The sequence below is a fragment of the Pantherophis guttatus genome, chromosome 4, assembly GCF_059756535.1.
Source record: "Pantherophis guttatus breed Tessera chromosome 4, ASM5975653v1, whole genome shotgun sequence".
In the NCBI taxonomy this organism is placed as follows: Eukaryota; Metazoa; Chordata; class Lepidosauria; order Squamata; family Colubridae; genus Pantherophis; species Pantherophis guttatus.
In genome coordinates this window covers 73276202-74429634 of record NC_142066.1, presented here as the reverse complement: position 1 = coordinate 74429634, position 1153433 = coordinate 73276202, and the positions used below count along the sequence as shown (strand labels likewise).

Genomic DNA, 1153433 nt, shown 5'->3' with positions numbered 1-1153433 from the left:
TCATCCATCTCTGCTGTTCAAAAAAAAAAAAAATCAGCTGCTCATTTGATGAAGTCAGCTACAGGTCACAAAAGCATATGCCTTTTAATAAAATTTGTTAATCAGAAAAGGTGTTACCAATCTCCAGTCTCCATCTGATTGGGCTACCAGAGATTAATGTAATTCTCCTTCCACAATTATCTTTCTAGTGTATGATGTCCTCCACATATCACGTTTTGATTCAGTCTAAATGGCATGCCTGTGATTGGGAAGCAATGTTTAAGAAAGCAACACAGCCATTTATTTACACTCCCCCTTTGGTCAATTGGAGATATTTACAAAGACCTTCAGAAGTGAGACATTGTTTAGCAGAGAGAATGACACCTCTTCCTTAAAGAGCTCCCCTCACTTTAAAAAAAGGAACAAAATAAGCACAATTAAATGGTCAGTCTTATACAGGCACTCAAGGCAATCCTTTTGGTTCAATATCAATAGTATGGGACATTCAAGATAGTCCTTGTTAACCTCTTTGACATACGTAAATCTGGTGCAGCTATGTTTTCCCACATCCACTTATTCCTGTGAACTAAAATATGCCTTAGAGCTGACTATATTAGAGAGTGAAACAAATCATAGTTGATTAACACTTTGGTTTCAATGCTGGAAAAGAAAATAACCAGTTGCTTACAGCTATTTTGATTTTATTTTTCAGCTCTCTCCAGAAAAGAAAAAAGGAAATCAGGGTATCCATATTGCTATGGATTTGCAGATTTAAAATGACAAATCCAGTGATTTCAATCTTAAAGGCCATTGTGCAAATTTAAAAAGAACAAATGAGGAAATTCCAAAAGAAAAGGAGAGAGGTACAATATATCAAACAAGTGAATAGATAGTCACCTGGTGTGTTTCCGCTTAATTATAGTTCTGCCTTTACTGACAACTATTTAAGGTAAAGATCTTGTTTTAAAACAAATCCAAAGAGAAACAATGCACATTTAATTTGTTTTACATTGATGTTCATCCATCATGTTCAAAGAGGATCTTGACATCTAACAGGTTGTGGGCTGTCCACGATGTGTCCGCAGGTGGCAGGTAAGACCTATACAGGCATGAAATGTTCTGCCAGCTGTTGGGCCAACATGTGTTGGGATCATTATTGCAGCATTTGCAACTCTGGCTTTGCGGAGTGCTCGCTTCTCTTGTGCTATAGTTGTTCTTTTGTCCTCAGATGTCTGGCAGCCTTGGTGGATCAGTATGCACCATGTCAATCAATCTTGTGCCAGGGTTTCCCAGGAGGTGGTGTCAATATCCAGGGACTTGAAGGAGGCTTTCAACATGTCTTTGTATCACTTCCTTTGTCCCCCATGTGATTGCTTTCCTTGAGACAGCTCACCCTAGAGGAGCTGTTTAGGGATGTGATGGTCTGGCATCCTTGCAACATGGCCTGCCCAGAGTGTCTGGGCTTTCATCAGCAGGGTTGATGAGAGGACTTCTGTGTCTGGCACCTTGTCCTGCCACCTTGTCCTGCCAGTGGATCCTCAGAATTCTATGGAGGCAGGTCATGTGAAAGTGGTTCAATTGTCTAGTGTGCCTCCTGTATACAGTCAAAGTCTCACTGGCATACATCAGGGTAGTTAGCACTACTGCTTGGTAGACTTTGAGCTTTGTAGCAAGGCTTATACCATGGCAGTCTCACACATTGGTCATTCGTCTGCCAAATGCCTTGGCGATTCTGCAGTTGACCTCTATGTCAATTGTCACTGCACGGGAGAAGGTGCTGCCAAAGTATGTAAATTGATCCACTGCTTGCAGCTTTTGTCCCTTAACTGTGATGGTGGGCTCTTGATGTTGGGTTTTAGAAACTGGCTGATGCATCTTTTTGGTCTTCTTTATGTTGATGAGGAGGCCGAAGTTGTTGTATGCTGCTGCGACTTTGTCCATACTGGCTTCCATTTCCTGCTCTAATCCAGCATTCAGGGCACAGTCATCAGCAAAGAGAAGGTCTCATAGCACAGACTCTTTATCTGGGTGACAGCCTGGAGTCTTTGTAAGTTGAACAGTTTCCCATTGGTCCTGATCTCAGGCTAATTCTCAAGGAACTGTTCTGGAAGGTGTCTGACAGCATGGCTGAAAACGTTATGCTGAACAAGGTCAGTGCCAACACTGATCAACCTTACTTGATGCCGTTTGTGACAGGAAAGGCATCTGAAGCTTCTCTGTCACCCAGAACATGAGCCGTCATACCATCATGGAACTGACATACCATCAAGATGAATCTATCAGGGCACCCAAACTTCATCATGATGCACCACAGACCTTCACGATTCACAGTGTCAAAAGCGAGTGAGATCCATGAAGGTGGTGTACAATTCATGATTCTGCTCTTGACACTTCTCTTGGAGATGATATTTAATTTGATATTTATTTAATTAAACACATTTAATTTGTTTTACATTACAATGAAGCATAAACCAAACACTGTTCTTAAGGAATTCCATAACAAATAAAATATGTTCTTCCCCTCCATACAAATGTCTATTTTACAATGATTTGTATGCAAGGAATCCAGAACTAAAGCCAATGTATTACTGTTCTACTGAGGTCCTTTAAATACATTCCAAACATTTTCCAACTTTATAACAATTTCCTAACTTGGTCACATGCTGTCTGTGTGTGTACTTTGGAATCCCAATTTTGCATTAGAAAATTATCACTTCCAGATTATGCTAGAGGGATTTAATGAATCCAGAAGTCTATTTCTTCCTTACGCTGATAGGGAAACAACTTGAAATGTGAATATGCTCCCGTTTCTTTTAATTTAGAATTTAATATTGGATATATATTTCTTCCCAATGACCATGAAACCTTACTGCACCTAAATAATCTGAATTGTTTTCCTTCTGGTGTTTCAGACGGCTCTTACTTAAAGAGCTCTCTCCATTATTCATTTCAACAGTCCTTGTGCTGGCCTTTTCTCCTATTACTGAGAATTCCATTGGAGAATTTCGCTGAAAGATATCAGCTAGTAGCATTCATACAGTATAAGATGATCTAGTCCTCATCACTGTATATGAACTTTGGCAAACTCTCTGTACAGTTCTTATAACCCAAAACAATTTTCCTGTTTTGATTTTGTATCTTTCCTTGTTAAAATTCATGTTTTCCAATTGCAGTAAATAATTACACCAATTTATAATAGAATCTGTTCCCTCAAAAGCTAATGTCAGGTATTATTTATTAATCACAATACATACATACATGTGTCCCTCCAATTCACAGCCTACTACTCTCTATACTTGTGTTCCAGTTCTCTTACTTAGAATTTGTACTGTAAGAAAATTAATGCTCAAATATATATTTTCTGTGCACAAATTCCTATGAAACAAAATGTCATTGGTAGTAGCCAGACTATCCAAATCCATTTTTCATTCCTTCACCTGGCTTCAAAAGCAGCTTTCCCCTGATTTCTCTGTTAGTCTGGTGTACTTGAAAGTTTGCATTATGTGAATTTTCTAGGCAGCATTTAATTGAAATAAGGCAGTTTTTAAAAGAACCTTAAAAATAATTTAAACAAGGTTTTTCAAAGACTTTTTAATCACACCTTTATTATTTTATAAAAAGTGCAGCCAACATATCTAATATTCCTTCTTCTTCCTATTTTCCCCACAACAACCCTCTTAGATGAGTTAGGCTAAGACAAGAGTGACTGTCCCAAAATCATCCACCTAGTTTTCATGGCTAAGGCAGAATTAGAACTCAATATAAATCTCAATAAAAGAAAGCAACAATGTATAAATCACAGTGCAAATCCAAATGACAAGTTTTTTAAAATAACATTTTAAAATCCTATCGCCAGAATCTTATTTATTCCTAAAGTATAATTGCAATCTTCCCTTTTAAAATGTTATTTTTGTATGTTTATGGATTTTTATTTTTTTTAGTAAAATGTTTAGAAATTTTAATTTAGTAATAGTAATTGTTATTATTTTTTGAAATAATATTGAAATTACAATAGTAATTTTATAACTATTGACATATAATGAAAAAGATAAAACTAGATAAAAATAAAAAACTACCGGTAATACAAACTAAAAAAAAAGAAAAAAAAAAAGAAAAAAAGTTCAGAAAAAATAGACATACAGAAAAATATAATAAAAAAAGAAAAGAGATATATATAGAAATGATTTCTGTATCAAAAGTATAAATAATTTTAGTAACATAACTTTCTCTTAAACTACAACAAATTATCTATTTTTCCCATATTCCATCTTTTATCTATAAACAAATCTCCAAAGCCTCATAATTCAGCAAAAGTTTATTAAGGGTTACTAAACTTTGATCAGATAAACCAGATTTAAATTTCTTCCTTTTATTTTTAACATAAAAATATGTTAAAATCCCCTACCCCACCTGCGCGGCAGGGGGTAGGGGATCTGGGGGTGATGGGGGGGTCGAACTTGTCCAGATTGTGTTTTTACCATCGGTACTGTGAGTGGGAGGGGTAGATATGGCGGGAGCAAGGGGCCATATCATGTGGAGGGAGCACACGCCCGCTGTCTTCGAGCGGTGGCGCACTCCGGCCCCCAAGGCTCCACTCGTTCTCCAGGTTGCACAGACCCTCAGGGCCTGGGCCTGCGACTGATGTTGTGCAACGCCAGGTCTATAGTAAATAAAGCCCCCCTTATTTGTGTTCTTATTCAGGAGGGGGGAGCGGACCTGGCGGGTATTACGGAGACCTGGTTGGGCCCGGAGGGAGGGGTCCCTCTGGTAGAAATGTGCCCACCAGGCTTCCACACATTCCATCAGCCAAGGTCACAGGGGAGGGGTGGGGGAGTAGCGGTTGTTATTAAGAAGGCCTTAGGCTGAGGGAGGCCACTGTCCCTCAGACGGCCGGCTGTGAGTCTCTCCTTGTGAAGTGGGGTCATGGGGTTCAGATGGGTTTGCTGATCATGTACCTGGCTCCCTGCCACGTGGCAGCAGCTCTGCCCGAGCTTCTCAACGTTATCGCCGCGGTGGCGGTTGATACCCCCAGACTTATAGTCATGGGGGATTTCAACCTGCCGTCCGTGGGTGCGGCATCTGAGGTGGCTCGGGAGTTCATGGCTTCCATGATGGCTATGGACCTAACCCAGTTAATTCATGGCCCTACACACGCGGGGGGAAACATGCTGGACTTGGTTTTTGTCTCTGGACAGTGGCTGAGTGATCTCGAGATAGGGGATATAGTCATCGAGCCCTTGTCATGGTCGGATCACTCTCTCCTTCGCCTTGACCTTCGAACCGCTGCACCCCACCGCAGGGAGGCGGAACTGACAAGATGGTACTGCCCCAGGAACCTGATGGAATCTGACAGGTTCCAGATGGAGCTTGGGCCAATCCCCGAGGTTCTGGCTCATGCCTCGACTGGAGACCTAGTGGCCACCTTGGATAGGGCGGCCACTGGAGCTCTGGATCGGGTCGTGCCTTTGCGGCCTCTGACCCGGTGCCGATCTCCTTGGTTCACCGAGGAACTAAGGGAGATGAAGTGCCAGAAAAGACACCTAGAGAGTAGTTGGAGGGCCAGTCATACTGAATCTGACCGGACACTGGTAAGATCTCATATTAAGAATTACCTAGTTGCGATAAAAGCAGCAAAATGTACTCATTTTGCTGCTCTTATTGCATCATCAGATAATCACCCGGCCGCCCTGTTTAGGGTGACCCGCTCCCTGCTCCACCAGGAAGCTCTTGGAGGGAAGAGCCGAGGATTTTGTTCAGTATCTGTATGACAAAATCACTCAGATTCGGGAAGATCTGGACTCCGACTGGGTAGATCCAGTGGGGATGACGGAGGCAGGTCCTGAGAATGTTATCTGGGATGAGTTTGATCCTGTGACCCCTGAGGACGTGGACAGGATTCTGGGTAGACTGAATGCAACCACATGTTTGTTGGACCTGTGCTCCTCCTGGTTAGTGCTGGCTTCTGGGAGGTAACGCGAGGCTGGCTCCAGGGGATTATAAATGCTTCATTGGGTGAGGGTGTCTTTCCCGCTGCCTTGAAAGAGGCGGTAGTGCGACCTCTCCTCAAGAAGCCTTCCCTGGACCTGACAGTATTGGCTAACTATCGTCCAGTCTCCAACCTTTGCTTTGTGGTGAAGGTTGTCGAGAGTGTAGTTGTACGACAGCTCCCCCAGTACCTGGATGAAATGACATATCTAGATCCGTTCCAGTCGGGCTTCAGGCCTGGGTACAGCATGGAAACGGCATTGGTCGCGTTGGTGGATGATCTCTGGAGGGCTTGGGACAGGGGGTGCTCCTCTGTCCTGGTCCTGTTAGACCTCTCAGCGGCTTTTGATACCATCGACCATGGTATCATGCTGCACCGGTTGGAAGAGTTGGGGGTGGGAAGCACTGTACTACGGTGGTTCGCCTCCTTTCTCTCCGACTGGTCACAGTCCGTGTTGACGGGGGGGGCAGAGGTCGACCCTGAGGCCCCTTATATGTGGGGTGCCACAAGGATCGGTCCTCTCGCCCCTTTTGTTCAACATTTATGTAAAGCCGCTGGGCGAGATCATCCGTGGTTTCAGGGTGGAGTACCATCAGTACGCTGACGACACCCAGCTGTACATCTCCACCCCAGACCACCCCAACAATGCCCTTGAAGTGATGTCCCGGTGCCTGGAGGCCGTACAGATGTGGATGGGGAGAAACAGGCTCAGGCTCAACCCATCCAAGACCGAGTGGCTGTGGTTTCCAACGTCCCGATATAGTCAGCTGGTGCCATCGCTGACTATTGGGGGTGAATCATTGGCCCCCATAGAAAGGGCTCGCAACTTGGGTGTCCTCCTGGATTCACGGCTGTCTTTAGAAGAGCACTTGATGGCCGTGACCGGGAGGATTTTTCATCAGGTTCGCCTGATTCACCAGTTGTGTCCCTTTCTAGATAGGGACTCCTTACGCACGGTCACTCATGCCCTCGTCACCTCCTGTCTGGACTATTGTAACACTCTCTACATGGGGCTCCCCTTGAGAAGCACTAGGAGGCTCCAACTGGCGCAGAGTGCGGCCGTGCGGGTGGTGACGGGAGCGACGTGGCACTCCCATATAACACCTCTCCTGCGCCAGCTGCACTGGCTCCCAGTGGTCTTCCTAGTGCGCTTCAAGATTTTGGTTATCACCTTCAGAGCGCTCCATGGCTTAGGACCTGGTTATTTACGGGACTGCCTGCTACCACCAATAGCCTCCCACCGACCAGTACGCTCCCATAGAGAGGGGCTCGTCTGGGTGCCGTCGGCCAAACAATGTCGACTGGCAGCCCCCAGGGGGAGAGCCTTCTCTGTGGGGGCACCTACTATCTGGAATGAACTCCCCCCGGAGATACGGAGGATCCCGGATCTGCGTACCTTCCGTCGCGCGCTCAAGACTTTCCTATTTCATCAAGCCGGCCTGACCTAAGTCTTTCCCCTTTTAAATGGAAATTTTAAATCTGGTTTTAAATTATTGGGATTTTAAATTTGTTCAGCCAAATTATTTAATTCATTTTAATCTATTTTAAATTTTGTATTTATATGTTTTATTCTATGGCTGCTCACCGTCCTGAGTCCTTCAGGAGTAGGGCGGTATACAAATTCAATAAAATAAATAAATAAACAATCTTGGTCTTAGTCAATTCTAATAATGTCCTAGAACTTGATTTAATTCTCATTTTTATTTGTCCTTTTCCACTAAATTTTCAAAGCTTTAACAATTCTGTTTTGTAAATCCAACATAGGAAATTGATTGACAAACAGCTAACAAGCAATTTCCAAAAGCAATTAGAAAAGGAAGTATGCAAACTCAGATCTTTAAAAAAAACATGATTTTATGCTAGCAATTAGGCAGTCTGAGGTGAAGATGGTATCATTTTATCAGATGGAGTGTGATTAGAAACTAAGTCTGGTGACTGCTGCAGACAATTGGAACTTTTTTTAAGAAGCAAAGAAAAGCCATAATTAAAGACAGTCCTTTTTCCTGCCCCTCCTTTTCTTCTGGACAAACAGGTTTTACTATGTTTTTCTAGTGCTTCTAAGAAATCCTAGCCACGTCTTACCATAATAATATCTGTGTGCCAGGTACCTCTGACCGCTCCTTTCACTTTGGATAAAAGATGAGAGGAAATACCTAGAATAGCTCAACAGAGGAAATTCTCTGAAAATGCATTATGTTTTAGCCCCGTTCCCCCACTTGGGAAGGAGTTTAATTTTTTTTTATGAAACAATTTTCTGAGCCTGTTTAATAAGATAAAAAAATTCAGCAAAATTGTAGCATTGTTTTGGCTTTGAGTAAACAGTGTCCTGGGAGGATGAGAAAGTTACCATCTTATTTTGCTTTCCATTTCATTTTTTTTCCGTCATCAAAATTGGTCAGTAAGAAAGGCTATTTGGAGAAGCAGCCTCACTCATTCGGTTCCAATGTGGTAGTAATACTAGCAAGGTGATCGTCTGAAAGTACGCTCCACCTAAAGTAGAGATTGATCTGATCATTGCCATTTGTTTCTCTAGAATTAAATCAACTGCTGTATTTCACTGAAAGGAGAGCCATGTTGATGGAACGGTTAAGTTAGGATTTGGATCCATATTACTGACACAAACCATTTATCCTCATGGTGTCACTGCTACTGCTAACATTCCCCAAGGCAGCAAAGAAGCTCCACTGTTTTGTGGTTATAAATACAATTAGAAACATTCACAAAAAATAATGAAAAACTATTGATCATTTTGCCATCACCCATGCCATTTTAAATTTGATTTTTTTTCATTCTATAAACCAAAAGGAATACATTGAATCTATCCCTTGATAATAGGCTACACATTAATATAAGAAAGCTTGCTACCCTGTATTTGCCAGTTGCTCTGATAAAAACATGCTCACTTAAAAAAAATAATCAAAAAATTATTACTATGGTTGGCAGTGGAAAATGATATGATCAAAATGCATATCAAAAATATTATTAAATATGCATTTTTAAGTCAAAAGAAGGACTGGAGGGGAGACATGATAGCAGTGTTCCAATATTTGAGTGGCTGCCATAAAGAAGAGGGGGTCAAATTATTTTCAGTGGTGGGATTCAAATAATTTAACAACAGGTTCTGTGGGCATGGCTAGGTGGGCGTGGCTAGGTGATTATGTGACTGGGTAGGCGTGGCTAGGTGGTCATGGGTTTGGTCATGTGACTGGGTGGTCATGTAACTGGGTGGGCTGTGCCAGGTGATCATGTGACTGGGTGGCATGGCCTGGTGGCCATGTGACTGGGTGGGCTTGGCTGGGTTGTCATGAGACTGGGTGAGCGTGGCTGGGTGGCCATGTGACTGGGTGGGCATGGCCAACTCAATGTCACACACGTCAAGGGGTGCCTCACCTGGCCCCTCCCCTCCCAGCCATTCCTTTTTACACCAAGCCTCAACGTATCTATAGTTCTGTAAAAATGTTGTTCACCTTTTTTCGACTTTATTATCTGCATCTACATACTATGGATATACTTTCATGGACCACTGAAAGGAGGAAATGGCTCACATGCTTTGCCCAACAGTGTGATAGGCAACAGGCTTTTTTAAAGGGCTGCCACAAAGAAACGTGGGGAGGGGGGGAATGTATTTTCCAAAGAAGCAGAAGGCTGTTCTGCCCCAGCTCCGGATTTCCAAAAATATTGACATACACCAACGGTCCTTATCAAATTTATTAAGTAGCAAGAATAAACAAGACCGTCAAAGGTTGGCAACCAGCCCAGAAAACAAGATATGATAAACCAAAATACTCTGATAATAAATACGAGTTGTTTCTAGCAAGAAACTTACTAACGGCATGTGATTTAAATAGGCTAAGGGAGTGGCCAATTATCCTCAAGCCTTATTCTCGAGGAGACCTCCTCCTCCTGAGTAGCCACTCCTGCCTTTTGGCAGCCCTGTGTGCTCGAGCATTGAGGAGAGGCTCCTCCACTTCGCTCTCTCCACTTGAAGGAGCCTCTGGAGGTTCTGAAGGCTGAGCCTCTGGCTGAGCCTCTGCCTCTGGCACCACATCATCTTCAGCCTCCTCGCTGTCCGACGTGAACGCGGCTGCGCAGGCTGCTGGCATGACACCACGCCAGCCTCCTCGTCGTCGGGATCAGCCACGATCCGCACAGGCTGCTGGTGGGCCACAACAAAGAAGCAATGGATGGAAACTGAACAAAGAGAGAAGCAACCTAAAACTAAGGAGAAACTTCCTGACAGTGGAACTGCTTGTCTCCAAAAGTTCTGGGTGCTCGATCACTGGACGCTTTTAAGAAAAGACTGGACAGCCATTTCTCTGTAATGATATAGAGTCCGCCCCCCACCAGGTCCCTTCTAAGTGTTATTCTGTTATTCTGACACCTTTCCCAGGCCCTCCACTCAGATTTTGGCATCCTCAGTTTTCCTTCCTGAACAGGGGGTTGAACAAAGTCCCTTTGTTATTCTGTTATTCCTGTGCTAAATAGCTAAAACCCTCATTGGGACCCTATCTCTTTTGCTCCCTCTGGACTAATGAGCTAACGAACTGCCTCTAGACATTCTTTTAATAAGATTTTTAGAAACCTGCAGTTGAAAGTTTTTCACGTCTCCTTACACTGAAGACCCAATTTCATTTGGAATTTAATCCCAAACTGATTGCCCTTTTGGCATTTTTCTTGATACTTCTCCAAAATACACCCCCAAGAAGCCACATCTCTCTCTTTCTCTCTCTCTCTCTCTCTCTCTCACACACACACACACACTCCTTGTCTTGGAGACTTTAGAATCATAGGCTAGAAAAAGGTACCTTGGAGGTCTTATAGTTCATATAAGTATATGAATTTTTATATACTTGTGGGTTTGCAGACATCCCAGCTTTGGCTGCAAGAACTGCAGGCAGCTTTCAGCCACACACTTCTTCATCCCGCTGCTCCATGTGAGATGGGAGGCCCAAGAGAAAGCACCTGGTCTGGGCACACAACCGTTCACAATGGAGCCCTTCCTGGGAAGCAAAGCATGGCTTAGCCAAACTGATCCAACCTGAAGGTGAGCTCCAAAGCAGCAGCAGCAGTGACAGAAGGAAGAAAGGCGAGCTCCAGAGGGGTGGCAGCAGTGTGGAAGGCAGAAGGCAAGCTCCAGAGTGGCGGCAGCAGTGGCACTCCAGGAGGGTGGGCAGATGTCCCAGGGCTGCACATGCACACTGCAGTGGTACAGTAGTCTTCGCCCTAGCGCAGCATTTCCCCCAAGGGCCACCCACCTGCTGGCCAGGCCGGCCCAGAAGTGGAATGTCCCCTGTCATGGGCTGGATGCGGGACCCAAGGCAGAGGGGAAGGCAAGCAGGCGCAGTTGCCCAGAGGCTCCAAGGAAGCTGAGCACACCAGGCTCAAAAGGCGAGAGAGCCTTGCCATGGCCCCCCAAGGCAGTTCTTCGGCCAAGCGAAGCGGGACTCCCTCCCCCATCAGCATCAGCCTTACCTTCTAGATCTTCCATGCACCTCTGCCAGGCTGAATATTATACTCTTCAGTTCGCAATGGGGCCAGCGCACAGCTGCCCATGAAGATAAGACAGGTGGCCCTCGGGGGAGATGCCACCCTGGGGCCAAGACTTTTGCTTCACTGCGGTATGCGCATGCAGCCCCAGGACATCTGCCCACCCTCCCGGAGCACCGCTGCCACTGGGCACTGACCCCATTAGGATCTGAAGGGCAGGGCACTTGGGCCAGCAGAGGTGCGTGGAAAGTCTGCAGCTTCTTGACATCTGGGACAGATCAGATTGTCCAAGGCTTTGCTCCCCAGGAAGGGCTCTGAAATGGAGGGCTTTTCTTGAGGCCTCTTGGGCCTCACGAAGTGATAGGAAGCTGAGGAAGAGGAACAGATTGAGGTGGAGATAAGCAGTAGGAGGCAGAGGGTGAGAGAAATGGGAGGCTTTGTAGACAAGCACCCTTCCCAGCCCCATTTCCCTGAGGTGTGACTGGCCATACTTACCTCTCCTTCGAGGCTTCTGCTGTTGAAGTGGGTGGGAACAGGCCAAGGCAGCTGGGCGACTGTAGTCTAGGTGAGCAAGGAGGAGTGGAGATCGGCAAAGGAAGGCAGAGGCAGAGAGCTGGGCCATGGCCACCACATGGTAGGCTGTGGCAGAAGGCAGACAAGCTGGCTGGACCACATGGGAGGCAGCCAGGCCTGGATTTGGGGCTTGCTTGCAGGCTCACCAGGCAGACCAGGGCTGCTCATCTGGGCTACGGGGAGAGCGCTGTGTGGGATGCAGCGAAGGTAGGCAAGCTGGCTGGCCTGCAGAGACCATGTGGTTGAGGCAAGCAAGGGAGCCAGACAGAGATCAGCAGCAGCTATGCCAGGCAAGTGGGTAAGATGAGGAGTGACTGGGCAGGGTGGGCGGGGCAGGGCAGGGCCAGCACAGAATTTTAACAACCGGTTTGCTTGAACTGGACCGAACCGGCTGAATCCCACCACTGATTTTTTTTCTCAAAGCACCAGAAAGCAAGACAGGACACAATTGATGTAAACTAACCAAGGAGATACAATCTAGAATTAAGGAGAAATTTCTTGACAATGAGAACAATCAACCAGTGGAATGGCTTGCCTTCAGAATTTGTGGGTGCTCTATCACTGGAAGCTGACTGGACAGCCATTTGATATAGGGTCTCCTGTTCAAGCAGGGGACTGGACTAGAAGACCTCCAAGGTCCCTTCCAACTATTATTTGATTTGATTTGATTCACAGGGAAAAACTAATACTTTCCATCCAAGAGTAGTGAGTGAACGCTTTGAAATTACTTTAAGACTCAAATAGGAGAACATTTGGTAAAGCAGAGCTGATGGAATATAATGGGGCTGTTTTCTAGAAATGGAAGATGATCACATACTTCAAGGATTGTTGTTGTGATAAACAAAAGAGAATGCAGTTTAAATTCAGCACTGAGAGTTTCTGCTTGATAGTTTGTACTTTTCATTCTGGGAAGATATGTAAAGTTAGTTAAAGGAAACCAATGAATTGCTACTGGTCACATTTGCATGAAAGGGTGGGATTGTTAAAATGGAAAGGTGTTTAATTCTGGCTTGAGAATCATACGAGAGAAAAGTAAGATGTAATGGCTTAGATCAAACAAGCAAACAATTCTAGTACCTTTATGTCAAAAAGCATCTTTGTCAAACTCACCATGTCACTTGCTATCATGTGATGTTTCGTGATGTTTTTCCCATTTGCGGAGCTGGGGTGGGAGTGGCCTGCATGTGATGCATCCAGCCTGTGGGCCGGCAGCTTGATACACCTGGCTTAAAGCATCTATTAAAGAGTTTCATGGAGGTGTGATTCTGAGTTTCAGATTACTAGCCAGGAAAAGGAAATCAGTTGACCTTTCATTCAACCTTTTCACTTCTGCAATGAGCTACAGGTAATCCTTGATTTATGACCACAATTGGGACCATCATTAAGAGATGCTGTTGTTATGCTCCGTTTTACAATCACATGTCTATTAATTGAATCCAGCGTTCTCCATTAATTTTGTTTGATGGAGGCTGTTTGGAAAAATTGCAAATAGAGATCACATTACCCCAGGATGCTACAACCTTCATAAATATATGCCTGTTGCCAAGCGCCCAAATTCTGACCATAGGAACACTGCAACAAATGTAAGTGCAAGGATTCATAGCAACTTATCATAACTTCAAATGGTAATGATATGAATGGTAGTAAATTGAGATTACTTGAATTCAGAATCTAAAATGCAATCATTTTCTTCTATAATCTAATTTTCTTTCATCATTTGTTTCACATTTTTTTTTCATTGTGTCTTTGAACTTCAGAATTCTTTCCTACTTAGATTTGTCCACTGCTCATTTGTTCATGTCAGATATTTTTTCTTACTATCCACCTCTGCACTAATAAACAATGTAGTCTCTGACAATTGGAGCTAATTGTTATGTCCTTATATGGGCATCCCCGCCGGATGGGCTAGTCCACCGGCGGGAGATTTGAAGATCTGTCATTGGCCGGCTTGCCTGCTGACTCCCTTTATAAGGTGAGCCCGGCAGCACAGCCGGCAGTTCTGTTTCCATCTTAATAAAGTGCTGAACGGACCACTCGCTGCTCGCGTATTCTTTTCCCTGTGCCAATCTAACACTGGCGACGAAGGATCTCAAGAACCACAGCGAAGAACCTCATGGCACGATCGCCACCCAGCCCGACACAACAGAGCAAGTCACTGAGCTGGAGTCACTTAGAGCTGATAGCACTAGAACCATGGCAGTGCCACAAATCTCGCTGGCACCATTCAACCCCAATCAGGAGAAGTGGAAAGCCTATATGATTAGGTTCCGCCAATTCCTGATCGGCAACAGCTATGAAGACCTGAAGGACACCTGCAAACGAGCCTTGTTCCTGGCACATTGCGGATCGGCAGTCCTGGAGATGGCCATCAACCTCGTGGCACCCCAGGACATCGAGGCCATGGCGTGGAGCGACCTCCAAGATGTTCTCCAGGAACACTAAGCCCCAACTGGCACACCGATGGCGAACAGATTCACCTTCAGCCAACGGAGCCAGCAGGAGGGCGAATCCATAAAGGACTTCGTGGCAGCACTATGGAAGTTGGCTGCCAACTGCGAGTTCGACCACGTGGACAATGCCATCCAAGATCACATTGTCTTTGGGATGCGGGACATTTCCCTGCAGAGAAAGTTGCTGAGCAGGAGAAAGGTCTTGCTAAAAGACATAGTTGAAGAGGCCACAGTCGCAGAAACATCAGAGGTGGCAGCAGCAGCGATGCGGAGAGCCAAGGCAGTTCACAGAATTAAGAAAGCTCCCCAGACCTCATCCGAGGAAGCCACCATGGGATCCGAATTGGACGAGGAAATGGCTGTCCATAAGGTCTCCAGACCACCCAGATGCGAGACCACTCAAAATGGAGGCCGAGGGAAGAGTGTGCCAGCTGCAACAGCGACCACGTGAGAGCCAGATGCCAGTGGAGAGATGCAATCTGCCACCATTGCCAGCGGAAAGGCCACATCGCGGAGGCCTGTAGAGCTCCAGAACCAGTCTGGGAGAAAGCCAAGCCGGAAATCCGCGATCACCAGAGGACATCCAGACGGTCCTACCAACCAAGGTGCGAGGGAGACAGGTACCCGCGAAGCAGAGCAGTCCACCAAACCACCATTGCCCACACCGATGACCAAAATGCCACAAAGTTCATCGTGATGGTGCACGCGGAAGGGACTCCATGTGCCATGGAAGTAGATTCGGGCTCAATCTATTCCATTATGGACTGGCAGCAGCTCAAAAAATTGAAACCACGAATTTCAAAGAGCCAACTGCAGCCGCTACACGCAAGGCTCGTCGATTTCGGTGGAAACCCCATCGGGGTCCTGGGGAGAGCTTCACTTAGCATTAGCTACCACGGCTTCAAGGGCGACCTACCCATCACCATCGTCAAGGACAGCCGCCCGACCCTGCTGGGAATGGAGTGGTTCGAGTCTCTAGGGCTCTCAATCAGAGGAATTCATCAAATTCGGCAGGATGAACTCGACAAGCTCCTCGGAGAGTTCAAGGACGTCTTCGATGGCAGCTTAGGTAAATTTTTGGGGAAACCCACTGACAAGTGAGTTAAAAATGAGGACGATTCAAAATATTATGATGTATGGGGTATTTGGTACCACTGGCTGAACAATAAGATGAAAACATGATCCTAGAATCTTGACCTGGCACATGAATCTTAGGTATATTGTATAAAATAATGTATTGTTAAGGATGAAGTTTTTTTAAAATTTTTGTTTCACTATATTGTATAAACACTGCACCTCCGAAAGGAGAGATAGATTATATATTTTCTTTTTTGTTTTGGAAAACTCAATAAAGTATTTATAAAAAAAAAAAAAAAAAAAAAATTGGGGAAACACATTTCTTTCAGTTTAGACACCTCAATCACTCCAATTCGGCTCAAGCCTTGCAGAGTTCCATTTGCACTTCGGCCTAAGGTAGACACTCAGTTGGACAAACTGATTGCCCAAGGCATTTTGGAACTGATCGATCATGTTCATGGGAGACCCCCATTGTGACCCCACTGAAGCATGATGGGTCTGTGCGCATCTGCACTGACTATAAATGCACCATTAACTGGGCATTACAGCAGAGCACATACCCAGTTCCAGTGGTGCAACATCTGTTGCATTCACTCGGGAGTGGGACCATATTCACGAAACTGGACCTGGCCCAGGTTTACCAGCAACTGCCAGTCGAACAAAAAACTGCGGAGGCTCAGACTATTGTCACCCACCGGGGCGCATTTAAATGCAACCGCCTCTAATTTGGAGTCAGCGCAGCCCGTGGCATTTTTCAATCAATGATGGAGCGCCTTCTACAAGGCATTCCAGAGGTGGTGCCGTACTTTGGTGATGTACTAATCTCCGGCACCTCCAGAGCTCAACTCTTGGAATGGCTTAGGCTCATCCTGAAGCGGTTCCAAGAGAAGGGCCTGCATGTGAGGAGAGACAAATGTATCATTGGGGTCCAGGAGGTTGAGTTCCTGGGCTATTTAATAGATAGCACTGGCATACACCCCACCAAAGCTAAAGTCAAGGCAATTCACAAAGCTCCGGCCCCCAAAAACAAGCCAGAGCTTCAGGCTTTCTAGGATTGCTAAATTTCTATAGTGTTTTCCTCAAACAGAAAGCCATGACTGCTGAGCCACTCCATCGCCTTCTGGGAAAAGCAGCCCCTTGGAAGTGGGGCAGAGCTGAGGAAACCGCGTTCAAGAATGTCAAAGGGCTCCTATCCTCTGACAGTTGCTGATACAATATCACGAGACACTTCCACTGGTATTGACCTGCGATGCGTCTCCATATGGGGTCGGGGCTGTCCTCAGCCACCGATTGCCCAACAACACGGAAGCCCCCATCACCTTCTTCTCTAAGACTCTGGCGGCAGCTGAGCATAACTACAGCCAGCTGGATAAGGAAGCCTTGGCCATAGTGGCTGGCATCAAGCGCTTCCACAAATACCTCTACAGGAGGGCATTTGAAATCATCACGGACCATAAGCCACTCCTCGGACTATTCGCAGGCGACAAACAGACACCGACATACATGTTGCCCAGGATGATGCGCTAGGCCATCTTCCTCGCCGGGTATTCATACACCCTCATGCACAGACCAGGCAAAGCCATCAGCAACGCGGATGCCCTCAGTAGGTACCCAACGCAGGAGCCGGTGGAAGACCCCGCACCCACCCTCAGCCTTTTCCACTTCGACAGAGACCTGCTGTGCCCAGTATCATCCATGGACGTAGCAGCCCACACGAAGAAGGAAAAGACCCTCAGGCAAGTCATGTCCTGGGTCCTGAGAGCTTGGCCAACAGAAAAGGTGGGCGAGGAGTTCAGCCCATTCTTACGAAAGCAACAAGAACTTTCAACCATGAAGGGCTGCCTCCTCTGGGGCGACAGGGTAGTGATACTGAGACCGCTGCAGAAGAGGACCTTGGAGACCCTTCACATGGGGCACCCGGGCATTGTAAAAATGAAGGCACTGGCCAGAAGCTATGTCTGGTGGCCCTCCCTGGACAAGGACATCGAACAATGGGTTTTCCAGATGCGCCCCGTGCCAGGAGGTCAGATCAGTGCCAGCACAAGCCCAGCCCACAGAATGGGAGATGCCTAGTGCCTCCTGGTCCCGCATCCACATCGACTTTGCGGGGCCTATGGTGGGCAAATACCTCCTCATCATGGTGGATGCCTTCTCCAAGTGGCTGGAGGTCATCCAAATGCCCACCATCATCACCAAGGCAACCATTCAGGCCCTGTGGAGACTCTTTGCCACCCACAGCATTCTGGACGTCCTGGTGTCGGACAACGGGCTACAGCTCACCACCAAGCTGATGAAATCGTTCCTGGCCGAGTTGGGCATCTGCCATGCCCTTATTGCCCCATACAGACCAGCTGGAAATGGACAGGTTGAGAGGATGGTGAGGCTCACCAAGGAAGCTCTCACCAAGATGGGCACTGGGGATTGGCAGGAGAGGATCGATAAATTCCTCTTCACAGAGCACATCACCCCGCACGCCACCATGCACAGAAGTCCAGCTGAGCTACTAATGGGGAGGAAGCTGAGGACACCATTGGACCGGCTATACCCCCAGTACAACCCCCAAGAACCAGCGAACACAACCCGGCCACCACGCACCTTCACCGAGGGAGACCCGGTCTATGCTCTCAACTTCCGCGAGCCTATGAAGTGGCTGAAGAGCATAATCAGCCGAACAACGGGCCCAAGGTTGTACCAAGCGGAGCTGGGAGATGGGCAGATCGTAAAATGCCATGTCGACCAGCTCTGGAAAAGGTGGAGGGAAAGCGGTGGAAATGGTGAAAACCAACTTGACGAGGTAGGCCTACACCATCCAGACGAGGTAGGCCTGTGCCACCCCGATGAGGTAGGCTTACCACAACCAGACGAGGTAGGCCTGCGCTACCCCGACGAGGTAGGCTTACCACAACCAGATGAGGTAGGCCTGTGCCACCCCGACGAGGTGGGCCTACAACAACCCATCCAGGAAGACTTACCACACCCCGACGAGGTAGGCCTACAACACCCAGACGAGGGAGGCCTACAACACCCCGGCGAGGTCCACACTGGTGGGGCAAGCCAACTACCACCACCGGAGAGCGGGGACCCCCAACAACAACCACAACAGCCACAGTGACAAACGAGACCAAGGACCCAGATGACGGCAGACACCCCTAGCACCGAAACCCAGCCACAGGCGGAGAGGAAAAGAGCCACTGGCTTACTGAGTTCCGGGCGTCCAGTCCTGATCAGTGGCGAGTTGCAGCAGCCAAGGCATCATTCCCCGGGGACGCCGGAGAGTCCCAAGAACCCAGCTGGAGGTGCTGAGCCGGAGCCCACACACTGGACGGCCAAGTTCCAGACGGTTCCAAGGTGGGAACCGGGAGAGACAAGAGCCTCGTCTGCACAGGTCAACAACGAGGCAAGAAGTGATCTGCACAGGTCAGATAGGATGGGGAGGCACCCCACCTACCTGCGCGACTACGTCACATATGTGGCAAATGGAGAGACGGAGTAAGAACTAGAAGGGGAGGGATGTTATGTCCTTATATGGGCATCCCCGCCGGATGGGCTAGTCCACCGGCGGAAGATTTGAAGATCTGTCAATGGCCGGCTTGCCTGCCGACTCCCTTTATAAGGTGAGCCCGGCAGCACAGCCGGCAGTTCTGTTTCCATCTTAATAAAGTGCTGAACGGACCACTCACTGCTCGCGTATTCTTTTCCCTGCGCCAATCTAACACTAATGCTATCCCATCCTCACAATTCCATCTTTCCATCACTGATTTTTTTCAAGTTCTCCAAGTATTTTGAACCAATAAGCACTCTAGAAGTTTTGAGAAAATGGAATGTGTACTTTCAAAAAAATCTTCAAATTGTCTATCCACAAAATAACTGATCTGTTGTGAATGATAATTACATGACACCCTGTTTAAAAAAGAAAAATGGTTAAGTCTAGAAGACAAATATAATGAACTAAAATCCATCCATCCTTCCTTCTTTCCCTTCCTTCCTTCCTTCCTTCCTTCCTTCCTTCCTTCCTTCCTTCCTTTCTTCCCTCCCTCCCTCCTTTCCTCCTCCCTCCCTCCCTCCCTTTCTTCTTTCCACACATCCAGAATATAGATCCATTCCTTCTTTTTTTCCTCTCTCAGGATCAACTTTTCCTAAGCCTATATTACATGCATATTCCTACTCTAAAAAAGGCCCTTCCTTAGCAGGTTTCCGACATTTGTCCTATCAAGTCTCACCACTTCCAAAATCATTTCTCACTGCTGCCTCTTGCACTCTCCTAGTTGCAGTTTCTCAGTAGTCTCCAGACAGGCCCACATACAATGAATGAACTGTGAGACAATAATGTGATGAATGGCTGAATGCACACAGGCATTTTTCCTTTCACAAATACTAGTGAAAGCTATCCTACTAAGCTTTTCAGAAGGCTGATTTTCACCAGTGTTTGGGTAAAACATAGTGAATGTTAGATCTGTTCCTCCAACACATGGAAGAATTTCCTCTCTCTGCACAGAAGGAAGGGAAATCCCTCAGCACACTGAAGAAACAGATCTCAAATCCTCCATCCTTCTGCTTGCAACCTTCTCTGCAGGCTTCCCTACTGATTTTCTGAGGAAGCTGGAAGAAGATTGCAAATGAGATTCACATGTTTATAGGGCACTTAGCAACTGGTCATAAATACAGGGGAGTGGCCTGATCATATATGGTGGCCGGAGGTGCTTTACAGGACATAAAACACCAATTCTAAGGCCATCAAAAATGTAAATGGTTGTAAAATGAATGATCATAATAATATGTAATAATAAAATATTCAATTAAGTAGTATTGATCACTTTTCAGTATTTTTGGTATGAAATTTAGGTATGAATGAAGTTGTCATATTTTAAATACTCCATAATCTTCCATGAATTTAGAATTCCATACAAATAGAACTAAAGTGAAATTTCCCAGTGAGAAATTAACCAGTGGAACTGCTTGCCTTCAGAAGTTGTGGGTGCTCCATCACTGGAGGCTTTTAAGAAGACTGGACAGCCATTGTCTGAAATGGTACAGGGCCTCCTGCTTTAGCAGGGGATTACAGTAGAAGACCTCCAAGATCCCTCCCAACTCTATTATTCTATATTCTGCAATTTTATTCCATGTATTCTAATTATATTCCATTAATTGATTGCTATGCTAATTGAAATCCCATTCTATTAATTGCTTTATTAACAAACATTAGGGATATAAGATATAAAATGTAAAATAATATTATGGAAAAGAAAAAAGTCTTTTTTCTGGATCACCTGCATATCAGGTGATACACGAATTGAGGAGAAACAACTAGAAAAAACAATGAAATACCACGATCTGCAAATTGAAATTGAGCAATCATGGAGGAAGAAATAAATGATTCTATCAATAGTAATAGGAGCCCTTGGAGCAATAACCAAAGGGTTGCCTAAATACATGGAAATTTTGAATTTATCAGATTTGAATATTCTGACTTTGAAAAAACTACCTTACTTGGAACTGCCTATATATTCAGATGTTACCTTAACAGTTCTTAGGTTCTTCTGATTAGGACTTGAACCATTAAGTTTTTACCAGTCCCAGACTGAATCAAACTGAAGATTAAATCAACAACAACAATAACAATCTAGTTCTCCCCTCCCCCCCCAGAACTTTACCCTGTGGTGGTGGGGCTTGTGTGCTCAGTTGAAGAGCCAGATTAAATCTGCTCCAAACCTATTTAACTATGGTGAAAACATGTCAAGTGAATTCTATGCCAGATCGAGTATTGACCAGATCAAAAAGACTCACATTGAATACTATGGCTCCTGGGTGTTTAGCAAAAAATATACCACAGGGCTCAGTTCTCTCTCTAGGCAACCAGGGCATGGAATTGACAGGCAACTAGAAGATGAATGTAAAAAGAGAAATATCTGAACAAAAGAAGAAAATTATTCAACTATAGAAGCTTGTTATTGATCTGAGCCAACAAAATATGGATTTCAAAGGCACATGTTCAAGATCTTGAAAGAGAATCACCTGAATATGGAAATCAATGAACCAAGACTTATGGACCAGAGGCATGTTATTTTGAAGCACAAGCTCTTCACTAATGCAAAATTACAAGAGATTGCAAACAGAACAGTGCAAGATCAAGGCTCAAGTGTAACTGATAATGGAGATATTTTAGAAGTGGAGCAACAAGTATTGTAGTGAAGAAAAGGAAGGAAATCAGAGAAGCAGATGATGAACAAGAAGCAAGAGCTGGATAAGATCTTGAAGAACCAACAACTAGAGATGAATTAACTGAGAAGATTAAGACTCAGATAGAAAACATGCAAAGAATTTGATTGCCAAAACTGAATTAAGTTAGTAAGAGAAGTTTGGCTAAATTATTGATGAATGTGAATGAAGCTGTCCAGACTATTCCAACAGAAACATTAGCTCAAACTAACCAGCTAATGTATGCAGCAGTTTATGTTACTACTGAAGAATTGGGCTTAAAAATTGGAAAGAATAAAGCAATGAAGAAAGGAAAGCCAAATCGTAAAATCTGCCTGGAATTAAAAGGTAAAGAAAATTTGACTGGATTTAAGTAATTTGAAGAATGTGAGGCAAGGAAACTTAAAGAATAAACAAATCAGAATTAGCCTGACAAGATATGACCTGGAAAACAAGAAAATTGCAGTTGTGGTTGAAGAGCTGAAACAAAGAATTCTCCGAAGGAAAGAAACGGCAGTCAGATTGTGAAGACTTCCTCTATGCAGTCTGGACCGAGTCTGCTCAAATTTGCATAGCTCCGCCCTCCTGGCCCAGTGTTTTGACTCGGTCTATGCTAGATAGATGTGTCTTCCAGCCTAGCCTGTCTGACTTGCTAAATTCTACCATTTCAGAGTTTTTCTCTACAGTTTTTTTTGACATTGAGACTGCTGATTATCACCGCTAGCCGGGGAGCCGGCTCCGAATCTGTCGGCTGTCAGATTCCACGTCTGGCGATTTCTTTCATCGTTATCGGCTTTCAAATTGCTGCTGAAGGCCTCCGCTGCGTTTCAAAGGCTTTCGTCTAGCAGCTCATATTTCGGCTAGAGCCTTGCCGCGACTAATATCGCAATAATAGCCTTGAGCTAGCGATTTCTCTAAGCCTCCTGCATAGCGGAGCACTTAAACACCCAGGAGCCTGCGATTCACCTGGTCTCGTCGCCTGACGCCTGAGGCGATCCGGAGTGCGGATCACCTCAGTGAGTTTATTCGCGATCAAATTGGCGCGCCTTTTCCCGCGGTGGCCATTTTAAGAGCCCTAAATATTTTTGCGATGGCTGAGAGATCCGGATGCAAGAGCAGTCATCCCAGCTCTGCATCAGGCTGCAGTCACAATCTGAGCGACCCTTTGGAGGGTCCATCCGTGCAGCCCCCCCATCAAAGAGGGCCAAGAATAAGAAAGCCTCCGCGGCTCCTACTATTGCCTCCTCATCCAGGGAGGAGCAGCGTTGCCATAAGGCGATTGAAAAGGCATTTTCCAGGGCTTCTGCTCAAGCCCAGCCTCCTCCCCCACTGTCTCCCTCATGACCCCCTTCTATATCAGGGTCCATTAACCAGGAGGATGGCCGCGTCTCCAGGGATTTGTCTCCGGATCGTCCCCCTTCGGCGGGCCCTGCTTCTCCCTCTGGAAAGGAACCTTTATTTCAGACTGTCTTGGAGGCCCCCACCCCACAGAGCTCCTCGCCTGCTCCAGCTGTTACTGATCCGCCCAGTCAGGCAGCTCCTCTCCAACTGCCACAGGCCTTTGAAATCCTTTTGACTAGGGCAATCCAAGAAGGTTTTGCTCAATGCCTGCAGCCTCCGGCCAAGCCTTCTCAACACAGAAAGCTGAAAGATATTGCTTCTGATCATGAGCCTGAGGACTATGATTATTTTGGGGGAGCAGGCTTCCACTTCGGAGCCAGATGAGGCTCCAGAATCAGCCCTTTCTGATGATGATTATTGGCCTATTTAGGCCACAAATGTTCCGTTCTCTGCTTTTCAAAGCAATCGCTACCACCCGCTTGGGGGAAGTCCCAACTCCTGCCACATCTCCTCCCGCCCAGGATCCGGTGATGGCCTTATTTGCAGAACCAACTATAGCTCTGGAAACCATTCTGGCACCTAAGCTTTTCCTGGACGTTCTCCATCATCAATGGTCCCTTCCTGGAGCTGGTCCCAGCCCCAACAACCTGGACAAACATCTTTACAACTCGGCTGCAATGCTTTCTGATCTACTCCAGCCCCCGACCGTCAACCCTCCAATAGTCGCCTTGGCCAACCCAAGTCACCCTATTGGACCATCGGAGGACTCACTCCGCACGGAGGATAAGCGGGCTGAAAAGACCCTCATCAAGGGACACCTGGCTGCGGCATGGTCCATCAGAGCGTCTTCTTCTGCTTCTTCTTTCAATTGCGCGGCCCTACTCTGGCTCAAGCAACTCCAGGACCGCTTGCCTTGCTCTGACACCAGGGCTCATCAGGACCTTAATAAAATCTCCGCAGCTCTGCAGTACTCTGCTGACGCAACGCTCAACGCCACCAGGTTCGCGGCGAAGGCCCTTGGTTTGTCAGTTGCCTCGTGCCCTCTTCTTTGGCTCAGGGATGGCAGGCAGATATGCGTAGTAAGTGGCAGTTGGCCTCGGCCCCTTATTCCACCGGCAGCCTCTTCGGTCCTCCCCTGGAGCCTCTCCTGATTGAAACAAGGGACAAATGCAAGATCCTTCCTTCGCAGCACAGATGCTCGGATTCCCACTTCTCCCCTTATCCTCGGACCCAGTCCTTTCGGGGCCCTGTGTCTGGCTTGTTCCAATCTCGCTACCAGTGCCTGGCCTTGCCTAGATCTCAACATCTTGACAATCAGGTCAGATCAGAGGGCGGGTTCCCCCCGGCATTCCTTTCGGGGAGGAAGGGGGCGCTTTGCTAGGAAGGGCATAGGTCTCTTGAGGATCTCCCTATTGGGGGCCGCTTGTCTTTTTTCTATGATCAGTGGCTGTCTTCTGTTTCTGACACCTGGGTTTTATCCACTATCAAATCGGGTCTTCTTCTGGAATTTCTCAGCCTCCCTCCCCCAGTTTTTCTGTCCTGTACTCCCTCTCATGACCCCGAGAAACAAGCTCTAGTTTCCTCCGCTATCGGCCACCTTCTCTGTATTCGAGCAATTCAACGGGTTCCCCCTGCTCAACAGAGTCGGGGGTTCTACTCCCGCCTTTTTATCGTTAAGAAATCCTCGGGGGGTTGGAGGGCCATTTTAGACCTAAAAGCTCTGAACCAGTATATAACTTATCGCCGGTTCAAGATGCATAACCTTTTCTCCATTTTGGAGTGTCTTCAGTCTGGGGACCTTCTCTCTTCTATTGATTTGACAGAGGCCTACCTCCATATCCCCATCCACCCCTCCCACTGGCAATTCCTTCGTTTTCACTATAAGGGTTCCCATTTTCAGTACAGGGCTTTGCCCTTTGGTCTCTCTTTGGCCCCTTGGGTTTTCACTAAGGTCATGGCCGCTCTGATAGGCATATTCATTCTATCCCTATCAGACTACAATTCTATTTAGATGACATCCTCATTTTTTTCTCCTCCCTCCCTTCTGCCCGTAGGGATCTCTCCATCGTCCTTTCTCTTCTTCAAAGCCATGGGTTTTCGATTAACTGGGCCAAAAGTCACCTTTTACCGTCAACACGCATAGTTCATTTGGGGGCGGCCATTGACATGGTTTCCTCTCAGGTTTTCCTTTCCCCTGACCCTCAGGTCAGTCTTAGGTCCTTAGCCAACCAGTGTATGTCGGAGGGTACTGCCTCCCTTTTGAAGCTGTCTTGCCTACTAGGCAAAATGGTTTCCACTTTCGGCATTGTTCCTAGTCTCGCTTACACAGCAGGGAGCTGCAGTGGCTCCTCCTGCCCCACCAGCAATCCGGACGGAGCAACTCGCTGTCCCACCTCTGGCTGCCCCAGCACGTCATTTCTTCTCTCCGGTGGTGGATCTCGGATGCTATCTCAAAGGGCAGCAGTTACCGAGAGCCGTATTGTCTCGACCTCACAACGGACACCAGTTTGACAGGCTGGGGTGCCCACCTGCAACATCACATGATCAGGGTCAGTGGTCCCTTCGCGATCATCAGCGCAATATCAATTACCTGGAGCTGCGGGCGGTCCGCTTGGCACTCATCCACTTCTGTGCTCAGGTGGAGGGGAAGGACATTCTTGTCCTGACAGACAACATGTCCACAAAAGCGCACATCAACAAAATGGGGGGCACCCACTCCACATCCCTGCTAGCGGAGTCCATTCTACTTGGCCGCTGGGCCGAGGCCCATCTCAACTCCATCAAGGAGGATCACATTTCCGGGACTGCGAACGTTCAGGCTGACGCCCTCAGCCGCACTGTGGTCAACCACGGGGAATGGAGCCTCCCTCCGGCTCTCTTTTAAGACATAGTGAACTGGTTCGGGAGCCCCTTAGTCGACCTCTTGGCCTCATCAGCGAATCACAAGTTGCCCAGGTACTTTTTGCGCTACCCAGGCCCTCGGGCCGAAGCTACAAACGCCCTATGCAGCCCTTGGCCGCCAAGCCTGATGTATGCATTTCTTCCTCTGCCGTTCATCCCCCGGGTTCTCCGGAAGCTACTAGACGAGGAGGCGGAACTCGTTCTCATTGCTCCTCACTGGCCTCGTCAGCCATGGTATGCGGACCTGATCTCGCTGTCAGTAGCTGCCCATTAGCGCATTTCAGACAACAGAATAGCTCTGACTCAGGGATCCCTTCGCCATCCGGATCTCGCATGGCTCCATCTAACCGTCTGGAGGCTGAGCGGCTCCTCTTGACGACGGCCAGCATTCCCTCCCGGGTTATTTCCACCATTCAAGCTGCCTGCCGTCCTTCCACTACCCGAATTTATGAGGACACATGACACTCCTTTTCCTCCTGGTACCAATGTTCCTCCATGAACCCGCTGTCTGCTTCAGTTGTTCAAGTCCTCTCCTTCATTCAGGATGGATTCGAGGCCAAATACACTCCGTCGCCAGGTGGCAGCCATCGCTTAGGTTCTCTCCTGTGGTTCTCCAGACTCTCTCTCTCGTCACCCGTACATACGCAATTTTCTACGCAGTGCGGTTAACCTCCGCCCGCCTACCATTCATCGATATCCTATCTGGAATCTCTTACGGCACTGACTTCGTCTCTGTTTGAGCCTCTCCATCAAGTTTCTCTTTGCTTTTTGTCATTCAAAGTCTCATTCCTCATCGCCATCACCTCTGCTCGATGGATATCGGAGTTAGCGGCTCTTTCGATCCACAGTGACCTCTGCATATTCCATAGGGACAGGATGGTCCTTTGACTTGATCCAGCTTTCCTTCCAAAAATCAATTCTGTATTCCACCGGGCGCAGGAGCTTGTTCTCCCTGATTTTTGCCCATGCCCAGCTCATAGATTGGAATGCTCCTGGCACTCCCTTGATGTCCGCTTGGCCCTGAGGATTTATATTGCTAGAACTGCCTCCCTCCGCAAGACAGAGGCTCTCTTTTTTTCATTTCAGCCGGGATCTATTGGGGCCCATGTTAAGAGTATTACTCTGGGCCGCTGGATCAGGGCCACCATAGCTACAGCCTATCTACAACAGCGTCTTCCCGTGCCACACCATGTCACAGCCCATTCAACCAGAAGTGCAGCAATGTCGGCTGCGTGGGCGACCCAAGCGCCTCTGGAGGAGGTCTGTCGGGCTGCTACGTGGACTTCTATTTCTCCGTTCATCCGACACTACTATGTGGACTGTTTTGCATCTGCAGATGCGGCCTTCGGCCGTCGGGTTCTGCAGGAGGTGCTTCGCTCCTAGGGTTTTCGGGCCAGAGTTTCCCTCCCTAGTGGACATGCGGCTTTGGTATGTCCCCAATCTGACTGCTGTTTCTTTCTTTCGGAGAATGGACGTTGGTCTTACCTGATACATCCTTTCTCGATCAGAAAGAAATGGCAGTCAGCCCCACCCTTGGTTTCTGGCCCTCAGGGTTGACTGGAGTGAGTGGACACTAATTCTTTGTCGTTACAGGAAGACACGTCAGTCTGCGCCAACGTCCTCGCCGAAACACTGGGCCAGGAGGGCGGAGCTATGCAAATTTGAGCAGACTCGGTCCAGGCTGCATAGAGGAAGTCTTCCCAATCTGACTGCCATTTCTTTCTGATCGAGAAAGGATGTATCAGATAAGACCAATGTCCATTTTAGCTATTGCAGAGAAAATAAAGCAATATGATAACCAAATCATTTGTTTCAGAAAAAATCACAATTTTGAATGAACCAGCACCCTTTCCATAAGACCCTTGAAAGCGGATATGGTGCTACCACAAGTGAAAATCCTAACAAAGAAATATCCAAAATATAAATTTTGGAAGAATTTGTGGGAAAACAACAGGAAACACAATGAAAATGCAAAGTGGATCAAGCACGTTGAAAGCACTATAAAAGTGTCTATAATGGAAGATGTTTCTATAACGAAAGAAATGGTTCCAAAAAAGCAAAGAAGATCAAAAACTGGAGTGGCTTAGATTCTGGTTTAGATTCTGGTTGAGTGGCCCCTGCATGGATTCTGGTTGAAATCACTAACATGTTTGCATGTGAGATTAGCAAACTAGATGAATCAGGTTCTGGAAACACAGAAAGTGAAAAATGGTTAACAACTAGAAGATCTTTTTTTATTCAAAAGGATGTAGGAAAGGGAAATAAACCTGAAAATTACAGGCCAATCACTTGCCTGCTGACAACATACAAATTACTTACAGGCATTATTGCAAATCTAATTTATTGATATCTAGAAAACATGAATTTGCTGCCTATAAAGCAGAAAGGGTACTAGAAAAATTCAAGAGGAACCAAAGAGGAACTGATGATTAACAAACTGGTTTTGAAGAATCCAAAGAAAAGATGATCAAATTTGTTCATGGCCTGGATTGATTATAAGAAAGCATTTGATTCTGTTCCACACAGCTGGATTGAGAAATACTTAGACATTTTTAAAATTAGCAGCAACATCCAGAAATTCCTGGAGACTTCTATGAAGCAATGGCAAACTAAGTCTGTGGAGAAGAACTTGACGAAGTTGACAACAAATTTCCAAGGTGACTCATTGGAAAAATCTTCCATAGTGTCTGGATTAAATGGTCACCTTTATTATTTATACTTCCGATGGCACCAATAATAAGCATTCTGAACAAGGCAAACTGTGGCTATGAATTGGCTAAAAAAAGGTTTAAAATTTCCCATTTGCTCTACATGGATGATTTAAAATTGCTTAGAAAAACAAAAGCTGAATTGGACTCATTTGCTGAAAAGTATTGAAGAGTTTAGGGTTAGGGATATATATATACTGCTCAAAAAAATAAAGGGAACATAAGCAGAAGACATCCAAGATCTGAATGAATGAAATAGCCTTATTAAATACTTTGTTCTTTACATACAGTAGTTTATACACTGCTCAAACAACTAAAGGGAACACAAAACTACTGTATGTACCTTTCCAGCTGACAAGCTCAATGCGTTTAACCGATGAGCCATTGGGCCCCTGCAGAGGAGAAGTTTGGAAGCTTCTGATTTATTACTGAATTAAGTGAAAGAAAATATTTCTACCAAATATATCAAATGAGTTTGGAAAATTTTGAAATTAAAACCAATGTGCTGTCCTGCTCACACACACACCATGGGTGTAAGGAGTCTTTATTAAGGCTTCTGAGCTTGAATTGGTATTCCCCAGCAATTCCCTATGCCAGGACCAGCTCACCTCCAATGAGTTCCACAAACTACTCAAATGAAGCCAACACTAGTCCTCAGGCAAAGATGAGTCCAGTCCACCAGACAAAAGCAAGTTCCCAACAAAGGCAAGTTCCAAGGTAGAGGGAAGTCCACAAAACAAGGCAAGTCCACAGGCAAGGCAAAGGCAAAGGCAAAGGCAAAGGCAAAGGCAAAGGCAAATCCATAGGGCAAAGGCAAGGTCACAATACAAGGAAGGGAAATGCCATAGTTAAAGAGACACAATCTGAAGTTTAAAGGCAAAAACACACAGCAAAGAAATGAACATGTTGTTCCCAGCATCACTTCCCTTCCCTTGAGGTAAATAACTACTTCCTGGTATAGCTAATCAAGAGGGATGAGGCTACCTCATTGCGAGTAGCTGGCTGACTTTCTTTGTGCCTGCCTCTGTCCAGGCCTATGTGCTGTCAGATCTGGAGGAGGAGGTAGTTCTTCTTCATCTCCACTGACCAGTTGCAGCTATGTGCCTTCTCCACTTGAGGCCTCTGAGCTTCTCAGCTGCAGCTGAGTCTCTCCTGTCTAACTCAACCAGATGCTCATTGGGGTCATATCAAGTGTCGGGGGTGTGCATGCACTGTCTCCGAGCGATTGCGCACTCCGGCCCCCAATGCGTGACTCGTGTCCTGGGTTGTGTAGAGTCTCAGGCCCAGGGTCCACGGCTGATGTTGTGTAATGCCAGGTCGGTGGTTAATAAAGCCCCCCTCATTTGTGATCTTATTTTGGAGGGGGGTGCAGACCTGGCAGGTATTATGGAGACCTGGTTCGGCCAGGAGGGGGGGTCCCCCTCGTCGAGATGTGCCCACCAGTTTTCCGTGCATTTCATCAGCCAAGGGCCCAGGGGAGGGGTGGGGGAGTGGCGGTGATTATTAGGGAAAGTCTTTGTCTGAGGGAGACCACTGTTCCTCAGATAGCCGGATATGAGTCCCTTTGTGTGAAGTGGGGCCGTGGGGTGCAGATGGGTTTGCTGACTACGTACTGGCTCCCTGCCACATGGCAGCGACCCTGCCCGAGCTACTCAACATCGTTGCCGTTGGGGTGGCGGTTGATACCCCCAGACTTATTGTCATGGGGGATTTCAACCTTCCATCCGCGGGTGAGGCGTCAGAGGCAGATCGGGAGTTCATGGCTTCCATGACGGCCATGGACCTGACCCAGTTAGTTCAAGGCCCCACTCGCATAGGGGGACACACTCTGGACTTGATTTTTGTCTCTGATCAGTGGTTGAATGATCTTGGTAGAGGGGACCTAGATATTAAACCCTTGTCATGGACAGATCATTCGCTCCTCCAATTGGATTTTCCTAACGCCTTCTCCCGCCGCAGGGAGACAGAACCGACCAGATGGTTCTGTCCCAGGCGCCTAATGGACCCCGAAAGGTTCCTGACGGAGCTTGGGCCATTTCCTGAGATTCTAACACACGACTCAACTGAAGAGCTGGTGGCCGCCTGGGAAAGGGCGGCCGCTGGAGCTTTGGACCGCATCGTGCCTTTGCAGCCTCTGACCCGATGCCGATCTCAATTGGCTCCTTGGTTCTCTGAAAAGCTGAGAGAGATGAAGCATCAGAAAAGACGCCCAGAGAGCATTTGGAGGACGAGTCAATCCGATTCCGACCGGACACAGGTGAGGTCTTATATCAAGACCTACCTAGTGGCGATAAAAGCGGCAAAATCTAACCATTTTCCTGCTCTTATCACATCTGCAGAGAACCGCCCAGCCGCCTTGTTTAGGGTGACCCACTCCCTTCTTCGGGGGGGAGTGCGGGAAGATCCCTTGCAGGGTCGTGCTGAGGATTTTGTGCAATTCCTGCATGATAAAGTCGCTCGGATTCGGGATGGCTTGGACTCCGACTGGATGAGTCCATGGGAGGAGACGAGGGCAGGTCTTGAGAATGTTATCTGGGAGGAGTTTGATCCTGTGACTCCCGAGGATGTGAACAGGGTTCTGGGTAAGATTAGTGCCGCCACATGTTTATTGGACCCATGTCCCTCCTGGTTGGTGCTGGCCTCCCGGGAGGTTACATGAGGCTGGCTCCAGGGGATTATAAGTGCTTCTCTGAGTGAGGGTGCCTTTCCTGCCACCTTGAAAGAGGCGGTAGTGAGGCCCCTCCTCAAGAAGCCTTCCCTGGACTCGGCTGAATTAGCCAACTATTGTCCAGTCTCCAACCTTCGTTTTGTGGTGAAGGTTGTTGAGAGCATGGTGGCACGACAGCTTCCCCGGCACCTGGATGAAGCTATCTATCTAGACCCGTACCAGTCGGGCTTCAGGCAGGGGTACAGCACAGAAACGGCATTGGTCGCGTTGGTGGATGATCTTTGGAGGGCTCGGGACAGGGGTTGCTCCTCTGTCCTAGTCCTATTAGACCTCTCAGCGGCTTTTGATACCATCGACCATGATATCATGCTGCAGCGGTTGAGGGGGTTAGGAATAGGGGGCACCGTTCTGTGGTGGTTCTCCTCCTTCCTCTCCGACCGCTCGCAGTTTGTGTTGGCAAGGGGACAGAGGTCGACCTCGAGGCATCTCGCATGGGGAGTGCCGCAAGGGTCGGTCCTCTCGCGCCTCCTGTTCAACATTTATGTGAAGCCGCTGGGTGAGATCATCTGTGGTTTTGGGGTGAAGTGTCATCTGTACGCTGATGATACTCAGCTGTACATCTCCACCCCAGACCACCCCAATGATGCCCTTGATGTGATGTCTCGCTGCCTGGAGGCCGTGCGGGTCTGGATGGGGAGGAACAGGCTCAGACTCAACCCATCCAAGACCGAGTGGCTGTGGCTTCCGGCGCCCCGATATAGTCAGCAGGTGCCATCGCTGACTATTGGGGGTGAATCTTTGCCCCCCACAGAGAGGGCTCGCAATCTGGGTGTCCTCCTGGACACACGGCTGTCTTTAGAAGAGCATATGACGGCCATGGCCAGGGGGGCCTTTTATCAGGTTTGCCTGATTCGCCAGTTGCAGGCCTTTCTGGACCGGGACACCCTGCGCACAGTCACTCACACCCTTGTTACCTCCCAGTTGGACTATTGTAATGCTCTCTACATGGGGCTCCCCTTGAAGAGCACTCAGAAGCTCCAACTGGTCCAGAATGCGGCCGCGCGGGTGGTTATGGGTGCAACTTGTTGCGCCCACGTGACACTCCTCCTGCGCGAGCTGCACTGGCTCCCAGTGGTCTTCCGGGTGCGATTCAAGGTGTTGGTTACCACCTTTAAAGCGCTCCATGGCATAGGACCCGGGTACCTTCGAGACCGACTTCTGCCACCAATAGCTTCCCACCGACCAGTCCACTCCCACAGAGAGGGTCTCCTCAGGATGCCATCGGCCAAGTTATGTCGGCTGGTGACACCCATGGGGAGGGCCTTCTCTGTGGGAGCCCCAGCCCTGTGGAATGAACTGCCCCCAGAAATACGTAAGATCTCCGACCTCCGGGTGTTTCGCTGCGCACTGAAGACCCTGTTGTTCCGCCAGGCCGGGTTATCAACATAATAATTTTAAATTGGGGTATTTTAAATTTCTGGGATTTTAATTGGAGCCTAATCTATTTAATGATTTTAAATTTTAATCGTTGTTTTGTTTTGTGTTTTTAAATAGGCTGTACACCGCCCTGAGTCCTTCGGGAGAAGGGCGGTATAGAAATAAAATTATTATTATTATTATTATTATTATTATTATTATTATTATTATTATTAATAATAATAATAATAATAATAATAATAATAATAATAATAATATTTGGTTGTTCCCCTGTGCTCAACCCCTCCAGTCTTGGCTCATAGCCCTCAGCTGCAAGTTCATACTCCTCTGAACAAATACCTGGAGAGGCATCTGGGAACACATTTAGGAGAGTCATCACACTACCCCTCACCCCCCAGCATGGTTCATCCTCCTGGAGTTCTGCAGACCAGGTTTTTTGTAGGTATCAGTCAGTGATGGAACTGACAAATCAACCAAGGGGTGTGCACATCATCAGCCTCCTCCCATGACATGTCATCAGGACCATAGCCCTTCCAGTCTACAAGATACTGTGAATGAGGGTCAGGATGTGTTCCACTTTGTATTCTATCTGTCCCTGGACTAATATTGGTAAGGCAGCAGTTTGTTACAGACTGGTGAGGACTGGCAGGCACTACAGGACTGAGGAAAGACTGATGAAAGACCAGATGCACCCAAAAGTGGGCAGGAAAATTTAACTGGTAGGCCATAGGATTTGTGATGACCCTGGGCAAGGCACAGAGGCAACACAGTCAGCTGATTTGCCCCTTTATTGCTCCAACTTTCCCCCAAATGCTCTCCTGTTATGAAAAGTCCCAGACTCACACACATACATACATATACACACACTTCCAGCAGCCTCTGACTACAAGTAGTCCCGCAAAATGCTGTGAGCATAACAGCTGCAAAGTAAGAAATCCAGCAGGGCAAGGGAATAAATCAATGAGTCTAGGAAGCAAAGGAACATGGCAATGGTTTCAGGAAGCAAAGGAACAAGGCAATTCTTGCAAGGAAGCAAGAAATAAAGTAAGAAGTCCAGGAAACTCCAAATGTCAGTAATAACACATAAAACTCCATGAAATTCAGTGTTTGTTCCCAACAAATACCCCTCCCTACAATGTCTCCTTAAGTCTCAATCCCCAGGTGTGCCTTGTGAAGAGGGGTGGGGCATTCTCCTTCCAAGTTGTCTGGTTGGCTTGTGCTGTTTCTGCCTCCTCTCCACTCTGTGCTCAGGAATCAAGAGGGGGCAGTTCTTGCTCATTGCCTGAGCTACTTTGCTCCTCATTTCCACTGCCTGCCCCCTGGTCGTCCTGGCCCTGTTCCTCCCTGCTAGCAAGCTGTCCCACTCCTGTGGAGCCCTGGTCTGCCTCCTCTCCGCATTTCTCTGAAGCCAAGGAAGCCGCCCCCTTGGTCTCCCACAGCTCCAGCTCTGGCTTGTTTTCCTCTGCAGATTCAGGCTCCAATGAAGACACGACAGGATTGATGACCGCCTCTACCAGGAAAGGTGCCAAAAATCAGGTCAGCAATAGACCTGGTGGGACCCTGATGTCAGACTTGAAATGATGCCAAGTCTGATGCCATCTTTTACTTTTGGGCCTTCAAGCCTGCCACATTTTCTTCTGTGGGAAAATGAGAGGGAGGATTGCATATAGTATGGGTGATATGTAGTCAAAATAACATTCCTTTCTCAGAGAGTCAAGGACACATTGCCCTGGCACCTGGAGTCGGATGACTGGAAGGTGTCTCCAGTTGGACCATGTGATGGACATGTGGGTGCTGGGCAGGGACTTGAACTTTCACTTGGGTGGGGAAAACCTGGAAACTTTCCTATTCAGGTTTTTCCAGATTGACAATATGACATCTTCAATAAAAAGGAACTTTGAGGAAACTCAAGCTTTGGAGTATTCTTTCGTTGGGGGTGTTACTTGGAACCCTGACATTAACCTGAATCTCCTTTTTAACCAAAGCAGCTTCCCTGAACTTCAGGGTGCTGTCCGGAGTCCTGAGCCCCAAGCGTCAACCTGAACCACCCAGCATGGGGGATTGCCAGGACTGCAAGGTCTCTGTCTTATCCAGGTTCATGGTAATCCCTTCGGGAGAGATTTGATGTTCTAAAAAATCTATGGTGCTCTTTGTGAACTGGCACTTTTCTTGTTGACGAAGAGTGCTGATCCCTCAAATGCTGCAGTACTATTTGTACATGACTTCGATGTTCTGCTAGGGATGAAGAGTAAAAAGAATGTCATCTAAATAGACATGTACTTATCTAAAAGATCATGGAAAACATCATGCATAAAATGCATGACTACAGCAGGATATGAATCAATCCAAATGGCATAACTGTAACTCTATTCCTGGGTCCTAGCCTTTGACTACCAGTTCATTCTCCTCTGAATAGATTCTGGAGAGGTGTCTGGGGATGTGTCCAGGGGATGTGCTTGCTATCACAGCAAATGATAGAAACATCATTAAAGAAATAAATACCTGGGCCATTGTTGTTACGCAGCAGGAATAGTTGGCTAGACCTAGATAGAAGTAGTAATTTAGATTGGAAAATAAGAAAACTGATGACAATGTACCATGCTTTGCACAGAAAAGGTTATATTGATTAGATGTATTTGTCCAGAGCTGAAGTTGGTAGAGGACTCCTACAGGTAAAATAAATTATGGAGGAAGAAAAGCATGGCTTGAATGGCTATTACTGTGCCAATAATGAAAAAAATGATGGGAACATCGAGTTGAAAAAGTAGTAAAAAATTAGCAGGTTAAAATAATGGGGGATTTTCATAAACAAACAATAAATATCTTGGTGCATGACACATCAGATTTAACAGTGATTGCAAAGAAGAAACTATGGGTAGTTGATCTGGCATTACCAGGGGACAGTAGAATAGAAGACAAACAATTGGAGAAGATCACAAAGTACAGGTAGTCCTCGATTTACTACCATTTGTTTACTGACTTTCAAAGTTATAATGGCACTGACTTATCACATTTACAACCATTGCAGCATCTCCATGGTAATGTGATCAAAATTTGCATGCTTAGCAATTGTCATATATTTATAATGTTTGCAGTGTCCCAGGATCATGTGATCATTTTTTGTGACCTTCTGTCAAACAAAATCAATGAGGAAGCCAGATTCATTGATTCATGATATAGAAAGAATTTCAAAGAACTAACAAATAAAGCTATGCATGAAGCAATCAGGACATCTGCTATGAGAACAATATGGGACAAAGGTGCAAAGTTGGTATCAAATACAGCAATGTCAAATCCTATAAAGTTTTAAGACAGAATAAAATAAAACAGAATAAAATATACTTTAAATCTCAAGCATTGCATCTGCAGGTAATCCCTGGGTTACAAGTGTTCATTTAGCATCTATTCAAAGTTACGAGGTAAATGCCACCAATGTTTACGACCAAGTCCCAAAGTTACAAATGTTGAAACACCATGGCAATTGTTCGCCCTTACAAATGACTGCAGAGGTCTGCAACATTCACCCTATTTCCCACTCCCCACAATTCCCTCCCCATCCCATCCTGCCATGCCAGATTCACCTTGCAAAGATCTGGTCTTCTGCCATGGTTTCTTTGCCTATGAGAGAGAGGAGAGTCAATGGAAGCTTCTGAGTGCCATAATATTGCACGAGTTCAGGCACCTATCCTCTTTTACAGAGACTGGGTGCCTGAACTCGCACGAGATCACCGACCCCAGAAACATTCATTCTGGGCATGAAAAGTGTTTGTGGTGCCTTTCTCCTGCTCCTTCTTTCTGCCACCACTGGTACACTTTTCACCTGGAAAAAGCCATCTGCTCCATTTTTAAGGGCCACTTTTGCAAGGAAATGAAGCTTCCAATCTGCGTCAGTTCTCTATTTGGGTGAAACGTGCTTGGGTGCTTAAAGCAGATAACTCCATTTCTAAGTGTCCCATAGGCACCCAAACACTTTTCACCTGAACAGAGAACTGACTTGGACTGGAAGTTTCCTTGCAAAAGAGGGGCTTAAAAACAGAGTGGATGGCTTTTCACTTTTCCTGGTGAAAAGTGTACCAGTGGCAGAAAGAAGTTGGGGGGAAGGAGCAGAAGACAGGCACCATTTTTCATGTCCAGAATGAAAGTTTCTGGGGTCGGTGATCTCGTGAGAGTTCAGACACTCAGTCTTTGCAAAAGAGGATAGGTGCTCACATGAAATTATGGCACCCAGGAGCTTCCATTGACTTTCGTCTCCCTCAAAGGCACAGAGGAGATAGATCTTATAAGGTAAATAAGTCCTGTGTGGCAGGAAGGGAGGGGGAAGCATGAGGTATCTTACTGGGTTGGGGAAGCCTTGGGGGCCTGTTCCATCACTAGGCCTCCCATGGTCTTCCCCACCCTGATATACCTCATGTGCACTTAACAAACCACACATTTGATTAGTGAATGCATGAACGGAAAGCAGGGAGTGATCTTGCTCAAGGTACGAGATTCATTTCTACGAATCCTCGAGGTATAAATGGAATGGACAGGTTCCATTACATTCATAACTCAATGACTACCTATAAAAGGAGTCATTTCTCCCCATGCTTCAATTCCAGCACTATTTTTAAAATGTCATGATCCAGTTGCTGGTGTAATGTGAGTTTGCCAGCATTTGTTGGCACAGATAAGAGGTTGCTAAGCACACTTCCTATAATCCACCCATCTTTAGATTTGAATAAAACAGCTGCATTGTGTTCAGACAGAATTTAGGATTTTCAAGTATTTATTTGTTTATTTGTTTGTTTGTTTATTTATTTATTTGAATTTGTCAAACAAAAACAAGAACAAGAATAAGAGAATAAAAATACAACGGCAGGGATGATAAGACGTTAGTGCACTTATGCACGCCCCCTCTACTGACCACGCATATCTCAAATCAATTTGAATATCCAATTCAAATAAATTATTTAATCTGCTTTCCTTTAACCCTAATGTAGGATACATGGCCCTACAGGAACTGCTATCCTTAACAATGACTACAGGAACTGCTACCCTTAACAAATAGATCTGCCTGGGTCAGACAGGAGAAGTGATTAAGAAAACACTGAGCACCAATACATTTAATCTGAAGCAAATCATACAATGCAGTTATGGCTCTGACTTGAAATAATTTAACTTTGTGACAATAATTTATGTATACTCCTTATTTCAAAATTTCCTACAGGAGAACACTAGATTCTTGGTCAGCATCCAGTTTTTTTAAAGAAAAGACTACTACTAAAGAAGTTATATAACCACTCCTGTTACCACAACTGTGACTTTTTCTACACTCTTTTATCCCCACTCCACCTGGGTATTTACATTTAGCAAAGAGGGCATTCGTTACTGACATTCCCAGCTTTGTCTGTAAATGCATAACTGTAAGGATCTCTTAGTATAAGGAATACACATGTATTTAAACTAGTTTTTTAATTGGAATCTACAGTTGGATTTTGTATCTCAGATTAAAACCAAATATCTTTGATATATTTTCTATGCTGGACATTTTCATTTCTATTGCCTAAACACATTATCAGTGTCACTGAAGCAGCCAATCTGGAAGATAATTTATAGAAATATAGGCTGCTTTAAAGAAAGTATACATTGGATTTGTCCCTTCAATGCTGCACTATATAAAATATCTGTTTTATTGAGTCTGGAAAGTGAGAGTGCCATTTAGGAAATTTGGCAATGGATAACAATTTTTCTGGGATTAGCATAGCTTTATGTTGCATTTAAATCTTTTTTAATATATTTATTTGGTTCGTTAAATTTTTATGTCACCCATGTTTCCTCCAAGGTGCCTCTGGGAGGCATAAATAGCATTTCAGTGATCAAAATACTTAATTTTAGAATTCCTACAACAGTTTTGTTTCAAACTTAATTCTTACTTTCTCTTTAGAATCTCAAATGCTTATCCACCCATCAAACATTTTCTTCTTTTTTTTTGAAAAAGTTTTATTATTTTTTAAAAAAAACATAAACATAAAATACATCTTTTAAGAATGAAGCATTGATCCGGTCAGAAATAGGTAAAATCGCTTTCTCCTCTTTATCAAGCTCTTTCCCAAATCTCCACCATTTCGAAATAAAAACCAAAACAATTTTTTCCCCACAATTATAATATCTTAATCTAAACATTTACATATTATTTGGCTGTTTCCCAACATATTCAACTTTATTATACCTTCATACCCAATATACACATCTCCATCTATTGTTTTGGCTGTTTCCCAGCATATTCATCTATTGTTTGGCTGTTTCCAGCATATTCATTAAACATATTCTTAGTTTTTCTGTTTATCTCTGTGTAATCCCCTATTTTATTTTATCTTCAATCTATATGTTAGTTCTGTATATTTAATCTTATTATCATTCTCAGCTTTGTTTACAACTTAACATTGAGGCTTAATTCTTACATTAAACATATCCACTTATAAATCAATAAAATTTCTTGGATTCTTCTTATATTCATTTACATTCTTATTCACCTATAAAAAACTCCTTTCTATCAATACTATCCATCTTTACTTCATTTTTATATTTTAATCACTTTATTTTATTTTCCATCCTTATATATCTCTAAACACCTCCTTTTATAATTAACATTCATCTAAACAATACAGTTTCATTTTTTATTCTGACTATTTTTATATTCTTCTTTCCAGCCATGTATATTTTAATTCATTTCCTTGTCTATTAACTTATAATCCATTTCAAATTCAATGTTCCCAAAATTAATTCTTCATATATCATTTTAGTTCTTTTTGTTACTTCTATTCCCTGCAAAGTACATCAACTTTCCTTCTTTTGTTCCTGCACCATTTGACTTCTTTTGTTCCTGCGCCAATTAGTATCAATTATAAAAGTTCCATTGTATTTCCTCTTTCTTTCCACCAAAAAAAGCCATCTGTAGACAAAGAAGAAACCTCCACCATCAACCTCTCACGGCTATTATCAGTAATTTCATAATGCTCCAAAACAAATGACAAGTTACAGTGTTTCTTTTTAAAGTGGAAGGTGTTGCTCTGCAATCCACACTTTCCCTTAGTCATGCCAGTTTCCATTTTGTTGCGATTATATAACAGTCCAATTTAACTCTCTTTTTCTTTTGAGTTTTAAAGGTATTAAGTCCCTTTTTCTTTTCTTTTTTTCCAAGTCCAATTTGAATTTAAAAAGTTCTTTCCAGGCTTTTTAACATGCCTCAATGTTTAGTTGTTCCAATTAATTCAATATCAAAGTAATTTTCCTTGCGGGACTTTTCCTTCTAAAGTCACTTTTCAAAATCTTCTATGCCCCGCAAATCCACAGCCGCTGTTTTAAGGCTAGGGGTCTTACAAATAGCAATCATTGCTCAAGCATTGTTTCCAGCCTAGGTTGGTGTCACTCACCCAGCTTCAAAGAGCTTCAGTCTCTTTCACTTTCCTCCTGCACATCTCTTAATTCAGTTTGTCCCAGCTTCATGGCAGCCGCCATGGCTGCCACCCCCTGCCGCCGACTCACAGAGAGTTCCCTCCGATCTCCGAGGAATTTGCCTGTTCCTTTTGGTCATCCTAGGCACCTCTCTTCCTACCCCGTCCCTGCAGGACAGTTCTGGTCCATCGGCAGTGGTTTGGCAGTCGGGTTTTTCGCGGGACTCCGCAGAGCCGCTATTTTCCCGGCTGTCTCGCCGCAATGTCAAACCGGAAGTCCACCCATCAAACATTTTAATATGGCCAACAAATGATGTACCTAATTGATAGCCACATACACACTGAATAGAAAGTGTATCGCATCTATGCTGGAAATCAGCCAATAAAATGCTGGAAATCAGCCAAGCAAATAGGAGGAGAGTTGGAGGAGATTATGCTGGAAATCAGCCAAACATAATATGCTGGAAATCAGCCAATAATGGTGGTAGGCTCGGAGGAGACTATACTGGAAATTAGCCAAAAATAGTTGGTGCTTTGGAGGAGACTATGCTGGGAATCAGCCAAACATATTATGCTGGAAAACAGCCAAACAATAGAGGGAGGTATGGAAGAAAATATGCTGGAAATTAAGTTTAAATAAAACATGTTTTTGTGATAAACCTGTGTAACATGGAAAGTGTAATAAATGATAAGAGGGATAAAATCAAAGATAAATTGATAAAGTTTAAGATATTAAGATATTAAGATTCGGGAAAAGAGTCAAGAGATTAAGAATTAGACAGAACTTTGCTTTATAAAGTGTAATAAAAATGGAGTTGTATTGAATTTGAAATTAAGATTTGTGGTGATAAAATTGTAAGGTAAATAATTAGAATAAGAGGTTAGAATATTGTTAAAAATTATTTTAACACTGATGGTAAAAGATACAAGGTGAAGAAGAACAAGATATAATCAGGATTGATATATAAATATAAAAATGAGCAAAAGTTAATTTGAAATTAAAATTGTATTGATATAATGGATTTGTTTAGACGAAGATGCTAGAATTTATGTTAAAATTTGTTCTTTTATGTTTTAAATTTTTATTCGTAAAAGATGTAATGGGAAATAGTGAATGGAGCTTGTTAAAGGAATGTAAGCGTGGTAACCATCTATGATCGGATCGTGACTCTATTCTTGAAAGTTATATTTTATGTTTATGTTTGAAAAAAATAAAAAAATATTTACAAAAAAAAAAAAAAGAAAGTGTGTTGCATCTCTGCAGTATTGAAGCCAAATATTGTTCATTAAGGTATGCCTCATTTTATGTCTTTAATATAATGCTACATAAATATGTAAACTAAGGTACAGAAGCAGGATACAAAAATAATATATATATTTTCTAGAGTGATTTTTTTCAAGATCTGAAAATATCTTTCTATGTTAATAATGCCTTGATTAAAAACTAACTTAATATTCTTGATGTTATAATCTGAATGTTTGAGAATTGCATAGTAAACACTCCTAATATAAATAAATTATTGCAAAATTGACATATCTTCATTGGCTATTTACCTTACATCCTTGCCAATCATAGATGTATCTGAGAATTACAAAAGTTATCTGCATTATGCAATTGCTAAAAAAAATGATCTTATTAGTTGAAGATGGATATCTGCATACTGTCAGGAGAGGTAAACAGCAATGGGATTTGAAGAAATCATACATTTCATGCTATTTGTTGTTGTGTTACTGAGACTATTGATGGGCTCCCTTTAACCAGACTTCTCTCCCAGACCTGCCAGATGTCACCTCAGATTTCTTTCTTGACCTTCCCTGGCTCTCCAAAAAGATCCATTCATTTTGGTTAACTTTCCTGAGCAACTTTGTTGGGGGGGTGGGGTTTGAGGTTTGTCCCAGCGAACTGTGAACTTGTTCACATGCAAACACACTGGGGCTGAAATGAAACTGACAGAGGAGTCTTGTAAAAATATACTTTACTAGAAACATTAAAAAAGGACAAACGTCTTTAAAACACATCAATAACTAACACTTATCTTCATTAGCTGAAGCCAGGCCCTCTCTCCAAGTTTCTCTCCTGCAATATTGAAACCAGTCCTCTTAATCCTTTCCAAAGGGAAAGGCAAAAGCTAATACAATACTAAGTATCAGGATCGGTATATCATCGAGGCAGTGGGAAGCGGCAGCAGCATAGGCTTCTCAGCAGTGATGAGTGAGAATGTCCTGTAAAGGGCTTCTGTGAATCAAGTCACCTGTAGAGTTGATCCAATCAGCATTGTGGTTTGAAGCTTCTGGCAGGAAACTTCTAGCAGGGAAATTCTCCAGCTCTTCCTCTAGGTTGTGGCTTCAGCAGCAGCAGCAGCAGCAACTACAGCTCAGAGACAACAGCAGATGCTAGCTTGCAGGCATATGCTGGCTTGCATGCTCAGCTCAGCAGAGGCAAACTCTCTTCTTCTTTCTCTCTGGCTCTCTGGCTCTGAGCTTCATCTCTAGCTCAGGCATCAGGCAGTGACTTTGTTCCAGCTCTGTCTCTTTACTCAGCTCTCTGAGTCCAGGCTTCTTTGGACTTCTTGGCTCTCGGCTGTCTTGGCTTGGCTTGCTGAATAGCTTTGGCAGGCAACAAGCTCCTACTTATATAGTGAGTCAGTGAGCAATTAACTAGGGCGGGGGAGGCTTGTAATTAATTGCAAGACGGAGATTGGCCTGTTTGAATCTTTGCAGTTTGTAACTAATCTTATAGTCACAGCAATCCTGGCAATACTCTTGACAAACTTTATAACTGTCCTATTATAATACATGCTATAAAATCAAACTTGCCAGCTAGAAGTTAGTAAAATGAATATGGAAACATTCCTGGATGAGTAACTCTATGTTGTTCAGGTTTGATTTCATGAAAATTAGCATTAGTTAGGTACATCAGCTCAGACACATTAACTATATTCATATAAACTGATTGAGTTAAGGTGTATTCAGTATGTCAAGGGAACTCCGTAGGGTATCCAAAGTAGTAGTAATAAAAATACATTTCATCTACAACAGTCTCAGGCTTGTTTGGATTAAACTAACCTTCCTTGGTTAGTTACATTATTTGAACACAAAAGAGTGTTGCTGGCACCAGAGATGAAAGTATAGAAATTGCCTTCCACAGCTGTGCACGTTATAGCATCGACTTCATTTGGAAATACATTTTCCCTTTTTTCTTCTTCTAATAATAATAGTTTAAAAACCCTTGAAAAATAATATCTTCTTAGCAGCCTTTGCAGTGGCTAGACTTTATAAGATGGACTTTCCCTCTTTGGTTAGGCCATTCTAATTACCCAATGATGGTTCAATAGTGTGAATATTCTTTCAGAGGCAAATACTGTTGGGTAAACATCAATAAAGTACATACAATTTTTAAAAAGAAAGAAAACCTTGTCATAAGAATTTCCAAACTCATTTAGCATACTAATGAAGATCAGTTATATGAGCAATTTCAAAGTGGGCAATTAATACAACCAAATTAAAGGACTGGGACTTTTAACAAAGCAACAAAATTGGAAGTTAAAATTAAAAATGTCCATCTAAACATTTCCTTTATTAATGTCAAAATTATTATGCATTTTGGCCGCATATTCTTCCATTTTTTAAATTTCCAAAGTAAACCTACCTTTACAGTATATATATAGTATAGGAGATATGTACCCAGTGATTCTAGATTTCCTTTTTTTCTCATGCTTGTAATGTTCACTTCTACAAGGAATGATTATATGATACCAGTTCAGTGGAAGTTAACCTGTTTCTAAAATAACAACCAATGAAATAAAATAAACTTAGAAAACCCTATAGTGCATCCAATGTCACAAATTTTGTATTAGTGAATGTTAAGTGAGGAGAGAGGATGAAGTGGTTGTTGGTTCATCTCTATACTGTATAACTCAGAATGGCCCAATTATAGTCAAATGACTCACCATATGCTGTCTTCATTGTAAACAGATAAGGAAACAGAATAATTCTGCTTAGTTAAAATAACTTGGGAGCTGAGATCCTTAAACAAGTTCCTGTTAACCTTCCTAACTCAGAAGGAACTGAACTGACAACCCCCTAAAATGTTAAAAAGGGCCTTGCTTGTATATGCTTTTTGTTTTGGGGACTCTCTTACTCTCCATCATGTTAAATAAAAAAATGACACAAGTCAGAGCAGGGCACTCAAAATTCTGTCTGTATCATGCACATTACAGGATTCTTTCATAAACAAAAAAAAGTACTATTTTCTAATACCTTTGTTCTATAATTATTTCCTTATATTGTATTAGTCTTTTGCTGAATAATCTAAAAATGATTTAAGGGAAAAAAAGAAAAAATAACAGCCAATTAGCAAGTTGTGGAGTCATAATTAGAAAGGAAATGAAGGAAGCGGACAGTGAAGTGCCTTAATATGAAATGAGAGGTTGATAAATCAAAGGAAACTTCGATTTTGATGGGAGATATTTCAACCTATTGCTGTAAATACTTTGCTTTCTTCATTACACAGTTCAGTCCCTTTTATCTGAAAAGCAATGGTTTAAATAGTGGTGAATAAATCATGATAAGAAATCTACTAAAAAACTGAAATTGTTCTGTAATTTTTTAAAATTATGAAAGAACAGATTTTTAAAACTATTAGATGTAGACTTGAGCAGTTAGTGTAAAGTGATTAAAATGATTTTTGTAATGATAGGATTTCTTGACATGAAATCTAATATATTTGAATAGAAGTCCCCATGGAATGGATGAGTATATCAAAAATTATGAAACTGTGTTGTAAATGCTTTTGGAAAATGGCTGGCAGGTGAGGTGGAAATCTTGCAGTGATGATGATCTAAACATTTACAAAGCTTAATTTTCCAGTATGCTGCCCACTGCTGCTTTCTTCTATTCTGCTGATTTCCCCATCCCACTCTGGACATATGTGTACATTTAGAAACAATCTGGTTCCATAGTATAGAGTTACACAACCTAAGCGTAGACATAGGAACTAAACTTGAGGATTAACAATAAGAGACGCTTTTCTTGGTTGGCTTGATTGACTGCCTAGTTTCAGTGATATAATAACTGATTTTGACTCTGTTCAAAGATATCTGATTCTAGGAGAGTGCCTGGACAAATCCCTGCAATTTTCTTGATAAGATTTTCCAAAAATGGTCCTCCTCCATTGCTTTCTTTCTACCAGTGAGATGGTTGATACGGGTTGCTGCCAGCAACCTAGGTATCAACCAAGTATCTTCTTAAAATGTGTGATGTTCCGAGTAGCACAGTTTTTGCAGTTCCACTGGTGTTATTGCAGGAAGCTGCAATTTCTTTTCTTTTTTTTTATTGAAAAGTTTTTTAAAAATTTACACATATTTTCCCTTTCCTCCTCCTCCCTCCTGACCCAATCCTCCCCCCCCCCGGACTTCCCAGAGCAAATACAGGATATAGCATTTAACGAACATATAAAAAAAACATAAGCTAACTATCTATAGATTTATCTCCCTTTTGCACTTTAACTCCCCTTGTTCATATCTGAATATAACTATTTAAACCAATTATTGCTTGAAAATAATCAATCCAACTTCATTCTTGTCCGTTCTTCAATAATAAGCAAGTCTTCTTTCTTCCAGCATTGCACAATCAGAACCCAATTACAATTAACCATCACATCTCCAACCCTTACATATATTAACACATTAACAAAATATTTTAACCAATCTTAAATAAATTATATTGTAAAAACCTTATTTTTACTTTTTACCCCATAAACTCATATTGATTCTTCCTGGAAACATTCCTTACTTAATAGCTTTGCATAAACTTATTCATCTTGTTCTCTACAAATCCACTGCTTATAATCAAATAACATCTTCACTATTTGGTATCTATAAAAAATATTGTAAAAGACCTTCCCTCAACCCTTGCACCACTTATAGTTTCCTTATAACCCACAAGTTTATATTTATTTTTCAACAAAACATTCTTTATAAGCTTATATAAATTTTTCAGCAAAGCATTCCTTGAAATATAACTTTAGTGTTAATATACTTCAGGACAAAAGTGAAAGTTTGGTCAGTAGCCCATAACAATTCAAACGTAACATTACTTAATATTACTTTTCAAGACAAATCATGTCCCTAAATATAAGTAAATCATTCATTTACACTATAACATAACTTTTCAAAACAAATCATATCCCTAAATACGGGTCTAGTCATTCATTTTCACTACTACTATCCTCCCCAGGCAAAAAGATTGTAATTTTTCCATCTCGATTTTTTCCTGACTTTTTTGTGAACCTTCTTCTTCAGTCTTATTCCTCCATCTTCTTTTTCTCTTCGCAAAGTAATTCCTTTCATTAAACACACCTCTTTAACTGCGATTGAGAGTCCATTTTTGTAAAAAAGTTGTAAAATTCCACTTCGAATCCTCCTTCTTATATTAAAGATCCCAACACCTCCTGACAATTTTCCAGTTGACTGTATCAAAGCCTCTGGAGAAATCTCTCTCAATATTTCCTGGTTACACTCCTTCAAACCTCTCAGCCTTTCCTTCTTAATTTGAAAAACATCCAATCCATTTTCCAAAGGCACATTAAACTGGATTATTTTTTCTACCTCTTCATTCAGCAACTCACTATTATTTGGCAACTGAAATACCGATACAGTATCTTCGCTTGTAACTTTATTTCGAATTTGAATAAAATCCTTGTTGAAAAACCCTTCCATTCTTTCCAACACGGAGGTAAATGATTCTAAAATTTCTTTTAGAAGATCCTCAATCAATATTTGTGTATTTACTGATGTTTGTAATAGTGAGCCTTCATCACTTTCAAAAAAGCCAGCCATTTTTTTTTAATCCAACCACCTTGAGCAATGCTGGGTGTTAACAGCTTTATCGAGAGTTAACTTTCACTTTCACACCCTATTAAGCACAAGCACCATTTTCTTCACTCCTTTAAGCAGCTTCAAAAAGTAGCAATTTAAGCATGGAATTAAGGGTTTGTTACTTGCGATTGTCTGTTCTCCTGTCTTCACTCCGTCTACATAGATAATCAACTTAGATCTCAATAAAGATTGCAGAAGTGGTTGCGATGTTTTTTTCTGCTTAAAGCAGAAGCACCTTGGATCTCGGAGTTTCACCGGACTTCCTGGGGAGCTCTTACCCTCCTAGCCCCCAAAGCTATTTCAGGGGCTTTTGGGGAGCTCTACCCCCATCTGATTACTCTCCTTTCCCTCTTCTCCCAGGGGAAAGGTTTTCCAGCCACCAGACAGCTGATTTGCGCTGTCAGGGCGGCTTTACAAGATCACAGGGCTGGCGCTCTGAGAGAGAGCATCCAGCAACGTCAGCTGTGCCACCGGAAGTCCCCAGGAAGCTGCAATTTCTTGATGTATTTTTTAAAATTCTTGGACATGGTACCAAGTGCCCCGATGACAATGGGTATCACTGTTACATGCTTCATCCATAATTGAGTAGTTTCAATATTTCATGATTTTTGGCAACCTGGCCATTGTTGTTGTTTGTTTGTTTGTTTGGGGGGAGTTTCAAGATAATCCTATTCCACTGCTGGAATGGCCTGAGAATAGCCCAGACCTTCACCCAATTAAAAATCTATGGAACCGACTAAAGAAACTTGTTAGTCAGAAGTGACCCAGCAATAAAACCCAGTTAATAGAAGCCATCCTTCAATCTTGGTTTCACATTAGAACAGCTGCAGAGCTAAAAGACTTGGTTCACTCAATGGGAAGACGTTGTAAGGCTGCCATTCATGCGAAAGGTTACCCAACTAAGTATTAACTGACATGGGGATCATTTTTGTATATCTCATTTTTTCTACCTGTTTCACTTTTCTTCTTTATACTGTAACTGCTATTCTAATAGCAAATCCTTCATAAAAGTTATTGTATTACCTTCTTGGTTCAATTATCTTTTCATTGATATATAATGTTATGGTACTACTCCCAAAAAAGTGTTGTTGTTAGCTAGTTTTAGAAAATACACTTTTCCCGAAAGTTTTCCACAATTTTGGCCACTACTGTATTTGTGTGATGATATTTCATCCTTTGGTGTGGAATAGTGACAAATGCTTTATATTTGAGTTGTCTCCAGAAACATGTGGCAGACATAGAATTGCTTCAGAATTTACAATGGAAAACTACAGGGGCCTTTATTAATTTAAAGTGTTTGTTCTCCCTTTAGTTGCCATTTTAGTAGGAGCTCACATCTGGATCTGGAATGTTGTCATTATAAAAGGAAATTAAAAGGAAATGGATGGTTATAACAGCTGTCATTTTTTTAAAAAACCGCAGCTGGCACCTATTTTGCAAATTAATCTATCAAAACAGAAACCATCTGTATATAAATAATCAGAAACAAGCTGCTTTTGTCTTCTATATTCTCTCTGTTTTACTATTAGTTTTATTCGGGAAAGGGAAAGGGAAAGGGAAAGGGAAGAAATTTAGTTGAGTTGTAAAAGAACATTTGCACCTGTAATTTAGTATTAAAACTGCCACTACAGCTAACCTACCACAAATATAATATTTATTAGTATCATTATTTGTAATCCACACTCTATGTAACACTATATAGAGTTACTTAAGCAGATACAGTGGTAGCAAGAAACAGCTGCAAGCTATTTTGATAGAACTTATACGATAAGAGGGTCCATAAAATAATTGAGCCATAATCTTTTGAATCCACCTCATGGTCTTCAGATGTGTTCACACTGAAATTAAAAGATTTCCCAGGGGGCCCAGGAACTCCGGAAGTTGCTTTCTCAACACATCTGAAGGTAGCCGTTTGGCACAGACTGCTCTAAATGCCTTCAAGTTGAAAAGTATAAAATAATGGTTTCAAATGAGGACATATCATTCATTACCAAGGAACAATTTGGGGTGAGGACATGCAATATGTGACCCTTCCTTTATGTGATTGTTTTGAAGTCCATATGAGGTGACTCTCAAACAGCTATTGGTAGGTGACAAACCCCACAACTGCAGTATCTTCTCTTGTTTCTATTGGGCCTATTCTTCCTAATCTTTTTGTTGTGTGTATCCAAGGATTAAGCTCCCTGTATTACTTACTATGATGCTATGAACATATTTTGAGATCTTTGTTTATTGTTTATTTTTGGATGTGTAGAGAAGATGTATTGATATTATTTGGATTACATTTTCTTTTCCCAAAGGATTATACTGTGGAAGAACATATTCCCTACACAACCAAAAATAAACAATGAGAAGACCAAACACCTCCCTAGGAAAGATCAACTCCTCTTACAAGCACCTTATCTTTATTTATTTATTTATTTATTATTCGAATTTCTATACCGCCCTTCTCCTTTCGGACTCAGGGCAGTGAACAGCCAAAATAAAAACATTTATACATAAATACGATTAAAAATAGATTTAAAATAATTAAATTTGGCCCATAGTTTAAAATTTATCAATTTAAAATCCATATCAAAATTTAAAACCAACCATAAAATCATAAAATCAAGAGAGACCGGCTAACTGAAAGAGATGAGTTTTTAGGGCCCGACGAAAGGTCCGGAGGTCGGAGATCACTCGTATCTCTGGGGGTAGATTGTTCCAAAGGGTAGGTGCCACCACAGAGAAGGCTCTCCTCCTGGGGGTCGCCAGCCGGCATTGTCTAGCCGACGGCACCCTGAGGAGGCCCTCTCTGTGGGAGCGAACTGGCCGGTGGGAGGCTATTGGTGGCAGAAGGCGGTCCTGTAAGTACCCTGGCCCTAAGCCATGGAGCGCTTTAAAGGTGATCACCAACACCTTGAAGCGCACCCGGAAGTCCACCGGAAGCCAATGCAGCTCGCGCAGGAGAGGAGTCACATGGGAGCGCCCAGTCGCTCCCATAATCCCCCGCGCGGCCGCATTCTGCACCAGTTGGAGCCTCCGGGTGTACCCCAAGGGGAGCCCCATGTAGAGAGCGTTACAATAGTCCAGACGAGAAGTGACGAGTGCTTGAGTGACTGTGCGTAGGGAGTCCCGATCCAGAAAGGGGCGCAACTGGCGTATCAGGCGTATCTCTCTTATATATTCATATAGATGGTAACATTAATTTAACCTTTACTAAATTTGATGGAATTTTGACTCAGAAGGCACAGAATGTAAAGTATATAATTTCTCAAATAGTTATTAAATAGTAAATAGTAAAGCACTATGGAAAATGGCTTATACACCTGGCTTCTATTTAATTTTCTTTGAAGAAAATTCTGCAGATATGATGGAGTCTCCTTCCAAGGAAGAAGTTATGTGTTTATAGTGATATTTTCAGTGACTTCTCTCTGTTCATAGAACTATACATGTAGTGGACAAAGAAGCAAGGCCTCAGGTAAACAATAAAGAACAAGAAATGTCAGTCAGACAGACAAATATATTTAATACAGATCTCAATTAAAGTAGAATGCAAAGATAAATTGGGAATCTATAGCTCAGATAAAAGATACAAAATGGTAACAAAGGGATCCTAAGAAAAATGTAGTTTGTGACACTTGTGACCTCAATGAACCAATCAGAAAGCTTCACCTGTTTTTAGTGATCCTCTTATTTCTGAGCAGTCAGATTGAGATTACTCCAGAATAAACAGCTCAAGTATTTCAAACCAGATGTTTTACTACTTAATCCTTTCAGCTACATTCATTGGTGCACATTTCAATGGCAGAGTCAATCGTTTTCTATGGAATACACTCTATTGTCCTATGGCTATATTACATCAACAGGAAACCAAACACTATGTAAGCTCTCTTTCTATAAAGCATAAGCCAAAGTAGCTATACTTCTAAAATATACAGCAAAGGTTTTGCTCTACCCTCAGCTTTCATAGCTTTTCCTGGCTTTTTGACTATTAAAGTTAACTTTCACTGCATATCCTCAGTCTATGTCTGAATCTCTGCCTTAAACAGATTTTGCAAAATAAATCTCAGCAGTGTGGCTTTAACATGATCCCTTCCTAGAAAGGATGAATGTGAATTGGACTGGAAATTCAATATATGCGGATCATATTCGACTATTAGTAAACACCACTGGTACATCTTCAGTTAAAAGATTGGATAAATTGGGTTTGTTAACTCATGAAACAGTCATCCTAAGAACCCAGTTTTAAAAGAGTGCCAAAGGTCAGGCCAAAGTCTTCAGGAAACATTATTTTGGATATACTAGACTTTATGACTAAAGTGGATATGAAATAGAATTCAAACTATCAACCACAACCCATCACAAAAATGCAAGGGTAAGGACTGGAAACTAAAAAATTACAGATATATCATACATTACTAGTTTTTAATTCAACAAAAGTGTAGTATGTAATGGAGAATCATTTTAACAAGACCTAACAAATATGAGGTTCAAAAATCTGAACACCTTCTAGGTGGCAACAAGGACCCATCTTTTTGCAGCCATATCATGCTCTATTCGACGTTTGCATCTCAAACTAGGTAGCTGTAATTTCAACCAGATGATCATTGATGGTCATTGATGGTTATCAACCAGGAAAGTCCTATATGGCATTGGTTCAGATTACTTGAGGAGTTACTTCATCCCTATGGAACAGACCCATCCCAGCAGTCAATGAATTCTGGCTGGTGGGTCCAGGAGAAGAACCTTTTCTGTTGTAACTCCTGCCCTTTGGAACATCTCCCACCCCCCTCCAGACTGAGGTCAGCTCCAACCTGAATAGAAGAGAAGGAAATGGAGAAGATCACAAAATATAAAGACTTGAAAATAGAAAGAGTGACTATGGCAAAATAAAGAAAAGGTAGTACCAACAGTCATAGGCATCTAGGATGCAATCACAAAATAACTAGAGCGCCATTTGAACACCATTTGCATTGACAAATTCAAAATCAGTCAATTGCAAAAGGCAGCTTTACTCAGAACAGCTTACATCCTGCAATGATACCTTTAACATTATAAAACATCAACATCTGCTTATCCCAGATCCCTGGGAAATATTCGGTGGGCAAACAAAAATATCAAATCCAGTCTGAGCATCTGGCTGAAGAACCATAATAATAAAACACTAGTCTGACTTCGTTCAATTATCTGTGCCTGCATTGTGTTAAAGTCTTTACTTTCTTCCAAACTTCCTAAAATTTCCCATCTCACAATCATTTTGTCTCTATTAGTAAGAACTAAGTGCAGTATAGATGACTCTTTAGTTCATTTCTCCACCTTTTGGAAAATAAAGTTATTGATTAGCACTGATGGTGTTACCTAGTTTGGGTAATGAAATGTCTGCAGGAAAATAACCAAACTTAGAGAGCACTAAGGATCCCTCATTTCAACCACGAGCTACAAATATTTTCCTTTATTATTTAGTCCCCATTTACTATAGTGGTGTTTTCCATGTACACTTCAGTTGGCTGCTTTGTGAAAAGTTTATCTATTTTCTCAACTTGGTTGAGTGACCTGTAATACATATTTATAGAAATGTTGTTCCCTACACCCAATATTCACCCAAATACTTTCCAAATGGCTTCCATCCTTGATATTGTGTATTTCTGTAGAGATATAGTAGTTCTTTACATTCATTGCAACTCTTTCCCCTATTTTATGAGGTCTATTTCTTTTGAACAATTTATATCCTTCTAAAAGTATGTTCCAATCATGGGTTTCACCTCATTAAGTTTCAGTAATAGCTACAATATCATACCTGCTTTCATGTATTAGGACCTCAAATTCTCCTTGTTTATTCCCCATACTTTGAGTATTAGTGTATTTGAATCATTTATGGCTGATCCTATGTTTGCTTCCTACAGTATATCTCCTGTAACATATCCAAGTGCCCTTTCCTTCTCCCCATCCATTCCACATTGTCTGATTTATTGTCTTGGGATTCATGCTTTGGTTTCGGTCCTAAACCCTTCTTCAGTCTTAGTTTTAAAAGCAAAAAATTAAAATCTCGGGTGTTTTCCCACATCATTGTAAATAAATTGGCTAAAATATTTAAAATCCTGGTTAAAATCCCAGCTTAAAATCTTCTAAAAATCCTTACAGAGCACTCTGCAAGGTCCTTTAAAACCTCAGCTAAAATCCTACCAGTGACTTTAAAAGTTTTTCTTATAGCAACGTTTCGACAGGCTCACAACCCTGTCATCTTCAGGCCCATAGCTTCTAAATGAAACAGACACACACACACACACACACACACATACAGGCATATATATAAAAGGTAAAAGTACATACATATAGATAAAAGTATAAACATAATTTGAATACATGAAAAGAGTAAGTAAAAAGGGATGGTAGGCCCGCTGGTACACTTATTCATGTCCCTTACAGACCTCTTAGGAATGGGGTGAGGTCAACAGTTAAAAGTTTAAGGTTAAAGTTTTGGGGGTTTGGGGAAGAATCTACAGAGTCAGGTAATGTATTCCAGGCATTGATCATTCTGTTACTGAAGTCATATTTTCTGCAATTGAGTTTGGAGCAGTTTATTATTTATTTATTTATTTATTTATTTATTTATTTATTTAATTATTCATATTTTTATGTTGCCCATTCTCCGAGGACTCTGGGCGGCTTACACCAAAGACAGTATACTAAATAGCATATTGCCCCCAACAATCTGGGTCCTCATTTTACCCACCTCAGAAGGATGGAAGGCTGAGTCAACCTTGAGCCGGTGAGATTTGATCCACTGATCTGCTGAACTAGCAGTCAGCTGAAGTAGCTGCAGTACTGCACCCTAACCACTGCGCCACTCGGTTTACCTTAAGTTTGTATCTATTATTTGCTCATGTATTGTTATGGTTGAAGCTGAAGTAGTCATTGACAAGTAGGACATTGTGGCAGATAATTTTATGTACTATACGTGGGTCAGACTGAAGTCGGCATAGTTCTAAGTTGTCTAAGCCCAAAATTTGGAGTCTGGTGGCATAAGGTATTTTATTGCAGGTAGAGGATGGAAGACTCTTCTCGTAAAATATCTCTGGACTCTCTCGATTGTATTTATGTCCAATATACAGTGCGGGTTCCAGACAGATGAGCTGTATTCAAGAATTAGTCTAGCGAATATTTTGTATGCTCTAGTTAGTAGTACAATATTACCAGAGAAGAAGCTATGCAAGATTAGATTAACAACTCTTAATGTCTTTTTGGCAATATTGTTACAGTGGGCTCTGGCACTTATATCTTTAGAAATGAGTACTCCAAGGTCCTTGACAGAGTGAGGGTCATCTACAATGTCATGTCCATCTAATTTGTGTTTTGATTATTATTTTTTTGCCAATGTGCAAGACAGAGTATTTGTTGGTTGAGATTTGAAGTTGCCACTTGTTAGACCAATCTTATACATAGTCAAGGTCTTTTTGAAGGGTAGCTGCATTGTCGATGGTGTTGAATAGTTTAACATTGGGAGGCGGGACCAGCTGTCAGGGAGAGCAGGTGTGTGAAGCGGCTTCTCTGGCAATGGAGGCTGTTTCTACAGTTGCTACAAACTGCTCGGCTGACCTTTTGGGGTCCTAAGTTTCCTGGAGGGAAACTGGAAACAGAAGCAGCCTGCTGAACAGCTTTGACAGCAGTCAGGGCTGAATCCAGTGGGGAAAGCTTTGGAGAAGTCGGGCAGAGAGGGAGACGGCCCAACATGGTGGCTGTGAAGATTTTTTTAAAAAAATAAATTTTTATTAGAGTATAAATATTAAAAAAAACATAACATAACATACACACAACAAACATTTATACAACATATAAACAAAAAGAAAAGGATTATGTTTCCTTCTTAAGCATTATTTCAAAGTGACATTCTGCTTATAATACGTTTCTTCGCCTCTCCTTAATCTAATAACATTTTTTATACCGGTAATATTTCCCCCTATATTTTTTGTTTGTTTCTAGTTTTTAACCAATTATACCAATTGTTCCATACTTTGTAATAGTCTGATTCTTTCTTTGGTCAACCTATCCATTTCAGCACATTCTAGAATTTTTTCTATTAATTCTGTTTCGTTTGGCGTTCTTTCTTGCTTCCAATTTTTTGCATAGATTATTCTTCCAGCTGTTAGTATGTGAACTGTAAGGTATTTGATATCTTTAGGGTATGATTTATTAAAGATTCCTAGTAAAAATGTTTCTGGTTCTTTATCTATCTGTGTTTCTGTTATTTGTTCCAACCATTTTTTAATATTAGACCAAAATTTCTTTGCTGCCGGGCATGTTCACCATAAATGATAGAAGGTTCCTTGTGTCTTATTACACTTCCAGTAGATCGGGCTATTTTTGGCTGTATTTTTGCCAGTCTAGTTGGAGACATGTGCCACCTATAAAACATTTTAAGTTGATTTTCCTTGTACGCCACTGCTCTTGTTAATTTTATATTTATTTGCCAAAATTTTTCCCATTTTTCCAAAGGTATTGTACGTTTAATGTTTTGAGCCCATTTTATCATCGTTTCCTTGACTGTCTCTTCTTCCATTTTATAGCATAAAAGAAATTCATAGATTCTGCTAATTAATTTGTTTTCTGAGTCTAATATAATTTTGTCTATTTCTTGTTTTTGTTTATTAATTTCATATGTTTTTATTTGTTCTCTATATTTAGATTGTATTTGGGTATAAGTCCACCAATCTATTTCTCTATCTAATTCTGTATCCAATTGTTGTTTTGTTTTTAGTTTACCTTGGTGGTCGATTAAATCTTTATATCTAATTATTTTTGTCTTATCGGTTAAATTTGGATGTCTAATTGATTCTACCGGCAATAACCAACTTGGTATTTTCATGTAATATTGTTTTTTGATTTCAAGCCAAATTTGTAGTAATGAATTTCTTATTGTGTGTCTTTTAAAGTATGAGTGTGTTGTGTATTTTTCATCCCACATGAAAGAGTGCCAGCCAATTTGGAGTTCGTGTCCCTCAATTGTTAAAATTCTAGAATTCTTTAATTCTATCCAGTCTTTAACCCACAATAGTACTGCTGCTTGCTAGTATACCTCCCAATCTGGGAGTGCAGCTCCTCCTCTATCTTTTGTATCCTGAAGCAGCTTAAATTTTATTCGTGGCCTTTTCTCTTGCCATATAAATTTAGATGTCATTTTATTCAATTTTTCAAAGAACGATTTATCTATTTTTATTGGGGTAACCTGAAACAGATATAAAAATTTAGTAGTATAGTCATTTTAATGGCCGAAATTCTTCCTAGGAATGAGATGTGTAAATTTTTCCATTTTTCTAAGTCTTTCCTTGTTTGTTCTATTAGTTTATTGTAATTATTTTATTTTATTGCTGACGTTCTCGTGGACAACCAGATTCCTAGATATTTTATTTTTTTCGTTGTTTGAATTTGTATACTATCTGACACTTCTTTTTCTTGATTTTTCGTTAGATTTTTTACAATTAGTTTTGATTTGCTTTTATTGATTTTTAGTCCGGCCACTTCTCTGAATTCTTCTATTTTTTCAAACAATTTGGGTATCGATTCCATAGGATTTTCTATTATAAACACTAAATCATCAGCAAAGGCCTGGGCTTTGTATTCTTCTTTATTGATCTTTAAACCTTCAATTCCTTGATCTTCTCTGATTTTTTTCAGCAGGATTTCCAATGATAGAATATACAGTAAGGGAGAAAGTGGGCAACCTTGTCTAACTCCTTTTGTTATATTAAATTTATCTGTTATGTTATCATTCATAATTATCTTTGCTGATTGGTTAGTATAAATTTCTTCTATAATTTTTCCAAATTTTTCCCCAATTTGCATATTTTGTAATTGTCTAATCATAAATTTCCAATTTTGGTTATCAAAAGCTTTTGGGGCGTCAAGGAAAACCAACGCAGCCTGTTTCTCTGGGTGCGATTCATAGTATTCTAAAGTATTAAGTACTGTTGTCATATTGTTTTTTATTTGGCGTCCCGGCAGAAATCCATTTTGGTCTGGGTGTATATATGTATTTAATACTAATTTAATTCTTTCGGCCAGAATTGCTGCAAATATTTTGTAGTTGGTGTTCAGTAATGAGATAGGTCTGTAATTTTGAATTTGCTGGGGATCTGTATCTTCTTTTGGGATAATAGTAATTATCGCTTCTGTCCATGTTTTTGGAATTTTGGCTTTTTCCATGGCTTCGTTGTATAACCGCAACATGTTTTCTCCCAGTGCTTCTTGCATTGTTTTATATACTTCTACCGGTAGCCCATCGGGTCCCGGTGTTTTGTTATTTTTTTGCTTTTTCAGTACTTCGTCTAATTCTAATTTAGTTATTGGCCTACTGAGAAGTTCTCTTTGGTCTTCTGTAATTTTTGGCATTTCAGATTTTTCTATGTATTGTTTTATCTTTTATTCCTCTATTTCTTCTTGTTTATATAAGTTGGCATAAAATTTCTTAATAATTTCTTTTTTGGCCTCTCTGTTACGTTGGATTTCCCCTTTGTCATCTCTCAATTGGTGTATCATTCTTTTATTCCTTTCTTTCTTCAATTTATAGGCTAACCATCTGCCTGTTTTATTTGCGTATTCAAAATAGTTTTGTTTCACCATTTTTATTTTTTGGGCTAATTCCTTTTGGTTTATCAAATTCAGTTTATGCTTAATTATGTTCCATTCTTCTTTTATTATTTTATCCTGGGGTTCTTTCTGCAATTTTTGTTCTATTTGTTTTTAGGTCTTTCTCTAATTTATCTAATTGTTGTTTCTTCTCTTTATTTTTCTTTCTCGTATATGCTATTACTAGGTCCCTTATATATGCTTTTAGGGTATCCCATGTATTTTGTAAGCAGGTTTCCTCTATTTTATTTATCTGAAAGAATATTTTTATTTCTTTTTCTAACATCAAATTAAACTCTTTTTCTTTACATATTCTTTGATTCATCGTCCATCTCTTCTTTCCCCTTTCCAGTTTATAAATAGTGGATTATGATCTGCCCATTGGTTTATGCCTATCTCAATTTTTTCCACTGCTGTTTTGATATTTGGGGTCATCCAGGCCATGTCCAGTCTTGACCATGAATTATGCGGATGAGAGTAAAAGGTATATTGGGCCTCACCTTCATGTGTTTCCCTCCATACATCTGTCAAATTCAATTCTTCATCCATGTTAAAAAATTCTTTTGGAAGTATTTCCTTTTCCTTTTCTTTTTTTTTCTTTTTCTTTTTTTGTCGGTTTTATAGTCCTTATTTGCATTTACTATTGCATTATAATCCCCTATTAAATAAATATCTTCATATTCTAATTCTGTTAAATTTTTATGTAGGTCTTTAAAAAATTCCTGTAATTTTTGATTAGGTGCATAAATCACTACAATTAACATTTTCCTCTTTCCTATTCCTAATTCTACCATCACCACTCTGCCTTCCTCATCAGTATACACTAATTTAGATTGTATTTTTTCTTTTATGTAAATCATTACTCCTTTTTTCTTTTTTGGGGCCAGGGATGTATATAATCTTCCTAATTTGGGGTTTTCTAGAATTTTCTGATGTTCCTTTTGAATGTGTACTTCTTGCAGACATGTCACATCTGCTTCTAATTTTTGTAATTTTGTGAATATTTGATTCCTTTTCTTTGGGGCATTCAATCCATTAATATTTACCAAAAAGAGTTTAATTGGTTCGTCCGTTGCCTATTGTATCTGTCTTTTTGTGTATCTTGTTTCCATCCATGTCTTTGCCTTTGCACCTTCTTTCTCCTCTCTTTCTTTTTCTTCCCTCTGTCTTATTTCTTTTTCTTGGTTTGTTTCTATTTGCTCTTCTCCTTGATTTCTGCTATCTGTTTCCTCCTTACTTTCCTGCTCTTCCTCCAGCCTGAAGTGTGTGCTATGAAATTCTCTTGTTTTCTCTAGGGTGTCTATTTTGTATTTTTTATCTTCCCACGTAATTAAGATCCCCTCTATTGGCAACCATCTGTACATTATCTTATACTTGATCAGTAATGATGTTAGAAACTGATATTTTTGCCATAGAATTCTTATTCTTTGGGGTATCTGTTTTAGGATTATAATTTCTTTATCATTATAGGTCACTGTTTCTTCTCTAGATTTCTTGTAGACTTTTTTTTTATTATTTGATTTATATGCCGCCCTTCTCCGGAGACTCAGGGCGGCTTACAATGTGCTCAGCAATAGCCTTCATCCTTTTGTATATTTATACAAAGTCATCTTATTGCCCCCACAACTGGGTCCTCAATTTACCTACCTTAGAAAGAATGGAAGGCTGAGTCAACCTTGAGCCTTGGCGAGATTCGAACCTGCACTAATTGCAGGCAGCTGGTCTTAATAACCAGCTTAATAACAGGGTGCCTTAGACCACTGTACTACCAAGGCTCTTCATCCCGAATAGGTCTTTTTGAAAATTTAACGTGGACTTCTCTCACCAGTCTATGCCTCCTTATATAATTTGTTTGTACACGATAGTTTACATTTGGTTTCCTCCAATTGTCCTTTTATTTCCTTTTGATCTTTTTGAGTCATTCCCGCGATAATCTCCACCATTTTTCCTTCTAAATCCTCATTTTTTTTCTTCTGGTACATTTTGAAAGTGCAGAAAATATGAGGCCTTTTCCATTTCGAGCATAGCTAAAGAATCTGACATTTCTTTATTTAGTTGTAAAGTTTTTTGTTCCATTGCTTCTACTTTTAATTCTACATGGTCTATTTTGGTTTCCGCTTTCCTAATCCTCCGTTCATTTTCTGCTATTGAGTGTTGAATACCCCCAATTTTTTCATTCATGGTCTTAATATCCTCCTTAACTTCTCCTATTTCATTTCTAATCTCTACATGGAATGTTCTCATTTCTTCCTGATTTTCGGCTATTTTTTCTTGTGTTCTGAGCAGTGATTCCTGAATCTTTTGAAACATGTCCTGTATTACATTTGGTGCCATTTCCAATTTTTCTTTTTCCTTCCCTATCATGCTATCTATTATTTTTTGTTGTAGAGGGGAGGGAGTCATTACTATCGTATTTGTTGTAGGTTTTTTCCCTGTTTTTGTTATGGTAGATGTTGTAGACATTTTCAATATTCGTGTAAAGCTTTTCAACCTTAACATCAATTTTTAGGTTATTCCTTGATATCTCTTTTTTCCTCCACATGCCACTTATACCCCACACACCTTATTTATATTATATTATATTCCCAATTACCCCACTTAAACAATTAATTCCCACTCACAATACAAATCAATTTACTTATACTTATTTCATCAATCACAATTTTTAGTTTTCTTAATTTTCTAGTTACCAATCTATTCAATCACTTTATTTATCAGTCAATCTGTCTCAAAAAAAAAATGTAATCAACTCATTTACTATTTCATATTAAAATTCCAGTCATTCACTCTAACAATAATTTCTTATCTTTCTTTTACCACCACTTATAATTTCAGAGTGCAATTTATATTTATAAATATATTATTACCTGTATATAATGCTTTTAAATGTTAAACGTATTAACTATTTAAATATTAGTTCTGTCCTTTTTTTTCCTCCAAGATAATTCCAAATTAACAGTTCACTTCCCTCTTAAATTAGTTTTTATTCCTTTGTTCCTTTACTTTTCTTCTTCTTTTACCTCTCTTCTTCTGTTCTTTTACAGTTATTAAATCGCGGTCTATGTCCGTCTCAGTCACTTTTGCTCGCCCTGATATTTCACTCTCTGCATTCAGTTTCCAAATCTTTTTAGATTTAAATTATTTTTATCCAGATTATTATAAATCCAAAGTCCAAACAAGTGTTCTATACTCACAAAGTCCGCCGCCTATTCCTTCCATTCAAAATCCGGTATTTCAGTCTCTGCATTCAATTTTCAAATCTTTTTAAGTTTAGATCAATTATAAATCCAGAGTTCAAACAAATTGTCTATGCTCACAAATTCCACCAGCTGTTCCTTCCACTCGCATGTAGAAATCCGCTCTCATTCCATTTCCTTCGTCTTCTTCAAGCACTCTTTCTCCTTCTCTTATGTTTGCTTAATCATTCTATGGGTTCCTCCTCTTCCGCGCTATGTTTTTTCTCCATTTTCTTTTCCTCTTGTACCGCCGCTCTTGTAACTTCAATTATCCTCCTCTACTTCGATCGCGCGTCTCCTGCTTACCGCCTTTGTTGTAGGTGATCTTTCTGACAGTCACTCGAAATTGCTTCCACTCCTTGCTTCAATCTAGACGGGCGCCATCACTCCTGTCCGCTGAAAAAGCCGACTTCTTCTCCACCAATTTAAGGGGTTGCTCGCTCGTCCTCCCTGATGACAGCGCAACACCAGGGGGCTTCGCGAATTCCCCTTTCGGTTCCCGATCCCTCCGAGTTCAGGAATGCCCTTAAAGAGCAACTAATGAAGAAATTTGGGTTTCAGAAACGGAGCCTCCATTTCCTCACCCTTTCGTGATGACGTCACCGCCAGAAGTCATCGGTGGCTGTGAAGATTGGTGGTGATTTAGCGATATGGCAGTGCGGCTGAGACAGGGAGAAGCAATCCCAACAACTCCGTGTGAGCGCTCGGGGGCAAATATCTCTCCGGATTCCAGAGCAGTAGTAAAGAGAAAAGGAGCCTGAGGAGGAAGGAGGGGAAGATTTCTCTCTGGGTGGAATAGCGGCGAAGAGAGACACACAGGCAAAGAAGGGGCGCTCCGCAGAATTGTGGACCAATTTGGTTGGAAAAGGAATAGAGGAGTAGAGGAGGTTCTCTTTTGTGCAAAAAACTTTGAACTTAAAGAATCTGGACAAAGGAAGGTATACAACGGAAGGGGGAGAGCGCTGATGAAACTGGGAAGGTGGACATTTTGAATGCTGAGTAATCTGTCAGAGTTGAAGGAGACATTGGCTGGTCAAAAGGAAAGTGATACAATGAGAAGGGAAACTTGTAAATAAGAACCTGCCTGACTGTAAGATCTAACTTCAATATAATAAGACTGTGTGATTCTAAAAGACTAAAAGAATATACTTAATATTTGAATAGAATCATCTAAGAAGATTTATATACTTATATACCTATATATCTATATATATTTACACATAAAGAATTTATATGATTATGTAATTAAACTTGATCATTAATGGATTTGGACTGAGGGGTGTTGTAAGATATTGATATTTATAATGTTTATGAATTATTTAGGACATAGAAACTGAAGTACGATAAGATAGCCATCGCTCTTTGATAAGATTGTTCGATACTGATTTATATCTATCGTAGCTTATACCTCAGGTTAAAGTGCAAGAGATTTGAGTGGTAGTTATTGTTAATAAGCAAACTGTGAAACAACGAAGTACGAAAGAGAGAACTTGCGCTTAGGAGTGGCAGAGGAAAATTCAAGATTTGTAAATGTGGGAGGATTGGTTCAAGACATTGTTAAAAATGACAAGTATTCCTAATTTATCCAAAGTTGGTGCAGGAAAAAAACAAATATCACATGCCTCATCATTTGAATCAAGTCCCTTAGGCCAGAGAACAATAGAGGAAGTGATGCAGAGAGAAAGAGTCAATTTATTTAAAGAATTGCAATCAATGTTACAATCGATGCAGGACGTGATGTTAAGGAACCATGAAGATCTGAAAAAAAGAAATTGGGGAAGTTAGAAGCGATACTGGAGAATTAAAGGAGAAAAGGAAATTAATGGATGGGTGGTTTGAGACCTTCCAGCAACAAATTATGAAGAACGAACAAAAATTATTAGTAATGAAAGAGAGGATGAACAAGGAGGAGAAAAAAGTTGACAAAATGAACCAGAGATTAATATAGGCCAATAAAGATCTGGAAAACACCATTATTCAGTTGGAGACAGAACAAGCAGCATTTTACCTGCGCTTTCAAAATGTCAAAGAAGAAAAAAGTGAGGATTTGCCAGAAATGATGGCAGACCTATTAGCGAAAGCCCTAGGAATTGGGAAGGTTGAAATGCTGAATGAAACGGACGAAATTTACAGAATTCATACTAATTACGCAAGACGCCACAACCTCCCTAAAGAAGTCCATATTAGATTTGTTAAAAAATCAGTGAGGGATGAAATACTTCATAGAACCAGGGATGACCCACTAGAACATAGAGGGAGACAGTTAATAGTATTAAAACAAGTACCATGCAGGGTGCTAGAATTAAGGAGGTCGTACTAATTTTTGACATCCAAACTAATTAGGCACAATATTAACTTTAGATGGCTGACGCCGGAGGGAATCATGGTATTGTGACAGGAAAAAAGATACAGAATAGACACTATAGACAAAGCAGAGGAATTTTAAAGCCAGAACTTTAGCAGTGAAGGAAAACTAGAAGAAAGGGAAGTAAGAGTAGAAGGTGATATTAGAATACAAAATACGGAACTGAGAGAGCCACTAAATAGGGAGAAGGAAAATGGAAGAGGAGAGAGAATAGATGACAGCAACTATGATGAAAGCAGACCCAAAGAGATCAGATCTACAAGAGCTACAAGACCTAAATATAAGTAGTTACTTGCAAGAAGAAATATCGGCTATATCTTTAAATGTGAATGGATTAAATTCCCCCTCTAAAAGGAAAAAATTTTTTTTAGCAGACTCTATAAGATGAAATTGGATATAATAATTCTGCAAGAGGTACATATAAAGAAACAGCATCAACATTTATTAGTTCAGCCTGTTCTGTCCCCTCCCACGAGTGGCCTTGCAGAGACTCAAATAGCCCGGCAGTAACAAACGCAGGCTAGAGAGACTGAAGCTGGCCCTTTAATAAATAGTTCTCTTCCAAAGCGTATATCAGTCCAATAGTTAGCGGGCAATGTTCCAAAGGTCTTGGCAGATGGCCAGCAGGCTAATGCAGGAATGCAGACTCTTGTCAAAAACTCCAAACTAACAGTTGTAACTCCAATGCATCCAAAATGCCAACAAATTGTTCACCACACCTTTCCAGCCCAGTCACACCCCTTTTATACTTTGTAGGGTGTGGCCCTACATCTCCTGACCACACCTCTTGGGACGTGGCAATAGCTGTCTACGAGATCTCCTACGTCTCTCTCTTGCAACCAATAGGGGCTCATTACTGGCCTCTGTTTCCTCCTCAATTTGGCTGGGGTCCATAGGCACATCAGCAACTGTCAGTTCTTGCTGACTCACCAGTGAAGACGGCCCCTCTGGCACATAGCTCGTGGCAGCTTCCTCCTCCTCCATATCATCCTCCAAATCAGCATGTGAAAATAAATCAGCCTCCGGGGCCATGGTCACAACATGGGAGCGGATCTGGCAGGAATTACGGAGACCTGGTTGGGCCAAGAGGGGGGGGTTCCCCTCGTTGAAATGTGCCCTCCTGGTTTCCGTGCATTTCATCAACCGAGGTCACAGGGTAGGGGCGGGGTGGTGGTGGTTGTTATAAAAGAAGGTCTTGGTCCGAGGGAGGCCACTGTTCCTCAGATTGCCGGTTGTGAGTCCCTCCTGGTGAAGTGGGGTCATGGGGTACAGGTGGGCTTGCTGATCACGTACCTGGCTCCCTGCCACGTGGCAGCGGCCCTGCCCGAACTGCTCAACGTTATAGCTGGGGTGGCGGTTGATACCCTGAGGCTTATGGTCATGGGGGATTTTAACCTGCCATCCATCTCTGAAACGTCTGAGGTGGCGCGGGAGTTCATGGCTTCCATGATGGCTATGGACCTGACCCAGTTAGTGCATGGCCCTACTCACACGGGGGGAAACACTCTGGACTTGGTTTTTGTCTCTGGTCAGTGGTTGAATGATCTCGATATTGGGGATATAGTGACTGAACCCTTGTCATGGTTGGATCATTCCCTCCTTCGCCTTGACCTTCGAACCGCTACACCCCACCACAGGGAGGCGGAACCGATGAGGTGGTTCCGCCCCAGGCGCCTGATGGACCCAGATCGGTTCCAGACGGAGCTTGGGCTGTTTCCTGAGGCTCTGGCTCATGGCTCGACCGAAGACCTGGTGGCTGCCTGGGATAGGGCAGCCGCTGGAGCTTTGGATCAGGTCGTGCCTTTGTGGCCTCTGACCCAGCGCTGATCTCACTTGGCTCCTTAGTTCACTGAGGAGCTGAGGGAGATGAAGCACCAGAAAAGACGCCTGGAGAGCGGTTGGAGGGCCAGCCGGTCTGAATCTGACTGAACACTGGTAAGGTCTCATATTAAGACTTACCTTGTGGCGATAAAAGCGGCAAAATGTAACTATTTTTCCGCTCTTATTGCATCATCAGATAACCACCCGGCCGCCCTGTTTAGGGTGACCCACTCCCTGCTCCTTCAGGAAGCGCGGGAGTAGAGCCGAGGACTTTGTACAGTATCTGTATGATAAAATCACTCAGATTCAGGACTCTGGACTCTGATGGGGTAGATTCAGGGGGGAGGATGGAGGCGGGTCTTTAGAATATTATCTGGGAAGAGTTTGATTCTGTGACTCCCGAAGATGTGGACAGGATACTGAGTAGACTGAATGCTGCCACATGTTTATTGGACCCATGTCCCTCCTGGTTGGTGCTGGCCTCTCAGGAGGTTACACAAGGCTGGCTCCAGGGATTATAAATGCTTCTCGGAGTGAGGGTGTCTTTCCCGCCGCCTTGAAAGAGGCAGTGGTGAGACCTCTCCTCAAGAAGCCTTCCCTGGACCCGGCAATATTGGCAAATTACTGTCCAGTCTCCAACCTTCCCTTCTTGGCAAAGGTTGTTGAGAGTGTGGTAGCACGACAGCTCCCTCAGTACCTGAATGAATCGGGTTATCTGGATCCGTTCCAGTCGGCCTGGGTACAGCACGGAAACGGCATTGGTTGCATTGGTTGATGATCTCTGGAGGGCTCGGGACAGGGGTTGCTCCTCTGTCCTGGTCCTATTAGACCTCTCAGCGGCTTTTGATACCATCGACCATGGTATCATGCTGCACCGGCTGGAAGAGCTAGGGGTGGGAGGCACCGTGTTGCGGTGATTCTCCTCCTTCCTCTCCGACTGGTCGCAGTCAGTGTTGGCAGGGGGGCAGAGGTTGACCCCGAGATCCCTTGTATGTGGGGTGCCACAAGGGTCGGTCCTCTCGCCCCTTCTGTTCAACATTTATGTGAAGCCGCTGGGTGAGATCATCCGTGGTTTCGGGGTCAAGTACCACCAGTACGCTGATGACACCCAGCTGTACATCTCCACCCCAGACCACCCCAATGATGCCCTTGAAGTGATGTCCCAGTGCCTGGAGGCTGTACGGATCTGGATGGGGAGGAACAGACTCAGGCTCAACCCATCCAAGTCCGAGTAGCTGTGGTTTCTGACATTCTGATATAGTCAGTTGGTGCCATCACTGACTATTGGGGGCGAGTCATTGGCCCCCATGGAGAGGGCTCGCAACTTGGGAGTCCTCCTGGACTCACAGCTGTCTTTAGAAGCGCACTTGATGGCTGTGGCCGTGAGGGCGTTTTATCAGGTTCTCCTGATTCGCCAGTTGCGTCCCTTTCTGGATCGGGACTTGTTAAATAGGGTCACTCATGCCCTCGACACTTCCCGCCTGGACTACTGCAATGCTCTCTACATGGGGCTCCCCTTGAGGAGCACCCGGAGGCTCCAGCTGGTCCAGAATGCGGCTGCGCGGGTGGTTATGGGAGCGACGTGGCACTCCCATGTGACCCCCCTCCTGTGCAAACTGTACTGGCTCCCGGTGGTCTTCCGGGTGCGCTTCAAGGTTTTGGTTACCATGTTTAGAGCACTCCATGGCTTAGGACCGGGGTATTTATGAGACCACCTTCTGCCACCAGTAGCCTCTCACTGACCAATACGCTCCCATAGAGAGGGGTCCTCAGGGTGCCGTTGGCCAAACAATGTCGACTGGTGGCCCCCAAGGGGAGAGCCTTCTCTGTGGGGGCACCCATCATCTGGAACAAGCTCCCCCCGGAGATATGGAGGATCCCGGACCTGCGCGCTTTTCGCCGTGCCATCAAAACATTTCTTTTCCAGCAGGCCGGCCTGACCTAACCTCTCTTTTAAACTTTTTAAAATTTTAAAATTCTTCAATTTTAAATTTGTCTTAAGAATTTGGGGTGTTTTAAATTTCATTTTCTGGGCCAATTATTTAATTGTATTTTAATGCTTTTTTAACATTTGTATTATATGTATTTTATCTGGCTGTTCACCGCCCTGAGTAGGGAGTAGGGCGGTATACAAATTCAATAAATAATAATAATAATAATAATAATAATAATAATAATAATAATAACAACAACAACAACAACAACAACAACAACAACAGCCCAAGTAAGGAAAGATATTTGCAGCACATCAGAAGAAAGGGGGAGTAGTAATGTATTTTAAAGAAGGAATTCTGACAAAACAAATTTATGAGGACGATGAAGGTAGGATATTGATAGTAGAAGCAATTTTGAACTATAAGAAAGTAGCTTTAGTGGGAATCTATGCCCCAAATGAAAAACAGAATCAATTTTACAAGAAGTTATACATGGTTATCGGAAAGATGGAATACGATAACATTTGCATTTTAGGGGATTTTAATGCAATAGTGAATAAACATCTGGACTATAAAAGTGATAAGAAAAGGAACTAGGAAAACACTATCCAATAACTTTTTCAAAATGACAGAGGAAATGAATATTTTGGATAGTTGGAGGGAAAGAAGCAATTTACATTCTATTCGGGTCAACATGCCTCGTGGTCAAGGATTGACATGGCTTTGATGTCAAAGGAATTAAACTTGGAAATAGAAGAAATCAAAATTGGAAAAAATCTTTGAACAGATCATAATCCAGTGACAATTAGATGGAGAGGGGGGAAAAAACAAGAAGATGAACATTAAAGAGAGCAATTTTAAAACATAAAGATTTTAAATCAAAGATGTTCTGTTCTTCCAAGATAATAAAAAGGAGGACATGAATATTCAAAATCTATGGGATATGGCAAAAGCCTACATGAGAGGGATTGCGATCACCTACATGGCGAAAGAAAATAAAAAGAAAAGACAGTGTTAAAAAGATTTGGAAGAACTTGGTAGACTAGAAAGAGATCTACAAAAAGAACCCAAAAGAAGGGATTTGAAGCAACAAATAGACATAATTAAACATAATTTGAATATGATTGAGAAGGAGGATTTGTCCAACGACTAAAATACTTAAAACAAAATTATTTGGAAATTGCAAACAAACCGGGATGCTGGCTAGCATATAAATTGAAGAAACAAAAAGATAAAAAGTGCATTAGTAGATTATGCAATAAAGAGGGGCAGATAATATATCATAACAAAGGGAAAAGGGACATAATTCATTTCTACAAGGAATTATATGCAGAAGAGGGCGGAACTCTCAAAGAAAAAAACATTCGATGTCTCCAAAAAGCCAACTTACCTAAAGTGTCAGAAGAAATAAGACTCATGCTGAACAAAGACATAACACCTCTAGAATTAATAATGGCAATTAAAAGACAGAAAAATAACAAAACGACAGGCCCGGATGGATTGCCTTCGAAGATATACAAAAATCTTCAAGATCCACTAAATTCCATTTTATTAGAAGTATTCAATGCAGTTCTCAGTGATGCAAAAATACCGGCCTCATGGGAGGAAGCAATCATCACCTTAATTCCAAAGGATAATTTGGATTTGACACTTGTTAAGAATTACAGACCCATATCTTTGTTAAATTCAGACTATAAGATATTCATGGCCCCGGATCCGGGGGGACTCTGTTTTTTTTTACAGAGCTAGGTGTTGCGTCCAATTTCTGCTGTCAAACAGAAGATTAAATGATTTCAAAAAAGCAGGCGGAACAGAAGCAGGAGGACAAGCTTTTTGCAAGTATAATACTTAACTCCGGGGATACAATGTTTCTAATTGAACTTGCTGAGCTGGAAGTAAAAATGGCGTTTCTTTGTTGTGATTTTAAAAGTGAAAGTTAGAAAGGAAAGTCTTCGCTAAGTGCTCAGAGACTGGCTTTAAGTTGCTGGAATAGATTTTGAAGAGCTGTTTGGGAAAAGACTATTTCGTTTGGTGATTTATAAAGAAATTGCTGAAAGCTGCTTAAAAGGATGGCTCTGACTTTATGATTTTATGGTTGTGGGAAGAAAGGAAATCTTTTTAAAATAAAATGGCTTCTAAGAAAGAAGATCCTGAAAGTGCTGGAAGCTATTCAGAGGTGTCAGAAATGGAACAGTTGTCTGATTTACAGAGCTATAAGGATTTTGATGCAGAATTTACAGAATTTATAAAAGAAGCCATGAATAATCACACTGCAGCTATAAGTAATCAAATAGCAATTCTTAAAGGGATAACAACAGAAATGACCGAGGAGACAAAAACAAGAATGGAGCATGATGACAATTCAGGAGATATTCTGATTGTAGCAGAGAAGGTGGAAGAATCTTTTCAAGAATTTTCGAGTTTATTCTCTGTTCTTTTTGAAAAAATTGATAGAATCTTTCAAAATTATGACTTGGTTTGGAAAAAAGCAGTAAATGACCAGACTTTCGAAGTTTCAGAAGATGAAGGAGATTTGCCAGTGGCATTTATACATTTAATTGAAAAGAAACAACTGAACTTTTTTTCACAAACTCTTGACAAACTTTGGTCCTATAGACGAAGGAATGAACTGATTTATATAAGCAAGAAGAGGCGATTTGGGGGCTCTAAATCAGAGGAAATTTTCTTAAAAAGGGGACAATCTTTGCAGCTACATCAACCTCAGATCAAAATGAAAAGCCTCCTCAAAATAGAAGTAGGAGGGTTGCAGAAAGACTGGAAAAAATATAAAAAGAAAGCAAGAATGGAAGACTAACCTTTTCTTTTGGCTTTGCAGTTGTTCTACTCATGGTTAAAAATGATTACGTTTTAGGTGTTATAACTACTGAGGGGGAAAAAGCATAAAGTTAAATATTGATTTTAAATATGATGCATTAATGGTTGAATGTAAGATTAACCCTTTTTGGTTTTCTAGTTGATGTATCAATGGTTAATTATGTTGATGATTATCTTTCAAAATTCTAAAAGCTGGAGGGAGGAATAATGAAGGGGGAAAATTTAGGAACTTAAAAAATGTAGAAATTTAACTACTGAATATCTAAGGTTTATTTTTGGTTATGAGATTTTAAAATATCTGAACTTTGAGAAAAGTAGGAGGGGAAAAATGTTTTTGCAAATGAATTGAATATTTTACTGATATATTAAGAGAATTTTTAAGGTTTGAATGTTTAATATTTGTTAATGGCTTTAAAATTCTTAGAGTTGTTCTATTCATGGTAAAAAATGATTATGTTTTAGGTGTTATAATTACTGAGGGGTAACTTAAAAAATGAAGAAATTTAACTACTAATATCTAAGGTTTATTTTTTGTTATGAGATTTTAAAATATCTGAACTTTGAGAAAAGTAGGAGGGGGAAAAATGTTTTTGTAAATCAATTGAATACTTTACTGATATATTAAGAGAATTTTTAAGGTTTGAATGTTTAATATTTGTTAATGGTTTTAAAACTCTTAGAGTTATTGGATTATACGCTATTGTGAGTTTATAAAAAGGGAGGTTGATGAAATTGTAAAAGGGGAGTTAAGGGGTCTTGGGAGTTATTAAATCTTGCAGTTAGTTAGTTTATTTTAGCGAATGTTTGGTGAAACCTATGCCCTGTTTTCTGTTCTGGGAAGTCGGGGGTGGGGGGGTGGTGAGGAGGGGTTGAAGATTGAGATTACCAAGGATTGATTTTTTTTTCTTTTTCTTGATGATAGTTTGAATGACTGTTTATATTGTATACTTGTCTGATTAGAAAATAAAAACTTTTTTATTAAAAAAAAAAAAAAGATATTCATGGCCATTATGGCCGAAAGGTTAAAAAGATTCTTAGAGGACTTTATCCATAGTGACCAGAATGGTTTCTTGCTGAAGAGGCAGATAAAAAATAACATCAGAATCATACTAAACGTATTGGAATACTATGAGACCCATAATGAAAAGAAATTGGTCTTAATGTTTGTTGATGCGCAAAAGGCCTTCGACAACATCAAATGGGACTTTATGTCAAATCAATTAAAACTAATGGAATTTGGGGAGAATTTCATAAATATGTTCAATACAATTTACTCCACCCAAAAAGCCAAAGTAGTTGTTAATGGTGAAACGACACAGAGTTTCAAAATTCAGAAAGGAACTAGGCAGGGATGCCCATTATCATCGTTATTGTTCGTTCTATCCCTAGAAGTACTTACTAGAATTATCTGAAAAGACAAACAAATAAAAGGTCTGGAAACAAAAACAGAAATTTTCAAGGTGCAAGCATTCACTGATGACCTTGTGTTCATTCTAGAAGACCCTTTACAATCAGGTGAGAGGTTAATGGAAGTATTGGGCGAATGTGGGGAAGTTGCAGGTTTGAGGGTGAACAAAGAAAAAACCAAAATTTTAGTTAAGAATATGAGTAAAATGCAAGAAAAAGAATTGGCTGAGAAAATTAAAATACAGACAGTAAAGAAAGTGAGATACCTAGGTATCTGTTTGACGTCAAAGAGCCTTGGTACTACAGTGGTTTAAAGCACCCTGTTATTAACACAGCTGCCTGCAATTTACTGCTGGTTCGAATCTCTCCAAGGCTCAAGGTTGATTCAGCCTTCCATCCTTTCTAAGGTAGGTTAAATGAGGACCCAGTTTGTGGGGGCAATAAGCTGACTTTGTATAAATATACAAAAGGATGAAGGCTATTGCTTAATGCACTGTAAGCCGCCCTGAGTCTCCGGAGAAGGGCGGCATATAAATCAAATTTAAAAAAAAAGAAAAAGAAAAAGATGTGCTACACTAAAGGAGGATAATTACAATAAATTAGTGGATCAAATAAAGGTAGATTTGAATAGGTGGAAAAACCTGCAACTTTCCTTTGTGGGAAGAATCATGACAGTCAAAATGACTATATTGCCAAAGATATTCTTTTTATTTCAAACCATACCAATAAGATTGAAAAAGGATTTTTTTAGAAATTTAAATAAAATAATAACTAAATATATTTGGCAAGGGAAAAAACCCAGAATTAAATTGAAATTATTGCAAGACTCGAAAGAAAGAGGTAGATTTGGATTCCCTGACTGGGAAAAATACTACCAGGCGGCAGCACTCACATGGATCATGGAGTGGATTAATTTAAAAAACAGGAGGCTGCTGGCATTGGAAGGACATTATATAATAACTGGGTAGCAAGAAATCCTCTGGGACAGGAAACATAAAACACACCAATACTTCCAGAAACACCTCATCAGGAGAACTCTATTGGACGTTTGGATTAAAACTAAGCAACAAAATTTTATAGAAATTCCCAATTGGCTGTCGACTCTGGAGATGTTTGTACATCCAAATTTCATGAAATTAGGAAGAGTGATTACATATAAGACATATTGAATGAAAAGGGAGAACTGAGGTCTAGACAGGACTTACAAGAAGAAGGGATAGAACTAGAATGGTGGGTATATCTTCAGATTCAATCCCTATACGTGAGAGATAAAAATGAATGGAGCATGAGAACCAAACCGATAGAATTGGATGAAATTTTACAAGGGGCAGATGTGAAGATGATTAGGAAGTTATGTGAAATGTTTCCAAGGATCTTACCCAATGACTCCAACATGAAATGCAATTGAATCAGAGTTCTTTATTAATCAGATGTTTCTGTTACAGGTATACGTCTGGAAGTGCATCTGGATCTCTGGACCACACCTTATATACCTGGGAGGCGGGGGCGAGGTAAGGAGGGATCAGGGGAGGGTCTAGGTGGATGGAGGGGGGTTAACCCTTACTCTGCCATGGGGGGCAAATGTTAGGCATTTACATGTAACAAATCCCCCTCTAAATGCCTAACAGTTGGACCTGTGTGTGTATTTTGTTTGTGTACCCCTAGTCTTGAAGTTAGGTAGACGTGCTGTTTATTCTGCAAAGGTTTGGCCAGGATGTCAGCGATTTGCTCAGCAGTCTCGCAGTGTATGGCCTTGATAAAACCAATGTTCGTTAACTGTCTGATGTGCTTGTACTTAATGTCTATATGCCTTGATCTCTGACCCACTGCGTCCGCCATGGATATATCTATGGCTGCCTTGTTGTCCTCATGTATTATTATCGGGTAGGCTGGTTCAGTCCAGATGTTGGAGAGCAGGTCGTCGAACCACTTCAGGTTGTTGGCTGCCTTGGAGAGGCAGATGTATTCTGCTTCTGCTGTAGATGTGGCCACCAGGTTTTGTTTCCCAGTGTACCAGTGCACTGGGCAGCCTTTGATGAGGAATACATAGCCAGATGTGCTTTTCCTGCTCTTTGTGTCGCCTGCCCAGTCAGCGTCGGCATAGCAGGTTAATATGGGCTCTTTGGAGTTCGCTGGCTCTAGGCTTAGGTAGGCATCCATGCTGTACTTTAGGTATCTGAGCACGCGTTTTACACCTTCCCAGTGGTACGTTTTTGGATTTCTGATGTGCCTAGAAAAGAGGTTGACCGCTAGGAGGATGTCTGGCCTAGTCCAGTTGGCTATATATAGAAGGGACCCAACGACAGACCTATAGAGGGTATTGTCCTTAAATGTCTCACCTTCTTCGTTCATGTGTTTTAAAAAGTCAATTTGCATGGGTGTTTCGCACGGCTTGGCATCCTTCATGTTGCACTTGTGTAATAGTTCCAATATTTTCTCCTTTTGGGAGATCCTGAACCCTTTCTGTGTTCTGTCGATCTGGACACCCAAGTACTTGTTTACCTTCCCCAGAGTTTTTAGTGTGAAATGCTTCCCCAACTTATCAGCGAAATCATCACATTTCTGTTTATGCTGATCACAGTATAAAATATCGTCCACATAAACAAGCACGTATTCAATGGATGTGCCCTCCCTTTTGGTGAAGAAGCATAGGTCAGCGGAGGTGGCTGTGAATCCCATGTCCCTGAGAATTTTTGCTAGGCACTCATACCACCTCTTACCGGATTGCTTCAGCCCATACAGACTCTTGTTTAACAACCAAGTATCCCCCTTCTGTGTGTTTCTTCCGGGGGGGTGCCCTGACAAAGATCTCTTTATCTAGTTTCGCATGAAGATTGGCTGTCTGCACGTTGAATTGGTAAACTTCTAGTCCTAGAATTGTTGCTATCACCAGGGAGCTCTTTACACTCTCGGCCCTGACCATGGGTGAATATGTATCAGTGTAGTCCTCCGGGTATTTTTGCGCAAACCCCTGTGCTACTAGCCTAGCCTTGTACAGTGTCTTATTATCCTCGAGCTCCTTGATTTTAAAAACCCACTTTGTCCCAATGGGTACCTTATTGTCTGGTACCTTGGATGGGGTGTACACATTTAGCTCTTTCAGGCTGTTCATCTCTTTCTCCATGGTCTCCTCCCACCTAATCCTTTCTTCTCGTGGCAACCTAAGAATGTCTTGGAAGGAGTTGGGTGTCGTGGTGTTTGTGTGTATTGCTAGTACGTAATCTTCAAACCTTTTTTGGCATTTTGTTCCTGTTGTGTCTGACGGGCCTGTTGGGTAGTGTTTCTGTGTCGTGCATGTATTTGGCTTCCTTTTCTGTGAGTGCATCTACCTTTATGACGGGGTGGTCCTCTTTCTATCCATTGGTGGCTACCCCTTGGTGTTTGGATTTGTGTTTCTCGTGTGCCTCGGTTTCAGTTGTGTCTAGTCTACTCGTGACCCTTACATTGTCTGTGACTTCCTGCCTGGACAACACTTCGTTGAGATGTATTTTTGACCAGTTTGTGTTTTCATGAAACACTGCTGTCCTTGATACAATAAATTTATTGTCCTTGTCAATAAACCTGTACCCTTTTGTCCCGGACTCGTATCCCATAAATCTTAGTCTCCTTGATACCTTGTCCCCCTTTCGTCTTAACTGCTTCGGTATATGTACGTCGGTATATGTGTAGGTGAACTATTTGGGGTTTCCTATTGTACATAACCTCATAGGGAGTTTTGTTTACCACGCTTGACCATAGCCTGTTCAGGGTGTAGTTTGAGTATGTGAGTGCCTCTGCCCAGAAGTGTTGCCCTAGCCCTGCGTCTTCTAATACACATCTTACCATTGTTTGTAATACGCCGTTCCTGCATTCCATCACTCCGTTCTGGAATGCGGAAAAAGGCGAAGAAGTAAAATGTAGTATTCCATGTTTCTTTATCCAATTGGAGAAGTCCCTTGATAGGAACTCTGACCCTCTATCTGTCATAATTTGTTTTCTTTTGATGTTGTGTTGTGTTTCTACCTTTTTGTAAAATTCTTTGAACTTTTGAAACACCTCATTTTTGTGATTGAGTGTATATACGAACCCGTAGCGACTGAAGTCATCAACTATGGTTAGAAAAAACCTCTTTTTGTACTTAATAGAAGGTTTCATGGGGCCTACCAAATCCATGTGGACTAACTGAAAAGTCAAATTGGTGGTGCGAGAGGCCTTTTTTGGTCTAGGTTTTGTTTTTAGTTTAGAGCATTTGCACACGGAACACTCTAGATAATTGTTACAGTTCTTTACTTGCAAACCGTTTGAACAATCAATCATTTTTTGTACAATTGGGAAACTGGCGTGGCCCAACTTCCTATGAAGTAGATGGGCGCATTTATCATGGATGGGTTTGCCAATAGATGGCCTCCCCTTGTGTGCTGTTTCAGAAATGTGTTTGTCCTCAGTGGTGTGCTTGGCCTTATCCTCTTTTGTCTCTCCAGGGGTACCTGTTTTGCCTTCCCTATCTTCTAGTTGTGCATTTGCATCTGGATAATCTTGAGGTTGTAAGTATGTGAGCCCCCCTTCGATGATGATTTTGCCTATGTCCTTATCGCCTTTTGTCATGTATGCTTTTCCTCCCTTAAAAGTCATCTCAATGCCTAAGTCTTTGCTGAGCTTGAGGGTAGCCAGTATATTGTGAGGTTTTTTCATTTCATTTCATTTTATTAGATTTCTATACTGCCCTACTCCCAAAGGACTCAGGGCGGTGAACAGCCAACAATAAAATCCATACATACAAAATTTAAAAGCAGAATTAAAATCAAATTAAATAGTTTTGGCCCAGACAAATTAAAACCCCAATCAATTTAAAACCAATTTTAAAATTTGAATATATAAAATACTAAAAAATATTAAAAATTAAAAATTCTTTTATAAAAGAGAGAAAAAATTAGGCCAGGCCCACTTGGTGAAATAAAAAGGTATTTAGAGTGCGGAGGAAGGTGCGCAGATCCGGGATCCTCCGTATCTCCGGGGGGAGCTCGTTCCAGATAGTAGGTGCCCCCATAGAGAAGGCTCTCCCCCTGGGGGCCGCCAGTCAGCATTGTTTGGCCGACGGCACCCGGAGGAGCCCCTCTCTATGGGAGCGTACCGGCCGGTGGGAGGCTATTGGTGGTAGTAGGTGGTTCCGCAAGTACCCAGGTCCTGAGCCATGGAGCGCTTTAAAGGTGGTAACCAAAACCTTGAAGCGCACCCGGAAGATCACCGGGAGCCAGTGCAGCTCACGCATGGGAACGCCAAGTCGCTCCCATTACCACCCGCGTGGCCGCACTCTGCGCCAGTTGGAGCCTCCGGGTGCTCCTCAAGGGGAGCCCCATGTAGAGAGCATTACAATAGTCCAGGCAAGAGGTGATGAGGGCATGAGTGACCGTGTGTAAGGAGTCCCGATCCAGAAAGGGACGCAACTGGTGAATCAGGCGAACCTGATGAAAAATCCTCCTGGTCACGGCCGTCAAGTGCTCTTCTAAAGACAGCCATGAATCCAGGAGGATGCCCAAGTTGCACATCCTCTCTGTGGGGGCCAATGATTCATCCCCAATAGTCAGTGATGGCACCAACTGACTATATCGGGACGTTGGAAACCACAGCTACTCGGTCTTGGATGGGTTGAGCCTGAGCCTATTCCTCCCCATCCAGATCCGCACGGCCTCCAGGCACCGGGACTTCAAGGGCATTGTTGGGATGGTTTGGGGTGGAGATGTACAGCTGGGTTTCATCAGTGTACTGATGGTACTTCACCCCAAAACCATGGATGATCTCACCCAGCGGCTTCACATAAATGTTGAACAGGAGGGGCGAGAGGACCGACCCTTGCGGCACCCCGCATATGAGGGGCCTCGAGGTCGACCTCTGCCCCCCTGTCAACATGGACTGTGACCGGTCAGAGAGAAAGGAGGAAAACCATTGCAACACAGTGCCTCCCACCCCTAACTCTTTCAACCAGTGCAGCATGATACCATGGTCAATGGTATCAAAAGCCACTGAGAGATCTAACAGGACCAGGACAGAGGAGCATCCCCTGTCCTGAGCCCTCCAGAGATCATCTACCAATGCGACCAATGCCGTTTCCATGCTGTACCCGGGCCTGAAGCCCGACTGGAATGGATCCAGATACGTCGTTTCATCCAGGTGCTGGGGGAACTGTTGCGCAACCACACTCTCAACAACCTTCGCCACAAAGCGAAGGTTGGAGACCGGACGATAATTTACCTACATTGCCGGGTCCAGGGAAGGCTTCTTGAGGAGAGGCCTCACCACCACCTCTTTCAAGGTGGCAGGAAAGTCACCCTCACCCAATGAAGCATTTATAATCCCCTGGAGCCAGCCTCGTGTCACTTCCCGGGAAGCCAGCACTAACCAGGAAGGACATGGGTCCAATAAACAAGTGGTCGCGTTCAGTCTACCCAGAATCCTGTCCATGTCCTCGGGGGTCACAGGATCAAACTCATCCCAGATAACATTCTCAAGACCTGCCCCAGTCCCTCCCCCTGAGACTACCCAGTCGGAGTCCATATCTTCCCGAATCTGAGTGATTTTGTCATACTGAATAAAATCCTCGGCTCTACTCTCCAAGGGGTCCTTCCGCGCTTCCTGGTGGAGCAGAGAGTGGGTCACCCTAAAGAGGGCGGCTGGGCAGTTATCTGATGACACAATAAGAGCAGCAAAATAACTACATTTCGCTGCTTTTATCACCACTAGGTAATTCCTAATATGGGATCTTACTAGTGTCCGGTCAGATTCAGAAAGACTGGCCCTCCAACTACTCTCTAGGTGTCTTTTCCGGCACTTCAACTCCCTCAGCTCCTCGGTGAACCAAGGAGTCAATTGAGATCGGCGCCGGGTCAGAGGCTGCAAAGGCTGTATCTCAGTTATGAGCAGTACCCCCTCTATTTTCCCTATCCCATCTATGTGTGTGTTCCCTTCTCCCATTACCAGTACCTTGTCCTGATTGGCTACCTTAATGTGATATTTCTTTGGTGTGAATGATGTTAGTATGTTCCTGTTGTTGGTGGTGTGGTTGGTGGCTCTTGAATCGATGAGCCATGTGTTCCCTTTCCTTGGCTGCGTGCGTGTGGGTTGATGGTCTCCAAGGCCATACAGTGACCCCAGTTGGCTGTCCCTGGAGTTGTCTCTATGTCCCCTCCTGTCTCTGGGATTGGGGGAGTCCCTGCGCCTGAACCTGCTCTCTGGTGAGTGCCTATCTGGGTACCCTGACTTCCGGCCTTGCCTTTCCCTGCGGTGATTGTAGTCTCTGTCCCTTTGGTTTCTTGAGCAGTCTCTCTTATAATGGTTTCTGGAGCCGCAGGTAAAGCATTCTGGGGTGTTGTGATCCCTGGTTTGAAACTCTACCCTTTTTATTGGTCTACTCTCCCTGCGGCTTGTGGAACAGTCCCTTCTTAGGCTATCCTCCGCTATCAGCCTGTTGGTGTTTCTCGAGAGAGATGCTCTATGTTGAGACTATCTAGTTGCATTATAAAGTTTTCCCAACTAGAGTCCAGGGAATTTATGATTATGCTCTTCATACTATCTTCTGAGATAGTTTCCCCCCTTTGTATGAGTTCTGCCCTGGTAGCATTTAGTTTTAGGATGTGCTCACCCATGGGAATTCCAGCCTTGTGCCTGGCTGAGTAGAACTCTCTAGATATCTTGATGGTTGTGGCTGCACTCTTGCTATAGAATAAATTAAATATTTTTTGTAATATCTCAGCCACAGTCAAGTAGTGGCCAAGGCTAGGGTAGATGCTGGGTGATAGGCTTGCCATTAACAAGTAATAAGCCCTGTGGTGCAGGCAATCTATATCAAAGATCCGGGGTTTTCTAGGTGGATCATTAAGTAAAAATAACATATTTTCCCTTAGAAAGATAATTTGTAGCTGATGATTCCACTCTAAGAAATTAGTCCCATCTAGTTTTAGCTTGTGGAAGTCAGCTGGCAAAGTCATTGAGCTGTATGGTAAATTACTCACAGTTTGGAACTGTCCATGGTTTTGTAGGTGAGGGAACTCACAATATGCCGGGGGAATGCTAGTTGCTAGTCTGTATGGATTTTTTTTTTATTGAAACAGTTTTACAAATACAAATTTTCCCATTTCCCCCCCCTTTCCCTCCCTAACCCTCCCTAACCCTCTCCTCCTCCCATGACTTCCCCAAGGTGAAATCCAAATCCAAATCATTTTATATCATATCATACTTTACCGCCCTTCTATTCTCCCCCCTGTGTACTATACATTTCTACATAACATTAAACTATTCTACCCCCTATATACTATACATTTCTACACAACATTGAACTAAAAGCTATCTGGTACTTCCTAGTTTGGTATTTATTCTGCACATAATCTATCCATTTCTTCCACTCCCATACATGAGTCTCTTGAGTCTGGTCTTTTAAGTATGCTGATATCTTTGCCATTTCTGCAAAACTGGCCACCTTCAAAGTCCATTCTTCAATAGTAGGCAAAACATCCCTTTTCCAATATTGACCAATCAGTAACCTAGCTGCTGTCAATTGATACAATATCAATTTTGTTTCACCCATTGAAAAATCCTTAACTATGCCCAATAAAAACAATTGAGGAGAAAATTGGAGTTTTTTCTTGAGAACATTTTGCATAACCCACCAAATTTTTATCCAGAAAGCCTTCACTTTCTTGCAAGTCCACCATATATGATAATATGTAGCATCCAAACAGTCACATCTCGAACATTTTGGTTGAACATTAGGATACATGCATGACAATTTCTTATCTTGAACTTCCTGTTGGCGCCGCCGTCATCGCTAGACGGTCTCTTTAAGATCGCCAGCCCCGCCGCCCATAAAGAGTCGCCCCTACAGCTGAGGGGCGGCTTGAAAAACTCCATGTTCTTGAGGAAACGGGAGGAGAGCCGGCGAGAGCAGGTAGAGCCCCCTGCAAAGTCCCCAGATTGTCTTTTTCACTTCTGGGGAGGAAGCAGGGTGAGGCTCCCTATCCAGCTCGCTGAGGCTCCGGACTCCGGGGACAACTCTGCATCCAGCAGAGCCAGATGACGCGACCAACATAACCAGCGAAATCCAAGAGAATTATCAAAAATAAACAGGGTGGAATCTGGACCTGAAACTCAAAACTGCAAGTATTTGTATTAGCCCTGTGATTGAACTTAAGAACAGAGAAAAAGTGAAAGTTTGCTAAAATGGCATCCGGCTTCAGCAGTAGGAAAAAAGCTGAAAGTGAAAGTGGATTTGCCTGAGTGTTTTAATATGTTACAAAGTATTTAAAGCAACAGCGCTGGCTAGAAGAAAAGGGAAAAGTTCTTTTTAAAGTGATTTTGATCTGTTCCTTCTCCCTTAGAGACTTGATTAAAGCTGGGGAAATATCTGAGAGGATTCTGTGGTGAAAAGGGAGGGAGGACTTCCTTCTTAGAAAGAATCAGACTACCTGGCAGAATGGCTTCAAAGCAGACAAAGCCAGCCATCAAAGCTGCAGGGGAGGGATACTTCCGGTTTCCCTGTCTTCGGCGACGGCGGCGCCTTTTGAAGCTCCGCCAGCCCCGCCGCCCGTAGAGCCGCTCCGAGACGAGGAAGCGGCTCGAAAACTTCTAAATCCGTAGGATTGAAGAAGGAGAGATTGCAGGGCACAGGTTGAGCCCCTGTAACCCCCCAGGGAAGTTTCTGGGGAGAGAACAGGCGTGGCTCCCTCCCAACCTGCTGAAACTTCAGGCGACGTGGGACGATTCTGCCTTTGCAGAACAAGCCGGCTGCAGGAAACTTAAAGCGAAAGAACCAGCTTTAATCAACAGTGAAACTATCTGAATCCTGAATCTTGGAAACGCAAGTATCAGCGCTTTGTTGACTTTTCAATCTGAGAAAACGCGAATGAGTGAAAGTGCTTAGAAAAAACATGGTGTTTAGCCTCAGAGTTAACGAGCCAGCGAGTGTGGATTGGTGAAGTTATTTTGCTTTGTTACAAAGTTTCCAAGTTGCTACAAAGTTGCCTTGCTTGTTTTAAGAGAAACAATTGGAAAATTTCTCCCTTTCAAAATTTGACTTTGCTTTACTTCAACCTTTATTTGATCAAATCTGGGGGACTTTGTTTAGAAGTCTTTGTGCAGGAGGGAAAGGAAAAGGAACCTCCCTCTTTAGAAAAACTAGATCACGTGGCAGGATGGCTTCAAAGAAGCAGGAAGGGAAGGCAACGGGGGGGGAGATCCCCCACACATAAACATGAAACGCAACTTCCCCTTGCTCAGCAGTTACAGACTCAGAAAAAAGAATTTGATGTGGGAGATTTAAAAGAATTTATTTCTAAAACTTTGGATGATAAATTTCAAAAATCTCAACAGGAGATAGATGATAAACTTCAAAAATCACATCAGGGGATAGATGATAAACTTCAAAAATCACACCAGGAATTTATGCAGGAAATTAATGAAGTTAAAGATATGGTGAAACAGAATCAAAACAAGGTGACCAAAAAAATATCAGAAGTGGCATCTGGCCTGGCAGAATTTATTGGGAAAGTTGATTTTAAAGTTGAAGAACTTAAATCAGAAGTTAATGTTAAGATGAAAGACAATGATTATAAAATTGCTGATGTTGACAATAAAATGCAGTGAGTTGAAGACGAGATTGTCATGATACAATTCAGGGCAATGGAGTTTGCTATACGGCTTCGAGGAATTCGAGAGGAGGAAAGACAGGATTTGAGACAAGTTTGTTCTGAGGCCCTGGCTAAGATTTTACAAGTTAATCCAGATGTGGTTTTTCACAAAATAGACAAAATTTACAGAGTGAACTCTTGGGTGGCCAGACAAAGACAATTACCTAGAGACGTAGTCATATATTTTACAGATAGAGAAATAAGAAATGATATCCTGCAAAAATCCTTTTACACTTCCGTACAAGTGGGGGGCTCACGAATTGGAATTTATAAAGAATTGCCTCCTAAAATGCTGAAAGCTAGAAAAGAATTTGGCTTTCTTGTTAAGGAATTGCAAAATTTACAGATACCTTTCCGGTGGGATGCACCAGTTGGCATAATTTTCAGATACAAGGGAGAAAGATACCGTTTGAATACCGTGGAGAAGGCACAGCACTTCTATACTACTATTCTTAAGGAAAGAACACCATCTCCACGTACATCTACAGTTTTGGAGATTAAAGAGAGTGAAGAGAAGCAACCTCAACGAGAACTGCAAGAACAGTCTAAGCAGGAATTAGAAGAAGTGCAAGGTGCAGAAGGAGGTTTTCTGGATGAGCCTTTGCTGGAATCTTCTCCAATCTTGGACCCGGTTCGGATGATTGAAGTTAAGGATCAACGTATAACTCGAGCTCAAGCTAAGTTACTTAAACAAAAGCAACAACAACAACAGGAAAGACAAGACAAGGAGGCAGATAAGAGTACCGCACATGAGACTGGAGCTATGGGAGGAGCGAGATCGAAGCTTTCGGATGATCTTCAATTATTTTGCTCTTTGCTCCAGAAAGAGGCTGATGATGTTTAAGTGTTTATCCTGGAATGTTAATGGGTTGAATTCAGCACAGAAAAGGAAGAAATTATTTACATATTTGAAACAATTTAATAATGATATAATTTGTTTACAAGAAACGCATATTACAACTCAAGATCAAAAATATTTGATAAACTCCAAACTAGGAACACATTTTATATCTTCAACTTCGCAAAAAAAAGAATGGTGTGGTAATTTATGTAAATAAAAAGTTAACAGCTAAAGTTATAGAAACAGATGAAGATGGTAGGTTTGTAGCAATTGAATTGTCTACCGCAAATGGCCAAATTCTTCTGATTGGGATTTATGCTCCCAATCAACAACAGGACTATTTCTATAAGATGTTACATACTAAAATACTGCAATGGGACTACAGATCTATTTTAATTATGGGAGACTGGAATGGAGTAATCGATTCTAAATTAGATAAAAAGAGTTTGGCAAAGTCTAGAATCAGATTACCACAGACCTTTTTTGACATGAAAGAAGATATGGAACTAAAAGATGTTTGGAGAATACATGATCCAAAAGAATTGGACTATACTTTTTTTTCTGACAGACACAGATCCTTCTCTAGGATTGACTTTATTTTGTTGACAGATGATTTACTTGTTAAGACAAAAAGAACAAAGATTTTTCCAAGAACTTTGACTGACCATAGCCCAGTATGGATAGAAATTGAGATGGACAAGATTGAGAGACGTTCTTGGAGATTAAATGAGAATTTGTTTAGATATGAAAAAAATATAACAGAACTTAAAAAGCATTTGAAAGAATTTTTTGAAATAAATTTGAATAAAGGTACCCCAATTGAAATGTGTGGGATGCAAGTAAAGCTTATATGAGAGGGGTACTTATCTACATGAACTCTAAACATAGACTGTTCCGACAAAAGAAAAGATCTGAACTGGAAATAGAAATAAAGAATAAAGAACAGTTACTTATTAAAAATCCAACAGATGAAAGAATACGTAATGCTATAAAACTTTTGAAAGACCAATTTCAAATGCTTATGGCGGAACAAGTTGCAACAAACAATATGCGAAGCATAACACATTTTGTAACGCTAATAAACCGGGCAGATGGTTGGCTTACACATTGAGGAAAAAACAAAGTATACGGACTATTGATAGTATTGATATTGGAGGGAAAGAAATTTTTCAACAAAAATTAATTAAAGAAGCTTTTGTGGACTATTATACTAAATTATACGCTAAAGAGGAGGTGCAGAATGGACTTATAGAAAAATATTTAAAGGATAAAAGAGTTACAAAAATTACTGATCAACAAAAGGAAAGAATGAATTATCCTATAACAGAGGAGGAGATAATAGTAGCAATTAAACAGTTAAAAACAGCCAAAGCTCCTGGCACGGATGGCTTGACTGCAGTGTATTACAAAACTTTGCAAGCTGAAATGGTGGAACAACTTAGAGATTTATTTTGCAATATTCAGCAAGGGGGTAAAATACCCCCATCATGGACAACAGCTTACATATCTTTGATACCAAAAGAACAAATCGGTCCTAAAAAACCAGAGAACTATAGACCAATATCTCTTTTGAATACAGATTATAAAATCTTTGCGAAAGTACTAGCCAACAGGTTGATGCCAGTAATTCAAAAGGTGATTCATGATGATCAAGCGGGATTTATCGAGGGCAGATATATGAAGGACAATGTAAGGCAAGTAATAGATTTATTGGAATATCTTGAGAAGAATAAACAGATCCCTGCAGTGCTGGTCTTTTTGGATGCAGAGAAGGCCTTTGATAGAGTGGATTGGAATTTTCTATTAAAGACTTTGAAAAAGATGGACTTTGGGGATCAATTTATACAGGCGATTTCGGCAATTTATCAAGAGCAAAAGGCACAGATCATTATTAATGGAAGTCTGACAACAGAGTTTAAAATTGAAAAAGGAACAAGACAGGGATGTCCGTTGTCCCCACTTTTATTTATTTTAACACTAGAAGTCTTGCTAAATACAATATGGGACTCTAATATCTTGAAAGGTATAAAGATTAGGCAAGAGGATTACAGAATAAAGGCATTTGCAGATGATCTGGTTGTTACCCTATCACAACCAATGGAATCAATAATCTTGATGAAGGACATCATACAAGACTATGGTAAAGTTTCAGGTTTTAGATTGAATCCAAAAAAGACTAAAATGATAGCTAAAAACATGACACAAGATCGTAAACATGAGCTTGAAAGGAGGGCAGGTTTTGAGACTGTACCTAAGGTAAAATATCTAGGAGTTCAGGTTGCAGAATCAAATATGAAATTGTTTCAAAATAACTATGAGGTGTTGTGGCGAGAGGTGCAGAAAGATATGGAGACTTGGAAAAAACTGCAGCTGTCTCTACTTGGAAGAATAGCAGCAGTTAAGATGAATATTTTGCCAAGATTTCTTTGTTTGTTTCAAATGATTCCGGTGCTTAAAAGTGATAAACAATTGAAAGTTTGGCAATCTGGAGTGAATAAGTTTGTCTGGAACGAGAAGAAGCCGAGAGTGAAATTGAAAATTATGCAAGATGTTCCAGAAAGAGGAGGTCTTAAACTTCCAAACCTACAGCTATATTATGATGCAGCAGCTTTAACTTTAACAAGTGATTGGTTTGGAAGGAAAAAGACTGGAATATTGAATGCAGAAAGTTTTGATCTTGAATTTGGATGGCATGCTTACTTATTTTATGACGACAAAGTAGATAAAGTATTTAAAAGTCATATACTTAGAGATTCTTTGATGAGAGTTTGGAAGAAGCACCGACTCAAATGGGATTATAAAATACTGCTATGGCTGGATCTTGGTCATACTTTGTGGAATACAAATATAATGTCACTCGGGGGGGTTTATATAAAGAGGTTCTTTTTACAGATGCGGGCAGATGGCAGCTGAAGACATTGCAGACACTGTTGGACGAAGGGATTAATTTAACTTGGCTACAATATAATCAATTACAATTGAGATGGAAAGAGGACCAAAAAACTGGTATTATGTTGCATGAGGAAGAATTGGTTAGACATATAAGAGAGAAAGGTCCAATGCATATCAAAAGGCTTTATAATGTTTTGCTAGAAAGAGATTCAGAAACCGAATTAGTCAAAGACTGTATGATTAAGTGGGCACAGAATTTTGAAGAACCAGTGATGCTGGAAACATGGGAAAAAAATTGGGTTCAGAATGTTAAATTTACACAGTCGCAGAATCTGAGGGAAAATTTCTACAAAATGTTTTATAGATGGCATTTAGATCCCAAAAAGTTGTCATGTATGTACCCTAATGTTCAGCCAAAATGTTGGAGATGTGAATGTTTGGATGCTACGTATTATCATGTTTGGTGGACCTGTAGGAAAGTTAAGGCTTTTTGGATAAAAATTTGGTGGGTCATGCAGAATGTTTTGAAGAAAAAAAATCAATTTTCTCCACAACTGTTTTTATTGGGTATAGTTAAGGGTTTTACATTGGGTGAAACAAAATTGATATTGTATATGATAACAGCAGTAAGATTGTTGATAGGTAAATATTGGAAGAATGAAGCTTTGCCCACTATTGAGGAATGGACTTTGAAGATGGCTAGTTTTGCAGAGATGGCGAAGATTTCAGCATATTTGAAAGACTGTTCACAAGAGACTTATGAGTGGGAATGGAAAAGGTGGATAGAATACGTTCAGAACAAATATCAAACTAGAAAGTATCAAATAGCTTTTATTTGAAAATAATGTATTGGAAATTTTTTAGTGTAATGAGGTAAAGAGAAAAATTATACAGGGGAGGGAGGGGTTCAAGTTTATATATAAGTGTTATATTAGGGTTCTTTATGAGTATGAGTATATTATAGGGAAGTCTGGGGGGAGGGGAGGGTTAGGGAGGGTTAGGGAGGTTGGGAAGTTTGGGGGGGTGGGGGGGGAAAGGGGTGAAAATGTAATTGTAAAACTTTTGCAATAAAAAAAAAAAGCTGCAGGGGGGGGGTTTCTCCCACTCGCAAGTCACAAGAGTAGCTATTAAGTTTGCAGACTCAGAGCCGAGCACAGGAGACTGGTTTTAAAGATTTGAAGGAATTTATTGCTGCGGCTCTGATGAATCAAAATGAAGTTTTGGACCAGAAATTTGAAAAATCTCAACAGGAAATTAAGGAGGTGGTTCAAGAAAAGTATGACAAGATGAAGCGTGACATACTGACAGTTGTGATTGGCTTGTCAGAAGTAGTTGTTCAGATTGATAAAAAAGTGGAAGAACTTAGTTCAGAAGTAGAATCTAAAATGAAGGAAGCTGATTATAAAATTTCTAATGTTGACAATAAAATGCAAAGGATTGAAAATGAAGTGACAATGATGCAATTTAGACGCATGAAGTTTGCTGTAAGACTGAGAGGAATAAAAGAAAATAACAGAGAAGATTTGAGAAGGGTTTGTACTGATGCCCTGGCTGTGAGGTTAGCCCTGAGGAGATTTTGTGCAAGATGGACAAGGTCTATAGAGTGAATTCTTGGGTGGCAAGGGAGAGGCAACTGCCTAGAGATGTGGTGATCTACTTTACAGATAGAAGAATAAGAAATGATATTTTGCAAAAGTCTTTTGTTTCTACTATTCAAGTGAATGGAAGGGAGATTGGGATTTACAAAGAGTTGCCGCCTAAGATGCTAAGAGATAGAAAGGATTTTGGATTTTTGGTGATTGAATTAAAGAAACAACAAATTCCATTCAGATGGGATGCTCCAGTTGGCATAATATTGAGATATCAAAAAGAGAGATTAAATACTGTTGAAAAAGCGAAAGATTTTTACTTCAATGTTTTTAAAACTGGCGCAACATCTCCACATACATCCTCAGTGTTAGGTATAGAGGAGGGTGAGAAAGAGAAGCAATTTGAACAAGAGCTTGAAGAGCAGCGGAAACAGATGGAGGTGGAGGCAATGGAAACTCAAGGAGCAACAGGGGGTTTTTTGGATGAACCTTTGCTGGATCTTCCTTTAGAGGCTTTAGGTGGACCACCCAAAAATACAACAGAAGTGGCAGTGGATCTCGAGTTGATGTCGTATAAAGCTAAAGATCAGCGTATAACTCAAGCATCTTATAAACAAATTCTAGAGAAACAACAACAGCAGAGATCTAAGCTATCGCAAGATAAGAAGGGAGTCAATGGTAAAGCACAAAAATCCGAAGCTATGGGAGGAGCTAAGCCGAAGACTACCAGTCTGGAACAGAAACTTCAGCAAATGCTCTTAACGCTTCAGGAGACTACAAATGACAATTAAGTTTTTATCTTGGAACGTGAATGGATTGAATTCACCACAGAAAAGAAGGAAGATATTTCACTGAGACAATTTAATAATGATGTTATTTGCCTACAAGAAACTCATATTAGAATACAAGATCAAAAATATTTGATAAATCCTAGATTAGGAGCACAGTTTATAGCCTCAAATTCGGAGAAAAAGAATGGTGTAGGGATTTATATAAATAAAAGATTGCCAGCAAAAATTTTAGAAGCAGATGATTGTGGAAGATATATAGCAATTGAACTTTCTACAGATAATGGTCCAATTTTGGTGATTGGAATTTATGCTCCTAATCAGCAACAAGAAAATTTTTATAAAATCTTGTACTCTAAAATATTACAGTGGGACTACAGATCTATTTTTCTTATGGGAGATTGGAATGGAGTAATAGAGCCCCAAAAAGATAAGAAGAGTGTTAAATTGCCACAGATTTTTTTTTGATATGAAAGAAGATTTGGAATTGAAAGATATATGGAGAGCGCATAACCCAAAAGAATTGAACTTTACCCTTTTCTCAGACAGACATAGATCCTTCTCTAGGATTGATTTTATTCTACTTATGGCTGACTTACTCCTAAAAACAAAGAAAACAAAAATATTTCCGAGGACTTTATCTGACCACAGCCCAGTATGGATAGAAATAGAAATGGGAATGAATGAGAGAAGATCATGGAGAGTAAATGAAAACTTGTTTAGATATGAAAAGAACGTAAATGAACTTAAAAAACAAATGAAGGAATTTTTTGAAATGAACTTGAATAAGGGTACCCCTATTGAAATTGTTTGGGATGCGAGTAAGGCGTATATGCGGGGGGTACTGATCCATATGAATTCTAAACATAAATCAAATCGACAAAGAAAAAGATTAGAATTGGAAGGAGAGATAAAGAAAAAAGAACAGTTGCTCATAAAAAACCCAACAGATGAAAAACTACAAGGAATTATAAAACTTTTGAAAGACCAATTTCAAATGCTCACAGCGGAACAAGCAGCAACTAATTTCCATTTGCGAAACATAATACATTTTGCAACGCTAATAAACTGGGCAGCTGGTTAGCTTACATACTGAGGAAACAACAGAGTACTCGGACTATTGGCAGTATTGAGTATGGAGGGAAGGAAGTTTTTCAACAAAGACTAATTAAAGAAGCCTTTTTAGATTATTATACCAAACTATATGCCAAAGATGATATACAGAATGAACTTATAAATAAATATCTAGAAGAAAGGAGAGTTATGAAAATTTCTAGTGATCAAAAGGAAAGAACGAGCTTACCAATAACAGTTGAGGAGATTATTGTTGCTATCAAACAATTGAAAACAGCTAAAGCTCCAGGAACGGATGGTTTAACTGTGGTGTATTATAAAACTTTACAAGCAGAAATGATTGAACATCTTAAAGACTTATTTTGTAGCATACAACAAGGGGGTAAAATACCCCCTTCATGAAAAGCAGCTTTTGTTTCTTTGATACCGAAAGAGGAAGTAGGTTCTATAAAACCGGAAAATTTTAGACCAATATCTCTCCTGATTACGGATTATAAAATTTTTGCAAAAGTATTAGCCAACAGATTAATGCCAGTTATTCAAGAGGTGATTCATCATGATCAAGCAGGATTTATAGAAGGCAGATACATGAAGGATAATGTGAAGCAAATTATAGATTTATTGGAATATCTTGAGAAGAATAAACAGATCTCTGCAGTGTTGGTGTTTCTGGATGCGGAAAAGGCCTTTGATCAAGTGAACTGGAACTTTCTATTAAAGACTTTAAGAAAGATGGATTTTGGGAATCAGTTCGTGCAGGCAGTTTCAGCAATTTATCAAGAGCAAACAGCACAAATTATCATTAATGGAAGCTTAACTACAAACTTCAGTATAGAAAAAGGCACAAGACAAGGTTGTCCATTATCCCCGTTGTTGTTTATTCTAACTCTAGAAGTCTTGTTGAACACAATACGGGACTTGAGCACTTTGAATGGAATAGTTATAAGGCAAGAGGATTACAGAACAAAGGCATTTGCAGATGATCTGCTTGTTACCCTAACACGGCCGATGGAATCAATAATTCAGATGAAAGACATTATAGAAGAGTATGGTATGGTATCAGGATTTAGATTGAATCAGAAAAAAACCAAGATGATAGTTAAAAATATGACAGTTGATCAAAAGAAGGAACTTGAAAGGAAGGCAGGCTTTGAAATAGTACCAAAGGTGAGATATCTAGGAGTTCAAGTTGCAGATTCAAATATAAAACTGTTCCAAAACAATTATGAGGTGTTGTGGCGAAAGGTACAAAAGGATATGGAAACCTGGAAAAAACTGCAGCTGTCTCTACTTGGAAGAATAGCAGCAGTTAAAATGAATGTTCTACCTAGATTTTTATTTTTGTTTCAAATGATTCCGGTGTTTAAAAGTGATAAACAGCTGATGGAATGGCAAAAAGGAGTGAATAAGTTTGTTTGGAATGAGAAAAAGCCAAGAGTTAAATTGAAAATTATGCAAGATGTTCATGAAAGGGGTGGTCTTAAACTTCTAAACCTACAACTGTACTATGAAGCAGCAGCGTTGACACAAGCAAGTGATTGGTTTGGAAGGACAAAGACTGGAATATTGAATATAGAGAGTTATGATCTTGAATTGGGTTGGCATGCATATTTATTCTATGAAAATAAAGTGGATAAAGTATTCAACAGCCATATGCTTAGAAACTCCTTGATGAGAATATGGAAGAAGCACCGGTTCAAATGGGATTATAAAATACCATTGTGGTTGGATCTTGGTCATATTATACGGAATATAAATATAAAGTCACTCAGGGGGTTTTTATACAAAGAAGTACTTTTTAATGATGGGGGCAGATGGCAACTAAAGACATTAAATACACTGTTGGAAGAAGGGATTAATTTAATTTCGTTACAGTATAATCAACTTCAATTGAGATGGAGAGAAGATCAAAAAACTGGTTTAATGTTGCATGAAGAAGAATTGGTTAAACAGATAAAAGAGAAAGGCCCAATGCATATCAAGAGGGCTTATAATGTTTTGTTAGAAAGAGACTCAGAAAACGAATTGGTTAAAGATTGTATGATAAAATGGGCACAAAATTTTGCAGAACCAGTTATGATGGAAACGTGGGAAAAAATATGGGTTCAGAATGTTAAATTTACGCAGCCACAGAATTTGAGGGAAAATTTTTATAAAATGTTTTATAGGTGGCATTGAGTCTGTATGGATTTATCTCTATGTTCTTTGCACTTATTTCTATGTTCCTCTCTCTTCCTACAGGTGGTGACTGGGCATGCGCGAAGCTCATTTCACGCTGGAGGTCGTCGGGTGAGGACCTCTCTGCTGCTGCTCTCAGGCCGAGGCCTAGGCCTGCCAGTGGGAGGCTGGACTCACCCCTGGCGGGCCTGTAGCCCTCCCTGGACGATGGATGCCATGGCTGGGACCCTGGATCTCCGACAAAGAATGGGAAGAGGTGAGGAGGCGAAGCGGTTGCAGGTCGAGGACTTCTGGAGCTCGGCGGCGCAGCAGCAGCGGCGGACGTAAGTCAAGGATCTCCTGGTGGTGTGGCTGCGGCAGCGGTGGCGGTGGATCCTGGGCGATGCTGGATGGTCTCTGGGTGAGTAGAGAAGCCTGGCAGGGGTCGCACAGCTGGTAAGTAACTGCTTTGTCTTCTTATTTCCGGGCCCAGTGAAGTTGGTGCAGCGGGTGGCGAGTGCGAATCCTACGGTTGATCGATCCTGCAGGTGATCGGGTTCCGGTGGTCGTTTTCTGGGCGTGTTGTCTCGCGGAGTGTCGGCTGGGTCACTGCATGGGTTCCAGTGGTCATCCTGTTGTCCCCCTGGCTTTGGTGTGCCTTGAGGTGTTTCTTTGCAGACGCGGGAGGCTTGAATGCGGAGCCGAGTGCTGCCGCAAGAATCTCGATCGCTTTTTCCACTTTGGGCCCAGTAGGTGGGCCCTTGCAGGCCTGCGTTGTTGTTTCTGTGCGGTTTTCTGGTTCTTCCCCACTCATGTTGGTGTCCCCGCAGGTTCGCGCCATTTCTTTTAAATCTCGGCTCCCCATTGGTTGTCGGCCATTCCAAGATGGCCACCGGGAGCATGGCGCGGAAATGAAATCGTCCATGTCCGGAGCTTCAGCTTGGGAAAGCCTTTCCCTTGCCGGACTGGCGACTTCCTTTTCTGGTTCCTGGGTGCTCATCGCTGCTCCATGGCTTTCCAGAAGGCCTTGGAGTTTCGCGATGAGCTCCTCTTTGCTGGTTGGCACTTCCAGCATCTTCAGGATGGTCGATTGGAAGTCGTCTCTGCCCGGTGGTTCTGTTCCTTTGCTGCTGCAGGTTTCCTCTCTCAGTTCCTCGTCCCAGAGCAGTAAGTTCGGGTCATCTTACTGCTCACCCTCATTCGGGTCGGTTCTCGCTGTGGTGCCTTCGATAGCCTGCAGCTCCTCCATCTGCTTTGTATAGGCTCTGGTGAACATCCTGTTCTCTGTCTCGGACTGGATTCCTGATTCTGCCATTTCTGTGAGTTGTGGGTAAACCATCCTCTGCTACCAATCTGTGAAATGTTTCCAAGGATCTTACCCAATGACTCCAACACGAAATGCAATTGAATCAGAGTTCTTTATTAATCAGATGTTTCTGTTACAGGTATACATCTGGAAGTGCATCTGGATCTCTGGACCACACCTTATATACCTGGGAGGCGGGGCCGAGGTAAGGAGGGATCGGGGGAGGGTCTAGGTGGATGGAGGGGGGTTAACCCTTACTCTGCCATGGGGGGCAAACATTAGGCATTTACATGTAACAAATTATATAAATATTTACTGGATTATGACATGATAGAAGAGCAAGTGAAAGAGACCAGGCTCACCTGGAGTAAGAATTTTAGGTATGGCATAGTTCTAGATAGCTGGCAAAAACTATGGGAGAGGAATAGAAAGCTTACCCTAGCCACTGCATATAAAGAAAATCAATACAAGATGTTTTACAGGTGGCATTACAAGACTGGCCAAGATGTGCAAAAGTTGCTCACTGAAATGTTGGAAATGTAAAGCAGCATTAGGCACTTATTATCATATATGGTGGGGGTGCCCAAAAGCCAAGGACTTTTAGTGCCAAATAAAACAGTGGCTAGAAGAGATGTTAAACAAGATGATAGATATGACGCCAGAACTCTTCCTTCTGGGCATAGAAAGGGATAATTACAAAAAAAGAAGAAATATATCTTATGGTACACATACTAACAGCAGCGAGGTTGATATTCACACAAAATTGGAAATGCAGAGAGAACCCACATGAGGTAGAAATAATTAACAAAATATTGACCTGTGCAGAAATGGACAGGTTAACAATGGAGCTCAAAGATAAAGATGAATTGGAATTCTATGTAACCTGGAATACATTTTATAAATGGCTAGAGAAAAGGAGGAATGTAGGGATAGAGAATTAGAAACAGAGTGAAGGAAAGGGGAGCAAAATAAATAAAATAAAACTAAGAAATATTAGATAGGAATAAATTGGATTTGAATAGGTACAAAGGGAATATGTATGTAACTGAAGTGTGATTGAATGTACAAAAAGTCTATATGAAATATGCATGATATTATATTGTAATATATACGAAAGAAAAAGTGCTAGAAAAGTATATATATACTCTGGTTTCTCTTCAGATCGTATAAATCTTTCGCCTTTTACTTCCTGTAGATAATATTAACCAGGTGTCACCAACCATTTGGACCTCAGGGACCACTAACTTCATAATTTTAAATCCCGTGGACCACTAATATGATCTGCCTAATGATCAGCTGGGTGGGCGTGGCTTGGTGGTCATGTGATTGGGTGGGTGTGGCCAACTCAATATCATTCACATCAAGGGGTGCCTTGACAACCTCTATTCACCCCTCCCCTCCCAGCCACTCCTCGCCTGCCTGCCTGGGCTCCTTTGGGCCCCAACATGAAGCAGTTGTTGGAACTAAGCAGCCACCACAAGAAAGAGTTGGCAAAACAGCTCAGTTCAAATTGGATCTGACCGAGAAGGAAGCTCAGCAGAAACACCTCACTGAGGATACGAGCATAGGCTTTCCAAGCAGAGAGAAGACCTGCAGGAGTGCAAGGCCAGGTACTGGCGCCTGGAGGCTCAGTGGGCTGAGATGGTCAGCCAGTTCCAGGCCATGATGCAGTGCCCCTGGAACAAGGTCCTTCGGCTCTTCGCCACCAGTGGCACTTCCCTCCAGCCTTCTCCCAAAGCCCCACACTAGAAGGCCGAAGCAGACCCCGAATTGGAATTTCTGGCCCCCTCTGACCTGCACAAAAAGACCCCAAAGCGGGAGACTCTCTGCAGCCACACAAACATTCATTGCACGTATCTGTCCCAGGGGCTGTAGTTTGAGGACCCCTCATTTAGTGCAATATAAAAAATGTAAATAATTTTTCTGCGGACCACCAAAATTTTTTCACAGATCACCAGTGGTCCATGGACCACCAGTTGATGACTGCTGATATAAACCATGGTCCAGAATTCCAAAGTTCTCTCGACAGGATCATCTCTTGAAGCAGTGGTTTACCTCTAAAATCTTCTGTTCCTTCACTGGGTGTTGACTTTCTATCAGAAGTGCTGATGAAAACACTGGCTGGTCCTAATTCTTTTGCCTTCTTGTTAGCTGGTCTGCCTCTTTTCTGCTGTATTGTTCATCCCAACATGAAAGAGAAAGGGATAACAATCAGTGGGCTTGATTATTTTGGTAAGCTTCTCCATCACATTGTTGATCTTTTCACCTAGGAAACAACATACCTCGCTTGATAGGTTGTCCAGTCTATGAATTGTTGATTCTTTTCCTCTGAGAAATGAATCACCAATCACTACCACATGACTTTCTCTTTTTGAACAACACAGCAGACACTCCTTGTAACAGTCTGAATTATTTTTCTTCCTGTCACTGGAACACTTGAAGCCACTATTCCAGAGCTCTGTGTGTTTTTTTCCAAGGGAATGATATGAAACTGGTTGTTCAACTCCATTGACAGAGACATTCTTCTTGGGTTTTTTTGTTTTGTTTCTTGTTTTAGTCCTCTGAGTGGCATGCTGCTATCAGTCTTCCTCTAAGATTTTGTTTTTCTTTGTGGTTGTTTCTTTCCTGCTGTGTTTAATTTGAATACAGACTTCTGCCTTTCTGAGACATTCTTCATTTTCATGGATGGGACATGAAAATATCCACTTTCTTCTCTAGCAATCTGAGTTATAATTTGAGTCCTCCATGGGCAAGAATAGGATAGGATGTACATTGCAGATCAATACAGTGTTAGCCTCTTTTCTCATGGCTTTGTTATTCTTCAGGATGTGTGCAAATGCAAATAGAAATTCTCTTATGGACTTCCTTCTGTAGACTTTTTGTTGTAAGATTTTTTTAGCTTCTTTTGGTCTGCCAGAATCGTCGGATATTAAGCAGATGCTCCCAATGATTCCTGTACAGATGCTGCCAGTGATTCTTATGCAGCAGATGCTTCCAGTGACTCCGACTCCTCCTCTTTCATTCCATTCTTTTCAGCATTAGGGATTTATCCAAAAACTAAGTATATACTCAGTGTGTCTGTAGTATGAATATTTGAGCCTTAAGATTCATTTGATAATTAATTTCTTTGTTTCTCTAGTTTCCCATGATATTCTTGGGAGTCTTCTCCAATACTAAAATCCAAACTAGCCAATTTTCCTTTTATTCTGTTTTTTTCAAAATCCAACTTTCATTTCCTCAGTGTCCCAGAGAAAACTGTAGTTTGTATAACTCTGATATTTGTATGGATAGACGCATCCCAGCATCTAATATCTTTCCCATAGCATTCATGGCTACTCTCCTAAATGCTACTGTGTTTCCCCGAAAATAAGACAGGGTCTTATTTTCTTTTGACCACCTCAAATAAGGGCTTGGCCTTATTATCAGGGGGTCTTATTATTTTGGGGGTGCAGGAAGCAGCGAGCGTGGGACTGGATGTCCCATCACTGCCATTGCCTCCCCTCCCTGTTCTTCATGCTGTCAAAGCAGCCCAACACATCCCACCCCACCCCAATGGCAACAGCTGCTTCCCTTCCCCGCCATCTCTTTATCAAGAGGGATGGCAGGTGGGGGTGGGGGAGAAGCGAGATATGTGGAGCGACATGTGGCTCCCCTTGCTGTCTCTTCTTGCCCACTCACTGGGCATGGCAGGATTCCTGCCCCTTGCTTAACCACCTGACCCCTTTAGGGATGCAATTTGAGGATGGCAGGTGGGGTGGGCAAGAAACGCCCCACCTGCCACCCCCAAATTGTATCCCTAAAGGGGTCAGGTGGCTAAGCAAGGGGCAGGAGCCCTGCCATGCCTGGTAAGTGGGGGAGAAGAGACGGTAAGGGGAGCAACATCTCGCTCCACTCGTCTTGCCTCTCCGCTGCCCCACCTGCCACCCCTTATCCAGAAGTCTTATTTTCTGGGAAACACGGCAGTTTGCAGCGTATTTCCTGGCTGCTGGTTCCTTTACTTTGGATAGGTGATCCTAAAGTGAAAAAGCTACTCATCACTTGAATATTTTCATTGTCAATTCTAGCACTGGTTGCTGCAGTTACTGTCATAATTTGTCGTTCATTCCTTTAAGGAATGTCTTGTAAACACCCACCATGGTTAGGTAGTACAGCAAATGTGATATTGGGTATTCAAATTAATAAAATTATAGACAGGTATAAAATATTAACTTCTGCATGTTCAAGTCTGTCAAGATCTTCTGTATCTTAAGCCTATCTTCCGGAATGTTGGCTATTCCTGCTAGCTTGGTGTCATCTGCAAATTTGATGGGTCCTCATCCATCCCCTTTTACCAATCATTGATGAAGATGTTGAAGAGTACCGGGCCTAAAACAAAGCCCTGGAGTACCCCACTGCATACTTCCCTCCTTGTAGATGCAATTCCATTGAGGACTACACGTTGAGTACTGTTGGTTAGCCAGTTACGAATCCATGTGGTGGTGATGCTGTCTAACCTACATTTTTCTATGTTAGCTAGTAGTAGTTTATGGTCTACTTTATCAAATGCCTTACTGAAGTTCAAGTAAATTATATTGACAGCATTTCTCTGGTCCACTAATTTTGTCACTATGTCAAAGAATGCAATAAGATTACTGAATGTAAAAATTCAGGTATATCATTTTTAATAGCTTTTTAATTGCATGATTTTCCTTTTTAAAAAAAAACCAATTATTTGGTTGGAGAGGGAAAAATTAGTCATTGATTCTGTTTACCTTGTAACTGGCAAATATAAGAGAAGCTCCTCCCCATCTTAAGATGGTGAGCTGCACAGCTCAAGGTTTAAACATTTCAAACCTTGCCTATCCTGGAATACTTACTCTGACTCTCACTTGCTGAGATGCTTTAAGTTTGCTGTCAAATGGCAATTCATTTTCCAATCTAAAGACTGCGGTGGAAGGCAAAGCTAATGCAGGCTGGTAGTAGCTGGATCAGAGAGATATAGCTCTTATGTCTAAACAGGGCTTTGAACTAAGAAGTTTGGTTTAGAGCAACTTTGCCAGAACACAACAGAAGGGCTAAATGAAGCAGTTAATGCACTTGTCTGAGCCCTGTGCCCTCAGTTTCAAAGGAACAAACTTCTTCCTTTATTGTGAAGCATGTCACATACCAGCATAGAAAAAGCCAAAGAATATTAGTGCTAAAAAATTCCTTATCAACCAAGTTAGCTCAAAAAATAGAAGGGAGAGAAATTCTGCAGGTGCTAAATGTGGGGAAAAACACCCACATTTGATTCTGCAGGGGCTACCATTTCTACGTTTTATATTGTTGTGACCAAAGCATTTTATTCTATTAGTAATCAGGAGAAGAAAAATATGAAGGTGCCTTTCTTAAATCCTTCCCCCTTTTTGGGGGGGGGGGGGGAATGAAAGAGAAATAAATATTTTCTACTAAGACTCTTTTATAGTGAACAAGAAAACATCAGCTTGAAATCACAATGGCATTACCAGCAATAATAGCAATAGCAATAGGCAAAGGTTTTCAGGCAATGGATCTCCTTCCTGCACACAGTAGTGAAAGTTGGAAATCAAGTATTGTAGCCTTCTGTCAAGGAATCACTGTAAGCTATATTACTCACACTGCATCTTCTAATGCTCCACAAACCATGGGAGTGGGTAAAGTTTTTTTGTTACTATTTTTATTCAAAAAAGTGAAGCATTTCAAGAAGAATCAGAAGAACTAGCATGACAAAATTCTCTCTTATGGTCCAATATTGTACAGTAGATATAGTGTTATACTTTGTTTTCCTATTAACCCATTTACAGACTGGTATGCTCCACCATCGTCCTGCAAGTTTCACTCTTTCACATAGTGCCACAAAACAGAAAGAGGGAAGGCTTGCACTGTGTTATTTTATCATTACTTTGTCACTTTAATACCCCAAACTGCCCAACCCCCTGCAGATATGCCTCCTGCTATGGTATAATTAAAAAAAGCCAGGTTCTGCAGTAAATTTATATTTTTATATTAGCTCCAACTGCTAATATAGTGACTTGATAACTAGCTATTTATATATGCCATCTACTTAAAAATATCACAATTTAGGGTAGGTGATGTTTTTAGACCTAGCTAATTTGTTTATTTGAAAGCTTTTCTAACATCCTACATGGAAATGCAAAATTCATATTGCAGCATGTGATTGAAAATATCAGGTCAAAAAGAAATCGGTTGATGCTGCATTTCCATCACATGTTTATTGTTAACATTTTGTTATGCCAACTGTAAGATTAATTGTACCAAGATGTCAAAATAGGACAAATTTGCATTTGGGTGAGATTAACCTCAACTATTTAAATGCCGTAAGTCAAATGCTGACTTTTTCTTTTCCAGAAAAGAAACATTCTCCAGAACAAAAAGCTTTACAATGAAGCTTTTTCAAAAATGTTTAATTTCATGGCCTTCTGGTACAAGATAGGAGCATCCTGTGTAGCCACTAAATTTTTATATTGCCTACAGTTAAATAAAAATCTGTGGTTTTTAATATATCCTCCTCTTCTTTATATTATATTATGTATTATTCCCTTTCTAAGAAATTAGAAATTTCAGAGGTAGAAAAAAAAGGGGGAATCTCTTTTTTCCCCCAATTAGCCAAGCAAAACTAGGAAAGCACTGAGTCAACATAACCTCCCATTTCTTCACTGACAGAAACTACAGCCTTAAGAACCTTTTCAGACAATGAGTTCATCCATTACACTAGCTTTTAAAAATGCCTTTAAAAACTGGAAAATCTGCACACGTATGTTATGTTGTTGTTGTTAGTTACGAAGGCGTGTCCAACTCATCGTAACCCCATGGACAATGTTCCTCCAGGCCTTCCTGTCCTCTACCATCCTCTGGAGTCCATTTAAACTCACACCTACTGCTTCAGTGACTCCATCTAGCCACCTCATTCTCTGTCATCCCATTCTTCTTTTGCCCTCTATCTTTCCCAGCATTAGGCTCTTCTCCAGTGAATTCTTCCTTCTCATTAGGTGGCCAAATATTTGAGTTTCATCTTCAGGATCTGGCCTTCTAAAGAGCAGTCAGGGTTGATCTTCACTAGGACTGACTGGTTTGATCACCTTGCAGTCCAAGGGATTCACAGGAGTCTTCTCCAGCACCATAGTTCAAAGGCCTCAATTCTTTGACGCTCAGCCTTTCTTATGGTCCAACTTTCACAGCCATACATTGCAACTGGGAAAACCATAGCCTTGACTATACGCACTTTTGTTGGCAGAGTGATGTCTCTGCTTTTTAGAATGCTGTCTAGATTTGCCATAGCTTTCCTCCCCAGGAGCAAGCATCTTTTAATATCTTGGCTGCAGTCCCCATCTGTGATGATCTTGGAGCCCAGGAAAATAAAATCTGTCACTACCTCCATTTCTTCCCCATCTATTTGCCAGGAATTGAGAGGGCCAGATGCCATGATCTTAGTTTTCTTAATATTGAATTTCAAGTGAACTTTTGCACTCTCCTTCTTCACCAGCATCAAGAGGCTCTTTAGTTCCTCTTCACTTTCTGCCATTAGAGTGGTATCATCTGCATATCTGAGGTTGTTGATATTTCTCCCTGCAATCTTAATTCCAACTTTTGATTCTCTAGTCCCACCTCACTCATGATGTGGTCTGCATATAAGTTAAATAGGCAGGGTGACAGTATACAGTCTTTCTGGACTCCTTTCTCAATTTTGAACCACTCAGTGGTTCCGTGTCCAGTTCTCACTGTTGCTTCTTGACCTGCATATAGGTTTCTCAAGAGACAAATAAGATGGTCTGGTACTCCCATCTCTTTAAGAACTTGTCACAATTTGTTGTTATCCACACAATCAAAGGCTTTAAGCATAGTCAATGAAGCAGAACTCCCTAGCTTTCTCCACGATCCAGCGTATGTTGGCAATTTGATATCTAGTTACTCTGCCTCTTCAAAATCCTGCCTGTACTTCTGGTAGTTCTTGATCCACATACTGCTAGAGCCTAGCTTGTAGGATTTTAAGCATAATTTTACTAGCATGTGAAATGAGTGCGATAGTTTGAACATTCTTTGGCATTGCCTTTCTTTGGCAATGGAATGTAAACTGACCTTTTCCAACCCTGTGGCCACTGTGGAGTTTTCCAAATTTGCTGACAAATTGAGTGTAGCACTTTTACTGCATCATCTTTTAAGATTTTGAATAGCTCAGCTGGAATATTGTCACTAGCTTTGTTGTTGCTCAGATTTCCTAAGGCCCATTTGACTTCACATTCTAGGATGTCTGGCTCGAGGTCAGTGACCACTCCATTGTGGTTATCAGGGACTTTAAGCTCATTCTTGTATAGTTCTTCTGTGTAATTTTGCCACCTCTTCTTAATTTCTTCTGCCTCTGTTAGGTCCCTGCAATTTTGGTCCTTTATCATGCCCATCTTTGCATGAAATGTTCCCTTCATATCTCCAATTTTCTTGAAGAGATCTCTGGTCTTCCCTATTCTATTGTTTTCTTCTATTTCTTTGCACTGTTCATTTAAGAAGGTATTCTAACCTCTTCTAGCTATTCTCTGGAATTCTGCATCCAATTATATCTTTCTCTTTCTCCCTTGTTTTTCGCTTCCCTTCTTTCCTCAGCTATTTGCAAAGCTTCCTCAGACAGCCATTATGCTTTCTTGCATTTTTTTTTCTTTGGGATGGTTTTAGTTGCTACCTCTTGTACAATGTTGCAAACCTCCATCTGTTATGTCCTTATAAGGACATCCGCCCTGATGGCTGCTAGCCATCAGGCGGGAGATTTGAATCCCTGTCAAGGGGCGGTGCGTCTGCCGGGAGCGAATATAAGGAGAGCCCCGGCAGCGCGCCAGCAGTCTTGTCTTATACTTTTGTAACAAATAAAGTTACTGAATGTATCGAGCTGGTCACGTCTTCATTTCCTGCGCCTGATCCAACATTGGCGACGAAGGACTAGAGAAGAGAACCTGAGCAAGACTTATGGCACGATCGCCCACTGAGCTGAAGTCACTAAACCACCGCGACTTCCAGAATGGCAACCCCGCAAGCTCCGATTGCCGCACTGAACCCATTCGATCCATCCCGAGAGAAGTGGAGGTCGTACATGGTCCGATTCCGGCAGTTCCTGCGAGGCAATGGCTACCAGAACCTCGACGATGAGCGGAAAAGAGCCCTTTTCCTGGCTCACTGCGGATCGGACATCCTGGAGATGGCGATTGACCTCGTGGCACCCAGGGACATTGAGGAGATGTCCTGGAACGACTTGCAAGAAGCCCTGCAGGAGCACTATGCACCCACAGGCACCCCAATCGCAAACAGGTTCACCTTCCAGCAGAGAAACCAGCGGGAAGGTGAATCCATCAAGGAATTCGTGGCAGCGCTTCGCCAAATCGCTGCCAACTGCGAGTTCGACAACGTGGACAATGCCATCTGTGATCGCGTTGTTTTCAGGATGCGAGATGTGGGGCTGCAGAAGAAGTTCCTCAGCCGAAAGAGGATACCACTCAAAGACGTCCTCGACGAAGCAACAGCGGCTGAAACATCTGAGAAAGCAGCCACCGCGATGGTTAAAGCAAGAGGGATCCACAAGATCCACAAGTCGGGCCTGAGCTCCTCAGATGACTCAACCACACAAACGGAGTCTGAGGAGGAAATGGCCATCTACAAGGTTTCCCGCCCCCCCAGGCGGGAAAACCCACAGCATGGCGACTGGGGAGAACGATGCGGCAGTTGCAAAGGCGACCACCCCAGGGCGACCTACAGATGGAGGGACGCGACCTGCCGCCGATGCCTGAAGAGGGGGCACATCGCCGAAGCCTGCAGAGCAGCAGATCCAGCCCTGGAACCACCCAGACCACGATTCCGCGAGAATCGCAAAGATAACCAGAGGACATCCAAACGGTCCTCGACCCAGTCCCGGCGCGGGGAGGAGGAATATCCCTGCAACAGAACGGTGCACCAGACCACCATCGCTCACACAAGCGACGAGGGAACCACCAAGTTCCACGTGACGCTGCTGGCAGAGGGGTCACCGTGCAAGATGGAGGTAGACTCCGGATCTGCCTACTCCATCATGGACTGGCAGCACCTACAGCAGCTGAAACCATCCTGCAAGAAGACCCAGCTGAAAACCCCGAAGTCGAGGCTTGTGGACTTCAACGGAAACCCCATTGGGATCCTGGGCAGAACCACCATCCACATCAAATACAAGGACTTTAACGGAGAGCTGCCCATCACCATCATGGAGAACAGCCGACCGAACCTGTTAGGAGTGGAGTGGTTTAAGCCGCTGGGGCTTTCCATTGAGGGCATCCACGAAATCCATAGGGATGAACTCGACACCATCCTCGAAGAGTTCAAAGAAGTCTTCGATGGTAAGCTGGGGAAATTTGTGGGGAGGCCAATTTCCTTTAATCTGGACAAGGGAATCACCCCAATCAGGCTTAAGCCCCGCCGAGTTCCGTTTGCCCTGCGGCCGAAAGTAGACGAACAGCTGGATAAGCTGATCGCCCAGGGCGTTCTGGAACTGATCAATCATGCCTCATGGGAGACCCCCATTGTGACCCCACTGAAGCATGATGGGTCTGTGCGCATCTGCGCCGACTACCGTTGTACCATCAACAAGGCGTTGGCACAGAGCGCATACCCAGTCCCAGTCGTGCAACATCTGTTGCATTCCCTGGGAACGGGCTCAATTTTCGCGAAACTGGACCTGGCCCAGGCTTACCAGCAACTGCCAGTGGATGAAAAAACGGCGGAGGCACAAACAATTGTCACGCACAGGGCATTCAAATGTAACCGCCTCCAATTTGGAGTCAGCGCTGCCCCAGGCATTTTCCAATCCATGATGGAACGCCTTCTCCAAGGCATTCCAGGGGTGGTGCCTTACTTCAACGATGTGCTTGTCTCAGGTGACTCAAGAGCTCAACTCCTTGAACAGCTCAGGCTTGTCTTGCAGCGGTTCAAGGCCAAGGGCTTGAGGGTCAGGCGGGACAAGTGCACCATAGGAGTACAGGAAGTCGAGTTCCTGGGCTATCTCATTGATAGCACTGGCATCCACCCCACCAAATCAAAAGTGGAAGCAATCCATGAAGCTCCAAGCCCAAAAAACAAAACGGAGCTTCAGGTTTTCCTTGGGTTGCTCAACTTCTACGCCATTTTCTTAAAACAGAAAGCCACAGTTGCTGAGCCACTCCACCGCCTGCTGGGGAAAGCGGCTTCCTGGAAGTGGGGCCAGGAAGAGGAAGCAGCATTCCGGGCCATCAAAGGACTATTGACATCCAAGAGCGTCCTCATCCAATACAGCGAGACGCTCCCCATCAAGCTGACCTGTGATGCGTCGCCTTACGGGGTGGGGGCAGTTCTCAGCCACGAACTGCCCAACGGCTTGGAAGCCCCGATCGCTTACTTCTCGAAGACCGTGTCCGGCGCAGAACGGAACTACAGCCAGCTGGACAAAGAAGCCCTGGCCATCGTGGCAGGAGTAAAGCGCTTCCACGAATACCTCTACGGAAGACGCTTCACCATAGTCACCGACCACAAGCCACTCCTGGGACTCCTCGCAGGCGACCAACCCACCCCGACCTTCATGTCCCCGCGGATGACGAGATGGGCCATCTTCCTAGCCGGCTACTCCTATAGGCTCGTGCACCAGCCAGGCACAGCCATAGGAAATGCCGATGCACTCAGCAGATGCCCATCGAAGAATCCAGTCAAAGACCCAGCCCCCATGCTCCACCTATTCCACATAGACGACGACGCCAGCTGTCCAGTCTCATCCGCAGATGTGGCCGTCCACACCCAAAAGGACCCCACACTCCGCCAAGTGAAGTCCTGGATCCTCAGAGGGTGGCCATCGGAAAAGACGGAAGAGAGGTTCAGCCCGTTCGCCAGGAAGCAGAAGGAGCTGTCCACCATAAAGGGCTGTCTCCTATGGGGAGACAGGGTGCTGATTCCAAGCACTCTGCAACGGCGGACGTTAGAGACTTTGCACAAAGGGCATCCGGGCATCGTCCGCATGAAGGCCCTGGCACGGAGTTACGTCTGGTGGCCCTCCCTGGACAGAGACATTGAACAATGGGTCTCCAGATGTGACCCGTGCCAAGAAGTTCGCCCAGCGCCGCCGCAATCCGAAGTCGCGAAGTGGGAGACCCCCAGCAACCCCTGGTCGAGGATCCACATCGACTTCGCGGGTCCGATGCAAGGGCGACACCTCCTCATCGTGGTAGATGCCTTCTCCAAGTGGCTCGAGGTGGTACCCATGGCATCTACCACAACAGAAGCGACGATCCGAGCCCTGCGCCGCCTTTTCACCACACATGGACTACCGGACGTGCTGGTCTCCGACAACGGCCCCCAGCTCACATCCAAACCTACAGTTATATTATGATGCAGCAGCTTTAACTTTAACAAGTGATTGGTTTGGGGGTAAAAAGGCTGGAATATTGAATGCAGAAAGTTTTGATCTTGAATTTGGATGGCATGCTTACCTATTTTATGATGACAAAGTTGATAAAGTATTTAAAAGTCATATACTTAGAGACTCTTTGATGAGAGTTTGGAAGAAGCACCGACTCAAATGGGATTATAAAATACCGCTATGGCTGGATCTTGGTCATACCTTGTGGAATACAAATATAATGTCACTCGGGGGGTTTTTATACAAAGAGGTTCTTTTTACAGATGCGGGCAGATGGCAGCTGAAGACATTGCAGACACTGTTGGATGAAGGGATTAATTTAACCTGGTTACAATATAATCAATTACAATTGAGATGGAAAGAGGACCAAAAAACTGGTATTATGTTGCATGAGGAAGAATTGGTTAGACATATAAGAGAGAAAGGTCCAATGCATATTAAAAGGCTTTATAATGTTTTGCTAGAAAGGGATTCAGAAACGGAATTAGTTAAAGATTGCATGATTAAGTGGGCACAAAATTTTGAAGAACCAGTGATGTTGGAAACATGGGAAAAAATTTGGGTTCAGAATGTTAAATTTACACAGTCGCAGAATCTGAGGGAAAATTTTTATAAAATGTTTTATAGATGGCATTTAGATCCTAAAAAGTTGTCATGTATGTACCCTAATGTTCAGCCAAAATGTTGGAGATGTGAATGTTTGGATGCTACGTATTATCATGTTTGGTGGACCTGTAGGAAAGTTAAGGCTTTTTGGATAAAAATATGGTGGGTCATGCAGAATGTTTTGAAGAAAAAAATTCAATTTTCTCCACAATTGTTTTTATTGGGCATAGTTAAGGGTTTTACATGGGATGAAACAAAATTAATATTGTATATGATAACAGCAGCAAGATTGTTGATAGGTAAATATTGGAAGAATGAAGCTTTGCCTACTATCGAGGAATGGACTTCGAAGATGGCCAGTTTTGCAGAGATGGCGAAGATTTCAGCATATTTAAAAGATTGTTCACAAGAGACTTATGAATGGGAATGGAAAAGGTGGATAGAATATGTTCAGAACAAATACCAAATTAGAAAGTATCAAATAGCTTTTATTTGAAAACAATGTATTAGAAATATTTTAATATAAAGAGACAAAGAGGGAAAATTATGTAGGGGGAGGGATGGGTTCAGGTATATATATCAGTGTTATTAGTTATGAGTACATAATAGGGAAGTCTGGGGGGGGAGGGTTAGGGAGGGTTAGGGAGGACGGGAAGTTTGGGGAGGGAGGTGGGGGGGTGAAAAAAGGGGTGAAAATGTAATTGTAAAACTTTTGCAATAAAAAAAAAAGAAATTCAGCGCGAAAACTGAATCTCCCTTGCTGAAGGCGCGAAGCGGGCGGCTGGCGGTTGCGGTCACTTCCGGGCTGTATTGGGGGTGCAGCCGGTCCAAGGGTGACCTCAACCTTCTGCCCATCAGCAGTTCGGCCGGGCTCTTGTGGGTGGTGGCATGCGGCGTGATGTGCTGGGTGAGGAGGAAGTTGTCTATCCATTCCTGCCAGTCTCCCGGGCCCATCTTGGTGAGTGCCTCTTTGGTGAGCCTCACCATGCGTTCAACTTGTCCGTTTCCGGCCGGCCGGAAATTGAAATTCAGCGCGAAAACGGCTCTCCTAAGTGGCTGAAGGGGAAGATTGCCAGCACAACCGGCCCCAAATCCTACACCGTCGAGTTGGAAGATGGACAGGTCTGCAGACGTCACATCGACCAACTCCGGAAAAGGTGGGGGGGAACACACGAAAACCAGCCTGACGGGGGAGGCCTACAACACCCAGACGAGGTAGACCTCCAACACCCCGGCGAGGTAGACCTACCACACCCAGTCGAGCTAGGCCTACAACACCCCGGCGAGGTAGGCCTACAACACCCCAACGAGGTAGGCCTGCCACACCCCTGCGAGGCAGAGCAACGCCATCCCGACAAGGTCGGCCCAGCACACTACCAGGTACTGTCACATCGGCAGTCCAGCGCGGTAGACCGGGGCCAGCCGCACGGGGGATGCCAACACCAACCCAGCCAGGTGGGCACCTGGCACAACAGGGCCTGGGACCACCAACCCAGCCCACAAGTAGACCGGGACCTGCCCGGAGAAGGAGCAGCGCACCCCACCAGTGACGGCAGCCTACGCCAGCCCGGCCAGGGAGACCGCAGTTCCAGGCGAGTAGACCGGGACCCAGCCAAGACGGGCACCCCTCTACCCATGGGCGAGGGTGGCACACGACTCCCTGGCGAGGGGGACCCCCGCCCATCTCAGGAGACAGCCAGGAAACAACAACCCGACCCGGATGACCCCAGGCACCAACCGGCAGTAGACCAGGGACTAGGGGGAAGGGAAAGCCGACAACAACCCGGCCAGGGAGACCTGCACCACCCCGGCAGGGGAGACCTCCGCCGCCCCGCAGAGGTAGGCCCGCAACAACACCCCGACCAGGTCGACCACCGCCAACCAGACCGGGTAGACCAATGCCAGCCCAACCGAGTAGGCCGACGCCACCCCTGTGAGGTCGAACAGCACAACGCAAGCCAGCACAACCCGCAGCCGGCGGACCGAACCCGAGGGCACCGAGTGGAACCACCACCCAGACGGCAGCAAGCCGGACCACAACCGAACCGCAGCGCCCGGGAGACCAGGGAGGAGCAAGCGACAGACTTACCGAGACTCAGACGCTCTTCCCGGGTCGGAACCGAGCAACCGAGACGAGGCGATAGATCCACAGGCCAGGAGGAAGACCACCAAAACCAGCCATCCAAGGTCTGCGGTCTGGCCGGAGGCGCTGAGGGTGACCCCGCTCACTCGACAGCCGAACCAAGCCCGGTTCCGGGGAGGGAACCAAGAGACGAAAGAACCCCGTCCGTCCAGGCCGGAGACGAAGAACAAGTGAGACTGCGCAGGTCAACTAGGGTGCCGAGGCGTCCTACGTACCTGCGCGACTACGTGACTTTTATTAACGAAGTTTGCCAGTTCCCGGACTAAGGGGGGAGGAGTGTTATGTCCTTATAAGGACATCCGCCCTGATGGCTGCTAGCCATCAGGCGGGAGATTTGAATCCCTGTCAAGGGGCGGTGCATCTGCCGGGAGCGAATATAAGGAGAGCCCCGGCAGCGTGCCAGCAGTCTTGTCTTATACTTTTGTAACAAATAAAGTTACTGAATGATCGAGCTGGTCACGTCTTCATTTCCTGCTCCTGATCCAACACCATCCATAGTTCTTCAGGCACTCTATCAGATCTAATTCCCTAAATCTATTTGTCACCTCTACTGTATATTCATCAGGGATATGATTTAGTTCATACCTGGGTGGCCTAGTGCTTTCCCGTACTTACTTCAATTTAAGCCTAAATTTTGCAATGAGAAGTTCATGATCTGAGCCACAGTCAGCTCTTAGACTTGTTTTTACTGACTATATAGAGCTTCTCCATCTTTGGCTGCAGAGCACATAGTCAATCTGATTTCTGTGTTGACCGTCTGGGGATGTCCATGTGTAGAGTAGTCTTTTGGGTTGTTGGAAAAGAGTGTTTGCTATGACAATCGTATTCTCTTGACAAAATTCTATCAGCCTGTGACCTGCTTCATTTTGTACTCCAAGGCCAAACTTGTCTGTTATTCTAGTTATCTTTTGGCTTCCTGCTTTAGCATTCCAATCCCCCATGATAATAAGGACAGTATTGCTTTTCCTACTCTTTCATTCATTATGAAAACTACTCCATTTCTTCTGAGTGATTCTTGCCCGCAGTAGTATACCTGATGGTCATCTGAATTAAATTCACCCATTCCTGTCCATTTGAATTTGCTGATTCATAAGATGTCGATGTTCAGTCTTGTCATCTCTTGTTTGACTATGTCCAGTTTGCCTTGATTCATGAATCTTACATTCCAGGTTCCTATGAAGAAATTTTTTTTACAGCATCGGACTTTCCTTTCACCGCCAGATGCATCCACAGCTGAGCGTCCTTTCAGCTTTGGCCCAGTCACTTCACTCTTTCTGGCACTACTAGTAGTAGCCCTCTGCTCTTCCCAGTAGCATATTGGACACCTTCCGACCTGAGGGGCTTATCTTCTGGCATGTGGGTTTCCATTTCCTTCTCCCGTGGATCACATTAGGTCTACGTGGCTCTAATTCCTAATCTTATTTTTCTAGTCCTATAGGTTTAATATCCTATAATTTGGAATATACTAGCTTTCATGCTACTACATTTCATTAATAATTTGACACTAACACGGATTGGGGTTATGTTCTGACATCCATTGTTTAGCTCATTAGAAGAATTCCTAAGAAGATTTATCAACTGGTAAATTAATTCCCAATTTTGATGCAAATCATTTTGGTTGGATTTCTCATCTGGAGAAAGCGAATTCATACGTGGATAATATAAACATGTTTTCCAATATTATAAAGTGGGTATGTTACATTTGTCCATTAGAATAAGATGGGTTTTGTACAGGGGTAAAATCTAAAATTTGTTACTACCGGTTCTATGGCTTGGTGGTGGGGATAATGTGACTGGGTGGGCGTAGCCAACTTTTTTTTTTTTTTTTACTTTTAAAAGCATTTTTTCTACAACCTTAAGAGGTTGCAGAAAAGAATGCTTTTAGAAGCCTCTGATGATCAGGCAACTCAGCTGGGATCGCCAGAGACCTTTAAAGGCATTTTTTCTACAACCTCTTCGGCCAAAAAGGTTGCAAAAAAAAAAATTTAGAAGCCTTTGACGATCAAGCAACTCAACTGGGATCGTTGGAGGCTTTTAAAGGCATTTTTTTTCTACAACCCTTCAGCCAAAGAGGTTGTAGAAAAAAATGTTTTTAAAAGCCTCTGACATCCCAGCTGGGCGGCGTGATGATCAGAGGCTTTTTTAAAAAAACTTTTAAAAGCAATTTTTTGGCTGAAGAACTTGTAGAAAAAATGCTTTTAAAAGGAAAAAAAACAGCCTCTGATGATCACGCAGCTCAGCTGTGCATTGGGGAGGAGACAGGGATTTTTGCTACCGGTTCTCCGAACTACCTGCCACCATCGCTACCAAATCGAGCGATCCGGTCCAAACTGGGAGCATTCCACTGCTGGTTTTGTAGTTGTCAAAGTTTTACGTACTTCAATATGCTCCAAATATTCAGAATATAATTTGACATTGTATTCCTGACAGTGAGAATCATTTATTAATGGAACAGCTTGCCTCGAGTTATGGGTTTCCACTGCTGGAGGTTTTCAAGAAAAGTTTGGACAACCATTTGTCCAAGATGGTATAAAAGCTTCTGACTTGGGCAGGGGGTTGAACTAGGCAATCTTCAAGGTCCCTTCCAGCCCTAAAAGTCTAGGAAATATTCACATCTTTGACATAATTTCATTTCTCAGCAGCTTACTTACTAACTTATTAAGGTATTAAAACCAGTAATACTATCAACCTACAAAAGGCCCCAAACATATCAACCAGAATCCCAAAATATTGCATTTTCAGTGATGTCTGAAATGCAACATTTATTATACATCCTCTGTGATACACTGTATACATTGCAATTTTGTATTGGGAAAGGTAGATTTAATAATTCATATTTTCCAATTTAGTAGTGAGCAATAGGAACATGAGAATTCTTAAAATAAGAAATTCTTATTAATATCTAACTTGAATATTTTTTTCTGAAGTTTCAACTTTGGTTTTGGTCTACAGAGAACACATCCACTAACTCTCTATATTGCAGCCCTTTAGATGTGTAGGTATCCAACTTCCTATTAATCTCAAATTTCATATGATTAAAAGAATTATAGAGAGGAGGTCAGATTAATGATACTGCACCATCCACATCCACAGGTTTTCCCCCCCATTTTTTTCTGCAAATTAACTTTTAAGGTCATTAATTTTAGCAGCAAATGTGAGAGGTCTCCAAAAACGTTTGATGAGGGCATTTAGCATTCTAAATATGAAAATGTGCTCACTTACTGGAAATTCTTTTAGTCACAGAGTTTTTTAAGTAAACTGGAATGTGTTATGAATGCTCTACACTGCCAAATTATCATTTTTGCTGTTTAGCTTCATAATATAAAGAAATTTTAAAATGAGTACCATAGAAAATTGTCTGCCCTATTATAATGCACATTTATATATTTGTGGGTTTTTTTTTCTCCTTAAATTTATACTGTGTAAATGAATAAGCATTAGATTTAGTAATGGCATATTAAAAATTATTATTTATAGAATTAAGGTGGCTTTTGATGTTCATGTCTATTAGTAAGTCTCCCTTGTAACTTATAGAAAATGTTTTCTTATAAGAATTGATGTTTTTTTATAAGAATTGATGTTTTCTTATAAGAATTTCTTATAAGAGTTGATTTTAGAAACAATTGACAAAGATGTTCTAGCAATGTTTTCTTCTATTATCTTCAGCTTTTTACTTAAAGAAAAATATCTCTACCTACAATGCTGAACATTATTAAGCATGAAGGACATATTTTTCAAGAAAGAATTTTGTTGTGCTTGGATACAGTTTCTCCTCATCTTTGGAATATAAAATTATTTATTTTATTTTACTATGTTTTATTGTGTTCTTTTTCATTTTCAGAAATTATGCCTTAATATTGATTTTTTTAATGTATGTCTATACGTTTCTCTTATTTCTTCTAAAGAAACACGGGGGGGGTGCGTGCACACACCTCTATATATTTCTTATATTCACTTATGAATACTTCGAAATTTATTTTCTACAAATTCGCTCAGAAGTCAAATAAGTGCACATAGCATTGCAGCCAAAATGTGCTAAATTCAAATACAAAAGCTTCTATCTATGAAGTAGTTTATCTCTATGGTTTTTGCCTATTCACCTCATATTCTTTTCTTCTGAAAAAATCCTGGCTCATTCTCTGTCTGGAGAAATTCTCTCATTCAGATGTAATGAAAAAATATAGTTAATTATATACTTTAAAATGACATGTTGAAGAATGAAGTGGAAATCTGTCTCTACTCTCTAGCTTCATGTAATTCGTGTACATTTTAGCATATTAAACTGTGATGTATATTTGAGTCAAGGTTTTGTTTCAAATTGTCAATTATTTAGTTATTTAATATATTTCTATACCATATAGTAATCATACAGTTAATCTATAAACAACATAATAAATTTATTAAAACACAATTGCAGGAAATTTTCAAAGTTGACATAAAAGAATATGGATGAAATATCCATCCAAGAGAGGAGTGTGTTTGTAGAGTACACTACAAAAAAGTCAAGGTAGCCGAATGCTGCATTCAAAGCTCTCCTTGTTTTTTTAGATGTGTGTGACCAACCAGACTGTCTTTTTGTTACTATACCCTGCGAGCATCCTGACCTACAATGTTTGCACAAACATGTCACAACAATTTCTCTACAGATGAGGCATCTCCTCCTATGTGTGTATGAGAGGGAGAGGGAGAGGGAGAGAAAGAGCTAATTGCCTCAATCTAATATAAACTGGAGAATCAGATGTTTTTATTAACCTAAAATGATAAATTATAGAACACTGCAGTTCGATTGATAAATACTGTTTACTATTTTTCAAATTTGGTTAATGTCAAATAAAAAAAAAATCAGGTTCAGTTGGTAGATTTTATATTAGTCATCCTGGACATAAATTGTTTCAACTCCTAACCTCAAAACGAAACTATAGAGCACTGCACACCAGAACAACTAGACAGAAGAACAGTTTTTTCCTGAATGCCATCACTCTGCTAAACAAATAATTCCCTCAACACTGTCAAACTATTCACTAAGTCTGCATTACTATTACTATTAATCTTCTCATCCTTCCTATCACCCATCTCCTTCCACTTATGACTGTATGACTGTAACTTGTTACTGTATCCTTACAATTGTATTGATTGTTTCCCAGTATGATTTGATTGCTTATTTGTACCCTATGACTATCATTAAGTGTTGTACCTCATGATTCTTTTTTTTTAAAAAAAAAAAATTTGGAACGCTTCACGAATTTGCGTGTCATCCTTGCGCAGGGGCCATGCTAATCTTCTCTGTATCGTTCCAATTTTAGTATATGTGCTGCCGAAGCGAGTACCTCATGATTCTTAATGAATGTATCTTTTCTTTTTATGTACACTGAGAGCATATGTACCAAAGACAAATTTCTTGTGTGTCCAATCACACTTGGCCAAGACAGAATTCTAATCTAATCTTGTAGACTTCCCCACCTTCATCTCATGTCTCCTTTGGCTCACCGGAACATTGAAAATGTATAGCAATGCTTTGATGTCTTTCAATAAAAATTGCCAGAAAGAGTCAGATATTGGGAGTGGGGATAGTTTTTTTCCCTTTCTTGTAAGACTTGCTTGAATGTCTTGGGGGGGGGTTTGTTTTGTTTTTAACAAGCACTGCTGGAGCAAAACATGAAGCTGCCTGCAAAGTGCTTCGGGAGTAGAAGAACTAGAAGAGGAGATGAGAATCATTGAGAAGGCAGCTGGCATTCTCATTTGCTGTCATTAACTCAGATCACATGGCTGTACGGAGAGACTCATTTTCTCATTCTTACTGGGAAGTGGAGAATGCCAGAAAAGAGAGGCTATTCATCCCCTGTCTTTCAGAGAGGACCTTAAAGACCTTTTTATAATGCTGATGTCTTGGGGGAGTTTGTCTGAGGGTCCGATTTCAGCTGTGATAGGCTTACTAGTGACAGAAAGTAAAGTTATGATAGGCTCTACCATCCTTCCACACAGTGAATGAATGTGCACACATTTGGAGAAGGGGGGGGGGAGTCAAAATTGGAAGAACTTTACAAATAACAAAATTCTTGTCAATGGGACCAAGCTTTATCAGTTTTCAATTTCATATTTATTTTGATAATTATTCAGTGCAATGTATAACCATCATAAGATATTCTAAAACATTAAAAGCAATATAAATCGCCTTTAATATATAAAGTGAGGCCTTGCTTAATCTCATAAAATGGCTAAATTAGCTTTTAGGGAATGGGAGAAATAGATAGTAAATGTTGGTTGGTAATATGTGAATTGGTGATTGATTGTATGGCAGAAATGTAAAAATGTAAAACCTTTTAAGTTATTGAATCAAGCACAAGTAATGAATGCCCCCCCCAAATCCTGGTAGAAAAGGGGAAGGTTGAAGTAAGGGAGGAATGGGATAAGTGTGGTACAACTTGTTAAAACTTGTACAACCACAGAAACACTTAAACTTGTTAGTTTTCTGCCTAAGTCTGCCAGATAATCAGACTTCTGGCAAACAGAATTGATTAAAAGCCTGCACTATAAAATCAGACAAAATCAATATGTGTTGCATACTCTAGTTAGCTCTTTTTCTTTAGTTTCATTGCAATTTGCTTTCTAATATGTTGCCTGCTGCACATATCTCCCATTAAACTAATTATGTGGTTCAGTCACAAAACTAGACTTTGTATGTTATTTCCATCAGCTTTGAGGCTTATGTATTGGAGACTTCACGAATATTCTATATTATCACACAGTTCCTCCAGTTTGTGCAATAAAACTGTATGTTTGTACATTTATATACATATTTAAATATGCTTACAACTAAAAGAGAGTACACTTTTTATATGGCATTTTAAAAACACAGTTCATCTTTTTGATTAAAACTGTCACCCCTCTTATCGTAGGTCAATCATGTAGACAGGCCTGCACAATTCTGTAAATGTGTCTGTGACTTTAAACTATTTTATGTCATAGGAAATCCCAAGCGTGACTGAAGAGAGAGTGTATGGATCACTAGTACAAATAATAATAAGTAAAGCATGCATACTTTTTGCTTACATTTATTTCTTCATTTTTTAAAGAAAAGCACTTTATGGAGTCCAGTCTCATGTGTCATTTCCATATAGGGTTGGTTTCAAAACTATCTCTGATTTTAAAATGTCTAAATAGGACTTATGCTCCTAAAATTGATTAATTGATTATTCACAGGTAAAATATACCTGGGAAAATATGTAACAAGTACCTCACATTGGACAGATTGCAGGTAGTAATAAAAACTACTGCTGCTACCGTGTTTCCCCGAAAATAAGACCCTGTCCTATATTTTTTGAACCCTGAAATAAGCGTTTGGCCTTATTGTCATGCACTCAAAAGCCCAATTGGGCTTATTATTATTGTTTGACTTCTATACCGCTTCATAGTGCTTTACAGCCCTCTCTAAGCGGTTTACAAAGTTTACAAAGTTAGCATATAGCATTTTGCATATTAGCATATTGCATTAACATTAGCATATTGCCCCCAACAATCTGGGTCCTCATTTTACCCACCTCGGAAGGATGGAAGGCTGAGTCAACCTTGAGCCGGTAAGATTTAATCTGCTGACCTGCTGAACTAGCAGTTAGCTGAAGTAGCTGCAGTACTGCACTCTAACCACTGCACCACCTCGGCTCTATTATCGGGGGATGTCTTATTTTGGGGGAAAACAGGGTATATTTTGCTTCTCATCACATTTTTTCAAGAGCACAGGTAGGATTGCTGTCCTTCAGCAGCAGATGAAGCACAGCAAGAGCTAACCTGCTAGAAACTGCAGGATTGAAGTTGAAGCTTGGGGCATAATTATTTGGCTTCCCATCTCCCACCCACCTCCTTGAGATTTTGGCAGGAAAATAATTAGTGAAAATTTTGATGTCTTCTGGCATTCCTGGAATTAATATCTGATGTCAGGAGAAGGAACTAGATAGGAAGCTGCCTACCTCTCAATTGGCTCCTGAAGGATTTTTAAATATGCCAGTTCTTGTTCTGCAGTTTGCTTTTTTCTAATTTCCAATTTTTTCATTATGTATGGAAATTTGGCAGGTGAAAGCGGATCAATGTAGAATAAGTTGAACTTGGTAAGCTTCTCTATATTGAGTTGTTCTTAAAGAGCAAGAAAGCCATCTGGAAAAAAGATACCTGCTATATTCCACCCATTTCATTGGAAGATTGTGGCTGAAACAACTCTATATCAACTCTTCGTTTTCCCCAAATTCTTGATTTCTGGATGGCTTATATTTAAGCATGAACTCTTTAGGTGTCTATCCACAATAGCACTCAACTGATGGATACTTCCTCCTGGTCTCTTTTCTCCAAACCAGAATAGTCTTCATAAATACATGAATGCAGAGAACATTTTGTCTCTGCACGTTTCAGTGCTGAACAAATTTATAGTTTAACTTATTGTTGCACCTCCATCTTTCTAAATCAGGCCATCTCTCTGTAGACATCTATATCACTTTCCCTTAAAAACTAAGAACAATGCAGAATAATATGCCAGATGAGGAATAGATGATGTGACATTATATGGAGCATTGAATTCTCCTCTAGCTACAATATCTCTAATCTACTGTCTTTTAGTAAAATAGTGAGAAAAAATATAGTACTCAGCATATATTTTTTTAAACAATGCAAGAGAGAAAGAGAAATAAAACTAGTGATTCACAAGATTCAATGTTCACTCAAAAGGCTCTTAACATAAAATTTTATGTGATCTCAATCAGTTCATTTCCCTTTAAAAAACCATTATACTATATTAATTGTGATTTCTGGCATTGAGCCAACACAATTGTCTTGTTTTCAAATTACAGAGTTTAGCACATATAAACAAACATTGAGTAAAAAGAACATGAGAAAAAATAGAAATTGTTAGCTACAGTCCAGTAATTTATTAATTACTAAGAGCCGAGGTAGTGCAGTGGTTAGGGTGCAGTACTGCAGCTACTTCAGCTGACTGCTAGTTCAGCAGATCAGCAGATCAAATCTCACCAGCTCAAGGTTAACTCAGCCTTCCATCCTTCCGAGGTGGGTAAAATGAGAACCCAGATTGTTGGGGGCAATATGCTATTTAGTATACTGTCTTTGATGTAAGACGCCCAGAGTCCTCGGAGATTTATATACATTTATAGCCTACTACATATTCACACATGAAATAAAATAGGAGCATTAAAATAATGTTGAATACACAGTCCTAAATACATATATTAAAGCACACAGAGAAAACAGAACATAAAAACAAAACAAAATTGCTTCCCTGAATTAAATTCTGGGAGCTCTTTCAAAAACTAAGAACTAAGTAGACCAATTAGAAAGTATAAGAGCTGTAAGAATATCTGGAGCACATAGTCAAGGGAAGATTAACATAGATAAACAGTAGTGTGAAAGATAAAAAAGGACATGCAAAAGTACTTAAACAAAGGCATAATTAGGTACCTCTACATGCTCTCCTGTTCCTGGAAAGTCTTCTAATATTAAAAAAAAAAAAAACCCCAAAACTGGTAGAAATGAAACTAGCAGAACAATATCATAGCAATTCTCATTTGTCATGTAGGATAATGCTCAATTATTTCAAAAGTGAATTAGTATTACATTTCTTCAAATACAGGTTTACCAGGTAGCCAAAACATTTATTGTATTCCTCCCCCCCCAAAAAAAATCTGGAGTTGAACTAGTATTTAATCACCTGAACAATTTGCTTGATAAATTGTTTAGGAACTCTTCTTCAGATTGGCTAGAGTCAAATAATAATGAATAAACACTGAAATATAGTCTATGTGCAAATATTTTTTTATTCCTGCATGATCAAGTGAAGTGCCAATCTAAAAATACACAAACACTCTTTGTAGAACCACCAAGATCTACTGTATCTTAACCTTATTGGAAAAATCCAAGAGAGGTTGTCAGAAACTATCCATCTATGTTTGGGATTGTGTGTGTCCATTAAGGGTGAGTATGTATTTTAGATTTTCTTTAGGTCTGAAAGCCTATACATTTTACAACATTAGAATAGCAACAATGGATATTTAGAAAAGATACTCATATATCAAACACAAATTAATAGATTTGGGAATTGTTAATACTCAGCTTTTTTCCTCCTAAAATGTCTATATGACACATTCATATATTTATGAAGTTCAAGGTCTTAGAGCTGTGCTAGAATGAAGTGGTTTAGTCCAAGGGTGAAATCTAAAAAATTTTGCTACTGGTTCTGTGGGCATGGCTTAATTGGGGGGCGTGGCTTGGTGGGCAGGTGATCTGGTGGGCGTGGCTTGGTGGTCAAGTGGCCAAGTCGACGTCACTTCTTTGCCCTTTTTTGACCTACAAGAAGAAGATATACCAATTATTTCATGCTATCAATTCTTAAATAATAAACGAAGTACACAAAACAATAAGAGGTATACAAATACTTACATAAGAGCAATAAAAGTGTTGTCTTCAATGTCGCTTCTTGCACCAATGATAATAATGACCTACAAGGAGATATAACATGATATACAAATTTAATCATTTATTACGTAAATAAGAATAACAGAAGTACACAAAACAACAAAAAAACAATAAAAGAGGTACATAAATACTTACATAAAACTGTTAATCGTCTTTAGCTTTGAGGTGTTTCCACATAGCTATTTCAGTGGCACTCTCCTCACTTCCATTTTTCTTGCACTTGATGTGCAGATCATTGGCTGAGCGATGATGTTCTCTGAACCATGTTTTCACTGCAGGAATAAGGTCCCATTTTGGAAGAGGTAGTCTGGTAACTCTGATGGTCATGAGGTTGGTTAGATTGGAAACAGCTAGGCGACTTCTGCTCTCTGAACATATCAGGTTCATTTTTGAAAAACACCTTTCCACTTCTGCAGAACTCACTGCAATTGTTCTGACAATTTCTTTTGCTTTTTTGATACTGTCAGGAATTGCATACCTCTTATAATCTTTTAAGATATTCTCCACAAAATCTCTATAGTGGTTGCTGTCAATGTTGTAGTTGAAAATGTCACTAAATGTGCGCAGTTGTTCTTCAGCTGCTGCCCATGGAATGACTATTTCCTCAAATCCCAGTACTCTGGCACCAAAAACTGTAGAAACTGTAGTTTATTTGTGATGTCTTGCAGTTGGTTCCCAGTTTTTAAATGCTCACAGTCCATTAGTCATTTCTGAAAATTTTTGATGATACTTTGTAAAAGACTTTCTTGATGAAGACCAACAAATTGATGGTTTTCTATGAATTTTATATTCCTGAAAGTTTCTGAGGTAATTAATCCTTCAACTTTTCTTTTGTATGGGCCCTTTCCCTTTGTTAGCAGTTCAAATGCCTTTATTGATATTCTCACAAGTTTTTCAGCTTTTATTATGTCCGTATTGCATGCTTGCAGTGCAGTTGAAAAAAGTGAAATTTCCTCCAAAATGTCTATCATCAATGCCAAATTGTTTAAGAAATGTTTATTTTCCAGGAGGGCAGCCATACCTGAGTATTTTGCATTCCCATGAAAATATTGATGTAGCACAGGATAAGCATACCATACAGCTATGATTGCCCGTAAACTACAGGCAGCCACCTTGGCCCAAAAACTCGACCAATCTTTATGATGTTAATTTCAAGTTCTTCAGATATTTCGTCAAGTTCAATTCATTTTTTATTGGACTGCTGGAAAATAGAGCATATCCTATCAATAAAATTTTTAAAATGATTTACTTGCTTTATTTCCTTTATGGCATCATCTAAAACAAGTTGGAGGTGATGGTTCAAGCAGTGCCATATGATGATGTTTGGAAACTCTTTTGCTATTCTGGTGCTCACTCCAGATTTTTTTCCCAAGCGTAATGCTGGCACCATCAGAGGAGAATGGTATTAAATTTTTTTGTAGGTAGTCCCGGGTAAATCCAACCTTATGTAAACTTTCAAAAACTGCAGAACATATTGTATCTGCCTCTTGTTTCTTCAATTCAACAAGCTCAACAAAAATTGTTGGTAGGTCCTCTGAGTCCTCAACTTTTAAGAAAACTATCAGAACTAGTTTGCAGGATATTGTTGAGGCTTCATCAATGATCAGACATATTTTCAGATTCCGTGCAATGATGCTGGAAAACATTTGGGTTTTAATTTCATTTGCAATGCACTCAACTATTTTCACAACTGTTGGCCTTGAATGCAATCCTACTCCCAGATCTACTCCATTTTCAGTTTGTAATTCTAACAATTCCTCTATGCTTGAAATTGGTCAGCATGCTTTTGCCAGGCTGTAAACAGTTTTGAACATTTTAGAAGTGATGCCAAATTACCTTTCAGAAATCTTGTCCATTGCTTTTGTTATGGCTTCCTGCTCAGCTTGTTTTAAATTGTCTCTACAAATGGTGTGTGATTTTGATACAAAATGTTCTCTCATTTTCTACCAGAGAGACGCCTGGTGCACTTCCTTGTTTTTCCCAGCCGGCTCAATCTTGAAAAGCTTCCACTCTTTGGACACATGAATACCGCTCTCCATTGTGAAGCCATATTTCGCACAGTATGTACAACCCAGTTTCTTGTTTGAAACTTCTAACCCATCATATTTCTCTTGGAAGTAGCTGTACTGTTGCATGGTCCAGCAGTCTGGAAGAATGCTTCCGACTTCAGCTGCGGCAGGTGACTCTATACTTGATTTGCTGCTTTCTCCAGTTTCAGGTGGTGGTGCTTGTGGCGCAGGGGATGGTTTTTGTTCCACTTCTGGTGGTGGTTGTTCAAGTTTTGGTTTCTTGGCCAAGAAACTCATCAAAGTCTGTTGCCTTTTCATCCTTCCTGTTAAAGGTGGCAGCTACTGCAAAAAGAAAAAAGGAGCTTTGTTAGCTGATGACACACAATGTAAAATCACACAAAAAGCCTCAAAAAGCCCAAAAATCAACTTTCACACTTCACACACACAACACAACACAACACAACACAACACAACACAACTGGATCACCCACAATGTAAAAGCAGCTGTGCTTGACTCAAAATGGCCCCTGCAACAAGCAGGAACCTCACACAGCCACAAAAAGCCCAAAAACCAACTTTCACACTTTTCCCACACAAAATGTCACATACAGCTTTGTGAGATTATGTGTGTTTGTGTAGTTAAAGTGAAACACTACAGAAACAAACCAAATCTCAGAAAGCTGCACAAATATTTTATTTTATTATTTTATTTTTATTTTTAGATAAACTAAATTTAAAACTTTCTAAACTTGAAATGGCTATGTCTAAAAAAAAAAAAACTCCTAAAAAAACCCCAATTAAGTATTTTTTTTAAAGCTCCCAAAGAGAAAACCCCACTTACTTACCCAATTGAAGGGACAAGGCAGGCAGATGGGCAGATTGAGTTGCTCACCGATGAGCTTGATTGCAGGCAGGCAGATCGAGTTGCTTGCTGATGCAATGGATTGCAGGGATTGCAGCAAGTGAAGCAAGGCAGGCATTGTGACCAGTGGCTCGGGATTCAGTCTGAAGAGTGAAGGTAAGCAAACTGGAGGCTGGGGTGGGAAGGTGGGTGGTTAGCTAGGCAGATTAGCCAGGCCAGGCAGGCAATCATGGGGACATGGGGACCAGGGGGATAGCACAAGGCTGCAAACGATCCCCGGCAGCTGCATGAACTACGTGAGCCCGAGGATTGGGGGAGTGGCACGCTACACCGCAACCAGCAATGCTTACCTTTTTGAGCAAGCAGCAGTTGGTGAGGCGTCCGAGTGAGGCGAGGCAAGGTGAGGCGAGGCAAGGTCCGAGAGACCAGGTGAACTTCTGGACGAAGTAGCCGGGCCGCGTAGAAAGGGGAACTTATATAGGCTAGGGATGGGTTAGGTGGACCGGAAGCACCGAGTGGCGGGAAAAGTGACTGGCGGAAGCAGAAACACCAAGTGGCGGGAAAAGTGAGTGAGCAAGCCAGAAAGAAGTGACAAATGGCCAAGCGGGCAAGCAGGCGATGAGGCGATTGGGTGGGCATGAGCAGGGGGGCAGGGATTTTTGCTACTGGTTCTCTGAACTACCCGCTGCCATCGCTACCGGATCACTCGATCCGGTCCGAACTGGGAGCATTTCACCCCTGGTTTAGTCCAACTGTCTCTATGAAACCGGGGTGCAGAATGAGAAAAAGATTCTAGGGATAGTAATCCATTTTTTAATATTTTTAACAAATATCTTGAGGTTTTACATCTAGGTATTTATATTAAAATACAAAGAATATAGAAAAGGGCAAATATTGAGATAGAAATCCCAAAGGTGCTTTTTTAGGTGGCAACTGGACTTTCTTGTTTTTTCTTTGAAGACATTTCGCTTCTCATTCAAGAAGCTTCTTCAACTCTGACAGGATAGTGGGGAATGCAATGATTTATATTCCTTGCAGACAGTTGGTCATTTGCATCCTTTTAGAGCAGTGGTGGGTTGCTACTGGTTCACCCCGGATCAGGCAAACTAGTAGCGGTGGTGGCGGAAGGCTCGGCCAGCCTGCCTGGACCCTTCTGGAGTATTCAAGTATTTGTGCTTTGTATCTAACTTCAGTCATCATTGCTAGTTTCTTATTGGAGCCCTAAACTGTATTCTACATACTTTCATGTATGTAGACTTTGCAGAATCAAGTCACTATTGTGCTACTGTAATGAAAGACATTTCTACATAGGCCTTTGCACCTGTTCAGAATTAGCTCAAGCCTGATCTGATTTCATGTCATCAACTGTGTTCAGAAGTGTTGAGCTGATGTATTTCTGACCCAACAGTGAAATGAATGAATTTCTTTATTATGGTCAATGATCAACAATTCTGATTTGAAAGCTCAATATAGATGGGCTTTTTGTTTGCCTTGTATGGCTTATTGGTGCATACAATTTTTCTATTGTCTGGTACAATTATCTTCCCCCCCCCATCCATCCTCTATTTCCCAGTATCATTTTGGTGAAAAACAAATGGCACTTTGGAAGCTTATGGGACACTCCTCATAGCAACTACTCACTCTCTTTGAGCCTCGCTACAATACAGCACCTGAACATAAAGCAGATAAGGGACAAAAGCAAGTATTTCTCCTTTAGATGATTTTTGCTGCTCCAAGACCAGAGAGCAGCACAGATTGAGCACTGAGTTATTTGAATTCTACTATTGCTCAGTTAAATTCTTAACAGTTCAAGATGGTGGAAATGAAGCTGAACCAATAGTGGGTTCCACTTACCTTTGCTACCGATTCGGAACCGGGAGTACATGTGGCACTTCTGCGCATGTGCAGAACCTTTAGCGCATGCGTAGAGCATCTGTGATGACATCCGGGTGGGTGGGCAGAGCCTTCCATCATCACCACTACCGGTTCACATGAACCGGGACAAACTGGTAGAAACTCACCACTGTCAATGGAATCTTGGAAAATGATGGAATGAAGATGTCCTTCATTAAAAAAAGAAAAGAACCAAGGATAGATAAGTAAATAGGGGGATCTACTGCAAGGATGAGATGTTAAAAGGGGAAAATAATGTACCAACCATCTATTTTAAAACAAACTTAGAAACTCAATATGACTATTGCTGATAATTATATATTAGATTTAATATTGTAGCCTGATCCAAAGACTCTTGGTTATTTAGATTACGATGTATAATTAACACCTTTAAAAATGGGACAACTAAACACTAAAGTCTGTTATTTTAAAAAACCAAAGATAAAAAAAAATAACTGAGGCTTCACAAATGCACGAAGGCCATACCTGAGATCATAGCTCTAAAAGATTTTCCAAAACACCATTGGGAGCACCATTCCTAATAAAGGAAAATCATTCAATTCAACTTAAATTTTATATTAGGCCTTCAACAGATTCTGTGCTTTGTAGTATCCATCAAGGGACTTATTTCTTGTAAATGATTATAAAATGTTAAAACTCTTAATACAAACATTACTTGGATGGATGATACCAAGGTACCTTAAATAACATAACTTACAAAATATGTCCAAAGTCAAGGATCTTTCACTTCCAAGGGAATGAAATTTGAGAAAGTTGTGCCTGCTTCAGTGTTACTGTTTGCTGCTGCGTTGTTGTTGCTCTGCAGTAATATGATCTTCATTTTCAAGATTCCATTAAGTTTCCCAGCCAGTCTTGCAATCCCTTGCTTCCTCTTCCACCTAATAACAAAGGATTGACTCATCATGTGGCTTTTAAAGAAGCAACAACTTTTAGGTGCACATAAAGACACCTGAATATTTTTATTGCTTTATGTGCCCCTTGTCTAGTACATAAACATGCACATGTATCTATATCCTCTGTTTGTTCAGGAACCTAAGGCATATACTTAGACAGCATCACCACCAGATGGATTCTTATCTGGCTGACCAACAGCACTCAACATGTAGTTCTTAATGGAACGGTATCTACATGGAGGGAAGTATGCAGTGGGGTATCCCAAGGCTCTGTCTTAGGCTCAGCATTTTATAATATTTTGATCAATGGTTTAGATGAGGGATAGAAGGGGAATTTATCAAATTTATAGATGACACCAAGCTGGCAGGAGTAGCCAACACTCCGGAAAATAGGCTTAAGATACAGAAGGATCTTGACAGACTTAAATATTAGGTTCTATCTAACAAAATGAAATTCAATGGTGAGAAAAATAAGGTTCTACACTTAGACAAGAAAATCCAAATGCATAGATATAGAATAGGTGGTACCTGGCTCAAGAGTAGTAACTGTGAGAGGGATCTTGGAGTTCTAGTGGATAATCACTTAAATATGAGCCAGCGGTATATTGCAGCTGCCAAAAAAGCCAACACAGTCCTAGGCTGCAGAGCAGGAGTGAAATGCTACTGGTTCGCTCCGGTTCGGATGAACCAGTAGTGATAAAAACTACCGTTTCAGGAGAACCAGTAGTAAAAAAAAAAAGCTACTGGTTCAGGCAAACCAGTAGTTTAAAAAAGCTACCGATTCCTCCGAACCGGTATTTCCGACGATCAGCTGTGCAGCGGGGTTTAGCTTTGCTAGAAATCCTGATTCCCCCCCCTCGCTGTTCTACTTACCTTCCCAAGCCCCCTTTTAGTGTGTACTGTGCATGTGCTCGCATAGACTGCGCATTTGGTGCACATTGCACATGCTCATGCAGCAAATGTTTGCCATGCAGTGTGCATGCGCAGCCAGTGAACCAGTAGCAAACTGGTTTCGATTTCACCACTGCTGCAGAGGGATAGAATCATTAAAGTCACAGTACCACAGTACCACTTGGAATATTACTGTACTTGGAATATTACATCCAATTTTGGTCACTATGCTATAAAACAAGATGTTGAGTCTCTGAAAAGAGGGCAGAGAAGAAGAACAAAGATGATTAGGAGTTTGGAGGCTACAACATATGAAGAATGGTTGCAGGAATTTGGTAATGTCTAGTTTAATGAAAAAAAAGACTAAGGATGACTTGATAAGTGGCTACTAACTAAGGAAGAATTTTACCTTCCAGACCCCTAACCATCTTTTTGTTCTTCTCTGCATTCTTTCTAGAGTCTCAACATATTTTTTATATCATTGTGACCCAAACTGGATGCAATATTCTAAATATGGTCTTACCAGGCCATTATAAAGTGGTATAACATTTCACATGATCTTGATTCTGCTCTTTAATAATGGAGCTTAGGACTGTGTTGGTTTTTTTGGCAGCTACAGCACACTGCTGGCTCATACTTAAGTCATTGTCCATTAGGATTCCAAGATCCCTCTTGCAGTTACTACTATTGAGCCAGGTACCATTTATTCTATATCTGTGTATTTGGTTTTTCTAACCTAACTTTTCTCACCATTGAATTTCATTTTGCTAGATAGAACTTGGTCTTCAAGTCTGTCAAGATCTTTCTGTTTTGGGGTATTGGACGAGTCCATCCACTCGTCCAAATAATTGATGAAGATGTTGAAGAGTATTAGGCCTAAAACAGAGCCTTGGGGTACCCCACTGCATACTTCCCTCCATGTAGATGCAGTTTCCTTAAGGACTACATGTTGAATGCAGTTGGTCAGCCAGTTATAAATTGATCTGGTAGTGATGCTGTCTAACCAACATTTTTTTAGTCTTATCACATAGTAGGTTGTGGTCTACTTTATCAAATGCTTTACTGAAGTCCAGTTAAATTATATTCACAGTATTTCTCTGATCCACAAATTTTGTCACAATGCCAAAGAATGAAATAAGATTTATCTGACATAATCTGTTTTTGAAAAACCTATGTTGGCTTCTAATTACAACTTTGTTTGCCTCTAGGTGTTTGCTCCTTGATTATTTGTTTTTAGAATATTACCACATATTGATATCACACTGATAGATCTGTAGTTTCCTGAATCCATTTTTTTAAAGATGGGAACTACATCAACCCCTTTCCAGTAATCTGGTAGTTCCTGGTGCTCCAGGATCTTTGAAAGATATGGTTCAGTGGTTCTGAATAACCTAACCAGATTATCATAGTTTGCCATTATAAGATAATTTTCATTAGGTATTCAATCAATTAAGACTTTTTCTGTAAGTCAGTTGTATATATGCAAGTGATACTTATTTGTTTCATGTGGATATAAGAGAAATACATCTCCCGTTCCAAATTAATCAATCCATTGTTTGGATCTTAGGTCTATGCCAAGGATTATAGTGACATCAGAAAGCCATCATAAATCAAATTATCCAATGGAAACCAATGAAGAAGCCAGACATGTTTTCCTTCCTAACAATTACTACTTTTAGTCAGAGGTCAAAATTGGTCAGCAACACCAAGTACACTATAGACTACAAGAACAAAAAGGAAATAGAGCAAAGAGGATAAAATACTTTATTCTATTACTTCCCTTCCTACTTTCCCACTTGGTTTCCTGAAGTCTGCTCCGTAGATTGCATAGCTCTTTAGTAGGAACTAAAGAGTTTGCTTTTTCTCATCCTTCTTATTCAGTGCATTATTTGTCATTTCTTTGGGGAAAGATATAAAGACGTTATAAAGAGCTAAAGCTAAACCTACTATACTTTAGGGATGCTGCCAGCCTGTAAGACTAGCAAGCTGTCGCTTTCTTGATGGATTCCCCAGAAAGTAATTGTGGGGAAAAGAGCAGAATCAAAATATTTAGGCTCTGCTTTTTCTTAAGGCTAAGCTCATGTACAAAGTGTAATAAAAAATGAAGGGCAAGAGAATCTGAGGACAAACATGAAAAATAACAAAAATGGAAGAATTAATATATCTCTTCAGAGATGCATGGGAGGTTAGTTAATTATCTGCTTGGTATTTTGAAGCCTCTGCAGGCATAGGCATACAACACTTAACACCAGTGAACAATCAGACCCATTAGAGTGCTTGTTGTGCTAGAATAATTGCCTTCCTCAGGTATATTGTCAGCCAGCGATCATAAGGCCAAGTGCATTTTGTTACCTGATAAGTATGATAATGATTCAATGAGGCATGCCCTGTAGAGTCTTGCTGCAATTATATAATCTATTGTTAGAAGCCTGGGGAAAGGGGGGGAAAGTGATACATTTAATAGGCTATGCAAGTCACTCCTGCTGCTAGGATAGTTTACTAGCCAATCAGATTGCTCAAGTACTATATGAATAGTACTCTCATGCAGTTTACCATTATGTTGGAAGAGCACAGAAAACATCTATGCTGGCTACCTGTTGGAAATGCTGAAGTATGAAATGTCAAAACACTTACAAGACCATAAAATATTTGATAGAAAACAAAAGAGAATAATGTGCAAGCCTATAAGCAAAGCAGTGATTTGAACCACAAATCACGTCAGAGTGCCACAGTCCTAACACAGTTAAAAGATTGGAGTAATCCTCTATCATCTTCATGCTGAAACAGAACCTAAATCAAATTATGAAAAAATGAGACTGATATTAGCAACTGCAATGGATCCTGGGAGTTGTAGAAGTAAAAAAAATATTCTAAATCTAAATAATCAGTCAAAACTAAAAGATAACATAAGTCCAATGACAAGTGAGCATATTCTATAGCTAATGATGTTGAACAAGAATTGGAGAACGAACTGTTCATAGTAGGTATTCAAGAGTCAAGATGGTGGCAGCCACTGCACAATTAAAGCTGGCATATTGACTTTATTTTATCCCTTCCCCCATCCCATAAACATGCCATGGAAGAAAATGTCCTGCCCCGCTTTGGTGAAATTGCTTTGTACGTTTTTAATTAATTTTGCGTAAATTTGAAGTTTGTTTTACATGGTAAACATATTGTTTTACTCTTTTGAAATATTTGTCTCTCTTCTTTACAAATTCCTAATTTAATATCTGTGTATACTGAAATTAATTCATTACTTTTTTGATATTTAATGCTTGCATTATTTTGGGATGATAATAGTGAGGCACATGTTCACTTTAGTTGCATTTTAGTAATACATGTATTTTAGTAATATATTTTAGTAATCTCTCTTTTTTTAAAAAAGCAAGACAGCAGTTAATGCTAATTGAAAGTGATAACCTCATATTCACCATTATACACACACACACATCATGAGCACAAACACATGCCATGAGCAAATGTTGGTACTAGAAAGTTGTGTGTGTGTGTGTGTGTGTGTGTGTGTGTCTGTCTGTCTATCTATCCTCTATCTATCCTCTGTCTGTCTGTCTGTCTGTCTATCTATCTTCATGGCATGACACCATGAAGGCAAAAATGCTTTCTGGTGTTTCACCATCTCTAACTGGACAACTGTTAGGAATAACAACATATCTAATAGAGCCTGGAGCCAGAAACAACAGAGCTTTCCCTAAATCCGCTTGCCTCTCAATCTCCTCTACCCTTTGTTTTGCTTGGTCGTAGTCCAACTTGAGTAATGAGGCTGGAGAAAAGCCTAGTTTGAACTCAGTGGCCTTGACCCATGAAGAGAAGAATTTGTCTTGGAGGATTAATGGAGCAAGGCCTTGTGGGAAGAAATTAAGCTTTAGCCAAAGATTTAAAGAAGCTACACAGATTCTTGCTTCAACTTTTATCAATCCTGTCTCCAGGTGCAGAAGTGCATTTGAGACATAACATGGCATCTGGAGAATTGCTCTAATAAATTTGGATTGAACTCTTTCCCATGGTGTGAAATACAAATCTCAGGGTCCAAGCAAGGTCCCATAAAGAAGCTGTGCTAGCGACTGGCAAGAAATAGCTTAACTGCGGCAGGAACATAGTTCCTCCTTTGTGGGAAAAAAATTGAGAATGGTGTTTACTGATCTTTAGCCAGAGGCAACTGCATATTTACCATGTGCTTTTCTTAAGCCAGGGCCTGGATGTCTACCCCTAGATACTTAAAGGTGGCTACTTGCTCTATATTATGACCATTAAGATACCATGAGCAGAGTATTGTAGCTCTGATTGAAATGAAGGATTCTTGGTGTTCTCTGAGTTTGGTTGCTGTTGTTTTTTGCAGATGTTTCATTACCAAACTAGGTAACATCATCAGTGCTAGTGAGGTGTGCTGATTGCTCTCAGTTTATAGATAGATGAGAATGAAATCATGGCCTAATTTGATGTCACAGCCTTGTTCACATCCATAGATCTGGAATTAGTCAAAGAATTTGTGACCACATTGCTCCACAGCATGCTTGAGTCATCTACAACATAGAGTGTAATTATTGCAACAACTACTAAGTAGGGCAAAAAGGCAGAAGGATGGCAGAACATATCCATGAACACTGATTAGCAGTCAGAACACATGATGAAAACTTTTTAATTTCACAAATATGGACAGACCTAACCATAGTTTTAATTGGGAAACTATGACCATCCTAGAGGAAACCAAGTCCAAAAACTCCAGGAAATTTCTAGAAGCCTGGCAGTCCAACAATTTTGCCATCGATAGATACATGAACATAAACAATATCTATAGACTATGCAAAAGACACAACAAGGCAAAAAGGGAACAAAAAGACCTAAGCACCTCTCCACCAGCAATTAGCACCCAGATGAGCATAGATTAACTCCAGGATTAACATCAGACCAATAATCAAGTAGACAATGCCCCAGCCAAGAAACTGCCAAACAAGCCTAACCAAAGAACTTCTAAGACCACCCCCACCAATACTGACAGGACAAATCACTAGAATATAAACTGTGAGCAAATCCCACTCCTTACTAATACTGATGATATTATCTAGTTTGGGTAATGAAACACCTGCAAGAAAACCACAAAGCTCAGAGAGCAGCAAGGCTTCCCCTGTATATGAATATATATAATTAGTGATCTGTTCATGGTATGCATTGTGATTATTTTCCTGTTTTGCTAATACAAACCTTCCAATATCCTTCATTCATTGCCAAAAGAAAGATTTCATAGCAGATGTCTCATTAGGGCTGTCAAGGGGCCAAAGAATAATAGTAAAGGAATGTAAGGTATTCAGTACTCCTGCCAATACCCTTAAGAACAGAACGTGTCTTGTGGACTAAGAAGGCTCTCTCACCTTAAATAGGAAACATAACTTCCTACAAATGATCATGCATGATTTTGAGATGAAACCTGAACCTCCTCAAAATATTTCTGGATAATCATTGCCTTTGACTTTCATTGAAATGAAAGTTCATATAAAATATCATCAATATATATATAATCTGCTATGTTCTGAAAAGTTAGAGGGAATTGAATACTTTAGTAACACTTGTAAAGTTTACAATCTGTATCTGAAGTTGCTGTATAGGCAGTTGAAAAAGCACCTTTGCATATGATATATGCATACAATGGTCAGATGAAGAGTGAGATAGTGAGTTATAACTTATAGAAATGTATATTAGATCAGTTGTCATCCAGGGCAACAAGGACTGGGGGTAGGTGCTAACATTCTTGGATATCTAATAATAAGTGAACTACAGGACTCAGGTAAGCAACCAAGCTGCAGTGCTACTGGAATAAAAATGATCTGTTAATGCAAATAAAATCCAACAAGAAGAGGATACATGAAAAGAATGTACCAGTTCTAGAAAAAACGATATCCAAAATCAACATAAGCAATTTTTATCTGACAATTCCAATACCTAGCTGGAATACTGGACTGGACGCAGGCAGAACTAAAAGATCTGGATGAGGAGAACAGGAAAAGAACAATGAATCATGCCTTTTATCCACCAGCAATACTGACAGACTCTACTCACGAAGGAGCTTAGGTGGTGTGGAATGTTGCAAGTTCACCAGATAGTTGAAAAAGAAATTTGGACATGTAAGTCTTGTAGTGCAGAGGATTAATTCAGTCAGCTTTGCTCCAAATTGTTTTGTAGTCAGTTCATGTCTCTGCTGACACACACACAAATGTATGCTTGTCCAATTTCTCAAGACTTCCCATTATATGGGTGAGACAAAATATATCTGAAGTAAATCAAGCTGTTTTATATCTCTCCCTTTTAATTTAGGAAATTATAAACTAAATGATTTGTTGGAGTAGGCTGAAGATTCCATTGATTACCAGTTCTGTCTTTCTTTAAAACTGCACTCCCTGAGCAAAGTTATGTTATAATTCTTCTGGAATGCATCAGTGAAAGAGGAGGTTGGTGGCAATTAATCCACAGCCAGATAAACTTTTTGTTTGCTTTTTATCTCTTGCTAACAAGAGCACATTTCTATAAAGAAAGAAGTTAGAGCACATTAGGTTGTGATCAAACCTATAAGCAGCGCATCATACAGGTACACTCTAGTATTTTATACAGCACAGCTGAAAGGATAAAAACTGGATGGTTGTGGCAATATATTAATCAGGCTACTTATTCTTGGCTCCTAGGTTGGGAAATGTTACTTATTTAAGTAAGAATTCAGTTTGGTCTCCGCAGCCACAATGGAGTGTTGGAATCATCATTAATTAACAGAAAACCTTATTATTGTCAGCCTTATTATATATACCAGGCAGGAATTCTACATTATTATAAGGCTGCACTAACAAAATCTTGCAAGTCTGAAAGAACAAATCTCCTGTTGTCTCCTTTACAGCTCAGGAAATTAGGAAGGGTCCCTTCTGATCCTCTTTCTAACCCATTATGCATCATGGATTATGCCACTAATAGCATCTGTTCATCCATTTCTCAGTTTATCACATGATTACAATTACAGAAACCATAGTGACTACTGATTCAAATAAACTGATTCTAAGAAATGCTCACTTTTGTGAATAGTGCAAATAGTCATGGAGTAGAATATTACAATCATCGCTACTATTCATTCTATTAAGATTGTGTGGTAACAATGGAACCCTAATACTGATCAGATGTTTGGGAATACTATTTTCCTTTAAAGAGAATGTCCTACAAAAAATATTTTTCAATTATAAAATAATATTGTGATTTTAATCATAGCAATAATTTTTCCTAAAAGCTTTAGCCTCTCAAAACAACCAATGTCTTTTCTTCATCTACTTTTTAAAAAAATCTTAAATTTTAATTTTTATTACTTTTTGATCTTTGTCTTCCTTTTCAATCAGTGCATCTTCATTCATTTCCAGTTCTGGAAACAATGAATTGCTTGCCTCAATAAAGAGTTTCTAGAGTCCATCCTATTTCTTGTCAATTAACTGCCTAGTGAAAGTCATGATAGGACATCTTCCATATATTCCCAGCCCAATTTCACACTGAGCAAAAAATACATCATAAAATTCCCAGAAACCTTCTGCAACCTCCACCATCATGGTCAAACTATACTAAGAGAGCCCTTGTCACTACTCAGTAGCTGGTGAAATCCCATTAAATGCTTGTCAGACTATTCAAAAAACCTGAGAGTCAACCCCCTTAAATTATATTTGTCAAAAGATGCCTGAGATATATTCCTGCTTCCTATTTTATTTAAAACTTGGAAACACTATTGTAAGGATTTCTCATCACTTAATGGTCGTTGTATACTAAGGATTTCTCATCATTTAATAGTCGTTGGACACTAAATGTATTTTAGTATATCTACCTGTCATGTTTCTAATAAAAATAGTGTAGTTTCATTTTTGTAACAATAACAAACACTAAATTTTCATTCACAGTTGATTTCATTCAAATTCTTATTGCTTGAGTGAAGAAAAATATTATTATTATATGTGTTATTCTTATATTATTACATTTGGGTATAATGTCTGCCTTGAGTTGATGAAATATTTTATTTAAAGTGGGATAATAATCTAACAATAACATTTTTTCCTTTATAAATGTAAACATCCCTCATTATTATAATCATTCCTTCCCACAATAATTTCTAATGTGTCCTAACATTAAAATAAATTCTGAATTCTGGAATTGTGTCCCAGGGTATACAGCTTAAAGTAAGAAAGATTCCATAGTGAAGATCAAATATAGAAAAAAGATAAGTATCTAGCTGTTTCAAAGGGACAGTGGTTTTGGAATATTGGACACTGATGTTCTTGATGTATAGAAATTTTTTATTTGACCCTCAGTACTATTCAATTACTAGTTACTATTCAGAAAAAGCATTCAAAGTATGAAAGTTGTATTAAGAACATGCAACAGTCTTTATACACTTCCACAAAACCAATAAAAAAGACACTTTTAAACATTTGCATTTATAATTCCTTTCTGTAATGTTTTTCATATAATATTAGTTATTTCAAGAGTGGATTCAACAGTTCAGTCAAAATAGTTGCATAATACTTTAAAGCATTCATAATGTGCTACTTAATCCTTTCTCTCTATATATCTTCCCCTTGAAATTGTCTCTTGTCCCTGCAGCAGTAAAATAAAGTGGAGGGAGAGAACCGATCGTTGCTAATGTGGGATGAGGCCAATATCAAAAGAAGGATTAAACTTTGCCTCCATATACACAAATCCATATTAGGGCCCCACCTACTTAATCAACCTGAAAGAGTTTCACTGTTCACCTTTTAAAACTTAAGATGGTGATGTTTAATTCCAAACTCTTAAACCATGTGTCAGAAGTCTTTTCCAGTCTCTGACACTATGGCATTCTCTCATATGGATAGCCAAGTTGTCATTTCAAAGTTGTTTAACTATCAGAAAATGTTGATGTTTTGGATGTGGTGGGAGGGGGGAGTCTTCAATGAATGAATCTTTTATGAGTAGGAGAGGAAGCGCCATCTTTAAATTATGATGATAAAGTGAGTCTATTCCATGATGTACCTCACATTCAATTTCTTTTTTTTTCTTTTGCAAAGTTTGATTGAGATTTATTATAATGTAAAATACAATTAAAATAAAGATTAAGGGAAAAAAAGAGGGAGTATAGGGTTAAAAAAAGAGAAAGAGGAGAAAAAAGTGTTGATTTCTGACTCTTTAGTAAAATACTAAAATATTATGGCCTCAATTTTTACATTACCTACATAATTATTAAATCTTCAAACTGAATTCTGAATTTAATTTTTTTCTACTTAAAAATAAAAACTGGAAGCAATATAAAACAAGACCAAATAAAAATTGTTTGTTTAAAACAATTTACCTGGCCATTTTACCCAAATTTATTTATTTCTTTTTTTCTCTTGATGGAGTATACATTTCTATTTACACTTTTTAATCTCTCTCCAAACCATCATTAGTTGTATTAACTAAAACCTTTAGTCTTAAAGGTAAAACTTGTTTATATTCATTTTAAGATTCTAAACATTTCTTTAAAAATTTCATCTTTTAGTGTAAATCAATTAATCCTAATGCACCATTTATCATGTTACTTTTAACATACATTCTTTCAAATTCATTTTCAATTACATTTTGCAAAGTTTACAAATTATTCAAGCATTGTATATTTTTAAAAAAGAAAAGAAAAAACCACCCATTTTCAAACCCACTTTCTAAGCACAAAAATGCATTGGAACTTTTCTTTAATTACATATGTCAAACCAATAGTAAATCCCTTCTAATTCCAATTAACTTATTAAATTTAAATCACTCCCTCCAACTTCTCCTAAAATGAAATATTTCTTTCTTTTTTGAGATGTCTATTAAATAAATATAAACTTTTTTTCTTCAAGAGATTCTACAATATGATTTTTAAAGCAAATATGTCAACATTATCAATTTCCATTTCAATTTTGAGATCCCAAATCTCAAATCTCTGAGGATCGTAGATTTACTTGCAACTCTTCTTCTTTCAATTGACCAGGGGACTTGTAATTAAACCATCTTCCAAATAGGCACTGTTGGTTTCAGATTTATATTTACTTATTTATATTCCAACATTAGATTTAAGTCCTTTTCATTGTCAAATATTTGTGTGATTGTCACAGTGATTTGATAACTTTGTGCACTTGGTTTTCTCTCTGGATTACTATTCCCCCCCCCCCAAGTTACTTGAGTAATTTGTTCATCTTGCTTCTCTTTTGTGAAATCTTTGGAATATAGTTGATTTATAAAGTGAATTGTTTTGTTTAACTACTCCTCTAAACTAATTTTTGCAATTTCTGTCTGGCTTAATTGCTTTCTATGCCTCGTATGTTGCTTCATTTTCTGTTCTTTAGCTCCCTCTTATGGTCAAATATTTTTTAAAGTTTTTTTGTATTCATTACTAATAAATCTGACCTTAATTACTTATTAAATGTAATAACTAAAATGTGCCAATCAGGTGATGCATTTAGGGTATTCAGAGTTTTAGTAATTGTACCTAGATATTTCTGGCAAGCCAGCTGTACTAATGTTCACCATTTGCTTATTTATTTTGCATGTAAAACATAAAGAAGGACTTACAGTTTCTAATTGGAAATTGAAAATGAAATGATGTTTAAGAACATCTGCTAAAATATCAATGATACTTATTTATTGAAGTGTACTTAAAAGATTCCTCTCCCTGGCTCTAGGCATGAAGAAAAACTTAAAAATCGAACTAAATTCAACATGGATTGGCACAATGCCAAGGACCTTTTTCTGCATGTCTTAACTCAAATTCTTCCAGCTTAGTTACTGTCACTTATTTGCATTGCTTTTTTTTTTACACTAAATATGCCTGAGGAAATCAATATATTGAGATAGAAAATGTATAGTCAGGCAAGCTGCAGACACTTCAATTATAGAAGTTACTAACAATACCTGAAAGTCAACTATATGTATTACTCCTGGGCATAATTTGCTTGCCAACAAGCAAAATCTTGGACCTTATTTTTGCAATTGTTACATATCTTTTAAAAAATTACTGATGGAAACTCCTCTTCCTCCTTCTGTCAAGATCAAACTTTAAACTGCCAAAATGAAGCCACTTTCTTGACTTTGTCGTTGGCCAAAAATAAGTCACTATCGGTACATATTTCTGGTAGTAGCTGACATACTGGCAGATGGGTTGGGCTATTTTTTATTTTATTTTACTTCAAATTTATATACCACCCTTCTCCCTAGGGACTCAGGGCGGTGTACAAATAAAAACACATAATAAATACATTAAGAACAGATTAAAAGGAAATATCTCAATTTGGCCCAAAATTTAAAAAGACAAACAAATTTAAAATCATTTAAAAAATTTGTTAGGCCAGCCCGGCTTGTTGGAAAAGGTAAGTTTTAAGGGCACGGCAGAAGGCACGGAGGTCTTGGATTCTCCTTATCTCTGGGGGCAGCTGATTCCAGAGGGTGGGAGCCCCCACAGAGAAGGCCCTCCCCCTGGGGGTCACCAGCCTGCATTGCTTGGCTGATGGCACCCCAAGGAGGCCCTCTCTGTGGGAGCGCACGGGTTGATGGGAGGTCGTCGGTGGCAGAAGGCGGTCTCGAAGATAACTAGGTCCTATGCCATGGAGCGCTTTAAAGGTGGTAACCAACACCTTGAAGTGCACCCGGAAGACCACTGGGAGCCAGTGCAGCTCGCACAGGAGCGGTGTTATGCGGGAGCGCCATGCAGCTCCCATAATTACCCCCGTGGCCGCATTCTGGACCAGTTGGAGACTCCGGGTGCTCCTCAAGGGGAGCCCCACGTAGAGAGTGTTGCAGTAGTCCAGGCTGCAGGTGACGAGGGCATGAGTGACTGTGCGCACGGAATCCCGATCAAGAAAGGGGCGCAACTGGCGGATCAGGCGAACCTGACAAAAGGTCCCCCTGGCAACAGCCGTCAGATGTTCCTCCAAGGACAGCTGTGTATCCAGGAGGACACCCAGATTGCGCGCCCTCTCCACGGGGGCCAAAGACTCGCCCCCGATAGTCAGCGATGGAGTCAGCTGACTATATCGGGATGCCGGGAACCACAGCCACTCAGTCTTGGAAGGGTTGAGCTTGAGCTTGTTCCTCCCCATCCAGATTTTGTTCTTGTTACCCTTGAGAGTGCTTGTTCTTGCCTTAAAGCTGTTCCTAGGTCTGAGTCGGTGAGCTTGAGGCATATGTATATTCAGAGGATGAGGATCATTATTTTGATTAGTTCTCTTGGCATCTGTAGCTACTTCTCTCCTGATCTTAGTAGGACAATGCCAGCAAAAAGATATATTTTCTCAATTGGTGTAGGTTTAAGAAAACCTGTCACTAAATGTACTGCTTCACCGATGGTGATATCAACTTGCTTCATGTGTGCAGATGTACCCCACACTGGAGCAGCTTACTGTCCTGCAGAGATGCTCAAGGCCAAAGCTGATGTGCAAATGTTGAGTTCACCATGTGTAGTTCATCAATTTCCTGATGAACTTGCATACTCCAGTTTCAGAGGTGGAAAGCACACACTTGGGTCTTCTTTGGATTGGGCTTTAAATGGTTGATAATGAAGTGCTACCATAGGTTTTCCAGATACCTTATCAAAAGGTATCTGGATCAAAAGGATCAAAAGTTGATCCTTGTGGGCCACTGCTGTATCATCACATAGATGAATAGACATCTGTTGTCAGGGGCTGGTTGATCGTTCATATATATGTATTTTATACAACGTTGGAATTTGCATCCTCTATCTACTGTTCTTACCATTTAGCATCACATAAAATCTCCAGATCTAGAGGAAGCTGCCAACGATACTGGTAAGCTTATTATCCCTGGGGATATTATTTAACTTGCATACAATATGGTTAACAGTGTTATATGCTGCAGTTAGTTTGACTCACTTGAAAAATAAATCATGTTGGGAGTAATCGGCAGAAAAAGGAGAAAGGGCTGCTGTAGTACTTGATTACTAGGCACTATAAAAGAGACCACGAGAATGACCTTTAAACTTTTACCTTTATCTTTAGACAAACAGGCAGACATATATTGGGTTTTGTGTACCCAATCAGATACCATTATCTGAAAAATAGTATTGACATGATACCATATTAAAATCTTCAACAAAGAAACATGTTTGCTTGTCTTTTGGGAAGAAATGAGGAAAGTCTGCTTTATTATTTTATTTTTAATTTATTTATTATTTATAATATTTATTTTATGTGTGTGTGTATAACACCACATATATATATATATATATATATATATATATATATATATATATATATATATATATATATATATGTTTTTCCTCTAGCCAGGGTTTCCCTACGTAACCAAGGTTTTTCTGCAGCCCCAGCTCAGTAGAATCACATCCACTCGATTCTGGGCTTTTTTCCTTTCTAGCAGCCAGCAAGCTCTTCCTGCTAGGCGGGAGACCTATATAGATCTATTTCCAGATCGTTTGCTTTCATCAGTAGGCCACACCCACATCTTATGTATCCTCCCTGTAAAGGTATAGTATCTATTTTCTTACTTCTTCATAGGGTTTATGTGTGTTTTTCCTCTAGCCAGGTTTTCTCTACGTAACCAAGGTTTTTCTGCAGCCCCAGCCCCACCTTGGTTACGTAGGGAAAACCTGGCTAGAGGAAAAACACACATAAGACTTAAGAGATACTTGAATAACTTTATCCATTCAGATCAAAATGGATTTCTTCCAAAAAGACAAATTAGAGACAATATAAGAATAATTTTGATTACTCTAGAATATTATGAAGCGTACCCTGAAAAACAAATGGCTTTGGTATTTTTAGACGCACAAAAAGCATTTGATAATGTGAACTGGCGATTTATGATGTTACAAATGGAAGAGATGGGCTTTGGAAGGAAATTTATTCAGGCAATTGAAGCTATATATACGAAACAGACAGCAAAGGTAATGATTAATGGAGAATTGACTGATGCTATTGAAATTGAAAAAGGTACTCGACAAGGATGTCCCTTATCCCCATTGTTATTTATATTGACGTTGGAAGTGTTGAATAGAAAGGTTAGGGGAAAAAAAGAGATAAAAGGAATGAAAATTAGAAAGGAAGAATATAAATTACAAGCCTTTGCTGATGACCTGGTTTTTATTGTTGAAGAACCATTAATATCAATAAATAAATTGATAGAAAAAATAGGTGAATTTGGGGAGGTTGCTGGTTTGAAAATTAATAAAGAGAAGATGAAGATAATGACTAAAAATATGTTTAAAAAAGAAGAATTGAGGGAGATCTCCAAGATGCAGGTCACAAATAAGGTAAAATACTTGGGGATTCAATTAACAGCAAGATGTAGTTCTCTTAAAGAAAATAATTATAATAAGCTTAAGCAACAAGGATCTGGTGAAATGGGGAAACTTGCAGTTATCTTTGATTGGTAGAATTGCAACTACTAAGATGAATATTTTACCTAGAATCTTGTATCTTTTTCAGACAATTCCTGTAAAGCTGGGTAAGGAATTTTTTGCAGATTTAAATAAAATGGTATTGAAATATGTTTGGCAGGGAAAGAAGGCAAGGATAAAACTCAAACTGTTACAAGATGCTAAGATGAGGGGTGGTTTTGGATTACCGGATTTTGAATTATACTATCAAGCGGTTTGCTTAATGTGAATTAAAGAATGGGTGACATTGAAAAATACTAGATTATTAAATTTGGAGGGACATGATTTGCTGATGGGATGGCATGCTTTCTTATGGTATAAAGGAACTAAAATTCAGGGGTATTTTAGAAGGCACCAGATACGTGAAGCTTTGTTTTTGACACGGGAGAAGATCAAAAAATACCATTATCTGAAGATTCCAGTCTGGGTATCTACAATTGAAGCTTTTTCTTATCCAGTGGTATTTGAAGGGGAACAAATTGTTAGATATAATGAATTATTGGATGAAAAGGGTGAACTTAAATTGAAACAAAACTTAGAGGATCAGGGAATTAAGATAGATTGGTTTTCATACATGCAAATACTTTCCAGATATCGAGAAGACTTTAAGCAAGAAGGTATTTATAGTGTTTCAATTGGTTTAGACAAGATATTAATGGGTTCAGATGACCATATAATTAAAAAGCTGTATGGATATTTACTTGAAGCAAAACTGGAAGAAGAACAAGTTAAAGAATGGGGAAAAAATTTTGGTTATAGTATTGATTTAGAGAAATGGCAAAAATTGTGGTCACATAATTATAAAATGACAATGTCAACAGCATATAAAGAGAATTTGTATAATATGTTTTACAGGTGGCATCTACCCCCAACGAGAATAGCCAGGATGTTCAAGAATAAATTGGAAAAATGTTGGAAGTGTCATCAAACTCCAGGATTGTATTACCATATGTGGTGGACATGCGTGGAAGCAAGGAGATTTTGGACTAAAATACATACGTGGTTAGAAAAAATGACAAAGAGACATATTGACTTTAAACCAGAAATATTTTTATTAGGAATCTTACCAGAGACATTTAATAAAGAATTACAATACTTAATTGTGAACATTTTAACAGCGGCCAGAATTGTATTTGCCAAAAACTGGAAAGGAGAGAAGATAATTACCGATGAAGAAATTATTATGAAAATGTTGGACTGTGCTGAAATGAGTAGATTGACATTTGAAGTAAGAGAACAGGAAGATAAACAATACTATTTGATATGGGAGATATTTTATCAATGGTTTGATAAAAATGTATGGAGATGAGATAGCATATATGAAATGTTTAAATATTTATCTTTAGTTTAAGTAAAGAATAATAAGAATAATTGCTATATGAGGAGATTTGGAGAATTGTAAGCACGAAATGATTTTAACCGATTCAGATGCTGTCTATAATTGTTTGTAAGGATGATATTTTTATGTTATTGTTGTTGTGGTTTTTTTTGTTTTTTTTATTTTTAATCTAAAATAAAACTTTTTCAAAAAAAAAAAAAAAGAATGTTCACTGCAAACAATCCAAAAGAAGAGTACTAATATTTATGGAGATTGGCAGTCAAAGACTGAACCTTTTTTTTGTTTAGGTTCCTACTTGGTTCCTTTCACTATTTTATCTAGTTGAGATTTTTCTTATTCTCCCATTCCTTTAGAAGGCGACTTTCCCCCTTTGTCAATCTTAATTTACTGACAATTATTTTAGAATCCACCACCATCATTTATGCCTATATTTCTCTTAGATTTGCTTTTCCTAATGCAAAGATGTGTCCTGGTAAGAAAAAAAAAATAGATCCAGGAAACCACAGACCAGTCAATCACCACCTGGGAAGATTCTGGAAAAGAGAATAAAAAAACAGATCTGTGAACACCAAGCAAAGTTATAACCAGAAGTCAATATGGATTCGTCAAAAACAGATTATGCCAGCCAATCTCATTCCATTGTTCGACAAAGTGAGTAAATTAATGGACCACCAAAATGCTGTGGACATAGCATACTTGGATTTCAGTAAAACATTCAACAAAGTAGACCACAACGTATTTCTTGGTAAACTAAAAAAATATGGGTTAGACAGCATCAGCATCAGATGGATTTATAACCAGCTGACAAGCTGCACTCAACATGTCCTTAATGGTACCACATGTACATGGAAGAAGTAAGAAGCGGGTTACCACAAGGTTCTGTCTTATGGCCAGTACTCATCAATATATTCATAAACAAATTAGATGAGGGAATAGAAGCAAAACTCATCAAATCTGCAGATGATACTAATCTGGCAAGAATAGCGAACACTCCAAATATTGAGATGGATCTTGAGAGACTTGAATTCTGGGCACTATCCAACAAAATGAGAGTTAATGTATAGAAAAGTAAAGGTTTTACACTTAGACAAAAAAACCCCAAATGTATAAGTACAGATAAAGTGAAACCTGCCTGAAAAGCAGTAATTGTGAGAGGGACCTTCAAGTCCTAGTGGACAATCACTTAAATATGAACCAACAGTGTGCGACAGCAATGAAAAAAGTTAATGCAACCCTTGGTTGCATAAACAGAAGGATAAAGTCAAGATCTCGTGAGGTATTAGTACCACAAGAATTAGTACTAAAATCTTAATAAGACCACATCTGGAATACTGCATCCAGTTTTGGTCACCACATATAAAAAAGATATTGAGACTTTGGAAAGAATGCTGAGAAGAACAATTAAGATGATTAAGGGCCTGGAGACTAAAACATATGAAGAACGATTGCAGGAATTGGGTTTGTCTAGTCTAGTGAAAAGGAGGATTAGGGGTGACATGATAGTGGTGGTCCAATGTTTAAGGGGCTCCCACAGAGAAGAGGAAACCAACCTTCTCTTTCCAAAGCACCAGAAGGCAAGACAAAAAACAATGTATGAAAACTAATCAAGGAGAGAAGCAACTTAGAACTAAGGAGAAACTTACTAAGGTGAGAACTATTAACCAGTGGAACAGCTTTCCTTCAGACATTGTGGGTGCTCCATTACTGGAGGCTGGAGAAGAAACTGGACAGCCACTTGTCTAGAATAGTATAAGATCTCCTGCTTCAGATCTTATACTAGAAGACCTTGAGGTCTCTTCCAACTCTTATTCTGTAATCCTCAGTGTTCAGTATGGCCTTGGAGTGCCTTTATCTTTAATATTATGCAGATGGAACAGGGTTTATAATGCATGCCTACCATCAGCACATTCATGAGAAGATCTGGAGAGGCATTTTATGATAAAGTTTTGTGAGCATCCTTCTTTGAGAAATCATGACTTCTCAAAGGGAAAAAGAGAGCATGGAGGGAAAAGGTACATTATCTACTTATAATTGTGTGTCTCTTTCCCCAATTACCAAAACTCTAGTCAGAGATATTTCTACTGGCTTTATATATAATATAAATATATTTATATTATAATATAATATATTATATATAATATGAAGTGCATCCCAGACAGTTTCCCCAGCTACAAAGCCAATCTTGCATTAAATACAGATTTCCTGACCATATTCATTTAATATGGTCTATACATCCCCACAAACCTAAACTGTATTGTTCATTTTTTGTCAGATCTTCTAAGTGTTAATATCCTTTTAGAAGGAATGCCAAGATTTAGCTAAGCTCCACTCAGCTGGACTGTGAATTCTGATCTGTTTTAATAGCCATGACAGATTATATGCTGTCTCTTTCCTCCCCCCACCCCCGCCCCACCTTAACTTGTGAAATCCAATAAATCAAGTGACTTTGTATTTACCTTTGGTGATTGAGTATTTTGTTTTTATGTCTGCCCCCCATGTTATCTAAATTCACCCCTTTCTTTTTTTGTGTTTTCTTGAGTAAAGCAGTAGTTTAGTAATCCCCCAGTTTCCTTGTGCTAGAATTTATTAGTGTCCCATTTCACTCTTTCACTGAAGCCTGACACCAAGTGCTAAAATAAACTATTTTTTTAAGATTTCCTGCTGCATCCATTTCCTTGTTTAAGTTCTTAGATTGCTTTCCACCATGTTGTGATCTGCCTCTTTAATCACCCCCTTTTCTTCTTTTTATTTGTATGCACCACATGGCTGTTCAAACAAGCCCTTTTTTACTCCTCTTCAAATCACTAAATGAACAAATGTTTAATTACATCCTTCTAGGTCAAAATTAAAAGGTTCAAAAATGGGAGTGCTTTTTCCTTCTTTTAAATTTGTGAACAATGCTTACTTTGTGAAACTTACTCCCAAATGTGCAGCTTCCTTTTCATCCCACTTCTTTTTATGTCATATTTATATGAGCAGAGTTCAGTTAATATTTTAGCAAATTATAGTACAGAAGCATGCTCAAATAATGATGGTAGGATTCAACCTACTATTAGAAAAACACAGCTTATTTGCAAGAATGTTTGGAATCTTTAGTAGCTCTCTTAACAAATTACTTGCATGATAATGATAGGGATCAGAAAGATGTTTACTTTGTATATTTGGGTTATCCAATGAGAGTGCAGCTGGATACAAATGAAACAAAGGAACAAATGTTGCAATAACCCAAACTGTGAGAAAACCCATCAAGATATCCAATTTTCGTTATAATATTGGGATTTTCCACAATTATTTAGTTAGGATCTCATGCTATTAGTCTGTTTGAGACAGCTGAAATATATTTTCAGTTGGGGTGCATCCAAAAAATAAGCAAGAAAATAAAACCATTTATTTATTTTATTTATCAAATTTATATTTAAATTTATATTTAAACATTGTCTGCTTTCTATTAATGGAAACTACTGCCTCCATGTTTCAGACTTCAACTGATACAGTATTCTGTACACAGGTCATTAAAGGGGGAAGGCAGATTGACAGCTCACAGATCCCCTTCATAGAAACCACTTAGGCACACTTTTTATTTATTGTTTATGACTAGATAAATATCAGCAGTATTTGAAAAAGTACATGAGATTGATCTAGATTATTTGGCATGTTATAGATCTTTAGAAAGCAAGAGGTTGCCCCATTCATGCAGGAGCAGTGCTAGCAATTTCTTTATTTTTCCTTTTAGGTTTAGGACTTTTTGTTCTTTTAGTGTTGTCATTCTCACTTTACCCCCAACCCCTGACTGGCAGCTTTCAGGTTCCTATTTCTAGTGCTTCACATTATGTATTATTTGAACTCTTATCCTAGCCCTCCCTAGGATAATTCAGGGTTATAGATACAGAGAAAATATCTACTTGCTAAATTGTTAGTTAGGAAGAGGCTTTTAAACTCAACAGGAGAATGATGGCATGGTGCTAGAGTAGCTACATGTTTAGACCAACTACTCAGATACTATTTTGCAAGTGAGCAGATCAACCCCACGAGTAGTGGAAGGGAAATTAATGATTCATTTTATTTTCTTTTAAGATTGAAGAGAAGGTTATTTTTGTTACTTTGGGTATTGCAGAAGCTTGCAATAATTCACAAACTGAATGATTTTTTCTTTGTTCTCTTTCTGAGCAGCTGGAAGGAAACACTGATTAATCCAAAGTGTTCCTTATCTATTTTCCATATTTTGAAATTGGCAGAAATAAAGAATATTAAGTTCAGCTTTAAGTGTTTGTTCAGATTGAAGAACTGAATCTGTGATATGGAAGTGTCTGTTTCGCACCACACTTTTCCCAATAAGAAAATAACTTTTCATTTTAAAACCAAAGAAAGAAAAGAGATATACCATTGGTTTCAAAACAATGGGGTATTAAGAAAACAAAACTAACTGATCCATAGAAGGTAGCTTATCCTGACTTTCAGAGATACTATTATGACCCAGGTGGTCAAGGCAGTGCAGGCCTCTAGAGAGTTCCAGCCAACAGCCCTCCAACAACCAGTAAGGCTCTACCCCCACGCTACCCAGAAGGCAGGTTCCCTCAGTCTCCCAAACACAGTCCCAATAATACAAAGAAAGCCCACAGAATAGAAGCATGCTCACTAGCCAAGGCCCATGGTTCCAAATCCAATCCACAAGGCAGAATCCAGGCATAAGACAAGGGCAGTCCTCAGGGTAAGAGGATAACAAATTCCAGGCAAGATGCAGTTCCCAAGGCACAGTGAAGAAAAGACTAAATGCAATCCACAAGAGAAAGGCTAGGTACAAACAAAAGATGATGACTAATCTTCCAAACAAGGCAAGGCAAACAACAACAGGTACAGGTTGAAGCTGGGAGAGTGTAAGCCAAATAAACAATTGTTCCTGGCAAAGATTAACTCTCCATGGCTTCTCCTTAAGTTACTCCACTCCAGGTGTTCCTTGTGAGGAGGAGTGGGGCAACCTTGGGCTTGCCTACACTCCACTCTCCTTGCCCTTGGATCAAGTGGAGTAGACAGCTGTTCCTCATCAGGGAAGATTGGCTGCCTATCAGCACCACTGCCAGTCAGCAGCCGATCCTCTCCTATGTCTGTGCAGGCAGCAGCTCTCCGTCTGGTCTACCATCTTCCCTAATGCCTGAAGGGCCCGAGACAGCATCATCCTCAGCCCCTGGCATGCCTTCCCTGTCAGACAGTCCCAGTTCCAATTCCTTCTCTGAACTGGGCTTTGATGGGGCCATGACAGATACTTCATTTCTTCCCTAACCCCTATACAGCCCATCCTTTTAAAGACATTCTTCCAGATCTCTCTGCAATATATAAAGAACGTCCAAAAGGCCCAAACAGGAAATAAAATTATAGTTTCTTTCAAATCAAGTTTGACTCTTGATGAGTCTCAATATATTGTATGTGTGTTGGCAAATTTCAAATGGTAACATTTAATAAATAAATGTTTCCCAATCTAGCCTTGGGATTTCCCTATAGCCTTGGGATTTCTTAGTGCTCTTGCATTCTGTATAGTACATTCATGTCACTCCCAATCTACCCTGTTTAAATTTCATCAAAATCAGACAAACATGTAAGTTCTAATTTTAAATGTTATTGAAACACAAATAGCTTTTTATTAAGACTATATTGAGACAACCTTCAATATATTGGGAATGTATTACATTGAATATCCTAAATATTTGAAGGAAAAGGAATTGAATAATTATTTGTTATTGTATTATATGGATAAAAACCTGACTGCCTATTTTTAAAAAATGAAAAGATGATAAAAATCAAAAGCTATAATGAAACATAATTCAAAATAAGCTAGCTGGAAAATTGATTGATTCCATTTGCATTAGCATTTTTAAAAGTGGTGTCAGACCTGCCCCAAAACAATCATTTAGGAAAGCAGACTCTCAACTCCAATTGATTGAAGTGAAAAGAACTTTTACCAAAGATGTTGGTTGCAGGAAGGCAAGGCAGAATCTGATGTTCCCGTTCATTGATACAAAGAGCCAAACACATCTTCCCCATCCCACCCCCAATATCCAGTCAGTTGCCACCCAATCTGGGATTACCGCAATGTTGTGGAAAACTCTGGGTTGCTTAGATTGCTGGAATTTCACATCCAGGGCAAACAGTCTTGAAGATACTCAGTGTATCTAGTACAAACAGTTCTAGTTCTTCATTCTAGTCTTCTTCCCAGATATACAGGTGTGGATTGCCCTAATGCCTTTCTCTATCCATCCCCTTTCATGATAGGATATTAGCAAGGCACCAGGGAGTTTAAGTACCACCCTCACCAGATTGACATGTTCTGCCATAGTCTCAATGTAGATTATAATGTCATCTAAATATACCAGCAACCCTTTGTATAAATGTTTATGCAGAACCTCATTTATCAGCTGCATGAAGATCACAGGGGCTCCTTGCAGTCCAAACAGGAGGACTCTGAACTGGAAACTTCCTAAGGAGCAGTTGAAAGTGGTTTTCCACTCATTTCCCTCTTTGATCCTAACTTGGTAATATGCCTTTAGCAGATCTAACTTTGGGGAGATTTTTTCCTTTGCCAGATAGACCATGAGGGGCAGGGTATAAACATTTTCCACACAGACAGTGTTTAACCCTCTATAGTCCATACACAGATGAAGGGACCCATCTTTCCTTTCTCAGAACAGAACTGGGATGCTACCCAGGGACAGAAGAGTTGGATGAACCCTCATTCTAGTTTTTTGTCTATTTATTTATTTATTTATTTATTTATTTATTTATTTATTTTATTGAATTTCTATACCGCCCTACTCCCAAAGGACTCAGGGCGGTGAACAGCCCAAAAATAAAACACATAAATACAAAAATTTAAAATAGAATAAAAACAAATTAAATAATTTGGCTGAAACAAATTTAAAATACCCCATAAGTTAAAAACAAATTAAAATTTACATTTAAAAAGGGGAGAAGATTTAGGCCAGGCCAGCTTGATGAAATAAAAAAGTCTTAAGCATGCAATGGAAAGTGCGCAGATCCGGGATCCTCCGTATCTCCAGGGGGAGCTCGTTCCAGATCATACGTGCCCCCACAGAGAAGGCTCTCCCCCTGGGGGCCGCCAGTTGACATTGTTTGGCCGACGGCACCCGGAGGAGCCCCTCTCTATGGGAGCGTACTGGCCGGTGGGAGGCTATTGGTGGTAGCAGGCGGTCCCATAGATAACCAGGTCCTAAGCCATGGAGCGCTTTAAAGGTGATAACCAAAACCTTGAAGCGCACTCAGGAGCCAGTGCAGCTCGTGCAGGAGAGGTGTTACATGGGAACTCCACGTCGCTCCCATAACCATCCATGCGGCCGCACTCTGCGCCAGTTGGAGCCTCCGAGTGCACCTCAAGGGGAGCCCCATGTAGAGATGTTACAATAGCCTAGACGAGAGGTGACGAGGGCATGATTGACTGTGCGTAGGGAGTCCCGATCTAGAAAGGGACGCAACTGGCAGATCAGGCGAACCTGATGAAAAATCCTCCCGGTCACGGCCGTCAAGTGCTCTTCTAAAGACAGCCGTGAATCCAGGAGGACGCCCAAGTTGCGAGCCCTTTCCATGGGGGCCAATGATTCACCCCCAATAGTCAGCGATGGCACCAGCTGACTATATCGGGACGTCGGAAACCACAGCGACTCGGTCTTGGATGGGTTGAGTCTGACCTTGTTTCTCCCCATCCAGATCCGTACGGCCTCCAGCACTGGGACATCACTTCAAGGGCATCATTGGGGTGGTCCGGGGTGGAGATGTACAGCTGGATGTCGTCAGCATACTGATGGTACTTCACCCCAAAACCACGAATGATCTCACCCAGCAGCTTTACATAAATGTTGAACAAAAGGGGCGAGAGGACTGATCCCTGTGGCACCCCACATATAAGGGGCCTCGGGGTCGACCTCTGCCCCCCTGTCAACACAGACTGCGACCGGTCAGAGAGAAAGGAGGAGAACCACCATAGTACGGTGCCTCTCACCCCCAACTCTTCCAACCGGTGCAACATGATACCATGGTCGATGGTATCAAAAGCTGCTGAGAGGTCTAATAGGACCAGAACAGAGGAGCAACCCCTGTCCCGAGCCCTCCAGAGATCATCAACCGATGCGACCAATGCTGTTTCCGTACTGTACCCAGGCCTGAAACCCGACTGGAATGGATCCAGATACGACGTTTCATCCAGGTACTGGGGAAGCTGTCGCGCAACCACACTCTCAACAACCTTCGTCACAAAGCAGAGGTTGGAGACTGGATGATAACTAGCCAATACTGCCGGGTCCAGGGAGGGCTTCTTGAGGAGAGGCCTCACCCCCACCTCCTTCAAGGTGGCAGGGAAGACACCCTTGCCCAATGAAGCATTTATAATCCCCTGGAGCCAGCCTCGCATCACCTCCCGGGAAGCCAGCACTAACCAGGAGGGACACGGGTCCAACAAACATGTGGTCACGTTCAATCTACCCAGAGTCCTGTCCATGTCATCTGGGGTCACAGGATCAAACTCATCCCAGATAAGACAAGACCTGCCTCCGTCACCCTCGCTGGATCTACCCAGTCAGAGTCCAGACCTTCCCGAATCTGAGTGATTTTGTCATACAGATACTGAACAAAATCCTCAGTTCTTCCCTCCAAGGGGTCCTCCCACGCTTTCTGGTGGAACAGGGAGCGGGTCACCCTAAACAGGGTGGCGGGGCAATTATCTGATGATGCAATAAGAGCAGCGAAATGGGTACATTTTGCTGCTTTTATCACCACTAGGTAATTCTTAATATGAGATCTTACCAGTGTCTGGTCAGATTCAGCACGACTGGCCCTCCAGCACTCTCTAGGTGTCTTTTCTGGCCGTTCATTTCCCTCAGCTCCTCGGTGAACCAAGGAGCCAGGTGAGATCGGTGCTGGGTCAGAGGCCGCAAAGGCATGACTCGATCCAGAGCTCCAGCGGCCACCCTGTCCCAGGCGGCCACTAGGTCTCCAGTCGAGGCATGAGCCAGAACCTTGGGGATTGGCTCAAGTTCCATCTGGAACCTATCAGGTTCCATCAGGCACCTGGGGCAGTACCAGTTCTTATCAGTTCCACCTCCTTGTGGCGGGGTGCTGCGGTTCGAAGGTCAAGGCGAAGGAGAGAGTGATCTGACCATGACAAGGGCTCGGTGACTATATCCCCTATCTCGAGATCACTCAACCACTGTCCAGAGACAAAAACCAAGTCCAGTGTGTTTCCCCTGTGTGCGTAGGGCCATGAATTAGCTGGGTCAGGTCCATGGCCATCATGGAAGCCATGAACTCCCGAGCCACCTCAGATGCCTCACCCACGGACAGCAGGTTAAAATCCCCCATGACCATAAGTCTGGGGGTATCAACCGCCACCGCGGCAGGGCTGCTGCCACGTGGCAGGGAGCCAGGTACATGATCAGCAAACCCATCTGAATCCCATGGCCCCACTTCACAGGGAGGAACTCACAGCCAGCCGTCTGAAGAACTGTGGTCTTCCTCGGCCTAAGGCCTTCTCTAATAATAACCACTACTCCCCGCCCCTCCCCTGTGACCTTGGCTGATGGAATGCGTGGAAGCCTGGTGGGCACATTTCTACCAGAGGGACCCATCCCTCCAGGCTCAACCAGGTCTCCGTAATACCCGCCAGGTCCATTCCCCCTTCCTGAACAAGATCACAAATGAGGGGGGCTTTATTTACTACAGACCTGGCATTGCACAACATCAGTTGAAGGCCCAGGCCCTGAGGGTCTGCGCATTCTGGAGAACAAGTGGAGCCTTGGGGGCCGGAGCGCCCTACTGCTCGGAGACAGCGGGTGATCTGTCCCCGTCCACACACACACACAAACACAGCCAGCCAAGGGTTAAGGAAACACTTTGGAACACACCCAGTTTCTTTATCTCCAACTTGGCAGCGATAGACACACTGTCTGACAAGTGCCTTTATTTTCACAGAAAAACAGAAAGATAAATACTCAGCTTCCAAATGTCCAACAACAACAAATATTTCTCTCAGCAGTTCCGAACGAGGCTTTAGTGACTATCCAAGGTTAGTTTTGTTCATCACAAGGATCACTGACCACCACCCTCTATTATATAGTCTCTGGGGTGTGGTCCAGTGACTCAGTTCTAATCCCTAGCATGCCTCCTGAGCTGCTGCAATCGTTTATCACGCCTTCGGAGGCGTGCGTCCAGGAATGATGTTTCTCCGTCACTCTGATCCGAGTCACCTGTCTCCCTGCTAATCTCCTTTCCCTCGGCCGGCACCTGAGACAATGCCAGAGGGGAGGGGCCTGGAGAGGGAGGCCTGGCTGACTCCTCTTCCTCATGCTCGGAGCTTTCTTCCTCCGATGGGACAGGCTCAGAGGGCGGGGCCACAACAAGCGGGTACATGCTCCCTTAACATGATATGGCCCCCTGTTCCCGCCATATCTACCCCTCCCAATCACAGTACCGACGGTGAAAACACAGTCTGGACAAGCTTGACACCCCATTACCCCCGGATCCCCCACTCCCCGCCACGCGTCATGGCCAGGCCCGACCCTCCCCTTGGTGGGTTATCCCCCAAACCCACAACCCTAGTTCCCATCCAACCCCCCTCCCCCCTCCCCAGACCCCTTAAAAGATTAAACAAAGATGATTTTAAAAAACCCCACAGCCCCCTCTTTGCGTCATGCCACCTCTTGGGGTTCCAAAGCCCGTCATCGAGGTAGGCCCTCAATAGAGTGGAGGGCCAAGCCTGCGAGAGGGGGGAGTCTCACAGACCAAGAAGCTCCGCTGCTGAGTACATCTTGACCATAACGGGTAAACACGACCATATCCTGAGGGTCCATAGAAAAGGACCAAGGGAGAAGACAAAGAAATGGGGGGTCTCGAAGACATGTTCACAGGACCAAGTCCACTGTCCCCTCACAACAGAGGACAAAGTCCAGATCCAAGACGACCACAATCCAAGGGGGAAAGTAGATCCCACCACCCTCTCACGGTGGTTAGGTCAGCTGGTCAGCCCCCTCTTGTGGTGAGATGGCAGCGATGAAACCGATGCAAACAGACAGCGTCCGGGGATCTGGTCCAAAAACCGCCCTCTCACAGCGGTTGGTCCGATGGTCAAGTCCCCTCCACTGACAAAGTGCATATATGTAAAATCATCCCGGTTCAGCCCCCAGGGGCCCCGAAATCCAGGCCACCCTCTCACGGTGGTCGAACTGGTGTCCAGCCCCCTCAGCCGACGGGATGCAGCAATGTACCAACCTCCAATTCAGATGGAAATAGCCCTCTCCACAGTCAGGGGGGGTTCAGATAGCAATAAACATAGCGACACGTGAGTCCCACAGACTAATAGCTGGTCCAGGTGGGCCCAGTCCTAAAAGGGGAATGCTGGAGGAGAGAGAAATGGGGCAGAAATGGGGCAGTTGTCTCAAGCCCCCAGCTTGAGGCACAGCCACAAATTGAGGCCTCCCAAGGCCTGGGAAAAGATATCACACCAGGTCCTAGCCCCAACCGTGGTTGCAGGTCTCCCACTCTTGTTGTTTTGTTGCCCCCCCAGCTCCAACTCCAAGGGGGGGTCGCCAGCACCCTCTGACTGCCAGACAGCCACAACCGCCATCACCGCCGCCACCGCGCCATCATCGCCAGCACCATGAAAAAGCCTGGCGGCATCCCAGAGATCTTCGGGGGTGCCCGACACGTCTTGCACTCTTCGGGCAACCCCCCTGGGCTTGGAATCTCACTGTGCGGTGCTCCAACACTCAGATGGCCTCCGGCTGTGGAAAACGCTGCCGCCGCCCAGCTGAGCAGCCCGCCACTCCCGACATCGCGCCTTCCTCTCTGCTCAGTCACGGAGGGAGAAAAAACCCTCTCTGTACTGGCAGGGAGCTCCCCTAACCAGTCCTGGAGTCATGGATCTTCGAAATGACCCCCAAAGGACCCAAAAGGTAGGTCGGCACACCGTCCTCAGATCGCAATCCCAGCAGGTGCCGCCATCTTGGACATGTGCAAAAGATACGAGTTTATTAATGATGGTCTAAGGATTGCCCAACTCCCTGGAGGTCATTGAGTATAGCTTGGGTTTGGGTAATCTGGCCCCTGGCAGAATTTTTATCAGTGGGCAGGATTGTGTTCAATCACTAAATATATCCTGCAGGTCTTCATACTCTTTGGGGATTTGAAGGCTTGTCTCCTTCTGTTCCTGGGATGCAGCTGAGATTCTGGGGCCCCTGGTCCCCCTCTCAGTTTTTCCTGGGTTGATCCATCATATTTTTACGTCCAGTTCACATAGGGGCTGCATTTCAGCAGTCCCAGCACCAGTGGTCTCTCCATGCCAGCATCCACTATAAAACTCAGAGCAGCCACTATAAAACTCAGAGTCTAAGTATGTGCCCCCATTCACAACTCCACTGGTTTGGTGATGAACATTGCTGGGATCCCCCCGCTACAAGGCCATCCAGCTGACAGAAGGCCACTGGCACCTTAAATGGATTGAGTCTGATCTCTAGCTTCTTAACTAGGGCAGGGTTGACCAGGCATCTGTGCAATCTGAGTCCAGGAGGGCTTGCAAGCTTGCTTTGAGTCCCAAGGATTGGACCACTAGTTCTATGGGGATGGTCACTGAGATAATGGGGCCACTTAACATCATCAGAGTTGGTATTGGTTTCTCCAGGGCCCTTTGCCTTGTTGTCATAGTTCCATCACCACCCCTGGGTCCTGCAGCATTTCCCAGGTCCACAACGGTGGCTTGGTGGGTTTCTTTGTGAGCCCAGTATTCAGTTTTTTCACTAGGCAGCTGGCTCTGTACTCAGCTGTGCTGTGCCCCTCCCTTGCACACTTGAAGCAAGCAGCTGAGCATTGCTATGGGTCTTGGGTGCTCATCAGTGATTTTGGAGTGTCCTGCTTCTCAGGGAGGGGCTTTCACCATCTGTGTCCCAATCAGTGTTTGTTCCAGGCCAGGTTGATCTCCACTTCCTCTGCCATCCATGGAAACACAGGTGTTATAACAGGTGTTATATCATCACTCAGCCCATCCTTGAAGCAATTGATGAGGATGTTGTTGTGGCTCCATCATCTGAGCCTGTGTCATCGGCAGGAGAGGACTCCGAGAGTGAAGGAGAGGAGTTGGCAAGGCCTCCCTCTCCAGGACCCTCCTCTCTGGCAATGCCTTTGGTGTCCGCTGAAGGGCAAGAGATAGGGCCGGGGCCAAGCACGTCCACGCAGCCACAGATGGACAGTGATGAGGGTAATGAGTCTTGGCTGGATCCACGCCAGCATCGCAGAGATAAGCGCGCGCAACAGAAGAAAAGGCGTGCCCGAGATTAGGCTGAGTCACTGGACCACACCCCACAGGATATAAAAGGGAGCGTGGTAGCCAGTCAAACCTTGTGACAAACAAAGCTGAAAGCTTCCACGCTATTCTGCATTGCCGGACTTTTGGCTATAGACTTTGCTGGACTTGATTGACTCTGTAATTATTGAGCTGTTTCTTTTGATGTATCAGAAGTGGGGAGAAGTTATCTCTCCTCTTCGTAAATAATAAACTCTTGGCAGGCAGCCACTAGGTTGTTGCCAAGTTCCATTATCATAAGGGAAAAAAATTTGTCGGCTGGTTTGGTCTTTAACTCTTGAACATCTGTCGGTGTGTGTGTGTGTGGTTGGGGACAGAACAGATGTCTTGTGGCCAGCTGGTTAGTCTGCATGCCAGTTCACAAAACCCTGAAGTGTATTCGGCCACCCCCCTCCTTCCTTGCAGGATGGTTTTGATGTGCCTTGCAATCGGCCAAGGGATCTTCGAACCACTTGCAGAGGATGGCCATGAAAAGATTGAGATTTCTCAGTTCCAGTGCATTGTCATTGTGGAGAGTCACCATCCACTGGGTAGCTGGCCCTTCCAGGACTGATAACAGATCTCACCTTGGCTCCTTCAGTGGGTATTTCCAGGCCATGCTCTATCATATAGATCCAGACCTGGCCCAGGTCTAATCCTAATTACTTGGGGTCTCCATTAAACTTCATACCAGGAAAATGTCTTCCAGGCTCTCCTTCCCTCCCCCCCCCGGGGCTGGTCCCTCACTGGGATGCTGGTGGCTGCCACCATTGGGCTGGTTGAGGTGCTGGCTGCAGCAGGGATTGATGTTCCATAGGCAGCTGTGGTGGGAGGTGGATGTGCATCAGGTTGCTCCATTCAAGCCAGGGTTTTGCACACTTTGAGGCTCGTGAAGACTTCCTTGATTAAATTTATGGCCTGTTTTATCATCCTCGTCACTTTCTCCACATTCCTTATTGTTTCTTCCTCCAGCCCTTCCAACTCGGCTTGCTTTCCACATGAGTGGTTGTCCCTACCCATGCAGGTGAATGTCACCACCTGGGTTTCTCTTCCCACTCTTCTTTTCTTCCAACCCCTTGGAAACATTGGGATCTCAGCGGGTCATCTTCCTCCTGTCACTCAGACACATTCAGCCCTCCTGAAGGGGGCCTCATAGATGCCTGTCCCCAGGTTTCAATTTTTTCCTGGTTGCTCCCTTGAGTCAACACTGTATGCATGTGTCCCATGATAAAGGTAATATCCTCTCTGGGTTGACCAAAATTGCAGATTCTGCCTAATGTCAGACCTGCCCCAAAATAATTGTTTAAGAAATTCTTGACTCCAATTGATTGAACTAAAAAGAACTTTTACTAAAGTTAGAAGACAGGAGGCTAAAACATATAAAGAACATTTGCTGGAATTGGATGTGTCTAGTTTAATGAAAAGAAGGACTAGGAGTGGCTTAATAGCAGTGTTCCAATATCTCAGGGGCTGCCACAAAGAAGAGGGAGTCAAACTATTCTCCAAAGCACCTGAAGGCTTGGATGGAAACTAATCAAGGAGAAAAGCAACCTAGACTTGGCAAATGGGCCATTTCCGGACTCCGGAAGGCCTCCGGGGGGGTTGGGGAAGACCATTTCCACCATCCCCAGGCTCCTAGAAAGCCTCTGGAGCCTGAGGAGAGCAAAAAACAGGCCTTCCCCCCCCCCATGCCCTCCAGAGGCAGGAAACAGTCTGTTTCCCTACTTCCGGTGGGCCCCAAAGGCCTGAAAATCAGCTGGCCGGCACACACAAGCGCGCCAGAGCTGAGCTCATGTGCCCACTGATATGACTACATGTGCCATAGGTTCACCATCATTGGTATAGGGTTTCCTGCCTAAGCAGGGGGTTGGATTAGAAGACCTCCAAGGTCCCTTCCAACTCCATTATTCTGTTCTGTTCTGTTCTGTTCTGTTCTGTTCTGTTCTGTTTGATTCAAGATGTTGGTTGCAGGAAGGTGGAATCTGAAGTTTCCACTCACCAATACAAAGAACAAACCCATCACTCCCCATCACTCCCTCAATGTCCAGTCTGTTGCCATGTAATTTGGGATCGCCACACTGTTGTGAGAAACTCTGGGTTGTTTAGTCTGCTGGGAAGATACCCAGTGTAACCTGTACAAACAGCTCTGATCTTCTTCACATGTCAGCTCCCCCTCCCCATTTCCCATTTCCCATTATTAGATTCACATGTGTGTATTTCCCCAAATACCTCACCTTCCCTTCCCCTTTGATGGCCGAATGCCAGCAAGGCGCCAGGCTGCTGATGGAGATCCAAGTAGTGTCCAATTCTGGAATTAACTAAACTGAGCAACAAACAAGAATAACTATGGATACAAATTGCAAAATCATATTTGAGCAATAATTGTATTTCTAACCAAAATATTTAAGAAGTGTGGATATGCTTTCAAATTTGCAGCACTCTTCCTCAAGCAAAGTTGCAAAAAAGTCAGAGTAGGAAGATAAAAACAAAGGCTTCAAGTAGTTAACTAGACTTTATGACTGTGAGGTTTGTAATTTATTTATACACAAAATACTAAATGGCTGAAGAACCATTATGTATTGTCCAAGGTTCTAATTATTAGTGCATTTTTCATATTTCACCCACATTTTGAAATCAGCACTTTGAATTGCACTTGGAAATGAATTAACAAAGTGCAAGAGGGATAAAATTATAGCAATGATGGGATAAAGTTATAGCATTGAACATCTGCCAACAAACAGGATGTTGCATTCTGGAGCAGTTGTAGAATGCATTAGAGGAGCCTAGTAGAAATGAGGGCAAGAGTCACGGCAATAAGCTCATTTACTCCAAGTAGGGCTGTAATATGAACTGAAGAAGGCCAAAAGTTGGCTTCCTGTTCTTACTTTTTTTTTTTTTATTGCAAAAGTTTTACAATTACATTTTCACCCCTTTTTTTCACCCCCCCACCTCCCTCCCCAAACTTCCCGTCCTCCCTAGCCCTCCCTAACCCTCCCCCCCAGACTTCCCTATTATATACTCATAACTAATAATACTGATATATATACCTGAACCCATCCCTCCCCCTATATAATTTTCCCTCTTTATCTCTTTACATTAAAATATTTCTAATACATTGTTTTCAAATAAAAGCTATTTGGTACTTTCTAGTTTGGTATTTGTTCTGAACATATTCTATCCACCTTTTCCATTCCCATTCATAAGTCTCTTGTGAACAATCTTTTAAATATGCTGAAATCTTCGCCATCTCTGCAAAACTGGCCATCTTCAAAGTCCATTCCTCGATAGTAGGCAAAGCTTCATTCTTCCAATATTTACCTATCAACAATCTTGCTGCTGTTATCATATACAATATTAATTTTATTTCACCCCGTGTAAAACCCTTAACTATACCCAATAAAAACAATTGTGGAGAAAATTGAATTTTTTTCTTCAAAACATTCTGCATGACCCACCATATTTTTATCCAAAAAGCCTTAACTTTCCTACAGGTCCACCAAACATGATAATACGTAGCATCCAAACATTCACATCTCCAACATTTTGGCTGAACATTAGGGTACATACATGACAACTTTTTAGGATCTAGATGCCATCTATAAAACATTTTATAAAAATTTTCCCTCAAATTCTGCGACTGTGTAAATTTAACATTCTGAACCCAAATTTTTTCCCATGTTTCCAACATCACTGGTTCTTCAAAATTTTGTGCCCACTTAATCATACAATCTTTAACTAATTCCGTTTCTGAATCCCTTTCTAGCAAAACATTGTAAAGCCTTTTAATATGCATTGGACCTTTCTCTCTTATATGTCTAACCAATTCTTCCTCATGCAACATAATACCAGTTTTTTGGTCCTCTTTCCATCTCAATTGTAATTGATTATATTGTAACCAGGTTAAATTAATCCCTTCGTCCAACAGTGTCTGCAATGTCTTCAACTGCCATCTGCCCGCATCTGTAAAAAGAACCTCTTTGTATAAAACCCCCCCGAGTGACATTATATTTGTATTCCACAAGGTATGACCAAGATCCAGCCATAGCGGTATTTTATAATCCCATTTGAGTCGGTGCTTCTTCCAAACTCTCATCAAAGAGTCTCTAAGTATATGACTTTTAAATACTTTATCAACTTTGTCATCATAAAATAGGTAAGCATGCCATCCAAATTCAAGATCAAAACTTTCTGCATTCAATATTCCAGCCTTTTTACTTCCAAACCAATCACTTGTTAAAGTTAAAGCTGCTGCATCATAATATAACTGTAGGTTTGGAAGTTTAAGGCCTCCTCTTTCTGGAACATCTTGCATAATTTTCAATTTCACTCTCGGCTTTTTCTCGTTCCAGACAAACTTATTAAGTCCAGTTTGCCAAACTTTCAGTTGTTTATCACTTTTAAGCACCGGAATCATTTGAAACAAAAACAGAAATCTTGGCAAAATGTTCATCTTAACTGCTGCTATTCTTCCAAGTAAAGACAGTTGCAGCTTTTTCCAAGTCTCCATGTCTTTCTGAACCTCTCGCCACAACACCTCATAGTTATTTTGAAACAATTTCATGTTTGATTCTGCAACCTGAACTCCAAGATATTTTACCTTAGGTACAATTTCAAAACCTGCCCTCCTTTCAAACTCATGTTTACGATCTTGTGTCATATTTTTGACTATCATTTTAGTCTTTTTTGAGTTCACTCTAAAACCTGAAACTCTACCATAGTCTTGTATAATGTCGTTCATCAAGATTATTGATTCCATTGGTTGTGATAGGGTAACCACCAGATCATCTGCAAATGCCTTTATTCTATAATCCTCTTGCCTTATCATTATGCCTTTCAAAATTTTTGAGTCCCGTATTATATTTAGCAAGACTTCCAATGTTAAAATAAATAAAAGTGGGGACAACGGACATCCCTGTCTTGTTCCTTTTTCAATTTTAAACTCTGTCGTCAAACTTCCATTAATAATAATCTGTGCTTTTTGCTCTTGATAAATTGCTGAGATCGCCTGTATAAATTGGTCCCCAAAGCCCATCTTTTTTAAAGTCTTTAGTAGAAAATTCCAATCCACTCTATCAAAGGCCTTCTCCGCATCCAAAAAAACCAGCACTGCAGAAATCTGTTTATTCTTATCAAGATATTCCAATAAGTCTATTACTTGCCTTACATTGTCCTTCATATATCTGCCCTCAATAAATCCCGCTTGGTCCGCATGAATCACCTTTTGGATTACTGGCATCAACCTGTTGGCTAATACCTTCGCATAAATTTTATAGTCTGTGTTCAAAAGAGATATTGGTCTGTAGTTCTCTGGTTTTTTAGGACCAACTTGTTCTTTTGGTATCAAAGATATATAAGCAGTTGTCCAGGATGGGGGTATTTTACCCCCTTGTTGAATATTGCAAAATAAATCTCTAAGTTGTCCCACCATTTCAGCTTGTAAAGTTTTGTAATACACTGCAGTCAAACCATCCGTGCCAGGAGCTTTGGCTGTTTTTAGCTGTTTAATTGCTGCTGTTATCTCCTCCTCTGTTATAGGATAATTCATTCTTTCCTTTTGTTGATCAGTAATTTTTGTAACTCTCTTATCCTTTAAATATTTTTCTATAAGTCCATTCTGCACCTCTTCTTTGGCATATAGTTTAGTATAATAATCCACAAAAGCTTCTTTAATTAGTTTTTGTTGAAAGATTTCTTTCCCTCCAATATCAATACTATCAATAGTCCGTATACTTTGTTTTTTCCTCAATGTGTAAGCCAACCATCTGCCCGGTTTGTTAGCGTTGCAAAATGTATTATGCTTCGCATATTGTAAACTTGTTGCAACTTGTTCCGCCATAAGCATTTGAAATTGGTCTTTCAAAAGTTTTATAGCACTTCGTATTCTTTCATCTGTTGGATTTTTAATAAGTAACTGTTCTTTATTCTTTATTTCCATTTCCAACTCAGATCTTTTCTTTTGTCGGAGCAGTCTATGTTTAGAATTCATGTAGATGAGTACCCCTCTCATATAAGCTTTACTTGCATCCCAAACAATTTCAATTGGGGTACCTTTATTCAAATTTATTTCAAAAAATTCTTTCAAGTGCTTTTTAAGTTCTATTGTATTTTTTTCATATCTAAACAAGTTCTCATTTAATCTCCAAGAACGTCTCTCAACCTTATCCATCTCAATTTCTATCCATACAGGGCTATGGTCAGTCAGAGTTCTTGGAAAAATCTTTGTTCTTTTTGTCTTAACAAGTAGATCATTTGACAACAGGATAAAATCAATCCTAGAAAAAGATCTATGTCTATCCGAAAAAAAAGTGTAGTCCAATTCATTTGGATTATGTATTCTCCAAACATCTTTTAATTCCATATCTTCTTTCATATCAAAAAAAGTCTGTGGTAATCTAATTCTAGACTTTGCCAAGCTCTTTTTATCTAGTTTAGAATCAATTACTCCATTCCAGTCTCCCATAATTAAAATAGATCTATAGTCCCATTGCAATATTTTAGTATGTAACATCTTGTAAAAATAATCCTGTTGTTGGTTGGGAGCATAAATTCCAATCAAAAGAATTTGACCATTTGCTGTGAGCAATTCAATTGCTACAAACCTACCATCTTGATCTGCTTCTATAACTTTCGCTGTTAATTTTTTATTTACATAAATAACCACACCATTCTTTTTCTGCGAAGTTGAAGATGTATAATGTGCTCCTAGTTTTGAATTTATCAAATATTTTTGATCTTGAGTTGTGATATGCGTTTCTTGTAAACATATTATATCATTATTAAATTGTTTCAAATATGTAAATAATTTCTTCCTTTTCTGTGCTGAATTCAACCCATTGACATTCCAAGATAGACACTTAAAGGTCATCAGCCTCTTTCTGGAGCACAGAGCAAAATATTTGAAGTTCATCCGAGAGCTTCGATCTCGCTCCTCCCATAGCTCCACTCTCTTGTACGATACTCTTAACTGCCTTCTTGTCTTGTCTTTCCTGTTGTTGTTGTTGCTTTTGTTTAAGTAGCTTGGATTGGGCTCTAGTTATACGTTGATCTTTAACTTCTGTCAACTGAATCAAATCCAAAATTGGAGAAGAATCCAACAAGGGCTCACTCAGAAAACCTCCTTCTGCACCTTGCACTACTTCTAATTCCTGCTTGGACTGTTCTTGCAATTGCCTCTCTTCACTCTCTTTAATCTCCAAAACTGTGGATGTACGTGGAGATGGTGTTCTTTCCTTAAGAATAGTAGTGTAAAAGTGTTGTGCCTTCTCCACGGTATTCAACCGATACCCTTCTCCCTTGTATCTGAAAATTAACCCAGCTGGTGCGTCCCACCGGAAGGGTATCTGTAAATTTCTCAGTTCCTTAACAAGAAAACCAAATTCTTTTCTGGCTTTCAGCATTTTAGGAGGTAATTCTTTAAAGATTTGATGTCGTGAACCCCCCACTTGTACAGAAGTATAAAAAGATTTTTGCAGGATATCATTTCTAATTCCTCTTTCTGTAAAGTATATGACCACATCTCTAGGCAGTTGTCTTTGTCTGGCCACCCAAGAGTTCACTCTATAGATTTTATCTATTTTGTGAAATACCACATCAGGATTAATTTGTAGAATCTTGGCCAAGGCTTCAGAACAAACTTGTCTCAAATCCTGTCTCTCCTCCTCTCGAATTCCCCGAAGCCGTATGGCGAATTCCATCGCCCGGAATTGTATCATAACAATCTCATCATCAATTCTCTGCATTTTATTATCAACTTCATCAATTTTATAATCATTGTCTTTCATCTTGACATTAACTTCTGATTTGAATTCTTCAACTTTATAATCAACTTTCCCAATAAATTCTGCCAGGCCAGACGCCACTTCTGATATTTTTTTGGTCACCTTATTTTGATTCTGTTTCACCATGTCTTTGATTTCATTAATTTCCTGCATAAGTTCCTGATGTGATTTTTGAAATTTATCATCTATCTCCTGTTGACATTTTTGAAATTTGTCATCCAGAGTTTTAGAAATAAATTCTTTTAAATCTCCCACATCAAATTCTTTTTTCTGAGTTTGTAGCTGTTGAGCAGGGGGAAGTTACGTTTGCTGTTTGTGTGTGGGGGATCCCCCCCCTAATGCCTTCCCTTCCTGCTTCTTTGAAGCCATCCTGGCTCGTGATCTAGTTTTTCTAAAGAGGGAAGTTCCTTTTCCTTTCCCTCCTGCACAAAGACTTCTAAAAAAGTCCCCCAGATTTGATCAAACAAGGGTTAAAATAAAGCAGAGTCCAATATTGAAAAGGGAAAAAATTTCCCAGTTATTTCTCTTATAACAAGCAAGGCAGCTTAGTAGCAACTTGGAAACTTTGTAGCAAAACAAAATAACTTCACCAATCCACACTCGCTGGCTCGTTAACTCTGAAGCTAGGCGCCATGTTTTTTCAAAGCACTTTCACTCATTTGCATTGTCTCAGATTGAAAAGTCAACAAAGTGCTAATACTTGCGTTTCCAAATTTCAGGATTCAGGTAGTTTCGCTGTTTATTAAAGCTGGTTCTTTCGCTTTAAGTTTCCTGCAGCCGGCTTGTTCTGCAGGAGCAGAATCGTCCCACGCCGCCCGGAGTCTCAGCAGGTTGGAAGGGAGCCGCGCCTGTTTCCTCCCCAGAAACGATTCCCTGGGGGGTTACAGGGGCTCGACCTGTGCCCTGCTATCTCTCCTCCAACAATCCTCAGGATTTTGAAGTTTTCGAGCCGCTTCTCGATCGCGAAGCGGCTCTACAGGCAGCGGGGCTGGCGGAGCTTCAAAGAGCGCCGCCGTCGCCGAAGACAAGGAAACCGGAAGCCGGCTTCCTGTTCTTACTGATTACTCTTTGCCCCACCCCAGGCATTTGCTTGCACTCTCAAGCAGAAGATTTTTTTTTTTTTAATGTAAGACATCAAATAGGACAGAAATCAGGGAAGTGGGGGAGAGACACAGACACAATGCTTATGACACATTTGTTTTCAATACACAATCCAAGGAACTGGGACTAGATATAACCATTAATGAAATTTAAAGATAAAGTGTGGATTTTAAGAAAGGATTTCTCAAAACAATTCACAATGTAGAAAAGTAGGTTTCAGTTGAATGACAGGGAAAATATCCTAAAATAAATAATAATTTTAGAGTAGAATTATAATTAAGCTATTATCTATTCACAGAATATGCAAAGTTGCAACCTCTACTACTTCTAATTGAAGCATCCCCATTTTTTAAAACTTCTATGAAAAAATGGAAGAAAGTTATGGCCTCTTTATGGGACACACTAACTCATAGTTAGTCAACCCCTTAAAAGACTTTCCACTGTTTTTCACTAAATTTCTAGAAATATTTAGAGATACTGAAATAGTTTGGCCTTAATCCATTTTAGCACCTTGACTTTTACTCATATTAATGTCTTCAGGACTTGTCAAATATTTTTCAGATTAACATTAATTTGTTTTATAAAGTATCATAATATAGGATTGCATTGTTTTAATATGCTTGGGACTTTCTTCCTGGGCATAACCCAAAGTTGTTAAAGCAAGAGCCAATTTATCTAGAATTTTTTATTTGGGTTTGAGACTTTTTTGTTTCCTTTCTCTGAAAGCTTCATCAGCTTCTTTCTCCACTTGCCCAAAGCTATCACAGCCCATTCTAGTTCCCTGGTACCACTTCAGGGGTGTGCAAAGCTTTTTGGAGTTGCTTCCCATGGCTCTGGAATTGGATCCTAGGTGAGCCACAGATTGCCTCATTGTTATTGTAATGTTGCAGAGCATAATTTTCCAAGCCCTTAGAAATATTCTAAAGAAAATCTCTGACTTATCTACACAGGTGTCTCCGGCAGCAACCTGGCTAAATGTAGCAATAGTTAATGGAGAAAGAAAAATCCATACTAAAAGGGGTGACAGAAAGGACAGGCCATCTGACTTTTATTGCCAAAATTTTATTGTAAAAGGATAATTCACTTTAAGAAGAATGGAATTTAAGCATATTTGAAATCCTACTTTTCATGGTTAAATGAAGGGGTTTCTTTTGTTTTTACTGATAATAATTGTGATCTCCATTATATTTCAAATATTCCTACTGTATTTTGCAAAGGAAGAGATTATTGGGATGCATTTGTTAGATTAAAATATGATTTCTCTACTAACGTGAGAAATTTATGTTGAGTAACATGGCTGGTAATGTTATGTACAATATAACACAGATGCACTGCATACTGATATCAGGATAGTCATTCACTTCCCTTTGCTTCATCTTATAGGCTTCATAATAAGGATCCTATGTAATTTCTATTGATCAGAAAAATTACCGGTAGTTTCTTTCTTTAAAGTTATATGAAAATAAAATCTCCTTTGAGATCTGGTCTTATGCTTGCTGATTTCATAGACACCTCTATTTGGGAGGGATGGGGGTAAGTATGGAGGTATTTTCAGAGGTGTCTTTTTACTTCCCAGTCTAGGCTGAGAAGCAAAGCAGGCTGGAAACTGCCAGAGAATATCAGAGCTGTAGACAAGTTTACAGTATGAGTGCTACAGAATGGCAATGCAATAAGGTATTTAGGAAAAATAATTAAATTAAAATATCTTGCCAAATCATTTAAATGTCGTTTCCATTCATGTTATTTTAAGGGGAAATGTCTATTAATTCAATAATTCTATGTATATACATAGAATACTATTCCACTTCTGCAATTTTCAACTTTTAAAAATAATTTTGCTACAACTAAGGGCATAGGTTGTTTTAAAACAATTTCATTAAAATCATAATGTAGACTGTTTATTGGTGACCAGTTCAAAGTATCTGTGGTGGATATTAATTCTAGTTATTGATGGTATAGTAGAGCATCTTTGATATCAGGCATTCTTTCCATAATTTCTACTTAATTAACACATAATTGATAACCAACAAAACATTACTAATGATGGGCTTACTAACTTTAATACAAAGCATTGCAAAAAAATATAGAAAAAGGTATAATGAAAATAAAATCTTACTTTTACAATGAGATCCACTGAATCCCATCTTGCTTAACATTATTTGAACACATAAAAATAAGTTGTTGAAATTACCATCCAGTTCAATCACCCAAGATCTGCATCATAACTAGTTGAAAAAAGTCTTCTGTCACCCCTGGAGACCATCTTTTTCTTTGGATCTTTGGGACTGCCACACTTAGTGCTGTGGGAAACTGGGAGGGGTATTGCATGGAGTTCTGGAGATATCTAGCCATAATAACATTCTTTTCTCTGGGAGTCAAGGACATTCAGCCTGCACCTGGAGTGGCATGACTGGGAGGCATCTCCAGTTGGGACGGTGCATTGATCAGACCATGTGATGGATATGTGGGTGGAGGGGAAGGGACTCGGACTTTCTTTTGGGTGGGGAAATCCTGGAAGCTTTCAGATTTGAGTTTTCCCAGATGTGCCAATATGAGGTCTCTAATAAAATGGAACTTTAAGGAACTTCTAGCCTCAGAGTCTTCTTTCATTGGGGGTGTTATTTGGAACCCTGACATTAACTCAAATCTCCTTTAAAACCTCAACCAGCTCCCTGAACTCCAGGGTGCTGTCTGAGATCCGGAGCACCGAGCACTGGCCCGACACCGGGGAAGATTCAGGGAAGATGGAGGAGAGAACAGCGACCACAGAGGGAACCACCGGGACTGGTTCAATGGTCCACGTCGAGACCCCATACCCCCTACTGAATTGTGGGGAAGGCAGCAGAGACCACCGAAGTGGAACGCTGACAGGATGCCTGGCCCAAAGAGCCGGTGCTCTGGCAAGCCAGTCAACCAGATCCCTCTCTATGGGGCAAGGCTGTGGTAGCCATGCCATCCCAAGAGTTGCTGATTGGGACAACACTGCAGGAACCGCAGATGGGAGTGAGCAAAATGGAGCAGACCCAGGCCCTTGATTGGGGAGCACCGAGACCAGCTGATCTCAGCGATTCCCAGAGTGAGGCTTTCTGCTGCCAATGCGAAGCCAGTCACTGGCGAGTCTACCAGAGCGGTTTGACGAGCACAGCATGGGCAGCATTGCACAACCTCCTATTACCGGCCCATCCAGCTGGGCTCTGGCTCAGCCCATATTCACCTTCCCAGGCCAGGGGACCACAATGGCATTGAGTGGAGCTTCGGCCTCATTTCACTTGACACAAAGCAGATCACATCCTAGCTTCCCCCATTGGGCCCGGTCCACCGCAGCTCCTGCTGGAGTCAGAATGGTGCTGCTGCAAGGCCCGCTAGGGTGCTACGAGAACAACCATTGGGACCACCAAGAGCCGACTCTCCCATCGCCCACCAGTTCTCAGGTGGCCTCTGGTTGACCAGATCCCCCCTGGCTGGGCCTTTTGCCCCAGCCAGGGGTGGGTTCAATACTAATGGATAACAGCTCCAGCCCCGCCACCTGCCCCGGCACTGCAACTGGCCTCACTAGCCACTCTCCTCCACCGTTTAGAGCAACATTCGACAAGACCCCAGGAAAGCTGGCTTATTTCCTCAATCAGATTTGGTCTCACATTGATCGTTATGGGAAATAATATCAGACTGACAGGGATATGATTTTGGCAATTGCAGATGGCATGAATGAAGGAGCAATGGATAGCAGAAATGAAGGAGGAATGGTGGAATGGATAGCTAAACTACACGATGAAGGAGCCCTAGAGGATGCTGACGAGTTCGGCCAACTGCTTCAAGCCTGGTTTGAGGACACAGCCCACCAGCAAGAAGCTGAAGCCCAAATCAAAGCATTGAAGCAAGTGGGCCGGCCCCTGAAAGACTTAGTGTGGGAATTCCGTCTGGCTGGAAAACTAAGAGACTGGCCTGAATGCCTCCTCATCCATCACTTCAAAGAGGCGCTGGACCCAGACCTTAGGCAAGCCTGCGGCATCAGAGGAATTCCAGAACATATACAAGCCTAGTATAACATAGCCATGGCCATGGATCTAGAGATCCACCCCCAGGGAGCAGCAGTGAAGAGGACCCAATGGTAAGTGAAGCCATCTGTCCCTTCACTATCAAAACCCAGATTGTAGTGGCAGAAAAGGGGATCAGAAAATCATAGATACTGGCTGCACCAGATGCCTGATCAGTCTCCCCATAGTCCAGCAGCTAGCACCACACATCCATGAGATGGACATGTGGGTGCAGGGGAAAGGACTTGGACTTTCTTTTGGGTGGGGAAAACCTGGAAGCTTTCAGATTCGGGTTTCTCAGATGTACCAATATGACATCTCTAATAAAATGGAACTTTGAGGAACTTCTAGCCTTGGAGTCTTCTTTCATTAGGAGTGTTACTTGGAACCCTGACAATATTCTTTTGTTCAGTGACACCCCTCAAAGCTGCCATTTTCTGATTATATCCACAACAATTTCTTACACTTTAAAAGTTTATCTCCAAAAGTTTGGAGATGCTTAATTTATAGTATCTAAGTATTTTTTTCATTTTAATTTGTTTATTACAGCTGGGCAGAAATCCAAAGAGGCTGAAGGTGCCTGAAGAGCAGTTCTTTTCTTCCAATAAGGTAATACTAGACATTTTAAGCTAAATAAAAGCTGATAACAATCATAAACAATTACAGTTTTTTTAAAAAAAAATCACTGTAAGATGTATTTATATTGGCCAACAGAAATCACTTGGCACACTGTTATACTGTTAGAAGTTGGAAAATTTTACATTTCACACTATACATTTTGAACTTTTGTTCTGAATAAAACAATTCCAAAATTTGCAGAAATACTACGTAGAGAGACTAATTAATGAAATTACTAACTATTGAAAGAAATCTGATTGTTAAAACTATTTCATTGATTTACATTGTAATCCCATGGTTGTTAGGCTGGTATAACAAAACTAAAATGCAGCCCAAAAGCATACAGAAGAACATTGATAAGGAAATTTAATTTTGGATTTATCTCTTTCCTTCTCTGTGTTATTGCTTCTCCAACATTGGAATTTCAGGAATTGAAAAGGTTGGATATGAATTATGAAAGTTTCTAGATCTTTGAGATCCAAATTTTCCTAGGCTTCAACCACAAATCCATGGGAGACCCAATATATCTGTCTTCAAGTTGTTCTTAAAGAATTTAATCCAACTTTTAAATTTATTCTCTTTCTGAAAGTTTTATTTTCTCTATTTTCTGTTCTATAGATAGCTCTCAGATTTGCTCATTGCTATTCTTGGGGTTGAAAAACAAATAATTCCACCTCCTCTTCTTTGAGTCCCACTTTCTCCCAGGCTTATTTAAAGGGGCAAGTTCCACAACAGGAGTTGGAAAAATCTCACCCAGATCGATAACACTGTTCCTCAGATTCTATGCTTGCTTTATCAGGCGGCTGTCACAGGCACGCAATGGCCGTCCTTTTCTTCCTGCAAGATTGAGAACTTCCTCCAAATCAAACAAGGAGTTTGTCATCTCCTTGTGATCCATGGAGTGTCCTCTCTGTCTTCATCAACCCTCCAGGATGAGAACCTCCTAGCAGATCGAATTCAGTGCAATTCCATGGAGCTCGGTGGAGATGCGTCGTGTCGCTGTGATGTCAGCCATTAAAAGCTAGGAAAGTCAGACTGGGGATTTAAATTATAAGATAGGTTAAGTTGAAAAGTTTTGGAAAATGAAACATGATGAACACAATGCAAGCAGAATTGAAATTAATTCTCCCAACACTTCAAGAAGCCACAACAGAAAATTTTGAAGACGTGAAGGAAAGAATGAAAAAAATGGATGATAAAATGGAGAATATTCAACAAATAATAACTAAAAATGAACAACGGATGCAGAAAATAGAAATCAGAACAAACAGAGAAGAAAGTGGAAGAGATGGATAATAGACTTACACAGATAGACAAAAATCTTCAGAGAACAGTAATCATGTTGGATAGGGATAAAGCTGAATACTTCTTGAGGTTCCAGAACATAGAAGAAGAAAAAGGGGAAAACCTTGCAGAGATAATGGCAGAATTGTTGGTGGACAAGCAGGAGATGCTTGCTGGGATGGATGAAATATTTAGAGTACATACAAGATATGAATCAAGAAATAAGCTTCCTAGAGAGGTACATGTGAGATTTACTAAGAAGGCATTAAGAACAGAGATACTTCAAAGAGCAAGAGATGATCCATTGAAATACAAAGGAAGAGAAATAGTGGTTCTGAAACAGATCCCTAGAAGATTAAGAGACATGAGAAAACAATACCAATTTCTGACAAGACAATTAATTAAACATGAAGTAAATTTCAGATGGCTGATACCTGAGGGAATACTGGTGACATGGATGGATCAAAGACACAGATTGGATACTATAGAGAAAGCAGAGCAATTTTATGACAAGCAATTTGGATCATATGAAGAAAAAAGAAAGAGAGGAGAAATGGATGACAAGAAACAGGAAGAAGCATCAGGAGGAGGAAAGGCACAAAAAAAAGATGAAATAGAATTAAAAGAAAGAGCTGAACAAGTAGGTGAAAAGATAAAAGAACAGAGAAATAAGAGCGACTAGAACAACAAGACCTATCTACAAGTAAAACTATGGGAGATGAAATAAAACTGCTGTCAATTAATATAAATGGACTGAATTCTCCTATGAAAAGGAAAAGGACTTTTAATAAATTAGAAAAGCTAAAATTAGATCTTAATTGTCTCCAAGAGGTCCACATCAAAAAACAATATAATAAATTATTGGAATACCCTAAAATTGAGAAGATATATTCCTCATTAGCACAGCAAAAGAAAAGAGGTGTGGCCTTATGTATTAAAGAAACAATAAAAGCAAGACAAATTTTTGCAGATGAAGAGGGGAGAATATTGATGGTGGAAATAACAATGAACTACAAACAAATACTTTTGGTAGCAATATATGCACCAAATTACAAACAAGAACATTTCTGTGAAAAATTGCATAAGAAAATTACTGAATTGGAATATGAAAATATTTGTATGGTAGGAGATTTCAATGTGATTGTAGATGCAGAATTGGACTATAAAAGCAAAGTAAGTAAAACAAAATAGGAAAACGCTTCCAAAACACTTTCCTTAAAATGGCGGAAGAAATAGGTATTCAAGATGTATGGAGAGAAATAAATCCTACAAGAAATCAATACTCATTTTATTCAAACAGACATATGTCCTGGTCAAGAATAGATATGATATGGATGTCACTGGAGTTAAATCAAATGTGCAAGAAATAGAAATAAAAGTAAGCTGGGCAGTTCACAACCCAGTTTGAGTTAAGTGGAAAGGACAAAAGAGAAAATGGAGATGGACATTGAATCAATCAATATTAAAAATTCATACAAAGTATGGAAAAAGAAATGGACTTTTTAAAAAAAGAGAATAGGAAAGAAGAAACCTCATTTCAAAATGTATGGGACACTGCTAAGGCATATATTTGGGGAATAGCTATAACATATACAGGAAAAAAACAAGAAAAAGAAACAAAATCAAAACACATTAGTAGAAGAACACAAGGGACCTTGGAGGTCATCTAGTCCAACCCTCTGCTCATGCAGGAGACCTATACTAGGGATTCAAACCATCGAACTGCCGACCTTTCTAATTGACAAGCTCAGCATCTTAGCCACTGAGCCACCTAGTCAAATAAAAAGACTTTAAAAAATCAAATGGATCTAATAAAACATAAAATGAATCTTTTAGATAAAGAAGAATTGGCATACACAAAAATCAAAAGTGATAAACAGAATTTCTTTGAAAATGCGAATAAACCAGGAAGATGTAAACCAGGACATAAATTGAAAACAGAGAAAGAGAAGAAACTGATACATAGATTGGTAGATGAGAAAGGAACTTTACATTACCAAAATGAGGATAAAAATAATAATAATTCAAGACTATTATGAAAAGCTCTATAAGCAGGAGAAAGTTTTAGAGGAGAAAATTAAGCAATATTTGGAAAAAGCAAAACTATCTAAAGTACCAGAAACAGTGAAAGCTATGTTAAATGAATGAATCAGAAGCAATTAAGAGACAAAAGAGCAATAAAACACCAGGACCAGATGGGCTACCGACAGAATTTTATAAATATTTACAAGTCACTCTAGGCCCATCAATGTTGGAAGTTTATAATGAAGTATTGATTGATACGAAGGTACCAAACTCATGGATGGAAGCAAACATTATCCTTATTCAGAAAGAAGACTCAGATCTAATGTAAGTAAAAAAACTATAGGCCCATATCCTTACTGAATGCTGATTACAAAATATATGCTTCAATAATAGCAGAGAGACTAAAAAGGGTTTTAAATGAATTTATACCAAAATGGCTTTTTGTCTAAAAGACAGATTAAAAACAATATGAGAATGAGAATGAAGCACATCCCAGAAAACAAATGGCATTGATTTTGTTAGATGCACAAAAAGCATTTGACAACATAAACTGGCAATTTATGCTGTTACAATTAAAATCTATGGACTTTGGTGAGATATTTATTAATATAATAAAGGCAATATACCATAAACAAATGGCAATGGAAGTAAATGATGGTAAATGGAGATATGACAAAGAATTTTAATATTTTGTAAAACTCTTTAATAAAAAAAAAAGAATTTTAATATTAAAAAGGCACAAGGCAAGGATGTCCAATATCTCCTTTACTATTTATATTGACATTGGTAGTGTTAAACAGAAATATTAGACAAGATATAGAAATTAAAGGTATGGAAATTAAAAAGGAACAATATAAATTATAGGTATTCACAGATGATTTGGTTTTTATCTTGGAAGACCCACAAGAAAATGGACTTAAATTAATTAGGAAAATAGTAGAATATGGTGAAGTCGTAGGACTGAAAATAAATAAAAAAAAAACAAAATAATAGTAAAAAATGTTACAGACACACCAAAAAAAGAACTAACAAGGAAAATAGGTATACAGATAGTCAAATTAAATATTTAAGAATTCAACTAACGGCAAGATGTATAACAATTAAGGAAGACAATTATTATAAATTGGTGCAACAAATTAAAACAGATTTGGAGAGACTTCCGGTTGGCAATTTGTGGCGAGACGGTGGAAGGAGAGCTATCTCCGCTCTTCAACCTCAGATTCCTTTGTGTTTTGGGGACCCTTAGGGGCACAAGAGCCTGGAGGGCATTGCAAACTAGAGAGGGAGTCCAGAGAGCAGCAAATCATGGAGTGAGCACTTGCCGCTCGAATGGACGCCCCTGTTAACCCAGCGTGAATGCGTCTGTCATTTTGAAATGGCAGACTCGAGGCTGCGATAAGCTGACAAATAGCCGGGGAGAGAAGAAGATCGGAGCAGACTGTGTTAGAAGTGGAGTTTTGCCGGAACACCATAAAGACGTAAGAATTTGGAGTAGTGAGATCAGTCTTGTCAGAACAGAGGACTCATGGAAGGAGATTGAGCGGCGATTGGGCAGATGGAGAATGAATCAGCAGAATAATTTCAATTGCAAGATGACATAGAAAAGAAACAACGCTTTCGGTACAGCAGAGGCATGGAGAGAAAAAGTTGGTGAAATCTGTGAGTGAATAGCAAACAGGAGAGAGTACTGGCCTTGCGGAGAGATAGAAGGAGATAAGACTGGGACCAAAAAGAAAAGAAGCAGAAAGAGCCACCATTGTAGAATATAAATAGAGAAAGAGAATTGAATATTAGAACTGTGAAAGAACTGTGAAAGAAAGAAAGGACTATTATAAGACAATTGGACTTTTACTTGAACTAATATTCGAACAGAAACCAAGAGGACAGAGTGGTGACAGAAGAACATTAAAAATAATTTTAAAAGTCATTAGAAATCTAAGAACTATAGCTGGAACAGCACAAGGACCCGAAGACTTATGAAAAGGTCATTGTATAAATGTTGAAAAGAACTTTAATATAACTGTGGAATAACCTCTGAATAGTGTCTTGTAATATACTTATTAAGATAAATTACTCTTTTTTTTATATTCTCCTATTCCCCTCCCCCTCTCCTATACTACTTGTTGAGTGATTAATTAATTTGTGAATACTTGAGAAGTAAGCTAATTGTTAATTATTAATTAAGTATAATCTACTAAATATAAACTCTATAATCTATTAGAATTTTTTTTAAAATTTGATTTATATGCTGCCCTTCTCCAGAGACTTAGGGTGGTTTACAATGCATTAATATTAATTAATTGATTAATTAATATTAATTAATTAATTAATATTAATTGAATAGCAATTTAAATAGATTCTGATATTGATTGAATCTATTCTTTATATGTTTAAATATAGACTTTATTGCATAGAAATTTAAGATTACCTTTAAGACTGCCCTGACTAACTTAATTAATGAATATATGTCATTTTAGAATATATAAAATACTGTATAAGAATAGAAAAGAAAATATAAGGCATAAGTTAATAGATACCAGTCTCTATTGATTAAAATACTGGAAGATCATTAGTTGGACATTATAGACCAACATAAGTAAAGATAAGAAAAACAAGAATAAGACAAACAGGTAATAACAGTGGATGATAGTTTGGAAAAATATAGATAGGATTGTGAGAGATCAGAGAAAGATACTGAAAGAAATGACAAGTCTTTCCACAACAACGTTAAAGACAGGAAAGAAAACTACATCAAACCCAAGAATTACCATGGCATCCCCCTCAACTCAATGGTTAACAGAAGGACAGATGAAGATGGAAAAATCTATTGTAATTCCAACGATGCAGGCCATGCAAACCACCTTAACATTAATACAGGAGACGATGGTGAAGATGCAGGAGAAACTGTCCAGTAATCATAATGAACTGAAAACAGATATCCAGACAGCATATTGGACGGCAAAATGAATGACATCCAAGATTCAATCCACAAAAATGAACAAAAAATAAAGAATGTAGAAACCAAAGTGGAACAAAATGAAAGGAAACTGGAACAGGTAGACCAAAAACTGATAGCCCAGAACAGAGAACTTGAAGATTCCATCATACAATTGGAAATGGACCGGGCGGCATTCTACCTGAGATTTCAGAACATAACCGAAGGGAAAGAGGAAGATCTGGGACAGGTAATGGCAGAAATGATTGCAGAGGCCCTACAGAGGGACAAACAAGAAATAATAACAGAATTGGACAAGGTATACTGAGTCCAGACAAATTATGCCAGAAGACATAAGTTAGCAAGAGAGGTCCACATTAGATTTACCAGGAAAAAAGTCAGTGATATCCTATACAATATAACCAGAGAAGAATCGATGATGTACAAGGGGAAAGAGGTCTTAACATTGAAACAAGTCCCCAGGAGAGTAAGGGAGTTACAAAGTAACTACCACTTCCTTGCTATGCAACTAAATAAAATATTTAGATGGACACTGCCAGAAGGAATGCTAATCATGTGGCAAGGGAAAAAAATAAAGATAGACAGTCTAGTGACAGCACAAGACTTCCTAGACCAACTGTTAGGAATGGAAAAAGAACAAAGTAGCAAGGAAGAAGCACAGATGATAACCCAGGAAGAAGATACCTCTTACCAACGAGACCCTAAAGAAGGACCTTTGGTGAAGAAAGACACAGAAGAAAGAGAGAACAGAGACACAAAAGGGAAAAAACCAAGAACACAAAGGGTCACAAGGGCGAATAAATACTAACTCTTGTTGGGAAACCCCCCAAAAATGGAAGATTGGAAATTATTATCGATTAATGTAAATGGATTGAACGAGATTAAAAAGAGGAGACAGATGTTCACAAAACTAGCCAAACAAAACATTGATATAATATGCCTTCAGGAGGTTCATATATAGAAACAAGATGAAAGATACCTGGAATATAGTAAATTAGGGAAAGTATACACAGCACTAGCGGGGGGGGAAGGGGGGGTTGCAATATACATTAAGGGAGAGACTGTCACTGAACAAAAATACATAGATCCCAAAGGAAGAACATTAATGATGGAAATAAAGAGAGGAAATCTATCAATATTATTAGTAGTCATTTATGCACCCAACAAAAATCAGGGATAATATTATAAAAAATTACATGAACGGATAATTAAAATGGAATACAGAAATATTTGCATAGTGGGGGACTTTAATGGGATAATAGAAACAGAAAAAGACTATAAATGTGGCAAAGACAATAGAAAAAAATAGGGACAGATTACCTAAAACTTTTTTCAATATGCTAGAAGAACTAAATTTAACAGATATCTGGAGGACCTTATACCCAAATGAGAGAAAGTACACTTTCTATTCTAACCCACAAATATCATAGTCCAGAATAGATATGTTATGGGCAAACAAAGAATTGGGATTGGAATTGGAATTGGAAACAGTAGAAATTAATCCTAACATATGGGCAGATCATAATCCCCTGGAAGTAAAATGGAGGGTCCCCAAAAGAAAGAAGACCAGGAGATAGAGACTAAATCTACAAGTTTTAAGAGAGAAGGAATATATAGAAAAAATAACGGGAGAACTGAGATTATTTTTTAAAGAAAACAAAAAGCAGCATACCTCCCTAACTAATCTATGGGATACGATGAAAGCTTACTTAAGGGGGATAACAATAACATACAATGCACATAAAAACAAAGAAAAATGGAAGGCACATAACATTCTCCAGGAAGAAATCGGAAACATGGAAAAGAAACTCCAACTAAGCCTAGGAGACAAAATGGTTAAAGAGAAATTGACAGTACTGAAGCATAAAATGAATATATTAGACCAGGAGGAAATGGCAAATAAAATTAGACAATCTAAACAATATAATTTTGAGAATGCAAACAAGACAGGTAGATGGTTGGCCTATAAATTAAAGAAAGAATATGAAATGCAGATCATTCAACAATTGGAAGACAGAAAGGGAAACCTACAGAACAAAGAAGAGGATAAAATGAAAATAGCCCAAGAATATTACACAGAGCTCTATAATAAGGAGGATGTATTAATAGAAAAGATTGAAGAATATTTAAAGGAGGAAAAGATCCCACCAGTAGGAGAGGAGGAGAGAGAAATGTTAAACAAAGAAATTACAATTGAAGAATTAAGAGTGGCGATTTCGAAACTCAGAAATAACAAAACAATCGGCATTGCCCGATTGGGAAATATATTACAAAGCATCAGCATTAATTTGGATCAAGGAGTGGATGGAACTCAAAAACCATAGACTATTGAATTTGGAAGGATTTGATCTTCAGCGAGGATGGCATGCCTTCTTATGGGAGGGTACAGACAAAAGGCATGAATATTTTCAGAAACATACTATCAGACACGCATTATACCAAACATGGCAGAGTATTAAAAAGGCACATTATTACAAAATCCTGGAGTGGTTGTCAACGATGGAAGCCCAGATCTATCCAAATGCCATGGACTATAACAAAACGAAAACTTATAAAGATCTGTTAAACAATCAGGAGGAACTAAGAATGAGGCAAGAACTAAAAGAGATGGGTACAGACATTGACTGGTGGCCGTATATACAAATAAAATCAAGATACAATAAAGATTTGGCTCAATTTGAATTTCAAAAAGGTCAAACAGAATTAGATAAAATTTTGCAAGGGACACAGGACAAACTGATCAAAAAAAATTACAATTACTTATGAGGATATAAATTAGAAGAAGAGGTAGTGAAAGAAAATATGGTAACCTGGACAAAAAATTTCGGTTATAGTATTCAATTAAACAAATGGGAAAAACTATGGAAAATAAATTATAAATTGACAATGTCTGTACCCTATAAAGAAAATCTCTATAAAATGTTTTATAGGTGGCATTTGCCACCAGCCAGATAGGCAAGAATGTTCCCCGGCACGCCATCAACATGTTGGAAATGCAACCACCACAAAGGCACCTATTACCATGTGTGGTGGACCTGCCCAATGGCGAAACAATATTGGCAAAGGATCAAAATACAAATAGAGGAAATAATACACCAAAAGATAGAACTAAGACCAGAAAGCTTCTTATTAGGCATAGTGAATGGATACTATGAAAAAGAAACAACCTATTTAATTATACATATGATAACAGCAGCACGAATACTATATGTGCAACACTGGAAGAGTAGTGATATACCAACACCAGATAAAGTAATCAATAAAATTATGGAATGTGCGGAATTAGATAGACTCACAAAGGAATTACAAAATAGGGAAGAACATGACTTTTACTTAGTATGGGAAAAGTGGTATAGTTGGTTGAAAGATAGGAAAGAGATGAAGCAATAGGAAGTAAATAAAATGACCAAATATAATATGATGGAAACAAAGAACAGACATAGGTTAACAAAGATCAATATTAGATAGACAAAAGGGAATGACCAAATAAGGAAGAGTCAAAATACAAAGAGAAATGTATATTATAGTTGCGACAAACTGGACATGTATTGAAATGGATGTTTATATGTTTTTATGTTTTGTACGTTTCATTGTTCTGTTTAGTTTGTACTTATAAATAAAAATTGGAGGAAAAAAAAAAGAAAAAAAAGAAATAACAAAACACCAGGCCCAGATGGTCTCCCAGGAGAAATCTACAAAAAATTAGATGAAATCGTAACACCAAAACTATTGGAGATATGTAATTGTCCCTATTGGAAGCAAAAATACCAGAATTGTGGAGGGAAGCATGCATCACATTACTTCCGAAAGAAGGTACAGACCAAAAACTGTATTGGAATGTGGTCGCCTTGGCTCTGGACTATGTCCTCTGTTGTGAGGGGACAGTGGACTTGGTCCTGCGAATATGTCTCTGAGATCCCCCATTCCTTTGTCTTCTCCTTGGTCCTTTTTATATAGACCCTCAGGATATGGTCGTGTTACCCACTATGGTCAATGTACTCAGCAGTGGAGCTTCTTGGTCTGCGAGACTCCCCCCTCTCGCAGGCTTGGCCCTCCATTCTATCGAGGGCCTACCTCGATGACGGGCTTTGGAACCCCGAGAGGTGGCATGCCGCAAAGAGGGGGCTGCGGGGTTTTTTAAAATTGTCCTTGTCTAAACTTTTAAGGGGTCCAGGGAGGGGGGAGGGGTGGGATTGGAATTAGGGCTGTGGGTTTGGGGGATAACCCACTAAGGGGAGGGTCGGGCTTGGCCAGGACGTTCGGCGGGGGGGTGGGGGATCCGGAGGGGGTGAGCTGGTCCAGACTGTGTTTTTACCATCGGTACTGTGTGTGGGAGAGGTAGATATGGCGGGAGCAGGGGGCCATATCATGTTAAGGGAGCACGCACCCGCTGTCTTCAAGCGGTAGGGTGCTCCGGTCCCCAAGGCTCCACTCATTTTCCAGGTAGTACAGACCTTCAGGGCCCGGGCCTTCGTCTGATGCTGTGCAACGCCAGGTCCGTAGTAAATAAAGCCCCCCTCATTTGTGATCTTGTTTATGAGGGGGGAGCAGACCTGGTGGGTATTACGGAGACCTGGCTGGGCCCGGAGGGAGGGGTCCCTCTGGTAGAAATGTGCCCACCAGGTTTCCACGCATTCCATCAGTCAAGGTCACAGGGGAGGGGGGGGAGTAGCAGTTATTATTAGAGAAGGCCTTAGGCCGAGGGAGACCACTGTTCCTCAGACGGCCGGTTGTGAGTCCCTCCTTGTGAAGTGGGGCCACGGGGTTCAGATGGGTTTGCTGATCACGTACCTGGCTCCCTGCCACGTGGTGGCAGCCCTGCCCGAGCTACTCAACGTTATTGCTGCGGTGGCAGTTGATACCCCCAGACTTATGGTCATGGGGGATTTCAACCTACCATCCGTGGGTGAGGCGTCTGAGGTGGCTCGGGAGTTCATGGCTTCCATGACGGCCATGGACCTGACCCAACTAATTCATGGCCCTACGCACACTGGGGGAAACACACTGGACTTGGTTTTTGTCTCTGGACAGTGGTTGAGTGATCTCGAGATAGGGGATATAGTCATCGAGCCCTTGTCATGGTCAGATCACTCGCTCCTTCGCCTTGACCTTCGAACTGTGGCACCCTGCTGCAGGGAGGCGGAACCGATAAGATGGTACCGCCCTAGGCACCTGATGGAACCCGATAGGTTCCAGATGAAGCTTGGGCCAATCCCGGAGGTTCTGGCTCATGCCTCGTCCGGAGACGTAGTGGCCGCCTGGGATAGGGCGGCTGCTGGAGCCCTGGACCGAGTCGTGCCTTTGCGGCCTCTGACCCAGCGCCAATCTCGCCTGGCTCCTTGGTTTACCGAGGAGCTTAGGGAGATGAAGTGCCGGAAAAGACACCTAGAGAGCTGTTGGAGGGCTAGTCTTTCTGAATCCAACCGAACACTGGTAAGATCTCATATTAGGAGTTACCTAGTGGCGATAAAAGCAGCAAAATGCACCCATTTTGCTGCTCTTATTGCATCATCAGATAATCGCCTGGCCGCCCTGTTTAGGGTGACCCGCTCCCTGCTCCACCAGGAAGCGTGGGAGGACCCCTTGGAGGGAAGAGCCGAGGACTTTGTTCAGTATCTGCATGACAAAATCACTCAGATTCGGGCAGGTCTGGACTCTGACTGGATAGATCCAGTGAGGGTGACAGAGGCAGGTCTTGAGACTGTTATCTGGGATGAGTTTGATCCTGTGACCCCAGATGACGTGGACAGGATTCTGGGTAGATTGAACGCGACCACATGTTTGTTGGACCCGTGCCCCTCCTGGTTAGTGCTGGCTTCCCGGGAGGTGACGCGAGGCTGGCTCCAGGGGATTATAAATGCTTCGTTGGGTGAGGGTGTCTTCCCCCCTGTCCTGAAAGAGGCGGAGGTAAGGCCCCTCCTCAAGAAGCCTTCCCTGGACCTGGCAGTATTGGCTAATTATCGTCCAGTCTCCAACCTTTGCTTCGTTGCGAAGGTTGTTGAGAGTGTGGTTGCACAACAGCTTCCCCAGTACCTGGATGAAGCGTCGTATCTGGATCCGTTCCAGTCGGGCTTCAGGCCTGGGTACAGCATGGAAACGGCATTGGTCGCATTGGTTGATGATCTCTGGAGGGCTCGGGACAGGGGTTGTTCCTCTGTCCTGGTCCTGTTAGATCTCTCAGCGGCTTTTGATACCATCGACCATGGTATCATGGGGCACCAGCTGGAAGGGTTGGGGATGGGAGGCACCGTTTTACGGTGGTTCTCCTCCTTTCTCTCTGGCTGGTCGCAGTCTGTGTTGACAGGGGGGCAGAGATTGACCCCAAGGCCCCTTATATGTGGGGTGCCACAGGGATCGGTTCTCTCGCCCCTTTTGTTTAACATTTCTGTAAAGCCACTGGGCGAGATCATCTGTGGTTTCGGGGTGAAATACCATCAGTACGCTGATGACACCCAGCTGTACATCTCCACCCCGGACCACCCCAACGATGCCCTTGAAGTGATGTCCCAGTGCCTGGAGGCCGTACGGATCTGGATGGGGAGAAACGGGCTCAGGCTCAACCCATCCAAGACCGAGTGGCTGTGGTTTCCGATGTCCCGATATAGTCAGCTGGCGCCATCGCTGGCTATTGGTGGCGAATCATTGGCCCCCACGGAAAGGGCTCGTAACTTGGGTGTCCTCCTGGATTCACGGCTGTCTTTAGAAGAGCACTTGACGGCCATGACCGGGAGGATTTTTCATCAGGTTCGCCTGATTCGCCAGTTGCGTCCCTTTCTAGATCGGGACTCACTACGCACTGTCACTCATGCCCTCGTCACCTCTCGTCTGGACTATTGTAACGCTCTCTACATGGGGCTCCCCTTGAGGTGCACCCGGAGGCTCCAACTGGTGCAGAGTGCAGCCGCGCGGGTGGTTATGGGAGCGACGTGGAGTTCCCATGTAACACCTCTCCTGCGCGAGCTGCACTGGCTCCCGGTGGTCTTCCGGGTGCGCTTCAAGGTTCTGGTTACCACCTTTAAAGCACTCCATGGCTTAGGACCTGGTTACTTACGGGACCGCCTACTACCATCAATAACCTCCCACCGACCAGTACGCTCCCACAGAGAGGGGCTCCTCCAGGTGCCGTCGGCCAAACAATGTCGGCTGTCAGCCCCTAGGGGAAGAGCCTTCTCTGTGGGGGCACCGACGATCTGGAACGAGCTCCCCCCAGAGATACGGAGGATTCCGGATCTGCGCACCTTCCGCCGCGAGCTGAAGACTCTTTTATTTCATCAAGCTGGCCTCGCCTAAATCTTCTCCCTTTTAAGTGCAAATTTTAAATTTTAATGTGTTTTAAAATATGGGTATTTTAAATTATGGGTATTAATTCAGCCAAATTTATTTAATTCATTTTATTCGATTTTAAATTTTGTATATGTATGTGTTTTATTCCATGGCTGTTCACCACCCTGAGTCCTTCGGGAGTAGGGCGGTATAGAAATCAGGGCTGTGGAGTCAGGAGATAAATGTTTTGACTCCGACTCCGACTCCTCAGTTTTTTGTACTTCCGACTCCAACTCCGACTCCGACTCCAGGTATCCAAAATTTCCTCCGACTCCGACTCCTCGACTCTGACTCCGACTCCACAGCACTGTCAGGGCTATGGAGTCGGGAGATAAATGTTCCGACTCCGACTCCGACTCCTCAGTTTTTTGTACTTCTGACTCCGACTCCGACTCCAGGTACCCAAAATTTCCTCCGACTCCGACTCCTCGACTCCAACTCCGACTCCGACTCCACAGCACTGATAGAAATTCAATAAAATAAAATAAATAAATAAATAAAAACAAATTAAAAATTATAGACCGATTTCCCTCTTAAACACAGACTATAAAATTTTCATGAACATAATTGCGGAAAGAGTGAAAAGGATACTAAATTCCATTATACACCCGGATCAGAATGGCTTCCTGCCAAATAGACAAATAAGGAATAATATAAGAATAGTTGTGGATACCTTTGAATATTATGAAGCCCATCCGGAAAAACAAATGGCCCTTGTATTCCTAGACACGCAAAAAGCTTTCGACAATCTTAATTGGCAATTTATGATTGAGCAAATTAAAATAATGAAATTCGGAATTAATTTTGAGAAAATGATAGAAACAATTTACAAAATACAAAGGGCAAAAATAATAATAAATGGGGATATGATGAATACATTTCAAATCAAGAAAGGTGTAAGACAAGGGTGCCCACTGTCACCATTGTTATTCATTTTGATGTTAGAAACCTTATTAAAAAACAGTGAAATAAAAGGCTTAACGATTAGGAGAGAGGAATACAAGGCACAGGCTTTTGTGGATGATGTAGTACTCATTATAGAGGAACCCTTAGAAACAGGCCCGAGATTATTGGGGGAAATAGGAAGGTATGGGGAGGTAGCTGGATTTAAATTGAATAAAGGGAAAACCAAAATGCTGGTGAAAAATTTAACAGAAACTCAGAAGAATGAATTAGAAAAGGAATTAGACTTACAAATAGTAAAAAAAATTAAATATTTAGGGATATGGATATCAGCGAGATGCTTTAAAAGAAGACAACTATATACCTCTGGTTCAAAAAATAAAACAGGACATGGAAAAATGGGGGAAACTACAATTATCACTTTTGGGCAGGATAGCATCGATAAAGATGAATATCCTGCCCAAAATATTATATCTATTCCAAACGATACCCATTTTCTTGGATAAATTTTTTTTTACAGAAATTAATACAATTATTAGGAAATTTATTTTAAGCAAGAATTGAATTGCGACCATTACAAGATAATAGAAGCAGGGGAGGCTTTGGACTCCCAGCGTGGGAAATATATTACAAAGCAGCCACCCTAGTATGGATAAGGGAATGCGTTAACTTAAGAAATAAAAGAATCTTAATTCTGTAAGGACACAACTTACAAAAAGGGTGGCACACCTTCCTGTGGGATAAAAAGAAAAAGATTAAAACCAGTGGTGGGATTCAAGTAATTTAACAACTGGTTCTCTGCTCTATTGATTTCTTCCAACAACCAGTTCACCAAACTGCTCAGAAAGTTAACAACCGGTTCTCCCGAAGTGGTGAAAACTGGCTGAATCCCACGACTGACTAAAACTTATTTCCATACACATAAGATAAGAGAAGTACTAATACAAGTATGGGAGGAAATTAGAAGAAAACAATATATGAAAATCCCGAACTGGCTATCGACAATGGAAGTCATGATATACTCAAATATATTAGAGATCAAAATTATTAGCTATAAAGAGCTTTTAGACAACCAAGGAAACCTCAAAATTAACCAATCCCTAGGCAAGCAGGGAATACATATAAATTTGGATGAATGGGAAATGATCTGGAATAGAAACTATAAATTAAGAAAAGCAGCAACATACAAAGAAAACCAATATAAAATGTTATACAGATGGCACCTAGCACCTGCGAGATTAGCAAAAATTTATCCCAAATGTAAAAACTGTAAGTCCCAAATGTTGGAAGTGTGGATATCACCAAGGTACCTTCTTTCATATGTGGTGGTCCTGTCCTGAAGCGAAGAGGTATTGGAGAAAAATACAAAATTGGCTACAAGAATCAACTAATGAAAAAATTGAATTGATACCTGAAACATTTTTCCTGGGAATACTAAAGACTAAATATGGGGAAAAAAGAAAATATTTAATTATACATATACTCACTGCAGCTAGAATAGCATATGCCCAATATTGGAAAGGAAAGGACACACCACTAGAGGAACTCATTATTCAGAAAGTTTTAGAATGTGCTGAAATGAACAAATTAACGTTAGAACTAAATGAAAAAAAGGATACAGAATACTATACGGCGTGGGATGATTGGTACAGGTCGATTGATAATTGAATAAAAAATAGATGAAAGTTAATACAAATTTTAAGATACATATATGAATTTGGAATTATGAAACATAAAGGAAGAATAGATCTAATCTGCGTAGAAAAGTAACACTGTCTGACTGATTGTATTGTATTGTATTATAATAAATTTCAATAAAAAAATAAAAATAAAACAGATTTGGAGAAGTGGAAAAATCTACAATTGTCATTGATGGGGAGAATAGCTAATATAAAAATGAATATTTTGCCAAGATTACTATATTTATTTCAAACAATACAAATAAAACTGGAAAAAATACTTTGAAGAATTAAATAAAACAATATTAAAATATATTTGGCAAGGGAAAAAAGCAAGGATAAATCTGAAAAGATTCTAAAAATAGAGGTGGTTTTGGGCTACTGGCAGTGGTGGGATTCAAATAATTTAACAACCAGTTCTCTGCCCTAATGCCCATGAGTGGGTATGGGGGTGGTGGGCATGGCCAGGGGGTGTGACAGGCAGCACTTGGCCTCCTGCACCCCCCTGGGAGCAAAAATGGGCCATGGGGGCGAGGCGGCGCATCCCCCCCCCCATGCCCCATTTTGGGCTTAGTAGGCCTCCCTGCAACCCCCTGGGAGCAAAAATGGGCCACAGGGGGGCATGCTGCACCTCTCACGTGCCCCATTTTGGGCCTAAAAGGCTTCTCTGAAGCCTCCTGGGAGCAAAACCAGGCCTAGGAAGCCTCCATGAAGCTTCCTGGGAAGTGAAATCGGGCCTAGAAAGCCTCCTGGGAGTGAAAATGGGCTGTGGGGGGGGGCATGCCACCCCCACCCCATTTTGGGCCTAGGAAGCCTCCCTGCACTTACCTGGGAGCCAAAATGGGATGTGTGGGGACTCCTGGAAGGGACAGGGCAGGAAGGGGTGGGACAGACAGCAATTTAACTACCAGTTCGCCCGAACCAGCCCAAACTGGCTGAATCCCACCACTGGCTACTGGATTGGGAATTGTATTACTAGGCCTTGATATTTACTTGGGTGAAGGAATGGATTTGCTTGAGGAACAAAAGACCTTGGAGGGACATGATCTCAAACTAGGTTGGCATGCTTTTTTATGGTATCAAAAAAACAAAATACATAACTACTTCCAAAAACACTATATTAGGCATACATTATTATTAGTATGGGAGAAAATTAAAGAACAATATTATTTGAAAATATCAGCCTGGCTCTCCACAATGGAAGCACTGATTTACCCAAATGTTATTGATATAGAGAATGTTATCAGATATAAAGGTATTTTAAATGAAAAGGGGGAACTTAAAACTAAGCAGGGAATCAGTGATCAAGGGATTGAGATAACATGGTGGTCATATGTACAGATACAATCTAGATATGAGAAGGATATATAGTTTATATAGGGAATTAACAGAATTAGATCAGATATTAACAGAGATAAATGAAAAATTAATAAAGAAAACATATAGCTACTTGTTAAGTATTAAGATGGAAGATGAACAAATAAAAGAGACAATGATAGTATGGGCTAAAAACTTTGGCTATCCAATTGTGTTAGATAAATGGCAGAAACTATGGGATAGAAATTATAAATTAACAATCTCTACTGCCTACAAAGAAAATCTTTACAAAATGTTTTATAGATGGCACTTTCTACCCTCAAGGTTAGCAAAAATGTTTAAAGACAAATCTGTAAAATGTTGGAAATGCCAGCAGACACCTGGTTCGTACTATCATATGTGGTGGCCATGCCAAAGTGAAAAAATATTGGACAAAAATACGTACTTGGCCAGAAAAAATGACAAAACAGCATATTGATTTGAAACCAGAGACATTTTTGTTGGGCATTTTACAGGACAAATATAATAAAGAGAATGTATATTTGATTTTACATGTACTGACTGCACTAGAATAGTATTTGCACAACAATGGAAAAGTGAAGAGATCCCAACAGATGAAAAGGTGATTTAAAAAATACTAAACTGTGCAGAAATGTATAGGCTAACACTTTGATTATTATTTCCTAAAATGATTTGTATCTAGACAACACACTGTTCAATTGAAATTGGAATTTTTGTATGTTATAAAATAAAATAAAAACTTATTATAAAAAGAAAAAGATGACTTGAGAAAGCTGGGCTTGTCAAACTCAATGGAAACAGAAAAATTAACACAAAAGATTAAAGGAGCAAAACAAAATCACTTTGAAAATGTCAATAAACCAGGAAGATGGTTAGCATACAAATTGAAAAAGGGGAAAGAGAAGAAGTTAATATATAGTTTGTTGGATGAAAAGGGAACCCTTCACTATCAAAATGAATTATCCTGAACATGGTGGAGTATTATGAAGTACATTCCGAAAAACAAATGGCATTGATATTTTTAGATGCACAGAAAGCATTTTATAACATAACCTGGCAATTCATGTTACTACAATTAAAATATATGGATCTGGGGTAGAAATTTGTTAACATGATAAAGGCAATATACTCTAAACAAACAACAAAAGTGATGGTCAATGGGGACATGACAGAAAACTTTGACATAAGAAAAGGCACAAGACAAGGATGCCCTCTGTCCCCTTTACTATTTATATTAATATTGGAAGTATTAAATAGAAGTGTTAGAAAAGATCCAGAAATAAAAGGAATGGAAATAAAAACAGAAAAATACAAATTCCCTGTCTGCTTCTCCCCCCCCCTTACTAGACCTAGGCCTAGTTTGGCCATTCAGCGAAAAAAAAACTTGCAGCTGTTCGATCAATTTATAGCCTTTTTTAAATATCTTTTCCTCCTTGACTATCCTAATTATCCTGATTATTTGATTTCATCTCTTCCACCTGGATGCTCCACTTTTGCTTTTTTCGACCTTATCTTCGGATTTTTTGCTGGTATCAGAAAGGGAGGAAGCATAGACATCGAGAGTCTTGAACGATTTATTTGTAATACTTATACAAGTGGATGGGACGGACCATCTTCTCCTTTGTTTCTGTAACTCTGGACTGGTCGCTGTGAGAGGGCGGTCATTGTGACTCTCATCCCCCTTTTTTATGACTAACTTATTTTAATCACAAGACTTTCCCATCACTGTAAGAGGGAGATGGTATTCCGATGTTCTATTATATTAGCTTCCTTGTACAATTATCTACTTTACCCTTTTTGTCTTAACCATCTGTTTTAAACCATCTTTAACACCTTAAGAAGAAAATGGCCTTTCATCGCCTCCAATTCTATCTCACCTCCGATGTATTCAATAACAGAACTCCTAGCACTGCGAGATTCCCCCCTCTCGCAAGTTTGGCCCTCCCAGTTATCTAGGGCCGCCCTCAAGGACGGGTTTTGGAACCCCGAGAGGTGGTATGCTAAGAACCGGAAGCTTTGGGGTTTTTTAGATAGTTTTTCAAATTCTATTTTAAGGGGATCTGGGAGGAGGGTGGTTTCCAATGTAAATAATGAGGCTGGAGGGCCTCCCGGGAGGGGGGTGGGTTGTATGGGTTCAGGGATTAACCCGCGAGGGACGGGGTCTAGTCCATCTGAAGAGCACGGCGGAGGAGATGCAGAATCCGGGGCCAAGGAGAGGGTTAGAGCTTGTGCTGTTGATAGACATTACATCAGTACTGTAGGTGGGAGGGGCAGATATGGCGGGAGTAGGGGGCCACATCAAGTTGCGGGAGTGCGCGCTCGCTGTCTTCAAGCGGTGGCACACTCCGGCCCCCAATGCTCTTCTCGTTCCCCCAGGTGGCACAGACCCTCAGGCCCTGGGCCTTCGGCTGATGCTATGCAATGCCAGGTCCGTGGTAAATAAAGCCCCCCTCATTTGTGATCTTGTTCAGGAGGGGGGAGCGGACCTGGTGGGTATTACGGAGACCTGGTTGGGCCAGGAGGGAGGAGTCCCTCTCATAGAGATGTGCCCACCCGGTTTCTGGGCATTTCATCAGCCAAGGTCACAGGGAAGGGGCGGGGGGGTGGCAGTTATCATTAAAGAGGGTCTTAGTCCGAGGGAGGCCACTGTTCCTCAGACGGCCGGATGTGAGTCCCTCCTTGTGAAGTGGGGTCATGGGGTGCAGGTGGGCCTGCTGGTTACGTACCTGGCTCCCTGCCACGTGGCAGCGGCCTTGCCTGAACTACTCAACGTTATAGCCGCGGTGGCGATTGATACCCCTAGACTTATTGTCATGGGGGACTTCAACCTGCCATCCGTCGGTGAGGCATCTGAGGTGGCTCAGGAGTTCATGGCTTCCATGATGGCCATGGACCTGACCCAATTAGTTCATGGCCCTACTCACATGGGGGGAAACACGCTGGACCTGGTTTTTGTCTCTGGTCAATGGCTGAGTGGTCTCGAGATAGGGGATATAGCGATCGAGCCCTTGTCATGGTCAGATCACTCCCTCCTTCGCTTTGACCTTCGAACCGCCACACCCTGCCGCAGGGAGGCGGAACCGATGAGGTGGTTCCGCCCCAGGCGCCTGATGGACCCGGATAGGTTCCAGACGGAGCTTGGGCCATTTCCTGAGGCTCTGGCACACGGCTCGACTGAAGACCTAGTGGCTGTCTGGAATAGGGCAGCCGCTGGAGCTTTGGACCGGGTCGTGCCTTTGCGGCCTCTGACCCGGCATCGATCTCACCTGGCTCCCTGGTTCACCGAGGAGCTGAGGGAGATGAAACGCCGGAAAAGACGCCTGGAGAGCAGTTGGCGGGCCAGCCGTTCTGAATCTGACCAAACACTGGTAAGGTTTCATATTAAGACCTACCTGGTGGCAATAAAAGCGGCAAAGTGTAACTATTTTTCCGCTCTTATTGCGTCATCAGATAATCGCCCGGCCACCCTGTTTAGGGTGACCCACTCCCTGCTCCACCAGGAAGCGCAGGAGGACCCCTTGGAGGGTAGAGCCGAGGACTTTGTACAATATCTGTATGACAAAATCGCTCAGATTCGGGAAAATTTGGACTCTGACTGGGTAGATTCGGGAGGGAGGATGGAGGCAAGTCTTGAGAATATTACCTGGGAAGAGTTTGATTCTGTGACTCTGGAAAACATGGACAAGATACTGGGCAGACTAAGCGCGGCCACATGTTTATTGGACCCGAGTCCCTCCTGGCTGGTGCTGGCCTCTCGGGAGGTTACACGAGGTTGGCTCCAGGGAATTATAAATGCTTCCTTGAGAGAGGGTGTCTTCCCTGCCACCTTGAAGGAGGCGGTGGTGAGGCCTCTCCTCAAGAAGCCTTCCCTGGACCCAGCAGTGTTGGCTAATTACCGTCCAGTCTCCAACCTTCGCTTTGTTGCGAAGGTTGTTGAGAGTGTGGTAGCGCGACAGCTTCCTCAGTACTTGGATGAATCAGCTTATCTAGATCCGTTCCAGTCGGGCTTCAGGCCTGGATACAGCACAGAAACGGCATTGGTTGCATTGGTAGATGATCTCTGGAGGGCCTGGGACAGGGGTTGCTCCTCTATCCTGGTCCTATTAGACCTCTCAGCAGCTTTTGATACCATCGACCATGGTATCATGCTGCACCGGTTGGAAGAGTTAGGGGTGGGGGGCACACCGTGTTACGGTGGTTCTCCTCCTTTCTCTCTGATCGGTCACAGTCTGTGTTGACAGGGGGGCAGAGGTTGACCCCGAGGCCCCTTGTATGTGGGGTGCCACAGGGGTCGGTTCTCTCACCCCTTCTGTTCAACATTTATGTGAAGCCGCTGGGTGAGATCATCCGTGGTTTTGGGGTGAAGTATTATCAGTATGCTGATGATACTCAGCTATACATCTCCACCCCGGACCACCCCAATGATGCCCTTAAAGTGATGTCCCTGTGCCTGGAGGCTGTACGGATCTGGATGGGGAGGAACAGACTCAGGTTCAACCCATCCAAGACCGGGTGGCTGTGGTTTCCGACGTCCCGATATAGTCAATTGGTGCCATCACTGACTATTGAAGATGAGTCATTGCCCCCCACGGAGTGGGTTCGCAAGTTAGGCGTCCTCTTGGACTCATGGCTGTCTTTAGAAGTACACTTGACGGCTGTGGCCGGGAGGTCTTTTTATCAGGTTCGCCTGATTCGCCAGTTGTGTCCCTTTCTGGATCGGGACTCGTTAAAAATGGTCACTCATGCCCTTGTCACTTCACGCCTGGACTACTGTAATGCTCTCTACATGGGGCTCCCCTTGAGGAGCACCCGGAGGCTCCAGCTGGTCCAGAATGCAGCCGCGCGGGTAGTTATGGGAGCAGCATGGCGCTCCCATGTCGCTCCCCTCCTGCGCGAGCTGCACTGGCTCCCTGTGGTCTTCCGGGTGCGCTTCAAGGTCTTAGTTACCACCTTTAGAGCGCTCCATGGCTTAGGACCGGGGTACTTACGAGACCGCCTTCTGCCACCAATAGCCTCCCACCGCCCAGTATGCTCCCATAGAGAGGGGCTTCTCAGGGTGCCATCAGCCAAACAATGTCGACTGGCGGCCCCCAGCGGGAGAGCCTTTTCTGTGAGGGCACCCATCATCTGGAACGAGCTTCCCCCAGAGATACAGAAGATTCCGGATCTGCGCACTTTCCGCCGTGCCCTCAAAACATTCCTGTTTCAGCAGGCCGGCCTGGCCTAACTTTCCCTTTATATTGCTTTTTGATTTTATTTTAAACTGGGATGTCTTGAATTATCTAGGACCAGAATGTTTAGTATATTTTAATTGGTTTTTTATTATTAACGTTTGTATTACATGTATTTTTATCGTTCGCTGTTCACCGCCCTGAGTCCCTTAGGAATAGGGCGGTATATAAATTAAATAAATAAATAAATAAATAAATAAATAAATAAATAAATAAATAAATAAATTACAGGCATTTGCAGATGACCTGGTATTCATTTTAGAAGAACCACAGGAAACTGGACCCAAGCTAATAAAAATGATAGCAGAATATGGTGACAGAAGTGACAGAACTGAAAATAAATAAAGAAAAAACTAAAATATTAATCAAAAATGTTACAGAGAAACAAAAAAAAGAGCTGCTGGAGAAGCTAGATATTCAGATAGTGAAGAAAGTTAAATATTTAGGAATTCAGTTAATAGCAAGATGTGCAACTATTAAAGAAGATAACTACCGTGTTTTCCCAAAAATAAGACCTTGTCTTATATTTTTTTGAATCCCGAAATAAGTGTTTGGCCTTATTTTTGGGGAGGTCTTATTATTTTGGGGTGCATGGAGCAAGACAGGGCTCCTCTTGCCATCTTACCTGATTTCCAGCTCTGTCTCCCTAACCAGAGGAAATGGCAGGGACCAGCTGCGCATGCGTTTAAATATTTTCGGGGAGGGCTTATTTTCAGGCGGTCTTATTTGGTGGGGTCTTATTTTAGCGCATGCGCTCAAAAGCCTGATTGGGCTTATTATCAGGGGATGTCTTATTTTAGGGGAAACAGGGTATATGAAATTATTACAATGAATTAAATTAAACTTGGAGAAATAGAAAAATCTGCAGCTATCAATGATAGGAAGAATAGTTACAATAAAAATGAATATCTGCCAAGACTATTATTCTTATTTCAAACAATTCCGATAAAACTAGGAAAAAATTCTTTGAAGAACTAAACAAAATGATATTAAGACATATTTGGCAAAGGAAAAAAGCAAGAATAAAATTGAAACTGCTACAAGATAAACATAAAGGGGACTTTGATTTGCCAAATTGGGAGCTACATTACCAGGCCACTGCACTTGCCTGGGTGAAAGAATGGGTAAATTTGAGACATAAAAGATTATTAAATTTGGAGGGGCATGATCTCCAATTGGGGTGGCATGCTTTCTATGGTATGGCAAAAATAAAATACATGGATACTTTTAAAGACATTTTGTTAGAAATGCATTATTGTTAGTATGGGGAAAAGTTAAAGAAAGGCATTATATGAAAATACCAGTCTGGCTCTCCACAATGGATGCACTGATACATCCTAATGTGATTGATGTGGAAAAAATTGTAAGATATAAGGAAAATTGTAAGTTATTTTGAATGACAAAGGGGAACTCAAATCTAAACAAGAACTGGCCAATCAAGGGATTGATTTAGCATGGTGGCCATATACAATCAAGATATGAGAAAGACACAAGAATGTACAGTATAACTTTCATAAAGAACCAACAGAACTAGATCAAATACTACTAGGGTAAGATGAAAAATTAATTTTAAAAATATATAATTATTTACTAAGTATTAAACTGGAAGAAGAAGAAGTGAAAGAAACAATAAGATGGGCTAAAAACTTTGGCTACCCAATAGAATTAGATAAATGGCAGAAACTGTGAGACAGAAATTGTAAGCTAACAATGTCAGTGCCCTACAAGGAGAACTTATATAAAATGTTTTATAGGTGGCATCTACCATCAGCAAGATTAGCAAAGATGTATGAAAATTTATCAGCTAAATGTTGGAAGTTCAATCAGATACCAGGTTCATAGGTGGACATGCTCAAAGGCGAAAAAATATTGGACTAAAATACATACTTGGCTAGGAAAAATTATAAAACAATATACTCTGTTCTGTTCTGTTCTCTGTTCTGACAATATACTCAACAAGAATATCTCTGGCTTCAAATCTATATTTGAAGCCAGAGATATTCTTGTTGAGTATATTGTCAGAACAGTATGACAAAGGGAAATACATTTAATTTTACATGTATTAATGGCAGCAAGAATTGTGTTTGCACAACAATGGAAAAACAAACAGATCCCTATAGATGAAAGTATTACCAAAAAAATATTAGACTCTGCTGAGATGGACAGATTAACATTAAAAGGAAAGGAAAGGAAAGGAAAGGAAAGGAAAGGAAAGGAAAGGAAAGGAAAGGAAAGGAAAGGAAAGGAAAGGAAAGGAAAGGAAAGGAAAAAACAGAATACTTTTTGACTTGGGACTTGTTTTACCAGTGGTTAATTAATAGAATCAGAGATTAGAATCTAAAAAGATAATAAGAACTTTTGTATTGAAAACTTTGTAAGATAGATAAACTAATTGTATTACTGTTTGTGATTCTTTCTGATATGTTTATTATGTTAGTTATTATGATTAATGTTGATCAATATGGTATTTCTACTTAAAATTAATTGTGCCCAGATAACATACTGTTCAGATAGATATGGAATTTTTATTTGATATAAAAAAATTATGAATAAAACATATTTTTTAAAAAATTAAAAAATGTGTTAAAAAAGAGAAAGCTGGGTGTGTTACTAAATAATTCATAAAAACTTTTTTTAAAGAATTTAATCCAATGATAAACAGAAGAAAGAGCAGCAACATGTTTTTTTCTTAGATTCCAGCTGCTAATATTGTTCGGGAAAGTGCAGGAGTTTCTAGATTGCCAGACTTCACTGCAATGTATGGAAAAATAGGTGTCACAGCATATGTCCTATGCTTTATTTAGAAGTACTCAGCTTGGGTCCTACCAGTACTGTATTTCATTGCACTTCTTTAAGGCGATAAGCTTTCTGTATCCTTTTCCAAATTTACTTATCATTTATATATTCAAAATGCTAAAAGGAAGGTATCTTTCTCGTCTCTAGAAACTCACATTTTAAAAAATTGTTAGCACTTCTCCAACATTAGAAAGCAAGGGCTTGTTTTTCAGGACCCAGGACAACTGTTTTTTCTTTCTTTCTCTTGCTCTTTATTTTAACCATAAAATCACATACACTTGAACAAAAACCTCACCAAAAACATTGCTCATTGTGATGTTACAGCAAGGTCATAGGAATAATGTTCAAAGTGGTCCCCAGCCACCTGTACTATTAGCTCAACTTAACTGTGATCAGAACATATTTTTTACTTAGTGATATGTTGCTTAAAGGTCAAATTCCTTAGTTCCCAGGAGCAAAGAAATCCGTTATATACTATGAATGTAGCTAGAAAAGGGCCCAGAAGGGAAAAGGAGGAGACAATGTATTTGTATGGAAAACAAAGGAAGTTCTATATTTCAGTATTAAAATAAAGGATAAAATTACATTCCTGACAGCACTTACTTGAGAGACAAGTAATTTCAAGAGTAACAATTATTTAATAATTTTATTACTGAAAATTTAAATATTGCTGAATATATGCCAAAGATTACTAAAAATGTAAACATCTGCGTGGATCAGCTCATAATCACAACAATAATAACAACAATATTCAGTGATACAGTTACAATCTGTAGAGTTCAAAGTTGCACAGCTTCTTTTGGGATCTTCTGATGGAATAAGAGATGACACCACTCAGGCTGGAAAGACTAAAAACTTGCTACTCCTGCAATGAGAAAAATCACAAACAAAACCCATTCATACCACAATGACCATATCAGTTTTTGGGAATGTTTATTTTCAGCGGCTCTTCTCCAGGAATCATTTGCCACTCTTTAAGTTCTTCCACTGGTCCTTTTACACATGTGTAGTGATCCATCCTTTGCTTAAGTTTGGACTGCTGTTTCAGTGGTCAGCAGGACTTGGTAGGACCTTTCCCAGGCTTAGCTAATTTTTACCTCACATCAAGTTTTATCAGGACCCAATCACCAGGCTAGAACTTGTGAACAGCAAAATCGAGATGTAGGGTTTGAGCTAATAGTCCTTTGTTACTGAAGTAAGATAAAGAAGAGGAGAGGCCAAGTATACAGTTCTTTACAGACATATCTTTAGTTTCATATTGTGGAATTTCCCCCATTCTGTTCAAATGTAATAATCCAAACATCATTTCAGAAGGTAAAATACCAGTAACCCTTTTTGGCAGGTTCGAAGTCTGAGCAAGGCCAAGAGTAAATATTTGATTCATGGCATAGACAATTTTGCATTCCACAGAACATGACATTCTCACTGAATTCCCATTGCCTCTATGATTGATTAAAGCACTTTTGCAATAAAATAAGTCCCTTGGTTGTTGTCTAGAGCTTCTACTACTCCATATCTATTTTTTTTAAAAAAAAAATTTATTGAGTTTTAAACAGAGATATAAAGACAATACAAAAAATACAAAGACATTACAAAGACAAACGAGTTCCCACCACCAACCTACCCACACCATACTTTACATATATGTTTTGATCATCATTAGAATATATATTGCTTTATAAGTTAATATATAAGTAATACATTGTCAATTCAGATGTTTTAGATTAGAAATAATCTTGCATCTCCTCTTTATTTATTTATTTCCGGTTTTATTTTTTCTACCCTATTTTCTTTCATCTATATTTGTACTGATTTTCTTTTCCAGCCATTGATACCACTGGTGCCACACAAGATAGAATTCACTTTCTTCTTTATCTTGGAGTTCTAGTGTCAGTCTATCCATTTCGGCACATTCTGTTATCTTTGAGATTAGTTTGTCTTTGGTTGGGAGTTGATCTGATTTCCAATTTTGCGCAAACAGTAACCGTGCTGCTGTCAGAATGTGTATGATGAGGTATTTTGTCTCTTTGTTGTGTTGTGTTGTTATCATTCCAAATAAAAAAAATTCTGGAGTGTTTTCTACTTATTGGTTTATTATTTCTTCAATAATTTCCTTTGTGTCCTTCCAGTATTGTTGGGCCTTTGTACATTTCCACCAGGCATGATAGTATGTCCCCTTTTTTGTTTTGCACTTCCAACAGCGTGGGGAGGTGTTTGGATAAATTTTGGCTATACTACTCCATATCTAGGTATAATCTATTCCAATATAATTTTGGTGATTACTGCTGCAGTGGCTCTCATGGCTGGATAAGTCTCAACCCATCCAGTCAAGTGACCCACTATAAATATTTAAATCTCCCCACTTGAGGTAGTTTAATAAAATCAATTTGAATGCATTGAGATGGCCTCACTCTACAGTAGCCCTCCCTTTCCTTTATGTGTAGAACTTGTTTACTATTTTGCATACTATACATTTTTCACATATTTTTAACAATCCACAGCATCCATAAGCTTCTACAAACAAGTCACATCATACTTTAGTCCCCCAATGACTACCCTGGTGTAGTACATCCAAAATCAACATTTGCCTTCCATCAGGTACTACCCATTTACTTCCTCCATTTCACACTTTTACTAACTCCTTCTTCTCTAACATTAAACATTCAGTTCCCTCTGTCGCTGTCATCCTGGCTTCCAAATCAGCTAAGTTATTGCTTCAAGCGTCAAAGGAATTCAAAGCTTGATTTAAGGCATATAATTCATAAGTCTATGCAGACAAGTGGTGAAATCAAATTTTTTTTACTACCGATTCTGTGGGTGTGGCTTAGTAGGTGCTGTATGGTTTGGTGGGCATGGCAGGGGAAGGATACTGCAAAATCTCCATTGCCACCCCGCTCCAGGGGAAGGATACTGCAAAATCCCCATTCCCTCCCCACTCCTGGGGGAAGGATATTGCAAAATATCCATTCCCATCCCACTCTGGGGCCAGCCAGAGGTGGTATTTGCCGGTTCTCCGAACTACTCAAAATTTCTGCTACTGGTTTTCCAGAACCTGTCAGAACCTGCTGGATTTCATCCCTGGTGCAGACCGACTTAACTTTCTAGTTTCTACCAAAACTCCTTCTCTTACCTTCTACCACTTTCTCTTCCCATCTAAAAACAAATTGACCCCTTCTCAGCAACAATATCCAATCATCCTAGCTGGATTCAAGCGAACATCAGTGGTTAATACTAAATCATTTTGTTCCATAAGCATACTCTCATTTTTCAAAATCCTTGAATCTGTCAGCCATCCACTAGCTTTTTGGTTCAAGATTACCTTCACTTAAGGAGAGGCACTAGGGCTCCTTCAAAAGTCAATTTTCTGCTTTCCCTCACTAACAATGCCATAGTCGCCACTGCTTGAACACCATCTGGCAATCCTTAACAGACAGGATCTAACATTTTAGACAAAAATGCCACTGACTCTCTCTTTCCTCCCCACTTCTGGGTTAAAACCCTCAAACCATTCCCTTATCCATGTAACACTAGGCTCTTTGCATAGCAGTCTTTATTCAAAATAGCATAATTATCTATTCACAGCCTACAATATCTTGTCAATCCTATAAATTTCCTCAACTCCTTTTTTGTTTTAGGCAAGGGTTGAGTTACTATTCCCTCAATTCTTTCAGATGTTATTTTTCTACTTCTTTCACTAATTAAATATCCTAAGTAATTTATCTCTCTTTTTACATATTGTCATAGGGTGGAGTACCGTGACTCCTAAGTATTCAAAACCAGTGTATCAGATTCAGATTCCATTCAAATGGAAGCAAACTCTCATTAAGCAGATTAAAAACATTTACAAATTTAAGCAAAAGATTTCAGAATCATTTCTTTCATTTGGGTTTAATTAAGCATTTTAAATCTCAAAAACTTCCAGAGGGGAAAAAAATCAATTTTTTTTTATTTGAAAAGAAAAATATATCTGCATAGCTTTCTATATGCAAGCCAAAAATAGTGCAAACTGCAAAACTGCAAAGTCAGGTATCAGATGTCACCCTTTACCCCGCCTTTCTCAGGCTGGCTCCTCAGAGAGAAAAAATGGTTTAAAAACCCAGAAAACCGTAGGGGCGCCCCTTTTCTGCTTCTCTTGTTCTTCCAAGGCAAAAAGTCCTTGTGTAAAAGAATGACCCAGATTGGTGGACGGAGAGAGAATACAGGGAGGAAAAATGTTTAAAAGAATACACAGAATTCTCACCTCCTTCCTCCATTCAGCATCCTTTCAACAAAGTAATTTTCTCTGTAACTCTCTCTAGTTTCAATAAATCACAGACATTTTCCACAAATATCTCTCCCACATTCTCCATGCAATCTATCTCATTTCTTTTTCTTGCAAACACTTGCTATTGCCTTTTCACTTACTTCACAACAACAACAGCCTTGCAACTTATTTGTTCAGTCTGGAGATGGTGGTCTACACACAAGCATTCACACCATGTTTTTACTATCAACATACGCACACATTTGTACTGCAATCAGACTACTTGCATAAACCAATTTCACATACAAAAATTTCATTTCATGCTTTCTCCATGCAAACCAATAGTTAAAATTATTTCAGGGAGCTTTTTCACAAGCCAATGAGCTCCATTTTCTAAATAACTTTTTGTGTACTATTATTAGAGGGTCTTATCCTTCCTGCAGATTTGGAAATGATTACACATGTTATGTCCTTATAAGGACACCTGCTGGGGTTTGGCTAATCCTCCGGTGGGAGATTTAAAGAACTGTCATTGGGCGACTGAGTCTGCCAGAGTGTATTTAAAGAGCCCTGGCAGCACAGCCGCTCGTTTTATTCTTGTGCTGGAATAAAGTGCTGAATGGACCAGAGCTGGTCGCGTCTTCCTTTCCCTGCGCCGATCTAACACTGGCAACAAAGGAATCAAGAACCAAGCGACGAACCTCGTGGCACGAAGCCAACCTCAAGAGCTAAGTCACTACAGCTGAAGTCACTTGTAGGCACCTTCCAGCGGCATGGCAGCACCTGAAGCCACATTGCTGACCCTTGCCCCCTTCCGCCCAGGGAAGGAGAAATGGAAGTCCTACATGATCAGATTCAGGCAATTCCTGAGAGGCAATAACATCAGGGATGCTGATGACGACCGCAAGAAGGGCATTTTCCTGGCAAACTGCGGCATTGAGGTCCTCGAGATGGCCATCAACCTGATGGCACCAAGGGACATCGAAGAGCTGCCATGGACAGACCTGCAACAGATCCTGCAGGACCACTATGCCCCAACGGGAACACCGGTCACCAATCAGTTCACCTTCCACCAGAGGGATCAAAAGGAAGGTGAAACCATCAAGGAATTCGTGGCCACCCTGCGCCAATTGCAGCCAGCTGTGAATTCGATCACGTGGACAATGCCATAGCTGACTGTGTGGTGTTTGGCATGAGGGACAGAGCCCTACAGAAAAAGTTCCTGAGCAAGAAGAAACGCATGCTCAAGGATGTGGTGGAGGAAGCTACGGCCTCCGAGACCTCCGAGAGAGCAGCAGCCGCAGTGCTCCGGGCAAAAGGACTCCATAAAATTCACAGGGCTGCTCATTCATCGACCGAGGATTCCACAGCTGGATCGGAATCCGATGAAGAATCAGCCGTGCACAAGGTCTCCAGACCCCCGAAGCAAGAAACTGCTCGGAAAAGCAACCGGGGGGAGCACTGTGCTAGCTGCAGAGGGGACCACACCAGAGCCAGCTGCAAGTGGGGGGATGCAACCTGTAGATGTTGCAACAGAAGGGGCACATCGCCGAAGCTTGCAGAGCCGAGGAGCCAGCCCCGGAGCCATCCAGCCACCGGCCACGTGAAAATCGAGAAGACAACGGGAGGTCATCCAAATGGTCCTCCTACCAGTCCAGATGCGGTGAGAGCGACGGGAACCAGAGGAGAGCGGTGCACCAGACGACCATAGACTTCTCCGACAACGACGACACCGCCACCAAGTGCCACGTGACCGTACACTTGGAAGGAACCCCATGTTCAATGGAGGTAGATTCAGGCTCAATCTACTCCATTATGGACTGGCAACACCTCAAGCGCATCAAGCCAAATATCCGCAAGAAGGACCTGAAACCCCTACATTCCAGGCTAGTCGACTTTGGGGGAAACCCCATCGGAGTTCTGGGAGGAACCTCACTGCACACCTCTTTCCGCGAATTCCAAGGTGACCTCCCCATCACCATTGTCGAGCACAGCCGCCTGACCCTGCTGGGCATGGAGTGGTTCAAGCCACTAGGGCTCGGAATACAAGGGGTTAACCAGATTCGGCAGGATGAACTCGACACCCTCCTCGAAGAGTTCAAGGAAGTCTTCAATGGTAAACTGGGGAAATTTGTGGGAAAGCCCATTTCCTTCAATCTTTATAAGGCAATTACACCCATTAGACTTAAGCCCCGCAGAGTTCCGTTTGCCTTGAGGCCCAAAGTAGATGCTCAGCTAGATAAGCTGATTGCCCAAGGCATTTTGGAACCAATCGATCATGTGGCATGGGAGACGCCCATTGTGACCCCCATGAAGCATGATGGATCTGTGCGCATCTGTGCCGACTACAAGCATTCCATCAATAAGGCCCTGTCACAGAGCGCATACCCAGTTCCAGTGGTGCAACATCTGCTGCATTCACTTGGGAGTGGGACAATATTCGCCAAACTGGACCTGGCCCAGGCTTACCAGCAACTGCCAGTAGATGAAAAAACTGCGGAGGCTCAAACCATTGTCACCCACAGAGGCGCATTTAAATGTAACCGTCTCCAATTTGGAGTCAGCGCAGCCCCAGGAATTTTCCAATCAATGATGGAATGCCTTCTCCAAGGCATTCCAGGGGTGGTGCCATACTTCGATGATGTATTAATCTCCGGGCACTCTAAAACCCAACTACTTGAGCGGCTAAAACAAGTTTTACAGCGCTTTAAGGAGAAGGGTTTAAGAGTCAGGAGAGACAAGTGCATTATTGGGGTCCAGGAGGTTGAATTCCTGGGCTATCTCATAGATGGCACTGGCATCCACCCCACCAAAGCGAAAGTTAGGACAATCCACGAAGCTCCAGCCCCCAAAAACAAAGTGGAGCTTCAAGCCTTTTTGGGACTACTGAATTTTTACAGTGTCTTCTTAAAACAAAAGGCAACAGCTGCTGAACCGCTCCATCACCTGCTGGGGAAAGCGGTACCGTGGAGATGGGGGACAGAAGAGGAAGCAGCCTTCAAGAACATCAAAAAACTACTCTCCTCGGACAGCGTGCTCATCCAGTATCATGAGATGCTGCCACTACTGCTGACCTGCGATGCATCACCATACGGGATTGGAGCAGTCCTCAGCCACCAACTTCCCAACGGCTCTGAGGCACTCATCGCATATTTTTCCAAGACGATGTCCAGCACCGAGAGGAACTATAGCCAACTGGACAAGGAAGCCTTGGCCATCGTGGCTGGCATCAAGCGCTTCCACAAATACCTGTATGGCAGAAGTTTCATGGTCATCATGGACCACAAGCCACTGTTGGGACTGTTAGCAGGCGATAAACCCACACCCGGTTACATGTCACCCAGGATGACACGCTGGGCCATCTTTCTTGCCGGGTACTCATACAAACTAATCCACAAACCCGGCAAGACCATCGGAAACGCTGACGCCCTGAGCTGATGCCCATCACAGGAGCCTGTGGAGGACCCCGCCCCCACACTCGGACTATTCCACATTGACAATGACCCCATTTGCCCAGTCACCTCTGCAGACATGGCAGCGCAGACCCAGAAGGACAAAATTCTCAGACAGGTACTCTCCTGGGTCCTGCGGGGGTGGCCAACGGAGAGGGTGGCAGAGGAGTTTGCCCCATTCATCAGAAAGCAGTAGGAACTAATCACAATGAAGGGCTGCATCCTCTGGGGTGACAGGGTCGTGATTCCTCGGGCACTCCAGCAGAACACATTGGAGACACTGCACAAGGGGCACCCTGGCATTGTGCGCATGAAGGGGCTGGCACAAAGCTACGTGTGGTGGTCCTCTCTAGACAAAGACATTGAGACCTGGGTAGCCAGGTGTGACCCATGCCAGGAATCCCAGCCAGCCCCCCCTCACGCCCACTCATCTGAATGGGAGATGCCCAGCAGCCCGTGGTCAAGAATCCACATTGATTTCGCGGGGCCGATGAGTGGGAGGTACCTCCTCATTGTGGTGGATGCCTTCTCGAAATGGCTGGAAGTCGTGCCCATGGCATCTACAACAACAGAGGCCACCACGAGGGCACTCCGGAGATTTTTCGTGATGTACGGGCTACCGGATGTACTCGTTTCCGACAATGGGCCACAACTCACTTCCAAGCCCATGGAAACATTCCTGGCTGGACTGGGCATCCGCCATGCCCTGATTGCCCCCTACAGACTGGCTGGAAACGGGCAGGCTGAGAGGATGGTGAGGCTCATGAAGAAAGCCTTCACCAAGATGGGCACCGGCGACTGGCAAGAGAGAATTGACCAGTTCCTCCTAACCCAGCACATCACGCCGCACACAATGACGTGGAAAAGCCCAGGCGAGCTGCTGATGGGGAGAAGACTGAGGTCACAACTGGATCGACTGCACCCCCAGTACAACCCAGAGGTGCCATCAGATGCCAGCCACCCACCCCGCACCTTCGCCACAGGAGACCCGGTCTTCGTGCTTAATTTTCACAGGTTTCCGAAGTGGCTTAAAGGCAAGATCGAGAGCTCAACTGGCCCAAAGTCCTACAGAGTGGAGTTGGAAGATGGACAGGTCTCTAGACGTCACATCGACCAACTCCGGAAAAGGTGGAGGGGAACGGGAAGAAACCAGCCTGACGAGGTAGGCCTACAACACCCTGACGAGGTAGGCCTGCAACACCCCGACAAGGTAGGCCTGCAACACTCCGACGAGGTAGGCCTGCAGCACCCCGACGAGATAGGCCTACCACACCCCGACGAGGTAGAACCACCACACTCCGATGAGGCCGACCAATGCCACTACCGCAAGCTGAACCGGTGAAAATCCAGAGCAGTAGACCAGTACCCGGCCTGAGGGACGTCAACACCACCCCAGCGAGGAGGGCACCCGCCATCCCAGCGAGAGCGACCTCCACTATAGCATCGAGGTAGACCAGGGGCTACCCAGAGGGGGAGAGCCACACACCCCCAGCGAGGGCGGCCCACAACACCCCAACCAGAGAGACCTCCATTCCCCTGCCAGACAAGTAGACCAGGGACAACCAGGAGAGGAAGGCATACAACACTCCAGCAGAGCCAGCCTGCGACCGACCGGTGAGGGAGACCTCCGCCACCAACCCGACCAGGTCAACCAGCGCCAACCCCGCAAGGTCGTCCTACACGCACCCGACAGTGGAGGTGAATGCCGCCCCGGCGAGGTCGACCACGACCGGCATCAACGCCATCGGGAGCCACAGAAGTCTAAAATAACACCTGTGGACTTACCGGGCTTCGGACGGCATCCACCGGACAGCAGCGATGACCAACCATGAGGTTCCAGAAACTCCGGGCGAGGGAAGGACCGGTGACACCAGCAGGAAGATCCAGTCGTTGCGGCCGGAGGTGCTGGGACGGGTCCCGTACACTCGATGGCCAGAACCCGGGCTGCCCCAGCCGGGGAGCCGGAGAGGACAGGAGCTTCGCCCACCCAGGTCAGCGGCGAAGCTCAGAGTGAACTGCGCAGGTCTTCCAGGACTGTCAGGCATCCCGCCTACCTGCGTGAGTTTGTCACGCATATTGACATTGACTCTGATGGACAGTTTACAGACTAAGGGGGGAGGAGTGTTATGTCCTTATAAGGACACCCGCTGGGGATTGGCTAATCCTCCGGCAGGAGATTTAAAGAACTGTCATTGGGCGGCTGAGTCTGCTGGAGCGTATTTAAAGAGCCCCGGCAGCACAGCCGCTCGTCTTATTCTTGTGCTGGAATAAAGTGCTGAATGGACCAGAGCTGGTCACGTCTTCCTTTTCCTGCGCCGATCTAACAACCCACATACACATACACATATGTACCATTAAACAACATTTACAGACTTGTGGAGGTTTTGTTCCTTCGAATTTTCATTTATTTTTCATTTTAAAAGACATTTTTAAAGCAACTTTTACTGCCACAACATGTTTTGAATTTTATTTATACCTTTTTTCCCACAACATGTTTTCAATGTATTTCAGTGGGCTAACACGCAGCCCAATGGAGAACACAACCCTATTCTTTTTACTAGGTTATTTGTTCCATACAGGCTACTAATATTGTTGCCCATATTTCCTAAGGGGATTTCTTGGACCTTTCCGTTTGCTTGAAGCCTGACCAGACCCTACCTTTTCTAAGGGATTTCTCGGACCTTCCCGTCAGCTCGTAGTTGGTCAGAACCCTCCCCTGAATCTAAAAAATCTTATTCCAACAGTCATACTCCTTTCAAAGTGTAGGCACACCTCTAGTAGGTATTTCCCATGTCTTAGTCACTCACACACAAGGCAACACTCCCCTCCCCTTCCCCCCCCCAAAAATTCTACTCACTTAGAAGAGCTCAGTTCCACAACTCACAGTGCAAGCCTGTTTGATTAAGGCATTCAGGTTTGGCTGGAATCAGAATCTGCGAGCAAATGACCTGGTCGAAGTCACCAGGTCAAATTTGCCAGAAGTGCTCTTGACTTCGCTACTGGTCCCAGCTGGTTTCTTCTGTCTGCCATAGTGAAGGCCACTGAACTTCAAAGGAGTTCAGTTTGTGAGGGGCTGAATGTGGTCACCTCAAAGGAAATCAGTGCCTTCGAGCCCCACATTAGGCACCAGAAAAACGTAAGGTCCCAAAATGTAATTGTCACAAGAATGTCAAAGTGAGAGACCCAAGTTACAGTGCTTTTTAATTCCATCTAAAACTAATTACTAAAAATGCTATAATGGCACAGTAATTAGTATGCTTGCCTTGCAAGCAAAATGTTACTAGTTTGTAGGCTGACAGAAACATTGGAGAAAAAAAGTGATTTCTTTCCCTCTGGGAGTAAAATCCTTCTACCTCAACTGATTGGAAAATAATAAACTGATAAACTACTATACTTTTTTTTTTTTAAATCTCAGAGAAAACTAGCTAGTTCGGGGAAATGAATACATTTTTAAAGATTCAGCTAGTTTTTGAACTGGTAATTTTCTATAAGCAAGCCAGGTGTCACTGCAATATGTTTTAAATGGACCTGCCTTTGAATATCATTCAGAAGCTTCATCTAACTCAAAATGCACTGGTGTGAGTAGTAATCAGTGGTGGGTTTCTACTGGTTCGCCCCAGTTTGGGCGAACTGACAGTGGTGGTGGTGGGAGGCTTCGCCCAATCCCCCAGATGTCATCTTGGACACTCTATGCATACGCAGAAAGTTCTGCGGATGCACAGAAGTGCCACGCACGAGCGAAGCAAGTGCGCGCGCATGCACACTCCCAATTCTGAACTGGTAGCGAAGGTAAGTGGAACCCACTGCTGGTTGTAATGTGTCCTTCTTTTTATGCCAATGTATCACCATTGCTAACCAAGCTACATTGACTACCAGTTGACTTCTTAGTGTAATTCAAGGTTTTGGTTGTTATCTTTAAAGTCCTTGATGGCATAGGGACTAGTTATCTGAGAGATCATTTATCTCCCATTGTTTCTGTCCATTCAGTACATTCAGGTAAAATAAGTATTTTCTGTTAAATATTGCCATCTTGCAAGACCTAAGAAATGTGCTTTATTTGCTGTGACCCCTAGTCTCTGGGCAGCACTCCCCCCTTCCCCAAGATATAGAGTAGCACACACTCTTCTGGAGTTCCAAAAAGCCCTTGACATCTGGATTTGTTTCTAGGCTTGTGGTTAATATGTTGGGAAAGGCCACTGTATCATGTTTTATCATGGCCTATTTTAGCTGGGCTTTCTTGTTTTGCCTATGCTTTTAATTGTTTTAATTTTGTATTAGATTTTATAAGTTATCCAGGGTCTTTTGGACTGGGTAGCCATAGCAAATTCAGTGAAATAAATGAATAAGTCACAACCATTACATTATTAAGTATGCCAAGTAAAAATTGCTCTAGAAAATATTTGAATCCAGCAAGCCAGTAAGAAAGGATTTCTTTAACTATGTACATAAATATTCGATTTATTTGTATATATAAATCTGTAATAGAGGAATACAAATGATAGGAACTGCTTTCTTAGAAAAGAAGGACGGGTGCATATAGCAGTAAAGGAAATATTCAATCACAGGGCCTGATAGTTTATAGTCTGAATTGAATTCTTTGCAAGCTGTTGTCAAAGTGCCCCTGCAGATAATAGATAGATGATAGATAGATAGATAGATAGATAGATAGATAGATAGATAGATAGATAGAATTCTTTATTGGCCAAGTGTGATTGGACACATAAGGAATTCGTCTTTGTACATATGTTCTCAGTGTACATAAAAAGAAAAAATACCTTCATCAAGAATCATAAGGTACAACATTTAATGATAGTCATAGGGTACAAATAAGCAATTGAATCATACTAGGAAACAATATAAATCGTAAGGATACAGCAACAAGTTACAGTCATACAGTCATAAGTGGGAGGAAATGGGTGATAGGAATGATGAGAAGATTAATAGTAATGCAGACTTAGTGAATAGTTTGACAGCGTTGAGAGGATTATTTGTTTAGCAGAGTGAACGCGTTCGGGAAAAAACTGTTCTTGTGTCTAGATGTTCTGGTGTGCAGTGCTCTATAGCATTATTTTGAGGGTAGGAGTTGATACAATTTATGTCCAGAATGTGAGGCGTCTGTAAATATTTTCACAGCTCTCTTTTTGACTAGACATGCTCTAAACCAGTGGGTCTCAACCTTCCTAATGCCGCAACCCTTTAATACAGTTCCTCATGTTGTGGTGACCCCCAACCATAAAATTATTCCTAAAACCATTGAAAATATGTGTTTTCCAGTGGTCTTAGGCGACCCCTGTGAAAGGGTTGTTCGACCCCCAAAGGGGTCCAGACCCACAGGCTGAGAACCACTGCTCTAAACCAACTCCAAAACCAAAAGAAAGTTCTAACAGAGGGAAATTGCAAGTATGTACTATAAAATAAGTTGTACTATGCAGACCATGCTCAGAAATATATTGAAGTAACAAGATTATGTTTGCTTTTAAAACTTCGTAACCAACAGTGTAGATGATCTTGAGAACTAATGCACATGTGATTGGGCACGTTGTGGTGATAGGATAGCCTTGGGAAAATGTTACCATGTTCCATCCTAGTCCAGAGATTCCCCCTAATCCAATTTTGCTTTTTTGTCTTATGGAAATAAATCTCTTTTGGAAATAATTTTTTTTAAAAAAAATCTGATACCCCATTGTCCTTCCATGCCTATTGTCCTGGATATCTACAGATGGCAATTAAAATGTGGGATTCAATAAAAGCAAAGCAAAACTTTGTTTTCCTTATGTTAAAACATAATTTCCCCTTAAAACAAGTACTTAAGGGCAGAACAAGTTATCTAATTTCTGATCTTTTGCCAGGATGACACGTATTTCATTATATTGTGGTATTAGCACTCTCTGGTGGACAAAGTGCATCACAGCAGATTGTCAGTACTGTACTGATGCTTTCTTGACTAGAGCAAATTCAAGCAAATTAATGCAACAATTTTTAAAAAACAATTAAAAGCTTCGGCTTGATGCCTTGCTGACATCCCGCCATCAGAAACTAATGTGAAGGGGACACAGGGAACAAATGGGCAATAAACAGCTATTTCCCATATGATGGGAAATAGGGAGGGGGGATGACAGCTTAATAAAGACCAGGGAAGCACTGAACCAGTTCGTGCCAGTACTCAAGGCCATTCACCCTGAGAATGGAATGTGGATTGCCCCAAACATTTTAGTGATTGATTCTCAAAACACCTTTGTGGCTCTTCATTGACTGAAGGAAACTGATCATGGGAGGAGGGTTGGGATGAAAGGAAAAAATTGTAACTTTTGATGTGGAAAACTTAGTTCTAACCTGACTTTACTGCAACCAGCAACCTTTAGTAAAGAATCTATCACTTCACTCAAATGGAGTCAAGGGTCTTTCTTTCCTAAGGGACCTGACTGAGGCAGGTCTGATAGCTATTAAAATGGAGCTGATAAATGGTAAATAAGAGAGAGTAACTAATGTATTTTAGTACTGCTGTTTCTTCTTACACTAACTACGTCAATTACTTAGTAGTTTGTATTACTTTTCAGTCAGCAAACCCAAATAATTCGTTATTTGAAAGATAATGTGGGAAAATAGTGTAATATTTATGCAGTTATGTCTATTGTTTGTTTGTTTATTTATTTATTTATTTATTTATATTTATTTTAATATCCCATCCTTATTGTTTTTATAAATAATTCAAGGGGACAAAACATACTTAATACTCCTGTGAGGTGGGTTGGGCTGAGAGAGTGACTTGTCCAATGTCAATCAGCTGGCTTTCATGCCTGAGGCAGGACTGGAACTCATTTCTCCAGTTTCTAGGACAGCATCTTAACCACTGAACCAAACTGTATATAAACATCCTTGCATTATCTGATGCTTATATGTTAGCAGCTAGCTCATCCAGCATCCCTCACATAAATCTGTCATACATGTAGTATATCAGCAGAAAAACAACCATCATGGTGTCCTTGTGATGATATATTAATAACAATATATGATATATACTATATTTCCCCAAAAATATGACCTATCCCGAAAATAAGTTTTAGACTGATTTTTTGGGGTGGGCCTAATATACACCCTACCACAAAAATAAGCCCTAGTGAAGGGGATGGGCATGGCCAGCACGGGAGGCAGCCCTTCCCTTTCCCGGTCACCTTATGGCTGCTTGGCCCCTTAATCGTGACCCATGGATCAGCTGAGCCAGCAAGAGCCGGGAATTCTTTCTCTCTGGGTGCCCGGAGAGGTTTCTGGCACACTCTTGCCAGCTCTAGCAAACCGTGGTTACTGCCTGCTCTAGAGCCACAAGGTGAGCTTGGAAGAGAGGACCTTCAGCTGCCATGGTGCCAGGTAACCTCACAGCTGAAGGTCCTCTCTTCCAAGTTCACCTTGCGGCTCTAGAACAGGCAGTAACCACGGTTTGTGCCCTGCCAGACCTGGAGCTCGGATGTTGCTCAGGCTGTTGCTACAATGAGGCAGAAAGTCATGCGGCCCATCAGAATCAGTTACCCCCCCCCCGCCTCCAGGGGCGGGTTCCAAATCCCGTCACTACCTGTTTGCTCATGCGTGAGTGCGCACTCCTGTTCATGCGCAAAAGCTTCTGCGCATGCACATAAGCATCTGGGCAAGTGGGCAGAGCCCACTACCACCGCTGCTATCAGTTCACCCGATCTGATGTGAACTGGTAGCAACCCACCACTGCCTGCCTCTACCTGGCGGCGGCTGCTTGAGAAAAGGACAATTCTGGAAGATTGTGGGAAGCGCATGCTTACAGTTCAAGCAAAGCACAGCCTGTCCCTTTCAAGCAATCAAATGTCTGTGTGCATGTGAGAGAGAATGAGAGAGTATCAGAGAAAGAGAAATGACAGAGGGGAGTAACAAGAATTGCAGGCAACACTGTTTGAAAGGATTGGTTGTTAAGAATGCTGCATAAATGTGAGGATCAGTCAAAAGTGCGAGGACTTGTCAGAAATGACTTTTTTCAGCCTTCTGGGTAGTCCTTTTATGCATATGGACTACTCAGAGGGCTGAAAAAGTTATTTTTGACTGGTCCTTGCACTTTTGACCAGTCCTTGAACTTACGACTGTCCTCACATTTTACGTTTTTGCCCTATCTTGTCACCATGGTGAAGAGAAGCAGTTGTGAAACGAGTGACATGGTTGTTAAGAATGCTACAATGAGCATAAATGATGACCAGTCATAAGTGCGAAGACCGGTCAAAAGTGCGAGGACCTGTCAGAAATGACTTTTTTCAGCCCTCTGGGTAGTCTTTTTGTGCATATGGACTACTCAGAGGGCTGAAAAAGTTATTTTTGACTGGTCCTCGCACTTTTGATCAGTCCTCAAACTTACGGCTGTCCTCACATTTCACGTTTTTTGCCCTATCTTATCACCATAATGAAGAGAAGCAATTGTGAAATGAGTGACATGGTTGTTAAGAATGCTGCACGGGCATAAATGTGAGGATGGTCATAAGTGTGAGAACCAGTCAAAAGTGCGAGGACCTGTCAGAAATGACTTTTTTCAGCCCTCTGAGTAGTCCCTATACACATAGCCATGGCCACCCGGTCACATGACCAGCTAGTCATGCCCACCCAGTCACATGACCTCCAAGCCATGCCCACAAAATAAGCCACACCCACAGAACCGGTAGTAAAAGAATTTAGAACCACCCCTGATATTGTTTGTATATAGCATATATAATATAGCATATATATTGTATATATATATGTATGTATGTATGTATGTATGTATGTATGTATATATGTATATATAACAATGGAGGAGGGTCATGTTTAATATGAAAATACATATGTTAAAAAAATTAACCTCTGAAATGCTGGAGGCTTTGAAGGTCTTTTTGTTTTTACTCAGTAGATGCACCTTATTATGTTTAATATCTTCTTCAAATACATTATAAACTTGAAAGTAGAGGAGGAGATCAGGCTTGATGGTTCCTCTCAAATTCTGTGAGTATTAAATTGATTGGAATTCCCAAGTAAGGCTAGATTTTAAAACAAGAATCTTCCACATTTTTAACTTCAGCTGGTGTGCAGTTGCTTAGTTTCTGTTCAAAATGTCTACTGGAAATGAATTACCCAGAAGGTGTCTGGCAAATGTTATCCATTGAGTATGAAGTGATATAGTCAACATAATGTTGTGATGATATAATTTGTTTTTGGCTGCTATATTAATGAAAAGGCTATAAGACAGCCATTCAGTAATATCTGGGTTTCCACATGGTTAACAGTTACATAATTGATTTGGTGCTGCTGCTACAATTGAAGGTGTGAAATTTAACTAATTTTGTTTTACATAAACTGTGTGACTGCAAGCATATGAGCTCCATCTGGAAATGCTGATGAGTTCAAACAATGGTAACTTCCATGGCTTATTTTTGTAGCTTAAAGAAAAGAGGAAAGGAGTATAACTATTTCTGAACTTCAAGATAATGTTTTCACTCTATGTTTGGAATAGGCTTCACTTCCTTCAGGCCTTTTTCATTTTTTGAGCAACTTGTTTTTTACAATGTGCTAAACTATTATTTGTTTAACAAATGCATGTTTACAGAGTAGTGATACTACTCAACTTATAACCATTCATTTAGTGATTGTTCAAAGTTACAACAGCACTCAAAAAAGTGATTTATGACTTCTTTTTCATACTTAAAATCATTGCAGCATCCCCATGGTCAGGCAATCAGACTCAGATGCTTGACAACTGGCTCATATTTATGATGTTTACAGTGCTCAGAGTTATGTAATCATCTTTTGCAACCTTCTGACAAGCAGGGTCAATGGGGAAGCTAGATTCTCTTAACAACTATGTTACTATGTTAACAACTGTGTTAACAACTGCAATGATTCCTTTAGCAACTGTGGCAGGAAAGATCATAAAATGAGGCAGAATTCAATTAACAATTGTCTTGCTGAGCGATAGAAATTTTGAGCTCGGTTGTGGTTGTATTTCAAGAACTATCTGTACAATTCACAGACAAAATATGGTTTAACACTGTGTAAAACAATGGTTCTGAGACAACATCTGCCACATCCCAGGGTTCTGAAGGAGTTGTCAGATGTTACCTCAGAACCATTGTTTCATATCTTTAAAAAATCTTGGAGCACCAGGGAAATATCTGAGGACTGGAAAGGGGCTCATGTGGTTCCCATCTTCAAATAAGGGAAGAAAAAAAAAACAGACCCAGGAAATTACAGACCAATCAGCCTAACATCAATACCTGGGAAGATACTGGAAAAAAATAATCAGAAAACAGATCTGTGAACATATGGAAACAAATAAAGTTATAACTAGAAACCAGCACAGGTTTATTAAAAACAGATCATACCAAATCATTCTTATTTCATTCTTTGACAAAGTGACTAAATTAGTAGACTAGTAAAAGGCTGTGGATATAGTCTATTTAGACTTCAGCATGGCATTTTGACAAAGCAGACCACAACCTATTTCTGGCTAAGCTAGAAAAATGTGGGATAGACAGCATTACCACCAGATGAATTTGTAACTGGCTGACAAACCATACTCAATGAGTAGTCTATTTACATCTACATGGAGAGAAGTAAGTAGTGGGATAGCACAAGGTTCTGTCTTCCAATACTCTTCAATATCTTCATAAATGATTTAGATGAGGGAATAGAATGGTAACTCATCAAATTTCCAGATGACACTAAGCTGGCAGGAATAGCCAACAACTGAGAAGACAAGCTCTGTATCCAAAAAAATCTTGACAGACTTGAACAATGGGCCCTATCTAACAAAATGAAATTTAATGGGGAGAAAAGCAAGATTTTACACCTGGACAGAAAAAACAAAGGTACAAGTACAGATTAGTTGAAACCTGGCTCAAAAACTAACTGTGAGAGGGACTTTGGAGACTTAGTGGATGATCATTTAAACCTGAGTCAGCAGTGTGTGTCAGCAGCCAAAAATACTAAAATAATCCTTGGTTGTATAAACAGAGGCATAGAATCAAAATCACATGAAGTATTAGTACCACTTTATGAACCCTTAGTAAAACCACAGCTGGAATACTGCATCCAGTTTTGGTGATCACATTACAAAAAAGATGTTGAGGCTTTGGAAAAATACTCTCAATTGTCCAGTTCCCCTGGCCTGGCAATACAGATGCAACCATGCATATTCAGGCCTGAGGCCTGGCACAAAATGAGTCTATAACAATAGAGGTTTGGTGTAAAGTCAGCATTGGGAGCTACTGCCTCCCAGCACTTTTCGTAGGCAGGACCATACCGCTCTGGCCAGTGGTGGGTTGCTCCCGATTCTATCCAGTTCTTTAGAACCAGTAGTAAAAGGAGCAGGAGGCTCCGCCCACCTGCCCGGACATCATAAATGATGATTTGCACATGTGCAGAAGCGCTCTCTCTCTCTCTTTTTTTTTTTAATTATTATTTTTAACATTTTATATTTTAAATTACTAACATTACAAACAACATATACAATATTTCACCCTGTGCTATACATAAGAAAGGAAGATTTGGTTCTTCGGATATATCCTCATGATCGCCAAAATCCACGTTCTCGGGGTACAGGTACCGAAGCATCCAATTTTCCCAGCGCATAGTCCACAAATGGTTTCCAAATTTTCCAGAAAATGTCTTCTTTATAGTCACCATTTCTAATTTTAATATCACATGTCATTTTATCATTTAAAGCTAATTTCCACATTTCACAATACCATTCTTCTATTCTAAAATTCACATCTAATTTCCAATATCTGGCTATTATAATTCTACCCATTATAATCATAATTCTAATCAATTCTTTCTCATATTTTGTTGGTTCTATTTCCTTAATTATCAACAGTAATATAGTTTCTGATCTCAATATTATTGCTTTCCCCATCATTTCAAATATCATTTCTTCCAATTGTTGCCAAAACTTTTTAACTTTATCACATTTGTACCACATATGTTCATAAGTCCCTAATTCCATATCACATCTCCAACATTGTTTAGTAATTTTTTTATCCATCAATGACAATCTTAATGGAGTCAAATACCATTTCCAAACAACCTTATAATTATGCTCTTTAATCCTTACAGATAAAGTCTTCATAATTCTACTCTTCCAATTCACGTTCCAATCTAAATCTGATATTTTAATATTAAGTTCTTTTTCCCAATTCATCTTCATCACCCTTTGTGGTTTTCCATCAAAATTTATAATCTTATATATCTTACTAACGAGTCCCTTTAGCCCAATTTCATCTTTCATAATTTGGAATACTAAATATTCAAATTCAGTTTTACTTCTACTTATCGAACAATTGTCCCTTACCTTCTTAGTCCATTTTTCTATCTGTATTTTTTCAAACCAGCCTAAACCCAATTTTTCAATGATTTCTTTTTTCCTCCTTTCATTTTCTGAAGTTTTTAACCAATCTATTATAGTTTGTATATTTTCATCTTCCATTACCCTATCACGACTTATATTAGTTTTAATCGGCCAATTTTCAATTGTCTTCCCTAAGAAAATTATATCTGGAATTAAAATTTTAACAAATTTGTTCCAAATTTTACTCAGTCCCTTTAACCAATAGCTATTAATTACACATTTTGATTTTGCTTTATCTAAAAACCATGTTGAGCCAAATCTCTTGATGTCCTTTAATTCTAAATCTCTCCAATGACTATCTTCACCTTTAAATATTTTTACCACAGTCCGAATAGCATAAGCCCAATAATAATTGAGTAATTTGGGGATTCCTAATCCACCTTCCTTTTGATTTTGATACCACATTTTCTTCACTAATCTAGGTCTTTTCCCACCATTACAAAATTTATCCAATTTCTTCTGATATCCTTCAATATCTTTCTCTGTCAAGTTTAACGGTAACATCTCAAATAAAAAATTAAACTTTGGCAACAACATCATCTTACACATTGCAATTCTACCAAACCAAGACAACTTTATCATTTTATATTTATCTATCTTTTTCTCAATTTCATTCATCACCACATCATAATTTAATTTTTTCATTTCTTTAACTTTGAGTGAAAGTGTTATGCCCAAATATTTCAATGTTTTTTTAATCCTTATCCCAAGTTGTTCTTGCATATTCTCCCACTCCTTACCATTATTATTCATTAATAATTCCGATTTTGACCAATTTATTTTCAAACCTGTCATTTCCTCAAATTCTTCCAAATGCTTATGTATCCTTTTCAAATCTTTCTCTATATCTTTCAAAATAATCAAAGTATCATCCGCATACAGATTTATCTTATATCCCTTATACCCTTCCAATTCTTCATCTTTTTCTATCATTTTAGTCAAAATTTCCATAACTAATAAAAATAATGTTGGAGACAGGGGACATCCTTGTCTTGTACCCGCTTCCAATCTTATCTCTTCTGTCAGCCTTCCATTCACCTTCACTCTTGCACTACTTTTTTGATACAGTTTTGAAATAACATATATAAACTTATTACCAAAACCTAGTACCTCAACAATTGTTTTAATAGTTTCCCATTGTACAGAGTCAAAAGCTTTGAAAATATCTAATGATATTATACCTATTTTATCAGCATTATATTCAGCAACATCTATAATATTTAATACTCTTCTGACAATATCACTCATGTATCTACCCTTCACAAAACCTACTTGGTTATAACTTATATATCTATCTATAAATCTACTTAATCTATTATTTATAATGGCAGTAAATATCTTTGCATCTTGATTAATTAAAGAGATGGGCCGATAGGACTCAATCCTTTCTAAGTCTTTATCTGGTAGGCAGTCGCAATTGCATATTTGGAGTAAATAGCTGTCTTTGTTCTCATTATTACTGCGATCTGTGTTTGTTTTTGCTGTGAGATAAAGGACGGAACATCAAAGACTGGTGGAAGGGGGGTTTTTTTCTCTCTCTTGGAAGAATATGTGAACTTTAAGTTGATCTTTTGTTTGTGAAAGTGCCTGAGTTGAAGCGGCAAAACGCATTTCTGGGCAGTGCCTTCCAACGGATGTTGGCTTTTTTTTTTTTTTAGGGAAATTACGTAAGCTGAATTGAGAACTATAAACTTTTATTGCTGGCCCTTTTGAGTGCAATAATAAGCTGTCTCAGCTTCAATATTGGATTGCTGTCCCTTAATCTTCATTACAGACCCTCTTGGCAAAAGTGGATAATAAAACTTATTAAAAAATGGCGACCCAACAATCTTTAGAAATGCAACAAGTTGCTGTGGCCTTAACCAAAATTAGTGAAAAGATATCAGGACTGTCAGATAGTATGGATAATATGACATTGGAATTTAAAAGAATGAAGCAAGAAATGAATGAAAATTTTGCAAAGCAAACAGCAGAAATGACAATAATTAAAGATGAAATTGAGCAGATTCATACACATGATGCAAAGATAGATCGGCAAATTGGAGAAATCTTTTTTAAAAATGAACAACAAGATAAAAAAATTTGTCTTTTGGAAGAAGAAGCGAGGAAATATAATCTGGTTATTCGTGGAATTCAAGAAGAAAAAGTGGACAATTTGAAACAACGAGTTTTAAAATGGCTCAATGACTTGGATACACAAATCACATTTACAGCAACAAATCTGGCAAGTGTTTTTAGAATTGGGTTTAAAAGACAAAACGGCTTAAATAGAAATGTACTTGTCAGATTTGCAAATCTTAGTGACAAATTGGAAGTGATGGTGAAAGTGAGAGAGATGGGTGAAGCTTTGAAATTTGAGGAGAAAATTATTCAAGTCTTTCCGGATATATCAAGAGAAGAAAGGGTGTGGAGATTTTTTTTGAAACCAATCACAAAGGTTCTGAGAGACAATGGAATTAAATATAACTGGAGACCGCCACAGCAACTAAAAATTTTTTATAAAGGAAAAATGCAAATAATTACTTTGGAAACAGATGCAGTGTTATACTTACACGAACTTGGATTGATTGTAAAGTATGAGGACATAACAGAGATAAAAGATCAAATGCTCAAGATGGGTGGAACATATGCAAAAACATCAACACCAGAAGAAAAAGGGGCTGCTGGAGGACAAGATCCTAAAGGACTAAAGCGGAAGGAAATCTCACCTGCGATGGTTGAACAAAAGAAAAGTCGTGATGATATAATGGGAGATGGAGCGGATAAGAAATTCAAGGATCTTGAAAAAGAATTGCAGGAAGCTGAGTGCGGGGAGAATTACCACCCTTTTCTCTGAGAGATTAATTTAAGTAGACTACCGAAAGAAGTGACCCGACCATTGGCACGTCCCCTCTCCCCCACTCTCTTTATAGAGGCGGAAACCAATTGAGGATGTGGGGGACGAAGATTGTTTGTTATTCAATGTTTGATGTTTTTTTTGTCCTTTTTTGTTTTTTTTATTGTTTTTTTTCTTCTATGTTGAATGTTGTTTGGAATGTGGGAGATTGGTGCTGGGATCTGGGCACAGAAAGGAAGAGGAGGGGAAAGGATTAAAAAAGTTACAGTTTAAATGGGTTTAATAAAAATAATGACATGGAATGTGAAGGGTACAGGGAATCAGATCAAGAGAAGACGATTGGAACTTAAAATTAAAAGAGATTTACCAGATATATTATTTTTGCAAGAAACCCATCAGAAATCTGAAGACTCAAATAAAATGTATATAAAGGGTATGCAAATTTATGAAAAATCTTTTGGAACTTCAAAAGCTAGAGGAGTTGCTATATTGATATCAGATAGGGTATATTTTGAAAAAGAACAAGTAATTGTGGATGAAGAAGGAAGATATTTAATAATTGTGGGAAATATTAACGAGGAAAAAGTGACACTGGTTAATTTATATTTGCCAAATGAGAAGCAAAAAGAATTTCTTGAAAAAATAAATCGAAAGTGTAGGGAAAGTAATTGTGGCTGGGGATTTTAATTTAATTAGAGATAAAATAGATAGTACTAACCCCACTCGTTGTGGAGGAGCAAATAAAATGGGGACCTTAAATAAATGGATGTTTCAAAACGGCGTGGTGGATGTCTGGAGAGAAGTGAAAGGAACTGAAAGAGTGTACACTTTTTACTCTAAGATACATAATACATATTCAAGAATTGACTATATCTTAGTTTCTAAAGATTTGTTGAATAATGTGGATAAGATAGATGTGGGAATTTTTAAGGATTCTGATCATGCAGAAGTTACGATGGAAATAGATTTTAATTTTGAGAAAAAAGGAAGTTGTTGGAGATATGATGAAAAACTGTATAAAAATGAGGAGGATAAAAAATGGATATTTAAAAAATGGGAAGAATGTTGGAGATTGAATGATAATGGAGAGGTTAAATTTGAAATTGTTTGGGATGCGATGAAAGCAGTGTTTAGAGGGGAAAGTATCAAGTTATCAAGCAGAAAATATAAAAATTATAAAAATAAAATTGAAAAAGATAAAAGCCAGATTAAAGAATTGGAAAATCAATTTTTGCTTACTAAAGAAAATTTTTTTTTGGAGGAATTAAATTTGCTAAAAAATAAATTGATAGAAGAAGATATAGAATTGGTAAAAAAGAATATGAGATATTTAAATAGGAATTTTTTTGAATTTAGCAATAAAAACTCTAAGTTATTGGCAAGGATGGCGAAAAATAAAAGAGAGAAGAGAGAAATTGGAGCCTTGATAGATGATAAGGGTATAAGACGCTATAAAAAATTAGAAAAATGTGAAGTGGTCAGGAACTTTTTTCAAAATTTATATTCGAAAAAATTAATTGATCGGGGAAAACTGAGAAGCTATTTAGAAAAACATGTTGTGAAAATTGACCAAACATATAAAGATTTAATGGAAGAAGATATAACACAAGACGAGATTAATGGAGTAATACAAAAAATAAAATTAGGGAAAGCTCCAGGTGAAGATGGATTACCTGCTGAGTTTTATAAAGAATTTAAGGAAATAATAATACCAAAATTGCAAAAACTATTTAACGGAATTTTACATAGTGGAGAAGTTCCGTTGTCATGGAACAGAATGGTGATATCTATAATCCCAGAAGCGCTCTCTCTCCCATTGAAAACCAGTAGTAAAGATAAGTAGAACCCACCCCTGCCTTCGCCCCATCCGCACAGTCACCATCCAGCGTCGGCATCTGGTTCCTTTGCAGCAAGCAACTCAGCCACTCCAGTCATCTGATTTCCCAGTCCGTCATGGCCACATAGCCTGCAGCCACTCTGTTGCGCTGTTGTATGTAGCGCTGACCAGCTGGGTTCTGGGAGGCTGCCGTTCAGCTGTGCGCCACCATTGCCACCTGCACCAGAAGCATGCCACATGCCGAGACCATCCCAGCTGTAAGGATCACTGTCCAAGCAGCTATCAGCTGTTCCTGCCACCCCGCTCTCTCAATCCCCCCTCCCTCCCAAGTATGGCGAACTGGACAGGGTTTGACAGGCAGCTTCCCCTACCAGGGCTGCACCTGGAAAACAATAAGCACAGATACCTTAGTTGTGACCTCTAGTCAGGGGTGCCTAGGTTCCATCACACACACCCTGGTTTGTGGAGATAGGTTTTGTGGAACCTTCAAAATAATCGGGTGGCCCTCATGTCCTTCTCTACCACCCAGGTGGCCTCTGTGGAGAGGTACCCTTTCCACCGCACCAGATATTGTATTCTACCCCTATGGACTTGGGAATCCATCACTTGATCGATTTCATATTGATCGCTGCCAACGGGTCCCAGTGGAGGCAGAAGGGGCATGATGTGGGAATCCTCTACTGGCTTTAGCAATATCCCAAAAGGCGAGGCAGTTTCAACTTCACGTTGACTGGGTTTATCACCTTCACTATGGCCCAAAGAGGCCCAGAAACCTAGGACCCAGCTTCTTACAGGGTATTTTCAACTGGAGGTATTTGGTGGACAGATACACTTTCCCCCTCACCTGGAATGGCTTGTGTGTGGCCTGTTTTTTGTCTGCTTGGGCTTTGTATGATTCGGCTGCTTTTGTTAGTGCTATTTTGATGGCACTCCATACTCCTTGTATGTGTCCATCCACTCATTGGGCTGGCATGGGGAAGGAGGTTCTTGAGGATACTCAGGAATAGATACAAAGTCCAACCCATTGACCACCCAGAATGGGGTGAAGCCAGTGCTGCTATGCACCATGTTGTTATATGCCACGTCTGCAAATAGCAGGAGCTCTTCTCAGTTGGTTTGCTGGTGGGTGACATAACATCTGAGGTATCGCTCTACCATGGCATTATTTCTCTCAGCCGCCCCAATGGTTGGAAGGGTGGAAGGCTGAACTAAGACTCTGTGATGAACCAATCTTCTAGATCAGTGATGGCGAACCTTTTTCTCGTGGCGTGCCGGAAGTGTGTATGTGCGCGCGAAACAGCTCCTGTGCGTGCCAGCACCCATAATGCAATGCAAACCCTCCCACATGCGCATGCGCACATGACCCTCCCCACGCATGCGCCCCACACTGTGCATGCGCGCCCTGCACAAGCACTTCGGGCACCCCTCCGCCCTGTTTTGGGCCTGGAAAGTCATTATTTTGAGGACAGTCCGGGGCTTCCCTGTCTCCCTGCCCAATAAGACTTCTGGCATAGCCCCAGGCCTCCGGAGGGAAGCCCTGGCCTGCTGCTCCTGCCACCACCACCCCCTTGTCCCCAGCAAGAGCGGTTCTCGTACTGCCCCAGAAGGACTGGAGGAGAGCGCATCTCCTCACTCATGGAGATCCACCGGTGGGGAAATGGTCGCGGAAAGCAGTAAGAAATGTGCAAGCCAGGAAGCGGTCATGCTCCCTGGCAGGAGAGGGTTGCACGTTCACTCCAGCAAAGGTTTGTGCAACCCTCTCTGGCCAGGGAACATGACCGCTTCCTGGTCAGTGCACCTCTTACCACGCCCACTTCCCAACCGGTAGATCTCCATGAGTGAGAAGCTGCGCTCTCCTCCTGTCCTCCTGGGGCAGCTCGCCTCCCCGCTGGCAGCTTCTCCTTCTCCTTGCTGCTCCAGGAGAAGCCTGAGACTCAGCTTTCCTTGGCAAAGCGCTTCATCATTGCAGGGTAGGGGACACGGGCGGCACCAGGGGATCCGTGCAGCTACCATCCTACCCCTCCTCAGCCTCGGTCACGCCACGAGGCTCCAACTCAAGGAGGAGGAGACGGAGGAAGGGGGAGGGGGAAGTCCAAATGGCAGCTACTTGAAGCAAGCTGCACCGCGATTATGCAGGGCGGTTGGAGAAGCGGCAGAAATAGCAGCCAAGGCTGGGCTTTCAGTGGGTAAGCAAAGTTCCCCTCTGCCGTGGGGAACTTTGGAGAGGGCGGGGACAGGCTGTGTGAGCAGCCTGTCTCTTAGCTGGTGAGAATGGCTACAGCCTGCCCCCGGCCTCTCTCTCCAAAGTTCCTCATGACAGAGGCAGCGTTGCTTACCCTCTGAAAGCGCAGCCTTGGCTGCTATTTCTGCCTCTTCTCCAACCACTCAGAGCCCTGCGTAATAGCGCTGCAGCTTGTTTGAGGTAGCTCCCCATTTAGACTTCCCCCACCCCCCTTCCTCCGTCTTCTCCTCCTTGAGTTGGAGCCTCACGGCATGGCCGAGGCGGGGTGGGATAGTAGCTGCACGGATCCTCTGGTGCCGCCCATGTCCCCTGCCCTGCAATAATGAAGCGCTTTGCCAAGGAAAGCAGAGCCTCTCGGTTGGGCGGGAGGCGAGATCTGCCATCGCAGGCATGGGAGACTGACAGCCTTGCAAACCCATTCTCTCTTGGCTGCTTGGAGAAAACAGCAGAAAGCAGAGGATGAGGAAGTTGGGAAGCCATGAAACGGGATTGAGGGAAGGGAGGGAACAGATAATTCAAGCAGTATATTGATCTTTCCATACAACGGAAGGAGCAGCAGAATGGGGCTTCAATCCCTTCCCCCGGAGGTCTGGGCCATGCCAGAAGCCCGCTCGGGTGGGGGGAGAGGGAAGCCCTGGACCTTCTATCCCTGCCACCACCCCCCTTAACCCCCAGCAATAACAGTGCTGCCACTTCTTCAACAGAACCCCTGGACTAGCTGGCGGGGCAGGGGTGGGTGGGGGAAAGCTATAGCGACAGGCCATTCCTGCTGGGTAACAGACAGGCTGCTCCTGGAGCAGCCAGGAGATGGAGAAGCCACCAGCAGGGAGGCGATGCCAGATCTTGCCTCCCGCCAGCCCAAGAGACTCTGCTTTCCTTGGCAAAGCACTTCATTATTGCAGGGCAGGGGACACGGGTGGCACCAGAGGATCCGTGCAGCTACTATCCCACCCCTCCTCAGCCTCGGCCACGCTGTGAGGCTCCAACTCAAGGAGGAGAAGACGGAGGAAGGGGGGGCAGGGGAAGTCTAAACGGGGGGCTATCTCAAACAAGCTGCAGCACTATTACGCAGGGTTCTGAGTGGTTGGAGAAGAGGCAGAAATAGCAGCCAAGGCTGCGCTTTCAGCGGGTAAGCAACGCTGCCTCTGCCGTGAGGAACTTTGGAGAGAGAGGCCGGGGGCAGGCTGTAGCCGTTCTCACCAGCTAAGAGACAGGCTGCTCGCACAGCCTGTCCCCGCCCTCTCCAAGGTTCCCCACGGCAGAGGGGAACTTTGCTTACCCACTGAAAGCCCAGCCTTGGCTGCTATTTCTGCCGCTTCTCCAACCGCCCTGCATAATCACGCTGCAGCTTGCTTCAGGTAGCTGCCATTTGGACTTCCCCCACCCCCCTTCCTCCATCTTCTCCTCCTTGAGTTGGAGCCTCGCAGCGTGACCGCTTCCTGGCTCGCGCATTTCGTACTGCTTTCCACGACCATTTCCCCACCGATGGATCTCCATGAGTGAGGAGCTGCGGTCTCCTCCAGGCCTCCTGGGGCAGCTTGCCTCCCCACTCGTGGCTTCTCCTTCTCCTGCCTGCTCCAGGAGCAGCCTGTTACCCAGCGAGAACGGCCTGCCACCACAGCCTGCCCCGCCCTCTCTGCCCCGGGAGTTGCTCCTGATGCTGGCACAGAAGCGGTAGCACGACAACCGCTCTTGTTGGGGGCAAGGGGTGGCGGTGGCAGGAGCAGCAGGCAGGGGCTTCTCTCCCTCCCTCCCTCTGGAGGCCTGGGGCTATGCTAGAAGTCTGCTTGGGCAGGGAGACAGGGAAGACCCGGACCGCCCATCCTTGCCACCACCGCCCCCTCGCCCTTGGAGGCAGCAGTTCTCGCACAGCCGCTTCCCTGGCAGTGGCAGGAGCAGCTGGCAGGGGAGAGGGGATGGCAGCAGGCTGTGGCAGCAGACAGTTCGAGCTGGCTAAGAGGCAACATTCTTCCTCCTGCCAGCCTTGAGCTCAGCTCCAGGCAGCATCCAGCCAGCCATACCTGGCCTCCCCCTGCAGCAGACCACGTGGATTCCAGGCAGCGCAACTTCGGGGCCTTTCATGGTGGCGGTGATGAGTCAGGCAGGCAGCCGGGTGCACGGGAGTGACTGGCGGCAGCGCTCCTGGCTGGCAAAGGGCGGAGTCCCGGGGCTGCATGCGGGCAATGACGGCATGGCCAGTGCGCACGCGCACTAAGACATTAAGGCCAGCTGATCATTGCACACGCTGGCTGGTGCGCATGTGTGCCCTGGATACCCGGAAGAAGAATGGGCGATGCCACGCGTGCCGGGCGACATGGCTCTGCGTGCCACTTCCGGCACATGTGCCATAGGTTCGCCATCACGGTTCTAGATGAACTCCTGCCAGAACTTCGCTGTAAATTGCACCCCTCAATCCGATAATATCCATTGGGGCACCTGTGGAGACAATAGACATGAGTGATGAATAATTTGGCCAGTTTCCATGCAGATGGCAATCTGGCGCATGGCACAAAATGGGCCTGTTTGGAGAAGAGATCGATAACAGTCCATGTAACAGTATGGCCATTGCTCTCCAGCAGCTCCATGATGAAATTCATTGCTATGTCCTCCCAAGGTTGGTTATGTCTGCCACTGCCTGTAACAGACCAGAAGGCTTCCCCAAGCGATGCTTTGATGTTGCACAGACTGGACAGCTTTTCACATAGGTCTCCACATCCGTTTTCAGTCAGGGCCACCAGAACTGACATTTTTAAAAAAGCCAAATTAAAAAATGGTTAAGAATTGAAGCACTAAAAAACAGAAGAGATGATGGGTAAAAAAATTGCCCTTTAAATATTAAAGAAGCCTATTATAAACTAGAGAAGCAGAAATAAAATTAGATAGGGAAAATATTAAAACATAAATTGTTTATAGAATGAATAAAAATAATACATTAGAAGTTTACAGATGTTAGGTATGTCAGAATATTCATGAACTGGCAAAGACATGGTAACAAGGTTAGCCAATGAATAAGCATAGCAACTAAGTCAGCCAATGGGAGCTGAAACAGTTTGGAGTCTGGACATGGTTTAGCTCTGAGTGCTTGCTGAGAACTGAAACAACTCTGGTCTTGTCTGCTCTCTGAATCAAAAACTGAAAACTGTTCTGTCCTCTGCCTATGTGTTTGCTTGTATTCTCTACCACCTTGGAAGAATCTGCTGTTGGTATTGTAAATTTACTTCATGCATTATTGTGTATATAAAGAAATTAATGGATCCTGCTGAATCAGTTATCGGTGTGTGCTTTCTGGATTTGATTTTGCAAGAAACTCTGACAAGGTATTTTTTTAATGTATATTTAAACAATGTAATGGGATTATATAAATCTAATTAATGTGATAGAGATCATAATGTTAATGTGAATTGGATCAACATGAATGATATCTAGTTAGATTTGTTCGTACCGTTATTGTGAATTGGATTAATATGAAAAAATGGATAAGAATTGAAGTATAAATAATATAATGAGGATTATATAAATTTGATAAATGTGATAGAGATTCCCCTACCAGGGCTGCACCTGGAAAACAATAAGCACAGATACCTTAGTTGTGACCTCTAGTCAGGGGTGCCTAGGTTCCATCACACACACCCTGGTTTGTGGAGATAGGTTTTGTGGAACCTTCAAAATAATCGGGTGGCCCTCATGTCCTTCTCTACCACCCAGGTGGCCTCTGTGGAGAGGTACCCTTTCCACCGCACCAGATATTGTATTCTACCCCTATGGACTTGGGAATCCATCACTTGATCGATTTCATATTGATCGCTGCCAACGGGTCCCAGTGGAGGCAGAAGGGGCATGATGTGGGAATCCTCTACTGGCTTTAGCAATATCCCAAAAGGCGAGGCAGTTTCAACTTCACGTTGACTGGGTTTATCACCTTCACTATGGCCCAAAGAGGCCCAGAAACCTAGGACCCAGCTTCTTACAGGGTATTTTCAACTGGAGGTATTTGGTGGACAGATACACTTTCCCCCTCACCTGGAATGGCTTGTGTGTGGCCTGTTTTTTGTCTGCTTGGGCTTTGTATGATTCGGCTGCTTTTGTTAGTGCTATTTTGATGGCACTCCATACTCCTTGTATGTGTCCATCCACTCATTGGGCTGGCATGGGGAAGGAGGTTCTTGAGGATACTCAGGAATAGATACAAAGTCCAACCCATTGACCACCCAGAATGGGGTGAAGCCAGTGCTGCTATGCACCATGTTGTTATATGCCACGTCTGCAAATAGCAGGAGCTCTTCTCAGTTGGTTTGCTGGTGGGTGACATAACATCTGAGGTATCGCTCTACCATGGCATTATTTCTCTCAGCCGCCCCAATGGTTGGAAGGGTGGAAGGCTGAACTAAGACTCTGTGATGAACCAATCTTCTAGATCAGTGATGGCGAACCTTTTTCTCGTGGCGTGCCGGAAGTGTGTATGTGCGCGCGAAACAGCTCCTGTGCGTGCCAGCACCCATAATGCAATGCAAACCCTCCCACATGCGCATGCGCACATGACCCTCCCCACGCATGCGCCCCACACTGTGCATGCGCGCCCTGCACAAGCACTTCGGGCACCCCTCCGCCCTGTTTTGGGCCTGGAAAGTCATTATTTTGAGGACAGTCCGGGGCTTCCCTGTCTCCCTGCCCAATAAGACTTCTGGCATAGCCCCAGGCCTCCGGAGGGAAGCCCTGGCCTGCTGCTCCTGCCACCACCACCCCCTTGTCCCCAGCAAGAGCGGTTCTCGTACTGCCCCAGGAGGACTGGAGGAGAGCGCATCTCCTCACTCATGGAGATCCACCGGTGGGGAAATGGTCGCGGAAAGCAGTAAGAAATGTGCAAGCCAGGAAGCGGTCATGCTCCCTGGCAGGAGAGGGTTGCACGTTCACTCCAGCAAAGGTTTGTGCAACCCTCTCTGGCCAGGGAACATGACCGCTTCCTGGTCAGTGCACCTCTTACCACGCCCACTTCCCAACCGGTAGATCTCCATGAGTGAGAAGCTGCGCTCTCCTCCTGTCCTCCTGGGGCAGCTCGCCTCCCCGCTGGCAGCTTCTCCTTCTCCTTGCTGCTCCAGGAGAAGCCTGAGACTCAGCTTTCCTTGGCAAAGCGCTTCATCATTGCAGGGTAGGGGACACGGGCGGCACCAGGGGATCCGTGCAGCTACCATCCTACCCTCCTCAGCCTCGGTCACGCCACGAGGCTCCAACTCAAGGAGGAGGAGACGGAGGAAGGGGGAGGGGGAAGTCCAAATGGCAGCTACTTGAAGCAAGCTGCACCGCGATTATGCAGGGCGGTTGGAGAAGCGGCAGAAATAGCAGCCAAGGCTGGGCTTTCAGTGGGTAAGCAAAGTTCCCCTCTGCCGTGGGGAACTTTGGAGAGGGCGGGGACAGGCTGTGTGAGCAGCCTGTCTCTTAGCTGGTGAGAATGGCTACAGCCTGCCCCCGGCCTCTCTCTCCAAAGTTCCTCATGACAGAGGCAGCGTTGCTTACCCTCTGAAAGCGCAGCCTTGGCTGCTATTTCTGCCTCTTCTCCAACCACTCAGAGCCCTGCGTAATAGCGCTGCAGCTTGTTTGAGGTAGCTCCCCATTTAGACTTCCCCCACCCCCCTTCCTCCGTCTTCTCCTCCTTGAGTTGGAGCCTCACGGCATGGCCGAGGCGGGGTGGGATAGTAGCTGCACGGATCCTCTGGTGCCGCCCATGTCCCCTGCCCTGCAATAATGAAGCGCTTTGCCAAGGAAAGCAGAGCCTCTCGGTTGGGCGGGAGGCGAGATCTGCCATCGCAGGCATGGGAGACTGACAGCCTTGCAAACCCATTCTCTCTTGGCTGCTTGGAGAAAACAGCAGAAAGCAGAGGATGAGGAAGTTGGGAAGCCATGAAACGGGATTGAGGGAAGGGAGGGAACAGATAATTCAAGCAGTATATTGATCTTTCCATACAACGGAAGGAGCAGCAGAATGGGGCTTCAATCCCTTCCCCCGGAGGTCTGGGCCATGCCAGAAGCCCGCTCGGGTGGGGGGAGAGGGAAGCCCTGGACCTTCTATCCCTGCCACCACCCCCCTTAACCCCCAGCAATAACAGTGCTGCCACTTCTTCAACAGAACCCCTGGACTAGCTGGCGGGGCAGGGGTGGGTGGGGGAAAGCTATAGCGACAGGCCATTCCTGCTGGGTAACAGACAGGCTGCTCCTGGAGCAGCCAGGAGATGGAGAAGCCACCAGCAGGGAGGCGATGCCAGATCTTGCCTCCCGCCAGCCCAAGAGACTCTGCTTTCCTTGGCAAAGCACTTCATTATTGCAGGGCAGGGGACACGGGTGGCACCAGAGGATCCGTGCAGCTACTATCCCACCCCTCCTCAGCCTCGGCCACGCTGTGAGGCTCCAACTCAAGGAGGAGAAGACGGAGGAAGGGGGGGCAGGGGAAGTCTAAACGGGGGGCTATCTCAAACAAGCTGCAGCACTATTACGCAGGGTTCTGAGTGGTTGGAGAAGAGGCAGAAATAGCAGCCAAGGCTGCGCTTTCAGCGGGTAAGCAACGCTGCCTCTGCCGTGAGGAACTTTGGAGAGAGAGGCCGGGGGCAGGCTGTAGCCGTTCTCACCAGCTAAGAGACAGGCTGCTCGCACAGCCTGTCCCCGCCCTCTCCAAGGTTCCCCACGGCAGAGGGGAACTTTGCTTACCCACTGAAAGCCCAGCCTTGGCTGCTATTTCTGCCGCTTCTCCAACCGCCCTGCATAATCACGCTGCAGCTTGCTTCAGGTAGCTGCCATTTGGACTTCCCCCACCCCCCTTCCTCCATCTTCTCCTCCTTGAGTTGGAGCCTCGCAGCGTGACCGCTTCCTGGCTCGCGCATTTCGTACTGCTTTCCACGACCATTTCCCCACCGATGGATCTCCATGAGTGAGGAGCTGCGGTCTCCTCCAGGCCTCCTGGGGCAGCTTGCCTCCCCACTCGTGGCTTCTCCTTCTCCTGCCTGCTCCAGGAGCAGCCTGTTACCCAGCGAGAACGGCCTGCCACCACAGCCTGCCCCGCCCTCTCTGCCCCGGGAGTTGCTCCTGATGCTGGCACAGAAGCGGTAGCACGACAACCGCTCTTGTTGGGGGCAAGGGGTGGCGGTGGCAGGAGCAGCAGGCAGGGGCTTCTCTCCCTCCCTCCCTCTGGAGGCCTGGGGCTATGCTAGAAGTCTGCTTGGGCAGGGAGACAGGGAAGACCCGGACCGCCCATCCTTGCCACCACCGCCCCCTCGCCCTTGGAGGCAGCAGTTCTCGCACAGCCGCTTCCCTGGCAGTGGCAGGAGCAGCTGGCAGGGGAGAGGGGATGGCAGCAGGCTGTGGCAGCAGACAGTTCGAGCTGGCTAAGAGGCAACATTCTTCCTCCTGCCAGCCTTGAGCTCAGCTCCAGGCAGCATCCAGCCAGCCATACCTGGCCTCCCCCTGCAGCAGACCACGTGGATTCCAGGCAGCGCAACTTCGGGGCCTTTCATGGTGGCGGTGATGAGTCAGGCAGGCAGCCGGGTGCACGGGAGTGACTGGCGGCAGCGCTCCTGGCTGGCAAAGGGCGGAGTCCCGGGGCTGCATGCGGGCAATGACGGCATGGCCAGTGCGCACGCGCACTAAGACATTAAGGCCAGCTGATCATTGCACACGCTGGCTGGTGCGCATGTGTGCCCTGGATACCCGGAAGAAGAATGGGCGATGCCACGCGTGCCGGGCGACATGGCTCTGCGTGCCACTTCCGGCACATGTGCCATAGGTTCGCCATCACGGTTCTAGATGAACTCCTGCCAGAACTTCGCTGTAAATTGCACCCCTCAATCCGATAATATCCATTGGGGCACCTGTGGAGACAATAGACATGAGTGATGAATAATTTGGCCAGTTTCCATGCAGATGGCAATCTGGCGCATGGCACAAAATGGGCCTGTTTGGAGAAGAGATCGATAACAGTCCATGTAACAGTATGGCCATTGCTCTCCAGCAGCTCCATGATGAAATTCATTGCTATGTCCTCCCAAGGTTGGTTATGTCTGCCACTGCCTGTAACAGACCAGAAGGCTTCCCCAAGCGATGCTTTGATGTTGCACAGACTGGACAGCTTTTCACATAGGTCTCCACATCCGTTTTCAGTCAGGGCCACCAGAACTGACATTTTTAAAAAAGCCAAATTAAAAAATGGTTAAGAATTGAAGCACTAAAAAACAGAAGAGATGATGGGTAAAAAAATTGCCCTTTAAATATTAAAGAAGCCTATTATAAACTAGAGAAGCAGAAATAAAATTAGATAGGGAAAATATTAAAACATAAATTGTTTATAGAATGAATAAAAATAATACATTAGAAGTTTACAGATGTTAGGTATGTCAGAATATTCATGAACTGGCAAAGACATGGTAACAAGGTTAGCCAATGAATAAGCATAGCAACTAAGTCAGCCAATGGGAGCTGAAACAGTTTGGAGTCTGGACATGGTTTAGCTCTGAGTGCTTGCTGAGAACTGAAACAACTCTGGTCTTGTCTGCTCTCTGAATCAAAAACTGAAAACTGTTCTGTCCTCTGCCTATGTGTTTGCTTGTATTCTCTACCACCTTGGAAGAATCTGCTGTTGGTATTGTAAATTTACTTCATGCATTATTGTGTATATAAAGAAATTAATGGATCCTGCTGAATCAGTTATCGGTGTGTGCTTTCTGGATTTGATTTTGCAAGAAACTCTGACAAGGTATTTTTTTAATGTATATTTAAACAATGTAATGGGATTATATAAATCTAATTAATGTGATAGAGATCATAATGTTAATGTGAATTGGATCAACATGAATGATATCTAGTTAGATTTGTTCGTACCGTTATTGTGAATTGGATTAATATGAAAAAATGGATAAGAATTGAAGTATAAATAATATAATGAGGATTATATAAATTTGATAAATGTGATAGAGATTCCCCTACCAGGGCTGCACCTGGAAAACAATAAGCACAGATACCTTAGTTGTGACCTCTAGTCAGGGGTGCCTAGGTTCCATCACACACACCCTGGTTTGTGGAGATAGGTTTTGTGGAACCTTCAAAATAATCGGGTGGCCCTCATGTCCTTCTCTACCACCCAGGTGGCCTCTGTGGAGAGGTACCCTTTCCACCGCACCAGATATTGTATTCTACCCCTATGGACTTGGGAATCCATCACTTGATCGATTTCATATTGATCGCTGCCAACGGGTCCCAGTGGAGGCAGAAGGGGCATGATGTGGGAATCCTCTACTGGCTTTAGCAATATCCCAAAAGGCGAGGCAGTTTCAACTTCACGTTGACTGGGTTTATCACCTTCACTATGGCCCAAAGAGGCCCAGAAACCTAGGACCCAGCTTCTTACAGGGTATTTTCAACTGGAGGTATTTGGTGGACAGATACACTTTCCCCCTCACCTGGAATGGCTTGTGTGTGGCCTGTTTTTTGTCTGCTTGGGCTTTGTATGATTCGGCTGCTTTTGTTAGTGCTATTTTGATGGCACTCCATACTCCTTGTATGTGTCCATCCACTCATTGGGCTGGCATGGGGAAGGAGGTTCTTGAGGATACTCAGGAATAGATACAAAGTCCAACCCATTGACCACCCAGAATGGGGTGAAGCCAGTGCTGCTATGCACCATGTTGTTATATGCCACGTCTGCAAATAGCAGGAGCTCTTCTCAGTTGGTTTGCTGGTGGGTGACATAACATCTGAGGTATCGCTCTACCATGGCATTATTTCTCTCAGCCGCCCCAATGGTTGGAAGGGTGGAAGGCTGAACTAAGACTCTGTGATGAACCAATCTTCTAGATCAGTGATGGCGAACCTTTTTCTCGTGGCGTGCCGGAAGTGTGTATGTGCGCGCGAAACAGCTCCTGTGCGTGCCAGCACCCATAATGCAATGCAAACCCTCCCACATGCGCATGCGCACATGACCCTCCCCACGCATGCGCCCCACACTGTGCATGCGCGCCCTGCACAAGCACTTCGGGCACCCCTCCGCCCTGTTTTGGGCCTGGAAAGTCATTATTTTGAGGACAGTCCGGGGCTTCCCTGTCTCCCTGCCCAATAAGACTTCTGGCATAGCCCCAGGCCTCCGGAGGGAAGCCCTGGCCTGCTGCTCCTGCCACCACCACCCCCTTGTCCCCAGCAAGAGCGGTTCTCGTACTGCCCCAGGAGGACTGGAGGAGAGCGCATCTCCTCACTCATGGAGATCCACCGGTGGGGAAATGGTCGCGGAAAGCAGTAAGAAATGTGCAAGCCAGGAAGCGGTCATGCTCCCTGGCAGGAGAGGGTTGCACGTTCACTCCAGCAAAGGTTTGTGCAACCCTCTCTGGCCAGGGAACATGACCGCTTCCTGGTCAGTGCACCTCTTACCACGCCCACTTCCCAACCGGTAGATCTCCATGAGTGAGAAGCTGCGCTCTCCTCCTGTCCTCCTGGGGCAGCTCGCCTCCCCGCTGGCAGCTTCTCCTTCTCCTTGCTGCTCCAGGAGAAGCCTGAGACTCAGCTTTCCTTGGCAAAGCGCTTCATCATTGCAGGGTAGGGGACACGGGCGGCACCAGGGGATCCGTGCAGCTACCATCCTACCCTCCTCAGCCTCGGTCACGCCACGAGGCTCCAACTCAAGGAGGAGGAGACGGAGGAAGGGGGAGGGGGAAGTCCAAATGGCAGCTACTTGAAGCAAGCTGCACCGCGATTATGCAGGGCGGTTGGAGAAGCGGCAGAAATAGCAGCCAAGGCTGGGCTTTCAGTGGGTAAGCAAAGTTCCCCTCTGCCGTGGGGAACTTTGGAGAGGGCGGGGACAGGCTGTGTGAGCAGCCTGTCTCTTAGCTGGTGAGAATGGCTACAGCCTGCCCCCGGCCTCTCTCTCCAAAGTTCCTCATGACAGAGGCAGCGTTGCTTACCCTCTGAAAGCGCAGCCTTGGCTGCTATTTCTGCCTCTTCTCCAACCACTCAGAGCCCTGCGTAATAGCGCTGCAGCTTGTTTGAGGTAGCTCCCCATTTAGACTTCCCCCACCCCCCTTCCTCCGTCTTCTCCTCCTTGAGTTGGAGCCTCACGGCATGGCCGAGGCGGGGTGGGATAGTAGCTGCACGGATCCTCTGGTGCCGCCCATGTCCCCTGCCCTGCAATAATGAAGCGCTTTGCCAAGGAAAGCAGAGCCTCTCGGTTGGGCGGGAGGCGAGATCTGCCATCGCAGGCATGGGAGACTGACAGCCTTGCAAACCCATTCTCTCTTGGCTGCTTGGAGAAAACAGCAGAAAGCAGAGGATGAGGAAGTTGGGAAGCCATGAAACGGGATTGAGGGAAGGGAGGGAACAGATAATTCAAGCAGTATATTGATCTTTCCATACAACGGAAGGAGCAGCAGAATGGGGCTTCAATCCCTTCCCCCGGAGGTCTGGGCCATGCCAGAAGCCCGCTCGGGTGGGGGGAGAGGGAAGCCCTGGACCTTCTATCCCTGCCACCACCCCCCTTAACCCCCAGCAATAACAGTGCTGCCACTTCTTCAACAGAACCCCTGGACTAGCTGGCGGGGCAGGGGTGGGTGGGGGAAAGCTATAGCGACAGGCCATTCCTGCTGGGTAACAGACAGGCTGCTCCTGGAGCAGCCAGGAGATGGAGAAGCCACCAGCAGGGAGGCGATGCCAGATCTTGCCTCCCGCCAGCCCAAGAGACTCTGCTTTCCTTGGCAAAGCACTTCATTATTGCAGGGCAGGGGACACGGGTGGCACCAGAGGATCCGTGCAGCTACTATCCCACCCCTCCTCAGCCTCGGCCACGCTGTGAGGCTCCAACTCAAGGAGGAGAAGACGGAGGAAGGGGGGGCAGGGGAAGTCTAAACGGGGGGCTATCTCAAACAAGCTGCAGCACTATTACGCAGGGTTCTGAGTGGTTGGAGAAGAGGCAGAAATAGCAGCCAAGGCTGCGCTTTCAGCGGGTAAGCAACGCTGCCTCTGCCGTGAGGAACTTTGGAGAGAGAGGCCGGGGGCAGGCTGTAGCCGTTCTCACCAGCTAAGAGACAGGCTGCTCGCACAGCCTGTCCCCGCCCTCTCCAAGGTTCCCCACGGCAGAGGGGAACTTTGCTTACCCACTGAAAGCCCAGCCTTGGCTGCTATTTCTGCCGCTTCTCCAACCGCCCTGCATAATCACGCTGCAGCTTGCTTCAGGTAGCTGCCATTTGGACTTCCCCCACCCCCCTTCCTCCATCTTCTCCTCCTTGAGTTGGAGCCTCGCAGCGTGACCGCTTCCTGGCTCGCGCATTTCGTACTGCTTTCCACGACCATTTCCCCACCGATGGATCTCCATGAGTGAGGAGCTGCGGTCTCCTCCAGGCCTCCTGGGGCAGCTTGCCTCCCCACTCGTGGCTTCTCCTTCTCCTGCCTGCTCCAGGAGCAGCCTGTTACCCAGCGAGAACGGCCTGCCACCACAGCCTGCCCCGCCCTCTCTGCCCCGGGAGTTGCTCCTGATGCTGGCACAGAAGCGGTAGCACGACAACCGCTCTTGTTGGGGGCAAGGGGTGGCGGTGGCAGGAGCAGCAGGCAGGGGCTTCTCTCCCTCCCTCCCTCTGGAGGCCTGGGGCTATGCTAGAAGTCTGCTTGGGCAGGGAGACAGGGAAGACCCGGACCGCCCATCCTTGCCACCACCGCCCCCTCGCCCTTGGAGGCAGCAGTTCTCGCACAGCCGCTTCCCTGGCAGTGGCAGGAGCAGCTGGCAGGGGAGAGGGGATGGCAGCAGGCTGTGGCAGCAGACAGTTCGAGCTGGCTAAGAGGCAACATTCTTCCTCCTGCCAGCCTTGAGCTCAGCTCCAGGCAGCATCCAGCCAGCCATACCTGGCCTCCCCCTGCAGCAGACCACGTGGATTCCAGGCAGCGCAACTTCGGGGCCTTTCATGGTGGCGGTGATGAGTCAGGCAGGCAGCCGGGTGCACGGGAGTGACTGGCGGCAGCGCTCCTGGCTGGCAAAGGGCGGAGTCCCGGGGCTGCATGCGGGCAATGACGGCATGGCCAGTGCGCACGCGCACTAAGACATTAAGGCCAGCTGATCATTGCACACGCTGGCTGGTGCGCATGTGTGCCCTGGATACCCGGAAGAAGAATGGGCGATGCCACGCGTGCCGGGCGACATGGCTCTGCGTGCCACTTCCGGCACATGTGCCATAGGTTCGCCATCACGGTTCTAGATGAACTCCTGCCAGAACTTCGCTGTAAATTGCACCCCTCAATCCGATAATATCCATTGGGGCACCTGTGGAGACAATAGACATGAGTGATGAATAATTTGGCCAGTTTCCATGCAGATGGCAATCTGGCGCATGGCACAAAATGGGCCTGTTTGGAGAAGAGATCGATAACAGTCCATGTAACAGTATGGCCATTGCTCTCCAGCAGCTCCATGATGAAATTCATTGCTATGTCCTCCCAAGGTTGGTTATGTCTGCCACTGCCTGTAACAGACCAGAAGGCTTCCCCAAGCGATGCTTTGATGTTGCACAGACTGGACAGCTTTTCACATAGGTCTCCACATCCGTTTTCAGTCAGGGCCACCAGAACTGACATTTTTAAAAAAGCCAAATTAAAAAATGGTTAAGAATTGAAGCACTAAAAAACAGAAGAGATGATGGGTAAAAAAATTGCCCTTTAAATATTAAAGAAGCCTATTATAAACTAGAGAAGCAGAAATAAAATTAGATAGGGAAAATATTAAAACATAAATTGTTTATAGAATGAATAAAAATAATACATTAGAAGTTTACAGATGTTAGGTATGTCAGAATATTCATGAACTGGCAAAGACATGGTAACAAGGTTAGCCAATGAATAAGCATAGCAACTAAGTCAGCCAATGGGAGCTGAAACAGTTTGGAGTCTGGACATGGTTTAGCTCTGAGTGCTTGCTGAGAACTGAAACAACTCTGGTCTTGTCTGCTCTCTGAATCAAAAACTGAAAACTGTTCTGTCCTCTGCCTATGTGTTTGCTTGTATTCTCTACCACCTTGGAAGAATCTGCTGTTGGTATTGTAAATTTACTTCATGCATTATTGTGTATATAAAGAAATTAATGGATCCTGCTGAATCAGTTATCGGTGTGTGCTTTCTGGATTTGATTTTGCAAGAAACTCTGACAAGGTATTTTTTTAATGTATATTTAAACAATGTAATGGGATTATATAAATCTAATTAATGTGATAGAGATCATAATGTTAATGTGAATTGGATCAACATGAATGATATCTAGTTAGATTTGTTCGTACCGTTATTGTGAATTGGATTAATATGAAAAAATGGATAAGAATTGAAGTATAAATAATATAATGAGGATTATATAAATTTGATAAATGTGATAGAGATTATTAACAATGTTAGCGTGAATTGGATCAATATAAATGAAACTTAGTTAAATTTGTTCATATATAATAGAGAAATGTTTAGATAGAACAAGAAAGATATAGATGAACGTAGAGATAAAAATGAGGAGTTAGGCATTTTTTGAATATGTATGTTTGAACAATATAATGAAGATTACTTAAATTTGAGAAATGTGATAGAGATTATTAATATTGTTATTGTGAATTGGATTAATATGAATGATACCCAGAACCAACTCTGTTTGCACACAATATAAATGTATAATATCTATCTATATCTATCTATATCTATCATCTGTCTATCTATCTATCTATCTATCTATCTATCTATCTATCTATCTATCATCTATCTATCTGTATACAGTATATCAAACAAAAAGAACTGACATTTGGTGAGATGTAATGTCTTGAGAAACCCAAAATGGCCAACCTGCTTGACATCATGGCATATATGAAGCACCTTCACCCTCAAGGCCAGTGGGACATATAGTTTACTGTCCTTCCATGCCAATCCCTCTCATTGGGCTAGCAGGAGTTGGTCCTCCAGAAACCATGGATCGCTCTGTAACTCGTACTGCATATCATGGGCTAGGTGGTCTGCAGCGCTTTGCACCCAGGCCTCCTGTTGCAAATAAGGAGGCATTATGGCCTGAACCACTTCCTCCCGGTGGCTATTATACTGGGGCATCTGTGACAGGGCATCCACCAGGAAGTTCTTGCCCACTGGGATATATTTGATAGTGAACCGGAACAGTTGGAAGTACTGTGGCCACTGGACCTGCTTCGGGGACAAGTGACGTGGGGTTTATAGGGCCTCCAAGTTCTTGTGGTCCATCTATACCTCAAATGGTTCCCTGGCACCCTCCAGAAAATGCCGCCACATTAACAATGCCCACTGGCATGTTTAAGAAATAGGATTTTACATATGGGAGGTTAAGAATTTTTTTTCTTAGGGGGTGTTAGTTTAATGATTGGTTATGCAATTTAGTTTATTGTTAAAGGTCAATAGAAATACCTTGTGTTCTGCTCTGGGAAGTCGGGGAGGGGGAGGGGGGGTTGAGAGGGGGGGTTGTGGGGAAATTGTGTTTGTTTTAAAACTTTTTCAATAAAAAAAAAACAATGCCCACTGGACCACAAAGGCCTCCTTCTCCCAGATCACCCATACCCGCTCGGTCTCAGTCAGTTTTCTCGATGTGTACGCACAAGGTAGTAACTGGCCCTGTGCATTTGTCTGCAGAAAGATGGCACCAACAGCCACATCATTGGCTGGATGACAAAGGGCCATTCAGGGTCTGGATGTTTCAGGACAGACTCCTTTGCAAACAGGGCCTTTAGACCCTTGAAGGCCTGTTGGCAGTCCAATGTCCATGGAAGTGTCTGGCCAGGTCGGGGTTTAGCAGCCACATGCTTGGCCTTTAACAAATTGGTTAATGGCAATGCGACCTTGGCAAACGAGTGGATAAACTGCCTGTAAAAATTTGCAAACCCCAGAAACTCTGCAATTGTCTCTGGATTTTCGGTGCCTGCCATTCCATGACAGCCTGGACCTTGCCTGGATCCATCTCCACTCCAGTGTTGGAGATGCGATAGCCCAGATAGTCTAGCTGGGACCGGTGAAACTCGCATTTGGAGAGCTTCATATAAAGGTTAGCTGCCAACAGTTTCTTCAGCACCTGCAGTACCAACTGGGTATGCTCTACCATGGTGGTGGTGTAGATCAAGATATCGGGGACTTCCGGTTTGGTCTTAGCCGCCGCCAGATGGTCTTTTTTTAGACCGCCAGCCCTGCTGTCCGTAAAGAGCCGCTTCGAGAAAGGAGAAGCGGCTCAAAAAACTCCAAATCTGAAAGGAATTGTGTGCAGAGCCAGCGGCATTCGGTTGAGCCCCTGTGAAGCCCCCAGACTGTTTTTTTTGCTTCTGGGGGAGGAAACAGGCGCGGCTCGCTCTCCAGCCCGCTGAAGCTCTGGACCTTCGGGACGCTTCTACTTCGTAGAACAAGAAGGCGTGACCATCCAAACAAGCGAAAGTAAAGCAAATTTCCAAATTGAACAGGGCGAAATCGGGACTTAAACCTCAAAACTGCAAGTATCTTTGCTGTGCTGTGCTAGCCCTGTGATTAAGTTTAAGTGGGAGAGTGAAAGTTTCCAGAAAATGGCGCCCGGCTTCAGCGCAGAGGAATGCTGAAAGTGAAAGTGGATTTGCCTAGTTACTTTAATACGCTACAAAGTCTCACTGCTTGTAACAACTGAAGAGAAAGGACTAAATTATAATAAGCAAGCTTGATTTTGACCTAATTCTATTTTTAATCTGACCAAACCTGGGGGAATTCTTTAGAGGACTTTGTGGAGGAAGAAGGGAAAGAAGAACCTCCCTTTTTGAAAAAGTTAGGCTATGTGGCAGAATGGCTTCCAAACAGACAAAGCAAGAGGCGGGGGGGGCTCTCCCACCCATAAGCCACAACAACAGCCTTCTAGCCAGCAGAGCCAGAGAAAAGAGATTGATCTTGAAAGTTTGAAAGAGTTTATTGCCCAGGCTTTGATGAAACAAGATGAAAATTTGGATGAGAAGTTTAAAAAGTCACAACAGGAAATTAAGCAGGAGATTAAAGAAATTAAAGAGGTAGTGCAAGAAAAATATGAAAAGGTGACTAAAAAATTAATGACAGTTGTGACTGGATTGTCAGAAGCAATTATTAAAACTGATAAAAAAAAGTGGAGGAACTTAGATCAGAAATGGATGTTAAAAAGAAGGAGACTGATTGTAAATTTTTTGATGCTGACAATAAAATGCAGAGACTTGAAAATGAGATTACAATGATGCAGTTCAGGTCTATGGAATTTGCCATAAGACTGAGAGGCATAAAAGAGAATGATAGGCAAGACCTGAGAAAGGTTTGTGCTGATGCATTAGCTGTGATGTTAAAGATTAGTCCTGAAGAGATTTTTTGTAAAATGGACAAAGTGTACAGAGTGAATTCTTGGGTGGCCAGACAAAGACAATTGCCCAGAGATGTGGTGATATACTTTACTGACAGACAAATGCGAAATGATATTCTGCAAAAGTCCTTTGTCACTGCTGTGCAAGTGGATGGAAAGGAGATTGGAGTCTATAAAGAGCTACCACCTAAGATGTTAAAAGATAGAAAGGACTTTGGATTTTTAGTGAATGAACTAAAAAAACAACAAATTCCATTTAGATGGGATGTTCCAACTGGTATAATCTTGAGATATAAAGGGGAAAGATACCGATTAAATACTGTTGAGAAGGCAGAAGAATTCTATTCAAACTTTTTTAAAGCAAGTTCACCATCTCCACGTACATCTTCTGTGTTGGAGACAAAGGAGTGTGGTAAGGAGAAGCAATCTCAGCAAGAGATTGAAGAGCAATCTAAGCAGCTGGAATTGGAGGCAATGGAAATGCAGGGAGCTACAGGAGGATTTCTGGATGCGCCCCTGCTAGACTTTCCTTCGGAAATTGTAAATGTACCACCCAAGACTACAAGAGAAGTGGCTTTGGATCTAGCTCGGATGTGTGAAGCTAAAGATCAGCGCATAACTTGAGCAGTTTCTAAGCAAATCAAAGAAAAACAACAACAGGAAAGGCCCAAACCACAGCAATATAAGAAAGGAGCTAAGGGCAATATACAGGAATCTGGAGCCATGGGAGGAGCAAAGCTAAAGACCACCGACTCGGAAAATCTTCAGCACGAGCTCTTGTCGCTTCAAGAAAGTGTACATGACGATTAAATTTTTATCTTGGAATGTGAATGGATTAAACTCACTACAGAAAAGGAAGAAAATAGTTAATTACTTGAGACAATTTAATAATGATATAATTTGCTTACAAGAAACTCATATTAGAATACAAGATCAAAAATACTTGATAAACTCAAGATTAGGAACACATTTCATATCTTCGAATTTGGAAAAAAAGAATGGTGTAGTGATTTATATAAATAAAAAACTGTCAGCTAAAATTATAGAAGCAGATGACTGTGGTAGGTTTATAGCAATTGAACTCTACACAGCAAATGGTCCAATTCTGGTGGTTGGAATTTATGCTCCTAATCAACAACAAGAAAATTTTTACAAAATTTTGCACTCTAAAATATTGCAATGGGACTATAGATCTATTCTAATTATGGGAGATTGGAATGGAGTAATTGATTCTAAAATAGACAAAAAGAGTTTGGCAAAGTCAAGGATTAGATTGCCACAGACTTTTTTTGATATGAAAGAAGATTTGGAATTAAAAGATATTTGGAGAATACATAACCCAAAAGATTTGGACTTTACCTTCTTTTCAGACAGACATAGATCCTTCTCTAGGATTGACTTTATTTTATTATCATCTGATCTACTTGTAAAAACGAAAAGAACAAAGATTTTTCCAAGGACTTTAACTGACCATAGCCCGGTATGGATAGAAATTGAGATGGGAAAGAGCGAGAGAAGATCATGGAGAGTAAATGAAAACTTGTTTAGATATGAAAAGAATATAACAGAACTTAAAAAGCAGATGAAAGAATTTTTTGAAATGAATTTGAATAAGGGTACCCCTATTGAAATTGTGTGGGATGCGAGTAAGGCATATATGTGAGGGGTACTTATTCATATGAACTCTAAACATAAATTAAATCGACAAAAGAAAAGAGTTGAAATGGAAGCAGAGATAAAGAACAAAGAATAGTTACTTATAAAAAATCCAACAGATGAAAGAACACGAGGAGCTATAAAACTTTTGAAAGACCAATTCCAAATGCTTATGGCAGAACAAATAGCAACAAATTTACAATTTGCGAAACATAATACATTTTGCAATGCTAATAAACCGGGCAGATGGTTGGCTTATACACTAAGGAAGAAGCAGAGTGCACGGGTCATCGATAGTGTTGATAGTGGAGGGAAGGAAGTCTCTCAACAAAAATTAATTAAAGAAATTTTTTTAGATTATTATACTAAATTATATGCCAAAGATGATATACAGAATGGACTTATAGAGAAATATTTAGAAAAAAGAAGAGTTACAAAAATTTCTAGTCAACAAAAGGAGAGAATGGATCATCCTATAACAGTTGAGGAGATTATTGCCGCAATTAAACAATTGAAAATAGCTAAAGCACCAGGGACTGATGGTTTAACTGCGGTGTATTATAAAACTTTACAAGCAGAAATGATTGAACATCTTAAAGATCTATTTTGTAGTATACAACAAGGGGGTAAAATACCCCCTTCATGGAAAACAGCTTATATCTCACTGATACCGAAAGAGCAAGTAGGTCCTAAAAAATCTGAGAACTTTAGACCAATATCTCTTCTGAACAATGATTACAAATTTTTTGCAAAAGTATTAGCCAACAGGTTGATGCCAGTTATTCAAGAGGTGATTCATTGTGATCAAGCGGGATTTATAGAAGGCAGATACATGAAGGATAATGTAAGGCAAATTATAGATTTATTGGAATATCTTGAGAAGAATAAACAGATCCCTGCAGTGCTGGTTTTCCTGGATGCGGAGAAGGCCTTTGATAGAGTGGATTGGAACTTTCTACTAAAGACATTAAGAAAGATGGACTTTGGGGACCAATTTCTACAGGCGATTTCAGCAATTTATCAAGAACAAATGGCACAAATTATTATTAATGGAAGTTTGACAACAAATTTTAGTATTAAAAAAGGAACAAGACAAGGTTGTCCGCTATCCCCATTGCTATTTATTTTAACATTAGAAGTCTTGTTGAACACAATACGGGACTCGAGTACCTTGAAGGGAATAGTGATAAGGCAAGAGGATTACAGAATAAGGGCATTTGCAGATGATCTGGTTGTTACCCTAACACAGTCGATGGAATCAATAATCCAGATGAAAGACATTATAGAACAATATGGTATGGTATCAGGATTTAGATTGAATCAGAGAAAAACTAAGATGATAGTTAAAAATATGACACAAGATCGAAAACAGGAACTCGAAAGCAAGGCAGGTTTTGAGATAGTATCAAAGGTTAAATATCTAGGATTCAGGTTGCAGAATCAAATATGAAATTGTTTCAAAATAATTATGAGGTGTTGTGGCGAGAGGTACAGAAAGACATGGAGATTTGGAAAAAACTGCAGCTGTCTCTACTTGGAAGAATAGCAGCAGTTAAAATGAATGTTCTACCTAGATTTTTATTTTTGTTTCAAATGATTCCGGTGTTTAAAAGTGACAAACAGCTGATGGAATGGCAAAAAGGAGTGAATAAGTTTGTTTGGAATGAGAAAAAACCGAGAGTTAAGCTGAAAATTATGCAAGATGTTCCAGAAAGGGGAGGCCTTAAACTTCCAAACCTACAATTATACTATGAAGCAGCAGCTTTGATGCAAGCAAGTGATTGGTTTGGAAGAAAAAAGACTGGAATATTGAATATAGAAAGTTATGATCTTGAACTTGGTTGGCATGCATACTTATTTTATGAGAACAAAGTGGATAAAGTATTTAAAAGCCACATACTCAGAAATTCTTTGATGAGAGTCTGGAGGAAGCACCGATTCAAATGGGATTATAAAATACCGTTATGGTTGGATCTTGGTCATATCATGTGGAATACAAATATAATGTCACTCGGGGGGGTTATATAAAAAAGTTCTTTTTACAGATGCGGGCAGATGGCAACTGAAGACATTAGAAACGCTGTTGAAGAAGGGATTAATTTAACTTGCTTGCAGTATAATCAACTTCAATTGAGATGGAAAGAGGACCAAAAAACTGGTATAATGATGCATGAAGAAGAATTGGTTAGACATATAAAAGAGAAAGGTCCAATGCATATCAAAAGGGTTTATAATGTTTTGTTAGAAAGGGACTCAGAAACTGAACTAGTTAAAGATTGTATGATAAAGTGGGCACAAAATTTTGCAGAACCAGTGATGTTGGAAACATGGGAAAAATATGGGTTCAGAATGTTAAATTTATACAGTCGCAGAACTTGAGGGAAAACTTTTATAAAATGTTTTATAGGTGGCATTTAGATCCTAAGAAATTATCGTGTATGTATCCTAATGTTCAACCAAAATGCTGGAGATGTGATTGCTTAGATGCCACATATTACCATATGTGGTGGACTTGTAAGAAAGTGAAGGCTTTTTGGATAAAAATTTGGTGGGTCATGCAAAATGTTTTGAAGAAAAAAATTCAGTTCTCTCCACAATTGGTTTTTTTTTTTTATTGAAAAAGTTTTCAAATACAAATTTCCCCCCCTTTTTTCCCCCTCTCCCTCCCCCTCCCTAACCCCCCCTCCCCACCCATCCCCCCCCCCTGTGACTTCTTCATAACAAAAAAAAAACCTAATTCATAACAGATTACTTACTCCCTCCTCTAGATATTGACCTTTACTTACTAAAAATATTATTAATATTATAACATCCCCCTTTATCCATACATTTCAGAAAAGAGAAAAGAAAGGAAAAAAAAAAGACATTATACTATGACATTATAGAATAACTTCTCCACTTTAAAACTATACAATAAGTCCTACTTTAACATTTAATCTTCTATATATATTACTATAACATTTCAAAGCGGCCTTCCCCATAAAATCTAGTTTAACATTTATTCCACTCTATCCATTTCCTCCACTCCCCTAAATATATCACTTAAAAATCCCTTTTCTTAGACTAATCAATCTACTAACTAGCTTATTCACCCACTATCATGCAAAATTACCATACACAACATTTCTTAATATCTTTGATTCACTGCCCACACTACTTAAAAATATGTGTCTATATTTTCCATTATATCTAAATAAAAAAAAAGAAAAGACAATGACTTTAAATTTATAATCCATATAGTATCTTCTTTGAGGTCTTTCCACTGGATTGGTAGAACCAACATCCATAATCGGGTAACATAGCTTGCTTGTGCAACAGTTTATTCAGGATCTTCAATCATATCTGCCCCCATCAGTAGTAAATATCTTCTTATATGTATAAAAGTAAAAACAACCACCCGAGTGACATTATAATTATATTCCATATAGTAATAATTGTGGGTTTCATCAGGATTATTAATTCCCATCATCGTAGTGGGTAACAACCCGATCTTCTGCATGCCCCAGCATAATTCTCTTGCCTTGTGATTCAAGATAATATAATATGTTTATCAACACAAAAAGAAATTCCAAAATGGATAATTCAAATCCATCAGTTTAAGGCTCGTTTCACGTCCCCAAATTACGGCCATGCAGAGATCTGCCACAATCCTCAGGATGATATTAACCAATATGTCGCCTCTTCTGTGTTTACACATAATCATTCATATTTTAAAGTCACTGGCTTCACTGTTGCCTGATTTAGAAATTTCTATTTTTATGCCACCTATTTCTTTTTTTCTTTTCTTTTTGTGGGTTTGGTTTCCATCCTGGTTTCCTTTCTACAAATTGTGTATCATCTGGTCGGTTTTTATTCTGCTTTGTAGATTGGTCTTGTTGGTTTTGTTTTTGTACCTCATGTTTCTTTTTTATCCCTTGTATATCCCCTAATTGGTTTCCATGCTTATCCTTGCCTTGATAAGTCATCACATTAAGGTTAGATGCCACTTCTCTCAAATTTGTAAATAGTCCAGCTGGGGTATCCAATAAATCCAAAGGCAATTCATCTGGTACAGTCTCTGTAATTCGATATTTTACCTTTATTTCCGGCTCCTTCTGCTTATCCTGTATTATACCTGAAGATGTTAAGTTCATTTTCAACCTATTTTGATAAAATTCTTCCGCTCTTTCAACAGTATTTAGCTGATATCTTTCTCCTTGGTATCTAAATATAATACCAACTGGGGCGTCCCACCTGAATGGGATATTTCTCTTTTTTAACTCATTCACCAGAAAACCAAATTTCTTCCTTTCCATCAATATCTTAGGTGGGAGTTCCTTGTAAATCCAAATCTTTCTTCCATACAATTGCAAATTAGAATTGAAGGAATTTTGCACGATATTATTCCTAATTTCTTTATCTGTAAAATAAATCACCACATCTCTAGGCAATTGCCTTTGCTTGGCAATCCAGGAGTTTATTCTGTAAACTCTGTCAATCCTACAAAACACTTCGTCAGGTTGAACCTTTAGAATCCCAGCTAGAAATTCAGAAGATATTTTCCTTAAATCATCTCTATTATTTTCCTGCAAACCTCTTAATCTTATCGCATATTCTGTGAAATTATATTGTACCATTAAAATCTCTTTTTCAATCTTCTGTTGCAGATTTTCTGCATTACCATACTTTTGATCAGCATCCATTTTAGGTTTTTCTTCTAAGCTATTATCCTGAGTGTTTGTCAAATCATTTTCAATTTTTTGAATTCTATTGTCCAATTTATCTTGAATTTCTTCCATTTTAGACTCTAGTACATTAGTATTTGTGTCCAACTGTATCATAAATTCTGTAAAACCATTAGCCACTTTTGAGAGTTTTTTCTCCAAAAAATCAAACTTAGATTTCACCAATTCTTTAATTTCCTGCTTAAATTTTTCAAGTTGCTGATTCACAATCTCCTCCCTTCTTTCAATCTCCTATATAAAAAATTCTATTATATTAAAATCAGGTTTCTGAGACTGAAGAGTTAAGACTTGTTCCTTTAAGTTGTTGGTGGGGGAATCCCCCCCCTTCTTGTTTATCTGACTTTATGAGTCTCAGTGCCATGTTTCCGCCCAGGCAGGCTTTGTTAAAAAAAAGCAAGAAAAAAAAAAAAAGGACTTCTTTCCAATCAACAACAATATCAGGTCTCCAAGGGGAAAAAAAAGAGAAAAAGACACAGGAGCGAAGTTTTATCTACAAATGTAGCCAGTGGTATTTATTCTGCTACATTGTAGTAATAGAAAATGGAAGGACTTTCCCTTTCAGCCTCTCCTCCAGCCGACGCCATTTTAAAAGGCTTTTTTTCCTCTTTCTTCTCCTCCTCTCTCTTAAGTAATTTTTTAAAAAATCAGTAAAATACTTGCGGTTCAGTATTACAGGTCCAGCTCACATTTTCTTTGAGTAGTCTGTTAAATTTGCAGGCTTGCTTTTGATGCCTGGCTCTGCATCAGCAGAGGTCTCCCAAAGCCCGGAGCAGCGGCTGGGGATACGGGGCATCTCATCCGCTCCATCCCAAAAGTAAAGGAAAAACTTTTGGGACTCCACAGAGAGTTCTACCCACCCCTGCCGGCTCTATCTCCGTTTCCTCATGGAAACGGAGTTTTTTCGAGCCGCCATTCCGTTGTGAAGGCGGCTCTGACAGGCGATGGAAACTGACGATCCCAAAGGAACGTCTGGCAGCGACAAACAGCAAACCGGAAGCCTCTCCACAATTGTTTTTATTGGGTATAGTTAAGGGTTTTACATTGAGTGAAGTAAAGCTGATATTGTATATGATTACAGCAGTGAGACTATTGATAGGTCAATATTGGAAAAATGATGTTATGCCCACTATTGAAGAATGGACTTTGAAGATGGCTAGCTTTGCAGAGATGGCGAAGATTTCAGCATATTTAAAAGATCGGACACAAGAGACTTATGAATGGGAGTGGAAAAAGTGGATAGATTATGTGCAGAATAAATATCAAACTAGGAAATATCAGATAGCTTTTAATTGAAGGTATTATATAGTGATGTAGTGATGTTATGTAGTGATAGAATAACTGAATTGTGAAAATGTGAAAAATATATAGGGAGTGGAGGGGTTCAAGTTTTATAAAATATGTCTTTGATTTGGATTATATTCTGTGGAAGGCTGGGGGGAGGGTTGGGGGGGTTAGGGAGGGTTAGGGGGGGTTAGGGGGGAAATTGGGGAGAAAATGTATTTGTAAAACTTTCTCAATAAAAGATATCACCAGATACACCAACACCCCACGGTATACACATTATTAATGCAACACATTATTAATCAGTTTCATGAATACCACAGGGGCTCCCTATAGGCTGAATGACATTACCTTAAATTGGTAACTCCCAGGGGTCAGTTGAAAGCCATCTTCCATTCATCTCCCTGCTTCACTCTGACCCAGTAGTAGGCCTCCCACAGGTCCAGTTTCGCAAAGATCCTACCCTTTGCCAAATGGGCCAACATGTCCTTCATCAGCGGACACCTGCTGATACTGCGGAAATCAATGCAGAAATGCAAGGTCCTGTCCTTCTCCTTGAAGAGCACAGGAGCCGCAATACGCAACCATGCTGGCTGTATGAATCCCCTGGCCAGGTTCTTGTTGATGTACCTCCACAACTCATCCATCTCCTTAGGCATCATCAAGTACATCCTTGGTTTTGGGAGTTTCACGCCAGGGACAATTTCAATAGCACACTTGGTAGGGCAGTGGGTTGGGGGGGATAGTAGATTGCACTTCCACTCGCTAAAGACCTCCTCCAGGTCTGCATAGACTAAGGGAAATGAGGGGTGGGGGCCCATCCAAAGCTCAATGGGAACTGCCTCCCTCCTGCCATTGCTTGCTCTGATCTCCCCTCCCTTTTGAGCCAGTTCTTGGTGGGGAGGCCTGGGCCCCACTCCTATGCGTAATTTCCTATACCTTCTTCCCACCAGATCCTAGAGCCCCACTTATCCAACCAGGCCAGACCCAAAATGATGGATTCAGTCATCATTGGTACCACAATGAATCGAATCACCTCCCAGTACTCCCTCATCTCCACCCTCACAGGCTCTATGACATGGGTGTCCGGGGCTCCTCCCAGCAGGGAACTGTCAACCTGCTCAAACTTCATGGGCTTGAGCAACGCCCTCACCTGTAACCCAAGCTCAACATGGACCAGCTGATCAGGCATCGTGTTCATCTTGTATCTATCAGGGCCCCATACTCCCTGCACCTGCCTGACTGGGGACCTGTCACAGTTACGGGAATGATGAAGGGTCTTATGGTGCATTGTCCCCACTATCATAGGCCACCAACAAGTATTTTGCCATTACCATTGCCTCCTCCCCCTTGACACCTCCTCAAACTGGAGATCCTGCCTGACACGCCAACTTGGACCTCTCCTGGACTTGTCGGCTTGAACTTGCTGCCTTACCAGGGATTCCAGCCTTTCCCTGTGGAGCAGGAGCCAGGCACTTGGCCATGAGGTGGCCCGTTTGGTTGTATTGGTCCAGGTGGCTGATGGCTTGGCTAAGAAACAACACCAAATGGTCTGGGTTCCCATCGAAAGTCACCTGTAAGGCCGGAGGACCCCAGGGCACCAGTTACAGCCAATACCCCATTGGCCATGCAGGATCCTGCGTGAGCCCACCAGTCTGGTGTGGGTCTTGTACCCCGGGACCTGGATCCTGCTGAGCGGGCTGATAACCCACTGGACCCAGTTTCCAGCCTTTGGACCCGGTGTCCCCCACAGTCACAGTTCCTTCCACCGTGGGTCCCAAACTCTGGCCCAAAGCCCTCACCTGCATCAATAAACCATCTTTCCAATCAGCTTCCATGTTTCTAGTGTCTTTCTCCCTGCTTGGAACTGAACTAGATGGATATTTCTTCCAACATGGTATAGGGTCTCCTGCTTGAGCAGGGGACTAGACTAGAAGACCTCCAAAGTCCCTTCCAGCTCTATTTGGTAATTTAATTGTTCCTTTTCTGAAGTTTTTTTTAACTTTATGCACTTTTTAAAAACATAATCTTATTGTGTCTCTGTTGGCATTCATGAGAAAATCAGTAAACAAGAATCTTCCACTTTCCCAAAGAAATTCATCAGTTTTGCAAGTATTTAGCTAAATTATGCCCAAGAGATCTTATTCTTTTTTATTTACATAATACATAAATGTTCTAATAGTTTTTTATTTATATCATAAACTCTGCTGAAGCAATACATATTTTAAGCTTTACCTATTAAAATATTCAATGTTCAATTTTTTAGTGTTCAGTGAACCTCACAGCAAAATAACCCTTAACCCTTCCAGTCCCTTCCAATGATAAGTCAATAGGCCCACCAAATGTGAGTGAATGATCTCTGTGGATTTTTCTTTTGCATAGTATGTGACAGAGAGTGATGTGTTGCCATTTTTGTTGTTGTTTTAAAAGAGTGAGATTTAAGTGCATTTGAGAACTTTCCATCTGTTCCTCCTTGTGCCACAGGCAATACTTTGCTACATGGGAAAGTGCCTCCAGGCGATTTAGAAACTGTGAGTTTCCAAGCTTTATAGAAATTCCCTAGTTCTTCCTTTTTACATCTTCAACAGCTGCTTATAGGAGTTGCAGCAGCGCAGCATGTCCATCATGTCTCGGTAGAATTATCAAGGCTTTCAATTAAGATCTCTTCTGGCTTTATATTGTTAAAAAGAATTATTGAAAAACAAAGGAACTCAAAAACTGGACATGTTTGGAGTGACATATCCCCAAGTTTCAAGTTTATTAGATTTCTATAATGGCGGTGTACAGCCATATTAAAACACATAGATTTATAAAATTTAAAACCAATTAAAATTGAATATAAAAATTTGGCCTGTGAATTAAAACACACATACTCCCATTTTAAAATTCGTACTAGGCCAGTCCAGCTTGCTGGAACAGAAGGGTCTTAAGGGCGTGGCAAAAAATACGCAGGTTGGGGCTAAGACGAAGTTCTAGGGGCAGCTCATTCCAGAGGGCTGGTGCCCCCCAAAAGAAGGCTCTCCCCCGGGTGTCGCCAGTTGGCATTGTTTGGCCAATGGCACCCTGAGGAGCCCCTCTTTGTGGGAGCATATTGGCCGGTGGGAGGTTGTTGATGGCAGAAGGCAGTCTCATATATACCCTGGTCCTAAGCCATGGAGCGCTTTAAAGGTGGTAACCAACACCTTGAATCACACCCGGAAGACAACCGGGCGCCAGTGCAGCTCGCGCAGGAGGGGTGTTACATGGGTGCGCCGAGTCGCACCCATAACCACCCGCATGGCCGCATTCTGGACCAGTTGGAGCCTCTGAGTGCTCTTCAAGGGGAGCCCCAGGTAAAGAACTTTGCAGTAGTCGAGATGGGACGTGACGAGGGCATGAGTGACCGTCCACAGGCATCCCGGTCCAGAAAGGGACGCAACTGGTGCATCAGGCGAACCCGATAGAAAGCTCCCCTGGCCACGGCATCATGTTATCCAAAGACAGCGGTGCATCCAGGAGAACACTCAAGTTGTGAGCCCTCTCTGAGGGGGCCAAGGTCTCGCCCCCAATAGTCAGCGATGGAACCAGCTGACTATACCGGGACACCGGAAGCCACAGCCACTCAGTCTTGGAGGGGTTGAGTTTGAGCTTGTTTCTCCCCATCCAGATCCGCACGGCCTTCAGGCACTGGGACATCATGTCAAGGCATCATTGGGGTGGTCCGGAGTGGAGATGTACAACTGACTATCGTCAGTGTACTGGTGGAACCTCACCCCGAAACCATGGATGATCTCGCCCAGCGGCTTCAGATAAATGTTGAACAGAAGGGGCGAGAGGACTGACCCTTGCAGCACCCCACATACAGGGAGCCTCGAGGTCGACCTCTGCCCCCCTGCCAACACAAACTGCACACGGTCGGAGAGGAAGGAGGAGAACCACCGCAACACGGTGCCCCCAACTCCCAACCCCTCCAATCGTCACAGCATGATACCATGGTTGATGGTATCAAAAGCCGCTCAGAGATCTATTAGGACCAGGACAGAGGAGCAACCCCTGTCCTGAGCCCTCTACAGATCATCAACCAATGTGACCAATGCGTTTCCGTGCTGTGCCCTGGCCTGAAGCCTGCCTGGAACGGATCTAGATAATTGGCTTCATCCAGGTACTGGGGAAGTTGTTGTGTCACCACACTCTCAACAACCTTCGCCACAAAGTGAAGATTGGAGACTGGGCGATAATTTGCTAATACAGCTGGGTCCAGGGAGGGCTTCTTGAACAGGGGCCTCACCACCGCCACTTTCAAAGAGGGAGGGAAATAACTCTCGTTCAAAGAACTGTTAATAATCCCCTGGAGCCAGCCTCGTGTAACCTCCCAGGAGGCCAGCACCAACCAGGAGGGACACGGATCCAATAAACATGTGGCAGTGCTAAGTCTCCCCAGAATCCTCCCCAGAATCCAAGTGATGATGTACAGAGAAGTAATAGATAGAAATGAGATTGTGGTAGTAATCTAGTTAATACAAAATCTGAATTTTCCCTTCTATACAAGTACTAGACACTGAAGGAGAACAAGGTAAGAGTGAGAAGGAATAGGGAGGGGGATCATGGTACAGTAATGCCATTGCATTATTATTATTATTATTATTATTATTATTATTATTATTATTATTTAATCTTTGGTGAGATTCACAGCCTTTGAGGCTGGTTAATAGCTCACCAGCTTGAGTCCTAACCAAGGACCTAGAAACTGTTATTATTATTATTTTATTATTTATTAGATTTCTATACCGCCCTACTCCCGAAGGACTCAGGGCGGTGCACAGCCAAACAATAAAAACACATACAATACAAAATTTAAAAAATAGAATAAAATCAAATTAAATAATTTTGGCCCCGACAAATTTAAAACCCCAAACTTTTAAAACCAATTTAAAATTGAATATATAAATACTAAAAAATATTTAAAATTTTAAAAATCTTTTATAAAAGAGGGGGAAAATTAGGCCAGGCCGGCCTGGTGAAATAGTAAGGTCTTTAAGGCGCGGCGGAAGGTGCGCAGATCCGGGATCCTCCGTATCTCTGGGGGGAGCTCGTTCCAGATAGTAGGTGCCCCCACAGAGAAGGCTCTCCCCCTGGGGGCCGCCAGTCGGCATTGTTTGGCTGACGGCACCCGGAGGAGCCCCTCTCTATGGGAGCGTACCGGCCGGTGGGAGGCTATTGGTGGTAGTAGGCGGTCCCGCAAGTACCCGGGTCCTAAGCCATGGAGCGCTTTAAAGGTGGTAACCAAAACCTTGAAGCGCACCCGGAAGACCACCGGGAGCCAGTGCAGCTCGCGCAGGAGAGGTGTTACATGGGAACGCCATGTCGCTCCCATTACCACCCGCGCGGCCGCACTCTGCACCAGTTGGAGCCTCCGGGTGCTCCTCAAGGGGAGCCCCATGTAGAGAGCGTTGCAATAGTCCAGGCGGGAGGTGACAAGGGCATGAGTGACCGTGCGTAAAGAGTCCCGATCCAGAAAGGGACGCAACTGGCGAATCAGGCGAACCTGATGAAAAATCCTCCCGGTCACGGCCGTCAAGTGCTCTTCTAAAGACAGCCGTGAGTCCAGGAGGACGCCCAAGTTGCGAGCCCTCTCCGTGGGGGCCAATGATTCGCCCCCAATAGTCAGTGATGGCGTCAACTGACTATATCGGGACGTCGGAAACCACAGCCACTCAGTCTTGGATGGGTTGAGCCTGAGCCTGTTCCTCCCCATCCAGATCCGTACGGCCTCCAGGCACCGGGACATCACTTCAAGGGCATCGTTGGGGTGATCCGGGGTGGAGATGTACAGCTGGGTGTCGTCAGCGTACTGATGGTACTCCACCCCGAAACCACGGATGATCTCGCCCAGCGGCTTCACATAAATGTTGAACAGGAGAGGCGAGAGGACCGACCCTTGCGGCACCCCACATATGAGGGGCCTCGGGGTCGACCTCTGTCCCCCTGTCAACACAGACTGCGACCGGTCAGAGAGAAAGGAGGAGAACCACCGCAACACAGTGCCTCCCACCCCCAACTCTTCCAACCGGTGCAGCATGATACCATGGTCGATGGTATCAAAAGCCGCTGAGAGATCTAACAGGACCAGGACAGAGGAGCACCCCCTGTCCCGAGCCCTCCAGAGATCATCAACCAACGCGACCAATGCCGTTTCCGTGCTGTACCCGGGCCTGAAGCCCGACTGGAACGGATCCAGATACGTCGTTTCATCCAGGTGCTGGGGGAGCTGTTGCTGTTGTTAAGGTATTATCAGAGGATGTATGCTGTTCTGAGCAAAGTGGTTTTTGTAGAGTCAAAATGTTCAAGTCCGGAAAATTTAGAATTTCTAAATAGCGTAGGTATTGCAATGTCAATGAACCATACTTTTTTCTTTTCAACTATTGTTATGTCAGGTGTATTGTGGACCAAGTGCCTGTCAGTCTGAATCCTGAAGTCCCACAAGATCTTAAGTTTCTCATTCTCTAAAACTTTCTCAACCTGTGTTCCCAGTGGTTTTTGCTGTACTCAAATCCAAACTTCTGGCATAATTTCCAGTGAATGATCTTAGTAACGTGATCATGGCGTTGTAGGTTGTCAGTTTGTGAAATTTTGCTGCATCCACTGATCAGGTGGTCAACTGTCTCATCTTTCTCATTACAGAGGCAGCATTTGCTGTTGGTGGTAACATGTTGAATTTTTGCCTTCATGCAGGGCTTGTTCTTGAGCTGCCAAAATAAAGCTTTCTGTTTCTTTTTTCAGTACTCCTGATCTTAGCCAGTTCCAAATTAGTTTCTGGTCCACTTTGCCTTCAATACTTTTCAAGTATTGGCCATACAGAGGTTTGCTTTTCCAATTTTCAGCTTGCTGCTCAATTACTTCTTTCTTATATTCTGCTTTTGTTTTAGTTGTCTTTAAAAGGCCTCCTTTAGTTACTTCCTTAATCATTGGTTCTTCACTTTTCTGGATGTAATCATTCAAGCTGTGTTTTTCTTCTTCCACAGTCTGCTTTACTTGTAGGAGTCCTCAACTACCCTCTGCTCTTGGTAAATATAATTGGTCAACATCACTTTTAGGGTGCAAGGCATGATTCATTGTCATAAGCTTCCTTGTTTTTCTGTCCAAATTGTCTAACTCCATCTGGGTCCAGTCAATTTTTTCTTCAGAGTATTGAATCACAGGTATAGCCCAGGTATTTATGGCTTTCATGATGTTTCCTCCACTCAGTTTGGACATTAATATCTTACGAATTCGCCGAATGTACTTGGCTAAAGTTAATTCCTTGATTTTATTATGCATTAAGTCAGAGGCCTCTAAAATCCCCAAGTACTTGTAGCCTTCTGATTTTACTGCCTTTATCATTTCTTCATTCTCTAGTTTTATTCCATCCTCTTCTATGATCTTGCCTGCTTTGGTTGCTATTGTTGCACATTTGTCAATTCCAAACTGTATACCAATGTCTTGGCTGAATTATTTTGTGTTTTCAATTAATAAATTCAGTTCAGCTTTTGTTTTACCGAACAGTTTCAAATCATCCATGTACATCAAGTGCAAGATTTTCAGTCCTTTCTTTGCAAGTTCGTATCCACAGTTCATCTTCTTCAAAATGATTGTCAGTGGTAGCATTGAGAGTATAAAAAGTAGGGGTGAAAGGGAATCGCCCTGGAAAATGCCTCGTTTAATTTCAACTTCACCCAGTTCTTCTTCATTAGCCATAAGTTTTGTTTTCCAGAGGTTCATTGAAGATTCCATGAATTTTTGTATGTTGCTGCTAAGATTTCCAGGCATTTCTTGATCCAGCTATGGGGAATTAAATCAAACGCTTTCTTATAGTCTATCCAAGCCATGAACAGGTTGGTTCGTCTTTTCTTTGAGTTCTTTAGGATTAGCTTGTCAATCAGCAATTGATCCTTTGTTCCTCTTGAGTTTTTGCAGCATCCTTTCTGTTCTACAGGAAGCAAGTTATTTCTTTCCGGGTATCCATAGATTTGGTTTGCAATGATACCAGTAAGAAGCTTGTATGTTGTTGGCAAACAGGTGATTGGCCTATAGTTTCCAGGGTCCTTTCCTTTTTCTTTATCTTTTTGGATCAAAAATGTCCTTCCAGTTGTCATCCATTCATCATTTTCAGGTGTTTTTAGGATCTGGTTCATCTGGGTTGCCAATCTTTTGTGCAGACTTGTAAGTGCCTTTAACCAGAAGCCATGCAGCTCATCCGGTCCAGGTGCACTCCAGTTTTTCACTTTTCTTGACTGTCTTTGCACCATTGCTTTTATTATTTTCACGTCTTCCATTTTATGCACTTTATTAATAGAGTCCTCAACCTGTTTGATCCATTTTGCATTTCTGTTGTGCTTCTTGTTGTTTTCCCACAAATTCTTCCAGAATTTCAGAGCTTTCTCTTTATCAGGCTTTTCATTTGTTGTTACTCCATCTCCATTTTCTAAACTCTTATAAAACTGGTGCTGATTTGCTCTGAACTGTGAGTTTTCCTTGAACTGAGATACTCGGTTTTCATACCATTTAATCTTTTAACGATGGCAACAACCTTCTGCTTCAGCTCTTCAATTACTACTGCAATCTCCTTATTCCTTAGATGGTATCTTGTTTCCAGGCTGCTTTTGACCTGTTTGTTCTTTAGCTGACCTTGCCTTAGGTTCTTCAAGTTGCTCAAATCTCCACATACTTTTTTGATCTTCAATTCTAACCGAATTTTCCACTTAGGCTTTCCCTTCTTGCCTCTTTGGTTCTTTTGTATTTTCAACCCCAGTTCTTTGGTGGTTATGACGGCTGCTGCATACATCAGTTGGTTTGTTTCGGCTAATGTAGTGGTTCAAATAGTTTGCACAGCCTCATTGACCTTTTTTAGTACATTTCTCAATTCTTTCCGGTTCACTTGGTTCAGCTTTGGCAAACGTGTTCTTTCAGCATCTTCCATTTGGTGCTTTATTTTTCCAGCTAATTGAGCACTATCTGTTGGTGTTTGTTCTTTAGTGCTTCCTTGTTCTTTATCTTCATCCATTTCAGTATCCTCTTCTTCTTTCTTCCTCAATTTGCTTTTGAGTCTGGAAATCATTCTTGATGTTACTCTTCTTTGTTGATGTACTCAGACCATTAATTGCTTTCTCTTCTATTGCTATTAATTCTTCTGTAGTGAAAAATTTGTGGTTTAGGATTACACGTCGTTCATCCATTAACCTTTGTTCATTGGTGTCACAGTCCGTATGGTTCATCTTCCAAATCTGATACATTCTTTTTTGAAATCCATGTTTTGCTGGCTCAGACTGATTGTAAGCTTCCATAATAGAGGTGTTTTCTTCCCTGGTCCAGATTTTTCACTTTTTGGGTTTTTCTTCCAGTAGCTTGTCAGCTCCATGCCCTGGTTGCCTAGCAGAGGGAGCTGAGCCCTGTAACTCATTTTGCGTAGAATGCCCAGGAGCCATAGCATCCAACGGAACCCTTGTTAATCTGGGCGACAGTTCAGCCGGCATAAATTTCATTTTTTCCGTATTCACCATGTTTGAATGGGTTGTGGAGCAGATTTTATCTGGCCCTTCACCTAAGGTCTGTCTGATATGGTTGCACCTGTTCAGCATATTCCTTAGGATCACTAGAGCACTCAAGCCCCTCCACTACGACAAGGTAGAGCTCCTCAGAGGGGTTGTTGTTGTTGTTGTTGTTGTTGTTGTTATTTTAAAACTAATGTTTTTCTGGAAAGCAGAAAAATGAGTTACAAGGTGGTTAGGTTTGGCAAAGCGGATGTATTAATTCTGTTCGGATTATAGCTTGTTTATAAGTTTTGCACATTTTACTTCATTTTCCTAAGGATGGCCTTCTTAGGGATCATCCATGTGTGGGAAATCCATGTTAAATTCTACTGTCAAGACTTCACATATGTAAACTCAATTTAATACAAGGTTATAGTTTACCTCTTCTGCCTTCCCTCAGCAGTCACATAAGGCCTTGACTGCTTCTGTGTCGTCAGAAGAGCATCCAAGTCATGTCTCTTTTGCCAAATATTTAATGATTAATTGGTTTTTTAGCACACGACTGCTATAAATTAAAGACATTAAATTGGTTTATAAAAGATTTTTCCCTGCATATCTTCATTTGCTTCTTGCTGATCCTCAACAATCCCTTCCACATTCCAACTATTAGCCAAAGAATATCTTTAATAAAGTCTTGGGAACCTATTTCATGCCAATATTCAAATTCATATTCAATGCCTTCTGGGGAGGTTTATTTTCATTGCATACAATTTCAGACACTATACAGTAGGTGGCTTATGGATGCAAATATGAAACAGACTAAATGATCCTTTTCAGACAGTTCATGAGAACATTTAATCACCAGAATAATATTGTTACCAAAGTGAGTTTGTGAGACTGGCTTCTTATGTACCTTGATCAACATCAGGAATTTTGCAGGAAATTGGGAAAAACTTCAGTAAAATCAATGAATTTGCTCTTGTCTAAAAATGGGATAAAATTAAACAGATGTTTAGATGTGGCTAAACTGCAAAAGTGCCTTGTCAACTTTTTGAAATTTGTTTAGAGGTTGAGAGACTTCTATTATAGTTAATTAGTGTCCCTGAGGTCTTCATGCAGCCAACTTCAAATAAAGATAGTGTCTGGTTTTAAAATTGAATTAGTTTCCCCATAGTTTGCAGAGCCAAAGTATAATGCAAGAGCATGATTGTAGCCTCTTTGCTCAATGCCATCCCCCCAATTCTTTGGATAGCATATACAGTAGGAGCATTCTGATTTTTATCATTTTAGCCACATGAAGTGAGTGAAAAATGCTTGCATGCTTCTCAAAGAAATTGAGCTTACTCCTTCTTCAACTTCTGCATTCATTTCATTACAGTGTTCCACAGTGATACTAACAAGTGAAGTCATTTTACTACAATCAGCATTTTTTTACATTTAAAGACATTTTAATAACTTTCAGATGAAAAATGAATTTATGCTACATTAAAACACTAAGAACAAACTATGGAAGCACACATTAAATGTAGCAAGACATTTGCACATTTGGGGAATGATCTCAAAGCAATCACTTCCCAATATAACCAAAACAAACAGAGACTCAGTGAAGGTGTTAAACAGAAACTCAACGATCAACGAAGTATAACAACTGGTAAACTGGAATTTTATGGGGAGAAGGATGCAAGACAAAATTGGAAAGCAGTATATATTTAACATAGAACATTAAACATTAACTGATAACAGATTAATAGAATTCAAAGGGACCTTGTAGGTCATTTAGTCCAATCACCTGCCCAAGTAGGACACCCTACACCATTTCTGACAAATGGCAGTCCAGTCTCTTCTTGAAAACCTCCAGTGATGAAGCTCCCACAACTTCCGAAGATGAGCTGTTCCATTGGTTGATTGTTCTCACTGTCAGAAAAAAAATCTCCTTATTTCTAGGTTGAATCTCTCCTTGATCAGTTTCCATTCATTATTCCTTGTCTGGCCTTCAGGTGCTTTGGAAAAGAGGTTGACCCTCCCTCCTCTCTGTGATTAAATATTGGAACGCTGCTATCCTGTCTCTCCTGGTCCTTCCCTTCACTAGCCTAGCCATGCTGAGTACTTGCAACCATTCAGCGTATATTTTAGTCTCCAGTACCCTAATCATTCTGGTTGCTCTTCTCTGCACTCTTTCTAGAGTCTTAACATTTTTTTTACATTGTGGCAACCAAAACTGAATGCAGTATTCCAGGTGTTATTTATTGGTTTTATAGAGTGGTATTAGTACTCACTTGATCTTGATTGAATCCCTCAGTAAATGCAATTTAGGATTGCACTGAATTAGTGTGCTTAAATTATATCTGAGAGTTGCTTAGAGTCCAGTGCCATACAAATGGAATAAATAAATATATGGAATCCCAAAGTACACCTTTGGAACACCCATGACCTGGATGACTGAGAATCTCCATAGATAAATATATGGAATAAATACAAATGGAATATATAAACATTTAGTTACAGTTTGAATTTTATTCACTCCATTTTTAATTAATTGCCTCAATTTGTTACAATATGCCAGTTGAACGGACAAGAAATAATCTCCTGGATAGGCACAACAGATACCAGTTTAAGGTATATTATTAAAATTGTTTTCTGTTGTTACTTAACTGTTATTTTGCCTGAAATAACATTCTTTCTTTTTAAAAAGTTTTTTTCAAAAAATACCAAAAAAACTTTACTAACATTTTAGTAGTTTTACCATTTAGTAGAACAAGCAGCTATAAATCACTCTCTTAATTCATATTTATTTATTTCCAAAAATTTTATTTTATTTATTTTATTTCCAAAAATTTATATGCCGCCCTTCTCCCTAAGGACTCAGGGTGGCGAACACAGGTTAAAACATACAATAATAAAAGGTAACATAATTAAAACTCAGTCTTTAAGTCATATTTCCTATTATCAAAATATGAACTTTTTTTAAAAAAATGTAAAAACATATTTAATAGAATATTTGCACAGTATTAGCTAGCAGTGAACAATGAAAGTATTCTTATAAACATCTATCAGCAAAAAAAAATATTACTGACAGCTATATAATAAATGGTATAATAAAACTATAAGGTAGGTAAAATAAACACAAAAAACATTGGCAAGAGAATGAAATATCCCAAATAATTTCTCAGTTCATTAAAGAACATCCATTGGTCCCTTGCCAGCATAGCAGCACAAAAACATTCACTTCTGATCAATGCTATTTTTGCAAACACTATGGTTTTATTTTCAAACAAGGTTTGTGAAAAACCTAGATACTGATGTACCCCATAGATCCTCCACAAGTGTCTGGGGTTTGGGCTCTATGCTAAAATATTTAAATAGGTCAATGTATAACTTTTGGTCTTCTGTGTGTGCCCAAACTTAAACTGTTTTGCACAATGGTTTGTAGTGTTCAAACTATTCATAGTTTTATAAATCAATATGGATTTTATAGCAAGGAGGATTAATGCTACATATTAAGTTCGTTAACATCAGAAATGGAAGATATTGTGCTATTATAGCTAGAAAAAAAGCAGTAAAGAGGCTGCTTTCATTGATCTCAGGGTTTCATAAAAATGGGGAATTTTGTTTTCTGAGCATGTTATTAATAACATCTGTAGAAGCCAGCTGTTGTTTTCCAATCCATCCTTTGTACAATTAGTTCAGGATTGTTCCTGAGGAAAGCAAGTCCATGTCTTGAGGACCCTTCTGGAGTCACTCTTGATCCCAGATTGGTAGCCAAGAAGGTTTTTATTTGGCAGTTGAACTATCTGTGTGAAGGATCTTTCAATAATAAAGCCTAGATACATAATCACTAGTCTTGTTTTGCATAGAAGTGCCTTTAAAAATCATTTGCAAATTGCAGTTGGTACATGCACAGTGCCCTGCATGTAAATTGGTGTTAGATACCATGAATTGTGTTGTGTTGTATCTCCTTCATATACTGGGACAGCACTGAAATAGCATTGGTCACACTTGATGATGATCTTTGGAAGGTTTGTCAAACAGTTTTAATAAATGAAATATCCATGTTCGTTATGTTTTCTAGACATTCATCAACATTGAAAGTTAGTTCAGAAGAAAACTACACTGTTTAATGTCCATGCTGCAATCATAGGGCTGTGAGCATGAAGATACTGCATCTTGTACTTCAAAAAATAATGCTATGATAATTAAATATTAAAGACCCCACATCCATCCCACCCCTAAAAGGACCTGACAGTCAAGAATGCAATGATGAAGCAGTTAAAGCAAACCTCTTCAACATATTCTTCAGCTCAGTGTTTGTAAACAGTAATGGCTCATGCCCAACATTCCCTAGTCGTACCACAAATAACTACAACGATCTAACACAAATAAATTTCACAGAAGATAACTTTGGGCACTATGCAGACTAAAACCATCTCTTTCTATCGGACCTGATGGACTATGTGCATACTTCTTAAAAAAGCTGTCCACTGCTATAGCAGAACCCCTAAGCATAATCTTCGAAACATCTTTCAGGACCAGCTCCCTACCCCACCTATGGTCACTAGCTACGGTCATCCCTATCTTCAAAAAGGGAGACCCCAGCCTAGTCAAAAATTACAGACCAATCTCTTTATGCTGCGTCACCTGCAAAGTCATGGAATCAATCATAAACCAACCCATTACCCTCCACCTAGAAACAAACAACCTACTCTCTAATAAACAATTTGGTTTCAGAAAAAAATTATACTGTAATCTACAACTTCTACACTGCAAAAACATATGGACTACAAATCTTGATCAGGGCAAAGCAATCGATGCAATTTACATAGACTTCTGTAAAGCCTTTGATTCAGTGGTATATGACAAACTACTTCTAAAACTAAAATCCTACGGCATTTCCAGACCACTCCATAATTGGATAACTGCGTTTCTGTCAAACAGACAACAAATGGTCAAAATAGGGAGCGCCCTATCAAATTCTGCACCTATTAATAGCAGTGTCCCCCAAGGCAGCATTCTAGGACCAACACTCTTCATACTATACATAAATGACCTTTGTTATCATATTATAAGCAACTGCATTCTCTTCGCCGATGATGTTAAACTATTTAACACTACCAACAATGCTGCTATCCTTCAAAGAAACCTTGACTTTTACCGTCCCTGTCCTAATGTTCCCTTTAATTATATTCATTTTATGTGTTCGATTCATGCTTATACTTATATATATTATCTAATATGTACTCGACAAAATAAAATAAATAAATAAATAAAATAAAAAACCACCTTTGGATAGGAAGGAATAGGGTTGCTGCACTTCAGGGAGAAGAGTATGATATAGGTCAGGAAAAAGGCATGCTTCCCAGTTCCCATAAGGTGACAATGGAGTTCTGGACTTGCTTTATGTTTTGCAGTGGAAGGACACTGTATTGGATCCAATCAATGGGAAATTGATCTAGCCCTAAACCTTCATGAATATAATTCTCCACAAATGTATTTAATATCTACCTGAAATCATTGGTGATGCTGGCACATCACCAATTGTATATCTTCTTTCTAGACCGAACAAGAAGTGCCATCAAGATTCTTTCCCAGCCATATGATCTGAGGGAACTGGATAGGAAAGAATGGGATATAGTCCAGACTAAACAAGGCTAAGTGTCTGTAGATTTCAGAGAGCCCAGGTTTTGGAGAGTCTCCATTGTTTTTGGAATGGGGTTGCACTCCGAAATACAGAATAGGTATGCATTTGGGGGGGTTCTCTTGGACTCTGAGCTCTTGCTGGAAGGATTGGTGGCAACCTTGGCCAGGAGTGTTTCTCACATTCATCTACAACCAGTTCTGAATTAAGAGGCCCTGCTCCCATTTACTCTTGGTCTCCTCCTAATTAAACTATAGCAGAACACTGTATGTGAGGGTGATTTTAAAATCATCTAGAAGTAGGAATTGATTCAGAACATAGCGGTGTGCATAGTATAGATATATCATCGTTTGGATTTGAAACATCAACATTCATGAATTGCACTGGTTTCCTATAGGCTTCTGGGTCACCTTTCTATCACTTATAAAAGCCCTTTATTGCTAAGTGACAAATCACTGTATATGCAGCACCATCAGTTCTCAATTATTCCTGCTCATTCTATGAGATCCAGTAGAGTTGGCAAGCTTAAGGTCCCTTCTATAAAACAATGTCTACTAGTAGGATTCGGATAATATATCTTCTGTAAATGGAATACTATTTCCCTTAAATATGGATGACCATGACCTTGTTAACCTTCCATAGAACCTGAGAACCTAGTTTATCTGGGCAACAACCTGGGATGAGCCCATCCAGAAATGAAAGGAATGGGATATATGATTTTATGTCTCTGAGCAAATGTAAGCTATCCAGAGTTATTTCTGTGCATTGGGTAGTCACATAAACAAATAAATGAATAAATATCTTGTACTTTAAAAGTAAAACTAAAATTAAATGTAATTCATAACAGATAATACAAATTATACATTTACATCTTGTACACTGAAGAAAAAATGATAATAGTAAAAAAGAAACTTTTTTCAGTACATGTTTGATCTGCAGTTATATATGTTTCTCTTTGAACTTCTAATTCTAATTTGCTGGTTTTTACATACAAACACACAGTTGTCCTGTATTTCTTGGAGTATAAGACGCTCCGGAGTATAAGACGCACCTTATTCTGGAGGGAGGAAAATAAGAAAAAAAATTCTGCTTGAAAGGCCCTCCATTTGAGTAGCTGTGTTTGCAGCCTCCAAAAGCTCCATTTGCAAAGGAGCTTCTCTTTGCAAAGGCAGCCTATAAAATGGACCTTTTGGAGGTTTTTTGAGAGGCTCTGTTTGGGAGGCTGCATTTGCAGCCTCTAAAAACTCCAAAAGGGGAGGGGGCTGGCAAGTGGGCAGGGCTACATTTGGTGTATAAGATGCACCCAAATTTTCGCCATCTTTTAGGAGGGGGAAAAGTGTGTTCTATACTCCAAAAAATAAGGTAAATCTATCTGTCTGTCTGTTTATCTATCTATCATCTATTTATATATCTATCTATCATCATCTATCTATCATCTGTTTATAAACTATCTATCATCTATTTCTCATCTATTTATCTTTTTTCCTTTAGCTATCAGAAAATTGAACTCTTGCTACCCCAGAAATTTAAACCTAGGGAGTTCAGTGCTTAGTACAAGACTACTCTTGGGGAACAAAAGATACCTTTCCAATTAAAGCTAATAGAAGGATAACTTCAGACATACAAAGGGAAAAAAGACACTTATAAATCATGGTGAGTTCAGAAGGAAAGAATTAAGATGGATGCACAAAGCATCACGGGAAGTGCTATTCAAGCTACCATATCAAAAAGGCTGATTAAGAGCAGTTCCAGGTCTACCTGATCACCAGGGAGTCTCATTGATAATGTTATTTTCTTCTCTAGGGAGAATCTTGCTGAACAGAACAAATGTTCCACTTCTCAAAAAACAAAAAATTGGAGAGGATAGAAACTGATAAAAGGAACAGAAAGGTCTATTTTCTTTGAAAGTCCTTAAATTTTGTATCCCAAGAATTTGTATTGAATTCCATATCCAGAGTAAAAGTGACAATTTGGATGGCAGTAGGGTAACCTTACTTCATTTTTTCCATATATCCAAAGACTTGTTTTAGTTATTAAGACTTATCCAAAATATATTCCCACAGTTGCAAAATTCCATGAATACCTTTGTATCTGTTTTGGCTTCCAATTCTTCACATCTTGGCAGTCAATTTGGGATAAAAAAAAACCTTTCATAGACAGAAGAATCCCTTTACAGTCACATTCTTGCTTATCTCAGGACAATATAAAATAGATTAAATATATATTGCAGGTAAGGTTAGGCTTTTTATTTTTTTTTATTTCCCTATCAACTTTTTTATGCAAACAGCATGCAAATATTTTGCTACTGAAATTAGTGTTAAAATAAATAATTACTTTTTGAAAGCATCAGGACAAAAGTGCTATAGTATTAATAGCCTATCTCTGTGGGAAAGTTAGAGTCATGTCATTTTTACCATTCAAATCCACTAGCGAGAAATCAAAACTTAAATCATTCTAAAACTTCCAGCATGTCAGGTTTTCTGGCCCAGAGTATTGTCCATAATGTGATATGGCAAACACTCTAGGGCAGAAGAGCTTCGCCTCACCTTGCCCTCAGCAGTGAAACAATCTTCTATAACTTCAGTAGCTTTCCAAAATGCTAGACTTGCTATCATTATAGAACCTTTATAAAAATTGCTATGCATATTTATTTATTTATTTATTTATTTATTTATTTATTTATTTGTCAAGAATGTATTTGGTAATAAGTATAAGCATGAGTTGAATACATAAAATGAATACAAATAAAGGGAACATTAGGACAGGGATGGTAGGCACACTGGTGCTCTTATGCACGCCCCTTACAGACCTCTTAGGAATGGGATGAGGTCAACAGTAGAAGTCTTAGGTTAAAATTTTGGGGGTTTGGGATGAAACCACAGAGTCAGGTAGGGCATTCCAGGCATTGACCACTCTTGCTGAAGTCATATTTTCTGCAATCGAGTTTGGAGGGGTTCACTTAAGTTTGTATCTATTGTGTGCTCATGTATTGTTGTGGTTGAAGCTGAAGTAGTCATTGACAGATAGGACATTGTAGCATATGATTTTATGAGCTATGCTTAGGTCATCCCGAAGGCGGCGTAATTCTAAATTTTCTAAACCCAGAATTTCAAGTCTGGTGGCATAGAATATTTTGTTACGAGCAGAGGAGTGGAGGACTCTTCTTGTGAAATATTTCTGGACACGCTTAATTGTATTAATGTCCGATATGCAGTGCCGGTTTCAGACAGATGAGCTGTATTTGAGAATTGGTCTAGCAAATGTTTTATATGCTCTGGTTAGTAGTGTCATATTACTGGAGAAGAAGCTACACAAGATTAGGTTTACAACTCTTAATGCCTTTTTGGCGATGTTGTTACAGTTGGCTTTGGCACTTAGATCATTTGATATGAGTACTCCAAGGTCCTTGACAGAGTGAGGGTCATCTACAAGGTCATGTCTACTTAGCTTGTATTTAGTGTTCTGATTCTTTTTGCCAATGTATAAAACAGAGCACTTGTTGGTTGAGATTTGGAGTTGCCAATTTTTTGACCATTCCTACACAAAGTCAAGGTCTTTTTGAAGGGTAGCAGCATTGTTGGTAATGTTAAATAGTTTAACATCATCGGCAAAGAGAATGCAGTTACTTATAATATGATAAAAAAGGTCATTTATGTATAGTATGAAGAGTGTTGGTCCTAGAACGCTGCCTTGGGGGACACTGCTATTAACAGGTGCAGGATTTGATAGGGCTATTTTGACCATTTGTTGTCTGTTTGACAAAAATGTAGTTATCCAATTATGGAGGCATCCGGAGATGCTGTAGGAGTTTAGTTTTAGAATTAGTTTGTCATGTACCACTGAATCAAAGGCTTTACAGAAGTCTATGTAAATTGCATCGATTGCTTTGCCCTGGTCAAGATTTGTAGTCCATATGTTTTTGCAGTGTAGAAGTTGTAGATTACAGTATAATTTTTTTCTGAAACCAAATTGTTTATTAGAGAGTAGGTTGTTTTTTTCTAGGTGGAGAGTAATGGGTTGGTTGATGATTGATTCCATGACTTTGCAGGTGACGCAGCATAAAGAGATTGGTCTGTAATTTTCGACTAGGCGGGGTCTCCCTTTTTGAAGATAGGGATGACCGTAGCTAGTGACCATAGGTGGGGTAGGGAGCTGGTCCTGAAAGATGTTTCGAAGATTATGCTTAGGGGTTCTGCTATAGTAGTGGACAGCTTTTTTAAGAAGCATGCACATAGTCCATCAGGTCCGATAGATAGAGATGGTTTCAGTCTGCGTAGTGCCTTTTCAACATTATCTTCTGTGAAATTTATTTGTGTTAGATTGTTGTAGTCATTATTGGTATGACTAGGGAATGTTGAGCATGAGCCATCACTATTTACAAAGACTGAGCTGAAGAATATGTTAAAGAGGTTTGCTTTAACTGCTTCATCATTGCATTCTTTACCGTTAGATCCTTTTAGGGGTGGGATGGATCTCTTTAAGTTTGTTGTTTACAAAATTATGGAAGGCATGATTGGATTTTGTGCAAAGAAGGTTTCCTTCTTGTTTGATGTGGTAATTGGTGCATTCAGTCTTTATTTGGTGGCATATATATTTGTAGCAGCTTTTAAAGTTAGCTACATAGCCAGTTTTGTTTTTATGCCAAAGGGATTTGTTTTTTGGATTGGAGCTTTCTTATTATTATGGGTAATTTGTTTTTCCTGGTTTTGGTGGTGATTAGTGGTACATATAATTTAATAACTCTATTGACTTCGAGCAAGAAAATATTATAATGGTCTTCGGCAATGTTACAGTTAGAGAATAGAATTTGCCAATCAAGAGATGAAAGATCAGTGTCTATGAGATCATAGTTGGCTTTTTTGAAGTTGTAGTTGGGTATCTCATTATTATGGTGATTTTTGTAAAGGTGTATATTGAGACAAAAGTCTATCATGCTGTGGTCACTGTTGGAAAAGGGTTCTTTTATTTGTAGTCCATAAATTGAATTTAAGCTGTTGCACAAGATGAGGTTGAGGCAGTTGTTGAGTCTAGTGTTATTAGGTACTAGTTGATCTAGACCTAGATTAGTAACAGCATTGTATAGGGTTGTATGGATGGGTTCAGTTGTACATTCATTTATTGTCCAATTAATAAGAGGTAGGTTGAGGTCACCCAGAAAGATGAGAGGGTATGGGCAAGAGGCTGCCCATGTTAGTAGTGTAGTTAACTTGTTCACATGTGTGATGTCATAGTCGGAGGCTCTGTAACATAGTAAGAAGCAAAGTGTGATGTTTAAGGACAGTTCGCAGATGATAGTTTCCAGAAGAGCAAGTTCATGTGTAACTTGAATATTTTTTAGGTTTAGTAACTTTTTGTAGAAGATAGCTACTCCACCACCTCTACAGGTTTCGCAATCAGACCAGTAAACATGATATTCTCTTACTGTGATGATAGAGTCAGGGAGGGATGACTTTAGTCATGTTTCACAGACAAATATAATGTCAAATGTACCAGTATTTAATAAGAGAAGTTCGAGCATTTTGTTTACAATGCTTTTTGTAGGTTTTACTTTTTATGCAATCAGCGCAGTAGTCAATGTATAGGTTAGATTCGCCTTTGTCTTGGCATCTTTTGAGTTCTGTGCGAAGTTCATGGGAGCGGATCCATTGTAATAAGGATAGGTTAGGCCATGATCAAAATTTGCTATGGTTGGGGTTGGATCTGGCAATTTATAGTATAAATGAATTTATGTTTGCTGGTCTCATTTTTGCAAATGACTCTACAGAATCTTGGGCCACTGATCTTGTATTCTGGTCCATCTCTGGAGACTTCAATGATTTCATCAGGGGAGATGGTGTATTATAGCTTCTAATGATGTTATGAACCTTTGCGATATATGGTTCACTGGTGTCATCTAATCCAAATAAAATAGCATTTTGACATTTTTGTTCTCTCTCAAAGGTATCTTTGATGAGTATGGAGATGTTATTTGGTTGGTTGGCAGATATTTGTGGTTTTGGTTGTGGTTTAGGTAATGTTTGTTGAATTGGGATAAGATTTTGATCTGTTGAGTTTTCATTTTTTTATGCTGTAATTTTCTTTCAAGCTATATTAAATGTGGTTCTAAACATGCTAGTATACGTGTTTCTAAACTTGTTTTTATGGAGTCTATGATTGTCTTTATAGTTGTTTCCATGGTATGAACCCTATCAGACATGGCAATTAAGTTGTTGAATTTTGGTAAACAAGATGGACATAGATGGATAAATGTAGGTTAATGTGCTTGTAGGAAATTGGCTACCTGTTTGTTTATTTTCAGGCGGGTGTGGTGGGCATAATTGGTAGATACTCAGCATTTCTTGAATTCATCATATTCGTTGATAGATTCATTACATTTATACCATGTACAGGAGTCATTTGGGTCATCGTTAATAGTGATATCTTTCGTTTGTGGGTGTTTGGTGGTGGATTTGTCAGAGTTTCTGCCTGGCAGGGTTCTACTTACCTCCACTACTGGTTCACAATGAGAGTGTGCGTGCATGTGCAGAAGGTTCTGCGTATGCGCAGATCATTCATGATTACGTCCGGGCAGATGGGCAGAGCCTCCCACCACTGTTACTACCAGTTCGCAAGAACTGGACTGAACCGGGAGCAACCCACCACTGTTTCTATCCTTCTAAAAAGCACTGAAGATTTGGTTTCCCCCCAAGCACTTGGAAGGGATTGGGTGAATGTCATGTGGCACCTTAACTTGGTCAAGCTTTTTGTTTCTAATGTTAAAACCATTATACCACAAGCAGATAAATATCATACTCAGTGCTATGTGAGAGAGAGCATGGAAATTGGCATGCATACACTTCTCCCCATATGGGTATTCTATGTTGCTAGTTTGGTTATCCTGGTTAGGCCCATATATAAGAGACTGTAGGCTTTCTTGTAATAGTAATATTTATTTCTTTTCTTCCTCAGGAACACAATTAGACAGGCACTAATCTGGGAGGAGCAAGAACTTATATACAGAGAAGGCGGGGCTAATGGTAAGTACTAACCAATGGTAAGTGACACAATGACATCACACAATGACATATAAACAAGCACACATATTTACAGATATCAGGTTAGGTATTTTCATCTGTAACAAATCCCCCTCTAAAATACCTAACTAATGGTGGGTTATTAAGATTATATATGCACATCAAGTTTGGAAGTCAAATACATATGTTGTTTGGTTGGCAATGGCTTAGTGAGGATATCAGCAATTTGTTCACTAGTATTGCAATGGATAGCTTTAATAAATCCTATACTTGACAGTTGTCTTACATGTTTATATTTTATATCGATATGTCGAGATCGTTGACCTATTGCTTCGGAAGCTGATATATCAATTGCTGCCTTATTGTCCTCATTGATAATAATTGGATAAACAGGTTCATCCCACACATTGGTTAACAAGTCATCGAACCAAGTTAGATTGTTGACCGCTTTGGATAAACAAACATATTCGGCTTCCGCTGTGGAAGTGGCAATTAAATTCTGTTTGCCTGTGTACCAGTGCACCGCACAGCCATTTATAAGAAAAACATATCCAGAAGTACTTTTTCTGGTTTTTGAATCAGTAGCCCAATCAGCATCAGCGTAGCAGGTCAAAGTTGGTTTTTCAGAAATGAATGGTTCTAAGAATAAGCACATATCAATGCTAGACTTTAGATATTTTAGAATCCTCTTAATTCCTTCCCAGTGGTATGAGTTAGGATTGCTTACATGTCTTGACAACAAATTTACAGCAAGGGTGATATCAGGCCTGGTCCAATTAGATATGTATAATAAGGACCCAATAATTGATCGATATAACGTGTTATCCTTGAATGGTTCGTACTCATTATACACATTCCTATAAAAATCAGTTGACATAGGAGTATCACAAATTTTTGAATTAATTAAATTACATTTTTGTATGAGTTCCATAATCTTGTCTTTCTGAGATAATTTGAACCCCTTATCTGTTTTGTCAATTTGGACTCCTAGATACTTATTTACCTTTCCTAATATTTTTAAGTTGAAATTTTTGCCTAGTTGTTCAGCGAAATTATCACATTTAATTTTGTCGTGTCCAAAATACAATATATCATCAACATAAATCAAAACATATTCAATAGAATCATTATTTTTTTTTGTGAAAAAACAAAAATCAGATGAAGTAGCTACAAAACCCATATTTTTAAGTATCTTTGATAAGCACTCATACCACCGCTTACCGGACTGTTTTAGTCCATAAAGGCTCTTGTTTAATAGCCAAATTTCTCCCTTTTTTGTATCCTTTCCTGGGGGTGCTTTCACATAAATTTCTTTATCTAGATCAGCGTGCAGATAGGCTGTCTGCACGTCAAATTGATATACTTCCAGATTTAAGATAGAAGCTAACACTAGTGCTGTTTTCACGCTTTCTGATCTAACGGTTGGGGAATAAGTGTCTTCATAGTCATCCGGAAATCTTTGGGCAAAGCCTTGAGCCACCAACCTGGCTTTGTATAGGAATTTACCATCCTCTAGCTCCTTGATTTTATAGATCCACCTAGTGCCAATAGGGGATTTCTCAGTGGGCAGGTCTGTTGGTGTATATACATTTAGTTCTCTCAAACTGTCCATCTCTTTTTTCATTGCTTCCTCCCACTTACTTTTTTCTTCTAGGGGTAGCTTAAGTATGTCATCATATGTGTTAGGAGTCAGGTGTTTAGCTTGGATAGACAGTACGTAATCATCTAATTTTTTAGGAATTATGCCCCTATTGGATCTAATGGGCCTATTCTGGGGATGTTCATCGCTATGCATATACTTAGCTTCTTTTTCGGTTAATTGATCTACTTTCAAAGTGGGGTGTCCTTTTTTCCATTCATCATTAACTATTACTGGGCATTTGATTCTGTTAGTAGATGTGGATTTGGGGTTCGTATCTGATGTGTGATGTTTTGCGTGCGTGTGTGTAATATTTTTTGATTCTGGGTAAATTTCATTGAGATGTAATTTTGACCAGTTCATGTGTTCATGAAACACGGCAGATCTGGATACAATGAAGTGATTATTTTTATCAATGAAGCGATATCCCTTGGTTCCTGATTCGTACCCCATAAATATCAGTCTTTTGGATACTTTCTCTCCTTTGCGTCTTAACTGTGAGGGCACATATACATCAGCAGATACACCAAATACGTGTAAATGCCCAATTTTTGGTTTCCTTCCATACATGAGTTCGTATGGGGTCTTATTGATTGTACTGGACCATAAGCGATTTATAGTGTAATTGGAATAATTAAGGGCTTCAGCCCAGAATGACTGGTTTAAACCAGCATCATCTAACACACATTTAACCATGGTTTGTAGCAAACCATTCTTCCTTTCAGAGACTCCATTTTGGAATGGGGAAAATGGACAAGATTTAAAGTGCAATATTCCTTGTGATTTTAGCCAAATTGAAAATTCGTTGGATAGGAATTCCGACCCCCTGTCAGTCATTATTTGTTTGATTTTGGTATTGTATTGTGTTTCTACCATTTTAAAGAACTCCTTAAATTTTTTGAAAACCTCACTTTTGTGGTTAAGGGTGTATACAAAACCAAATCTACTATAGTCATCGACTATGGTCAGGAAGTATCTTTTTTTGTATTTAATTGAAGGTTTTAATGGGCCTACTACATCCATATGAATTAGTTGAAAGGTTGATTGTGTGGTGCGGGTGGCTTTTTTGGGTTTTGGCTTGTTTTTAATTTTGGAAGAATTGCATACAGAGCATTCTAAGTAATTTTTACAGTTCTTTATTTTTAAATCTTCGGAACACTCTAACATTTTTCGTATGACTGGAAAGCTCGCGTGTCCTAGCTTTCTGTGGAGTAAGTGACTACAATTATCATGAATAGGTTTTCCATTGTTTAAATTTTCAGACATATTAGTATCAGTGTTTGATGCATTCTTATCATTATTTTCATCATGGCTATCTGAATTTGGTTTTTTGTTTCTTAATTGATAGTTTGCATAGACTAGTTCGTTATCTTGTGGCAGTAGGTATGTTAGTCCATCATTTGTAAATAGTTTACCTATGTTTCTGTTGTTCTTAGTCATGAATACCTTTCCACCTCTGAAAGTGGTTTCTATTGCATTGTCTAAGCTTAACTTTAGGGTTGCCAATATGTTATTTGGAATTTCGGGCACAAATAGTACCCCCTCTATTTTTCCTATACCTTTTATATGCGTGTCTCCTATTCCTCTCACTAGGACTCTATTTTGGTTTGCTACTTTAATATAATATTTCTTTTCAGTGAAGTTACTTAATATTTCTCTATTATGAGTTGTATGGCATGTGGCTCCTGAATCTATGAGCCAGGTGTTGAGTGAATCAGATATCAAAGTGTTATTATTTCTTATTCCATATAGTGATCCTTTCTTATTTTCTCTAGGGTTATTTCTGTATGTTTGTCTTTCTCTAGAGTGTGGTGATTCTCTTCTCTTATACCTGTAATCTGGGGAGGTTCTGTCTAAAAAGTGTATTCTTCTATCCTTGTGTTTATATGAGTCACTGTATCCTATATTCTTGGGACAGTCTCTACTCTGATGTCTTTCAGATCCACATGTGAGACATTCATGTGGGTATCTGTCTCTGGCCCTGAAATCAGTCCTTCTTTGATTTCTACCTTCTCTTTGTTGTGTATATCGCTCTCTTCTAAGTCTATCTTCAGTAATAAGCTTATTGGTAAGGTTTTCTAAAGTAATTTGCTCTATACTTAGGTTATCTATTAGTGTAATGTAGTTATCCCAGCTGTGATCTAGTGAGTTAATTATAATGCTTTTCATGGTGTTGTCAGAAATGGTTTCTCCCCTTTGAATAAGGTCTGCTCTTACAGCGTTTAAATTCAAGATATGCTCACTCATGGATGTATCATGTTTTAGTTTGGCAGAATAGAATTCCCTAGAGATTTTTGTGGTAGTGGCTACATTTTTGCTATAGAACAGTCTGAATAATTTTTGATATACTTCAAATACAGTTAAATTATGCTCTATACTGGGGAGTATACTTGGGGAAATAGAAACAATTAACATATAGTATGCTTTGTGGTGGAGGCAGTCTATTTCATAGGTCCAAGGCTTATTTGGTGGGTTATCAATAAAAAATAAAACATTTTCTTTCATATATACAATCTGTAAACACTGATCCCATTCCATTAAGTTGCTTCCATCTAATTTCAATTTTATAAAGTCTGGAGGTATTGTCCCTGAGTGTAGTGAGGTGTTATTCATGTTTAGTAGCTGTCCATGATTTAAGACCTTAGCATACTCACAATAAGGCCTGGGTATGGTAGATGTATGTCTGTATTTACTTATCTCTATGTTGCGCTGACTTGTATTTATGTTTCCTTCTTCTTTCTTTGCAGGCTCGTTCTGGGCATGCTCAGTCCTCATTTTTCTCCAGCAGTCGATGAGGGAGGTTCCTGTGTCTGCAGCTCCTGGGGTGAAGTCCCAGACGGCCTTCTGTTGCTCTGCTTTGTTTCCGGAGGGCCTCTGGTGACTGAAGAATGCCTGGGGTGCTGCTCTGCTCATCGGGGAGTCTTCTCTGAGGTCGTCAGTAAGTGGAGCTTGAGGCGGGCCGCCATTGCCAATGGAGCCGGGTTGTTCAGGGAGCTGCTCTTCAGTAGGTAAGTATGATTGCCAGCTTGTCTTTCTTCGGGTGGCTAGGCCTTTCTTTAGACAGTCTATTTCTTTTTGGCCTTTGGTAGATGGTAGTTTAGAATTTTCTATTTCATTTTCTGGTTGTTTGTTTGGTATTGTTAGTTTAGTCCCGAGTGCTGCAGTTAGCACCTGTATAGCATTGTCTATTTCTACTTCAGTAGGTTGAGCTTTGTTTTGTTTAAATAATTGTTTTTTATTTGTTTTTGGACTCGGGTAATCATCTTCTTGGTAGGTTTTGTTTTTTATTTCGTAGTTTGAGGTTTGGAATTCTTTTAGTAATTGGTCAGGCATTTTAGAGGTATTAGGTGGGTAAGATGGCTGCCATGAAAAAGGCGGGAAGCTGTCGCCATCTTTGATGTCATTTTTGAAGTCAGGGGTTGAATTTCTTACCTTGCAGTTTTCTTGTTTGTTATTTTCGTTATCTGCTGCTGTTCCGTGGTCGTTTATTATGCTGCGGATTTTCACAAGCAGATTTGATTCAGCTGTAGTTGTTTCTATTAATTCTAGTATTTTTCTTTTTACCTCATCTTCTTTGTTTGGTGTTAGCAGTTCATTTTCTTGTAATTGCGTTTGTTTCTTAATATTTTCAAGTGGTGTATATTTGTCAGGAGTTAGTTGAGCTGCCATTCTTTTCGTTATGTATCTGGTGGCAGGTCTTCTTTTGTCGTTATGTGAGTCTTACATCTTTATGTTCGGTTGGGCCTACCAAACCATCCTCTTGCTACCAATTTGTTGCTAGTTTGGTTATCCTGGTTAGGCCCATATATAAGAGACTGTAGGCTTTCTTGTAATAGTAATATTTATTTCTTTTCTTCCTCAGGAACACAATTAGACAGGCACTAATCTGGGAGGAGCAAGAACTTATATACAGAGAAGGCGGGGCTAATGGTAAGTACTAACCAATGGTAAGTGACACAATGACATCACACAATGACATATAAACAAGCACACATATTTACAGATATCAGGTTAGGTATTTTCATCTGTAACATTCTATAAGCTAATTATATGTTTTCAACATTTCAAATATTTCTCAAAATCTAAAACATTTGTCTAGACCTTTATATATCAGAATATGCAGTCCAGATGTACAAATAAATTCCTAGAAACTGGTGCTAATAGTAAGCTGTATGCTCAAAGTCCTTCTGTTTATTTAGATGATGATGATGGTGATGATGGTGATGCTTTCTAGTGTTGTGTATATATCTTTTCAGAACTGAGTCAGAGTACAAAGCACCTGTAAAATGCTGTAAAACAGCAATCTTATTTTATGTGGAAAGAAACACTATGAATTCTTACAACCCTCTCGAAGTTCGGCTTTCCCCACCACCACCACCACTTTCATTCTTCTAAAATGGATAAAATTTGTGCAATATTGAATCCATTTTCTTTCTCATTGGATCAATTCTCTGTCCCTTTCCCCCCACAATATCTACTACACAATTCAGTCAGCCCAGTCCAGGAAATCCTGCAATGTTTTGAACTTTAGACCCAATTTTGCATATCACAGACACTTCCTAGAAGTGGGGCATGTGTACACCAGTGTTGGGTTGCTACCGGTTCACCCCAGATTGGGCAAACCAGTAGCGGCGGCAGTGGGAGGCTCCGCCCACCCGTCTGTACACTTCTGCGCATGCACAGAAGCGTTGCACATGTGCACATATGCAAAAGTGTTGCACACACCTGCGAGCACGCAAGCTCCCATGAGCAAACCAGTAGTGACGGGTTTTGAAACCCACCCCGGCCTACACACAATATAGCTGCTATGTTGGACATGGCCAATAAGCCCCACCACCACCACCAGTTTACCAGAAGGTGAATTGAAGAGGATGTTCAACTCCAGTTCCCAAGTGCCCTTTTTTGCTGTAATGCAGGTGTTTAGCAGTAACAGTTGTATATAATTAGTCCTATTTGTAAGAAAGATATATTTTTACAATGCCTCAAGGAAGTATCCCTTCCTCTTTCACAAGTATAGAGTCAAAGGTTTACAGGATAAAAAATTTACAACAAACATCCAAGAGATGGCTTTGCGAGTGTAAATATTTGAAGAGAAGAACCCAGTAAATTACCTTTGCATGCTGTACTTGTTTTCTGGTTATAAATCAGAAGCAGGTCCTGATGTAATTGAGTGATATTCTTATTTATAATGCTTCTTCTTTGGGCCAATAGCCTATTGAAAAGTAGTATGTGCAACATGGGATTTAATTTATTATTGTGAATGTTTTTGCATGAAAGGGGCCATTTTGACAATAGCAACTATTTTAATCTGAGAAACATGGCACACCTCAGTCTAAGATGCATAATGTTTTCCATATCTAAGGATTCTTTATTCTGAATAGTTTCATACAAGTTGCTTTCTTAATCTCTTCAGTAGATTCTGTATCTAACAGAAAGATGCATAGCTTTTCTGAATAGATGCATTCTGTATTTTCTTTTGAAAGAGTCAACCGGGCACGGAGAAAAGAAAGATTGAGGATTGCTTTAGCCTTTACTTTTCTATGATTCTTCTACTGTATAAAGCATTTGATTTTCATTTGTGTGAAACTGTTTGCAACTGCATAAGAGAGTTTATATGAGGAAGTGGCTGGTTGTCTTTAAACAATAGAAGGCTTTTGCAGTTATTGCTGAGTTTTAAAGAACAATCTCATGCGTCCTGTTAGAGAAGAAACATGGCACTGATTTTATTTAGATTAGAAAAACAAAAACAAAATTGGAAGCAGTATTTTAAGCAAATTATTAGTACAAAAAAAGTAGACTACATTGTATTTTACCATTATCACAACACAGAGTGGAAAGAACTCTGCATAATCCATCAGTTCCTGCTCTTTAGAAACCATCAGATTTATTGTAGTTAAGATTTAAGGATCCACTCTTCAAGTCTGTTTAGCTTTCTTAGTGCTTTATATCGCATCTGGTGGGAAGTAAATTTACCAATCTAATCGCATCTTTCAGTACTGGGCTCAAAGTAAAAGGCGGATTGCCTGCTATAATCATAATTTTGATAGAGTTTCAATAGTGGCAAATCTGAAAGCAGTCCTTAACTTTTGTAGTGAGAACTTTCACTTTCTACGGAGTTTTACAAATAAAACTACTAGAAACTATTGCATAAAATATAATTATATCCTTGAATATAGAATATGGCACCTTATTGTGTATATTATTGCAATGTGCAAATAGGAGTGATTATTTAAATGATTTATTCCAACAATTATTTGAAAGTTCACATTCAAAAGTCAAATTACTCCAAAGTGTAATTACTGAAGAAACATGTTTTACACCTTCCAAGTATTTTGATAAACGAGTTGTCCATTTTTTCTAATGGGCAGCTAACTTATGATAAGGATAAATGCAATGCCAAAAAATGTTCCTTCTTATAATTTAAACCTATGATCATAAAATCTCTGTCAAGGACCTTGGAGTATTCATAGCTAATGATCTAAGTGCCAAAGCCCACTGTAACAACATCATCAAAAAGGCATTAAGAGTTGTAAACCTAATCTTGCGTAGCTTCTTCTCCAGTAATATCACACTACTAACCAGAGCATAAAAAACATTTGCTAGACCAATTCTCAAATACAGCTAATCTGTCTGGAACCTGCACTACATATTGGACATTAATACAATTGAATGTGTCCAGAAATATTCCAGAAGAGTCCTCCACTCATCTGCTCACAACAAAATACCTTATGCCACCAGACTTCAAACTGTGACAGACAGTTACTGACTGCTTCAAAGATCACCTCAACAATGATGTCTACCACACCTATATTTCGTGTGAGGCCCCATGCACCCGACAACACTGGTATATATTGACAGAAGAGGTGGAAATCAATCTCACCCAGGATTGACACCATGGAGGTCATGGATGGTGCAAATTCTCCTTTCCTTTGCATAAAGAAGCCCTAAGGTAGCAAAGAGCAACTCCAGACTTAGACCGAGGTCCATGGAGTGCTTCAAGTGTGGGAAGTAGGGGCAGTGAGTTGCAGAATGCCAATCCACCAAGCCCAACCTCAAACCGCAACAACTCCCAGAAAGAAGGTAGAGAAGCCAGCTCCAAGAACCTGGGAGACAGCACTGAATGGTATGGAGGTCATAGAGTTCACCCCTCCTGGATCTGAGGGGCTGAGAGCTCTGACCAGCTCATGTGAGAATGAAAGCAACTACAATGATGCCCCTCTGGCAAATCGACACATGATCCCCATAACCATTCTATGGAACTAGTGGTTCCCTCCTCAGGGACTCAGGGGAAGATGTTGATTTTATTGGGCTCAGGCTGCACTAGGTGCATGGTTAGTCCTGAGGTCATCAAATAGCTAGGCCTGAAACTCAAATGGCTAAGAGTGCCCATAGCATTTTGCCAGCTGGATGGGACCATAGGGTGGGGGGGAGAGTTCATTTTATAACCGAGCCAGTGAAGATGAGAATGGGGAAGCACAGGGAAGAAGAGGCCTCTCCAACTTGGGCAGTCTTTGCTCAAGAAATGGAACCCTTATGTGAACTGGAGGAGATGGCTTTTAAAGATTCAGCAGAAAGGGGCCAAGAAAGAAGAAAAGATTCCAAAGCTCAGGGGCAGAAAAGCCAAAGAGCAAAGGGAGCTGGGAGCAGCAACACAGGACCACCTGATAAGTGAGCCCAAATCCTGTAAGAGTATTGGGATCTACAAGATGTGTATAGCAAGGGCTCCAACATGCTCCCATCTCATTACCCACCGACTATAATGTTGAAATCCTTCCTGGGGCTAGACTCAACTTTACTCAATGATTCCACATGATCTAGAAGACCTTTGTGCCTTCATAGACAAACATCTAGATAACACCAAGATAAAATTGATTACCTGGGCTACTGCATATCAAATGAAGGAGTTGAAATGGATTCAGAAAAGGTGAAAGCAGTACTAGAGTGGCCCCCTCCTGCACTAGGAAGCAGTTGCAGACCTTCCTAGGCTTTGCCAATTTCTATTAGTAGTACATCCTCTTTGTTTGCAAAGATCACACTGCCAATCACCAACCTCTTAAAAACTAAGGGTGAAGGCAAGCTGAAGCCAAGTCAGCCATTTGTGGACCATGGAGTGCCAAGCAGCATTCTAAAAGCTCAAATGGCTGTTTGTGGCAGAACTCATGCTGAAGTAACCCAATCCAGCTGCTCCATTTGTGATTCAGGTAGATGCAAGCAATTTGGCCATGGGGGCTGTCTTATTGCAAAAGAATGCCCAGGGCTTGCTACAACCATGCACATTCACCTCCAAAAAACTTACAGAGACCAAACAGAGGTGGATGTGTGGGAGAAGAAGACATATGCAGTGCAGTGGGCTCTGCTGATCTGGAGGCACTTCCAAGAAGGGGGCAAAAACTCCATTTGAAGTGTGGATTGACCACAAGAATCTGGAAGCCCTGGAAATCCCACACAAGTTATCCCCTAAGCAAGTTCATTGGACTCAATACTTTAATCAGTTCAATTTTAGCCTGAGCTACATTCCAAGAGGGAAAAACTTTATGGTGGACATTCTGTCCAGATTGTCTCAATATAATAGTATTAAGGCCAAAGTGGTTTCGCCGGTAATCCCCTAGAAGCAGTAATTACAGTAATTACTAGGGGCCAAGGGAAGAGGGATCCTGAGATGCCAAATGAACTGTGTGAGAAGCTTAAAGAGCACTTAAGCTTGACAAGTGGCTTGCTGCCCGCAAGGATGACTGCACCATGCACAATGGACCGGATTGGGTTGGAGCCAAATTGTATGTGCCCTCAAACTTGAGGAGCATCGTTTTAAAATGGGCCCATGACTCTAAGTCGCCAAGACACTTTGGCTTTGTTAAAACCCTACACTTGGTCAAAAGGCAGTTTTGGTAGCCTTCTTTGAAAAAGGACATTGAAAGCTATGTGGCCAGTTTTCCAATCTGTGCAGCAAGGAAGCCTATGGGACTGTTACAAACTGTGGCCAGTCTCCATGTACCATGGAAAGAAATATCTATGGATATTTATTGTGGAACTTTATTGTAAAAAGTGGGGGGAACACTGTTATTTGGATTGTTATTAATCTTTTTTCAAAACAGGTGCATTTTTTCCCTTGCTCCAAAATTCCCTCCACAAAAATATTAGGTAAACTTTTTGTACAACTTGTGTATAGGTTGCACGGGGCACCTGAGCACATTATTTCAGATAGAGGAGTGCAGTTTATATCACAATTTTGGCTGAAATTTTATATATATATATATATATATATATATATATATATATATATATATACACATACATACATACATACATACATATACACACACACACACACACACACACACACACACACACACACATATATATATATATATATGTATGTATGTATGTATGTATGTATGTATGTATGTATGTATGTATGTATATGTATATGTATATGTATATGTATATATATGTAGGTCTTTGGTTATTCAGGTTTTCTCCCACATAAAATTGGAGGTGTCTTGGCAACGTTTCGATGAAGTCTCATTCGTCATCTTCAGGCTGGTGTTCTCGGCTTCGTGCTTCTAGGAGCAATGTGTGTGATCGCAGCTGTTTCTTTCTTTTAACTGCCAGTGGGGGTGTGAACTGATTGGATGGGAGCTTGGCTGTGTTCTGATTGGGTGGAGGTGTGTTCTGATTGGTTGGGGGTTTGGCTGTGCTCTGATTGGATGGGGAGTTGGCTGTGCTCTGATTGGATGGGTGTGTGTTCTGTTTAGGTGGGGACTTGGTTGTGCCGTCATCTCCAGAACAAAACGCTTAGCTGATGAACAACACCTAAAAACCGAACTACACACTCTCACTAACGTACTAACATCCAATGGATTCCAAAGAAATAAGATCACCAACCTAATCCAAAAAGAAACCCCCACTAAAATCCAAGACAGAGAACAAGAAAACGGCAAAGCCCTCCTCCCATACATAAAAGGCACCACAGACAGAATCAGCAAGATCCTCCACAAACACAACATCAAGACAGCATTCTGCAGAAACTGAAAAATATCCACCATCCTAAGAAATCCCAAAGACAAAATTGAGTTAGAAAATCAAGGAGTATATGAAATCCCATGCACTGCCTGCCCCACCACATACATCGGACAAACCAACAGAAGAATAAGTGCACGCATTGAAGAACACAAGAACTCAGTTAGAAAAGAGGAACCAACTTCTTCCCTGGGCCAACACCTCAAAGCCACAGGACATGATATTGACTTTAAAAAGACCAGAACTATCGCCAAAACTGAACACTTTAACAATAGAATAATCAGAGAAGCCATCGAGATAGAAAAACGTCCACACAGCATGAATAAACGAGAGGACACCTCCCACCTGCCAGCCATTTGGAAACCCGCCCTTATTGACAAACAAGTCCCTAACACAAAGAATAACACCAGACCCACACTCATGAGAGCCACACAGGATGTAACCACCACACATCCATGCAGAAAGCAGACTCAAACCCACACTGATGATCAGGCACGACCACGGACCAGAAGCCAGACCACAGCTGCATCATTAGCCACTTTAAACCCCTCCAATCCATACATGAAGCAGACTGACACCCAACATGAAGAGATAGCACGGCCACGAACACAAAACCAAACAACAGCAACACAGCTCACCAGCTCAAATCCCCCTGCTACTCAGACTAACCCGAGCACAACCAAGCCCCTACCCTAAACAGAATACACACCCATCCAGTCAGAGCACAGCCAAACCCCCAACCAATCAGAACACACCTCCACCCAATCAGAACACAGCCAAGCTCCTACCCAATCAGTTCACATCCCCACTGGCAGTTAAAAGGAAGAAACATCTGCGATCACACACATTGCTCCTAGAAGCACGAAGCCGAGAACACCAGCCTGAAGATGACGAATGAGACTTCGTCGAAACGTTGCCAAGACACCTCCAATTTTACGCAGGAGAAAACCTGAATAACCAAAGACCTACATACAAACACCCGCGAAAACCTCAGAAATAAATAAATATATATATATATATATATATATATATATATATATATATATATATATATATATAATTTTATTTTATTTTATTTTAATACAAACGATCCATCTTCCATTAAACAGTATGTCACCTGGGTACGAATGTCTTGTGCAATAACAATTAAAATTTACAGCCATATTCATTATTTGTCTATTCTTAACTTAATACTGATATACATAGCATATCTAATACTGTAACAATCCTCTTCTTAACTTATTTAATTCTATTGATATACTTTCTATATTTCCCTAATCTACTTTTATTTCTTTCATATTTATTCTTTAGCCATTGATAAAATAGTTCCCATATAGTATAGTATTCAGTTTGTTCCTTCTCTTTAATTGCAAGTGTTAACCTATTCATTTCTGCACATTCTAATATTTTCCTAATCACATTCTCTTCCATAGGAATCTCTTCACTTTTCCAATTTTGTGCAAATACAACTCTAGCCGCAGTAATTACATGAATAATCAAATATACATTCTCTTTACTGTAAGTTTCTGGTAAAATCCCCAGCAAAAATATTTCAGGTTTCAAGTCAATATGTCATTGTATCATCTTCTGCAACCACGTATGTATTTTTGTCCAGTATTTTTTGGCTTCTGTGCATTTCCACTACATGTGATAATACAGACCAGGTGTCTGCTGGCATTTCCAACATTTAGCTGATTTGTCTTTAAACATCTTTGCCAATCTTGCTGGCAGAAATACCATCTATAAAACATTTTATACAAGCAGTTGACATTATTAATTTGTAATTTCTGTTCCATAGTTGCTGCCATTTTTCTAATTCTATTGTATAACCAAAAGGAAATCATGAATTATTTTTAATGTTGTTTCAATAGCAAGAGGTCCCTTCATCATCTATTAATTGATAAATCAGTTTCTTTTCTTTCTCCTTTTTCAGTCTTTATGCCAACCATCTTCCTGGCTTGTTTGCATTTTCAAAAAAATTTTTGTTTAGATCTTTTAATTTTTTGTGTTAGTTCTTCTTTTATCTATTAGATTCAATTTATGTTTTTTTAAATCCATTTGATTTTTTATGTTCTTTTTTTGAGGATCTTTTTATAGTTCCATCTCTAACCTCCTATATTCCTCTTCTAATTTCTTTTAATCTTGTCTCTTCTTTTTATTTCTCTTTCCCACATATGTTATGATTAATCCTCTAATGCTGTGATGGCAAACCTATGGCATGCATGCCACAGGTGGCACGCAGAGCCCTCTCTGCGGGCCCACAAGGAGTCACATCAGCTCAGCTCCACCATGCATGCACATGTGCCTCCTACTGGCCAGCTGGTTTTCAGGTGGCAGGGCCCATGCGGGAGACATGCGCACATGCACGGGGCGCGGGACAGTCATGCATGCATGCATGCACGGGGTCACACACATACACGGGGCAGAAAGCATGCATGGGGCTTGTGCACACATGCGTGGGGCTGAGGAGCATGGGAGGTCACGCACACATGTGCAGAAGGGCGACGCACATGCGGGGGTCTTGCATGCATGAATGCGTGGGAGGGCAGGGGGAGCATGGAGGTCATGGGCAGGGGTCATTCACACTTGCATGGGGTTGGGGGAATGTGGGGGAGTTGTACATGCATGCATGGTGGTGGTGGGAGCATGAGGGTCACATGCGCATGCACATGCACAATATTTAGAAATGAAGGACTTACCGAAAATATCAGAAGAAACCAGGAAAATGCTAAACAATAAGATAATGCTAATGGAGATGAAGGAGGCGATCAAGAAACAAAAAAAATAATAAAACACCAGGACGAGACGGGATTCCAGCAGAGATTTACAAAAAATTTCAGGAGTCATTGGAGGGATTAATGCTAGAATTGTATAATGAAGTATTAGAATAAGCTAAATTACAAATTCGTGGAATGAGGCATTTATAACATTAATACCCAAAGAAGATACTGATACCAAACAGATTAAAAACTATAGACCAATTTTATTGTTAAATGCCGACTATAATAGTGGAAAGATTCAAAAAAAATATTGAATGAAATTATTCACTTTGACCAAAATGGGTTTCTCCCAAAAAGACAATTAAGAAACAACCCAAGAATGGTCATGAACATATTAGAATACTATGAAGTTCACCCTGAAAAACAGATAGAATTAATTTTTGTGGATGCACAAAAAGCCTTTGACAATCTAAATTAGCAATTTTTTATTACCCAATTAATTAATATGAATTTCGGAGAAAAATTTGTAGGGATGATTAAGGTGATATATTCTGATCAAACTGCTCAAATAATAGTAAATGGAGACCTATCAGAGAAAATTAATATAAAAAAAGTAGTTAGACACGGATGTCCATTATCTCCCTTAGTTTTTATCTTGTCACTAGAAGTGTTGTTGTCACAGATCAGACAGAACCTGGAAATAAAGGGACTAAGAATTAAAAAAGAAGAATATAAAACACAGGCATTCGCAGATGATATGGTCTATTTCATAGAAGAACTATTAGAAACAGGAACTGTATTAATGCAGGAAATAGAGGATTTTGGTAAGGTAGCAGGGCTAAAAATAAATAAAGAGAAAACAAAGATATTGACTAAAAATCTTACCCATAAGCAAAATGAGAAATTAACTAACTCATATCCTAATTCCACCAGTGTATTTTGAGGTTTTACTTTGCCTAAAGGATCCAACAGAACTTGGTAAATTAATGGTTTGTTTCTGTTATAAAGGGTCAGGTATATCATCGCCTCTAGAGGGGAAAGCCAAATCGGAGTCATCAGGTAATATTTATTTCTTATTCGATCCCAAATAGTCATCAAAACCTTTCGGATGAAGTGATCCATAAAATATTTATGTTTTTTGGGCCTTTCCTGACTCAGATAATAATGCCACCCCTGTTGCAAATTGTGGCCTTCCAAAATAAGGATTCTCCTCTTCCTCAAAGCCATCCAGTCTCTGATCCAATTTAAGACAGCTGCTTGTTGGTAAAACTCCCATTTAGGTAGGCCAAATCCTCCCCTGGAAGGGGATTCTTGAAGCATTTTCAATTTAATCCTTGGTTTTTTGTTCTGCCATACAAATCTATGTATACATTGATCTAAAGATTGAAAAAAAATTGTATCTAATAAAACTGGAGCTGTCTGAAAGAGAAAAACCCATTTAGGCAAGATATACGTCTTGACCACTGCAATTCTACCTAGTAATGATAACTGTAATCCTTTCCATCCTTCCAGCATTTCTTTAGTTTGACCAAGTAGTTTCCGGTAATTATCCTCTTTAATTGTTGAGCATTTGGATGAAAGCCAAATGCCTAAATATTTCAGTTTTTTAACTATCTGAATCCCTAGTTCTTCCTCTAACTGCACTTTTTGATTCTTTGTCATATTCTTGATTAGGATCTTGGTTTTATCTTTATTTAATTTGAATCCCGCTACTTTCCCATAAGCCTCCAACTCCTGGAGCAAGATTGGTGCCGATTCCAAAGGTTCTTCCAAAACAAATATTAAATCGTCCACAAAGGCTTGGAGCTTAAACTCTTCTCCTCTGATCCTTAGCCCTCTAATTCCTTGGTTTCTTCTAACCTCATTCAATAATGACTCAAGGGTTAAAATAAATAAAAGTGGAGATAATGGTCATCCCTGTCTAGTACCTTTACTTATATAAATCTTTTCAGACTCCTCCCCATTAATAAGTATTTTCGCTGTCTGTTTCACGTATATTGTCCGGATCGCCCTGATAAATCTTTCCCCGAATTTCATTTTGCTCAACTGTGCAAAGAGAAAGTTCCAGCTCACTTTATCAAAAGTTTTTTGGGCATCCACGGAGACTAGGGCCATTTGTTTGTCAGAATTACATTCATAATATTCTAATTTGTTCAATATAGTTCTCACATTATCTTTCAGTTGTCTGCGAGATAGGAAGCCATTCTGGTCTCTGTGGATGTACTCATTCAAAAAAAAATGTAGTCAATTTTTTTTTTGAAAAATTGATTTCTAAAACTTACAATTGTCTTTTAAGATTCAAAATAGAGGAGGAAACTGTGAAAGAAACAATGATATCCTGGGCCAAAAATTTTGAATATAATATAGATTTGGAATATTGGGGAAAAATATGGGAGAAAAATTATAAATTAATGATATCAGCATCATATAAAGAGAATATTTATAAAATATTGTATTGTTGGCATCTACCACTGGCAAGTTTGGCTAAAATGTATCCTAATAGATCGGCAAAGTGTTGGTGATGTAACCACCAACAAGGGACATTCTATTACATGTGATGGACCTGCCCGAAAGCCCAGAAATATTAGATGAAAGTTAAAAAATGGTTAGAAGAGATCAGAACAAAAAATTGAGATGAAGCCAGAGTTGTTCTTATTGAGTATTATAAAAGGAAATGTAAGCAAAATATGAAGTGTATTATACTTCATATTACAACAGCAACAAGAATCTTATTTGCCCAGAATTGGAAACAAGAAAACATGCCAACAAATCCAATGATAATTTTAAAAAAAGTCTTCGATTGTGTGGAAATTGATAAATTAACCATGGAGATTAACCATGGAGAGGAATCAGAGTATTATAAGAGTTGGAATATGTGGTATCAATGGCTTGAAATGAGATGTAAAATTAATTCATAAAGATGATATAGAAAGTACATTAAATTAAAAATTATATATATTTATAAATATGATAAAACTTGTTAAAGGATAAAAGGAATATGTAAATACATATAGATATACTACATATATGAAGAATAGATTAAATCAATGTTAATGAAGAACAAAAATTGAATATAGTAAAGATACTATATATTTAAAGATGTACATAATATATAAAATAATAGGCCATAGATTGGAATTATGAAATTTGAATTGTTACAGATAGTTGAAAGTTGTAAAAATGGAAATGTGCTTTTAAAACTAAAAAAGCTTGAATAAAAACTATTTTTAAAAAAATAGATATTAACTCTGCTGATGTCCACATCATATCTATTCTGGACCAAGACATATGTCTATTTGAATAAAATGTATATTGGTTTTTCTCTGAATGAGTTCCTTGCCAAGCATCTTAAATTTATTTATTTATTTATTTATTTATTTATTTATTTATTTATTTATTTTCAATTTATATACCGCCCTTCTCCCTGAGGACTCAGGGCGGTGCACAGCCAGAGTTAAAAACATGAAACACAAATATTAAAAACAATTAAAATCTATATAAATTTGGCCCAAAATTTAAAAAACAACAAACCAATTAAACTTTTAAAAATTTTAAAAAATTTCTTCTTAAGCCAGCCCGGCTTGCTGGAAAAAGTGAGTTTTAAGGGCATGGCGGAAGGCACTGAGATCTTGGATTCTCCTTATCTCTGGGGGCAGCTGATTCCAGAGGGTAGGTGCCCCCACAGAGAAGGCTCTCCCCCTGGGGGTCACCAGCCTACATTGTTTGACTGATGGCACCCTGAGGAGGCCTCTCTGTGGGAGCGCACGGGTCGCTGGGAGGTCGTCGGTAGCAGCAGGCGGTCTCAAAGATAGCTAGGCCCTATGCCATGGAGCGCTTTAAAGGTGATAACCAACATCTTGAAGCGCACCCAGAAGACCACCGGGACCCAGTGCAGCTCGCGCAGGAGCTGTGTTACATGGGAGCGCCATGCTGCTCCCATCACTACCCGCGCTGCTGCGTTCTGGACCAGCTGGAGCCTCCGGGTGCCCCTCAAGGGGCATTGTAGAGAGCATTGCAATAGTCAAGGCGAGAGGTGACGAGGGCGTGAGTGACTGTGCACAGGGAATCCCGATCAAGAAAGGGCCGCAACTGGCGAATCTGGCGAACCTGATAAAAGGTCCCCCTGGTTACAGCCGTCAGATGTTCCTCCAAGGACAGCTGCATATCCAGGAGGACTCCCAGATTGTGAGCCCTTTCTGTGGGGGCCAAGGACTCGCCCCCAATAGTCAGTGATGGAGTCAACTGACTATATTGGGATGCCGGGAGCCACAGCCACTCAGTCTTGGAAGAGTTGAGCTTGAGCCTGTTCCTCCCCATCCAGATCCGCACAGCCTCCAGGCACTGAGACATCACTTTAAGGGCATCGTTGGGGTGGCCTGGGGTGGAGATGTACAGCTGGGTGTCATCAGCGTACTGATGGTATCTCACCCCGAAGCCTCGGATGATCTCGCCCAGCGGCTTCACATAAATGTTGAACAGAAGGGGCGAGAGGACCGATCCCTGCAGCACTCCACAGACGAGAGGCCTCGAGGTCGACCTCTGCCCCCCTGCCAACCTAATTCTTCCACCATTTGGGGGGAAAAAAATTGGAAGTGTTTTCCTAGCTTTTTTGTTTATTTTTCTAGATTTATAGTCCAATTCTGCATCTACAATCGCATTGAAATCTCCTACAATACATATATTTTCATACTCCATTTCTATTATTTTCTTGTGAAATTTACTGTAAAAATCATTTTGGTTATTATTTGGTGTGTATATTGCCACTAAAAGCATCTGTTTATCATTCATAATTACCTCCAACATTAAAATCCTCCCTTCCTCATCCGTGAAAATTTATTTAACCTTTATTGTCTCTGTAATGTTACCCATCTTACTTTGTTGTGGGAGAGAGGTATATAACTTCCCAATTTTTGTATATTCCAATACTTTATTGTGTTGCTTTTTGTGGACTTCCTGTAAACAAATTATGTCCAGTTTTAATTTTTCTAATTTACTAAAAGTCCTTTTCCTTTTTATTGCCAAATTCAGTCCATTTATGTTAATTGACATTAACTTTATTTCTTCTTCCATGGTTTCACTTATAAATGGGTTTTGCTGTTCTAGTCACTCTTATCTCTCTTGCTTCTTTTGGCTTTACTCCTTCTCTTATTGCTATTTTCTCCCGATCTTTGCATCTTCTTTTTGTTGTATATCTATTTCTCCAATGGATTCTTCTTGACATCTATCCTCTCTTTCCTCTCTCATTCTCTCATCCTCTTGTAGTCCCAACTACTGATCATAAAATTGTTCTGCCTTCTCTATTGAATCTAGTCTATATCTTTGCTCCTGCCAAGTCACCAATATTCCCTCTGGTATCAGCCATCTAAAGTTCACTCCTTTTTTAACTAGGTGCTTTGTCACTGGTATTCCCTCCTTAATTCTCTAACTCTTCTCGGAATTTGTTTTAGAACCACTGTTTCTTTCCCTTGCATACAGAATGCATACAGAATTGAGAAGACAACAACGGACAGCAAGTGCGGCCTCTGCAAATAAGTTGAAAAAATAATAGAAATAGTAGGCTACTTGGTTAGCTGCTTCAGGATGATTGCACAGACTACCTCTATCTACAAACAATAACATGACAAAATAGCAACAGTGGTGCATTGGAATAGTTGCAAGAAATATTATTTGCCTGCAAGCAAGAATTGTAGGACCACAACGTAAGACTAAATAATGGAAAATGAAGTAGCTAAACTCCTCTGAGATGTTAGAATTCAAACAATAGGCACTTGCCACAGAATAAACATTGTTAGTAAGAAAGACCAAAAAAAAAAAATCTGCATGGTGGATGTTGATGGCAGTGCCAGGAGACAGAAGAGAAGAGAAAGAACTGAAGATAATAATCACAAAATTTCCCAAATCACAAAATCATCATCTGCAAATAGAAATAGAACTATGGTAGTAAAAGAAAGTAAAGATAGAAATAATAGTAACAGGCACCTTGTTTGTAATCTCCCAATCTTGCACATCACTTGAACATTGACAAGCATTGACAAAATCAGTACCAGTCAATTGCACAAGGCAGCTGTACTTGGAACAGTTTACAGCTTGTGACAATACACAATCAGACAATATCTGCCTAACCCAGTTTCTTGACAAAAATGCCAAACCCAGTCTAAATAGATGACGGACAGTGCAAACAACAACAACAACAATAACAAAAAAGAGACTTCCGGTGGCTCTGCGTTCCCCGAATGGACGCTCTTTCAGGAGCTCCAGCCCCGTGATTCCGTTTGCCGCTAGAACAGCGAAAATCAGCTGTTTTAGCGGCTCGAAACTCTCCCCCAGGGAAAAAGGGGGAGAGAAGAGCAGAAGGGTCTGGATAGAGCTCCCCTAGACCCCCAGGCTTTTTTTTTAAGCCTGGGGTTTGCAGGGTGAGAGCTCCCTGAAAGCCCTTCAGTGCTTCGGATCCGGGACGATTCTGCTTTAAGCAGAACAAGGGGTCACGACCACACCAGCAGCGCAATTTTAAGGATTATGAGAAAATTTGAATCTAGATGCTGGCAGAGCAAATCAGGAGAACAGAAAATGCAAGTATTAAACTTTAACTCCGCTTAAAAGAAAAAGGAAAAAAGATGGCGCTTAAGGGCGTTTAAAATGAAAGTTACAAGTGAAAGTGATCGTTAAAGCTGCAACATTGTAAACGTGGCAAGAAAAAGATTTAAAGTGCTAGTGAAATGAAAAAGACTATGGTATTGATTTTAACTACTCTATACTTCTAAATTGTGTGGAAAATTAGTGGATTTATTGACCTGATAGCTGAACAAATTTAAAAATAATTGGACTTTGAAAAAAAAAGAAAGAAAGAAAATGACTGGCACCTTTGAAAGTGCTGAAGGACTATTATTACACACACCAGCAAATACACAAATAAGAGCTATAATACATGAAATTTTTGAGTCACAAACCACTGCTTTACTGGAAAGTCTTAAATGTTTTTTTGATGAAAGGTCTCAGGAAGAGGAAACTGTTTTGACTCAAAACATGGAGACAAAGGAGAATATAGTATCACTTCAAAGCTTGTTAGGCAGTAGTGAGCTGTTGGAACAAGATGGGGCAGAAATTCAGTTTAATGTGACTTTGGACAAAAAGGATGCTTTCCAGACCAAGAGGGGAAAGCAAAGGAATCTGGAAGAGTTTAATCAGGAGGACTTGAGAGAGATTTATGGGGGTTTCAAATTAAATGAAATAACTTTAAGAAGACAAAAACTTTAAAAGAGACATCAACCTCAGATCCAAATTTTAAAATTCTCAAAAATAAAAGCAGGAGGAGGAGCAATGCTGAAGAAGAAAGAATTATCGAAGAAAAAGGACTGGAAAAAATACAGAAAGAAGGGAAGAACCAAAGACTAATCTTTTTGGGGGAGGATTTTGGCAATAGGTTAAGAATCTTAATTAAATTTGTATTTTTAAAGTTTATTCTAAGATAATAATATAAAGGAAGTGTGTCATTACAATTGGTTCTGGATATAAAAATGATAGCTTCTTAAGAGTTATCGAGGTAAAAATGATAGCTTTTAAAGAGTTATCGAGGTATTTAAATGGATAACTAAAAATTTGAGGGACACCTTTCTGAAGGGTTTGAAATTTATATTTTGAGAAATGACTTGATGTCCTATTGATGTATTAAGAGATTTCTAAAATGTTTAACATAAGATTATAGTATTTTAAGAAGGTATATGAGATAAAATGTTTAAAGTTTTAAAATGTTTAATTTTATGAAGGATTAAAGAGGATAAATCTCTACTTTAGAACTTTATTAGGGAGCAATGTTGATTGAAGGTTTTGAAATTTATATTTTGAGGAATGAACTAAGAAGGTCTTATTGATGTATTAAGAGGTTTTTTAAAATGTTTAATATAAGATTATATTATTTTAAAAGGTATACCTGATAAAATGTTTAAAGTTTTAAAATGTTTAATTTAGAATTTTTAATGCTGAATAGTTAGAAATTGATAATTGGTTTATGAAGGAATAAAGAGGATAAATTTTTAATTTAGAATCTTATTAGGGAGCAATGTTGAAAAAGAAAGGTGTTTGAGGGATGAAAATGAAATTTATCAATGTTTGTTAATGCTTGTAATATTGTTAAAGTTATTGGATTACATACCAAGAAAAAGGCTCTTATATTCAGGAAGAAAGAATTTAATCTAACTGATTTTGAGAATTTACAAAAGGGAGGTTGATGAATTTGCAAAAGAGGAGTTAAAGAGTGTGAGGGAGTTTTAAATTTTGTAGTAGGTTAGTATATTTTAGCTTTTGCTTGTTAAATGTTATACCCTGTTTTTGCTCTGGGAAGTGGGGGGGGGAGGGTTGGGTTGGGATAAAATTGTTGATAAATGTGGGGAAAATGTTACAACAAATGAAATGATAATATCAGGAAAAAAGATGTATTCAGATGATACACTGATTGATTGATTATATATTGTATGTATGCGTGTTTATAAAAAAATAAAACTTTTTAATATAAAAAAACAACAATAACAACAACAATAATAATATGCTTACAGGCAGTGAAATTCAGAGTGAGAATTCATTAAGAGGGGAGGAAATATAATATTCTGCCTTGTTTTAATAAATGGCTCCCTCTGCTGGGTTTTTATTTAAAAAACATGTTGAAAAAATATAAATTGCTAAAGTAGACTGTTTAAATTTGAGCTCACAATGCATGTGTAGGGAAATTCTGACAAGATTTTCCACTGAATAAATCGTAGCATTCCAAAATCATCTTGGGCACATCATAAACTTAGATACATGTTTGGATCTTTTGCAACATTTGATGATGTTTAAAAATGCTTTAATATGAATAGGCCATACAATAAATAATTTGAAAGAACATGCAGTGAATGATTTGAAGAGCAAGAAAGTAAAGAGAAATATCTTAATTCATACTGATTTCAGCAATATATATATATATAATTAACTACGCTTTGATACAGCCCATATTATTATTTCATATTATTATTTCAAAATTAAGTTATGTAATTTTGGGGAAACTTTAGAAATCATAACATATATTAAGAATGTAGGGTCCAAACAAAAGAGAGACAAAGAAAGAGAGGGAGGGAGAGAAAGAGAGAAAAGAAGGGCAGAGAGAGAATGAAATCTTCCTGGAATGATCTTGCAGAATATAGTATCATAATTCTCTGTATTAGAATTAATACTTTTTTAAAAAGTCATTGGATCAAATTTGAATCCTGCTAATTTCTTGGACAGAACTAGGTAGGGTTTTTGGGGGCACTAGTAAATAAGTGGCTAATCTTGTCACCTACCGGATATTTTTGGTTTCCCAGTTTGGAATATAATCTTCTCCATTTATTACCATTAGGTTCATCAAAAGATCTTTCAAAAAAGCAACACATTCTATTGTGTTTGTATGAATATGAATAGAATTGTGATCAGAAACCCTAAAACAATCTGAAAACTTTTAGAATCCAAACATAAATGAATGTTCCTAGCAGACCAATTAGATCATGATTAATTGCTACATCAACCCAAGGACATCCAACTACTGCCTTAAAATGCTATAGATGGTGGTAAAAATGTTTATATGTTTATCTTGGATACAACATATAATATACCACAGTTGCTAGCCTTCACCAGGATCATCTGTTGTTTATTTTCCTAAATCTGGGATCTTCTATCCCTATGCTATTTCTTTTTAAAATAAAGACACAAAGTGTAAAAATATCTTTAAAATGTATACAATCAAAAATATAGATATTTAAGTAAAAGAAAGACAAGATCAGAACAGTAAACCTATTCCCATTTCCTTTCTGTCCTATTTTGTTCTTAATCTGAAAGTTGGGGTGATGTTCACATCCAAAATTCTTGCTTAATTTGGGAGTTGTCACGCTAGTGGGCATTGGGAATGGAACAAGGATGATCTTTCAGTTATTTAGGAATTCAGATGTTACCTAAGGATTCCTTGCTGTTTTCCTGGGCCCATAGAGCTCTTGCTTTCAGAGAGAACATTTCCTATTGATCTAGGAAAAGAAAGGAAGGCATGAAGTAAAAAAAAATTCTCACCAATCAAACTCCAAAGGCATTTAATAATCACCTGTCCATAGTTGAAGATGCAATTGTCTATTTGATAGGCTGTAATGCAAAACTCTATTACAAAGATTTCCCTTAATTGGAAAGTGTCATCATAACTCACTTTCTCACTCTCTATAGAGACCATTTGTGTTACATAGGAAACCCCAATGCTACTCCACTTATATTTTTAACATCAAATATTGTAGTCTACCTGGAAAATATATGAAAAATTATCTCTACCTTTTTTATTTCTGAGAATACCGCAATTTCAAATCATCTAAAGAATTCCAGTTTCTTTAAGACTAAGTTACCTACCGTATTTTCTGGCGTATAAGACGACTTTTTAACACAGGAAAATCATCTCAAAAGTCGGGGGTCGTCTTATACGCCGGGTACCCGAATTTGAGTTGCTGGCGCTGACCGATGATGCCACGGGAGTGCTGACAACATTGAGGGGAAGCTGTGCCGATCTCGTCAAGGCTGCATGCTGCTGAATGCTGGACCCAGCTGGTTGCTACGCGGAGCTTCCCCCGCCGTCCCAGGCATCCAGGGGGATATTACCGACACTCCGACATCCCCAGCTGACCCCCAGTGATGGTGAGCCCCACCTGTCTGGGGAAGTCGGAGCGTCGGTAATATCCCCTTGGATGCCTGGGTGAAGCTCCGCGCAGCAACCAGCTGGTTACAGCATTGAGCGGCATGCAGCCTTGATGAAATTGGCACAGCTTCCTGAATCTGAGTTGCTGGCGCTGACTGATGACGTTACGGGAGCACCGACAACATTGACAGGAAGCTGTGCCGATCTCGTCAAGGCTGCATGCCGCTCAATGCTGGACCCAGCTGGTTGCTGCGCAGAGCTTCACAGCAGAGAGAAGAAGCTGGATTTTGCTTTCCATTGCAGACACCAGATCGGCCCCCTGCAAGCTCTCCTCTCTGGAGGAGCCCGACCAAAGTTTCCAGTGCCACTTCAGGGAGCGCTCCTCAAAAGATGAGATCTTGCAGGGGGCTGATCTGGCGTCCACAATGGAGAGCAAAATCCAGCTGCTCCCCGGACCAGTCACCATTTACCGCTCTGAGTCCCAAGCAGCAGGAAACGAAGGCTGCCTTGCGCCACAAATATACCAAGGCAGAATCCTGATGCTGCACTTTCAGCAGAGAGATAAGGGCTGCCTTGGCCATTGGCTGGCGCAAATATACCAAGGCGAATGCTCATGCCGTACAAGTTCAAGTAGTGCTTCGCTCCCTCACTTCTTCCGGCCCTCAGTCTCTCAGGGAGATGCTTGACTTCCTCTCAGCCCCAAGACACTGGCTGGCCCATGAGATGAGAGAGAGAGAATGAGAGAGAAAGAGAGAGAATTAGAATGAGACAGAGAGAGAAAGAGACAAAGAATGAAAGAGAGAATGAGAGAGAGAGAATCAGAATGAGACAGAGAGAGAGACAAAGAATGAAAGAGAGAGAAAGACAGAATGAAAGAGAATGAGAGAAAGAGACAGAATCAGAGAGAGAGAGTGAGAGAGAGAAAATGAGAGACAGAGAAAGAGACAGAGAATGAAAGAGAGAGAATCAAAGAATCAGAGAGAGAATGAGAGTGAGAGAGACAAAATGAAAGAGAATCAGAATGAGAGAATCAGAATGAGAGAGAGAAAGGGGAGAGAGAGAAAGGGGGACAGAGAAAGAGAGAATGAGAGAGTGGGAGAGAGAGAAGGGGAGAAAGAATGAGAGAAAGAGTGGGAGAGAGAGAGAAAGAGAGAATGAGAGAGTGGGGGAGAGAAAGAAAGAGAGGGAGAGAGAGAGAGAGAAAGCGAAAATGAGAGAGAGAGAAAGAGAGAATGAGAGAGAAAGAGTGGGAGACAGAGAGAGAGAGAGAGAGAGGAGGGAGAGTGCCTGAAGGACCCCATCCTGTACTAGGAGTCCAGGTGCTTCAGCAAGCGGCGCACTGGATTCGTATTAGTGGTCCGTGAAATTTAAAATTATGAAGTTGGTGGTCCCTGAGGTCCAAAAGGTTGGGGACCCCTGGCCTAAGACCATCGGAAAACACATATTTTTGATGGTTTTAGGAATAACTTTATCGTTGGGGGTCACCACAACATGAGGAACTGTATTAAAGGGTCACGGCATTAGGAAGGTTGAGAACCACTGCCTTAGTTGCTTGCCTTGCTTTGCTTGCCTGAATCCATTCCATCAGCAAGCAACTCCCTGCCTGCAATCAAGCAGGCAGGGAATTGTGGACTTCAACTCCCAGAATTCCTCAGCCAGCAAAACAAAGCTGGCTGAGGAATTCTGGGAGTTGAAGTCTACAAGTCTTAAAGTTGCCAAGGTTGAAGACCCCTGTTCTATTGGGTAAGTTTTTTTTTCCCTTTGGGATCTTTAAAAAAAAAATAGTTAATTGGGTTTTTTTTTTAGTTGTTCTTTTTTAGACCTAGCCATTTAAAGTTTAGGAAGTTTTAAATTTAGCTTTCATATAAAAATAAAAATAAAATAAAATAATATTTGTGCAGCTTTCTGAGATTTAGTGTGTTTTTGTAGTGTTTCACTCTAACTACACAAACATACAAAATCTCACAAAGCTGTATGTGGAATTTTGGGTGTGTAAAGTGTGAAAGTTGGGTTTTTGGGCTTTTTGTGCTTGTTTCAGGGGCCATTTTGGGTCTAGCACAGCTGCTTTTACATTGTGGGTGAGCCAGTTGTGTTGTGTTGTGTTGTGTTGTGTTGTGTGTGTGTAAAGTGTGAAAGTTGTTTTTTTGGGCTTTTTGTGGCTGTGTGAGGTTCCTGCTTATTTCAGGGGCCATTTGGGGTCTAGCACAGCTGCTTTTACATTGTGGGTGAGCCAGTTGATGTTTTTTTAATTTTTATTTGGTGTGCATTGGAAGAGGGGTAGTCTTATACAGTGAGTATAGCCCAAACCCTATATTTTGACAGGAAAATTCGGGGGTCGTCTTATACACCCAGTCGTCTTATATGCCGGAAAATACGGTAGTTCACTTTAGTTGTTATTTTGATGTATGCCTTTCTTTTCTCTAACACTACGTGATTAAATTGCAAGTTAGAAATATTCTACTTTTTTGAAATGGGTTGCAGCAGGCATTCAATACCTACTATAAGCCACTATTTCAAGATGTTCCAACTTTATCATGGAATCATAGCATTTAAAAATAGAAAAGTGTGCTAGTGTTACACTGGGAGATGACCTCTAATCTACCTCTATGAGCAAGATGATAACTTCAGGGAAAGGATGAATCCAACTAGAAAGAGAGTCAGAAACCCAGGCAGGCAGATAGTGACCAAGTGGTTGGTATCTGCAATATCGGCTTGGGAGAGCAACTTGAAACAGAAATTATCTAACACCGACTGAAAGTTCTGAACCAGCCTTCCAAGGGAACTTTTTCTTTTCCTTATTACAGAGACACCCTGGCACTGGAGACGAGGAACAAGTATTCATTTGAAGCAGAGCAGATGGAAATAATATCCTGTAGAAATCTGATACAATTGATTGTCACTCCTTATTTAACTAGTGGCAACAATAAAAGGAATTTTTGAAACTTGATTAATAACAAAGCACTAGCTCTTGCAACACAAGGAAGTTTATCTCAGAACTTTATTCTGCTGACCAATATAAGTGCTCATCTGGATCCCTGGATCCGGCAATATTGGCCAACTATTGTCCTGTCTCCAACCTTCGCTTCATGGCGAAGGTTATTGAGAGTGTGGTCGCGTGACAGTTTCCACAATTCCTGGAGGAAACATCGTATCTAGATCCGTTCCAGTCGGGTTTCAGGTCTGGGCACAGCATGGAAACGGCATTGGTCTCATTGGTTGATGATCTCTGGAGGGCTCAGGACAGGGGTTGCTCCTCTGTTCTGGTCCTGTTAGATCTCTCAGCGGCTTTTGATACCATCGACCATGGTATCATGCTGCACCAGCTGGAAGAGTTGGGGGTGGGAGGCACCGTGTTGCGGTGGTTCTCCTCCTTTCTCTCCAACCGGTCGCAGTTTGTGTTGGCAGGGGGGCAGAGGTCGACCTCAAGGCCTCTCATCTATGGAGTGCCGCAGGGATCAGTCCTCTCGCCCCTTCTGTTCAACATTTATGTGAAGCCGCTGGGCGAGATCATCCGAGGCTTCGGGGTAAGATACCACCAGTACGCTGGTGACACCCAGCTGTACATCTCCACCCCAGGCCACCCCAACAATGCCCTTGAAGTGATGTCCCAGTGCCTGGAGGCTGTGCGGATCTGGATGGGGAGGAACAGGCTCAAGCTCAACCCTTCCAAGACTGAGTGGCTGTGGCTCCCGGCATCCCGATATAGTCAGTTGACTCCATCACTGACTATTGGGGGCGAGTCTTTGGCCCCCACAGAAAGGGCTCACAATCTGGGAGTCCTCCTGGATATTTAGCTGTCCTTGGAGGAACATCTGATGGCTGTAACCAGGGGGGCCTTTTGTCAGGTTCGCCTGATTCGCCAGTTGCGGCCCTTTCTTGATCAGGATTCCCTGTGCACAGTCACTCATGCCCTCGTCACCTCTCGCCTTGACTACTGCAACGCTCTCTACATGGGGTTCCCCTTGAAGAGCACCTGGAGGCTCCAACTGGTCCAGAACGCAGCAGCGCAGGTAGTGACGGGAGCAGCATGGCGCTCCCATGTAACACCGCTCCTGCGCGAGCTGCACTGGCTCCCGGTGGTCTTCCGGGTGCTCTTCAAGGTGTTGGTCATCATCTTTAAAGCGCTCCATGGCATAGGGCCTAGCTATCTTCGAGACTGCCTGCTGCTACCGACGACTTCCCATCAACCCATGCGCTCCCACAGAGAGGGCCTCCTCAGGGTGCCATCAGCCAAACAATGTAGGCTAGTGACCCCCAGGGGGACAGCCTTCTCTGTGGGGGCACCTACCCTCTGGAATCAGTTACCCCCAGAGATAAAGAGAATCCAAGACCTAAGTGCCTTCTGCCGTGCCCTTAAAACCCACTTTTTCCAGCAAGCCGGGCTAGCTTAAGAAGAAATTTTTAAAAGTTTTAAATTGGTTTGTGATTTTTAATTTTTGGGCCAAATTTATATATATTTTAATTGTTTTTTTAATATTTGTATTTCATGTTCTTAATTCTGGCTGTACACCGCCTTGAGTCCTCATGGAGAAGGGCGGTATATAAATTGGAAATAAAATAAAATAAAATAAAATAAAATAAAATAAAATAAAATAAAATAAAATAAAATAAAATAAAATAAAATAAAATAAAATAAAATAAAATAAAATAAAATAAAATAAAATAAAATAAAATAAAATAAATAAATCTCATAAATGGGAAATGTTTGAAATAGCCAAGCAAGAACACTAGCAGGAGGGTAATGCTTCAAGCAGATAGCTGGGAAGAAGTTAATAGGACAGATCCTAAGGCGAACAATTTAATTAAATGCTAAGAGAAGTATAAAGTTTAATTAAACCCTTGTCTAGCAAAGAAGAAAAGAAAAGAAGAGAGGAGAGGAGAGGAGAGGAGAGAAGAGAAGAGAAGAGAAGAGAAGAGAAGAGAAGAGAAGAGAAGAGAAGAGAAGAGAAGAACAAAAAAGAAAAAAGAAAAGAAAAGAAAAGAAAAGAAAGAGATGAAGTAACTCCCAAAGTTCCATTCTTAAATTGATTAAAGGAGCAGCACTCTGTTTAGGAACATGTACATACATACTTTATTAATGAGCAAAACAATCACAATTATTCCCTAACCAGTACACATTAAATAATTCCTTCTTTTTTCTTTTTTGCACAAGAGTGTAAATTTCTAGACTTAAATATAATTGATTATGTTTTTTCTATACTAACATGAACTAAAAAATGCTTTTCACCAAAGTATTTTCCATGATAAAGCCACAACAAAATTTTAACACACTTACAGATCAGTAAATAAAAGACAGAAGAAAATCATGTGTTCATAGTTATTAAGAAGTTGATTCAACCATGTTGCTTAGCTTCTTTTAAAGCTTCTGAATTTGGTGACATCTATATTTTGATTGATTACATAGTTTAAGAATACCACCTGCCTGATTTTGTGTATGTGCATGTGTGTTGATTGCTGGCGATTCATTCTAAGAAAGGGAAAGCTCTTTTAAAAACAATGGAAACAGTGATTAGTTACAAAGAAATTTGTCCTACTTGCTTTTTAGGCATTTTTAGACTTTTAAAAACACTTTTGTCCTAAAAATGAAAATAAGGTAATATTCAGAATAGTCCTACATTCAAAATATTGAACATTAAGTACAGAAATGACAAGGCCTAAAAGTGGGGTCTCTACGGGGTGTCAAAAAAGTAATTTCTGCAATCAAAGCTCTGCACATATTTTAGATGGGTTGTGTGTGGAACACAACTTTTAAAAGGAGCAGGGCTTCTGTGTAATTATAATCGCATTCTTAACTTTTTTTCTCATGGATGCCACTGCTCAAAAAAAGTGTTTTTCTATATTAAACATAGATAACAGTTGGCTGGATTAAAAATAAAAATTGAGAAATATAAATCTTTAGTCCAGTTTTTAATAGGTTTGAGGGCAGAGTATACGTATCTATTATTTATTATTTATTAATTCAAGTTATATGCCGCCTTTCTCCGGAGACTCAGGGCGGCTTACAATGCATTTTAAAAAAAAACATTATAAAAACATTTAAAAATTAAAACATTAAAACCCATTCACACCATTCATGGCTGGATCTCAAAAGATCGCAACAGCAAGATCAACAGCCCCAGGCCTGTCGGAAAAGCCAGGTCTTCACCACTTTTTGGAAGGCCAATAGGGTGGGGATGGTCCGGACCTCAGGAGGTAACTGGTTCCAGAGAGCTGGGGCAGCCACAGAGAAGGCCTTCCCCTGCGGGCCCACCAGCCAGCATTGCTTAGCTGATGGGACCCGGAGGAGATCAACTCTGTGGGGTCTTACCGGTCGTTGGGAGTTATGTGGTAGAAGGCGGTCTCGAAGATACCCTGGCCCTGAGCCATGTAGGGCTTTAAAGGTAATAACCAACACCTTGAATTGTGCCCGGAGACCAATAGGGAGCCAGTGCAGCTCGCGGAGAATTGGTGTAATGTGGGTGTATCTAGGTGCACCCACAATAGCTCGCGCGGCTGCATCCTGGCCCAACTGTAGTCTCCGAACACTTTTCAAGGGTAGCCCCATGTAGAACGCGTTGCAATAATCTAACCGTGAGGTGACAAGGGCATGAGTGACTGTGAGGAGAGCCTCCCAATCCAAGTAGGGTCGCAATTGGTGCACCAGGAGAACTTGTGCAAAGGTCCCCCTAGCCACAGCTAGGGTGACCTTTTATTTATTCAATTAATAAATTGAATTAATAAATAAATAATCTATAATTCTATATAGAATAGAATAGAATAGAATAGAATAGAATAGAATAGAATAGAATAGAATAGAATAGAATACAGAATAGAATAGAATAGAATAGAATAGAATAGAATAGAATAGAATAGAATAGAATAGAATAGAATAGAATAGAATAGAATTCTTTATTGGCCAAATACGATTGGACACACAAGGAATTTGTCTTCAGTGCATAAGCTCTCATTGTACATAAAAGCTATGTGATAAATCATGATCATAATCATAATAAAAATACATTCATCATAACTCATAAGATACAACATTTAGTGACAAAATCAACATAAATCGTACTAGGAAACTAAATAAAACAATATAAATCATAAAAATACAAGCAACAGTCATAAGTAGAAAAGGAGATAGGCGATAGGAAAAATGAGAAGAATAATATTAATACAATCTTACTAAATAGTTTGACAGTCTTGTGGGAATTAGTTGTTTAGCAGAGTAATAGCATGGGGGGAAAACTGTCCTTGTGTCTAGTTGTTCTGGTGTGCAGTGCCCTATAGCGTCGTTTTGAGGGTAGAATTGAAACAATTTATGTCCAAGATGTGAGGGGTCTATAGATATTTTCACAGCCCTCTTTTTTACTCATGCAGTATACAGGTCCTCAATGGAAGGCAGGTTGGTAGCAATTGTTTTTTCTGCAGTTCTAATTATCCATTAAAGTCTGTGTTTGTCTTGATTGGTTGTAGAACCAGACCAAACAGTTATAGAGATGCAGATGACAGTATCAATAATTCCTCTGTAGAAGTGTATCAGCAGTTCCTTGGGTAGTCTGAGCTTTCTGAGTTGGCGCAGAAAGAACATACTTTGTTGTGCTTTTTTGATGATGTTAGGTGTCCATTTTAAGTCTTGAGATATTATAGAATCTAGAAACTTGAAGGTCTGTAGTGTTGTTACTGTGTTGTCTAGTATTGTAAAAGATGGTAGTATAGGAGTGTGTCTCCTAAAATTTACCATCAATTCTAGAATTTTGAGTGTGTTTAGTTCAAGATTGTTCCGGTTGCATCACATCCAGTCTAGCAACACATTCCTTTGCTAGTTGTTCAACCTCCTGTCTGTATGCAGATTCATCGTTGTCTCAAATGAGACCAATGACAGCCTCTATTGAAGCCTATCTATAGGAAACCTGATTTTCTATCATTAAAAACTTGAATTTAAAAATAACATCCAAATATTCTCTTTTGTACTCTTAAGAGAATAGAAACAAATCACAAGAATGAAAGGAGAGAATTGTAACTAAAGATTTCATTATAACTTGTTTTTTTCTGTTATTTTTAACAGTATCACTAATCAGCTGAAATCTGATCTTAGTTTATAAACTATTTGAGGAGAGTAACTGAACTCCCTTTTACCTGAGCCATTTTAAACCTGCAGTGGATGCTTTGGGCCGATTACTGTCCACAGCTGATAAGAAAGGAATTATATGCTGTCATCACCTCTCTCACCTTTCCAGAAAAGCTGGCTGGTACTGCTGAATGAGTTAGCCCTGCTTGTCTTCCCTCCCCAGGCATTGCTCTTGTGACAGCATCCAAACAAATTTTTATACAAACATAAATCTGAATTGATTGATTGGCTTGCAGAAGTGTGTGATTTTTTCACCATTTAAATGGAACAAGCTGTGTCTTGTGAGTGCTTTGGAAAACAGACTCCTTTTTTTTTTTAAATGAAGTTTTATTGAATAAAGAATATATTACATTTCAAACTCTATGGTTCGGCAACGTGTAGTCATCTTGTATATTTACAAATATGGAATCTAATCAATTATCTAAGTATTATACAATTTATACGTGAATTTGTAAGATTAAATACAACAATAATATATAGATTTAATTAGTAATTATACATTGTCCTAATAAAAGTTAACTTTTGCATTTATTTTTCAACCACCTATACCACAGATCCCAAATTGTGTAGAATTCTGAGTCTTCCTTTCCGTTTAACACATACGTTAATCTGCACATTTCTGCACAATCCAATACTTTATTGACTACTTGTTCCTCAGTTGGACATCCTTTCTCTTTCCAGCACCTGGCATAGGAGAGTCTAGCAGCTGTGACAATATGAATAATCAGATATTTCTTTTCCTTAACAAATTTTCGTTTTAGCACTCCCAGGAGATAGATTTCAGGCAGAAAGTTAATGTCCTCATTTAATATTTCTTGGATCCATTTTTGTATTTTTTTCCAGAATTTCCTCGCTTCTGGACACGTCCACCACATGTGGTAGAAGGTACCTTGATAGTGGCCGCATTTCCAACACTTGGGGCTTGCATTCGGATAGATCTTTGCAATTCTAGATGGTGCTAAATGCCATCTATACAACATTTTATACTGATTCTCCTTATAGCTTATTGGTCTTGTCAATTTAAGATTGCTGTTCCATATTTCTTCCCAATCATCCAAGTTTATCTTTGAGTTGATATTTTTCCCCCTAGCGATCATTTGGTCTTTAAGTATTTCTCCTTCTCTGTCATATTTGAGCAGGTAGGAGTATAATTTAGCTAATAGTTTATTCTCATTGCCCAGCCATATCTTATCAAAACTATTTGTACCCGCTTCTATTCCTTCTTCCTGTTTATCTTTCCTATATCGGGATTTTATCTGTAAATAGGGCCACCAATCTATATGAATCCCTTGCTCTTTCAATATCTCATTAGATTTAAGGTTACCACTGTTATCTAGAATGTCTTGGTATGTGAACATTTTCTCTCTGCTTGTTGTGTTTGGGTAGATCATTGCCTCCATTGTAGAGATCTATTTTGAGATTTTAAAGTAATGTTTATGCCTAATTTCTTTCCATGTCTTCATTAATGTATCTCTAATTTTGTGTCGGTGGAAACATATCCCTGCCCCCTTTCCTTTATCCCAAAGGTAGGCATGCCAGCCTCTTAGCAGGTCATGCCCTTCCAATTGTAGAATTCTTTTATTTCTTAATGTGGCCCACTCTTGTAGCCATACTAAATTGGCAGCTCTGTGATATATCTCCCAAACTGGAAGCCCAAATCCACCTTTACTTCTTTTTTCCTGCAAAGAACGTAACGCAATTCTCGGCTTTTTCCCTCCCCAAATGAATTTCCTTACTATCATGTTTAGATCCGAAAAAATTTTTTTGTCAATGCTAACTGGTGTGGTTTGAAACAAATATATTAATTTGGGGAGGGAAAACAGACTCCTAGCCAGTGGTGAAATCCAAATTTTTTAATACCAGTTCTATGGGCGTGGCTTGGTGGGCGTGGCAGGGGAAGGATATTGCAAAATCTCCATTCCCATCCCACTCCTGGGGGGAGGATATTGCAAAAATCTCCATTCCCACCCCACTCTGGGGCCAGCCAGAGGTGGTATTTGCCAGTTCTCCAAAATTTCCGCTACTGGTTCTTCAGAATCTGTCAGAACCTACTAGATTTCACCCCTGCTCCTAACCCTAAATTTTACAGTGATATCATGAGCAGCAAGTATAAAACTATATTTCTATAGGTACAATTATACATCGTGTGTTTCTGAACAGAAAGGAGCAATCAATATGCTTTCATGTATTAATATTAAATAAACACAATCAGTGCTTTCCAGAATTAAACATTCCAAGCTGACCCACAAGATAATAGAGGCTCATTATTTTGTAAACCAGAAAAATAGGATACACAGGGGATCCAAAAATGCTGCTATATCAGCAATTAAACAACATTTTTACTAGATGTAGGAGGTGGAAATTATCATACAACATAAAATAAACAACTAAACCCACAGACAATTAAATACAGAACACTACAATATATTTTAAAGCATTTTGAAGGAAAATAATCTTGGGTATTTATTTAAAGTTATTAAGTGAAATATCTATTCATAGAGCTGTCATATTTTGTCTGCAATGAATTAGCAATTATAAGTTTTATTGTGCTTTGCTGCCATTTAGTGATTGTCCAGATTTCTGCAGCCTATCCTATTAGGGAAATTTTCCTGCCAAAAACATCAGTGGAAAAATCCAATCCACCAGTTTTACTGGTATGACAGTTTTGTTGTTAGGTTCACAATGAGCATTCCTGTATTAAAAATGTAATATGTGACTCAGTTATAACTGTGGCTAAACATAACTTTATATTCTTATAGAAATAACTGGAAGATGCTAGTCCAGGAAGAGCTTGGGTTATATTCTTTAAAGCCAGGAAGGTTGCGGAAGATGCAACTCATTGAGGAGAACAACTAAAGACTAAAGCAGTGTTTCTCAATCTTGGTAGCACTGCTGGCTGGGGGATTCTGGAAGTTGAAGTCCACCCATCTTTAAGCTACTAAGGTTGAGAAACACTGGACTAAAGGAAGGAAGGAAGAAAGAAAAGAAAAAGAAAGAAAAAAGAAAAGAAAAGAAAAGAAAAGAAAAGAAAAGAAAAGAAAAGAAAAGAAAAGAAAAGAAAAGAAAAGAAAAGAATGAAGATTGTGAGATAAGAGAAAAGGAAATCTAACTATATGTCAGTTCTCTGCATGTCCCTCCTAGTTGAAAGGGTAAGGACAGCACCAGTTCATTAGCATGCAAAGTAGCATAGAATAGGGTAAATGTAACAGCATGAGCTTGCTTAGGAAAAAATATGAAGACAGAGTGCCCTGAACGTGTTTAGATAGAAATTGGGCTTAGATTTGGGGGCAAAATATAACATAACATTGTCAAACCATAACATAATGACTAGTACTGCCCTTACTGTAGGTCGACAAAGGATAGTGACCCAGTTCATTCTTTTCCTATCATACTAAAAACTGTATTAGAAAAGCAGGTAAGAAACCAGATTGAAATATTAGGAAGAAAATATATTAATTTTACGAACATTTCCATATCCCTGCTCCTTGCTAGGTTGTTTAAAATATATAAATCTAAAATATCTGACAAAACAATTTATTACAATAATGATTTCAATTAATTTAATTTTAATACAATTTTAGTTAATAATGATTGTCCTGTTGCCATGTCACTGTACATTAACAGGGAACAAATCCTAGACTCTCAAGCACTGACGATATTACCTACTTGGATAATGAAGCAAACAAATGAAGCTAAAAGAGCACCAAAGACTCCATGGATGCAAACTGACCAGTTAGGCCTAGCAATGGTTTTAAATGATCCTCAGCTACCATTCTCTTGCAGGGTTGACAATTGCATTAGCCTTAACAAGGCAAATGAGAACAGGAATCAACTCCAAGACTAATTTTACCAAGTATAGCTAAAATAATAGAATCTTGCAAGTCTGATAGTGCTGCATCTCCTCCCCTTCCTATACTCATGTGAATAGGGCCTTAGTTTTTTTGTGCTGCTCCCACAAATTTCCTGCTTATTTTGGACTTTATGTATATTTTCCCTTCATTGTGGTAATGGATCTCATCTCTTTTCCTCAAGAGGAAATACTATTTATATCACACTATACTATTTCTATACTATTTTATACTTTATACCACACTAGACAAGAAAGGGAAGTACAGCTCCAATAATACAGGTATTGTTTCTCCAGAACTGGTGATGCTGATCAAAAAATGAACAGCCTTTTTGTACCAATTGCATTTTGAGACATCTTCAAGGACATTTGCACATAAAGCAAATTATTATAGCTTAACTGATAGATAATAAGGGCAAGAATCTTTAGCACACCTGAATCAGAAAGAGTTGCCACTGACTGACCTTTTCAAGCTGATCAGTGCTTCTTCAGGAAGAAAGGAATGTCTAATATACTTACATGTCTGTGTGTGTGTGCATGCAAACACATGCTGATGCTGACAGGATCTTGGGACGGCTAAACGCAACCACATGTTTATTGGACCTGTGTCCCTCCTGGTTGGTGCTGGCTTCCCGGAAGGTTACACGAGGCTGGCTCCAGGGGATTATTAGCTTCTTTGAGTGAGGGTGTCCTGTTGGCCGCTTTGAAAGAGGCGGTTGTGAGGCCCCTCCTCAAGAAGCCCTCCCTGGATCCTGCTGTTTTGGCTAACTATCGTCCAATCTCCAACCTTCGTTTTATTGCGAAGGTTGTTGAAAGTGTGGTGGCGCGACAGCTTCCCCAGTACCTGGATGAAGCTGTCTATTTGGATCCGCTCCAGTCCGGTTTCAGGCCTGGGTACAGCACGGAAACGGCATTGGTCGCATTGGTGGATGATCTCTGGAGGGCTCGGGGTAGGGGTTATTCCTCTATCCTGGTCCTGTTAAATCTCTCAGCGGCTTTTGATACCATCGACCATGGTATCATGTTGCGCCGGCTGGAGGGACTGGGAGTGGGGGGCACCATTTTGCGGTGGTTCTCCTCCTATCTCTCCGACTGGTCGCAATCTGTGTTGACAGGGGGGCAGCGGTCGACCCCGAGGCGCCTTGTTTGTGAGGTGCCACAAGGGTCGATCCTCTTGCCCCTCCTGTTCAACATTTATGTGAAGCCGCTGGGCGAGATAATCCGTGGTTTTGGGGTGGAGTTCCATCAGTACGCTGATGATACTCAGCTGTACATCTCCACCCCAGACAATCCCAACGATGCCTTGGAAGTGATGTCCCAGTGTTTGGAAGCCGTGCGGGTCTGGATGGGGAGAAACAGGCTCCGACTCAACCCTTCCAAGACCGAGTGGCTGTGGCTGCCGGCGTCCCGGTATAACCAGCTGGTGCCATCGCTGGTTATTGGGGGTGAATCATTGGCCCCCACAGAAAGGGCTCGCAACTTGGGTGTCCTCCTGGATGCACGGCTGTCTTTAGAAGGGCATACAACAGCCGTGGCCAGGGGGGCCTTCTATCAGGTCCGCCTGATACGCCAGTTGCGCCCCTTTCTGGATTGGGACTCCCTATGCACGGTCACTCAGGCATTCGTCACCTCTCGTCTGGACTATTGTAACGCTCTCTACATGGGGCACCCGGAGGCTCCAACTGGTGCAGAATGCGGCCGCGCAGGGGATTATGGGAGCGACGGGGCGCTCCCATGTGACTCCTCTCCTGCGCGAGCTACATTGGCTCCCGGTGGACTTCCAGGTGCACTTCAAGGTGTTGGTGATCACCTTTAAAGCGCTACATGGCTTAGGGCCGGGGTATCTACGGGACCGCCTCCTGCCACCAATTGCCTCCCACCAGCCAGTTCGCTCCCACAGAGAGGGCCTCCTCAGGGTGCCGTCGGCCAGGCAATGTCGGCTGGTGACCCCCAAGGCCTTCTCTGTGGTAGCACCCACCCTCTGGAACAATCTATCCCCAGAGATACGAGTGATCCCAGACCTCCGGACTTTTCGTCGGGCTCTCAAAACCTATTTTTTTCAGTTAGCCGGGCTGTCCTGATTTTATGATTGGTTTTAAATAATTTTGATATGGTTTTAATTGGAATGTTTTAAATTAATGGGCCAAATTTATTTAATTATTTTAAATTTATTTTAACTTTTGTATATAAAATGTTTTATTTTTTGGCTGTTCACCGCCCTGAGTCCGAAAGGAGAAGGGCAGTATAAAAATTTGAATAAAGATAAAGATAAAGAAGGAAGAATAAGAAAGCAAGTGGAGATGAGTTTGGAGAAAAAGCCATTAAGGAAACAGTGAGCACTGAACAAAATTGAAAGAATATATGTTACTAAGCATTTTTTTTTTCAGAAGAAATTTCCTCTCCTTTGATCTCAAAGACAAAATTAGAGAACATTAAGGCCCAGTCCCAATTTCACTGGTCTCCCTTGGGTCTTTAAGAAAGAATGACAAATAAATGTGAATATGGGCATCCTGAATCATTTAAAATGCTAAGAATGGGTGCACATTAGAACAGAGTCTCCATCTCAAACCTGAATTTGGTTTATAGTTTCGATACCATCATTATCCTCTTATGATACAATAGCAAAAGGTACTGCAGACTCTAGTCTACTCTTCACCTCCTACCTAGTGCCCAGAGGCACTTTCAGTTGGATAGTTGTCAGAATAGCAGTACTGAATACATTCAGCAGGAGAGCAAAGGGTAGTTGTCTTGAGAAATTTGCCAGAAGCAAATCCTTGTGAGCATTGCTTGACACTAAATCTTTTCCATGACTCATCCTTTCTCACCATTCAAACACTTGTAATTTTCCTTCAAGCACAGTGTTGTAAATGTTATCTTAGTCTGAGATAATGAAATGGAATTTTACCAACAACACTTAGTTCCTGATCCCATTGAGAGTCCTTTAATTTAAGAGATTGGGGATGGGTTTCTTGTAACCTTTGAGGTCAGATATTAGGTTTTTGAGAAAGTTGAGATCAAGGATTTTCCTAAATAAATAGAGTCAAAATTCTGTTTCCACAGGCTTTTTAGTCTGCTTCTGTATTGCTTTTATTTCATAAGCAACAAGAAGTTATGTTGAGAAAAAAGTCAATCTTCTCAGCAATCCTTTTTTTACTAATAGTACAAGGTAAGCCAATGTATTATAACCCTCAATTTGGGAGATTATTGGAATTATTAACTATGATTTTTACAGATTGTTAATATTGGGTTAAAAAGATTATGCTTTGAATACTTTAAGATTACTCTGACACAAACAGGTAAAAAGTAAATTGTGAACTGCCAGAGTCTCTTGTTTACAGTTTAAGGCTAGTGTGATTCCTTGATATCCTTCATTGAGATTTTTTTTCCTGCTTAAGCAACTTTATAACTTAAACTGTCACTAAAACCTTTTTAGTGACAGTTTTGGTTCAAAAGGTGAATGTAATTCAATGGATGGAGAAAGATTGGGCTAGCTAGCATTTATTGGTGGTCAACATTCTTACAAGAGAAAACTGAATCTTACAAATTTGTGTTTAATTACATTTATTGAAATAGAAAAGACATTTAGGTTACAGAAATCTTGCAAATTGAATACCATCCTACATGACTCAATTTATTTCTTAGGCAAGAATGTCTAATTTTTTTTGCTAACAATCATTCAATGAACAGTAAAAATGGTTACATTTTCCTGATAAAAACAGAGGAATCCACAGGTATTCTTAGCTAGTAATAATTTGAAAATTATGATCTATTTTCTCAGGACTGAAAAGTCTAAAACAGAGGCTCTGTAACCATAAATTAAAAATACACTGGTTGGTCACAGGGTTTCTACTGAAAGAAGCAAAAACCAGACCATTCCACTCCAACATGATCACCTTAATATGTTGCATGTCTGCAACCAAGTGTTTGATATTAGTAACAGAATGATCACTTTGCATAGTGTATTCACAATTTTTAATATTCCAGAAGGATCTGTTGCACCAATGACTGAGAAACCAAGCATTGAACCAGGAGAGGTGCCAACAGTTGATTCAAACACAAAATTAAGCAACACTCAATCAAGTGAGGAACCAAACTTAGAACCAAGTGAGCAACCCAGCATGCAACCAACGGAAGATCTAAGTGGGGATTCAAGTGGAGAATCCAGTGAAGGAGGAGAAATACCTGTTGAACCAAGCACAGAACCAAGCGAAAGATCCACAGTAGAGGCAAGTGATGTAACAGCCAAGGAGTCAAATACCGCACCGTCTGGGGAACCTAGCCTGGAATTCAACCTAGAACCAGGAGATTTTTCCAATATACTTCCAAGTAAAGAATCATATGAGGATAAAATTATACAAACAACCATGGTATCTCTCTTGCAACCAACAACAGGCACTGAGTAAAGAAAAATGCTTCGTAAGTTAATTTAACTATAATCTTTTTTAACTGATCTATAATATTATGTTTACATGAGATTTAGAATCTTTTAAAATAATTTCTTACTTTGCAATTATATAACATTTATTCAATAACTATATTACAGTGGTATCTTGGCATTCAATTGCTTTGAAACTCATTGAATTTGGTATTCAATGCATTTTGATGTGAAAATTTTGACCTGGTACTCATGGTTTGTTTGGTACTCAATACACAAAGTAGTACTTGTCAGTATCAGTTACCTTGTGACTCACTACATTATTCCCTATGGAAAAATTTGTTTGGTACTCATCATTTTTGATACACATTGTGTCTCCCAGAACAATTAACAATGAGTAATATATATATATATATCAATTTTCTTACTTCTTCATAGGGTTTATATGTGTTTTTCTTCTAGCCAGGTTTTCCCTACGTAGCCAAGGTTTTTTTGTAGCTCCAGCTCAGTACTGAGCTGGAGCTACAAAAAAACCTTGGCTACGTAGGGAAAACCTGGCTAGAAGAAGAAAACACACACACACACACACACACACACACACACACACACACACATATATATATAATATTTTTATACATATACATAATGTTATACTCAGTACCCACATAAATTCTGCTCAATGCTTCCAATTCACACAGTAATTTGTACCAAATTACATATTAATGGGTATGAGGAATTCAACATGGGAATGCCACTATATAGTTATTTTAATATATAAACCAGCAAGTCTCTTATTAATTTCCAGCAGCAGGAAAAGTGAATCTTTTGGGGGGCGGTTTCAGGCATTGCTTTCTAACATGATATATATTTTCCTAAAAGTATAAACTGACCTGAATGTCACTCCTATAATTAATCCTTCTTGCTTTCAACATTGTTGATTTGCAAATATATTTCATGGCACATTAAGAGAAACTATAAATTCCTACCTCCTGTGAAGGTCTGTTTATAATAATAATAATAATAATAATAATAATAATAATAATAATAATAATAATAATAATAATAATAATAATAATAATAATAATTTTATTTCTATACCGCCCTTCTCCCAAAGGACTCAGGGCGGTGTACAGCCTATTTAAAAACACAGACAAAACAATGATATAAAATTTAAAATAATTAAATAAGTGGCTCAAATTTAAAACCCCAATAAATTTAAATACCCCAATTTAAAACTATTGTGTTGATAGTCCGGCCTGGCGGAACAACAGGGTCTTCAATGCGCAGTGAAACACCCAGAGGTCGGAGATCTTACGAATTTCCGGGGGCAGTTCGTTCCACAGGGCTGGGGCTCCCACAGAGAAGGCCCTCCCCCTGGGCGTCGCCAGCCGACATAACTTGGCTGATGGCACCCTGAGGAGACCCTCTCTGTGGGAACGAACTGGTCGGTGGGAGGCTATTGGTGGCAGAAGACAGTCTCGGAGGTACCCGGGTCCTATGCCATGGAGCGCTTTAAAGGTGGTAACCAACACCTTGAATCGCACCCGGAAGACCACCGGGAGCCAGTGCAGCTCGCGCAGGAGGGGTGTCACATGGGCATAACGGGTTGCGCCCATAACCACCCGCGCGGCCGCATTCTGGACCAGTTGGAGCCTCCGAGTGCTCTTCAAGGGGAGCCCCATGTAGAGAGCATTACAATAGTCCAACCGGGAAGTAACAAGGGCATGAGTGACCGTGCGCAGGGCGTCCCGATCCAGAAAGGGCTGCAACTGGCGAATCAGGCGAACCTGATAAAAGGCCCCCCTGGCCACGGCCGTCATATGCTCTTCTAAAGACAGCCGCGCATCCAGGAGGACACCCAGATTGCGAGCCCTCTCTGTGGGGGGCAAAGATTCACCCCCAATAGTCAGCGATGGCACCTGCTGACTATATCGGGGCGCCGGAAGCCACAGCCACTCGGTCTTGGAGGGGTTGAGTCTGAGCCTGTTCCTCCCCATCCAGACCCACACGGCCTCCAGGCAGCGGGACATCACATCAAGGGCATCGTTGGGGTGGTCTGTATGTACCAATGTATACAATGTATAGGGAAGATTATTTAGTTAACTAATCTTAAATTATCTGCCTCAACCATCAAGCTCATCAACCCAGTACCACAACTAAGCAATACAAATGCCAATCAATGACATACTTATGAATGAGTTGGTCTTTATATGCTTTATTTAAATGTAGATTATAACAGCATGTAGATTGTATGAAAAACTAGAATCCTAACTACCAGTAGATTTAGGATGAGGGCCATCTGGTTATTACATATTTGACAAATGCTCAAATGCTCTGCTTTCTCCAAAAGTCATGGTTTTGGCCAATACAAGATGGCCTGATCATTAGACATATCTCCTGATGGTCAAAATAAAGATATTTGTTTTTTCTTTCCTCCTCAGCAATCAGACTAACAGCAGTTTAGGGCAGCAAGCAAAAATCTACCAGAATGGAGTAAGACAGGAAAAACACACGTATCTGAAATGCTTAATAAATACCTTCTTTCCTCTCAGCTAGACTTCTGTGGAATGTTTGATTTTTGCATTGATGTTATAACTCCTAGCTAGCTAGATTTTTAAAACCTAATGTTTTAAACATTAATGTTTAATCCAGGTGATTAAAGTTTTAGCATTCCAACCATGTGACATCACTTACCCTGGCAGAATTATTGTATCTTGATTAATTTCAGGAAAAGCAAAAATTCTGGCAGCTTAATTTTTCCCAGATTACATGCCTATTGTGGAAAGGCTGTCATCTTATTTTGGTCATCTTATTATACAGATGATAAAGTCAACTAAATGTACCAGTTAATGCATCATTGCATGCCAAACTGGGAAACCATAAGCTCTAGTTGTGTTTTAGGCACAAAGCCAAAATATTCTTTAAGGAGTATGCAAAGTGGAACAAAGAAATAGTTTAACAATTCTGTTTTTATTTCAAAGCTCTTTAGGATCCTTAATCATTTTTAAGAATGTAAAGGGGTCCTGAGGCCCAAATGTTTGAAAACCACTGGCAAAGATGTATAATAGGGACTAACCAGCATGGAAGAGCAAATACCACTTCTGAAATTCAGAAGTTGAATACTATCTGGTCTTAGCTCTAGTTATTTCATAAGAATTTCCTGACATTTTTTTCTAATTTTGTTAATAGCATTGAATTGTAATTGAGAAGGGGAAATGCTCAAATTTTAAATGGTCATACAACCAATATCCATGGGAAATTTTAAGATGTCATTTTCATTGTAAAACTATTATGTAAACTTCTTTTGTGATTTTTAGTTTTTCTTTCTTTTCTTTTTTTCTTTAGAGTAATACAGCAGCAATCTCAGTACAAAATGCATTGATGGTTTTCTTAAGCAGCTCCTCCATGGATGGAAATAATGGAATGTTCTAGTTTGGAAAACCACAGAGTTAATTCTTGAGCTTCAGTGAAACACAAATCAATTCCTGCTTCTTTTTTCTCTTTGTTATTTATTAAATGGTTGATATCTCAGAAAATTACAGTTCTCTTGCATCAACGAGACTGTCTTAATCTATTATCCCTTCTGCATCACTTTCACATTTACATTTGATAGCTCCTTATAAGTTAACTAAAGTGTACAAAATGCATTGCAGTAAATTTAAAATAAAAATTATTATAAGTAGTAGTAGTAGTTTCCTGTGTAAATGCTACAAATCCACTGCATGTCCAAGATAGTGCTTTGAATTGTCTAATCCAATATTTTTAATAAGATGCAACAGCTAGCATGTATTCTTCAAGCTCCAGCTTTTTAAATGGACAGAGAAATAAGAGTTGATGGAAATACTGCTTGAAAGTTTCTAAAATATAAGATTGAACCTCTTGGAGGTAAGTTCCTACCATGTTAATATCCCATCAGCCAAGAGCTCAGGGCAGGGGCGAGGGGGGTGGTGGTTATTATAAAGGAAGGTCTTGATCCGAGGGAGACCACTGTTCCACAGATAGCTGGATGTGAGTCCCTTTTTGTGAAGTGGGGCCGTGGAGTACAGATGGGCTTGTTGATCACGTACCTGGCTCCGTGCCATGTGGCAACGGCCCTGCCCGAGCTGCTCAACGTCATAGCCGAGGTGGCGGTTGATACCCCCAGACTTTTAGTCATGGGGGATTTCAACCTGCCATCTATCAGTGAAACGTCTGAGGTGACTCGAGAGTTCATGGCTTCCATGACGGCCATGGACCTTACTCAGTTAATTCATGACCCTACTCACACGGGTGGACACACTCTGGACTTAGTTTTTGTCTCTGGTCAGTGGTCGAGTGGCCTTGATACAGGGGATATAGTCATCGAACCCTTGTCATGGTCTGACCACTCGCTCCTTCGACTGGACTTTCTAACCGCTGCACCCCTCTGCAGGGAGGCGGGACCAACCAGGTGGTTCCACCCCAGGCGCCTGATGGATTCTAATAGGTTCCAGATGGAGCTTGGGCCATTTCCTGAGACTCTGGCTCATGACTCGGCTGAAGACCTGGTGGCTGCCTGGGATAGTGGGGCCGCTGGGGCTTTGGACCGCGTCGTGCCTTTGCGGCCTCTGACCCGGCACCGAACTCACCTAGCTCCTTGGTTCTCTGAGGAGCTGAGAGAGATGAAGCACCAGAAAAGACGCCTGGAGAGTAGTTGGAGGACCAGGCGCTCCGAATCTGACCGAACACTGGTGAGGTCTCATATTAAGACCTACCTAGTGGCGATAAAAGTGGAGAAATCTAGCTATTTTGCTGCTCTTATTGCATCATCAGATAATCGCCCAGCCGCCCTATTTAGGGTGACCCGCTCCCTCCTCCATCTGGAAGCGCGGGATGATCCCTTGCAGGGTCGAGCTGAGGATTTTGTGCAGTATCTGTATGACAAGATCACTCAGATTCGGGAAGGCCTGGCCTCTGACTGGGTAAGTCTGGACGGGATGACTGAGGCAGATCTTGAGAGTGTTATCTGGGAGGAGTTTGATCCTGTGGCTCCCGAGGACGTGGACAGGATCCTGGGACGGCTGAACATGACCACATGTTTATTGGACCCGTCTCCCTCCTGGTTGGTACTGGCTTCCCGGGAGGTTACACGAGGCTGGCTCCAGAGGATTGTTAACACTTCTCTGAGTGAGGGGGTCCTGCCAGCCATTTTGAAAGAAGCAGTGGTGAGGCCCCTCCTCAAGAAGCCCACTCTGGATCTGGCTGTTTTGGCTAACTATCGTCCAGTCTCCAACCTTCACTTCGTTGCGAAGGTTGTTGAGAGTGTGGTGGTGTGACAGCTTCCCGGGTATCTGGATGAAGCTGTCTATCTAGACCCGCTCCAGTCCAGCTTCCGGCCTGGGCACAGCACGGAAACGGCATTGGTCACGTTGGTGGATGATCTCTGGAGAGCTCGGAATAGGGGTTGTTCCTCTACCCGGGTTCTGTTAGATCTCTCAGCGGCTTTTGATACATCAACCATGGTATCATGTTGCACCGGTTGAAGGGGCTGGGGATGGGGGGCACCGTTCTGTGGTGGTTCTCCTCCTACCGCTCTGACCGGTCGCAATCTGTGTTGGCAGGGGGGCAGCGGTCGACCCCGAGGCACCTTGCTTGTGGGGTGCCACAAGGGTCGGTCTTCTCGCCCCTTCTGTTCAACATTTATGTAAAGCCGCTGGGCGAGATCATCCGTGGTTTTGGGGTGGAGTTCCATCAGTACGCTGACGACACTCAGCTGTACATCTCCACCCCAGGCCACCCCAACGACGCCCTTGAAGTGATGTCCCGAGGCCGTGCAGGCCTGGATGGGGAGAAACAGGCTCCGATTCAACCCTTCCAAGACCGAGTGGCTGTGGCTTCCGGCGTCCTGATATAACCAGCTGGCACCATCGCTGGCTATTGGGGATGAATCAATGGCCCTCACGAAGAGGGCTCACAACTTTGGCGTCCTCCTGGATGCACGGCTGTCTTTAGAAGAGCATATGACGGCCGTGGCCAGGGGGGCTTTTTATCAGGTTCGCCTGATATGACAGTTGCGCCCCTTTCTGGATCAGGACTCCCTACGCACGGTCACTCAAGCACTCATCACTTCCCGCCTGGACTACTGCAATGCTCTCTACATGGGGCTCCCCTTGGGATGCACCCGGAGGCTGCAGTTAGTCCAGAATGTGGCTGCGCAGGGGATTATGGGAGCGACGGGGCGCTCACATATGACACCTCTCCTGCGCGAGCTGCACTGGCTTCCTGTGGTCTTCCGGGTGCGTTTCAAGGTGTTGGTGACCACCTTTAAAGCGCTCCATTGCTTAGGGCCGGGGTATCTGCGAGACCGCCTTCTGCCACCAATAGCCTCCCACTGACTGGTTCACTCACACAGAGAGGGCCTCCTCAGGGTGCCATCGGCCAGACAGTGCCAGCTGGTGACCCTCAGGGGGAGAGCCTTCTCTGTGGCAGCACCTGCCCTCTGGAATGACCTACCCCCTGAGATACGCACGATATCAGACCTCCGGACTTTTAGTCGGGCCCTGAAAACACACTTATTCCATCTAGCCAGGCTGGCTTGATCCCATCCTCTCAGTTTTAATTGAATTCGGTTTTAATTGGGTTGTTTTAAATTTTGGACCGAAATTATTTAATTGTTTTTTAAACTGTTTTTAAATTTTATATGCTATGTTTTATCTCAGCTGTACACTGCCCTGAGTCCCGCAGGAGAAGGGCAGTATAGAAATAAAATAAAATAAAATAAAATAAAATAAAATAAAATAAAATAAAATAAAATAAAATAAAATAATAAAATAAAATAAAATAAAATAAAATAAAATAAAATAAAATAATAAAATAAAATAAAATAAAATAAAATAAATATTGTGGTCAATTTGTCCTACTCTCATCTAAGTGTGAGTAGGATTGCAATGCCACTTACTTAAAGGGGTATCAATTTTGGTACAATTCTAAATAAGTCAAAATCTTGACATTGCATAAGAACCAGTGTGTGCCAACTACTATGTAAACATGTTGGCAAGAAAGCAAAATTGGTTAAGAAGACTTTCAAGTTATATATAAATTTAAAATTTGGCATACAATTATAAATGCCGAAAAGTCATGTGAAAAAAGTATATTACATTGAAATTGTTTACTTTTTCAACATACAGATATTTGATCTTCATTACAACATTACAACAACAACAACAACAATAATAATGGAATATAACGAATATTGTACTATTTCAAAAAATTTTACCCGGTTCTGTGGGCGAGGCTTGGGGGGGTGCCATGGCTTGGTGGGTGTGGCAGGGGAAGGATACTGTAAAATCTCCATTCCCTCCCCACTCCAGGAGAAGGTTACTGCAAAATCCCTATTTCCTCCAGATCAGCTGGGACTTGGGAGGCAGAAAATAGATGGGGGCGGAGCCAGCCAGAGGTGGTATTTACCGGTTCTCCGAACTACTCAAAATTTCCGCATTTACGTTTTACGTTACAAAACTACGTTTTGTAGTTCATTGTTAAATCATAAATGCAAATTTTGCATCTTGGCAAAGTAAGTTCACCCTTACATTTATCACTACTTCAGATACCTAAAGCTAGAATCAGTTGTACCTTACTGTAACTTCACACATTTTAGCTTGTCTCCAAAATTTCACCAGTTCATTCCAATGTGCATAAGACTACCATTAGAAAGAAGCTGCATAAATTAGATTCATGTGGGAGGTGTGTCAGGAGGAAATCGTTGCTGTCCAAAAGAGTACCAGTGCAAAACTAAACTTGCTCTTCAGCACCTAAGCAAAGACCAGGACTTCCAGAACAACGTGCTCTGGACAGGCAAAGCAAAGATAATTATTTGGCCACAGTACTAGAAAACATGTTTGATGGAAATCAAAGATAACATTTCACCAGAAGGACTGATAACAATTCTAGAGCATTGTGATGATAAAAATGTTATCTAGGTTTGCTTTGCTACATCAGGGTATGCAGCTTAGAATCCCCAACAAGTTTTTCTTTGCCCTATAGAATGCTTGAAGATAATGTGAGACTATCTGTTAGAAGGGTGAAGCTCATTCAAACATGGACCTGGCAACATGATAATGACCCTAAACATTCTAGTAAATCTACCAAATCTACTACTGGTTGGGAAAAAAAAGGGAAGCTCTAGAATAGGGGTATCAAACTCAATTTCATTGAGGGCCGCATCAGTGTTGTGTTTGACCTTGGGGTGAGTGTGGCCATGGTGGGCGTGGCCAGCTCAACATCATTCATATCAGGGGCACCTGTGGTGGCCAAATGCTAAAGCAGGACTTCCCTCAGACCCTCCCTCCCTCTCATTATAATCGCCTTCCTTCCTTCCTTCCTTCCTTCCTTCCTTCCTTCCTTCCTTCCTTCCTTTTCCTTTCTTCTTCATTCTCCTTTCTTCTTCCTTCCCCTCTTTCCTTATTTTTCCTTCCTTGCTCCCTTCCCATCTTCCCATCTTTTTCTTTTTCTTTGTCTTTCCTCTCCCTTTCTCCTTTCTTGTCTCTTCTTGGATGCTCAAATACAAAAGGTGAAACATTTCTCCTTTTGTTTTGCTTGGTTTAGTTTGTTTTGCTAGCCCTCTGCCAGTGAAAATGAAGCCAGGGGCGGGGAGGCTATTTTCAGCCACAACCGCCTCCTGCAGCCCTCTGCCAGTGAAAACAGAGCTCCATTTTAACTGGCAGAGAACTGCAGGAGGCTGTTGTGGCTGAAAACGGGGCCTGGGGAGCTGCACGCACCCCCGAACTCTGTTTTCGCTGGCAGAGGCACTGCGGCCCGGTCCTTTGCTATTTTCAGGGTGGCCCTGTGGGCCGAATCAGGCCTGCGGGCCTTGAGTTTGACACCTCTGCTCTAAAAAGCGCAGATCTAAATCCCACTGTGCTGCTGTGGGATGGTTTGAAATAGGCTCTGCAGCAAGAAACTCTCAAACATCACAAAGTTGAAAAAAAATCTGCATAGATATGTGGGAAGAAGTTCCTCCCAAAAAATTTTCAGAGACTTGCAGATAATTCTAAGCAATGTCCACTTGAGAATTCTTTCCTTCCAGGCAAATAGAAAGTTTTTATTAAATAAATTATTGCAAACTTAATTTTTCATAGGTTTTTTGTTTCATTTCCATCCCTTTTATATACTGTGTAAGTTAAGAAGATAAAATTCAATTATCTACATATTTTTTTAAAAAAAACATCTTTTCATGGGTATACTTATTTTTTCACATGACTAACTCAAAAGTATCAAAACAAGTCATTTTTTGCACATAGTATAATTAATAAAACAGGCCAATTTGAACAGCATACACAAAAGGAAAAGCTATGGTTGTGCAGTGATCTGGATTCAAAGAAAAAAAAATGCAAGTAGGTATGCAAGTTGTACCCGTATACCACTTTTGGATCATGTTTTCTCCTTTACAGATCCAGGCTGTATAGAATTCAGTTATTTCAGTAGAATAACCCATCTAATGGTATGCAAAGCTGCCATGTTTACAGTGCATTTGTTGTTTTCTCCTCTCCTGTGTTTGCAAACAGTAAATATTTTCATGACAACCATGATTTGCAAAATCTTCAAACTAGCATAAACTAAGCAAAATGACACAGCATTTCATCAGCAAAATGCTGTGCAGAAACTAAAATTACATTTGGCATTAAAATATTTAGAGAGTCCCCATATATTTTATTTAAAACAACACAAATGCCCACCATTTTTATATCTTGTGGGTACAATAATATTTGCTAACCCAGTTAGATTCCTTCCATGTTCATTGAAATTTACTCCTATTAGGGCTACACATAAGTTGAAATAACTGCTTCAGATCTCAGGTGAACACCTTTCTGCTGTTCATTAAAATAGCTTGACTTTCTTTGGGCTCCCACGAGATTGGAAGGGGGGGAACCCAATAATTTTGTGCATAATTATTAGGCAAGTGAGTATTTTGATCATATCAGGGGTGGGTTCTACTTACCTTTACTACCGGTTCGTGACCGGACCACACGTGCGTGCGTGCTTCACTCACACACGTTCTATCTCTTCTGAGCATGCACAGAAGCATTCCAATGACGTTGGGGTCAGTAGGCGGAGCCTCCCACCGGTTTTACTACTGATTCTATAGAACCGGTGCGAACCTGGGGAACCCACCACTGGACCATATCATCATTTTTATGCATATTTTCTACCTCCAAGCTGTATAAATTTGAATGCTTAGTGGATATAAGATATCAGGTGATGTGTATTTGTGTAATGAGGGAGGGTGTGGCCTAAAGAGATCAACACCCTATATCAAGGTGTGCATAATTATTCAGTAGCTTCTTTTCCTCAGACAAAATGGGCCAAAAAGTGAACTGACACTGAAAAGTCAAAAATTGTACAAAGTCTTTCAGAGGGATGCAGTACTCTTGAAATTGCTAAGATATTGGGACGTGGTCACATAACCATCAAACATTTTGTTGAAAATAATCATCAGGGTTGCAAGAAACGTGTTGAGGTAAAAAGATATACATTAACTGTCAAAAATTTGGGAAGAATGAAATGTGAATCTACCAGGAACCCATTATCCTTCAGTGCTGTATTCCATATCTGCAACCTACCTGGAGTGCTCAGAAGTACAAGGTAAGGAAGGCTGAAACCCAGCCACCACTGAACAAGATACATAAGTTGAAACGGCAAGACTGGGCCAAGAAATATCTGAAGACAGATTTTTCAAAGGTTTTATAGACTGCTGAGATGGGAGTGACTCTTCACTGACCAGATGGATGGGCCTCGGCTGGATCAGTAATGGGCACAGAGCTCCACTTCAACTCAGATGCCAGCAAGGTGGAAGTAGGGTGCTAGTATGGCCTGGTATTATTAAAGATGAGCTAGTTGGACATTTTCGGATTGAAGATGGATTCAAAATCAGCTCCCAAAACCACTGCCAGTTTTTAGAAGACACTTTCTTCAAGCAATGGTACTTTTTTAAGAAGACCATGATTTTTATTAGGACAATGGCACTGAAACAAGGGACATGACCATTTTTCAGACTTTCAACTGTTGCAGCATTCCCAAAGTCATATGATCAAAATACCAATGCTTGGCATGTATGTATTTATGTATTTATGATAGCTGCAATGTTCTGGGGTCATGTAATAATCTTCTGTGACCTCCAACAAGCAAGGTCAATGGGGAAGATAGATGTATTTAATAGCTGTTGCTATCTTAACAGTGACTCAATTAGCAACTGTGGCAAGAAAGGTCATAAAATAGGGCAAAATTCATTTAATCACTGTCTTGGTTACCAGCAGAAATTTTGGACTCCATTATGGTCATAAGTCAAGAACTATCTATACCAGGAGTGGCAAACTCAAGGACTGCATCCAGCCCACAATAAGATTAGATCTGGCTCATGCAGCCATCCTGGAAAGTGTAAGGGGCCAGCCTGCATCGCTTTGGCCCTGCCTATGTCATCCCGGTGGGCAGGCGTGTGCACAGGAGGGGGGCACACAAGTGAACAGGCCCAGTTCTTGGCCGCTGCATGCAGAGCAACTAAAGTAGTCTGTGGGACTATGGTAAAAAAAATAGTTCAGACCTTCCAATCTTGTGAGGTTTGGGTTTGTTTTTGGTTTTTTTTGTGAGAAGTTGGAAGGTCTGAACTATTGTTTTTACCATAGTCCCACAGCCTACTTTAGTTGCCAGCACACGGCAGTGGAGAATGGAGCTGGAAAGCAGGTTAGTGAAGGGATGTGGCTGCCCTGGGACTGGAGGTGGGGAGTGGGATGAGGGTTTGGCATGGATAATCTGGCTGAAGGGCCCACAGGTAAGGCGGGGCGGGGCAGGGCAGGTTGGGCAGCTCCACACACCCTGCCTTGCTTCATCCTCCACCACCACCCCGCCTCTCTTTGTTCTTCGTTCACCATTTCTTCTCCTTGCTTGCCACCGTAATGGAGCAGGGGGCTGAGCAATGGACTGGTGCAGTGGCCACAAAGCGAGGCAGTGGGGGTGGAGGATGAAGCAAGGCAGGGGGTGCGGGGCTGCCCCCCACGCCCCCCACTGGCTTACTTGCAGGCACTGAAGTGCTGCCACTGCCGCCACAAGATAGAGCAAGAGAGCATTCAATCCAACCTCTTGTTTGTGTGTGTGTATGTGTGTATGAGAGAGAGCAATCCGATCCAACCTCAGAGAGTTATACTAGGGCTGGTGGTGGTGTGCTTCAGTTGGGACATCCAAGCTGCTGGAAGCGGCGGGAGTGAAAGGAGCCACCTGAGCAACCATGATCCCCCCTCCCAACCAGCCAGCCACACATGACCTACTCGCTGCCTGGTTAGTCAGCTGGTGCAAAGCCTTGCCATTCTCCTCATCCTCCCCACTCAAGCAGCAGCAGGCTCTGCGGGACAACAGGATTTCTCATTTCACCCGGTGAGCTCTGGCAGGCTGGGATGTGGGTGTGAGGAACCTGGTCCTGCAGTGCCTCCTCAATCAGTTGAAGGCTTTGTTCCTGCCTTCAAACAGTAAGGCAGGTGCACGCAAGTGAGCAGTGCACCTGGGCCAAGGGCAGCGTTGGTTCCTGCACCCAGACGATTCTGATTCCACGGCCGGCCTTACTGTTCAAGTGCAGGAATGAAGCCTTCAAATGAGCAAGGCGGCACTGTGGAGCCAGGCCCCTCACATCTGCATCCAGCCCACCAGAGCTCGCTGCGCCAGGAAAGGAATGAGACCTCATTGCCATGGAGCCCACTGCAGCTTGAGCGGGGAGGATGACAAGAAGAGCAATGCGGCTTTACGCCAGTCAACTGGCCAGGCAGGGAGTAGGTCAGGCAGTCCTGGCTGGCTGGGGAGGGGGGTCATGGCTGCTCAGGTGGTGCCGCTGCCAGCAGCTTGGGTGCCCTGACTGCATCTGAGCTGAAGAAAGCAGAGGCACGGCAGCGGGCTTGCTTTCAAAGATCTCTCCAAGTGCCCCATTTGCACACAGATGCCCATTTGCATGCAAGCCTGCTCTGTGGACAACGGGTTCTCATTCCTCCCCTCGTGTGGTAAACTCCATCAGGCTGGATGCAGGTTTGAGGGGCGCACTCAAACAGTAAGGCCTGCACCCAAAAGTGAGCATCGCACCTGGGCCACGGACAGCATTGGGTTCTGTGCCCAGCCAATTCCATGGTGACCCTCCTGGCTCCGGCCACAGAATGGGTTGAAGGAGCTCCATCTGTAGCAGATTTTAGCAGGCATGGAGTGTCCCTGCCACAGCGGTGGTGGAAAGTAGTTCAGGGGGGAGGAGACCAGCATTACAAACATTTTTCACTATGAAATGAAAGTTTCTGGGTCCCTGACTCTGCAAGAGAATGGGTGCCTGAATCTGTGTGATATTATGGCACCCAGGATTATTATTATTATTATTATGTCCATTCTTGGCATAAAAAGCATTTCCAAGCCAACTCTTCCTCCCTCAAAGGCAAAGAAACAGCGGCAGACAGGAGACAGGCAATATGAGTTCAGTGTGGCAGGGAGGGAGGGAGAAGCATGAGGTATCTTAGTCGGTTGGGGAGGCCTTGAGGGCCTGTTATATCACTAGAGCCCCCATAGCCATCCCCACCCTGAGATACCTCATGTGCCTTTAACGAATGGCACATTGGTATTCTTGAATTGTGAGCTCTTGGGAAAGTATCCCCTCCTTCTGTGTTGCAAACAGCCATTTCCAGTGGGGAAAACAGGACAAAGCAGAGTGGGGAAAAATATTTTCCTTTGCTATATTTGCAGTCTCAATTAGACTATGGTAGGGTCCCTACAGGAGAGCTCCTTAAGGATTGTGTATTAATAGGAAAACAACTAACTTACCTCTGATCTTAAACGCTAAAGCTGTTGCACATAAAAAACACAGAGTTCTGATCAACTATCAGAGCCATCATTTTAACAATTTTGCTGTACTGTTAGACACCCCATATGAAATGCAACCATGGGATAAACTGAGCCTGGTTTGTATCACTCTTTTAAGTGGCCACAAACTACTAGCAAAAGTGGCATTTGATCACAAGGTGAGGAGGCATCGAGAAATATTTCCTCTTTTGCATTTGAACATCTAAGAAGGGACAGGAAAAAAGGAAAGAGGAAAGACAAACAAAAAGAAGGAAAGAGGGGAAGAGACCAAGGAAGGAGAAAAGAAGGAAAGAGGGGGAAGGAGGGGTGGGTTCCACTTACCTTTGCTACCGGTTCACAATGGAAGTACGCGCACAGGGGGCACTTCTGCGCATACGCAGAGCATCCGTGATGACACCCAAGCAGGTGGGCAGAGCCTCCTGCTGCCGTTACTACCAGTCCACAAGATCCGGATCGAACCGGTAGCAACCCACCTCTGAGGAGAAGGCAGAAGAAAGGAGAGTAAAGAGTGGGGGGAAGAAGAAAAGGGAGGGAGGGAGGGAGGGAGGGAAGGAAGGAAGGAAGGAAGGAAGGAAGGAAGGAAGGAAAGAAAGAGAAAGAAAGAAAGAAAGAAAGAAAGAAAGAAAGAAAGAAAGAAAGAAAGAAAGAAAGAAAGAAAGATTATAATGAGAGGGTCTGAGGGAAATCCTGCCTTAGCACTTGGCCACCAGCAGCCCTGTTGCCTTTTGCCATCCCCATGTCCCCTCCTGCTGACCTCTCCTGGTGGTCTCCCATCCTATTGCTGAGGATGCTTTGGTTACAAAGCTGGGTCTCCTCACAAAGAGAAGGAGTGGGCCTCCAGCTGACCCACACACTTTGCCCACACATACACCTTATGAGCAGCCTGGCCAAGGAGAGTGAGCACAGCAGCAGTGGAAGCTGGCAATGCCCCCCCCCCAACCCTGATACAGCCCTCAAAGAAATTGAGTTTGACAACCCTTTACAATACCAAGATTATTATATTGTGCATGTATATGTCAGCCTAAAGACAACAGTGTGGAATTGCTCTAAGAAAGCATTCTGGCACCACACAGGAAAAGTTGTATAACATTTATACAAAGTTATACATGAGTAGCTGAAGCACAACAAAGTATGTCTGCCCTAAGTTTCTTTCAGTTCAATTCAGTCAAATGAATAAACTGTGGCCACATAACATCAATATTTATATGCATTACACTATTTTATTTCAAAAATTTCTTAGCTAGAAACAATTTAAATAAATTACCGTACTTTTCGGAGTATAAGACACACTTTTCTCCCCCCCTAAGAGGGTGGAAATGTTGGTACGTCTTATTCACTGAATACAGCAATTTTTGCCTTCCTGAAACCCCACCCCACATGTCCCGTTTTTGCCAAAAACAGGCCCATTTTTTGCAAAAACTGGGCCTGCAGAGGTTTGGGAGGCTTGCCGAGTGCTCCTGGGGGCTGGGGAGGGCAAAAATTTGATGCGTGGGGGGTTTGGGAGACCAAAAACAAGCCCATTTTTCATGAAAATGGGCCCATTTTTTGCAAAAATGGGGGTGTTTTTGCCCTCACCAGCCCCCAGGAACACTCTGCAGGCCTCCCAAACACTCTGCAGGCCCTGTTTTTGCAAAAAATGGGCCCGTTTTGGCAAAAAACAGGCCTCCCAAACACCATTTGGTGTCATGTTTTTGCTCTCCCTAGCCCCCAGGAGCACACCCTCTGATCATCCTGTTTTTGTGAAAAATGGGCCCATTTTTCACAAAAAGGGTTTGGGAGGCCTGCAGAGGGTTTGGGAGGCCTGCAGTGTGCTCCTGGGGGCCGGGGAGGGCAAAAACTTTTTTTTTCTTCTTTACCTCTTCAAAATCTTGGTGTGTCTTATATTCCGGTGCGTCTTACAGTCCGAAAAATACAGTATTCAGAACCAGCTTAGTGCTTTAATAAAGGTGTGGCAGAAGCTTCTTTGCTTTCTGTCAATGCCCTTGGTTGATGAATAAACACACTAAACTTTACTCCCTGATTTGCTGCTGCCCGAACAAAGCCACTGTTTGCTGTCATAGTGATGGCTTTTAAAGTATCTCCTGTCCCAAAGATGATCAGAGAACGGCTATTGATTTTAGAGCTAGGTACTAATCTCGAGGCACATTCAGAGAGTTGGTCTGGGACCACATGGATTCTATCCATAAGTAATGAGGCTCTATTTTTTTCTCCAGGACCTCCTATAGTTTCTAAAATAATCTGAAAATCTTTGATTGCAGATTCACAAGCAAACAATTCTTTGCCCTTCATGAATTCGTCCAGTTGTGGGAGAACATTCTCACTTCGCTCTTGTAAGGCCTGTTCGGTTAAGACTTTCTCTTTGAATATAAAGTAACAGCCTCCATAGCTTAGGGCTGAGACATATGTAATCAGAGTAGTAATATCTAAATTAACCCTATTGCATGTATTTACTTTCAACATTGTAGGAAATGCAACACTGGCTATTAAGATATCCCGATCTACTTTAGTCACTTGAAAGCATTCATCCCCGTTGTCAGATTCACTAGAACTTAAACAGTGATCTTCTTTAAGACAGTTCATTGATGGGTTCACAGCAACAATATCCCCCCGCACAGATATACCCATCTCTTTTAGTCTTTCTGCTATTGGGCTGGACAAACCATTGTAGAAAGCAAAAATAATGTGTGGGCTGCAATATTGTACTGGTTGTTGACAACTTGCTTGTAGGAAATTCTCTGCTTGTTCAATAATACTCTTGTCACCATACTGGCCCCTGCCCAACCAAATGTTATGCAGAGCTTCAACTTTCCGACCAACTGCTTTCACCCAAGTATGCCCATTATTTGCAACTACATCTACCATCAAATTCTGTTTTTCACCAAATGAGTCCTTATAAGTAAAAACATGGAGAACACCAGCAATACCCTCCAAGTTCTCTGCTGATTCAATGATAGCTTGCAGATGAGTGAGATTTGTACTCTGCAGATGAGAGTCTTTGATGCATACTCTACCGGCTTCTACTTTCTGCAAGAATTTTAGTTCTGCCTTTAATTTACTGCAAAGTTTTGCTCCCCCTTCTATGCCATCTTTTTGGGATCTGCAAAGAACTTCTGCTCTTTTAATTAGTTCCTTAGCCAGGATAATTCTCTCACGCAGCAATGAATGTGCAGACATCTTGGTAACATTCCTAAGAATAAAAAAATGTAGAGTTATTAAACATAAAGAATCTCTCCAGTCATGCTACTAATGCCTATGTGAATCCATACCTATAACGAAGCATTTTTACTTACTAGTCTAACAGGTAGAAGCAGTCCAGATACTAAGCTTGTCTAGTACTTGGAGAAAAGATCAAGGAATCCCAGGGCTTCTACAATACATATCAAAGATTAGCTTCCATATGATTTACAGTAGTTTTCATCCTTGTTTATAATCTTTGTTTAAAACTTTAAATCTATATTGGTGCCAAAATATAGATGGCATCCTTACAACACTGAACAGTACCTCCAAATCATGCTGTAAGGCTGCAAGTGAACGGCAGTATGAGCATCTGCTCAAGGAAAGCTTTGTTCTATAGATCTCTACATACCAAGACTTCCAAGAGAGTTCAAACTCTAATAGTGTGTTTGTTCGGGAACATTAGTGAATCTTTAACAGTTCTGCTCTATATATTACATTTTCTATGCTGCAATTGTTTTGCACCAGGATGATCACTTTTTATAACACCTAGCATAACTGATAGAAGAAAGGATTTCCTCATGTCTTTCTATATAATAATTTCTTTATTTTGAGTAATACACTGTATTGGCCAAATCCCATGATTGTTAAATACTTTAAATACATACCACAGTGCCACCTCCTGGACTGATAATAGAACCACAGTGTAGACACACTGATTTAAATATTCATCTAGGAAAATGCAGCTAGCATTCCAGGAAGCACAAACAACCATTCCATTCTGTGTTCAGGATAGTTTATATAAACTAAATTATAGTTTATGAATATAAAAGACCTGTCCCCTATATTTTGAGTGATTTCAAGTAAATTGGATAAAATTTAGTTTTTTTGTCATGGCAGCACCAGTCAACAACTCTGTGATAATTACACTCCAAGGAGGGAGGCAGAGAAAGATGCAATCTGTAATCTGATGTACCATATCCCACAGAAGGATCAAGAGAGATCTATGCCTCAGAACCATAGTTTTTTTAAAAAAATATGGTAACAACAAAAAACAGATCTGACTTTGTTCTGTGGTCATTCAATATAGACAGATGGGCATAATCTGTGATCTGACAGGAAGTTTAGATGGATCTTATATATAAACTGTTAGGACCCATATGCTGATTTTGCCCAGATCCTTTGGCAAGGTTAAAGTCTCAAATGCCAGGAAGCCTGATGTAGTGGAAATTGGAGACATAAAACAGCAACATATGTGGGTCCTTAGTGCTCTGAGTTTTGTTGTTCTCTTGCAGACATTTCGTTACCCATACTAGGTAACATTATTAGCACTGATAATGTTACCTAGTTTGGGTAATGAAATATCTGCAAGAAAACAAGCAAGCTCCGAGAGTACCAAGGATCCCTTATGTCAACCCTGAGCTACAATTATATTCCCCTTTATTGGAACTTTTTAATGTTATGCCAGTTAAGTGTTTTCTAAAGAGCCTAGACTGTTTCTTCCTAACACTCAGTGTCGACTCACCCCACCAAAGACCCCCCCAGAATTTTAAAACCTCTTTGGATTACATTTTAAAGATGATTGGGGGAGTTGGGCCAGGCCACCGGTTATGTAATGCAATAGCAGGCGCCTTTCTCAGCTTCGGGGAGTTCAAAGCGCTACTTCAAAACATCAATTCCTGCTTTCCTGATGCTGTAAATTGTTCAAAAATTTGACACGTTATTGCAAGATGCTTGGTTGTTTCTCATTTATGCTCTGACCAAGACTTCCCTGATCGGAATCCTGGCTTTCTAATATCAGCAGAAAAGAAACATCTCACAGATGACTTCTCGCTCCCAATTACAGTAAGACTTCCACCGTTTGGGTTTCAAAGCCCTCATTCGCATCGCGTGACAAATACTCACGAGTATAAGGCGGAATAGGACCTTTATGACAGGAGCCCCTGACTAGTTTCGTCGGCTTCCTATCTCACGAAGAAAAACAACAGCGAGTCATTCCGACGGACGCTTTCCAGCCAGCCTCACTTCCGGTTTAGATAAGAAGCCGCCATGTGCGGGGAGACAGTCTGAAAGAACTTTAAGATGGGAACTTCCCTTTTCTGAGTTTAGAATAATTCAATCGGTCGAGACAATCAGTCTCTCAATAATGCACTTGTAGTAAGTACTATAAATACAGTACATGAGTGAATATGTGATCCCATCGACTGTTTTTCTCGAGAGATATGCTACCCAATCCAATGAAATAGATTTATTGTTTAACAGTGAGTACAGATACTCCCAATAGAGATTGGATTTTATTGGCCATTTTTAGATTTTTATTGGCCATTCTATTTTATTGGCCACTGTTATTTTCATTCTTTTAACCACCCCTTTTCTTGACTCCCATTTTTCATTAACAGCATCCTCCATCTAGTGATACCCAGTCTCTTGAAGTAATCATTAATAGTTGTGAATTGTTCATATTTTTCTCCATCCTGCTTTTTTAGTGAGGATCTCACAGATTCATCTACAACTCTCTGCAGTTTTATAATATTCATATGTACTCCAGTTCAACCAGATGTTTGCGGAAATTAGTGGTATGAGTAGTTTAAATTCTCTTTTAACAATTTTTACCAGATCTAAAGCATGAATTTTATCACAGTATAAAGGTCCAATAAGCAGCTTATTACTTACTTGCATGTTAGATACATAAACTCTCATATATACATAATGGTGTATTATACCCAGTTTGGTTTAGTGGCTAAGGTTAGAAATCAGGAGACAGTGAATTTTAGTCCTGCATAAGGCATGAAAACCAGATGTGAGACTGTTGATCAGTCATTTTCTCCCAGTCCACCTCAAAGGGTTGTTGTTGAAAAAACAGGAGCACGGAATATTAAATATGCTTGTCACCTTATTTACAGTATAAAAATAATAAAATTTTATTAATTATAAAAATATATAAAGTGGGAATGGTAGAAAGAGTTTATCATTTTCTAGAATAAATTGTAACAAATTTCCGTGGGATTACATCCCATCAAAAATTAAAAATATTTATATTTGGGTTATTGGTAGCATACTAAATTCAGAGGAAAAAGTGATATTTCAGAGCATAATACAGCATCTGTTATCATATTCATAGATGTTCACAAGGACTTTCCTCCTGTCAGGTCAACCTTGATATTCATTCTTAACCTTCCATATAAAACACACTAGTTTTTCTAGAAGCTAAACTACATGCAGCCCCACAAGCTTTTCTAAAGGCTCCTTCTGCTTCTTAGTGCTAAAGCAATATATAAAGAAACCAGACTATGATTTACATATACACTGCAGAGAGATTATGTCAGTCTCTAGTTCGGGGTGTAAAACTCAATTTCATTTGAGGGCCACATCAGGGCTATGGTTGACCTCAGGGGGTCGGGTGGGCGTGGCCATCTTGATGCCACTCACTGGGCGTGGCTGGCTGGCTGGGCGTCACCAGCTTGACGCCACTCCCCAAACTGCTGGCATGTTTCTTCTTTGCAGTCGTTAGACCAGGCCAAAGCCACGCTGGCCCAATGTTTCTTCTTCGCGTTGTGTAGACTAGACCAAAGCAACACGGGTAGACCAGGCCGAAGCAATGCAGGATGGTCCCTTACATTTTCCAGGATGGCCCCACAAGCCAGATTCAGCCCATGGGTCTTATCTGATACCCCTGTTCTAGTTAGACATGAAAAATATCAGAAATCCAGACTTTTAGTAGAGCTGTGGTTGAACATAATTTTTAAACCTATTTATCTGTAAATGTGGTTTTAAAAATTTACTTTTAAATCTAAAAGCAGTCTGCCTATTAATTAGGGATGCACGCAAAGTGAATATATTCAAATCCATATAAACAATAGTGTTCCTAAAGTATTAACAATCCATTTTGGGTCAACTAGTGTGAGAAAACTCAAACCTGGATGTTTGGATTATTCTGGGATTCATACAAAATGCAATCCAGACAGGACAAGTTAAGGTACAGCTTTTCAGTTCAACTGCTCTTTTCTAGCTCTCAAAGCAGCAGAGTCCGTCAGTCTCCCCATCTTCCCAATCCTCTCATGCAATACATCCTGGAGCCCACCAACTTTCCCAGTATTTTTCTTTGTCTTCAGATATGGCCATCAAGGTGTTAGCATACTATATCCCCTCAACTTGCCACTTCCACAAATCTGCAGAGCACTCCCTGCCTATCCCAGCTGCCAGCATTCTTTGTTTTTCACTATTCCTCCTTCAAAAATAATTTGTCTGGAATAATACAGAATTATCTTGTTTTTGTAAATGGACCAAATACCTGACGTCTACAAACGTCTACAAGGACCACCCAAACCCAGCTACTTTGTATACAGAATGATTCATATATAGAACTCTCTATATATATTAAAATATATAAAATGTATCTTTGTGGATTACAGTGAAAGCCCAACTGTTATACATATGCTGCAAAAAGCAGCACAGTTAGGAGATTTTATTCATGTCTCTTCTGCAAAGTAATTTAATAGTGCTATATCTAGGCAGATGGGAAGAATTGTTAAGTAGTTCATCATCTAACGTCTTGTAGATTTTTATTTAGGGATGGATTAGACAGGGAAAATGAACATACAGTATATTTAGAGCCTAGTCTGACGTTTTCAAGATTTTTTTAAATTAAATGTGCAATGAAGCACAATATGTGCAACATTAAGATACACATGCAGTTCTGAGAGCATCTGTGTATTATAAATACAAATAAAACAAAGTATTTATTTTTTTAAAAGGGGTGAATCAACTAGTTTGTTTTTTTTTAAAAGGATGTTCCAGATCATGGCCAATATCTACTTTTTTCCATCCCCACTGGGATCCCCATACTCCACTACTGCCATGTTCAAAATGCTCGCCCTTGATTTCCAAATTAAAATAAAAAGGAATACTTAGTCTTCTGATTTGCATGCAGAAGGTTGCAAATATAGTCTCTGGCCACTTCAAGGTAAAAAATCCACTGAAACATGGAAGAAATACCACCAAAGTAAACCTGGGATACCCAATGTACTCACAGATTGTTGTCTAGATGCTTAGCAGGTTTCTTATCCCACTCCCCTTTTAATGTTCACATTAAAAAAAAAATCTTTCCACCTAAAAATTTTAATGGAAAATCTCAGTTTTTTCCCCTCCCATATTAGTATAATGAAGTATTTTGTAAATTTAATCAGAAGTTATATCAATTTTTTATTTTTTTTAGCTTGTGTAAATATTCTTGTATGTTGTTTAATATTTTAATTAGTTTCATATTTCAGTGGCATGTGAATCCATATTTTCATTAAAAAAATCTACAGGTTTAACAAAGTAGAAATTAAAATCAAAAGCCACTAATATAAATGAAGTTAAAAAGTGAAAGCAGTTGCATGTTCTCATCAAGATTAGGCGATTGCAGCCAGATAATCCTTAACCTCAGTTGGAGTGAGTCTTCTAAATCCTGCCTCATTACAGATGCCAACTTCTATGTTATCTTCAGTCATCTGTCCTTCAAAACTTTCCTAATAATGAAAAGATACACAATTTTGTTAAATATTAAAACATCAACTTTGAAAATTTTATCAAATTTAAAATGAGTATTTTTCACCTTTAATGTCAAGATAGCAGTATGAATAGCATCTTCAAGCTCTAGGTCTTCATTGTATCTGCAAAAGAACAGACATTTTCTAAGAAATTTAAAATATCCCCCCATTGTTATAACTACAAAATTAAAATTGTACAAGTGCAAAATTACCCCATAAATTCAGGAATTATTTTTTCTAGATTACTTCATGGTCAAGAAACCATTGTTGTGCCAATAAACAAATCTGAAATTTTCAAACTATACCAGGGACTGCCATGAAAAAATAACTGTAACTGAATTGGAAAGAGCCTCCTAATCCATAAAATGTCACAAAATGACTTTTCACTAGAATATTACAAAATATTCATTTACTAGAAAACAATCTGATAAAGTTTCTACATTTCCTATGACCCCTCACTATACTGTGTCTCTGATTCTGGACCAACTTCTAAAGTGCAGGCCTGCTATCACTTGTTACTTTTGAAAACACCATGTGCAGTCTAAAAACATACTTGTAAAGTAGGAGAGTGCTAGACCCGTACTTTGTTACAGCATGGTAGAAAACTTGTTGCATACTTCTCCTAACTTCCATTTATAGACCCTTCCTTTTTGTGTGTGTATGAATTACTGGATTGAAGAGGCAGAATGGATACATTAAGCCTTACAGTTTTTTCCCTAGGGTTGGGCAAGGATCAAAATTGTACTGAGATATCATTTTGCTGCTGAACATTGCCTACTCTAGTGATGTCTTACTGTCACCAGCAATGACCACACTGGTGTCTAGAAAGCAAACATAAAGCTTTACTCAAGATTATTTTAAAATATTACATAGCTACATTATGCATTGTAAATCACTTCAAGATATTTCAGTAGAGGAAGTATTGTAAATATATTAACAGAATACAAGAAAAATGTGACCTCTGGTTTTCCTTTTAGCATGATAGCTTCCTCTCTTAAATAAAAGTACTTAATAATTTTTGTTGGTTTTTTTAAGAGTGAAAGGGATACTTATTTTTATCTTATAGAATAACCAAGATGATGTTGGTGGACCAAATTCACTATCTAGATGAATTTTGATAAAGTCAGTTTTATATGAGTTATATAGTACAGCACTACTAATATTTAACTATAATGCATCCAAGAATTCAGAAAAGAACAATCTAGAAATGGAAAATTCAAATAATACAAGTCTGTAATAATTTACTAAATTACAGAATTTCTATTCTGTATTACCTTTTCTCTAGAAATGTCTTTCCATTTACATAGTTTTTCCCCATTGCAGTTGCTTTCCATGCAAAGTATGCCCCCTGGAAGATGAAAAGTACAGCAAATTAGAAATATGCATATTATAGCTATCTTCTTAATAATAAAGTATAAAAATAATGTACAATATACATTACTTACTACTTATAGTGAGAATAGAAAAAAAATAATAACCTTATATTACTAGAAATTCCTTGGAAACTTCCTAACTGTATAAATTCATACACAGAAGTTATAAAAGTGGATTGCAAGGAGATGAAAGGCATGATACTCCCAAGCAAATACAGTTAGTTCTCTTCCTACAACAATTCATTTAGGGACTATTCAAAGTTACAATGCACTAAAAAAAGTGACAAGACATTTTTTCATACAAATGATTGTTGTGGCATTCTCATGTTCAAAATGTAGATACTTGGCAATTGATTCATATTTATGATGGTTGCAGTGTTCTGAGGTCATGTGATTACCTTTTGCAGCAAAATCAATGGGGAAGCCAAATTTCACTTAACCACCATGTTACTAACTTAACAACTGCAATAATTCATTTAACAACTATGGCAAGAAGAATTGTAAAATGGGGCAAAACTCACTTAACAATTTAGCAACAGAAATTTTGGGCTCGGCTGTGGTTATAAGTCAAGGACTACCTGTAGTTATTTTTTAAGCTTTTGAGAAATAGTATTCTCTGGAGATCTGCAAACATTCTACTCACAAAGCAGTCATTCTGAATCCAGATTATATATTTGGTTCTGATATAGAGACATGTACACCAAGAAGAAGTATTGGCGTAATGGAGAGAGAGGAACAGAAAAAGCGACAATAGCAGAAAAAGACAAATACAGAAAAGAAGGCACGAAAATCAGAAAAGGTAAATAAAAGAGGTAAGTAGGTCATTGGATATGCCAAACTTGAAGTTAATTTAGATCCTATCAATGACAAAATCCTGCATATTAAGTGTACTTGTTCTTTTTTTTTTTTTTGGTCTGAAGGAAACTTTATTTTTAACTACTTTGGACTAAACCAATCTTGTTGGATAAATTTTCAGAGTATATAAAATGAATGGCAAAAATAGATATGTTATTCTTTTTATATTGCATTTCATAAAGCATTCAGTAATATAGCTGCGGATTTCTGTTCATCTAAAGGTCAGCTATGGTCTCAGGGAAAGCTGTCATAAGTGTACTTGTTCTATCATCTAGAAAGACCCCTTCAGATTTTGTTACAGCAGAATTTCCAAAATACAACAAATTTGCTTTATGTCTGAAATAAAAAACACCTGTTTTATGCATTATAATATACATTACTTACTACTTATAGTGAGAATAGTTGCAAAATGAATGATATAATAATGGGCTAAAGTAATAAACATTCTGACAGTCTAGAAAAGGGATTTTATCACAGGATTATTCTGACTATTGGTGGAAACCTGCCACTGCCTGCTTCCCCACCACCACATGGGAGGGGGTGTTTGGGGTTGAAATCCTTGGGCAGGCAGTTATTTTATGCAGAACATGCAAATTGCAAATGGCATTCTCATAACATGCGTCACTTAGCAAACATCATATGAACAGGTTCTCAAGCACCCAGATTGTACCATGTTTCCCCGAAAATAAGACCTTGTCTTATATTTTTTTGAATCCTGAAATAACCGTTTGGCCTTATTGCCATGCGCTCAAAAGCCCAATTGGGTTTATTATCAGAGGATGTCTTATTTTGGGGAAAACAGGGTAATTATGTAATTGTTGGAGTGTGCAGTGTTTTGCAATGATCAGAAGTGTTTACAGGCTGTAAAACACTCACCCCAGGCCATTATTTTTGAATCATCCTTTATTACCTTTAAAGCCCTGCATAGTATGGGTCCAGGTTACTTAAGGAACCATCTCAACCCACTGGGACTGACTCTTCCCACCTGTGCTGGCAAAGGAGGCATGCTGTGGGCCCCTTCAGTCAAGGAAACCTGGCTGGCAGGGTCCAGAAGGACATTCTCTGCCATGGCACCGGCTCTTTGAAATATCGTATCCTGTGGAAAACATTTGCTCCCACCCTCCTGTCCTTCTACAGGAGCCTGAAGACATGGCTCTTCCAGATGGCTTGGGGCTCCAACAGGGAGGGATCACACTGGAGGTGGTTGATGAATTAAAAGGCAATCCACCCTCCCATCAGAACAGCCTTCTTCCTTCCCTCCCCATTTTCTTTCTATAATTCTATTTTTCACTGTAATTTCCATTTTTATTGTTTTAGAAATATTTCTTTTATTATTTTTATGCTTCTTATACTGCAAGCCACCCAGAGTCTCTTTAAAATGAGGTGGATGACAAATAAATGTAATAAATAATAAAGTATATTAAATTTTAAAAAGTCAAGGACTATCTGTACTAAGATTCTGAAAATACAGGCATAGGAAGTACCATACATAATCACATATAAGCCTATCTGTGGATAAGCTGATCGTCAAAATTTTTGTATGTTTTATTTTTCATAATTAGTTTATCCATTGATTTATTTTTCATTATGACTAAAGGTCATCTTATCTGCAGATGGGTTTATCCAAGAATACATGCTGGATATATGGGCACTTTAAAAACGTATTACTGTATATAACAACAGATAAACCTGTAAGTGGATAACCCAAACCCAATTTTGAGGGAGAATTCTGACACTTAAAATTCTCGATTTATTTTTGGGTATATATGACAGCATCCTTATGTCATTATACATATAAATACAGATTACCAAAAACAGGAGAGCTGAAACAGCACAATCAAATATATTTTATAACAGATTATCATTTAAATCACCCAAGGGGCAACGAAGTTACAAATAATCTTGACAAGATAAAAAGAAGTCTGGCTATTTTATAATCTAGGAACTCAGAACCAAAGATAAAAGTGAGCTTTTTGGGACAAAATTTGGAAGTCATTATAGCAAAAAGTTATTCTGCTGGTGAATGTTGAAATAGACAAATAGTACTGTAAGGTATTGAACATGCTACCTTATTATCCAGATCATATGATTTTAAAGCTCACCACCCAAGCTGTTCAATAGCCGTGAACATTCTATCCTGGAAATTTTAACCATTATACATATATCTTCCTTAAAATTTACTGCAGAAAAACAGTTCTTAAGTTCTTCAAGCAAACAGCTATGCCAAGTTTTTATACAAAGCTATGAAGAAGTTTAATTTTAAATACTTACAGATGGATCAGACTGGAATAAATATGGTCGGCCCTCATTCCATCCACATATCAATAGGGACACTCCAAATGGACGTACACCTCTATCAAGGAAGACATCAGAAATACTGAAGGGCAGCATTTAATAAGCTGTTGAGGCATTTATTTTTATTTATTTTTTTACAGTCATATCAGTTTATAATTTAAAGCAATATGCAATTACATTATGTAGTTAATAATTTTAAACTTGCCACTCCTGATTCTGCTCCTATACTTTTAGCAGTAGCTTTTCAGGCAGAAATTAAGGAAGTGAAACTTTTATTAGCATGAAGACTGATTTAAAACAATGCATATGCAAATGAAGATATTATTAAAGGAGTGACAGAAGAAGTCATCAGTACTTCTTAAATATTGCAGTACTCCTAAAATATTGCTGAAGAGTATTAATATTACTTTTTAAAAATTTCTTACATTAAGAAAACTTATTTATTAAGGCATTAGTCATGCTAGTTCCTTGAGATATAGAATTAATTTTTGTTATTCATTCTTCATTTAAGAGCATAATGAAGCATGGGTTAGGCAGCAAGCAATTGTGGCACTCTTGTTCAGACTATACATTCAAGAATGTCCTATATGAAGGCTCTTCAAAAGGAAGAAGAAAAAGCAGAATAAAAGAATCTATCTTCTTATCTATGCTACAAAGATAAGAAGACATTTCAGCCTATATACCAGTAAATTATAACTACTGTCCAATTCACCAAAATCTCACACAAAAGCAGGACAAACAAAAATAGAATTTTTTTTTTCAGAAAAATAATTTAAGCTTATGTACTATATTAGGAAACTTTGTATTTTAATACAGCAGTATCCAACCTTCCAGTTCTGCGAACCAGTAGTGGCAGGGGGAAGGGGAGAGTTTCATGTGCAAACCATTTCACAAATGGAGCTTCCTGCGCTCGCCCATCATTAGTGGGCCAGATGGGTTAAGGACCTCTTAATACATTTAACAGATATTTATATGCACTAAATTATAAAGATAGTCCTTGACTTACAATCAGTTACAACCTACGTAAAAAAGGATTTATAAGCCAGATTCCGCCCCCCTCCCCCCACTTTGCAATCACATTACTGAACTTCGGGTAATACTGCTGCAATTATGGCCGTTTGCAGTCATCTTTTATGATAGTTTTGCCAAAATCCAGCACACACTGGTTTGTCAGGAAACATATTCTAAGAAAAAGTGAGTTTGCTTAACAATCTTAGTGTTCACACTTATGAGCAAAGCAAGTCATAAAATCAGGCTGATCACACGACCGAGTTTTACCACCATTATAATTTATAACCAGTCATAACTCAAGGACTACCTGTAGATACAGCTGAGCAGTTACAATGTAATGTGCCTGGTCATTCCCTATTGATTGCCACCAACTAAAATGCTCTAAATGGAAAATGTATATCCAATTTGTTTTAAACTTATTATGTGGTCTGAAGATAGCTGCCAATATTAATAATCAGGCAGCCTTTTTGTTTATTTATGAGGGAACTCTTTTATTAATAGTACTGTATGTTTCCCTACATGCTAGAAAATAACAAGTAGAAGTTTGCATATTCCTACATATAGCAAGGTTATGCTTATTAAGTAATCTCTACAAAATTATTCCCTGGTATATCAGAAAAAATGTGTAGTCACCACCTTCGTAACTTGAAGAATAAAGAAATAAGTGCATTTTATTTAAAAGCAAGTAACATACCCAGACTGAGTGTATTCTTGCATCACAGAAGCGATTCTCTGCACTAGCTGGGCTGTTGGAATAGGCTCATGATAGACCAAGTAGTACTGCTGAGCCAATTTACGAGCTCTATGAACAAGTACTCTAACAAAACAAAGTAAAACATACACACACACACAAGCAAAAAAGTTTATTATTAAACTACAGTGGAAATCTTTTTCATGGTTTTGGTATGCACTTAATGTTGGTGGAGAAACCAACGTTAAAAATAATGTGTAAAATAAACAGGCCCGCAATATCACATGGAAATAACTCTGGCAGAAAGTAAAACAGACTCTGTTTAGCTTCCCTTTTGTACTTACCTTCTTCATCAGTATAACCAACTGAATAATAGAACATAGAATGATAGCGTGGAAAATATCTAAGAGATCTTTTAGTCCAACCTCCAGCTCAAGGCAGATCTTATACTATTCCAGTCAAATAGTTTGTTTTTGAAAGCCTCTAGTGAGGGAGCACCAACTTTGGAAGACAAGCAATTTATTCATTAATTGTTCTCACTGTTGAATATTTCTTACTTCTAGACTGGATTTCTCTTTAACAAGTTTCCACCCATTACTTCTTGTCATCCCGTTCCTTTGGAGAATAAGTCAATCCCCTCTTTTCTGTCATAACCCTAGTATTGGAAGACAGTTATCATTTCTCACCTAATCCTTCCCTTTGATAGGCTAGACACATCTAGCTCCAGACCTTTTATCATTGTTGTTCTTCTCTGTACACTTTCTAGGGCTGCAGCATCTTTTGTACCATGGTGACCAAAACTACATGCAGTATTCTAAATGTGGTCTCACCAATGCAGTATAAAGCAGTATTATCTCGTCTAGTGATCATGATATTATCCCTCTGTTGATGCAGCCCAGAACTGCATTGGCTTTTTGGCAGCTGCAACACACTGTTGGTTCATAATTAAGTAATCCACTAGGACAAATAGATCTCTCTCATACTCCCTACTGTTTAGCCAGTATTCTGTATCTTTACATTGTTTTTTTCCTGTCCAAGTGCAGGACCCTTTTGTCACCAATGAACTGCATCTTGTTGGATAATAGGGGCCAGTGCTCACCTCTGTCAAGATCCCTCTGAATCTTGAATCTATCTTCCAAACTGTTAGCAATTCCCCCCAGCTTGGTATCATCTCCAAATTAGATGAATTTCCCTTGTATCCTCTATCTAGAACATTTATAAAGGTGTTGATGAGTACTGGGCCCAAGAAACTTGAGGTACTCCCAACACATGCTTCCCTCCATGTATATGTAGTTCCATTGAGCACTACCCACTGAGTGTGGTTGGTCAGTCAATTGCAAATCCATCTGGTGGTGATACTATTTATCAAGAAATTAGCTGTGGTCTACTTTGTGAAATACTTTACTGAAGTCCAAGTATACTATATCCCCACATGTTGCTGATCCACTAATTTAGTCACTTTATCAAAGGAGGATAAAAAGTTTATTTGGCATGATTTGTTAACAAACCCAAATAATGCTGGCTTCTAATAATCACCTTGTTTATTTATAAGTACTTACAAATCCTCTATCTGAGTGCAATTATTTTTATACTATTCTAAGAAGTGATAGGCCACAAATCTCCAAAAATGATTTTTAAAAAGACATCGACTATCCTGTTTCCCCCCAAAAAGACATTCCCTGATAATAAGCCCAATTGGGCTTTTCAGCGCATGGCAATAAGGCCAAGCGCTTATTTCAGGATTCAAAAAATATAAGACAGGGTCTTATTTCCGGGGAAACACGGTAATTCATGAGCTTTAAGGATTGGGCTACCAGGTCAGTCTTACAATGCTGATACATATATGTACACACATATATATGACATGTACTTTTCAGAAAAAGGTTTAGCTGTTATTAATAAAGGGTATAAATTTTCATATTAAGGATATATCTGGGATTACAGTCTTGGCGGTTAACAGCTTATTCATTGTTACAGAGCACAAAGAAATCAAGAATAGAATCATGCCACGAAGCCAGGTTGCTAACACACACACACACATACACATATATATATATATATATCTTTGGAAGATAAAGCTAAAAATGTAGCTTTTAGCAAGTATGCCTTCTAAACAATATAGTATATAACACTTGTTGAATTGTAGATAATTTTTAACCAAGTTGATTTCACCTATCTCAAAGTCTGCTCAAAGATCAATGGTAATATTTCAAAGAATATTTTTTAATATTTTTTTCTTATTTACCTGTAATCAGGGCCCATGCCACTATATACCAAGCCTATGTGTTTAGTAATAGGTTCCACTTTGTGTACACTCCGTTCATCATACAGTATAGATTTCTGCTTTTTCTCTGTGGCTAATACCACACCATTTGCAGCTACATAAAAAAAGAATGCACTAAATTATTATTAGAAAATCTTCCTGCTGCTTCCCTTGCAACCTTTCAAATATTCAGTACATAGATCAATAAACTGATCAATTTTTATGTATCATACTCAACATTTTATCAGATATTTTCTATAACCATTCAACTGCCATTTCAATAGATTATATCAAAAGAAAAAAAATTGCAGTCATTATAAATTCTATTTCATCCTTTTTCTTTTCTCAGTCAAACTAGTGTATGATCCCTTTAATAAGGCTCAATGTAAAATGACTTATCAGATTTTCATGCGGGTTGTAGTTGCTTCTTCTCTGTATTTACTTCTCTTTCTTTAATTATATCATCTTTTAATTTTTGGTTCATCCAGTGCCTAAACACTACATTTCCCTTGTTTTGAATTATACATCTGTTTATTTATTTTATAAATAAAATATTTAATAAAAAGAAATTTAATTTATCTTATATAAGATTAAGTAACTTTCCAACTGAAATGTGAAATATCAATATTTAAATAAATATTTAAATAAATATTTAAATAAAGAAAGAATATCCTAAATTAAACAAAGTAATAACTGTTTTTTAATTTCCTTAGAAATGTTTATTTAAATAGAAAACAAATGTTCAGCTAAATAATCAGCCTTTCTGATTTGTTTTAAATACTGGAAATACCTTTTATATCTATGCAATACAGATATAATGCCCTTCTAAAATATAGGAGCTACTCTCTCATAAAAGAGTAATGTACTTTATGTTAGAAACTTGAATAGTATGCATGAATCATAAAAATTTTAATTGTACTTGTTTGGGACAAACATTTATTCTAGCAATCAGTTTTCACAGGGCCAAACAAAAGCTCTTTGCTTTTATCATTTATCATTTTTTTCTTACTTCGTATCTCAACTAAGGGCATGGGAATATTTATGCTTAAAAAGTTGGTAAACATTAATTAAACAAACATCTTTAATACCTTTAATTCCAACTGATGGAGCTCCTGCTGCAACAGCTGCCAAAGCATATTCAATTTGAACAAGCTTTCCAGAAGGACTAAAAATATAGATATAATTCATTCATGAGACATTTGTGGAGAAAACATTTTCTAACAAGAAATTTTGTTTTAAACAAAAGCATACTGAGCACATTGCATAGTACCATAAGTACCAGAAGTTAAAACTTACCTTCCTCAAAATACTTGTCTAGAGCTAAAATTTTCTCAAAGAAATTAATGAATTCAGTATAATTTACTCTGGAACAAATTCACACACAGTAATATTCAGGAAAAGTCACAGACTTTTCTAATTCCCAAGTGGAAGCTATAAATAAAATATGTCATTTCATTATATATATTTTTTAGTTTCTGGAGAAAGGATTTTGAATAAACACATATCGGGTATAGTTGCCAAGATCAAATCCTCAGAAAAATAATCTGGATTAAATGTAATCTCCACTGAATCCCTTACAAAATCTAACAATTATTTTTCCATAAAATCTTCACACATGTGAAAAGTTAATACAGCCTTATATATCATATATACCAGTCCCAAAATCAAAAAGTAGTAGAAAAGGTCAATTTAAATTAGGCAAAAACTGAGATCAAAGAATGGAACAAAAAGTAATTATAATTAATGCTAATGGCTGGCCCTGAATGAAACCATACTTAATCTTTACTTTTGAGCTTACTTAGAGAATGCATCCAAAATCTGGGACAGATGATCTCTGTGGAATTGAAATTTGGCAATTTTCATAAAACAATTTATGATATAAAAATTATCGTAAAGCATTTTATGTCATAATACAAAATATAATAAAACATTTCTTGTGATCAGCTGCTGATGTCTGATTGTGATATACAGTTCAACTTGGACAACCTTCAAACCAAATACATCTCTGAGTATTGATATATTACCAAGGATCAATAATCAATCTGCCAAAGTCAAATGCGGCCTTGTATTAGAGAAAAAAGATGATCTTATCCCTAAAGACTGATCAAGTCCGTTCAAAAGCCCCATAACTAAACTCAAATTCCCCCTTTTTCGTTTGTAACGTAGTTCATTATTGTACCTGCCTGCCACTTCTTTCTAAAACAATGCGCAAGGAACAGCAGCAACAGTGACTCCACAAAATCACTTTCGGTTCTATTATTCCGGAAAGAGCAAGCAATCAACCAGATAGATTTTATCACTCCTGATATAACCCATGCAGGGTGCGCTGGCCGTTCGAACGGTTCGCCTCAAAGTTTCCCCTTCAAAAAAAGAATCTACCTGAAAGTGGTGAGAGAAAAACTGTAGCCGCGTTCCGCCATTTTAAATCGCGCCACCGATCCTCACAGCCGGCTCTGGCTAACTGCGGCTGCGTGCGCTGGGAGCTTTACGCGTGCGCAGAGAAAGAAACCTTTCTGGCACGTGATTTCCGCAGTTTTATGACAAATGAAGTTCGCCTGATAATTTCCGAAAGCAGCGCGTGGCCCTGAACTTCTAGGAGTGCCGTTAATTATGGTGAATCTGCGAGAAGGGCCACAGGGGCAGCTTCTGGGGCAGTTTCAAAGTCAAAACTCGCACAACGAGAACGGTAGTTCACCAAAGACATGAGACAGTGACACGACCGATGCGGGTAGTTTGACTGGGTTTCCCAGGATTCCTTGCGGTGGCTACCCACACGGATTTCGTAGAAAACCTGTGGGCGGAGCCGCGAGAGGTGCCGGGAAAGTAAGGAGCATGGCTGCCGTGCTGGTGTTCTCATCCCCTCTCTCCAAACTCCGTCGTTTTCTCCGAACCTGTTGGGGGCAACTTGGCGGCCACGCAGGGCCATGGGGTAAGCTTTCTAATGTGCTGTGGGTCACGATAGCCCTCAAGAGCTCAGTGGAAAATTTCCACGGTCATTTCCAAGCTACTCGTTGGAGGTGCTTGCGTCGCTCAATCGAAGGAGGGAATTAAAGGCTTTTTAGAAAACTAGTTTCTTATGAACTCTACGCGGATTTGCTAGTCGAGCCAGCTTCGGCTTTGGTGCTTGGTCTCCTTTCGTCTGTTTGCTTCCTTGCCTGTTGCTTTTTCTGTTCTTTTCCAAGGCGAAAGCATGGTAGGGACAAAGTGCAGGGAGATTATTTCTTTTGCTTTTTGTTTGTTTTTAATCTGGCTTTATATTTTTTAAAGAGAAACGGATTGTTAGTTAAATGGAGGATGGCATTAAAGCTGAAAGTAGAGCACTCTTACTATAGATTCCAAAATTGTTTACATCCCTTATGTGTTCTTCATAGTCTTCACACGTGGAAACAAAATATTAGAAAAACAATAAAATGTTATGACAATCAGTTTGCTGTAGAAAAGGCTGCACACTGGAAGGCACCTTAGGCAGGAAGCCAGCTGAGTGACTTGGGCAAGTCCTCTCAGTCCTAAGAAGCAGGCAAAGACAAACAGCTTCTGAAATTTTGACAAGAAAACCGCAAGGAATAGTCCAGCAGTCACTAGGAGTCAAAAACTGACTTGAAGGCACATACAAAAAGATGAGGAACAAGAGATGATTTCTCGTTTTAAAAAACAATTGAATGATATGAGATACACACACAGAGAGACACTTTAGATACTGACCCTGTGCATTCCATTGTATACATATTTATTCAGAAGTAAGTTCATTTGTTTTCAGGGCTACCTAATTCCTTTTAAGCATTTAAAATTACTGTCATGGTCAATAAACCTTATGTTAATATAGTGATTTTTAATTGTTCAATACAGGGTGGATTTGATTTAAATCAAACTGATTTAAATCACGATTTAAATCACTAGTCAGTAAGGCTTGATTTAAATCATAATTTTCTACATAAAGACTAATTCTTGCTGGTATAACTTTAATATGCAAGTAGATGAAGATTTTTAGAATAACAACTTTTCATATTAGTTTTTTTATCCCCAGTTTAATAGGTTAATAATTCATATTTGGACAACTCTTCTGTTGTTCTTAGGAAGGAGAAAAATAATCATTACCTTAATAATAACAATTTAAATAGATTTATTCAACTGAAACAATAACATTACAACATATGTTATTTGCTTAAACAAACATCCATGTTTGTTAACTAATTTGACTAAACAAAATATATATATTTTAAGAAACTTAGACTGTCAGCCCAGCCTACACATGAAAAACTTAAATACTGTCCTCTGTAGCTCACTTGTCTTCTTCATCTTCTTCTTTGTTCATAATCTAGAAAAGAAAAACAAGCTTTCCTGCTTTATCGGGTCCCAAACGATTTCTCAATTTAGAATGAATGAGTCCAAAGGAAGAGAATATTCTTTCAACGCCTGCAGAAGAAGCTACTGCTGTTAAAAGTTAAATCATTACTTGAACAGTCTCTAAATCCAAGTGCTTAAGTGACTTCCACCAGTTCACTGGTGTGACTTTCTTTAAAATATCTTCAGCAAACATATATTTCTTGAATGGCTCCCCCTTAGCTTTGAAGTTTATTATAGTTGGCATTACAGATGGATGATTGCTGGATACCCATGCCATAGGTAACTCCTCTTCCTCAGCACTTAAGTTTTGATACTGGATATTGACAATATTTGCCAAAAAATGAGCTGGAGACAGTAATTGTCCCATTCGTTTTTTTAATGCTTGTAATTTAATTCTATCCATGTGTAGTTCTGTTTTTAAGTGTTCACTCAGTTCCTTCCAAATTTCAACAGCATCAGCAATAAAACAGCTATTTTTCTGTATTTTGTTTAAAGCTTCAGAGATGAGTTTCAGGATGCTCAGCGTATGTTCAACATTTCTCTTAAACCCAATGTTGAGGATTTTGGCCGTGACAGTGCCATCTATTTTATCTCGATTTTCTTCACAAACTGTCATCAGAATAGGCCAGTTCTTGATATACTGCTCAAAACAGTCCACCACAGAGTTCCATCTAACATCTTGTGGGAGCGTTAGCTTGGTTCCACCCATCCTTTTCAGAGCTGCTCCAGCAAAATGATTGTTACGGAAGTATTTAGCAATTTCAACAACATTAGTCTTTATTTCTAGAACACTTAAGTCTTTGGCTAAGAGGTGCAGCAAATGAGCACTGCAACCATGTTATTAGCTTTGTATTCCCTTCCTGCTCTTCTAAATTTCTTCTCATCTTGGATACATTTGCAGCATTGTCTGTGACCAAACTGCGTACTAGACATTTGAATTTTTGTTCACATGTTATTATAGCTTTTACTGCCACTTCTTGTAAGTATTCTGCTGTGTGCATTACCTGACGTATCAATTGTTTGTGCAAGGAAGACTTTCCCTTCTTCTGTTGTTATACAAGCACATATAATAGGATTATTGTGGACATTACTCCATCCATCAATACTTAGGTTAACAATTCTACCCTCCAGAGCTGTTGCACATTGCTCCATTTCTCTGTCATACACTTTATCCAGCAGTTTCCCTGCAACATCTGTTCTGCTGGGTGGACTGTATCCTGGTCTCAGTGACTGAACCATATTAATGAAATGTAAGTTCTCAGTCAGACAGAAAGAAGAGTTTGTTGCATAAACAAACTGGGCAATTTTTTCATCAATTAACTCTTTTTCTAATCTGCTAGTTTATCTATGGTGGTTCCAGGAGGGAAGGGTTTTTTCTTTCTTTTAGGTGATAGTGATATGTGGCTGTGGGTGTCTGATGATGATGATGCTAATGAAGCACTATCCTGGATGGATAACTCTGAAACTGTAGAACAGGAGGATGGTGATCTTGAAGGTGGATAGTTTCCAGAATACATGAATTCCCCTAAACAAAAAAGTCAATGCTGTTATTTTATTGTTTATACAATTTCTGCTTATTGTACACAGCACTGCCCCAAAAGGAATATTTGCTTTTCTTCATAACTGTACCAAATGACAGTAACATACAGTAATAATAAGAAATATAATTTTGCTCAAACATGACAGTTCAAGGCAGTCTTTAGAAATATGATTCAATAAAAATGTTTACCAACCTGAAGATCCTGCCTGTTCAAATGTGTTTCTTTGGTCATCTTCATCACAGCACTTCTCATGATGTTGCCTCATTCGGGCCACCAGGCCTTGCATTTCTTTGTTGCAGTGTTTGCAGGTTGCGCGCATGCCTGCCTTACCGATAGGTAAAGGAACTTCATTAAAATATTGCCAAACTGAGTCTCTTTTACGGCCTGCTGCCATTATAGGTTTTTTCCTCCAAGGAAAGAATGTGATAAACCTCAGGGCATACACACAAAAAGATCCAAAGACTTGTCTGTCTGTGGCTGTGCAGTATTGTGCTCAGAAAGTTTCACTTTCATTTTGTACTGCTTGTCTGCTTGCCCCTTCCTCCTCACACTTAGTTTCACTTTCTTCTTGTGCAGATCTATTCCACTCCAAACACTCAGAAAAATATTGTTTCTATTCACTGAACTTCTTGAAACTTAGCACTGAAGGGGTTGATTCTGTATTCATAGGTTTGTAGAACAATAGGATTAAGGTCTTTTTCTCAACTCTGTTCATGTTATAACATTTTTGCTGTGAAGAAGAAGCATGTGATCTCTGCTGAGTCAAATTCAGTTTTGAGAACTGCAAAAGTAAACCAAGCATCTGTGATAATATCTTGTAGGCAGAGAAACTGCCCAATAATCTTACAAAAACCTCTGGAAGAGCATGACATTGTGAATGGATTAATGGAATTTATTTACCAAAAAAATTAAACATATACAGCCTTATTCTACATAATTAAAAAACTAATCTTTATTTCATGATGGAATAACCTTTGGATGGTAATATATTTTCCTCAAAAAGTATTTTATTTAAAAAAATCCGATTTAAATCAAAAAAATCTGATTTTTTTTATTTTATTTAAAAAATCATTGATTTTTATCCACCCTGGTTCAATAAATATGTTGAAGTTGTCTGCAGATGGGCTCCAGCACCAATCCACCTTGGATGTTGAAGAGTGCTGCTAGCTTCAGATGTCGTTGGTTTAAAATCTAAATGCTAGTCAGTTCAGAATGAATCCCATTAAAAAAGGCGTTACCATTCCATATTGAAATTAAACTATTTTAAGTAGACTAAGATATGACACTATTTGAATTGATATCTTTTCTTTAAGCTCCGGCTTTAGCAATACAAGCTCCAGATTCTTTACTCAGTCCTGTTGAAGAGAAAACCGAGTATTTTGAAAACCCCAGGTTTTTAGACAGCATACTTTGGATGCCAGCTCCAAAGTCAAGGCGGACAATTGAAGTTAATCGCACCAGACGAAGGAATTCTGGCCATCTTATAAAAATAAAGGTAATTCGTTAAATTTCCCTGTGCACCATATTGGATTTTGTTTCCCTTGCATTGCTTTTATATGTTTCGTTATTCACTATCAATAGGAGTAAGTTGGCAAGCTAGTTCACAAATATAAATGAACATTTGTTTCATAGTCGGTGTGCTGTGAATATAAATCTATGCAGTCTGTGAGCTGCATGAAATTCCTGCCAACTGCAAAATTGTGCTTTTGTTTTTATTTTGTTTGCCTTAATTTCTAACACCATGAAAAATAAATTGCTCCATCTAACCACCATGGCAACTATTTTCTGCCTTGTTTCAGGGTTTTTTTTTTAAGGTAGAAATGGGAAATTCCTGGCAAATGAATCATTTTACATCCCATCCTTGAATTTCTGCCCTTGGAAAGTTTAAAAGTTGAGATAGAGCAAATTGCCTTTCAGGGGCATCATGCTGCTCTTCACATACAGTCCCAAAAGTGAAAAAACAAGCTAAAATACATTTACTCCTGCTTCCTGACCAGACAGCCTCCTGCAGCCCTGTAGCACATCAAGGGTCTGGGATCCAGATTCAACCCTTCAAATATTGCCTGTCCCTAATGAATATTAAAATATTAACTTGGATATATACTTTGATTTCTACATAGCATTGGGCAATACTATTTTTGCTATGTTGGTTTTATTATTTTGATACGTTGTTGAATCCCATTTTGTACTCCACTTTATTGCTCCGTTAATGAAAAAAGTTCAGAATTTTTATAAATAATTAAATATTCTCTCACCACTGCATTTTAAGACACTTTTTTTTTCTTTTAGGGAAACATAGATATTTGTCCTGAATGCGGCAACCTGAAAGAGAAGCATGTTCTTTGTGGCTATTGTTATGAAAAAGTTAAACAGGAAACGTATGCCATAAAAAATCAAATTAGATTATTGGAAAATGGACCACATAAGGCTCCCACTGTAGAAAGTGTTGTGCTTTATACAGGAGAAAAACCCAGAAATGAAGATGAAGGCAAGCGAATTATCGAAAGAAACAGGAAACGTCCATCTTGGTTCACACTGGACTAAACAGACATCACAATGGAATGATTGATTCCCTTATAAAAATCTTACTTTGGATAATATACATCCAGAAGACTGTACTGTACTTTATACTGTAGTTGCTTAAGTGTACTATTTGCAGAACTCTGTGTGTGTGTGTGCATTGTACTTTTTAAAAAGTTTGGGTTCTGTTTTGTCTTAACATTTGTCCAGAATTTAATTCTACATTTGGAATTTATATGGATAGGGGAATTGGCTGTTAACTAGTGATAACATAACCTTATAATAACCTAAATAACTTATCATTTGCAGAAGTGGAGTGTAGCTGCATACAAAGATATGTTGTATGTTATTTCAACATGAATTTAAACTCTGATTGCAATTAAAGCATATTCAATTTCATGAGTCCTCTATTGCAGTGGTCACCAACTCATGGTCCATGGACCACTGGTGGTCCACAAGAAAATTTTGCTGGTCCGCAGAATAATTATTTGCATTTTTTATATTGCACTAAATCAGGTGTCCTCAAATTATGGCCCCTGGGCCGGTTACGTGCAGTGAACACTTGTGTTGCTGCAGAGAGTCTACCTCTTTGGGGTCTTTTTGTGCGGGTTGAAGGAGGGCTTTGGGCGAAGGCTGGAGAGAAGCACCGCTCGTGGCAAAGAGCCAGAGGGCTTTGTTCCAGCGGGACTGCATCATGGCCTGGAACTGGCTGACCATCTCAGCCCGCTGAGCCTCCAGGTGCCAGTACCTGGCCTTGCACTCCCGCAAGTCTTTCCTCTGCTTGAAAAGCCTATGTGTGTAGTCCTTAGGTGCTTCTGCTAAGCCTCCTCAGTCAGATCCAATTTGAACCGAGCCAGCTGTTTTGCCAACTCTCGTGGTGGCTTCTTAGCTCCAATAACTGCTTCCTGTTGGGGCCCTAAGGAGCACGGGCGGGGAGGCGAGGAGTGGCTGGCAGGGGAGGGGTGAGTAGAGGCCGGTGAGGCGCCCCTCGACGTGAGTGACATCGATTTGGCCATGCCCACCCAGTCACGACCATCTAGCCACGCCCCACCCAGCCGGTCAGTAGACAGATCATATTAGTGGTCCGTGGGATTTAAAATTATGAATTTAGTGATCCCTGAGGTCCAAAAGGTTGGGGACCCCTCTCTATTGTTTCATTTTGTGGGCAATTTTTCGAGCTATGGAGAATGTTGTGATAAAGCTATATGCAGCAAGTTTTCCAACTTAAGAGGACTTCTTTTCTTTTCAAACCTGCAGGAGGCATTCCCCATGCATGGCATTGCATGTTGAAGGAGGCTAAATATTATAAATTTTCTAACTTGTTTTTTAGAAAGTTAAATGGCTAAGGAATATAGCTATATGGATGACCTCACACTCAAATATCTAGCTATTAACCAAAGTCTTTAGTTTGAAAGCACTATTTAAGCACAAATCTATTCAATTGTATAAATAGATTTGTTTGTTTGTTTGTTTGTTTAGTTAGTTAGTTAGTTAGTTAATTAGTTAGTTAGTTAGTTAGTGGATTAAAGTGGCTGCTCATTACTCTGGGCAACTAACAAAGTACCCTACAAAATGGAACCAAAAAGACATGCATACATACGTATTACATATATATAATCTATACCAGGGGTGTCAAACTTGATTTCATCAAGGTTGTGGTTGATGCGGGGACGGGGAACATGGCTAGCTCAACGTCGCTTGGTGTCAGAGGATGCTGGACTGGGGGGATGGTTCCTTTTTCCCTTTTATTTTTCCTTCGCCTCCTTGCCTTGCCACTTTTGCTAGTAGCCACTTTGTGGCCACTTAGAAGAATGAGAACAAACTAGACTCAGTTGATCCCAGCTTGCATTTTGGGGGGGCGTCCACAGACTACAGTACAGCAAAACTCTCAAAATGGTGGCTGTGATAATTGATCAGAGCTCCTGTATTTTTTATGTGCAACAGCTTTAGCATTTAAGAACAGAGGTAAGTTAGTTGCTTTTCTATGAATACATAATCCTTAAAAGGGCTCTCCTGTGGGAACCCTACCATGGTCTAATTTAGACTGGAAATATATCAAAGGAAAATATTTTCCCCCACTGCTTTGTCCTGTTTACCCTGCTGGAAATGACTGTTTGCAACACACAAGCGGGATACTTTCCTAAGAGCTCACAATTCAAGAATACGAATGTACATACATTTGCTAATCTAATGCACCTTTCATTAAGTGCACATGAGGTATCTCAAGGTGGGGAAGGCCATGGGGACCCTAGTGATAGAACAGACCCTCAAGGCTTCCCCAACCCACTAAAATACCTCATGCTTCTCCCTGCCTGCCTCCCACACCGGACTCACATTGCAAAGATCTGTCTCTCTTCAGACCCGGGACCCAAAGACGACAAGCATGTGTTTTTTAACTAAATGGTCCCTTTATTAGGAGCCCCAGCAAAGAGTCTGTTTCTCTCAGCAGGCTAACGAAGTCTCTTAAGTGCCTATGGAAAGCGAGGCTTGCTCCCCTTCCCCCTGAAATGGCTACAACACACCAGGAGTCTCACTCACCATACTCGTAATGAAAGTCCTGGAAGTGTGTCCACTCTTCTTCCAACAGCGGAAACACACACACACTCTGAAGGCATGCCCAACTCTCAGCATCGCAGATTCCAAGAAAGAATTCTAATACAGTTCCAGACAGGATTTAGAAATTTGAACTCTCAGTGGCTGATTGATAGGGAGACGAATAGCTATGTGCCACACCTATTCGTCTCCACCCCATCTTTTATCCCCAGAGCTATGGTGGGGCTTAGCTAACAGCAGTGGCTCTTCCGAGGACTGGCACATAGAGCCCCGCTGTTCTCCTCTGACTTCTGCGCATCCGCACAGAAGTCAGGCACAGGATCCAGTTGTTTCTCCTCTTCCTCATCAGCCACCTCTGGACCTGGGGGCTGTTGATTCTCCATCTGGGGGCTAATGGATGCCCCAGGTTCCACCTCTGTCTCTATTTCTGAAAGCTCCATTTCCTCTTCCCCCTCAGAGCTCTCAGATTGCCTTGATGGCCTTAACTCTCAGCCTCTTCATCTGATTTGGCTGCTAGAGGGCTGGTGGCAAAAGGACACAACACATCCTCTTTTACAGAGAATCAGGGACTCAGAAACTTTCATTCTCAGCACAAAAAGTATTTGCAGTGCCTGTTTCCTGTTCCTCTCCCCTCCCACCCCTTCCCCAGAAATCCTTTCCACCACCGCTGTGGCAAGGATGCTCCCTGCCTGCTAAAATGGGTTGGGCCGGGCTGCCACAGACCTGTCCTTCACTGTTTCCAGAGCAGATCCATGGGCCAGATCTAATGGTTGACTTTGACACCCCTGATCTATACTGATCACTGACCTAGGGGATTCCCCTCTCAGAATTGTGTCCAGATTGTCACAGTTCTAATCCAGAACAGTGGTCACATACCAGATCTAATATTCTTATCGAAGCAATATCGACATAATGGTGATTTGACCTGTCTTTGCCAAATCACACCCTGATAGCTCTGAGACCCTTTTATACCATCCCCTTCCAGGGAGAGGGAAGCCATTAGAGTGGTCATCCCTGGTGTTTCATAGAACCAAATGGGTTCCAGGAGAATCTGGCCGATATCCTGAAGGATTTATTACATAGTCCTGCCAAAAACTTAGTGACAGCCTGGAACAAAAGGACATCTGAGCCTCTGGACAGGATTGTGCCTATGTAACTTCTCGCAACCCTTCACTTCCATCATTCCCAATGATTTCAGAGAAATTGAGGGTTCTGAAATGGATTAAGAGATGTCCAGGGTGCCGTTTGAGAAAAACAAAGGATGACTCTGACTGGACACATCTTAGAACTGCTATTAAGGCCTATTTCATGACTAAAATGATGAAAAAATATGATTTTTCTGCTTTTATTGCATGTGCATGGTGCTACCCACCCACTGTGATGTCTCCTGTGGAGGAGGATGACTCCACATCTTCCTCAGAGGCCTCGAGGGAGAATGTTCCTGACACATCAGGAATTACTGATCCTGAACTGCCAGCAAAACAGGCCTCATCTGAGGAGAACTTGCAGGCCAGTGAGGAAGACAGGAAGGAGCTGCTTGACGGAATGAGCAGGGCAGAGAGGCAGAGGTCTCCTAGATTGCTGGGGAAAAGTCCCTATCCCTCTTGATGGGCTGCACCGGGAGCTATTTAGCATGGCAGGCAGGGGGAGGCATTGCTGGAAGCAATGTGTGAGGGTCGTGACCAGATCTGTTTGTGAGACACTGCAATAGATTTAGTTAAGTTGCCGGAAGACTCTGTTTTTCATGTTCTGGACCCTGTTTGAGCACCTGATTATCCATTTGATAGAATAATTGGCCATTTCCTGGAAGTTTAGTCTGGGTCTTGTTTGTGGCTAGCTTCACTTGGAAATGACCCTCTGAACTCCTGTCCTCTGCTGTTCCTGTGAATTCTACTTGTAAATCCTGAAACTCTGATCATTGAACTGGCTGACAAATCTAATGGGAGGCTCCAAATCTCAGATTGAATTTTGGCTTCTCTTTTGAAACTACTCAGGCTACTCATTTCCAACACTGTTTTGAGTTTGCCTTATGTTCATTTCTTTGTTATCTACTTGGTCTGGAGTCAAATTGCTGTTCTAATCTAACAGCTGTGAATGAGCTAAAACCTGAACCAGAACTGCTGGGGGGGGGGAACAAAATAAAGCTCTCCCTAAATTATCACCTATGTGTGGGTGAGTGGGGCAGCACACTAACTCTGTTCTGGATCATCCAAGTGTAGAAAGTTAGCACCCACCCCTTTCCTGGAAGAGTGAAATATTTTAGGAAATATGAAAAAGGCAGAATATTATATTTCCCTGGATGAGAAATATGAGAAGCATATTTTACAGACAAAGCAGCTCCCACCTTCCTGCCCCCCACCCTTTGTCAATGGGCCATTAAGGCCTGGGCCAGTCTATTCTACATAACAAAGATCTGCCTCCTTCAGGCAGAGCCATAGTAGGAATTGCCAAAGATAGGATTAGCCCTCTACACAATAGCAGCAGAAACTCACATGTGACCTGGGAAGCACATGTGACCATCAGCCAGCAACGCCCCCTGGGAGTCTGACAACCAATCAGGATACTCTTTCGGGGCCCCAAGAAATGCAGAGCCAGAGAGAGCATAAAAACCCGAGGATTTACTGTATCTGCCCCTTTCTGTTCAGGAACTCAGGCCATGTGATCCTGTCCACCATTAAACCATCTTTCCAAGCAGTCTCCATGTTTCCAGTGTCTGTTTTCCCCACTTGGAGCAGAACCTAGAAGGATGTTTCTTCCAACACAAGCCCTGCTGGCCAGGGGACTTGGATGATTATCTTCACGGCTGTGCAGAAGAATTTGTTGAATACCTGTTGGATAAAATTTGCTTGGACTCATTCCCAGTTAGAAGCCTTGTGTGGAGTACATCCTAGTGAGATGCCTAGGGAGATATCTTGCCCAATAATTTGGGAACAGTTTGACCCTCTTGGATCTTAGAATCAGAATAGAGCTGGAATAGAGCTTTTCTAGTCCAGCCCACTGCTGAACTTTCACAACAGAACATTTCTGTATTTTAGCGCAATATTCCTTTGTATGAATTCTTTGGACAGCTTAAATTATCTCCCCATTACACATTTATAGACTTTTTTTGGTGGACTCTGATGAAAAATTACGTCAAAACTCTGACTAAAGCTCTTCCCGCACTCCATGCAGTTATTTCTCTTTCAAGTCATGCCTTCTACTAAGGACCTGTATAGTGCATGAGTCAAAAAGAGGGCTGTGAAAGTACAGACCCCTCACATCCTGGACATAAATTGTTTCAATTTCTACCCTCAAAACGACACTATTGGGCACTGCACACCAGAACTACCAGACACAAGGACAGTTTTTTCCCGAATGCCATCACTCTCCTTAACAACTAATTCCCACAACACTGTCAAATAATTTACTAAGATTGTATTACAATTATTCTTCTCTTTCTTACTGGTATCTATCTCTCCCCACTTATTACTATAACCCTGTTGCTTGTATCTTTCAATTTATATTGTTTTTATCTAGTATGATTTGATAGCTTATCAGTAACCTTGACTAAGTGTTCTATCTTTATATTCTTGATGAATGTATTTTATTCTCCTTATGTACACTAAAAGCATATACACCAAAGACAAATTCCTTGTGTGTCCAATCACATTTGGCCAATGAAGTATTCTGTTCTGTTCTGCTCTGCTCTGCTCTATTCTATTCTATTCTTTTTTTTTTTTTGTAAATATTTTTTATTTATTTTTTCAAATTTAAACATAAAAACATAACTTTCAAGAGCAAAAATCTCGATCCGGTCATAGATGGTTACCACGCTTACATTCCTTTCACAAGCTCAATTCACAATTTCCATTACATCTTTTATAAATAAACAAAAAAAAAAGAAAAAAAAAGAAGATAAAAAAGAAATTCAAAACTTAAGAAAAAACCAATTTTACCTCAAATTTAACATTTTCATCTATATAAATCCATTATATCTATCCAAAATTAGTTTCAAATTCACTTTCACTCATTTTTACATCTACATAACAATTCTAAACATCTTTAGATAAATCTATATTCTTCTTTACCTTATATCTTATACAAGTCATATCAAAATAATTTTTACAATATTCTAACCTCTTGTTAAGTGTTTACCTTACAATTTTATCACCATTTATTCTTAGTTTCAATTCAATACCACTCCATTTTTATTATATTTTATAAAACAATATTTTGTCTAATTTTAATCCTTTGACCCTTATCCTCAAATCAGTTTACCTTAGTTTTTTTTCTCCCAGTTTACATATTACACAGATTTCTCACATATTTTATTTACTCCAATTTCTAATATATTTTCCACTATATCTCCCTCTAATATTTAACTATCTTCCAGCTTGTTCTATTTGATTAATTCTCAGCTTGATCCCCTCCAAAACACCAACTATTTAGTTGATTTCAGAATAGTTCCTCAATCTCCTCCAACTCTCCTCCTATTTGTTTGACTGTTTCCAGCATTTTGTGGGCTGATTACCAGCATAGTCTCCTCCAACTCTCCTCCTATTTGTTTGGCTGTTTCCAGCATTTTATGGGCTGATTTCCAGCATAGTCTCCTTCTTAACTCCCTCCATTGTTTGGCTGATTACCAGCATAGTCTCCTCCAACTCTCCTCCTATTTGTTTGGCTGTTTCCAGCATTTTGAATTAATTTCCAACGTATTTCCACCGAGTCTCAAACTCTTATCTAGTTGGTATCCATCCCACACATTTTAACTGTAATATAATTATCTGTTTTATATCATTTTTCCATCCTGCTCTTTCAATTTAAATCTCCGTCATCATTTCCAACTTGTATTATCTTAATTCAAGACTAATCACTAGCATCTGTGTATCTTATATTTTGTTCAATCAATCCTTATTCATCAGTTTAACATTTGTTTGCAAATTAAAATTAAAACGTATTACATCAAACAGTACATTTTCTTAAAATTTTCCTGTCTCAAAATATATTCTTCTTTATTATTTTTATCCCCTTGATATCATCCACTATTTTAATAGCCACCTCTTATTTTCTATTTTTATTATTTCACAACCCTTCCTGTTTTTATCCAAAAATCATATATACCTAGACTTTTAAACTTTATCATATATACATAGGCTTTTAAACTTTACATTTCAGTTAGTCACATTTAAATTTATCCACTTTAATTCTTCCTTTTCTTCCTTTTCCTCTCTGTCCAAAGTGCTCTATTTCAAGTGTTAGATATCAAGTACAGTTCGAATGAGCCAATCAGGAATTAGTCCTGAGAGCGGGAAATTAGAAGGCACGTCAGTGGTTGCAGCCGGGGACAGCCCCTTCCTATATAAAGGGTTGCCCGGGGTTTGAATTGCCATTGCTGTTTCTGGAGTTAAATAAAAGAGTTACAGTTACATTGTTTCGAGTCTTCCTTCAATCGCCCACGATTTAACATTGGCGACGAAGGTGGGATCTGAAGGAACAGGACTGCACATCAATCTCCAAGCAATCATCAGCCACCCATCCGATCCACCGAAACACCGGTCAGATCATCGGCTATCGTGATGTCTGCAATCACACTGCCCGCTCCATTCAACCCAACCGGGGAAGATTGGGAAGCTTACATGGAGCGATTCTATATGTTCATGGAGGCGAACGATCTGCTGAGCTTATCAGAGCAGAGGAAGAGGGCCCTTTTCCTCACCCATTGCGGCCCGGCAGTGTTTAAAATGGCAAAAGCGCTTGCCGCCCCAGCCGATCTGAAGACCATGACCTGGACAACGTTGCAAGAAATACTCAAGGCACACTACGCACCACAAGCATCATCCCTGGTAAGAAGGCATGAGTTTTATCGGAGGGACCAAAGAGAGGGAGAGACAATCAGTGCGTTCGTGGCGACCTTGCGGGAAATAGCTGCCGCATGCGATTTCCTGAATCTAGAAAAGGCCATGAGGGACCGTCTAGTACTGGGACTGAGGGACCTCACGTTACAGAGTAGGTTGCTGGCCCGGCCTCAAATTACATTCAAGGAGGCCTTGGAAGAAGCATCCGCAACCGAAGCTTCCCAGAAATCGGCGGCGGCTATGAAGAAAATGAAAAGCGGGCCGCCCGTAAAGGAGGAGGCGGCCGTGCACTATGAAAGAGTGGAATCGGGTTCAGAGGAAGAGGACGAGGAGGATGAAGTCCATCACCTCCGAGCCGATCGCAAGGAGAGACAACAGGGGAAGAGAGAGGCCTGGTGCTCGGGATGCGAAGGGAACCACCCGAGAGCCGAATGCAGATTCCGGGACGCTATCTGCCAAAGATGCGAAAAGAAAGGGCACATAGCGAGGGTCTGCAGGGCATCCCAGCCAGCCTCAAGGAGGACCAGACCCCCCCGATCGCCAACAAACAACAGAAAATTCCAGACAAGTGGGAAGAGACAACCGTTCGGGCGAGGACAAAGAAACGATGACCATCGGGCGGATCGAGGCGAGACCCATCAAACCATCGTGATTGGCCATGCCAGCGCGGGAAGGGCAAATAAGATGGCGGCAACAGTCTTGATCGAGGGGAGACCCTGCAGAATGGAGGTGGACTCGGGATCCAGCCTATCGATGGTATCCTGGACAACAATCAAGAAGCTCCTGCCACACATCACAGCCCGCGACCTCAAACGACAGCACCTCACCCTCATCGACTACCAAGGGAACCGAATTCCTGTGGTAGGCATTGGCAAGTTCAACGTAGCCTAAAAGACATTCAAAGCCACACTACCCCTCACGATTGTGGACAGAGACCGGCCCAGCCTGCTGGGCATGGAGTGGTTCGAGCCATTGGGGCTAGCCATCACCGGCGTCGATCACATCGGAAACGACACCTGGGAGGAGGACCTGATGAGGGAGTTCGCAGAGGTCTTTAACAACGAGCTAGGCAAGTACAAAGGGTCCCCAATCTCATTCAATTTAGACCCCCAGGTAGCCCCAATCCGAATCAAACCCCGGAGAGTCCCTTTTGCGCTACGGCCAAAAATAGACGAAAAATTAGATAAACTGGTCGCGCAGGGAGTGTTAGAGCCAATAGACCACGCGAGATGGGAAACCCCCATCGTGACACCGATTAAACCGGACGGGTCAGTACGCTTGTGCGGAGACTATAAAAGTACATTAAATAAGGCGCTCCAACAAAGCGCATACCCTGTACCAGTAGTCCAACACCTCTTGCATTCCTTGGGGAGGGGAAGAATCTTCGCAAAATTGGATTTAGCACAAGCATACCAGCAGCTGCCCGTAGATGAAGCCACCGCGGAAGCACAAACCATCGTTACACACAGGGGCGCATTCAAATGTAAGAGACTGCAATTTGGGGTGAGCGTAGCGCCCGGGCTTTTCCAAAGCCTGATGGAACGACTCCTACAGGGAATCGAGGGAGTCATCCCATATTTCGACGATGTATTAATATCAGCAAGGGACACGACTCAATTGAAGCAGCGGCTGAGGGAGGTGCTGACAAGGTTCCAGAAAGTGGGACTCAAAGTTAAAAGGGACAAGTGCCAACTAGCAGAGACTCAGGTCGAGTTCCTGGGATACTTGATAGATGAGTCGGGAATTAGACCCACCCCCGGGAAGCTGAGAGCGATCAAGGAAGCACCCCCCCCCAAAAAATAAAACCGAACTGCAGGCATTTTTGGGGTTGCTTAACTTTTATAATATCTTCCTACCGCAGAAAGCTACCACTGCTGAACCACTCCACCGGCTACTGGACAGGAAGGCAGAATGGAAATGGGGGGAGCGAGAGAGGAAAGCGTTTGAAGACATAAAGAACCTTTTAACGTCAGACAGAGTTTTAGTGCAATACAGCGGGACATTACCCATAAGACTAACTTGCGATGCATCCCCCTTCGGCATCGGAGCTGTATTGAGCCACAAGATGCCTAACGGAACAGAGGCCCCCATTGCATTTTTCTCCCGGACTTTGTCAAAACCCGAACGGAACTATAGCCAATTGGACAAAGAGGCGTTAGCCGCAGTAGCCGGAATAAAAAGGTTCCCTGAGTATCTCTACGGTCGGAGTTTTGAACTAATAACCGACCACAAGCCATTGTTAGGCATCATAGCAGGGGACAAACCAACACCCCCCGTTTTGTCGCCCAGAATGCTAAGATGGGTGGAGTTTCTGGCGGCCTACAACTACACACTGCTCCACCACCCGGGAAAATCAATCGACCATGCAGACGCCCTCAGCAGGTGCCCACTTCCAGAAACGGGGGAGGATCCAGCGCCAGCGATGACCACCCTGCTAATCGAGACGATGGAGGAAGCCCGAATTTCTGCAGCCGACATCGCGAGGGCCACCTCAAAGGACAAAATACTGGCGCAGATTTTAAATTGGATCTGGAAGGGGTGGCCGGAGGAAAAAGACATAAGCACAGAGTTCCTGCCATACAAACGGAGGCAAAATGAACTGTCAGGACTAAGGGGGTGCGTGTTGTGGGGGGATAGAGTCATTGTTCCAAACACACTAAGACAACAGACACTCAGATTACTCCACAACGGGCACCCGGGGATTGTGAGGATGAAAGCCCTGGCCAGAAGCTACGTGTGGTGGCCCGGGATGGACAAGGAAATCGAGACGTGGGTGTCCTCCTGCGCAAACTGCCAAGAGTCGAGGGCGGCACCAAACTCAGCCCCCGTCCACGACTGGGAAAACCCGGGAACACCATGGGCCAGATTGCACATCGACTTCGCAGGGCCGTGCAAAGGGAATACGTTCCTAGTCATCGTGGACGCATATTCAAAGTGGCTCGAAGTAGTGCTCATGTCGACGACCACAGCAGACGCAGTGATTAAAGTATTGAGACGCCTATTCGCCACACATGGGATTCCCGACCTCATAGTCTCCGACAACGGGCCGCCGTTCACATCAAACACCTTCGAGATGTTCCTCGCTGACCAAGGAATAAGGCACGCCTTATCGGCCCCCAAAAAACCTTCAACGAACGGTTTGGCGGAACGGATGGTGAGATCTACAAAGGAGACGCTTATGAGATTAGGCCCAGGGGACATTCAGGCCAAATTAGATAAACTATTAGCCATCCAGCACATTACACCAAGCGCCACGACCCACCGAAGCCCAGCAGAATTATTAATGGGCCGTAAGCTGAGATCCCCTCTGGACAGACTGCACCCGCAGTACAGCACAGAGAAGCCAACCGACTCCACGAGCAGAATCCGAGAGTTCCAGCCAGGGGACAGAGTCTACGCAAAAAACCTGAGCGGAAACCCACTCTGGGTACCAGCAACAATAACCCAGGTGACGGGGCCCCTGTCCTACCGGGTCCAGACAACAGATGGCCAGCACTGGAAAAGGCACATCGACCAGCTCAGGGGAAGATTAACGAGAGTCGAGAGGGAAACCCAGCACAACAACCAGGGGGAAGGAAAAGACACGCAAGCGGTACCAGAGCGGGCCAATACACAAACGCCAGTTCTGGACACGCCTAACACCAGCCCGGAAGAAGATAACAGCGAGCACGTACCTGAGTCCACGGAGGAGGCGACAGGCGCCGAAAGGAGCCGGCGGGGACAGCCAAGTAAAGTGGGAGAAGGAGGCGAATCCACGCCGGAGACTGAGTTCGAGAGAGTTCCAGAGCCCACACAGAGGGAGCAGCGGACCTCAACCTCTCAACCCGAAGACACCGGAACGACTGAACTGCGCAGGTCCGGTCGAACCTCCAAGCAACCCGCCTACTTACGCGACTACGTAGCATAGAGACCCCGGACGGGCGGACACTGAACTAGGGGGGAGGAGTGTTAGATATCAAGTACAGTTCAAATGAGCCAATCAGGAATTAGTCCTGAGAGCGGGAAATTAGAAGGCACGTCAGTGGTTGCAGCCGGGGACAGCCCCTTCCTATATAAAGGGTTGCCCGGGGTTTGAATTGCCATTGCTGTTTCTGGAGTTAAATAAAAGAGTTACAGTTACATTGTTTCGAGTCTTCCTTCAATCGCCCACGATTTAACATCAAGGTTCATCAATTCAAAGTAAAGAATTTCTGTATGTCCCTTTAAAACTTTTAAAATGTCTGTTCCAAGCGTAGTGCATCAGCTTCCTGTCTTTGTTAACTACGCCACACCTAGTTTTGTCAGTCTCCATTGTTAAAATCCAAAATGTTCTTTCTTTCTTCTTTCTTAAAATCATCTGGGACAGAGTAGGAATTTCCAAAATCCTTATATCCAATATTAATTTCAAGTAATCCAAGGTAAAAAGCCAATTAACATGTTTCTTTTCCACCCAGAAAGGGAAACCTCTTCAATCCACTTCCCTACTTAATCACTGCAGACTCCATGGCTATTTTGTAGCCATTCATCTGTCTATCTTCATTAGCTTCATTTTCTTTTAGAGGCATTAATTCTCAAGAATATCCATTTCTCCTCTCCACTCCAGTTAAAGGCACAGTCAAATTTCAGAAATTTATTAATACCAAATCATCCAGTTTAAGTTTACTGCAACAAAATTCAATTTGGGTCTTTTACCCATTTTTTTTTTCTTTTCAATCTTTAAGCCCCGCAGTCCAGCAGCCGCTTTTAATTTTGGGGTCTTATTTTCCAATAATTCCAAATAGGTACGTTATATTGCCTCGGTTGGTGTCACTCACCCGGCTTCTTGATCTTTGCTCTTTCTTCATCTTCTTCCTCCAGCACAATCCTTGTTCTCAATTGCCGCGGTTTCAGGGCAGCCGCCATGGCTGCCGTTCCGCTGCCGCCGATGTGAAGGAGAAGCCTCCGGCCCCAAGGAACCTGCCCGTTCCTCTCAGCCGCCCAAGGCATTCCTTCTTGTCCCCCTGTCCCTACAAGACAGGGGAGGTCCGCAGACCTATCAGCAGCAGCTTAGCAGAGGGAATTTGGCAGGGCTCAGCAGAGCTCGCCATTTCCCCGTCTGTGTCCCCGTGGCGCCAACCGGAAGTCTCTATTCTATTCTATTCTATTCTATTCTATTCTATTCTATTCTATTCTATTCTATTCTATTCTATTCTAATTCTATTCTTCTATATGAAGTAAGGTTAATTTTAGTTTTGAATCTTTTCCCAAACACCTCGCACTTGTAGGATTCCTTCCTGTGTGACTCATGTTGTGATAACGAAGAGCACAGTTCCAACTAAAACACTTTCTGCATTCCATACATTTAAATGGTTTTGCTATTAAGTTGATCCAGTCATAGGAAATTAGGTCACATCCCTGATTAAAACGCTTTCCACATTCCATACATCTATATGGTTTCTCTTCTGAATGGATCTTAATATGGAAAGTAAGATTACTGCCCCCACCCGCGATGCATGCATACACTGCTTCCCGTATATGCACGCACAAGGGATGGGATTAAAAAAATTTAGCAACCAGTTCTCTGCCCGGTTGCTGGGTGGTGTGGTCATGGTGGGCGTAGCCTACTCGGCCTCCTGCACCACGGCGAGGGGGGGCGTATTGCCCTCCCCGGGCTCCGGAGGCTTTCCTCGAGCCTCCAGGATGGTGAAAATGGTCTCCCCCCGGGCTCCGGATGCTGGAAACAGGCCCATTTCCAGACTTCCGAAAGGCCCTTTTTTTGCCCTCCCAGAGCCTCTGTGAGGATGTTGCACTTACCTGGCATCCAAAACGGGCCGCATAGAAACTCCTGGGAGGGGAGAGGCGAGGCCAGCCAGTCCTTGCAACTACTGGTTTGGTGAACCAGATATAAAATTAACATCTGAACCGGTCCAAACTGGCTGAATCCCACCCCTGCAGCGACCCCACCCCCCATTTTGCATCTAGTAGGCTTCCCTGCAGGCTCCTGGGCCCAAAAATGCCGTGGGGGGGCATGCAACAACCCCCCGCATTCCCCCGCCCCATGCATGCGTGTGCAACCCCCATGCATATACGCGTGACCCCCCCGCATGCACACTATGCATGGGCAAGCGACCTCCCGCGTATGCACACGTGTCTTCCACATGCGCCCCGCCCCCTGCACACCCCAAAAATCAGCTGGCCAGCAGGAGATGCAACCGCGCATGTGTAGTGGAGCTGAGCTGGGTGACGGCTTGCATGCCCGCAGAGGGCTCTGTGTGTCAGCTGTGGCACCCATGCCATAGGTTCGCCATCACGGGTCTAGGGTAAGATTTGCCCACATCTTCCTGTCCTGTCCTTAGGAGTTTGACGACCTGGCTCTGCCAGTTGGCCTGGGGACTAAATGGGGGAATTCTAAGCTGGGAGTGGCTGCTGGACTGAGATCAGACTATATATATGCTTAAATTTTGTGAAGCTGTTCTAGAAATGTGCATGGTTTTGTAGCTACAGCTAGAGCTGGTTTTAACTTATTGAGGAACCTGAGAAACCTATATCTAGAAGAAACTTCAGAATTTTAACAGATATGAGTCCAGAAAATCTTATTAGTCATAAGGCCAAATCTTATGGGTGGCAAACAATCATAAAATATTTGCCCAGCATGTTGCCAGATTCTCCAAATAATCTTAAATCCATGCCTTTCTTTGTGCATTCAAAGTGCTTGGTATTCAAATACCAACTTGGTATTATCTTGTCATAATCTAATTTATTATTCTAAGTATTTCTTTTCTCTCAACCAATTTCAATGTTTGCTTTTTTAAAAAAAGAAATGTGCACTTCTGGGAAGATGACCAACTAAAATACACACCAGGGGAGAGATCTCTGAAGGATTTTTCCCTGGGGTGTAGCTCTCTAGTCTTCCCTCCAAATACAGCTGTATTTTATCCTTTACTGTGCTGAGAAGAATCGGAAGATAATGCCTCCACCCCTCCATTGTATCTCACCCCCACCCCTTTCCCCCGATCCTTTTCCTTCCCTTAATTTCCTATTTTATTTTTCTTGGTATTTTATATAATAAAACAGAGAATTGAAAAAGAAAAAACGAAATGAAAAAGAACGAAAACGAAAAAGAAAAAAATGAAAAAAAGAAATGGATTGGCAACAGGAACTGAAGACCCTTGTGTATGGCTGTTGGCCTTGTCATTTTTAACACTTTCATTTAAACCCAAACAGGTTTTGCTTTTTTCTTTCTTCCTGTACCTATGTCGAAACAAATTCTACATGTTCTTCCTCCCCTCTCCTATTGGATCTACTTTTACACCCTTCTCTTTCACTTCATCCAACTCCAATCTGGTTTTCTCTATAAGGTCTCATATTAAGACCTACCTAGTGGCAATCAGAGCGGCGAAGTCTAGCTACTTTTCCGCTCTGATTGCATCTGCAGATAATCGCCCAGCCGCCCTGTTCAGGGTGACCCGCCCTTCTCCATCCGGGAGCGCGAGAAGACTCCTTGCAGGGCAGGGCTGAGGATTTTGTGCAATATCTGCATGACAAAATCGCTCAGATTTGGGAGGGTTTAGACTCCAACTGGGTAGATCCAGATGGGGTGATGGAGGTGGGTCTTGAGAATGTTAGCTGGGAGGAGTTTGACCTTGTGACTCCCGAGGACGTGGACAGGGTTCTGGGTAGGTTGAACGTGGCCACATGTTTATTGGATCCGTGTCCTTCCTGGTTGGTGCTGGCTTCCCAGGAGGTTACACGAGGCTGGCTCCAGGGGATTGTCAACGCTTCTTTGAGTGAGGGTTTCTTTCCCGCCGGCTTGAAAGAGGCGGTGGTGAGGCCCCTCCTCAAGAAGCCTTCTCTGGATCCAGCTGTTTTATCAAATTATCGTCCAATCTCCAACCTTCACTTTGTGGCAAAGATTGTTGAGAGTGTGGTGGCGTGACAGCTTCTCCAGTACCTGGATGAAGCAGACTATCTGGATCCGTTCCAGTCAGGCTTCAGGCCTGGGTATAGCACGGAAACGGCATTGGTCGCATTGGTTGATGATCTCTGGAGGGCTCGGGACAGGGGTTGTTCCTCTGTCCTGGTCCTATTAGATCTCTCAGCAGCTTTTGATACCATCGACCATGGTATCATGCTGCGCCGGTTGGAGGGGTTAGGGGTGGGGAGCACCATGTTATGGTGGTTCTCCTCCTTCCTTTCTGACCGTACGCAGTCTGTATTGGCAGGGGGGCAGAGGTCGACCCCGAGGCGCAATTTGTGGGGTGCCGCAGGGGTCAGTCCTCTTGCCCCTCCTGTTCAACATTTATGCGAAGCCGCTGAGTGAGATCATCCATGGCTTCAGGGTGGATTTCCATCAGTACACTGATGATACTCAGCTGTACATTTCCACCCCGGGCTACCCCAGTGATGCCCTTGAAGTGATGACCCGGTGCCTGGAGGCCATACGGATCTGGATGGGGAGAAACAAGCTCAGACTCAATCTCTCCAAGACCGAGTGGCTGTGGTTTCCGGCGTCCCGTCATAGTCAGCTGGTTCCATCACTGACTATAGGGGGTGAGATCTTGGCCCCCTCAGAGAGGGTTCACAACTTGGGTGTCCTCCTGGACTCACAGCTATCTTTACAAGACCATCTGATGGCTGTGGCCAGGGGGGCTTTTTATCAGGTTCGCCTGATCCACCAGTTGCGCCCCTTTCTGGACCGGGATGCCTTGCGCACGGTCACTCATGCCCTCATCACCTCCCGTCTGGACTACTGTAATGCTCTCTACATGGGGCTCCCCTTGAAGAGCACCCGGAGGCTCCAGCTGGTCCAGAATGTGGCCGCGTGGGTGATTATGGGGGCAACTCGATGCTCCCATGTAACACTATTCCTGCACGAGCTACACTGTCTCCCGGTAGTCTTCCGGGTGCTATTCAAGGTGTTGGTCGCCACCTTTAAAGCGCTCCATGGCATAGAACCTGAGTACTTAGAGACCACCTTCTGCCTCCGATAGCCTCCCATCGACCAGTATGCTCCCACAGAGAGGGTCTCCTCAGGGTGCCGTCAGTTAGACAGTGTCGACTGGCGACCCCCAGGTCGCCAGTCTGTGGGGGCACCTGCCCTCTGGAACGAGCTGCCCCCAGAGATTCGTCGGATTCCCGACCTTCGTACCTTTCGCCGTGCCCTTAAAACACTATTATTCCATCAAGCAGGGCTGGCCTAAAATATTATTTTAATGGGTTATTTTATTTTAGATTATTGGCCAAACTATTTAATAATTTTAAATTGTTTTTAATTGTTTTTAACTTTTATATTGTTGGTTTTTTATCTTGGCTGTATACCACCCTGAGTCCTTCGGGAGAAGGGCGGTATAAAAATTTAATAAATAAGTAAAATAAATAAGTAAATTATTAAATAAATAAATAAATAATATCTTCTGCCAAAAGATACAGATTTGTGCATGTGGCATGTTCAGAAATCAATACATTTTATAAATGAGGTGCCTACCTTTACAGGAACTAGTTCTATATGATAGTAATTTATTATAGTAATTCAAATTCCCATTTTTAGAGCATGGCTTCCAGCAGGTATCCACATGAACATGTTTATTGAGGGAAATCTCAGTAATGATTCAGCTGAATTTATCAAGCTTACAAGATAAGAAAATTAGCTATTACACAACATTTATTTCTGTGGTTTTAATTTTTCCAACAACACTTTTCCTTTTTGGAAAACCATAATCAAGGTAGTTTTCATTTCAGGTCAGTGGTATGGTTTCAGATAATATGGTAGAAGATCAAAGACAGAGAAAATGGAGAAGGAAGACAGAAGAGGGAGACAGAGTTGACTTAATATTGCTTTTCTTTTCAAAATGATACTAATCTAATTTAAAATCTACAATTTTACTCCAGTTGACATTCTACAGGTGTTTTGATAGGACAGAATACTCTCATACTGATTATGGGAAGAATTTATCAATTTTGTAACTGTATTATGAATATTGCAGAGAATCCTACACTAACTGTAATTCAGTCTCCATAAAGTTACTGATTTACATCCTCCAAAATCCTTTAAACTACAGAAACATACGAATATTTATTTCAAACTGTAAACACACAAGTAAACACACAGAACTCAACACAATATGAACATAATTATAATACTCACATGTTCAAACCAAGACACTCAATCCACATCTCTTGCTTTAATCAACCCCTTTTATTCATTCTTGCGCAACCCTGGCTCCAATTGGAACCCCAAATTATTCTTGACAAGATAGCACGACTCCAATTAATATGAGGGAGGGACGGAGGGAGAGAGATGTGATAGCAAATCATTTCAATAAATTAAGCATAATAACATCTTATAATTTATTTCATGGAATATTCTGTTCCCAGAAGTTTTCTAGTTACTGTGATATTAACATAATCAGTATAAATTGTTTCCTGCTGAATAAGTTTATGGTTTCTATTCCTGCATCTCCAATGACCCGCTCTTTTCCTCTTATCCCATCATTTCTTGAGTCAAACTTATACATTTAATGGATGTAGCTTGCTTTTTAGCAACAATGGTTTCTTTATAGTATGTACAGAATATTAGTTTAGTTTGCAAATTCAGGTATTTATCTGGCCATCCCAGTTGCTATTCTTTGCCCCGAAATACTTCTCGTTTTAAACCAGTAGTTCTCAACCTTCCTAATGCCGCGACCCTTTAATACAGTTCCTCATGTTGTGGTGACCCCCAACCAGGGGTGGGTTCTAAAATTTTTTACTACCGGTTCTGTGGGTGTGGTTTATTTTGTGGGCATGGCTTGGAAGTCATGTGACTGGGTGGCTGTGGCTAGCTGTTCATGTGACCGGGTGGCCATGGCTATGTGTATAGGGACTACTCAGAGGGCTGAAAAAAGTCATTTTCTGACTTCCTGGCACTTTTGATTGGTCCTCACACTTATGACCATCCTCACATTTATGCCCGTGCAGCATTCTTAACAACCATGTCACTCATTTCACAACTACTGCTCTTCACCATGATGACAAGATAGGGTAAAAATGTAAAATGTGAGGACAGTCGTAAGTTTGAGGACTGGTCAAAAGTGTGAGGACCAGTCACAAAAAACTTTTTCAGCCCTCTGAGTAGTCCATATGCATAAAAGGATACAGCAATAGAGAGGGATGAAGGAAGGGAAGGGAAATTAGAGTAGGAGTGAGGGTAAGAGAGGGAGGAAGAGAGGAGGAGAAGGAGAAAGGAAGAGGAAGTAGGGAGGAGAAGTAGAGGGGGGGGAAGAGAAAGTAAGAATGAAAGAAAAGAGAGAGGTGGTAGGTTTAAGGAGAAAGATTGCTGTACAATAAAAAAGATGAAAGGGAAGAAAACCAACCCCAAACAAATATAAAGATATTAAGATAAAGAATGAATTGTTAAACTTTAAAGAATAAAAGAGAACAAATATGAATAAATAGCAATAATTAGAAACACACATACAAACATACAATGTATTTTCTTTGAACAGAATATTTGACCGGTTCACAAATTTAACCAGTGTTTAGTCATTTCAATTAAATTTACAATTTCTATATTTCCTTTTTACCATATTTATTCATCTATTTTTTTTAAAAAACAATATTACCCTTCATCCTCATCTCTAATCTTAATCAAATTCAATTTTTCCCTTCTATTCTATATTATACCCCTTCGCATTGTCATCTATTTTTATATCCATCCTCACATTTGTTAATTATGTAATTATGTAATATAGTTGTTTACTACAAATTCAACATTTTAATATAAATCAATTAGTTATATAACTATCTTTTTTGTATATTAATCAATATGAACATGAATATTCCAATTATTTCCATGCAATCCAATTTCTTACAAATCAATTAATTATATTTACCAATAATAATAAACCAAATAATTTCCCCATATATTCCTCCAAACCACAACTTAACCATTTCTGCTTTCAACACAATATACAATTAATAGTATCTCAATTATTACAATTCCCTAGTTAAATAGAGCTTTTTTTCTTTTGTGTTTTAAAATCTTGAACCTCCTCTTTTGCCCTAAATTTCCCATTGTTTGAGTTTTGCACCTACCTTTTTTGGTGAGGAAAAAGAAAAAGAAATCTCTCTCTGCCTCATTTTGTCATGTTGCAGCAAAGACCCTGCTTTACTTTCAGTTTTGCTTTTTCAGCATAGCTAGGAGAAAAAAAATCTGCTCCAGGAATTTACCTCTTTGCACTAGCTAGCAACTGAGCCCTCTGCAAAGAAGCTGAGAGCAAATCAGCTGAGAGTCAGGAGGCTGATCAAATCAACTTATGGTAATTAACCTATGCTTAAGCTGAAAGGGGCTGTTTTTTTCTATTTTTGCAGGCACCGGTCTACTCATTTGTTTTCTTTTAACACTGATCAGCTGTAGGGCGGCCCTTTGAAGCCCCAGGGCAAGAATTTAAACAGGTTTTTTTTCCCTCTAGCCATCAGCTGGGACTCAGGAGGCAGCAATAGATTGGGAGTGGGCGGGGTAAGCAAACGGCGACTGGCGATCCAACAGAGGCAGACAGTGAGTGAAGGTGTGGGGGGGCGAGAGAGAGCTTTGGCGACCCCTGTGAAATGGCCGTTCGACCCCCAAAGGGGTCACGACCCCCAGGTTGAGAACTGCTGTTTTATGGGGCTTCCGGTTTGACTTCGGTCGCCACCAGACGGTCCTTTGAGACCGCCAGCCCCGTCGCTCGTAAAGAGCCGCCTTTACATCTGAAAGGCGGCTCGAAAAACTCCATTTCCATAAGGAAATGTGAGATAGAGCAGGTGAGGGCAGGTAGAGCCCTTTGCGAAGTCCCCAGAGTTTTTCCTTTACTCTTGGGGACGAAGCAGGATGTGGCTCCCTATTTCCCTCGCTGCTGCTCCGGGCTTCGGGAGACCTCTGCTTCTTGCAGAGCCAGGCGACGAGATCAAGCCTTTCAATGAAAACAACAGATTGCTTAATTAAAGAGGATGAGATCTGGACTTGGGACCCTAAATTGCAAGTATTTTTAATGATTTTATAAGCGTTTCTAAGCGAAGGGGAAAAAAAAGCTTAAAATGGTGACTGCTGAGGCTTGAGAAGCAGCCGAAAGTGAAAGTCCTTCCATAACCAAATACAAAGTAGCGGAGCAAACAGTGCTGGCTAGAATAGAGAAAAGAAAAAAATTCTATTCTAAGTTTCTTTTTTTTTTTTTGGAGATCTGATACTGATCTTGTTGGAGAGAAGTCTTCTTCCTTCAAAAAGAGTTTGTCTGTGTGGCAGGATGGCGTTAAAATTAACAAAGCCAGACAAACAAGCAGTGGGGGGGGTTTCCCCCATTTACAATTGTGTGAGCAAGTTTCTAGTTTACAGACTCAGAAGGATGGTTTTAATTTAAAAGAATTTGTTTTGAAGGAAATGGCAAGACATGACGAGATTGTGAACCAGAATCTTGAAAAATTTAAGCAGGAAATTAAAGAATTCATACAATTAAAGTATGATAACTTAAAAAGAAAGATTGTAACAGTGACTAATGCTTTTTCAGAAATAGTTATAAAGATGGATACAAATATCAAGTTATTAGAGTCTAAAATGGAGGAAGCTGATGATAAGATTTATAATTTGAACAATAAAATACAAAAAATGGAAAATGATCTGATAAATATTCAAGACAATAGTTCTGAAGTAAAGTCTAAAAAGGAAGCTGATCACGAGACTTACAATACAGAAAATATAAAACAAGGGATTGAAAGAGAAGTTACAATGATGCAATACAGGCTCACAGAATTTGCGGTCAGAATGAGAGGGTTACAGGAAAACAATAGAGATGATCTAAGAAAAATATCTGCTGAAGTTCTGGCTAGGATTTTAAAGATTCATCCAGAGGAGGTATCTTGCAAGATCGATAAGGCCTATAGAGTAAATTCTTGGATTGCAAAGCAAAGGCAATTGCCCAGAGATGTGGTGATTTATTTTACAGATAAAGAAATAAGAAATGATATTGTGCAAAAATCTTTTAATTCTACTCTACAATTGTATGGAAGAAAGATCTGGATATATAAAGAGTTGCCGCCCAAGATATTAAAAGATAGAAAGAAATTCGGATTTTTGGTGACTGAGCTAAACAAACAAAACATCTCATTCAGGTGGGATGTCCCAGTTGGCATAATATTGAGATATCAAGGAGAAAGATATCAACTAAATTCTGTTGAAAAAGCGGAAGAATTTTACTATAAGGTTCTTAAAATGGGTTCAACATCTTCATGTATAATACATGAGTGGAATAAAGAAAAGCAAAATCAACAAGAGATAGAAATTCAGGATAAGCAGAAAGAGATGGAAGTAATGGAAAAACAACAAGTTACAGAGGACTTTGTAGATGAGCAGCTTCTGGATTCTCCTTCAGAGGTTACAGCTGGACTATTTATAAATACAAGAGAGGCGGCTTTGGATTCTAATGTGATGATTCATCAAGTTACAGATCAACATAGAAATCAATCAGTTGACATACAACTCAAAGAAAAGAAACCAGAATGGAGACTTAAGCCACAAAAGCAAAACCAACAAGATCAAGCTATAGATCAGCATGAAAACCAAACAGTTGATACACAATTTATAGAAAGGAATTCAGGATGGAGATCTAACCCACAAAAAGTCAAGAAAAGAAGAAGCAGGTCTCATAAAAACAAAATTTTTTAAACTAAACAACAGTGCAATGCCAGTTATCTAAGAAATGATTGAATATATGACAAGATAGCTGAGGCAAAGTATTGAATTATATTATCCTGAGGACAGTGACAGACCTCTGCAGTGCTGTACTTTGGGATGTGAAAAGGGCCTTAAACTGAATGGATTGGAATTATCTATTTTGGATTCTTTGATAAATGTATTACGTTTATGTTGAGCTACAAGGCAAGAGAGTTATGAGATTGGGGCACGCAGAAGATCTGGTTGTTATCCTATTACGGTGTTGGAATTAATAATTTAGATGAAAGACACTACTATAGACACTATATGGAATACAAATATAAAGTCACTCGGGTGGTTGTTTTTTATATATCAAGTCATCTATTGTTGATGGGGGCAGATGGTAATTGAAGATACCGAACATACTGTTGGAATTAGGATGTGATGTTACCCTAATATGGGTGATGGAGTTAACAATCCAGCTGAAAGACACTACAGAAGATATTATATGGATTACAAGCTTAAAGTCATTTGAGGATTTTATTTATATAAGGGAATACTTCTTAGTGATGTGGGCAGAAGAATAAAGAGATCAAGAATTATTATGTATGGTAGTTCTGTAGGAATGTGGGTGGAGATAGGTTAGCTTATTGATTGTTTAGTTGAAGAAAAGGGATATTATGTTTAGATATGAATATATGTAAAAGATTTGAGTTAAGAGATATATCTATGGGGGTGGAGGAAATGGGCAGACTATGAGTTGAATATATGTTAAATTAGGATTTATTATATAGTTTTATAGTGTAAGGTTGCTTTGAAATGTTATATTAATATAAAAAAAAGAGATTTGATTTAAGAGATATATGTATGGGGGAGGAGTAAAAGAGTAGATCATGAGTAGAAATTGTTAATTTTATTGTTAATTGTTAAATTGGGGGATATAATAATATTACTATGTTAAATTAGGAGTTATTATATAATGTTATAGTAGAATGTTATTCCGAAATGTATAGTATAAGGGGGATATAATGACATTATTAGAAAGAAAGGATCAGTATATGGGGGATAGAGCAAGGGGATGGTAAAGTATTAAATAATCTGTTATGAATTTGGGTTGTACCCTGAAGAAGCCACGGGGGGGGGGGGGAGAGTGAGGGGGGGTTAGGGAGGGGGGGGGGAAAGGGGGAAAATTTGTATTTGAAAAACTTTTTCAATTAAAAAAAAAAGAGAGAGAACTGCTGTTTTAAACTCTGGAGAATATTTGAAGTGTGTGGACAGTCCAGAATGTGTGCGTAAACTATTTCTGCTGAACTTCTCATTGTCAGTGTTGTATTCAATTTCCATGTTGAAATAAATTTTCTTTTCATTTTAAAAACTCATGGAACTGTGATATCGGCAACATATGAATTTTGATTGCACAGCTACGTTTGCCAATATACCAGAAAAACTGCCAATATAAAAATTTTGGATAAAACTTTATATAGGAGTACTTTTCATAAATTCTATTCTTATCTGAGCAGCCCATGCGGGGCGCGCTGGCCATTCAAACAGTTCGCCTCAAAATAAGCCCCTACTCGAAAGTGGTGAGAGAAAAACTGTAGCCGCGTTCCGCCATTTTAAATCGCGCCACCGATCCTCACAGCCGGCTCTGGCTAACTGCGGCTGCGTGCGCTGGGAGCTTTACGCGTGCGCAGAGAAAGAAACCTTTCTGGCACGTGATTTCCGCAGTTTTATGACAAATGAAGTTCGCCTGATAATTTCCGAAAGCAGCGCGTGGCCCTGAACTTCTAGGAGTGCCGTTAATTATGGTGAATCTGCGAGAAGGGCCACAGGGGCAGCTTCTGGGGCAGTTTCAAAGTCAAAACTCGCACAACGAGAACGGTAGTTCACCAAAGACATGAGACAGTGACACGACCGATGCGGGTAGTTTGACTGGGTTTCCCAGGATTCCTTGCGGTGGCTACCCACACGGATTTCGTAGAAAACCTGTGGGCGGAGCCGCGAGAGGTGCCGGGAAAGTAAGGAGCATGGCTGCCGTGCTGGTGTTCTCATCCCCTCTCTCCAAACTCCGTCGTTTTCTCCGAACCTGTTGGGGGCAACTTGGCGGCCACGCAGGGCCATGGGGTAAGCTTTCTAATGTGCTGTGGGTCACGATAGCCCTCAAGAGCTCAGTGGAAAATTTCCACGGTCATTTCCAAGCTACTCGTTGGAGGTGCTTGCGTCGCTCAATCGAAGGAGGGAATTAAAGGCTTTTTAGAAAACTAGTTTCTTATGAACTCTACGCGGATTTGCTAGTCGAGCCAGCTTCGGCTTTGGTGCTTGGTCTCCTTTCGTCTGTTTGCTTCCTTGCCTGTTGCTTTTTCTGTTCTTTTCCAAGGCGAAAGCATGGTAGGGACAAAGTGCAGGGAGATTATTTCTTTTGCTTTTTGTTTGTTTTTAATCTGGCTTTATATTTTTTAAAGAGAAACGGATTGTTAGTTAAATGGAGGATGGCATTAAAGCTGAAAGTAGAGCACTCTTACTATAGATTCCAAAATTGTTTACATCCCTTATGTGTTCTTCATAGTCTTCACACGTGGAAACAAAATATTAGAAAAACAATAAAATGTTATGACAATCAGTTTGCTGTAGAAAAGGCTGCACACTGGAAGGCACCTTAGGCAGGAAGCCAGCTGAGTGACTTGGGCAAGTCCTCTCAGTCCTAAGAAGCAGGCAAAGACAAACAGCTTCTGAAATTTTGACAAGAAAACCGCAAGGAATAGTCCAGCAGTCACTAGGAGTCAAAAACTGACTTGAAGGCACATACAAAAAGATGAGGAACAAGAGATGATTTCTCGTTTTAAAAAACAATTGAATGATATGAGATACACACACAGAGAGACACTTTAGATACTGACCCTGTGCATTCCATTGTATACATATTTATTCAGAAGTAAGTTCATTTGTTTTCAGGGCTACCTAATTCCTTTTAAGCATTTAAAATTACTGTCATGGTCAATAAACCTTATGTTAATATAGTGATTTTTAATTGTTCAATACAGGGTGGATTTGATTTAAATCAAACTGATTTAAATCACGATTTAAATCACTAGTCAGTAAGGCTTGATTTAAATCATAATTTTCTACATAAAGACTAATTCTTGCTGGTATAACTTTAATATGCAAGTAGATGAAGATTTTTAGAATAACAACTTTTCATATTAGTTTTTTTATCCCCAGTTTAATAGGTTAATAATTCATATTTGGACAACTCTTCTGTTGTTCTTAGGAAGGAGAAAAATAATCATTACCTTAATAATAACAATTTAAATAGATTTATTCAACTGAAACAATAACATTACAACATATGTTATTTGCTTAAACAAACATCCATGTTTGTTAACTAATTTGACTAAACAAAATATATATATTTTAAGAAACTTAGACTGTCAGCCCAGCCTACACATGAAAAACTTAAATACTGTCCTCTGTAGCTCACTTGTCTTCTTCATCTTCTTCTTTGTTCATAATCTAGAAAAGAAAAACAAGCTTTCCTGCTTTATCGGGTCCCAAACGATTTCTCAATTTAGAATGAATGAGTCCAAAGGAAGAGAATATTCTTTCAACGCCTGCAGAAGAAGCTACTGCTGTTAAAAGTTAAATCATTACTTGAACAGTCTCTAAATCCAAGTGCTTAAGTGACTTCCACCAGTTCACTGGTGTGACTTTCTTTAAAATATCTTCAGCAAACATATATTTCTTGAATGGCTCCCCCTTAGCTTTGAAGTTTATTATAGTTGGCATTACAGATGGATGATTGCTGGATACCCATGCCATAGGTAACTCCTCTTCCTCAGCACTTAAGTTTTGATACTGGATATTGACAATATTTGCCAAAAAATGAGCTGGAGACAGTAATTGTCCCATTCGTTTTTTTAATGCTTGTAATTTAATTCTATCCATGTGTAGTTCTGTTTTTAAGTGTTCACTCAGTTCCTTCCAAATTTCAACAGCATCAGCAATAAAACAGCTATTTTTCTGTATTTTGTTTAAAGCTTCAGAGATGAGTTTCAGGATGCTCAGCGTATGTTCAACATTTCTCTTAAACCCAATGTTGAGGATTTTGGCCGTGACAGTGCCATCTATTTTATCTCGATTTTCTTCACAAACTGTCATCAGAATAGGCCAGTTCTTGATATACTGCTCAAAACAGTCCACCACAGAGTTCCATCTAACATCTTGTGGGAGCGTTAGCTTGGTTCCACCCATCCTTTTCAGAGCTGCTCCAGCAAAATGATTGTTACGGAAGTATTTAGCAATTTCAACAACATTAGTCTTTATTTCTAGAACACTTAAGTCTTTGGCTAAGAGGTGCAGCAAATGAGCACTGCAACCATGTTATTAGCTTTGTATTCCCTTCCTGCTCTTCTAAATTTCTTCTCATCTTGGATACATTTGCAGCATTGTCTGTGACCAAACTGCGTACTAGACATTTGAATTTTTGTTCACATGTTATTATAGCTTTTACTGCCACTTCTTGTAAGTATTCTGCTGTGTGCATTACCTGACGTATCAATTGTTTGTGCAAGGAAGACTTTCCCTTCTTCTGTTGTTATACAAGCACATATAATAGGATTATTGTGGACATTACTCCATCCATCAATACTTAGGTTAACAATTCTACCCTCCAGAGCTGTTGCACATTGCTCCATTTCTCTGTCATACACTTTATCCAGCAGTTTCCCTGCAACATCTGTTCTGCTGGGTGGACTGTATCCTGGTCTCAGTGACTGAACCATATTAATGAAATGTAGGTTCTCAGTCAGACAGAAAGAAGAGTTTGTTGCATAAACAAACTGGGCAATTTTTTCATCAATTAACTCTTTTTCTAATCTGCTAGTTTATCTATGGTGGTTCCAGGAGGGAAGGGTTTTTTCTTTCTTTTAGGTGATAGTGATATGTGGCTGTGGGTGTCTGATGATGATGATGCTAATGAAGCACTATCCTGGATGGATAACTCTGAAACTGTAGAACAGGAGGATGGTGATCTTGAAGGTGGATAGTTTCCAGAATACATGAATTCCCCTAAACAAAAAAGTCAATGCTGTTATTTTATTGTTTATACAATTTCTGCTTATTGTACACAGCACTGCCCCAAAAGGAATATTTGCTTTTCTTCATAACTGTACCAAATGACAGTAACATACAGTAATAATAAGAAATATAATTTTGCTCAAACATGACAGTTCAAGGCAGTCTTTAGAAATATGATTCAATAAAAATGTTTACCAACCTGAAGATCCTGCCTGTTCAAATGTGTTTCTTTGGTCATCTTCATCACAGCACTTCTCATGATGTTGCCTCATTCGGGCCACCAGGCCTTGCATTTCTTTGTTGCAGTGTTTGCAGGTTGCGCGCATGCCTGCCTTACCGATAGGTAAAGGAACTTCATTAAAATATTGCCAAACTGAGTCTCTTTTACGGCCTGCTGCCATTATAGGTTTTTTCCTCCAAGGAAAGAATGTGATAAACCTCAGGGCATACACACAAAAAGATCCAAAGACTTGTCTGTCTGTGGCTGTGCAGTATTGTGCTCAGAAAGTTTCACTTTCATTTTGTACTGCTTGTCTGCTTGCCCCTTCCTCCTCACACTTAGTTTCACTTTCTTCTTGTGCAGATCTATTCCACTCCAAACACTCAGAAAAATATTGTTTCTATTCACTGAACTTCTTGAAACTTAGCACTGAAGGGGTTGATTCTGTATTCATAGGTTTGTAGAACAATAGGATTAAGGTCTTTTTCTCAACTCTGTTCATGTTATAACATTTTTGCTGTGAAGAAGAGGCATGTGATCTCTGCTGAGTCAAATTCAGTTTTGAGAACTGCAAAAGTAAACCAAGCATCTGTGATAATATCTTGTAGGCAGAGAAACTGCCCAATAATCTTACAAAAACCTCTGGAAGAGCATGACATTGTGAATGGATTAATGGAATTTATTTACCAAAAAAATTAAACATATACAGCCTTATTCTACATAATTAAAAAACTAATCTTTATTTCATGATGGAATAACCTTTGGATGGTAATATATTTTCCTCAAAAAGTATTTTATTTAAAAAAATCCGATTTAAATCAAAAAAATCTGATTTTTTTTATTTTATTTAAAAAATCATTGATTTTTATCCACCCTGGTTCAATAAATATGTTGAAGTTGTCTGCAGATGGGCTCCAGCACCAATCCACCTTGGATGTTGAAGAGTGCTGCTAGCTTCAGATGTCGTTGGTTTAAAATCTAAATGCTAGTCAGTTCAGAATGAATCCCATTAAAAAAGGCGTTACCATTCCATATTGAAATTAAACTATTTTAAGTAGACTAAGATATGACACTATTTGAATTGATATCTTTTCTTTAAGCTCCGGCTTTAGCAATACAAGCTCCAGATTCTTTACTCAGTCCTGTTGAAGAGAAAACCGAGTATTTTGAAAACCCCAGGTTTTTAGACAGCATACTTTGGATGCCAGCTCCAAAGTCAAGGCGGACAATTGAAGTTAATCGCACCAGACGAAGGAATTCTGGCCATCTTATAAAAATAAAGGTAATTCGTTAAATTTCCCTGTGCACCATATTGGATTTTGTTTCCCTTGCATTGCTTTTATATGTTTCGTTATTCACTATCAATAGGAGTAAGTTGGCAAGCTAGTTCACAAATATAAATGAACATTTGTTTCATAGTCGGTGTGCTGTGAATATAAATCTATGCAGTCTGTGGGCTGCATGAAATTCCTGCCAACTGCAAAATTATGCTTTTGTTTTTATTTTGTTTGCCTTAATTTCTAACACCATGAAAAATAAATTGCTCCATCTAACCACCATGGCAACTATTTTCTGCCTTGTTTCAGGGTTTTTTTTTTAAGGTAGAAATGGGAAATTCCTGGCAAATGAATCATTTTACATCCCATCCTTGAATTTCTGCCCTTGGAAAGTTTAAAAGTTGAGATAGAGCAAATTGCCTTTCAGGGGCATCATGCTGCTCTTCACATACAATCCCAAAAGTGAAAAAACAAGCTAAAATACATTTACTCCTGCTTCCTGACCAGACAGCCTCCTGCAGCCCTGTAGCACATCAAGGGTCTGGGATCCAGATTCAACCCTTCAAATATTGCCTGTCCCTAATGAATATTAAAATATTAACTTGGATATATACTTTGATTTCTACATAGCATTGGGCAATACTATTTTTGCTGTGTTGGTTTTATTATTTTGATACGTTGTTGAATCCCATTTTGTACTCTACTTTATTGCTCCGTTAATGAAAAAAGTTCAGAATTTTTATAAATAATTAAATATTCTCTCACCACTGCATCTTAAGACACTTTTTTTTTCTTTTAGAGAAACAGATATTTGTCCTGAATGCGGCAACCTGAAAGAGAAGCATGTTCTTTGTGGCTATTGTTATGAAAAAGTTAAACAGGAAACGTATGCCATAAAAAATCAAATTAGATTATTGGAAAATGGACCACATAAGGCTCCCACTGTAGAAAGTGTTGTGCTTTATACAGGAGAAAAACCCAGAAATGAAGATGAAGGCAAGCGAATTATCGAAAGAAACAGGAAACGTCCATCTTGGTTCACACTGGACTAAACAGACATCACGATGGAATGATTGATTCCCTTATAAAAATCTTACTTTGGATAATATACATCCAGAAGACTGCACTGTGCTCTTTAAAAACTATGGAGAATATTGTGATAAAGCTTATATGACAGATGCAGCAAGTTTTCCAAGTTTAGTAAAATGACTTTTTTTTCCTCTCCAAACTGCAGGAGGCATATCCCGTGCATGGAATCGCATGTTGAAGGACGCTAAATATTATAAATTTTCTAACTTGCTTTTTAGAAAGTTAAATGGCTGAGGAATACAGCTATATGGATGACCTCACACTCAACTTAAATTTCTAGCTGTTAACCAAAGTCTTCCTTTAATTGTATAAAAAGATTATTTAATTGGATTAAAGTGGCTGCCCAATACTCTGGGCACCTAACAACAGATCAGAGTACCCTACAAAATGGAACCAAAAAGACATAGGTGCATACCAGATCTAATATTCTTATTGAAGTAATGTCAACATAAGAGCCCCTGACCTGCGCTTTTTCTGCCATGACCTTAAGACATGGTTATTTCACCAGGCCGGATTGGACTGAAGGAATATTTATTTATTTATGTATGTATGTATGTATGTATGTATGTATGTATGTAATTTATTTATATAATTTATTTATGTAATTTATATGCCGCCCTTCTCCCGTAGGACTCAGGGCAGCTTACAAAACAAAATAGAGAATTACATAAACAATTTAAAATCAGTTTAAAATTAAATTAAAATCAGTTAAAAATTATTAAAATTGTTTGAAATCACCCCTATGGATTCAGCCCATTTGGTGAAAAAGCCACGTCTTCAATTCGCGGTGGAAGGAGAGGAGGTCCAGGGCTGTCCTGAGGCCGGTGGGCAACACATTCCAGAGGGTCGGCACTCCCACAGAGAATGCTCTCCCCCTGGGGGCCGCCAGCCGACATTGTCTGGCTGACGGCACCCTGAGGAGGCCCACTGTGAGTGCACCCGGGCCTAAGCCATGTAGGGCTTTATAGATGAGCACCAGTACCTTGAAACGAACCCGGAGAGCCACCGGCAGCCAGTGCAGCTCGCACAGGAGAGGTGTCACACGGGAGTACCAAGAAGCCCCCGTAACAACCCGTGCGGCTGCATTCTGGACTAACTAGTCTCCGGGTGCATCTCAAGGGCAGCCCCATGTAGAGGGCGTTGCAGTAGTCCAACCGAGACATAACAAGGGCATGAGTGACCATGGCAAGGGCAGCCCGATCTAGGAAAGGGCGCAACTGGCGCACAAGGCGTACCTGTGCGAAGGCCCCCCTGATCACAGCCGTCAAATGATCTTCTAGGGATATCCGTGAATCCAGGAGGACCCCCAAATTGCGGGCCCTTTCTGAGGGAGTAAGGATCTCCCCTCCCATCACTAGTGATGGGGCCACTAGATCACGAGATGTCGGTATCCACTCGGTCTTGGATGGGTTGAGTCTGAGTCTGTTTCTTCCCATCCAGGCCCACACCGCTTTAAGGGAGTTTTAATGGTTTTTAACACTTAATATTGATTTTATCTGTTTTTAATTGCTGTGAGCCGCCCTAAGTCCTTTCCGGAGAGAGGGCGGCATATAAGCTTAAATAAATAAATAATGTAGGGAATCCTACATTACCCCCTTGTCATGGTCAAATCACACCCTGATAGCTCTGAAACCCTTTTATACCATCTCCTTCCAGGGAGAGGGGAGCCATTAGAGTGGTCATCCCTGGTGCCTCATAGAGCCAAATGGATTCCAGGAGAATCTCAGAGATATCCTGAAGGATTTATTACATAGTCCTGCCAAAATATTTGTGATAGCCTGGAACAAAAGGACTACGGAATCTCTGGACAGGATCGGGCCTATGTAACCTCTCGCAACCCTTCACTCCCATCATTCCCAGTCATTTTACAATCCAATTCTGAAATGGATTAAGAGATGTCCAGGATGCTGTTTGACAAAAACAAAGGATTACTCTGACTGGACACATCTTAGAACTGCCTATCTCATGATTAAAATGGTAAAAGAATATGATTTTTCTGCTCTTACTGCATGTGCATAGTGTCACCTACTGACATTGTTCTGGCCAGGGGACTCATTCCCAGTTATAAGCCTTGTGTGGGGCACATCCTGGGGAGATGCCTAGGGCATCTTGCCCAGTAATTTGGGAACAGTTTCACCCTGTTGGACCCTTATACCTCCAGGCTGGTGAAAGCCACCAGGGTGGTGACTAATAGGTGGGTTCATGCAGTGATAAATTCCTCGCTGCAAGGAGCCCCTGCTTTGTCCTCTTTTTAAAAAAACCATCCAACTGTCCATCTTCCTTTCTTGAGGAAGGTTTGAAAAGATGGTTGCTTATAAGCTCTAGGGTCTGGATGAAACATTTCCTGGACTTTCACTCAGAATTCAGATCTGGCTATGGGACAGAGACAGTCTTGATCACACTCAGGACAATCTCTAGCCCTAGGCAGGATAGGAGTAGTGCAACCATTCTCACACTTGACTTCTCAGGAGCCTTCAGTACCATCAACCATAGCATCCTTTTGAGCTGGCTATATGAACTGAGGCTGGGCTCCTTTCTCCAAGGTCAGTTCCAGTCAGTGTTGATAGTGAGTGAGAGATCCAACTCCCAAGCACTCAGTTGCAGTGTCTCACAGGGTTTGGTATTCTGTGTTGTTTAACATCTACATGAAGTGATTGGATGAGACAATCTTACCATGGATTAAGATATGAATATGCTAGGGATAGCTCTACATCACTACATCTGGTGACCCAGGTGATGCTGTCTCTGTCCTGTCACAATGCCTGAAGGCCATAGAGCAGGGGTATCACTCACAGCCTGCAGGCCTGTGCATCACGTGTTGGCCACGCCCAGCCCCGTTTTAGCAAAGGGGAAAAAGTCGCAATACATCAAATGACAACATGATGCAAGTTTGACACCCCTGTCATGGACCCTGGGTGAGGAACAATGGGCTATGACTGAACCCTAATGAGGCTGAGTGGCTTTGGCTATATAGAGCCTCAGTCTCTTGAGTTTTTATCATCCTTGGTTCCGGATGGGATTTCACTACACCATTAAACTCACTTTGCAACTTATAAATTCTCCTCGACTAAAGTCTCCTCAAAGAGCAAGTGATGGGTGTGGCTACGGGAGCTATTCCACAGTCCCAGTTTGTGCATCAGCTGCGACCTTTCCTGAATCATAACTTCCTGGACTCAGCTACTCAAGCCCTAATCCTCTCTCATCTAGACTACTGCAATGTATTCTACATAGAGCTATCCTTTCCATTTGGAAGCATCAGTTGGTGCAAAGTTGTCCACTAAGAGCAGACTTTGGGGCTTCTTCAATAGCACTATATTATACTTCAGCTCTGCAAACTTCACTGGCTATCAGTCTGCTTCTGAGTGCAGTTCATGGTGTTGGTTATGACCTTTAAAGCCCTTAATGCCAAAGGTCCAGGTTACCCGATAAACCATCTCCTGGTAGGACAATTCTGTCCTACTCATGCTAGCAGAGAGGGCCTCTGCTCTTCACCAGTCCTTTTTGTTATATTGTTTTATTTTTCATTGTTTCTTTTTTGTTGTATTATTTTATTTCTGTTTTATTTACATACTTTGCTTCCTTTTAATTGTTGTATACTGGGTATCCCCATGGTGAGATAGGCAACAAATAAATTTAACAAACACAGATAATGCACACCAAACTATTCACATTGCATCTAGTTCAATAACAGTACTACTTTCACAATGGCTTAATTTGAATACAAACAAGGAGTGATCTACTTAGAAGGATAGCAAAAATAATAGAGTGGAGAACAATTGAACTCTTCATAGCAGTAGTTTGTTAATGACTGCACACAACTATAGTTTAATTTAGATATAATCAATAGTGCAAATTGTTGTGTGAACCACTACCATAATCATGGGAGGCATGAATAATTGGTACTTTTCATTTCCGAATGAAAAGCAGTATTTCAATTAGTTCCTCTTGGCTCCATCACTGCCTTATGCAGCATGTGATTGAGTTGGATGCCACCATATAATATTTATTTATTTATTATATTTCTATACCGCCTTTCTCCCGTAGGACTCAAGGCGGTGTACAGTCAAGAAAAATATAGACACACAAACATCATAAAATTGCTAATTAAAATTATTACTTAGTTTGGTCAATTAAATAAAACCCAGAATTAGATAACATTTAAAAAATCATTCACATGTTCGTATGTTTAGCCCCGCCTGTTGGAACATCAGGGTCTTGAGGGCACGGCGGAAAGCACGGAGATCAGGGATATTCCGTATCTCCGGGGGCAGTTAATAATAGACCCTCACAGATGATTTGGAACAATTCTGTGTTTGAGCTGTCATTTATCTCCAGCACCTGCTGCAGCTGATGGCCTGATCTATGCATTTTGGAGAGGGTGAAATATCAGTATTTAATATGCCTATCATTTCCTTTGAAATGATTCATTTCCTATTAAAAAAAATATTTTTTATATCAATTCATACATAAGCCTAATTTGAATAAGGAATGATTTTTCTGTAGATCCAATAAAGATGTATATGGAGATTCTCAATCATCCAGGTCATGTCCCAAAAATGCTTTTTTTTTCTAGAGGCAACTGAACTTTCTCAACAGAGGGGGAGGGATATGACATCATCTATCTCCAGTCTACAACACAGTCCTTTCAGCATTTCCAAGAAAGTTCCACAGCCATTTGCACTGCTCAGGTGACTGAGGACACAGATAAACTTCCAAGTTGCCTCAATAACTCTAAAAATATTTTCTTCGAAGATGTTTCGTTTCTCATCCAAGAAGCTTCTTCAGCTCTGACTGGGAATGGAAAGATTTATATTCCTTGCAAACAGCTGGTCATTTGCATTCTTTTATGAAGTGTTTATGAAGTGGCTTTGTATCCCCAATGTACAGATCTGCACAGGGCTTACTGCATTGCATTGCATATACCACATTGCTCAGTTTGTATTTTGACATAATGTATCTAAAACAATTCACTGAATCATCTGTAAATTTTCATGTGCGAGTAATGAAAAATAGTAACATAGTTAAAAAAAGAGTTGAAAACGAACAGGTTAAAATATTGTTGGATTTCCAAATACAAGTCTGATAAAGATTTGGCTCATAATGCACCGTATTTAGAAAGTTTAAAGATCTGATAATTGAAATTGAAAGATTATGGTCCTAATGATTATCGGTATAATGGATGCCACAAGAAAAATCTTGATGGCACTTAGAAACTGTGCATTGAAAACATTTTAATCTGTCAACTACATCCATATTGCTTGGATCCACCTATATACTACACTTATAAATTTACAACATTTTGCTACCCTTAGGAACTTGATGCAAAAAAAGGACTATCCCAACTAAAGAATTGACAGTTATGATTTCACACTGTTGTATATATAATAAAAAAAAAATCACATTTGTTGCTGTAATTACATGGCGCTGAAAGCCACTGTAGCAGTATAAAACATTACAAACTGGAATGTTGGAAACAATCTATATTTGCAGAGACAAACTATCTATCTTTAAAAGTTTTATTGGATTTTTATTTTTAAATATACATCAATATCAATACATGAACAGTGTGGCCTCTGGGTATAATTCGTTTTGATACAAGAAGCAATAATATTAATATTTGTTACATTAATCAAATTTATGTAATCCTAGTATTAATATACATGTTTGTTTTAAAGTAGTCATTCAATATTTCAATGTTCCATTTTAATGCCAATGATATTACCGTATTTTTCGGAGTGTAAGACGCACTTTTCCCCCCTAAAAGAGGCTGAAAATTTGGGTGCGTCTTATACTCTGAATGTTTTTTGAAGCTTTTTTTCAGCCCTAACAAGGCGCTAGCGAGTAAAGCGATCTCCATGCTTTGCCTGCTCCCTCCAATTCTCAGCTGTGCTTTAGAACCTTTTTTCAGCCCTAATGAGGTGCTAGCAAGTGAAGCGATCTTCTGAGCTTCGCCTGCTTTTCTCATTGCTTCTCTCTTCAAAGATCAGCTGTGCTTTAGAAGCTGTTTTTTATCCCCAAGCAGGGAATAAAAAGCACAAGTGTGCACTCAAAACCAGCAAACTAATGTGCTAAAGCTGACCAGACTAAGGACGCTAGCCAGATGAATACTTGGTAGACAGATATTTTTTTCCTATTTTCCTCCCCAAAAAAACTTAGCTGCGTCTTATACTCTGGTATGTCTTATACTCTGAAAAATACAGTATTTACATAGCAATGCCATCTTTCAGCCTCTAGTCTTTCCATCTAGTTATTGCTTATATTCTATTATATAAAAGTTATATAATTATATAGTCTGACAAATTGATTAACAGGGAATATGCTAATATTCCCCATTTCTTATTTCTACTTCTATTCTAGCTTCTAGTCAGGCCACTATTTCTAATCCTAGTGTTAATACACTTTTATATTAAGACATAGTCCATTATTTGATTGTTCAATGTTTCAATACACCATTCTAGTACCAATCATACTATTTAAACATACATAATAATACCATATTTCAACGTACAATCTTTCATCTAACTATTGCTTTATATAAAAGTGTGCATTCTTATTTCTACCTCTATTCTAGTTTTTAATCAGGCCATCATTATATTAGGGGAAAAAAGTCCTTTCTATCCATCATCTCTTGCCTGTTTTAATACTTCAATTCTTATTCGTTTTTTAGCTTGCCTCCCATACTCCTCTCTTAGATCTTTGTCTCTATCAACATCTGCGTCTTCACCATTCAGTCTGAATCTTTCTCCCATCTCTATCCCCCTAAGCTGCCAGGTCTCCAGAGTGTCCACCCAAGTCCCTATTTTCCTTTCAAAAGTATCTTCCATCTTATCCAATTCCATTTTTAAATCTTTTAAAATACTTTGCCCCTGGTTTATTTTATCAGTCATTATCTTTATCATCTTCTTCTCATCTCCTTCCTTTATTTTCTGATTTGTCTGTTCTATCTTTTCCTCCATTGTTTCTGTTGTCTCCTCTCTTTCCTGGACTCTTTGATCTTCATTCATTATCAGTTGTAGGATATTTTCTATTTTCCCACTTATGCCTTGCACTAGATTCTTCATCTCTCTGTGATTCTTTCTCATAGTATCCCTAATGCTGTTCTGCCCCAGCTACGGACCCCAAAGAACGCAGCACACACAAAGTCCGTACAAACCTTAGTTTACTAATTAAGGACTACTAAGGAGCTTTCTTAGTAGTTGTTCAAACACAAGTACAGTTTAAATCAGTCTTTTCTGAACAAGGACTGTTAATTTTTTTTTTAAATTTGATTTATATGCCGCCCTTCTCTGAAGACTCAGGGCGGCTTACAATGTGCTCAGCAATAGCCTTCATCCTTTTGTATATTTATACAAAGTCAGCTTATTGCCCCCACAATCTGGGTCCTCATTTTACCTACCTTAGAAAGGATGGAAGGCTGAGTCAACCTTGAGCCTTGGCGAGATTCGAACCCTGCAGTAATTGCAGGCAGCTGGTCTAATTTAACTTCATTAACAGCCGACAAGAATCAAAGAATAATAACTCAATTTTGAGGCACAGTATTTCAGATAACCGTAATCTTACTGTGGTTGGCAGAATGCCCAGAAGCAATTTGCAGGAAAACTGATGATAGAAACGAGCGAAATCAAACGTTTCTGGAATCAAGATGCGAAGAAACATGAATGAAGTTGTTTCCTGCAAATTGCATCAGTCATTGTCCTTCCTTAAATAGGCTAGGGGAGTGGCCAATTAGTCCCAAGCCTTACTCTCGAGGAGACCTCCTCCTGAGGAGCCACTCCCGCCTTTTAACAGCTCTGCGCGCTCGTGCATCGAGAAGAGTGTCAGGGTGGCAATTAATCCCATTCTGCTTTTAGGTAATTGCACCTTTATTAGGGAATGGATCGTGGCCTTTCCTTGCAAGTATACCTTAGGAAAATAAACCCAAGATATATTCTAATAAACACATTTTATTATAATAAAATATATAAATATAAATATAATCTTCAAGGAGAATAATAGATTATTTCTCTCTGTGTGTGGGAGGAAAAATGCTCAGAAGTTTGTGAAAACTTTGGCCTTGCACCAAGCGTTTCAAATTCAGAAGGTTCTGGGAGGACTGTTTGAGAGCATGCATATTCAGAAGGAGACGTCACTGACCTTAATTTCAGCACGTTGCCTTCAAAAGCAGCTTTTTTGTTATCTTCCTCCTGAAGCTTTGTAAGAGCATTTCATCCATTTCTTCTACTCCCACGGCTCCCTCTAGCCAGGTGGCTGAGGCGAGTGGCCAGAAATTTGAAAACCTCTTTTCTGCCTCTTCTTCATAGGAGAGGTTTAAATCATTAATAGAGAATGTTCTGAGTTTCATTTTTCATTTTTTCCTCTTGTTCGGCATATTTGCAAAAAATAATTAGCGTACCTCAGTAGCTAAAAACTAATTGCCTATGCGCTTATCATCAAAAGTAACAAGCAAGGAAAAACCCATAAATCAACCATCCTCTGCTACCAAGTGTCAGGGTGGCAATCCCATTCTGCTTTTGGGTAATTGCACCTTGATTAGAGAATGGATCGTGGCCTTTCCTTGTAAGTATACCTTAAGAAAATAAACCCGAGATATATTCTAATAAACACATTTTATTATAAAGAAAGTAAAAGCATCTTACTAGTTAATTAATTACATCTTGGCAGCGTTCCTGCCGGACCTCTTGGCAGGCGAACAAAGAAAGTTAGAAGAAAGTGAAAGAATGTGAAAGAAGGAATGTGGACATGCGCAGTGGCATGCAGAGATAAGGAGCTCTGCATCTACCGTAAGTCTTAGAATGGGAGCACAGCTGGCAAATACAAAAAAATGCAGTGGCAATCCCCTTCTTTGCCAGTTGAGCGGACATCAAGTACATCATCAAATAAGGCACATCTTCTTACGCAGATACTCGTGTTGAGCTGCTGGAAGCGGTTTGTTGAGCATATCAGCAATTTGATCATGTGTAGATACATACTGCAATTTAACAAAACCTTTTTTCACTAATTGTTTTATGTTTTGATAACGGATGTCAATGTGTCTGGAACTAGAACCTGTGAAATGTGATTCAGAAATATAAACCACTGATTCATTGTTTTCCATCACGGTAATCGGTCTGATCGGACGTGTCCAGATATCTGTGACCAAAGCATCAAACCATGTTAGAGAATTACATGCATCTAAAACACAAGCATATTCAGCTTTGGTAGATGAACAAGAAACAAAATTCTGTTTACGCACTTGCCAGTAAACAGGACATCCATTTAAGAACATCATATAACCTGAAGTACTTTTACATGATTTCTTATCACTCGCCCAATCAGAATCTGCATAACAACATAATTCTGCATAATCAGTATGTGTTGGTTCTAACAATAACTTCATATGTTTAGTGTGTTTTAGGTATTTCAATAATTTCTTAATACATGTCCAATGAAACTGTTTTGCCTTACCTACGTGTCGAGATAAGAGATTAACACTAAGTGCAATGTCAGGTCTGGTCCAACTACTAATGTACAACAGTGACCCAATAACTGAACGATAAAGTGTTTGATCCTCGAATTCAGGACTTGCTTCATGTGTCAAGTTGTGAAAATCTGTTTGCATGGGGGTCTTTGTTGTGTTAGCATCCTTCATGTTGCAATGATGCAAAATTTGGTCAATTTTATCCTCTTGTGAAAGACTAAACCCCTTCTGTGTTTTTTCAATCTGAACACCTAAATAAGTGCTAATATGACCCAATGATTTCAATGTGAAATACTCTGCAAAGCTTTGGCAAAAATTTCACTCATTTTCTTATTTAGACCAATATAAACAATATCATCAACATAAACAAGAACTATCTCATATGTACTGTTAGATCTTTTTGTGAACATGCACAAACTCATCAGTTTTGGACTTAATAAAGCCCATTGAATTTAGTTTGTCAGTAAGACATAAGTACCACATTAAACCAGACTGTTTCAGACCATAAAGACTTTTTTGTAGAAACCAGGTATCCCCTTCTTGCTTTCGGAACCCTGGAGGACCTTTCATGTAGATCTCTTCATCTAGGTCAGCATGTAGATAAGCCATGTCAACATCGAACTGGAAAGCTTCTAAACCAAGAATAGTTGCTGTTGCTAAAGCAATTTTTACACTCTCAGTTCGGACTGTCGGTGAGTAGGTATTTGTGTAGTCCTCAGGATAACGTTGAGCGAAACCCTGAGCTACAAGTCTGGCCTTGAACAATGACTCACCATTTGGTTTCTTTTTGATTCTGTAGATCCATCAAGTGCCAATGACCCTTTTGTTTGCTGGAGATTTTGCAGGAGTAAATACCTTAAGTTTCTTTAGACTGTCCATTTCAACCTGCATTGCCTCATACCACTTGTCTTGCTCTGAATCAGGAAGATATTTGATTTGTGTGAAATTATCAGGTGGAAGTGTAACATTGCAAATCAAAGGCAAGGGTGCCTTTGTCAGTTGCCAAGAATATCATTGTGGAGGGATTCCCTTTGTGACCCTCTTGGAACGTCTCGGAACAACTGTCCATTCTTCTTCTGCTTCGTCCTCATCCTCACATTTGTCGCTAGCGTTAGCATCCGCGGCTTGCGAAGATGGAACATCAGGTTGAGAAGAACCAGTGGAATCTTGATCATCAATCTGCGCAGCATCAGCAGTATCATCTCTAGGAAAATAAACTCCAGGATCATTGGAATGAATCCTGGACCAGTCAACATCTTACTCAAAATTAGCAGATTGGGAAATCACAATTACATGTTTAGAGTCAATAAATTTGCTCCATTTTGAGTTATCATCAATACCCATAAATCTCAGTCTCTTTTTTGCTGGACCTCCTTTTCTTCTTTGAGCTAAGGAAATGTTCACCATAGCATATGAACCAAAAATATGGATGTTTTTGAGATCGGGCTTGTAGCCATACAACATAAAGAAAGGAGTCTGATTTATTACACTGCTCCAAGTACTGTTGACAATGTAATTTGCATATTTGATAGCTTCACCCCAGTATGGCATACTAAGGTTGGCGTCTTTTAGAAGACAACGCATCATGGTTTGCAGGACCCCTTGTCATCTCTCTACGACTCTGTTATGAGCCGGTGTGTAAGGAGCCGACGTCTGATGAAGAATTCCATTCTTACGCATCCAGTCCTGGAAACGCTCAGACATGAATTCAGCACCACAATCACTGGCGATGCGAACTTGGTGTTGGGTAGAAACAAGAGCTGCAAAGTCTTTAAAGATCTGAAAAGTCTCAGATTTTTCTTTCATAGGATATACATATCCATATCTAGAATAATTATCAACAATTGTTAGAAAATATTTTCTACCACCAAGTGTTGGCGGAAAAGGACCAACTATGTCAGTGTGAACCAAATCAAAAATGCATGTTGACAGGTGTGTAGCACGTTTGGGAACAGCTGCTGCTTTGGATTTGGCTTTCTTGCAGACAGCACAATCCAAAAACACCTTACACCCCTTTAGATCCAAACCTTTTGTGAACTCCGGCATCTTCCTAAGAACACGGAAACTGGCATGCCCCAATCTTCTATGCCATTTATGGATACATCTAGAATGCAAAGGTTTACCAGTTAGTGAATTCTCAACATTAACAGTTTTATGAGGAACCTCGGGCTTGCTCTGAGCAACCTGTTTCCTAATTTTCATTTTGTTGGCTTTAGGAGCCTTTGGAGTAGCAACAGGATCTCTCACTGGAGCATCTCTCTCTGGGCCTGTGCTCTCCTCTTTTGGAGTTTGTGTCAGGTTTCGATGCTATCTCAAAATAAATGAACTTCCAAACTGCCAATCTTTAAGGACATTTTCTCTTTATTCGAGCACAGCAACCTGATCCTGACTCATCGCGGTCAGTACTGACCTTTGCCCCCCAATCCCTCCCTTTCCGATCCCCAATTCTCTGCTTCTCATTGGCTATCTTCCAAGTCACTTTCCTGATTCCTTTCTTCATCAGGTCACAGGAATGTCTCCTCCCTCCCCATCTCCGAGGAGACCGAATCTTCAAAGGGATTTAGCAGGCAAGGCAAAAGTTCATGCTTCTCCTCCCTTTTCTATGTCAGTTCTGAGATGCTGACATCTTGTATACTTGCCTGTGTTTGTGATTTAGGCTTTGGCTTTAAGTAATAAACACCACCAATTGTTTCAGCAACAATATCTCCATTTTTAACTATGTAACTTGCTTTTTCAAAGTGGTGAACCTGGAACTTTAATGCTCTAGACAAGTGACTCTGACTAAGCAAATTACTAGTTGCTGTTAGTATATAATAAGCATCAGGAATGAATGCATCGAGCCCTTCAACATAAACAGTTCCTTTTCCTTTGACCTGACAAAGATGATTTGAAAAAGAATAAAGTTCACGTAGTTCAGGTTCAGGTTCGTGCATCTCTGTAAAAAGTTCCTTTCTTTAAGTAACATGCAACACGGCACCACTGTCCAAAGTCCACAGGAGTCGTCTGTCGTACTCTGGTTGAGGTTGTGGATCGTTGGTTAAAGCCAATGTGGCGAGTGGAGCTTCTGGATCATACCTGGGACCACGAAGACCTTGTCTTCTGCCTCTGCCTCTGCTTCTGCCTCCTCTGGAATCTGTTCCTCTGGGCTGGTACGAGACGGGAGCTGGAACTTGTTGGGGACAATCGGGCATGTCCCACACGATTACAGATGTAGGATCTTGGCATCCTTGGAACGTAGGCTCTTCCTCGGAAGGGATGCCTCGCCGGAGCTCTTGATGCAGGTGGTCCTCTCAAAAGTGGAGTGGCTAACATGAGTGCTTCTTCTTCAATTAAAAGTCTGAATATATGATCCACTGTGCGTTGAGCAATAGGTACTAGATTAATCTTTGTAATGGCATCTTTCCATTCATAATTCAATGAGTTAATAATAATGCTGATCATCTGAATATCATCAATAAGATAGCCTCTTTCTCTCAATTCTCTTCTGATTCCTTTCAGTTTGGTTAAATGTCCTCCAATTTGTTCACCAGGTTTCAATCTCGAACCATGGAACTCAGACATGAGCAAACATGAAGATTCAATTGAAACGGGCCTGTAGCAATTTTCCAATTGGACCCAAATTTGTTGGGCTGTTGCATCAGGCGGAAAGGTGACCTGCAGTTCAGTATCCATGGACATCAATAATGTTGTGCAAGCTTTAGTCTCTAAGTCTCTTATTTCATGAGTCCATGGCTGAGCAGGAGGATTAAAAACCATACAGTGAGTACCTTCTCTGTGAAGTAACAATCCAATCTCACTGACCCAGGCCTTATAATTCTGTCCTGACATCTTTAATTTCGACTCACCAGCTAGTGGAGCAACAGAAAATGCCTGGTGAGGAACATGCATTTGGTATGCTGGCTGTGCTGGTAAAAATACCTGTGGTATTTGCTGTGCTTGTTGTGGACCAACGAATGGTCCTGGTTATGCTGCTGGAGGCATTTGTGCATGCACTTGTGGCTGCTGTATAGGAATTTGCTGTGCTCCAGCTGCCATTTATGCTTGAGCTTGGAGCTGTTGCATTTGAGCTGCAATATTAACATGGCCTGCTGGAGACACAGTCATTTATCTTTGCTGCATTAAGCGTTGTTGTGTTCCATCTAAAAGGACACCAGCATCACCAGGGGGTGCTGAAGATTGGGCCTGTGGAGACACTTGTTGCATATCTGAGTATCTGAGTGAATTAAGGACATCTCTGATAAAGTCTGCTGCAACAATTGTAATTGCTCTCTCAAATTGCGATGCATTTCAGCTTTCTCTAGTAAATTACTTTTGCCAGCAGATGGTGCTGCACCTTTAGTTTCGGGCAGCTCATATAATTTTTCTGCCTTCGTGGCATGTGTAATTTGAGGAGACACCAGATCACGAGGCAAATGTGACGTGAGTACAGCTCTCTGTTCTGATTTGCCTGACACAATATCCTCTAGGGGGTGTGTCTTTAGCTCTGAAGAAGAAGCTAAGATGGCAGTTTCAGGAATTTTAAAAGCACGAGACTCTCTCTTATCTGCCTCAAGCATAGATAAAGCCATTTTTGCCTGGGATAGCTCACGTTCAAAAAATTTTATATGGTCATGATAGCCTTTTATAGTTTGCTCATCCAGGGTGAGCTCAGACCTTCGAGGAGAATAATAGATTATTTCTCTTTGTGTGTGGGAGGAAAAATGCTCAGAAGTTTGTGAAAACTTTGGCCTTGCACCAAGCGTTTCAAATTCAGAAGGTTCTGGGAGGACTGTTTGAGAGCATGCATATTCAGAAGGAGACGTCACTGACCTTAATTGCAGCACGTTGCCTTCAAAAGCAGCTTTTCTGTTATCTTCCTCCTGAAGCCTTTGTAAGAGCATTTCGTCCATTTCTTCTACTCCCACAACTCCCTCTAGCCGGGTGGCTGAGGCGAGTGGCCAGAAATTTGAAAACCTCCTTTCTGCCTCTTCTTCATAGGAGAGGTTTAAATCATTAATAGAGAATGCTCTGAGTTTCATTTTTCCTTTTTTCCTCTTGTTCAGCATATTTGCAAAAAATAATTAGCGTACCTCAGTAGCTAAAAACTAATTGCCTATGCGCTTATCATCAAAAGTAACAAGCAAAGAAAAAGCCATAAATCAACCATCCTCTGCTACCAGGTGTCAGGGTGGCAATTAATCCCATTCTGCTTTTGGGTAATTGCACCTTGATTAGAGAATGGATCATGGCCTTTCCTTGCAAGTATACCTTAAGAAAATAAACCCGAGATATATTCTAATAAACACATTTTATTATAAAGAAAGTAAAAACATTTTACTAGCTAATTAATTACATCTTGGCAGCGTTCCTGCCGGACCTCTTGGCAGGCGACAAAGAAAGTTAGAAGAAAGTGAAAGAATTTGAAAGAAGGAATGTGGACATGCACAGTGGAATGCAGAGGTAAGGAGCTCTGCATCAACCGTAAATCTTAGAATGGGAGCACAGCTGGCAAATACAAAAAAACGTAGTGACAAAGAGGCTCCTCCTCTTCTTCCTCTTCATTTATGGGAGCTTCTGGAGGTTCTGAAGGCCCTGGCTGAATCCCTGCCTCTGACACCACATCTTCTCCAGCCTCCTCATTGTCTGACTCAAGCACCAGCTGCACAGACTGCTGGTGCAGCACCACACCAGCCTCTTCGCTGTCAGAATCAGTTACTAACTGCACAGGCCGCTGATGGGCCACAACAAATGCTTTGAAACATCAACACAATTTCTTTTGAAATCTCACCCATTTCCCCTTGAAGGAGCATCTGTCTTATTTTGGTAAGTCCTGCCTCAATAGTCCCTACTTTTGGTAAGTCCCTACTCAATAGTCCAAAAACAATATATTCAGGTCCAGTGTTGCTCCACAGAAAGTTCAATAATCATAGTTCTTTATATTCCAGGATTATTTAGTCAGTTCCATTTAGATAGTCCAGGAAGCTTTCCAAAAATCAGAAGTCACTTTACTTTACTTAAAGGTCTTCCTTATTCTCACAATAGAGTCTAGTAATCATAAAGTAGATAGTTAGAGAACAGTGAGTATCATCAGTGTCCTCCAGATTGATGTTGTTTATTTCTCTTATCTGAAATTTTGCAGTCTTGTAGAGGTATGGTATATCTTCCATTCACCAGTAGATGGTACCCTCAGCTTAAGTTTCAGTATTGTTTTGAGTCTGACAAATTGATTAATCCAAATTTAATTCAATTTATGGGAGCAAAGTCAGCTATTCAAGTAGATAGTGCCAGCATTTTATAATGCCTTTCCAGAACAACGTCTACCCAGTTAAAAGTCCAATTTTCTATTTTTAAAAGGTCTTTAGCTTTTTTCTCCTTAGTTCCTTTCTGTCGGGTCTAGGATTTTTCTCTCTATGGTTATTCACCACTTTAAGAAATAGTTCTAAGGGTCTCTTTCTGGATTTTCTTTTTTTTTTTCCCTTTTAATGTTAGGGTCTAAATAAAAAAGGAATCTTCTCACCCAGCTCCAGTCACTCTTCATCTACACTGCTCCTGCACATTCCCCTTTGTTGCCTTGGCTGTTCCAGCTTCATGGCAGCCATGATGGCTGCCTCTTCTTGTCGTTGATGAGAGGGAAGAAGTCTTGGATTTTTGCTGGGAGTTGCTGCTCTCCGTGACCTTCAGGGCGCCCCTCTTTATTCCACCACCCCTTTAGCTCCTTTCGGAGCCCTCAACAGGGAGAACTCGGCATCGGAGTGCGGAGACCTGCTCCTCACATCCTATCTTGCCGTGATGTCAGCTGGAAGTCTGCAAAAATGTAATGCATTCAAAACTTTTGTAAAAATCAGATATAGAATATATCATAAAGAAAAAGTACCATAGTCTATTGAATGTCTTTGTTCTCGCTTAGTAACCTTAATTATTACAGCTGTGGATTCCTTATCTGGCAGCAGAATCAATAACCACAAAATCCATTTTAAGGTAAACAACTGTTACATCTTCTTGTAAATGATTCTTCATTGTTTTCAACATTGGCAGTCTCTAATTCTAGTTCAAAACTTTTACAATATCAGCTCTTGAGAATGAAAAAAGGTATTATTTATATTTATATTCAGGCTCTCTTCAACAAAATTCAAAACATTTCGTATGAGGTGTGGGGAGGAATCCAATTTAAGGATCCAGACCTTTTTTGTTGCTGTAACAGATTCTTTAAAGTAATATCCACTCCAATGAGAAATTAATAGAAAGAAGAATAGAAAGAAGAATTGTAGTTCATGTTATTCCAAACCAATATCTTTGAAATATTCCAAACTTGAAATCTCCGGTTAAAGTGACTAAACATATTGGGTATGGGTTATAGGACTTTTTTCCAGGCCATTGCAGGGTACTCAGTTGAGAAAACGTAATAGGTCAACCTGGAGTTAATTCCTGTCTTTCCCATGAATTCAGAAATGTTATTTTGTAAATGCTATAAACTGCTATTTTTTTTCCATTTCATTCACATAAACCCACCTTACAATATAGAAGTAATAGAGATCACAGTGTAATCCTATTATATATTTTACAAATTAGTCAATATTGTTTATTTGTTTATTTGTTTTTTGAATTCATACCTTCCCTTTCCATCTGTTTGATTGTCAAGTTAATTTACAATAATCAATGAAAATGTATTTTGCAATGAAGAGCAATTCCTAGATGTTTACAGTCAGATGAAATTACAGTCAGAAAATCAGCACTACAACATCATAATAAAGTACAATCATCTTAACAATGAAATCAATAAACATTTATGCAAATTCCAGTGTAGTAACTGTAACACTACATTTCAAAGGCCTTAGATGTTCTGTTTTAACAGCCTTCTAAATGATATCCAACTAGATACCAGATGAATCTTTTGGGATAAGATGTACCATGATAAAAAACTATCTCTATGTCCCATCCATCTTTTTTTTTTTTTGAAAAAAGTTTTTTTTTTTAAACACAAACATAAAACACAACTTTTCCAAAACGAAGCATTGATCCGGTCACAAATTAGTACTAATCACTAACAAATCTTAACTTCCAATTAACACAACTTAATATTTTACTCAGTTATTTCCCTAAATTCTATCAATTTAACTATGCCGTTACCCCAAAACCCGTTACTTAAATCGTAGATCCTAACCAAATATGATTCCGTTTTTCTCTTCCTTTTTGCTTAGATGGATATATTTTAACAATATAAATCATTACAGTTATTGTAAACATTTAAAAAATATTTTAACTGTTACTCCCAAAATAATCATCTTCATTACATTACTATTAATCCCAATACAATCATTTATTTTTACTGTTCCCAACATAATCATTTTTATTTTTTGGCTGCTAGTTCCAACATAATCATTTTATTTTACTGTTGAACCAGGGGTGGGTTCTAAAATTTTTTACTACCGGTTCTGTGGGCATGGCTTGGAGGTCATGTGACTGGGTGGGCATGGCTAGCTGGTCATGTGACCGGGTGGCCATGGCTATGTGTATAGGGACTACTCAGAGGGCTGAAAAAAGTCATTTTCTGACTTCCTCGCACTTTTGATTGGTCCTCACACTTATGACCATCCTCACATTTATGCCCGTGCAGCATTCTTAACAACCATGTCACTCATTTCACAACTACTGCTCTTCACCATGATGACAAGATAGGGCAAAAAACATAAAATGTGAGGACAGTCTTAAGTTTGAGGACTGGTCAAAAGTGCGAGGACCAGTCAAAAATAACTTTTTCAGTCCTCTGAATAGTCCATATGCACAAAAGGATACAGCAATAGAGAGGGATGAAGGAAGGAGAAGACAGATGGAAGAAGGAAGGAGAGAGAGGGAAGGAAGAGAAGGGAGGAAGGAAGGGAAGGGAAATTAAGAATAGGAGTGAGGGTAAGAGAGAGAGGAAGAGAGAAGGAGAAAGGAGGAGGAAGTAGGGAGGAGAAGAAGAGGGGGGGAAAGAAAGTAAGAAGGAAAGAAAAGAGAGAGGTGGTAGGTTTGAGGAGAAAGATTGCTGTACAATAAAAAAGATGAAAGGGAAGAAAACCAACCCCAAACATATATAAAGATATTAAGATAAAGAATGAATTGTTAAACTTTAAAGAATAAAAGAGAACAAATATGAATAAATAGCAATAATTAGAAACACACAAACAAACATACAATGTATTTTCTTGGAACAGAGTATTTGGCCGGTTCAAAAATTTAAACAGTGTTTAGTCATTTCAATTAAATTTACAATTTCTATATTTCCTTTTCGCCATATTTATTCCTCATCTTTTTTTTAAAAAAACCAATATTACCCTTCATCCTCATCTCTAATCTTAATCAAATTCAATTTTCCCCTTCTATTCTATATTATACCCCTTCGCATTGTCATCTATTTTTATATCCATCCTTATATTGGTTAATTATGTAATATTACAGTTGTTTAATACAAATTCAATATTTTAATATAAATCAATTAGTTATATAATTATTTTTTTTGTATATTCATCAATATGAACATGAATATTCCGATTATTTCCATGCAATCCAATTTCTTACAAATCAATTAATTATATTTACCAATAATAATAAACCAAATAATTTCCCCCATATATTCCTCCAAACCACAACTTAACCATTTCTGCTTTCAACACAATATACAATTAATAGTATCTCAATTATTACAATTTCCTAGTTAAATAGAGCTTTTTTTCTTTTGTGTTTTAAAATCTTGAACTCTCCTCTTTTGCCCTAAATTTTCCATTGTTTGCACCTACCTTTTTTAGTGAGGAAAAAGAAAAGAAATCTGCCTCTGCCTAATTTTCCAAGATAACAGCCAACACCCTGCTTTACTTTCAGTTTCGTTTTCAACTTGATTTGCATAAGGAGAAAAAAAAATTGCTTCAGCAATTTAGCTCTTTGCAGCCGAGCCCTGTGCAAAACAGCTGAGAGCAAATCAGTTGAGAGTCGGGAGGCAGTTCTAATCAATGGGCTAATTAGCCTATGCTGAAGCTGAAAGGAGTTGTTTTTTTCTTGCTGTTTGCTTGCAAGGAGGTAACTGCTGCGAGGCATAGGCCAAAGGGTGGGGGCCACCCTCCTTGCCACTTAGTGCCCCCCTGTTGCCCCCTTTTGCCTCTAGCGCCCCTCTGCCGGCCCCTTGCCTCTTACTGCCCCCTAAGGCATCCCACCGCCCCCCAGGGGGCGGTACCACCCACTTTGGGAACCACTGGCTTAACTACTTAACTACTTAACAACCGGTTCTACTGAAGTAGAATCCTACCACTGGGTCTACCCATTTATTTTTGCAGGCACTGGTCTACTCATTTGTTTTCTTTTTACACTGATCAGCTGTAGGGCGGCCCTTTGAAGCCCTGCGGCAAGAGTTTAAACAGTTTTTTTCCCTCTAGCCATCAGCTGGGATTCAGGAGGCAGCAATAGATTGGGAGTGGGGCCAAATAAAAGGTAAGAATAACGCGGGAGTGGGGGTGCGGAGCGGCAGATCCGGTTCGATGATGTCATATCGTCACCACTACCGGCTCGGCCGAACTGGGTGGAACCCACCACTGTTGAACTCAGCATTATCATCTTTATTTCTGTTGTTAAATCCAATTTATACATTTTATTTTTACTGTTAATCTCAACATACTCCTCCCTATTTTTGCTGTCCTACCCAGCATAATAATTTTTATTCTGTTAATCCCAGCATAGTCATTTTATTTTTACTATTAAACCTAACATCTTTATCTTTGTTGTTAAACCCAACATAATCATTTCATTTTGCTGTTACTCCCAGCAAAATCCTCTTTATTTTGTTGTCCTACCTAACATAATCATTTTTGTTTTTTGGCTGTTAAACACAGCATAATCATTTTTGTTTTTTGGCTGTTAAATACAGCATAATCATTTTTGTTTTTTGGCTGTTAAACACAGCAAGGGCGGTGACACAAAACATAGTTTGCTTACAGTTCTCTTCAGTCACACACAGTCCCTCTTCAGGAGATCAATCATCAAATAGCAGGAGCAGGAGCTCCCAGGTTTTCTATCTACTTTTATGGCTGCCTGATAATAGCACAGCCAATCTTTCTTCTTATATCATTTAAAGTCACAAACATAGTTTTTCTATATATTACCTACCCAACCATAGGATAAATATCCAACATTCTCCCCTTTGAGTAGCTTAATATATTTACAATCTCAAACCATATTGTTCACATGTATCTTTATGTTTCCTACTTCCTTGTGCCTTCGTGAAATGATCAGCCACATTGTCTTCCGATGCACAATATACAAGTTCTATCATCTTGTTCATTATACACTTTCTTACATTTAGATACCAAAGATCTATATGCTTCGTTCTAATTTTCACAGCTATATTCATCGCCATTTGAATCGCTGCCTGATTATCTGATTATCGTATACTGTTATAGGATCTCTTATATTTATTCCTATATCTAGCATCAGTTGCTTAATACTAATCAGATCAGTACATAATAAAAATAAACAAGAAAATTCTGCCTCCATTGTAGACATACTCAAATGCTTCTGTCTAATTGAACGCCACCATATCAAAGACTTTCCCAGAAATATAGTGATTCCTGAGGTTGATTTCCTTGTATTCACATCTGTTGCGAAACTAGCATCCGCATAAGCAATTACGGGTAAATCTTCTGATGGTTGTAGATATAATGCATGATGCATGGTATATTTCAAATACCTTAGGATACGTTTTGCTCCCTGCCAGTGTCTTTCTGTAGGTTCCTTGTTAAACCTAGTCGATTGGTTAATACTATAAGAAATATCAGGGCTAGACCAATTGCTGATATATGATAAGCTGCCAACCAGTGATTGGTAAATAGCTTTATCAAACAACGAACTGTTTACATCAGTGTTACAATAGTCTTGACCCATAGGTGTCTTTGATGGTTTACATAACTCCATCCTAAATTGTTTTAATAAATTATTGATTTTATCAGTTTGGGATAATTTAAATCCTCCCCTGGTTTTTTCAATTTGTAAACCCAGGTTTTGTTGTATCTCCCCTAGATTTTTTAATTCTGAAATGAGATTTTAATTGATCAACAATCCTGCTGGTCTCTTGTTCATTTTCTGTAATCAAAGCTATGTCATCAGTAAAAAGAAGTAATAATGACACTTTACCATCCCTCTCCATTCTAAATAAACATGGATCTGCTAATCCTGCTTTGAATTCAGTCTTCATGTAGGTGCATGTAGGTATGCAGTCTCTACATCCAAATGATTAACTATATATTTATATTTAACTGCCCATACCAACGCTGCTCTTAGTGTAATGGCTGTTAAACTTGGAGCAAATACCTCATCATAATCTTCAGGAGATTGATTAAATCCTTGAACTACCAGCCTAGCCTTATATATTGGTTCACCCTTTATACCAGTCTTTAATTTATATATCCACTTACTACTGAGTATAGTTCTACCTTGTGGTATTTTTACAGTTTCATACACATTTAAATTCTGCAAAGATTTTAGTTCTTTAGTCATCGCAGATCTCCACACTTCCTGGTCTTCAGGTGGAAACGTGGTTAACTCATTATATGTTGTAGGTATTTTGTTTATTTTATAGACCATTGTTGCCTGATACCTATCAGGTGGTCTTGTTACTCTATTCGACCTTCTTGGAAGATCAGGACTTACAGATGGTCTCTCCGCCTTCACCTGTTCCTGTACTATGTCCTCCTCTACCTCTTTGTTCTGGATTTCTGGCATTTCATTAGTAGCTTCAGTCTGAGTTTCAGTGATAACCTCATTCTCAGTCCCCAATTTATTCCACCCTACATGCTCCATAAACTTTGCATTCGCACTATTAACTACCGTTGTTGTTCCTTTTAGCCAAAATCTGTATGACCTGTGATTTGAATTATAGCCAACAAATATTAATTGTTGTGCCCTACTCTGGCCCTTACGTCTTAACTGTGTTAGAATATGTACCCATGCAGGTGAGCCGAATGTGTGAATGTAACTCAAATCCGGCTTCTTTCCATGCCATACAGTATAGGGAATTTTCTTAGTGATTGTATTTATGACATTGTTCAAGAGTGTATTTGCACACATTATGGCTTCTCCCCATAGACTGGCCGGTAAACCTGCATCAGCTAACATTGTTCTCACCATTGCTTGTAAAGTTTGTCCTCTCCTTTCAACATATGAGTTATGTTGTGGTCTATATGGAGCTGAACATTTATGTTTTATATCAGCATTGTCCAACATTGATTTAAACCTCGTGTTTACAAACTCAATACCGTTATCAGTTACAATGGTAACTATTTTTGCATTGTTTTTCTCTCAACAAACTTGATCCACTGACTTATCTATCTTCATTGGCCAAAGTTAGTTCTTGCTGTGTGAGGACTTCAAATGATGTTACTACGTCGTTGTAGCTCTCATCCAGCAATGATAACAGTATATAAACCTGTTGCTGCTCAGAAAAAACCACCTCCTTCTGATGTAGCTCTCAAAAAACACCTTTCATGTAATTCAGGTGTGTTAACATGGCATTTGGTGGACCAGGATTTGTAGTTGGTGTCATCCAGCCGGGTAACCAGCGATAAATTTGGAGCTTGACCTTGTGCCATCCTCACCAGGATATGAAATATATCAGAACGCCTGGAGGAGTAATGTGTGTCGCAACTCCCTTATTGCTGTAACCGGTACATACAAACTGGGCCCATAACCAGTGTTGAGGGTAAAAATTCCCTCTGCATAGTAGGCAACAGACTGGACAGCAAAGAGATACGTTGCTGGTTAAACACACAGATACTCACAGACTCTGAACGGTGAAAAAAAAACCATTCTTTACTCTTAGTGAAAAAACAAACTTGGTTTCTCAAAACAATGATAACACGTCTTCGAATAATCACTCTCCAACACAAAACATAGTTTGCTTACAGTTCTCTTCAGTCACACACAGTCCCTTTTCAGGAGATCAATCATCAAATAGCAGGAGCAGGAGCTCCCGGGCTTCCTGTCTAGTTTTATGGCTGCCTGATAATAGCACAGCCAATCATTCTTCTTATATCATTTAAAGTCACAAACATAGTTTTTCTATATATTACCTACCCAACCGTAGGATAAGTATCCAACAGCATTTTAATTTTTTTGGCTGTTAAACACAGCATATTCTTTTTTGTTTCTCGGCTGTTAATCACAGCATAATCATAGTTAGCTTTACTATTAATTCCAGCACCTCCTCTTTTTTGTTGTTTCCATCCATCTATACATTGCTTATTTCAGTTAATTGTATTTATCATTATCCTTTTTTATGACAATTTAACATTGAGACATGGTTCTTGCTTAAAACATAACTTTGTATATATTTAAAAATCTCTTTTAACATGCTTAATTTCTCTTATATTCTAATTTCCATCAATATTTCAATTTTATATATCTGTGTAATATTCTTCTCATATTCTTATACATCCATAATTATCTTATAAGAACCTCCTTTTTATTATTACTACCACCTATACATTATTTCATTTTTAATAACATTTTTTAATCTTCTTTTTTCTTTTTCCAGCTGTGTCTATCTCATTTCTTCACTTTTTTGCCTGCTAGCATATATTTCCTTCCATTTTCAAAGTCTTCAAATTTTATCCTCCATATGTCATATTAAATCTTTTTCTTATTTTTGATCCAGATAAAATACATAAAGTTCCCTTCTCTTAAGCCTGCGTTTCTGGTTTGGCATTGCGGCGAGACAGTCGGGGAAATAGTAGGTTCTGATGAGTGCTGCGAAAATCCCGGCTGCTGAACCGTTGCCGATGGGTCTTCGGACCGGAACCGTCCTGCAGGGACGGGGGAAAAGGAGGAACGGATGACCAAGAGGAACAGGCAAGTTCCTTGGAGGTCAGAGGGAACCCTCTGTGAGTCGACGGTGGGGGGAGGCAGCCATGGCGGCTGCTACGAAGCTGGGACAACCGGGCTAAGAGATGTGCAGGAGAAAAGTGGATAGAAAGAGAGCATTTTGAAGCTGGGTGAGTGACACCAACCAAGACTTGCAACAATGCTTAGAGCAATATTATTAACTAAAAGTCCCCTAGCCTTAAAACAGCGAACAACAAAAGGGCTATGGAAAGTTTAAAATGTAACTTTAAAGAGACAAAGACCCAAGAAACAACTAACCCAAGAATAGAACTAATGGAATTAAATATAGAGACATGGTGAAAAGACTGGATATTTAAAACTGGAACTGGATTTTTTTTTTTTTAAAGAAGATTTGATACTTTTAAAATCAAAGGACTGGACTGTTATATAATTGTAACAAAATGGATACTTGCATGACTAATGAAAAATGTGGATTGTAGAGGGACACCTTCTGGTCTAAAAAGGAACATTGTAGCTCGTCTTTGTTATGGAAAATTTTGAACTTTACAGATATCAGTCTTGGGATTTTGTGGAGGAGGTTTTTTTTTTCTTGTCTGCAGGCAGTTTGACTTTGGGGAAAAGAAAAGGAAACTACAATGGAACTCCTATTAATTGGAATAATAACAATTTTAAAAACTGGCGCAGAAACAAAAGAAGGATATAGCGTATGTCCCATCCATCTTTTGTTGATGGGACATAAATCAAACAACCATATAACCAAAATATAGCTTAAGACATAAATTAAATGAATATAAACAATTAAATTTAATTAAAACCTGTAGAAGAAATCTTCTATAATGTCTTAAATCCTGAGAGAATGAGGGGCAGATTTAGCTTCTTAGGAAACACATTCCAATCTGGTATGCAGGAAAGAAATTATAGTGGAGATCTTCAAATGGGCTTCTCCTGCTGATCTGTGATCAAGCCAGTGGTGGGTTGCTACCGGTTCTCCCCGGTTCTTGCGAACCGGTACTGGAAATTTTGAGTAGTTCGGAGAACCGGTAAATACCACCTCTGCCTGGCCCCACCCCCAATCTATTTGCTGCCTCCCGAGTCCCAGCTGACTGGCTAGAAGGAAAAAATCAGGGCTCACTTGATAAGAGAAAAAAAACAACAACACACCTAAGTTTTAAATTGAGAAGCCAAGAAGCCTCCCAACTGATTGGCTAGAACCAATCCACTCCTTGTAAACCACACGGTGGTGGTAGATTGGCAATTGAGACCAAGCTGCCTAAAAGCGGTTTCCGATGCTCTCAGTGGTGGCAGAGCGGCAAAAAACTGTTTAAACTCTTGCCTCGGTGCTTCAAAGGGCCGCCCTACAGCTGATCAGTGGTAAAAGGCAGTGTGTTGGTAAATCAATGCACTCCAAAAACAAATGGGTAGACCAGTACGGTTCTGCAAGCAGTTAAAAGCCTGGTAGACCAGTACTTCTGCTAAATTCTAAAGAATTGTTTGTCACATGATCATCAAACCACGCCCACATAATAAGCCATGCCCATGAACCGGTAGTAAAAATTTTTAGAGCCCACTCCTGGACCAAGCGGAATCATATAAGGATAGGCAGTCCTACAGATACACAAGAAATAACTTTGTGGCAAAAATGACACATTTTTTTAAAAAAATAGAGGGTCCAAATATTAATTTATCCATCCAAAATTAGCAGATTACAATGAGTCTTTCGCATCCATGCATGCCAAGAGCAAAAACCACAATGCCATTGATCAAAGAGAGCTTGAACACACTTGCATTTCAATAAAAAGACTCAGCTGAGAAAGAAATTACTTATAGTTAAAACTGATAAGAATGAAAAGCTACAGAAGGGAAATATAGGTATTATTACATATAAGATAGGAGCATAATAGGCATATTCCTTATTGGCAACATGGTAGTTTGATATACAAGTTTGCATGTCTAGCTGTTTTAAAAAGTTGTCCTGTCCTTACTTGCAGGTACAAACTGTAAAAACCATACAATAATGTGAATCTTGAATATCCTGTTTTTGATTAATCAGTGACTGAAGTTATACAGTAGGTTTCCCTTATAATGGTCCCTGGTATACAATTCTTATAAATTAGACAAATGGATATATAATAAAGAAATAGAAAAGTATCTTTAAAAATATGATGTTATCAAGTCACATAATTCAAATCGACTCTCCATAATACCAAAGTGGGAACTAAACTGTTTCATTTGCCAACCTATCAACACATCTTGAGAAATCCAATCTGTCAAACATATAATGCCAATTTCATGGGGAAAAATCAGTTCTACGAGCATCTAAGTTATCTTTCAAACATTATATATTACAAGTGAGACAGTTTATTAATATTTAGGTTATTCACAGTTTGATTTGTTTGCATGTTAGATAAAATAATGTTAACAGAGTTTCTCTGTTTTCTATAAATTTTGTATTAGTATTATTAATACAAGCATATATGAAAAGGCTTGACTGAAATATCAAATATTATTTGAAACATTTACAGTGTACAGAGGGATATAACCTTAACAGCTTATAGAAAGATCTTACATGTAGCTGATATTCAATGAACTAATATATTCCGATATTAAACTAAGCGATAGATTAATATATTCAGAATACAATTTATAATATTTACATTCAGAATGTTCCAAATTTAATTACTGATGTCTCAGACAGAGTTGGGAAAACCTATGTTTGATACCATGAAAAACTGCTGTCTATCAGTGGAGATCGCTATACTGGATGAATCATTAACTTATCTAACAATAAAATGCAGCTTCCTTTGCTCCAATGAATTACAAAAGGAGTGTAGATCCACAAGCAAAATGTGTAAGGAAGCAGACTCTTGTAGTGCTGGCTAACATTAATTTAAAAATGGCTTTTTCCCTTGAGATTGGCAATAAATTACTTTTCAATACAAACCTGCTTTTCTTTAAATGAGAAAAATCAAAACCAGCTAGTGAATTATGCAAATTTTGTACTTTAACCATATAACTTAGTAAATGTAAAAATTAAGCAAAATTTATACTAAACTATTTAATTAGACACCAAATAAATAATTTAAATAGCAGTCTTTTTTTCCTTCTGTGAAGTTGGAATAATCAGTCAACTTGTCAGATATGTCAGCATTTCATATGACAAAATTGGCACACATCCATTTCATAAACTGTCGCTCAACGTTTCTTATTCTTACTGTGGGGATTTGTGAAGGTCAATTCTGTAGTTCCTTAATTTATTCAGTGAATCCAAATACAATCACTTTAGCATTTGGCATGAGAAACCAGTTATAAGCCAGAACTGCAGACATTTTAGATGTCTATAATATGGACACCAATAGAATGAAACAGATGGCACCATCTGAAGACGCTATCTTTGGAATATTAAAGCTTTGTCAATCTTCAAATACAAGATTCAGTTTCAACCAGTTTCAGTTGTGAATGTTAGATGCACAAAAAAGAATGCATTTGTATCAGTATAAAGGATCTTTTTCTCCTTAATTCCTAATTTCTATATGCAGTGTTTTTGAAGTAGTCAGAAGGCCTGCAGATTTATAAAATGGGATTCCTAGGGTATTTGAGTGGCATAAAAGAACTTTTGAAAGACAGAATAATTAAAAAAGGTGGATGAAATCAAACCTTCCGGGATAGGGGGCTGGGAGGATATTCAGCTAAATGGAATACATAACAGTAACAGAGTTGGATGAGACCTTGGAGGTCATCTAGTCCAACGCAGGAGACCTATACTCCTGCTCATGCAGGAGATCTATACTAGGGATTCGAACTGCCGAACCGCCGATCTTTCTGATCGACAAACTCAGGGTCTTAGCCACTCTCTTTGCATAAAGTTGCAAAGTTACAGAAGCTTCCAGTAATGAGAAAATTTGTATGGATAGAATTTCTAATTCTATGCAAATAGCTTATACATTCTAAAACTCTTCTACATTCTGTGAATGCATGGAAGAAATGAAATGAAATGGCAGGAGTATGGATGAATGTGTGTGCATGAGCATGTGAGAAAGACAAATATATGTGTGTATATATATGTATATATGCACGTTATATATATGTGGGTGTGTGGGTGTATGGGTATGTACTCTGAGGTAACAAATTTTCAGCAGTTTTCTAAATAATAATGAAGATATTGGAGGAAGTCTGGTTCCAAAGCAGGAGAGATCCATCAGAGAATAATACAGATATTAGCAAAGTATTAGTACTTAGGGTTCCATTCCATTTTGGTTTACGGGAGCCAGATATCTGCTTTTGCTCAATGTAAGGAGAGGTCACACTACTTGCCACTTTAGCCTATGGAATTCTGCTTTTTCCTGTTTTGGAATACTGCAATTCAAATTTCCAGTATTTTCTGGTTGCATTCTAATAAGGAGACTGAGACACAATTATATATGTTCGTTATATCATTGCTACAACAACAAATCTAATATGGATTAAGAGTTTTACATATAGTATTGGCTATGGATACTATATGGATATAGTATTTTAAAATATATCTATTACTATATTAAAATATTTTAATTTTTATATTTTACATATATTTTACATTCTCTAAAGAGAATTATGTATAATAGCAATATCAATAGCACTTAGACTTATATACTGCTTCATGATGCTTTGCAGCCTTCTCCAAGCAATTTACAGAGTCAGCATATTGCTCCTGATAATCTAGTTCCTCGTTTTACCAACCTCGGAAGAATGGAAGGCTGAGTCAAACTTGAGCCAGTGAAACTCAAACTGCCAAACTGCTGGCAGTCGGCAGTCAGCAGAATTAGTCTGTAGTACTGCATTCTAACCACTACACCACCACAGCTCTGTTTACACATATAATTATGTATTATATACTTTATATGTATAAATTGTACCTTAAAAAAAAAAGTAAATAAAATTATAGATCATATATGAATAACTATATATGAAATTCAGCATATTTTAAATCCATTATAAAGTAAACTTGAATAAGTTATTATTCAGTTATTATTTCTTATTGTGTAAAAATAAGTTTTATAGTTGTGTCTTCCCAAAACAAGAGAAATGTGCAATTACAAGTGATCATATAAATAAACAGTTAACAAATGAGGACAAAGTTGTCCAACTAATATATAAAATGAAATCTCTTCTTTCAGTTGCACATTGAAAATATGTTGGCAGTCAGTTCAATTGACTGCCAACTGAAAGATTGGATGAACATGTTCAGATGTTCTGACTCACAATGTCCAGGTGGACATATAATATACAGTACTAATTGAAACTTCTGATCTGTCTTCAAAGACAGAGCACATTTAACATATTGTTGGAGTCTATTTTTGAGATATTAAATGCATACTAACCAGAATGGCAATTAAAAACAAAACAAAACAGGTCATATAGATCTGATTGCAGAGAATACAGCTACATGATCTTATAGAGAACATAAAGAAATATATTGGCAAAGTTAGACAATCATTTGACCAAATTCTGAAGTATTATCTGATGGTTAGAAGAAGTTGGACCCTCTAAAACAGTGGTTCTCAACCTTCCGAATGCCGCGACCCTTTAATACAGTTCCTCATGTTGTGGTGACCCCCAACCAGGGGTGGGTTCTAAATTTTTTTACTACCGGTTCTGTGGGCGTGGCTTATTTTGTGGGTGTGGCTTGGAGGTCATGTGACTGGATGGGCATGGCTAGCTGGTCATGTGACCGGGTGGCCATGGCTATGTGTATAGGGACTACTCAGAGGGCTGAAAAAAGTCATTTCTGACAGGTCTTCGCACTTTTGACTGGTCCTCACACTTATGACCATCCTCACATTTATGCCCATGCAGCTTTCTTAACAACCATGTCACTCATTTCACAACTGCTTCTCTTCACCATAGTGACAAGATAGGGCAAAAATGTAAAATGTGAGGACAGTCGTAAGTTCGAGATCTGGTCAAAAGTGCAAGGACCAGTCAAAAATAACTTTTTCAGCCCTCTGAGTAGTCCATATGCACAAAAGGACTACCCAGAGGGCTGAAAAAAGTGATTTCTGACAGGTCCTCACACTTTTGACCGGTCTTCGCACTTATGACTGGTCATCATTTATGCCCATTGTAGCATTCTTAACAACCATGTCACTCATTTCACAACTGCTTCTCTTCACCATGGTGACAAGATAGGGCAAAAATGTAAAATGTGAGGACAGTTGTAAGTTCGAGGATTGGTCAAAAGTGCGAGGACCAGTCAGAAATAACTGTTTCAGCCCTCTGAGTAGTCCATATGCATAAAAGGATACAGCAATAGAGAGGGATGAAGGAAGGGAAGGGAAATTAGAGTAGGAGTGAGGGTAAGAGAGGGAGGAAGAGAGGAGGAGAAGGAGAAAGGAAGAGGAAGTAGGGAGGAGAAGAAGAGGGGCAGGAAGAGAAAGGAAGAAGGAAAGAAAAGAGAGAGGTGGTAGGTTTGAGGAGAAAGATTGCTGTACAATAAAAAAGATGAAAGGAAAGAAAGCCAACCCCAAGCAAATATAAAGATATTAAGATAAAGAATGAATTGTTAAACTTTAAGGAATAAAAGAGAATAAATATGAATAAATAACAATAATTAGAAACACACATACAAACATACAATGTATTTTCTTTTGTAGGAAATAGCACCCACCCCTTTCCTGGAAGAGTGAAATATTTTAGGAAATATGAAAAAGGCAGAATATTATATTTCCCTGGGATAAGCATGTTTTGAAGCAGCTCCCATCTTCCTGTCCCCACCCTTTGTCAATGGGCCATTAAGGCCTGGGCCAGTCTATTCTACATAACAAAGATCTACCTCCTTCAGGCAGAGCCATAGTAGGAATTGCCCAAGATCCAATAAAGATAGGATTAGCCCTCTACCCATCTAGCAACAGAAACTCACCACATGTGACCTGGGAAGCACATGTGACCTCAGCCAGAAGGCTAGCTAAGACCCCCACCCCCTGGGAGTCTGACAACCAATCAGGATACTCTTTCGTGGCCCCAAGAAATGCAGAGCCAGAGAGAGCATAAAAACCAGAGGATTTACTGTATCTGCCCCTTTTCTGTTCAGGAACTCAAGCCATGTGATCCTGTCCACCATTAAACCATCTTTCCAAGCAGTCTCCGTGTTTCCAGTGTCTTTTTCCCCACTTGGAGCAGAACCTAGAAGGAGATTTCTTCCAACACTTTGAACAGAGTATTTGGCCGGTTCACAAATTTAAACAGTGTTCAGTCATTTCAATTAAATTTACAATTTCTATATTTCCTTTTTGCCATATTTATTCCTCATCTATTTTTGTAAAAAACCAATATTACCCTTCATCCTCATCTCTAATCTTAATCAAATTCAATTTTTCCCTTCTATTCTATATTATGCCCCTTCCCATTGTCATCTATTTTTATATCCATCCTCACATTGGTTAATTACTTCACGCCTGGACTACTGTAATGCTCTCTACATGGGGCTCCCCTTGAAGAGCACCCGGAGGCTCCAGCTGGTCCAGAATGCGGCCGCGCGGGTAGTTATGGGAGCAGCATGGTGCTCCCATGTGGCTCCCCTCCTGCGCGAACTGCACTGGCTCCCTGTGGTCTTCCGGGTGCGCTTCAAGGTCTTAGTTACCACCTTTAGAGCACTCCATGGCTTAGGACCGGGGTACTTACGAGACCGCCTTCTGCCACCAATAGCCTCTCACCGCCCAGTACGCTCCCATAGAGAGGGGCTTCTCAGGGTGCCGTCAGCCAAACAATGTCGACTGGCGGCTCCCAGGGGGAGAGCCTTTTCTGTGGGGGCACCCACCATCTGGAACGAGCTCCCCCCAGAGATACAGAAGATTCCGGATCTGCGCACTTTCCGCCGTGCCCTCAAAACATTCCTGTTTCAGCAGGCCGGCCTGGCCTAACTTTCCCTTTATATTGCTTTTTGATTTTATTTTAAACTGGGATGTCTTGAATTATCTAGGACCAGAATGTTTAGTATATTTTAATTGGTTTTTTTTTTATTATTATTAACGTTTGTATTACATGTATTTTTATCGTTCGCTGTTCACCGCCCTGAGTCCCTTAGGAATAGGGCGGTATATAAATTTAATAAATAAATAAATAAATAAATAAATTATGTAATATTACAGTTGTTTAATATAAATTCAACATTTTAATATAAATCAATTAGTTATATAACTACCTTTTTTGTATATTAATCAATATGAACATGAATATTCCAATCCAATTTCTTACAAATCAATTAATTATATTTACCAATAATAATAAACCAAATAATTTCCCCCATATATTCCTCCAAGCCACAACTTAACCATTTCTGCTTTCAACACAATATACAATTAATAGTATCTCAATTATTACAATTCCCTAGTTAAATAGAGCTTTTTTACTTTTGTGTTTTAAAATCTTGAACTCTCCTCTTTTCCCCTAAATTTCCCATTGTTTGCACCTACCTTTTTTGGTGAGGAAAAAGAAAAGAAATCTGCCTGCCTAATTTTCCAACTTGCAGCAACAGCAAAGCCAACAGCCTCTTTACTTCCAATTTCGTTTTTCAGCATAGCTAGGGGGAAAAAAATCTGCTCCAGGACTCTTTGCAAGCAAGCAGCAGAGCCCTGAGCAAAACAGCTGAGAGCAAATCAGCTGAGGGTCGGGAGCCGATCTAATCCAGGGCTAATTAGCCTATGCTGAAGCTCCGTGGGCCAATAAAATTACAAAAAAACACCAAACCATTTGTTAAATTGCTGGCTCGCCCGCCCCTCGCCCACCACTATTTATTGGCAATAAATAGTGGTGCGGAGGGGCGGGGCAAGCCAGCAATTTAACAAACGTTCGGCTGCACCACTGGCTATAGGGTGGCCCTTTGAAGCCCCGCGGCAAGAATTTAAACCGTTTTTTTCCCTCTAGCCATCAGCTGGGACTCAGGAGGCAGCAATAGATTGGGAGTGGGCGGGGTAAGCGAACGGCCGGCGATCCAACAGAGGCAGAGGGTGAGGGTGAGTGAAGGCAGGGGGGGGCGAGAGAGGGCTTTGGCGACCCCTGTGAAATGGCCGTTCGACCCCCAAAGGGGTCGCGATCCCCAGGTTGAGAACCGCTGCTCTAAAAGTACATTTCTTCAAATTATAGAAAATCCTCTCCCATTGTAGTCATGAATAGAAATGGGCTATTTCTGAACTACAGATTTAAACCAATCTATAGGCTGATTCATCCAGCATGTTAAATTCATGAGCAAGTCTTCTTCCATGTCTCTTCTACTATCATCTATCATTGAAGATGAAGACTTCCTGGGAATTTCCCTAGGTTACTCAAAATTAAGAGCTGCATTTGCAAATGTCCTAATTAGAGAACCTGACTCTGATACCAATTCCCTTAATATCATCTTCCATGTGGAAGGATTATTATTAGCTTGCAAATTCAGAAAGAACTGCATTAGTTGATTCTGCTTCTTGGATATTTGTAAGCAGAGCCATGCTGAGGAAAAGCTACTTCAAAGTGTTCCTGTTGTTTCTTTGAAGTTGATTTGTTTTAGGATTTGGATGATGTTATACAGGCTTCCAGCTGTTTTGCTCCATTCATTCATCATCCACATTCACATAGGAAGAACACATCTTTTTCCCTTATAAAAGAGGTTCCTGCTTATCTAATAAATAGGTTATAAGGTATATAACCTAAGGTATAAGAGAATATGTCACATGAATTGTTTTAACAATAGCCTTAATTTAATTTATTGTTGTAGGAAGTTGACACCCACCCCTTTCCTAGGGAATGAAATATTTTGGGAAATGTTAAAAAGGCAGAATATTATGTTTCCCTATATGAGAAATGGAGAAGCATGTTTTAAAGACAAAGCAGCTCCCACCTTCCTGCCCCCACCCTTTGTCAATGGGTCAGAGGCAGAAACTCAATCTTTCAATCCTTGAAATTCATTTGCAACACAATAGGATCCATCTAGGACAGAAACTCACCACACGGTACCTGGGAAGATTACATCAGCCAGCAAGGCTACCTAAGACCCCCACCCCCTGGGAGTCTGACAACCAATCAGGATCTCTTTCTGGGCCCCAGAAAGTTCAAAGCCAGAGAGAGCATAAAACCCGGGAACTCACTGTATCTCGGCCCCTTTTCTGTTCAGGAACTCAAACCATGTGATCCTGTCCACCATTAAACCATCTTTCCAAGCAGTCTCCATGTTTCCAGTGTCTTTTTCCCCACTTGGAGCTGGGGAAAGAATATTTCTTCCAACATTGTAATTAGTTGTATCTTTTTTTAAGTGATTCACCCAACTAATTTATAAACTATGAAAACTGGAACCAAAAGTTCACACGCAAACCAATTTCCAATTCGCATTTATACTCAGTTTTAGCACGACAAAATTGTCTATTTGCAGCTACAGCTTAATCATTGTATATAATGCGCTGACTTGCCTCAGAACATGATTAAAACTTTATGGCTGTTCAGAATATACTTTGTTAGAAAATTCTGTTTTTTTCTATTAAAATGGTAGCAGAGGATGGTTACAGAGCCATACAAATAAAATAAAATGTACAGTATACAGTCACCATGAATCTTGCTGCTTAATGGTTTCAACTGTCACAGGAAATCTCCTCAGAATAAAAGGAACCATAGATTATAATTATAGATGCAAACTAAACACTGCCATCTATTGGCTGAATAATTCTGTAGTTCTTGCAATACAAAATACATTCTAACATGTATTCCAACACCCCCACTCAACAACTATTCCTTATAATAGTCCCATTTCTGATCTTAGTTCTGTTTCCTATTTCTTATGTTTCTTCCTGTCCTTTTTCTTCTCGTTGTCCTGGCTGTCCACAGAGTTGGCACTGCTGCTGGGACTTCAGACTTGACTCTCCAAAGAACTGGCACTGGAACTGTTGGGGCTCTGGCTCTGGCTCTGGCTCTGGCTCTGGCTCTGGCTCTGGCTCTGGCTCTGGCTCTGGCTCTGGCTCTGGCTCTGGCTCTGGCTCTGGCTGGGGAATCAGGGCTGTGGCAGCAATCTCTTTTGGATTCCCCTTCCTGTTTCTGGGTTTTAATGCTATGTGAGCAACACAGGACAGACAATTGGCTGGGATGCCTTTTTTTCTTTCTGATTGAAATCTCTTGTGGTCTAGTTTCTTCTTTTATTCCACTTGGATAGTCTTTCTCAGTTAATTTCTTTATTATATCATGACTTCTGTGTCCACATTCTCTGTGCCGTGTGAGAATGAAGTTTGAATATTTTTCCTCCTTAGTAGTATTAACTATCTGATTGCAGTTCATCTCATATAGTTCATCTATAATTTTAGCTCTTGCAAGTAAGATATCTCCTTTTGTGATAATACAACTGTCCTCTTTGAAGGTCACTATTTTGTCTTATTTTATGAGCTTCTTCACTGACAAAATATTAGTTTCAAGAGCAAGGTACATGTTTCACAAGCATATTTCTGGTGACACTCTGGAAAATAGGACAGTAAAGAAAAACCCTCTCCTATTCCTTCTGATTCTATTATTTGCCCATTTGTTGGGGTGATTTTCTCTGTTTTTCTCTGGTCAAGGTGAGCAAAGAAATTTCTATCATTTCTCATTTGATTCATAGCTCCTGAATCAACACACCATGCTTTCAAAGATGAGATGCAACTTTTGGATTGAAAAACATTTTCATTATCTGAACCAAAATCAGATTTTGGCTTTTTGTAGTTTTTGCATTCTAGTTTTCCAGATTCTGCAAATTGTCTTTAAATTATGTTTTTCTTGCACACAAAGCATTCACATGTTTCTTCCTTCATGTAATTGTTTTTATTCCTATTTTTGTCTTAAAACAGACTCTGCAACAGAAACATCTGTTTCACACTTATATTCTTGCAGTTTTCCCAAGAAAACAAATGAATTAAAACATAAAACAATAACACTTAAATCCACATAACCCCACCCAATCTGAAGGACAGGATATGACCCCTCAACCACAATAGGAGCCGACTCACTACAATTAGAATAGTAAAAGACACACTTTTAAGTCTATTGCACAACAGGTCCACATATCTCAACCTCAAAGCCCAATAACCACATAAAAATCCATCCACTTACCAAATCCTTTTGTTAGCTGTCCCAGAACTGAACCCTGTCTGTCACTTCACTTCTGAATAAACTGAACCTCATTTCAAGCAGTTGGTTTAGATCTCTTTATTTCTGCTAAGGTGACATTTCTGCTGCTCTCTTCCTGGCTGGAAGGACGAGCCCCAGATTCAACTTCCCAAAATTTGGCTCCATCTAACCTAGTTGATGGACTGGGCCCAGGTAAGCTTTCACATAGCCAGCAACAGGCTTCTTTGTTTATGGGTGGGCTCCCCATACCTTGTCCAATTGGATAAGAGTTGTGAGACTTGCGCTCAACAGCTGCTCAAAAGGAGGTGAGTATCATCAAATTTTTATTAGATTTTGTAGCCCAGGATAGAGTATGTGTGTAAAACAAAGGACTTTCTCCCAATTGCAACTGGATCCTGCTCCCTCCATGCCTTTCCTAGTTGTACCCAGACTGTTTGCTAGAACCACAGGACTATGACCAATGACCATGGAAAGCAAGGGGATTTGGCTGGAGTGCAGGACCTTCTGCTAGGGAAGAAAGAAGCGGTGTGAAAGAGAAACCAAAAGAGAGAGTGAAGGAGTTGCACTTAGGCAACCAGCTGGGAAATCACTGAGCAGAGTCCTATCCCATAAGGAGGGGCCCATACTCTGGGAAAGTTTGATGGACAGAGCCCTCCCAGGCCATTTGCTTGAAAACCCTGAGGCACCAGAGTAAAGGTTGGAAGGTACCTTCATCTTGTGGTAGTGTGCAGTAAATCCATGGATTGCAGGAGACCCAGGAAAGGAGTCTTAGAGTCTCACTGTGGATGGTAGGTGACCTGAGGAATATGGCCCATAAAATGGGGAACTCAGAATCAAAGATCCCATTGAGATCTTCTCTAGGGAAACTGATGGAGGCTTGGGGTTGAAGGAATTGCCTGTCCAGCCAGGCATGGAATTAAGACACGCATGCAAACCTTGCAAGGAGTGGACCCTGCTCAGTAGGGTTGATTTGGACAGAAAATGGTATCTTTGATTATGGGATTTTAAAAGCACCAAGACCTAAGTTAAAGCCCTCCCACATACCACATTAGTACTATTGGGCAGAGTTATCGAGATCAGAAACCACGAAGGGGGAAGAAACTGAGGAGCAGCAGTTAGGGACAGATAGCACATCCATGAGGAACAAGACAGGAACCAAAGTCATCGCTCCCCTGCTGCAAAAGCCCATTCCCAGGGAGGCAGGGAACAGGTAGAATACATTCTTATCCACACCCCTTTCTGACTTTGTAATATGGAAAAAGGATATTCCCTCATTTCAGTTGGACGCCCAAGCAGTCATCAGAATTCTTCAGTCTATTATTAATAGTCACAATCCATCATGGGGAGATATGATATAACTGCTTCATATTTTCGTCATGAAGGACAAAATTTGGAAAAAAAAGAGGAAATTGCAAAATAACCATTTATTTATTTATTTATTTATTTATTTATTTATTTATTTATTGTAGTAAGTTTTTATTTTATAGTATATAAAAATTCCAACTTCAATTGAACAGTGTGTTGTTTGGGTACAAATCATTTTAGGAAGTAATAAACAAAGTATTTAGAACAATATTTATTGCATTTATTTCAGTTATACTCAGATGTGGAATTCAGCCGGTTCTGTCTGGTTTGGGTGAACCAGTAGTGGTGACTGCGGGAAGCTCCGCCCACCCACTCAGACATAATGCGTGAGCACTGCACATGTGCAGAAGGCTCACATCTGCGAACCGGTAGGGAAGTGAACCTCACCTCTGATTATAATAATATTAATACCCTGTTTCCCCTAAAATAAGACATCCCCTGATAATAAGCCCAATCGGGCTTTTGAGTGCATGCACTAAAATAAGTCCCCCCTGAAGAAAGCCCTCCCCAAAAATATTTAAACGCATGCACAGTCAGCCCCCGCCATTTCCTCTGGTTTCCTTCACACACCCCAAATAATAAGACCTCCCCTAAAATAAGGCCAAGTGCTTATTTCGGGGTTCAAATAATATAAGACAGAGTCTTATTTTTGGGGAATAATAATAATGATACTGTTTGTTTAACCAATTTAACACATTTTCCTTGTATCACTGATCCTTTCATATTTTTCCGTTTCTAGCTCCTATTTTTGTCAGCTAGCCATTGATAAAATAAGTCCCAAGTCAAAAAATATTCCATTTCTTTCTTTTCCTTAATTGTAGGTATTAGTTTGTCCATTTCTGTGCATTCTAATATTTTTCTAATTACGTCTTCATCTGTTGGGATCTCTTCACTTTTCCACTATTGTACAAATATTTTTTTTTAAAATACTTTATTGAATTTTCCAGAATTAAAAAGATAATATACATTCTCTATCTTGATCCGAGGTACAGTGTTTACACAATTGGTAAATCAAACGTTGGATGGATTCCATCCATAACTATACAATATACTATACAATTCTATACAATTCTATACAGTTAAGTCCAATTCTAGTGCCTAACACGTCATAACCTATTATCTTACTTTTATCTTGTTCTTCAACCAGTTATACCAATTTCCCCATACTTCATAATATTTAGAATTCTCCTCATTTATTAACTCGCTCGTCAATTTTGCCATTTCTGCGTACTCTAGAATTTTATTTATTAATATTTCCTCTGAGGGCGTAGATTTATTTTTTCAGAGTTTCGCAAAAGCTAGTCTAGCCGCAGTTGTGATTTGAATTACAAGTTGGGTTTTGTTATTATTGAGACCATCTTCAGTCATACCTAAGAGAAAGGATTCCGGGGCCAGGACTATCTCCTGTCCCGTTATTTCAGAGAGCCAGAGTCGAATCTTTAACCAGAACTTTTTGGTCTCAGGACAAGTCCACCAAAGATGATAGAAGGTGCCGACCGTTTTTCCACATTTCCAACATATAGCAGAGAGGTTTGGGAATATTTTCGCCAGCCTGTCCGGGGCTAGGTACCACCTATGGAACATTTTGTAGTGATTTTCTCTGAATGTTGCCGATTTCGTTATTTTATAATTCCTGTTCCAAGCTATCTCCCAATCATTGAAATTAAGGCTGTATCCTAAGTTTTTTTCCCAAATGCTTAACTGATTTTTTGCTATGGTCTCTGCTCTATCCTCATCTAATAGAAAATTGTAGATTTTCGATAGCATTTTCTTATCCGTTCCCCAAATAATTTTATCAAAATATCCATATTTTGTTTCAATACCACATTTATCTCTATCTTTTTGAAATCTAGAATTTATCTGGAGATAGTTCCACCAATCCAGGTTGAACCCCTGGTCCCTCAATACTTCCAGAGGTTTGAGCTTCCCTTCTTCATCCAAGATATCCTTATATGTGCCCAATTTATAATTTCCTCTCCTATTTGGGGCCACTAAAGCTTCCATAATCAACAACCAGCTAGGAACCTTGGTATAGATCCTCTGTCTGATTTCCACCCACGTACGAATCAGTGTCTCCCTAATTTTATGTTTATGAAAATAAGTTTTCCTCCTATCCTTTGTATCCCAGAGGTAAGCATGCCATCCTTCAAGGAGATCATGTCCTTCTAGTGTCAGAATTCTCCCATCTTGTAGCTTGATCCACTCCTTTATCCAAATTATTTTTGCCGCCTTTTGATATAATTCCCAGTCAGGGAGCCCGAACCCTCCCAAATTTCTTTTCCCTTGAAGTATCTTAAGAGAGATCCTCGATTTCTTGCCCTCCCACAAAAAATTCCTGATATGTTTATTCAAGTCCAGAAAAAAATTTTTATCTAGTGATATCGGTATATTTTGGAATAGAAATAGAATTTTAGGTAAGATGTTCATTTTGATTGCCGCAATTTTACCAATCAGGGACAATTTAAGCCTCCTCCACCTATCAAGGTCTTGATAAATTTTTTGCAATAAGGGGATATAATTATCATCTTTTAATGAAGAAAGTCTCGCAGTAATCCATATTCCCAGATATTTTGTTTTCTTAACTGCCTGGAGGCCTAATAGATCTTCTAATTCTTTCATTTGTAGGTTTGTCATATTTTTCACAATTATTTTAGTTTTATTCTTATTGAGTTTAAGGCCCGCAACTTCTCCATAATCCTGTACTTCCTGCATTAATTTTAAACCGGTTTCTAATGGGTCTTCTATTATGAGGGCAACGTCATCCGCAAAAGCTTGGATTTTAAATATTTCCTTCCTGATCTTTAAGCCTTTAATATCTTTATTGGCTCTAATCTTTCTAAGTAGGACCTCTAGTGCCAGGATATAAAGTAAGGGAGATAGGGGACATCCCTGCCTGACTCCTCTTTGAATCTGAAATGCCTGGGTTCTGTCTCCATTCACTAATATATTTGCCCTCTGATTTTGATAAATATTCTCTATCATCCTCCTAAAGTTGGTCCCGAATCCCATTAGATCTATTTGGTTTATCATGAAGGTCCAATTTAGATTGTCGAATGCCTTTTGGGCATCGACAAACATTAAGGCCGGCTGTTTTTCAGGGTGTTGTTCGTAGTATTCTATAGTATTTAGGACTGTTCTCAAATTATCTCTAATCTGTCTCCCTGGAAGAAAACCATTCTGATCCTTATGTATCCATCGATTTAGAATTTTCTTGAGCCTCTCCGCCATTATATTCATAAATAATTTGTAATCTGCATTCAGCAATGAGATGGGTCTGTAGTTGGATATCTGCTTCGGGTCGGCACCTTCTTTCAGAATGAGCGTCAAATACGCTTCCCTCCAAGAATCTGGGATTGTTATGCCAGCAATGGCGTCATTTAGAATTTCTAGCAATTCTAATTTCAGGACATCATCAAATTTTTGATATAGTTCCCCAGGGAGACCATCCGGGCCTGGAGTTTTATTCTTCTTTATTTTGGATAGGGCGGTTCTTAGCTCCTCTATGGTGATCTTTTCATTTAACATTTCCTTTTCTTCTTCAGAGATTTGAGGTAAATTGGCTTCCAACAAATACTGTTCTACCTTGTTTAACTCAATTCCTTCATTTTTGTATAGACATTCATAAAATTTTCTTATGCTTTCTAATTTGTCTTCTTCCTTCGTCAACAGGATGCCCTGTGGGTCTTCTAAAACTAATATTTGGTTTTTTTCCTTCTCTTTTTTAAATTTATACGCCAACCATCTCCCCGACTTGTTAGCATTCTCAAAACAATAATGCTTGGATCTTTTTATTTTTTGAGCCATCTCCTCCTGGTCCAATAGATTCAGTCTATGTCTCATCATCAACCACTGTTGTTTCGTCGCCTCATCTCCCGGTCGTTGCTGGAGTTCATCTTCAGTTTGTAATAGTTTTTGGGTGAGTTCTTCTCTGATCTTTCTTTTTTCCTTATTTTTAAAGGCAGTATATGAGATGGCTACTCCTCTCACATAAGCCTTCATGGTGTCCCACACAATTTCTTTGGCTGTCTCTCGGTTCCTGTTTTCTAGGAAGAAGCGTTTGACTTCTTCATTCAATTTAAGTGTGAACTCTTTTTCATTTAGGAGATTGGTCCTTAAACTCCCCTAGCATACATATTTCAAGATGTGCCCAATTTGCCAACTGTTCATGCAGTTTCCGGTAAAATTTCCCTTGTTTTTTGTTCGGGGCATAAACCCCTACTAATAGCACCCTAGAGTTACCTCTCATTATTTCAACTATAAGTATTCTCCTTTTCCATCTTTATATTTACATTCTGCCTCTATTCCTTTCTTAACATAGATAGCGACCCCCCTTTTTCTTTTCTCGGCTAGTGAAGAAAATACTTTACCAAATTTACAATAATTTAAATGGTCGGCTTCAACTTTTTTTATATGGACCTCTTGAATGCAGATAATATCGGGGTTTTGTTTCACCAATTTCGACAATATTATCCTTCTTTTTTTGTAATCATTTAAGCCATTCACATTCACCGATATGATCTTGGTATCGTGCATTCCTGTAGTTGGTTTCTGGTCTCTTGTTCTTATTTACCTTTTAAAGTTACTGCTCTCACTGGTCTAGATTTTTTCCCTTTTTCCTCTGTGTCCTCCTTTTTCTTCTCCTCTTCTATATCTTCCCTAGTAATTTGTTCTTGGGATGTCTCTTCTTCCGTGTTTGCTATCTCGTTTTCCTCCTTACTTGTTTGTTCCTCTTCTCCTCCCCTTAGTTGATCTAGGAAGTCTTGAGCATCACTTAAACAGTCAATTCTAATTTTCCTCCCTTGCCAGGAAATTAGCATTCCTTCTAGCAAAAGCCACCTAAAGATTATACTTCTCCTGTTTAAATGGTTTGTCAAGAATCTATAGTTTTTTCTCCTTTCCCTCACTCTTCTTGGAATTTGTTTCAAAATATTAATTTCTTTTCCCCCATAGGTAATTTTTTCCTCCCGGGCTATGTTGTACAAGATGTCCCTAACTTTTTTTCTAGCGAAGCCCACATGGACCTCTCTGGGGAGTCTGTTTCTTCTTATGTAATTCGTCTGAACTCTGTACACCTCGTCAATCTCACGGATTATTTCCTGTTTAACTTGCTGCAGAGTCTCTGCAATCAACTCAGCCATCTTATCTCCTAGATCCTCATCTTTATCTTCCAAAATATTTTGGAATCGCAAGTAAAATGAGGCCTTGTCCATCTCAAGTTGGATCAGGGCGTCTTCTGTTTCTTTGTTTTGTGCCGACAAAGTTTGGTCCACTGTATCCAGTTTTTTCTCGTTTTTTTCAATTCTTTGTTCTGCTTTTTGGATTCTATTTTCGTTACTAGCAATAGCAGTTTGGATCTCATTCATTTTAAAATCGAGAGCGTGGATGTCTGATTTTAATTCCGAGTGACTATTCAAGAGTTTTTCTTGCATCGCAAGCATTGTTTCTTGAATTGACTGAAGAGTTGCTTGTACCGTTTGCAATGTAGGTGTTACAGGGGGTTTGTCTGATTTCTGAAGACCTTCCACTGATTTCTGGGTGGCTGGAGAAGACATCGCTAAGGTGGGTATAGATGGTGCTTTTTTACCGGTTTTTGCAATTGTTGAAGTCAAACTTGCCATTTCTTTCAAAACCGATTTTTGGTCTCTTATTATCTCCTCTATCTTTCTCCAAATTCTCATCCAGTGGCACTTGCCACGTTTTCTCTGGGGGGCTTTCTTAGGTCCTTATTTCGCTCCTTTATTGATCCTCTCTACACTCTCAATAAATTCCAGTTAAGTTTCTAAATTTCTAAGTTACTATAGTAGGATGATTTAATATTTCCAGCGATTAACAATCACTAATTATATAATTATATAATTCTCCTCTGAATAGATTAGGCAATAATATCAATACTAGTCAGTTAATAGAATCTAAATTCAAATCTTAATAAAGAGTATTGATATAAATAAGTTGTTAAAAGCTACCAGTACAAATAATTATTGTAAATTAATAAATTCTAAGTTCAAATAAAAAGAAAGAAATTGATAGAAAGTATTGATATAGATAAATTGCTAAATGCTACCAGTACAAGTAAATATTCTAAATTATATGAGTTAACAACGATGAATTAATGAGTTAATAAATTCTAAATTCAGATCTTAATAAAAATTGGATATAAATAGATTACTATAAATATAAAATACTATATAATAAATTAATTGGTAAAATACAAATCTAAATTCTTATATATAATCAAACATTATTTATTTATTTTTATTTTTTATATCTATAAGATATCTATGTTCTATATTCTTAACAATCAACAGGTCTAATTAATGATAATTATAGAAATCTAAGTTCTTATATATAATCAAACCTAATTTTTTTTATTATATATCTATAAGATGTCTATGTTCTATATTCTTAACAATCAACAATCAACAGGTCTAATTAATGATAATTATAAAGTGAGAAAGAGGAACAGAGTTCAGTTATTAAGGTCACAGATACTCAAAAGGAGGATAAGGGAAGATATATATGCATATATATATGAATATAGTTATAGTATTTATAGTATTTACGAGGTTATAGAGTATAAGTAAAAAGTCTTCAGTTTTTCACTTTGCTGGGCTCCAACACAGCTCGATGGTAGTAATCCCTGCTAGAGCGTCTTCTTGTTCGCCCTCTGCTGTTCCTCTCTTCCCGATCAATGGGCACACTTCCTGTTTGCTGGAAGCCTCAAACAGCTAGTCACTGTATTTCTCTTGCTTTCTTCCACTCATTCGCAAAACAAAAAGCCAGCCACACCAATGGTCTTTCCTTTCTCCTTTACTCTCTCGCCACACCGCACCCGCCGAAGCTCCTTGCAAACGCAATCCACTCCCTCCGTTTTTCTCGACCGCTCTTCGGCTTGTCGGGTCGCCGGGAATACAAAGTACTCTACCCTCTCCGTCGCTGCCTCTCGCCGCTCCGAGCACTCCTCCTCTCCCGACTCCACCGATCCCCTCTCTACCGCACACTATTGTACAAATATTATCCTCGCTGCTGTTAATACATGTAAAATCAGATGTACATTCCCTTTATTATACTTGACTGGTAAAATGCCCAGCAAAAATGTCTCTGGTTTCAAGTCTATATGTTGTTTTATCATTTTTTTCCAGCCATGTATGTATTTTTGTCCAACACTTTTTCGCTTTTTTGATATGTCCATCATATATAATAGTAGGAACCAGGTGACATTTCCAACATTTTCCAGATTTATTCTTAAACATCTTTGCTAATCTTGAGGGCAGAAAATGCCATCTATAAAACATTTTATAAAGATTTTCTTTGTATGCAGTAGACATTGTTAATTTATAGTTTCTATCCCATAATTTCTGCCATTGATCTAACTTAATCGAGTGGCCAAAATTTTTAGCCCATACTTTTACTTGTTCAACTTCCATCTTTTTTTTCTTTTTTTTAATTTGATTTATATGCCGCCCTTCTCTGGAGACTCAGGGCGGCTTACAATGTGCTAAGCAATAGCCTTCATCCTTTTTGTATATTTATACAAAGTCAGCTTATTGCCCCCACAACTGGGTCCTCAATTTACCTACCTTAGAAAGGATGGAAGTCTGAGTCAACCTTGAGCCTGGCGAGATTCGAACCTGCAGTAATTGCAGGCAGCTGGTCTTAATAACAGGGTGCATTAGACCACTGTACTACCAAGGCTCTTCCAATATTTTCTATATATTTTCTTTATTAATTTTTTGTCTGTCCCTGTTAATATCTGATCGAATTCTGTTAATTCTATATTTAAACCATATATTTTAACATCCTTCTCATATCTAGATTGTATCTGCACATAGACCACCATGTTATCTCAATTCCTTGATCACTCAATTCCTGTTTAGTTTTGAGTTACCCCTTTTCATTTATATCATCTTTATATCTCGTAACATTCTCTATATCAATAACATTTGATAAATCAGTGCCTCCATTGTTGAAAGCCAGACCGGTATTTTCAAATAATCTTGTTCTTTAATTTTCTCCCAAACTAATAATAGCGTATTCCTAACATAGTGTCTTTGGAAATAGCTATGTATTTTGTTTTTCCCATACCATAAAAAGACATGCCAACCTAATTCAAGATCATGTCCCTCCAATGTCAATAGTCTTTTATTCCTCAAGCCAATTCATTATTTCACCCAGGTACGTATCGAAGCCTGATAATACAATTCCCAATCTGGCAGCCCAAAACCGCCTCTATTTTTAGAATCTTGCAACATTTTCAAAGTTATCCTTGCTTTTTTCCCTTGCCAGATATATTTTAATATTTTTTATTTAATTCTTCAAAATATTTTTTCCAGTTTTATTGGTATTGTTTGAAATAAGTATAATAATCTTGGCAAAATATTCATTTTTATAGTGGCTACTCTTCCCATCAATGATATTTGTAGATTTTTCCACTTCTCTAAATCCATTTTAATTTGTTGCGCCAATTTGTAATAATTATCTTCTTTAATTGTTACACACCTTGCTGTTAATTGAATTCCTAAGCATTTAACTTTCTTGACTATCTGTATACCTATTTTCCTCCTTAGTTCTATGTCTATATCTCTATAGTCTCTATGATATTTTTAACTATTATTTTAGTTTTTTCTTTATGTATTTTCAGTTCTGCAACTTCACCATATTCTTCTATTTTCCTAATTAGTTTAAATCCATTTTCTTGTGGGTCTTCCAAGATAAAAACCAAGTCATCTGCAAATGCCTGTAATTTATATTGTTCCTTTTTTATATCATACCTTTAATTTCTTTATCTTGTCTAATATTTCTGTTTAGCTCTTCCAATATCAATATAAATAGTAAAGGAGAGAGTGGATATCCTTGCCTTGTGCCTTTTTTTATATTAAAAATTTCTGTCATATCTCCGTTTACCATCACCTTTGCCATTTATTCATGATATATTGTCTTTATCATGTCAATAAAGCTCTCACCAAAGTCCATAAATTTTAGTTGTAACAACATAAATTGCCAATTTACGTTATCAAATGCTTTCTGCGCATCTAAGAAGATCAACACCTTTTGTTTTCCAGGATGTGCTTCATAATATTCCAATATATTTAAAATCATTCTGATATTGTTTTTAATCTGTCTCTTAGGCAAGAATCCATTTTGGTCTGAATGTATAAATTCATTTAAAAACTTTTTTACTCTCTCTGCCATTATTGAAGCATATATTTTGTAGTCAGATTTCACTAGAGATATGGGCCTGTAGCTTTTTTATCTGCATTAAATCTGAGTCTTCTTTCAGAATCAAAGTAATATTTGCTTCCATCCATGAATTTGGTATCTTCGCATCAATCAATACTTCATTATAAACTTCCAAAATTGATGGACCTAAAATACCTTGTAATCATTTATAAAATTCTGCCGGCAGCCCATCTGGACCTCGTGTTTTATTGCTCTTTTGTCTCTTAATCGCTTCTGACATCATTGATATGCATTCATTTAACATGACTTTTACTTTTTCTGGTACTTTAGGTAGTTCTACTTTTTCCAAATATTCTTTAATTTTCTCTTCTGAAACTTTCTCTCGCTCATACAACTTTTCATAATAATCTTGAATTATTATTTTTTGGTAATATAAAGTTCCTTTCTCATCTACCAGCCTATGTATCAATTTCTTCTCTTTCTCTGTTTTTAATTTGTATGCCAACCATCTTCCTGGTTTATTTGCATTTTTTAAAAGTTCTGTTTAGTGTTTTTGATTTTTTGTGCCAATTCTTCTTTCTCTAGTAAATGTTCCATTTGATTTTTTAAAATCTTCCTGTTTGGTTCTTTCTGTAATTCTAATTCCAATCTCTTGTGTTCTTCCATTAACTTCTTTTGATTTTGTTTCTTTTTCTTTTTCCCCCCCATGTATGTTATAGCTAGCAGTGTGCCATACATTTTGTAATGAAGTTTCTTCTTTTCTATTCTCTTTTTTTAAAAAGTCCATTTCTTTTTCCATACTTTGTATAAATTCCTTGTCTTTAAATATTGATTAATTCAATGTCTATCTCCATTTTCTCCTTTGTCCTTTCCATTTAAATCCAATTGGATTATGATCTGCCCAGGTGCTTGCTTCTATATCTATTTCTTTCACATTTGACTTTAACCCTGGTGACATCCATATCATATTTATTCTTGACTAGGATATATGTCTGTTTGAAGAAAATGAGTATTGATTTCTTGTAGGATTTATTTCTCTCCCTACATCTTGAATACCTATTTCTTCCGCCATTTTAAGGAAAGTGTTTTGGAAGCGTTTTCCTATTTTGTTTTACTTACTTTGCTACTTTTATAGTCCAATTCTGCATCTACAATCATGTTGAAATCTCCTACCATACAAATATTTTCATATTCCAATTCAGTAATTTTCTTATGAAATTTTTCAAATTTTTTTGTTTGTAATTTGGTGCATATATTGCTACCAAAAGTATTTGTTTGTAGTTCATTGTTACCTCCACCATCAATGTCCTCCCCTCTTCAGCTACAAAAAATTGTCTTGCTTTTATTGTTTCTTTAATATATAAAACCACACCTCTTTTCTTTTGTTGTACTAATGAAGTGTATGGTTTCCCAATTTTAGGATATTCCAAAAATTTATTGTGTTGCTTTTTGATGTGGACCTCTTGAAGACAAATAAAATCTAATTTTAACTTTCCTAATTTGTTAAATGTCTTTTTCCTTTTCATAGAAGAATTCAGTCCATTTTTATTAATCAACAGTAGCTTTATTTCATCTTCTATAGTTTTACTTGTAGATAGGTCTTATTGTTCTGGTCATTCTTACTTCTTTCTATTCTTTTATCTTTGCATCTTCTCGTTCTGTTCTCTCCTTTGATTCTGCTTCATCTTCTTGTTGTTGTACATTTCCTCCTCCTGATGCTTCTTATTTCTTGTCCTCTATCTCCTCTCTCTTTCTTTTTTCTTCATATGATCCAAATTTCTCATCATAAAATTGTTCTGCTTTCTCTATGGTATCCAATCTATGTCTTTGATCCCTCCAAGTCACCAGGATTCCCTTGGGTATCAACCATCTGAAGTTTACTTCATGCTTAATTAGTTGTCTTGTCAGAAATTGATACTGTTTTCTCACGTCTCTTACTCTTCTAGGAACTTGTTTCAGAACTATTATTTCTCTTCCTTTATATTTCAATGGGTTATCTCTTGCTCTTTGAAGTATCTCTGTTCTTAGTGCCTTCTTGGTAAATCTCACATGTACCTCTTGAGGTAATTTATTTCTTGACGCATATTTTGTGTATACTCTAAATATTTCATCCATCCCAGCAGACATCTCTTGCTTGTCCCCCTCCATGGCATTCGCCAACAATTCTGCCATTATCTCTGCAACATTTTTCCCTTTTTCTTCCTCAATGTTCTAGAATCTCAGAAAATATTCAGCTTTATCCATCTCCAACATGATTACTGTATTCTCAAGATTTTTATCTGCTTGTGTAAATCTATCATCCATCTCTTCCATTTCTTTCTCTGTTTGTTCTGATTTCTGTTGTATATTCTGCATCCTTTGTTCATTTTTCGTTATTGTCTGTTGAATGTTCTCATTTTATCATCCATCTTTTTCATTCTTTTTTTCATGTCTTCAAAATGTTTTGTTGTGGCTTCTTGAAATATTTGGAGCATTAATTTCAATTCTGCTTGCATCATCTTCAATATATTCATTTTTTCCTGCTGCAATATGCTATCTAAAGATCTTTGACTTGCTGTGCTGGATGCAGCTGGTGCTGCTGAGGGCACAGATATATTTTTTCTCCCCACTTTGCTTGAATTTGAAGTGCTAGTCATTTCGAATTAGCTTATGTTCTTCAAAACCTTTAAAAAGACTAATCAGCAATAACACAACAATATTCTAATATTTTCTCAATCCCCCACCAACTTCTGTTTAACCAGTATTTTCAAAAATCAAATCACCACCAAAGTCTCCAAACAGTTTCAAATTTGCTGTTATTATAGCCCAGACAAGAAGAAAGTCAAATAAAAAATAAAAATGCTTATCTTCAGGTTCTTCAAACCCTAATCCTTTCTTCTTGATTGATTTAATAAATTTAATAAATTTGTAATCCACTTAGGCCCACCAAACCCCAAAGTTCAACCACTCAAATTCGTATATCACCCCAAAGGAAGAAAGAAAGTTCAAGCAAGAAGGGGAAAAAAGTTCTTTGCTGTTTCCCAGTTTTTATTTACTTTATTTGTTTAATTTTCATCTAAGTTCAAAGAGCTACACCGTTTAAATTTTACAGTGTTTCACTCTCTGTCTCTGCTGTCTGATATAAACAATTTGCTAAAGCAGTGTTGTTGTGGCTAAAAAGCTTATCTTCAATAGCCAAGGTCATATTTTCTAAGTACTTTCATTACTTTCACTTCTCCACAGTTTTCTCCAGTAGGTGTTACTGATTTCTCTCCTTTCTCTTTATTATCTTAAATTGTATCATTTGCTTCAAAGCTTTTTAAAAGTCTCAGGGGTCAAAATTTCAATTTCAACTTAATCTATTTTCTTTTTAAATCCCCAGTCTGACTTTCTAGCTTTTTAATTTCTTCTCCCTTTTTTAAAAAAAGTTTCTTTTCTCTACTTTCAGATTTATAAATAGCCCGCAAGTTTGCTCGCCACTATTCTTGGGGGTGAAAAACAAACAATTCCACCTCCTCTTCTTTGAGTTCCACTTTCTCCCAGCCTTTTTTTAGGGGGTAAACTCCAGGACAGGGGTTGGAATAATTTCACCCAGATCAATCACACTGTTCCTCAACTTCTATTCTTGCTGCATCAATTGGCTGTCACAGCTCTGGTTAGGCATATAATGGCTGTCTTTTTCTTCCCGCTGCATTGAGAGCTTCTCTGAATCAAACGGTGTCCTTGTGATCCACACTGTGTCCTCTCTGTCTTCATCACCCATCCAGGGCAATTTGGGTCCCTCAGAACCTCCTGGTGGATCGAATTCGGAGCCCCGTGGAGATGCATATATTGCTGCAACGTCAGCCCCGCCTCCTGCAAAATGACAAATTATTATTACAACAGGGCATGTAACCCCAGTAAGAGTTTCCTGGCATTTAAACTGCCCTGACTGGGACTATAACACAGTTAGTGATTGGGATGAGTACAGCAGAGCCAAGGAAATTTTACTAGAACTACTGCATAAAATAGAACAGAAGCCGCTGAACTGATCTGAGTTTCGGCACACAGTGTAGAGAGAGGGAGAGACACCTGATAATTTTGGGTCCATCTCCTGGGGGTTGGAGTTGCCTATGCTCATCTAGACATGGACAACCCCAATGACCAAAGGATTGTAGCTTCAGCATTTATTGACTACTTGGCCAAAATCATTTTCATTGGATTGTGTCTAACTGGTCCACTATGAAAATATTGAAGTTTGACAGGATAGCAAATTTTGTGTTTGACTAGAGAGAAAGATTGAAGGAGGAGGGAAGAAAAAAAAGGGAAGAGAAAAAAGAAAGAGAAAGGAACAGGAGAAGGAGGATGGAATGGAAGAAGGTTTTAAAATGTTTACAGCCATGCAGAATGACAGGAGGCACCCAAATGCCCCTCTACTAGGCAGATGGCTAAGGTACTTTCAGCATGAGGAAACAGAGGAAGTAGGGGTAAGGTGTCCACATTGTTTTAAGTGTGGGAAAAAGGGGCACATGTGGAATAACTGTAAAGAAAGCTTCTCGGAGCCCAGAATCACCTTCCCCCTCCAACAGCCCCATCCCAGGGGATCCTCTGACCCATATGAGGGTGAAGAAGACCCCAGGTATCCCCACCATATGCCATTGGAAGGTGATTTTAGCACATTATAACTAAACTCAGAACCAGCAGTTTAGTGTTACCTTCACTGGACTTGCCATTCTCCTAAGGAGCAATCCTAAAGGTAAACCCCTTCTGACCCTCACTATAGGAGGAAGAATGTATGCATGCCTAGTGGATACAGGAACAACCTATCCTTAATCACAAAACCTCTAATCATAAGTTCAGTAATGCCAGGAGCCAAGGACAATATTATTGGAGTGGGAGGGAAAATAATACCCGTAGAATTTACTAACAACATGCAAGTTGAAATTTTTTTTAAATTTTTTTAAAAAAATTGATTTATATGCTGCCCTTCTCCAGAGACTCAGGGTGGCTTACAATGCGTTAAGCAATAGTCTTCATACTTTTGTATATTTATACAAAGTCAAATTGGATCTTTCTCCTTAGATTACTCTTTCACTATATGTCCCCGATCTCCCCTATCACTGCAAGGCAGGTATCTCTTATCCAATCTTGGAGCCACTATAAAGTGCTCCCCTAACAGGCTCACTTTAGATACCCCGGCCAAATACATAATTGCATAACTGTTCCAGTCCCCTCAAATCAATTACACCCTGACCTACAGGACCTTCCCCCTTCACTGTGGGGCTGGGACTCTACTGAGGTGGGCTTCCTTAAGGGAGCCGCCCTAGTCAAAATACAAGTGAAAGCAGTACCTTGAGTACCTTGATTCTCCAGTACAGCTTCTCACAGCTCAGGCATTTGAACCAATTAGAAAATTAATCAAGGCATAAATGGTGCAAGAGGTCCTCTAAAAGTACACCTTCCCTTGTAATACTCCAATCTTCCCAGTCTGAAATCCCTTGACTGACTCAAGGAGCAACCCTATTTTTCATTTTGTGCACGATTTGAGGCTTGTGAATGCATATCTAACAATGGTACCAAACCCAGCCACTATCATCATCAGAATACCAGGTTCAGCAAGTTTTCACAGTAATAGATCTCTGTGCAGCATTCTTTAGCATTCCAGTAGATCTGGCTTCCCAATACCTGTTTGCTTTCACATGGGAAGACCAGCAATTCATCTGGACTCACCTTTCCCTGAGATACAGAATCACCACCCTGTTATCCCACATTCTAAAGGCAGACTTGTCATCCATCCTTCTGCCATGAAAATCAACCTTGGCCTGGTTTTTAGCTTCAGAGATGGAGGATGACTGCAGAACTGATACCTGTCACTTACTCCATTGTCTGCCAGAAAGGGGCCACAAGGCATCATCCACAAAGCTCCAGTATTTACAAAAGGACGCAATCTACCTGGGTTACATTGTCTCCTGGGACACACAAATTAGCTCTAGAGCAGATCAGGACTATATTGGGCATGAAACCCCCTAGCCTAGAACCAAGCATCAGATTAGAGCCTTTCTGGGAGTCCTGGGCTTCTTCAGGGCCTGGATTCCCTCATTTAGAGAGCTAGCTAGACCCTTTGTACAGTTAACCCCAACAGATATGACAGATTCCATTGTATGGACTAAATCACTAGCCCAAGTTTTTGAAAAAATAAAACAAACCCTAACCTCAGCCCCAGCCTTGGGCTTGCCAGACTACCAGAAATCCTTCATACTTTTCATATACAAAAATCAGGGGGTTGGCTCAGGAGTACTAACACAAAAATTCAGCTCTACACTACATCCAGTAGCATATTATTCCACCTAACTGAAAAACCCAGAGACAGACAAATGGGCATTAAGGACTTTATTTTGCAACAAGGATGATGGGAAGACTTTGGGGAGGGAATGGAAGTATGTTCTAGCATTGTATCTGATATACTCTGTGAAGAAAAGTCATAAAATGGGTGAAAGCTCACTGAACATCTGTCTCACTTAGCAATGGAGATTCGAGGCTCAATGATGGACATAAGTCAAAGGGTACCCATATCCTTCCCTTACAAGTGTGTCAATCATCAGTAATCTGGCAGACCTTTGCTCTTAAATTCTCAATCTGGTCCACAGTGATTGACATCTACTGTTGGAAGATGGTTTGAGTAAAATGTGGCAAAACTCACTTAACAACACTCTAGGTTAGCAATCAAAATTTGTGATCATGAGTTGAGGACTATCTCTGCCTTCCTCTGTATGGCAGCCTTGTCCTAGTAAGCTCCTTCCTTTTTCTGGGAATTTTCCTTTCTGTTAGAGGCACTAAAATAACTCAGATGATTTAAGGTCTCCTGCTTGAGCAGGGGATTGGACTAGATGACCTCCAAGGTCCCTTCCAGCTTTGTTACTGTTACATGTTACATGACCTCCAAGGTCCCTTCCAACTCTGTAATTCAATGATTCTGTAAGGGTCTCCTCTCAAGCAGGGGATTGAGATAGATGACACCCGAAGTCCTTTCCAACTCTGTTATTCAACCCAACAACACACAAATACCATATCCCTGGCTCTTCCCTTCCAACCAAACCTCACCGCAGCAGCATATGTTGGTTGGCTGGCACATATGTGGCAGCCAAGAAGGAAGTCGCAGCAACAAATGCAACTGCACAACTTGTGTGAGGCTGAGATGTTTGGGGTGGATGTAAAAATTTACTTAAGCTGCCTTAAGGTTTATGGTTTAGGTTTAGGTTTATTTGATTTGTATACCGCCCTACTCCCGAAGGACTCAGGGCGGTGAACAGCCAACAATAAAATACATAAATACAAAAAATTTAAAAACCAGATAAAATCAAATTAAATCATTTTGGCCCAGACAGATTAAAACACCCCAATAATTTAAAAACAGATTAAAATTTACATATTTAAAAAGGGAAGAAATTAGGCCAAGCCCGCCTGATGGAATAAAAAGGTCTTCACAGCACGGCAGAAGGAGCGCAGATCCGGGATCCTCCGTATCTCTGGGGGGGAGCTCATTCCAGATGGTAGGTGCCCCCACAGAGAAGGGTCTCCCCCTAGGGGCCACCAGTCGACACTGTTTGGCTGACGGCACCCAGAGGAGTCCCTCTCTATGAGAGCGTACTGGCCGGTGGGAGGCTATTGGTGGTAGTAGGCGGTCCCGTAAATAACCAGGTCCTAAGCCATGGAGCGCTTTAAAGGTGGTAACCAAAACCTTGAAGCGCACCCGGAAGACCACCGGGAGCCAGTGCAGCTCGCGCAGGAGAGGTGTTACATGGGAGCGCCATGTCGCTCCCATTACCACTCGAGCGGTTGCACTCTGCGCCAGTTGGAGCCTCCAGGTGCTCCTCAAGGGGAGTCCCATGTAGAGAGCATTACAATAGTCCAGGCGGGAGGTGACAAGGGCATGAGTGACCGTGCGTAACGAGTCCCGATCCAGAAAGGGACGCAACTGGCGAATCAGGCGAACCTGATAAAAAATCCTCCCGGTCACGGCCGTCAAGTGCTCTTCTAAAGACAGCCGTGAGTCCAGGAGGACGCCCAAGTTGCGAGCCCTCTCCGTGGGGGCCAATGATTCGCCCCCAATAGTCAGTGATGGCGTCAACTGACTATATCGGGACGTCGGAAACCACAGCCACTCGGTCTTGGATGGGTTGAGCCTGAGCCTGTTCCTCCCCATCCAGATCCGTACGGCCTCCAGGCACCGGGACATCACTTCAAGGGCATCGTTGGGGTGATCCGGGGTGGAGATGTACAGCTGGGTGTCGTCAGCGTACTGATGGTACTCCACCCCTTAAAGTCGCTGGGAACAAGGGTGACTTGAACCTGGGATTTCTGGAGGACCAACTGACCCCTGTTGTTGGGAAAGGGGTCCTTGACTTTATGACTGTAATTTAGCCTGATATTTGCCATTGCTAAGATAGCATTTGGTGCATTTTTTCCCGTTTCCCTGCCACCTGCCTGCCACCAACTGCCCATTCGGTGTCAGGCAGGCAGGATCAGTCACAGGGGACCTTGGCAGCAGCTGGATTTTGACATATAGAGTTTATTCCAAAAGAAAATAAAAGAGATTGGAAAAAAGAAAAATAAATCACCACAAAAAGCTGCAGGAGGGGCAGTGAGAGAAAAGACATACAGGCAGACTGTAACATTGGGGAGGAAAAGAATGAGAGAGATGAGAGAAGCTGAGACGGGAGCTTCTTGCAGGCTTCCACAGGCTGGGGACAGGACGGAGTGCAATCTCCCTCCTTCCCCTTCCTTCCTTCCTTACCCTAACCAGTGCCTGAGGCCAGTGGTGGGATTCAATTTTTTTAACAGCCGGTTCTGTGGGTGTGGCTTATTTGGATGGGCATGGCTTGGATGTCATGTGACCGGGTGGCTATGGCTATATGTATAGGGACTACTCAGAGGGCTGAAAAAAGTCATTTCTGACCGGTCCTTGCACTTTTGACTGGTCCTCACACTTATGACCATCCTCACATTTATGCCCGTTGCAATATTCTTAACAACATGTCACTCATTTCACAACTGCTTCTCTTCACCATGGTGACAAGTTAGGGCAAAAAACATAAAATGTGAGGACAGTCATAAGTGCAAGGACTGGTCAAAAGTTCAAGGACCTGTCAAAAATAACTTTTTCAGTCCTCTGAGTAGTCCATATGCAAATAGGGACTATCCAGAGGGTTGAAAAAAGTGATATCTGACGGTTCTTCGCACTTTTGACCAGTCCTAGCACTTATGACTGGTCATCATTTATGCCCATTATAGCATTCTTAACAACCTTATCACTCATTTCACAACTGCTTCTCTTCACCATGGTGACAAGATAGGGCGAAAAATGTAATATGTAAGAACAGTAGTAAGTGCAAAGACTGGTCAAAAGTGCGAGGACCAGTCAAAAATAACTTTTTCAGCCCTCTGAGTAGTCCATATGCACAAAAGGACTACCCAGAGGGCTGAAAAAAGTGATTTCTGACAGGTCCTCGCACTTTTGCCTGGTCCTCACACTTATGACTGGTCATCTTTTATGCCTGTTGCAGCATTCTTAACAACCGTGTCACTCATTTCACAACTGCAGTGACTGGGTGGGCGTGACCAGGTGGTCATCTGGCATCATTTTTTTGCCCTAATGACAGTTTGCTGCAATGGTCATAAGTGTGAAAAACGGTCATAAGTCACTTTTTCCAGTGCCATTGTAACTGTTGTAAATCAAGGATTACCTGTACAAAAATACAAAAAGCTTCTTTGCTTGCAAAAAGCTGCCCTAAATACCAATCATTAGATTAGAAATACCTGCTTTTTTTTTTTTAAGTGTTTTATTGTAAGAAATTATAATAATACAATTTTATCCATCCGGTTACATAGTATGGAAAAAGAAATAAATACAAATTGTACATATTATACATAAGTAGGTAATCTTTGCAAACCAGTTACATGGTAAAAAACAAAAAAAAATTGTGTTCACATATCATTTTTAGTGTATGTATATATGATAATCTTTAACAATAAATTAGTAAATACATAAATTATGTCTTTTGCTTACCCATGTAACCTTTCCTTGCCTTATTATATTTCCTACCATCCACAGTACATCTTCTCTTACTATTTCATTTTTCTATTTCTTGTACTTGCTCTGGTCTCTTTCCTTTTTATTTCAATTTCCTCTTCTCTAACCACCCATACCACTTATCCCATACGCTGTAATAATCCGAATCTTCTCTGTCATTAATTTCTAATGTTAATTTATTCATCTCGGCACATTCCATTATTTTGCCGATTACTTGTCCCTTAGTTGGTATATTTTTTTCTTTCCATTGTTGAGCGAAAGCGATTCTTGCTGCTGTTAGTATATGCACTGCCAAGTATTTCTTCTTTTTTGCCATTTCCGTCTTAAGGATTCCCAGGAGAAATGTTTTAGGGTCTAATTCAAAGGTTTCACCTATTATTTCTGAAAGCCAATTGCAAATCATCTTCCAATATTTTTTTGCTTGAGAGCAGGTCCACCAGCAGTGGTAAAAGGTACCTTGCTGGTGTCCACACTTCCAATACTTTGGGTTTGAGTTAGGGTAAATCTTGGCAATCCTAGCTGGTGCTAGGTGCCACCTATAAATCATCTTATACTGGTTCTCCTTGTAAGTAGTTGCCTTGGTAAGTTTTATATTGTTGTTCCATATTTGATCCCATTCTTCCAGATTTATGTTTTTCCCAATGTTTTTGGCCCAGGCTAGCATTGGGCCTTTAACCACTTCTTCCATCAGGTCATATTCTACTAAATAATTGTATATTTTAGCTAATAGTTTATTATCTGTACCCATCCAAATTTTATCAAAATCTTTGCTTCCCATTTCTATACCGTATTGTTCTTTATCTTTTTTGTATCTTGATTTTATCTGTGCGTATGTCCACCATTCAACAAAAGTGCCCTGTTCTTTTAATTGTTCTAATGTTTTGAGGTTCCCTGCCTCATCTAGGATTTCTTTATATTTTACAGTTTTACCATGGTCCAGGACATTTGGGTAAATTATCACCTCCATGGTTGAAAGCCAGCTGGGAATTTTAGTGTAGTGTTTTCGTCTTATTTCTTCCCACTTCAATATGTCCCTCAATTTATGTTTGTTGAAATGTGTTTTGGTTTTTTTCCCCATTTCCCATAAATAGGCATGCCAACCCATCTGGAGATCATGCCCTTCTAGCGTTAGAATTCTTTTGTTCGCTAACATCGCCCATTCTTTTAACCAAACAAGAATTGCTGCTTTATGGTATGTTTCCCATATTGGTAATCCAAGCCCTCCTCTATTTTTTTTATCTTGTAAGCTCCTAATTGCTATTCTTGGTTTTTTTCCTCCCCAAATAAACTTCCTAATAGTAGTATTAAGTTCACTAAAAAAATTTTTATCAAATTTAATTGGCGCTGTTTGGAACAGGTACAACAATTTGGGTAAGATGCTCATTTTAATTGTCGCTATCCTCCCAAGGAAGGAAATTTGCAACTTCCCCCACTTCTCTAAATCTTGTTTTATGCTTTTTACCAAGGGGACATAATTGTCCTCTTTGAGGGCCAGGTACTTTGTTGAGATCCATACTCCCAAATATTTAACTTTTTTCACAATTTGGATTCCCATAGATTCCTCCAGGGCTTCTTTCTGGTTTTTCGTCATATTTTTGGTGAGCATTTTGGTTTTAGATTTATTTAATTTGAGTCCTGCTACTTCTCCATATTTATCGAGTGTTTCCAATATTTGTATGCCTGTTTCCACCGGTTCTTCCATAATTAGGACAACGTCGTCCGCAAACGCTTGAACTTTATATGTTTCCTTCCTGATTTTAAGCCCTTTGATTTGATCACTCTCTCTAATCTTCTTCAATAACACTTCTAATGCCAATATATACAAAAGTGGTGACATTGGGCATCCCTGTCTTACTCCTTTGCTGATCTGAAATGTTTTGGTAAGTTCACCATTTACTAAAATATTGGCCCTTTGCTTCTCATAAATCGTATTTATTGTATTTGTAAAATTTTGTCCAAATCCCATTATGTTCAATTGTTGCTTTATAAACTCCCAGTTCAAATTGTCGAAAGCCTTCTGTGCGTCTAAAAAAACTAATGCCACCTCTTTTTCCGGGTGTTCCTCATAATATTCTATCACATCCAGAATCGTCCTTGTGTTATTCCTAATTTGCCTCCCTGGGAGGAATCCATTCTGATCGCTATATATTATCTTATTGAGGATTCTTTTTAGTCTTTCCGCTAATATGTTCATGTATATTTTATAATCAATATTGAGAAGGGAAATGGGCCTATAATTCTGTATCAATTTGGTATCCGATCCTTCTTTTGGTAAAAGTGTAATATAGGCCTCTCTCCAAGATTCTGGTATTTTGTTTTTCATTAAGGCCTCATTAAAAATTTGGAGCATTCTTGGGAGTAGAATGTCTTCTAGTTCTAAATTTTTGTATAATTCCCCTGGGAATCCATCCGGGCCCGGAGATTTGTTCTTTTTCAATTTGGCAATTGCAGTCTTTAACTCTGTTAATGTGATCTCTTTGTTCAACGTCTCTTTTTCCTCCTCTCCAATCTGTGGCATTCCCTGCTCCAATAAATATTGTTTTACTTTCTCTTTGGGTATATCTTCTTCTTTATATAAAGACGCATAGAATTCGCGTGCTATTTCCAATTTTTCTTCTTCTTTAGTTGTGATATGGCCTTCGGTGTCTTCTAGTTGGAGAATAATTCCTTTCTCTCTCTCTTTTTTGATTCTGTAGGATAACCACCTTCCTGGCTTGTTGGCATTCTCGAAGTAATATTGTTTTGTTCTCTTAATATTATATGCTAGTTTTTCTTGATCTATTATATTTAATTTATAACGGATGTTCATCCAGTTTTCTTTTGTTGTTTCATTGTCAGGGTTTTGTTGCGCCTCTTTCTCTGCCTTTGCCAGTTCTTCTAGCAATATTCTTTGAGTTTCTCTCCTCTCTTTATTTCTGTATGCTCCGTATGATATCATTAGGCCTCTTAAATAGGCCTTCATCGTATCCCAAATTATCCCCCAGTCCATTGGTTCTTTTTCATTTTTTTCAAAAAAGATTTCTAACTCCCTCTTGACTTTATCAATATTTTTTTTATCTCGCAAAAATTGTGTATTCATTCTCCATCTTGTGTTTTTTCTCTTATATCTACTTTTCCATCTGATTTCCAGTGGATTGTGGTCTGCCCAGGTATTGGGTAAGATTTCCGCTGACGCAATGTCCATGCCCAAGTTCCTGCTTACCCACATCATGTCTATTCTAGACCATGATTTATTGGGGTTAGAATAAAAGGTGTATTGTCTCTTATTGGGGTGTAGTGTTCGCCAGATATCTACAAGGTTTAATTCATCCACTAAGTCGAAGAAGGTTTTTGGTAAATTTTTCCTTATTTTCTTTTGACCTCTGGGTCTTTTGTGATCTTTGTACGCATCTGCCACTCCGTTGAAATCCCCAATGATGCAGATATTGTTGTTATCCAATCCTCTTATTATTTCTCTTATTTTGTTATAAAACTCTTTCAAATTTTTGTTTGGGGCATAGATCGCTGCTATTAATATTGCCGAATTGCCCCTCTCAATTTCAACAATTAGTAATCTACCTTTGGGGTCTGCATATTTCAGTTCTGTCTTCATCTCTTTTCTAATATATAGTGCCACCCCTCTCTTTTTCTTCATGGCTAAAGAGGTATAAAGATTCCCCAATTTTTGATGTTCCAAATATTTTATGTGTTCTTGTTTAATGTGTACCTCCTGAAGACAGACTATGTCTGCATTTTGTATAACTAATTTGTTAAAGAAGGTTTTTCTTTTTTTATAATCGTTAAGTCCATTTACATTAATCGATAGGATTTTCCAATCGTCCATCCTTGTTGCCTTGTATTGATTTACTTAAATTTGAGGTTGGTATTAGCTCGAACTGCTCTTTGAGGTCTTTGTTTCTTCCCTGCTTCACTACTTTCTTTCTCTTCCTTTTCTTTCTTCTCCATGCTCTCTTTCCCCGTCGGGACCTCTTCTTGGGATCTTCTTTGGGTGAGTTCTTCTTCTGTAGTAGCAGCTTCCAGTTCCTCTTTGCTACTTTGTTCATCTTCTGACCCTCTCAGTTGGTCAAGGAATTCTTGAGCCTCCACCAGACTATTTATTTTAATTCTCCTCCCTTGCCAGGTAATCAGCATACCCTCCGGCAAGGTCCATCTAAAAAGTATATTCCTTTTATTCAGCTGTGTGGCCAGGAATCTGTAGTCTCTTCGTTGTTCTCTCACCCTCCTCGGCACTTGCTTCAGAACAATCACCTCCTTTTCCTTATAATTAATCGGTTCTTCTTTTACCATTTTATAAAAGATATCCTTAACTTTCTTTCGTGCGAACCTTATATGTACCTCTCTGGGTAGTTTGTTCCATCTAGCGTAATTCGTCTGTACTCTGTACACCTCGTCCAATTCTTTTATTATGTCATTTGGATCCTGTTGGAGCACCTCCGCTATTAATTCCGCCATTACTTGTCCTAAATTTTCGTCCTTGTCTTCTGTAACGTTTTGGAAACGCAGATAGAAAGAGGCCTTGTCCATTTCCAACTGCGTAATCGATTCCTCCAGATCCCTATTCTGGGCCATTAATTTTTGATCTACTGTCTCTAAATCTTTCTCTTGTTGTTCCACCTTAGATTCTATTTTTTGTATTCTCTGTTCGTTCTTTAGAATGGCTTGTTGTATGTCACCCATTTTCTGGTCAATGCCTTGTATGTCTGTTTTCATTTCCTGATGATTATTAGACATTTTCTCTTGCATTAAGAGCATTGTCTCTTGAATCATTGCTAATGATGCCTGCATCGCTTGCATTGTTGGGATCACTGATGTTTTCTCAATTTTTGGTAGCCCTTCCATCGATTTTTGGGTTGCAGGGGATGACATTATAATTGTGGGACTTGAGACGCTGGAGGTTACTTTCTTTCCTGTTTTTGCCACAGTGGATGCAAAACTTGTCATCTTCCTAAGCACTTTCGCCTGTTCTTTGACTATCCTTTCTATGTTCCTCCAAACCGTCATCCACTAATTGACTTCCCTTGCTTAGTTTAACAGTACTAAAGAAAAGAATTTTTTTTTTAAGATATTCCCAATTTACAAGACAAGTAGAAATGGTATAATCGACCTTTTCTCCACTATGCTGCCCACTACTTAGCTTTGTTGACTAATCATTATTTGAAAGCTGTGTTTCTAATTTAGCTCAACTCCTAATTATCAATTAATTAGATTCTCAATTCTTAGAAGGAAAATACCAATATATATAATCAATAAATTAATACTCAATGTCCAATCAGTAGGCCCTTAATTAATTGATGTTATAAATTAAATCACTATTTTATAAAGTTAGTCCTTAGTAATATTAAACACAATAGTCAATCAATAGTCAATCAATAGCCACTCTATGCTCACAGTAATGAAGAATAGAAAAACAAGACACAAAGAGTAGCTGATAAATAAATGATAGATATATAAATAAGTAAATAGTTAAATAAATATATATATAAATAGGTATATAGATAGGTATATAAATAGGTAAATAAATAGAAGATAATAGGTTCTAATATGTCTATACAGGTATTTAGATATATTAATTAGCTATGTTGTATTACTGCTTTTAATACTTTGAATATATAAATACTTTGAGTAATTTAAATACTTATATAAATATTTTGAATACTTTAAATGTGTAGAAAGAAAAAAAAGAAGAATAAATCTGTATATATTGTAGTCTTAGACTATTTTTAAAGTAATAACAATATGTATTAATACAGATTTAAATTCAGGTCTTCTTAGTCCCTTCAAGTACCACACTTATTAGAGTCTATGCAAGAAAGTACATTGATTTAATATCACCTTTCTACTTCTCGCTTCTTCAGGATCTCCAGCACCTTGTAAAAAATAAGTTTAATTATTCCGTTGTTCTCTTCCTGGTGCTCCTTCCTTCCTCTCTGGCTCTTCGTTATTCCTCTCGTTGGTATCAAGTATGGTTGCACTTCCGGTCCTAAATTTCCGGTCGTTCTCCTCTCCAGTCAGCAGAATCTCTTCCCCACGTCCTTAGAGCTCGATCTATGCAGCAAATTAAATCCAAAAAGGTAGTGCCGCTGGTCCGCTTGCCGATCTTTCCTCCTTCTTTCTTGCCAGCGTGTCTGCAATCTTTTTAGCTGTCAATCCTCCTCCTTTCTTTCAGTTGCCGCTTTTTTCCTCTTTTGAGCCCTTCCACTCCGACCCGGCCAGCGAAGCTTTATCCGATCTTCCGATCTCAAGCGTGCTCTGGAGAAAGTGGTTGCTGGTGTACTCGCCTCTCTTTCCTGGAATCTTTGCTTCCCCTCGTTGGCTATCGTGGCTTCAGGTCTGCCATTAAGAGGCAGACGCGCCCCGTTAGCTTGACAGTGGAAAAAAAGAGAAACGCTGGTATAATGGTTAAATAATTAAAGTGTCAAACTAATGATTGAAGTGTCAAATTAAGGCAGTTCTGAGCCAATGTCAGCCTGGGTGATTTGAGTCAACCGTTTTCTCTTAGTCAACCTACCTCACAGGGTTGTTTTTGTTAGCAGAAGAAGGTCTTGAGCTTCTGTACGTCCAACGAAATGTAACTCTATAAATAAATAAAATTCCAAACCTTGTTAACGTAAAAAAAAAAATAGATTAGAAATACCTGCAAACTGGAGTTACAAATCAGGGAGGGTGCCAGAGCACCTTGAGGAATTAAAATAGTTAAAATGCAATGATAACTATCAGCAGCCAACTCTTGCTCATAAAGTGAAACCCTTTGGCAGAGAGGTCATTTAAGCTCTCCAGAATGAAGCAAAGGAGCAAACAGAATATCTGTTGCTTGTTAAACCAATTACCAGAACAAATAGACACAGAACTAGTCAGATTTCCAAAGCTGTTTCTTTTCAGGAACAGAGATTAACATTTTTCCTTCCAAACAAAGCTGAATAGGGAAAATTATCCCATTACTAAACACAGGATTAAACATCACCAAGCACAGGATTAAACTTCACCAAAAACCTGTTTTAGACCAAAAATCAGAAAGGGTATGTAAACTCATGTTTGAATGTCAATTTTTCTAGCTAGCCAAGAAGCCTTGCTGAATGTCACTCATCTTGGTTCCTTGTCATTAAAAGCTTCTGCTTCATTATTCAATTATTTCTTCAAAGTGCTGATCATTGCACCCTGGCTGGAAGAACTCCAACAGGGGAGTATTTCCTCCCAACAGCGGTGTAAAAAGGTTAAAATAACCCTTCCCCTTTAAGAAAGTCAAGCAAAAAAAAAAAAACCTTCCAAGAACCTCCGGAACGGGAAGTGACAGTAAATCTAGGCATACTGCCAGAGAGGCAGTTTCTGTAAACAGGGCAATAAAGATTAGGCTAGGAAACAACACTAAATGTTGTAATTCCTTACAGCAGGGGTGGGCAATTGTGGCTCTTTTACAACCTGAGGACTTCAACTCCCAAGCTTGGTGTCTCAGGAATTCTGAGAGTTGAAGTCCACAGGTTGTAAAAGAGCCACAATTGCCCACCCCTGCCTTACAGGATTAACCCTATGAAGTGGAAAAAAACAAAAGGAGGTTTCTTTTAACAACCGGTTCTCCGAACTACTTAACTACTTAACAACCGGTTCTACCGAACTGGTGCGAACCGGTAGAATCCCACCACTGCCTGAAGCCCTAAGCCTCTGCTGCTGGGTTGCTGCACCTCCCCCATGCCAGAAGCGGCTTTCCCCCATGCTTAAAGCCCTGAGCTTCTGCCACGCCCCCCCCCATGCCAGAAGCGGCTTTCCCCCTCATGCCTGACACTGTGAACCTCTGCCATTCAGCTGCTGCACCTCCCCCATAGCTCCACAGCTCCTGCAATCCATATCATCCATTGCCTGCTGGCAGGCAGAAGCACCATGGCTTCTACCTGCCACCCGATTGGCTGATGGCTAACTGTCCTGTGAGGCCAAAGATTCAGGACAAATGGTGTCTCGGCACATGGGCTGGGCCAAAGGGCATGGGGAGGACAATCAGAGGTCCCTTGGCCAAGGCGAATTGCTGGAGGAGGGCCAGTGGAGAAGAAAAGCTGGCTGTGAATGAGCTGAGGCGGGAGACGAAGGAGAATCCACATGGTTGAGACTCCCAACTGCACCAGACCATACCAGTATATAGGCACTCCTTTGAATCTGTCAAGATAAATCTGGGTTGTGTTACCATTGAATTAAGAGGGTTGGGAACAATTGATTTTTGAGAAGTGGATTGCAATGTACACATCTTTATTCTATACAGTACAATGTTTAAATCAGGAATGTTAGAATCAGAGGGTAAGAATTAAAATCATACTCCAGCAAGTGGTGACATTTATTTTCTCAGACTATCCTTTATTTATTACAAGAGCTTCCACAATTCCATTTAAATGATTACTTTTCAAGCATGGCATAAAAATACTGGCTTAGGAGGCTACAAAATCAAATCAAGCAACCCTGAATATAGACAAAATTATACAGGTAGATTCATAGAACTAGATCACATTACTTTTTTCCCCTTCTCTCCTGGCAAGTGCAGTTTTCTTGGCAATATTTTTGGAAATGGTTTGCCATTGCCTGCTTTCTAGGGCTGAGAGAGGAGGACTGGCCCAAAGAAACCTGTTGTCTTTGTGCTTAAGACACAAAGGACTCACTATCTATCAGTTTCTAGCCTGGTACCTTAACCACTACATCAAACTGGATTAGCTTGTATATTATTGTACTGTGATATTTTTTTCTGATAAAAAGTAAAAATATCATGAAAGCAATGAATGCCGTTGTTCATCAAGAGATATCAAATAATTTTCTGCCTTGTTTCGTAGAGCCAATAACCCTTATGAGTTTCAAAAAAGTTAATTTCAGAATTTCATACTTGATACTTGGTTGACTTTTAGATATATGGCTCTAATTAATATAAGGGAAGATTTAATTATGAAATTGGTTTCTAGAATGATTGTGCCAAGAATTGTTTCATTTAATAAATATTTTTTTTATATTTTCTGAGATGAAAAGTAGTTTGAAAAGGTGATGGTGATTATAGAATCTTTGTTGTTGTTGTTAGTTGCGAAGTCATGTCTGACCTATCATGACCCCATGGACAACGTTCCTCCAGGCTTTTCTGTCCTCTACCATCCGCCAGAGTCCATTTAAGATCATGCCTACTGCTTCAGTGATTCCATCCATCCACCTCATTCTCTGTTGTCCCTTTCTTCTTTTGCTGTCAATCTTTCCCAGCATTAGGCTCTTCTCCAGTGATTCCTTCCTTCTCATTAGGTGTCCGAAGTATTTCAGTTTCATCTTCAGGATCTGGCCTTCTAAAGAGAAGTTAGGGTTGATCTCCTCTAGGACTGACAGGTTTGATCACTCACAGGAGTCTTCTCCAGCACCATAGTTCAAAGGCCTCAATTCTTTGGCGCTCAACCTTTCTTATGGTCCAACTTTCACAGCCATACATTGCAACTGGGAAAACCATAGCCTTGACTATACACACTTTGTTTGCAGGGTGATGTCTCTGCTTTTTAGTATGCTGTCTAGGTCTGCCATAGCTTTCCTCACCAGGATCAAGCGTCTTTTAATTTCTTGACCGCAGTCCCCATCTGCGGTGATCTTGGAGCCCAGGAAAATAAAATCTGTCACTACCTCCATTTCTTCCCCATCTATTTGCCAGGAATTGAGAGAGCCGGATATCATGATCTTAGTTTTCTTAATATTGAGTTTCAAGCCAACTTTTGTACTCTCCATCTTTACCCGCATCAAAAGGCTCTTTAGTTCCTCTTCACTTTCTGCCATTAGAGTGGTATCATCTGCATATCTGAGGTTGTTGATATTTCTCCTGGCAATCTTAATTCCAACTTTTGATTCATCTAGCCCAGCCTTTCTCATGATGTGCTCTGCATATAAGTTAAATAGGCAGGGCGACAGTATACAGCCTTGCCGGACTCTGTTCCCAATTTTGAACCAATCAGTGTTTCCGTGTCCAGTTCTCACTGTTGCTTCTTGACCCGTATATAGGTTTCTCAAGAGACAAATAAGATGGTCTGGTACTCCCATCTCTTTAAGTACTTGCCACAATTTTTTGTGATCTACACAGTCAAAGGCTTTAGCATAGTCAATGAAGCAGAAGTAGATGTTTTTCTGGAACTCTCTAGCTTTCTCCATGATCCAGCATATGTTGGCAATCTGAACTTTAGTTCCTCTGCCTCTTTGAAATCTGCCTGTACTTCTGGTAATTTCGATCCACATACTGCTGGAGCCTAGCTTGTAGGAATTTAAGCATAACTTCAGTAGCATGTGAAATGAATGCAATGGTGTGATAGTTTGAACATTCTTTGGCATTCCTTTCTTTGGAATTGGAATGTAAACCGACCTTTTCCAATCCTGTGGCCACTGTTGACTTTTTCAAATTTGCTGGCATATTGAGTGTAGCACTTTTACTGCCTCATCTTTTAAGATTTTGAATAACTCAACTGGAATACTGTTCCCTCCACTAGCTTTGTTGTTCCTCAGACTTCCTAAGGCCCATTTGACTTCACATTCTAGGATGTCTGGTTCAAGGTCAGTGACCACCCCATCGTGGTTATCAGGGACGTTAAGCTCATTCTTGTATAGTTCTGTGTAATTTTGCCACCTCTTCTTAATCTCTTCTGCCTCTGTTAAGTTCCTGCCATGTTAGTCCTTTATCATGCCCATCTTTGCATGAAATGTTCCCTTCATCTGCAAGTTTCTTGAAGAGATCTCTGGTCATCCCTGTTCTATTGTTTTCTTCTATTTCTTTGCACTGTTCATTTAAGCAGGCATTCTTATCTCTTGTAGCTATTCTCTGGAATTCTACATTCAATTGGGTATAGAATTCCCTTGCCTTTTGCATCTCTTCTTTCCTCAGATATTTGCAAAGCTTCTTCAGACAGCCATTTTGCTTTCTTGCATTTCTTTTTCTTTGGGATGGTTTTACCTCTTGTACAGTATTGCGAACCTCTGTCCATAGTTCTTCAGGCACTCTATCTATCAGATCTAATTCCTTAAATCTATTTGTCACCTCTACTGTATATTCATCAAGGATATGATTTAATTCATACCTGCTTTATTTTGAACTCCAAGGCCAAACTTGTCTGTTATTCCGGTTATCTTTTGGCTTCCTACTTTAGCATTCCAATCCCCCATGATGATAAGGACATCATTTTTGGTGTTAATTCTATAAGGTGCTGTAGGGCTTCATAGAACTGATCAATTTCATCCTCTTCAGCACCAGTGATTGGGGCATAGGTTTGAACTACTGTGATATTGAATGGTTTGTCTTGGATTCGAACTGAGATCATTCTATCATTTTGGGGGTTGTAACCCAGTATTGCTTTTCTTACTCTTTTATTGACTATGAAGTCAATAATTCCATTTCTTCTGAGGGATTCTTGCTCGCAGTAGTATACCTGATGATCATCTGAATTAAATTCACCCATTCCTATCCATTTTAGTTTGCCGATTCCTAAGATGTCGATGTTCAGTCTTGTCATCTCTTGTTTGACCACATTCAGCTTGCCTTGATTCATGGATCTTACATTCCAGGTTCCTATGGAGACTAGATCTTTACAGCATCGGATTTTCCTTTCACCACCAGATACATCCACAACTGAGCGTCCTTTTGGCTTTAGCCCAGTTGCTTCACTCTTTCTGACACTACTAGTACTAGCCCTCTGCTCTTCCTCAGTAGCATATTGGACACCTTCCGACCTGAAGGGTTCATCTTGCAGTGTCATATCTTTTTGCCTTTTGGTACTATCATGGCAAAGATACTGGAGCGTGTTGCCATTTCCTTCTCCAGTGGTCACATTTTGTCAGAGCTCTCTGCTATGACCTGTCCATCTTGGCCCGGCACAGCATAGCTCATAGCTTCATTTGGCTATGCAAGCCCCTTCGCCACAACAAGGCAGTGAACCATGAAGAGGTGTAGAAATCTAGTACAGGGTAATTTATTGATTGTTTGACAAGAAGAGAGCTGGCAATCAGAACTTGGTTGGAATTCATTCTGCCAGTTGATTTCCTATTTAGTGAAAAGAGATTTTATTCCCATAATAATAGTGGGAGGTAGGCTAAGTGGAGACAGTAATTAGTCAAAAGCTACATGGTGATTTGAAGCACAAGCAAGCATTCAATTCCTTCCCCTCTTTCTCTCTCTTTCCCTCCCTCCCTCTCCCTCCCTCCCTCCCTGCCTCTCTTTTTCTTTTTCAGACATAACACAAATAACACTAGCAGAGCCCTATTTTTAAAAAAGGAAAATTTGGGGTGTATAAGATATGTGTAACTTTGCTTTTTTCTACCCCACTGCAAGAAAATAAATAATGGTTGCACAATACCTATCAACTATCAGTCATGTCTGCTGCATTATTGTCTTAGATAAAGATTCACCCAAGGGAGAGAAATGAGGAACTCTTCTCTGCCATCAACTTCAGTTCCTGGGATAGTAGGGGAAACATTGTTGGAGTTGGAGTTGTGATTGTGGCACATACCTAAAATGTTCAGGTATTGTGACTACTATTTAGTAAAAGGTAATCATATCTGGAGAATATATTTGGAGATAAAACTCAGAATGATGCGTTGTCTACATTTTTCCTTAAAATAAGCTCTTAACATTTTGCTGCAAAAAGAATTAACATAGTATACATTTGGGTTTTTAGTTTTTTGTTTTAATATGAAAGTATTGCTATTAGCACATGTCCATTCAGTGGAGATGATGAATTCCAAAACTCTCCAAAGAGTTGATCCAGATGATTTTTATATTCTTCCTTTAAATATTTACCATTTTACTTAATAATTCCTATGGTGCGGCATTGAAGCAACTTTAATTGGGTTTAAAAAGGCAAAAGGGGTGATTCTCAGTGCATTTAGAATGTATCCTATAAATAATCATCTGTCCTATGATTAGCAATACATGAAGAAGAGTCAAGAAAAAAAGTATCATAACACAAGTAAAAACATTAAATTGGACACTAGATGAATGATAGGGCATGGTGACTAATGGTGGAGAGAATTATAAAGCAATATAAATGGGATCATCTTGCTATTTATCACCCAGTAAACCATTGAGAAAAAACTTGGGAAAATTGAGTGTCAGTTCATAGATGCTTGTTGATCAAATAGAAACATTGTTCAAATACTTCCACCCTATATTGGCTGGAGGGGACATTGAAGTAGGATTTATTCATATCTGCTGTTTTAAAGTCATAGTACTGTATGGGAAAGGGAATTATTTTCCTGGTTGACCTATACAAAACCATAAGTGTGATATGATAACCTCTTATGAAAAGGGTTTTCCTAATTTTTTATAATTTTTTATGAAAAGGTAATAATCATGATTGTCATAATCCTCCATAATCACTCCAGGAGGGTTATATTATTTTGGATTTCTACCATAATTTCTAATAATCTATAACCATGCAGTAGATCAGGTCTTTTACATAGTAACTGAACATGATCCCCAAAACAGACCGTCTGAGGATCATTTTTATTACTTTCTGGTTTGAGAATTGGCACATCTGATTTTACACATTTTATGTGCTGGTAGCCCCTAAACTAATTTACAACATTGCTATGCAGAATTTCAAACATTAAGGATCAGAAAAGGTGCCTGCTGGATGTGTTGGACAAGTATGGTTACAACAGATTCATTAATTAAATCATTGTATTTGCTTAGAAGTTAACTTCATAAAGAAGCATTCTGGAATGAAATTTACCCAGGAATTGAATGGTTATCACCCTGCTAGTATTTTGAAGGGCTTTAAAGACTTGTCTTTTCACTCAGGATTTTGAGAAGATATTAATGCCCTTTTCTTCCTTTCTGTTCACTTCACTTGGGTTAAATTTTTGCCATTGTTGTTCTTCTGTCTTGTGCGGTTTTTGTGGGGTTCCCCCTTTGTTCTTTTAAAATGTTTGAACAATTGTAAACCACCCAGAGCTGCTGTATACGTAGCTGCTATATACATATATACATAGTGTGCGTATGTTATGTGTGTGTGTATCTATACAGTCACATATGCATGTGCAGCACACACCATAGAGTATTACTATAACCATTTGGGGAAGGATTAAACATCCATCCATCTTCATGCTTTCTCTCCACTAATACAAAGAACAAGAAGACAAGAGTAACAGAGTTGAAAGGGACCTTGGAGGTCTTCTAGCCAACCCCCTGCCTAGGCAGGAACCCCAATACCAGTGATGGCGAACCTTTTTGGCACTGAGTGCCGAAAAGGTCACACAGAAACATTGTGCGTGCACCCTGGTTGGGGCCACACTCTGGAAAAGCCAAACTTCCAGGTTCTAGCGCACATGCACACTCAATGATCAGCTGGATGGCACGCATATGCACACCAGTTTTTGGCACTGCCGCACATGCTAAGAACAGCTGATCATCACATGCACATGCGCATCAGAAACCTGGAAGACAAACAGGCAGCCATTTGTGCTAGGCGACATGGCTTCACGTGCCACTTGGGCATGCGTGCCATAGGTTCGCCATCACGGCCCTATACCATTTCAGACAAATGGTTATCCAACCTTCTCCTAAAAACTTCCAGTGTTGGAGCATTCACAACTTCTGGAGGCAAGTTATTCCACTGATAAATTGTTCTAACTGTCAGGAAATTTCTCCTTAGTTCTAGGTTGCTTCTCTCCTTGATTAGTTTCCACCCATTGCTTCTTGTCCTACCCTCAGGTGCTTTGGAGAATAGCTTGACTCCCTCTTCTTTGTGGCAGCTGCTGAGATATTGGAACACTGCTATCATGTACTATCATGTCACTCCTAGTCCTTCTTTTCATTAAACTAGACATACCCAATTACAGAAAATGTTTTTTATATGTTTTAGCCTCCAGTCCTCTAATCATCTTTGTTGTTCTTCTCACTGTATGATGTCACTTAATTATTGTCCATTTTATAGATGGAAGAGACTATTCTAGACATTTGGATATACCAACTCTGAAGACTATGATCAGTACTATTTGGGCTTTGAAATCCATATGAATCTCTGGTGTGGTTTCAATTTATTTTTCCCACATGGATTGTATACCACTCCTTAACAACCCTCTTCCTCCTCACCCCACCCCCCCGGAATTGCAATAAATGTTGTTTTAGAAAGCAGATTTACTATTTATAGCAACTTTGTAAGAACCTATAAAAGCTTAAGATAGAAAGCCTAATGATATGGTTACCCTCGTAGGCTAATATTTTATGTAAATGGATGTGCTCACTGCCAAGTATGATAATCATTAAATTCAGATCTGTTACCTAGCAGAGATAGACAACTGAAAACAAAGGAATTCAGGAAAAAATATAACAGTATGTAATATAGCACAACTGCATTTTCACACAAGAAGCAGTTTCTAAAATTAGATTATGCAAATTTAGTTAACCCTAGGGCTGGAATTAATGTGAGCAAAATTTAATGTGAGCCTGTGATAATCTAGAAATACAATGATTGGAACAAGGAGATTATTTTATGCTTCTGTACTATATAATGCATTACTTTTGTTTTTCCAGATTGTAAATAAGTTATCATTTTATCCATGCTGTACTCCATGCTGTACTTTTGCTGTACTCCACAGCAAAAGAAATTTACAGGAAGTCATCCCTGTGGGTATGTACAATTTCAGCTTTCCATCTTCATAAATGTTTGATGTGATATGGCATTATGAGAAATGGAGGAAGTAATAGTTATTGAAGGTGGGATGAAATGCTTATTGTTGCTGTAGAAATGTCTTTCACAATATGTATATTCCAAAGACTAAATGACTTAACATTGTGGTAGATAATATATACCACAGAGCATGTCTCACATATTCAATTTCTACATGTATACTGTAATAGTTAAAATGTCCTGCAATATCAAAAAACAATCTCTATGATCCAAATAAAAGGTTTAAATAAACAAATACATTTCCTCTATACAATTTGTTCTTATTTCTGAATGAGAGGCATGTAGGTATGAATTAAGAATGAATTCCAAAACAATATTCTTGGGGAGTTTACATCTTAAATGTTATTTTGCAACTGTTGAGATTGTAAACTATCTATTCTTTGCTCATAATTTTGTTTCCAAATCTTCTGCATATAAATGTCAAGCACAAAAACCTAATTAACTTTCTTGGGTTTGAAACATTCTAGTCAATCTATAACCTCACACAGCCACAAAAAACTCAAAAACCAACTTTCACACTTTTTCCACACAAAATGCCACATACAGGTTTGTGAGATTTTGTGTGTTTGTGTAGTTAGAGTGAAACACTACAGAAATACACCAAATCTCAGAAAGCTGCATAAATGTTTTATTTTATTATTTTATTTTATTTATATTTTTAGATAAAAGCAGCTAAATTTAAAACTTCCTTAACTTTAAATTGCTATGTCTAAAAAAAAAAAATAAAACTAAAAAAAAACCCAATTAACTATTTTTTTTAAGCTCCCTGTTACTTACCAAATTGAAGGCACAAGGCAGGCAGATTGAGTTGCTCACCAATTGGATTGATTGCAGGCAGGCAGATTAAGTTGCTAGCTGATGCAATGGATTGCAGCAGCCGAAGCAAGGCAGGAAAAGTGAGCAAGCCTGAAAGAAGCAGCAAGCTGCCAAGTGGGGACAGGCGATTGGGTGGGCATGGGTGGGGGGGGGCAGGGATTTTTGCTACCGGTTCTCCAAACTACCTGCCGCCATCGCTACCGCATTGCCCGATCCGGTCCAAACCCGGAGCATTTCATCCCTAATGTATCCTGCAATTTATTGATTTATGCCCTCTAGCCTTGTGCCTAAGCGGCCTGGCATTTTCTCATCCTTTGGGGAATGTAGGGAGAGGGAGGCCCATGTGGATTTCATCATTTGAGAATTGGTGGAAGGATGATCCTGAGAAAGTTCCCTTATCACTTTCTCAGTGGCTAGTACAATAACATCTTCGCACCTGTGGATTGGCTGAATCTACATCGGACTGTTGGGAGTTCTAATTCCTTTATTCTAACTGCATGGCCTCAGGGCCTCAGGGCCTGCTTTCTCTTTCGCCTTGCTATCACCTCTATTCAATAAAAGGTTCCTTTTGAAATGCCAAGTTTCAAGAGTCTTTACTTTCTTGAATAATTGGGAGAGGCTGGGCCTTACAGTATGTTTCTATATTTTATTTATTTTTAAAGGATGCTAACTTTTTTTTGTCTACATCTGGCCCTAAGATTCTCTGAGCCACTTAAAAATGTTTAAAATCAGGCCAACAATGGCTAACTTTCATTGATCTCTAAACAATATCTCTAAACATGCAGTGCACAGAACTACAAGAGCAATTAAAAGTGACATCATTGTTGATAGCAGAAATGTGACACTGTGACATCTTTTGGCCTACAGCAAGAGATCTTTTGTCTATTTCAATTTGCTTTTACATGGCAGCAGCGTGTATTATCAACATGATTACCTAGGCTGATCTTGAAAAAAGCTGAGTAGGATCAGATCTAGTTAACACTTGGATACAATTGGAAGTGGCCAGAAAATCCCACAAGGTAATCAAAGAAACCACCTAGATTAGAACATGGCTCTGGTAAACCTCATCGGTACTGTTGGTAAGAAAACATCACAAGGAGTCAAGCATGAATAGAAAAAGGTTTTATTACCACCAATATCTAATTTGGCATATCACACTTTCTGAGCATTCTCCTTGATTTTGAATATGCAAATAAGCCCTCCATTTTATCTAAAACTCTTATTGTTGAAATGATTTGATTATGTCATAAAATATAACTAATGAATGTCCTACACTCTACTTCATGAGAAACAAAGCAATAGAGGTGGGAAATGAGTCACTCACTTGAACATAGGTGTAGATGCCCACTTTCCTTTGGGATGTATGTTATAAAGAAGAAGAAACAATATTTTATTGAGAAATAAAAAGGATAAGAGACAGACTGCAGAAAAGCTATTTAAAAAGGCATTGTCTATATTTGGGATAGGCTGCCACTTCTGCTTCCTTAGCAGTTTTTAAAGACTGATTGATAAAATACATGATATCCTTGAATCCTTATAGTATTGTCCAGACCAGAATTTGCCTGATTCAGAAACCTGTCACCTCATTCTAGTTTTATTGCTATTATAATTAACAGGAAATCAAGAAGAGTGTGTTATCCCAAATAATTAACAGCAATTCGCAACAGGAAGTGTTTAGTTAGTTTAGTTTATTATATTTATATACCGCCCTTCTCCTGAGGGACTCAGGGCAGTGAACAGCCATGCTAAAAACAATGTACAACAAAAATTAAAAGCTTATTAAAATAATTCAATCATTCGGCCAAATTTAAAACATCCAACTAAAATCATTTAAAAACCCCTATCAAAACCCAATTTAAAAAACCTTTATCCTGTCAGACCAGCTTGCTGGAATAGTAGGGTCTTCAGAGCGCGACAGAAGGCACGGAGGTCAGGGATCCTTTGTATGTCCGGGGGCAGTTCATTTCATAGGGCCGGGACCCCCACAGAGATGGCTCTCCACCTGGGAGTCGCCACCCTACACTGTTTGGCTGATGGCACCCTGAGAGGTCCTCTCTCTGGGAGCATATTGGTCGGTGGGAGGCAATCGGTGGCAGAATGCGGTCCTGTAGGTAACCAGAACCTAAGCCATGGAGCGCTTTAAAGGTGGTAACTAACACCTTGAAGCACACCCGGAAGACCACCGGGAGCCAGTGCAGCTTGCGCAAGAAGAGTGTTACATGGGAGCGACGAGTTGCCCCCATTATTACTCACGCGGCTGCATTCTGGACCAGCTGGAGCCTCCAGGTGCTCCTCAAGGGGAGCCCCATGTAGAGAGCATTACAATAGTCCAGCAGAAAGTGTCTTTTTTATTCCCCAGGAGTTCATGTTTCTTTTATTAGGAATAAAAAACCTTGCCTCTGTAAAGAATGGAATAGGGTGGCTATAGAGCAGCCACATTCCCAATTAAATCAAAAATAAGCCTGCTGGCTGTGTGTTTTCCCAAGAGACAAAAGACAGCTGTGAGAGCTCTAGCAGGATCTTCCTTCAAACAGGTCCTTTTGTATGGTGGAAAAAAATTATGCGAGGCCACAAAAATACAGTTCTGAGAAACAGCCAATACTGACAGAAAATCACTTATGAATTTTATTAGTATGTTTAGGGAGGAAGCTGAAAGTAGGAAGATCACTTCTATTCGGCATTATATTAAGAAATTATTTTAGACTTCCTGTTGGCACCGCAGGCTCCGTGGACGGTCATTTTTGACCACCAGCCCTGCATCTCCATAAAAGCCGTTTTGATAGCGCAAATCGCTGTCAAATGGCTGAAAAAACTCTCCTTTGGGAAAAGAAGGAGAGGAGAGCCGGTGGGCGAGAGTAGAGCCCCCCGAAAGCCCTCTAGATCATTTCCAGAGGCTTGGAGGGTGTGAGCTCCTCAGGCAGCCCGCCAAGAAGCTCCGGAGCCAGGACGTCCCTGCAAAAGCAGGGCGAGAAGCCACAATCCAATCCTGCTTTTAAAACGTGAGTTTGACTGATCCCAAGCACAGGCAGAGCGGAAAACAAGAGAACAAGCCTTAAAAATACAGAGCTTAACTCCAAAGTTACTTTGTTTCTATCTGAATCTTGAGCGGGAGGCAGAAGATGGCGTCTTTGTCAGGGCTTTAAAAGTGAAAGCCTGAAACGAAAGTGCTTGAGAACTTTGCGCTGGGAGAGTGGATTGGCTGCCTATTAACTGCTGGGAACGGAGAGTACGGAGGGAAGAGAACAAGGGGAAAAAAACTACTTTGTCTGGCAACTCAGAGACTTTAAATTAACATCATTAAAGACTTAGTCATTTTCAAAGAAAAGAGTGGGGGGAGGAAAAAAAGAAAAAAAATGGCTTCTAAGCAAGTGAAACCAGGAGTTGCTAAAGGAGGGGGAAGCTCCCCAGTTGTGTCAGTGGTGACAAAGAAAGCACAACTTCCAGCTGATTCACAGAGCCAGACCCAGAGTCAAGAAGCAGCACTTAATGATTTTAAGGAAGCTATGAAAGAAGCCATGAATAATCAAGCAATAGCAATGAGAGAAGCAATGAACAATTTAATTTTACTTGTTGAAGGGAAATTTAAGAAAATAGAGGAAGATATAGGTTCGATCAAGGGAGCAGTTGCAAAGGAGCATGATAAAATAAGAGATGATATCATTTTTGCTGTATCAGGACTCTCAAATCTTGTTATCCAGCTTGATGGGAAAGTTGAAGAAATTAATCAAGCCAATTTAAATCTGGAGAGCAAAATGGGTGATGTCATGACTAGAACAGAGAAAGTGGATGATGAATTGGTAATGTTACAATACAGATCTATGGAGTTTGCTCTGAGACTGAGAGGCCTGAAGGAAAATAGCAAAGAAAATTTAAAAGACATTTGTGCTGATGCTATGGCTGAGATAATTAAAGAAAAACTAGAAGATGTGGCAATCCAAATTGATAAAATTTACAGGGTTAATTCCTGATTGGCAAAACAAAGACAGCTGCCACGAGATGTGGTGATTTATTTCACATCTAGGAGGATCAGAAATGAAATTTTACAAGCTTCTTACAATAATAAAGTACAGGTGGCTGGGCAGGAGGTGGTGGTTTTGAAAGAAATTCCTCCAAAGATGTTGAGGAGCAGGAAAGACTTTGGCTTTTTGGTAAATGAGCTGAGAAATCAACAGGTGGCATATAGATGGGATGTTCCAACTGGTCTAATAGTGACTTATAAAGGAGAAAGATATCGATTAAACACAGTTTGGAAGGCAAAATATTTTTATGTAAACGTGCTACAGGCTGGATACCCACCCTCACCGGGGGGGGGGGAGAAGGAAGAAAATGGAGATGATACAACAAGGAAAAGATGGAAAACAGATACAAACCTACGCTGAAGCTGCAGCTGGAGGAATTATTATGGAAGAAGATTTGGATCTTGGGGATTTACCCCCAACTTTGGAACGACCTAAGAATGGAGAGCCGAAAACACAACGACTGACCCGAACAACCTATAAATTGCAACAACAACAACCAAAAGGGCAACAATCTCAAGATTCATCTCAAGTAATACAAAAAACAGAAGCAGTGGGGGGAGCTAGGCCGAAGAGTAAGGTGGAGGAGGAGCTTCAGCTGATGCTTACAAGGCTTCAAAAGGCTAAAGATGGCAACTAAATTCCTATCTTGGAATGTTAATGGCCTAAACTCTCCACAAAAAAGAAAGAAAGTATTTCACTACTTGAAACAATTTAATAACGATGTCTTTGCTTACAAGAAACATATATTAGATTATCAGACCAAAAATATTTGATAAACTCAAGATTAGGTACAAACTTTGTGGCATCAGCGCCAGAGAAGAAAAATGGATTAGTCATATATGTAAGGAAAGGACTATCAGTTAATTTAATTGAGGCAGATGATCAAGGAAGATATATTGCAATTGAGTTATTGACACAGTCTGGAAAAATGCTTCTTATCGGAATATATGCCCCTAACCAGCAACAAGACAAGTTTTATAAATTTTTACATACTAAAATAATACAGTGGGATTATAAATCTTTTATACTAATGGGTGACTGGAATGGAGTAATTGATATGTAGAAAAATAAAACAAGCTTATCAAAGACTTCAGCAGGTGCAAAACTACCTACTTTTTTTTTTTTTTGATATGATGGAACATATAAAATTGAGAGATATCTGGAGAGAACGTAACCTGGAGAAAAAAGATTTTACTTTTTTTTCTGATAGACATCATTCCTTCCCCAGGATTGATTTTATACTAATCACAAATGATTTTATTCCCAGGGTGAAGAAGATGAAGATATTTCCAAGAACTTTAACTGATCATAGTCCAGTCTGCATTAAATTTGAACAGGAGAGGGGAGAAAGGAGGTCTTGGAGGTTGAATGAAAACTTATTCAGATATGAAGAAAATGTAAAGGAGCTTAAAAAACAGATGAGAGAATTTTTTGTTATTAACATGAATAAGGGTACTCCTATGGAAATGGTTTGGGATGCTAGTAAGGCTTATATGAGGGGTATCTTAATATATATGAATAATAAATATAGATCAAAACAACAGAAGAAGCGTAAAGAGATAGAGGAAGAAATAAAAAAGAAAGAACAATTACTTATATCTAATCCAGGAGATAAGAAAGTAAAAGAAACAATAAACATACTATGAGGGCAATTCAATATGTTAATGGCTGATCAGGTGGCAATAGTTTACAATATGCTAAACATAATACATTTTGTAATTCCAATAAACCAGGTAGGTGGTTGGCCTACATGTTGAGGAAAAAACAGAAAGCACGAGTCATTAGTAAGATAGAATATAGAGGTAAGGAAGTTTACCAACAGAATTTGATTAAAAAGGCTTTTTTGGAATTTTATACAAAGCTATATGCTAGTGACTCAATACAAGGTATAGATATAGATAGATATCTAAAGGAAGGGAATATTTTGGAACTAACGTTGCAACAGAGGGAAGGATTGAATCAACCAATAACTTCGGAGGAGATTGTTGCGGCAATTAAGCAGTTAAAAATAGGGAAAGCTCCAGGAATAGATGGACTAACAGCTGTTTATTATAAGAACTTACAGCTTGAAATGGTAGAGCCGCTTAAAACTCTATTTTGTAAAACTCAATCAGGGAGAGGAGTCCCACCCTCTTGGAGAACAGCTTTTGTTTCATTGATTCCGAAGGAAGATCAAAACTGTATCAAACCTGAAAATTTTAGCCCAATTTCACTTTTGAATACAGATTACAAAATTTTTGCTAAGATATTATCGACTAGACTAATGCCAGTTATGCAACGAATTATTCACAATGACCAGTCAGGTTTTATAAAAGGGAGACAGATGAAATATAATGTTAGGCAAATTATAAACTTATTGGAATATTTGAAGAAAAATAATCAGGTCCCTGCAGCGTTTATATTCGTGGATGCAGAGAAAGCATTTGATCGATTGAACTGGCAATTTTTGTTTAAAATAGTAGAAAAAATGCACTTTGGGGAGTATTTCATACACTCAATTAGAGCAATATATCAGGAACAAACAGCACAAATAATAATTAATGGGGGTTTAATAGATGTGTTTAAAACTGAGAAAGGTATGAAGCAGGGTTGTCCATTGTCGCCATTGCTGTTTATTTTAACTTTAGAAGTCTTGCTGAATAAGATACGTGATTCTGACAAAATAAAAGGAATTGTAATTAGACAGCAGGATTATAGATTAAGAGCGTTTGCAGACGACCTGGTTCTTACTTTATCTCAACCTATAGAAGTGGCTCCCTATATGTTGGATATGGTAGCTGAATATGGTAAAGTATCTGGATTCAAAGTAAATTTACACAAGACAAAGATGATAACTAAGAATTTATCTATAACTCAAAGAGAAGAGTTAGGGAGGATAACGGGGTTTGAAGTAGTTAAAAAGGTTAAGTATCTAGGAGTATATATTGCAGTCTCAAATATGAAATTGTATAAAAACAATTATGAAATTCTTTGGCAAAAAGTACAGAAAGAAATGGAAAAATGGAAAAAGTTACAACTATCACTACTAGGAAGGATAGCAGCAATAAAAATGAATGTATTACCTAGGTTTTTATTTTTGTTTCAAATGATACCAGTGCTTAAAAAAGATGGAAATCTGATGGAATGGCAGAAAGGGGTTAATACTTTTATTTGGGCTGGGAAGAAACCAAGAGTGAAATTGAAAATTATACAGGATATACGTGAGAGAGGAGGTCTTAAAATGCCTAATTTAAGATTGTATTATGAAGCTGCAGCTTTATCACAAATTAGTGACTGGTTTAACTTAACTGAAGAAAGAATGTTAAATATAGAAGGTTATGACTTGTTATATGGATGGCATGCTTACTTGTTGTACGAAAAAAAAAGTGGATAAAGTGTTTAAGGGTCATATACTTAGAAATGCATTGTTGAGGGTGTGGAAAAAGTACCAATATAAGCTGAATTACAAGATACCTATATGGGCAAACCCCAGACATGTAATAGAAAATATAAGTACAGAGCAAAGAATAGAGGTGATTACTTATAAAGAGCTTCTTCTTTTGGAAAGGGGTAAGTTGCAATTGAAATCTCTAGATAAATTAAAAGAAGAAGGGATAATTTTTACTTGGTTTCAGTATGGTCAGCTCCAAGCTAGATGGAGGGAGGATCAAAAAATTGGCGTTATGCAAAATGAGGAAAATTTGGTGAAACAGATTAGAGATCAAAGTCAGATGCATATTAAAAGGTTGTATAATGCATTATTGGAAATAGACTCAGAAACTGAATTGGTTAAAGATTGTATGATTAAATGGGCACAAAACTTTCAGGAACCAGTGATGATGGAAACGTGGGAAAAGATTTGGGTCAGAAATGTTAAATTTACGGAAGCACAAAATTTGAGAGAGAATTTTTATAAAATGTTTTATAGATGGCACTTAGATCCTAAGAAATTATCATGTATGTACTCGAATTTGCAAGCTAAATGTTGGAGATGTGAATGTAATGATGCAACCTATTATCATATATGGTGGATTTGCAAGAAAATCAAGGCATTTTGGATAAAAATTTGGTGGGTGATGCAGAACATTTTGAAAAGAAGGTTGAAATTTACTCCTCAATTGTTTCTATTGGGTATAACTACAGACTGTACAGTTTCAGAGACTAAATTGATTTTGAACTTAATATCAGCAGCTAGGCTGCTGGTAGCTCAATATTGGAAGAAAGACTCTTTGCCTACTATTGAAGAGTGGACATTGAAAGTAACAAACCTAGCAGAAATGGTGAAAATCTCGGCGTACTTGAAGGACCACACGCAAGAAAGATACGTATCGGAATGGAGAAGATGGACTGATTATATTCAAAATAAGTATCAGACAAGAAAATATCAAATAGCTTATGAATGACTGTTAGTATTAGAAGTATTTGGTTATCGGTAGTAGAGTTAAGGTTTCAGTGGGGGAGGTAGTACTTTGAGGATAAGTAGATTAATCTAGTTTATGTTTGACTAAATGAAATACCTTGTATTTTGCTCTGGGAAGTCGGGGGGAGGGTGGGATGAAGGGGGGCAAAGGGTGGGGGGAACAGGGGGGGAAATTCTTTCTTTTTTGTAAAACTTTTCAATAATAAAAAAAAGAAATTATTTGAATATAAAATATCTTATTCTTTGCTTATGCCTCTAAAGTAGATTTTGCTAAAACAGCAGAATAGATAAGAAAAAAATGTTACTGGACTGTTTACTTTGTTGCCAAGTTCCTTTTATGAAAGCTAAAAAAGGAAAAAAATATGTCTCTTAGATCAGATTTTCATCAGACATTTTAGGTATAGTTTTTGGAATATTCATCAATTAATTTACTTGTAAATATATTCAGTTCTGAGTTGTTGGTGTCAGGGTTCCAAGTAACACCTCCAATGAAAGAAAACTCCGAAGTTCTATTTTATTAAAATATTCCATTTTATTAGAGATGTCATATTGGCACACCTGGGAAAACCCGAATCTGAAAGTTTCCAGGTTTTTCCTACCCAAAGGAAAGTTCAAGCTCCTGCCCAACACCCACATGTCCATCACATGGTCCAATCCAAGCACTCTCCCAACTGGAGATGCCTCCCAGTTCCAGCAGTCCAGGTGCAGGGCAAGATGTCCTTGACTTTCTGAGAAAGGAATGTTATTATGATTACCCTGTTTCCCCCAAAATAAGACATTCCCTGATAATAAGCCCAATCAGGCTTTTGCATGCATGGCAATAAGGCCAAGTGCTTATTTCAGGGTTCAAAAAAATATAAGACAGGGTCTTATTTTCGGGGAAACACGGTATATATCACCCTAACTCCATACAACCCCCCCTCCCAGTTTCTCACAGTAGTAAATGTGGCTGGCCTAAAGATCCAACAAAAAAGTGGCTTCCAGGCCTGACAGTTGGGTTATTCTCATTTGCAATAAGGATGTTATATCCCAAATATATGCTTATAGAGGATGACCCCAATGTCATATGTGTAAGATAATTTTGGTCTTTATCGTGTCTAGTACTTGAAAAAGTGAAGTGTAAAAGTGGCTGTGAAAATGTACTATCCACAGCACCTAACATTTGTTTTGGGAAACAAGAACAAAGAGTTTCAAAGAAACAGAATAGATTTTTTATCTCATTTTGGTATACTTTATATGCAGATAGATGGGGAGGATTTAGCCTATGCTATTGACAATGTTGAAACTTTATGTGTATATTTGAAGTATATATGAAAATCTGGGTTATTACGGGTAGCAACAGGGCAAATAGCATTCTGAAGTGATGGAACAGGATGTAAAGAGTTTATACATTGTAGAAACTCGTCTCTTCAGCCTTTCTTTCCAGAATCTTTCTAAGCAAAATCACTATTCAACTCAAGTTTTAAAAACATTATAAGCTACTAACTATTTTGTTGATTAATCTTTGATATAGACAAACAAAACACAACATATTTTCACAAAGTCTTTGCTAAAGACTTCAGTTACTAAAGCTACTGAAGCTACTTCAGTTACTGGAAAATGTAAAATACTTCTTCCAAACCTAAATTCATAGGGCATCCATCGTCTAATAAGGATGCACTTCTGCAAAAATGTATGAGAAATAAATAGCATCTTCCATAGCTGCCCATATAGAAAATATGGAATTGAAAGAAATTTTCTTTGTTAAAACATTAATGGAAAACTTTTCATTTATATGCAATGAATTAATATATAGTGATAAATCATGATTTTATCTTTTTTTAAAGTAACCCATAATTGACTGTGTTTACATATTGCGCTGAGCATGTTTGAAAAATCATGGTGCCACTCATACAATATATGTCTAAACAAAACCACACCAAACACATTATGGTATAATGTGTAAAAATTTGAATTCCACTTATATCCTTAATAAGTCAGAAGTAATTGTTCATGCATAAAGTATCAGAAAGCAGGAAATCTAAATACTGATACTAATTTTAAAGTCCCAGATTTTGCTGGGTACAAAATTCTGGTCAGAGCCATTTATTTGCTCATTAAGTCCTGACATCATATTCTGGTATTAGAATGGGTAATCTAAAGATGAAAGAAATATGTGTGTTACTTGCCTCTGTTACTCACACATTTCACAACTCTTACATGTGGACCAAACAGCAGGACCTTGAATATTAATGCTACCAGGCATGTAGCAGTTTTCTTTAAGTACTTTTTTACAGATTAACTCAAGTGTCGCTCTAAGGAGGAAAAGGTTGGTTTTCTCAGAAAAAAGACACAGCTGGCAGGCATCTTAAAAAAAATACATTTATTTACAAAAAAACACTCTTGTCTGCCTTGTAAAAAAATGGAAATAATAGGTAAAGCTTTGTATTACCTACCTGACAATTTAGCCAAACTTCTGCAACATTTTCTCTGTAATTTCTTGTGCATGTTATGAAGTGTTTTTGGAAAAAATCTATCCTTAATTCATCCTAAAGTCAATAGGAGCGGGATGAAACAGAAACCCCCAACACCACTTATAAATCATTTATTCTATATCAAGGCTGTCAAGTTTAAGCACAAAACATGGTCCAGAATATATCATGATTAATGGTACTATAATCTGCTGATCTGCTGAAAGAATGAGGATTACTGGGTCACTCTCAAATCCATCCATTTCCCAGTACTGTTATTTATTCAGGTGACCAAAATGATTTCTATTTCAAAGGCAGGCTTAAAGGCCAAATTGGAATGATGTATATTATCAGTACCTCTTGTCACAATTTTTTCTAAAATTTTGCAGACAAAATATGTGTCAAAGATTCTGCAAAAATGTTTTAAAGGCAAAAGATTTAAACTAGACATTTCCCAGATAACTGTATTGTTGCTGGCCTGTGATTTAATGCTATCTAGGCTGTTCTAAAATATTTTAGAATGTATGCTATGGATTAATTGTTCTACTTTATGATTTTAGCCGTATTTTAAAATAATGTCTAGAAAAGAACAGAAAATAAATGCAATCAATAATATCACAATCAATAATCTGAATTGAATATTATTTCAGTGATTTTTTTTCAGATGTAATAGAAAAAAATTATTAACCACTCCTTAAAAAATCCTGACTTCCCATTCTTACCATGTCTATAGTTAAAATCTCAAATGATTTAATAATATTCTGTCCAATAGGCATTCATAGGATTGGAAGAAACAAATAGAATCACCTCTGAATGTTACATTCAAACTGGAAGAATAGGATCTGAAATTTAGCAGAAATATGTTTTATATCTTGTAATTGTTTAGAAACTTCCAGGAAGAAAAGTGAATATTGGGTAAGGATTTTTAAGAAGAGAGATAAAAAGGAAAGGTTAATAACTTTCTACCTATTCTTTAAACTTTTCAAATTTAAACTTCCTTCAGATACTGCTTTTTGCAAACAAGTGGGCTACTGACATTTCATTTCTTAAAAGACACTGTCTTTTAGGATCAATCATCACGAGTAAAGAAACAAATAGTTAAGAAATATGCCATAGACTATTACTTAGTAGAACAGCCCTGAAAGTCTTGGAAAAGATATTCAAATGCTGTGATGTATCTATATCTCCAAAGGTAAGAATCACATAGGTATTCCCTTTGAGACTTTATTAAAGAGAAAGCTGGACTTTGAAGAAGCCAGAAACAAAAAGCATTTTGAATTTTGGTGATGGAAAAGACTCCTTAGAATATCATGGCAGGCTCCCTCCAAAGCTCTTATGGATCTCTGAATCAATCAACCCAGAATTCTTATTCCAGGCACAAATGACCAGGCTCAAATTATGCTACTTTGGATATATGGAAAGACTTAGCTCTTTGGAGAAGGCTCTAACACTGCGAAAGGAGGAAGAAAAGGGAAGAAGGTGATCAGCAACAAGGGTACTGGATTCACTTATGGTGACACTGAATGCATTATTAGACGAGCTGAAGGATAGATTAAGGACAATCATTGTGGAGAAAATCTACCTATGTGTCACTAAGAGTTGATAACAACTTGATGATACATAATCATTCAATAAAAAATTGGCAATATTTGTCAACAAAGACCATTTTCAGCACATGCCAGGTTTTCTGTTCCTTTTTTAAAAAGTTATAATTAAATTACAAAATACTGTACAAAGCAAAGTGCCAATGTCCAGAATTATCATCTTTTACAAAAATTCCTCTGGTTTCTTCATAGATCTTAATGCAATTATTAAAAATTCTGGGTGACTGCTTGTTTTACTAATTTGCTCAGAATGCATGTCAGGTATCTTCCCAATATTTCAAATATATGCAGAAGCTCCAAGAGATTGTGCACTTATTTATTTAGTATGTATGTATGTATGTATGTATGTATGTATGTATGTATGTATGTATGTAATTTATATGCCGCCCTTCTCCCGAAGGACTCAGGACGGCTTACAAAGAACGGAACAAAAATTACATAAACATTAAAAACCCAATTAAAAATTGATTAAAATTATTTAAAATCACCCCTGCGGATCAGCCCATTTGATGAAAGAGTCACGTCTTCAATTTGCGGTGGAAGGAGAGGAGGTCAGGGGCTATCCTCAGGCCAGTGGGCAGCCCATTCCAGAGGATTGGCGCTCCCACAGAGAACGCTCTCCCCCTAGGGGCTGCCAGCCGACATTGTCTGGCTGACGGCACCCTGAGGAGATCCGCTCTATGGGAGCACACAGGACAATGGGAGGATGGCAGGAGATGATCCTGCAAGTACCCTGGGCCTAAGCCATGTAGGGCTTTATAGGTGGGCACCAGCACCTTGAAACGGACCCAAAGAACCACCGGTAGCCAGTGCAACTTGCGCAGGAGAGGTGTCACACAGGAGTAACGAGAAGCCCCTGTAACAACCCGTGTGACCGCATTCTGGACTAGCTATAGCCTCCGGGTGCATCCCAAGGGCAGCCCCATGTAGAGGGCATTACAGTAGTCCAACCGAGATGTAACAAGGGCATGAGTGACTGTGGCAAGGGCATCCCGGTCTAGGAAAGGGGGCAACTGGCACACCAGGTGTACTTGTGCGAAGGCCCCCCTGGTCACAGCCGTCAAATGATCTTCTAAAGACAGCCATGAATCAAGGAGGACATCCAGATTGCGGACTCTTTCTGAGGGAGTAAGAATCTCCCCTCCTATCACAAGTGACGGGACCATTAGATCACAAGATGCCGATATCCACAGTCACTCAGTCTTGGATGGGTTGAGTCTGAGTCTGTTTCTTCCCATCCAGGCCCGTACCACTTCCAGGCAGTGGGACATCACAGAAAGGGCATCCCCAGGGTGGTCTGGGGTGGAGATATAATGCTGAGTATCATCAGCATATTGATGGTACTTCACCCCGAAACCACGAATGATCTCACCCAGCGGCTTCATATAGATGTTAATGAGAGGGAGGAGAGAACCGACCCCTGAGGCACCCCACATGTGAGGGGCCTTGGGGTGGATCTCTCTCCCCCCGTCCATACAAACTGCAAGCGGCCCGAGAGGTAGGAGAACCACCGTAAAATGGTGCCTCCTACCCCCAACCCACCGAGTCATTGCAGTAGGATACCATGGTTGATGGTATCAAAAGCCGCTGAGAGGTCAAGAAGGACCAGGATGGAGAAGCAACCCCCGTCCCGGGCCCGCCAGAGATCATTCACTAGGGCGACCAATGCCGTTTCCGTGCTGTAGCCGCACCTGAAACTTGATTGGTACAGGTCCAGGCAGTCAGTTTCCTCCAGGAACTGCGGGAACTGCTGTGCCACCACGGACTCAACAACCTTCACTATAAAGCGAAGCTTGGAGACTGGACGGTAGTTGTTAAGGGAATCTGGATCAAGGGTGGGCTTCTTAAGGAGGGGTCGAACCACCGCCTCTTTAAGTGTGACGGGGAAGACCCCTTCCTTTAAAGAAGCATTGACAACCGCTTGAATCCAGCCTCCAGGCACCTCTCTGGCTGAAGAAACAAGCCAGGAGGGACAAGGATCCAGTAAACACGTGGAGGCACCCAGTCGACCCATAATCCTGGGTGAAGTGAACCCATGTCCATTTCATCCATCGAAATAGGCTCAAACCCAACCCAGACGTTACCTTCAAGACAGGCCCTTGTCTCCTCGATAGACTCTGCCCAGTCAGAGTCCAACCCAGTCTGGATCTGAGCGATTTTATCTTGCAGAAACTGTACAAAATCCTCAGCTCTGCCCTGCAAGGGGTCCTCCCTCACTCCATGATTGAGAAGAGAGTGGGTCACTCTAAACAGGGCAGCTGGGCGGTTTTCTGCAGATGCAATGAGAACAGCGAAATACTGACATTTCGCCGCTTCCATCGCCACAAGATAAAACCTAATATGGGTTCTTAATTGTGCTCGGTCAGATTCGGATCGGGAGGATCTCCAACCACCCTCCAGGCATCTTTTCCGACGCTTCATTTCCCTAAGCCCTGTGGTAAACCATGGAGCCACCCGGGATCTACGTCAGGTCAGAGGCCGCAAAGGCGCAATTCGATCCAAGGCCCCCGCCGCAGCCTGTTCCCAGGATGCTGCCAGGGCCTTGGACGAATCGTGGGTTAAGGAGACGGGAAATGGTCCAAGCTCCGTCAGAAACCTTTCCGGGTTCATCAGGCGCCTGGGGCGGAACCATCACACTGGTTCCGCCTCCCAGCGGCAGGGTGTGACAGAGAGAAAGTCCAGCCTGAGGAGGGAATGATCCATGGCAGGGGGTGGATGGACAAGTCCCCCCAATCATTTATCCACTGTCCAGAGAGAAAAATCAGGTTGAGTGTGTGTCTTCCTTTATGAGTTGGGTCCTGCACAACCTGAGTTAGGTCCATGGCCGTCATGGAGGTCATGAACTCCCGGACTAATTCAGATGTCTCCCCGGCCGATGGCAAATTGAAGTCTCCTACAACCAAAAGGTTGGGGAGTTCAACCGCCAACTCGGCCAGGACATCTAGTAGTGCGGGCAGGGCTGAGGCTATGCAGCTGGGAGATAGATACATAACCAACAGGCCCGACTGAACTCGTTCAAAAGGAACGATTCGGACCCACCTATCTGAGGAACAGTGACCTCCCTGGGACTGAGACTTTCTCTAATAACAACCGCCATCCCCCCACCCCTACCCTGGAGTCGCGGCTGGTGAAGCACACGGAAGCTTGGGGGACATAAGTTGGTGAGAAGAACACCTCCCTCCGGCCCTAACCAGGTCTCCGTAATGCAAGCCAGGTCCGCATCCTCGTTAATTAAATCTCGGATGAGGAGGGCCTTGTTTGCCACTGACCTGGCTTCAGCCGGAGTCCAGGGCTCTGCTCTCCTACACCCCTGGGGAAGCAGAGTGAGCACAGGGGACCGGACCGCGCCACTGCTTGGATACAGCGGGGGTGCTCCCCAGATCCCCTTCTCTCACATCCCCCGCCTCTCCCAACTATCACAGGGATTGGAAGACCTTCTCTTCACCAAGCCTCTTCTTTCCTTCCCTCTCCCCCCCTCACCCCACCAACTTCGGATGGACTAGGTTGCTGAACCGTGACAGGCGCCCCCGGCTCATTCCTCACCCCCCATCTCCCAGGTCCCCTTAAAATTTGGTTAAAAACCCTAATTAAAAAGCCCCTCAAGCCCCGCTTTGAAACATGCCACCACTCGGGGTTCCAAAACCCATCCTTGAGGTAGGCCTTCAATAGATAAGAAGGCCATGTCCGCGAGAGGGGGGCATCTCGCAGCGAGAGGAGGTCCGCTGAAGTATAAGCCAGTTGAAAATATGGACGAAATAGGTGAAAGGTGATTATGGGTGTCAGAGAATGGTAAAGCAGGAGAAGGCAAATGCAGTGCAGCTAGGCGTGGGAAAACCGGAAAGACCACCGCTCTCTCACAGCGATGGAAAGTCAAAAAGCAGCTGCGATGATTTTATCCAGGGGAATTAACTGCAGCTGCCCTCTCACGGTGACTAGGAGACAGAGAAGCTGCCAGCAGAGATCATAACACCTTCCTCTGTAATAAAGCAGCAGTAATTATCCAAGACTCTCAGCTCCCTCGCCCATTGCCAGCTGTCACTCTCCGCCATGCCGAGATCGATGGAAGGCGATGGAGAGGAGGCAGAATTGTAACCACACAGCAATAGAGGGAAGGAGATCAGATGGCAATATAATAAGAAGGATATTGTTAAGGTCCCAATAACAACTGAAGCTGACAAAGATAGTCTGGCCAAAATCAGAGTCAGGGCAGCAGTCAGGGGAGGCCACTACAAGGGGTGGGGAGGGATTCCAAGGAGGAGACAAGGATGGAAAAATTGCCAATCCCCCTCTAGCCAACTCCCAGCATCCCCAGATCTTCACTGGCACACTCACCCATGTAGCCATGCCTTTCCTCTCGGGGCAATTTTTGCCTAGGTCTTCCGAGGCCTTGAGTCACATGGGGAGTTGTAAAAAACCCAACAAAGCACAAGCTGGGCTATGAGTCCCCTCAGTCTTCGGTTGGAGCCAACTGCAACCGATGTGGCCTCTAACATTGCCGATTTCGCCGCTGTCACCTCCTCACGTTCCCCAAGGCGCCTGACAATCCTCCCTTGCCGCCACAGCACCGCAGGGTCCCGGACAGCTGAGAGTGGCTTCCTTGCCGACCCAGTCGCACCAGTTGGGTCGCCAGCTCTTCGCAGCCAAGGCGCGATCATGGAGGCTGCCGCCACCCTCCTAACAGCGCCCAGCTGATGCAATCTCTCTATGCAGATTCTCGGACCATCCAAGAGCCTATCCCAATCAGGGACGGCTCATCCAAGCCGCCAAATACTCAGCGATCCGGGCATGGGGCCAGAGGATAGAAAATCGGCCCCCGACCACCCCAAAACAGTCAATCCCCTCACCATCTTGTCAGCAAATACTCCGGGAGATGGCCATCGTGCGCATGCTCAGGGCATAAGCCTCCCAGAAGTAAAATAATTGATGGTGCTTTAGAACTAGAATATACAATATACAATATAATAATAGAAGGCACCCATGGGGCTAGACACCACCAGTGGTGCCCAATGGGCTTCTTGCAGCAATTCTTTAAAATAATAGTGGAAATGGGCAAACACTTTGTAAAGGCACATTTTGAGATCCATCACTAGTTTTAGAAAATAAAAAAGGCTATCTGGCCCAGGCTTTGCACATTCCCACCAGTGGTGGGTTTCTACCGGTTCACCCTGGTTCGAACAAACCTGTAGTGGCAGCGGCAGGAGACTCCACCCACCCGCACGTCATTATGGATGCTCTGCGCATGCGTAGAAGGTTCTGCATATGCGCAGAAGCACCGCGCACGAGCAAAGCAAGCACACACACGCACATAGTTCCAAACCGGTAGTGAACGTAAGTGGAACCCACTACTGATTCCCACAGATCTAATAGTAGTGTAGTGGAATGGAAGGACTAAAAACATTCCCAGGCCAGTCAGAGACAGCTTTATTGCGCAAGGTTCAGAGCCAGATTTGTACCTGAAGCTTTGAACAAAGAAAGAACTCTGATACAATGGTTTTTATACATTTCGAAGACAAAGGATTCAGTGAGATCATACATTTTCCATATATGGTTAATCATGAGATCATACATCCGATTTTCCTTCTATGGTTACATACACTATATAATAAATTCATCTAATTACTTAAAGCATTAATCTTAGTTTACAAAATTATCTTAGCCACACAACTTTTCTTAAGTGCTCAGAGTAGCTAATGGGAGAGTTACTACTATCCTTGGGTCAATTCATTGGATTAAGTAACTCTTTGTAACATATAGGTCTTTGTGTCATTCACAGTCAGGTCACTCAGATGTTTTTCCATATAGCAGTCCTTTCCGTGACATCTAGGTCTCAGAAGATATATTACCACTTAAAGGGGTTTAACTGTTTGTTAATGTAATTTCCAACAAGCACTTTCCTCTCTTATAATAATGTGAATAGATAGGGTCTCTCAGAGTTCATGTATCCAAGCATGTCTTCCCCTTATAATAATGTGAATAGAGAGGGTCCCCCAGAGCCCATATATCTGACTCTGTATGATTCCTATTTTATTCACATTATTTCTTTTATCTACATTATTCTTTATTTGCTATTTACCTCATTCCCCCTTGTGGAAGTTTTTCCATGCATAAACTTCCATTACTTCCTACACAACACTCTATGTCCCTTAATACACAAAGCCAACATATAATATCCCACAACATATGACTAATCTAGGCAAGGGATGGGTATTTCTTGATCTTCACCCTATTAATCTTTGGAGGTATTCCCTCCATTCTTTTCCCAGACCCTATTTCGACATACATGTCTGTTTCATAAACTTTTTTCTTCAAGAAAGTGCTCTGTCAAAACTAATTCCTTCGCAGTCTGTATCTCTTTCACTGCTCTGATAGATAGCTGTTTCAGCACAGGGATTGCACAAGGAATAAAAGCTAGGCCTGCACAAGGAATAAAAGCTAGGCCTGCACAGCCATATCAACAAAAATAACATTTGTTTAATCCAGCCGGATCCAGGCAACCAAGAAAACCACCTGTCAGTTGTTTGTAACCTCTGACTTATCTTGAATGCCCTATCCTGCAAATCCTTGGCAACTTCTCTGACCACACCTGATTTATTCACATAGAAACAACAATCTCCTCATACCTCCTCTCTCTGCGGCCACAAGCTCTAAGGCACATCGATTTTGTAGGACCACTGCTGCCAATGACTCTATCTGGTCTTGGACTTCCTATCCCCATGATTACTAATAGTGGGACTAGGATTGGTACCCGTTTCTGAACATGCCCCATGAGAGGAACAGGGATGGTATGTTCTCCACTGACAACATCTATTTCAGGAAAAAGGAGTACTAGTGTGCATGTTCCGGTCCAATTTGTTGGCAAACATAAATACGCATCCCTTTCACATAAGAAGATTTACGGAAAAGGCATGTGCTCGGTTGTTCCTTGCATTAGTCCAGACCCCCAAAAGCCCCCACCACAAACATTCCCGTCAGCGGCTGTAATGGGACTTTTAGTGAAGGGTCCTTTTGCTTATTTCCGAGGATTGGACCTTCAAAAAGATACTGGGAGGTAGTATCCCAGGGGGAAAAAGACACATAAACCTGTGTTGGACCTAATGGAGAACCAGATAGTGAAGCGAGGGGGCTGGAACAGACTAGTGCACCTTTCCTTGGATACCTTCCAGGACCTCTTCCATCCTCCCCATTTTGTGATGATGGCAGCTGGTGGTGATGAGAAAGTGAGTGGTGTGCAGAAGGAAAAAAGATCTTTGGTTAGTTTTACATCCCTAAGGTTCATTCTAGGACCAAGGTACACTTCTAATGGACATTGTTCTTTTATCAGGGATCCTATAGGCCTACCAGGTTTCTGATGTCTCTACACACAGGGAAGGTGACCCTATGATTTAACAAGGTTTCGACCCAATTCCAGTATCCCTGATATGCAATCTCCTCTTTTCAATTATTGTAGGGGCCCTTCTATTCCCCCCTGTACTGGGATTGTTAAACTCTTAACTTTAGGTCTAGGAGTTGGTTTAGGAATAAGGTACCCACTCCACCTTCTGATGCCACGTTTTTGGCGGGAGTGGACTTGACCCAAAGTGTCCCCATTCAGTGTCTTGATGCTGCTAGGTCCCCTGGGATTCTTGACATCTTCAAATCCTTCCGCAGAGACAAGGGGAATTTCTTGAACATCCACACAACCTGGGGAACTACTGTTCAAGCTAGCATCACTCACTAGACCCTTGGCTAATAGTACCCACAACCCCAAATAAATCATAGTGACTTTATTCCCACACCCACAAGGCCTTAAGAGTGCAAGACCCGAAGTTTACAAGTTCACCATGTTAGGAAGAGGGTTAGGGATATGTGTAACTTGGGGTAGGGCAATATCAATTGTATTAAAACAATACCAACAGAAGGGCTAAAGTAGCTGTTGCCCAGAGTCCCCACACCCCAATCTTCCTCAACCATGAGTGTTTTTAATAAGTGCTTACTGGATACTATCACTGTTAATGGGTTTTACATTACAAACTATAGTCATGGAATGTTGTCTTCCTCCGTTCCAAGCTTCGGCCGTGCGCAGGGAACCAGCTTCCGGGGTGGTTCGACAAGGCTGACGATCACCACCGTGCGTTGAGAGTCCGTTGCCGGTAGGACTCAGCAGGGTGTATTCTTCTTGAACCTCAACACCAAGGGCCGGTCAGTTGTTGTCACCTGGTATGTGACTGGATCACTTTGGTCTGCGGGCTTCAGTCTCATCCAGTGGATCCAGGACCGCCCTCCTAAGATCTTAAAAGCACAATTACAAAACCAATACATCTGGGAGAGCGCGCAAAGGGATCTGAGCAGTTGTAGTCCTCTTCAGTTGGGAAACAGCATAGGCAACCACTCAATCCTTCCACTCCTTTGGGGCTGGCATGGGCCCTTTCACTTCCTTCCAGGAACATCCAATCATCGTGGTGGAATTTATGGACTGGAAACTTCAAAGGTGGTGTTTGGGCTAATAGTCCTTGTTTCCTAAAAACTTTAAAGTATCTGGACGGTTTATACACATATTGTTTCAATACTTTGTCTCTGGTTTCCAGGAAATTAATGCATATGCTTCCTGTAGTGAAAACTACTCCAAACAACAATTCATATGATGATAATCTTTCTAGGTTGGGTATAATAAAACTCTTGACACCACTGTTGCTGTAGCATTACTGCAGAGAAAAGCTTCAACCCACCCTGTGAGGTGGTCCACTATGACCAATAAATATTTTACTCTCCCCACTTTTGGCAATTCTGTAAAATCCACATGAATACATTGAAATGGTCTTAAAGCTGGTGGTCTCCCACCCATCTGTTGTTTCCTGACAGCTTGTTCATTCACCTTTTTACAAATCAAACATTTGTTTATAATTAATGTTACTAAAGGATATATCCCAATACAACCATAGCTTTTTAAAAGTTCATCTACAATAGCTTGAATTCCCCAATGACTCCACCCATATTTTGCCAAATGAATGCACTATCCCAAATGCATAGTCTCCAGCATCCCCCTCCCTTTTTTTTTTTTAAATGTGCAGCCCTTCTCCGGGAGACTCAGAATTATAATGCGTTAAGCAATAGCCTTCATAAAGTCAGCTTATTGCCCCCACAAACTGGGTCCTCAATTCACCTACCTTAGAAAGGATGGAAGGCTGAGTCAACCTTGAGCCTGGTGAGATTCGAATTGACAGTAATTGCAGACAGCTGGTGTTAAATTACAATGCATTTGTCTACTGAGCTATCCAGGCTCCCTGTCCATAGAGCTTAATTTAATGAATACCATTCAAAGGTTTGAGCAGACCAATTTCGAGGCAAACCCCTTGTTTCCAGGATTTTTCCGTACTCCCCCTTCCACCCTAGAGGAACCATTTATACAAATTGCTTCTCCTTTCTCCAGGGGGAAAGTTCCTCCAAATCAGGTCTTATTTTTGTTTGTAAGTCAATCACTTCAGCAACCTTAATGTTCTAATCCAAACTGATCCATTGATCTGGTGTTGGCTAAGAACTGTGCTTGATTCAAATTGTGATCTGTAGTTACAATCAAGTCTGTCTGCTGCATTAAAATTGTTTCATTTGTGTGTATGTGTGTGTGTGTGTGTGTGTGTGTGTGTGTGTGTGTGTGTGTTTTCAAAGAGATTGAATGGCTTTTCCAAGTTTGGTAAACTTAATACAGGAGCCTTGGTCAAAGCTTGTTTCAAATTTTCAAGGCTCCCTCTTTCATGTCCCTCCCATTTCAAACTCCAAGGTCCAGATACAATTAATTTTGCACAGAACTATCTTAATTTTTGCTTGTTTATAGATAGAGGCTGAGACGCTACTCCTGTCGGAAGGAAAAAGAAGCTTTTCCCTTTAAGAATTGTTGAAAGGCAGAGCTTTCCCTTCCTGAATTCAAAACTCCCGGCTGGGAGATTACTTCGAAATGATTGGAGGTCAGCTGCTTGAGAGTAGAATCAGTTTATTGTTTCTGGGGAGGCAGGCAAGAAACAAACACAAGCACAGCGTTCAGAGGCTAGCCTGTCGTAACTGTAAGAGTAACCCCCCCCTTTCCCCCCCCCCACAAAAAAACATCTTTTGATTTGGCGTGTGAATTCTTTGTTTTGTGTGTGTGATTGTTTTATGGTGGTTAAATCCTGTTTTTGTTTGTGATTAGGTTCTTCGGTCCTGGGTCTGGCAAATAAGTAATAGTTTTATAGTTCACTCTCTGTTTTTCCTAACCCTTTGTAGTTGTTCGTTCCCTATAATTATTCAGTTTGCTATTTCTGTGTTTTAGTGAATATCTTTCTTTTATAAACAAATTAGCTCCTTCTTCGAAAGGAACAACAACTTATGCTGCTAACAATCAAACAAACAAATCTGAAATATATTTGGATCAAACTTTAGCTTCAATTCTCTGCCTTTAGTAAAATGCAAGTCAGATTAAAAAATCTTTCAAAATCATTTCTTTTATATAGGTTTAATTAAACGTTTTAAACCTCAAAAATTTCCAGAAAAAAATAAAATCAAAATTGTATTCAGAGCAGAAAAGCTTTCGTATGCAAATTAAAGAGATCAGCAGCAAAAACCACATTAGCCGATCTTTCCCCCTTTTCTCTGCTCTTTCAGCAGAGAGAGAGATGTCCGCTGAAAAAAAATCCAACAGCCCACCCTTTTCCTGCTTCTCACTTCCAAAGGAAAAGGGGGGGGGGTAGAGGAAAAAAAACGTTTTACAGCAGGCAATCAAGCCTCACTTCATTCAGCATTTACCTGCTTCATTCAGCATTCTTCCAACAAAGCAACACATTCTGCATTTCTCTCTAACCTCCATAATTCACAGACATTTCCCACAAATTATATGAAGGGGAATTAAAGTGCATTTTCACCAACTTTTACCCTCAACACACTTCACATTCACGCTGCAATCAAACTGCGTACACCAATCTCACATGCAAAAATCTCATTCATGCAAACCAATCATTACAATTATTCAAGCACAAGTTTACTTAATTTGCTGGCCAGCCAAAAATATCACAATCAATTCAATTCCATTCAATTTTACACACTATCATTATATATATATTTTTAACAGAAATCACACCAAATTGATCAAGTCAAATTATCTGACACTTCCCATTTAGACAGGCTTTACCTCTTTACTGCCTGCTAAAGGGGGGGGGGAGAACAGTAAACAATGTCTTCTTTATTCTTAGTTCTTTCAGAGTGCTTTTTAAGAACAGCAATTTATCAGAAACTTTATAACACTGCAATTAGTTCTTTTCTCTTACCACACATAAGATCACGCATTTTTTTTTAAAAAAAACTTTTATTGCATAAGGTTTTCTTTTCTTCCCTTTCTTTAGTTTTCATCAAACAGACTCTAGCAAACTCTGCCTGATACTTGAGTAATTAAGGGGGTTTTTCTTTTTGTCTTCCACTGATCAATACTATTACCACCCATTCTAACAACACTATCCTGGCTCACGACGCTGGACGTTCCGACAGTTGTCTATGAGAACCGCAGAGGTTTAACCACCCGCACAATCCCGCACAATACTTAATTCCACAATACTTAAATACTTAATTCCAGATACTTCAGGACGCCACCTGGTCTCTGGGGGGGGGGTGATCAGGCCCCCTCTGCCACCCCTTTAATGGGTGGGGTACCTCTAAACAGAGAGACTTTAACTCTCTGATTTATACTTACCTGTTTTCTTTTCCTTTTTCTTTCTTTCTTTCTTTTCTTTACGTTAAGGTCTCTGTGTCTGGCTAACCTTTAAGGATCCTTGACTAGCCTGCTTCGCCAGTGGTTTACGGCACCTCCTCACTGAAAGGTTCCGTGGACTTCAAAGGAGTCCTAATGGCCGGCCAGTGGATTTTCCTTGGGGAGGCGTCGGTTCCGCTGGGGCAGGCTGTCTGGCAGAACAAAAGTTCTTTGTTCTCTAGTCCCATCTGGAGTGCCATAAATGTAGTGGAATGGAAGGACTAAAAACATTCCCAGGCCAGTCAGAGACAGCTTTATTGCGCAAGGTTCAGAGCCAGATTTGTACCTGAAGCTTTGAACAAAGAAAGAACTCTGATACAATGGTTTTTATACATTTCTAAGACAAAGGATTCAGTGAAATCATACATTTTCCATATATGGTTAATCATGAGATCATACATCCGATTTTCCTTCTATGGTTACATACACTATATAATAAGTTCATCTAATTACTTAAAGCATTAATCTTAGTTTACAAAATTATCTTAGCCACACAACTTTTCTTAAGTGCTCAGAGTAGCTAATGGGAGAGTTACTACTATCTTTGGGTCAGTTCATTGGATTAAGTAACTCTTTGTAACATATAGGTCTTTGTGTCATTCACAGTCAGGTCACTCAGATGTTTTTCCATATAGCAGTCCTTTCCGTGACATCTAGGTCTCAGAAGATATATTACCACTTAAAGGGATATCAGGCTTGGAGATCCCCTGCAAGACGGATATATTGCCTGTACAGCTTGTTACTTTCCCACACTTTCTGATTGTTTTAATTGATTTATATAAGTGTATCTTTGCTATTTTAACTTGTGAGCCAACCTGAGTCACCTAAGTGAGATGACCAGCTATATAAATTAATTGAAATAAATACTGCTGCCTCATTCTGCCATAAATTTGGTGGAGTACATTCCTTTTTTGTAGCTTTATATAAATAAACTTAGCTGTCCGCAATATAATCAATAGTACTTAGTTAACTACATCTTCCCAGAAAAGAAAAAGGTAAACCTATTTCTCATTAGAAAACAAATCCAAGAATAAAACCCAGATGTTTCAGATCTTGGTTGCAATATCAGGATGATTATTAGACAACAGCAGAGTCATACAATTTACATTCTTTGTTTCAGATTATTCCAAACCAGATATATTACGCTAACTCTAGATGGTCTAATCTAAATTAAGTCACCTACTTCCAGAGGCTGGGCACTGTTGAATCCTATGAAAAGCGCTCATATTGAATGTATCCGACAAGAGTCCCATCACTGGTCACTTGAATGTCTGCCCAGTATTTGTTTTGATGAAGAAAGATCTGACAGCATATTAGAGACGATGTAACCAGAAAGTGCATAAATGATACAACAATATACCATCATTTTTTTTTAAAAAAAATCAAATTAAGCATTGCAGAAAACTACACTAATCACCCTCCAAGCGTTTCTCCCCAATTGCCGCCCCCCCAAAAAAAACAATGCTGACTTTTCAGCTGGCCTTGGCCGATAGCATCCATGCCCCTGAAAATAATGCGTCGTCTTCGAAGGGCTCAAGAACTATGGGTAGCCGCATCTGCCGTTCTGCCGTCTCCAAAGAACACGCATCAGCCAGTCCCCGACGCGCTGAGGATCACCCGGGGGTGCGAAGAAGGAGGACCTGCCAGGGGAGACCCACTGGCGCAACCAAGCGCGCTTCGTGGTTGGCTATTTCAGCTGGGTCCTCAGAGCTGGGCGGGGCGGAGGTGAGCGAGCCGGGCTGGCAGCGACACGATCGGAGGCGGCGTATTACGCGCCAGCGCCACTTCTGCTGCTGTTGTTGCGGGTCCTTGGAGTCTAGTGGTGCTTGAATGAATGGACTGTCGCACGTATCTTTCCTCCCTCGCATCGTTCCAGTTTCGAAAGAGGCGGCGGCGGTGCTGCTAGAGCAAGGCGGTTGGGGAACCCGTGAAGGCCAGGCGGTCTCAGATTGCGCCAGAGACTTTAGCAAGTAAGACATCCAGCCATGAGCCGCATGTGTGGGATTTAAAGCCTGTTTTTTTTGTCACCGCTCCCCATTGCTCCCATTGAAAGAGCATGCTCTGCGCTCAGCCCGGCTTTCTCCAGGTAAGACACGACGAGAGTTGTCCCGCTTTGTTGGTTGGTCCTTCCCAGTGGTAAAAGTGCTGTTACTTTCAGTCGCCTTGGCTCACCTTGGCAAGCATCCTTCCATTCCTGCTCTTAGGAATGGAACCGCTCCTTCTACCTGGCTCACAGTATAGTAAAATGTTCCTGCTGTCTTTCTCTCCCTCCCTCCCTCCCTCCCCGAAAGCTGGAAAGGGTGTTATTGTGGCTTTGGGTTCCTACTCTGCAGCATTTTCCTCGTCGATTCGTGCCAGGCTCTTGTGTTGTTGCGGGATTGGATTCGGACATGTTCAGGGAGTTACCAAATGCATCCTAATAGAAAGCCGCGTTGGGAGGAGAGAAAGGTCGGGGCAGATTTTCTATATTAACGCCTATTTCAAGAAAGAACCAAAATGAGACATCTCTTTTGTGGCTTATCACACAAAGGATGGTAGTAATAGGCTAGGAACTAGCATGTCATAAAACATCCTGTAAAGCTTTATTAATTGATTTGTTTCTTTATTTAAAGGGAAGGAGAATGTGGATGAGTGTGAAATGACAGCAAATCTGTCATTTTTGTTTTTGTTTTTATTCACCTGCTGGCATCTGATTGAAAATGCCAGAGAGTGGGAGGAAGATAGCAGGAGGATTCTGTTTATGTATGTACAATACAGCATTTATTTTTTGAGTTTCTCCAAACTATGCCACCCCTTATTTTCCTTGTTCTAAAGGGAATATGCATATGCAAGAACACCTTTATGTTGTTGCAAGATTGGAGAAAGGAGCTGGGCCCTTTTGGAATTCAATTGTTCAATTTCAATTCCAACTATTAATAGAATAATAAGAAAACATGAGAAACCCCTTATTAGTCGTACATCACATAAACCTGACAATGTTGATACATTCTGGTTATCAGATGTCCGTAGGTTTGATATGTTTTTTAATAGCCTTTGACTGGATGTCATTGCAGCAAATTCTTACATATGAGTTTTTGCTTATCTCCTCCTCACCCCCATCTTGTTTCATGATGATGAGTGGTATTTCATTGACTTAGTTAAGTATTTCTGGTTTGTTTTCATATGTAATTTAAAATTAAGATCAATGGTGCAATCATGAATAATGCAGATTTTTAATTTTTTGTTTTAAAATTTTTTTCTTTGCTGCCAATAGACATAGAAGTAGAAAGGTAGAGCTCACTGGATTTCACTAGTATATGTTCTTCAAATGAAAATGAACATTGTTTGGCCTGGTTTGTCCTGTTTACGTTCATTATTTTTAGAACTGCAGTGACACCCCTATTATGCTGCACACAGCAGAAGAGGAGAGTTGTTTTACAGCAGCCAGTCAGGCTGGGAAGAACTCATTTTACTAATTTGTTTGCATTTTTAATTTACCATTTGATTCAGTGGGGTGCATCCCTGGATTGCATAGAGCAGTATTTAAGGGATAGAGAAACTGCTGCTTGGACAATGTAACGTAGCAGGTGGTCAGCTGTTCCCTTGTAAAGCCAGGAACATATGAGGATTTTAGGTACTACAATAACTCATTTTAGCTGGGGGATTCATTTGAAAATTTAGATTTTCCACCAAGAAGGGATTATAATTTTCCTACTGTGTGCCTATCTTTTGTGAAGCAATGAAGTATACTATAGTATAGTGTGTTGAATGGAGTGTATGCTTCTAAAATATACAATTGTTTTAAATAGTATGGTGCTATTTTTATTACTAATATGAGCGACATCTTATTCAGTTATGATGCATTTTAAATAAAATCCTGCCAGTACTTTGAAAAGACATTAGAAAGCAGACTCAGCTGATTAAAAGTATATTTTATCGCTTTGCTTTTATTTTTTATATTCTATTTTTATAATTGAGTATTGTGAGTGAGAATGTTTATTTTGTTATAAAGATAATTGTTGCAGACTGATTCAATTAGACATTGAAATTTAGCCAATGAAATCCTATATTTTCTAACTTTATGTAAAAATATTATTTTGTGGTTATTTAGTATAGAGAACCATAGAGATGGCCTTGGAGAAACTATACAACTTCAGTTAGAATGGCAGTATTTTATTCCAGACAGGAAGAAGAAACCATTAGAAGAAACTCAAACTAGTTCCACCTTCATTGTCTAGAGTATCACAGGGAAAATGCACTCAGGCTTTCAAGATTCTGTTACAGTAGCCTTTATCAGTAAAACAAAATTCCAGTCAAATTTATGGAATATGTTTCCTGACCTGGCCTATCCTAAAAGATTGAAATCTAGTTTCTAGCTAGAAATGTTCAAATGTAATACAAAAGGGAATGCATTCTTTTTTGAATGAGTACCGTGTTTCTGCAAAAAGACGACCCATCTTGAAAAGAAACGTTTTTGAGCGCATGCGATCAAATTAAGCCCCACCCACAAAATTAGCCCTAATTAAGACCCCGCCCACCCCTGGGTACAGGGGGTGGGATGAAAAACAGTGGTAAAAAATAAGCTAGGGTGTGGATGGGTGTGGAGCTGCCCTACTTACCAGGCCTCGCACACCCCAACACCTGCTTTGCCTTCTTCTGCGGCTGCTTCTTCTGCGGCCGCTTGACGCCACTCGCATGCATTGCCCTGGCCCGCGTTTTGCCTTCAGATGCTTGCCGGAAGGCATCTGCATCTGATAACAGAGCTCTGGATTGATTTGGACCTCTATTATCAGCTGCAGAGGGCTTTCTGTTATCAGCTGCAGATACCTTCTGGCAGATATCTGAAGGCGAAACGGAGGCCAGGGCAATGCATGCAAATGGTGGCAAGCGGCCACAGAAGAAGTGGGCCAGCAGCGGGCTCCTGCTGGGCGGGGCTGCCAGTGCCACCACCATGAGGTGAGTCAATAATTAGAACCCTCCAAAAAGAAGGCCTAGCTGTTTTTTCTGGGGTCAAAAGAAAATAAGACCTGGCCTTCTTTTTGGAGAAACATGTTAGTTATAATTAATTCCTATTAATGATGTGTAATTCTAAATACTGAAGTCATTTAGATATATGCATTTTCTTTACCTCATGAGTTTGCTATGGATTTCTAAGCAGCTGATAAATAATGTCTTTAATTCCATTTACAAGAGTTATGCCCATCATAGTCATATGCCATGACAATCATAAAATTGCAAACTTTTTGTGGAGGTCATTAAGTGAATGCAGTGATCATAAAGCGACTGCCACAAACATTAAGTGAATGCCATGGTCATTAAACAAACTAATGGTTTGCTATGGATGCTGTTTTGCTGAAATTTGGATATAAATGCTGGTTTTCTGCAAAATCATTATAAAATGTGTTCATGTGACTGTGGGATACTGCAGGCAGACATAAATGTGGCCTTGGTGCTGAGCACCCAAAGTTCAGTCACGTGATTGCAGATGTCACCCGACCATCAGAACTTTGAATCCAGGTCTTAAGTAGCCCTAAGGTAGGTTTGTTCTAACTTGGAAGGGTTGCTAAGTAATTGGTCATAAGTCAGGAACTATCTGTATATGCATGGATGACTTTCAACAACAGTTCAACCACAAAACAGTAAGTCTATCCTATAAGACAAAAATTCCCTGGCTTCCAACAAACTATTCACAGGCTCACATCTCATTTTAGTCAGACCAAAGAGAGGCTGTCCCACAAATAGCCTTACCCTATGCACCTTGAATTATACCCGTAAAAAAACTGAAGCCCGTGCAGCTCACACAACAGAAGTATAATAGTCATTAAGCAAAGGGTCCCCAACAATGCAGACACTTTTCCATTCTGGATCACAATATAACTTCCAAAGGATCTTCAAGGATAGTCTGATGTAGAGCATATTGCAATAGTCCAACTGAGAAGTTCCTGTGAATCAGTCTTCCCTATTCAGGAAAAGATGCCATTGAGATAAAATAGGAATTTGTGGAAAGGCCCTCTGGCTATGGCTTCCAACTGTCTTCTAACAGGATCTTGGAATCCAGGAGGACCTCCATATTGTGGACCAGTTTTACTTGTGCTTTTGCTTTGTCTTAGACACCAGAATACGTCATAAATGATGCTAGGGCTCCTGCATTTCTTCATTCCAAAATACATCCTTTGTTAAAAATGAACTGCAGGTCAGAAGTTTTAAAGTAGCAAATAATGCACCCTGGTTACTGCATTATGTTCAATCTATTGACTGAACCAGTCTTGCTTTTTTTATTGCATGATAACATGCAACCTTCCAAATGTCAAATGCCTCCATCTATTCACCTTCTCAAATACTGGCTTAAGTTGAGGAAACTTGGAATCCATCAACAACTGAAGATCAGTGTTCCCCAATCAGATGAGTTGGATTTATATCTGTCATTTACCATTGCTAGGATTTATTGTATTATGTGAATTGAAATCCAGCACACAAGAAAGGCAAATATTTCAGAAAGACTTCCTATACCATGAATATAATAATGTTTATATGACTGATCTGTGAAAGGAGATGCTTAAAAAAGCTCTAGCAGTCAATCATTGATTATGTATTATCAAATTGTTTTCAACTCCTGGTGATTTGATCTTCTTCATGGCAATCTATTCTAACCTGTTCTGTCAAGTCTCCCAACAGTGCACTCAGTGCCACTATAACCAAGTCCATCGACCTTTGCTACTAGTCATCTTCTTCCCTTTCCTTCTACTTTTCCCAGCATGATGGTCTTTTCCAGAGCATCATATAATATAGATATCACTAAGATGCCCATGCAAATTGTAGGAATGTCTGATGTTTATTGGCTGCTATTCCCTAATTAGAATAAAGAGAACATTTTTTCTCAGTTCTGTTATTAGAAAATGGACTCTAAAACAGGGATTTTGAATTTGTTTTCAGGCTGTGGAATTTGATAGCTAAAAAAATATATCCCCAAATCCAAACAAAGCTCTAGTGCAGTGTTTCCCAAACTTGACCCTTTGAAGATGTATGGACTTCAACTCCCAGAATTCCTCAACCAGGCATACTGATTGGGGAATTCTGGGAATTGAAGTCCATGCATCTTAAAATAGCCAAGTTTGGGAAACACTGCTCTAGTGATTAAAAAATTGGCTACATTCACCTGAATTTTTTCCCCTTAGTCTCTCCTATTATTCCCCCAAGATAATCTGTTTTCTTTCCTCCTGCCAATATCATCTAAATAGTTAGTTGATAGAGAGATTTGTTTATACAAAGACATCAGGAACATTATAATGTGTTTCCCTGAAAATAAGACATGTCTGGATAATGAGCCCAATCGGGCTTTTCAGCGCATGCAATAATATAAATCCCACCATCAACTACTTACACGCATGTACAGCCGGTCCTGCCATTTCCTCTGGTTGCTTGCCGCGCAACCAAAATGAGTTGAGGCAAGGCCGGAGAGGGGGAAGGGGGGACATGCCCTCCCCTCCCTGTTCTTTACACCGACCGAGCAGCTGAACATGTCCCACCCCACCCTAATGGCAACAGCAGCTTGGCTTCTTCCCTTCCCCGCCGTCTCTTTATCAAGAGGGGTGGCAGGTGGAGTGGGGGAGAAGCAAGACATGTGGAGTGAGATGTGGCTCCCCTTGCCGTCTCTTCTCCCCCCCTCGCCAGGCATGACAGGGCTCCTGCCCCTTGCTTAGCCACCTGCCCCCTTTAGGGATGCAATTTGGGGATGGCAGGTGGGGCGGGCGAGAAGTGGGATGCAGGTCTTACCTTTCAAGCTCCGTTGCTTTCCTTGCCGTTGTGTCCATGGAAACATGCTGTAAAAGAAAGCCTTGTCGCAAGTTCAATCAAACTTCTCGAATTCACAAGAAGGTTTTCTTTTACAGAGTGTTTCCCTGGATACAATGGCAAGGAACACAATGGAGCTGGAAAGCTAAGATGTGCGTCCCGCTTCTCACCTATCTTACCTGCCACCCCCAAATTGCATCCCTAAAGGGGGCGGGTGGCTAAGTGAGGGGCAGAAGCCCTGTCATGCCCAGCAAGGAGGGGAAAGAGAGATGGCAAGGGGAGCTATGTCTCGCTCCACACATCTCGCCCCCACCCCACCTTCCACCCCTCTCGATAAAGAGATGACGGGGAAAGGAAGCAGCTGCTGCCATTGGGGTGGGCCGTGTTGGGCCATGAGATGCGTGTCTTACCTTTCAAGCTCCATTGCTTTCCTTGCCATTGTGTCCATTTGATTTAAATCGAGTTGATTTAAATCACAATTTAAATCATGATTTAAATCACTAGTAAAAAGGCTTGATTTAAATCAACTCGATTTAAATCATAATTTTTAAAGAGCAACTGTCATCTCTGCTACTCCTTTGACCCACTGTTGACTCACCGATAGTCCCAGTGTTGCAGAATATACAGCCTCATGCTACATAACTAAGCTCCATTTCATGCTGAATAAACTAAATTATTTATGTATCTTAAATAAAAAACTATCTTACGATAGATTTTTACCCCAAAAGTTTTTTATTAAAATAAATTTGATAAAAATAAAAAAAAATCTGATTTTTTTGATTTTTTTAAAAAAATCATTGATTTTTATCCACCCTGGTTTTGACTCATTTATTCTATTAAAGCAGATCCTCAAATCAAATAAGTCCCTACTTTGAATTATCAAATCATCATCAAGATTAATCTTTAATTTGTAATTCCATATAAGGAAAATCCTATGGATGGGAGTTAGTGTCATGATGACCAGGACCTTGGCTGATCTTAGTTGCCAATGGATCAGCTTAGTAACTTATTAAACTCTGTGCTTATCAGAGCTTTTTTAGAGTAATAATGCTAGCTTTGCTTTATTTTTTCAGATCTCAAGTTCTTGAATGTTGTCAGCTACCAGCCTTAACTGTTTTATGCTAATTTGTGGTTAAAGTTATAAGGGTCACTTCAATCTCCAATATTCTCAAGATGGATACACCCCTGCCCTTACCCTTGAATTCTAAACAATTGGTGAAGTACTAGGTCTCTTTGATTATAATCAAATAGGTAGAAGCTAATATATACAGACAGTGGGAATGTAGCTGCTCTGCCAGCCGGTAATACCAAACAATCAATGTACATTTCTGCATTCTTTTGTTAATGAAATAAATATATATCTTCTCAACTGAGACATGAATTTTGCTCATATACAAAGATAAATTACCCCATTTCTCCTTTGTTGGTGGTAAAAATTTTAACTTAAAAAAAACCACATTATTATTCACATCCAGAGGATGTGGAATGTGAAGAAAACTTTTTGAAATAATTTTACTGGGAGTACCATTAAAGTATCTCAATTTCTTCAAATATGTATTACAGTGAGATAAAGGTCAAGAGACTATTAATTTACATTGGAATATAAAATAACTTCTTTGCTAATAATATACATTTGCATTCCTGTTGAAACAATGTAAAACAACTTCTTGAGGCAATCATTTCATAATGAGTTTTACTTTTAAAACAATGCAAGAATTACAAAACTCAATGCCTCATGTTTCAAAGTAAAACACTCTGATGGCAGGAGCCATTTCCCCTTATACCATGTCATCACATTGTCGTCACATGACGTATCATGACTCCCCGCTTCACTAAAATGGGGTGGGCTTGGCCAGCACATGACGCATGCAGCTCGTGCGCCATGAGTTTGACACCCCTGCCTTATACTGTTTGTGGATCCCTGAATTCTTTTGTTAAATGAAATGAATATATATTCCCTCAACTGAGACATCAATTTTGGTCACATACAAAAACAAATTACCAACTCCTCCTTTGCTGGTGTAGCAAGTAAAGACAATGACGTTGATGAAGAAGTGCAGGAGCTGTTGCTTAGGCAAAAGAGAGAAAATCATTTTTTAAGTCTAGAGTGCCCAAATAACATTTCAGAAGTGATTCAGGCATATGCCTCCCTAATTTATTGAATGATAAGATGGGGGCCGGGGTGCAGTACATTCAGGCTAGCATGATTTGTTTATTGTAGCCAATTTGAAGCAATTTTAACCTTCCGGTGGAGTTGATTTCCTGATTTGCCTTACCTGGTGGATTGATAGCTGGAGATACAAATTTGTTTGCTTGAAAGCAAAGAGGAGGATTTGGATAAGGATTGAAGCAAAAATTCATTGAAGATTGTGAAGTGGTGCTGGAAAAAGCCCAGAACTACCTTTATTTCGCGCATCCTCTGATTATAGTTTGGAATCTTCAGAATCTGGAGAACTCCAAATAATTGAAACAGAGGAACTTTTGCTATACAAACATTTGTATTATAGCAGAAATAGATAGTATGTCTAGTTGGGAATTTCTATTATGTTATTGATTTCTGTTTTTTCAGCAATTCTTAGACTTGCTGCTTATAGCTGTATAAGTTATGAAACTGAATGATTAACTTCAATTTATCTATACAAATAATCTTTGTATAGAAACCACAATTAGAACAAATAACTCAGTTAAGTGAAACAGTTGCTAAATTAAACTATCATCCTGCAAAGTAATTCAGCTAGATTACTGTCAGCAGGTTAAAACTCTTGACATAATTGAATCCTGCCAGGGATAAGAAAATCTGTCTGTTCTTGGAAGTGCTAGACTTGCCAACCAGCTGTGTCCATGCTTACAGTTTTCCAGTGATCAGAACAACAAAACTTCCCACTTCAGGATGGGAATTTGATGGTCATTCTTCCTTGTCATGCCCACCTGATGTCCTAGAAAAGTAAGTGAAAAGTAAGATTTTAAAAAATATTTTGAATTCAGAGGTGATAGATTTAAATATAGAGAGACTTTTTTTTTGTTCCAGTATTTTTTTTCTAAATTGTAGCTGTTTACTGGATAAATTAGAAGCTCTGTCCTTATTCTCAAGGAGGAAGATATCTCAAGCTTTCTTGTGGTAAAATCCTTGGAAATACTCAACTGAAATTCTTACAGTTCATGTCCCCTACCTCTCCCTTCTGCTGCTATTATTTTTACCTTGTTCTGTCAGAAAGTGAAGCACCATCAGACATTTCTTCATTATAATGACTCAAACAGTAGATTCATGAAAGCCTATCAAATAATACAGTTTAAATTCATATAAACTAAAAGTCCATTGGAGAAAATGCATGTCTGCAAAATACAAAAGCACTATCTAGGAAACTTAGTTATAGTTATAGATATTTTAGTGAGTGCATTTTTCTAGTGTTAAGTGTTCTAGACTTTTTTGTAGTTTAGCTACAGTTGATAAGACTTTACAACTTGAAAAGTTCTACGACGAGAAGATTTTTTAAAAAAAATAAATATGCCCTACATCCTGCATTTGATAGCTAATAGTTTGCATTAAAGCAGGTAGCTCTAGGCAAATGAATCTTATCATTATAGACAGAAATTTTAGTTCAGAGTAAAAGTGTAATTTGCTCCGGTTGATCATGAACTGAAGTGGCCCGTTTTGGAGAGATTTAGACCAGTGGTAAAATTCAAAAATTTCTCTACAGGTTCTGTGGGCGTGGCTTGGTTGTCATGTGACTGGGTGGGTGTGGCTTGGTCATATGACTGGGTGGGCATGGCTTGGTGGTCATGTGACCGGGAAAACCAACTATCACACTTTATAACAAAAATAACGCAAAAGCTATACAACTGACACACACAATGCAAAAGCAGCTGGACTTCACACAAAATGAACCTCATATTTTTTTACTACAACAAGCAGGAACCTCACATTTTTTTTCTATCGGTTTGGGCAAACCAGTAGCATTTTCACTACCGGTTCAGGCGAGCCACCCCAAACTGGTAGCATTTCACCCCTGCTAAAGCTAGTTGAGCTTCTCTCAGAGCTTTGAAATAATTTCAATATTTTAAAGAATTGAAAGAATGCAGACAGCTTGCTTTGTTTTTGCATAAATTATCCTAAAAAAATGTAAATACTCAGAATGGTGAAAGGCCAAAAATAGATTAAGCTCTTGGTTCTAACCAATTTTGAAATAACAAACCAGAGTATTATTTGGATGGACAGTGAAAAAATATGTCAAAACTGTGTTACTCTTTTCTATTGCTCTGTTTTGGTTCACTGGCTTAAGCCTTTTAGTTCACTGGCTTTTATGCTAAAATATATAAATTTCTTAAGATCTTATTTTAAGAAGTCAATGTTTCTTTGTCATTCACATTTTTCTGTATTTTTCTGTATTTGTAGGAAAAAGGAAAGGAACTGTTTTTTAAGTGCATGAAATAAAGCAGAGTCCATATACTATTTTTATATTACTATGGGAATTTTAAAAAAAAATCCTATTAATTTTGCAGTTAAAGCTGAATGCTTCTGTTCAGAAAGAGCAAAGCCTTTATTGTAAAATAATCTTACTGGTATTACCAAGCTTGATCAAAGGGATCAAGTTTAGTAACAAAATATTATTCTTGCTCTTTGACCACATTCTGGAAAATTATGTCATACTTGGAAATAGTGGATTTAGGCAATGACTTGTTTGATCTTCTGTTTTCCTTTTTCCCCTTTGAATGTGAATTCTAATATTCAGCTTGTCTGGTAGTGATTATAACAGCATTTCAAATTGCTTTCTGATACACAGAGATTAAGTTAGAATAGAATAGAATAGAATTTTTTATTGGCCAAGTGTGATTGGACACACAAGGAATTTGTCTTGGTGCATATGCTCTCAGTGTACATAAAAGAAAAGATACATTCATCAAGAATCATAAGGTACAACACTTAATGATAGTCATAGGGTACAAATAAGCAATCAGGAAACAATATCAATATAAATTGTAAGGATACAAGCAACAAAATTACAGTCATACAGTCATAAGTGGAAGGAGATGGGTGGTGGGAACGATGAGAAAATTAATAGTAGTGCAGACTTAGTAAATAGTTTGACAGTGTTGAGTGAATTATTTGTTTAGCAGAGTGATGGCATTCAGGAAAAAACTGTTCTTGTGTCTACTTGTTCTGGTGTGCAGTGCTCTATAGCATTTTGAGGGTAGGAGTTGAAACAGTTTATGTCCAGGATGTGAGGGGTCTGTAAATATGTTCACAGCCCTCTTTTTGACTCGTGCAGTATACAGGTCCTCAATGGAAGGCAGGTTGGTAGCAATTGTTTTTCCTGCAGTTCTAATTATCCTCTGAAGTCTGTGTCTGTCTTATTGGATTGCAGAACCAAACCAGACAGTTATAGAGGTGCAAATGACAGACTCAATAGTTCCTTTGTAGAACTGTATCAGCAGCTCCTTGGGCAGTTTGAGCTTTCTGAGCTGGCGCAGAAAGAATATTCTTTGTTGTGCTTTTTTTGATGATGTTTTTGATGTTAGCTGTCCATTTTAGATCTTGCGATATGCATGGTAGAAGTTCTCCTTATTACTGTAATATAGCTGAACAGATACATTTATATCTCATAGAACCATGATGGCGAACCTATGGCATGCCCATAGGTGCCCATAGGTGCCCATATCAGTGGGCACACGAGTGTTGCTCTAGCTCAGCTCCAGCGCGCAGGCCAGCTGATTTTCAGGCCTTCCGGGCCCACAGGAAGTCAGGACACAGGCTGTTTCCGGCCTCTGGAGGGCCTCCTGGGGGTGGGGGTGGCTGTTTTCACCCTCCTAGGCTCGAAGAAAGCCTCTGGAGCCTGGGGAGGGCGAAAAATGGGTTTTCCGGTCCCACCATGCCATCGCCTGCCAAAAGTGGGGGTCGCATGTGGGGGTGTGTGTGTCACGTGCACATGAGCAGGGGGGAGCATTGAATTATGGGTGTGGGCACACGACAGGGGCCCGCGTGCACGTGATCCCCCCATGTTCCCCACGCTTTTGGTACGCGATGGCAAAAAGGTTAGCCATTACTGTCATAGAATATGGTACAATGAATCATCTCAGACTCATTTATGACTTTGCAAGTTCCTATGTTATCTTTCCAAATCAAGATTAAGCTTTTGGCAGGGTTGTATTTTGTGCATTAGAAGGAAAATTATATTTCCTTCTAATCCTATCCCATCTTGACAGAATGAACAGAGATTTTCTAATACCTACACAAAAGAAAGTATTTTGCAACTCTCAAATATATTCTTGTCACCATCTACAAATGACTGTGGCATAGAATGAAAAATGGGAAATTTGAGTGCATGTAAAATTTTGAATAAATGAATTCAGTTGTCTAAAATATGCCCATTTCTATATTTTGCTATTACGCTAAGGAATGAAAAAGAAGTTTTGTTTCTCTAATGCCCATATCCTGTGCCACAAATATGGAAGAATTGGTAGGAAAAAAAAGAAACAAAAATTAAACATGCAATTTTACCTTATATTAAAACCTGGAGGAAAGGTAGTTTTAAACAAGAAACCGATGAAACAGCAGGAGACCTGAACTGGAGAATTACCTTGGCTGAATTTATAATTAGGGTTGACTAGCTGAAAAATTATTCTTTACTCCACCCCATCCCTATTAAGAAATAGTTGGATTATTTCTGAGTACAATTATAAATCCTAATTGGATCTGTTACACTTCCAATTAAACCACTGGAGGCAAAAAAAGAAATCTCATCCTTCAATTGTCCTGTGATTGCCCTCCACAGCATCCTTTGAGTCTCATGCTCTGTTTTTTCTAAGGTAATAGCAGTACATGTTTTCTTTCCTTCCACTCTGTGGTTACTGTGGTAGGTAGCAAACTTCTGTCCATTTTTGATAAGTGGATGAATTCTACAGTGATTACATCAGTGATAGATAAAAATATCTATCTAATTATCTATTACCTATTATCTATTAGATAATCCTCACTTGATGACCATAATCGGGCCTGGAATTTTGATTGTAAGTCAGTAATGACAGGCTGCAAAGGAAAGTGGAGTTCTCTCATTCCTATTTGAAAGAAATAGACTCCTTTCAGCTCTTCTTTTGTTTTGAAGAGAATATTGGAGATTTTAATTTTAATCTGTGGGGCCTTTCTACCTGAAATTGTGGGGAGATCTACTATGATGCTGTTTAGGAGCCACATGAGGACTGGATCACTTTCCTGAGGGCTGCAATTCTAGTCTTCCTGATGGAAAATTCTGTATATAGAAATAAAAAAGAGCAGCACAATATGCCATACATTTAGAAAAACCAAAAAAAAGGGGGGGGGATTCTCCACTGTGAAGCTATAATGGCACCACATTGTTCTGTTCCAGACCACACATGCACATGAAGAATTTAAGAACTTTACTTAAACACAAGTCCTTTGTTAGATGTTTTTGTGCCAGCCATGTCAGTTTCTTAAAAGGCCACCAGATGGGAGCAAAGAGGCACCTTTGATTCCACTGGTGGGTCAGGGGGCTCTGGCCCTTGCAGCCCCATTGGGGAGAGTTAATGGTCCTCCGGCCCCCTCACACCCATTGGTAAGGGAGGGTCAGGGGCCCTCATAAGAACCCCTTCGCAGGGGCTGTCCTCTGGCTTTTTGTTCTAGTTCCCTTCAGGATTAATCCATGGGCTCAATCCAGGCATGGATGTCTCCATGCCAGAGAACTTATTTTCTCTGCTTTATCCTTAAATAAAGCTTCAACTAATTGCATCCCTGCGTGCTGCCTCTTTCTTGGAAGTGCCTCAACAAACCATCGACCTTCTGAGGGCTCTCACAAAATCCTCTTTGCAATAAACTTGCTTGCACACAGTTATCCCACAGTCCCAATAAAGCAAAGTCAAATCCAGCACAAAGTCAACAAACCTAATACAAAATACAAAGTCCAAAGGCATGCAATCCAGATCCAAGGTACAAGTCCAGAATCCCTTCACAAATTCAGAGTGCAAGCACAGGATCAAGAAGCATGATCCTGGAATCCATGAAGCTAGAACACATACACAGCAGGAAATGGAATGATTGTTTCCAGAGTCATGCTTCTCCACCTGTTAGGTTAAGTAGGTGCATGCCGATGTAACTCATTAGGAGGAGTGCGGCTGCCTCCTCATAATATCCTTGCTAACCTCCATTGCTCCTTCCTCCGTTCAGCTCTGTGCATCCTGGATCTGTGGAGGAAGCAATTCCTCTTCATCCTCACTGACCTCCTGCAGCGGCGTTCCTTCTCCATCCTGTGCTGCTAACCTGGTCCCTGAACCTCCAGCTGCAACTGCACCTTTCTCTTTTCTTCTCCAGCCAAGCATTCATCTGGTTGCTCCTCTGGCAACCCTCCCAATGTTCCCAATCTTCATTCTTCCTCTGGCCCTTCCACTCCTGACTTGGGAAGTCAAGCATCTGGATCCTCCGCTCCTGGCCTGGACATCTTCCTGGTGCTCCTCCGCATTCCCCTCCAAAGTCCCAGGAACTGGCTTTTCCTCATCATCCAGTCTGTCATCTGGGAAAGTCAACACACACACACACACAGCCTACTAGTCTTGCCTTCAAGAATAACTGTAATCATATGTGTTATGTTTTAACAATTATGCAACCTGCTCACTCCCCTGCCACTGATCATATTACTAACCTTTCATATCAGTTATTTTCAAGCATCATATCTGTTTTTAGTCTTACACAAGGTCTGCTCTAGCTGGAATTACGTTCTGCTTGCCAGATTTTAACAAAACGACTCTGGAATTGGTGAGTATGGCCTAATTGTATTATAATGGTCTCTAAACTATCAATCTTTTTGCCTAATTATATACTGTTCTTGAAATGGTGGGAATCTTGGATTTGTTATATTATGATAATCTCTCACCTAAATGTATATTTTGGAGAGAGTTTTTTAAAATATTGTATAAATGGCATTCATGAAATTAGCGTTCATACATTTTCCTTTTTCTTAGCTTGATACGGACATAAGCAATAAGTTAAATATACCATTCTCAATTAATAAGGTTTTATTTTTCCTCCAGATCCTAAATTCTTACTAAGCTTCAGTATGTTATAGGCAGCTTTTATCTGTTCTTTAGATTGTCTGAGATACCTAAGCAGTTTTCTTTAGGGCTTAGCTGTACAATTATCAGCTGTGTAATTTTTTTCAAAATGAAATAGGATAGGATTTATAAAGTCTGGCTTGCCAGACTTAATTTAAGTTTATCTGATTAGAGACTTAAAGGCATCAACCACTAAACACGATGATTAAAAAAACTGAAATAAGTGTTCAGATATTGCAATATTGCTTTATAAATATTGGCTGCAACTGTCTAGGTTGGGGAGTTGTTTCATCATGGCATACTTTTTGTCACATATTCTTTTGTAAATGCTCATGTCTGGAATTGTAGACAAAAATTATTCCTTTGAAATCTTGAACTCAGTCTAAATATAGATGCATTGATACATCCTGAAAAGTCATAATGTGGTTTGCTTTGTTTTATCTTATTATGAATTCAAAATAACGATGACAGCAAATGTTGTTATTCTTGTAAAATGCAAGTATATGCTCAGACCATGTTTCTTCATTTTATAATTACTGTCTTTTTCTTATATTTCTCCTTTTTCCCCCCTCCTTCTAAACAAATTTGCTACCTTCTTTTTTTCTTTATCCCTCAAAAACTATAATGGAAGAAAAGATGAAACAGTTGTATCTGCTTTTTGATTAATAACTTGTCTAGAAACATCTTGAAATCATATTAAGTGCATGGTCCTCAGGTGAACTTTATCATTAAAGAGACTAGGATAAAGCTTCTGAGATGATCATTTTACCATTGTAGCAATTCATAAGATCAAGTCTTCCAGTGAGTTAGTTCCTATAGTTTAAATTCAGTCAGCAGTTCAAAAGTTAATTCCCCAGCTGATCTTTATCTGTAGCCTTGTAGTTCCTCAGTAGAATTTTGAACCCCAGCCAACATTCTTTTCATAACTCTATGAGGGAGTTTTTTTTTCCGCAAAAATGTGAAAAACATTTTTAAAATAAATACATATAAGTAAACTGTCTCAAATTTTCCATCCCAGTTTCTAACTCTGAGCCTTAGCCTGCTATGAGCAAAAAGAAGAACAATAAAGAATGGGAGTGATTCCTTAGTTATCTGGCGTGCTGCTTGGAAGAATCCAAGAGCGTGGGTAATATCCCTCAGCTTTCCTGATACTGAGTGTGTATAACTTTAAGATCTGTTGACTCCACCCCCGGGGCCTGGCTGAGGCTCAGTTCCTTTCACTCAGTGCAGCCTGAACAAGTGTTTTTTTGGAATCTCCTTCTTCTCCACGATCTCTTCCACCTTCCTCACACCTTAATTTCAATTATTTTTTTCCTACGCTTTTCTACTTTGCTACTGTGAATTTCTTGCTGCATTCTGTCACTCACCGATTGCGGGGCGGGGACGGCCTGCAGGCTTCAGCCTTCCGACGCCGCTCCTCGAATTCTCCTTGCCGCAGAGCTCTGCCTGTCATCGCTATCTCTGCGTGCTTGAGAAATTCAACTGCTGACGCCTCGCCGCAGAGCTCTACCTCCCATCGGCATCTCTGCGTGTCTGTGTAATTCAGCGGCCGGGAGGTGCGATCATTTTGCCGGCTTGCTGACTCTCCCGCCGCTGCCTTCTGCCTCGTCTGGACGTCGGGCGGCCTCCAAGTCCCTGCCTGGTTGCTCCGACGCACACTCGGTTGTACTTGGAGAGGCGTTTGGAGCGCTTGTGAGGATCGCAGTTTTATCAAGCGGAGAAGATCCAGCGATCTGACAGACGGTGCCTACGAGTTGAGAGGCCTTCAAGACTACAGTTTGGGGAGCGACCTTTTGGTGGCCATTTTGTTTCCCGCACGGCCGCCATTTTGAATCCAGCTGCCATTAACTGTATGTAGCCTCTGAGCCGTTTCCTTTCAAGTGCTCTGCGACAGACTTTTCTGAACGCTCTTCTGGGAAGGAGCCAAAGAAGACGTCTAAATGGTCATCTCGCTCGTCTAAGTCTGCCACCTCCAAGGACCACAAATCATCCTCGGCTGAGGATAAGGCCGCTAAGCGTCGCCATGATGCCCTAGAGCGTCAGTTTGAACAGGCGCAACGCAAGGCTCACGCTCCCACGCCGCAGGTCAGTCTCCCTGCAGCTGAGCTCGCATCTCCATCTCGCCTCAACTCAACTCATTGCCTCCTCTGGTCAATCCCCAGGGGCCTTCGACAGGAGTCGAACCTGCAACCCAGGTGCTCATCCACAGTCAGCAGGCCAACGTATCCGCTCTGCCTTCAACTTCGGCAACCGTTTCTCAGCCTCCTCCACCTCATCATGCGCCGGAGGCTATATTTACTCCTACTGCGACAGGCCTCCGTCCCCAGGAAGGCCCCCAGCCTACCTATTACGATATTCACGCTGTCCAGAATGATGACGGTGGGGTTTCCTCAAAGGGTACCACCTCAGGGTTTTCAACTCCAGGGGACTTCCCAAGTATACCAGCCTGAACCATCTAGACCGCCTGTTCACCGCCCCGAAGTCGATCCCGGTGACTATTCATTACATGAGTCGGTTCACAGTGACGAGTCTCAGTTTGACTATGATGAGGCAGGGGATATGGAGTTCTCGGATGACGAGAATGAGTTACCTGAGAAGCCTGCATTTACGGGCCTATTCCGGCCCTCTCTCTTCAAAGCCTTACTTCACAATGCCATTGCTACCACACAGTTGGCCTCTTCTAGAGAATGAGGGGCCCTCTAACCCTCCTGAAGCCCTTTTTGCTGTTCCGCAGCCCGACCAGGAGTTCATTCCCTGTCCACAGCTTTTTTCTGAAATCATCCAGCGGCCCTGGTCCCAGCCAGGAGCGCTCGCAGCACCCAATGGCATTGACAAGAAGCTGTTCTGCTCAGCGCCCAGTCTTCAGGATTTACTTGCGCTTCCATCAGTGGACGCTCCCATTGCTGCGTTGACGTCCTCCGCAGTCTTATCCAACGACATTGCGGACGGCTTGCGCTTCGGGGACAGAAAGGCCGAACTAGTGTTCCGCAAGGCCCATCAGATAGCAGCCTGGGCCATACACGCCGCCATGTCAGCGTCTTTCTTCAACCGGGCTTCACTGATCTGGCTCCGCCAGCTTCAGGAGCAGCTTCTGCCTGACGATCAGCACTTCGACCAGGACGTTAACAAATTGGTGGCGGCCACAAAATACTCTGCTGATGCGGCTCTCACAGCGGCCAAATTTGCAACGCGCTCACTGGCCTCCGCCGTTACTTCTCGCCGTCTCCTATGGCTCCGACATTGGTAGGCTGATGTAAAATCCAAATGGAAACTTGCCTCTGCCCCATATAAAGGATCGCGACTATTCGGGGAAGCGCTGAATCCTATTCTCATAGAGGATAAGGGCAAAAGGAAAATCATGCCTTCCTCTTATCGCAGAGCAGATTGTCGCTACCTACTGTACAGTCAATGTCCTTCCTTTTGGGCTGATCCTGGTCCCAGTAGCTCCTCCACTTACCGTCCCTCGTCTTTCTCTTATGACCGCATGACCGACCGGCAGGCCTTTCGGGACTGCACCAGACGCCAGCAGTCTTCCAAACGCCTCTTTCGTGGAGGTGGCTCCAGACCCTTCAAGAGAGGGAAATGACTGCTCCAAAACCTTGCCTATAGGCGTCCGCCTTGCCCATTTTTTCCACCAGTGGTCCCTCACGACGACAGACTGGGTCCTCCAAACTATCCGTCTAGGCCTCACCCTGAAATTCTCCTCATGTCCCCCGAATCAATTCATCCGATGCCCAGTCTCCAGAAACCCCGAGAAGAGACGCCTAATGTCCATGGAAATTCAGCATCTTCTAGACATTCGCGCTATAGAGCCGGTACCCACCGAACATTGTGGGACCGGTTTCTACTCAATATTTTTCCTAGTTCCAAAGAACTCCAGGGGCTGGAGAGGGATATTGGATTTAAAGGAGCTAAACAAATTAATCGTCTACCACAAATTCAAAATGCAGTCCCTTCACTCGATTGTGGCCTCCGTCAGACAATCCGACATGATAACTTCCATCGATCTCAAGAAGGCCTACCTCCACATACCGGTCAGGTCCTCCCATCGATGTTACCTCCGATTCTCTTACGCCAATCAGGACTTCCAGTACAGGGCCATGCCGTTCGGCCTTTCGTCTGCTCCCTGGACCTTTACGAAGGTCCTTGCAGTAGTAGCAGCTTCTCTACGACTCATTCCCATCAGAGTACTCTGCTACCTGGACGATATCCTTGTCCTGTCCGAATCCCACCAGAAAGCTCTCAAGGATCTGGAAATAGTACGAGACACCTTGCAACAGCACGGTTTTTCCTTAAATCTGGAAAAGAGCCACCTGCAGCCCACCAATCGTATCCTTCACCTTGGTGCCATCATCGACTCGGCCTCGGGTCATGTCTTCCTGTCCCCGGATCGTCGTCTGAGCATTGCCACGTCGATTTCACAGATTCAATCTTCCCAAGCTGTTTCTATCCTACACCTGCCACAGCTACTCGGGAAACTCATCTTGTGTATCAACATCGTCCCGTGGACTTGTCTGCATTCAGGTCCCCTCCAATGGTACCTTTTGCCGTACCAGAAATCTCTGGGCAGAAACTCCAAGTCGCGGGTCCAGCTACTGGGGTCAATCAAACGATCCCTGTGTTGGTGGATTTCCCCCGCAATATTGAGGGGTGCATGTTTCAGGAGTCCCACAGGATTACTGTGACAACAGACGCGAGTCTGCTGGGGTGGGGTGCTGTCCACCAAGATGGCCCAGGGCCATTGGTCGCAAGCGGACCTGCAACACGATATAAATTGGCTAGAACTGAGAGCTATACACCTAGCCCTACGACATTTTCAGTCTGACATCCAGGGTCAACATGTGCTAGTCTTAACGGATAATACCACAGCCAAGGCACATCTGAATCGGGAAGGCAGCACCCACTCCAAACCACTGTTGGACGAGGCGATCTCCCTCCTCTCCTGGGTGGAGGAGAACATAATTTCCATCTCGGCCCAACACATCTCCAGAACAGACAATACCCAGGCAGACTGGCTGAGTCGTTCCCAGATCGATCATGCAGAGTGGACCCGACCCTCTTCCAGGAGCTGTCAACCAGGTTCGGGCCTCCTATCCTGGACTTGTTTGCGAGCCCCTGCAACACACAGCTTCCCCGGTTTTTCTCCTGGTTTCCCAGCCGGGGCTCTGAAGGGACGGACGCCTTCCAATGCCCATGGCCCCCCGGCCTCCTGTAGGCCTTTCCCCCCCTCCCGCTCATCCCGAGGATGGTGCGCAAAATCCTGTCAGAGGGTGCGGAGATCCTCCTAGTTGCCCCGCACTGGCCATGTCAGCCGTGGTATGCGGATCTGCTGGACCTGTCGATCTCCCGGCCCTGGAGGATACTCCAGGACAGGGTCTCTCTCAGCCAGGGGGCCATCCTGAGGAGGGACAACCTGTCAGGGTGAGTTATTACCACCATGCAAGCTTCCCGCCGAGCTTCTACTATCCGGATTTACGAGGCTACCTGGCAAGCCTTTTGTCGCTGGTGCCGCACGAACAACATCGACCCAGCCTAGGCCTCCGTCCCTGTTCTTCTTGAATGTCTTCAGGACGGGTTGGACAGCGGCCTCGCACCAAATACCCTGAGATGGCAGGTGGCTGCCTTGAACTCGGTTTTGTCGGAGTCAATGGACCGTCCACTGTCTTTGGACCCGAGAGTCCGAACTTTTCTGCGAGGGGCCACCAACCTTCGTCTGCCGGTGGTCCACAGATATCCATCATGGGATTTAGCGCTGGTGCTCCAGGCACTGATGGCTCCACTCTTTGAGCCTCTGTCTTCTATTTCTCTTCGATTCCTGACCCTGAAAGTCGCATTTCTCGTGGCGATCACTTCGGCAAGGAGAGTCTCTGAGCTTGCGGCTCTGTCTGTCCGTCCCGACCTCTGCATCTTTCACACAAACAGAGTTGTGCTCCGGATGGACCCCGCCTTCTTACCCAAAATTAATTCATTCTACCACCAAGCTCAGGAGCTAGTCCTGCCGGATTTTTGTCCGCAACCTCGCCATCGCAGAGAAGCCCAATGGCATAACCTCGATGTCCGGCGTGCTCTCTGGCATTACATTAAGAGGACTTCACCATTTCGAAAGTCAGAAGCACTCTTTGTGTCTTTTTTGCCCGCTTCGATGGGACACAAAGTCACTTCGTCCACCATTGAGCGTTGGCTCAAAGTGTGCATCTCCACAGCTTACTTCCTTCACAACAAGGTTCTGCCAGGATTCATCCTGCCGCATTCAACGAGGAGCGCCTCGACATCGGCTGCGTGGGCCACCCAGGCATCCATCCTGGACATCTGTCGTGCAGCAACTTGGACTTCGCTTACGCCCTTCGTACGCCATTATAAGGTTGACTCCTTCACCTCGGCTGAGGCGTCCTTTGGACGGTGAGTACTACAATCTGTCATCTCAACTCCAGCCACCCGTTAGCATTCAGCCTTCCCTCCCATCTGATACTTGCTTGGGTATATCCCACGCTCTTGGATTCTTCCAAGCAGTGCGCCAGAGAATGGATGTTGCTTACCTGAACATCCTTTCTGGGCACGCTGCTGAAGAATCCAACCCTCCCTTTACGGCTTCTGCTTCTTGTTTCTGGATGGACTTGAGTATTCGTTTGTGGCATTCTTCATGAAAGAGACTGAGCCTCAGCCAGGCCCCGGGGGTGGAGTCAACAGATCTTAAAGTTATACACACTCAGTATCAGGCAAGCTGAGGGATATTACCCACGCTCTTGGATTCTTCAGCAGCGCGCCCAGAAAGGATGTTCAGGTAAGCAACATCCATTATCCACTACATTGATCACTTCACTGCTTTAGTAGCTAATTATGATGTTAAAAATTACAAATGTTAAAGATAATAGTATCATATGCTACAAGATCTAATTAAATATCCAAACTAACAAGTCAAGACTGCACAATGTAAACTGATTTTTTTTTTTTTTTTTTTACAATCAAGACCTGGTACAACCTTTATTGAAGATTGTTTTAAGATTTTCAGCCTTCCCAGCCTGACAATTTCTTTGCTTCTTGGAAAGAGTAAAATGTAAGAGAACAGATAATGTATTGTTTCTCCCTGATTATTTTGGATTTGTTACTAGGATTCTGTTGAAGTTCAGCTCTTAACATTTTGTTTCAACAGTGACATATAATTCTCTGTTCTAAAAATAGTCATAATAAAAAAAACCACCGTAGATAATTATAAAATTTATAGTTATCTTCAATATGCATTAATACAAATGCAATGATTTCTGGGTTACAGAATTTCTGTTAGGTCCTATACTACATTATTTTTTTTTTAGAATAAGATACCATAACATTCATAGTACAGTAACAAGCAGAAGAAGAACTGCAGTGGTTCTTAATAATTATACCAAACCAGATTTAATAATTAGTTTTTCCTAAAAAAAGTTCTGTTAAAACACTCATGAATTTGGATTTTGAATAGGTTAGATTAGGTAAAAGGCAGTTATGAATGCCAGACAAAATAGAAACAGATATAGAATTGAAAAAAGAAGGATTGGAAATCAGAATTAAAAATATTGGTTTTATGTTTACCTGAAAGGATCTGGTAAGGATAGGATCTGTTGTGCTGGATTATGGTTTCTTTCAATGTTAGAAACAAAGCCAAAAAGAATGTTTCAATTTCAATTTCAAATTTCAAATCTTTATTGTCAGTGCACAACATATGTACAATGAGATTGGTTGAGGGGGTGCTTAGTGCACCCCCCAACACAATACAACTCACAATGAAGACAGAAAATCCCTAACCCATAAATCATATTAACAAAACATCCAGTCCTGTTGCACCAGTGTGAACATGTTACATGTTGTGCCAGCCCTGCAAATCCATCGTACTACGTAGTTATGATGTTATTTTGCATTCAGGTGTCTGACAGCCCACAGATAAAAAAATGTGTCATATTTATCTGATAGGAGGATGAAGGTTCCCCTCCTAAATAAATGGGGTATATATACCATACATGGAAAGTATAGATGACAAAGAAATGGATGCATTTAATAAATTACCTTTCATCTGGCTATTAGCCTAGTGAAATTAACTGTTCTGTAATAGCTAACAGATTTCTATTGCTTTCTTCTTCTTCATTTACAGTTTCTTGCTTCCTTTCTTTCTAGGTTTGTTTTCCATTTTTTCACTTTTTTTTTAACTGATCTGTATACAATTTTTTCAAGTTTAATATTTCTGTTGGAAGAGGGAAGAGATGTGTGTATTTGTGTGTGTGTTCTTTCATGGCCTAGAGAGGGCAGCATGGGAGATGGAAAGCACATGTGCATTATATAGTATGTTTCTTTGTATGAAGTTGTTTTGTATGAATGACATAGAATAGGTGGTATATGCAAATTACAAATAAATTAATTTTATAAATTGGATACTTTATTTTACAGGGAATAGTTAGTAATACAAATAAAAACTTTTATTTGACCTTTTCAAATGAGTAGAGTAGAGTAGCGTAGAATAGAGTAGAACAGAACAGAACAGAACAGAATATTCTTTATTGGCTGTGTGATCAATGTACTGATTTATTAGATGGAATAATTTTTTGGAGTAGTTATGACTGCAGTTGATAAGATTAAGTAACAGTGGAATGGCTGGGCATTATATAGAGTTGTTATTGCCATTGTCATTGTCATTCTTATTATTTTGTTCTTTGGGGAGAGATCATATTCAGAGTCAGCTTTCCTTTATGTAAATGTAGCATATAAAATTCCAGCCCAAAACAGAGTTCTTCTTTAACATTATTTTAGATGCTAAAGTAATAGCTTTACTATAATTGGCTAACCCCTTTAGATGTATTTATATGCAAATTGGAACTAGATTCCTTCTGCATTTGCATTTTCCTGCCTCATGTATCTGTAGCATAATAGCTAGTTTTTTTAAAAAAAAAACTTTTACCCGTTCCACTTTATTTCTGTAGAAAGAGTTGCTGTACATCTTACATAGTCTTTTCTGTCCTTAATATATCATTCTATGATCTGGAGATAATGATAGGTTACAAGACCAATTTAGGTAGGTAGCTTGGGCTTCACTTGTGCTGTACACTGAGTTGTAGTGATAGTGATATCAGCAATATAGGCTACCATTAATCCGGTTCTTGGGGAGAAGCATGGATTTTCTGGAAAAAAATAAATTTAAATACTTTTGTGCCAAATGTTGATTCAACATGTTGATTCAACATGATTCAAATGTTTTAATAATTTTATGCAAGTAAAAAGTACAGGTAGTCTTCGAGTTACGAATGTAAAGGAGTCTGAGGATTCATAGGAGTGAATTGCATAACTTGACCGCAATCACTCCCTGCACTAACCGAATGTGCTGGTCGTTAAATACACATATCTCAGGGTGGGGAAGGCCATGGGGGGAGGGGCTAGCGATGGATCAGGCCACCTGCTTAAGACCACCCAAGGCCTCCTCCGATCCACTGAGATACCTCATGCTCCCCACAATTGCTTTTCCATCCATCCTGCCATGCTGTGGAGGCCTATGGAGACTCACTTACCTTTTGAAGATTTAGCTGTCTCCTCTTCAGCCTCTCTGTTTCTTTACCTGCTTCTGGTGAGCAGGAAGAGTAGAGGGAGAACAGGACGAGCGCGCCCTGCTTGGCTCACTGAGGCTGCCTGCCATTTCAGGCAGCCTCAGTGAGTCTCCTCCAAAGGCTTCCAGTTGTGCCACATCAAAGAGCCCCATCAGTGCTCAAACACTTTTTGCTTGGGGACAGGAAACTTCATTTGCACGTCGATGGGACACTTTGAGATAACAAAATCATATTGCCTCAAAGCACGCAATCTGTGCTCAAACAGTTTTCACCCAAAGACAGGAAACTTTTCAGGGCCATGATCTCGTGTGACTTCAGGCACCCATCTGCTTTTGTAGAGAATGGATGCCCGAAGTCCTGTGAGATCAGGTTACCCAGAAGCTTCCAGTCTGAGCACAAAAAGTATTTGCACGCCAACGGGAGCCTAGAAGCAATTCAATTTCACTCGCCCAAAGCCTCCCATCGGCATGCAAACACTTTTCCGTGCCAAGACTGGAAGCCTTTGGAGGAGACTCACGAAGGCTGCCTGCCACTCCAGAAGTAGCAGGCAGCTCATTGAGTCAGAGAAGCCAAGCAAAGAGCACTTGTCCTGTTCTCCCTTTCTCTACCTGTTCAGTGGGAGTAGGCAAAGGAATAGGCAAATGGAGAGGAGACAGCCTACCTGTGGAGACCCAGCAGGGAGATGTAGGGAATAGGCAGGGTAAATGTTGCAGTCCCTCTGCAGTCATTCGTAAGGGTGAATGACTGCAACATTCGTAACCTCAGGACTGTGTCGTAAGTACTTGGGAGGGGGTGTGTTATGTCGCAACTTAGAAAGATCGCTAAGTGAATTGTTGTACCTCGGGGATTACCTACAGTATGTCACAGAAGATGTACTCACTTTTGTTGCCAGCATTTTAGACATTAATGGCTGTGTGTTGTGTTATTTTGAGTGAATAGCACATTTACACTGTTATACAAGCTGTATACTCACTACTTTACATTGTAGCCAAGTGTCATTTCTTCATGTTTTCATATGAAAAGCTAAACTTAAATGTTTACAAAATGTGAGGAGGTGTACTCACTTCTGTGACATACTGTATATAAGTCAGGTCATTTGAATTGAAAGGCCTTTTTAATTGCTTCCAATTCAATGGAATGTATATTTATGGAAAGAGATTTAGTAAATAGGCATGGGACTTTGTTTATGAGGATGATTCTCTAAAAATAGACAGGATAAAATTTGATGTTGGTTGGTGAAAAAAGCTGGCAAAACAAAAATTGAGTTGAAGATAGACCAGATCAAGTCAGAGGCTGCAGCGATAAAATCCAGAAAAATTGCTGCAATGCATCCCTTTGAGAGAAGCAGTTCAGGCAGCAACTCAGGATGTTGCTGGCCAATCCACTCTTTTATAATATCTCCAAATTTCAGCTAAAAAAGCCATGGAAACACACTAACAAGTTAATATTCACTTTCTTCAGAGTGAGTTGGCAATATATTCCTGGAATTATTAGATCTTGGTGACATGATAAATGTTAATTCAGGTTCATATTGTCCTGATGACAGGACAGTAAATAACTATGAAATGAACATAACCCAGACATATAGTGTTTGAGTTATGTTGACCTGAATTGAGAGTTTATAAATATATGGTGTGCTTAATATGTTTGTCAAAGTCAAGTCTTTTTGAGATTGTCATTATTTCCATCGTGCCACAACTTTCTTGGTCTTTGACTTGTTCTGAACTTGCTCACTCTTCCCTCATAAATTTGTTTTGCAGTTTGATTCTCATGAATTCAGTGAAGGCCTGGCTCTTCACCCAGACCCTTGATAAAGACAATAAGAATGAGACCGCTTACTTCATCACATTGTCATTTTTTTAATCGTTAAGTTTTATTGATTTTATTGTAATTTCTTCGTTTGATTTGTGCACCGCTCAGAGTTGTTGAAGGTTGAAGGCATACAAGTTTAATATTATATGGTTGATTACAAGTCAGCCAGATATTTAGACTGGATTTGGCATTATGTACATTATAGAGTCTTTCCCAAGGACCTGGAGATAGGCAAATGTCAGTCTTTAATATTATTAAAGGTATCATTGCAGCATGTAAGCTGTTTCAAGTAAAGCTGCTTTTTGCAATTACTGATGGTGATTTTTGTCGGTGCTGATGGTGTTCAAGACGTGCTCTAGATGTTTTGGGATTGCAATCAAGGCAACTCTTAGTATTGTCTTTGCTTTTTTGCCACAGTCATTCTATTTCTATTTGCAGGTCTTTGTATTTTGTGATTTTCTCCAATTCTTTTCTATCCTTCTGTCTCTAGATACTACCACATCCACTATCCAGACATTTTTGTCTTTCTCATTGACATTTGTTAAGTTTGAGGTATTATTATTATCACCTTTATACAATAAAACATAGATGCAGGTCATCTGGATGTATGACTACAGTTGGGATCATAATTTCCATTTCTAAGAATAGTGGTTATTATGTGCCCAACTTTATGACTTGTTAAGCAAATTGTCGCATTTGTTAAGTGAATCATGTGGTCATTAAATGAATGTGGTTTCTTCCATTAATTTTGCTTGTCAGAAGCCAGTTGGGAAGGTTGCAGATAAATGATCATGTGATTCTAGGAAACTGTAATCTTGGTAAATACGTGCCAATTGCCAAATTAGTGAATTTTGATCATGTGATTGCAGGAATGCTCCAACAATTGTATGTGCGAGGTCTGGTCATGTCATTTTTCAATGCCACTATAACTTCAAATGATTGTAAATTGAGGGTTACTTTTAGGCACTCATGTTTATATTCAGCTCACATTCATTCACCTCCCATTCATTCATGTCCTTATGTCTAGCGTATGTTTTATTGCATATACTGCTTGAGTAACTTTCTTGGTGACATCCTGCTCTCACTTCTGTATAAAACAATATGAGCTGCAGCATGATTTTATTTATTTATTCATTTAATTCAGAAGCCATCTGGCTCCATATGGGCAGCTTAGTTTTAAAAACAATAAAGAAAAAAAAATAGATCAAAGAGCCCAAGAAGAGAAAACATAAGGCCCAACCAAATCTATAGGAGTTGAGCAGTCACCCAATCCTACAGCCATTTGGAACATCATTAAGGTGGGAGCCGTATAAATATCTGGGCACATGCTATTCTAGAGGTTATTTCTCTGTGACAGAAAAGCCCTGCTTCCTAAGATTTAGTAGATAATATTGTTTAATTGAGGGGAGACTGGAATTTGCCTATTGTGGCTGATATTACTTCATAAGCAGAAACAATCAAAGATAGGGAGTCCTCGTTTTATATACATCAGTTTCTGCTTTTTTAAATAAAATGTTCATTTCTCAGTTATTAATAGTCTGCAACAAACTATGTACTACCCATTACCTTTCTGTCAACATTGGTATATCATTTTTAAAATGGCCTTCCTCATATTCTACTCCTACTATGTCTAACAACTAGGCTTTAAATCCATATTCACATGAAATATTCTATAATTGAAGCCTATTTCAATTTCAGTTATACATTTTCTATGAAATCATTTTTTTTTTGCTCACAATTGTAGTGATGGACTGAATAACAAAAATCTGGACTCTGCACTCCCTACATAGCCTGAAACAACACTACTTGCCAGTTATTTTCACTATTGGCTCTCACACTCTTTCAATCAGAATTCTGTCAGACATCTCAGGGATGCTTAACAATCAAAATATAATTTTTGCATCCCAACTTTGTATGGGAAATAACAGTTTTCTTCCAGTCATCAGAAAGAGATGGAATCTTCACTTTACATATTAAACAAATTGCCTAGCCCTTCTTTAAACAAACCGTATACATATTATAACATTTCTCCAGTTATATTATCTATAACTACAACCTTAAGATTTTCTGAATGTTCATATGATAAAATTGGAATGAATGTTAGAAATGTCAATATCCAAAAAATGGAATTACAAAATGTATTGGTTCTTTCCTAAATTTATACGTATGATTCATTTTAGTTTCAGTTTAACATTCCCATACAAATTTTTAAAATATTCCTTGTAGCATTTCTGTAATTATGTAATTGATGTAATTATATAATTACAACAATTACATAATTACATTAAGTAAATAAATATTGCTAGGACTAGACTAAGCTACCATATTTAGTTGTACTGTTTCCACATGTAGTATTACTGCTAACAGTAAATGGTCAGTTAGAGCTGCTGCAAAGTAAGTGCCAGAGAGTCAGCTTGCAACGTCATTTTGATTCAAAGAATGCCTAGTGAATTAGGGGGGAGCAGGAGGTTTTCTTAGCAAATGAAACTGGGGAGTGGTTCAATTCAGAATTTGTTTCAGCTGTTTACAAGTTAGTCCTTGATTTACCAACAGTCACTTAACAACCATTTGAAGTTACAATTGCCTCGGAAAATGTCTTTTACAACTTTTAGTGCACTTCTTTCCTCTTCTTCTCTGTCTTTATTGAGATATCTTACAATTTATCTAATGTTGTGTTCTGAGCATGTTCTAGTAGATAGGCCCCCTGTTGAGATCCATTGTAACGTTGGTTGTTCCTATTGGTTAAGCCGTCTGACAGCTTGATATAAAAGAGCTGTCAGGCTGAGTTCGATGTTCTCCGTGTTCCGTTTCTACTGAATTGTATAATGTGCTCCGTGTGTATTGAATAAATACTTACCGTTACAATCCACTTTGATAATTCCTCGTCCACTCGAGAACACACCACTGGCGACGAAGGTGGGATGTCAAGCTGCAAGTAAAGAGTAAGGTGTGAGTCGAGCCTGAGGTAATCTGATAGCCTGATGTGAGGAGAGGCGCGAGTCCAAGGCAACAGTAATGGTGTCCTCACAGACATTTCTTCCATTCAATCCATCTACAGAAACTTGGGAGGCATTTGTGGCCCATTTTGAATGTTTTTTAATTGCTAACGACTACACGAACTTGTCTGCCGAGCACAAACGCGCATATTTCCTCAGTTTCTGTGGGGCAGAAATGTTTGAAACCGCTGTGACATTGATAGCTCCTCAATCCATACATGCGGGAACGTGGGAGGCCTTTATGAATAAATTGAAACGCCATTACGCCCCTGCGCCTTCCAGGATTGCCCGCAGGCAGCAATTCTACCACAGGGATCAAGCCCCTGGGGAAACAATAAACCAATATGTGGCCGCGCTGAGGAAGCTCGCGCGCCATTGCGAGTTCGTGAACCTTGATGACTACCTATTAGACTGTCTGGTGAGCGGAGTCAGAGATCAGAACCTGAAGAGGTTTTTGATCATGAACCATGAACTTACGTTCCAAATGGCGCTGGACGAAGCCTGCGCAGATGAGTTGGCTAATCTATCAATCGCAGAGCTGCCCCAGGGACGCAGCCCACCCAAGGCAACTAGGGATGCTTATGTAGTGAATGAGACGAGTGGGGGTGGTCTATCCGACTCGGATGGTGAGGTGGATGTCTGCCGGGTACAGGACTCCAAGGCTAAGATGTCCGTGGTTAAGTCACCAAGAGGAGCCGGAATCGAGTGTTATAGTTGCGGAGGGGCCCATCAACGAGCCTCTTGCAGGTTTAGAGACACCGTGTGCCGCCGCTGTGGCCGTCAAGGCCACATCGCAAGAGCCTGCTGTTCCGCCCAGCCGCAGTCCAGAGCGAGGGCCCCACACAACCAGGAAGAACAATGGCGTTACCACCCAGCTACAGAGCGCAGCCGAGAGGGCCCGAGTTTTTCTGCAGTCAATATGGTCATTCCAGATGAGGGGCTGATTAAGAATAAGATCCGCCTCACGGTGTACATTGAGGGTCGGCCGTGCAACATGGAGGTGGACACAGGGTCAGCCACCTCCATCATCTCCTGGACCACCTTAAAACATCTTGTGCCGAAGATGTCGAAACGGAGGCTAGACCCAAGCAGTTTACTCTTGCGAGACTACCAAGGGGGGGCCACCCCTGTATTGGGCTCCGGGTCTTTCCGGGTTTGTTTTAAGGGTTTTGCAGGATATCTATCACTAGTGGTTGTAGATGGACCTTTGCCAAGCCTCCTAGGGCTGAATTGGTTCGATGCCTTAGATCTGACCGTTCAGGGCGTAAATGCCATTTTTTTTAAAATTTGATTTATATGCCGCCCTTCTCCGGAGACTCAGGGCGGCTTACAATGCGTTAAGCAATAGCCTTCATTCTTTTGTATATTTTATACAAAGTCAGCTTATTGCCCCCACAAACTGGGTCCTTATTTCACCTACCTTAGAAAGGATGGAAGGCTGAGTCAACCTTGAGCCTTGGAGAGATTCGAACCAGCAGAAATTGCAGGCAGCTGTGTTAATAACAGGGTGCACTAAACCACTGTACTATCAAGGCTTGGTCTACTGAACTTGACGAATTGTGTAAGGAATTTCCAGAGGTATTCGATGGCCAACTGGGAAAATATACGGGGACCCCGGTCTCTTTTAGTTTGTATCCCCAAGTCCAGCCGCGTAGACTTAAACCATGCCATGTTCCTTTGGCGTTGCGTCCTAAGGTGGACGCAGAATTGGACAAACTCATTGCACAGAGAGTATTAGAACCTGTTGATTACGCCCCCTGGGAGACCCCAACGGTCATCGCCATTAAGGCAGATGGTTCAGTTCGGATCTGTGCAGACTACCGGGCGACTATAAATCAGGCATTGTTGTCACATGCCTATCCCGTTCCGGTAGTGCAGCATTTGTTACACTCTTTGGGAAGCGGCTCAGTTTTTGCCAAGTTGGATTTAGCATAGGCCTACCAACAATTGCCTGTGGATGACAATACAGCCGCTGCACAGACTATTGTCACGCATCGGGGAGCCTTCTGATGCTGCCACTTACAATTCGGTGTGAGCGTAGCCCTGGGAATTTTCCAAAGTTTAATGGAGAGGCTCCTCCATGGAATTCCCCAGGGTGCTACCGTATTTTGACGATGTGCTGGTTTCTGCAACCAGCACATCTCAACTGATGGACCGCCTGCGTTGTGTCCTGTCTAAATTCAAGAGTGTAGGGTCAAAGTAAAGAAGTCTAAGTGTAGCATTGCTGTACCTCAAGTTGAGTTTCTAGGGTTCTTAATTGATAGCAAGGGAATACGTCCTACAGAAGCGAAAACTAAAGCTATCCTGGACGCCCCCGCTCCTACTTGCAAATTGGAGCTTCAAGCCTTCCTCGGTCTCTTAAACTTTTATGCTGTTTTTCTACCCCATAAGGCATCCGTGGCAGAACTCCTCCATCGGCTATTGGACCGGGGCGCACCATGGAACTGGGCCGCCAAAGCCGCCGCTGCATTCCGAGTGGTCAAGCAATTACTTGTGTCAAATTCTGTTCTCACCCAGTATTGTGAAAACCTTCCACTTGTACTCGCTTGCGATGCCTCCCATATGGGGTCAGCGCCATCCTTAGCCACAGGTTCCTGAACGGGTCTGAAGCCCCTGTGGCATTTTTTTCCCGTACCTTGGCTCCCGCTGAACGGAACTACTCCCAACTGGACAAGGAAGCGTTAGCTCTTGTGGCGGGGGTAAAGCATTTTCATTATTACCTTTATGGTCGCCCATTTACCTTGGCTATGGACCATCAGCCTTTACTCGGTTTGTTAGCGGGTAATCGACAAGCCCCCAGATTCTGTCCCCCAGATTTACCCGTTGGTCCGTTTTCCTGGCTGCTTACCAATATACGCTGACCTATGTGCCAGGAAAACATCTGGCCCATGCAGACGCTCTGAGTCGCTACCCCATGTCCACTTTCCTATGTGACCCTGCACGTGCTTCTGCTGTTTTCCTGATTGACGATTCTTCTTTTGCCTTGACTGCTGCTGACATTGCCCGCCACTCCGCTCGTGACCCTGAACTATCTCAAGTCCTGGACTGGTTTAAACGGGGGTGGCCTGCGGGTAGTTTGGGGTCTCTCTGGCAACCGTTTGTATCCAGGAAACTGGAATTGTCTGCCCAAGGGGGGTGCTTACTCTGGGGTCACCGGGTAGTGGTGCCTAGGCTGCTTCGTAAAGCTATCCTTGTCTCGCTACATGCTGGCCACCCCGGAATTGTCCGGATGAAATCTATGGGAAGGAGTTATGTATGGTGGCCTGGGTTAGATAAAAGCATTACTGATTGGGTGGCCTCTTGTCAGCATTGTCAGGAGTCATGACCGCTGCCCCCAAAAGGGAAGGCCCGAGAGTGGGAGGAACCAAGGGTTTTGCGGGCCCCTTCCATGGACAAATGTTCTTGGTGGTCGTAGATGTGTATTCGAAATGGGTGGAACTAGTGCTAATGCACTCCACCACATCTGATGCTGTAATAAGAGTTTTGCACACACTTTTTGCTACACATGGGTTGCCAGACCTTCTAGTGTCGGAAAATGGTCCGCAGTTGACGGCCTCTGTGTTCGAGCTGTTCCTGGCTAGGCTGGGCATTAGACATTGCCTCAGCCCGCCTTACCACCCAGCTGCTAACGGCCTTGCGGAAAGGGCTGTCCACTCAGCAAAGGACGCGCTCGGCTGTATGGGCCTGGGTGCTTGGCCGGAGCAGGTGACTAAGTATATGTCAGTGCAGCACACTACCCCCTGCCCACTCACTAACTGGAGCCCCACAGAGTTACTTATGGGCCGGCGGTTGAGGACTGTTTTAGATCATTTGCATTCTCTGTATGCCCCAAGTAAACCCCTAGACTCCCATAGTACTAACCGACCTTTCGGGGTTGGGGATTCCGTTTATGCCAGGAATTATGGGGGTTCCCCGTTGGGGATTCCTGGACGGGTGATAGAGGTAACCGGGCCGTGCTCTTATAAAATAGATCTGGGTCAAGGTAGAGTCTGGTGCCGGCATCAGGATCAAATCAGGGCTAGGTGGGCGCAGCCTACTGATTAGAGTGAACAGACGGTCAAGGATAGGGGCGTGTTTGAGCCGGGGCATGGGGACAACCATTCTCCCGATCGGAAGAATGTGCCGTGCAGTCCCCCACCGACCAGGGGCAGGGGAACAGCTTGGGAATGCTCACCCGGGGTACAGGATGACTGTCCAGGGCCAGTGCACATTGAGCCTGTTGAAGATTGGGAAGTGGACAGTCCAGGTGGTAAGGATGTTCCTGTCCATTCAGAACACCTGCATAGGGCGAGCCTGAAACACTCTGAACGATTTCGTCATCGACCAGCATACCTGGAGGATTATGAATGCACCTTGCCAGGGGAAAGAGGTGTTGTGTTCTGAGCATGTTCTAGTAGATAGGCCCTCTGTTGGGATCCATTGTAACGTTGGTTGTTCCTATTGGTTAAGCCGTCTTGACAGCTTGGTATAAAAGAGCTGTCAGGCTGAGTTCGATGTTCTCCATGTTCCGTTTCTACTGAATTGTATAATGTGCTCCATGTGTATTGAATAAATACTTACCGTTACAATCCGCTTCGATAATTCCTCGTCCACTCGAGAACACACCACTTGAATCGCATAGTAATTAGAGAAAGATGTTTGAACTATCAACCATCATCATTATTTTTAAAAAATTGAATATATACAGAAGATACTAGGCTTTGGATAAAATTTGAGATTAGCATGTCTTGAAATAGTTCTTTTATTGATGGAATACAGGCAGTCCTAAACTTACAACCATTTGTTTAATGACCATTTGAAGTTACAATGAGACTGAAAAAAGAGACTTATGACTGGTTTTCACACTTATGACTGTTGCAGCATCTCAATGGTCACATGATCAAAATTCAAACACTTGGCAATTACGTATTTAATTCATACATACATATCGTGTTTTCCCGAAAATAAGACCCTGTCTTATATTTTTTGAACCCTGAAATAAGCGCTTGGTCTTATTTTCGGGGAGGTCTTATTCTTTTGGGGCACAAGGAGCAAGACGGGGCTCCTCTTGCTGTCTTACCTGATTTCCAGCACTGTCTCTCTAACCCTAACTAGAGGAAATAGCGGGGACTGGCTGTGCATGCAATTAAATATTTTTGGGGAGAGATTATTTTCAGGGTGTGTGTCTTATTTTAGTGCATGCGCTTAAAAGGCCGATTCGGCTTATTATCAGGGGGTGTCTTATTTTCAGGGAAACAGGGTACATATATACATATATATAATGGTTGCAGTGTTCCGGGGTTATGTGGTCACTTTTTGTGATTTTCTGACAAGCAAAGTCAATGGGAAAGGCAGATTCAAAAATTTAGCAACTGTGTTACCTACTTAATAACTGAAGTGATTCACTTAACAACTGTGGCAAGAAAGGTCATAAAATGGGGCAAAACGAATTTAACAACTGTGTTGCTTAGCACCAGAAATTTCAGGGTTAGGACTACCTGTAATAAGTAAGCTAATGCCCCATACATTTCAGATATTTTCTTGTTTGTGTTTGTACTTTCTTTTTTCATACATATTTAAGATATATAAAATTGTTTTGTATCATGGTTGGTTTATCCCACAACTTAGTTGCCTTTATCAAAATATTATATTTAGTTTACAAAAGTTTTGATCCACATATCAAGTTTTATCAAAAGAAGTAGAAAAAAAGAAAGTAAAAATGATGTACATGTCTTATGTTTAAGTTTACATCCATTTAGCCACCCATTTTATTAAATATTCTCTAAAGTAAGCCTTTCTTCTTAGTAATATGTTAACTAAGAGTTATGTGACCTGAAGTCCAGTGAGATCATCACCAACTGCATATATGCTCCACATTCTGTTTCCTGCTTCCATTTCATACTGTATATGGTTTGGGAGACACCAGAATTTTGAAAAGCTAGGTTTTGGGAATATGAAAATGTCTCAGGCTCAACATGTTTAAGTTTAAATGGGCAAATTAATTTACAGCCATTTCCTCGTGATCTGGTTTTCTTCATCAAAGCAATAAGCAACACAATTTGCCCAGTAAAGCAACTTGTATCACTTCAAACTGCTTAGGGACATGTTATGGGGACAGGGTTTTAGCCTGCCTAAAGTGTTTCTAGATTGGCTTGTATCAGCATGTTCTATAGGAATGGAGGCTGAAACCGCTCAGTTTAAATGTGCAGGGATTTTAGCATTCCTTGATTCTTTAAGACAATGTGTTCCTGTGGGTTCCACATTCTTCTTCAGGTAATTTCTCAAATGCAAAATTGTGTGTAATGTATATAATGTTGCTATGATCTTTGAGGCTGCTACATACAAACAATACTGCTTTTATTAATTGGGTTCACAAGTAGGGGGCCTGTATTTTTTAATATATTGACAGAAACAATTGAGATGTATTCAAATGTATATTTTGTGCTAATACACTGATTGGTAAGTAACTTCTGTTGCAATACAATTGAGAGTTCTTTTTTTGTGTGTGCAGAAAGCATGCATCAAGCAAGCATGTGTAGAAAAAAGAAATTTACTTAAAGAATCAGAAATGATATGAAAATGGTATTTAAGTAAATCCATTGTAGTTGCTTTTTGCATGCTGTAATTCTTAGGTAGGCGTAACTGCAAAAGTATATTGTACTATTGCTTTAATTGTTTTTTGTATAAAAAATGAGTAGTTTTTTTCATTCCATACTTCATTATGTCAGAATAAGTGAAATATTTAGGGTTTTTATCTGACAGAAAACAGCTTATAAAAGATTCTGGTGCAACATTTCAAATGAGTTTGCTTTGTTCCAAGATAAGAATATTTGCCTTTTGTTTTGTGCACAATCTTACCTTACATCTTACAAAGATTTTAAACCTTTGTTTGGTTTCATGTCTTTTTGTTACAGAGTAACAATTGACAGTAAGTGAACATATAACAAAATATAACATATAACATGATCTTCACAGCTAACAATATGCATAGACTTGAGGTATATTTTTCTTGTGGTATGTGCCCACGATGGCCTGAAATGTCCAAATGCTTTGTTTCCTCAAGGAGCCATGGTTTTATCCTGTGGGGAAGATTCAGAACTAAATTGGTCATAGTAATTTCCATGGCAACTCATGTTAGTTTCCATGGCAACGTAAGATTTTCACAACCAAGTGGTTGCAGCTTTACATTACATTGCCAAATATTGGGAAAAACCAAGAATAAAGGGAGAAGGTTTCAACTACATGCATTATTTGAATTGTGGGGGAAGATTAATTAAATAACTTCTCCATTTAATCAATTTAAGTAATCATGTCAGTATTCAATTGCCTCATTAAAACCCTCATTTAGTATGTTGGTGCAAAGTGCATCACTAAGAATATGTGATGCTCTCATAATGCCTTGTCCCATGTGTATCTGTAAATTATCTTAATCGCTGAACAGATATTTAATCAAGACATCACTCCATTAATTTTGAATACATAGCTATGACTTGTTTAGTTATGCATATTCATTATGATAGAAAAAAGATTGTTGTATTGGAATTTCTATTGGTAACCCTAATTTTAGATTTCCTTGCATGTATTTCCTTCTTTCCCTTCCCTTCCCCCTCCAAGCCCCATTAGAGCTAAGTAATTCACATAGTTTCTCAAGAAAAAAATATATAATTTAAAGTTGTGAGGGAATAAAGCTGAAGTTACTGTCTGCAGTTGGGAAATGCAGCTGCAGCCAGGCAGAAATGCTTCCCACCCCCACTTTTCCAAGCCTTAGCTACCGTAAGTTCATGCTTTTTCTCAAAGGCCATAAAAGTTTACAGACCCAGAAATTTGTACGGAGTTGGGATTATTTTGCTAAAATTAACCTCTGGGAACAGCTGATTGGGGGTATTCTGGGAGGCGGATCCACCCGCCAGTCATCTTTTTTCTTATTTTCCTCCCCAAAAACTAAGGTGCGTCTTATACTCTGAAAAATATGGTGAGTTAAATAGACAGGGCGACAGTATATAGCCTTGCTGGACTCCTTTACCAGTTTTGAACTAATCAGTGGTTCCATGTCTAGTTCTCACTGTTGCTTCTTGACCTGCATATAGGTTTCTCAAGAGACAAATAAAATGGTCTGGTACTCCCATCTCTTTAAGTATTTGCCACAATTTTCTGTGATCCACACAATAAAAGACTTTAGCAGAAGTAGATGTTTTTCTTGAACTCCCTAGCTTTCTCCATGATCCAGCATGTTGGCAATTTGATCTCTAGTTCCTCTGCCTCTTCAAAATTCTGCCTGTACTTCTGGTAGTTCTTGATCCACATACTGCTGGAGCCTAGCTTGTAGGATTTTAAACATAACTTTACTAGCCTGTGAAATGAATGTAATGGTGCGATAGCTTGAACATTCTTTGGTCTTGTCTTTCTTTAGAATTGGAATGTAAACTGACCTTTTCCAATCCTGTGACCACTGTTGAGTTTTCCAAATTTGCTGGCAAATTGAGTATAGCACTTTTACTGCATCGTCTTTTAAGATTTTGAATAGCTCAGCTGGAATACTGTCACCTCCACTAGCTTTGTTACTGCTCAGATTTCCTAAGGTCCATTTGACTTCACATTGTAGGATGTCTGGCTTGAGGTCAGTGACCACCCCATCGTGATTATCAGGGACGTTAAGCTCATTCTTGTATAGTAGTTCTGTGTAATTTTGCCACCTCTTCTTAATCTCTTCTGCCTCTGTTAGGTCCCTGCCATTTTGGTCGTTCCCTTCATATCTCCAATTTTTTTGAAGAGATCTCTGGTCCTCCCTATTCTATTGTTTTCTTTTATTTCTTTGCACTGTTCATTTAAGAAGGTATTCTTATCTCTTCTAGCTATTCTCTGGAATTCTGCATCCAATTGGGTGTATCTTTCTCTTTCTCCCTTGCCTTTCGCTTCCCTTCTTTCCTCAGCTATTTGCAAAGCTTTCTTAGACACCCATTTTTGCTTTCTTGCATTTATTTTTCTTTGGGATGGTTTTACCTCTTGTACAATGTTGCAAATCTCCATCTATAATTCTTCAGGCACTCCGTCTATCAGATCTAATTCCTTAAATCTATTTGTCACCTCTACTGTATATTCTTCAGGGATATGATTTAGTTTCTCTATTTACTTCAATTTAAGCCTAAATTTTGCAACGAGAAGCTCATGATCTGAGCCACAGTCAGTTCCTGGTCTTGTTTTTACTGACTGTATAGAGCTCTTCTCCATCTTTGGCTGCAGAGCACATAGTCAATCTAATTTCTTTGTTGACCATATGGTGATGTCTATGTGTAGAATGGTCTCTTGGGTTGTTGGAAAAGACTGTTTGCTATGACCATTGTATTCTCTTGACAAAATTCTACCAGCCTCTGTCCTGCTTCATTTTGTACTCCAAGGCCAAGCTTCCCTGTTATTCCAGTTATTTTTTGGCTTTCTACTTTAGCATTCCAATCCCCCATGATGATAACAACATCACTTTTTGGTTAATTCTATAAGGTGCTGTAGGGCTTTATAGAACCGGTCAATTTCATCCTCTTCAGCAACAGTGGTTGGGGCATAGATTTGGACTACTGTGGTATTGAATAGTTTGCCTTGGATTCGAACTGAGATCATTCTATCATCTTAGGGGTTGTATCCCAGTATTGCTTTTCCTACTCTTTTATTGATTATGAAGGCTACACCATTTCTTCAGAGGGATTCCTGCCTGCAGTAGTATACTGATGGTCATCTGAATTAAATTCACCCATTCCTGTCCATTTTAGTTCGCTGATTCCTAAGATGTCGATGTTCAGTCTAGTCATCTCTTGTTTGACCACGTTCAACTTGCCTTGATTCATGGATCTTACATTCCAGTTTCCTATGGAGACTAGATCTTTACAGCATTGGACTTTTCTTTCACTACCAGATACATTCACAGCTGAGCATCCTTTTGGCTTTAGCCCAGTTGCTTCACTCTTTCTGGCGCTACTAGTACTAGCTCTCTGCTCTTCGCCAGTAGCATATTGGACACCTTCTGACCTGAGGGGTCAGTGTCTTCCAGCGTCATATCTTTTTGCCTTTTGGTACTGTCCATGGGATTTTCATGGCAAAGATACTGTCATTTTCTTCTCCGGTTGCCATTTCCTTCTCCAGGGGATCACGTTTTGTCAGAGCTTTCCGCTATGACCTGTCCGTCTTGGGTGGCCCTGCATGGCATAGCTCATAGCTTCCTTGAGCTATGGAAGCCCCTTCGCCATGACAAGGCAGTAATCCATGAAGGGGATGCTAAACATTAGGTTAGGTTTATAAAATCAAAATTAAATTCAGACTTATTTAAAGTATCAACATTAATTTTGCCATGATCATTTATCCTATGTGTAAAAAAACCTTTATTAATGTAACTGTTAAAAAAGTAAAATGCACATTGAAGGAATAGTGGAACACTTTTCTCTTATCCAACCTTGTCTTTGAGCTTTGTTATGCTTTAATACTATGGAAATATAAGAGATAGACAAAAAATATTGTTGCTATGGATGTAAAGACAACATATAAATTGTTCCAACTGAGTATGAAATTTGTACTCTGGATTCTATTTGGGTCATTCCCAGGAGATATTGAGATATCATTTTCTGGGAGGAAGAGGGCCAACAACCTTCAATTCTATGTTATGCAACCTAGTGTCTAGTTCCTCACTTAGATAGTGATGATTTACTTCTAACAGTCCTTTTAACTTCATCCCAAGAAGGGAATGAGAATTCCTTTTATAAAAGACTGGAAACTCCTTCTCTATGGGTGTTTTGCTGAAAATGGATAAAATAAAATTGGTGATTTTGTGATCTATTGATTAAAAAGATTTGTAGGAAAAAGAAAACTATGGTATGTAACTTTAGAGTGGAAATTGTAATATTTTTGTAAACGTGCATAGAAGATTGGAAATTGCTTCATTATGTAGTTTTCTTTTTCCTTCATTGCCTTTCATCTTTTTAAAAAATACTTTAATACAGGGATCCCCAACCCTAGGTCGTGGCTCACTACTGGGCCATGGCCTATTTGGAATTGGGCTGCACAAGTGGCTGGCCAGGGCCAATGGGCACTTGCATGCATTTGCGCCAACCCACCACTCATGCAGATCGAGTTGTATGTGTATATGCTAGTTCCCCTCTCCCTGTCAGCAGGCTGCCAAGCAGCAAAGATTTTTCATTGCCTTTCACCTTTTCTACTTTTAATACAGGGATCCCCGACCGTCACTACCAGGCCGTGGCCTATTTGGAATTGCTTTAATTATATCACACAGAGATATATAGCTTTAATATATATCACAGAGATGCGGTGGCCCAGTGGCTAAGATGCTGAGCTTGTCGATCAAAAGGTTGGCAGTTAAGTGGTTTGAATCCCTAGTGCCGCTTAATGGGGTGAGTTCCTGTTACTTATCCCAGCTTCTGCCAATCTAGCAGTTCGAAAGCATGTAAAAAAATGCAAGTAGAAAAATAGGGACCACCTTTGGTGGGAAGGTAACAGCGTTCCGTGTGCCTTTGGCATTTAGTCATGCCAGCCACATGACCACGGAGACGTCTTCGGACAGTGCTGGCTCTTCGGCTTTGAAACGGAGATGACCACCGCCCCCTAGAGTCGGGAACAACTAGCACATATATGCGAGGGGAATCTTTACCTTTACCTTAACTTATCACACAAAAACCCCTTTTTCCTAGTTTCTTTTCTTTTCTTTTTGTAAAAAGTTTTTTTCCAAAACATAAACATAAAATACATCTTTTTAGAACGAAGCATTGATCCAATCATAAATTGGTACAATCACTAATTCAAATAATAGAGAGAAAAACAGAGGAAAAAAAACCATCTCACAATAACTCGCTCAAAACAATTACCTTTCTATTATTTCACCTTAGATCTTAATTTCCAAATAACACAACTTAAAGTTTTACACAATTGTTTCCCTAAATTCTATCTATTTTATAATACCATTATCCAAAAAACCCGTTACTTAAATCTTTAAATCCTAACTCAATATCATTTCATTCTCTTTTCTTTTTGTTTAGATGAATGTATCTTAAAAATATAAATCATTACTATTATCATAAACTATATCTTTACTATCACTCACAGCAAATCCTCTTCATTACTATTTACCTCAACATAATCATCCTAATTTTACTAGTAATCCCAACATAATCATCTTTAATTGTTTATCACAGCACATCATCTTCATCTTAATCCTCATCTTTTACTTTTAATCCCAACATAATCATTTTTATTTTTACTGTTGAACCCAGTATAATCATTTTTGTTTTTGCTATCAATCCCAGCATAATCATCTGAATTTTATTGCCAAACCCAGTATAATCATTTTTATTTTTGCTGTCAATCCCAGCATAATCTTCTAAGTTTTACTGTTAAACCCAGTATAATCATTTTTGTTTATCTTTATTTTTACTGTTATACCCAGTATAATCATCTTTACTTTTGCTGTCAATCCCAGCATCATTACCTTAGTTTACTGCTTATCCCAGCATAATCACTTTTTTATTTTACCATCCATCTAAACATTACTTATTCATATTCAATCGCATTATCATTATCATCTTTGTAACAATTTAACATTGAGACTTAATTCTTACACCAAACACATCCTTATATGAGTTAATAAATTTCTGTTAACATATTCTGTTCCTCTTATGATTCTAACTTCCCTCTATTTCAATTTTTAATATATCTATAACAAGTTCTTCTCATGTTCATATCCATTCTTATTCATCTATAAAAACTTCCTTTTTATTATTACTGAACATCTATACATTGCTTTTTCATTTTTAGTCACATTGTTTTTATCTTCTTTTTTCCCAGTGTGTGTATCTTGTTCCTCATTTCCTTGTCTGTTAGCATATAGTTCATTTCAATTTCAATGTTCTCAATTTTAATTCTCCATATATCAATTTAGTTCTTTTTCTTACTTCTATTTCAAGCAAATCACATCAATTTTCTTTTTTTGTTCCTGTGCCATTTGACTTCTTTTGTTCCTGTGCCAATTAGTACCAAATATAGGAGTTTTGTTATATTGTCCTTTCTTTTTTCCAAAGTCAAGCCTGCAGACAAAGAAAAAACACCTCCACCGCCAAAATCCCATGGTTGTTATCTATAATATTCACAATGTTCCCAAACAAAGAGCAAGTTACAATGTTTCTTTTTGAACCAGAAGGTGTCTCTCTACAATCCACAATTTCCATTAGTCATACAAATAGCCATTTTGTTTCAATTATATAACGTTCCTGCTTGATTCTCTCCTTCTTCTATGTTTTTTAAAAAATAATTCTTTTTCTTTCTTTTTTTTATTTAAAAGTCCAATTCAAATTTAAAACTTTGCTCAGTTTTTGAACCAGGTCTCAATGTCTATTTTCCTGATTTGTTCTATTCAAACATCAATTTTCTGTCGGGTCTTTTTCTTTTCTTTCAAAAATTGCATCCTAAAATCTTCTATGCCCTATAGTTCCTCAGCTGCTGTTTTAAGGCTAGGGGTCTTACAAATAAAAAACAATTGCTCCAAACCAGGGGTGGTTCTAATTTTTTTTACTACCGGTTCTGTGGGCGTGGCTTATTTTGTGGGTGTGGCTTGATGGTCATGTGACAATTCTTTAGGATTTGGAAGAGGTACTGGTCTACCAGGCTTTTAACTGCTTGCAGAACTGTACCGGTCTACGCATTTGTTCTTGGAGCATCCTGGTCTACCCATTTCTTTTTGGAGCATCCTGGTATATCCATTTATTCTTGGAGGGTCCTGGTCTACCCATTTGTTCTTGGAGCATCCTGGTCTACCCATTTGTTCTTGGAATGTCCCGGGCTACCCACTTGTTCTTGGAGTGTCCCGGTCTACCCATTTATTTTTCGAGGCACTGGTCTACCACCACACTGCCTTTTAACACTGATCAGCTGTAGGGCAGCCCTTTGAAGCTCCATGGCAAGAGTTTAAACAGTTTTTTTCCTTCTAGCTATCAGCTGGGACTTGGGAGGCAGCGAATAGATTGGGGGCGGGGCCAAATAAAAGGTAAGAATAATGCAGGCGGGGCGGGAGGGCCCAGCTCACGAACAAAGAGAACCGGTTCGGTGACATTATATCGTCACTGCTACCGGCTCGGGCAAAACCCACCACTGCTCCAAACGTTGTTTCAAGCCTGGGTTGGTTGTCACTCACCCAGCTTCAAAGAGCTTTGTTCCCTTCTGCTTCCTCCTGCACATCACTTAGCCTGGTTTGTCCCAGCGTCATGGCAGCCGCTATGGCTGCCGCCCCCCCACCGCCGACTTATAGAGAGTTCCTCCGACCTCTGAGGAACTTGCCTGTTCCTCTTGGTCGTCCGAGGCGCCTCTCTTTCTGCCCCTTCCCTGCAGGATGGTTCTGGTCCGGAGACCCATCAGCAGTGGTTCAGCAGTCGGGGTTTTCACTGGGCTCCTCAGAGCCCGCTATTTCCCCGGCTGTCTCGCCGCAACGCCAAACTCGAAGTCCTTCCTAGTATCTTTTCATGTTTCTCAATTTTATATAAAGAATTAGGGTACCATGTAAATATAATTTTTAAATATATAAAAATTCCCAAGAGATAAAAATCAATCTCAGTTCTCCCAGACTCCATTCACCTGAGAGTTTATTTAACACATATGGTCAAAGAAATCTGCAGGTGCTGCTATCCCACTTCTAAATTTTCATAGAAACTCTTAATTTAAAACAGTCTGTGAGCACCACAAAATACACATAGGGAAACCTAAATATTTTGCAAGGAATTATTCCATGAAGGTTTTTATAAAGTACAGTTCCACTTCTGTACAGAATAACTGTAATAAAGCCATAAAACCCTGGTTTGAAAAAAAGTGTCTTAGCAAGAGTTGTGTTGTTTCTGCCTACTTAATATCAACATTCTTGAAATTTTTTTAGATTGCTGAGAAAGGAATATTACGGCTCTATAAGGAAGGAACAAACCATCCAGCATTATGTCAGCTAGAAGTGATAGTTCATGCTTCCTAATTTCTGATCCTGCCCCCCCCCAGCCCAAACATCTGCCATTTCAATTTCAAATTAAATCTTTCAATTGAAGAATGGTAAAGGAGGAGGGGATTTATTTAATTCCTACAGAATTTCTGAAAATACTTTTCAATTTGTGGGCCTCTGTACTAGAACTCCTAATTCTAATACTAATAATTGTTTTGTTATTGTTATTGGCCCAATCATCCTGAATTGCCTCTTGTGAAATTGTCTGGATTAAAATCATCTTAGATGATAAATTGATCCTCCCTGCTGATCCAATAAAACTGCCAGCTGTTCTTGCTGACTTGGAGGATGAATCCAACTATTGGGACGGTTCCACAGATTTTGATATTATGCCAGTATCAGGTAAATTGGATTTAGTGAAAAACTGCAGTTTCACTAAACTGCACCAAACTATTTCAGCAGTTTTCATTATTTTTTTTTAAAGTGCAAAAAAAAAAGTTGGCTAGGGATGGTTTTGCTTCAGCAGTCATGAGAATTAACCATATTCGATCCAATTTCTGCACATACCTGCTTTTTTGCATTCTTATTTTTATTGTTTTAGTATTTGTAAACCAGGAGACATACATGGGTTATTTTTATTTGTTTATAGTTATATCCACCTATTTTGGGGGTTAGTTCAGTTTTGAAATGAATATAACTTATTGCCAATCATAGTTTTTAATCATAGTGGGTAAATAAAAAGTCAGTCCGCTGTCTTTTTCAAATTGAGAAAGGATTAACTTCAATTTTCATTGTTTCTTCTTATAAGAACATCTCACATATTTTCTTTAATATACAAGCAAAATAGCCTGTTTAAAACCTGTTAAGAAGAGTTTTAAACAACTGTTATCTGTTTATAAACATATAATGCCTAGATTATCTGATTATAGAAATTCCAGAAATTCCAGATTATAGAAATTCCAAAAATTTAACAGTATATTCTTCCTAATATATCTTATCAGTATATGCTTAATTACTTAAAAAAAAAAAAAAACAGCCCTCATGAAATATATGTTCCAGAATAGAATTTGAAGGCTTTGGAGCAGATGTGGGATTATAATTTAGAATCATTTAAACAATTGTTCATAAATTATGACCACATTTAGTAAGGAACATCAATTGCTACTGCAGTATATATTTGCTAATCTTTCTAAAATATGAAAGAAACAAAGAGCTTAAGTATTTTTTTTATCTACTGGAGGATCTAGCAAGAAAACATAATACGTTATGGTTTTAAAGCTAAACAGAAGGTGATTGTAAATTCAATTCAAGATATGAATAATAAGTATTGCAAGTTCAAAAGTTTAAAGATAATGTGGTAAAATTTGGCTATTTGTCATGAGATATAAAAACAGTATTATTTCTGGATGGTTGACATCATAGTTAAGATATATCTTGCATTCTTAGGGCACTGTAAGAAACAAGGTTCAAGATTCCCATTTTGCCAAACTCTGCTTTCTATGTTACACAACTAGGAATCAATGAACTTGGCATTCTATAGCCTGCAGGCCATATCCAGCCCTTTGGCTATCCCTGTCCCTGACGGCTGCCCAATTGTTCAGATCTCCACAACTTTTTTGTGCTCCAATTTTGCATATGGCCCCTTGGAAAAATTAATTCCCCACCCCTTTTTAACCCTTTTTATAAACGTATTCCCTACTCCCTTTGGGAGAACCTAGGTCTTGGAACAAATAAAATATTGGGGATTGGCCTTTTGACAAGGATGTCACATAGTAGAGCAATCCATATTTTCATTTTGGTATTATCAGTATAAAAAACATGGAAACCTCTCCCAGTACTTGATTAACATAAGGTCTTTAACATTCCTTCTCCTGCAGACCGTACTCTCCAAATATCTCAAAAGGAATTTTTTTTATAAGTTCCCTGTCTCTACCTTGTAGTGTTGATCAAGCTCAGATTATTATCCGTTATGTCCTCCACTGCCCATTTATAATGAGTTTAAGGGCAAGTTATTAATGGTAGATGAATTGAAGAGCATTGACCTTGAAAAATTGAACTATCTTGTGTTTCCAACTGTAAACAATCAAGTTGCTACTTTTGCTCTACTGTTATTTAAACTTTAAAGAAATGTTTCTTAGTGATAGCTTTGTCTTTTTCTGTTATAACCTTTATAGAATCTAATTCTTTTATTGTTCTTTCTAATAATTTGCAATTTTATTATTATGTTATATGTTATGACGTGTTTACAACAGCAGTCCTATTTACTTACTATTTTACTATGATTCTCAATTGTGGATTTGCTTAATGGAAGAAAAAATTAGTCAAACGTCCTGAATAAAGTAGTACCAGTATTTTAATATCTCTTTTGGCCCCAAATGTAATTGTAGGATTTTTTCCCACTATTATCTGCCTCAATATGGTGAACAAATTCTTATGAATAAATTCATTATAATTATTATGAATTCTCACAAATTTGTAGGTCTTTTAAATTTGTGCCATTTTCCCTTACTCTGGAAATGAGAGTAAACAATATTGATGCCTCTACAGCAGTATCAAGATTTGCTGATTTTTCCTCCTCAAATTGCAAGGCAATCATTTACTTAAGTTAATAGAAGTACATTGATACACTTGTGGTCACCATCTTCCCTGTACCATTTCATTTTATTTTTGCATATCATTTTATTTTTATGTATTTGTAGTTTCCTCACATATCTGTTATTTTTATATGTTTGTGTCTTTTTTCTGCCTCTCCATAATACAGTAGGTAATTCATAGATCTAAAACTTTATTTTAAGCCTTTATTCTGGGTTGATTCAAGCAATTATGGAAAGATTCCATGAAATATGAACATTATACTTGTGGCAAGCACAAACACTGAGAATATGCAGTTAATGTAAATGAAGCGGGCTCTGATAGATGACCACTGGATAACTTTCTATTCACTCTATTCTAAAAAGCAATGCATCCGGTTGGAAAAAGTACAAACTCAGCCAAAATCCTTTTGGTACCTCTAGGAGGCCTCTAAGTTGTCAGAAGAAAGGAACATTCTAATGACATACAGCTTAAAGGTTGGTTAGGTCAAGGGGATCCACATGAGTTAAAAGTTGTCTATCATCAGAAGATGATTTGAGTCTATGCTTCAGTAATCTACAAAAAGAATTATAACTGTTGGCAAAGAATAAAATGAAACAGTAATTAGGAAATGTCAATTAAAAATGATAAATGTATATGACCATATGAATTGCTGAGTTAACAGAATCCTTTGTATAGAAGGGTATAAAACCATTGTACCTAATTTCTGTCTTTGTTCAACGCTTCATGTACAGAGCTTTGAACCTATTGCGCAATATACAAATTGTCTCTGATTAACCCAAAAGTTGTGTTGGTCTTATTAAATCCACAACATTTATGGCACCCCAGATGGGACTAAAAGGCAGAGAACTTTTGTTCTACCAGACAGCCTGCCTCAGCGCGAATCGACACCTTTCCAAGGAAAATCCACTGGCCGGCCATTAGGACTCCTTTGAAGTCCAGGAGATTCAGTGAGGAGGTGCCGTAAACCCGCTGACGAAAACAGGCCAGTCAAGAATCCTTGAAGGTTAATCAGACACAGAGACTCAACATAAATACATAATAAAAAAGAAAGAAAGAAAAAAAAAAAGAAAGAAAGAAAGGAAGGAAGAAAAAGGAAAAGAAAACAGGTAAGTATAAATCAGAGAGTTAAAGTCTCTCTGTTTAGAGGTGCGTACCCTTTAAAGGGGTGAAAGAGTGGGGCCTGATCACCCCCCTGAGAGACCAGGTGGCATCCTGAAGTCTCTGGAATTAAGTATTTAAGTATTGGAATTAAGGAACTAAGTATTGTGTGTAATCTTATGTGTGGTAAGAGAAGAACTAATTGCAGTGTTATAAATTTTCTGATAAACTGACATTCTTAAACAGCCAGAGAACTCTGAAAGAACTGAGAATAAAGAAGAAATTGTTTACTGTTCTTCCCACCTGGGGTTTAGCAGGCAGTAAAAAGGTAAAGCCTGTCTAAATGGGAAAACAGATAATTTGACTTGATCAATTTGGTGTGATTTCTGTTAAATATATATATGTATATATATATAATGATAGTGTGTAAAATTGAATGGAATTGAATTGATTGTGATAGATTTGTGCTTGAGGCTGTGGGAGATGTTTGAGATGATTGTAATGGTTGGTTTGCATGAAGTGGGATTTTGTGTATGTGAAATTGGTTTAAACAAGAAGTCTGATTACAGTACAAATGTGAAAGCCTGTGTGTTGATAAGGTGATAAATTAGAGAAATACTGAATGTATTGCTTTGTTGTAAGAATGCTGAATGGAGGAGGGAAGCGAGGCTTGGTTGCGTGCTGTAAAACATTTTTTCCTCTCCCCCCCCTTTTCTTTTGGAGGAGAGAAACAGTTCCTTTTAACTTTTTTTTCTCCTTTCTCTCACACCCCCACCCCTCCTCCTCTTTCTGCGAAGCCTCTTTCATTAACATATGAAAGCTATGCAGATACATTCTCCTTTCTGCTCTGAATACATTTTGATTTTATTTTCATTTTTTTTCTTTTCTGGCAATTTTTGGAGGTTTAATACGTTTAATTAAACCTGTACTCAAAATCCTGTTGTTCCGCCAGGCTGGGTTAGCAACATAATTTTAAATTGGATGTTTAAAATTTCTGGGGTTTTAAATTGAGCCGAATCCATTTAATATTTTTAATTATTTTAAATTGGTGTTTGTCTTGTTTTTTTAAACAAAATAGGCTGTACACCGCCCTGAGTCCTTCGGGAGAAGGGTGGTATAGAAATAAAATTATTTTTATTCTTATTTTTATTCTATCTCAAAGAAATGATTTTGAAAGATTTTTTGAATCTGACTTGCATTTTCCGGGAGGCAGAGAATTACATTTTGCAGCTAAAGTTACTGCCCTTTTAGGAATTGTTACAGTGATGAGTTAGAAATTACAATATGTAGTAAGAGAGATTCAGTGGCATTTTTGTCTAAAATGTTAGATTCTGCCTCGAGAGTATGCTTGTTTTTGTCCACTTCACAGTGGTAGGTGAAAAGCTCAGACTCCATAAAAGTTGAGAAAAGCAATGGGGAGGGGGGATACTGAGCCATGAGAAGATTCATTTATAATTTCACCCTCACTGAAGTTTAAGCAATTGGACTGTGTGTTTCCGTGTATATGGAGACAGACAGGAAATTAATGCAAGGATGTATCTGAAAAGTGTTGTTCCTTGTTCTTTATAAACAACATTCAAGAGTAAATGAAATGAAGGCATAAGTATAACAATTGCATTAAAGTCCACTTCATTATATTGTATCCACTTCATTATATTGTATTATATTGTAAATCCACTTCATTATATTGTATTGTTCCCATGGGAATTGGGGCTCAGGAGAACAGCAAGGTGTTTTTTTTGTGTGTTTTCTTTTTTTTTTGAAGAGCTGAATTATCACCTAAAGTGGTGACAAGGCTGTTACCAAGAAAGAGAAGATAAAAATCTTACTCACTCTGTAAGTAAAAAGTAAGATTCCCTCCTTTTCAGTTTTGAATATCTTATCTCCCAAATATTACATTTTATTTTTATTTTTGGAGATACTGTCATTATGCCCATATTCCCTTATAAAACCAGTTAAGAAGAGACAGAAATTGTTTCAGCAATATTAATTTTAATTAAATACAAATATTAAGGAATATAGAATTGAAGTAAATTGCATGATAGTTCTGTATGTGTAACATCTTTTTAAAATCTGTAACTAATAATACTTCAGATAATAAACCCCATTTGTTATCAAACTTTGTTCAACTTCAGGAATTATACTTTTATTTTTTTCAATCTACTTCAAGTTATCGTATTCTTAATAATGCAGTTTTATTGGTTTGTCATTGAACTATGCAGCAATAGCTTAAGAGAAAATATAAATTTATTTGGCATAGCAAAATACATTTTGGGTCAGAACAAAAAGTATAAATATATATCTTCATGTCTAATTTTTTATATTTCTGTGTTATTTTGGGATACATACTAAGTTAACCTCATTGAACTTTTCTCCAGGAATTGATGCACTTACAATTGGCGAGTCATTATGCTGCTCCACCTGTGTAGTGTTAAGGTCAGTGTGTTTTTCTGATTATAAAAACCCATTCATGTCATTCCATTATAAATCATAACCATTCATAATGGAATGTGCCATAGCCCAGAATTGGTACACACTGTTTAAGGACCTGGTACACATGATCAGTTCAGGCTATTTGGATTTGTTGAAACGGGGTTAGGGGATTTAGAATTACAATGAACCTCTTCTCTTTTCTATCTTTTCTATCGGCATTCCCTTGAAGATCCCACTGACTTCACATTTTGCTTAGCCAGAACCATATTTGTAGCTGTAGGAATCTTTCAACTAAAAAAATACTTTTGGAAACGGGGAGGTAATTTGAATGATGAAAACAAATTTATGTCTTCTAAAATGTATTAAAAAGATTCTGTCACACATTTGCTTTATTCCTAAGGCATTTGTTTGTGGGCAGAGTGTTTGCTCAGATTACTTTCATTCTGGAATGATGGTCTGTTTTCACCTTCTGGGCTGTATCCAATGAGAATTTTTCACTAATAAAAATGTTATGAGCCATCTGATTTTAGCCAATTTCTTCTCTTCCACCTCCTCTTCAAGTGCACCTCCTCTTCATACAACATCCTACATTGTTGTAAAGAGTGAATCAATTCTTGTGAACAAGTTTTGAGGGGGCTGCAATGAGTATGGGTATTGGCAATAATTGAGTACTTCACTTGTATGAGCAATATGTTTTCAGAGTAACTGCATATATTGCCTTGGGAGCCTTATTTCTAACTAAAGGTTGTTTCAGTTTATATATTTTGAATTAAAAAACACCGTCTGTTCAGATGTTAACAAGAGCACTGTGATTATCTTTTTATGAATAATAAAATTTACAGTAGTGACACATTATGTTCGAGGGAAGTCTGTGCCCAATATATTTCTTATTTTTAATACTACTACCTGTAAGTTAAAACACCTGAATGTAAGTGGAAGATCATGTGAACTAGAATAAGAATATAGCTTGTGAACAGGAATACATCTTTCAGTACGGCATATACAGATATTTAAACTTAGATCCATTTAAGCCCTTAAAATCTTAAAGATTGCTCACCTTTTCAGTAAGCTTCCTTTAAAAAACAACTAGCCCTACCCTGTTTCCCCCCAAAAAAGACATCCCTTCATAATAAGCCCAATCGGGCTTTTGAGTGCATGGCAATAAGGCCAAGCACTTATTTCAGGATTCAAAAAAAATATAAGGCAGGGTCTTATTTTCGGGGAAACACCTTAGATATATAAATTATTCAATCTCTGGCAGCTTCAATCCTATAACTGCCACTTGTCAATTTCATACATATGAGTTTTGTCTGTATTTAGCATTGATTTGATTCTTAGTCATCCCAGTACATAAATCTGCCATGATAATGTGCATGCTATATATATTTTGACATACCTCAAGCTGGATAGATTCCTATTGCAATGTACACATTTTAGCCGCATCATATTTCTAAATTATTATGTGTGTGTTAAAACTAAGACAATATAGTGCTGTTTTTCTAAATATTTTAATCTCTGAATTAAACAGTGTTATCTGTTGTTGTTTTTTTTTACTTGCTGAGTTTTTCTTTGCTGCTGATTTATCAAAATAGTTTCATTTTCTGGAAGGTAGAATGATTTTCAGGTTCTGCATTCTTGTATTAACAATTGAGCAGCTGATCATGCCTTTTAAAATGATTGACATTTGTGTCTATGGCAAATAGGCTTTTTTCAGTCAGTTAATTAAATGTATTTCAAAAACTTTTATAAGAAATATTTGAGGCTTGTTCATTGAACAAAATATTGATGCAACTTCAGTAATTACTATACAATCATTTTATAATATTTTCATGCATATTTTCCTATGCCACTCTTGATTGTTTGTAAGCAAAGAGCTCTGTCTAATCTTATATGTAGAAATAAATTATTTTCATTTATCATTTGTTCATTTACAGTTCAAGAATTTAGGAAGTGTCCCTTCTGAGACATTTGCTTCTGCGTAGTCAGCTGCCACTTACCTGACCATTGTCTAGTTTGTGGCTCTTCCTTTGGTCTCCCAAGGTTATTCACACATACCATAACATCCATGTTCCCCTTACCTTACATGAGGTAAGTTCTTAAGCAAGCCCTCTCTAAATGGAAAAAATATTGCAGACAAGAAGTGCCTAGTTTTTGAAAAAAAAGTTGCTTAAGCAGAAGTTTCAGCAGTACATTCTCAATCAATATTATAATGAATCTTTCTGTATTTGATTTATAAAAAGTGTTATTGTTATTAATTCAACTTAGATGCCATCCAACTCCATGTTCATCTCACAGCATAAAAACAAAGCAAATCTACAATAAAAAATATAAAACGATAAGCAAAATGGTTAGTGATAACAAAATATAAGCTAACAAAGGGTTCCAACTACTCTAGTCCAGAGAACATTATAATACAATATGGTGATAACTCAATCTAAAATCATTGAAACTTTTGGGTAGAACTGAGCTCTTGTATAAGCTGCTCTGGTGGAAGGAAGTGTTAGGTTCCTAAATCATCTATGTGCAAATATGAATAACCCTGTGGTCAAATTCATATTTTGTCCAAACAGAACATCTAGGAAGTGGATAAAAGATAACTTTCAATAAATATTGTATCTTTCGTGTCCAAAGAAGTAAGCAAGTTGTTTCTTTAACTACCCGGCTGGTTTTCTTTAAGATAAGTCAGCTTTTCTGACACCTATCATCTTCCAACAGTCATTCCATTTACAAAGGCTCGTCATTATACTTTGTCCCCACTTTTTAATTCAAGCATAAGATCAAATTAAGTGATTAATATTATTTGTAACAAAAACATGAAGACTGAAAAATGTTTGAATGAAATACTTTGTAAAGCACATTGAGATGCCTGATGCATCTCTTCTCAAGGCATTAAAGGAGCTGTAACACAATTACTTTGAAAGTTTCCCCCCGTTATCTGCATATATACTTGTCCCCATGACATTTCCCCCAAGTTACACCAGCAAAGTTCAGTAGCTCTTAAGAGTTGCATTGTTTTTAATTCCAGATTCATTAAGCAATGATGCTTTTTTCTGTGTAAAGCAAAAGCCCAGAGGTGGAAGGGAGACAGGAATGATCTTCAGCGATAGCAGAGTTACTGATCTTAGGTGAAATGTAAAGCACCTCTTCCAGATCATTTTTATCCAAGCATGCAACACATCAGATTTCATTTAGAAAAGGTAGTCTGTTTGAGCCCCTACACAATTTCTTTGTTGTGTATCTTTTTGGAACTGAATTTGAAGCATTGTGTAGGGCTAATATACACACTCCAGACATCCGGGGAAAACCTTGCTACCATAGATTTATGCTACTTAATATCTAAAGGAATACTATGTTCCTTTAATATATTTTGTGAAGTATTTCTTTCAAAGACTTTGCACTGTGGGAACAGAAACTAAATTTGAAACATACTATATAAATAAGAAAGGGTGCCAGACACTTTCAATATTTCCCACTTTATTGGTGTGAAAACAGTTTAAATGTCATATTGCCATGCTCTGAATTGCTCTTCCCCAGCAAATTAATCAGAAATGAAAACTTTAATAATATTGCTCTTTAGCTCCGAGACAGAGAAGATACTTCATTATAAACAAAATCTTTGCTCTCTATTAATAACACCCGTGCTGTAAAAGTGAGGACAATAATCTTTCTGTTTAAAAAGCCAATGAAATAGTGTAACTTCTTAACATAATTTAGGAAATCTGAAATACAGGTTTTAGAGCTTTTAAAGGAAGGAAAAGCATTACTAAGAATAGAATAGAATAGAATAGAATAGAATAGAATAGAATAGAATAGAATAGAATAGAATTCTTTATTTCCCAAGTGTGATTGGTTCATAAGCTCTCAGTATACATACAAGCAATAAGCGTTCATAAATCTTTTCCTGCCAACAACAAAAACAAAAATATTGCATTTTATTGAGCATAAATAAAAGCATCTTTTTGATAAATAAAATATAAGTATTGAAAAAAGGACTTTCTAGTTAAATGTTACCCTTCAAGATATCCATATACAGAATAATATTATAATAAAAATGTTTTTGGATTGTTATGCTACACCAGAATTTCTCATGCTTTTTCTTGTTTAAAAACAATAAGTTAATTTGAGTAATTGCTACTGTAGAATATGCTCAGTAAGATGCAGATAATACATTGAAGGAGAAAAGAATTTTCTTTACTTCTGGTTCTATTAAATCTTTTTGACAATTGCATGCTGCCTCATATTCTAATAGCATTGTCTCTTTGCATTGATGCATTCTCCAGCGTGCTGCTTGGAGAATCCAAATTATGGGAAGTTCCTCAGTCTGATTGCTTGACTGGGTGAATGTTTCTTTAAGAAACGTCCTTGGCCACTCCTCCCCTGCTTGGCTAAGCTCCAGTTCATTCACTCAGTCAAGCAAGAGACTGGGTTTTTCCTTGGCTCTAGCAATTAGCTGAAGAACTTCCTATTTGGATTTTTTTCCAATTATTCTTCTTGATTCTGAGCGGTGTGGATTAACTGTCTATGATCTGCTATTTGTCGGACTGTCTGATCTCTGTATTGCGGCGGAGGGTGAGTTAGACCTGGGTCTCTTTCCAGGGGGGCTCCCCTCCGTTTGCTAGACTTGCTTTATTCCTCGGAGCACTACCATCCAGGCAACTCTGAGTGATTTAAAATCGCCGCCGGCGCTGCGTTGGGATCCGGATTGCCGGAACTCCCACCTCCGCCTTCCACACCGCTCCAACTTTAAAGTGGCGGCAGGGGGTCCCTACATCGCTTCCGCAAACCCCTACAGCATTGCTTCGCCCTTTTTCGGCCAAATCAACAGGCTGGGAGGCTAGTTCGGGCGATCATACTCTTGGCCTTCGGTTACTGTCATTGGCCTCCAGTTAACGGCGCTCGGCAGCTAATCCGAGCCGCGCGCCTTTTTGCCTTGATTGACAGCTCCCCTCAGCAATTATTTCAACGGCGCTCGGCGGCTGCATTCGGGCCGCGCGCCATTTTGAATTGCCTGTTGATTCCCGCCATTAAGCAGTCCGGAGACCTCGGCTTCAGCGGCGATCCTGTCAGCCCTTCTCTGATTAATTAGCCTCATCCTCAATGACTGTGGTTGTTTAGGCAGCTAATTCAAAACGCACGCCATTTGCCGTTGAGGTGCTGCCCGTGCCTCATCTAGGGCAAGGTTTCTGCATGAACTGAAGCAGCCCTTCTTTTTCTGATCTACTGCGAGGCGGCATTGGGTGTTTTGACACCACCTGCATTACTGATTCCTTTTTGCCTGTTGTTGTTCCTGTTAGTAAAAAAACAAAAAAACAAAAAAACCCAATTTCAAATTATTTAATCAAATTCATCAAATTTAATTCATCAATTTAATTCATCAACTTATTTAATCAACTTTAAAATTTTCAATCAACTTACCTGGCTGCATCCTCGAGATGGCTGACTCTGACATTTCATCAGAAATAGATCAGGCCTACAGCCCACCTGAGGCCAGAAAGAGGTCAAAAGCTCCGGCCAAAACTGCCAAGCACCATGATGTCAGGGCTAGATCTGCCAGTCCTCGCCCTGCCACCCGTTCTTCTGCAGCTGACAAAGCAGAGGAACGCAAACGTAAGGCCTTAGAAAAACAATACCTTCTCGCCCAGCAAAGGGCCCGGTCTACTCATAGACAGATGTCTCCTGACAGGTCTGCCCCGTTGACTCAGGATCATCCTCTGGTCGTGCAAGGGGCTTCTGATGTCCAACATCTCAGAGAAGCTGCTTTTCCTTCCGTGGTTCCAGGTCCAGGTGCTCAAGTCAACAAGCTTCTGGCCGGTCTGCACCTGAGGCTACATATACACCTGCGGCTGCTGGCCTTCGCCCTTCGGAACCTCTTCAGCCTGCTCTGTCTCGTGACATCCAGGACCTCGTATCCCAAACCATGTCTCGTATCCTGGCTTCGGCTCCTATCCAGGGGTCTCAAGCTCCTGCCTTTGCTGCTCATACCGGGGATCCAATGTATGGTGACCTTCATCGTTCCCGCTTCCACTGTCCTGAATCCCTTCTGACTGAGGATTCTCCATGGGAGGATGAGGAGCTTGAAGAGGGGGAGTTGGCTGATGACGAGGACCTGCAACCGGAAAAGCCTTCCTTCACAGGACTTTTCCGCCCCTCCATGTTTAAGTCCTTGCTCCACAAGGCTAAGATTACAACCAACATGGGAGTATCATCTTCTCAGCCTTCTCAACAGTCTGACCAAAATCCTCATGGTGATCTCTTCCAATTGCAAAAACCGGATGAGGATTTCATACCATGTCCGGAGTTATTCTCGGATGTCGTCCAAAGATCATGGTCCCAACCAGCTTACATTTCTGCTCCTACTGGACTTGACAAGCGGTTGTACTGCTCTGATCCCACCTTGCAAAATCTGATTCAATTGCCATCTGTGGATATACCTGTGGCCCAGTTGACGTCTTCGTCTGTGATCTCCAATGATGTCTTGGATGGTCTCAAGGCTGAGGATAGGAAATCTGAGCTTTCTCTCCGTAAAACGCATCAGGCGGCTGCCTGGGCCATCAGGTCAGAGACTTCAACCTCATTCTTTGCTCGCGCTTCCATTATATGGTTGTGCCAATTACAGGAGCGGCTACCGCCAGACGACAGCAGGCTCCACCACGATATCAATAAAATCGCCGCTACCGAGGACTGTGCAGACGCATCTTTGAATGCTGCTAAGTTCTCTTCACGAGCCCTTGTCTCCAATGTCACCTCTCGGCGCCTCCTTTGGCTCCGCCACTGGAGGGCTGACCTCAAGTCAAAGTGGAAGCTGGCATCTGCTCCATACAAGGTTTCCCTTCTCTTTGGAGAGGCCTTAGACCCCATACTTGTGGAGGATAAGGATAAACGTAAAATTATGCCATCCTCTCATAGGCGTCATGACAGGAGATTTGCTCCTTATTCCCACAGGCAGCCCTTTCAGACTGACTCCGGGCCCAGTGGGTCCTATTTTCCCAGACAATATTCTCATGGAGGAGATCGAGCATCTGACCAGCCTACCTACCGCAATAGGGGCAGAGGTCAAACCAATACCAGACGCCAGTATCATGGGGCTTCCAACCGTCCCTTCAGACGAGGCAAGTGACTATACCACAGACCTTCCCATTGGAGGTCATCTTCTTTACTTCCTACCCCAATGGGTTTCTTCTACAACAGATGCTTGGGTTCTTCAGACTGTGAGGTTCGGCCTCACCTTGGACTTCCTCTCCAGCCCTCCGAGCCGCTTCCTTCGGTGCCCTCTTCCGAGCAATCCGGAGAAGAGGGCGTTAATGGACGCAGAGATACAACATCTGCTAGACATCTGCGCTAACGAACCAGTACCGATAGAGCAACGGGGATCTGGGTTCTACTCGCGCCTTTTTCTCATTCCCGGGGACTGGAGAGGGATTTTAGACCTGAAAGCATTGAACAAGTTCGTCAGATGCCACCATTTCAAAATGCAGTCGCTCAAATCGATCCTGCAAGCCATCCGACGGGGCGACTTTATGACATCCATCGATCTCAAGGAGGCTTACCTGCATGTCCCGATCCGTCCTTCCCATCGACGGTTTCTTCGATTTGCCTATGCCAACAGGCATTTCCAGTATCGGGCCATGCTGTTTGGCCTCTCGTCCGCCCCTCGGACCTTCACGAAGCTGCTGGCGACCTTGGCGGCATCTCTGTGACAGGTTCCCATCCGGCTCATGTGCTGTCTAGACGACATCATCATTCTATCAGCCTCTCGCCATCAGGCTGTCGTCGATCTGAGAGCTGTTTCTCGTGTACTTCAGCAGCATGGGTTCTCCCTGAACCTCATCAAAAGTCAGCTCTCCCCTACCACTCACATCCTCCATCTAGGTGCTCTCATAGACTCTGTCAGTTGTCGGGTGTTCCTATCCCCGACAGGATTCTCAGCATTCGATCATTGCTGACCAAGGTTCTTTCTCTCAGATCCGTTCCTCTGATCACCTTGTCCCAACTGCTCAGCAAACTAATTTCGTGCATCTCGATTGTCCCATGGGCTCGTCTTCACAGTTGTCCTCTGCAATGGTTCCTCCTGCCCTATCAGAGGTCCCGCCGGGCGTGCTCGAACATCACCGTCGTCCTGCCAACTATGGTACGGTTATCTCTCAAATGGTGGACTTCTCAGTCCATAGGGAAGGGCTCCTTCTTTCTGGAACCCAGTCGGCTGCTCCTGACAACGGACGCGAGTCAGGAGGCGCCCATCTGCAGTCATCGGTTGCTCAGGGCCGCTGGTCCAGTCGGGACTTACGGCACGACATCAATTGGCTGGAACTACGAGCAGTCCATCTCGCTCTCTGTCACTTCAGAACATCTGTGAAGGGGCGTCATGTTCTAGTCCTAACGGACAAAACATCAACAAAAGCCCACATCAACAGGGAGGGGGCACTCGCTCCAGACAGCTGATGGAGGAGGCGACGAGAATGCTCCTTTGGGCGGAGAGGACCGTTCTCTCCCTAACAGCCGAACACATATCCGGAGTCGAAAACGTCACGGCAGATTGGCTCAGCCGGACTCAAATAGATCAGGCGGAGTGGCGCCTAGATCCGGCCTTGTTCAGAGATCTATCGCACTGATTCGGCCTTCCAACAGTTGACCTGTTTGTGACACACCTGAACGCCCACCTTCCCCAGTTCTTCTCCCGGTTCCCCTGCCCCGGAGCAGAAGGTTGCGACGCACTCCGCAGCAAGTGGCCTCTCGGCCTGCTCTAAGCCTTTCCCCCTCTGCCTCTCATTCCTCATGTAATTCGCAAGCTGTTGGAGGAGAAGGCGGATCTCATCCTAGTCGCCCCCAATTGGCCTCGTCGCTCCTGGTATGCAGACCTCCAGAGCCTCTAGATGGACGGTCCTTGGCACATTCCCAACGACCGGATATCTCTCAGCCAGGGGGTCATACTGCACCCAGACCCTCAGTGATTGCAGTTGACCGTCTGGCGTTTGAGAGGATCAGTCTGACGAAGGATAATATTCCGGCTTGCGTGATCCACACTATGCAGTCGGCCAGGCGCGCATCAACGAATCGTATTTACGACGCCACATGGCATGCTTTTTGCGCCTGGTGTGCCAAGTCTCATCTGGACTCTACCACGGCATCTCCTTCTGATGTCCTTGTATTCCTACAAGCGGGTTTGGACCGGGGACTTGCCCCTAATACCCTGAGGCGTCAGGTGGCGGCTCTCAGCACGGTTCTGTCTCCTGTGGACGATCGAACTTAACCCAGAATCCTCGTATACAGACATTCTTACGAGGGGCATCAAATCTCCGACCTCCTACTATCCATCGGTACCCAACTTGGGACTTGCCATTGGTTCTATCGGCCCTCATGTCACCACCCTTTGAGCCTCTGGCTTCTATTTCTCTTCGATTTCTGACTATGAAGGTTGCTTTCTTAGTGGCGATCACTTCAGCGAGACGAGTTTCCGAGCTGTCGGCGCTGTTGGTACGACCTGACCTTTGTGTTTTCCATCCCAACAAGGTGGTGCTTCATACAGATCCTTCTTTCCTACCCAAGGTAAACTCGCCATACCACCGTACCCAAGAGTTGATTCTACCTGACTTTTGTCCGGCTCCCAGCCATCATCTTGAACAACAGTGGCACACCTTGGACGTGAAGAGAGCCCTCCGTCGGTACATAAAAAGGACTGCTTCCTTCCGTAAATCCGAAGCCTTGTTCCTGTCCTTCAATCTGTCCACCTTGGGCATGAAAGTTTCACCATCCACGATTGGTCGTTGGATCAAGGCCTGCATCGTCACAGTGTACCACTCCAGGAGGGTTCCTCTGCCTGGAAGGATCCTCCCTTACTCTACCCGTAGCGCTGCCACCTCAGCGGCTTGGGCTACTCAGGCATCCATCCTTGACATTTGTAGGGTCGCAACATGGACTACCTTGACATCTTTTGTTAGGCATTACAAAATTGACTCCTTTGCTTCGGCTGAAGCTTCATTTGGTCATCAAGTGCTACAGTCTGTCCTGGATGCTCCGTCCCGGGATGAAGCAGCCTCCCACCCTATTTCGGACTAGCTTGGGTATATCCCATAATTTGGATTCTCCAAGCAGCACGCTGGAGAACGAACGTTGTCTTACCTGAACGTTCCTTCTCTGCGCGCTGATGGAGAATCCAACCCATCCCTTCGGCTGCTGATAGCCAGGACTGCTTTACCTTTGTGTCTATGATTGTTTGTTTCATAACAGCACCGTCTTCTGTTGACCTCGTGAATGAACTGGAGCTTAGCCAAGCAGGGGAGGAGTGGCCAAGGACGTTTCTTAAAGAAACATTCACCCAGTCAAGCAATCAGACTGAGGAACTTCCCATAATTTGGATTCTCCATCAGCGCGCAGAGAAGGAACGTTCAGGTAAGACAACGTTCGTTTTAGGTGTTTTCTCTAAGATATCTTACATTTTCAAGTAACGGGGCTTTTATTTTTCTTCAACCTTATTTTTGGGGAATAGAGCCTATGTAATGTTTGTCTTCTTTTGGGTATGTTCTTATTACTTTGCTTCTCACTGGTTCAAGGTTGACTCAGCCTTCCATCCTTTCAAGGTCAGTAAAATAAAACTCAGATTGTTGGGGGCAATATACTGACTGTAAACCACTTAGAAAGGGCTGTAAAGCACTGTGAAGCAGTATATAAGTCTGAGTGCAATTACTATTGCTACTTACAGCATAAAAATGGAATATATGGGTTGCAATTCAGTGTTATGGTGAAACATTTCTATAAATCCCCCCGAGTCCTGTGGACTATATTCATGTAGCTATGTATAGAAATGCAGACTAAAAATAAATTGAACAATCAGATGTCAAAAGCAAATTCAATGGACAGACTCAGTTGATTGAAAAATATAATTAAGGGCTAAGAGGAAAAAAATATTTCCTAATAATTTTCATGCACAAAATGATGACCTTCAAGAGTTTAAAAGACTGCACAATGATATACTATTCATGCACGGCTAAGCAATTTGGCAATCACCCGATATTTAACTTCAAAAATATAACACATGTATATACATCCAAATACAAACCATGTTGAAACAACTGTACAACAATTATGCAGCATTTGACAGATACATCAAAGTAAAAAGTGTGCCTACAGATTACATGCATCAGGATCTGCTAAGAAGAGCAGGTCTTCATGTCTTCTAAAGAGTAACAGAGTCAGGATCATAGAGAATTCAGGAGAATGCTGTTCAAAGGAACAAGGAAGTCACAGAAGTTTTCCCATACTTTTGGAATGATTAATATAATGACCTCTTTAAAAATAAGATGTCCTACTCTAGTCTCTATGCTATTATTTATTCACTGTTTTTCTACATCCTTTTCATCACAATTGTTGAAAGATTTGTTTTTCCAATTTTCATTTTTGACTAAAAGCAAGAATATTAGCAAAAAAAGTATTCTACTTTAGCTCAGATAATTATAATTGACCTACAATCATTTGATAAGTGACCATTAAAGTAATGACTTGTTATCGGTCCCTGCACTTAGTGACTATTGTAACATCCATGTGGTCATGTGCTTGTGATTTGGGTGCTTGGCAATCAGTATATATTTATGACGGTCATAGCATCCTGAATTCACATTATTTTCATTTCCAATTTTTCCAGCCAGCTTTCAACAATTAAATGTGATGTGCTTAATGACCATGGCAAAATAGTTGTAAAATCAGGCATGTTCATGTGATAGCTCATTTAACAATCTCATTGCTTAGCAATAAAAATTCTGGTTCTAATTGTGATTGTAAGTTGAGGAATATTTTTAATGCACATTATGTTTTAGGTTTTTTGTGTGGTTTTGGGGAGATTTCAGAATCTGATGCCCTGATTCCTTTTTTCTGTTGAAATTTTAATGGAAGGGAACTGCATCTAGTTGAATGTATTTAAAGTCTATTCTGCATTTGGAAATCACAAAAAATGGGTTTAATCATATACAATATATTTGCTTCTGTACAAATTTCCTGGAGAATAAAGAATAAATTACAACATTAAATCCTTTCTTCTTAGGATTTAATTTTATTAAGAAATGGGATGGTGGTGGGTACCTCTTTCTTAACAATTTCTTCCAACTTTTCTTTCCTTTTGAATAAATAGATTTTATGTTGGTCTCTATTGTGATACTAAATTAAACCTGATTTAATGCAGATTTTCTATTTTGACTTGTATCCAAGAGTACAGTACAGGTAGCTCTTGATGTACAGCCATTCATTTAACAATATTTCAAAGTTATGTCTGTATGATCCTGGGTTTGTATGATCTTTATCTGGTTTCGCTATCAGTAGTATCAAAGATTGCTTCCAAGAACTTGGAATATTTTCCCCTTCCATTATTTTATTAAACATTATCTTCATCTTCGGCATCAATAGTCCTTTAACATTTTTATAATATTCTATGCCTAGTCCATCTAACCCTGGTGCCTTACCTATTTTCAATTTATTAATAACTTCCAGTATCTCTTTTTCTTCTATTTGTGGTTCCATTATTTCTTTATCGTATTCTTGAATTTTACATTTTAAATTCTTTTCTATATATGCCTGACTTCATTCACATTTATTTCATTTCCCTTATATAGCTTTTCAAAGAACTTCTGAAATATCAATAATTTTTCTCTCATCATGTTACATCTTTTCCCCTTATCATTCTTTATTACTCCAATCAGGCTTTTTGCCTTTTTAATTTGTGTGGCTCTAGCCAGCATTCTAGAATTTTTATTACTATTTTCATAAAATTCCCTGTTTAAATATATTAGATTTCTTTGAACCTGTTCTATCTCAATATTTTGCAACTTTTCTTTTAGCTAATAATTCTAACATAATCCTATTCTCTCCACTTTCTATATATTTATTCTCTATTTATTCTATTTACTATTTACTCATGACTCGGCTGAAGAACTGGTAGCCGCCTGGGATAGAGAGGCTGCTGGAGCTTTGGACCGCGTCATGCCTTTGCGGCCTGTGACCCGGTGCAGATCTCAATCAGCTCCTTGGTTTTCCAAGGAGCTGAGAGAGATGAAGCACCGGAAAAGATGCCTAGAGAGTGATTGGAGGGCCAGCCGCACCGAATCCGACCGGACACTGGTGAGGTCTTATATCAAGTCCTACCTAGTGGCAATAAGAGTGGCGAAATCTAATTATTTTTCCACTCTTATTGCATCTGCAGAGAACCGCCCAGCCGCCCTGTTTAGGGTGACCCGCTCCCTACTTCAGATGGGAGCGCAGGATGATCCCTTGCAGGGTAGAGCTGAGGATTTTGTGCAATATCTGCATGATAAAATCGCTCAGATTCGGGACGGCCTGGACTCTGATGGGTTAGCCTCAGATGGGATAATAGGGGCGGATCTTGAGAGTGTTATCTGGGAGGAGTTTGACCCTGTGGCTCCTGAGGACGTGGACAGGATTTTGGGGAGACTCAACACTACCACATGTTTATTGGACCCATGTCCCTCCTGGTTGGTGTTGGCCTCCTGGGAGGTTACACGAGGCTGGTTTCAAGGGATTATTAATGCTTCTTTGAGTGAGGGTGTTTTCCCAGCCGCTTTGAAAGAAGCAGTGGTGAGGCCCCTCCTCAAGAAGCCCTCCCTGGATCTGGCTATATTAGCTAATTACCGTCCGGTCTCCAACCTCTGCTTTGCGGCGAAGGTTGTTGAGAGTGTGGTGGCGCGACAGCTCCCTCAATACCTGGATGAAGCTGTCTATCTAGATCCGTGCCAGTCGGGCTTCAGGATGGGTTACAGCACAGAAACGGCATTGATCGCATTGGTTGATGATCTCTGGTGGGCTCGGGACAGGGGATGTTCCTCAGTCCTGGTCCTCCTAGATCTCTCAGCAGCTTTTGATACCATCGATCATAGTATCATGCTGCGTTGATTGGGGGGACTGAGAGTGGGAGGCACCATGTTGCGGTGGTTCTCCTCCTTTCTCTCCGACCGTACGCAGTCTGTGTTGATGGGGGGCAGAGGTCGACCTCGAGGCACCTTACTTGTGGGGTGCCGCAAGGGTCAGTCCTCTCGCCCCTCCTGTTTAACATTTATGTGAAGCCGCTGGTGAGATCATCTGTGGTTTTGGGGTGAAATGTCAACTGTATGCCAACGACACGCAGTTGTACATTTCTACCCCAGATCACTCCAATGATGCCCTTGACGTGATGTCCCGATGCCTGGAGGCCGTGCGGATCTGGATGGGGAGGAACAGGCTCAGACTCAACCCATCCAAGACTGTGGCTGTGGTTTCCGGTGCCCCAATATAGCCAACTGGTACCATCGCTGGCTATTGGGGATGAGATCTTACCCCACTCAGAGAGGGCTCGCAACTTGGCCGTCCTCCTGGATACGCGGCTGTCTTTAGACAATCATATGACGGCCGTGGCCAGGGGGGCTTTTTTCAGGTTCGCCTGATTTCCCAGTTGCGTCCCTTTCTGGATCGGGATGCCTTACGCACGGTCACTCACGCCCTTGTCACTTCCCATCTGGACTACTGTAACGCTCTCTACATGGGGCTCCTCTTGAGGAACGCTCTTGAGGCTCCAACTGGTCCAGAACGCGGCCGCGCGAGTGATTATGGGGGCGACCTGTCGGTCCCATGTAACACCTCTCTTGTGCAAGCTGCACTGGTTCCCAGTGGTCTTCCGGGTGTGTTTCAAGGTGCTAGTCACCATCTTCAAAGTGCTCCGTGGCTTAGTACCGGCATACTTACAGGACCGCCTTCTGACACTGCATGCCTCCCACCGCCCAATTCGCTCCCACAGAGAGGGCCTCCTCGGGGTGCCGTCGGCCAAACAATGTTGGCTGGCGACCCCCAGGGGGAGAGCCTTCTCTGTGGGGGCTCCTGTCAGGGCATTTATTAATCCCATGTTTGGCTCTGGGACTAATTACCCTGGTTTAGAGGAGATGAATCGAGGCTCCTCCTTGTTGCAATATTCCGAAAAGAAACGCGAAGGAAGGTTTCTAATAAAACTCATTTATTTGTTATAAAGAAAATAAAACACCTCACTAACTAAGAAAAGTTAATTGTTACATTTTGGAAATAATTTGGGCCAGCTGCCTTTCAGCAACCAGCACCCGTGGCAAGAGAACAAAGGAAAGAGTGTGTGAAGCAAGTGAAGGAATGTGGGTGGATGGACATGCGTAGTAGCTTACTGGTAAGGAACTTGGCAAACTACAGTAAGTCTATTAGTCCAAAAATAATGAGGCTCAGCTGGGAAATAAAAAAACGCAGTGACATTCCCCTTCTTTGCCAGTTGAGCTAATATCAGTTCATCATCAAATAAGGCACATCTTCTCATGCAGATACTCGTGTTGAGCTGCTGGAAGTGGTTTGTTGAGCATATCAGCAATTTGATCATGTGTAGATACATATTGCATTTTGACAAAACCTTTTTTTTCACTAAATGTTTTATGTTTTGATAACGGATGTCAATGTGTCTGGACCTAGAACCTGTGAAATGTGATTCAGAAATATAAACCACCGATTCATTGTCTTCCATCACGGTGATCGGTCGGATCGGGTGTGTCCAGATATCTGTGACTAAAGCATCAAACCAAGTTAGAGAATTACATGCATCTGAAACACAAGCATATTCAGCTTCAGTAGATGAACAAGAAACAAAATTCTGTTTACGTACTTGCCAATAAACAGGACATCCATTTAAGAACATCATATAACCTGAAGTACTTTTACGTGATTTCTTATCACTTGCCCAATCAGAATCTGCATAACAACATAATTCTGCATAATCAGTATGTGTTGGTTCTAACAATAACTTCATGTGTTTAGTGTATTTTAGGTATCTCAATAATTTCTTAATACATGTCCAATGAAACTGTTTTGCCTTACCTACGTGTCGAGATAAGAGATTAACACTAAGTGCAATGTCGGGTCTGGTCCAACTACTAATGTACAATAGTGACCCAATGACTGAACGATAAAGTGTTTGATCTTCGAACTCAGGACTTTCTTCTTGTGTCAAGTTGTGAAAATCTGTTTGCATGGGTGTCTTTGTTGTGTTAGCATCTTTCATGTTGCAATGATGCACAATTTGTTCAATTTTATCTTCTCGTGAAAGACTAAACCCCTTCTGTGTTTTTTCAATCTGAACACCTAAATAAGTGCTAATGTGACCTAATGATTTCAATGTGAAGTATCTCTGCAAAGCTTTGGCAAAAATTTCATTCATTTGCTTATTTGGACCAATATAAACAATATCATCAACATAAACAAGAACTATCTCATATGCATTGTTAGATCTTTTTGTGAACACGCACTCATCAGTTTCGGACTTAATAAAGCCCATTGAATTTAGTTTGTCAGTAAGACATAAATACCACATTAAACCAGATTGTTTCAGACCATAGAGACTTTTGTTTAGGAACCAGGTATCCCCTTCTTGTTGTCGGAATCCTGGAGGACTTCTCACGTAGATCTCTTCATCTAGGTCTGCATGTAGATAAGCCGTGTCAACATCAAACTGGAAAACTTCTAAACCAAGGATAGTTGCAGTTGCTAAAGCAATTTTTACACTCTCAGTTCTGACTGTCGGTGAGTAAGTATTTGTGTAGTCCTCAGGATAACCTTGAGCGAAACCCTGAGCTACAAGTCTGGCTTTGTACAGTGACTCACCATTTGGTTTCTTTTTGATTCTGTAGACCCATCGAGTGCCAATGACCTTTTTGTTTGTTGGAGGTTTTGCAGGTGTAAATACTTTAAGTTTCTTTAGACTGTCCATTTCAACCTGCATTGCATCATACCATTTGTCTTGCTCTGAATCAGGGAGCTGCTTGATTTGTGTGAAATTATCAGGTGGAAGTGTGACATTGCAAATCAAAGGCAAGGGTGCTTTTGTCAGTTGCCAAGAATATCGTTGTGGAGGGATTCCTTTTGTGGCCCTCTTGGAATGTCTCGGAACAACTGTCCAATCTTCTTCTGCTTCGTCCTCGTCCTCACTTTCGTCGCTAGCATCAGCATCCGCGGCTTGCGAAGACGGAACATCGGGTTGAGAAGAATCAGTGGAATCTTGATCATCAATCTGCGTAGCATCAGCAGTATCATCTCTGGGAAAATAAACTCCAGGATCATTTGAATGAATCCTGGACCAGTCAATATCTTCTTCAAAATTTGCAGATTGGGAAATCACAATTGCATGTTTAGAGTCAATAAATCTGCTCCATTTTGAGTTATCATCAATACCCATAAATCTCAGTCTTTTTGCTGCTCTACCTCCTTTTCTTCTTTGAGCTAAGGGAATGTTCACCATAGCATATGAACCAAAAATATGAATGTTTTTAAGATCAGGCTTGTAGCCATACAACATGAAGAAAGGAGTCTGATTTGTTACACTGCTCCAAGTACGGTTGACAATGTAATTTGCATACTTGATAGCTTCACCCCAGTATATCTTACCAAGGTTGGCGTCTTCTAGGAGACAACGCATCATGGTTTGCAGTACCCCTTGTCTTCGTTCTGCGACTCCATTATGAGCCGGTGTGTAAGGGGCCGAAGTCTGATGAATAATTCCATTCTTACGCATCCAGTCCTGGAAACGCTGAGACATGAATTCGGCACCACGATCACTCTGGATTCTGGCGATGCGAACTTGGTGTTGGGTAGAAACAAGGGTTGCAAAGTCTTTAAAGATCTGAAAAGTCTCTGATTTTTCTTTCATAGGATATACATATCCATATCTAGAGTAATTATCAACAATTGTTAGAAAATATTTTCTACCACCAAATGATGGCGGGAAAGGACCAACTATGTCAATGTGAACCAAATCAAAAATGCGTGTTGACAGGCGTGTAGCGCGTTTGGGAATGGCTGCTGCTTTGGATTTGGCCTTCTTGCATACAGCACAATCCAAAAACACCTTACACCCCTTTAGATCCAAACCTTTTGCGAACTCCGGCATCTTCCTAAGAACACGGAAACTGGCATGCCCCAATCTTCTATGCCATTTGTGGATACACCTGGAATGCAAAGGTTTACCAGTTAGTGAATTCTCAACATTAACATTTTTATGCGGAACCTCAGGCTTGCTCTGAGCAACCTGTTTACCAACTCTCTTTTTGTTGGCTTTAGGAGCCTTTGGAATAGCAACAGGATCTCTCTCTGGAGCATCTCTCTCTGGGCCTGTGCATTCCCTTTTTGGAGTTTGCATACTTGCCTGTGTTTGTGTTTTAGGCTTTGGCTTTAAGTAATAAACACCACCAATTAATATGGTTTCAGCAACAATATCTCCATCTTTAACTATGTAACTTGCTTTTTCAAGGTGGTGAACTTGGAACTTTAACATTCTAGACAAGTGACACTGACTAAGCAAATTACAGGTTGCTGTTGGTATGTAATAAACATCAGGAATGAATGCATCGAGCTCTTCAACATAAACAGTTCCTTTTCCTTGACCTGACAAGGATGATTTGAAAAAGAATAAAGTTCACGTAGCTCAGGTTCAGGCTCGTGCATCTCTGTAAAAAGTTCCTTTCTGTAGGTAACATGCAATGCTGCACCACTGTCCAAAGTCCACAGGAGTTGTCTGTCATACTCTGGTTGAGGTTGTGGATCATTGGTTAAAGCCAATGTGGCGAGTGGAGTTTGTGGATCACGCCGGGGACCATGACGACCTTGTCTTCCATCTCTGCCTCTGCCTCTGGAATCTGTTCCTCTGGGCTGGTACGTGACGGGAGCTGGAACTCGTTGGGACAATCCCGGGTGGCATGTCCCACACGATTGCAGGTGTTGCATCTTGGCATCCTTGGAGCATAGGTCCTTCCTCGGAAGGGGCGCCTAGCTGGAGCTCTTGATGCGGGTGGTCCTCTCAAGTGTGGTGTGGCCAGCATGAATGCCTCTTCTTCAATTAAAAGTCTACAGACATTGTCCACTGTGCGTTGAGCAATAGGGACTTGGTTAATTTTTGTAACAGCATCTTTCCATTCATAATTCAAAGAGTTAATAATGATGCTGATCATTTGAATATCTTCAATGTTATGGCCCCTTTCTCTCAATTCTGTTCTCAGTCCTTTCAGTTTGGTCAAATGCCCTCCAATTTGTTCACTAGGTTTCAATCTCGAACCGTGGAGTTCAGACATGAGTAAACATGAAGATTCAATTGAGATAGGCCTGTAGCAATTTTCCAATTCAGCCCAAATTTGTCGGGCTGTTGTGTTTGGTGGAAAAGTGACCTGCAGTTCAGTATCCATGGACATCAATAATGTTGTGCGAGCTCTTATCTCTAAATCTCTTATTGCATAAATCCAAGGTGGAGCAGGTGGGTTAAATACCATACAGTGCGTGCCTTCTCTAAGAAGCAATAATGTAATCTCACTGACCCAGGCTTTGTAATTGTGTCCTGACATTTTTAGTTTTGACTCACCAGTTAGTGGAGAGACAGAAAATGCCTGGTAAGGAGCCTGCACTTGGTACGCTGGCTGTGCTGGCAGAAATGCCTGTGGTATTTGCTGTGCCTGTTGTGGACCTAAAAATGGTCTTGGTTGTGCCATTGGTGGCCCCATTGGTGGGCCAGGAGGTGGCCCCATTTGCACTTGTGGCTGTGGCACATATGCAGGCATTTGTAGCTGCTGTGGCTGATGCACTGGAATCTGCTGTATTCCAGTTGCCATTTGTGCTTGACCTGCAATATTGGCATGACCTGCTGGAGATGCAGTCATTTGCCTTTGCTGTGTTCCATCTAAAAGGACACCAACACCGCCAGGGGGTGTTTGAGTTTGAGCCTGTGGAAACACTTGTGGCATTTCAGCTTCCTGTAGTAAATTACTTTTGCCAGCAGATGGTGCTGCACCTTTGGGCAGCTTTGCATACGTGGCATTGTATGCTTTAGAGTAGGAGTGGTTATGTAAGACATGTGTAACTTGATCAGGGAGACTTTCATGTGACGTATGCAGTGCTCTCTGCCTTAATTGGCCTGACACAAAATCCACCAGGGGGAGTGTCTTTGGCTCCGGAGAAGAAGGCAATATGGCGCTTTTTGAAAAATTTAAGTTATCTCCCATATCTTGCTCAAGCATAGATATAGCCATTTTTGCCTGGGATAGCTGCTGTTCATAGAGTTTTATACGGTCACGATAGGCTTTCATAGCCAGCTCATCCAGGGTGAGCTTAGAGCTTCGAGGAGAATAATGAATTGTTTCTCTCTCTGCGTGGGAGGAATTTTGCTCGGCAGTGTGCTTTAGCCTTGCATCGAGCATTACAAATTCAGAAGGTTCTGGGAAGACCTTTTCAGAGCTTGGAAGATCAGAAGAAAATGTTACTGACCTCAGTCGTAAATCATCATCTTCAAAAACAGCTTCTGTCTTATCTGTCTCCATTTCTGTTCCCACGGCTTTTTCTTGTTCCAGGCGTGTGGCTGTAGTAAGGGGCTGGAAATCTGGAAACCTCCTTTCTGCCACCTTCTCAGCAAAATACATTTTGTATTTCTTTTACTTCTGTTTCGGCATCTCAGCAATATAATTAGCGTACCTCAGTAGCTAAAAACTAATTGCCTATGCGCTCTTATCAGAAATAACAAAACAAGGAAAAAAGCCATAAATCATCCGAGAGCTACCAGATATCAGGGCATTTATTAATCCCATGTTTGGCTCTGGGACTAATTACCCTGGTTTAGAGGAGATGAATCGAGGCTCCTCCTTGTTGCAGTATTCTGAAAAGAAACGCGAAGGAAGGTTTCTAATAAAACTCATTTATTTGTTATAAAGAAAATAAAACACCTCACTAACTAAGAAAAGTTAATTGTTACATTTTGGAAATAATTTGGGCCAGCTGCCTTTCAGCAACCGGCACCCGTGGCAAGAGAACAAAGGAAAGAGTGTGTGAAGCAAGTGAAGGAATGTGGGTGGATGGACATGCGTAGTAGCTTACTGATAAGGAACTTGGCAAACTACAGTAAGTCTATTAGTCCAAAAATAATGAAGCTCAGCTGGGAAATAAAAAAACGCAGTGACAGCTCCTGCCCTATGGAATGAGCTGTCCCCGGACATAAGGAGAATCCCCGACCTCCGCATCTTCCGTTGTGCGCTGAAGACTTTATTGTATCAGCAAGCCGGCCTGACCGAATGAATTAACTTAAGTGGGTTTTAAAGGTTTTAAAGGGGTTTTAGCTAGGGGTTTTAAATACGGCCAATGCTTTAAATTATTTTAAATTGTTTTTAATTTTTGTGTTGGTATTTTTATCATGGCTGTACACCGCCCTGAGTCCTTCAGGAGAAGGGCTGTATAGAAATGTAATAAATGAATGAATGAATGAATGAATGAATGAATGAATGAATGAATGAATAAATAAATAGTTCTCTAATTTTCTTCTCCAACCATTTTATATATTTCTTTATATATATATATATATATTATGAGTATTTTATCCCTAAACTTCTCACTACTGCTTTCATTGCATCCCATATTACATCTATATTACTACCTCCCTCTTCAATTATAGGTCATATTTCTATTTTTTCTAAAATCTCTTTATTTTTAAAAATCCTCAAATCCATTCTCAATCTACTTGCCTGTTTATAATCACAATCTAGTTCCATTTCCATAGTTACCATTGCCTGGTCAAATATTTTAATTATTTTTATCTCTGCTTTCATTATTTTAGATAAAATTTCCAGTGTTAGATATATATATAATCTATTCTTGTAAAAAAATTTATGTCTACCAGAAAAATATGTATAATTCTTTTGATTACCATATAATTCTCTCCAAACATCTTTCAATCTATTTCTATTAATAAATTTTCTTAAATCTGTATTATTATACTTTATTTCCGCTTTTGATGAATTGAATTTGTCAATTCCACTGTCCATAACCATATTATAATCACTTGCCATTATCACATAACATTTTTTGGCTTCTTCTGTTTCTTTATATACCTTATTATAAAACTCTCTTTGATTTATATTAGGTACATACAGATTTGCTAAGGTAACCTCTTGTCCATAAATCAAGCCTTGAATTATAAGAAATCTTCCCATATCATCTCTTTTTATGGCTTTTATTATAAATTCATATCTTTTAGCTACAATGATTGCTACCCCTCTTGCTTATGTACCAAATGCCTTTTCATATATAGCAGCACAGTATAACCTAAGTTCATTCACCCTTTCTTTCTTTTGAAGTGTTTCTTGTAAAAATAAAACATCTATTTTCTCTTTGTTAATTGATTTTTCAATTCTTGCTTATTTATATTTTCCCCCCAAACCATGTACATTCCATATAGATACCTTCAACAATTTTCCCATCTATTCCTCATAATACATATTCCCTTTGGTCTCCATATGTGCTCTAAATATTATCCCAAAATGTAAATAACTTCTTACCCACCCATATACATATATAATGTCCCCCTTCCCTTCTTCAGGATATCTTCCTCCTCTCTGCTGCATAAGGCTCCCGGGGGGGGGGGGGTGAGAAGAAGAACCATCCATACACAGATTTTCGGTTGCACACTCTGCCTCCCTTAACCATCTTTACCCTATTTCTATACCCAAACATAGGTTATAACACATATCTCTTAATACAACTATTACAAATAGTTATATACTGTCTCTACAGTGACCTTGTAACCCCTGTTGCTTCATCCAGCCTCCCTTTCTCCTGTAGATCTTCTTTCTTCTTCTCCATCTCTCTTCTCGAAAATTTCAATATCTCATTTACTTTCTGGATCTGCTCCATGACTTCTTCTTTATTGATGATTCCGAGCTCCCTTAATTTGTCCATCAACTCCTAATTTGTTTCAACTCTATAAGATCTTCCACCATATGAAAATCTCAAAAAAATGGGATAACCCCAGCTATAATTAATATTATTTTTCTTCAATAATTGACAAACTTGATGTATCTCTCTCCTCTGTTGTAAAGTCTCACTACTTAAATCTGGAAAAACTAGTATCTGAACACTATCAAAGTCATATTTTGCAATTTATGCATCAATTGTTCTTTTTTTGCGTAAACCAGAGTTGTATCACAATATCTCTTGGCAATTTTCTTCTCAACCTTTTTGGGACAACTCTATGTATTACATCAATATCATATCTTGTAAAGGGGACACCTGGGAGGATAGAGGTAGTCCAGTCCAGTACTTCTTGGATCAATTTTGCTTCATTTTCTGCACTTTTCTCCAGATATCCATGTATCTTAACCAGCGCTGACGGTTCTGTATCTTAATCAAATCCTTTTTCACCTGATGCATCATAGTTATCTGGCTTTTTAACACCCTATCATGTTCTCCCATCTGAGTCCTCACTTTTGTAATATTTCCCTTATTAATCAGGACGCTAAGATTTTTATAGTAATATTGGCAAATAGATTGAATATATTTATACAGAATTATATTAAAAATGATCAATGTGGATTTATAAGAGGCTGACAAATATCAGACGTAGTAAGAAGAGTATTAAATATAGATTATTATATAAAGAATAAAAAATTAAAGGCAGGTGTATTAGCATTAGATATTTTTAAGGCCTTCGATTGTGTGGAATGGCCTACATTGAAGATATTAATAGAGAAGTTAGGTTTTGGAAAAATTTTTAGAAAAGTGATAAATCAACTATATTCGGAGAATAAAGCAAGAATACTTATAAATGATGGTGTTACAGAGACAATAACCTTAAGCCGGGGAATGAGACAGGGTTGCCCTTTATCCCCAGTTTTATTTGCATTATTGATGGAGGTTTTGGCAAATGCAATTAGGGAAGATTCATTGATTGAAGGAATTGGTGTACAGGAGAAAATTAAAATAAATTCATTTGCAGATGATACATTATTAACATTTCAAAGTCCCGTAATTATTATAGAGAGGATATATTTACACCTGAATGAATTTGGGAAATATAGTGGTTTACAAATAAACTGGGAAAAATCAGAAATGATGTTATATAACCATAGTAAAGAAGAAGTGTATTTATTGAAAGGAAAATATAAATTAAAAATAGTAGATAGTATTAAATATTTAGGTATTGACATCCAAAAAAATATTCAAGAGTTAAAATAAATTATGAAAAGTTAAAGATATAAAAGATAAAATAGATAAATATGTGAAAGTAAAATTATCATGGTTTGGAAGAATTGCAATGAAAAAAAGGAAAGTTTTACCAAAAATTAATTTTTTGTTTCGGATGATCCCAATTAAATTTTCGGCTCAAGAATGAAAACAAATACAGAGGTTGCTGGAGGTGTATTGTAATGTAGGTAAGTGAGCAAAAAATAAGTAAAGCATCAAGGTATGAACCATTTAAAAAGGGTGGGCTGGGTCTTCCAAATGTTAGAAATCATTGGGTAGCTAATCAATTAAAGGTCCCAGATATTATAGCATTAACTAGAGATTTAATATGGAGGGATATAGAGTTTGAAGAATTAAGGGAAATAGGTAATCCTATAGAAATATATTGGTTTAAAAAGGATTTTTAAAAATTGCTAAGAGGATTCAAAATCCCTTTTGAATTTGGGATTGTGATAGTGAACAAAAAATATGGGATATGGTGTTTAGGGAAATTAGAGGACCTTTGAATGTAAATTTAGATATGTCACCGAGGACTGCTTTACTGGTGCTGGTGGAAAAAGAGTATAAATGAAACAAAAAAGGAGTTGATTGTAAATTTGATAATGGCAGCTAGATTAGTGCTGGCTAAATATTGGGGACGAAATTGGGATATTCAAAGAAATGAGTGGGAAGACTTCTGGTTTGGCGTTGCGGTGAGACAGTTGGGGAAATAGCGGGCTCTGATGAGCGCCACGAAAACTCCGATTGCCGAACCGCTGCCGATGGGTCTTCGGACTGGAACCGTCCTGCAGAGATGGGGAAGAAAGGTGCCTCGGATGACCAAGAGAAACAGGCAAGTTCCTCGGAGGTCAGAGGGAACTCTCTCGGCGGCGGGGGGCGGCAGCCATGGCAGCAGCCACAAAGTTGGGACAACCGGGCTAAGTATAGAGCTGGAGAGAAGAAAGAAACGGAACGGAGTCTTTTTGAAGCCAGGTGAGTGACAGCCAATTCAGGCTTGAATAACAAGAGAAACATCTTACAACTATAATGTGTAATAACGCTAAGGAGCATTGGGGCAAAGAGGATTTTGAAATGTAATTTGGAAGAGACAAAAACCCAATTGAAAATTGATTTCTGAACAAACTAATTGGAAACTTTAAATAATTAGACATGGTTAAAAGATTGGAAAGAAATGAAGAGATCCTTTCCCCCCACCCCTTTTTTAAACGGCAAGAAAAATAAAAAGAATGGACAATAAGCTTTAAGAAGAAAAAAAAGGAATGTATAAATAAAAGGGGAAAAAAGAAAAAAAAGAAGTGAGAAGAGCTATTTAAATTTGGACTGGACTTTAAATATAATTTGATATTTTTAAATTGAAAAAGAAAAAAGAGAAGTCAAGTAAGATCGTGATGTAATGGAAACAAAATGGATACTTATTAAGCAATTGGAAATTGTGGATTGCAGAGAGACACCATCTGGAGTAAAAAGGAACATTGCAACTTGGTTCTTTGTTTTGGAAAATTGATACCAGATAATAAACGTAAGAACTTGTGTAGGAGGATTTTCTTGTCTACAAGAGGCTTGACTTTTGGAGGAATAAAAAAAGAAATAGAAGGGAATACAATGGAACTTTTATAATTGGAGCAACTATTTGATTTGGAGAATGGAAATAGAAGAAATAACTATAATATTGCACAGAGGACAAAATTTGAGGATATAAAAATCGAAATGGAGTATACATGTGTGGACAAGAAAATGAAGTTGGAGAAATAAGACATAGAAGTGGAAAATAAAGAAGATAAAGATATTGTGATTAAATATGAACAAATAATTGAAGATGTGAATACTAATAATATAAAGGAGGTCTCTAGAGATTATATTCAGATTAACAATAACACAATGATGATTATACTGAGATTAATAATGATATAATGATGATTATATGGCGATTAATACTGAATGATAAAAGAATAAAAGGTTGGAAAATATTAAGAAATTTAAAGAAGTCCAGGACCTGGATTTATAAAATGACTATATTGAGATAAACAAATATGAGAAGAATTATGTTATATATATTTAGAAATGAAATAGGGATTGAAGCTAAAATATATGGAAAATAGATTACATTAAAAGAAATATAGCAATGAATATAATGAACCAATTTTTTATTAAGATGTCAAAAGATACTATTTGAGGAAATTGATGGTTATAATAACTGGGATATTGTTTAAATACCTATAACAATTGTTATAATTTGAATATTTTTAATAATATAACTACAAAAGTAAAAGATGATTATGTTGGGAGTAACAGTGAGAAAAATAAAGATGATTACACTGGGATTAACAGTGAATAAAGATGATTACACAGATTAACAGTGAGAAAAATAAAGATAATTATGCTGGGATTAACAGTGGAATAAAGATGTATTTTGTACATTGGGATTAACAGTGGAAGGATAAAAGAAAAGGTTAAATTAGAAAACTGATAGCTATAATAATTGGGATATTATATGTATAACAATTGTGATAATTTGAACATTTATTACCTAAGTGAAAAAGAAAAGAAAATTGAAATAATATATGATTATGATTTATAAACAAAAATTACTTAATTGGTGTTATATAAATGGTATGGTTTGCTAGATAGAATTTAGGATGATTGGGAAATTGTGTTAAAAAGCATTATTTGAACTAAGAACTATGTTTAAATGTTAAATTGCTATATTTCTAAAATTAAAAAGATAAGATTTAAATTTGATAAAGTAATAATGGAATAAAGATTTAATGAGCATAATGATATATAAATATGTTTGAATTGTATTGTTAATAATGAGGATTTAGGGTAAGAATTGTTGTATTATGAGGTATTAATTGAATTAAGAATTAAGGTGGGTTAATAGAAGGGTAATTGTTTTGATTAAGTAAATATGTGTTAATTTTTTTTAAGATGGTATTAGTTGAATATGTGATATAAGATTTAGAAATAAGTGCTATGGCAAAATAGTATAGATAAAATTTTGTTAAAGATTTTGTTAAAAATTGAACAAAGTGTTTACCAGATCAAAGCTCTGTTCCAAAAGGATGTAATTTGTATTTTTGGAAAAAAATAAAAAAACTTTTTGCAAAAAAAAAAAGAAAAGAAAGAAATGAGTGGGATAATGAAATCTGGAGTATGGCAACAAATGATAAATTAACAACAGAAATGAAATTTTAAAAAGGGATGATTAAAGTAAATAATTATATTGAAATATTGGGGGATTTTATAAAAACAGTAAAGGGATTAAGCCTAGTCAAGAGGGGATAAGGGCACGATTGGAATACATTGTGTATCTTTTAGCTGATATAGAAAGAGAAATATAAGGGGGGAAAAAGGGTCTCCAGGGGAGGTGCACTGTAATTGTATTTCCCGCCCTTTTTTAGATTTACATGTATGATGTTTGTATTATTTGTATTTAAAATAAAAATTATAAAAAAACCAACAATATTTCAAAGTTACCACGACTTGGAAAAAGTTATTTACAACCGTGCACTTATGACCATTGCACCACTTCCACGATCATATGATTACAATTTGGGCACTTGGCAACTGACTCATGTTTACAGCAAGTTGTAACATCTTGTGGTCATGTGATTGCAACAAGAGCCTTGGTAGTACAGTGGTTTAAAGCACCCTGTTATTAACACAGCTGCCTGCAATTACTGCAGGTTCGAATCTTACCAGGCTCAAGGTTGACTCAGCCTTCCATCCTTTCTAAGGTAGGTTAAATGAGGACCCAGTTTGTGGGGGCAATAAGCTGACTTTGTATAAAAATGTACAAAAGTATAAAGGCTATTGCTTAACGCATTGTAAGCCGCCCTGAGTCTCCGGAGAAGGGCGGCATATAAATCAAATAAAAAAAAAAATTGTGACCTTTGGGCAAACCGGATTTGCTTAACAACTGTGGTGATTTAATGACTGCATGATTTACTTAACAACCATTAACAACAAGAATAGCTTGACTCCCTCTTCTTTGTGGCACCCAATATCTCAGGGGCTGCCACAAAGGAGAGGAAGTCAAGCTATTATCCAAGCACCTTTAAAAAAAAATTTAAATCGAAATTTTAATCTGTTTTAAATTATTGGGATTTTTAATTATCTTGGGCTAAATTATTTAATCTGGTTTTAATTATGTTTTTAACTTTTGTATCTATGTATTTTATTTTGTGCCTGTTCACCGCCCTGAGTCTTTCGGGAGTAGGGCGGTATATAAATCTAATAAAACAAACAAACAAACAAACAAACAAACAAACAAACAAACAAACAAACAAACCTGAAGGTAGGACAAGAAGCAATGGGTGGAAACTAATCAAGGAGAGAAGCAACTTAGAACTAAGGAGAAATTTCCTGGCAGCTAGAATAATTAATCAGTGGAACAACTTGCCTCCAGAAGTTGTGAATGCTCCAACACTGGAAGTTTTTAAGAAGATGTTGGATAACCATTTGTCTGAAGTGGTGTAGCGTTTCTGCCTAAGCAGGGGGTTGGACTAGAAGACCTCCAAGGTCCCTTCCAATTCTGTTATTCTATTCTATTCATTGTAAAAATTGTCATAAAATCAAATCCAATTTGACTTATGACCATAATGGAAAGTCTAGTCCCCATTGTGTTCATAAATTGAGGACTATCTGTATTAACCACTGTTTTAACCACTTATTTGTGTCCAAAATATTGAAGAGTACTGGATTTTAAGACTTATAAATTTGCTTGCTTCTAGTTGTTTGCAGATCTGTTGCTTGATTATCTTTCCTAGGATCTTGCCAGATATTGATGTCAATTTGATTGGTCTGTAGTTTTCTGGATCCATTTCCCCCTCTTTTTTGAAGATGGGAACCATATCAGCTCTTTTCCAGTCCTCTGGTAGTTCCCAGGTGCTCCAGGGTATTTGAAAGATATGTTTCAATGGTTCCAAGATCATGTCTGCCAGCTCATTTAGAACTCATCTGGTAATTTGAACACATTTATGGTGGATAGGTGTTCTCTTACCATTTTCTTGCCTATTTTAATTTCTATTCCTGGTCTGTCTTTTATGATTTTCCATGGCGATGCTGCGCAATTCCTCATTGGGATCTCCCTCACATCTTGCTAGGGACTGAGAGTGTGCTGTGCCTTTAAATCTTCTGCTGGCCACTCCTCCCTGGCTCCTCAGCACGGCAGTTTATTTCTCTCAGTCTTAGTGTAGGGACGTGAGTATAGTTTCTCTCACCTCAGTGAGACTTTTTTTGCCTTTTACTAGTATTTTCCTTTCTGTGCTGTAAATAGTGTATAGTCTAATAGTGTATATAGTTGATAATTTACTGTTTAGTTATTAGCGTGGGAGCGTTTTTTCTCCAGAGAGGCTGCTGCGGTGGCAGCAGGCCCCTGGCTGCTGCCGTGGGCGCCGTTTCTAATTAACTTGGACGCCCCGGCTTCTTTCAGCAGCGATCTGAGCCTCCCTCGTTTGGAGCTCTGGACAGCCCTCGCGCTGTTTTTCCTTGCCGCCGGCGCGCGTTTGGGGCCGCTGGTCAGCTGGTCGTCCCGGCGCCGCCATTTTCGCTCCCAAATTAGTTGGCGGTTGCAGAGTACCTGCTCGGGGGCCCTGAGTACAGACTCTGCCTTATCATTTGCCTCGCGACGCTCAGGGGGCGGAAGCCTCTCGCGCCTTACATCTGGAAGATTTTGGCTGACTGTTGGAAGGTGATCGGATCCCTTACAGCTGCTGATCTTTAGAGTTAATTTTGTTTCTGTGAATATCTGCGGTGACTCATTGGCGAGGCTGCGCTTTCAGGGGCGTTTGTTTCCTGGCGCTTATTGAATTTCCTCAACTGAAGGCTGCGTTGGAGTGAGTATGTGTCCTGTCAGGGGAGCTTTCTGCCATTAATTTGGTGCCTTTTCTGTTGCGGCAGCCATTTTGAGGGAGAATTTTAGTGCCTGTTCTGAGGCCGTAATTTTTCCCTTTCTCCTCAGGATTGTCCTTGGAGACTCCTGGTAGTCTTTAACCGTCATGGCCGACCAGGAATTTTCATCTGACCCTGAACAGGCTCCCGTTCCTCCCAGGCCTAAGAAGGCCTCAAAAAAGAGGCCTGCTGCACAAGCTTCAGCCTCTTCAGCCAGTCAGCCCTTATCTATTACAGCCAGGGAGGAACAGAGGAGACACAACGCTCTAGAGAAACAATTTTCCAGGGCCCAAAAACAGGCATAACTCATAGGGGAGGTGGTTCTGGAGCCTCCCCCTCCTCAACCGGATCCATTGGGCTCAGAGACGACCCAGCTGGCATCACAAGATATGCCTTCTGATTTACCTCAGGCACCCATGTTGTCTGATAGGCCGGGACCTTCAGCGTCATTTACACCCATGGCGGCTGGTCTCAGGCCTCAGGAGGCTTTAGGTTGGCCACCACATTTAGACTTTCAAGCCTTATTCACAGATGCACTGGCTAAGGCAATCACCTCAGGCCTTCAACAAGGGGGACAGCCCCAGTTTGGGTATCATACCTGTCAGATGCCAGCTCCTTCCAGGCCGGCTTGTGGGCATCATCCTACTACGCATCCTCCCCCTCCTCCCCCCTCCCCCTCCTCCCCTGCCGGCCCAGGCGATCCAACCTTCCTTGGGGGCTCCAAGTGAGGTATCATACTCAACTGAGGGAGAACAGGTTGAGCCAGAGTTCTCAGATGATGAGGAAGTGACCCCTGAGAGACCGGCCTTTGCCACCTTGTTCAGGCCAGCTGTCTTTAAGACTTTACTCAGAAAGGCTAAAGCAGCTACAAACATGGGTACCATCGTCAACCCTAACCTTCAGGGTTCTTCTGATACACAACCGCATGGCGAGCTTTTCGCTGTTCCTGCTCCTGATCATGACTATATCCCGTGCCCTGATTTATTTAAAGAGGTCATTAAAAGACAGTGGGAATCGCCCGGGGTTCTGTCGGCTCCCAGCGGGCACGATAAAAAGCTGTATTGTGCTGACCCAGCTCTGGAGGCCCTTCTCAACCTTCCATCAGTAGATCCTCCTGTTGTGAGTCTATCCTCTTCGGCTGTCTTATCATCTGACGCTGTGGAGGTGTTGAAAGCTGATGAACGTAAGACGGAGGTTTCCTTCCGTAAAATGCACCAAGCCGCAGCCTGGGCGGTGAAAGCTGCAACATCTGCCTCCTTCTTTAACAGAGCCACCTTAATATGGCTTCGGCAGTTGCAGGAGAGGTTGCCACCGGGGGACACCAGAATTGCCCAGGATTTCAACAAATTGGTGGCCGCTACAGAATATTCAGCGGATGCATCCTTGGATGCGGCCCGGTTTGCAGCCAGGGCCATGGCTTCTTCCATCTCCTCACGTAGACTTCTGTGGCTTAAACCCTGGAAGGCTGACTCCAAATCAAAGTGGAGATTAGCATCTGCCCCTTACCACGGGTCCTCTTTATTTGGGGAAGCATTGGATCCAATTTTAATAGAAGGGAAAGATAAACGTAAGGTCTTGCCTGTTTCTTACAGTAGGCAAGAGCGCAGGTTCACACCTTATAGTCAAAGGCAGCCCTTTCGGGCAGAGTCAGGGCCCAGGGGGTCCTATTATGGTCGACAGTATTCACAAGGATATTCACAAGGATCCGACCGCTTTGCAGGAAGGCAGGGCAATAGTGACAGAGGGAGGTTCCAATCCTCTTCCAGACGACCCTTTAAGGGAGCCGGAGCCGGACCCCGTTCTTCCAGAAGGGGAAAATGACTCCTTCGAACCTTTCCCAATTGGGGGGCGGCTTCTTCACTTTCTACCCCAATGGGAGATCTCCACTTCCGACCCTTGGGTTCATCGTACTGTGGGGGTAGGATTGACTCTGGAATTTTGGACCCTTCCCAAACGTGTTTTTGTTCGTTCCCCAGTGCCCCGACGTCGAGACAAACTGAACAATCTCAACTCAGAAATCCAGCACCTTCTTCGGATTGGAGCAATAGAGGAAGTTCCTCTATCGCAACGGGGGAAGGGAGTTTATTCTCTCCTGTTTTTGGTTCCCAAGGCCTCGGGGGGGGGGTGGAGGGCCATCTTGAATCTCAAGTACCTCAACAAGTTCATCAGGTACAAGAGATTCAAGATGCAGTCCCTCCGAACCATTCTGGGTTGCATTCGGAAGGGAGATGTTATGACTTCCATCGATTTGCAGGAAGCTTACTTGCATGTACCAATCCACCCTCACCATCGCAAGTACCTCCGCTTTGTGTACAACAGCCAACATTATCAGTACCGGGCGATGCCCTTCGGGCTTTCGTCTGCTCCGAGGGTGTTCACCAAACTGTTAGCAGCAGTTGCTGCCACCATTCGGTTAATTCCAATCCGCATATTGTGCTATCTCGACAATATTTTAATTTTGTCCAATTCCCCCCTTCAAGCTCAGCAGGACATGCAGCGGGTCTGTCGGGCCCTGGAACTCCATGGCTTCTCTATAAACCACAAAAAGAGCCACCTCTCCCCGACCAGGTCCATCATTCATCTGGGAACCCGCATCGACTCAGAGGCGCTTCAGGTGTTCCTCACGGAAGAGCGACGGAGGAACATCACAGACTTGGTCCGGCATACCCTGTCTTTGAGGCGGGTGTCTCTGATAACTTTATCTCAGTTGCTCGGCAAGTTTATTTCCTGTTTAGATATAGTTCCGTGGGCACACCGTCACTCGAGGCCACTCCAGTGGTTCCTCCTGCCCTTCCAGCGCCGGGGCCTGGGTTCTTCCAAGATCGCGGTGTTGCTTCCGAGCCCAGTACAGGGGTCTCTCCAGTGGTGGATGTCGGACGCTCTCTCCAGAGGTTGCCACTTCCACGTGGTCTCCAGGTTAGTGATTACCACGGACGCCAGTCTGTCCAGCTGGGGTGGTCATCTGGGCTCTCTGGTGGTCCAGGGACTCTGGTCGATGGCAGACTCTCAGGACAATATCAACGTTCTGGAATTGAGAGCCGTGCATCTGACACTGCTGCATTTTCAACAGTCCCTCCTCCACCGGCATGTCCTTGTCCTCATGGACAGTATGTCAGCAAAAGCCCACATCAATCGGGAGGGGGGTACCCAATCCCCTGCTCTCATGAGGGAGGCGGAAGCATTGTTGGACTGGGCGGAGATTCATGTGTTGTCTCTGAGGGCGGAGCACATTTCCGGGAAGGTGAACATCACTGCGGACTGGCTGAGCAGACAACATCTGGACCAGTCGGAGTGGAGGTTGCATCCCGACCTGTTTCGGGAGCTGACACGTCGGTTCGGCCTTTCCCTGGTGGACCTCTTTGCCAGTCCGGACAACGCACAGCTACCGAGGTTTGTCACACGGTTCCCTTGCCCGGGGGCCGAAACTTGCGACGCCCTGAGGAGTCCCTGGCCTCAGGGCCTCCTTTATGCCTTTCCCCCCATCCCACTGATTCCAAGGGTGATCCGAAAACTGTTGTCAGAGAAAGCGGATCTGTTGCTGGTCGCTCCCCACTGGCCTCGGCGTCCCTGGTTCGCCGACTTGGTGAGCCTCTCCGTAGATCGACCGTGGCGCATTCCCCAGGACCAGGTCTCGCTCAGTCGGGGCGGTTCTACATCCAAGCCCCCAGTGGCTGCAATTAGCCGTATGGCGCTTGAGCGGGTCCGCCTGAGGAAAGATAACATCTCAAATGACACCATCCTTACCATCCAAGCAGCCAGACGCCCGTCCACCGTCCAAATTTATGACGCCTCCTGGAGGGCCTTTTGCCTTTGGTGTGCCTCCCAGCATACGGACCCTACGTCCGCAACTGTACCTGACGTTATAGACATCCTCCAAGCGGGCCTCGCCAAAGGTCTTGCCCCCTCTACCCTCAAAAGACAGGTGGCTGCTTTAGCAACTGTCCTTGTGCCAGGGGATTCCGGCTCGCTGACTCTGGATCCCCGTATTCGTAGCTTTTTAAGGGGTGCTACGAATCTCCGGCCTCCTCCCATTCGTAGATACCCTACTTGGGACTTACCTCTTGTTTTGAACTCTCTTACGATTGATCCTTTCGAGCCGTTAGCCTCTGTTAGCCTTAAGTTTTTGTCTCTGAAGCTGGCCTTTTTACTTGCCATCACGTCAGCTCGGAGAGTCTCTGAACTAGCCGCCCTGTCAATTCGCAGTGACCTTTGTATTTTTAAACCCAATTTGGTTGTCCTTAGACTAGACCCCTCGTTTGTTCCCAAAATCAATTCGGTTTTCCATAGACAACAGGAGGTTATCCTCCCTGACTTTTGTCCTGAACCCCGGCACCCTTTAGAGACCCAATGGCATACCCTCGACGTACGCCGGGCACTACGCCGTTATATTGCCAGGACTGCCGCTTTTCGTAAGTCAGAATCACTCTTCGTGTCCTTCCACCCGGCAACCATGGGCCAACGGGTGTCATCTCAAACCATAGCCAGATGGATCAGGGCCTGTATCTCCGCGGCCTATGTCGCTAGGGGCAAGCAGGTGCCAGGGCGAATTTGGGCACATTCAACACGCAGTGCAGCCACGTCGGCGGCGTGGTCAACTCAAGCGTCTATCCTGGACATTTGCCGAACTGCCACGTGGACATCGCTCTCACCTTTTGTTCGCCATTATAAGATCGATACCTTCGCCTCTGCAGACGCTTCATTTGGCCGGAGGGTATTGCAATCTGTCCACTCCCCTGGGATCCTGGGACCCAGCCAGCCTCCCCCCCAATAAACGGGTACTTGGGCATATCCCAATGAGGAATTGCGCAGCATCACCATGGAAAATGAACGTTGTCTCACCTGAACGTTCTTTTTCAGGGCGATGCTAAGCAATTCATCCCTCCTCTCAGGCTGTCTGGGACGGGAGCGGGTTCTTTCCTGTTTTTCCTCCTCAGATCACGACTACTATGGGGTACCTTCGAGAAATAAACTGCCGTGCTGAGGAGCCAGGGAGGAGTGGCCAGCAGAAGATTTAAAGGCACAGCACACTCTCAGTCCCTAGCAAGATGTGAGGGAGATCCCAATGAGGAATTGCTTAGCATTGCCCCGAAAAGGAACGTTCAGGTGAGACAACGTTCATTCTGTTTTTGATAGGTTAGGTTGTGCTATTTTTTTCTTGCTAGAAGAGCATTGCCAAAAATAAATTAAGTAGCTTTGCTTTCTCCTTGCTGTTCATCACCTCCTTGCCATCTTCTCTCATTAGTGAACTGATTGTTTTCTTGACTTTTTTTCTTGTTTTTTAATGTTGATTGTATGTATTTGTTTATTGAATAGCCCGAAGGCCTTTTCAAACAAAACAGAAAAGAAAAAGGGAAAAAGACAAAACAGTTACAGAAATAACAATCTAAAAATATATGATGTATGACATTAAAATTTTACAATATCAGATTTCAATAGGTAAGTTGCCAAGACTAGATAACCCAAATAAGATAGCTCCTCTCTAACTCAGCTCATCTTTCTTACAATCAATGAAATTCTTTTCGATATAACTGGCTCGTATTGCTGTCATCCTTTTAAGATAGCGAGTGATAGCCCTTACCAGGGGAGGAGAGTCTGCCTTCAACAGAAATGATAATTTATGCCTTATATTCCAGTGGGGAAATTTATTTATAATTGGGGACAGATATTGTTTTCTTACTTCCTCATATAGCCTACATTCAAATATTATATGCGCCGTGTCCTCCACGACATTTACCCCATATATACATGTTCTTTTGTCATACGGGATTTTCCGGTAATGGCTGAATTTAACGTTGGTATCTAAAAGTTCGAATCTAAACTTAACAAATAACTGTCTCTCCACTGATGGCATTTCTAGATGTAAATACTTTTCCAGGGTGAAAGTTGTTTTAACTGCTGTCAGCAGTTTAAGGGAGTGATTAGTTGAAAGAGTTGCCATGTCCATTTGCCCATGTATATCTTTAATCCGTTGTTTAACTTGCTTCAGTGTGTCACACAACGGGAACCCTACGCCATATCGATTCAATATTTCTGACAGCCGGGTTAGCCAGGAATACCTTTGAGGATTTGAAATCTGCTGTTCCTCTAGGCAGATTTTGGGGAGTCTGCTGGCTTCCATCTGAGTCATTTTTAGCCAGTAGGCTACCGCCCTAGTGATTGTATAGGTGTACAGTGAGAAATGTCCCAATTCAGCTCTGACGGCTGCAGCTGAAGTGGAATTGTTTACCCTGAGCATCCTCCTTAACAAATTATTTTGAGTTCTCTCCAATATGGGGGCCTCTGTAAGACCCCAAATTTCGGCACCATAGAGCATGATTGGAACAAGTTTAGCCTGAAAGACTTTACGAAGAGGTAAAATGGAGGTTGGTTGGATACGTTTACTTAATTTGGATACAAGGCTTGCTCCTGCTCTGACCTTTTGAGAAAGGTATTGATGGTGCGGAGTCCAACCTCCTGCACTGGAAAAAACAATTCCAAGATAAGTATATTGGGTAACTTGCTCAATCTTTGTGTCATTATGTAGGCTGGTGGCCCCCAGGGGGAGGGCCTTCTCTGTGGGGGCTCCCACCCTCTGGAATCAGTTGCCCCCGGAGATAAGAAGAATCCAGGACCTCAATGCCTTCCGGCGTTCCCTGAAAACCCATCTTTTTCAACAAGCCGGGTTGGCCTAAGAAGAAATTTTTAAAATTTTTAAATTCTTTTAATTAGTCTGTGATTCTTAACTTTCGGGCCAAAATTTATATATATTTTTAAATGTTTTAATATTTGTATTCTATGTTTTTTATCTTGGCTGTACACCGCCCTGAGTCCTCAGGGAGAAGGGCGGTATATAAATTGGAAATTAAATTAAATTAAATTAAATTAATCTGCCAATTATGCTTTTTATTCTTATTGCCAAAGACTAAAACTTTTGATTTAGCTACATTTATAGTCAAGTGGTTTGTAGTACAATAACGTGTGAGCTTGGCAAGAAGTCTCCTCATTCCTATTTGGGTTCTAGAAAACAGCACTAAGTCATCGGCGTACATTAATACATTAATAAATCTAGAGCCTATTTGGGGGCTATGCGTCATAAGATCTTCCAGCTGCACTGGGATATCATTTATATAAAGGTTAAAAAGAGTAGGGCCCAGCAGGCAGCCCTGCCTTACTCCTCTAGTTGTCGGTATGCTGTTTGTTGAGGCCCCATTTGCTGCATATCTGACTCTAATTGCCGTATTAGTATAGAGAGTCCTGATCAACAAAATAAGTCTGGGGTCCATCCCCATGACTTGTAGTTTCCTCCACAAATGGTTCCTATCTATAGAATCAAAAGCAGCGATAAGGTCAATAAAGGCGGTATACAGCTTTTTCCCCTGGGTCTTGTATTTATTAATTAAGTGGGAAAGGACAAAACAATTGTCAATGGTAGACCTACCTGATCTAAAACCTGCCTGCTCATTTGCCAGAATTTCCTTATCCAAGCACCAGTCCTCTATTTTATTTAGCAGATGTTTCGTATACATTTATGAAATTATATTAAGAAGACTGATGGGTCGGTAGTTAGATGGGGCGGCTCTGTCACCTTTCTTGAAAATTGGAAAAACTATAGCTAACCTCCACCCTTCAGGGATTATCCCTACTTTATCGATATAAGTAAACAGTGCTACCAACACCGGTACCCGAAAGTCAATGTTGGACCTAAAGAGTTCAGGAGGCAGCAAGTCCTCTCCAGGAGCCTTCCCGGCCTTTAAGGATTGAATTATATGTTTAACTTCGGTAGAGGTAACTGGTGTCCATTCCGGACATTTCCTTAATTCCTGCTGGAGAATATCCAGTTGCAAGACATTTGTTGTATTGTTACCATCAAATAAAGCAAGATAGTGCTTCTCCCATTTTACTGCTGATATATCAGTGTCCATAAATGGGGAATGTTGTTTTAATATACCAGCTATCTTATGCCAAAAGATCGTAGGGAATTGGGATTTCGCTGCCATTTCTACCTCTTTCCACATCCTGGTATTATAGCTACTTTTCTTGTTTTTCAGTAGGGATTTGTATGCTCTCCTGAGTTGAACCATATTTGAATAATCACCATCCTGTCTGGACCGGTTAACTTTCCTAACTGCGGCTCTTAGATTTGACCTCAAGCTATGGCAATCGTCATCAAACCACTTTCTAGAGATCCCATCTACTTTTCTATCATTCTGGATCATTAAGTTCTTAAGAGTAGAAGTTAGCTCTATATAAGATGGCATTGGGGTGTTGTCTCCGGGCTTAGATTGGGAGATTTCCCTTGCTAGCTGCCTGGCTTCGTCTGAGTCCAAATAAGTGGTCACAGATTTGACATCAAGTCTATGCCAATATAACCTTTTGTAGTTATAAACCCAGGCGTTTACTAAGGTGTCAATTTCCTCTCTTGAATGAGGCCTAACTTCTGAAGAGAGTGAAACCAGAGCCGTGATGGGAAAGTGGTCACTTTCCTCTCTAAATATAGCTCTTACAACTGAAAAATGGTGTACTAAACTAGAGGAAGTGCAGATATAATAGATAGAGGTTGATGTTTTGTTGGACGAGAAAGTATAGGGATATATATACCCATCACTCAAGCCACTAAGTACTTGCATATCATTCATAAACAGGAGGGAAATTAACCTCTGGGCATATTTATTGGTCCTCTTGTCCATTGAGGACCAAGTGAACTCATTATAAAAGTATCCAGTTGGTACCAGGCCTCGGTTAGCGTAGCTCTTCATTGAGGAGCCTAGTCTTGCATTAGTATCTCCAACTAATATAATTTTTGCTTGGGGAAAGCGTCCCTTTAAGGTAGCTAATACTGAATCTAATTCATCCCACAAATCTCTTCCTAGAAGGTGGAATGAAAAAGGAGCAATATATACATTAATTAAGATTAAGTCCATCCCCCTGAACGAAAATCTAATAGGCAGAATATATTGGAAGTGAGGGTCTAAAGAAATTTCTTCACCCTTCCATCCCGTATCCCTTTTGACCATCGTGGTTAAGCCCCCAATTGCCCTCCCTCTTAAATTGACTTTGCCTGCCGGTTTATGCCATGAGGCAAAGCCCGGTAAACTGTGGATCATTAGTAGTCAGCCAGGTTTCTTGAAGGAGGATGAGATGATGTGTTGAAATCAGTTTTATAAAATCCATCCGGTTTGCAATGCCTTTCCAGCCCGCTATGTTCCAGGACAGGAGGGAAAGGCTAGGGATATAAGATACCCTACTTATTGGCCATTTGTTGTCTAGTCAATCACCCCAAGGCACTACTCCTTGTGTCTCTTCCTCCACCCTTCTGGTGGAGGGGTCCGGAATTACTACCACCGCCTTCTCTGGAGTGCCAAAGGAGTCAAAAGTGGCCTCTGATTGTTGCAGAAGTACCTCCCCCGTTCTTAAGGAAGATGAGACAGGTGAGGGCAGTTGCATAGTTGGGGGAGGGTGAACTTCTGCCGCTACATTCATGGTCTTTGTTTCTTTGAAAAGTCTTTTGCCTTCCCTTCTATCCCGCTGGACGGACTTAACAACTTTAGGCCTTGTCTGAACATGTTTCCCCGTTCTTCCAACTTGGATAGCCTTCTCGTTGAACTGCAGGCTTCTGCTAGCGAAGATCTTAATAAGTCAAATTCAATTAACATCGACCTTTGCTCCTTTGGAGACAAGGAGACAAATTCTCTGATTATAACATCCTCTGGCTTGTCGGTGCTTGCCTTCATATGTGGGACCTCCCTAGTCTGGCCTGCCTCCATAGCTTCTCCGGATTCTAGAGGAAAGACCCTGGAGGTAGCAAAGTGGTTCCTAGGTACCATTTTTGATGTTTGGTTAAGTCCTTGTAAAAGCGGTTTAATAGGCCCACTCGAGAAGACTCTTGTAGGAATGACTTCAAATCTGAGCAGGGATCCTTTTCTTTTCATTACAGCATTCGGAATGGTATTGCTGTCAAAATGCAGCAATATGCAGTTAGTCGAACACAATTGCTATGCTGGGGAAGTTTTTCGTATCTGAGTAGATATATTAATAAAGGATCAGATTTCAATAGCTGTGCAAGTGAGAGGATTATCCTTTCCTTTGAAGTCCATTGTCCTCTATTGCATGGGATTTTCCTTATCCTTAAAGCAATTTGTTTCTTTAACAACCTTCTTCCTTGATGAGGGTTAGCATCAGTACTTGCAATGCTTTGTTGTTTGGGTTGAGGTCTTAAACCCTTCCACTCTCTCCGCGCATCAGGACGGTGTGCAGTCTCACTTTCTTTAGCTGCAGGGTGAGGGTTATTTAAGAATTGAAAGATCCTCTCGATGTCTCTTTTGATCGATGTTAGTAAGTCATATATTGAATCTACTGTGTGCGCAGTTAACATACTCTGAGTACAGGCCATCTCTCTGAGGTCTGAATATGTTGGAACTTCTTTAAAACAGCTAGAAGTAGGAGAGGGGATAAAGCTTGAAAAGTCACCCATTCTAGCAGGCGAGTTTAAATCTGAAATCCGGGAAGAAAGCTCCCTTTCTGTATCTCCCTCTCCCAATGATACAGTCGACAGAGACAAAGTTCGAAGTTCAGATTGGGGTTCTGTATTACACCTCTCCATAAAGTCATCCAATTTAAGCTGTTTAAGAGGCTTGGAGTAATTAAGTTCTGTAATAGATTTTGGGGAGAGAGAGCAAGCTCTCTGCCTCTTACTTTTCTTTACCATTCTGGTAGATAGTTGATCCAGTATCTCCCATCGAAATTAAATATCGCAACAATTTATCCTCCCTCGGCAATCGTAGTCAAGGTAGGCCTTAATGATGGTCTCAGCCAAGGCACCACAGAGATAAAAACCAATCGCCTTTCCAAACAACGGCTTGTCTTTTACTCCCACTTCTTTGCTATCATCTATTTTCAGAATTGTTTAAATTGTTTAAATTATTTCACAGGGGAAATATGTGGGAGAAAGAGACTAAAAAGCGGATAGAGTTTCATTAAAAGCAGGTCTACCGGGAGCGTCTGCAGCCAGCCAGTTCCTTACTGTACTCATTCCAAAAACAAACAGCTCAAAATCCCCTCCGAGGTTAGGGGCCTCCACTGAGGTTTGTCAACAAGTCCGGTAATCCAAATTTCAGGCCTTGCAAGGAGAAGTCACAGGAGTAGCCTAAGCCAGGAATGCAGGTTGTAGTATTGTTAAAATATGTCTAAAACAAACAGTAGCCACACTATATGTGCTTTGTAAAAGTCCAGTATAAATTAAAAATAGATTAAAAATGAATTTAAAATATAAAAATACTTTAAAAACGTTAAAAAAGAAAAACCTAATTTGCTTTTGGGAGAGCTCCTTACAGCCGTTGCTCACCTCCAACCAGCTCCTCCCCCGGATAGCCCTTCAAAAATCAATGTTGATTGGAATCATAGAGTGAAATATTTCTTAGCCTTTATATTCAATACATACTTGGGTAGTAACAATACCAGGTAGACCTCTACAGGTCCCTAAACAAATTTCTTCTCTTAGGTACACCCACACATTTTTGGCAGGCAGAAATATACTTCTAGATTTGGGCTTTTGATTAAAAGTATGTATCTTGCATTTTTATCACATTTATTCCCACTGTAGGACTTCTTGGTCCTGTACAGCATCTATTATCCAAGTTTTGTTTTTGATTGAGGAAATTTTCAAAAAGAGAATGTAGATTTTCTGATATAGTGCAGACACCTCTAAGAACAAATTTATTTCCTACAGTTTACTAAATTAGAAAAAAAAAAGTCAATTTGGACCTATGAAAGTCTATTAAAAAAAAATAAAACAACTTACACTAGTGCCCTGGGTAATGGTTTTTCCACACTGAGTGCCTTGGAATGTGCATGCATGCTGGAGCCCCGGAAACTCAAAGACCAGCTGGCCGGTGCACGTGCTGGTCACCTGGTCTTCTGGTTTCCGGCGTGGACAGGCATGGCGGCAAGCTGGTCTTCGTGTGTGCCAGAGCCCCGGAAACCCAAACACCAGCCAGCTGGTCTTTGGGTTGCTGGAGCACGCATGCGTGCCAGCCAGTTGGTCTTTGCATGTGCTGGAGCGCCGGAAACCCAAAGACCATGTGTGTGCCAGCCAGCTGGTCTTCGGGTTTCCAGGGCTCCGTCACAGTCAAAAATCAGTTGGCACGCCGGAAACCAAAGCAGCAGCTGCAGAGGTGGGTTTCAGCAGGTTCTGACCAGTTCTGGAGAACCAGTAGCGGAAATTTGGAGTAGTTCAGAGAACTGGTAGTAAAAATTCTGACTGGCCACACCCCCATCTATTCGCTGCCTTCCGAGTCCCAGCTGATCTGGAGGAAATGGAGATTTTGCAGTAACCTTCCCCTGCCACGCCCACCAAGCCACACCCACAGAACCGGTAGTAAAAAAATTTGAAACCCACCACTGAGTAGCTGGCGACGGCGCGCATGCCCACAGAGAGGGGTCTGAGTGTCACTCTGGCATGTGTGCCATAGGTTCACCATCACGGTGCTATAGTTTAACATATATTTCTGTCAAACAGTCTCTTCAATGTTGCATGTTCACATATTTACAGTGATCAGCATTGGTATTACCCTAAAACTAATGCAACCTGTTTTCATAAGTGCTTACTTTCCATCTCATTGTCAGGTTGCTTGAATTAACCAAAACTGGGATTATTTTGAATTCAGGCTACTTCCCCAATTTTAAAACTCAATATCTAGTGGTGACTTTAATTTCAGGATGGGAATTAATAGTGGGATACTTTTCCAGCCGGAATGGAACATTTAGGCACCAACTCTTTGACACGCCCTCAGCAACCCACCACAGCCAATTTATAGCCAGCTTTCCTCCTCTGCTGGCCCATCCCTGTCCATTCTCCACAGTCAATGGGCCCCTGGCCCTTCATCCCTGTCCATTAGCCAAGATACCATTTGATCCGGGCATTTTGCTGCATGGGACAAATAGCCCCCAGCCAATTGGGTGGCAGGGTTAGGGTTAGGGAGAGAGAGAGATGGAGAGAGAGCGAGATGTGGCTTCTTGGGGGTGCATTTTGGAGAAGTATCAAGAGAAATGCTAAAAAGGCAATTACTTTGGGATTAATTTCCAAATGAAATTGGGTTGAGCACCCAGAACGTCTGGAGACAAGTAGTTCCACTGGTTAATTGTTCTCACTGTCAGGAAGTTTCTCCTTAGTTTTAGGTTGCTTCTCTCTTCGTTCAGTTTCCATCTGTTTCCATTGTTTTGCCTTCTGCTTCTTTGGAAAATATATTGCCCCCCGTTCTTTGTGGCAGCCCCTCAAAAGCCTGCTTTGTGACCTGCCTATCACACTCTTGGGCAAAGCTTGTGAGCCATTTCCTCTTTTCAGTGGTCCATGAAAGTATATCTATAGTATATAGATGCAGATAATAAAGTTGAAAAAAGGTGAACAACATTTTTACAGAACTGTAGATACGTTGAGGCCAGGCATGACAAGGAGTGGCTGGGAGGGGAGAGGTGGGTGAGGCGCTCCTCAATGTGAGTGATGTTGAGTTGGCTATGCCCACCCAGTCACATGACCACCAAGCCACGCCCACCCAGTCACATGATCACACAGCCATGCCCACCAAGCAACACCCACAGAACCAATAGTAAAAAAATTTGAATCCCACCACTGCTGAGCATGTATCTTTCCATTGTTCTTTGCACCACTCATAGATTATGAGGTTAGTGTCCATGTTTCATCAGCATATATTAGAACAAGTAGCATATACTGATCGAAAACTTTTCACTTCAGGCATAGAAGGAGGCTGTTCTTGAAAATTATGTTTAGCTTGCCAAATGCCCGCCAACTACATTTAACACACGGTTCAATTTCCTTTAATTTATCATATTCCATTGAGATCTGTTGGCCAAGGTATATGTAATAGTCTATTACATCTAGCTCTTCTCCAGATACATATATATATTTCTTTCTTTAGTGAATTTATGGCTCTTTTTCAGGTTTATTTTTAAGCCAAATGGTTCTCCTGCTCCTGTGTGTGTCTTTGTAGTTCTTCTGGGTCTTGTGAGAAGAGAACAACATCATCTGGAACTAGGCGCCATTGATTTTTATTCCATCTTTTGCCCAGTATAGTTTGCAAAATACTTCTTCAAGGCAGACTGAGAAAAGGATAGGTGATATAGTATTGTATTGTCATACACCTCGTTCTGTGTTGATTTTCATTTTAAGATCATTAAGCCAAATTGTCACCATTGTTTTTTTCATATATTGATTGTAGTAGGTTTATGTAAGCAATGTCTACACCTATTGGTTGAGTAATACATTAATTATTGCTTGCTGAGTCAAATGCCTTTTCAATGAAAGCCATGGATAGAGGCATGGTTCCTTTCAATGACTTGCTGAACAACCTGGATGTGACCCATTATGCTGTAACCACTTCTGAACCCTGCCTGTTCCTTTTGCTGTGCATGATTTAATGTTCTCAATATTCTTTTTGCTATTATCTTGGTGAAAACAGTTATTTTGTAGATGACTGAAAGGCTTATTGGATAATAGTTCTTTAAATAATTTTGGGCCTATTTCTTTTGTATAAGAATCACTTCAGCATTTTTCAATGCATGGGATATTTTTTCTTCTCTGGGACATCTCACTTTGCTAGTATTTTGTGTCAACTGTGACCATCAGCTTTCAGCATTTCAACCTGTGGAATACTGAAAACAGAGGTATGTACATGTATAGAAATATATAAACATTTCTCGGAATGTGCATGTAATGTTTTCAACAGTCTTCATCATAGAAAAGGTATTTTAAGATTATTCCTTATTGCCTTCTAAAAATTGTGCTGCATAAGAAATTAAAAAATGTGATCTTTATCACAATTTTTTTTAAAAAAACTCTGATGATAATGATGCTGAAAATATATTTTTAATGGGGAAACTGCATATTATTCTTTTTTTTTATTGAAAAAGTTTTTCAAATACAAATTTCCCCCCCTTTTCCCCCCTCCTCCCTAACCCCCCTCCCCTCCCCCGTGACTTCTTCATAATAAAACCCAAATACATAACAGATTATATAATACTTTACCATCCCCTTACTCCATCCCCATATGCTGATCCTTTCTTTCTAATAAAATTATCATCTGCCCCTTATACTATACATTTCAAAATAACATTCTACTATAACATTATATAATAACTCCTAATTTAGCATAATAGTAAATCAAATCTTTTATGTATATTAATCTAACATTTCAAAACGACCTTCCGCTATAAAACTATATAATAAATCCTAATTTAACATTTATTTAGTTCATAATCTACCCATTTCCTTCACCCCCATCGTTATATCTCTTAACTCAAATCTTTTACATATATTCATATCTAAACATAATATCCCTTTTCTTTAACTAAACAATCAAAAAACTAACCTGTCTCTTTCCTACAAGACTACCATACTTAATAATTCTTAATATCTTTATTCTTCTGCCCAATCCACTAGAAATTATTCCCTTATGTAAATAAAATCCTCTTAAAAAGACTTTAAGCTTGTAATCCATATAATATCTTCTGTAATGTCTTTCAGCTGGATTATAAACTCCATCACCCATGTTAGGGTAACATCACATCCTAATTCCAACAGTATGTTCGGTATCTTCAATTACCATCTGCCTCCATCAATAACAAATACCTTCATAATAAAAAAACAACAACAACCACCCGAGTGACTTTATAATTATATTCCATATAGTGTCTGTAGAGGTGTCTTTTATCCAAATTATTAATTCCAACCACCGTAATAGGGTAACAACCAGATCTTCTGCGTGCCCAATCCCATAACTCTCTTGCCTTGTAACTCAGCATAAACGTAGTATATTTATCAAAGAATCCCCCCCCCCAAAAAAAGATAGTTCCAATCCATTCAGTTTAAGGCCCTTTTCACATCCCAGAAATACAGCACTGCAGAGGTCTGTCACTCTCCTCAGGATAATATAAACCAATACTTTGCCAATTATCTTTTCATATATTCAATCATCTCTTAAATAACTGGCATTACACTGTTGTTTAGTTTAAAAGTTTTTGTTTTTGTGAGACCTACTTCTTCTTTTCTTGATTTTTTGTGGGTTGGATGTCCATCCTGAATTCCTTTCTGTAAATTGTATATCAACTATTTGGTTTTCATGCTGATCTATAATTTGATCTTGTTGGTTTTGGTTTTGTGGCTTACATCTCCATTCTGGTTCTATAAATTGTATATCAACTGATTGATTTCCATGCTGGTTTGTAACTTGATAAGTCGTTACATTAGAATCCGGAGCCGCCTCTCTTGTATTAAATAATCCAGCTGAGACCTCTGAAAGAGAATCCAAAAGCGGCTCATCTGTAGAGACCTCTGTAACTTGTTGTTCCTTCATTACTTCCACCTCCTTCTGCTTTTCTTGAATTTCTATCTCTTGTTGATTTTGCTTTTTGAGGACCTTGTAGTAAAATTCTTCCGCTTTTTCAACAGTATTTAGCTGATATCTTTCTCCTTGATATCTCAATATTATACCAACTGGAACATCCCACCTGAATGAAATATTTTGTTTTTTTAGCTCAGTCACCAATAGTCCAAATTTCTTTCTATCTTTTAACATCTTAGGTGGCAATTCTTTATATATCCAAATCTTTCTTCCATACAATTGTGGAGTAGAATTAAAGAATTTTTGCACAATATCATTTCTTATTTCTTTATCTGTGAAATAGATCACCACATCTCTAGGCAGTTGCCTTTGCTTTGCAATCCAAGAATTTACTCTATAGGCCTTGTCAATCTTACAAGATACCTCCTCAGGGTGAACCTTTAAAATCCCAGCCAGAACTTGAGCAGATATTTTTCTTAGATCATCACTATTATTTTCTGTAATCCTCTCATTCTGACCGCAAATTCTGTGAGCCTGTATGGCATCATTACAACTTCTTTTTCAATCCCTTGCTTTATATCTTCTGCATTGTAAGTCTCGTGACCAGCTTCCTTTTTAGGTTTTACTTCTAAACTTGAATATTTATCAAATCCTTTTCAATTTTTTGTATTTTATTGTCCAAATTATAAATCTTATCATCAACTTCCTCCATTTTAGACTCTAATAATTTGATATTTGTATCCATCTTTATAACAACCTCTGAGAAAGCATTAGTCACTGTTACAATCTTTCCTTGCAGATTATCATACTTTAGTTGTATAATTTCTTTAATTTCTTGCCTTAATTTTTCAAATTTCTGGTTCACAGTCTCATGATATTTTGCCATTTCCTCCTGAAGAAATTCTTTTAAATTAAAACCATTCTGCAAAATCTGCAGGCTCAAAGCTTGTTCAGATAATTGTGGATGGGGGAGCACCCCCCCCCACTGCTTGTTTATCAGGCTTTATTAGCTTCAACGCCATCCTGCCACACAAAAGAGCTCTCTTTTTTCTTTATTAAAGAAAACTTTTTCCCAAACAAGATCAAATACAGATCTCCAAGAAAAGAGAAAATTAAAATGGATATTTTCCTTCTGGTCTAGCCGGCACTATATATTTCGCTACTATGTAGCTTACGGAAGGACTTTCACTTTCGGCTTTCTTCTCAAGCCTCAGCAGTCGCCATTTTAAATTTATTTTTTCCGTTCAGTTAGAAGCACTTGTAAAGTCATTAAAAATACTTGCGGTTTAGGGTCCCAGGTACAAATCTCGCTCTCTTTAACTAAGCCATCTGTTGTTTTATTAGTTGGACCGGTCCCGCCGCCTAGCTCTGCAAAAAGGCAGAGTCCTCCCGAAGCCCGGAGCAGCGGCAAGCGAAAATAGGGAGCCCTACTCTGCTCATCCCCAAGAGTAAAAAAAAGACTCTGGGGACTTCGCAGAGGGCTCTACCTGCCCTCTCCTGCTCTGGCTCACATTTCCGTCAGGAAATGGAGTTTTTCGAGCCGCCTTTCAGGTATAAAGGCGGCTCTTTACAGGCAACGGGGCTGGCGGTCACGGAGGACCCTCTGGTGGCGACGGAAGCCAGACTGGAAGTCAGGAAACTGCATATTATTCTTGTCTTAAACCAGCTTTGCAAAGTTCCCTTTTCAACATCATAATTTCTGATCAGGTCGTTATCATAAATAGCTTGGATTGGATTTGACTATGAGTAGGGATTAGATATATTAGATATATTCCATCCTTTTGAGGTCGGGAAAACAGATACCCAGATTGTTGGGTGCAATATGCTGACTCTGTAAACTGCTTAGTGAGGACTGTAAAATACTGTAAAGTGATATATAAGTCTAAGTGCTATTGCTGTATTAGGCAAGGCCAGCTTTGATGGCATTGGTGACACTGTGAGGTCCACAGACTGGTGTTTCATCTGGGGCCCTGGCTTGGGCACACCATTTGCATTATCAATGATGATGGCATCAGCTGGAGTTGGATGTTGGAGACTGAGCTGGAACTGAGATTAAAACCTGCTCTGGAGAAGCCAGGGAAGGCCTCAGCAGGCTTTGATACTACTAACTCTGGTATCCTTTTGGGCCAGCTGCCAGGCTAGGGTTGGATGACCTGGGAAACAGATTATGACTGAACCCTATTGCATGGAGCTTCAAGATCTAGGTCTTTGACATCTTTAGCTCTGGTCAGGGTTGCACTATCCCACTCGGACTCTTAGAGGTTCTCCGGACTCAAAGAGCAGGTAGCGGTCATGGATACAAGATTCTATACACAGCTTTAGTTTGTGCACCAGATGTGTCCTTTCTTTGATAAGGACTCCTTGTGCTTGATCACTCAAGCCCTAATCATCTCTGTTCTGGATTACTGCAATATATTTTACAGTATTTTCAATGGGATACCCTTGAAATGTGTTTTAGGGGCTACTCTTGAAAGGGATTCAGAAGCTTCAACTAGTTCGACAGTGTGAGCAGTCTTTGGGGCCCCTAGAATAGCCCATGTTATACCACTGCTTCTCAAGTTGTACTGGCTTATTGGTTTGTTTCCAGATGCAGTTCAGGATGTTAGTTATGATCTTTAAAGTCCTCTATAGCCTGAGTCAGGCTATATGATGAACTCTCTTGTTCTGCTAAATCAAGCCTGCCATACTCGTGCCAGTAGAGGAGGTCTGTTGGATCCCTTCAGTCAAAGAACTCTGGCAGGTGGCATCCAGGATAAGAGTCTTCTCTGTATAGAGCCCATCCTCTGGAACATGCTGCCCCCCAGAGTAAGAGTCTGCTTCCACCCTTCTATTCTTCCACAAGGACCTAAAGGCCTGTCTCTTTTGGTTGGCTTTGGGACCCAATAGGGGAGTACCAAATTGAAGGTGGCTGCTGTTCCATTTAGTGACCCCATCTCTCTTATTCACTTCCTGCTCCTCTTCTATCTATCTTTTAATTCATATTATTGTACTTCAATTGTTTATTCTTATTGTTTCATTGTTTTGCTATCATCATGTTTACATATTTTTCCATTTTACTGTTGTAAACCATGCAGAGTAGCTTTTTTTCAAAAGAGAGAAGATTGTTTTTCATATAAGGTAATCCCCGAGTTACGAATGTTCCCTTAGCGAATGTTCAAAGTTACACGATAAACGCCCTCTAGTGTTTACAAACAAGTCCCAAAATTATGAATGTTGCAGCACCATGGCAGTTATTCTCTGCCCTTACGAATGACTGCAGAGGCTCTGAAACATTTGCCCTGCCTGTTCCCCCACCGGGTCTTCAGGAGCACTCTGCCTGTGGAGACTCACCTACTTTGCGAAGATCTCCTTTCTGTCACAGTTTCTTTGCTTGTTTCATTGCTTCAGGCTTTTGGTGCATTTGCAGAGAACAGAGGGCTAACATACCATGAGATCATGCGAGATCAGTAGCGCAAGATCTCGCGCTACTGATCTCATGTGATCTCACACTTTGGGCCTCTATTCTCTGAGAATTGAGGCTTGGATGTTTGCAAACGGAGGGAAGGCTTAGGTCTTTCAAGCCTTCCCTCCATTGCTGTTTCCTTGTCAAAGCCTGCAGGGAGATTGCCTCCCTGTAGGCTTTGGCAGCCCTTTACAAAAAGCCTTTGTGAGCACCAGTGAAGCTTGGGAGGTGCAGGCCCATCCCTCCAAAGCTTTTTTCCTACCGACAAAGGCTTTCTGAAAAGGGCTGCTGAAGTTTAGAGGGACACGATCCTCAAGCAGTTTTGTAGGGAGAAAGGAGGCTCAGAAGGGCACACACAGCCCTCTGTGCCTCATTTTCAACACTGAAGGCTTCATCAAGCGGTTTGGTAGTGACAAAGGAGGCCAAGAGGGCAAAAAGAGGCCTTCCGTGCCTCGTTTTTCATCATCGAAGCCTTCATCAAGGGTTCGGTGGTGAGAAAGAAGGCCCGGAAGGGCATCTGCGGGCCCTCCACGTCTTGTTTTTCATTACTGAAGGCTTTATCAAGCACTTTGCTGATGAAAAAGGAGGGAGCAGGCAAAGAAACAGAGAGGCTGGAGAGGAGACAGGTCTTCATAAGGTAAGTGACCCGGCATGGCAGGATGGGGGACAGCAATTGTGGGGACCCCAGGAGAGGGAGAATGAAGTATCTCAGTGGGCCACAGGAGGACTTCTGAAGCAGGCAGCCTATTACATCACTAGCCCCCCCCTCCCCCGGCCTTCTCCATCCAGAGATACCTCATGTGCACTTAACGAGCTGCACGGTCAATTCGCAAAAGGAGAGAGTGATCATGTTCAAATTACACAATTCATTCCTACAAATCCTCAGATTACAAATGGAATGGGATAGCTCCATTACGTAACTCAAGGACTACTTGTACTTTAAAAGATTTTTCCTCCTACGTATATTTAAGTATCTTCTTTGTACAACCCAAATGCATAACTACCAAGGAATAACCTGATCAGATTGCTGTTGACCCGGTTGTGCTTTTTTTAAAAATATCCTTATTTCTGGAGCAAGTGACAATTTTTTTTTACTTTGCTCTAGGATTACTGAGTGTAAATTTGCATTTATTGTCTTGCTAACCATGCTTTGAAATTGCACAGATGCTATCCTATCCTTTCCTTGACTTTCACTCGTGTTAGATGCTTCTGATGCCAGAAATCCCTACAGAACAGCTTCATCAGTAGATTCTTTCTAAATGAATGTGTGAATTTGAAAGCACTGTATTTCAAATAAGGATAGATGATATTAATATTTGGTTTGTACATGTTTATTCCATTATTCATCAATTAGCAGCTTCTTTTTGCAGTTATTGAATGATGAATGATATGTATTTAGTTTTGGGTTTGCTATTTTAGTAATACACAAACTCTTACTCTCCCACCCTCACTATTGTATCAGTAAACATAATAATCCCATCAAAAGATAGTGGCAGAGTTTGCTGATTCTGTCTTTATTAAGATGTCTACAGTGTCTGTTCCTCATATAGGATTGTGTACATTGCCTTACACACACACGCACACACACACACACACACACACACACACACACACACAATCAAGTAACTTCAAGATGCTTTTGAGTGAAAAAAATTTCATCTGGTATAAAGTGTACACTTGATCTAAGACTAAAATATTATAAATTCCAAAACTAATTGTTTTCCAGATGCCTTGGAAGTACTAGTGCTTTCTAATCTGTAGAGAAATGAAAAATGAGGGAAAGCCAAACAATAGTTGCTTATAGTTGCTTGTTTTCACTGAGCAGTAAAGCATTTTTATCAATAATGATTCCAGGTGGACTGTCATAGCCCTTCTAATTAGCATAAAACGCATCAGATTTAGCCTATTGACAATTTCTCGCAAAATACCAGTGTGTTAAACTGGTAATGTTAGCTTTACATTAATCTTCAGAATCTTAAATAAGGATTCCATCAACCGCAAAAATTAAACAACCTGTACTTATTTATCTATGAAAGAATGAAGTGAATCCCATTTGATTAGTCTTGGATAAAATGGTTACTATGTGAATGACACTTGAAACTGTATTTTCTTGAAGGTTTCACATAGCATGTTTTTGATGTGGTCATTTGACAAGTTGACCTGCCATTATGTAGTTTCCTTCCAGCAAACTGTAATAGTGCCAGAATGATAACATGCATATTCATTATGAAAAAGCTACCATTGGATACTTGCATCTTGATATCTCAGAAAAATAAACAATGGCATTTGCATGATGGTAAGATTACATAATCATCTTTCTTTCCTTCTGCAGATGTCATTGTTTTTTTAACACTATTGCAGACTGAACCAGACTGATGTTGCAAATTAGAAGCAAATCACAATGGAAAAATCTGTGCAACCTAATGTAGGGTTGCAGTACAGAATTCCAAATAAGTGCTATAACTGAGCATCTTACAGTCTTAATCTTGTTACTTACCTTTCCAACTTTGATCAATGAAAATGTGTCATAACTGCATATAATTCTTCTATGCTTTGAAGGTACAATCAGCTACAGCAAAGTAGCCAAACTGGCACTTAGTTTCAAAAGGAATTAAGTTAAGAGGTTCATTTTTTTGCTGTATTAACCAAATTGAGTTGTCAATAATTGCCAACCACTACTACCAAGAATATGATAAAAGCTCAATTGGCAGCAGCAATTTTTGAGAAAGTGACTTTCATTTTTGCTTTTTTAAATTTTTTGACAAAGTAAATGATGCAATTGGGAGAAGCAGTGAAAATGAAGATGACTGCAGTAAGATTCAGGCTAAAATATTGACTTGGCTGCCAAAGGCTGGTGATGAGCCAAAGATAAAAGTCAAACAGAAATGTAATTTGCTAATGAAAGTTCTATATACTTCATTAAGTAATATTATATTTCTAGTAAAATGAATCCCACTTATGCAACACATTAGGTACAAATTCATATTGCATAAGACAATAAATGTATCTATTTTAATAATAGCTACTGACAAATGGATTCCAGTTTTTATGATTAAAAACTGCATCTGTAATATGCATCGACGTCATTAGCAACACTGTGTTCATTCTATTTGATAATTTTCAAGGGGATGTCATTTTCATTTATATGAATTTCAATTATTCCTCTCTTTCATTTTGGCAGAATCTGTACCAGAACAGATTATTAGGCCTGGCTGCTATGGCATCCCCATCCAGGAACTCACAGAACCGGCGTCGCTGTAAAGAATCTCTGAGGTACAGCTATAACCCAGACCAGTTCCACAACATGGACATTGGAAGTGGACTCCATGGGACAGTCACCATTCCCCGCTCGACCAGTGACACAGATTTGGTCACTTCAGACAGCCGGTCTACACTCATGGTCAGCAGTTCCTATTATTCCATAGGACATTCACAGGATCTAGTGATTTATTGGGATATAAAGGAAGAAGTAGATGCAGGTGACTGGATTGGCATGTATCTTATTGGTAAGTCAGCTATATTCATAGGATTTGTTGTAACTTAATTTTGCAAGTAAAACATGTATTGTAAATCAGATTTGTTTCAAGTTGAATATAATCCATAATTTAGAATCAACAAAAGCAACAATAACAATAAAAGAGGTATCAAATGGAAGAAAAAAAGAAATGTTGACAATGTAAAACTTCTGCCAAGCCCTAGCCTAGGAAATGAGTTTAGTCTAGCAAAATCAGGAGATTTGTGATTTAACTGTTGAATCCTGGTCATGAGTGTCTCATAGCAAGTCCTACTTCTTTTGTTATTTTATGTCAGTAGTGTAATTCCAAAATAGGTACTGCAATTAACAACACAAATATCTGTATAGAGAAAGCTTGTAGGAAGCATGCAGTTCAGTGGGATTTGGATTGTCAGCTTTTCCAGTTATGTTTACTGAAGGGAAAATGTGATTTGAAATAAATGGATGCTGACTAATGACCATTCATTCAATGACTCTTCAAATTTACAGTGGCATTAAATGAATGGTGGTCCTTGGAGTTACAGCTGTTTCAGCACCCCTGCGGTCACATGATTGCAGTCTGGTCGCTTGGCAACCCATTTTTACTTATGACCGGTTGCCAAGCATCTTGCGATCATGTGACTGCCATTGGCAACTTTATATGCCGTTCAGAAAGTCAAAGGGGAAGGTGGCAAGGAAGATCTCAGGTTGTTAAGAGTAAGTCTCCCCCTCATCTGCACACCCTTCCGTAGCCCTGTGCAGTCACACAGGACTTGCACTACCCTTGCATAATCTCCACAACCCCCATGGTACCTCTCACACCATCCTTGAACCATGCAGAACTTCTCATAAATTTAGTTAACATCTGCAGTCAGGACTGCAGGGATGAATGTTACTAAGCTATGCAGTTGCACTTTACAATTGCATTGCTTAACAATGGAAATTCCATTCCCAATTGCCATTATAAATCAAGGACTACTTGTATCTTCCATTTGGGAAAGACATTTAAAGTGTTGCACATAGAAACATTAGGAGTATTTTCTGTACTAAAAATAAAAGCAAGGATCTTTTTGGTAAATGCACCCATATTTTTAAACTTACTGCCAACACTAATTATGCTACTTTGTTGTCTTTCTAACTTCAAACAAACATTTTTACTCAGAAAGACTTTGTATTTAAATTGTTCTGATCCTGAGTCAGAATTGGTGTGGGGAGGTGCTTATTTCTTAATGTAAGTGGTAATTATGTTTTAATCTATTGTTTTGTGAAGCTTCTTGAGTATTGCTTTGGTGCACTACACTGTGTGTTTAATTTTAAGCTATGATGATTTAATGTTTTGCAAAAATTTATTTTCGGTTTTCATTTGTACTTCGTTTATAGAAAAACTGACCAAATCATCTCAGAAGCCAGTAGATTATCAACAGCAGTTTTCATTCAATGCTTAATTTATTTCTATCTCTGACTTGACTCTTAAATAGGAGTAACAATGGTAACCATTGATTAACATGATTTAGTAAAATCATTGCATCAGATCCAATGATTCTGCTCTGAATAGCTTGAAGAAATTTTTATCTCCTCCCAAGATTAGAGATGATTAACACAAGAATTATCATCCATTCCTCTTTCAAGATATTCATATTTCTCTTGATGTATCTCAGAATTACAGTTGATATAGAACATCTATAAATCTCTTGTTAAAGTGCCAGTTTTTTGAGATGTAAAAAAAAAAATCAGACCAAGATAAATCACTTTCAGAATTTTTTCCCAGATTTAATATAACATATAAGCTGTACAATTCAATTGAAAAACAAACTGAAATCTTTTTCTTGGAAAAAAGTAAAAATAAAAATGTAGAATAATATGGCTGCATAAGAGTTCACACCTTCTTATATGTGGCTGTATTCAGAATTAATCAATCACATTAAAACTGATGTTAAATAATAATCATTACTATTGATAGACCTGCTATCAATTAAAGTGATTTTAATCAAGCCCATATAAAGTTCAGCTGTGCCAGTAGGATTTTTCTGACATTTACTCAATAGCCTCTTAGAACAAACGCCAAGAGCTGCAAAGAGCTTACAAAGCATCAAAGGGATCTCATTGTTGGAAGATGTTGGCCAGGAGAAGGATACAATTTTTTTTTTCAAAGCATAGGATATACCAGTGGTGTCTAACCAATTTGATACTGAGTGCCGAAAGGGCATGTGCGCACATCCATAATGCAATGTGTGTGTGACACCCCCATATGCATCCTGTCCCCCCACATGTGTGAGCATTGTCACTGCGTTATTTTATTTACCAGCTGAGCTAATTATTTCTGGACTATCAGACTTTCCGTACCTTGCCAAGAATTGTTATCAAAAGCTACTACGCATGTCCATCCACCCACATTCCTTTACTCATATTCTTTCCTTTGTTCTCTTTCCAGAAAGGTCCGGCTGAGATAGCCGGCAAAAGCTATTTCAAAATGTAGCAATTAACTTTTCTTAGTTAGTGAGGTGTTTTATTTTCTTTATAACAAATAAATGAGTTTTATTAGAAACTTTTCTTCGCGTTTCTTTTCAGAATATTGCAACAAGGAGGAGCCACGATCCATCCTCTAATTAACCAGGGTGATTGTCCCAGAGCCAAAAATGGGATTAATCAACGCCCTGACATCTGGTAGCTCGGACGGTTTGATTTATGGCTTTTTTCCTTGTTTTGTTATTTCTGATAAGAGCGCATAGGCAATTAGTTTTTAGCTACTGAGGTACGCTAATTATCTTTGCTAAGATGCCCGCATGTACATGTGACCTCCCCACATCCGCCCCATTTCCCCCCCAGATGTGACCCCCGCACATGTGTGCATCTCCCACGCCCCGCATGAATGCATGGCAGAGACTTGAAAACCAGCTGGCTAGCTGGAGGCGCACGTGCATGCGCGGCAGAGCCAAGCTGGGGTGACGGCTCATGTGCCCACAGAAAGCGCTCTGCGTGCCACCTGTGGCACACATGCCATAGGTTCGCCATCATAGGGATATACCATGGAACACAGTGAAGACAGTCATCAACAAATGGAGAACTGATTATCAAGTACTGAAGGTCCCTCTAAAATTGATGAAAAAACAAAAGGAAAACAGGTTTGAGAGACCTACAGCAACATTAAAGCATCTGTAGGAATTTCTGACAAATACTGATTGTGTACCATATGTGACAAAAAATTTCCCATATTTTTCAGTAGTATATAACATGATGTAGGGCGGCAAGAAAGAAGCCTTTTCTTATAAAGAAAAACATCCAAACCCAACTACATTTTGCAAAAATTAAAATCAAGTCTGACAAAATGTGGAAAAATATGTTATGGTCTGATGAATCCAACATTGAACTTTTTGCCATAATTCCAAAACATATGGTGTAAAACAAAATAACAGAATAACTGAGTTGGAAGAGAACTTGGCAGTCTTCTAGTCCAATCCACTGCTCAAGCAGAAAACCCTATATTATTTGAGACAAATGGTTATCCAATCTGTTCTTAAAAACTTCCAGTGTTGGAGCATTCGCAACTTCTGGAGGCAAATTGTTCCACTGATTACCGTATTTTTCAGAGTATAAGACACACTCCCCCCCCTTTAAAAGTGGGTGAAAATTTTGGTGCATCTTATACATTGAATGTTGCGGCAGGGGGGAGGGGAATTGGTGCGGCGCTGATCAGCTGTTCTAGTATGGGCTGCGGCGGTGGTGGCTAACGGGTCACAGCGGTGGCAAATGGGCGATGATGAAAGGGCCATGCCAAATGGGTAGTGGCGAATGGGCCATGCCAAACAGGTGGCGGCGGTGAATAGGTCACGACAAACGGGCCGTGCTGAACAGGCCGCAGTGGTGGTAAATAGGCCATAACAAATGGGTGGCAGCAAATGGGCTGGACTGAATGGGCCATGGTGGCAATGAATGGATGGCAGTGGCGGCGAACGGGTGGCAGCAAATGGGTGGCAGCGAACAAGCTGTGGCGGTGACAAACAGGCGGTGGCAAATGGGCTGCGGCAAACGGGTCACAGCAAATGGGTCAGATGAATACTGGATGGATGCTGAGAGGCAGAGGCAGATTTTTTTTTCTTGTTTTCCTCCCCAAAAAATGTAGATGTGTCTTATAGTCTGGAGCGTCTTACACTCCGAAAAGTATGGCTTTACAATGAATAGAATAGAATAACAGAGTTGAAAGGGACCTTGGAGGTCTTCTAGTCCAACCCCTTGCTTAGGCAGAAAACCCTACACCACTTCAGACAAATGGTTATCCAACATCTTCTTAAAAACGTCCAGTGTTTGAGCATTCACAACTTCTGGAGGCAAGTTGTTCCACTGATTAATTGTTCTAACTGTCAGGAAATTTCTCATTAGTTCTAAATTGCTTCTCTCCTTGATTAGTTTCCACCCATTGCTTCTTGTTCTACCCTCAGGTGCTTTGAAGAATAGTTTGACTCCTTCTTCTTTGTGGCAACCCCTGAGATATTGGAACACTGCTATCAAACTGTCAGGAAATTTCTCCTTAGTTCTAGATTGTTTTTCTCCTTGATTAGTTTCATCCATTGCTTCTTGTCCTGCCCTCAGGTGCTTTGGGAATAGGTTGCCTTCTTCCTCCCTGTTGCAACCCTTCAGATACTGGGACACTGCTATCATGTCACCGCTATTCCTTCTTTTCATTAAACTGGACATACCTCAAAACAATGCTGTGCATCATCAAAAGTATACCATACCCACAGTGAAGCATAGTGTTAGCGGCAATATGCTTTGGGACTGCTTTTCTTCAACTGGAATTGGGGCTTTAGTTAAAGTGAAGAGAAATATGAACAGTTCCAAATATTAATCACAGCGCCTTTAGGCCCTGCTAAAATATTGGAGATAAAGAAGATTTTCACTTTTCAATGAAACAATGACCCAAAGCATACCTCCAAATCAACAAAACAATAACTTCACCAGAAGAAGATAAAAGTTTTGAAATGGCTCAGGCAGATCCCAGACTTGAATACAACTGAAAATCTGTTGGGTTACATGAAGACGACTGCACAGTCTGACAAATTTGCACAGAAGAGTAGGTTCAAAAGACTGAATGCTCTCCTAAAATAAAAAACTGCTTCAACAAAGTATTGGTTTAAGAGCAAGGGTGAAATGCTTCCGGTTCGGACCGGCTCGGGCGAGTAGGTAGCGATGGCAGCGGGCAGTTTGGAGAACCGGTAGCAAAAATCCCTTCCCCCCCCCCGCCCTCCCCCCAGCCTCCAGCTTGCTTACCTTAGCTGCTGGTCGCAACGCCTGCCTTGCTTCACTTGCTGTAATCCCTGCAATCCATTGCATCAGCAAGAAACTGAATCTCCCTGCCTGCAATCAAGCTCATCGGTGAGCAGCTCTATATGCCTGCCTTCCTGCCTGTAGGTTTTTTTTTCCCTTTGGGAGCTTTAAAAAAAATAGTTAATTGGGGTTTTTTGTAGTAGTACTTTTTTTAGACCTAGCCATTTAAAGTTTAGGAAGTTTTAAATTTAGCTGCTTTTATATAAAAATAAAAATAAAATAAAATAATATTTGTGCAGCTTTCTGAGATTTTGTGTGTTTCTGTAGTGTTTCACTCTAACTAAACAAACACACAAAATCTCACAAAGCTGTATGTGGAATTTTGTGTGTGTAAAGTGTGAAAGTTGGTTTTTTGGACTTTTTGTGGCTGTGTGAGGTTCCTGCTTGTTTCAGGGGCCATTTTGGGTCTAGCACAGCTGCTTTTACATTGTGGGTGAGCCAGTTGTGTTGTGTTGTGTGTGTGTAAAGTGTGAAAGTTGGTTTTTTGGACTTTTTGTGGTTGTGTGAGGTTCCTGCTTGTTTCAGGGGCCATTTTGGGTCTAGCACAGCTGCTTTTACATTGTGGGTGAGCCAGTTGTGTTGTGTTGTGTGTGTGTAAAGTGTGAAAGTTGGTTTTTTGGACTTTTTGGGGCTGTGTGAGGTTCCTGCTTGTTGCAGGGGCCATTTTGGATCTAGCACAGCTGCTTTTACATTGTGGGTGAGCCACTTGTGTTGTGTTGTGTGTGTGTAAAGTGTGAAAGTTGGTTTTTTGAGCTTTTTGTGGCTGTGTGAGGTTCCTTCTTGTTGCAGGGGCCATTTTGGTCTAGTACAGCTGCTTTTACCTTGTGGGTGAGCCAGTTGTGTTGTGTTGTGTTTTGTAAATTAAAAAAGGGCAGCAAAGTGACATCGACTTGGCCACACCCCCTGACCAACAAGCCACACTCACCCAGTCACCTGACCACCAAGTCCCATCCACTAATTAAGCCACGCCCACAGAACCAGTAGCAAAATTTTTTAGATTTCACCCCTGTTTAAGAGTATGCATTTTTATGCACTATGTTTGTTACATTCCACCCAGCAACACGTGGAGGCAGAAGCGCTCCTGATTGGCTGAACTGCTGGCACACAGAAGGCGGGAAAGGGACGCTCTCTGATTGGCCCGATATCTGACAGCTTGCCTATATAAGAGCTGTCAGAGGAAAAGAAGCTGGCTCGCTCCTACATTGTTAGCACAAAGTGAGTCCACTGTTAGCTGTTTACTGTTAGCAATAAAGCCTGTTCAATCGTTACCCTGTCTTGCCTCCTTCCTTGCCTACCCAATTCTATAATAGAACATTGGTGACGAGGGGTGGGATACAGGAGGAGGCAACAGGAATAGGTGAAGTCACAAAAAACAAAAAGAGCGGTCATGAATAGCTGACTGAGGGGATGAGACGTTGCACAACTCACACCGGGGCGCTTCCTCAGCAAGGAGATGGCTACCCTGGCTACTTTCGCGCCTTTTAACCAGGCAACAGAAACTTGGGACTCTTTTTTGGATCAAGTTGATTGTTTTATGGCGGCCAACGATTACAAGGGACTACCAGGAGTACATAAGCAAGCTGTTTTCCTCAGTATTTGTGGTCACAATATGTTTGAAAATGCTAGGGCTCTTTTAGCACCCCTGAGGGTCCAAGATGTTTCATGGGATATTCTGCTGGCTAAGATGAGAGGGCATTATGCCCCATGCCCTCAAGAATAGCTAGATGCCATGCTTTTAGACATGGCTGTCAGGCAGAAGGGGAAACAATCAATCAGTACATGGCAGCTTTACGACCTGCTGCCTTGAATTGTGATTTTTAGAGACTATCTCGAAGAGCTATTATTAGACCAGTTAGTGTGTGGGGTTAGAGATATCCAATTACAACACCGTCTCTTGGCTAGGACAGATGTGACCCTGCGATCAGCCCTGGAGCATCGGAGTTGTCACACTGATCAGCCTCAGAAATCCAGAAAACAGTGAGCCCCTCTACAGGAAGAAAAACCTCAACCGTCCACCAGGAAGTGGTTGAGGAAGGGAATGACTCAGAGGAAAAAGGGGAAGCAGTGAGCCGCCTGAGGGCAACTCAAAAAAGATGCAGAGATGGGTCAGGAAAGAGAACACAATTTCTCTGCAGAGGTTGTGGAGGAAACCACCACAGGTTCGACTGTAAATTTAAGAAGGCAGTCTGTAGACACTGTGGAAAAAAAGGACATTTGGCAAGGGTTTGTTGTGCTCCTCAGCCAGCAAAGGGCTCTCCTCCATGTCCCCCGAGGGAAGAATTTATGTGCAGGCAAGGCAGGCAGGCAGGAAAACTGACAGACAGAAATGGTGAAGAATGCTTCACTGTCTATCAGGAGCCTTGCCTCCCTGAAGCAATTATTGACCATGCCAGCAATGAATTGAGAAATTTTTTTTTACCTCACTCTAACCATTAACGATAAGACTTGTAAAATGGAAATTGACATGAGCTCATCCCTCACTCTCGTTTCCTGGACTACCCTTAAAAGTTTACTGCCTTCTATGTCTAAACGACGCCTTACACATTGTCATGTCCGGCTGCGTGGTTACCAAGGCAATCACATTCTGGTTGGTGGCTCTAGCAAAGTTAGGGTCACCTATAAGAACTTTCGGGGGTCTTTGAAATTAGTCGTAGAAGGAGCCTTACTCAGTCTACTGGGGTTAGACTGGTTCGATTCCTTAGGACTAAGTGTTGTAGGAATTCACACTGTCAACCATGACAGATGGCATGCCCTGACAGCTGAATTTGCTGATGTATTCAGTGAGGACTTAGGACAATATAAAGGAACCCCTGTGTCCTTTAACTTGGACCCACAAGTGGCTCCCATTCGCCTCAAGGCTAGAAGAGTGTCTTTTGCACTTCGGGCCAAAGTAGACTTAGAGACTGACAAATTATTAGCTCAGGGTATATTAGAATCTGTGGACCATGCGAGATGGGAGATGCCTATTGTCGTTCCCATCAAGCCTGATGGGTCTGTGCACCTATGTGAAGACTATAAGTGCACACTGAACCGGGCAATGCAGGCTAACCCCTACTCAGTACCCGTGGTTCACCATTTACTACACTCATTGGCCGCAGGAAAATTTTTGCTAAGTTAGACCTAGCACAAGCTTATCAGTAGCTTCCTGTTGATGAGGCATCTGCTGAGGCTCAGACAATCGTCCCCCACCATGGAGCTTTTAAATGCCATTCGCCTGTAATTTGGGGTCTGTGTGGCCCCTGGCATTTTTCAAAGCCTTATGGAAAGGCTGTTGCAGGGCATCCCTGGCGTGATGCCATATTTTGACGACGTCCTCCTGTCCACCGCTAATGATAATGAACTGGCAGACCACCTGCGAGCCATGCTCAGTCGATTTCGGCAGGCTGGCCTCAAGCTGAAGAGGACAAAGTGCTATATAGGTGTCACGCAGGTTGAATTCCTGGGGTTCCTATTGGATGTGCGTTGAATACACCCTACTCCATCCAAGACCCGGGCTATACGGGATGCACCAATGCCTTCTAACAAGTCGGAATTGCAGGCTTTCCTGGGCTTGCTGAACTTTTATAATATGTTCCTGCTGAACAAAGCCACCATTGCCAAGCCGTTACATTGTTTGCTGAGAGACTGCATACCATGGGGACGTAGGGAGGCTGTTGCTTTTGCCGCTATCAGAGACCTGTTGACCATCCAATGCCGTCCTGGTACAGTATGATGCCTCCCTTCCCCTCACTCTTGCTAGCGACGCATCTCCCTATGGGGTCGGGGCGGTGGTGAGTCACATTCTGCCCAATGGAGTTGAAGCACCCAATGCATTTTTCTCCAGGACCCTGTCACTGGCGGAGAGGCATTACAGCCAAATGGACAAAGAGGCTTTAGCAGTAGTGGCAGGGGTAAAGAAATTTCATGACTATGTTTATGGCCGGTTCATCCAATTAGTGACTGATCATAAGCCTCTATTGGGTATTCTGTCTGGGGACCGCCAGACACCCCAGATATTATCCCCCAGGATGATACATTGGACTGTGTTTCTGGCAGCTTATAACTACAAGCTGTCCTATCATCCAGGCAAGGCGTTGGCACATGTCGACGCTCTAAGCTGCTGCCCCCTCACGGCGGCTGTTCAAGACACTGCCCCTGTGTCTGCCGTCTTTTTGATCGATGACCAACAACTGCCCATCACCTTGCTCAACATTGCGAGGTTCACGGTCAGTGACCATACCTTAACCCAGGTTTTGAACTGGGTGAAGAGGGGCTGGCCTCAGGGATGGCAGGATGACTTATTTCGACCATATGTCACCAGACAACACGAGCTCTCAGTTCAAAGAGGCTGTCTGCTATGGGGGTCGAGGGTTGTGGATCCCCTGGATCTCCAGGAACCTGTATTAAAGGCATTGCATAAAGGACACCCGGACATAGTGAGAATGAAGGGACTAGCCCGCAGTTACATGTGGTGGCCAGGGCTGGACCAAGACATTGTGAAGTGGGTATCTGGTTGCCATAGGTGCCAACAGACACAAGAATTGCCACCAAGGGCCCCGTCAGAGAATGGGAAACACCCAAAACACCCTGGTCGAGGCTCCACATTGATTTTGCCAGCCCCTACCAGAGGAAGATCTTCATGGTCGTCATGGATGCCTTTTCGAAGTGGGTCGAGGTGGTACTAATGCCCTCCACCACATCCAAGGCTGTAGTAAAAGCCCTACAATGCTTGCCAGACACTGTTGTTTCCGATAACGGTGCCACAACTAACTTCGGGACAGTTCCAGACCTTTTTGGCCATGCATGCCATGAGGCATGCCCTGATGGCTCCTTACCACCCATCCAGTAATGGCCTTGTAGAACGGGCCATGCGCTCAACTAAGGATACCTTGAGCAAAATGGGCCCAGAGGACTGGCATGATAAGATCGCCTCTTATCTCCTTGCCCAACATACCACACTGTGCCCATCCACCCTATGTAGCCCTGCTGATGGGATGGTGGCTAAGAATAGACCTAGACTGTATGCACACTAGTTATTCTGAAGAAAAACCAGTAGATTCCTCTGGTGGGGCCAGGGCATTCCAGAAAGGGGATTGGGTATATGCTAAGAACTTCTGCGGAGACCCAAAATGGATGCCTGAGTTGGTGGTGGATGTAACGGGCCCCTACTCATATAGAGTGGAGCTAAGGGATGGCTGCATATGGAAACGACATGTTGACCAGCTGCGGACCCGCCGGTTCCCTGGACTAAGGGCGGAATTGAGTGAGGCCTGCAGCAATGTGCCAAATACAAGAACAGAGCAGTCATTTGACAAGACCAATGATGACAGGTGCCCACAGTCACTGACCTGTCAGAGGACTTACCAACTGCTGCTACGTCCTCGCTGTCTGTTCATCTGCCGGAGCCGGTGTCAGTGTGTCCAGAAGTTCCGGAGGCCCCGGCGATAGATCTGCCCAATCTGACAACTCCTATGAAACTGCGCAGATTGGGGAGGAGCTGCAGACCAGCCCAGCCTATCTAGCTGACTATGCCTGCGCTATCCAGGAGGGGAGGAGTGTTACATTCCCCCCAGCAGCACGTGGAGGCAGAAGTGCTCCTGATTGGCTGAACCAACGTGGAAGGCGGGAAAGGGACGTTCTCTGATTGGCCCGATATCTGACAGCTCGCCTATATAACAAGTGTCAGAGGAAAAGAAGCCGGCTCGCTCCTATGTTGTTAGCACAGAGGGAGTCCACCGTTAGCTATTTACTGTTAGCAATAAAGCCTGTTCAATCGTTACCCTGTCTTGCCTCCTTCCTTGCCTACCCAATGGTATAATAGAACAATGTTATTTTAAGATTTTTTTATATTTTTATTTTCTCCTGAAAGATTTGGGTTTTTTTCCCAGTTGAATTGTACAACTTCTATTAAAGATAGAAAAAATTCTGTAGTGATTTATCTTGTTCTGATTTTATTTTAATCTCAAAAAACTAGCATTTTAACAGGTGTGTATAGACTTTCCATATTCACTGTGAATACGATTCTTGCAGACCTTGGGCCTGCTTCCTTATCATCAAGTCCCTGCAGTCTTGGGATCATTTCCAACCCAATCATTCAGCCATGCAAGGTAGTCCAGGCCAATTGCAGAGTTTGCAGCTTGCAGACTTTTGGTCTGCTTTCACTTATCTGGTGGGGAAGATGGGGGGGGGGTTGAAAATAGGTGCTCAAGTGGCCCTGTGGTCAGTCATAAGGGCGAATCTCCCTGAATTTGCTACATGTGACCAGGGAGTGCTATAGCATCCATAACTTCAAAACCAGGTCATAAGTAGCTGGGTTTTTTGGGGGGGGGTTGTAACTTTGAATGGTTGCTAAGTCAAGGACTATATGTTGTAATCAGTGGTGGGTTGCTCCCGGTTTGCACCGGTTCGTAAGAACCGGTAGTAAAAATTTGTAGTAGTTTGGAGAACCAGTAATAACAGTGGCTGGTCACGTGCCCCGAACCGGTCCCCGGCCCGGTTGCCACTCACTTACCCCATCCACCTCATCAGAGGCTTTTTTTTTTACTTTTAAAAGCATTTTTTCTACAACCTCTTCAGCCGAAAAAATGCTTTTAAAAGTTAAAAAAAAAAAGCCTCTGATGATCTCCAGGCTCAGCTAAAAGCATTTTTTTCTGCAACCTCTTCAACCGAAGAGGCTGTAGGAAAAAAAATGCCTTTAAAAGCCTCTGGCGATCTCAGCTGAGTTGCCCGATCGTCAGAGGCTTCTAAAAGCATTTTTTTCTGCAACCTCTTCGGCCGAAGAGGCTGTAGGAAAAAAAATGCCTTTAAAAGCTTCTAGCAATCCCAGGTGAAGTTGCCCAATCGTCAGAGGCTTCTAAAAGCATTTTTTTTCTGCAACTTCTTCGGCCGAAAAGGTTGCAGGAAAAAAAATGCCTTTAAAAGCCTCCGGTGATCCCAGCTGAATTGCCTGATCATCAGAGGCTTTTAAAAAGCATTTTTTTCTGCAACCTCTTAAGGTTGTAGAAAAAATAATTTAAAAAGTTTTTAAAAAAAGTTGGCCGCGCCCACCCGGTCACATTACCCCTCCACCAAGCCACACCCACAAAATAAGCCATGCCCACAGAACTGGTAGTAAAAAATTTTTAGAACCCACCCTTGGTTGTAATATTGTAGTACAGGGGTGTCAAAAGTGGCAGCCACAAGCCAGATGCGTCATGCGCCCATCCCAGCTCTGTGAAAAACATCGGGAAGCATCACGTGACAACGTGATGCCAGGAGTTTGACACCTTGTAGTAGAATATAATATGAACAAAAACATGTTTTTGAAGAAAAGAATTTTAAATAATAATGGAATCAATAGAAATATGCCCTACAGAATAAAGATATTTTATGTATTTCATAATTTGTGTCTATTATGAAAATAGTAGATTGGAAGAATTTCACAACTAAGTGGCCTTTGAAAAATGTGAAAAACTCTAGTTTCATTTCATCTAGGCAAGTTCATCTAACTTATCTTGAGTCATAAATGCCTAAAACAGGCAATTTGTAATTTATGATTTCATATATAGGTCATATTATGTTCTGCTTATTGATATATTGTAGACTTTCATCTTCATTATCCTCATAGAAAAAGTAAAATATTTTTTTAAAATCTGATAAAATGTCATCATACTTTCACAATTTTTAGACAATTTCTTGTTCTTATTTTTTTTTTTAAAAAAATGTGTCAAACCTATTTTGAACTAATTAGCCAGAGAAACTTTGCTTTAAGTATCATATGCTTCTTTCTCTTCACTTTTGCCTTTAATTTTATTTTTCCTAAAAGGCAAATCTCTCTAAAAATGAATGTAACATGCAAATATTCTAATTAGTGAGGATTTTCTGAATATAGATTGGGGCAAATCTCAAATTCACTGAAATTCACAGTGAAAGAGCAATATTTAATGAAGCTACATTTAATGTACGAGTGCACAGTAATTCTAATACACGGTGAATTTTAGAGAATATTTTGTACATGGTATACTTATTACAGAACCACTAACTATATGCTTTTGGGAGAAAATGGTAACATTGGCTAGAATGTGTTCTGTATGTGGTTCAAACGAACCATATCTTGACCCAGCAGGCTGTCAGCCATCTCCCTTAGTTTGAGGATTTATTCTAAGATACACCAAGTCAAATACAGCTTCAAATACTAGTGAATTGTCAAATAAACAGAACTTTATTTTGATCACTGACCAATAAAAATATAATCAATAAATTGAACAACACAAAACTATCCCCTAAAATGAACTATTAGTAAACATTTAAAGTTTTAGTATTAGTAAACTATTAAACTATTAGTAACATTTAAAGTTTTCACATGCATGTAATAAGAAAATTAAATTTATCTTATTTATATAACAGATAAAAGCCATCAAAGTGCCCTGGAAATTTATGTGAATTACATCCCTCTTACATTTTTTTGTTTATTTTTTAGGGCAGAAAATTAAAATACAAACTTCAAAGGAAAAAAAATTGGAAATTTTACAAGAACCAAACTTAATAAAGACTTAAAAAGAAAGAAATAAGTCGATTAAAAAGGCAAAAAAAAAAAAAGGAAGAAAAAAAAGATACATTAGTTAAGCACTGACAAGTATATTACAACAATAATAGCTTTCTCCCCTTACGAGTCAGGTCTAAGATTTATAAACTTCTACATCTCTTTGAAACCAAAGTGACCTGTTATATATCTAGCTATTAGCATCCCTCTTACACTTTTCTGGGCTATTGAGATGGACTGTAAAGTGTTGATTAATTATTCTGAAGAATTTCTAGCTTTCCCTAGGTAGAACTACTTATTTTTATGACTCATTTTTGAAATGAAAGAAATTCATAAACTCTTTTGCTATTTTAAGAGAATGCCAGTTTAAAATTTTTACCTCAGTTGAAAAAGGGAGGGAGGGAGGCAGAGAAAGAAAGTGAGAGAGAACATTTTGTGAACATTGAGGAATGTTGAGGAACATTCAAGATTTTCAGGGAAGAAGTGATTAATTACAGATGGCTTCAGTGAAAATGGAATGAAGAACCAGGAAGTGGATTGACTCTTTGTGATTCCTCTTCAGATAAAGAGAGGACTTGAGATTGCCCACAAGTGTTCCATAGAGTTGCTCCTCATTAGGAAATTTCAACACAGCAGTTTCTGGTAGGTTTAGGGTTGGGGAGATGAGAGAATAGCAATCTTGCTCAACCACAGCTGGTGCCTTTAAGGACACCATATGACTGGGTTGTCATATTTCCTGTTCTAATCACTTTTAGAAATTACTTGTTAATTGCTTTTCAACTATTAGGAATCTTTGAATCAACATTTGAAGATTTTCTTCAATCCTTAGTGAAAAAGTTTTAAATAACAGTTTAAGGACTTCTTTAAAAATCAGAGGGTTAACAGCAAAAGGTTATTAGAACTTCAATTTTGAAAAGCTACAAGTGAACTCTGTATGGATTTGGCCAGCCTTAGATCTGCCGCACCACTTCAGCCCCACTCCCTAGGCGTGCACATAGGAGGTGGTGAGCGTGCGAGGGCTGGCCTCCTTGGTGAAAGGCAAGTGTTCAGAATGCAGTCCCCAGGGACACTAGGCTCTGTACGCTCACCGCCTCCCGTGCGTACGCTCAGGAGGCAGGGCCAAGGCACCGCTGCAGATCTAAGGCTGGCTGTGGTCCAGCCTGGATGGCCGCCGTCAGGTTGCTGATTGCTATTAAAGTAGATTTAAAATGATAAGCTATAATGATGCGGAAAAAGATGCTATACTGGACATACAAAAGAAACCAACTAATGTATTAATCATGAAAAGGAATATATCAATAAAAAAGTAACAGGGTGACTTGCATGATTTTCTTATATTGGATTTACAAAAGAGGCTTTCCAAAGCTTTGAAGAATTCTGTGAGATGGGACAAACAAACAAAAATATAAATAAATTAAGTTCCTAGGACAGTGATGGCTAATCTTTTCTGGACCGAGTGCTCAAAGTGCCCGCATGCGCGGCCAAACCCCCCAAATGCAATGTGCGCCCGGCCCCACACATGTGCCCTCCCCCCACATGCACACATGGCCCTCCGCACACACCCCACCCCTGTGCATGCATGAGTGGGACCCTGCACTTGCCCCACCCACCCACCCATGCACGTACCCTGCACCCCTGTATGCATGCACCCCTGCATTGCACCCGCACATGCATGGCAGAGATTCGAAGACCAGCTGGCCAGCGGGAGGCGTACATGCATGCGGAGTAGAGCTGAACTGGGGCGACGGCTTGTGTGCCATCAGAGAGGGCGCTGTGTGCCAACCTTTGGCACTTGCGCCATAGGTTCGCCATCACGATCCTAGGACATTGGCAGACAGTTAGTCCCTAGAGACAAGACGGAGTAAATAGTTTTTATTTTTACTTTCTGATTATTGGTGTATATATACATGGATATTTTGGTGATGTTACACTGTGATAGAAAAACTATTATACATTTGCTTTTGTTTTTGTTTTTTGAACTATAATAAAAAAAATGTATTAAAAAAAAAAAGAGGGAGATGAAATCCAAGCAGAAAGACAGTACAAGTAGGTCAGGAGCACAGAGTTCTTCAGGTAGGAAGGGTAAGCCTTGCAAGGTCCAGCCAAGAACATACACGAGTATCTCTCCCTCAGGATGGAAAATCCTGGTCTGATTTAGGCAGGAAGGATTTTTAGCTCTAATCAGAACCTTCCAGGCTCTCCCTCTTCCAGGCAACCCACTCTGCTTATCTGAGACTCCACTTAACAACCCACAAAATCATTTAATGACTGCAAATGAGAATGCCAGGATTGTGGTAATTGAGCAAACCAGTCACGTGGGCTGATTTGCTCAATTATCATTGAGCAAATTTCAGCTCCCACTTGTCATGCTTCGCTCAACAACTGAGATTCTGGGCTCAGTTGTGGTCAAAAGTTGAGGACTGCTTGTATTTCTTTTTCAATACTACATTCTTATTTTTCTTCATTTTTATTTTAGTTTGCATTACTAAAAATTACAATTGCAATTATTTTAATAATATTTAGTATTTAGTAATAATAACAGTAAAATTACTATTAAAAATAGAAATGGTATGCATGCTAAAATCCTTTGTGATAAAGAAAGTGTGCATTCATGAAGAAGTTTTTTCTTTGTTTAGTTCATTTGCCTTAGGATTCATGTTAATTCTACTTTAATCAAAAGACAGTAGTAGAAGGTAAAGGTTCCCCTCGCACGTATGTTTCAGTTGTTCCCGACTTTAAGACACGGTGCTCATCTCCGTTTCAAAGCCGAAGAACCAGCGCTGTCCAAAGACGTCTCTGTGATCATGTGGCTGGCATGACTAAATGCCAAAGGCACATGGAACGCTGTTACCTTCCCACCAAAAGTGTTTCCTATTTTTCTACTTGTATTGTTTACATGCTTTTGAACTGCTAGGTTGGCAGAAGCTGGGACAAGTAACGGGAATTCACCCCGTTAAGCGGCACTAGGGATTCAAACCACTGAACTGCTGATCTTTCGATCGACAAGCTCAGCGTCTTAGCCACTGAGCCACCGTGTCCCCAGTAGTGCATTTCATTTATTCATTTATTTATAAAATTTATTGCCACCAATCTTACCTCAGGGTAACTCTGGATGGCTTACAATCATACAAACAATTTGCCAATGATTCCTTCTTTTGCTGTGAAATAATTTTTTATTTACTTCCCAGATGAGGTTCTATCAGAAAACTTCTTGGACTACAAAAATCGTGGAGTAAATGGCTCTCACCAAGGCCAGATTATCTGGAAAATTGATGTCAGTTCTTGCTTTGCAGAATGTAAGTATCATTGTTCTGCCTCACTACTTTAGTGAACATTGATAGAGCTGTGCTTACAAATCAAATCAAAATTTGGTAATATAATCACTCCATTTTTCAATATAAATTCAACTAATGTTCATTTATTGTATTGATCAGCAGAGATTTTTGAATTTATGAACACAGGAAGTCAGGCTCAATTACCCACATGTTTAAATATAAAATGATTTGGGTTTGTTTGTTTTTTTACCGAAATTTATGATCTTTATGAAATAAACAAGACTATGTGTAATTATTTTCTTCTCAGAGAGACAAATGGATTATTAGTGCTGTCATATTCTTTATTATTTGTTCCTTTATTGCAGTTTGAAGAGGTTGGTACTTTTGGGCTCACATAGCAAGAGCCCAGGGTACTTTTATGTGCTCTTCTATACACATTATTCCTGAAGTAACTGTTAATGATATTCTTGGCTCACAACCAATGTTGTGAGTTATTGAGTAGAGTACCCTTTGAGTTTACACACGAAAGCGACTGAGAATGATTGTGGATAATAACAGTTAACATACAAACAAACTGGGTTTTGATAATACTTTACTTTTAGGGAAAAAGCAAAATCATAGTCCAAAAACATTCCAAGTCATACAAATATAAAGTGTGATAAAGATCAGTCCAGGGATATTTTCCAATATAAAGTCTTCTTACCAGTTGTAGAAAAATACAATAAAACAGATCTTCTTTAGTTTCAGTCAGGAACACAGTTCAATATAAAAACAGTCAATAAATATTAGAAAAGCAATAAATAGCCATGATCAAGCAATGATCATGGAGAGAGATCAAATATAGTTACAGCATATCAGCAGGTAAAATGGTGTAGTGTCCACACAAACCATAATTCAATTCTCCTTAAGTACATTGGCTACAGAGCTCAGCCAATCAGGATGCATGATGATGCAACAAGTTTTTAAAACTACATAATACTTTTAGCTACAAACACACTATGTTGGTTTATATATTTCCTGACCAACCCGTTGGGTAATAACAATTTCCTAACAGTAACTTTTAAGTGCTTGCATATGCTAGCTCTAAAATTCAGGAATATAAGTTTAATGATATTAGAAATATGTACCTATAAGAAACAACAACAAAAAAGCAAAAAATAATAAAGGAAGGACACTGCCGTTTTGGAAAATGACCAAAAATACTAGGTTAAATTTAATGTACTATATTATTGATAATGAAAAATGTGCATATATAGTATAATTGCATTCAAGATCCATTTTATTTATTTATTTATTTATTTATTTATTTATTTATTTATTTATTTATTTATTTATTACATGTATTTATATGCTGCCATTCTCCCAAAGGACTCAGGGCAGTGAACACAAGTTAAGAAACAAGTACAATAAAATCCCATTTTAATCCAAATAATTAATTAATAGTAAATAATAAAACCCGGAATCAGAGTCAGCCTATTTGTTTGAACAGCCAAGTCTTCAAGTCCCGACGGAAGGAACGGAGATCAGGAGCCGTCCGGAGCTCGGTACGTAATTCATTCCAGAGGGTGGGAGCACCCACAGAGAACACCCTACCCCTGGGCACAGCAAGACAACATTGGCTCACCATCGGAACCCTGAGGAGAGCGATCCTATGTGAGCAAACAGGACGGTGAGAGGCAGGCAGGAGAAGGTCCTGCAAATATCCCGGGCCTAAGTCATGTAGGATCTTATAAGTGAGAACTAGGACCTTGAAACGGACCTGGAGAACCACTGGTAACCAGTGCAGCTCACGCAGAAGGGGTGTTATATGGGAGTAACAAGGGGCTCCTGTAACAACCCGTGCAGCTGCATTCTGGATCAGCTGGAGTCTCCGGGTGCATCTCAGCGGCAGACCCATGTAGAGGGAATTGCAGTAATCCAACCGGGACGTAACCAGGGCATGAGTGACTGTGCGAAGGTCATCTTGGTCCAGGAAAGGGCACAACTGGTGCACCAGGCGAATCTGTGCAAAGGCCCTCCCTGGTCACGACCGTTAGATGGTCTTCTAGGGACAGCATCCAGGAGGACACCCAAGTTGCAAGCCCTATCAACGGGTGCAAGTTTTCCCCATCTATCACAAGCGATGGGGCCTCTGAAACCCGAGATGCCAGCATCCACAGCCACTCAGTCTTAGAGGGATTGAGTTTGAGTCTGTTTCTGCCCATCCAGGCCCGTACCGCCTCCAGGCAATGGGACATCACGGAAAGGGCATCTCTGGGGTGAGCTGGGCTGGAGATGTATAATTGGGTATCATCAGCATATTGATGATATCTCACCCCAAAGCCACGAATGATCTCACCCAGTGGCTTCATATAGATGTTAAAGAGTAGGGGGGAGAGAACCGACCCCTGAGGCACCCCACAATTAAGGGGCCTCAGGGTGGATCTCTGCCTTCCCGCCCATACAAACTGAAAGCGACCTGAGAGGTAGGAGGAGAACCACTGTAAGACAGTGCCTGCCACCCCAACCCCACAAGTCGCTGCAGTAGGATACCATGGTCGATGGTATCAAAAGCCGCTGAGAGGTCAAGTAGGACCAGGATGGAGGAACAACCACCATCCCGAGCCCGCCAGAGATCATTCACCAGAGCGACCAATGCCATTTCCGTGCTGTGTCCGTGTCAGAAGCCCGATTGGTACAGGTCAAGGTATTCCGTTTCCTCCAGGAATTGTGGGAGCTGTTGTGCCACTACAGTCTCAACAACCTTCTCGATGAAGTGAAGGTTGGAGACGGGACGATAGTTATTAAGTGAGTCTGGATCCAGGGAAGGCTTCTTGAGGAGACATCGAACCATCGCTTCCTTAAGAGAGGCGGGGAAGTTCCCCTCTCTCAACAAAGCGTTGACAATTGCCTGGATCCAGTCTCTAGTCACCTCCCTGGCAGCCGAAACCAACCAGAAGGGACAAGGATCCAGTAAGCAAGTGGAGGAACTAAGTTTGCCCATAATCCTGTCCACTTCCTTGACAGAAACAAACTCAATCCAGATATTATTCTCAAGACCCACCCTAGTCTTCCGATTGGATTCTGCCCAGTCAGAGTCCAATCCGATCTGGATCTGAGCGATTTTATCATGCAGAAACTGTACAAAATCCTCAGCTCTGCCCTGCAAAGGGTCTTCCCTCACTCCCTGATTGAGGAGGGAGCGGGTCACACGAAACAGGACTGCTGGGCGGTTTTCTGCAGATGCAATGAGTGCGGCAAAGTAATCTCATTTCGCCGCTTCCATCGCCACTAGATAAAACCTGATATGGGTTCTTAACTGTGTTCGGTCAGATTCAGATCGGGAGGACCTCCAACTCTCCTCTAGGCGTCTTTTCTGACGTTTCATTTCCTGGAGCTCCATGGAAAACCAAGGAGCAATCCGGGATCTGCATCGGGTTAGAGGCCGCAAAGGTGCGATTCTGTCCAAGGTGTCGGTAGCCACCCGTTCCCAGGATGCCACCAGAGCCTCAGCTGAATCGCAGGATTGAGAGGTGGGGAATGTCCCAAGCTCCTTCAAGAACCTTTCTGGGTCCATCAGGCGCCTAGGGCGGAACCATTTTATGGGTCCCATCTCCCAGCGGCAAGGGTTGGCAGATTGAAAGTCCAGTCTAAGGAGGGAATGGTCAGTCCATGACAGGGGAGTGATGGAAAGTTCCCCCTTACCATGACCATTTATCCACTGCCCAGAGAGGAAAACCAGGTCGAGTGTGTGTCCTCCTTATGAGTTGGGCCCTGAATAACCTGAGTCAGGTCCATGGCTGCCATGGAGGCCATGAACTCCCGGACTGTCTCAGATGACTTGCCGATCGAAGGCAGATTAAAATCTCCCACAACCAAAAGGCTGGGGAGTTCGAGTGCCACTTCAGTCAAGACATCGAACAGTGCGGGCAGGGCTGTGGCAACATAGCTGGGAGATAGGTATGTGACCAACAAGCCCGACTGAACTCCAGGGTCCCACTTCAATAGAAGAGACTCACACCCGCCTATCTGAGGGACAGTGACCTCCTTAGGACTAAGGCTTTCTCTAACAACCACTGCCATCCCCCACCCCTTCCCTGGTGTCACGGCTGGTGCAAGACATGAAAGTCTGAGGGACATAAATCAGAGAGAGGGATTCCCCCCTCTTGCCCCAACCAGGTCTCCATGATACAGGCCAGGTCCGCACCCTCCTCATCAATAAGATCTCGTATGAGGAGAGCCTTATTCATCACGGACCTGGCATTCACATATATCAGACGGAAACCAGGGTCCCTCGCTCTCATATCCCCAGGAAAGCAGGGTGAGCAGGATGTATGGGAGCAAGTCACCATCCGAATGCATCTGGTGTGATGCTCCCCACCCCTACTTCGATTTCTTCTGCCCCTTCCCACCATCACAGGTATAGAATGTCCCACCCTCCTCCGAGCATCCCCTACGACTCCCAACTGCCCCAACCCTCCGGGACTGTCAGAATGGCATGGCTGCTGATCCTTAAGAGACCCCCCCCCCAGTCTCATTTTTATTATTAAAAACCACCCTCCTCCTGGATCCCCTTAAAATTGGATCTAAAAATCTATTTTAAAAACCCCAGAGCCTCCGTTTTTTAGCGTACCACCTCTCGGGGTTCCAAAACCCGTCATCAAAGGCAGCCCTTGATAGTTGAGAGGGCCAAACCTGTGAGAGGGGGGAGTCTCGCAGTGCAAGGAGCTCCACAGTTGAATACATTAAAGAATAGCAACGAGCTGAGAGTGATGAAGGATCATTTTCTACTAAAGGGTGTTAGAGATGGTTAAAAACAGGTAGATTAAATAAGGGAGGAAAAGATGTTAAAGAGAAGACAATATGCTAAAAACATCAGAACATCGGGACATCATCGCCCTCTCACAATGATGGGAAGTCTTGTGATTATAATAAGTTTATTCAATGGTGGGAAAAAGTCTCAAAGGCCGCCCTTTCAAGGTAACCAAACCAGAGTCATAAGGTCAAACAAGAGATGGTCCATCCCACCATAGTCCAAGACTCTCGGTGTCTGTGCCTCCTCCCGTTCTGACACCAGCGATAGCTGAGGCTTAGTTCAGAAAAAAGCAAGGTGTAGTCATAGGATGGAATAAATGATTGAATAATCGAATAATCCGGGTAACCCAGGGAGGACAAGATGGTCAAATAATGGTCAAATAAGGCCGCAGATCAATCAAAAGTTGTAAATTTATGCTGAGTGGCCATATTAGGCCTAAGCCTAATAAAAGGGGGGAGGGGAACAGTTACGGGGGAGACCAACCGTCATCCCCCACCTGACAATCCTCAATTCCTTCCCCATAAACTTGATCTTCAGGCTATTCAGCCCATTAAGTTGTTAAGCCCCCTCCAATGCTTCAGAAAAAAAGAGGGGAGTGTCCAGAACCCTCAAAAACTGAGGGATCCTAACGATTGTAATGCTGCCCTCTTCTCCAACAACAACGGGGGCATCTTTGCAGCCAAGCCTCCAGGTACTGCTGCCGCCCACGCTGCCTCCAGTGCCACCGCCCTCGCCACTGCAGTCACCTCCGCCGCCGTAGCCATCGCCGCTGCCTCTGCGCTGCCGACCGTGGCGCCCAAGCCTGCCTCCGAACCACAGTTGTTTAGCTGCCCCGGCATTCCTGTCGGCACCATCGTTGTCGGTGCCGCCACCACACCAACCTCGCTGCCTGTGGCGCCGGTTGTGCTAGCCCTGGCAGCCGCCTAGGCCCCGACAGCCGGGCCCCAATTGCGCCGTTCTCCGCACTGTCCTCTAACCTCCTCCCCGACAGTCAGCTGTTCCTCTGGCTCCATCCACGGCTCTATCGAGCTGGCAACACCTTGGCTCGCTGGGAGGGGGTTAAAAGATGGTTAACTGACCCTCGACACCCCTGAAAATGTCGAACATCGCATCGCCTCCCTAAGCTCGGGGTTCACTGCGGCGCCGCCATTTTGGTCTGCTGCCCAACGGTCATATTTTAGACCTGAGAGAAAACCTTTCCAGACTTCTATCTCTTTTGGCTAATAATTATCCTATTCTTTAGCCCACAGAAAACATTTCCAACCCAACTGGACTTGCTCTGTGAAAACTCTTGAAATCTACTGCCACATATACTGACTTGCTGTGTCATGATTTCTACTGGCACTGATAGTATGGATAGGGATTTTCTGTCTTCACTGTGAGTTGTATTGTGTTGGGGTGGGGTGCACTGAGGGAACTCAACCAATCTTATTGTACATATGTTGTGCACTGATAAAGATTTGAATTTGAGATACTATACATTATGTGAGATAGTCTCCATTCATCTCCATATTATTCCAGAATTATTAATAGTGAAGGGAATGCAAGAGCTGTGGTGGCCAGTGATTAGAATGCAGAACTGCAGATTACTTCTGCTGCCTGCCGGCTGCCTGCAATTTGGCAGTTCAAATCTCACCAGGCTCAAGGTTGACTCAGCCTCATCCTTCCAAGGTGAGTAAAATGAGGACCCAGATTGTTGGGGGCAATATGCTGACTCTGTAAACTGCTTAGAGAGGGTTGTAAAGCACTGTGAAGCGGTATATAAGTCTAAGTGCTATTGCTATTGCTATTGCTATTGCAATTGGAACATCAAAAACAATGTGATAAATCATTCTTTTTTTCTTTGCTTTTATCTATTTGAATTCAATTGGAAAGGGGATTATTGGCAATGTGTGCCTGAAATAAATTGCTTCTCAAATATAAAACTTAATTTCTTTCTTCCTTCACTAAAATAAGCAAAGACTCTCTCAAGTTAGTTTACTAAGCAACAATATTGGTTCCATTCTAGGATTTTTTTTTCTCCCAGCATCTTAAGGTAGCCTAGCACTGGTGATCATTTTTTTTCTAGATAAAAAGTTAGGGGGATAATGTCCTTGTCCAACTCCTTTTTTAATATTAATTTTCTCTGATAGGTCCTCATTTACTATTATTTTGGCAATTTGATTCGAATATATTGCCTTAATCATCCCTACAATTTTTTCTCAGAAATTCATACTTATTAATTGGGTAATGAGGAACTGCCAGTTTAGATTGTTAAAGGCTTTTTGTGCATCCACAAAGATTAATGCAATCTGTTTTTCAGGGTGAGCTTCATAATATTCTAATATGTTCATGACAGTGGTGGGATTCAAATAATTTAACAACCAGTTCTCTGCCCTAATGATTTCTTCCAACAACCAGTTCACCAAACTGCTTAGAAAGTTAACAACTGGTTCTCCCGAAGTGGTGCGAACTGGCTGAATCCCATCACTGGTTCATGAACATTCTTGTGTTGTTTCTTAATTGTCTTTTTGGGAAAAACCAATTTTGGTCAGAGTGAATAATTTCATTCAATATTTTTTTAAATCTTTCCGCTATGCAAATATTTTATAGTTGGCATTTAACAATGAAAGTTAATGTTATCAGTATCTTCTTTGGGTATTAATGTTATAAATGCCTCATTTCACTTATTTGGTAATTTAGCTCGTTCTAATACTTCATTATACAGTTCTAGCATTATTCCCTCCAGTGGCTCCTGAAATTTTTTGTATATCTCTGCCAGAATCCTGTCTGGTCTTGGTGTTTTATTATTTTTTTGTTTTTTGATCGCCTCCTTCATCTCCATTAGAGTTAGCTTATCGTTTAGCATTTTCCTAGTTTCTTCTGGTATTTTTAGTAAGTCCCTCATTTCTAAATATTGTTTAATGCTTTCTTCTGAAATATCATCCTCACTATATAATTTATTTAAAAAGTTTTGGATAATATTTTTTTTCCCTTCTGATTGGTACTGGAGATTCCCCTCCTCATCTTGTAATTATTTATTTTTTTAATTTTATTTTATGTGATTTGTATGCTGCCCTATCTCTGTAGACTCAGGGCGGCTCACAACAATAAAAACAAACCCAATAAAACATAAAATACATACAAAATACATAAATGTATAAATATAAATTTAAACCATATATTAGAACCCATTAAAATAATTATTTTAATGCATTCATCTGCATAGATTTGTTTCGGGTTTAACCATTCTTTTTTGTATACTGCTATACTTTTCTTTTTTGATGGCAGTGCCAGATGAAGTTTTCCTAATTTCTCGGATTCTAAAATGCTGCTGTGTTTTTTCTTAATATGGACCTCCTGCAAACAGATAATGTCCATATTTTGTCTTTGAGGCTTTATCAGTGTTTATTTTAGTTTTGCCAGGGAATTTGATGTTAAGTGATAGCAACTTAATTTCTTCTTCCATCTTACTATTTGTTGGAAGAATTTGGTCCTTTCTTTGCTCTCGTCTCCCTTTGTGCTCTTGTCCTGACTCCTTCTCTTTCATAACGCTCCATTTCCCTCCTTTCTCTTATGTCTTGTTCAGATATTTTCTCTTCTGAAATTTGAACTTCTTGACTTTTATTGTCTATTTCCTCTCTACTATCTTGTTCTTCTTCTCCAACTATATAATGGTCATACAACTCTTGTGCCTTGTCCAGGTTGTCTATTCAGAATTTCTTGTCTTGCCACGTAATTAACATACCCTCCGGTATGAGCCATCTGAATAGTACTTTGTATTTAACTAATTGTGATGATAGAAAATGTTCCCTTACTCTTCTTGGTACTTGCTTCAAAGTTAGAATTTCTTTACCCTTATAGATTAATGGTTCCTCTCTTGTCTTACTGTAAACCTTGTCTCTAATTGTTTTTCTTGTAAATCTTATATGGACTTCCCTAGGCAATTTGTGGCGACGTGCATAATTGGTATGGATCCTATATGCTTCATCTATATCGTTTTGAATTTCTTGCACACTTTTCTGCAGTGGATCAGCTAGTAATTCTGCCAACAAATTTGGGAGATCTTCCTCCTTGTTTTCTACTATATTTTGAAATCTTAGGAAAAATGCTGATTTGTCCAGTTCCAAGTGTGTTATTGCCTCCTCCAGATTCCTATTTACTGCCAACAATTTCGCTTCCGTCTCCTTCAATTTCTTCTCCGTTTTTTCTGTTCTAGCTTCCACTGTCTTTATCTTCTGTTCATTTCTAGCTATCGTCTCTTGTATTGTACCAATTTTGTCATCTAATTTGCAGATGTCTTCTTTTCCCTCTCCCATTTCACTCTTTATTTCTTTGTGGTTTCTCATAATTGTTTCCTGCGTCTTCATCATTGTTCCTTGAATCATCATCAGAGTCAATTGCACACTTTGTAGATTCAGTGAAGAATCTGATTTCTCACTGCCCAGCATACTTTCCACTGAGCGTTGACCCGTTGGGGAGGTTATCGTTGAAGGTTTTTTCCCCTTATTTTCGTGACTGTTGTCATCATACTCGTCATTTTTAACGCTTTAAAAAAATGTTTCCATAATACCATATAATATGATTTCACTCCTTTTATCTCCATCACTTATCTAATTTTTCGTTCTTAATCTATTTATTCTAATTTATTCTAGAGAGATAAATAAAGCTAATATAAATATAGAGATATTCTACAGTTGTAAAGATAATTACTTTGAATATTATAAATTGTATGGCTTTTAATGGCCTAAGAGGGATCCAAACTTAAATATAGCAAGAAGACATTTACAATCGTATGATTGAATTATTAGTTTTTAAACATAATAATACGTGGCTAAGTTCATCTATTTCTACACAGTCTATTATGGATATCAAATATATTTAAAATTTCCTTAATCTAATTTTTTATATTGCATACATCAAGCTATAAATATATTAAGTTCTTCTTCTAATCCTATATATACTATTAAATATGTATAAATATAACAATACAATAGAGTAAAAATAGATCCAATAATATAGAAATTATATCAATTGGTATATGGATGAATATAAATATTTGGATATAAATGTAAACATAAATATCAAGTATATATATCCACTATTCACTTATCTTCATTTCTAGATTTACTGTTAATAAATATAGTTCATTTTCAGTTTATATCTTATTTATAAAAAAGTCTCTTCTAAAATTTCTGGTATGTATCATCTCTGCAGAAAAAATTAATATTAATATCCAATTTGGTGAGTGTCTCTTTAAATCCAAGATGTCTCCCTTTTATTTAGTTCAGTCACTGTTATTTCTCCAACCAGCTTTCTTCTTCCAAACCTCGTATTTTATCCCAATCCTGGTCCAAATTTGTCGTTTATCGTTAAACTCTTCACAAGATGCCCTATCAGAACTTTTCGTTCACACCTTCCACGCAATCAGTCTTTATCGTTATCGTTCGTTGCCTTGTCTCTGCTCCCACTGCTAAATTGCTGCTTTTTTACCTCCTCGGACACTCACTCAGCAGCAGATATAATTTACATTTACTCAAAATCACTGAGAGTCTTTCCAGTTTCAGTCTCTTTTTTGTCTCTCCTCACTGATGTTTCAGGCTGCTTTACCTCCTTTTTCTTCCTACTCCAGTCAGACAGTCAGGTCACCACACCTCCGGATCTGTCATAAAAGCTGATTTCTTTCGCATCTGATCTGAGAGCTTCCTCTAGTTATTTGGGGAGACTTTCGTACATCTCATCGCCAACTCCGAGGTATCCCCTCTGTACCATTGCTCCCTCTGAGAACCAATTTCGTCCTAGGGGCCTCAAAAACTCAAAAATTCAGTCAAGCTACACGGAGCCCCATTTGCTTGTTCTGCGCTGGCGTGTCGTCACCTCCAGAAGTCTCTGTTAAATATTTTTCTAATGGGAGGCTGTTTTGTGTTGAGTCAGACACATCAGAGATTTGACATATTTTAGTGCTACAATATCATCTTGTGCATCCTCATCAATAACTCTTTGTATGAAAGTTTCCTTTATTTTTAGATCTGTTTGGACTGGGAATTGAATGGGGAATCCATATTGTGGGTGACATTTGAAAGTTGAACAACCCAAGCATGAGATTGCATTTTGTCAACTGCTTTTCAAAACAGAGCTTGGATAGTCTATCTGGGTCCATAGATAACATCTTCAGCCAGTAATTGAATACTTAATTGTTCTATAGGGGATGTACCCAACTCTAACATTACTGCTAGGGCTGGTGTAGCCTTATCCAGCTCCTGAAGGTACATTTCAAAAAAGTACATTGTTTCTGTTTCAATAAGGACACATTTATACAATATATTTCCTTAGGTCATTGGGACTAGTTTGCTGCTATATACAATTATGGAATTAGAGATCCCAGGTAACTTTTTGTGAGCTACCTTATGGTATTGGTATAGGCCAACTCCATAAGGTAGCTCATAGGCCATTAAGGAACTCCTCTTAAAATGTGGGAGCTAGGAACTGTTCCAATAAAAACAAATCCTAAATATACATAGGACTGAACTTGATTTATATATTCCATATCCAAACTCCAATTAAACCTGGTCTAGTGTTTCTAGAAATAACTATTTTAGTTTTGAACTTATTGAATGTTGAGGTAGCTAAGTTTTATAGTGTGTACTAAATCTGCACAGCAGTTCTTCTAATTCCTATTTGGCTGTATGACATCAATGTTATGTTATCTGCATAAAGCAGAATGTTTACATTTTTATTTTTAAGTTTACCAATGTGTATATCAATAGAATGAAGAGACTTTGGGATGTAATTAATATACAGATTAGACAAAATGGAAGCCCTTGTCTGATTCCTTTCTTGGTACTGATTTTTCCTCTTATGGAATTATATATTCCTGTGTTTACTCTTAGGCATTAGTTAGAGTAGAACATAGAACAACAGTGTTGGAAGAGTCCTTGGAGGTCATCTAGTCCAACATTCTGCTTGAGCAGGAGAATCTATTCTATACCATTTAAGAAAAATAGCTGTCCAGTCTCTTCTTGAACACCCAATGTCTGAAGGCAAAGTATTTTACTGGTTGATTGTTCTCATTATTAGGAAATTTCTTCTTAGTTCTAGTTTGTTTCTCGGTTAGTTTCCATCCATTGCTTCTTGTTCTGCCTTCTGGTGCTTTGGAAAATAGTTTGCCCCCATCATCTTTGTGGCAGCCCATCAAATACTGGAACACAGCTATCATATCTTCCCTATCATATCTTCACTAGACATATTCAATTTCTACTACCGTTCTTCATATGTTCAGCCCCCTAATCATCTTTAATCATCTTTAATGCTCATTCTCTGCACTCTGCACTCTTTGCAGAGTCTCAATATCTTTTCTATATTGTGGTGACCTTAACTGGATGCAGTATTCCAAGGGTGGCCATGCTAAGACTTTGTAAAGTGATACTAATACTTCACATGATCTTGATTCTATTCCTCTGTTAATGCAGTCTGGCTTTTTTGGGTGCTGTCACACGCTGTTGACCCATATTTAAGTGATTTTTCCAAGTTCCCACTACAGTTACTGACATTGAACCAAATTTGACCTAATCAATACCTCTTCAGTTGGTTTTTCTTGCCTAAGAATAGAACCTTACTTTTATCTACATTGAATCTCATTTTATTATATAGGGCCCATTGTCCAAGTCTGTCAAGATTCTTTTGTATCTTGAGTCTATCTGGAGTGTTGGCTATTTCTGCTAGCTTAGTGTCATCTGCAAATTTGATAAGTTCACCTTCCATTTCCCCATCTAAATCGTTTATGAAAATACTGAAGAGTACTGGGCCTAAAACTGAATCTTGGTGTACCCCACTTACTTTCCTGTGTAGCTGCAGTTCCATTGAGAACTACACATTGAAAATGGTTTGTCAGCCAATTACAAATCCATCATGTGGTTATGCTGTTTAGCCCACATTTTTCTAGCTTACCAAGAAGTAGGTTCTGAGATCAGATCTGCCAGTTCCTTTGAACTCTGGGATGTAATCCATCAGGATCTCAAATTTTAATCTGGAACTGATAGATGTTCTCTTACCTCATCTTTGCTTTTTTAAATTTGCACTCCTACCCTATCTTTTACAGATTTGTTTTTGGTAAATTGGTTTGTGTTTTTGCTTGAACACAGATGCAAAGAATGTTCTGATTTCTCTCTCCTGCACATTACTTCCTTGCCATCTTCTCCCAATTAGAGAACAAGTTGTTTCTTTGACCTTTTTCTTGTTTTTTATGTGTTAAAAGAAACTTTTTTATAGTTTTGTTTGTTTTTGTTTGTTTGTTTGTTTGTTTTATTAGATTTATATACCGCCCTACTCCTGAAGGACTCAGGGCGGTGAACAGGCACAAAATAAAATACATAAATACAAAATTTAAAAGCAGAAATAAAACCAGATTAAACAATTTAGCCCGAGACAAATTTAAAACATCCCAATAATTTAAAAACAGATTTAAAATTTTCAATTTAAAAGAAAAGGGGGAAAAGGTTAGGCCAGGCCAGCTTGTTGGAATAGGAAGGTCTTAAGAGCACGGCGGAAAATGTGCAGATCCGGGATCCTCCATATCTCCGGGGGGAGCTCGTTCCAGATAGTGGGTGCCCCCACAGAGAAGGCCCTCCCCCTGTGGGCTGCCAGTCGACACTGTTTGGCCGACGGCACCCGGAGGAGCCCCTCTCTATGAGAGCGTACCGGCCGGTGGAAGGCTATTTGTGGTAGTAGGCGGTCCCGTAAGTAGCCAGTCCTAAGCCATGGAGCGCTCTAAAGGTGGTAACCAAAGCCTTAAAGCGCACCCATAAGGCCACCGGGAGCCAGTGCAGCTCGCGCAGGAGAGGTGTTACATGGGAGCGCCATGTCGCTCCCATAACCACCCTCATGGCCGCACTCTGTGCCAATTGGAGCCTCCGGGTGCTCCTCAAGGGGAGCCCCATGTAGAGAGTGTTGCAATAGTCCAGGCGGGAAATGACGAGGGCATGAGTGACTGTGTGTAAGGAGTCCCGATCCAGAAAGGGACGCAACTGGTGAATCAGGCGAACCTCATGAAAAACCCTCCCGGTCATGGCCGTCAAATGCTCTTCTAAAGACAGTTGTGAATCCAGGAGGACACCCAAGTTGCGGGCCCTCTCCGTGTGGGCCAGTGATTCGCCCCCAATAGTCAGCGATGGCGTCAACTGACTATATTGGGACGTCGGAAACAATAGCCACTCGGTCTTAGATGGGTTGAGCCTGAGCCTGTTTCTCCCCATCCAGATCCGCACGGCCTCCAGACACCGGGGCATCATTTCAAGGGCATCGTTGGAGTGGTCCGGGGTGGAGATTTACAGCTGGGTGTCATCAGCGTACTGGTGGTACTTCACCCCGAAACCACGGATGTTTTTGACATTTGTTGCAAATCTTACTTCGTTCTGAGCCTTAGCTTTTTGATTAGATTGTATAAAACGAAGTAGTTACCAACAACAGTGGAGCAACCTGAGTAAAACCAATTTTCTCTTCGGGAAACAAATGCTTAATTTTGTATAAAAGATACTTGGCATACAATTTTGCTTTGATGTCAGTTAGGCTAATCAATCTATAATTAAAGAATCTTGAAAGATCTTATTACCCTTTTTATAAATGGAACTCCCAATCAGCTGGAATTTGTCAAGAATTATTACTACGAGTAAATAAACCTGCAAGTAAGGCAGTCAATGTGGTATCTAAATAATTTGGGGGTAAAAGATTTTTATGAGTTCTTTTAAGTATAACCAAGTCAGTAGTCTCCAAAACACAAGCATAACACAGCCTCTTAGGCAGCATACACACAAGCATTTACGGGCTCATACTCACTAGTTACCACTTCTTCACTCTTTCTCATTGCTGTTACACCTACTACTACTGCTCTTCCAATTACTATTCCTTGTAGGCCCTACTATTGGAAAACAGTAGCTTTTTTAACTGCTTTAGGCTGCTTTATTTCTACACATGAGCACATCCTTCTTCTCTCTCTGCCATATAGCAACACCCCAAACTGTCTCTCAGCACTGTTTTTATTGCCAATACTGTACTGGATGGGAAGAGAGGTTAAAAAGAGTAACAGCAGCACAGGAGCTGGCCATGCCAGCCCTCTTATAAATATCTTCCCAGGAACTTTGTTGGGCTTCAGTATCTGAATGAGTCCACTAGTCTACCCATTCAGTCATTGGAGGCCATAGTGGAGTGGAACTAGGGGCTTCCTATAGATCATTCTGTGGCTCATCTAGTCCACTACAAATTAGGGAATGAATAATTAGCTGTAATACTTCTCCCACATGGAGCCAGTACAGAGTTATTCAAGTAAAACCTATATTCCCACAATAATTCTACAACGAAATGCCAGAAAAAGGCTGGATTTGGGTTTTTGGCTGCTAACTGTAAATTTAGCCCAAAAGAAGGCAAATGGTTTGATAACGAACTTGGTGGTTTCTAGTAGTACTGTCTGAGGCTAGCATGGCAATGTGATTATTGTTTGCTAGATAATTCCATGCTGAACACATATAGTAGCTAGCCATAATCTTTTTCTCAGGAAGTGATAGTCTTGAGTCAAATCAATAAGGGCCTTTTATCTGGGACCTTTTAGGAAGAGCCTTTTTCAGTTAAGATTTTTCTTAGTCCTATGCTTAGGGTTTCATAGTCTGTAAATACAGAATTGACATGTGTAAGGTGAAGTAACTGTCTTTATTAGAGTTAGAGCTTGATCAGATTTCATATATGTATTCAGTCCAGTGGTGGATTGCTCCCGGTTCACACCAGTTCTCGAGAGCTGTAGCAATGACAATATGACGTCACAGAACGGGTTCTCTGTCTTCGGGAGCTGGGCCCTCCCGCCTGCCCCGGCGTTATGCTGACCTTATATTTTTTCTTTTTTCGCCCAGCTGAGAGGTGCAGCAGAGTGGATTGCCGCACCTCAGCTGGGCAGATTCTCAACGCGCTTGCGCAAAACGGAAGTTTGGCGCGCAGGTGAGCAAAGTGAGCATGCACACGGCGATCACTCACAAAGCGCGTGACCGAAGAGGCAATCGTGCACGAAGCACGCACACAAAGAGAACTGGTAGTAAAGCCAGTTAGAACCCACCCCTCGTTCAGTCATATATATCCACAATGGTCCATTGTACCTTTTGGTCCTGTAGATGAAATCTGCACAGTTCTCTAGCTGAATTGAAACCTATCTATCAATTGTGTTGATTGGATTCAGGGGAAGCTGCTAGTCGGAGGGAGAACGGCTGTAAGGAGCTCTCCCAAAAGCAAATTAGGTTTTCCTTTTTTTAACGTTTTAAAGTATTTTTATATTTTTAACTCATTTTTAATCTATTTTTAATCTATACCGGACTCTAACAAAGCACATATAGTGTGGCTACTGTTTGTTTTAGACATATTTTAACAACACTACAACCTGCATTCCTGGCCTAGGCTACTCCCGTGACTCCTTCTCGCAAGGCCTGAAATTTGGGTTATCGGACTTGTTGACAAACCTCACTGGAGGCCCCTAACTTCGGAGGGGATTTTGAGCTGTTTGTTTTTGGAACGAGTACAGTAAGGAACTGGCTGCAGACGCTCCCGGTAGGACTGCCTTTAATGAAACCCTATCAGCTTTTAGTTTGCTTCCCCCACATATTTCCCTGTGAAATAATTTAAGCAAGTTAAACAATTCTGAAAATAGATGATAACAAAGAAGTAGGAGTAAAAGACAAGCCGTTGTTTGGAAAGGAGATTGGTTTTTATCTCTGTGGTGCCTTGGCTGAGACCATCATTAAGGCCTACCTTAACTACAATGGCTGAGGGAGGATAAATTATTGCGATATTTAATTCCGCTGGGAGAAGCTGGATCAACTGCCTACCAGAATGGGAAAGAAAAGTAAGAGGCAGAGAGCTTGTTCTCTCTCCCCAGAATCTATTACGGAACTTAATTACTCCAAGCCTCTTAAACATCTTAAATTGGATGACTTTATGGAGAGGTGTAATCCAGAACCCCAATCTGAACTTCGAACTTTGTCTCTGTCGACTGTATCACTGGTAGAGGGAGATACAGAAGGGGAGTTTTCTTCCCGGATTTCAGATTCAAACTTGCCTGCTAGAATGGGTGATTTTTCAAGCTCTATCCCCTCACCTACTTCTAGCTGCCTAAAAGAAGTTCCGACATATTCAGACCTCAGAGAGATGGTCTGTACTCAGAGTATGTTAACTGCGCACACAGTAGATTCAATATATGACTTACTGACATCGATCAAAAGAGACATCGAGAGGATCTTCCAATTCTTAAATGGCCCTCACTCTGCAGCTAAGGAGGGTGAGATTGCACACCGTCCTGACGCGCGGAGAGAATGGGAGGGTCTAAGGCCTCAACCCAAACAACAAAGCATTGCAAGTACTGATGCTAACCCTCATCAAGGAAGAAGGTTGTTAAAGAAACAAATTGCTTTAAGGATAAGGAAAATCCCATGCAATAGAGGACGATGGACTTCAAAGGAAAGGATAATCCTCTCACTTGCACAGCTATTGAAATCTGATCCTTTATTAATAGATCTACTCAGATATGAAAAACTTCCCCAGCATAGCAATTGTGTCCGACTAATACTGCATTTTGACAGCAATACCATTCCGAATGCTGTAATGAAAAGAAAAGGATCCCTGCTCAGATTTGAAGTCATTCCTACAAGAGTCTTCTCGAGTGGGCCTATTAAACCGCTTTTACAAGGATTTAACCAAACATCAAAAATGGTACCTAGGAACCACTCTGCTACCTCCAGGGTCTTTCCTCCAGAATCCGGAAAAACTATGGAGGCAGGCCAGATCAGGGAGGTCCCATATATGAAGGCAAGCACCGACAAGCCAGAGGATGTTATAATCAGCGAATTTGTCTCCTTGTCTCCAAAGGAGCAAAGGTCAATGTTAATTGAATTTGACTTATTAAGATCTTCACTAGCAGAAGCCTGCAGTTCAACAAGAAGGCCATCCAAGTCGGAAGAACAGGGAAAGCATGTGCAGACAAGGCCTAAAGTCGTAAAGTCCGTCCAGCGGGATAGAAGGGAAGGCAAAAGTTTTTTCAAAGAAACAAAGACTATGAACGTAGCGGCAGAAGTTCACCCTCCCCCAACAGTGCAACTGCCCTCACCTGTCTCATCTTCTTTAAGAACGGACGAGGCACTTCCGCAACAAACAGAGGCCACTTTTGACTCCTTTGGCACTCCAGAGAAGGCGGTGGTAGTAATTCCGGACCCCTCCACCAGAAGCGGGGAGGAAGAGACACAAGGAGTAGTGCCTCGGGGTGATTGACTAAACAACAAATGGCCAACAACTAGGGTACCTTATATCCCCAGCCTTTCCCTCCTGTCCTGGAATATAGCGGGCTGGAAAGGCATTGCAAACCGGATGGATTTTATAAAATTGATTTCAACACATCATCTTATCCTCTTTCAAGAAACCTGGCTGACTACTAATGATCCACAGATCAGCTTACCGGGTTTTGCCTCATGGCATAAACCAGCAGGCAAAGTCAATTTAAGAGGGAGGGCAATTGGGGGCTTAACCACGTTGGTCAAAAGGGATACGGGATGGAAGGGTGAAGAAATTTCTTTAGATCCTCAATTCCAATATATTCTGCCTATTAGATGTATGTACAGGGGGATGGACTTAATCTTAATCAATGTATATATCGCTCCTTTTTCATTCCACCTTCTAGGAAGGGATTTGTGGGATGAATTAGACTCAGTATTAGCTACCTTAAAGGGACACTTTCCCCAAGCAAAAATTATATTAGCTGGAGATACTAATGCAAGACTAGGTCCCTCAATGAAGAGCTATGCTAACCGAGGCCTGGTACCAACTGGATACTTTTATAATGAGTTCACTTGGTCCTCAATGGACAAGAGGACCAATATATATGCCCAGAAGTTAATTTCCCTCCTGTTTATGAATGATATGCAAGTACTAAGCGGCTTGAGTGATGGGTATATATATCCCTATACTTTCTCATCCAACAAAACCTCAACCTCTATCGATTATATCTGCACTTCCTCTAGTTTAGTACACCATTTTTCAGAAGTAAGAGCTATATTTAGAGAGGAAAGTGACCACTTTCCCATCACAGCTCTGGTTTCACTCTCTTCAGAAGTTAGGCCTCATTCAAGAGAGGAAATTGACACCTTAGCAAACGCCCGGGTTTATAACTATAAAAGGTTATATTGGCACAGACTTGATGTCAAATCTGTTACCACTTATTTGGGCTCAGACAAAGCCAGACACCTAGCAAGGGAAATCTCCCAATCTAAGCCCGGAGACAACACCCCAATGCCAGCTTATACAGAGCTAACTTCTACTCTTAGGAACTTAATGATCCAGAATGATAGAAAAGTAGATGGGATCTCTAGAAAGTGGTTTGATGATGATTGTCATAACTTGAGGTCAAATCTAAGAGCCGCAGTTAAGAAAGTTAACCGATCCAGACAGGATGGTGATTATTCAAATATGGTTCAACTCAGGAGAGCATACAAATCCCTCCTGAAAAACAAGAAAAGTAGCTATAACACCAGGATGTGGAAAGAGGTAGAAATGGCAGCGAAATCCCAATTCCCTACGATCTTTTGGCATAAGATAGCTGGTATATTAAAACAACGTTCCCCATTTATGGACACTGATATATCAGCAGTAAAATGGGAGAAGCACTATCTTGCTTTATTTGATGGTAACAATACAACAAATGTCTTGCAATTGGATATCCTCCAGCAAGAATTAAGGAAATGTCCGGAATGGACACCAGTTACCCCTACCGAAGTTAAGCATATAATTCAATCCTTAAAGGCCGGGAAGGCCCCTGGAGAGGACTTGTTGCCTCCTGAACTCTTTAAGTCCAACATTGACTTTTGAGTACCGGTGTTGGTAGCACTGTTTACTTATATCGATAAAGTAGGGATAATCCCTGAAGGGTGGAGGTTAGCTATAGTTTTTCCAATTTTTAAGAAAGGTGACAGAGCCGCCCCATCCAACTACCGCCCCATCAGTCTTCTTAATATAATTTCAAAAATGTATACGAAACATCTCCTAAATAAAATAGAGGATTGGTGCTTGGATAAGGAAATTCTGGCAAATGAGCATGCAGGTTTTAGATCAGGTAGGTCTACCATAGACAATTGCTTTGTCCTTTCCCACTTAACTAATAAATACAAGACCCAGGGGAAAAAGCTGTATACCGCCTTTATTGACCTTACTGCTGCTTTTGATTCTATAGACAGGAACCACTTGTGGAGGAAACTACAAGTTATGGGGATGGACCCCAGACTTATTTTGTTGATCAGGATTCTCTATACTAATACGGCAATTAGAGTCAGATATGCAGCAAATGGGGCCTCAACAAACAGCATACCGACAACTAGAGGAGTGAGGCAGGGCTGCCTGCTGGGCCCTACTCTTTTTAACCTTTATATAAATGATATCCCAGCGCAGCTGGATGATCTTATGACGCACAGCCCCCAAATAGGCTCTAGATTTATTAACGTATTAATGTATGCCGGTGACTTAGTGTTGTTTTCTAGAACCCAAATAGGAATGAGGAGACTTCTTGACAAGCTCACACGTTACTGTACTGCAAACCACTTGACTATAAATGTAGCTAAATCAAAAGTTTTAGTCTTTGGCAACAAGAATAAAAAGCACAATTGGCAGATAAACGACACAAAAATTGAACAAGTTACCCAATATACTTATCTTGGAATTGTTTTTTCCATTGCAGGAGGTTGGACTCCGCACCATCAATACCTTTCTCAAAAGGTTAGAGCAGGAGCAAGCCTTGTATCTAAATTAAGTAAACGAATCCAACCAACCTCCATTTTACCTCTTCGTAAAGTCTTTCAGGCTAAACTTGTTCCGATCATGCTCTATGGTGCTGAAATTTGGGGTCTTACAGAGGCCCCCATATTAGAGAGAACTCAAAATAATCTGTTAAGGAGGATGCTTGGGGTAAACAATGCACTTCAGCTGCAGCCGTCAGAGCTGAATTGGGACATTTCTCACTATACACTTATACAATCACTAGGGCGGTAGCCTACTGGCTAAAAATGACCCAGATGGATGCCAGCAGACTCCCTAAAATATGTCTAGAGGAACAGCAGATTTCAAATCCTCAAAGGTATTCCTGGCTAACCCAGCTGTCAGAAATATTGAACCGATATGGCGTAGGGTTCTGGTTGTGTGACACACTGAACCAAGTTAAACAACGGATTAAAGATATACATGGGCAAATGGATATGGCAACCCTTTCAACTAATCATTCCCTTAAACTGCTGACAGCAGTTAAAACAACTTTCACCCTGGAAAAGTATTTATATTTAGAAATGCCATCAGTGGAGAGACAGTTATTTATTAAGTTTAGATTCGAACTTCTAGATACCAACGTTAGATTCGGCCGTTATCGGAAAATCCCGTATGACAAAAGAATATGCATATGTGGGGTAAACGTCGTGGAGGACATGGCGCATATAATATTCGAATGTAGTCTCTATCAGGAAGTTAGAAATCAATATCTGTCCCCAATTATAAATAAATTTCCCCACTGGAATATAAGCCAAAAATTAGCATTTCTGTTGAGGGCTGACTCTCCTCCCCTGGTAAGAGCGATCACTCGATACCTTAAAAGGTTGATGGCAATACGAGCCAGTTATATCAAGGAAAATTTTATCGATTGTAAGAAAGATGAGCTCAGTTAGAGAGGAGCTATCCTATTTGGGTTATCTAGTCTTCTAGTCTTGGCAATTTAGCTATTGAAATTTGATATGGTAAAATTTTAATGTCATCTATCATATATTTTTAGATTGCTATTTTTGTAACTGTTTATCTTTTTCCCTTTTTCTCTTCTGTTTTGTTTGAAAAGGCCTTCGGGCTATTCAATAAACTATACTATATATACTATCAATTGTGTTGTGGAGTCTAAGTCTAAGTGCTTGCAGAAATTAACAGCAACCTGGATCCCGGAGCAAAGGGACCCATTACTGATGGAGACACATACTGTATATAGTCTAAAATGCTACTTGATTTCTCTTGATGGTAAGTAAAGAAGCATATAAAACTTAGTATTTGCCCTCTAGAATTTGCAAGTTACACTTATATACCAACTGTATATAACAACTGTATGCCAACAGCATTTATTTTCTGATTTCTAAAGGACTTTAAAGGTAATAGAGAATGAAATTCTTCAGGGATGCTCATATTACTATGATCTTGTATAAAGGCCTCAATCTTGCATTAAAATATCCCAAAACGATTGTAACTGTGTTGGGAATTTTTAAATTTATCTCTATCAGATTTGCTCTAAATTCACCTATATGTCAGAGAAGTAATATGTAGGGTAATATGTGGAGGCATATACACATTTAACATCACAAATTCAATTATATTGAATTTAATACCTAAACCAAAGAGTGATGAGACCTATGGCCATTTCTATGCCCTTTCGTTTTGAGTTCTTCCTTGATCAACATGGCCTCCTATTGCCTGGACTTTCCATGCTGGGGTGATCCAGGACTTAAAGCCAGGGATCAAAATCAGTTAACCTATTAACCAGGTCTCTTTTATTATCATCAGACCAAGATTCGATAGAAATTTAAGTAGTTCGCATCATTTGTTCTTCCTGCTAGATTCATTATAATAAATGAATCATTGTATAATTAATCATACCTGTAGGAGAATAAGAAGAGGAGTTAAAACTGAGAGTGGATTAGTTAGACATCTGCAGATATGTAATCAAGGAAACCTGATACATTAAAGTATACACATTCATTTGTGACTTGGATTTTCCTTGAAGTCTCTACTCTGCAAAACAGTTTGGTTGGTCAATGAATAGCCAGTTAAGGATTAATTACATGAAACTATTGAAAAATTGTACTTTTTGCTGATGTAATAACAAAATTATAGATGGAAAATTATGATCATACAGATCATCAACTTAAGATGTAAATTCTGATGTAGTGGATTTTTTTTCCAAAAATAAATATTTTACTTTGTAGTCAAAGCACAATAAATAGGGAGTTATTCTTACATTCTTACATTCCAAATGTTTGCTATATAGTTCAACATTACATTAATATACTAAAATCATACTATATGCTCAGTACTATGTTAACATATAGTAATGTTAATCCAAAAAGAAAATCATGAAAAAGAATTAGTAGACTATATCCTTCCAACATGTTACACTTTCATTACTAAGTATCCTCTCAGATATCTCATTTTTATTATCTGTAATATTTTTTAATTTTTTTCCTTTTTTGAATATTGAAACAAATTTAAACATGGAAATTTTTAAGGGATTTTAAATGTCTTTTTGTTTTGTTCTGCCATTTAACTTTGAATGTGTTGGAATAAATTTTTAAATGTGTACTTTCGGAAAAGCTACATAACTAAATAAGTATTGAAACGTATAATCACTCAATAATTCTTGAAGAATCAAATCTACATTTGGGGTTACATTGCACAAGAAAGATTTTGCTTCCTGAACACTTTTATGTACTCTTAATAGATTTTTGGCTGCTGATCGCAAAAATAATCTACAATTTAACTTATCGCTTTATAGAAACATTCTATAAATTGCATTTTTGTGGCAACGTACACCATTCAGTATCTGTTGGCCATGCCTCATACAGGAAAGAAACATTTAAAACCTGGAACTATTGTCGAAACACATCCAGTAAATCAAGCACAGGATTGGCTTGTACCACTCGTGCTGGCAGAGGAGGCATGATGCGAGTCCCATCAGCTCGATCATTCTGGCTGGCGGGGTCCAGGAAGATTCTGCCCTCTGGAACATCTTGCCCCCTGATGTGAGGTTGGCACCAACCCTTCTATCCTTTCGTAAGGCCTAAAGACATGGCTCTTCTAGTTGACTTGGAGCCCCAGTTGGGGAACACTACAGTAGTTGATCAAGTAGATCCCACCTCCCCCCACCCACTCCAACCCTGTCCTGCAGTGTCCATGTGTCCTTAGACTTTAATGTTTGATTTGTATTTATGTTTTAATGTATAGGTACAGGCAGTGGTGAAATCTGAACTAGGGTTGCCAGGTCTGCTTCCAAAAAATAGCGGACAAGCGGGTGTGTGTGTGTGTGTTAAGTAGTAAAAATTTTTTTAAAAAATTACAATTAAATTATATATTTTCTTACAAACATTTTAACATGTATTAAAATAATCACTTCAAAACTTTACTTAAAATTCAAAACATCAAATATATTATAATAATATGTAAAATATTAAATTACATTTTACTTTGCTGTCGTGTGTATTTTTTATTTGACTGCGCAGCTTTAATCAATTCTTTGTGTTTCAGGAATAATTTTTTAATTTCAGTACAACGTTGAGAAATATTAAAAAATATACAAAGTTCACTTCGAACTGATGGTACAAGCAGTCGGTTACGTTCGTCAGTCCACAAATTTCCCATGAGCTGAAAATTCGTTCAATGTTTGCATTTGATACCGGAATTGATGCACAATACTGGAACAGTTTCAGTAAACTCAGAACTGGCTCTTTCTTGAAAAAGTACGTCCACTTATCAAGGGATGAATCGCCCTGCAGATGAATATAAACTTCTTCTAAGGCAGAAATTTCATCGAAGAGAGTGTTGGGTGGAAGTTCTTCTCGCCATGGTGATAATAACCAGATGTTCGTCATTTCTTCTAAAATCGGAGGATTATTGCGATCAATTAGATTGAAACAACTTAGCGTCTCATATACTGAATCGGTGAAATTATACCACTTTTCTAGGTACACAATGGCTCTTTGATACACGTTGATGGCTTCTTTCTTGAACTTTTGCACGGCATTCTCCGGCAAATATTTTTTACGTAAGGCAAATAAAACTTTCATTCCAAAAAACTGCTCATCGTATTTTTTTTTCAAAGAATCACGCAGCTTACATATGATAATATGAATATCACATGCAAGAATTTTCTTGCTTTCCAGCTTCAGTAGGGTGTCTTGCATTATTGACATGAAGAAGTGCGTGAAATATAAATACAATTCTGAAATTGTTGGTTCATCATCCTTTGCGAGTTCATTTTCCTGATCCGAAATAAGGTTCCAGATAACCTTATGGCACTCATCAGATCCAAGAGAAATAAAATACGATTTTGGAGGTATCCAATTTAAAAGAAGTCTTTCAACCGCTTTAAACAAACTTAACCAACGTGTTGGAACATGGCACAAAACTTCATGGAATTCTGACTCGCAAAACTCAAAAAATGATTTCAGCTCTTCTCATTTCTTCGCAGAATTTGAAAATTCGGCAAAAACCTTCAGCGCTACATTTTCGATATCAAAAGATAACTGCTTTAATGCATTTTTTGCACTGTTGTGTAAAATGTGATTATTGCAATGAGCAGCTACAATATTGTTATTTTCCAGCAATAATTTTTGGTAAACAGATTTGTTCACTCCATAATTGACCAATGCATTATCTGCTGAGTAAGCTGAAACATTATTTATTTCCAATTCGTTATCACTAAAAACTCGACACAGCTGATTTTTTTATTGATGTAGAATCTTCGAAAGAATCCTCATAAAAGTCTGAAATTTTCACACACAGTCCTTCTTAACAAGTAAAATATTGTGCAACAACGGGATACATTTTGTGATTTCCCTTGTTTGATGCGTCAGTGGAGAGAGAAAATGGAATTCCAGTTTTAAGACCAACTCAATAGAAAAAGGATACAAAATCTCATTGACAATAGCTGATGATTTGGTTCTTCCACAAGACATCTTTTTTACAATTTCTGAATCATCAAAAATTCACTTCATTAACTTAATACCGCAATCTTGAGCCAGGAAAGAAATATGGTGTTTGATCCCATGGTAAATTTCAGCCATTTCATCTACAGTCACGTTCTCACTGAAAGAGGAGTCAATTTGAAAAACAAATTAATTCGCTTGTTGCTGGAAGCTATTTTCTCCTTATCTAAATGATTTTTTGTGCTTGCATGCTGTGTGACAGCTTTTATACCATTATATTCAATTGTGAACGATTTCTGACACAATTTACAGTAGGCCATCATATTTGTTCTGTCGGTTTCATTGTTGGTAATCCATGCAAAAGTAGCTTCCCAGTCTTTGGTGTATTTGCACACTCCTCTCTTTCATTTTAAAGAATTCGAAATCTCACCGCTGTCACTCTCATCACTCGACGCCATTTTAGGTCAGTCGACACAAGCTACAATACATTTTTAAAATGTGAACTGTACATAATTTTATAATATATTTTTATTTTAATCTCATCATTAATTTTTTCAGAGAATCAAGTTCAATGGCTATTCAATCTTTGTCTCATTCTAACTTATAAAAAAAATGACAAAACGCGATTCTCCTATCCTTATTCTCTTAGACTGTACAGCTATAGATTATGTACCATTTCATCACAAAGCTTTTGAATAAAAAAAATGTCCACTATTTTGTGAAAAAAAATAGTGAACATAATGTGAAAAAAGCGGACTGTCCGCTCAAATAATGGACACCTGGCAAGCCTGATCTGAACCAGTTTACTACTGGTTCGCTGGCTGTGCATACGCACTGGGTGCCAAATGTGCACCAAATGCGCACATGTGCAGTGCCCATCATGCACAAAATGCGAGGTGCGCACACATGCACAATGCATGCCAAAAGGAGGCATAGGATAAGTAGAACAGCGCGCGGGGTGTGTGTGTGTGTGTGTGTGTGTGTGATCAGCTGTGGTGTGTGATTTGGGAGCCTTTTTTTTAACTTTTAAAAGCATTATTTTACAACCTATTCGGGGTAAATAGGTTGTAAAAAATGCTTAAAAAGTTTTTTTTTAAAGTTCCAACGATCGCGTGTTGCTCAGCTGATGGTTGAAACTTTTTTTTTTAACATTTTTTACTACTGGTTCCACGAACCAGTCACAATGCATCATGTGACGCAATCAAGTTTGACACCCGTGTCTTACAGCATACAAGACAATGAAAGACAACATGTCACTAAAAATTCATTTTCTGCATTCACTTTTTTTTTGAAAATCTAGGTGTAGTCACTGACCAACATGGTGTAAGACATTACCCCAGCATATTACCACAATGTTTTTCCATTTTCCATTGTGTTCCAGGTAACTGGAACCCATCAATGCTGACTGACTATTGTTGCATCAGATAGTGAGATGCATTGTACATTGACTACAAATGAGCACTTTTGGCCCTGTTGAACTATGCAGCATTATCAGAAACATTTTGCAATTATACATTAGATTAGACTCATTAAAAATTAATTTCATATTTCTCAAGACTCCTGGATGATAAGATTATTCTGAAATTTTATTTCTGTTCAGTTTGAAGGAATATACAAGTGAAATTCAAAAAATTAGAATATCGTGCAAAGGTTCATTTATTTCAGTAATGCAACTTACATTAAAAGGTGAAACTAATATATGAGATAGACTCATTACATGCAAAGCGATATAGTTCAAGCCTTGATTTGTCATAATTTTGATGATTATGGCTTATAGCTCATGAAAACCCCCAATTCACAATCTCAGAAAATTAGAATATTACATGAAATCAATAAAACAAGGATTGTATATAGAACAACATTGGACCTCTGAAAAGTATAAGCATATATATGCTTATACTTTTCAGAGGTCCAATGTTGTTCTATATACAATCCTCAGTACTTGGTTTGGGCCCCTTTTGCACCAATTACTGCCTCAATGTGGCGTGGCATGGATGCTATCAGCCTGTGGCACTGCTGAAGTGTTATAGACGACCAGGATGCTTCAATAGCGGCTTTCAGCTCTTCTGCATTGTTTGGTCTCATGTCTCTCATCTTTCTCTTGGCAATGCCCCATAGATTCTCTATGGGGTTCAGGTGAAGTGAGTTTGGTGGCCAATCAAGCACAGTAATCCCATGGTCACTGAACCAAGTTTTGGTACTTTTGGCAGTGTGGGCAGGTGCCAAGTCCTGCTAGAAAATGAAGTCAGCATCCCCATAAAGCTCGTCTGTGGAAGGAAACATGAAGTGCTCCAAAATCTCCTGGTAGACGGCTGTGTTGACCCTAGACTTAATGAAGCACAGTGGACCAACACAAGCAGATGACATGGCTCCCCAAATCAACACAGACTGTGGAAACTTCACACTGGACTTCAAGAATCCTGTAGTGTGTGCCTCTCCATTCTTCTTCCAGTCCTTGGTTTCCAAATGAGATGCAAAAGTTGCTCTCCTCAGAAAAGAGAACTTTGGACCACTGAGCACCAGACCAGTTCTTTTTTTCTTTAGCCCAGGTAAGACACTTCTGACGTTGTTTGTTGTTCAGGAGTGGCTTGACAAGAGGAATACGACATGTCCAGAATCCGGTGGCTCTTGATGCACTGACTCCAGCCTCAGTCCACTCCTTGTGAAAGTCCCCAACACTTTTGAATGGCCTTTTCCTGACAATCCTCTCCAGGCTGCGGTCATCCCTGCTGCTTGTGCACCTTTTTCTTCCACACTTTTCTCTTCCACATAACTTTCTATTAATGTGCTTTGATATAGCACTTTGGGAACATCCAACTTCTTTTGCAATTACCTTTTGAGGCTTTCCCTCCTTATGGAGGGTGTCAATGATGATTTTCTGCACAACTGTCAGGTCAGCAGTCTTTCCCATGATTGTGATTCCTACTGAACCTGACTGAGAGACCATTTAAAGGTTCAGGAATCCTTTGCAGGTGTTATGGCTTAATTAGCTGATTAGAATGAGACACTTTGAGCCTAGAATAGTGAACCTTTTCACAATATTCTAATTTTCTGAGATTGTGAATTTGGGGTTTTCATGAGCTGTAAGCCATAATCATCAAAATTATGACAAATCAAGGCTTGAACTATCTCGCTTTGCATGTAATGAGTCTATCTCATATATTAGTTTCACCTTTTAAGTTGCATTACTGAAATAAATGAACTTTTGCACGATATTCTAATTTTTTGAGTTTCACCTGTATCATAATCACTATGGGGTTTTCAGGAAACAAAACTTTTGAAAAATACCTGTCGTCCAGTGTTATTTCTGAAGCCAATTTTACATCCAGTTAACCAAAAGATGCCTATAAGTTTCTGAAGTTTAGGATGGTATGTAAGAGACAGATAGAACGCTGTGGTATAGAAATGCTAAGTTTTTTTACTTCTGTAAAAAAAAATACATGTTTTCACTGTGATGTTATGTGCTTTGTGAAGTACTTTTAAAAATAGTTGTTGATCATACCATTTTAAATTTCTGTACATAGTGAGGGTAGTCAGATTAAATTAGTCTGTTTAACAGTAATTGGCATTGGAAAATTCTGAGACTTATAGTCATGAAGAAGGCTGTATTAACATATTCCAATCAAGGAACTTTATACAACTGATGAATGAATAGATACAGCTTCCATGGTTACAATGAGTATTTCATTTGCATATCAGAACATTATTTGATTCATTCCATTTCATTCAGTTTAATCCACCATCTGGTACTTTCCATGTGGTAAGAAGAAATATATTTTAGAATTCTATTTTCTGCTGGCTAATTAATGCAAGCAGGAACTACTATGATAATGTCATTATGCTTTTAATTTGTACATTGCTTAGAACAGGGGTGTCAAACATGGGGGCCGGATATGGCCTGCGCAGGCCACGCCTACCCCAGCTCCACAAGAGCAAAAACAATTCCAATACATCCCGATATGGCCCATGATGCGATATGGTTTGACAGCCCTGGCTTAGAATGTAATTTTAGGGGGAAAAAATCCACCAAATTTCAAAGAATATCAGTAATGCCATAGATACATACCGGTAAATACAATTCAGTCAATGCATGTTTTTGTTCATAGGATTAATTATTTCAGGTACTAAATAACATGACATATCTTCAATTGTACTTGGGTATATTATTTATTCCCAAATTAGTCAGAAGCAAGAATGCAGAATATTAAACCATGACACCCAATGGCCCCAGTAGCTAAATTATTGCAAGTAATGTTTAAATATAATGTATTTCAAATATTTCTAAATATATTAATATTGTAAAGAAAATAATTTTACAAAATAATAAACTGTGTCCATTTCTAACCATAGAACAATTCAACTTTAAATCAATCTGTTTAAAAAGGGAGGGCCAGCCAACCCACAAACATCAGCTCAGCATTAGAAAGTTTAGCATCAGCTTCTAATTTAGATATATGAATTATAATTTACAAATTGCAACATTTTATTCCAATCTTATGCTGAATCATAGTTTGTTTAGCTTGTTTTATTGAATAAACCATATTAAGTCAGGTCTTTCAATATGCTAATCAATAAACTAAATTGACAATCATTATAGCTAAATACATTATGGTTTAGTAAAGAATGAGAACCTAACCAACTGGACTTGCTAGACAAGCCCATTTTTTAAAAAGCAAGTAGGATGTACCTAATCACTGAATTTTTATTTTCATGCACCAATTCATTTTAGTGAAATTGGTCTACCTCCATTTTGAGTCATCAGCATAATAATTAATATAGAAAAATTAAAAATCAGCTTTATCCTAAACTAGACTGTCGAATTCTCTTTCTTAGTATTATGAGTAAGTGATACAAAAGCAGTAAGATATTAAGATACAGAATTGAATTGAGTCAATATATGTAATCAAAATAGAAGTTATTGTATCACTCTCACAAATACAGATAACTTAAGGAATAGCATGTGCTATAATTCACATGTTTAAAGGAGTGTAACACTTTCTGCCGTAATGAAGTAGGTTTGAGCCACGATTGTCTTCTTGTACCAAAAATATATTAAAAGAAGAGAAGTGGCCTTTATTTATATCTCAACTACATTCATTTTTAATCAAATGGAATAAGAGCCAATAGAGGCATCTGTGATGCCAGTAAGTGACTGGAAAACAGCTTAGAGCTTCCTTTGAATTCCCTAGTTACCCAGTTCTGGTATCTCTCTTTTCTCAAATGGACAGTTCCTTGCTTTGTTGCCATGGAGATATTAAACTAAAAATACCATTGGATGTAGTTGGTATAAAAGAAAGTTATGCATGTTGAATAGAAAAGAATGAACATACAATGATTAATGGAGCTGGCCTAATTTTTTTAATATATTTCCAAGGGAAAATTAATATGTGTAATGGTAGATAAAGGAAGCTTAGCTTTTTAATGGGTTGCTGTTGTTATTGTTGTTAATTATTTCTTATTTTAGTTTTACACAGACACCACATAATCCAAGAGCAAAACCAATGCTGGCAAAAATATACATGCTATTGTCCAAAATACTAATTATTGTTTTTACATTACCCTACACAAATGCAATGGGAGAATTAAACTATTTAAAAGAATCTTAAAAGAAGAAGATTAAGCTTGTGATACATAAATTTATTTTCTTCACTATATTGTCCTTTGTCTAGCATTTCAAAATCTTGGAAAAGAACCCAATTATTTATATCCTACTTTGCCTCAGAAGTTTAAGATGGCATGCTTCATATTTCAGATGTTATCTTCACATCAGCCATGCTATTAAATTAAACATTAAATGATGATTGAGTTAAAATCATATGCTAAACTTCTTTGACTGAAAATGGCTTTGAACCTGCATATCTTCATTCTTAGTCCAGTATCATCATCATCTTCTTCTTCTTCTTCTTCTTCTTCTTCTTCTTCTTCTTCTTCCTCTTCCTCTTCCTCTTCCTCTTCCTCTTCCTCTTCCTCTTCCTCTTCCTCTTCCTCTTCCTCTTCTTCTTCTTCTTCTTCTTCTTCTTCTTCTTCTTCTTCTTCTTCTTCTTCTTCCATATCTAGGACAAACTTTAAACTGCCAGAATAAAGCCAACTTTCTGGCTTTGTCGTTGGCCCAAAATAAGTCATTATTGGTACAAACGTTTTTGGTAGAAGCTAACATATCAGCAGATAGGCTGGATTTTTATCACTCCAAATTCACAGAGAATGTTGTTGTCTACTAAGAGCCTCCACTTGAACGTATTGGTTTTAGGCATTCTGACTCTCAACTTATTCAGGATCCTCCAAATAGTATCAGGAAGTTTCCTTCAGCCATATCCTTATTTAATGTTATTCCTTGCTTGACAGTCTCTATTCTGACCCAATTCCCCAAACACGATAAACCCTCTGACATGAACTCAATAGATTCCTTTATTAGGAATGCCAGCAGCCCCGGCAAAAAGTTTCTCTTGCAGGCTAACAAGTCCAGAAGATGAATAGTTGTCTGATACACCTATTCATCTCCACCCCCTGCCTTTTATCCCCAGAGCTAGGGTGGGTGCTTGCTAGCAGGTCTTCCTTCCCCAGTATCGGCCCATGGCTTTCCACAGCTCTGCTCTTCTCTGCCTTCTGCGCAGCCATGCATCAGGCACTAGACCCAGTTGTTTGTCCTCTTCTTCATCAACCACCTCCAGACCTGGGGGCTATTGACTCTCCATCTGAGGGCTGACGGATGGCCCAGGCTCCGCCTCTCTCTCTCTCCCTCTTTCTCCCCCCGTCCCTCCCTCCCTACCTCCCTCTCTCTCTCTCTCTCTCTCTCTGAGACATCCTATCAGTAAGCTTCATTGACAATAATATCAACTTGTTTCACATGTGCAGATGTGCCCTACACTGGAGCATATTCTGCTGCAAAGATGTTTAAGGCTAAAGCTATGTGTGCAAAATAGATAGTTGAGCTTCCCATGTGCAGTTTATCAATTTCCTGATGATATTGTTCCTCGAGCTGACTTTAGGCTTAGTTTCAGGCAGTGCTGTTTAAAAGAGAGCATCCTATCGAATGTCATACACAGATTCTTTGGTGTTGGACAGTGCTATAGTCAGTTCCCTTACCACATATCATCCAACTCTTCCTTTGCATCTCGAATTTTGGAGGTGGAAAGCACATACTTGTTTGGATTGGGCTCTAAGTGGTTGACAGTATAATATCATCCTAATTCTTCAAATGCTACCATAAGTTTCCCACTTACCACATCAAAAGTGTGCAGCCACTTTTTATATCATCTGCATAGATGAATATGTGTTGTTGAGAACTAGTTGATTGTTCATTTATATGTTATACAGCAGGGGTCTCAAACTCAAGGCCCTCAGGCTGCATACAGCCTGAAGGGTGCTTAGATATGGTCCGTGGGGCCGGCCTGAAAATAGCAAAGGACCGGCTCACGGTGCCTCTGCTAGCGGTCCCACCCTGTGGCCCATTTTTGGCCTGGACAGCCTCTTGCAGCACTCTGCTGGCCAAAATGGATGGATGGATTGCTGGATGAAATGGAGCCTCCGAGGCTCTGTTTGGGCCTCCAGAGGCCTCCCCAGTCCTGTTACAGGCTAAAAAGGAGCCTCTGTATGTCAAATCTGGCCCTCCGAGGCTTCATTTGGGCCTCCAGAGGCCTCCCCTGCTTGTTGCAGGCCAAAATAGAGACTCTGTGGGCTGCATCCGGCCCTGTCCATCCCATTTCCCATGGCTTTACTGTAGTTACTTTTCGAAGAGCTCCAGAAGAGGCTGAGCCCCATGGCAGAGAAGCCAAAGTCTTTTATTCAGAAACCTGTGAAACTGTAAAAACATGAGATGTAAGGAAAACAGCTTTCCCCATCTGAATAAAAGACCAGCTTCTCTACCATGAGGCCTGCAGGCTTAGTCTGGGCCTAGTACGGCCAGCAACGAGCAGCAGCTTGCTGCTGATTGGCTAGTTTGAATGAGCAGCTTCAGGAATTGGGGTGTGGCAACCAATCATCAAGGGGCTTGCATTCAGCCTGATGAGACAAAGGAAGCAAACTCCTGGTTGATTGGCTGCTGAAGCTGTAGGCCTTTTCTGCTATCAGAGGTCTGCTGGCCACATGGCCCTAGCCGAAATCTTTTATCCAGAAGCTGGCGAAAATGTTTTCCTTAGATTTCACATTTTTACAGCTTCCCTATCATCTGAATAAAATACTTCGGCTTCTCTGCCAGTGGGTCAACCTCTATTGGAGCTCTGGAGATCTTCAAAAAGTAAGTAAGCTGTGGGAAATGGGGTGGGGAGCAGTAAGTGGAATCTGGGATGCTAGCAAAGCAGGCCCAGTCTGTGGGGACCCTGTGGAGCAGGATGAGGGGGGAAGCAATTGTGGGGACCCCAGATGAGCATGAGGTATCTCAGTGGATTGGGGGAGGCCTTGGATGACCTGCTCCAACACTAGGCCCCACATGCTTTTTCCCACTCTGAGATATCTCATGTGCATTAAATTATCTGTGCATTTGATAACAAATGCATTGGGGAAAGCAGGGAATGATCACATTCATTTAACATGATTCAATCAAATGATCCTCAGGATACAAATGTAATTGGCAGACTCTATTACATTCATAACTCGAGGATTAGCTGTATAATGAGAGTGAGGGAGGGTCTCAGGGAAGTCCTGTCTTAGCACTTGGCCACCACAGGTGCCCCCACACACTAGTCCTGTGTCACGCCCACCATGACCACACCCCTGGACATGGCCCACCCCCAGACCTCCAAGGTCAAACACAACCCTGATGCGACCCTCAATGAAATTGAGTTTGACACCCATTTTATACAGTGTTGGAGACAGTACACTTCCTTGTGGCAGCCCATTCTTCCATCTACTGTTCTTACCATTCGGTGTCACATAAAATCTCCAGTTCTGAAGGAAACTGCCAATTATCCTAGTAAGCTTATTATTTTCAGTTATATTGTTTAACTTGAATAGCAATATCCTATGGTTAACTGTGTCATGTGTTGCAACTCCAGTAATTAGCTTTCTTTTGAAACCATCCTCAATATGTTTCATGAGGTTTAAGATTTGACCATAACATGACTCCCCAGACTGAAACCTGCTTACTCTCTTATGATCTTTGTATCAATGAATTTTGAAATATGGTTGAGAACCATCTGTTTCAGTGCCTTGTAGAGATGGCAGAGAAGTGATACCAGGTGGTAATTTTTCAGATCATCTGGGTCTTTGCCAGGTTTCAGTAAGGCAGCAGCTTTAGCCTGCCTCCACAATTTCAGGATTTTTAATTTGGCTATACAGTTGTCCATCAATTGCAGGAGCCACTCCAGAGTATGGGTACCAAACTGCTTTATCTGTTCTGTTCTTTTGTCATCAACACCTGCTGCTTTATTCATTTTTATAGTCTTTATAGTTTCCTCCAGCTCGAATACCACAAAAGGGGCTTTTAATAGCCTCTCCTCTTGTTCCTTTGTTTGGATGGCTTGTTCCTGCACCTTTTTACCTTGTGTTTTCCCATTCTTTTTTTTTTATTATTGAAAAAGTTTTTCAAATACAAATTTTTCCCCCTTTTTCCCCCCCTCCTCCCTAACCCCCCCTCCCCCTCCCCTCCCCCTGTGGCTTCTTCAAAATAAAACCCAAATTCATAACAGATTATATGGTTGAATGATCTTGGTAGAGGCTAGATATTAAACCCTTGTCATGGACAGATCATTCACTCCTTCAACTAGACTTTCCTACCGCCTGCCCCCGCCGCAGGGAGACGGAACCGACCAGATGGTTCCGTCCCAGGCACCTCATGGATCCCGAAAGATTCCTGACGGAGCTTGGGCCGTTTCCTGAGACTCTAACACACCACTCGACTGAAGAGCTGGTGGCCGCCTGGGAGAGGGCAGCTGCTGGAGCTTTGGACCGCGTCGTGCCTTTGCGGCCTCTGACCCGATGCCGATCTCAATTAGCTCCTTGGTTCTCTGAAGAGCTGAGAGAGATGAAGCGTTGGAAAAGACGCCTAGAGAGCATTTGGAGGACTAGTCAATCCGATTCCGACCGGACACAGGTGAGGTCTTATATCAAGACCTACCTAGTGGCGATAAAAGCGGCAAAATCTAACCATTTTTCTGCTCTTATCGCATCTGCAGAGAACCGCCCAGCCGCCCTGTTTAGGGTGACCCACTCCCTTCTTCGGGGGGGAGTGCGGGAAGATCCCTTGCAGGGTCGTGCTGAGGATTTTGTGCAATTCCTGCACGATAAAGTCGCTCGGATTCGGGATGGCTTGGACTCCGATTGGATGAGTCCACGGGAGGAGACCAGGGCAGGTCTTGAGAATGTTATCTGGGAAGAGTTTGATCCTGTGACTCCTGAGAATGTGGACAGGGTTCTGGGTAAGATTAGTGCCGCCACATGTTTATTGGACCCGTGTCCCTCCTGGTTGGTACTGGCCTCCCGGGAGGTTACACGAGGCTGGCTTCGGGGGATTATAGGTGCTTCTCTGAGTGAGGGTGCATTTCCTGCCGCCTTGAAAGAGGCGGTAGTGAGGCCCCTCCTCAAGAAGCCTTCTCTGGACCCGGCTGAATTAGCCAACTATCATCCAGTCTCCAACCTTCGTTTTGTGGCGAAGGTTGTTGACAGCGTGGTGGCACGACAACTTCCCCGGCACCTGGATGAAGCTATCTATCTAGACCCGTACCAGTCGGGCTTCAGGCAGGGGTACAGCACAGAAACGGCATTGGTCGCGTTGGTGGATGATCTCTGGAGGGCTCGGGACAGGGGTTGCTCCTCTGTCCTAGTCCTATTAGATCTCTCAGCGGCTTTTGATACCATCGACCATGGTATCATGCTGCAGTGGTTGAGGGGGTTAGGAATAGGGGGCACCGTTTTGCGGTGGTTCTCCTCCTCCCTCTCCGACCGCTCGCAGTTCGTGTTGGCAGGGGGACAGAGGTCGACCTCGAGGCGTCTCGCATGGGGAGTGCCGCAAGGGTCGGTCCTCTCACCCCTCCTGTTCAACATTTATGTGAAGCCGCTGGGTGAGATCATCCGTGGTTTTGGGGTGAAGTGCCATCTGTACGCTGATGATACTCAGCTGTACATCTCCACCCCAGACCACCCCAACGATGCCCTTGATGTGATGTCTCGCTGCCTGGAGGCCGTGCGGGTCTGGATGGGGAGGAACAGGCTCAGACTCAACCCCTCCAAGACCGAGTGGCTGTGGCTTCCGGCGCCCCGATATAGTCAGCAGGTGCCATCGCTGACTATTGGGGGTGAATCTTTGCCACCCACGGAGAGGGCTCGCAATCTGGGTGTCCTCCTGGACGCGCGGCTGTCTTTAGAAGAGCATATGACGGCCATGGCCAGGGGGGCCTTTTATCAGGTTTGCCTGATTCGCCAGTTGCAGCCCTTTCTGGATCGGGACGCCCTGCGCACGGTCACTCATGCCCTTGTTACTTCCCGGTTGGACTATTGTAATGCTCTCTACATGGGGCTCCCCTTGAAGAGCACTTGGAGGCTCCAACTGGTCCAGAATGCAGCCGCGCGGGTGGTTATGGGCGCAACCCGTTGTGCCCATGTGACACTCCTCCTGTGCGAGCTGCACTGGCTCCCAGTGGTCTTCCGGGTGCGATTCAAGGTGTTGGTTACCACCTTTAAAGCGCTCCATGGCATAGGACCCGAGTACCTCCGAGACCATCTTCTGCCACCAATAGACTCCCACCGACCAGCCCGTTCCCACAGAGAGGGTCTCCTCAGGGTGCCATCAGCCAAGTTATGTCGGCTGGCGACACCCAGGGGGAGGGCCTTCTCTGTGGGAGCCCCAGCCCTGTGGAACGAACTGCCCCCGGAAATTCGTAAGATCTCCGACCTCCGGGTGTTTCGCTGCGCATTGAAGACCCTGTTGTTCCGCCAGGCCGGACTATCAACACAATAGTTTTAAATTGGGGTATTTAAATTTTTTGGGGTTTTAAATCTGAGCCAATTTATTTAATTATTTTAAATTTTATATTGTTGTTTTGTCTGTGTTTTTAAATAGGCTGTACACAACCCTGAGTCCTTCGGGAGAAGGGCGTTATAGAAATAAAATTATTATTATTATTATTATTATTATTATTATTATTATTATTATTATTATTATTATTATTATATAATACTTTACCATCACCTTGCTCCATCCCCCATACGCTGACCCTTTCTTTCTAATAATATTATTATATCCCCCTTATACTATACATTTCAAAATAACATTCTATTATAACATTATATAATAACTCCTAATTTAGCATAATAATATTATTATATCTCCCAGTTTAGCAATTTCTGCTCATAATCTACCCTTTTTCTCCCCCCCGTACATATATCTCTTAAATCAAATCTTTTATGTATATTAATATAACATTTCAAAGCAACCTTCCACTATAAGACTATATAATAATTCCTAATTTAACATTGATTCAACTCATAGTCTGCCCATTTCCTCCACCCCCATAGATATATCTCTTAACTCAAATCTTTTACATATATTCATATCTAAACATAATATCCCTTTTCTTAAACTAAACAACCAATAAGCTAACCTGTCTCCACCCAGTTTCCTACAGGACTACCATACTTAATAATTCTTAATATCTTTATTCTTCTGCCCACACCACTAAAAAGTATTCCCTTATGTAAATAAAATCCTCTTAAAATGACTTTAAGCTTGTAATCCATATGATATCTTCTGTAATGTCTTTCAGCTGGATTGTTAACTCCATCACCCATGTTAGGGTAACATCACATCCTAATTCCAACAGTATGTTCGGTATCTTCAATTACCATCTGCCCCCATCAATAGCAAATATCTTCTTAAAAAAAAAAAAAAACCAATCACCCGAGTGACTTTATATTTGTATTCCATATAGTGTCTATAGTAGTGTCTTTCATCTAAATTATTAATTCCAACCACCGTAATAGGGTAACAACCAGATCATCTGCATGCCCTAATCCCATAACTCTCTTGCCTTGTAGCTCAGCATAAACGTAGTACATTTATCAAAGAATCCAAAAAAAGATAGTTCTAATCCATTCAGTTTAAGGCCCTTTTCACTTCCCAAAAGTACAGCACTGCAGAGGTCTGTCACTCTCCTCAAGATAATATAAACCAATACTTTGCCTCAGCTATCTTTTCATATATTCAATCATCTCTTAGATAACTGACATTACACTGTTGTTTAGTTTAAAAGTTTTTGTTTTTGTGAGACCTGCTTCTTCTTTTCTTGACTTTTTGTGGGTTAGATCTCCATCCTGATTTCCTTTCTATAAATTGTATATCAACTGTTTTTTTTTCATGCTGATCTATAACTTGATCTTGTTGGTTTTGCTTTTGTGGCTTGAATCTCCATTCTGGTTCTATGGATTGTATATCAACTGATTGATTTCCATGCTGGTCTGTAACTTGATAAGTCATCACATTAGAATCCAGAGCCGCCTCTCTTGTATTTATAAATAGTCCAGCTGAGACCTCTGAAGGAGAATCCAGAAGCGGCTTATCTACAAAAACCTCTGTAACTTGTTGTTTTTCCATTACTTCCACCTCCTTCTGCTTATCCTGAATTTCTATCTCTTGTTGATTTTGCTTTTTGAGAACCTTGTAGTAAAATTCTTCCGCTTTTTCAACAGTATTTAGTTGATACCTTTCTCCTTGATATCTCAATATTATGCCAACTGGAATGTCCCACCTGAATGAGATGTTTTGTTTCTTTAGCTCAGTCACCAAAAATCTAAATTTCTTTCTATCTTTTAACATCTTGGGCGGCAACTCTTTATATATCCAGATCTTTCTTCCATACAATTGTAGAGTAGAATTAAAGGATTTTTGCACAATATCATTTCTTATTTCTTTATCTGTAAAGTTAATCACCACATCTCTAGGCAATTGCCTTTGCTTTGCAATCCAAGAATTTACTCTATAGGCCTTGTCAACCTTACAAGATACCTCCTCAGGATGAACCTTTAAAATCCCGGCCAAAACTTGAGCAGATATTTTTCTTAAATCATCTCTATTATTTTCCTGTAACCCTCTCATTCTAACCGCAAATTCCGTGAGCCTGTATTGCATCATTGTAACTTCTTTTTCAATCCCTTGCTTTATATCTTCTGCATTGTAAGTCTCATGACCGGCTTCCTTTTTAGACTTTACTTCTAAACTATTGTCTTGAATATTTATCAAATCATTTTCAATTCTTTGTATTTTATTGTCCAAATTATAAATCTTATCATCAGCTTCCTCCATTTTAGACTCTAATAACTTAATATTTGTATCCATCTTTATAACTATTTCTGAAAAAGCATTAGTCACTGTTACAATCTTTCGTTGCAAATTATCATACTTTAGGTGTATCAATTCTTTAATTTCCTGCCTAAATTTTTCAAAATTCTGGTTCACAGTCTCGTGATATCTTGCCATTTCCTCCAGGACGAATTCTTTTAAATTAAAGCCATTCTTCTGAGTCTGTAAGCTCGAAACTTGTTCACATAATTGTAAATGGGGGAACACCCCTCCCGCTGCTTGTTTGTCAGACTTTATTAGTTTTAACGCCATCCTGCCACACAGACAAACTCTTTTTAAAGAAAGAAAACTTCTCCCCAAACAAGATCAATATCAAATCTCCAAGAAAAAAGAAACTTAAAATAGATATTTTTCTTCTAGATTCTAGCCAGCACTGTTTATTCCGCTACTTTGTAGCTTGTTACGGAAGGACTTTCGCTTTCGGCTTTCTTCTTCTTCTCAAGCCTCGGCAGTCGCCATTTTAAACTTTTTTTCCTTCACTTAAAAACGCTTGTAAAATCGTTAAAAATACTTGCGATTTAGGGTCCCAAGTCCAAATCTCGTCCTTTTTAATTAAACCATCTGTTGATTTTTGTTAAGAGGCTTGGTCACGTCGCCTGGCTCTGCAAAAGGCAGAGGTCTCCCGAAGCCTGGAGCAGCGGTGAAGGAAATAGGGAGCCTCATCCTGCTTCGTCCCCAAGAGTAAAAGAAAAACTCTGGGGACTTCGCAGAGGGCTCTACCTGCCCTCGCCTGCTCTATCTCACATTTCCTTATGGAAATGGAGTTTTTCGAGCCGCCTTTCAGCTGTAAAGGCGGCTCTTTACGGGCGACGGGGCTGGCGGTCCCAAGGGACCGTCTGACAGCGACGGAAGCCAAACCCACTATGTGTTTTCCCATTCTTCATCAGCTGGCTCTCTACTTGGTCTGCTGTTACATTCATGTAATTATCAATTAATGCTTGCATTAGCTCTTTGCAAGTTTCAACTCTCTTCCCAGAAATGGTCCTGGTTATAAAGTGCCTGATATTTATCCAGCAAAGTTTTAGTATCACCAGTAAGCCCTGGACATACGAGTATGGCATCCTCTTGGAATGATTCTTCTTTGTATTACTTTCACAAGATGAATACATTCCTCATATTTATTTTGGTGTGGAGAGATCTTCCTCCCATCTTTATCCAGCTACTGTTGAAAGTTCACCTATTTAGCCTTCTTAAAGTTAAAATGTCTGTGAAAAGGAACTTCCTAGGGTTTCACTTCAGCATGTACCATACTCACAATGGATGTTGAGTATGTGGAATTGGATCATCAACACCTTTCCTGCATTATGCTGTGATCTTCTTGCTAACAAAGATGTTATCCATGTTGTATCCCCCCTCCATCTGCCATTGTTGAAAGATAACAGCAATTTCAGCTCATGAACAAATGCATTAGTATCTGTCCAAGATACAAGTCATATCCTGTCTTTGTTGGTCTGGTTATATCCCCAATCCTCACTGTGACAATTAAAATTCCCAATTATAAAATTTATTCAGTTATATATAAAATTATCTGGTTTGTTGGAACTGAAGTTTACTTCTGGAGGCTTATAAACAGAGGTAATAGAGAACTGTGAGGTTTAAATAGTGAGAATTCCAATGTTGTTTGTTTCTGTCAATACAGCTGATATTATGCTGAGACCTGGTCTAATGAATATCATGCCTTATTGGTCATGTGGTTTCTCAATCACCAGTTCCATTCCAGCCATTTTAGGACTGTTGCTTGCTGTTGTCCCCGATGTGTTTCCTGAACCAGAAGTACATCACATTTATGTTTATTAAAGAATCCCTCAATATTTATTGAAATCATTGTTAAAAGTTGTCCAGTACATAAATCTCTACAGTAATTTGGTTTTCAGTTGACATAATCTTTAATTTTGGAAGAGCTGAAACAAATTCCAGATTTTCACACAATTTTTGCAGTTTCAGAAAACACTTTCTTTTTTAGTGAGTTTTTTTTAAAAAAAAAATTCAAAAACAATTCTGGGCTTATTTGTCTTCAGAAATAGATTCACATTGCCAAAATAGCTCAGTTGAGTTTATGTCATTCTCACTCACAGGAGTTAGAGGGAAGAGCAACTGCCTGTGTGTGGGGTCTGAGTGAGTACAGAGAAAAAGCAGAGTGAAACTGTTTTCTTTATATTCTCACTCACATGACTTAGAGGGAGGAGCAACTGCCTGTGAGGAGGGGTCTGAGTGATTACAGAGGAGAAAGGTAGCTAGTTATAATCATATAACTATAAATCAAAAATAGCAATAATATATTCAGGGTTAGTGTACTTGAGACTGTGATTTTATTCTATTTCAAAATGACCAGCTTAGTTCAGTGTAATACTTGTTTTGCAGCTGTCTTTCACAGTACTCTTTTCAAATTTGGGTACTGTCTTCTTTGTAAACAAATTAGTAGTCTACGTGGACAGATTACCTATCTAGAATCACTAATCTATGCTATCTAAGCAGAAGTTAGGTGCCCAATTCAGCCATTCCACTCTATTGACTTGCCACGCCATCAGTTCCCACAAAGATCCTGCAGGAGAAGGGCAGTATGACAACCGTGGTATCTGGCAGGATGAGAGCTGTGAACCATAAACACAAAGCTTTTGCTGTGTCCCAGCATAACAGATACAGTGCCCTTGCTGACCTTAATAGGGACACTAAAGTGACAGGTCAAGGTAGTTGTGATACTGATAACTCAATTAAGCAGGGGATCGTGGCCCGAGATGAAGAACTTATTATGGAAAGGGGAAAGTGCGAACCAGGTATTACACATCGGTCACACAAGAAGAGCATAGTATCCAAAAAGAGAAGCCAATATTAAAGCAAATCATTAACAAATCTTATTTTTCAATTAACGCAACTAAATATTTTAAAACAAGCATTTCCTTCAAATCTATCTATATAACTATGCCATTATCCCCAAAAACCTGTTACTTAAATCTTATATCCTAATCAATTACCAATCCATTTCTCTTTCATTTGCTTAGATGGATATATTTTAACAATATAAATCATACAATTATATTAAACATTCCAAAAAATTTTAATTTCAACATACCCATTTTTTTTCTATTAAATTCAAAATTTATACTCTTTATTTCTATTATTAAACCTATCTTATTCATTTTATCTTAACTATCACTCTCAACATACATCCCCTCACTTTAATTATCCCACCTCATTTTATATTTTCCTAAAAAAAAACAACCCAATATTATTATCTTTATCTTTGTTGTTAAACCAATCATTTTTATTTTTTGGTTATTAAACACAGCACAACCATTTAGTTTGGCTGTTGAACACAGCATATCCTTTTTTATTTTTTGGCTGTTACACATCATGCCCTTCGTTTGGCTGTTAAACACAGCATATTAATTTTTGTTTTTTGGCTGTTACACGGCATATTCAGTTTGGTTTGGCTGTTACACAGCATAATCATTTTGTTTGGCTGTTCAACACAGTATATTATAACTTTTTGGCTGTTAAACACAGCATATTCATAGTTGGTTTAACTATCAATCTCTACTTAAACCTTTCTTTGTTGTTTCCATCCATCTATGCATTGCTTTTTCACCTAATCTTATTTTTCTGTATCCTTTTTCATGACATTCATGACATTTTAACATTGAAACATGGTTCTTGCTTAATACATATCTTTAACTGTATTTATAAATTCCTTTTAACATTTTCAATTAATCATATTTACTTGTTCTTTTCCTTAGCATTTTGACATTAAAACATAGTTCTTGCATCTAGCGTATCTTTACATGTATTAATTAATTTCTTTTAACATTCTTAATTTCTATAAAAACCTCCCTTTTATTATTACAATCCATCTTTACTTTATTTTATTTTTAATCACATTATCTTCATTTCCTCACATGCAAACATATATTTCCTTCCATTTTCCAAATTTTTAATTTTTTTCTCCATAAATCACATTAAATCTCTTCTCTTATTTTTATTCCGGATATGATGTATCAAGTCTTTTTTTTTTTTTTTTTTTTGAGGCTGCACTTAATCCTTCTTCTATTCCTGTGCCAACATTTAAATTGTTATTATTTCAACTGTAGGAGTTCCATTGTAAATTTCTTTTCTTTTCACCATAATCAACTACCTGCATACAGGAATGAAAAATCCTCCTCCACAGAATTCGGTAATTTTTATCTATAAAACTCAGAATTTCCCATGACGAAGGAAAGTTACAAAGTTCCTCTGTACGCCAGATGGTGTCACTCTATAATCCACATTTTCCATTAGTCATGCAAGACTCCATTTTATTTATTATAAACCAGATAAACCATCCAATTTATTTCTTCTTATTTCTTCTTCTTTTAATTAAAAAAATATCAAATCTTCTTTTTTAAAATCCAGTTCAAATTTTAAAGTGTTTAGTCTTTTGACCATATCTCCAGATTAATTCTCTTAGTTCTGTTCCAAAATTAGTTGTTTCTCGGGTCTTTGTCTCTTTAAAGTTGTAGTTTTAAAAAGTTTTTTCAAAGCCCCTTTGTTGCATAGCCGCTGTTTTAGGCTAGGGGTCTTCTAATTATTAGTGATGTTCCAAATGTTGTTACAAGCCTGGACTGTTGTCACTCACCCGGCTTCAAAGAGCTCCATTTTTCTCTGCTTTCCTCCACCATTTTTCTTGCCCAATTGTCACAGCTTCGTGGCAGCCGCCATGGCTGCCGCCCCCTGCCACCAACTCACAGAGGGTTCCCTCTGACCTCCGAGGAATTTGCCTGTTCCTCTTGGTCGTCCGAGGCGCCCCTTTCTTCCCCCATCCCTGCAGGACGGGTTCGGTCCGAAGACCCATTGGCAGCGGGTCGGCAGCCGGGGTTTTCGTGGGGCTCATCAGAGCCCGCTATTTCCCTGACTGTCTCGCCACGACGCCAAACCAGAAGTAAGAGGCGTATTCTTAAGATAGTCAAGAATGCCAGTAAGGACTGTGATGTTGATGCTATTATACATCTTGGCACAAATGATCTGTCCCAAAAGGATGTTCTTTCTGTGCAGAATGATTTCCAGAGCTTGGGGTATGAACTTAGTAGTATAGGTTGTAGGCTTATCTTTTCAGAGGTTTTACTGAAATATAAGGAACAAAAAGGGAAAGGCCAGCATGTAGCACAGTTTAATGTGTGGCTAAAGGAATGGTGTAGAAGGAAAGGCTTTGGTTTTATTAGTCATGATGTCTGCAACTGGTCCAATGAGGAACTGTACAAAAGACATGGATTGCATCCATCAAAGAAAGGGACTGAGTTACATAGCAATACATTCACAGATTTTCTGGATAAACATTTAAACTGAATAGTGGGGACAGAGAATTAATTGATACAGAACATTTCTGTCCCCAATTCTGTCCAAAATTAATAGGGCTATCAGTGCATGTAACATAGATGTCTGTGCGAGTAAGATTATCATCCCTGCTGTCAACCAAAACCAAGCATTTAATAGCGAGTGCCATACCATGAGCATTAATCAAACAGGTGGCAAGAAAGCAGGGGCAGTCAGGCACAACACAGGTTATGTAGACAGTAAACATAGGGTCAATCAAAATGGACTCAAATGTCTATACACTAATGCACAGAGTATGAGGAATAAACAGGGTGAATTAGAAATTCAAGTAAATGAGGGCAGATATGATATTGTTGCCCTTACGGAAACTTAGTGGGATGAAACCCACAAATGGAACATACAGCTAGAGGGATATAAATTATTTAAAAGAAATAGACCAAATAAAAGAGGAGGTGGAGTTGCACTATATATAAGAAATAACTACATCTCTACAGAATTAGAGCACAACAATGATGAAAATTATCCTGAATGCATTTGGGTCAATATTGAAGGGGGGGGGGATGACATTGCCATAGGTCTATACTATAGGTCACCCAACCAAACAGAGGAAGTAGATGAATTTTTTGCTAGTCAGCTAACTAAGGTATGTAGGAAGCACATCACAATAATAATGGGGGATTTTAACTACCCTGATATCAACTGAGAGACAAACTCTGCACCAAGTGGAAGATCCAACAGGTTTCTAACAAACCTAGCAGACAACTTTGTTTCCCAAAAAGTAGAGAAGGGAACAAGGGGATCAGCCAAATTGGACTTAATTCTCACTAACAGAGACGAAATGATAGAAGGTATTGAAGCCACAGGAACCTTGGGGACAAGTGATCACGCAATATTGGAATTCAACATTATGCAAACACAAGCAGTAGAACAAAGTCAAACTAGAGTCTTAGACTTTAAGAGAGCTAATTTCAATAAATTTAGAGCTTGAGAAGGATTCCATGGATGAGAATCCTCAAGGGGAAAACAACTCAAGAAGCTTGGGAAACTTTAAAAAGTGAGATTATAAAAGCCCAGTCTAACACAATACTAATGAAGACGAAAAATAATAGATCTCAAAAGAAACCAGCATGGCTGCATAAAGAACTCTCTAACAAATTGAAAGACAAAAAGGACAAATATAAAAAGTGGAAAGAGGGACAAATAACTAAGGCAGAATATCAGCCAATAGCCTGAGCCTGTAAAGATGAAGTGAGGAAAGCTAAGGCTCACAATGAACAAAGGCTTGCAACAAAAGTAAAAAATAACAAAAAAAAAGCTTCTTCCAACATATTAAAAACAAGAAAAAAGTCAAGGAAACAATTGGCCCATTGCTGGGAGAAAGTGGCAAGGAGGTGACAAGTAACAGGGAGAAAGCAGAACTATTTAACTCATTTTTTGCATCTGTCTTTACACAAAAGGAAAAAGCAGTCCAACCTATCAAAAACAGCACCACAAAAAACAGATTAGGAACACAAGTTAAAATAGGGAAGAAAATGGTAAGTGAACACCTGTCTACCCTAGATGAGTTCAAATCACCAGAACCAGATAGATAAGGTTCTGAAGGAACTGGCAGACAAGATCTCAGAACCACTGAACTATATCTTTCAAAGATCCTGGATTACAGGGGAACTGCCAGAGGATTGGAAAAGAGGTGATGTAATTCCCATCTTCAAAAAAGGAAAAAAAATAGATCCAGGAAACTACAGACCTATCAGCCTGACCTCAATACCAGGGAAGATTCTGGAAAAGATAATCAAACAACGAATCACAGAACACCTAGAAGCAAACCAAATAATAACCAAAAGCCAACATGGGTTTGTTAAAAACAAATCATGCCAGATTAATCTTATTGCATGCTTTGACATAGTGACAAATTAGTGGACCAGAGGAAAACCGTAGATATAATTTACTTGGACTTTAGTAAAGCATTCGATAAAGTAGACCATAACCTACTAGATAAAGTAGAAAAATGTGGGTTAGACAGCATCACCACCAGATGGATTCGTAACTGGCTGACCAACTGCACTCAACATGTAGTCCTCAATGGAACTGCATCTACATGGAGGGAAGTATGCAGTGGAGTACCCCAGGGCCTGTTTTAGGCCCAATACTCTTCAATATCTTCATCAATGACTTGGACAAGGGGATAGATTGGGAACTCATTAAATTTGCAGATGACACCAAGCTGGCAAGAATAGCCAACACTCCAGAAGATAGGCTCAAGATACAGAAGGATCTTGACAGACTTGAACATTGGGCACTAACTAACAAAATGAAATTCAACAGTGAAAAAAAGCAAGGTTCTACATTTAGGGAAGATAAACAAAATGCATAGGTACCGTATATGTGGTACATTGCTCAATAGTAGTAACTGTGAGAGGGATCTTGGAGTCCTAGTGGACAATCATTTAGATATGAGCCAGCAGTGTGCAGCAGCTGTCAAAAAAGCCAACACAGTTCTGGTCTGCATAAACAGAGGAATAGAATCAAGATCACGTGAAGTGTTAATACTTATTATTTATTTATTAATTCAATTTGTATGCTGCCCCTCTCCAAAGACTCAGGGAGTCTTATTATAAATACCACTTTATAATGCCTTGGTAAGGCCACACTTGGAATATTGCATTCAGTTTTGGTCGCCACGATGTAAAAAAGATATTGAGACTCTAGAAAGAGTGTAGAGAAGAGCAACAAAGATGATTAGGGAACTGGAGGCTAAAACATATGAAGAACAGTTGCTGGGAACTGGGTATGTCTAGTTTGATGAAGAGAAGGACTAGGAGAGACATGATAGCAGTGTTCCAATATCTCAGGGGTTGCCACAAAGAAGAAGGAGTCAAACTATTCTTCAAAGCACCTGAGGGTAGAACAAGAAGCAATGGGTGGAAACTAATCAAGGAGAGAAGCAATTTAGAACTAATGAGAAATTTCCTGACAGTTAGAACAATTAATAAGTGGAACAACTTGCCTGCAGAAGTTGTGAATGCCCCAACACTGGAAATTTTTAAGAAGATGTTGGATAACCATTTGTCTGAAGTGGTGTAGGGTTTCCTGCCTGGGCAGGGGGTCCTCAGGATGATATTAACCAATACTTCGCCTCCAGTCCACTATCTTTTCACATATTCATTCATTTTTTTTAAAATCACTGGCTTCACTGTTGCTTGATTTAGAAATTTCTGTTTTTGTGAGACCTATTTCTTTTTTTCTTTTCTTTTTGTGGGTTTAATTTCCATCCTGTTTCCCTTTCCACAAGTTGTATATCAACTGATCGGTTTTCATTCTGCTTTATAAGTTGATCTTGTTGATTTTGTTTTTGTATCTCATATTTCTTTTTTGCCAATTGTATGTCAGCTAATTGATTTCCATACTTGTCTTTGACTTGGTGAATCATCACGTTGAGGTCGGATGTCGCTTCTCTCATATTTGTAGATAATCCAGCTGGGGTATCTAAAGAATCCAGAAGCAATTTGTCTACCGCAACCTCTGTAATTCGATGTTTTCCCTTTATTTCCAACTCCTTCTGCTTATCCTGTATTATGCCTAAAGATGTTAAGTTCATTTTAAAAAATTTTTGATAGAATTCTTCCGCTTTTTCAACAGTATCTAGTTGGTATCTTTCTCCTTGATATCTCAATATTATACCAACTGGAGCATCCCACCTAAATAAGATATTTCTGTTTTTTAACTCAGTCACCAGAAAACCAAATTTCTTCCTTTCCATTAACATCTTGGGGGGGAGCTCTTTGTAAATCCATATCTTTCTTCCATACAATTGCAAAGTAGAATTGAAGGAATTTTGCACAATATTATTCCTAATTTCTTTATCTGTAAAATAAATCACCACATCTCTAGGCAATTGCCTTTGCTTTGCAATCCAGGAGTTTATTCTGTAAACTCTGTCAATCCTACAAAACACTTCCTCAGGTTGAACCTTTAAAATCCCAGCCAGAATATCAGAAGATATTTTCCTTAAATCATCTCTGTTATTTTCCTACAAACCTCTCAGTCTGATCGCATATTCTGTAAAATTATATTGCATCATTAGAACCTCTCTATCAATCCGTTGTTGTAAGTTTTCTGCATTACAAGTCTTTTGTTCAACCTCCATTTTGTTCAACCTCCATACAAGTCTTTTGTTCAACCTCCTCCATTTGAGCTATTGTCTTGAATGTTTGTCAAATCATTTTCAATTTTTTGTATTTTATTGTCCAAATTGTCCTCAATTTCTTCCACTTTAGACTCTAATAAGTTAGTATTTTCATTCAACTTAATCATAAATTCTGCAAAGCCATTAGCCATTTTTATAATCTTTCGATCCAGAATATCAAGCTTTAATTGCACTAATTCTTTAATTTCCTGCTTAAATTTTTCAAAGTTCTGATTCACAATGTCATCCCTTCTTACAATCTCCTCCAAAAGAAATTCAATTATATTAAAATCAGTTTTCTGAGACTGGAGCTTTAAAATTTGTTCACGTAATTTATTAAGGGGGGAATCCCCCCCCCATTGCTTATTTGTCCGGCTTTAATGCCATATTTCAACACAGAGAAACTATTTTTAAAAAAAGAGAGAAGAGAGGCAACAGAGAAAAAAAAAACTTCTTTCCAACCAAGATCAATATCAGATCTCCAGGAAGAGAAAAACACAGAAGTAGAGCTTTATTTTCAAGTGTAGCCAAAAGTATTTATTCCGCTACTTTGTATCTCAATAGGAAACGGAAGGACTCTCCCTATCCGCCCCTTCTCAAGCCTCGGCAATCGCCTTTTTAAAGATTCTTTTTTCCCTTTTCCTTTACCTTCTTCAATAATTGTTATAAAATAAGTGAGATACTTGCGATTCAGGGTTACAGGTCCAGCTCATATCCCTTCAAATGTAGCCAGGAGCATTTATTCTGCTACTTTGTGACTTAATAAGAAACGGAAGGACTTTCTCTTTTCAGCTTCCCTGCTCCAGTTTCGGCAATCGCCATTTTAAAAGATCTTTTTTACTTTGTTGAATATCCTTTGCGAAATAAGTATTAATACTTGCAATTTAGGGTCACAGGTCCAGATCCTGATCTCATCATCTTTAGTTAATCTGTTAAATATCTTAAAAAGCTTGTCTTCGTAGCCTTGCTCTGCAAGAAGGCAGAGGTCTCCCAACGCCCAGAGCGAACGGCGAGTGCTATAGGGAGCTTCCTCCGCTCTCCCCCAAGAGTAAAATAAAACTCTGGGGGCTACGGAGAGCTCTACCTACACTCACCTGCTCTATCCCACATTTCCTCCTGGAAATGGGGTTTTTCGAGCCACCTTTGCGCTGTACAGGCGGCTCTTTACAGGCGAAGGAGCTGGCGGTCCCGAGGGACCGTCTGGTGGCTACGAAGAGCAAACCGGAAGCCCGCAAATTTTCTTTTTGATGAAAGATTGTGTGTTTCTCTGCTGGGACTTCTATTATTTTTTCAACCTAAAAGTGAATTTGGTAAAAAAAGGAAAAAAATGTGCTGTTTTAGTTTTAATGTAACATTTATTTACCATAATTTGTTTTAGTATTAAGTTGTCCATGGTGCCTTTTTTCTTTGTATTTCTAACAAACGTTAAAAATCAATGAAATCAACTATGTATGTGATATAGAAAATATCAACTACATAACATATTAAAATTGAGCTGCCTATAGATCAAGATTAGTGGAATTGGAATCAAACTCTACAGAGAACAACCATTATCCCCCATTGAAAATATATTTTTGAATAAATTGCTAGTTCTCTAACAGCTAAAGAATAATAGCTTAAAAGCTAAATAGAAAAGAGCCAATAATTTAATCATAGAATAGTGATTAGTGTCATTGTATTTAAGGAATCTTAAATTATTGGAGGATAATATTTTATTATAATAAGATTGCATGTTGTCTTTATTTAATTTATAGGATTTCTACATGCAACAATAAGTAAGCCAAAATACAGGAAATTTTCTTTCTTTGTTAATTCTGTATTTGTACGTAAATGCAAATTTTTGCTTCCTGATGATTTACTTATCTTTATACAATTTACAATATATTGTTTGCTTTCAAATATAAATATAGACTTTTTTCTTCAAATTGGCAAATAATTATGATTGATTTTTGCTTGCCATAATTTATTTAAAAATACTTAGATAATTCCACCTGGTTCCTTTATTAAAAGAGAGTACCATTTTATTTTAAAATGCATTTTCAATCATACCTTTCCTGATAAATAACAAATATGTTATTTGAGCTTGTTGATCGGAAGGTCGGCAGTTCAGTGGTTCGAATACCTAGTGCCACATAATGGGGTGAGCTCCCGCTACTTGTCGTAGCTTCTGCCAACCTAGCAGTTCGAAAGCACTTAAAAAATGCAAGTAGAAAAATAGGGACCATCTTTGGTGGGAAGGTAACAGTGTTCCATGCGCTTTTGGCATTAGTCATGCCGGCCACATGATTACGGAGACGTCTTCAGACATTGCTGGCTCTTCAGCTTTGAAATGGAGATGAGCACCGCCCCCTAGAGTTGGGAATGACTAGCACATATGTGCGAGGAGAACTTTTATCTTTACCTTTAGGCAAATAGAATAGGTATCAGATGTATCATAATACTAGAGGAGTTTGGTGGTTCAGAAAGGCTATATATTCTTTGCATTGTTTTTTTATATCCCAGATGATTAATCTGTCCTTCTGTTGAAAGCAAATGATAAATCAAAGCTGATCTTTAAGCAGAAGTAAAGCAATGTAGAATGAAGAACAAGTGAAATTCTGACTGAGAAAAAAAATAAAATTACTCTTCATGAAGAGTGCTAAAAAGAATTATTAAATTATTAAAAAGATAATTATAGAACATTATTATATTTAAATACAGGAAATTTTATCTTAAGTTATGATGAAGGGAAATTTGTTTATTTTATAAACCATTGATAGAAATAATTTGTGCTTATAGTAAGATTTGGCATATATTTTAATTAGTCTTTAGCAGAAAAAGAAGATAAAATATATTAAGTAAATTTTTCAAAAAATTATGTGGCACAAAACCAAATTAGCATAATAATAGAACCAAGTTAGCATAATAATATTCATTTGGAATTGTATATTATTGCTGATCAAGGATATATGTTAAATGTATAATATATGTAGTATGAATATAAACACCAAATTAAATTAGTGTCATTATGTACTGTACTTTGTGTGTTAAGATTATAATTTTCCTGGGTAATTTAATTTGATTTGAGAATGGAATTTAATTTAGAGAATGGAAAGGCAACAACATTTTTAGACAAGGGAAAAAAATGGATACTTCTGTGAGGTGTACATATTCTAAGTAGAATCTTAGGTTTATCAGCTCTATTCAGCATGTTAACCTCTATAAAAAGTTTAGATTTTATCAATGATAGTTTTATGTGGTTAATCTTCTATTCCAATATTAAACTGAAGCATTCAATAAAATCCTAGTATTATTTCTTGTTTCATATCCAGATTCAAATGCATAATTTTTTTAATCAAACACATCACAAGTAGTTAAATGCCTTAATGTGACTGCCCTAATTTAGAGCTTGATATTTTATTCATTAGAACATGAAATGTTAATCAATTTAGTAGCACTAATTAAAAAGAATCAATCACCTTATTACTTGACCTTATAAGCCTAATAAATATAATTGGGAAAACCTAATAAATATAACCAGGAAAAGAAAAATACAAGAACCATATCTTGAAGCAGTTACATTTAAGATCTGAGGATAGGAATTAATTGGGCGAGCTTTCATAAATTACAGTTTGGAAGTGAAAAGAGCTGTTGAAACTTGGGCTAAAGCTTCCAGTTTAGACTTACAAAGTAAGAAATTAAGTTTCCATACATTAGCTTTCAAGGATCCTGCCTAGCTGGAGTTGCAATACTGAGTGAAGCCAAGTAGCTTTTACCCAGAAGATGCTGTGAATATTCCTCACAGTATTCAGAATTCCTGAAAAAATTCTCCTGGCTCCTCCTCTCTTAGGAGGAAATAGGCTGCCAGGCAGCTATCTACAGCTCTACAGTGGGTAGAGAAATAAGTGCATTTGATTGCCCTTATTGCCTCAAGATAAATCCCAGTGAAGGCTCTTACCTATGCTAGGTTGATTTCACTCTTTGTCTCACTTCACTTTTTAATTAGTACTACTAAATTGGTTAACATATCATGTCACTTTGTCTCTCAGAGCTGCTCAGTAAACCATGGTACACTATGAAATCTGTGTACACAGAATGTGCACAAGCATAATCCAGTCCAGCAACCTCATTGTCTACTCATTCCAAGCCACAATAAGGATATCAGCCAAATATGTACCAGAGTTTGAGAAAACCTGTCCAAGCTGTCTCTGAAACTACACTGGGTCCATCAGGCACCTGAAACTATACTGGGTCCATCAGGCACTGGATCCATCAGGCATCCAACCAGGCTGATTGAATAAGCTGCATTTCCTGGCACTGGAGCCAAAAAGGAGTGATCTCTTCATAGCAAGGGACTGATGTTAACATTCTCAAATTCCAAATCATGATGCCCCTTCCCTGAGGCAAACACCAGATCCAATGTGCAACTAATCCTATCAGTTGGACTATGAATTAGTTGAACCAAGTCCTTGGCTGCCATGGTGACCATGACTTCCTGTGCCATTCAGACCTTGAGCCCAGAGAAAACAGGTTGAAGGTCTCCAAAACCATAAGCCTGGAGAACTGCACCATGAATCTGAACACAGAATTCAGCAGCACAGACAGGGACACTGCTACACTATGGGAAGAAAGGTAGGTGAGCAGCAATCCCACTGGTCCCTATGGCATAGTCTGATAGTGTGTTTGATATGATGATATCTGTGGCAGGGCTGCTAGCAGCCGCTAAAAACTGCCAAATAACAACAGGAACTCCCCCATCCCTTTCCTGGAGTTGTGGCTAGTGCCATACTCCAAGCCAGGAAAGGCACATTCCTAAAAAGCTGTTGTGGCCCGCCAGCTGATTCTGACAGCAAGGAGGCTGGTGTGATTTGCCAGCAGCCTGTGCAGCTGGCACCCGAGTCAGACAATGAGGAGGCTGGAAAAGATTTGGTGCCAGAGGCGGGGATTCAGCCAGGGCCTTCAGAACCTCCAGAAGCTCCCATAAATGAAGAGGAAAAAGAGGACGAGCCTCTTCTCAATGCACAGGTGCGCAGAGCTGCTAAAAGGCAGGAATAGCTCCTCAGGAGGAGGTCTCGAGAGTAAGGCTTGGGGCTAAGTGGCCACTCCCCTAGCCTATTTAAGGAATGATGACGACTCAGGCAATTTGCAGAAAACAACTTCGTTCATATTCCTTTGCGTATTGACTCCAGAAATGTCTGATCGGCTCTTGCTTCTCTCTTGTCATTTTTCCTGCAAATTGCTTCTGGGCATTCTGCCAACCACAGTAAGCTTACGGTTATCTGAAAAACTGTGCCTCAGAATTGAGTTGTTATTCCTTGGACTCTTGTCAGCTGTTAATGAAGTTAAATTAAAAGCCCTTGTTCAGAAAAGACTGATTTAAACTGTATTTGTGTTTGAACAACTACTACGAAAGCTCATTAGTAGTCCTTAATTAGTAAACTAAGGTTTATTTATTTATTTATTTATTTTATTAAAGTTGTATACCGCCCTTCTCCTGCTGGACTCAGGGCGGTGCACAGCCAAAATAAAAAACATCCCAATACAAAATTTAAAATTTGTTAAAAGAATTACATATTTTGGCCCAAAATTTAAAACATCCCAACTAAAACCCATAGACAATTAAAATCTAACATCTCAAAAAAGGGGGGGGGGGTTTACACCAGCCCTGCTTGGTGGAAAAGAAAAGTTTTTAGGGCACGGTGAAAAACCCAAAGATCTGGTATCATGCGTATCTCCAGGGGCAAGTCGTTCCAGAAGGCAGGTGCTGCCACAGAGAAGGCCCTCCCCCTGGGGGTCGCCAGCCAACACTGCCTGGCTGACGGCACCCTGAGGAGTCCCTCTCTGTGGGAGCGTACTGGCCGGTGGGAGTCTATCGGCGGCAGAAGGCAGTCCCCTGAATACCCAGGCCGTATGCCATGGAGCGCTCTAAAGGTGGTAACCAACACCTTTAAGCGCACCTGGAAGACCACCGGAAGCCAATGCAGCTCACGCAGGAGAAGCGTCACATGGGAGCACCCCTCGCTCCCAAAATCCCCCGCGCGGCCACATTCTGCACCAGTTGGAGCCTCCGAGTGCTCCTCAAGGGGAGCCCCACGTAGAGAGCATTGCAGTAGTCCAGGCGGGAAGTGACGAGTGCCTGAGTGACTGTGGAGTCCCGATCCAAAAAGGATCGGGACTGGCGAATCAGACGAACCTGATGAAAAGCTCCCGTGGCCACGGCCGTCATGTGCTCTTCTAAAGACAGCCATGCATCCAGGAGGACGCCCAAGTTGCGAGCCCTCTCCGTGGGGGCCAATAACTCACCCCCAATAGCCAGCGATGGCTATATCGGGATGGCTATAGCTGGCTATATCGGGACGCCGGAAACCACAGCCACACGGTCTTGGAAGGGTTGAGTCAAAGCCTGTTACTCCCCATTCAGATCCGCACGGCCTCCAGGCACCGGGACATTACTTCAAAGGCATCGTTGGGATGGCCTGGGGTGGAGATGTACAGCTGAGTATCGTCAGCGTACTGATGGAACTCCACCCCAAAGCCACGGATGATCTTACCCAGCGGCTTCACATAAATGTTGAACAGAAGGGGCGAGAGGACCGACCCCTGTGGCACCCCACAAACAAGGCGCCTCGAGGTCAACCTCTGCCCCCCTGCCAACACCGACTGCGTCCGGTCGGAGATATAGGAGGAGAACCACCACAGAACAGTGCCCCCCACTCCCAACCCCTCCAACATGATACCATGGTTGATGGTATCAAAAGCCGCTGAGAGATCTAACAGGACCAGGATAGAGGAACAACCCCTATCCCGAGCCCTCCAGAGATCATCTACCAATGCGACCAGTGCCGTTTCCGTATTGTGCCCAGGCCTGAAGCTGGACTGGAGCGGATCCAGATAGACATCTTCATTCAGGTACCCAGGAAGCTGTCGCGCCACCACACTCTCAACAACCTTCGCCACGAAGGGAAGGTTAGAGACCGGACGGTAGTTAGCCAAAACAGCCGGATCCAGAGCGGGCTTCTTGAGGAGGGGCCTCACCACCGCCTCTTTCAAGGCAGGTGGCAAGACACCTTCACTCAAGGAAGCATTGATAATCCCCTGGAGCCAGCCTCTTGTAACCACCCGGGAGGCCAGCACCAACCAGGAGGGACACGGATCCAATAAACATGTCGCGTTCAGCCGCCCCAGTATCCTGTCCACGTCCTCGGGAGCAACAGGGTCGAACTCCTCCCAAATGACATTGTCAAGACCGGCCTCCATCATCCCGTCTGTACCTACCCAGTCAGAGACCAAGCCTTCCCGAATCTGAGTGATTTTATCGTGCAGATACTGAAAAAAATCCTCAGCGCGACCCTGCAAGGGATCCTCCCGCACTCCCAGATGGAGGAGGGAGTGGGTCACCCTAAACAGGGCGGCCGGACAGTTATCTGCCGATGCGATAAGAGCGGAAAAATAGTTAGATTTTAAAAATAGTTTAGATTTCTAGATCTCTAGGTGTCTTTTCCGGCGCTTCATCTCCCTCAGCTCCTTGGAAAACCAGGGAGCCAGGTAAACTCGGCGACGGGTCAGAGGCCGCAAAGGCACGACTCGGTCCAAAGCGTCAGCAGCCGCCCTATCCCAGGCGGCCACTAGCTCTTCAGCTGAGTCATGAGTCAGAGCTTCAGGAAATGGCCCAAGCTCCATCTGGAACCTATCAGGATCCATCAGGTGCCTGGGGCAGAACCATCTGGTCTGTTCCACCTCCCTGCAGCGGGGTGTGGTTGTTAGAAAGTCAAGCCTAAGGAGGGAATGATCTGACCATGACAAGGGCTCAATCGCTACCGCCCCTATCTCAAGATCATTCATCCACTGCCCAGAGACAAAAATCAAGTCCAGAGTGTGTCCTCCCGTGTGAGTGGGTCCATGAATTAATTGGGTCAAGTCCATGGCTGTCATGGAAGCCATGAACTCCCGAGCCGCCTCAGACGCTTCGCCTTTGAAGTATAAAGGGAAAGAAAAGTGTTAAAACAAATTTCGAGAAGAGTAAGAGAATTAAGAAGGGAATGCCAGTTCTTGACAAAGTGTTTAATTAAAAAAGGAGTGAATTTCAGATGGCTGATACCAGAAGGAATATTGGTAACTTGGCAGGAGCAAAAGTATAGACTAGATTCAATAGAAAAGGTGGAACAATTCTACGACCAGTATTTGGGATTACAAGAGGAAGAGTGCTTGAGAGAGGAAAGAGAGGTCGGACGTCAGGAAGAATGCATGGAAGAAAGAGACATATAACAAAAAGAAGATCAGGGGGAAATAGCAATAAGAGAAGGAACAAGAGAAGGGCAAAAGAACCAAGAGAGATAAGAACGACTAGAACAGCAAAACCTATAAGTAAAGTTATGGAAGATAAAGTCATAAATGGATTGAACTCAGCAATAAAAAGGAAAAGGACTTTTAATAAATTAGAAAAACTAAAATTGGACATAATTTCCTTACAAGAAGTACACATTAAAAAGCAATATCAAAAAGTATTGGAATACCCAAAAATTGGGAAGTTATATGCCTCTGTTCCACAACAAAGCAAGAGGGGTGTAGCACTTTACATTAAATAGACATTAGAAGCTAAACAAATTTTTATGGACAAGGAAGGGAGGATTCTAATGGTGGAGATAACAATGATCTATAAACAAATGCTTTTAGTGGCAATATATGCACCAAATAACAAGAAGATTTCTATGGTAAATTGCATAAGAAAATAATAGAATTGGAGTTTGAAAATATATGCATTGTAGGTGACTTTAATGCAAATATGAATGCAGATTTGGATTATAAAACTAGAAAAATAGACAAATTTTTTTTAGAAAAACACTTCCAAAAGCCTTTTTTAAAGCAAAGCTTTTGGGCCCCTGAACTCTGTATTCGGCTGTGATGACCTCCTGCAATCTGCCAATGAAAATGGAGCTTGGGACAACCTCCTGCAATTCTCTGCCAGTGAAAAGAGAGCTTGGGAGGGCTGCATGCGGCCCTCGCAAGCACTGGTTTTGGCTGCAATGGCCTCCTGCAACTGCCAGAGAAAACTGAGCTCAGAAAGACAAACAACTTTGATACGATTGTTAAAGCATCATTCCAGCCTGTCAGAAGTCATATGTACTCTTGGGGACTTGGGTAATTTGTTTTAGAGGATCTTTCAAACACACTACAGTGTTTTGTTGTTGTTTTGTAAAAGCGAAAAGAAACTGAATCCCACTAATTCTAATTTGCCTATTTGTAGATAAACCCTGTTTCTATTCCAGTTTTGCTAACCTAAACTCTGTAGTTGCTAACTGTTAAATAGTTTGTTCAGGCATGAATTAGGCCGAGGTTGCGTTTAAACAGAACACTTTATTAAACAGCAACAGGCATTGAGAAAACACGAACTAGGCTGAGGAGAACTGACAGCCTATTTATACTCCTTAGCTTGTCAAACGATAACCAATCAGCAACCACAGATACTCCCGCTTTAGGGAGGCCACGCCTCTTGGCCAATCACGGGGTGGCGTCCCCAGTTGCCGGGGCCGCCGAACACAACACTCCTTCACCCCTGGCTTGAACAGACGTAGTCTTTAAGGTACTCTGGGCGCCTGCGCAGACGAGATGAACGTCTCAGCGCCGGCGCAGCTGCAGCAGTGGAGGGGGGCAGATCAGTGTCAGGAGCTGGCGTGGCCAGCGAGCCGTCATAGCCAATGGGAACATCCGGAAGTGCTGGTAAATCTTGGGCAAGACTCGGCCCAAGGGGTAGGAGGAAGTGTGACGGCCACCGGGGCGTATCTGGGTGGTGTTGCATCTTGTAGGACTACGCTTGGGTCTCTTCTGTCCCCAGCGTCTGATGGGGTATCTTGTCGGCCCCTCAGTTGGTCCACGTGTCGGCGCCACGATCGACCATCAGTCAGTTGAATCCTGTAAGAACAGGGGCCGGTTACATCTATCACCCGTCCCGGTAACCAACGAGGTTCGCCCCCATAGTTTCTGGCAAACACCAGGTCTCCTTCCTTAAATGCCCTGAGCCCCACACTAACACCCTGATAGCCCTCTGGAGCATAGGTAGGGTGCAAACGATCCATCACCGTTCGCAGCCGCCGCCCCATCAAAACCTCCGCGGGACTGCGATGGGTGAGCGGGCAAGGAGTCACATGTTGAGCAAACAGATAAGTGTCAATCTTGTCCTGCCAGCTCCCCGAGGTAAACCGGGCCAACGCGTCTTTGGCAGTCCAAATGGCAATTTTGAGGCAATGGAAATTCCTTCCTTCCATCACTCTAGATGACTGCAACTCCAACCCTCCCATTGGTAGCCAAGTATCTTCATGGATCAATGGGAGGAAACCACAACAGATGCATGGGTCCTGAACACGGTAAGATGAGGCTTCACTCTCGACTTTCTCTCCACACCCCCAAGGTTCTTCGTTCGTTGCCCAGTCTCAAAAAACGAATCAAAAAGGGTCCTCATGGAAACTGCAATACAACATCTGTTGGACATTTGGGCCATCCAACCAGTTCCAGAGGACCAGCAGAGACAGGGATTTTACTCCATTCTATTTGTAGTCCTTTGGTGGGTGGAGAGCAATTCTGGACCTAAAAAGACTCAACAAGCATTTGGTATATAGATGCTTCAAAATGCAGTCCCTCCAGTCCATACTGGACAGCATCCAGGAGGGCGACTCCCTGACATCAATATATCTGATGGAAGCATACCTTCACATACCTATTCTCTCGGTTCACCAACTATTCCTACGGTTTTGTTACACAAACCGGCACTACCAATACAGAAGGCCATGGTTTGCTGAATTGGTCAACCTATCGGTGTCTAGGCCCTGGAGGATTCCAACAGAGAGAATCTCCTTCAGTCAGGGAGCTATCCTCCATCCAGAACCACAATGGCTCCAACTGACCATCTGGCATTTGAGCAGAGAGCTCTGCGGCTGGACAACTACTCTAGCCAAGTGATACGACTATTCAGGCCTCTAGAAGGCCATCTACCAACCGGATCTATGATTGCACCTGGAAAACCTTTTGTGCCTGGTGCTTCAGGGCCCCTATTGATCCCCTCTCAGTATTGGTAGCCCAGATCTTGGACTTCTTGCAGGAGGGGTTAAACAAGGGCCTTTCACCCAATACAATACGGAGACAGGTGGCAGCCTTGTCCTCCGTGTTATCTTGCGGGAACCTGGAGTCCCTAGAACAACACTCCATTGTGCACAGCTTCATCAGAGGCGCAACTAATTTAAAGCCTCCAGCAGTACACAGATATCCCACCTGGGAACTGCCTAAGATTCTCTAGGCTCCCTCCTCTGCGCCTTTCGAGCTTTTGTGCTTCGCCAGCCTTCACTACCACACCTGCAAGGTGGCCTTCCTTGTGGCCATCACTTTGGTGAGACGCATCTCTGAATTGGTGGCACTCTCAATAAGAGAGGACCTGTGTGTTTTTCATCCTAACAGAGTGGTTCTGCGATTAGATCCTTCGTTCCTTCCAAGATTAATTCCTTATTTCACAGGGCACAGGAACTAATTTTACCAGACTTCTGCCCGGCCCGATCCGCACCCTAGAGAAAAAATGGCACACCTTGGACGCCAAGAGGCGTCTCTGCATCTATATTAAGAGGACAGCCTCCTTTTATAAATCAGAGTCCTTCTTTGTATCCTTTCAACCCTCCACATTGGGCAATAAGGTCACACCATCCACTATAGGCCGGTGGATACAGGCATGCATCACCAAATCATACGAGCTTCAGGCTCTCCCGTTACCCCGACAAGTGACAGCCCATTCAACTAGAAGCACGGCCACTATGGTGATGTGGGCCACACAGGCCTCCATTGAGATATACAGAACAGTGACATGGTCCTCCCTATCACTGTTTATACGGCATTACAAGCTGGATGCCTTCGCTTTGGCTGAAGCAGCCTTCAGCAGAGGAGTTCTCCAGAAGGTGTACACAGGCTTGGGAACTCCGGACCAAACTGCTGCCCAACCTTAGGACAAGTCAGCTTTGGTATGTCCCATTCCTTGGATTCTCCTCAGCACATTGGAAAAGGGGTATTGGTCTTACATGATATGCTCCTTCTTGGTGTGCTGAGAGAGAATCCAACCCCACCCTAGTGACCATTTTGGTCCAGAGAGTCCAGGAATGGCCAAGTCAGATCAGAAAACATGTCAAATCAATCATTATGCCTTTGTCAAAACTGGGAATGAGACAAGGGAGGCATGGCTACGAAAGATTGACACTCAGTCTAAAGAGCAGAAAGGCAGAGTTAACCCATTCCTTGGATTCTCTCTCAGCACACAGAGAAGGAGCATATCAGGTAAGACCAACACCCCTTTTAAGGGATATTCTGTCTGTTCTGTATTAGAAATTATTGCTATTTCTTCCATATCTTTATCAGCTTGTATCATTTTTGGATTTATCTTCTCTGTTCTTTCCTCAGCTCTTTCTGATTTCTCCCCTATTTTCAGAATTTTTTGCTCATTTTTTATTGTCATTTGTTGAGGGGTTTTCTAGCCTCACACCTGTATCCTGCATCAATTCCATCATCTCCCTTGATTCCTTGTTATATCTTCCTTAATACATTGAAACATCAATAATATTTCTTTATAAACTGAATTTGTTTTTCCTTGTTGTAACATTTTATGATGATAAACTAATCACTGCTCAATATTCCACCAAAATTTCAACATCCCAAGTGCCCAGAAACACCAACAATGCGAGTATTAGTAAAAATTACACAGTCCTGGAACTGTTCCTCAAAAGCCCCTAAATTTATAATCCTTAAAATTTTCCAATTTGCACCCTCTAAGTTTTCCAAATTTTTAAAGTCTTGTTTAATTTTTCTTCTTTTGCCTCATAGAATGTTCTGTCAAATGATCTTAATCCAAATTGTCCCACCAAATTTTCCCAAATGTATTTAATCCACAAAGTCAGATATTCAGTTTCTTGTTAATTGTAATCCACCTTGACTTAGAAATCTTCAAAAGGCTCTCTAATACTTCCAAGCAGCCAAGACACCAGTAGATATGGAACCAAAATAAAAAGCCTTCCAGGTGTTGTTTGCCTTTCACTATTTTCTTTCTTCTCCTCTTTGTTATTCTTGTGTTATCAAATAATTCTTACTTTCCAAGGTTATTCCCACCATATACTAATATAATATCTTCTTTGACTAGTAGATGGCACCCCCGCTCTAGGTTCCAGCATTAAACAAAGCAAAAATAAAACAGCTAACTGTCAAAGAGAAAAATTGGTGGGGAGGATAAAAAATATAAAAAAGCAAAGTTCCTCTTTCTTTGTACAAATTCTTCCAGTAATCAAACAAATTGAATCACTTTTCATGCTGATACCAGTTCCAGTCCAGTCTTTCTATATTAAAAAGCTTCACAGTCTTCCATTAAAAGTTTGTTTCACTTTTAGGTCTATAATCTTTCTCCATGTGCTAAATCGCCGCTTTCTTAATGATTTGGAGTCTTTCTTTTCTTAAGAATTCTTTTATTTGGGTTTAAGTCTCTAGTATAGAAGTTGAAAGTTGTCTCACCCAGTTTCAATCCTCTGCCCACAAACCTCTCCAACACATATTCTTTATGTCCCAGTTGTCACAGCTTTGGTCTTACCAAAATGGCCATCATATCTGTTGCCAATCAAGAGGGTTTTCTTTGGATCAAACAAAGAAATTGGTGTTTCCTCGCGATCTACAAAGCATCCCGTCTTTCTTCACCATCCCTCCAGGGTGGCTTTGGCCGTGTAGGGTCTCCTGGCAACCATGTATCGGCTGGGTTTCGTGGCACTCTGCGGAGCTCTGCTATCCCATAACCGTCCCGCTACAACACCAACCAATCAATCTCTCCCACCCACCTGGCTTTCATGCCATCAAGAAAATTAATAAATGAAAGCCTGAGTGTATAGTTCAGAAAACAGTGCATTTAAAGTGAAACATGATAACATTATAAGACAGACACAACAATTGCTGCTCCTTGACTTTTTTCCTTGGCATAAGTGAATGCACTAAATCATTGGAGTGACAACACATAGATAAATCAGCTTTCCCTATATAAAAATCTTTGCATGCTCTGGTACAAAAATTTAAAGCAAATAACATATACTTCAAAGTGCCAAATGTGGTTGAACAGATTTCATATTATCAAATGTCAAAAACTAACTATGCTTTTGATCCTGAAGTTACACTCTTCTTCTATTCAATCCATTTTCAAATACCTCCAAGAAGATATCATTAAAATTTCTATCATTAGATATGGGTTACAGAAATACTTTTTATGCCAGTGAAATCCGGCTGGATCTATCCAGCTCGTGTGAATCGGTAACGCCGGTGGCGGGAGAGTCCGCCCACGCTCCAGGATGCCATTACGTTCCGTTTTTGACTCTCTGCACATGCGCAGAAGGCTCTGCGTATGTGCAGAAGAGGCACGCTTGAGCGTAGCAAGCGCGCGTATGCATGCATTCACATTCTTGAATCGGTAGCAAAGGTAAGTGCATTTCACCGCTGTTTCATTGATACTTATGTACCTCAGATACACTGATCTGAGTATTGTTTCATTATGATTCACCCTAAATTTTATATACTGTATTTTCTTTTTCACTGCATCAAAAAGTACTTCGGATGATTTTTGTCATCAGTCATCAGTTTGGAGACATTGTGTTGCCCAAGAGACCAAATCCAGACTTCTGTGAATTCTATTACCATTATCTAGGACCAGTTTAGTTTTGATCATTAATTGCCTAAATTGTTGCGTATATGTAATAATAATAAACACTTATGTGCTTTAACTGAATGAATGCTCCTGTTACTTGTGCTGGATATTAGGTTGCCTTTTAATTGAAATATTTAGAATAGTAAATTCATTCTCATAAAATGATTGCCCATATCAGTGTTCACCTCGTTACAAAATGGTGCTCATTTATCAAAAGGAAGGTTGGTGAAGTTGTTCCATATAAGTTCTCTCTAAACCTTTCCAGTATTACCAGTACTTCAGCAAAACGTTCACCTCAATTTATTATTGTGTTGTGGGGAGGAGGGTTGAGTAAATAGACAAAAAAAAATAAAATAGCAAAGTAGTAGTACATGGTTTCTATTCTAAAATCAAAATTAGAATAAAATTATTCTAAAAGTATTTTTATAATTAAGAGTATGCAGCAAGTGGGTGCTTTACTTTAGAGTCTGCGAGCTTCCATTTTGTTTTTATTTAAAATAACCTTTTGAAAATTCAGATGGAACAGGGAACATGACAACTGCCAAATGAAATGTTCATTTATATATATATATATAAATATATATATTGCCATCTACTCACTCAAGGTGGCTTACAGGAAATTTATGATGGTTGCAGTATCCTGGAATCATATGATCACCTTTTGTTACTAACCAATCACTACTAACTGTAGTGATTCATTTAACAACTGTGGCAAGAAAAGTTATAAAACGGGGCAAAATTCATTTAACAAATGTTTCACTTAGCAACAGAAAGTGTTATTAAACTGCCTTGCGAGCAAGCTAATGTGGCAAATTTGAGAAGAAAAATAAGGGAAATGATGCTGAAAAACAAAACCTGGTGTTATAAAACACCATTGAACTTATTGCAGAACTCTGAACAATTTTCTATCAGTTAGTATGAATCACATGTGCCTTTTTCAAAGGCTATCCATCATAAATATGAGTCAGTTGCCATATGTCTGAACTTCTATCACATGACTATGGAGATACTGCAGCGATCATAACTATCAAAATTATGCAATGGTCAGCATAACTTATATTGTACTGAAGAAAAGTAACAAATATGGAGTCAGTCCCATTTTTTCAGAAATAATTTCCTAATTTTTCATATTTACTATATTTTCATCTAATTACCTCTAACTCCCTGATCCCCATTTATATACCATCTCAAATTAGCCTACGTATCAAAAGACAAAAGTCCTTGACTTACAACAGTTTATTTAGTGACTGTTCAAAGTTACAACAGCACTGAAAAAGTGACTTTTGACTTGTTCACATTTACGACCATTGCAGTGTTCCCATGGTCATGTGATCAAAATTTTGATGCTGGGCAACTAGTTCATATTTATGATTGCAGTATTCCAGGGTCATGTGATCACCTTTTGCAACCTTCTGACAAGCAAAGTCAATAGGATAGCTAGATTCACTTAACAACCCTGTTGCTAACTTAACAATTGAAGTGATTCTCTTAACAACTGTGGCAAGAAATGTCATAAAATGGGGCAAATTTCACTTAACAACTGACTCACTTAGCAACAGAAAGTTTGGGCTCAATTGTGGTCATACATCAAGGACTACCTGTAATTAGATTGTTTTTAAAAAATAACTTTTTAATTAGATTCATTAAATTTTATTTAATTTGAAGAATTATTTGAGTGCATGAGTTATGTACTCAAAATGTATTTTCTTGTACTATGATTGAGTCTGCTCAACAGATATAATTCAAAGTTATTACTTTTTCTTTTAGCTGAAACAAAGATCTGCTTCAAATATTATCATGGAGTGAGTGGGGCACTGCGTGCAACAACTCCCAGTGTGACAGTGAAGAATAATGCAATCCCTGTAAGTTTTACGCTGGCTTCTTGATTGTGATCATTAGCTACTGCTGTTTTTTTGCTTATAACTATGATTCAGTGGTATCAATAGTTTTCATCTTTAAATCTGGACTTGCTGAATTGTTGTGTTCTATAATTCATTGCCAGTTTTTCTTCTCTGTGTAGTCTTGCAATTTACCCTGTTTCCCCCAAAAGAAGACATCTCCTGATAATAAGCCCAATCGGACTTTTGAGCGCATGCCAATAAGGCCAAGCGCTTATTTCAGGGTTCAAAAAAAATATAAGACAGGGTCTTATTTTCAGGGAAACACAGTAATACAAGTGTGAAAAAAATCCAATAATTTTTTGTGAAGGTTGTAAAATCTGATTTGTAATTAAAAAATGAAAGTTTTCCTATTCTACAGTTATAAAGTTAGGCTTGAAAATGTATACCAAGTACTGATAAAACTAAAAGTCAAGGGTAATTGCATTTCTTTTCACAGTTTGAGAGGAGCTTGGAGGTTTTCTAGTCCAACCCCCTGCCCAAGCAGGAAATCCTATACTATTCCAGACTAATGACTGCTCAGTCTCTTTTTGAAATTCTCCAGTGATGGAATACTCACAACATCTGAAGGCTAGAGATTTCATTGATTAATTGTTCTAACTGTCAGGAAATCTCTTCTTAGTTCTAGGTTAGATCTAAGTCCAAGTATACTATCTTCACAGCATATCTCATGATAAGCAGAAAACATTTCCATAAGTATACTTGATATGTAATCTTCCTCATGATTCACACGGATGGCTTTACAAGATTACAGAATTGGTTGGGCTGCTGTTGAAATTCCTCAGTTTCTTTTCAGCAGTGAGATGATAATGTATTTGTTCTTGAGCTAAACACATTCTTCTTTTTTAAACTTCTCAATTTTTTCTCCCCCCCCCTTTTTTTTTATTCCTCTTAGAATAGAATAGAACAACAGAGTTGGAAGGGACCTTGAAGGTCTTCTAATCCAACCCCCTGATTAGGCAGGACATCCTACACCACTTCAGACAAATGAAGTCTCTTCTTAAAAACTTTCAGTGTTGGAGCATTTACAACCTCTGGAGGCAAGTTGTTCTGCTGATTAATTGTTCTAACTGTCAGGAAATTTCTCCTTAGTTTTAAGTTGCTTTTCTCTTTGATTAGTTTCCACCCATTGCTTCTTGTCCTACCCTCAGGTGCTTTGGAGAATAGCTTGACTCCTTTTTCTTTGTGGCAGTCCCTGAGATATTGGAACACTGCTATCCTCATCCTAGTCCTTCTTTTCATCACACTAGACATACCCAGTTCCAGAAACCATTCTTTATATATTTTAGCCTCCAGTCCCCTAATCATCTTTATTGCTCTTCTCTGCACTCTTTCCAGAGTCTCAACATCTTTTTTACATTGTGGTGACCAAAACTGGATGCAATATTCCAAGTATGGCCTTATCAAGGCATTATAAAGAGATATTAACACTTCATGTGATCTTGATTCTATCCCTGTGTTTATACATCTTGGAACTGTGTTGGCTTTTTTGGCAGCTGCAGCACACTGCTGGCTCATATTTAAGTGATTGTCCACTAGGACTCCAAGATCCCACTCACAGTTACTACTAATGAGAAAGGTACCACATATACTGTACCTGTGCATTTTATTTTTCTTGCCTAAATGTAGAGCCTTACTTTTTCACACACAGCCACTCCATGAAAGTTACCAATGTCCACTGTGTTGCAAGAAAGAAAGTTTGTGATACATTTATTTGTTTTAGTGCCTCTGAGTCAATTTTTGACTCCTAGTGATTGCCTGGACTCCTGGACTTTTCTTGGAAGTTTTCAGAAATTGTTGTCATTGCCTCTTTTCTAGGGTCATGAGGGTGTTACTGGCTCCAGATCAGTTGGGTTTATGCTAAGGCACCAGATTGAAAGGAACAGTGCAAATCAATGCAAGGGGGGAAAAGTACTATAAACTTTTTTTTCCTTTTTTCCCTTCAAAAGTACAGAAAAGATGGTCATTATAGCAATTTATGTATTAATGCAGGGGTGTCACACTCAAGGCCCATGGGCTGGATCTTGCCACAGGGTGCTTAGATCTGGAAACAGCGAAGGACTGGCCAGCAGTACCTCGGCTCAGTCCAGGCTGACTGGGCCCTGATCTACAACCTGGTGACAGCCATTTTTGTTGGCAGAGTCCTGGAGGAGGCCATCACAGCTGAAAACGGAGCTTGGGAGGGCTGCATCCATCCCTCCTGAGCTCTGTTTTTGCTGCCAGAGTACTGCATGAGGCCATCGCAGCTGAAAACGGAGCACGGGAGGGCTGCCCTCGCCCCTCCCAAACTGTGTTTTAGTTGCCAGAGTACTGGAGGAGGCTGTCACAGCCGAAAATGGAGCTCAGGAGGGCTGTGTGCTCCCCTCCTGAGCTCTATTTTTGTTGCCAGAGTGCTGGAGGAGGCCATTGCAGCTGAAAATGGAGCTTGGGAGGGGCGTGTGCTCCCCCTGAGCTCCATTTTTGCTGGCAGAGTGCTAGCAAAACAAACTACTAGCAAAAGTGGCATTTGATCACAAGGCAAGGAGGCATTGAGAAATGTTTCCCCTTTTGCATTTGAGCATCCAAGAAGGGACAGGAAAAGAGAAAGGGAAAGAGGAAACACAAAGAAAAAGAAGGAAAAATGGCAAGAGAGCAAGGAAGGAAAAAGAAGAAAAGAGGGGAAGGAAGAAGAAAGAAAGGAAAATGAAGAGGGAAAGAAAAAGAAGAAAAGGAAGGAAGGAAGGAAGGAAGGAAGGAAGGAAGGAAGGAAGGAAGGAAGGAAGGAAGGAAGGAGATTATAATGAGAGGGAGGCAGGGTCTGAGGAAAGTCCTGCCTTAGCACTTGGCCACCAGCAGCCCTGCTGCCCTTGCGCCATACTCTTGTCTCCTCTTCCTGATCTCTTCTGGTAGTCTCCCATCCTATCACTGAGGATGCTTTGGTTACAAAGCTGGGTGTCCTTGCCTGGAGAGGCTGTGGGCCTCCCTCTGACCCACACACTTTGCCCTTCCGCATACACCATGAGTAACCTGGCCAAGGAGAGTGAGCAGAGCAGCAGCTGCCTCAAGGAAGACGTAAATGTAACTGAGCACTTCATCGGGGAAATGGGCCTGTGCTGAGCTGTGTCGTCCTGGTGCCCTAGGAGCTTGAGGGATGGGATGAGCACTTGCCCTCCACTGCCTAGGGCTCTAGACAGCCTGTACCACCATCCAGGGATCCTCTCCATGGCCTGAGAGAGACGGCGAGGCTCCTCTGGAGGTCAAGGGTTTGGCTTTCTCCTTGGTCTCGCCTTCCTCTTCTGGAGACAATGGATTCCCCCAGCCCTGCCCGGGCTACCACAGATTCCCCTGACATGACTAATATTGAGATGGCCATGTCCAACCTGGCCATGCCCATCATGCCCCCCCCAGGTGAAACACAACCCTGATGCAGCCCTCAATGAATTCAAGTTGACACCCCTATATTAATGGCTTTGATGCACAGATGATATCTTTTAGCTGCTGTATTATTCAGGGCATTTCTCCTGTTATGATCATACAGTAGAAGCATTAATAGCCTGTAGATAATAATACTATAACAATCTATATACAAAGATGCATAGCTGCAAAGTATATTTGTAACCTTCCACACTTCAACAGCTCCTTTTTAGCATCTTACACACATCATGCAATAAATCTCATTTATTTGGGGCCAGTCAGTTGCTAGCTCCCATAAATCTCAACATGACTCTACTTTAACAATTTAAAACATACACAAATCAAAACAAGATTAACATCTAATTAATGATATCCAGTTTAAGAGATAAAATAGAAAGCAGAGAAATATCATGTCCTAAGTCGACCCCCATTCACATTTTTATGCTTTTCTGCCTATGTCATGAGCTATTCACTCTGCAAACATTTAAAAGTTCAAAGAGCTAAGAACTATACATTTTCCCTTAGGACCTGGCTAATCATTATGCTCTTTTACAGCATTCTCTCTCTCTCTCCCTCCCTCCCTCCCTCCCTCCCTCTCCCCCTCCCTCCTCTCTCTCTCTCTCTCTCTCTCTCTCTCTCTCTCACACACACACACACACACACCAATGCTAATTTCCCCCTCCTCCTCCCCTTCCCTAAATGGGCAGAGGTTATTAACTATGGGAGTTTCTCATTTTCATTTTTCTATGGGTTATTTTCTCCAAGTATTGGCTACCTGGTCCTTTTTTTCCATCCAGGCCACATTCCATAGTGGTTAAGGTATTGGGCACTTAAGGTTAAGGTACTGGATAACAGAGAGATCTAGTTTCTAGTCCATCCTCATTCCTCAAATTCCCTAGATAAATTTCAATCTGTATTCCTTAACCCCACTTTATAGGGTTAGATTATGGAAGAAATATAGATGTGTACTGCTCATAAATTTAAATGTGCATGAAACAGAAGTACTGCATAGTAACATGGTAAATATTTGCAATTGCAATTTTGCAATTTGTTATTTTTTTGCAACTTGATATTCAGTTGTAACTCTTTCTGTATTTGCTGCTCTTCCACTTTCACGATTCTTAGCTTCCCTCTTGCTCCCTTGAAAAAAAATTACATACTTTCTTGTTTCCCTTTATGACTGATCTCTTCCTGGATTATTTTTAGAGGCATTGAATAACTGTTTTCCTAGAACAGTGATGGCGAACCTTTTTCTTGTTGTGTGCCAAAAGTGTGTGCACGCACATGCAACAGCATCCGTGCATGCCAGCACCCAAAATGCAATGCAAATCCCCCACCTGCACACGCGCACATGCCGCCACTCCTGCGCATGTGCCCTGCATTGTGCATATGCACGCCTCCCCCCGCATTGCACATGCGCCCCTGCATTGTGCATGTGTGTGCCCTGCACATGCGCTTCACACACATCCAGCCCATTTTGGGCCTGGAAAGCCTCCTGCAGTAAACTTTGTCGGTGCGAACGGCTTGCTAGCCTTGTGCTCCGGACAGGGTCCAGTCATGCTGCACTTCTTGGGCATCCTTTCACAGCCTTTGTGACCCATACTATTCCCTTTAGGCAGCCTCATTCAACCTCCCCAACACTTGCCATACCTCTCATGCACCTCATGCACACTCCCCAATCCTTGCTACACTTCTTGAATAGCCCCTTTCTCCCTTCCATACCCAACAGCAGTCAGTTATAAGCCTGCTGGCCTTGAACTTACAACCTCCACTGACTTTGTTTATAGGAAGTTTGCAGGGATAAAGTCAATGGGGAAGACAGTAGGAAAGGTTGCTCAGAAAGTCACATCCTCTAATGCCCTTCCCTCAGTTGCCATTTGCTCCTGTATCATCTCCCATGCCACCCACACTATCACATCCTCCCCAATCTGTGCATTTTGTTTATTATTATTATTGTACCTTCTTGCCTTTGTTGAAAAATGGGAAGCTGTCAGGGAGCATTGGAAATGACAATCGTGACAGCGGTGTGGCATGGTAGCAGTGCTGAAGCAGCCACAACTTTTCCAAATTTTAGTCCAATTGGGTTATTGGTCTGAATAGATTTTGAATGCATTCAGTAAATTAATCCATTTGAAGTACCTTGGTACTTCATAGAGCAGAAGTTGCTCTATGATGCACCATTTTGTCCAACTGAAGTTTATAAACAGATACGAGAGTTCTAATGGTATGTAGACACATACAATTTTACTAAGGCACAAGAAATAAATAAAGGAGTACAGTATAAAAATTTTATTCCTTTAGGAAAATATGTCAAATTATGTTCATGCTGTGAGATTTCTAAAGGACATTGGTATTAAAGTTAAATGGTACATCACATGATATTTTTGGTATATTTTAATTTAAAAATCAGCTACACTATTATAATGATTTTTAAAGAACTCTTCAGTGATTCTCCAAGGCACTTTTTACTGTTCTTATAGAGAGTAAGGGCTGACAGTTCTGTACAATGGATTGCCAGAGAGAAATTCCAAATCTCTTAAAAACTTTCAATGTTGGAGAATTCACAACTTCTGGAGGCAAGTTGTTCCACTGGTTAATTGTTCAAACTGCCAGGAAATTTCTTCTTAGTTCTAGGTTGCTTCTCTCCTTGATAAGTTTCCATCCATTGCTTCTTGCCCTGCTCTCAGGTGCTTTGGAGAATAGCTTGACACCCTCTTCTTTGTGGCAACCCTTCAGATATCAGAACACTGCTATCATGTCACCCCTAGACCTTCTTTTCATTAAACTAGACATATCCAATTCCAGCAACTGTTCTTTATATGTTTTAGCCTCCAGTCCCCTAATCATCTTTGCTGCTCTTTTCTTCACTCTTTCTAGAGTCTCCACACCTTTTTTACATTGTGGTGGCCAGAATTGGATGCAGCATTGAAAGTGAGGTACCACTTATACTGTACTTGTGTATTTTGTTTTTCTTGCCCAAATGTAGAACCTTACTTTTTTCACCATTGAATTTCATCTTGTTAGATAGAGCCCAATGTTCAAGTCTGTCAAGATCCTTCTGAATCTTAAGCCTATCTTCTGGAGTGTTGGCTATTCCTGACAGCTCGGTGTCATTTGCAAATTTAATGAGTTCCCCATCTATTCCCTTGTCCAAATCATTGATGAAGATGTTGAAGAGTACTGGGCCTAAAATAGTGTCTTGGGGTATCCCACTGCATACATCCCTTCATGTAGATGCAGTTTCATTGAGGACTACTCATTGAGTGCAGTTGGTCAGCCAGTTATGAATCCATCTGGTCGTGATGTTGTCTAATCCACATTTTTCTAATCAAGTAGAAGATTGTGGTCTACTTTGTCAAATGCCTTGCTGAAATATCAAGTAAATTATATCCATAGCATTCCTCTAGTCCACTAATTTTGTCATCTTGTCATAGAATGCAGTAAGATTTTTCTGACATGATCTGCTTTTGACAAAGCCATGTTGGCTTTTGGTTATGACTTTGTTTGTCTCTAGGTGTTTGCTGATTTGTTCCTTGATAACTTTTCCAGAATCTTCCCAGGTATTGAGGTCAGGCTGATAAATCTGTGGTTTCCTGGATCTATTTTTTCCCCATTTTTGAAGATGGGAACTACATATACTTTTCCTTGTCACACTTTTTATCTCATACTGTTTTGTTCAGTTGAATAAATTCTAAAGGGAATTGATGATATGTTATTGAATACAATTAATTTTGCAGGGAATTTGGGAATGCTCAGAAAACAATAAATTTTCAGTCCTCTGAATGAGTTTAAATAAACATCTAAATTAATAAACCCATCCTTTAGAAAATCTGAAGTACATAATTCCAAATTATGTAGGGGGGGGCGGGGGGAGCAGGAGACTATAATTTAGTCTTAATATTCAAATGCATAAACATATGTTCTGAAATTGATTCAATGATTCTTTTATTCTGTAACTAACGTCTCATGCATAGAATATTTAAAATGGACAGAAATCAATAGTTTCATGACTCTCATTTGACTTCCCTTTAATTTCTTACATATTTCTTCTTTTCAAGAAAGTCTACTAGGTAAATCAGTGTCACTCCTCCATCTTCCTTGAGTCTTTATGCCGCCTGGCAATTCGGCTAGTGCCCAGCGCCCAGGTCTCAGGACCATGGACATAACCATGGGTTGATCTTTTAAAGGAGATTTGGGTTAATGTCAGGGTTCCAAGTATCACTCTCAACAAAGTAAGACTCTGAGGCAGGCATTTCCTCAAAGTTCCATTTTATTAGAGATGTCATATTGACACATCTGGGAAAACATGAATCTGAAAGTCTCCTGAGTTTTCCCCACCCAAAGGAAAGTCAGAGTCCCTTCCCTGCACCCACATGTCCATCACATGGTCCAATCATGTCACCATCCTAACTGGAGTTGTTTCCCAGTCATGCTTTTCCTGGTGCAGGCTGAACATCCTTGACTCCCAGTGACAGACTGTTATTATGGCTTTACAACTCACCCTGTCGCCATCCAACCTCCCTCCCAGTTCCCACAGCATGCCTATACAAGTGTGGCAGCCCTGAAGATCCAAAAAAAAAGATGGCCTCCAGGGCTGACAGGAGGACACGCTCATTGGCTGAGGGGGGGGGGGGGGTTGGGTGGAAATTTCTTTATAGAAGTGGTTGAGGAATTGTAGCCACCATAAACAACAGCTCTAATTCAGATCAGATTATTACTGCTCGGAAGAGACAAGACCCTAGTACATTTTCTATTTACACTTTGAATCAACTTAGAAGGATTACAGAGCTGAGTAGGTTAGATTTTCTATTCTCAGTTGTGAAACTGAATATACAATAGGTGATTCAGATATATCCTTCACACTGCTTGAAGTGAACATAGTCTATATTTCAATAAATGCTGTAATGCCCTGAAATGAGAAAAGTCACTGGCAATTCCTTTTGTAGTTTATAGCAGAGATTCATGATTGCAACATTTATGAAATTTCTGAAAGGAAGCACAAATTATCTTCCAAATAATGGTTAGGTAAGAGATTCTTACAGATCAGAAGTGGCATAACTCAACTAATTATTTTCTCTTGAAGTTATGACCTCCCCTATGCGTAGTCTGAATGGTGCTCTGTTTATAAGGCAACAATCATGTTCCTAAGATTTCTCTGCTGTAAATGTCAACTCTAACACATATTGCATTTAGAAGTACAAAATAGATTTATAACTGATGGTGAGATTGCTACAGAGTGGATATGTACCTTAATCTCATATATTAAGTTCATATATGAAACTTCAAGATGCATCAGTCTTTCTTACAGCCTGCTGGAAAATCCCTCCATATAGTTTGAGGAATTAAAGTTTATGTTATTTTCAGAATTGCAAATTTCATATTCTCAGAATACACATCGGTCAGATGGCCTAGCAAAACAAAATTTCATTTGTAAGGAGATTGAAATAATAAATACAGAAACAATGTACCTATAAAGAATAAATGTAACAAATCCTCACAACATGTAATGTAGATATTAATAAACCATACAACATAATGTATGTATTGCTAAAGGCATAAGATTAATGAAAGAGAATTCTGAGTATTATTAGTTTCAAATCTTACTTTGACTTCAAACCAAGTAAAATGAAGTGTGTTGTCTTCCTTTCCCAACACTGAACAATATTTCTGTCAAATTATTAATGCAGAACTGCTCTAGAAAAAAGATCTCTTTATTTTTTTAATGTTTTAAAATACCACCAAAACTGTTTTTTTTTCTTTGATTTAAAATTTAGATGAATCATTTGCATCTTGATTACTTATAGACTAAAGGTGAAAATGCCCTTGAGTTGAGAGCTTAGTTCCTGGTGTTTATGTTCATGGGGTTTTCTTACCAGCGTAATTAAAGTGTTTGTCACTATCCCTTTTCATGATTCTCCCCCCACCCCCCCAAATTACTCAGTCAAGGTGATAAGCCTAGAAACCGCAGGTGGAATTTTGTGGAATTCCCTCCTAAAATACAAATTAGGGCTGACCCTGCTTAGAGAAGAAATGCTGCCACCTGCTGAAATTCTCTAGTCACAAGAAGTAAAAAATGTGGTTGACACAAAACCTATTTCAGTGATAATTGTCATTGGCCTTCCAAAGAATATGAGAAAAATGCTTGGTTATAGTAGAACATGATCCAACTTGATACCTACTTAGAGTGGACATCATTGTAAGAGAAAGTGTGGCCAAAATAGGTAATGAGATTTTATAAACATTATAGCAGCATAACATTCTTAGACTATGGTGGCAAACAAAATTAGAAGGAATCTGGTAGTATTTTTTCTGAATATTATTAAAAGGCAGAAGCTTTTGTGAGCGGCAGCTTATTCCTTTTGTAGTTTTGTAGTTTTAGTTTTGATAATGGGCTTATTTGCACTTTATTGGATGGTTGGGGGGAAAAACACACACAAGAAAATGCTATACAAGGAGGCCTGTTGAGAACAAATAATAACAGCATGTGGTACAAATTGCAAAGCAAATCCAGTGAAATCTGGAACACTATCCTAATAGGTAATGTTCAGTTAAATTGCTGGTTTGACAATGGAATGCCTTTCTTTTTTTTCCCCTGAAAGTTGCCTATTAAATTGATGACATCTCAGGCTAGAGATATGCTTTTGTTGGAATTACCTACAACTTTCCTGTTCAGATCATCAGAAGCTGGACAGCTAGAACTGTGTAAAACTGGCATTTTATGCACAAATAATAAGAAAAATTTCTTAGGATATGCAACTGGGTGCAGTAAACTTCATTTTAATTTTTATGGTATTTAGGTATTTCGTTTGACATACAGGAGATTATATTTCATTTCATTTCATTGTTCTCAAGCCTAGTAATGAGTACAAAATCATCATCTGTATGGCAGTGATTTAACTTATTGTAATAAGTAATTGTGATTTGTAAAGATAAGAGAAAGTTCCTTCTCCAAAAGCATCAAATTATAGTAATTCTTTGTCTTGCCTCCTAAACTTCTTTGGGATGAAGCTCCCCTGTAGCCTTTTTACATTGAAAACATGGATTTATCAGAAGTGTTTTAATCAATAGTTGCTTAATGAATGCTTATAATTGATTTCTCCTTTATTATGCTTCTTGGATTAAGTTGTTAATATTACTCTAGAAAATGTATTGATGTTTTTGATATTTTTCTCTTCATTACAGATTTTTAAAAACATCACTAGTGAAGATTCAGGCCAGGGGCATGGAAGCAGAAGGCTGATCAGTTTCTCCCTTTCAGGTATGTTTTTCTGTAGCATGCATTATCTTATTAAAAGTTCCAGTGATTTTTTTTTTTGTCATGACACCTAAACTCAATAAAATTGGACTAATATGAATACAATATTCCAAAGGTAAACTCCTCTCTTTTATTGTCACCTATCTACGAATAAGAAAGCACCTGGAATAGATAGGATGCGGCAAAATGAGCACCTTGCAGAATGATTAATTTACACTGTAACAACATTGTTTACTAAAATAAGAGGAAAGTTTTTTAAAAAAAAAAATCCAGAGAAAGTCTTCAAGACGCAAAGTAGTTCTGTGCAAAGAAAGACAATAAATTAAACTTCGGGCAATGGTGAGTTTCAAAAATTTTTACTACCAGTTCAGTGGGCATGGCTAGGTGGGGAGCATGAGACTGAGCGGGCGTGAGTGAGTGATGTCAAGTTGGCCATGCCCACTCAGTCACATGATCCCCCCACCTAGCTACACCCACTGGAAAAGGTAGGAAAATTTTTGGAATTTCCACGTATCTACCTTCGCCAGTCACCCCCATTTACCCTCCTTTAATGGCCTCGGTCCTAGCTCCGCCTCCTCCTCCCCCCCCACCATCTCTTTGTTCAGGCTGCTTACCTTCCACAGTGGCTGGTCCAGAGTCCGGAAGGCAATCTGACCAGAGTTTTTGGTGGCCCCCAGCCAGCCACTGCTGCTGGAAAGCAGCTGGCAAAGAAGCCTCCTTTGGCTGCAGGCCATCGAAAAGAACCAGAGGTCATGGAAAAAGCTGCTGCCGTCGCTGCCATTTTCTTCGCGCATATGCATCCCATTGGACTTGCAAGGCAATGGAATGCGCATGCTTGAAGAACATGGCGGTGATGAACATGACGGGTGGGAAGAGCTAGCAGTAACCAGGGGACCAGTTCGGGAGTGTGGCCAGCCGGCCATCGCTACCGGTTCAGTGACCTTGGCCAAATTTCCTCCAACAGTTCGCACGAAATGGTGAGAACTGGCTGAATACCACCTCTGACTTGGGGTCCTGGTAATATCTCAGTTATATATTCAGTTATATATTAAAGAGGAAGAAATATTTTAATATTTCTCATCAAGATTAGTAAAATAAGCATTGTTCAGTTTTACATGGAGGATCATTGTCTTCTTAGGAGAAAGGAAGAGGCATAGTTAGTACATACTAGAATTTTAAAATCATGTTGCTGCCAATATTTTTTCAGTATACAGCAGTATCGGTTCTTGCCAGTCAACCTCCGTGGACCATAATTTAGATATTTTATTTTATTCTTTATTGTACCAATCTTCTTATTGTGTCTCCTTGCTCTAATATTAATTCATTTATCACTGCCTTGGAAACTGTCAAATAAAATACTAAAGACATGTGTTTATAGCAGGGGTGAAATGCTCCCAGTTCGGACCGGATCGTCTGATCCGGTAGCGATGGAGGTGGGTGGTTTGGAGAACTGGTAGCAAAAATCCCTGTGTCCCTTCCCCTCATGCCCAGCTGAACCACGTGATCATCAGAGGCTGTTTTTTAAAAGCATTTTTTCTACAACCTCTTCAGCCAAAAAAATGCTTTTAAAAGTAAAAAAAAAGTCTCTGATGATCGTCCGGCTGAAGTGGTTGTAGAAAAAAAATGCTTTTAAAAGCCTCTGACGATCCCAGCTGAGTTGCCTGATCATCAGACGCTTTTAAAAGCATTTTTTTCTGCAACCTCTTCGGCTGAAGAGGTTGTAGAAAAAATGCTTTTAAAAGTTAAAAAAAAAAAGTTGGCCACGCCCACACAGTTACATTACCCCCACACAGACACACAAGCCACGCCCACAGAACCAGTAGTAACAAATTTTACATTTCACCACTGGCTTATAGGCATCGTAAAAATGAGCAAATACAGTAAACTATCGTATTCTTTGAGATGTCACTAGATAAAGCGTTATGATAGATTTAAATTATTGAAAAACATTCCCTTTTAACTGATCAGGAGCCACATAATAGTGGCTTTAAAATATTTGAAAGAGTAGAAAATAATTATTATAATAAATGTTAATTAATAGTAAAAAAAGTCACATTGTTAGACAAAACATTTATGGCTCAAGGAAAGCCTTGTCATTAAAATCTGTTCACTTGGCTTTTCTATAATATTTAAAGTAGGGCTCATTATTTAATATATTTGTATTGCAGATAAATCTTCCCCTTTTTTTCCTCCACAGCAAATCTCTTTGGGAGATTGGTCTAAGACAGTGATTTTCCTGCTTTCTATCCCATTAGATTTTGTCTGCTAAGAAACACATCCTCTCTTTCATTAATTTTATTTGTCTGGTGAGTCTCATTTCTAGCTGAGCTTTTGAGGAGCAAAAAATAATGGTGGCGGATAAACTGCCTTTCAGGGAAGCCAGAGTATTTCCTTCTTAATAAGAAATTGCTGCATCTTCTTGGAATGCAGGTTTTCAAAATTACTTTAAAGATCCACCTATGTGCCTTCATTCTTCTCAGCACTTTTTCCTGGCTTAAAAACCACTTAATTATAATTGTTTTATTATTTCTGGAAACAGTTAAAAACAGCCATGTCCGTTAGCAATAGCATTAAAACATTAAAATATTTCCTTCTTTTTAATACATAAGTGAAATATCACCAGGATCCCAAGGTTAATTTGTTGTTCACTTTCCCCAAAGAAGTATATTTGTATTTTGAAGACATTCCTCTTATTTTAGTAATTAGTGTTGTTACATTGTAAACTCCACATGCTCTCTTCTTCGTAGATAGGTGACAACCTATTTACGAAGAGAGGGATTTTGCTCTGGGATTATTGTATTCAGATTAGGCCAGTCTTGTAAAGCTTTAAGTGTTATGACAAAAATATTACTGAAACCTTTAATAAAATAATGCTCTTTGTATTAGTCATGTTGTTATACATATTTTATAGTTAATTATTGTATATTATTCTTTATAATTAGCTCCCTTAACTTCATACAAGTTAATTAGTCAATATAAAGCCCAACTTCATCCATTTGGAATTGTCTTTTATGTTGAATAACTTCTGAAATAGATATGCTGATTAGAAATAGTGGGGGTTGTAGTCTCAGGGTTTTTTGTCTGTGTCTAAAAGTTATTTTCCTGAATTATGCCACTGTCACTGTTCTGCTATACACAATTATATTAGAAAACAGTAACTTGCTCTATCTCCAAATAAACATACATGCATAATACATACATATGTGTGTCTCTCTGTGTGTTAATTATTATTGTGTCTCTATCTGCATCAATTTAATAGATTAACCTCCAAAAATTTATCTATGTTATGTAATGTACAAGCTATTCAAGAAGTCATAGAAATTTTTTTAGATTTTTCAGGATTCAGTTTCTCAAAATATTTTTTATTCTGGATTTGTATTACTGAACATAAACTTCTTTCTCTTTTCTTACATACCTTCATCCTTGGCTGCCACATTCTTTTTTTTATTTCAGCATTTGAAGCGTCTTTGCCCCCATCTATTATCATCAGACCATTTGCCCTGATTGAGTATATTTTGAATGCTACCATGATTTTGAATGTGCTTTTATTCAGTTACATCACAGAGCAATAATCAAAACTTAATTCACTGGTTTTGAATCTTGTTTAGTTATCAAAACTGTTGATACAGTTCTACAGAGAAATTATTGATTCTGTCATTTGTTCTTCTATAACTGTCTGGTTTGGTACAATAATCAAACAGGGCAGGTACAGACTTCAGTGGAAAGTTAGGACTGCAGAAAAAACAATTTCAACCAGCCTGCCTTCCATTGAGGACCTGTATACTGTATGTGTCATGAAGAGGGCTAACAAAATAGCTACAGACCCCTCACATCCTAGACATAAACTTCATCTGTTTCATCTCTTCCCTTCAGGATTCATACCAAAACAACTAGACACAAAGACAATTTTTGTCTCGTGCTATCACATAATTCCCACAGCACTGTCTTATGTCTAAGGATATTTCCCATTTAGTAAGGCTATATTATTATTATCCTTCTCATTTTTACTACTTTCTCTTATTGGTATCTTATGATTATATTATTTTGCTGTTTTTTATTGCCGGTAAGAACTTATGTACTGGAGACAAATTCCTTGTGTGTTCAATCACACTTGGCCAATACAGTATTCTATTCTATTCTATTCTATTCTATTCTATTCTATTCTATTCTATTCTATTCTATTCTATTCTATTCTATTCTATTCTATTCTATTCTATTCTATTCTTAGAGAAAGTCTTCATTTAGCAACAATGATGAAAAAGTAATTTTATGATCAATCCTCAGATGTAAAACCTTTGTAGGTCATAAGCACAGTTGTGGTTTCACTTAGTGACCGCTTCACTCAATGACTGAGTTGCCAACCCCAATTATATCACTAAACATTGACCACCTATATTTATTTAATTTGATACACAATTAAAAATTTCAAATTATAAATATGACTATAGTTTAACAGAATATAAATAATGCTAATATGGATATCTAACATTTTGCAGATTTCCAAGCTTTTGGTTTGAAGAAAGGCATGTTCTTCAATCCGGATCCTTACCTTAAAATTTCAATCCAGCCTGGAAAGCATAGCATCTTCCCAGCTCTTCCACACCATGGACAGGAAAAAAGATCCAAGATTATGTGTAACACTGTCAATCCCATCTGGCAAGGAGAGGTAAGCCACGGCCAAGAAAGAAATAAGGATGCCTAGAGAGAGAAAACAGAGGCAAGATTGTTCTTGCTGGCATAGGCTGATCTTTTCTTTTATAGAGAGAAAAGACTCATTTTTAGTGTTTTATATATTTATTTTATTTATTTTTTAAAAACCACCATTTTCAAGGACTTAACTCACTCTTCCCATTTTCCCCTATAAAAACATAGTGTTTAGTTAAAAATTACTCCTCCAGAACTCACATATCACTCTATACACATAGCATTTAGATATGCTTTTGATTTCATCTTTGGATCCAAACTATGAAAGAAATTGAACTCTTCTTCAATTGATTATTTTTGCTTATGTATAAGTTGTGTAAAAACTCCCAGATGATATATCACTCCCAGGTGTGATATAATGTCCAAGGACACTGGACTAAAGAAATTAACTCTTATAGACAAACAGAATAGCCCATCTCTTCATCTGTCAAAACAGGGAAATAAAGAGATTTCTGTTCTTCGGTATGCAGATGATGTCATGCTGCTTTATCCAACATAATTGTCCTGAAAGGGTTGCTTTGAATATGGCTAAGCACTCAAAAAATAACAGCTAGAAATTAATTACTTTAAAACCAAAATCATTGTTTTTGCTAAGTGCCCTAATGGCACATGTCTAGCAATTAAATAACCATTTAAAAGAGCAAGTCAAGACTTAAATATCTAGAGATCGTTTTCCATGCTATGAGCAACTGTAAATTTCATACTGACTATGTTACTTTAAATGCACACACACACAAAATCAGTGTTGGCTTTACATGGCTTCTGTTTCTCCAAAGAATCTCAGCATATAAATGCAATGATTAAAATCTCCTTGGATATGATTTAAGCCCAGCTTCTTTTTTGGAGCTCATTTCTTTGGAAAAAATTTGATCCAAATTTTTGACAGCAATTTTTCAAGAATTTACTTCATTCTGAACATTTTCTTCATTGCAAAGCTGACCTATTTAAAATAGAAACTTCTGCCTAGGCTTTCATCTTCTCCTGTCTGCATAAGATTTTTTTTTTTTTTTTTGGCAACCAACTTGGTCCTCGTAATTATGATTGACAGTTTTCAGTCCCCTGGTGTCAGACAATTCATGCCAAATTGCATTTTTATGGCTATCCAAAGTTATCCACATCACTTTTCTTATTTGGTATATTTCCTTTAAGCAATGAAATATTAACTGGTTTCATTTATATATCCAATACATCTTTTCCATATCCTCATTACGTGTCACATTTAAATCCATATCCAAAATAATTTCAGACTGATATGGTATAGTTTTTCTGTAACTTCATTAACACACTGTTGTATCAGATAACATTGAAGACTGTTGTTCAAATATCCACCAGATATTCCATTGTTAAAGTATTTTGCTCCATTTTTATTAAACTTAAGTTTCCTTCTCCCTTAATTGGACTGTTTATTATTTTCTAGCTCCCTTTAGTGTCTGAATGTCAAAACCCTATCCTATTGTGGTTTTTTTTCTAAAGAACCCAAACAATCATAGTTTCCAATGGGAAGGTTTCATCTAATTAATTTAAAATTGTAGTCCATCTGAATCCTTAAAAACCCACACTATCAGTTCCTTTTTGCTGTTTAATCCAAAAAATAATATTCCCAAACTTCAAAAGTATATTTAAAAATTATTTCTTTAAGGAAAAGGTGAGTCACCTGGTAATTACCACATAATTTTCCATTGCCAAGGGTCTTAATATTTTCAAGGCAATAAAAAGCAAAGCCAAAATGGTTAAGAAATGAGTCTCAATCAAATTGAGCTTGTTTCTCCCTCAATTCCCAGCTGCTCAACTCATAAACCAAGAGCAAAAACCAAATTCATACATATGAAGATTGGCTGCCTGGAGTATACATGGATTATCTCAAGATATCCTCTTCTCCAGGAAGATTTCCGCATCCAACATCCAACTAAACTAGTTGAAGGAAAGTATGCTTTCTCATAAGTTACGTTTGTAAAAGTTACATGATGTTTCTTTCTTTATGAAAGTTACATAATGTTTTTATTTAAGTAGACGCCAGCGAGGACAGATATAGATACTCTGTACTCCTTAAATTTCATTTATTATAGCTTAATTTGTTGCTAAGTCAAATGTTAAGTTAGTCTTTTGTGCACTTTGTGCGACAAAATGGTTATTGGTGAAGCTGGTAATTATTAATTATTAAATAAAGGCAGAGGCTGGCATTACAAGAACATAATTAGAGTTTGGTTGAATGCCATTATTATATACAAATATAACAAACAACTGCAAACAAAAGCAAAAATAAATGTTTTTGGTAGTGACAAGGTAACATAATTTAATTGAATAATGTGCAAAGCCCCAAATGTATTATCCTTATACCTAAAAGCATATGGAATGTACTCAAATGTCAGAAGAACATTGGAATATGACACTTTATGGTGCTTCCTTTTAGAATGCTGTGCAGATCAGGGTGAATGAATGGAGCAGAACAGATGGAAATGGTAGCTCCTGTATACATGGTTATTGAATATTGAATATATAAATGAGTATATAGTAGCAAATAAGGTAAGATAGTCAAACAATACATAGAGAAGAGACAAAAACCTATTTATGCCAGATAGATTCAGTTTGGAATATATGAATTCAAAGAATTAAGTCATCTATAAGAAATTTCAAACGATCAGATAAAGCTGGAAGCTGCAAAGTGCTGTATAAATTGAATCAATAAAGCAGTTTTTGTAGGAGGTTATTCTGATATCTTTTCTGTGTCCCAGATTCCATTTCACATTTCATTCATCACCCTCCATGCTTCTTATCTGGGAGTTCAGATTTGGAGCATAATCTGCTAAATTTAAAGTATATTTCCAGTCGCCAAGTCAGTAGTTTAATTTTAGTGTAATTAAAGATCTTCCTCAGTTCAGCTGAATGTTTGCAGCAGGAATTAATTTACATTACACCTCCCTCCCACCCAGATTTCAACATAGGGTAACTTCAAGTATCTTCAAATGCTGCCTCTGACAACATGAAAAGGATTTGTTTCTAAATTTATTTCCTATGTACATACAGTTGTTGCAGATGGGAGCAAGATTACTTCTTTCTGTTCAGTGGCTAAATTTATAGGAGAAATTTATCTAATATTGCTTATTAAATATTTGTTGACTTAGTTGGTCAATAGAGTTGTTTGGCAGGAAACTGGCCAAAAGAAGTACCGGTACCTGTAAGCAGGATGTTCTTTATTAGTTATCAGTTACTACCAGGAATTTAATCTTGCAGTGTAGCACTTCTTCATATACAAGTAGTCCTCACCTTATGACCATAGTGGACCTTAAGTGCCTCTTAGGACCTTAAGTTGTGATGGTTGTAAAGCAAATTATCATTGCCCAGCCAGTATTCAGCAAAAATGTCAAATCGCAATCATGTGACTATGGGGTACTTCATAAAGCAGTCATAAATATGACCCAGTTGTCAAATGCCTGATATGTGGTCACGTAACCTGGAAGTGTCAACTGTTGGAACTTTAGAACTGGGTTGAAAGTACCATTGTAACTTTTAACAGTCCTAACTGATCGGTCATACATTGAACACTACCTATGCCAGTCTGTAATGTATTTTTATTACAAGATTGTAAGTTTTCCATTAAGAATTATTGTATGGTTACTTTTGAAAATTTCTTAGTATCGATGTTTGCACTACAAAATATATGTTTGTCCACATAAATATAAAACTTAAAACTGAAGGTCTTTCTACTTGTGAGGAATCTTGTTGTGTACATGAGTAGAATTTATGTTCACAGCCGTAATGTGATGCAGTAATCTCAGTGGTTTTTTGGAAACCTTGTTTCCAAAACAAGGTTTAGATCCTTGTTACAAGATTGCATAGCCCAATTTCTTTTTAATTGTTAAATCAATTAACCGATGGGCTATTATTCCCCAGAGGTTTTGCCTCCATCATACTAATTTTTAGTAATAAATAAGAGCAGAGATAAATAAATCTATTTGCTTTGGATTTTAATGATAATTTTCCATGAGATGAAATGTTAATTTAATAAATGTGTTTGTATTTTAGTTTTTTTTAGTAGATCCAAGTAATACTTGTTTATACTTATTTTCCACACTTCTTACGGCCCATCTCTCTTAGAGCTTAATTAATTGTCTTATATAGACAGTACATCTCTGCAGAGTTCTAAGCATGGCATGGCAAGACAAATACAGCAGAGAGGAAGATTTGAAAGTTGTTCTCAGCATCTATTTCCAAGAGTAACACCAATAAAAGAGCCACCCTTTATTATTATTATTATTATTATTATTATTATTATTATTATTATTATTAATTGAATTTATATCCCGCCCTTCTCCCCGAAGGGATTCAGGGCGGTGAACAGCCAAAAATTAAAATAACATACAATATAAAAGTTAAGATAACTAAAAATAAATTATATTAATCGGCCTCCCAATTTAAAACCCCAAGCTATACAATTAAAAAACTAACCCGTAAAACCTATTCAGGCCAGGCCGGCTTGCTGAAATAAAAACGTCTTCAGGGCCTTACGGAAAGTCCGGAGATTCAGGATCAGCCGTATTCTGGGAGGTAGCTCGTTCCAGAGGGCGGTGCTCCCACAGAGAAGGCTCTCCCCCTGGGGGTCGCCAGCCGACATTGCTTGACCAACAGCACCCTGAGGAGGCCCTCTCTGTGAGAGCATATTGGCCGGTGGGAGGTTATCAGTAGCAGAAGGCGGTCTCGTAAATACCCCGGCCCTAAGCCATGGAGCGCTTTAAAGGTGAGAACCAACACCTTGAAGTGCACCTGGAAGACCACCAGGAACCAGTGCAGCTCGCGCAGGAGAGGTGTTATATGGGAGTGCCATGTTGCTCCCGTAATCACCCGCGCGGCCGCATTCTGGACCAGTTGGAGCCTCCGGGTGCTCCATGTAGAGAGCGTTGCAGTAGTCCAGGCGAGAAGTGACAAGAGCATGAGTGACTGTGCACAAGGAATCCGGACTCAGAAAGGGGCGCAACTGGCGTATCAGGCGAACCTGATAAAAAGCCCTCCTGGCCACGGCTGTCATGTGCTCTTCTAAAGACAGCTGTGTGTCCAGGAGGACGCCCAAGTTGCGAGCCTCCTCTGTGGGGGTCAATGACTCGCCCCCAATAGCCAGCGATGGCACCAGTTGCCTATATCGGGATGCTGGCATCCACAGCCACTCAGTCTTGGAAGGGTTGAGTCGAAGCCTGTTCCTCCCCATCCAGACCCGCACGGCCTCCAGACACTGGAACATCACTTCAAGGGCATCGTTGGGGTGGTTTGGGCTGGAGATGTACAGCTGAGTGCCATCAGTGTACAGATGGCACTGAACCCCAAATCCACGGATGATCTCACCCAGCGGCTTCACATAAATGTTGAACAGGAGTGGCGAGAGGACCGACCCTTGTGGCACCCCACAAACAAGGCACCTCGAGGTCGACCTCTGCCCCCCTGCCAACACAGACTGCGACCGGTCAGAGAGATAGGTGGAGAATCACCGCAACTAGGTGCCTCCCACCCCCAATCCCTCCAACCAGTGCAGCATGATACCATGGTCAATGGTATCAAAAGCCGCTGAGAGATCTAATAAGACCAGAACAGAGGAGCAACCCCTGTCCCGAGCCCTCCAGAGATCATTAACCAACACGACCAATGCTGTTTCCGTGCTGTACCCAGGCCTGAAGCCGGACTGGCACGGGTCTAGATAGACGGTTTCATCCAGGTACTGTGGGAGCTGTTGCGCAACCACACTCTCAACAACCTTTGCAATAAAGCGAAGGTTGGAGATAGGACGGTAGTTAGTCCAGAGAAGGCTTCTTAACAGCCGGGTCCAGAGAAGGCTTCTTAAGGAGAAGCCTCACCACCGCCACTTTCAAGGCGGGCTCTTTCAAGGCACCCTGGCTGTCCATGTGGCAGAATTGTCCATGTGGCTTTTCTGCAGGCTTGTTTCTTTACTAACCTGTCAGATCTACAGAGTTCTTTCTGTGTGTGTGTGTGCGTGTGCGTGTGTGTGTTTGTGTGTGTATATAAAATACATATGTTTGTGTAAATATAATTAACATAACATAAAATAACATAACATTTAGTGGCCACCCATCATACCTTAGGCTAACTCTAGACAGCTTACAACCATAAAAAAACCTCTGTAAATAGATAAAAGCATAAGTAGAATACTTATTTACTTGGCATAGTATTACTTGGCGTAGTATTACATAGTATTTACATGGCATACAGACCCCCAATAACCCCTCTATCATTGATCCCACTGGACAGCTTCCATGTGTAATAGGTGATATTGCAGATACCCAGGTTTCAATCCATGCCAGTTGGCATCTTGATTTGCATTCACAAATCAGTGTCACTTCTATGGACTTAATATATCAGCAAAATAAGTAGAATTTAAAATGAATGAACTGGAAGGGACCTTGGAGGTCTTCTAGTCCAGCCCCCTGCTCAAGCAGGAGAACCTATACTATATGATAAGTGACTGTCTAGACCCGTGATGGCAAACCTATGGCATGTGTACCACAGGTGGCACTCTCTGCAGGCACGCGAGCTGTTACCCAGCTCAGATCCACTATGTGCCTCCCACCGGCCAACTGATTTTCAGGTCTCTGGTGTGGGGGCGGGGCGCCTGAGAGAGACGCACATGTGTGAGGGTCTCACGCACATGTGTGGGGGTGAGGGGTTCTTGTGTGCATGTGCGGGGATGGGGGGAGCGCAAGGGGAGCGGTGCACCCTCACAACCCATTTTTGGTCCCAGGAGGCTTCAGGGAGGCTTGCCAGGCCCAAAATGGGCCGGGGGGGCACAGTGTGAACTCTCGCAGCCCATTTTTGGTCCCAGGAGGCTTCAGGGAGGCCTTCCAGGCCCAAAACAGGCCGTGGGGGGTGCGGCGCCAAGGAAATAGCTCACAATAATGATCAGAACTTTCTAAAAAGACTACTGTTTAATTTTTTAAAAAAGTGGGAGGGGGAGAATATGAAGAAAAATGCAAGCCCAATTACTCCTCTGTACTAACTCCCTACAACCCTGAATCCCTCACCTTGTTATCATTCAAGACTGCTGCTGGTAGTTCTGTCATTATTGGGTAATCCAGTCTTTGTTAGATCCTTTTCAAAATAGAGATTTAATGTTGAAGGGAACATTAATTAATTAATGACCTCAAATGTCGTTCTTAATTCCAGACCTCTTATTGTAAACACAGGATTAGAACTGAATCCATTTTCTGCTTCCAGTTCAGGTTCACAAAGGTTGTAGTTAGGTAGTTCCAGACTCAGATGTCCTTGAAGCTTGTCTCATTTAAGATCAGTTCTGAATCTTGTCATCCTTCCATTTCTTCTAGGGCAGACTATTGACCTTAATGAAATCAGCTTTTTCATGGTCCTAATAAGTTGCTATATATTTCTCATGATAGCCCAAGACCTGTTGGCCTTTCATTTCCTCCTCTGTTTTCTCTCGTTTCTAGTCCAGTAGTGGTCTAAAATTACCATAAAACCAGGAAATTCTTTTTCTTTTCTATTCCCTTATCCTCTGGACTATCGCAGTTATTCTTCTAAAATAAATTGAATATGAGATCATATCTGATATCTCTTGGCCAGATATAATGTTCTTCCCCACTGTCAGTTGGGCCAAGATCTGCAGAAGCCATTGTGTTTTTCCTCCAGCAATTATTCCAAGGGATATATAATGTATTTACCATTGAATGAAAATCAGTTCAATCTTTTGAAAAGGAAGTGGTAATGATTTTGACATCCCAGATTGTTCAGTTCTTCCTTCTACCACACAATTGCTGATAATTGGTATTTGGTTGGAGAGTAAACACTGAGATCCCCTTCAAAGAATCTGCTTCCCCCCCCCCCAGCAAATAAATTGGAAGGATGTTGGCCTAGAAATTTAAAGTGCAGAGGACCTGGTCTACTGGTTGATGTAATCTACTACTCCTTTTCCTGTCCTTACCAAAGTTTCTGAATAACTTCTGGACCATCAGTAGTCGTTTTCCAAATACGTTGAATATGTAACTAGTAATCTCTGGCTTCCATTAGTTTTATTTCCAAAGTGGCCATACTGAATCTTGAGATAACTGCAGGCATGGTTTGCTGAATATTTCCATTTTTGGAAATTTAGGTCTACTCTAAGTTCCTTCCACCTTATAATTTTGAGAAGCCGATATCACTGCTTCTCCCAGACAAACTAAAGAAACTGCTGTTTCTTAGCTGCTGTTCACAAGAACTTCTGCTTAGATCCATATGGAAATATATTCAAGATTTTACTCAAGCAAATAATTGAATACCTTGAAAGACGTGATCTGTTAATGATTCTCTTGCACTTGAAGCAATATGGCTTAGCATGTCTTCTAGAAAGGCATATCTTGGAGTCATATCTCCTTTTACTCCTGTAGGCGGTGCTACTTCCCCCCCCCCCCCCAGAACCTATAATTCTTTGTTCATTGTCAAAAGCTGCTTCAATTAACATAAATACAGATTTTATAAATGAATATCAATCAGCATCAAATACAATAGGAAAAATTCAACCAGGATATTCATCCAGGATATTTCCAGGGATAGACAAGGGCATGGACCATGAATCAGTAGCGTCAGATGTATAATTTAAACTTAAAAAATTAAAGAGGACAGATAAGTCTGCAAAATTTGACCTGAAATATATTTATTGCAGATGGAAGTCTATATCAAATTACAGAGCACTATAATATGGTGAAGTAAGTGCTTATTAACCCTGCTAGTTTATGGCACAAATTATCATCCAACCCATTTGGCGACTGCTTCACCAGGCTGGGCAACATTGCAGCAACATCTAAAAGTATCACGGAGGTGTAAAATTATCCTGGGTGCCCTGGGTGCCCTGCGATAATAGTAAAATTGAGTTTAGTGTAGTAGTTAAAGCATCGAACTAGAAACTGGGTGAATGTGAGTTTAACTCCAGGCTTAGGTATAAAGACAGTTGAGTGATCTTGGCCAGTGATTTTCTCTCAGCTTTAGGAATGGCAAACCATTTTGAAAAAAACTTGCCAAGAAAATTGGAGGAAATTTTGGACACAATTCAAAGGAAGAAAAAAAATAGTGATGTGAGAGTCATACAAATGTCTCTGTAATAAAATACAGATACTAGCAAAGGACATGTTCTGTTGAATTCAGACTTTGAACCTCAATACAGGACAAGGAAATATATCAATCAAGAATAATATGGCATTGAGAAAAATAACAGCAGAAAGAAAAAGTGAGGAAACTATGAATCCTAAAAAGCCAGACAATGGAAGGTCATTAAATAATGTGAAATTTTAATTTTAGCAATATTTCTCTTAATTTCTTGCTTAATGTCTTCTAAATGCTATGACAGTAACTAGAAATTAATAGGATTAGGAATGAATTAGAAAATATTTGAAAATATTTCTAAAGATAAAAACAATACAAATTTTAGAAAAACAAAGAAAGTAAAGAATTGTGATTAAGAAAGAAAAAATAAAAATAAATAGGGGAGGGAGGGATTATAAAGAAGTTGTTTCCAATCTTTTTGACAGCAGTTATACATTTATATTTTAGCTTCTCATTCTAAGGTTACATCATAATTTCCTTCTTTCCATAAACTATCCTTTCTAATCTTCAAACACATAATCCATGGAAGATGGATGTAGGAGTATTAAAAGACAAAGATTTACTCCAAAAGCTAAAAGAGGAGATGGTTTTTTTCTTTAGGGTCAATAGGAAAGAGGATACTAGTCCACAGATTATCTGGGATACGGCGAAGGCGGTGATCAGGGGAGTAGTATCATCTCATATAATTGGAAAGAGGAAGACCCAAAGACTGAAACGGAGTAAATTGAGGTGTGAATTGGAGAAAGTGGAAGCGAGGTTGCAGACAGACCCAGGGAACTTAAAACTAGTTGAGAAGAAGAAAATAACCCGACACCAGTTAAACCTATTAGATCAGGAAGAATTGGCTACTAAAATTAGATGGGCAAAACAAAGGCATTTTGAGCATGCAAATAAAGCAGGAAAATGGCTTACTTATAGACTGAAGAAGCAACAGGAGAGAAATAGGATAGTTTGTTTGAAGGACCAAAGGGGAAGATGTGTTTCGGATAAGGAAGGGAAAGGAAAAATAATACAAGAATATTTTACTGCTTTGTATTCAGCTGGAGATGAACAGGACCAGGAGATTAGAGAGTATTTGGCTAGAGTGGATCCCCGGAAGGTCCCACCCCCAATGAGAGAAATATTGAATGCAGAGATTACCTTGAAGGAAGTAGAGTTAGTATTAAGGGAACAAAAGGGGGGAAAGACCCCAGGTACGGATGGTCTGCCAGTAGAAATTTATAAGGCCCTCCTTGAGACTTTGGGGGAATTTTTGACTCAAGTATTTAATGAGGTTCTGGTCTTTGGTCAAATGCCACCCTCCTGGTCTGAAGCATATATTACACTAATTCCAAAGGAAGGCACTGATCCGCTTCTGATTAAAAATTACAGACCAATTTCCCTGCTTAATTCCGATTATAAATTATTCTCTGCGATTTTAGCGAAGAGACTAAAAATTTTCCTGAATGAGTACATCCACGGAGACCAGAATGGCTTCCTACCTCATAGACAATTGAAAGATAACGTGAGAACTATAATGAATATATTAGAATATTATGAGTGTAATTCTGATAAACAGGTGGCCCTGGTCTCCGTGGATGCACAAAAAGCCTTTGACAGAGTGAGCTGGAAATTTCTCTTTGCACAGTTGAGCGAAATGGAATTCGGGGAAAGATTTACCAGGGCAATCCGGACAGTATACGCAAAACAGACAGCGAAAATACTTATTAATGGGGAGGAGTCTGAAAAAATTGATATAAGTAAAGGTACTAGACAGGGATGTCCATTATCTCCACTTTTATTTATTTTAACCCTAGAGTTATTATTGAATGAGGTCAGAAGAAATCAAGGAATTAGAGGGCTAAGAAACAGAGGGGAAGAGTTTAAGCTCCAAGCCTTTGCGGACGACTTGATATTTGTCTTGGAAGAACCTTTGGAATCGGGACCAATCCTGCTACAGGAATTGGAGGCTTACGGGAAAGTAGCGGGATTTAAATTAAATAAAGATAAAACCAAGATCCTAATTAAAAATATGACGAAGAATCAAAAAGCGCAGTTAGAGGAAGAACTAGGGATCCAGATAGTCAAAAAACTAAAATACTTAGGAATTTGGCTTTCATCTAAATGCTCGACCATTAAAGAAGACAACTACCAAAAACTACTTAGTCAAACTAAAGAAATGTTGGAAGGATGGAAAAGTTTACAGCTATCATTATTAGGTAGAATTGCAGTAGTTAAGATGTATATCCTGCCTAAATGGATTTTTCTCTTTCAGACAGCCCCAGTTTTAGTAGATACAATTTTTTTTCATTCTTTAGATCAGTGTATACATAGATTTGTATGGCAGAATAAAAAACCAAGGATTAAATTGAAAATGCTTCAAGAATCCCCTTCCAGGGGAGGATTTGGCCTACCTAAATGGGAGCTTTATCATCAGGCAGCTGTCTTAACTTGGATCAGAGACTGGATTGCCTTGAGGAGGAGGAGAATCCTTAGCTTGGAAGGTCACAATTTGCAACAGGGGTGGCACTATTATCTGAGTCAGGAAAGGCCCAAAAAACATAAATATTTTATGGACCACTTTATTCGAAAGGTTTTGATGACCATATGGGATCGAATAAGAAATAAATTTTACCTGATGACTCCGATTTGGCTTTCCCCTTTAGAGGCAATGACACACCCGACTCTTTACAACAGAAATAAACCACTAATCTACCAAGCTCTGTTGGATCCTTCAGGCAAAGTAAAATCTCGAAATATGCTGGGGGAATTAGGCTATGAGCTAGATTGGTGGTCATACAATCAGATCCAATCTAGGACAGCTCAGGATAAAAATAAAGGAGGAATTTATAATTCTCTACAGGAACTTGATAAGATCTTGTTGGGGAAGGATGAGAAGGTATTATCCAAACTCTATCAATTCCTCTTAATGGACTGGATTGGAGAGGAGGTCATCAAAGACTCAATGATTGCCTGGGGGAGAAATTTGGGATACTCGATTGAACTTGAAAAATGGGAAGAAATCTGGGGGACAACCTTAAAATTAACAATGTCAGTTTCCTATAAGGAAAATATATACAAAATGCTATATAGATGGCACCTGCCCCCGGCTAGATTATCGAAGATGTTCCCGGGGACCTCTCCGGTTTGCTGGAAATGCAACGCCACTATGGGAACTTACTTTCATAGTTGGTGGACCTGTCCCCGAGCAAAAGAATATTGGGCTAGAATTCAAAAATGGATTTTAGAAATCATAGGATGTAGAATAGATTTGAACCTGGAAACGTTTTTACTAGGCATGAAACCAGAGAATTTAAACAAATCTAATTGGTATCTCGCTCTCCACATCATCATTGCAGCCAGGATCTCGTTCGCGCAAGAATGGAAATCTAAAAATATCCCATCGGAGGCTACGTTAATTGCAAAGATCATGGACTGTGCAGAAGCAGACAAGCTTACTGGACTTTTGCGAGATAGACAAGAATCGGGGTTATATAGGAACTGGGACAGATGGTATGCTTGGCTGCAAAAAAAGAAATCTTAAGAAGAACGAAAATATTAACCTTAATGTGAACGTGGGTAAATACTTCCAGGAGTACTGCATGACGATTGAGAATTTTTTTTCTGGTTAAACCTTCCTTTCTTTTGATGAGTTAGCTTAATGGAAGTTTGTACTTTCTCCAGACGAAAATTGATACTTTAAAACTCTATATGTATTATATTACTCTCTGCAATTCTATCCATATTATTATATTTTTTTCTGTATTTTTTAATAATTTTCAATAAAAATTTATAAAAAAAAAACAAAAACACATAATCACAAGTTCTTTTTTCTGTCTTTTTTTTTAGCAAAAAATCCATAAGGGATTGTCAGACATTGATAAGTATTCCTTTAATAAAATAAGTTAATTTCCTCATCTCTTTGTCACCAACCATTCCTCTGTCGTGGGCATTTCAGTGTCTTTCCATTTTTAATATAAAAGTCTTACAACAATAATATAAAAATATCATTTTTGCCATGGATCCTTTTCTTCCATGGTTCTTTTCTAATTGTTTCCTTGTGCTGCCAAGCCCTCGGTTCCTAAGTACCCAATAAGCTGTGGCAAATCAGCCTTCCTGTTGACTGACATTTCCCAGGCTTCAATCATTTCTTTGGCTATCTTTGTACCTGTATGGCCAACAAATGGTTGCAAATCAAGGATTATGCGTGAGGATCTTACTTTTGATAGTAGCATCAATAGAATAATTTTATAAATAAAGGTTCAAGATCACTTAAAATTCCAGTTGTGGAGCTGTTAATGTTGAATGCATTAAAGGTTTATTAGCTGTATCTATCCATATTTGTCTCGCCTGCAAAAGATTAATGTCAATCCATGTATATAATGTTATAATAATGTATTCCATTTTTAAATATGTAAATATTTGGGGTTTATTCTGTTGAATCAAAAAGATATTTAAGTGGGATACTTCCCTTATTGGCAATTTTTATATATTTAGACAATAGAGTAGTTTGCTGCAAAAAAAATCTTCAGCAAGGAGTTTTAGAATATTGACAAAATTAATGGAAATTGCCTTATGGTATGCATTCTGAAATTGCCTTATGATACACATTCAGCAGGAAAGGAAAATGAGTTTTTGAAACTCCAAATTGCCTGAAATTTCTGTTTTATTTCTTTACAGTTCTATTGCAGAGTTTCAAATCAATTTATGTCGGTCACAATAAGATAAGGTGACCAGACGTCCCGTTTTTGGCGGGACAGTCCCGCTTTTGAGCAATTTGTCCCGCGTCCGGCGTTTTAAAAAAGTCCCGATTTTTCATTCTGCCTCCTGAGTCCCCGCTGATGGCTAGAGGGAAAAAAAACTGTTTGAACTCTTGCCGCGGGGCTTCAAAGGGCCGACCTACAGCTGATCAGTGTTAAAAAAAAAAAACCTTGGTATATTTGCGGCGCAAGGCAGCCCTCGTTTCCTGCCGACTCGGAGCGGTAAACAGCGTCTGGTTCAGGGAGCAGCCGGATTTTGCTCTCCATTGCTCTCTCGGTCCCCTGCAAGCTCTCATCTCTTGAGAAGCCCAACCAAAGTTTCCCGCGCCATTTCAGGGAGCATTCCTCGAGAGACGAGAGCTTGCAGGGGGCCGAGAGAGCAATGGAGAGCAAAATCCGGCTGCTCCCCGAACCAGACGCTGTTTACCGCTCCGAGTCCCAAGCGACAGGAGAGGAGGGCTGCCTTGTGCTGCAAATATACCAAGGTGGAATCCTGATGCTGCCCTTACAGCGGAGAGAAGAAGCCGGATTTTGCTCTCCATTGCAGACACCAGATCGTAATGCACCACCTGCAAAAATGCGAAAATTTCCAAATGTAGCCCTGCCCTCTTACAGCTCTCCTGATGTTCAACTGTTGTCTCTCAAGGAGGATACTTGGCCAGCCTCATGCTTGATGTCTCCCACCTTGGCAGCTTTAAGACTTGTGGACTTCAACTCCCAGAATTCTCCACAATTCCCCAGAATGGGCTCGGCGGGAGTTGAAGTCCAAACGTTGTAAAAGAGCCACAATTGCCCAGCCCTGGGCTAGGGTAGGCTGATGCCGCGCGGATGGGAGGAGGGGCGGGCGACCCAGCAATTAAGTTGTGGTTTGGAGGTATATATGGGGGAAATTATTTGGTTTATTATTATTGATAGATATAATTAATTGATTTGTAAGAAATTGGATTGCATGGAAATAATTGGAATATTCATGTTCATATTGATTAATATACAAAAAAGATAGTTATATAACTAATTGATTTATATTAAAATGTTGAATTTGTATTAAACAACTGTATTACATAATTACATAATTAACCAATGTGAGGATGGATATAAAAATAGATGACAATGGGAAGGGGTATAATATAGAATAGAAGGGAAAAATTGAATTTGATTAAGATTAGAGATGAGGATGAAGGGTAATATTGGTTTTTTTAAAAAATAGATGAGGAATAAATATGGCAAAAAGGAAATATAGAAATTGTAAATTTAATTGAAATGACTAAACGCTGTTTAAATTTGTGAACCAGCCAAATATTCTGTTCAAAGAAAATACATTGTATGTTTGTATGTGTGTTTCTAATTACTGCTATTTATTCATATTTGTTCTCTTTTATTCTTTAAAGTTTAACAATTCATTCTTTATCTTAATATCTTTATATTTGTTTGGGGTTGGCTTTCTTCCCGTTCATCTTTTTTATTGTACAGCAATCTTTCTCCTCAAACCTACCACCTCTCTCTTTTCTTTCCTTCTTACTTTCTCTTCCCCCCACCCTCTTTTTCTCCTCCCTACTTCCTCTTCCTTTCTCCTCCTCCTCCTCTCTTCCTCCCTCTCTTACCCTCACTCCTACTCTAATTTCTCTTCCTTCATCCCTCTCTATTGCTGTATCCTTTAATGCATATGGACTACTCAGAGGGCTGAAAAAGTTATTTTTGACTGGTCCTCACACTTTTGACTAGTCCTCGAACTTACAACTGTCCTCACATTTTACATTTTTGCCCTATCTTGTCATCATGGTGAAGAGAAGCAGTTGTGAAATGAGTGACATGGTTGTTAAGAATGCTGCATGGGCATAAATGTGAGGATGGTCATAAGTATGAGGACCAGTCAAAAGTGCGAGGACCTGTCAGAAATGACTTTTTTCAGCCCTCTGGTTAGTCCTTTTGTGCATATGGACTACTCAGAGGGCTGAAAAAGTTATTTTTGACTGGTCCTCGCACTTTTGACCAGTCCTCGAACTTACGACTGTCCTCAAATTTTACGTTTTTGCCCTATCATGTCACCATGGTGAAGAGAAGCAGTTGTGAAATGAGTGACATGGTTGTTAAGAATGCTGCACGGGCATAAATGTGAGGATGGTCATTAGTGTGAGGACCAGTCAAAAGTGTGAGGACCTGTCAGAAATGACTTTTCAGCCCTCTGAGTAGTCCCTATACACATAGCCATGGCCACCCGGTCACATGACCAGCTAGCCACGCCCACCCAGTCACATGGCCTCCAAGCCACGCCCACATAATAAGCCACGCCCACAATGGTGTCCTTCTTACCAATGTTAAAATCTGCTCACCTTACCCTATACACATAGCCATGGCCACCCGGTCACATGACCAGCTAGCCACGCCCACCCAGTCACGTGACCAGCTAGCCACGTCCACAAAATAAGCCACGCCCACAATGTCCCTCTTTACCAATGTTAAAATCTGGTCACCTTACAATAAGATCAAGCATAAGATCAATAGTCAGTTCCTTCTTTTATTAGCAAGCACTTTATCCATAAATAGATTGATCAAGTTAGAATGAGTTCTCGGTGCAAATGTTTTGGAAATGGAATAAAATGAAATTGGAACTTTGCCAACATGTTTTTCCCAATTAAATTTCCCCTGTGCACATACTTATGTTTTTGACAAGGATGTTATATTTCTGGAATATTGAAATAGGAGAGATGAAGTGTCTACCGTTCTGATTTCAGAATTTTTTTAATAGGTAATAATTGGAGAAATGCCATTCTGAAATAATATGTGGCAATGACCTTGGGAAACAGGAGGAAGAACTGCAGACTAGATTCAGAAGGGATTTGCACAATTGATGTTTTCATATAGCACAGAAGCACAAACTATGAGTATTAATACTACCTTTATTGTAAGGTTATAGTAAGAAATTCTTGCAATCTGAAAGCACCTCTCCCCTCCTTTACTTTTACTCTGGAAGCTAGGAAGACTCCCTTCTAAAATGCTTTCCACACCTCTTTCACTTTCATTTCTAAGCAAAATAAATGATTTCAGGCTATGTGGAAGGGAGTATGATTACTATCCATTGGAAAAGGGGTCCCTTAACCTGCCTTATTACAATAGTTTTGTGCATAAGAATTCCTGGCAATCATTCATCCCTTTGGAATTAGCATCCAATATCCTGACTATTTTTAGTTCATATGGTTCAGCATTTTGTAAGGCTGGAATAGGTTTTGCCAACTTGTTTTCTTTAGGTTGTGTTCTATAATTTCTCATACTCTAGAGGATGACAAACTGCTGAATCTCTGAAATGCAATTGAAATTTTGTGAGTGAAATTTACTTTACAGTGTGAGGCTCTCCAGAATAATAATTAAAACTTTCAGAAAGGAAACATTTTTAACATCATATAGTTCTATTAAATACCATGATCTTTACACTTAGCTTGTACCTCATTTATAGTTTGATTTTTTATTACAGCCTGATATACTCCCTATTCTTACTTTTTTCCATTAATATTTCTATTCTTTTCAAACACTCATAATATGTATGTTTCTCTTTTAATCATCAAACCAGCAATTCTCTCATCTCATCTCGTCTCTATTCTGCACTTCCAAAACTAAAATAAATAGTAAAGATGACAAGAGGGATCCTTGTCTTGTTTCTATATCTTGCTCACAAGGTAGTCCCAGCTTATTGTTCAACAGTGCAAATTTCTGTTTCTGTTTCTATTTCCTATCATCCCAGGTACTATATAATTTGACTAAAAACAGTATTGTTTTACTGTAAAAGGTGTTTTTTTTTTAAATAAATACTAGCCTGTTAGAATACTTACCACTTAAAAACTTTTAAATTAAAGCCTGAATTCCAAATTAACATGATGAATAACTGGTCTAATCTAAGAGGCATAAGAAAGAAACCAAAGAATTTGCTTACTTTATAAAGCATTTTTAATATCAAAATTAAGCATTCACATCTGCATCACTCACTCAAAGTCTTGGCATGAATTATTCATTGAAACAAAACTTGGATGTATAGAATGCCATATAATTCTTAATTATTTAAAAATTACCAAATATGGAATATGAGCTACTGCAATGACTAAAAACAATTTGAATATTTGATCAGAAATAATGAATAATAAGCAACTATAAATGTGATGTGCCTCACATTTTATATTGAGTTGTCATCCATCTTAGCCAATAATGCCATATGACATTCAAAACATAGAGTTCTAGTGAACAACTGCAGTGAAGAAAGGAATTTATTCTGAATTAGATAGCATCAAACTGCAACCATGTGGGAACAGTAGGGCTTCTGCTATATGAAGTAGCTGTTGTCATAGTAAGTTCCTTCCTTCTTATGAATGTTGAAATATTAGTATTTTCTCAGTCTTTGCCTAGTTTGTAGACCATCAGTTCCCATCTCTGAGCAACCCTTCTCAAGGGCCATATTTTGTGATAGCAGCATTTGTGACATTTCCCATATATTCAAGATATGCTCATGATTGGAAAAATTTGGGAATCTTATAGCCCAACTGAATACTTCTACAAGGAGCCTGAGAAACTGCTGGTTCTTTGGCTAATGAGTATAATAATAAGAGAAACACATTGACCAAATATTTAATAAAGGACAAAGAAAATAATTCATTTTTTTCCTGCTCCAATAAAAAATTCAAAAATCGTAAAAATTTCCCAAGAGGAAAACCTGTCAAGAATAAAAGAAAAGTAATATCCCTAAGATCACTGTGGTGAGGTTGGAGGTTAGCTCCCAAACAAGCCAGATATTTCCCCCCATATTTTTCTTTGCATTTTGTGTTGTTCCTGACACATCCCTTTGTTCTCATCTTGTCGTTTATCAAAATCTTACCAAGTAGATCAAAGAAGAAATATGACCAGATAAGCTAATTCTACTCTATTGTTACATTAACAAAATTTTGCAAATCTGGGAAGATAAATTTCCTGCCATCTCCTTTTTAGAGCAAGAAACTAGGGAGGGACTTTTCTGAGCCTCTTCCTCTGCCCACTATCCAGCTGTGGGCTATGCCTTGTCTTATATGACTGTTCTCTAAGCATCATCTCTTTGCCTTTCTTTCTCACATGCAATTACATCTTACTTACACTATGACCAGATTTTTAATTGACTCATCCAGGCCTCAGCCATCATCTCCTGCCATTTGTTGCCATTTATGTACAATAGTATTAGTGAAGTTCAGAGAATTAAAAAGTTTCTGGAATTCCAGAATTTCCGATGCAGACAGAAACAGTGACAAGCGAGGGTTTCAATTTGAAATATTGTCAGCATGTGTCACACACACACCCCAATTCCCAAATTAAAAACAACATATAATAACTGATAGAGAACAATGATTTATGTATGGGCTTCAGGGTTTCCATTATTTGACCTTGGGCTTACTGAAGTGATGGATAATCAGATACATATCCAGATATTTAGTTGGAAAGGCAGGGAAAACACCTGTAATTTTTTCCCTTTGTGTGTTATTTCTTTTCCAGCTGTTCAGCTTTGTTTCTCTGCCCACTGATGTCCTAGAAATAGAGGTGAAGGACAAGTTTGCAAAAAGTCGACCTATCATTAAGCGTTTTCTGGGAAAGCTTTCCATGCCAGTACAACGATTACTAGAAAGACATGCCATAGGGTAAATCTTTGCGACATAATTTTATCTTTTTTATGAATATCTAAGAATCAAAACGAGAGTGATAGTTGCCATTGCAATTACACAATTGGGAAGGGGAAATCCATAATTTAATCTCAATTAATTGCTTTACCTTGGATAAGCATTTTAAATAATTTAAATAATTTATGTCAGGTTAATCAAAGAAGACATCCAATCTTCTGCTTACTATAGAATCTTCAATAAATTCAGATGATAGTGTAGATGATAGCCTAGATAAAAGTCTAGTCTTTTAAATATGTCAATGAAAAGAAAATCCATTATGTTTTACTCTATCTTCTCTTTGTGTTAAATTAGAATGTTAAACCTAACAATCTACTTAAGAAAAGCAACATAATCAAACATTTCTTTCTCTTCTCCGATTTCTACATATATACTATATAGCCATTTATAATATATTCAATTTTGATAGTGTTTATATTTCAGCATGTATTACAATTAATAGAAATGTATATAATTCAGTTTCAAGCATAGCTGTGATTTCTAGGTGTTCTATATACAGGACAGGGACGCCTTACGTTATGTTCACCAATTTATAAAACAATCAAGGCCTTACCACACCCCACTGTGCAGTATATAGTGGCTTGCACTTCTATACGACACTGATATATTGTATTAATAGTTACAATTGAATCTCATGCATAATGGCTCATATAATATTATATGCTTCCCAGTTTATAAAATATGGCCTGTGCTCTACTTCTATAATAGAAGCTATTAATTCTGAAAAGGAAATTATATTGCTGTTGGACTAAAAAAATGCTAAGTATAAGGCTGATAATAAGTTTACTAGAATCATGTTTCTACAGATGAGACTGTTGTGATTGGCAAAACTACTTCTTTCATCCTTTTGGATCTCTGTAACTCAGTGTCAGCACAAATATTGATGTTACGCCTCTTAGCATTGACCAAATTTATCTGCACTTTTGGGGTACAGTTTCAGGAGGCTTAAGTGTTAGGACTTAGATTTCGGTTCAGAACTAATCATTGTCCTATGATGTGTTTTCATCAGATTTTTATAAATAAGTCTAATGAAGAATATTAATTAATAATTTATATGAGGAAGTTGCAACAAGTTTACTATATATAAAAATGTAATACTCTTTTTATTTACTTTTTTTCCAATAGAGACAGGGTTGTTAGCTACACACTGGGACGAAGGCTACCAACAGAACATGTCAGTGGCCAGCTACAGTTTAGATTTGAGATAACTTCTTCAATTCATCCAGGTATTATTTATTTATTTATTTATTTGTATCCCACCTTTATTCTTTTTACAAATAACTCAAGGCATTGAACATATCAACACGCCTTCGTTCTTCTATTTTCCCATGATATTTTTCTTTATCAAGTAGGCTTGGCTTCACTTAGGCTTATTTAGCCTATTCACAAATTCTGATTCATGTAACTTGAATTGGAATAGGAAATTTTCCTTTTTCATTTCTTTTCAAACAAAGAAGAAATGAATCCACAGATTGATAGGTTATGTGGAACTGAAGTCGATTTTCTTTTATTTTCCTCAGGTCTGAGAAGATAAATTGAGGATAGGGACTGAGGGAGTCTTCTGTGTCATAATTTGATAACATGCTGAGTTCGGCTTTTCAAACTGATCATCAAGCAATTTTTAAAAATAATTTTGTAAAGTTTTGTCTCATAAATGAGCATTAAAGATTATAAGAGATTCCTAGTTTTCTGCATGTTTCTGAAACTCAGGACATCTAATAGCTGCATTCTATATTTAATCCTGCTTGGAATGTTTTGAATGATGCATTACAATTTCAAATGCTTTCTGCATTTTAACTTTCAATCACAGTAAAATTTCAAATACTGTACTTAACCAGCTAATGCAATACAGTAGATAGAGTGCAGGACTTGAAGAGAGGAGACTAGATATTAAAGGTCTGCTGAAGTCTGAAATTTACTTGGTAATTTTAAAAAGCCTCTGTCATTCCACCTGACTTCCTCCTAGACTTATTCCACAGACAAAAGATTAAAGAGGGCTATTTTCAAATTTAGAAGATTTAAATTTGATAGAGTTCCTCAAAGGTCGTTTCCCCTGTCCATGACTTACTTGATGGCTTAGCCATCATTTTGTTCACAGTGTACCATTCCAATAGATGTTCATATACCCAGTGTTGCTGTAATAGGAATAGGAAGAAAACCAATGGCTCATCATGTCAGTTTTGGAACCATTATGAAACACTTGGATGAAGAATGGAATGCAGATACCACATTCAGTTCTGTGTCATAAGATAGTAAGAGAATGCTAAATGCTAAAATGGTAATAAAGTACATATACGTATATGTATAGTTATTTCTAGATTTCTAATTTATTAGGGGTGTGTGCCTTTCAAAAATGATTTGAAAGAAGTATTGTAGACCTATAAGCCTGAGACAATACCACTCCTGCCATTCATTTAAAATCTCCTTTTTTTTAGAAACTTGGAATGGGGATGGGGTGTGGGAAGGGACCCATAGCTGCTTTTAAATGAATTCCTTGTGCAGAAATATGAAAAAGGAGTTGTTTAAATGAACAGTACTGTACACATGCTTACAGGAATTTCAGAAAAACATCTTTTAATCATATTCAAAAGATCATAGTCCTGTAATTTATATAATTGAACCTGAATGAATGAGCAAAAAGCAAAATCATGGCCATCATAATCATCAGAGATTCTGTCTGTTTGCAAAAGGGGAAAAAATGGGACATAATTTATTTTATATTTCTCCATGTCTTGCGAAGTCAGTAATAAGATTAACTATACTCATAAAAAAAACATATACATTGCATTCTGAGTCAACATGGGGATTTAGTTGGCTTCTGTTTCTCATACATGCATATGAAAACAGAAATATCATTTTGCCTTAATAATAATATAGAACTTTATTATTCTTTTGATTAATTCCAAACAGAGATTAAATCGATTAAACTCTATTTCTGCTTCTAAGTAGACATGTGTAAAATTATCTCATTAACCTTAATAGGTTGATATTTTACACATGAATCTATTTCTCTCTCTTTTTTTACATTTTTACATAGGAAAGCACTCCTTAATTCAAAGTACAATGCTATGCATATCTACTCAGAATAAAATCTCATTGTATTCAATGGGATTTATTCCAAGGTGAGTATATATAGGCTTTTAGCCTATTTGATAATGAATCATGGATTCAGTTTTAAATAACAGAAAATTAATATCTTGCTTAATATTTTAAGCATTTTGGTCTATATATGATATTCCAAATTATTTCATTTAATAAATGCATTTAGGTCACTTGTTATTAAAATATATGAGGTGAGCTTAAGTCTGAGCTGTAATTAACAGATATTTGTATATATTTATGTAGGTTTTTTGAAATGCCAGGCTACATTATTTATACCCAATTTTACTTATATGTCATGTTTCTTTTCTTTTTGCTTCTAGCAGATGATGAAGAGGTCTCTATTGCTGCAGACCATGAATCAATTGACCTTCAAGAAAGCCCCATTAACACCTCAGCATGCAACAGTATAGAGATCTCAGAAAGTGCAGCTTCAGAAAAACTAAATGAATGTCCACTAATATGCATCAGTGTGGGCAACTCTGGAGCTGAAGAACCTACCTTGAGCTGCTCCTTCAAAGAAGAGCTAGCAGGATATAGAGAGAATGATGCAATAGCAGCAGATACAGTTAATCTCTCAGAATCCATCCCAGTGGAAATAACACCTTCTCCAAGTGCTGTGGATCTCAGTGAACGACTACCTTTGCTGGCAAGCACTCCTCCAGAGTCTGAAGTTAGAGAAAACAACAAAGTTAATTCTGTTACTCAGGGAGATAGTGACATCTTTATCAGCATAGAAGCCTTATCTATTGATGAGGTGAGTGGGGATGTTCAACCTACCAAGGATTTAGAGAAGAATCAGGATAATGAAGGGGCTTCAGCCCAAGAGGACCAAGATGAGAATGATGATGAAAAGGAGAGCAAGCTACAACTAAGGACCATGGTGAAAAGAAAAAGCAGGCCTTGTTCCTTGCCTGTGTCAGAACTTGAAACAGTGATTGCATCTGCTTGTGGGGAGCCTGAGACTCCCCGTACACACTATATAAGAATACATAATCTCTTGCACAGTTTGCCTTCTGCCCAGTTGAGTAGTGATGATGGAGAAGGGGAGGAGGAACAACAAGGCAGTGTAATAGAGAATGATGAGGAACTGACAGTGAGGGAAGTATCTGAGAAAGATTTAATTAGTGAGACTGAAACAGTGTTGGCTGAACCTCCTCAGGAAAACTTAGTAGAAGAGAACTTTGTCCGGGGAACTGTTCCGCGCAGCACCTCCATTGAACACCTTGCTGATTTAAATGAACAAACATTGGATAATGAAGGGCCAAGAACTGAAAGTGACAGTGAACTGAGTCCTAGACCAAATGGTGACCCTGAGTATGAAGTGTGTGACACATCCTGTTATAGCACTTCTTGTTATAGCACTTCCTGCTACAGTACCTCCTGTTACAGCACTTCCTGTTACAGCACTTCTGGCCATGAGAGTGCCAACCGATTCTCAAGCCATACTAGGTTCTCTTCTGTTGACAGTGCAAAGATTTCTGAGAGCACGGTTTTTTCTTCACAGGATGATGAAGAGGAGGAAAATAGTGCTTTTGAATCAGTGCCAGACTCAGGTCAAAGCCCTGAGTTGGACAGGGAACAACTGGATAGCTCTGCCCATTGGCCTGAGGAATTGGTAGTTCCCGGAACAAATCTACAGGGAACTCCAGAAAATATAGAGTCTCCAGTAGCAGGCCCAAGCATCAGAAGAGAAGGTTAGATTTGGAGGAGGAGGACAACCTTGAATATCATAACTTAGGCAGAAACAATAAATAATAAAGATCATATCATATAGAGAAACTTCTATTTAATATAGGATATCAGATTTAAAAACCCACTTTTAAATGCAGGTGTGGGAATTGAATTTTCTTTTTTATTGTGCTTTCATGATAATTTACTTAGGAAATGAGCTATCAAATGTATGGTGTGTAGAAAGTAGGAAATATATGATTGCCACTTTGCAGTCCATGTCCTAAGCCAGTGTTGGCGAACCTTTTCAGCACTGAGTGCCGAAACGGGAACACGTGTATGTGCATGCCGGAAACCGGAAGAGCAGCCAACCAGCGCACACCGGGAAGATGATCTTCCGATTTCCAGTGCGTGCATGCGCACCGGCCACCTGGTCTTCCAGTTTCTGGCCCGCATGCACGTGCAAAGACCAGCCAGTTGGTGATCGTGCACGTGCCGGAAACTGGAAGATCATCTTCCCAGAACACGCAGGCGCACCAGACGGCTGCTCTTCCGGTTTCCAGCACTCCCGCATGTGTGAAGTCTAGCTGGTCAGCGCGGCAGAACCAGAAGAGCAACAGGCGATGGCTCGCATGCCTGGAGAGATGGCTCTGCGTGCCACTTCCAGCACACGTGCTATAGGTTCGCTATCACAGTCCTAAGCATTTATCATTGAGTATCAGGTGCTGCAGATCACAAGATTTCTGCCTTATTTCTAAACATTTTTTTCTCAGCTCCATGAGTCCTTGTCTACTTTCTCTATTAATGAGTAATACACCTCAGGTGAAAGAGCGAATTTAACCCTGTATTATAGACGAAAATAATACTCTAAGAAGCCACCAAATTCAGAAATTTTCAAGTACAGATTGGCTGATTAGAATCACTAAACTCTTTTTTATTTCTCTTTATTTCCTTTGGACTTGAATATATGTTTTGTATATAATATGTTCCACATCACCTTAGATATGCTGTATCTTCCTTTATTATGGCGGTGCCCTCCATGTGTAGACACACAACATTCAGCAGTAGAATCACTAGCCATGCTGGCTGGAATTCTAACTTTAAAAAGTTAGTGCCAATTGAGGAAGATTACATTTATATCCTCACCTGATGTTTTAAATTGTTATGGGTTTACATGTGGAGATTTCACCCATCAATACTCCAAAGATCTTTCTTTTGCTTTTATATTTCAGTACCTGTCTGATATATAAATATTTCTAGATTGTTACTACACCAAACTTTTGTCAACTCTTATCATTCCCAAACCTTCATATCATATGTGTTTATCACAATGCATCTGCAATCAAGGTGTGGCAACTTTGAATGAATATGCACTTCTGCACTTTCTTATCCATAGGTGATTGCCCTTTGCTGCATAATTCTCAGCCAATCAACCAGCTTCCTTCATTGAGACCTGACCACCATCAGTACCCAACTGTTGATGAGCCTCTCCCACCAAGTAAGGTTCAGATTTTATATTATTTAATTTAACTCATCTAAAAAATAAATATCAATATCTCCTGTACTTACATGTTGCTCGCAAGACAAATTTTAGGTTTGCTAAAATATAACCTGCCACCATCTGTCTTTTGTTTTTCCTTTTATGCCTGAAATACTTTTTTTTAACAGATGCACTAGGATTTTTCCTGGGTTTGTTTTCCTTGATTCTATGCTGTTTTCACAATTACAGTTTATTATTTCTTTTCTTGCCATGTGCATATTGGTACACATTTTAAGTTTTGAACAATAACAAAGTATCCAATAATTATTTGAGGATATTATTATCTATAGGACCCGGTATTGTTTTTAAAAGGCAGTTTTAAAACTTGGAAATAGAGACAAGACTGAAACATTGGGTTTGATTGAATGTAAATTGTTCCTGCTTTTCAGAAAGTAAAATGACATGAGACTCACACTGTAAGTGAAAAATTAACTCTGCTTTCCCTTTAAGTCCTTTGTTTCATTTTATCTCATCATTTCATGCTTTACAAATATAGTTATGCATCAGCTGTAGGAATTTTCCCCCAGATATCATAGTGCATTTAAGTCCCAATTCATTTCAGAAAGCACAGGAAATCATCCTGATAGAATGTGACTATGATGAGTTAAATCTTCAGTTGCTTTTCAAAGATGAAGAGGACAACTATTCGAAGAGAATGCATTCTATCCTGAGAATCTCACCAAATCCAAATTACCTCTTCATTTGAAGTATGATCTTCAGACAGCAAGCAGCATATAAATGTGGATGGTTTTGACAGTGAACCATCCATATTTCTTGTATGTTTGAATCCTTCTGCAAAATATGTCTGCAAAATGAGTAAAGTAAAATTAATACTTTTAGTTAAAAATTTCCTAAAGTGTCCTGCATTAATAAGTGTTGCCCACTAGAGGGCATGCTCTGATCTATAATACTTCATATCATTGTCACCTTTTAGATTTGAATAATGAGCTTTATAAATAATTCATAGTGTTGGTATTAACCAACCTAATAATTGGATTTGATTCTGTTCTTGTTAATTTAATATAAACCAAAAGAAATCTTCAGTTATTTAATGCTCAGAAATCTCCACGCTAAGGCCAAACAAAGATATATATATATAACATGGCAACATCACCTAATAAGACAAAAATGTTTTTCCTTTTAAATCTTTACTAAGCAGTTTGCAAATCAGAACAAGTTGTCCTACTGTTATTGTTTAAGAATAACTTTTATTTATTTACTTCCTTATTTATATCCATTTTTATTATTTTTACAAATAACTCAAGGTAGCAAACATATCCAACACATCTTCCTCCTATTTTTCCCACAACAACCCGTGAGATGGGTTGGGTTGAGAGAAAGTGACTGGCCTAAAATCATCCAGCTGACTTTCATGTTTAAAGTCATCCATCCTGTTTCATGCAGGATTGGAACTCATTGTTTCCTACTTTGTAGCCTGATGCCTTAACCACTAGACCAAACTGGCTCTCAGTAACAATATTGTCATTGTTATTTAACAAATTTACATGTATTAAATTATCATTGCAAAATCTGGGATCCATGACTCCTGTGTTATGAAATTTAGTAAATTTTAGGTTGCTTCAGTGCTGCCAGGCATCCACATAACCCCTCAAAGGTTCAAAAGATCAGTCCCAGTGTAGTCCTGCAGAGGCCAGGTAAACCACTCCCAGCATTGGTTATCACAGAGTCAGCCATGGTCATGCCAGGAGGAAATCAGAAGTTGTTCCCACTCATACTGGGGTTCTGTTTTGTTTTTTGTCCTTGATCATTCTGTTCTCCATTTAGGTAAGGAAATATCTCTGAAATAATGACCCAGTGGGTCATGGATTATCTAGGGTTGTTTATTAACAAGAAAATAAAGAACTAATTAATTAGTTCCCATTATTATACCTTCTTATTTCTTTGTTCTGTGTTTCTGAATATATATTTTTTTCCTTTAGGGATTTATGCCTATTGAAAGCTGCACAAATTGTATTACTTATGTCTTAATTTGATTTAAAATTATATTGGAATGATAATGTTCAGTGGAATGATTTTTAAATTCAGTTTCTTAGATTGCATCTGCAATTTGAGCTCAAGATTTAATATCTTATGTTTTGAATAGTGCTTCATAGCAATAAATAGACTACACTTAAGCTGAGAGAACATTTATTTAAATTTGATGTATATCTGATGTAATAAAGAAAGAACTATTTGTATTAAGCCATTTATCTAACTTAGTGAAACTTTCTGAAACTTGGGAACTTTAAGACATGTGGGCTTCAAATTCCCCAGTTCTGGGACTTGAAGTCCATATGTCTTAAGAGTTGCCAAGTTTCAGAAACACTGATTTAACTGATGCCTAGATATTAAGTACCGTATTTTTCGGAGTATAAGATGCACCTTTTTCCCCCAAAAAAGAGGGTGAAAATCTAGGTGCGTCTTATACTCCGAATGTAGCCCTGCCCAGCTTCTCAAACGGAGGTTTCAGAGGCTGAAAAAAGCATCAGAATCGAAGCTTCAGAAAAGAAGCCCCCAAACAGAGCTTCAGAGCTTTTTTTCTCTGTTTCGGAGGCTTTCAGAGGAAGAAAAGAAAGTTTTTTTCTGAAACAAAGTTTCAGAAGTTTCAGAGGCAGGAAAAAAAAGCAAGGCACAGAGCTCACAACCAAGAAACCTGTTGCTAAAATTCACCTCTGGGAACAGCTGATTGGGGGTATTCTGGGAGGCCAATCCACCTGCCAATCAGCTTTTTTCTTATTTTCCTTCCCAAAAACTAAGGTGCATCTTATACTTCTGTGCGTCTTGTACTCTGAAAAATACGGTATCCAGGAAGCCAGCATTGATCAACGGGGCAGAAAAGCCTGCATACATACAGCTTTATTTATGCATTTATTTAAAATACTGTGTTTCTTTTGACCCCCGAAATACGGCCTTGACCTTATTAACCGGGGGTTCTGGCAGAGAGAAGCACCCTCCGTGTGCCATCAAGCCGTGTCCCTCCTATGGGGGGGGGAACGTGAGAGGCCCTAAGGTGCCAAGCTGTGCAAGCGCTTGTTCCCTCTCCCGCTTGCGTGCCTCCCAGGCCTCACCATTTCAATGTGGACAAAGCCAGTGAGCACCTGGCTGGAAACCGCTGGAAACGGAAAAGACGCTGCTCAAGCCAGCAGCCTGTTGCCAAGTCTTCCAACAGCTGGGGCAGAGAGTCTTCTGGCAGAAGGGAGCTGCAGCCCCTCATGGGGAGACCACACTGATGCAGATACCATCCGAGCACTGAGGCACTTTCAAAACCCAGCTGGAAGCCGAGAAGAGGCCGGTCGGGCTAGCTGCCTGCTGTTGAGTCTTCTGGGAGCCAGGGCAGCCGCATGGAGTTGGAACCATAGAGTGGGAAGCAGCCCGCTGCTCTGGCTGTCGGAAGACACTCTGCCTGGGCTCTCGGAAGACTTGGCAGCAGGCAGCTGGCCCGATCAGCGTCTTCTCTGTTTCCAGTGGCTTCCAGGGGAAGCCATCCTCAATGCTAGGTGGGCACAACGTGGCAAGAAGAGCCAGGCGGCTGCTGTCTTGCGAGCGGGGCAGGAGTTTGCAGGTGAGGGGGAGGGTGGATGAATACATGGGAGGCGAGTGAGCACCAAGAACACTGGGGGAAAGAGAATGAGAGGCAGCTCCCGATCAGCTCAGCTGATCCGCGGGTCACAATTAAAGGGCCCAGCTGCCATTAGCTGACCGGGCAAGGGAAGGGCTGCCTCCTGTGCTGGCCACGCCCACCCCTTCACTAGGGCTTATTTTTGGGGGAGGGTGTTTATTTACACCCACCCCAAAAATCAGGCTTGGCCTTATTTTCGGGACATGTCCTATTTTCGGGGAAACACGGTATATTATTTCTATGGTTACCCAATTCTAGACAATTACCATTTGGCTAAAAATGTAAAAATATAAATACAAAGAACATGAAACACAGCAGTACAGGATAATTCAGATCAAACAAAACATACCACATTTTAATTAATAATAATTTCAGAATGGGCTTATCCAAGGCACAAAAAAGAAACCAGGTTCTCAAAGTCTTGTAGAAGTCAACATAGGAATGCTCTTCCATATAGGAGTTGCCGTGATAAAAATGACACACTTCTTAGGTTCTGGTTATACATGAATGTGTAAAGCTAGGGAGTGCTTGGTTAACAATAATCTATCAATTATTCCAATTTCTATAACCATTTAATATATTTTCAATATATGCAGAAAGTGGATGAAGTTTTACAGCATGTCTGAATTGAAACTACTTTGTTATCACTATCATCTTGACATGATGTTCCAGTTATATCTTTAAAGTATGTGAATACACATGGCATAATTTATAGTATATGAAAGAAATTTACAGTCTTTCCCTATAGATTGTCAGCTGGGTAATTAATTGTTTTTTCAGTTTTCATAAACCATTTTATGTGATGTATGAAATCTTGATGTATTATTCATAATTTCACTGAACAAAAACTGTTCACTGAACTGACTGAACAAATTTCCAATTTCTTCTATTACATTCTGAATTTTAATGATTCAGTGATCAGTGTTCCAAACATCACATTTTAAAATAATTATTACAATCTAAGGCCTACTTACCTAATCATAGTTAATATTTTGGCATTATATGCCAAACAATAATGTACATCCTATTCTTGGCTTATTGTTATGTATATTTTCATCCATCATTAAAAAAAAAACATTCAAATTTTTAGAAAATATTCTTACAAAAAATGGAAACAAATAAGGAAAGATTTGAAATAAAATGGTTTTGGGTTTTTTTGGATTTCCTAATTCTTGCAAAATATTAACTCTTAAAATGTATATTTATTTAAATATACATTTTAATTTTTTTATTTATTTTTATTATATATTTATTTAAATATACATTTATTTAATGTATATATACCCTAATTTGGAAACTATATGGCAATCTATAAACTTTAATGAGAGATATATTATATGTTTGAGGTCTTCCTTGATCATTTCATTATCCAGAACAGCTTCATTGCTGAGAGATGGGATGGAGAACATGTATTGTTCCTAATACTGTGGGATTTCAACTTCCCTAAGCCTTAACAACTATGGACAATTGTGCTCTAAATGTAGGTCTTTCATTTACCTCCTGACTTTATGATGGAGAATGGATTAGGAAATTCAAGGTGCAAAACTGTAGAAATGATTTTAGATTATTTCTCATTTTTTCCAAAGAGATTAGCTATGCTGACTAGTTCACTTGGCATATCCCTAATTCAAACCTTTGAAATTAGAACAGAGTCAGAACAGAGGAGGGTGGGAGCACAAATGCAATTTGGGAATGTAGTAAACGTTCTTGAATGTTTGCATGTTACATATATATATATATATATATATATATATATATATATATATATATATATATATGTTTTCTGAGGTTTTCGCGGGTGTTTGTATGTAGGTCTTTGGTTATTCGGGTTTTCTCCCGCGTAAAATTGGAGGTTTCTTGGCAACGTTTCGATGAAGTCTCATTCGTCATCTTCAGGCTAGTGTTCTCGGCTTCGTGCTTCTAGGAGCAATGTTCGTGCTCCTAACCGTAAAGCCTACAAACTTGAAATTTGCCACGTATATTCCTCTTGGCTTCTACTCTTGGCTCACTAAGAAAGGATTTTTCGAAATGACCATCAGAGTATTAGTATTTCCTATATTATTATTAACACACTCTGATGCTAAGGAGTTCTACTCCCCATCCCCACCTGAAAAGAAATCTGTTCCAAATGCAAAACACAAGCACAGGAGAGGAGTTTCAGTTTCAGTTTTACACAGCAGCAAGCAGCTTTACTACAGAACAGTTGAGCTAAGCCACAGCCAGGCTCCTTCCTGTCTCCTTCTTGCTCACACAGCAAATACTGTTTCACTTTCCAAACAGCCCTCGGATGCTAAGGAGTTCTACTCCCTCTCCCCACCTGAAAAGAAATCTGTTCCAAATGCAAAACACAAGCAGAGGAGAGGATTTTCAGTTTTACTTTAACAGCAACAAGCAGGGGATAGGATAGGGGAGGATTCTGTGGGGCAAGGCTGAGGGAGAGAAGGGGAATAGGATAGGATAGGATAGGATAGGATAGGATAGGATAGGATAGGATAGGATAGGATAGGATAGGATAGGATAGGATAGGATAGACTTCTGTGGAGCAAGACTGAGGGACAGAAGGGGAGAGGAGAGGCCGATCATAACTACTCATTAATTTTCAAGCTGTAAGTGTTGATTTATCAAGTCAGATCACATAGTTTTGTAGCAGAGCATGGATATTCAGCTAGTCATATATATATATGCTGTCATACATCATACATCTCACCAAGATGGCTTATATAATAAGATTAATACATCACCTCCTACGCTAATTGTAATGTTTTTTGATAGAAACTCTGCTTAATAGATCGATATACCTTTTCTTTTGATTTATGGAAATATGTTTGCATTACTTTATAGATTTAGGGCAAATATGACATCCATAGGCTAAATTTCAAATATCTATATTTTGGATATTCCAATTAAAATTAATTTGTTTTTGTCTCCCACCTCAATTCCTCCCCCAAAAATGTAAGACTGGGAAGCTCGGATAGACAGTCATGGACGAGTATTTTATGTGGATCATGTAAATCGAACCACAACTTGGCAACGGCCTACAGCTGCAGCTACTCCTGATGGAATACGCAGATCTGGATCAATCCAACAAATGGAGCAACTCAATCGGCGGTAAGTTTTTGGGCCAAAATATAATAGGCAAAAAAACAAAAAGAGCATATATGTTCACAATTCTATTCCTTAGCAGACTCAAAGAGGAAATACACAATATATTTGCTCAATAAGGCTCATTAAATATATCTTGCTATAACTTAAGAGATATAATATATAATATTGTGTCTGTGTATTAAAAATGATTATATAAAATGTATAAAATGTTATTTTGTTCAGTGTATCTGATCAAAGTTTAATCAGTGTCTATATTTGGCAGGCAGTTTTCATTTATTTTGTGCCAACATAAATGCACTTGCCCAAGGTTAGTCACAGAGTGCAAAAGTAAATGTCTCAATGGATAAAGTACACAGTAGTGTTCCAAAAAAACAACTTCATTTCAAATGAAATGAAGAGCCTTGGTAGTACAGGGGTTTAAGGCACCCTGTTATTAAGCTGATTATTAAGACCAGCTGCCTGCAATTACTGCAGGGTTCGAATCTCGCCAAGGCTCAAGGTTGACTCAGCCTTCCATCCTTTCTAAGGTAGGTAAATTGAGGACCCAGTTGTGGGGGCAATAAGCTGACTTTGTATAAATATACAAAAGGATGAAGGCTATTGCTGAGCACATTGTAAGCCGCCCTGAGTCTTCGGAGAAGGGCGGCATATAAATCAATTTTTTTTAAAAAAATGGCCATTAACACAATTCTCATTTCTGCAGACTGGAATCAAGACTAGATTCTAGCCAAAAACGCCAAGTAACTTATGAATTGTAAAAGGATTTTTGAATTTTATGTTTAAAGCAAAAACGTTGGTATAGTTTACAGCTTTACCAAACTTTAGATAAAGTTGATTTAGATAAAGCTTTACCAGCTTTATCTAAACCAATTAAAAATTGTTCATTACAAAAGGTTATATCCTTCTTTCCAATTAGGGCAAATATTCAAGACTATTAAAATCCCATTAACTCAAATTTAAGAAATCAATGTAAATAGATACATTTTACTTTAACTGTTTATTCTGCCTAATTAACACTTAAACAGTACTGTAGGCTACTTCTGCTGATTGCCAGCTGCCTGAAATTTGGCAGTTCAAGTCTCACAGGCTCAAGATTGACTCAGCCTTCCATCCTTCCGAGGTCGGTTAGATGAGGACCCAGATTGTTAGGGACAATATTCTGACTCTGTAAACCGCTTAGAGAGGGCTGTGAAACAGTATATAAGTCTAAGTGCTATTGCTATTGCTATTTTATTTGATTTAAGTGTTCCATGCATTCTTTTGAAGGGCAAAAATCTTTTGGAAGGCTTTAAGAAGGCATTTCTATTACTTATCATATTCCCATGGATGTTACATGAATTCAAACATCTGTGAGTCTTATAAAATTATTCTCTGTAAAAGATCTGAACAAGACTATCTGAGTCTTCAGCCTATGTCTTTCTGGTGTCTATGTTCTGATAGTTACGTAGGTCTTTTCCAGCCAAATGCTGTAAGATTCAAAACAGTAATATGTTACAACAGTAGTACAGAATTTGCAAACCTGTTGAATAAATACTACAACACAATTACTTATTATCATTTACTCTCAGCTTATATTTTTAAATATGGTCTGCCTGAATTTTTAACTATTAATACAAAAAAGGTACATAAACTCCTGCTGAAACTTATTTTGATTTTTTTTTTTTATTATTTGCCATCAAATCTGTGTCAATTTTTACTCCTGATTGCCTAGGAGTTCTCCAGAAAGAATTGTCCCCAAATATCCCTTTCAGATCTTCCAATATTTCACACATTGCTGCTGTAATTAAATCCACCCACCTTGATCTAGTTATCCTTTTCTCTTTCCCACAGTTGTTGATACTATTATTATTATTATTTATTAAATTTTTATATCGCCCTTCTCCCGAAGGACTCAGGACAGTGTACAGCCATATTAAAACAAACATATACCATAAAATTTAAAAACAATTTAAAATATATAAAATTTGGCCCTTCTGTTAAAAACTACAAACACCCAATTAAAATTCTATTTCTAAGCCAGTCCGGCCTGTTGAAACAAAAGAGTCTTAAGGGCACAGCGAAAGGTATGTAGGTCGGGGATCCTGCGAATCTCCGGGGGCAGTTCGTTTCAGAGGGCAGGTGCCCCCACAGAGAAGACTCTCTCCCTGGGTGTCACCAGTCGACATTGTTTGGCCGATGGCACCCTGAGGAGTCCCTCTCTGTGAGAACGTATTGGCCGGTGGGAGGCTATCGGTGGCAGAAGGCGATCTCGTAGATACCCAGGTCCTAAGTCATGGAGCACTTTAAAGGTGGTAAACAACACCTTGAATCGCCCCCGGAAGACCACCGGGAGCCAGTGCAGCTCGCGTAGGAGAGGTGTTACATGGGTGCGCTGTGTCGCCCCCATAATCACCCGCGTGGCCGCATTCTGGACCAGTTGGCGCCTCTGAGTGCTTTTCAAGGGGAGCCCCATGTAGAGAGCATTACAGTAGTCCAGACAGGACGTGACAAGGGCGTGAGTGACCGTGCGCAAGGTGTCCCGGTCCAGAAAGGGACGCAACTGGTGAATCAGGTGAACCTGATAAAAAGCTCCCTTGGCCACAGCCATCATATGGTCTTCTAAAGACAGCCGTGCATCCAGGAGAACACCCAAGTTTTGAGCCCTCTCTGAGGGGGCCAAGATCTTGCCCCCAGTAGTCAGCAATGGAGCTAGCTGGTTATATCGGGATGCCAGAAACCACAGCCGCTCTGTCTTGGAAGGGTTGAGTCTGAGCTTGTTTCTCCCCATCCAGATCCGCACAGCTTCCAGGCACAGGGACATCACGTCAAGGGCATCATTGGGGTGGTCCGGGGTGGAGATGTACAGCTGAGTATCATCAGCGTACTGATGGAACTTCACCCCCAAACCATGGATGATCTCACCCAGCGGCTTCAGATAAATGTTGAAAAGAAGGGGCGAGAGGACCGACCCTTGCAGCACCCCACAAACAAGGTGCCTCGAGGCCGACTTCTGTCCCCCTGCCAACACAAACTGCATATGGTCAGAGAGGAAGGAGGAGAACCACCGCAACACAGTGCCTCCCACTCCCAACCCCTCCAATTGGCGCAGCATGATACCATGGTCGATGGTATCAAAAGCCGCTGAGAGGTCTAATAGGACCAGGACAGAGGAACAACCCCTCTCCCGAGCCCTCCAGAGATCATCAACCAATGCAACCAATGCTGTTTCCATGCTGTACCCCAGCCTGAAGCCCGACTGGTACGGGCTGAAGCTTCATCCAGGTACTGGGGGAGTTGTTGCACCACCACACTCTCAACAACCTTCACCACAAAGCGAAGGTTGGAGACTGGACGATAGTTCGCTAATACAGCCAGGTCAAGGGAAGGCTTCTTGATGAGGGGCCTCACCACCACCTCTTTCAGGGAGGGAGGGAAGAAACCCTGACTCAAAGAAGCATTAATAATTCCCTGAAGCCAGCCTTGTGTAACCGCCCAGGAGGCCAGCACCAACCAGGAGGGACACGGGTACTATAAACGTGACAGCGCTAAGCCTACCCAGAATCCTGTCCATGTCCTCGGGAGTCACAAGATCAAACCCCTTCCAGATAACACTCTCAAGACCCACCTCTGTCACCCCATCTGAATCTACCCAGTCGGAGTCCAGGCCTTCCCGAATCTGAGTGACTTTGTCATGCAGGAATTGCACAAAATCCTCAGCCCTACCCTGCAAGGGGTCTTCCCTCGCTCCCAAATGGAGAAGGGAGCGAGGGAACAAGGCTGCTGGGAGGTTCTCTGCAGATGCAATAAGAGCGGAAAAATAGTTTGATTTTGCCGCCCTTATCGCCACTAGGTAGATCTTAATATGAGACCTCACCAGTGTTCGGTCAGATTCGGAGCAGCTGGCCCTCCAGTCGCTCTCAAGGCATCTTTTCTGGCACTTCATCTCCCTCAGCTCCTCAGAAAACCAGGGAGCCAATTGAGATTGGCACTGGTCAGAGGCCGCAAAGGTACGACGCGGTCCAAAGCTCCAGCGGCCGCCTTATCCCAGGCGGCCACCAGTTCTTCAGTCGAGTCGTGAGCCAGAGCCTCAGGGAATGGCCCAAGCTCCGTCCAGATCCATCAGGTGCCTGGGATGGAACCACCTGGCCGGTTCCGTCTCCCTGTGGCGGAGGGTAGTGGCTCGAAAGTCAAGTCGAAGGAGTGAATGATCTGACCATGACAAGGGCTTGGTGACTATATCCCCTGTTTCTAGATCATTCAACCACTGACCAGAGACAAAAATCAGGTCCAGAGTGTGTCCCCCCCATGTGAGTAGGGCCTTGAACTAACTGGGTCAGGTCCATGGCTGTCATGGAAGCCATGAACTCCTGGGCTGTCTCTGAAGTTTCACCGATGGATAGCAGGTTGAAATCCCCCATGACCATAAGTCTGGGGGTATCCACCGCCAACCCGGCTATTACGTTGAGCAGCTCGGACAGGACTGCTGCTACGTGGCAGGGAGTCAGGTATGCAGTCAGCAAGCCCATCTGCACCCCACGACCCCACTTCACAAGGAGGGACTCACATCCGGCTATCTGAGGTACAGAGACCTCAGATAGCGGAAAAAGACCTTCTTTAATAATAGCCGCCACCCCCCTGCCCCTATCCTGGGCCCTCGGCTGATGAAATGCGCGGAAACCTGGTGGGCACATTTCAACAAGGGGCACCCCCCTCCGGACCCAGCCAGGTCTCCGTAATAGCCGCCAGGTTCACTCCCCCCTCCTGGATAAGGTCATAAATGAGGGGGGCTTTATTTACCACGGACCTGGCATTGCACAACATCAGCCGGAGGCCCAGGCCCTGAGAATCTCTGCAACCCGGGGAACGAGAAGAGCATTGGGGACCGGAGTGCGCAATCGCTCGAAGACAGCGAGTGCACACTCCCAGAACATGATATGGCCCTCTGCTACCACCATATCTGCCCCTCCAACCCACAGTACTGATTAAACAGATATCTACAGCTACCTAGATTTTTATGTAATGGGTCTGATCATTTGTGTCTTTAAGGAGAACTCTGGATTGATTGATTTGATTATTAATTATTTATTCTTTTGGTGATCTGTGATATTTTCAGAAATCTTCTCCAGTGCTAAAGTTCAAAAGTGGCAATACTTTTTCTATTCTGATTTTTCAGCCTCTTTACAGATTCCACAGATGTTTGTTAAACCAAGCCATGTTTGTTTACTTAAAGAAATATTTTTGTCTCACCCTTGCATTACTTATTCAGCCTTCAAGATGACTTAAGCAATTTAATGTACGTGTGTGTGTGTGTGTGTGTGTGTGTGTGTGTGTGTGTACACAAATGAAATAAAATTATAGGCTAAACCCACAGGTTTGTAGCAAAGTCTTCCTGAGGTTAAAGAAATGGCATCGGAGATGGCAATACAGTACTTTAAGCAATAATGCACAGTAAATTTAATGGGCTAGAACAGCAATAATGTATGGATTCCCTTTTGTAGCACTTTTGTACTGGCTGCCCTTATGCTGCTAAACTTAGTTATGATCTTAGTCTAAGACCACTATATATTTTCAGAATGTCTTCATTATATAAACTATCTCATTCTTTAAGACCAGTAGGATCCCTTCTTTATCTAACATCAAAAAGTATAAACTTTTGGGTAGGATATTCTTAAAAACATCTGATGAAATTTAAAGTGGGGCATTTTCCTTCATTGATTGCCATGAAACAAAAAAGGTTAAAAGATGTTCTGAGTGGTCCTTATAGTTTTATTGGCAAACTTCAAATTGAATAATATAACTATATTGATTATATGATCCTGATTTGACTGGAGCATCTGAGATATGAAAAAGCGGCTCTAAAGAGATGTCCAATCAACAGAGGGAAGAAAATACTTTTGGTTTTTAAATTGTATTACTTTGAATGTTTACTGGAAAAGAAAGATATAAAATAAAGAGCCATAAAATCTATCTTGAACAACCCCTTAGATGGGGGTTGTTCCTTCCAAAGTATTTCTTTCTGAAAAACGAAATGGAGCAAATTATCAGCAGCTATGGCTTTAGATTCAATTGACCGAAAAGCTTTGTTTGATAAAGTTGGCAATTAACAAGGCATTTTAAATGATCGTACACATTTTTAAATTATTCTTTTATATTATTCCTTTTAATTGACTATGGTTTTATGCTTAGTTTTAATTCTATGCTTTTAACTATATATTTTATGTTACTGCATATATTTGAACAAAAAGGTAATAATTTCACATCAATTAAAATTCTCAATCCAGCTGAATTTTAAATGTAGACACACAGACACATTGGAAAGTTTCTTTTCCTAATTTCAGAAGTGTAGATCATTAATATATTTCTATTTCTTTTCTTTGCCAAAATCAAGATATCAAAATATACAGCGAACTATTGCTACAGATAGAACAGAAGAGGACCCTGCTGTCAGCTGTCGTGTGGAAAGACTCCCTCCTGGAGGAGGCAGTGATTCTGAAGCAGACCCTTCCCAGGCAAATACAGGTAAGGCATTTTGTGTGGCCAAATGGTATTCTTCACCTTGCATTAAAAAATGGAGCTAAGGTTAAATATACAGAAGGTCAAATTAATGACAACAGATATAGGAAACAGCCTTAGAATTAATATTGAAGAGACTGAAGTCCTTTTTAGGATCAACCATCAACACATAGACTAATGCAGACTAATATTTGATTAGAAGAACAATAGTCTTGAAAAAGATATTCAATATGTAGGCTATATGTTCAAAATCATGAAGGCAAGTATTTTCCTTATGCACTATTAAAATGGAAATTGGGTTTTGAAAAAGTAGGATATAGCGATAGCACTTAGACTTATATATCACTTCATCGTGCTTTATAGCCCTCTCTAAGCAATTTACAGGGTCAGCACATTGCCCCAACAATCTGAGTCCTCATTTTAATGACCTTGGAAGGATGGAAGGTTGAGCCAACCTTGAACCGATGAGAACGAACTCCTGGAAGTGAGCTGAATTAGTCTGCAATACTGCATTCTAATCACTGGGTACCATGGTTCCTATAATGAGATCTTTTAAAATGTGGTGTTGGAGAAAACTTCTGAGAATATTATAGGTAGTAAAAAACAAAAACAAACAAATGAATCATTCAACAAATCAAGGCAGAGTTCCTCTTGAGATAAACATTACCAAGGTCAAATCATTATACTTCGAACACTGTGCAAAGATCTAGTTTTATGAACAGAACAGAACAGAACAGAACAGAACAGAATAGAATAGAATAGAATAGAATAGAATTTTTATTGGCCAAGTGTGATTGGACACACAAGGAATTTGTCTTGGGGCATACGCTCTCAGTGTAATAAAATAAAATATATGTTCATCAAGAATCATAAGGTACAACACTTAATGATAGTCATAGGTTATAAATAAGCAATCAGGAAACAATATCAATATAAATTGTAAGGATATCAGCGACAGGGTATGTCTATAATGCTGGAAAGCACTGAAGGAAGGAGAATAAGAGAACAACAAGCAGCAAAGTAGGTGTATTCAAGTGTACTTGAAATTGCTGCACTCTTGGAAGAAAGATTGTCTTAGGGGAAATATGTATCTACACTTGGTCACTAAGAATTAATACTGACTTAGTGGCATATGATATGGAGAGACCCAGCCCATACCAATAGCCAAGAATCGGACACGATTGAATGGATAACAACATCATCATCATCATGCCACATAGTATCTGCTGATCTTATTTTAAAACTATTTTTAAGATACAATTTCTAAGTATATTAACAAATCTTATGAATGTCTTTTAGTAAATATATATATATATATATTATTGTTATGGAGTGGAAATGTAGTATTGGTGTGGGATTAAGACTGTGAATATAATCCAAAAATATATTTTCATTTTACCCATATTGATATACTAAGTGCTCAATAGAGTTTTTTAAAAAGCTTGTTGGAAATATAAATTAGAGACTCAAGTCATGGTAGCTTCCAGATATTTGTATACATTTTGTCGTGTTAATCTTCTAACAATTAATTAAATACTATTAACTTTTAACAGGATTGGTAAATATTTTTTAATAATTTTTTTACTACACTGAAATTTATTTTTAAAGCTAAAGTTAATATAGTAAGAAAAAACACAAGCCCTAACTATTGGAAAAGTGTGGTAATAATAAACATTTTAAACAGTATATTGGGGAAGGGCAGAAGGATTATGCATGAAATCATTCAGAGAATAAGAGAGAGCAAAGGATATGAAGACTGGAATGATATAAATACCTTTTTGTTATAATTTATGCATTTACCATTTTGTTTCAGAAATTAGAAGAGAAATATCTGTTTCACCAGTGAATTCTCAAAAAATCACTTTATTGCTGCAGTCACCAGCTGTAAAGTTCATTACCAATCCTGAATTTTTCACAGTGCTGCATGCAAATTTTGTAAGTACTTGATTTTCTGCTATTCAGGTTGGTGACTTACTTCAGTGATAACTTCTAGGGAGTGTTTCATTTCTCACATGTATCATTCTTACTCAAGCAAATAATTTATGAAAGGGTAATTCTCTTATATTATATGTTCTATGTATGTATTCATGCCCATAAAAGATCTAAATTACACATGTACAAATGTACACTAAATGAATTACTCAAACAAAAAATAAAGGCTCTAGAAGCAAGTCTAGGTACTCTTGAGAGTCAACCAACAAAACAAGAAAGTCCATCCAAAAGACTCAATCCAAATTGAACACAATAAGGAACAAACAACTACCAGAAGAAATAAACCTTTAGATGAACTTTTAGAGATAGGCAACTGGCAATATGCCACTCATAGAACAAAAAAACCCAAAAAAACCTAAAGAACAATGTCCCTGCAGTCCAATCCAATACAACCGGTTAGAGCTGAGCAATTGATTTCATATCCTCACCTTGGAGGAAAGCATTCAGACATCTGGAGAAGGGACATCATCAAATATTCCACTGACACAAAGCCCAGTCTTCCCCAAGGGAATAAAAAGGTGCTTGTTGGTGATAGGAGATTCGTTTTTCAGAGGAATGGAATCAGTAATTTGTAGACCAGACAATTAGTCTAAGGAGGTATGTTGTTTCCCAAGAGCAAAATCAAAGATGTGACTGAGAACCTTACTAAAATAATTAAGTCCATAGATTATTAACTTTTTCTCTTCTTTCATGGAGATGAATGATACAACAAAACAATATTAAGAGACTATGAGCATCTTGGCATGAAAGCCAAAGAGTTAGCAACGCAGGGTTTTTTTTCCATCTTTCAATGGGAAGTCAACATCCAATGAGAGAATGGGGGATTTTAGAAGTAAACCATTGACTTAGATGGTGCCATTGAGAGAATTTTGAATTCCTAAGTCATATGTCATATGTAAACCCTTATTTACAAGAAGGGTTTCTGGCAGGGCTTCACCTTACAAGAACCAGGAAGAATCTGTTTGGAAGATGACTGGTTTAGCTTATCAACAGGGCTTTAATCTAAAACTGAAGGGAAAGGATAACCAATCTGTAGGATCTTTGGGAGGGACTCCCAAGCAAAAATTCTCAGACAATCAATCAAAAAATTAGTTAGGGAGTGGTGAAAAGGAAGGGGAACTTGGATACAAATCAGGAGATGTAGAAAGCAAATGCAGGGTCAGCAATAAAAGACCCAAATGCCTGTTCACTTTGCTCAGAAGTTTGAAGAGCAAACAGAGTTAACTTGTCCATGAGTGCAGGTGTAATATAGCTATCATTACTGAATGATATTGGTGGGATGAAACTGCTGGAATGTATTTTTGGAAGGATATAAACTGTTTAAAAGAAACAGACCTAAGAAAAGAGGACATGGAGTTCCACCCACCTATTTTGTTAGGTCTTAATTTTTTACTTGCATAAGAAATCACTACATCTCTACAGACATTCATAAAACCAAGGATGATAGCCTCTTTGATTACATGTGGGTTGATATAAAAGGGGGGGAAATGGCATTGCTGTAAATGTATACCAGAGGCCATCCAAACAGACAGAGGAAATGCTGATCTATTAGGTACAGATACTACCAAAATAGTAATGGAGGACTTTAACTACCCTAACATCAGCTGGGAGACAAAAATTGTTTTGTTTTGAAGTTCAATTGACACATTCTAACTAACCTTTCCTTGTCTTTATCTTTAATTGTAAGCCTGTTTAAAGGGTATTTTTAAAGGTATTTTGTAAGTTCATGACAAGTAACTATGCTGAGAAGTGTCAGATTGTCTACCCTTGGTATTTTAGGCATTGTAGGAATAAATGATTGGACTGGGTTAGGTTCATGCCTATTTGGTTTTTTCACCTGAATCAGCCACACCAGAAAGTTACTTTGCAGCAATCCAGAAAATAAAGCCTACAAACTTATTTTGTTTCAATACTGAGTATTTATTGTTTAATAAGTATTCATCTGCAATGTTATCACCATTTACAGTAACGTATGGTTGGTTGCCTTTGACATGGATCCAAGATGAAGTCACAATGTGTCACTAGCAGTTATAAAGCACAACATTTTTTTCTGGTTGTTGAACCATTGATAGTATGCGACTTAGTCATCAGCATGTTAGCATATACTATACATTATGCATCTTGTATTTTATACAAACATAGTTTTACACAGATACAATCTGCTAATATACTTCTGTGTAAAACATGGAAGAAATTAATATTTCTCTAGTCCTGAAACAAGAATCTCAAGATTTCAAATCCTAGATTATTTCTTATATATTTTATTGGATTCTTGAATTAAAAAATATATCATGCATGGCACAAAGACTTCTACAAAAATAGAAAAATGCATCACAATATGGAAGTTTATTTCCCCCAAAATCTGTGACATAAAAGAGAGCAACGTGGTATATTCAAGACGTATTCATGCCAGACTATTGTGGGGCTTAACACCTCACTTCCCTAAATAAGGAATACTTACTATGGGTTTTGGATTATAGTTTCCATAGCCTGTCATTATTAGTCAGAAAGAGTGAGTTGAAAACAGAGAATACACATTTGCCTATTTCCATCCTACAGTAAGTAATTACATGTGCTAGTATGTATTTTGGAATCATTTGCAGCATGCTAGCAGTTTTGTAATAAAAAGTGTGACATCTCCTTGACAAAAAATTGATAAGAAAATAAAAATTGAGAACAGTAGTAAAGAAATATCTATTTTGATAGATACATATACTTTGGTTATAACTGACTACACAGAAATGAAAGACACAGGTTAAAAAAATAGTTCAAGTTTTCTCTAACTAAAATATTATAATGCTTCATAGGGGATTGTCTTTCTTTAAAATTCATTTTCTGTAATTGAGGTATTTGATTTATTCTAAATGATGAGTGTGATTTTGACTAATATCAATAACTTTTATCAACAGGAGTATATATTTTTTTTGTTATAAAACAACCTTTTTTTAAACCTACAATTCACCAAAGAAAGCAAAATGACCAAACCAATCATTTTTCATTCAGATTCTACTTGTAAAATAAGTATGCCACATGCATTCAAGCTTAACGTCACAACCTTGAATTAGTATTAGAAGGATTAATTATAACCATGAATAAGTTGGAAAATATTGTCAGCAGTTGGAGTTACAATAATAAACAAGTATTTTATTTCCTTGAAGATCTTTTTTAAAATTATGAAATCTGTCTGCATTATGTTTATAGAAAGCTATTAAAAAGATTATTTAGTGCTAGTGGAATGACCAGACTTAAACTAATGATCTCCAAATATATATAGTCCTAGATATCTACAAACCAAAATTAAAAAGCAGGTAACCCATTTACAAAAATGACTGATTCTATGTGACTATATTAGTTAACCAAAGTACTTTTATAAGGTTGCCTTGAACACAAGGGGGATCCCGTTACATACAGATGGGTCTTGGGTCTTGTGTATTACTACAGCAAAAAATATAGCAAATGATACAATTAATCAGTACACCAGAATCATAAGCATAGGCAATAAGATATAGAACCATAAAGTTCTATATTTAGAATCTGAAAAGGTGGTGTATACAGCATAAAGTTCTATATTTAGAATCTGAAAAGGTGGTGTATACATCACTATTTGTATACAAATAAATCTATAGGCAATAGGTCTATATTAAGATTGTTCCGTTTCAGCATTCAGGAACAAACACAGCAGATAGACCTCTCCTGCTTTTAATTTCATTGCAAAATTTTAATTGTAACAGAGTAGACATTATTTATAGGTTTAACTGTATTGCTGCCAGCTATTGGTCATTCAGTTTTTTGGGCCTTATAAATAATAAATGTGTGCCTTCAAGAAAGCTTTAATTCCTGGTAATGCTTGGGCAAGCCCCTGTAGTTTCTTGGTTTGCCACTGCCATCTTTCTAGGACTGAGAGCACAACTGGCCCAAGCTGTCACCCAGCTGGCTTTGTGTTTAAATCTCCAAATCTCCAATAAGAACAAAAATCAAATTGTTATCTTGGTCTGAATAATTCCTCTTAAATATAAAATTTCAAGAAAAAAAGAGTCTAAATATCAACATGATTCACTCAGTGTTATGTAAGCTTATTCTTTTTGCAGTAAGACTTTCACTTAGATTCAATCCATGAATTCCCTTAATTTTCCTCCAGAGGATTCCTCAATTTTCCAAAAGATTTTATGAGAAAAGGAGATGTGCCACAGATTTAGTTGAATATAATTCAAGGCATTATTTCCATCTTTAACAGATTTAGTAGTTTTATTTTGGAGAATGAGAAATAGAGATATTATGCTGAATAGTTTAATCCATCAGTTTACAGATTTTTTTAAATTAGTGATTTTATTTTATTATATCCTTATGTAATCCCCTTTTTCTAAACCTTCACAATATGTAGGCCTCAATAGAGGCCTGGTGCTTCCCCTTATTGATATTGTAGTGCAGAGGTCGGCAATCTTAAACACGCAAAGAGCCATTTGGACCCACAGAAAAGAAAACACTGGGAGCCTAACACCTCACTTCCCTAAATAAAGAATATTTACTGTGGGTTTTGGATTATAGTTTCCATAGCCTGTCATTATTAATCAGAAAGAGTGAGTTGAAAACAGAGAATACACATTTGCCTATTTCCATCCTACAGTAAGTAATTACATGTGCTAGTATGTATTTTGGAATCATTTCCCGTACCTGAATATTTCCTGTGAGGCCACAGAACTAGCATATGTAGTTGAATTAAATGTTCTGTTTTCTTCTGAAACTTTTCTTTTCTTGGATTTATCCATGGTTGGCCTACTGGGGGTCGAAAAGCTCAATAAATCGCATGCCAGCGGGTATTGCACATTGGCAGTTGTAACACATATTTTGATCAATGGAACTGCAGCAGAGGGATGAAAGAGCCACATGCAGCTCCAGAGCCGTGGGTTGCTGACCCCTGTTGTAGTGGGACAATGAATTGTCTGTAGAACATATAAAGAAGCTCGCTTGTTGAGAATATGGATATTTGACTGAATGTATTCTAATAATAAATAGTAGAACTTTACCCACATTTCATCTGAAATTTGCTCTGAATTTATGAACTTCTTGCCAAAAGTTTAGTAATTATTTTCCAAATCATAAGATTTGTTCTGGTAACTGAATATTTAGCTACTCTGCAATTGGTTATCGTACTAATCATAGTTGTGAGCAACTTGGTACATTTATTTATGGTCTCAGGCACGTGCAAAATATTGGATTCATTAATTTTCATAGAGGACAAAATGGCTTGGTTAGCTTACCTAGCACTTAGCATAGGAGTAGAAAACCCTTGACCTTCTGAATTTTGGTCAGTGATCAGTGCTATCATCCTTTGCAGCTGACCATCTTGTCTGGGATTGCTGAGAGTGCTGCTAGGAGAACCACAAGTTCCCACTCCTCAAGCTTGTGAACTGCTATGTTACAGTATCTGTAACTATTCTAACCTAAAAATTGAAAAGATGAAAAGAAGAAAGACAATATCCTTCAAAAATGTAGAAAAAGGTGGTCACTCATGAACTAGCAAAGGCTGATAATTATGTGATTCAAAGAAGAATATTTATTAGTATATTAATAATGACAATTGCAAAGAACTCTGAAAAAATAATAGGAATTCAGAGAGGATTCAGGCATGGGCATGAGAAGGAATTGCACTGAGTGCTCGGGTGACTTTGTAGCAAGACTTGGAAGGAGGAAATTGAACTATGGGTAGTCCTCAACTTATGACCACAATTGAGCCCAAAATTTATGTTGCTAAGTGAGAAATTTGTTAAATGATTTTTGCCCCATTTTATGACTTTTCTCACCACATTTGTTAACTGAATCACTGCAGTTGTTAAATTAGTAACAGGGTTGTTAAGTGAATCTGGGTTCCCCATTGACTTTGCTTGTCAGACGGTCACAAAAGGAGATCGCATGACCCCAGGATTCTGCAACTGTCATAAATGTGAGTCAGTTGTCAAGTATCTGAACGCAGATCAGATGACCAAGAGGATGCTGCAATGGTCATAAGTGTGAAAAATGATCATAAGCCCTTTTTCAGTGCCGTTGTAACTTCGAATGGTCACTATGTGAAGTGTTGTAAATCAGGAACTACCTGTATACTTGTTCTAACCCTAACCCTTCTGGAACTTTAGTTTCTACTGGCAGAGCAATTGAGACTGTTGTTAGGAGAACCTTTGCCGGATTGGTATTTGCTGTTCATTGTTGCTGTAGGTAATTGCTATATTAAAAAGGCACACATGATTAATACGTTGGGGTTTTGTTTGGCAAAAGTGTATCATGGTTACTTTACAACAATGCATTTGAATTCTCCCACTTTTTTTCTTTGTATTCAGAGTGCCTATCGAGTTTTCACCAATAGCACCTGTTTGAAACATATGATTCTGAAAATCCGCAGAGATGCTCGAAATTTTGAACGGTATCAGCATAATAGGGACCTAGTAAATTTCATCAACATGTTTGCTGATACAAGGTTGGAACTCCCGCGAGGATGGGAAATCAAAACCGATCAACAAGGCAAGGTACAGGAATAAAATGAAGTTGGTATTTAATTCTGTGGAAAAAAAATTATACATACATTAGTCATGCTGTATTTAACCATTTAATTTCTTAAACTAAAAAAATCAGGTTAGAAATCATGTTAAAACCTATATTACCAACTAGACTTCCGGCGGTGACGACATCATGAGGAGGGTGAGGAAATGGCAGCTGCCATCTCTGGAACCCAAACATTCTCTAATAGAAGCTCTTTACGAGCTTTTCCGATCCCATAGAGATCAGGAAATGAGGGGAAGCCTTAAAGCCCCTGGACGCAGCACTAGCATCGGAGAGGACACAAGACAACTCCTCGAATCTGCTGGAGAAGAAGTCCACCCCTAGGGCAGACAGGAGCGATGGCGGCCATCTAGAGTGAAGTGGAAAGCGGTTTCGAGTTGCAGAGCGGAGCAGAGAACCCCCAGAAGTGGCGAGACAAGAAGGAACGCGGACGAGAAGGGGCACGATCTGACAATTCAACCTGTGGCAGCGATTTACGAGAGGAGCGCACGAGCCAGGACAGAGCAGCAGCGGAGGAAGTATAACCTCGTGGAATGACTAAGCTGTATTGAAACGAGTGACTCTAAGTCTCTGAAAAGCAGCCGAGTGGTGGAGAAATAAGTACAAGAGAAGAAGATAAATAAATAAACCACAGAACTCTGAGCGTTAAGGCGAATTGAAAGAACATTAAGTTGCCTTTTGGGGCTATTAATGACTGTAGTGATAAAACTAAGATGGAAGAGGAGAAACATGGATTTGAATGGAAAGCAGGAGTAGCCATATCTAAGCTACTGAAGAGACTGGACTAAAAACGCTAAGTACAACTAAAAAAGGGGGGGGTAATTTTTCTTTAGTCTTTATCTGCCAACAGTTTGGGCATATTGTATATATTGTATATACTGTATAGATAGCAAGTAAATAGAAATTCTAAACGGATAGAAGAAATACACATTACAATTTATAATTGTATAACTTACAATTCATAATTTATAATCTTTAAATATAGATTGTGTTGTGATTTTATAGAATTTGGAAAAAGAGGAAGGGGATTGAATGAAATATAACTAAGACTCTTTGATTGATATTGCAAAATAAGAGGTGATAATTGATTGAATATTAAATTAATTATTGATTTAGTAAAGCCGACTGTTTAGCAAATAATTACTGTGGGATTAAAGTGTGATAGTTTATAAGAATAGAAGTAAAACTAGCTGAAGAATTTAAAGAAACAGAGGATAGAAAATTAACATTTAATAATTATATGTTAGCCTGGGAAAATTTTTCTTGAGCATTAAAGATGTCAACAATATCTACTATAACGAAAACAGGGAAAAAAACAGTGGTAAATACTACAACAGGGGTGGCATCACCATTACAACAAAAAACACTAGATAGTATGGTAGGAAAAGAAAAGGAGAAAGAAAAAACGGAAATGACTTTAAATGCTATGCAAAGTATGTTTTCGATGATACAAGAAATGTTATTAAAAACACAAGAAAAGATGGCAGAGAACCAGGAAGAAATGAGATCACTCCACACAGAAATTAAAAATGAAATTGGAGAAGTTAGGGGGGATATTAAATATATGAATGACAGAATTGGAGACATACAACAATCAATAACTGAAAATGAACAAAGAATTAGGAACGCAGAAGCTAAAATAGATTCAGTAGAGACAAAAGTAGAGGCAATGGAACAGAAAACTTCTCAAATAAACAAAGAACTGTCTGATTCCTTAGCAATTCTCAAGATGGAAAAAGCTTCATATTTTCTGCAGTTCCAAAATATACCAGAAGAGAAAGATGAAGACCTTGGTAGAAAAATGGCAGAGATAATAGCAAAAATAACAGAAAAAGATAAATTGGACATAAAGGGACAAATAGACGAAACCTATCGTGTCCATACAAATTACATAAGAAAGCACCGTTTGGCAAGAGAAGTACACGTTAAATTTTCAAAAAGATCAACCAGGGATGAGGTATATATGAAATCCAGAGAAGGGACGTTGACATATAAAGGCAAAGAAATCATAGTCTTAAAACAAATACCCCGAAGAATCAGGAACCAACGTCAACAATACCAGTTCCTAACAAATCAGCTGAATAGATACAAAATAGCCTTTAGATGGCTAACACCGGAGGGGATTCTGGCCACCTTGGAAGACAAAAAATACAAAATAGATACATTAGAGAAAGCAAGAGAGTTTTACAACTCACACTTCAACCAGGAAGATGACCAAGAAAGTAAAGAAGAAACAGAAAGCAGAAGTCAAGAAGAAGTTCAAATAGAGGTAACACAAGAGAAGGAAGTAAGGACAAGTCAAGAAAAAGAAAGAGAAGAGAGAGGCGCGAGGACAAAAACGCGGATGGAAACAAGACATACAAAAAAACAACTACATTAGACAATGGAAGAGGCCCTGAAACTTTTTTCTGTAAATATTAATGGCTTGAACGCACCAAAAAAAAATCCCAAATTTTTACAAAACTACGAAAAATAAGAGGGGATGTGACTTGTCTTCAGGAAGTACATATAAAAAAAAGACACCAAAAAATCTTAGAAAATTCAAAACTAGGGAAACTATATACATCTTTGACTTCAAAAAAGAACAGAGGTGTGACGGTTTATGTTAAAAATTGGATCCTTTCGAAATTTATATGCAGACGAAGATGGCAGAACAGTTATGATTGAATTAGTATTGGAAAATAGGAAAATACTGTTAGTAGTAATATATGCACCTAACCAAAACCGACAGGAATTTTTCAAGGGCTTACACAATAAAATAGTTGAACTGGAATACGAAGATATTTGCTTAATTGGAGATTACAATGCGATAGTAGATGTGAAAAAAGATTATAAAACGAGTAAAAAGAACAAGAGAAAAAAGGAGACTCTTCCCAAAGAATTTTTTGACATGGCCATGGAAATAAATTTGAGAGACGTTTGGAGGGAAACTCATGAAGATCAGAACCAGTTCACTTTCTATTCTCACCCCCACCAATCCTGGTCCAGGATTGATATGGCTTGGATGACCACGAATATCAGAAACGGGGTGGATAAAACAGAGATAGAAGTAAATCAATGGGCAGACCACAACCCAATTCTGGTAAACTGGAAAGGAGTTAAAAGGTTTAGAAGGTAGACAATGAATCAAAGAATTTGTAAACAAAAAGAATTTAAATAAATGCTAGAAAAAGAATTAGATCTGTTTTTCAAAATAAATAAGAAAGAAGACACCTCAATTCAGAATACATGGGACACGGCAAATGCATATATAAGGGGTCTGACTATAGCATACACAGGGAAAAAGAACAAAGAAAGAAAACAGCAGCTAAATAAACTCCACGAAGATTTAAAAAATATAGAACATAAACTTCAATAAAACCCCCAGAACAAAAAGATAAAGGAAGAATGGAAAGCAATAAAACATAACTTAAATTTGATGAATCAAAAAGAATTAGCACAGAAAATAAAAATGGTCAAGCAGAATTACTTCGAATTTGCGAACAAAACAGGAAGATAGCTGCCCTATAGATTGAAAAAAGACAGAGATAAAAGAATGATATATCAACTTAGAGATTCAAATGGGGAAATTCATTATAGCAGGAAAGAGAAAAAAGAAATCATCCAGACATTCTATGCCAACTTATACAAACAAGAAGTAGAAGTAGAAAAGATACATCAATACATACAAAGATCGGACATGCCTCACATTACAGACAAACAAAGAGAAATGTTAAATAGACCAATAACCATGTTGGAATTGGATACAGCACTGAAAAGACAAAAGAATAATAAAACTCCGGGACCTGATGGACTATCGGGGGAACTATACAAGACAGTGCAAGAAACAATAGGAGAGACTATGTTGGAGTTATACAACGAGGCCTTAGAGAAGGCAAAAATTCCACGGACTTGGATGGAAGCAATAATTACCATCATACCTAAAGAGGGCACTGATCTCCAAATAATCCAAAACTACAGGCCGATATCTCTACTAAATACAGATTACAAAATGTTTGCCATAATTATAGCGGAAAGGCTTAAAAAAGTACTGAACAATTACATTCATTTGGACCAAAATGGATTCCAATCGGGCCGCCAAATTAAGAACAATATGAGAGTGATAATAAATGCACTTGAATATTACGAAGCCCACCCAGAGAAACAATCTGCGCTGGTTTTCCTTGATTCCCAAAAAGCATTCGATAATTTAAATTGGAAATTCCTAAAAGAACTGTTAAGGAGTATGCAATTTGGACCGAATTTGGAAAACATTATAGGAGAAATTTACACAAAACAAATAGCAAAGGTAATTCTGAATGATGATATGACAGACCAATTTGATATAACAAAAGGGGCCAGACAAAGCTGCCCACTCTCCCCATTACTGTATATTCTATCTTTGGAAATCTTACTAAAAAAAATTAGGGAGGACCAAGAAATTAAAGGATTAAAAGTGAGACGAGAAGAATACAAGACCCAGGCTTTTGGCGACAATCTTTTACTTATAGCAGAGGAACCGTTAGAAGTAGTACTAAAGCTGCTTAAGAAAATAGAAGATTATGGAGAGGTGGCTGGTTTAAAGATAAATAGAAATAAATCAAAGTTACTAGTTAAAAACCTGAAGAAAACTCAGGAGATAGAATTGGAGAATAGTATACAAATTCAAGCGACCAATAAAATTAAGTATTTAGGTATCTGGCTGTCACCAAGAACGTCCTCTATAAAAGAAAATAATTATGACAAACTAATAATACAGATAAAAAAAGATCTGGACAATTGGAAAAACTTACAAATCTTATTTATGGGAAGAATCTCTACTATTAAAATGAATACACTACCAAAATTGCTATACCTGTTCCAAGTCGCTCCAATAAAATTAGAAAAAAACTTTTTTGTGAGCTTAAACAAGATGATTTCTAAATTTATATGGCAGGGGAAACGTCCACGAATAAGTTTAAAATTACTCCAGGACTCCAAGGAAAGAGGAGGAACAGCACTCCCAGATTGGGAACTTTATTACCAAGCGGCGGGACTAGTTTGGGTTAAAGATTGGATGGAATTGAATAATAGCAGAATATTATCTATTGAGGGCCATGACCTACAAATGGGCTGGCATTCCTTCTTATGGGATGAAAAGTACAAGTCACACACCTATTTTAAAAGACATACACTTAGAAATGCTTTATTACTAATCTGGTTAAAAATTAAAAAACAACAATATACAAAAATCCCGATCTGGTTTTCACCTTCAGAAGCCTTAAAACATCCAAACCTGATAGAACCCAAAAATATAATTAGATATAAAGACCTAATTGACCCTCAAGGAAAACTGAAATCCAAACAACAATTGGAAACAGAGTTAAATAGAGAAATTGATTGGTGGACCTTCTCACAGATACAATCGAAACATAAGGAATATATAAAAATGTATGAAATATGTAAAGAAAAACAGGAACTAGATAAAATTATATTAGATTCTGGAGAGAAACTAATTAGTAAAATTTACAAATTTCTGCTGAGATATAAGATGGAGGAGGAAATAGTTAAAAACACGATGATTAAATGGATGCAAAATTTTAAATATTCAATAGAATTGGAGAGATGGGAAGAATTCTGGCAATTGAACACAAAAACAACAATGGCGGTGGCATACAAGGAGAACCAGCTAAAGATGTTTTACAGGTGGCATATGTCACCTACAAGATTGGCCAAAATAAGCCCGAAAAACAGTTCAGTGTGTTGGAAATGCAAAAATCCACAAGGCACCTTTTACCATCTATGGTGGACATGCCCGGCAGCAAAGAAATTTTGGTCCAATATTAAGAAATGGCTAGAACAAATCACCAAATTACAAATAGATAAGAGACCCGAAACTTTTTTATTAGGAATTTTCACAAAAACTTACCTTTAAATAAAGTAAACTTTATAAATTTAAAATTTATAAATTTTTATAAATTTTTTTTAAAAAGCCTATATTACCAACTCAGTAGCTCTCTTACTATTATTTCTGATTCTTAGTATTCTTCTATTGCAGTCTTTCTTTGTTGACCACAATAGTCGTGCTACCACTTTCATTGATCCCAGAATTCCACTTCAGAATGGCCGTCTACCCAATCATTTGACCCACAGGCAGCATCTTCAGAGACTCCGTAGTTACAGCGCTGGAGAGGTACATAAATATAACCTAAATAGAACCTAAGAATTTCTTCAGATTTATTTTAGTAAAAGCAGATGCTAATTTTTAGTGTGAGCTTTAAATAGCACTGTTATATGACTTTTTCTAAAGGAATTACAACTGATTATTTATTTGCTTATCTCTGGGAAATTAATCTGCATGTTAGTAGCAGTTTTACATGGGTTTATACAGCCTGACCATCTTATATAGTTGTTAGATTTACACCTGTAAAAAAAACAGGGAAACTGGAAATAGTATTGGTTATAACATTTGCATACTGCTGATTCTATATGGATTTTTGGTGGATTGCATCAAATTCTAATAAACATAAAAGTAATTTTTAAAACATAATAGACATAATATTAATAATAATTAGACATAATATTCTACAAACATACAATAAAGCTTCAATTCAGCTCAGTCATATCAAATGGGAAATACTGTCTGGAACAGCTCCATTTTGACTTGACATTATCTTCCTAATGTCCATCATGTATGATTCTATCTGAATTTTTGGGAGTGAAGTCTTTTATACAGTGTATAATCGGGGGGGGGGATTTTTCACTTCCCCACCCAAAGTTTCTCATAGTAGAGGTCCTCTTAAAAACTTTAATTGTGAAGTGCATTCTTTATAGATCAAGTTTTAAATGGCCAGTCCTATAATTATCTAGGTGTCAATTCATATAGAGCTTCATATGTGACAAGGGGTTGATTAGTAGCCTACTGATAGGCAATACTGTGCCACATGAGAAATGTTATATTAATCCAATAGGTCTCATCCAGTAAAAGGCTGCCTAGTGCAATTCTATGCTTGATTGTAGCCTACAGTTTCTACCGGCAGCCTCATAGGGAGCACAGTTCTATGTCAATCATAGAAATAATGAGATTAGTTATTAATGCCATGGCCTCCATCTTCTGATTTCGAATGGGTCAATTTACCACAGCTTCCTGGCCCTACCTGCTTCATCCTGGCCCAATGGTCCAGCTGATCCACCACAGGTGATCTTCCCCAGCTGCCCATTCCCCTCCCCTCCTTCCTCACCACTCCTCCCCTGCCACATGGCCCTGGGCAATTTGCCATGGGATGAATTGCCCTTATGTATTCATATCTTTTCTCTGACCCTTGTTTCTGAAGTACCTGGGCCTCAATTTAATTTTCCTTTCTGCTGGGCACATTTAGTGGTGCCACTATGGCTGAAGTTAATTTCTATACAAATTATATTCAAGAGCAGAGAACTGTGAATAGGACCTGTGTCAGCTGTCCCTAATTGGGAATAAAGCACTTTGGACCAGTGACAGAAATTCTCAGGTCGCTTTGTGTGCAGCCTTCTATCTGCCTGGGTGTGCCTCCGAGAGAAGAGGAGGTTCAAGTAGCCAGGTCCACCCTAGTGCCACATATAAAAAGGATATTTAGTTATTTATGTATGTAAATTTCATTCTTTCATAAGAAGTATGGAATATAAATAAATAATTGCACTTTCTACACTGCTACCCCTAATCCAGTCATTCTATTCAATACACATGATAGTTAAGAATTTTATTCTTTAAGATTATTGTATGTAGTCATGCTGACTAGACAGAGAAGAGAAATGATAACTTTCATGCCTACATCCTAATTCCACTGGAAGATTTTTTTTTCATTACATTTCCCGAATCAGTAAAATCATAAAAAATTACAAGACTGTAGCCTAAAGTGGGATAATGATTTTAAATATTCTCATGCCATCAAATAACAAAGTAATATCATATTTTTCGGAGTATAAGACACACTAGAGTATAAGACGCAGCTTAGGTTTTTTTAGAGGAAAATAGGGGGGAAAAAATCTGCCTACCAGGTATTCATCTGGCTAGTGTCCTTAGTCTGATCAGCTTCAGCACATTAGTTTGCTGGTTTTGAGCGCACGCATGCACTTTTTATCCCCTGCTTGGGGATAAAAAACAGCTTCTAAAGCACAGCTGATCTTTGGAGAGAGAAGCAATGAGAAAAGCAGGTGAAGCTCAGAAGATCCTTCACTCGCTAGCTCCTCGTTAGGGCTGAAAAATAGCTTCTAAAGCACAGCTAAGAGGGAGCAGCAATGAGAAAAGCAGGCAAAGCACGGATATTGCTCTTGTTAGGGCTGAAAAAAAGGTTCTAAAGCACAGCTGAGAATTGGAGGGAGCAGGCAAAGCCGGAAGATCGCTTCACTCGCGAGCACCTCGTTAGGGCTGAAAAAAAGCTTCAAAAAAGCTACTTTCGGAGTATAAGACGCACCCAAATTTTCAGCCTCTTTTACGGGGGGTAAGTTTGTCTTATACTCCAAAAAATACAGTATTTTCATTTTTTCAACACTTCGCTAGTTTGCATATTCTGTCTTGGCTATGGTTTTTTATAAATACATATATTTTTTTTTAAAAAATCAGTTCAACTTTTTTCTTTCAATACTCACAATATAATTATAGGAATTCTTTATTTCAGGCATCAGAAGTCTCTCGAAACAGAGGGGTTTCTTTGTTGACCAGACCAGCCAACAGCCTAGTAGCAGCAATTCGAAATCAGCACCATCATGAATCCTTGCCTCTTGGTATGTATCACTGCTTTTCAAGTGAGTTCAGATAATATTTACTAAATTTTCTTAGTCAAAATAAAAGGCTTACTGCAATTTCTGCTGTTATTTTTTCATTTAAGAAATGTGGCTTCATTTAATGGACGAATGAGTTATTGCAACAGGTTTATCAATCCCTTCTGGGTACTGAACCACAACAAAGAAAGTGTTCATTAACAAGCAATAAAACTGCTGCTTCATTGGAAATCGTACCTTCCCATCCTCTTGGCTAGAACTCTTTAGAAATAACATAATTACCAGATTTAGCAGTGGTATTGAATATCTAATTTAGCTATTGGTAAATCACTCTAAATATATTGCATTCATGTATTAATGCCATTATGTATAAGCAATCTTTCTGGTTTATACTTTACAACACAGCTCATAACATATGAAAACAAAAACTATTAAATCCATAAAACATAGGGACCACATCTATAAATATAGCATACATAAAAACAGCATATGACAAGGCAAGGAAAAATGTTAAATAAATTGTTACTTCAGATGGGCTGGGACGGGCTTCCTTAGGCACACCCTTTTGGAATTTAAAGAAGTTTTTTGTTTGTTTGTTTGTTTTCAGAACAGCAAATCATGGATGTGCTAAAGAATAGGCCCAAATGCAAGTCTTATTTTTTTTTCTTAGTAGAACGCATACCTATTTATTCCCACTTGGCTATCTTTGCATAATATAAGCCAAAATATTTCAAAAAAGTTGTGGGACAGCTAAAGCAACTGCAGTACTTCCAATGTGGCTCTTATAGTAGACTTCTCAAAGTCTGGAAAACAGAATGATGCAAAATACTAAAGAACATCAGCATATTTTTCCTATATTAGAGAAACAAGCAGCAGTCTTACCCCTTTTGCAAGAAGGTCAGACAGTTTCTGCCTGAAGAAATTTACTGACAATGGAATGCTAAGGTACACACATCCAGTTTCCCTTGCAGACTCTAGAGTCTGGATCCTTTTGGGATCTTATTAACCATATGTATTGAAAGGAAAAAAGGGATTAGGTTTCAGAATCCAGGATATTGGCTGTGTGCACTTCAGTAATCAAGTAATAAATAAACTAATTCAAGAAAAGATTCTTTGATCTTTTTGCTCACTCCAGTTAAGCCTGGGGAATTTGCTTTTTGAAGCAATCGGGGGACAGAGCTTGTCTGGAAACAGTGGGGGTGTTCAAATCAATTATAGTTGAGGAATGTGCAGAAATTCCTGTCCCTGTTATATTTTATAAATGACAATTCTCTTACTCTGGCTCTGAGAAGTCTGTTATATCTATTATGTCTCTTACTATGTCTCTTACATCTCCAGGGACAGGTGAAAGAAAGGATGTTGTAGGAAGGGAGAGACCTTGATAGAATATCCATAGGCTAAATGAAGGTCAGACATTCTCTGTCCTGCTGCTCAACTAGTACAAGGAGGCAAGCAGAATTAAATGGTTTAGGTTTAGGTTTAGGTTTAGGTTTTATTTGATTTATATACCGCCCTACTCCCGAAGGACTCAGGGCGGTGAACAGCCACAATATAAAATACATAAATACAAAATTTAAAAGCAAAATAAAACTGAATTAAACAATTTGGCCCAAGACAGATTTAAAACACCCCAATAATTAAGAACAGATTTAAAATTTACATTTTAAAAGGGAAAAAGGGAAAGTTAGGCCAGGCCAGCCTGATGGAATAAAAAAGTCTTGAGAGCGCGGCGGAAGGTGCGCAGATCCGGGATTCTCCGTATCTCCGGGGGAGCTCATTCCAGATAGTAGGTGCCCCCACAGAGAAGGGTCTCTCCCTGGGTGTCGCCAGTCGACATTGTTTGGCCGATGGCACCCTGAGGAGTCCCTCTCTGTGAGAGCGTACCGGCCGGTGGGAGGCTACTGGTGGCAGCAGGCAGTCCTATAGATAACCAGGTCCTAAGCCATGGAGCGCTCTAAAGGTGGTAACCAAAACTTTGAAGCGCACACAGAAGACCATCGGGATCCAGTGCAGCTCGCGCAGGAGAGGTGTTACATAGGAACGCCATGTCGCTCCCATAACCACCCGCGTGGCCGCACTCTGTGCCAGTTGGAGCCTCCGGGTGCTCCTCAAGGGGACCCCCATGTAGAGAGCGTTACAGTAGTCCAGGCGGGAAGTGACGAGGGCATGAGTGACCGTGCGTAAGGAGTCCCGATCCAGAAAGGGGCGCAACTGGCGAATCAGGCGAACCTGATGAAAAATCCTCCCGGTCACGGCCGTCAAGTGCTCTTCTAAAGACAGCTGTGAATCCAGGAGGACACCCAAGTTGCGAGCCCTCTCCGTGGGGACCAGCGATTCTCCCCCAATAGTCAGTGATGGCACCAACTGACTATATCGGGACGTCAGAAACCACAGCCACTCGGTCTTGGATGGGTTGAGCCTGAGCCTGTTTCTCCCCATCCAGATCCACACGGCCTCCAGGCACCGGGATATCACTTCAAGGGCATCGTTGGGGTGGTCCGGGGTCGAGATGTACAGCTGAGTGTTGCCAGCGTACTGATGGTACTCCACCCCGAAACCAAGGATGATCTCGCCCAGCGGCTTTACATAAATGTTGAACAGAAGGGGCGAGAGGACCAACCCTTGTGGCACCCCACATATGAGGCACCTCGGGGTCGACCTCTGCCGCCCTGCCAACACAGACTGCAACCGGTCGGAGAGAAAGGAGGAGAACCACCACAACACAGTGCCCCCCACCCCCAACTCTTCCAACCGGTGCAGCATGATACCGTGGTCGATGGTATCAAAAGCCGTTGAGAGATCTAATAGGACCAGGACAGAGGAGCAACCTCTATCCCGAGTCCTCCAGAGATCATCAACCAACGCGACCAATGCCATTTTCATGCTGTACCCAGGCCTGAAGCCTGACAGGAACGGATCCAGATACACCGTTTCATCCAGGTGCTGGGGGAGCTGTCGCGCAACCACACTCTCAACAACCTTCACCACAAAGCGAAGGTTGGAGACTGGATGATAGTTAGCCAACACTGCCAGGTCCAGGGAAGGCTTCTTGAGGAGAGGCCTCACCACCGCCTATTTCAAGGCGGCGGGGAAGTCACCCTCGCCCAATGAAGCATTTATAATCCCCTGGAGCCAGCCTAACGTCACCTCCCGAGAAGCCAGCACTAACCAGGAGGGGCACGGGTCCAACAAACATGTGGTCGCATTCAGTCTACCCAGAATCCTGTCCACGTCATCAGGAGTCACAGGATCAAACTCATCCCAGATAACATTCTCAAGACCTGCCTCAGTCATCCGCCCTGGAACTACCCAGTTGGAGTCCAGGTCTTCCCGAATCTGAGTGATTTTGTCATGCAGATACTGTACAAAGTCCTCAGCTCTACCCTCCAAGGGGTCCTCCTGCACTCCCTGGTAGAGCAAGGAGCGGGTCACCCTAAATAGGGCGGCTAGGCGGTTATCTGATGACACAATAAGAGCAACAAAATAATTACACTTTGCTGCTTTTATCGCCACTAGGTAATTCTTAATATGAGATCTTACCAGTGTCCGGTCAGATTCAGAAAGGCTGGCCCTCCAATTGCTCTCCAGGCGTCTTTTCCGGTGCCTAGAGTAGCATGAACAATCCTAAACCCTGAGTGAGTATGCTGTGACAATATATTCCCTATCATTATGCTATGAATTCTGGTCAGTAGCATATCTGTTATATGTAAAGGACCAAAGGTTCTTTTACGAAAAGGCAACTGGATTGTCTTGGGTTTTTTTTCCTTTGGCAGCGTTTTGCTTCTCATCCAAGAAGCTTGTTCAGTTCAGTTCTTGATTGAGAAGCGAAACATTTGAAAAAAGCATTTTTGGGACAATATGACCTGGATGATTGAAAATCTCCATAGACATGTAGCTGTGCAAAATATTTCAGCGAGATGCTCTGCAATTCATGAGAACATAAATGAAGTGCTATTGTTTTCAAATTATTAAAGCATTTGCATATTTTATAATTTATAAAACAAAATTTAAGAAAAAATAAATAAAACAGAAGAATGATTTCAAACTGGGATGTTTTTGTGCTTTTTCAGCATACAATGACAAAATAGTCGCATTTCTACGCCAGCCTAATATTTTTGAAATGCTGCAGGAGCGTCAGCCAAGTTTGGCTAGGAACCATGCACTCAGGTACAACAGTCTATAGCTTAATTACTGAATACTCTGATGAAGCTAAGATAGGAAAGACCCAAAGTGTGAGTAACATGGAGTTTGTTGGTTACTATAGACAATAAGAAACTAGATAGATAGGTAACATGTGCTTTTTGCTCATAAGATTCCAAATTAATTTGCTTTTTTTTCAATTAGAAGATTGAAGTTATTGTTTACCTAATTTATAGCTAGACTTCAAGATCCAATCTGTGTTGGTCACCGGGACCAGAAATTTAATCTGCACAGAGGTAGTCCTCAATTTACAACCACAATGGAGCCCAAAATGTATGTTGCTAAGTGAGACATTTGTTAAGCGAATCATTGTCCCATTTTACAATCTTTCTTACCATAGTTGTTAAGTGATTCATTACTGGTGTTAAGTTAAGTTAATAACATGGTTGTTAAGTGCATCTGGTTTGCCTATTGACTTAGCTTGTCAGAAGGTCATAAAATGTGATTATATTCTTCCAGGAAACTGCAGTTGTCATAAATATGAACCAGCTGGTAAGCTTCCAAATTTTGAACACATGACCATGAAGATGCTACAATGGTCATAAGTGTAAAAAACTGTCAGAACTCACTTTTTTTAGTGCCGTTGTAATTTTGAATGGTCATGTAAGTTGAGGTCTACCTGTAATTCGTTTAAATCAAATGCAGTGATTTTCTTTTAATGACCATGGTAAAAATTGTAGTAAAATCAGGTCTGGTCATATGATGACTGGCTTTATGATTGCACAAACTTACAAAGGAGATTCCAATCCCAATTGTGGTTGTATATTGAGGACTAGTTGCAAAACATCTATAGTGAGAACACCGTTGATTAATAATACTAATACTTTACTCTTTTAAAATAGTAGTGGAAGAGAGGGACAATAGAGGATGAGATAGTTAGATACAGTAGTATCATCAATGCAATGAATATGAATTTGGGAAAATTTCTCAAATGAAGGAGAAAGGAATCATGTGGGGTTGTGAAAAGTCAGACACAACTTAGCGACTGAACAACAGAATATTAGGGACTGAAAAGTATACAGTAATGTGGTTTTACTTTGTACTGTAGATGTATAATAAAGAGCTTATATCAGCAGTATAAATATCAGTTATAACTAGATTAAGAAATCTCTTATCATGGTGCATAAATATAATTTGGAATGTACAGTGCTTTATATCAGAAGATGAAAAGATGCTTTGGAGTAGACACAGATGTGCTTGCCACATCTGTTGGCACCTTCTTGAAAAGGCTATAGATGTTGACAGTATGCTTACATCCACTCTGAAATGCCTTGTTGCATGCTGCAAATTCCTTGTTAATCCAAACATGTATTTTCCTGAGATTGAGCGGCTATTGAGGTAACTCAAGAAAAGATTCCGGTTCTTCAAAGAACACTAATAGTGTGATAATGCAGATCCATGCTCTCTCTGAAGTACATTTTCATCTTTGGATTTGAAACACTCCACATCCCTAAATATGACTTGTCAATTTATTTATTTATTTGAGAAAATTTGTATAGCCGCCCATTCACCCTTAGTTGACTGATGTTTGGATCACAATGATAATTTGTAAAATACCAAGCTAAAATGCCATCCAGAAGGGCATATTTTGGCAACATTTGATGCTTGACAAATGCCCATATATATAAACCCACCATAACACCATTGTTACAATCTAAAAAAAGGTAGATCTAAAGATTGATTAATTTCAAAGTTAGGCATGATAGGTAGAGATCAGTATATCAGGTCATTTGTACTAGTTCAGTGATGGCTAACCTTTTCCGGACCAAGTGCCCAAAGCCCGATTATTGCTAGGCAAATCTTGCATGGTCATTGGATATGATGTCATATGGTTGCCATTTTTGACCTCCTTCTGGTTCCCCCATTGACAGGTTAAGGGAAGCCACAGTGAAGGTCGCAAATTTCAACCACGCTTGCCTTCTTTCTCTTGCTTTATTTTTCCTCCTTGGTGTTTTATGTGTTTGTTTGTTTGTTTGTTTGTTTGTTTGTTTGTTTGTTTGTCTGTTTGTTTGACTAGTCTGATTTAATTTATAGGTCTAGACAAAAAGATATTTACTTCCAAAGACTTCAGTTTGGTTCCAGAAGACAAACATTTATAAAATTTAGATGAGTCACATTAATAAATTGTTTTTAAAATACACTTTTCCATTAGGTGATCATTTTCCATTAGGTGATGATGACTGTCAAATTGTTTATTTTGTTCTCTTTTGTTTTAAACTAATTTCAGTAATAACTTCAAATAATGTTTTAAGACTCTTTTAATCAATTATTCCATTATAATTTTGTTTGCCAAATAACTGTCCACTATACTTTCTTTACAACTTTTCCTTTTCTCGTATAATCTGGACTGCACATTTCTGAACAATGTTAATTTCAAAGAATTTTTCATCAGAACTTACATGCATTGTAAGTTGATTTGGATACAAACATTACCAAGCTTTATAAGAGAAAACCAACTTATGTTTCTGCACTAACTGTTTTATATTAGCTTTTGGAAGAGAAATGGATCAGTGTAGATCAAAAGGAATGTATCTAGCTTTTCTTTAATAGTATATCAGTTTTTATATATATATATATATATATATATATATGTTAATTCCCTAGGGAGAAGATTCATTATATTCGAACAGAAGGTACACATGGACTTGAAAAATTGTCCTGTGATGCAGATTTAGTAATACTTCTAAGGTAATATACAATAATTATTTCTAGTACAATTTTATTAAATTTAAAAAAACAGGAATAAAAAGTTAAGAACCAAGAAAAAGAAAGAAAAAAAAAGGATCAGACAAAAAGCAAGATAAAAGTGCAAAAAGAAAAGAAAAGAAAATTTAAAGAAAAAATGGCTTCTGACTTTCTTTGATCCAGCTATAGATAAAAAGTACCTCCAACTCTTATCTAAATTTGGCAATAGCCTATATTACTTCCATAATTCCAATAATTCAAATCATCAAAAATCAAAATCAAAATTACATTTCTCTTTGTTTCTTGCAAAAAACTCAAAGGTGGCTCCATTAACAACTCATTACTGTCTCCTAAAATACAACAGATAGCTCTTCAATCCATACTACATATCCTTTTTTATAAACTCATTTCTAAATCTTCACCTTTCCTTATTAAACATCCAGTAAAAGATCCAGTAAAAATTTATAAAATACCCAATAATATAAAAATAGAGTACCTTTTCTATTTAATCTTTGTTCCATTCATAACAATATTAAACATTATTAAAAATAATCACCCCCTATTTTGGAATGACTAGTGGAATAAGAAGAGGTAAGCAAGTAACTCACTGATTTGATAACATCAAAACTGATACAAATATGAACATTGAACAACTGAATATACTGTGCTTGACAGGATAACATGGAAAGCACTTGCCTATAAAGTTGCCAAGAATCGGACAGGACTGAACGGTTAAAATAGCAACATTTAGATATCAAAAACTAATCCATTACCCCATTAGATATTTCCAAAATGAACAATCGTTCACGTTCACCAAATATAAGAATTCCTTATTTAATCATATTTGGATATAGCAATTTTATATATTTTTTTCTTCTTCCTGCTAACCATTCTTAAGTCCTGTAAATAAATTTCTGACTCCTGTTTTCTTCTAGTATCTTCTAGTATCTGTTTATAGTTTCCAGGAAGTAACTCCAATAAATGTCTTCTATTTCATTTTAACATAACAATTCACAACATTTTTCAGTTTTTAAATGATTATTCAGTTACATTTGTAAATGCAGTGAATCCATCTCAGTTGTCTCCAGATAATTTGTTCAACTTCAGTAATAACATCTTGTTCCAGTAAAGAGTTTAAAATTTTAACCACTTAAGAGGCCATAAATCAAAAGTTTCTGGAGTGGGTTTCTTTCTCCAGAACTTAATCAATCAATTTACCCTCCAGTTTCTCATTCCTCATGAACAAGTCATGGAAATGGAGATCTTCTGATTGGCTGATGAGTTGAGCGACAAGAGTATTCCCTCAAGATCACAGTTATGACACAGCGTAAATTTATGGACACTGTAATTGACTATTTTCCCCACTGGAATCCAGAATTCAATATACTTAATAATTAAATGATTTCTTTCCATATCTAAATCCTTCCTTCCAAGAGTAGCTACTTCATACTTATATCAATAAAACTCATCGTTAAAAAAAAGGAAAGGAAATTCTACATAATTTTGGTTGTCAAGGTCAAGAATGTTATTAGAAAAGTATGAGCAATCCTAGAACTAGAACAACCTATTAATGGCCTTTGAAAGAGAAGATTAAGTGGAAATATGTGGTGAAAATATGTTTGTATTTTATGTGCAGTATTGGCTTTTTGTAAAGAAAGTTTTCCAAATTTAGAAAGGTTCTTTTTGTTCAGAACAGAACAGAATAACACAGTTATTCTGGCTTTGGAGGTCTTCTATTGTAGTTCAACCTCTTCTAGTTCAATTTTTATTCTCAGACTTGGAATCTGTAAGAAGCAACAGGAAACCAAGATTCTCTTATATTACTTACAAACACTAACATGGAATTGGTTGAGGAGATCAAATAAGTTTGATCTCTTTCACTTAAATAATTTTTTGTACAGTACTTGCTTTGGCTGGAAGAACTTTAAACCCTCTTAAGAGGTTGTCATCTAAGGCAAGCAGTCTGTACAACACATAAAGTAAACCAAAATTGCCCCTGAACTTCATATTTCTGGGCATTTTTACACATAATGAAGTTCTCATATTTCTCTCCCTTCTAGTCTTTTTGAAGAAGACATTATGTCCTACATTCCTCTTCAATCAGCCTTCCATCCTGGTTACAGCTTTTCTCCCCGTTGTTCACCCTGTTCATCACCTCAGAATTCTCCAGGTAAAGCACTTGAGAGTGGATTCTCAAGTGCTAGATTTGTTTCCTATTATTTTGTATTCCTATTCCAAAAAATACAGCAGCCAAAGAACACACACTGCCTTGTTTTTTAGATCTCCCTCTCTTCCCTCCTCCATAGAAAAATATGACAAAAGATATTTTTGTCAATATTCTCTTTGCATAAGGCTGAACAATTTATTTCTGTGTTTCAAAGCAGATCAATAGCAGCCTACAAGACTTTGTCTAAAACAAATTTTCCCTAATATTTTTGTACCCATTATAAATGCATATTTTAGTTTATATGTCATCTGAGGAATGCTCTGCCAAAAAAGAAAGGTGGTTGACAGTTCTCACTTTCTTTCCTACTTTATGCACTGTTAATTTGCTACTTTTGTGATGTTAGCTTCAAAGCAAATGAATACCTACAGCTAGAGTCCTAATAGCTGAAAGCTTTCTTGTAATGGAGGACTTGTTTGGGCATGCTAAGAAAATATCTTCATTATTAAAAAAATGCATATCAAAATCTTGTCACCACATAGTAGTGTTGTGTATATGTTTGCTAGTATAGCTTTTTTTTTTTTAATCTTGAATTTAAAAAATGCAACCAAGGCACTATTCTTTATATACAGAGAAATAATTTCCAGAAGATGCAAGATTGAATTCCACATATTGTTATATGATCTCTAAAAATGGTTTCTCAGCATTGTTTTCTTTCCTGATCCATGTGAAATATTCTACATCAATATTTGAATCTGGTATCATTTAATAATGCCAAATGGTGATAATTTTAAGACAGATAAAATTAAGTTCTTTGCCATATATAACATACATACATTAGAGAACTTGGTAATCTGAACTGATTTAAAGATGGAGAGGATAAATTAATGTGAAATATGCACATAGATGGTTGCTAGTCATAATGTCTTGTTTCTTTCATCAGAAGTAGAATACCTTTGAATAATAATCATAGGAGAGAACTATTGTCTTTACCTTGTGGTTTTCCAGAGTTGTTTGGTTCTACTATAAATGTATTTAGTCTCATTTAGCTGGTGTTTCTTATATTATTAATTATTTATGATATGATAACACTATATTATATAATTCCTTGCCCCATCTCAAAGACACTAATCAATGTCCTATCCATTTGGCAGAGTTACATTAAGACAGAGGTACAGAAGTGGCATGGAAGGATACAGATATGTGCAAATCACATCTATTTTTTTCCCCAAAGTACAGGTGCTGATTAAGATAGGTGGCTTTTTCACAAAAGCTCATCTACACCCTTCTAAACAGCTGAATGATACCCATATACTACAAATGTGAAATAAAAGGGTTTGCCTTTTAAATATAAAGATTATGATAGAAGATCATTCAAGCCAGTGGCTGCAAATTATAAGTTCTTTCTTATGTTTGTACTCATCAGGCTTGCAGCGGGCCAGTGCAAGAGCACCTTCTCCTTACAGGAGAGACTTTGAAGCTAAGCTTCGCAACTTTTATCGAAAGCTAGAAGCAAAAGGATATGGCCAGGGTCCAGGTAAAATTAAGTGAGTAGTTATTATTGATTCCTATATATTATTTACTTAAATAATCTACAAATATGAATATTTTTATAAAGGAATTCAGTTGAACAAAATTTCAGTTCTGCAAAGCAGAAAAATACAAAGAACGGTTAGCAAAATGTAAATATAATCTAAATGCAAATAGTGATAATTGTGAAGCCAGTATATAGTAAAGGAAGAAAATCTGTTCTTCATGTCATATTTTTTGTGGAGAGCTAAGCAATACACATTTGGGGGGGGATGGGGTTAAAAGCAAAGGCATTCTTTGAGAACAAAGATTAGGCAGACAGGGTGTGAGCCCCTCCTTTGGTTGGGAAGGAAATGAAACCCTCCAAATCTCATCTCCCCCGGCCAGGCACAAACTGTCCAAGGAGTTTCAGGTTGATTCCACATCACTCCTTTTCTAATCCAGGACTAAATAAACCACAGAGACCAGTTCCTCGCCACTAAACCAGCCATTTGCCTAGCAGACCAAACAATGCATTCTTAGTTCAGAACACCATTTTCTGGGCGGACAAGAGCTAAGCATTGCTTGAGAATTATGGTCAGTTCTTTTGAATTTAGCCAATACCCAATCACAAAAAACAGCTTTAATGTTAGGCAATCATGGGGAATCAAACTTTAGAAGATATAATAAAGATTTATATACGTTACAATACTTGAGCAAATAAAATTATTGGCACTAAAAATGTAAATAATTTTTCAGCTTATTAATTTAGTGATAATGTTCCAAAGCTGAGGCATTATCACTAAAAATCTCTTTTGTGATTATTTAGCAGCACAGTTCTAACAAGGAAGATTTTATAATTTTATAATTGTAATTCTCTGCTGATAGACTGTATAACTTTATTTTATTTACAAAGAACCAATGGGTCAAATTGTATGCCAAAACTCTTTCAACAATGTTGAAGCAACTTATTGCAGAAGAGAACTTTATACTTAATTAATTACTGCAATAACAATAGTTGGATAATCCAATTTACATAATTACTTCTCATTCACCCGACTCCAGATTAATAATAAGGCGTGACCACTTGCTGGAAGGCACTTTTAATCAAGTGATGACTTACTCACGGAAGGAGCTCCAAAGAAATAAACTCTATGTTACATTTGTTGGGGAAGAAGGGTAAGAAGTCACAAATGTGTCCAAAAAGCATGTTTTCTGTTATTTTATATGGATTGAATTTACAATGGAATAGGTAATACAAAATAACTGACAAGGAATTAAACCAAAAAGTGCATTTTTAGCATCATAATCATTGCATTATGGTAGAAAAAGTCAGGATGGATTAATCAAAAGAGCAACCTTGATATCAGCACATAGAACAAATATAAAATTCATATTTCAGTAGCAGCTATCTTCCTTAATTATTTCAAATAAAGGGCAGTATATATGGATATAAATAATTGGTATGAGTTCAGCCCATATAAATAGCATCTTACAGAACTTGCCAGTTATTGCATAGTCAGTAAGAATTTACAAATGAATTAACAACTCCTTGGTGTGACTTATTCAAATATTTATAATTGAATTATCAACTTCTTGAACTTGGGTGGTTTAAGAGGTAAAATTTATATTTTTGCTAAGGATTTTTTTCTAATATTTAAATGTTTCTATTTATTATGAAATATAGGTTCCTTATTAGTTAGAATAATGGCTAGATTATGTTAATAATGAAAGAAGAAAAACAGTTGGTAGGAATTTATATAATTATATATACTGTATGTATAAAATTATAATATATATTAGACTTGGGCAAATCATTCTAGGAAATAATTCTTTGCCAGTTGTCTCAGAGGAAGGGCCTTGAAGACAGCCATAAATCACAAAATACTTCACATTCTTGGCATTTGTTTAAAGGCACAGCAGAAATAATATTCCATCCAGTGGTATTATAAGTGATGTTATGTTGTTTTTTCAGATGAGATAAAAATATCATTTAATGTAAGGATGTAAAATAATCAAGAATAAATAATTCTGTAGAAATAAAAAGCAGTAAATTATGAAATAATTCAAAATAATATTTCCAAAGTAACAATAACAAACGTTGAGTGATATTTGTTTTCTGTATGTTTATAATAATTTTTCTTTATTGATAATGTAACTATTTTTGCAGCTACATAAATTTCAGAGATTTTTTTTTTTTATAATGCAGTCACTATTAGGAAAAAGATTTTGGGGGACAGCGGTATCTCTCTGCTGACCCTCCTCACTTTTCCAGTAGGTAAAGGTAAAAAAAATAGAATTCAAAATAGTAATTTGGTAAATGTTACTATATGAAATGCAACTTCATTTTAAGTTGCATTTTAAACAACTTTATATTTACTTTGGATTTCAAGGCAATTTGGAGAGGTACATTTGCAGCATTAATTCTCAATGAAAATTAAAATCCATTCACAAAATCTCTATAAAATGTCTAACAGTTTAACATGGATAAAGAGGCAGAATCAGCAATTTGTCATGAAATATGTATGATTAGTAAGATCCATTCCATGTGGATTTTTTTTTCCAGCTTGGATTACAGTGGCCCATCCCGGGAATTCTTCTTCCTTCTTTCTCAGGAGCTTTTCAATCCTTATTATGGCCTGTTTGAGTATTCAGCCAATGATACTTACACTGTACAGATCAGCCCCATGTCAGCATTTGTAGAAAATCACCTGGAATGGTAAGCTTTTTAGTTAAGTATACATGTCATAGTAACTCTCATTTTTTTTAAAAAAAATCAAATAAACTATACATTTTTATTCTCAAGTGTAATGTGTTATAAATTACAATATCATCTTCCTTCATATGAGATTCTGTCACAGTGTTAGACCTACAGTAAGACAGTTAAAACTGAGAATGCTAGCACCTCAAGTATTAACAAAACCTTGGGGAGATAATTACTCAGACTTAATTGTTAATATAAAAGCCAGGTTTAATCATGACAGAATTACTTTAGTGAAATAAGTAAAATACAATCTAGTAACTTATTTGATAGAAAGGAAAGCTACAATGATATATCTGATTGAAGGCTTCAGAAGAAGTGGAAAAACAAGGAAACGAAGTGCACCATAATTATAATGTTTTAAATTTTTATATTTTACTGTATTATAATAACTGATTTTTCATACTCCAGGAAACTTGTTCTTAGATACTCTTGACACTCAAATTCTCAAGAAAGAGAATTTGTTCCTTTGGTCTTGGAGAGCACTTGGGGGAATTGAAGACAAAGCATTGAATAAAATCATAAAGATTTTTTTTTGCCTGTTTAATTTTTTTCTTGCTATATTTAATATTATTGATATGGTATACAGTTATATAAGTAAAATAGTGTTAAAAGGTTTTTTTGTAGTTAAGAGGCTTTATCTGCCATACTAAACTTACAGACCCCGTGTCAGCACAGAACTGGATTGATGAAATAGTGCCAAAGTGTTACTAAACTAAATAGAAAAACGTGTTTATAAGAATTAAAGAAAATTTTTCATTCATAACCACAATTAGAATATTCTAATCGTCCATATTAAAAAGATTCAACATAAATTCTCTATTAGTCATTTAGGTCCTAGAATTTTCTATTGAATTAAAGTTCAAATCGAAACACTCATTTTCTCTCATAATACCTGGGCAAGTTATTTTTTTTTAATTTTTATTTTATTTATTTATTTATTTATTTGATTTATATTCCGCCCTTCTCCGGAGACTCAGGGCGGCTTACAATGCATTAAGGAATAGCCTTCATACTTTTGTATATTTATACAAAGTCAGCTTATTGCCCCCACAAACTGGGTACTCATTTTACCTACCTTAGAAAGGATGGAAGGCTGAATCAACCTTGAGCCTGGTGAAATTCGAATTTACAGTAATTGCAGACAGGTGTTAATCACAATGCTTTTAGTCTGCTGAGCCACCAGGCCCTTTTATTGCCCTGCAAAGACTGGTTTTGCTTATGCATGATTATTACTTTAGCCAGTTAGGTGGCAGTACTTACCAGAATGTGGCCAATCTCAAAATGTTGGCAAAATCAGATCTGATTAGGACTTGGAAGAATGACCACCAGAAAAATCATGGAGCTCTAAATTAAACTGAGAGAATTAAAACATTCAAAAGAATACAGTATCAAAACACTTCCATATTATTGCCACAAAAGTTCTTCTTATGGCTTGATAAATTATGTGGCATTTAACTCATGTATCCCTTGTGAAAGAAATAGCTAAAAAAATACATAATGCTGAAATCATTAGCATTGTAAATAGAAATTCTCACAGCTCACAACCAAGCAAAACATTATTGCTGAGAGGTAATTGCCTGGGTTTCCAATTAAAGTAGGATTAAGTATCATATAATCAGAAGGATGTCTTCCTCTGATGCCTTAAAAACCCATTATCAGAAGACAACCCTGGGCTATATGACCAAGTTATCCAGCTACTGTATAGATTTCCATGCCCAGAAACAGAAGTTGAATAAATACTGTATTCATTTCCTGCAAACTGCTTGTGTGTTGATCTTGAAGGCATCAGTTGGGAAGGAAATTTATGAAGGAAGGTTTCAAAATAGAAACTCTGACTTCCTTATATTCTTAACTAGATAGTTGAAACAATTAGTGTAATGGTTAAAATACGTGCCTAGAAATCAGGAGATTGTGAGTTCTAGTTTTGCCTTAGGCATAAAAAATAACTAAATCACTTTGGGCCAGTCACTCTCTCAGCCCAACTCATCTGATAGGGTTGATGTTGTGAGGAACACAAGAGGAGAAAGGAGTATTGCAGTGGTGAAATGTAAAATTTGTTACTACCGGTTCTGTGGGCGTGGCTTGGTGGGGGAGATAATATGACTGAGTGGGTGTGGCCAACTTTTTTTTTTTTAACTTTTAAAACCATTTTTTCTACAATCTCTTCGGCTGAAGAGGTGGTAAAAAAAATGCTTTTAAAAGCCTCTGACGATCCCAGCTGACTTGCCTGATCGGCAGAGGTTTTTTTCCTTTTAAAAACATTTTTTCTATAACCTCTTTGGCCAAAGAGGTTGTAGAAAAAATGCTTTTAAAAGCCTCTGATGATCCCAGCTGAGCCGTGCGATCATCAGAGGCTTTTTTTTTTACCTTTAAAAGCCTTTTTTAGGCCAAAGAGGTTATAGAAAAAATGCTTTTAAAAATAAAATAAAAAGTCTCTGATGATTGCGCGGCTCAGCTGGGCATGGGAGGGAGGCAGGGATTTTTGCTACCGGTTCTCTGAACCACCCGCCTCCATCGCTACCGTATCGGGTGATCCGATCTGAACCAGGAGCATTTCACCCCTGGAGTATTGGTATATTTGCCACTTTGTTGAATATGAAAAGAAAGGGTGGGATAAGTATTTTTTTAAAAGCCAACATGTTGACATCAAAAGAACCATAAATGCACATTATTTTCCTTCCATTTCAATAATGTACATTGTTTATCTCTTGTTCTTTCCACTTGAAAAGTGCACTTTGGTTCTAGCATGGCATTCCATTCTCACTATTATTTGCTTCCAGGTTTGAAGATTATACATATATATATATATATATATATAATCTATATATATTATATAAAGATTATATATATATATATATAATACATTTATGCTTAGAAACTCCTTGAAAAGAAATGAGATTACAAAGTTATAAGTGTAACAAAAATTTTTAACATATCATGAAAAACATTATTTTTGATAGAGGAGAAAATCTCTGCTATGCTTACATTCAGACAACTGTCCTGCAGTCACTAAATAATCTAAATCAGAGCTGTCAAACTCGCAGGCCGGATGTTGGCCACACCCATGCCTAGTTTAGCGAAGGGAGGGGGAAAGTCCCGATATGTCATGTGACAATGTAAGTTTGACACCCCTGTTCTAAATCATCAGGAGCTTGTTCAGCCTGTAAAGCAATTGTTAAATTAAAAACTATCTGCAAACATTGTCCATAAGCAGTAATTGTTTTATTCAAATATATACATTTCAAATAGACAGTATTCTTGTTGGAACCAAAAACTATATTCTTACTGGAAGTGATTTTTCTATATTCTAAAGTAAATTTATTTAATTGATTTCATGATCTCAATTTTTCTTTTTTACTGGGTAAGTTAGAAAATTGTATACTGAAGGATCTGACTTTCAGCCATGTACAATTCCCTAACACATTATTGGAATTAATATTGCCTACACAACCTTAGAAAAGATTTGAAACACCAAGGATCATCCAGTATATTTGGGTTGAACAATGTTTGAGAATGGAGAATTGTCTCTTTCAAAGAAAGGAGTAACATTTTCTCTCTGAAAGACATATTCACCACTGCTCCAATCCTTCTCCTTGGAGACTTTCAACAACAAGGAAGAAAAGTGGTCCAGATTACATGTATCTGAGTTGATGATGTAAATTGTAAAGGATCCCATCTACTTCCTTAGCACTCACAGAATCAAAGTCAGCCCAGATAATCAGAGCCATCTTTTTTGGACTTACCCAGCTATTATGAACTCCAAGTAAATTTGAATGACTTTTTTTTCCAGATGCCTTAAAAATTCCTCACAGCAGCCCCTTAGATTGTCCTCTTGCATATCTCTTCCCAATATGGTAGAGATTGCTTTGAGAAGGAACACTAGTTTGTAGTTGTAATAAGGAGACAGAAATAGTTATGTTTTGCTGCTCTGATCATAATAGTATATACCCAAATATGCTTAGTCTGGTTCGGTCCTTGTTTTCTGCTGCACCACTTAGGTGTCTCTTTTTATAAGGTCTCATTACTGTCTATGCATTTTGAAATCCTAAACATTGTTTTTAGTAGAGATGATTTTGCTGCCAGTATTGTTATTAATATTTGACAGCAACATTGATAATAATATTAATATTTTCCATGCTGGAAAAGTGACTTCAGAAAAAAAGACATTGATGTGCTTAATAAAATTTTAATTTTTTCCCCTAAATTTGATTCCCTAAAAAACTGAGTTTTTTCACAATATGTGAAAATTTTCCCACAGTAATTGTGTCTTGCAGCTGCGTTGCAGTACCATTTCCACAAATAACTTTTCATTCCTTCTTACTGATGGGAATAGATGGCTTTTCAGTATACAACTTTTCAATTAAGTGCAATAAAATAAGTTCCTTGGTTATAGGAACTCAACTAAGGTTTCAGGAAATGCCACGTATCTCTTGGTATCAGAGCAAATAAACATAATGTACTTCGTTTTCAGGTATGTGCAGTTCTGTACTAGGGTATCGATGTTCTTTTTCATTATTTGCCTCCTTAAAAATAGCAATAGCAAGAGCACTTACTTATGTACCACTTTATAGTGCTTTTACAGCCCTCTCTAAGCGGTTTACAGAGTCAGCATATTGCTTCCAACAATCTGAGTCTTCATTTTACTGACCTCGGAAGGATGGAAGGCTGAGTCAACCTTGAGCCGATAAGATTTGAACTACCGAACTGCTAGCAGACAGTTGAAGTAGCCTGCAGTGCTGCACTCTAACCAGTACGCCACCTCGGCTCTTACAAAACACATTGATAAACATTGTTTAATGCACAATAGCAGAATACAGTTTAGCTAATTTATTGATTGGTAAGAAAAAGTGTTGAAAGAATTATGGAAAGTTTTACTACTTTTTATGATCAATAGACATTTTTGTGGTGCAAAATTCTACATTTAAATTGCAAATTATTTTGATATTGCTGAGTATATATTAATTCATTTGCAAAAATAAAATATTCACAAGAAATATATTTTCTTAATATATTACTCTCAGTAACCTTTCAAAAAATTGGTTCAAGCCTCTTTATCATCTCATACAATAAAATGTTCCAGAGGAGAGGTAGATAAAAAACAAATAGAATCAAATAATAAACTCATTCTTTCTCTTATTTTTTTTTTAATATTGAGATAAAATAACTTATGAGATGGAAAACAATTTTATGGAAAATTAATACTAGAAGAAATGACAAACACCTTTGGTATTATTCCAGTGTATTTTGCTAGATTAACCATAAATTACTATTCACAGAATACAGAATAACAGAGTTGGAAGGGACTTATAGTCCAATCCCCGCTCAAGCAGGAGACTCCATATCATTTCAGACAAATGACTGTCCAATTTATTCTTAAAAATATCCAATGATGGAACACCCATAACTTTTGAAACCAAGCCATTCCACTGGTTAAGTGTCAGAAAATTCCTCCTTAGTTCTAGGTTGCTTCTATCCTTGATTCATTTCCATCTATTGCTTCTTGTCCTACATTCAGGTCCTTTGGAGATCCCCTTTTCTTTTTTGGCAATCTCCTTTTCTTTTTGGCAGCCCCTTAGATATGATATGCTATTATGTCACCCCTAGTCCTTTTTTTCATTAGAAAAAGAATGGTTTCTGCAACCATTCTTCATATATTTTAGTCTCCAGTCCCTAATCAAGCTCTCTTCTGCAATCTTTTTAGAGTCCCAACATCTTTTTTACCATATGCTCGTGATCTTATCAATTAGTAGAGTATGCTCTACTGTATTAAATGCTTTACTGAAGTCCAAGTAAATTATGTTTTCTGCATTTCACTGTCTACTAATTGGTAAAAGGCTGTCAAAAGTGCAATAAGATTTGTCTGGCATGATCTGTTTTGGACAAACTCATGTTAGCTCTCTGTTATAACTTTGTTTGTTTCTAAGTGTTGTCAGATTTGTTTCTTGATTATCTTTTTCCAGGATCATCTCACATTAGGTTGATAGGTCTGTTGATTCTTGGATCTATTTTTCCCCTTTATTGAAGATGGGAACCATATCACCTCTTTTCCAGTCCTCTGGCAGTTCCCTGGTGCTCCAGGATCTTTGAAATATGTGATTCGGTGGTTCCGAAATCATGTCTGCCACTTTTTCAACAATCCTAGGATGTAATTGGTCTGGATATGCTGATTTGAACTCATCTAGAGTAGATAGGTGCCTTTTACCATTTTCTTGCCTGTTTGGATTTGTATTCCTAATCTTTTTTTTATGGAACTGTTTTTGATAAGTTACACTGTTTTTTCCTTTTTTGTAAAGACAGATGCAAAGAATCAATTAAGCAGTTCTGCTTTCTCCCTACTATGCATCATCTTCTTGCCATTTTCTTACATTACTGGATCAATTATTTCCTTGACTTTTTTCTTGTTTTTTATTTATTTATTTATTTTATTTTATTGAATTTGTATACCGCCCTACTCCCGAAGGACTCAGGGCGGTGAACAGCCATAGAATAAAACATATAAATACAAAATTTAAAATAGACTAAAACGAATTAAATAATTTGCCTGAACAAATTTAAAACCCCAATAATTTAAAACCAAATTTAAAATTTCCATTTAAAAAGAGGAAAGATTTAGGTCAGGCTGGCTTGATGAAATAGGAAAGTCTTGAAGTCTTTACATGTTGAAAGAAGCTTTTATTAATATTATTATTATTGACATTTGTTGCAACCCTTAATTCATTTTGGGCCTTAGCATCTCTGACTTCATCTTAGCTATTTGCCCCTCTCTCCACTTTTTATACTTGTCCTTTTTATCTTTTAGTTTATCAGTTTCTTCTGGGATCTCTTATTTTTCTTCTTCGGTGATATTGTGCTGGACTGGGCTCTTAAAATCCTACTTTTTTAAATTTCTCAAGCTTCTTAGGTTATTTTTCTCTTGAAGATTTCCATCTATGAAATCTTTCACAATCATTTTCTAAGTTTCTCTAGGTTTGTTGAGATCAGCTCCCTGATCTTTGTTCTATTGCTTGTGCTTGGATTATAAAGAATTCCAATAATATAAAGTCACTGTTCCCTAAACTTCCTGTACCTTCAACTCCGTCTCTCAATTTATCTCTATTAGTGAGAATTAAGTTCAGCATGGCTGACCCTCTAGTTCCCTTTTCTACCTTTTGTGAGATAGAGTTGTCTTCTAGATTTGTCAGGAATTTGTTTGATCTTCCACTAGGTGTAAAGTTTGTCTCCCAGTTGATATCCAGGTAATTAAAATCTCCTATTACTATTTTGGTATGCTTCTTGCATACACTATAGCTAACTGATTAGCAAAAAGTTTTCTATTTTCTCTGTATGGTTGGGTGGCCTGTAGTATTCCCCTTTAGCAATGTCATTCCCTTTTCCTTTTATATTAAACTAAATGCATTCAAGAAAGTTTTCATCATTTTCTGTTACATTTCTATAAAGGTGCAATGATGTCTTATATATGGTGCAACTCTGCCTCTTGTTTTATTAGGTCCATTTCTTTTGAACAATATAAATCCCACTAGCTGCATGCTTCTGTCATGGGTTTCATCCCACCAGATTTTGGTAATGGCAATAAAGTCACGTCTGCTTTCATATACTAGGATTTCAAATTGACTGTGTTTCTTCTTTTTTCAATTTTAACATGCTGGCTAACAAATGGAATGAGGAGATTTTATTGCTTTTGATCTCATTACATTTCCTTCCTAGAGAGGTGAATTTGTCATACAGACATTAAATATATGTCCAATAATTTCTCAGTAGTACTGTAGTTGAAGGAAAAATAATACTGAATGATAGTTGGTCATTATGATTGTAATTCCATATCTTTTTAATTATTTAATTATTATTCTAAAATAATTAAAAAGACATGTGATTACAATGATGCTAGCTACATCTATATTTTACATAAAACAGTCTTTCAAATTGTAACAATTGGCTTTAATGACTGTAAAGGTGAAATCATGAAAATTTAGTTTCTCTATATATAATTTTTAATGGAATTTCCAAATATATAAATGGTACATATGAATGTCAGAAACAAATTAATTCATATGGATATCTAGATAAGTGGTATTTGATATAAACAGAACTCTTATTCTAATCTAATAGAGGTATTTAATTCCTCTTAAAATCAGTTTATTTTACTAATTTTGGAAAAAATTCTCCAGATAATGCAGCAGCATCTGAATGTTTATTCTCCCTCTAAGGTCTTGCCCAGATAAAAAAATGTTATTATTACTTGTGATGGGGGTTGGTCTGGTTGTACTATAATTATAATGTTTCTATTTAATATGAAAAGAATGACAGATGAAGTGTTTTCCTATTACTTTAGCATCTTTTAATAACAGCAGTTTTCTACATTACTGAATGTAATAAGACTGCTTTATGCACAACTGGGAAACAAAGAATAATATAATACCAATTCTATTCAAGTTAATTGCTTGTTACATCTGTAATCCTGTTAAAAAGCTCTCACTGCGCACCTGCTTCCTTTCTTCCATAATAGGTACCACATTTTTAGCATTTTTCAAGAATTAGCAATAAACCCCTTTTTTGCCAGTTATATACCGTTCTTTCTTAAGATTCATTTTATTCAGTATGCATATACCAAGGGGGAAATGCTCCTGGATCGGACCGGATCACCTGATCCAGTAGCGATTTTTCCCTGTGGTTCGGCGATCTGGTAGCTTTCGCCGCCAGGGTGTCATTACTTCCTGGTTTTAACCAGGAAGTAATGTTTTTTTACCTTCTGTGCATGTGCATGTGCGCGCACGTGACGCGTGTGCTTCCGAACCGGTAAGGAAGGTAAGTAGATTTCACCCCTGGCATATACATATTCAAAATCAATGTTTATATCAAAATAAGTAATTCCTCAGTCAAACCTAGAAACATGGAAAACTGATGGCAGAAAAAATACCTAGTGATCCATTGAGTCTGCTCTTTGAGTTCTTGTTTTTTTAATTTATTTTTTTGTCAGATGATGGAGGTGTGTTTATCCCAAACATGTTTAAACTTAGTTACTAATAAATGACCACTACCTCGTCGGGAATCTGGTTCCAGGTTTCCAATAGTCTTTCAAAAAACAATACTTTCTAACAGCTTTGAATTTCCTTCCTGTCAGTATGAGGTTTTGCTCCATGTCCTTGACTTTTGCTTAATATTGAAAATACTGACTTCTAGACCCATTATTTACACCCTTAGTATAGTTAAAGGTTTCAATTAAGCCCCATCTTTCCTTCTGTCCTCCAGGCTGTATATATTCAGTCCCTCCAATCTTCCCTGATATATTTTGTCCCTCCGACCTTGCACTATTTTTGTTGCCCATTTCTGGGCTTCCTCAATTTTATCAATAAATAAATATATTTATTTACATGAGTTAATATGAGACCACAATATTTCGCCATGATGGTCTAAACCAACCATGATGGTCCAACCCTAAAGATGCCTTTATAATGCAGTTGTATCACATTGTCAGGAAGGAAACTGCTTAGAAAATCAATTCAGATCACAAGAAATGAATCCTATGATAAAATCACCAAGACAGTTTTTACATGTCGGTTAAATGCCTTGATTGCTATTAGATATATTATATTATTTTCAAACAGAAAAAAATGGAATAACTATCTCAACTATGCATCCCTCATTATGTATGTTTTTGGTTTAGGTTCCGATTTAGTGGTCGTATCCTCGGTCTTGCTCTTATTCATCAGTATCTACTTGATGCTTTCTTCACAAGGCCATTCTACAAAGCATTGTTAAGGCTGTGAGTATTTACAGACTCAATGGAAACCCATTGTGACATTTCTTAATCTCTTGGCAAAATGGGATAAGTGGAATTTTAAAGAGAGTTTTAATTTATTTATTAATTTATTCATTCAATTTATACAGCCACCTATTCAGTATGTGTCTCAGGTCAGCACACATCAATACATTGTAGTTAATTTCATATAAAAATGACAGAGTAAATATAAAGACATAAAGTGCCGAGAAAAATTCATTCATGCCAGTTCCTGATTTAGTGCCCTGAGGAAGTCTTAAAGGCTTTTTGAAAGGCAGGCAGAATTGGGACCAACCCAATCTCATAGAAGATGCTACTCCAAATGGTGATGCTATTGGCACCAGAGAAGTTGTTTCTTCTGAATCCTACCAGATGACATTGCTTATTTAATCTAGAGCATGCTGATCCTTTTAGAATTTACCAGTTGAATGGAAATAATTAGAAAAAGATGGTCCCACAAATAGTTTAGCATGAGAATCTCTATAGATAAGAACTAGTTCCTTATATTGCATTCAAGATCTCATTAGTAACCAGTATAGCTTGTGAGATGGTCTCCTAATTACTCATGCCACTATATTTTGGACCAGTTGCATTTCATAAATGGCTATCAAGGGCAGAACCATATAAAGTGCATTTCAATAATCGAGTTATGAATGGACTATAAGCAGGGTCTCCCAATCAAAAAGCAGGCACAACTGGTGTCCAAGTTAAAGCTGTACAAAGGCTGTCCAACCCAGTTGTTCAAATGGGACAAAGAGTTTAGAATCCTCAAATTTCACATTAGATTGTTTGGGACAGTTCAATCCCATCCATACTTACGTGTGATGCATTCACATACATGGCAATATTTAGGTATGGGAATGGGGGAAACCTTGAATTCAGTAGAGGACATCTGAATTTATTTCCCTAAAGCATATTTTTATTATCCTTTTATTGTATATGTTAACAATGAAATATTTTGAATTACTGCTTTGTAAGAAAATCTGTATAGCAAAGTTATATGAATAAAAAGTCAAATAACACTTCATGATCAGAAGAGAACAATATCAAGCATGAACCAAGAAGTTGTTACTCACTCTAATAATATTAAGAAAATAGATATCTAATCACTCTAAATCTAGCAGAGGATTTCCTTTCTTAACCAACTAGATCACAGGTGTCAAACTCGATCATATTACATGATGTATTTTGCCTTTGCAGAGCCGGGGTTGGCGTGGCCTGCATGTGACGCATCCGGCCCATGGGTCACCAGTTTGACATCCCTGAACTAGATGTTCCCTAGGAAGCTGATACAAAATCAGGCAGTAGAATTCTTTATTCAGTGGTAGTAAAATTCTCTATTCAGTGGCAGTAAAATTTGGAATATGAAGAGTGCTGATTCTTCATATTCCAAATTTTACTGCCACTGAATAGAGATATAATGCTTAGCTATGGTTGTAGGTAGCTAATGGCAAGTTTGAACTGAGACTACTCCTTAATATTTTACTATTTGAAACTTGAGCATAATTTATTATCTATTGTCAATCAGGCCATGTGACCTTAGTGATATGGAATATCTGGATGAGGAATTCCACCAAAGTTTACAATGGATGAAAGACAACATCATTACTGATATTCTGGATCTCACTTTCACAGTGAATGAGGAAGTATTTGGACAGGTAATTTAATATGAATCTATTACAAGTTAGAAATTAGGAGTCATAAAAATTTCAAATTGAGAACAAAGCTTATCTGGAGACCAGTTATTAAAAAAATAGGAGGACAACAAACAGCAAGTACAGTATTACAAAATAAGAATAGACAAGTACCGTATTCATTTGCTTAATTCTCTTTACAATCATCATAGGGATTTATTTATGTCAGGATTTGTTGTGGCCATCACAAGTAAAAAGGTGTTAAGCAAACTGGGTTGAATGTTCACCATATAAATAGCAGAAGCAAAACAAGTTTATTGTTTATTTATTATTATATGCAAATACCTTCTTTTAAGAAAATCCAGGAATGATATACACACTATCTCATTTTATTTGCAAAATAAAGTTAAATACTATTAACAGCTGGTTCCAACATTCATTCTTTATGTTAGACCTTCAAAGGGAGAAATATAAATGTTGCTACGAATCAGATATCTTTCTAGAATCTGGAAGGATTCAGATTCTAGGATGCATTCAGTAGGAATGCAGTTCTCAAACCTGAATGTATCTGAATTTAAATCAATCAAATATTTATTACAATCAAAAATCAGCATATAACTGAATTACTAACATTTCAGATAGATTAATATTTCTTATCACTTGGATATTGGAAAATTAGGAATCTGCTCCAAATAATACAATTTAACTAAAGCTAAATTAAAATAATTGAGAAATGCAATAGTTTTGGAATGTTAAGACTGCTAAAAACATTGAAACTAATTTTAAAAATCCAAATAAAAAACTGTTTGATCTAGATGGAATTTTTGGAAATAAAAAATTGGAAAAATCGGTTCTGGGTGCTTTATTCAGAAAACTACTTTTTAGGTAAATGGTGAAATAATGAGGATTTAGAGAATTTTTTACACGTTTTAACCACCAACACACCCACTTTTAAAATATTGATGGCACAGATAACTAATATAATTTTAAAGGCAATACTGATTAGAAAGCAAATAAGTTATGAGCCATCACTGTATTGCACTAAATTCGCACAATTAGCCACGTGCCCAACAAGTGGGTTGTTGTAATAGAATTTCTCTTCAGTGGCCTGGAACTGATTATACAATATCTCCAACATACGCCCAATTTGAATAAATTGGTTCATTGTGGTGTATAGTAAAAACATAAACATCCATAACAAGAAGTCAAATCAAACAGCATAACGATACATAACTTCAGGCAGTATCTTTTTTGAGCAATACTTGATTGTTAAAAGCACTTGTCATGATAATTTCTATATTCCTGCCCAATATTTATGTTTTGCTTATTTGATTTGTTTCTTAGGTAACAGAAAGAGAGTTGAAATCTGGAGGTGCAAATACACAAGTAACTGAAAAGAACAAGAAAGAGTATATTGAAAGAATGGTTAAGTGGCGAGTAGAAAGAGGGGTTGTTCAGCAAACCGAGGCCCTAGTTCGTGGCTTCTACGAAGTAAGTATCATATTTTAACAAATAAGAGTTGAAGAGTCATAAACATAAGGGCATTTCAATTACAGCAAATGCAGTACAAAAAAGGACAAAGAATTAACTGCTCTAGTATTGGTTTCAAATCTTAATAGGAAGCATCAGTATAAGTGGAAGATCTATCACTATTTAGACATACCATGCTTATATACCTTTACATTTATTTTCATTTTAAAAATGGAATTTGCACTTCTATTTTTCAGTAGTTTACCAGTTTTTGGTAGCAAACCTATGAAAAATAGAAGTGCAAATTCCATTTTTAAAATGAAAATAAATGTAAAGGTTTGTGCCTATGTAACATTTAGGTTTCCCTCTACAAACTTTCACAGAAGTTCTGATACTGCCCACTGCTGTAATATTTTCCCTTGCTCCTGGGCCCAAGTCCGTTAAATCAGCGGTCCCCAATCTTTCCAGTTTAGCGGCTTGGCGCGGGGTGTGTAAGAATGGCAGGTGCATGTGCATGTGTGAAGCTCCACTTGCATGAGTGAAGGGCGCATGCAAGAAGCTCCACACATGAACACAAGCACCCTCTGTTGATGCGAATGGAGTTTCATGCACGTACGCTTGTCCATCTCTCCTGCGACTCAGTTTCAAACAGATCATAGCCCAGTAGTGGGCCACAGCCCAGGAGCTGGGAACCACTGCCTTAAATGAGATTACTGATTACAGTTTGGAAGTTTTTGCACAATTTCTGAGTCCCATTTTGTAAGCAATAGAAAATTGGCAGCTTAAATCAAATCCATACATTTTAGTTGTGCAGTTTTTCTGCTTTTTCTCCTGTTTTTTAAAAAAAGGTTAATGAAAATTTTCATCTCTTAAACATTGTTATCTATGACAGTGGCTCCAACACTTTAGTGACATCATTATGACAAGTCTGCAGTTTTGTTGGGGGAAAAAATGAAACTGTTTTGCCATTGTCTCCTTCCTAAGGCTGAGAGATGGGCTGGCCCAAGGACAGGATTAGAACTCACATTTTCCTGATTTAGCCTAGCACCTTTACAACCACATCAAATTGGTTCTCTTCCACTATTCTTTTCTACTGATATAATATTTAAAATAATTTTATTCTACAATGTAATATTTAAAATAATCAGCATTTTTGTATTAAAAAACCCAATACATTTTATTGAGCAATAATTGATCAGTGTTATCATTTATTGCAGACAGGCCTTAATAAAACCTGCAGATCAAAACTATGCAAGCAAACAATTAACACACGGGGGGGGTTGTATTGTTCAAATATTTAATAATTGGAAACCACCTTTCATGAATTTGCAAATATACTTAGCTTGTGTAAAATATTGAGACTTTTGATATTTCTGCATTTATTGCTAGCATGTATGCTTTATTTTTCAGGTTGTGGACTCAAGACTTGTTTCAGTTTTTGATGCTAGAGAACTAGAATTGGTAATCGCTGGCACAGCTGAAATCGACCTTAATGATTGGCGCAATAACACAGAATATCGGGGTGGTAAACATTGCAATTATTCTTCCTTGCCATTTTTTCATTTCATTAAGTCCTGTTAATGCTGGGAATTCTGCCCCATGTCCATAAAGTAGTTTTATTTATGAAATTACTTATTTTATAGATTGTAAATTGGTTTATATCAGGGGTGAAATCTAATTTTTTTTGCTACCGATTCTGTGGGCGTGGCTTGGTGTGGCATGGCTTGGTGGTCATGTGACTGGGTGGGCGTGGCCAGTTTGATGTCATTCATATCACTCTGCTGTGCATTGGGCGCTTGGAGAGAGAGCTTTCCAACCTCTGTTTGTGTGTGTGTGTGTGTGTGTGTGTGTGTGTGTGTGTGTGTGTGTGTTTGAGGGACGGAGGGAGGGAGCGATCTGAAGCTGAGGCACCCAAACTTCTGGCAGCGGCGGGGGCAGCTTCTGAGCAGCTAGCTCCACCTGACCTACTCCCTGAATCTTTCCGTTCTCCTCACCCCCACCCCCATCCCACTCAAACAGTGGCTTCCCTGTTCAGCCCCAATAAGCTTTGTATCCATGGTGCCCGCAACAGCATCCCGAGAGAAGCAGAGAAGATCATCGCTTGCAAACAGACAAGCAGAGGTAGCAAGCGTACGCTGTGCTGTGGGAAAACTGAGAGGTCCTGTTGTCCGCAGAGCCTGCCACTGCTTGAGTGGGTGGGTGGGGGACGAGGAGAACCGTGAGACTCAGGGAATAGGTCAGGTGGAGCTGTCTGACTCAGGGCTGCTCAGAAGCCGCCTGCGCCACTGCCAGAAGTTTGGATGCCTCGGCTTCAGATAGCTTCCTCCCTCACACACACACACACACACACACATACACACACACACACAGGTTGGAGAGCTCTCTTGCTTGCTCATTCTCCAAGCGCCCCATGCATAGCCTATTTGAGGAAAGGGCACAGACGGCTGGGCGCGTTTGGCTGCAGAAGGAGGCGCAGCACAATGGGGTTGTTTTGTTCACTGAGGTGGTGCTTGGGGAGGGCAGGTAGACATCTGCAGCTGACAACTATAATGAATATGTCCACCTGCCCTCCCGAAGCACCACTGCGGCAAACAAAACAACCCCATTGCTATGGATTCATAGCTTGTCGGGGCTGAGCAGGGAAGCCGCTGCTTAAGTGGGAGGGGCAGTAAGCTGCTAGCTCCTTCCCCGCAGCCTTGCCATGCTTGCCTGCCTTCCACATGGACTTCTGCTTGCCTGCCTTCGCAAGCTGGCCACCAGGACGCCAAGAAGGCAGCATGGAAGGCAGGCAAGCATGGCAGGACTGCGGGCCACGGACCAGTTCGGGGGCGTGGCCAGCAGCCATTGCTCCCAGTTCAGCAAACTAGCCTCAATCTCTGCTACCTACTCGCCCGAGCCGGTCGGAACCGGGAGCATTTCACACCTGGTTTATATGTCTAATAGCTATACCATTTTTTATACATATTGGATATGCTTAATTCAGATATACCAGCAATTACATAAAACTAATGTGGAAAAAACACACATATCTTGGGCAGCTATGACTAGATAGTGCAAAATGTAATGTTTACTTCATCTTCACATCCAGTTGTGTCTTTTTACCCTGGTTCTAATGCATTTGTCTTTTACCCATCTTCTCTTTTAGGTTACCATGATGGCCATATAGTAATACGATGGTTCTGGGCTGCAGTAGAAAGGTTCAACAATGAGCAAAGATTACGGTTGCTGCAGTTTGTTACTGGAACATCTAGTGTCCCTTATGAAGGCTTTGCAGCCCTTCGAGGGAGCAATGGACTACGGCGTTTCTGTATAGAGAAATGGGGTAAAATAACATCACTACCCAGGTGTGTTTCATCTTAAAATGATATTCCATCATTTATAGTTGGGTATAAATTTATTTTTATGTTCACATGATTCATATTTTTATTAATGACAAGACTATTTGACAGCATCTCTGAATATTCCAATTTATCATATTAAAGACTGCTTTAAAAAGACATCCTAATTATTTTGTGTTATCAAAAAGACAAGCTAAAAGTGATAAAGGACATCAGATCAAAAATGATGCAGGAGAGAAATTCATTTTGGGTTCATAAAGAATAACAACTAATTAAGTGTTGAGAAATCTTAATCAACGAAAGCTAGTTTTCTTTTCCTATGTGGTTTCTTGTTTTGCCATTCTTTCTTCTGTCATTTGCATGGACTGTTAAGGTCACACAGAATCAAAAGTAGAATACCATGATATACAATCCAGAATAACTAGAAAAACAGCAGAGAAAGTAGTTCCCTGCAGCAGGGAATTCAAATGCTACCATTATGCTGGTTAAACAATATTAAACAAATTAATAAATTAATAATAAGCAATTAAAATAAATTAATTGCTGCTCTTTTATTTTCTAAAGTCAAACCATCTCAATTTGCCTAAAAGTAATCCTAGTCCTATAAAAGACAGATTAAACTATTGAAATTGTTTCTAAAAGATACTTGTAGTTCTTGTCATTCAAACTTAAAACCTCATGTTTTATAATCATATAAAACTATACTTGCATTTCTGGAAACCCAAGGTGTGAGAAATTATCAATGCTCAACTAGGGTTACATATATCAATACCCAGACACTATAATTATTATTGCTGATGACTTTAATGTAAGTATTGGTCAGTTTAACATCCTTTGAAAATTTATTTTAAACAGCCAATGATCCCTAAAACTGACATGGTGGTTTACCAGCCAGTCAGTCTAAATATAAATTGCAGGATTTCATTTAGCTCAGCATTTGGACAGTTTAGATCTAGATAGACTTAATGAAAAGGGTAGTTTAAAAGGGGAGCTTATATTCTGGTGCCCCAATGGGTCCAATATAGCATGATTATCTGGATCTTTATTCATTTTATAGCTTATTTCTGTCTTGAAATTCAAGATGATAGTGATCACTTTCGTCTAATTTTTTTTATTCTAAAACAAATTTTGAATCATTAGAAGTAGCCCATTGCCTTATTGACATTACAACAAAGAAGCAGGTATGGAACTAATGGTCTCAGGATTTGGCTAAATTTTTATATCTAGGCTCTTGACTTTAGAGCCCCTGCTTCAGATACACAAGCAAATCTGCCTAGCTGACTTCATTGACTAGGTAGTGTCACTGTATCAGTCAGTTATCCCTTGGACAAGATTTTTATCAGCCAATGCTGTTAATGCACATAAAAAGTTTAAACCTTGATATAAATAATGATTGCATGAAGGGTAAAAAAAATCTCTCTTAAATGCAATAAATTCATTTTTTAAGGAAATTATAAAGACCTTTTGATCTAAAGACCTAAAGAAAATGCAGAATTGGAAGAATTTAATTTTGGAGGCAAAACTGAAGAACGCCACTTAATCAATCAGTCCTTCATAAAGTAGATGGACCGTACCTATATTTTGGCCCTATTTTGCAAACATCAGCAGATAAATTGGAGGATCACTTCTGTAAGATTTTTTTAAAGGAATCTGCTATAATCTCAGATGTAATTCCCTCTTGTATTGACTCCGGGATTGTCATTTACTATATGTCTATAACTAACATATCTATAGCCCAATTAAAACCAGATAAGGCTTCTGATTTAATTCCCCCAATTTAAAAAAGTAAAACAAAGATTGGTTAGCTCCAGTTCTTATCACCCTATTCCTACATATTAACAACACAAGGCAATTTTTGACTGTAATTTTAATTTATAATACTAATATTATAATACTAATATATTTTAATATTTATAATTGTTTTATATTGATATGTTTTATTATATTGTAAGCTACTCAGAGTTGCTTCAGACTATGAGATGAGTGATATATAAATTTAATTAATAATAATAATTAGAAACAGGCTATTATGATATTGTTATCATAAAAAATAAAAGAAACAGACTTGATCCTATTAATTATAGGCTTAGTAGTTATTAAACCAAGTAAGCAAACTGTATGCCATCTTTTTATATTTAAAATTAGTAGATTAGGTACAAAATAAAAATATTACTCCTGAAGGACAGACTGAATTTAGAGAGGAATAATCATGCCTGAACAGAAATTCTGGTCCCAATTGCCATTGTAACACAAGGACTATCTGTATATTCCTGCAGCTTGCAAAGTTTACCACAAACTTTACAAAGGTTTACAAAGCTAAACAGTCCCTCAGCTTGCTCTTTTGAAAGGCTTAATATTCTTTAAACTACTCAAAATAGGTTTCTAAAAGGCATTCAGATGGTTTCAAAAAATATCAAAAATGCTATCTTATTGTATGCTAGATCAGGAGTTTCCATCTTCTCAGTCTGAGGGCCAAATTAGACACTTTGCAAACATTTAAGGGGCAGGGGAAAAATCAATTTTATAAATGAGCAAATAAAGATTAATTGAATGAATGTGTTTTATTTTGCTCAATATGATATGATTCACAACAACACAAAAAAGAAAGGCGACAACTACAAAGAAACAATGTTGAGCTTGTCTTGTATAGACAAATGATACGAGAAAAATGTCAAACATTAGCAAAAATAAAAGCAGAGAGAAGCTATGCTGGATCAGGCCAGTGCCCAGTCAGTGCCCAATCCAGATCACTCCTCCCTCCTCTCCGCCCCTGCCCGCACAGGCAAAAGAAACGATGCTCCAGGAGGCTTCCTCTTCCTCATCCAGCCAACCCTGAGCCAATTCAGATAGAGCTCTTTTGTGTAGGGCAGTGATGGTGAACCTTTTAGACAAACTGCGCACACGTGCATGCCCAAACTGAAAGGTGCACATGTGTGCGAATGCATGTGTGCACCTACATGCGCATGTACATGCATGCATGCACGGACATGCATATGTGGATGTGTGGTCATGTGCACATGTGCAGCAGAGACCTGAAGACCAGCTGGCCAGTGGGAGGCGAGGCATCCCATCACCAGCAGTGCGGCAAGAGGTAAGATCTTTTTCTTTCGTGAACTTCTGTTTTGTCATTTGCAGGAAAACAAGAATCTCACAAAAGAAACGCCATGGAGATCTGACCTAGGGCAACGGCGTGCATGCCAGCAGAGAGGGTTCTGTGGCACGCCTCTGGCATGCCATAGGTTCGCATGCCATAGGTTCGCCATCACAGGTATAGGGGGAGAACAATCCAAAGGAGCCCCTTGAATCATACACACCCTCTCAGCAAAGGAAGCAACCCTCCAGCTGGCTCAAAGCCAGAACAAATTGTATGCTTCCCTTTCCTCGTCCAGCAATCCTTCAGTTGGCTCACAACCCCATCCCCATCCCATCACAGGAATTGAGGGAACCCTATCTTCCTTTCTAAACAGTAATGAACACAACCCTGCTTTTTCTCCCTGTGCTATTTGGAAAAGCACAACCCATGGGAGGGGTTGGCAGACTGGAACCTTCCAGAGGGCCAGATGTAGCCATGGACCATAGTTTGGAGACCCCTGTGCTGGGTTATATGGTTTCTTCTTATTGTCTTTGGTTAAATATAATCCTATTTCTATAGATTTGGCACCATTTGTACTTTTAGTATAGAATAGAATTTTTTATTGGCCAAGTGTGATTGGACACACAAGGAATTTGTCTTTGGTGCATATGCTCTCAGTGTACATAAAAGGGGAAAAAAGACATTCATCAAGAATTATAAGATACAAGTGATAGTCACAGGTTACTAATAAGCAATCAAATCATACTAGGAAACAAAACAATATAAATCGTAGAGATACAAGCAACAAGGTTATAGTCATAAGTGGGAGTAGAAAGGTAATAGGAAGGATGAGAAGAATAATAGTAATACAGTTTTAGTAAATAATTTTACAGTGTTGTGGGAATTAGTTGTTTAGCAGAGTGATGGCATTCGGGGAAAAACTGTCCTTGTGTCTAGTTGTTATGGTATGTAGTGCCCTAAAGCGTCGTTTTGAGGATAGAAGTTGAAACAATTTATGTCCAGGATGTGACGGATCTGTAAATATTTTCACAGCACTCTTTTTGAGGGCTGTGTTGTATCATCTGCAAACTTCAGTAGTTTAATAGATGGATCATTTGAGATGCAGTCATTGGTATATAGAGACAAAAGAAGTGGATAGGGCAAACAGCCCGGGGGGGGGGGTTCCTGTGCTAATTGCACAGGTATCTGATGTGATTTTGCTTAGCTTCACCTGCTGCTTCCTGTCTGTTAGAAAGCTTATGATCCATTTACATGTGTGGTCAGGTACAGCTAGCTAATTTAGTTTAATTAGAAGAATATCTGGAATGATGGTATTGAATGCTGAGTGGAAGTCTACAAAGAGGACCGTTGCATAGGTCTTTAGAGATTCAAGATGTTGTAAGAATCATATTAACAGCATCATCTGTTGATCTATTTGCTAGGTAGGCAAATTGCAAGGGTTCTAATAGCGGATCCATGATGGATTTCAGGTGGGCCAGCACTAGCCTTTTAAAGATTTTCATATCTACAGATATTAGAGCAACCAGTCTGAAGTCATTTAATTCCTTGATGGAGGTTTCTTCGGCACAGGGATGATAGTAGAGTGTTTGAAGCAAGAAGGAACATAGCACATCTCTAGGGATTGTAGAGATGGGTAGCAGTAGTTTCCTTCTCAAACCTACAGTAAAACACATTCAGGTCATCTGCCAGTTGTTGATTTCCTTCAGCAAGGGAAGGAGGCTTGCTGTAACTGGTGATATTTTTAAGAGTTTTCCACGTTTGCTGGTTCATTTGTTGAGAACCGATACCTTAGCTTTTCAGAGTAGCTTCTCTTTGCTGCTCTGACCTCTCTTGTTAATATGTTTCTGGTCTGATTGTACAACATTGTACCAAAGGCTTCCTCTTTGGTACAATGTAGCTGCTTAAGTTTAGCTGTGAACTAAGGTTTATTGTTACTGTATATTCATAGGTCTCTTGTCGACACATAGGTCTTCACAAAAACTGACATATGATGTTACAGTATCTGTGAGTTCATCCAAGTCTGCAGAGGTATCTTTGAAAACATTCCAATCAGTGCAGCCAAGGCAAGCCTGTAGCTTTAGTTTTGCCTCCTCAGTCCAAGTCCTCACTGATTTAATTGTTGGTTTCATGGTTTTAAGCAGGTATAAGGTGTCTGTAAGCAGGTATAAGGTGAATCATGCAATGATCAGAGTGTCCCATAGCTGCTCATGGTAAAGACTGATAAGCATCTTTTAATGTTGTGTAGCAATGGTCTAGAGCAGTGATGGTTAACCTTTTCAGCACTGAGTGCTGAAACTGTAGCGCGCACATACGCGCATACACTGGAACCCGGAAGAGAGCAGGTGGCCAGTGCACATGCATGCCAGACCAGTTGTCCAGTGCACATGCGCACAATGGAACCCAAAAGAGCAGCTGGAGATGGCGCACATGCCCACAGAGAGGGCTCTGTGTGCCGCCTCTGGCACACTTGCTATATATTCGCCATCATGGGACTAGAATATTCTTGCCTCTAGTGAGATTAACAATTACCATGCTAAAAATATTTTGGTAGCTCTTTCCTTAAGTTAGATTTGTCGAAACCTTCTAAAACTATCGGAAGTGAATCTGTGTATTTAACTTCAGCCCACATAATCTGGTCAACTAGAGTTCATAATGCAATGTTTACACAAGCTTGTGGAGAAACATAAACAGCAATTAGGAGAAATGAGGAGAACTCTCATGGAGAATAAAATGGTATGCAATTGATAATTAATGTCTCTAAGTCCACATCACATAATTTCTTTAGTATAGTTATATTTCGGAACCAGCGGCTGTTAATATATAAACATAAGCCTCCTCCCTTCTTTTTACCTGATGTTTTTGCAATTCTGTCTGCTCTTCGTATCTGAAATCCTTGAATATGCAGGCTGCTATTATCAATTGACTCATTTAGCCAGGTTTTAGTGAAGCAGAGAGCTACTGAGTTGTAAAAATCAGAATTGCACCTATTTAAAAGTAGTATTTCATCCATTTTATTAGCAAGTAAACATAAATTAATCAGAAAGAGTGAAGGGAGAGGGGTTTTTATCCAACTTTTCCTCAGTCTATTCAAAATTCCTGGTCGCTTATCCCTTCTTCGGCTCCGGCATCTCCGCCATTTATTTTTGTTTATCCATTGTTTAGAGGAAGTTGCTTCTTCCTGTGTTAGAAACTCTTCTGCATTTGTAAAGACAAGGGTGGGTGAAGTCACAGAAAGCTGCCCATCAAAGAAAAATTCCTTGATGCTTAGCAGTTGGTTTCTTGAGTATGAAATTCGTAGTGAATCACAGAGAATGATAAAAAACAGCAAAACTATCAGAAAGCATTTCACCAAGGCTGCCATCAGCAGCGCCATCTTGGCAACCATAGAGGTTGTTTTAAAAAAATCATGGTTTTTAAAAGCCATAGATAAAATTCATCTACTGGGCTTCCCTATGGAAAATATGTGCTCAATATGTTTTGGCAATACTAGAAGTGTCCTCATACATTGAATTTCAAATATAGATCTCCAACAAATGTAAGCAATCTCACTTTAAAAGGGTTTGCTTTGGCCTCATTAATCACAAATTTGAAATTTTTTAAGGCTTTCACTTTAGTCAGGCTGGATAATCACCCTCAGAACTCCTTTTTGGAGTATTCCTATGACTCTACAGTTATTTCCATGTGATAATGCCTCAACAAAAACTCTAAGCAATACACTACTATGCTGCTCCCTATATAGTCTCTAGATACACTTTCATTTATCTGATCTTGAAGAAACTTCCAGGCAGAGAGTATAATTTCTACTTTGTTTAAAAACATCCTCCCAGATTGCCAAATTTGTGCTACCATTTATGCAATATATTGCACCATTAATTAAATGTGAATACTTCTTTATTCATCATTTGTACTAGAATAGATAGTCCTCACTTAACAGCAATTCATTCAGCAGCTATAGTTGTGCTGTTGAACAAATAGTAGTAATGGCTTATCCCGAAAAGGTATGGCTGTTACAGTGCCCCTGAAGTCACCTAAGATATGGTCTTTAAAACCATATTTAAACATGCAATATCTGCAATTAATTCACTATCAATTATAGTGAAAAAGCAATGAATAGATCAATCAATCAATCAATCAATAAAAAATGAACAGTCAAAGGAAAACACCCAAATCTTTTGTATTACACTAAAAATCATTAACCGGTTTAGATACAGGGGTGGTATTCACTTACTTTCACTACCAGTTGGCAAATGGGAGTGCACACGCCACCTACATGCATGTGCAGGACCTTCTGCACATGCGCAGAGCATAAAAAACGGGACGTGATGACATCTGGGCGGGTGGACGGAGCCTCTTGCAGCCATCACTACCGATTCATCCGAACCGGATAGAACCGGCTAAATAGTATCACTGTTTAGATGGCTCAGAAAGAATTACACAACATGGCAGAAATCACCAAGAGTCCAGTTTGATGCATCTCACCATTTGGAGAAGTAGAGAATAACCATACTTTCTGAATATTTGAATTAGGAGATAGCTGAGTCTAGAGTTATAGCTGTAAATACAGGTCTGTCAGTCTTCTAGTAAGCATTATCATTACAGCTTAAAAGGAAAGTGCTTAATTCTTGTCCTTTGTTAACATTTTTCCTTTCCGGTCTTTCCTGCTGATTGTGGGAGAGTTATGTTTACAGTTCAAATGGGAATTTGTGAGTAAAGGAAAATCTGGAGAGAAAAATTGTGCATAGGATTCTGATTAAAGAAATAGTCTTTCAAACCCATTTTTAATTTACACAGTAATAACAACCAACATCATTCCCAAAGATGTGATTTCACTTGCATTTTCAGGTTTAAAAGGATCAATAAGACTAGTGACATACATTGGACTATTACTGACAAGATGCTATTTTTAAAGCTTTGCATATTATTTTCATTTTGCAGGGCCCATACTTGTTTCAATCGCCTGGATCTTCCACCCTACCCATCATATTCAATGCTGTGTGAAAAGCTGTTGACAGCTGTTGAAGAAACTAGTACCTTTGGACTTGAATGAAAAAAGGGATTCAATTGTTTCCTTGTCAATGACATCATTCCCTCCTTCTGCCATACGAATTTGATTTTCAGTATTTTGTTTCTGATGGAAAAGACAGGAGAAATAAAAGCTGTGCATGAAGAATAGCTTTCCTTTAAGAACTAACTTTCATGCTTTTCATCTTTAATTCCCAATGGGCAATTATCCTGTATGCAATATGAAAACAAGGTCTCCATGTATCTACACATACCTCCATTAGTAATAATGAAAATACGAATGCAAGTTATTCTACACTTGACCAAATGTTAATGTTTACTTCTATGTTAATTAAAAAAGAATATTCATCAAGCATTCCAAGCTATATCTTCATCCTTTACATCTTAATTGTATTATGTCTTCACCTTTGAAATTGGTCAACAATCTTATTCATTTATCCTTGATTTTTGTACATATCATGCAAAGGTGAAAAACACTCATGAGCGAAATTGAATTTTTTAATGTGAACTCATAATTCATATGAGCTAGATCAGTTGGAATTGGGCCAGACGATGTGTACAGATAAGTTATTTAAAGCAACAAAACTAACCTGCAGTGCAATCAGAATATGTAATGATTATTAATAACTGTTAAATTAAATTAAATTAAAATACATATCTATTGAGGTATAATTCAGAGTTAATGCTTATTGAAATAAACACATATTTGGACTCAAGAAGGATGTCTTATTATGTAATATAACAGGCAGCACCATTTTAATTATTGTACATAACAAAAAAACAACAGGATAAATATCTTTCTTTGTCTTCTCATTCTGCTTATCAATTCTTGGTTTTTTGACAGTCCGTTTCCTAACAGAAAAGTAATATAGACAATCCTGCACTATGTATTGGGAACTATTATTGAAATTATAATGAGTGGTTTTGTCCCATTTCTCTTTGATATCAAATATCACACTTAGTTCTATTAAAATCATTTAGCCTAATTACATTGTATAAGAAGCTGCAGAGGGTGATGGAGTGGAAATAATATGAATAAGAGAACGATGTTTAGGTCTGTTACCTAAACAACTGAATTCCCTGATAAAACTCAATATAGCAGTTGTTTGAGTGTATTGAAGAGTCTAAACTCCTCTGTACCCAGATGAAACAACAGATAGTTAAAAGATTCATTTTCTATTCTCAAAGTCAATGGGGAAAAATAAGATTTAAAATAACACTTCTCTTTTTATTCACTGCTGCTACACAAATTTTCTACACATAATATGAGAATAAAGCTGAAGCATACAATGGTGATGAAATTTATTGAACTCAGTGAACTTTATTTCTAAGTATGTACGGTTTTGTTTTAGTAAAATAGTTCATATTTCTATAGTAGTGCATATCTTTAAAAATTCAGTAAGTCACAAATGATTGTGTATGTAATTAAATTAACACAGGATGAAAACCATCAGTGGTTATGGAAGTGGGCAGCTGCAACAAATTTAATAATAATAAGAATAAGAATAATAAGAATAATAAGAATAATAAGAACAACAACAACAACAACAACAACAATATAAAAACAATAAAAGACTATATGAATGTAAATTATCTAAAGTTCTAATTCTTGAAAAGAACTTATGGAAGGAAAGGATAATAAAAAAAAGATAGAGCTTATGAACAAAGTTTCTTCTTTCCTGAAATCAAGGAACTAAAGAAGAGCCCAAAGGAATACCAATGAATATAGTTATGGTATTTCCTCAATAATTACCATGTGTGGAAAAATATTTTATTTAGAATACAAACTTGCAGCTAAAAAATAAGTTGGCCCCTGATCCAAATAAGAAAAAATTTAAAGGTAGATTAGCATAATCCACATGTTCCACATGTGGTTGTCTTTAAAACCAGGGACACAGAAATATATTGTGGCAGAATCATGCTTTAATTGGGTTATGATTTTGTCTTTAGCAAATCTGAATTTAGGATATATTCTGTACATCTTTCAAAAAAGGAAAAAACGTAACACAAAAAAGTCATTTGCAATGCCACATGACACCTGATGATACTATTTCAAACAGAAATATGAAGCATGAAGAGGTGATTTGTGTAAAATCCTTTACACAAGGCAAATAAGACTAAATAACTTAAACCTGTTTTAATAAAGCTAATTAGCTAACCTTTAACTTAATAAGACTAAAATAACTTTAAACTCTTTTTTTTTTAATAAGGAACTTTCCTCTGCAAAAAAAAACATGTCTTTTAAAAATGTGTTTAGTATTCAGTATTGTGCTTTATATTATTAAGAATGAAGTCATGCAATGTAATTTTAAAGAAATACTTTATATGAGCAAGTTCAGTGAACTGATTCCCCAAAGTTAATTTTAGCTTAAAAGATTTCTTTAAACTAAAGAAATCCATCTAGGATCTTAGAAGTATTATATTGTTAAATTTATCATCAATTGGAAACAAATGTTGATACCACTTTCATTTATTAAGATATTTTTTCAATCACACATCATGTGTGTTGTAACTCTTGCACAAAAATTATACTAGACTTCCAAGCATACTATGAAATATATTGGCACTGTCTCTGTTTGATTTAAGGAATTTATCTGCAATTCTTTGAACAAACAGGAAATCCACTATGACTATAAGTCACACAGTAAGTCTTCCAATGGAATTCCACTCACTCCCCCCCAAAAAATTGGACTAAATGCAATTTATGTTATTTGCACTTTTCTGTGGATGAAATCCTTCTGAAATTATTACATCTAAAGCATGATTTTTAGCATGCAAAATTAAATGCAATATCACTGCATGCATATTTATGATATTAAAAATAGGGTGGCATCTGAAAAAAAAAAAGCAAACACAAGCTAGCCAAGACACATTTAACTAACTTGTTAGTTCCAGATGGGCCAAATATTATACGTTTGCTTACTAAAAAGCAATTTACATGCTTTACAACACTGTATAGTTAAAAACATTAATATCTTTTAGAGCTATATTTTATTAAAAATTAAAACTATTTTCTGTAGTATGATAAAAGATTTGTACATGCTGGAAGGCAATTGAAGAGATACAGAGTCATAAATATCCATTAAAGACTTTGTTTTAGATGTCAGCCATGTTTTAGGAACTGGAATAAAAATTGGTCATTTGGCCTTCTGAATCTTACTAGTGCTGTCAGGCAAAAAGAATATGGAAAATATCTGATACTATTTATTCTTCATGCCATCTGAACAAAACAGGTTGTTTTTTCTTATACCATTGGAGTATTATTTATAATATTTTGGAGTTGTATGATTTCATATTAAATTGTCTTGTTAGCTATTGTACAGATCCCTCAATGTTACATAAGTGGATAAAACATTGAAGCTAATGCCTTAGAAATAGACTTGAGAAAAAACTAATTGCATTTTTAAAATATGAGAAATAAAAGAAGAGTGTTGTCTTGAGACAGTGCTTTTGAGTAGAAGAGAACAGAGTAATTTTAGAAAACACTAATTTTTGTCCAATCTGAAACTAAATCCAATCTGATTTTTTCTGCTCTGTCCTATACTCAGAAAATGAGTAGTCAATTCCACCTGACTTGGAATTACATGGAAATTAGTGACGCACCAGAAAAAATACATAAGTTGTTAGGATATCACTCAATATATTACTTTGATCAAAGTCTTTTCAAATTTCAAAACATAAGAATTTCTACTTGATTTTAAGAAAACTGAAAATTGGTTTCAGTCTGCTGTTATTTTATTTGGTATACAAAATTCATACGCAAGCTGTATACATTTTCACCATGATTTCATATTACTGAGAGAAATGTTTCTTGGTCACTTTTGAAATGATATTTTGAGCCACAAAGGTGGATTCAGCAAATGTTGAATCACACAATTACAATTTCTGCAAGGTCTCAGTGATAGCAAACTGGACAGCATAGTAGAGTCAAATGCCAAGGCATTATCACACATGGGGATTAAAGTTTTTTCTGGAGATTTCACTCTCTCACACACAGAGACACTCATACACACACATGCCAAATAGTATCACTTTAAAATGAAACTAATTATTTATTCCTAAAAATATTAAAGTCAATGTTTCTAAGAAACATATTAAATTGCACATCTTTACACACAAATTATTGTCCTAAGTACAATAATTTGGCTCTAAATTCTATTGAAATCGTTGAGGTTTTTTTTTTCTAATTCAGATAAAGTCTTGTTTTTAGAAAGTATTCCCACTTCACCAGATACAGTGCTGAATTTAAGAAAAATGTATTTGTTCTGAACTAAATTCTACTGTAGTCCATGGAGTACTGTCATTAACTTCAATCATGATACAGCCTCAGGAAGGAATTCCCAGCAAAGTCCTAGCTTGTTTAAATCTAACATACATTTCTTTATATTACAAAACCAGTGTTTTTACAGTTACTCTTTTTGTAGGATTTAGTATTTCAAAATTTACTATAATGTGCCACAAATCTGGAGTAGCTTTTCCAAGGTCTGAAAAGTTATATCACTCCTTTTCCCCATAATATATCATTGTAACAAACTGAAATATTGGCTAAATCCCCTGCAGCTTCTATTTGATTTAAAACCAGAAATCAAAATTATTACGGTTTCAGTAAAGACTTCATAAAAGTCAGTGGCAGGAAAAGTCTCCTTAATGAGTTGCTTTTGGTTCTAAAACAGGAAAATGTCACAATACTCAGGCTGTGCTTTCTATTCAATCATATCATTGTAAAAGAATGTCAATAAAATATTTGTTATTGCGTGAAGTGGTATGTTTATAAATTTCTTTTCTGTGTTTATTCTCTGAATGAAGCCTTTTCTATGCCCTCCAAATAAGTATTTTTCTTTTCTTAAACTTGATGATCTATACAGTATTTTCTCCTACTATATATATCCTTCAAGTATAGCTAATAGAATATACCTCTTTTATTTAAAGAGGGAGCATATACAGTACATTTTATAAATAATAAATAATATTTGAGAGGGCTTCAATAAGGGGCAAAAGAAGTATAGAATAATTAGGTCAGGCTTATAGTGATTTTTAAGCAAAATATAATTTGCAATGCTATATCACAATTAGGTATAGGATTGATGTAATGTTTTCAGAGAAATACTAAAGCTATAGCAAAGGATAGGATATGTCTTGGTATATCAGAGAGATAAAATGTACAGACAAGAATATGAAACAAAGTGCAATACGATATGAAAATCTAGGTAAAAACTAGTTCAAGAACTTCCTGTCCAGAATCAGAATCATACCTAAATAACTTCAGTAAGCTTTTAGTGTGCAATTTTCTGCCTGAACAGGGATTACTCTAATGTTTGGATGGATTTTAAACGTTGCTCATTGACAAGTTCTTTCTGCTAACGTTAATAAGAGGCTTCTCCCATCACTGATCACAAAGTGCTTTTCAAGTATACAGTGTTTTTTTCCCCCAAAAATTGAATTCTTGAGCACAGGAAGCTTTGCAGATCATTAATACTTTAATTTTGCCATATACTGTGTTGGAAGAAATATCGTCTGGTTCAGTTCCAAGCTGGGACAAAGACACTGGAAACATGGAGGCTGCTTGAAAAAAGAGGTTTATTGATGAAGCAGAACCACATGTGATCCTGGGCAGCTGACTGTTCCTGTGCAAGAACATGTATTCTATTGGCTGTTGTCAGATTCCTATGGGGTCATGTAGGGGTTATGTAGGGGTCATAGCTGGCTCTATAGGCAAAAGAGGAAATGCAAATCCTAGGTGTTTGTCTGAGGTAATATGGTCAACCTCGGGCTTATTGTTTATCAATTCAATAGTTTCTGTGACTTTGAAGTTTGGACTGTTCTGAGATGGTACAATGAAGGGGTTTGTGTTCTGAAAGGGTGTGGGCAATTCCTATTGTGACTAATGACTTTCATCCTTTGTTGGATGTTGGTGAGGAGCTGCTTCTAATCCTATCACCCTGCCTTTGTTAGCTGTCAAACTTTGCTGCAAGCAGTTTTGAAATATTCTGTCTTGAATTGATTTTTACCTGCAATATTTGCTTTGCTTATGAATAGAGCCATCTGATAGTTGGAAACTAAAACATATGAAGAACAGTTGCAGGATTTGGGTATGGCTAGTCTAGAGAAAAGAAGTATTGGGGATGACATGATAGCAGGAATCGAATAACAACACTACATGGTCTCCCACATTAAATCGCTTTGTCTTTAAATCTTTATCATAGTGTCTTTTCTGGCTTTCTCTGGCTGTTTCTAAATGTTCCTGGGCACTGGAAGGACATGCCATTTAATGGTGTAAAAATTAATCTTTGCAATTTTTTTAGTGAGGGGTTCTAAAAATATGCATTTTTACATCAAGAATTCAAATCTGCTGTTATTTTTTGCGATTGCACAATGTTTAGCTTGGTATGGTAAATCCATGTCTGATAATATACCTCACAAATACTGTTAACTTTATCTTCTCAAAATTACACCTTGTGCTACAAAATTAAAGTTTTTTTCTGCATGAATCTTATCTAGCTAAGCAAAAAAATATCCCACGCAATCATAAAGTAACATCATAAAGCAATTATCTAAGTTACAAAAATGTTTAAACAACTTTCATTAAATCTTGTTTTGATTTGTTCTTTGACATCAGCTGCTGATTTGCTTCTTGGCCTCTGATATAATCCTAATGTTTCTCATGTGTATACACTCTGCTTGCTGCCTCTGTGACCTGTCTCCCACATCCCTCTATTGATTGGGCATGACAGGGTCACTGTGGTACTTGCATTGGTTCATCAATGAACTTCTTTACTTCTGCTGTGGTCACTTTGCATATCAAAAGTGGCTCACCTTCAGATCAGTCAATCAGTTCCAGCAGAGTGGATGCTCTGGTGTTGATTAAAGGCTTTTTTTTTTTTTTTTTTTTTTTTGCACATGCAGAAAAATCGTGTCATTGTTGGTACCACTCAAGTCAATGATCTTTTGTACATCAACTCTCTTCTCTTGAATATCATCTAAACACAAGAGTGTCTGGATTATCATTTCACTGAAAGTGTGCCATGCTGAGCACTGAATGGTTGGCAAAACAGCCTTCTTTTGCAGTCTGACTTGCTGCAGCTGGAACAACATATGATGTGGACCTTCAATCCAGGATGTTTTACTTTTTTTTTTTTAATTGAAAAAGTTTTTCAAATACAATTTTTCCCCCTTTCCCCCCCTCCTCCCTAACCCCCCCTCACTCTCCCCTCCCCCCGTGGCTTCTTCAGGGTACAACCCAAATTCATAACAGATTATATAATACTTTACCATCCCCTTGCTCCATCCCCCATATACTGACCCTTTCTTTCTAATAATGTTATTATATTCCCCTTATACTATACATTTCGAAATAACATTCTACTATAACATTATATAATAACTCCTAATTTAGCATAGTAATATTATTATATCCCCCAATTTAACAATTTCTACTCATGATCTACTCTTTTACTCCTCCCCCATACATATATCTCTTAAATCAAATCTTTTTTTTTGTATATTAATATAACATTTCAAAGCAACCTTCCACTATAAAACTATATAATAAATCCCAATTTAACATTTATTCAACTCATAGTCTGCCCATTTCCTCCACCCCCATAGATATATCTCTTAACTCAAATCTTTTACATATATTCATATCTAAACATAATATCCCTTTTCTTCAACTAAACAATCAATAAGCTAACCTATCTCCACCCACATTCCTACAGAACTACCATACATAATAATTCTTGATCTCAAAGAATCCAAAATAGATAATTCCAATCCATTCAGTTTAAGGCCCTTTTCACATCCCAAAAGTACAGCACTGCAGAGGTCTGTCACTGTCCTCAGGATAATATAAATCAATACTTTGCCTCAGCTATCTTGTCATATATTCAATCATCTCTTAGATAACTGGCATTGCACTGTTGTTTAATTTAAAAAATTTTGTTTTTGTAAGACCTGCTTCTTCTTTTCTTGACTTTTTGTGGGTTAGATCTCCATCCTGATTTCCTTTCTATAAATTGTGTATCAACTATTTGGTTTTCATGCTGATCTATAACTTGATCTTGTTGGTTTTGCTTTTGTGGCTTAAGTCTCCATTCTGGTTTCTTTTCTTTGAGTTGTATGTCAACTGATTGATTTCTATGCTGGTCTGTAACTTGATGAATCATCACATTAGAATCCAAAGCCGCCTCTCTTGTATTTATAAATAGTCCAGCTGTAACCTCTGAAGGAGAATCCAGAAGCTGCTCATCTACAAAGTCCTCTGTAACTTGTTGTTTTTCCATTACTTCCATCTCTTTCTGCTTATCCTGAATTTCTATCTCTTGTTGATTTTGCTTTTCTTTATTCCACTCATGTATTATACATGAAGATGTTGAACCCATTTTAAGAACCTTATAGTAAAATTCTTCCGCTTTTTCAACAGAATTTAGTTGATATCTTTCTCCTTGATATCTCAATATTATGCCAACTAGGACATCCCACCTGAATGAGATGTTTTGTTTGTTTAGCTCAGTCACCCAAAATCCGAATTTCTTTCTATCTTTTACTATGTTGGGCGGCAACTCTTTATATATCCAGATCTTTCTTCCATACAATTGTAGAGTAGAATTAAAAGATTTTTGCACAATATCATTTCTTATTTCTTTATCTGTAAAATAAATCACTACATCTCTGGGCAATTGCCTTTGCTTTGCAATCCAAGAATTTACTCTATAGGCCTTGTCGATCTTACAAGATACCTCCTCTGGATGAATCTTTAAAATCCCAGCCAGAACTTCAGCAGATATTTTTCTTAAATCATCTCTATTGTTTTCCTGTAATCCTCTCATTCTGACCGCAAATTCTGTGAGCCTGTATTGCATCATTGTAACTTCTCTTTCAATCCCTTGTTTTATATTTTCTGTATTGTAAGTCTCGTGATCAGCTTCCTTTTTAGACTTTACTTCAGAACTATTGTCTTGAATATTTATCAAATCATTTTCCATTCTTTGTATTTTATTGTTCAAATTATAAATCTTATCATCAACTTCCTCCATTTTAGACTCTAATAACTTGATATTTGTATCCATCTTTATAACTATTTCTGAAAAAGCATTAGTCACTGTTACAATCTTTCTTTGTAAGTTATCATACTTTAATTGTATGAATTCTTTAATTTCCTGCTTAAATTTTTCAAAATTCTGGTTCACAATCTCGTCATGTCTTGCCATTTCCTTCAAAACAAATTCTTTTAAATTAAAAACATCCTTCTGAGTCTGTAAACTAGAAACTTGCTCACACAATTGTAAATGGGGGGAAACCCCCCCCCCGCTGCTTGTTTGTCTGGCTTTGTTAATTTTAACGCCATCCTGCCACACAGACAAACTCTTTTTGAAGAAAGAAGACTTCTCTCCAACAAGATCAATATCAGATCTCCAAAAAAAAAAAAAAAGAAACTTAGAATAGAAATTTTTTCTTTTTTTTCTCTATTCTAGCCAGCACTGTTTGCTCTGTTACTTTGTATCTTGTTACGGAAGGACTTTCACTTTCAGCTACTTCTCAAGCCTCAGCAGTTGCCATTTTAAGCTTTTTTTTTTCCTTCGCTTAGAAACACTTATAAAATCATTAAAAATACTTGCAGTTTAGGGTCCCAAGTCCAGATCTCATCCTCTTTAATTAAGCAATCTGTTGTTTTCATTGAAAGGCTTGATCTCGTCACCTAGCTCTGCAAGAAGCAGAGGTCTCCCGAAGCCCGGAGCAGCGGCGAGGGAAATAGGGAGCCTCATCCTGCTTCGTCCCCAAGAGTAAAGGAAAAACTCTGGGGACTTCGCAGAGAGCTCTACCTGCCCTCACCTGCTCTATCTCACATTTCCTTATGGAAATGGAGTTTTTCGAGCCGCCTTTCAGATGTAAAGGCGGCTCTTTACGAGCGACGGGGCTGGCGGTCTCAAAGGACCGTCTGGTGGCAACGGAAGTCAAACCGGAAGCTCCAGGATGTTTTACTTTGATGTTGAATCAGCAAGGGTAGTACACACCAATGATGTATTCCAATATTATTTTTAAATTTTGGAGTGTTTTGAAACCCAAATTCAACAAAGCCTATTTGCAGTTGTCAACCAAAGTGAATGGCTTACAGGCCAATTTCCAGAAGAACCAGATCTGTAGGAAGTTCTCCAATCCTTATTGCCTCTGTGATCCTATATCCATATGCTTGATCAGTAGAGAGATCCTTTACAATGCTGTCACTCAATGAAATGAGAGGCTCACCAATTGAAACTCTGGTGAATGAAGGATCAATGTCAAGTTCTACTGCGGTGTCTAGCAAGTTGTCAATTTTACCTGCCCATTAGTTGTTAGATAAAATCTTCCCATCCAATTTTGTGATTAAGTGTACATAGGGGTAACTCATTCATTCGGAATGTACACACCAATCAGATCAATTTCCAATCAAGCTTGAACTCTACCCAGTGCAGGGCACCACTTTCATAGCTAGCATTAACATTTGTAGAATCTCTTCCAATGGCTTTCAAGCTTTTGTCAATGCCTTTCTTCTTCATGAAATATACCAGATTATCTGCAATCACTTAAGTAGGTTTTCCTGTTTTTGAGCCTTTCCCTGGAGTGAAATGATAAAAATATCTTCCACCATGTTGTTCTTTGATGCTACTGGGGAATTGCTGGTCTGAAAATGTATGATATTTATGTAGTCAGCATATCTAAATTATGTTACAGTAACCAAAATATCTTTACAATTCCCAAAGGATGTGACAACTTTTGAGCACCTCTAATGTTTGGAAATTAAAAGTTGAAAAATTTGACACACCCTAGAAATGAAACAAAAAATGTTAAAAAGTTATATTTTGTAGTTACTTACCAAGCACATCTAAAATATATTAAGGCAGTGGTTCCCAACCTTTTTTTGGCCATGCCCCACCTAAGCATCTCTAAAACCCTGATGCCCCCCAACATAAAATTCTCACTATTCAAAAAGTGAACTCCAACTCACGCAGAGGAAGCCTAAAAGGTCATTAACTTAGTTTAAATAAGGTTCCAAAGAACATGGCATCCATGAAAGAGAAAAATAAAAGAACAAAAGACAGTAGAAGTACTGAGGAACAGTATAGTATGAAAGGATATGAAAAAACAGCAAATAAAATTTCAAAACATATAGTAGAGAACTGAAATGCATAAATATAAAATAATTTTAATGAAAGCTTTTTCTGTAATATTTTGATTATATTAATTACTATACATATTAAAATAAAGGTCCTAACAAATTCAAAATACAATTTGAGCTCACTTCAAGATCATATTTACAATGCAATCCTATGCATGTCTACTCAGAAGTAAGTATCATTGTCTTCATTGGGGCTTACTCCCAGAAAAATGATGTAGGATTGCAGCTTTAATCTACTTAAATTAGTGAGATACTTGTGCTTGTTGCCTGCTGCAGAGAGATTTTATATTAGGCTCCAATTTAGTCAGCTTCATTCTTAAGTCTCCTCCTTCAGTGATATCAAGTCGATTTCTTCAGTAACAAATCATTTTGCTAAATGCCACATTCAGCTAAATATGAAGATATGAAGAAAACTGCAAGAAAGCAGTTTTCCTGCAAAATAGGTTGAATTTGGGTATTTAGTTTCTGTCTCATCACAAAGACATACCATTGCTCCTTATATATTGAATAAAGTTTTAAGTGACTTGTTATTTTGCATTTCCGAGAAGATGGTGCAGAAAGAGGGAAATTTAAAAAACATTCTTAGCTTAATTTATGAATAATAAGATTGTCAAGAACGAAAGGGGGGCTGTAATCTATGACCCCCCTATTCACCCACTCGGTTTGAACCTGCATCTTAGTGGGGAAATGCTTTGGTAGTTCAGTAGGTGGAGGTGAATCACACAGGCCTGGCAAAGTCTACGCATGTGTGGCCCAGCCCCAGGTTGCTCTTAGAGGAAAAGTCTTGTAAAACACGGCCTGGGAAAACAGACTAAAAATAATTGTAAATCTAACAATTTCTTACGTAAATTTAGGTCCTGGTTCTGAATTGGTTTAAGACAGGGATGGGCAAATGTGGCCCTTTTACAACCTGTGGACTTCAACTTCCAGAATTCCTGAGACAGTTGAAGTCCACAGGTTGTAAAAGGGCCACATCTGCCCACCCCTGGTTTAAGAAAAACAATAGCTTATTTCTTACTCATTCCAAGGTGAACTGAAAGCTTTCTGGTATCCCAAGGCTGCAGGATTTTTTTCTTTAAATGAGCTTGTTGCAGTATTCTGAGAGAAACCAGATCAGCTGTTCTTGTGGTGATATTGTTGTGGAAATTGGGAATTAAAGAAACATCCCGTTTAGGGCAGACAGAATCAGTTTAATTATTTATTGCAATAAAGGATCAAACCTTGGTATCGCTATCAAGAGTTTGAACGACGTATGATTTTTAGCTCAGAACATTTATACAGTTTCAAACAAAGGATTCTGTGAAGTCAGCAATTCATATGGTCATATACATTTGTCTTTTTTTAATTGACATTTCCTAATTGAGTTTTGCAAACTGTTTTGAGTTTGCAAAACAGTTATAATAATTCTGCTAAAAAGTTACTGAAGCATATTTTTCAAATTATCTCTTGTTGAAACAACAATATGGACATCTCTGTTACTCTGACCCTCAAAGTGTAAATCACCTAGACTGTTCTTATCTGTGACAAATGAGAGGCTTTGAAGTAGGAGTCCTACTAGAAAGGAATGTGCCTGCCTATGTGCTGGATATAATTGCAAGCAATTTCTCTCTTACAATATTAAGAACAAAGAGGGCCCTTCAGTGATCATCTAGTTGGATCCGTTTTTACGTTATTTATTATTTTATTTGTTACATTTCCACCTTACTCCCACCTTAATATCAGCCATTTTCAGTTGTGCTAGGTTTTCATTCTGTTTTCCTGCTTCCATTATAGCTTAGCTGCATTAGTTCAGAAGACCCAAAAATCCCTTTGGAGTTCAACTCAGTTTGCATATAGACTGTCCCACTCAGGTCAAAAGGAACTCCACTGTGATCACCTCTTCCTGTAAAAGGTATCCAGTGTATTGTTCACTTCCTTGCATTGTATGGCTCTTTGGTCATTGTATGATCCTTTGGTCACTCCCTGCTAGACAGACAGGGCAGCTGGTCTCACAACTGGACCCTGGATCCCAATTGGCTTCCTAGGGTAAGCTTATCTCCTGCACCATTTCCTTAGCCTATGTTCTTTCCCAAGGGATTATCATTTTACCATCTCCTGGCTCCTCAGTTGTTTGTGTCTTCTGAAGATGTGTGGATGAATTCATGCTGTGCTGTCAAGCATGCTGTGGCTGAGTAGGGCCAATCCGAGCCCTGGGGGGAAGGGGGGGTGCCATGCTGCCAAACTGTTGCCTCCAAGGTCAGGCACCCTGGGAAAGTCTGAGTTTGTATGTTGTTGATAAGATTTTGATCCCTGAATTTGTGACAGAGATTTTGACCTTTGTAAAAGGGCTTCTTTGCCTCCCACAATACTAATCAACAAATAATTTAGGCAAATCAAAAAAAACACATTCATTAAGGGGTGGATGTTAAGTCTTGTTATAGGGTACAGAAGCAAATGATACATTTAGTATATGTAATGTGTCAGGAAGCAAGTGATCATACAATAAAATATATTAATTACATGTAAGACTTGAACAAGAGAAAACATTGATTCTGGATAACGTTTCAAAGGTGGCAAAATTGTAGATTAATTATTTTTTCCCAACTGGGTTGTATCTTTCTTAAAATTTACAAATATATTCAAGGACTTTCAGAATAATATTGTTTGGTGCTGAAATGACAAATTATTGCATATCAAAGGAAAAGTCCATGGAGAAAAGAACATGTTTTTTTGAAATTAATCTCCAATAGTTAGATTTTGGATAGTTTCCTCCAAAAATTCTCCCCCGTTTGAAGATTAATTGCGTTTTTGCAAACATGCATGTGCTAGTTCGGTCTTCCGTGGAGCCGTCGAATTTTTTGGCGCTACATCGCTAGATGGCGCTATCCGTCCACCAGCCTGCCGAGTCAGTATGGTTACGGCTCTGACGTCACTCTTGAAGCACGTCGCGCCCTCCTTTTTCTTCCCTGCAGGTAAGACGTTTGGGCGGTGTCATTTGTAGCACGGAAAGGAGGAGTCCGTGGCGGTTGCTCGAGTTTCAGTTGCTCTTCTTGGAGCTACTATCATATGCCTGTCGCTGCTAATTACTAAATGAAACGCGAAGCGAGGCGGGTGCTGCTTTGGCTTGGCAGCGAAAGGGAGGTCGAAGAAGAAGAGAAGCCCCGGGCGCTGCTCTCCTCGCCGCCGCCTTCTCCGACTTTAACGATGAGTTCGGACCAGAAGCGGCCGCCGCCGCCGCGGTATTCTTCCCGCAATAGCCGAGCGCCTCGTCCACAGCACCGTAAGGGACGCCTGACTGACATTCAGACGCCCCTTCTCACCGAGCCCTTCGAGGCCCGCTATACCCTCAGCACCGGCCGTGAACTCGGCAGGTAAGGCGGGCTGGGGAGAGACCCGGACCGGGCGAAGGGCGCCCTTTTGCTCTCTCTCTCTCTCTCTCTCTCTCTCTCTCTGTGTGTGTGTGTGTGTGTGTGTGTGTGTGTGTGTTGGGTCCTGAAATTACCATATGGGTGCTTAATGGGAGTGGAGTCTCCGCTCGAGACGTGTAGCAAAAGCGGGGAGACCTCGAGAGAGAGGAAAAAAGATGGGGGACGGGCGGTGGAAAGAGCGAGAGAAGTCTTATCTTCTTATTCGGGGAGAAGACCAAAGTCTCCCCGCGGCACGCTTACCACAACCCGCTATCAAGGTTGTGCCCGGACCCCAATCCCCTTTGGACGCCAAGAGTGCTTTTCCTCAAACCTCCAGCAAACCAAGTTTAATTTTTACGCAACTTTTCCTCGGCTTTCCCTTACGGTCCCTAATTCATTCAGCCTTGTGTCGGTACCGGAACACCCAAGCACAGGTGTTCTTCATCTTGAGTCTATAAAGGTGAGCAAGGCTGTCTCTTCCTAGTTATGGCGACAAGTATATACTATAATAGTTGCTGTGGTTTCCGGTGATGATATTTGCTAGAAAGTAAAGAAAATCTCACCAGTTTGTAACTATTATTATCCCCAGAAAGCCTGGTTGATGCTGACTGGGAGCTATGAGGATTATAATCCAAATTAATCATTATCCAATTTATGCTCACCTTGCTACTCAAGCAAATATTCAGATTGCAAAGGAAATGCATTCCAGATTGTTACAGAAATGTGGAACTGTCATTTATGAGGGAGCCAAACAAATCAAGCAAATCTTCCTTTTTTAACTATTCTGGGTCATAATTTTGATGGAGTTTGGGGGGGGGGAAGCAGAAGAGAAGATGGGAAACCCTTTCAGCATGATCCTTGTTTTCAATCTTTCATAAGTCTAAATAGCTGAGAGTTGTTACTATTAAATTGGCAATTTTATCTCTCCAACCCATATGAACAGTGTAAAATATAGAATAGGGTAAAACTCAGATTGGCCTGTAAAAGTATCATAGATTCTATTCCTGACAAATCAGCTTAAAGGGAATTCAGGTAATTTAGAATATAAAGTTTATTACTGTCATAGACCAGCAAAAGACAAGAATCTATTTACAATAATGTTAAAAGATAATACCAATAGCAATAGTAAATAATATTCATCCCAATAACATTCATTGTATCATGCAGTTTGGATTGTGCCCATGTTGATGGATGAGCGGATAAGTATAAAAAGAGATTCTCTAAAAATTGTTCAAGATATCTACGAAAAATTGGTACAAGAAAACATCCTTAGTCCTGTAACCAAATTTTTCCTTGTGGTCATTGCAGCAGTACAGAATTTTACTACTGCAACTGTAGTAGCCAGGTTTGTATCCCAGAGGAGATAGTCTACATACAAATTGTCTGCCCTCCCGGGTAATCTCTCTAGTAAGAGGAGAATATATATTGACCTAAAAGAACTATAACTCACGGTGCAATAAGACATGTGTGATATCTTCGACTTCTCCTTTACCACATATACATACTCGTCCTGCTATTGGGGTCTTATTATATCTGCCCTGGAGTAGTGCTGAGGGGAGTATATTAAATCTGGCTCTGAAGAATGCTATTCTATATTTCAGGAAAATCAGGTCCTTTAAATACCTTGATGGTTCCCACTGTTTAATTCTATTCCTATTGTGGAGAAGCATCCTATTTATTTCTGAATGGAATTCTATGTCTTTTATTATATTAATGACTACTTGCTTAGCTTGGTCAAAGCCTAGGGATATTAAAAATGCTGGGGAGAGCCCATAAGAGCCCTGCTTATAGCAATAGCACTTAGACTTATATACCACTTCATAGTGCTTTTACAGCCCTCTCTAAGCGGTTTACAGAATCAGCACATTGCCCCCAACAATCTGGGTCCTCATTTTACCCACCTCAGAAGGATGGAAGGCTGAATCAACCTTGAGCTGCCAAACTGCAGCTAGTAGTCAGCTGAAGTAGCCTACAATACTGCACTCTAACCACTGTGCCACCTCAGCTCATTATGGTCCTGTTTCCAGGGGAAGGAGAAGTGGTCATATGGTTGTCTGACTTGTCATGCTATTTTTTGATGTATTAAACAAAGTTGAACTGATGCAGCTACTACTTTACAGAAAAATAAATATGCATAAATAAAGTTTAAGCATAAATAAAGGTAAAATGGTCTTACATATTAATGGAGCAAATTATAATGATCATGTTTTAGAACTTTAAATAAGTCTACAGTCAGTTTCATGGAACAACTTAAATTTTACAGAGCATTCTTATTAAATTGCTGCATAATATTTCATGCTCTTGTGGATACTTAAGTGACAGTTCATAATTATATATACAATTGGAAAAAGGATTTTTTTCTATACTCACAAAACTAGTCAAAGTTTAGTGCAGAGATAGTCTTCTTAGTCTTAGCCTTTGAAAGTATATGGTGGACTTATTAAAACAACTGCCTAAACAGCCATTCAATATTCCATCACAGTACAATATATTTAGGAAACCAGGATCTGTAAGAATATATCAGAATTTAATAGCTGGCTGACCTTCAGCTTCACAAAGTTTGAGAACAGATAGACTTCATCTATTGTCCATGAAACGTTCATGTTTTGCCATTAGAATTTTAACTTTATACATTCATACATTATTTGTACGGGCTAAATTTTAACATTCAAGCAAGTAGGAATTCATGTTACAGTGGTAGAAAAGTTAAAATTATATATAGAAAGCTGACAAATCAGTTGTTTTACTCTATGTTGTAGTATATCTAAGTAGTTGTCATTGGTGTATAGGCCAAGTTCATATTGCACTAAATCGTATGTTTTTATAAAACTAGCTATTATGATTTATCAGTTATAATTTATAGATTGATATCTAATAATTACCAAATTGTGACAAATCTTAAATGTGTGGGTTAGTTTTGATGATTTATAATATCAACTTATTAAAAGTATTTAAATCTAAAATAACAAGAGTTTTATTGATTAGTAAGTTGAAAGTACATTGCTTTTACTTCCTTACAAGTAAATTGTACAGAAGCTCTGTTACTGATAATTTCACACACATTTAATATTGCAATAACAGCATAATAAAGCATTAATGTGTCAGTTTTCCAGATGGAAGTAGAGGTAATAAAAATGACACATTATTTCACAACTTGAATTTAGCACAATTGAAAGAAAGAAAGAAGAAAAAGAAAGAAGAAAGAATTGAATTAAAGTTATTCTCACTATCAATATGCAAGCCATAGTCACTTCACATAGAAAACATGCAGTCCTCAGTTTAAAAAAATATTTTATATTTCAGATTCAAAGATAAGTTTTCAAACTCTGAAGCATATAAGTTTAATAAATAAATACATAGATACAGTGTGTATGTGTGTGTGTGTGTATATATATATGTGTGTGTGTGTGTGTGTGTGTACAGTTAATATTTCGGGTTTCTTCCCGTGTAATTGTGAACATATCCCTAAAAGGGTAGAAGCGATGTTTCGACAGAATCTCATCTGCCATCATCAGGCTTATGTGAAGGGTCTTTTGCTGTAACTGCCGTTACTATTTCAAATCTGGTGCTGGTAGTCTGGGATGGCTCCATCTTTTCATTCTGATTGGTTGGGAGTCTCAGTTTGTGTTTATTGGCTTGGCTTAGGGTGTATGGTCGGTTTTTCTCCACCAGGTGGCAGGGCTTCATCTTTGTGGCTGGCTGGAATGTGATTTGGCTGGAACTTGTGGCCATACAGGCTTTTTGATTAACACTTGATCTATGTTTTATATTTTGTGTTAAGATTCGTCTATCTATGAGAGCAGGTTTCCAAATAGTAGGAAGACGTGAAGTGTCATCACGTTTATTCATGCAATATGGTCTTTTCTCTATTTCAATGGCCTCTGATTATTCTGCCATTGAGATGTTCTATTTTTGCAACTGTTTTTGTGTTAAATGTGTGTGTGTGTGTGTGTGTGTGTGTGTGTGTGTGTGTGTGTAGGTCTTTGGTTATTCGGGTTTTCTCCCACGTAAAGTTGGAGGTGTCTTGGCAACGTTTTGACGAAGTCTCATTCGTCATCTTCAGGCTGGTATTTTCAGCTTTGTGCTTCTAGGAGCAATGTGTGTGATCGCAGCTGTTTCTTCCTTTTAACTGCCAGTGAGGATGTAAACTGGGTGGGAGCTTGGCTGTGTTCTGATTGGGTGGAGGTGTGTTTTGATTGGTTGGGGGTTTGGCTGTGCTCTGATTGGCTGGGGGGGTTGGCTGTGCTCTGATTGGCTGGGTGTGTGTTCTGTTTAGGTGGGGGCTTGGTTGTGCTCGGGTTAGTCTGAGTAGCAGGGGGATTTGAGCTGGTGAGCTGTGTTGCTGTTTGCCTTCGGGTTCGTGGCCGTGCCACCTTTTCATGGTGGGTGTCAGTTTGCTTCATGTATGGGAGACTTCGTCGAAATGTTGCCAAGACACCTCCAATTTTACGCAGGAGAAAACCCGAATAACCAAAGACCTATATACAAACACCCGCGAAAACATGTGTGTGTGTGTGTGTGTGTATGTATATATATATATATATATATATATATATATATATATATATATATATATATACACATATATATATATATATACATACATACATACATACATACATACATATATATATATATATATATATATATTAGTTTTGCAAAAGTTAACTTTGGTTATATTCCTTGGTTAATAGCTATAAACCATATCTGATTTGCAGAGTTTTAATAAGAGAAATTTTAGACAATAAAAATTTTTTGTTTTACTTGCACAATAGCTATATTTTGTGTGTTATCTGAGTTAGATAATATATTATTGTGGATGCATTTAATAATCTGCAAATAGATTGCAGATTAATTAGTTGATTCATTGATAGATACATCTGTATTTATTTTGTTATTTATGAATCCATTATATATGCATACATATAATGTATGTATTGATATACAGATAGACTTGGTGCTGAAAGGGACTATGACCAGCACCTGAACTAATAGTTGTTACAGTCACTCCCGATTTGCACTTATGACAAGTTGCCAAGTCCTATGCCATTACCTGATCATCATATACAATCTTCCCTATCAGCTTCCCCAGAAAGTCAATAGGAAGCTGGCAGGGAAGGTTGCGAGTGATTGCCACCTGGTTACTTCCTGGGGCTGACTGAAAAAAATCCAAAATCCAAGCTTGGATTTTGAGGTAGATCTTTTTCAACCACTTCTCAGATAACAAAAATGCTGCTTGCCAGATATAGATAGAGCAGAGTCTCTTTGACAGGCAGAAATTTTGCTCTCAAGACTGGCTGAAGATATGACATATCCTTTTAAGATATCCTCCTTGAAAGCAAAATCTACTGCTTGCTAGATAAATTCCATCCTTCACATGGTGGAGTAAATAAATACGTCTAGTAGGCAGGAGAGGAACTGCAGCATTGGGCTGTAATTTTTCTTTTCTCCAACCCAGTGCAATAGTTCCTTCTGCATATGGAGAGAAACTTTCTGCCCTCCCTTCAACAGGAAGTTCTTTCTTTTCATCTACTCAACAACAAATGCAGTAACTTAATGAACATGTCTGAGAGAGCCAATTTATGGTCATAAAATTAGTCAAGTCACGGTGACTTGCTTTATGACCTCTAAGATATTTGACTGTAATTCTAACTCAATTACAATCATAAGTAGAGGACTATCTGTATACTTCTGGAACCATAACGAATAACTTATTAAAGCAATCCAATCATAGCATTCCAGATGTCTAGAAATCTTTATCATCTTTAAGATCTCACAGCATCTTTACTTTTTAACTTGTTTTATTTTTTTAAAAAGGGAGCTGTTAAATTTGATTACATATTATAATTTTAATCTATTAAATTGTAATATATATTACATTCCTTTGTGACAAGCCAAGGAAAATATTCCAAATTGGAGACGCTCAATAAATACAATAAGACAACTTCAGTTTCCAATCAGTGAATCTGTTAAGTAATCTAGTGCTGAGAAATCAGAAATGACCAGTTGTACAATCTATAGAGATTCTCAGTCATCCAGGTCATGGTTATCCCAAAAGTGCTTTTTTCAAGAGGCAACTGAATATTCTTTGTTTTTCTTTGAACATGAGAGACACCAGTCCATGTTCAAAGAAAAACAAGAAAATCCAGTTGCCTCTTTGGGACAATCAGTTGTACTCTTTAAGGAAAATCATGTGAAATGGCATTTGTTGATCCAAAAAGAGGATCCTCCACCTGCAACAAATCACTAGTATGACGAACAAAAAAACTCTTAAAACAAAATAATGGGAAGCCCAAATGGGTTGCTGAAAGGCCAGCCATAGAAAGACATATAAATGACCCCATATAAAAGACAGGTTTTGAGCTACTACATCAGCAATGGTCAGCAATAGGATTCTCACCTCATATGGCGTCTGTCTGTATAAATGGGGCATTCCTCCCTTCAGTGTGACTGCGGGGTCCCACATCAAACTGTAGATCACATTGTGACTAGCTGTAAGCTGAGGGTATATACTCATCCAGTATCTGATTTTTTAAAATATAAGCAATGCTGTACTTCAATGGTTAGGTAGCCTAGACATTGGTACATTTGAACATAGATCTTCGTTACATTTATATTTTATTATGTTTTACCAACCTAGGTGAAATGTAAATATATATTACTAGTCCATGTATTATATGCCATACGCTAAATAAATAAATATGATCTTTATTAACTAAAAATAATCCCCTCCCCCCTGAAATTCAGAAAGATGAATCAATGGCTTGGATCCCCTGATAAGATAATCTTTCAGGTGATTCCCATGGTATGCTTGTAGCTATTAAGCTGATTTATTAAAAAACAAAGCCAAAACAAAAGATAATGAAGTTTTGCAAAGAATTCCAATCAGTTTTTTTTTAACCATTAGGCACAGCATTATCCTTGAGCCATATTTTCCCGTAAGTTATATTATTTACAGAATTGTACCATGTCCCCGAAAATAAGACCCACCCTTATATTTTTTGAGCCCTGAAATAAGCAATTGGCCTTATTGCTATGCACTCAAAAGCCCGATTGGGCTTATTATCAGGGGATGTCTTATTTTGGGGAAAACAGGTTATCTGTTTTGCAAATGCTTTTTTTTATTATTGCTTATAAAAATTAATTTCTGTGTGTGGTGATCAGATGAATAATGATAATTTGATTTATGTGCATGTAATAAAAAAGTCTTGTCAGCACTCCAAATGAGATGTATAATATTCAGGTAAGGGTATGCATAGAGTAAGCCTTCAGGGAGATAGGCCACTATATAAATTTCTTTAATGAATAAAATAAATATCAAGTACATTTTAGGAGAAAGACAAAGTACAGATTAGCAGCAAATAATAAAAAATAGGAAATCATAGGAAATCAAATCAACACTGAAAACACTGTGAACATGAACTAAATCTTTTGACCCTTATGATAGGTTCCATATTTTCTTCCTACAGTTCCAGAAGTAGAAGCTTATTTCCAAATTGCATCCTGGTCTAGGAGGCAGATCCAATTTCTATTATCTCAAGAATGTGTTGCTCTAGTATTTTTTTTTTAAAAAAAGAAGCTTCAAACAATTTCTGATGAACTGTTCAAATCTCACTAGTGGTATTCCAGTCATGCTTTGACCTAACTGGTACTCTGAATTCAAAACAGACTGTTTTTAGCTCAACATAGAATTTCAAGCTTGAAACATTTTCTGTATCTCAAAACCAAATCTTTAGCAAAAGATTTTTGAAGCAAAGATTCATATGAAAAAACAGGCAAAATTGAGCTCCAAGTCATTTTAGTTAGTTAATCAGTCAGTTAAAAGAAATAGCAAGGCAAGATTAGTGAAAAGCTGTTTCCTGTTAGTCTTCATTATATTGAGGCTAAAAATACCTTATTTTTGCTTTCCCTTAATATCAAGAGATTCTACATAATAAAGCAACAATAATAAAAGCATATATGCTAAGTCAGAAAATAAATATAAATAAATACAAAAATGACCATTCACAGTTTGGAGAATCATATTTTTCAACACTAAAAGCACATTACCCAATATATGTTTTCAGAAGCAAGGGCAGCTTCCATAATTAGGAAATCATTGTCAAGTAAAAAGCTTTGTTCTAAATTTTGCTTCTAGGTGACTTCCCAAAATGTCTGATATACTCTGCTTATTCAAATACACAGTAATACTAACCACTTTCCTTCTAATATGCAATGTGCACGTCAGGGCTGGGTTCTAATTTTTTTTACTACTGGTTCTGTGGGCATGGCTTATTTTGTGGGTGTGGCTTGGAGGTCATGTGACTAGGTGGGTGTGGCTAGCTGGTCAGAGTCATTTATGGAAGGTCCTCGCACTTACGACCAGTCCTCATACGACTCGACTCATTTGTTTGCTTTTAACACTGATCAGCTGTAGGACGGCCCTTTGAAGCCCCGCGGCAAGAGTTTAAACAGTTTTTTTCCCTCTAGTCATCAGCTGGGACTCAGGAGGCAGCAATAGATTGGGGATGGGACCAAATAAAAGGTAAGAATAACATGGGTGGGAAAGCGGGGGGGAGAACCGGTTCGGTGACATCATGTCGTCATCGCTACCGGCTCGGCCGAACCGGACCGAACCAGGAGGAACCCACCACTGCTGCATGTGCATATTTCCTTAAGCACACCATGATTTTCCAGTTTTCTGGCATTGTATTGTAAGATTGTAACTATAGCTAAGATATGGAAGATGATAGCCAAATCTAGCATAGGTTCTGCCCAGGGTCTAATTTTTTTTTACTACTGATTCTGTGGGCGTGGCTTACTTTGTGGGCGTGGCTTGATTGTCATGTGACTGGGTGGGCATGGCCAACTCAATGTCACTCACATCAAGAGGTTCCTCGTCTGGCCCCTTCCCTCCCAGCCATTCTTTGTCATACCCAGCCACAACTTATCTATAGTTCTGTAAAAATATTGTTCACCTTTTCTCAACTTCATTATCTATATACTATAGATATACTTTCATGGACCACTGAAAGGGTGGGCTTCAAAATTTTTTACCACTGGTTCTGTGGGTGTGGCTTGGTGGGTGTGGTGTGGCTTGGTCGGCATGACAGGGGAAGGATGCTGCAAAATCCCCACTCCCTCCCCACTCCAGGGAAAGGTTCAAAATCCCTTTCCCCCCCACCCCACTAACCTGCTCTGGGAAGGAATCAAACTCCCCCCTCTTCATTTCCCCAAATAAAATGTTACTCATAAGAAAAGGCTCCCAGAAAAACAAGGAAAAATCAAGCTGCTAACAAGGAACTGCCTAATACTCATTCCACATTCCTGCCAGTTGCATAAAGGAAACTTTGTAAGAAGAAAACAGCTACTGGTGCTTATAGATAATAGAAGATGGAAGCCGGAAGTTCAGCTCCATTTACAAGCAGGCAGAAAACTCATTCAAGACAGGATATTTCACAATGGAAATCGCCCAAACCTTTTTAGAAACACAAAGCCCATGTTGCACAAACCCCAAAACTTCAAAAACATAGAACCATATAAGAATCCCTCCTCTTATCCAGTTTGTTGTTCAGCTGACCCAGAAATGAACAGCTGAATGTCACTTCGCTTCTGCAAGTAAAAACCTCCTTCCAGCAGCTGCTTCTTGGATTGTCAATTTAAAGCGACGGCGTCTTTTTTTTCCTCCTCCTCCTTCTTTGCCAAGTGATCTCCTGGCTGAAAAGCGAGCCCTGATTTTTTCCTTCTAGCCTATCAGTTGGGAGGCTTCTTGGCTTGTCAATTTAAAGCAATGGTGTCTTGTTTTTTTTTTCTTTTCTTTTCTTTGTCAAGTGATTTTTTCCTTCTAGCCGATCAGCTGGGAGATTGGGAGGCAGCAAATAGATTGAGGGCGGGGCCAGGCAGAGGTGGTATTTACCCATTCTCTGAACTACTCAAAATTTCCACTACTGGTTCGTAAGAACCGGGGAGAACCGATAGCAACCCACCACTGGTTCTGCCTCTGTTTACTTTCCCAATAGGCAATCAAATCGGAAGATCATTTAAAAGCAGTTTATTAGGATACCCTAGTAAAATGGGATCTCACTATGAAAGGGAAGAACCTTGAGACCCATCTTACATTCCTTTTTATAATTAACAAAGAAATAAAGAAAAATGAAAGAGGAAAGTTGGTTGATAAGAGTAACCCTTCCTTGCACAGTAAATCAACTACAAAGCTTATTTAGATAACCAGATACCAAGAAACTAAGAAACTTTTTCTTATCAGGAGATAGTATCCAGACATCCTTCGTAAATTATCTTTTCGGTTTAGGAATGTTAAAAGCTATATAATCAATCCATATAACCATAGGATAAAACTTTTCCTACATTCCAATCTGTAATGTATCTGAACATTATTTTAAAAGAGATAAAATAAGTCAAAATACAAATGTGTTAGTTAACAAATTACAAAGTCCATGTCACATGCCCCTCAAGCATTATAAGGTCATATTTCTTCTGGTACACATATAAGAAGATTAAAAACATACTGTCCTATAACTGGTAGTCATGCTTTAAGTCTTTTCTAGACACGGATTGATTCCTATAAAATATAATACTAAACTCTGATGTTAAAATATTAATTCCCAAATATAATTGTAGTTCCATTTAATTCAGTAAAAGTAGTAACAATACGCATGACTTAAAAATCGGAAAATGAATGAGAAAAATAAAATCTGATAAGAAAATAGATTATAATGCTTAGAACTGCTTAAAACGAGAGCAACAAAAATATGCTTAGCAAATAATTCATTAGCAACATTAATGCTTGAATGTGAAATGTCCTGTGTTCAGTCATAAATATGTCCACATAAGGCTATAATCCTATCCAAAATTCTTAAGAGTTATGACTAGAATCAGTTGTGTAAAGACCCTTTGAAAGCAATTACCCAATTATCAAGGAATTTTCTAAGTCTTCATTATATAGCATGTACTCTCGTTTGTGAATGCTCATAATCATATGCTCAGAATTTTTATAATAAAGCATACAATTCTGGGTTTCCTTGCTGTCTGAAAGTGGAAGAAAGAATTAAGGAAAGGTAGGCCTCTGAATATGATATCCATGCTTATCAATGTAATCTGTGGATAGTATCTTTAACACTAATGGACTATCTTCCTATAACTTGCACGCTTCATTGCAAAAGCTAAGCAACCAGCAGCATCTTTGTTTCTAGCAATGCCTTTCGGACTCATATATAAGGTAGAGGTATTCATTGATATTTTTGTTTTATTTTACTGTTTTATTCTTGTTAAATAATGTTCCTGATTATTAAAAAAAGATTTAGCCCAATAATGCAAAAAATCAATAGTACAGAGAATTTTCTGAGGGTTAGAAGTAATGGCGGAAAAAGTTCTGATCACTAATGGTATTCTGACTAAGTGAAAAATGGTACTGTGTATTATTAGTGTGTGTATATGTGTGGGAGATCTAATAGTAGCTTACCAATGAGTTTGCTTTTGGGCCTGTGTTCTGTTCTGTTTTGATTTTTGTATATACTACCTATCATATATACAACATTCTGTCCCCCTTTTTAATGCTTTGAATATATAGACCTTTACATGAGTTTCTGTGTGCTTTAGTCATGGTGAGATACATGATTTAGCATTTGGATTCAGTTGTAGCTCTTCCTTTACCATTTGTTAGATTATCCATAGGATTCATTTTATTTTTTATTTTATACCTTGTGACAGGTTGTAGATTATTTTAAGTAATTACTATTTTTTTAATGTTAGATTCTCCTTAGTTTGCTAGTGGAACCCATGGCAACCAGAAAGTGAGTAAACATATGATGTAACCGTACCACTGTAACTGTCTTGACTGTACCACTGGGAGGAATACTCCATTTCGATCTAAGGTCACTTGTAGGCTGCTCGTCGTGTGAGGGCGAGTTGGATGTTACTCCTATTGAATTGTATCTGTCAGGACCCTTCCCGCTGTCGTGAGAGGACAGTGGAAGTACCAGTATGCCTCATTGAACTATACCTGTATTTTACATCTTTTGTGAGACCCCTGTTTATGCTCCGTGCCTCCATCGTTACACCTGGAGATGTATACGACACTGGACTTGCTTGCGCTGCGAGATTCCCCCCTCTCGCAGATGTGGCCCTCCTCTCTATCGAGGGCCTACCTCAAGGATGGGTTTTGGGACCCGGAGAGGTGGCATGTGAAAACTAGGGGGTTGAGGGGTCTTTTACTCAAATCTTTAATTAAATTTTTAAGGGGTTCTAGGGAGGGGGAGGGTTTTATTGGAATGCGGGTTGTGGGCATGGGGGATAGCCCACTAAGGGGAGGGGCAGACCTGGCAAGAAAGCACGGCGTGGGAGGTGAGGATCCCGGGGTCGAGGGGGGAGTCAGAGTTTGTCCGGATAGTGCTTTGAACATCACTACCGTGAGTGGGAGGGGTAGATATGGCGGGAGCAGGGAGCCATATTGAGTCAGGAAAGTGCAACCTGCTGTTTATGAGCGGTGGTGCACTCTGGCCCCCAAGGCTCCACCCATTCCCCAGGTTGCACAGACCCTCAGGGCCCGGCCCTCCGGCTGATGCTGTGCAGTGCCAGGTCCGTAGTAAATAAAGCCCCCCTCATCTGTGACTTAATTGGTGAGGGGGGAGCGGACCTGGCAGGTATTACGGAGACCTGGTTGGGCCAGGAGGGGGGGTTCCCTTCGTGGAAATGTGCCCGTCAGGTTTCCTTGCATTCCATCGGCCGAGGTCACAGGGCAGGGGAGTAGCGGTTATTATTAAAGAAGGTCTGAGACCAAGGGAGGCTACTATTCCTCAGACGGCCGGCTGTGAGTCCCTCCTTGTGAAGTGGGGTCATGGGGTTCAGATGGGCTTGCTGATCACGTACCTGGCTCCCTGCCACGTGGGTGAGACGTCGGAGGTGGCTCGGGAGTTCATGGTTTCCATGGCAGCTATGGACCGGACCCAGTTAATTCATGGCCCTACTGACACAGGGGGAAACACGCTGGACCTGATTTTTATCTCTGGACAGTGGTTGAGTGATCTTGAGATAGGGGATATAGTCACCAAGCCCTTATTATGGTCGGATCACTCTCTCCTTCGCCTTGACCTTTGAACCGCTATACCCCGTCGCAGGGAGGCGGAGCCGGTAAGATGGTTCCGCCCCAGGCGCCTGATGGAACCTGATAGGTTCCAGATGGAGCTTGGGCTGTTTCCTGAGGCTCTGGCACACGCCTCGACTAGGGACCTAGTGGGATAGGTCCTGGGATAGGGCAGCCGCTGGAGCTCTGGATCGGGTTGTGCCTTTGCGGCCTCTGACCCGGCGCCAATCTCACCTAGCTCCTTGGTTCACTGAGGAGCTGAGGGAGATGAAGCGCCGGAAAAGACGCCTAGAGAGTAGTTGGAGGGCCAGTCTTTCTGAATCCGACCGGACACTGGTAAGATCTCATATTAAGAATTACCTAGTGGCAATAAAAGCAGCAAAATGTACATATTTTGCTGCTCTTATTGCGTCATCAGATAATCGCCCGGCCACTCTGTTTAGGATGACCCGCTCCCTGCTCCACCAGGAAGCGCAGGAGGACCCCTTGGAGGGTAGAGCCGAGGATTTTGTTCAATATCTGCATGACAAAATCACTCAGATTCGGGAAGATCTGGACTCCGACTGGGTAGTTCCAGGGGGGTTGACTGAGGCAGGTCTTGAGAATGTTATCTGGGATGAGTTTGATCCTGTGACCCCTGACGATGTGGACAGGATTCTGGGTGGACTGAATGCGACCACATGTTTATTGGACCTGTGCCCCTCCTGGTTAGTGCTGGCTTCCCGGGAGGTGACGCGAGGCTGGCTCCAGGGGATTATAAATGCTTCGTTGGGTGAGGGTGACTTCCCCGCCATCTTGAAAGAGGCAGTGGTGAGGCCTCTCCTCAAGAAGCCTTCCCTAGACCCGGCAGTGTTGGCTAACTATCGTCCGGTCTCCAACCTTCGCTTTATTGCAAAGGTTGTTGAGAATGTGGTTGCGCGACAGCTCCCCCAGTACCTGGATGAAACAACGTATCCTGATCCGTTCCAGTCGGGCTTCAGGCCTGGGTACAGCACGGAAACAGCATTGGTCGCCTTGGTTGATGATCTCTGGAGGGCTCGGGACAGGGGCTGCTCCTCTGTCCTGGTCCTATTAGACCTCTCAGCGGCTTTTGATACCATCGACCATAGTATCATGCTGCACCGGTTGGAAGAGTTAGGGGTGGAGGGCACTGTATTACGGTGGTTCTTCTCCTTTCTCTCCGACCGGTTGCAGTCTGTGTTGGCAGGGGGGCAGAGGTCGACCCCGAGGCCCCTCATATGTGGGGTGCCACAAGGGTTGGTCCTCTCGCCCCTTTTGTTCAACACTTATGTAAAGCCGCTGGGCGAGATCATCCGTGGTTTCGGGGTGAAGTACCATCAGTACGCTGATGACACCCAGCTGTACATCTCCACCCCGGACCACCCCAATGATGCCCTTGAAGTGATGTCCCGGTGTCTGGAGGCCGTGCGGATCTGGATGGGGAGGAACAGGCTCAGGCTCAACCTATCCAAGACCGAGTGGCTGTGGTTTCCAACGTCCCGATATAGTCAGTTGACGCCATCGCTGACTATTGGGGGCAAATCGCTGGCCGTCACGGAGAGGGCTCGCAACTTGGGTGTCCTCCTGGATTCACGGCTGTCTTTAGAAGAGCACTTGATGGCCATGACCGGGAGGATTTTTTATCAGGTTCGCCTGATTCGCCAGTTGCGTCCCTTTCTGGATCAGGACTCCCTATGGACAGTCACTCATGCCCTCGTCACTTCCCGCCTGGACTACTGCAACGCTCTCTACATGGGGCTCCCTTTGAGGAACACCCGGAGGCTCCAACTGGCGCAGAGTGCGGCCGCGCAGGTGGTTATGGGAGCAACATGGCGCTCCCGTGTGACACCTCTCCTGCGTGAGCTGCACTGGCTCCCGGTGGTCTTCCAGGTGCGCTTCAAGGTTCTGGTTACCACCTTTAGAGCGCTCCATGGCTTAGGACCTGGTTATTTACGGGACTGCCTACTACCACAAGCAGTCTCCCACCGGCCGGTATACTTTCATAGAGAGGGGCTCCTCCGGGTGCCGTCAGCTAAACAATGTCAACTGGCGGCCCCCAGGGGGAGGGCCTTCTCTGTGGGGGCACCCACTATCTGGAACGAGCTCCCTCCAGAGATACGGAGGATCCCGGATCTACGCATTTTCAGCCGTGCTCTTAAGCTTCTCCTATTCCAGCAAGCCGGCCTGGCCTAATTTTCTCCCCTGTTTTAAAATTCTTTTACATCGAAATTTTAATTTGTTTTAAATTTTGGGATTTTTAATTGTCTTGGGCTAAATTATTTAATCTGGTTTAATTATATCTTTTAAGTTTTGTATTTATGTATTTTATTTTATGCCTGTTCACCGCCCTGAGTCCTTCGGGAGTAGGGCAGTATATAAATCTAATAAAAGACAAAAGACAAAGACAAAGTAAGATCATTTTCTTATCCAGCTTGACTTGTGATCAGAAAAGTTGTGTTTCTTTCTTTTTTTCTCCAAGCCAGGAGGCATTCCTATAGAAACCATTATTTTGAAGATGCCAGTCTCAATAAATAACCTTGAGTTCTCCCTACAATTTTGAATTCCAATAAAACCATTCAAGAGAATGATATGAAAAAGACATTTTATTTAGATAATTGAAATCATTTCAAGATAAATTAGTTTATTTATTTATTTATTTAATTAATTAATTAAATGGCAAGTATAAGTCATACATTACTTATAGTCTATGCCAACTAAGAAATACCTTCCTTCAAAAGAAATAATTTGTATTCCATGAATGCTCAGACTTCTATATCTCTGAATTCCTTCTTGAAGTAAATTCTCATAAATTTCAGCTAATTACAATTACTTGGAACTAATTGCAATGGATTTCAGCAGACATTATACATACATTTTCCTTATTTCCTTATTTCAGCGAGCAAATTAATGCCAGCATAAATATGAATATTCCTAATTATATTTGTAACAATTAAAATCTTTATATTTTTAAAAAATATGTTGAATTAAAAATTCTTATGTCACATCTGGATTTGTAGTCTAGATTGTCCATTACTGCATTTTAATTTTTATAATATAAATCTTTCAGCTAGCCCCATGTCTAAAATATCCACAGTTCCAAATGTTGTCTTGGAGATTCTAAATGGAGATATAGCCAAGAAGAATATACATATCTTCAATATTCAGTGATTGATAGGTTCACATACTAATGATGTAAATCCAGAATATAATAGTAATAGTTTATATTCCAATTTTCAACTCATATTAACTTTCTTTGAGAAGTTTAATATGTATGAGGCATGTTTAGCTGACTTAATCTCATGTAAGAATGAAAAACAGCTTTCTTAAATTTGATCTAAAATAATATATCATTCATCTTTACTCAAAACCTATGCATTATTTTTTAAAGTTTGGAAGTTTTCTTGCAGATATTTCATTACCAAACTACAGTAGGTAACATCATCAGTGCTAAAAGGAAATGAGGTTTGCTCTCTTTTTATATAGTGTTGGCTTGCCCTATCAGTATTGGTGGAACTGTTCCTCGTGGTTCCTTTATTAGGCTTTTTTTCCCTACCATTAATTTGTTTATCTGCGTTGGTAGTTTCTTGGTTGAGATATTGTTTACTTGATTATTAATCTTGGCTGTTAATCTCTTCTCATATGGGTATTGATTGCTGGTGAGGAGATGTTTTGATCTTTTTGTTTCCTTTTTATTGCCTCTTTTGAGTGGTATGTAGATATTGTTTATCTCCATATGGTTGCTGTTGGCTGATTTGCCTCTCAATGCCAGGCCTTGAGGAATTCTCTGGCATTTTAGACGTGACTTGATCTAGGATTTCCATAGTTTCTCAATTGAAACTATGGTTGAATCTGTCCATATGAAATTAAGGAATTTCATTGTGTTTTCTGATTACTAATTGGTATTCATGGATGCACTCTGTTAGTATTCTGCCTGTGGTTCTATATAGTGGCCTTTAAGGTTCCTTATACTGTATGTTGTTATAACTCCGATATTAACAACTGCTGTAAAAATTATCATAAAATTACATCTTAGTTGACTTACAATTTCAATGACTTACAATGGACATTCCAGTCCCAGTTATAGTTGTATGTCAGAGACTAACTGTACATCTCTGCCCCTGGGGAATTAAATGATGCGGTGAATGCTTTATCCCAATGTCTGGAGACTGTGAAGTCTGCATGGGACAAAACAGCCTTCAACTGAACCCTGACAAGGCTAGTGATTTTGGGTTTTGGGTCTTACCAGTTTGAGAATTATAACATCTTTGCTATTAGATTGGATGACACTGCCTAAAACATCTAGCGCATAATTTGGGCATCCTTCTAAACTCATGAGTTGTTCTCAAAGAACATGTGACAGTCATGGCTGGGAGGGACTTTGCATAGCTACATATTATGCACCAAGTGTGCCGCTTCCTGTTTTGGGAGGTTCTGCTCACAATCATTCATGTCCTAGTCCCTTCCAGATTGGACTACTGTAATATGCTTTACATGGCTATCCTTGAAGACTGGAAACTTCAACTAGTACAGAATGCAGTGGTGTGGCAGTTAGGTGTGCTCCTAGAAGAGCACATAACTTTGCTGAATGAGCTGCATTGGTTGCCAGTCTGCATGGGGTCAGTTTATCTGAGGGACTGTCTTTCCACAATTATATAAGGCTGTTCCATTATATTTGACAGGAAAGGCATTTTGTAGATTCTATCCACCAGAAATTTAGTAGGTCCCAGAGGGTGCTCTGCTGTGGCACCATTCTTGTAGAACATTCTACAACCTGAAGTTAAGCTTGCTTCTTCCTGCTATCATTTAAGAAGTCCCTCATGTCTGTCATCACGCCTGGAGGTCTTTGAGAAACAGAGACATTTTTAGATGGCTTCACTCTGACATTCTTGTGCTATGAAATTTGTATATTTTTTTAAAAAAAATAATAGTGGGAGAAACAGTGAGAAGGGAGGGTGAGAGAAAGGGAGAGGGGGAGAGAGACACACACAAAGAGAGTGCAAAGAAGGACAGCTTTGGAATGTTCTGCAACATAAATGTAATTGGATGGAGGGGGAAAGAGAGTGATTACCACTAAAAAAGTCACCTATAAATTTAAAATATGAACTTCGGGGAAACTTAAATAAGTCAACCCCACCCCCAAAATGTCCAGGAAACTACATCAAAGGGTAGCTCCATGTGAAAGAAAGCATAACTGCTAAATCACATCTACTTGAGTTAAAGCAAGAATATCAACATTTAATATTGCTAGAAGCTCATTGATTCTATGTAATCCAGTCTGGACTGGTACATGGTATTTGAAACACCTGTAATTTACAAAGAAAAAAATAATGAAAGAAAAAAAAATAAAAATAATTTTAATGTTTGTTATCAAGGAAATAGATTTATAATTAGACACATAGCAGAATCTGGATCCAAAATCTGTATACCATTTCCATTTTTATTCCAAATAAATGATTCAGAATTTTCTTGATGTCTAATAATCACATATTAAACTTCACTCTTTTCATTATGACTCTCTGATTATGACTGTCTCTGTAACAAAAATGTTTCTATGGAACTGTTAAATACAGATTTGACACAGATCAAATATCTAAATGGAAAAGCAATATCTAAAGAAAAATAATTTTAGCTCTAACACTTAGACTTATATACTGCTTCACACTGCTTTACAGCCCTCTGTAAGCGGTTTACAGAGTCAGACTATTGCCCCCAACAATCTGGGTTCTCATTTTACCGACTTTGGAAGGATGGAAGGCTGAGTCAACCTTGAGCTGGTGAGACCCGAACTGCCAAACTGCTGGCAGCCAGTGTTCAGCAGAAGTACTCTGCAGTACTGCATTCTAACCACTGCTCCACCTTCTTATAGAAGAATTTAACTTTAAATTTAACCTCAAATAAATGATTTAGGGGTGTTCTACTCCTAAAAATAGTTAATGTAATGTAATCAGCACTAATATATAATTTATTTTTCCATCAAGAATAGGACTTATTTTAACTTCGATAATCAATATAAATGATTAGTATTTAGAAAATGATAGTCAAATTAATAAGGATCATAAGGATTTGGAAGAACCTTTGAATTAAGTTTGTATTAAAGGGAAAAAAAGCAAACAATTTTTTTTGCATGGTTTATATTTAACTAAATGCTAAAAAAAATTACAATGAAATGAGAAAAAGTTACATAATCAAAGAAAAATATATATTACTATGTATAATTTAAATTTGGGAAGTTTTTTATTTTGCTTTTTGAACTTTTGTTTTCTTTAATAGAATTCAAAAAAAATCCCATTGGTGATTTATTTCCTTGTTCAGTGTGGGTTTCTTCTCTTTATATAGTTCTTTTAAGATTTTTTTTTTTAAAAAAAACCAATATATTCCATCACAAAATACAAGTACATTTATCTATTTAGCATACATGGAAAAGACAAACAAATAACTATTTAAAAAACATTAATTGTCATGTACTTTTTATGTTTATTAAAATTATATTTAGAAGAAAATTTGAAAGTTGTGTATTACTGTCTGAAACTAGTGGACAACATGAGAAACTGGTTTAATTTTCTGATTTTGTAGTGTACTAAATTGATAGACTACTCTTAAATTATTTTTTGATTCTTTCAAATATTCATTTTATGAATTAAGAGTTGATTTTATGGACACTATGTGAATTTGTAGTAAAAATATATTACAAACCATTACAGAGAAAAATCTTTGCAAATAACTTGGCTCTTCCATGGCAATAGTAACTTAAGTTGAACTATTCTTTGTTTTCATAAAAACAGTCCTGCCTAGCTCATCTTTATCACCAAAGAAGTTATAAAATTGTTTTCACAGGGAAGACATAAAAAATGAAATATTTAAGATGCCAGCTGTTGTTTCCATCTTTGCATAGAAGAAGGGAATATGATTGCCCCTATTTATTAAATCTTAATATTTAGCTCAAGGATGGGCAAACTAAAGGCCTCGTGTTCCCAACTTTGCACTACCAGACCATTTCCAGAAAACTTTATCAAAATTAAGTGGATGACATGAGTCGGGCATTTTTTATTTTTTATTTTTATTTGTTTTAATTTGTATACCGCCCTTCTCCAGCAGAACTCAGGGCGGTGAACAGCCAGAATAAAACAGAACATACAAAATTTAAAAACAGTTTAAAAATAATTAAATATTTTTGGCCACAATTTAAAACAACCCAATTAAAATCAATTCAATTTAACCAAAACAGTGGGATCAAGCCACTGTTATTTTTGCTAAAATAATTAAAAATTTAAAAAATACATAAAACTATGGCAAGCACTAATATGCCAGTTTTGCCAATTAAGCCCTTCAGATAGATTAAAGTTTTGATTTTATCTCTTTTATTCATACAGTCACATTATGCAACATGAATCCTGCCATTCAAATACATGAAAACAAATGACACACAAAATTGCTTCTCAGTCCTGGTTCATGCACTTAAAAAAAATTAAATGTTAATTTAACTTAATTATTTAAAAATAAATTAATTTTTTAATGTGTTTTCAAGTCATAGGCACATAAAGGCTTTTCTTATGTCATTTGAAGAGAAAATCAATTCCTTTGTGTTTCTCAATTAATTCGTCCCCAAAAGATCTTTTAAAGTTCATTAGTTAGGAGAACTCTTGTGGGCTCATTATACTTTAAATTTGCATCCAGTTTATCTCTTCTTCTCCTTCTCTCCAATTGTAGGGGGAAATTTGCAGTAGTAAAGAAATGTGTAAACAAACAGACTGAAAAAGAGTTTGCAGCAAAATTCATGAGGAAAAGAAGAAAAGGCCAAGATTGTCGAATGGACATAATTCATGAGATTGCAGTCCTGGAACTAGCACAATGCAATCAATGGGTTATTAATTTGCATGAAGCATATGAGACGCCAACAGAAATTATTTTGGTTTTGGAATAGTAAGTAATATCTTTTTATGCCTTAGTGTAGCATGTTTTAATATGTGCTTGATGAAATAACTTTAGTTTCCCTCTAATTTATTTTGTTTTTATCCTGCTTTATCTCTCAAGCTCTGAACCACAGCCAAGAAACAAGCAAAATAAACAAAGAACATGGAACATATGAAGTATAGAATAAGGTTTCACCTTTGGAACAGAAATTTATTTCAGAAATATTAGAGTTTACTAATAGCGGAAGCAAAGTGCCCCAAATAAATGGTTTAGATTCTTTTTTTTCCTAATATTTTTATTAAGATTTAGATAGAACAATAAAAGATAAATTCAAGCTAAAAAGAAGAAAGGGAATAAAGTGTGTATGTGTGTATTCTCAAGAATGCAACTTCCCACCCTCATCATGACAAATAAAAACATAATCTCTTCACCTTCTCTTAATTAAAAAAATATAACTTTCTTCATTTTACAACCTGTTAACAATAAACAAATTAAATAAACCTTTTCCAATTCAATTATCAGTAAAAAGCTTAGAACTCTAAAATATTAGAATTAATTAGCTGATTGATTGCTGTTAGTATAAGGAAGAGTTTCCATTTTTTCTCTCCTTTTCTGTGTGTTCTTTATAATGTTTAATTTACCTCATGATGTTCCTGTGTTCCTGACTATCTTGTGTTTTTTCTTTCTCGATGATGACCAAGACTTCCGTAAATTTAAATGGTTTATATATATATATTACTTTGAGAAATAATACATTGGAATGTAAAGCTAGATTGAAAGCTACTGTAAGGATATCTAAAATAACTATTGTGGTAAGAACTAAAACACCTTATTAAATGTAAACATGCCATTTTTCTAGTTGAGTTACCAGTGAATTCAAATAAAAACCCCTAACCCAACTGCAATAATGTAATCCTTGATTTATGACATAATTGGGACTTAAATTTCGGTTGTTAAGCAGTGCAATCATTAAGCAACTCATCACATGACTAGACCCAATTATACAACCATTTTTATTATGGTCATTAAGTAAATCACAGTCGTTAAGCGAATCTGGTTTTCCCAATTGACTTTGCTTTTCAGAAGCCAGCTGGAAAGGTCACCAAGAGTGATCACATGATCCTGGGATATTGCAACTGTCATAAATGCAAGCTAGTTGCCAAGCTCCCAAATTGTGGTTATGTGACCTCAGGATGGTGCAACAGTTGTAACTTTGAGGATGGACTGTAAGTCACTTTTATTGAGGATATCATTACTTCTAATCATTGTTAAACAAATGATCATAAACCACAGACTGTATATACCTTTCCCATTTTATGCCAACTTTCTATTCTACTTTTTCTTTATAATTCATTCATATGATTGGTGATCCTTGTTACAGATTTATTTACTATATTCAACCATCTCTATTGTGAATCCAGTAAAAAGAAATTATTCCAATTCTCTTCTGGGATTGTCATTTTTATTTATTTCTTAATTTTTAAAGCATCATCCAGTTTTTGCTGTGTCTTTTTTTTTTTTAAGACAATTCTTATTCTGGGTCTTGTTTATGTTTTCTTGGGTAAACTTTGCTGCCTATCTTGTTCTGTAGCATCTTTTTTTTAAAGAATAGATTGCTTCAAGAAGACATAACATAGCTGACATAATTAAATCAAATTTCTGCATCTGATGCAGATCCTAATACCATGTCTCAAAGATGTCTCTGTTAATATAAATTAGTTGTCTTGTTGGGTCTAAAGTATGCAGGGGATTGCATGGATGGAAAGAATATGCAGGGGTTCTCAGAGGTCCTTTTTCAAAAGGCAACTGGACTTCTTGAGAAAGAAGAAGAAATTTTGCTTCTCATCCTAGAAGCTTCATCCCTGGATAAGAAGCAAAACTTCTTCTTCCTTAAGGAAAAACAGTCCAGTTGCCTTTAGAAAAAACAGCTTTGAGACAGCTATGACTTGGATGACTGAGAATCTCTATAGACATTATGCAGAGATTCCTTCCTCCTTGCTTCTCCTCCCTCCTCCCTTCCTTTTCCAGCTAGCAGATAGTAACTGATGGGGGAGGGAGGAAACAAGGAATTGTGGGACTGGCCTGGAAACTGTCATGGAATGTTGAAAATGATGATACCATGATTGCAGCAGCAGTTTAGTAGGAACCAGTAGCACTGAAGCAGATACAACTTTCCTCCATGTGAATCATGGGTCTTGGATTTTGGAAACATTCTGTAAATTAGCCCATTTGAAATACTTTGGTTCAAAAATTGTTGTCCTAGGATACATTGTTTAACTCAGCTAGAGGTTATGACAATGGGAGTTTTAGTATATTGATATCTATCTATATCATATTAAAAATTGAAACAGAGAATGTTTCTTATAGTAGAAACTTGGAGGTCTGATAAGGCTTCCTCCTCCTTCTATTTAGTAAATTAGGAAGGCATTTGCCGCTACTGAATGTTGCTCCATTTGCGACCCAAAAATGCTTCAGTTCCTGTTGTCTAGCCAATGGATCTTGGGAATCTACTTTAAAATCTCTTTCTTAATTTATACATAGCCTCAATAGCTGATTCTAGATATTATTCTACCATGCACAACTCAGCTAATGTTAAGTAAAATGTTAACATGTTAAGTGAAGAAGGTAAATGATCATATGACATCTAACGTGAACATACTGCATGGAATCTGTCTGTCTGTCTGTCATCAATTGACTTCTATTGACTTCTAGTTTGCCCATTTCACTGAGACACCTCTAGGCAGCTTATAGTCAAGGAATTAAAATACCACACAAAACATTAAAACAGTAAATAAGAACCATACGTTTAAAAACTCAGGTATAATCAGTCTATGATCTGCTAAACCCAATTTAAAGTATGTGGTAGGGTTGGGCTCAAGTATTTAAATGTTGCCCCCCAACACTATCTATTCAATAGATTAAGATTACTCAAAGAGGCATTGCTTATAATTCCACTGGTGGATAATATTTTTTTATTGATGATAAGCCCATTCTGAGCTTCTCTAGAAGGAAGAAGAGTATATTCATTAATTGTCTTATTTCTAGAAAAATTACCCTCTATACCACTTCTTATACAAAGGGAAGGAAAAAGATTAATTGCGGCATAACATAGTCACTGCTCATTATAAAGAGAATTGTTACTTATCTAGTCTAGCTAAATTATTTTAACGGGAAGAATTAAAGGAAATTGATTATTTGGTTAACTTTTATTTTCAGAAGAATTGCCTTTTAAAGATTAGGGATATGTGATTTAAACTTGAAAACAGGGTATTTGGTTTATGAAGGTTTTTTAAATAAATATTGAGTGAGATATTGGAAAGAGTCTCTGATAGAATCTTCATACTTCTTAATCCATGCATAAAAGGTACATTTTTGTAGACGTTTATTTTTAATTCTTCTATTTTTATACAAAAAAGTCTTAAATATAGTAACTGAGTTCCCTCTTACTAAACTGAAGTATAAACATTATATACTCTAAGAACCTAAACAATGAAATATTTTACTTAAATAGTTCATGGGGGTTACTATAAAACTAACTTCCTTCCAAAGGAGGTTTGGTTAATTCTACCTTTGCTGGCAGGCAAATATATATTTTATTCAGTTCTTCTGATGTTGAAATTGATTTGCTGTTGAATGTGGTCTAATCTGTTACGTGTTTTGATTTCCATGGATATATTTTTATTTGAATTTTAATATTTTCATTGAAATGTTTTAACTTATTAAAATCATCTTAAGCATAATTTTTAATATAAAGATGAAATATAAATGTAATTAATAGTGAATAATTGGAAATTATATACAAATGTTCTTATTCTCAGTGCTGCTGGTGGAGAAATCTTTGATCAGTGTGTAGCTGAAAGAGAAGATGCCTTCAAAGAAAAAGATGTTAAGCATCTCATGAGGCAGATTTTACAAGGAGTTTCTTTTTTACATCAAAACAATGTAGTTCATCTTGACTTGAAGGTAAGATAATAATTCTGAAGAATTGAAGTAATATTAAGAATCCATTTTCCTCTTAAATTCTTCATTATATTAAAAGTTGTTTTATTTTTTTAGGTGTTCTGATTGCTTATTTTGAAGAATACATTGTGACATTTTAGAGGTTTTGATTTTTGGTGGAAAAGACTTTTCTGCCTATTTAGGAACTAACTTCTACCTCTGCCAAACTGTTCTTCAGTTGTCCCTAGTATGTACTGCAGGTTATTTTAGCTCTATTTTTTTTTCCTGATGGTCAGTTGTACATCCAAATATAATATTATGCAATTGTGTAGAGCCCAGACTGAGAATCTTCTAATAGTGCAATTTTGGTACATATTCATTGTGCACATGTGAATCAACTTTTCCCTTGTTACATAATTTTTTGAAACACTAACAGGAAGGCTGGCGTACCTGTCAGTTCAGGTACTTGCAGAGGGGAAAGGAACATATTTATGTAAATGCAGATTAAAAACTACAATTTCAGGTAAATAATTTAATCTACATGGTTTTTCTTTATTATATGTATAGAGTAATTAATGTTTACCTCCCATGTGATAAGGCAGTGCATCAAGCCAAAGAAGAATTGAGAACAAAAAATTTTATTACAATGATGTTTGAATTCTGACATGAGTATCTATTCCTACTTGATGTAGATCAGTGGTGGGATTCAAAATTTTTTACTACCGGTTCTGTGGGTGTTGCTTGGTGAGCACAGCGTTGTTTGGTGGGCATGGCAGGGGAAGGATACTGTAAAATCTCCATTCTCTCCCCACTCCAGGGGAAGGTTACTGCAAAGTCTCCATTTCCTCCCAATCAACTGGTACTAGGGAGGCAGAGAATAGACGGGGGCGGGGCCAGTCAGAGGTGGTATTTACCAGTTCTCCGAACTACTTAAAATTTCCGCTACCGGTTCTCCAGAACTGATCAGAACCTGCTGAAAAGCATCTCTGATGTAGATTAATGTTTGAAACTGTAGTGCTATCTTGCAACAATCTGATTAAGGGATGCTATGTTGTATATAATGGAAAATGATGATGCATTTATTTTAGACTGATTCCTAGACGAATTGATGCCAGATGACTTACAACATTACAAACTAGTGTTATTTCTGAGCAAAGCATTTGTAAGGACAGGCTAACTCTACTTTGGTTCCCCAAATAAGATACCTGCTAAAATATTACAATGCAGTGCCAAAGAAGCTAAAGAAGATTGCACATCCAGAAAATGCAAGAAACTCTTGATGTCAGAAAAGGGAGGCAGGAAAAATATGTGCAGTATTGGAATATGGGAAGATCCGTAGTCATCTTAGGGAAAATAGTAGCATCTGGTATGAAAACCAACTTTTTCTATAGAATTTCAAATGGTTTCATCAATTTTGTTATCACAACATACATTGGTATTAAAAACATTGTTTTCAGTATCAATATCCAGAGATTCAGTTACCAGTGATTTGAATGTTAGGACAAAAAGGTTGATACATACATAGGTATAATCTTGCTGTAGGACATAAGGCATTATTATTATGGTTCATTGTATAATCAGTGTGGTGTTCAGATTGGATTTGGCAAAGCTCTCTTCTCAATGTGACTTTTTATCATTTTCCATCTTGGGATTTATAGCATCATGTAATTTTTTGTTTCAAAGTTTAGGCCTAAGGATCTAGCACTATCAACTACAGCAATATTTGCATTGGTAAAAAGTGCATGCTTTACATAATTACAGGTTTTGCTATCTGTAAAAAAATACATTTAATTTGGAAAATCAGACTTAAGGCCAAAAATATCTTATGCTGATTAATCAGACAAGCAAAGCCTTACATCACAGCTATAATACAATGTACACATAAAAGGAGCTCTATTGGACTCCCTGTAGATATGCTCAGATAAAGTTTGCATTCTTTTGTAGCATGACAGGTGTAGAGAGCAGATTTGCTGTGTCAAGACATTCCAACCTGCTTCTCAGTTAAGATAGAGGTTTGCATCACCAGCGCAAGATTCAGGTCCAACTTGGCAGTTCAGTTTAATTTTAACTGGCTGCCAGTTAAACTCTAGGTCTTAGTCAGAAATGAAATTTCCACTTATTAGTCTTCTGACTAATCAACAGCCACAGAACTTTAATGAACCCTGCTATTAAAGGATAGGTTTTTCAAATCTGGCCCTCTATTCTTGCCTATATTAACCAAGATTACTACTACTACTTCTAACAAAATTCTAGGAATATTGAATATGTGACTTCAAATGTGGACATTTTAAGATTGTCTATGCAATGTAGCACACATACACACACCCCTATTTTTTGGGGGGGGACGTTGGCTTTATTTTACTATTTTCCTTTTTAAAAGTTACTGATTTTTTTTTTGTTTGCCATAGTAAATAAAAAAAGGAATAAAAACTGATGAAAACAAATCTTAAATATCATTATTTCTTCAGATCCTGCAGTTAGCTGTTTTATTTTCTGAATGGATGAATGAGTTAATTATATGGGGAAATTGGTTAATCCTCTAAGGAATCATTTTTGTCACTTGGTAAAATTAAGTAGGGAGACATTTAAATATAAAGATGACAGTTTATAGTATTTGTGAGGTTGTTTGTGGACATGGTTTTTTATAAAAAAAAAGTTTAGTCTTTAGGATTTGTGAGCATGAGGTAATCTATACACACAGAGCATTTTCCATTCATATAGCTTCCTGCAAGTCAGTATGGTTGGCAAGAATGCATACAGCAGCATCTTTTCTCTTTGTGGAGAATGGTAGCCCCCTTGGGCTTAAACTGAGGCTCTGCTCTGCTGCAACATTGTGATTATTGTATATTGTCTCTGGATAATAATAGATCAATTACTTGGGTCCTTCAGATGACAAAGAGATTATTGACAATATGGAGATGAATCATCTACATGGACAATTCAAGACTGTAATATATACCCAGTTGATTGAAATATATCTATTATACAATGCTTGAGTAAGCACTGGCAAAGTAAATTAACAACTTCAAAGCAGGATGCTTAAGAAAGCCCATTGAGTGAAGTGGTAACATTGGAAAGAAGACCATTATCTGTTAAAAAATCAGTTAAAAGCAATTTATAGTATCCTGATATTAATTCTAGTGAAGTAAAGAATTACAATTGTAACAACTGAAAAAAAATGTAGCTCAGAATTGAACTGTGGAGCCCTTGGTGCTCTTTGAGCTTGGTTGTTGTTGTTTTGTAGATATTTTGTCACCCAACTGGGTAACATCTTCAGTACTAGAAAGTTGTTGAAACATCTGCAAGAAAACAGATATTTTCAGATAGCTCAAGGGCTCCCAACTGTCATTGAGCTGTCCATATAGATCAGGGGTCAGCAACCTGCGGCTCTGGAGCTGCATGTGGCTCTTTCACTGCTCTGCTGCGGCTCCCTGGCACTCAAAATATGTGTCACAACCGCCAAGGTGTGACACCCACCAGCACCCGATTTATTGAGCTTTTCAACCTCCAGTAGGCCAACCATGGATAAATCCAAGAAAAGAAAAGTTGAGAAGAAAACAAAACGTTTAATTCAACTACATATGCTAGTTTTGTGGCCGCTCAAGAAATAATCAGGCATGGGAAGGTTTTTGTGGTTCCCGGTGTTTTCTGTGGGAAACGGGTCCAAAAGACTCTTTGAGTGTTTAAGGTTGCAGACCCCTGATATAGATAAATCATTTCTAAATAACCTTAATCACAGTGTAGGATTTCAAAACCAGTTTGGCAAGAAGAAAGTACTATGCTATAGGAAATAAAGCCTTCACTTGGATTGAGACCAGGATATTTATATATTGTTAATTGGAAGAAGTACAGAATTATTTTTCTGAACTGACACAAAGAGCCAGGCACAGAATATTTAAAGAGTGCTATTGCTGAGATATGTTGGAAATGGTTGAATTGACATTGCAGGACAATTAGCTGAATATATTATTTGAAACACAATGTTAACTACATTAGAGAGGTTGATGAACCTCACCCCAGCACTAGTAAGTGCTCAGTGTAAGTTTGCGGCATAAAGAGAGAAAACTATTGATTTCTCAAAACATAGCCTAGGGAAAGTGGTATCAGTATATATGATCTTATACAGGAGGGGGGAGCGGACCTGGCAGCTATTACTGAGACCTGGTTGGGCCCGGAGGGAGGGGTCCCCCTGGTTGAGATGTGCCCACTGGGCTTCAGAGCATTTCATCAGCTGAGGGCGCAGGGGAGGGGCGGGGGGGTGGCGGTTATTATTAAAGAAGATCTTGGTTCGAGGGAAACCACTGTGCCACAGATTGCCGGATGTGAAACCCTCTTTGTGAGATGGGGTCATGGGGTTCAGATGGGCCTGTTGCTCACGTACCTGGCTCCCTACTGCGTGGCAACAGCCCTGCCCGAGCTACTCGACGTGATAGCCACGGTGGCAGTTGATACACCCAGGCTTATGGTCATGGGTGATTTCAACTTGCCATCAGTTGGTGAGACGTCTGAGATGGCACGGGAGTTCATGGCTTCCATGACGGCCATGGACCTGACCCAGTTAGTTCATGGCCCCACTCACGGGGGGGGTCACACTCTGGACTTGATTTTCGTCTCTGGCCAGTGGTTGAGTGGCCTTGTTATAGGGGATATAGACATGGAACCCTTGTCATGGTCTGACCACTCACTCCTTCGCCTAGATCTTCGAACTGCTACACCCCGCCGCAGGGAGGCGGAGCCTACAAGATGGGTCCGCCCCAGGCGCCTGATGGATTCTGATAGATTCCAGACGGAGCTTGGGCCATTTCCTGAGGTTCTAGCTCAGGACTCGGTCTGGGACCTGGTGGCAGCCTGGGATCGGGCCGCTAGCGGAGCCTTAGATCGAGTCGTGCCTTTGCAGCCTCTGACCCGGTCCCGATCCCTCGCGGCTCCTTGGTTTACTGAGGAGCTGAGGGAGATGAAGCGCCGGAAAAGACGCCTGGAGAGTGGTTGGAGGGCCAGTCGCACTGAATCTGACCGAACACTGGTAAGGTCGCATATTAAGACCTACCTAGTGGCGATAAAAGCGGCAAAGTCTAATTACTTTTCCGCTCTTATTGCGTCATCAGAGAATCGTCCGGCGGCCCTGTTCAGAGTGACCCGCTCCCTGCTTCAACTGGGAGTGCGGGAGGACCCTCTGGAGGGCAGGGCTGAGGATTTTGGACGGTATCTGTATGACAAAATCGCTCAGATCCGGCAGGATTTGGACTCTTGACTGGGTAGATCCAGGCAGGATGACGAGGAATAGTCTTGAGAATGTTATCTGGGAAGAGTTTGACTCTGTGACTCTGGATGACGTGGACAGGATTTTGGGGAGACTTAATGCGACCACATGTTTATTGGACCCGTGTCCCTCCTGGTTAGTACTGGCTTCCCGGGAGGTCTCACGAGGCTGGCTCCAGGGAATTATCAACGCTTCGTTGAGTGAGGGTCACTTCCCCACTACCTTGAAAGAGGCGGTGGTGAGGCCTCTCCTCAAGAAGCCCTCCCTGGATCCGGCAGTACTGGCTAACTATTGTCCTGTTTCCAACCTTCACTTTGTGGCGAAGGTTGTTGAGAGTGTGGTCGCACGACAGTTCCCACAATTCCTGGAGGAAACGTCCTATCTAGACCCGTTCCAGTCGGGTTTCAGGCCTGGGCAGAGCACGGAAACGGCATTGGTCGCGTTGGTTGATGATCTCTGGAGGGCTCGGGACAGGGGTTGCTCCTCTGTTCTGGTCCTATTAGATCTCTCAGCGGCTTTTGATACCATCGACCATGGTATCATGCTGCACCGGTTGGAAGAGTTGGGGATGGGGGGCACCGTGTTACGGTGATTCTCCTCCTTTCTCTCAGACCAGTCGCAGTTCGTGTTGGCAGGGGGGCAGAGGTCAACCTCGAGGCCTCTCATCTGTGGAGTGCCGCAAGGGTCGGTCCTCTCGCCCCTTCTGTTCAACATTTATGTGAAGCCGCTGGGCGAGATCATCTGTGGCTTTGGGGTGAGATACCACCAGTACGCTGATGACACCCAGCTGTACATCTCCACCCCAGGCCATCCCAGTGATGCCCTTGAAGTGATGTCCCAGTGCCTGGAGGCTGTACGGATTTGGATGGGAGGAACAAGCTCAAGCTCAACCCTTCCAAGACTGAGTGGCTGTGGTTCCCGGCATCCCGATATAGTCAGCTGTCTCCATCGCTGACTATCGGGGGCGAGTCTTTGGCCCCCATTGAGAGGGTACGAAATCTGGGAGTCCTCCTGGATACGCAGCTGTCTTTGGAGGAACATCTGACAGCTGTAACCAGGGGACCTTTTGTCAGGTTCGCCTGATTCGCCAGTTGCGGCCCTTTCTTGATCGGGATTCCGTGTGCACAGTCACTCATGCCCTCGTCACCTCTCGCCTGGACTACTGCAACGCTCTCTACATGGGGCTCCCCTTGAGGAGCACCCGGAAGCTCCAACTGGTCCAGAATGCGGCCGCGTGGGTAATTACGGGAGCTGCATGGCACTCCCGCATAACACCGCTCCTGCGCGAGCTGCACTGGCTCCTAGTGGTCTTCCGGGTGCGCTTCAAGGTGTTGGTTACCACCTTTAAAGCGCTCCATGGCATAGGACCTAGTTATCTCCGAGACCGCCTTCTGCCACCGACGACCTCCCATCGACCCGTGCGCTCCCACAGAGAGGGCCTCGCGGTGCCATCAGCCAAGCAATGCAGGCTGGTGACCCCCAGGTGGAGGGCCTTCTCTGTGGGGGCACCTACCCTTTGGAATCAGCTGCCCCCAGAGATAAGGAGAATCCAAGACCTCCGTGCCTTCCACCGTTCCCTTAAAACTTTCCTTTTCCAACAAGCCGGGCTGGCCTAACAATGCCTTTTAAATGATTTTAAATTTGTATGTTTCTTAAATTTTTGGCCAAATTGAGATGTTTCCTTTTAATTTGTTCTTAATGTTTATATTATGTGTTTTTATCTGGCTGTACACCGCCCTGAGTTCCCAGGAAGAAGGGCGGTATATAAATTCGAAGTAAAATAAAATAAATAAAATAAATATAATTGATACTCTGTCAAATTCAAACTTCTTCAAAAGAGATTTTTGATGCTGACCAGATACTATAATTACAAGACTATTCCAGACTGTTCAGAATCCTACAAAACTTGATCTGAATTATAGCCTTCAGGAACAACTTAAAACATTGGAAATAAATATTGGAATTGTTGTACGGTAATCATTAAGGTAGTGTGATAAGAAAGGCAATCCCACAGTTGCCTGAATAGATACTATAATGATTGTTCAGAACAAATGATACACAAAATAATTTTTGGTTCACATAATAAACTTAAATTGGTGATGGAGCAGATATAGATTAATGAATACTAGATTTGACAGCAGTGACCTTTGTCCTAAATAGGTGGCTAGAAATATAAATAACATATGGTAAAATCTAAAGCTTTGGTGTGCAGAAATGTTACATGCCTGATAGGAAATGGCTGAACTATTTTCCAGTAAACTTATTTCCTTTTATATATTTTTAGCCGCAAAACATTTTGTTAACTTGTGAATCGCCATTGGGACAAATTCGGATAGTTGACTTTGGACTTTCCAGAGTAATGAAAGATAATGAAGAACTAAGAGAAATTATGGGAACACCTGAATATGTTGGTATGTTTGTTATTTATGTGATCTTCAGAGCCAATATCTTGCAGCATATAATGCAAACATTTGAGTTATGTAATATTCATCAGAATTTAAGCTTTGAATGTTTCAGATCTTATAATATTCAATTTCTATTTCAATAGAAAACCAGAAGAACAAATAAAATCTTTTCACTGTTTCTGTGAGCATAACCTGCTTTTACTAGTTAGCATTACATTGCTTAAATTGCATTTGATTCTTGCAGCAGGGCTGGCAAAGCAGATTTTCCAGCCATTTCTTTCCCAAGTTAACAATATCAATAACACTTAGACTTATATAATGTCCTATAGTGTTTTACAGCATTCTATGGGCAGTTTATAACATCAACATATTGCCCCCACAATCTCGATCCTCATTTTACTGAAGGATGGAAGGATGAGTCAACCTTAAACCCATCAAGATTGAACTCTAGAATATGGGCAGAGTTAGCCTGCATTCTAACTACTGCACAACCAGGGTTCTTTTAAGGTTGCTCCTCTAATACTGTGAAAATGCTTTGCAGAATGTTGGATAGCATTTTATCTGCTTATAAAGTAGCTATATAGGGAAGGGGAGACTCATGCAAATCAAGTAATGGCACTTTCACTAGCACCCATTCTTGGAAATTTGAGTTTTTGGAGACTTTCCTTAACACAATATGTCCCAATATTATATTACTTAGAAATCTCAAAAAAGATAGTAAAATACTATTCAGCCATGATCATAATAAGGAAATAATTAGGTTTTAATACATTGTTTCCAGAAGGCAATTAGTTTCTTTTTTTAATATTCAAGATTTATTACATGTTTGATGTTTTGTATACAATTTGCCTTTGAACATAAATAAAATTTGATTAGCATGTTATACTTCAACTTACATCTCAACATGAAGTTTATCTTTTCTGTTTATCCTTTTAACATTATTATACTGTTTCAGTTGTCAGTGTCAAGGGCTGAAGAATTTGTTTCTACCAACTAGATTACATATGTCAAAAGAAATACAAATCACCATCTCTTTGCCATCTTATTGCTGTCTTTTTTGTAACTTAACTGTATTTTTTTCTAATAGCTCCAGAAATTCTAAGCTATGATCCACTCAGTACTGCAACAGATATGTGGTAAGAAAAACTGTTTATTGAAATGTTAATTCAAAACTACGTATTTTTTTCTCATGAAACTTAGACATTTTTATTTTGTTTTTCTATTTAGGAGCATTGGAGTATTAACATATGTCATGCTAACAGGAGTATCACCTTTTTTGGGGAATGATAAACAAGAAACATTCTTAAATATATCTCAGATAAATGTAAAGTACTCTGAAGATTTTGATTTTGTATCTGAATCTGCGGTAGATTTCATCAAATCTCTTTTGATTAAAAAATCTGAGTAAGATGTATTTCAATTATTTTGCTTCATGAGTATTGACTTATGCAAATGAAAAATAAGAATTGAAAATGTAAATGATTAAGTTATGTTACTCTTGGCTTAATAATGTATTTCACAATATCATCTTGTGATTTTGCATTAGCAGTGGATTTAGCTAGACTTGAATGATTCTGATGATTAAACTGGAAATATCAAACTTATAGGTATGATTTTAATATATGTAATCTAACTTTTCTGGAGGCAGATTCACAGGTTGGTGCTCAAGGCTACTGTGATATAATCTGTTTACTTCATCCTAAAATAATAAAAAAAAAGCTCTGATAAAAATATAAGTTTTAAAAAAAGAATTTGACTATTTGCAATAGATTGTGTCCTAATATTTGGAAAATATAGTTCTTGTGAAGTTGAAATATTCTCAAAGCTAACAGGATCCCAGAATGTGATTTTAAGCCTTAACATTTTGTAGCCAGACTCTTTAAGTCAATTTCTTTTCTTTTCTGTTTAGGAAACGGGCAACTGCAGAAGAATGTTTGCTGCATTCTTGGCTGGCTCAAACTGATATTCCTGATAAAATAAGCTGTATTAAAAACACAGAAGATGAAACAGATGCTGTTACTGTAAATGAAGTCTCTACATCTGAAAATTCTACAAGTGGAGAAAAAACAGAAGAACCAATAGTAAAAGAAGAACTTCTTTTAATGGCTTCCTATACACTGGGTCAATGCAGGCGATCAAAAAAAGATAAAATTGTTACACACAAAACTATTTCAAAACTATTTAAATTTAAGGAACCATTTCTCCATGAAATACCTGGAGTTTACTGAATACTTTGAGTTTCTGCTTTGAGCCCTAACTTGTAAAATTGGCTCTTTTTTCTTAAATCAGTTATGTACAGCTAAATAATATTCACCTTAATTTTCTATGGAATTGATATTATTGATATTATTGGAAATACTTAATACAGAGAAAAGCTGAAAACATTAGTTTATTCTAAAGTATCCAATACATGCAAAGCATTGTTTTATATATTCTGTATAATTATTTATTCATGGAAGATATTTGAATTGCCTGAATAAAACTGATATATTTTTTTCTTCAAGTGCATAAAATAACAACAGTTAAAATTTGAATACTAGTATATAAGCTCGTTCAGTTTCCAGATTTCATAATTTAATATTATTTCTGATAAATGCCTCTACCTATAATCCTAAATTTAATTTTAATGTTTGCCATTGGGAAAGGGAGGAAGTTCTTTTGAAATATGTATATAGTTTTGGTATTTAGGTCTTTGGTTATTGGTATTTAGGTTTTGGTATTTAATCTATATAATTATCATTTGGTGACCAATAGTCCTGTTCTATAGTTATTACAAAAAAAAAAAATACAATGTACTTTTAGTTTCTAGTAAATTTAAATAGACTTGTACTTAAATTGGCCAGTGGGCTTTTACTGGTCCTATTTAAACTATTTGTCACTAAGTAAGAAATAATTTTTTTATTGTGAAAAAAGGGGTGAAAATGTAATTGTAAAACTTTTGCAATAAAAAAAAGAAAAGAAAAAAAAATGAAAAAAAAAAAGAAATAATTTTTTTAGCTTTATTCCTAAATTTATTTTACTTCTACACTCCTAGTTTATCAAGATGTTTCATCTTCCTTAAAAAAAAAAAATCCTGATCACAGGAATAGGTATAGGCTGTTGTTACTTCACAGATTATTTTTTTCTATGTAGTTATAAAGAGATAGATGTGCTATAACAAAGAATGAAAGACCCCAAAACCCCAATTATATGCAGAATATACATCATGCAGTTTATCTATCATGATTTGATTACTTCTTAAAATTTGTATTCTACATTCTTCATGAAAAGTGCTTTATTTCTAATAGATTTAGTAAGTTTGGGGAATAATATTAAACATTTATTTCAGAACCATGTTTAGATTATATGATTCAAACTATATAATTTGATTAAGTTTCTGTAAAAATTCAACATTAGTGCACTAGAAAATTTGAAGAAATGTTCAATATGAAGATAGTTTATTAATTTATATTAAGTGTAAATGCAAGTTTCTGACTTCATACTTTATAAGAAATTGTGAGGATCTAGCAGTGCTTCTTCGAGGGAAACATTGATTTTGTGCTTATTATTAATTAATGCAAGATTTGTGTTTGTGTATATCCATATTTCAATTCAAGTGCATCCTTAATATGTATTTTTTTGTTAGCTCGTAGTTGTAAATCCGAAAAGAACTAAAGGCTTTTACAATTATGAGTTAACATAATGAAACCATGAGTAGTTGAATAAAGAGGATGTCTGTTATTTTCAGTTGCATATTAAATTGAACACTATGTCAACCATAGTAAGATCATTACACAAGTATTGTGAATTATGTTATTTGTATTATTTTTGTTACTGTGTGATTATAGAATGATGAAAATTTACCTATGACTGCAGTGGAGCCTGCCCATTATGATTGCATGTTGCAAGACAGCCTCACTATACAGCCCCTTTCCCTTCTCTCCCTGAAGCGCTCATTAAAAAATCTAATCATTTCTTCAGTTCCTAGTTAGAAATATAGATAAGGACTTGCACTCTGGATACTTTGGTCATAAATGCAGCATAGTCAACGGAAAAAAAACTTTTAGAATACAGGAGTACCTTTATAAACAGTTATGAACAGTAAATAAGTACTATGTCTTTAAATAGCTAAGCAATTTTACAAAATCGTGATAGGTGTGCTATGATTATATATATAAATCTTTAATGCCTTTAAATTATAGCTCGATCAATGGTTCTTCCATTGATCAATACAAAAATTATTTCTTTAATGTGGTAAACTGGTTTTTCTGGTTCTTTAATGATCTTTAGAAATTTGGATATCATAATTTTTCTTCAATGAGGAATATTCATAATGTTTTAAGGAAATGTTCAATTCTGAAGTTGTTTCCTGCTTTCCAGTTAAGAGAAAATTGTCATCCTATCCCAAAGAGTTTCTATTAAATAATACTAAAGTCTTAATTGCTTCATAACTTTTGCTGTGCCTTAGTTGAAAAAGTATCTCCATCACTAATAATAGCAGCTTTGTTTTACTAGTATAGTCCTGAAAGCTAAGCGTATACTTTCATAAGAGGCAACTTTTTGATAGTTCAACTCTAAACCATCTATTACATATTAAATTTCACAAAATCAATGAGACTATGCCAAGCTCCTAATTGACTTTGCAGTTGTGCCATTTGTTTCATAAAATTCATTGCTATAACATGGAGTAGTTCTTTCCTCTAGTGCGTAAATTTTGTGTTTGAAAATTTTGTTCTCTGAGTCATCAATATGTAATTGAAATTCACTTAAATTCACAAGGAATCATCTTATTGACTTAAAAGTTTAAATTCCACTTCCTTTTTCTTCAGCAAAGCTTACTAAGCAGTACTCAATTATAAAAAGCACTATCTTTTGTTCATAGCTAAAAATTGGGTTTCCAAAACTATATTTGATTTGTTTGTAATTGAGACAATAATTACACTGAAAAACATTAGCAATTGAAGTTTAATAATTCATTTCCAGAATATTAGCTATGCTACTCAAACTGACAAATGAGAATACAATACTTTTTCTGATATGTATGCAATATCTTTTTTCCCCATTTTGTAAGCAATATCAAACCATTGTTAATAAAGGGATTTGTTTTAATAAAAGCATTGATTCTCTATCTTGTATATTCCATGGAAAGCAATGCAGTATGATCAAATTCTTCTGGATAAAGATTTTACATCAGTAGTTCCTGGTTTAAAAAGTAGACACTACTTTTAATATGACAGCTATTTCTTCTTAGTTTATGTCCTTAAGGCAGTGGTGGGATTCTGCCGGTTCTAGGCGGTTTGGCCGAACCGTTTGTTAAAATGCTGGCTCATCCCGCCCCTTGCCAATAAATAGTGAAGGCGGGGCGAGGGGTGGGCGAGCCAGTAATTTAACAAATGGTTCGGTGTTTTTTTGTAATTTATTGGCCTCGCAGCAGTGGTGGGTTGCTACCGGTTCTCCCCGGTTCGCAAGGACCAGTAATGGTAATTTGAACTGGTTCGGAGAACCATTAGTAATTGCTGGCTGGCCACGCCCCCGAACCGGTACATTCGGCCCAGCCGCCCGACGCTCGCCTCGCCCTCCACCACCCAGTCACTCCTCACTTATACTGTATGGGTCCTCGCAGCTTGTCTGCTTGAAGTACTGTGCCTGCCAGGTAAGCCTGTGAGTCGCGGCCTACCTAGATGCCCCTACCCCCCCGACCCCCATCCCAGCCTGCCTCCCCTACTCCCTTCCCCGCAGCCCGTAACCCTGCCATGCTTCCCTGCCTTTTACGTGGCTTTCCCAATGTCCCCAAGACCAGCTTGTGAAGGCAGGCAAGCGGTCCTGGCCCCAGGGACCGCCGGGAAGGCAGGCAAGTATGGCAGGACCACCTGGCTGTAGGGAAGACAGCTAGCAGCTTGCTTACTTCCCCGAAGCCCTGCCATGCTTGCCTGCTTTCCCGGTGTCCCCATGGCCAGCTTGCATCCACCCCCATCCTGCTTCCCTTTTACCTTTCTTTAACACCCCCTGCTTCTCTCCCCAAACCTTGGGAGGTGGCGTCCTCCACGCCGCAAAGCCCTCAAAGCAGTTGTAGGAGGGGGAAAAGAAAAAAAAACCTTGGCCTCTCGAAGGCTTCGAACGTGTGTGTGTATTTGGCGGCACTGAAGTGAGCCACGTGAAGGGAGCCTGCTGGGTAACCACACCGGCTGCGATCGGCCCCTTGCCTTCCGCTGCCGCCTCCACCTCTGCCTCTTCCTTCTCTCTGCCGATGAGTCAGAGAGGACAAGGCAGTTGCTTCGCCAAGCGTTTCTCCGCATTTCATCCCAAGTCAGCCGCCCTCACTGGAAACGCGGAGAAATGCTCAGCAAAGCAACTGCCTTTTCCTCTCTGACTTCTGTTGAGAGAAGGAAGAGGCAGAGGTGGCGGCAGTGGAAGGCAAGGGGCCGATCGCATGGCTCACTTAGCGCCACCAAACACACACACACTTTTGAAGCCTTCGAGAAGCTTCAGAGGCCAAGGCTTTTCTTTTCCCCCTCCTGCAGCCACCTCGAGGGCTTTGTGGTGCGGAGGATGCTGCCTCCCAAGGTTTCGGGAGGGAAGTGGGACACGTTAAAGAAAGGTAAAAGGGAAGCGGGGTGGGGTGGGATTCGTGCCCCCCCTCACAATCCTCTTCCAAGCGCAGATGCTTCCTCCTTTAATACCTGGTCCTGCACTTGACCTGGCCAGACAGCACCCCCCCCCAGCGCCCTCCCACCTGTCCTTCCTTCTCCTGACAGGCTGCGGAGAGCAAAGCTCCAGCAGGAGGGGCGGCTTTGTTGCTCAGGCCGAGAAGCGACGTGAGAGAGAGAGCCAGCTTTGCTGGCTGAGGAACTCTGGGAGTTGAAGTCCACAAGACTAAAAGTTGCCAAGGTTGGTGACCCCTGCCCTAGACTACTTTAGGAGCAAAGTGGTGGATTTTACTGGCATTTCAGGAGGAAGGGGAGGGAGGGAAGGACAGAGAAAGAAATAGAAAAAGAGGCAAAGGAAGAGAAAGAAGGAAAGAGGGAGAAAGAAAAGAGACAAAGAGAAAAAGAAAAAAGGAAAGAGAAAAGAGAAAGAAAAAAGACAAAGAAAGAAGAAAGAGAGAGAAAGAGGAATGAAGGGGGGAGAGAAAGAGAGAAGAGGAAGGAAGGACCACAAACCCTGGCACTAGGTGTGGCTTCAGAAAACACTTTGAAACAGGACAGCAATCTAGGGCTGGAAGGGACCTTAGAGGCCATCTAGTCCAACCCCCTGCTCCAGCAGGAAGCCTTACTGGATTATTTTGGTGCCTCTAACAGAGAGGAAAATTGTCAGAAAGGAGAAGGAGTTTACTAGGACAAGGCTGCCATGCAGAGAAAGGCAGAGATAGTCCTTGATTTATGACCAGAATTGAGCCCAAAATTCTGGTTGCTAAGCAAGAGCGTTGTTAAGTGAGTTTCACTACATTTTACTCATTCCATGATCTCTCCTGGCTCTAACAGTCATATGTAGGCTAGGGAAGTAAATCTAAAGGCGTGTGTAATGTTCTAATGTACAGAAGTTATAGTTAAATGGGTGGCAGAAAGTGGACTCTGGGTGTGTTTTTCCAAATGTAGTAAGTGAGCTTGAATATATATAGTTTTAGAAGAGGTGTGTGTGTGTGTGTGTGTGTGTGTGTGTGTACACACACATACAATATATATAGTAAATAATGTATATTTTTGTGTGCCTGTACACTATACTATGTAATATGTATCTACACATATGGCATATGTACATAGGATTAAATAGTATATTTTGGATGTTTAGTAGTAGTAAATAAATAGACAGGGAAATTGTATCTCGTTGAGGCCTTTGAGGTGAGGAGAGGCTAGGCATCCTAACCATAACCCTTGACATGAGTGACGTCAAGCTGGCCATGCCAACCCAGTCACATGACCACCAGCTACACCCACCCAGTCACATGACCACCAAGCCACGCCCAGACATGTGACCAAGCCATGCCCAGACACGTGACCACCAAGCCACACCCACCAAATAAGTCACGCCCACAGAACTGGTAGTAAAAAATTTTAGAACCCACCCCTGCCTTGCAGCACACCAAAACGTTTATTAAATTGCTGGCTCGCCCGCCCCTCGCCCTGGCCTGCCTCCAACCTGCGCGGCGTCAGCCTACCGTAGCCCAGGGGTGGGCAATTGTGGTTCTTTTACAATCTGTGGACTTCAATTCCCGCCTAGCCCATTCTGGGGAATTCTGGAGAATTCTGGGAGTTGAAGTCCACAAGTCTTAAAGCTGCCAAGTTTGAAGACCTCTTGTTTTATATATACTGTAATAAGCAGCCCCTCTTCTGATTTACTCTCTTACGGGCACAGCTCTATCATAAACTCATTTCACCAATCAGGCTTTTAGGTGACATTCTTAAAACGTTTCAACTTAAGTCCAAGAACTTTCACCAGCTATTTCCCAAGAAATGTCCTTCCTTCCTTCCTATTCCAGAAACCGAGAGGGAATTAATTTCCCGCTGGCTCTGACCAATTTAAAGCGGCCGCTTCTGAGTTAGCTCCTTTTGTGTTGGCGGAGAATTGTTTTTTTTCCCCTTTTCACGCTGTCTTCCCCTTTAAGGCAGGAACGCCATTACTAAGGCGGTCGGAGGAGTGGGCAAACTGAATCCCTCCAGCGGCAACAATCAGGACGGTCCTTGGGTTTCGCTGCAGCTCTCTCGGGGCGCGATGGCATTCCCTTGTCTGGTAATGGGAAACACTGAGGGATGCCGAAGCAATGTCAGAGTTGGCTCCACCGCAGAGGCAGGGAGAAAGTGGGGCTGGATTGATTGATCGAAGCGAGGCAACAAATCTGTGGAGAGAGCCAGGCCCGCCGATCTGCAAGAAGCCAGAACTCATGTTTGGGCCGCTGATTTGAGCCAAGTTAGGCTGGCTCAGCCCCCCCCAATCGTGAGCTGCTGCCTTGGCGCAGAAAGAGGGGGCGATCCTGAAGTTGCACCACATCAATATAGATCCCAATCTAGATCACGCTCTGAGCGTTGCGACTGAAGTTCCTCCAAAACTAGGGAAGATTCAGCCTTAGGAAGAGAGGAAAAGGCTCTGGGCGGAAAGCCGGAGGGGGCGGGCTTTGCTTTACCAACTTCTAAGGCTCTGGAGGATTTAAGTAGCTTAATTGTGCTTGCTTGCCAATACCAGAATTACAGAGTTGGAAGGGACCTTTGGAGATCTTCTAGTCCAGAGATCTCCAATCTTGGCAACTTTCTCTGCCTGGGCCTGATGCTTCCTGAGAGGCAGGGGGTCTCTCCGAATGGGACCTCCTCCCCAAAAGGCTGGCTCCAAAGCCCTAGCTCAGAGATCTTCAAACTTGGCAGCTTTAAGACTTGTGGACTTCAACTCCCAGAATTCTCCAGCCAGCATAGCTTTTTTCAGCCCTCTGGGTAGTCCCTATGTGCATATGGACTACTCAGAGGGCTGAAAAAGTTATTTTTGACCGGTCCTCACACTTTTGACCAGTCCTTGAACTTATGACTGTCTTCACATTTTACGTTTTGCGCCCTATCTTGTTACCGTGGTGAAGAGAAGTAGTGGTGAAATGACTGACACGGTTGTTAAGAATGCCACAATGGGCATAAATGTGAGGATGGTCATAAGTGCGAGGACCGGTCAAAAGTGCGAGGACCAGTCAGAAATGACTTTTTTTAGCCCTGAGTATCCCTATGCACATAGCCACACCTACCCAGTCACATGACCAGCTAGCCACACCCACCCAATCACATAACCAAGCCACACCCCCAACTAAGCCACGCCCACAGAACTGGTTGTTAAAAAAATTGAATCCCACCACTGCCTTAAGATATAGTGTAGTGTTACAACTACAGATTAATGTTTACAGAGGCAGGTCAATATTAGGCTAATAAAGGCATAATAAAGGAACAAAAGCAATGTATCTTGCTTTTCCCCCAAGTACTGTGTCCTCTTTCCAACAAAAAAATAAACAATGCTGTAAATTATACTAGTGGCTCTTAATCACCCAAAATATTTTATGATTAAGAATAGATATGGAACGAAATATCCTTATTTCCAATCAACATTAAGGGAGATAAGTTGGCCAAGGCTAGCAAATATTTCCAAGGCAGAAAGAATAGCTTGCCATTGTTCCTTGAGCTCAGATTTATAAATGAATTAAGACACAACTTTCATTTAATGACAACAGAATATGGATATGGATACATGGGATGTTTGGTACCTCTCCATTCCTGTTTAACATCTGTTGGAGGGTAAATTTATTGCCTTGGGGTGAAGTATGGTATGCTCATAAAATGCCAATTACATATCTCCACCCTGGCGATGCTGTTGATGCCAGGCTTCAGGGACCTAGAAAAATAACAAAAGGAACCTTAGCAAGACTGAGTGGGTCTAAATGTGCTTCTGGATCTGGGACTTTACAATCTTTGTTACTAAAGCTGCTCCAGACAGACATGATGCACAATCTGGGGGTCCTTCTCTAGACTCATGACTACTGCTTAAGGAGGAAGTGGCACTCATGGTTAGGATAGCTTTTGTACATGTTTGTGTTGTGCACCAGTTGCACTCTTTTCTGGATCATCAGACTCTTCTCATAGTCACTCATGCCCCTGGTCACTTCTGTAATGTGCTATATACATGGGACTGCTCTTGAAAAATATCCAGAAGCTTAAAAGTGCAGAATGTGGCTGCGTGCCCCTAGGATATGTCAATTTCCCAAGCAGACAAGGAAACATGAGTTAATTCTACTTTATTATATGACAACATAAACAGATCTTGTTAATCTGAAAGTCCAAACCTCCTGCCATCCTTTCACAAACATATCTACCCAACCCATCAAGTCTAGCAACAGGGATATGCTGTGGGTCTCAGCTGCTAAATAGTTCCGCTGCTGAGACCCAGAGAGCATGCCTTTTCTGCTATGATCCAGCCCTCTAGAACATCATCTCTCCCCAAGGTGAAGTGAGCCCCTTTACTGATAAACTTTCAGAAAATATAGTTCTTCCAATAACCTTGGGGATCCCATAGGTAGCCTGCACAATGGTTACATTATATTTAGATGGATGTTCTTCTGCAATCTTGGTTTTATTTAAAGTTTTTAATATGACATTTTAACTGTTATTTTTATGCTGCCCAGAGTTATATTTGGTGAGATGGACAGCAATATCAATTTGCTACATAAATAATTATGGGTTTGCCTATAGAACTATCTCTGAGTAAGACAGGTTTTATGTCTAACTTTACATAATTTAGGAGATCAGTACACTAAATATTTATTTAAACTTAGATACTTGGAGGTAAGCATATGTGTTTGTGAATATGATACATGGTTGATGTTAACATGGAGGACAAGTTCAAAACTTGCCTTAAATGGCAATATTTTGGCCGATTTAGTACACTTACAAACATTCTAATATTTTAAAATATTTTTTAATGTATTTAGGACAATTTTTATGTGCCCATACATATAAAGTGCAATGCTGCATTTGTGTAAAATATTTTATTTTCAAGTGTACTAAACTTTTTTCTTCTAAAACTTATACAGGTAGTACTTGATTTACAACCATTCATTTAGTGACTGTTCGAAGTTACAATAGCACTGAAAAAGTGACTTATGACTCTTTTTCACAGGATAGTTGCAGCATCCTCATGGTCACGTGATCAAAATTCGGATGCTTGACAATTGGGTTATGGTTATGATGGTTGCTGTGTCCCGGAGTCATTTGATCACTTTTTGTGACCTGACAAGCAAAGTCAATGGGGAAATTAGATTCACTTAACAACTGTGTTATAATTTAACAACTGCAGTGATTTACTTAACAGCTGTAGCAAGTAAGATTGTAAAATGGGTAAAATTCACTTAATGGTCTAGCTTAGCAACAGAATTTTGGGGCTTTACATTGTATGATGCATAATTACTCAGAATGTATTTATTAAGCATATTTCTATTTCACCACAATCCAAACAAAGACTTGAACCTCTCCTGAAAGTGAGAAATCTTTCAGAGCAATATTTTTGTTAATATATTCTATGTCTTTATTAGGCATTCAAAATCTTATTCATATTATTATAGTAAATCCTGCCTATTCATTATGGAAGAGGGACACAGGTGACAATATAGCAACTGAATACATCTACAGTCATGTTGGGATCACCAAAGCACTTCTGGGTTGAAAGCACATCACTGTTGCCCAGGGAACACCTAGTTGGGGACTCCTTTCATGTCCCATTAAGATGCCCACTGATGTGGTACCCATCTATGTACTTTCGGTCTCCAGCTTTTGAACTGCTGGGTCAATAGGAACTGGAGAATATGATGGGAGATCATCCCACCTCATGGAAGCAACAGGGTAACGAATGTGAGCCTGCCAAGCATGGTTAGCTCAGTGTCCTAACCCAGCGGTCACCAACTGGTGGTCCGTGGACCACTGGCGGTCTGCAAAGAAATTTTGGTGGTCCTCAGAAAAATTATTTGCCTTTTTTGGATTGCACTAAATCAGAGGTCCTCAAACTATGGTCCCTGGGACAGATACGTGCAATGAACATCTGTGTTACTGCAGAGAGTCTTCCCCTTTGGGATCTTTTTGTGCGGGGCAGAGGGGAACCTGGTCTTTGGGTGTTAAGTGAATTTCGTTGTATGGGTATACTGTGTATACATGTACAATGACAATAAAGTATTATTTAGTGGTCCACAGGATTTAAAATTATGAATTTAGTGGTTCCTGAGGTCTGAAAGGTTGGAGACCCCTGTCCTAATCCATGTGAGCCACCGCATTCCTAGCAATTGAATAGATTTTTTTAAAAAAAAGAAATTGTATGAACCTTACACTAAATGCTATATTTTAAAGGTTCTTGGCTATTCTTTGGCTATAGAGTGCATTTTAGACAAGTAGCTTTTATTTGTTTTTAATTTTTATTTGTTAGATTTGTACTCCCTTCCTTGAAGAGCTCAATGCAATATATACAGCATAGTCTCTTCCAGTTTTTCCACATTACATTTGTGTGAAGCAAGTTGGGATAAAATAGCATTATGGCCCAAAATTATTCAGTGAGTTCCCATGGCTGAGTGTCTCCTGCTTTAATACATTGCCTGCTAAACCACACTGGCTCATTTATAAGACACCTGAAATTAAACATTATTTAGAGAAAGCATTTTGGATCTTACAAAAGTATATGAGTACAGCACTTTTCAGCTACTAATTAAAGCAGTCATTCCTTTTTCAAGCTCCCACATCAGCCTAGAAAAATACTTGATAATTTTAATAACCTATCCTATTAACATGATTTAATATCTTTTTTTCAGGCACCCAGAGAATACTACAGAAAATAATAGTTGCTTCAATGAATAGTAAGCAAATGCTGTGCTCAGGCAAAATATGAAACATTAATCCCAAATTATTTTTAAGCATCACAGCCCTAATACCTCAGGAATATATGCAAATTATTTTAAAACTGGACAGGATATAAAATTCCAAGCAAATTAAAATCTACATATACCTTTTATCACCCTTCACCTGCTTCAGTCTAAACCCTAAAGGATCAGTTAAGCAGTGTCACTGTGGTACCCAGGAAGTGTATCTCCTCAGTGATGGTTCCTGCCTAATGGAATTATGTAGTCATAGAGATATGTATTGCTTCTACCCTTTTGACTGCAAATTTGTTAAGGACTTGGTTGCAAGGATGATGGCCAATTCCACCCAATGGATTTCTTTTAATTCTGTCCTCTATTCAGCTACATTCTTGTCTCTCTACAATTTTATTTTGCATTTCTTTTACATTTGTAATTGTAAGCCATTCAGAGTAGTTATGAAGGCAATTAAACTTTAAATAATAAATAAATGGTTCATATGTTCTGGATGTCCATAAGAATGTTTATTGCATTGAATATACTAATACAAATAATAATAATAATTCAATTCTATATATTATGTATTTTATCCAGAAATAGTCTTCATAGAAGAAACATACACTGGAATTCTGTGGCCATTGCAGAGCTGTAGCGTGACTTCCTGTAGACTCCAGCTAACAGAAAAAGTTGTTAGAAATGATAATTGAACATGGTAGAAATATAATAGTTAAGATTTTAACCTAGAATAGGTTCATTGCTGCAATCCTCTCAATACATCATTTGTTTAGGTCTTTTAGATAAATACTATTAAGAATAATTTTATAAATTATTAAAATCATTAATTTTATAAAAAAAGCTTTAAATTGTTGATATTCCTAGTGAACTAAGTTTTTTTTTAATTATTTATTTTTGTATTGCCCAATCTGGTTTCCAATGGGTAAATACCTATTGTCTGAGGAAACTATATAATCTAGATGCAAATCAATGAAAACCTACACTAGTAGGTGGCTGTAGTATAACATTACATGAATCACTTTTGGAAATATATATTAGCAACTCAATTAACAATATGTCTTTATTTACATCAGAATACTTTATCAATTTCATTACCCATTTGTTTTTATCAAACTGCAATATCTCCTCTAAGGCTATTAAGTATAGTACATTATTTAATGTAGAATAACTATCATACACTGTATGGATGTTCAAATACCACTGTCTTTTAAAACTTACCTGTTGAGGGAAAAATCCATTTCTGAATTAACATGAAGATAACCACCTGATTTTTTTCCAGATACTGGTATTTTTACCTATAAAAGAAATCCTTCTGGTGAACTTTTGCAAATGTGAATTCTTTTGAAGGTAACATTCTTAATGTAGATTTAAAATCTAGTTAAGCAGTTAACAGAGAACACAGAAATAAAATCGTTAAGTCACAGTTATGTAATATTTCAATACAATAAAATGGGACATGATGCCATAAATCCATTGTGGTCATGTGATTTTCTGCTTAGCAACTGTAACCCTTGGTGATAGACATGCCTGTCCAAATTGTGGTCAGTAAGCAAGAACTACCTGTACGAGATTAAACAAAAACCTTGAAGATATTAGGAGGCTTAGGCAAAGTTTAAAATTTATTGAATCCATTTGTAGTCTCTTTTAAAATCAGTATGACACATACTTTTTTTTACACATTACTACTATAACTACACGTACTACTGTTATTATTCTGTTTTACTGAATAATGTTCAATAATAATTCCAAACTTTCAGAAATCCTGCCTCTGCTACTTAGCATAATACCATTTTCTGCCTTTATCTTAAAAACATCCTATAAACCTAGTCAAACTGAAACTGTTTTTTGTTCTTTGTCATGACGTCTGTTTCCTTACTTCACCATCAGCTCCTAATGCATCTGCTGGTTACCTGGGCTGTTGATTTATCAACACGGTTGCTTTTGTCTCTCAAGCTGATGTAGTGAACTTTCAGAGGGGGAGCACCAAGTGCTTCTAGGGCTAAGGGGTCTGCTTGAAGTTGCTTAAGAGCATCCTGATAGTATTTTGTTCTAGAGAAAACCCCTGAATAAAAAAGCAAAAAAGAAAAACAATATTATTTTGGACAGAATATCAAAAAGAACAGAATTAAATATTAATTAGACCCAGAAAGGCATCCAACAGATGCTCAAGCCAAGAAAATTAAAGTGCTGTGAGTCTCCTAGAGTTTCCTTCCTTTTACAGTCCCAAAGGTATTTTTTTCAAGAGACAACTGGACTTTCTTTGTTTTTCCCTGAAGACATTTTGCTTCTTATCCAAGAAGCTTCTTCATATTAGAAAGTCACTTTGCATTGAGCAAATAGGGGGTTTGTCGTTCTTTCTCATTCATCCCAAATATGCAGGGTCTGACTAAAACAATGATTAAATTGGTTACTTCCCAGCTTGGAATAAGGGATTCAAAAATATCAGGGGAGCTAAAGTCACTGTTACAAACCATGTTCTTTCTATTTCATGAGACAGGGACTAAGTACACCAGCGTCAGAATTGGATTTTCGTTAATTTCCTCCACTACAACTAATGAAAAAGGAATAAAAGTACCAGTAACTCAGTAGAAACAAAGGAGTAGGGCAAAAGAAAAAGAAACCCTCTTTTTTGGAAAGTACTTATTCCTTTCAATAAATTCTCCCACCAGAGTCATCATAGCTGTTTTACATCTTGATAAATCTTAAAAACAAGATACCACTGTTTATTTGACTAGAATTTGTTTAGAGTTAGGGAATAGAAAAGGCCTCTTAGTTGTCTTCCATAGTTAGTTTTGCAGCAATGAGTCTAGCCTGGAAGAGCAACATGTAACACAAATGTAGACCCATAAGGTTCAGTTAACTTGATTCTGATCTGTACTGAAGTTTTAAAAATCTCCTATTTGTTTTTTTTATTGCATTTTTACAATTAAACAAATATTTCTCACATCTTATGCATAACTGCGACCAGTTACATACCATAACATTCCAGTACAAATACACACTGTACATTTTTACTATACATTTTAATTCTACTTCTATTTTGTCTATTTCTTTTCATTTTTCTGTTCTCAATCCAGTCGTACCACTTCTCCCATATTGCGTAGTATTCTGAATCTATTTGTCCTTTCAGTTCAACTGTCAATTTGTCCATTTCTGCACAATCAAATATTTTTTTAATTACTAAGCTTTTGGAAGGTATGTTTGTATTTCTCCATCATTGCGCGAAAGCTATCCTTGCTGCGGTTATTATATGTAAAATGATATATATTATTCTTTTGTCGTATTTCCCTGTAACTATCCCTAGGAGAAATAGTTCCAGGGTATATTCTATCTGAAGTCCTGTTAATTCCTGTAACCACCTGTATATTTTCTTCCAGTATTTTTTTGTTTCAGGGCACAACCTAGAACCGTGATGGCGAACCTATGGCATGCATGCCACAGGTGGCACACGTAGCCATATCAGTGGGCATGCCAGCTCAGCTCTGGGGCACATGCGCACGCCAGCCAGCTGATTTTTGGCCCTTCTCGGCCCACCAGAAGTAGGGAAACAGGCTGTTTCTTGCCTCCGGAGGGCCTGGGGTGGGGGGGTGGGAGGCCCATTTTTCTTTCTTACATGGCTCCAGATCCTCTCCATTTATCTGGGAAGGGCAAAAACAGCCTTTCCCACTCCATCGGAGGACCTCCAAAGGCCTGAAACGGCCCATTTCCCAACTGCTGGTGGAACAGGAAGTGACTTTTTTGCTGTCCCCGGCCTCCAGAGACTCCTAGAAAGACTCCTAGAGACTCCTAGAGGGGCTCCTAGAGACTCCTAGAGAGGCTCTGGAGGCTGGGGCCAGCAAAAAATGTCACTTCCTTGTTAAATTTCTAGGATCTAGCCCAATAACTCTCAGTACTTCATCAATAACAGAAATTACTTATTTATTTATTTTTGAGAATATAACTTAACCTACCGTATTTTCCGGCGTATAAAACGACTGGGGGTATAAAACGACTTTTCCTGTTAAAATATAGGGTTTGGGCTATACTCGCCGTATAAGACTACTCCTCTTCCAACGCACACCAAATAAAAATTAAAAAACATCAACTGGCTCACCCACAATGTAAAAGCAGCTGTGCTAGACCCAAAATGGCCCCTGCAACAAGCAGGAACCTCACACAGCCACAAAAAGCCCCAAAAAACAACTTTCACACTTTACACACACAAAATTCCACATACAGCTTTGTGAGATTTTGTGCGTTTGTATAGTTAGAGTGAAATACTACAGAAACACACTAAATCTCAGAAAGCTGCACAAATATTATTTTATTTTATTTTTATTTTTATATGAAAACTAAATTTAAAACTTCCTAAACTTTAAATGGCTAGGTCTAAAAAAGAACAACTAAAAAAAACCCCAATTAACTATTTTTTTTAAAGCTCCCAAAGGAGAAAAAAACTTACCCAATAGAACAGAGGTCTCCAACCTTGGCAACTTTAAGACTTGTAGACTTCAACTCCCAGAATTCCTCAGCCAGCTTTGTTTTGCTGGCTGAGAAATTCTGGGAATTGAAGTCCACAACTCTCTGCCTGCTTGATTGCAGGCAGGGAGTTGCTTGCTGATGGAATGGATTCAGGCAAGCGAAGCAAGGCAAGCGTTGCAACTAGCAGCTAAGATAAGCAAGCTGGAGGGGGAAAACTTTTTTCCTTTTACATGGCTCTGGCGATCCCAGCTGTGTTGCCTGATTACCAGGCAACTCAGCTGGGATCATCAGAGCTTGGATCGCCAGAGCCATGTAAAAGGAAAAACTTTTTTCCTTTTACATGGCTCTGGCGATCCCAGCTGCGTTGCCTGATTAGCAGGCAACGCAGCTGGGATCGTCAGAGCTTGGATCGCCAGAGCCATGTAAAAGAAAAAAATTTTTTCCTTTTACATGGCTCTGGCGATCCCAGCTGAGTTGCCTGATTAGGAGGCAAAGCTGGGATTGTCAGAGCTTGGATCGCCAGAGCCATTTAAGGCTCGTCAGAGCCTTTCGGGCTGGTCTGCCTGGTTACAGGAGAACGACACCTGGCATATAAGACGACCCCCGACTTTTGAGAAGATTTTCATGTGTTAAAAAGTCGTCTTATACGCCGGAAAATACGGCATTCATATACATCTATAACCTTGCTTCTGTATCTCATAGGTATTCATCTAAATCTGAGGGAGAAGTTTTACAGACAAGGACTTATATACTTGGAGGGAGGAGTCAAAGGTAAGGCGGAGTTGGGAATGGGATGGGTTTAAGGGATTTAACCCATGCTAAACCATAGAGTGTAGAATAAATACAAGAGTTAGACATTTTATCTGACATTCCTGTCCCACCGGGAGTTGGGAAATGGCCATTTAAGGCCTTTGGAGGGCCTCCAAGGGAGTGAGAAAGGCTGTTTTCACCCTTCCCAGATAAATAGAGAGGATCTGGAGCCAGGTAAGAAAGAAAAACAGGCCTACCAGGCCATTGCGTGCCAGGAGTGGGGGGGTTTGCATGCGCGTGCGCAGGGCAGGGTGCATAGAATTATCGGTGTGGGCACATGCGCGCGGGACTCTCCCCCGCCCCCTCTCCTGGCACGCGATGGTTAACCATCACTGACCTAGAAGGTACCTTGTTTTTGACCATATTTCCAACAGTTCGGACCTAGATTTGTGTATATCTTCGCTAGTCTAGAGGGTGCCAAGTGCCAGCAATAAAACATTTTATACTGGTTCTCTTTGTACTTTCCCGATTTAGTTATTTTATAATTTCTATTCCAAATTTTCCCCCAATCCTCCAATTCAATATTATGCCCAATGTTTTTTGCCCACACTATCATAACTCCCTTCACTATATCTTCAGCTGTATCAAATTCTAATAAGTAGTTATAAATTTTTGTTATCAATTTTTCATCTGGGCCAATCAATAATTTGTCCAATTGTTGCAGCATCTTCTCAATTCCATACTCAACTTTATCTTTTTTGTACCGTGAAAAATCTCCTATTTGTAAGCAACTTTAAATACATTGGTATTTATATATCATATTATTCTGGATTTTTATATAGTTGCCCACTACTTAGTCAGGTAAATTTGGAAATTAAATTTCTTCATTGGTGCCTTGGAACTATTATTTCAGCATTGACACTAACAAAACATTTTGGCTTCTAGTGCTGCTTGGCTGAGAAAATCATTCCATTGGTTGGCAATCCAATAGCAAGCAAAGAAGAGCAGGATTTTTAGTAATGTTTACCAACCACAAGTTTCTCGTGTTTCTATTTTTTAGCAAATGGTGGGTCATATCTTGCTCTGTTCATGAAAGTAGAGCATGATGGCAAAATCTACATTTATAGAATTGTTTTGGCAGAACAATAAAACTTTGTTGCATCATATGCTTTCCCCCCCATAAGCTTGTATGATGGATGGAAAATTATTTTTGCAGCAAAAGATGTATAGTTACTGTTCTGGAAACTCTTTTGATATATAAAATATTAAGCTATGTAGGAAAAATAAGATTTATAAAATCCATTATCAGCTGAGATTATTTATATGTTTTTGTTGTTGAAAATGTATCACAAATCAGTTGGGATTCTACAAAATCAAATAATTTTCAAAAATATCTTAACTACAAAATGCATACCTTCTAAACTTTGAATCTGAAAAAATAAAGTTTTATGCCAGAGCCCTCATATGTGATTTGCATACCTTGTTGGAGAAAATGTATATCTTATTTCTTATAATTCATTTTAAGAGTCAAGCATTGTCAGTCATAGCCATATTCAAGGCAAATTTTGGATTTGTAAAGATCAGTATGTTTTCCTTAGAAGCACCATTTATCACCCCAATGAGATTGGCCTGTCTTTCCTGTGCCAGCAAGGAAATTCCAGCTGGCAGGGTCCAGGAGAAGAGCCTTTTCTACCAAGGTTCCTGCCCTCTGGAACATTATGATTCCAAGGTGAGATCCCTCCTCCCTTTGGCCTTGCACAGGATAGTCATAAACCTGGCTCTGCCGATTGGTCTCGGGTCCTGATAGGAGACATTCCATATTGGAGCTGATTGGTGGACTGAGAGAGGGTTCTGTCTCCATCCTGTTTGCATTCTGCTTCCTTCTTCAGTCATTTTTGCTAACTTTAATGTTAATGCTTATCATTTTAATAATTTATATTGTTTCTATTTTATTGTAAGCCACCTAGAGTCACCTGATGGTGATCCCCACCTATTTATTTGGATGGCAAATAAATAAAATGTTTGAAGGTCGAAGTCCTCCATCTATTAGCAAAATCAGAAATATTTAATTGGGTAGTATAAAAGAGGATTCTAAGTAGAGGAATACACAATATTTGGTTGATCCTCATATGAATAGGTGGGGATATTGTTTTTAAAATCTCCCCATTTAAAATCTTATTATAGATAGAAAACAATATTTCCAAGGAGAAATGTTAGTCCAATTCTTTGCCGACTATACTGGCTTTCTGTTTGTAAAAAAATTTGAGCATGGAGAAATGAATAGGACCCTGTACTTACAGTCTAAGAAGGTCCAGTTCAATTTATCAAGTTAATGCACAGACACTTCCTTTATAAATAAATTTCAAATTGCTAACTATGATGGAACTTACTTTGTACATAGTAGTATGTAAAAGCACCTGCTGCAATACATTGAATACCCATAAAAACAGCCATTTGCTGAAATTTTCTTAGGGACATATTTTATTTCCTAGGGAGAAAAAAGTTGGAAAACAAATTATTGTGCATGAGAAAAACCAGCCAATTATGTTAATGTTTTTTCAATATTTCCACAAGACTGGCCTGAATAAAAGCCCACATAGCATTCTGTATTGATTCTCTCTGAGAAAATACCAAAGGAAAACTGAACAGGCCAAATTCACTTATAAATTTATTTCAGGGATGTCACTATTTCAATAATTATTGGGGAGAAAATGACATTCCTGTATGGCTAGCAGTCAGAAATATAGCCTGGTATTCCTATGCCTTTGCATATGCATTGAATACATACAGGAAAGCAGGGGGAGGAAGATTTTTCAGACTTTGGAGGAAAGGTTCAATTTATTTCAAAATGAAATGTCACTCATTGAATAGGAATCAACTAGGGCCGTGATGGAGAACCTTTGGCACGCATACCCAAAGTGGTACACGAAGCCATGTCACCTGGCACACATGGCCTTGCCTGTTTGACTTCCAGGTTTCTGGCACTCATGTGCGTGCGCCGATCAGTTGTCCTTTGTGCATGTGGCAGTTCCAAAAACCAACCTGCGCATGCGTGCCGGCCAGCTGATCGTTGGGCACACATGCACGCTAGAACCTGGAAGTTTGGCTTTTCCAAAGCGTGACCCCAACAAGTGCACACATACAATGTTTCCGCGCATAGGCGACATTCACCATCACTGAACTAGGGGAACTCATAGAAGGAAGGGAAAGAAAACCAATGACATCATCATCAAGAAATAGATTGCATAGTTAGCAAGAGGAAACGTTGCCCCATTTTTGAGGCATTTAAGTACAGACAAAAGTAGACAAAATGATATTAGAAGATTTTGCAGTAGGTTTTTGTTCCCGTGTGTTCTTCATTAAACCTGTCTACCTTGCAAAGCAGGTATTTTTGTAACATTGCTGACATTCAGGCAGATGACAAATATCAGAGAAAAAGCAGAAAAGACAGAGTGCTGCTAAAGAAAAGAATTAATTTTCCCCCTTTTTTGATTGTTCACTTATTGTTTATTTATTGCATTTAGTGCAATGCAACATTTATTGCAATGAAGATACTGTATCCCGCTGATGCTTTCAAGAGATAAATATAGCTTGGATGAATATAGTACTTTGGAGATTCACACTTTGGAGATTCCCACTGATAGAATGGTATGAATTTTAAATCATAATAATCATAACAAGGAAGTAAACATAAAAAATAATATGCTTCCTTTTCAATTCTTTGAATGTGGATTTATTCATAAGCACATTGTCACAAGGAAACATTTATAAATAGTAACTACCACAGCACATGTAAGAACATTAGCATATGTATAATCGTATTAATTCGATAAGGACTTGCTTAGACGATATTATCAAAAGATCATTTCTCGAGATGATTAAGAAGCCCTGATTATTCCTAAAAGTGACAACATTGTAGCCACAAACAGGAAAATTTTGTAGAAGAACCTCGATGGTGCAGCGGACTAAAGTGCTGTTAAGTGCTAGCACTTAGCTGCCAGCTGCCCGCAATTAGTGCAAGTTCGAATCTCACCAGGCTCAAGGTTGACTCAGCCTTCCATCCTTTCGAGGTAGGTAAATTGAGGACCCGGATTGTGGGGGCAATAAGCCAACTTTGAACAACACCGCTTAGGGGGGGCCGAAAGCCCTAATAAGCAGGTATATACAAAAAAGTATGCAGGCTATTGCTATAATGCATTGTAAGCCGCCCTGAGTCTACCGAGAAGGACGGCATATAAATTGGACTAATAAATAAATAAATAAATAAAATGTTGGCAGAATGATTACATGCTTTGAAATCTCTTTTTCTTACATCTCTCAGTTAAAACCTGACTTAATCTACTGAGTCAGATTTTAAGTGAATAAAACAGGAGGGAAAGTGCAAATATTTTTGAGAATCCTCAGGAACATGGTCATTCATTCTTTTGCTCCTTCCAAGATGAAGTGATGTAACTTTACACATGCTTTTATACATTAGTAAAGATGCAACAATAATCTCTAAATATAGCTTTATCTTCTTAGGATATTCTAGGAAGAATAGGTTAGGGATAGATTGCCATGGAGAAAATCAATGTGGTTTCTAAGTTAAAAAATTACTTGATGGTGCATAATCAATCAATCAATCATATCTAATGACATTATAGCATACCTTGTCAAGCTCTTTCCAGGACGTTCTTTAATTGACTTGGTTAAGAAGAATTATTCTGGAATTTAAAAATAATTACATACATCAGTATCTTTAAGTTCCTTTAGAATAGGTCCTTTAAAAATGGCATCTTCCTCCTCTCCTAGTAACCAATATTACCCAATTTGGTGTCTTCTAGATGTTTTGAGATTACAACTCTTAGAATTCAAGACTGGCTTTGCAAAAAACTGATACTGCTGAAAAAATATGAATATTTTGCAACGTCCCTTTTTAAAAATGTTTTCGAGATGATGCAGCTTTAGAAGCTGAAAAATAATACCCCAAACTGGCCAAGAAATTGTTCTCTGGGTGTTGAACATTAGCATGAACAGCATGGCCAATGGAGAAAAAATGTACTACAACTTCTAGAAAGTACAATTATCCATCCCTGCTTTAAATTGTGAAAACAACATATACACTGCTCAAAAAAATAAAGGGAACACAAGCAGAAGACATCCGAGATCTGAATGAATAAAATAGCCTTATTAAATATTTTGTTCGTTACATACAGTAGATTTGTGTTCCCTTTAGTTGTTTGAGCAGTGTATAAACTACTGTATGTAAAGAACAAAGTATTTAATACGGCTATTTCATTCTTTCAGATCTCAGATGTCTTCTGCTTGTGTTCCCTTTATTTTTTTGAGCAGTATATAATCTCTATTCTCCTAACTGAGTTTTCCAAGGCCATTTTTCTTTTTTTAATCAGGTCTATCTTCCCCTTTATCTAAGTTCCAGGTGTCTGGGGATAATTGCCTCTTTGGGTGAAAAGAGTTCCAGATGGAACTCCTGAATCAGGAGATTGACCAATGGCTAGACTGATTTACATCATTTAAGGTGCTTTAGTTAACCAACATGAGCAGTGTACTATTAACCAAATTGTAATTTGAGTTAAAAATACATAATTGAATAAATTAAATCCAAAATGTGCAATATAAACAGTTATGTACACCAAAGTGAAACATTCTGAAGAAACACAATCAACAATCAAGTAAAACAAAAGTTAGACAAATATAAGAAATCCACATTAATTTAATTTAATTTAATTTCCAATTTATATACCGCCCTTCTCCCTGAGGACTCAGGGCGGTGTACAGCCAAGATAAAAAACATAGAATACAAATATTAAAAAAACATTTAAAAATATATATAAATTTTGGCCCAAAAGTTAAGAAATCACAGACTGATTAAAAGAATTTAAAAATTTCTAAGCCAACCCGGCTTGCTGGAAAAGATGGGTTTTAAGGGAACGACGGAAGGCATTGAGGTCATGGATTCTCCTTATCTCCGAGGGCAACTGATTCCAGAGGGTGGGAACCCCCACAGAGAAGGCCCTCCCCCTGGGGGTCACCAGCCTACATTGTTTGGCTGATGGCACCCTGAGGAGGCCCTCTCTGTGGGAGCGCACGGGTCGATGGGAGGTCGTCGGTAGCAGCAGGCGGTCTCGCAGATAGCTAGGCCCTATGCCATGGAGCGCTTTAAAGGTGATAACCAACACCTTGAAGCGCACCCGGAAGACCACTGGGAGCCAGTGCAGCTCGTGCAGGAGCGGTGTTACATGGGAGCGCCATGTTGCTCCCGTCACTACCCGCGCTGCTGCATTCTGGACCAGCTGGAGCCTCCGGGTGTTCTTCAAGGGGAGCCCCATGTAGAAAGCACTGCAGTAGTCAAGGCGAGAGGTGACGAGGGCGTGAGTGACTGTGCACAAGGAATCCCGATCGAGAAAGGGCCGCAACTGGCGAATCAGGCGAACCTGATAAAAGGTCCCCCTGGTTACAGCCGTCAGATGTTCCTCCAAAGACAGCTGCCTATCCAGGAGGACTCCCAGATTGCGAGCCCTTTCAGTGGGGGCCAAAGACTCGCTCCCAATAGTCAGTGATGGAGTCAACTGACTATATCGGGATGCCGGGAGCCACAGCCACTTAGTCTTGGAAGGGTTGAGCCTGTTCCTCCCCATCCAGATCCGTACAGCCTCCAGGCACTGGGACATCACTTCAAGGGCATCGTTGGGGTGGCCTGGGGTGGAGATGTACAGCTGGGTGTCATCAGCATACTGATGGTATCTCACCCCAAAGCCACGGATGATCTCTTTTTTTCCCCTTATATCTGATTGCCGTGAGAGGGTGATTGATGTTTACATCTGAGTCCAAAATGGCTTAAGTCTTTCTACTGCTGATGTGAGAGATCAGTGGGACTAAAATGACTTGTACCTCTGATTGATACTCTCTCCACAGGACCCTGGATAACTAGGACATGCCTACCAGCTATAGACTATCTAGCTACAAAATGTACTCATTGGGAGAACTCCTCAAACTGCGAGATGCCCCCCTCTCGCAGGTCTGGCCCTCTTCTTTATCGAGGGCCTATCTCGATGACGGTCTTTGGAGTCCAGAGAGATGGCATACAGCAAAAAAGAGGGTTATGGGGTTTTTTAGGGAAATTTTTAAATAAGATTTTAAGGAATTCTGGGAGGGGGATAGGTTGCGGGGGTTCGGAGGAAGACCCGCGGGGGAGGGTATCTGGGCCAGCCGATGGGCGTGGCATGGGAGGTGCGGACTCAGGGGTCAAGGAGAGGATTAGACCTTACGATACAGATGGCCATAACATCGATACTGTAGGTGGGAGGGGCAGATATGGCGGGAGCAGGGGGCCACATCATCTTGCGGGAGTGCATCCTCGCTGGTTGCAAGCGGTGGCACGCTCCGACCCTCAAAGCTCTTCTCGTTCCCCAGGTTGTACGGAATTTCGGACCCCAGGCCTTCGGCTGATGCTATGCAACGCCAGGTCCGTAGTAAATAAAGCCCCCCTCATTTGTGACCTTATTCAGGAGGGGGGTGCGGACCTGGCGGGTATTACGGAGACCTGGTTGGGCCAGGAAGGGGGAGCCCCCCTTGTTGATATGTGCCCACCAGGTTTCCGTGCTTTCCATCAGCCAAGGTCACAGGGGAGGGGCGGAGGGGTAGCGGTTGTTATTAACGAAGGTCTTGGACCAAGGGAGGCCACTGTTCCTCAGACGGCTGGATGTGAGTCCCTCCTTGTGAAGTGGGGTCATAGGGTGCAGTTGGGCTTGCTAGTCACGTACCTGGCTCCCTGCCACGTGGCAACAGCCCTGCCTGAGCTGCTTGATGTTATAGCCGCGGTGGCAGTTGACACCCCCAGGCTTATGGTCATGGGGGATTTTAACCTGTCATCAGTCGGCGAGACGTCTGAGATGGCTCGGGAGTTCATGGCTTCCATGACGGCTATGGACCTGACCCAGTTAATTTATGGCTCTACTCACATGGGGGGACACACACTGGACCTGGTTTTTGTCTCTGGACAGTGGTCGAGTGATCTAGAGATAGGGGATATAGCGATTGAACCCTTGTCATGGTCAGATCACTCCCTCCTTCGCCTGGACCTCCGAACCGCCACACCCCGCCGCAGGGAGGCGGAACCAACCAGGTGGTTCCGCCCCAGGCGCCTGATGGATCCTGAGAGATTCCAGATGGAGCTTGGGCCATTTCCTGAGGTTCTGGCACACGACTCGGCTGAGGACTTAGTGGCCGCCTGGGATAGGGCGGCTGCTGGAGCTTTAGACCGAGTCGTGCCTTTGCGGCCTCTGACCCGGCGCCGGTCTCACCTGGCTCCTTGGTATACTGAGGAGCTGAGGGAGATGAAGCACCGGAAAAGACGCCTAGAGAGCAGTTGGAGGGCTAGTCGTTCTGAATCCGACCGAACACTGGTAAGATCTCATATTAAGAATTACCTAGTGGCGATAAGAGTAGAGAAGAGTAACTACTTTTCTGCTCTTATTGCGTCATCAGATAATCGCCCAGCCGCCCTGTTTAGGGTGACCCGCTCCCTGCTCCACCAAGGGGCGCAGGAAGATCCCTTGGAGGGTAGAGCTGAGGATTTTGTACAATATCTGTATGACAAAATCGCTCAGATTCGGGAACAGCTGGACTCTGACTGGGTTGATCCAGGGGAGATGACAAGGGCAGGTCCTGAGAATATTATTTGGGAAGAGTTTGATCCTGTGACTCCCGAAAGCGTGGACAGGATACTGAACAGACTAAATGCGACCACATGTTTATTGGACCCGTGTCCCTCCTGGTTGGTACTGGCCTCCCGCGAGGTGACACGAGGCTGGCTCCAGGAGATTATAAATGCTTCTTTGAGTGAGGGTGTCTTTCCCGCCGCCTTGAAAGAGGCGGTGGTGAGGCCCCTCCTCAAGAAGCCCTCCCTAGACCCAGCTGTGTTAGCAAATTATCGTCCTGTCTCCAACCTTCGCTTTGTTGCAAAGGTTGTTGAGAGTGTGGTTGCACGACAACTGCCTCAGTACCTGGATGAATTGAATTATCTAGATCCGTTCCAGTCGGGCTTCAGGCCTGGGTACAGCACAGAGACAGCATTGGTCGCATTGGTTGATGATCTCTGGAGGGCTCGGGACAGGGGTTGCTCCTCTGTCCTGGTCCTATTAGACCTCTCAGCGGCTTTTGATACCATCGATCATGATATCATGCTGCACCGGTTGGAAGGGTTGGGGGTGGGGGGCACTGTTTTACAGTGGTTCTCCTCCTTTCTCTCTGACCGGTCGCAGTCTGTGTTGACAGGGGGGCAGAGGTCGACCCTGAGGCCCCTTATATGTGGGTTGCCACAAGGATCGGTCCTCTCGCCCCTTCTGTTCAACATTTATGTGAAGCCGCTGGGTGAGATCATCTGTGGTTTTGGGGTGAAGTACCATCAGTACGCTGATGACACCCAGCTGTACATCTCCACCCCAGACAACCCCAATGATGCCCTCGAGGTGATGTCCCGATGCCTGGAGGCTGTACGGATCTGGATGGGGAGGAACAGACTCAGGCTTAACCCATCCAAGACCGAATGGCTGTGGTTTCCATCGTCCCGATATAGTCAGTTGGCACCATCTCTGACTATTGGGGGCGAGTCGTTGGCCCCCACAGATGGGGTTCGCAACTTGGGCGCCCTCCTAGACTCGCGGCTGTCTTTAGAACAGCATATGACGGCCGTGGCCAGGAGGACTTTTTATCAGGTTCGCCTGATTCGCCAGTTGCATCCCTTTCTGGATCGGGACTCGTTACGCACGGTCACTCACGCCCTTGTCACCTCACGCCTGGATTATTGTAATGCTCTCTACATGGGGCTCCCCTTGAGAAGCACCCGGAGACTCCAACTGGTCCAGAATGCGGCCGCGCAGGTGGTGACGGGAGCAATGTGGCGCTCTCATGTGACCCCCCTCCTGTGCGAGCTGCACTGGCTCCCGGTGGTCTTCCGGGTGCGCTTCAAGGTTTTGGTTACTACCTTTAGAGCGCTCCATGGCTCAGGACCAGGGTACTTACGAGACCGCCTCCTGCCACCAGTAGCCTCTCACCAACCAGTTCACTCCCATAGGGAGGGGCTCCTCGGGGTGCCGTCAGCCAAACAATGTCGACTGGCGGCCCCCAGGAGGAGAGCCTTCTCTGTGGGGGCACCTGCCATCTGGAACGAGCTCCCCCCGGAGATATGGAGGATCGAAGACCTACGCATCTTCCGCCGCGCCCTAAAAACGTTTTTATTCCAACAGGCTGGTCTGGCCTAACTCTCCCTTTTAAGTTGGCCTTTAAATTGGCTTTAAATTGGGTTTTAAATCTCTTTTAGTTAAATTGGATGTTTTAATCTTTGAACCTAATCCTAAATTATTTAATAGTTTTTAATAGTTTTTAACTTTTGTATGTCTTTGTATTTATTTATGGCTGTTCACCGCCCTGAGTCCCTCGGGAGTAGGGCGGTATACAAATATGAAAAATAAATAAATAAATAAATAAATAAATAAATAAATCTCACCCAGCGGCTTCACATAAATGTCGAACAGAAGGGGCGAGAGGACCGATCCCTGCGGCACTTCACAGATGAGAGGCCTCGAGGTCGACCTCTGCCCCCCTGCCAACACAAACTGCGACCGGTCGGAGAGAAAGGAGGAGAACCACCGCAACACAGTTCCTCCCACCCCCAACTCTTCCAGCCGGTGCAGCATGATACTATGGTCGATGGTATCAAAAGCCGCTGAGAGATCTAATAGGACCAGAACAGAGGAACAACCCCTGTCCCGAGCCCTCCAGAGATCATCCACCAACGCGACCAATGCCGTTTCCGTGCTGTGCCCAGACCTGAAACCGAACTGGAACGGATCTAGATAGGATGTTTCCTCCAGGAATTGCGGAAACTGTTGCGCGACCATAAAAAAACTTATGAAGACAAATAAATATACAAAGCCTGGGCATAAAAGAGGACTCCACAATGGCGTCATCTAAGTATGTCTCTAGTAATCTAAGACACCAGCACTTTGAATGGATTTCTAACTAACCTGGGATAGGCCCATGGCTGTCATGGTAGCCTCTAGAGCCACCTCAGAGCCCATTTCAAGGGAAGGCAGCTTAAAGTGCCACAGAACCACCAGCCAAATCCAGAAATAGAGTGAAAGGAGTTCAAGCAGAGAGGTTGCTGTGCAGCAGGAGGGCTGGAACTACAATAACAATCCTAACTGATCTCTATAGCCCAACTTAATGAACAGGATCACACAACTGGTAATCTGTGATCTGTGAAAATTGTAAGAAATCATGAATTTCCCTCATGAATGACCCTGCATCCTTGTCACAATGCAATAACAATAGCAATAGCATTTAGACTTACATACCACCCATCCCGTGGTGCTTTATATCACTCTCTAAACAGTTTACAAATGTCAGTATATTGCCCCTAACAATCTGGGTCCTCATTTTATCAACTTCAGAAGAATGGAAGGCTGAGTCAGTCTTGAGTCCACCAGGATCAAACTCCTGGCTGTGGGCAGAGTTAGTCTGTAACATTGCATTCTAACCACTGTGCCACCATGGCTCAATTGTAACCCAGTTGGGCAAATTTCGGAAAGGGCAACTCCCCTTTTAGAATCCACACAGGTCTCAGTAATACAGGTAGTCCTCAACTTACGACTACAATTGAGCGCAGAATTTATGTTGCTAAGTGAGTTTTGCCCCATTTCATGACTTTTCTTGCCACATTGTGAAATGCAGTTGTTAAATTAGTAACATTGTAATTGTTAAATTAGTGTTAAGTGAATCTGACTTTCCCATTAACTTTGCTTGTCAGAGGGGCGAAAAGGAGATCATGTGACGCTGGGACACTGCAACTATTATAAATACGAACCAGTTTGTCAAGCATCTGAATGCAAATCACATGACCATGGGGATGCTGCAATGGTCATAAGTGTGAAAAATGTCAAAACTCACATTTTTCAGTGCCATTGCAATTTTGAACGGTCACTAAATGAACTTGTTTATGCCAAGTCTGTCATCTCATTATTGATCAAATCATTGATGACAAAAACCTATTACAGACTGACTTCATATTCAGTAGAAGCAGCTAGTGGCCAGGGCTGCTAAACGTCCACTGACAAAGCATTGGGGCTAAAGTCAGGTAGCTGGAACGTAGAACGGGCGTTGTCTTACCTGAACGCCCCTTCTGGGGACTGGGGAGACTGCGGTCAGGAAAGGGTTACTGCTCCCAATCCAGCGTAGATCGAGTCAGGAATTGCTAAGTTCCTCCTCCTGCTTCTCCCTCCAGCTTTCGGATAAGGGATGTGATGTGATTCCTGACGACGCACCAGCCAACCTGAAATAAAGAAAAACAGAAGTGCCCTGGCCGAGACGGACCGGCGGAAGGGTGGGGCTGACTGCAGTCTCCCCAGTCCCCAGAAGGGGCGTTCAGGTAAGACAACGCCCGTTCTAGGGACACGAGGGAGACTGCGGTCAGGAAAGGGACATGCCAAAGCCCATGAACTACTGGGAGGGACCCGCCTGGGACGTGGAAGCTTGGTCTGCGCAGACCTGTTGGAGAACCCGGCGGCCGAAAGCCACCTCCGCCGAAGCAAAGGAATCAATTTTATAGTGACGAATGAAGGGCGTGGGAGACGCCCAGGTAGCTGCCCGGCATATATCCAGAAGGGAAGCCTGGGTAGCCCAGGCTGCAGAGGTGGCAGCGCTACGTGTGGAATGGGCGGTGATGCGCCCCGGGACAGGAATATCCAAAGCCTCGTAGGCTGAGGCGATAGTGGCGCGAAGCCAACGCCCCACCGTGTGAGAGGAAACCTTGAGGCCCATTGATGCGGGCTGAAAGGAGACGAAAAGCGCTTCCGTCCTGCGGAAGGAGGAAGTCCGCCAGAGATAAATGCGTAGAGCGCGGCGGACATCCAGGGAATGCCAAACACGTTCCCTAGGGTGGGACGGGCGGGGACAAAAATCAGGGAGAACCAGTTCTTGAGTTTGATGAAAGGTGGAATTAACTTTGGGAAGGAAGGTGGGGTCCAAACAGAGGACCACCCTGTCAGGGTGGAAGATGCAGAGGTCAGCCCTCGTGGATAGAGCTGCCAGTTCCGAAATCCGCCTAGTGGATGTGATTGCGATCAAGAAGGACACCTTGTAGGAGAGAAACCTCAATCCTACTGAGTGGATAGGTTCGAAGGGGCTCCGAGTAAGGGCGTCTAGAACTTTAGGAAGGTCCCAGGTGGGGTAGCGGTGTATGGGCGGAGGGCGACTATTTGATGCCCCTTTGAGGAACAGTCGAATAAGGGGATGTTGGGCTAGAGAGTTCCTAGACCCCAAGCAGAGAATAGAAGATAAGGCGGCTACTTGCCTGCGTAAAGTATTTGGAGCAAGACCCGTGTCCAACCCCTTCTGTAAGAAAACGAGTACCTGTTCTGTAGAGGCCCGTTTCGGGTCAATCCCCTGTAGTGTGCACCATCCCGCGAAGGAGCTCCATGTGGCCTGGTAAATTCGTACCGTGGCCGGGCGACGGGCCGCCGAGATGGTGTCGACCACGCTGTCAGGCAGATGACGCTCCGTCAGGAGTTGGCGCTCAACCGCCAGGCGGTTAGCTGCAGCCAAGCGGCATCCGGATGACGGAGCAAACCCTGTTGCAGGATAACGTCGGCGGGAGGAAGGCGCCAAGGAGGACGAATCGATAGTGCCTGAAGATCGGCGAACCAAGGCCGACGGGGCCAGTGGGGCGCGACGAGGATCAGCTCCGCACGTTCCTCCAGAAGTTTCCGGATTACCCTGGACAGGAGGGGAAGGGGGGGAAAGGCATATAGAAGACCCCTGGGCCACTCGCTCAGGAGAGCGTCCGTGGCGTCCGCCATCGGGTCCGGAAACCTGGAGAAGAAGTGGGGAGTTTGACGATTGTCCCTCGTTGCAAACAGGTCCACCACTGGAGTCCCGAAGTGGAGCGTGATTCGGTGAAAGAGATCCGGGTGGAGCCTCCATTCGCCGTGGTCCACCCTGGAGCGGCTCAGCCAGTCGGCCTGGGTGTTGGTCGCTCCGGAGATGTGGGAGGCTCGCAGAGATCGCAGGTTGGCCTCCGCCCAAGCTCCCAAGCGTTCCGCCTCCATCATGAGAAGGCGGGACCGAGTCCCCCCCAGGCGATTGACGTTGGCCTTGGCGGCCACGTTGTCCGTCCGGACAATCACATGTCGGTCTCTGACCGTGCCCTTGAAAACCCGGAGGGCGAGGTGGATGGCTCAGAGCTCCAGCCAATTTATGTTGTAAGCCTTGTCTTCGAAGGTCCATAGGCCCTGGGCCATATGAGATTGAATGTGGGCCCCCCAGCCGAGAAGGCTGGCATCTGTTGTTAGGATGACAGGGTTGGGTTCCCTGAATTCCCTCCCTTTGGATAGGGCCCCGGAAGACCACCAGTGGAGGGACTGAAGGACGGAAGGGTTAAGGTGAACAAGTTGTTTGGAGGCCGAAAGATGGGACTTCTGATACGGGAGAAGAAACCACTGCAGAGCCCTGCAGTGGAGACGGGGCCAAGGCACGATGCCAATGCATGAGACCATCTTTCCAAGGAGGTGAGAAAGGGTCGCCAGGGAGACAGGGGACCCCTCAGCGACAGACCGGGCCAGCGACCGCAAGCTGGTAAGTCGCTCCTCGGAAAGAAAGATCCTGCTCTCGACCGTATCAATGATAGTCCCCAGGTGTTGGATGCGGGTCGTAGGTATCAGATGGCTCTTGGCCCAGTTGATGGAGAAGCCATGAGCCGTCAGGATCTGGAGGGTGGAGTCCAGGTCCTGATGTGCCCGGGCCTCCGAGCTCGAGAGGATGAGGAGATCGTCGAGGTAACATTGGATCCGAATTGGTAGAGCTCGAAGGTGAGCCGCAAGAGCAGCCATCAATTTAGTGAAAACTCGGGGAGCCGAGGATAGGCCGAATGGAAGGGCACGATACTGGTAGTGGCGGCCCGCATAACAAAACCAAAGAAATTTGGTATAAGCCGGATGAATGGGGACATGAAGATAGGCCTCAGTCAGGTCAACTGACGTGAGGAAGTCCCCGACCCTTATACTTTCCAAAATGGAGGAAAGTGACTGCATCTTGAACCGCCGGTAGGCGACCCAGCAGTTCAAAGACTTGAGGTCTAATAGCCCTCCAGCCCCCCGAGGATTTCTGAACGACGAACAGGCGGGAGTAAAAACCCTGTCCGTGCTGCTCCTGAGGAACCGGCTCGATGGCCTGAATGTCAAGGAGATGTTTGATAGCCGAGTCCAGCAGGAGCCGTTTCTGCCGATCCCAGGAAGTAGGGCATCGGAGAAACCTGTCGGGAGGAGTGGAGAGAAATTCTAGGGAGAGGCCCCACCTAACCGTCTCCCGAACCCAAGTGTCCGAAGATGAAGCCTCCCACTGGCTGGCGAAGAGAGCCAGGCAGCCCCCAATGGGAGGATTAGACGTGTAGTTATCGCAATCTGCGGAAGGGCCGCCCGCGGCCCCCACGGGAAAAACGTCTGGGGAATCCCCTCTGGAGCGGGTACCCTTGGCGATCTGGGGGCCGGAAACGAGAGGGAAAGGCTCTGGGAGGCCTACCCCGAGTGAGGGTATTCGAAGGGACGAAAGGAGCGAAAGTGGGGAGCGGGAGGTCGAAGATCTGACCGTCTGGAGACACTGGGAAGGATACGTTTCTTGTCCCTTGTTTCTATCAGCAAAGGTTCCAGGGGTGCCCCGAAGAGGGAGGGGCCCTCGAAGGCAGAAGAGGCAAGGCGCCACTTCGATTTGGCGTCCGCCTGCCAATTGCGGAGCCAGAGCAGGCGGCGGGAGGTGACTGAGGATCCTATGGACTTCGCCGCAAAGCGAGCGGCGTTGAGCGTCGCGTCCGCGGAGAACTCTAGGGCAGCTAAGATCTTATTAAGGTCCTGGTGGGACCTGGTATCCGATACCGGGAGCCTATCCTGCAGTTGCCTGATCCAAAGGATAGATGCCCTATTGAAAAAGGATGAAGCCAGGGCAGATTTAGCTGCCCAGGCTGAGGCCATATGTGATCTTACCAAGGATTGCTCCAATCGTTTATCCTCCGGACGGAGGTTATCTTCAGGTGGCCCATTTACATTAGACGGGGCTGCCAGAGCGGCTACTGGGGGATCAATCACCAGAATTTGAAGGAGTGATGCCAACTCTGGGCCAAATTGTAAAACCGTCTATCTAATTGGTTAGGGTTAGGCCCCGAAGCAGGAGAGGACCATTGCTTCCTAAGGACGTCCCTAAAAAGTTTTGGGCCCGGAATTTCCTCCGTTTCCACCTCCGGGACCTCAAAGAGGGGCAGAGGCGCTCCTGCATCCCCGGTTGACGAGGGATTAACCGAAGGGTTCCCCAGATGGGTGGTTAGTTTAGCCTTATGTAGCAAAGACCTAAAAAGCTGGGGCTTAAAGAGACCTACGAATGAAGGCTGGTCAGGGCCAAGGTCTTCATCATCGGAAAGCTCCCTTTCCCGAGCGTCATCCTCGGGGTAGGATGGATGTTCTGAAGGTGCTATTGAAGCGGCAGCAATATCAGCAGGGGCGTGGCCTTCCTCTAATAAGGAGCCCTCTAAGTCAATGGCTGAGCAGGCCGATCCTGCCACCCAGGAGGATGTATTACATTGTAACTCGGCTTGCACCCCTTTATGGATAGCCACTTGAATGAAGGACAGTAGCTCTGGAGTAATAGAAGGGCCTGAAGGGCCAGGGTCCCCCGCAGGGGCTATTACAGGGGGAATGCCAGAGGGAGTGGACGATGGGGGGGCTTGGTCTTGTGAGGGAGGGTCGGATTGAGGACCGAAAAGGGCCTCGCAAATATCCCCTTGCAATGGTGATGGTAATGTCCCCCTGTCTGGGGACAAATGGGGCAAGGCCGGGGCCTGGACAGCTGAAGGGTCAGGTGGGGTGGCTGTAGAAATCTGGGGGGCCAAAGGCTGAGGAGGCATGGGCCCATGCTGAGCTGTGGTCTCTCTAAGTGAGGCCTCTCTAATGGCCTTCTGGATTGAGCGTTCAATTGCTTGATGCAAACGAAGCTCTTCCTTGGCTTTGGCTGCAGCCTTTTTATCCTCTTTAGAAGAATGAGGTTTCTTAGTCTTTTTAGCTGGCTCAGCTGAAGAGGGACCAGGAGTAGGGTCCTCAGAGGCCTGGCGTTTGGTTGCTTTAGTAGGCCGGGAAGCCATCTTAAAAGCAGGCCTCTAACGGCCACGAGGCAGGAACAAAATGGCGGCCCGTAAGTCTTTTCGCTCCCAGTTGATGTTTCAGAGGGAGAGCGAAGCCTCTTTTAATGGTTTTTCCCCTTTTTGTCTAGTTAGGAGGCAATAGAATAAGGAGGGAGAGGGGAAGAAGGAATGGCGCCAAAGCAAAGCCTGAAACGGCGCTAATGAGCGTTATACAATACCGCCAGCCTCTTCGCTGATATCTCTCCGATCTGGGGCCGATAAGGACCGCAGCGCCGGGCGAGGGTGTTTTCCAACGGCGGCGGGTCAAGGAGAAGCCGGAAGAGCCTCAATCCCCCAGAGTCATCAATAAACAGCAGAATGAGCTGCCGGGAGGTGCCTTCGGGAGCGGGGAGAAGCCCCGCTCTCCGGAACGTAAATGCCCTTTTTAAATTGCTGTCAGATAATTAGGAACCATCAACTCCATGAGGAGGTCCTCTTCGGCGGTATTGGGCGTTAACCGCTCTCACCGGCACAGGGAGAGGCACGGATGGAAGCCTCAATCCCTGGGACCGCAAGCGGTCGCAGCAGAGGAGGAACAAAGTCCCCCCCACCCGCTGTCTGCACCTCCTAATTTAAATTTAAATTCAATTTAGGGTGAGATATCCTAAGGGCAGATAGAAATGACTCAATTATTATGGAGAATTTGCCTTAAGGCAGAGAGAATGGCTAAATGCGTCCGATCCAGCACAGATCGAGTCAGAAAGCTGGAGGGAGAAGCAGGAGGAGGAGCTTAGCAATTCCTGACTCGATCTACGCTGGATTGGGAGCAGTAACCCTTTCCTGACCGCAGTCTCCCTCGTGTCCCTAGAACGGTTATGAGACACAGTTCTGCAATTCCCGAAGATGGCCTGTTTTTGTTGCTCACTATATCTCCCCTTGCCCAACACCACTTAATTTTATGGCCTGCTCTCCCACCAATGTCAGTCCCATCCCCAGAACGAAGACCCAGAATTTGGAACCTCCCAATATTCTTATCAGAAAATTCTACGATGGGAAGCCAGGCGCCTTGAGGTTTATCAGCTCTCAGTGCCCACAGGGTATTCAATTGCCATCTCCCTACACATTACAAAATGTAGACACACATTACAAATATTACAACTCTTTCATACACATAAACACATAGTTTCTCTTCCTTGCCACACCCACCAGGTGCTAAAGACTCCCCCCCCCCAATTCACTCACCAGCAGTTCCTTCCCAAAGCCACTCTCCTTTGCTAAGATTGAGTTTCAACCTTTTCTTTTCAATCTAAACCCAAAAAGCAGCAGGCATCTTTTTGACTGCATCCTTTCTTCAGTAAGGGGTCAATATGTAAACTTGGGTATCATCACTGACGATCCTACACCAATTTATGATATCTTACTAGGTCTCATGATAAAAGGATCAGGGAGATGCCTCTTCTTTCTCTATGTTTGCCTCAAATCTGAATGGGGCAAAACGAGCCCTCCTGGTGCCAGTTCTAAATGTTTGAACTAATGGCTCCTGATTCCCTTTAACCAAAGTGGCTTTGCTCAAATGTATTTAGAATGCACATCTTAATAAACTCCAATGTTAAAATAAAACAATAAAAAAAGAAATTCTGTTTTAATAAGTACAACAAAGAACCCCAGGAATAACTAAAACATATAATAAAGCCCCACATTAATAAACAGCAATCCATAATCAACTGAAAAACAGACCACTGTATGCATAAACTGATGTATGAAAATGTGTATTTCTAAGTCCTTTTGAAGACTTAGGATGTAATGCATTCAGAGCACCAATTTCAGGCTACCTACTCCATGACAGTAAAAAACAATCTGCTGATACTCTGTTCGGGAATGAGAAATGAGGAAAGGAAACTGAATGTTCCAGAGCCAGATTATTTTGTACACCTCCACCAAGTAAAACTTTTACTCATATGACAGACTGGATAAGAACTAAGGCTGAAAGAAGCAATTTTTTAAAATTATTTTGTGATATATGCCTGAGCATATATCAGAGCAGGTCTGAGCAGCTCTAAGCATATTCTTCACCAGGCAAGATCATATTTGTACACACATTTGAATTTTTATCCAACGTTTCCACTACCATTCTTAAGGCACTGCATAAGACCATTGTTAAAAGTAAGCAGTATAAGTAATCAGAGTCATTTTTACTGAGCTCCAAACACATGCTGCTCTTCTTGCCAACAAGGTGAACAGCACCATAGCCACTGAAGTTTCAGCAAAAGTTTTCAATAGGACCCAGAATAATTTCACATTTCTTTCACAAGTCACTATTACTTCTATTTCATGATGAAATAGCACAAAACTCAGAAACCACTCAACAGATTTACCCTGAAACTACACCATATAAATATTATGCAAGAAATTATATAATAATAACAACAACAATAATAACAACAACAACTTTATTATTGTATGGATATACACAGTATACCCATACAATAAAATTCACTTAACACCCAAAGACCAGGTCCAACACACATAACAATCCCCAAACACACTCCCACCCACCAAAATTCCCCACCCCTAAACCACCCAAACATCCACACAACAGACCAAGTAAGGCTGTCCAACAGCTCACTGATGGTGGCCCTTTAGTTCATTGTTGAATGCAATGTACATTTCCACCCCAGACCATCCCAACGATGCCTTGGAAGTGATGTCCCAGTGCCTGGAGGATGTGCGGGTCTGGATGGGGAGAAACAGGCTTCGACTCGACCCTTCCAAGACCAAGTGGTTGTGGCTGCCGGCGTCCCGGTATAGCCAGCTGATGCCATCGCTGGTTATTGGGGGCGAATCATTGGCCCCCAAGGAGAGGGCCAGCAACTTGGGTGTCCTCCTGGACGCACGGCTGTCTTTAGAAGGGCACATGACGGCCGTGGCCAGGGAGGCTTTTTATCAGGTTCGCCTGATACGCCAGTTGCGCCCCTTTCTGAACCGGGACTACGGAGTGATCTACGCACGGTCACTCAAGCACTCGTCACCTCTCGTCTGGACTATTGTAACACTCTCTACATGGGGCTCCCCTTGGGGTACACCCGGAGGCTCCAACTGGTGCAGAATGCGGCCATGCGGGGGATTATGGGAGCGACGGGGCGCTCCCATGTGACTCCTCTCCTGCACGAGCTGCATTGGCTTCCGGTGGACTTCCGGGTGCGCTTCAAGGTGTTGGTGATCACCTTTAAAGCGCTCCATGGCTTAGGGCCGGGGTACTTACGGGACCGCCTTCTGCCACCAATAGGCTCCCACCGGCCGGTTCGCTCCCACAGAGAGGGCCTCCTCAGGGTGCCGTCGGCCAGACAATGCCGGCTGGCGACCCCCAGGAGGAGAGCCTTCTCTGTGGTGGCACCTACCCTTTGGAACAATCTACCCCCAGAGATACAAGTGATCTCCGACCTCCGGACTTTTCGTCGGGCCCTAAAAACTTACTTTTTTCAGTTAGACAGTCTGTCTTGATTTTAGGGTTGGTTTTAAAATTTTGATACGGATTTTAAATTGACAAGTTTTAAATTACGGGCCAAATTTATTTAATTATTTTAAATCTATTTTTAATTGTAATGTTATGTATAAATGTTTTTATTTTGGCTGTTCACCGCCCTGAGTCCGAAAGGAGAAGGGCGGTATAGAAGTTTGAATAATAATTAAATAAATAAATAAATAAATAAATAAATAAATAAATAAATAAATAAATAAATTATAGCTCTGGGATAAAAGCTATTCAGAAAACATGTGATCCAAGTTTTAATTGTTCTGTATCTTCTGCCAGAAGGCAACAGTCTAAAAAGATTGTAAGCAGGATGGGAAGAATCTCTGAAAATGTTATGCAATTTCCTCAAACAGCTCAGACAGATTTGAACATGTCGTCAAGGGCTGGTAGCTGGAGCCTGATGAAATTCTGGGCAGTTTTAATGATTCTCTGTAAAGCACTTTTGTCTGCTACAGAGCTGCTCCCATACCATGCAAGAATGCCGTATGTCAGGACACTCTAAATGGTGCTGCGATAGTAGGACAGAAGTAGATGCTGAGATAGATTTATCTTCCTGAGCATTCTCAGGAAGTACAGCCTCTTCTGTGCCTTCCTCACAAGCATGTTAGCATTCGTAGTCCATGAGAGGTCCTTCGAGATATAAATGCCCAGAAATTTAAAACTACCCACCTTCTCCACCTCCTCACCATTTATGTAAATGGTAAATGTACATCTCTCTTCCTCCTGAAGTCAATTATAAGTTCTTTAGTTTTTTTGGTGTTAAGTGTAAGATTATTTTCTTTATACCACAATGTCAGCCCTTGTACTTCCTTTCTATAAGCAGACTTATTGTTCTTATTAATGAGCCCCACCACTGTCGTGTCATCCGCAAATTTAATAATTGTGTTGATGTTATACAGTGGGGTGCAATCTTGTGTTTACAAGGAATAAAGGAAAGGGCTTAGCACACAACCCTGGGAGGCTCCTGTGCTTAGTATCAGAGTAGAGGAATGGTGAGATCCCATCCTTACTGACTGTGGCCTATCTTTCAGATAATCCTTAATCCACAAACAAATCCTCTGATTTATACCCAAATTGGACATTTTAAGAAAAAACCTGTTGGGTAAAATGGTATTGAAGGCAGAGCTATAATCCACAAATAACAGCCTCACATATGTTCCCTGTTGTTCCAAATGATTCAATACAGTATGGACAACAATAGATAAATAAATAAAACAATAAAATAAATAAATAAATAAAATTAAACAGATATATGTAAAAGGAGTGTTGAAATGTACTTGTACTCACTTATTTTCAGTACAAAAAGTGAAATATATTATTTATGTATTATTTATGCCAGAGTGCAAATGCATCTGATTTTCTGATACAGAGAAATGCATAGCACATATGGAAAAGAAATGGCCTTAATGTGCATAAATCTTATCTGATTATTTGATCTACAATACATTACGGCAGCGCCCAGTCCCAGTAGCAACATTGGCTGATCTGGAAATACTAACAGATTGGATGAAGAAATCTCAGTGGCAAGATTCACACATAGTGCTAAGCGATAACAACAATTTGCTTCAATTGTGAGAAATGGCAAGCCTATGGCATGCAGAGCCCTCTCTGCTGGCACGCGCGCCATCACCCAGATCAGATCTCCATGGCGTTTCTTTCGTGAGTTTCTGTTTCCCCGCAAATGACAAAAGGTGCGCACACTTTTCAGTTTGGGCATGCATGTGCGCAGTTTGGGCACTCAGTGTCTAAAAGGTTCACCATCACTGACCTAGCCCTTGCCATTTATGGTTTAGGATTCCATGTATTGTATGAACCTAGCCAATTATGCCCCATTAACAAATTATAGTTGAATAATCCATGTTTAGCACACTCTGCAAACCTAATCAGTGGCTGACTAAGTCTCATTCAGTAAATGTCACAGTTGTAGAAGTATTAGCCCAATATTCTAACCAGGACTGACACATACAGACATAATTTCTAATTCATGTATTAATTGATAAAAACAATTGCGATTTAGCACAAAGTATGCAACAGCAACAAATTTAAAGTTTATTCCACAAAATGTGGAATAACACAAATTTCAATTGCTGTAAGCATGAATAGTAGAGATTATTAAGCTGAACCTGCTACTGAACAGCTCCAAATCTGTTTACAATTGTAGCAAGATATAAGTACATAAAATAAACATGGAATTGAAAGCACAGCATTCAAATTGAATTGAATTGAATTTGAAATGAAAGCACAGCATTCAAATTTACCGATTGCATATATGTTTTGTTTACTGCCGAAGACATTATTTACATCAGAGTTCTAATTTTGGATGTAAGCCTTTATGTGAAGAGCTAGTGTGCATATAATAGTCATCATTTCTTTGGAAAGAAGAAAGGGAGGGGAAAAAGAAAAGGGAGAAGGGGGAGAATTTTGAATAGACCAATGCCTTAAAGTCAAGTGCATGGCATTAAAGCACTTTTTTCATTCAGCTGAAGCACAGAAATTTCATTCTTGCCTCTGCTCCAATGATTTTTTAAAAAAACAATTTTATATAGAATTTTTAATTTTTTTTTAAACAGGATAAAAACTAATGCAAACTAATATAGAAAGGAAGAAAAAAAGGAAAACAAAGCAAAGAAAAACGTGCAAGAAAAGAAAGAAAAAATAATTAAAAATAGAAAAAGACAAAAAGATACAAAGTGGTTTCAGATATTCTTCACAGTAATTATAAGTACAATTACATTTTAAGAGATATAAAAAAGTCATTACTGCCATTGCAAGATGAAATCCCTACCTTCCTTTTTTACATGCAATATGTTTTACATGAAAAGGGGATGGGCCTTCCATTATGTGCTTGTGAATGACATCTTTGTTTTTTACATGCTTACATGAGATAGTTTCTCTTTATAGATAATAAAGTCTAATCTTATAATTTCCTTATTAATGAATGTACTGAATGTACCCTACAAACACACACACACCGTTAGCATGTGAATATAAAAAATCATAAAAGGGTGTTGGTCCTATCTGAATGCCTTTTCTCAGTGACTGCAGAATAGTCCAGGAATGGGTTGCTACAGTTGGATCTGCCAAGAGACTGAGTCATAGTTTTTTGGCCATGCCTCCCCGCCTATCTCTCAGGCCCAGTTTTCAGCGATGTCATCGCTGAAAGAGAAGCTCTGCCAGAATATTAGGGAAAGTCCGGTCCAGGCCCCTCGAGCCCAAGGGTGGGGTTGGACTATTTCGCAGTCACTGAGAAAAGGCATTCAGGTAAGACCAATGCCCGTCCTCCAGTGTAACTGCGGAATAGTTCAGGAATGGGACATACCAAATCCTGGCTGTCCTAAGGGTGGGTAGCCGTTGCATCTGGAGCCCCCAAGGCCAAGTCCACCTGTTCTAAGATCCTCCTTCCAAAAGAAGCCTCCGCGGATGTGAAGACATCTAATTTATAATGCCTGATGAAAAATGAAGTAGTCCAGGTAGCCGCCCTGCAAATCTCCTCAAGGGAGGCTTCTGTGGCCTATGCAGCAGTAGTGGCTGCACTTCTTGTGGAGTGCATAGTGACACGCATGGGCACATGCAGTGATTGCGTCTCATAAGTTTTGGCAATACACGCCTTAATCCAATGACTAACGGTCGAGGAAGACACCTTGGTGCCCAACGATGTTGGCTGAAAAGAGACAAAGAGACCCTCAGATTTCCTGGTGGGTGCCGTCCTCTTAATGTAGATCCTTAATGTAGAGCTACGCAGAAACCTGTGGATGACGAGGTGATGTGCTAGGGGCTCCCTTTCGATACCTGACAAAACAATAGAGAGAGCTGCCATGTGTCGGCGAATAGTACTGTGAGCCAGCCCGTTGTCCAGGCCCTCCTGCAGGAAATCGAGCACCTATGGAATAGAAGCTGAGGCAGGGTCAATGTGGCGTTTGGCGCACCATCTAGTAAACACTGCCCAGGTGGCATTGTAAATCCTGATTGTAGATTGTTTTCTGGCTGCCTGGATAGTCCGAATGACCTTGTCAGAGTAATTATCTCTCCTCAGGATGACCCCTTTAAATGCCAGGCGGTCAGTTGGAGCCACTGAGGCTCCGGTTATACTAGGACCCCTGGCTGAGAGAGATCCTCTCTGGAGGAATTCTCCAAGGTCTCGATGCAGACAGGCTGACTAAGTCCGCGAACCATGGACATCGGGGCCAGTGACAAGCCACGAGGATAATCTCTGCGCTCTCCAAGATGACCTTCCACATTACCCCTGGTATCAGTGGAAGAGGTGGGAATGCATAGAGAACACTGGGAGGCCAAGTGCAACAGAAAGCCTTGGTCCTCTCCACTTCCCAGGTTGGAAACCTCGTGAAGTAACAAGGAAGTTGAGTGTTTAGGCGAGAGGCAAACAGGTTCGCTATCGGCGTTCCGAGCCTGTCATATATGTCCTGAAAGATGTCTGGGTGGAGACGCCATTCAGAGTTGTCCACCATAGTCCTGCTCAGGTAATCTGCCTGAGCATTCGAGGTCCCAGCAATGTGCTCCATCTTGAGGGAGAGGATGTTTCTTTCCGCCTACCTCCCCAGCCGCAAAGATTCCTCCATGAGGCATTTGGAGTGGGTTCCCTCCTGGCAGTTGACATGTGCTTTTGCTGCTACATTGTTGGTTAAGATTAGGATATGATTGTTGAAAATGTCGGAGGGCCAGATGTATCGCCTTCAACTCTAACCAGTTGATGTTGTTGGTGAGGTCTTGTGCTGACCAGCGACCCTGTGCTACTTGGGAGTTGAGATGAGCCCCTCAGCCGAAAAGGCTGGGGTTTCCTGTTAGCGTGATCCGCTTGGGCTCTCTGAAGACACGCCCCTTGTTGAGGGCTGAGGATGTCCACCAGCGGAGGGACCTCCTGACTGTTAAGGGACCCTGACCTTGTTCCAGGAATTTGAGGTATTCGCCTGTTGATATGGTAGTAAGAACCACTGAAGATTCCTTGCATGTAACCGGGTCTAAGTACTATTGGCATACATGACACCATCTTGCCTAATAGTTTGGACAGGGTGGCTAAGGGAACCCTGGGATTTTGCTGGATCTGAACTATCAGGGCCGGTATACTGTCCTGCCTTTCCTGGGAGAGGAACACCTCTCCCAGTTTGGTGTCTATAATGGCCCCTAGATGAGTTATAGTGGTGGAGGGAGTCAGATGGTTATTCTGATATTTACCAGGAACCTGTGGCCCTGTAACATTCAACCTAGGGCTTGCCAGCTCCTGCGTGCCCCTTCCGTGGCTAGGGGACCAGGTGCAAGCAAATGGACGTTGGTCTTAACTGATACGTTCTTTCTTGATGAGGAGAAAATGGCAGTCAGGCATAGGATTGACTCCTCTGTGCTGCATAGGACCGAGTCTGTTAATTTAAATAGCTCCGCCCTCCTAGCCCAGTGTTTCGGTGAGGTTGCTGACGCCGACTGACGTGTCTTCCTGGAATGAGAGAGAATCAGTATCCACCCACCCCACCAAACCATCCGGGCCAGACCCAGAAGGGTGGGACTGACTGCTGTTTCCTCCTCATCAAGAAAGGACGTAACAGGTAAGACCAACGTCCATTATCCGGATAGGAGGGAAACGGCAGTCAGGCATGGGACATACCAAAGCTGCATGTCCTCCAGGGAGGGAGAAACTCTGGCCCAGAGTGCCGTTATGAGTGATGCACTGTCTGCAGAACCTGACATCCAAAACCGCATCCGCCGATGTGAAAAAGTCCACTCTATAGTGACGAATGAAGGGAGTGAGAGTGGTCCAAGTGGCAGCTCTGCAGACTTCTACCAGGGAGGCCTGAGTGGCCCAGCCCAGATGTGGCCGCACTCCTGGTTGAGTGAGCCGTGATGCGGCAGGGCACCTGGAGATTCAGCTGTTGATAGGCCGTAGTTATGGTAGCCCTGATCCACCAACCCGGGGTAGGCCCCTTGACGCGGGAGCCGATGGATTCTGGTTGAAAGGAGATGAAAAGCGCTCTGTTTTGCGGAGGGACACCGTCCTGGAGATGTCTGCGGATGTCCAGAGTGTGCCCTGATCGTTCCAACCGATGGACTGGTCGGGGGCAGAAATCAGGGAGCACCAGCTCCTGCGCTCAGTGGAAGAGGGAGTTCACCTTGGGGAGAAAAGCCGGTTGAGGCAAAGGACGACACTATTATTGTCGAATATACACAGATCTCGGTGGATGGAGGGGGTTGCCAATTCCGATATGCAACGAGCTGAGGTGATCGCAAGAAGGAAGGAAACCTTGAAGGAGAGGAAGCGCAAAGACACCTGGCGGAGAGATTCAAAGGGCAACAAAGTTAGAGCTGTGAGAACCTTGTTGAGATTCCAGGTAGGGAATCGATGAACATCTGGAGGTCACAAGTTAGTAGCCCCTCATACGAAGTTACATATAAACGGGTGCCTGGAAAGGGAAGCGGGTGAGCTGCAGGACAAGACCGAAGCAACAGCTGCTAGCTGGCGATGTAGGGTGTTTGGAGCCAAACCTGCTTTGAAACCATCTTGTAGAAAGGTCAAGATGTGAATGACCAAGGCCGACATCGGATTGATATCGGCTCGTCTGCACCAGGAGAAAAAGGAACACCAAGTGGCTTCATAAATGCAGTTTGTGGAAGCCCGGCGAGAGGCCTGCATGGTAGATATAACCCGGGCTGGTAGGCGGGCCTCCGTTAAAAGGAATCGCTCAATCGCCAAGCGGTTAGCTGAAGCCACTTGGGATCCAGGTGGTGGAGAGCCCCTTGTGTGAGGACTATCTTGGAGTCTGGTATGCACCAATGGTTGGTTACAGATAGGGACATCAAGTCCGGGTACCACGGCCGCCTGGGCCAGTGTGGGACGAGTAGAATGAGTTCCGCTCCCTCATCCAGCATCTTCCGGATGATCCTGGGAATTAATGGGAGAGGTGGGAATGCGTAGAGAAGCCTGGATGGCCACGGACTGCGCAGGGCATTTGTGGGTTCCGCCCGTGGGTCCGGGTACCTTGAGAAGTATCTCAGGACCTGGTGGTTGGCTGAAGAAGCAAACAGATCGACTAACAGGATTCTGAATCTGGTCATTATCTCTTGAAACAGTGAGGGGGAGATACTCCATTCTCCCTGGTCTACCCAGTTCCGGCTGAGGACATCCACCTGGATGTTCACCGTTCTGGATATGTGGTCCGCCTTGATGGAACTGAAGTGTGTTTCGGCCCATAGGCCCCAATTGGAGGACTTCCGCCATAAGGGACCTTGAGTGAGTTTCTCCCATCTTGTTGATGTGGGCTTTGGCCCTGATGTTGTCTGTAAGGACCAGGATGTCCCTGCCCGCGACTAGATCCTTGAAGTGATGGAGAGTCAGACGGATGGCTCTCAGCTCTAAGAGATTGATATTGTGCCATCTTTCTTGAGGGGACCACTAACCTTGAACCATGTGATGTTGAAGATGCGCTCCCCAACCGGAGAGGCTTGCATCAGTCATGAGCAAGAGTCAAAGAGGGTCTCTGTAACAGCTGCTCCTCGAGATCACCTCTGATGTCCACCATCTCAGGGATGAGAGTACGGGGCGTGGAAGTTTCAGTTGAGTCAGCGACATGCATTGTCCGGTCTGTTGAAGTGGCAGAAGGAACCACTGCAGTTCTCTGCTGTGTAAGCGAGACCAAGGGACAATACCGAACGTGGACACCATTTTACCCAAGAAGCGGGACAAGAGCAGAATCGTAGCCAAACCTTCCGACTTACATCGGTTCGCCAGGATTATCCTGGCGATCAGGAGAGAGAGCCACAGAGGATAACCTCGTGTTTATGACTGCCCCCAAATGGAGAATGTGGGAGGATGGGGTGAGATGACTCTTGGGCCAGTTGATAGAGAACCCATGACTTTGGATGATACTGAGAACAGTAGACAAGTCCCGATGGGCGGAAGGGAGGGAGGAGGAGAGGATTAGAATGTCATCTAAATAAAATTGAAGCCGGACAGGGAGAGATCGAATATGCCCAATAAGAGCAGCCATAATCTTGGTAAATACCCTAGGAGCCGAGGAGAGGCCAAAGGGTAAGGCTCTATACTGCTAATGCTCGCCCAGGTAATGAAACCGAAGGCTGGGAGCTATGGGGACGTGGAGCTATGGGGACGTGGGGACATCAAACCTATGGATGATAGAAAATCTCCTGGTCTGACACTCTCAAGGTTAGAAAAGAGAGTGTGCATCTTGAACCAGTGGTAGATTATGTACCGGTTCAAGGCTTTGAGGTCTAGGATAGGTTTCCACCCCCCCCAAGGATTTCCTCATGATAAATAGGCTAGAGTAAAACCCCTGACCACGTTGACTTAGGGGAACCCTTTAATGGCCCTGATCGAGAGGAGATGAGCAATGGCCAAAGAGACCAGAGCCCACTTGGACCTGTCATGAGAAACCGGACACGTAAGGAAAACGGTAGGGGGGGTGGAGCGGAATTCCAGAGAGAGACCAGATTTGATAGTGGACAGGACCCAGGCATCAGAAGTCGAGGCCTCCTATTGGTTGTAAAAAAGAGACAAACGTCCACTGATGGGAAGTTCCGAGGGATCCCTATCTGGCCTATCTGGTGAAGCGCCCCCACCCTCCACGAAAGGAGCGTCTGGGCTGGAACTTGCCCCCTGGTCTGACCTGAGCATCTTGTTGCTGGAGTTTGGCCTGGAAGGGTCGCTGATAGCGAGACTGATAGGAACCGGAATCAGAGGCACGAAAGGACTGGTACCAAGGTAGGGCCGAATAGCGGGAGTCCGCTCGTCTGTGGGCAGAAGGAAGTATCTTGCGTCTGTCTCTTGTCTCTACGAGGAGAGGCTCCAGTGAAGGGCCGAACAGACTGCCGGTGGAATATGGTGCCAATGCCAGCAGCCATTTGCTTCTCATATCCGCTTGCCAGTTCCTGAGCCACAGGAGCTGATGTGAGGTCACTGAGGACCCGAGGGATTATACGGCGAATCTGATCGTATTCAGAGTTGTGTCGGCCAAGTATTCTAGGGCAGCTGAGATCTTGTTTAAGTCCTGATGGGACTTAGTGTCGGAAGGGGGAAGACGATCCTGGAGCTGCTTGAGCCAAAGAAGGGCAGCCCTGTTGAAAAATGAAGCAGATGTTGAGGCTCTGATTGACCAGGCAGCTGCTTGATGGCCCTTGATTTTTTCAGCACGCCTGTCCTCAGGGTGAAGTGAGTCCTTCAGAGGCCCTGTGGGATGAGTTGTGTTGGAGAGAGCCACTATTGGGGGATCCATGGAAGGAGGCTCTAGAAGATCGGATAGGCTCGCTGTCGAGTTGTAGAGTCATTTATCCAGGCCATTGGGGCTGGGCCCTGCCCCAGGAAGAGACCATTGACGGTGAAGTACGTCTATGAAAATTTTAGGTGCTGGAATTGTTTCCGAGTCAACGGTTGGTTCTGCAAACATAGCTGATGCTGGGTCATTGGAGTTGGCAGTGGCAGAGGTGGATGGAACCTCCCCCAAACGCGTGGTAGCGATGGCCTTGTAAAGCAGGGAGCGGAATACTTGAGGTCGAAAAAGGCCTATGAATGGGGTCTTCCATTGGGTCGCTAAGATGGCGGTGCCATCCTGAGGTGGCAATGCTAGTCGTGGCCTTGGGCCGCATGGTGTCCGCCATTTTGAATCAATCCTTCGCGTCTAAAATGGCACCACCTAAAATTGCTTCTCTCGATGAGAAGGCTAGCCGGGAAAAGAACAAACTCACGGAGCGCTGTCTCACGCTTGTCCGGTTCTAGAAGGCAGGTCCAGGTAGATTGTTAGCCATTTGGCTATTAACGCAATCCTCGTTTTTGGCGAGTCTGAAGCTCAAGCTGATTGAGGCTGCTAGGCTATGGCCGTTAAAACGTAGCGCTTGCTTCCCCGATAGCCTGGGGAGCTCCAAGCAGGCAAGAATGCCTGACACGATGTAACCTGTCAGCCAACAGAGTTCCAGCCGTTTCTCGGCTATCGGCGGGATAGGCAAAAGCGCCAAACGCCTGAATGAAGGGTGAAGAAATTTTCTCTCAGAAAAGGCAGTAAAGCAAAAGGGACACGGCTAAGCTGGAAGACACGTCTGTCCAGCATAGACCGAGTCAAAACACTGGGCCAGGAGGGCGGAGCTATTTAAATTAAGCAGACTCGGTCCTAGGCAGCACAGAGGAGTCAATCCCATGCCTGACTGCCATTTCCCTCCTATCCGGAGAAAAGGCTGAGAAAGGCCCTCTGTGGAAGGACCGGCCTAGTGGTTCACTTTACAGCAGCAGCGCGCTGATGATGAAAGTCCACAGCCACGCTACAGTTGATGGGCGGGAGCCTCTGAAGAAGCTGCTCTTATAGCGCTGTGCTATCTCTGTTCCTTTGCCTGGCATGGAATGCCCACTAAAACGCCAGCTGGAGAGTTCGGGCACGTGGGGGGCGCTGATGGTGGCAATTGGCTTCGCAGTGCGATAATTAGGGCTGCTTTACAGTTAACTTCGTTATAGCCACTTGAAGCAGCGTTGTCAACCGAAGCTGAGCTAGCCAGCACGGGAATGCCTGCTGTTGGAAGGGCAGATAGGCCAAATATTGGCTGAAAGATAAATAGGTTATTATTAAAAATGCCAGTATTGGAAAGCTGTAGAAGTGTAACTAAGATTTAAAAGATGTAAACGTTGAATAAAAACAATTTTTAAAAAAGGGTAACAGGGTTAGACCATTCTAAAGTCTGAAGATACTTTAAGGTATCTTTTAGGAATCTGTTATATATTATCCAAGGGACACAGTGGCTAAGACGTTGAGCTTGTCGATCAGAAGGTCGGCAGTTCAGCAGTTCAAAGCCCTAGTGCTGCGTAATGGAGTGAGCTCCCATTACTTGTCCCACCTTCTGCCAACCTAGTAGTTCAAAAGCACGTTAAAAAATGCAAGTAGAAAAATAGGGACTTTGGTGGGAAGGTAACAGCATTCCTTCAGCCAGTGTGCCTTCAGCATTTAGTCATGCCGGCCACATGACCATGGAGACATCTTCAGACAACACTGGCTCTTCGGCTTAGAAACAGAGATGTGCACCGCCACCTAGAGCCGGAAATGCATGTGCAGGGAACCTTTACCTATATATATTATCCAATTAATCAGAAGAAGAAGATAAGATTAGAGGAGAGGATAAAATAAGGTAAAGTAAGATATGATAAGGTAAGATAAAGTAAGGTAAGTGGAGAGGAGAAGATGATAAGTTGTTATGTAAAAAAAGTTAAAGAAGTAAAATAAAATAGAGTAGGGTAGGGTAGGGTAGGGTAGGGTAGGGTAAGGTAAGGTAAGGTAAGGTAAGGTAAGGTAAAGTAAGGTAAGGTAAGGTAAGGTAAGGTAAGGTAAGGTAAGGTAAGGTAAGGTAAAGTAAAGTAAAGTAAAGTAAAGTAAAGTAAAGTAAAGTTGTTAAGTGAAGTTGGGGGTGGGACCCGTGAGGCTAGGCTAGGCTAGGCTAGGCTAGGCCAGAACAGAACAAGATATAAGATATATCCTCAAAAGAATACACACAAACACACAGACATATGTGCCATGAGCAGCGGCACAATGTGCTACATGGCCAGCTGCAAGTGGCGGCATTGGCACAACATGCTAGCGCAATGTGCCAAGTGGCATCTGTCACGAGTGGTCACAGAATAAGTCATGTAGTGGCACGACCGGTGTCGGGGCGTGGGAGGCCTGGCTGCAGGAGTCCTAAGGTAGCAGTCCTAAGGTAAACAGGTGTGGGGTATGTGGGGCAGCTGCACCCCCTCCAGAGCTTGATTTTTACACATGTGCCTCACCCCACCTTGTACAACCACATGGTGGGTGGGGCTTAAGTAGGGCTTATTTTTTGAGTAGGGCTTATATTAGGTGTGAAAATCAGACTAGGGCTTGTTTTCAGGGTAGGTCGTATTTTCGGGGAAACACGGTATATATACAGTGTGTGTGTGTGTGTGTGTGTGTGTGTGTGTGTATACACACACACATATACATACACACACCCGTATCCATATAGACATATCACACGCACACACACACACACACACACACACACACACACACACACACACACACACACAGAGATATTAATCACAGTCCATTTAGAATACATAGTGGGAAAGAAGTCTTGAGAATGAACAGTTTATACTATATAGTACAAAGCTAATAAAGAATCTACTTGTTCTGCTTTGTATACTATGAAGCCTCCTCCTCCTATGAATACCTCCTATGAAGGTAATAAAGAAAACCAGTCATGGAGAGGATCTGTAATATCCCTGACATACTGCAGACCCTGATCAATCAGTACTTATATGCCATGTCCTGGATAGAAGGAAGTGAATTTCCAATAATCTGTTCTGCCATTCTCACCACTCTCTGCACAGCATACTTCCAAACCACACAGTAATACAGTAGAATAGGATGCTTTCAATCATCCCTCTATAGAAAGTGGTAAGGACGGGGGAAAGATTTGTTCTTCTCATACGATGCAGAAAATACAAGCTGTGACTGCTTCACCAGTGTCTCACTGTTGAGGGACCATCAGCTGTACACCGAGAAACTTGATAAATCTAACCACAGTTGAATCATTAATACACAGAGGTTTATGGCTTGCCTTTTCTGAAATTGATAATGATCTCTTTTGTTTTTCCCTACATTTAAAACCAGACTATTTTTATTACACCAGTTCATCAAACTCTCTTACCTCCTCCTGGTAATCACCCTCATTATCATCCTGAATAAGGCCTATCACTTTTTTATCACCTGCATTCTTTACAATGTGGATGGAAGCAAATCTTGCACAACAATCATGGGTCAGCAGGGTGAACAACAGCAGATTTAGGACACAGCCCTGAGAACCTGTGGTCAAGAAAATGATGTTAGGAATAAGAAAATTAAGAATCCAGTTGCACAAAGGAATATTAAAGCCTAAAAGGGCCAGTTTATCTACAAAATGCTGAGGAATGATCATATTAAATATCAAACTAGCATTCTATTTAAATTAAGATTTATTAAAGCAAATAACTACATCTTTAAAAAATCTGAAATGGTTGCAATGGGTTATTCCAATTATTGAAAAATTTGGATAAACGTAAAATGTCAGATAAATTCTTGATTTGGATTGCTGATAATTTTATTTTTAAGAAATTGAGGGGTTCAGTAAGGAATCTGCTACTTTTCATTTGATTCTTTTTTTAAAAAATTAACAGATTGAAAATATTAAAGTGGTAGGAACTCTGCGGGCAAATGACCATGCACTGTTAGTGTTCTTGATTTTAACAATTCAAACCATTGATTTTAATAAACTGTAAGAAATGGTAAGAAAGATGCCATGGGAAGAAAACCTTACAAATTTTATTGTATTGCAGTTGACTAGGACTTCTAGAAAAGGAAATTAAAGAGTAAAGTTTTTCAAATACTAATGAGGAAAAAACTAGGAAGCCACTAAGAGATCTAATATGGTTCAATATGCAGCTTGCATGGCAGCTGAGATTAAATCAGAATGCTAATTAGCAATGGACAAAAGAGCTAAGAACAAAAAAAGGTGACAAAGCTTCAGCTCAGAAATGTAAGGAGGACATCAGAAAGATAAAGGTGCAAAATGAGCTAAGGTTAGCAAGAAAGGCAAACCAAGCAATATGATTCTACAAGCACAATTTATATAATACTCAGGTTGACTCAGCCTTCCATCCTTCCGAGGTGAGTAAAATGAGGACCCAGGTTGTTGGGGGCAATATGCTGTCTCTGTAAACTGAGTAGAGAGGGCTGTAAAAGCACTATGAAGCAGTATATAAGTCTAAGTGCTATTGCTAATACACATTCTTTTAAAATATTTCATACATACATATTTAAAAAGCATCTGGCCTTCAACATTAACTAGAAGCAGAAAATTCAATGTTCTCAAAACATTGCATCATATGAAAAGTTGCCGTGTTCTATGAAAAAATGTAAATAAAATTATGACAAAGAAAATAAAACTATGACAAAGAAAACATGAATCAATATACTTAATGTGGGTAGAGTATCTTACCCTTATTGTTATAACACTATAACACTGTTTCAACTTCTCTATTTTAATATAGCAGAAAAGAAACCCAGAAATAGAAAAGCAGCTCAGAAGATGTTGATTCGCATATACATGCTTATTATTTGCATAGCTCAAAGTTCATTATATAAATTAGTACCAATGAGTAATTATTGTGATGGGTGTAAGTTACTAGAGCTATTAAATTTTATCTGTGATGTTAAGATACACATTTTATTTACAATTTTCCAAAAATGAATTCTTCAGGGTAAATAAAACACTTGAATTTTAACTATGAATTCTCAGGAAAATGAAGTAAGGAAGATGAAGGAGCCATGGTGGTACAGTGGTTAGAATGCAGGATTGGCACTGCCATGAGTTTGACCCTTACTGCCTCAAGGTTGACTCAGCCTTCCATCCTTCCAAGGTCAGTAAAATGGGGACCCAGATTGTTGGGGGCAATATGCTGACTCTATAAATCGCTTAGAGAGGGCTGTAAAAGCACTATGGAGTGATATATAAGTACTGTTGCCAGGGCCGGATTTAGATGAAAAGAGGCCCTAGGCTATTCCATTTATGAGGCCCTTTCACCAGTGGTGGGATTCAATATTTTTAACAACAGCTTCTGTGGGCGTGGCTTAGTTGGGGGTGTGGCTTGGCAATCATGTGACTGGGTGGGCATGGTTAGCTGGTCACGTGACTGTGTAGGCGTGGGTAGCTCGTCATGTGACCGGGTGGGCGTGGCTATGTGCATAGGGACTACTCAGAGGGCTGAAAAAAGTCATTTCTGACTGGGCCTCGCACTTTTGACCGGTCCTCACACTTATGACCATCCTCACATTTATGCCCGTGCAGCTTTCTTAACAACCATGTCACTCATTTCACAACTGCTTCTCTTCACCATGGTGACAAGATAGGGCAAAAACATAAAATGTGAGGACAGTCGTAAGTTCAAGGACTGGTCAAAAGTGCGAGGACCAGTCAAAAATAACTTTTTCAGCTCTCTGAGTAGTCCATATGCACAAAAGGACTACCCAGAGGGCTGAAAAAAGTGATTTCTGACAGGTCCTCACACTTCTGACCGGTCTTCGCACTTATGACTGGTCATCATTTATGCCCATTGTAGCATTCTTAACAACCATGTCACTCATTTCACAACTGCTTCTCTTCACCATGGTGACAAGATAGGGCAAAAACATAAAATGTGAGGACAGTTGTAAGTTCGAGGACTGGTCAAAAGTGCGAGGACCAGTCAGAAATATCTTTTTCAGCCCTCTGAGTAGTCAATATGCATAAAAGGATACAACAATAGAGAGGGATGAAGGAAGGGAAGGGAAATTAGAGTAGGAGTGAGGGTAAGAGAGGGAGGAAGAGAGGAGGAGAAGGAGAAAGGAAGAGGAAGTAGGGAGGAGAAGAAGAGGGGGAGGAAGAGAAAGTAAGAAGGAAAGAAAAGAGAGAGGTGGTAGGCTTGAGGAGAAAGATTGCTGTACAATAAAAAAGATGAAAGGGAAGAAAGCCAACCCCAAACAAATATAAAGATATTAAGATAAAGAATGAATTGTTAAACTTTAAAGAATAAAAGAGAACAAATATGAATAAATAACAATAATTAGAAACACACATACAAACATACAATGTATTTTCTTTGAACAGAATATTTGGCCGGTTCACAAATTAAAACAGTGTTTAGTCATTTCAATTAAATTTACAATTTCTATATTTCCTTTTTGCCATATTTATTCCTCATCTATTTTTGTAAAAAACCAATATTACCCTTCATCCTCATCTCTAATCTTAATCAAATTCAATTTTTCCCTTCTATTCTATATTATACCCCTTCCCATTGTCATCTATTTTTATATCCATCCTCATATTGGTTAACTATGTAATATTACAGTTGTTTAATATAAATTTAACATTTTAATATAAATCAATTAGTTATATAACTACCTTTTTGTATATTAATCAATATGAACATGAATATTCCAATTATTTACATGCCATCCAATTTCTTACAAATCAATTAATTATATTTACCAATAATAATAAACCAAATAATTTCCCCCATATATTCCTCCAAACCACAACTTAACCATTTCTGCCTTCAGAAATATACAATTAATAGTATCTCAATTATTACAATTCCCTAGTTAAACAGAGCTTTTTTTCTTTTGTGTTTTAAAATCCTGAACTCTCCTCTTTTTCCCTAAATTTCCCATTGTTTGCACCTACCTTTTTTGGTGAGGAAAAAGAAAAGAATTCTACCTGCCTAATTTTCCAACCTTGCAGCAACAGCAAAGCAGTTTCAGTTTCATTTCTCAGCATAGCTAGGGGGAAAAAAATCAGCACTCTTTGCAAGGAAGCAGAAGAGCCCTGAGCAAAACAGCTGAGACAAATCAGCTGAGAGCCGGGAGGCCAATTAGCATATGCTGAAGCTCCGTGGGCCAATAAAATTACAAAAAAACCCCACACAACCCTTTGTTAAATTGCTGGCTCCCCCGCCCCTTGCCCACCACTATTTATTGGCAATAAATAGTGGTGCGGAGGGGCGGGGCAAGCCAGCAATTTAACAAAGGGTTCGGCTGCACCACTGGCTCTAGGGCGGCCCTTTGAAGCCCCGCGGCAAGAATTTGAAGGTTTTTTTTCCTCTAGCCATCGGAGGCAGCAATAGATTGGGAGTGGGCGGGGTAAGTGAACGGCCGGCGATTCAACAGAGCAGAGAGTGAGGGTGAGTGAAGGCGTGGAAGCTTTCTCCATCCTGCTCTCTTGCGTCCGGAGCCGGTGGGGAAACACGTGGCAGCCCACGTGGATCCCAGGCAGCGGAACTCAGGCTAGGGAAGGGGTGGGCAATTGTGGCTCTTTTACAACCTGTGGCCTTCAACTCCCAGAATTCCTGAAACAGCCAAGCCAAGCTGTCTCAGGAATTATGGAAGTTGAAGTCCACAGGTTGTAAAAGAGCCACAATTGCCTACCCCTGGCTACGATAGGCTGGCGCCGCGCAGGTGGGAGGCGAGGGGCGGGCGAGCCAGCAATTTAACAAACGGTTCGGGGGCCAATAAATTACAAAAAAACACCGAACCGTTTGTTAAATTGCTGGCTTGCCCGCCCCATTTATTGGAAATAAATAATAGTGCGGAGGGGCGGGACGAGCCAGCAATTTAACAAAGGGTTCAGCCGAACCCCCTAGAACCCCCAGAATCCCACCACTGTGTAGGCCCCTCTTGATCTTGAGGCCCTAGGCTGAAGCCTAGTTAGCCTATAGGAAAATCCGGCCCTGACTGTTGCTAGTGCTATGTTCCACAGGCTTCTCATGCCTGTGGAAACCACTTGCTTGTCACATGCTAGTACAGAGAACAGATGAAAGAGAAGTGCAGTTTTATTTTATTTTTTTAATCAAGTTTTATTGATTTCCCCCCACCCCCCACATCACCTATATATTTTATGAACAGAGTATTGGCCATATCATATCTTATACAATTTACCGTATCCAAATACATTTTACTTAGTTACAATTTCTGCCAAGATCTTCTTTTTCCATATTTTTTAATCGTATCTTAATATTTTTATGCTTATTTATATAAACAACATCTTCATTCGCCTCAAATTCTAATTTCTCTATTTTTACTCATATTTATTCTCTTTTATTTTTTAGTAATTCATTTTTTATCCTAGTACATTTACACATATTCGGGGTTGCCTTTCTTCCATTTCATCTTTTTTGTTGTACAGCAATCTTTCTTCTCATTCTCTTCCATCTCCCTCTCTTCTTTTATCCTTCCTACTTTCTTCTTCCCTCCTCTCCTACTCCTTCACTACTTCCCCTTCCTTCTCCCCCTCCTACTCTTTCTCCCTATCTAACCTTCTCTCCTATTTTTATTTCCCCTCCCTCCCTTCCTTTCCTCTTCCCTTTCTTCCATTCCTCTCTCTCCTTCTCCCTTCCTTCCATCCCTCCACTCCCTTCTTTCATCTCTATTGCTGTATTCATTCTCCATTTACTATTTCCCACTATGGTGTCCAGGCAACCCCGACTTTTCCTCCATTTATTAAATATATTTTTCAAAATTCCCCTCATCTTTTAAATTGTTAACAATGTTTTTCAACTTATTCCTTTTACCTTAAAGCCTGCTAAGTTAGCCTTCCAACCCTTAGTCTATTTTATCTTTAACAATATATTTCTTCTATTTTACTTCTTATTTATATTTCATTTCATTTTTACTTACATCATTTACTAACATTTCAATTTTGTTCCATTTTACATTTCAATTTTTCATTGTAATTTCAATTAATTCCTTTGTTGTTCTCCATCTTTAAGACATACTTCTTTACCATCCACTATTATCTCTCCAATCTGTACCTCTTCAAACAGCAAAACATATAACCCATTCTGTCTTTCACATTGCATCTACTGATCTATTTTACATTAAACCATATATTTCTTCTTTTTTGCTCCTTACCCATATTTCATTTCATCCTTACTTATATCCTTTACAATAATCTATATTTCTTCTAAATTACTTTTTACATACAATTTCTACTACTAATATTCTTCTCTTAAATCAGCATACTAATATTTTAATTTCCTTTCTGCTCTCCCCTTTTAACCATTTTCTTTTAATCTCTCCACAATTCCATTTCTTGATATTTTCCTCCCTTTCTCCCATTCTCTTATCTTCTTTTTCTTATATCTCCCTTTCTGCCTCTTTTCTCGAATTTTTACTTTTAATATTAATTTTCCTCTCAATAGGGAAAATAGAGAAGTGCAGTTTTAATGTTCCTTTTTTCTAAACCAAAAAAACACACCCCTATTTCTCCCAACAGGATAACCTTATTTGTGAGGTGTCCTTAATGCTATCTAAGCTTGATTGATTTCTTGCAGTTGTTTCTGCTAGGACTGATGATGTTATCTAAGTTGGGTAATGAAACGTCTGCAATAAAACATTCTGGCTGAGTTATAGAAGTAGTTGAGTGCAGCATTTATAAAAACAAACATGTGGCCTTTTTTGGATCATATTACTTGGGAGCTGCAAGTAGATAAGTCTGAATCATTCAGCATTCTTGACACACTCAACCACCTCTCAATACATATGTGAATGAGACTGAAGTAACCTATATTGCATAAGAAACCAGTTTTAACACAATAGACTGTTGTTTCTTTAGACAATGGGTAATGCTTTGGTCACGTGTTAAAAATATTTTTAATTGTATAGCATTAGCCACAGAATGTTGCAAATATAAATAAGGTTCCAATAAAGGAGAATATTTGTAGCTCGTGATTGATATGAGGGTCCTTGGTGCTCTGTGATCTTGGTTGTTTTCTTGCAGACATTTAATTACCCTAACTAGGTATCATCAGTGCTACTAGGACTCTTCTATTAAGATTGATTCAGACTTATTATCTACTTGCAAGTAATGTGAACCAAAAAAGACCAACGTGTTTGTTTTCATAAAGGCTGCACACAGCCATTCCTGCAACACAGCCAGATTGCTGTCCTAAACCTGGGAATCTTGGTTGTTGCTTGACATTGTTGCAGCAGGCAATGCAGTAAAGAGTACCTGCTACACTCTGTGGAAATAACCTCAATAGCTTATTGCACAGCACCTGAGAAAAGCTTCTGTCTCTGAAAAACATGTTTATCATTCCATTGAATATCCTGTCACAAGATGAATTAATTTAATTAATTGTTCATCATAGGTATATGGGTCTCATATGTGTTTTGTTAGCACATTGCTGACCCTTTCATCTTGCTAGTTTACAGAACTCCAGGTGCACTTTCCAAGTGAGCTACGCCAAGTTGCAAAAACAGACAAACACTTGTGCTTATTAGCTACTGGCGCTGGCCTAAGACACCTCCTCTTTTGAGCAGTTTGCAATTATTTTTCCTCAGACTCACTCTTGTGTATTTAATAAGCAGTGTAAGATGCAGGTATTAATAAGTGACTAACATATTTGCATCATGAGAAGCCATACTGAAGTTTAAATTGCTTATTTAAAATGTATAAGAGCTAGCCAAGCTGATTTTGGCACTGTCTTGCCAAAGCCCAGTAGTTTTCTACGTGCAGCATTTAAGATTCTTTTTCATCTCATTCAATGATCCTCCTGATTTCTAAAAAAAGAGCTGAGAATGTTTTTAATGTCTCCTTTGGCATGAAAGTCCTCCTTCAGATTGCAACTTTTCTGGTAAAGCCTACACAATTTTGTCAGCTTCAGGGTAGACTGAGTAAACTCTGCTTGCCGTAGAAATTTCTCTATATGATAGGAAGGTGTTCTCGCATAACAAATAATAAAATTATTAATGTAAAATACTTAAATAATGAATATGATCATGGTTTAAGAAGCATAAATTGTTTGAGAACTATAGAAGAGAGAGAGAACCCCTGTTCGGAAACAGGACAGAAGTTTTGCAAATAGGGTGCAGTTGCAATACACAAATAAAAGACTGAAAAGTCAGTGACTGGTGCAATTATGTCCATGAACAGTCCCAATCCTTTTTGCTGTTCGGTAAATCTAAGTCATGAGGTGGCAAAGGATGTGAATTGTGACTAAAGCTCTTAAGTTGGCAGTACAAGCAATTCCTGAATGATTTTTAGAAGGCCACTCATTAAGAATATCGCCAGGACTTGCCCTTCTAAGACTGTAGTTTTTCTGGCATGTGCAAACTAGTATTAATGAATGTGATTATTTTTTCCAGTGCTGATAAGCCTAAAAGTTGCCAGTAGCTTCAAAATACAAACTCTGCTTTTAAAGTTTTCATAAGGAGCCAATCCACAGGCTAATGCATGCAAGTTGTTTACATTGAAAAATGGCATGTAACGCCGCATGAGACTCTCAGTTTAGGAAGAATAGCTCTCAGCAGCTCAACTACAAAAACTGAATCTGATAGTTAGGTTAAATTATCTGTTTCATTATTTTCTTTAAATTATCTGTTTTCATGTAGTAGTGATTTTGTCCTTTAATTTAACAGATTCTATTCTTTAGGTGATCTAATTTAAAATGAAATGTCTTTCAGCGAAAAGGATTCCAGATCTGGATTAGTCAGGTGATTATTTGGGGTAGATGGTCTAAAATCATCTCTATCCTTTTAAATGTCTCTGAGATTATTCTCTAAAATGGAGATGGAAGCAGCATCGGTTTTCATTAGTAACAAGAGATCCACTTGAAGTCACCTGATGAAATTGCATGTGTGAATTTTAAGAAAATTCATACGTGCAATTAATTAACTAGCAACACTGGCAGACATTTATGAATATGTCAACAAAAATTAACCACATGGGCCCTGGCATAAATTTGTGTAGGCTTCAAATAATAAGTTCTCACAAAACATACAAAAATGACTAAGTAAAAAGGCATTCTCTAAAAATTGAGAAGTCATTCTAGTTCTCTTGAAAGCAAAAAAACAAAAAACATCAAATCAAAACCCAAACCCAACTGTCACACCAAGAAGAGACTCATTCTGTAGTTATTGCAATAGGATATTGATACGCTTCAGTTCTGTCTTTTTCTTTGAATTCAGGCAAAATTTAGAGATTTTCCTTGGCATTTCTTTTCACTTGGCTCTGGGCTTCATTTTCAAATTCTTGTTTTTTCTAAGAATGGTGTTACTTATATAGTACAACTCCAATATGTGTATTGTCAAGGCAGTTTTAGGCAGCAGATCCCTAGGATATAATGAACTACCTGCCAGTTTCTAAATCATAATATACATGACATTGCTGAGGAAAAATAGATTAAACTGAAGTGGGGAATGAGAAAGATGGAGAAAGGAAGTAAGTTAACATACAGATGCACAAAGAGCCAACCTCCTGCTCCAATGGTCTTTAAAACGAAGATCCACTATTGCTCGTTGTCTATTACTACAATGGCTAATAAATACATCTGCAATTCATAAATCCCACTAATTAGAGACTTTACAGACTTCAAGGCAGCTTTTGATTCAATTTCAAGATTCTTTCTATGGGAGAATGGTCACATTTATAATCTCACACGAATAGGAAAAAGAGGGAGACATGGATGGATATAGACATTTTAAAATGTTTCCCCAAAAAACAAGACCTCCCTGGATAATAAGCCCAATCAGGCCTTTTGAGCGCATGCGCTAAAATAAGCCCTTCCCAATAATAAGCCCCCCCCCAAAATAAGCCCTCCCCGAAAATATTTAAGCACCATTTCCTCTGGTTAGAATTAGGGAGATGGGGTGGAAATCAAGTAAGATGGCAAGAGGAGCCCCGTCTTGCTCCATGCGCCCCAAAATACTAAGACCTCCCCCAAAAATGCCAAGCACTTATTTCGGGTTCAAAAAAAGATAAAACAGGGTCTTATTTTCAGTGAAACACGGCATATTGTTCACAATTCTACAAAACCAGAAAGAATTTCCTTGCAATGTTATTATTTTATACTAATATACATATTGTATATTATTGTATATTGATATATAATAAGATCATTTTATACTTGAAAGAATATTTTCCTGTCTTAAATGCAGGGCTGTGGAGTCGGGAGATAAATGTTCCGACTCCGACTCCTCGGTTTTTTTTGTACTTCTGACTCCCACTCCCACTCCAGGCACCCAAAATTTCCTCTGACTCCGACTCCTCGACTCCGACTCCACAGCACTGTCAGGGCTATGGAGTCAGGAGATAAATGTTCTGACTCCGACTCCTCAGTTTTTTGTACTTCCGACTCCAACTCCGACTCCAGGTACCCAAAATTTCCTCCGACTCCGAGACTCCGACTCTGACTCCACAGCACTGCTTAAATGTTAAATTTTTCTTCTGACTTCCAAGACTCTGTATGGTCCTATCATTCAATGGACTCTATTTCTACCTAGTGCATAAGTGAGTACTTAATCAGAATTTTAAAAAAAGAAAAAAGGAAAAAAAGGAAAATTGGAAATATTAAATGTCATTTTATGTGTTTCACAGAAGTTCCAGCTTTTCAAGACAGAATGCTAATTTTGTATTTATTTTAAATGCAGGAAATTATTCAATGGTTTCTAATTAGAACTTCCTTTACAAATCATGTTCTTTTAAGGAGATGTTTTACAGAAACAAAGTGATCCAGCCTGAAAAATGCTTAGGAATTGTTGTATCAGCAACCAGTATTTTCTGTCAGCATTACTGAAAGTAGTCTGGTTTAGCTTTGTGATTTCAGCCAGATTCACTTAACAACCATGTTACAAACTTAACAACTGCAGTGATTAACTGAACAACTGTGGCAAGAAAGGTTGTAAAATGGGGCAAATCTCACTTAACAAATGTCTCACTTAGGAACAGAAATGTTGGGCTTAATTGGGATTTCCAGTTTGGCGTAGCGGCGAGACAGTCGGGGAAATAGCGGGCTCTGATGAGCCCCACGAAAACCCTGGCTGCCAAACCGCCGATGGGTCTTCGGACCGGAACTGTCCTACCCCAGGGATGGGGTAGAAGCAGAGGCACCTCGGACGACCAAGAGGAACAGGCAAGTTCCTCGGAGGTCGGAGGGAACTCTCTGAGTCAGCGGTGGGGGGCGGCAGCCATGGCGGCTGCCACGAAGCTGAGACAACCGGACTAAGAGATGTGCTGGAGGAGAGTGGAAAGGAACGGAGCTCTTTGAAGCCGGTGAGTAACAACCAACTCAGGCTTGTAACAACATTTAGAGCAACATTCTTAAAACTATAAGACCCCTAACTATAAAATAGCGGCTGAGGAATACGGGAGCATAGAAGACTTTGAAATGCAATTTTTAAAGAGACAAAGACCCGACAAAAATTGATTTTTGAATAGGATCAATTGGAAAAATCAAACATAGAGACACTCCATGTTAAAAGATTGGACAGAGTTTTAAATTTGAATTGGATTTTTTTTTTTAAAAAAATTGATACTTTTAAAGTTGAAAAGAAGACGACTAATCAAGAAGGACTGTTATATAATTGAAACAAAATGAATACTTGCGTGACTAAGGGAAATTGTGGATTGCAGAGAGACACCTGGTTTAAAAAGGAACATTGTAACTTGCTTTTTGTTTTGAAAAATTGTGAATTCTACAGATAATCATTGTGGGAATTGGCGGAGGATGACTTCTTTGTCTGCAGGCGGCTTGACTTTGGTGAAAAGAAGGGGGAATTATAATGGAACTTTTATAACTGGTATAATATTAACTTAAAAAGAATAAACATGCAGGAATTAGAGAAGGAATAAGTTGATGTATATTGCTTGGAACAGACGCAAGAAAAAGAATTAAAATGACATATGGAGGACAAAAGTAGAGAATACTGAAACTGAAAGGAAATATATGCCTACAGACAAGAAAATAAAGAAACAAGACACATGCAACTGGAAATGAAGATAAAAACAATGTGATTAAAAATGATTAAGCAAAGTATAGGCGGATAGTAACAATAAAAAGGAGGTTTTTATAGATGATATTGCAAACAATAAAGGATTTTGATTTATAATATAACTATATGGGAAAAAATGGAAGCTAGAATATATGAGAAATAGACTATATTAAAAGAAATTTATTAATGCATATAAGGATGTATTTGAAATAAGACTTATGTCTCAATGTTAAATTGTTATAAAGAAGACAATGATAATGTGATTAAATATGAATAAGTAATGTATAGATGGATGAAAGCAACAAAAAAGAGATTGTTAGGAAAACAAAGATGATTACGCTGGGATTAACAATGAAATTAAGATGATCATGCTGGGATTAATAGCAAAAACAAAGATGATTATGCTGGGTTTAACAGCATAAGGAAAAAAAATAAGGATGATTATGCTCGGATTAACAGCAAAAACAAAGATGATTATGCTTGGTGTAACAGTAAATATAAGGATGATTATGTTGGGTTTAACAGTTAAAATAAAGATGATTATGCTGGGTTTAACAGTAAAAATAAAATGATTATGCTGGGACTTCCGGTTTGCTTCCTGTCGCCGAAAGACGGTCCTGTTTTTGGACCGCCAGCCCCGCTGCCTGTTAGAGCCGCTTCGATCCAGAGAAGCGGCTCGGAAGTTCCCCAATCCAAAGAATTAGTGGAAGAGAGTGGGCGAGAAGCAGGTTGAGCCCCTGTGAGCCCCCAGATAGCTACAGTTTGCTTCTGGGCAGGAAACAGGCGCGGCTCCCTTTCAGCTCGCCGAGACTCCGGACAGCGTGGGACGAGTCTGCCCAGCGCAGAGCAAGGCGGCAGGAGCAACCTTTCTACTTAAAACAAAGTAAACTCAAACAACCAGGGTGGAATAACAACTTGAACCTCGAAACTGCAAGTATTACTAGCCCTGTGATTAAGTTTAAAGCGGAAGAGTGAATGTGTGAAAGTCGCTTGAAAATGGCACCCGGCTTCAGCGTTAACGAGCTGAAAGCGAGAGTGGATTAGCAAAGTTATTTCAACTAGCTACAAAGTTGCGCTGTCTGTAACAAGTGGAGGAAAAGAAAAGAAAAATCCTTTTTTAAAACAAGCCTGATCTTGCTTCAATCTCAATTTCACCCCTAATTTGACTAAACCTGGGGGAATTTTTTAGAGGACTTTGTGGTGGAGGAAAGGGAAAAAGGATCTCCTTTTTTGGAAAAGCTAGCCTACATGGCAGGATGGCTTCTAAGCAGACCAAACAGGAAGGGAAGGGGGCAGGGGGGGATCCCCCACATGTAAACCTGAACAGCAGCCTCCCAGCCAGCAGAGCCAGAAAAAAGAGATTGATCTTGAAAGCTTAAAGGACTTTATCACTCAGGCTTTGGATGAGAAATTTGAAAAGTCACAACAGGAAATTAAGCAGGAGATTAAAGAAATTAAAGAGGTGGTGCAAGGAAAGTATGATAAGGTGACTAAAAAATTAATGACAGTGGTGGCTGGATTGTCAGAAGTAATTATTAAAACGGATGCTAAGGTGGAAGAATTTAAATCAGAAATGGATGTCAAAATGAAGGAAACTGACTATAAAATCTTTGATGCTGATAATAAAATGCAGAGATTTGAAAATGAAATTACAATGATGCAGTTCAGGTCTATGGAATTTGCTATAAGGCTGAGAAGCATAAAAGAGAATGATAGACAAGACCTGAGACAGATTTGTGCTGATGCTCTAGCTGTGCTGTTAAAGATTAGCCCTGAAGAGATTTTTTGCAAAATGGATAAAATTTACAGAGTGAATTCGTGGATGGCCAGACAAAGACAATTGCCTAGAGATGTGGTGATATATTTCACAGACAGAAGAATGAGAAATGATATTTTGCAAAAGTCTTTTCTCTCTGCTGTGCAAGTGGAGGGAATGCAGATTGGAGTTTATAAAGAGCTACCACCTAAGATGTTAAAAGATATAAAAGATTTTGGATTTCTAGTGAATGAATTAAAAAAACAACAAATTCCATTTCGGTGGGATGCTCCAACTGGCATAATCTTGAGGTATAATGGAGAAAGATACCGATTAAACACTGTTGAGAAGGCGGAACAATTTTACTCTAATGTTTTTAAAGAGAGTTCACCATCCCCATGTACATCTACTGTGTTGGAGATAAAGGAGAGTGATAAGGAGAAGCAACTTCAGCAAGAGATGGAAGAGCAGCTTAAGCAGGTGGAACCAGATGTAATGGAAATGCAGGGAGCTACAGGACTCTGTAGCTCCCTGCATTTTCTGGAGGAGCCCCTGCTAGACCTTCCTTCAAAAATTGTGATTGAACCACCTAAGACTACAAGAGAAGTGGCTTTGGACCTAGCCCAGATGTGTGAAGCTAAGATCAGCGTATAACTCGAGCAATTTCTAAGCAACTCAAAGAAAAACAACAACAGGAAAGGCCCAAGCCACAACAATATAAGAAAGGAGTCAAGAGCAATATACAAGAATGTGAAGCCATGGGGGGAGCAAAGCCGAAGATTATCTTTTCGGAAGATCTTCGACAATTCTGCTCGTCGCTTCAAAAAAGTGTACATGACGATTAGGTTTTTATCTTGGAATGTGAACGGGTTAAACTCACCACAGAAAAGGAAGAAATTATTTACATATCTGAGACAATTTAATAATGATATAATTTGTTTACAAGAAACTCATGTTAGAACACAAGATCAAAAATATCTGATAAATTCAACATTAGGAACACATTTTATTGCTTCAAATTTGGAAAAAAAGAATGGAGTGGTTATTTATATAAATAAAAGACTGTCAGCTAAAATTATAGAAGCAGATGAAGGTGGGAGGTTTATAGCAATTGAACTGCACACAGTAAGTGGCCTAATTCTTGTGATTGGAATCTATGCTCCTAATCAACAACAGGATAATTTTTACAAAACTTTGCATTCTAAAATACTGCAATGGGACTATAGATCTATTTTAATCATGGGAGATTGGAATGGAGTAATTGATTCTAAAATAGTTCGGCGAAGTCAAGGATTAGATTACCACAGACTTTCTTTGACATGAAAGAAGATTTGGAATTAAAAGATATTTGGAGAATACATAACCCAAAAGAATTGGACTTTACTTTTTTTTCAGACAGACACAGATCCTTTTCTAGGATTGATTTTATTTTACTATCAGCTGACTTACTTGTAAAAACAAAAAGAACAAAGATTTTTCCAAGGACTTTAACTGACCATAGCCCGGTATGAATAGAAATTGAGATGGGAAAGACTGAGAGAAGATCATGGAGATTAAATGAAAATCTGTTTAGATATGAAAAGAATATAACAGAACTTAAAAAGCAGATGAAAGAATTTTTTGAAATGAACTTGAATAAGGGTACCCCTATTGAAATTGTGTGGGATGCGAGTAAAGCGTATATGAGAGGGATACTCATCCATATGAACTCTAAACACAAATTAAACCGACAAAAGAAAAGAGCTGAAATGGAAGCAGAAATAAAGAATAAAGAACAGTTGCTTATAAAAAACCCAACAGATGAAAGAATACGAGGAGCTATAAAACTTCTGAAAGATCAATTTCAAATGCTTATGGCGGAGCAAACAGCAACAAATTTACAATTTGCGAAACATAACTCATTTTGCAACGCTAATAAACCGGGCAGATGGTTGGCTTATACATTAAGGAAGAAACAGAGTACACGGACTATTGATAGTATTGATATTGGAGGGAAGGAAATCTCTCAACAAAAATTAATTAAAGATGTTTTTGTAGATTATTATACTAAATTATATGCTAAAGACGATACACAGAATGGACTTATAGAGAAATATCTAGAAAATAAAAGAGTCACAAAAATTACTAGTCAACAAAAGGAGAGAATGAATCATCTTATAACAGCTGAGGAGATTATTGCCGCAATTAAACAACTGAAAACAGCTAAAGCTCTTGGGACGGATGGTTTAACAGAGGTGTACTATAAGCAGAAATGATTGAACATCTTAAAGATCTATTTTGTAGTATACAACAAGGGGGTAAAATACCCCCATCATGGAAAACAGCTTATATTTCATTGATACCGAAAGAGCAAATAGGTCCTAAAAAACCTGAGAATTTTAGACCAATATCTCTTCTGAATAATGACTATAAAATATTTGCAAAAGTATTAACCAACAGGTTGATGCCAGTTATTCAAGAGGTGATTCATTGTGATCAAGCGGGATTTATAGAAGGCAGATACATGAAGGATAATGTAAGGCAAGTTATAGATTTATTGGAATATCTTGAGAATAAACAGATCCCTGCAGTGCTGGTCTTCTTGGATATGGAGAAGGCCTTTGATAGAGTGGATTGGAACTTTCTACTAAAGACTTTAAAAAAGATGGACTTTGGGGATCAATTTATACAGGCGGTTTCAGCAATTTATCAAGAACAAAAGGCACAGATTATTATTAATGGAAGTTTGACAACAGACTTTAATATTGAAAAAGGAACAAGACAGGGTTGTCCGTTATCCCCATTGTTATTTATTTTAACATTAGAAGTCTTGTTGATTATAATACGGGACTCGAGCACTTTGAAAGGAATAGTGATAAAGCAAGAGGATTACAGGATAAGGGCATTTGCAGATGATCTGGTAGTTACCCTAACACAGCCGATGGAATCAATAATCCAGATGAAAGACATTATAGAACAATATGGTACAGTATCAGGATTTAGATTGAACCAGAAAAAAACTAAGATGATAGTTAAAAATATGACACAAGATCGAAAACAGGAACTTGAAAGCAAGGCAGGTTTTGAGATAGTACCAAAGGTCAAATATCTAGGAGTTCAAGTTGCAGACTCAAATATAAAATTGTTTCAAAATAATTATGAGGTGTTGTGGCGAGACGTACAGAAAGATATGGAGACCTGGAAAAAACTGCAGCTGTCTTTACTTGGAAGAATAGCAGCAGTTAAGATTTCTTTTTTTGTTTCAAATGATTCCGGTGCTTAAAAGTGATAAACAACTGAGAGAATGGCAAAGAGGACTGAATAAGTTTCTCTGGAATGAGAAAAAGCCGAGAGTTAAACTGAAAATTATGCAAGATGTTCCAGAAAGAGGAGGCCTTAAACTTCCAAACCTACAATTATATTATGAAGCAGCAGCTTTGACGCAAGCAAGTGATTGGTTTGGAAGGAAAAAGACTGGAACACTGAATATAGAAAGTTTTGATCTTGAATTTGGTTGGCATGCTTACTTATTTTATGAGAACAAAGTGGATAAAGTATTTAAAAGCCATATACTTAGAGACTCTTTGATGAGAGTTTGGAAGAAGCACCGACTCAAATGGGATTACAAAATACCGTTATGGCTGGATCTTGGTCATATCATGTGGAATACAAATATAATGTCACTCGGGGGGGATTTATATAAAGAAGTTCTTTTTGCAGATGCGGGCAGATGGCAACTGAAGACTTTAGAGACGCTGTTGGAAGAAGGGATTAATTTAACTTGGTTACGGTATAACCAACTTCAACTGAGATGGAAAGAGGACCAAAAAACTGGTATAATGATGCATGAGGAAGAACTGGTTAGACATATAAAAGAGAAAGGTCCAATGCTTATTAAAAGGGTTTATAATGTTTTGCTAGAAAGGGATTCAGAAACTGAATTGGTTAAAGATTGCATGATAAAGTGGGCACAAAATTTTGCAGAACCAGTGATGTTGGAAACATGGGAAAAAATATGGGTTCAGAATGTTAAATTCACACAGTCGCAGAATTTGAGAGAAAATTTTTTATAAAATGTTTTATAGATGGCATTTAGATCCTAAGAAATTGTCGTGCATGTACCCTAATCTTCAACCAAAATGCTGGAGATGTGATTGCCTAGATGCCACATATTATCATGTGTGGTGGACTTGTAAGAAAGTGAAGGCTTTTTGGATAAAAATTTGGTGGGTTATGCAGAATATTTTGAAGAAAAAAAATCAGTTTTCTCCACAATTGTTTTTATTGGGTATAGTTAAGGGTTTTACATTGGGTGAAACAAAGTTGATATTGTATATGATAACAGCAGCGAGGTTACTGATAGGTCAATATTGGAAAAATGAAGCTATGCCTACTATTGATTAATGGACTTTGAAGATGGCCAGCTTTGCAGAGATGGCGAAAATTTCAGCATATTTAAAAGATCGCTCACAGGAGACTTATGTATGGGAGTGGAAAAAGTGGATAGATTATGTGCAGAATAAATATCAAACTAGGAAATATCAGATAACTTTGAACTGAAAGTATTATATAGAGATAGAATATTTGAATTTTGTGAAGATGTGAAAAATATATAGGGGGTGGAGGGGTTCAAGTTTTATAAAAAGGGGATTTTGATTTTGATTATATTTTGTGGAAGTCCGGGGGGGTGGTGGGTTGGGGGGGGGTTAGGGAGGGTCAGGGAGGGTTGGGGGGGGAAATTGGGGAGAAAATGTAATTGTAAAACTTTTTCAATAAAAAAAATGATTATGCTGGGATTAACGGCAAAAACAAAGATAATTATGTTGGGTGTAACAGTAAATATAAGGATGATTATGCTGGGATTAACAGTTAAAATAAGATGATGATGTTGGGATAAACAGCAAAAATGAAGATGTTATGTTGGGAGTAACAGTTAAAATATTGTTTAAACATTGACAACAAATGTAATGATTGGAATATTTTTAAGAATTGGAGATTTGGGGGAAAAAAATGCTTCTAAAAAGGTGTTAGTAATTGTACAAATCTATGACCGGATCAATGCTTCGTTCTGAAAAGATGTATTTTATGTTTAGGTTTTAAAAATTTCAAAAAAATAAAATAAAATAAAGAAAAACAAAAAACAAATGTTGGGCTTAATTGTGGTCTGACACTGACAAATTGTGTCAAGTGTATATAAAAAGTTTAATACAGTATTTCCCTAAAAGTTTCAATGATAATTTATTCTCATATTATCAGGAATAATAGTTTCTGGAAGTAAGTTTTATTTATTCATTTTTATTTATTTGTATGCCACCTATATTATTTTTACAAATAACTCAAGGCAGCGAACATATCCACTATACCTTCCACCTATTAAATTTACATTCACTTTAAGCACTTCCACTTCTCACCCCAATAATTTAGCACTGAAAATTTTGCATAATGTTATGCCTGGACATAAACTAATTTTTTTTAAAGGGTCATGGTGGCTCAGTGGCTAAGAAGCTGAGCTTGTCGATCGAAAGGTCGGCAGTTCAACGGTTCAAATCCCTAGTGCCGCGTAACGGGGTGAGCTCCCATTACTTGTCCCAGCTTCTGCCAACCTAGTCCAAAAGCACATAAAAAATGCAAGTAGAAAATAGGGACCACCTTTGGTGGGAAGGTAACCGCATTCTGTGCACCTTTGTCATTTAGTCATGCTGGCCACATGACCACGGAGACAGACAGCGCTGGCTCCATTTCGGCTTTGAAATGGAGATGAGCACCACCCCCTAGAGTCGGGAACGACTAGCACATATATGCGAGGGGAATCTTTACCTTTTAAGCTAAATTTTACAAAGAATTCCTGGATTCCTTTGATGAAAGGGAGTTGGGGAGGGTGCATTAAAGTTAATAATGCATCTTATTAACATTTATTTAATGTTAGGTGCATATAAAAATACAGCAAGGCACAAAAGAGCAATACGGGGAATTTTTATAGAATTATACTTTTCTACTAACAAAAATAAAGATTTCCATGTAAAACAATTCTCTAGGAAAAGATACTAGTTTTCTCAAATTTATTAGATCATTGTTAATATTTCAGAACTGAATATGCACACAAATTAATTCTTCTCATCTTCCACTCCCAAACATTTGATTCCAAGTTTCGTATAATTCTAGATCTGTAGAAGACACACTGGGTCGAACAGTTTTGAAAGCACTTTCAAAATCTTGAAAAGCAATAGATCGTACTTGTTCAGGTCTAATAGTTGTAATGTCAAGGGCCTGAAGGCTGCGGATAGGACCCAGAGAAGCCTCTCGGCAAAGCTGGGTCATATCAGCCCCAGAAAAACCATCTGATTTCTTAACAATGAGATCAATTTCCTTTTCAGTTAGGGAGCAATGTTCCTTTGACATTAGACAAGACACAATCTGCTTTCTGGCAGAAGCCTCAGGAAGTGGAATGTAGAGCCTCTTCACCAGTCTCCTTCGGGCAGCCTCATCAATTTCTTGCGGTCGGTTGGTTGCACCTACAACTAATATGCGATCTTCAGAAGAAGTAGCTGCTCCATCTAACTGGACCAAGAATTCAGTTTTTATTCTTCTGGAAGATTCATGTTCTCCATCTCCACGCTGGGATAAGAGAGAATCAATTTCATCAATGAAAATTACTGCTGGCTGCTGGAAGCGTGCTACTGTAAACAATGCCCGGACCATCTTTTCTCCTTCTCCAACCCACTTGGAAGTCAGTGAGGATGCACTGATACTGAAAAATGTAGCCCCAGACTGGCAGGCAATGCATTTGCCAATAAGAGTCTTCCCTGTTCCAGGAGGACCAAACAGAAGAATTCCTTTTGGAGGCCCTCGTAATCCAGTGAAAATGTCAGGTCTCAGCATAGGCCATACTACTATTTCCTTGATAGTTGCTTTTGCAAACTCAACTCCAGCTATGTCATCCCAGTTTACTGGAGGTCCATGGTCCATGATTTCATGCATTATAAGTTCTATCATTTTAGGTTCTATATTCTTTAATCTTTCATCTATTGGATAAGTCAGCTCTGTAGATCCAGTCCCATATGATTTACATGGCATTCCTGTGTTCCCATTTCCATCTTGTTTGGGCAGTGGAGGAACAAATTTTCCAAATGGACCACGGGATCTTCCAGCTCCCAAAGATTTTTTTGTACCCCCGTAAGATGGTAATGGGATGTGCTGGGGCTGATTTTGGAATTTCTTTTGCTGATCAACCCACAGCTGCTCTTTTGCAGTTTTGAAACCAGATGCTTTGTTTTCATTATTTTTCTTTTCATTCCATGGAATGTTTGACCCTTCTCTAGGAACTAACTTATGAGTGGAACCAGAAGATACATTACTGTTATCTTCACTGGACACAGCAAATGTTTTCCTTTTTCCCAGATTGCCCATTCTTGCAGAGAAAGCAGACTGAGCAGAAGATAAATCTTGCCCTGAATAAATATTACTTGTGGATCTCAGAGAACTATTAAATGCTGATTCATTATTTCCAGTCAGGGCTATAGAAGACACATCATTCATAGTCACAGGCAAAACAGAACATGCAACTCCTGCTTTAGGCAAGGAAAATGTATCATTTCGATAACACTTTGAAATTGATGGCTTCTCACAAATTTCTGTTGCTTGAGTTACATAATTTGACAAACTAGCTCCAAGCATAGATTCTCCATGACCACTTGTTAGAGTAAGATTGGGAATATTTGAAGAAACAGACTCAGTGACCTGTTTATCAATGGATATATCTATTTGCGCCTTCAGAGGTATCTCAAACATTTTTCCAGCCCGCATCATTGCTTGAACACACTTCAATTCCATCACATTATCTGTTGTCAAAGCAGACTGCCACTTGTCATTCTCATTGTCATTCTGCTGATACTTTACCATAGTCAAAATATCTTTAGCATAATTATTCAAGCCTCTTTCTACATTATCAGAATCAATAATTTCAGAATATTTTTCTACATATCTTTTGAAAAGGTTAGCAGCACAATCCTGGGAAATATCTGAGTTTGCCCATGCATGCTGAATATGTAAAATTTGTGAACGATATGCATCTGCTTTTTGTCCTGGTGTAGAAGTATCAGAAGTAACAATAAAGTAATTCCTTTGCCATTCGCTCATATGTATGTCAGTCTGCATGATCTACAAAGAAACAGACAAACAACAGAATAATCAGAACTGGGGATACTTACATCTAATATGAGTCTAGGGGCAGATTTCAAATTATAGTGTATTGATTGATTTTTCACTTATATGATCACTATCTTTTGTTTTGCAAATATTCTATACAGCAAAGCTAAGCAAACACTCTTCTGCATTTGTTATAGAAAATAAGCACAAGTTCACTTAAAATGATACATGGAATTTATATCAATACAACTAAATTTATTTTAGCTCCATCTGAAACAAAGGTTAACTAGTTAAGCGTATCTACAGTCTTGAATTTTTAGAGCAAAGCTGTTTAATCTACCTCTAATATATAGTTACATAAGTATCCTTGAACATTTATTAATATGTAAGGCTCATTGAACATTGAGCTAAACAGATAGGCATAAAATTGTTATACCCTATCCAACTGACTTATTCCCAAGTAACTAATTGTGTGCCATCAATTTGTTGTTTTAATCTATAGATAGAAACTCTCAAGTAAGGATGTATAAATTAATATCCACTAGCCAGCAAAACATTATCTTTTTCCAGAGAATAGTAAGCTTGAAACAAAACCAGTCTAAGATACTTTGTCTTGAACCTGTGCATTCATGCAGCAGAAATATATCCATCAGACTTTTTTTTAAAAAAAAACTTCCAATGCAAGCAGTTATGTTTCTTATACAGGTTTTTCCCCCACAAAGCATGTAACTAAGCTGCCAATTGTGATAATAATAGCCAGACTTTTTCACAGTAGACCCCCTTGTTTTATATAGGATTAGATTATTAATCACAATGAATATTTATAGTTTTTACTTTCTGAATTGGAGGTAGCATGCCTTACAAATTTGTTGGCTCATTTGTTAACTGATCCAATTCATATAATACTCCATCTACACAGAAACTCTGGGCAGTACAGAAATGTAAAAAAACACAAAACCCTAAGGACTAAACAGAACTATTAGAAAGAAGTCACAGCTCCTAAAAATCAGTATCAGCTTATTAAAACAAACTGCATTCACACCAGAAGTCAATCAACATCCTGGCCCCAGTCTTGGGGGAAGAACCAGGTCTTTACAGATTTTCAGAAGCCCAACAAGACACACAGGACAAGGCACACCTCCTGGGGAGCCATCAAGTAACACTGCTTCACTTAAGGGAATTGGCAAATGGCTATTCTGCTAGTTGTAGAAGAATGGACAAAAATCATTAGGAACAGCTGGTTCTAGAAATAACCTGGCTCCATGTCATGTAGATCTTTAAAGGTGACAGCCAGCACCATGAATTGCATGGAGAAACCCACTAAGAGTTAGCTAACAGAACGGAGGCGTTAGAATAGAATAGAATTATTTTTTTTGAAAAAGTTTTATTTTAGATTAAAAAAAAAACAAAACACAACAATAATAACATAAAAATATCATCTTTACAATTATAGACAGCATCTCAATCGGTTAAAATCATTTCGTGCTTACAATTCTCCAAATCTCCTCATATAGCAATTATTCTTTACTTAAAATAAAGATAAATATTTAAACATTTCATATATGCTATTTCATCTCCATACTTTTTTATCAAACCATTGGACTTCCTGTTTGCTGCTGGCCGCCGCCAGACGTTCCTTTGGGATCGTCAGCTTCCACTGCCTGTCAGAGCCGCCTTCACAACGGAACGGCGGCTCGAAAAAACTCCGTTCCCATGAGGAAACGGAGATAGAGCCGGCAGGGGTGGGTAGAACTCTCTGCAGAGTCCCAAAAGTTTTTCTTTTACTTTTGGGATGGAGCGGATGAGATGCCCCATATCCCCAGCCGTTGCTCCGGGCTTTGGGAGACCTCTGCTAATGCAGAGCCAGGCGTCAAAAGCAAGCTTGCGAATTTGACAGATTACTCAAAGAAAATGTGAGCTGGACCTGTAATACTGAAGCGCAAGTATTTTACTTATCTTTTAAAAATTACTTAAGAGAATAGAGGAAGAGAAAGAGGAAAAAAGTTTCTTTTTAAAATGGCGTCTGCCGTGGCTGGAGAAGAGTTTGAGAGGGAAAGTTCTTCCGTTTTTTATTATTACAATGTAGCGGAATAAATACCACTGGCTACATTTGTAGACAAAACTCCGCTCCTGTTTTTGTTTTTCTCTTTTTTCCCTGGAGGCTTGAGTGTTGCTGGCTGGAAGTCTTTTGTCTTGTTTTTTTTTTCTTCTTCTAACAAAGCCTGCTTAGGCGGAAACATGGCACTGAGGCTTGTGAAGTCAGACAAACAAATAGGTGGGGGGGATTCCCCCACTAAGAATTTAAAGCAACATGTTTTAACTCTTCAGTCCCAGAAACCTGATTTTAATATAATAGAATTTCTCTTAGAGGAGATTGAAAGAAGGGATGAGATTGTGAATCAGCAACTTGAAAAATTTAAGCAGGAAATTAAGGAATTGGTGAAATCCAAGTTTGACTTTTTGCAGCAAAAAATTTTAAAATTGCCAGAATTCATGATTCGGTTGGATACAAATACTAATTTACTAGAGTCAAAAATGGATGAAATTCAAGATAAATTGGACAATAGAATTCAAAAAATTGAAAATGATTTGTTAAATATTCAGGATTATAGTTCAGAAGAAAAATTTAAAATGGATGCTGACCAAAAGTCTGGTAATGTAGAATATCTGGAACAGAAGATTCAAAAAGAGGTTCTAAAGATACAATATAATTTCACAGAATATGCAATAAGACTTAGAGGTTTGCAGGAAAATAACAGAGATGACTTAAGGAAAATATCTTCTGAATTTCTAGCTGGGATTTTAAAGATTCAACCTGAGGAAGTGTTTTGTAGGATTGACAGAGCTTATCGAATAAACTCTTGGACTGCCAAGCAAAGGCAATTGCCTAGAGATGTGGTAATCTATTTTTCAGATAAAGAAATTAGGAATAAAATTGTGCAAAATTCCTTCAATTCTAATTTGCAATTGTATGGAAGAAAGATTTGGATTTACAAGGAACTCCCACCTAAGATACTAATGGAAAGGAAGAAATTTGGCTTTCTGGTGTCTGAGTTAAAAAGGAGAAATATTCAATTCCGGTGGGACGTCCCAGTTGGTATTATATTGAGATATCAAGGAGAAAGATACCAGTTAAATACTGTTGAAAGGGCGGAAGAATTTTATCAAAATAGGTTGAAAATGAATTTAACGTCTTCAGATATAATACAGGATAAGCAGAAGGAGCTGGAACTAAAGACAGAGACTGTACCAGATAAATTGCCTTTGGATTTATCGGATACCCCAGCTGGATTATCTACAAATTTGAGAGAAGTGCCATCTGATTTTAATGTGATGACTTATCAAGGCAAGGACAAGCATGGAAATCAATTAGAGGATATACAAGGGATAAAAAAGAAATGCGAGACACAAAAAATTAGGATGGAGGTCAAACCCACAAAAAGAAAACAAAAAAAGAAATAGGTTGTACAAAAATAGAAATTTCTAACCCAAGCAACAGTGAAGCCAGTGATTTTAAAATATGAATGATTATGTGAAAACATAGAGGAGGCGACATATTGGTCAATATCATCCTGAGGATAGTGGCAGATCTCTGCATTGCCGTAATTTTGGGACATGGAAAGAGCCTCAAATTGATGGTTTTGAATTATCTACTTTGAAACTTCTTTTTGTGTTGATAAATATATTATAATTATCTTGAATTATAAGGCAAGAGAATCACATTGGGACATGCAGAAGATCGGGTTGTTACCCAATACGATGATGGAAATTAATAATCCTGATGAAACCCACAATTATTATTATACGGAATACAATTATAATGTCACTCGGGTGGTTGTTTTTACTTTTATATATATAAGAAGATGTTTACTACTGATGGGGGCAGATATGATTGGAGATCTTGAATAAACTGTTGCATCCGCAAGCTATGTCACCCTATTATGGATGTTGGTTTTAACAATCCAGTGGAAAGACTTCAAGAAGATATTATATGGACTATAAATTTAAAGTTATTGTCTTTTCTTTTTTTATTTAGATATAATGGAATATATATATATATATATTTTTAAGTAGTGTGGGCAGTGAATTAAAGATATCAAGAATTGTTGTGTATGGTAAATTTGTAAGACAGTGGGTGAATAAGCTAGCTACAGACTGATTAGTTTAAGAAAAGGGATTTTTAAGTGATACATTTAGGGGAGTGGAGGAAATGGATAGAGTGGAATAAATGTTAAATTAGATTTTATGGGGAGCCCGCTTTGAAATGTTATTAAAGTAGGACTTATTGTATAGTTTTAAAGTGGAAGGTGGTTTTGAATTGCTGCAACAATGCATAGATATAAAACACTATTATGCTAAATTAGAGTTATTTTATAATAGTTATAGTATAATGTGTTTGTTTTTTTTTTTTTTTTTTTTTTCTCTTCTTCTTTTCTGAAATGTATGGATAAAGGGGGATTTATAATACTTTTAGTAAGTAAAGGTCAGTATTTTGAGGAGGGAGTAAGTAATCTGTTATGAATTAGGGTTTTTTTTTGTTACGAAGAAGTCACAGGGGGGGAAGGGTGGGGAGGGGGGGGTTAGGGAGGGGGGGGAGGGGGGGGAAAAAGGGGGAAAAATTTGTATTTGAAAACCTTTTCAATAAAAAAAAAAAAAACCATTCATAGAATATCTCCCATATCAAATAGTATTGTTTATCTTCCTGTTCTCTTATTTCAAATTTCAATCTACTCATTTCAGCACAGTCCAACATTTTCATAATAATTTCTTCATCGGTAATTATCTTCTCTCCTTTCCAGTTTTTGGCAAATACAATTCTGGCCGCTGTTAAAATGTTCACAATTAAGTATTGTAATTCTTTATTAAATAGTAAATCTCTGGTAAGATTCCTAATAAAAATATTTCTGGTTTAAAGTCAATATGTCTCTTTGTCATTTTTTCTAACCACATATGTATTTTAGTCCAAAATCTTCCACGCATGTCCACCACATATGGTAATACGATCCTGGAGTTTGATGACACTTCCAACATTTCTCCGATTTATTCTTGAACATCCTGGCTAAATGTTTTTATTTTGGCTGTTCACCGCCCTGAGTCCGAAAGGAGAAGGGCGGTATAGAAATTTGAATAATAAATAAATAAATAAATAAAAATAAATTCTCGTTGGGGGTAGATGCCACCTGTAAAACATCTTATACAAATTCTTTTTATATGCTGTTGACATTGTCATTTTATAATTATGTGACAATTTTTGCCATTTCTCTAAATCAATACTATAATCAAAAAATTTTCCCCATGCTATCGTTGATTCTTTAACTTGTTCTTCTTACAGTTTTGCTTCAAGTAAATATCCATACAGCTTTTTAATTATATGGTCATCTGAACCCATTAATATCTTGTCTAAATCAATCGAAACACTATAAATACCTTCTTGTTTAAAATCTTCTCGATATCTGGAAAGTATCTGCATGTATGAAAACCAATCTATCTTAATTCCCTGATCTTCTAAGTTTTGTTTCAATTTAAGTTCACCCTTTTCATCCAATAATTCATTATATCTAACAATTTGTTCCCTTTTGAATACCACTGGATAAGAAAAAGCTTCAATTGTAGATACCCAGACTGGAATCTTCAGATAATGGTATTTTTTGATCTTCTCCCATGTCAAAAACAAAGCTTCATGTATCTGGTGCCTTCTAAAATACCCCTGAATTTTAGTACCTTTATACCATAAGAAAGCATGCCATCCCATCAGCAAATCATGTCCCTCCAAATTTAATAATCTAGTATTTTTCAATGTCACCCATTCTTTAATCCACATTAAGCAAACCGCTTGATAGTATAATTCAAAATCCGGTAATCCAAAACCACCCCTCATCTTAGCATCTTGTAACAGTTTAAGTTTTATCCTTGCCTTCTTTCCCTGTCAAACATATTTCAAAACCATTTTATTTAAATCTGCAAAAAATTCCTTACTCAGCTTTACAGGAATTGTCTGAAAAAGATACAAGATTCTAGGTAAAATATTCATCTTAATAGTTGCAATTCTACCAATCAAAGATAACTGCAAATTTCCCCATTTCACCAGATCCTGTCCTATCTGTTGCTTAAGCTTATTATAATTATTTTCTTTAAGAGAACTACATCTTGCTGTTAATTGAATCCCTAAATATTTTACCTTATTTGTGACCTGCAACTTGGAGATCTCCCTCAATTCTTCTTTTTGTTTTTTTAACATATTTTTAGTCATTATCTTCGTCTTCTCTTTATTAATTTTCAAACTAGCAACCTCCCCAAATTCACCTATTTTTTCTATCAATTTATTTATTGATATTAATGGTTCTTCAACAATAAAAACCAGGTCATCAGCAAAGGCTTGTAATTTATATTCTTCCTTTTTAATTTTCATTACTTTTATCTCTTTTTCTTCTCTAACCTTTCTATTCAACACTTCCAACGTCAGTATAAATAACAATGAGAATAAGGGACATCCTTGTCGAGTACCTTTTTCTATTTCAATAGCATCAGTCAATTCTCCATTAATCATTACCTTTGCTGTCTGTTTCGTATATATAGCTTCAATTGCCTGAATAAATTTCCTTCCAAAGCCCATCTCTTCCATTTGTAACATCATAAATCGCCAGTTCATATTATCAAATGCTTTTTGTGTGTCTAAAAATACCAAAGCCATTTGTTTTTCAGGGTGCGCTTCATAATATTCTAGAGTATTCAAAATTATTCTTATATTGTCTCTAATTTGTCTTTTTGGAAGAAATCCATTTTGATCTGAATGGATAAAGTTATTCAAGTATCTCTTAAGTCTTTCTGCCAATATTGAAGCAAAGATTTTATAATCCGAATTCAGCAGGGATATAGGCCTATAGTTTTTAACTTGCTGTGAGTCTGTGTCTTTTTTATGAATCAGTGTGATATAAGCCTCAGTCCATGATTGGGATATTGTTTTATTTGTCATTACTTCATTCATGACGTCCAAAAGTGTGAGGCATAAGGATTCTTGTAATGTCTTATAATATTCAACAGGCAATCCATCTGGTCCTGGTGTCTTTCCATTTTTTTGTTTCTTAATTGCTTCTGTTAGTTCCATCATTGTTATATGCCCGTTTAGCATTTCTTCAATGTTCTTAGGGATTACAGGTAGTTTTGCGTTCTGTAGGTATTTTTTAACTTTCCCCTCTTCAACCTGCTCTTTTATAAAGTTGCCTGTAGTATTCTTGTATTATTTTTCCCATCTCTTTATTTCCAAATTTACCTTGTACTTGGTCATCAATCAGTTGCGTTATTTTTTTTTTATTCCCTTTCTTTTTTCAATTTATATGCTAGCCACCTTCCCGGTATATTTGCATTTTCAAAATAGTTCTGTTTAGCGCTTCTTATTTTTTGAGCTAGCTCTTCCTTCTCCAGTAAATCCATTTTATGTTTTAACATATCCATTTTCATTTTTACATCTTTCTTATGTGGATCTTTCCTTTTCAAATCTCTTATGTCATTCTTTAATACTGTAAAAGTTTGTCTTTTTTTCACATTCCTTTTCTTTATATAATCTATTATTATACCTCTAGCATAGGCCTTCATTGTATCCCAACAGTTTTGTATCGATGTATCTTCTTTTTTATGAATAGAATAGAATTCTTTATTGGCCAAGTGTGATTGGACACACAAGGAATTTGTCTTTGGTGCATATGCTCTCAGTGTACATAAAAAGACAAGATACACTCGTCAGGAATCACATGGCACAACACCCAGTGAATGTCATATGGTACAATAAGCAATAAAATCATACTAGGAAACAAATCAATATCAATATAAATCGCAAGGATATAAGCAACAAAGTTACAGTTATGCAGTCACAAGTGGGAGGAGATGGGTGACAGGAATGATGAGAAGACCAATAGCAATAGTAATGCAGACTTAGTAAATAGTTTGACAGTGTTGAGGGAATTATTTGTTTAGCAGAATGATGGCGTTCGAGAAAAAACTATTCTTGTATCTTGTTGTTTTGGTGTGCAGTGCTCTATAGTGTTGTTTTGAGGGTAGGAATTGAAACAATTTATGTCCAGGATGCGAGGGGTCTGTAAATATTTTCACAGCTCTCTTTTTGACTCCTGCAGTATACAGGTCCTCAATGGAAGGCAGGTTGGTAGTAATTGTTTTTTCTGCACTTCTAATTATCCTCTGAAGTCTGTGTCTGTCTTGTTGGGTTGCAGAACCAAACCAGACAGTTATAGAGGTGCAGATTACAGACTCAATAGTTCCTCTATAGAACTGTATCTGCAGCTCCTTGGACAATTTGAGCTTCCTGAGTTGGCGCAGAAAGAACATTCTCTGTTGTGCTTTTCTTTTTCTTTCTTTCTTTTTTTGAAAAAAGTTTTTTTTATTTTTTTAAAACACAAACATAAAACACATCTTTTCCAAAACGAAGCATTGACCCGGTCACAAATTAGTACAAATCACTAACAAATCTTAACTTCCAATTAACACAACTTAATATTTTACTCAGTTATTTCCCTAAATTCTATCAATTTAACTATGTCATTATCCCCAAAACCCGTTACTTAAATCTTAGATCCTAACCAAATATCATTCCATTGTTCTCTTCCTTTTTGCTTAGATGGATATATTTTAACAATATAAATCATTATAGTTATTGTAAACATTTAAAAAATATTTTAGCTATTACTCCCAAAATAATCATCTTCATTACTTTACTATTAATCCCAACACAATCATTTCATTTTTACTGTTCCCAACGTAATCATTTTTGTTTTTTGGCTGTTAATTCCAACATAATCATTTTATTTTACTGTTGAACTCAGCATTATCATCTTTATTTCTGCTGTTAAATCCAATTTATACATTTTTACTGTTAATCTCAATATACTCCTCCTTATTTTGGCTGTCCTATCCAGCATAATTTTTATTTTTTGTCTGTTAATCCCAGCATAGTCATTTTATTTTTAGTATTAAACCTAACATTTTTATCTTTGTCTTTGTTGTTAAACCCAACATAATCATTTCATTTTTGCTGTTACTTCCAGCAAAATCCTCTTTATTTTGTTGTCCTACCCAACATAATCATTTTTGTTTTTGGCTGTTAAACACAGCATAATCATTTTTGTTTTTTGGCTGTTAAATACAGCATAATCATTTTTTGGCTGTTAAACACAGCATTACATTTTTATTTTTTTGGCTGTTAAACACAGCATATTCTTTTTTGTATTTTGGCTGTTAATCACAGCATAATCCTAGTTAGTTTTGCTATTAATCCCAGCATCCTCCTCTTTTTTGTCGTTTCCATCTATCTATACGTTGCTTATTTCAGTTAATCATATTTATCATTATCCTTTTTTATGACAATTTAACATTGAGACATGGTTCTTGCTTGAAACATAACTTTGTATATATTTAAAAATCTCTTTTAACATGCTTAATTTCTCTTATATTCTAATTTCCATAATATTTCAATTTTATATATCTATATCATATTCTTCTCATATTCTTATACAACCATAGTTATCTTATAAGAACCTCCTTTTTATTATTACTACCACCTATACATTATTTCATTTTTAATCGCATTGTTTTAATCTTCTTTTTTCTTTTTCTAGCCATGTCTACCTCATTTCTTCACTTTCTCGCCTGCTAGCATATATTTCCTTCCATTTTGAAAGTCTTCAATTTTTGTCCTCCATATGTCATATTCTTTTTTTTATTGTTAATCCAGATAAAATGCATCAAGTTACCTTCTCTTGAGCCTGTGCTAGATCCTTCTTTTATTCCTGCGCCAGTTTTTAAAATTGTTATTATTCCAATTATAGGAGTTCCATTGTAGTTTCCTTTTCTTTTCACCAATGTCAAACTGCCTGCAAACAAGAAAAAAAAGAACCTCCTCCACAAAATCCCATGACTGTTATCTGTAAAGTTCAAAATTTTCCATAACTAAGACGTGTTACAATGTTCCTTTTTAGACCAGGTGTCCCTCTACAATCCACATTTTTCATTAGTCATGCAAATATCCATTTTGTTACAATTATATAACAGTCCAATTTAATTACTCTTCTTCCTTTGATTTTAAAAGTATCAAATCTTCTTCTTTTTAAAAAAAAATCCAGTTCCAATTTTAAAATATCCAGTCTTTTCACCATGTCTCGATATTTAATTCCATTAGTTCTGTATGAGTTAGTTGTTTGTCTGGTCTTTGTCTCTTTAAAGTTACATTTTAAACTTTCCATAGCCCCTTTGTTGTTCAGCCGCTGTTTTAAGGCTAGGGGTCTTATAGTTAATAATATTGCTCTAAGCATTGTTGCAAGCCTGGGTTGGTTGTCACTCACCCGGCTTCAAAATGCTCCGTTTCAATCCAGTTTTCTCCTGCACATCTCTTAGCCCGGTTGTCCCAGCTTCATGGTTGCTACCCCCCGCCGCCGACTTACAGAGGGTTCCCTCTGACTTTGGAGGAACTTGCCTGTTCCTCTTGGTCGTCCAAGGTACGCCTCCTTTTTCCCCATCCCTGCAGGACAGTTCCGGTCCAAAGACCCATCGGCAGCAGTTCGGCAGCCAGGGTTTTCACGGTGCTCATCAGAGCCCGCTATTTTCCCAACTGTCTCACCATGACGCCAAACTGGAATGCTGGTCTGTTGTGCTTTTCTGATGATGTTAGTTGTCCATTTTAGGTCTTGAGATATGAAACAACCTAGAAATTTGAAGGTCTCTACTGTTGATACTGTGTTGTCTAGTATTGTAAGAGATGGCAGTACGGGAGAGTTTCTCCTAAAGTCTACCACCATTTCTATGGTTTTGAGTATGTTCAGTTCCAGATTGTTCCAGTCACACAAGGCTAGTTTGTTCAACCTCCAGTCTGTATGCAGATTCATCATTGACTCAAATGAGACCAATCAATGTTGTATCATCTGCAAACTTCAGTAGTTTAACAGATGGATCGTTTGAGATGCAGTCATTGGTATATAGAGACAAGAGAAGTGGAGAAAGCACACAGCCCTGGTGGGCTCCTGCGCTAATTGTACAGATATCTGATGTGATTCTGCTTAGCTTCACCTGTTGCTTCCTGTCTGTTAGGAAGCTTGTGATCCACTTACAAGTGTGTTCAGGTACCGCTAGCTGATTTAGTTTAGTTAGAAGAATGGCTGGTATGATGGTATTGAATACTGAACTAAAGTCTACAAAGAGGACCCTTGTGTAGGTCTTTGGAGATTCAAGATGTTGTAGGAAGTAGTGCAAAGCCATATTAACAGCATCATCTGTCAATCTATTTGCTCAGTATGCAAATTGCAGAGGGTCTAACAGCGGATCCGTGATGGTTTTCAAGTGGGACAGCAGTAGCCTTTCAAAGGTTTTCATAAGTACAGATGTTAGAGCAACTGGTCTGTAGTCATTCAGTTCCTTGATGGAGGGCTTCTTTCCCCTCTTCCTTAGTCTATTCAAAATCCATAGAGATTTGCAAAGAATAATAAAAAATAAAAAACCATTAGAGAGCATTTCACCGAGGTAGCATCGGCGGCGCCATCTTGGAAACTAGCTAATAATACCACTTTCATTGTTATATGGCTATATCATGGTTTCCCCAAAACCATATATGATACTGCATTTTAAGACTAGCTTCAGCTAAATACTTTTTAAAGGCAAACACATGTAAAACATGTTGCAACAGGAAATTCATTGGTTAGATGCTGGAAAATAAGTGGAGAGGGGTTATTAACTTATATGAAAAATGAATTCTTCATCTTTTCCCTTTCTACAATCCCTTAAATGAAACAAACAGCTTAGTTTGTTTCTCCTGGTGTAACTATTAGTTGGACTGTTACCTGTACCAAATATAGTCATTTTATCATCCGTTGGTGAAACGTCTGGGATGGCTCGGGAGTTCATGGCTTCCATGACGGCCATGGACCTGACCCAGTTAGTTCATGGCCCCACTCACGGGGGGGGGACACACTCTAGACTTGATTTTTGTCTCTGGCCAGTGGTTGAGTGATCTTGTTATGTTCCATGTTATAGACATGGAACCCTTGTCATGGTCAGATCACTCACTCCTTCGTCTGGACCTTCGTACAGCTACACCCCGCTGCAGGGAGGCGGACCCAATTAGATGGGTCCGCCCCAGGCGCCTGATGGACCCTGATAGGTTCCAGACCGAGCTTGGGCCAATTCCTGATGATCTGGCACACGACTCGGCCGAGGACCTGGTAGCTGCCTGGGATCGGGCGGCTGGTGGGGCCTTGGATCGAGTCGTGCCTTTGCGGCCTCTGACCCGGTGCCGATCCCTCGCGGCTCCTTGGTTCACCAAGGAGCTGAGGGAGATGAAATGGCGGAAAAGACGCCTAGAGAGCGGTTGGAGGGCCAGTCACGCTGAATCTGACCGAACACTGGTAAGGTCACATATTAAGACCTACCTAGTGGCGATAAAGACGGCAAAGTTTAATTACTTTTCCGCCTCTATTGCGTCATCAGGGAATCGTCTGGCTGCCCTGTCCAGGATAACCTGCTCCCTGCTCCACCCGGGAGCATGGGAGGATCCCTTGGAAGGCAGGGCCGAGGATTTCGGACAATACCTGCATGACAAAATCGCTCAGATCCGGGGGGACTTGGACTCTGACTGGGTAGATCAGGGCAGGGTGACGAGGAATAGTCTTGAGAATGTTATCTGGGAGGAGTTTGATGCTGTGACTCCCGATGATGTGGACAGGATTTTGGGGAGACTTAGTGCGGCCACATGCTTACTGGACCCGTGTCCCTCCTGGTTGGTACTGGCCTCCCGGGAGGTTACACGAGGCTGGCTCCAGGGAATTATCAACGCTTCGTTGAGTGAGGGTCACTTCCCCGCGGCCTTGAAAGAGGCGGTGGTGAGGCCTCTCCTCAAGAAGCTGTCCCTGGATCCGGCAATATTGGCCAACTACCGTCCTGTCTCCAACCTTCGCTTTATGGCGAAGGTTGTTGAGAGTGGGGTCGCACGACAGTTTCCGCAATTTCTGGAGGAAACATCCTATCTGGATCCGTTCCAGTCTGGTTTCAGGCCTGGGCACAGCATGGAAACGGTATTGGTCGCGTTGGTTGATGATCTCTGGAGGGCTCGGGACAGGGGTTGCTCCTCTGTTCTGGTCCTGTTAGACCTCTCAGCGGCTTTTGATACCATCGACCATGGTATCATGCTGCACCGGTTGGAAGAGTTGGGGATGGGGGGCACCGTGTTACGGTGGTTCTCCTCCTTTCTCTCTGACCGGTCGCAGTTCGTGTTGGCAGGGGGACAGAGGTCAACCTCGAGGCCTTTTATATGTGGAGTGACTCAGGGGTCGGTCCTCTCGCCCCTCCTGTTCAACATTTATGTGAAGCCGCTGGGCGAGATCATCCGTGGCTTTGGGGTGAGATACCATCAGTACGCTGATGACACTCAGCTGTACATCTCCACCCCAGGCCACCCCAACGATGCCCTTGAAGTGATGTCCCAGTGCCTGGAGGCTGTACGGATCTGGATGGGGAGACACAGGCTCAAGCTCAACCCTTCCAAGACTGAGTGGCTGTGGTTCCCGGCATCCCGATATAGTCAGTTGACTCCATCACTGACTATTGGGGGCGAGTCTTTGGCCCCCACAGAGAGGCCTCGCAATCTGGGAGTCCTCCTGGATACGCAGCTGTCCTTGGAGGAACATCTGACGGCTGTAACCAGGGGGACCTTTTGTCAGGTTCGCCTGATCCGCCAGTTGCGGCCCTTTCTTGATCGGGATTCCCTGTGCACAGTCACTCATGCCCTCGTGACCTCTCGCCTTGATTACTGCAATGCTCTCTACATGGAGCGCCCCTTGAAGAGCACCCGGAGGCTCCAACTGGTCCAGAACGCAGCAGCGCGGGTAGTGATGGGAGCAGCGTGGCGCTCCCATGTAACACCGCTCCTGCGTGAACTGCACTGGCTCCTGGTGGTCTTCCGGGTGCGCTTCAAGGTGTTGGTTATCACCTTTAAAGCGCTCCATGGCATAGGGCCTAGCTATCTTCGAGACCGCCTGCTGCCACCGACGACCTCCCATCGACCCGTGCGCTCCCACAGAGAGGGCCTCCTCGGGGTGCCATCAGCCAAACAATGCAGGCAGGTGACCCCCAGGGGGAGGGCCTTCTCTGTGGGGGCACCCACCCTCTGGAATCAGTTGCCCCCAGAGATAAGGAGAATCCATGACCTCAGTGCCTTCCGCCGTGCCCTTAAAACCTTCTTTTTCCAAGAAGCCGGGCTGGCCTAATTCTTTTTAAGTGTTTTTAATTATTTTGTTTATCGTTTTAATTAATGGAGCCAAATTTATATATATATTTTTAACTGTATTTTAATATTTGTATTTGTTTTTATTTGGCTGTTCACCGCCCTGAGTCCTCAGGGAGAAGGGCGGTATACAAATTCAAAATAAAATAAATAAATAAATAAATAAATAAATAAATATTAAATCATAACATTTCCCTTTCAGATCTGGGTTAAAGATAGATGAAGTTGACAAAAAACTACTGTAAGAACTGAATCTGGAGTGTGAATGAAAGTGAGGCATGGATGTACGGTATTTTTTTTCTGTATCAGCTGAACATATGCAGCAATATATCACAAACGTGGTGGAACTAGAAAAAAACTGGAGATAAAATTACTCAACTTGAGACCCGTAAATCATATTTCATTGCTGAAACTAATGAAGACTAAGAAAAGCTTATTATGAAAGCATCACAAAAAAGAATTGATGTTCAAAATAATTATTTGCATGAAAGCAGAAGTTTTATTTATATATCCACTCATATTATAAACCACAACTTCAGACAGCTCACAAAACAATAATAAAAAAGCAGTAAAACACTCAGCCTTACTTAAGCAGACCAGACAGGAAACAAGACCAGATAGGCTGATTCTACTTTATTGTAAAGCTACATTAACAGATTTTTGCAAGCCTGAAAATGCAATTCATCTACTGTCTCCTTTACAGTCCAAGAAACTAGGAAGATCTTTTCTGAGCCTTTTGTCTATCCATTGCTGTTCCTTATTTGATAATTCCCTGGGCATCATTTTTTGGCCCATTGGGCCATTTGGCCCAATTTTTGGTCCAAATAATCTGCTTCTTGTAATGGGGTTTATCGGCAACTCAGAATTACTGCTCATAATATCTGTGTTAATTCTTTACCTTCCTGTGCAGTTTGAAGAACTCAGAAAATTAGTCAAAGACTAACAAAGCTGATTCAGCATTTTCAAACTAAGATGATTATTTTACGATTTGGACAAGTACTTTGGACGTATAAACAGATCAAGTCTCCCATTAGGTCTGCCACTTCTAAAACTAGGATGTACTGGGTCTAGCAGAGAAAAATAGTTGGGATTGAGAATTCCCCCAAGATCCATGCCTCCTGCAAAAAGACTATAACAAATTTAGTCAGAAATCCTAGAAAGTCTGTGTCTCCTTTTTTGGGTCCACCTGGCTATGTTCCAAGAAATGACAAGTAGAACATTGCAGGATGTACTTGTCAGTTGTCTGGTTTTCCCTTGGGGTGCTGGCTGTGGATAAATGATCAGAAAAATCAACACTTGGAATGAGTAGTTTATAGACTGAGGAAGAAGATGGAGAGCAGCCCTCCTGCTGCCAATTAGGGTGGCTAGTATCCTGAGTCTGTGGCAATTCCATAGGAGACATTTCTTGGAAAGAACAAGTAGGCCTAGACTGGGGGTCAGGAGTACATGTTCAGGGCTCCTTTGAAAAGAGGTAACTTGCAAGGATAGAAGCCAGGTTGTAGATGGGGTAGTCATTAGATCAGGAATGTCAAACTCACGGCCCATGGGCCGGATGCATCACTGGCCATAGCCACATCCAGTTTAGCGAAGGGGGAAAAGTCATGATACATCATGTGATGCCCAGGGCTGTGGAGTCGGGAGATAAATGTTCCGACTCCGACTCCTCAGTTTTTGTACTTCCGACTCCGACTCCAGGTACCCCAAATTTCCTCCGACTCTGACTCCTCGACTCCGACTCTGCAGCACTGTCAGGGCTATGGAGTCGGGAGATAAATGTTCCGACTCCGACTCCTCAGTTTTTTTTGTACTTCCGACTCCGATTCCAGGTACCCAAAATTTCCTCTGACTCTGACTCCTCGACTCCGACTCCGACTCCACAGCACTGGTGACGCCACCGTGATGATGCGAATTTGACACCCCTGTATTAGACGAATAGATTCAAGATCAATGCAGGGGAAGCCAGTGGAAGTGGAGCTTCAGTTTGACAGATCTGTTCTTTAAAGTTCAGCTGTGAGGAAATATCACCTGAGGAATGAACATCTAGAGGGTTATGAAGAGATTGGGTTACTTATTCAGCTTTCTGTTCCTTTTATTTGTCTGGATAAAGTTTGGGCTGGAATGTCTTTTTGCCTATGTATGTTTTGGAAGTGTTAGGCATTCAGAAAATGAACAGGAGGGCAGCTGGAAAGTGGTAAAGTGTTGAGAGAGAACACTAACTAAGGCACTGATTTGACTGCCTTAAATTTGCATATAATTGTTGATCTTCTGTAGAGAGGGTGCCAAATAATTGAGCTAGTTGTTCATCGACTTTCACAGACTTGGCTGATGTCTGTATGAAATCAAGGGTGTTATCCCTCCAGGACTTAGCCAGACCTGTTCTTGGAGTTGGCAAAACATTCTGCTGTGCAGGTAGTTGCTGGCTGTGTATCAGCTCTGGAGCTTATGCCATTCTGTTTTGTGGGCTTGGCTCTCATCCCAGAATTTAGCAGAGGCCATACATTAGCAGATTCATCTAGATCAGTATTTTTTAAACTTGGCAACTTTAAGATATGAGAACCAAATGCCAGAATGCTGGTCTGTTCTTTAAAGTCCAGTTGTGAGAAAATATAACTTGAGGGATGAACATTTGGAGGGTTATAAAAAGATTGTTCAGCTTTTTGTTCACCTGGATGAATTTTGGACTGTAATGCCTTCTGATTTTTTGTTTTTTGGAAATACAAGCACTCAGAAAATTAACTTGTCAGCATTTCAACAGGAGCATGGCTGGAGAGATTCCAGTGTTGAGGGACTCAGTTGCAACAGTCAACTGAGTATTTGCTTAATTGCTTCAAGTCGGATGTTGTCTTACCTGAACGTCCATTTTTGGTGCACTGTGTGGGTAATCTCTTCATCTGTTGCTAGAGACTGAGTGTAGTTTTTTTTCTTTTGTTTGACCATGCCTCCTGTGCTCCTCGAGCGTCAGTCTTTTTCCACGAAAGCGCAGTCATCCAGAGAGTCTACAAAAAAAAAAAAAAAAGGCAACCTACCCAGACCCAGAGCAGGAAGCCAAAAGGGAGGGTATGGATTATACTCACAACGCACCAAAAATGGACGTTCAGGTAAGACAATGTCCATTTTTCAGTCGCTACTCCTATAATCCATATGTGGGATATTACCCAAGCTCAAGGATCCTGGGAGGGAGGCTGACTGATCCCTGGGTCTAGGGTGGAATGAACACTCTGCAATACCCTTCATCTAAAAGATGCCTCCGCTGAGGCATAGCTGTCAAGTTTGTAATGTCGTATAAATGGAGAGATTGACGACCAAGTGGCTGCCCTGAGTAGCCCAAGCTGCTGTAGTTGCAGCGCTGCGAGTTGAATGGGCCAAAATCCTGCCAGGTAAGGGCCAGGCCTTGAGCTTGTATGCTTTCGAGATGCATGCCTTAAGCCACCTGCCCACTGTGTAAGAGGACACCTTCCTGCCCATAGACGATGGGTCTTCCTGCCCATAGACACTAAAAGAGCTTCCATCCATCGAAATGAAGCCGTCCTCTTAATGTACCTGCAGAGGGCTCTCCATACGTCTAAGGTGTGCCATTGTTTCTCCAACGGATGGTTTGGAGCTGGACAGAAGTCAGACAAAATGAGCTCCTGGGCACAGTGAAACCAGTTTACCTTGGGCAGAAAGGAGCGATCCAATCGCAGCACTACTCTGTTGGAATGGAAAATACAGAGGTCTTTTCGAATGGATAAGGCCGCCAACTCCGAAATCCTCCTGGCAGATATAATGGCCAGGAGAAAGGCGACTTTGAGGGTCAGAAATCTGAGGTTGATGGAGCCTAAAGACTCAAACGGAGCAGACGTGAGAGCTTGGAGGACCAAGGGCAGATCCCACGATGGGTAGCGATGCACCACTGGTGGGTGGAGATTGGTAGCCCCTTGAAGAAAATATAGAACCCTCGGGTGTTGAGAGAGGGTACGGTGAGAGTCACAGTTCAGAACAGTAGATAAGGCAGCTACCTGCCATCGCAAAGTGGTTGGGGCCAGGCCTTTATCCAAGCTGGCCTGCAGGAAATCGAGAACCTCCGGAATCGAAGCCGAGGTTGGGTCAACGTGCTGTTTCAAACACCACGAACAGAAATCCTTCCTCAGCAAGGCCCTCTCAAGTGCCAGATAGTCAACTGGACCCACTTGGGCTCTGGATGGAGAATGACCCCCTGGCTGAGAGACACCCTGTGCTGAGGAATTCTCCAGGGCTGGGACATGGAGAGACCCACCAAGTCGATGAACCAGGGCTGTTACGGCCAATGGAGGGCAACCATCAGGAGTTCCATGTGCTCAGTCAGCAGCTTCCGAATGACCCTCGGGATGAGTGGAATGGGAGGAAAAGCATAAAGCAGCCCAGGGGGCCACGGGCAGCAAAAAGCGTTGCATCCCTCCGCCCTCGGGCTTGAAAACTGCAAGTAGAACCATGGCAGCTGAGCGTTTTGTAGACTGGCAAACAGGTCAACAAGAGGCTGGCCGAATTTCTGCGACAGCTCCAGAAAGAGCTGTGGATGAAGTTGCCACTCCGCTGGATCAAGGCATGCCCAGCTCAGCCAATCTGCTCAAACGTTGGAAAGGCCAGAAATGTTCTCCGCCTTGATCGACAGCATGTAACGCTCCACCTAGATCATTAGTCTTTCTGCCTCATCCTTCAGGGGCTTGGATTGAGTGCCACCTTCTCGATTGACATGTGATTTCGTGGCCATATTGTCTGTGAGGATCAGCACGTTGCCCTTTCACAGTGGCCCAAAAGTATCAGAGGGCCAGATGAACAGCCCGCAATTCCAGCCAATTGAGACTGTTCTTCCGTTGTGCTGGGGACCATTGTCCCTGAGCCACCTGATTGAGCAGATGCATGCCCCATCCATGGAGATTCGCATCTAACGTCAGCACCAGAAGGTCGGGTTCCTGAAACACGCATCCCTTCAGAAGAGCTGACGATGTCCACCACTTGAGAGACAGGCAAACTCTAGGTGTCAGTATGACCTTGGTCCTGGAATTGCTACGTCCTGTTTTCTGGAATGGCAGCAAGAACCACTGCAGGGGACGAGCGTGTCTGCGAGCCCAGGGAATGATGGCAATACAAGAGACCATCTTTCCGAGCAGCTGGGACAGAAGCAGCAGGGGAACCGACCTCTGGGATGCAGTTCGAGCCACCAACTCCTTGATGCTGAGAATCCAGTCGGGAGACAGGAAGACCTGGCCCCTGATGGAGTCAATCACTGCCCCCAGGTGAAGAATACAAGTGGTAGGAGTCAGATGACTTTTCTTCAGGTTGATGGAAAACCCATGCTGTTGGAATACACGGATCACTGACTCGATGTCTCGCGCGGCCTGTGCTGGAGAGGATGATAGAATTAGAATGTCATCCAAATAGCAGAGAATGCATACTGGGAATACCGTGACAATTGCTACCACCACCGCTACCAACTTGGTAAAAGTCCTGGGGGCCGAAGAAAGGCCAAACGGCATGACCCGATATTGAAAGCGGTTGTTGGCATACTCGAAGCGAAGATACTTGCAATAAGCTGGGTGGATTGGCACATTCAAGTATCCCTCTTTGAGATCTACAGATTGTAAGAGGTCTCCCTCCCGTATGCATCCCAGGATCGACCTGAGGGATTGCATTTTGAACCTGCGGTAGGAGATGAACAGGTTTAGTTGCTTGAAGTTCAATACCCTGTCCAGCCCCCCGAGTTCTTGGACACAAGAAACAATAGAACCTGGTCCTTTCCTGTTCTTTGGGCACCAGCTCGATGGCTCTTATGTCCAATAGGTGTTGAATCTCGGCATCCATCAGTTGTTTCTTTGCAGGAAGCTGAGGAACCAGGCATCAGAGAAAATGGGAGGGCTGGAATGAAATTCCAGGGTTAGGCCAAGCGTCACCGTGTGAAGAACCCAAGTGTTGGATGTCGACACCTCCCATTGCCAGTGGAAATTTTGGAGGCGACTGCCAATGGGACCCAGCAACCAGGAGTCACTTGCCCCGCCTGAAGAACCTGTAGCTAGCTCCACAAAACGGCCGTTCCGCTGGGGACTGGTTTCTGCCTCGATCGCTGACAGCCTGCCTGTCTGAAGGCCGCTCAAATCCCTGGGAGTAGGTGCGTTGAGCATAGGACACACTGAGCCCGGAGAATGACCGAAAGGGCTGCCTTTGTGATAGGGAGCATATCTATGGTCTGGTCTCCTATATGATGAGGGCAGCACCTTACACTTGTCCTTGTCCTCTACTAATATTGGGTCAAGGGTGGCACCAAACAGGGCAGGCCTTTATAAGGGGCCGAAGCAAGTTTCCACTTCGCCTTCATATCTGCCTTCCAATGGTGGAGCCAGAAGAATCTACAGGAAGTCACAGCAGAAGCAAGGGCCCAAGAAGCAAATTTTGCCACATCCAAGGATGCGTCAGCCGAATACTCCGTAGCGGCCACCAATTTATTAATGTCCTGGTGGAGCCTAGTATTGTCAGGTGGAAGCCACTTCTGCAATTGGCAAAGCCAAATCAGTGATGCCCTGCTGAAAAAGGAGGTAGAAGTGGCAGTCCTGATAGCCCAAACGGCAGCCTGGTGAGTCTTTCTGAAGGAAAATTCAGCCTTCCTGTCCTCAAATTTAAGGCCATATACAATGTCATTAGAGATGACCAAGGAGGAAGAAAGACTAGCCACTGGGGCATCCACAGAAGGCAAAGTCAACAGCTTCTCTAGCTCAGGAGCAGAACAATAGAGCTTCTTGTCATGACCACTCGGGGCGGTTAGTGAACCAAGTTGACCCCATGGTGTCTGAACCATCTCAGAAAACAGCGGAGGGCAAAGAATAAATTTCTTGTCAGGCTTAGATAATTTGAACAAAGCATCAGGTGGGTTAGATGCCACCTGAGTCGTCATTCGAAGCTTCGGGCAACCCAATATTAGTTGTCACCTTAGCTTTGTGCAGTAAGGATTTAATGACTGAAGGATGGAAGAAGCCCATAAAAGCCGGCTTATCTGGCATCAGTCCCTCGTCCTCAGAAAATTCTATCTCCTCCAGGTAGTCATCCCCTTGCACAGAATTAACTCATTCTCAGCGTAGTCCAAACTAAATTAAAACAAACTCTTCATAACACAGATTCTTCAGTCTAATCACCAACCTTGGTATAATTAGGCAAACTGCCAAAGACTTCTCTTGGCAAAAGTTCAAAAGCAGAAGATGCCGACAGTGCAGCAATACTATCAACGTTTTCTGACAAAGAGCCCAAGAGCCGTTGCTGGTCTTTTAAGCCTTATGGGAGGGGCCAATCATCTCCTGGCCCTACTCCTGAGTCGTCCTCTATGCTTTAGCTGTTCTTGCCTTCTGGCAGTTCTTCTCATACGGGCACTAGAAACAGGCTCGTCTCCTCTGTCTCTCTACTGTCAGCCTCTGGAGGCTCCGGAGTCCGCACCTCACTCCCCGATGGCCCTGGTCCCATCTCTGCCTCTGACGCAGAGCCCTCATCCGGGCCTTCCCCAGCCTCCAGGACTGGCCCATGTTCTTCCTCAGCCTCATTGCTGTCTGACTCCGCTGCCAGCTCCACAGGCTGCTGGCGAACCACAACAGTTAACTGCCCTTTCTCCGTGCGGAGCCCCACAGCTGTTGGAGTAAACGTAAACAGAACATTGGGCAAAGAAAATGAAACTCCTTTGGAAAGCCCTAGAGAGAAGCCAGGCTGGGTACCAAGGCCTAGGCTAGGCAGGCCAGAGAAATGGTGGCCGCAAGTTGTTTAGCAGCAAACAAAATGGCAGCCACAGTGGGAAAACTCCTCCAATTGCCTCCGCAACAGCCCCAAAGCAGCAGGAAAATGGCATGAAGCCAAAGGGCTCTCTCAGCACCGCGAAGCCAGCCTGGTTGTCAGAGTTTGCCACGGGAAACCGGGCAGTGACTCCGGAGCCACCAAAATGAAAAGGGAGCTGAAAGGTGGTGATGGTTGTGCCGGCAGACCGGGGAACCAGCGCACACACCGGCAGCTAGTCAAAGTCCACGGATCTGCCCTGCCAGGACAGAATCCGGAATGCTGCCCCTCCAAAAGTCTAGGATCCCCAGGAACGTCACCAGCAGCCCGGCAGTGAACAAACTCGCAAAGAGGCTTTCCACAAATACAAGTTGCAGCTCCCAATGGAAGAGTCCCAAACAAGAAGAAAAGACAAAATCCCTAAATCCAGATGTGAGCAATCTGGCTCTAATGCCAGAGCAAAGATTTTCACAAGTGTCTTCAGCAACTGAGTAAAAAAGATTGACGCTCGAGGAGCACAGAAGGCATGGTCAAACAAAAGAAAAATATCTACACTCAGTCTCTAGCAACAGATGAGAGATTACCCACGCATGGATTATAGGAGCAGCGCACTGGAAAATTGCATATCATTGTTTGTTGGTCTTCTGTACAGAAAATGCCAAATAACGGAGCTAATTTTTCCTTATCTTCCATAGAGTCAGCTGACATCTGTTATCTTTGCTGTAATGAAATCAAGTGTGTTATGCCGCCTGTGCTTACCTGCATCTGGTAGTTGGTGTTTGGAGTTGGTGAAACATTCTACTGTGCAGGTAGTTGCTGGCTATTGTTATGACCTCTGGAGCTTGTGCCATCTTCCCTCATGGCTTTCCTCTAAAGATTAGCAGTGGCCATATAGTGCTATTGTGAAAAACGGATGTTGACTTACCTCTGAACGTCCCTTTTTGGTACGCTGCGACTCCAATCTATTGATTGGGAAGCTTTCCTCACGTTACTGGGGAACTGAGTGCAGAAATTCTTCCTTCCCTTGGCTGACCACGCCCACTCTGTGTCACTCCCGTCAGTCTTTCTTCACAAAGGTACAGGAGCTTGATTTCCAAACAAGAAACCTCAACCAGTACAAGAACATGAAAGGTAACTCAGGTGCAGGAAGCCCAAACAACAGGCGGGTATGGATTAGAGTCGCAGCGTACCGAAAAGGGACGTTAAGAGGTAAGTCTACGTCCATTTTCCAGTACGCTGCTCCTCCAATCCATTGATTGGGATGTACCCAAGTTTACAGATCCCGGGCAGGAGGTTGACTGCTCCCTGAGTCCCGGAAATCGGCCACTTGTTGCAAAACTCTACGGCCAAAGGATGCCTCCGCTGCAGCAAACGAGTCTATCTTGTAGTGTCAGATAAATGTGGAAACCGACGACCAAGATGCAGCTCGACAGATGTCTAGAACTGAAGCCTGAGTCGCCCAGGCTGCCGTGGCCGCCGCGCTGCGGGTGGAGTGTGCATAAATAACACCTGGAACGGTCCTGCCCTTGCTGGAATATGCTGTCGAGATGCAGGCCTTGATCCAGCGACCAACAGTAGCTGAAGACACCTTCTTTCCCATAGTGGAGGGGTGGAACAAAACCAGCAGAGCTTCAGAACGACAAAACGACACTGTTCTCCTGATGTACCTATGGAGGGCCCGTCACACGTCTAGAGTATGCCAGTTTTTCTCCCTAGGGTTCCGAGGATCCGGGCAGAAATTCGGAAGGATGAGTTCCTGGGCTCGGTGAAACCAGGAATTTACCTTTGGTGAGAAGAAAGGGTCCAATCTCAACACTACTCGATCCGAATAAACCTTACAAAGATCGCTCCGAACCGACAAGGCCGTCAGTTCGGAAATCCGCCTCGCAGAAGTTATTGCAATCAGAAAGGTAAGTTTGAAGGTTAAGTACTTCAGCGGAATCGAAGCCAACGGCTCGAAGGGTGGCGAGGTAAGCGCTTGGAGTACTAAAGGTAAGTCCCAATTCGGGAAACGGTGGACCACTAGGGGCGAAATATTAGAGACACCATGCAGGAAGTTCCTGATACGAGGGTTCTGCGTCAATGAACGATGAGATTCACACGTAAGTACAGTCGCAAGTGCCGCCACCTGGCACCTCAATGTGGTAGGTTTCAGACCTTTAGATAATCCATCCACGAGGAAGTCCAACACATCTGGGATGTCAGCCGACGTCGGATCCACGTGGTGTCTCGAGCACCAGAGCGAGAACGCCTTCCAAGAAGCTTGGTATATACGAGTTGTCGAAGGGCGTCTGGCCGATTGGATAATGTCAATGGCCGAGTCAGATAGGTGGTCCTTCTTCAGCAGCCGCCTCTCAAGTGCCAGACAGTCAATCGGAGCCACTGGGGCTCCGGATGGACGATGACCCCCTGGCTGAGAGAGACGACATGCTGAGGTATTGTCCATGGAGGTGACACGGAGAGGCTCAACAGCTCCGCGTACCACGGCCTACGTGGCCAACAAGGGGCCACCAATAGGATTTCCTCCTGGTCTAACAATACTTTCCGAATGACTTGAGAGATCAAAGGAAGCAGGAGAAATGCGTACAGAAGGCTGTCCAGCCACGGGCACTGCAAGGCGTTTCAGCCTTCCGCCTCCTGGCACTGGTAGCGGGTGAAAAACCTTGGCAGTTGTGTATTGCTGGGAGTAGCGAACAAATCTACGAGCGGCTTTCCAAAACGTCGAACTATGTCCCGAAATATGTCCGGATGGAGTCGCCACTCGGCCGGGTCGATGCGTTCCCGGCTGAGCCAGTCCACTTGCACGTTAGAAAGTCCGGAAATATGATCTGCTCTTAGGGATGCTGTGTGACGTTCCGCCCAGGCCAAAAGCAGTTCCGACTCGATCATCAGGCTCCGGGACCAAGTGCCCCCTTCTCAATTTACGTGAGCCTTGGTAGTCATGTTGTCCATCCGGATCAACACTTGACGGCCCTCCAAGATGGGACGGAAATGTCGTAGGGCAAGGCGAACAGCTCTCAACTCCAGCCAATTGATGCTGTTCGCCTTCTCCGACTGGGACCAACGACCCTGGACTACCTGGTCTAGAAGGTAAGCTCCCCAGCCCACCAGGCTGGCATCTGATGTCAGGACCAGTCGATCGACTTCGAGGAACACACACCCCCGGAGAAGTGCGGGGGACGTCCACCACGTCAGTGACGACCAAAGTTGAGGCGGAAGACGGACCGGCGATGGAGAAGTGCTGCATTTGGTCTTCTGAAACGGGAGCAGGAACCACTGCAATGGTCTCGTATGTCTGTGTGCCCAAGGAACGATATTGGTGCAGGACACCATTTTTCCTAAGATCTGGGACAGGCGGAGAAGCGGAACCATCCGGCTGGCCGTAATCTGAGAAACCACGCTTTGCTGTAGGCCCGCCGCCAATATTTTGGCCAAGGCATCAGACAACATCGACTGCAAGTCAAGTTGGCCAGAGGGCTCCACAGGCCTGAGTCCAGCAGCTGTCGGGGTAAAGGTGGCCGACGGCGCTTGTCTGTGATGAGCAGTTTGGTCCCCTTGAGGAGCCAAGGACACATTAGGTAAAGACATAGAGACCCCCCGCACAGCTTCTAAATTCGAAGATGTAGAAGGACGATGGTCAGTGGCTTCAAATGTGTCTGAGCAAACTGAAAAAGCACTGGAATGGCTATGGGAGACCCTCGATCCCGATGAGGCTGCAATACAGGTGTCCTGACCCCTGGCTTTCTTTGCTTTCTCAAACTGCTTTTCAAGCGCCTTGTGGCGTTGTAGCTCAGATCTGTGGCGAGCCCCAGGTTGTGTGGCATGAGACGCTTTAGAGGATTTAGAAGTCTTGGTTTTGGAGCGTTTTTTCCCCCTCTTATGCTGGTCTGCTTCCGCAGGTGGAGCAACCTCCTGCTCCATATCGGATGATAACTGTAATTCAGCCATTATGACAACCAGCTGCAGTGAAAGCACTCAACAGCAAGGTTTAGGCCAGATGGAGACAATAACAGCGGCTGTAGAAGGAACACACGGGCCCGCAATCGGATATTCCCAGATCAAGGAAAAGGATCCACAAAGCCCTGTGTCCTGTCAATTTCCAGGTCTTACAAGCTTGGCCCAACACAAGAGCCAGAGCAGTCTCTCCCTAGTCTCGCCCTTATATCTTGCAACTCACTGTTTGAGGCCTTCAAAATGGCGGCCGCCAAAAGGCCCGTCCTCCAAAATGGCGGCCGCCAAAAGGCCCGTCCTCCAAAATGGTGGCCGCAACGCTGGGGAGCCATTTGAAACCTCCCTGGGCGTTCAGAAGTGAAGGCGCCGTAGATGGGCTGGCTACTAAAGGCTCCGGTAACGCAGGCTTGCTTCTGAAGGTGCCTGGAGTCTTTTAACTTGGGCGGCGCTGCAGCGGTCGGAAGACGATCGGCGGTGATCCAAAATGGCGGCCGGCAGCCCCAATATATGTCGAGATCACAATTACTGGCTGGGAGAAGCCTGGACCTCAGAGCCTGTCAGAGCATAGACAGAAACTCCGGAGCCGCCCAAAACGATCGGAGCTGGGGCACTCGTGAATATCCCAGCTCACTAGGAATCCAACGAGGCGCCGGCGGCTAAAGGTGGTCACGGATCCGCCCAGCCGGGTCAGAATCCGGATAGCTGCTTTACTAAGGAAAAGTTTTAAATGGAAGGAGCGAAACGACCTGGAGCCCCAGGCAGGTTATCGCTCCCCCAGCAGTCTCACCAATCCCACGATGCAGCTCCACTCACACAGAGAAGGCAGAGAAAAGAAAAACAAAATTTTAAAATAAAAAAAATCAGCTAGGAAGTCAGCCAATTAACTCTAATTTTGACAGCTATGAAAAGTACAAGTTCCCTCAGTAACTGAGTGAGAAAGACTGACGGGAGTGACACAGAGTGGGCGTGGTCAGCCAAGGGAAGGAAGAATTTCTGCACTCAGTTCCCCAGTAACGTGAGGAGAGCTTCCCAATCAATGGATTGGAGGAGCAGCGTACTGGAAAACAGCTATAGGTGTAATTTGAAATCCTCTTAAGAAATATTTAAGTTTAAAAATCATTGGAGGGAGTATAAAATGCCTAAAAGTCAGTATTATTCTTTCAAGACTCTGGAACTGGGAAACAAAACAATTTCTGTAAGATTGCTGAATATACTCTTCTGTAAAGAAGTTATGAAAGGAAGTGTAGTGCTACTTGTCTATTTTTCAACCTTCCTTCATTGAAATAATTAATTACAATCTGAAGCAAAATTCTGTGGTGCTACAAGGCTAGCTTGTTTTTGGCAATTTCTACTTTGTAGGGTCTTCTGTGCAGAATAAAACCTGAAGCAACTAGATTAGGGACTGGCTCCATAACAAATTTAGTTACATGTTTTTCCATTATAGCCTTAAATTCATCTGTGATTAACATCTAGTACTGATAAATAATGGCAATAACAATAATGGCAATAGATAGCAATTTTTGCAGTTAAAAGAAAGTTCTTAGCATTCAAATCCACATTCATGTTTAAATTATTTGTTTTAAAAGTGTCCTTCTCTCTATCTTCCATAAACCTATCAATTTCCTCAGGAATATCCTTCCCAGATAATTGAATTCAAAACATGCTCCAGGCCTTCCAAAGGATTTGGTCCAGTGTCTTTATCCAGCAGATGCCAAGAATATTCCTTGCATCTGGCCTGCAAAGGCTCCCAAGTCAGACGAGACCTGGTTGCTCTAAACAGGGCTGATAGAGGGCTATCTAAAGACCAAATAAAAGCCAAGAAACAAAATAAGTAAACAAATTTATTGTTGTAACTATACATCATAATAAATAGTGTACCATAAAATACAATAAAAAAACAGTAAAATATTATAAAATAAAGTAATAAAAAGAATATTTGATGTAAATTTTTTCAACAAAATAAAGCCAAGGCTGCAGATAATAACTTAAATATTTAAATTACAGCAGGACAAAAATAGCATCTTTGTTGCTGATACTTAGAAACACACCTGCAAAAGGACAGTTCCATTTTTCAAGAACAGAACCTTGAGTTTAGTTATCATCAATAATTTGGCCCTAATCTCATAATACATGGGACAGTGGAGTACACAGTGGATGTCCTCCATTTGACCAACACTACAAAGTAGAGAGAGAGACACTCTTCAACAGGGAGCTTACCAAATCTCCCTTCGAGATGTATAGAGATGGTTTACACGTAGAATCCCTTCTGAGCCTCTTCCCCACCCATTATCTAGCTGTCTCTTATCTTACTGTTTCCTAAGCAGAAAGCTTACGTGCTTGTTTCCTGTTTGCACCATCCCCCATGCTCTTTTCCACATATCATTACAAGCTTGAGAAAAGAAGCGTAAAGCGGCAGTTACAATGAATACATAGTATCACGCACAGATCACCAGACTGTCCTTGAAAGACCTACAAATTATTACCAAAGACAAGATGGCATTTGTTCATAAAATTACCAAACACTGAACATAATTACATGGTATCCTAACTAGTTAATGTATGGTTTGATAAGAACATTGTTGTATGGCAAAGCAGTATTTCCTTTTCTCTTTACTGTTCGGTGATAGACATGGCAACAATCTGACCCCAAAGAATTTTCTGCCTGACCTGCAGCAGAATTCCTAAATCTATTCTATACTTAGCTTCCTCTATGCAGTTGAGAAGGGGGGAAAGATGTCCTTTTTACTTCCCAACATAAGTAACTAGAGAATCTTTACCAAAGTGTGTAGCTTTACTGCTTTAGCTATTCTAATCTGAATGTCAAGCCAAAATAAAAACAAGGCAACGAAGTACCTCAGGTGCACAAAGAATTTTGCTAAGACATATGCTGCTTTCTGGACTCTGAGGAAGGGCAGTTAAAGGAAAAGGAACAGCAGTAGTATTCTTCAGTCCTTACTCAATAAATATTTTGGGCTTCACTAAAATTATTTTTTATAAATAATCATCCTACTATGTGTTAAAAAATGGAATTAGAACTTAACTCTGACCAGGAGAACATATAGGTACTTGCCACAATTTCATGGTTTAGGTTTTCTGTCCATCCATAAATTAAATTAAATTAAATTAAAGACAAATTAAATACCATGTTTATTAAACTTGACATTTGGATTGCCAAGTCCCCAATTAAAAGTAAATAAATATGAATGGCATGCCCATAACAGTATAGGTAGTCCTCAATTTAAACAAATCACTTAACAACTATTTTAAGTTAAAAAGTACCTCCCCAAAGCTACTTACGAACCACTTTCAGAGTTACAATAATCACAGATACCCCCGTAGTCTTTTGTAGTCTTCTTTTTTTGTAGTCTTTTTTTGGGGGGGGTAGTTTTTTTAATTCGCATTTTGGGTGCTTGGCAATTAGCTTATCTTTACTTTCCATATTTTTTGGAGTATAAGACGCACATTAGTTTTTGGGGAGGAAAATAAGAAAAAAAAAATCTGCCTCTGCCTACCAGCATCCATCAGTATTCATCTGGCTAGCATCCTTGCAGCAAACAGCCTGGCCAGCTTCAGCACGTTATCACAGCCTGATTTAGCACGAACAGCTGATTGGTGGTTGGATCGGCCTCTTGAGATACTGCCAATCAGTTGTTCCAGGCTGCGGGGATCGCCAGCACTCATTGCCACCTCCGCGCATCGCATTTTTGGTCTCCATGCATCGTGTTTTTGGTCTTCGTATGCTCCATTTTAGACCCGTTCCAGGCTGCAGAGATTGCCATAGCATATAGCTATCAATCGCCACCTCCGTGCAAAACTAACATTTTTTTATACACTTCTTCCATGCCCTTTTGTTGAAATTGAATGTATTTGAAAATTCCCTGAGATTTTCCAGGAGATTCCAATATATTAGTATGAAGTGTCCATTTGTACCCTGCTAACATATTATTTTAGATTTATTACAGATCTATTTCAAATCTATCCATTTCTTAATCTGCCCATAGACTTTTTAACTAATTTTCAAAGCAGGCTGATAGACAAAAGGAGAGAAATGTTAGTCATAAGGAAATTCAGGATCTTTCTCTCCACAAATCCTTTATATATCTGTTTGCGCTGTGCACTCACGAATAAACACATCCCCCCCAAAAAAAACAATCCTTAGAAACATAATAATTCCATAACAAATGAAGAAGACCCAAGGATTTTTCTCCAGAGAGCATGCTATAATTAGGGTAGATAATTTAGAAGAAATCCATTTGCAGTTTCTGAAGCAACTATGTCCATGAGAATCATAATATTAAATGTAAGTACTAAAGCAGTCTATTAATATTTTTATTCAGGATTCTAATTGGCATTCTATTATGCCAAGAATAGACACCACAATATGTGCAAGAAGAAAATATATTCACCTTCCAGTGAGGGTAGAAGAATTTTTACAAGTACAGGAAAAAGAATTTGATGTGGGGGTTTTGCTGCTTTGATATTTGTTTGTTTTAGGGGTCATTTTTTAAAAGACTTGATGGATCTTTTCCTAACCTTCTGTGATTCTATCCTGGCCAGGCCTTATGGAAAAGAAGTGTAGTGCAATAGAGAAGTCTGTTAGTCTGTCTATATGTACAACTGTCCGTCCGTCCATCCATCCATCCACCCACCCAACCAACCATAGATTAGACAGAAATTAAAAACAAGAAACAGAGTAGAGGAAGTGTAAAGACAGTGAGATAGAAAAATTGAGGTGAGGACTATTCAAAACAAAACAAAAACCAGAGCAACAGAAGATAAAAGAGAAAAGAAGGAATTCTTTACTTAGACATGAAAACATTTTAAGTGTATTAAATTATATTAGAGTTTGCATTACATAATGTTTCTTCAAATTGAAGTCAGTTAATGGAGACATTAATTTGTTTTCTTGGCAGAGTATACAGATGGTTTGCAACTGCATTCTTCTTGAATGCCTTTTTCAACTTTTCAGTCTAATTTACTATTTTCCTATATAAATCAAATCCAGTTTACTGTTCCAAGATCAGACAAAGCTAGGTACTGCCATCTGCTGCAAGGGAAGCTATCTATCTATCTATATCAGTGGTGGGTTGCTCCCGGTTCTCAAGAACCGATAGTAAAAATTTATAGTAGTTCGGAGAACCAGTAATAACATTGGCTGGCCACGCCCCTGAACCGGTCCCCGGCCAGTCGCTGCTCACTTACCCCACCCACCTCATCAGAGGCTTTTTTAAAAACTTTTAAAAGCATTTTTTCTACAACCTCTTCGGCCGAAAAAATGCTTTTAAAAGTAAAAAAAAAAAAGCCTCTGATGATCGTGCAGCTCAGCTGGGATCGTCAGAGGTTTTTAAAAGCATTTTTTCAACAACCTCTTCAGCCAAAGAGGTTGTAGAAAAAAAATGCCTTTAAAAGCCTCTGACGATCCCAGCAGAGTTGCCTGATCATCAGAGGCTTTTAAAAGCATTTTTTTCTGCAACCTCAAGGTTGTAGAAAAAATGCTTTTCAAAGTAAAAAAAAAAAAGTTGGCCACGCCCACTCAGTCACATTACCCCCAACAAGCTACGCCCACAAAATAAGCCATGCCCACAGAACCAGTAGTAAAAAATTTTAGAACCCACCCCTGACCTATATCTATATCTATATATTCCAAAATATGCATTTATTCCCCAGGGATGGTTTATGAAGGAATACAGAAAAAAATCACTAAAATATGTTGTTTCTCAACTCAGCTGTTTACAAAAACATTCAACTGAAAAAAAAAATTGAAAGCAGAATTGTTCTGTGATTTCCTCAAAGAAAGAAGAATGAGGAATACCTAAAGAAATCAAACTTAAGAACTTAATTTAAAACTTAAGAACTTTTTTTAAAAAAAAGAAATTACAAAAATGGAAAGAGGGGCATATATCTAAAGAAAAACACAAATAATTCATAATAGAATAGCATGAGTAAAGCTAAAGTGCAGACTGTCTCAATTTCTATTTGTATCTGTCGCTTCCCACCTTTATTACTTTCATAAAATAACTCAAGGTGGTGAATATATCTAATATTTATTCCTATTCCTATTTCTCCCCCCCAAAAAACCCTGTGAGGTGAATAGGGCTGAGAGAAAGAGACTGGGCCAAGGTCACCCAGCTAGCTTTCATGGCTAAGGCAGGACTAGAATCCTTGTTCTCCCACTTTCTAGCCTGCTGAGTTAACTACTAGACGAAACTTGCTCTCTTATATACTATATACTATATACTATATACTATATACTATATATATATATATATATATATATATATATATATATATATATATATATATATCATGTACCCATGATTGAAACGTAAAGATTATATTTGGGGCAGGTTTCCATTAAACTAGATGGTATTATCCTTATAACTGCATTACTATGTATGTAAAAGTTTCATGGATTATCTTTTTATTAGTTAGTGTGGGTCTGGTGTCAATCTTAGTGTTGGGGACTCGTTTGTCAATAAGGGCAGGTTTCCAAATGGCTGCTCGGTGGGAAGTATCATCTTGTTTATTCATGCTGTGTGGGTGTTTTTCTATCTCGATGGCTTCTCTGATTATTCTGTTGTTAAAGTGTTCAGTTTTGGAGATAGTTCTGGTTTTTTAAAAGTCTGACACCAGACCCACACTCACGAAAACCACACAGGATGTCACCACCACATATCCACGCAAAAAACAAACCCAAATCCACACCGATGAGGCACGACCACGAACGCGAAGCCAAACAACAGCAACGCAACTCACCAGCTCAAATCCCCCTGCAACTCAGACTAACCCAAGCACAACCAATCCCCCACCTAAACAGAACACACCCCCATCCAATCAGAGCACAGCCAAACCCCCAACCAATCATAACACACCTCCACCCAATCAGAACACAGTCAAGCTCCCATCCGATCAGTTCACACCCCCACTGGCAGTTAAAAGGAAGAAACAGCTGCGATCACACATTGCTCCTAGAAGCACGAAGCCGAAAACACCAGCCTGACGATGACGAATGAGACTTTGTCGAAATGTCGCCAAGATACTTCCAATTTTACGCGGGAGAAAACCCGAATAACCAAAGACCTACATACAAACCCCCGCGAAAACCTCAGAAAACAAATATATATATATTTGCTATATATATATATGTATGTATATATTGTGCTACTAAATGTACTTTTGGGGCAGCATCAGTCTAACAGCCGTGTTCAGGTCTATCCAGGCAAAACAGCAGGTGTATATGTCTGTGTGGGGGAGATAGGAGATCTTACTTGATAAGAAAACCTTTTAACTATTTTAATAGGGAAGACAAATAACAGATTATTATAGTTTCAGACTGATATGGAGAGAGCAAACAGTACAGAAATTAACTACCCATCGAAGCTAAGTAGCTATAAATTCAGAGCTGACAAAAAAGGAAGCATTTTTAAAGCAATATATAATTAACCTATAGAATTTAACAATAGCAATAGCACTTAGACTTATATAGTGCTTCACAGTGCTTTACAGCCCTCTCTAAGCAGTAAATTGAGTAGCATATTGCACCCAATAATCTGGATCCTCATTTACTGATTTTGGAAGGATGGAAGTCAATCTTGAGCCAGTAAGGCCTGAACTGCCAAACTGCTGGCAATTGACAGTCAGCAGAATTAGCCTGCAATGCCACATTCTAACCACTGCACCACCACAGGTCTTTACTACTACCGTGTTTCCCTGAAAGTAAGAATCGGTCTTATTTTCTTCTGGGTCCCAAAATACGCACTAATTCTTATTTTCAGGGAGTGTCATTTTTTTATTATTATTATTATTTTGCATGTATGGAAGGTCCATTTGTTCTGCTTGCTCGAAGTAGGGCAGGAGGTGTGCAGCCGCCGCGAGGAGGGGGGAATGCAGCTGCACATGTCCTTCACTGGCCATCCATGCCCCAACACTAGCCTCGCCTTGTGGCATCACTGCGTCACTCGGCCTCAGGCTCCATTGTGGCCACAAGCAAGTAGAAGTGGACCAGCAGCATGTGGGCTCCTGCTGTACATGGTTGCTGGTACTGCCACCACAAGGAAATTGTCAGATGTGGATGGCCTGGCTGCAGGGGTCCTGAGGTAAGCTGGTGAGGAACACATGGGACAGCTCCACATACCCCCCTTTGTGACACTGCAAGCAACCAGATGGAATGGGCGTATGGCAGGCAGCGCAGGCTCTTAAGTAACGCTTATTTTGGAAGTACGACTTATATTAGGTGCAGAAGTAAAGGGCTTATTTTTGGGATAGTTTTGGTAGTTATTTACTACCAAAACATGTAGCCACAGCCACTACTTAAAAATTGAATTATATGTAACATCTGAAAACATGTGTTTTTTAATTAACATTTGCACAAAAACATGAACAGTGGCAAGGAGATTTGTAATGGGACTTTACAACTGCCCTACCTGGGTTTGCCTAGGGTACTAGCAGGACAGGATAATATTACCCAAACAATTATATAAGAGAACATGAGATTATGCAGTTTCAGTGAGTTCTCTATACATTCTATTTCAGGCTCACATACTTTTCATTAGCATTATAAAGCTTATTTAAGAATATGATACATAGTTATTCATAATATGTAATTATGAGTTTATGAATGACAAGAAGGTGAGATGTGTGGCAACAAGCCAAACAAACTAAGTAGGATCTGCAACAAATATTTTAGAATGGAATGCCTGTATTCAAAGTATTCATATATACAAAACTATAATGGAATCCAGAATTTTGGTCATAAGTTGAAGCACCATGTGACCAGACTAGATTTTATGACCATTTTTACAATGGTCATGAATCAAGTCGCTATAGTGGTTAAGCGATCTATGTGTCTAAGTAAATCCAGCATATTCAACAAGTGGTATTTTTGCCACTTTTTATGAAAAAACAGAAAAACATAATTGCAAATTGTGGTCACATGATTGCAAGACGCTACAACTGGTCATAAATGTGAGCCAATTGCCAAGTACTCAAAATGTGATTACATGACTACGGATATATGTGTGTATGTGGCAGTCAAACTTTCAAAATAGTAACTATGAAAGGGATAAACAGCATCAAAATGGTATATAGGGTGGATAAAAATCAATGATTTTTAATTGGATTTTTAAAAATTTAAATCGGGTTTTTTAAAATCGAATTTATTTTACTAAAATGCTTTTGGAGTAAAAATCTATCTAAAGATAGTTTTCTATTTAAGATACATTAATAATTTGGTTTATTCAGCATGAAAAGGAGCTTAGTTATGTAGCTTGAGGATGCATATTCTGTGATATTGGGACTGTCGGTAAGTCAGTAGCGGGTCAGAGAAAGAGTCACTGTGGAACAGAGATGACATTTGCTCTTTAAAAATAAAATAATAAAACAGTAAAAGCCTTTTTACTAATGATTTAAATCTAATCCACCCTGATGGTATAGATATAATTGAAGCCCTTTTTTTGTGTATGTAGCCACTGTTCTATACTACAGGACTCAGAAGTCCTAGTCAAACACCAGATCTCCCAAAGGCAGGGTGGATTTGATTTAAATCGAGTTGATTTAAATCACAATTTAAATCACGATTTAAATCACTAGTAAAAAGGCTTGATTTAAATCAACTCGATTTAAATCATAATTTTTAAAGAGCAACTGTCATCTCTGCTACTCCTTTGACCCACTGTTTTTTTTATTGCAAAAGTTTTACAGTTACATTTTCACCCCATTTCCCCCCCCCATCCCAGCCCCCACCCCCCCTAACCCTCCCCCCCTGACTTCCACAAAATATAATCCCATCAAAATCCCCTTTTTATAAAACTTGAACCCCTCAAACCCCCTTAAATTTTTTTTTATCTTCACAGTTTTCATACATTTCTATTTTTATATAATACTTTCAATGAAAAACTATTTGGTACTTTCTAACTTGATATTTGTTCTGCACATAATTTATCCATTTTTTCCATTCCCATTCATAAGTCTCTTGTGAGCGATCTTTTAAATATGCTGAAATCTTCGCCATCTCAGCAAAACTGGCCATCTTCAAAATCCATTCTTTGATAGTGGGTAAAGCTTCATTTTTCCAATATTTACCTATCAATAATCTCGCTGCAGTTATCATGTACAATATCAACTTAATTTCATCCTGTGTAAAACCCTTTACTATACCCAATAGAAACAATTGTGGAGAAAATGGAATTTTTTTCTTCAAAATATTCTGCATAACCCACCATATTTTTATCCAAAAAGCCTTAACTTTCTTACAATTCCACCAAACATGATAATATGTAGCATCTAAACAGTCACATCTCCAACATTTTGGCTGAACATTAGGATACATACAGGATAATTTCTTGGGATCTAAATGCCATCTGTAAAACATCTTGTAAAAATTTTCCCTCAAATTCTGCGATTGCGTAAATTTAACATTCTGAACCCATATTTTCTCCCATGTTTCCAACATTACTGGTTCTGCAAAATTCTGTGCCCATTTAATCATGCAATCTTTAACCAGTTCAGTTTCTGAATCCCTTTCTAACAAAACATTATATAGCCTTTTGATATGCATTGGACCTTTCTCTTTTATATGTCTAACCAACTCTTCCTCATGCAACATAATACCAGTTTTTGGGTCCTCTTTCCATCTCTGTTGAAGTTGATTATATTGTAGCCAGGTTATATTAATCCCTTCAGCCAACAATGTCTGTAGTGTCTTCAGCTGCCATCTGCCCGCATCTGTAAAAAGAACCTCTTTATATAAACCCCCCCCGAGTGACATTATATTTGTATTCCACAAAATATGACCAAGATCCAGCCATAGCGGTATTTTATAATCCCATTTAAATCGGTGCTTCTTCCAAACTCTCATCAGCGAATCTCTAAGTATATGACTTTTGAACACTTTATCCACTTTATTTTCATAAAATAAGTAAGCATGCCAACCAAAATCCAGGTCAAAGCTTTCTATGTTCAGTATTCCAGTCTTTTTCCTTCCAAACCAATCGCTTGCTTGAGTCAAAGCTGCTGCTTCATAATATATCTGTAGGTTTGGAAGTTTAAGGCCTCCCCTCTCTGGAGCATCTTGCATAATTTTTAGTTTCACTCTCGGTTTTTTCTCATTCCAAACAAACTTATTCACTCCACTTTGCCATTCTTTCAGTTGTTTATCACTTTTAAGCACCGGAATCATTTGAAACAAAAAAAGAAATCTTGGCAAAATGTTCATCTTAATTGCTGCTATTCTTCCAAGTAACGAGAGCTGCAACTTTTTCCAGGTCTCCATATCTTTTCGTACATCTCGCCGTAACACCTCATAATTGTTTTGAAATAATTTCATATTTGATTCTGCCACCTGAATTCCTAAATATTTAACCTTTGGTACAATCTCAAAACCTGCCATCCTTTCAAGTTCATATTTTCGATCTTGTGTCATATTTTTAATTATCATCTTTGTTTTTTTCTGGTTCAGTCTAAATCCTGATACTGTACCATAATCTTTTATAATGTCTTTCATCTGGATTATTGATTCCATCGGCTGTGAAAGGGTAACAACCAGGTCATCTGCAAATGCCCTTATTCTGTAATCCTCTTGCCTTATCACTATACCTTTCAAGCTGTTCGAATCCCGTATTGTATTCAACAAGACTTCTAATGTTAAAATAAATAACAAAGGGGATAACGGACAACCTTGTCTTGTTCCTTTCTCAATATTAAAATCTGTTGTTAAACTTCCATTAATAATAATCTGTGCCTTTTCCTCTTCGTAGATTGCTGATACCGCCTGTATAAATTGATCCCCAAAATCCATCTTTTTCAAAGTCTTTAATAGAAAATTCCAATCCACTCTGTCAAAGGCCTTCTCCGCATCCAAGAAAACCAGCACTGCAGGGATCTGTTTATTCTTCTCAAGATATTCCAATAAATCTATAACTTGCCTTACATTGTCCTTCATATATCTACCCTCTATAAATCCCGCTTGATCATCATGAATCACCTTTTGAATTACTGGCATCAACCTGCTGGCTAGTACTTTTGCATAAATTTTATAATCATTATTCAGAAGAGATATTGGTCTATAATTCTCTGGTTTTTTAGGACCTGCTTGCTCTTTTGGTATCAGAGAAATATAAGCTGTTTTCCATGATGGGGGTATTTTACCCCCTTGTTGTATATTACAAAATAGGTCTCTAAGTTGTTCCACCATTTCTGCTTGCAAAGTTTTATAATACACTGCAGTCAATCCATCTGTTCCCGGAGCTTTGGCAGTTTTCAGTTGTTTAATTGCTGCAATTATTTCCTCCACTGTTATAGGATGATTCATTCTTTCCTTTTGTTGATTAGTAACTTTTGTAACTCTTTTGTTTTCTAAATATTTATCTATAAGTCCATTCTGTATATCATCTTTAGCATATAGTTTAATTGTCAGGTTTCGGTTCTGTCTTAAAATAAGTTTCATTTTCAAGCGCAGTCTCTAATGAATCATTCTTTATTAAGAACAGAAATAGCCGACATTTCTGAGGCTAATTGCAGCTCAACTGGCCCCTCCTTCCAACCCCCTCCTCTTCCGCTCTCCAACCCGATTTCTCATTGGCCATTAGCCAATCCATCTCTCCGTCCTGGCACGTACTTCTCACAGGAATGTGACCCCCACCCTCATCCCCCAGAAAACCCTATCTCTTGCATGCCGAAAACTAGGTAAAAGTTCATCTCAGCAATAATTCAGCACTTCTGGTCTTCATGACAGCACTGGAAGAGAGCATAAGTTGGAGTGCTGACATCCGGCCCCTCTCCCTTCACTTCTGCGACATCACCTATCCCATAGGGAAAACACAAGAAGATTAGTCCCATCAGCCCCTCCCTGGCTGTGCACCCCCCCCTCCCGGCTTTCCCGGGTGGTCTGCATGGAATTTTGCTATAAGGCGATCAGCTTGGATGTTTGCGCTCTTCACCCAGGAAGCCTCTGACAATGGGTAACCCTTCCATTTAATTAAGTACTGAAGGCGCCCCCTGTGCCATCTTGAATCGAGAATCCGCTGCACTTCATAATGCGTTTGGCCCCCAACAACCAGGGGCCCAGGGGGTTCACGTGGTGTTGGCCTTAAAGTAGACCCCACTACAGGTTTTAGAAGGCTACTGTGAAAAACAGGGTGAATTTTCCCCAAAAGCCGTGGCAACTGCAATTGCACCGTAACGGGGTTGATTATTTTTATTATAGGAAATGGTCCTATAAATTTTGGGCCCAATTTCCTGCTCGGGAGTCTAAGTCTCAAGTACTTGGTGGAGAGGTAAACTTTCTCTCCCAGCTGAAATGGTCTTTGGGGAGTTCGGTGCTTGTCTGCTTGGTCCTTATAAGATTGAGCCGCCTTTGCCAGCGCCCTCTTAACATTTTCCCAAGTTTGTCTCAACATTGCCATCCAGTCGGTCAAACTGACTGAGGAAGGGGGCTCCCTCGGGTATTCTGGCATGGGAACAAAATCCATGCCACTCACTATTTTGAACGGGGTTAGCCCCGTGCTGCTGTGGACAGCATTATTATATGCAACCTCCGCAAAAGATAGGAGGTCTGCCCAATTGGACTGCTGGTAGTCGACGTAGCATCTTAAATACTGTTCTATCATAGCGTTCAGTCTTTCTGCCCCCCCATTGGTACTCGGGTGAAATGCTGAGCTGAGCCCTTGGGATGAACCTATGGATCGTAGAAACTCCCTCCAGAACTTTGCTGTGAACTGGACCCCTCTGTCGGAAATGATTCTCCTGGGGACTCCATGTAGGCGGTAAATGTGTTTCAGGAACAGTTTGGACAACTGACGGGCTGAAGGCAGTCCACTACAAGGAATGAAGTGTGCCTGTTTGGAGAATAAGTCTATTACAGTCCAGATCACTGTATTTCCACTACTCCTCGGTAGGTCTACTATAAAGTCCATTGCAATCTCCTCCCATGGTCTTGTTGGCTCAGCTACTGGTTGCAACAATCCAGGCAGGCACCCTGGCCTTGTCTTCATCGTGGCACAAATGGTGCAGCTTTTTACATAACTGTCTACGTCCTTTCTCATATGTGGCCACCAGAACTGCCTCCGTACTAGGTGCAGAGTCTTTAGGAACCCGAAGTGTCCTGCTGGTTTAACATCGTGGCTCCTCTTGAGAATCAGGATGCGTAAACTCTGTGGCACATAGAGCTTTGTCCCCCTCCATGCTAGTTCATCTCTTTTTGTCAAGAGATGTTGATTGTCTCGATACCAGGGGTCTGTCAGCATTTCATTTTTTAATTTTGCAGTTAAGTCACTTGCAAGTTGGCCTTGCTGGTCACGTCGTTGCCGTCTAGTGATCACTTGGGCCGCAGCTTGGGTGGAGGGGATGATGGCATTCACTACCTGCTCCCGCTCACTGTTGTATTGGGGCATCCGGGAGAGGGCATCAGCCAGGAAATTTCTCCCACCTGGGATGTGCTTAAGCTCGAAATTGAAACGATTGAAGTATTGTGCCCACCGTACTTGCCTGGGTGACAGTTTTCGTGGGGTTTTTAGGGCCTCTAGGTTTTTATGATCAGTCCAGACTTCAAATGGTTTCTGGCCTCCCTCTAGAAGGTGCCGCCAGGTCAACAAGGCCCACCTTACTGCAAATGCTTCCTTCTCCCACGCCGCCCATCGCCTTTCCGTATCGGTGAGTTTGCGGGAGGTGTAGGCGCAGGGTTGTAGATCCCCTTGGTTGTTCTTTTGGAGTAACACAGCTCCTACTGCCACATCACTTGCGTCTGCTTGGATGACAAAAGGCTGTTCTGGATCCGGGTGTTTTAAGACAGGTTCTTTCGCGAACAGTCCTTTTAGCGTCTCAAATGCCTGTTGGCAGGTCAGGTCCCACTGTAGGGGTTGTCCCGGGCGAGGTTTCATCGCTGGGCTTCCTGTCTTTAGGAGGTCTGTCAAAGGTTTGGCAATCTTCGCAAACGAGGGGATGAATTGTCTGTAGAAATTCGCAAAACCTAGAAAACTTTGCAATTGTCTGCGGGTGCGAGGGGGCTGCCATTGTAGAACTGATTGGACCTTGGCTGGGTCCATCTCTATCCCCTCATTTGATACTCGGTAGCCCAGGTAGTCTAGCCGTGATTGGTGGAAATCGCATTTTGGCAGTTTGACATATAGGTTTGCCCGTAGCAGTTTTTCCAGTACTTGGCGGACGAGGGGTATATGTTCGTCTATGGTCTCCATGTAGATAAGAATATCGTCCAGGTAGACGAGGACCCCTTTGTAAAGGTGTTCATGTAAGACTTCGTTTATTAACTGCATGAACACTGCCGGGGCTCCTTGCAATCCAAAAGGCATTACTTTAAACTGGAAACTGCCCAGGGGGCAGTTGAATGCTGTTTTCCATTCATCTCCTGCCCTTATGCGTACTCGGTAATAAGCTTCTCGAAGGTCTAGTTTGGTGAAAACCTTTCCTTTAGCTAGGTGGGCTAACATGTCTTTCATGAGGGGGAGAGGGTACAAGTTGTGTACGCAAACAGCATTGATACTTCGAAAATCGACCACCAGTCTCATGGAGCCGTCCTTTTTCTCTTTAAACATGACCGGCGCCGCTACCGTTGGTTTCACTGGCTCAATAAATCCCCTTTGTAAGTTTTTGTCTATGTAGTCCCGCATTTCCTGCATTTCTCGGGGCGTCATAGCATACATTTTAGGTTTGGGTAGTTTCGCTCCTGGGATAATCTCGATGGCACAATCGGTCTCGCGGTGGGGGGGCAGGATGTCACACTCGGCCTCGCTGAATACCCCTGCAAGGTCTTGGTACTCCCTTGGGATCTGGTTTGCGTTACAAGCGGTGGTGGGTGCGGCTGCCAATTGTTTTGCTGCACCTTCTGGGAGGGAGCCTTGTGTTGGTGGTGTTTTCTTCTGTAGTGGAGGGCTGCTTTGGGGTTTCAGCGTGGGAGGAAATTCTTCTGGTCGGGGCGGCAGGGGTTGGGGCCCCTTTGCTATTCTCAGCCTGCGGGTTCCCTCTTGCCACCAAATGATTGGGCCCCATTTGTCGAGCCATGAGAGTCCCAATATGACTGGTTCTGTCATCTTGGGGGCTATTATGAAGCGGATCATCTCCCAGTGATCTGCGAGTTCTAGTCTCACGGGTTCAGTCAAATGTGTGGCATATGTTCCTCCCACTAGGGACCCATCAACTTGCTCGAAGCGAATTGGTTGTTTGAGCTGTTTAGCTCGGATTCCCAATTTTAGAACTGTGGGTAGGTTGATTAGGCACCGTGTGCTACCCGAGTCTATTAGGGCTTGGAAAGTCTCTTGGGCCCCTGTTTTGGGGGCTGTTAGGCGTATGGGGAAAAGAAAAGGATGGACGGGTCCACTCACCATCGGGTCATCCTCGCCTTCGTCTTCCGTGTCATAGGGTTCGGGGAACTGATCTCCCTCATCTGGGATTCCTCTGGTTTCGGTCAGATGAGCGAAAAACTCAGGGATTTGGGGAGTTTCCTGCGGTACGTGGGTGACGCGGTTGGGCCCTCGTTCCGGTTGTGCTTTGGGCGGTGGAGCTGGTCCCGGTCTAGGCGTTCCACATCTTGCTGCTATGTGGCCGCTTCCCCCACATCTGTAGCATTTCAGTGGGCTCCGTGGGGCAGTTGGTCTGTAGGAGGGCTGTGATGTTGGGGTTTCTCGTCTGTTGAGTGGCCCCTGGTCTGGTCGGCCTCTCTCCTTTCCCTCTGGTGGTTTTGACGTGTCAGTCGCCCGCAGCCCTCTGTCGACTTTTATCGCTACCCGGAACCATTCAGCGAGTCGATTTGGGATGTCACGATAGGCAGTCACTTGGGAAATTCTTTTATCTAAGCTTGTTCTAAAAAAATACACCAGCAATCGCTCTGGTAGGGGAGGCAGTGTCCCAATGACTCTCCTGAATTCACGGATATGCTCTCTGATAGGCTTCCCCCTCTGCATTAGGTTTCTGAGTTCGTCTTCCACATAGGGGTCCTCCTCCTCCTCCTAACGGGCTCTCAATAGTTGCAAGAACCCATCCGCATTTTGTAGCTGGGGGGCCCTGTATTTGTAGAGTGATGCTGACCACCTCTTTGCTTCTCCCTCCAGCCCTTCCCTGATAGCATTCACTAGGGCTCTGGGGAAAGGGTAGAGGTGTCCGAACCGCTCTATGTATATCTCAGCTGAATCGAGGAATTGGGCGAGGTTGTCTGGGTCACCATCGAACTTCCCTCTGAACTGGGGTGGCTCCTCCCTCTCTGCCCTCTCCTCTCTGTGCTGAGCTCTGGAGGGCCAGCCCTGGTGTTGATAGTCCTCTGCCTCGTCTCTCATCCTGGGGTGGGGAGGTGCTGCCTTGTCTGGGCTTCGCTGCCATTCCCATCCCCAGCTCGCCCTTCCCAATTCACTTAGGGGTTTTTCTTTATCTTTTAACTTTGCAAAAGGGGATTCCGCCTTTAAGGCTTTTGGCACAGTCCCCGGGTACTTATCTGCTTCACGTTTCTTTGCTTGAAGTTCTGCGGGGGGGGGGGGGAAGGTGGAGAAAGTTGAACCTTTGTATTTTCCAAGTTGGCTGGAATCACGACCGCTTCTGCTCCTCCCGTTTCTTGAAGCAGGCTTTCCTCCGATAGCTTGGCTTCAGCCATAGTCCGTCCGACCAGTTGTGTGGGAGGGAACGGGATGATTTAAACTCAGCCAGCCTGGATTTGGAGGAGAGTTGAGCTGTCTGTCAGGTTTCGGTTCTGTCTTAAAATAAGTTTCATTTTCAAGCGCAGTCTCTAATGAATCATTCTTTATTAAGAACAGAAATAGCCGACATTTCTGAGGCTAATTGCAGCTCAACTGGCCCCTCCTTCCAACCCCCTCCTCTTCCGCTCTCCAACCCGATTTCTCATTGGCCATTAGCCAATCCATCTCTCCGTCCTGGCACGTACTTCTCACAGGAATGTGACCCCCACCCTCATCCCCCAGAAAACCCTATCTCTTGCATGCCGAAAACTAGGTAAAAGTTCATCTCAGCAATAATTCAGCACTTCTGGTCTTCATGACAGCACTGGAAGAGAGCATAAGTTGGAGTGCTGACATCAATATAATAATCTACAAATGCTTCTTTAATTAATTTTTGTTGATGAATTTCTTTCCCTCCAGTATCAATACAGTCGATAGTCCGCATACTCTGTTTCTTCCTTAATGTATAAGCCAGCCATCTGCCCGGCTTGTTGGCATTACAGAATGTATTATGCTTTGCATATTGTAAGTTTGTTGCAACTTGATCCGCCATAAGCATTTGGAATTGATCTTTCAAAAGTTTCATAGCTCCACGTATTCTTTCATCTGCTGGATTTTTAATAAGTAACTGTTCTTTGTTCTTTATCTCTGCTTCAATTTCTAATCTTTTCTTTTGTCTGTTCAGTTTATGTTTAGAGTTCATATGAATGAGTACCCCTCTCATGTACGCTTTACTTGCATCCCAGACAATTTCAATAGGGGTACCCTTGTTCATATTAATTTCAAAAAATTCTTTCATCTGCTTCTTAAGTTCTATTATATTTTTTTCATATCTAAATAAATTTTCATTTAATCTCCATGATCTTCTCTCAATTTTCCCAAACTCAATTTCTATCCATACTGAGCTGTGATCAGATAAAGTTCTTGGAAAAATTTTAGTTCTTTTTGTTTTAACAAGTAAATCATTTGATAATAAAATAAAATCAATCCTTGAAAAGGATCTGTGTCTATCAGAAAAAAAAGTATAGTCCAAGTTTTTTGAGTTGTGTAGTCTCCAAACATCTTTTAATTCCAGATCTTCTTTCATGTCAAAAAAAGTTTGTGGTAGTCTAACCCTAGACTTCGCCAAACTTATTTTATCTAGTTTAGAGTCAATTATTCCATTCCAGTCTCCCATGATCAAAATAGATCTATAATCCCACTGCAATATTTTAGTATGCAAAATTTTATAAAAGTGATCCTGTTGTTGGTTAGGAGCATAAATTCCAATCACAAGAATTTGACCATGTACAGTATGCAGTTCAATTGCTACAAACCTACCACCTTCATCCACTTCTATTATTTTAGCTGATAATCTTTTGTTTGTATAAATAACCACACCATTCTTTTTTTCCAAATTTGAAGCTATAAAGTGTGATCCTAATTTGGAGTTTATCAAGTATTTTTGATCTTGCGTTCTAATATGAGTTTCTTGTAAGCAAATTATATCATTATTAAATTGTTGCAAATATGTAAATATTTTCTTCCTTTTCTGTGGTGAGTTCAGTCCATTCACATTCCATGACAAAAACTTAACCATCATGCAAACTTTTTTGAAGCGACGAGCAGAATTGCCGGATATCTTCCGAGGCCACCGACTTTGCTCTCCCCATGGCTTCACTGTGTTCTGTAGTACTCTTAGCTCCTTTTTTATATTGTTGTACCTTAGCTCTTTCTTGCAATTGTTTTTCTTTGAGTTGTTTTGAGACCGCACGGGTTATTCGCTGATCTTTAGCTTCAGCCGTACAAGCCAGATCCAAAGCCACATCTCTTGTAGTCAAAATTGGAGAGGATTCTAACAGGGGCTCCTCCAGAAAACCTCCTGTAGCACCCTGCGCTTCTATTGGATCTAATTCGGCCTGCCTGAGCTGCACTTCCAACTCTTGCTGGGGTTGCTTCTCCTTATCGCTCTCCTTTATCTCCAATACAGTAGATGAACGTGGAGATGGTGATCTCTCCTTAAGAACAGTGTGGTAAAAATGTTCTGCCTTTTCAACAGTATTCAGTCGATATCTTTCCCCATGATACTTCAAAATTATACCCATTGGGGCATCCCACCGAAATGGTATCTCTAATTTATTTAGTTCCTTTACTAAGAAACCAAAGTCTTTCCTATCTTTCAGCATCTTTGGGGGTAATTCTTTATAAATTCCAACTTGTGTTCCCTCCACTTGCACAGAGGAAAGAAAAGATTTTTGCAAAATATCATTTCTCATTCTTCTGTCTGTAAAATATATCACCACGTCTCTTGGTAATTGTCTTTGTCTGGCCACCCACAAGTTCACTCTGTAAATTTTGTCTATTTTGTAAAAAATCTCATCAGAATTGATTTTTAACAGCACAGCCAAGGCATCAGCACAAACCTGTCTCAAATCTTGCCGGTCATTCTCCTTGATACCTCTAATTCTTATAGCAAATTCCATGGATCGGAATTGCATCATGGTCATCTCGTCTTCAACTCTCTGCATTTTATTATCCATATCAGCAATTTTAAAATCAGTATCCTTTATTTTAACATTAACTTCTGATTTAAAATCTTCCAATTTAGAGTCCACTTTAATGATAATTTCTGACAAGCCAGAAACCACATTTGATAATTTATCAGACACCTTATCATAATTCTCTTTCACCAAGTTTTTCACTTCACTAATTTCCTGCTTAATTTCTTGTTGAGATTTTTGAAATTTATCATCAATTTTCTGTTGAGATTTTTGAAATTTATCATCCATTTCCTGTTGAGATTTTTGGAAATTGTCATCCAAAGCCTGAGTAATATTTTTTTTTAAGTTTTCAAAGTCAAACTGCTCTTCAGGCTTATGTGTGGGGGATCCCCCCCCTGCTGCCTTGCTTTCCTGTTTTTTAGAAGTCATTTTGCCACGTAGGTTGGATTTTCTAAAAGGAGCCTTTTTCCTTTTCCAACACCACAAAGTCCTCTAAAAAAATCCCCCAGTTTTTAAACAGATTAGAAATAAAATTAGACTGTAAGATCAACTTGTTTTAAAAAGGGATTTTTTTCCCCCTCTTCTCCTGTACTTGCTACAAACAGCGCAACAATGTAACTTGTTGGAATAGCTTTAGGAAATCACTCTCGCTTTCAGCTTGTTAACTTGTTAACGCTGGGGCGGCGCCATCTTTTCAAGCCGCTTCCGCTCGTATTATTTTTAGTAAAATCGGGAAATCACAAAGAGAAAGAATACTTGCAGTTCCTTGGTTTAAGGATTCAGGTTTTCTTTTAGTTGGTAAAATTGGTTTCATTCAATTTTCGTGTTTGCTGCTGCCGGCTTGCTCTGCGAAGCAGAGTCGTCCCACGCCGCTCGGAGTCTTCGCAAGTTGAAAGGGAGCCACGCCTGTTTCCCCCCCAATAGCAAACTTCTGGGGGCTCACAGGGGCTCAACCTGCGCCTTGCTTGCTCTCTCCTTCAAATCCTGCAGATTCTGGAGTTTTCAAGCCGCTTCTCACGATCGAAGCGGCTCTACAAACGGCGGGGCTGGCGGTCCTTAAAACGGCACCGTCTTCACCGGAGCTAGCAAAAACCGGAAGTCGACCCACTGTTGACTGATAGTCCCAGTGTTGCAGAATATACAGCCTCATGCTACATAACTAACCTCCATTTCATGTTGAATATACTAAATTATTTATGTATCTTAAATAGAAAACTATCTTACGATAGATTTTTACCCCAAAAGTTTTTTATTAAAATAAATTCAATAAAAATCAAAAAAATCCGATTTAAATCAAAAAAATCTGATTTTTTTGATTTTTTTTAAAAAAATCATTGATTTTTATCCACCCTGCCCAAAGGCATAATTGAACTTTCTAAAATAATATCTAACAACATCATCACATTCTTGATCTCATATCTAGACTGAGATGCTGGTGATCAGCAGTAATGCCTGAGGCCCAGAAACATAGCCAATCACCATGGTTTATGCTATACATATTTTTATAATTTCAATTTCAAAAGTTCTTAAAACAATAAAAATATATTTTTTAAAAAGTATGAGAAATTCTACCATCTTTGAAACACTATTCCTAAAATGAGTACTTCTAAAACACTATTACTAAAGTGTTTGAGATTTCCACAAAATATTTATAGAAATTTATACCAACAAAGTGTAACCCTTGACTTCAACTTTCATAATGGAAACATATAGTAAGGATGTTATTTAGTTAGGTGATGAAACATCACAAGGCTTACAACTGAGCTCAAAGACCAACATGAATTCCATAGTACTACCCTAAATTATAATATTCTGTTCTAATGAACATATAATAAAAACAAATATATTTACCGTGTTTCCCTGAAAATAAATCTTATTTTTTTGAACCATGAAATAAAGTGCTTGGCCTTATTGCCATGCACTCAAAAGCCCAACTGGGCTTATTATCAGGGGATGTCTTATTTTGGGGAAAACAGGGTAATTGTTTGTTTGTTTGTTGCACATCTTCCTCTAAGAGGAGATCTGGGCAGTATACAATATAATCGATAAAATTAAACATTTAAATCAGAATAATTTAGGATTAAAATTTTTAAATTATAAAAAGAGAAATTTCAAAAGGTGAAGAATCCCAAGATAGGGAATGGACGTTGACTTACCTGAAAGTCCCTTTTCTGGGCGCTGCGTACACTATCCATGAATGGGTTAAATCCTTCAGCCTTTAGCAATAACTGAGTGAGAGCTAAATTTCCCTTTCCTGCTGCCAAGCCACGCCCCCAATCCCATGATCCCGTCTGAAACGAAGGTGTAGTACACAACAAGTACCAGGTAAAATAACTATAACTTTATTAAGAACCAACATCAATAACGATGAACAACAACCAGGCAGGACGCCAAAAAAAACAAAACAAAGGAGGGTATGGATAGTGTATGCAGCGCCCAGAAAAGGGACGTTCAGGTAAGTCAATGTCCATTTTCCTGTGCGCTGCTCCCACTATCCATGAATGGGATACACCCAAGCTCAAACTCCACGGGCGGGAAGCTGACTGCCTCCAATGTCCTCCTCTGCCAGGACCCTTTGGAGTACCCTGCGGCCAAAGGATGCTTCGTCAATTTTGTAGTGGCGAATGAACGGTGACAGCGATGACCAGGTCACCGCTCTGCAAATATCTGCTATTGATGCCTGTGTTGCCCAGGTCGCCATGGGGCCGCACTACGGGTGGAATGTGGTAGAATCCGGCCAGGCAGTGGTCTGGAGTTCAAGTCATACACCAAGGCAATACAGGCCTTAATCCACCTACTAACCGTGGAAACCGAGATCTTCAGGCCCATGTAGGCTGGATTGAACGATACTAGGAGAGCTTCCGTACGGTGGAAAGCTGCAGTCCTACGAATATAATGGCATAAGGCGCGACGAACATCAAGGGTCTGCCATTGCTTCTCCCTGTGGTTGCGCGGGGACGGCAGAAATCTGGCAAGATGAGCCCCTGGGCACGGTGAAACCAGGAATTCACCTTGGGAATGAAGGAAGGGTCCAGGCGCAGGATCACCGTGGTGTCTCTGAAGCTCTGAGACTCTCCTAGCTGAGGTAATGGCCAGGAGGAAGGTCACCTTAAAGGATAAGTACTTTAGAGCGACTGATTCCAACAGTTCAAATGGGGGTGACATCAAGGCCCGCAACACAAGCGGAAGATCCCATGACGGATAACGGTGCACTGTGGGGGGGCGCAGGTTCATCGCCCCATGCAGAAATCCCTTGATGAGTGGGTGCTGCGACAGAGACTGGTAAGGTGCACACGAGATGACCGTAGACAAAGCCGCTGTCTGACATCTTAGAGTAGCGGGGGCCAGTCTGTTGTCCAGCCCCGTCTGCAGAAATTCGAGAATGTCATGGACCGCCGCAGCTGTAGGATCCACATGATGTCGGGAGCACCAGTGACAAAATGCCTGCCATGAGGCCTCATATATGCGAGCCGTAGAGGGCCGTCTGGCCGCCTGGATGGTGCTGACGACCCTATCTGACAACTTGTCATTCTTTAGAATGACCTCTCAAATGCCAGACGGCCAATTGAAGCTACTGAGGCTCTGGATGACTGACCGCCCCCTGGTCAGCACTACCTGGTGTGGCAGAATCAGCCACGGTTGGTTTACGGATAGAGCCACGAGGTCGGCGTACCATGTTCTTCGAGGCCAGTTGGGAGCCACTAGCAGTAAGTCGGCTTTCTCGGCCAGTAACTTCCGAATGAGGCGTGGTAGGAGTGGAACTGGTGGGAAGGCGTATAACAGACCGCTGGGCCATCTGCATCGCAGAGCATCGTGGTCCTCCGCCTGAGGCATTGGGTACCGAGATATGAAGCGTGGCAACTGGGCATTGGGTGGAGTTGCAAACAAATCTACCTCCGGAGTCCCGAACCGAGAGCAGAGTTCTCGAAATAGGCGGGGATGGAGTTGCCACTCCACTGGATCTATCAGTTCCTGACTGAGCGTGTCCGCCCTGACGTTGGTCGATCCCGAGATATGATCTGCCCTGATCGAGAGCAGATGTCTCTCCGCCCAAGCGAACAGAGCCTCGGACTTGAACATCAGAGCTCGAGATCTCGTGCCCCCCTCTCTGTTCACGTGTGCCTTGGCCAAGATGTTGTCCGTCAGGATCAAGACGTGATGGCCTTGCACTGCGGTCTGAAATTGGTGTAAGGCCAGTTTGATCGCCCGGAGCTCCAGGAGATTGATGCTGCTGTGACGTTCACGCCGTGACCGCTGGCCCTGCGCCACTAGGTTGCGAAGGTGAGCGCCCCACCCCTGAAGGCTTGCGTCTGTGGTGAGAATTAGTCTGTCCGGGTCTAGGAATTTGCAGCCCTTGAGGAGTGAGGGCGACGCCCACCAACTGAGGGAGAGATGGACTTGGGAAGGTAGGATCACCTCGTGTTTCAAGTTGGCTTTGCCCACCCGTTGGAAGGGGAGTAGAAACCATTGGAGAGGCTGTGAGTGTCTGCGTGCTCACGGTACGATACCGAAGCAGGAGACCAAGTAGGGATGATAGTTGCAGCAAGGGTACTTTCCGCCGTGTCAAGACCTGCTGGATCAGGTCTCGAATGCTCTGGACTCTCTCTGGGGATAGGAATACCTGGCCCTTGACCGCGTCTATCACCGCCCCCAGGTGAAGAAGCAGGGTGGAAGGATGCAGATGGCTTTTCTCGAAGTTGATCGTGAAGCCGTGATCTTGGAAAGCTTTCAGGACCAGCTCCATGTCTCTGACAGCCTGGTCATGTGACAATGACAGGACCAAAATGTCGTCAAGGTAACAGAGAACTCGCACCAGAATTGCTCGGAGTGTGGCCGCCACTATTGCTACCAACTTGGTAAAGGTGCGGGGTGCTGATGAGAGTCAGAAGGGCATTGCGCAGTACTGGAAGAGCTGACCCACATACTCAAACCTCAGATACTGTCGGTGGTTGGGGTGAATGGGCACGTGCAAATAGGCTTCTCATAAGTCGACTGACTGGAGCAGGTCCCCCTGCCTCACTCCCGCTAGTATCGACAGGAGGGAGTGCATTTTGAACCTGCAATACTGGACTGCCCAATTCAGCTGTTTTAGGTTTAATATGCTCCTCCAACCTCAGGAATTCTTGGGTACAAGGAAGAGAATTGAGTAAAAACCGAAGCCCTGTTGATTCGGTGGTACCGGTTCTATGGCCCTGATTTCCAGGAGGTGTGTGATCTCTTGTGACATCAGGAGGCGGAGCTCCTTGGCGTGCAGGACCGGGCAGCACAAAAAGCGATGGGGGGGAAGACCGGAGAATTCAATGGAGAGACCAGATGAGGTCGTGCGCTCTACCCATAGTCCAATGTTAACCAGGCCCATCGCTGGTGGAAGAGGTGGAATCTCCCGCCGATGGGACCCACGGCTCAGGCGTCACTTTCCCCTCCTGGCGGTTTTGAAACCGGCCTCATGAAAGGGTCCCTTGGACTGTTGGGTCCTGCTGCGGTCTCGGAACTGGTGTCTGTCTTGCTGCTGATCACCGCTCTGAAATTGGGAACCCTGTGATGATGGCCCCCTGGGCCCGGAGTTGAGACGAAAGGGCTGTTGGTGAGCATAAGGTATATATCTGCGCTCCTGGTGATGGTAGGCCGACGGGAGCACCTTCCTTTTGTCCTTGTCTTCGATCAGGACGGGTTCTAAAGCCGCCCCAAATAGGTCTGGAGCTTTATACGGGGCTGCGGCCAACTTCCATTTTGCCTTAGGTCGGCTTTCCAGGGGCGTAGCCAAAACAGCCTTCTCGCCGTGATGGTTGCAGCAAGCGCCCTTGAAGCAAATTTCGCTGAATTCTGGGACGCATCCGCGGCATATTCCGTGGCAGCTACAATCTTGTTTATGTCTTGATGTAGTCTGGTGTCCTCGGGAGGAAGCCTTTCCTGTAGCTGCCGTAGCCAAATGAGAGCCGCCCTGTTGAAAAAGGACGTTGATGTTGCTGATCTAATCGCCCAGGCCACCGCCTGATGTGACTTGCGAAAGGCCCACTCTGTCCTTTTGTCCTCAGCTTTGAGGCCGTCCATGGCATCCGTGGAAAACATTGAGGAAGATGACAGGGTCGCTACTAGCTGGTCCACCAACGGTAGTGCCAATAAGTCCTCCAGTTCAGGGGCAGAGCAGTACAGCTTTTTGTCCAAACTGCTTGGAGTCGTTAGGGAGGCCAGCTGCCCCCAGGGATTCTGGATTACGTCTGTGAACAGTTGAGGGCAGGGAATACAGTCTTTTTCCGGTTTAGAAGATTTGAAGAGCGCGTCGTGGGGCCCCACGGTCGTCTGAGTGGGTGTTGTGGCCTCCCCAGGCACTCCCAAATTAGTCGTGAGACGAGCCTTATGGAGGAGGGGCTCCATAAGTCCCAGGCGGAACAGACCAGTGAAAGACGGAGTATCGGGCATCAAACCCTCGTCCTCTGAGAACTCGATGTCCTCGGGCCCCTCCTCTGCTTGATCTGAGTCTTCTGATGAAGATGCATGAACTTGCGACAGCTGAGGTTGGAACTGCTGTTGCTGTTGCGTCTCCTGGGCCGCCAACGGCTGTAAGGGCACCTGTGCTGCCTGCTGCAATCCTGCAGCCAGGAGGGATGATAATGCAGATGAAAACATAGCCTGGAAGTCCAGTTGAGTTGCCAGTAGGGGCCCCTCTGGTGCTCGTAGGCCTGCCACTGTTGGTGTAAAGGTCGCCTCCGCCACATGGTGATGTGAGTGAGATGAACCAGCAACGGAGACGTCCGGCAATGAAAGGGAAACTCCTTTGGAACGGAGTAATGAGTGGCCCGACTTGGTTGGGCCAGGGGTCACTGGGGTTAGAAACAGTTCAGTCAGGCTTGTAATTCCGGGGTCTGCCTCTCTTGATGCTAAAGGTGCAGCTTTTGAAGGGCCAGACTCCAGGACTGGTGATTCAGTCGCTGCCTTCTGCGCTTTGGCGCACTGTCTCTCCAGCGCCGTATGGTGTCTTAAAGCATCTTTATTCTGTATGGGAGGCGCTTTGTCTGCACGGTCTTCGCGGCTGGAACTCTCAGTCTGCTTCCCAGAGTGCTTTTTTTCGAATTTGGCCCTCTTGCGAGGTGGGCTTGTCTCCAGTTCCAAGTCAGAGGAAAGGGGAGAATCTGACATGGTTGCTGAGTTCCAGCTGTAAGTGGTCACCCTGGTCACCGTTGTCTTGGGCCTGAGGTCGAGAAAAATGCCTGTGAGCTTCCAGGAAGATGAGGCCCGGAGGTCCTCAAACTGCCTTAAATAAGGAGAGCTCCGTGGCTGAGGAGATTCCCCCTCAAAAACTGGGAGCAAGCAGGCTGCTGATTGTAGATTAGGAGGGAGCCAGCCATGATGAGGTGTCCAAAATGGCGGCCCGAGGGTCCACCAAGATAGCGGGTGCACGTGGCACGATAATCCAAAGGGCTGGGGAAGCTGCGGTCTCACAGTGGCGGCCCAAAGGTCCTACCACATGCCGCGCACGGCCCGTCTGGCAAGCAGAAGCTCCATGTTGTAAGGGGAGGGGGTCGGATTACCTCACCACCTCTCCACTGCTTGATTGCCGCGCTCCCTTGTAACTTTGAGTCTCCGCTGCTTCTGACGGGCTGGGCACAAAACCGCGATGGCGGGATGGCGCAGAGTCCAGCCGCCCACTGCTGCGCTGTAGAAAGAGCCGGGCTCGCCCCGAAATGCAGGCTCGGCAATGTTAGAAAGGCAACTGCTGAGCACTGAGGCGTGGGCAGACCAGAGCTTCGAGACTGCCGTTCAGCTGACGAAGTGATCTCCTATTCTCTGTAGCTGCCGTTTACTTCGAAGGCAGCAATCCCAGTAACAAAAAACCAAAAATATACTCAAAAATAAATTAAAAGCTTAGCGAACCCCTCAAGGAAAGGGAACATTTTTTGAAACTGAATAGAGCTCTGAAAACAACTGAGTGAAGACTGGGGATCATGGGATTGGGGGCATGGCTTGGCAGCAGGAAAGGGAAATTTAGCTCTCACTCAGTTATTGCCAAAGGCTGAAGGATTTAACCCATTCATGGATAGTGGGAGCAGCGCACAGGAAAATTAGCAGGTGTTAATACAGATGTGTGTGGAGGTTCACATAGGGCCAACCAGCCCATGATTGTTTGGATCTCTGTGTCTCCCACACAAGGCTACAGAGCGAAGTTTCGGCCCCTTTGCAAAAGGCCAAGAAGTTGAGGGCTTTCCTCACATCTGAGGGCAAGATGTTCCACAATACAGGGCAGTGTCAGGGAAGGTATTACTCTTCTTCCCTGCCAGTTGAAATTCTTTGACTTACAAAGTTTGTAGCATATCTTCCTTGCCTGACCAAGTAAGATGGGCTGAAAAATGGAGCTAAGCCAGTTCTGTAGGTAGCTTGGCCCTATATCATGGTAGCGTTTATAAGTAATAATCAACAGCTTGAATTGGACCCAGAGGCAAATTTATACTCAAGGCAGTTTGCGGAGCAAAGGTATTATATGTGCCCTTCTTTGGGCACCCAATATGGTACACACAGACACATTCTGCACCAGCTAAAGCTACCGGATAATTTTCAAGGGTAGCCCCGTGTCCCCATTGCAATTGTCCAATCAGGAGATGACCAGGACATGAGTAACCAAGTTGAGGCCTCCCTGTCCAGAAAGAGGCATAACTGGCACACAATGTGAAGTTATGTGAAGGCACTCCTGGCCATGGCTGCCACCTGTTCTTTCATCAGGAACCGTGAGTCTAAGAGGACTCCCAAGTTTTGCACCGAGTCTGTCTGGGGTAGTGCAACCCCACCCAGGACTAAGGATAATAAACTCCTGTATATAGAAGGACCCACTCACAGCCCCTTCATTTTACTAAGGTTCAGTTGAAGTCTAAACCCCATCCAGACCCATACATTGATCAATTAACATAGATAGGGGAACATATAACTGAATTTTTTCTAGAAAAATTACTTTGAAAAAATAAGGGTTACTGATCTAAATGTTAGTCTTCAGAAAGTAAAGTTAGCTAATTATGAAGCAGCTTACTTCTGAGTAAACATGCAGCCAATTATATAATTTCAATAGTACTCCAAAAGTGAAAATAAATGGGGATATTTTACTACATTTACTCTCAGAAAACTGTTTTAAGGATTACAACCCAGTTATCTTAGCACTTCATTGACATTTTCTTTGAATATGTTTCTTCAAACCCCAGCCTGAAAGTGAATTACAGTTTAACCCACAAATACATGATAAAACCCTAGCTCATTTTAAAAGATTACCTAAGCTCCATGTTTGCTTTGTGTAATTCGGAATGTCTTATTTAAGACTCCAGATTGTGTCCTATCAAAGCATCACCTGTATTAACAAGATTGTTTTTCACACAGCTTTTGGAATATGATGTGATGTAAAAATGAGGACCTGTTGTAGTTTTCTGCCTTGTAAATGACAGAGCAACTTTACTTAACAGCAGATAGAGATCCTCATGCCAAGGCCAAATTTAAAATAGGTGCTTCAGTCATTCACAATTCTAACAGGTTTTTTTTAAATCTCCAACAAGATACTTTGAAAGTGAAGAAACTCTTCAAGCAAAAAAGAAAAGAAAAAAGGAAAAAACAAAGACAGAAAATCTAAGTGATAAACCTTCTACCAATATCAAGCATGTTTTAATCTACATAGTTAGGAATTACAAAAATATGATAAATGTCCCTACAAAATATCTTTATAACTCATCCCTTCCACTGCAGATGAATGGGACTGAACATCTAAACATGTGGACATATTATATGCCAATGAGCTAGGCATCGTTTTGGATGTTCAGAGGATAGTTTTTGTCAATGTAAGCATTTCTGCTAGCTTTATTGGAAGAAATGCTTACAGTGGTTGTCCTCTGCAGTTATCAACCAACTCCAGGAAAATATTTGTATGGATTCAAGAATTGCACATTCACATTTTCATGCTCTGAAATACTTTTCTGCCTTCAAATCTAAAGCACGGTACAGCTTTATGAGATATAATGTAATGTAAAACAGTATTTTCCGTATTATCTCCATAGTCTGTAGAACAAGGAATAAATAATACAGATTTAATTTTGTCCCTTATCTATCTTTTAGCCTATACATTTTGTTTCAGATTTTAGATCTTATCTACATTCAATTTATCAAGCCATACTTCTGTAATCCATAAAAAGAATTGTTTCCTGTAATTCTAGTTAGCTCCAACAAAACAGCTTGCATTAAAAGCAGATTTTGTTGTTCTTAGGCCAAGGATTCAATATTTACCAACCCTTTACAAAGGATTTTAAAAAATTGATAGTAAAAGCAAGGATTGCACTAAAAGTAAATCTGAAGAGACAACAACAGGAAAATGAAATTTTATCTTTTATTCCAGAACAGTTTAGGTTGCATAGAGATATCAGAGTAATAGAGGGAGTATTCATTCTCGCCTCCCTACCATTCTCCATGTATTGAAAGTCATTGGGTTGCTAGGACAGCATTATTTGACTGCATAAGGAGAAGTATACATAAGCAGAGTGTATACATGGCTGGTAAGAAAACTGTGTCTGTGTGTGTGTGTGTGTGGAGGGAGGGGGGAAGAGAGAGAGAGAGGGAGAGGGAGAGAGAGACAGAGAGAGAGCAATTTCAGGGCCAAACAACTGCCACTCCCATCATATTGATACTATTAAGCTATTCAGTAAGACTGGTGTTCATATTCACAATAAATTTCATCTTGGTAAATTTAAGCAGCTTTTCTTTCTTTCTCTTCCATAGAAATCCTCTGGATTCTGTTCTGCCAAAATTCCATCCAGCTTAACCTTATGCAAACTGCAGTGCAAATTTCAACCATCCTTTAACCAAATTCTAAAATATCTACCTATTAGTCTACATTAATAGGCATAGACTGCAATGAATTATTTCTAGTATAGAACAAGTGGCAAGTTAGTAGAGCTCAATTCACTTTTCCATAACTTCTCCTGCCAATGGAAGTAGTTAAACAGATGTAGACAATTCTATATAAATAAGACTAAGCATTATGAATCTGGCTTTACTTGCCTTTATTTTTAAAAAAAAATAAAATAAGATAGCACACAGCAAAGCAAAGCATCATGCTGAAATGTGTTTATCTGCAACACAATCTTTGACTTTACAAAGCTCTCCCTTAAATGGCAAACATTATCATGGGAGTTAATTGACTTTCTGGTACATATATGTATGTATATATATAGATCTATCTATCTATCTCTGGCCATATTGTTGGGGTTTTGGGAATAAGCAGTTTTCATAGCAGTGACAAGTACGCTCTCCATACATCTTCAAAAATAGCTCAAACAATCTGTTTTATCAATGTTCTATAGTGCATCTATCATTCTAGAGAACTAGGAACTCTGGCTTGCTGCTTTTAGCAAGACCACACACCAAAGTTGCTTTTTGATGTAGACTATAGCTACTAACCTACATAATCACAAACAGAGCTATCATGCTTGTTGAGCCATTTCTCCTGGTGGGATATAAACTTGTTGCCTGTTATGGGGTAAGCCAGAAATCTAGCAGTATCCATAACAAGCCATGATTGCCAAAATGGCAATATAATTGCAATGATATCACAAAATGTTATAATTAGATATCAAATCCCTGACACGCACCTCTATAACTGTCTGGTTTGGTTCTGCAACCCAACAAGACAGACACAGACTTCAGAGGATAATTAGAAGTGCAGAAAAAACAATTACTACCAACCTGCCTTCCATTGAGGACCTGTATACTGCACAAGTCAAAAAGAGGTCCGTGAAAATATTTATAGACCCCTCACATCCTGCACATAATTTGTTTCAACTCCTACCCTCAAAACGACGCTATAGAGCACTGCACACCAGAACAACTAGACACAAAAATTTTTCCCCGAATGCCATCACTCTGCTAAACAAATAATTCCTTCAACTCTGTCAAACTATTCACTAAGTCTGCATTACTATTACTATTAGTCTTCTCATTGTTCCTATCACCCATCCTCTCCCACTTATGATTGAATGACTGTAACTTTGTTACTTGTATCCTTACGATTTATATTGAGTTACCTAATATGATTTGATTACTTATTTGTACCCTATGATTATTATTAAGTGTTGTACCTATGATTCTTGACGAATGTATCTTGTCTTTTTATGTACACTGAGAGCATATGCACCAAATTCCTTGTGTGTCCAATCATACTTGGCCAATAAAGAATCCTATCCCTACCACTATCCCTTCTATTCTATTCACCCTGACATTCACCTAATAATACCATCATACAAAGGTTGTCTTCTGACTTCACTAAAAGCACTGATGTAAGAGAATCAGAAGAATTTCTGTCTACAATTCTTGGCACATAGGAAAAGCTGACAAAAATCTGTCCCCCCCCCCATATATTTGCACTGTATAACTATTTAAACATACTTGAATTTGTAATACTCTAAATGCAACCTTATTTTTGCTAACTTTATTATCAGACTTAACTATTAGAAACACAATGAAGCACGTAATTTCTTTGTTATATCTTCTCAGGCCTGAAGGAAAGATGAAGAAGCTAGAGCTTAAGTGAACACAGCAATAATTAGAATTTTTTAAATGTTAAATCACACTTATTTTTTTTTTGTTGTTTCTTGAAATGCACTTCAGTTTATTTTAGAAATCCCAGCATGACTGACCAAGCTTTAATTCACCGACTGTGGATTGAAAACTAAATTTTAATCTCAATTCGGTGTTTATTTACATGAAAGTAAAACTGCTCGAACTCGAGCCTCTTTCTGAACTTGTATGTAGCATTATCCCTAAACTTAAAACTTTATTAATAAAACATCAAAACGGATTACAAATATTGTCACGGTACCGCAACGGTTGTGTAATAAAAAGAATTGAATTTAAACATACTACCAAAATAAAAGCCCACCACGTTTACTTCAGTCTGTCTTTAAGAAAGCTGAAAGTAATTCCTGTATGTATTTAAACTCTCTGTAAAACTCACCGAATTTTAATATATACCGCGTGGAAACTAAAAAGTCACACTTCCTCCCTTGGTGCAGCCATCTTGAAACACTTCATCAGCCTTACCAACGAGTTTAGTGGACGGATTCCTAGAACGAACCCTGATTAATCTGCCTAAGAGGCGGAAAGAGAGATTATTTTACGGTTTAAAGAGGAACAGTTTCATTTATGTTTACCAGCTAAGTGTGGGAAAACAGCTTGCTTAATTTGCAGGTTTCCAGGGGATGCGATCTTTATTATTATCATTTTAAATCACTGCAACCCTCTGGATGAAGGGCAATATGCGTTGGTTACAGTGACGGGTCTTTGGTGCTATCAGATCTTGGAGCTATAGTTCTCAATGTTTTTTTAAGTTGACAATTTTAAGATGTGTGGACTTCAACTCCCAGAATTCCCCAGCCGTCTAGGGAATTCTGGGTGTTGCAGTCCACGCATCTTAGAGTTGTTGAGTTTGAGGAACACTGGTGAAAGACAGGCTGTTTGCTAAGCCAAGTCTACATTACGCTGCCACTTCTCTCCGAGGAAGAATAGAAGCATGGGCGGCATAGACGCATCCCATTCCTGATCAACCCTCGTACCTACTGAATTTGCGATGCGTACAGTAAGTACCAAGGATTATTGGGCAGATTCGAATAGAAAAAATAAATTAAATTACTAGTTGTTCAATCTTAAAGTCTCTGCGTTCATTTGGCCTTGGCCGGGAATGACCTATTGTCACCTAACAAGACGGACTCGAGTTGTCCCATGAGATCTACCAATTAATGCAATCAGTCATTAATAGATTAAACAGAGCCTTTTTAATCAAAATGGGTTAAGGAAAGCTGGCCCTTCTTCAAATTATGTTTTTGCCTGGAGCTTAAAATTCAGCCCATGGCGAGTTGTCAGAGATGTTAAACCAACAGCGAAGAGGCAACACCTAGCCCAGTGTTTCTCAATCTCAACAACTTTAAGATATACGTACTTCAACTCCTTGAATTTCCCAGCCGTGGCGCGGGAAATTGTTGAGATTGAGAAATACTACTGAACCTCCAAATTCCACTTTGAGACAAGAAGAAAGCCATGGAAAAAGGCGCGTTTTCAAGAGGCAACTGGACTTTCTGGTGTTTTTTTTAAAAAGACGTTTCGTTTTTCATCCAAGCTGCTTCTTCAACTCTGAAGAAAAAGCACCTTTGGGACAACCCTGGATGACTGAGAATCTCCACAGACACAAAGCCACGGAGAGCTTTTTCCGCGCTTGTCCAGGTAATTCGCCAGGGATCGAGCGCAACTCGATGTTAATCCTAATAAATTTCGATTCAACAGCCCCTCGGTTCTTTCCGTCGCGGTAAAGCCGTTTATCAATGTATAGATGCTGTTGTTAAATGTAACTATGGACAGTACACAGTAGATCGACTACCTAGTTTTTCCAAAATATTCTCCAGGGAAGCTCTGGTCCGAATCAGCTCGATTTAAGAAATGGAAAATGCCGTCCGTACCGCGCGAATATAGAGAAATCACCACCACCTTTCCTATTTCTTCGCGAACTAATCTGATGCTAGTGACTAAGAGACTTCCAGAGAAGGCCCGCCCGGTTTCTTACTAAGAGCACCAATCAGCTGGTGGTGGTACTCCTTAACTCCGCCCATTTATTATCGGCGAGTCTTGATTTTACCCTGCCGAGGTTTCACCTGCTGTAGTCTGAGCTACATATCTGCGTTGACTCCCGGAACAGGGGTTTTCCTCCTGAATTACCACTCGGGAGCCGAGAAAGGGAATGCTTCGTTAGCAGCCGTAGAGACTTAGCCACCCGCGATTTGTGTAAGGGGCAACAAGCAAAGCAGCTGTGCTTCTAATACGGGGCTGATTGCGTGAACGAAAATCTGCCAGGAGCTGGAGTGAAGAGTAAGCGAAATACCCTCTCCTCTGTTAAACAAAATTATGTAGCCTTGTGTGGTACTTTGTCAAACGATGATGCGGAATGACAATCCTCGGTAGAGAATGTGCTTTGGCCGGTGTGTTCGACATTTCTAAATGACATACCGGTGTGGGGGTTTTCCTTTTCGGTGGAGAGAGAGATGTTGCCAGGATCCTGTGCCTTTTATTCCAGATAGGAAAGGTAAGTTGTCCCTTCAAGTCAGTCTTGACTCCTGCACTTTTCTTGACAGTACTTTTGGAAGTTGCATTTCCTTATTTCTAGGTCAAGAGAAAAGAACTGGCTCAAAGTCACTGGCTTTGAATCTAAAGAAAAACTAGAACTCATGTTTTCCTCTTTGTAGTCTGATACTTTTGTTATTGCGCTAGTGCCAAGAGGCACTATTGAATATTTTAATATTTTAATTTAAACTCCAGATTAAAGGAGGTAAGAAGCATTTTCTAAAAAGTGGAGTAATTAATTTTTAAAAGCAATTGCCAATGTTTCTAATTTCTTGCATATTTAAAGAATGCATCTATCATAGAAGGAATTTTTAAAGCCAAGATAAATATATAAAGCAACCGTAGGAATAGAAAATTGGATGAATTTTGGAGAACAGAGCTTGGTTTCTGAAGATCTGGGATCTATGACTCAATAGTAAAAGAGTAATAAAAACCAATTGTTCCATGAACAAGTACAAATGTAGTACTTGTACTCAATGTACTCAATGTTCAATGTACTCAATGTACAAAGGGCTAAAGGCTAAAGCATATGAAGAATGATTGCAGGAACTTGGTATGTCTAGTCTAACAAAGAGAAGGACTGAGTGACATAATAACAGACTTCCAATATTTGGGGGTTAGTCATAGAGAAGAGTGGGGTTGACCTATTCTGAGGGCAGGACAAGAAGTAACAGATGGAAGCTTATCAAGTATTGATCCAACCTAGAATTAAAGAAAAAATTAACAAAAATTAATCAGTGGAAAGGCTTGCCTCCAGAAGTTGTGGATGGTGCATCACTGGAGGATTTAAGAAGAGATTGGATAGATTGAATAGGTCATCTACTCAAACAGAGGATTGAACTAGAAGACCTCCAAGATCCCTTTCAACTCTGTTATTCTGTATAATGAGGGGGAAATTATTTTAAATGTTTGCTCTGAAGAGATGTTAGTAAATGTGATTAAATTTGCAATTTACATCTTTTGCTAGAGTAGTTCATAAAAATAAAGGACAGCAATGTTTTTAATACAATAGATTGTCTATTCAGATTTCTTGTGGGTATCAATAAAGTTGGACCATGTCATTCATTTTATTTCCAATATGTTGTCCACCTATGTTGCTGTTTCTAGAGCAAAAACTATAGTTACTAAAGGCTTTGACACACATCCCAAAAAATCCAACTCTTTAAAACCCTCCTAAAGTTCAAAAAGCAAATCTCCAAGAAATGAAGACCGAGGATACTTCGAGGTAGAGTTCATGGCTGTTAGTTAAGAAAGTGAAAAGAGAGTGGCATTGCTAGAATCCTAAATAGCAACATTCCCTTTTGCAATATTTTGTTGCAGGTTCTAGTTTCTCTGCAGGAAACTAGTTCCAATGTCTTGTCATGACCAAGAAATTGCATCGTGATCTTATCCATAGGGTAGAAGCAGACTATGTTCTCTGCAGCTGAAGTTACCAAATATTTTTTTTCAAATATCACTTTTCCCTTAGCACTGTCAGTATTTTTTTCTTATACTACTTTTATAATGTGTTTTCATATTTGTTCAGCTATGGTGCTGCTGATTTCTGTTTTTATATTTCACATGCTTACAGCATTTTAACTTTTCTCTGATACTAATGCATTTTTTAATATTGTTTCCATTTTTCTCTTTTGACCAGAAGTGGATTAGAAGGCAAGAAATTCTTAATTATTTATTTTTCATTGAGATGACTTTTTCATTTTTCCATATAACAAGTTGCATTCCTAAACAATCTTTAAAGTTTCCATTTCCACTGCATAACTCTGCATACAGATCTTCCCTGAAAGAAACCTGGGATAGCTATGTGACCTCTCTTTATTTCAGAGTTGTATCATGACATATGGCAGCACTCATGCTGTAAAAATAGATTGTAAAATGCATGTGGGTTTTGAAATTCTTCCTCACCCTGCAATTACACTATAAGTTATAGGTGGTACTTGATTATAATAAAAGCTATGTGGGTATTGTACTGTATTATATTAATTAACACATGCTGCAATTTTGTTTAGGAAACATAGCAGAAAATTAAAAGAAATAGTATTGTGGATCCTACCTTGATACTTTGATACAGTTATATTGAGGGCAAAACCTACCCTCTGTGCTTGATACTGGTTGACTCAGCATTGGTTTGCAGAAATGAGGAACCTGAAGCTTTTCAAATTTTGCAGTACCACGGATCCCAATCACTCTTGCCATTGCAAATAACTATCATTCACTTATCACAGGTGGACCTGGGACAACTCGCTGTGGCCAACCTGCTGCAGGATAACTCAATGCAGGATAATTCAATGCTGCAATGATTCAATAATCATTTCATTCAGTTACTTTTATAACTGGTGGCCATGTTTTCATCAGAATTATTGTAAACCTTGTATTTATGGATTGGCTTTATTTTATTGATATTGGCCATGGTTCCATTGAAATTAATTTAACTTTTGTATTTGGTGAATTCTCCTGCAGCAATTTGGTCGTGGTGCGTTGTCCCATTCCGTCACAGGTTGCCTACACTTAGCACTGTTCTTTGAAACACAGTGGATGTCAGTAAATCTTGATGTACAAGATGGTAAAGAAAGAAACCGCATCCTTTCTGGTTTCTTGAAATACATAATTCTCCTTGTATGGTTAATATGGAAACATTTCTCATTTATTGTTTAGAAAAATATTTTCATATTCAACTTCAAATAAAGTCAAATTTTAAAACTTTTATTACAACCAATAAGCCAAAAAGCACAACAATAAAATACACAGACCTGTAATTATTAATTAAACTTTTAAATGCAATAAAATTATCTAAAATAAATAATTATAGTAACTGTGGTACAAATAGTGGCAATCAACAAAATTTATAGCAAATCAACAAAATTTGTAGTAAACCTCAACTATGGATAGGATGGAAACTAGAAATGATAGTACAAAATCAGGCAATCTGGAAAGACATGTCAGAGATAAAAGATTGGCACATGCCTATTTGAGAAAAACTGATAAATTGTAGAGTTGGACACACTCTAGTTTGAAAAATATCTCAAAAATATTGTTCAAGGTGACTCATGGCATTTTCAAGCCCTAGTGGACAGAGACTTTCCAAAGAAGAACCTAAGGACTACAGTTTGCTAATCTTTTGTTAGCCAGGTTTATTTAAAATATTATCTGAGACCCAGTTGAGCCAGACCCACAGATAAAAAAAGTTTCAACCAAAAATTAAGGAATTGGAAGTAGGCCCGGTCATCCATTAAAGATTTGTTAACTATAAAACATCATTCTTGATGCATCTTGGAATATCATAAGCTGAAATATGACCTTAGCAAGAAAAACTTCGCAGTCTGCAAGAATAAAACGTGTTCCCTTGATTAGAAGAATCGTAGGTTTAGGTTTAGGACTATGTTGGGCCACACAGATAAATGTGTGTTCCAAGATAAGAAAGTCTAGAACTGCACCCAAGATATTAATATATACCTGCTAACTGAGGTCTCATTAAATTGCTGTTTATATAACCTACTGTTGTACAAACACTGGCACTTTATAGATTTGTGATAATTTATTTCATGTTGTTTTAGCCAATGCCTCAATGTCCTTCTCATTCCCACATGAGAGGCAGATAAAATTACTACATCATGCCAGTTTGGACTAGTAATTAAAGCATTGGCCTAGAAAGCAGAAGACTGAATTTTAGTCCCACCTTAGGCATGAAAGCTAGGTGGGTGACATTGGGCCATTCATTCTTTCTCAACTCAATTCACATCACAGGTGTAGAGAAAATAGGAGGAGGAAGGAGTATTAAGTATGTTCACCATCTTGAGTTATTTATAAAAATAATAAAGGTGGGATAAACAAAATTAATGTACAAGGCTCGAATTGCACAACTTGCTAACATTGGGGAATGATGATCAGAAAATGAGAGAGTCTGAACTAATGTATATATTAAAAAGTAAAGGGACTACAATGTACTTTTGCCTTACCCCCCCCCCCCCGTTCAGTGATAATAACTCCAAAATATACCTATAAGGAGAACTTCTGTCTTTCAGTAAAGTGTTAGAATAGTCTGAATAAGAAGGAGAATATTTTATCCATTGAAGATTCCTCGAGTTCTTGCTATAGCTGTTCCTTTGGAATCAGATCAAAAGATGATTTGAAATCCACAAAGACTGCAACAAAGCAGTGAAGTGAACTGTATTTTCAGCTAAATGGTGCAAGACCAGTGAGCTCATCTAAATTTGAACAATCCCTTCTAAGTCCCATCTGTTTAGAATTGAGGACATTTTCATTTTGCACTCAATCCAAAAGTTTTAAATAAAGATACTGGTACAGGAAGTCCTCGACAACACAGTTCACTTAGTGACAGTTCAAAGTTTATTTATTTATTTATTTATTTATTTATTTATTTATTGTTTATATTTATATACCACCCTTCTCCCGAAGGACTCTGGGCGGTGAACAGCCAACAGATAAAACATAAGAAATACAAAATTTAAAAACAGTATTAAAATCCGATTAAATTAATTTGGCCCACAATTAAAAACACCCCTGTATTAAAACCCATAATTAAACAATTTAAAAATTAAATCAATTTAAAAGAATTAGGCCAGCCCGGCTTGTTGGAATAAAAACGTCTTTAGGTAGGGCACGGCGAAAGGTGCGTAGATCCGGGATCCGCTGTATCTCCGGGGGCAGCTCATTCCAGAGAGTAGGTGCCCCCAGAGAGAAGGCTCTACCCCTGGGGGCCGCCAGTCGGCATTGTTTGACTGATGGCACCCTGAGGAGCCACTCTCTGTGGGAGCGTACTGGTCGGTGGGAGGCTATCGATGGCAGAAGGCGGTCTCGTAAATACCCGGGTCCTAAGCCATGGAGCGCTCTAAAGGTGGTAACCAATACCGTGAAGCGTACCTGGAAGACCACCGGGAGCCAGTGCAGCTCGCGCAGGAGAGGTGTTACATGGGAGCGCCGAGTTGCCCCCATAACCACCCGTGCGGCCGCATTCTGGACCAGTTGGAGCCTCCAGGTGCTCTTCAAGGGAGCCCCATGTAGAGAGCATTACAGTAGTCCAGGCAAGATGTGACGAGAGCATGAGTGACCATGCGTAAGGCATCCTGATCCAGAAAGGGACGCAATTGGCGGATCAAGCGAACCTGATAAAAAGCCCCCCTGGCCACAGCCATCATATGCTCTTCTAAAGACAGCCGTGTATCCAGGAGGACTCCCAAGTTGCGAGCCCTCTCTGTTAGGGCCAACGACTCGCCCCCAATAGTCAGCGATGGCACCAACTGACTATATCGGGATGCCAGAAGCCACAGCCACTCGGTCTTGGACGGGTTGAGCCTGAGCCTGTTTCTCTCCATCCAGATCTGCACGGCCTCCATGGGACATCACATCAAGGGCATCGTTGGAGTGGTCTGGGGTGGAGATGTACAGCTGAGTGTCATCAGCGTACAGATGGCACTTCACCCCGAAACCACTGATGATCTCACCCAGCGGCTTCACATAAATGTTGAACAAAAGGGGCGAGAGAAACGACCCTTGTGGCACCCTACACACAAGGCGCCTCGAGGTCGATCTCTGTCCCCCCGTCAACACGAACTGCGACCAGTCAGAGAGGAAGGAGGAGAACCACCGGAACACGGTGCCCCCTACCCCCAACCCCTCCAATTGGCGCAGCATGATACCATGGTCGATGGTATCAAAAGCCGCTGAGAGATCTAATAGGACCAGGACAGAGGAACAGCCCCTGTCCCAAGCCCTCCAGAGATCATCAATCAACGCGACCAATGCCGTTTCCATGCTGTACCCAGGCCTGAAACCCGACTGGAACGGATCTAGATAGACCGTTATAGTGGCACTGAAAAGTGACTTATGACCATTTTTTCACACTTACAATCCCAGTGTAAGTGCGGCATCCCCATGGTCCCATGATCAAAATTTGGATGCTTAGCAACTGACTCATATTTATGATGGTTGCAGTGTCCTGGGGTCACATGATCACCTTTCGCGACCTTCTGACAAGCAAAGTCAATGGGAAAGCCAGATTCATTTAACAACCATGTTCACTTAACCACTGCAGTGATTCATTTAACAACTATGGAAGATCATAAAATGGGGCAAAACTCACAACTGTCTCACTTACTAATAGAAATGTTGGGCTCAATTATGGTAAGTTGAGGATTACCTTTATTAAGCAAACTAATTAGTCTGTAGTTGGCAGGTTTAAGTCAATTTCCTATATTCCTACAGAGTGGGATAACTACAGTCCTTTATTTATTATTATAATGAGCCTGTCCATTCCAGTTTTAAATGATGGTGGCTGTTAAGTGAGATGGCCTTGTTTAATGATCCTCACCCTCTGCTCTCCCTGATATGATTGTTAAATGACCATGCAGGTCATTAAATGGAGCATGGTATGCCTCAAGGATGGGGAGATCTTGGGAAACTTAGTGCAGGCTCAGACTCTCTGGGCTTTCCATGGCCACCAACACCCCTGAGACACCCCAAGCTCTGCTTGCTGCTCCTCAGGGTCCCCGTAGCCCTTATCCTCTGTTGAGCAACGGGTGGTAAGGACTGAGGCGAGACAGGAATTGGAATTAACAAGCCTTTATTAGGCTAACACATAACAAGAACAGCAACAGGAACAGAACAGAAACTTGCGCGTTTGACAGCTATTTATGCTATAGCTGTCAAACTATTCAACCAATGGTAGCGTCTGAATTCTCCCGCTGGCTCGGGGCACGTCTTAGCCAATCAGAACCCCGCATCATAAGTCCGAGGACTTAGCACCCCTTCCCTCCTGGATGGCGCACGTGTAGTCGCTCAAATAAGCAGGGCTCTACCGGGTCCACGCAGACCTATGCAGTTCAGGGGCAGCCTCTGGAGAAGTAGGAGGTGTTTGTGCTGCTTGCGGAACTCCCTGCAACTCTTCAGGAACTTCAATGTTGGACTCGACCTTGGATGGCTGGCCCGGTTCACCAAGTAAGTCGGGTGCTGGTGGTGCGCTTGAGACAAGGACGGAGGGCCCAGAGTTAGGGACTGGATGGGTCTCGTGACCCTTTTGACTTGTTGTTTCCCTCTGCCTTCTGTTATGCGGGCGTGCAGTTGATTGATGTGGTGCTGCCAGAGTCTTCCATCAGGCAGTTCCACTTGGTAGGAATAGGGCCCCGCAATCTGTAGTATCATCCCTGGCAGCCACTTTGGCTCGCCTCCGTAGTTTTGGGCATAGATGAGGTCACTCACACGGAAACTGCGGGCGCAGCTTGTGGAATCTGGGGGGTTTTCGGGTGTGTAACTGGGGTGGAGGTGGTCAAGAGTTGTTCGGAGTCGACGGCCCATTAACAGTTCAGCTGGGCTCCTGTTGGTAGAATGCAGGGGGTTACGTGCTGTGCCAATAAGTACCGTGCAACTTTCTCTGGCCAGTCCCCTCTGTCAAATCTTGCTAGGGCGTCCTTGGCTGACCTTACGGCCCACTCGGCTAATCCATTGCTGGCCAGGCAAAAAGGTGTAACCCTGGCATGGTGGATTCCAAGCCCTGCCAGATAGACTTGGAAGGAGGCAGATGTTAGTTGTTCCGTTATCGGAAACCAGGATGTTGGGCAGCCCATGGGTAGCAAACAGTCTTTGCAGTGCTCTGATTAGGGTGCTAGATATGGTGAATGCCATTACAACTATCTCGACCCATTTAGAGTATGCATCCACCACTATCAGGAAAGTCTGCCCATGGAACGGGCCTGCGAAGTCCACATGGATCCTGGACCAAGGGGCCTTGGCAATGGTGGGATTCAATTTTTTTAACAACCGGTTCTGTAGGCGTGGCTTAGTTGGGGGTGTGGCTTGGTGGACATGGCTAGCTGGTCATGTGACTGGGTAGGCGTGGCTAGCTGGTCATGTGATCGGGTGGGCGTGGCTATATGCATAGGGACTACTCAGAGGGCTGAAAAAAAGTCATTTCTGACTGGTCCTCGCACTTTTGACCGGTCCTCGCACTTATAACCATCCTCACATTTATGCCTGTTGCGGCATTCTTAACAATCGTGTCAGTCATTTCACCACTACTTCTCTTCACCACGGTGACAAGATAGGGCACAAAAGGTAAAATGTGTGGACAGTCGTAAGTTTAAGGACTGGTCAAAAGTGCGAGGACCGGTCAAAAATAACTTTTTCAGCCTTCTGACTAGTCCATATGCACATAGGGACTACTCAGAGGGCTGAAAAAAGTCATTTCTGACTGGTCCTCGCATTTTTGACCGGTCCTCACACTTATGACCATCCTCACATTTATGCCCATTGCGGCATTCTTAACAACTGTGTCAGTCATTTCACCACTACTTCTCTTCACCATGGTGACAAGATAGGGCGCAAAACGTAAAATGTGAGGACAGTCGTAAGTTCGAGGACTGATCAAAAGTGCGAGGACCAGTCAAAAATAACTTTTTCAGCCCTCTGAATAGTCCATATGCACAGAAGGATACAGCAATAGAGAGGGATGAAGGAAGGAGAAGAGAGATGGAAGAAGGAAGGAGAGAGATGGAAGAAGGAAGGAGAGAGACGGAAGGAAGAGAAGGTAGGAAGGAAGGGAAGGGAAATTAGAGTAGGAGTGAGGGTAAGAAAGGGAGGAAGAGAGGTGGAGAAGGAAAAAGGAAGAGGAAGTAGGGAGGAGAAGAAGGGGGGAAAGAGAAAGTAAGAAGGAAAGAAAAGAGAGAGGTGGTAGGCTTGAGGAGAAAGATTGCTGTATAATAAAAAAGATGAAAGGGAAGAAAGCCAACTCCAAATAAATATAAAGATATTAAGATAAAGAATGAATTGTTAAACTTTAAAGAATAAAAGAGAACAAATATGAATAAATAGCAATAATTAGAAACACACATACAAACATACAATGTATTTTCTTTGAACAGAGTATTTGGCCGGTTCACAAATTTAAACAGTATTTAGTCATTTCAATTAAATTTATAATTTCTATATTTCCTTTTTGCCATATTTATTCCTCATCTATTTTTTTAAAAAACCAATATTACCCTTCATCCTCATCTCTAATCTTAATCAAATTCAATTTTTTCCTTCTATTCTATATTATACCCCTTCCCATTGTCATCTATTTTTATATCCATCCTCACATTGGTTAATTATGTAATATTATAGTTGTTTAATACAAATTCAACATTTTAATATAAATTAGTTATATTACTATCTTTTTTGAATATTAATATGAACATGAATATTTCAATTATTTCCATGCAATCCAATTTCTTACAAATCAATTAATTATATTTACCAATAATAATAAACCAAATAATTTCCCCCATATATTCCTCCAAACCACAACTTAACCGTTTCTGCTTTCAACACAATATACAATTAATAGTATCTCAATTATTACAATTCCCTAGTTAAATAGAGCTTTTTTTCTTTTGTGTTTTAAAGTCTTGAACTCTCCTCTTTTGCCCTAAATTTCCCATTGTTTGCCCCTACCTTTTTTGGTGAAGAAAAAGAAAAAGAAATATCTCTCTGCCTCATTTTGTCATGTTGCAGCAAAGCGCCTGCTTTACTTTCAGTTTCGGTTTTTCAGCATAGCTAGGGAAAAAAAAATCTGCTTCAGCACTCTTTGCAGCTAGCAACAGAGCCCTGCACAAAACAGCTGAGAGCAAATCAGCTGAGAGTTGGGAGGCCGATCTAATCAACTTGTGCTAATTAACCTATGCTGAAGCTGAAAGGGGCTGTTTTTTCTTGCTGTTTGCTTGCAAGGAGGCACAGGCCAAAGGGTGGGGGCCACCCTCCTTGCCACTTAGCCCCTCTGTCACCCCCTTTTGCCTCTAGCGCCCCCTGCCACCCCTCTTGCCTCTTACCGCCCTCCTAAGGTATCCCACTGCCCCCTGGGGGCGATACCGCCCACTTTGGCAACCACTGGTTTAACTACTTAACAACTGGTTCTACCAAAGTAGAATCCCACCACTGGGTCTACCCATTTATTTTTGCAGGCACCAGTCTACTCATTTGTTTTCTTTTAACACAGATCAGCTGTAGGGCAGACCTTTGAAGCCCTGCGGCAGCCGCACGGCCAGTAAAATTATAAAAAAACACCGAACCGTTTCTTAAATTGCTGGCTCGCCCACCCCTCGCCCACCACTATTTATTGGCAATAAATAGTGGTGCGGAGGGGTGGGGCAAGGGGTGGGGCGAGCCAGCAATTTAACAAACAGTTTGGCCGAACCACCTAGAACTGGCAGAATCCCACCACTGGGCCTTGGGCATCTCCCATTCCCTTACTGGGACGACAGGGCATGATTGTTGGCATGACTGGCATCTGGTAACCCACGTGGTGGCTGCTTGGTCAAAGTTTGGCCACCAGACTTAACTGCATCCCAAAGCCTTCATCCTGATGATGCCAGGATGTTCCTCATGAAGGCATTCCATGACCGGTGTTGAAGCTGAGGTGGCACCACTACCCGGTTGCCCCATAGAAGGCACCCTCGTTGGACCAACAGTTCATGCTGTCTGGCTTGGTAGGGTTTGAACTCTAAGGGCACTTTCCCAAAGGGCCAACCCCTTCGCACCCAGTCCAGGACCCTGCGGAGGACAGGGTCCTTCGCTGAAAGGGCAGCAACATCAGAAGCTGTCACTGGTAGGTTGAGGGAATTTATGAGGAGAACAGAGGAAGCTGGGGAGGGGTCAAGCATGGTGACCGGGAGGGGGCGGCAGTTTAGAGCATCTGCGTGAGCAAGATGTTTGCCAGGGCAGTAAATGAGGTAGTATGAATAAGCGGCTAAGAATTCGATCCATCAGGACATGCATGGCAAGAGGACCTGGGGGGGTTGTTTGTTACCTGCTAGAATTCCCAGTAGTGGCTTATGGTCCCTGACGACAGTGAAGGATTGGCCGTACAGGTAGTCATCGGAGCGTTTTATGGCTGCGACTGCAGCCAACGCTTCTTTATCGATCTGACCATAATTGCGTTCTGTAGAGGAAAGAGTCCTCAAATAGAATGCAATGGGGGCTTCTGTGCCATTAGGCAGAGCGTGGCTTAGGACAGCCCCAATACTGAAAGAGGAGGTGTCGGCGACTAGGACCAGGGGCAGGCTATCAGTGTATTGTACCAAGATAGCGTCAGATGTTAAAAGATTTTTGACAGTGGCAAAAGCAGCAGCTTCTCGGGAGCCCCAGGACCAGGGGGTCTTCTTGTCCAGAAGCCTATGCAGTGGCTCTGTAACTGAGCCTTTGTGCGGCAAGAAGACGTTGTAAAAGTTTAGAAGCCCTAAGAAAGCCTGTAATTCAACTTTGTTAGTAGGGGTCGGTGCCCTTTTGATAGCAGCGGCCTTAGAGGGTGTGGAGTGGATGCCGGTGGCATCTATGAGGTATCCTACGAACTCCACCCTGGGTATCCCTATTCTGCACTTTTGTTTTTTCAATTTGAGCCCAGCCGTTTGGAAACGTTGCAGGACTGCCCTCAATTTGTGCTTCAGATCAGCCTGGTTGGTGGCTGAAATGAGCACATCGTCGAAATATGGAACGACTCACTACAATCCTTGCAATAGTCATTCCATAAGGCCTTGAAAAATGCCAGGGGCGACACTGATGCCAAACTGGAGGCGCCGGCACTTGTAAGCGCCCCAGTGGGTCACGATGGTCTGAGCCTCTACCGTGGCAGCATCCATCGGGAGCTGCTGGTAAACTTGTGCCATGTCCAGTTTGGCAAAAATGGAGCCCCGCCCTAGAGAGTGCAGCAAATGCTGTACTATGGGCACTGGATAGGGGTTGGCCTGAAGAGCCCTATTCACTGTGCATTTGTAGTCTGTGCAGATGCGAATTGACCCATCTGGCTTGATGGGTATCACAATGGGAGTCTCCCAGGGGGCGTGATCCGTAGGCTCCAAGATGCCTTGTCTATCAATTTGTCCAGTTCCTTTTCCACTAAGGGCCGAAGAGCAAGAGGTACCTTCCTGGGTTTCAACCTAATTGGGACAATTTGGGGGGTCTAAATTAAGAGAAATATGTGAACGGTTATATTTACCTAAATTGTCGTTAAACAACCTCAACAAATTCGGTCAGGACGTCTTCGAAGTCGTCACAGGTGGTTGAACAAATGCCAGTAATGCCAAGACCTAAAGCGCCAAACCAGTCGAGGCCCAGCAAGCTGGGAAGGTGGCCGTTTACTATAATTAATGGCAGGCTTCCTATAAAGCTTTTATATTCTACTAGTAGTTTGGTGCGCCCCAAGGTGGGAATATGGTTTCCCTGGTAATCACAAAGCTGCACCTGGCAGGTCTGCAGGGCTCTTTTTTGAAATGTGGGGACCACCTTCTTTTAGGTGTCCCAGGAGATCAGGGATTTTGAAGACCCTGTATCGACTTCCATTCTGCAAGGGACACCTTCGATTGTTATAGTGAGGTAAATCTTGTGGCTTGCTGATGCCTTGGATTGGCGGATAGCCACCTCAGGCGGTCCATTTTCAGGGAAGATGGTGAAACAGTCCCCACTCGGCTTCACTGTCTTTGGGAAAGGTCGTCGATTGAAAGGTGTTTGTGGGTTTTGTAGATTGGCCCGACAGACGCACGCCAAATGTCTCTTTTTTCCACACCTGCGGCAGATGGCTGTTTTAAAATGGCAGACCGCTCTGGGATGCCTCTCGCCACAACCTTGACAGGGCAATGCTGCAAACTCTTTTTCTGAGGTGTTTATTTTGCCTTTGACTGTTTTGAGGCGGCTAATGTTGTCCTCTTCTTTGTCCTCCTCGTCAGGGTCCACTACTTCGGAATGAATAGTGTGTGGCTTGTTGGAGGGAGCGGAAATTTGCGATTTCCGTATCTCCACGGTAGCTTTACTTGACAGCTCACACGCTTGTGCCTCTTCGATTGCTGACAGGAGGATGATTTCTTTCTTTTCTAGCAAGTGTATCCTTTTCTATCTAGCAAGTTGTATCCTCGGGTCCCTCACTCCACAAACAAATTGTTCTAGCAGGGAGTCTTCTAAGTCCCTAAACTCACAGTTTAAAGCCGCAGTCCTGAGGGTGGCTATGTAATGGTTTATGGATTCCCCCTCAGCTTGTAGAATCTGCCAGAAGTTGAATCAGCAAGCGATGGGGGAGGGAGTGGGCGCGTAGTGGTTCTTAAGCTTCTCCCTCAAGACTTCCCATGGTCCGACTGGATAGGAACTGGGGCTAGCAAAGCCAACGCCGTGGCGAACATCTCAGGGCCACACGAGTTTAGGAAGTGTGCCCTTTTGCGATTGCTGGTCAGCCCCGTGTAATTGTTTGCCTCAAGGAAACATTCGAAACAGGCTTCGTAGGAGTTCCAGGTCTTGGTAACAGGGTTGAAAGGAGCGAAGGTTGGGGGTGCCATCCTTATAAGGACGGGTTCTAGTTCCAAAATAATGCCGTTCGAGCGATGTCTCGTCGCTAGTGACTTAGGCGGCATTTAGGCTTAACGCAGCCAGCTCGCAGTGACTTAGCTACCTGTCACATCACGCCCATATCTCACCTTCGTTGCCAGTGCTCTGTTGAGCAACAGGTGGTAAGGACTGAGGCGAGACAGGAATCAAAATTAAGAAGCCTTTATTAGGCTAACACATAACATGAATGGCAACAGGAATAGAACAGAAACTTGCACGTTTGACAGCTATTTATACTATAGCTGTCAAATTGTTCAACAAATGGTAGTGTCTGAATTCTCCCGCCAGCTCGGGGTGCATCTTAGCCAATCAGAACCCCGCGTCATAAGTCTGAGGACACAGCACCTTGGACTTGCTTCTGTTGTCCCACAATTCCCCACAGGCCTTTCCCACCACCAGGTCCCTGCAGGCCGTTCTTCCCCCCAAGTCCCTACAGGGAGCTCAAACCAACAACATATCCTGCATTCAGTTATTTTAGGCCTGGATTCCATCTAGTTTCCATAGCAAGTCTATGGACTAAGCTTGTGAATACTACTATGGATAGATGGTTGCTGTTGCTTATGTATAATCTTTATAAGGATTTTACAATTCTCTTTTCAGCTAAGGCTCACACATAATGACTTCGTAATCCTACTAAAGATTGACATTATACCTCTTTTTACTTCTCTTGAAAGGGTCCATGCTAAATTCATAAGAGCTATATTCCACATAGCACTTTGCATTCCAAATATAATATTAAGAAGAGAGGCTGTCTAAAATCAAAACAGGTGACTTGCATCATAACATAACATATTGACTGAAATTAATGTCACACAGGTTTCAATTCTGTCTTTATTGAAGACAATATGATTCAGAACAAATTCAGAAAAATATCAACATCTTGGCTTTTCCAAGCAGTGATGGGTTATGAGTGTGCATTCACTACATTTAAACAACTTATTAAAGTCCTAGAAGCCAAACAGGATCTGTCTGAAATACCCAAGAGTTTTTTTTCTGAGCAGTCAAGGCACTTTTTACAAACCAATGAGATACTTATATTAAATAATTGTTTCCAAATTCCAAAGATAACTAATGTCAGCATGCTTCAACACTTTCCCTATAACAGTTTGGAGGACTAATACAAAAATAAAAGCTTGGCTCTCCTTCCAGAATTTAGCAGAGGCCATATATTGGCAGATTCATCGAGATCGGTGTTTTTCAAACTTGGCAACTTTAAGATATAAGAACCAATTCTGAGAATGCTGACGGGGGTATTTTGAAAGTTAAAGTCCAAATATTTTAAAGTTGCCAAATTTGAAAAATGCTGATAATCAGCATAGTTCATCTTCACCACACTGGCCTTGACAGTCATTCCAAGCAAAATAAAATTATGCAGTCTGATGATGTCACTGCTACCAAATGGTCAGGCAAGTCTCCTTCATTACCTCTCTAGATTAATTGAATAAATGACCTTACCCAGAGTATTGTGTTTGAGCAAGACTGAAAGTGAGATATACATGAAATAATTATTTACGTACCTGAAACAATAATGCAAAAATAATTATGAAAATTTTGTCCCTTGACCTATGTTCATTTCATAAAAGATATTTCCTCTTCTATTCTGCCTTAACTCCAAGATGTTCACAGCAATCTTAGGGTCTCTATCAGGTCTTTGCACTACAGTAATTGCTATGCCATGCCAGTTCTTCTTGTTCCTCACTTCAGCAATGTTATTCCAAATTCTTTTAGATCTGTGTGAATGAACATGAATAGGATTGAATGGCTGGAATATCCTGATTGGTGAGCTTGTGCATTGTTGTTTAATGAACTTTTGAATCCAGACATTAATATTCCAAATTAACTGAACATTATGTATAAGGCAGTTTTTCTAAATGACCGGAGAATATAGAAATAGAAATTCAGATGTGATAGGCATCAAATAGGAAAATAATGTTTTCGTTTATTTTCCAAGAATCTTTGAAAAGAGACAGGCTTAACCTTCTGTGATCCTCTGTAAAATCTCAGAATGTAATAGTTAGTGAGCTTTCTGTCCTCATTATCATTTATAGCCAGTTTTCATTTTCAACATTAATTTTTACAGGCATATAATTTTTAGCTTTTGATTGGATAGTTGTCTTCTGCATAAATATTTTTGGGCAAAGCCTCACTGTGGTCTTCACCATTATGTGAAACAACTCTTGGGCAAAGTTAGCCGGCACCCGGCTCCTCCGGGTGCCGTCAGCCAAACAGTGTCGACTGGCGGCCCCTAGGGGGAGAGCCTTCTCTGTGGGGGCACCTACTATCTGGAACGAGCTCCCCCCAGAGATACGGAGGATCCCGGATCTGCGCACCTTCCGCCGCGCCTTAAAGACCTTACTATTTCACCAGGCCGGCCTGGCCTAATTTTCCCCCTCTTTTATAAAAGATTTTTAAAATTTTAAATATTTTTTAGTATTTATATATTCAATTTTAAATTGGTTTTAAAAGTTTGGGGTTTTAAATTTGTCGGGGCCAAAATTATTTAATTTGATTTTATTCTATTTTTTAAATTTTGTATTGTATGTGTTTTTATTGTTTGGCTGTGCACCGCCCTGAGTCCTTCGGGAGTAGGGCGGTATAGAAATCTAATAAATAATAAATAAATAATAATAATATATATATGGTATAAGTTTTATTATAAGTTTTATATAATAATGGTATAAACTACCATTATTACCTCTCCCCCATGCCTAAACTACTGTTATTCTGCATAGAATATTAAGAAAAGATTGAAGTATTAGGACAATAAGGTCAACAAATGACCAACAAGAGAATTTCTGTGAAAAAAGTCAAAATTCAGATTAATTTTGGAAGTTGGCTACACACAAACATCAAAATAGTATATTTTAATCAGAGAGACTGACGCAATAAGAATGAATTGTAAAAAAAAAGGTTTTTTTCTAGAATAAAAAATGCAAAAAGAGTGGATTGAGAAGCACGGTTTTTAAGATGTTTGAGAAAAGGAAGCATATAATTAAATAATCAAAAAACCAAACTATTGTAAGAAGAAAGATCATTACACTCAGACCAAGTTGTGTATGTTTGAATGAAAATAGAAAATGCAGTTCTAACCGAAAACAATAAAACAGCCAGCCAGTTGTTTTACTTGTTTATTTCCGGTCCACATTTTGGTGAGGTAGCGACGTTTAATACTGTAAGGAGCCCCAAACCTACTTCTGAGTGAAGGAATGGAACGTCTGCCAGTTTGACCTGAGGTAATGGAATGTGAGGCAAGTGGCAGTTAGAGGAAAAGCTCAGATGTTATCAAGAAGCTGCTGATGAAGTTTAAAACACTTTGTAGTGATTATTAGACAACCAGGAAAATAATAGCAAGAGACATTCTGTGAATAAGAGATATTTTTGAAATAATTCTGGAAGAACAGGAAAAAATATAGAAAGTGAAAGGAACAAGAAATAGCTAAAAAGAAAGACAAAAACAATGCAAAAAAATAAAATAGAGACGATTGGAAAGAAGGGCCAGGTCAATTTTTTGACAGCTAAAAAAGAATTGTAAAGAGTTTTGAACCTTTTGAACATTCTGGACATTGTGGATAGAATTCATAAGCAGCTACATGCAGTCCTCCACTTATGACCATAATAGAGCATTTACAGTACCCATTATGGGAACAATTATTATCCCAAATCCTGAAAGACCCCATTCTCCACTTCATACTCTTCATAGCCCCTGCAGGTCTTGGATCTGCTTTCCCTCTCCCACTGGGGGCTCAAAGGTTTTCAGCTATGTTGTTGTTGTTGTTTTACTGACTGCATGCGCTGAAGCAGCCATTTTATGGGCATTGTACATTAATGATTTATAGGATAGTCGATTTGTTGATAATGCAGGTATGTGCAGGTTGAGACTGAATGGAATTGTATATCTAAAATATTGTAAGTGAGTGGTAAATTATAAATGCAATTATCTTGCATGAATATATAGCAGAAATTACTGTATGATTCTCCCTGCTGGAACAACAGTGAAATGCTGAAATCCTGTGTTGAACAGTTTCAATGAAACAAAGCACTTAAGAGTAAGGAACTGTAAATCAGCTGAATAAGAGCAAAGAAATTGGGCAACAAAAGCAGAGTTAAAAGTCTTATTGTGTAGCTCATGGGGCAGTACTTGGCTTATGCTAACTGATCTTGAAAAAAACTAAGCAAGCTCCAAAACTAATCTGGGACAGACATTACCAGGCAATAGGCTGTAAATGATACCAGGGAAATTGAAAAAAATCATCCTCAAAGAAGGCCAGAGCATCACTTTTGTATGATTCCTAAAAAGCCTGCCCTGAATTTATGTTGCTACCAAAAAAATACATTTTACTTTTTACTTTTGTTTTTAAAGTTTTGAACAAGGTTTGTATTTCAGAGAAAGACTGTAAGAAGTCTGTGAACATAATAGTCCAGAGTCTCTTTACTCATAAATGTACCCTTCATTCAAAGTTACCCAGTCAAAATCCAGGGACCTGTCAGAGTAGGGACAGTTTAGTTTAGTTTAGTTTAGTTTAGTTTATTTGATTTGTATACCGCCCTACTCCCGAAGGACTCAGGGCGGTGAACAGCCAACAATAAAATACATAAATACACAAAATTTAAAAACCCGATAAAATCAAATTAAATTATTTGGCCCAGACAAATTAAAATACCCCAATAATTTAAAAACAGATTAAAATTTACATATTTAAAAAGGGAAGAGATCAGGCCAAGCCCGCTTGATGAAATAAAAAGGTCTTCACAGCACGGCGGAAGGAGCGCAGATCCGGGATCCTCTGTATCTCCGGGGGGAGCTCATTCCAGATGGTAGGTGCCCCCACAGAGAAGGCTCTCCCCCTAGGGGCCGCCAGTCGACACTGTTTGGCTGACGGCACCCGGAGGAGTCCCTCTCTATGAGAGCGTACTGGCCGGTGGGAGGCTATTGGTGGTAGTAGGCGGTCCCGTAAATAACCAGGCCCTAAGCCATGGAGCCCTTTAAAGGTGGTAACTAAAACCTTGAAGCGCACCCGGAAGACCACCGGGAGCCAGTGCAGCTCGCGCAGGAGAGGTGTTACATGGGAGCGCCATGTCGCTCCCATTACCACCCGCGCGGCCGCACTCTGCGCCAGTTGGAGCCTCCGGGTGCTCCTCAAGGGGAGCCTCATGTAGAGAGCATTACAATAGTCCAGGCAGGAGGTGACGAGGGCATGAGTGACCGTGTGTAACGAGTCCCGATCAAGAAAGGGACGCAACTGGCGAATCAGGCGGACCTGATAAAAAATCCTCCCGGTCATGGCCGTCAAGTGCTCTTCTAAAGACAGCCGTGAATCCAGGAGGACGCCCAAGTTGCGAGCCCTCTCCGTGGGGGCCAATGATTCGCCCCCAATAGTCAGTGATGGCGTCAACTGACTATATCGGGACATCGGAAACCACAGCCACTCGGTCTTGGATGGGTTGAGCCTGAGCCTGTTCCTCCCCATCCAGATCCGTACGGCCTCCAGGCACCGGGACATCACTTCAAGGGCATCGTTGGGGTTAGTGTAATTCAGATTTAGGGACAGGTTTGTGTAATTCGATAAAGCAAGAATTTAAACCAGATAAGCTGAAAGATCATAATACCTTAAAAGACCAGTACAGGTAGTTCTGGTCTTGTTATGACCAGTCATATAACTGTTTGAAATTACAACAGACTTGAAGTTACTTACAACCTGTCTTCCAAGTTATGACTACTGCACCACCCCTGCATTGCTTGATTCCATGCACATGGCAACTGGCTCATATCTCCAACTGGTTGCAGCCAGTGGTGGGATTCAAAATTTTTTACTACCGGTTCTGTGGGTGTGGCTTGGTAGGCATGGCTTGGTGGTCATGTGACTGGGTGGGTGTGGCTGGGTGGTCATGTGACTAGGTGGGCTTGGCCAACTCACTTTGAGGGGCACCTCGCCCGACCCGACCCTCCCAGCCATTCCTTTCATGGCCAGTTTCAACATATCTGTAGTTCTGTAAAAATGTTCACCTTTTTTTGACTTTATTATCTGCATCTACATACTATAGATATACTTTTATGGACCATTGAAAGGAGGAACTGGCTCACATGCTTTGCCCAAGAGTGTGATAGGCAGGTCACAAAACAGGCTTTTGAGGGGCTGCCATAAAGAAGGGGGCGCAATATATTTTCCAAAGAAGCAGAAGACAAAACAAGAAGCAATAGATGGAAACTGAACAAAGGAGAAACTTCCTGACAGTGAGAACAATTAATCAGTGGAACTACTTGTCTACAGACGTTCTGGGTGTTCGATCACTGGAAGTTTTTAAGAAAAGACTGGACAGCCATTTCTCAATTACTATAGGGTCCCCCAAAGTAGGGACTTCATTATTCTGTTATTCTGACACCTTTTCCAGGCCCTCCACTCAGATTTTGGCATCCTCAGTTTTCCTGCCTGAGCAGTGGGTTGGACTACAAGACCTCCAAGTCCCTTTCAACTCTGTTATTCCATTATTTCTGAGCTAACTAGCTGAGACCCTCATTGGGGCCCTATCTCTTTTGCTTCAGAATATTAAGTTAAAGAACTGCCTCTAGACATTCATTTTAATATGATTTTTAGAAACCTGCAGTTGAAAGTTCATCTCTCCTTACACTGAAGACCCAATTTCATTTGGAATTTAATCCCAAACTGATTGCCTTTTTAGCATTTCTCTTGATACTTCTCCAAAATGCAGCCCCAAGAAGCCACATCTCCCCCCCTCCCCTTCCCCCCCCCCACAATTTAAGCAAATTCTCTTGTTTTGGAGACTTCAATCTTCTGCTCAAGGAAGAAGACCTCATACAAATGCAAGTTCACAGACATCCTGGCTGTGGCTGCAAGAACTGCAGGCAGTCTTCCCCACCACACACTTCTTCCTCCCGCCACCCCGTGCAAGGTGGGAGACCCACAAGAAAGTGCCCCAGACAGTCCTCCATGACAGAGCCCTTCCCATGGAGCAAAGGAATAACTTACTGATCCATGCCAAAGGCAAGTTCCAGGGTGGCACTGGCAGTGGCAGCGGAAGGAGAGCTTCAGAGCAGCAGTAGCAGCAATCCAGGAGGGTGGACCTCAGGTCTCTGGGAAAATGTCTTGTGCAGCACAGCAAAATTTAGCAGCCATGAGCTACTGCTTTTCTCTAAGTTTCATCCAGAAAGCGCTGTGTAGAGAGAAGCAGACAGGCCAGCCCAGGAGTCAACTCGACCGGAGCTTGCTTGCAGGCTCACTCACCCACAGATATCAGGGTCATGGCGGAAAGCAGGCAGCAATGGCAGGCGGGCGAGATGAGAAGGGACTGGGCAGGGCGTGGTGGGGTGAGTGGGCGGGCGTGACATGACGTGATGTGGTGGGGCCAGCCAGAATTTTTACTACTGGTTCACCCGAATCAGACTGAACCAGCTGAATCCCACCACTGGTTGCAGCATTCCATGGTCTTATGATTGCATTCTGCAAACCTTTGCCATTTTTCAGTAAAAACTGGAAAAAAACTATATTGTATGTACTACATTTGGACTTACAATCACATGAATTGCTAAATAACCAAGTAAATCAATTAATGACTGCAGTGACTTGCTTAATGACTGTAATAAAAACATGTGTCATATGATGACTTGACTTAAAACCGCAACAACTTGTGACCAAAATTCCAGCTCAATTGTGATTATAGGTTGAGGGCGGGGTGTTGGACTAGATGGCCTACAAGGTTCCTTCCAACTCTGTTAATCTGTTAAAAGGTTCAAATCAGGGGTGAAATGTAAAATTTGTTACTACCAGTTCTGTGGGCGTGGCTTGGTGGGGGGGGTAATGTGACTGGGTGGGTGTGGCCAACTTTTTTTTTTTAACTTTTAAAAGCATTTTTTCTACAACCTTAAGAAGTTGCAGAAAAAAATGCTTTTAGAAGCCTCTGACGATCAGGCAACTCAGCTGGGATCGTCAGAGGCTTTTAAAGGCATTTTTTTTCTACAACCTCTTTGGCCGAGGAGGTTGTAGAAAAAAATGCTTTTAGAAGCCTCTGACGATCCCAGCTGAACCACGCGATCATCAGAGCCTTTTTTTTTTTACTTTTAAAAGCATTTTTTCTGCTGAAGAGGTTGTAGAAAAAATGCTTTTAAAAGTTTTTTTTAAAAAGCCTCTGATGATTGTGCAGCTCAGCTGGGCATGGGGGGGGGCAGGGATTTTTGCTACTGGTTCTCTGAACCACCTGCCGCCATCGCTACCGGATCGGGGGATCCAGTCTGAACCGGAAGCATTTCACCCCTGGTTCAAATCCATCTCTAGTGTGGACGCTCACTGGATCACTGTCTATTAGACCAACTTGCTCCATAGATTGACTGTGAGATAAACTTTAGAAGAGGCTTTTGTGCATTATGAATTAAATTTAATTCATGACCTATAAATATTAAGCTAACATTTGAAAAGCAAAATTCTATCACTAATAGAAAATCTCAATGATCTTTTCATTGTCATGTAGTTTCCAGAAAGACCTATTTGTATTAAAGATATTAATATAGTTACATAGGCTGCATTAACAAGAATAGAATCTAGATCACTTAAAGTGTTACTACCACTTTATACTGCCTTAGGAAGACCACCCTTGGAATATTGGATCCAGTTTTGGTCATCGCAATATAAAAAAGATGTTGAGACTCTAAAAAGTGCAGAGAAGAACAACAAAGATGATTAGGAGGCTGGAGGCTCAAATATATGAAGAACAGTTGCAGGAATTGGGTACTTCCAGTCTAGTGAAAAAAAGGACTAAGGGGTTATGTGCTAGCATAATACTTGAAGGGCTGCCACAAAGGAGAGGGCGTCAATCTATTTTCCAGAGCAGCAGAAGGCAAGACAAGAAACAATGGCTGGAAATAATCAAGGAAAGAAACAACCTAGAACTAAAGAAACATTTCCTAACAGTGAAAACAATAAACCAGTGGAATGGCTTGCCTTCAGAATTTGTCGGTGTTCCATCACTGGAGGTTTTAAAAAAGAAACTGGATAGCCATTTGTCTGAAATTGTATAGGGTCTCCTGCTTGAGAAGGTGATTGGGCTAGAATGCCTCCAAGGTCCCTTCCAGCTCTGTTATTCTGTTACATGTATTAACAGCAGTTTTATTTCTTGTTATAAAACAGTTTGTATTATAAAGAAACCTTATGACTTTATAAGGTCCAAGGTAACATCAACATCTGATTGGTATATAGGCAGAATCTAAATGATGGGCAGCATACAAGTTTAATAAATAAATAAGAGGAAAATGTGACATAGCTTAAGATAGCAGAATAGATGTGGTAATACATACATAAAAAAGAAAGATCTCTTGTGGAATATAGCTAATGAGGAAAAGCAATAATTGATTTCAGGTAGTATCCATGGTAGAATGAAAATTAAAGGGACTTGTCCAGACAGTTCCAGGAGTGACAATTGATTGGAAGGCAACCCATCCACCCCAATCTCTTTAAACTAGTTTTGAATCGAAATCTTCAAAGTAGTTAACTGTTGCCGTTTGAACATTGAGTTAGTCCTCTTAATCACAGATATCTGTGACTATAAGAACTAATAGAAAAATTCCCATTGATAAAGGAGACAGTAAACTGCATGTTGATTTAAACAATGTCTTAGGCTATTGGTGGGTAATAGTATAGATGACTTTTATAAAAAATAATAGCATAACTCTCCATGATTGTTTTAAACTGATAAACAAATGGAAATTATGTGAGGGGGTTTCCAATTAACCAAAATTTCTGAATTTTTATTATGAAAAGAAAAATTTCAATGAAGAGGAAGTGGGATTTCAGGTGGGAAAAATGAAGTTTTCTGAAATCAGCCTGTTTTTATTACAGTATAATAAAATAATAGTATAGCATTATAGAGAATTCATGATTTTTAAAGAAAAAGAACCTATTTTTTTAAAAAAGTAAAGATATACTTCAGCTAATCAAATTATACTTTCATTAGAACTGTGTCCTGTTTTTTTTTTTTTTTGTTAAAACTGAATTTCTGTTTGACACCCATGTACTGTTTCTGAGTGATAACAAGTCAGTTGTGTTTATCTGAAGCAGATTAAAGTATGAAGGATTATCTCTAGGACACAGAAAAAGTAGATAAAGTCGGGATTCAACCCTGAATAATGTTACTTTCGTTACTCTCATATCTTCTGTATGTAGGAAAGGCACCTTTTGTGACCTGTGTACATCAATTCAAAAGAAGGTCCCACCCTATTTGTCCCAGGTATGTACTTCTGTCCATGTTTTATGTTTCTTCTTGGATTGCTTGATTATTTTTTTAAAAAACTATTGCCTCACCTCCTCCAGCAAATCGTTGACAGAGTGGAGAAATGGATGGAATATTGGAGAGGCCAAGAATAGACAATTATTTGTGGACTGATGTCTTTTACTTACTGTGCATGCTGCTGGCCATTTAGCCCGATTTTCCTCACACATATGAGGAATTTAATGAATAAAAATATTCTCCATTTTTTAGAAGGATGATGGGAGCACTTAGGCAAGCTGAGTAAATTTTAAAAGTTCCAGAGAATCTTTTATATACCTGCTTGTAAAGGCTATTCAGAAAATAAATAGAAACTATTCTTATTCATTTCACTCTATATAAATTGACAGGAAAGGGGGCACTAAATTAAAAACAAAAAGGTTTTTTTATAGACAAAAATAGTAAAGACAAAAAAGGAGGAACAAGCTTCTGAAAAATGAAAAAACTTAGAAGAATGTTGTAATTAGTTTTGCAATTTCACCATTAAAAGTAAATGATTGCATTTGCCTGAATTGTGTCTCGTTTTTTTTTTATGCTTGCCTTAGCAGTAGCTCAAAAGCCAGATACTTCTTCATAGTATTTTTTAATGTTTCTTTCTATTCTCCTTTTTCATATAGAATTGGCAATGTTTGGAACACTAGTGATTGGAATTGGAATTGCTGGATCTGTACGAATCAGAGATTTGCTAAATCCTTTGCCTTCCAGTCCTGTTGAGAATCTTAAATTATTGGGATTTGTTTCTAGGTGAGAGGGCCTCTTTATTTAATTTAACAAGATACATTGTAGTCAGATAAATGTATGTCTTGTCTTGACTATGGAGTCCCATCGTTTTTAAATCCTATGGCTTTATTCTCATTTCCTAGTTGAAATTATAAAATCCATTTCAGAATCAGAATGTAATGGCACAATTGAATGAGTTACATGGCAAAACACAGAAATAGTTGTTAAGCAATATGATTCATTTAATGCAAAGGAGTGCCTGAATTATCTTCTATATATATATATATATATATATATATATATATTTTAACAGTTTGAAGTGCTATTTTATTAGAAACCATAAATCTTTAATAGATATATTTATATATATAAAACAATCACAAGCATAAGAATTCTCGGTGGGAAGATGCAAACCATGGGCTACTTGGAAGAGCCCTTGAAGGAGCATCTTGATTCCGGGGTGGTGGGAAAGAGGATAAGGTTATTTTTAAAAAATTATTTTTACACAGTTCCCGTCCAATGCCTTCCGACATAAAACCCCCCAGCCTCCCCTGAAGTACTCCCTTCTTAGACTCTCATCACAGGTCGTTTTTAATTGTCTTCTATATTTATATCACCATTGAGAACATTTCTGCTAGAAGTCACAAATCCTGTTTTTCCATACAAATATTTGTAATATATTTCTCATTGAATGAGGACAATTGTATTTTTCAGTTATTAAGCTAATTTACTCCAAATATTGGAGAATAACAGTATGCAAACAAAATCAAATTCACAACCTTGTTTTAAATTTGGAAACATTGCTCTGGCTTTCAGATAGGCTGTTTGAACCGTTCTATACTTTTTCAATGTTGTAATACCCTTTTATAAGGTCAAAACATTTTCAAAAATGTTGAAATAATCCATTTCAAATCCAGAGCAACTTTTTTTCAAACTTGAAGCAATTGTTTTGAATTTAAGTTGTTAGAAACTTTATTCCTTGTTAATATTTTAATCTCATACAGTGTATGGGTCAGAACAGGATCTTGAAATTGAGATTAGTAGGCCAAAGAAGAGAAGCATTAATTCACCATATTATCAGGGTCCAACTGCAAAGTTAACATGCAAAGTTAACAATCCATTGAAACCATACTTGAAAAACAACTTCAGTTTGGATTTTCTAGATCTGACATTAAGATGTTAATACTTCTTCTCCTGCTTTTTTATAATCTGGGAATTCTCAGGGAAGTCTTTCTCAGAGTTGCTTTCTTTTTTTTGCTAAAACTAGAAGATCTCTAGGTGATGTTTATCAAGTCAAGCAAATTAGTCTGCAAGAAGCTCTAGACAATCCGGAGGTTCATGCTGCCATCATCAGTACAGATAACCAAAATCACAATGAGAGTGTAAGGTATTGCCTTTTGAATTCTTAATATCAAATTGCCATTAGAATGTTCATTGATCAGATGCCATTCTAAATAGCAAGATAGCCAAGGGGGAGATCAAAATTTAAAAAATCACAGAAATAATATCAACAGGCCAACTGTTAAAGAGCAGCAAATTGTTGTTTATTTGCACATTTTTTACTACTTTCCAGAGAATCTGGAATCTTTTATAGCTTTCAAATAGTTACTGTCTATTAACATAGTTGACAATTAGTATCCATTAAAAGCTTAAAATAGATTTAAAATGAAAAATACTTGGGTCGGGTTGCTTTATTATTTGGATATAGATGTATGTGCATGTGCATGCATGTTTTTTTTAATCTTATTTTCATTATCTGCGAGGCATACAGTTTTTTTATCTACTGGAAAACAGAATAGAAGCCACTAACATTTTCTGTATTATCAAAGTGATGATAATTTAAATTGATAATTAGGCATCCATCAGTTACATTTTAGAACCAAATTCTGAAAAAAATATTAAGCTTTACATTCAGATGCAAATCAAATATCATAATATTTAAATTGTATCTTTTCCCAGCTTTCAAAATTATGAAAGTGAGAAAAGTAGCAGAATAAATATACATGCATCTTATTGGGAACTGCTTTCATTATCTACATATATATATATAGTATATAATATGTACTACACATATTATAAAGTAATAAAGTGTCTAGTATCTATAGTTGTGGCTTTAAATGTTTACTTAGAGGAAGGCCAAAATGTGCTTTATTTATGATAGTTTTCCAAGGCTGCTGATAATAATTGGAGGATATCTATATACTGCTTTCATCTTCCTAAGGGAAGTATAAAATATAAAATTCTTTCTTTTCTATAAGGAAGTTCCTAGAGGCTGGCAAGCATGTCCTTGTTGAGTACCCTTTGGCGTTGTCTGCAAAAATAGCTCATGAACTTTGGGAGTTGGCAGAGCTGAAAGGTAATATATAATACAGAATACACATCTATTGTTTAAATGTTGATACACAAGTTATTGTTTTCCATTTCTTCTTCCCTCTTCTGTCAAAGTCAGAATTGTTTAAGATAGAACTTTAACTAGTAGGTAGCATCCTAAGTAATGTTATCCATTTAGTACCTAAGCATCTATACCCTTAATGGATTCAGTTCTGTTCATATACTGAATAGGGATATTGAGTTACTGAGTGAATCGCAGGATTCTAATCTAATTTTTCATTTTGGAATTGAGGACTTTGTAATGTAGAGTGTAGAAGAGCCAATTTGGTGAGTGGTTAAGACATGAGTTTAGAAACTGGGAGACCATGAATTGTAGTCCTGCCTTAGGCACAAAGCCAGCTGGGTGGTTTTGGATCAGTCACTTTCTCACAGCTGAAGGAAGGGAGCAATGGCAAATCACATCTGAAAAAACCTTGCCTAGACAACTTCAGGGATTTATTAACTCAGTCTCTGAGAATTTGACATGATTGAATGGAAGAAAAAGAAATTGTGTATACATTCTAGAACAGTACAATCATAATTCTATTTGATTCTTTATGAATAGTTGAATAAAAATGAGAATGTTGCTTTTCTTCTCTCAGCATAGCATCTTGATGCAGGACAACAGAATCCATAGCTAGTTCCTGCCTCTTTCTTAAAAGTTATTAGTCCCTTATCTAAAGAGTTATGGCTTTCACAACTGGGAGAGAAGAAATTAAAAATATATGATTTCTTTCATACCTTCTATAATACAATCTATGTACTGATAACTCTTCTTTTGGGATGTTCTGCTGCTCTTAAATATTAATTGCTTTGTGATCATAACACGTAACCTGTCCAAATATAAATTGGCTCAATGGCAGGCAAGATCCTCCATGTGGAACATATTGAACTACTAACAGAGGAATATAAGCAACTGAAGAAAGAGGTATCAGGAAAGGAGCTTGTGAAGGGAACATTACATTTCACAGGTTAGTTGTTAGAGATCCTTTGATTTCATGTGTCTTTGATGAGTTACCCTGATTTGAAAAATATTTGTATATGTAGGTTTGTGTCATGAATGGATTGAGTCATTTCATACTAGAGGTAGAAAAAGAAGTGGTTGGAAGATATTTTGAAAAGTGTTTATTGTGAACATAAATAAAATTGCAGTTCAGCCCTTTGAGGATAACTATACCAAAGGGTATAACTATGAAAGAATAAATATTTACAAGGAGAACAGTATGAGCCTCTGTATTCCTCAATTATAGCTTAAAGTATTACAGTTCAATCTGCCACTTGTATGTGTAGATCAGGTCTCATACTTTCTAATTATTTTTAAGTTCTGTCTGAAGATATTTTAAAATCTTCTCTTTTCCAGCTTTTAAGTTTTCTTTATTATTCCTAAAGGGGGTCCATTGGATGAAAGATATTCAGGATTCCCATCTTTCAGTGGCATTGCTCGCCTCACATGGTTGGTGGATCTTTTTGGAGATCTCACTGTCACTTCTGCCACAAGAGAACAAGAACAAGAAAAAAACTACTTCAGAATGACAGTACATTTTCAGACTGCAAACAAAAGGTTGGTTTTCTTAAGCACTAGAAATGTTCATTAATCAAAATAATTTTATTCCTGCTAATAGTGATACATAATTAGAGAAACAATGTTAATTCATCTATACATTCATTCATTTGACTTTATTAGCAGCCAAACTCTAATAGACTCTGAAATTAAAGCCAGATCATTTTGCTACTAGTCAATAGTAAATAATGTTGCTTTTTGAATAAAATTTATCTTTCATTATGGAAACTAAGATTGTAGTTTTTTCCCACTAGTCAGATTCTTTTTTTTTTTATTGAAAAAGTTTTTCAAATACAAATTTCCCCCCCTTTTCCCCCCCCTCCTCCCTAACCCCCCCTCCCTCCCCTCCCCCTGTGGCTTCTTCATAATAAAACCCAAATTCATAACAGATTATATAATACTTTACCATCCCCTTACTCCATCCCCCTATGCTGACCCTTTCTTTCTAATAATATTATCATATCCCCCTTATACTATACGTTTCAAAATGACATTCTACTATAACATTATATAATAACTCCTAATTTAGCATAATAATATTATTATATCTCCCAGTTTAGCGATTTCTGCTCATAATCTACCCTTTTTCTACCCCCCGATACATATATCTCTTAAATCAAATCTTTTATGTATATTAATATAACATTTCAAAGCAACCTTCCGCTATAAAACTATATAATAAATCCTAATTTAACATTTATTCAATTCATAGTCTCCATTTCCTTCACCCCCCTCATTATATCTCTTAACTCAAATCTTTTACATATATTCATATCTAAACATAATATGTTTTCTTAAACTAAACAATCAATAAACTAACCTGTCTCCACCCACTTTCCTACAAGACTACCATACTTAATAATTCATAATATCTTTATTCTTCTGTCCACACCACTAAAAAATATTCCCTTATGTAAATAAAATCCTCTTAAAAAGACTTTAATCTTGTAATCCATATGATATCTTCTGTAATGTCTTTCAGCTGGATTGTAAACTCCATCACCCATGTTAGGGTAACATCACATCCTAATTCCAACAGTATGTTCGGTATCTTCAATTACCATCTGCCCCCATCAATAGCAAATATCTTCATTAAAAAAAAAAAAAAAAAAAACCACCCGAGTGACTTTATATTTGTATTCCATATAGTGTCTGTAAAGGTGTCTTTTATCCAAATTATTAATTCCAACCACCGTAATAGGGTAACAGCCAGATCATCTGCGTGCCCCAATTCCATAACTCTCTCGCCTTGTAGCTCAGCATAAACATAGTATATTTATCAAAGAATCAAAAAAAAAAAAAAGATAGTTCCAATCATTTCAGTTTAAGGCCCTTTTCACATCCCAAAAGTACAGCACTGCAGAAGTCTGTCACTCTCCTCAGGATAATATAAACCAATACTTCGCCTCAACTATCTTTTCATGTATTCAGTCATCTCTTAAATAACTGGCATTACACTGTTGTTTGGTTTAAAAGTTTTTGTTTTTGTATGACCTGCTTCTTCTTTTCTTAACTTTCTTGACTTTTTGTGGGTTAGATTGGTTTTCATGCTGATCTATAACTTGATCTTGTTGGTTTTGCTTTTGTGGCTTAAATCTCCATTCTGGTTCTATGAGTTTTATATCAACTGATTGATTTCCATGCTGGTCTGTAACTTGATAAGTCATCACTTTAGAATCCAGAGCCGCCTCTCTTGTATTTATAAATAGTCCAGCTGAGACCTCTGAAGGAGAATTCAGAAGCAGCTCATCTACAAGGACCTCTGTAACTTGTTGTTTTTCCATTACTTCCACCTCCTTTTGCTTATCTTGAATTTCTATCTCTTGTTGATTTTGCTTTTGGAGAACCTTGTAGTAAAATTCTTCCGCTTTTTCAACAGTATTTAGCTGATATCTTTCTCCTTGATATCTCAATATTATACCAACTGGAAGGTCCCACCTGAATGGGATATTTTGTTTCTTAAGCTCAGTCACCAAAAATCCAAATTTCTTTCTATCTTTTAGAATCTTAGGTGGCAACTCTTTATATATCCAGATCTTTCTTCCATACAATTGTAGAGTAGAATTAAAAGATTTTTGCACAATATCATTTCTTATTTCTTTGTCTGTAAAGTAAATCACCACATCTCTAGGCAATTGCCTTTGCTTTGCAATCCAAGAATTTACTCTATAAGCCTTGTCAATCTTACAAGATACCTCCTCAGGATGAACCTTTAAAATCCCGGCCAGAACTTGAGCAGATATTTTTCTTAAATCATCTCTATTATTTTCCTGTAACCCTCTCATTCTAACCGCAAATTCCGTGAGCCTGTATTTCATCATGGTAATTTCTTTTTCAATCCCTTGCTTTATATCTTCTGCATTGTAAGTCTCGTGAGCAGCTTCCTTTTTAGACTTTACTTCTAAGCTATTGTCTTGAATATTTGGCAAATCATTTTCAATTATTTGTATTTTATTGTCCAAATTATTAATCTTATCATCAACTTCCTCCATTTTGGACTCTAATAACTTGATATTTGTATCCATCTTTATAACAATTTCTGAAAAAGCATTAGTCACTGTTACAATCTTTCATTGCAAATTATCATACTTTAGTTGTATCATTTCTTTAATTTCTTGCCTAAATTTTTCAAGTTTCTGGTTCACAGTCTCGTGATATCTTGCCATTTCCTCCTGGACAAATTCTTTTAAATTAAATCCATTCTGCTGAGTCTGTAAGCTCAGAGCTTGTTCACATAATTGTAAATGGGGGAACACCCCCCCCACTGCTTGTTTGTCAGGCTTTATTGGTTTTAACGCCATCCTGCCACACAAACTCTTTTTAAAGAAAGAAAACTTTTCCCCAAGCAAGATCAAGTACAAATCTCCAAGAAAAAAGAAACTTAAAATAGATATTTTTCTTCCAGATTCTAGCCAGCACTGTTTATTCCGCTACTTTGTAGCTTGTTACGGAAGGACTTTTACTTTCGGCTTTCTTCTTCTTCTCAAGCCTCAGCAGTCGCCATTTTAAACTTTTTTTCCCTTCACTCTGAAACGCTTGTAAAATCATTAAAAATACTAGTCAGATTCTTGATTCTTGATGTTTTCCTTAACAGCATATGATCTGTTTCTTAAATTTTCCACTTTTGTTCTACTTGATTTATTCAATGCTCTTCCATTTGTGCTTCAGGACATTTAGTCCTTGACTTAATATTAGTTCTTGAGTTAATACTATGATTATTGACTGCTAAGAAATAGAAGCAGCACTTAATTTAAATATGCTGCCTAATATTCTACCATAGTTTCACTGACTTAACCATAAAATGTTTATGGACAAGGGCCAAATTGCCACTTCAGTAGTCAGTTTAACTGAACCTGAGGAGCAGGATCTGTAGCTGAATTCCTGAAAGGGTACTTTTAAAGCCAAGCATTATTGATCTGCAAAAAGAAAAAATAAGAATAGAAAATAAGAATAAGAATAAAGAAAAAAAAACAAATTTATAAAGAAATTATTTCTCCCTTTATCACAAGTATAAACAATTTTAGTGACTTATCACCTTCTCTTAAAATAAAACAAATGATTATTTTTTTCTATATCCCGTCTCTTTTCTATAAACAAATACTTAAAGCCTTGTTGTTAAATTCTGATCAACAAAGTTCTATCAAGAATTATCAGCGATGATAACACGCTTATTTTAGTCTTGATCAAATAAATCAATGTTACACTACTTGCTTTTACTTTTAACAATCTTAATCTTTAGTTCCTTCAAATAATGCCTTAGAGCTTGATTTCTTTTCATTTTTTCTTTGTCCGTCTCACCCCTCCAGTGTTTATTTCAAAAACAATTGTATTTAAATCCTTAAACTTATATTTAAAACTTCTTTCACTAAGGATTCAAGAAAACTGATCCATATTTTCAAATGTGTTAATCAAATATTTCCTAATAGTTGAAAAGTAGTTAACCAATTTTTGAAAGGATTAGTAAAGGAAGTATGGAAGTTGAATGTCCTCTTGAAGGCCTAGACCATGGCTTGAGCTAGATAGCTATTCCCTCAACACCCATTGCTATAAATCCGCTGAAGACAGTTATCTTTCAATCTCCTCACAAGGTTCAACAGTCTGGAGCACATTTTGACAATCTCAAGTCCTCTCCTTTTCCAACCGGTCTACTGTTCATTCCATCACAGTCTTCAGTTCACCATTTGTCTCCTGGTAGTCACACTAAGAATGGCATTTTGAAGAGGGGGTGAAACACTGCCTTTTTCAAAGCTGGCAGAATTATCCTCTCCCATTAGGTGACATTTTATCACAGTTAGATCCAACCATGTGCTTAGTTTGACTTTGGGAAGGGGAAGAGAATAGATAGAAAGGTGAGACAGAGAAAAATAATTTTTAAGTCCTCGGAAGAAAAAGTATGAGAAAGAAACTCAAAGCAAATATACCTTCATTGTATTAGAAATATGAATATGGCTCTGACAGGTTTCCAAAATTTTATTAATGCCCCAACCATATTATAATACACTCCAAAATTCTTAGAAACTATCATGTCATTATTTTGACTGTCATTAAAGGCTGACAGCAATTATGATCACACTGGATATCTCACGACTCACCTGCTAGCTTTCTTCTTTTCCAGTTTCCAGGCAATATTGTCTGGTGATTGAGAATGCCTGGTTTTCAAACAGCTCAAAATCTATTGTCCCTAAATTTCTTTGATAATCTCATCTATATAAAAGAGCTTCTTCCTGATGGATTTTTTTCCCCTATATTTTTTTGCCTTTTAGTATTTACTGATTGGGTTCATACAACATACTAGTAACTCTGAGCCCAGATTAACAGAACATAGTTACTGTATTCACATAGAATGCTATGTCCAATCAATGCAACTATATTATGGCTTAAATTGATTCCTTTATTCATTCAGTTTGATAGAACAGTGATTGAGATCTCACAAGATCCTGAACAAAAAATATAGAATCCTATTTTAGCCTGCTCTAGTGAGATGTGTAGTGAGATCCATCTCACAGAGAAAGAATTAGCAGACTGACACAGAATATCTGATCTTCAACATTCTGTACATCTATTCTGAGGTTACTCCCATTGAACTCATTGAGGATAACCTTTTGGAGTAGGATTTCATCTGAAGTTCAATTTTATAGATATAATTTTATTAATTTATTAAAATACAAAATAGAAAGAAAAATGAAAATAATGGGAAAGTATGACAGGATAAGGGAAGAGAAAGTATAAAGTAAAAGGGGGAAGGAAAAACAGAATTGAGTTCTGACTCTTTTTAACACAGTAGAATAAGGTAATAACATACAACCTATGGTAGTACAATAGTAATATGTACTAGCCATTTCTGTAACAACAAATTTAATTGTCAAAACCCAAAATTAAAGTTTCATTTTTCATTTCATTTTTTTCCCACATCAAGCACAAAATCCAGAAGCAGTTTCCAAGTAGAAACGAAATTACAAATAGAATACAAAATTACTTGTATTATTTTTTTAATTAAAGCAGTCAATTTAGCCATCTTTCCTAACTCCATCACTAACTCCATCAGCTTTTGCAGCCAATCATTCTTTGTTGGAATGAAAGTATCATTTCATTTTTGTCAATTTAGCATTCTTGCTGCTGTCAGCATATATACATCAAAGTTCCTTTTTTTTCAAGTTCTTTGTTGATTAGGCTTAAAGGAAAAGTCTCAAGTTTTATCTTGATATTCACTTTCAGAATCTTCTGTATTAAGATATGAATCCTACTCCAATATTTCTTTGCTTTGTTGCAGGTCCACCATAGATGGTAAAAAGTTCCTTCTTTATATTTATATTTCCAATATACATTTGAGGTAGCCTTATATATTTTAAAAAAATTATCTGGTGTTAAATACCAATAGCATATCATGTTATATAAAAAAAATATTTTATCTGAAATTCATTATAAAAAACCAAGAGCTGTTAGATCTAGACTTGAAAATCTAGCACTGGAACTTTGCCAGTTGTGACTTGACTTAATTTTGTAATAATTCTGCAAACCTAAAGAGTGAAAAAAATAATTGAGAGTATAAAACACACCCAAATTTTCAGCCTCTTTTAGGGGGGTGGGGAAAATGTATCTTATACTCAGAAAAATACGATATATATATATATATATTACTGACTGTTAAAAAAAATCAAGAGACACTTCTTCCTTTCCTTTCTTTTCCTTTCTTTTCCTTTCGTTTCCTCCTCTCCTGTTTTCATTTTTCTTCAGTTATATTATTTTTCTTTCTTTTCCTTATTTTTTCTCTTTCAAAATTTGTACGGTTTTTACTCTTTTAAAATATTTATTTAATAAAATATCTATAAGAATGTCTTTGGAGAAGCGTAAACTTTACAATGTGTTTTAAAAGAGGCATCACATGTAAATTAATATTCCCACAAATATAAGGAATCAGAAATGGCCCACGAAATATTCATGAAATGTCATCATAGGGTATTTTGCTATACTTTGTCATAAACCTACTGTGATGTGATGTCCCTTTTTCAAAATGTATGTTATCATTGTGCATTATTTTCTCTATTTCCTAATAAAATATTCACAAGCTATCAAGCTTTCAAACGAGTTCACAAAAATAGATTGCAATCCCAACATCGCTTGATTCCAATATACAAAAATATAGGAATGTGACTGTTGTATTGTATTTTTCAAACTGCACTAGTAGATTCTATGTCATTTCTTTTTATCTCCTTTCTGGCCACCGGGTTCCAACTACTCAAGCTCACTAATCTCTGTGACATGATTTTATGATTTTGATTTTAGCTTGAGCAACAGTGGCCAGCGCATGACTCCCACTGACATAACTGTACCAATTTGGTAATAACTGTTTTAAAATCAGTAATTCATAGAACATGTTCAGTATACATTACTTGGCAAATGCATTATGCAGTATACTTCTATCCATTCAAGGCTATAATACCTGAATCTTTTTTCTCCCCTGCTATTATCAAAACGTTAGTTGATGCAAGGAGAGTCTATTTCTATTGAAAGTACACAAGCAAAGCACACAACTAAACATAAACAAACCAAGCAACGAATCTCTACTGCTAGATGACAATTATTTACATAAAGTTCAAAAGCTTGGACTTTAATGACAATTTTGCCATCTTTGTGACATCTTTTAAACAATTCTTTGGAAAGTTTGATTTCTTCCTTTTAAAAAAAGTCCTTCTGCTCTATCTAAGGCCTCTGACTTGGATTGAAGAAAGGGCTCCAGGGATGAAACGAGATAAGAAGATCAACTTCTGTTTCAAAAGTGGGTGCTTGGAATGTCTCCCTGAGGCTCCATGTTCACCAGTTGGCCTTTTCATGCAAGACCTGATTATCTTTGCCAAAAAACTTTTGGGACAGATCCCCAAAGAGGAACTGACAGCTGAGAAAAGGCGGATTCTGCTGTGTCTCAGTCTTGCTGAGGAGATTCAAATGCACTGTGAACGACCATCAAAATTTTACTCTTGAAAATGTGTGAAACTATAGGATTCACCATTTTAAACTGTTTCTTGCACTCCCTTTTTAAAATGTTCTTCTTCTAATGTGCCAGCTTCTCTATTCTATTAAGCAATATTTTTCTAACAAAGCCAAGTTGAATTTAATCTGGCAACAAGGGGTATATAGGTACTGTCTTGCCTTACTGCAAAACAACTTTCTAATCAAAAACTAGTAAACAAACTGCCTGCATGTCTTCTAGAAGTGCAATAGCACAATATTTTTCACAATATTTATTGTGAGAAAATAATCTTTCTCAGCAACAAAGTATTTCTCTGAAACACTTTAAATTCTATATTTAAGCCTTTATGTATATTATTCAAATGTTTACACAGACATTAATTAGTGTGCTGAACACCTTTAAGTTTATTTTTGGCCTCTGTTCAGTCTAAGTTGCTCTTTAACCTCAGTTGCACAAAACATTGAAAATAGTGCCCTTTCTTATGTTCATCTCTAATGTTTAGCCCAAGACTACAACTTAGCTTGTACAGGATAGAAACCTGTACTGAAAGGATAGCAAGTGAAGGAAAATTTCTGGATGGGAAGGTGGTTGTTGCTGCTGCTGTTGTTGTTGTTGTTCTTTTTGATTTGGCAACTCTTTATATATCATACTGACCTGGTTTAAACATAATGTTGTGTGAATTATGAATTAGTCAATAAACATTATTTTAAAAATGTGTCTTAGTATAATACATGACCAACCCATTGAGCTTTACCTTGAGAATCCAAAATTCCTATGATTGTAACTCATAATTACAATCCATTTTTTTCAGAGTACATTTATTTATGAAATGATGACGTTCGCTTCAGGTTTGACATTGTGCAAAAAAAAATTAGAGAATTACACTAAGTATGACTTATACTAAAGTAACAACTGAGATGTCCACACGTTGATATAGCCCTTTTATTCCTGCGATTCATTCTGCCTGAGTTTGAGACAGATCATAATTTTTATTGGAAATGAAGAAATTAATAGTTATGTCACTATCTGAAGTTTGCTATATCTATAGCAATAGATATAGTACTTAGACTTATATACTGCTTCACAGTGCTTTACAGTCCTATCTGAGCTTTGGTTTGGTTTAGTTACCAAAACCAAAAAGCTAACTGTATTTCTATTAGGCCCAATGTTTAATAGTCTTTATTATCTTTGCTTTTTCCCCATTTTGATCAATAATTCATTTTTCTTTTAAAAAATCAAGTATGTATACAGTAGTAGCCAAAATTGTGGAAACCTTTTGGGAAAAATGTATTTTCTAAAACTAGCTAATAAATACCACTTTTGGGGGGGGAATAGTACCATAAAATTATATATCAATGGAAAGTTAATTTAGTCAAGAATGTAATGCAATAACTTTTATGAACGATTTGCTATTAGAATAGCAGTTACAGTATAAAGAAGAAAAGTGAAACATGTAGAAAAAATGAGATATACAAAAATTATCACCATAGAAAAAGCGAGATATACAACAATTATTACGTCAGTTAATACTTAGTTCGGTAACCTTTAGCATGAATTACGGCCTTACAACATCTTCCCATGGAGTGAACCAAGTCTTTTAGTTCTGCAGCTGTTATCATGTGAAACCAAGATTGAATGATGGCTTCTATTAACTGGGTTTTATTGCTGGGTTGCTTCTGACTAACAAGTTTCTTTAGTCGGCTCCATAGATTTTCAATTGGGGTCTGGGCTATTCCCAGGCCTTCCCAGCAGTGAAATATGATTAACTTGAAACTCCCCCCCTCAAAAAAAAGTGGTGTTATTTACCAGAAATACACTTTTCCCAAAAGGTTTCCACAATTTTGGCCACTACTGTATATGAAATGCTCTATGTTTTAATCCACTTCAATATAATCATTAAAAAAAAAATGTGAATCTCTAAAGATAGCTTACTAACAGATTTTGCCTTATTAGGTTCATCCTGTATCAGATTTAATCTGAAGGTTTACTTAGTGAAGAATATAGGATCAATGGATTTCCATATAAATTGGATTTTTATGTCTGTCTGGGACTTTCATTGTCAGCAGTAATGATCTCCTCCTCCTCGTAATAAAATTATTCTGTAAGAATCAGACAGACCTTATTAAAAGTCATAATGTGTAATTACTTTAGATCACCTCAGGTTAAACTAGAGCAGGGGTAAGTAATTAGATAGCAAACTGAACATTGCATTTTCATTGTCTCCTGTCAGAATGTCTTTGGCAAAGCAGTGTCATTTCCTCTTGTTTTCATATATCTGGGAATGGTTATAATTTCTTGCTCCACCTAGTAATTCGGCAATAATTATTTTTGTTTTTATGATAGTTTCTCAATACATTTTCCAATCTGATACTCTACAAATTAGTTAGGTCTGTAATTCCCAAAATTTCCAACCAGCATAGAGAAAAGTTCATATCAACATATATAGAAGGTGCATGTTTGAAGAAGGCTAATCAAGAAAATGTACTCCTGCAAAAAGGCTTTTGTTTTCTATGACCATAATGTTCATTTTGATAAATAATTTTAGAGGGGGGTACTCATTTATATGAACTCTAAACATAGGTTAAATCGACAAAAGAAAAGATTGGAAATGGAAGCAGAGATAAAGAAGAAAGAACAGTTACTTATAAAGAATCCAACAGATGAAAGAATACGAGGAGCTATAAAACTTTTGAAAGATCAATTTCATATGCTTATGGTGGAACAAACAGCAATTAACTTACAATTTGCGAAACAATACATTTTGCAACGCTAATAAACTGGGCAGATGGCTGGCTTACACATCGAGGAAGCGTCAGAGTACACGGGTCATTGGTAGTATTGAGATTGGAGGGAAGGAAATTTTTCAACAAAAATTAATCAAAGAAGCTTTCTTAGATTACTATACCAAATTATATGCGAAAGATGATATAAAGACTGGACTTATAGATAAATATTTAGAAGAAAAAAGAGTTATAAAAATTTCTAGAGATCAAAAGGAAAGAATGAGTCAACCAATTATAGCTGAGGAGATTATTGCCGCAATTAAGCAATTGAAAACAGCTAAAGCACCAGGGACGGACGGTTTAACAGCCGTGTACTATAAAACTTTACAAGCAGAAATGATTGAACATCTCAAAGATTTATTTTGCAGTATGCAACAAGGGAGTAAAATACCCCCTTCATGGAAAGCAGCTTATTTTTCATTGATACCGAAAGAGCAAGCAAGTCCTAAAAAACCTGAGAATTATAGACCAATATCTCTTCTGAACAATGATTACAAAATTTTTGCAAAAGTATTAGCCAACATTAATGCCAGTTATTCAAGAGGTGATTCATCATGACCAAGCAGGATTTATAGAAGGCAGATACATGAAGGATAATGTGAGACAAATAATAGACTTATTGGACTATCTTGAGAAGAATAAACAGATATCTGTAGTGCTGGTGTTTTTGGATGCGGAGAAGGCCTTTGATAGAGTGGATTGGAATTTTCTGCTAAAGACTTTGAGAAAAATGGACTTTGGGGATCAGTTTATACAGGCAGTTTCAGCAATTTATCAACAACAAACGGCACAAATTATTATTAATGGAAGTTTGACTACAAATTTTAGTATTGAAAAAGGAACAAGACAAGGATGTCCGCTATCCCCATTGTTATTTATTTTAACATTAGAAGTCTTGTTGAATACAATACGGGACTCGAACTCATTATATGGCATAGCTATTAGGCATGAGGATTATAGGACCAGGGCATTTGCAGATGATCTGGTTATTACCCTAACACAGCCGATGGAATCAATAATTCAGATGAAAGACATTATAAAAGAATATGGCATGATATCAGGATTTAGACTGAACCAGAAAAAGACTAAGATGAGTGTCAAAAACATGACACTATTGAGGAATGGACTTTGAAGATGGCCAGCTTTGCAGAGATGGCGAAGATTTCAGCATATTTAAAAGATCGAACTCAAGAGACTTATGTATGGGAGTGGAAAAAGTGGATAGATTATGTGCAGAATAAATATCAAACTAGGAAATATCAGATAGCTTTTAGCTGAATGAATGTATTATGTAGGGATAAATTAATTGAGTTTTAGGAAGGTATAAGTGGTATATAGGGGGTGGAGGGGTTTAAGTTTTATAAAATGTATTTTTGATTAGGATTTTATTTTGTGGAAGTCCTGGGGGGAAAAGGGGAGGGTTAGGGAGGGTTTGGGGGGGAAACTGGGAAGAAAATGTATTTGTAAAACTTTTTAAATAAAAATAATAATAATAATAATAATTTTAGAGGGGGTATAGTTTACAGCAGTGGTTCCCAACCTTTGTGGCTTGGCGGCCTGGCTAGGGGAGAGGGGAACTGGGCCGTGTGAGTGACGGGCCAGCGTGCATGCGCACAGCTGAACTCATGCAAGCAGTAGGCCAGCACACATGTGCACACAGCTCGACTGCAAGTATATAGTGTATATATATTGGAAGAAACAAAATGTGGGATAAGAGGATAGAATAGAAATGCTGAAATGAAATTGTCTGGATTCCTGAGTAAGAATGTTCATAGATCAACATTCATTTGTAAAGATACATTTATTTACTGTATTTTTCGGTCTATAACAGCGGTCACCAACTGGTGGTCCGTGGACCACTGGTGGTCCTTGAGAAAATTTTGGTGGTCCTCAGAAAAATTATTTGCATTTTTTATATTGCACTAAATCAGGGGTCCTCAATCTACAGCCTCTAGGACAAATACATGCAATGAATGTTTGTGTTGCTGCAGAGTCTCCCCTTTCAGGGTCTTTTTGTGTGGGTTGGAGGGGGACAGAAATTCTGATCTGCTTCAGCCTCCTGGTGCAGGGCTTTCAGTGAAGACTGGAGGGAAGTGCTGGTGGTGGTGAAGAGCCAGAGGGACTGGCTGACCATCTCAGCCCACTGAGCCTCCAGGCACCAGTACCTGGCCTTGCACTCCCGCAGGTCTTCCCTCTGCTTAGAAAGCCTATGCTCGTAGTCCTTAGTGAGCTGCTTCTGCTGAGCCTCCTTCTTGGCCAATTTGAACTGAGCTGTTTTGCCAATTCTTTTTCATGGTGGCTGCTTAGCTCCAACAACTGCTTCCTGTTGGGGCCCTAAGGAGCCCGGGCAGGCAGGCGAGGAGTGGCTGGGAGGGGAGGGGCAAGTAGAGAATGGTGAGGCACGCCTCGATGTGAGTGACATTGAGTTGGCCATGCCTACCCAGTCACATGACCACCTAGCTGCAGCCACCCAGCCGGTCATTAGGCAGATCATATTAGTGGTCCGCGGGTATTAAAATTATGAATTTAGTGGTCCCTGAGGTCCGAAAGGTTGGGGACCCCTGGTCTATAAGATGCTCTGGACCACATTAGCTTTAGAGGAGGAAAACAAGGGGAAAAAAATCTGCCTCTGCCTCTCAGCATCCATCTGGTATTCATCTGGTTAGCATCCTTGCAGTAAACAGAAACAGCCTGATCAGCTTCGGCATGCTATCAAAGCCCCAGAACATAGCTTGTCAGGGCTCCTCTCCATTGCGCCCACCACTGGTCAGCTGAGCGACAGCTGGATCCTGGCCTCCCATAGCCCCGCCGATCAGTGGGCTGGCCGACCAGAATCACTGCCATTGCTGCCTCCTCCATGTCTGCTGCCTCCACCTCTCACCATGGAGCCTTTGCTGCCAAGCAGCTGATTGATGGTTGGATTGGCCATCTGCTGGCGGCAAGCAGCAGTGGCGAGCAGCGGTGAGCAGCAACAGCAAGCAGTGGCAGTAAGCGGCGGCAAGCAGTGGCAGAAAGCAGCGGCGGTGAGCAGCAGCAAGCAGCAGCATGAGCGGCAATGGCAAGCAGCGGGGGTGAGCGGCAATGACACCACTATAAGAAAGTTTATAGTTTGCTGCAAGGAGTTTGCTGCAAGGAGCGGCGGCAGGGAGCGGCAGCAGCGAGTGGCAGCGGTGAGTGGTAGCGGTGAACAGCAGCAGCGATTCCCACCACCTAGAACAGCTGATCAGCAGTACTCTGGGAGGCTGATCCAACCGCCAGTCAGCTGCTCGGCAGTGAAGGCTCCAGCGTTCCCTGGTGGCGGCGAACGGTAGCAGTAACAGGCAGTGGCGAATGCCAACCCTCCCTCCCCTGCTGCAATATTTGCTCTATAAAATGCACAGACATTTCACCCACTTTTTTTGGGAGGGGAAATGGGTCTTATAGACCGAAAAATATGGTCAATTGGCTGTATTCAATATAATTGTTGATCAAAACACATATAAAACTGTACCTACAAAATAATTAGAAGAGTTACATTACTTAGAGTGAATTCAAGGCAATAATATCAACCATAAATTTAAGTTTGCATTTTACTGTTTCCTTCCATAGCATTAATTTTGCACCAAATTTTTTCCATGGAAAAGGAATTCTATATATTTTCACTATGAAAAAAAATATATACATCCTGTATATTTTTCTGGAAATGGGAATAAAGCCTTTTGCCCTTTTAGACATCCTTTAAAGACAGATGCTTTTTGAAAACAAAAGTTTTTGGTACCTGGGCTGAGTCCTGGAAAAGTGGTACAAATGATTTTGCACTTCTAAAGAAGTTAATATTCACTAAGTTTTAAGTTGGAACTTGGTTTAAAAAAAGAAAGAGAATAGAAAGAATGTTTGCCTTTTTATTTCTGGTTACTGGCAAGCAGAGACAGAAAAGAAAGGGAAAATGGGGGGGGGGGGCTGGCTTGTTGTGTTGGATTCTTTTGTTTTGTCAGCAATGCTATCTCCATAGAAAATTCTGTTGAGGTACAGTAGATGTGACAGTGATAATCATCTTTTGGGTCTACATATATACTATTTTACTTTTCTGTAAAATCTCTCAAAATTGATTTTAAAATCTTAGCCTGTGAATTCCACAACACATAAAATTAATTTTAAAAATTTTAAGAGTTCTACTATTTGTTTTTCTTCAAAGAAGCTTAAATGAATCCTATTCTATCTAGAATTTGTAAAATTAGCCCAAAACTATTTAAATTTTACATTTGACTGGAATTCCAGTTATACACCAGCAGAGGACTCTGCAGTTCTAAAGTAACCTTCTGGATAAGCCTAAAACAGCAAAAATCAAAAAATTAAATTTAAATATCTGAAAAGAATATAAAAGATGTGTGAACTGGACTGAATGTCTAATTTTTCTTACAAATGTTGTCCTGCATTATTAACTCCCATATGTCAACACAAAACACTTGTAGAAAGTATTTTATTTTAATAAATAATAATCATCCTTGGAGGTTCTGTATTATACATTAACTATTTCTCTCACTGTCTCAGCTATCCTTAACCATTCACACAAAATCCATGATCCACTGAGACTGGAAACTATGGGAAATACTTGTAACAATATATTGCCAAGCCATTAACTGACAGTAGCAAAACCAAGTACCAAAGCCTGGGCAAAGTAATTAACCAAATAACCTCTTCAATCACACTTTCCCACAGCCACAAATAGGCTGTCCAGACACTATCTGTACAAAAAATTGTTCATGTAGGCCAGTGATGCGCAGGGGGGGGGAGGTTCATGCGCATGCCCACACACATAATTCTATGCGCCCCGCCCCGTGCATGCATGCACGACCCACCCTCCCCCCCGCTCCTGGCACGCGATGGCCTGGTAGGCCCGTTTTTCTTTCTCACCTCGCTCCAGATCCTCTCTATGCATCTGGGGAGGGCGAAAACAGCCTTCCCCACCCTCTCGGAGACCATCCGGAGGCCCGAAACGGCCTGTTTCCCAATTTCTGGTTGGACAGGAAGTGACATTTTTTGCTGTCCCCAGACTCCAGAGCCTCTGTAGGAGCCCTCCCCAGATGTATAGAGAGGATCTGGAGCCAGGTGAGAAAGAAAAATGTGCCTTCCCCACCCCCTCCAGGCCCTTCGGAGGCAGGAAACAGCCTCTTTCCCTACTTCTGGTGGGCCCAGAAGGCCCGAAAATCAGCTGGGCGGTGTGCGCATGCACCCCGGAGTGGAACTGGCATGCCAGGCAACATGGCTCTGCATGCCACCTGTGGCACGCATGCCATAGGTTTGCCATCACGGACCTAGGCTTAAAGAAATTTGCATTGTAAGCTAAGCAGCTTCTGTTCTATGCTCTTCCAACTGTTTCTTAAGGCAACTTCAGAAATTCTAGTCTGACTTAGAAATAGATCTACGCTAGTGCTCATTCCTGTCTTTGGCTACTAATCAAACTGGTCCTTTCACAGCCTCTTCCTCTTCCCATCTATGCAGGTGGACAAATCTTGATGGCTGGCTTCTGTATTGATTGGTCTCTTAGTGTCTGGCTTTTTCTTTTTCCTCCTCACTGATCCCCATGCCTTTCCAGATGTTCAAATTTTAAAGGGTTTTTACCTCTTTTTTTAAATTTCTTTTGAGACAAATGCAAAATCTGTCTTTGCTCTATTGTTCCTTTATGAGACTGAGTCTCCGGAGAAGAGAAGGGCGGAGAAGGGCGGCATATAAATCAAAAATAAGAAAATAAGAAATAAGTTGGATGTGAGCTAATAAATAACATTGGCTAGTTTCTTCTATGTTGTTCTTGGGCTGGGCCTTACATCCACTCACCACTCATTACTGAACATACCTCTACCCTTATCCCATCCTCATAAGAAATATAGACAGAACTTTATCATTGGCACAGTACCACCGCAATAGACATCCAAAAGGATTGTTCATCTGTCATATTCCAGAGGTCATTTAAAAGCACCAAGTTTAACACTTTCTTTTAACTCCATAGTTTATCACTTTTTAAAAAATATAATAAAAAAATCTCTTCTGTTGGTGATTGCGATAAACTCTGGTTTCTAGGCTTCCATACTCTTGTCTGTTAACAGGTACATCTAAAAATAGTAACTGCCTATCTGTTTCTTCCTCCATTCTTCCTCTGACATATAGTTCACAATGGAGGAAGAAACAGCTAGGCCTAGAAACCACAGTTTATCACCAGGCCACCAACATTCCACACATTCTGAATTTCAATAGCAACCATCCACTGTCACAGAAAAAATAGTTGCATCAGAATACTATATGGCAGGGTGGGAATCCACTGTAGTACCCAGCAAGCCAAACAGCTGGAGAGTAGGTATGTATATGAACAATTCAAGTAGAATGGGTACCCACAATCATTTGTCACAAGATGTCTGTGCAACATAGTGGGGAAAGGAAGGAAGAAACAAGGTACAATACTAGCAACATGACACACCCTGCCATATATCAAAAATATTTTGGAAGCATAGAATGCAGGTTCCGAGAACTGCAAGTGGGCATAGTACATCACCCAGAGGCAGTGGTGGGATTCAATTTTTTTAACAACCGGTTCTGTGGGCATGGCTTAGTTGGGGGTGTAGCTAGCTGGTCATGTGACAGGGTGGGCGTAGCTAGCTAGTCATGTGACAGGGTGGGCATGGCTATGTGCATAGGGACTACTCAGATGGTTAAAAAAAGTCATTTCTGACTGGTCCTCGCACTTTTGACTGGTCCTCACACTTATAACCATCCTCACATTTCTGCCCATTGCAGCATTCTTAACAACTGTGTCAGTCATTTCACAACTAGTTCTCTTCACCACAGTGAGAAGATAGGGCGCAAAACTAAAATGTGAGGACAGTCATAAGTGCAAGGATTGGTCAAAAGTGAGGACCTGTCAAAAATAACTTTTTCAGCCCTCTGAGTAGTCCATATGCACATAGGGACTACCCAGAGGGCTGAAAAAAGTGGTTTCTGACCGGTCCTCGCACTTTTGACCTGTCATCATTTATGCCCACTGTAGCATTCTTAATTAAATTAATTAAATAAAAATGACCTGCTGGAGCAGTCGGAGGCAGTCCGAGGCGGGTGTTCGGGCCGGCTGCAGGGCAAAGTGATACAACTGGGGTAGGTAGGCCGCCCAGGTAGGGGCCCAAGTGGGAGGCGGGCGCAGGCATACAGGGCTGGCTGCAAGGTGAAGCAATGGGATCGGGTAGGTCAGGGGTCTGCAACCTTAAACATTCAATCTAAGCACCCAGTCATTTCTTAATTACCTGGGAATATGCACCTTCCCATATAGTCAATTTATTGCTTCGAATAAATATCTGTTGTGAATAGTTCTGTTGTAGAACTGACACATGTGAGATTGCAATATCACACTGGACTGATAGTGGAATCTTTCTTTAGACTAGTGCCTATATAATATTTTAAATTCAGGAGATTGATTTAAGAGCTACAGAGTCAGCTGTGCATTGTCCAGGTAGCCTGTTGGGTACTTCCCTAATACCCAACATAAATAATCTAAAATGGCTATTCCACCTAATGATTGTTAGTACTGTTATTATATATGTTTACTTGGCTGTGGTCCTGTGCTCATTTTAAGCCAACATTGAGCCCAGAAGGGAAAAAAACTGGAATGTACATGATTTCAGAAAATAAGCATTCCTTGTTGGTTGTAAAGAAACTTCCTGACAGTGTGAACCAACATAGGTGCAGAAATATTTCAGTCATAATTTCACATATAAAATAGCCATTTGTGTAATACAACCTGCATATTGTTCAAAACAGTCATTAGTATTAGGGCTGATGTTTGACCGCAAGCCTAAAAGGCAAAGATCAGAAGAGTGCTTCTTTCTCTGTATGTATACAAAACATCACATATCAGGAATAGCATATTAAGATGGACTTATGCAACCTGATGTACAAATAAACATGCACATATTTATGCTCTAGACTATAGTCATTGAATGCATGTAAATCCCTGAAAAATATGTGGTAGCCCTGGGCAAAAGAAAGGCAGTAAATCACTCTAGGTGTAGGGACAGAGTAAAATATTAATACATGATAAATAATGGTAATATGAATGATGCAGGATCAGCTATATGAACACTGAAGGGCCCTCCTTATTCACATTATTGTAAGAAAGAAATGTGCTGGTTGGGAAGAACAATACTTGTTTGGAAGATTACACTAAGTCAGCTAAATTACATCCTGGGTAATATATATATATATATATCTTCTGAAGGGGCCTAGTTGTCTGTTAGATATAAATGCCTAACACGCTTTGACCTTGGCATGGCAGGGCTTAACATCCAGACCCTTCCCTTGACCCCTCCTTACCTTAGCTCTGCCCCCCAGGTATAAGAGGTGTTGTCCAGGGGTCCCAGCTCCATTCCAGATGATTACGTGTAATAGAAACATGATATAAATAAAGATACTTTGAATCAACCTTACCACATGTTGGAATCATTGGGTTAGATCCTTGGAAACCTGTAACATTGTCAAGGATGTAAGGACATCCATATGGAACAAGAAGGTACTTATTATCAAAGGAAGCCATAAATCTATGCATCAGCAGATACAGAACTAAGGAGGATGTTTAGCTAAAATTATCTCATGTACTATAAATTAAGGCAGGAATTTAGTAATTAAAGTGTCAATTATCATGTAACGGATGTATGTTAACCATATATGGAAAACTGATGTGCAGCAGAATCCTTTGTCTTGGATATGTATAAAAGCAGATATATCAGGGCTCTTTCCTTTGTTCAGAATTGCAGATACAAATCTGGTTCTGAAACTGCGCAAATAAACTGACTCTGGCTGACCAAGGAATGTTGTTCAGTCTCAATTTTTCCACAACATTTTCTGGCAACTTGCACGAAGGGACTGAGGAACAAAGACCATTGTTCTGCCTGACGGGCTGCCCCAGCGGGAACCGATGCCTCCCCAAGGAAAATCCACTGGCCGGCCATTAGGACTCCTTTGAAGTCCACGGAATCTTCCGGTGAGGAGGTTCCATAAAACCCGCTGGCGAAGCAGACCAGTCAAGGATTCTCAAGGTCAGCCAGATCCAGAGACCTCAGCAAAAGTCCAAAAAGAAGACACCTTGCAGGCAAGTATAAGTAAGGAGTTCAAGTCTCCTGTTAGGATTGTGTGGGGAGTTCAAGTCTCCCTGTTAAGGGGACCACCGATTTAACGGTGGAAGAGGGGGCCCGATCAACCCCCTAGGAGACAAGGTATCGTCCTAAAGTCTTCAGTGAGGAGTTCAAGTCTCCTGTTGGGAGTTCAAGTCTCCCTGTTAATAATAATAATAATAATAATAATAATAATAATAATAATAATAATAATAATAATAATAATAACAATCATCATCATCATCATCATCATCATCATCATTATTATTATTATTATTATTTCTATACCGCCCTTCTCCTGAAGGACTCACGGCGATGTACAGCCTAATTAAAAGCACAAACAAAATTTAAAAATAATTAAAATTATTAAATAATTGGCTCAATTATAAAACCCCCAAATTTAAAATCCCACATTTAAAACCAATTAAAATCTTTACATTGTTAGAACTGTGTGGTGGTTAAACCGCTGCAGTTCCCATTGGTGACCTTTGAGTTTCAGGCGCCGTGGGTCAGTGGTAGTGTTGTTAGGATGGGTGGTTGTAATAATGTCCCCAGGACACCATTACAATGCAAGTTAGCCAATTTTAAGAGTGCCTTTAGTGATCAGTGGCAGATCACTCAGAAGGCATTTCCCCCTTGGCTTAAGAAATGTCAGATGGAATGTGTGAGAGTGTGTTTGATGAAAGAGAAAAGTAGGACCCCAGAGTAGGAGAAATGATATACTGCAGTATTATAAAGATTCTGATAATTTACCATTCTTAAAAGATCCAGAGAACTCTGAAAGAACTAAGAATAAAGAAGAAATTGTTTACTGTTCTTCCCACCCGGGGTTTAGCAGGTAGTAAAAAGGTAAAGCCTGTCTAAATGGGAAGACTCAGATAATTTGACTTGATCAATTTGGTGTGATTTCTGTTAAAAAAAAATTCCTGGAGGTGCATCTATAATGATAGTGTGTAAAATTGAATGGGATTGAATTGATTGTGATATGTTTGGCTGGCCAGCAAATTAAGTAAACTTGCACTTGAAGCTGTGGGAAACAGGCAGTGGTTAGGGCCCAAAATCACATTTGTGATTAAAACTGCTCTCTGAGTTTTCCCACTCCTTAAGAATAAGCTATAGGGTGCCCAAGGAAATAAATTTTTTTTAAAAAAGGGTGGGGGTGCTCTATGCATCTTGGAAGGAAAAATAGGCAGATTCCAAGTATGCATTTGGGATAGTGCAGACATTTGGCAAAATATGGGTGAAGTCCTTGGGGAATTCAAGCTATTGTAGATGAACTTTTAAAATGCTATGGTTGTATTGGGATATATCCTTTAGCAAAATCAATTATAGACAAATGTTTGATTTGTAAAAAGGTGAATAAACAAGCTGTCAGGAAACAACAGATGGGTGGGAGACCACCAGCTTTAAGACCATTTCAATGTATTCAAGTGGATTTTACAGCATTACCAAAAGTGGGGAGAGTAAAATATTTATTGGTCATAGTGGACCACCTCACAGGGTGGGTTGAAGCTTTTCTCTGCAATAATGCTACAGCAACAGAGGTGTCAAGAGTTTTATTAGACCCAACCTAGAAAGATTATCATCATATGAACTGTTGTTTGGAATAGTTTTCACTACAGGAAGCATATGCATTGATTCCCTGGAAACCAGAGACAAAGTATTGAAACAATATGTGTATAAACTGTCCAGATATTTTGAAGTTCTTAGGAAACAAGGACTATTAGTCCAAACACCACCTTTGGAGTTTCCAGTCCACGAATTCCACCACGATGATTGGATGTGGATCCGGAGCTGGAAGGAAGTTAAAACCCAAGTGAAAGGGCCCATGCCAGCCCCAAAGGAGTGGAAGGTGGAATCTCACCAAGGAGATCCATTGAAGTTGACAATCCAAAGAACCCAATGGACTGGTGGGCAGTAACCAGTGGGAATAGTGTTCTTCATCATCTGGACTATTTTTGTATTTTTCTTTCTTAGGCTTGAGTGGTTGCCTATGCTGTTTCCCAACTGAAGAGGACTACAACTGTTCAGATTCCTTTGCGCGCTCTCCCAGATGCATTGGTTTTGTAATTGTGCTTTAAAGACCTTAGAAGGAAGATCCTGGATCCACTGGACGAGACTGAAGCCCGCAGACCAGAGTGAGCCGGTCACATACAAGGTAACAAAAACTGACAGGCCATTGGTGCTGAAGTTCAAGAAGAATACACCCTGCTGAGTCCTACCGGCAATGGACTCTCAACGCACGGTGGTGATCATCAGCCTTACTGAACCACCCCGGAAGCTGATTCCCCGCGCACGGCCGAAGCTTGGAACGGAGGAAGACAACATTCTATGACTGTAGTTTGTAATATAAAATCCATTAACTGTGATAGAATCCAGTGAGCACTACTTAAAGACACTCATGCTAGAGGAAGATTGGGTGTGGGGACTCTGGGCAACAGCTACTTTAGCCCTTCTGTTGGTATTGTTTTAATATGACTGATATTCGCCCTCTCCCAAGTTACGCATACCCCTAACCCTCTTCCTGACATGGTGAATTTGTAAACTACGGGTCTTGCGCTCTTAAGGCCTTGTGGGTGTAGGAATTAGGTCATTATGATTTATTTATGGCTTTGGGTACTATTAGCTAAAAGGTCTAGTGAGTGATACTATCTTGAACACTAGTTCCCAATGTTGCGTCAGTGTCCAAGAAATCCCCCTTGTCCCTGCGGAAGAATTTGAAGATGTCGAGAATCCCAGGGGACCCAGCAGCATCAGGACACTGAATGGGGACACTTTGGGTCAAGTCCACTCCCGCCAACAACGTGGCATCAGAAGGTGGAGTGGGTACCTTAATCCTAAACCAACCCCTAGACCTAAGGTTAAAAGTTTGATAATTCCAGTAAAGGGAGGAATAGAAAAGGAGAACGGACCCCTACAACAATTGAAAAGAGGAGATTGCATATCAAGGATACTGGAATTGGGTCAAAACCTTGTTAAATCATAGGGTCACCTTCCCTGTGTATAAAGAGACATCAGAAACCTGGTAGGCCTGTAGGATCTCTGACAAAAGAACAATGTCCATCAGAAGTGTATCTTGGTCCTAGAATGAACCTTAGGGATGTAAAACTAACCAAAGACCTTTTTCCTTCTGCACACCACTCACTTTCTCATTACCACCAACTGCCATCATCACAAGATGGGGAGGATGGAAGGGGTCCTGGAATGTATCCAAGGAAAGGTGCCCCAGTCTATTCCAGCCCCCTCACTTCCCTATCTGGCTTTCCATTAGGTCCAGCACAGGTTTCTGTATCCTCTTTCCCCCTGGGAATACTATCTCCCGGTATCTTTTTGAAGGCCCAATCCTCAGAGATAAGCAAAAGGACCCTTCACTAGAAGTCCCATTACAGCCGCTTGCTGGAATGTTTGTGGCGGGGACTTTGGGGGTCTGGACTAATGAAAAGAACCATCGGACCCATGCTTTCTCCATGAACATAGGCGTATGTGTAAGGGAAAAAGGAGTTTTCTTCTTCTGCGGGAAGGATGCGTATTTATGTTTGCCAACAAATTGGATCGGAACATGCACACTAGTACACCTTTTTCCTAAAATAGGTGTTGTCAGTGGAGAACATATCATCCCTGTTCCTCTCATGGGACATGTTCAGAAACGGGCACCAATCCTAGTCCCACTATTAGTAATCATGGGGATAGGAACTGCAGTTGGAACAGGTATAGGTGGAGTGACACACTCAGTAATACAGTTTCAACAATTATCAGAGGAGCTCCAAGAAAGCCTGAGCCAAATTGCTGGAACCCTGATAGAAGTCCAAGACCAGATAGATTCATTGGCAGCAGTGGTCCTACAAAATCAACGTGCCTTAGACCTCCTAACCGCAGAGAGAGGAGGTATGTGTGTATTTCTGGGAGAAGACTGTTATTTCTATTTGAATAAATCAGGTGTGGTCAGGGAAGTTGCCAAGGATTTGCAGGATAGGGCTTCCAAGATAAGTCAGAGGTTACAAACAACTGACAGGTGGTTTTCTTGGTTGCCTGGATCAGGCTGGATTAAACAAATGTCATTCTTGTTGATATGGCTGTGGCAGGCCTAGCTTTTATTCCTTGTGCAATCCCTGTGCTGAAACAGCTATCTATCAGAGCAATGAAAGAGATACAGACTGCGAAGGAATTAGTTTTGACAGAGCGCTTTCTTGAAGATTGAAACAGATTGAGCGCTTTCTTGAACTCTGAAACAAACACATATGTAGAAATGGAGTCTGGGAAGGAATGGAGAGAGTACCTCCAAGGATTAGGGGAATGAAGATCAAGAAATACCTATCCCTTGCCTGAATTAGTCATATTTTGCTAGATATTATATGTTTGCTTTGTTTAATTAGAAAGTATAGAATGTTATCTACTATGTAGGGAATGGTTGAAGTTTCTGCATGGAAAAAACTTCAAAAGGGGGGAATAATGTGAATGATGCAGGATCAGCTATATGAACACTGAAGGGCCCTCCTTATTCACATTATTGTAAGAAAAAAATGTGCTGGTTGGGAAGAACAATACTTGTTTGGAAGGTTTCACTAAGTCAGCTAAATTACATCCTGGGTAATATATATATATATCTTCTGAAGGGGCCTAGTTGTCAAGGATGTAAGGACATCCATATGGAACAAGAAGTTACTTATTAAGGAAGCCATAAATCTATGCATCAGCGGATACAGAACTAAGGAGGATGTTTAGCTAAAATTATCTCATGTACTATAAATTAAGGCAAGAATTTAGTAATTAAAAAGTGTCAATTATCATGTAACAGATGTATGTTAAGCATATATGGAAAACTGATGTGCCAACAGAATCCTTTGTCCTGGATATATATATAAGCAGATATATCAGGGCTCTTTCCTTTGTTCAGAATTGGAGATACAAATCTGGTTCTGAAACTGCGCAAATAAACTGACTCTGGCTGACCAAGGAATGTTGTTCAGTCTCAATTTTTCCACAACAATGGAACAATTAAAAATAATAGCACAGAGTTTTTTTCTCTCTCTCTCCCTTCCTTCCTCTTTCTCTTCTATCTCTCTCTCCTTCCCTTTCTTTCTTTCTGTCTATCTCTTTCTGTCTCTCTTACTCACTCACTCACACACACACCTGGTCTTGGCACAAAGTATCTGTTGTTACAGAAGTTCTCATTTCTCTCTCTAATACACCTCATACTAATCGATACCCTATCTCTCAATGTAAAGCCTATGCATGTTTACTTGGCAGTAAGGCTACTCTCTTTCAGTGGGAATTACTCCTAATAGATACACATGATTGCAGGCAGACAGCTAGCTCCGTTGTTTAATAGGCTGTAAGTAAAATTTCTACATTAACAAAATTTATACCTAAACAACAGAATATAGGAGCAAAAAATCATAGCAATAATCTGAGCTATGCTTTTCTTCTTTAAATGGAAGTACTACCCATTTTAACCAGACATTAAGACTCCCCCCCCTCTTTTGCTTGAAACTTTCAGGGTGGGAGGGAAAACCAAATAAAAACAGGAAGGAGGCAAGGACAGAAAATGGAAACAGGAGGCATTTTTCAGCTGCTTTCTGGGACTGAAAAGTTGAGGGGACCCAAGGAAGCAGCATCCAGCCAGGAGTAAAAAGACCCCCGCTCCCACCCCCCACCATCCCACGCTGCCTTCTTTTTTTCTCCCTGCCCCCGCTCTTCTCTCTCCCAGGAAGAAGGGGACTAACCTTATATATTAAAAAAAAAAGCTCTGCTGATGAGCAGAAAAAGCAGTAGCTGGGAAGGATATTGCTACGGAGTTAAAACAATGAAAAAATTGCCCTTCCCCTGTTCCTACTCTCCCTCTTTTTCTCCCCACCAATTTCTTTTGGCACCGGGGCCAAAGTGGTTTCTTTCGCTGCCTGCGAGCTGCTGGCTGCCTCTAATCTGCAGTTTACTCGTGAGCATGGTTCTCTTTTGTTTGTGAAGTCCCCCTCCTTTTTCCCCCGCCCAGCTGGAGAAAGACAGGAGAGGGCTGCTGCCGCCCCTATCAGTCCCAATGCAGCGGCTGCACGCAACGCCACTGACTGGCAGGGAGAGGGGAGCAAAGCAAAGCAAAGCTTGCTGAGCTCCCCCCATCCCTTGCCCCACCTGCCACCCCAAATTGCGCCCCACTGTGAGACACGCATTTTACCAGAAGGTGGCAGCTCTGGGTCATCTCTAAACCATTGAGTTCAGGGAGTGCGAGGCAATTAACTTCTTGCACTCAGGAGAAGTTTTCCTTTACTTTGCAAGGTTTTTCCCTGCACACAAGGGCTGAGAGACGACCTGGAGCTGACAGTCTGCACTCTGCCAGGCGAGCAGCAGAGCGAGTAAGCCAGTGATCTGCCGGCTTCCTGTAATCTGCAGTTTACGAGTAAACTGCAGATTAGAGGCAGCCAGCAGCTCGCAGGCAGAGAAAGAAACCGCTGCCTCCTGCCTCCCTGGATCGAGGAGGCTGAGCAGCACCGGGAAGAACATGGGACGGGAGGCGCAGGAAGTGGCTGCCAGCAATGCCCTCAGGTGAAGATGTTGTGAGCGGGGAGGCTCGACCCCCTCTTAGAAGCCACAGTTTACTCGTGAGCGCCATTGGTCTTTTTCTCTGCCTCTCCCAGTCAATGTTGCTCACAAGTAAACTGCAGCTAAGATCTCCTGCGTGCTTCCCTCGCAGGCCAGGCCGGCTGGGGGAAAAGCACGGGAAGAGCTCCGATGCCGCGATCTCCTGCGCACTCCCCTCCTTCCCTGCGCACATCGGTCTACCACCTGCTGCTGGTATCATCCCTCCACCAGCTCTCCCTCCCCCGGCCACCCGGGCCCTTCGGCCTTACCTTTGCCAGCAGCGGTGAGCAGAAGTATGGGGGTAGATTCTGCAAGTAGTGGCTGGGCGGGGCGGGCAAACATCAGATGGGTGGGGTGAGTGAGCGGGAACTGGTTCGGGGGCGTGGCCAGCAGTTTGGTGTGTCACTAAGGCAAGCTTTAGTTCGCAACTAAGTTGGCCTCGCAAAACAGCGAGTGAGGCCAATAAATAGTGGTGGGGCAGGGCGGGGTGAGGGGCGGCCGAGCCAGCAATTTAAAAAACGGTTCGGTGTGCTGTGAGGCCAATAAATTACAAAAAAACACTGAACCGTTTGTTAAATTGCTGGCTTGCTTGCCCCGCCCCACCATTATTTATTGGCAATAAATAGTGGTGCGGAGGGGCGGGGCAAGGGGCGGGGCGAGCCAGCAATTTAACAAACGGTTCAGCCGAACCACCTAGAACCGGCAGAATCCCACCACTGCCCAGAGGCTATCATACAAGAACAAATTAGGCATTATAAAGATTGCTTGGAGGTGAAAGATATTCCAACGTAATCTACCGAATCCCCTGCATGGATTGCCCCTATAACTATGTAGTACAGACACAAGCAAGTAGTCAGATGAGGAGATTCAAACTCATTGGTAGCCTTACATTGCACAGACATTCAATTTTAAAATTACTAAGATTGTTGGATGAGCAGGCACAAAAACAGCCAGGGAAACTATTGAAGCCTGGGATACAGGCTCCTCGTCAATCAACAGGAGCGCTGATTTGCCACCAGCCTATCAAGTATTTAGGAGGCGACAGCTGGGCAGCACAAGCAAGCGACAGCTAATGACTTAAAAGCTAGCCATCAACACACCCCAATCAACATCTAAAATAGGCACTATAAATACCACACACAGAACAGCACACACTCTGCTAGCAAGAAGTTCCCTGAAGATAGGCTCCTGCACGAGTCTGAAAGTTTGGAAGACAAAACCTGTGGTCCCAGTGACTGACCCAGATTGGATCCTGCTATACTATTTTATCTTACTCTTTTATCTTCACTCTCTCTTACCTATTATATTTTATTCTATGTTATTTCACAGTAACTATTTTATCTCATTTCACTATATCTTATCTCATTTTATGGTATTTTATCATGGCTGATGATCATATGACTAATCAATAAAGTATATCATATCCTATACTCTGAAGTTCCCCAAGCTTGAAAATTAACACCAATTGCTGGCTTTCAGTAATTAATACTTGACAATAAATAAGTATAATGATATACAGTAGCTTCTGATTTGAAAACCCCAATCCTCCTTTATTAATTGATAATTGCATTTTCTCTAAAGATTTTCCCAGAATTGGAAAACCCCGGAGAAATTTACTGAACAAATTTATATTTTGCAAATATTTCCCAGTTATATACACTGGAATTTTTAGAATGTAGATTAATATTGGAATTACTTTTCCCCCAAAAATAATTTCTCTTCCCTAACTCTCTGGATTAACTTTTAGGTAAAGCCTGTATTCTGAAGGAGGTGATTAAGGAAAAGGTTTTTGTAAACTCATCCTAAATGCTTTGCAAAACCTAGCAAGAGCCAGAAGAGGTTTGCAAGTTTCACAACGGCAGCTGATCAGAGCAGAGGCCCAGCCGACAAGCATGGCTTCCCCAGCCAATCATGGAGACTTGTTTGGAAGCCTCTTCAACATAGGTGCTAGGGCCTTATGTAGCTGAACTCTTTTTGGTTTTTCAAAGTTTTTTACTATTTATCTACTACCTTTATGGCCTTCCACATAATTACCTAATGCTTGCTTAATAACCTGCATGTTTGTTTAACAGCAAGATCAGGAACAGCAGGGGATATAAGTCATTAACCAAGTTTGTCTCACATAATGGTTGTCACAACTAATGACCGTAATAGGCAGGCTCCATTATAGTCACAGATAGACTACTTGTAAGCCACTCCTATCAACTTTCCAAATCTGTAATTTGAGCTAAAACAAATATATATTTACAACAAAATTGTTAACATTTCCCCTTTTGGGCTCAAATGACATGAGAAATGGTAAATCTCTCTCCCTACCACGAACACCACTGTCCAAGAGGGATGAAAAAGAAAATGAGTTCATTCATAAAAAGATTATGTCAAACAATCTAAATTAGCATTTCTCAACTAGGTTCCATGGAACCCTAGGATTCTGTTAAGAGATTATTAGGGGTTCCATAAGAGATCATAATTAAAACAATAAAACAATTTAAAAAATGCATGACATGTAATGCTATCAATAAATATAATGATTTTTATGTAGGGTTCTCTGAGATCTGAAAAATATTTTGAGGGTTCCTCCAGGGTAAAGAGTTTGAGAAAGGCTGATCTAGACCAAACTTCAGGCTATCAGAGTGGCCAAAAACAAGAATGGATTGAAATTCAGAAAGGTATTTCTTAAACCAGCCTCATTTTCAACCAGTTTACAGAATGTGTGGAAATCAAGTAGTTTACAACTGCTGTGCAAAAATAGCTCTTTGGTGTATCCTTGCCACATGCAGCATTTGTTTTGATACCTTATGACCAATTGCTATACTGCTATACCTTATGACAATATGCTATACTGAGTTTTGAAGTCAGAATGACATCTGAAATCATCAGAGTTTTTAAGCAAAAATGTTGATAGGATATTTTAGTAAGCTATCATATTGTAGTTTTCTATATAATAGAGTAATTATCTTCCTCAAGCATTTTTATGATTTAAAAAATAAACAATTTCCCAAATAACATTGGTGCCATTAACTGCCATTTAAACACAATCATAAAGGAGACAGGATGGCTCTATATTTTTTTTAAAAAATCAATGCATATGAGGATGACATGATTGATGACATGACTAAAGACAGCACAAAATATTCCTTTGTTGTTTGACTGTTACACTAAGTTAGGTTCATTTGTATCCCAAGGAACCATAAAGGAAGGTTTTAAGAGATTTATAAGGAAACAAGGTAAACATTTTGAGAAGGAGAAAGAGAAAAAATAAAAATTCCAAGAGAAATTATAGGAAGAATAAGTGAGACTTAAGCAGAGGGAAATAAAACATCAAGAAATAATTAATCAGAGTTAATTGGAGGAACAGCTCTTCAGCAAGAATTTGATTAAAAGCTCAGAAGTTATCAATAAAAATTGATGAAAATTGAAACATTTTGTAGCAATTATTAAACAAGCAGGAAAAATCATAGCAAAAGGTATTCTGCGAACAAGAATAAGAAAATGTTAAACAAATTAGGAAGAACTAAAAAGAAGGTCCTGGTGAACTTCTTGACAGCTAAAGAAGAACTGAAAACAATTCTGAAACTTTTGAACACTGTGGACATCCTGGGAAAGACTCATAAGCAGATATTAGAGGTACATAATTTTTTTTCTAACGAAATCTCAAACAGAAAAAGATAGCTGAAGTTGTTTTGGATTAATTATGAAGAGTTTCAAGAAAGGTCCATGATGAGCAGCGTCCAGCAGAGAAGAAAACAATTAAAGGGGGGGGGGCACAGAAAAAGTTAAAAGAATTAGAGAATGCTCAGAAGAAAGGCTCTGAAGGAGCAGGAGAAAGCTAAAAAAAAATCGGGATGTTCTTGACAGAGCTCATAAACAGGCACCGGACAAACAGAAGAAAGCAGTGAAGAAAATTCAAGGCGAAAAAAAAAATGCCTGAAGCTGAAATGCTGGTGCTGATGTTGATGCTGTTGATGCTAATAAATGATAATTTATTAAATGTGAGTACATTTGGATTATGGAATTTTCACAAATATTGCTGTGATGAGAGTGGTAGATGGGAGAAAAAAAGCATGCATAAGAATAAGCAGGTGATCTTTCAATATTTAACATGAATAAGACAACTGAATAAATGTCTCATGGTAGTTTAATGTATTTATGGGAAAAGAAAAAGAAATGAATGTGCTGGTGTTCAATATACTTTGATGTGGACACAAATGTACTTATACATTTTAATTATTTAAATAATTTAATAATTTCAATTAGATTGTATACTAAGCAGAATTGATCTAAATATTAACATGTTGAAGGTCAAGGTAGTGGTGCTTCACAGAAAAAAATGAACATTTGGACATTTACACAGTGAAAAACAAGAGCAAGTACTTTCAATCACTGTATCTTGGTAGAATGCTTCCTAAATATGGCAGGAACTGGTGAAGAAATTTTAATACAAACAAATGATTGTAAAAAGGTAGTGAGTGGAACATTACATTGGACAGCAAAGATTTTGTTTCCTAAAAGATACACTTTTGTCCTAGTTCAGGGGTACCCAACACACCGGTCCGTGGACTGGAACCCGTCTGTGCCATGCCAGAAACCGGGCCGCACAAATAAGTGAAGCCCCATCTGCGGGATGCAGGCAACACACAAAACCACACCTCTCCTGTCCACAGAAAAACCTTTCCATGGAACCAGTTCCTTGTGCTCAAAAGGTTGGGTGCCACTGTCCTAGATCATCAAAACAAGCCATCAGCAAGCACCCACTTTTCTCCACAGTTGCAAACCAGGGAAACTTTATTGTCTTCATGAGAGCTTGCAAAGAGAACTATCCAGCAAAAAAGAATAGTTCAGAGGGATCCAGGGGCAACGCTGAATCCTGATGTTCCACTTTGGGCATCCAGTTCCTAAAGGAGAGAAGGGTAGATTTTTCTAATCCTGTATCTATCTTGCAGGATAAGCAAGCTGATTTGGAGACATTGTCAGATATGAACAGGAATACCACACATGCACTTTCCTCTCTACCCCACTGCTCAGTTCACTTGAGAACATGGAAAGAAAGCAACTTTGAGGAGGAGAGGATGTGATTGAATATGTTTTCAAAGGGATGGTGTCATGAATTCATTTATTTTGAGATAGCATCGAAACCTGACAGATGGATTATAGTAATGCGCCAGGTTCACAGGAAAGAGGGAGCATTCCAGGAGGGGAGGAGGAGGGTAGACAAAAGGAAACATAGCCAAGAGCTGGATTATAGGAAGAAGAAGATATTTACATTGTTCTTTGGCTATGACAGACAGATGTCTACGGTATGATCCACACTAATTGGAACTAGCTCCAGGGAAAGGAAGTTAATCTCTGTAGAATGGTTTCCCCAATCCTCTGTAGAATGGCTTCCCCATAGAGTCAACTCCGAAGGATAGCTTGGTCAATGATATCTAAAGCCTGGCAGAATTTATTATCAAAGTTGATTCTAAAGTGGAAGAATTCAAATCAGAAGTTAATGTTAAGATGAAAGATAATGACTATAAAATTTCAGATGTTGATGATAAGATGCAGAAAGTCGAGAACGAAATTGTTATGATGCAATTCAGGGCAATGGAATTCGCTATACGGCTTCGAGGAATTCAAGAAGATGACAGACAGGATTTGAGACAGGTCTGCTCTGAGGCTTTGGCTGTGATTTTAAAAATTAATCCTGATGTGGTTTTTTACAAAATAGATAAAATTTACAGAGTGAATTCTTGGGTGGCCAGACAAAGACAACTGCCTAGAGATGTGGTCATATATTTTACAGATAGAGCAATAAGGAATGACATCCTGCAAAAATCCTTTCATACTTCTGTACAAGTGGGGGGCTCACAAATTGGAGTCTATAAAGAGCTACCACCTAAAATGTTGAAAACCAGAGAGGACTTTGGCTTTCTTGTTAAAGAACTACAAAACCAACAGATACCATTTCGGTGGGATGCCCCAACTGGTATAATTTTGAGATACAAGGGAGAAAGACATCGCTTGAACACTGTGGAGAAAGCGGAGCATTTTTACACTACTATTTTTAAAGAAAGAACACCATCTCCGCGTACATCCACAGTTCTGGAGATTAAGGAGAGTGATAAGAAGCAACCTCAACAAGAACTTCAAGAACAGTCTAAGCAGGAACCAGAGGAATCGCAGGGCGCTGAAGGAGGTTTTCTGGATGAGCCCTTGCTGGAATCTTCTCCAATTTTGGACCCGGTGCAGACGGTTGAATTTAAGGATCAGCGTATAACCCGAGCTAAGTCTAAGCAACTTAAAGAAAAGCAACAACAGCGACAAGATAAAAAGGAAGCTAAGAGTACTACACAAGAGACTGGAGCCATGGGGGGAGCGAGACCGAAGATTTTGGAAGACATTCGGTTATTCTGCTCTTTGCTCCAGGAAGATAAAGATGATGATTAAGTGTTTATCTTGGAATGTGAATGGGTCAGATGATTTACTCGTTAAGACAAAAAGAACAAAGATTTTTCCAAGAACTTTGACTGACCATAGCCCAGTATGGATAGAAATTGAGATAGGCAAGACTGAGAGACGCTCTTGGAGACTAAATGAGAACTTGTTCAGATATGAAAAAAATATAATAGAACTTAAAAAGCACCTGAAAGAATTTTTTCAACTAAATTTGAATAAAGGCACCCCAATAGAAATTGTGTGGGACGCAAGCAAAGCTTACATGAGAGGGGTGCTTATCTTTATGAATTCTAAACATAGACTGATTCGACAAAAGAAAAGATCTGAATTGGAAGCAGAAATAAAGAATAAAGAACAGTTACTTATTAAAAATCCAACAGATGAAAGAATGCGTGGTGCTATAAAACTTTTGAAAGATCAATTTCAAATGCTTATGGCGGAACAAGTTGCAACAAATTTACAATATGCGAAGCATAATACATTTTGTAACGCTAATAAACCGGGCAGATGGTTGGCCTATACATTGAGGAAAAAACAGAGTATACCGACTATTGATAGTATTGATATTGGAGGGAAAGAAATTTTTCAACAAAAATTAATTAAAGAAGCTTTTGTGGATTATTATACTAAATTATATGCTAAAGAGAATGTGCAAAATGGACTTATAGAAGAATACCTAGATGATAAAAAAGTTATAAAAATTACTGATCAACAAAAGGAAAGAATGAATTATCCTATAACAGAGGAGGAGATAATAGTAGCAATTAAACAATTAAAAACAGCTAAAGCTCCTGGTACGGATGGCTTGACTGCAGTCTATTATAAAACTTTGCAAGCTGAAATGGTGGAACAACTTAGAGATTTATTTTGCAATATCCAACAAGGGGGCAAAATACCCCCATCATGGACAACAGCTTACATATCTTTGATACCAAAAGAGCAAGCCGGTCCTAAAAAACCGGAGAATTATAGACCAATATCTCTTCTGAATTCTGATTATAAAATTTATGCGAAAGTATTAGCCAACAGGTTGATGCCAGTAATTCAAAAGGTGATTCATGATGATCAAGCGGGATTTATCGAGGGTAGATACATGAAGGACAATGTAAGACAAGTAATAGATCTATTGGAATATCTTGAGAAGAATAAACAGATCCTGCAGTGCTGGTTTTCTTGGATGCAGAGAAGGCCTTTGATAGAGTGGATTGGAATTTTCTACTAAAGACTTTAAAAAAGATGAATTTTGGGGATCAATTTGTACAGGCGATTTCAGCAATTTATCAAGAGCAAAAGGCACAGATTATTATTAACGGAAGCTTGACAACAGAGTTTAAAATTGAAAAAGGAACAAGACAGGGATGTCCGCTGTCCCCACTCTTATTTATCTTAACACTAGAAGTCTTGCTAAATACAATACGGGACTCTAATATCTTGAAAGGTATAATGATAAGGCAAGATGATTACAGAACAAAGGCATTTGCAGATGATCTAGTTGTTACCCTAACACAGCCAATGGAATCAATAATCCTGATGAAGGACATTATACAAGACTATGGTAAAGTCTCAGGTTTTAGACTGAATCATAAAAAGACTAAGATGATAGTTAAAAATATGACACAAGATCGTAAACACGAGCTTGAAAGGAGGGCAGGTTTTGAGGTTGTACCAAGGGTAAAATATCTAGGAGTCCAGGTTGCAGAATCAAATACGAAATTGCTTCAGAATAACTACGAGGTGTTGTGGCGAGAGGTGCAGAAAGATTTAGAGATTTGGAAAAAACTGCAACTGTCTCTACTTGGAAGAATAGCAGCAGTTAAGATGAACATTTTGCCAAGATTTCTTTTTCTGTTTCAAATGATTCCGGTGCTTAAAAGTGATAAACAAGTGAAAGTGTGGCAAGCTGGAGTGAACAAGTTTGTCTGGAATGAGAAAAAGCCGAGAGTGAAATTGAAAATTATGCAAGATGTTCCAGAAAGGGGAGGTCTTAAATTACCAAACCTACAGTTATATTATGATGCAGCAGCTTTGACTTTAACAAGTGATTGGTTTGGAAGGAAAAAGACTGGAATATTGAACGCAGAAAGTTTTGATCTTGAATTTGGATGGCATGCTTACTTATTTTATGATGATAAAGTCGAACAAAGTATTTAAAAGTCATATACTTAGAGACTCTTTGATGAGAGTTTGGAAGAAGTACCGACTCAAATGGGATTATAAAATACCGCTATGGCTGGATCTTGGTCATACTTTGTGGAATACAAATATAATGTCACTCGGGGGGTTTTTATATAAAGAGGTTCTTTTTACAGATGCGGGCAGATGGCAGCTGAAGACACTACAGACACTGTTGGCTGAAGGGATTAATTTAACCTGGCTACAATATAATCAATTGCAATTGAGATGGAAAGAGGATCAAAAAACTGGTATTATGTTGCATGAGGAAGAATTGTTTAGACATATAAAAGAGAAAGGTCCAATGCATATTAAAAGGCTTTATAATGTTTTGTTAGAAAGGGATTCAGAAACCGAATTAGTTAAAGATTGTATGATTAAGTGGGCTCAAAATTTTGAAGAACCAGTGATGTTGGAAACATGGGAAAAAATCTGGGTTCAGAATGTTAAATTTACAGTCGCAGAATTTGAGGGAAAACTTCTACAAAATGTTTTATAGATGGCACTTAGACCCCAAAAAGTTATCATGTATGTACCCTAATGTTCAGCCAAAATGTTGGAGATGTGAATGCTTGGATGCTACATATTACCATGTTTGGTGGACCTGTAGGAAAGTTAAGGCTTTTTGGATATATCCAGTGTATATGATCTGAAGAGAAATCCAGATATTTTAAAAAGTCACCTGCAATAATCCAAAAGATTGGAGAAGATTTCTACAATTCAAAAAGAGCAAAGAAGCTCTTCTAGGAAGTTAAGGTCCTGGGAACAAAGAAATGGGATGTGTAAGCCAGTGTTAGCATTTTGGATTGGGTTAAGAAATACTCTGGCAGCCAATTCTTAAGCAATAAACATTTCATCTTAGAAACAGCAATTTAGTGGTGACAGCTTCCAGAAAAGAGAATCTACACCTTGTAATAAACAAGATGTTTATTATATATTCATCCCATTCTTCAGGACTTACCATGTGGGTTGCCATCAATATTCAGCCATTCAAAAAATAGAGAAAACATGCAATGTTTGACTTCTGGAATTCTTTCCAATTCCTTAATGACAGTTAAGTTCTGGATCATGTGACTTAGAGGGTGTAAAATGGAAAAGGTACAGCATTCTAAATTGCTGCCCACCTGTCTGCCCCCCAGAGAGTTTTGCCTACTTTTCTGTGTGAGCCTCATCTGGATCAAGTCCAATTTCAAACTTCATATTTTTTTTACTATCTTACAATCATAGGGCAAGTTGATCAGCCAAGTATGAATCCATTCAGTGATGGTACTGTCTATTCTACATTGTTTTATCTCATCAAGAAGTATGCTGGGGCCTACTTTATCAAATACCTTACTGAAATCCAAGTATAAAATGTCCACAGCATTTCCCTGATCCTCTAATATAGTCACTATCAAAGAAAGCAATAAGATTTGCCCTGGCACGATCTGATTTTAAGAAACCCATGCTGGCTTCTAATTGCCTTGTTCATTTCTAGGTGCTAATAAATCCGTTGGTTGATTTATCTTCCAGGCATTGATGTCAAGATGATCAGCCTATAATTTCTTGGATCCTGTCAGATGTAAATGCCTTATTCTCCAATGTGTAAATAATGTATATATGGAACATCAGAGGTTAACTTATTCTTTGGACTTTAATGTATTCATAACTTACCACTCCCATTCCTAGCTCCACCCCTTGTATATATAAGGAGCCACCCTCACCATTCTCGTCGCTTCTACCTTGAATATTCAGTGAATATAGAATGCCTATCATAATTAAAAAGAAATATATTTATAGCTTTAACTTCTATTATCTTTATTGAGTCTGATCCTGAAAATATTGCAACAAGCTGGTAGCAGAGGATGGTTAATTGACTCAATAAGTAATTAAAAATGTCCAAGAAAGATAGGCCCAACACCAGGGCCTACAGCAAAGAAATAGAAACTGATCAAGAGATGATCAACGAATCCACCAATGCGATTTCGAGAGAATCCGAAGAATACACCACTGAAGAAGAAGAACTAATGAGTGAAAATAATGACCAGAAAGAAATCGAAATAGAAAATAACGAACTCAGGTCAGAGATATTAAAGATACTAAAAAGCCAAAAGAATGATGAAAGTCTCATCGCGGACCTCCAGGAGATGCTGAAGAACAGCGGAGCAGCGAGAGAGAAAAACGTCATTAAAGAAAAACCCAAAGATCAAAAAATCGTAAGTGAGATGACTACTGAGAAAATAGTTGTTAAAAAGAAAAGATGTGATCCCGCGCGAAATTTTGAATGGCAGCCATCTTGGTTTCAACGAACTTCAAAAGAGAATGGAGCAGAGCCAATCAAAACGCTCAGTTCAAAATTTCTGGCGCGAAAAACACTATCAGACGAAGAAAGTGAGAAAGAAGTCTCAAACTCTTCAGATGATCCAAAATCAGAAAGTGAAGACGATTTAACAAAATCTCAAGTAAAATCAGCAATGAAAACGCTTTTTGCTGCTTTTGGGCCAAGACTGAAAATTACCAAGACATCTACGAAGAAGCAAGAAATCAAACCGGCGACTCAAGACCTGCACGCTCCCATCCTGACTTCGAAAGCGACGACGCCCGAGCCCAGAGAGCCATGCCGATTTCGCCCTACACCACAGACAAAATCGAATACCAACGCACACAAAAAGAAGAAAAGAACCGTCACCACCACCAGAACCCCAAAAACCGAGCCAGAGACCGACTCATCTGAGGAGGAGCGGATCGAGAGAGCTGAAAGGGAGAGAACCTTCCACGACGCCACCAAAGAAGAAATGAACAACGCGCATGTGCGAAACTACGTAGACGACCCAGAAGGACTTGAACTGGCCAGAGAACCGCGCAGACTCATTGCAAGCATCCCAATGCCGTTCTGTAATTTCCTGCACTTGAGAGATCACGGACTGCCCCAGGTTGTAAGTAATGGACAGAATAATGTAGGTAACTTACCCAGTGACTTCCCAAAACTTAGAATTGATGGCATTAATTTACAAGAGTGGTATCAACAGCTTCAGGTTATTTTCATGAAAGAAAACTTACTATTCTTTATAACTAGCCCTCCAAGAAGACCTTGGACTTTAAAAATAGATTGTTTACATCATAGAGCATTTTTCATAATAATATCTAGCGTGTCTCCTGCAATGTATCATAGCATCAAACCAAACCTAACTGTATCAGAAATAATTCAATGCATGTTTAATCTATTTCACAGCGATAGCGTAGCTACAACCACAAGAATGTCTAAGGATTTCTTTTCCTCTAGAGTAAAACCAGGGGTTTCTATAAGTGAGCATTTGATAAATCTAAACAAAATAAGAGCTGAGCTACAATTGAGGGGGGAAGTGATTTCAGATCAAACAATGAAAAGTGTTATTATCAATTCACTTGATCCATCATGGGATAGCTTTATGTCACACTTAGATACCATTAATTTGGGATATTTATCCATAGAAAGTCTATCTAACAAATTGATAGCAGAAGACAATTCAAGAAAAAATCGATCCAGTAACCAAATAGACCACAAACCTTTTAGGAAAGTAGTCTTTCAAGATAAACATAATGAGGCCTTTAGATGCTACAATTGTGGATCCAGGGAACATAGTAGAAGAGACTGCCCCAAAGTCTCAAGAGAGAGACATAGACCAGAATATAGGAGCAAATATAATTACAGACAATCTTCCACAGATAGACACAAATATAGAAGCCCACCAAATTACAAAGAAGGTAGAGGGGGTAGAGAAAATTCAAAAGAGAGGAAATCTGGGTCACTGAATGGGCTAAATAAACAAGACAGCACCAGAACACAGCAGGATGAGAATAACAATTGGCTTATTGATTCTGGTGCAACAAATCACACCACCAACAACAAAAGTATATTATCTTCATTTATAGAAGATAAGTTTGTGATAAAGGTAGCTAATCAAGAAAAGGTTCAAGTACTAGGCAAAGGAAATGTGACCTTGCCTGGTCTAGGGAAAATAGAGGGGGTATTATTAATCCCAGAAATACCTCACAACATACTAAGTGCCATAAAATTAAGCAGAGAATCTGATATCAATATAGCTTTCTCAAAGGGGAAAGCAACTATAGAAAAGAACAAAACAAATGTAGGTACTGTAATGATAAAAGGAGGTCTACCCTATCTGATAACTAAAGAAAGATGTTTACATAACATTGATTCAAATATGGAAGATTGTATTGAAGCAGATGATGAAAATGTCAGTAACAGTGACAATGATGAGTGTAGAATAACTCATGATCACAAAAACACATACAAGGAAAAGAAACCAAAAATAGGTAAACCAATTCATGATGAGTGTGCTCACATCTTACACAGGAAGTTAGGACATGCAAGCTTTCCTGTAGTACAAAAAATGACTGAACACGCAGAAGGTGTCAAAATAAGAAATTGTGAAAATTATTTGGAATGCTCAGTATGTAAGTCCACCAAACTAAAAACCAGTCCCAGACCAAAAAAATCTAACAGATCAACTAACAATATTTTTGATTTGGTACATATGGACTTAGTTGGTCCATTAAGTCCCTCAATTACCTATAGAAAACGTTACTTCCTAACAATAGTGGATGACTACAGCCGATATGGTTTTGTTTACACATTAAAGCACAAGGATGAAACATTTCAGAAATTTAAGGAATTCTACAAACGTATAGAAACACAACATAATATCAGAATAAAGCAAATTATGACAGATAGGGGATGTGAGTTCATGTCTAAAGAATTCTCCCAATGGTTAAAGGATAGAGGAATGTTACATTTCACGTCCAATCCTTTTTCTGCATTTCAAAATGGAGTTGCAGAGAGGAAAAATTCCACACTACAAACCATGATTAGGTGCACATTAGAGGATGCTGGTTTAGGCAAACAATTTTGGTCAGAGGCATTACATTATTCGAATTACACTCAAAATAGAACCTGGTCCAGTATTGTGAATAAGACACCATATGAGGTGATGTACAATAGAAAACCCAAATTATCACACATGCACATATTTGGAGTCACTGCAGACGTACACATACCTAAACAATTGAGGAGAAAGGGAGAAAACGTATCCAGGAGATTAAGATTCATGGGATACGAAACTGGAACCAAAGGGTACAGATTTATTGATAGTAATAACAAATTTATAGTATCCAGAACAGCTGTGTTCCATGAACAGGCCAATTGGTCAAAATTGCACCTTAATGAAATATTTCCTAATAAATGTAAAGATACGATATCTTGCGAGGAAGGAACAACAGAAAATCAAAATATTAACAAAAGTAAGAACAAAACCAAAACTTGGACTAATAGTCAGCATAAAATAAAGACAGACACATTAACAAAAAAGGAAGCTAGATATTTGCATGATAACCATAGCAAGCCTGAAAGAACTATTAGAAACAATAGAAACCAAATACCAAATAAATACAAAGATTACATAATGCATATGAATGGAGAACAAATAACACCTAATACATATGAAGAAGTATTGAAACTTCCACATGAAGAAAGAGAAAAATGGGAACTAGCTATGGAAAAAGAGATGGAAAGTTTACAAGGATTAAATGTATTCACACCTGCGATCGCACCTAAGGATAAAACAATTATAGGTACCAGGTGGATTTATAAAATTAAGAACTTAGAAGGAGGCAATACCTTATACAAGGCTAGACTAGTTGCACAAGGCTATGCACAAAAATATCCAGAAGACTATACTGATACATATTCACCCACAGTGAGAACAGAGAGTGTCAAAACAGCCCTTGTAGTAGCATCTGCACTCAATCTGGACGTATTCCAATATGACATACAGACCGCATACTTACATGCAAAATTAGATAAGGAAATATATGTAAGAGCACCACACAGTCAATACACTAATAAGAACGAAATTTGGTTATTAAATAAGAGTCTGTACGGATTAAAGCAATCCGGCAAAAGATGGTACGATTGCTTGGTAAAAGTACTTAAGACCATGGATTTCAACGCCACCACTGCTGATAACTGTTTCTTTGTAAAAAAGAATAATGATCATATTGAATTTGTATTAATTTACGTGGACGATATTTTATACATTGGAAAGCATAAAGAGAGCAGGGAAATCTTTGTAAATAAGTTAAATGAACACTTCTCACTGAAATCTCTGGGTAAAGTGAATAAATACCTTGGTGTGCAAATTAACAAAACTAAAAGGGGATTCAAACTTACACAGAAAGATAAAATCATCGAACTCCTAAACAAATGTAACTTAAATAATGCTAAAACCTGTGACACCCCTATGCAAACTGATTTTCTTAGAAACACTGATGAATCTTCCCCTGAGTTTAAAGACAACACATTTTACAGATCAGTTATAGGTTCACTCCTTTATATATCTAATTGGACTAAGCCAGATATTGCATTACCTCTCAATCTATTGTCAAGATATGTTAGTAAACCAACCTTGTATCATTGGGAAGCTGTCAAAAGAATTCTAAGATATCTGAAGGGTACATTAGATTTTTGTTTAATGTTGGAACCCAATAATGACAGAGAACCAAAAATTACTTGTTATGCTGATGCAGATTGGGCTGGTGATACATCATGCAGAAAGAGTACTTCTGGTTATGTTTTTCTATTGAATGATTGTCCAGTTTACTGGTATACTGGTAAACAAGAACTAGTAGCCACTTCTACTACAGAAGCGGAATATGTTTGTTTGTCCAAAGCTGCAAATAACCTTGTATGGTTCAATGATCTGATCACTGATGTTTGGAAGAAACCCACCTTACCATTTATTATGCATGAAGACAATAAAGCGGCCATTGAAATATCCAGATCCGATGCAATTGGACAAAGGTCCAGGCATATTGATATAAAGTTTAAGCATGTGAGACAACTGTCTCAAGACGGATTCATTAAAGCAATACATTGCGATACTTCTGAACAATTAGCTGACATATTAACAAAACCCTTACCTTCTAAACAACACAAATATTTAACTTCTAAATTATATGTATTATATTGTCCTGAATCAGAATGTAATTGGTGTTGTGTAACGAACCGGCATTTAGAGGGGGATTTGTCAGATGTAAATGCCTTATTCTCCAATGTGTAAATAATGTATATATGGAACATCAGAGGTTAACTTATTCTTTGGACTTTAATGTATTCATAACTTACCACTCCCATTCCTAGCTCCACCCCTTGTATATATAAGGAGCCACCCTCACCATTCTCGTCGCTTCTACCTTGAATATTCAGTGAATATAGAATGCCTATCATAATTAAAAAGAAATATATTTATAGCTTTAACTTCTATTATCTTTATTGAGTCTGATCCTGAAAATATTGCAACAGATCCATTTTTCCACATCAACTCTTTTCCAGTCTTCTGATTAGTCTCCTGTGCTACCACTGATTACATTCAATGGTCTGAGATTATGGTCTGCCTGCTTTTCAGATGAAATAAATCAACTGTCCAAATTATTTGTACTGATCAAGGATTGATAGGTATTTTCTAATTTCTTACCTATTTTGACTTCTACTACACAGATATTGATCCAATTTTTAGAGTTATTCTGTGGATGTCAGATCCCAAGCCCTTCTACCTTATTTCTTTCCAAGATGCTTTTGAATTAAAAAGAATAATATCCTCTCCTCAAGAGGCTGGCTTTGGCTCCAATGGTCTTCAAAAACGATCAATCAGTCTTCAATCTTCTGTTTCTGCAGAAGATTGTTGAAAAGGTGCTCAACCTGAAGCTGATCAAAGCCTTGAAGGAAATAGATTGTCTAGTTCCATTTCAATCAGCTTTCAGGACTGGATTTAGTAGTAAGACAGCTTTGGTTGTGCTTATTTATGACCTGTAATGAGCCAGAATAGTGATGGTACATTAAATTTGTGCTTCTTGATCTTTCAATGGCTTTAGATATCATTTTTTTTATTTCAAAAGTTTTACAGTTACATCTTCACCCCATTTTCCTCCACCACCACCCACCCCAAACATCCCAACCTCCCTAACCCTCCCTAACCCTCCCCTCCCCCCAGACTTCCACACAGTATAGTCATATCAGGTAAAAAAAAACCCTTAGTATAAAACTTGTATAAAACTTGAACCCTCCCCCTTATAATTTTTCTTTTTATCTTCATTACATTAAAATATTTGTAATACATTATTTTCAAATAAAAGCTATTTGATACTTCCTAGTTTGATATTTGTTCTGAACATATTCTTGGCCATGGCCGCATTTCCAACAATTGGGATGTATATTGGAATATATCTTCGCTAGTCTGGCCGGGGCTAGGTACCACCTATGAAGCATTTTGTAATGATTTTCCTTATATGCCACCGCTCTAGTCAATTTAAGATTTCTATTCCATGCCTCCTCCCATTCCCCGAAATTTATATTGCACCCTATATTTTTCTCCCATGCAATTATTTGATTCTTTGTAACCTCTTCAAACTTCTCATCGCTTAGCAGATAATTGTATAATTTTGCCAGAATCTTTTTATTTGTTCCCATCAGAACTTTGTCCAATCCATTTGGTCCCGGTTCTATACCATATTGTTCTTTGTCCCTCTGATATCTGGATTTTACTTGTGAGTAGGTCCACCAATCTAAGGTTATTCCTTGCTCTCGTAAGGTATCATTTGGTTTAAGCCTCCCTCCTTCATCTAGAATATCTTTATATCTGGCCATTTTCTCCCTCTCCCACCTATTTGGGTGAGTCAGGGCCTTTATATTACTGATGTATAAAAATATTTTGAAAAGTTATTTCTATATTCTAGTGAAAGGATTAGAGCATGTATAGAGTGTACCCAACTCAACTTTTGATTCCCTGCAGAGATGAGCTCCATAGTGCATTACCTGCAAAGATAAAGTATCCAGGCTAATTGCTAAATAACCTTGCTTGTAACTTAAAATGTGTATTCTCAGCAACCTAATGTGACATAGCACCTCCTAACAAAACTTTGGGCTATATGGCAGAAAATGTATTTGTTTCCCCTTTCTGAGGTCCATTGTTTTCAGAGTGCTGAGAAAATCATGAGGTTTGCATGAACCATGGATATGAAATAATGTTTCTATAGCAATGACGATCTATGCAAGCAATATGTATAGACTATAAAAAGAAAAAAGTTTTAGTTAGCGCACACACTTGCTTTTCTCTCTGCTTTGCTGTTTAAGGTGGGAGATTAAAGGGTGCCCAGGTTTGCTTTCTGATCATAAATAAAACTGATTATCAGTTGCCTTGTGTTCAGTCTCATTGGATTTTTCAGATTCTGAGCTGCATTCAAAAACCTTACACTTATAACACTTAATATCCTAGAACAGGGGTGTCAAACTTGATTTCTTTGAGGGCTGCATCAGGGTTATGTTTGACCTTGTGACCAGGTTGGATGTGACCAGGGTAGGATCCTCCCCCATGGCCCTTTTGGTTTCTCCCACTCTCGGATGGGTGCTACCGGGGGATCGGGGCGAGACTCCTGGCAGGGTCTGCACTTCCCCACCCACTCAGAGATAACTTGGTCCATGTTGGGCCACCATACGTAACTGCGGGCTAAACTTTTCATTCTGACAATGCCCGGATGCCCTTCGTGCAGCAATTCTAAGACCCTCGTTCGTAGTTTCGTTGGCACTACCACCCTGTCACCCCACAACAAACAACCACCTTGCGTAAACAGTTCATTTCGTTTGTTTACAAAACCTTGGTAGTCCCCCCCGTCCACCTTGACCGGCCACCCTTTCAGCACCCACCCCATCACAGTGCGAATGATCGGGTCCCTGGCTGAGGCTTTTGCCACTTCGGCAGAGGAAATAGGTCCCAAAGTTAATGTGTCCAGTAGAAGGACGGAGGCCTCTGGTGTTGGGTTGGTCAGTAAGTCAGGTAGGGGGCAGCGGCTGAGGGCATCCGCGTGACCCAGGGTCCGTCCGGGTTGATGTACAAGCTGATATGAATAGGCCGAAAGAAAAATAGCCCATCTAGTCAAACGCGGGGAAAGAGCAGCGGGGGTGGGCCTGTCGCCTGCCAAAAGTCCTAGCAAGGGCCGGTGATCAGTCACAAGTTCGAATTGCCAGCCATAAAGGTATTCGTGGAACTTTTTAACCCCCGCAATTGCAGCCAGAGCCTCTCTGTCCAATTGACTATAGTTCCGCTCTGCGCTTGACAGAGTGCGAGAGTAAAACGCAATGGGCGCCTCTAGGCCGTTCGGCAGTCTATGGCCTAGGACGGCACCAACTCCTACGGGGGAGGCGTCACAAACCAATACAAGCGGTAGCGCCGCGTTGTATTGGATTAGGAAACTGTCTTCCGATAGAAGTCTCTTTACAGCCTCAAATGCGGCTGCTTGTAGTTTCCCCCAGACCCATGGTACATTCTTCCCCAATAGCTTGTGTAGGGGATCTGCGACGGTAGCCTTGTCTTTCAGGAACATTGAGTAAAAATTGAGCAGTCCAAGGAAGGCTTGGAGTTCTGCTTTGGTCTTGGGGGCAGGTGCGCTCTTAATAGCTCTCACCTTGCTTTCGGTAGGGTGGATGCCTGTGCCGTCCACCCTGTACCCCAAAAATTCAACGGAGGAGACTGCTACTCATACACTTGTTTTTTTTTTAATTTGAGTCCCGCTTCCCTGAATCTGAACAGGACGTTCCTAACTCTGTCCCCTAGTTGTTGTTCGTCCTGAGCGCTGACTAGGACGTCATCGAAATATGGCACCACCCCGGGAAGCCCTTGCAACAGGCGCTCCATGGTGCTTTGAAATAGGCCGGGTGCTACGCTCACCCCGAACTGGAGCCTGGTGCATTTAAATGCACCCCTATGGGTCACTATTGTCTGTGCCTCAGCCGTGGCATCGTCGACAGGAAGTTGTTGATAGGCCTGGGCCAGGTCTAGTTTGGCGAAAATTTTTCCTGGCCCCAGGGAGTGTAGTAGATGATGCACGATCGGCACCGGATAGGCGCTTGGCTGCAAAGCCTTGTTGATCGTGCACTTGTAGTCGGCGCAAATTCTAATTGAGCCGTCCGACTTGACTGGGGTCACTATGGGGGTTTCCCATTTTGCGTGGTCAACGGGAACCAAGATCCCTTGTTTAATTAATTTGTCCAGTTCCGCATCGATCTTTGGTTTCAATGCAAAGGGCACCCGTCTCGCCTTGAGTCTTATTTGGGCTACGTTGGGGTCTAGATTAAGAGAGATAGGGGTCCCCACATACTTGCCCAACGTGTCCCCGAAAACGTCCTGGAACTCGGTCAGGAGACTGTCTTTTAACGATGACTTGAGCATCTGGTGGACGGCGGTGAAGCCCATGCCGAGGGCTCGGAACCACCCCATGCCGAGAAGGCTGGGAAGCTGCTTCGTGACGATGGTCAGTGGCAGGTCTCTTTCGTAGTCTCCGTAGGTGACTCGGAACGTGCCCACGCCCTCGAGGGGGACTCGGTTCCCCTGGTAGTCTAGGATGCGCAGTCGCTGTTTGGAGAGCTGGTCCTTCCGGAACGACGGCAGGAGGGTCTTTAGGGTCGCCCATGACATTATGGAGAGAGCTGATCCGGTGTCCATCTCCATCGAGCATGGCTTGCCGTTGATTTCGACCACCGTGCTGACTTTGTCCTCGATTTCCACGTTGGCCTGGTCTATGTGAATGCTGCGGCCATCTCGAGGTTCAAATTCGCGCCGTTTTTTCGCGCCGCCTTCTCTCGTTGGTTGTTTCTGGCGCGTTGATTCTGGTTGGCTGCGGCGCTCACGTGGTTGGTGTTTTCTGGGCAGAATGGCTCTACAGACTCGCGCCAAGTGCCCTTTTTTCTCGCAACGCCTGCAGCTAGCCTCCCTGTATTTGCAGGACAGTCTATCATGGTGCCCTCCACAGCTGGGACAGCTTCACCGCGGGCTGCCTGTGTCCTTTCTCTGGTGCTCCGTTCGGAAAACGTCTTCATCCGACTCGGACTCCGAGCTGGATCTGGCGTCTTCTCTGTGCACCGGGGCAGACTTGGGGTTGTCTTTGCTGGTCAGCGGACGCTGCAGCGTTTCTGCGGCTTTTGTGGAGGCTTCATGAGCCCTGGCCTCGTCTAGGGCTCCAGCAAGCGTCAAATCAGGCTTGGCGAGCAGGCGCCGTTGCAGCCTAATGTCCCGGACACCACAGATGAGTTGCTCAAGCAACGCATCGTCCAAGTCTCTATAGTCGCAATGGGTTGCGGCTTTTCTCAGGCTGGCCATGTATGCGCTGACCGGTTCTCCCTCTTGCTGAATGCGCTGTCTGAGTTGGTATCGTTGCACGAACTTGGAGGGCACGGGAGCATAGTGAGCCCGGAGCGTGGCCATCAGGGTGTCCCAGGAAATGGTCTGGACCAGCGTTAGCTCGCACAGTGACTCTGCCATCTCGAACACGTCCGGTCCACAGTGGCTTAGGAAGAGGGCCCTCTTCCGATTAGCGGAGAGCCCTTGCATGTCGCTGGCTTCGAGCGAGCATTCGAACCTCGTCAGGTACGAGACCCATTTTTCGCGGGTCGGATCAAAAGGCTTGGGCGGAACGTAGGCAGACATGTTCGGTATGCCTCCTGTAGTTCGCCTCGTCGCCTAGCTGAAGCTCGTGGTCTCACTGGTTCGCTTCTTGTGACCTCAATCCCACCTTCGTCGCCAATGAAGTGGTTTGGGAATAACGAGAGGCACAACCAAGCAAGTGACAACAGCTCTTTAATTTACAGTGAGATTTCAGCAAAAACTCAGAGGCTGCAGCCCTCCTTATATACAATCCTGGAGGGACTGTCAGCCAATCAGAACATAGGCAGGTTTGAAACTCCCGCTTAAAAGTATCAATACATAACAGTAGGCATGGCCTGCTCAGCGTGACTTGTGTGGGGGCATCTGTGGTGGCCCGAGCACTCTGCCAGTGAAAACGAGCTCCTAAGCTCTGTTTTTGACTGCAATGGCCTTCTACTCTCTCAGTGAAAATGGAGCTCAGGTGGGCTGTGGGCGGCCTTCCCAAGCTCTGTTTTTGCTGGCAGAGGCACCATGGGCCATCCCTTTGCTGTTTCCAGGGTGGCCCCACGGGCCAGATCTAAGCATCCTGAGGGCCGGATCCAGCCCTTGGGCTTTGAGTTTGATACCCCTGCCCTAGAGATTCCAAACAATGATTTTCTAGTTATTCGAAGTTTCCAGTATAAGCACATTTAAGTATTGGTGGACCTAGAAAGTGAATTTATTCAGCTCCTAGGAATCTGCTATTCATAAACCTGCTGATCGGAACAGTAGAAAGTAAAGCACACAGGGCTACAAAATGTTATTTGATGAGTCATGCTAAATCACTTTTCTTTGCCTTTCTCTCTTGATGTCCACAGATCACAATCTCAGTCAGCATTGGGAATGCTGCAAATGATATCAATCTTACTCTAATGAAGCATAACAGCAGTGGTTGGAAAAATCTGTTTCATGTCATTTTTTTAAAAAAAAATTGATTTATATGCCGCCCTTCTCCGGAGGCTCAGGGCGGCTTACAATGCGTTAAGCAATAGCCTTCATACTTTTGTATATTTATACAAAGTCAACTTATTGCCCCCACAAACTGGGTCCTCAATTTACCTACCTTAGAAAGGATGGAAGGCTGAGTCAACCTTGAGCCTTGGAGAGATTCGAACCAGCAGTAATTGCAGGCAGCTGTGTTAATAACAGGGTGCTTAGACCACTGTGCTATCAAGGCTCCTATATTTGACTACTATTCAATATTTAATATTAGTGATCGTTGGTATATCATTTCTCTACCCAAAGGGACTCAGACAGGGATGTCCATGTGTCATCTGCTGCCTGTGCAAACTAGTTTAGGAAATCCAATGGGGTGAGGATGAGATGATATAATGTTTAGAAGATAGTTCTAAACATTAAAGCAGGAGCAAAAGTAGTTACCATATGGCTATCAGTTTTGGTAGTATTCCCATGAAGTATAGATGCAAACAAACCTTTAAGGAGTCTGCACAATCAATAGCTACTTTTACACAGTTGCAGATAGTGAATGCACTTACCTTATTGTTGTTGAAATCAAAAGTTAAACAGGGTTGTATCTGGTTAGTACTTGAATGGAAAATTCAATGATGCTAATTATACTTGTGTTTGTGTGTGCGTGCCTCAGAGTCAACCTCAACTGCTGGCAACTGCTGGAACAAATTCATGCACTTTTCTTGGTAAATTTTTTTTGGAACTCTTGATGGCTTACCTAGGACTGAGAGGAAGTGACTGTCCCAAAGTGACTTAGCTGGGTTTCATGTCAGGCATGACTAAAACTTAAAATAATATTCTGGTTTCTAGTCTTTGCCTTTAACTATTACACAAAGTTGGCTTTTGCAGACTAAAACTCATAAAATATTGGCAAGTTACTTTATAGTGACCTCAGGAAAATTCAAGGTTATATGAAAGTCATTAGGTATCAAATGTAACATAAGGAACATTAGTTTTTGTATTTACTCATAAAAGTAAGATGGCACTCTTATAAGGTGAATGTCTCTGTATCCAGCCTCTCATTTTTAGTTGGCTCATTCACAACTATATGTGACCTTGGTGATAAAAAATAAAAGCTTATTTTGCATGTGCAATAGGATTCTTATTTCTGCCTGATTTCATTAGCTGCTTGTATTTTCAGGAATCAAGCAAGAACAAATGGGGTTATTTATTTATATACTTAACCATATTTATAGAACTCCCAGGATGTTCCAATAATAAATTAAAAATATAGAAATCAATTATCAATTAATCTTAAACTTAGCAAGATAATATAAATAGCAATAAAATAGCAACCCACCTATAGGAGCTGATGAAAACAATAACTATCATCTATCAAAGCATGATTAAATCTGATCTTCAAATACCAGCAGGGAAGGGGCAAGGCGTCACTTCTAAATTAGGATATTCCAAAGCATGGATGTTATTATGGTCTTTGGAATCCAAATGGCACTTTTAATTGGACTTGGAAATCTAGCAGTAATCAACAAGGCAACTGGAGATAAGTTTTATATTATAGCGGCAGTGATCAACATGAGCTAGCTTTTGGGCTGCTACATGTTATCTTACTGCCGTTTCTTGGCCATTTTCAATGCATATACTGCATTTTTGGGGGAAGGGGAGGGGGAGGGGAGGTGCCTTCAAGTTAGCACTGATTCCTGATAACTGCCTCTATAAATCCATGCAGTTTTCTTGACATGATTTCAGAAGTGACTTGCCATTGCCTGCCTCCTAGGTCTGAAAGTAAGTAACTGGTCCAAAATCATCCAGCTGATTTTGTGCTTAAGAAAGAACTAATACTGACAGTCTCCTGGTTTCTAGCTGGATGCCTTAACCACTACACCAAATTGGCTCTTCATAGAGTATGTGGCAGGAATTCTATTGTGTGGCTATGAGGATGGGAGTTAACATTTGCCAGACTAGGATCCAGGTGGGACCACAACTGGCAGAACATCCTGGGGGAGGGGGGGAGGTTCCTGGCTTGACTGCTACTTAACCAAAAGTTCAGAGTCCAGGGGATCTCCAAATACAGAAGGTGCTCCTTCAAGGAAAGAGCAACCCCATTCAGAGTCAGCAACAGAGCTAAGATCTTTCTGGACAACAGTAATTCCATCTTGCTGGGATTAAGTCTGAACATCTTTCTATCCATTCAGCCCTCCACAGCCTTTTAATCCTGGATTAGGACTTCCATAACTTGGCGTGTGAAGAGCATGTAAAGCTGAATATTATGTAAAATATCAAGTTCTTTAATTTGATTTATTACCAATCCAATTGCATGGACTCCAGTGCCTTTAAAGGGTTCAGGGTTGGAACCGTAAACCAGATGTACATAGAATTAAAGTGTGTGTGTGCTCAGCTTCTGGAGTTTATTTTATTGTTGCAGTATATATTAAGAATTAACATCTACGTAGCTGGAAATTTCCCCTCTCCCCATCACTTTGTAAATCACCGCGCAGAAGAAATGGTAGAGATGAATTAATGTACACCACAAAGACATCCTTCCCACCTCTCACCCCAGCCCTCTTGTTTGTTGTCGACTCATTTCCCTGCCTCTCGTTTTGCTGCTTTTTAGCCCTGCGTCCTGGGCGGTAGGTAGCGCGCCTCCTTTCCGAACCCTGGTTGCCTCCCGCTTTTCCTATCGAAGTAGTGGGAGGCAGCCCGGTGGGCCAGAGAAGGAGCTACTGCTTAGCAAAGTCTGCGAGGCGGTCCTGGGCGGGGACTTTCCATTCTACAAATCCTGCTCCACGATTCATTCCACTTCCGCCAACTGCGTTGCGGCCTCTCTTTGTGCTACTTCTAGGCGGTCCGCCTGGAATAGCGCTCCCGCCCTTCCTGGTCACTGGGGATTGCTCCCGGAGCAGGATCGACGTCCGGAGTCATCAATTACTGGAGATATGCTGTGATTGGTAACCTAAATAAGAGGCGTTTTCCAGCATTGTGGAAATCCGGAGCTCTAATCAGATTATTTTCGTCTTTCCTGGAAAGTGAACGATCCTTTCCATTTCAAAACCAAGCAAAGGAGCGAGGATCCTCTTGTCTTTTTGATCTTTGCTCCTCCTTTCTCTCACTGGACACTTGGAGTCTTTTGCCGCCACCACGCCTCACCCCTACTCAGTTCTTGAGTCATCTCTTCCTTTTTGCACCCTTTAAAGACTGAATGCTGGAGGGAATGCCGCTCCTACTGACAGCTTCCAAGTTCATCTGAGTAAACCAGGCAGAAAGAGGAACCCTCGACTGAGAAAAAAAGGAGAAATGAGCCCTTTTCAGCAGGGAATATTAATATTGCTCTTCTTATTCCTGGAGGTAAGCTGAAAAGGCCAAAAATGACCTCTGTAAATGCAAATTCTTCATCATTTGAAAATGTTCTGCACAGCAGCGTTGTGGTGGGAGTGAGCTCTGAGGTTTGCAGAGATTGGGATCAAGGTAGGCAGCCAAGTTGAGAGGAGATACCAAAACCTTTCTCAAACCTGTACCCAGGATTTGTCAACATTGCTTTCTCTTTTGTAAGAAGAGATGCTTGGTAAAGTCTGAAGTTACTCAGCTCACATATGGTTTGCCATCTCAGACCAGATTTTATATGCATGTTATTTTCCAATGAATATTTCTTTTTCTCCCTGAAAAGTAGCTATGGGAAATTTAATGACGCATAGAAAAAGCTACTTAATGTTTTGAGGCAATTTTTCTCCACTAAATTCCCGTACAGGAAATAATGCTTTGGTTGAGATTCCAGTTTCCCTTGCATGATTGATTTGCTGTTTTTTCCAAGTTGCTTCAATAGACATCTTGGACTTAATGAGTTTTAACTATGTGGCCTATCTGTAACTAAATTAAATTTCAATGTGAAATTATCCTATCCCCTCCCCCATTATTTTTCTTGTTATACATTTTGGTTTATAAAGAGAGTACAAGGGTAACTAGGTGTTGAAGAGGCGTATCACATAAGCTTTTTGAGTCTCGAATTGCTGTGCTGATTATAAAAGAATCGCTCTTTATTTAAAGTAATTTTTTGCACAGAAGGTCACAACCACATTGGTATGTTTTAAACTTCCTAAAGAGGCTGAGTCCCAAATGGGCCAAAGACCTCCAGATGTGTATATATAATCCATATGTCTGAGGAGCCTGCTGCTAGAAGTGCACATTTGGCTGGGAGGTGTCTTCCCCCCCACCCCATAGGAATAGCTGTGCCGTTGTGTTTATTAAGGGTGAGATTAATTTAGCTGTTCTCATGCCTACCCTCCTGTGACTTGCAACATATGCTCAGGGTTGCTGTACTTGTTTTGGTATGTATTTTCTTAGTACTATTATACATTTCTCCCAAAAGCTGAATTATATAAATTAAATTCAGCAGATTATCTTCGGAGATTTCTATGTTCTGAAAAGCTTTGTTTGCAATTTCAGAAAAGTAAGGATAGGTGGTAAGTATGCAAAAAAGCTTATGCTCAGGGCCATAAACTAAGATAATTAACCTGACATGTCCTAAGGCTGGATGAAACTGAACAACCAGGACTATTCATAGGTCAGGTCATAGCTAGTACTTTTAGGAGCAAATGAAATGCGTTTTGGACTTAGAGACTGCTATGACATTGTTCTTCCAGAAATTAGTGGAAGAATGTTCAGCTAGTTTTTCTTAACCACTTTTTGTTAGTATTCTAGTGGTCCTGTGTTTTTATACTCCTCAGTAGTCTGTCAATGTCATTCCATGGATGAAAGGCATGATTTCACTGACTACTTTTGCAGGCAAGTTGTTCTGTCCTTGATTAGTTTCCACCCATTGCTTCTTGTTCTATCCTCAGGTGCTTTGGAGAATAGTTTGACTCCCTCTTCTTTGTGGCAACCCCTGAGATATTGGAACACTGCTATCATGTCTCCCCTAGTCCTTCTTTTCATTAAACTAGACATACCCAGTTCCTGCAACCGTTCTTCTTATGTTTTAGCCTCCAGTCCCCTAATCATCTTTGTTGCTCTTCCCTGCATTCTTTCTAGAGTCTCAACATCTTTTTTACATCATGGTGACCAAAACTGAATGCAGTATTCCAAGTGTGGCCTTACCAAGGCATTATAAAGTGGTATTAACACTTCATGTGATCTTGATTCTATCCCTCTGTTTATGCAGCCCAGAACTGTGTTGGCTTTTTTAGCAGCTGCTGCACACTGCTGGCTCATAACTAAATGGTTGTCCACTAGGACTCCAAGATCCCTCTCACAGTTACTAATATTGAGCAAGGTACTACATATACGGTACCCTGTGCATTTTGTTTTTCTTTCCTAAATGTAGAACCTTATTTTTTTCACTGTTGAATTTCATTTTGTTAGATAGCGCCTAACGTTCAAATCTATCAAGATCCTTCTGTATTTTGAGCCTATCTTCTGAAGTGTTGGCTATTCTTGCCAGCTTGGTGTCATCTGCAAATTTGATGAGTTCCCCATCTATCCCCTTGTCCAAATCATTGATGAAGATGTTGAAGAGTACTGGGCCTAAAACAGAGGCTTGGGGTACTCCACTGCATACTTCCCTCCATGTAGATGCAGTTCCATTGAGGACTATACGTTGAATGCAGCCAGTTACAAATCCATCTAGTGGTGATGCTGTCTAACCCACATTTTTCTACTTCATCTAGTAGTAGGTTATGGTCTACTTTATCAAATGCTTCACTGAAGTCCAAGTAAATTATATCGACAGTATTCCTCTGGTCCACTAATTTTGTCACTTTGTCAAAGATTGCAATAAGATTAGTCTGGCATGATCTGTTTTTGACAAACCCATGTTTGTTGCTTGATTCGTTGCTTGATTATCTTTTCCAGAATCTTCCCTGGTATTGAAGTCAGGCTGATAGATCTGTAATTTCCTGGATTTATTTTTTCCCCCTTTTTTGAAGATGGGAACTACATCAGCTCTTTTCCAGTCCTCTGGCAGTTTCCCTGTGCTCCAGGATCTTTGAAAGTTATAGTTCAGTGGTTCTGAGATCTCGTCTGCCAGTTCCTTCAGAACCTTGGGGTGTAATCCATCCGGTCCTGGTGATTTGAACTCGTCTAGGGTAGACAGGTGTTCACTTATCATTTTCTTCCCTATTTTAACTTGTGTTCCTAATCTGTTTTTTTTGTGGTGCTGTTTTTGATAGATTAAGGAGTTACTTTTTTAAAGCCAGAGATTCTCACTTCCAGACAAATTCTAGTGCTTTTTTAGAATGGATATTTGGACTTCTCATGTTTATTGTTGACTAAGTTGTTCCCCAAGTATATTCTGTTTATTAGCAAAATGTTGACCAGAGTAGGGAGGCAGGAATATGAAGAAGATGGATATATATGCTACTCAGATTCAAAGATAGAAAGCAGGCTTTGTGGCTTCATATAATGATAATCTTACACTGGTATGAGACCAACTAAAGGGGACATATTATCATGGATCCCTTCCCGAACGACCCTAATCATTCAGCCTTTTTCTTTACCTATATAGCCAAACTCATTATCCAGTTTCTTAGTTAATGTAAGAGTCTATGCCCAAGAGTATAGTCATCCTTTCCACAAGATTTGCACACATCTACTAGCTTCATTAATTTTCACATGCAATGTAATGCTGAATTTATACCACTCTATATATGTTTTGGTTATAATAGAACCAAATATAGAACCAATATATGTTGTGAATCTTCTGATTAGAATATACAATAGCCACAGTTTATAATGTAAAACTGGAGAATCTCTTCAGTAAAAGTATGTTATTTTCTGTTAAAACAACAAACATATTTAATAATAGGTAAGTCAAATTTATATTATTGTTTATATTATTCATGCCACATATTGTATTGTATGCCAGCATTTTCTGATTGGCAGCAAATTCCTGTGACAAAATTCTTTCCTAGACCCATCCAAATATGCCAAAAGATCAGTCAAATCTTCCTTGAAAGATATATGTGAAGTATGTGCTTCCTGGGTTCCAGCTTTGATTGGAAAAATGTCAGGAATGAAGAATCAGAACCAGAACCAAGTTTCAGTTAAGAAGATTTATTACTCAAGCCTATACACAAGAATCTAGTCAACTAATGGTCAGCACTAGATTGACACTAAATAAGAGTCAACAGAATTCAAGGATGGCTGGACTTGGAGAAACATTTGTGGACATGTATCAATTCTAGGCAGAATTCTCTCTTGATTCAACCCAGGTTCTGCCTCATCTCCTACAGATAGCACTTACAGAAATAGCTGCAATATCTTCTGAGTATTTCATTGCTTTGGTTGTTTTCATGTGAATGAAGCATAAAAATGTTTTCCAGATTTTAATACTGAGTGAGCCTCAGCTTTCATCTCTAGATTTTCGTGATCTTTCAGCTTTGGTATTTGATAAATTAAAAGCAACATATATATGCTGAATCACTGCCTTTATAAGTCTGGGAGATGAGGGGTTTTCTTTGGTTGAAATTAGACTCATGGCCAATTGGGAAAATGGGCATACAACAAATAAGCTTGTGGGATACTGTTTTGATCCATATCTCTTCAAGAATTAGCAATATTATGCTAAGCTTCAAAAAAGCATTTTATTATGCTATAAACCTTGAATTTCATATTAAAATATTTGGTACTTTAATGATTAATAATGATGATGCAAGATGTTCTTGAGGTATATTAGTATTGCATTATAACTTTTGTCAAGTCAAAAGAAAAGAGTCTAGAATAAATGATAGCAGGAATACTTCAGCTCTTTCATTATTATTCAAGCTTTCCCATCTCACTGGCTTTCTTGGCATCCTGATGTTATAGAATTGGCCACTCTGAGGATTTTTTTTTATATGAATGTACAGATCCTGAAGGTCTCATTCAGTTCAAAATATAGGATCCAGTGCTGATGTCAATGCTTTTCCATCCTCACACTTTATAAAAAATTATTGTGCTGACTTGAATTAAGATTTCACTTTATTCTGTTCAGTGCCATTGTAACTTTTTTTAAAAAAATATTTTTATTATACATTTTCCTTTATTATACATACCGTTTCCATTTCTGCAACAACAGTATACTATCTGTATCAAATCTCTTTTAAATACACATAGTTTTATACATACCATAATTATAATCATTATAATTGGTTATATAATATGTACAATATAATCTTCCCTTCTAATCACCCTATACAATTTAATCTATAATCAAGTATAATCCAGTGATAATATTGGAAGGTCTTTTGAAACACTGGCTAAAATCTTAACCAACACTTTAGAAATTTTCTTTTTGGCAACGTTTCGACAAGCTCTCTAACTTGTCATCATCGGACCCCTACTTTCAGTTTAGAAGCTGTGGGTATGCTGTGAGATCGGAGTTGTCGCTTTTCTATGTTTGCTGCTGCTGACGTATGCTGGTTAGCCTGCAAGTCTGTGTTCTGATTGGAGGGCAGCAGTTTTTTCTCCTGCTTCATTATCCTAGCTGCAGCCTGACTGCGTGTTAAAGGCCCAGCTTTCTCTGGTTCCTGTTACTAACTGTCAACTGCAAAGAAGGAAGGATTCTGGTAGGCATCACAACACCGCTGATTGCTTGTTGAGATCTCAGCCTATCTTCTGGCTCAGTTCTCTCTCTCTCTCTCCCTATTGCTAGCTATCATCTGCAAAGAGGGAAGGACTCTGGCAGGCATTACAACACCATTGGTTGCCTGTTGGGATCTCTGCCTATCTGATGTTAAAACTTGTGTTTCCCTCAGTGCAGGTCTCCAAATACTTGATAACCTAGAAGCGTTATCTCGTCTATTCATATTCTGTGGCCTCTTTTCAATTTCGATAGCCTCCCTAATTATTCTCTTATTAAGATGTTCCTCTTTCACCACTGTTCTAGTATTGTTGAAGTCGATATTATGTCCCTTGGCCTTCGTGTGTTGTACCAAGGAAGAAGTTCGCTCTTCTTTTTTCACTGCGTTTTTGTGTTCTTCTAAATGTACACCTATTCATCTATTCGTCTGTCCAATGTAAGATGACTGACGGGAGGCACATGGTACTTCGTATACTCCTTGATTTTCCAGTTCAATTTTGTCCTTAGGGTTTCTTAACATCATTGATATTTTTCTATCTGTGCGGAACACTGTTTTATTTTGTGTTTCTGTAATATCTTACTAATTTTATCGGTGGTCCCTTTTATATAGGGCAGGATGGCAAAACCCAAGAAGAAGAACAGAATATGGGAAAAGCCTGGAGTTACAAATCAGGCAGGGTGCCAGAGCACATTGAGGAATTAAAATAGTTAGAATACAGCCAACTCTTGCTCATAAAGTGAAACCCTTTAGCAGAGAGATCATTTAAGCTCTCCAGAAAGTGGTAGGCATATTTGGGTTACAAAATGCTAAGAGCTAAAGAGACAAATTAACAAATTAACATCTTGAGTTAATTAACATCTTGAGGGCTAATCCCATTCTGTCTTTGTTCAGACCTTGCTGCAGGGAATTTTTGCCTGTGAATATAGCTATCTATCTCTTTATCTCTTAAATGCTGACATCTGCTGTGGGCTATTAAGGAAGGTGGGAGCTGCTTTCTCCCTCTAAGAAAACATGTTTCTCCATTTCTCATCCAGGGAAATATATTCTTCCTTTTTAATATTTCTCAAAATATTTCATTTTTCTAGGAGAGGGGTGGGTGCTAACTTTCTACAATTGATGCCATGTTATTATGCCATATTATCATGAGAGAAAACTAAAACAAATTGGAAGGAGGATCCACTTATTATCAGTGAGCAATCATGTAGCTTGGCCATTCTGAAGCAATGCAAAAGACTCCTGTTCCAAAGGTGCTTTTTCAAGAGGCAACTGGCCTTTCTGGATTCAAGAAAGTCCATTTGCCTCCTGAAAAAAGCACCTTTGGGACAACCATGACCTGGATGATTGAAGAATCCTCACAGACAAGAGACTCCTGTGCTCAGTGAACTGACAAAGCACCCAGGAAAACAATCATTAGATCCATTTGCACCACTTAAAGATACCAGCTGGTCTCATTCACCTCACAAGATATCCTAAGGTAACCATCCAGATTTAAGGAAAAATCACATGCCCTCAAAAAGGCAGTAAAAAAAATCAGACAGAATGCCAAGCTTGCATCTTGCCTCTCAGCCATTTCTTCTATTGCTATGCCAATCCTTCTGTAAATAACTGTTCAAGTCCCAGGAATAAAAGTATCACAAAAAACACGGGGAGAAGAGGGACTCCAGAGAAGCTCAGCTACAGACAGTCTGGGCAGTTTCTGAAAACACTTAAAGCAGCAGGAATGGCAATTAAGGTAAGGATTAGGCTAGAAATACAGGCACACTAGAAACTTTCCTTTCTGCGTTCCTTGCAGGATTAGCCCTGTAATGTGGGAAAAGATTTCTTCCAAAAACCAGTTCTCTGAACTGCTCAGAAAATTAACATACGGTTCGGTTCGGGAGAACCTATACAAACTGGCAGGAGCCCACCACTGTTTCTAAGCGATTCTTTATTCTTTTGATTATTGCTCCATCTATTTCTGAAAATTTAAGAGAACTTTTTAAATATGAGCACTTGCATTAGAAAATGCACGAATTAAATATGTTCTGTATTCTTAAGAAATTCAGTTCATAATTTAATATAATGGTGTTTATATTTTTCATCTTTCCAGAAGGTCTTCCTGCATTATTTGCAAACCCCAATGCAAAATCCTTGTTTCTGAGGCTGTACTTGAGAATTCATCAAGATGTCTAAGATAGGCCTGTTTATAATTTTATTATTATAGTATAATTGGAAATAATAATTTGTCATTGATTTATATCTCATAAGATAGAAGAGAAAGATATGGTTTGGTCAATGTATTAGACTTTTCCTATATGTAACTGTGAACTCTTTATTATTCATTGTTGTGACTGCTTAGTTTATCACTGTTCGGCCCAAAAACTCCCAGGAGAGGGAAATGGTCAATAGGAGACATGAGCATGACACTAATGACTCAGCAGTAATAGGCAGCAAAAAGAACAGCAGACAGGATGCAAGAGACCTTAGCATATACTATACTAACTTTTGACTTCAGCCCAGAGGTGGGTTCTAAATTTTTTTACTATCAGTTCTGTGGGCGTGGTTTATTTTGTGGGCGTAGCTTGGAGGTCATGTGGCTGGGTCGTGGCTAGTTGGTCATGTGACCGGGTGGCCATGGCTATGTGTATAGGGACTACTCAGAGCGCTGAAAAAAGTCATTTTTGACAGGTCCTGGCACTTTTGACTGATCCTCACACTTATGACCATCCTCACATTTATGCCCGTCCAGCATTCTTAACAACTATGTCACTCATTTCACAACTGCTTCTCTTCACCATGGTGATAAGATAGGGCAAAAATCGTAAAATGTGAGGACAGTCGTAAGTTCAAGGACTGGTCAAAAGTGCGAGGACCAGTGAAAAATAACTTTTTCAGTCCTCTGAGTAGTCCATATGCACAAAAGGACTACCCAGAAGGCTGAAAAAAAGTGATTTCTGACAGGTCCTCGCACTTTTGACTAGTCATCATTTATGCCCATTGTAGCATTCTTAACAACTGTGTCACTCATTTCACAACTGCTTCTCTTCACCATGGTGACAAGATAGGGCAAAAACGTAAAATGTGAGGACAGTCGTAAGTTCGAGGACTGGTCAAAAGTGCGAGGACCAGTCAAAAATAACTTTTTCAGCCCTCTGAGTAGTCCATATGCATAAAAGGATACAGCAATAGAGAGGGATGAAGGAAGGGAAAAAAATTAGAGTAGGAGTGAGGGTAAGAGAGGGAGGAAGAGAGAAGGAGAAGGAGAAAGGAAGAGGAAGTAGGGAGGAGAAGAAGGGGGGGGAGAGAAAGTAAGAAGGAAAGAAAAGAGAGAGGTGGTAGGTTTGAGGAGAAAGATTGCTGTACAATAAAAAAGGGAAGAAAGGGAAGAAAGCCACCCCCAAACAAATATAAAGATATTAAGATAAAGAATGAATTGTTAAACTTTTAAGAATAAAAGAGAACAAATATGAATAAATAGCAAAAATTAGAAACACACATACAAACATACAATGTATTTTCTTTGAACAGAGTATTTGGCCGGTTCACAAATTTAAACAGTGTTCAGTCATTTCAATTAAATTTACAATTTCTATATTTCCTTTTTGACATATTTATTCCTCATCTATTTTTGTAAAAAACCAATATTACATTTCATCCTCATCTTTAATCTTAATCAAATTCAATTTTTCCCTTCTATTCTATATTATACCCCTTCCCATTGTCATCTATTTTTATATCCATCCTCACATTGGTTAATTATGTAATATTACAGTTGTTTAATACAAATTCAACATTTTAATATAAATCAATTAGTTATATAACTATCTTTTTTGTATATTAATCAATATGAACATGAATATTCCAATTATTTCCATGCAATCCAATTTCTTACAAATCAATTAATTATATTTACCAATAATAATAAACCAAATAATTTCCCCCATATATTCCTCCAAACCACAACTTAACCATTTCTGCTTTCAACACAATATACTGTACAATTAATAGAATCTCAATTATTACAATTCCCTAGTTAAATAGTGCTTTCTTTCTTTTGTGTTTTAAAGTCTTGAACTCTCCTCTTTTGCCCTAAATTTCCCATTGTTTGCACCTACCTTTTTTTGGTGAGGAAAAAGAAAAAGAAATCTCTCTGCCTCATTTTGTCACGTTGCAGCAAAGACCCTGCTTTACTTTCAGTTTCGTTTTTTCAGCATAGCTAGGGGAAAAAAAATCTGCTCCAGCACTCTTTGCAGAGCCCTGCGCAAAACAGCTGAGAGCAAATCAGCTGAGAGTCGGGAGGCCGATCTAATCAACCGGTTCTCCAAACGATTAAATTTTTTTACTACCGGTTCTTGAGAACCGGTGTGAACCAGGAGCAACCCACCACTGCTTCAGCCCTATATTAAATACAGTTACTAATTCCAAATTTTATACTTGTCCTTTTGTCCCTCTGTTCGTTAGAGTGCTCATGCTGTTTTCATCTGGAATATCTTATTTTTCTTTATCTATGATATTGTTTTTGTTTGAGCTTTTTATTGTTTTTCAGAGTTTCCAATCCAGAGTTTCTGGATTGTTTTGCCCTCTAGGATTTCTATCCATGGACTCCTTCCTATTCTGTCTCTTAGTCTGTTGAGTCTGAAGTCTAAAACACTAGCCTGAATTTGTTCAGTTGCCTGTGCTTGCATTATGTCAGTATTCTAATATGATACAGTCACTCTCCCCTAAAGTTCCTACAACTTTTACTCCCTTAGCCGTTTCTTCCCTATGAGTAAGATTTAAATCCAGTGTAGCTGACCCTCTAGTTCATTTTAAGGATGACAAAGTTGTTAGCTAGGCACATCAAGAAGCTGTTTGATCTCCCACTTGCTGCAAGGTTTATTTGCCTGTTGATAGTTAAAGACTGCCATTGGTATAGTGGTGTGTTTCCTTCACACCTCAGCTAACTGATTAGCAAAAAGTTCACCTATTTCATTTGGTTGGGTGGGTGGCTTTTAGTACACATCTATGGCAATTAGGCAATTAGATATTGGAACACTGCTATCCTGTTACCCCTAGTCCTTCTTTTCAGTAGATTAGACATACCCAATTCCTGCAACCGTTCTTCATAGGTTTTAACCTCCAGCCTCTTGATCATCTTTGTTGCTGTTCTCTGCACTTTAATCCAGAAATTTTTTAAAAATGTAATTGTTGTAGAATGATGAGACTAAAGCAACATTCCTAGGTTAGTCAGAGCCAGTTTATTGCGCAATAGGTTCAGAGCCAGTTCTATACATGAAGCTTTGAACAACTTATGATTCTGAGACCACAGTTTTATACATTTTCAAACAAAGGATTCTGTTAACTCAGCAGTTTATATGGTCATATACATTTGTTATATTTAATTGACATTTCCTAATTACTAAAGTTTCATATTATTCTTGCCAAACAATCATAATTCTTCTGTAAATTACTGGAGCATAGATTCAAATTATCTTCTGATGATAAACGACTTATAGCTCATGTGGATGCCCTTGACCTAACCAACCTTTAAACTGTATGTCATTAGAATGTTCCTTTCTTCTGACAACTTAGAGGCCTCCTAAAAATATCAAAAGGATTTTGGCTGAGTTTGTAATTTTTCCAACCGGATACATTTCCTGCCTTTAGAATAGAGTGAATAGAAAGTTATCCAGTGGTCATCTATCAGAGCCCGCTTCATTTACATTATAATACTGCACTGTAGTATCTTTTCTGCAAATCTGTGTATCTACTAAAACATGTGTTAGTACATATACTAAATTTGCAGAAATCAAACAGAAATCACTAACAGAATTACAATCAAATTTGGATATACAGGTAGTCCTTAACTTATGACTACGATTAAGACCAGAATTTCTATTCTTAAGCAAGATGGTTGTTAAGTGAGTGATGCCCAATTTTATGATCTTTTTGCCATAGTGATTAAGTGAATCACTGCAGTTGTTATAAATGAACCATGCAGTTGTTAAGCGAATCTGGTTTCCCCTCTTGACTTTGCTTGTAAGAAGCCAGCTGGGAAGGTTTCAAATGGTGATCAAATGATCCCAGCTATTATAAATATATGCCAGTTTCCAAGCATCCAAATTTGGATCATGTGACTGTGGGGATGCTGTGACAATCATAAGTGTAAGAAATGGTTGTAAGTCACTTTTTTCAGTGTCATTGTAACTTCTATGAGTCAATGAATGAATGAATGATTTTAAATTGAAGATTACTCGCATGTGGTTTATCATTTCAGTTCTTTCTTTTTTAAAATATGATTCTTATCTATAGTCTTGACTTTAGGATATCATAATCTATTCTTCTATCATCCATTCTTTATATCTTGCAAACTGTTAATAGAATGTGGCAAAAGGACTTCTGGTATCATAATTAGAGTTTTAAAGTAAATCTTTCAGAAAAAGAAAATAAGATATTTCTTCTGAAATAAATAATTCTTTTTCTGAGTCTGAAAAAAGTAAAGGGTAGGTGTGGGACCAATGGTATGCAGAATCCCCAAATCAGCCAGCAAAAGACATACTGAAAACTATTAAGTTTATCTTGAACAAGCTAGAAGTTAAAGTTCCAGGGAGAAAGCTTGCCAGAAGCCATTATGAAACAGATAAGGTGCAGACCACAAAATTCTGGCAAGGAAGATCCTAAGTGCTGAGCACAGGCCATATGAGAAGTAGAAACAAACTGTCTTCCTGCATTTGCTATCTTTGTACAATTCCCAGAGAAGCAAGCAAGTTAGAGATAATTATGTATAGTCAAGGCAAGGTTGCTCTTATCTTAAGTTAACTAATGTTTGTTCCTATGCTCAGAAAGCTGTAAGCAACTTGATAAAATGCTTGATTGCTAACCTGTGCCTTCTGCTCTGCTCTGTGATAACAGATAAATGAAATTTCAAAGCACATTTAGCTATGGATTATTGGCGTTAACTGGATTAAGGGAATTCCCTTTATGGGAAATATTGTGTAGCACAATACTTTCTTTTTCTTGTCTCAGCTGAGCAAAGATGAGAAGAGAAATTATTAGAGTAGATAGAAGCAAGTTCTGTGGGCCCGATGAAAGAGATTCTGAACTGAACAGAATAATAAACTTGTAATTTCCTTATGTAATTCCTAAAGAAAATTAAATTATATTACTTAACTTTTTAGGGATGTGGCAGTGTAGATAGCCATGATCTTGATTCCCTTTCTCTCCATATTATTGTAGGCTCTTTGCTTGCTTTTGATTGAAAAGGCAGAACAGGAAAATATGAAGAGATGTGTCAATGTATTCAAAGTCAATTTCCTTCATCTTCCCCATATCCTTTATCTAGAAAAAAAGAGTGATATTTGAAGGTTTAACTACTACTGATAAACTACCAGTATGTTTGTTATTTTAGTGTTAAAGAAGGTAAATGTATATCAGTCATTGTTTGCAGGCAAAACAATTAACTAATAGATTTGGGAGAAATTGTGTTTAATGTTTGCATGTAGATCAGTCACCAAATTGGATGAGAGAATGGCAGATTAAATGTGGCAGACTAAGAAGATGTTGAAAATAATAATAATAGATATTATTACTAGCCATGCATTATATTGTTATTATAAATTAACTATATACTATATAACTATTATAATTGTTGCTGCACCCAGCATGATACATTAAAATTTTGATTTCCAGCTTGAAGTTGTAATCTAAGATAAATCAAATATAACTTTGTCAAAGGATGTCTAGTTTGTTTGACGTTTGGACTAAAAATAAATCTGAACTGGATAATTAATTGTATCTCAATTCTGAATTGCATCATTTTCTACTCTTAAATAAGCAAAGTTACTTTGTTGGTCATAAAAAAAGAAAAAGCATTTTAATAAAGTTTACCTAAATTAGTTTGGAAATTGTTCTCCTGAATTTTCCTCAGACTAGGTGATAAGAAAAATGGAAAAATAAAAAAAGTTATTGTTCTGCCCCAGCTACGGACCCTAAAGAACACAGCACACACAAAGTAAACCTTAGTTTACTAAATTAAACAGTTTTTTTTTTCAAACAAAGGCTGTTAATTAACTTACTGAACAGCCTACAAGAATCCAAAGAATAAATAATCTTTCTTGGCAGAAAGCCCAGAAACAATTTGCAGAGAACTAAGATCAAGGCACGAAGGAGAGTGAAGGAAGTTGTTCCCTGCAAATTGTTTCAGTCGGCGTTGCTCCTTAAATAGGCTAAGGGAGTGGCCAATTGGCCCCAAGTCTTACTCTCGAGGAGACCTCCTGAGGAGCCACTCCTGCCTTTTGGCAGCTTTGCGCACCCATGCATCTAGAAGAGGCTCCTCCTCTTTGTCCTCTTTACTTAAGGGAACTTCTGGAGGTTCTGAAGGCCCTGGCTGAATCCCCGCCTCTGGCACCACATCTTCTCTAGCCTCATTGTCCGACTCGAGTGCCAGCTGCACAGGTTGCTGGCGCAGCACCACACCAGCCTTCTCGCTGTCCGAATCAGCCACCAGCCACACAGGCTGCGTACGGGCCACAACAGATATTAAGAATCTCAAGAAGGAAATGTTTAAGTAAAAGACATCCTATCATAGTTTATCAGGTGTATTGACAGTTTCTAGATGTATTTAGAGATGTCCTAGAGTTTCTGGAAGGAGAAAAATAAAAATGGTTGATGATCTTTTTTTAGAAAAAAATTATTTATTTATTTATTTAATTTTTATACCGCCCTTCTCCCGAAGAACTCAGGGCGGTGCACAGCCAAAGATAAAACAAGCACATATATAAAATTTAAAAACAATTTAAAAACATATTAAATAATTTGGTCCCGATGTCATTAAAACAAAAACAACCCATTAAAATTAATGTTTAGGCCAGCCCAGCTTGTTGGAACAATAGCGTCTTGAGGGCACGGTGAAAGGTGCGCAAGTCAGGGATCATCCGTATCTCCAGGGGCAATTCATTCCAGAGGGCAAGTGCCCCCACAGAGAATGCTCTCCCCCTGGGTGTCGCCAGTCGACATTGTTTGACTGACGGTACCCTGAGGAGTCCCTCTCAGTGGGATGTAGAGATGTACAGCTGAGTACTGTACTGAGTACTGATGGAACTTCACCCCAAAACCACGAATGATCTTACCCAGAATGATCTCAACATAAATGTTGAACAGCTCGAGGTCGACCTCTGCACCCCTGCCAACCTAGACTGCGTAGGGTCAGAGAGGAAGGAGGAGAACTGGCCAGTGGGAGGCTATCGGTAGCAGAAGGCAATCTCGTAAATACCCAGGTCCTAAGCCATAGAGCGCTCTAAAGATGGTAACCAACACCTTGAATCCCACCGGGAGCCAGTGCAGCTCGCGCAGGAGTGGTGTTACATGGGAGCGCCATGTCACTCCCATAATCACCCACGCGGCCGCATTCTGGACCAGTTGGAGCCTCCAGGTGCTCTTCAAGGGGAACCCCATGTAGAGAGCATTACAGTAGTCCAGATGGGAAGTGACGAGGCATGAGTGACCGTGCACAAAAAGGTCCCGATTCAGAAAGGGCCGCAACTGGTGAATCAGGCGAACCTGATAAAAAGCCTTTCTGGCCACAGCCGTCACATGATCTTCTAGAGACAGCCGCGCATCCAGGAGGACACCCAAGTTGCGAGCCCTCTCTGAGGGGACCAAGATCTCACCTCCAATAGTCAGCGATGGAACCAGCTGGCTATAACGGGACGCCGGAAACCACAGCCACTCGGTCTTGGAGGGGTTGAGTCTGAGCTTGTTTCTCCCCATCCAGATCCGCACGGCCTCCAGGCACCGGGACATCACATCAAGGGCATCATTGGGGTGGTCCGGGGTAGAGATGTACAGCTGAGTACTGTACTGAGTACTGATGGAACTTCACCCCAAAACCACGAATGATCTCACCCAGAATGATCTCAACATAAATGTTGAACAGCTCGAGGTCGACCTCTGCACCCCTGCCAACCTAGACTGCGTAGGGTCAGAGAGGAAGGAGGAGAACCACTGCAACACGGTGCCCCCTACTCCTAACCCCTCCAACTGGCGCAGCATGATACCATGGTCGACGGTATCAAAAGCCACGGAGAGGTCTAATAGGACCAGGACAGAGGAACAACCCCTGTCCTGAGCCCTTCAGAGATCATCAACCAATGCGACCAATGCTGTTTCTGTGCTGTACCCAGGCCTGAAATCTGACTGGTACAGATCTAGATAAACAGCTTCATCCAGGTACTGGGGAAGTTGTCGTGCCACCACACTCTCAACAACCTTCGCCACAAAGTGAAGGTTGGAGACTGGATGATAGTTCGCTAATACAGCCGGGTCCAGGGAAGACTTCTTGAGGAGAGGCCTCACCACTGCCTCTTTCAAGGCGTAGGGGAAGAAACCCTCACTCAGAGAAAAAAAATTAAACACTTGAGCTTTCTTTTAATAAAAAACTGATCAGGTTTCATATCAAAGTTTCTTGATAAATAAAAACAGTTTTTGCTACATAAAAATGAAGGTATTTGTGGATATGGTTGGGGATGATGGTTGTTAAGACAAGAAATCAATAAGTTATTAAGTCAATAGGAACTGCATTGTGATTTGAGGTTTCAGGGGTTTGTTCTATGTTAAAGAATTCAGCACAGGATTATGACCACCCATAACTAGGGAGTATTATGTTTATCTGCCCAACAAATACATGTGCCAGTAGCAACCTGATATGAGACTGATATACTTATGAGATTTGAAAAATTAAATTTTTCAGGCAGGTAAGTCCTTTTTACTATGCTGCTGTTCAAGGTCTTGAACAGTGGGATTCCATTTTCTTTTAATAGTAACTGTCCTGAGTCAGAGAAATCAACTGACTTGGGAACTGTATATTAACAAAATTTATTTGTAATATATGCCTGTTCTGCACTAGATGTGTGTGAGGGTAAAGCTCTTAAGCAATGTGATGTCTTATTGTGATAAATAAAAAACAAAGTACAGTAATTTCAAGGTTGGCACAGTGGCTCAGTAGTTAAATACACTGAGCTTGTCAACTGGGAAGCTGACAGCCTGGGTTTGAGACACAAGTGCTGCACAATGGGGTGAGCTCCCATTACTTGCCCAAGCTCTTGCCTACCTAGCAGTTTGAAAGCATGCAAATGCGAGTAGATAAATAGGTACCACTTTGATGGAAAGATAACAGCGTTCTATGCATCTCGACATATAGTCATGCTGGCCACATGACCACAGAAATGTCTTCAGACAACACTGGCTCCCTCAGATAAAAAACAGCGCTGAGCACACATATACCTTAGAGCAGGGGTCTGCAACCTTAAACACTCAAAGAGCCATTTGGACCTGTTTCCCACAGAAAAGAAAACACTGGGAGCCATAAAACCTGGGTGGGCATGGCCAACTCAACTCTCTCTTTTTCCTCTCTTTCCCTCCATCATTTTGTCATTTTTCTCTCTCTCTCCTGCCCCCCTCTGTCTGTCTGTCTGTCTCTTCTTTGTCTCTCAGAAAGCTGAGGCCGGCCCGGCCCGGTGAACTCTCCTTGGGACTCTTTGCTACTCCTTTTCTTTCTTCCTGGCAACTTTTTGGAAATCCGGGCTGGCTGAGGAGCAAGCACAAGCCGTGGCGGCGGCTTCACTGAAGACAACCCTCCTCCTTCTCATGTGATGCCCTGGCCGGCTGTTGCAGGGCCGGGAGGGCACTCATAAGTGGGGATACCCCCATGGGAGTGGAGTGGTGCCGGTGGCGTCGTTGATTGAAAAGTGTCCTCTGGGCGGCTTTAAATCTCACATGGGGAATGCTTTTCAATCAATTGCTGGAGGAGTAAAGAAGCTCAGGGCAGTGGAAAAGGGGGCTGGTCTCGCCGAACCTTGCATGCCCACCCCGGGGATCAGGCTTGGAGAAAGCCAGAGCGCCCTTGCCAAAGACGCTCGCCTGTCAGCTGGTCAACCTGCGCACCTTTGTTGCGCTTTGGACAAGCCCAGCTACACACTTGAGGAGGGTATCCCCGTTCATGCACACCCTTCTGACCCTGCAACAGCTGGCCAGAGGGTCGCATGAGGAGGAGGGGGGTCTTCTTCGGCCAAGACGCCGCCACGGCTCATGCTTGTTCTTCAGCTGCAGGCCTGTCTCCCTTTCCGTTGTACCTTCTTCCCAGATTCCATTCCCACCCCACCAGCTCTCATGTTAGCAAGGTTGGTGTCAGCCATGGCCAGGTTGGACCAATGTCTCAGGGTAGACAGCAGGTCATGTGACCGGGTCGGCAGGGAGCCGCAGAAGAGGGGTCAAAGAGCTGCATGCAACTCGGGAACCACTGGTTGCCAACACCCGCCCTAGAGTCAGACACCAGTGGACAGGAGAAATCTTTACCTTTACAATAATTTCATGTATCTCTAACTTGTGGATTGTCTTTATTTTAAATTAAAAATGAAGCAAATTACAGGAAGTTTTTTCCTGTAGTTTCCTTCATTTTGAAATATCTGCCATTTTTTAAATATTGTCAATTCAGAAGGCAATACCTTTTAGCTTATCTAGTAAATACAAATACTTTTTATTCTGGAAGAGTGAGAAAGGCATTATGCTAGTTCTAATACAGTTGCTCTAAAACAGAAATATATTTGCTATCTATCAATGACAGTTTTCATCTTTTGCAACTCAAATTGATACTACTCCTTTCTGAAAAAATTAAGACCCAAACATTGCAATATATTCTATTGAAATTCTATCCAGCATTAATTCCTATTAACCTGCATTAATTCTTACTAAAACAATATAATTGATATTAGCTATCTGAACAATGAAGGACACTAAGAAATACTGATCAAATGTGTTATAATTCTGTTGTCAACATATATGCAATCTAATTATATTATATCTTGGATACTTTTCACAATCCCTGGGTTTTCTAATTGGTTTGAGAAGAAAATAATAAATTTTCTTGTTTCCCCAAAAGTGTGCATAAGGATCATTCCAAATAAATTTTGAAAATCCTAGAAAGAAGAATATAGATTTTCATTTGCCAACTTAAAATAGACTATTACTACTTGCTAAAGTAATTGATTAGTTCTATGTATTTGCTAAATGTAGAAAGCCTTATGGTTTGTGCTTAAGTAGAAATTCTAAGATAATTCAGAAGTTACACACACAATTAGGTGAGGTGACTAGTTTTGCTAATTTATGCAAACTGTACACTATCGTGGGAACCCCCCCGCTCCTGGAAGAATGAAATATTTTGGGAAATACTAAAAGGGCAGAATATTATATTTCCCTAAAAGAGAAATGGAGAAACATGCTTTTAAAGACAGAAAGCATCCCCCAAGTCTTTCTTAATAGTCCACAACATATGCCAGCACTTAAGAGATAAAGAGCTTATTGAAAGAGGAAGACAAGTATTTATATAGCTCTATTCATAAGCAAAGCAAATACTGCAGGCAAAAATCCATTCAAGACAGGATATTTCAAAACTCTTTGGCAGAATGGTAGGATTAGAAAGCAGCCTCTCACCCAAGATCAAACTGGACGAAAGCCATTAGCCACAATAGGAATTGCCCAACATTCTTTCAGAACACAAGCCCCTTCATTGCACCACACCCACAGCAGTCCAAACTTCAAAGTCACAGAAACCTGGGAGCTCAGATAAACAATAAGACAGAGGTTGACCAGATTAGCTCAGACAAGCACCTAGGATTTGCATTTCTTCTTTTGCCTATAGAGCCAGCTATGACATCTACATAACCCCCACATGATCCCATAGGAATCTGACAACAGCCAATAGAATATTAAAGGACATGTTCTTGCACAGGAACAGGAAGCTCAAATACAAAGCCAAAAGAAGGTATAAAAACCCACCCACTCTCAACTCCATTTTGTCAGCTGTCCCTGAATCATATGTAGTTGGTGGTTCTGCTTCATCAATAAACCTCTCATTCCAATCAGCCTCCATGTTGTTTCCAGCATCTTTCTCCCAGTTTGGAACTGAACCAGATGGATATTTCTTCCAACACTAACTATCTACAGCAAGTGAAAATTCTGTATGATTAAAAAAGTAAAATTTATAATTTTATAAAAATATAATAATACAGTTATAATAGTAATATTAACATTGATATTTGCTATTACTCAGAGAAATGTTTTATTGTTTTAAACCCAAACTTGGATTCAATTCCTAAGTGTATTGCAACAGAACGTTTCAGAACATTGAAATAATTTACACTGATGCTTATACTGTGCTATGAATTTAATCTTATTTGTCCCTTGTCAAAAGCGTAGAGGAGATAGGACCCAGTGGACAAAACTTGTAATTCCGCCAATATCCTTCTAGAGTAACTGTTCAGTGTGATATTCAGCTGAGAATTAAATCTGTTCAAACTTGCAAAGACAGCTTCCATTTTACAGTCTTACATGTAGCTTGTTTATATTTACATTGTGTGGAAAGAAGAGGAATACCAACAGAATGAGCAAACTAAAAAAAAAGCCTTACTTTAAACAAACACATGATATCCCAATTCCAGACAGCTGGAAACGTTGCCATAGAAATATTGGGTAGAGTAATTCGGGATACAGAAAGTTCTGAATCAATGCAAAGCAACAGTGAATAAGGGTAATAATCCATCTGTATTAAATATACCCTTTGTCAGTCTAAGGCCTGTCAGATATGTTAGATAACAATTTAGAAACGCTGGCTGGGAGTTCTTGTCCAGCATTCCTGGAAAAGTCTATTATATAAAACGGGAAGAAATTATGTCCAAAAACTAAAAGAAGTCAAGTAAGAGAACACTTCCTTCTAAAATTTTGCACTTCTCCACCAGTCATACTCCTTTCTACTGGATTGATTCTTTCCCTAATGCCTGCAACTAAATTGGCCACCTGTGTAGATGATGAAGGTCTGATGTAATTGGACTGTCAGAAATTCTGTAGTTGGTTCAATCAGATTTACTTCAAGATTAATGTTATGATCAGAAACAACATACTAGCAGGTAAACTTAACTTGGCATAGTAGGAAGATTTCCTTCAAATGAAGGTGGAGAATTTCACTGCAAATGTTTGCATATGTTTAGAGTTTGTGATAAAAGGTTATGATTTGTCTAGGATTCCTGGGGGCAAAATAGATATAGGGAAAAAAGATCCTTGCCATCTCTTTGTTTCTCTATTAATGGCAAGAGCTCTGAAGAAAGTTGTGAAAGAAATGGTTCAGAGATAATGTTTAATCCTTTCCCAAACTGGTAATTTTTATTATTCTAGAAATTATTTAAAATTATTTTCATTCACATGCAAAATGTAAGAATTTCTGGAAATTATATTTCAATCACATCTAGATGTTATCAAGTTGGAAACACCCCCCCAAATAGATTATTTTTTTTTACTTCATTAGAATTTCTGATAAATGAAATTGTAATATCCTTTATGTTTATAATGATTCATGCTGGCATCTGATGAACAATGCTATATTTTTTTCTTTCTTTTCAGTATTCAGAAGCCAAAAAGCAATGCTGGTACTTGGAAGGGATATTTCCTACCCGTTATATGTAAGTGATCCTCCTTTTTACTTTCTGTTCGTTTGTTTGTATGAATGTGCCCATTTGGGATAAAAGGTTCAAGTCCTCTTCCTAGTGGCAATGACTGTAATTATAGGGTATGTCAATGGAAGGAAAACTAAATTTATGCCATATAACAAAAACCACATTAGAAATTAATAATATATACTACCTAGAACAGAGGTCTTCAAACTTGGAAGCTTTAAGACTTGTGGACTTCAATTCCCAGAATTCTCCAGTCAGCTGAGTTGAAGTAAACAAGTCTTAAAGTTGCCAAGTTTGAAGCCCTCTGATCTAGAGATTTACATTTCCCATTCATTGATATCTCCCTCTTTTGTAGTCCTACTATTCTGCCTTTTCAGATTACTCTAGTCCGATGTGTCTACTTGACCAACTATTATCTGTTCTTGACTGAGAGAAGCTCTCATGCAGAGATAACACTAGACCAGGGGTATTAAACTGGCGGCCCATGGGCCAGATGCATCAGGGTGTGGGTAGACCACACCCACCTTGGCTCTGCAAAGGCAAAAAAGTCACAATATGTTGAGATACGTCATGTGACGTGATCGAGTTTGATACCCATGCACTAGACATCTTATGTCTAATCTAGCAGAACTGGATTCGTATGTTTACTTGTCAATTATGAACCAGTTTTCAATGAGCTCAGCAAAAGGTCTTCCTTCCTTCCTTCCTTCCTTCCTTCCTTCCTTCCTTCCTTCCTTCCTTCCTTCCTTCCTTCCTTCCTCCCTCCCTCCCTCCCTCCCTCCCTCCCTCCCATCCAACCATCCATCCATCCATCCATCCATCCATCCTTTCTTTCCTAAGAATTCTATTCATAAACTTGGCAGTCAGTTTAATGTACAGAATGATTCACAAGCAGTTGGCTTAAACAGATGAGTTCATTTAAATAACAAATAGGAAATTTAAATTTATTTGAACAAAAGTGTGCTTTGATGAATAGGCAACTAGTGTTTCATATTCTGCTTCACATTAGGAAAAATATTAAATGGCATCCTTTGACATTGATTTAGAATGTCTGCTATGTCATCACAGTGAAGTTCCTGTTCTGGCTACAAAGATTCATAACCCAACTCCTAAACTCAAAAGGCAAGTAGGTAAGGAAGTATCTGGCAGTAGATCCTCCTATTAATAGTCAGGATTAAGAAAAGGGGAAACAGGCAAGCATGTTGGATGTGTACTCAGATCAATCAAATGTATATTTTTCTGAAATAAAAAAATTGTCAGATTTCTGTAATTTGGTTTGATACTTAATAGGATCTGCACTAGGCAACCAGTAAAGCTTTGTTGCATCATTCAAGATAAATAATTTTGGTTTGTTTTTAAATAATGAATATCTTATTCTAATATATTAGAGAGATGACTTAGATTGGTATAGCACTCACACCTTGATAGGAAAAATATGGGGAGCATTATGCAAATTATTTCATTTTTAAGAGTTATTCTTGTTTAACAACATTTGCTCCATCTCCAGTCTCTGTCTTTGGGTAATCTTGGATAAGATCATAGTGCATCTGCTATAAAGAATCATGGATGGAGCAAACTATCTTGATATCATTCAGTTAGATATCAGACCAACATGTGGAATGGAAACTGCATTTGTCAGTCTAGTGCAGGGGTATCAAACCAAGGCCCATGGGCCAAATCCAGCCCATGATGTGTTTAGATCTGGCCGGTGGGATCGCCCTGGAGATGGCAAGGTGTCATCCACCCCAATCCAGCCAGGTGCTTCCCCTGGGCAACTGCAGCACGTTGGCCCCCAGCTGCTCATTGTCTGGCAGCCTCCCAACTGGGCTGCAGGGATTGCCCAGTTCTGTGCTTCTTCTCCCTCTCCCCCCCCCCCCGGCCAAGTTGGGACTCCAACTCCAAAAGGCTGTGAGCATCCCACCCAAGGAGAGTGGCAGGGGAGGCAGGGAGGGTGGGCAGGGTGAGCAGCCTGTCCCAGGATTTTCTGGGGGAGAAGCACCTGAGCGGGCAGACTGCCACAGGGCTTAAGCAGATGCAGGAGCTCTGGCCACAGCCTCGCAGGATGCAGCCAGCGAGCTAGGCCAGACTGGGTGGCAGAAATGGAGCTGGAAGACAGCGGAGGAATTGTTCTAGGGAGGAGTGGATCCCCCCCCCCACTGGAGGGAAGCCTCGCTGATTTCTCTCCCTTCCAGGTTGCAGTGTGTCAGTCTGGGGAGAAACAGCGCCGGCTCCGCGCTTGGCTGCCAGTATTTCGGATGAGGCAAGGAGCAGTGACAGCATCAAATTGGAAAGGGGGAGGGTGGGAGGAAGCAAATCTCCTCTGGGAGAGAGGTGTCAAATCCCCCCTTTCTGCCCTTGTCCGCAGAGTTTTTAATGCAGCTGCAGATTTGAACACTCTCAACTTCCCCTTCCCACAATTTCAAAGGATGCTTCGGCTTTCCTTATCCCCATAAGTCACTCCCCTGCACACCCAGGGTGGCAGTCCTTCTGCCTGGTAGCTGCTTGCTGAGAAGTCAGTGGAAGGGTAACCAATGGCCACTGTCCCCCCAAGACCCCTTTCTGCCTCTGCCTTTGTCAACCGTTTGTTTGGCTGATGCCCAGGGGCTGTCACCTCCCCCAACCCAATCTTATGCTTACTTGAAAGTTGTAGGAGTAGGGGTCATTGGAGAAGGATCAGCCGTTCTTCTCTCCCCACAGTAGACAGCAACATCTGGAGAAGGTTAGATTTTTGTCTGTCTTTCAGGCAAATAGAAATGATGAGCCCTCTCCAGACCCAGGTGGGCCAAAACCTTCCTATTGCTTGGGTTGAGGTGGAGATGTTACTCCCCATCCACATCTTCACAGCCTTTGTTCCTTTATGGATAAAATCATTGGGTGATGTCATTTGGTAGAACAGGGTGCAATATCGGATTACTTGATTCTTGTTTCATAGTATCAGGGAACAGGAAGACACCAATCCCTGAGACACCCACACACTGTCTTCAGTTGCCATGGTTGGTCAGGCAATGCCATTTGGGCGATCACCCAGTGCCCGGAGGCTATGAGTGTCCAGATGCAGAGGAAGCAGTTCCCCATCACTTGGAAGGTTAGGAACAGGATAGGGTCAGGATACTTGCAGGATTCTCTCTCTCTATATGGTCTCTCCAAACCATATAGGGGTGATTCCTCCAGGTTCACTCCTTCCAATATTGTCATCCGGGAAGATCAAGCTGCCGTCTCCCCTTCTCCATAGCATTCCTGCTGCTGTGAAAAAGGTTCCATCATGGGATTCAGCAACCCTTGCCCTCCCCCCATTACTGAGAGATATGGGCCCTTTACCTTTCCTTGCATTTGTTGTGGCCTGCCAGCTGCCAGCAGAGCTGGTGGTGGACTCGGACGATGAGAAGATTGGAGAGGAATTTGGGCCAGTTCTGGAGTCTGGGGAAGGCTTTGATGGATGCTCTGCATTGGAAGCAGAGATAGAGACAGGGCCATCTAACATTTCCCAGCTGCCTTCAGAGATGGAGATAAGTGGGAAGGAAGAACAGCTGGGGTCTGCTCCAGATGTGTGCATGCGCAGAGCTGTTAGGAGAGGAGAACAACTAAGGACAAGGAGTTGATTTGGAAAGAAAGGCACACCTGGATGCTGAATGGCCCCTCCCTGCCTGGGGAATAAATAGAAGGAAAGGGGAGGGGTAGTTGCAGGAGACAACCGTTCAGATTTCTTTCAGAAGATTTGTTCATCGTGATTTGTGCCTCAGAGACTGCTTGCTAGAACTTAATTTACAGGCCTTGGCTGGAAGCTCCCAGCCTGGCAATTATCTCAAGGAACTGATAAACTGATAACTGTTATTGCAGTTAACCCTTTGAAGGATTATTGCCTGGATTTTATGGTGTGTGAATGCCATTAATTCACAGTAGCTAAATAAAGAAGGGTTTTTCTGGAGAAGGAGTCTGTTTCAGGGGTGAAATTCACTTACCTTCCCTACCGGTTCGCAAATGTGCATGTGCTGCATGCGCAGAGGCTTAAAATCATCGCAAAAAAGCAACGTCATGACATCTGCGCAGGTGGGCAGAACTTCCTACAGCCGCCACTACCGGTTCACCCAAGCCCTATAGAACCAGTTGAATTTCACCCTTGGTCTGTTTATTGGTTCTGCTAAGGCTGGGTCAGAACGGCATTTGCTTTCTTTTGTAAGTACAAATAACTGAATAAGTATCACCAGGTACTTCATCATTGGCAATTTTTAAGAAAAGACTGGACAGCTACCTATCTGAAATCTGACAGATCTCTGGGAAAGAGGAGGGGGTGGCAGGGGAGCTGCATGAGGAAAGGCTACACCAACAACCCAGCATCCTTACCACACACAATTAGAAATAAGGATTCCCTTTGGAGCACTGGACAAGGAAATGCCAATGATGTCTGGGATTGGGAGAAAACGCCTCCTTTGGCATGTGGTGCACATGCACGCACACATCCATTCCAAGCTTGGAGACTTGCCCGGTGAGAGCATCAAGCCGATCACATCCACCAGGCCATGCCCACCTAGTCACAGTGACATGGCTACTTGCCCTTTAAGAGCAACCATAATGCTGATGTGGCCCTCAATGAAATTGAATTTGACACCCCTGATGTAGTGAATGTCTTCATCATGACCTGGATGGAGGAAGTGCCTTTCTCTGTGGCATTTGGTACTATCAAAAATTGCACAATTTTTTGGACTGCCTGAGGGATAAGCACTTCCAGTTGGCCGATTCCAATTGGAACTGGTAAGAGACAAGCCTTTTCAATTGCCCCCTATCTCTAAAGAACATTCTTCTAGGTAGTTGCTTGTAGGCATGCATAGAACTGAACGCACTATTTACCGTATTTTTCAGTGTATAAGACGCAACCCGCCCAAAAAGTGGGTGGGAATGTCTGTGTGTCTTATACTGCGAATGTTGCCGAAGCCCTGCCTACCTGCTTGCTCCCATCCGTCGGCCTCTGCCTCCCAGCAATTTGCCTCCTTGCAGCAAACAGCCTGGTCAGCTTCAGCACAAGCACTGATTTAGCACGAGCAGCTGATTGGCGATTGGATCTGCCTCCCAGAATACTGCCTGAGCTGTTCCAGGATGCGGGGATCGCCAGTGCCCATTGCTGCCGTCACTGCCCATCACCACTGCCACCTATCGCAGCCTCCGTGCACCCCATTTTCGGCCTCCGTGCATCCCATTTTTGGCCCATTCCAGGTGGCGGGGATTGCCGCCACCACCTATCGCCACCACCTGGAATGAGCCAAAAATGGGATGCACGGAGGCCAAAAATGGGGCGTGCAGAGGTGGCAATAGGCGGCAGCAGCAATGAGCGACAGCAATCCCTGCAGCCTGGAAGAGCTGATAGGCAGTATTCCAGGAGGCAGATCCAACCGCCAATCAGCTGCTTGTGCTAAATCAGGCTGCGCTGAAGCTGACGAGGCTGTTTGCTGTTTGGTCCAAAGAGACAAATTGCTGGGAGGCAGAGGCAGATTTATTTTTCTTGTTTTCCTCCCCAAAAGCTAGGTGCATTTTATAGTCCGGAGTGTTTTATATTCCTAAAAACACGGGCAGCTAGGCTATTGTTTTATTTTTGCTTAAATATTAAACTCATTTTAGTTTAATTTTTGTTTAATTTGAATAATGTTTTAATTGATTATGTGTTTTTGGTTGAGTTTTATGATCATGGATTATTGAAGATTATAATTTCAAAATGTTTATGTCTCCCAGAGCTTCTGAGTGGGGCAGTATATCATATTTGTAATAAATGGAATGGAATGGAATGGAACGGAACGGAACGGAATGGAACAGAACAGAACAGAACAAACAGAATAGAATAGAATAGAATAGAATAGAATAGAATAGAATAGAATAGAATAGAATAGAATAGAATAGAATAGAATAACAGAGTTGGAAGGGACCTTGGAGGTCTTCTAGTCCAACCTCCTGCCCAGGCACGAAACCCTACACCACTTCAGACAAATGGTTATCCAACATCTTCTTAAACATTTCCAGTGTTGGAGCATTCACAACTTCTGCAGGTAAATTGTGAATAATTAATAATTGTTATTAATAACAATTAATAAGTTGTTCCACTTATTAATTGTTCTAACTGTCAGGAAATTTCTCCTTAGTTCTAAGTTGCTTCTCTCCTTGATTAGTTTCCACCCATTGCTTCTTATTCTACCCTCAGGTGCTTTGGAGAATAGTTTGCATCCTCTTCTTTGTGGCAATCCTGAGATATTGGAACACTGCTATCATGTGTTCCCCTAGTCCTTCTTTTCATTAAACTAGACATACCCAGTTCCTGCAACAATTCTTCATATGTTTTAGCCTCCAGACCCCTAATCATCTTTGTTGCTCTTCTCTGCACTCTTTCTAGAGTCTCAACATCTTTTTTACATCATGGTGACCAAAACTGAATGCAGTATTCCAAGTGTGGCCTTACCAAGGCATTATAAAGTGGTAGTAACATTTCACGTGATCTTGATTCTATCCCTCTGTTTATGCAGCCCAGAACTGTGTTGGCTTTTTTAGCAGCTGCTGCACATTGCTGGCTCATATCTAAATGGTTGTCCACTAGGACTCCAAGATCCCTCTCACAGTTACTAATATTGAGCAAGGTACCACATATACGATACCTGTGCATTTTGTTTTTCTTCCCTAAATGTAAAACCTTACCTTTTTCACTGTTGAATTTCATTTTGTTAGATAGCGCCTAATGTTCACGTCTGTCAAGATCCTTCTGTATCTTCTGGAAATACAATCTGTCAAGATCCTTCTGTATCTTCTGGAGTGTTGGCTATTCCTGCCAGCTTGGTGTCATCTGCAAATTTGATGAGTTCCCCATCTATCCCCTTGTCCAAATCATTGATGAAGATGTTGAAGAGTACTGGGCCTAAAACAGAGCCTTGGGGTACTCCACTGCATACTTCCCTCCGTGTAGATGCAGTTCCATTGAGGACTACATGTTGAGTGCAGTTGGTCAGCCAGTTACGAATCCATCTGGTGGTGATGCTGTCTAACCCACATTTTTCTACTTTATCTAGTAGTAGGTTATGGTCTACTTTATCAAATGCTTTACTGAAGTCCAAGTAAATTATATCAACAATATTCCTCTGGTCCACTAATTTTGTCACTTTGTCAAAGATTGCAATAAGATTAGTCTGGCATGATCTGTTTTTGACAAACCAATGTTTGTTGCTTGATTCGTTGCATGATTATCTTTTCCAGAATCTTCCCCAGTATTGAGGTCAGGCTGATAGGTTTGTAGTTTCCTGGATCTTTTTTCCTCCCTATTTTGAAGATGGGAACTACATCAGCTCTTTTCCAGTCCTCTGGCAGTTTCCCTGTGCTCCAGGATCTTTGAAATATATAGTTCAGTGGTTCTGAGATCTCGTCTGCTAGTTCCTTCCCACTGTAATCCATCCGGTCCTGGTGATTTGAACTCGTCTAGGGTAGACAGGTGTTCGCTTATCATTTTCTTCCTTATTTTAACTTGTGTTCCTAATCTGTTTTTTGTGGTGCTATTTTTGATAGGTTAAGGAGTCGACAGCATTCCTCTGGTCCACTAATTTTGTCACTTTATAAGATTATAAGATTTTTTTTTTTATAACTTCCCCCCCCCCAAACTTCCCAACCTCCCTAACCCTCCCTAACCCTCCCCTCCCCCCAGACTTCCCTATAATATACTCATAACTCGTAAAAAAAACACACACACACACAAAAAAAACCCTTAATATGACACTTATGTGTAAACTTGAACCCCTCCCTCCCCTGTATAATTTTTCTTTTTACCTCATTACATTAAAATATTTCTAAAACATTATTTTCAAATAAAAGCTATTTGATACTTTCTAGTTTGATATTTGTTCTGAACATATTCTATCCATCTTTTCCATTCCCATTCATAAGTCTCTTGTGAGCAATCTTTTAAGTATGCTGAAATCTTCGCCATCTCTGCAAAACTGGCCATCTTCAAAGTCCATTCCTCAATAGTGGGCAAAGCTTCATTTTTCCAATATTTACCTATCAACAATCTTGCTGCTGTTATCATATACAATATCAGTTTTGTTTCACCCGATGTAAAACCCTTAACTATACCCAATAAAAACAATTGTGGAGAGAATTGAATTTTTTTCTTCAAAACATTCTGCATGACCCACCAAATTTTTATCCAAAAAGCCTTAACTTTCCTACAGGTCCACCAAACATGATAATACGTAGCATCCAAACATTCACATCTCCAACATTTTGGCTGAACATTAGGGTACATACATGACAACTTTTTGGGATCTAAATGCCATCTATAAAACATTTTATAGAAATTTTCCCTCAGGTTCTGCGACTGTGTAAATTTAACATTCTGAACCCAAATTTTTTCCCATGTTTCCAACATCACTGGTTCTTCAAAATTTTGTGCCCACTTAATCATACAATCTTTAACTAATTCGGTTTCTGAATCCCTTTCTAGCAAAACATTATAAAGCCTTTTGATATGCATTGGACCTTTCTCTTTTATATGTCTAACCAATTCTTCTTCGTGCAACATAATACCAGTTTTTTGGTCCTCTTTCCATCTCAATTGTAATTGATTATATTGTAACCATGTTAGATTAATCCCTTCGTCCAACAGTGTCTGCAATGTCTTCAGCTGCCATCTGCCCGCATCTGTAAAAAGAACCTCTTTGTATAAAAACCCCCCGAGTGACATTATATTTGTATTCCACAAAGTATGACCAAGATCCAGCCATAGCGGTATTTTATAATCCCATTTGAGTCGGTGCTTCTTCCAAACTCTCATCAACGAGTCTCTAAGTATATGACTTTTAAATACTTTATCAACTTTGTCATCATAAAATAAGTAAGCATGCCATCCAAATTCAAGATCAAAACTTTCTACATTCAATATTCCAGCCTTTTTACTTCCAAACCAATCACTTGTTAAAGTTAAAGCTGCTGCATCATAATATAACTGTAGGTTTGGAAGTTTAAGACCTCCTCTTTCTGGAACATCTTGCATAATTTTCAATTTCACTCTCGGCTTTTTCTCGTTCCAGACAAACTTATTGAGTCCAGTTTGCCAGACTTTCAATTGTTTATCACTTTTAAGCACCGGAATCATTTGAAACAAAAAAAGAAATCTTGGCAAAATGTTCATCTTAACTGCTGCTATTCTTCCAAGTAGAGACAGCTGCAGTTTTTTCCAAGTCTCCATGTCTTTCTGCACCTCTCGTCACAACACCTCATAGTTATTTTGAAACAATTTCATGTTTGATTCTGCAACCTGAACTCCTAGATATTTTACCTTAGGTACAGTCTCAAAACCTGTCCTCCTTTCAAGCTCATGTTTACGATCTTGTGTCATGTTTTTAGCTATCATTTTAGTCTTTTTTGGATTCAGTCTAAAACCTGAAACTTTACCATAGTCTTGTATAATGTCCTTCATCAAGATTATTGATTCCATTGGTTGTGATAGGGTAACAACCAGATCATCTGCAAATGCCTTTATTCTGTAATCCTCTTGCCTAATCATTATACCTTTCAAGATATTAGAGTCCCGTATTGTATTTAGCAAGACTTCTAGTGTTAGAATAAATAAAAGTGGGGACAACGGACATCCCTGTCTTGTTCCTTTTTCAATTTTAAACTCTGTTGTCAAACTTCCATTAATAATGATCTGTGCCTTTTGCTCTTGGTAAATTGCTGAAATCGCCTGTATAAATTGATCCCCAAAATCCATCTTTTTTAAAGTCTTTAGTAGAAAATTCCAATCCACTCTATCAAAGGCCTTCTCTGCATCCAAAAAGACCAGCACTGCAGAAATCTGTTTATTCTTCTCAAGATATTCCAATAAATCTATTACTTGCCTTACATTATCCTTCATGTGTCTGCCCTCGATAAATCCCGCTTGATCATCATGAATCACCTTTTGGATTACTGGCATCAACCTGTTGGCTAATACTTTCGCATAGATTTTATAATCTGTATTCAAAAGAGATATTGGTCTATAGTTCTCTGGTTTTTTAGGACCGACTTGTTCTTTTGGTATCAAAGATATATAAGCAGTTGTCCATGATGGGGGTATTTTACCCCCTTGTTGAATATTGCAAAATAAATCTCTGAGTTGTCCCACCATTTCAGCTTGCAAAGTTTTGTAATACACTGCGGTCAAACCATCCGTGCCAGGAGCTTTGGCTGTTTTTAACTGTTTAATTGCTACTATTATCTCCTCCTCTGTTATAGGATAATTCATTCTTTCCTTTTGTTGATCAGCAATTTTTGTAACTCTTTTATCGTTTAAATATTTTTCTATAAGTCCATTCTGCACCTCCTCTTTGGCATATAGTTTGGTATAATAGTCCACAAAAGCTTCTTTAATTAATTTTTGTTGAAAGATTTCTTTCCCTCCAATATCAATACTATCAATAGTCCGTATACTTTGTTTTTTCCTCAATGTGTAAGCCAACCATCTGCCCGGTTTATTAGCGTTACAAAATGTATTATGCTTCGCATATTGTAAGTTTGTTGCAACTTGTTCCGCCATAAGCATTTGAAATTGGTCTTTCAAAAGTTTTATAGCACTGCTTATTCTTTCATCTGTTGGATTTTTAATAAGTAACTGTTCTTTATTCTTTATTTCTATTTCCAATTCAGATCTTTTCTTTTGTCAAAACAGTCTATGTTTAGAGTTCATGTAGATAAGTACCCCTCTCATATAAGCTTTACTTGCGTCCCACACAATTTCAATTGGGGTACCTTTATTCAAATTTATTTCAAAAAATTCTTTCAAATGCTTTTTAAGTTCTGTTGTATTTTTTTCGTATCTAAACAAGTTCTCATTTAATCTCCAAGAACGTCTCTCAACCTTATCCATCTCAATTTCTATCCATACTGGGCTATGGTCAGTCAAAGTTCTTGGAAAAATCTTTGTTCTTTTTGTCTTGACTAGTAAAAAATGAAGTCAATCCTAGAGAAGGATCTGTGTCTGTCAGAAAAAAAAGTGTAGTCCAATTCTTTTGGATTATGTATTCTCCAAACATCTTTTAGTTCCATATCTTCTTTCATGTCAAAAAAGGTCTGTGGTAATCTGATCCTAGACTTTGCCAAACTCTTTTTATCTAATTTAGAATCAATTACTCCATTCCAGTCTCCCATAATTAAAATAGATCTGTAGTCCCATTGCAATATTTTAGTATGTAACATCTTATAGAAATGGTCCTATTGTTGATTGGGAGCATAAATTCCAATCAGAAGAATTTGGCCATTTGCTGTAAGCAATTCAATTGATACAAACCTACCATCTTCATCTGCTTCTATAACTTTAGCTGTTAACTTTTTATTTACATAAATAACCACACCATTCTTTTTTTGCGAAGTTGAAGATATAAAATGTATTCCTAGTTTGGAGTTTATCAAATATTTTTGATCTTGAGTTGTGATATGCGTTTCTTGTAAACAAATTATATCATTATTAAATTGTTTCAAATATGTAAATAATTTCTTCCTTTTCTGTGCTGAATTCAACCCGTTAACATTCCAAGATAAACACTTAAACGTCATCTTCATCTTTCTGGAGCAAAGAGCAGAATAATCGAAGGTCATCCGAAAGCTTCGATCTCGCTCCCCCCATGGCTCCAGTCTCTTGTGCAGTACTCTTAACTGCCTTCTTGTCTTGTCTTTCCTGTTGTTGTTGTTGCTTTTGTTTAAGTAACTTAGATTGAGCTCGAGTTATACGTTGATCCTTAACTTCAATCATCCGAACCGGGTCCAAGATTGGAGAAGATTCCAGCAAAGGCTCATCCAGAAAACCTCCTTCTGCGCCTTGCATTTCCTCTAATTCCTGCTTAGACTGTTCTTGCAGTTCTCGTTGAGGTTGCTTCTCTTCACTCTCCTTAATCTCCAAAACTGTAGATGTACGTGGAGATGGTGTTCTTTCCTTAAGAATAGTAGTGTAAAAGTGCTCTGCCTTCTCCACGGTATTCAAGCGATATCTTTCTCCCTTGTATCTGAAAATTATACCAACTGGGGCGTCCCACCGAAATGGTATCTGTAAATTTTGCAATTCCTTAACAAGAAAGCCAAATTCCTTTCTAGTTTTCAGCATTTTAGGAGGTAATTCTTTATAAATTCCAATTCGTGAGCCCCCCACTTGCACAGAAGTGTAAAAGGATTTTTGCAGGATGTCATTTCTTATTTCTCTATCTGTAAAATATATGACCACATCTCTGGGCAATTGTCTTTGTCTGGCCACCCAAGAATTCACTCTGTAAATTTTATCTATTTTGTGAAAAACCACATCAGGATTAACTTGTAGAATCTTGGCCAGGGCCTCAGAACAAACTTGTCTCAAATCCTGTCTTTCCTCTTCTCGAATTCCTCGAAGCCGTATGGCAAACTCCATTGCCCTGAATTGTACCATCACAATCTCATTTTCAACTCTTTGCATTTTATTGTCAACATCAGCAATTTTATAATCATTGTCTTTCATCTTAACATTAACTTCTGATTTAAGTTCTTCAGCTTTAGAATCAACTTTCACAATAAATTCTGCCAGGCCAGACGCCACTTCTGATATTTTTTTGGTCACCTTGTTTTGATTCTGTTTCACCATATCTTTAACTTCATTAATTTCCTGCATAAATTCCTGATGTGATTTTTGAAGTTTATCATCTATCTCCTGTTGAGATTTTTGAAATTTATCATCCAAAGTTTTAGAAATAAATTCTTTTAAATCTCCCACATCAAAATCTTTTTTCTGAGTCTGTATCTGTTGTACTGGGGGAGGCTGTGCTTTATGTGTGGGAGATTCACCTCCTGTTGCCTTCGCTTCCTGCTTCTTTGAGGCCATCCTGCCACGTAGGCTAGTTTTACTAAAAAGGGAAGTTCTTCTTCCTCTCCCACCTCCACAAAGACTTCTGAAAAAGTCCCCCAGATTTAATCAAATAAGAACCAAAGTAAAGCAAAGTCCAGTATTGAAAAAGGAGAAATTTCTCTGTTATTCTCTTGTTACAAACGAAGCAACTTTGTAGCAACTTGGTAACTTTGTAACAAAGCAAGATAACTTCACCAATCCACACTTGCTGGCTTGTTAACTCTAATGCTGAGCGCCATATTTTTTCAAATCACTTTCACTCATTCACATTTTTTCTTAAATTGAAAAGTCAACAAAGCGCTAATACTTGCGATTCCAAGTTTCAGGGTTCAAGTGTATATCCGCTGCTTGTTAAAGTTGGTTCCTTTCGCTTTAAATGTTTACTGCAGCCGGCTTGTTCTGCAGAAGCAGAATCGTCCCACGCCGCCCGGAGTCTCAGCAGGTTGGGAGGGAGCCGTGCCTGTTTCCTCCCCAGAAACAATTCCCTGGGGGGTTACAGGGGCTCGACCTGTGCCCTGCTATCTCTCCTCCAACAATCCTCAGGATTTTGAAGTTTTCGAGCCGCTTCTCGATCGCGAAGCGGCTCTACAGGCGGCGGGGCTGGCGGAGCTTCAAAAGGCACTGCCGCCGCCGAAGGCTAGCAAACCGGAAGTCCGGCATGATCTGTTTTTGACAAACCCAACTAAATAAGCAAATAAATATATTCTAGTTAGGAATGGCAAAAACAGGAATCATCTTTTTGGTCATGTTTAAAGGTGATCTTAATATTGAACAACTAATGGTCATTGGTTTATTTGTTTGTTTATATCCTCCCTTTATTATTTTTACAAATAAGTCATGGTGACAAATATATCCAACACATCATCTTCCTCTTATTTTTCTCTTATTTTATTTTTTATTTTATGCCAACGCATGTATGTGGGAGAAAGAGAATGGGGAGGGGGGGGAAAGAGAGAGAGATTTCTATTTTGAAGCTCGGAATAATTTATTGGCACCCTCTTGATCTTGTCATATTTTCCTTGTTCCCATTTTTAAGAAAATAATCTTACACTTAACACCAAAAAAACCTAAAGAACTTATAATTGACTTCAGAAGGAAGAGAGATGTACATTTAACATTGTACATAAATGGTGAGGAGGTGGAGAGGGTTGGTAGTTTTAAATTTCTGGGCATTTATATCTTGAAGGACTTCTCATGGACTATGAATGCTAACATGCTTGTGAAGAGGCTGTACTTCCTCAGAATGCACAGGAAGATAAGTCTGTCTTAGAATCTTCTTTTTTTTTTAAATTTTTTTATTTATTTAAAACAATACATCAAAAAAAAAAAGAAATAGTCAAACAAATGATCGCAACAGGAACTTTGCATGATATTTACACTTTCTACGGTATGTAGGCTTCAGTCAGATTTAACATATATTAAACATAATCCTGGTTATACTTGACATTTTGGGCGTCTGTTGTTCAACCAAACGTACCATTTGTCCCAACATTGGAAATATACGGAGTCCTTTTGATCTCTCAATGCTTTAGTCATTCTGTCGGCTTCCGCATAATCCAAAATTTTCTCCAAAATCAAATCTTCAGCCGGCAGGTCTTTCCCCTTCCAATGTTGGGCGAAACATATTCTTGCTGACGTGGTGATAAATACACACAGACACCATATATTTGTGCCTATATTGTCTGGCCTGATGTTCAGTAGATAGTACTCTGGTTTCAGAATTAGGTTATAACCTGTGATTTCCATGATCCATGCCTGTATAATTTTCCAGAATTCAGTCGTCCTGGAGCAGGTCCACCACATGTGGAAATAGGTGCCAATCTCCCCACACTTCCAACAGTTTGGTGAGAGATTTGAATACATTTTAGAAAGACGAGCAGGTGGAAGGTGCCATCTATACAGCATCTTGTACACATTTTCTTTGTATGATGTTGCCCACAGGAATTTCATATGTTTAAGCCAGATTTCTTCCCATTTTGTCAAATCAATTGGATAGCCAATATTTCTCCCCCAGGCAATCATAGAGTCTTTAACTATTTCATCCCCTATCCAATAGTCTATTAAAAGTTTATATATCCTTGATAACATTTTGTCTTCTTTTCCTAGAATGATATTGTCCAGATCATGCTGATTCAAATTAATACCATCTTGTTCTCTATCTTTTTTAAATTTTGAGCAAATTTGGGCATAAGCCCACCAATCCAGTTGTCTTCCCTGCAACTCCAACTCATTTCTTGATTTCAGACTACCATGGGGGTCCAAAAGTTCCCGGTAAGAGAGATGATTTTCTTTGTTATATAGAGGCCTATACGTTATAGCTTCGAGTGGGACCAGCCAAGAGGGGATTGAAGAGTAAAATTTACCCTTAATTTTCCTCCAGGACTCAATTAGAATATTCCTCACATAATGTCCTGCAAGACACCTGTGCTTTGGGGTTCTGTTTTGCCAAAGAAAATAATGCCAACCTTGATGTAGCCCCTCCCCTTCCAAGATCAACAACCTCCTTCTTCTCAATAGTATCCAATCCCTGATCCAGACTAAATTTGCGGCCTGATAGTAGTATTCCCATTTTGGAACACCAAATCCTCCTCTTTCTTTAAGCTCTTGAAGCATTTTAAGTTTGATTCTGGGTTTTTTATTTTGCCAGATGAATTTAAGGACATAGTAATTTAGTTTTTTAAAGAAATTATTATCCAATCTAGCTGGTGCTGTATAGAATAGGTATATCCATTTCGGGAGTATGTAAGTTTTTATAATTGCTATTCTACCTAGTAGGGATATCTGCATGTTCTTCCACTTCTCTAGATCCTGACCTGTTCTCTTGAGAAGGTTCAGATAGTTGTCTTCTTTGATCGTGGAGCATTTGGCTGATATAATAATACCTAGATATTTTAGTTTATTTACAATTTGGAACCCCAAATTCGCTTCTAATTCTTTCCCTTGCTTTACTGTCAGATTTTTGGCAATAATTTTAGTTTTTTCCCTATTGACTTTTAATCCCGCCACCTTACCATATTTTTCTATTTCCTGGGTCAGACACGGTCCCGATATCAATGGATCTTCTAATATAAATACTAAATCATCAGCGTAAGCCTGCACCTTATATTGTTGATTTTGGATATAAAGACCTTTTATCCCCGTATTACGTCTAATTTCCCTCAGTAGGGGTTCTAATGACAAAATAAATAACGGGGAAAGCGGACACCCTTGTCTAGTTCCTTTCTCAATATCAATTTGACCGGATACATCACCATTAATTGAAATTTTAGCAGTCTGCTTCGAGTAAATTGCACGGATTGCCCGAATAAATCTTTCTCCAAATTGCATATGTTGCAGTAAACCTATTAAAAAGCTCCAGTTCACACGGTCAAAGGCCTTATGTGCATCCATGAATACCAGGGCCAATTTTTATCAATATGGGTTTCGTAGTATTCCAAAACATTCATAACTATTCTTACATTGTCTCTAATCTGTCTGCCTGGTAAGAAGCCATTTTGGTCTTCATGTATAAATTAGTTAAGAAACCCTTTGAGTCTCTCTGCTAAAACTGCTGCGAATAATTTATAATCTGCGTTAAGGAGCGAGATGGGCCTATAGTTCTGAATCTGAGATAGGTCACTATCGTCCTTTGGCAAAAGCGTTATTAGTGCTTCTGTCCATGATTTCGGGGTCTGTCCCTCCCAAATCACCCCATTAAATAACTCAGTCATATGCGTACCTAGTATTTTCCTACACGCTGTTCGGACACTCCTCAGAATGGGATACGATCACTCCTATTTGCACAGCTGAGTGTCAATCAAATCCCTCTGGAGCTGCATCCACCTCACTTCCTGCTTCCTCCTCAGACTTTTTCACTCAGCCATTGCAATAGCATCGAGTGTCTGTTCTCTTGATTACATTTCGTTTTTAATTTAGTTTTACTTTACTGAATTGGCTAAATATTATTTATTTACTGTTTAAAGGTGCTGCGCTTCGTTTGCCTTCCCTTGGAGAGGTTTTAAGCGCGTAGCAGCGGTTCGGGGCTCCGGCCGCCGCTTGCGGCTTGGCTTGGCTGGCGCTTTAATTTTAACTATTTTTCCCGCCATTTGCCGCCATTGCCGCCATTTTGCTGCCAGTCACTTTGCAAGGCTCCGGTTTGCCTTAGTGGCCATTTGATCGATCGGCTTGAGTCCCTGCCGGCTGGCATACTCATCAGCTGTCTTGAAAATTGTGACTGCTCCCTTTGCTGCAGCTTCAGTCCGGCCGCAGGCGCTTTGTTTCGCCTGGCTTAGGACTTTGGAAATTCGCCTCGCGGGCCGCCATTTTGGGCCCTGATCATCGGCACCGCTTTTGGATCTCCGAGGGCATAGCGACCTGGGCTTTGGTTTCCAGGGTCGCTAGATTGCTGGCAGGTGGGGACGCTGTCCTGCTCGTACCTGCAATTCACAACGGCCTGCAGAGGGGTGCCTGAAAGTTCCAGGGAAGTACATATTGCTTAAATTAATTTACATTAATAAATTTACATTACAATAAAAAAAAAAAAAAAGGAAAAAGGGCCGTTGCCTTGTTATATTGTTACACTGATTTTGGTTGTAGATACTTAGGGTATTTATTACAAATAAAAAATAAAAATAAAATTAAATAAAATAATAATAATAACAGAGCATATATATATATATATTACAATTTATATTACTAATATTCAATCATATATATAGAATTGATAAGTTTCTATTTACAATTAATTAATTAATAATTCATTGGGGTGATTGATCATGGATGACAGGGAGGAAGGTGCCCTTTCTTCTGATATGGACAGGAGTCCCTCTCCCTCCCCAGTACCTTCCCCTAGACAGCTCAGGGGGAAGAAATCTAAGGCTTCCAGGCAGACAAAGTCCTCCAAATCTGCCACAGCAGATAAAGATGCCCAAAGGAGGCATAAAGCATTAGAAAAGCAGTTTGCTAAGGCTAGGCAACGGGCCCAGGACCCTGGTCAAGGACCAATTCCTGAAGGCTTGAGCCATGAGGTGACCTGTGAGCCCTCGGCCTCTCATAATGTAGAATTGTTGGTCAGTGGTCTGAGGGAGGATGGCCCATCAACCTCTCAGGAGGTTCCAATGTCTGCGACTAATCAGTCAAGGGCCAGTGTTAGGTCCCGCTCCTCTAGTTTTGCAAGCCATTTTTCTCAAGCTTCTAGGCCAGGCCCTGAAGCTACCTTTACACCCACTGCAGCCGGCCTCCGCCCTGAAGCGGGCCCAGGGTTCCCTCAGCCTGTGGATTTTCAGTCCTTTTTTACTCAGGCCATGTCCCATATGTATCAAATGGGGTTGCAACAAGCCACTGGGGCCTTCCCGGCTCCTACGTGCCCTACTACTTCTGCCTTTTCCATGCATGCCCCTGGTGCACAACATCAACAGCAATCTGTTGCCTGTAGCCTTGTGCCTGAATCAGCCCGGGAGGACGATTTCCTAGATGACTTTGAGATGTCAGAGGATGAAGAAGAGATTCAGGACAAGCCGGCCTTTCCGGGTCTATTTAAGCCTTCTCTGTTTCGCTCTCTCCTACGCAAGGCAAAAGCTGCCACTAATATGGATTCCACGCCTCTTCAGGGCTCCTCTTCTTCTACTCCATCTGGTCCCAGTAGTAACTTGTTCAATTTACCTCAACCTGATGAGGATTTTGTTCCCTGCCCGGATCTTTTCTGCCAGGTTGTTCAAAAGCCTTGGGACCGCCCCGCCTCGTCGTCAGGTCCGAACTCATTTGATCGAAAGCTCTATGCTTCGGCTCCTGCGCTGGATGCCCTTTTGCAGTTGCCTACAATTGATGATCCGGTGGCGAGTCTCACATCGTCTTCCATCCTGGTAGGTGAGGCGGGGGATGGCCTCAAGTTTGAGGACAAACGGGCCGAAATGGGTTTTCGTAAAACACACCAAGCGGCGGCTTGGGCCATTCGTGCTGCAACCTCTTCATCATTTTTTAATCGGGCGTCGCTGGTGTGGTTACGTCAATTGAAGGACAGACATCCCCCGGAGGATGCACGATTACAGCAGGACCTGGCCAAACTGGTCGCAGCTGCTGAATATTCAGCCGACGCGTCCTTGGACGCAGCCAAATTCGCTTCCCGGGCCTTAGCTTCGACAGTGTCTTCAAGACGTCTCTTGTGGCTCCGTAACTGGAGAGCTGACGCCAAGTCCAAGTGGCGCTTGACTGCGGCCCCTTACAAAGGCCCTGCCTTATTTGGCTCATCCCTGGACTCCGTGTTGGTCGAGAATAGGGATAAGAAGAAGGTGTTACCCACGTCTTTCCGATGCCAGGAGAGGCGCTATGTACCTTATAATCGACTGCCCTTTCGACAAGAGCAAGGCGCCGGGGGCGCCTCTTACTACAGATCTTCGCAGTCTCAGTTCCAGTCAACTTCGGACAGGGCGCCCTTTCGTGACCGCGGTCGCCGACAATCCAACTTCAGGCGACCTTTCAGACAGTCGGCGGGCCGTTTTTCCAGGCGCGGTAAGTGACTCACCGCCTCCGGTCCCAATCGGGGGCAGGCTCCAGGCATTCTCTCACCTGTGGCCAACTACCACCTCGGATGCCTGGATTGTCCAAACTGTCACCGAAGGGTTACGTTTGGAATTCACCACCATACCACAGGACTTTTACTTTCAATGCCCTTGGCCACTTCAGCCGGAGAAGCGATCTCTGCTGTTACTCGAAATTCACCATCTGTTGCAAATCCAGGCCATAGAACAGGTTCCATTAGGTCAACTCAAAACCGGCTTTTATTCAACACTATTCCTGGTACCGAAATCCTCGGGCGATTGGAGAGGCATTTTGAACCTTCGACGTCTCAATCAACACATCTTGTACCGTCGGTTCAAAATGCATTCCCTCAAGTCTCTGCTGGGCTGCATTCGTCGGGGAGATCTGATGCAATCTGTAGATCTAAAGGAAGCGTACTTGCACGTCCCCATTCATCAGTCGCACAGGAAGTTCCTCCGGTTTGCGTTTGGAGACCACCACTTTCAATATCGGACTATGCCATTCGGCCTTTCGTCCGCCCCGAGGACGTTTACAAAGTTGCTAGCAGCAGTAGCGGCGTCACTCAGAGAGGTTCCGGTTCGTCTGGCATGTTACCTCGACGACATTTTGATCCTGTCATCTTCTCCCGAACAGGCGACCCAGGACCGGGAGCTAGTACTTCAGTCCCTTCAAGACCACGGGTTCACTTTGAATCTTGCCAAAAGCCATCTTGTTCCCACATCGAGTATCCTTCATCTCGGAGCAACAATAGATTCGACGCTGTGTGTGGTCTCCCTATCTCCCGACAGACAAGCCAGCATTCGGGAACTGACATCTCAAGTCTTACTACACCGGACTGTGACCTTACTGTCTCTCTCCCAGCTTCTGGGAAAGTTGATATCTTGCATAGACATTGTTCCCTGGGCGCATTTCCATCTTCGTCGCCTCCAATGGTTCCTGCTCCCTTACCAGAGACAAGGTCGAGCGGAGTCTCTTCTCAAGGTGAAGGTTCCAGCTCACGTTCGCCTTTCCCTGAGGTGGTGGCTGTCTCCGGCCCTCAACAAGGGTTCCCCCTTTCTGGAACCAGCTCGGATGGTGTTGACCACGGACGCAAGTCTGCGAGGCTGGGGGGCTCACCTCGACCGTCAGCTAGCCCAAGGTGCCTGGTCGTCGGCGGAAAAGCTGCACAATATAAATTGGCTAGAGCTCAGAGCGGTCCGACTCGCCCTGATACACTTCAAACGCCTTGTCTATCGTCAGGACCTTCTGATTCTAACGGACAATGTGGCCACCAAGGCCCATATCAACAAACAAGGGGGGACCCGCTCCTGGACACTAATGCAGGAGGCGGAGCGTCTTCTGTCATGGGCGGACCTCCACCTCTCGTCGATAAAAGCCGAACACATCTCGGGGACTCTCAATCGAGAGGCAGATTGGCTCAGCAGAGACCAAATAGATCACGCCGAGTGGAAGTTGGACCCCGGCTTGTTCCAGGACCTGTCCAGGAGGTTCGGCCGTCCCCTAGTGGACCTGTTTGCGACGGCTCAGAACACCCAATTGCCGAGATTCTTCTCCCACTATCCATGTCCAGCAGCGGAGGGGCTGGATGCTCTTCGGAGTCAGTGGCCCCGGGGCCTTCTTTATGCCTTCCCTCCCCTTCCTGTCATCTCCAAGGTCATGCGGAAGGTCATTCACGAACGGGCGAACCTTCTACTGGTAGCACCGTATTGGCCCCGTCGAGAGTGGTTCGCCGACCTCAAGAACTTGTCGGTCGAGCCACCGTGGAGGATTCCACCCGACAAAATAGTACTAACTCAAGGAGCCATCCGTCATCCGGAACCAGAATGGCTTCGATTAGCCGTGTGGCATTTGAGTGCATAAAGCTCATCAAGGACAATCTGTCTGACGACGTTATCTCCATTATTCAGGCAGCTCGAAGACCATCAACAATTCGTATTTATAACGCCTCATGGACTGCCTTCACGAGATGGTGTGGGGATCATCACATAGATCCCACAACAGCTTCTGTTCCGGACATTCTGTGTTTTCTGCATGCGGGATTCTCCAAGGGCTTGGCTCCCGCGACTCTACGCCGACAGGTGGCGGCTCTGGCGACTGTCCTGTCAGGAGACTCTCGTGTTCCTTTGTCTCAGGACCCCAGGATCCGTTCCTTCCTCCAAGGGGTCTCAAACTTGCGGCCTCCGCCGATTCACCACTACCCCACTTGGGACCTTTTCTTGGTGTTGCAGGCCCTGACGGGTCCTCCGTTCGAACCCATCGCTTCGTCCAGTCTACGCTACTTGTCCTTAAAGATGGCCTTTTTGTTGGCAATAACTTCAGCGCGCAGAGTATCCGAAATTGCTGCCTTGTCCATGAGGAGTGATCTCTGCATCTTCTATCCTGACCGGGTTGTCCTACGACTCGACCCGGCCTTTGTTCCTAAAGTGAATACTCGCTTTCATCGAGCCCAAGAACTCGTCTTGCCTAACTTTTGCCCGAACCCGCGTCATCCTGCTGAAAAGCGGTGGCATACTTTGGATGTGCGACGGGCATTGAGAAGATATCTTAAAAGGACTGCCCCTTTTCGAAAGACTGAGGCTCTGTTGGTGTCCTTCCTTCCCTCTTCCCTGGGCCAGAAGGTTTCTTCAGCTACAGTAGGCAGGTGGCTCAAAGCCTGTATATCCAAGGCATATGGCTTAAGAGAGGCCCCTGTCCCGGGTGGTATACTGCCCCATTCTACTCGTAGCGCCGCAACCTCTGCGGCTTGGGCTACCCAGGCTTCGGTAGATGATATTTGCCGGGCGGCCACGTGGTCTTCCCTTTCATCCTTTGTAAGTCACTATAGGCTGGATAAGTTTGCTTCTGCAGATGCTGCCTTTGGCAGAAGGGTATTACAGGCTGTAATCTCTCCCCAAGTCCAGTCTACGGCTTAAGTCCCCCACTTCTTCTCTAACTTGGGTATGTCCCATTCTGAGGAGTGTCCAAACAGCGTGTAGGAAAATGGTCGTTGCTTACCTGAACAACCCTTTTGTACACGCTGTGAGGACACTCCATCCCTCCCTTTTTCTTGGCCGTGCCTGGCTTTGGTGGAGGTCTGCTTTTTCTCCCTCTGTAGCTGTCTGCTTCCTGTGGGTCTTCCTTATGGAGTTTCTCGCGGTCGATCCTGCTGCTATTGAACCAAGTTGTCTTCGTGAAAAGTCTGAGGAGGAAGCAGGAAGTGAGGTGGATGCAGCTCCAGAGGGATTTGATTGACACTCAGCTGTGCAAATAGGAGTGATCGTATCCCATTCTGAGGAGTGTCCTCACAGCGTGTACAAAAGGGTCGTTCAGGTAAGCAACGACCATTTCCCAAAGTGCTTTGTAATATTCAATCGGTAGGCCATCTGTACCGGGAGTTTTCCCTGTCTTTTGTTTTCCCATGACCTACTGTCCTACTATCGCAGCACCATTGAGAGTGTCCTGACATACGGCATTCTTGCATGATATGGGAGCAGCTCTGTAGTGGACAAAAATGCTCTATAGAGAATCATTAAAACTGCCCAGAATATCATCGGGCTCCAGCTACCAGCCCTGGACGACATCTTTGAATCTCGCTGTTTGAGAAAGTTGCATAACATTCTCAGAGACTCTTCCCATCCTTTTTGGACTGTTGCCTTCTGGCAGAAGATACAGAACAATTAAAACTCGGACCGCACGTTTTCTGAATAGTTTTTATCCCAGAACTATAATTACACTCAACAATGAACTAAAGGGCCACCATCAGTGAGCTGTTGGACAGCATTACTTGGTCTGTTGTGTGGATGTTTGGGTGGTTAGGGGTGGAGAATTGTGGTGGGTGGAAATGTGTTTGGGAATTGTTATGTGTGTTGGATCTGGTCTGGACAAGGACTGAGTCTATCCAAAGCTTAAATCCTGCCCTTGTTGCTGGGTAGACCAGCTTTTGACTCAGTCCTTCAGTCAGGACTGGCGTGTGGTCTTTAGCTGTCTCTATTTTAGCTGAATTTTAGCTGATTCTGATTGCTGTTGGATCTGTTTTGTTGGTGTGACTTCTCTGGACTATTCTGTGACTACGGATTTGGACATTCCTTTGGACTTTGGTGAATTTGGACCATGCAGTGAGTGTTTCTTGTGGCTGGGGACTTCCCCTTTGCCTCAAGATATTTCCTCTGCAAACGGGGTGGGAAGCCTCTCTGGACTATTGGTTTGACCCTTTCCTGCTTAAAGGGGGATCGTTGGGGGCCCGTTGGAACTCTGCCTGGCTCAATCAGCCCCAGCACCCTGGTCCTTCGATTTCGGCCGTTTTTTTTTGCGCCGTTTGAACGGCGGCGGCCGTTTTGTTTTCATCGGGGGTGCAGCGCGGCTTCGTTTTCTGACTGCCTGGCTCCATTTTGTGCATTGCTGCCTAGATCGCCCACCTCCTTGCCTCTAAAGACCGGATCCTTATACAGTGACCTGCCTGTGCTCCCCTATAGCCTGCACGATTGTGCGGCCGCGCAGCGGGCTTCTCTATCACCGCCTGTCAGCTGGGAGCAATATTTTTCTCCTTTAAGGACTTAACTCTTCCCTGCCTTAAAACACTGAGAGAAGTCTCTGAGGCCTGCTTTTAAATCGCTGGGATAAGCCTTTAATTTAACGCTGTATATTTGGGCAAGCTGATCCAATTGGACCCTATCTAGCCTAATTCATTTACTGATGACCGCCATTTTGTTTTTCATATACTGACACAGCGGCCATTTTGTGGAGTTTCCGCGCTCCCCTTTCAATTGCTAGACTGAACTGTTGGGTGCTGAGGGTCCCTGTGGAGTTTCTGCGTTCCCCCATTGGCATTTGATCACCCCCGTTCTCTATTCTGGTCTAATTCACAATGCCCAAAGCAGCCTCCAAATCAAAGAATGGCAGCAAGGCCGTAGCTTCCTTGGCTGGCCAATCAGATGACCCATCTGTTACCCCTCTGTGCCTGCCCAGGCCCCTGTTGTGGCTCCAGCTCCACCTCAAAGGCATCATACAGGGCATAGAAAACATGGCGGTACTTCCTCTAAAGTGGAAAAGCGCCGAGATAAAGTGTTTACTAAACTTTGTGATAAGGCATGTGCTGACCGACTTCTTCCACGGGGGTGGCACCAGTGGCGGTGGCGGATATGGGGATTGACCAGGATGCCCGTCCTGCGACCCCTGACCAGTTATCACTTCGAGATTGTCCGGTGGCAATTTCCACTTCTGGCCTGTGGGGCGCTGAATCTTCTACTCCAGCCATCCTTCCAGTTCCAGCGACGACACAGGAAGCAACCATCACTGTGCCTGCTGCTTCTCCTGCCTTACCTGACATGTTATCTACTGACCTGTTGCAACAGCTCATCGAAGCTGCGGTGCAGAAATCCTTGGCTGCGAGATCCCTCCTTCCTAGCAGGGCCAGTTCGGTAAGGTCTGCCTCTCCTGAGCGACATCACTCTACAGAGCAGATGGCTTCCGGACAGCCTTCTTCCCCGCCGGTCTCTCAGGCCACTCAACCGTCTACCTTGTCCGACGTTGATGATGCTGAGGATTCCGGTTTGTCTGACGACGAGGATCTTCTGCCGGACCAACCAGTGGTATCTGGCTTGTTCCCGCAGGCCTTATTTAAATCCTTGCTCTTTAAGGCCATTAACACGGCCCAGCTATCATCTCCAGTGGTCCAGCCCCCTGTTTCGGTTCCTCCAGGGGCTCTAGATCCTATGTTTGCAGAGCCGGCTAAACAGGTCACCACTATTCCTGCTCCGCCTTTAATTTTGGATACGGTCAAGCGGCAGTGGGCTTCTCCTGGCTCGGCTCCCCTGCCCTCGTCTATTGACAGAAAAAACTTTAATGGCGCTTCCGACCTGGACTTGCTATTGCAACTGCCTTCTGTAGATGCGCCCGTGGCTTCTCTCTTACCTAATGCTAATGTCCCTGGGGGCCCTGATGAAGGATTGCGGCCTGAGGAGCGTCGTTCTGACCTGGTCCTCCAGAGGGCCCATCAGGGGGCGGCATGGGCTATCAAGGCATCTTCTACGGCTTCATTCTTCAATTGTACCACCTTGCTGTGGCTCCGCCAGCTGCAGGAGAAGCTTTCTCTGGATGATGCGCGGATTAAGCAAGACCTCAATAAGATTATTGCAGCTGTCCAGTTCTCAGCAGATTCTACTTTGAGCGCCGCCCATTTTGCAGCAAAGTCGTTGGCTTCTTCAGTGGCTGCTCGTCATTTGGTCTGGCTCCGCCACTGGCAGGCGGATGCCAGGCATAAGTGGCGGTTGGCTGCTGTTCTGTTTGGAGGGGCCCGATTGTTTGGGGATGCCTTGGACCCCTTCTTGACCGAGACTCGTGACAAGAAGAAAGTTTTGGCTCCTGTTTTTCGTAGGGGGGATTCCCGTTATGTTCCTTATCCTACACGGCCTCAATCTTGGGCTTCTGATGGTGGGGGTCCTTCTACTTCTTCCACCTTTTTCCCTCCTCCGCGGCCATTCAACAATTTTGGGAGGTCCCGGGGTTCCCAGGATAGGCTGTCCCGGGGAAAACCCTTCATGTCCAAACGGCCCTTTCGAGGGGGAGGAGGTTGTTCCCACCAGCGCCGTCACTAGTCGTATCTCTGACCCTCCCATTGGTGGCAGATTGGCCCTCTTCGCTGCCATTTGGGAGAAGTCTATTTCGGATGAATGGGTCCTGGCCACCTTAAGATCAGGGTTGGCCATTGAATTCCTTTCCCCTCCCCCGAGCACCTTTGTCTGCTGTCCGATTTCTCGTGACACCGAAAGGAGGGCTCTTATGGCCTCTGCTGTTCAGCATCTCCTTTCCATCAGGGCTATCCAACTGGTCCCTGCTGATGAAATTGGGACGGGATTCTATTCTCGAGTTTTTCTGGTGCCTAAGTCCTCGAGGGGGTGGAGACCCATTCTGGACCTAAAACGGTTAAATCGGTATGTGGTGTATCGGAAATTTAAGATGCAGACTCTTAAATCTATTCTTGACGGTGTTAGGAGGGGCGATCTCCTTTCTTCTATCGATCTGACTGAGGCCTATTTACACATCCCCATTCTACCTTCCCACGGACGCTATTTGCGGTTCTGTTACGGGGGGGTTCATTATCAGTATCGGGCTTTGCCCTTCGGACTTTCGTCCGCCCCCTGCACCTTTACTAAGGTATTGGTGGCTTTAGCCGCTTATCTCAGGCTCTCGTCGATCAGGCTCCTTTGTTATTTAGATGACATTTTAATTTTGTCATCTTCCACTCTCCAGGCTACCCGGGATATTCAGTTTACCCTTAGGACATTAGCTACCCATGGTTTTTCCATTAACCTGGAAAAGAGCCATCTGATCCCTTCTACTTCCCTGGTTCATTTAGGGGCTCTAATTGACTCGCTACAGGGTAAAGTTTTTCTCTCCCCAGAGCGTCAGGTTAGCCTGTGGGAGTTGGTGGTTAAAGTCGAGGGATCTCGGAAGGTCTCCCCTTACATTCTTTCCCAACTTTTGGGGAAGATGATTTCTGCCATAGCCATTGTTCCTTGGGCGCAGCTCCACGCCCGGGAGCTCCAATGGTTTCTTTTACCTTTTCAGAAGGTGAGCAGAGGCACTTCTTCCAGTCAGATCCTGCTCCCTCCGGCAGTTCGCAGATCCCTTCGATGGTGGCGGTCCCCGGCCCTTTCGGCGGGTTCTCTCTTTCTCGAGCCCCAGAGAGTTGTGGTGACAACAGATGCCAGTCTCCACGGCTGGGGGGCACATTGTCAGGGTCAGCTCGCCCAGGGTGTGTGGAACGAGATGGATGCGTGCCGTCCGATCAACTGGCTAGAGTTACAAGCCATCTTCCTGGCCCTCAGGGCGTTCCGTCAACTTCTAGCCGGAGCCCATGTTCTTGTCTTGACGGACAATGTAACGGCCAAGGCTCATTTGAACAAATTGGGGGGTACCAGGTCGAAGTCCCTATTGTCAGTGGCTTTGAAAGTCGGTCTCTGGGCGGAACGTCATCTCGGATCCCTTCGGGCGAAGCACATATCAGGCATCGACAACATTCAGGCGGACTGGCTGAGCCGACAACAGCTGGACAATGCAGAATGGTGGCTCCACCCCCAAATCTTCCAGGCTCTGGCCCATCAGTTCGGGACCCCAGTCGTGGACCTATTCGCTACTCCTGCAAACGCACAGTTGCCTCGCTTTTTCACCCGGTTCCCAGCCCCTCAGGCGGAAGCTGTCGACGCCCTCCGAGTCCCCTGGCCCCAGGGTCTTTTATACGCCTTTCCTCCGACGTCTCTACTCCCCAGAGTTATCCGCAAGCTCTTGGACGAACGAGCGGAGGTAATTATTCTGGCTCCACGCTGGCCTCGCAGAGCATGGTTTGCGGACTTGGTTTCCCTCTCTGTCGCTCCCTCCTGGCGCATCCCGATCACAACAGACACTCTGAGTCGAGGGGCAATGAACCACCCAGACCTCCCGTGGCTCAATCTGACCGCTTGGCGGTTGAGCGGTTCTCCCTGAGCACGGCTAATATTCCGAACGATGTTATACATATAATTCAGGCCTCCCGTCACCCTTCTACTAACAGAATCTATTCGGCCACCTGGCGGTCTTTCTGTTCTTGGTGTGACAGGAACGGCGTACCTGTACTACAGCCTTCGATAGTGGACATTCTGGTGTTCCTACAATGAGGTTTTGCTGACGGTCTCTCTCCAAACACGCTAAGACACCAAATTGCAGCCATTTCTTCGGTACTTACCTGCAGGTCCCTCTCGTCTTTGGCACAGCATCCTCTAATTCGACGTTTTCTCCGCGGGGCCACTAACTTGTCCCCTCCCGTTTTACACCGCTATCCCACTTGGGATCTACCTTTGGTCTTGGAGTCTCTCATGGGTCCTCCCTACGAACCCCTACGAACAGCGTCTCTGCGCTTGTTGTCGTGTAAAGTCACCTTCTTGGTGGCTATCACTTTGGCTCGTCGCATATCGGAAGTGGCTGCTCTCTCCACCAGGACGGACCTTTGCGTGTTCCACTCGGATCGTGTCATCCTCCGTCTGGATCCAACCTTCGTGCCGAAAATCAACTCCTGTCTTCCATCGGTCCCAAGAGCTCATCCTCCCGAATTTCTGCCCTCGTCCTTCTCACCCTCGCGAATGTCGTTGGCACACTCTGGATGTTCGCCGTGCCGTTCGCATCTATATTAAACGCACTGCATCCTTTCGATGTTCAGAAGCTTTGTTCGTCTCCTTCTTACCCGTTTCTTTGGGTCTCAAGGTATCTTCTTCAACTATCGGTCGCTGGATCCGACAAACCATCGCCTCCGCCTACGACTTCCGCTCCCTGCCGTGACCTCCTCATGTGACTGCCCACTCTACACGCAGTGCAGCTACGTCGGCGGCCTGGGCTACGCAGGCCCCGTTGCTGGAGATTTGCCGTGCGGCCACATGGACTTCTCCGGCTCCCTTTATTAAACACTATAAAATTGACTCATTTGCCTCTGCTGAGGCAGCGTTTGGTTGACAGGTGTTGCAGAGGGTTGTTGCTGGGGAGGCTATTTCGGACCAGCCTGGGCCCTCCCAGGTCTCGGGACAGTGAACTTGGGTATGTCCCACACTGGCTGCTGTCTCCACCCACAATGGAGAAGGGGCATTGGTCCTACCTGATACGCTCCTTCTCGTTGGGTGGAGACAGCAGCCAGACCCTGCCGGTTTTTTCTCTCTCTCTAAATTTCTCTTATCTTGACCACACGCTGAGTCTTTCCTTAGTTTTTCGCCAAAAGCTGGTCTACCCGGCAACAAGGGCAGGATTTAAGCTTTGGATAGACTCAGTCCTTCAGGCTGATTGGATGAGGATTACCCACACTGGCTGCTATCTCCACCCAACGAGAAGGAGCGTATCAGGTAGGACCAACGCCCCTTCTCCACCAGATGTAGTTTGCAATAAGTTTGTTGAAATCTTTAAAGAAGTTCTTCCCCGGTTTTATCGGAATCACTTGAAATAAGTGTAGCATTCTAGGTAGGACGTCCATTTTAATTGAGGCTATCTTTCCAAGAAATGATAATTATAATTTACTCCAAATTTCTAAATCTTTTTTTATCTGTCTTGTTAATTTATTGTAGTTATCTTCTCTAATTGATGATCCTTTGTTGGTTAGCCATATTCCTAAATATTTTACTTTTTTTGTCATTTGAATACTCATTTTATCTTCTAGTTCCTTCTCTTGTTGTATTGTAAGATTTTTCGTTAATGCCTTTGTTTTTTGTTTGTTAATTTTAAGTCCAGCTATCCTCCCATATTCTTCTATTCTTGCTAGTAGTTTGGGTCCTGTTGCTATTGGCTGCTCTATGATAAAGAGCATATTGTCAGCAAAGGCTTGAAGTTTATACTCCTCTTTTGACTTTCAATCTTTTTATTTCTTTGTCTCTTCTAATTTCATTTAGTAATGTCCCTAAAGATAGTATAAACAACAAAGGGGATAAAGGACACTCCTGTCTCACTCCTTTTGATATTGTGAATTGTTCCGTCATGTCTCCGTTTATTGTTATTTTTGCGGTCTGGGAAGACTATATTTTCTTTATCATATTTACAAATTTATCACCAAATTTCATATTTTCAAATTGTAGTATGAGAAATTTCCAATTTAAGTTGTCAAAGGCCTTCTATGCATCCAAGAAAATTAGTGCCATTTGTTTATCTGAATTTGTTTCATAGTATTCCAGTACGTCAATTATTAGTCTCATATTGTTTTTGTCCTTTTTGGGAGGAAACCGTTCTGATCGGGGTGGATATATTCATTTATTACTTTTTTCAGCCTTTCTGCGATGATCAATGTAAATAGTTTGTAATCTACGTTTAATAATGATATCGGTCAATAATTTTTGATTTGTGATTGATCTGTCTCCTATTTTGGAATAAGTGTAATAATGGCTTCCGTCCAAGATTTGGGAATTGTGGCTTTCAAGAGTGCATCGTTAAAAGTTTCAAGTAAAATTTGGACTTCCGGTTTGCTTTTCGTAGCTGCCAGACGGTCCCTTGGGACCGCCAGCCCCTTCGCCTGTAAAGAGCCGCCTTTACAACGGAAAGGCGGCTCGAAAAACTCCATTTCCAGGAGGAAATGTGAGATAGAGCAGGTGAGTGTAGGTAGAGCTCTCCGCGTAGTCCCCAGAGTTTTTTTTTTTTACTCTTGGGGGCGAGCGGATGCGGCTCCCTATAGCACTCGCCGTTTGCTCCGGGCGTTGGGAGACCTCTGCTTTTTTGCAGAGCAAGGCTACGAAAACGAGCCTTTCAAGATAACTAACAGATTAACTAAAGAGGATGAGATCTGGATCTGGACCTGTGACCCTAAATTGCAAGTATTTATACTTCTTTTGCAAAGGAAAGTAAAAAAGAGCTTTTAAAATGGCGACTGCCGAAATTTGAGCAGGGAAGCTGAAAAGGGAAAGTCCTTCCGTTTCTTATTAAGCTACAAAGTAGCGGAATAAATGCTCTTGGCTACAATTGAAGAAAAAGCTCCACTTTTGTGTTTTCTCTTTTCTGGAGATTTGATTTGATATTGATCTCGTTGGAAAGAAGCTTTGCTTTTTAAAAAGTTTGCCTGTATGGAAATATGGCGTTTAGGCTTCCAAAGCTGGATAAACAAGCAGGGGGGGGGATTTCCCCATCCACAAACTATATGAACAGGTTCTTAACCTACAGGCTCAGAAAACTGATTTTAATATAATTGAATTTCTTCTGGAGGAGATTGTAAGAAGGGATGAGATTATGAATCAGAACTTTGAGAAATTTAAGCAGGAAACTAAAGAAAAGATAAAAATGGCTAATGGTTTCTCAGAATTTTTGATCAGGTTGGATACAAATATTAATCTATTAGAGTCTAAAATGGAGGAAATTGAAGATAATTTGGAAAATAAAATAGAAAAAATTGAAAATGATTTGATAAACATCCAAGACAATAGTTTAGAAGAAAAACCTAAAATGGAAGCTGATTGTAATGTAGAAAATATACAACAACGTATTGAAAAGGAAGTTTTAATGATGCAATATAATTTTACTGAATATGCAATCAGACTGAGAGGATTACAGGAAAATAACAGAGATGACCTAAGAAAAATATCTTCTGAAGTTCTGGCTGGGATTTTAAAGGTTCATCCTGAGGAGGTATTTTGTAGGATCGATAGAGTTTATAGAATAAACTCCTGGATTGCAAAGCAGAGGCAATTGCCTAGAGATGTGGTGATTTATTTTACAGATAAAGAAATAAGGAATAATATTGTGCAGAAATCTTTTAAGTCTACTTTGCAATTGTTTGGAAGAAAGATTTGGATTTATAAAGAACTCCCGCCTAAGATGTTATTGGAAAGAAAGAAATTTGGTTTTCTGGTGGCTGAGCTTAAAAAAAGAAAGATTTTATTTAGATGGAATGCTCCAGTTGGTATAATATTGAGATATCAAGGAGAAAGATATCAATTAAATACTGTTGAAAAAGCGGAAGAATTTTATCAAAAAAATTTAAAAATGAACTTAACATCTTTTTGCACAACACAAGACAAGCAGAAGGAGTTAGAAATAAAGGAAAAATATCGAGTTACAGAGGCCTTGGTAGAAGAATTGCCTTTGGATTCTTCAGACACCTCAACTGGATTATTTATAAATAAGAGAGAAGTGGTATCGGATTCTAACGTGACGACTCACCAACCTACAGACTCACCACCTACAGACAACCATGGAAATCAATTAATTGATACACAACTTACAGAAAAGAAATATGAGTCACAAAAGCAAAACCAACAAGATCAAGTTATAAAGCAGAATGAAAACCGATCAGTTGATACACAACTTGCAGAAAGCAAATTAGGATGGAGATCAAACCCACAAAAAGAAAGGAAAAAAAGAAATAGATCTCACAAAAATAAAAATTTCTAAATTAAGCAACAGCGAAGCCAGTTATTTTTTTAAAAAAAATATATGACTGAATATATGAAAAGATGGTTAAGGCGAAGTATTGGTTAATATCATCCTGAGGAGAGTGACAGACCTCTGCAATGCCGTAATTTTGGGATGTGAAAAGGGCCTTAAATTGTTGGATTGGAATTATCTATTTTTGGGTTTTCGTTTTTTTTCATTGGTCAACGTATTATACTTATGCTGAGCTATAAGGCAAGAGAGTTATGCTGGGGCATGCAGAAGATCTGGCTGTTACCCCATTATGAGAATGGGAATTAATAATCCTGAAGAAAGCCACTATTACAGATATTACATGGATTACAATTATAAAGTCACTCGGGTGGTTGTTTTCTTTTTTCTTATATATATACGAAGATATTCATTATTGATGGGGGCAGATGATAACTGAGGATTTTGAATATTCTGTTGCAACTGGGATGTTATGTTACCCTAATTCGGATGATGGAGTCAGCAATCCAGTGGAAAGATATTAAAGAAGATATTGTATGGATTATAAATTTAAAGTTATTGATTTTGTTTATATAAGGGAATATTTTTTAGTAGGATGGGCAGAAGAACAAAGATATTAAGAATTGTTGTGTATGGTAATTTTGTACGAAAGTGGGTGGAGATAGGTTAGTGATTTGATTATACAGATTAAGAAAAGGGATGCTTAAGAGATATATTTATGGGAGTGGAGGAAATGGATAGTGTAGAACAAATGTAAAACTAGAATATATGGGGAAGGCTGCTTTGAAATGTCATATTAATATACACAAAAGATTAAATGTTAAAGTAGGATTTATTATATAGTTTTAAAGTGGAAGGTTATTTTGAAATGTTATATTAATATACAGACATAAGTATGGGGGAGGAGAAAAAAATGGCAGATTATCGATAAATTGGGAGTTATAATAATATTACTGTGTTAAATCAGAAGTTATTACATAGTGTTATAATGGAATGTTATTTTGAAGTGTATGGTAAGAGGGGAAGTAATAATATTAATAATATCACTAGGAGTAAGGGTCAGTATTTGGGGAGGGAGTAAGGGGATGGTAAAATATTATATAATCTGTTATGTATTAGGTTTTTATTTTGAAGAAGTCATAGGGGGAGGGGGGAGGGGGTGGTGAGGGGGGGTTAGGGAGGAGGGGGAAAGGGGGAAAAATTTGTAATTGAAAACTTTTTCAATAAAAAAAAAGTTTCAAGTAAAATTTCATCTATTGAGTGCTGACCCAAGTTGTAAAATTCTGCCGGTATGCAATCTGGGCCTGGGGTTTTGTTATTTTTCTGTTTTTTTTCTTGCCTCTATTAATTCCATCATATTAATTGGCCTGTTCAATATTTCTCTATGTGTCTCTTCTAAACCTTTTACTTCTGATTTATTTAAATATTGTTTAATATCTTCTTCCAATATTTCCTTTTGCTTGTATAGTTTTTGAAAAATCTTTTCGCTATATTTTTTTTGTCCTCATTTCTATAATATATCTCTCCTGTCTCATCTTGTAATTGGTGTATTGTTCTTTTCTCTTTTTCTCTTTTCAATTTATAAGCCAACCAATGTCCTGTTTTATTTGCATATTCAAAATGATTTTGTTTTGCTGATTTAATTTTCCTTGCTATTTTGGTTTGTGTGATCAAATTAATTTTATGTTTTGTCAAATTTATTTTTCCTTTGATAGTTTTATTTTGGGGTTCCTTCTGGAGATCAAATTCATATTCTTTAAGCTTTTTTATCAGGTTATCTTGTGATTGATGTTTGTCTTTATTTTTCTTCACTGTATGTGCAATTGTCAGACCTCTTATGTACGCTTTTGCCGTGTCCCAAAGATTTTGAAGTGAGGTTTGCTCTTTTGAGTTTATCTTGAAAAATATGTTCATTTCTTTTTCCATCATTTGTACGTATTCTTTATCTTTTAATATTTCCTTGTTCATCATCCATCTTTTCCTTCTCCGTTGTCCTTTCCATATTACTTTTACCGGATTGTGATCTGCCCACGTATTTGTCATTATTTCTACCTCTTCAACATCTTTTCTGAGTTCTGTTGTCATCCAAGCCATGTCTATTTTAGACCATGATTGATGTGGACTAGAATAGAATGTATACTGTTTTTTCTCTTTATTTACCTCCCTCCATGCATCTTGAAGACATAATTCCTGTATCATCTCTTTAAACATATCTGGAAGAGTCTTTTTCTTAGTTTAATTTTTCTTGTTACTCTGATAGTCTTTTTTCATGTCCGTAATTGCGTTAAAGTCACCTATAATGCAAATATTTTCATATTCCAAATCTTTTACTTTATCATGTAAACTTTTATAGAATTCATTTTGGTTCCCGTTTGATGCATAGATCGAAATCAATAATATTATTTTTTGTTCTGTTTGTATCTTAATCATTAAGATCCTTCCATCTTCGTCTGTGTATATTTGTTTTGTTTTCAAATGTTTTTTAATATAAACTGCAATTCCTCGCTTTTTTTGTTCTGCTAATGAAATATATAAATTTCCTAATCTTGGATTCTCTAGCATCTTTTTGTGTTGTTTCTTGATATGAACTTCTTGTAAATTTATAATGTCCATCTCCAATTTTTGTAACTTTGTAAATGTCTGAATTCTCTTGGCTGGTGTGTTTAATCCGTTTATGTTAATTGAAATCATTTTTATTTTTTGCTCCATTTTTATTCTTATCTATTCGTTGTCCTTAGTCTTCTTTGTTTCTTGTTACTATTTGTGTTTTTTCCCTCGCTCCCTCTCTCTCTATTCTTTCTCTTTCCAATCTTCTCCTTTCCTCTTGTTCTCCTTCTGTTTCTTCTGTGACACATTCTTCTTGGCTTTTACTTTCCAATTCCTCTCTACTTTCTTGATCTTCCTCCAAGGTGAAATGGCGTTCAAAAAACTCCTGAGCTTTTTCCAAGTTATCTATCCTGTATTTCTTCTCTTGCCAAGAGATTAGAATGCCCTCCAGTATCAGCCATCGAAACATGACTTTATATTTGTTTAATGGTGATGTGAGAAAGTTGTAATTTCTCCATTGTGGGTGGAGACAGCAGCCAGGATGGGGTGTGCTTGTCTGTTCAGATTGATAGACTGAGCCTGTCATAGTTGTTAAGTCCCGCCCTTGTTACTGGGTAGATCCAGCTTTGGCTCAGTCTTCAGTCTGAACAGGCGTGTGGGACTGTTCCTCTGACCTTTTTTCTATTTAATTCTTGACTTTTACTGTCATCTGGCTCCTGATTATTCTTAGTGTTGCTGGTTTGACTTGGACTGTGATTTGGATTATTCTTTGGATTGCGATTTCATTTATTCTACAAATTGTAAGATATTTGATCCCTAGTGACTGGATTGTCTAGTTATCTGGGAAAGATTTCCCTCAGCCCTTTGACCCATCTCATTACCTTACCCTCTGAGTGTTGATTTGGGGTCCGTGGAGCCTTGCGCTCTGGTGGGGACTACTGCCAGCCTTGGCAGGGCCACTGGACTATAATTAATGGTTGAGGAATTTTTGTGCTCCCCTCTATATCCTTGGGCAGCCATTTTGTCTCTGCTTCTTGCCAGAGCTTTATTGCATTTTTCTGTCATTGCTGCACGATACTAGCTTGACTTTGAAACTCGTTATAGCCAGCTAGCGGAGCTTCATGCCCCCGGCTGTGGCTACTTGAGTGCCTGAACTGTCCAACCGCTTGGGAGAGGCCATAGTGGAGGTTCACGCGCCGCAGATTGTTTTCAGCGCGAAAATCAGCTGAGGAGAGCTGTCAGTCTGGGCATCGCTTCGCGCTCCTCATCGCGCATTTTTAACAGCAACGAGTTTGAGCTGCGACAATTGGTTGTTCTCGGGGCATTCGAGGGGCTTCGCTCCCCCCTTTGCCAGCATTACTGGAGACCCAGCATGGAGGGCGAACTTTTGTGGAGCTTTTACCCTCCTCTATCAGCTCGTTTCGCGCGGGGCTTATAGCTTTGCTCCCAGCAACTACCGACAAAGCCCGATCACCCTAATATTCAATGGAGTTTCCTTGCGCTTCCTTTTTTGCTTGGGTTCTCTTTTCCCTCAGTGCTATTTGCGCTTGTTTTAGGCCTCCAGGCTTCGGCCTGTGCCTTCTGAGGGCATATCCTTCCTCGCCTTGCCAGTCTGTGAGACACTTGGCACTAATTCTGGGCATTTCTGAATTTGTGAGCTGCAAGTTATTCCTTATTTACTGACTGCCTCATTTACTGACGGCTGTGTTAACTGATACTATGCCCAAGGCTTCACACAAATCGAAGCATGGCCAGAAGGCGGAGCGCTCTGAAAGCCCTCACCCTCAAGGGGATTCTCATGCTAATAAGGACCAGAACCAGGTCCCCTTACCTAGGCCGAAAAACTCAGATTCCTCTCGGTTGCACCATAAGACTTCCTCCCACTCTGCACCCTCCTGCTCTGAAGCCCGAAGAGATAAGATACTTAAGAGACTTTGTGCCAAGGTGAGCGGACACCAGCCTTCAGCCACGGAGGCTAATCCCGGGGCGCAGGTGGACCAAGTTTCCCTCCAGGATTGTCCGGTAATTATACAGCCGGACAGTTTGTGGGGCTCAGAGACCGCTCCAGCTTCTGTGCTGCCGGCAGAGTCCTCCCTGGCTCCAGGCTTGTTTATGGCTTCACCAGAAACGGCGTCTGCCCCTCCTCCAGCGGACTTGGGGTGTGGTGTCGTACAGCAACACAATTTCTTATCGCCAGACCAAATTCAACAAATCATTGCGGCAGCGGTGCAGCAGTTGTTGGCTTCACAATTTTGGCCCACCAACAGGGCCAATCTGGCGCTTCTACTTCATGGATGGACGTTGCGTAGGAGGACACTCTTTCTATCGAGGCTCCGGACTCCCCAGTTTCCTCCATTTTGAGCCATGCATCTTCCCAGGCCGTGGAAGCTTCTCGTGACTTGGATCTGTGAGAAGATGAGGACCTCCTGCTGGACCAGCCTGCCTTTACGGGCTTGTTTCCTCAGGCTTTATTCAAATCCTTGCTGCACAAGGCCGTCTCTACGGCCCAGCTGGGCTCCCCATCTCCTACGCTGGCTCCCCTGGTTATGCCCGAAGGGGCTCTGAACCCCTTGTTCGCTAAACCATCCAGACCTGTGGACACCATTCCTACCCCCCCTCTGTTCCTCAATGTCATCCGGAAACAATGGTCCTCTCCTGGATCGGCCCTGGCCCCAACGGCCACGGACCGCAGAAATTTCAATGTGGCACAGGATTTGGACACCATCCTCCAAGTTCCGGCCATGGACACACCAGTGGCCACTCTCCTACCTCATACTGTCCGCTTTCTCATGACATCGTTAAATGGTCCCTTATGGACTCGGCGGTTCAGCATCCTTTCTATCAGGGCTACCCAATCGGTGCCTGATGACCAAAAGGGGACGGGATTATATTCCCGCATTTTTCTTGTGCCAAAATCATCGAGGTGGGTGGGTGGAGACCTATTCTGGACCTTAAACATTTGAACCGGTATGTTGTATACTGCAAGTTCAAGATGCAGTCGTTACGATCTATTCTCAACAGTGTTAAGAGGGGCGATCTCCATAGACCTCACTGAGGCCTATCTCCACATTCCCATCCTCCCCTCCCACAGGAGGTTCCTTAGGTTCTGCTAGGGGGGTCATCACTACCAGTATCGGGCTTTGCCCTTTGGCCTTTCATCAGTCCCTCGTACCTTTACCAAGGTATTAGCTGTCTTGGCAGCTTCCCTTAGGGCCTAGTCTATTCATCTACAGTGCTACTTAGACGATATCTTAATTTTGTCCTCTACCCTGCAGCAGGCATCTGCTGATCTGCATGTTACTCTCCAGACCTGGCAGCCCATGGCTTCTCCATTAACCTGGAAAAGAGCCATCTAGTCCCTACCACTCGTTTGCTCCATCTAGGGGCTCTGATAGATTCGGTGGAGGGGAGGGTTTATCTGTCACAAGAGCGACAAGATAGCTTAAGGGCTCTGGTTTCCAAGGTTGAATGGGCTAGATCAGTTTCACCTCTTGTCCTTTCACAACTCCTGGGCAAGATGATCTTGGCCATCTCCATCGTTCCCTGGGCCCAATTGCACTCGAGGGAACTTCAATGGTTTCTTGTACCGTTGCAGAAGGTGGGCAGAGGCACTTCCTCTGCAAAAGTTCCCGTTCCCAGGAGGGTGATCATGTCCCTCGGGTGATGGCAGACTCCAGCCATATCCCGAGGTTGCCTGTTCTTCGACTCACAGAGAGTGGTGGTGATGACAGATGCCAACCTCCTAGGCTGGGGGGCTCATTGTCTTGGTCAAGTGGCGCAAGGCATATGGAGCAGCCCATCGGCCCATCAACTGGCTGGAACTGTGGGCTGTCTGGCACTGCAGGCCTTTCAACACCTCATCTCCAGTTCTCACGTCCTTGTCCTCACGGACAATATTACGGCGAAGGCCCATATCAGTCGCCTAGGGGGCATGCGGTCCTAATCCCTGATGTTGGAGGCATTGAGGGATTGCCTCAACATCTTGAATGAGTCGGAGATTCATCTCGACTCATTACTGGCGGAACACATTTCCAGCGTTGCCAACGTACAGGCGGATTGGCTGAGCCGACAGCGATGGAACCACGAGGAGTGGCGTCTTCACCCTCACATCTTCAGACAGGTTGCTGCGCACTTCGGCAATCCAGGGATCGGATTGCCACCCCGGAAAACATGCAACTTCCACGCTTCATCCCGAGGTACCCATCGACGCATGCAGAAGCCTTTGACACCCTCCGTTCCCCGTGGCCACCAGGGCTACTCTATGCGTTCCCTCCGATCTCTCTGCTCTTCTGGGTTATTCGCAAGCTGTTGCTGGAACGAGCGGAACTAATCCTTCTTGCCCCACATTGGTCTCGCAGGCCTTGGTTTGCGGACCTAGTATCGTTGTCAGTAGCCCCACCTTGGCAGCTACCTCAACGGGAGGACGCCCTGACTCAAGGGGCATTGAGACATCTGGACCTGCAGTGGCTCCGTCTGACCGCTTGGCGCCCTAGGAGATGCCAACATTCCGGCAGATGTGATGAGGACCATTCAGGCTTCGTGGAGGCCCTCTACAGACCGTATGTACTTGGCCACCTGGCGGACCTTTTGTTCATGGTGTGATCAGAACGGGGTTCAACCCCTCCTGGCCTCAATTGTCAATATACTGATTTTCCTTCAAGAGGGCCTTTCCAAGGGGCTTTCTCCTAATACATTGCGGAGACAGGTGGCGGCGATCTCATCGATACTTACCTGTGGATCTTTGTCTTCCTTGGCCCAGCACCCCTTGATTCGCTGGTTCCTGTGGGGTGCTACTAATCTATGCCCTCCTGTCCTACCTAGGTACCCAACCTGGGACCTTTCCATAGTTCTTAATTCTCTTACGAGTGCCCCGTATGAGCCTTTGCAGACGGCTAGCCTATGGCTGTTAACATGCAAAATTGCCTTTTTGGTAGCTATTACCTCGGTTCGTTGCATCTCGGAGATTGCTGCCCTCTCCATCCGAAATGACCTCTGTGTGTTCCACCCGGATCGCATGGTACTCCGCTTGGACCCTACATTTATGCCTAAGGTCAATACGACCTTCCACCGTATGCAAGAACTTATCCTGCCCAATTTTTGCCCCCGCCAGCTCACTGGCTCGAACAGCGGTGGTATTCTTTGGACGTTCGGAGGGCACTACGTGCTTACATTAAGCAAACTGCTAACATCCGCAGAACAGAATCTCTCTTTGTGTCTTTCCTGCCGGTCTCTCTAAGTTGCAAGGTGTCATCCACCACCATCGGACGTTGGATTCGGCAGACGATAGCCACGGCCTATGAACTACATTCCCTGCCTAGACCTCCTCGATTGACTGCTCATTCTACCCTCAGCGCTGTGACATCGGCGGCTTGGGCCACGCAGGCCCAATCTGCAGGGCGGCGACGTGGACTTCCCCTTCTCCCTTCATCCAGCACTAAAAACTGGACAAGTTTGCTTCGGCAGATGCCGCTTTTGGTCATAGAGTGCTGCAATGGGTCCTCTCAGGGGAGGGTTCTTCGGACCAGCCTGATCCCCCCCCCAGTTGTAGGGACAGTGATCTTTGGTATGTCCCATCCTGGCTGCTGTCTCCACCCACAATAGAGAAGGGGCATTGGTCCTACCTGAGACGCTCCTTCTCGTTGGGTGGAGACAGCAGCCAGACCCTCCCTTTGCCAGTCTGATCTCTCTCTGTGTCCTTTACTTGCCTCTCTTTTTGGTCTCCCACACACTCGGCCTATCTTCTTGTCTTTGCCAAAGCTGGGTCTACCCAGTAACAAGGGCGGTACTTAACAACTATGACAGGCTCAGTCTATCAATCTGAACAGACGAGCACACCCCATCCTAGCTGCTGTCTCCACCCAACGAGAAGGAGCGTCTCAGGTAGGACCAACGCCCCTTTTCCTCTGGTCCCTTACTTGTCTTGGAATTTGTTTGAGTGTTATTATCTCCTTTCCTTTGTACAGAGTTGCCTCATCTCTCATCTTTTTGTAGATTTCTTCCTTTATAATTTTTTTGGTAAATCTGACATGCACTTCCTTTGGCAGTTTGTGCCTGCATGCATAATTTATATGCACTCTATTGACCTCGTCAATGTCTCTTCTCATATCTTCCTTGTCTCTCTGTGTTGTTTCTGCCAGAATCTCCACCATTATCTCTCCTAAATCTTCAACCTTACTTTCCGTTATATTCTGGAACCCAAGATAAAAAGATGCCTTCTCCATTTCCAGATGTGTGATCAACTCTTCCAGTTCCGTGTTAGTCGACATCTGCTTTTGTTCCAACGTCTCTATCTTCTTGTCTGTTTGTTCCATTTTTGATTCTACCTTTTGGATCCTTTGTTCATTCTTAACGATATTCTGTTGAATTTTTTCTATTTTGTCATCCATTTTCTTTATATTGTCTTTTATTTCTCCCACATCAGATTTCACATCCTCATGGTTTCTTCTTGTTTCCTCGTGATTATTCACAATGGATTCTTGTGTCTTGTTCATTGCTTCTTGGATCATTGTCAACACTGATTGAATATTTTGTATACTGGAAATGGAGCCTGCCTTTTCTTTATCTGCTCCCAGCATGGTTTCTATCAACTTTTGATGTGCTGGGGACGCTGTAAGAGATGTCTGATTCGAGGTTATTTTCTTATTTGTTTTGGTTATAGTTGTTGTGCCTGTGCTTGTCATTTTTACTCTGTTGTAGATTTTCCCAAAATTTCATGCAATAACTTACTTTTAATATCCTAAAGTTTGTTGTCTATAATAGCTTTAATCTATATTCTACAAATCCTTAAATAACAGTCTATATAATATTATAAGTTTATCTGTGTAAATACTCTTATCGTCTAATAAATATGTAATCCCTCTATAGGGCAATATATGTTACTATATATCTTTCTGAGTACTTGTTTAGGATTCTATAAGTTTTAACTTGTATATACACTTATAGAGTGGAGAAAAAAATAAAAAGAGGGAAGTAAGGGAAAAAATTTAAAATTCTAAAAGTTCATTAATTTGTTAATAATATAGTTAGCACAATATATATAATCAGCTATAAAGATAAATAAATATAACTAGATGTTACTGAAATTAATATCAATATCAATAATCCAACTTGTCTCAATCTTTAAGTACTAATTACCAATTAATAATCAACAATCAGGCCAGACGGTCCTTTGAGACTGCCAGCCCCGTCGCCCGTAAAGAGCCACCTTTACATCTGAAAGGTGGCTCGAAAAACTCCATTTCCTAAAGGAAATGTGAGATAGAGCTGGCGAGGGCAGGTAGAGCCCTCTGCGAAGTCCCCAGAGTTCTTTTTTTTACTCTTGGGGACGAAGCAGGTTGTGGCTCCCTATTTCCGCTCGCTGCTGCTCCGGGCTTCAGGAGAACTCTGCCTTTTTGCAGAGCTAGGTGCTGGGACCAGACCAATCAACGAAATTAACAGATCATCTGAATAAGCAGGATGAAATCCAGATCGGGGATCCTAAACTGCAAGTATTCTAACCCCAAAACTGATTTTAAAATTAAAGAAGAGTGAAAGGAGGAAAAAGGAGAGTTTAAAATGGCAACTGGCCGAGGCTTGAGAAAAGCTGAAAGCGAAAGTCCTTCCGTTTGAATAGTTTATAACATTACAAAGTTACAAAGTATCTAGCAAAAGTACTGGTTAGAAGTGAAGAGAAAAAACTCTTATTTCATGTTTCTTCCTTCTTAGAGACTTGTTATTGATATTGTTTGGAGAGAAGTCTTTTTCTTTAAAAGGAAAAAGAAAAAAAAATCTGTTGTGTGGCAGGATGGCGCTAAAACTGACAAAGCCAGATAACCAAGCCATGGGGGGCGGGGGTCTCCCATTTATAAATCGCATGAACAAGTTGAGAGTTTGCAGATGCAGAAGAATGGCTTCATAGACCTAAAGAAATTTCTATTGGAGGAGATGGCAAGACATGATAAGACTGTGAATTTGAATCTTGAAAATTTTAGACAGGAAATTAAAGAGTTGGTTCAACAAAAGTATGATATTCTGAAGCAACATATGAAAAGTTTCATAGAACTAATTCTGAAGATGGATGAAATTATAAATTTAAAAATAGACTCTAAGGAAGTTGATGATATGATTTATAATTTGGATAATAAAATACAAAGAATTGAAAATGATTTAATAAGGATTCAAGAAAAAAGCTCAGAAGTAGAGTTTAAAAAAATAAAGGAAGCTGATTATAAGACTTACAATGTAGATAATATAAAACAAAGGATTGAAAATGAAGCCACAATAATGCAATTCAGACTCATGGAATTTGCGGTTAGAATTAGGGGAATACAGGAAGATAAAAGACAAGATTTGAGAAAGATGTCTGCTGAAGTTCTGGTTGGGATTTTAAAGGTTAGCCCTGAAGATGTATCCTGCAAGATTGATAAGGCCTACAGAGTTAATTCTTGGGTGGCAAAGCAAAGGCAGCTGCCTAGAGATGTGGTGATTTACTTTACTGATAAAGAAATAAGAAATGATATTGTACAAAAGTCTTTCAACTCCACTCTTGAAAAGTATGGAAGGAAGATCTGGATATTTAAAGAATTACCGCCCAAGTTGTTAAAAGATAGAAAGGATTTTGGATTTTTGGTGACTGAACTAAAGAAACAAAACATCCCATTCAGGTGGGATGTCCCAGTTGGTATAATATTGAGATATCAAGGAGAACGATATCAACTAAATACTGTTGAAAAAGCGGAAGAATTTTACTATAAGGTTTTTAAAATGGGTTTAACATCTCCACGTATAATACACGAGGGGAATAAAGAAAAGCAAAATCAACAAGAGATTGAAATTCAGGCTAAGCAGATGAAGGTGGAGGTAACCGAAAAACAACAAGTTACAGAGGCTTTTGTGGATGAGCCGCTTCTGGATTCTCCTTCAGAGGCTACAGTTGGATTACCTATAAATACAAGAGAGGCGGCTTTGGATTCTAATGTGATGACTTATCAAGCTACAGACCAGCATGGAAACCAAACAGTTGATATACAACTCATAGAAAGGAAACCAGGATGGAGATTTAAGGCACAAAAAGTTAAGAAAAGAAGAAGCAGGTCCTACAAAAATAAAAATTTTTAGACCAAACAACAGTGTAATGCCAGTTACTTAAGAGCTGATTGAATATTTAGAAATTTAGTTGAGGCAAAGTATTGATGTATATTATCTTGAGGAGAGTGACAGATCTCTGCAGTTCTGTACTCTTGGGATGTGAAGATGGCCATAAATTGAGTGAATTGGAATTTTCTATTTTGGATTCTTTGACAAATGGATTACGTTTATGCTGAGCTATAAGGCAAGAGAACTATGGGATTGGGGCATGCAGAAGATCTGGCTGTTACCCCAACACAGTGGTTGGAATTAATAATCTAGTTGGAAGACATTATAGACAACACTATATGGAATATAAATATAAAGTCACTCGGGTGGTTTTTTATATATGAAAACATTTACTATTGATGGGGTCAGATGGTAATTGAAGATACCGAACATACTGTTGGAATTAGGATGTGATGTTACTCTAACATGGGTAATGGAATTAACAATCCAGTTGAGAGACATCACAAAAGATATATGGATTACAAATTTAAAGTTAATTGAGGATTTTATATATATATGTAAATAAATTCTTTTTTAGTGGAATGGGCAGAAGAATAAAGATATTGAAAATATTATGTATGTAGACCTGTAGGAAAGTGGGTGGAGATAGGTTAGTTTACTGATTGTTCAGTTTAGGAGAAGGGATGTTATGTTATATCAATATACGTAAAAGATTCGAATTAAGAGATATATGTATGGGGGAGGAGGAAATGGATAGATTATGAGTTGAAATTGCTAAATTAGGATTTATTATATAGTTTTACAGCTGAAAGTTGCTTTGAATGTTGTTTTGAAATGTATAGTATAAGGGGGATATAATGATATTGTTAGAAGGATAGATTATGAGTTGAATAGATGAAATTGCTAAATTAGAATTTATTATATAATCTTACAGTTGAATGTTGTTTTTGAAATGTATAGTATAAGGGGGATATAATAATATTGTTAGAAAGAAAGGGTTAGTATATGGGGGGTGGAACAAAAGGATGGTAAAGTATTATATAATCTGTTACTAACTTGGGTTTTATTTTGGAGAAGCCACAGGGGGAAGGGAGGGGGAGGGGGGTTAGGGAGGGGGGGAAGAGGGGAAAATTTGTATTTGAAAAACTTTTTCAATAAAAAAAAATAATCAACAATCAGCAGTTATTAATAATTAATAATTCTACTCAGGTTAATCAATTATATATATATTTCGTTATTCTTCTTCCATACAATCCTCTTTCACTCTTGCATCATTTTCTGCTCAGTCATCTGTACAGTTCTTTTTTCCAACTCTCCTGAAGTATAGTTTTTAATGCCACTCTCCAGGTATGTCCAAATATCCAAATGTCCAGATTCAGCACTTTTAAATAACAGGTTTAAAATTCGTTATTTTCAAAATCTATTCTGTCTATAGTTCCATTAAAGTCACCACTTCTCCAATCACCACTCCGGTTCCACCGCTCGCTCTCTCCCTCCGATCTTTAATGGCTTCCGTCGATCTCACAGTCCTAGTCCAAAGCACCGTCTTCCAACAAATCTATTTATTTTGTAATCCACACCTCTTTCATGTCAAAATCCAAATATATCCGTTAAAGTTTTCTTCCTTGTCTCCGCCATGCTCTTGCCTTTCGCGCAGTCACTACCTGTCAAAGTTCCTTCTTTCTTCCGCTGTTCGTTATCTCTTTCCAATCTTTAAGGGTTTCAGTCAGTCTCACAGTCCTAGTCCAAATCACCATCTTCCAGTCAGTCTATTTGTTTTGTAATCCACACCTCTTTCAAATCAAAATCAAATTATATCCATTGGAGTCTTCTTCCTCGTCTCCACCACTCTTTCTCCTTTCGCGCAGTCACTACCTGTCAAAGTTCCTCCTTCCGCTCTCTCTTTTCATCACCACTTTTATCTGGCTACTGTTTTGCTGCTTGTTTTGGAGACTCGATCTCTCTGTTCTCTTCTTCCACTATATAGCTGTTCCTTGCTTGTTTTTTTTTTCCTGGCTTCTCATACCGTCGCGATCTTTTGGTTCACTTTTTGCTTCCTACTCCTCAGCTGTCAGCGCTTCGGGCCAGCCAAAATGGCTGGTTTTTCCTTTACCGGAATTAAGAGGTTTCTCCTGAACCTTCGGGTTGTTTGTTTTTCCCCCGAGGTCCTTGAAGAATGCTCTTTTTTCTATTGATCTCTCTGGGATCAATAGTGCCTAATTCGGCTTCCTGGTTGGGAATATTGGAACTACAAGAATGGAGCCCCGTTCTCTCGCTCCAGACATGCTGACGTCACCACCGGAAGTCCAGTAATCTGTCCATGTTTTAAGACTCTATTGCAGGAACCTGTATTTTGATGATTTATGTCTATTTTTGTTTTATTTTGAAATTGAAGGCGCTCTTGAAATATTCAAATTTTAGTTATTTAGTTTAGTTATTCTACGAAGTCCAGCATGGCACACATAATTTTCCATAAGCACAGCCACAAATCCAGACGAGCACTAGAGCTGTCATATAGAGATCATTTGGATTTTTGAAATTTAGAAATGACATGCTAATATGTATGGAGATGCTGAGGGCTAAATTGCTCATAATGTTGAATACTGATTTGTATTCCTTTCCCTTTCTCTTTGCTACTATTTGCAGTGAAGTTACGCAACAGAATAATACACATGTACCCACACTCACAGATATGCCAGATCCTCATAAGCTATTATAGGAGGAAAGATAAAGAAAATTCTTTCATCCCACTCAGGTCTTATGTAGCAAGTTGCAACCTCTCAGCTGCAAGTTGGAAAAATCAGAGGATTTTTTTTTTAAAAAAAATAAAATGTCTGGGGAAAACAACATCTACCTAAACATTACATGGCTTGTAACTCATAATATAGTTGCTTCATAGTAAATCTATGTTTCTGAAGGTTTTTTATTGTAATTAAACTCTTTGGGCTGCAGTGCTTCTTTCTATCCAGCCTCAGACTTCACTATCCATATCATGAGCAGAAAAACATTCCCATTAGAAGCCCAGTGGAAGGTGATTTTGAGACCTCTCCACTGATGGCATATAGCCTAAAAAAGAGATTCCACCTGGGAATATTCCTGTAATGCTAACAGAACATCTAACAATTTACTATATGCAGTTTGGAAGTATGTGTTTTTCCTTTCATTTATACCGGTACTGAATAGAGGGATAATCTGAGAACAGAAAAAAAATTGTGCAACCAACATAATAGTAATAATTTCAAAGGCAGCGTTGTTTAGAACAGCTTATATCCATATAAATATATGTTATTTCTAATGTTATTAAACAGCAACATCTGCCTATCCCAGGTTCTTGGTAAAGACTTGATAAGTAAACAAAAATACCAAATCCAGTATAAACATCTGGATGACTGGGCCCCTAAGTATAATGCTGTTAATTAGGTAATGAAATCATGAATCATTTTAATTTATTTTGTTTTTTCCACATTTTTCTAGGAAGACTTTTATTTTTATCTTTTTTTTGATAAATATGACCAGATACAGGTGATATCTTAATCCATGTTTTGCGACTTAGCTTCGTTTATAAATATCCAGTTTGAAAATATATTATTTTATGTCCATGTGAAATTGTAGATAGTTTTGTTTTCTTCTTTCCTAGTGTACCCAAAGTATAATCACATGAATATGAATGAAGAAAAAAATCAGTTGTATCAACAGTAAAGAATTTTCTGTCCTTGAATCTGTGGTAGTTGATGATGAGTAGGTGTGACTTCTTGACAGGCCCAAATTAGCACTATAGTTAGTTTCCAGGGAACAGCTTTTGATTTCGGATAGCTAATCCCACAAATAACATAATGTAAATTTCTTTAAAGCAAAACTGTGGATCTTCCAGAATTTGTTATCTAGCAATCATGTTCACAGTTAAAGCAAGGAAACTGAACTGCATTTTGAGGTTCTGCTTTCCTGCTAATTCTTAATTATAAGAAGTCTTCAAATTCTTAGTTTTTCCATTGCTATCCCCAAATGTCTTTTTTATTCAGATGTCGATCCTATGAAGATTGTTGTGGTTCAAGATGCTGCGTGAGAAGTCTGTCGATCCAGAGACTATGGTATTTTTGGTAAGTTGGAAAACAACTACTAAGGTTAATGTGATATCCATGAAGCCTTCCTTTGTGGTTAGAATAGAATAACAGAGTTGGAAGGGACCTTGGAGGTCTTCTAGTCCAACCCCTTGCCCAGGCAGGAAACCTTACACCACTTCAGACAAATGGTTATCCAACATCTTCTTAAAAATTTCCAGTGTTGGAACATTCACAACTTCTGCAGGTAAATTGTGAATAATTAATAATTGTTATTAATAACAATTAATAAGTTGTTCCACTTATTAATTGTTCTAACTGTCAGGAAATTTCTCCTTAGTTCTAAGTTGTTTCTCTCCTTGATTAGTTTCCACCCATTGCTTCTTGTTCTACCCTCAGGTGCTTTGGAGAATAGTTTGACTCCCGCTTCTTTGTGCCAACCCCTGAGATACTGGAACACTGCTATCATGTCTCCCCTAGTCCTTCTTTTCATTAAACTAGACATACCCAGTTCCTGCAACCGTTCTTCATATGCTTTAGCCTCCAGTCCCCTAATCATCTTTTTAAGGTTAATTTACTTTGAAAATGAATTTAAGTGCCTAAGGCAACACTCCCCCATCTGATGCTTTCTAAATCAGTCAGACAAGAATTCCTGTATTACTATGACAGATGGGTTTAAGTAATTAATACAACCTGATACCTGCCTTCATATAAGTAAGCTTCATTCAGTTTAATGGGCCATAATATCCAATAAAGTATATGGGTATAACAAGGATAAAAGATTAAATCTGAAACAAGAGTCAGAGTTTTCTTTTGGGCACATACAAGCTTAGAATGAGTGAATAGCATCAAGGCAAGCATCTCTTCCACACCATGAAGCCTCCCTCTGGTCATCCCTTCTTCCTTTTAGATGCAGTCTCTAACTACCGCCCCCTCAAACAAACCTGGAATTGAGCAGGCCTCAAAGTTTAGACTAGCTGGCTGTTATGTGAACATGAAACAATTATTAATTTCATTGTCCCAGATGGTCTTTGAGATATGGAAAGTTTGTGGAAAAAAATCTCTTAATGTATTTTCACCTCCAAAATGTTCAGATATTTGGCAAACTGTGGGAAGCTTTAGACACCAAAAAACCAATGCTAAGCAAGATGAAATTTATATACCTTGCCTAAACAGTACTTGAAGCATAGTCCAAAAAAAAAAAAAAAAAAAAAAAAAAATCAATTTTTTCTAAGCCATTTAGATTTATGGACCATTGATTAATTACTTTTACTGGGATCAATAATTAATTATACAGTAAATTTTATAAATAACTAACCTGTTTTTCTGCTCAGGTTTCTTCTGATGATGGGAGTTCTATTTTGCTGTGGGGCTGGTTTCTTTATCCGAAGACGGATGTATCCTCCACCACTGGTTGATGAAACAACTTATAATGTGTCATTCACTCGACCACCTAACTCCAGTACACCAGGTTAGAGATTACAATTGCCCTATCAGGTTTACACCTATTGTTCAATAATATAGTAATTATTTATTTCAATAATTACTGCCAGGTTCTCACTGATTAGATTGTAAAGTAATCCAATGCTTTACCTTATGAAATTTGCCAGACATCTTAAAAGACTTAAAAGGCAGATTGAAGAAGTATAACTTCAAAGCAAAATTTGTGCCATGAATAAAAGGTGTGACTACAAAGGATCATACAAAAAGTTAAAAAAAAAAAAAAACAGGTTGAAGACCATTTAGGCTATCTTAATGCAAGTTAAAGCCATAGTTGTTCAACTTATATATCTCCAATAAAGAGAGTCCATCCAAATCAGACAGATTTGCTATTTGAAATTGGCTATTAACAAATTTTTTCTAATATATCACCAGAATGTAATAAAAGTGAAGAAACAGTAGATCACCTAATAAGCTATTGCAAAATCACAAAAACTGCCTGTAAACAACAGCATAATAAAGTACTATATTTTTCGGAGTATAAGATGCACCTTTTTCCCCACTAAAAGGGGGTGAAAATTTGGGTGCGTCTTATACATCGAATGTAGCCCCACCCACCCATTGGCCCCCATCCTTTGGCCTCTGCCTCCCAGCAATTTACCTCCTTGCAGCAAGCAGCAAGAAGAAACAGCTCGTTTCAGCTTCAGCAGAGCCTAATTAGCACAAGTTGATTGGATCAGCCTCCCAACTCTCAGCTGTTTTGCGCAGGCCTTTGCTACTTGCTGCAAGGAAGTAAATTGCTGGAGCAGATTTTTTTTTTCTTGTGCTAATCAACTTATGCTGAAAACAAAAATGAAAGTAAAGCAGGCTGTTTGCTGCGAGGCAGAGGCAGATTTCCTTTTTTTGTTTTCCTCACCAAAAAAGGTAGGTGCATCTTATAGTCCAGTGCATTTTATACTCTGAAAAATACAGTAGCTATAATACTGCATTGGAATATCTGCAAAAAATACCATTTGCCTGCAAGCAAGAACTGCTGGGACCACAAATAGGCAAAATAATAGAAAAGAAAGAAGCTAAATAGTTCTGGTATTTTCAAATTGAAATTAAAATTTCAAACAGAACATCCCAGACATAGTGTGCCAGATTGGGGTGGCTGTTTAATGAAAAAGAAGATAAAAGCACATTGTTTTAAATTATTTTTTCCATGGAATAAAATTATTATTATTTTTTGTAATCAAAGAAACAACACTAATATGTCTAAGAAACCCAAATACATCAAATGGTTTCCTTCAGTTATCAAGCCAGTCCACTCAAAATGTAAATACACTCTCACACATAGGATTCCAATGACACAGGGAATTAAACATATTTATCTATTTTTCTCCTTGCAGTTATTCACATATTAAAGTGTTTCATTGTATGTTGTTGAATATATACCATGTTTCCCCGAAAATAAGACCCTGTTTTATATTTTTCTGAACCCTGAAATAAGCGCTTGGCCTTATTGTCATGCGCTCAAAAGCCCGATTGGGCTTATTATCAGGGGATGTCTTATTTTGGGGGAAACAGATAGATTTTCTTTTAATCTTTGAACAGAAGAAAAGGGAAAATAAATTTAAATAGAGTTTAATAGTAAACATGTACTAAACAAAAATATAATTGAAAGGGCCATACCTTGAACAAGAAGTGATCTTTAAGCATATACTGTATGTACTATTTGCTTCAAATTCAAACATAAATTTTCATTTTGTCCATGCGTTACTGTGATAGAAGATATATCTTTCTACTGTTGAAGAATAAGCCACCAGAAATACCAGTCCCAGTTATATTATCTACTGACAGATTTCAAATCTGTGGATTGTAATTCAGAATTACCTGAGGATCTGTAAATGATGAGGGGAAAGGGCTGAATTGATACCATCAATGATTTGAAGGGAGTCATCATATCACATCATATAGGATGGTGAATACTTTCATAGAGGAGGCTCTGAGTGCTACTAGTCAAAAGGCATGGCAGATCTATCTTTTGTAGCATTACTTCATTTTTTGGAAGAGCTTAAAATATATAGGACAAAGAGTATGAAATTATTAAAGAATTATATTGTCCCAATAAAATCTGAGACCATAGCAAATAAAAACTTACAGTGAAACTGTATAATAAAAACTTTATCTGAAAACACTTGCTTTTTCTGTGGGATGTCAACTGGCAAAGCATTCCTGACCTGCTCTCGAATTGCAATAGGCAGGGGGATGGGGAATCAAGCCTCGCAGCTGCATCGAGGAATTTGCATTTCAGTCAAAACAAAGCACATTCCAGCCGGCAATGTCAAGGTCATCTACACGGAGACCCACAGTGGCCAGAAGGAGTGACTTCTACAACCTACCAAATTGCTTCATTGGGGAATGTGACTGATGACAGACCTTGGGGGGAGGGGGAAACAGGGTCAGAGCCAAGAGAATTAAGTGAGGTCAGAGTTGGCTTCACTTGGTCCATGCCAACATGAAGCTCCTAAACTGGATTTCTTTTGAAGTTTGGCTTGAGGCTCATGATTTAATTAGAGCATCGGTCAGAACCCTGACAAGGGGTATCATGGCAGCAACATTTTTTTGGATAGAGCCATATTACCATATAAGTGCCAGATAATTGTCTAATGATTTCTGAAGAGTTTTTGAGAAATCCATTTTAATTTCAAAACGAACACTGCCTTTTCTTTATAATATTCTAGTTTCTGTTTTATCCAGACATTCTATGAACTGAACTTACTTCTCTCTCACATTGTCACAGCATATGTATGATAATTCATTAAATACTAAGTTGGATGACTGACTCAAAAAATGGTGAAAGAGGAATGAATAGAAACAAGGCTTGTAGATACAATTTGGCAAATGCAACAATTATGAATATGAAATTAGTAGCTCAAAAAGAAGGTAAATATTGTCTCATTTCTAAGCTACTAAGAAAAAAGATCCACTTATTTCAGATTGCAGAAATCTGATCTTCTTGATGGGATTTTTTTATATTTAATGTTTTCTAAACTATACAATATAAAAAGCCTTGTGAATATAGCTTGAAGATCATCCAGAATTACTTGTTCAGACATGGTCACATTAATCAGTTTCTGATATTTATCATTATGTCTCTTTTTCAGGAGTCCAGCAGCCAGGAATGGCCTATTATGCAGATCCAGAAGGAATGACGATGAATCCTATGGCGATGAGTTATCATGTCCAACCTAAATCTCCACAAATGAACCAAGTTTATCCCCCTCCACCTTCTTACTGCAATACCCCACCCCCATCATATGAGCAGGCTGTGAAATCTTTCACATAATCTCTTTATTGAAACCAGCAGGACCTTAGTCAGAAGGAAGATAAATTGTGAGCTGAGCTGAAGACTTCTCAGAGCTCTACCATCCTTTGCTGTTGCTCTAACTACAATACTTTGGACAATAGTGATGGATTTACAGCACAGGACAAATTAAGTTTTGACATATTCAAAATGAGAAAAGTTTTGTGTGTGCTTCTCTTCTGAAACCTATATTTAAATTCCCTTTGCTGACCTTTTAAATTTATTTTCTTTGTGATTTTGATGCATATAGTAACACATGTTTGAGGGAAAGAATGGTAGTAAGCACAAAACAATTTAAAACTCTAGGAAGATATTGTATCATTTTACAGATGAAAAGAGGAAAAAAGATGATGGACTGAAGACAGTTGAATTACTTGAAGCAAATGAACTTGTTAATAAAGCTTAGACAAATAAAGAGTTGATAAAGGAAACTTGGAGGAACTGTAGTACAATATGTGGAAAACCTTTCATGTAAGAATAAAATCCCTTTGATTCACTAGCACCAACATTGGAGGGAAGAATATTACAAAATTTCCTATGCTACCAGTTTGTTGAAGATGGGCTGCCAAAAATAAGAAAATGCATTATCCTTTTGGGAGTGCAGATGTCATAGCAAATTGCTGATTTGGGATGGAATGGAAAATGCTTCTGAGGGTCAACAGTAATTTGCCAAGATAGAATAATACAAAAATTAATAGAAAATACTGGTTATGTAAAGAAAAAGTTTGGAGTTTTTATATTGATTCAGGGGACCTTTTTACAACTGTATTTTGGCATACACTGTTTTTATAGGTATTCCTAATTGGATGTGAGAGGTGCATCTGAAACAGGAGAACTCAGTAAGGAATCCTGGTTGGTCTGATTACAAACATGGGCTTGCTTTTATATTTGAGAATAGACTACTAGTACTTCCATTTTGTTTTCAGTTGTTTTCCTTTTTTGACATTGGAGACTTATTTCCACATGACTTTTTCCTGGAGAGTGGTGGGTGGGCTGGTTACATAGTTATTTATTCAGAGTGAAAATCTTACTGAAATTGAGATTTGCCAGGTACTGAGACGTGATTGCAGATTTTCCAGGATGTGATAAAAGCATCATGTAGAAATCCACAGGTATAAATCTCATCCATCAAAAGTATGAGTCTCAGTTTCCATAGATTTTTCTCATTAGAAATGTCCTGCATTTGGCTGCTGACAGCCCAGGTTCAAGACCTGAACGCTGCGGGACAGGGTGAGCTTCTGTTACTTGTTCCAGCTTCTGCCCACTTAGCAGTTCGAAAATTTCCAAATTCAAGTAAATAAATAGATAACATGGTGGGAATGTAACAGTGTTCCAGGTGCTTCGGCATATAGTCGTGTTGGCCACATGATCACAGAAAATGTTTTCGGAAAATGCTGGTCTCCTTGGCTAAGAAATGAAATTGAGCACTGTCCCCTAAAGTCAGACTTGCCTGGACAGGGGAAACCTTTACCTTTACTGGCATTAGAAATATTTAGGAACTCAGCTCCTAGATCTTGTTTCCACTAAAGAATAAATGAAACTTAAGGTTACTAGGATGTATCTGGACAGTTTTTCTTTTAGCTAGGCTTCTGCAGGTAAACTGAGAAAGCTGGGCAATTGTGAATTCTTCCCTTTAATCTATAAGTGATGTATAGCAGAATGACATTCAAATGAAGGGAGAAGAAAACCAGATAATGCTATGAAAGTTTACATGAATGGATAATGTACCACCAATTCATCTATCCATAATATTGGACTTCAGTCTTTAAAAAAATGGGAAATTTCTAGATAATCTGTAAGATCTGAAGGAGTATCTGAGAGGCACCTCCATTTCAGTGCATGGACATCTTTGGAGGCAGTATTCAAATGAGACTTTGATTTTAATTAATTCAGTACCTTGACTGAATATATGTTATTTTCGTTGTGTATTGGTCAAATGAATATATTTTGAAAAAAAGCGAAACTCTGGCATTTACATTTTAGACATATATCTAAACTATTTTAAATGTTTGTTTACAATATGCAAAAGATTTGCATCACAGCTATAATGAGCAATTTTTTTCAAGAAGCGAGATTGCTGGATCATTTTTTTCTACCTAGCCTTCTGTAATACATGAAACTTCCTTGATAATTCTTAAAAATAGTAAGAAAGAAGCTATTGCTATTCAATTTTAGTGTCTTGCTTCTGAGCCAAGTGTAAATGATTAAATTCTAGAAATTTTTAAGTTTATTAGCATTTCATGAATATTTAAACTGGGCTGCAATTTAAACTGGGCTGCAATTACATCTTCAGTTTCAGATGTAATCAAACTTTTGAACATTTTTTGAACTATACATCTCAACTTCAGCCTTTAATCTGAAATAACTGTTTTTTTTTTTAATTTTTTTTTTAAATTTGATTTATATGCCGCCCTTCTCCGAAGACTCAGGGCGGCTTACAATGTGCTCAGCAATATGTTTTATGTACTGTTCCCTGAATATTACTTTTAATTTTAATTACAAGGGGCAATTGCTGTGCTAAGTTAGAAACTTTGACAGGATCAAAGATAATATAATACCATAATGTATATAATGTAATATTATCTGAAAACATAGAAGATTGCAATGTTCAGCCTGCAGAACCTTCATTCATGATTTGTCAGTTATAGTGAAAATACATATTGAATGTAGGAAAGTAACAACTACTGAACACTAAGGAAGTTATGAAGTCTAAAAAAAAAATCAATTGATGCCCCAGTTCTTGAAAAAATACTTTTATTATATATAGATCTTCAGTATTTGAGAAAGGAACTATTATTGTTGCAGTAGCTTTTCTGCAGAATAAAATTTCAGTTAAATTCTTTCTGAAATTCAGAAAGTTTAAAAACACTAAGTAGCAAACAATAAACTGAAAAGCCATTAGTACAAATTGAATTAATGGGAACTTTATCTATTATCTTGCAAAATTAAGTCCTAAAGATATCAAGGAGAAATGATCACATATTGACCCTTTTCCCTTTACCAGATCGTGATCTATTGATAGGCTCCAGATTTTTCTCAATGTAAAACAAGATTTTTCTATTGAGAAAACAACAATTAAATTGAAGGTACAAAATGTGGTTGTAAAATTCAGACTCTGCAATCATACAATTTTCAATTATATGCATCATTCATTCTAGTTTTGCTCTCAAAGCCTATAAAAAGTAGCATAGTTATAATTACATACCTGATTCAAAAGAATTAACTTACAAAGTATAGCTGCAAGACTTACTTTGAGAATTCAAGGTTAGGAAAAAGGACTAGAGACCTTACAATATATACAATACAATACAATAATGTATGCAGTGGTGGGATTCAGCCGGTTCTGTCCAGATCGTGCAAACCAGTAGCAGCGACTGTGGAAGGCTCCCCCCCCCCACCCAGCCAGACATAATGTGTGACTACTGCACATGCACAGAAGGCTGTGCACATGTGCAGAGGTGGCGCACTTGAGTGAAGCTAATGCGCGAGTGCGTACGCTCACATTTGCAAACCGGTAGGGAAGGTAAGTGAATCCCACCTCTGACTGTATGTATGTTAAATCTTTTTCTATTCTATTTGAATGATTGTTATTTTTAAAATCATACTTATCAAGAAGTTTCCTAGATACAAATATACCATAAAAACTATTTATAGTTTTCTAAAAACATGTAGAAAGTAATAAAACGTAGGCCATCCTTTTATATTCTATTATATATGTTGAGGTGAGTTCCTTGTTATATATCCCGAGAGATACTCTAGCTATATAAAAGTTCCAGTACATAAATCTTAATCATTTTTTTAAAAGTTGTGGGTCATTATTATGTAATTTAAGAGAACAGTTTGGTTCTCAAGTTATTACAGAGGAAGTTTACAAACATTTTGCAAATGCTACATAGCATCTATTACTTTGATTAATCACACAAACTATAATATGAAGAAAATGTTGGGCTGTGTTTATTCTAAGTGCAGATAGGGATGGGATCACATGGAAAAAAATATTAAAAATGAACACATCAAGAAAAAGGTTAATCTCTTTTTGTCATAGTTCATTTTTATGTATTTAAGACTTTATGCATTTAAGAGTTTATGCACTTAGCACTCTGAAAAATCTTACAATGCCAGAATAGTTGAGACTGGTTCCAAAGCTAAACATATAGATAAGATTCAATCTGAGATAATTCAGTTGTTATAAAGAGCACTTTCCCTGTTGCTCCCCAGAAGCCAGTAAAATATGTGTAAAGACTTGCAGAATTTTACTATTATTATTAACCTGAACAAAAAAATTAAAAAGGACATTTCATAAAATGTAATAGACATAAGAATTATGCCTCTTTTTGGAGTGTTAAAGCAGCAGCCTCTTCTGGAACTATGAATGTGGTATCTTTAAAGGGTTTTTTTCTGGCTGTTAATACGGGTTCATAATATACTTCACTGTATATGGGAAAAGTTGTGCAATGATTGTGTCAATCTCTCCGAAGGAAACATCTGCTCTAATGCTTTGAGGACTACTTGGCTCATGCCAATACATCTTGTGTAGTTCCTTTTTGAATGTTTTGTATAGCTAAAATAATTATGTTTTGTAGTAGCCAGAAATATAATAGTTATGTGTCTATTTCACCTATAGTCCACATTTACCATGATAACAATCCTTAGACATGTGTGGGGTTGAATTGAGAAGCGCAAATCAAATCTATCTTGGCTTTCTACATACTATGTAAGCAATTTCTGTTCCATCAATACAATAATAAGATAGGATCAGTTCACCTGCATTTTCATAATTGGTTGGCTGCTACATTATTAGGTTGCAAATATGTGTGAATCATGTCTGATAGAACCACCATATCATTAAAATAATTAAGCACAATATTTATTGTTAATTGGCAGCAAAAAGAGATATCAAAGGCTGAATTAATTTTGGTATGAGAGAACCTGATTTATTATTGAGCTGTCAGGCTTGAATTATAGCCTCTCCTTTTCTCATTCTACTATTTAGCTTTTGTGAGTTTCTTTTAGCAGAACTTTTAGAAAACTAGAAAGGTGCATACTTAAAATTTGGGAGGAATCTAGGAGTTGGGTTTATAAGAGTTCATTAAGTGCTGCCCATCTTTGTTTCATAATTCAAGAGCTGATTGTAGTAAAAGTTAGTCTTTGTTTTAAAATGAATTGCTTTCAGTTTTGTTTATAATATGGTCTGAGTTGCCTCACTGCACTTAATGATTGTATATATTTTCAGAAATAGCACAACTTTAAAGCCGCATAGGTTAACTGATAAATCAGGAGTACCTCTCTTAATGTGCTGAATTCTATAGCTGGTAGGCATTCTTCAAAGCTTTAAGCTAGTCAGTATGTGCTGAAAGCTGTTAATTTTTAAACTGTTTTTGTTGTAATTTTTAAATTGTTAATTTCCTTGTTAACATTGTCTGGAATTTATTTTTATAGTCAAATCTTATTCAATACATTGAAATTGAATGTCAAATATTTTTCATTGAAGTTTTTTCTTATGTTTTTATTATTAGATTATATCACATGTGGAGATCTCGGTGCTCTCTGAGATTTGTTGATTGATTGCAAAAGTTTAATTATTTGACTAGGTTACATAATCAGTGCATGTATAGTTTGTTTCCTATTTAAATACAGTAGCTTCCCTTGCCAGTTTTTGTGTATATAATTGTACAGTCCTTACACTGTGTATTATGGATGACTCCTGTTTTTCTTTTTCTTGGCTACTGGGTCATTTAGTTTACTTAAGATATTTTGGAGGGCTTTAGTTAATTTGTGTGCTATGGTGATGCCATTTGATTGTAATGATCTGTTTGATGGTTTCTGAGATGCTGGCTTTTGTTGATTTGTGTGCTACACTGATGCTATGTGGTTGTAATAGTCTCTTGGTTGTTTTTTATATTTTTTAAATATATGACAGTGTTATTTTTTTCATAGCTTGTATTGGTTGTCCTGAAATAGGTTGAGTGGTCAGGCACCTTTTGATAAAGTTGTGTGGTATCTATTTTGTTGGAAGATGTTGTATAGGGAGTCTATTTCCTTTTTCTGGTGTTCTTAGTTGCTGCAATGTGTATGTACTCATATGAATAATGTCCTTACACTGTTCCCCTTGTGAGAAACTGGCTTGTTATTTAGTTAATGCAAAGATTGCATAGATTTGCACTTCTAATTTGCTATCAGTTCTTCTTCTGCTGAGGATATTCAGGAAGAGTAATATGTTGCTTTCTTTTTCTCTTATTAATATTATTAATATAATATTATTGAGGATGACATTGATTGTTTCACATCTCTTCTCTCCTTGTACCTTTTTCATTATGGCAAAGGTGTCATCTGCATACCAGGTCCATAATTTTGGCTGTATGTGTGGGAGGGCTGTATTTTCTAGATACTGCATTAGCCTCTGCTATTGAGATTGCTATGAGTTATGAGAGTAGTGATTCCATGAGTGTTCTGATTTGTTGCTCTATTTGTCTGTTAAATTAGCAATGAAGCAGAGGTTGATGAATTTCAGCATCTATTTTTAGGTCTTTGATTTTGTGGCAGCACCATAGTGTTGAGTTGATAGAATATTCAGTCCATTCTGTGAGATGTCCAAGCTTTTTTGTACATTCTTTGGCTGTATTGTGTTGGGTCTCTGGCAATAATACAATTGGATGAGGAGGTATGTTGGGCTTGTGTCGTTTGGAAGCATGGGAGGATGCATCCAGAAAGATTAATGCAATTTTTTGTCACTGTTTGTCACTATGTAAATATTCAATTATATTCAAAATTACTCTTACGTTATCTTTTAGTTGTCTTTTAGGTAAGAAACGACATTGGTCTTCATGTATATAATCCTGTAAAAAATGTTTAAGTATTTCAGCTAAAATAGATGTAAAGAGTTTGTAATCATTACTAAGGAGGGAAATTGGCCTGTAATTCTTCACAGAAGTTAAATCCAATCCATCTTTGGGTATTAAAGAAATGTAGGCATCTTCTAAGAATCTGGCATAGAATTCACTTCTAGAATAGAATTCATCAAGTTCTTCATCGAAAGAAGTAGTGGATCTTCAAAACTTTCATAAAATCCACTTGGTAGGCTATCTAGAGTTTTGTGTGTTTTACCTCTTTTAATTGCTTCTATTATTTCAAAAGTTGTTATTGGACTGTTCAAAATTTGCTTGTAGTTTTCTGATGGTTTAGGAAGATTTTTAGTTGATATATTAATTCTCCATACTGTCCAAAGAGATTTCTTGTGCTTTATATAAATTGGTATAATATTTCCAAAAAAATATTTGAATGTTTTTATTATCCATGTAAATCTTATTCCCATCTTTAATCTTATCTTTTCTGTCTATTTTCTTAGTTTGTATGCGAACCATATCTCTGGTTTATTTTTATGTTCAAAAAAGTGTTGTTTTGTATATTTAAGTTTCTTTTCAATAGCTGAAACAATCAACAAGTTTGTTATTCAATAATTTTAGCTGATTAAGTGTGTTAGAATTTTCTGGTAAATTCTGGAGTTCTCTCTCCTTCAATTAAAGCTTGAAAGAAATTTTTTATAAAGCGATGTATCATTGGTATTTGACCCAGACAGACTAGTGAAAAAATATAAAGGGATTTCTAATAAGTGCTGGAAATGTAGTCAAAATCCAGGTTCATTTTATCATTTGTGGTGGTCTTGCAAATATGTGAAAACATACTAGATAGACAACAATGACAATGGAGAAAATATTTAAGATACACATCTTCATGAAACCTGAAGCTTTTCTTTTAAATAAGATGGACAAGCCAATTGAAAAAACAATTTGGGTGTGATTCCTTCACATGGCGACAGCTGCGAGGATTGTACTTGCAACACTGGAAAGAAAAAGGGATGCCGATTATTGAAGAATGGATTTTGAAATTGACTAAATTAGCAGAGATGGCAAAATTAACTGCTTTGATTAGAGATAATGGACTAGACAACAACTTTGTAAGAGACTGGAAACTGTTTGTGGATTTTCTATATGTTAAAATACAACAACAGATGGTTAACAGGGATTTGAAGATCAGTATGTTTAGCTTAATTTATTATTTCTCTTTCTTCTTTTATATATATGTAATTTATTCTTTTTTATTTATGTAATTTATATATATGAGAATTTACTGCTATCTCTTTCTTTTTCAGACCCATCTGGGCTGGATTTTATATGTTAAATTTATTTGGATCATCTTTTTCTCTTTTTGTACACCATTATTTTTTTTATTGTTGTTAGTGCTGAACCTATGCTTTTGTTTTTTGCATTTTAGCCTTTATGATAATATATTTTTTATTTATTTTATTTTATTTTATATCAAATTTATATACCGCCCTTCTCCCGGAGGACTCAGGGTGGTGTACAGCCAAATAAAAACATAGACTACAAACATTAAAATACTATTAAAAAGATATATATAAATTTGGCCCCGTAATTAAAAGATAATGAGAACAACCAACCAATGGAACAGCTTGCCTTCGGAAGTTGTGGGAGCTTCATCACTGGTGTAGGGTCTCCTGCTTGAGCAGGATGGGTGGGTGTTGGACTAGATGTCCTATAAGGTCCCTTCCAATTCTGTTAATCTGTCTGTCTAATAAGCAGCAGCAACAGTAACAGCAGCAGCAGCAGCAATCCACTTCTTTTCATCTGCACTGTTCTTTTGTGCTTTTATATTTCTTGGTTAGGTTGTTGAGAGATTGCTTGATCAATTGTCTAATTTTGGTATTGAGTTGGGGGTTTATTGAGAAATAGGCTTCTTTTTGCTCCAATTCTTTGGCTACATTTTATATTACATCTTATAATAAAGCTACTGTTCTAGTGAGTTCTGAACACAGTTGGAAAAGAAGTAAATCTTAATTAAATATATTGGATATTTTGATTCTTGCTTTGCATAGAATCTATTTTGCTCTGTTCTTTTCATAGCATTATTAGATCTTTGGAGGTTGTTTCCTCTGTAAATAAGTAAAATTGAACCGAGGGACACAGAGTACTGATTGCTCGTCTATTGTCAAGCTTACTAATGTGAACAGCCTTACACAAATTATAGTTTCGTAAGGTTTTCATGCGTATCTTCACAATAACACACCTATGAAGGTTAAAACACAGTTTTAAACCTTTTAATAATTCTGAATCCTGAGAAAGTCACAAATAGGTGGACCCACAGAACTCATCCTAAGTAACTCTTAAGGAGGTTAATTTCATGGAAGAATAATCCACCTAAATAGAAATGATATGCTAGAGTTGTATTTAAGAGTACAACCAGAAATTTTCCCATGGAAGAGAATATCAATTGTGTTTACACTCCCTCCCTCCCTCTCTCTCTCACACACACACAAAAGCACACACACACACAGAATCTTAGAACTGGATTCAAGTGCATTTATACTTGATTAAGCTGAAAGAGAGCACATAAGATAAATCCAATGCATAGGGGAATTTTAAAGGATTATAGAAATATAGAGTATTGCTAGATGAGATTCCAATGACAGTGCTTTGTTCCAGTGAACATACATGGCTTACTTTCAGCCTCAAATAATATTCTTCCTAGAATAATCATTCCTTATCATTCAAGACCTAATTAGCCAGATTTTAATCATGTCTGGAATCACAGCTAGACAGAGTAGTGAAGCTTTGTTCCAAATGGGGCCTTCATTAATATTTTGCCCCAATCTCTACTTTGTAGACATCAATAAGCCTCTTTGTACTAGCTGTCAGATCCCACCTAAGTAATGCAAGGGAGAGTGTTCCTTTGGAGCAGGCATGCGAAGAAGTCCTGCAAGCTGGCTCCCAAAGCAAGAGGTTATGCTTGCTAATGAGACTTTTCTATAGCACAGCTCTTTGGGTTTCTGTCACATCTAATAACTGCATTCGTTCTTGGAGAGATTGGGTGCAGGAGTATGGCCACACATCTTTTTCACAGATTAGACAATGGCAACAATCCTGCTCACAAACACCAACTCATGTATTCCATAATTCAACCATGTGCAGGAATGAATTTTTTTTTAACAACATACAAGCAACAGGGCCAGCTAGTAAGATTTCAATACAAATTAGTAGCAATGGTAATATAAATAATAGCTAGAGTTCTGCCTGATTAGCTACTTGTGCAAACCTGTAGTTTACAAGCTATTTCATTCAAAATAAAGTTAATTTTGGATGAAATTTGGAGTTTGGTATTTCTACTTTCTCTCATAGTTCTTACAATTGGATATTAAATTAACCAATACTCATTCTTTGAAGACAAAGACGACAACAATGCATTTCCATCTATTTAATAGCCCAAATAGAATCTGACCTGAAAAGCCGCCTTTGAATAATGAATACATAAGTAGTGTACCAACTTAGGGCAGATATAAATCAACCCATTTCTGTCCTCCTAGCCAATGTCAGTTTATCCTTTTGGTTTTCTGTAATTTCCCTAACGTATATATCCTGGAAATGGACTGTCTACCTCTCAGCCACCTACTACTCATAGTATCATGAACGTCCACTTACTCAACTCACATTTGTCTTTTCACTTATAGACAGTTGACAGGCAGAACTTCACTTTTTTGACTTGGACTTGTCTGTTCAAGTCCTCATATAAAAGGAAGGATTGATTTAAACTAAAAGTCTGCAAAAGACCATGGTGAGTTCTATACTTTGCCTGCAAGGAAATTCAGGGCTAATTCTCATGAGCAGAATTCAGTTGACAAATAATTTACAACATACTTTCAAATCAGATGTAAAGCAAATCATCTTAGAAGCTTCCATAAAACTATGTTTAAAATCAATAGTCTGACTAGTTCTGAGATTAATAACTGACTTAAGTTTAGTAGTCAGAAGCTAGTCCAGTAAATTTAAATGGGGGAATCCCATTTCTCGGCAAACTCATTTAGAAGCAAACTACGAACATTTTAAAACAAGGTAATATTCAGACATGGTAGCTCAAAAAATTGCAGCGTTTTCAAAGACAACTCAGTTTTCCTTATTTAAAAAATTCTCAATAATATATTTCTGTCAGATAATTGCTCTTCCAAGCAGGTCTAAAAATTCTAAGCACTTAGAAATAGATCTCTGTTGTAACAGTAAGTATATAAAAGATTCAATTGTAGGATTTGAGCTGCCAGTTACGATGGAAATTACTTAGTAAATCTTCTCCAGCCTAGTTCATTGTAGATGTGTTAGAACTAAACTCTCAGAAAACACAGCTGGCATGAGAAACGTGAAGTGTCTCAGGCTGGAGAAGTACAGTTTAGCATTTCTGATATTAAGGTGTTGTGTTGCAAATTTCCTTAAGGTAAATACACCTGTGGAATAAGCACAGTAATGTATCTATAATGCAATGCAATCAAGAAACAGTGAAAAGTAATTTTCCACGTCAGACTTTTGGGGAAATTTTGGAATCTGTCATTTTACAAGTTTTTACAAGTTTTTACAAATGGGCAGGTCAAACATAATTGTTCAATTGTTCTGTATCTTGCTGTCTTTTTTTTTTTTTTTTGAAAAATCTGAACTGCAAAATATTTGGCAAGCAGTTTTTTCTTCCCAGGCCCATCATCTCTCCTTCAAAAAATGTTACTGTGAAATTACCCCTTCATGTTACACTAGAAACAATACAATGGCCATCACAAAAATCAGAAAAGTTTGATACATCTTTTAAATATCCATTCAAAGAGTGGAGTTTATCTTTCAGTGACTGGAAAGTTTTGGATTAATTTTAACAGTAGTCTTCTCCCTCCAAGTGGTATACAAATCTTGTTTATTTAGATTTTTAAAGAAGTTTTGAAATAATAAAGATGAAAAGTAACCATTTATTTATTGAGAAAGTTCAATTTAAGTGATCTACTCAATTATGTAGCTCTTGAATGGAAGGATGCAAAAAAAATGAAGTTTCAAAAAAATGAAATGACAAAAATGACATTTATATGGTGGTGGGGTTTTTTTGACAATGCATATATTTTTATATTTATATCATTGCCTTCTTAATCAGAATGTATTAGTTAGGTTCCATTGAGAAACCAAATGAGAATATTTTTTTTCTTTGGTTTGTTTGATTGTCTGCCAAACACAATAATCAAATACAGATATGCAATACTATGAAAGGGGTAGGTCCCTCTCCCCCCTCCATAAACTAAGATTTATAATCTAGATCCAACAGCAAAGAAGTAACCCAGCATATGTTATCCCTTGGCAATAAGTCTGTTCCAAATAGAAAAGTGTGAACTGAACAAATTTCAAAGAAACATTTCCACACAGCCAAGAATTGCTGGGTGTAGGACAAGTATAATAAAGAAAAAAAGAGGGAAATTATGTTATCCTATTTAATTGCGGTGCACTTAAACTGCCCCCATAATCTGGATCCACAGATTCCAGTCATTTCAGAGAAATGAATATAGTGTTGACGAAATAAATCATAAAAATATTCCCTATGGAAGGAAACAATGACTGTAAAAATGTTGGGCATAATACATCTAGAAACTGAGTATTTCTAAATTCTGTCAAATGAGATCAGGGCAATTTAAGCACATGGGACTTTAAAACTGCTGTACTGTGATGGGAGCAAACAAAATGCTCTAGAACTCTGAATTTATTTCCTGGCGAAAGGATTCTGTGACTTGAGTATCTGGCCTTTCCTGCTTCTCTCATTTATTGTGTCCAACAGACTGGTCCTATTGTCATCATGTACTTGTCAGCTGCAGAAAGAACTGTGTTGTTAGTACAGTCATGCATAGAAAAAACAACAGGACTAGATATTACAGAATGCTTTTCAGCTTTGCAACAAACAAGGAGGAAAATCACAGAGAACACCAAGAACATGCAAACACTTGAAAGACCTGAAGAGACAACTGAAAGCCAAACAAGAAACATCCCAACAAACTGAAATTTGCTCTTTGTCACTGTTAAAGATATCTCTTATAAGGAAACATCAAGGTATGGAATTCTCTCATTCATGCGCGAATGATAAACGCAGTCCATTGAAGGGCAGCAAGAAAATTTTCTTGCATCTTGCTGTTTAGACTCCAACATTGATCCAATATACTTTAGGCACTCGGCAGTCATGTTGCCTCTGGTACCACCTTCAGCTCCCATTTAGCTGTTGCACTCCTCTTTGTTTTCTTTCGTTTGGGGACTAAGTTCAAATGCTGGGAAGCGAGACTTTTCTGGAACCAAGATGTCAGAAAGGAAGTGGATAGCTCCTGCCATACCTGAAAAAGTAAGTTCAAAAGAAATGTGGCATCTTCATTCATAACTTTAACCAGGGGCATGGTGGCAGATATTTTGGGGAGAAACTGGACAAGTTTTAAGTCAATCCTTTCTCATGAAGATGTACAGATGTTAAGCAAGCCTACCTAAGACTAACAATTTTAATACAGAGGTCACAACTTGGAGGAAGAGTTAAAGACCACAAGGGTCATCAAATCCCCTCCTGGAAACATAATACCTACCAGTATCTTACTTTTTTATCGCTTAAAAAAAAAAGAAATTACAGTGCTGAAATCTGGTGGTATGTTCTTGGAAGAGTCTGAGTATTAAAAAAAAAAATCAACTCATAACTTGCCCATTGCAATATTATGCTGATTGAGAATTACATGGGAATCCCTGCAAGAGCTCTTCCTGGAATAAGTTAATTATTTAATAAGTAAGTACATAAGTAAGTAAGTAAGTAAGTAAATGCTCTAGAGGAAGAGGATTTTCTGAACCCTTTTCTGTCACGATTTAGGCCCAGGAATGGGAGTAGCACTGTTGTTCTGGTGTATGATGTATGCCAAGATCTGGATGGAGGGAAAGTGCTCCAGGGTCGCCCTAGTCCTCTGAACAGAATTCAGTATCATTTACAATAGTATCCTTCTGGATATCTATTGAGAGATAAATCCTTTCTATAATGGATTTATATTATTCTGAGTGGTAGATAGGGCAGATTGGCCCAATGGATATTCCCTTGTATAATGGCCAGGGTTTGGTCATTTTCATCTTTTTTTTAAACACCTACACTCAATCACAAAGAAAGTCTGTCTGTGGGAGAAGCCATCATCAACTGATGATATGCAGTTATATATTTTCAGCTTGAGTCAAGTCAGAGATGCTGTTGAGAGCTTGGCAAAGTTTGGAGATTGCTAGATTAGGAAAGGAACAAAATAGCTTGAACTCAAGGAGAATGATTTATTAGAAAGGCTTTCTATCAGATCTGGTTTTAATTTAATTTAATTTAAATTTAATGGGATGGCACTCTCTCTGAAAGAGCAAGTCTGCAAGCTGAGAATTTGCTTCAGATGGGCAAATAGAGGCCATAGCCATAAGGGCTTTGAAGCAGGAGGCTCTGATGTCAGTAATTTATTCTCTTATCATCACACAACTAGACCAGTGCAAGGTAGCTATACATTGAGCTGCCTTGGAAGAGCTCTTAGAAAATGTGGTTGATGCAAAATGCAGCAGCATGCTTGTTGACTGGTAGGGGAAAGGCACCTCAGTCCTATGGATCTTGGATTGGCTATATTTCATCCTGGGGATGTGTTTTCTATGGAAAAAATATAAGCTTCAGGATAGTCTGCAGTCTAAAAGAAAATGTGACAGCATAGATTTATCTGCTATTAGGGGCAACACCAGCATAAATTACCTTAGGAGAAAGTACCACTGAGCTCCATTGGACTTATTTCTGAGAAGGCAGAGATTTATGTTTGTGAATTTTAATTTACTTCTAAATAAATCTGGAAAATAAGCCTTTGAAAATAATTTACTTACTTAGACTTACTTAGGCCTTGTTAATTTCAATGTTGCTGTGTGATGGAAAAGGGAATATAGTTGTACACTATCATCCACCTCAATGATTTTCTACTCATCTGGATCTATGAAGTTGGAATTTTTTTCTCTAAATCCAAATACCTTTTTCAATCTGTTGCCTTCCAGAAATTTTGGATTAAATCTTGGCAAATTTCCAGCCAACATGCCATGGAAATACTTGGGAATTCTAGAAGTTACACACCAAACCCATCTGGAATGCAAGTCTTTGTTTAACATTCTGATATCCCATATCTATATTTCATATGCATTTTGTAATATAAAACCAATGCTTTAAGGCTGTTATTCAGAGCTTGACAGATACAAGTATTTTGGTTGCAGCCCACTCAGTTTATCAGAAATTTACATATATCCAAACCTAGCTTTATAGTCCTATGATGCAAATTTATGATTATTAAATACAGAATTCAAAAAACAAGCTCTTACCTTCAAACAATGAGTAGGGTCGATCAGGAATACGGCATCCATGTGCACCATAGTCTAGACACCATTCAGCAAACTGAGAAAATGACAAATAAGAGAATTAGTAAGTTTCTTGCTAAATAATATACCTAAATAAATATGTAGCTCTGCACTTATTACAGACTATATAGTGATGTTAATCTCTATTAGTATTAACTCTAAAGAGAAAATGATCAGCAGTTTATATAATGAGCTCTGGTGAGCAACAAATGACCCAGAGGTCATTAATTCAGAAATTCAACTACTGCACTGTCAGAAAATAGGGGCCACCCCTAGGCTGGACCATTATTTAGTTAAATTCAAATTTATATTAAGAATAAATTATATTATCAACAACATTATCATGCACACTCTTGCTCCTTAATTCCAACATACCTCCACTAAAATGACTGAAGATAAAAACCTAATACAGTTATCCTCATTGAAACTTTTTTTTAATTGGGAAGAAAATCAGCTGTTCTCCATAGCCTCTATTACCAAATGCTAACTAGATTCTGTGGCAGACTTTTGCATTTAAACAAACAAACCCAACCAAATTAGCAGCATCTTTTAAATTTGCAAATATGAATTCCTGTGCTTACCTCGCCAATCACCTTCAGGAGACAGGCAACTGAGGTGGAAAATAGAGATTGAATACTTGGCTGGGGGGAGGGGTGGAAATGGGGAAAACTGGGCGCAGTTGAGTTGAGAAATGAAATGGAACCCTTTGGAAGGGAACATGGCTGGCTGGTAGCAGCCTACATTGCACCTCTGAATACATATTTTTCTGTTGGTTTCTGCAATAATAATACAGATTCTGGGCATACTTCTGCTTTCCTTACTATCCCTTTAGGTGGCAATAATTTAGCAGAAGGCCATCAAATTAATTCTTCATTTAATACAACTAGAAGACTTAAAAGAAAATTGTGATTACTGTGTTCTATGTAATCTTGATTTATGAAGCCCTTCTGTTAGAAAACCAAGTGGTACTTTTATGCAGTAATCTTTTTTCTGAATATGGGAATATAGGAGTTCTGGTTTGATTTGACTAAAAAACCAGAAATTTGTCAGGGACACATCAATAAGAAGAACAGGGGTTTAGTGTTTTTCTAAACAAAGAGGAAAAAAATACCTTGCAAGCTCGGTAAAGATACTTTTTATCTTGAGTAAGATGATAGAGGGACAGGAAAGAGTAGCCATTTCCAGCAGTCCCATGACAGATTCCATATCCTTTCCTCAACAATCCCCTTTGCCAAATGACATCACTACATTCCATAGCATCCTTCAAATATTTATCTTCCTTGAAAACCTGTGGATATAAAGAAGCATAAAATCAGATGCCATTCTTTGCCAAACCTCAGCACAAGGTTTTGTAATTACAGGTAGTCCTCTACTTACAACTGCAATTAAGCCTGCAATTATGGTCATTAGCCATGAAGATTTTTAAATGAGTTACCACATGATTATACCTGATTTTGTAATTGTCATTAAGTGAACATCATGGTTGTTAAGCAAACTCATTGTTCTCTATGGGGCATTTTTTTTGCTAAAAGCTGGCAGTAAACATTGCTTTCTGGCAAAAAACATCATTAATTGTGGTTATGTGACCACAGGATGCTGCAAACTGAGATAAATGTGAGGCACTGCTGAATGCCTAAAATGTCATGTAAGTACAGGGAGGGAGGTGGTCACTGGAATGTTATTCTGGGTTGTAAGCAACTTTGGGGGGGGGTGTCTGTCATAGCTTGGAATGTTTACCAGTCGTACATAAAGCAAGGACTACCTGTGCAAAGAAATCTCTGGAGACTATTTGCATTCTCTTTGTGGAGGGATGAAACATGCTTTGCCATGAAACTGGGCAAGGGGATATTTTTTTTTTATGTAGGAAAGAGTATTCTTTGCGGAAAAGAATATCTACATTTAGAGATTATACATCCTTGCAGAATTGCTCATCCACATCAACTGTCATCCAGGTGTTTCATACTGCTTGCAAAAGCCCTATTCAGTACCATTACTCTCACAGCTACCTGAGCACGTGAAGGTACTGAGGCTGACAAAAAACCAACTTCTTTGATGAGGCGAATTTTCAGCTAAAGACTTCAAAGTTCTAATGTAATTTATCTGTTGTCTTCTGTCTCACCCCATTGTCTAAATCCAAACTGAAAGCTTCTCAAAACAAGATATAGCTTCAATTTATAACATTCAATATAGATTTTGTATGTTTCAGGCTACAGAACTAATAAAAGAAACAGCCAGAATGCAGCTTTGGGTAAAACTTCATTTAAAACAGTTTGTCTCAACTATGGGGAAGCAAGCATTGTAACTTAACTCAATTTTAAGGTTAATCTGAAGAAGAAACAGAAGAATAAAAACTACATTACATTTTATAAAGCAACACTGCAAAGTGTTGGAAGAATGGAGAGTATGTGCTATATAGGTTAATATTAAAAGTTTGAAAAATTACTTTTCATTTCAAATCATGTATTTTTTTACTATCAAACAAGGTCAAACAAGGACGCACCTCATAAGCTTGCATGAGCATATGGATGACTCCAGGTGCCCCATGACACCAATGCACCAGCCTGTCAGTTTCATTGCTTAAGGATGAGGGATAATTCCCAGATCGGAATTTTTTATGCCGCACATAGTCAATGCTTGGTTTCAAAAGTTCCATCAATGTCTCCCGTTCAACATTAGCTGCTGGCTGCAAAAGTAAATAAGATTTGTTTTTTCACCTGGTAAATAATACATTGTCATAAAAATGAAGTGTTTTGATCACATATTTTGATGAACCTCATATCCATGCTGAAGATCTGGAAAATAAATGCCCTAACTTATCTTTGTTTAATTACAGTTAAAATAAAATCTAAATTGCACTTTGCTCACTTTGCATTGCTTTGTGCATTACAAAAAATATTGTTAAAGAATAATATGATTCACTTGGCTTTCTGTGAAAAGTAGAATAATAACTTGTTAAGATATACCAAGAGGGATGTTAGCTTTCCCACATATTTGCTGCTTCCATATTTTGCAATAGTAAAATACTTGAACACAAATGGTTTGGCTTGCACATTAAACTAGGATTGCAAAGCTACTATGCAGAAATTCCTCATGCAGCAATATATATTTGCTGTGAAATAGCTCTATAAATCTTTGAAATCCGGATTCAAGGGTCACAATACATAGTCAAGATGTGCATGAACATTCACATCTCTTATGGGACTTGAAGAATAAATGAGCAGCTTCTTCATTTAATCATTAAATGGACAAAACAAAGAATATGATATCATTCTGAAGCTCAAACCCAGGCTCTTGATTTGTGGTACACAAACAAAACAGGGTTGCAAGTCAGTAATAATGAAGGCTATAGCAATTCAATTACTTACCTTTGATTCAATTGGAAGCAACAAATCAGGATCCTTGGTTTGTATCTCATATATGCTACTACTTATAGGACCAAGTCATCTCTTCCTCCTCTTTCTATAATATCCTAAGCTTTTAAATTTCATAATGTGGATTATCCTGCACAGATGTACATTTGGGGTCCGACCACAATGTGTTCATCCTTTGTTTCCAACCCACTGTCTGGAGCCAATGTGGATACCTTTTCCCTTTTCTAACAGCCCAGCTTATATCAATAACTGGCCAATGGCAGAATGCAAAAGCAGCAGCTCAAGAACAACTTTGCTCTGGGCAGGCAATTGATGGCAAATATTTTATTTCAGTCAGGGCTTCCCTTTGTATTGCTTTAGATCCACTTTAAACTCTTGCCCTCAACAAGAAATAGACTAATAGAAACAGCAAAAGTGTCTTGAGTGCAGGATCAGAGTACTGGAGAGGGAGTGTTCATTCTAGAACTTAGACACAAGCTCCAGGGCCAAGCCTGAGCTGTCCTCCAAAACTAACTAATCATCTTGCTCACTATTTATAATGGTTCTGAACAGGGATAAATGGCTTTTTCCACAATGCTGAGAAACTGCCAGTCACTAATAGAATAGCTTCCCTTCCCAAACAATAATTCCCCAGTAAAAGCTCTGTGCTCTCCCAGTAGGGCAATATTTCAAAGTGGAATTAGAGAATTCCTTTTAGCATAGTCTGAAAAGTAGACAGCTGAAGACAAAAAGTGACCTTTAGAGAATTAGATGACCAAAAAACAAATACATGGAACAGTTGGAACATCATGAAATTGTTGGTGCTGAGGTTGATTTGCTTGAGATCTTTCATTCAACTGGGAAGCATCATTGGTGCTAGTGAGTATGGCATTTACTCCCTCAGTACCTTATCCTGCCAGTGTTGGCAATTCTATGATAGAGTATTGTTTTCTGCTTGATTGTTGGTCTGGTGTTACTCTCCAATTATTTGGTGTAGATTGCTGCAAAGGATATGTTTTTTTTTTCTGTTTTCTTCATAGAATAGAATAGAATAGAATAGAATAGAATAGAATAGAATAGAATAGAATAGAATAGAATAGAATAGAACAGAACAGAACAGAACAGAACAGAACTGAACAGAATTTTTTATTGGCCAAGTGTGATTGGACACATAAGGAATTTGGTGCATATGCTCTCAGTGTACATAAAAGATACGTTCATCAAGAATCATAAGGTACAACACTTAATGATAATCATAGGGTACAAATAAGCAATCAGGAAACAATATCAATATAAATTGTAAGGATACAAGCAACAAAATTTCAGTCATACAGTCATAAGTGGAATGAGATGGATGGTGGGAACGATGAGAAAATTAATAGTAGATCAGACTTAGTAAATAGTTTGACAGTGTTGAGGGAATTATTGGTTTAGCAGAGTGATGCCATTCAGGAAAAAATTGTTCTTGTGTCTAATTGTTCTGGTGTGCAGTGCTCTATAGCGTCATTTTGAGAGTAGGAGTTGAAAGAGTTTATTTCCAGGAGTAAGGGGTCTGTAAATATTTTCACAGCCCTCTTTTTGACTCGTGCAGTAAACAGGTCCCCAATGGAAGGCAGGTTGGTAGCAATTGTTTTTTCTGCAGTTCTAATTATCCTCTGAAGTCTGTGTCTGTCTTGTTGGGTTGCAGAGCCAAACCAGACAGTTATAGAGGTGCAGATGACAGACTCAATAATTCCTCTGTAGAATTAGGGTTAGCATGTTATTGGCTCTTTTGAATGATGTGTAAATGTAGTTTATCTCTACATTCATTGATAGTTGATTTGTCTAATTGCCATGCTTCAGTAATTCTCTACTATTCTTGAATTTAACTTGGTTTTTGATACTCAGTGACCCAGCTGAAGTTGTGATTGAGTCTGTCTATGTTTTGTGAGATTAAGGACTTTTCATTGTCTTCTAACTGCTACTTGGATGTGCGCTGCTAGTCTTCTGCTTGGGTGCCATACATAGTGCTTGTTACAGTCCTTATTCCATTATTTTATAGATGATTTTGTTTTTTTCTTTTCTTCGACTGCTAGGACTTTTGGTTTACTTAAGATGGCCTGAAGGGTTCTCTAATTTTGGATGGTCTGGACGGTTCCCCAATTTTGGATTAACACCATACAAAAAAAATCATACAGAAAAACAATATGCTAATCAAGGAACAACCAAGAAGAAAAGCACTGATGATGTTACCTAGTTGAGTAATGAAATATCTGAACTGCGAGCAAACAACCATGCTCAATGAACATCAAGCGCTCAACTGTTCAATTCTGACCTACAGGTATTCTCTTCTATTGGAAGATGGAACATCACCTGCATAAGCATGTAGTAAATCCCAGCCACACCATGGGCTGCCCCCACATACTGTTTCCGGTGCCACTGGTACAGCAATGGGCAACGCTCAGTCTTTCGTTCTTCTCTGGAAAAGTTTTTCCCCGATTCAATGATGGATTCCACAACCTTATGCAGACAGAGGAGGAAAAAGAACAATCTAGAAGTACATTGTTCTTTTATTTCAATTATTATTTTCCCTAAGCAATGCAAACATATTCCTGCAGTGCTTGTCTTTTCTAAGAAGCTCTTTGGATACAAAGGAATCAAGTCTACTCTCAGAGAGCACTTGACATTTCCTAAGGTATCATGTCATTGTTTCTATATAATGCAATATTTTATCAGCCACAAAATTACTTTTATTACCTAGCTACAGGGGATACTAAAATATCTAAGTTTGTTGGAATGATGATACATTACCTATTCAGACAGCACTCTTGTTATCACTAATTTCCTTCATTTCTGGACTATTTCAGAACCCCTGAAAATTTTATCTTGTTATTACTAGTTTCTGTAATTTTTCAAGAAGGCTAGATGCTGGAAAATAAGACTTATTCATCTTTGGTTAAGACCCCTCCTCCTAGTAAAACAGTAATACATGGGACCTTTTGATTTATATTCTATAATTTTCTGAAAACTAAGCATTCTCTTTTCCTGCTCTTGAAAGCTGATATCAAGTTAAATTATTGCTTTAACTTCATCATTACTTAATAGGGAGTATTTCCAGGTTTCAAAAGGCAATGTGGATGTTTCCATGAGCCACATTATGTTCTTTGATACACATTATGCCCTTTGATACTGTACACCCCCAAAATACACTGCAACAAAAAACCAAACACCCATTGTACCAAAGAAGAAGAATGGCAGAAAGAGGGTAAAGTGGGTTATACGGTAGTGGCCAAAATTGTGGAAACCTTTTGGGGAAAGTGTATTTTTGAGGTTTGATGGCTAATAACACCACTTTTTTTTTGGAGTAGTACCATAAAATTATGTATCAATGGAAAGATAATGTAATCAAGAATGTAATGAGAGAGAAAAGTGACTTTTTACGAGGAATTCTAGATTTTAGGCCAAATTCCTGCAGTCTGTACCGAACAGTCATTGCACTCAACTTCACATTGCATTGCACCATTTCATCTTGTATACACCCAGATCAGGGACGAAATGCTCCTGGTTCGGACCGGATCGGCCGATCTGGTAGCGATGGCGGCGGGTGGTTCAGAGAACCGGTAGCAAAAATCCCTGGCCCACCCAATCGGCCAGTTTGCCTGCTTGCCGCTTCTTTTAAAAAATGCTTCCTTTAAAAAAGGCTTTTAAAAGATAAAATTTTAAAAACATTTTTTAACAACCTAAAATGCTTTTAAAAAGCTAAAAAGGCCCTGATGATCCCAGCTGAGCTGCCTGATCATTAGAGCCTTTTTTTTTTACTTTTAAAAGCATTTTTTACAATCTATTCAGCTGAATAGGTTGTAAAAAATGCTTTAAAAGTAAAAAAAATCATGTGCCACAGCTGATCACACGCCCGCATGCTATTTTACTTACCTCATGCCTCCGCGCGCGCACACCTCACATTTGATACATGGTGCTCACTTGTACATGCGTGCTAGTTCAGATTTTCACCACTGACCCAGATGATTTTCTTTTGTCACATAGACACAATCTCTTAATTCTTCTATCATCACTTGCTGTTGTTCACCTTCTCCTGCCTTTACTAGTGTGGTTTTGTAGCGACTGAGTCTCCTTATACCTCTTCAAAAACTTAGAAATGCCACCTTTGGTTAAGTTCCCACCAATTTTTCTTCTAATTTCTTTATAACTGTAGCCTTGTTCACTTAATAATACTATTTTACATTGCTTTCTGGGTGACCAGTCAACTCTTTGCACCATTACTTCAATTTTATTATGTTTTACAAGCTCACTAAATGAAAGAACACAAAAAAACCCATCCAACTTCATAGCGATCATATAACACACTGACAAATGTCCTCCTCTCAGCTTCAATAAATGACATCAATAACTGAATCCTACTGTGATCTGATTGGCTCATTGATAAAACAACATGACACCTGATTGGCTCTCTAAATACTCATGCTCATTGGCTACAATCAGATGAAGGAAAACTACCTGATATCAACCTAAGCAAGTTGTGCTTCCTTTTTCTGGTTATTTGGCTATAACTTTTCATAGATACAGATAATTGAACAAACTTTGTTGCATTACGTTTTGATTAAATTATCTTTCCATTGATATTTATATATAATTTTATGATACTACTCCAAAATAAGTGGTGTTATTAGCATCAAACCTCAAAAATACATATTTCCCAAAAGGTTTCCACAATTTTGGCCACTACTATAAAAGAACTAAGCACCATGAACATCTAGAAATATTCTTCTTTCCAAAGCAGATAATTCAAGTTGAACTCTCTGGAATATCAGTGAAAGAAAGAAAAAGTATACAATTGGATTTAAGAGTCCATTTGTGGAAAAGTGGTATCCTTTAAATTTGAGTGTCTACAACATTCAAACTGAATTATGCAATTAAGCAAATGATGTAAATTAATACAAATGTCAATTGTATGATTATGCAAATGACATTAGGCTTTAGGAAAAGTGGTTTTTTTATTCTTTGGAAAATGAAATCCCATACAAAGATGACAAATCCTATATACAAAGACAGCTGAACAGTTTACAAAATCAAGGTTTTATTGTATTTCCCTTACCTCTTTGATTACTGATTGTGGCACTGTCTCAGGATCAATTTCAGTATTCAGATAAAGCAAAGCATACAGGTAACCAGATCTTCCATAAAGCAACTCATCTGGAAGGTCAGAATCTGAAGCAAGGACTATTCTCTGGAGCTGCAAAAGTCTGCGCAAACCAGAATTGAGAAAATATGCAATGGAACTCTCATTTTTACATTAAATCTCAGATATAATTATGGGATGGGTTCTTGTAAATCTTCATTTGACTTCTATTCAGATTATGTAGGATATGTCCTCCTAAAATGTTGTAGATAATGCAATATGTGTAAAAGTGAAAGGAGCTTCTGGAATTTTTAGAAGCTCTGACATAGATGCCCCTGGCAGCCAGATATTTTGGAAAACTACTGATTCCAATCTCATTTATTTTTGATGAAGCATGTTTATAATCTCATTTTTATCACTCTTTGCTTATGTTTCACAAAACTCCCCAACCTTATTATTAGGACATGAAGAAGTTCCATGTGACAGAGAGATATTATTTGCAAAAATATGGCAGAGATTAATCTTCCACCAGGGATGGATTAGCAGGCAACTGATTAAAATTCTAAATATAAACATCAATAGAAGAGTGGAATTCCTATGAGCCAATCAACCGTCCAATATAGAGGCGAGAAAGAACATAAAGAATGCAAACATCAAACATATGACTCTTCAAACATGACTGTTGTCAATTTCAAAGTAGCTGAATGACAGGAAGACTTTCCAAAAGCCTCAAGATCAGAATATTACTTTCCAGAATATTTTTAAAAATTAGAATAAAAATATTAAGACACACACACAAAATTAAAATAGGTCATTATTTAGCACAGAAAAAAGGACAACATGAGGACAAAATGCTCTATCATCATCGACAGGGGGATTACTGGGAGATTACTGGGACTGTTTGCCAGTAATCATCTGCCCGAAACAATCCAAAAGGCAGTCTTATACCAAGGAATATTCAGTCAACCTAGTCTTTTTGTTCAGTTACTCACTTGGTCACACATTCCTTGGATTCACTATCATTTTTCATCTTGTGGTACACAACTGCTCCCACTGCTAAAGGTCCAGCATCACCACAAAGAAACGTAACTCTTCTACCATTGAGATTACGAAGGATTCTCTTCACATAATCCAGGGATCTCTGTAGGTGAGTTGGCTCCTTTGTCACACGATATAGTTGAAGATACAAGAGGGCTATGCCTGAAATTGCCACACAGAAAGAAAGATGGAAGATTTAGTTGGTAGTTTTCGCTACACCTCTGATCACATATCTGATACACTGCAGGCATCATTCATGTACACATCTAAATCCAGTAATTTAACACGTTAAGAGCAAGGCCTACCACTAAAGTATCACATGGCATAAAAACAATTCCTTACAGTTTTCTATTCTTTTTTCCCTTGCCCTCTTTTTTCTCTTCTCTCTATAACTCTCTAGTGCTCTTCTTGTAGGAAACTGTAAGAGTTGGATTTCTTCTGCAGAAAGGGATGCAATTGGTTATTAGCCAAAACTAATCAAAATCCCCCTTGTAGGGCTCCCAGATGAAAATAGGTTTCTTATGGGAAAGTTTAGTTTCATCCAGAGGGTTAACCACATATAAGAGCCTTATTGGCGCAATGGTTAGAATGTAGTATTGCAGCCAAATTCTGCTGATTGCTGACTGCCAGCAGTTTGGCAGTTCATTTTTCAGCAGCTCAAGGTTAACTCAGCATTCCATCCTTCCAAGGTTAGTAAAAAGAGAACCCAGATTGTTGGGGGCCTGCTGCTGACTCTGTAAAGCACTTAGAGAGGGCTGGAAAGCACTGTGAAGCAATATATAATCTAAGTGCTATTGCTGTAATCACCAAGACCTTGGACTTGTTTGAATTTATCTTTAGATTGTTCTCCAGCATCAGACTATTACAGACTAAAACATCTACAATAGAAGCTCCTGAAACAGCCTATCTTGAACTTTCAGGAAAGAAGTGCAACTGGGAATCATTATGTACTAGTAGAGCTAATTGCATATCCATGTATAGTTTTCATAGATATTAAATAATGGGAACAAGATCAACCATGCAGTATTTCACAGGACAATTCCCAAGAAGGTCAAATTGATATCTCCCAAGATCATCTTCTAATAACACTTGAAAAAGGAGAACCACTTGAACTCAAGCTATTCAGATATTCAGGGGTATCAACATAATTCCAATTTCTCTGTTTCAATTTCAGTTCCTGGTTCATTTTGTCTATTAGGCCTACCAAACCCAAGTGGGAAAATGTATTGGCTTCAAAAGATGGCAGTAGTTGTTTGATTGTTCAGAAAATAAGGATTAGATATCATAAATAATTGAAGGGAATACCAGGGCTGTAAAACTAGATCAAGAATTTGAAAAGTATCATGTGAATGGTAATTCACTTCTGTATTAATGTCAAGAAAATTATGTGGGTATGTGCACAAAATTATCAAAAGTCTTTGACTCAAAGAATACTTTATTTCAATCCACTGACTTCCATTACTCTATATCAGGGGTTTCAAACTTGCATTGTCACGTTGTGGTCACGTGACGTATCAGAACTTTCCCCCCTTTGCTAAAATTGGAGTGGGGGTGGCCAGCCTGCTGGCCCCTGCTCTAGATCAACATTTTTCAATTGGTGTCATTCAGCAGTATCAGGATTTGGGAGTTATCGTCCCAACACCACAAAATGAATCAGGTATATTTTAGATAGCTTAACATATAGACCAAAAATACTACTATTAACTAGATGGAGTTATGTGTAATTATCATTGTTTTCTACAGTGGTACCTTTGTATTGACTGCTTCAAAACACTGAATTTGGTACTCAATGCATTTTGACCCTGGAATGGAATGGAATGGAATGGAATGGAATGGAATGGAATGGAATGGAACGGAACGGAACAGAACAGTTCTTTATTGGCCAAGTGTGATTGGATACACAAGAAATATCTCCGGTATATAAGCTCTACATACAAACAACAAAGCAGTAAGTCATAGATCATAAAGATATAATAAATCATGAGATACAAACAAGTGACAAATCATAAGATATGAATAGGAGAAGGTGGTATGTAAGATGAGAAAATAAGAAGGATAATAGCAATACGGCCCTATTATATGGGTAAATATCTTCAGACAGTGCTGTGGGAATTAGATGTTTAGCAGTGATGGCATGAGGGAAAACTATATTTGTGTCTAGTTGTTCTGGCATGCAAATGCCAAATGTTGTCCCAGGACTGGTACTCTTTTTGGTACTCTGAGATAGGAAAAGAGGGATTGCTGTGGAGAACGGGCAGGAAGTTGGCTATGCTGGGAAGGTTGCTGACATAGGAAAAGGGACAGACAGGAAGTCCTTCCCAGCTAACACAAAAGGTAATGTGATGCCACTCATCATTTTTAGTACTCATCGAGCCTCCCAGAACTAATTAACAGTGAGTATTGAGGTACCATTGTATTTTTTATCACTGAAGAGAAGTATGTAGGCAAATAATGCATTTTGGTAAATCATATTATTTATTGAAATATAATTAAAATGCAAAAATATTTTTTACATTTAAATTAAACAGGTTAAAAAAAGAAAGCTATATGGGGATGGCCCTTTATTACAAAAATATTGATTCCCAATTCAATTAACTATCAATTGTCCTAGCTTGTCTCACAAAACCTATGGCTGCACAATGGATAACAACATATATATATCACTCTGAGCTTCTCCAAGAACAGGATAAACACAATGGGAAGAATAAAAATTCCAAAAATAAAAGTAATATGAATATATTTACATTTAACTCACATAAAGCTCCAAAAATATTTTAACATAATGTTGTATTTAAATGTTCATGTTCAAAACTAAGCCTTGTCCTAGGAGACTGATATGATTCCTCTTATTTCTTATTGTTTGCCGAAGTTTGGATTCTTTCATCATGACAGGAATGAATTAGCAGTTAACTACCCTGTTTCCCCCAAATAAGACATCTCCTGATAATAAGCCCAATCGGGTTTTTGAGCGCATGGCAATAAGGCTAAGTGCTTATTTTAGGGTTCAAAAAAATATAAGACAGGTTCTTATTTTCGGGGACACACGGTACCTGCACCAGAATTTTGTTCTATTACATTTCTAAAAAAAAAAAGCAAGTGAGAAGTAGCAATAATTTTTAAAAAGCAACATTTCATGAGCATTTGGTTGTTTCCATTTTTTAAGCAAACAAATCACAAGCGCTACAATTTTGTCACCTCTCCTCCTCCAGAGCCATCTGCCTGCTTCGCATCCTCCAGAGCCATTAAGAAGGAACAAGCTGAAAAATACTGATCCCTTTTAAATAATAGAGAGTGGGCTAATCTGCTTTCAAATTTAACTTTTGTTTGGGACAAAACCAAAGAAGCAAATGTTCTCTACCAAAATGCCAGCTTTACAGGCCACTCCCTGAGCTAATCCCTGGAAGCAGTCTCTTGACAAGGCTAGAGAGTAGGGAGAAACAGCTCTCCAATAGTGATCTGAGCAACCAGTTTTAGGGACTGCTCCTCAACTGTTTATATCCCAGATGATCATTATCACAATTTATCCAAATCAAGAATTACTGCCCAATTCTGTTCTTATCTCTCCTTTCCCCTCCTTTTCTTTATTAAAAAAAGTTGTTTTAGGTTTTAAAGTTTGTGCGTCTTTTCAGCTATATGATGGAGTTAAAAACTGAGCACATTGTAAGCCGCCCTGAGTCTTCGGAGAAGGGCGGCATATAAATCAAATTAAAAAAAAAAAAAACATGACAAAAATAAATGTTAAATTTTGGATCATTTGTGTAAACTTTAATAGGCTTCAAATGAAATTATATTATATATTATATGTTATATGTAATATTATATGAAAGCACAGTGTTAAGCTTCCAGAAAGTGTATGGAATCAGCTCTATGACTTCTGAGTCTATATTTTTTTTCCTGGCCAGATGACAGCTCCTCGATGTTCACCACCATCTGTGTTATTTCTGTGCCTATATTTCTGACAAATCTGCTACTTTGAAAATAAATTCTTCTTATAGATTTGAAATGTTTAAGTTTTTAAAAAATATCTTACACCAATTTTATAAGTTGATCAAACCTTTTTTAAAATAAATCAGTTAAAAATTGCACCTTGCTAGCCAGATTTGGATTTTCCCCTTGGGTGTCAGCTTCCTCCTTCTCAGTGTAATATGCTCTATTGTTGCTCAAAGCAGAGAGAGAGCGGGGAGGTAGCAGGGAGTGAGATACTTTCTGAGTATTTTGATTTAAAAAGTTTTTGAAAGTTAATAAAGTCCAAATCCAAAGTCACATGCCATATTTTCATATGGAGAGCAAAAATTGATGAGACACTCAAATAAATCAAGGAAAGAAAGCCAAAACAGAAAACAGAAAGTATTCAGCAGGGGTTGAAATAAATCAGAATTCAGCCATCCAATTAACCTTTGAAGATATAAACAAAAGCAAAAGTTAAAAAAGTGAATTTAAAAATCCCAGGCATGCTTATGATAATGTGCTCCTGGTCTGAGGATAGCAACACCCATTGATTTTTCAGGGAGCTGCAAGGTTCCCCCTCCTAGGTAGATCTACAGCTATCCAAAAGTTGTCTTGGGTCAATCCTAAGTAGCCCCTTTCAAATCCAGGAGCCACAGCTGCCAAAGAACCAGCTCTGGCAGCAAACCCAGCATAACATAAGAGAAAAAAATCTTTACACCTCAACACCCATTTTGGGGAAGAGTTTTGCTCACGTACTTCTGAATTGGTTTTAAGATAGGGAATCCATCAGTGTGGAGAAATGGGGATCATTATGTATGTGCTAAAACTGGACAGATTACAGATTAATTTAAATATTCTCAATTCTATAAATCTTTCAGTTGGTTTGGACTCCTTATAGCATTCCCATGGACCAAGACAAAATTGTGCCTCAATGACTAAATGTATTTCAAGCCTGCATCAAAAGAAGAATTCTTCCCTCTATGTAATCAGACATTTTTTAAAAAAGTCTAAACATTTGATTTTCTGAATCAAATGTTTCTGAATTAAAGAGAAGATGGGGGATTCTAAAATGAGTGAAGAGAACGGCAACAAAGATTATTAGGGGGATGGAAGCTAAAACATACAAAGAATAATTGCAGGAATTGGGTATATCTAGCCTGGGATGATATGATAGCGGTGTTCCAAAATTTGACGGACTGTCACAAAGAAGAGGGGATCAATCTATTCTTGTCCTGCACTTGAGTGCAGGACAAGAAGCAATGGATGGAAACTTATCAAGGAGAGAACCAACCTAGAAGTAAGGAGGAATTTCTTGACAGTGGAATGGTTTGCTTCCAGAAGTTCTGAGTACTCCAGATCAAAAATCTCCAAAAATCAATGGAGAGTTTAAAGAAGAAATTGGACAGCCGTTTGTTTGAAATGATACAGAGTTTCCTGCTTGAGCAGAGGATTAGACCTCCAAGGTCCTTTACAACTATATTATCTGTGTTCTGTGCCTTCTTCACAATACTATCAAATATGCTACAGATGTATTAATGGAAGGAGGGACAAAACATTATCAGCAATTGCAACCTGAATGTAGAATCTAGTGCTTGATATACGGTGAAGCTCTTATGACTTCATTTCCAAATCAACTATGAAAGAGTTCAGGTATCTCACCTGTCCAGCCAGTATATGCAGAGCAGTCGTGAGGATCTGCTGTTTTTAAGCCTTCTTCCATTTGCTGCAGTAAGTCTTTAATTTTAGTTGTAATTTTCTTATTAAAATATGAGCTGGTCTGCAAAAAAAATAAGGCTAGAAATGTTTAAGATGTATTATGTGCACAGAGAAAGGTCTGATTCAGATAACAAATTAAAGCTTCGTGAATAAAACATGCAAATGTTAAGCAATAGATCACATTTACATAATAACATTTAGGCAATAAATTACATTACACATGTTATATGTAAACATTGGAGGGGTTATAAAAAGTTTGGGGACTGAAATATTTTAACTCTCAAAACTTTCCATTTTGGATGGAATGGGTTATTTTACCTGAATTGTTCAAACCTTACTGGAAATATTCCATTTTGAAATGCAGAATTTTGATTACAAAACAGAAATCACAACACTCCCCCTTCAAGAACAGTACATTCCAGCATGTCCCAAAAACAGTTCTGAATTTGGAACACAGTATTTTGTATTTGACCATTTTGATCCCGAACTGTTTTACACAGGGGTGAAATCCAGCAGGTTTTGATAGGTTCTGGAGAACTGCTAGTGGAAATTTTAAGCAGTTTGGAGAACCGGTAGCGGAAATTTTGAGTAGTTCGGAGAACTGGCAAATACCTCCCTGGCTGGTCCCAGAGTGGATGGGAATGGAAATTTTGCAGTATCCTTCCCCTGCCATGCCTACCAAGCCACACCACACCCACTAAGCCACGCCCACAAAACTGGTAGTAAAAAAAATTGGATTTCACCACTGGTTTTACATCTTCCTAAATCACACAAAAATGAAAGCCAAATCAGTAAAACCACATTAAATTTTAACATTATGCATGAGCTCAGGCAGTATGTTTGTTTAGCACTTAAAGGAATATAACAGACACAGCAACTTTTAGACTTAGTATTTCATAATGATTTTAATTATTCTGGCCAAGTAAAACTTTCAACAACTTCTCTGTTTCTGCTTCAACCATCCTTTTTTTTTTTTTTTTTACTTTATAGGTATTGTTTTGACAGCAAATAGAAAAATAAATGGCATCCATTTATTAATTTCTTCCTATATGATTGCATGCTTTCAGTAAGGTTTCATTCCAATTTCCTTTGTTTTTCAACTTCTCTTTGAAACAAGAAGAATGTTGTAATTTAGCATTAACAATGAATTGCTATTTGATAATAACTAGATGAGGAGGAAGAAGACAAGAAGCAACTATAGGTATTTATGTTACTAAGTGAGACAAATTTTAAGTGAATTTTGCCCCATTTTACCACAGTTGCCACAGTTGTTAAGTGAATCATTGAGTTGTTAAGTTAGTAACATAGTTGTTAAGTAAATCTGGTTCCCATTGATTTTGCATGTCAGAAGATTGCAAAAACTGATCACATGATTCCAACATCTGCAACTGTTGTAAATATGAACCAGTTCTCAAGCATCCAAATTTTGATAATGTGACCATGACGATGCTGCAATGGTCATAAGTGTGAAAAATGGTCATGTCACTTTTTTCAGTGGTATTATTCAGTGGAAACTTTGAACTTTCACTAAATGAACAGTTGTAAGTCGAGGACTATTTGTACTACGATCACCCTTTTGTGGTTAGTGATCCTGAGTGATGGTGGTTTTATTTATTTTTATTTTTTATTTTATAATTAGACTTCTATACTGCCCTTCTCCAGAAGGACTCAGGGTGGTGTACAGCCATATTAAAACACATAGAATTACAAAATTTAAAACCAATTTAAATTCAAATATATAAAATGGCTCAAAAATTTAAAACATTTAAAACATACACACACCCCTTAAAAATTCATATTAGGCCAGTCTGGCTTGCTGGAACAGAAAAGTCTTCAGGGCGCGGCGAAAGGTGCATAGGTCGGGACTAAGACGAAGCTCTAGGGGGAGCTCATTCCAGAGAGTCGGTGCCCCCACAGAGAAGGCTCTCCCCCTGGGTGTCGTCAGTCGACGGCACCCTGAGGAGCCCCTCTCTGTGGGAGCGTATTGGCTAGTGGGAGGCTGTTGGTGGCAGAAGGCAGTCTCGTATATACTCCGGTCCTAAGCCATGGAGCGCTTTAAAGGTGGTCACCAACACCTTGAATCGCACTCGGAAGACCACCAGGAGCCAGTGCAGCTCACGCAGGAGGGGTGTTACATAACCCCATAACCACCTGCGCGGCCGCATTCTGGACCAGCTGGAGCCTCCGAGTGCTCTTCAGGGGGAGCCCCATGTAGAGAGCATTGCAGTAGTCCAGATAGGATGTGACAAGGGCGTAAGTGACCGTATGCAGGGCATCTCGGTCCAGAAAGGGACGCAACTGGTGCATCAGGCAAACCTGATAAAAGGCTCCCCTGGCCACGGCCATCAAAGACAGCCGTGCGTCCAGGAGAACACTGGAGCCCTCTCTGAGGGGGCCAAGATCTCGCCCCCAATAGTCAGCGATGGACCCAACTGACTATACCGGGATGCCGGGAACCACAGCCACTCAGTCTTGGAAGGGTTGAGTTTGAGCTTGTTCCTCCCCATCCAGATCCGCACAGCCTCCAGGCACTGGGACATCACGTCAAGGGCATCATTGGGGTGGTTCAAAATGGAGATGTACAGCTGAGTGTCATCAGCGTTCTCACTCCGAAACCATGGATGATCTCGCCCAGCGGCTTCACGTAAATGTTGAACAGAAGGGGCGAGAGGACTGACCCTTGCGGCACCCCACAAACAAGGCGCCTCGAGGTCGACCTCTGCCCTCCTGCCAACACAAACTGTGTATGGTCGGAGAGGAAGGAGGAGAACCACTGCAACACGGTGCCCCCCACTCCCAACCCCTCCAATCGTCGCAGCATGATACCATGGTCGATGGTATCAAAAGCCGCTGAGAGATCTAATAGGACCAGGACAGAGGAACAACCCCTGTCCCGAGCCTTCCAGAGATCATCAGCCAATGCGACCAATGCTGTTTCCGTGCTGTACCCCGGCCTGAAGCCCGACTGGAACTGGCTTCATCCAGGTACTGGGGCAGCTTCATCCAGGTACTGGGGCACTTGTCGCGCCACCACACCCTCAACAACCTTCGCCACGAAGCGAAGGATGGAGACTGGGCAATAATTCGTTAATACAACCGGATCCAGGGAAGGTTTCTTTCTTTTTTTAAAAAAATTTGATTTATATGCCGCCCTTCTCCGAAGACTCAGGGCGGCTTACAATGTGCTCAGCAATATTCTTGAGGAGAGGCCTCACCACCGCCTCTTTCAAAGAAGGGGGGAAGAAGCCCTCACTCAAAGAAGCGTTAATAATCCCCTGGAGCCAGCCTCGTGTAACCTCCCGGGAGGCCAGCACCAACCAGGAGGGACACGGATCCAGTAAACATGTGGCAGCGCTAAGCCTTCCCAGAATCCTGTCCACATCCTCGGGAGTCACAAGGTCAAACCCCTCCTAGATAATATTCTCAAGACCCCCCTCCGTCACCCCATCCAAATCTACCCAATCAGAGTCCAGACCTTCCCGAATCTGAGTGACTTTGTCATGCAGGAATTGCACAAAATCCTCAACCCTGCCCTGCAAGGGGTCTTCTCTCGCTCCCAGGTGAAGGAGGGAGCGGGTCACCCTAAACAGGGCTGCTAGATGGTTCTCTGCAGACCCAATAAGAACGGAAAAATAATTAAATTTTGCCGCCTTTATCGCCACTAGGTAGATCTTAATATGAGACCTCACCAGTGTTCGGTCAGATTCGGAGCGACTGGCCCTCCAATCGCTCTCCAGGCGTCTTTTCCGGCGCTTCATCTCTCTCAGCTCCTCGGAGAACTAGGGAGCCAGTTGAGATCGGCACCGGGTCAGAGGCCGCAAAGGCACGACGCGATCCAGAGCTCCAGCGGCCGCCCTATCCCAGGCGGCCACCAGTTCTTCAGTCGTGCCGTGAGCCAGAGCCTCAGGGAATGGCCCAAGCTCCATCTGGAACCTATCCGGGTCCATCAGGTTGTTCTTTCTTAGTTGGCAACAATATATGTTGCTAGTTTAAACGTATGTTGCTCTCCACCATAACTCAATAAAGCAGGAATATCAGCAGGAATTGTTGCAACCTAACAATAGTGCACAAGATAAGTTACACAAACATTATATTAAGATTTAGGTTTGCATTTTAAAGTATCAACCATTATTTGGGCTCCATAGTCAATGTAATATTTTTATAGAGCCGTCCAGCAAATCATTCAACTTATCGTGTTGAATTTCAGCTACAGGAATTTGAAAATATGCAGAAAATAATGGGCTGAAACTAGCCAACCTGTCACACAATATTATGAAGGGATGATTTATTCATATAATAAGGAGAAAATAGCCATCTGCAACCATAATTTTTTCAAGAAGATATGATTTCTTTAAAAGAAGTCTAGTATTTTGTAAAGTACTAGGGTACAACTTGACAATATTACAATTATGGGCCACTGGCTAATATTTTCTTTCTAAGCAGTGGATTAGCAATTTTTGTTACTTTTAAAGAAACAAATTCATTTTCAAATCTATTTAAATTCCTGCTTTTAGTTATTCTCTAGGAAGAAACCCCTTAATTCAATAGTGTGTGATTCTGTAGATTATAATGAATTATTCAGTGGCTTTCCACACCATTAGCCATGAATCATTCTAAATACATATACTGAGCTGGAGTATGGACTTCATTATTTGATGTCCAATACCTTGGCATAATCTTGGAACTTAGATTTTTAAATACATATTTTTAAATGTATTTGGTGTATTTAACTCCAAACATTTAAATGAGTACATACATTTCAAGCAAAAAAGGCCATTCCCCCCCCCACCCCCCGCTATATTATTACAGTAATGGTTTCTGACAGTTTGTAAAAATGGCCTTTTTGGAACCATGTTAAGTGATTTACCAAAGCAGTAACTCTGAGTCTTCAGTACAAATTAAAAGTATGATCAATCTCAAGTGTATGCTAAATAACTAAACATCACTAAAACATCTGAAATTGTCCCTATTAATTATTCCCTCCAGCTAAGTAATGTTTGTCATTAATTATCATTAGTCTTAAACTCACTCCTAAAGAACCAGTTAGAGTCTAAACTAAATCTTAATTATATGGAGCATGCTGTTCAAAATATCAGGGTATATATACTCAGTGAATTAATTTTTAGTCTTAGATGTTGGTTAAAAATCTTCCTTTATAAAACCTGACAACTGAAGGCAACTTCTGATTGTGCTCTGCAAACCATCTGTCATAACACAGGTACTCAATTTATATTTGACAAAATATTATGATTCTGTGATAATGGTCTTGACATTAGAGTCAAAATAAATGACAAGCATCAGTTATTGTACATATCATTTGCTTATTAATTTGAATATAGACATTGGTTTGGAGAAAATATATGCATGCAGAAATGGAAAGCGGGAGATGAGACAGACGGGATATGAGAACAAAAGCAAAAAATCCAACTGGTAGGTGTGAACTGCAGTCAAGTGCTCATGGTAGAAGCTGTAGATTTCAGAGAAGAATGAATTGGGAAGTCTGACATGACAGTTTTCTCTTTTTATTATCTATAGTTCATATTTAAAATACATATTTTAAAATATTTAAAATATAACATTCAGATTTCCTTTAGCTAAAACCTTTGTCTGCCTTTCTCTACTGCATCAAAATAGAACTTTTTGCCTCTCCTTATGGGTACAAATGTGAAAGTTCTATTTGATGCAATTAGGAAGCAGAAAAATTGCAGTTCTGCTTTATAGAACGTGCAAAGTGAAGTTCATTCACAGGACTGTCTCCAAGTTGGAGGAATCCTTTCTGGGGAACAGCTGGTCTTGCAATCAGCACCATTTTAATTTTTCAAAAAAACCCAGGCTCCAGGGACATTGTTTTTGTTTGAAAGAAAAATATTGCAACTTGGCAGATTTGGTAGTTGCCCAGTGATGCTGTACTAGTGTCAATCCTGTATCCTGGAAACAACTCAGGATACAAGCATTTCAGATTTGTGAATAACCAAGTGACAGCCAGATATCCATATATGGCGGCCTCCTCTATGGTTGAAAATGAAAAACAACAATTATTATACAAATGGCATGTCTGGCAGGAACTATAAGGGAGTGGGACATGCCATTAATTTTCTTGAGACAATATTCTGGTGTTTGGAGCAAGAAAAAAAGGCAAAAGGTTTCTACTCGAAACAGAAAAATCCACTATATGAAAAAGAGAGTTAAAGGAAAAATGAGAAGAGGTTTTGGAAGCAGAATTGACAGACTAGGAAAGTATCAATTTATTAATTTTTTTGCAAGGCTGAAATAAGTGCTTGAGACAAGACATCGGAAATTCTAAACGTTAGCTTTATATTCTTACCTAAATAACCATGTATTGAACTGTGAAGCACAGCAGTTCCTCTGGACAGCGCATATTCCAACTCATTGAGCAAAATAGGTAACAAAACATTTTAGTTTGTTTGTTTATCTATCTATCTATCTATCTATCTATCTATCTATCTATCTATCTATCAAATTTCTATACCGCCCTACTCCCGAAGGACTCAGGGCGGTGAACAGCCAAGATAAAATACAGATAATACAAATATTAAAAATCCCTTAAAATTTTTAAATATTTTGGCCGAAACACAGATTAAAACACCCAATTTATAAAATCACGAATTAAAAAATTTAAAAGAGGAGAATTAGGAGAATTATTATAGTATTATAATGATAGTCATGGAAATAGCAGGAATTGGATTTCTGCTTTGTTTTTTATTTTGTTTGCTTATTTGTTTTTTCTTGTTCACTCCTAGATACGTTTGCTTAAAATACAAATCCAAGGCATATAGTGGGTTAATGATTGCATTAATTAATATCCTGCCAAGCATTATTAGTTGATTGGATATTGAATTTTGTTGCTATAATACTGGAAGACTCAGGGAGATACCAAAAGAGAGCTGTGGGTTGCTTATTTCAGGTTTAGAACCAGAGAATATGTCAATGGGCAGATAGCTACATTTCTTGAAAGTAGATCCTACAGGAGTCAGGAAGGCTTATTTCTGAGTACAGATTACAAGGTATAATACGGATTTCCCTGTTGTCTGCTTAAAAATGTTAGTCCAGTGATGGCGAACGTTTTTGCCGTCACGTGTCAAAAGCGGGGGGAGCACGGGGGGAGGGTCATGTGCGCATGCCCACACACATAATTCAATGCGGCCCCCCGCATGCGTGCACGACCCTCCCACGCTCCCCCGCCTTTGGCATGTGATGGCCTGGTGGGCCCGGTAGGCCTGTTTTTTGCCTTCCCCAGGCTCCAGAGGCTTTCTTGGAGCCTGGAGTGGGCGAAGACGGCCTTCCCCACCTGCCCAGAGGCCCTCCGGAGGCCAGAAATGGCCCATTTGCTGACTTCCGGTGCGCCTAGAGGGCCCGAAAATCAGCTGGCACACGCTGGAGCTGAACTAGGGCAATGCTCATGTGCCCACTGATATGGTTCCGCGTGTCACCTGTGGCACGTGTGCCATAGATTCGCCATCACAGTATTAATCTATTCTACAATTATTTTCCAAAAGCCTCCTTTTGCATAAGTAACCTTTCTATGACTTGTTATATTGAACTGGCTCAAATAAGCAAATTTTATTTCAGAACATGGGAAAATTGTTGCCAGAAATTGTTACCACAAACCTTAACACTTCCCCACAGTTAAAGGAAGATTCCTAATCAGAGCATACCAAATTGTACCTCCAATTTATACTGATTCAGTATAATTACATATACTGATTCAGTATATGTCCTGTAAAAGATTCAAGCTGCTGGTGATGACCTATAAAGCCCTACATGGCTTAGGTCAGGATATTTGTCGGATCATCTGCAACCAGCAACAGCTCCCCATCGCCTGGTGCGTTCTCACAGGGAGGGCCTACTCAGGGTGCCGTCGGCTAGACAACTGGCAACCCCTAGAGATAGAGCTTTCTCTATGGGTGCTCCCACCCTCTGGAATCAACTTCCTCTGGGGCTCCGGTTAGCTCCTGACCTCCGCACTTTCCGCCGCGACTTAAAAGACATGGCTGTTTAGCCTGGACTGGGGGGTTAACATGTATTTTAACGCTTTTATTCGGATATTTTATTGTTGTGAGCCGCCCTGAGTCCTACAGAGATAGGGTGGCATATAAATCAAATCAAATCAAAGAAAGAAAGAAAGAAAAGAAAAGAAAAACCATAGAAATTAGTTCTGATGCACAGGATAGACAGACTGGGATTGCCAAGAGATAATTCTTAATAATTGATCAAAGTGCAGACTTTATGCTCCTTTGGAAAAATTCATGATAGCTCAAGAAATATCAGATATTTTCTTCAAGTTTATTTGTTAAGATACTGGAATGTTAATAGTGGCTATATATCACTTCATATGACAAGTTCCCCATTTATACTTCCATCATATTTATTTGATTTTTATCCTATCTTAGTTTTTTGTCACCTCAAAATTGCTTACATCCCTAATACTCTTGTCTCCTATTTTCACACATCCCTGCAAGGTGGGTTGGGTTGGTAGGCAGTGACAAGCCAAAAATCACCCAACAGGCATACATAGGAGTTCCCAGACACCTTCCTAAAAATCTGATAAGGCAGATGAGACTCACAGGTGAGTCTCCTCCATTGATATAATAGTAATTTCAGTATATGAGATTGAAAATGGAGATGCAAAAACAACTATTAAAGAGAGGGAGGGAATTTCTACATTCAATGAGTATGTGGGAAAGTAATCATCCCATTACATTTTCCACCAGTCTGGTAATAGGGGAACGACAGCTAAACATCACTGATATGCTATTTTTTAGCAATCCTACAGACAAGGGCGCAGCCCTTCCATCCAGTTCCTGACGTTTGATTAGCTCCAAGTTCTTCCACACGGTTTGGGTGTGGAGAAAGGCCTGGAAGGGAAGGAGCCCAGTATTAACGCGAGGCACAAAGAGGGAGGCTAACCGAGAATTTCCAGGGAAAATAGATAGAAATCTGCTGTCCATAACGGAACGCCAGGCACCAAAGGACCCCTTTCCCTCAGGAGAGAGTCCGGCCCGGCCTGCATCTAGCTTACCTGCCCGTCGCTCTCGAAGGGGAGGGAGTCATCTCGTTGGGGCGAAGCCGAACTGCATCGATTGCCTTCCGAGTCACTGGGGGTAGGCAAAGTACTGCTGCCCGAGGCGGTGCTTCCATGAGGTTGATAATCTGGATAGGGGTTATTGAACGACCTCTCCTCCATCTCCGCTTCGCTTCCCAATTGCACCTTCAGTCGTTTGGACATGCCTTCTCCCATCTCAGCCTGCCCCCTGCCCTCCCACCGTCGAACGGCGAGCCAAGCAGGACAAACTCCCCAGCCAGCGATAATAACAGCAACGCGCTTTAGAGGTCGCAAAACGGCAGCTGCGATCGGCGCCTAGAAAGACAGCAGCTGTTGCAAACCAGCCAAAAATTAAGGGGCGGGGGGCTCGGCAGGTGGTGAAGTTATCTCCCAGGGAAGGTTGAAAAATGCGACACGCCTCATCGCGGAGGGAAAACCAAAGCGGGGTGAATAGCTAAAATCCTTAGCAATTAAGGATTAAGCGGTTAACGCGAGTCCTAGTCAATCTGCAAGATGACGGGACCAATGTGAGACTATTGTTTGTCGTTTTCTCTTCATTCCGATCTTAAATCCAGCCAGCTTTTAATGTGTGTGGGCGCATGTATAAATAATAATTCGTTCCCACCCCATTCTCGGGTTAAGGGCCAGAGAAACACCACACCACCCTCCCAATGATGGGGCAGTTTCCTGCAAATTTGGGAAGAAAATACAAGAGGGCTATCCCTCCTGCGGCACGCCTGGGATGGGCCCACTAGGGAATCCTCTGGGGCTCGAGCGTATCCTCTAATTCCCCATTTCCGACGGATATCCTCCTGTCTCCCTCCTCCGAGACAGACAAGTCAGGCCGTCGCTGCTGCCGCTGCGGCACTTATTAACAAGCTCCGAGGCTGCAAAACAGAGCTTCTGCCTCCTGCCTCTCTGCAATTGAAAATGATCGTCTCCAAAATCATTTTAGATCAAGATCATCAGGATCAACAGGGAGAAAGAAAACCCAAAGAGTAGAGAATAGACGAGCAACTCCTTATTTAGGGACATTCGAACCCTCTGACCTGCAGAGACCATCAGAAGAGAAAGAGTAGAGACTAAAAAACTCATCCCTTTGAAGCTTTGGTACCCTTTTCTCTGGTTGGTTTTCTGTCCTCTTCTGTTCTGGCTAATGGGCATTCACAGTCCCCCTAGTTCAGGTAGAACCCGATCCTTCTTCAGATGATCAGATCAATATTAGTACAATTACAACAAATAAAAGACTGTAAACAGACAAGAAAATAATGGAGGTAGTGGAGCAGTCACTGAAGGTTACTGGCCCTCTTCCCACCTTGGCCTTCCAGCAGCTTATGTCTTTGTGGCTGTGAAGTCAGTGTGTGTTTGCCTTATATTGCCAGCAAATAAACACAAAAAATCAATTGTAAATGACAATAGACTCAGGAGGTGGGAGCGCCTCAGCCAGTTTACCTCACAGCTGTAAAGAGCATACAGAAACAATCCTTCCTAACTGACACACACTCGCACTTCTATAGAACACATTTGTTTCACAAAAGGATGTTGAAGGTGACAAAATGAGTTTTAAAATACAATTCTACCTCTTGGCAGGCTTGCTCAATGTAAAGAAATGTAATTTTTTTGCAGCTTTTCATGCCTTAAAAAAAAAAAGTAGACAGGAGCCTTTGTCAAACTATGTCACCTGCCTGGGGAAGTGATTGGAGGAATTGTCTCTCAACCATATTGCTTCACACCCTCAGGTTTCCAGTTCAGCTTTTCATTTTGGAGATTTCTTATAAGATTCATCTGATTTATAAATATACTGTACATATGATTTCTACAAAGCAGTACAGTGCTGGCCTATAAAGTAGGGACATTAATAGAAATACTTTTATATTAAAGATATTTCTATTTAATTTTACATCCAAAAATTGTACAGTTGGTCCAGAATGCAGCCGCACGAGCTGTTGGTGCATCTAGGTACATCCACATTACACCAATTCTCTGCGAGCTGCACTGGCTCCCTATTGGTCTCTGGTCACAATTCAAGGTGTTGGTTATTACCTTTAAAGCCCTACATGGCTCAGGGCCAAGGTATCTTCGAGACCGCCTTTTACCGCATAATTCCCAATGACTGGTAAGACCCCACAGAGTTGGTCTCCTCTGGGTCCCATCAGCTAAACAATGCCGGCTGGCATTGCCGCAGGGGAGGGCCTTCACTGTGGCTGCCCCAGCTCTCTGGAACCAGTTACCTCCTGAGGTCCGGACCAACCCCACCCTATTGGCCTTCCGAAAAGCAGTGAAGACCTGGCTTTTCTGGCAGGCCTGGGGCCGTTGATCTCGCTCTTGCGATCCGGTGAGATCCAGCCATGAATGGTGTGAATGAGTTTTAATGTTTTAATGTTTTTAATTTTAAAATGTTTTTATAATGATTTTAAGTGCATTGTGAGCCGCCCTGAGTCTTCGGAGAGGGGCGGCATACAAATTGAATTAATAAATAATAAATAAATAAATATCCAATATTCTTCCACCAGCACCTCTGCCACTGCAATCCTGTGTAATTCCCAATGTCATTGTACTTACACTGAAGACAGTTTTTCCCCCCTAAATCTGTTAGCATAAACATTATCACATTCAGATCTCTGTCTCCATGCCTTACCCACATATCTCTGGATAAGAAATTGCCTTATATTATTTATAATAGTATATTATATTATAAAGTGATCTCCTCTAACTGGCAGCAGATTTTAGGCGGTTTTTTCCCCTTTATCTGTTTATACATTTTAACTGGATATATTGGGGCTTAAATTTTGGGTCTGGTTTTGGCTGTTACCGTTGTGATCCTACCCAGATGCTTGCCAATCATTATATGAAACCATTGCCCTTTACAACCATCTGGCTAGCGGTCTGTTTCTGTCTTTCCTGATTTGGAAACAGAAAGAAAATATTTCAAAGCCTGTCTAGGTATCTAAAAGTATAAAGTAAGAGAATGTTTGCAAGCAAGACAGATGACCCTTTGGTGGGTTATTTAGCCATCCCATAGGGGGATCACGAATGAAAAGCTTATAAATAAGGAGCACTGTAGAACATGTAAGAAGAGTTGATTACTTAAAGTAGCAGAACAGCAGCTTAGAATATAGAAGGAATTTTGTAATATAGTAAATAATAATTTGCCTAATGAGCCTTATTTTCTAAATCTGTTCTGTAGTTAAACACAATTGCTCTACCAGATTAAATTGTGTTTACTACCTGGTTTGTTGCAATCAAAACCTTTGGATCTATGATGGAGCCCTCTGTCCCAGTCTTTTGTTCTTAAGAAAATGATTGGAGATGGATGTGTTTTGTGTTTCAGCTTTATATTCTTACAAGGATTCCTGCTGAATATGTGGTACAGGCTGCCTTGAACCATAAAGTATCTTCCATTAGATATTATGAAAAATATTTTATCATATCCCTGCCTAAACATAATGCCAAATTGGTGCTTCAGGATTAAGTATTTTATTGATTATTATTTATTGAATTGATTGATTGATTGATTTTTAATTTATTTATTGGATTTTTGACTCTGATTTATAGGATTTAAAAGCTTGAGCTATGAGAAGATGATTTATCAAAATTGCCCAATGAATTTTATGGCTGACAATGATCTGATACCTGACTTTCTCCAGTCCTGAGTCAGTTCCCTGCCCACTATATCACATTCCAGTCAGGATCTAGGTCAGGGGTGTCAAACTCAAGGCCTGGGGACCAGATCCAACCCGCAGGGTGTTTAGATCTCGCCCATGGGGCCGCCCCGGTAACAGTGAAGGACTGGCCCATGGTGCCTCTACTAGCGAAAACGGAGCTCAGGAGGGCTGCGTGTGGCTCTCCCGAGCTCTGTTTTTCCTGGCAGAGGGTTGGAGGAGGATGTAGCAGCCAAAAATGAAGCTTTCTTTGGCAGAGTGCTCAGGCTACCACAGGTGCCCCCGACACAAGTGATGTCGAGCTGGCGACACCCCCCCACCCCCCCAAGGTCAAACACAACCCTGATGTGGTCCTCAATGAAATTGAGTTTGACATCCCTGATCTAGGTTGTGATAAGATAACCAAAAAATCGCAATGTCTTCTATATTATGAGAACAATGCTACTTTTTGTAGCTAGCCCACTTTTTGCAGTGTGGTTTTAATTGTTGATCATAATCCAAAATGAACATTCTGTCAAAAAGCCTAGTGATGCCTAAAATCCTAATTAGCTGTCCCTATGCCAACTGGTGAAAGAAAGAAAGAAAAAAAAAACAATGCCTTGAAATGTTGCTGCCAATGGTCTTGGCTTGATGAATGTACACTAATAGGAAACAATAAAGCTGAATCCTGTTTGATGAGTTTCAAACTATTTTTCATGTGTCACCAGTGATATACTTTCATTTTCTTGTTATCTGAACCATAATGTATTTCAGGTTCCTATCAGGAGTAATAGCCCTATTAATAGTTTAATCCAATGAGGCCTTTAGATTTATCAGCTATGCATTTTATAAATCATCTTTTTGAGCATTGTAGAAAGTTAGCACCCACCCCTCTTCTAGAAGAATGAAATATTTTGAAATATTAAAAAGGCAGAATATTATATTTCTCAAAGGGAGAAATGGAAACATGTTTTTTAGAGGAAGAAAGCAGCCCCCACCTTCCTTAATAGCCCACAGCAGATGTCAGCACTTAAGAGATAAAGAGATAGATAGCTCTATTCATAAGCAAATACCCTCACCCAAGATCCAACAAAGGTAGGATTAGCCCTCAGCCACAATAGAACTTGCCCAATGCCCTTTCATTGCATCAGCAGTCCAAATTTCAACCAAACCTGGGACTCAGACAACCTATATAGCCAGCTATGACCCCTACATAACCCCTACAACAGCCAATAGAATACATGTTCTTGCACAGGAACAGGAAGCTCAAGTGCAAAGCTCAGAGAAGGTATAAAAACCCGCCACTCTCAACTCCATGTGGTCAGCTGCCCAGAACCCTGTGCTTGGTAGTTCTTTTCATCATTAAATCCTCTTTCCAATCAGCCTCCAGCCTTCATTTTGTCCCCATTGCCTTTCCCCTGGCTTGAAACTGAACCAGATGGATATTTCTTCCAACAGCATTGTGCTTTGGAAACATGGATATCTGCAAACAATGAATTTTGGAACAGGGCTAATATAAACATGCTCTGTGTCTGATTGATTCTTAGGAAAAGATTACCATTCTGATAGTTT

At 40.3% G+C, this 1153433-nt stretch overlaps 12 protein-coding genes, 3 long non-coding RNA genes, 1 other non-coding gene and 2 pseudogenes across 41 annotated transcripts; 9 read left to right on the top strand and 9 right to left on the bottom strand.

Annotated features, from left to right (window-relative positions):
• Positions 1–112996: 112996 nt before the first annotated feature.
• On the bottom strand, positions 112997–113103 carry LOC117665066 (U6 spliceosomal RNA). The gene has a single exon (XR_004591243.1). It is a non-coding gene; the product is annotated as a U6 spliceosomal RNA (small nuclear RNA).
• A 6758-nt stretch (positions 113104–119861) lies between these two features.
• On the bottom strand, positions 119862–120670 carry LOC148114170 (E3 SUMO-protein ligase KIAA1586-like; annotated as a pseudogene).
• A 144026-nt stretch (positions 120671–264696) lies between these two features.
• LOC148114169 (uncharacterized) lies at positions 264697–266600 on the bottom strand (annotated as a pseudogene).
• A 4879-nt stretch (positions 266601–271479) lies between these two features.
• LOC148114168 (uncharacterized) lies at positions 271480–272684 on the top strand. Its single transcript, XR_015734339.1, has 2 exons — positions 271480–271740; positions 272595–272684. It is a non-coding gene; the product is annotated as an uncharacterized LOC148114168 (long non-coding RNA).
• A 34289-nt stretch (positions 272685–306973) lies between these two features.
• LOC117665064 (uncharacterized) lies at positions 306974–312156 on the top strand. Its single transcript, XR_004591242.3, has 3 exons — positions 306974–307267; positions 308086–308517; positions 311822–312156. It is a non-coding gene; the product is annotated as an uncharacterized LOC117665064 (long non-coding RNA).
• Positions 312157–323384: 11228 nt separating this feature from the next.
• C4H7orf25 (chromosome 4 C7orf25 homolog) lies at positions 323385–327684 on the bottom strand. 2 transcript variants are annotated; one of them, XM_034416528.3, is made up of 2 exons: positions 327389–327684; positions 323385–325496 (listed from the first exon to the last, which is right to left on the bottom strand). In XM_034416528.3, the coding sequence occupies exon 2, from the start codon at positions 325481–325483 to the stop codon at positions 324239–324241; it is 1245 nt and encodes a 414-aa protein (XP_034272419.1). In that variant the 5' UTR covers positions 325484–325496; positions 327389–327684; the 3' UTR covers positions 323385–324238. The 2 variants fall into 2 exon arrangements, with proteins under 2 accessions (XP_034272419.1, XP_034272420.1); XM_034416529.3 differs by lacking the exon at positions 327389–327684 and adding an exon at positions 325600–326449.
• Positions 327685–330028: 2344 nt separating this feature from the next.
• PSMA2 (proteasome 20S subunit alpha 2) lies at positions 330029–342021 on the bottom strand. Its single transcript, XM_034416532.2, has 8 exons — positions 341882–342021; positions 340591–340667; positions 339485–339617; positions 337243–337365; positions 335514–335595; positions 332289–332362; positions 331080–331137; positions 330029–330993 (listed from the first exon to the last, which is right to left on the bottom strand). Exons 1-8 carry the CDS (start codon positions 341920–341922, stop codon positions 330877–330879), a joined length of 705 nt encoding a protein of 234 aa, XP_034272423.1. The 5' UTR covers positions 341923–342021; the 3' UTR covers positions 330029–330876.
• Positions 342022–342240: 219 nt separating this feature from the next.
• LOC117665000 (large ribosomal subunit protein bL32m-like) lies at positions 342241–348306 on the top strand. Its single transcript, XM_034416533.2, has 3 exons — positions 342241–342431; positions 346701–346882; positions 347677–348306. The coding sequence occupies exons 1-3, from the start codon at positions 342335–342337 to the stop codon at positions 347929–347931; spliced, it is 534 nt and encodes a 177-aa protein (XP_034272424.1). The 5' UTR covers positions 342241–342334; the 3' UTR covers positions 347932–348306.
• Positions 348307–372803: 24497 nt separating this feature from the next.
• Positions 372804–378673, top strand: LOC117664997 (large ribosomal subunit protein bL32m-like). The gene is made up of 3 exons (XM_060691826.2): positions 372804–373038; positions 377308–377489; positions 378264–378673. The coding sequence occupies exons 1-3, from the start codon at positions 372942–372944 to the stop codon at positions 378534–378536; spliced, it is 552 nt and encodes a 183-aa protein (XP_060547809.1). The 5' UTR covers positions 372804–372941; the 3' UTR covers positions 378537–378673.
• Positions 378674–477947: 99274 nt separating this feature from the next.
• On the top strand, positions 477948–774629 carry HECW1 (HECT, C2 and WW domain containing E3 ubiquitin protein ligase 1). 10 transcript variants are annotated; one of them, XM_087892403.1, is made up of 29 exons: positions 477970–478339; positions 528467–528524; positions 581389–581713; positions 598711–598818; positions 664522–664616; positions 675228–675303; positions 679797–679966; positions 699336–699478; positions 700643–700743; positions 702943–704313; positions 705684–705785; positions 712404–712554; positions 718919–719049; positions 720857–720978; positions 727368–727553; positions 733604–733738; positions 736200–736305; positions 740373–740469; positions 743107–743190; positions 745248–745357; positions 746778–746898; positions 747926–748039; positions 749427–749579; positions 759286–759384; positions 760928–761057; positions 762378–762524; positions 763914–764028; positions 765649–765847; positions 773871–774312. In XM_087892403.1, the coding sequence occupies exons 2-29, from the start codon at positions 528498–528500 to the stop codon at positions 773980–773982; spliced, it is 4830 nt and encodes a 1609-aa protein (XP_087748529.1). In that variant the 5' UTR covers positions 477970–478339; positions 528467–528497; the 3' UTR covers positions 773983–774312. The 10 variants fall into 10 exon arrangements, with proteins under 10 accessions (XP_087748527.1, XP_034272410.1, XP_087748528.1 ...); XM_034416522.3 differs by having other exon boundaries at positions 702940–704313; XM_034416523.2 differs by lacking the exon at positions 477970–478339 and adding an exon at positions 492701–492784 and having other exon boundaries at positions 702940–704313.
• Positions 774630–788019: 13390 nt separating this feature from the next.
• STK17A (serine/threonine kinase 17a) lies at positions 788020–826181 on the top strand. Its single transcript, XM_034416516.3, has 7 exons — positions 788020–788459; positions 809281–809493; positions 813303–813447; positions 820968–821094; positions 822176–822224; positions 822316–822492; positions 822998–826181. Exons 1-7 carry the CDS (start codon positions 788179–788181, stop codon positions 823314–823316), a joined length of 1311 nt encoding a protein of 436 aa, XP_034272407.1. The 5' UTR covers positions 788020–788178; the 3' UTR covers positions 823317–826181.
• Positions 826182–834923: 8742 nt separating this feature from the next.
• Positions 834924–953714, bottom strand: COA1 (cytochrome c oxidase assembly factor 1). Of its 7 annotated transcripts, XM_087892411.1 has the most exons (7): positions 953626–953703; positions 872998–873152; positions 844296–844350; positions 842038–842135; positions 836347–836498; positions 835655–835731; positions 834924–835095 (listed from the first exon to the last, which is right to left on the bottom strand). In XM_087892411.1, the coding sequence occupies exons 4-7, from the start codon at positions 842123–842125 to the stop codon at positions 835008–835010; spliced, it is 405 nt and encodes a 134-aa protein (XP_087748537.1). In that variant the 5' UTR covers positions 842126–842135; positions 844296–844350; positions 872998–873152; positions 953626–953703; the 3' UTR covers positions 834924–835007. The 7 variants fall into 7 exon arrangements, with proteins under 7 accessions (XP_087748537.1, XP_087748536.1, XP_087748540.1 ...); XM_087892410.1 differs by lacking the exon at positions 872998–873152 and having other exon boundaries at positions 953626–953714; XM_087892414.1 differs by lacking the exon at positions 844296–844350.
• Positions 839565–953238, top strand: LOC148114166 (uncharacterized). The gene is made up of 3 exons (XR_015733896.1): positions 839565–839668; positions 874624–874744; positions 953166–953238. It is a non-coding gene; the product is annotated as an uncharacterized LOC148114166 (long non-coding RNA).
• Positions 892414–953759, bottom strand: FIGNL1 (fidgetin like 1). Of its 3 annotated transcripts, none has more exons than XM_060691817.2 (2): positions 953626–953759; positions 892414–894522 (listed from the first exon to the last, which is right to left on the bottom strand). In XM_060691817.2, the coding sequence occupies exon 2, from the start codon at positions 894517–894519 to the stop codon at positions 892480–892482; it is 2040 nt and encodes a 679-aa protein (XP_060547800.1). In that variant the 5' UTR covers positions 894520–894522; positions 953626–953759; the 3' UTR covers positions 892414–892479. The 3 variants fall into 3 exon arrangements, with proteins under 3 accessions (XP_060547800.1, XP_087748534.1, XP_034272397.1); XM_087892408.1 differs by lacking the exon at positions 953626–953759 and adding an exon at positions 924013–924033; XM_034416506.3 differs by lacking the exon at positions 953626–953759 and adding an exon at positions 911634–911818.
• Positions 932957–943388, bottom strand: LOC148114167 (uncharacterized). Its single transcript, XM_087892400.1, has 2 exons — positions 936832–943388; positions 932957–933297 (listed from the first exon to the last, which is right to left on the bottom strand). The coding sequence occupies exon 1, from the start codon at positions 941079–941081 to the stop codon at positions 939744–939746; it is 1338 nt and encodes a 445-aa protein (XP_087748526.1). The 5' UTR covers positions 941082–943388; the 3' UTR covers positions 932957–933297; positions 936832–939743.
• Positions 953760–953779: 20 nt separating the features above from the next.
• BLVRA (biliverdin reductase A) lies at positions 953780–992238 on the top strand. 7 transcript variants are annotated; one of them, XM_034416510.3, is made up of 9 exons: positions 953781–954246; positions 954784–954887; positions 979304–979367; positions 980024–980150; positions 981394–981513; positions 982385–982482; positions 983360–983467; positions 983886–984057; positions 991263–992238. In XM_034416510.3, exons 4-9 carry the CDS (start codon positions 980032–980034, stop codon positions 991534–991536), a joined length of 891 nt encoding a protein of 296 aa, XP_034272401.1. In that variant the 5' UTR covers positions 953781–954246; positions 954784–954887; positions 979304–979367; positions 980024–980031; the 3' UTR covers positions 991537–992238. The 7 variants fall into 7 exon arrangements, with proteins under 7 accessions (XP_087748543.1, XP_034272401.1, XP_034272400.1 ...); XM_087892417.1 differs by having other exon boundaries at positions 953780–954887; positions 981394–981508; positions 982389–982482; XM_034416509.3 differs by lacking the exon at positions 954784–954887.
• Positions 992239–1032300: 40062 nt separating this feature from the next.
• VOPP1 (VOPP1 WW domain binding protein) lies at positions 1032301–1109440 on the top strand. Of its 2 annotated transcripts, XM_034416512.2 has the most exons (5): positions 1032301–1035382; positions 1055995–1056053; positions 1103922–1103999; positions 1105295–1105431; positions 1108550–1109440. In XM_034416512.2, the coding sequence occupies exons 1-5, from the start codon at positions 1035332–1035334 to the stop codon at positions 1108729–1108731; spliced, it is 507 nt and encodes a 168-aa protein (XP_034272403.1). In that variant the 5' UTR covers positions 1032301–1035331; the 3' UTR covers positions 1108732–1109440. The 2 variants fall into 2 exon arrangements, with proteins under 2 accessions (XP_034272403.1, XP_087748544.1); XM_087892418.1 differs by lacking the exons at positions 1032301–1035382; positions 1055995–1056053 and adding an exon at positions 1062006–1062079.
• Positions 1109441–1119003: 9563 nt separating this feature from the next.
• LANCL2 (LanC like glutathione S-transferase 2) lies at positions 1119004–1149018 on the bottom strand. The gene is made up of 9 exons (XM_034416505.3): positions 1148197–1149018; positions 1139100–1139217; positions 1133447–1133654; positions 1132431–1132578; positions 1129691–1129837; positions 1126489–1126671; positions 1125100–1125276; positions 1123953–1124025; positions 1119004–1121935 (listed from the first exon to the last, which is right to left on the bottom strand). Exons 1-9 carry the CDS (start codon positions 1148413–1148415, stop codon positions 1121820–1121822), a joined length of 1389 nt encoding a protein of 462 aa, XP_034272396.1. The 5' UTR covers positions 1148416–1149018; the 3' UTR covers positions 1119004–1121819.
• Positions 1149019–1153433: the final 4415 nt, after the last annotated feature.

What these genes read in the sequence shown, in the direction of transcription:
- COA1 (XM_087892409.1), bottom strand. Translation starts at nt 853,930, where the DNA reads ATGGACCTTCGAAGACAAGGCTTACAACATAAATTGGCTGGAGCTCTG.
- HECW1 (XM_034416519.3), top strand. Translation starts at nt 478,310, where the DNA reads ATGCTCTGCGCTCAGCCCGGCTTTCTCCAG. An exon ending in GATTTAGTAATACTTCTAAG is followed by an intron (nt 743,191 to 745,247) that starts GTAATATACAAT and finishes TCTCCCTTCTAG; the next exon opens with TCTTTTTGAAGAAGACATTA. An exon ending in ATGAGGAAGTATTTGGACAG is followed by an intron (nt 761,058 to 762,377) that starts GTAATTTAATAT and finishes TTTGTTTCTTAG; the next exon opens with GTAACAGAAAGAGAGTTGAA.
- LOC117664997 (XM_060691826.2), top strand. Translation starts at nt 372,942, where the DNA reads ATGGCTGCCGTGCTGGTGTTCTCATCCCCTCTCTCCAAACTCCGTCGT. An exon ending in CGGCCACGCAGGGCCATGGG is followed by an intron (nt 373,039 to 377,307) that starts GTAAGCTTTCTA and finishes CTTTTCTTTAAG; the next exon opens with CTCCGGCTTTAGCAATACAA. An exon ending in GCCATCTTATAAAAATAAAG is followed by an intron (nt 377,490 to 378,263) that starts GTAATTCGTTAA and finishes CTGCATCTTAAG; the next exon opens with ACACTTTTTTTTTCTTTTAG.
- LOC148114167 (XM_087892400.1), bottom strand. Translation starts at nt 941,081, where the DNA reads ATGACTTCTAAAAAACAGGAAAGCAAGGCAGCAGGGGGGGGATCCCCC.
- PSMA2 (XM_034416532.2), bottom strand. Translation starts at nt 341,922, where the DNA reads ATGGCGGAACGCGGCTACAGTTTTTCTCTCACCACTTTCAG. An exon ending in GGCATGGGCCCTGATTACAG is followed by an intron (nt 337,366 to 339,484) that starts GTAAATAAGAAA and finishes TTGTTTTGTTAG; the next exon opens with AGTACTTGTTCATAGAGCTC. An exon ending in CTGCTATCTTGACATTAAAG is followed by an intron (nt 330,994 to 331,079) that starts GTGAAAAATACT and finishes TTTCATTATTAG; the next exon opens with GAAAGTTTTGAAGGACAGAT.
- VOPP1 (XM_034416512.2), top strand. Translation starts at nt 1,035,332, where the DNA reads ATGAGCCCTTTTCAGCAGGGAATATTAATATTGCTCTTCTTATTCCTG. An exon ending in TGCTCTTCTTATTCCTGGAG is followed by an intron (nt 1,035,383 to 1,055,994) that starts GTAAGCTGAAAA and finishes CTTTCTTTTCAG; the next exon opens with TATTCAGAAGCCAAAAAGCA. An exon ending in ATATTTCCTACCCGTTATAT is followed by an intron (nt 1,056,054 to 1,103,921) that starts GTAAGTGATCCT and finishes TTTTTTATTCAG; the next exon opens with ATGTCGATCCTATGAAGATT.
- LANCL2 (XM_034416505.3), bottom strand. Translation starts at nt 1,148,415, where the DNA reads ATGGGAGAAGGCATGTCCAAACGACTGAAGGTGCAATTGGGAAGCGAA. An exon ending in CCTTCGAGAGCGACGGGCAG is followed by an intron (nt 1,139,218 to 1,148,196) that starts GTAAGCTAGATG and finishes TTTTTTTTGCAG; the next exon opens with ACCAGCTCATATTTTAATAA. An exon ending in TTTACTACATGCTTATGCAG is followed by an intron (nt 1,126,672 to 1,129,690) that starts GTGATGTTCCAT and finishes TTACTTTTGCAG; the next exon opens with CCAGCAGCTAATGTTGAACG.
- STK17A (XM_034416516.3), top strand. Translation starts at nt 788,179, where the DNA reads ATGAAACGCGAAGCGAGGCGGGTGCTGCTTTGGCTTGGCAGCGAAAGG. An exon ending in ACCGGCCGTGAACTCGGCAG is followed by an intron (nt 788,460 to 809,280) that starts GTAAGGCGGGCT and finishes CTCCAATTGTAG; the next exon opens with GGGGAAATTTGCAGTAGTAA. An exon ending in ATTATTTTGGTTTTGGAATA is followed by an intron (nt 809,494 to 813,302) that starts GTAAGTAATATC and finishes TCTTATTCTCAG; the next exon opens with TGCTGCTGGTGGAGAAATCT.
- C4H7orf25 (XM_034416528.3), bottom strand. Translation starts at nt 325,483, where the DNA reads ATGTCTGCACATTCATTGCTGCGTGAGAGAATTATCCTGGCTAAGGAA.
- BLVRA (XM_034416509.3), top strand. Translation starts at nt 980,032, where the DNA reads ATGTTTGGAACACTAGTGATTGGAATTGGAATTGCTGGATCTGTACGA. An exon ending in TTATTGGGATTTGTTTCTAG is followed by an intron (nt 980,151 to 981,393) that starts GTGAGAGGGCCT and finishes TGCTAAAACTAG; the next exon opens with AAGATCTCTAGGTGATGTTT. An exon ending in AATCACAATGAGAGTGTAAG is followed by an intron (nt 981,514 to 982,384) that starts GTATTGCCTTTT and finishes CTTTTCTATAAG; the next exon opens with GAAGTTCCTAGAGGCTGGCA.
- LOC117665000 (XM_034416533.2), top strand. Translation starts at nt 342,335, where the DNA reads ATGGCTGCCGTGCTGGTGTTCTCATCCCCTCTCTCCAAACTCCGTCGT. An exon ending in CGGCCACGCAGGGCCATGGG is followed by an intron (nt 342,432 to 346,700) that starts GTAAGCTTTCTA and finishes CTTTTCTTTAAG; the next exon opens with CTCCGGCTTTAGCAATACAA. An exon ending in GCCATCTTATAAAAATAAAG is followed by an intron (nt 346,883 to 347,676) that starts GTAATTCGTTAA and finishes TTTTTCTTTTAG; the next exon opens with GGAAACATAGATATTTGTCC.